This window comes from Eumetopias jubatus, unplaced genomic scaffold (genome assembly GCF_037043125.1).
Source record: "Eumetopias jubatus isolate StellerSeaLion01/CBP00866 unplaced genomic scaffold, mEumJub1_p1.0 scaffold_16, whole genome shotgun sequence".
NCBI lineage: Eukaryota > Metazoa > Chordata > Mammalia > Carnivora > Otariidae > Eumetopias > Eumetopias jubatus.
Window position 1 is genome coordinate 21,509,350 of NW_028274822.1, and position 1,153,433 is coordinate 22,662,782.

The window sequence follows — 1,153,433 nt, forward strand, 5'->3', positions numbered from 1 at the left end:
AAGGCCTATAAGCCAACCCCTCTTCCTTCTTTTCCAGGCTGCTTTTTTAAAAATAACTGAATCCCGTCAAACTCATTTGTACTTGTCGATCCAGGCTAGGGCTCAGCCTGACTGGTGATGAAGCGGAAAACTGGCACTTCACAATAATGAATTCTCTTTGCCTGATATGCTTTACAGAGTAAGACATGACCAAGTGTACGTTTCAGGTTTCAAGTGGCTGTTTGGTTGTGGAGACCTATTTTTAGCTTCTTTTATTTTAGTGATGCTTGATCACTCACATTCTTTTCATTTCGCATGAGAAGAGTGGTGGTATTTTTCTGTTGACGTCACCTGAATATAAAACCCCTTAGTGAGCTGTGGCACTGGGTGGGCAAGTCTGCCTTTGGTCCCTTCTCCGTGGAATCCTTGGCCCCAGTCGAGCTTTCTCAGTTCATTGCTCTTTTTAAGGAACTGTTAAGGAGCTTGAGGGCTCTTGAACTTTTGATGCCAATGGATAGTGAGACACTCTCTGGGCTTAATAGGTTCTTTCCAGAATTGCTAGACTGTATTTGTTTCTCAATACTAGCAGGCAGGGATATCCAGAGAGGATCTTTGCATGTAATGCAGAAAACATTTTTTTTTCCTGCTTGTTTTAGTTCTGTTGCTTTGTGGGTTTTTTGTTTTGTTTTGTTTCTGGTTTTTTTTTTTTCCCATCTCCATTTATAGCTATCCGTGCATAAAACACTTGGTGTGTTTAGCTAATGTCTTAGAATAGAAGCTGAATGAATGTTTTCAATTTTTTTCTTTCCTTAACAGACAGTGATTTTCCAGACCAAGAATTCTACCGTGGAGGAAGTCAGGAGTTCATCTTTGTATCCGCTTCATTTAAAGGGATTGAACACATTTACTCAATTGTAATATCCACCTATGACTCACCTTTACTTTGTGTGTGTGTGTGTGTGTGTGTGTGCATGCACACACACTCATATGCATCTAGTTAACTTCAAGACCAAGATCTTTGATTCATTTATGGGTTTCAGTTTTAAAACAGCAGCTGCTCAAATATAATTTCTCTTTTAAAATTAAACAAGTTTAAACATCTATCAGCATATGTAGTCTTTTTTACTTGTTTTTGGCAAAAGAGATGATTTCTTCTCTATTATTCTAATGAACAGTATAAAGAACAGAATACTCTTTTTTTTTTTGCATCTTGGTGATCACATTTATTGAAAGGGTTGGAAAAAAATTAAAATGTCCTTTAGCTTAAGAATTTTTTAGTTATCCGCAAGTCAACTCGTTTCAGGAGTGGAAGAATCCTTGGTCATTTCTTAATATCAAAATTTACGCAGGTTTCTCTTTTGAATGTCTTCTACATTTAAAGAGGCAATCATACAAAAGCTCCTATATTCCATACATGATAAATTCTTTGTTTCAGCCAACTCTTAAAGGAGGGCAACTAGTACATCACCATCTCCCCGGACAAAATGCATTGGAATATTCCGTTTTGTTGATTTATATATCTCTTCGTATGTTCCCTCATCAATTTCTATAGTAGTCACAGTTTCTTCCACATCTCCCAATATCATATTGAAATGCTGATCATAAGCATGTAATCTGCCTCGAAGCTCTCTGTCATTTCTCATTTTCACATAAATTTGCTCATCCAGGCTGAGCCTGATGAGATCCAGGGGCTCTTCTACGGTGTTGGTAGTTTGTTGCTGGTCCATGTCGTCCGCCATGTTTCAAACCCTGGGCCTTTTCCCCGAACAGAATACTTTTCTAAGGGAAGTAGTTGACAACAATTACATGTTTGTGTGTGAAGAGAGCCATTTCTTTGATAACATGCTTTTTTTTTTTTTAAATCAGTCTATACTAACAAAAATTAAGTGGAGAGGACAGGAAGTAAGAGGGGTATGGAGAATGGGACAGGGAAAGTGTTTTAAAATATAATGTATTTAGTAGAAAACTTGAGATATAGTAGGACCAATAGATTAGAAAATTACTGTCCTAGTTTGTTGTTCTCGGTTCCCAAGAGGTAAGAACACACCAGGCCATGGGGGCGCCCACAAACGGAAGTACCACCATCAGGTAGGAGATGAAAGGAGAGGGAAAACTGGGCAAGAGCCTTTATTGTGGTTTCTTCAGGAGGATGTGCACAGCAGGATAGGCAGGTTTAGGAGTGGCTAGTTTGATTAATTTCAGTGTAGAGGGGCTGTCCTTCATTGTCTGGCATCTAGCCTAGGGTGACTTGGGTAGGTAAGTAGTGGCCCAGAGTGTGACAGCCTGATAGAGTGGGTGGTTGGGCTCTGGATGGGTTGATTTGTATTTGCAAAGTGCACAATTGGGTGAGTTTTTTTTTTTTTTTTTTAAAGATTTTATTCATCTATTTGACAGAGAGCACAAGCAGGGGGAGCTGCAGGCAGAGGGAGAAGCAGGCTCCCCGCTGAGCATGGAGCCCAATGCAGGGCTCGATCCCAGGACCCTGGGATCATGGTCTGAGCCGAAGGCAGACGTTTAACTGACTGAGCCACTCAGGCGCCTGGTTGAATTGTTTTTTATCTCTAGGAATTGGCTACCTTTGGAAGGGGCAGTCCCTCCAGGGTCAGCGAGGCTCCAGACATCAAAACATCAGAATGTGGACAATAAAAGACATGGTTAATACAGAGAGAAAGAGAACGAAGATTGGAGATGAATTAAGAAGAAAGACACACAAAATACTCTTGAGCCTAAAATGATGTTTTAGAAATTTAATATCATAGTATAGATGAAGAAACCAAGGTTTTCTCTGATGTATCCAGGTTTTGTGTAAGCATTCTTTCTGCTTGGCCTCCACAGAGCATTTTCAAGTTTTTACTATAATAATGCTTCTCATAGTGCTTCAGTTGAATTACTTTTTGGATATCTGTTTCCTCCACAGAACTAAGAAGCCCTGAAAGTCAGTACTTTATCATCTCTTCTATGTACCAGTTCTAGCACATTCCACATATTTACAAATCTTTGAAGAAGGAAGGGAACAGAAGACAAGAAAAATGGAAAGGAAGAAGGAAAGTGCTAGGGTTTCAAGGACTGCTGCGGTAAGAAGGGGATTTGAATACTCATGTTACAAATTTTTTTAAAGACTTTTAGTTTATTTATTTGAGAGAGAGAGAGAATGAGCACACGGTCGGGGGTCGGGGAGAGGCAGAGGAAGAAACAGACTGTCCACTGAGCAGGGAGCCCGATGTGGGGCTCAATCCCAGGACCCTGAGATCATGACCTGAGCTGAAGGCAGAGGCTTAAGTGACTGAACCACCCAGGCGCCCCTCATGTTACAAAATTGAAAAGAAAAAAAAGAAGGGGACTTGAGGCTAATCTCCAGGGAAACCCCAATGACAGAATTATTTTGAGGGAGGAGGCTAGTGACATATGTCTTATGCAATAAAATACATAATTTAAGTCACTGGCACCATCCAGCTTGGTGTCACTGTGTCACTGCCCTAAGCTTATGATTGACCCACAGATTAACACCTCACTGTAATTGTTGGGGAATGGCAGAGTGGAAAATGAACATGAAAATGAACAGGAAAAGAAAGCCATCATGAACCAAAATGCACATGTATAAGATGTAGGAATCATGATATTTAGGAATGAAAAATGAAGATGAAAAGCATAATCGTGTGTTGAGTTGCTATGCAATACTATGAAGAAAGAGGGGGGTGCCTGGGTGTCTCAGTTGATTAAGCATCTGCCTTCAGCTCAGGTCATGATCCAGGGGGCCTGGCATCAAGCTCCCATTGGGCTCCTTGCTCAGCGGGGAGTCTGCTTCTTCCTCTCCCTCTGCCCCTACCCCCTGCTTGTGCGCACGCGTATGCACGCTCTCTCTCTCAAACAAGTAAATAAGTCTTTTTTTAAAAAAAGAAAGAGGGATTCAAAAGGGGGTGCCAATGAATCAACATAGATACCCATGTTTCTCACGGTATGAGAGAAGCCGGTGTGATGTGGCGCCCAGTGATTCAGGGAGAATTTAGCAGCAGAGTGGTAATATGAGGCTGACTTAATGTGGCAATATCTGCCAACATCAGGCAGAGTCTGACTGCAGTTTGAAAGAAAATACATATGAAGGGAAACTACTAAATTTGAAATTGAGTCGTTTTAGAGGAGGCGGTCTCCCACTGTGAGAAACTAAATATAGATGTTGACTGATTAGGCATTGTCAGATTTACCCACTTACCATCCCTTGAGTTCTTGCTATTTCAAGTTTCCTGGGATACTCCTCCAAGACCCCTGCAGGAGCTTCTGTGGGATCAGTAATAATTGTTAGAACACCAAATGGACCTTAAACCAAAGGCAATGTGAAACCAATAAAAAGCTGTTTGTGGAAACATAGGAAAAAGAACTCGTATTCTTTCCCGGTCAGGTGTTGGATTTACTGGTTCTTCTAGCTTCTGATCTCTGTGGTATATAATCAATTATTGATAATCTAAGTCAATGGTTGCAAATAGGTTTAAATTTGCCTGCCAACTCCAATGGCTTAGTAGTAGAAGCTGACTGGAGCCTTGTATTAAATAATTCTGAGAACACATCTCAGCTGAATAGTAAAGAATGCAGGGCTCAATTAGCAATGCCTGCCATGGACAGAGCCATTTGTGGTAAGTATTTATCATCCCATTCCAGATACCCTCCCCTATTTATTGGGTAGTTTAAAATTATATTTTCAGGCCAAGAAATGGATATAATAGTTTCTCATACAATTCCTATGAGAGGTATAACTCCATTTGATAATAGTAAAATAAAGTATGTTAAATTTGCCCAGAATTCTTTATATATATTTTAAATAACAGATTTAAAGGATCTATGAGTTACATGAAAAATACTAAAAGGTCACTGTAGCCCCACTTAAGACCTGAAAATCCACCTAGGCAACCACATAATCTGTAATCATGATTTTGTTGCCCCTCATCCTTCTGCCTTATTCCAGTGACACAAAATGTTCAAATCAATTCTGTACCAGTCTAAATCAGCCATTTAAAAAGGCCAATCATTTGTCATTTGTCAACATAGTCTATGTATGCTTTTCTGTATAAAATGAGATTTCAAAATATATTTTGGTCTTTTTCTAAATCACTTAAACTCCCATTTGTTTTCATTCCTTCAGCTTTTATCCTTGAAGGTATCAGGTAAAGTAGGAGTCTCTGGAGTCTGTAAAAGTGGAACAAAACAAACATCTAATCAACCAACCAAGTAAACCAGTACACAGCCCAAACCAGTCTACTGTTACTTAATATTGGGTTCCTTTATAGCTCATGATGGTCAATTTGCAATGGATCACTGACCACCAATAACCCTTTACTGGATTTAATTTCTGCCATTTCTTTTTTGTAGTTAGTAAAGGCTATTTTAGATAAAGCTTATTTCCCCAAAGTAGAGTATTTTGAGTACAGAACATATTCATAACTGTATGTGTTTTTATTCTTTTCTTACTGCTATGTATTTACTCTTTCTGATTTTACACCAAATTGCCTATTGGTCCCTTAGTGTTCCTTTGCATATATTATAAATAAGTAATTAAAACTGAAATTGGGAACATGGGGCAAGTGGTAAAAGTAAAACAAGGAGTAGATCAATAAAACATTACTTTTTTTGGTGTTCTTTGCAAATATTAAAAAAAAAGTGACATTGAGTACAATATAACCCCCTTTAGTAATGATTGGGTATCACCAGCTCCTTTTTGTACCTTTTCTCTACATTTACAGTGATAGGCAATCACTGTAGAATTTTTTGTGTGTGTTTCAATAGAAAACTGCACTATCTACAGTATATTCTTCCAGGTTATTAATTCTTGCTCTGTTCATTGTCTTTGAACTAGTTTTCAATTATTTATCAGGTATACAGGTAACTGATAGGTAAAATATGTCCTGTTTGGTAGTGATTTTAATTATTTCCTCCCTTCTGGAAAACCCAGTTTTGTCCCCATTTGCAGTTCATCTCAACATTCCTTTACATCATATAATTTTGTGCTCTTTTAGCTTTTCTTTTGAACCAGTAATAACATCTGTTTTGTTCCCTCATATCAAATAAGTAAAGTAAAACCTTTTAACACATGATTATTTTTATATCTGCATGAATCATGATTTACCATTTTCTTAAACTAAGGGTAATAATTAAAGATAAGACAAGTCATTTTTGAAAGCAGTTTAGAAGTTTAAAAATTTTCAAATAGACTATTACTCCTTTTTGTCTTTCTCCTGCTCTTCTTCCCCTTCTTTATTAACAGAATCAGTTAGGTGGGACAGATGCGGCTTCTTAATGTAGTGACAATGTTAGAATCAAAGAGAATATTTTGTTTAAAGTGATAGCACTATAAATATTCAAAAAAATGTTAAGTCTCTGCTGATTTACTTCAGTAAACAAGGGATTTTTACATCATAAAGTTAACCATAATCTCCGTGATAAAGCAAAGCGCTAAATTACCCTGACAGGCAAATGGTCTGCCAGCTTCCCATCTTGAGTCCCTTTCCAGACTTCCAGTGCCTGCTCATCTCTCTTGGGAGAGACTAAACAGATTTCTCTAAGAGGAGAGAAAAAAAAAATTCTGGGTTTAATTTAAAATATTACTAGGGGGAAAAAAAAGGGGAATGCCTCTACAGAAGCCAAGAATGGGCAAAAAGACATTATTTAACTTAACAAAAATACTCAGACAAGAAAAGGGCCTTGCTCTCTTTTTTGTCTCACATTTCTTCACAGGAGAAATACAAGATCATTCTTTCCATTTGAATTTCACAGTTCTGCTTCAATGGTGGGAAAACACCAGCAAGGTTTGTTTTGTTTTTGTTTTTTTTTAAATAAGCTTTGCCACTCCTCCCCAAACCCCCCTTTAAGTGTGAGGGAATTAGGTAGTTCTGACTTTTCTCAAAGTTTGGTTTTTATTTTTCAGTTAATGTTGCTTTATGTAGCTACTTTTCATTGGACTCACTGTATTTGTTTTTACTTGTCCCTCCCCCATATCATTTTAATATGACAAAAATTAAGCTTGAACATTTTGATTTAACTAACCAATTCTTTTTTTAAAGTTATGTGTAGAAAACTACTTTTAAAGTTTATATTCATAATTAAATTTACCAAACATTATTGAACACGTTATGAATCATTTAAGGCCTGAGAACGTATCAGTGAAAGTTGCAAGGCCCTTAGAATGCATAAATCACTAAAAACAATTTCTACAAAAGATTGGAGCCACAAGGGGATTTGAATTTTTTTTTCAGTTCTAATTATATTCAAGATTTCTTGATTTGTGACCCACAACCTCATAAAGTAGTATCTTCTTTAGGATAAAGAACCTTCTGATAAAAAAGAATGCTGGGGTTACTGTAAGTCTGACCCAGCAAAAAGAGAGCTCAGAAAAGTGATATTGGTGCCAGAGGATAATTTTCAGGAAAAGACAAAATCATGATTCATACAGATATAAAATATTGAACTCCTATGAGATGATATTTTACTCAGGTCACTAGGAAAATGTTTAAACTATTCAGTGGAAAAGTCAAAGGAGTGCACATTTACACAGAATAAAGGAATGTTGCAATAAATGGCAAATGGAATCAAAACCTCCATGAGATACCACCTCACACCAGTCAGAATGGCTAAAATTAACAAGTCGGGAAACGACAGATGTTGGCGGGGATGCGGAGAAAGGGGAACCCTCCTACACTGTTGGTGGGAATGCAAGCTGGTGCAGCCACTCTGGAAAACAGTATGGAGGTTCCTCAGACAGTTGAAAATAGAGCTACCATACAACCCAGCAATTGCACTACTGGGTATTTACCCCGATACAAATGTAGGGATCCGAAGGGGTACGTGCACCCCAATGTTTATAGCAGCAATGTCCACAATAGCCAAACTGTGAAAAGAGCCAAGAGGTCCATCGACAGATGAATGGATAAAGAAGAGGTGGTATATATACACAATGGAATATTATGCAGCCATCAAAAGGAATGAGATCTTGCCATTTGCAACGACGTGGATGGAACTGGAGGGTATTATGCTGAGTGAAATAAGTCAATCAGAGAAAGACATGTATCATATGACTTCACTGATATGAGGAATTCTTAATCTCAGGAAACAAACTGAGTGTTGCTGGAGTGGTGGGGGGTGGGAGGGATGGGGTGGCTGGGTGATAGACATTGGGGAGGGTATGTGCTATGGTGAGCGCTGTGAATTGTGCAAGACTGTTGAATCACAGATCTGTACTTCTGAAACAAATAATGCAAGATATATTAAGAAAAAAGAAAAAGAAGAAGATAGCAGGAGGGGAAGAATGAAGGGGAGTAAATCGGAGGGGAAGACGAACCATGAGAGACGATGGACTCTGAAAAACAAACTGAGGGTTCTAGAGGGGAGGAGGGTGGGGGGATGGGTTAGCCTGGTGATGGGTATTAAGGAGGGCACGCTCTGCGTGGAGCACTGGGTGTTATGCACAAACAATGAATCATGGAACACTACATCAAGAACTAATGATGTATGGTTATTAACATAACAATAAAAATATAAAAAAAATAAATGGCAAATGGAGACAAAGCTGGATTTTCCACAGGGTGGAGGAAGTCAATTAAAAGTACTATCCAGTGCCTACAATTTACAAAGATTTGACAAATGAACAATGAACGAAGATAATCAACACAGCTAGGACATGATAACTGAGAAGGGTGTGCTATAGATGAGGCAAAGTTTTCCATGGAAACACATTTTTTTTTTGTTTTTTTTTTTTTACATAGGGAAAAAGAAATAACACCAAATAAGCCCATTAAACCTAGTTAATATCATCAAATCAGTTCTCCTATAAGGTCAGAGTGCCATCCATGCAGGAATGGATACAAAGAAACACGGTCAAAGGCAACACAAAGTACAGGAAACATCTTGGTATATCTGCTCTGCAACCCCCTCCCTGGCAAGGTACCACCATTAACCAAAACCTAGGCACCTTGGCCACAGATGGTAGACCAGAGGTCAACTGCTGACCCAAACTAAGTCAAGTAGATCCTCTCTCAAGAAGAACAAACTTTGAACTTGATTTCAGTTCCTGTCTGGTTATCCACCTGATTGTGGGAAATGCCAATTTGCAGGCTCAGTCATGATCATGTTTAACCACGTGCATGGCGAAGCAAGCAGAACTAGTCTCAGAGAAAAAGGAGTTAAATGCATAGAGAGGCAGAGCCAAGAGGCAGGTCTGGGTTCCTGAAGAGCTCCCTTGGTCCCAATTCTTCATGCAGTCTGGTATAGATAAGTGTCAAAACAAATAATAGAAGTCCCCTCTTTGAAAAGAGAAAATATGGAATCAGAAATGTGAGTCAACTTGAAGAAGACAGACTAGTCTCAATTTTCTGAGACCTCAAAATAATTTCTACACTCAGATACTGTCCTGTACCCATTTCTGTTCTGATAAAAAAGTAAATTTATGGCCAAGTAAACTGTAGATAGTAGGGCAATCAGGTTAAAATAAAGGTTTTAAGTAAGGTTGAGTTTGGTTGTGCTGTGTTATTATAATTATGAATTGCTGTAGTAGTTTCCTTCTTTCTTTGTAAGGAAACAAAAGATGTTCTTGCTGACCAATTGATTTACTCAGATTGTTTTGACCCATATAGGTAGGAAATCTGCAAGAAGTCAGAGTTTATGAGACATTCTTAGATAATTGTGAAACATCACAAAATGTGGATAGGGTAAGGGGTGTGATAGTTTCTAAGATATTTTTAATGTCAATCACATTAGATTGAACTGAACTTAAATTCAACTGCAGTGCATTTTGATGATCTTTTACATTTTTCCATTTCATTTATCATGACTCTTAGCTATGTCCCCAAGGAGTTGACTCTGGCTGATAAAGCAGAAAAGAGATGTATTAAAACATACTGACATCTCTGGCTTCCACCTAAGGTGTAGAAAGCTGGAAAGAGCATGGCCTCCAACTAATCACAAGAAAAGCCAGATAATGTACAAAATCATAACTTTCCTTGAACCCATGAAAGAGCTGAGGTTGCAGTGCAGCCAACTAGCCCGAAATCTTAAGATGTGCACCACCAAGGACAAGGAGGATGTGAGCACCATTTCTCCTGTGACAGTGGGAGGAAGACAAGACCTCCACACCTGTTGTAAGAAGGTAAAAAGGTTGTCAAATAGATAAGGCAGAGTGTGGGCTAGCATGAGTGTATAGTATCATTGGGACGTTAACCCCTGAGGAAAATTCACACCTGCCTTCAAGCTTTTCTGGAAGTCACTGGTACTCAGGAGCAAGACTGAAGACAAAGCCTCTGAGCAGAAGTCCACTTGGCTCCTTTGCGGTGGAGGAAAAAAACCTTAAGCGGCTGGGGGAAGGGCAGTACACCTGTACCACCATGCCCCGCCCCCCATGGGGGCACAGGTGACATTTCATTGCATCTGGGGCCAGAGTGTAAGGAAGGCATCCTAACTACTGGAGAAGGGTTGGAAATGGCTTTGGATCTAGACCAAGGTCTCAAAACACTACAGAAGGGACCAGATCTCTGAGAAAGCCCCACCCTCTAAGACACAGGATTCAAGTACCAACAAAAATGGGGGGTGGGTTTCAGTTGCATTATACTCTGTGTAAGAATCCAGACTCAGAAGGCTAAAGAAACCATAGGGGCAGAAAACAGCTCAGTGGTTGCAAAGGGCTGGAATTCTGGGGAAGAGTACACAAAAAGGGGCATACTTATGAAGGGATCGTTGGAAGTGATGGATCTGTTCTGTGTTTTCACTGTGGTAGTGGCTACATAACTACACATTTGTCAAAAGTCATAGACTGGGATACTGTAGAAATTGCTATGCCTCAAAAAACTTACTTAAAAAGATTCATGTAGGATTCTTGGATTATAACAAGATAATAACAGCAGTATCAATTTCGAATCTCCTCAAATTCCTCTCCTTATCAAAATACACAGACAAACTTGATTAGCAGATCAAAAATCTACAGAGAACATATATACCCTCATCAATTTCCAAATTTGAACAGATGGAGACAAATCAATGACAGGTACAAGGCATGCCTGTTGTCAGTATCCGGGTAGAAGAAGCACTGGGGTAGCTACAGCCCAGAAAATCCTCAAATAGCCATCGGATCCTCACTGAAGTGCTAAGAGGGTCCGTTTGAGAGTAGTAGCCGAAATTGAGAGAACCTCTGCACGCTTCATGGGAATAAATGCAAGGAGTCTCTGGAAATGTCGGGAGGGGCTTGCATCTTTTCTGCCCTCTAAGTTCTCGGAACGAACCGGCGGAAGCCCCCTTCCAGAACAAAGCCCCACGCTAAGGTAAACTCATGGGAATTGAATTTAAATTGAGTCCCACAGGGAAAATGGAGACAAAGTGGGAGAGAACGTCCAGGTCAAAGTTGGGGAGGTGAACCAAGTCAATATGGAGGCTGCCGTATTTTGTGACACTTGGGGAAAACATACCGAAGGGCATTTTATGCAGCTGTGAGTTTTGAAATGCTATCCAGACCAAGCTTTTCACTGTAGTTCAAGAAAGCTAGGTTCACATAAAAAGAGCAACAAAAAAGATAGAGGTCAAATTCCTTGCAGTGTTATTAAAAGACGAGGCTGCAGCCAGGGTGCAGGGGTGTGAAGAGCGCCTGCCTCTGGAGGTCCCAAACAGACCAGGTTCCGCCACTCACCACTGACAAAAGCCAAAGGCAGAGAAATCCAAAGGGGTGGTGAAACAAGAGAGAAATTTATTTCAGTGAGACCACCACCGGGGAAACAGTGGACTAACATCTCAAAGACGGTCTTCCAAGCGCCAAAAATACTTCTAGATTTATACAAGGAAAATGTGGGACAAAGATCCATGGGTATGTGCAGGTGGGCAGTAAAGGTCAGATCGAACATTGTCTTGGGGTCAGTCCTGCAGGGTCTGGCTGGCATCAGGGCAGTCCCTATTTCTTGAGAGGTTAGTTTTGGTTTCTATCTGGGGATGATTTGCCCTCAGGGTCTTTTGCCTAAGTTAAGAGAGAAGCTGGAAAGAAGACCTTAATTAGAAAGTACAGACGGAGGGGGCACCTGGGTGGCTCAGTTGGTTAAGCGTCTGCCTTCAGCTCAGGTCATGATCTCGGGGTCCTGGAATAGAGCCCTGCATCGAGCTCTCTGCTCAGCAGGGAGTCTGCTTCTCCGTCTCCCTTTGCCCCTCCCCCTTGCTCATGCTCTCTTTCTCTCTCTCAAATAAATAAAATAAAATCTTAAAAAAAAAAAAGAAAGTACAGACTGAGGTCAAAATGGAAGTAGTTGACATCCTCTTTCAAGGAGAAGACTAGCATCCCCAGCCAACATAAAGCATGCCATAAAGACATGTCCACAAAAAGATGTCTGACTTTGGCTCAGGTCATGATCTCAGGGTCCTGGGTTTGAGCAGTGCGTAGGGTTCTACATTCAGTGGGGAGTCCGCTTCACCCTCTCCCTCTGTTCCTCCCCCTACTCATGCTCTCGTGCAGGTGCTCTCCCTCTCTCTGAAATAAATAAATAAAATCTTAAAAAAAAAGAAAGTGAAAATAAAGATGTAATAAAAATATTTGAGAGAAAAAAGATAAGCCAAAAATATCCCAAAGTGCATATTATAGTAGTCCTCCAACTCTCACCATCCCCAGAATGGAAGAAAACAGAACACTTATATTTAGTAACTGTTAAAGTAACTATAATTGAAAAAAAAGTCCTAAAATTAAAAAAGAAAAAATTTAAAATTACAGTTTGAGAGGATACATTACTACTTGAGAAAACTGACCCAGAACAACCAATATCTAGATATATTCTAGTGAAATTATAGCACAGTAAAGAAAAAGGAAAATTATTAAACATCCAGAAAGAATGCCCAGTTACTTATAAGGGAAAGAAACTCAGGTTGTCCCCAGCTTTTAAATAGCAAAACTTTATACCAAGGTAAGTGGAGTATCACATTCAAGATATTCATGTAAAGTAAATGTGAACCAGTGATTAAATCAAGGCAAGCTGACTTTCCCGTGTAAAGGCCACAGGCAAACTCTTACCTGTATGCAAGAGTTCAGGAAATATTGTTCCTCTAAGATCCTCCTATGGAATTTACTAGAATGTGAGCTGTAAACAAAATGGCCAGAGACATTGATGTAAAGACTGGGGGTAAATGTTAATTGTGTATTTGTTAATACAACTAATACTAAATCGGGACTATAAAGGAGAGAATATAGTATGTAATGTTTATATGCTCTGACAATGTAAATAAGCAGAAATTGAGAGAGAATGGAGAAAATATGAGCAAAAATATTCAACCGCTTTCAACAATCACTTTGATTATGTTAATATTGGTATTGTTATTTTGAGGTTGTTGTGAATAGAATGGGCTTGAGCAAATACAGTTGTCCCTCGAACAACACAGGTTTGAACTTCTCTGGTCCACTTACATGTACATTTTTTATAGTCCTGTAAATGTATTTTCCTTATGATGTTCTTAATAACATTTTTCTTTTCTCTAGCTTACTGTATTGTGAGAATCTGGTATATAATATATATACAAAATATGTGTTAACTGACTGTTTATGTTATTGGTAAGGCTTCTGGTTGACAGTAGGCTATTAGTAAAGTTTTAGGGGATTAAAAAGTTATGCTAGGATTTTCAACTGTGCGGAGGATCGGTGCCCCTAACCCCTGCATTGTTCCAGAGTCAACTGGATATAATTATGTGACATTTTAATTTCCTTCCCTAGTGATCTTGAAAACCAGCTTCTCAGGGAGGAGACGTGTGATACAGATGCACAATAGACAAGGGTAAGTCAAACTGCTGACATTCTGAAATTGAATTGAAAGAATCATTGTGAAATCATGAGGTGCTTTCTCTTTAAAATATATATATGTGTGTGTTCTAGTTCTAACCCCTGAAAAGATCAAAATAATGACTAGCCTAACAGCAGTGAGCATCCCTGGAGCTCAGATGGTACTTAGTAAATATGATTTCCTTCCTAAAAGAAACAAACAAACAAAAGTGTTTGGGGAGTGATGTCTGATTCTAGTGGCCCGGGTCAGAACTGTTGCAGATAATTGTGAGACATCTTGTCACTGCAGGCATGAACAGAGCTATCAGGGACTACCAGCGTCAAAGCTAAAGGACTTAGAGCCAGCTTGAAGAGGCTCCTAGTGTCTAAAGATGTGGCAATTCGTATGTCAATAAGTTTACTAACTATAATGGTTTGAAGACATCAGATATGTTTGAATATATGAGTTCAAAATGCTACTTTATAAAGAAATTAATTGTTCAGTTTTGGAAGGTAGGAAAACAACTCCATACTTTGAAGCCTGGTAAACAAAGGAAAAGGTCTAAGTATTACTCTTTATGAGTTGTTTTACTGAGTAACTCCAGAGTAGCTGCAGAGAAATGTCTCTTTATAGAAGCATTCCAGCTAATAATTGAAGAAGCCATTAGTGAATTAGAGTATTACCATTTGCAAAGCCTAAGAGGCTTTGAGAATCAATTGCTGGTAAACTCATAAAATGAAAGACAACTCTATGGGTCCCCTGATGGAAGAACACAATATCAGCTCTAAGGACATTCCTTAAAAAAGTCATCAGATCAGAATATGACCAATTCTTTATATGTAATTTGAATTTGTAGGAACTCCAGGAAATGGTGCAGCCTGTGAATCTACACCATGGAGATATAATCAGTAGAGCCCATACTGTGTTTTGTGAAACTCAACAGGCTTAAAGAAATTAGTTATATAACATACACATTGTGGTGGGAGAGGGGAGAGAGAGAAATAGAGAGGGAGATGGAGAAAGGAGGGGATAGGAAGATTTAAAAGCTATATTTGTAAAAATGAGTAAACTATATTATTTTGGGAAGGCACATTCCAGTAACAAAACTATAAAGAATCCAAGGAAATAATTATTTTAAAAGTCAGATTAGTGGGTTTCTTTTGAGGAGGAAGGAGGGTTGGAGATTGGCCTCTAGAGTATATGATAAGTTCTACTTCTTACCCTGAGTAGTGATTACAAAAGTTATCCTTGTAATAATTCACTAAGTTATAATTTAATATGCATTTTTATGAATCTACATTACGCTTTATAGTAGGAACGTTTAACAAAAAGATACCGAGTGGCTCCCAAAATTTTGAGAGAAGTAGAGCACTAACTTGAAGTGAAATTTCCAAAAAAAAAAAAAAAAAAAGTTAAAACCACACCACAGAACTCTCTGATAGGGAAACTGGCTCTACTACTGCTTCTTCCCCAACCACAGGCTGGTTGCAAGAGTTAGTTCTGCTGCCTGCAGGTCTACTTTATGGCAACTATAAATCCTGTCAGCACCAAGGCCATCAGGAACCTGGCCTAGACAGACCACTTCTTGCTTCCCAAACTTTAGCAAGCAGAATGGATTTCGTACAGATTCTCCTTCATCATGTTGCTCACTTCCATGTTGGCGTCTCAGGCGATGAGGACGAGAATGGTGGAGCCCACGGTTGGACAGGTGGGCACAATCCTTGGGGACCGATTGGCAGGTTATGTGAGAAAATATTTTTTTCTCTTATTTTTCAAGGGCTCTGTTTATTTTCCTATTTGTTTTCATTATAAAGCTTATAAAAGAGAGACATACATAGGGAGTACATTAATCATTGTGTGTTCTCCGGCCAGAGTTAATGAATGTTAATATTTTATGATTTTTATCTTCAAATATGTTACATAAACATGTACATATGTAATGTACATATAAACATATATAGGTTACATATAAAAAAGGTAAAATGTAATCGTTGATGGTCTCCCTTGTTACTTTCTCCAGTTCCAGAGTTCTGTCTTCCTTCCGGAAGCACCACTATGACATTTTATATGGATTCTTCTAGTTCATGAGCAAGAGTTTGCTAAGGGATTATAACTGGCAGTATTTTGAAATTGTACTGAAACACAGTGCCTACTTTTATAGATACAGCCAAATTTTCCACTACCATGGGTACACCAGAATTTAAGATTTCTATTTTCCCATCTCCTTGCCTGCTTGATATTTTTAGACTTCTCAATTTTTGCCGATTGGATGACTGTTAATTAGAGTTTCACTTTAAATTGCATTTTCCTGATGTTCATTACAGCATCATTTGTAAGAGCGAGTCATCGGATTTTTTATTTTATTTTTTAAGTGCAAGCCGTGCTGTGATCTAAGTGATACATAGATGCTGAAGTAGGCCAATAGCACAGAAGGCATGCTCATTTCGTTCACTTGTCAAAATGATTGTTCACTCTGATCATTATAGCAGATACATGCAAAATCAGTAGTAGAGTATTGACCTGAGCTGATTCTCTGGATTTCCATTCCCTCCATTTCTTTCTCTTAGAAATTGAGAATTTGAACCCCTGGGCCCCCTATTTGAGAACACTAGATTTGTAGGTTGGTGTTGGGACTGCAGTTGCATATTTGAGCGGTCATCTTGGGAGCTGGGGAGCATAGGTATGGACAGAATTTGGAATACTGAACAGCTCTGGCCCGAAAAGCAGAGTCAGGAGTTAGGACAGGTAACTTCAATTTTCCCTCATGCTTTCCAGTTCCAGATCCAGGTCAAAGCCAGACCCAGCTGCAATGCTTGTCTTGGTGAGCTCTGGAAAATCTCCTCTGAGTGCTTATAATAAATCACCTTTTGTTCATGGTATGTCAAGTGAGCACTTACCTAGATCCAGCAAATGGTGGATTAGGTCCAGCAATCATTTTATTGGTTTAGATATAGCCATCTTTTTTGTCAGGGGAGACATTTTTCCGTTATGGCAAATAAATGACCAACACTAAAGATCAGACACTTTTGTACCTGTTGGGAAAAGTTAAACAAAGACTAAATCAGCAGGTGTTACTCTAGGCAGAGTGGAAAGTAAAGTGGATTTGGAGTTAAAAGATAAGAGGTAGATTCTGTGCCACTTTCTAGCTGTTTGAATTCAGGCAAGGGACTCTTCTGAATGTAAAATACCTATGTGATAAAGACAGTATCTATCTCAGAATTGTGGTAGAGACTTAACGAGATAATAGATGTGAGTGGGTTTTATAAAACATGTTGCCATAAAATAGAGGGATAAGGCCAGCAGCAGAAGAGCCCAATTTTCCTACCTGTTTGTGTTTCTTCTATCTTCTCTGGGTTAGAAATGCACAGTTCAGTTTCCCAGGGCAGTGTAAACTCTGTGGGAGACGTAAACGTTTTAGTGAGGCTTCTATCTTGGGTAAACCTCAACTCAGGAAAGAAAAGAAGGAAGTCTGAATCACCAGGCATGTTCTCTAGCAGTTCATGAACTCTCTTCTCTCCCGCTCTCTCTTTTTCTTTCTCAGCAATAACCCACTGACGTCACATAAAACAGGAAGAATTTCCTAAAGAAAGAGAGATTCTTAACTGATCTAGATGAAAAGGTAGCTTCACCCCTGATTACCTTGCAACCTAAAATGTCAGGGCGATATAGTTCATGTGGTAGGAGGTTGGGAATGAAGTTTATTTTATTTTATTTTATTTCTAAAGATTTTACTTATTTATTTGACAGAGAGAGACACAGCGAGAGAGGGAACACAAGCAGGGGGAGTGGGAGAGGGAGAAGCAGTCTTCCCGCCGAGCAGGGAGCCCAATGCGGGGCTTGATCCCAGGACCCCGGGATCATGACCTGAGCCAAAGGCAGACGCTTAATGACTGAGCCACCCAGGTGCCCCCCAATTCCTTTAATTGTCCTGCTGATGACATATTAAGAGCAGGGGCAGATCCCCCAGTCTCTGAGAAATTCCATTTTGTGTGTACATTGTGTGCACCCCGGGAATGAAGTTTAAAGATGATTTTCAAGTTTAATGCAAGGTAAGCCTAGTGATAGACTTGGATTTGAGGGACTCCCATGATTGGTTGTACACATGGAGGGAGAGGGGCATAATCAGGGACTTTATTAAGCAAGTAGTTGCTAAAGAACTCATTCTATTTTTTTAAATGTAAAATGGTAAAATATGCAAAATATAAAATTTGCCATCTTAAGCATTTTTGCGTGTACAGTTCGGTAGCATTAAGTACATTCACATTATGGTGCAGCCACCAGTCTCCAGAACGCTTTCCATCTTGTAAAAGTGAAACTCCATACCTGTGAAATAATTACCATTCTCATTATTTTGGAACTTCATTTTCTTGAATTGTTTGGTTATGTACATACTAGATCAGAAATAATACACACTGTGCCTTGTGTTCATGTAAATTTGTCATTCTTAGATTACCAAGGCATAGGGAACTGGCACGGGCCCAAAGCATTTGTACGCAATTTAACACAACATGCTTAATAATTAAAAGGATAGCAACAACAGGGATGTACCTCCAGATATCAAAATCTGACCTCAGATTTGATCTTAGGACCAAATTTGAGCTGATTTAGTTCATTTTGCTGGTTGTTGAATCTGTTTCTTAAAATGATAAAAAATGATAACCATCCTTAGGATTTTGATTTCGTGAAACAACTGATTTGGATAGGAACGCCTTACTTGGCTAAGGCTCGTGAGCACTGGCCTCCCCGACTTATTTTTGAGGGGTAAGTGTGAACTCTCAGACCCATCTAAAGATGCGCATTACTGATTTTTCTCTACAGGAGACTTTAGCTGACATTTCCTCCGTAACATATGCTTATATGGCAATAGAAAATTGTCCAAATTCCTTTTCATGCCTACTTCAAGCAATTGTCCAAAAATGTCTCTTTGCCTCTCCACACCTTAGCACTCAAAACAAGTTGGGGTTAAATCAATTTCACAAGACAGCAGCCTGTTGGGAAGGAAATCGACTGTAAGTGCAAACAGCAATGGCTTTTCTTTGCCATTTTTCTTAGATTTAGGAAAACAACTGAAATTTAAAAAAATTAAATATAATTGATCATATAATCTTTCTTATCCATAATCAACTCATTAGATTTTAAAGTTTTCACAGAGGTAAACGAAGTCCTGTATGACTTGAGAGATGAAAATGAGCCCATGGTAATGGATGTATATATTCCTCTCATGCTAGAGCAGCAGAAGAGCTGGAGGGGTTTTAACAGATGTTGCCTCTCCTAGCATGACATGGATTATTATTCCTATTATCATTTACTCTTCCATCTGAGGAGAAAAGGCAGAACTGTCACAGTAGGAGCAAAAGAAGAAAGCAATAAAAATGAAGGTTCTTTCCCAGATGACAAGAATTTATCTTGCAAAGTTTGAAATACTGTTTAAGTAGAATAAAAAACAAAATAGGTCTGACTGTTCCACCAAGGCACTTGCTGGAGATTACCATAAATTAGTTAAGTCGTTCCGTAGATCCCTTTATGGAGAACAGTTGAATGCAAAATATTTGGAGGTTTGGTAGGAATGATTTAAACTAACGTGGGTTTTTTTCCCCCCTTAATGAAATCATATTAATCTGAAGAAAATAAGATGGCATGATGTAGTGTCAATTTCACTGAAAAAGGTACTGTTATGAGTAAGAAAAGAGCTCCTGCCAAACATTTATTCAAAATAAAAAGTTATATGCGATGGCATAGATGAAGCTAGAGAGTATTACGCTAAGTGAAATAAGTCAGTCAGAGGAAGACAAGTACCATATGATTTCACTCATATGTGCAATGTAAGAAACAAAACAAACTAGCAAAGCGGAAAAAAAGAGAGAGAGAGGCAAACCAAGAAACAAACTCTTAATTCTAGAGAACAAACTGATAGTTACCAGAGGGGAGGTGGGTGGAGGGAAGAGGGAAATAGGTTATGGGGGATCAAGGAGCCCACTTGTCCTGATGAGCACTGGGTGTTGTGTAGAATTTTGTTGAATCACTAGAGTGTACACCTGAAACTAATATAACACTCTATGTTAACCAACTGGAATTAAAACAACATGTTTTTAAAAAGAAAATAAAAAAATCATATGGCAGTAAATATTTGGAATCAAAGTAAGAGAATCAAAGAAATTAGCTACCTGTCATACTTACTAATCTGCTCATTTTATATCCTTAAGGGAAATGCATTAAAATAAAGGCACTTAAAAAACACATACGCAAAAGAGCAGGAACAAATGCTTGACCATTTATGGAAGGTTGTAGTGAAATAATTTTGATATCACTCATGTCAGTGATGTTATTATTCATGCAAAGAGATTTAGAAATTTACTGGTATGATTCTGTCAAGCTGGGGAAACAAACAAAAACTAAACCAAATGAGAACAAGCAAAGGCTCTTTATTCGGAGAGAGTCAGCCACAGTCACTTGCATTTTGGCAGAGACTCAAAGGCAGGCAGAGGAGTGGGAAAGCTTTCTAGTAGAAAAAGGAAAAGCTTCAAGTATGTCTTGATTGGAAGCTGTTGACATGAGAAAGGGGGGCCACCTAGAGGCAGGGCATCCTGTGTGATTAGCTAGGGATGCATATTTGGGTTGCTGTTGTTGGTCCTAAACTGGAAGCAGGGACAAGAAACTGACAAGAAGGCTGTCCCTTATTAATTAAGTGCTAGCCATTTGGAGCTGGTTGTTGTAGGGGATATTGTTTGGCTTCCTGAATTGTTGCTAGCAACAACAAACTCACTTCTTACAAGTCTGCCTTATCGCAGGCTGGCTTCCTGGGCTTGTTATTGCAGATAATGGCTTGGTTCCTGGGGCAGGTTGCTGCAGGTTGTGAGTCAGAGGTCTGTTTTTAGGTGCGGTCTGATCATTGTCCCTTTGTATATTCAGTCTCTCAAAGCAAACCAGTGTGAAAGACAAAACACACAGGACAAATAAGGAGATTATTTTATTTAGGCTATTACAATAGGGAGAACATTCTTTAGTGAGAAATGACCCAAAGAAGAGAGAGAAAATCCAGAGTTTTGTCAAGGCAAGTAGAGTTGTGAGGACATGTGGAGCTGGGTCTCATTCGGGTTACTGAGAAAGAATGGAGATTGGATTTATCTTTGGAATACGCTAGCGCTGCTGTAATATAAGGGAGTGGGGTTATTTCTCAACCTTTGTTGCCTTCCAGGAGCACCAGGCTGTTCAACACTGTCACAGGGCATTGCCTGAGATAAGTCAAATGCTTAGAAATAATTAGTTGCTTGATCTAAGGTTCCCTCTTGCTGTTGTCTATCTGGATGCTGGCTCGAGCCTGAACAGCTTCCACAATGTGTGCGAGAACTCTGAGTAAGCGCCATCACTTCTGACAGGAGCAATTTAGGAAGGGGCTTCATGGGTATACATGCACATCTGAACTGCACTTTGAAGCATGGCTAGAATGTGACTAGGCATTGCAGGAGGATCAAATGGAATGTCACATGATCCAAGCATGGAAGCAAGAAAGCCTCAAAACTTTTTGGGTGGATCTGCAAGCTGTTATGGTCTCCTAAGGACTTCATGTAGGGAAATCTGGCCACGTGAACCTGAATGGGAAAGTGAATGGGAAGACAGAACACCAAAGGCTGGAGGGATCTGGATATCATTTTGCAGACAATGGGGTGAACTAGGGAAGATCTTGGGACAAGGGAGTAATGTGTCAAAATGATTCTTTAGGAAGAACCATGTCTTCCTGAACACGGTCTCCTCATGAGGCAAAACGTAAAGTCTGTATTCTTAGAAAGGGACTAATGAGAAATTGAGGAAATGTCAAAAACTAAAGGATGGAACTAGAGCGTAACTGTGGTTTTTGAGAGAAACATGAGGACAGCTGCTTGTCCAGTTCGTACTTCACCCTCCTCTAGTCCCAGGGCATAGGACTTCCTTTCTCTTCCGATTCATCTTCCTCCCACACTATCCTGTGAAGTTTAGACCTGTTTATTCTGAGGTGCCAGGATAACCACACGGGGATATCCAGAAGATAGTTTGGTATATATGTTGAAAAGTTAACTCACATTTTTGGCCCCAAACTTCCTCTCCTTCTGGCTTGCCCTGTTGGTGGAAAGGGCCAGCTTCCATCAAGATAGCCTGAGAATCCTGGGGAGGTTTCTTGACTCCTTTCTCTCCTTTGTCTTGCAAATTCAATCAGCAGTGAAGTCTTAGCCATTTTATTAAGTAAATAAGACCCAAGTTGCCCTTTTTGTTCTCTTTCCCCACTACCACACTCTTAGCTTGACCTCCTCAGCACTTTTGAACGGGCTTCTGAATACCCCCCAAAATGTTCCACACTTCTCCTTTGCTCCATTGATCCAATCCCTCTATTATTATTGAGATCTTTTTCTAAAAAAAAAAAAAGCAAATATGGTCATGTAATGCCTTTGATTGCTCCTATTTTCTGTTACCTTTAAAATAAAGTTCCAAACTCTTTTACATGGATTACAAAGCCTCACGTGACCCAGCTCTTCTATATCATCATCCTGATTTCTCAAATCTACCTTTTCTCTATCTATGCTTCAGTGAGATTGATCTTCACTTAATTCTTTGGATATACCACTTCTTTTTTTTCTGCCTCCAGTTTTTAAATTATGCTTTTCTATCTTCTTGTAGTTTTCTTTCTCCCCCAGATATCCTTCCAGCCACTTCTCTTCACTAATTATTACTTATCCTTTAGGTAACATCTCATATTTCATTCCTTCATGGGGGCAAATGAGCCCGAAGCCTGTGGGGCATGTCGGGGCTAGAGGTATGTAGGCAATTAGTGAAATCTCAAAATAGATGGAATTTCTCCAGGAGAATACATGAAGCAAAAGAGAAAATTGCCAAAGGTGGTTCCTTGGAAAGTACCAACACTTAATGGAGAGGCAGAACAAAATGAAAAGTTGAGGGTGGACAGAACAGGCACAAAGGTATGGGGGTCGAGACAAAGCTAGCAGTCAGCAGGAGTAGGTGCATCTCTGAGCTCTGCTAAGGTTAAGATCTTAAAAATGTTCTTTGGATTTGCCATTTAGGAATTGACTGGTGATTTGAAGAGTAGTGTTAGCATAGTAGTGAGGATAAAAGTCAGGTGGCAGTGAGTTAGAGTAAAAGTGTGGCAATGAAGTAGAGATAGCAAGAGTAAAATAATCTTGGGCACCTGGGTGGCTCAGTTGGTTATGCGACTGCCTTCGGCTCAGGTCATGATCCTGGAGTCCCGGGATCGAGTCCTGCATCGGGCTCCCCGCTGAGCGGGGAGCCTGCTTCTCCCTCTGACCCTCCCCCCTCTCATGTGCTCTCTCTCTCTCTCTCATTCTCGCTCTCTCAAATAAATAAATAAATAAAATCTTAAAAAAAAAGAGTAAAGTAGTCTTTGGAGAATTAAGGATGACAAAGAATGTAAAGTTTTAGCATTGCAGTTTTAGGGGGATGAAGATGGAATAAGGGCTTGTGTGTGCATTATCAATCAGAGGTAACTAATAGGGGCCAGGGGACAAAGAGATGATTAATTTCTTGCTATGTGCTCAGGCTTCATCTTGGAGGTGATATCCTAAGGCTGTAAAAAGTGGCAGTCTGAGACTACAGTATGGCTAATCACAAGTAGAGTCTATAATAATCTTTTAATTGGCTTTGGAAAAGAAGTTCCATTACTACTGATAGATGGTTGTTTATGATATGGTGAACATTTTATTTATTCTGTGATTGTTTGAAGGTTTGGGTCTCTCTTTGTCAAAACAACTGAATAGGAAACCATGTATTTTGTTCCTTAAATGCTCTCAGCTCCTTCCTGCAACGCACTCTAGGCTAGGAAAGGCCAGTTTGTGAATCACACTGGCATGAAAATGTAGCTTAAACACAACTATCATTTTCCTTCTTCCTCAAGCACAGATTTGGTCCAAAGATGGACTAGGTTGCCTCGGGGAGTAGTGAATTCCACATCACTGGGATTGTTGAAGCTTCTGGAGTCATTCAGATTGATGATAGGACTAGATGATTTTTAAAGGTCCTTCCATCCACAATAGTCTATGAATTTCACATTTCTAAAGGACTTTAGAGGTTGAATGCAAGCTACATGCCAAGTTAAGAATAAATAGATGTGAGCTGTTAACAAAATAAGCCGTGAAGTGGGATTTTGTTTTTGCTGGCAAGATTTGCCAAGGATAATCTGCTTTAAGAGAACTGAGAGTTGATTCTATTAATGCTCATTGTTGCTCCTTTTTAGAAAGACTTCAATTTGTACTTAACTTCCAAGTTGTATTTTCAAGAAGAATATGAAGGTAGGATGAGATCCTGGTGATAGGATATCCGTCTAGAACCTGAGAAGTAAACAAAGCTTTGCATTTGTGGAGCGCTCCGAGGAAATTGGCTTAGTTCACTTTCCCCCCATCTGAGGGTGGTTATCATCGTTTCACATCGTTTCCTTGTCCCTTTTATCATCCACCCCCTTTCAGATGAGGAAACTGAATGAGAGCCATCGCACATGGTCCAAGGTCAGGGAGGGAAGAAATGGAGAGAAAGCACCGTGTACATCAAGAGAAAACATCGATAGCAGAACGATCAATGATGATTCATCAAGATCCTGTCTTGATGCTGACATTTAGCCTCATGCTTAGCATTTCTGCATGCCCAGCACTCCGGGCATATTTTCCACCCAGTACAAATTGAATTACTGCTGATGCCCACACATTATTACTTGTAGAACAACTCAACAAATATTAGAAATAGTAAAAGTCAAATTTGTATTAGAAGGCTCATTTCTCCTGCCAAAACATCTGAACATTGCCTTTACTAATAATGAATTCCTTAATATTTTTGCTATTCAGCAAAAGAAGGACAATAATAGAGACAGAAATGTGAATTTGAAAAAAAATTACCTCAAATATTTTCTAAGCTTTATGTTTCATTAGAGTAAAAAGAAGAAGCCACAACAAAGAGACACAATCTTTCTGTGAGTTTTATATATTTGACAGGAAAAAACTTAACAAAACTATTCAACAACTTATTTCATGAATGTGAGTGGTGGAAAAAGCTACATTAATTTGATGTAGGTTTTATGCAGATAATTTTTTTTAAAGATTTTATTTATTCATTTGAGAGACAGACAGAGAGAGCATGGGCCAGGGGGAGGGGCAGAGGGAGAGGGAGAAGCAGGCTCCCCGCTGAGCAGGGAGCCCAATGCGGGGCTCAATCCCAGGACCATTTGACCTTCAACAAATTACTCCACTTCTCCAGTTTCCTCATCTATAAAATGGGAAAGATGCTAATACCTAATAGAATTGGAGAGCACATGAGAGCACATGATATGCAGCTTGTATGATGAAATTTTTAATTTAATTTGAACAGCTGTAAGTGGCTAGTTGCCTCTGTATGGTACTGTGTGTGATTCATCTATCAGGAAAAGTCAGACGATTAACACATCATTGACTGTCTTCAAGATCTTTCTGACATTTTCTTTCTATTTCTTTTTTCTTTTTCCTATTTTCTAGATAGTGGTCTGTTTTAATTGTTTTTGATTATCTTGAATTTCCTGGTAGAATCTTTGAAAAGCATATGGTACTTTTTTTTTTTTTTGGTTAAACCTATATAGTTCTTGCTGAGGAAAGAAAAGTCAGTTAAGTATGACATTTTGTTGGCTTTTCCATCAGAGGTATACCCCCACAAAGCACAGGACCCAGAGCACATTAAAATGCTCAATGAGATCTGATACCCTACATTCACTCATGAAAAAAAATCACTTCAGGTGGCAGATATTAGAATAAGGAGATTTATTTTTTAATATATTTTATTTCTCCATTTAAATTAAAAGATTCTTTATGCCTCTTTGTCTTCAATTAAAAGGAGAGTGCAAGATACTTTGAAAAATACTGAAGTTAGCAAATAACGATCAGTGGGTAAATCATCTAATTAATGTTTGCTCTGAATAAACATAAAGGCCGTTCCTTCCAGTAATTTATCCTGAAAAATAAATCTTCCCTAGGGGCATAAACAAAATCTGTCAACTTAGTACATTAAAATAGGCTCTGGTTGAGTTGACAATACTCCCATAAAATTTTCAGATGATTATTATTAATACATATTTACATAGTATTTATTATGTGACAGGCACTGTTCTAAGTGATTTTAACCAATATTTATTGAACCCTCATGACAATTCTATTAGGTATTAGCATCTTTCCCATTTTATAGATGAGGAAACTGGAGAAGTGGAGTAATTTGTTGAAGGTCAAATGGCTAACAAGTAGGAAGCAGGTTTGAGACTTGGCCGAGCCCATGTTCTAAATCCCTGTGCCAGACTGGGTGACTAGCTCAGTATTGGTTTAGGATGAAAGGATAGGCTTGCTCCTGTTAGGCTTTGTATTTTCAGAATATTTCCAGAAGCACTAATTCATTAGCAGCCTTTAAAAGATAAAAGCATTTTTATTTCTGTTTTTCCTCATGATCAAACAATTGAATTTTCTATTTGAATATGGAAAGACTCTGGAATTTAATTCCCAGCTCTGCCTTATAGAACTTGTGTCGTTTGGGACGAAATTCTTCATCTCTAAACTGATTTTCTCACCCCTCAGTGTGGTCAATCATAAAGCCTATTTCACAATGCTTTTGTTAGAATAAAATGAGAAATATATAATCCACACCAAACACCTTGATTAAAATGTTATCAAGTCCCCAGGAAATGTTAAAGTAAGTAGAAATTTAAATAAAACTTACATCAGTAAGTGGTATTCATTGAGCCTGGCTCCATATAATAAAATCAAATATAAAAATTGCCTACAAATTTGATGAAATTTAAACATTTTAATCACACCTGTGCACTAAGGTGGAACATTTTACAAAACCTCTATATTTGGGAAATAGAAAGAAATTAAACGTGGGTGCCTGGGTGGCTCAGTCAGTTAAGCATCTGACTCGGTTTCAGCTCAGGTCATGATCTCAGGGTTGTGAGATCAAGTCTGACGTCACTCAGTGGGGAGTCTGCTTGAGATTCTGTCTCTCCCTCTCCCTCTCTCCCCCTACTCTCAAAAATTAAAATAAGAAAAAATGGATAAATTGCTTAGTTTCTCCAGTCCATATATGGATGTTATATAATGTATAAGGTGTAGTCCTAATTTTTATTTGTGTTTAATTGATACATTTTAATGGAGATTTGGATAAAAATGGGTTCAGTATAATACAGGTTCATCATTCTTTTTAAAAACATTTAGCACCTTTGACATCAAAATGTTACTATGAACAATTGTGCCTACAAAATAAATCATGTGTTTGAGGAATATTTGGGACAAACATCTCAATTGATTACATATATAGTTAATTTTCAAGGTAAGCTTTTTTCTTTTCTTTTTTTTTTTTAAAGATTTTATTTATTTATTTGACAGAGAGAGACACAGCGAGAGAGGGAACACAAGCAGGGGGAGTGGGAGATGCAGGCTCCCGTGGAGCAGGGAGCCCAATGCGGGGCTCCATCCCAGGACCCTGGAACCATGACCTGAGCCAAAGGCAGACGCTTAACGACTGAGCCACCCAGGTGCCCCAACTTTTTTCTTTTCTTTAAAAGCTTAAGGTAAAGGTTGAGGTATGTATGGTTATAAGGTAATAGGATTTCTTCTATTTTTTAAAAATATTATTTCACATGTGAATTACCTTTAGCTTTTAAAAGAGGTCACTTGAAAATTTTATATTTGTTGCAATGATGCTGCTAGGACCCCAAATATTTTTGAACTTCTTTTTTGAAACTTTCTTCATATTCTTTGAAACATTCATAAAAGTTAACTATTGTGTTCATTCTTCACCTATTTGAAAATGGATTTGAGTATTAGAGAGCACTCAAAGTCATTCAGAACCAAATCTATGGAATAAGGAGGATGGTTAAAAATTCTTATTTTGATGACAAAAAGTAGAATTGACATACAATTTTAACACACAATTACAAAGAAATGAGATGTTGCCAATACACCTAGGCTAATAATCCTAGTATCAAGAACTTGCTAAGGTTCTAGGATTTTCCAGCCACTGTATTATGTACTTAATTCATACCCTTTTATTTACTCTTCACAGCAACTCACTATTATGTTTTGCATAATTCAGATGAAAATAATGAGATTCAAAGGCTTTCATAACATTCTCAAGGTCCCATAGCAAAAAGCAATATAAGATTTCAAATTTAGAATTATATAAATCTAAAACTCATGCTCTCTCCACTCCTTACATATTTCTGAAGTAATACTTTGCAAATGATTTAATCATCATGGGTAAGGGTAACATGAAGGAGCAAGTGCATAATCTATCCAGGTGATGAAATTAAGGGCAATATTTATTCGGATGATGTATTTGTAAAAATAATTCTATTACTTTTAGGACACACTTCAATATTATGGTAATTTTACAAATTCAAGTGCAAATGATAAAGTGCTGATTTTATCTAATATTATGTTGAGTCAAATATTTGTTCATCTAAGTGGAACTGGACTAGGAGCTATTGAACTGAATTAAATGTAATATATTTAAATATATATAGTTTGTGTAATGATTAAGTTAATGAAAATCTTTGTAGAAACTTTAATACTTACTATTTCACTTATAATTGCAATGACTAAGGAAAGCAGTCTTTTAAACATGCTTTATTAAATATGTATTTTTATCGTGCCCTTTTCTCTAAAATTCTTAATTACCTTTCTTAATAATACTAAAACCTACTGATTTCCCTTCTGCTTTCCTTAATGCTTATTCTCTAATCTTTTTTTCTCAGTTTGGCTCTTTAAAATGGATAATGCTTGGTTCTGGTATTGAACCTTTTTTTCCTTTCTTATTTTTCTTGTTGTCAGATTCACTCAGGTACTCACATGACACCTCAAAGTAGCTCGGCTTGCCCTCACCTTTATCTCCTTTCTTCTTCAAACCTGCTCCGGGACAAACATTTGCTTTCTCGGTGAGCGGTATTATCATACAGCAAATCATTCAAAATAAGAACAAACAAACAAACAAACAAACAGAACAAACCTGAAAAGCCAAAACTCAGAGTGGTCTTTGATTTCTGATTTGGAAATCGCTGTGCAGCTCTCACCAGACCCAGCTCCATGTCCATCATTTACCAGGGCAACATTTCTTTTTGGCATTGCATAGGTGGGGCAACTTTCTCTAGATACTATGTTTCAGCTCTCCACTGTACAAACTTAAATAAGGGGAAAATTCTATCCACAGTATGGATAAAATAGAAAAGTTTCTCCCTTCAATGCTTTATTCTCACCTTCCTAAATGTGTCCCTGCCTGGTGTTTTCTCTGTGCTCACTGTCATCTTGGCAAGCAATCTGATAAACCCATCCTTGTTATGCTATAATGATGATGATGATGCAATTGATAATAATAACTTATAGCTAGCATGTTTGGAGTGGCTAACATATACTAGTCATTTGCTAAGCATACTTGTATATAATCTTTAGCTTTATCAACTTCTCTGCAAAGCCAGTATCAATTCTTCATTGATTGAGATCAGGAGACAGAGGCTTAGAGAGGCACAGTGACATGTCCAAGGCCACACAGATAATGGGGGGAAAGGCAGATTTTAGTCCATATCAAGAATATTCTAAAGCTAGTGCTCTTTTCCCTATCCCATGTTGGCTATGGCTAAATGCTTTATCTCTTCCAGAATCATTTCCATTTAAACAGAGAGCTATGGAAGCAGTGTCTTCAAGGCAATGAGAGTATCTCTAAGGCCAGACTTTCAGACTACTCACATTGTCCATGTTTGCCCATTCTCCAAGCAGGATGTTACTTTTTTGCTTTCCTCATTTCTAAGAATTCTAAGATTTGTGCTGGCAGACAAGAGACCTAATGACTGGACTCCTTTCAAACTTCCAGATCTCCACTACGATAAGCATTGTCGTACTCCGCATGATCTGACTTGCCACCACATTGACTTGCTATGAAGTTTTTTTTTAAAAGATGCGATTATCAGAATAATTTATTTGCAAATAGTTTAAAACAAATATGAGTTTATTTTCAGAAAATGGTAGGTGTAGGCAGTGATATGGCTGGTTTGCAGGCTCAGTACTTTCATGAAGGGCCTGGGCTGTTTTCTGGTTCTCAATTCCCTTGATCCTTAGGGACCTGGATTTTCACCTCATGGTTGAAATAAACTTTTGCTGTTTCAGAAATCAAACCTTCACTCAACTCAGGAAGAAGGGGGAAGGTAGGGCTCTAGCACATTTATTTTCTTTTATCAAAAACACAAAAGTTCTCCTAGAAACCCCCGGTAGACTTCCATGCCCATTTCTTTGGTTGGACTTGTGTCTCGTGTCCGCCTCCTGCTGCTAAGAGATGCCAGGCAAGCAGAGTTGTTCTCTAGGGCTGTACACCTGGCTGTTGGACTTGACTCATCAGGTAGAAGTGGACAGTGGATCTGAGATGGGCAGCTCATGGCACCTGCCACACCCTGACAGGTGTTCACATTATCCTCTTATAACCCCAGGCATGAGTGATAACCCCCCACTCCCTCTCATCCTGGCAGAATCTTTGTCTTCGCCATCTTTCTATTTTCATTAACTCTCACAAAACCTGGCCTTTTTAAAGTGCTTAATAATTTCTTGCTTATTGGATGCAAATGTGAGCCTAAAAACGTTTTCATGTATTCTTTCCAAATCAGCCTTAAAAAAATAGCTTTTAATAGGAATTGAAAAACAGAAGAATGAAAGGAAGCAGGAGAGAGAGAAAATGAGGAGAAGAAAGGAAGTACTTTAAGTTGCTAGCCATCCTGGAAAGAAAGAAATTAAAACTCCAGGCTAAAGAACTCTAGTTCAAAGAGAAAAAGGTCATCTTGACTTTGCAATCCTCGGGTCTCTGCCATGACTGTGGAGAACAGGGGTCGCCCACACTGTCCTTAGCTGGAGCACCTGCTGCACACTCAATGTTGGGTTGGGCACTGTGGGTCCTGTCAGGGTTCTTTCCTAAGCTTCATTCTGGAAGCATGCAAGAGATGGGAAGCTCTATGGTCAATTGTAACTTTTCCAGTGAGGAAATACGCCAGTAAACTGTTTTATGTTTTCTCCCCCCCCCCACCCCCGCCCAGGCCAAAAAAAAAAAAAAAAAACCAAAAAGTTTGCCCGTTTCCCTCTTAATTTAATTTGTGCCATGCGTTTTAGGAAACAACTATGTAACATAGTGTTCCTAAGGAAAAATACATTTCTGGATGGAACTGGTGTAAATATTGAAAGTGAAGATTATTTTGGTTTTGTAGCTCAACTTCTCTCTGCCTTTGTTTTCTTGCTTTGTTCCCAGGTGGTAACCAAGGCACTCTATATAATCCAGCAGAGTGTTTGAAAGGGTGAGGTGCCCAATGACAGGGTGGCCCAGGACAGGATTTGTATTTGTGCATCATCAGAGCGATGCCACTGCCAGCACTTTAGGAGAGGCTGGTCTCCTGGCCTGGCTAGTCCCTTGACCGCTCTGCGAGTTTCAACAACCACTAAGCCCATTAAAGTGTAAATAGCAATATGACAAGTCTCCATTCAATTTACAGGGTTTTTATTGCAGGCGGTGGCAACAAGGGATTTATCTAAGGTGGAATTCCCTAATGACCACCACCAGCCCCAATGCACATGCCAATTTAAAGCCAGTGCTTACAAATTTGCAAAATACTTAGAAACAAAATCAAGGAAGATTGATTCTTTGGTTATAAATTTGGTTAGTTCCTAGACACTAAATATATGGATTTTTTTTTCAATAGCCATACGGTTTAAACAAAATCAAGCAAGAAAATCCTCTCCCCGTAAATCACGTAGTAGAGAAATATCTTGGCTTGAATTATCTTCCTTAGGGCTTGATCAAATAGTAAGTTTCCAAGCCTATTGTTTTCAATAACAGTCTTTTCCTGCAAACTTCTGTTTGAAATATTTATGCCAGTGCTCTAGTGGTTTCTTTAATGGCGTTTCAACACTGAAAAGTGGGGAGTGAGTACTGCAGATGGTGCCTGTAATTTGGGCTATGGTCTCTGAACAAAACCAGCTGATTCATTCTATACTCATCCTGCCTTGAGAATTTCCTGCCTCTCTCATTACTAGCAATGGCAAAGCACACCTGTGGCCAGGCAACACTTGTTTCACATTCAGGGGCCTCTGGGGAAAGAGTTCCCGTTAAACCATGGCCCAGAAAAATGAAAGTTGGTTATTATTGAATCACAGTTAAGCTTCTCGCATAGCTACACACCTGCCCTAGAGTTAGGAGATCTCAGAATTTCAGGACTGGAAAAAAAACACGAGGCACACAAAATTACAAAATTGCCTCTTGAAAGAGACTCCTATTGAGAGCTTGGGAGCAATTTGCATTATGGAAAAAAAATATATTATCCATGGGTCTGGGATACCTCAATTCAAGGGCAAAAGAACTGTTCGACTTGATTAGGCAGAATTATCCTGCATCTGGATCCTAGCCTGTGCCTTTCATAGGTCAGCTGCTACCTGGAGGCCACGTGGGACATTTATATGTTAAAGTTAAGATAAACTAAATGGATAGAAACATCAGAATATTACTCTCTAGAAATGCCTGTTGTCTCATTGGGACAACTTACATTAAACTTCTCGCAGGCATGGGACAAATCTGATTTAGATTTTAGCTCTAGAGTCTCACACATTCATTCTTTAACAAATATTATTCAGTGCCTGTTATATGTTAAGCCTGTCTAGTCACCAGGAGCACGGCAGTTAACAAAAGAAACGACAATCCCTGTCCCATGGAATTTCCAGTCCAGTGAGAGAAGCCAGAGAAGAAACAAAATAAATAGTAAATCATGTAATGTATTAGAAGGTGAAGTGTACCAGGTTAAAAAAATACAGTAGTGGTAGAAAGGTAATTGCGGTTTTAAAAAAGGTGGTTCAGAAAGGCCTCGCTGAAAAGGTGAGATCTGAGCAGACTCAAGGAAGTGTGGGCCGGTGAGAGCTGAGAGAAGGCCATTCCTGACACAGGGTGTACAGATGGCAGAAGGCCTGCGGTGGGAGCACGCCCGCTCCTTTGCAGGAACAGCAAGGACCCTTAATGTCCCTGGAGTGTGGTTGGGAGAGAGAGTAGGAGAGAGGTCAGGGAGGCTAAGGAGTCCGGATCGCATAGAGCCTTGTGGGCCACTGTAAGGTCTTGAATCTGTGTTCTCAGTGAGAAGCCTTTGGAAGGTTCTGAGCATAGGTATGTTTTAAGAGTCACTGTGATTCTGTGAAAACAGACTGCAGGAGGATAAGAATGAAAGCAAGGAGACCAGGTAGGAGGCCATTGCAATAATACAGGTGAGAGGTGGTGATAGCTTGGAAAATGATGAGAAATCATCAAATTTGGATATATTTTAAGGTGGAGGTAACTTTGCAGAGGCATTGAATGTTGAGGACGGTTGAAGAGAAGAGTCAAAGAGGATTCTAAGATTTTGATCTTCACAATTGTACAGACTCGTGTGTGTGTGTGTGCGCGCGTGCGTGGGCGTGCCTAGAGTAATTGCCAATATGGAGATGGGAATGAATACAGGTAGATCAGGTTTGTGGGAGAACCATAAAGAATTCTCTTGCATGTGTTCAGTTTGAAATTAGACATCCAATTGAAAATATTTAAGAGGAACTTGGATGTATAAGATCAAGACAAAAATGAGTGCTGGAGATACAGATTTGAGGTCCAATTTTATGTCTCAAATGTTAATTTTAAAAAGTGAATTACTGGTTTCAACTGAGTAGTTTAAGCATTTTAAGAGATTTTTCTCTTTTGGAAAGCAAATCTGTTCCTACCTTCATATCCATTTTAATGCGCTTTCACTCATTAAATAATAATTAATCCTTGTTTATGTACCTGACAGTGTCCTTGTATGTGCATTGATTAATGTTATAGGCTGGTCTGTGCTCTCACAGGTTTCATGGGCAAGAAAGGAGTGAGAGAAGAGCCAGATCATCACAATACTTGGTGTCAAGTGCATGTTACAGGCTGTGGAATGTCATATGGGAGTAGAGAATAGTGGCACCTCACATAGTTAAGACTCAGGGAAAGCTTCTTGGAAGAAATTACATATTAAGTGATATCTTAAGGAAATAAAAAGGTAAAGACACAGGAGAAAACTATTCTAGGCAGATCAAAACAATCTATGGAAGGGCTTAGTATTGCACACTGTACTTGTAAACTGTAAGATGTTGGGTTTGCTTGGACATAGGGTACAAGGTTGGAGTGGGGTGAGGTAAGAAGGACTGAAAATGTAGAGGGTCTTTAAAAGGAATTTGGGCTTTAACCTAAGAGCACAAATAAGAATAAAAGCAATAAAAACTTCAAAGCAACAAGTGTTTGTTTTACCCATTCAGTGTTCAACAATCAAAGATTTCTTTTCTCACTGAAATTGGGTCCACTGTTTTTCTCATTTTGAAAGAATTTTCCTATAAGATCAATAATAATTTATTATTTTATTATTCTTGATGTGCGTATTCATTTTTGTTAAAGTATCTTGTTTCACTCAATCGCTAATTGTTAGTTCAGGTTTTGATGCACATGCAGAGATAATTCTGAATATCTGAGAATGTCAAACTCATGCTTGTTCATATTGCTGAGAAGTCAATCCTCTGTGTTTCAGATAGTTGCAAATCTTGAAAGAAAAACAAATAGAGCCAAGATCTGAATGGTAGAAATATAGGTATTGCTCATACGGCATTTGAAAATGCAGTAGGGTTTAAAGATTTGAGACAGCCCAGTTTCCTACCATCTGTTGGTGGCAATTATTCTAATACATAGCCAAAATTTAGTGTCCAGTAACTTAATGACCATCCATGGCAACTCAGGAAGTCTTTGCCAGAAATCTGTTGAATGGAGTCACTTAAGAGACCATAAGTGGGATGAATGAGAAGACATGACAGACAAGCCATGAGTGGAGGCAAATGTAGATATTCATGCCACATATCTGTTAGAAAGGGAGACTAGAAGAGAGGTCAAGAGACAGCCTTTAATCTAAGGTCAAGATAGTGAAATTTGCTCTCAGAAGGAATGTGGTCCCAGAAGTGAGGTTGCCAAGGTGAAATTAAATGATTCAGACTACCTTTCAAAGTAAATTTATCAGGACCCCTTCACACTCAGCCATGTACATAGGCAAATGCCACATGCAGTGACAAGCTACTAATGTCCTTCTTGGTAACCCAAAGATTTCAGGTAATTTGTAAGTAGTGAAATTTAGTGAATAAAATTCTATTCTTCCTGAATTCACTAAGAATCATTGCAAGGTCAAAATCAGCTATGAGTAAAAAATGGCATAATCTCATTCAACCTAAGAGTGAGCTTTCTTTCCAATATGAAAGATAGATAATATCAACATATAATTTTTATGTTATAGCACTAAACTGAGTTTCTATTGCACAGTTCAACAAGGGAAATTCAGGGGAATATATGGAAGTTAATAGGAAATAGGATAAAGTGATGGATTCTTTCTGTGGGCGAACATGGTCAGATGTTTGTAATTTCCCATGAGAATTGTGAAGTTTCTTATCAAGGCCAAAGAGGGCCCAAAATACCCATTTACTTACGAAGGTCAAATAGCTATCTAATAAGGAAATAACACATAAAATTTGGGCAGCCGCACATTTTAAACAAAATATTGTATCTGGGTGTGTTTTGATTCTTTGGATTCCCAAACTAACAAAGAGGATTGGATTATAGTCAGCTCAGCCATAGGAAGGAGAAATGTCAGACCAATCTAATTTTCTTTTATGATGGAGTGACCAACTTTGTAGATGGAAAAAGCAATAGGTATAATATATCTTTCCTTCAGGAAGGCTTTGACTTTGCTCCCCAAGATATGCTCATAAACAAGCCAGAAAAAATATTGTTGTTTATTTATGTTAGAAGTCAGATGTTTGGAGGTCCAAGAGACTACTTATCAATGATTCAGAGTCAACATACCAGAGCCCACTGAGAAGTTCTCTTAGGTGTAGCTAAAGTTCAAAATGTAGAACAATGTCATATCATATTCCCTTAGAATTTAGGATAATTTGCTGATGACTTAGCAAAATGATTGACCTGAAACTCAATTGATGAAATTGAGGAGGATGGAGTCAACTATTTTTGGAATAATAGTTTTGCAAAGTTAAAGTTAAACAGTTGTTTTAGGGAGGAAAATGGAGAGGAATCTAGATTACCCTTATGAGTTGAATTGTGTTACCCAAAAAGATGAACTTATGTCCTGAACCTCAGTACCTGTGAATGTGACCTTATTTAGATATAGTCTTTGCAAATGTAATCAAGTTATGATCAGATCATGAGAGTGGGCCCAATCCAATAGGAGTATTGTCTTTATAAGAAGAAAAAAATGTCCTGTGAAGACAGAGACACACAAGGAAAATGCCATGTGTGGACAGAGGGTGATAATGGAGTAAAGCCAAGGAATGTCAAGGATTGATGGCCACCACCAGAAACTAAGACGAGAAAGGAAGGATTCTACCAAAAATCTCAGAGGGGGTATCACCCTGCTAACACCTTGATTTCAGACTTCTGGACTCCAGAACTGCGGAAAAATAATTCTCATGTTTTAACTGACCAAGCTTGTGGTACTTTGTTATAGCAGTCCTAAGAAACTAATAAAATGACCTACTGCAGGTGTTCCACTGAAAGAAGTTGTGAATATGAGGATATAGAGCACCTATTAGACCACAGGACTCCAGGAATTATCTAGGAACAGTTACTGACTAGCTGTGACAATGGGCATACAATTTCTCTCACTGGGGTCTTAGCTTCCTAAACTTTATAAAGGAGAGATGCTGTGTAGAATGGAATTAGATCAGACTTTCCTGAATAGTATTCTGTTATACACATCTTCCCCGGGGTGGGGGGAGGTTATTTTTATAAATTTCTGCATAACAATTTAGGGATTTCATAGACCTCTTGCAGCCCAGTGCTTGGTCCTAGTTTTAGCTCCCCTGCCTTAACAGTGCTGCCTCTCTAAAAGCAAGCCACTCTAAGATGATAGTCTTCATTGCATGATCATGGCAATAGGGCAATTTCAATCAACTAGCTATCTATAGGGAAGAAACAATGTCCTTAATGTATTTGATCTTCTGCCCTCTGCCATCCATCTTCCTACTCCTTTTCCAAGTACCTGCACAATGTCCATCTCCTCCACAAAGTTTCTTGTCTACATTCCTTCTTTGCCCTCTCCCCAACAGCCATCATCTGAGCTTCACGGCATAACACTTGGTCACTTGTATATTCAGTGATTGATTGATGTTTTCCATGGCTTTTCTTTTTTTTTTTTTTTAAGATTTTATTTATTTATTTGACAGAAAGAGACACACAGAGAGAGGGAACACAAGCAGGGGGAGTGGGAGAGGGAGAAGCAGGCTTCCCGCAGAGCAGGGAGCCCGATGCGGGGCTCGATCCTGGGACCTTGGGATCATAACCTGAGCCAAAGGCAGATGCTTAACGACTGAGCCACCCAGGTGCCCCTTCCATGCCTTTTCAAATAGATTATAAAGTAGTGCTGGTTTGGAAAGGATTAATAAAAACAACAACAATAACAAAGGGCAAGTAATCCTCACTACCCATAGCCATTCAGCACGGGAACCACAGTGAAGATTTTAAGCCACCCCTGGTAGGGGTGGTGAACCAAGTCAAGTGTAGTGAGAGCGATGGTAGAAAAGAAAGGAGGAGAAGAAAGAGAAGAGGAAGCTTGTATACTGTGATCAGTTGTTATCTATAACCTCCAAGAAACAATAAGAAGACTTGGTAAAATTTTATTGCGGAGGTAGGAAGGTTATAAATAGCCTCACCATTGTTGGCTTAACATTTTTAAGTAGATTTCTGGATGGACGTCACACATGAACTTTAACAACAGGCTTGATCACTATCAGTGCAGACGATGAGGGCACAGGCTTCACCCCGAAGCCCTTCCAAACCAGCACTGCATAAGAAAAATCATTACACCCTCAAAAGTCACAAAGCCGAAACAAAAGTCTCAAAGATTGAGCAGATAATTCCACGGAGGCCTATTTAAAGCACCTTCCTCAGTTACAGTCAATTTCCTTCCACATGATGTTTATTCCGTTGTCGGATATTTATAGTCCTAATACCGAAAGTCCAATGAACATCAACCATTGATACAGTAACATAAAGCAGATTTATATATTCAGCTTGTCTAATACTCCATTGGGAAGAGAAGGCATTGCTCAACCTAATAGCCTCCTTTCTTAAGAGATATTCATTTTAAAAGGTTGTCTTATAAATACAAGATGGGTTGAGACTTGTGTGCTCTAAATATTTTAAGGGATTTATGTTTGCATTAACTGTCCTTTTAATCAAACTTCAATGCATTGCTGGTACTACAGAGGTTTCAGGGAGAAAAATACTACTTGCTGTTTCAAAGTTAAAAGTTTCCTAGTAAAAAGGAAATCCAGAAAGTTCTTAAAAGAAGATATTAGGAACATATTGTCAGGCTCATTATTATTTATAGAAAATATTCCTACATAAATCACAGTTGTGGATTTTAAAAAAACCCAAACTTTTCTACTTTTTTTTCTCAAATAATACCTTATGAAAATGCTCCAGACTTGTATGTCTGCATTTTTATGGTGTTAAAAAATATGGAATCCCTCTCTCTACTCAGTCTCTATATGCATAAATTTCCCGTTTAGTTTAGAGTATTTTAGTTTCTAATATGTCAGCAGTGTCTCTAAGGCTGTATCTTCAACGACTAGAATATCTGGAATTCATTAAAGTTGGACCTTGCTCCACTGACTATTTCCTTCCTCTGGAACCATGCCTTCTTCCTATTCAGTGTACTTTCCCCTCAACCTAGAAACTCATTCTTCTATGTTCTCCCAAAAAACATAATCCTCAACCCTGAACCATTTCCTCTTTCTCTTCACCTCAAACTTTTTGAAGGAATGGCTTGAACATTTCGTCTCTACTTTCTCAGCATCCTTGCTCTCTTCAACTTGTAACAACAGTACAACCCCACCAGTCCCCAGCCGCTGCCTGAAACAACTCTCCCTCAGGTCCTTAGTGACAAAATGTATTAATGGCTTTTCATAAATTTTCTTAGTTGTCTTTGTCAAATCATTGAGTCATGGATAAGCAAATTTGAAAGAAGGATCATCAAATTTGGTATTCCTTTATGTGGTATTTTCAAAAGATTTAAGTGGTGAAACTTTCTTGGACAAAATGTTATTCAGAAGCCCAATATAGGTGGGTGTGGTACTCATTTGGTTGAATCAAGATGGGGGCCCAGCTACACAGTGTTAATTAGAAATAAAATTTAGATGTCAGTTTAAAAAAACTGACTTATAAGGGCTTGTAAAATAGGGAAAAGTTTTTTTTTTTCAGCCTTATTGGGGTATAACTGACAAAATAGTAAGATTCTTAAAGTATACAATGTGATGATTTGACAAATCTATGTTTACATTGTGAAGGATTCCCCAATCTGGTTAACTAATACATCTATCACCTTACATATTTTTCTTCCTCCTTCTCCTCTGCTTCTTCCTCTTCGACCTCCTTCTTCCTTCCTTCTCCTTCTTCTTCGGTGAGAACATTTCAGTTCTACTCTCTTAGAAAGTTTCAATTATACAATAGAGTATTATTAACTATAGTCATCAGATTATATCTTAGATTCTCAGAACTTTTATCTTATAATGAAACTCTGTACCCTTTTACAAACCTCTCCCTATTTCCCCCACCCTCCAGCCTCTGGCAACTGCTTTTCTACTCTCTGTTTCTTGGAGTTCTACATTTTTTTTTTTTAGATTCCACATATAAATGATAAATACAGTATTTGACTTTCCTTGTGTGCTTATCTCACTCAGTATGATGCCATTCCAGTTTATTCATGTTGTAGCAAATGATAGAATTTCTTTCTTTTTAAGGCTGAGTAAGATTCCATTAGATGATCGATAGATAGATGATAAATAGATGATAGATAGATAGATAGATAGATGATAGATAAATAGATAGATGATAGATGATAGATAATCACATTTTCTTGACCCATTCATCCATTGATGGACACATAGGTTATTTCTATACCTTGGCTATTATAACTGCAATGAACATGGGGGTGCAGATATATCTAGGAGATACACTTTTTTTTTAAGAATTTATTTATTGATTTGTTAGAAAGAGCACAAGCCGGGGGAGTGGCAGGCAGCAGGAGAGGGAGAAGCAGGCTCCCCTCGGAGCAAGGAGCCCAACATGGGACTCCATCCCAGGACCCCGGGATCATGACCTGAGCCGAAGGCAGACGCTTAACCCACTGAGCCACCCGGGCACCCCAGAGATACACTTTCTTTACATATGTATCCCAAAGTGGAATTGCTGAGTCAGATGGTACTTCTATACTTCTATTTTCAATTCATTGAGGAAACTCCATATAGTTTTCCATAGTGGCTATACCAATTTACTTTCCCACCAAGTGCACAAGGACTTTCTTTCCTCCACATTCTCCCAACATTTGTTATCTTTTGTCTTGAGACAATAGCCATCCTAACAGGTGTAACGTGATATCTCACTGTGGTTTTGATTTGCATTTTCCTGATAATTAGTGATGTTAAGCACCTTCTCATCTATGTGTTGGCTATTTATTTTATTTTTTTTAAAGATTTTATTTATTATTTGACAGAGAGAGAGAGAGAGAGAGCACAAGCAGGGGGAGTGGCAGGCAGAGGGAAAAGCAGGCTCCCTGCTCAGCAGGGAGTCGAATGCTGGGCTTGATCCCAGGACCCTGGGATCATGACCTAAGCCGAAGGCAGATGCTTAACTGACTGAGCCACTTAGGCACCCCTATGTTGGCCATTTATATGTCTTCTTTGGAAAAATGTTTATTCAGGTCTTTTGTCCATTATTTAATTGGATTATTTGTGGTTTTGCTATTGAGTTGTATGAATTCTCTGTATATTTTATATATGAACCTCTTATAGGTATGTGGTTTGCAAATATTTGCTCTCATTCCATAGGATACCTTTTTGCTTGTTGATAGTTTCCTTTGCTGAGCAGAAGATATTTAATGTTGTCTTACCTTTTAAAACTTCTGCTTTGTTGCCTTTGTTTTTGGTGTCAAAACCAAAAACTCCTTGCCAAGATTGATGTCAAGGAAATTACTGACTATGTTTTCTTTTAGGAGCTTTACAGTTCCATGTTTTAAATTTAAGTCTTCAATCCATTTTGAGTTGAGTTTTGTGTATCATGTAAGATAGGAATCCAGTTTCATTCTTTTGCATATGGCAGTCCAGTTTGCCCAAAACCATTTATTGAAGAGAACAATTTATAGTGTCTACAACATCTACTCTCCATTCACCCTCCTCTTTCTCTTTTGTGATTTCAGATACTGCATGGAAGAATGTTAATAACATTTAAAATATTCAATTGCTTTCTCCAAAAACTGGTGACACCTGGCTGTTGATCTACTGAAAGTTTCTGAGTAGAGTTGAAAGGTTGAAAATGGTGTTATATTTGTTTGATTACTGAAGGGGTAAACTCCAGGCTACTTATCTGAAAATAAATATTTTCTGAGCTTGCAGAATAAAGAAGTATAACTTGACATTTTTTTTTTTTTGCTGCAAGAGAAAAACAGAAAATAATGATTTTCAAGTCTTCAGCCAATGACTAAAACTTTGTGACCACAATAAAGCACAGTGTCTGAATTGAAGATTTTTATAGAGTATCTTAATAATTTAGAACTGATTTTTGATGTATGTATAAAGAAAGACTAGATAAATTACAATATGAAAGCAATAAGATTCAAATTAAATGAAAGAACACAAAATAAAACAAAACATTTCTTAAAATCCATTATACTTGTTTATGCTTGTTTGTAAAATTATATGTCCCTAACTGTATACAAGTGTAACAGTTCATAAAAATAACAAGGTACACAATTAAAATTGACTTAATTCAACATTCTCTTTAGGAATAATAAATATTATATGCTGAGTAACTCATGAAATTTTAAATGCAACTTCAGAAAGTTTTTGTTCCGTTAAAAAAAACAACTGTAAAACCAACAAACACAAACACTTCTTATTCTTAGTATCTATCATGTGGCTCAGAGAATACCTGAGTGGCTAAGCTAGTGATGTCAAGACAAATATCAGGGTTGGTTTTAAGAAAGAAGTTTAAGAACCAGGAGAACTATGTAGAAGCCAGAAAATCATGTGTCTACATGCAAAAGCCAATTTTCTGGAATAAGTACAAGGAGGAGAACAACCAAACAAAAGAGGAAGCTGGTTTCATGGCCCAATAGGGCAGTGTCAGAAGTTGTAATGTCCGTTCATTTCACACTACCTACTTAGGTGCTTTTCTTCCATTCCTCATGCAAACCCTTTAATCCCCGGAAGTTCCACCTAGATCATGCAGCCCAAATGGCCTCCATTATGATTTCATGGAGGTTTTCTAACACAAAAAATGTCAAAACTTGTATTTCATGAATGCGTGTTCTGTGTTTTCACAGATTCTGTATTTGGACTATTTGGCAGCCATTCATCAAAGAGCCAATATAAGCATGCCTCAGAGGTAGTGGGGGTTCAGTTCCAGATCACCGCAATGAAGCAAATATCTCAATAAAGTGAGTCAAATGAATGTTTTGGCTTTCCAGTGCATAGAAAAGTTATGTTTACACTCTCCTATGGTCTATGAAGTGTGTGATAGCATTATGTCTAAAATAAAATGTGCAAACCTTAATTTAAAAATACTTTATTGCTAAAAAGTGCTAGCCATCATCTGGGCTTTCAGTGAGACATGAGACATAAGCACTGATCACAGATCACCAGAACAAGCATAATAATAATGAGAAGTTTGAAATAGTGTGAGAATTACCAAAATGTGACATAGAGACACAAAGTGAGCAAATGATGTTATAAAAATACCAATACTGGCTAGATGCAGGGTTGCCACAAACCCTCAATTTGTAAAAAATATAATACCTGAAAAGTACAATAAGGCAAAGTGCAATAAAATGAGATGTGTCTTATTACAGTAACTAAACTTCCTTATTTTCTGTTCTCTCACTCTGGCATTTGGGAGACTTACAGACCCAAAGACAGATTGCTCCTCCCAGAGCCAGCTGCTTCCTAAAAATGGTAACAACAAACCAGCCAATCCCCAGTCTGTACACCAAACTACCTCCTCATCTAACTCTCATACACAAAGCCAATATTTATTTCTCTTGTCCTAAACCATCCAACGGCCAGGTATCAGGCAACTAGAGACTGCCTCTATAGCCCAAAGCCTTCCAGTATTTCAAACAAGCTAGTCCTAAACTGTTCACTCTGCCTTGTCTTGCCTTTTCTTTCTTTTCAGAAACCCAGCAAAGGCTCTCGTTGAGACATTCTCCTCGCTCCTTTCTGCTTCCTGACCAACACTGCTGCTTTCCTCTGTGAGCCTGCATGGTATGAAGGGGCCCCCTCTCTGGGACCTATGAGTATAATCAACTTCTTTACCATATCCAACATTTAAATTCTTAGAACACTGAGTTAACATAAAGACAAATGTATTGACATTTTACATTAAAAATTTTAACCAAAAAGCTAATTTTTTTCCTTCTGATTTCAAAAGAAATCAAAATATTTTTGTAGGCTCCTAAAACTGTCATGGGCCCTTGACGTAAGATCTACTATGCCTGGTAGATAAGTTAGCCCTACAGCCAGGGACTTCCTGTTCTGATAGACACCCCTGTAATCTCCTGAGAAACTGAGTTATGAATAGACAATCGCCAGTTCATATATAATCAGTAGAACCATGACCCACAACCTCACAAGGTGCCAGTCACAACTTCTTCAGCAATTGGCCCCAAATGATTATGAGTTGGTCAATGACTGTGAGCTTCCCTTTCTTTTGCCCTTGCTTCCAATTCAGAACTAACCAGGGAAAGTTAAGTATGCTCCTCAAATCAATCACATGAGATATTCCACTTCTAGTTAACCTATTTTCAGTGACTCCATCAATGCTATGCCAGTGACCTCAATCAGAGCATTCCAACAAATATTTTTTTCTGTCCATTATAAAGCTTTCCCACTGCCTTGCCTGCCTTTCAGTTTCCACCAAACACAAGTGATGGTAACTGACTCTCTTGCTAGAGCAGGGTCTGAATAAAAAGCCTCTGTTCTCATTTGGGTGGTCTTTGCTTATTTTTACATATCCCATCCCCCTTGCAGTTTTTAGTTAGGATGCTTTCTTCTCACTAAAAGCCACCTGTCCTATACATCTTCTAAGGAAAAGGTTAATTGTGCTTTCCAAGATGACAAGCAGGTAATTTGATGAGTTAATCTATACACATATGAAGACAGAAGATTCATAAATGCCTTTGCTACTTTCTCAGATAGAAGGCTTATATTGAAACCAGAAAGTCTTGAATCTCATTTTCTAAAGATTTTCTTTATCCCAAGGAAATATGAATAAAAAGCTAAATAGAGTTAAATATAAGCCAGCAGGAACACCAGCATCACCTGGAATCACATTAGAAATGCAAGTTTCTGGGCCTCACCCCAGATCTATTTCAAGTGATCTTGCTGCACTTTGATGTTTGAGAACCATTGGTCTCAACCATGCTATCTTGGACAAGTCCTTGAAATTCACTGAATATTATTTTCTTTATATATAAAATGTAGTTATGGCTTCCTTGCTTCCAATTTTAAAAGATTGTTGTGAGGGTCAAACTTTTGATGTACTTGAGAACTTAATGTTTTCAAGATGCTTTCTCTGAAGAAAGGAAAAGATGGATTCTGCTGTGTAATACTTGAGAAGTCTTTAAGAGAAGAGTTGGTTCTTACTTTAGACAAGCAATTGAGAATAGGTAGGAATTAATGTAAGTTAAGAAAAAGGGTAAGAATTATGTAAGTTAAGAAAAAGGCCAGGAGCATAGAGATTGTCACTCATTATACTTCCTTCACAGCTTTACTTAATACTGGCTCTGGGCTACATTTGACAATGATCCTGAGTTTAGTCCCAGGAGCTATAAGTGGATGAGTCTTTTATAGATAACACTTATTAGGTCAGCTAATTTATAACTATGTTTCAATAACATGTTTCTTATCCTGTTTGAGACTTAGTTTTCTTATCTGTCAAATGACAATGGAAATGAAAATATTTACATTACAGTATAATGATAAGAGTAATTAAGATAATATACAAAACATATTCTTTCCCAAGAAATATTAACTGGAAATATAAGAATAAGGTATAAAATCCATATTTTCCTGCTTCAGTACCATGCTTTGAGAAATGTAATTTGCCTTAAGGTCCTTCCAGAGAGTATTCTGAGAACATTCTGTAATACTTGAGTTGTGCACCCATAATTAATCCCGTTTTAACTCTGGGTTATCTGTCATTTCCCTCTCCTCTTTTAGGTTGTTTTGTCTTTGATAAATGTCCCTGATAAAAAGTAGTAAGTGAAACACGAGCCCACCCAAGTCAGGCTGTTATCCTGGTTGGTGCTGATGTCTACATGGGGGCTAATGACACCCAAGACCAAGGGCAAAAATGTCTGTCCAAAGGCACTCGTTCCTAATGTGGGGGTGTTGCTGGTGGCTATTGGTATAGTCACCAGCCTAATGCTGTGGTTCCAATGGCACTTTCATCAGCACTACTATTACTGTCATTGCTGATGCCTCACATTCTAAGTGTCCCATAGAGATTAAAGGAAAAAAAATACCTTTCATTTGTTTCTTCATTCTTTTATTGAGATTTCCTAAAACTTTTATTAGTTCCTGAAGCTATGGTATAGTTTGAGTGACATTGCTGTGGTATATTTTAAAACCATGCCATCTCATCAGTGCTGTCCAGTTGTCCTTGAACCAAACTCAGTATCTCTTATTTACCAGGAGGCTCTTTCATCCTTCATATACATGGCTCCCTGAAGATTCTGTCCCACTAATTCTCTGAGCATACTCGGAACTGCCCGAGGCCTAGACTAAATTGGCTCCTCTAATACATGTATTCATAGAAACAAACATATATATGCGAAGACATTTCAGACGTATAAAGCATCATAAGAAAAATATAATGATAATTCATCATTATTGTCATTACTATAACGTTGGTGTGGTGGGCAGACGTTAGGGTGGGCCCCATGATCATCACTTCTTGGTATTCATGCCCCTGTATAATCCCCTCCTTTATGACTTGCTTTTAAACAATAGAATATCAAAGATGATGGATGTCACTTCCATGATTGTTATATTACGTAAAACTCCATCTTACACTACATAAAACTCCAGACCTATGACAGCAGTCTCCTTTCACTGACTTTGAAGAAGCAAGCTGTCATGAAGTAAGTAGTCACGTTGGAGAAGCCTTCGTAGCAAAGAACTGCAGAATCCTCTATAAGTTGAAAGAGACATCTAGCAATAAATTAAAGCCCTTAGTTCTACACCCTCAAGGAAATGAATTCTGCCAAAAACCTGTGAGAGTTGGGAGGTATATCCTTCCCCAGTTGAATCTCTGGTGAGACTGCAGCCGCAGCAGACATGTGGATTGCAGCATAGTGAGATCTTCAGGTAGAGGATTCAACTAAACATGCCCAGATGCCTGACCCATAGAAACTGTGAATTAATAAATGTGTGTTGTTTTAAGTTGTTAAATTTGTGGTAATTTATTGTGCAGCAATGAAAACTCAATACACTAGGTTAAAGGAACAAAATCCAAAGGGAGTCATTTTATTATGAGCCCCCATAATACATTTTTAGGTAATATATTTACTTAATATGTTTTAGGTAAAAATGTCTTTACATATTTTTATATGCATCAATTATTATGGCTATGAAGCTGTACAGTTTGCTTTATTACTATTTCTATTACAGAAACAATTAATAGTTTATGCCTAATGAAATTATGAAGATATATTGCAAGGCATGCAACTTTCATAGTAAAGATTTAAGGACTTTCAGTTAAATATGATTAAATGAACATATGTTTTTATGTTTGCTTATTCAAGAAACTCACTAAAATAATAATTTTAAAAATAGGCATAAATTCAAAAGGAGCTGGAGAATGGAAAAAAGTGACAGTGCTAGATCAAATATTCCCATAAAAATTTTGGTATTGGCTTGGGTGCCTGGATGGCTCAGTCGGTTAAGCATCCAACTCTTGATTTTTGGCTCAGGTCATGATCTCAGGGTTGTGGGATCAAGCCCCATGGAGTCTGTTTGAGATTCTCTCTTTCCCTCTTCCTCTGCCCCTACCCCTTCAAAAAATTTTGATATTGTGACTGCAAATGGACAAGTAGGAAGGTAACTGACATGAGAGAGTAAAGAAAGTTCACATCCAACTGCCTATGGAAACTCAGAAAAGCTTAGGAATTCAACATAGCAGTAACATAAAGTTGGCAGTGTGGGATGGGGTTAAAAAATATTAGGTTCTAAGTCTCAGTAGGAGCCATTAAGACCTTGGATATACTTATTTCACCCAGACAACTAACCCATCTGGTGTGAACAGAAATAGGTATTTGCTTTATACAGAGAGTGTACCTTAGGTGTTCTGGTCTTGGAGTAGATATGAAGCATAGTAGAACAACAGCTGGACATTGATATATGGGCTTTTAGACCTCCTCGCTATCTCTCAGATTCCTCTAACTCATCTCCCAGAAAAGAGTATAGATTATGACTCTCTGGGAAAACTTATAAGCCCAAAAGAGAAGCTCTCTGAACACTGACAGTTCGGGGATTTAATAATAAAATATCCTAGCCAGATATTTTTTCTGAGAACTAGCCCCCTCTTCCACATTTACATATACAGAGTTTCCACTCAGATTTTTAAAAAGATTTATTTATTTATTTATTTATTTATTTATTTATTTATTTATTTAGAGCACGTGAGCAGGGGGAAGGGCAGGTAGAGAGGGAGAAAGAGAATCTCAAGTAGACTCCACACTGAGTGCAGAGCCTGACTTGGGGCTTGATCTCATGACCTTGAGATCATGACCTGAGCCAAAATCAAGAGATGGACACTTAACCAACTGAGCCACCCAGGCGCCCATCCACTCAGATTTTTAACACATTGAACTTAATATAGATTCACAGTTTTCTTATTTCTAGTAATTATGGACTGCTTATTTTGGAATAAGTCTTTCACTGAGGATAACTGCAAAAGCCAGGCAAAATGTTTTTAAAATTCTATTTGAATACATTAAAGACCCCTAAGATAATAACAGATTATGGGTCTAAAACCCAATCTGAGGAAGTTTTCAGCATTTTGGGGGGCTTGTTTCTTCTAAAACAGAGGTTGGCAACCTTATTCTGTAAAAGGCCAGATAGTAAATATTTTTGGTTTTGTGGTTTATATGCTCACTGCCTCAACTAATCAACTCTGCCCTTGCAGCATAAAAACAGCCATAGACAATATGTAAACAAATGGGCATGATTATGCTTCAGTTACATTTCATTTACAAAAGAGGATTTGACTTCTGGACCATAGTTAGCTGACCCCTGTTCTAAAAGTATTCGTGAATTATGGAAGAAGTGGCTGACAAGATAAGGAGAGTTTCCAATATACTCAGTGCTAGAACAAAATGTAGAGTTAAAGGCCCACAAAGAAGGGTTGGTGAATTTTTGAGGTTTGGGTTTGGACCAGAAAGGGCTATATCTTAGAAATAAGGATAAAGTAGAAGTAGACTAGTTCTCAAATGGACAAAGCCTAGCTTCAAACCGTCTTTACCCTGATTGGATTGTTGACCTGTCGTGGTTCCTGCCACTAGCCTAGCCTACTTGAAGCAAACATAAATTCTACCAGGAGGATAATATGATCATTCATAGTCTCAGATTAATACTTTTAACAATATATATACCGTTTCCTAACTACAGAAAGAGAAAAGGTTAAATGATGCAAAAACAAGAGAAACTAGTGACAATATAAAGGGACCTGCAAGGAATATGATAACAGAATAATAAGAAACCAATTTTAAAATATGTCCAAGAAAGTAAATATGTGGCCGAAAATAGGATACAGATTGAGAATTTTAGGCTGAGAACTGGAAGTTATATAAAAAAATTCTAGAACTGAAAAGGAAATAACTGAAATTGAGAACTCATAGAATAGATTCAACAATAGAATATACAAAGCTTAAGAAATGAATTAAACTCAGCAAAAATTGATGGACAGTGGATACTGTGCATATAGGATACATGACCTAGTAGAAAGGTCTAATGCATAGATAAGAGGAGTCCCAGAAGAAGAGGAGAGAAAAATAAAGAGCAAAATTGTCATTTGAAGAGATAATGGCTAAAAATGTTCCAAAATGACAAAATAACATCAGTCCACAAATTTCAGAATAACTATATAATCCAAATAGTTTAAAAGGAAAAAGAAAACAATGCAAGACAAAAAAGTAGGAAAATGTTAGTAAAATTGCAGAACTTAATGTGGTGGAGGTCTAACAACAGCTAGAAAAAAGAAAAAAAAAGTTTACCTTAAAAGAAATAGCAGTGAGACTCAGAGTTATTTCTCAAAAGAAACGGTGTAAGCTTGAAGACAATAGAACAATATTTTCAAAGTGCTCCAAAAATAAAAAATAAAATAAAATAAAATAAATCACCTCTAAGCCCCCTAGGCTAAAATGTCATATTGAATAAATTTATTATTCTAATAAAGTGGTCAGCAAACTATGACTTATGGGGAAAATCCAGCTTTTTGTTCATTTTTGTAAACAAAGTTTATTGTTGGGTTTTTTTTTTTGAACAAACAGCCATGCTCCTTCATTAATCTATTATCTATGAATGTTTTTGCACTACAGAAAGAGAATTGAATATATGCGATATTATGACTCAAAGCCTAAGAAAAATACTATTTTACTCTTTACAGAAAAATGCTGCTCTTTCTTCTGGAATAAAGATGAAATGAGGCATCCTTAGTTAAAACAGAAAATAAGAGGGTTTTTTTTTTTTTTTGCCAGTAAACTAGTTAAAAAAGAAGTTTGAAGCTTAAAAATAAAAGAAAAATCAGCAGTAGAACAAGCTAATAAATTAGTTATAGTAAATGAATATTGATGCTATAAAATCGTCATCATATTTTATGGATTTAAAATGTCTTTAGGATAAAAATACACTACAGCAAAAGCATATGATTCAGGATAGTGTTGCTTAGAATTAAATGTTCTAACGTCTCTGCATTGTTTGGTAAGGGACAAAAATACTAATTTATATCACAATTGATACATTGAAATTGCATTTAGAAAAATCTAGAGTAAACACTAAAAGAATATGTTTAAAAAAAAAAACTAAAAACTAAGCAAGTGGGAAAAAAATGGGGGAAAAAAGGAAACCAAACCCAAGGGGAGCGAAAAAAAAGGACTATAGTGTTATCAAGAAAATGAGAAGCAAATAGTAAGATGGAAGTCTTAATCACAAATATACCTTTAACTATATTTCATTACATGTGAATAGAATAAATACCGATTAAAAGTTTGAGTCATAGACAAGATAACAAAATAAAAAGACCCAATTTTATTCTGACTGTAAGAGCCACACTTTAAATATAAGCTTACACAAAAATTGAAATTAAGTACATAAAAAAACTGTACCATTCTTCTGCATGTGGCTGTCCAATTTTCCCAACACCATTTGTTGCAGAGACTGTCTTTTTTCCATTGGACATTCTTTCCTGCTTTGTCGAAGATTAGTTGACCATAGAGTTGAGGGTCCATTTCTGGGTTCTCTATTCTGTTCCGTTGATCTATGTGTCTGTTTTTGTGCCAGTACCATACTGTCTTGATGATGACAGCTTTGTAATAGAGCTGGAAGTCTGGAATTGTGATGCCGCCAGCTTTGCTTTTCTTTTTCAACATTCCTCTGGCTATTCGGGGTCTCTTCTGGTTCCATACAAATTTTAGGATTATTTGTTCCATTTCTTTGAAAAAAGTGGATGGTATTTTGATAGGGATTGCATTGAATGTGTAGATTGCTCTAGGTAGCATTGACATCTTCACAATATTTGTTCTTCCAATCCATGAGCATGGAACGTTTTTCCATTTCTTTGTGTCTTCCTCAATTTCTTTCCTGAGTATTTTGTAGTTTTCTGAGTACGGATTCTTTGCCTCTTTGGTTAGATTTATTCCTAGGTATCTTATGGTTTTGGGTGCAATTATAAATGGGATCAACTCCTTGATTTGTCTCTCTTCTGTCTTGTTGTTGGTCTATAGGAATGCCACTGATTTCTGTGCATTGATATTTATATCCTGCCACTTCACTGAATTCCTGTATGAGTTCTAGTAGTTTTGGGGTGGAGTCTTTTGGGTTTTCCACATGAAGTATCATATCATCTGCAAAGAGTGAGAGTTTGACTTCTTCTTTGCCAATTCGGATTCCTTTTATTTCTTTTGGTTGTTTGATTGCTGAGGCTAGGACTTCTAATACTATGTTGAATAGCAATGGTGATAATGGACATCCCTGCCGTGTTCCTGACCTGAGGGGGAAAGCTCTCAGTTTTTCCCCATTGAGAATGATATTTGCTGTAGGTTTTTCATAGATGGCTTTTATGATATTGAGGTATGTACCCTCTATCCCTGTACTCTGAAGAGTTTTGATCAAGAAAGGATGCTGTACTTTGTCAAATGCTTTTTCTGCATCTATTGAGAGGATCATATGATTCTTGTTCTTTCTTTTATTAATGTATTGTATCACGTTGATTGATTTGCGGATGTTGAACCAGCCTTGTGGCCCAGGAATAAATTCCACTTGGTCGTGGTAAATAATCCTTTTAATGTACTGTTGGATCCTATTGGTGAGTATTTTGGTGAGAATTTTTGTATCCATGTTCATCAAGGATATTGGTCCATAGTTCTCCTTTTTGATGGGGTCTTTGATTTTGGAATCAAGGTAATGGTGGCCTCATAAAATGAGTTTGGAAGTTTTCCTTCCATTTCTATTTTTTGGAACAGTTTCAGAAGAATAGGTATTAATTCTTCTTTAAATGTCTGATAGAATTCCCCTGGGAAGCCATCTGGCCCTGGTCTCTTGTTTGTTGGGAGATTTTTGATGACTCCTTCAATTTCCTTAGTGGTTGTGGGTCTGTTCAGGTTTTCTATTTCTTCCTGGTTCAGTTTTGGTAGTTGATACATCGCTAGGAATGCATCCATTTCTTCCAGGTTATCTAATTTGCTGGCATATAGTTGCTGATAATACGTTCTTATAATTGTTTGTGTTTCTTTGGTGTTGGTTGTGATCTCTCCTCTTTCATTCATGATTTTATTTATTTGGGTCATTTCTCTTTTCTTTTTGTTAAGTCTGGCCAGGGGTTTATCAATCTTATTAATTATTTCAAAGAACCAACTCCTAGTTTCGTTGATCTGTTCTACTGTTCTTTTGGTTTCTGTTTCATTGATTTCTGCTCTGATCTTTAGTATTTCTCTTCTCCTGCTGGGTTTAGGCTTTATTTGCTGTTTTTTCTCTAGCTCCTTTAGGTGTAGGGTTAGGTTGTGTATTTGAGACCTTTCTTGTTTCTTGAGAAAGGCTTTTATTGCTATATACTTTCCTCTTAGGACCGCCTTGGCTGTATCCCAAAGATTTTGAATAGTTGTGTTTTCATTTTCACTTGTTTCCATGAAAATTTTTAATTCTTCTTTAATTTCCTGTTTGACCCATTCATTCTGTAGTATGATGCTCTTTAGCCTCCCTGTATTTGAGTTATTTCCAACTTTCCTCTTGTGATTGAGTTCTAGTTTCAAAGCATTGTGGTCCAAAAATATGCAGGTAATGATCCCAATCTTTTGGTACCGGTTGAGACCTGATTTGTGACCTAGGATGTGATCTATTCTGGAGAATGTTCCATGGGCACTAGAAAAGAATGTGTATTCTGTTGCTTTGGGATGGAATGTTCTGAATATATTTGTGAAGTCCATTTGGTCCAGTGTGTCATTTAAAGTCTTTATTTCCTTGTTGATCTTTTGCTTAGATGATCTGTCCATTTCAGTGAGGGAGGTGTTAAAGTCCCCTATAATTACTGTATAGTTGTCGATGTGTTTCTTTGCTTTTGTTATTAATTGGCTTATATCATTGGCTGCTCCCATGTTAGGGGCATAGATATTTATAATTGTTAGATCTTCTTGTTGGATAGACCCTTTAAGTATGATATAGTGTCCTTCCTCATCTCTTATTATAGTCTTTGGTTTAAAATCTAATTTGTCTGATACAAGGATTACCACCCCAGCTATGCTAGGTATACTACCAGGATCCTTGTGAATAATTTTAAAGAGATTCTTTTTCAAAGTCCCTAAGAAAATGGGAAAATGGAGGAAAGATAAAGTCTTAAACTAAAATTAGAGAGATTTAAATTAGTTATGAAGACAAATGCTCAAATGAAAGAATGATTTAACACAGAAATGGGATTTTTGTGGAGACATCTTTTCTACAGATTTTAAATAATGCTTTCCCAGGGGCTGGAGATTTCTATATCCTATTTCTCACTCTCTAACCCACTGTTTTGAGCCCTCCAAATATTAACCCAAGTCATTTTCTAACATTCTGGATGCCATCCTCATACCCTCTCCAGTCATTTTGTATGAAGGAGTGGTTCAAAACTCTGGTTTATGATACTGAGATGACCTCACCTGAGAACCTTTGGAACACATTCTTGGAATGGCTTAAGGCCAAAGTCTGACCATTACAAGGACCAGCCAGTGTCTTAGGGTCCCACCCACCCAGGCAGTTCTAGACCAAGTTGTTTATTTTTATAATGAAAAAAAAAAAAAGGAAGCTCTCAAATGAAGGAAGATCTCTTTGTTGTCTAGATTCATGTAATTTTGCCATTTTGCCATATGGTGGATTTCCACCATAATTGCAACCATTAGACAAATTCATTAGTGCACAAGAATGTAATTTCACCATAGACTTTCAAAGAACTCTTGTGATTTTGATGAAAAGGAGGCAGACATATATAGATGTCTCTCTCCTGTATCTGCCTTTCCTATGTCAGAGACTTCAGAATACCTAAAGAGAGTCAATATTGACAGCATGTATTTATGATCCCAAGGATCCTACAGGAGATCTTAAAAAACTGAAGCTGACAGAGGTTACTAAATCATCAGCTGTCATGAAGACATTGCTGTCTGGGTATGTGTGTGTGTGTGCGTGTGTGTGCGCGTGCATGTGTGTGCGTGTATGTGCGTGTGTGTGTGTGTGTGCATGCAATGGATATTTTTGCATCAAGAAAACCTAACCTGTGAAGGTATTCTGTCCTACTCTAGGAGCAAATTAAATAATGAGCATAATCAAGAATATCTCTTTATGGATCAAAAAATGAATATTTATATTAAAATGCTTACTATCTGAGCTATAACTCTAAGATATTTAGTAAGACATGGGCATTATGTATTTCTCAGCAAGGGCTCCTGAAACATCTAAGTTCTGGTTAAAAAGGAGGCTTAGCTAACCTGAGATCACGCCTTAGACATGTATGGATTAAGTGATCTTTTGTTTCACCTTATTAACTGCATTATAATATCATAGAAATAGCCTAGGCCATTTGAGTTCAGTAAATTAGAAATCTCCATTATCTCCTGGTGTCTTATAATTTTAAGTTCCTGTTCATGGGGCCTAATGATTATATAGAGTGAAAAATGCAGCTTTGAAACCTGGAATTCCTCTGGGCTTCTTCAAAATGATCCTTTCTTTTAACCTGTGAAGAATCCCTCATTAATAGGGCCATCCTTCAATATTTGAAAGGACTGATAATATACCACCTACAGCGCCTAAAATTCCATTTGCAATTCAAAGCATTCAGTTTGTCTGTAGGAGAGAGAGAGAGAGAGAAAGAGAGAGCATGTGTCTTCAGCTTGTGAGGTGAGGTAGAGAGTGTGTGTGTGTTTTGGAGACAGGAAGGGGACAGATGAACATTAAGATAAACTTTGTTCTAGAACCTGCAAATGACTGGTTATGACTGGATTGCTCTGGAGAGCCTGAGATCCTGGATGGTACCTCCCATTTATATGTTTAAGTGTTGGTACCTCCATAGGCTAGAATCAATTTTTATGTCTGAAAAATACTTTATGCCTGAAATACATTTCTCCTTGTTGATGTTTTGTTCAAAGAAATACCCATTTTCATTTCATTTCATTTTCATTTGTTCACAAGAATGATTTTAATAGGAACAATCAAGGAATGCATGTTCTGGGTGGTTCCCAAATGTCTGTCTTTGACATTGTCTGTTGCCTGGAGAATCTTGAAAACCCCTGATGGAATAATGTATTATTCTACCCTATGGACTCCAGAGATGCTTGTGTCCAGTTCTCCAGGCCAGCGGTTGTGGCCCACAGGGCTGAATGCTCTAGTGACTGAACTCATCAGGCTCTATCACATGTTTCACTAGGGAATCAGTGATATTCTCTCCTTTGTTTTCCAACTCTGACTTGTACTTCAAGATTAATTTTAATGTGCTATAGGACCTTGTATAATTTTATTTGCTCAGTGCACCTACCACCTTCAGAGACCAGCAGTGTTTTTTTTGTTTTTTGTTTTTTGGTTTTTTTGAGAAAATACTCCCAGTATCTTATCTTCTATCTCTAGCTCAATCATGGTGGACAAAATGGTAGCTGCTGTGTTCTTGCAGCCTTCATATTAGGCTGTAGTTGATAGCAAAGGTAAGCATCTGACACAATAGGACCAATCATAGCTGTCTCTTGGAGTATTTGAACTTGGGAAGATGGAAGGAATTGAAATCAGTTCCTCTCTAGTGGTGAGCACTGTGGGAAGTCATGTTTAGGAACTGCCAGCTACCATGTTCTCTAGCACATGAAGGCAACCAGTTTGCAACAGGAGAATAAGAGGCTGATCTGTGGAGACAAGAGAGATGATAATTTTTTAGTATTTAAGTCCCGAACTTCAATAGATGTTCAGGTAATTAACCTTCCTGCTGTTACAAAAGATACCTCCAGTATATTTCATATATATCCTTCCAATATTTTTTTCTTCTGTGGAACAATTTGAGTTGATGTCACTTGGAGCCAAGAGTTCCGACTGACACATAGAGCTCTTTCCACATATGGTATGTTTCTACTCTAGTGGTTTTCTCATCCAAATACATTGTAGAAAAGTCTTTTCAAGTCTATGGCTTCTGACCATGAATGTGTAGCTCCCTTATTTTCTCTCAAGGAGGCCAAATAAGACAGAAGATAGTTGGAGAAGGAGTACAGGGAAAGGAGAAAGAACATGGTAACATAAATCAGTTTTGAGGACCGTGGTCTGGAACTAGTTCCCTTGACTTGCCAAAGACTAATTATGCTATGATAATCAGTGCTAATGTCCCCCCCAGGATCTCTTGTCTAAACTGACTTAAGAATGCAGTGTGTGTCTCAGAGTGATTGCATGTATCCATTACCTTTAATTACTGAAAGTTTATTTCTGTTTGCTAAGGAGGCTTAAGCATAAGCCTTCTAGGATTTGGCTTCTCATCTGACAGAAATGCCACCCAGCCCAGGGGATCCAGAATAATTCTTCTTATTTGACATCTATGCTGCAATCAAAATGTGCATTTGTAGGGAACCTGTACACATGTTTTTATTTGTTTGTACTGAAAGCAAATTGAGCCCAAATTACTCACTTTGACATTTACTACTAAATACTGTGATTTCATTGTTATTGGTGATGACTCAGTACCTTCCTAAGGGAAGATTGCATTCAATAAGAAGGGTAGTTGACCTTCTCAATGTGAGCAATTCAGTTGGTAGTAGAGTATATTCTGTAATTAGGAAAAATGCAAGAAAGAACTCCTGAGAGTCCTAAATACTATATATTGGGAAAATTGACCATCTCTATGAATTTATAAAAAAGTCTCATTATAAACACCATTGTAGAAACAAATGGATCAGATGAAATAAGTGCATTTGAAACATTTTTCTCCACTCAGTGAAGGTTACCCCATGCTCATGTTTCTCATGAGCTGCTTGACCACTTCTTCCAAGAGTCTCTGCAGGGAGCCCAGGCACAGAAAGCACAACAGACATTGATATCAACAGACTCCTCACAGTGAGATTTCTTTCCCAACTATTCTGATAGTTGGAGTCCATTTGCTCTCTGAAACCCTGTATTTCTGTAACTATCACAAATGTCTCAGTGTCATGTATGGCAGGTCTACTGACTTCTAAGTCATGGCTCTGAGATCACTTTATATATTTAATGATTTATTTAAATATATTTGCAGTGGGAAGGATTCATGTCACATATCAGCCTACTTAACCAACATCAATAGTTTGTCTACATCACCTTGTAATAAAGAGAAACTTGTTTGATTCACTAAATATCTACCACACCTATGTTTATCACCCAAACTGAGATAATTTTGAGTGAAAGAGAATACTATTTATCATTATACTGGAGCAACAGGTGTAAATTAGAAATTTCTCAGGAAATCAGGACATATGGTTTCCCAAATTCAGTGATTATGATTCTATTCATACTTCTATAGGATGTACATCTTTTGGGATTACCCACCCAGCTCAATTTTTTTTCCTCTGAAAACTACTCTTTCCACAGTCTTTTCTGTGGTTTATTCTTGAAAAATCCCAAGTCATGATCCCTGTCCTTTCTAGTCAAAACTACAAATTGAGGTGCACTGAGCTAGAAATGGATTTGGACCCAAGGTGGGCCAATCAGATGATTTATGTGTGTATGTATGTATGTATGTATGTATCTATCATCATCATCTATCTATCTATTATTTATTTATTTATTAATATGAAACAATTTAAAATTGGGATTCAGAGATCTGGCTAGAGTCTTAGCATTTTAAGCTGAAAGATCATGTAAAGCAAGACAAAGATGATCATATCAATGTCGATACAAGGATTGTTGCTCTGCTGAAGAAGGAAAGAATGAAGAAGTCATGTAGAGCAAGGCAGAATAGTAATTCCATCTGCTTCAGAAAAAGTGGAGTCAGAGGTTGGCTAGGCTTCTGACTTCTTCTGATTCTGGGTTTTATGATGTATGTGGGATGTGTGATCAATTTGAATACACTTATAATGAAGACTCCTTTTTGCTTACGATGGTTTAAGTGTGTTTCTTTTGCTTGTAACCCAATATTCCCTGACATAGGCATATATTTGCTTAAGAAGCTCTCTTTCTATGAATCAACAAATTCCAACAAAGATAGATAAGCCTTGGTCTCTCCCATGAATTGCAATGTAAGGAAATTAAAATTACTTATTAAAAGTAAATATGCTTTAGTTTCCTTATAGTCTCTAAAGACCAATTAAAATATGTCTTATTTTTGAATTGACATATAATTAGCGTTGATGGAAGAAACAGTAGCAGAAATCTAATTTTCTGCCTATTCCACCTTGCTTCAGAGTTTAGCTGGTATGTGCCTTCAACAGACAAGAAAAACTAATGAGGTAGGAAGGCAATTGGCATATTCTCTCTACTTCTTTGGCCTCTCTTTGTGTTTTCAGGCCTGAATTGCCTATTCCAGTTTCATCAATCTCCTTTAACATTTGAAACATTTGCTTTCAAGGAGCTGCAGGTGCAACATTTGAACAGGCCAAGTTCTCAAGATCGAAGTAACAAAATGAAAGAGAGTAAAAAAGCCCACTTGCCAAATTCTAGAAGAGGGGTGAAAATTACACATGAAGGAAAATACACTTGTTTACATAGACATAGACCATCGGTATTAATGGGAGTGTTTGGATTCAAAGAGCTGCTTACCTTGTGGAGTGACAGGGGATGGATGAGTTTTATCACATAGGAGCAGTGTAACCCACCTTCATTCTTAGGGGGATGTCTTGCTGCCATCAGAAAGAAAACAGAAGGAAAATCAACCATGGCAATTTAGTGTTGATTTTTTAAAAAATCAAAAACTGTTTTACTGTTAAATGATTACTATTGCCTTCTGGCCTCAAGCTAATAATTAAAGAAATTAGAATGATTTGTAAATATTGGAACGGGATCCTGCCTAAAGTAAGACTAGTATGTCAGTGGTTATGAGTCCGCTGAATTTCTTTTCTTAGTTTACAATTATAAATATACCCCCACATTTATTAACTGATCTATGCATGCTACCAAAGGGCATCAGATGATGGAATCTGAGATTAAACTTCAAATTTTTGGTCAGATCAAAAGGCTATAACAACCCTATAGTTAGAAAGTTTATGTATCAGGTTAACACCTCCTGAGGCATTAGCACACATAACTTTGGTTAAAAAAGGTTTCATCATTCTTCATGAGGTCATATTTTCCCATATTTAGATGAATATGTTAGTAGGCTGGATTCAGAAATACTGAATTTAATAGACTTAAATATTGAATAGATTGTAGCTAATCAATCATTTCTAAGATTTTTTTTCAATATATGCTAAATAAGTAGTTTTATAAACTTCAGACCTCATATTAGTGTAATGAATTGGACCAACCTCAAGATGGATTTTTAAATAGGGATTTTCAAAATGGGTATGGGATCAGTCAGGGTTCAATCAGAGAAATGGGAAATATATTTTAAGAGATTTATTGCAAGGAATTGGCTTACATGATTGTGGGGCTGGTGGCCAAGTTGGAAATTGGTAGGTTAGGCCATCAAGAGGAACAACAGCCTGGAATTCTCAGGCACAGTCTGAAGGTGCTGTCCACAGGAACAGTTTTTCCTTTTCAGAGAGGCCTCAGATCCACTTTTAAGACTTTTCAGTTGATTGAATCAGGCTCATCATTACTTAAAGTCAACTGATAACAGAGTGTAATCATCTACAGAATACCTTCATAACAACAGCTGGATTAGTGCTTGGCTAAATGACTGGGGACTGTAGCCTAGCCAGGGTGACACATCAACAAGACCATGAGAGATATCTAAACAGTGGACCAAGCCATAAGGTAAATCTCACATATAATTATGTTCCTCAGGGCTGTACCAAATTTGATTAACTCCCTCACGAATCAAACACATGGTGATTCCAAGAGACCAAGTTGAAAGAGAAAACGTTTTTGTTGGAATTTATGAAAAAGAGATGATGTGTGAGTGGTAAGGAGAACATTCTCAGAGAAATAAGATCTCTACTTTGAAAATAAACATCCCTGCTTTGCCTTTTTTGATTTGAAAAAATTCTTTCTTTATTTCAGCATTACTCTAACAGCAGGTGACCATTGTTCTGCACAAATACTCTATTTTCCTGCCATTATCTCTAAACAATGTTCTGAGGACAGACCTGAGAATGAGTTCTGAACTACCACTTTGCTCTCTGTGTTTCAGAGACCTTAGACATTTTACTGGAGTATGTCAGAAGGGATTAATAAAAGCATTTTCTATTAGATCACATTTGAATACAGAGAGATATGATGGGAGAGTAAACTAACTCATGATAAATAGCATGTGCTAAAGCTTTAGCCTGAATTAAAATGGTGGTTTTCTAATAAATTTATCATGGGGTTGGTGTTTTATTGGTCAAGAGAGGATATTATATTTTATATACAAAAAGATGGCATTTCTCCCTGGTGCTAATAAATTGTATTCATTTCAGACATTCATGTAGCCAAATGATGTGAATTTTATTTGAGTAAATCAGCTCAGCAGATAAAGATGACAACAAGATAACGCTGGTTACTATCTTCTGAAATCTGACTGACTGCCATCTTGGAGAGTTTGTTCAGGTCTGGTTGCTCTGCAGTTTCTCAGCCATTCGTGTATTATTTTTCTAATAACTTGAAAGCATAAAATTTTCATTTTTATTCATGTGCATGGCTTGACAAATTTGTACATTTTACATAATGTCTTTCCTAGTTTAGAGCAAAAGTTAAAATTGCACGTTAGAAATGTTCAGTGTCTCTTCATGTCTGGGAAGGGCATCAGAGTTATTTTGTTTGTTTGTTTTTGTTTTATCATTCTTTTTATTCTAGAACACAACCACAAAACCAACAATTTGAGAAGCACTTTAGCTACCATTTGCTGACTATCTAATGTCTGCCACTCGTCATGCTAGGAGCTTTAGAATCAACTCTTTTCATCCTTTATAAACATTTCTGCATGGTGATTCCCATTTTGTAAATGAGGAAAGTAAGGCTTATGGAAGTTAAGCTGGCTTACCATCACACAGTTTCCTGGTGTCGGAGCTGGTATGGCACTGGTGTCTGCCTGTTTTCAAACCTGAATTCTAGTCTACTAACCTACCTGCCAATTTAATTCATTATTTGACAATATGAAAAATGTATATTCCAAAGAAACGGTGATTCCCAAAGCATGAAACTTTAAGACATCTTTTCCTGACAAATACCTGTAGAAACTGTCTTCATACAACTTATGTGGCAATATCAAGAACAGTCAGAATCAACATGAACCGCTTTAATTCTGACTGCTTATTATGAAATCTGGAACTATTGGGTATTGGTATGGAGGATTTATTTAAATTATATAAAATTCACTTTTATGCTATGTGTGCATTTAAAATCAAATGATATCTAAGCAAATTAATCATACAATTAAGATGTAGGGCAAATGTTGAGCCTATTTTGTAGGACAGCCTGATGTAAAGCATGTTAGAAGTCCATTAACATACAAATAATTGCTGCGCTCTTTTGAAAGCAGTCTACTTATTATCCATTCATTAGGTCAATCATCAAAAAATTCTGCTTGACAACAATTTGCTAACGTTCTTCAAGTTCCTATATTTACTTAAAAGTCATTAACCTGCACTTTTTGAAAATATTACATAACTGCTTCGGTTTCATACTAATCATGATTGTTTCTTCCCAGTGGTTCCAATCAGTGAAGTTTTTTCTATATATAGAATATGTTTAGGTCGTAGGCAGTGGGTTATTTTTTTTCCTCTCAAAAACCTCTTATTCAGATACCTAAGCAGAAATAAAATGTTGGACTACATTCAGAAATAACTGTTGGATGACTATTTTGATTAATTTTACTTAGTGACACAAGGATTTATGGTTGTAATGGCCCCTGGAACATATTACTTAAAGACATCACAAGCCAATCAATGGTTGTTATTCTGGGATATTGTCCTTATTACTCTCATGTAGGGAGGTTCACAGTGTGACAGCTCATACCCATGTCAAAAGTCTTCATTAACACTGAAAAAAAAAAAACTTAATTGGTACATAAGAATCCACTTACTTCAGCCAAAATTTTCATCATCTGTTTCCAAATCCTGTCTTGCCACTTCAAAACAGGTAAATATCTCATCACACTCAGAAGGTGCAGAGGCAGAAGGAGGAATGTTATTAGAAGAAAGAAGAGTAGTAAGAAAATGCCCCCATAAATTATGTAATATTTGTTCTCAGAAGACACATTTTATTTTCTTTACAATCTCTGAGAATTCCTCCATAGACAAGGAAGGATATGTCAGTTACAAAGGTATGGTTTGGGACCTTCCTCATGACAGATACGCTCCAAAATTATATAGATTCTATACATTACCTCGTGGAAAGATGGAAATCATTTTGAGGCAGTAGAACAGGGATGGAGCCTAGTTTAATAGGTAGGAAAACTCAAGATTTATAATACTGCTGAATATAATTGTCAGAGACCTGAAATAATGTCTTGTCAGAAGAACATGGAAAGGGAGATTTTAATCAGAGGATATTTAATGCCATATAGGCACAGAGGTGAGAATAGCTACATAAATCTGCATTATTTTTCTCTAATAAAATAAACTTTCTATTCTCTCCCATACTAGTTTTTTTATGTAGCTATTTCCAGAAGCACGTAGGTATTCGTTATACTCATGTGTGTCTTGTGGGATATTTAGTCCATAATAATGCCATGGTTTGAACTGCACTTCAATGAGATGGAAGAGAAATTGCTATCTTGCACTGTAGCTTCTATGCTTTTTGCTAATTGCTCTTGTCATTGAGTATCTCAACTTCATTTCTTAAGTAAATAACATTGAACTTGTTACTGCTAATTTTCTCTCAACATCAATTAAGTATCCATATTGTGGATTTGTTTTTGACATGAGAGTTTAGGTTAGTTTGCTTTTATGTTTCAGAAATATGCCAAGGGGAGATTAGCTCAGAAAAAATACCTGTCATGAGCCAGAGAAGACTGGTAAGTGTGTACATTGACTAGAAACTTCTCAGCTATAGAGTTATCTAAAAGAAATGAAATCAGATTACCTGTCTATAAACACAAACCATTTTGTTTAAAGTTCATAAAGAAGCAAAAAAAATATTTTAGTCAGTGCACTGAGGTTTTTTTTTTTTTTTAAGATTATTTATTTGAGAGAGAGAATGAGAGACAGAGAGCATGAGAGGGAGGAGGGTCAGAGGGAGAAGCAGACTCCCCGCCGAGCAGGGAGCCCGATGTGGGACTCGATCCCGGGACTCCAGGATCATGACCCGAGCCGGAGGCAGGCACATAACCAACTGAGCCACCCAGGCACCCCCAGGGCACTGATTTTTTTAAGAAAAAATCACATCAATTAACTGGTTTTCTACCATTCATAATTCTGCTATTCCTAACTCTGCCATTTTGCATCTTGAGAGAGATGACAGCAACACATTTTTTATCCTTTGCAGTAGATATATCTGCAGGTTTGGTTGTTCTTTGGGGTACAGTTTCTCCTACTCCTTTGAGAATCTAACAAAAGGCACCAAGGCACGCATATACCAGATTTTGAATAAAATTTCAGTGGGTCATAAACCCATCTCCCAACAACCCCTCCCCAACCCCACACAGATATAATCATCTCAATACATGGATTCTGGACCATGTTCTAAAAGTATACCATTCTTGAGAATGTGATCTCATCTTAGTCAGTTTTATATGCTTCACAGAGTCTGGTATAATGTCTTGAACATAAGTTGGTTCTTAAATATTTGTAGAATTGATCAGCATACAAATAAAGGAGGGTCATTTTAACATGTTCATTGTCAAGACCAATTATGTTGAGAAAAAGAAAGAAAGATATCCTGATCACTGAAACAGAATAGAGTCCAAAAATAGGCCCACACATATGTAGTTGATTGATTTTTTTAACAAAGGTGTCAACTTTATTCAATGAAGAAAATCTATTTTTATTTTTCAATTTATTTTTTTTAAAGATTGATTGATTGATTGATTGATTGATTTGGCAGAGAGAGAGAGAGAGCACAAGCAGGGGGAGCAGCAGAGGGAAAGGGAGAATCAGGCTCTCTGCTGAGCAGGGAGCCCGATGCAGGGCTCAATCCCAGGACCCTGGGATCATGACCTAAGCTGAAGGCAGCCGCTTAACTGACTGAGCCACCCAGGCACCCCAAGAAAGTCTATTTTTAAAATAATTGTTGCTTTAAGTATTGAATATCCATATGGAAAAAAAAGTAAATCTTGACCATAACTCATACCATACATAAAAATTACATTTAAGTGGATCAAAGAACTAAATATAAAGCTAAAACTATAAAACTTTAATAAGAAAATTGGGCTAAATAGTTGTAGCCTTGGGGTAGAAAAAATTTCTTAGGACATATATTAGAAACACTTCCCAGTTTTTCCCTCTCATGTTAGATAAAACCTCGGTTTCTTCCTCCTGTGTGTCTCTCCTTTACTTTTACACATAACACTTCACTACTGACACTTCTGGTCACCAAATGGATGTGAGCTTATTCCACACCAAGCAATTCTGCATATAGGACATGCAGCTGGGTGTCCTACAACTTAACTCAATTCTGACACCATCTACTTAGAGATAACATCAGATCCCCCAGGTTAAGGGCTCAGTACCAAAAGACCACCCTCACCCTCCTCAGATGCAAGTCACAAGTCCGGATTGTCACCTGTGTTTCTGACTGGCTAGTAGCCAGAGATTCCAACAACCCTCTCCTGGGTTCAATTAATTTGCTACAGCAGCACACAGAGCTCAGGAAAACAATTTATTGTTGTGTACTGGTTTATTATAAAAGGACATATAGGATACAGATGAACATTTAGAAGAGATGCACAGAGCAAGGTTTGTGGGAAGAGGCACAGAGATTCTCACTCCAGCTACATCCCTTCTAGCACTTCCATGTGTACCCAGAAGCTCTCCAAACCCCATAATTTTGTGATTTTGTGAAAGCTTCATCACTAGGTAGGATCAGTCATTAACTCCATTTCAGCCCTTCTCCCTTCTCAAGACAAAGAGGCATGGGGCTGAAAATTCCAAGCTTCTAATCATGGCTTGGTCTTCCAGTGACCGACCCTCATCCATGAGCTATCAAGGAGACCACTCAGAATTTCCACATTAGAACAAAAGAAACTTCTATCACCCAGGAAATTACAAAGGCTTCAGGAGTCCTGTATAAGGAACTGGAAACAAAGACCCAATATTAGAACAAAAGATGTTCCTCACGCTCTTATCACTTAGGGAATTCCAAGTGTTTCAGGAACTCTGTGCCAGGAACTGGGGGCAGAGATCAATATATATGTATTTTCTATGATCTCACAGAACATAAAATGCATATACAATAAGTGAAAAGCATTGATAAATTAACTTTATCAAAATTTAAAGCTTTTGCTTTTTGCAATACACAATGAAGAAAAGGAAGGGACGGCCAGATTGGGAAAAAGTATCCCACTACAGATCTTCCTTGATTTATAATGGAATTATGTCCCCGTAAACCCATCATTAATTAAAATTATCTTAAGTCGAAAATTCACTTCCTATACCTAGCCTACCAAACATCATAGCTTAGCCTAGCCTTCCTTAAACAAGCTCAGAACACTTCCATTCACCTACAGTTGGGAAAAATCATCTCACGTGAAATCTGGTTAATAATAAAGCATTGACTGTCTCATGTAATGTATCCAATATGACACTGAAAGTGAAGAAAGGAATGGTGTATGGACCCAGAATGGCTGTCAGTGTTTCAGGTGTCATGTTACACTATGGTAAAGTTGAAAAATTGTAAACCATGGTGTATCGGTGACCATTTGTACATATATCAGACAGCACTGATCCAGAATTTATAAAGAATACTTACAACTCAATAAAAAGAAGATAAACAGCCCAATTAAATAAATGAGTAAAAGATCAGACAGGGACTTCAAAGCAGGAGATATGCAAATGGCACATAAAAGATATTCAACTACCAAAAAATGAAAATTAAAACCACAGTGATATACCATTACATACCTGATGGAATGGCTCAAATTAAGGATGCTGACAATATCAGCTATTGGTAAGGAGGTGAACAACCAGAATTCTCGAAACTTGCTGGTGGGAATATAAAATAGAGAAGCCATTTTGGAAAAGAGTTCATCAGTATCTTATAAAATTAAACGTACAAGCGCCATATGACCCATATGATCTTATTTTCCTAGAAATTTCCTAAGAGAAATGAAAACATATGTCCAGACAAAAAACTTGTGTTTAAATATTTATAGCAGTTTTATTCATAATTGTTCAGACAGGAAGAACAAAAATGTCTTATCAACAGGTGAATAGATAAGCAAATTGGGGTGTTCCCATGCACTGGAATGCTACTCAGGAATAAAAAGGAACAAGCTACTACTACATACAACAGGGATGGGTCTCAAAACCACGGCGCTGAGTGCAAAGAAGCTGGACACAGAAAAGTATGTGTCTAAAACTACGTGATTCCATTTCTATGATATTCTAGAATAGACCTAATGATGGAATGCAGCCAGAGGTTTTCTGAGGCTGGGTATGTGTCAGGAGACAATTGGGGGGACAGACTGGGAAGGGGCAAAGGGGAACTCTTCAGGCTCATAACACTATTCTGTATCTTGATTTTGGTAGGGGCTACATGGTGTATATATTTTTCAAAACTCATCAGACTGCACACTTAAAACTGGTGCATATTATTTTATGTATTGATATTAGTTTCCTAGGGCTGCCATAACAAGGTACCACCAACTGGGTGGCTTAAGACAACAGAAATTTATTCTTTGAGAGTTCTGGAAGCTGGAAGTCCCAAATCAAGGTGTTACAGGCACTTGCTCCCTCTGAAGGATCCAGGGAAGAATCTTTCCTTGAGTCTTCCACCTCTGGTGTCTGCAGGCAATCTTAGGGGTTCCTCAGCTGATAGCTACATAACCCCACTCTGCTCCATTTACACATGGCCTTCTCCTCTTGGTGTCTCTGTCCAAACTGTCCTCTTCTTAAAAGGACACCAGCCATTGGATTAGAGCCCCCTTCACTTTAACTTGATTATCCCTATGAAGACCTGATTTCAAAGTTAGGTCATATTCTGAGGTTTTAGGTAGACACAAATTTGGGGGGGCAGTATTTTGGGGACACTATTCAACCAAATATAGCAATATACCTCATCAAGATTGATTAAAAATAAGTGGAAAAAGAGGGGCACCTGGGTGGCTCAGTTGGTTAAGCGACTGCCTTCAGCTTGGGTCATGATCCCAGGGTCCTGGGATTGAGCCCCGCATCAGGTTCCCTGCTCCACGGGAGGACTGCTTCTCCCTCTCCTACTCCCCCTACTTGTGTTCCCTCTCTCGCTGGCTCTCTCTCTCTCTGTCAGTTAAATAAATAAATGAAATCTTTTAAAAAAAAGTGGAAAAAGAAAAGATCTCTTCATGAAATGTATTCGTACTCTTGGAAAAGTCATGCGTGTTTTCAAAATAAATCACCACAGAATTGCAGACACTGCCATGGGCACATACCAACTTCCATAATGGAGATATTTATTTTTTTTAAGGCCTAAGTGCCAGGTCTCACAGGAAAGTCATATTTGGATTCTTGAATTGCTAATTGCATTGCCCCATTAAGAGCAATAACTTGAATTTGGTTAGTAACAAAAAATATATTTGATAATAGCCATAGAGTTGCTGAAAGCACAATGACTCTTTGAGTTCAAATGTACCTTATTAGTGCTTGTGGATGGCCACTCTGCCTAGCACCCAGCAGACCTCCCTCCCGATTGCATGCTAACCTGTAGTACACATGTGGTCAGAGTCATGGAGAGACCTAACAGCCTTTTCCTCGGCTGAGGGGGCAGCAGGGAGACACAGCCAAGGAAAGGTCAAGTACGGCCGTATCAACAAAGTTAATGGGAAGTGTAACAGAGCCCTATGTCTTCTTGCTTTGCTTCTGGCACTGGCTGAGCCCTCTCCTCCTTCACATTGTATATGTGACCCCACCGGCAAGTTCTGCCTGAGTAATTTGGCACACGTTCCACTTAACAGACGGCAAGAGACCAGAGCACAGTCATTCAAATCCCATGATGCAGGTTACTTGCGTGATGGGTTAAGAGGGGCTGATAAAGCTGGCAGATCAGAATGAGTCAGCTACTGGGCAGAGAATGGTTGGAGGACCTTTAATGCCTTCCTTTTGCTTAACTAGGGGACAGAAGAGAGATCTTCTATGAACAAGCACCATACAGAAGAATGGGAAGAAAAACTAAATACTTCAGAAGTATAAAATGGTGTATTGACAATAACAATAACATGCCAATGATGTGTATAGCATTTTATAGCTTAGAGATTGTTTTGTGTGTGTGTGTTTTTTAAGAGATGCTTGCATTAAACCCATGAGGCGAGCAGAGGCTATTGGCTGCATTTTATGGAGAAGGGAGGTGGGTTAAGTGACTTGCTCAAACTATTGAATGAGACACACGGGACTCAAATGTAATGCTTCTGACATGCCTGTTGCTACTATTACTATGATTGCTAAGATTATGTTAGTGTTCCCACTGCTTCCTATGGTGCCTCACACAGAGAAGCTGCTCAAGAAATATTAAGTGAATAAATGAATTGTCAGCAATGTGGACAATATTTTACTTCCATCTTTAAGCAAACAACATTTTGATATAGGAAACCCTGATCAGATAAACCCAATATATGAGACTCCTGTTGGAAGTTTAGCAATGCTTGTTAAATGAATGATTAGACATTTCTCAAGTACCCATCTCTTAGAAAAGCACATTTAAAGGATGAAGAGTATATAAACAATGTCCCATGTGTGCTGTCATGCTTTCCTCTTAAGCCAACTAAAACCTAGTGCTGAAAATTTGCCAAATTGACAAACACCAGCATGTTTCAGTGTTTCTTTCCTCTCATAGGTGAGATAAAGCCATGTTGCACATAGAGCTCCTCTTATGGGTCTCAGTTTACACATAACTTTCTCTGCCACACCCTCCATGACTCTTTAAGTCCGGGCCCAAATCCAGTAAATAGAAGCTCCATGCATTCAGGACAGTGTCTGTCCCAGGTGATCAAGCATTCCCAGAGCATACAGTGGATAATCAGGAATAAATTCCTGAAAGGATGCTAATATGTGAAAAGATTCATGGGGTCAGAATAATGAATACAACACTTTTGGCAGTAGCCTACATGCGATGACTGAAGGTTCTGAAATCAGACTATTTCTTTACTGGCATTTACTATTCAAATATTGAAGAAAAATTCAGGAACACAAAGCATCAATAAATTTTTATATTTTTCCTGATAGATGATGCTCATTTTGAATGAGATTCGGAGGTTCTTAGCACTCTGGGGAATGCCAATGCCTAACAGGGAAATTTACTAGAAAAACAAAAGGACTTCCTCAGGACAAATTCCTTGCTGTTTAAGACCTTTCAGTTACTTTGATGATGCAGAAAAAAAAAATTCTAAACAGAAACATTTTCATCTCTCCTTTATATTAAATGTGTGGTTCAACACACAAATCTATTTTTTTTTTTTTTTTTTAGAGAGGTAGAAAGAGTTGGGGGAGGGGCAGAGGGAGAGGGAGAATCTTAAGCAGGGTCTATGCCGAGCACGGAGCTCAACACAGGGCTCAATCTCACAACCCTGAGGTCATGACCTGAGCCGAAATCAAGAGTCGGACACTTAAGCGACTGAGCCACCCAGGCGCCCCACATGTCTATTTTTTTGTTTTTTTTTCCTCATTTATTTTCACAATCCATTTTGGTATTTTTATGGTATAAATTTAGACTTTAATACATAGAATGCTGAAGTGGACAGTGTTGAATTTTTCTACTCCGGAATACTTTCTTCTAGAAAGGGGACGCTCTTGTAGAAAGAGCATGTTGTAGAAAGGGCACCTCTCTTTTCCTTTACCCACACTGCTTCTCCTTCCTCCATTCCTCATCACTGGCCCCTCCCCCGCCATGTTGTTTTGGTTGCAGTTGCCAAGCACAGGACCTTCTCCTTAGGCACAGGTGTGACCACTTGGCCCAGACTAGGCCACCTGCCCACAGTGCTTGTTCCAAGTAAGGGCACAATCCCCAAGGTAGATCAAAGGGCTCATCCCACAGATTGCATTAATTACAGCTGGTGCAAGGCTCCGAGGACACAATCCAATAGCAGCTGCAGACATAGTCCAGTCTTGTTGGAACGGCTAATCTGCTGGAGCGCTTTTTGTGCCTGGTTTGCTTATGTGCTTTCCTAATGTTACTGAGGTTTGATAATATGAACCAACAAACTTCCCACTTCTATTCGAGTTCAGTTTTGAGCCCTGGAAACTGAAAGAGACACCATTAGACTGTGAGAAGCCTTAGCTTTCACATCTTGGACATTCTTTTTTTAAAAAATTCAATTCAATTCAATTTTATTTTTTAAACTGCAGATTAATTTATTTTTTATTAAAGTATAATTACCATACAGTGTTATATTAGTTAAAGGTGTACAATACAATGATTCAACAATTCTATACATTTTTTCAGTGCTCATCAATATGTGTACTCTTAACCTCCTTTTATCTATTTCACCCAAGTCTTGAACATTCTTGAAGACTGGTCTAGAAGAGCTCAAAGTCATTTCCAATTTATTCCATTTTATTGCCCTGTAATTCTTGTGTTTTGAGGAGAAAAGTTTTACTTTTCTATTTTCTTTTTTCATACTTGGATGCTAAAATTATTTTGTGTAATTCTGCCCTAAGATGCAATACTTGTCAGTAGCAGAAGGAGCAAAACTGAAAAAAGTTCAGAAAGTGTGGAATGAGTATTCTGTGCCGTGAGCACGTTTGTAGATCCAAAGTTCAAAAGTAACTCTGGCATTAGCTGTCATTTCCTAACTTTTACACATAAAGAAAATAATGTTCAGGGGCCTTATTTTTAGTGGCGTAAACTTTGCGGTTCATCTCTGTTCAAAGTAATTACCTGAAATAATCTAATTCACTCCTTCTTCTAGTATTAACATTAAAATATAAGCTAGAAAGGGAGGAAAATTATGTAACTGGGGTGCTTTACATATCCATAGATATTAATAGTTATGTATAGCTCATATTTGTAGCATAGTCTTAGCTACTGTTCTTCAAATAACATTTATCAACATCGAATTGTTTATCTAAAAAGACATTTATAGAGAGAATTAACATGAGCTGTTCTCCTATATAAGAAATCTTGAGATGACTTTAGAAAGCTCTGTATTTATTCTAGATCTGATTTCATTATGCCTGGAAGAAAACATTAATTGATAGCTTTATTCAATATGTAAAAATTATTATTTCTTCAGTGTTCGCTATACTTCCACAGGTACAAAGTAAAGTTGAAGAGCAAGCAGCAGATGGACAACAGCCATTTCAAAAAGAATAGGACAATAAAGGAAGGCAATAATATATATCATGATATATATATATAATAACAAAGAACAATAATATTGGCTATGGTTTTTCTCAGGATTCAGAACCTCTGAGAAAAAAATACTCTGATATCCTTAAAATTTTGAAATGCAATTATAGGTAAAGAAGCCGCAGAAATCAAGTTGGTTCTTTTTGGATTATCTAAACACATAATTTTGGAATCTAATACATCCTTTGGGATCAAAAGAGTCATTAAACCATTTGTCTGTAAGAAATATCAGCAAGAAAGCATTGAATCCAGATGGTTATAAAGTTTCATTTTAGGAAATATTCAGTGATAAAGTATATCCAGTTTTAAATGAGAGTTGCAAATAGGCAGTAAAGTTATTTCATCTTAATTTAGTAAACACTTTCCTTCTTCAAACTGAAGCAAAAACTCCAAGATGTGAATTTCGAAAAAGCTCAGTTTATAATTTAACATGAATCCAGTAAACTTTACAAAAAAATTATTCAATTTTTTTAAATAGGTAAGCAAAAGAGAATTGAGATAGACTCGTTTTTGCAAAATGAGAAGACTCATTTTGGTCCATTTCTCTTCTCTCTGCATTGGAAAGGAGTATATGTCCAAGAATGTAATAAAATGTATCTCCTTCAGACATAAAGATGATATGAATAATACTGATAGTTTTGTGGAGTAATTTGTCTGAACATACAGGATTGGAGGACAGTACCTTAGCAATCAAGTTATCTTTAGTATGATAGGGAAAACTTTCCAGTCATGATTTTGATAGTTTCTTAAAGCAGCTGACAGTTCATAAGTTCTTATGAACTTATAATTTTACCTAGGGAAGTCTAGCGTATATCTCTTATTTTTGCCACCCAGCATCCACTTCCCCTTCCTTCTGATAATGATCCATTGTAACCCCCACTTTCCTCTCCTCACTCCATGGGCTTCAAGACAATTGACATCACCCCTGGGCTTCAAGGAAGGAGTGAATGAGCAAAATCAAGAAAAGAGCAAATTCCATCCACTTGGTCATAGTGCTTGGTTTAGGGATGGACCTATGATCTACATCTGGCCAGCCCAGGCCAAGGAGAGTCAATTCTGGAACTATCGGTACAATCTGACAATAAAGGTGAGTCTGAAGTTAGTCTACCCTAAGTTGTTCAGGTAGCTAAGCCAATATATTTTCTTTTTAAAAAATTAAGTTAGGAGTTCATATTGGATTTTCTATTGAGAGCAGTAGACAGAGTTCTTACTGATACATGAAAGGAGAATAGAAATCAACCAGGGAGCTTGTTAAAGTTACAGATTCTCAGACCTATCCCAGACCAATTGAATCAGTATCTCTACAATAGGGGCCTAGGATTTATTATTTTAACAAGAGTTCCAGGTGGATTTTTTAATCACTAAAGATTGTGAAACACTCTCTTAAAGAATTTCTTAGAAGTAGCAATTGAATGTTATTCAATTTGGTGATAAAAAGCACAGAACAGAAGTGGGTTTAGGACTCAGCTTTTCACTAAATAGATGACTTATGGCAAAATAAAGTAGGAGTTTAGTGTTTCTCACCAACAAAGTAGCAATAATAGTGTTTCACACATCAAAGTGTTGTTTTGCATAGTAAACAAGATAAGGTATACAAGGTTCTTAACACAGCATGTTGTATATATCAGGTATTTAATTTCATTAGTGTTTATTATATTATTGAATTTATTATCAGCATAAGTCAAACTCTTGTGCAACATTGGGAAACAGCTCAAATTGAGGAGACTTGAGTCATACCTTCACTATTGAGAGTAAATCAGATAGAACTGAACAAAGAGTTATACCCAACATTGATAAATCTATGAATTAGGTTATTTAAAAAAGTATTTGGGTCTTGACTTTACATGGTACTTTATTTTTCACAGTTGATAAAGCAACAAATTAAATTCATTCATTCTATAAATTCATTCATTCATTCAGTTTTTGTCAGTTTGATCTCCATGTGCAATATGAACAGGCCTTTGGTCTACCAGATATGTTTGAGAAGGGCAAAAATTAGTTTGAAAGGAATCACAGTTCATAACTTCAGCTTCAAGGAGGGTCCCAGTTTGACACAAGATGATCCAGAGGAAGAAGAAGTGTTGTTTCTTTGCTGTGAAGTCTGGCCTAGAAGTCTTCCCTTGCACTTAGATAAATGTGAGAAAACTGGGGTAAAGTTTTCATTTTATTTTACCATGTAGCAGGGTAAGCACTATATTATCATAACAGCTGGCTACAGAATTCCTTCTATAGAGGAAATAGTTTTTAGAAAGAACCTTAATTAACTGCTTGGGTTAGGAGGTAAGAGTCTAAAACTCTGCCAGCAATAGGCTGAACAACAAAAGTCAGTAATAATTCCCTGAAGGAAAGAATGAGAAGAATTTGTGTGTCTCCTCCTGGAAGAAAGGACTAGAACAGAACAGAACAGAGAAACAAAGAAGGGGAGGGAAAGAGAGAAGTCTGAGAGACTTCAGAACTTTAAGGACAGGGACTGCATGGTCTCTGGGTCGGCGGAAATTTTCCTCTGAGAAAATGGCTGAAGAACATTTTTACGTTGGACTGTTTGCATTGCTACAACTAATGCAAAGCCCACTTCCACCCTTTCTGTTCCTGTCTTCAACCCAATCTCAAGTAAAGTCTGCTACTTACACTTCTATGTTTTTTTTTTTTTTTTTTTTATGAGGAAATAGTTGAGTCAACGAGATGGCCAACAGAATCTGGTTGTACAAGAACCTGAGCTGACGTTTCCCACTCAACCCCTCTGGAAGTTCACAGAAACTTTAAGGAAGGCCCTGGATCCTAATCAGGTATGGGATTTTTGGTAAAATCCCCTACAGATGCTTCCACTTACTTATATTTTAGATCTCGAAGGGTGAGTAGGTCAGTTTTCTGGGTACCAGTATTGATAATGAATACCACTGGAGCTTTGTAAGCTATAAAATAGCACTTTATAAAAATGAAGTGTTTTTATATATGGTATCTGATGTGATGCACATAAGAAATCTGTGAGATAGGCAAGCCAGATATTATTATCCTTGTGTTATAGGCGAAAATATAGGGAAAACAAACAAACAAACAAACTCAAACTCAGAGAAATTAGGCATTTGTTCAAAGCCCAGTGTCTGACAACCCTAAGGTTACTGCTTTTGGCTGGGACCTGTATCATTTCCAGATTCATCCTCCCAGTGGCCGAACCTGAGCTGATCTTCTGGACAATAACCAAGGACCCTCATTTATGCCATACCTTTAAACACTTGAACCCAGCCTGTCTGTGCAGTAACATTGGAACTCTACACTCCATCTCCTTGTCTCCAACAAGATATCTCCTTTAATCTCTTTGGACTTGGCATTTGTCTTTTTAAAAATTTATTTGTTGCATTTTAGACTTCATGGTCTTGTGGGAACTGAGCTCTACTCAGTCCTGCTATATTGGTTTCCTGTATCTGCTGTAACAAGTTACCACAAATTAAGTGGCTTAAAACAACAGAAGTGTATCCACCCAGAGTTCTGTAAGCCAGAGTCTGAAACTGGGATTGAAATCAAAGTTTTGGCAAGGATGCACTCCCTCCAAAGCCTCTGGGGAGAATCCATTCTCTCCCTCTTTCAGCTTCTAGTGGCTGCCACCATTCCCTGGTTTGTGGCTACAAACTGCAATTTCTGCCTCTGTGGTCACATCACTTCCTCCTATTCTATGTCTGTTTCAAAATTCCCTCTGTGTTTCCTTTATACGGACACTTGTGATTGCATTTAAAGCCCATCCAAATAATCCAAGATAGTCTCCCCATCTCAAAACCTTTAACTTAATTACATTGACAAAGACCCCATTTCTATTCCATACAAGGTAAAATTTTAAGGTTGTAGGTGTTCGGATCTGGTATATTAGGATTGTCACCATGATATCAGCTTATTACATTCTATACTCTTGAATAAAGCTACTGCATGTCCTTTTGCCTTTGGTTCTAAAGAGTCCCATTTCCTGCACTAAACCAGGGCAACCCTCACTGTCAAGCAACACTCTCTGGAGTGTTTAATTATTGTACATAGCCTGAAGGTCTTTTTCTTAAATCATACAGCTATTCACTCTGAAAATTTATGGCACAGATGAATTTGATTTGGAAGTTGCTCAATTTTCTAGAAGAATCTTTATGAGTGATTTTGCAGTTCATTTTTCAAAGCACTTAAGATCCAGTTACCCTTCCAATTACTCCCCCCTTTTCTGCTGTTCTTCGTAATATAACTTCTTCACAATTATTGTACATGCATTATATTTACTTCATGAGTTCCCATTCCATTTACGATCCGTTATAATCTGACTTCCACCATTGCCCTTTCAGTTTCACTGAAACTGCTCTTGCTTTAGTCACCAATAGCTAGTATGACTATATAAACTATCATCCAAATGAGGATATTTTGAAAATGAACGTAGACACTATGTTATGTTAACTACTATTCTAGAAATTAACTACATGAGGGCACAGTACAGAAACTGGGTTATCCCAGGAAAACTAGGAGGCCTGGTTGCCCTTTATATGATCTTCACATTGACAAATTCAATACACATTATTTTATCTTTGCCTTACCCAGCTTTCTACCAACTTATTAACACAGCTGAAACCTTCCTCTGTTTCCAATGCTTTTTCTCTCTTCTTCTGCCATACCAATGTTTTTTTCTGTTATTTTCCTCTAAGAGAAAACTCCTGAAATTTTTCCCCCATTTTTGCTTGTCATTGGCCACCCTTCATAAGCCTGCTTATCTGGTTGCTCCTTCTCTACACATTATCTATATTCTTGATTCTCTCGGGGCTCAGTGTAGGCCCACCTTTCTCTCTCTGCCATGTATATTCCTATGGTTTTAGATGGCATTCATATATTGGAAACCTCTTCATTTATGTCTCCAGACCTGATCTTTCTTACGTGTTCCCAGATTCAAATATTTATCTACATTTTGATATCTCCTCTTGGATAGCACACAGGCTCTTTAAAAATTATACTTTTATTTCCCTATATATACCATACCAAAACTGTTTCTCTCCCAGTCTGCTGTATAGAGAAAAAGTTACTACCAACTTAAAAGTGTAAACCAGAAACCCACCCCAACCTGTCCATTTGCATATGTGCTTATTTTTACCTCTAAAACACAGTTCAAATGTTCATTTCTATCTCTTCACCACAATTGAATCGACCATCAAACTTTTCCTGCAGATTTTTTTTTTCATTTTTGCTACTTGGAATTCATTCTCTAAACAATAGCCAGATTGATTTTTAATGCACACACACACACACAAATACATCTGACATATTATTTTTGTAAACATTAAATTAATAAAATTTCTATTCACTGTAAATCTTGATGCCTTGTGGCTTCATAACCATTGACCAAGTGGTTTCAGTGCTTCAGAGGAAATGAAGATACTAATATAATACACAAATAGTGAAGATTTTCAAGATATGACATAAGAAGAATTCTCACCAAACCTGAAAAGTAAGCAGAAAGTTTGTATTAGACAAGACATGGCATATCAGCAGGTATGGGTGTGCAAAGAGAAATGAAAATATTAAGAAGTTAAATCTAAGGTTCTGGCAAACCTCTATGGGGTAAAACCTGTGGGGAGGAGGCAAAGGCTGATAGAAAATCTAGGCAAGTAAGGAGTGAGGCCAAAACCAGAGGACTCTTATTTGTTGTGGCCTACAACATTCTTGGAAAGGAACATCCCAGAAGTCTGGCACTACTACAGAAAAAAGCACTGTCCTGTGTAAGGCAGAAAGAGCACTGGGGGTACCACTTATACATAACAAGTAAGGAGCGCAGTTATTCCAGTATGCTCTCGGCAGGGCATTTAGGAGATACCTAAGTTGAGAGCTGAGTCTACCTTAGGATTATCAAGGGCAAAGGAGAACTGGCTTTTAGATAGAAGTTATGTAGTGGATAAAGAAGATGTGGTATATATATATACAATGGAATATTATGCAGCTATCAAAAAATTGAAATCTTGCCATTTGCAATGACATGGTTGGAACTAGAGGGTATTGTGCTAAATGAAATAAGTCAATCAGAGAAACACAATTATCATATGATCTCACTGATATGAGGAATTTGAGAAACAAGACAGAGGATCATAGGGGAAGGGAGGGAAAAAATGAAACAAGACGAAACCAGAGAGGAAGACAAACCATAAGAGACTCTTAATCTCAGGAAACAAACTGAGGGTTGCTGGAGTGGAGGGGGGTGGAAGGGAAGGGGTGGTTGGGCGATGGACACTGGGGAGAGTATGGGCTAGGGTGAGTGATGTGAATTGTGTAAGACTGATGAATCATAGAGCTGTACCCCTGAAACAAATAATACATTATATGTTAATAAAAAAAGTGTTACATAGTAGACAACCTAGTTAGTGGCCAGGTGGAAGACAAGGCTGAGACTCAGAGATTTAATAGTGCCAAAAAAAGAGCTTAGATTGGGTCAAACCAGTGAGGAGAATCATGGGATTCTACTGTGCTGAGAGAAAGGATTCTCAGTGTCTCCAGATGCAAACCTTGGTGCTAAAGGCCAGCAGAGTTCCAAGAGATGAGATGGAATAAAGGGTCACTCATTGGAAGCAGAGAGGATCCATATTTGGTCAAGCACAACATGAGAACATACCTGCTTTCCCAGAAGCCATCTTGGGAAGGATTGGCAATGGTAGGGAACTTTGGGAAGAGAAACAAAGCTGTGGCAGGGAGTTAGAACTTTGAATTTAGTGACTTTAACCAAAAGGACTTAGTTAAATAGAAAGAAGCTGCTTTAAATGAAAAAGAAATAACAGACTCCTTTCATTGGCAAGATTGAGCTTTATCTCACTACCCAATAAGAACTGGGAACATGAGCAAGACAGAAGCAATTATAGACAATAAAGAACACTACATAATCTTGCACATCTGAGGTAGTGTGCACATTTTTTTTATCTTGATACACATAAACCAGATTTTAATTCTCTTCTTTGCGCCTTCAGTTGGCTATAATTTCCTTTGGAACCTAAACTCGGTAGCAAGCACTGCACTGTACAGCGTGATCTGGCCTAGTTCTAAATCCTTAATCTCTTCATTCTATTTTTCGTCCTGCTCAATGAAATGCAACTGCACTAACCCTCTGTCCAGCCCTTGGATAAGCCAAGCTCTTTTCCCAACCCAGGCCTTTGCTCAGTTTTCCCCTCCTTCTGGAATGTTCTATGTTCCCAATATTCATATGGATGGCTCTTCGGTATTCTGTGGTTTCAGTTTAAATGTTACCTCTATGATGACGTCTTTCCCTATCTAAAATAAATGTCTCCATTCCTCATCAATACTTGTGGATAATTCCTAAAGATATAATATTTCATATCATAATCTTATTTTGTAGCACTCCTTACAATTATTGCACCTATCTGTTCTTTGTCCCCGCAAGTAAATTGTAAACTCCATAAGGACAGCAATCATATTCATACTGGTCACGGCTGCTTTTCCAGTACGAGCTCAGTCATTTGTACATAGTAAGTATTCAACAGATATTTGTGGATGAAAAACTAAAAATTCCAATTTCAATGTTTCCTTATTAGTTACAGAATTAAGTTAAATATCTTAGATCACCATTACATAACTTCCATTGACTTTGTAAATATACTTCCTCCTTTTTTCCACAATCCACACACTTAACAAAAAACCCTGAGATACTTATTTGTTCCAGTTTTTGTCCTGTAAATTCTTACCTTTCTATCTTTTTGCTCATATAACTTTTTTGATCTGAATAGCCCTTTTCAATCTCTGAAGATTTTAGTCTTATTTATTATTTAAAGTTCTTCCCACATACCACTTTCCCTATGAGGCTTCCATCAACCTTAGTTTGATGCTCTGTAATCTGACGGAATTTTATCTTTACTTATCTAAAACTATCTGGGGTGTCTGGGTGGCTCAGTCGTTAAGCGTCTGCTTTCAGCTCAGGTCATGATCTCAGGGTCCTGGGATCGAGTCCCATATTGGGCTACCTGCTCAGCGGGAAGCCTGCTTCTCCCTCTTCCACTCCCCCTGCTTGTGTTACTGCTGTCTCTCTCTCTCTCTCTGTCAAATAAATAAATAAAATCTTTAAAAAAAATAAAAAAACTATCTGTCTCATCTGAACTATCCCCATGTATATATGTATGTATATATATAGACACACACTTTTTTCTTGTCTGTTAGTGTATAAATACATAAGATGCATGGATTTATCCTTTGGTTCATTGGTTCACTTAGTACTATATCTTTCATGTGAATAAAAGCACTAAATAAATACTGGATATATATGTTAAAAAAAAGAAAATTATTTTATAATAGTATCATCCTTTTGCAAACTGCTTTTGACATCAGCATGCATGCTATAAATAATACCTAAAAAGTTAGAACCACTCCCAAACCATAAATTTGCTAAATTCCCATCTATATCTTTTTCTTAAGATTTTATTTATTTATTTGACAGAGAGAGAGCACAAGCAGGGGGGAGCAGCAGAGGGAGAGGGAGAAGCAGGTTCCCCGCTGAGCAGGGATCCCGACGTGGGGCTCGATCCCAGGACCCTGGGATCATGACCTGAGCCGAAGGCAGCCGCTTAGCCAACTGAGCCACCCAGGCACCCCCCATCTATATCTTTTAAAACATATGAAAATGTTCATAATTGTTAAAGGAAAAGATTGAATGCAGAGATAGGAGGAACAGAAATAGCATGTTTTAGGCTTTTGCCAAGTACTAGAAATTATGCTAAGAACTTTATTTACATTGTCTAATTTAAATTTAAGCCTACAATATCTCTATGAAGTAAATGTGATAGTTAATTTTTTGAAACATCCGATTTAGGGAAGAACTAGGAATAATCCATGACAAATATGGAGTCATATTTGCAAAATTAAAATGCCACTGTTGCGAAGAGTTCCACACCAAAGAACAGTTTTCAGTTGAATAAAAAGAAAAGTAGCTGAGGGAATCCACCACAGATTCAAAGAATATTATAAGAATTAAATCCTTAAGAAATATTAAGAAGGTGAAAAAGTGTTCTACCAAAGGGTATTTTGTCAAACTCACATAAAGAGTCAGAATAGATATTAGCAAAGACAGGGAAATTAAAGGACTGTCATTAATTTATAAAGAAGAATGTTAATTAAAACCCAAAAGGGATCTGGGAAAAGTTACTTCCGTTATTTATTTCAAGAAATCTTTTGAACTGCTAATGAGGACATTTGGATTATCTCAGGAATAATTGCTTAGTGTTTATTGTACCAAATTATGAATTTCTAAAGTTAAGGTGAAGGAGAGAGATTAGTCACAGATGAAAGAAAAAGAATAATGTAGCAACACAGAAATAAGAAATCGGTAAATAAAATATAGGTTAAGCTTAGACTTGGGTAAATAGAAAGTAGGATAAAGCATAGGCACTTAAAAAAAACACGTAGGGTTCAACAATTACAATGGCATCTGGAGACTTGCCCCTTACGGCAAGTTTCGCTTTCCCATTATTACATCTAGGGACTCAGATGCTTGAAGAAAGAGAAGGAGGGAGAAGAGGAAGAAGAAGCCATTATTACCGGGAAGCTGGACTTCCCTGCAGAATTCAGGAAGGTTTTCTTTTTCTTCTTTTTTTTTTCACGGACTATAAGGCCAAAAAAATGTTAAGAAAGCGCCATAGATGGACCACACTCACCATATTGCCAGTGATCTCCTGCAAAAGGATCTTCGGTTCACAAGAGAAAAGTTTATGCCAACCACAAATCCCGGCCAGTATCACTCTCATGGCTTCAAAACTCATCAGGCACAAAACAGTTATTCCTCCCTCTGATCTCTTTCCACTGCATTCATTTGTTACTGCAAACTGCCAGAACAGAACTCGGCAGAAAGGATAAGAGAGGAATGAATGAGCTTGGGTCACTTCTCATGTCTATGGCATTCTTGGTAGAGGTTGAGGTAGAGAGGAGATGGGGCATCTGTTTCTTCTTGAGTTTTGCTCATTTTCATGTATCCCAGTTGGCACTGTAAGAGTCGGGTAGATGGAAGGGAAGATCCTAGATGAAAGCCAGGGAGATAGCGACAGCTTCGCTGGGACCTGTGGAGGACAACCGGCTGGCTCTGTGCTCAGGAAGAAGTCTCACAGAGCACAGGGGGTCATAAAACGGGGCCACGAGCCATTCACACACTCACACACACACACACACACACACACACGCACACACACACAGTGGACGCACATTGGCCTGAATGGATTTTCCTTCACCTCAGAGTGAATAAATAGATTAAGAATACTTAAATCTGAAATGAAGATAAGAACCGGCTGAAGGAATGAGACATAATGGGGTTATAGGATAATTCTTCTACAAAACAGAAGGAGTTTCTTTCAAAGAAAACTGGCATTTTTCAAGTGTACAAAGAAACATTGGCTCTCTGAAACAGAATTGGAATACAATCAAGAGAGAATGGGATGGGATAAAAAAGACAAAGTGAGGAAATAAAGAAGAGAATGGGCAAGAAAAAGAAAAGTCACAAGGAAATTAAAAATGCAATTGCAGAATTAAAACCATTAATGGCGGAAGGAAAGACAGATTTGGCTTTACAAACATGGAATCAGTATGTGAAGACAACTGAGAGGCTGTGAATAATGTTTAGGAAGAGTAATGCATGAAAGAAGTGAGGAAGTGGAATGATAGGTTGGAAATCGGGAAGAATTTTTAAGAATTGTAGGTACACCATTAAAACACATCAGAACAAGTGAAACAGACAAGTGATTAATAAATTGAAGAACATTTCCATGAAAGAGAGGTAATGTTAACCTTTCTGGATTTTGGCTCTGAATGGACCTCTCTGACATGTCACCTTCCTTCAGACCTCTTAAATTCACCTGCATACATATTAATGCAACTTACTATCTAACTGTAGCATCATAGGGTATTTAAGATAGAGAGTATTTCATTCTTTGACCACTCCAAAAATCTCTTCCATAAAAATATTTGCAGTGCTGAGAGTCATTAATCTCTTAGCCTTTTCCTTTCTAGGTCAGACACCAGTAATCCATTTTATTTTTTCTTCAAATAACCAGTTTTCTATGGAAATAATCATCTGTGATAGTCTTCTATGGTAGCACAACATTCTTTTGTAAGATATGGTTACATCAGTTGAATATGGTAGTGTAAAATGTGTGAGAGAAAATAGACTGTGGTAAATACGTTGCTTCTATTTCTTGCATATCAATCTCTTTTAACATTTTGGTATTAACATATTTATATTTCAGGAGTCAAAGAATAAATATCAGCATTGGAATATCCTTATTCGGAGATTTTTAAAAAATTGTTCTAAAATATACATAACAAAATTTACCTTTTTAACCATTTTAAGTGTACAGTTCAGTAACATTAAGTACATTCATGTTGTGCAACCATCATCACTATCTATCCCCAGAACCTTTTTCATCCTCAAAAACTGAAACTCGATACCAATTAAGCAATTATTCCCCATTCCCCTATTTTCCTAGCCAATGGCAACCACCATTCTACTCTGTCTCTATGGATTTGACTACTCTATGTACCTCATATAAATGGAATTATACACTATTTGTACTCTCTTGACAGGCTTATTTTACAGAACATAACGTCTTCAAGTTTCACCCATGTTGTAGTGTGTGTCAGAATGTCCCTCCTTTTCAAGGCTGTGTAATATTCCACTGTATGCATAGACCACATTTTATTTATTCATTCATCTGTTGATGCATCCTTGGGTTGCTTTCATATTTTGGCTATTGTGAATAATGCTGCTATGAACATAGGTATCCAAATATCTGTTCAAGTCCCTGCTTTTGATTTTTTTGGAGAGTGGATTTGCTGGATCATTTGGTAATCTATGTTTAATTTTTTGAGGAACCACCATACTGTTTTCCACCGTGGCTGCATTAGCTTACATTCCCACTAGTCGTGCACAAGGGTTCCAGTTTCTCCAGGGTCTTGGCGATCTTCAACACATTTTTTTTCTCTAGATGGAATGATTATGAGTTGAGAAAGACAGGAAGATCTAGGCGACCTTTAAAACCCCACATGTCTTGTCACCTGTGATGCATTGTCTTCAAGAAAGAGCTTAGTGAATAGTTCTCTGCTTGCCCCAAAGAGTTAATAAAACTTTTATCAATATGTGGCTTTCTCTTAGAGAACACATTAAATGCCCAACCGAACTTTTCAATACTCATAGCAATATCTCATTCAATGCATATGCATCCCCAGTTCTGCTATTGATACTATAAAAATGAAGTATCTGGAGGATGGAGAAACTGTTACATTTATTTGGTATTGGTGTGTTCAAATGGAAATAAAAATAGAAAGGTCTTGTCTTAGGTTAATTCCCCTAAAACAGACCCCAACATGGAGATCTGTGTAAAAGTGATTTATTATGAAGTGCTTCCAGGAGAGACCTTTAGGGGAATGGGGGAAGAGGGAAAGAGAAAGGAGGCAAGCCAAGCAAGGGTAGCATGTCTAGGGTGCAATACTGTGGAGCCCTGTTTCTCCTCAGAGTCACTTGGGCTCAGTCCTGCACAGGAACTCTAGAGGTAAGTTGGGTTACACCACAGAGTTGTCCCAGTCAGGGGTAAAAGGGCCAGAGTATTCTGCAGCTATTGCTGAGGTGTGATCAGGCATTTCCAGCTCTCCTGTGCATGTAGGCAAAGTGGGTTCTGGCAGCCTGAGGCAGCCCCCCAACAAAAAGCCATGGCTATTGCCTGTTGGGATTGCAGCCCTACTGGGCATGTTCATGAAAATGGTAGAAGGATCCAAGGGGATACAGCAGAGCACTGTGGCCTCTGCCACAGATGTCAAAAAAAGTATGTATCCTGAGGGTAAGAATAGACAGGGAGGGATGAGGGTCGGGTGCCTTTAACGTCAGCCATTTAATAAAAATAACTTGAAGAAAGAACTTTGTATCAAAACTTTATTTATTAAACAAAAAATGCACCATTGGAATAACATTTCTATAAAAAATGAATATGAGACTGTTCTACAGTGATTACAAAACCCCTTTTCCTCGTGTGGTAGTATACAAGATCGTGTGTAGAAACAGTCATCGTTTTAAACTGTAAGCAAGTATCCTTTCTCATAGAACAAGATTTACACTTAAATATTGCAATCACTAGTCTAATTTGGTTAACAATGCTAGAGTCTTGACAATTTAAAGAAACTCTTTGTAGGCTCAAAATACCTTTTTCTTTTTTTTAAAGGTGTTTTGTAGCAACAAAAAATTTCTTTTTTCCACTAAGGCTAGTTAAAGCTGTAGTATACCCATTTCTACCAAATAAACCTACCACTAGCACACTAACAATTTGAATTGCAAAGCCCTTTGAGAGAATGAGTAGCATTGATCTGCAAAATGCTAGCAGACTATTTTAGATTTGGTGTTATCTTGTTTGAATGACCCTGGAAAGGGAGAAGGTGGTAATGATGAAGCTTTAGCGGAGGCTTTGCCTGGACGCATCCTCATACTCAGCAAATGGACAATTCATTTCCAAAGTGGTCCCTCTGAGATATGGAACACTGCAGCTTTAATAGCCATATCTAGATTCCCAACCAGATCTCCCTTTTTATCATAAATTATCCAAAAAGAAGCCACTCTAAATAATAAATTAAATATTACTTATAAAAAGTACACCCCGGACCCACCCACCCATCCCCCAAACAAGCTGACAATTCACCAAGGTCAGAATTGTCAGGTTTACCCTACAATAATAAAAAACAGCCTTTCTCCTCCTCACCAACTTTCCTTTCTTGCATCTGAAAATAACACTTTCAGCACACAGTGAGATCCCTTGGCCCATGCATCTGTGACATCTTGCAGAGTTTTGCTGTTGCTTTCCAGCCAACAAAAAAATTATAGGATGACACTGTACAAAGGCTCTCTACTGAGAGCAGAAGAAGTCCTTCAGAGAGTGCGGCCAGAAGTCGCCAAGTGAACGTTACCCAGCGGCGGCAATGCAAAGCCCAGAAGTGATATCTATTTGCTGATATGGGCATGGTATTGGTCTCTTATGCAACCTCACTGACCAGGAAATACTCAGGCATTTCTTTTCATTACCTTTTGGAAGCAGGTATTTGGATAGCAAGGTACACTGAGGCATGGGAATGTGTATTTTTCATTGGAATGGAAAATTGCACAAAATAGCTACGATTTTCTAAGTAATGTAATTTAAAACGGGAACCCCGTGGAAAGCTCTTCTGTGCAATATTTAAGTGATTTCTGAAAGTCACTAGAGAAATAGACACCATGAGTAAAATGTTGCTTTGAAAGTAATTTTAAGAAGAGAGAGATGGCAGATGTGAGTATGCCTGCTTCTGAAGCTCTACTAGGTTACGGGCTCTGTATTGTATATATGGTTATGAACAGGCAAGGGAGGCTACTCTGGCCTTCAGGACGGTCTGTGATTGTATGAAGTCAACTAGTTGATTGAGGGAGGGAAAGCAACCTTGTTCCACATCTCTTTGAAAATTCAGAGGATTTTGTTTTCTCTAAACACACCTACAACTAGGAAATTTTTTCTATTTGTCTCTCTCTTATGGACTAGAAGTGGAAATTCTAAAACCATAAGTCTGAGTCTGGGATACAATTTCATCTGACATGATAAGGTGATTTCTTTAGAGGGGACATTTTTTGGTTGTTGTTGTTGGAGTGACAGTCCAGCTGCCATATGAAACCCTCTGTTAAATTGGAGAAGACTTTAGATGTTTCTCTAAACAAAGTCAACAGCCAGATGTATCAAAAGGGTGGATAAGAATGAGCAACCATCTTCAAACACGGACTATGAAAGGTTTCCAGAAAAACCTCTACTTAGGGATTCTTTATTGGAAAAGCTGTGAGTGCCAAACTTTAAAATTTCCAAATATTGATGGGAATGACACACTAATGCTGGACCACTCTCCTTTTGTAGCTCCTACTGAGGCAGAGGACCAAACACACACGTCATTTCAAGCAGCCCTTATTTTGAAGAGAAAAATGTTGTATCTAATCCCTCATGGGAAACTTTAATAAATTCACCTCTTAAATCCCTGGCTTGATCTGTTTCTCCTTTTTTTTTTTCCAGATTGTTCAATTGAGTGTGCATTTTATAATACCCAAAGGTGAAATTCCATTGTTTACATATTCTAGAAGCTTATAGCATATTCTACAAAGAGGTAGCTAGGACTCTTTTTTTTTTTTTTTTAACTGAATATGAATCACTAAGAAATATTTAACTTTTGGTTAGAGCATCCTCCTGCCTTATGCATTTTGAGCTCTCTACATTTTTGTGAGTTTAACAAATGCAGAAATTTCTAGAGGAAAGAAAAATAGCTTTCTCATCGGTATGAAATACAAAAGAAAAATACCAGACTTTTTCAAGAGGAGGCTCTTGCCTGACAGTTCAGCCCAATGCAGGGGAGTCCTGAGCATGCCCTGCCGAGTTTTATTTTCTTCTTTTGCAGGGAGAAATGAGTCCTGGTGGCAGAGCTGCTGGCTAGCTGTCAAGCATCGCCCTATGGGAGTCAGAGAGATTTATGAGCTTAAAGAGCTCTGTATATTATGACCTAGGCTCGGAGCTAGGAACAAAATAGAGGCTATCTTGCAGTCTTCACAGATTGCTTCTTGTCAAGAGATCAGAAGGCTGGGAAATTAAAAAGTTATCTGAAAATTTGAGCAGGCAATTATATATATATGTAAACTCTTTGAGAGAGTGGGGAGCAGAGCTTTACAAAAGTGGCAAAGTCATTGCATATTAAAATCATGGGGTAAAGCACAGGAGAGTCTCTTGAGAGAATTTAAATGGATTCTACTATATCTTCAAAGCATGAAGCAAGACTTATTAGCAATACCAGTTACTAAAATAAACCATTGTATTTCTTTAGGAAGGAAGCTTCAAGAGCATGCACCAGAAATGTACCTCTTGCTGAAAACAAATAATGCATATTTTCATGTAGTTTTAAAAATTTTTATTTATTAAAGTCAGGGACTTTGACTAGAGTCATCGAGAATTTTGTGAAGAATGCTATTCTCTTGATTGTCCAGGTACAGTCTATATTCAATCTGAAATTTGAGATTTGTAGCCCATTCCAAACAGAGCACTCAGGATGACATTCCTTGGATAACAAATACCATCAGCGAATGTTACTTGTTTATTAGTATTAGAAATGGGGGAGGCATTCTAGGACCTCGAGAGGGTAAAGCTAGCCTAATGAACATTTTCTGAAGTAATGAATTATTTCTGCAAGATTCAACATTATGTTAGGAAATGCCTTGTTCCCGGTCAGTGGAGGGTTGTCTACCTAAGTGTCCAGATTTTGAAGAAGAGTAATCTGCCCCATAGAATAACGTCACATAGCTCTTCAGAAGAACTTCAAGAAAATCTTAGTAAATTGAATAAGCACTCTTGTTGAAGGAACAATTTCACAAATGGACCGGACATTCTAATGAACCATTTGAACAAGCCCTCTCTTTGACATCAGATTTCCTTCCCGACATAAAACTGTAAAAAAATAATCTGAATTATTACTTCTGTTACAGTGCCATTTTGCTCAAAATATTTTATTCAGGGATTCATATATAATTACCCACCTAATAAAAGGAGCTATTAGGTTGTAAAGATCCTATCCCTTCCATGCTCTTTTAAAATTATGACCTACTCAAGCTTGAAATCAAAGAGAGCTGAAAGGAATAATTCAGCTGAAACTCTCTTATTGGGTTTTCAAGTTGCCTAACTGATAAATATGCAAACTAGCTCCCTTTTGGCAATTCAGCTGCATAAACAGGGATTAACTCCAAATGCGGCTGAAAATTCAGAAACTAAAGGGTGCACACAAAATGTTCTTAATTTCACCTAGTTCCAAGCTGTAGATAAACATGGTGTTAGAAGTTTAAAATTCTAGTTCAATGAAGACGCAGCTCTGAAAAGTATCCACTGGATTTATAATGTGTCAGAAGTATCAAGTGACACCTTGCCCTCTGCTCCTCTCTGACTCTGGGCAGGCATAGTGTAGAAGGTTCCCTTGACAACAGGGCCTGGTGGTCGCCACTGACCAATACTGCCCCCTCTAAGTCAGTGAGGAGCCTGTTGGCAGAAGTGACATCACTCAAGAACAGGTACCGTTTGAAACTGCCTTCCATTTTCTCTCCCTTCCTCAGGGCCTGTTCTCAGGGAGTCTGCCATTTCCACAGAGGGTGACAGGGATGTTGGTCAGGAGGCCAAGCGATGTGTGGAGCTGGCCACCTCGCCCAAGGCTGGCTGCCAAGGAGAACTCAGGGAGGGACAGGACGAAGGGGGGGAGCTCTTCCGGCCCGACTTCTGAGGAAGATGGCCGTGGTGAAGCTTTGACATGTCATCACAGTGTGATATGGCACAAAAGCCACCCCAATTGAAAAATGTCCTATAACAAGCTTAAGCACGTAATTACCGTGTGTTTGAGAAGACTGCATATTGTATCCTCTTTCAGGAAACAGACTGCTGCTGGTGGGATGCCCCTAGTTGCAGATTTTTACTTCCCTGTTCTCCAGACATAAATATTAACCAAGGGTGGATTTACAAATATTTGCTGAAATGGGTGAATTTTACCGCCACTGGCTAATATCCACCACCTGTGCAAGATGAATGTCTGAGTTATAAAACATAAGCATTCGCTGCCTTTTGTTTACTTATTTACTCTTTGTGCTGTCAAGAAAACATCCAATCCTTTGGTGCTATGTGGCAAGAGAATTTCCATGGGTGCTCTGTACTTTGAAGTTGAAAACAAAATAATGAGCTTGCACTGATTTGCCATGGCATGGTACAGGCTTGGATAATGCACTTGCATTTTGTAAGACTAGACCTACACAGAAAGGAAATGACAGGCCTCAGTGAAGGAAAACCCAAGCCTTAGTTAGGACAGTGTGGTCACTGCAGTGGCAAAGACCCAGGACTCGGCTAGCAGCTTCAGCCTTGACATTGCAGTGAGGATGGATCTTTGCTTTTGCTTAGGGACCCCATGGTCACCATTGTGAATTTCCTGATACCTATGAAAGAAGGGATGCTTTTTCCCTCTGAAATGCTTCAGGATCTTCCATAACTGAGTGGTCCTGATGGTTGATCTGTACACTGGTTAAGAGTTCTTGGACACAGGTGTGCTGCTTATGGGTAATTGGTATGCTGCAAAGTTCCCAGAAAAATACACCTCATCAATTGGGTGAGACGTGTTAAAAGGCCGAGCCTGTGATTGCATTAAGTTGCTTCATTAGCCCTTCCAAGCTTGCCATCTGCTCACTCAAATCATCCTGTTCATACACCTGCAGAAAGAACGAGAACAAAGAGTTAGGACAGGTGAAGGGGCACCTAGGTGGCTCAGTCGTTAAGTGTCTGCTTTTGGCTTGGTTCATGATCCCAGGGTCCTGGGATCAAGCCCCGTGTCGGGCTCCCTGCTCCGCGGGAAGCCTGCTTCTCCCTCTCCCACTCCCCTGGCTTGTGTTCCTGCTCTCGCTCTCTCTCTCACTGTCAAATAAATAAATAAAATCTTTTTTTTTTTAAAGGACAGGCGAATATCGATATCTCCTTTTATGAAGGCAGTGGCCACATCTAGTTGGTTTACTTTGTATTATCAAGCATGACACAGTGGCCCACAGCCATAGCAAGAGGCTGTGCTCAGAATATAATCACTGAATGAAGATGCTGGTAATAAAAGAGGTAGTGATGAGAGGAATGACTGCATCGTGTTTCACTAACTTCATCCCTGTGTTGAGGAAAAAGCTTTAGAGTAAAAAAAAAAAAATCTCATTTCACATCAAGTTCTACCACCGTAGAACTGTATGGTCTCGGATAAGTTAGTAAGCCTCTCTGATCCAAAGCTTTTCTCAGCTATAAAATGATGCTGGTCATCTATTTCATAGGCTATTCTGAGCACCTTGTGGCCTGTTTAGTGACTATCACAGTGACCAGCACATGGTGCATATTCAGTATGTTACTCCTTTTTCCTTTCCGTAGGTCACCCAGCAGGATCTGAACAGAATGTCTATCACCATGTTCCTTTTTTTCATAACACAACGAATGTACATTTTTTTTGATGTCTGATCGTATTTATTTGTCACTCATAGAAAATCTCATTTTTGACTGGACTCAGACTTAGAGGTAGAAGCTCTCAGAGATGACAGCCTCCGTCTCTTGGCAATCTGTTCCTGGCGTTTTTCTTTGGCCTCCTTCATTCTCTTGGCCAAAAGTTTAGCATATTCTGCAGCCTCTTCCTTATTTTTCTTAGTGCGCTGCTTCTTCAAAGCAATACGCTGCCATTGGTGTTGGAGGACTCGTGGACTAACAAGACGCTGAATCTTAGGCGCTTTGGTTCTAGGTTTCTTCCCTTCTTTGTTTAGGGGCTTTCTCACAACATACTGGCGGACATCATCTTCTTTAGAGAGATTGAAAAGTTTGCGGATTCTGCTGGCTCTTTTGGGCCCCAGGCAACGAGGCACAGTAGTATCAGTGAGTCCAGGAATATCCTTCTCCCCTTTTTTACAATGACCAAGTTGAGAACACTGGGATTGGCATCCACAATGCAACCCGAACAGATTTGCGCTTTCTCTCTCCAGTCCGCCTTGGTCTATAGCAGGAATGCCCCTTACTCAGCAGCAGGCGGACAAGACCATGGGTCTAGACACCCTGCTTCATGGGGAAGCCTTGTTTGTCATTGCCACCACTGATTCGGACCACATAACCCTTCCATTCTTCACCCAGAGCATCGGCAGCAACTTCTGTGGCCAAACGCTTCTCATAAAAGGTACGAAGTTTGCGTTCATCGTCCACTTCAATGAGTTTCTGGCAGCCAGTAGCTGGGAAAGAGATGTTCACCTTCATCCTGAAGCAGGCTACCATCTCCAACGCGCCACGAAAAAGAGATGTATGTACATTTTTGTGTGGGAGTTTGATGGACTTTGCCTTGGCCAGTGAAAGGTCTGAGGATTATGACTTTATAGTTTGTATGTGGAAACAAAATTCTCACCCCAAACCAGAGTTGCCTGTATGCACAGTTGTATAGGCAATATTCTAGCACATTTGATTGGTGGGTACAATGAAGAGCTTGAACTGAGGAAGTCTTGGAAGTCTTAGTGAACGTACTCTCTAGAACTCTTACTGGGGGCCACGAGAATCAGGTCATTAGTAATACTGGATCATTAGTTATCACAGAACAGATACCCCCATTGCTGGCCTCAGGAATTCTGATGCAGTTAAGTATAAGATGGTTACAATCTCTCTCTCTCTCTCTTTCTCTCTCTTTAAAGCTTCCCAAGTAATTTTGATGGCTAGCCAGTGGAGGAAATAAGGCTGTGGTATTGATTGGAATCCCAGGTCTTTCATATACTTGCTCATTTTGAGTCTGTCCCCTTATGTGTCAAATGGGAATAACAAGCTTGCCTCACTGGGTAGCTGGGAGGATTCAATAAGTCAGTGTTGGTGGGTATTACCTACTCAATAAATGTTAGTTTTTCTTTTCTTTTCCAACATACCCTTTATTTTGAATAATACAGACCTGTCCTGCTTGATTATTCTTGGCTATCAATTTGATTAAGTTATTGAAACAATGAGGCCTGAGTCATGATTTCTAGCTCTGTGTAGGATGGAAAGTGTTACTCACTACCCGGTCAGAATGGGTATCTAATCCTGCCAAATAAATACCGTTGATCCCAAGAGCACACCACTAGAGATTATATGGGGGATGGGCACTAACTCACTCTAGCCACTAAGGAAACAGCTCGGAATGCATGATATTAAATATGTTGAAAATGGTACCTTCTTATAGAAATCTCAGCATACCAATGAATGGTCATATACCACATAATCTCCAGAGCTTAATGGGGATTGAAAAGTAGCCATTTTTGCTCAAAAGACTGGCCTACATATAAAGGGAGAGGTTGAAGGGAGGTGATCAGTTGGTAACTCATTTCTTAACTGTTGTTTGGGTTTTCTTTTTTTTGAATTGTCTAGCTATCATTGTCCAACACAGCAACCACTAGCAATATGTAACAACTGGATTTCTGAAATGTGACTAGTCTGAATTGAAATGTGTGTGTGTGTGTGTATGTGTATATATATATATATATATATATATATATATATATATAAAATACACACCAGATTCTGAACACTTGGTACAAAAATGTAAAATATCTTTTTGACAAATTTTTTGTATTTATTGCATGTTGAAATGATAACATTTTGGAAATACTGGGTTAGATGAAAGACAGTATTAAAATTAATCTCATTTATTTTCACATCTTTTAATGTGGCTTCTAGGAAATTTAAAATTACACATGTAGTTCACATTATATTTCTGTAGGGCAGTGTTGATCTAGTTTATTTGCCCTGTTTCTGTGTATCCTTTAATGTATAATCTTACTGCTTTTAATAGTATAGCTTTGACTGTCACTCTTTAGAATCAACCTTAAATACAAATATGGGCCACCTGACATAATTCCTTATGAGATGAGATATATTACATAAATTTAGGAATTTGACCTGACTTGAGGTACACCCAACAGCCCCGAGACTAAACGAATATTGCACTATAAATTTGAACCTTTTTAAAGTATACGAAATGTATATTAATCATATAACAGACTTCTGCCAAACATTCACACACATACACATATCCAGATTCCTTGGTTTCCATGTTGTTAAAATACCTTATGGTTTGCAGTACCAAAAACGATAAAGTCAAGAAAAAAATTTATTGTTCATTCAAATGAGATGATTCTAACTTTTTTTTCTCATCCATTTTTTCTCCCCTTCCACTGTGACTTTTCAAGATATATGATATGATAGTTCTTTGTTCTCGTTTTAAATGCTTTCTCTTGAAATATATTCAGAAACACTCCAGAGTTTTGTAAATCTCTGCCTTTAGGCAACATCTTTTCAAATCTCTCTTATAATGCATTTTTGGGAGAACTCTTAAACTCTCTTTTGCTCTCTCAAAATTTAGATTTTTTTGGTCTCCATTTATTTTCTTTCTGAGTTTTCTAATTTGATCACATTTTAGCTTCTTCCTCTAGTTAGCAAACGTTTTCTCTCAAATAACTAAATTTTCTCCTCTTATTTTCTAATTATGTCAGTTCCTTCTCTTTTTTCTTCTTAAACTCCTTCCTTCATTTTTTCATTTTGTATTTTTTTCTTCTCAATTCTATATTTCTAGGCTACTGTGTGATTTTAGAAGCGACGTGTCTGATAACTTCAGAAAAGTTTTCAGAGTATAGTTTTTGTTACTATTTTGTTGTTGTTGTTTTAAAGAATCATCATATATGTAGTCAAATGCCAAGGTATGTCAACCCATTGCAAGGAAATACATATATACACCTATATGTGTATGTATGTATGTAAAGTCACACATTCTTTAAATCTGCTTGATTTTTAAGATTGCTTTTTAAGTATAGCAATGGTCACTGCTTCACCTGACACAGCATAAATTTCAAGGATAGCCTTACATTGGCTGGATCCTCTGTTGCTTTGTGGCTCTCCTCGGATACTTCAGGAGCCGTTGGCACAGATACAGGAAGCAAAGGAGATCTTGCCTTTCCAGCCAACCCAAGAGAGGCTGTTTTAACATGAGTCTTGGGAAGAGTAGGCCCTGAAATAGAAAACACAGAGTGATGAAAGTAATGTATAAAACATTCTGGGGAGCAATCTCTCAAGCGTGGAAGCCAACTCCAGTGGGTTGCCATTGATTTTAGGTTATTGTTCATTCTGTAGTATAGAGATGAATTATGACACAATGAATGGGCTCATTTTATTTCTATTGAATGGAAGACAAATTCTGATTAGACCTCTCCAGACGAAGCTCCACCAGTCATATGTAATTTCAAGTGGATTCCAAATCATGCTGTGAAAGGTTGCCTGGGAGCTCCAGACTGTTCATCATACCCTACAGAGTGTCAGTGGAACTCATTTGGTGCCAGTCCCAGCTTTGGGCCAGAAAGCCCTATGCTAGCTTGCCTAAGCAAAGCCTCAATTGTTTAACAGCATCAAGGAATATTTGTACAGTTAAAAGAGATGGTCACTCTTGACCTATAAATGACTATTAGTTGTTATAGTAAAAGAAAGTCCTACTGGCTAAACTCATAGACTCTCATTATTAATTCTCTTTTGGGAAAGAAAAAAGATATTATTCTGTCCTGATCAGTATAGCTTCTCTCAATAAAACAAAATCATTTGTGAGAATTGCTGAATTTCTACTAGATGACATTTCTGTCTGTTATAATGGCTACCTTTTGTTTTTGGATCTGAAATTTGCCTTATAAATCCTGCTTAGCTTATAGCAGTAATTAATATAATTTGTCCTTATAGCCTAAAATAAAGGTTTTATGAAGGCTTATTGAATTGGCTAGTATACCTCACATACCTAAGGACTTTGTCATTCTGAGCTTTGTAACCAAAACCTCAACACAGAGGGTATTGAATTAAACCACGGAAAGAAGTTTGCTTGAGTTCTTTTGTATCATCAACAATGAGTTCTAATGATCCCAATGGTCTGTTAATATGTATTTTGGGGAAACTGTTTTGTTCTGATCATACTTTGGTAAATATAATTCCAGTTAATAAAACTCAGAGGTTATTTTACAATTAAATTGTGGGCATTTGTTTATTGGGAAAAAATAATGAGAACAGTCTAAGAGGCCAGCAATTAGGTATATGCTACCCAAAATAATGATAAATCATAATATAGCACCTTTTCTCATAGCTTCATATTTATATGGCCTAGCATGAATTCCTTCATACTTATATTCTTTCACTCTTAAACTTCAGGGATCAAAAGTTTGCAGTTGGAGTGACTTATCACTAGAGGGTGATCTTAAGTTTTTGGTAGCTCAGATGAAAAGAAATATAGAAACAGGAGGAATGTGAATCATTTTCTTTAAGAGAGGAAATAATATTTACTGAGTGTCTACTAAGCTCCAGACCTATGGTAAGCACTTTAAGTCATTTTAGGCCAAAAAACATAGTGGGGAAGAATTTGGGATTTATCAGTCCAGTCTAAATTCAGATCCTGGAAAGCTCAACTATGCACTAGCCATGTAATCCCTTGGTCAACTGACTTAACATCTGTTAGCCTGTTTCTTCTTCTGTAAAATGGGAATGATAATTTGGGAGGGATTAAATAAGATTATGTAATTAAAGGGGCTGATCCCTATAACTTGTTCAAAGAGGGCAACCTATTACGAATATTTAATTGTCAAAACAATATGTGAATTTTTAGTCCACAGTTAAAGTGGAGAGAAGAAACAAAGTAACTTACCCAAGCTCACACATTTAGGAAAGGGCAGGTAGGTTTGTACCAAGATCTATCTAACTCCACTGAGCAAATTAAGGGTTTATCATTAATAGGTTGATCTAGCCCATCCAATTGAAGTTAGCTTTTTGAAGAAGCAATGTAGAAGACCATGAGATCTAGTTCAAAGACTATAAGTAACTTCAGGGTAGAAACTACTTATTATATTGTTCTGTGTTTTCTCATGGTTGAATTGCGTTTTAACATAAAGGGGGAAACAACATTCTAATAAACTCCAGCATCGATTTAAACTACTTTTATTACTATGCTATTTAAATATATACAAGCAGAACACGTGGCAGAGCTTTTATAAACTTGTAATTCTTATACTAAACTATAAAACCAAAACACATTTAAAATTAAATAGCAAAGTCCTAGAAAAATAGCACTATTTCAATTAACATCATTAATTTAATATGATGAACGAGTTGGTTTGGCTAAAACAAAACAGCCATATAAATGTGGTACTGACTGCTATGGCACAAGTCATTTTGGGTTGGTCTTATATGCTCAGTTTAAGACTACCAATTTCCTCTGGTTGAATAACAGGAAAACCTTCTTTCTTCTGGAGAATGTAATGCCAGCTGGTCTCCACTGGATGTGAACAAACTCTTTGTATATTAAGTCTCCCTCTGTCATTTTCTCTTTAGCTTCTGACTATAAATGCAATGTTTCTGGAGCTAACTTAGTTCTAAGCTCAAATACAAAGGCAGAACTAAAACCCCTGGCAAAGTGGTGTTATAAAATGGCTCTCCAGAGGCTCCAATATGCGTAGTTCACATTAATATTGTAGGTGATTACTTAAGTGAAAGCACAAAGTTTAAAGAGGAATTTTATTGAGGACTGGTGAACCTTGAGAATCGATCTAGTGAACCCCTACTTTGAGTCACATTTCCTGAATTATGCTTATCTTCTCTTCTAGAATGTTCACCATATTCTGCTTAAACCTGAGTTTAGCTTTATTGCCATAGAAAGCTGCTTCTCTTAGAACGTTCCATGAGCCACCTCTTCCTTCCCTATATTTAATAGAGTAGGTGCATTTTAAAAACTAACACAGATTTCTGGACATATCTTTTATCTATTTATTTTTGCTACGATTTTGACTTGGGTGTTCTTGATTATGAAATCTATTTTATATTTTAAATTTTTTTAGCTTTGAAATTTTTATTATACATATATATGTATATTTAAAGATTTATGTATTTATTTTAGAGACAGAGAGCACGAGAGGGAGGAGCAGAGGGAGAGGTAGAGAGAATCTCAAGCAGACTCTGCCCTGAGCTCAGAACCCAACAGGGGCTCCTTCTCATGACCCTGAGATCATGACCTGAGCCAGAACCACAAGTTAGACGCTCAACCGACTGTGCCACCCAGGCTCCCCCTTGGTTTAAGATTTTTAATAAACTAAACTATGTTTGAAAAATTTAACTCTTAAACACATGCAGTGAATATCTAACGCATATTGTGAATCAATTCACTTTAACATAGATATCTACAGAGAATGACACAAGAAGAAGTCAATGACAAAGGCAGGGCTTATTATGTAGGAAATTCAAACAAGCTGGGCCTATTTTATACCAGGAAACACACAAAAATAAAGATTATTTTAGAATTTATTAGGCTGTTCTGTAAAATTCCCTAATGTTTATTTGACTACCTTTTTGTGTGGTTTTGCATGTGGAAAAATTACAGTTCCCACTATAAAAGTATATTTTAATGGTGTATTTTCTGTCCTGGAGCTTAAACACTTGGGCGGATCCACAGTGCATTATATTGTATCTAAAATACTTATAGTATTACAATATGATGCAAGTATGCCTAGAGAGTACCATAACTCAGACCTATTAGAAAGAAGGTCATTATAATTGATTTTCTCTAGTGTCTAGGCAACAGTTATACATTCCGGAACCTACTGAGTGTTGAACAATATTCAAGACGCTGCATTTTACAAAAGAAACTAAAGACAGTGTCTTGGCTTCAAAGACCACACAGAGTGTTTAAACCTCAAGTAGCTGCCTTTTCTCAAGTAATATTCACAAATTTCAAAGAAATTCAGAATGCTGTCCCCTCAAGGGCTCTTGGAGTTCATCTAGTGACCTTCCCTTTATGTTGCTGAACAGAACACCAAGATCCCTGGAGATCAAAGGATCAAGGTCAAATTAATTTCAATAAAATTCCAGGATAGGCGAAGAATTTGAACAGTGTTTAGAGTTCATTATTAGCAGGGTTTGTCTGATGTACTTTATGGCCTTAAATATTTTTCTTTCCCTTTGCTGGATGGGGAACTAAGAAAAGACTATGAGGGACATTTCCCAGGAGAGATTTACCAATAGCCAAAAAGATAACGTTGGTCTCAAAACTGCCCTTTAGTAAAGGGGAGCAGATGTTGTAAAACAAAGACTTCTATGAAAACATGCTGTATTCAAAAGCTGATGCCCATTCTCTTGGGTGGGCACTAACTCTGCTCCTATGCTATGTTTGTGTTTTGGTAGATTCAGCATTTTCTCCTCTGAACCGCCAATGTTTCAAGCCTGGACACTGGTGAACAATGGGTCCTTACGGGCTCCCCATGCTGAGCTTCTCTCCTTACTTATGTACTTGTAGTTCTCCTTGTGTTAGTGGCTCCCGTCTGGATTTTCTAATCTGCATCCCTATCCTTCCACAGGACCACGAGACATGCCTTTAATCCTTCACCTTGTGCTAGACAACTTACCAGTGGCTTGCCCCAATGGTTAAATTCCGAATCCATTTTCTTTCTCTTTTTTTAATTTTATTATGTTAATCACCATACATTACATCATTAGTTTTTGATGTAGTGTTCCATGATTCATTGCTGAATCCATTTTCAACACCATTCAAACCAAGGAAACATCTTTTTATACAATCTCCAGTCTCATGGCATGAGCTCTGCTCAAGTGAGAAAACAGGGTAATTATTTAGCATTCATATTAGAAAGTGGCAGCTGGGAGCTCAGTCTGATCTGAAGAGGACACTGGGAACCATCTTGCTGCCCCCCACCTACTGATGAATTGGGATTGTTGGGGCACCATTCATTTTGAGTCCGTTCCCTCATATTGAACCTTCCTAGATTTCAGTAACAGGGTGCTGGTGGTGGGGTGATTGCCACATTTCCTCTGCTGCTATTTTGCCTTTTCTACACTCTCCTCAGAAACCAGTTTAAAAGCCAACTTTGTTCTTGCAGTCCTGTGCCCCCTATTCTCTGTGTACTCATTCCTCTTCATGGGCCGCCGTAAGGCATGGTGGCCTTTGTTGTGCCCAGTGGTGTTTGGACACACTGAAAGAGAACCACAATCTTACCTTCCCAAAGAACTAATGGAAACAGTAAGAATTAGAAAAAGCATTTATACCAGGGTATTAAACTTCTGTTCTTCAATGTTGAGCAATGATAGAGTTTTTGAGAGTTTTTCCTATTCTTTGTAGATCTAGGGAGTAACCAACAGAGAAATCTTCATATTTATTTCTTTGCTTTGGAGAACTGAACTTATGTTGATAATTGGTCTAAACACAAAAAAGAATTTCAATGAAACTTCTATGAGTTTTATCAGAGCAATATATGAAAGCAAAAGCAAATGAAAGACAAAAGTTAAATGAATTATTTTCATGGCTCTCAGCCGTTAATTTAATATAATCTTAACCTGTCAGTCAAGATCCTCTGTGATCACTCCTAAATATGAAGAATGACTTTCAGATGTGAACAAGAATACCTGTGTAAGCTGAGGGCGGCAGCAAGTGATAAGAGGGTTGGCGCTGGGTCTCTGAAAAATTCTCTTTCTGCAGACAGGCCTTTGAGAGATGAGGGTTTCCCAATTCTGAAGACCAAGCTGGTCTTCATGAGAAAAGGTTTCCGATTTCCTGTATTATTTACTTTTTTTCCCATGATAGTAAAGTATGTATGATCTACGCAATAAATTCCAAGCACAGAATGTGTGTTAAAATAAACATCTAAATATTGAGGAAGAGTCCTAACCTGGGACTTCAGAGACCGAGTCATATAGTTTTGTAACTTTGGCTCAACAGCCTACTTTCTTTGGGTCTCGATTTCTTTAGAGCTATAAAGGTCAAACAATTTAATCTTTAAGCTATTGACTATAACATTATACAAGGAAGGAGAATACAGCTACTCTACCCGTACCGAACTTTACATTTGGATTTCTTTGCTCTCCTTAAGATTCAGGAAGCACTAGTTAATCCATGGTAAAAAAAAAAATGAATTGAAAGAAATCTCCAGCAAGTAAATCCTTAAAATTCAGTTATAGTAACTTATGAGTTAAACTGTACTTTCTAGAAAAAAAAGTTCTATCATTTTCTCTTAAAGTTATTAATGAAAAGCATAACAATTATGGTTGTTTTGCTTTTTTATTTCAAACTAATAATGGACAGTTCGACTAAAAATAGGCAGTGTTAAATTACAGTGAGTTTACATTATCCATGATTAATTGAAAAATTTAAATTTACAAATGCTCCATCTGAAACCACTATAGATTTGCCCCTACCCAGGGTGCATGTTGAAGAAGTGTTTCAGGTGACCCTTAGGTAGAACACATGATGTTCCATATGCTAAATAAATGGGTCTACGCCAATATACAACTAATTAAGTGAGCACTGCTTTGGTTTTAATGTTACTCTCCTCAGCAGGACCCACTGAGGGGATAAAATACAAATGAACCTGAAGATCTGAGATGGCCCAGCCATGTGCATCAGGTGTAGATAAGCAGCCTCAGCAGGAATTTACTGTTTTAAGCTTTATTTTCACAGTACAGTTATTAAACATTTCATTTGCTCATTAGGTACATAATGTATGACTGCCAGGTGCAAACTCCTGCTAGCATCTCTCTGCAGAGGGTTCTCCCAAGTAAAATTACTCTTGGTGAGAAATGCTGGAATAGGCTGCAGCAGGAATGTAGTGAACAGTGTCCCGTGGGTCAAATCAGAGGCCAGTGGGTAGCATGACTTTGATTTCAATATTAATTTTCCCATCCTTGCCTACTTTTTCCTATTTCCTGTCTCATTTTCCACTTCATCACCCTTAAGAATATAGACAAAATGAGTAGTTGGGAAGAGGCTTGGGTTCACATCTCTACTTGGTCTCTGACCCATTCTGACAAATGAAATGTCCTCTCTCAGTCTCGTTTCTATGTGAACCATAATATCACTCTAACCCGTATTTACTATTAAATAACAACTCTGTACAGACTCAGGATGTCTGGGGTGAAATGGAAGTATATACTTGTACACACCTCTCACACACAAGGAGCTTTTGAGGCTCTGGAAGAGATAAGAAACACGTACATGGGAAATGTGTAATATTCTCTACCTTTTCATGTTGACAATATATTGAACAAAAAGCGAGTGGCTGTATTTACTTAGATACAACAGCCTCCAGCATTCCTCATGTGTGATTGAATTTCAAGTATGTAAGCTTTGGCATCAGTCTTAAAGCACTTAGTCTACAATGTGTGTCCTATTTTAAAGGTGAGGAACATACCTCAGTGTCCCTTCTGGGGACCGAAGCTTTGTGTTCGTTTCCTAACCTTCCCACCTCTCTTCAAAAATAAGGGAAACACTGAGGATATGCTTGAGGTGACCAACTGGGTTGAAGACATGAGGTTAACATTGTCCCAGATGGCTTTGAATCCAGAAAAATCCTGTATACAGGGGAAGTGTTTAGTTGCATTTATAATGGGTAAAGGAGAGCCTTACCGAGGGATTTAAAGGGAGCTAAGTTGATAAATAGTCATTCTATAATGTTTATGTTGGGAAATAGTGACTAAGAAAAGGAGGGACAAGAAGTCCTCAAGGACAAAAACATTGTCTAACGTGTCTTATTGTCCTTAGGACCTATGTCAGTGTCTAATTCATACAGGGTAGAGCTGACATCATACTTTGTAGAATTTGTTCCTGGAAACAAGACAACAACAAGAGGAGAGACTCTGCACTCATAATTCTGCTTGTTTCTGCTGCTTCTTGATTTAGATACCTTCTGGAATAAGAAAGGTTTCAGGAAAATCATCAAAGATCTTGAGAAATGAATTCACCAGAACAGTTCGAGGTCTCCCCTCTTCTTTGGATGTTTTTCTGAGGTTCCTGGACCATGTATTAACAAAATAAAAAGTACAAAATCAAAACTAAACACCCGTGTTGTTTATTGGCAGGCTCCCACAGCTCAAGTTAATAGGTCCACGGTGACTTCCTATGCCCTTCTGCATATAATGTCAAAGTCAAGAGGCCTCTCAGTTAATTTTGTGGATATTCCAGATCATTTTCGGATAGTTTGTTATTAAAGGGAAATTTGTGTCCTCCTCCCAAGCTGATTATTTTTTTCTAACTTTTTCTACTCTATTTGCAACAAGAAGCAACAGGTTTGAGCTCATTATTTACATCAGTTCATCGATTCAGATGTTTTGTGCTCACAGGAAGAACATTGTCAATTCTGTTTTCTACTGAAACGAGGCTTAAAAACCCTTGTATTATCTCAGTTTTGCTGATATGCTAGTGATCAAACTTCAGAAGAACTACATTCTGGATTCATAAAGACAAGTGACACTGCATAAAGTTTCCATATCATTGTATGAAAACCTTAGAACAATGCAGAAACAATACAGAAATCCAGACATCAGTCTCACACAACTTTTGTAATTATGTACTCCATGCAGAATATCATCATTCCCAAATTCATCCACATTAGTATGCAATAGATTGCATTCATGCTATATTTCACATGATGTATAAATACAATGATACTTACTTTCCAAAAATCAATTATTTTGTCAATATTGGAAATAGTTCCTTTTATAAAGACAATTAGCCACAGAAGATTCTGTTTTTATGATATAATCTTGGTTATTCAGACCCAGATTTCATAATATCCTGATATACTTGATTTTTAAAATCTGGTTTTGTTTTTTAGTAGCAGTCATCAAATCTCTCTTTGTCTCTGTCTCTCTCTCTCTTTCTTTGTCTCTCTCCCTCTGTCTCTTCCACATACACACACCCACACCCACACCCACAAATGGATATTAAGACACTATGGCCAGAAATATAACATTCAGATTACATTTTGGGGTTAGTACACTATCATATTAACCCAATCTCTTCTAACTTTTACAAGTATACCTTTCAGACTGACCAAAACACAACATGAATAGTATTCATGGCACAAGAACATTTTAAAAACTCCAAGTAACTTACTTAGTCAACGAGGTGATCATGTAAGTCAATGATCATATAATTTAAAAATATTTTTAACTGTAAGTTAAACACCATCACCACTTCCACCCCAAAGAGCATGTGTGCCATTGAAGAAATCTACTTAAGTAAGCATTTCCATTTTGTCCATGGAGAAGCCAACTTCTTTTCTGTATTTTGCTGCCACACTTTTAGGGGTTGTCTACACTTGCATATTACCTATTTATTTATTCACCACGGCTCTCTCAGACACCTGGCTTTTGACCTCACCAATCTATAGAAATGTCAGATATAAAGGTCATAAATACTATCATAATTTTTCAGCCTAATGGAGATCTGCCTTATAAGTCTCTCTATAGGATCTGTTAGCATTATGTTTTCTCAGTTCTAAGCTTCACAGCAATATTCCTGAAACTGGAATGCTTCTTACAATTGATTCTGTATAGTTATTATAGTTTTTATTTTTTCCCTTTAAATTATTTAACTAAATCAATGGAATACTCCAAGGCAATAGCATCTTTATATAATTGCTGAGGTATTTAGGGGTAAAGTGAATGATGTCTGCAATATCCTTTGAAATACATCAAAAATTAAGGTGCATGGATAGATGAATATATATGAGCCAAAAATATAGAATCTAGGTGGTGGGTATAGGGAAGTTCACTGTACAATTTTTCTGAGCATTTAATATTTTTATAATAAAATATTGGAAGGAAAAAATGATGGCAACTTTGAATCAAGGAACTAGTGTGTTTAAAACTGCCTTTTCCTTGAAATGTTCTCCCTTCTTGGCTTCTGAAAAATTATATCGTTCTCCTACCTCTAGTACCTCTTTCTTTACTCCCTCATAAAATGTAGACTTACCTTAAATTTCATTTTTCAAATGTCTTTCTTTTCCGTCAAATTCTTTCTCTGGGTGTTGTCGTTTATCTACCGTGTGCTAAAGCTCTCACTTCTCTGAAAATGATTCTCTGATCCACTCGTCAGTTGTGACTCCCTCTTGAATTCCTCCTAGTTCCCTACACTCACTATCTCGCTCCACTGAGATGCCCCTGCCCCTTTGGGCTCAACAAACTCCACTGTCTCCGATTCTGCCTTCCCTCTCATGGAGTAGAGGGAAGCTCACTTCCCTCTTTCCATTTGTTTACAACTGTGTTCCTCATGACACAGGATTCAAGGAACTGAGTCACCTTGGACCTCACTTTCTCTCTCATTCTTCATAGCCAATTATTCACTCAATTGCCTGTTTCTTCTTTTGGAAGATAAGTGCTGCAGCTGTCTCTTCTATCAGTTCTCACTTTCATCAATCTACATTACACACTTTCCATCTTCATCTCAGTTTGTGATTTGATTCTCCTAAGTCACTACCTTGCCTTTTCCCAGCTTCTTATCTCATGAAGATTCTAGGAATCATTCTCTCTAGCAAAAGAGCATCACCTACCATCCTCGGCGTTTTCCTCACTCTGGCCCTTCCTGGTACGTGTCTGGATTGTTTGCCATCACGCCGAACTAGCCAGCCGTGCATCCTGTCCCTGCACTTTAGGAACTGTGACCTTGGAGATGTTATTTGATTCTCCTATACTCTGGGTCCATTGCATATAAAACGACATGGTCTACTTTGCAGAGATGGTGTGGGATTTACGGACAAGACACGCGCAGAATAGCGTTCTTCATAGTCCTTAGTTTATAGCTATCATAGGATTGCCAACTGATAAATATTTTTTATTATAAAATGATGTCTATTTTACCCTGAGCTATCCAGAAATACAATTTCCTGAGAATACTCTATTCCCCAAAGATACTAGTTAATTGAGATTTTATTCTTTATTTGCAGTGGAACAAAATGTCAATGAAAAATTCTGACTAATCCTTGTCATGCTGGGCCAGAAAGATCTCTTCAAGTCCATATGTGGGAAATTATTTATAAGGAAAATATGTTGTTATGCAATGTTCCGTAACTTTTCAATATTTGGCATGTTCTACAGCATGAAGTTTCTGAATATTTCATATCTATAATAAGATGATTGGAAGCTAGTTCTGAAAAATAGGCTATTGGATATCTTGTACTGGCCTAAGAAATAAGCCCATAGTATCTCTGGGTTTTTGACATTTATATAAATATTTATTTTAGTCTTCCGATGAGAAATAAAACTTTCTTTAGTTGGATGTGTTGGGTCAATTCAAGTATGAAAAATATGTAATCGATACATATTTGGAAAGGAAAACAAAAAAAATGACAAAATAAAAGCTAATGCAAATATAAATAATACACGGAGAAAACAAATAAAACAAAGTCCATTTTTTTTTTCCTTTTCCTTCTGTGAATGTATCTGGAGTTTTATGTCATGGAATAGTATTAGAATATCTAGAAAAAATAATCTCTCTCTCTTTCTCTCTCTCTCTGTCTCTCTCTCTGTCTCTCTCTCTGTCTCTATATATATATACAGATATATATATATATTTACATATTAAGGGAGATGCTAAAATATAAGTGGAATGTTTATTATTTGTGACATTACTAATTACATAGTCATTGGCCCTTTATGTATATGATTATATAGTTGTTCAGAAAAGCAGACTTTGGTTTGAGAAAATCTTAGGTTCAAATCTTGGCCCTGACATTTCGATATGATATAACTGAATGAATTATTTTATCTTCTCTGATCCCAAGGTTCCTCATGAGTCACTACTTTCCTCTTTGTGTTTCTGTGAACATTATATAAGATAGCAAATTCACGGTTAAATGCTTGTGAACAGCAATTGTCAATAACGAAATCTGCAAACAGATCACCATGGTTAGAATCAGTTCATTTTTTTCTTGAGTATCTACTGGGACCCAGCATATATTAGGTTTTATTGTGATATTAAAGAATATTGAAAATTGGTGTCTATTATGATATTAAATGTTGGCTTGGGACGATAAGCCACGGAAGTGTGAAATATTTCATTAGAGTCATACTACATGTAGAATGAATAAAGAGATAAAAATCTAAGAATACATGCAGGAACTAACTAAGAAGGGACTGACTATGTGGCAGCTGGAAGACAGTGAGCGCATTGGAGCTGGAGGAGGGGAGGGGGACAGAGCCTGGACAGCGGACATGGCCCCTCGACTGGCACAGTTTTCAGAAACTGGATCCTGCACCATGTCTAACCCGGGGGTACAAGGAGAAAGGTAAATATGTGCAGAAAATTCTCAAACATTAAAAACATCAAGAAATCTAGGAAAAAAGTCTTTAAGCATTTTTCTCATGGTACTTCCCAATATTCTATCATTGTTCCTCTCTCTGATCTATAATTTCTCAAATTCAAATACTCAGGTACTGGTAGGTACTTGTATAGGACCTGTTACCACTTAAATTAAGAAGCTGTGATGTGGGGGCGAGGGGGACAACCAAATAAGCTTTTAATGTAAAAGAAAGAAAAAGAAAGAGTTTGGTGGGGAGAGGGACAGAAGGAGAAAGAAGGGGCACAGAGAGAGGAAGACTTTAATTGCTCAAACATTTATTGAAGCAGGTTCTTTTTCTTTAAAAACTCTCCTCCCTCACACCAGCTCTTTATTAACACCAAGTCTCCTCAAAAATATATTTACTCCTTAGAATGATTTATCGCCCAATAAATGATTCCTGATGACATTTTTCAGGATATCATATAATACAACCTAACTTCTTCAGTACTCAAATAAACATTTCTTTTATTCCTGCCCTTTCTCTGTGATTTCTATTACCACTGTGTATAGGTTCACTTACCTACCACCATCAAAAAAATTTTCTTAAATATATTTTATAGATTTCATATGCTCATCACCCTGGTATGATGCTGGCGGAATCTGACATTTTCATTGCACAATGCGTCCCTGTTTGAGGAAATGTGTGTGTAATCATTCAGCCTCTGCTGAAGCACTTTCCATCACACACCAGAACATGGGGTGCCACGGACAGGTTATGATGACCTCCTTAAATGACAATGCATCTCAGTTTCCACAGAACCTCTTTTACTGGAGAAAATTTATCACAGATGGTTATGAATCTTATCTATTAGTCTTCATTTAAAAAACAACAGAAAAGAGACAGTTTCAGAGGTGGGATCTCTTTTAAGACATTAAAATATTAATTTAATTCCTTCATCAGGCATCAACAAATATACACTAAGGCCCCAGGTGCTTGCACAAGAAAATGAATGACTTAATTTTGCAGAATTTCATTTGAGCAGGGCCAACATGTTCAGCCCTTAGATTCCAGAAATTTACTTCTTACTAAAGGCTTTTGGATTGGTCTAAAAAACAAAAACAAAATGAAGCAAAACAAAAAACACTTTGTTGTTTACACTGCACAGCTGTGCCTAAAGGCAGGATGATGACAAAGTGGCAGGGTAAATGGTCCTTAACTTGTTATAGATAAGGAACAGTTTGAAACTCTAACAAAAGCTATAAATGCACTCGCTGGGAAAAATGTGCATGTGCTCGCTCACACACACACACACACACACACACACACATACACACACGTGTGAATGTAATTTCAAATGAGTTACAAAACCCCTGAGTTATTCCATGAACTGCAGGTGAAGGACACGTGGTATGTTCTAGAACCTCATTACTCAAAGTGTGATCTACAGAGTGGCAGCGTCAGCAACTTCTGGAATCATCTTAGAAATGCAGAGTCTCAGGCTCTCCTTCAGAGCCACTGAATCAGAACCTGCGTTTTAATAAGGTCTGCAGGTGACTCCCAGGCATGTAAAATTTAAGAAGTACGGAAAAAAAAATTAAGAAGAACGGATTTAGATAGTCATGTTCATTGGAGAGTTTAGAATTAAAAACTTACATGTCAAATCACATTTGGAAATGAATCATACATATATAATATTCCTAGTAAAAGAAATTATATTATTCATAAATGAGAAGACAAAGGTGTCAGTAATATTTTACATATATTCAATGAGAAATAACTTCTTTTTCCCACTTTCAATAGCTCAATTCTTGCTCCTCACTTTGTTCCTTCCTTGCCCTGTTATTTATTCTCTTTGCAGAGACTTAATGCAGGGAATAGCTAAGTCAGATATTAGAGCTGGGATCTGGAAATTCCATGGGCTTTAGTCACGTCAAAGTGGTTCATCCTGAGAAGCAATTCAGGAAATGCAGTGTTTCTAAGAGAGAAAGTCAAGCATGTGACCACCAAACCTATCCACTTTTTGGTCATAAATCCTTACTGGGTTTGAAGAATGGGCTTTCATACCAATTGGTAGAAACAGATTAAGAAATTGGAGGGGGAATTCTATTTAATGCCATTTGGTCATTTAAAGGGGCTGGTGGGATCTTCCTGGCTGTCGGACAAATTTATAGTTTGAGAACAAGACCTGTTCAACTGGAAGAGGCCATGCTTCTCTCTAGACTCAGGAAACAATATTCAGACAACTCTGAGCAGACACTCTGCTCTTGTCTGTTCACCATTCTGTCTTTGTGCAAGGGCTGACCTCTCTCTGGTGCGTACACTGGTGGTGAAATATAACATTCTGGAGTTAGATCTTGTCTCCCCAGCCACTAAACCATTAAAATTTATTTTTAACCCCCCCTTCCACATGATCCTACAGCTTCTGAATATAAGGTGTTGCAGACTTCACCAGGCCCAATTTATAAGGCAATGCGGTCTCCAGTTTATATCAAATCAGAAGCTCCTGGATGCAGTGCTAACATTTTTAACTAGTATAATTCATTTTACATGAACAAACCCTTTCCAGACTAGATTTTATTTTCACCATTTATAGTTGTGAGACATGGAAGCATACAGAGGTTAAATGACTTATTTGACGCTAACTGAGCCAATGAGCAAGGAAGCTGGGTCCTACAGTTTTCTTATTTTCTTCCTGTAAATGCTCTTTTAGCCCTACGTGGCTCCTGCCAGAGAAGAGACTGGAAAGATTGGGTATATTCTTCATCACATGGCCCCATTGTGCTGCCTTTAGTCCTGCACTGGGGTAGGCATCCGCTCAGATCATGTACACAAAGCAGCCTATTTCTATAAACTAACTGACACACCACTCTAGAGAGTAGCTGAAAAGAGAACAAACAAATAACTATAATTTTACACGCAACACTGACTGAAACTCAAGTTTAAATTAGCAAACTCAACCTTGAAAGGTAGTCTAGGTCAACACATTATTATAGCTGGAAATATGCTATTTCTATTAAAAAAATCGTGGCTCAGGTAACCACAGAAGTACAAAGATAAAAACAACTGGGTAAAAGGATGGGGTATGTGAAAGAATGATGTTTAAGAAGGGCACTTTGGAGTAGACGTGAAGAGTGTCATTGCGAATATCATTATTCCTAATTCCTGTAAGCCTCTACCTGCAATTATGTCATAATATGTCTCTCAGTTTGAAATCAATAGGGCTTACTTATTGTTTTTCACCAAAAGAAGAAGGAGGAGAGAGAGAGAAGAAGAAGGAGAAGAAGGAAAGGAGGAAGGAAAGGAAGTAGCAGCAGCTTGCTACAATCCCTTTACCACAAAAGATAAAGGCATTCTTTCCTGGGAGCCTTGACATTCTGGTAAATAAAAAGACCCTGGTAATAAGAACATCAACCCTAGCTAGGAAGTACACAGGATGTTTAACAGGGCACTTGAATTCTCCATTAAGTCCCTACCAGTAAGATAAACATTCTAAACATTCAGAAGGAGTAGAGCTCTAAATGGTTTTAACAATGGTTTTCTTACTTTATTTTAATATCACAGAGATTTTTTTTTTCAGTGTGTTCGATTTTTCACAACACATTTTCAGTAGTCCATTAACACAGAGGTTTATGTGAACACTTTTTATTTGTTTCAAAATTTCCCCTTGCTCCCAAAGCAACTGAACCCTGATACTAGTTGACAATGCACACTATGAAGTTCAGAATCTACTTGAGTGAAACCCCTTCTCTTACTCAGACTTTTTCACAAAGCAAAGAAAAAATACAGAGAGAATATCCACTCTCGTTTCTGCAGTAATTAAGACTGCTAGAATTTTGTATGTTTCATTCATCTTTAAATATGGAAGACTATCAAGTTTCACAGGTGAGAATAAGTAGGATTCGGGGGAAGAAAATTAATTCCCAAATTGGCATAATGGAAAGACTCAGGACTCTCCTTCCACTGAGCTGCACTCCCTCTTCTTATGAATAAAGCAGATGCCATTCTCCATTGTAGTATGGATGTTAAATTAGTGAATAGGTTTTCCAGGGGTGGTGGCTTCATTATCGTTTTTTCCACTCGATGCAATTTAATTCAGCTTTGGAATAAGATGTTATTCATAGTTCAGAACATAATATTTTAGGATCAAATGGTTGTGACTTTGGAAATTTTTTCGGCTTGTCTAATCCTTTTGCCAACTCTCAAGTTGCTTTGCTTCACCTGTAATCATCATTCGACTTGAAATTGAAGACCTGAATTCAATTTCTGGCTCTTACCTTTATTATTCTATTCTGATCAGCTCCACAAATATTTACTGAGTGCCCACTGTGGCTTATGTAAAGGTCCCAAGGATAATGACATGTGATCCTAGAGAAGTTATAAGTTATTCACCCTCTCTGAATGTCTCGCTCTGCATCAATTGACGGTGATTACAGTTACTTCTCTGCTAGGCATGAATTCACTTGGAAATGTCCTTTATAAACTATAAAAGGTGGCAAAATCCAGAGCCTTAGCCTTATTAATTTCACATAAGCTTGTTTAAAAAAAAAGGACACTTTGACCCTCAAGATATTTCATAAAAAACAAAATTTATATAGCTGAAGTTAACCATGTGACCTATGACATTCTTAGGAAATGTGAAAGGAATGTTTGCTTCTTTGAAAACAACTTATTGCTCACCCTTTTCCTTGTCATTCTTTTGCACCCATGAGGCCACCCACTCCTCAGTAAAATCCAAGGATGTTCTTAAATCATAGGTTTCAAATTATGTAGTCTACTTGGTAACAAAGTTCTGAAAATAGATATTTTTCATTTTCTCTTATGATTATATAGGTGGCAACTCAATACTTTAATGCCAGAGTTTAACTGGAATAAGTCGATAATTAACCTCAATTTTATATATTGATATAACCATTTCTGGTGAAATATTTTCTCTTATTTTTTTTTTTTTAATCTAGCAGAAGGCCTCTGAAAGGACTCAGATTTTGACTCAATTGTCCTCCCTCCTCCCAATAGATTTTTGCAGTTCTAAGGAAATACCAGCTGTTTGTTTTTCATGCTCATTGACCCTGACATTCTCTAAACCACAATCTGAGTAATAGTCTCATGTGCCTTAACTTTTATCTTCATTTTACATTTCCTTCTATTCTTTATTTTTATTACTGGACTCCAAAGCCCTGGCGACCTGTGGTGTGTGTGTGGTACTGAAAAGCAACAGATATCAGCTCCCTGGCTCCCTACTGTCCTGCAGAGGGACATTGGCAGGTTGGACAAGTGAGTTTAAGCAGATAGGAGCTAGTCCTGAATCCCTGGCTAGTCACTACTCTTGCTAGAACTTCTTTCCTCCATCTAGCCTACATGAAGGAATAAAACATCTATTCAAATGATAAGCTAAATAACTCAAACTACCTTCCATGAAACAATTCTTTCTGGAGGCTATTTAATAACTAGTATCATCCTAGAAGCTCTCTTATAGGGTGCGGAGGGAGAGGTTGATCTAAGAATAACTATTCACATCACAAAAAAGTTAAATAAAATCCTTTGTTTCTCTTCAACGTTCTATTTCTCTGAATTCTTTTAACTTGGCCATTAGCACAATTGTTGACCTTGGGCAAGCTGCTTAGTCTTTTAGGCTTTGGTTTTGTCATTTATAAATGAGACGCCAGTCATGTGACTTACTCATAATGTTTCCTCTAGCAATCATTTCTCCCCCTGTGAGGCAATTAGAAGAGCTCTTTCCTGTTTAAGTACTGGAACCCCATCCTAGAGGAAATAGTACTTTATTAAAACACCAAGTAGCTCCAGAGTCATAAACACTGGTGATATATAAGGCAATTTTGACTTACTTTTCCTAAGGGATAATTAAGGATGACTAGACCAAATGAAATTAGATTTCGTCTGTCAAAAAAAATCTGTTAGGAATGAGGACAGGACAACTTCAAGGAACTACCTACAGAAACGAAACGAAACGAAACGAAACCAACGAAAACACAGATGATCTTACATATGAGATGAAATGTAACAGGAGATAGTGTCGTTTTCCCCATCAGAATTGATTAGTGGTTGGGGCCCCAATAACGTCAAATCAACGTATCTCTCCTACTTGGCTGTGCCAATGACTTATTTGACCTGACTGGCCTGAAAAGTGACCCTCTTGTTTCACCTGTGTAAGGATGTCTGATCTCCCATGACCTCCCTGTGACTGATTTCAGCAGAATGGAACACTCCTGTGGTATCCTTGATGAACACCCCCAATGGTGGCCTACAAGTGGCTCAGGGAATGCAATTGTATTAATGTGTTATAGTAATTTATTGGCAGTTTTGTGTGATAGCATATTTACTGAAATGAGGCCTGTCAAAAAGATCGGGTTATAGCAGGAACACATGATTTCCCAACCAGCCATAAAATATAAGTCAAATGCTTTTCCTGTCCACTGTCCAGCCACCTCCGCCCACTCCTTGTCCTCAGTCCTCAGACAAATTGAGGCACATGCCACAATTTGCAGAGGGAAAATCAAACTCAATTTTGTAGTACAATGAAATGAGTTTTGGTCTTGTCATGTCCACTGACATATTGATCCCTCGAAGATTGGAAAGATCAGAATGTTCTAGGTTTTTGCTTTTATAAATGGAAACGTGTGGAAATGCAATGTGTAAATGGAGGACAATAAAGCACATGGGCCCCTTTACAAAGATGCAAGAACTCCAGGGGGCTGATGTAAAACAGTCACTATTTAGTATAAAAGTCACTATTTAAGAGGTCACATTTTCTTTCTCTTTAGAATTACAGCCTCAGAAGACAAATGGTCTCCTAATCCAGGTTCATTTAAAGTGCAGCTGATCATTTCACAGCTAAAAGGAATTTTCACTAGTGAAGAAAAAAAAAAAAAACCACCCTCTCTTGGCCCTTTGTAGAATTTATGTCAGATCTATAATGCCATAAGTGCAACACTCCATCAAACATTTTCTATTTAACCTGAAAGGGGATGAAGCCAAATCACTTCTATGTCCACATCTGTGATTTGCAAAGTGCAGTGATTGTAGCCTCCCTGAAATGGGTAAAGACTGCATAGTTATTCACTGTGAAGCATTAAGAAACGGAACTACCTTATCATGAGCGGATGATGAAATTGTAAGAAACACCATAAAGTACTCTAGTCTAGTAAGCTAAATTTTAACTGGGCAGGTGGAAATAAAAAAAAAAAAATGAAGGAATGAATCTGTGTTTTCAGGTAGGCAGAATTTCAGTCGTTATGACAACCGGTTGACTTTCAAATTACCACTCACTATAAAAATACCACAAAAATCTCCCCAACTCCGTGGAGATAGTTACTGTGTATTATGCACTGCCCTATACCTCACATCCTGCAAACACAGCTCCGCATGCCTTACTGGAAGTTCAACTGAGGCACAGATCAATGATGTTGCCTTTAAAAAAACCACACACAGTTATATGAGTAGGGAAAGAGCTTCTTCATTGATCCTAATTTAAGCGGTTTCAAAGCAGAAGGAGCTTCTCATTTGGTGTGATCTTTAAAAATTACAGCAATGCCTCACATTACCATATTCTAAAGTAATTACTTGAAGTAAGTAAAGATAAATTCGTTAGAAATTACTCAGTCCTTTATTGTGAAATCTGAAGTAAAATTATTTGAGGTATTTTTTTAAGCCAACAAGAGAATGACTTTACTTCATCAATCAGTTTGACTAAAGTAATGATTTTCTTAGATTTAAAATTTGTTGAAAGCTCTAAGTATTTCATCTTTTAGGCTAAGAAGCATGTAGTTAATGTCACAGCTAATACATTTGTCAGTCTGCTAATTTTCTTTTTCTATTAGAATAAGTAAACATCAGCCCTTTCTTAAAAGCATACTATTTACCATGTGTCAGAGGCAATGCAGGGAGAACTTATTTGAAAATCATGAGGTAAGACATTATGAAATGAACAGGAATCACAGGGAGACAATGAAGGAGAAACATGAAAAGGAAAGGCATTTAATAATTCCAAAGTGATGGCAGGATATGCCTCAAGGTGAGTGGGGCAGGATGGCATTTAAAGGAGAACCATGAAAAATATATAATCAACCAAAACCCCAAAGATATTGGAAAATATAAAATAAGAGATGGTTTTTAAGAAATAGTTTAAAAACAAGAATGATAGTTAAAATGAGATAGACAGTTAATAAAAAGAAGGCTCTTAATTGTACAATGGAAATAAAAGAAAATGAGATCTTGCCTGCATGGCATTAGATCAGAGAATGGTTCTTCAGATATGCTTATTTTTTGAGAGAACGGGTATAGAGACAGCAGAAAGGGCTCAATTTCCCATCTTTTAAAGACATAATACACTTATTTATGCTACATTGTGCCAGACTTTGTTTAAGGTCGCTTTCCTATTATTTGTAACTGGAAGAAAACAATAAGTAGTAAATAACAAATGCCAGTGCTTTGTTCTGTCTATTGTCAGATATTCTTTCTAAAATTAGGGTTCTTTGTTACCACAGTTCTCTGGAGCATGGGTTGATTTCCAAACGTTGTATTCCAAGGCAAATATTTCTGCTACGGTAAAATTTCATTTAAATGAAAGCGACTTCAGGATTTTATTTTCATCTTTTTTTTTTCACCATGATAACATAGTTAATCTTTACTTCCAACTAGAGACAGTAGTTAACAGTATAAAGTACTTTGGTGCATTAGTTTTTTGATATTATAAAATTGGTGTTCTTCCTCATAAAAGTTAAACCTCTTACCTCATTAAAATGTGAGTGAGGAAGGCTTATGAGGAAATGGTATTCCTCAATTCAAATTATTTCAGATGTTTCTCATTTTTCTTTTTATCAGTTTTGGGATGATTTGATGTAGTAAGTTTAAAAAAAACCCTATCTTTGTTTTTGTCATTAAATAAGTTAGACACAAACTAACAGGTGCAAACCAGTTCCTAAAATTTCAGAACCTGTGCTTTCTTATAGGCAAAAAGAGCGGGAGAAGATGCACTGGTCAGTAGTTGTGCAGACATAAACGTTACTTAAATTAACTGTGTCACAGTTTCCGTAGCCATGAACCGGGGCTAAGAAAGCAGCTACCTCCCAAAGTTGCTCTGAGGATCAAATGTGATGTTACAAGTCTGCAGAAGCATGCCAGGCATATAATCCATGTTCAATAAAGGGCTGAATACCAGTCATTTCCAAGGTCTATTCTTTTGGTTGGTACTGCAGTGGGAAACAGTGCAACCAGAAATCACCAGGCAGTGAGTTCTTGACATGGGAATTTCGTTAACTGAATTCTCTTGCTTCCAACTGTCCTTGTCTCAATTAGCAAAGACGTCATAATTTCAGGGCACTATAAAGTAGCAGACTCTGCCCATAATGTGTGTGGAGTGTATAGATGTGGAAGATGGGGAGAGGGGTTTGGGCAATTTAGATGTGCTTTAAATCCTAGTGTGGGTGTCTTTTGGGTTAGAAGAGCTATTTCCTGTGAAACAAAGTCCATTGAACCTATGTGTCAGAGAAACCTCCTTCATACATCCCAAGGGCTGGAATCCCACATCCTCCCTGAGCTCCACTCCACCTCCCAGGGTTAGCTGGTAGCTGAGCATCTGTACCACACACCACAGGAAAGGCAGAACACCAGAGGGCATGAACACAAATCACTTAATATGGTACCAGGAACAAGAAACATTCTTAATATTAAGATAATATTCATAATTGCAATTGTATCTTTTTTAGTGTTTGCGGTCATCATGAGGCTTATGAACTAATGCAGTGACTATAGCAGCTGTTACTTTCTGTTACTTTCTGAGTAACAGAAACTTACACATAATTGCCGAATGACAGACTGGCCAATCCAGCTGTGTCGATCACCGGTGCTCTCTTTACTTGGGACCACTGAACTTTGCTATCTTATGCTTATCAAGCATAAGATAGCAAAGATATCACGCATATTGAGGCTGTTAAGAATTATTCTAATCGTTCAAATAATTTTAAGCACTACATAGTTCTTTATGTATATCTATCTATTGGCTTTTTATCCGATCTGTTGCTCTTCCTCCTTCTTCTTTTCCTTCCTCTTCTTCTCTCCCTCTCTGCCCTCCCTCCTCCCCCCTAATCCCTAACAGAAACGAAGAGGAACTCCAGATTAGCATCACTGGATACCAACTGAGGTGATAAAATGAACACTGCACTGGGAATAGGGGACTCTGGTTCTCATCTCTGCCAACTGATCTTCTTAGAAAGGCATTCTTTAAGGTTAGTGTTCCTAACTCCAGTGTTGGGGGGTGGCGGTTGTCCCACCAACACCAACCAATTCTCAGACACCAGCAGAATTCAACTCAATTCTGATATGATCTACCTAGAAATAGTATCAGATTCCACAGGTTAAGGATTTGGCCATACAAAACTGTCGCCTACCCCCGACTTCAGATGCTAGTCACAAGCTCCAGGCTGCTACCTGTGCTTTTGACCTACTGGCTACACACTGGTGGTTCCAACGACCTCCTCTCTAGGTTTGATTCATTTGCTAGAGTGGCTCACAGAACTCAGGGAAACATGTCTGTCAATTTATTAAAGGCTATGATAAAGGATACGAATCAACAGCCAGATGAAGGGATACATAGAGTGAGGTCTGGAGAAAGGGCATGGAGTTTGCATCCCCTCTCTAGTCACATCATGACTAAGTCATTGGTTGTTGGTAGATTCCAGCTCCAGCCCCTCTCCTCTCCCAGGAGGTTGGGGGTGGGGCTGAAAGTTCCAACTCTCTAATCTTGTAGTTGGTCTTCCTGGCAACCAGCACCCCCCTTGAGGGGGTTGTCCAAAAGTCATGTTCATAGGCAAACAGACAAACAAACAAAAATCACCAAAAGTCACGTTCATTAACATAACTAAAGATACCTTTATCCCCTTATCACTAAGGAAATTCTAAGGGTTTGGCAGCTGTGAGCTCCAGAGTACCCAGAAACTGTGCAGGAAGACCTAATATAAATGAAAACTATATTTTGATCATCTGAATGACCAAATACGTATTTCTCATAAATCACACTATCACAGTTACCATAGAGATGTTACTCCTTGTCTAAGTTTTTGTTTTGTCATTTCTAAAATTAAGAAGTTGGACTCTTTCCCTTTCTGACCCTGGAACTCGGAAATAAGGACCTCTGGAAGATGACTATTGAAAGGCACAAAGCAGAATTATGGAATTACACGCATATCTCTAAAAAGTGGTTTTTTCAGACTTTTGTTATCTTTACCTCTAGTCTTTGTGTCTAGCCTTAAATTCTAGGATCCATGTGGCGGACTAAAGAACCAGGAATGTTTCCAGCAGTGTTCAGGACTGATGAACAAATTTCCAAAGGAATGAAAGGCACCTATAACCAGCCAGTCCTTGCCAAGGCAGATACTCACGAGCTGCACCACAAACATCGGTACCAGACAGGAGCACATTGGGTAGGCCTACAGTGGTGACAGACATACTGCATCCTGCCTTCGCAGGAACCCTCATGTACTTAAGGAGAGGCACAGAGGATAACTATTTTAAACGTGAACAAATGGGCATTTACCTGGCTGAGACAAGAGTGGCGTGTAAGGGACTTTCGGTTCTATTGCACTCATTGGTGGAGGTAGCAAAGGATTAGCAAAGCTGCGGAGTGGGTGAGTTGGTCGAACACAGGCTGTGGGGATGGTTCTGCTTGGTGCCTCCTCATTGCTGGGATGCTCAGGCTGTGCTGGGGGCAATATGGGTGGCTGTTGGGTGGCTGGTCCTTCACTCACCGCTGCAATGGAGACAAGAAAACCATTCATTATTCCAGGACAAGGCTTGCTTTCCCTAAATCAGTTGCAGGGCCGCTGGATCCATTTAGAGAAACAAGTCAGGATCTGGCCAATCTCTTCTTCAAGTTATGAACATTATCCTTCCTCTTCGTTCATATGTTTCTGGGATATAATAGCACGTCCCCTTTAAACAGTGGAAATAGATCCAGCAAGACAGGGATCTATCTCGCAGGAAGAACAGTAAAATATACACAGCAGCATTGACTCTGTTGCCTGAACCGGCAGGGCCCTGTAATCATAAGTGATGAAGCAAGAAAAAAGAGTTATTTCTCCTTTCATAAGTAGCAATGCCGTTGAAATTCAATATCCCAAACTCAGCTACAGCTGCATTATTATCTACTAGCCAATATGCCAATATGCCAATTTTTTTCTGCGATTGAAACATGCCATGTCCACTGTCAAATAAATCAGAGTTACCAGGTGTTCAAGGCATTGCTAATAAAATGATACAGGTAATAGCCACTATCATTGTCTTCCATGACAAAAAAGAAGCACATCCAGCTTAAAAGTTATATGAGAGATGACTTTGCTGGAACAAGTTGCCTGAATGCAGAATTGTAATTTTTCCTCTTTGGTAGCAAATCTTGTAATTTTCAGTCAGATTACTATAGTTGAAGAGGTTTCCTGTAGTCATTTGTGATCGCCTTTGGGCATTTGGACAGCTCCGTATACAGAAACACCTTTTCTCCAGATTCTCCAGAGAACACAGTTGAGTGGGACTAAAATATTGGCAAGGCAGCTTCTTATGATAAGAACACTGTGACTTGACTTTATCATTCGTATTCAAAATCAACAGGTCCAGGTGAAACTGTAAGTGCAAAGAGCTGCATCGGCGGTATAGGTGTTGATGAAATAAGATATTTCTGATGATTTATTTTTGAAAGAAAATTCTATTGGGTAAGTGGAAAAAAATGCAGTGAAAGAAGATACTATATCTCACTTTTGAAAGATAATTTTTAACGAGGAAATATTTTGAGATAATTAGTTTGTGAGATAATTTTGAGACAACTCTCTGGGAGGCTCAGTGAGGTCAGCAAAGGGCAGAGGAGCTAGAAAGAAAATGTGATAATGCTGAAGGGAGTAGAGATTAAAGATACCAAAAAGATCAAGACATTATATTAAAGATATGCAGAAGTGAAATGTGCCTTCGGAGGGTATTTGGTATTAAGTCTCATTTTTCTATATTCAGAAAGGGTTAGAGATCCTCTGGGTGATTCAGAAGACTCTGGCTTACCCCACCCAAAGACAGAGGCAGGAGAGACATAGGGTTGGCCGAGGACAGGATATAGCCACCTAGCAACCAGAGCTAGTAAAAAAGCAAAGACTTGATAAAAGATTTCTTCAAACAAAGAAAATGTAATCAAGACAGCAAACTGGATAGAACTCTGGCAAGAGGAGTTTTCAGAAGTGCCTTGTCTCTAAGCTAGGAAGTCCTATCATGGAGGGGAGGGGCACATGCATGCAAAAGATCAAGGTTAAAAGGTGGGGCTGCAAGGAAAACATTAAGGCAAATCCCTGGTGATGTGGGTTCTCAGATAAGGGCAGAAGGGATAGGGGCTTCAGGTAGGTGTTTATAAGGAGCTAAATTGCTTGTAAGAAGACAAAGGAGAGAGTGGCGCCTGGCTGGCTCAGTCAGTACAGCATGTGACTTTTGATCTCAGGGTTGTGAGTTCAAGCTCCACTTTGGGCATAGAGATTACTCAAAAGTAAAATCTTAAAAAAATAAAAGAAGAAGAATATAAAGGAGAGAGAAACAGGTGTTCTTGTATTCAAATTATGCAATCCTGATTGAGTACCAGAACACCTGTTTCTCTTTCCTTTATATTTTTAGGGGCACCTGGCTGGCTCAGTCGGAAGAGCATGTGACTCTGGATCTCAGGGTCATTGAGTCTGAGCCCCACGTTGGGTGTAGAGATTACAAACAAACAAATATATAAATAAAAACTGTAAAGACTGCATAATTAGATTGTTGACAGTATAGTTTTATAGGCAAAGAAAATTATGCCAGTTTACTATGGACTCATATTTAATCTAAAGGAGAAAATGACCAATGGCCAATATCCAAATAACAACACAGTATTTCTTAGCTCTAGATCAGAGAGAAGAGTCTGTAGGAACCTATGTCTGGGTCCCTCTTCATTACCAATGGGCCAGTTGTTATTACAGGTCCATACCACCATATTAAAAATATCTTTCCAGGGAAAGAAATTTCACAATTTTCTACAGAAATCTGCCCTAAGTAATTTAATGAAGATGGACTGTAATAAATCCATATCATATTTTAAAAACTGCTTTAGCCACTAAAAAAATGATATATTGTGTGATGTGCTTCTTTATTCCTTCATATTTTCCTTTTCTATTTTTCTACATTTTTGAAATGAAAAAGATCTATGTTAAAATATTATTGTGACATTAGGCTTAATAAAATTGACATGCACTTTTTTAGTTTTCCAAATTTAGTTTCTCAAAAACCTCAGGTTTCACAGGAATTTTGATGACATCATGGAATGTTTGGGGGTCACTCCCATTCCTATTCTCTTTAATGGCATTGCTCACATGACTAGTCCTCCATCCCCAGGTCTTCCAGTGGTCACCATGATTCCCACTGGGAACACATTTGAGGGAAGTAATGGTAGCTCCACACAGATGGACCAGCTCTTTGGCAAAATCAATCCTTAGTACCCCACATAGTGGAAAGGAAAGTGCCTAATCTAATGTTCTAGGTGGGAATGGGAGACCAAATACATCACTAATCCATAAGGGACTAGTTATATTTTGTTCAAAAATGACAAGTTTGCTTAATTAATATCTAATACAATGGACAAGGTACCCATTTTCCATAGTCACTTCATAATTCTTATATTTTATGGGGAGCAAAAGAAATGCTTTTCAGAACTGGCTGATAATTGAGGCACTCAAAGCTCTTAAATACAATAGCCATGGCTCCCCGGGAGCAAAGCCCTCACTCACATTAGATGAGCCCTTTGGCCAGTTTAGTCGTCAGCGTCAGGACACCTGTGTGAAACAAACTGGCTCAGTGACATGGTATTTCAGAACTTGGAAAGCAAAGAAAACCTCCCTTCGCCCAGCAAGCACAGTCTTCCTGCAATTCTGAAAGGAAAGGGAGAATCAAATAAGTGCTGGCAAGGCACTCGTTTTCAAATGATGAAATAGTGGGAAGCCATTGTACAAATAGCATATGATTACACAGCAGAGTCAAATTTCAAGGCACTCTAAAATAATTAATGTCGGGCGCCTGGGTGGCTCAGATGGTTAAGCGTCTGCCTTCGGCTCAGGTCATGATCCCAGGGTCCTGGGATCGAGTCCCGCATCGGGCTCCCTGCTCCTTGGGAGCCTGCTTCTCCCTCTGCTTCTCTCTCTCTCTCTCTCTCTCCCTCTCTCTCTCCTCCTCTGTCTCTCATGAATAAATAAATAAAATCTTTAAAAAAATAAAATAATTAATGTCAACACATAAATAATTGCTACAGAATAACTGGCAAAAATATTGCAAAAATGGAAATGAGGATTTTTCTTCTATCTCAAATTGTAGTATTTGAAAGAAATATAGCATGCCGACAACTCTACGCAAAGACTTTGAGACATGAACACTTAAGGAACCCAATTCACTCATTAATCTCAGAACAAACAACTGTGCAATATTCCTGAGTAACCTCAGTTCCTGACAGTGTGGATTTTTGCATAGACCCTAGAGAGAAATTCATTAACTCCACTGTGCCCATGATTCTATCTAGGTCCAGTCCCATTTATTATTTGATTTCCAATCTGGGGGAGAGTGAGGACGGAAAAATAACATGGGTGAGGTTGACCAGCCTTCTCACTAAGACAACACCCAAACTGAAAGGAATGGTAAACATCATCTACCCTCTGGTATCTACCTGTTTTGAGGATGAGAAAATGTTTATCGTGACTTGTAGAAATTGGGCCTCAAGACTATCTATTGGTCGAAGTTTTCAAAATATGGCACTGTTTCTTATTCCCCAGGGAATTTGCCTATTGAGGCTAAGAGCAGAACTACAGTTTATTAGTAGGAAGAGGAGGTAATTGTCCACTATATAAATCTTTATTAGTAGATCACCAAATGTGTGTAATGCAAATGTACAAGATCCTACAACTTTCTTTTTCTTAATGGTAGGAGAGAAATTCAGCTTTATTTGTGACTTTCAGAAAGGAACAGCTCTTTGGGAGCAGAGTTTTAGTGATTCATTTCTTGTGCAACTCAAAGGTCTTTCAGATAACTTCAGAGGAAGGAGAGTCTCCACATTTGGCACAAATTTTTCTTTTCCTATGTGTGACTTTCGTTGTTTCTCAAGGTGACTAATAAGACATCTCCAGCCAGAGCCATGAAATGTTTTCTGCTTGAGAAAGAACAGGGATGTTTAGTGGTCTCCAAGGCATTTAGAAACCGATACTAAATGGCTGAAGTTAACTGGTTCTGACAGTGATTTAGAGAATATTTGGTTTCCTAGAAAAGAGGATGCTTATTTCTTTTCCTTTACTAAGCCACCACATGGAAACATATATTTGTGCCTATTTCTTTTGCACTGCACATTCCTTCTGCTCAAAAATTACCTGATGTATGACTGAATATATATTTTAAAAAATCTGTGAAATTTTGGCCAGGAGTCGTATGTCCATGCCTTTTGATTTTTAGATCAAGTTCAAAAATTAAGTTAAGCACTCTTTAGGAATGCTTTATTTATATAACTTTATATAATAGTTGTATTATATATTTTATGTTTACATTATATATTATAGTTGTATAACTACCTTTATTTAATAATCCTTACTTTTAAATAAGTTAACAAAATTTTTAAAATTACTAAAGAGACTAAATTTTTCTTTTATTCATTTATTTATTTACTCATCCATTCATTCATTCATTCATTCATTTTTAGGTTCACTGCAAAACTGAGTGAAAGGTACAGAGATTTCCAGTATCCCCTCTGTCACCTCATATATGCAGCCTGCTCTACTATCAAAGTCCTGCCCCAGAGTGGCACATGAGACTCTAACCACAGCTATAAATAAATCTGTAGTGCTTAACCACAAAGAAAAACACATTTTAACCTAGTTCATTTATTTTTCTTTGGCTTGTGCATGCATCACTCCAATCTCTGCCTCTGTTGTCAGACGGTCAACTTCTCCTGTGTGTCTGAGTCTTTTCTCTTTAAGGACACAAGGCATATTGGATTAGGACCCACCTTAATTCAGCATGAACTCACCTTAACTTGGTAACATATGAAAAGATCCTATTTCTAAACAAGGTCGCATTCACAGGTATTGGAGGTTAGAACCTCAACATATCTTTTTGGGAGACACAATTCTCTTCATAAAAGTTTGCTCTCTGGCCTCCAAACCTTAGAGTTCTGGGTGTCTAAGACCTCTTCAAGCAGAGGGAGGATGGCCATCTGAAGGAGGCAGATACTGGAGTTATGCTGCCACAGCCAAGGGATGCCTGGGACTACCAGAAGCTGGAAGAGGCAAAGATGGATCCACCCCTAGAGACTTTGGGGAGAACATAACCCTGACAACATCTTGATTTTGGAGTTCTAGCCTCCAGAACTATGAGAGAATAAATTTCTGTCATTTTAAACCACCTAGTTTATGGTACCTTATTATGGCAGCCTAAGAAACAAATACATCCACGGTAGAAGAATCTGCATAGAGTCTGAGATGAGAAACGGTGACTCACACAAAGTCCTGATGGTGAATGGTAATCTGTGATAAACTGTATTATTTGTTCACAACTCACCCTTCCCCTGTGAATTCCTTAGTTCATGTTGGGTGGAGTATATACTTCCCTATCCCATTGGTACTGAGCTTCTCCATGTAACTGATTTTGGCCAAGGGGGAAAGGAAAAAAAAATCATGCTAGCTCATTTATTATTTTCTTTTCCGTTGAAATTTAACTTCTGGAATGACTATGCCTATGATTCAATGGGACAGTTTTGCATGTTGCACCAAATCAAGAGAAAAAGAAAAGAGTAAATGGGATGCTGAGTTCTCAGAAGGAGACTATATCTTTAAAGGAGAAAAAGAAATGACAGGAATATACCATGAATAAAATAAAATAGTTAAGGGGTGCCTGGGTGGCTCAGTCATTAAGCATCTGCCTTCAGCTCGGGTCATAATCCCAGGGTCCTGGAATCAAGCCCCACATTGGGCTCCCTGCTCCGTGGGAAGCCTCTCCCTCTACCAGTCCCTCTGCTTGTGTTCCCTCTCTCGCTATGTCTCTCTCTGTCAAATAAATAAATAAAATCTTTTAAAAAATAAAATAGTTAATTTCCTTAATAAAGCGTACTGAAATTTGGCTTGACTTGGTCTTGTGTAGTGAAGAGATAAAGGTCATGCTACACATTCTTCTCACACTTTTAAAGTCCGAGAATATAGATGAAATCAAAAGAAAATAGTAGACAGTGATGTGATGAGGGAAAAACTAAGCAAAAACTATAATCCTCTTTTTTCTGCTTGGGAGAGTTCATTTCAGAAGCTGAAGAAGGGACTTGTGGATTCTGAATTCTTTGACTGGAATCACCTTCCTAGTTGTCCTGGGATTTGGAAATTTTTGGTTTTTGGACTTCCCATATCTTTCTCATTTAATGCTCTTCAATATGGTTTGGGGAACTATTTTTTCTTGAATTTCTGCACACAACTCTATTCTGTAGACATGATATGCAGTGAGAAAAGGGAAAATAAATCTAATTCTCTCTTGGCAGATTTTTGATGCCTTTTAATTCTAACCTTCCTACATCTAGATGATTTATGATTTCTTAGAGCTGTCCCTGTTGGGTTGGAAAAAATATAGCTTACCTCACAAATATATTTTATTGCTGTTACCATCTTATCTATTTCAAAACATCTTATCTCACATGAGCTGCTGAGTCACCTGTTCCTAACGAAGAGAAGAAAGCCATAAAATTGATTTTAAAATGCTGTGCTTGAAGAAGAAAAAAAAATCAAATGGCATAGGAGAAACCACCAGGGTGTATATAATAGATCGAGAGTCTCTCTCCATATCTACTTCCCTTAAAACAAATGAAATACTACTTTCAGGATATAAAATCGATACACAAAAATCAGTTACACTTATATATGCTACTAATAGCTATCAGAAAGAGAAATTAAGAAAAACAATCCCATTTACAACTGTGTCAAAAAGAATAAAACACTTAGGAATAAATTTAACCAAGGAGGTAAAAGATCTTTACACTGAAAATTATAAGACGTTGATGAAAGAAATTGAAGAAGACATAAATAAAAGGAAAGATATTCCATGCTCATGGTTTGAAAGAATTAATATTGTTAAAATTTCCATACTACCCAAAGTGATCTGCAGAGTCAATGCAATCTCTATCAAAAAATCCAATGGCATTTTTCACAGAAATAGAACAAACCATCTCACAATTTGTATGGAACCAGAAAAGACCCCAAATAGCCAAACCAATATTGAGAAAGAAGAGCAAGCTGGAGGCATCACACTTCCTGATTTCAAACTATACTGCAAAGCTGTAATAGTCAAACAGTATGGTATAGGCATAAAAACAGGCACACAGACCAATGGAACAGAATGGAGAGTCTGGAAATAAACCCCTGTATACGTGGTCAATTAATTTATGCCAAAGAGCCAAGAATATACTGGGGGGTGAGGGACAGTCTGTTTAATAAATGGCATTGAGAAGATTGAATTGCCTCTTGAAAAAGAATGAAACTGGATTTCTTATGCTGTACACAAAAATGAATTCAAATGGATTGAAGACTTGAACTTAAGACCCGAAACTGTAAAACTCCTAGAAGAAAACATAGGGGGTAATCTCCTTGACATTGGTTTTGATAATGACTTTTTAGATTTGACACCAAAAAGCAAAGGCAACAAAAGCAAAAATAAACACATGGGATTACATCAAATTAAAAACTTCTGTACAGCTAAAAGAAAACCATCAACAAAATGAAAAGCAGTTTACAGAATGGGAGGAAATATTTGCCAACCACATATCTGATAAGCAGTTCATATCCAAAATATGTAACACATTCACACAATACAGTAGCAAAAAGTGTTGGATTAAAAATGTGCAGAAGAACTGAATATACATTTTTCCAAAGAAGACATATAAATGGTCAGCAAATATGGTGGAAAAGGTATTGGACCTTACCAATTATCAGGGAAATGCAAATCAAAATCACAATGGGGTATCACTTCATACCTGTTAGAATGGCTATCATCAAAAAGACAAGAGAAATGTTGGCAAGTATATGGACAAAAGAGTGCACTGTTGCTGAAAATGTAAATTGGTGCAGCTACTATGGAAAAGAGTATGAAGGTTCCTAAAAAAATTAAAAATAGAACTACTATATAATCCAGCAATCTCACTTCTGGGTATATATCCAAAGGAAATGAAAATGAGATCTTACAGACATATACACACTCCCATGCTCATTGCAGCTTTATTCACAATAGCCAAGATATGGAAACACCCTAAGCATCCATCAATGGATGTATGGATAAAGAAGATGTGGTATATATACAAAATGGAATATTATTCAGCTATGAGAAAGAAATTGAAACAAATGGATGGACCTTGAGGGCATTATGCTAAGTGAAATAAGTCAGGAAGAGAAAGAAGATACTATGTGATATCCCTTATATGTAGAACTTAAAAAAGACAAACTCATAAAAATAGAGACTAGAATTGTGGTTACCAGGATCTGGGGGATAGGGAAAAAAAGAGAGATGTTGGTCAAAGAGTACACATGTCTAGTTATAAGATGATTAAGTTCTGGGCATCTAATGAACAATACAGTGATTATAGCTAATAATACTGTATTATATACTTGAAAGTTGTTAAGAAAGTAGATTTAAAACATTCTCATAACAAAAAAGAAATGGCAATTATGTGACATGAGAGGGGTATTAACCAATTTTATGGTAGTAATCATTTTGTCATACATAAGTGTATTAAATCAACACATTGTAAACCTTAAGTTTACACAATGTTATATGTCACCTATATCTCATTAAAATCAGAAAAGTAATAATATGAAAACAAATGAAATACCCCTTTGGTAATCTTTTTCTCCAACAATTATTAATTAAAAATCAAAAGATATTGCTTAACTGGTGCAACCACTCTGGAAAACAGTATGGAGGTTCCTCAAACAGTTGAAAATAGAGCTACCATACGATCCAGCAATTGCACTACTGGGTATTTACCACAAAGATACAAATGTAGGGATCCGAAGGGGTAAGTGCACCCCAATGTTTATAGCAGCAATGTCCACAATAGCCAAACTGTGGAAAGAGCCAAGATGTCCATCGACAGATGAATGGATAAAGAAGATGTGGTATAATATACACAATGGAATATTATGCAGCCATCAAAGGGAATGAGATCTTGCCATTTGCAATGACGTGGATGGAACTGGAGAGTGTTATGCTGAGTGAAATAAGTCAGTCAGAGAAAGACATGTATCCTATGACCTCACTGATATGAGGAATTCTTAATCTCAGGAAACAAACTGAGGGTTGCCGGAGTGGTGGGCGGTGGGAGGGATGGGGTGGCTGGGTGATAGACACTGGGGAGGGTATGTGCTATGGTGAGCGCTGTGAATTGTGCAAGACTGTTGAATCACAGATCTGTACTTCTGAAACAAATAATGCAACATATGTTAAGAAAAAAGAAAAAGAAGATAGCAGGAGGGGAAGAATGAAGGGGAGTAACTCAGAGGGGGAGACGAACCATGAGAGACGATGGACTCTGAAAAACAAACTGAGGGTTCTAGAGGGGAGGAAGGTGGGGGGATGGGTTAGCCTGGTGATGGGTATTAAAGAGGGCACATTCTGCGTGGAGCACTGGGTGTTATGCACAAACAAAGAATCATGGAACACTACATCAAAAACTAATGATGTAATGTATGGTGATTAACATAACAATAAAAAATTAAAAAAAATAGAAACATAGCTTAATGTAAACACACACACACAAAAGATATTGCTTAATTGATTTAATTATAGAAAGCTAAGGCATTCATTTAAGTATTGGTTTATCAGGAATCAATAAGACACTTTTAAATATAACCAACAGACACTTACACAAGAATATGTTGGAGGACAGTCACTTGATTATTCATTTCCTAGTTGACAACATATTAAGTTCAAGCACCCATCACATCATTGTTTTATTGAACCAGTTAATCTTTGTTTCCCCACAGCTTCCCACATTGTCTATGGAAAGACTCCCAGAGGACTGGTCCTTTGATTCTGACCCAGGGCAGAAGTAAACCAATTTTCCCAAGGGATGAGAACATTAAAATGCTATACATTTAAAAAGATATCCTTGGTTATTATTCATTTGTTCTTAGTAAAAAGAAAGGAAAATGCATTACACTGACTTTTTCCTGCTCCGAAACCTCGGTCCACTGACAGTGTGGGGAATGGCACGGGCCGGAGGGTAAACTGTGGGTGGGGGTATCCACATGTGGGAGATGGAAGGATTCCTGGGTACTGGGCACTTTCCAGGGTTGGCACAGGGATGGCACTCACGACAGCTGCAAAAAAAAAAAAAAGATGTTGTTATTATTATTATTTATCTTAGGTAGCCACCTAACAAATAAAAAAGGAAAGGGCTAAATTTTCACATCTTCAAACCCATGAACACTCTTCATAGTATCATGTAGGTTCCTTTACTTGCCTCTCTTTCCACAGTCTCTTTCTTACTCTAAAAAAGACGGCTCCTGAACAAATAATACATTATACGTAAAAAAAAGAAGATAGTAGGAAGGGTAAAATGAAGGGGGGGAATCAGAGGGCAAGACAAACCATGAGAGACGATGGACTCTGAAAAACAAACTGAGGGTTCTAGAGGGGAGGGGGTGGGGGGATGGGTTAGCCCGGTGATGGGTATTAAAGAGGGCACGTACTGAATGGAGCACTGGGTGTTATACGCAAACAACGAATCATGGAACACTACATCAAAAAAAAAAAAAAAAAAAACCAAACAAATAAACAAACAAACAAAAAACAAGACGGCTCCCTTCTCCAGCACCTTACTACAGAGCATTACCCCGAGATTTCAAACTTTCCAGTTTCCAAGAAAGAAACAATGAAACAAGCCACCATAAAGCCACGTTAAGGCTCTCTGATTTTTGTTTTATTTTGTTTTTGCCGTTTTCTTTCTCTTAAGCAATAACTGTGGTGTTAGAAATGTTGGGTTGTTCAGAAACTGAATATATTGTGTAAAGTGAGCTACGGAAATAGGAATTTTCTGTTCATTCTGTGAAAGAATGTAATGCTCTTGAGAGATAGTCCAGAGAGAGAAAAGCAAGGTATAGTCTCAATAATTATACTTAGGATTTTTATTTAAATGGAAAGAAAATGACTTCGAACAGCAAAACAGTACAGTTTAGTGACACATTAATTTAAATATAACTACATGTTGTTTGGGAATACCAAACATTTTTTAGTGGTACTGGCTTAAACCCACAGATCAATATCTTACATAATATTTCCTAGGTGTATTGAGCATTATTCAATTCCATTATTCAATATCTATTAAATTATGCCACATTATAAAATACTTATTCTAATTGTAGTTGATCATCTTACATCATCTTATAAAATATTTAGTATTCCCTACCTTTTATTAACAAAAAATACAATGTAAACTAGCTACTAGAATGATTTTCAGCAGTATATTTCTATTACATCAATAAAGTTAGTTCTATTATATGCATTATTTTTATTTAATTACACTCTAATTCCAATTACTGGAGTTTAACATGCATGAGCATGCACATTTACCAAAGGAAAACCTTTCTTTTTATCATATTCTTCTTACCTAAGTAACTTCATGATCACTGACACAGATTATACTGCATTATTTTAAATTAGTTAGAAGCAATATGTAGATTTAAAATTTTTTTTTCTAACTTAAAGTGCAGATTCATTACATTAAACATAGAACACTTTAAATCAAAAGGGCTGCTTCTAGTAAAATAGCTTTTGAAGTAGCATTCTGGAATTTATTTTTCAGTGTATTTATAATACTCCTTGAAATATATAGTAACATGTTTATTTTAATTGAAAAATTTAAAAAAAATATTGGTTTCACAATAAAGACTAACTCTTTCAAGTAGGTTAAATGATGGGTGTTTTCCATGAAATGAATACAAACTAAAAGATTGTAATAGCATAAAAGCATTTTTCAAAAAATTACATGGTAACAGTATATTGTAAGTGATATTTCAATGCTTCCAATCCTGTCATAATATACCATATTATATAAAGTACTTCTTAGTGGAAAAAATTTGCAGATGTATTTTATAATTACTCTGTAAATCTTGGTAAAGTTTCTAATAGGTGTACCTCTTAAAAATGAGAAAGCAAATAACCTGAATGAGTAAAAAATACTTTTGAAAGTCAAGCAGTTTCTAAAATTTTTACTTCCAGCATAACTGGAAGACAACACCCAGTTTGTTGAAATGTTATAAAAAATAACTTCAGATGAGACTTCACAGTCTGATTTTGGCACGTAATTTGGAAGTTCAAATCATTGAGTGACTGCTATAAAAATCTTATTGTTGTAACACTCACCCACACATATACGCAAAGTTTCTCAGTGTTTAGATAAATAAAACACTGGAATAGAATTTATGCAAAAAGTAACATTCATCCACAGATGTATGCAATAATTGTACAGAAAAAGCCTTATTCGTGTCATTAACTGATAGAATTCTAATAAAATCTTACTTTATAAACAACTGTACAGAAATACTAATTGTAGAATTGAGGAGGAAAAGATGGCAGAGGACTAGGGGACCCTATTCCAACTGGTCCCCTGAATTGAGCTGGATAGCTACCAGACCACTCTGAACACCCATGAAATCAGCCTGAGATGTAAGAAGATAGATCTGGATCTCTACAAACAGGATATTGCACACGGTTGGTTTCAAGGTATGAAGCAGGGAGCCATGATTCTGCGGCAGATATCAGAAGATAAATGGAAGGGGGAGGGAGCCATGAGAATTCTGCACCACCAGTGAGCGATAGCCTCCCATGCTGGGGATGGGGCACAGACTCACAGACTGGTAGCAGCAGGGAAAGGACTTTAGGGCAGCCCCCCAGACTGAAACCTGGAGCGGTGGGGCCGTGAGTGTGAACTGGGGGCAGCTGGTGGTGTTAGAAGCACAAAGGGCAGAGATGTGCCTCTGTGCCCTGACCTGGAGGTGGGGACTGGGAGCCCTGCTGAGGAGCGCACAACCTAGGATGCTGCAGTTTATAGCAGCACAGACAGAAACAGAGATAGTGTGGCCTGGAGAGCTCACTGAAGAATAGACTGCGATCTCTCTGCTCTGAGGCAGAGGGCTGGAAACGATCTCTTCTACTCTGACTCCCGAAGAGACATGGAAAGCCACCAGGAAAAGCCGCCAGAGAACAAAAGCCCCCCAAAACCGGTTTTCACTGAGCCCACCCCCCACAGGGGGAAGGGCAACTCTGCCCAAACAGGGTTGCCTGAGTAACAGTGCAGCAGGCCCCTCCCCCAGAAGACAAGTTGGGAGAACAAGAGGCTGACAACCCTAAGGTCCCTATAAAACAGGTGCATCTTGCTTGGGTTGTGGTCAATAATTTGGACCCTGTGCATTCCCTCAACAGAATGACTAGGAGGAGGAACCTGCAAAATAGGAAAGACTCAGAGACTGTGACTTCTGCCACAGATTTACAAATGGATACAGATATAACCAAGATGTCGGAAATGGATTTCAGGGTAACAGTTATGAAGACAACAGCTAGAATGGAGAAGTTGATTAATGGCAACATAGAGTCTCTAAGGGCAGAAATGAAAGCTGAACTGGCAGAACTTAAAAATGCTATCAATGAGATCCAATCTTATCTAGATAATCTAACAGCTAGGGTAAGCAAGGAAGAAGAATGAACTAGTGATCTAGAAGACCAATTGACAGAAAAGAAGGAAAAAGAGGAGGCCCCAGAGAAACAACGCAAAATCCATGAAAACAGAATCAGAGAAATAAGTGACACCTTGAAACGTTCCAGTGTCAGAATTATTGGGATCCCTGAGGGATGGAGAGAGAGAGAGGACTAGAAGATATATTTGAGCAAATTGTAGCTGAAAACTTCCCTAATCTGGGGAATGAAACAAACATTCCTGTCCTAGAGGCAGAGAGGACCCCTACCAAGATCAAGGAAAACAGGCCAACGCCCCAACATGTAATAGTAAAACTCGCAAATCTTAGAATGAAGGAAACCATCTTAAGGGCAGTTAGGGGGAAGAGATTCCTTATGTACAGAGGGAGGAACATCAGAATATTGTCAGACCTATCCACAGAGACCTGGTAAGCCAGAAGGGGCTGGCAAGACATATTCAGGGTACTAAATGAGAAGAACATGCAGCCAAGAATACTTTATCTGGCAAGGCTGTCATTTAGAATGGATGGAGAGATGCAGAGCTTCCAAGACCAGCAGAAACTGAAAGAATATGTGACCACTAAGCCGGCCCTGCAAGAAATATTAAGGGGGGTTCTATAAAAGGAGAAAGACCCCAAGAGTGATATAGAACAGAAATTTACAGAGACAATCTATAGAAACAAGGACTTCACAGGCAACATGATGACAATAAATTCATATCTTTCAATAATCACTCTCAACATGACTGGCCTAAATGCTCCCATAAAATGGCACAGGATTGCAGATTGGATAAAAAGACAGGACCCATCCATATGCTGTCTAGAAGAGACTCATTTTGAAGCTAAAGATATATCCAGACTGAAAGTTAAGGGATGGAGATCCATCTTCCACGCCAACAGACCTCAAAAGAAAGCTGGGGCAGCAATTCTTATATCAGACAAATTAGATTTTAAGCTAAAGACTGTAGTTAGAGACACAGAAGGACACTATATGATTCTTAAAGGGTCTATCCAACAAGAAGATCTAACAATTGTAAATATCTATGCCCCCAACATGGGAGCAGCCAACTACATAAGCCAACTGTTAATCAAAATAAAGAGTCATATTGATAATAATACGAAACTAGAAGCTGGCTCTTTGAAAGAATTGATAAGATCGATAAACCACTAGCCAGACTTACCCAAAGGAAAAGAGAAAGGACCCAAATTAATAAAATTATGAATGAAAGGGGAGAGATCATGACTAACACCAAGGAAATAGAAACAATTATTAGAAATTATTATCAACAACCATATGCCAATAAATAAAGCAACCTGGAAGAAATGGATGCCTTCCTGGAAACCTATAAACTCCCAAGACTGAAACAGGAAGAAATTGACAACCTAAATAGGCCAATAACCAGTAACGAGATTGAAGCAGTGATCAAAAACCTCCCAAAAAACAAGAGTCCAGGGCCTGATGGATTCCCTGGGGAATTCTACCAAACATTCAAAGAAGAAATAATACCTATTCTCCTGAAGCTGTTTCAAAAAATAGAAACAGAAGGAAACCTTCCAGACTCATTCTATGACGCCAGCATTACCTTATACCCCAAACCAGGCAAAGACCCCATCAGAAAGAATTTCAGACCAATATCCATGATGAATATGGATTCCAAAATTCTCAAGAAAATCTTAGCTAATAGGATCCAACAATACATTAAAAGGGTCATCCACCACGACCAAGTGGGATTTATCCCTGGGATGCAAGGGTGGTTCAACATTCGCAAATCGATCAATGTGATAGAACACATTAATAAGAGGAGAGAGAAGAACCATATGGTCCTCTCAATTGATGCAGAAAAAGCATTTGACAAAATACAGCATCCTTTCCTCATTAAAACTCTTCAGAGTATAGGGATAGAGGGAACATTCCTCAAGTTCATAAAATCCATCTATGAAAAACCCACAGCGAATATCATCCTCAACGGGGAAAAGACGAGAGCCTTTCCCTTAAGATCAGGAACATGTCAAGGATGCCCACTCTCGCCACTATTGTTCAACATAGTACTAGAAGTCCTAGCAACAGCAATCAGACAACAAAAAGAAATAAAAGGTATTCAGATTGGCAAAGAAGAAGTCAAACTCTCTTTGCAGATGACATGATACTTTATGTGGAGAATCCAAAAGACTCCACCCCCAAATTACTAGAACTCATACAGCAATTCAGTAATGTGGCAGGATACAAAATCAATGCACAGAAATCAGTTGCTTTCTTATACACTAACAATGCAACTGTAGAAAGAGAAATTAGAGAAATGATTCCATTTACAATCGCACCAAAAACCATAAGATACCTTGGAATAAACCTAACCAAAGAGGTAAAGGATCTATACTCTAGGAACTACAGAACACTCATGAAAGAAATTGAAGAAGACACAAAAAGATGGAAAAAACATTCCATGCTCATGGATCGGAAGAATAAACATTGTTAAAATGTCTGTGCCGCCCAGAGCAATCTATACCTTCAAACCCATCCCGATCAAAATTCCAATGACATTTTTCAAAGTGCTGGAACAAACAATCCTAAAATTTGTATGGAATCAGAAAAGACCCCAAATTGCCAAGGAAATGTTGAAAAAGAATAACAAAGCTGGGGGCATCATGTTACCCAATTTCAAGCTATATTACAAAGCAGTGATCATCAAGATAGTATGGTACTGGCACAAAAACATATATATAGACCAATGGAACAGAATAGAGAGCCCAGTTAGGGACACTCAACTCTATGGTCAAATAATCTTCGACAAAGCAGGAAAAAATATGCAATGGAAAAAAGACAGTTTCTTCAATAAATGGTGCTGGGAAAATTGGACAGCTACATACAGAAGAATGAAACTCGACCATTCTCTAACACCATACACAAAGATAAACTCAAAATGGATGAAGGACCCCAATGTGAGACAGGAATCCGTCAAAATCCTAGAGGAGAACATAAGCAGTAACCTCTTCGACATCGGCCACAGCAACTTCTTTCAAGATTCATCTCCAAAGGCAAGTGAAATAAAAACAAAAATGAACTTTCGGAACTTCATCAAGATAAAAAGCTTCTGCAGAGCAAAGGAAACAGTCAACAAAACAAAGAGGCAACCCACAGAATGGGAGAAGATATTTGCAAATGACACTACAGACAAAGGGCTATATATCCAAGATCTATAAAGAATTTCTCAGACTCAACACCCAAAAAACAAATAATCAAGTCAAAAAATGGGAAGAAGACATGAACAGACACTTTTCAAAAGAAGACATACAAATGGCTAACAGACACATGAAAAAATGTTCATCATCATTAGACATCAGGGAAATTCAAATCAAAACCACACTGAGATACCACCTTACACCAGTTAGAATGGCAAAAATTGACAAGGCAAGAAACAACAAATGTTGGAGAGGTTGTGGAGAAAGGGGAACCCCTCTTAGACTGTTGGTGGGAATGCAAGTTGGTACGGTCACTTTGGAAAACAGTGTGGAGGTTCCTCAAAAAATTAAAAATAGAGCTACCTTATGACCCAGCAATTGCACTACTGGTATTTACCCCAAAGAAACAGATGTAGTGAAAAGAAGGGCCATATGCACTCCAATGTTCATAGTCTTTAATAGCCAAACTGTGGAAAGAGCCGAGATGCCCTTCAACAGATGAATGGATAAAGAAGATGTGGTCCATATATACAATGGAATATTACTCAGCCGTCAGAAAGGATGAATACCCAACTTTTACATCAACATGGATGGGACTGGAGGAAATTATGCTAAGCGAAATTAGTCAAGCAGAGAAAGTCAATTATCATATGGTTTCACTTATTTGTGGAACATAAGGAATAGTCGTGGAGGACATTAGGAGAAGGAAGGGAAAAATGAAGCGGGGGCAATCAGAGGGGGAGAGGAACTATGAGAGACAATGGACTCTGAGAAACAAACTGAGGGTTTCAGAGGGGTGAGGGATGGGAGGATGGGTTAGCCCAGTGATGGGTATTAAGGAGGGCATGTACTGCATGGAGCACTGGGTGTTATACGAAAACAATGAATCATGGAACACTATATCAAAAACTAATGATGTACTGTATGGTGACTAACATAACATAATTAAATTAAATGAAATTAAAAAAAATACTAATTGTAATGTTAACTCAACTCCGAAGAAAAAACCCCAGCAGTTAAACCTAAACTTAGGCTCACATAAGTTTATAATAATAATTTCAGTTTATAAAAATATTATATTGCAAAGAAATAAGATGATCAATAAAAGACATAAAGACAGATGACATTTGTATATTATTCTGTTGGGAGAGTGAATTGTAGATACTACAAGGAGAAACATGTGTAAATTCTTCTGTGTTAAAAAGAAACTTCCTCATGTATTTTGTAAATGGATGATGGTGGATATCAAATTGCTATGGTATTTCTATGCATTTGGATTTATTTAAAAGAGTGGTATACCAAAGAAATTACATCCTTCACAGACATTTATAACAAACAGTTTTAGATGTTAAATTCAAAAATGTTTGAGTGCTACAAACTTTTCTAAATTATTTTTGGGAAGAACTGAATGAAAATTTGAGAATAAGTGATATATAACACAATATCCTATAAAGATATTTACAAAGAGTAAATTGTAGATAAACAAACAAATGAACAGACTCCAGAAAAAGGAAAAGAAAAAAAGATGACAGGGAAAATTGTAAAAAGAATCAGAGATTCAAGCCAGATATCAGCTAAAATGATTCTAAATTCCTTAAAGAAAGAGGTTATAATTTTGTAGTCTTTGTATGTCTTATAGTACAGTGATAGAGATACTTTATATTTTTCAAGTGAGTTAATAAGTAGGATTTTCTAGAAGTAATATTTAGAAATCTGTCACTTTAACCCACTGGAGACTATTTAAGTGGTTTGATGTATTATTTAGTTTCCTGGGGTGTACAGTTACTATAGTAATAATAGTAATAATAATGGACTTGAACACATTTGTAAATAAGAGCCATATGATAACATAATGTCTATATTCAGGAAACTTAAACTCTCAGTCTTCCAGGCAGTCAGTTTAATGATTTCACCCATCTTACTGATCAAATGGGATCACTGCATAGTCATTAATGTTGATTGCCAGATTGTAAAGCCGTCTCTGTGTTGACAATTTTTACCCATAAATAAATGTGACAACCATAGTTTCCCTAGATATAGAAGCCACCCACTCCACAAATTGCACACATTTCCTTATCAATAGTATTATGTGAACTTAACCAATATTTTATAATACATTTAGAAAAAGAATTTCATAAATATATCCTGGAATGGAGAAACATAAAATAATTTGGCGAGTCACAGAATATAAAATCAGAGAACTAAGAGAACCCGAGACTAAATTTATATTCCAGTTCCGAGTCTTTCATTACTGAAGAAAGGAATTTTCCTTTCTAAGTTTTGCATTTTCACTACTGACCTGGGTACAAATGGCTCGCAAATAATAAAAGTTCTTTAAAAAATAATAAATCTATTGTATGTTTCGGCATCTCAACAATTCCCATTGTTCTATTCCCTGGCATGAAATAGAATAGTCTGTATTCCAAAGCTTTGGTTTTGAAGTATTTTGATTCACGATTCATTTCTAAAAGGGCACAGAAGTCTATACCTACTTAGAAGACAGTTGTTGCAGAAATAATCATTCTAAAGTCAGTTGGATACAATACTATGTATTGAAATGCTGTTTGGTATTTTTCTCCCACATATCAGGGTTGAGAGCCAGAAACACACACACAAACACACACACACACACACACACACACACACACACACACTCTCTCTCTCTCCCTCTCCCTCTCCCTCACACTACTGTTCAAAGCATTCACTGCACTGCTATGTTTATGTAAAACAACTCAGAAACCGATATCATCAAGAATTTTCAATAAATCTCTGCTTTGTGGCCAAATATGACAAGAAATCTGCTGTGACACAGCTTGCTGACAATTGAATTTATATCTCACACTGATGCACAAAGATTTTTCAAGTAGAAATTCCCTCACCAAATTACTTAGCTCTTTGAACAGAACATATTGATATTTGAAAGCTTTTACAACGTTCTTAAAAATGTTGGCACTAAATGCAACCTAAGGAAATCTAAAGTAGAGACTTTTTTTAAGCTACAATTTTAAGAAATAAAATCCTCTGTAGGTATTTCTCAACATGGTACTTGACAGAGTCGAGAGATGTGTTGAAGAGGAGGGGTAGAAAAATAAGAATAAAGATAAAATTTTGAAGTGAAAAGAATTTAAGTGAAATGATTTCTCACTCTGCCTCTCCTTACCACGTCTTTTCTGCAATGACCTACATATCATCTGGACTCTTGGGAAATTTAGTGTCTATTGCCCTTGTTAAATATTTTCATCTCCTTCACAGTTTCAGGTGTTCTTTGACAAGTACTTGTCATGGAATATCCATGAACTCCACCAATATCCTCATACTCCCCTCAGGAAACATATGAATATTCACAAATATGTGTTCTGTCATTATTCTCTACAGTGTGGTAAAGAGCCCAAGCACTGAGGTCAAACTGCCTGGATTCCTGATCTAGTTCTGGCTCTTGGTAGTGAGCACATGGTACAGCCAGTAACTGAGATGCATCCTATAGAGTCCCAGTGCATGGTATTCATATCCTGGTGGCTTCCCTGACACATTTCACCAGGATTGGTCTGATGACCAATGGAATGCAGCACAAATGCGGAAGAAATTCCACTTCCAAAACCAGGTTAACAAAGAAGACATACAAATGGCCAACAGACACATGAAAAAAATGCTCAGTGTCACTTGGCATCAGGGAAATAGGAGATACCACAATAAGGTATCACCTCACATCAGTCAGAATGGCTAAAATTAACAACTCAAGAAACAACAGATGTCGGTGAGGATGCGGAGAAAGGGGAACTCTCTTACATTGTTGGTGGGAATGCCAACTGGTGCAGCCACTCTGGAAAACACTATGGAGGTTCCTCAAAAAGTTAAAAATAGAACTATCTTATGAGCCAGCAATTGCACTACTAAGTATTTATCCAAAGGATACAAACATAGTGATCTGAAGGGGCACCTGCACCCCAATGTTCATACCAGCAATGTCCACAATAGCCAAAATATGGAAAGATCCCAGATGGCCATTGACACATGAATGGATAGAGAAGATGTGGTGTATATATACAATGGAATATTACTCGGCCATCAAAAGAATAAAATCTTGTCATTTGCAATGACATGGATAGAACTGAAGGATATTATGCTAAGTGAAATAAGTCAGTCAGAGAAAGACAAATACCATAGGGTTTTACTCCTATGTGGAATTTAAGAAACAAAACAGATGAACATAGGGGAAGGGAAGGAAAAATAAGATGAAAACAGAGAGGGAGGCAAATCTCAAGAGACTTAATTACAGGAAACAAACTGAGGGTGGCAGGAGGGGAGGTAGGCGGGATGACGGGGTACCTGGGTGATGGTCATTAAGGAGGGCACTTGAAGTAATGAGCTCATTGTGTTATATGCAACTGATGAATCACTAAATTCTACCTCTGAAACTAATAATACAGTCTATGTTAATTAAATTGAATTTAAATTAAAAAGTTAAAAAAACAAAATAAAACCTTTGGGGTTCCCTGAACAATGCTATTTTTATATGAAAGCATTCATTAAAATTGGTTTTCTGATGTGAAATAAAAGACATAAAAAGAAAAAGGTTGTCCTCTCTCTCTCAGTCTTTTTATTTTTTAAAAGATTTTATTTATTTACTTGTCGGAGAGAGAGAGCACAAGCAGGGGGAGTGGGAGAGGGAGAAGCAGACTCCCCGCTGAGCAGGGAGCCCAATGTGGGACTCGATCGCAGGACCCTGGGCTCATGACCTGAGGCAAAGGCAGACATTTAACTGATTAAGCCACCCAGGCATCCCTCTGTCCCACTTTTTTAGATCTCTCGTCCTGGGAGGAGCCAGGAGTCATGTCTTGAGAACATGCTGGCAAACCTGTGGACATAACGGAAGATGTTGAGAAAATGAGTGATTGTTCTATGTTGCTATGTTTTGGAGGTAATGTGTTATGCAGTAATAGATAACTATGCATTAACCCGAGCAAGTTATTTAAGGTCATTGTTTCTTAATTTTCTCATTGTAAAGTGGAGATGGTAATAGTACCAATGTTATGGTATGGCTGTGAGGATTGAAGAGATTATTCATAGAGAAGTATAATAGAGTGGAAGGTCAGGAATCAGCCCTTCAAAAATGCTGGTTATTGTTATCAATCTGCAGGGATCCAACAGATCCTAAGATTGAGCCAAATGTCATATAACAGGGAAATGCTGTTTAAAATACCCCTTTTACAGGTATATTATCTTATTCATGGTGATGGTTTCATGTGTATATGCATATGTCCAAACTTATCAAATTGTATACATTAAATATGTACAGTTTTGTATACACCAATTATACCTCAAAAAATCTGTTAAAAATAAACCAAATTTTAGGGGCACCTGGGTGGCGCTGTCGGTTAAGCTCTTGGTTTCGATTCATGTCATGATCTCAGGGCTGCAAGATTGAGCCCCGTGTCAGCCTCAGCGTGGAGTCTGCTTGGGTTTCTCTCTCCCTCTTCATCTGTCCCCCCTCCCCCAAGTAAATAAATCTTTAAAAAAAACCCCCCAATTTAAAATATGACCACTTGAAAGATAAACAGAATATTTTACCAAGATGCTGAAAATTATTCTCATGGTCAAAAATGTAGTTACTTCTATAAAAAAAAAAAACCAAAAACATCCTGTCTTACATTCAAGAAAAGAGTTCAATACATTAAGATAGAGGTAACTAAATGGTAGGGTTTTTGTTTTTGTTTTTTTCAAGATTTTATTTATTTGAGAGAGAGAGAGCATGAACAGGGGAGGGCAGAAGGAGAGGGAGAAGCAGACTCCCCACCCCTGAGCAGGGAGCCTGACTCAGGGCTCGAACCCAGGACCCTGGGATCATGACCTGAGTCAAAGGCAGACACTTAACCAACTGAGCCACCCAGGCACCCCTAAATGGTAGGTTTTAACTCAAATTTGAAACTGAGGGAAATTTGACATTAAGATTTTTGAGATTAGATAGGAAAATTCTTCCCCTGGCAGAAGAAAATAACTGGAATTATGATTATAAAACAAAATCTGGGTTCAGATATTTGTTCTGTCCTTTATGAGCTAAGGGAAGGCCTTATTTAGACCTAGCCAGCCTGAAGATGAGGTTTGATGTGGAGGTGACCGGACCACTGCCCACCACAGGGTAACTATGAAGATGTACTGAGATCAGATGGAGGACACTGTCAGCAGGAGACTTGAAAACCTTACAGCCTCCTACTGCCTTGCTCACTTCAGTCTGACCCTTCTCAACTGAGATTTTCTCAAACGAGATATGGCTATGAAGTCTGGATAGTCAACATCTGAGTGTACATTTTGACACCATGAGCATCAGATAGAAGATGAGACCACAGGAAAGGGAGCCTCTGATCTGGGTCCAAATGAATCATTTGAGTTGAGCTTGAGTCACCACACCTCCCTTTTCTGCAGATCAGGGACTTTCTCAAGACACAGTGAGAATATCTGCCTTAGTCTTTTACAAGTTACCCTGGACTTCCCAAAAGACTTACTCAGATGAGAAAGGTCTTGGAATAAAAGATGGTGTGTTTTGTTGTAGAAATCTCTAAGGCATTAGGAATTAAAAAAGAATTAGGTGACACAAATCTTAAAAAGCAAGGGATTCTTATTTTTCAATTTGCTCTAGGAAACCTTCCCAAAAGCTATGCTTATGTTCCTTTTGTACTCCATCATCCAAAATTCTTTACATTTACTAATTCTTCATTAGAAGCATTCTTGATTATTTCTACATCTCTGATAAACCATTTTTTTGCCTTGCAAAATCCTCCCTAAAAACATAATTGCATACTCCCCAGAGGTACCTTTTTGAGCTTAAAAGCCATATTTTGACCTTGTCTGCACAATCCTACTGACCTGCTGATTTTGATAATCCAGTGGAATTACCAATCAATTAATTTTATTTAACAAGTCATTTACTTATGGGACTACCAAGAAACAACCTCTGGGTTTTCAACTCTCATTCATTAATAACTGTGCCATTTACACAGCACTGTGGGAGATACAGAGGTACATAAAAAATACTACCTCCTGCAGAAACTCACAGTAAGAGGAAGAATGAAGTACACCATTCAAGACTCAAAGAACAAAAACTGATCTTAATAATGTAATGATCAAATTATTATTTGGAGTCACAAACACACTAGACAAGGACATCATTTCTAATGCAAATTTAAATGAGCTTTTAACTTTTTCTTTCTTGCCACTGCTCCCATAGTTCCAAATAGTTGAAAATTTGTATGTGTTGGTGTTTACAATGGTACTAGAAGAGTTGTTGAGCACTCATTACTCCTAAGAAAAGCGCTCTTGGTTAGATGTGGGCATTCACAGGGGCTGCAGGGTGAAGGAATGAATGCCCAGTTCTAAAACCTGTTAAGCAGGGTCCAGTCTTAGGATACTGGCTTCTTACACCATGAATGCAAGTTTCACACAAGGATTCTGACTTAGAATCAAATGTTTCAGAGGTGGAATTATCCTCATATCTGGGTCCAAGATGGCATTCTGGTAGCACAGTGCCTCGAGTCAACAGAACTCTAGTTTTTAAAATCTGCTTTTTCTCATGCAGCTTTATTTCACTTCTTAATAGCTTCTCCAACCCATTGTTTGAGTTCTGCAATCAAGTGACTAAAGCAGATGATGGGAATGGGGGAAAAAAAGAGTTGGCTTTCACAGTAAATGTTCTAGAAAGCCCCAAACCAGTAGTCATAAGCAGTTCCTAAGCTATCACAAAAGTAAAATTGTATGCCTTCCTTTGCCTCAGTCTTTTACTACATGCTTCAGGCCACTTTTTTTTGAGACTTCTTTTTTCCTTTAAAAGCTGATACTAGGGCGCCTGGGTGGCTCAGTTGGTTAAGCGACTGCCTTCGGCTCAGGTCATAATCCTGGAGTCCCGGGATCGAGTCCCACATCGGGCTCCCTGCTCAGCGGGGAGTCTGCTCCCTCTGACCCTCCCTACTCTCATGCTCTCTCTCTCTCTCATTCTCTCTCTCAAATAAATAAATAAATAAATAAAATCTTAAAAAAAATAAAAGCTGATACTATATTTTTTCCCCTCAAAGATGTACAGGGAAACAGAAAAAAAATGAAATTCAAGAGAATTCTTCCTAACAAACTCTCATACATTAAATTATCAGAAATTTTTTTAACTTGTGATCTTAAAGGTCATCTGCTTCAATCTAAATCCTTCCTAGTTCTGATCCTCCCCCTCTCCGCCAGCAATTTCCAGAAGAAAACCCAGGTTGAAAATGGAAAGGAGATCCAAGGTCAAACAAATACTTATGTTCCATCAAGTAATAAAATACTAGAAATAAATGTAAGTAAATCTACCTCTTTCCATGAATGGCTCTCACCCAAAGAAGTTGCTTACCCAAGATTACATCCCACTTCTTGCGGGGGGCAGCCTGTATCAAAATCGAGACAAGATTGGAGAAAAAGTCCAGAAGCCTCCTTTGGGACAACTCTGAAGGACAATCCATCACCAGAACAACCTGTGGAGTCAGCTGAAGTCCCCATTAAACTACACCACCAGTTCCATTTCTCCCTCCTCCCAATCCTGCATCACTTACCCTCACAAGGTGTTATTCCAGAAAGCACTTGCTAATAAATTGCCTGTATTTGAAATTCTGTCTCAGAGTCTGATTCCTGGAAACCCAGCATCTGACCCTTATATACCCTTTACAAATTCAGGAAAGTTATACTTGATGCTCCTGATTTCTTTTAAGTAATTTCATTTGTAGTATAATTCTTTGGCCATTGTAAAAATAGTCAGCCTTTGCCACCATTTTACAACAAAGCACACTGAATCGGAAAATCAAAATATCTGGGTTCTCTTGCCTGTGTTCTGAGCTGGTATGTTTCTCACAAGCATTAGCTTACTTAGCTATGAAATGTGTTCAGGGGTAAGGAGCCACATATGCCACATCATGTTTTCAACCAATAAATTGACAAATCTTAGACAAATAAACAGATTTTTGTACTCCAATGAAATTAAATACATTTCCCCGTGGATTTGAAAAAATGAAAAAACACTTCAGATAGTCTATATTTAATCTGCTAATTTACATTTTATAGAGTGTGATGAAAAATGTCAAGGAAGAGAGGAAAAATCGTCTTACAAAACTAATGATTCTTAAGTGGAACAGCAAACATCTTCACACAGGTGATTAGAAATCAGCATGGCACTGTGATGTGGTTTATAGAAGACTCGCTAGATAAGACTTGATAAATCTAACTGCAAGTGGGGCCATCAGAAAATGTATCTACTATTCTGCATGAAATCATTGCTCTGCCAAGATAGAGATCTACAATTTGTTCAGCAGAGCTATCTAAGGCCTATCAATCATGTCAGTTGCAAAGAGCTTATTTTATTTATCAGAAAGCTAAAGAATTTATTTTAAAATCAACTTTGATTATATGTTGAAGTCATTTCCTTTCGTTAGAGTTTTACCAACACAGAGTTTGGAGATGACAAAGAATATAATACGATGAAGTTATTTCAAAAGATATATTTTCTATCAACTCTTCCTTTTTTATTGAAGTTTTATTTAAGTATAATATATGTATTGAAAACATGGAATATCCAAAGTAGTGCTTAGGGATTTTCCAAAATGAAATGCCTTGCAACCATATCCAGGGCATGAAATAGAACATTATCAAAAGTTTCCCCATGTTCTCTTCTGGTCACTAATCACCTCCCATCAAGAGTAACTCCTCTTCAGAATTCTAACCCCATAGATTATTTTGCCTGTTTTTAAATTTTACATAAGTTGAATCACACAGATGTGTTAGGTTTCTGTCTTACAACCTTTTATCTGCAAGATTCTCCTTATCGTTTTTGACATTTTAGTTTGTTAATTTTCACTGCTGCATGGCATTCCACTGTGTGAATATGTCACAATGTAATAAAGATGTGATATGATGAGAAGGACTGCCACACATATTCTTGTATGTGTCTTTTGGTGAACATATTATGTATCTCTGCTGGGTATATACCCAAAAGCAAAATAGGTATAAGAATGGGATTGCTGGGTCACAAAATCCTTACACATTTTGTAAAACTATTTAACTATTTAAAATAATGTATCCATAATATAAGATAATTTTAAAATAACGACAAAATTAATTGCTGGTCATTTTAGGGCCCCCATTCATGTAGAGTAAGACTCTAGGAATAAGGAAAGGTTTGTTGTTTTAGGCAACAAAGTAGAGCAACTCTGAGCTCCAGGTGACAACATAAGGCAGCACAATGTGGTGGCCAGATCAAGCACAGGTTTGGGGTTCATAGTCTCAGAACCTTAGTTTGCATGTTTGTAAACTGGAGATGCTATTGTAAAAAAAAAATCTTTTAAAAAAAGGGTACATATAATACAAGGCATTCAAGGCATCTTCATCCTTGAAAAAGCAGTATACCATACAAGTTCAGAGGTTACCCAGGTTATCTCCTGGAGTGAGTCAGTAAGCTATTTGAATCTTTGTTTGCTGTCTGCAAAATCAGGACAATCTCACCACATGATAGTATTATGAGGATTTAATAAAATAGTAATTAGCAAGGTACTTAGCAAGTGAATAATATTCAGAAATTCTCAATATTTGTTAGATTTCATTTCATTTTTCCTTCTTTCTAAGCTCATTAGTTCCTTTCCTATTTAATGAAAACAATTTTAACTGCCCTTAATATATCATAAAATCCTATTAGAAGATATTCTAACTATAACTGATTAAAAAAAAGGTCCCTAAACTGGTGTGTTACAAATACAAGGCATTCTTATAATGCATTTACTTATTCATTCAGTCATTTGACAGATATTTAGCAAGATCAATTTTGTGCTAGTATTGAGCTATACAATGTATGAATGTGAAGATGAATTAGATACATTCCCTCCCTATCATGAAGTAATTCACAACCTGTTAAAAGAGGGAAGATTTCGACTTGAATACCTAAGCATATGAGGCAGGACTATGTGTAATTAATGCCACAAATGCAGCAGAAAGAAATGCTATTCAAACATGAGAAAGGAAGCCATCATTTCCGGATACAACATTCAGAAGAGAAAGAATTTATGAGAGCATCACTTTGAAAGTGATGCATACAACTTTGTTAGGTACAGATAGCCACTGAGTCATTCCAAAAGGAGAGCAATGCTCAGAGGGAAAAACAAAGAAAGGGCAATTATATTTATGGATTGGCAATTAGTCTAGCTTGGCAGTAGTCTCAGATATATCTATATATCTTTCTATATCTATCTATCTATATGATCAAAGAGTATGGAAGAGACTAGAAGGGGCTAAGACTCATTATGATGCTGTTTTGACAGTTCAGGTGTGCAGTCATAAAGAAGAGAATTAACATATGACTGGGGAATAGGAAGGTAGCCAGGGATTGAAAAGATATTGTGGAAGAAAAATCAAATCAACAAGATATGGGAACTTACTGGATAAGGAAGTTATAGATGGAACATAAAGGTCCACAGAGGATTTTTTTTTTTTTAATTTGAGTATAGTTGACACATGAAGCACAATGATTTTTTAAGAAGAAAGCTATAGAAGATTGGCACACATAGAACTTCATTACAAGAGGAAAGTGGTTGGAGGGGAAAAGAGAGGCAGCTTAGAGTACAGTGCCTCTCTATGTAGTAAAAGGAATGAAAGAATGACAATGGCTTCACAGAGTAGTAGCAGGGAGCTTACTGATTAGGAGCTCAGAACTCTGAAGCCAGACCTTCTGAGTCCAAATTCTGGTTCTGCCACTGAGTTGCTGTATGACTAAAAGCTAGGTACTTAAAGTCTCCAAGCCTCAGTTCCCTTATTAGGGAATAATAATAATTTGTACTTACTAGAGTAAGACTGAGAGCTCTATTAGAGCGTGGAGGAAACATGACATCTAGTTAAGTAGAAAGAAGCAGCCGTTAATTCATTCACCTAAGTTGTCTCCCCTGGAGCCTGCCAATTGCGCCAGGCTCTGTTCTGAGCATTGAGGATACGAGGTGATCAAAGAGGCAAAATCTCTACCCTCATAGAGATTACAATATGGGGAACACATAATAAATAAGCAAATACAAAAATGCAAGCAGGATGGTCATCCACCTTACTAAAGAAAAAGGAAGCAGAATAAACAGAGCAGAGAGTGACCAAAAATGCTGTGTTAGACAATAGTCAGGGAAGACCCGTGATGGTGGCCATTGAATGCAGACTTGAATGAAATTAAGAAAAAGCCATGTAATTACCTACGAAAAGAAATTCCAGGGAAAGAGAACAGCAAATGAAAAGTCCTTGCGTTCAGATGTGTGTTACTTTCTTTTTTTTTTCCTTAGGTTTTATTTATTTATTTGACAGAGACACAGCAAGAGAGGGAACACAAGCAGGGGGAGTGGGAGAGGGAGAAGCAGGCTTCCTGCAGAGCAGGGAGTCCTATGCGGGGCTCCATCCCAGGACTCTGGGATCATGACCTGAACCGAAGGCAGCCACTTAACAACTGAGCCACCCAGGCGCCCCTGGATGTGTGTTATTATCCAAAGAACAGAGAGGAAGCCTATGAGGCTGAAATGGATTAGAGTAGTAGCAGGAGATGAAGTGAGAGATGTGTCCAGAGGTTTTATCACAGGAGGCCTTGTAGGACATGGTAAAATCTTGGATTTTGTTCTGCATATGATGGGAGATCAAGAGGAGTGACATGATCTAATTCACACATTGAAAGACTGCTCTGTAGATAACTTACCATAGGAGAAAGAGCTAAGAGATTAATTATGAGCTTAGAGCTACAGTCTATAATCTGAAATAGTTGATGGTGGCATAGTTTAGGACTGCAGTAGAGATGGGAAGGAGTAGTTGGCTTTGGGACAGTTATTGTAAGGAAGAACTATAGGATTGATGAAAGACTGAATTTGGGATGTGATGAAATTTGGATAGAAGAGCGTGAAACTAGAGTTTTGAACAATAGTAAATGGATGCACTATGATACCATTTGTTGAAAAAGGGAAAACTGGGATGCCTGGGTGGCTCAGTTGTTAGGCGTCTGCCTTCGGCTCAGGTCATGATCCCAGGGTCCTGGGATCGAGTCCCACATCAGGCTCCTTGCTCAGTGAGGAGCCTGCTTCTCCCTCTCCCTCTACTGCTCCCCCTGCTTGTGCTCTCTCTCTCTCTGACAAATAAATAAATAAAAATCTTTTAAAAAAATAAAAAGAAAAAGGGAAAACAGTAAGAGGGTCGAGGTTGGAATGGGGGGGGAGGGAATTATGAAAGGCAGGATTTCCATTCTGAACATAGCTGACTTGCCTATTACACACCCATATGGAGAAATTGAGTCAATGGTTGATATGAAAGTTGATATGGATTCTGATAAGAGATCAAGTTAGAGATAAAATTTGGGATTTGTCAACATTTAGATGGCATTAGGCCATCAGAACTAGATGACATCATCAAAAGAGCGAGATAGGCAGAAGAGAGAAGGCTGAAGACTGAGCCCTGGGGCACTCTCTGACTCAGATTGGGAGCAAGAGGAGGAATAAGTTAAAGATACTGAGAAGGAGCAGCCAGTAGGATAGGAAGAAAACCAGGAGCATTGACTATGTCATAACCCAAGTGAAAAAAAGTGTTTCAGTAAAAAAAAGAAAAAAAAAGTGAGATGTTATGTCAAATTTTGCTGAGCATCTGAAAATTGATGATTTATTTTGATAATGTGGAGATGACTCATTTCACCTTGCAACTGTGGTTTTAAGTGGAGAGAAACTGTGAAAATCTCATCAAAACTAATAAGGAAGATTACAAAGATTATAAAGAGGAAAATGTGGGTATAAACACATTTTAAAAGAGTTTTTCAGGAAGGGAGAGGGATGAGCTTCAGTTGTGGGGGAAAGTAGTATCCAATGAGAGTGTTTTGAAACAAGAGTTGTGACAGAATGCTTGAATGCCTATTGGAGTTATCCATGAAGAGAGAAAAATGAATGATTTTTCCCCAGGAAAGGGAAGGGGTCCTCCGGTGGATGAGAAGACTTCAGATAGGAGCACAAATACAACAACTAGATTTGATGGAAGAATAAAGATACCATTTCTCAGTTCTTCCCTCTTCTTGGTAATATTGTAAGTCAGATTATTAGCTGAGAATGGGGAAAGAAGAGAGATTTGGGGAGTCTGAGAAGTAAGAATAGATGTAAGACATTCATCTTATAAACTGAAAAATGGTTGATGAGAGAAATGAGTGGCGTTTCCAAAAACAAGATTGCTTGCCTTGGATTTGTGGTCACTGATGCCCGGCAAGCAAGTCATGTGTTTTTCTCTGGATAAAATCAGCTGTTAGGGTACATGGTGAGAGCTGGTAGTAGAGCTGATTTAATCAGGGTTGAGATTTTTCTGGTGAGTATGATGGGGTAGGAGGGCCAGGGGAGATGAGGGTGTTTGCAAGAGACTGAGGATAATAAATGACTGTGAATTCTCAGTTGAGTTTGGAGGTGAATGAGGACATGAGGCAGATGAGGGACTGTGGGAAGGTGGCAGAGTTAATGGGTTGGAGCTCTTGGTGGGATTGAAGAATTGTTGGCAAGGAGGCAATAAACTAAGTGAGCAGGAAAGTAACAGAGTATAGATAAAGGGGTGATAGAAACTGAGGCTTGTAGGGGTTACAATGATTACTTTAGGGGAATTGATGAACTGAGGTGGGAAAGAGCCAATATCACTGCAGGTACCATAAAGGAACTAACAGCCATTGGATGAATTACCTGCATGGATATTATAATTACCAAGATTAATCATAGAGGTAATTGGAAAGGAAGTGATCCCCAGGTGTGGAATATCTTCAGTTAATGTGGGAATATGACAGAAAACTTCAACAAGAAGAGGGGACTAAGTGGATATCTGTTAACACTTGCTTCAAGGGTGCTAGATTATCTAAATTGGGAAATTAGACCTATTAAAAAATCACACACAAAAAACTATGAAGATGTGATCATTAGAATAAGACCAATAATCGTGACAGAAGTTTCAGCTCTTCAATTCATATTTTTTATAATTCCTTAAATATGTATTCATCTGTTTTGCAACAGAGAGACCACTGGATTGCACACAACAAATACAATAAGTAAAAATTTGACTTGAAATTATAAACGATATGGTTTTAGTCATTCTTCATTTTGTCCAGCTGCCCAGAAAATTCAGAGAAAACTCTAAATATTTTTGATAATTTGATACAGAAAAGATGAAAACAGAAAACACTTCATTTCTTCCTTGTGGTACCAATCTTTACCCACCAGGATTGTTGGACTGGGCATCCATAGGAATCATGAGCTTGGCCCGAGTGGCTCGACGTGCAGCCAGTGACCTTTCCAGAGTGGACATGGAGCTCCCTGCTTCTTCAGTGTCTTGACCTACAAGAAAAACAATGTTCCTGAGAGACACACTTTCTTCAACGATGAAATACTTTACATAATTTCTAGCTAGGCACACCGATGCTTTTTTCATTTTATTGAGGTTTTAAATAATTATATCTACTTTTTTCGTTACCCAATCAATATAGTCTCATTGCACAAACATTAGTAAAATTTACCATAACCCTGTTATTCAGAAAGAACCATTATTTATATTTTGTTCTTTACAAGGTTTGCCTATGTGTTCATACGTGAGAGTGAGAAAGTATACATATTTTGTACTTAAGTGGCATTTACCATACATACTATTTTGTTACCTTCTTAAGAAAATACTACGAACATATTTGTCTGTCAAGTCAGTTTTATAATATGTATTTATTTATTTAAAACCACTCATACGTCTATATTCATGAGCACCACCCATTTTATTTATTTTATTTATTGTTTTTAAGTACACTATATGCCCAGTGTGGGACTTGAACTCATGACCCCAAGATCAAGAGTCACATGTTCTACTGACTGAGCCAGCCAGGTGCCCCAGTTTTATTATTTTTAACAGTTCCATCGCTTCTCAGCCTTTTGGCTAAGATCAAGTGTTATTTTTAACAGTTCCATAAATGTCCTGTTGTATGAATTTACCACAATTTAATCAACTATTACTTAAGGCCCAAAGGCATTATATCTTATTATAAAAACACAGGGAATGAACTATATTTTTCAAAAGTAAGGCTAGGTCTACTTATATAAATTTATCATGATCCCATAAAATACCACACTAAAGAGTCATCAAAAATAATAAAAAACAAATGATATGTGTAGATTTAAAATGTTAACAAAAATATATGTTGAGAACAATAAAACTGAAGTTCTGAAGAGTATCATATATGCCCATTTGTGTAATATACATATAAAAGCATATTGTGTATATACACATTTCTGTGTGTGCATATATATATATAAACATATATTTGTATATAATGCATGTGTATATGGGTTATATATCTGTATAAATGTGTGTTCATATATGTATATAAAGTATATATGTATATAATACACATATATATGGGTTATATATCTGTATACAATATATAATATATATGTGTTTATATATCTGTATAAATGTGTGTGCATATATATATAAACATATATATGTATATAATACATGTATGTATGGGTTAAATATCTGTATACAATATATAATATATATGTATGTTTATATATCTGTATAAATGTGTGTGCACATATATCTGTATAGAAAGGTTACACACAAAATTCTCAATATCACCTTCCTTTTGTGAAAGGGATAAGGAATTTGGGGATGGTGAAAAGTCAAACATACTTTTAATTCCTTTGGGTATTATTTTTCACAACTTTTTGTACTATATTCTTTCTTTTAAAATTACATACATGTATTCTTTTTTTGGTTAAAATAGTAGTTAATACAATTCAAAATTTAAAATAATGCTGTGGGAAATTTCTACACAGCCAAGACAATAACAACTGCCTAGATCTGAGTCTCCACACATCCTCCAAAAAACTATACAGACCATATAAGACAATAAAACTATGCAAATTACACCCCTACAGCACAACTAAAAGAGAGAACACAACAAACTTTGAATCTCCCAAAAGTACATAAGTAAATAATATTTTCCAGCCAAGCTATGACTCAAGATGCTGCCATAAAGTCTTTGTGGGAAGTTGAATATTTGAGAAAACTATTCAAAAGAGAGCAGAGGGGAATAAGCTTCCTAAGACTGATCTAAAATCACCCACAAAAGGAGAAAGTCTACCCCAAATGTAAAAATATTTTTAAAGTTTCCTAGTAGACCAGAGCACTTAAGAGTATACTATTCATTGACATGGAGTTTTGTTCTTTTAACCAGGAGAGTATAGAGAACGCTTCATATAATGTAAAATATAGGCAGCAGAATTTTGAGTGCTACTTTCCTTTTACTATAGAGTTGGCAAGTAGGTCCTCAAATAAAAACAGATAGGCACAAGTATTCTCTCATTCTAAAGAAAATAGCCATTGTTTGGAGTTAAGCTTCTCCCAGGACTTACTAAATGATCAAAAGTAGTCTGGCTGCCCCCAAATGTCATTTTAGTGTATAAAAGATAAAGGGAAATGTAAAGAAGGAGATACCCTAGCGATAATTGGTAAAACCTTCTGAGGGCTGAGAGGCAATTCTATCCCCTTCAGTGGGAGACAGAACTATGATATCTTCCTGATGCCCTCTAGGAACCAAAACGGTCAGAATAAGCATCTGTAAAACGTGGAGGTTCCTGCAAAAGAGATCTGCCTTTTATTCATTCTCTAGGTATTAGTCCGCTCAGGCAGCAGGCTTGCTGGTCTACCCTGTGTCTATTTAAACAGAGGAAGAAGTTATTAAAGAGAGCAAGACTGAAAGAAGACCAGGATTGGAGTACAAGCTCTCTCATCATTTGACCTGGCAAAGATGTAGGAACTTCTGGGTCAAGTGAGCACTTGGAAAGTTGCTCAAGCTTGAGTCATCTTCCTGGAATTCACTCAAGAGCAGCTGACCCACCAAAGGACAGTGAGGTTGACAGAGCTGTTCCTGATAGGAGTGGGTTAAGTCCTGACTTGATATCTCACATCATGTAATTGGCCAGTAGAAGAATCCCACAGGGTCTCATAAAGAACTCATACTTGGGTTTCACAAAAGCCCAAGAATTTGGATGTCACATGAAGACAGCCCATGCACACAAAAAGCAATGCCAAATTCAAACTATCTTTTCTTTCCTCCCTTCCTGCCTCTCTCCTCTTCATCTTCCCTCCCCATACTCCTATACAGCCAGGAAGAACAGACAAGTAGGGGGAATAAGTAAAGGGGTTTCTGAAACAGACTGTGCCCCCTCCTTCTGCCCCACCTCCCCCACTCCATTTCCCTCCAAGGTGTTGTAGGCTTTAAACAACACATTATCCCAAGTCCTCAGAGCCAAAAGTCTAGCTGGTCATAAGGGAAGGAGAAACTTTAATTTAAATTTCAGATTGCAGTATTTAATAGAACTAGAATGCAGTTTAACAACTGCAAATAATGGAAGAGTTAGGGAATCTGCTTGAGATATTATTTAAGAGCTAGAAAAAGAATACTCAACAACTCATGATTGAAAATCAGTAAGTGAATTCCTTGCTTAAACAAATCTAAGCTGAAAAAGTATAGTAAAGCAGTTACACATTCAAATAAATAAAATATTTTAATTCAGTTTAAAAACAACAGCTACTCATTCTGCAAACACATTATGAGTAGACCAAGAGGTTTTGTGTATATGTGTGTGTGTGTGTGTGTGTGTGTGTGTGTTTTGAAGAGAGTACTTGGTTGATTATTCTGCTTCCCATAAGCATTTTTGAAATACGAGGATCAACAGAAAATGAAATATCTTACAACCACTTTCTAGATTTCTTAGTTATTCCTGCACATGGATTGTTCTGTACCTATTCATCAAAGAGTAGGATTTTTTCTTCTGATCACTTGTATATCAACATAGCCTGCACATAGACTCCACCAAACCAAGCTAGTGATCATATCATGTGATTGCACAGGGATAAAAATTGATCTTCACAGTAATCAAGGCTGAAGTAACAGAAGAGTCAATGTGTTCATACGTCATGTGTCCCTAATGTGATTTTTTTAATGCAAGAAATTGAGAGCAAATTTAAAATCAACTTACAATGATCCATAGACATAAGGAATTAAAAAATGTAAAACAGCTTCGAATTTTATTTGACAAAGCTTTCGTTCAAAATTTAACAAAAAGTAATAAATTCATTTGGCTTTCACATTTCAGTATTTCCCAAGTGTACCACCTGTTACCACTTAGAAGTTTTAAGAAGCAATGCAACTAAAAAAGGGCAGGTAATAGGATGATGGAAAAGAAACTAGTTAATCAACCAAATTTACATCAGATTATTTTAACTATTGGTAAATGACCTGCAGATTGAAGGGAAGGATGCCTCCATCAAAGAGGGAGTGGAAAACTCCCCTGTCGGGTTCAGAATGGGGAGTTTGGATGCCCAAGAGGAGATAGTTACCTGAATGAGAGGTGCTTTTGCTTCCCAGTTGGGTTTCTGACTGGCTGTGGCTGACTGGCGTGAGGTCTTGGCAACTTTGGATGGGAGAGTCCCTTCCTGTAGGGTCAGTACCTGATGGCTTCTCGATATTTTTCATCTCCATTTCTTCATGATGTATCCAAAGGTCAGGGGGCCTGAGGTCCTTCTGGCTGCCTTTCCTCTTGCCAACACTGTGGGTGGCCCGCTTCCTATGGAGCAAAAAATTAGAAGGCGATAGTGAGTACCTCTATTCAGTGGTCTTTCCTCTCTTTTCTCAGTCAATTCAAGTGTATCAAGGAAAGGATACAAGAGTGCTCCCAGGAGGAAACCTATGAAATCCAAGAATTGGCAGGCGTGTCTTGGCTGCCTTTCCTCCCCACCCCTGGAACTTCACCACATTATGGGAGCAGTGGTGCTGAATTCCCCAAGGCCTAGGCTGCCTGCCAGAGAGTGCCCGATTCTAGCTTCACCAGCTACAAATTTTCACACAAGGTGACAATGGGTTAGATGGAGCCATATGCCAATCTTTGGAGCTAGTCATAAGGTACTTGACTGCAACATCTGTTTAGGAGATAAATGAAGGAGTTGCTTTGAAAGGGCAAATAGAAATAAAAAGGCCAGAATCTGTGACAGCCAAGACTGGTGTTTAGAAGAAAGTCCATAGCTCAGCTGTATAAGTTAATGTGCTATTTGAAGACAAAACGTGGCATGAGGACATTCTAAGGAGAATAAAGCACTTGTGCCTTGGAGTCACTAAGTATCTGGATGCAAACACAATAAGACCCATCCTTTGGAGAAGGAAGAACACAGTTTAGAAGTAGGCTTCAAATATCTCTTATTTTCCTCTGTAAGAATTTAACAACCATAAATTCATTTTTCAGTGGTAGTCTCTTTTGGGGGCTAGTGAGATTCATATGTTCCCTGCAGGCTGAGTAAAGTAGCTTGATATTCCTGCCCACTGTTCTCTACAGTAGGGGTCAGTAAACTATGGCCTATAGACCAAATCTGCCCACGGTCTGATTTTGTAAATAAAATTTTATTGGAATCCTACTGAGCTCCTTTATTTTCACACTGCAGTGTGTTGAGTAATTGTAACAAAGACCATGCGTCCCTCATGTCTCACAAAGCCTCAAATATTTACTATTTGCCCCTTTTCAGAAAGTTTTCAACCTCTGCTTTACAGTTCTGTTTTTTTTTTTTTAAAGATTTTATTTATTTATTTCAGACAGAGAGAGAGCAAGCACGAGCAGGGGTGCGGAGGGGGGTGGGGCAGAGAGAGAAGCAGGCTCCCAGCTGAGCAGGAAGCCCAATGCCGTGCTGGATCCCAGGACCCTGGGATCATGACCTGGGCTGAAGGCAGACGCTAACCACTGGGATCATGACTTGAGCCAAAGGCAGACGCTTAACCAACTGAGCCACCCAAGCGCTCCAACAGTTCTCCATTTTTAAAAATCTCCACTGTAGCTTCTATTTTTTTTTTTTAAGGTAATAGTGTCTCCTCTAAGACAGATTTCAGATAGTTAAAATCTAACCTCTGATAGAACCCCAGAGAACTCCCTCTTAGTCCCTCACTTGCAACGAATAGCTTATAAGGATTAACTGTTTTCATGGTTGCTAAATGGTTCAAACAAACCACTTCAGTGAAAACTCTTTGTAACCTCTACAAGGCGACTGCGCTATTTTCCAATGCTGAAAAGGAGCTTTATGCATATGAGGCAATTAATGAATGTTTAGTGGTGTGACTTATTTTTTGTTATTGTTTTGTTTTACATTTTTTGGTCTTTTTTGAAGGATGCTGATAGGGAGAGGAGACAAAGAATGCCAGACTTAATATTTATCGAGTAGTTTAGCAGAGAAATAATGCAGTATTTTCTGTTCTAATATTTTCCCTTACATCTACCTACATTTTGCTGATTTCCTGGCAGCTGTCCCACACTGACTCTAGACAATGGTCTGTAATAACCCTTAGATCATTTTCTTGTGTCTAAGATAATAACTCTCTGCTAACCATCCATTCCCTGAATTCATTTCCTTCTACTTCACCTGCCCACAGGAAACAATCTGCAAGTCACACACAGCTCTTTATGTAATCTACCCCTGGTAACTAATTAGAACAATTTAATGTCATTTTCGAACTTGGAGATTTCACCCTGTTATCTTTCTAACAAATCAAAATGCTAAATAACGTTTTAATCCCTGTGCCTACAAGACTGCATACAGAGAAGTACCAGTTCCAACATCCAGGATAAGACAGTCAACCTTTCCATAATAACTCAATATTTAAATAGCCTGTGGGGGAAAATGTGTCAAATAATCTTTGAAACTAAAAATAAATTATGAATTCTGGTTTCCTCTCATTTACACACATGACTCATTCATTCATTCATTCATTCACCAGCCCCCATAACCTCAGTATACCAAGCTTCCCCAGATGTATTTTATAAAAAAAAAAAAAATCCCAAACCTGACTGAGGTAGAGCCTTTTTATATGTTGTGATTCATAACCTCCACCTGGAAAAAAAATTATCATTCCTGATAAAATGCATACACATTTTTCTGATGGATTTTAGTCAGATCAAGACCTTTTCTGAGAAGCTACTCATCCACTCAGCTGTCAGTCAAGAATCTAAAGACTCTAAACAGACTTTATTTCCTTTTTGTATATATTCTATGAAACAACACCTACTACTTTTATTTTCTCTATAATGTGTCTTCTCAAGAGAGAAATATTTGACCTTGGAGGGGCCTCCCTTCCCTGCTGGTGGTAGCCGAGCCGCCCATGCAGCAGGTTTGTAATAAAACTGACATCTGCTCATAACGAAATTGCCTGAAATTCGTCTTAAAACCTGCAGGAACATTGTCATGCCAGCCTTCTGGCATGCCAGTAGAACCATCTGCTGGTTCTCTGACATAATGACTGCTGCCCATTGTGGTCCCCTAGCTCCTCTGTCTCACCACTGGAATCTTCAAAATTTGTATGCAGATGAACCTAATGCAATGGATCCTGAAGTATGGTCCCCGTATCAGCATCATCTGGAAATCTGCTGGAAATGCACGTTGAGATTAGAAACTTGCAGGTGTGGGGGGATGTTGTGAGAGGGCAAGGCCCAGAAATCTATGTTTTAACATAGATTTGTTTTCAAGGGAAGTCAGATGCACCTAGTTTGAGAAACGCTGTTTCAGTGAATTTGGTTTTGTTTTTATTTTAAACTTAGTTTTTGTATTCGATATAGAACATGTCACGTGTTTAACCCTCCTATATGCATGAATCTTTTCTCACAGGTACCAGTTTCCAAACACAGCAGTAGGATGGGAGGGTCTCTTCCTACCCCATGAATTCTTGAATAAAGGCTCTCTGTTCACAGCATAATCAAGTGCTGGTGGTTTTTGTTCTCACTCTCCATCTCTATCTCTCTCCCTATTTCTCTCTCTCTCTCTTATTTATCTCATCATACTTTTGCCCAGAATGCCTTTACAATCTTATTTACTTACAAACTACTTACTCTTAAAAGATTTTCTTCAAGCCTCTCTCCTTTAGGAATCCTTCTTGACCATGTAAGTCAGTGTAATCTTAGCATATCTAACTCATTTTCCTTGTCTCTTTCTTTACCACTCATCTTGCATTGAGTACTGTCTGTCTTACTGAGCTGGCCAGGTGCTCCCAGTGTTTGAATTGGTTTCCTCATGATACTGGAGCAAATTCTGTTTCTTTCACTTGTCCAACATCATCCAGTTTTACAACATTAATTCATGTATTTACTCAGTGAACATTTACAGAATACTGAGTATGTGTCAAGAAATTTGCTAAGCACTAAGAAATAGGTGAGACATTAGGAGCTTAATAAATGAATGAAAAATGGCATGGCTACTGTGAATTTCTGCATTTTTGGTGGCAGGAGCAACCACTGGGACTGGCAGTTGGTAAAGCTGAAAAACTAGAGACCAAATCATAGGAGACCTTGCCTCCAACAGAAACATTTTTGATAATATCAGAAGTCAGTGGGGAATTGCAGAAAGATCTTTAGCTCAAGAGTTAATAATCAGATTTGTTACTTTGTATCATGCAGATCACATAGTAAGCACAGAGTAATTACTTGAATTAAATAATAAGAATTTTTCATTATCAACTTGGAAAGATTTTTTTGCAAGGTTCTCTGATTCTTTATTGAACTGTTTCTTACTTTGCACATAACCTATTACTATGAGAGAAGTTTGTTTCCTTTTCACTTTTAATTGGGATGTGAAAGGGTAAAAACCAACATTGGGTTAGGATTCATTTTATTCAAGACTGCGGCCTTTGAAATTCTAAAATACTATAATCTCAGATTCTTTTGCCACATTGTAATAAATTATTATTTTTTTACATTGTAATAAATTATTAAATTCCCTTCTGTGCTTAGACATCCTCTGCTCAAGTTGTTCATAGGAGGCAAATAGCTCTGTACTAATTCTCCTGGTCAGATACACATGTGCCCAAGATCTACTGGGAAGTTAAGAGAAGGACACTTTGCCCCACTGGGGATTCACAGAAGATTTCAGAAAGGAAGAGGGCCTAAACTGAGTGTGAAGAATGATTCAAGTTAACGGGGAAAAAATACATTGGGATGTATAAGCCCTACTTCTTCCATCTAAATCTTTCCCAAAGGTTTTCAGCTTCCCAATTCTCTATATTGATTATTTTTATTCTACTAACTGCTATTAAAAGCAAAAACAAACAAAAACGACCACCCCCAACAATAACCACAACCACAAAAACAAAAAACTTGGAATCCCAGGGAACATCTGTCCTAGTATTCAAATAAACATGCATTTTCTGTGGTGGAATTAAGTTATATTGAAGACCAAAGGGTTTGCCTCTGTGGAATACTAAAAAACTATTAAAATGTTAAAAATTTGAGAAATCAGTGAAATTAACCTAAACTACAGTAGATTTCATTTTAGAGTTTAAACATTTGATTGTCAGTACTGGAGATAATTATTTTTGTCAAGATTTGAATGTGGACTAATATTTAAAACCTGGCTATATACTTTTTAAATCAAATAAGAGACTTAGTCAACTGTTTATAAAGTGAAACTTGAATTTTATTTACATATTTAAATTGAATGTATTCAGACAAGTTGTTGATTATCTACCCAGGTAACTGCCTTAGAAATATGATAACCATGCGTCGGGGATTTCCAGGATGTTCTCAATGTCCCCTATTTTGTCTTTAGTATCTATAGATACATTGTAACTTATCATGATACATGTTCTATATTTTGGCTAGGAAAATGTTATTACTTAATTAAAAAGCACAGAACCCCTTTAATTTTTCATAAACACATTTTTTCTATATTATGATATTCTACTATAATTTCACTAATTCAAAATGTGTAAGGGGATTCTCTTCAAAGTAGTAAAAAATTTAAGTTAATAACTAAAAAAGAAAGGCAAAATTATTTTTATTTCATATTAATTTGAAGCGAAGTGCTAACATGCAATTCTATAATTTGATAGCATTCCATGGGGAATTTCAATGTTTTAAGATAGATTGATAGCAGGTAGTTAGCCCTGTTTCTCATTTGAGGAAACCGACATTCAGGGATTAGGTCTTCCTTTAGGCTGATTTAAACACCACTAATTTAATTCAAGAAGTGAGGAATTAGAACTAGAACTCGAGTTCTAACTTCTGTTAGTTACTTTATATTATAAAAATAAAATCTTACCAACTGGAATGTGAATCAATCAGAAAACTACATCATTATTAAATATGTGTATATATATATGATAAATCATAGAATAAAATGTGTGGATACTAACTTGAATAAAGTGTTACCAATAGTACACAAAAATATGTTTCAAGTCTATTGGGTATAATCAAGAGCCCCAATAAAACACAAAGACAATTTACATTCTCCAGCACCAACAGATGAAGAGATATCGAAGAAGCCCGTGAAAGTGTTTCTTATATCACTTTATTAATTACATTAAACTCTCATTTTTCTGAGAGTTCTGTAAGGGACCTTATTTCTGTCTCAGATTGGAATTGATTTTGCTTTCATCTGCATCACTTAATTTGTTCTAAAAGACTCAGTGGAGGTGGTATCAGGATGAAGGATCCTCAGCGAATTCAAGAAAAGCTAAATTAAATAGGAATAAAATCAGGAATATCTTGAAGGAGAAAAATTTTTCTGTTTTTCCTCTGTTAACATTACAAACAAAGAGACCGAGATAAATGCCAATGGGTCTGTTACAGGAGAAGGATACAGGAAGCAAAATAGTGAAAAAATGCCAAGTAAATATTAAGAGACTTTGGGTGAAGGCTGAGGAAAAATCAAAGTGGCAGTAGCACGGGAAGCTATAAATCCACTGTCTTTGGCTTCCAGTCATTCATGGAGTGATATATTCTTTCATTCATTTCCTAATTTTAAAAACAAGACATACCCAGGGCTCAGCCTCAACTCTTTCCAAATAAAACCTTCAAGCTCTTAACAAAGTGCTTAGAGGGGGATTTAAGACAATTTAAGAGTTTCTCAAAATAGCATCAAATACCACTTTTGCACTTTGAGAAGACTGGCATTTTCTCTATGAGGACAAAACGTGCCCAGGAATCCGGTTCATCAGGTCAACATAACCCTCCAACGTTCTTCTCACAAGGATGAAAATAGAACGAGCAAAACACCCTGCTACACACAGATGGTTTAGTTAATTAAACTTAGCTTAGTGAATGCATCCACGTTTTTAAAGCCCTCATGAAATAGGGTCAGTTTGGCTTTGATGCCTTCCCCACTTCTGTGTCTGTGAATCTCTGTCAGCTCAGCTTCACAGCCCTGCCGCATTGGTGTTCTACCGTTCTATGTCTGCACAATCCCTTTCCTGGGATAGCTCGACCGAGAGACTGTTGGATGCCTTACTCAGTTACAGTTCTTTTTTTCTCCAGAGCCTCGCTGAGTGTCAAGCATGTGGAAGTTCTGTGGGTAATTAGGATTTCCCAGAATCCTAACACACGAGAGTCAGTTAAGCTGTCGGCCTGGTTTCTTGTTTAAGCACAGTGGATTAGCACACCAGCTAGCACAACCAGCTGGAAGACAGCCTCACAAATGCAGCCAGGAATGAAATGTGCCCTGCCATATACATCAATTAAATACAAAGACTGTATCGACACCCCTATGTCATTTTCTTCAGTTTGTACATCTTCCTGCACCCTATTTCTAAACACTTCACTTCAAAAGGTTGGAAGATACAATACCGATCAACAAATGGGTCATGGGATTTTTAAAAAGAGAGAGAATCTAAGATATTAGCAAAGGAGAGGAAAATTATTTGTTAGAGAATCTTTCTCTGACACTATGTGTATCCTACAGTTGTCAAACCAGCTACCTATAGGCCCATGCCTCAGGCCTTCAGAGCCGGCACCGTGCCTGAGGCCAAAGGGGGGAAAAATCAAGGGAAGAGCTTATTATAGCCAATTCAGTGAGAAAGTACAGCTGAAGGGACAAATCAGGCAAGATTTGAAAAGTGCTAGAGAGGCAGAGAATAACCAGGAGATTACCGCTGATTCCCACAACTGGCTGACATAAGGTTAATATGCTGATTATGGATATTGCTGGCAGTGGATAAGCTGAATTAAAACCATCTTTCCATTCTAAACTTTGACTTTGATGTATCATCCTCTGCATATGCTATAACCTAGAACTGCATAATGTGAAAATATTTTTAAACCCCTCAAAAAGTTTAATTTCTGAGAATTAACCATAGCCAGGAAATCTGAACTATTCTGAATTTCTAGAATCTCCCTTCTATCCTAACTACTGTCTCCAAACTAAACACTCCACAGTATTGTAACTACATTGAATTTGGTAAACATTCATGCAAAAAGCATTGATTCAATGCCTACAGTCCTCCTTGCCAGAATGGGGAAATACTTTTAGAGGAACACACGTCTCCAACATTTAACATAATTGTACAGAGGGCCATGAATTGGGACCTGATGAAGTCCATTGCCTAAATGCTGCTAAAGGAACACCTGCCCTCGCCTGAAAGGAAGAATCTGGCCCAGAGAAGTAAAATCAAGCAGAAATGCCACGTGGGTCTCCAGGTAGATTCTATTATTAAGTCTGCAAGTCTGGTCCTCCCTCACTCAAGTTATGGACCTGGAATCAACAAAAGACAAGGTTTTGCTCAGGTCAGAGGATAAGGGATATGTGGTGAATTATGAAAGAACACAGGAAGAGACTGTCAAAAATATAACTCAAGAAGGTGATAGGTCAAACAGTGACCTCTCTCCTCTTAGGAACCAGCTGTTACCTACTTTCTCTGCTGGGCTGAAGAGCGCCGGGTGCAAATCACAGCCACGATCACTACCACCAGCACTGTGATGACGCCAACGGTGATCACAATGATCACAAGCAGGTTGCTGTTCTTCTGAGGAGTGACACTGCCATGTGGGGGGTGCATCTGGCCAATGGGTGGCTCTGGGAAAAGACAGGCAAATGGAGATCAGATTTAGGGAGATGTGACAGCTTGGTGTTTATCAAGCTGTTAAGGATGTGAAAGTTCCTATTGCTCTGGGCATTCCTAAAGCTGGGGGGGGGGGAAAGCAATGAAAAATGAGAGGAAAGATCAAAATTATCTACCTAAGATAAATGAAATATATGTTCACACAAAATCTTGTACAGAAACATTCCTAGCAGCATTAGAATAGCCAAAAGTGGAAACAACCCAAATGTCCATTGACTGAAGAATGGATAAACAAAAATGTGGTAGTTCCATACAAGGGAATATTACTCAGCCATAATAAGGAACTGATATGTGATACATGCTACAATATGCATGTACCTTAAAAACGTTATTCTGAGGGCAAGAAGCCAGACACAAAAGGTCAATATTGTGATTCTATTTATATGAAATATCCAGAATAGGCAAATCTATAGAGACCGAAAGTAGATTAGTGTTTGCCAGTGGATGGGAGGAGTGAATGAGGAAGGACTGAGAATGGGTATAGATTTTCCCTTGGGGATGGTGAAAATGTTTTGGAATTGATAGTGGTGCTTGCGGCACAACCTTGTGGATATACTAAAGACCACTGACTTGGTGCACTTTCAGAGGGTGAATCTGTGGCATGTGAATTATACCTAAGGTTTTTTTTTTTTTTTAGAGAAGAATTAACCTACCATATTGAGTAGAAAGTGGAGAGAGGAGGAAGAAGGCTACTTTGTACTGTGAATATTCCAGGGTGATGAGAATCAAGGAGGCTGTGCTTTATGAGAAAATACTTTTTATTAGATGGTGTGAAAGACAAACTATTTGAAACCAATCGCTCACAACAAAAGGAATTTTTTTTTAAAGAAGCTACCTATAAAACATGTAATTTTCAACCTGTTAAGAATGTATGAATCCCACTTAAAAGCCAATCACCTGGTTTGAAAGAGTGTCATAAAGTCCTGATATAACTGTTTTCCTGTGCTGGCAATAGTACCTCAAGGTAGACAATATTTAGGTGAAAATAACAGACTGATAAGATATTTTTTATAATTTGCTTATATAAGGGAGAATGGCTAATGACCCTTTAAATTGCTTTCTTTAAATCCTCAGTGATCAATTAGAAATATGATGTTCTATACATCATGTGATTCATTAGAAGCCACAGTGTTTTAAAAAGTAAACATTAGCTTATTTTATTTATCAATTAATTTAAAAAGGAGCAGAAAGCAATGAGTTTGGTTGTTTTCCTAGAACTAAGTTTGAATGTGCTTCTTTAACAAGTTATTAGCATTCTATACCTCCTCAGTGAAATATTTAGGCCTTTGGACTCAGTGCCTTTGCCTATAAAATGGAAATAATACTTATTATATACAGCTATTGTCAAAATTAGAGAAAATACATACAAAATAATCATTTTAGCATGTGACGGGGAGCAGTATAAGCTCATTGTACTACTGAAACATTAAATAAAATGTTGCCTAAATTAATCATCTACCATACCATTTGGGATACTTCTGGTGTAGACTTCCAAACTACAAAATTGTTAGAAATAATTAACTTCTCACAAATGAATAGAATAACCCAGTTCTTGCTTCAAAATCAAAACACTATCTTTTGACAGTTATCTAAGAATCATTGCTTTTTTGAAACAGTAGTCACCTAAATTTATTTCTGAGTCATTATTATTAGAAAAATATTAAGCACTTCTGATATAACTTGAATCTCAGGGGAAGAACTCATCAAAAGTATTTAAATAGCACTTTCTGTTAAAAGATTCTGCTTCTAAGTGAAAGAAATAAGATTTCCTTGAAATAATTTTTACATTTACTACAAAGGAATGAGTCAAGTAATGAAAGGTCAGAACTTTCTGTAGCATAGTTTTACTTACAGTTTAAGAAGTCATTTTACAGTAGTATCTCAATATGCCCTTTCTGTGCTTAATAAATTAATTGATTGGAATAAATTAACCTTTTATGTGAGAACTTACAATGAAGACCGTTGGAGATATCATGGATTTTTATTAGCATGACTTAGATTTAACAGTTCACCATTTCTGACCAACTTGAGTCCTACAGAGCAGTACACCTTATGAACATTTTTAAAACCTTGTAAACTAGAATTTTTCAAATTTCTACTCATTTTTTCCCTTTCCACCCAGAAAGACATTACATTTCAAGTCAGAAAGTAAGGACTCTGGGCTCTGCTGCACATTAGTGAGATTATATTCGTGCCATTTGCCTCAGAGGGTTAGGGATCATGAGGACTCCCATTATAAATCTTTGATTCCAGGCCTTTATGACTTCCTTATAAAAGTTCCTATCAGTTTAAAGCTTGGTATTCAAGGTCTTTCATTAATTTCCCAATCTCAATTCAAAGGCTGAGTAATCAGAATATTTGACATCAAATGGGCAGTTCAGAAAGTCAAGTGGAATGGAATCTTTTGGTATAGTTGACCCTCATTATTTGTCATAATTTGTTCTATAAAGTTGCTGTAAACACTGAATTAAAGAATACTAAGTATTGCTTCTAGAGGCAATTCAGTGTTCGGTTCCTGGGAGCCTCTGGTTACAACATTTTTATCAGTCAACGCATAATCGTGTTTTAAGTGTGTTTCTGTTTAAAGACACTTTATTTAATATATAATGTGCATTCATTAACATTGAACTCACAGTCAACAACATTACAACTCATGCTTGAGTGAAGCTTAATTAACACACACATTTTCTCCACAAGGTACATCACACAGCCTTTTGCATGTAGGAACACTAAGCAGCATTTCAGCACTACATTTAAGGGCCACTTTAAACACTGAACCCGCCACCAAAAAATTCACAAAAATATGAACAATTGGCACTAAATACACTGTAGAAAAGACACTTGTTTACACTGTGAGAGCTGAAACAATAAGGCAGAGGGTCCCTTGTTCCATTGTGGCTGAGTTTGTGAGCATTGAGCTACTTAAATTTTTGGCCGCTTTGCACATGTCCACAAATGACCATAAAAGCTCCCCGAGTACTGATTTTGGTAGTTAAAAATCCAAATTTTAGCATTAGATAAATTCACAAATGCAGAATCTGCAAGTAATGACCATCAACCATGTATCTGGGTGCATCAAAAGACTGCTCCAAATTAGGAAAAAATTAAGAGCTCACAAACCTAGATCACTAGAGTTAAGAGTTCTGAATGACAGCCTGACTCCAGAAGAGGCCAGATGACACTTAATGCATTTTGGGCTTCAGAGGAGAAGCTGCATGTAATTCAGAGATTTGCAAATATCTTCCAGAACACTGTGATTATTTCATAAGATAAGGGATGTAACACACTGGTCACAGGACCTGGCACAGAGTTGGCATCCAATAGACATTATGATGTCATTCAACATCATTCATTCTATGTGATCTTTCCAAATGAAAGAAAAATACACTGTCTTAACGCATCTTTTCTTGGTGTTACCATAATAGCTTGGGTATCCATTGTCTGCGTAATCAAGGACCCAGATGTGTTTCATTAAAATTGGTCAGGAGAAAATTAAATTTTTAAAAGTCACATGGGCATTCCATCCATTTTTTATTTTCATGATGTCTGATTACCATAAAAGGTTACATCCTTTCTCTACTAAATTCGATATAAACAAATATATATTTCATAATCTGATGGGCCTAAAGTCTTAGCAATAATTGGAAAATTGGTTTTGTGAAATAATAATGTCTTTAATTTTTTTTAAAGATTTTATTTATTTATTTGACAGAGACAGAGATGAGAGCAGGAACACAAGCAGGGGGAGTGGGAGAGGGAGAGCAGGCTTTCCGCCGAGGAGGGAGCGCGATGTGGGACTCGATCCCAGGACCCTGGGATCACGACCTGAGCCGAAGGCAGACGCTTAATGACTGAGCCACCCAGGCGCCCATGTCTTTAATTTTTATAGTACTTGGGAGAGAACAGATCCAATGATTGCTTGGGGACTGGACTTCTTTCCCACAATTGCAGTCTTCGCTGATAACAGTTTTGTTATTAGAACACTCTGAGCTCAACATATGTCTCAATAATTTTACAGGTCTTTGAATTTGAACAGAAATTCCTATGGCATTGAATATTTCAAAGCATCTCCTGCTGAAATAAGGTGCTATACAGTCAATCAGCTGGAAGAAATTTCACAGATAATCTAGGCCAATGTTCCCTAAAATGAAATATTAATCAGCATTATGGGGTGGGGAGGAAGTTCCTTGGTCAATTAAGTTGGAAAACTTATTTCTTTTCTCAAATCTCAGAATTTTGAACCTGCTAATTGCCAGGAGAGATAGGACAGGGCTGGTAAAGGGTATAACCAATTATTCTAGAAAAATATATTGAAGATCAAGTTAGGTGCTGGGGATATGATGCTGTGATCTAAACATGGGTGGACCTTGAGGGCACCATGCTAATGAAATAAATCAGACAGAGAAAGATAAATATTCTATGATAGCACTTGTATGTGGAATCTGAAAAAGCTGACCTAATAGAAAGAGGGTAAAATGGTGGCTATCAAGACTGGGGGTTGGGGGGAAATGAGGAGATATTGGGCCAAAGGGTATAAATTTCCAGTTACCAGAAGAATAAATTCTGAGGTTACAATGTACATCATGGTGATTATAGCAAGTAATACTGTACTATATACTTGAAAGTTGCACAGAGTATAGATATTAAATTTTTTTATTACAAAATTAAATGGTAATTATGTGATGTGATGGGGTGTCAGCTAATGCCACGGTGGTGATTGTTTTGAGATATATAAGTGTATCAAATTAACACATTGTACACCTTAAACTTATGCAATGTTATATGTCTATCATACATCAGTGAAGCTGGGGGGGATGGGGGAGAGAATTCATGAAAGGATTCAAGCAGGCGGAAAGGAACCTATGAGAGGCACATATGGTTGTGATGTAGCTGTAAGTCTGCCCAACCGGTTAGACCAGAGAAGGAAAAAAAATCAATATATATTAAATGGCCTATCTCTTCCATTCCTAAAACATGTACCTTGTCTGGATCATTGTGACCTGAGTGGAATGTCAGGTTACTTCTCACCTGGGGTCAACCCATAACTGTTAGAAGGGAGTTGTGAAAGCTCCATTTCTGAGCTGTTTTTCTGGAAGAGCAGAGAGGAAGCAATAGTCAGGCTATGGAACCATTAGCAAGTATTCATAGGGCCACGTTTATATTGCTTCATAATAATTTGCACGTCATCGTCTTCTTCTATATTGTGTAGTTTGAGAATAGTTTCCAAATTAGAACATTGTGGGATGGCAGCAGAGTAGGAGGACCCTAGGTTTGTCTCGTCTGAGGGATACAACTAGGTAAGTATCAAATTAGAATATTGCGATTGCCCCCGCCTCCACGCGCATCTCAAAAAGAGGCATCATTGTTGACATCATGGAGCTTACAACTTACTGGAAAAGACGTATTAAACAGATCATGAAGTAAATACATATTTGGTATTCTGAGAAACAAACTGAGGGTTCTAGAGGGGAGGGGGGTGGGGGGATGAGTTAGCCCGGCGATGGGTATTAAAGAGGGCACATACTGCATGGAGCACTGGGTGTTATACGCAAACAATGAATCATGGAACACTACATCAAAAACTAATGTTGTAACGTATGGTGATTAACATAACATAATAAAAATAAAGTAACATTTAGGCAGAATCATGGCATATCCTAGGAGTTAGCTCCTATTTCTTTACAGGGGAACTGAGAGCAGATCATGTGTCTGGAACACTAGGAGCAAAAGGGAACTGGCACAGAATGAGGCTGGAAAGAGAAACAAGACCCAGTTCATTCAAGAGCCTCAGAGATCACGTTCAGTTATCCTCAGAACAAGCACAGACCATTTAAGGGCTTGCAGGAAGAAAGGGGTTGGTGGTAGAAGTGGACAGACCAGTCAAGAAGATGTTAACGTTCTCCAGGAGACACAGTGATAGCTTCAACTGAGTTGGTGGCCAGGCAGTCAAGCAAATAGAGAGGTACACAATACACAATACAAAGCAGACTGCAAGTGGGGGAGGGAAAAAAGGAAGTGTCAGGTTCAGACTTAAGCCATAGTCCTATGTCTGAGGTGAGGGAGAGGGTGAAAGACCAGTGAAAGAAGAACAAGAGCTCAGTCTTGACTATGTTAGGGTTGAGATCTTATGCTAAATTATAAAGAGGCAGCTAGAGGTGTGTGTTAGAGATATAAATTTGGGAGTTGGCACATAGATGGGAGTGGATGACGTCACCAAGTCAAGAGTGTAGTCAGCAGGAATCTGTTTCAAGACTAATACCTTTAGTATTCAGGTAGAAGGAGAGGATCTGGCAAAAGAGACATGAGTGGCCCAATATTATTTGACAAAAGGACACTTTTTTCCTCAGACCTTCTCATGGGACCTGTTTACCTTGGGACAACATTTGGGGGATGGTGATCTAGATGAGGGGTTTTTAACTGGGGAGATTTTGCTCCTCAAGGGGAGAATTTGGCAAAGCTTAGAGACATTTTTGGTTGTTACAACATGGTAGAGGGGAAATACTCCTGGCCAGCGATCCTACATTGCATAGGACAGGCCCCACAACAAAGAATTATCCAGTCTCAAATGGCAATAGTTCTGAAGTTGAGAAACCCTGATCTAGCTTAACACTTTCTATGTTCAGATGAAAAACTGAGATCCCAAATCTTTAAGCGACTTGATTCATATAGTCCTAATTCCTGGCAAAGTCATTCTAGAACCTGGGGCTTGGGTTTAGTCTGGGATCCTTAAAATCATTTGCCATAGATAATGGCTGGATGGTAGGTAGGCAGAGCCTCTTGTAGACTAGAACTTGAGACCCTGGACCACTCCACTTACTTTCTATCAGGGAAACAACATAAAGTTTTATTTCTGGACCTTTCTCTTGACATTAAGGTGTTTGTTCAATATCTTATAACAGCTCGCCAACCTCAGAATGATCATTTCATGCAAATATGGAAGAGCTTTAATGCAGACTCTATTTAGATTAGCTAAAATGTTATTGAGTTCTGAAAATAATAAAACAAAATTTTTCAAAAGTAGAAATTGGGGAGGGTGGGGGAGATGAACCATGAAAGACTATGGACTCTGAAAAACAGACTGAGGGTTTTGGAGGGGAGGGGGGTAGGGGGATGGGTTAGCCTGGTGATGGGTATTAAGGAGGGCACGTACTGCATGGAGCACTAGGTGTTATACGAAAACAATGAATCATGGATCACTGCATCAAAAACTAATGATGTGTTGTATGGGGACTAACATAATAAAAGTAAATTAAATTGAAAAAAAAAGGGGTGCCTGGGTGGCTCAGTCAGTTAAGCGGCTGCCTTCGGCTCAGGTCATGATCCTGGGGTCCTGGGATCGAGCCCTGCGTCGGGCTCCCTGCTCAGCAGAGAGCCTGCTTCTCCCTCTCCCTCTGCCTGCCTCTCTGCTTACTTGTGCTCTCTCTCTCTCTGTCAAATAAATAAAATAAAATCTTTAAAAAAAACTGAAAAAAAAGTAGGGGGCAAATCATGGTCTTTTCTCCTAAACACACAGTGTAAGTCATGTTTTACAGAACACCTAATATGACTCTGAATATTTAAAAATTAATAATATTGACTTTTTAACAATATTTCACCAAAGCATCAATACCTATCAAACTTAATTTGGTTTCTAAAGGTTGAAATCAATATAGCAACATATTTGGAGGGATCATAGATCTCTTAGCCAAGATTGCTAATTTCACAAATTACAGGAAGAACCACTGACAAAAAGCAATTGGTGATTTATCTTCCCCAATGAGAAAAGCAGGACTGAAGTAATTGTCACTGTTGTTCTTATTCATACAAATATAAACTAGGAAATCACATTTCAGAAGTTGAAGATTTTCCTGCTTTAAGAATGTGGACCATAAAATTGAATGCATCATAAAAGTAAAATATTAGCATATCAGTACATATTAGCTTTGATTCTACCTGCCATCAGAAAATAATTTAGAATGCCTCTTCATTTTCCTCAATTTAATTAAGGGCTTCCAACTACAAGAGTAAACATGAACTATAGCTTTGTTTTTCTTTACTTGAATTCCAAGAGTACATTTTTAAAAAAGTGGCATTCTGTAAGAAAGAATAAGTGATTAGTGAGGTCTAAATTTATTTGCAACTAGCTTGAGTATCCTGACAATAAGCCATTAGTCTATTACAATTATTTGAAGGATGAATCCAGGACGTGTAGGGAGAGACAGGAAAACTTTATAATTCTGTCACCCTAAGAGGAGCTGTATGAAATTTTCCTTGGTTATGAGGTTCAAAAACTCAGATTTTAAAATGTTTTTGTTGATGCAGCCTAGGTTGGGTGGGTTGCAGTTTTATCAGTCAAGGCTTCATTTGTACATCAATTTAGAAATTATACCCCCTTCTTAACGCTTAAGACATTAGCAGAACTTTAATTAGGAAGGTAGGGTATTTCAAGATGCCTTAGCTGATTGGCCTATAATAACCCAAGCTAAAGTTAAATTACATATTTACCATCATTTATGGGTTAGCAAAATAGAATGGGAAACAGATTGAGTTTGCCCTCTGCTGCCTCTCTCGCAGTGGCAGTCACTGGCTGCCATTCCTCTATTTTATCTCCATGACTTTCTCTGGTGAGATAATATATATTAGACTCAGTTTAATTACAATTATCTTTCTCATGAGGAATCTTCAATGGCAAAAAAAAAAAAAAGGACATGCATTTCCCTCAATTACTGTCACTGTCATTCTCTTCATCTGAGGTCTGACTCCTGTGTAAAGTTCTTGTTGACTTACCTGTTTGCGTCCAATTTAGTGTGGGGTTTCTTTCCAGAAACCTCACTTTTTTTGAAGGGCAAGTTAAATTAGTTAATACCAAACTTTTAAACTTGATCCAAAATTAGGACTGCTAGATTTAGTAATTAAAAATACAGGGGACTCAGTTAAATTTCAAGTATTTCTAGTTGCCTATAATTATGTACCTTGAGATGCATATGTACATTGAGATAGAAATTCTTTGCAATATTTTCCTTTATCTCATATTTAGAAGCAATTAGAAATGATTGAAATTTAGTGGGCCTCCTGTATTTTGAGTTGCTAAATTTGGCAGTTTTATCCAAAATGAAAGCTCCTTAGGATGTGCAGTTTAAGGGAATACATGGTTCTGTGTCTGAGGCTTACATCTGCTCCACCTTTAACACACATGACCATGGCTTAGTAGAGAGGAGGAATGGTGAAGGGACAATTGTTCCTTCTCAATCATCCATGCTGACTCTCAATTTCCTGGCACTCTCTCTTCAAAAAACACCATCATATGCCAGTATAGATAGTCATGCCCTTAGCTGTGGATGAATTCCAATTTGAAACTCTCTATAGAACAGAATCTGAAAATCAGCTTTGCAGGATGATTTGAAAGGGGATGATGTTAATTCCTGGCATGGACTCTAAACCTAGAATCTCCCTATCTCAGGGTGAAAAATACCACCATGTTGTTTCCCCACACAATTTCAACAATGACCTTCTTTTACCCTCCCTCACATCCCTGGGATTTGTTTCACTCTCTTTCATCTTCCTGGAGTGTATTTCTCTGTCTTGTCCACCTGGGTAATTCTCCCTCTTCGTTTGTTGTTCCTGTGGGGTTATAGTTTTCAATATGTGGGCATAGCTCATAATGAGCTCCCGGCACACAGTGAGGGCTTAGTAGCATTTCTTAACTGACTGCTTGAATGCATGAAGTGCGTTTGGCATATTTTTGAGACTCAAGATAAAATTTGAGGCAAAAGAATGAGTTGATAAAACCTGCACGCTTTTGGGAAGGGAACCACCATTATCTAAACTTATTTAAGGAGTACACCCTTGGTCTATTTTCAGTCTCAACATATCCCTCCTCTCATCTTCCTGCTCTGAGCTCCCTACAGTGTCCCTTGTGTGTATGGGAGCCTGGAAACTACCAGAGCCAGGTACTAGCTATGGCAGGTGTCTAAACCTGAAATACCTATAGGAGACAATAGTGTTACTTAATGAGGGAAGAGGATCTGTGTACAAGACAATAGGAAGTGGTGAGGATTGTAGTAATCTGGAAAGAGCATTCTGGATATAACCTTAGATAGGTCTGACTGGAATATATTAAGGAAGCTTAAATGTAAGAAATTATACTTATTTTATTTTAATATACTGGTTAAGTAAATGCATTATTAGCAGAGGAGGGCATGCTTGGCAATTACAAAAGAAGAGTCAATAGGTAAAGATATGTTCCTGAGTCCACCACTGGCCAGAGGAGATACTGAGTCTTTAACTGGAGCATCTGGTCTACTCCACAGACACATATGTCCTCTTTGAGAAAATAGATACATTAGGTTATTATAGCCTATAATAGGAAATAATCATGTAACTCACGCCCTTATTCTAATTTCTCATCCAGCAAGCAATTTTTAGATTGCAATTTTAGCTTCCCATATGGACGTTTTTTAAAGATTTTGTTTATTTATTTGACAGAGAGAGGCACAGTGAGAGAGGGAACACAAGCAGGGGGAGTGGGAGAGGAAGAAGCAGGCTTCCTGCTGAGCAGGGAGCCCGATGAGGGGCTCGATCATGACCTGAGCCGAAGGCAGATGCTTAACGACTGAGCCACCCAGGTGCCCCCCATATGGATTTTTTAATAGGAGACCACCCAAATGAATATCTATTCAGTAATCAAATTTCTCATGAAAACCTGCTAAAATGGTTATATACATATATTGTGTTATTTTCATAAAATAAAACACTCTACAGCAGTAAAGATAAATGAAGAAGAGGTATTTGTAAATACATGGGTAAATCTTAAAAACAAAATTAAATATGAATGCAAGTTGCAACAAGATACATGTAGTATGATGTCATTTCTATAAAGTGATAAACATGTATAATAATATAACATTTAGGGATATGTATCTATACAGTAAACACCACATTTGGGAGAATGATTACATCAATGAGGAATGAAGGAAATGGTGGCGAGCATGTGTTAAGTCAGAGACATATAAGAGATTTCAATTGTATGTTGAATATTTTATATCTTAACCTTGCTGATGGGTACACAAGCATTCATATTTATATTTTGAATATATAGACTATATTTATAGTAAACCAAACCAAACAACAGCAACTGGAGCAGTTTTTAAAAAATCTATAAAAGGAATTTAGCATATATACATCAGTCCCTTGAGAGTTTGGCTAGTATTATTCCATTCTCCCACAGTTTCTGTTTCAGCAAAACTGAGGACAAGATCCCAGAAGACAGCTCCCAACACCAACCTGCTTCTTCTGTGCAGTTCAGATATTACCTCTGTCTGCTCAACCCCAAAGCATGTGAATGGTCCATTAGAATGTGCAGAAATAAATGTTTAATCTTGAAAGCGTGAAGAAAAATTAGCAATAAGGTGCTAGAGGATTCTGAAGAGTAAACTCTCCAGGCAAAAGGTCCCAGTGACTTCATTTTAAGAAACTGAGTGGGTTTAGTTCAAACTCCCTTGATATCACCTCTCTCTAATAATATTAAATTTTTTGGAAACATTTTAAATATATATAACACTTCAAAATCTAGATATTCTATTGTTAACAACCCTGCATCACTTACAAGGTGATTTTTCTCAGCTTTTCTAACTAATCTGTTTTGTGCACTTGTTGACTCTCATTGGCATTGTCTGCTGGTAGAATATGCTACAGGTTTGCTAATAATTTCATCTTTCTATTATCTCCACTAAAACTGAGGTCTGGGGTTCTTAACACTTTCAGTAAGTAAAAAAAAATATTCCCCAGACACTCTAGAATTAACCATTTAATTAATATAACTAATGCAATAGACCTAATTGATCGACTTACCATTGAGAGTGCTTCTATCAATCAAATTAGTATCAACTGGCCAATAACCTCCATCTCCATGACGACCTGTTTGTTGGAAAAACATAAGAATATTAGGGATGGAGTATATGAATGCACAATGAAAGAAAATAGACAGAAATAATAAATATTTTAAAACACACAAACAATTGAACAAGGTATTTTGGCCACCTCAGAGAAAGGTTAAGAATATTAATTCCAGTATACTTTGTGAGGAAATGTTATTTTTTATGTGTGAGAAAAATCTGTAATGAATAGATACTCTTTTAAACAAGCTAAGTTCAATTCCTCTCTGAAAAGTCGTCCGCCCTCTTCGTTTTGTTTTGTTTTGTTTTGTTTTGTTTTCCTATCTTCTTGCAAAAAGCGTTCCCAGAAGGTACAGCAAGGGTATGAATCTCAATATTACTTTCCTGAACATCTCAGAACAGAAAGGGTGCTAGTCATGGCTCCTAGAGAGGTAGAGCCCCCCTCCTTCATGCTATAAGAAATCCATTCATCTGACATGACTTTGTGGCAAATTAGCATTATTACTTTACATTTTGTCTTATAAATGGGTATTGAGCAATCCTCGTGGTATGTGCCAAATAGGTGCCGGGAATGAGGTAGTAGATAGGGAGTAAAGAATGGGGTTATGGTACCACACACATACCTGTTCTGAATATTTCTTACAAACAAAGCAGGGAAGGAAGAAAACTTCTTTAGTATCACCTTACTGGAAACACTGCTTTCCAGTAGGTGTGCAACAGTTGTAAAAGCAGTCTTTAAGAGCATTGAGCCAGGAAATAACCAGAATTGTACCATCAGCCAACTTTAACTAATGGTGTTTCACCACAGGTAATACTTTTTTCTATTGGCACACTTGTAGACCTGTAATTATTTTAATAGGTTTTGAATTCTAGAATATCTATTGGGTTGACAATTTATAGGAACACATTTGGGAGTTGAATTTATATGCAAACACATACAAGAATTCAGCTAATGTTCCATTTATTCACTTCAGAGAGTTATTTCTGAAAGCAGTTACAATCAGTGGATGATGTAGAGGAAGCCAACTGAGGCAGTCAGCCACAATAACATAGGTCATTTGCTCACATGCATAGATTTTATTTTTCGTCTTCTTTTTAAAGATTTTTATTTAAGAGAGAGAGAGAGAGAGAGACAGAGACAGAGAGAGCACAAGCAGGAGGGGCAGAGGGAGAGAGAGAATCCTCAGTAGACCACCCGCTGAGTGCAGAGCCCAATGTGGGGCTCCATGCAGGGCTCCATGTGGGGCTCAATGGGGGGCTCCATCCCAGGACTCTGGGATCATGACCTAAGCCAAAGGCAGACTCTTAACTGAGTGAGCCACCCAGGCACCCCTATTTATCTGTTTCTTTAAGAATTTCAAGTCCTGCTCTTGTGACATTGTTCGGCATCCCAAACACTCCTCTTGCTGACGCTTTCCCAAGATTTCATCATTTTATTTGCAAAACAGTTGTGATGGAAAAACTTAAATCTTGTTAACAGACCATACATTTGGAATTTTAGAAATTCTTCTCATATAAAGCCAGAGCTGAAGTTAGGATGTCAAGCTTCCAACAAGCAATGCATACATTAATCTAATCACATCATCTTCTGTTTTCAGCATAAACTGGTAGATTTAAAAATCTGCTGGCCAGTGACTGTGGGTCTATAAAGCAGGTATTAGGATGGACGCTCCCCATGGGGAAAGGCAGGAGAGAAGTAAATGAAATAAGCAGCAAATGTGAGCACTTTGGTGGGCTGACTAAAATGTGGACAAGCCTTTTCCCAAATACCTTGCTTGTGTGACTCTGGCACATTTGGGGTTTCAATGAACAGAGGATAAGCTTTGCCCATGGGACATTGTAAGATCAATGTTGGAAGAAATGAAGTGAGCCGGAAGTTCTGTATGAATATTAAGATAGCTTTTCTCACATCTGAAAGCGGCTAGATTGCAAAGCAGTCAGCCAAAAGAGACGCTAACAGTTCCATCACTTAGGACAGTAAAGCAATAAATGATTCCTGGTGGGAGTAATCCTGTATTGGTTGGAAATTAGGTAAATAGTCTGCGGAGGATTTTCCTTTTCCTTTAGCATCCTGACAAATGTCTTTTTAATGAAGTTTCTCCTTCTCCCAGCTAGTTTGTGGGAAGATGCAAAAACAAGCCCACAAGCACATCCATATATTACTCAGAAATAAAGCTCTATGGGTAGAGCACCGCCTGGATTTAGTAAGGCTATTGATTACACTGTGACTTTCAATAGGTAGGAGAAAATCAGATGTCATATGGTTAGAGCTCTATGTCAGATAAAGGAAGTCTGGAAATGCTTTCTACCTAAGAGAGGGCAGCTTAAAACTTGAACATTCTACCCACACAATCTAGTGTATTGACACTGCTTAACTTTTGTTGGTTATAATTAGATTGATACCACAAAAGAAAATTAAGTAACTCTTAACAGAAAGTACTTCAAAAAAACTTGATATCATCAGCAAGCAAGATTGGATTTATGGTAATTTGGAGTCCTTGAACCACTTCAGTAAGGAAACACAAAACTCCTTTCTGGGATATTGGTGAGTCTGGAGATCTCTTCATCTTAAAGGCATGAGAATAAAATTTGTGTGCTGGTATGTTTCTATGCTCTAAAATATGTCTTTTAACTTCCAGAAAAGCTTCCTTTGTGGGGAAAATAATAAGCTAAAACAAACAAACAAAAAAGACTCTCCCTTTGCTCTAAGGCAAGAACCACAAAGTTGTCACATGAGGGGACACTGAAGACCAAAGAGGACACTGAGTGTCATTGCTTGCCCTTCAAAGCATTTTTAAGGGCTTTTTGATGTGGATCAAATATTGAATGTGTTTAGTTAACTTGGTTAATTTCATAAGCACTGATCTAGGGAAACAAGATGAATGTGATTCTGCAAGATGGAAAGTCAGTTGATGTAAAAGTATAAAGTACTATCTGATCCCGGAGGTCTTTGTTTTATTAGTGGAGCATAAAATTGGTAATAATTCATTCAAAATTTATTAAGCGTCTGCTAAATGCAAGGCACAGTCCTAGATCTTCAGGGAAATGATAATATAAAAGCATGTATTAGGTGAGGATCCTGCCATGACAGATCAAGTTGGTTCACTATATCCCGATCCTATATAAGATCTAAACACCAACTGCAGATGGTTTTTAATTTGTGCTGACTTTAAAGATTTAAGAACAAGTTAACCCATCTTTTGCTATAAAATCACTATTAGGTTTAATTACAAATGTTTTTTTATTTGTCTAGTATTGCTGAAAGAACTACATGCAAATAAAAATAATGTATTATTTTCAGTCTTATGTGTTCTACAGTTATATTTAGCTTAAAACTCCTGATTTTTTTGCATACTACACTAAATCTCTAACATTTTTCAAATTAAAAATTCCCAATAAATATATGAAATTTACATATAACATTTGTAGAAATAATGTAATACATTTCAATGTATACCGGCTTTTTTGTATTCAAATAATAATGCTCAATATGGTTCAAAAAAATTGGAAATGGGCAGTTTTTCTTTTTTTTTTCTCTTTTATAGAATTAGTAGTATCACAACTCTATGTGACACAGTAATCAGAATGTACTTTATGAATAAAATATTATATTCTTCAGAAAATGAAGAATTCTTGTGTTATTCTGTACCCATATTTTCTTAGTAATAGAAATGAGGGTGAGGAAAGGAATCAAGATGCTAAAGAGTAATGAATTCATATATCATATAACCAACTAGGTATTTTATCCAGATAATTTCATCCAAAAATCACTTCTTCCAGAAATTTTGATAATTAAAACAGATATTTTCTACTTTTTCTTAGGTTTTGAAACCAGGAAATGGTACTTTCAGAAAGAACAGTAAAACAAATGAGTGCATGGTTAACTTTGAAAAGAGGAAGTTATAACTATTTTAGGAGTTATTAAAATTATATATTTCTAAATTTATTTTATATAGGCACCTATTAGGTAAGTCCAAACCAGAAATTTCATGTCCCTTCCCTTATTTGCATTTTTACAGTATTATAAAGTATGAAGTCATTTAAAGAGTAAACTTTTATATTTTCTCTAAAGGATAAAGGATAGATCACTAGGAGACTTCTTTTCATCTTTTATGGGGTTTTTTTTTTGGCAAGAGACATATGCTCCCTTGGGCAAAAGTTAAAGACTCCATGATTTCCCCTGCCATTTGCTCTCTGGATTGAGGGGAAAAGTGGGCAGAGGTAATATGACTTCCTGTAGGAAGTGTGCTTATTGTGATATTCCTTGGTGTTTACCAAAGTGACATGTATACAGTGTTCTCAAGGCTTCATGAATGACTAATGTGAGTTACAATGCTCAATGACATGTTATTAATGTGAACAAGAGTTTAAGTTATAATTATTATACAAGCTATTTTCTCTGTTCTTGTTCTTACATATCACTTTAAATATTGTTTTTATATTTTTATTGTGGTGTGTGTCTGTGTGTATGTTTGTATAAAATGAAACATTAATGTTTACATTAAGTCCCTACTTTTAGCAGTCATGGGCAGATGGAGAATATTTTCCATGATAAAAAATTTTATCAGCAGCTAACAAAGATTAATTCAATTGGGATTTCTAGAGCCTAGTTTTTCTGAGTAGATATTTATAAGTTCAGGGAGGAGTTAATGGAAAATTAATGTGCAGAGGACATGGAGAAAACTGGATGTGGTAGTTCTGATCTATTCTTTAATCCATCTTCCCTGAGTGGTGATAAGAGAAGGTCCTTAAGAATGGCACCCACACAATCAATCCTAAGAAAAACATATGGTCCATAATCTAAATCGAATGAACAGATTGGTCATCTAACAAATGTTCAATATACGTTCTCCCAAGAATGCAGAGCACTGAGGTATCTTCTTGATCTTAGAATTGGTTCTCTGAAAATAATTCTGGTGATAATGATGGAAATTGAATTGATTTTGTGTCCTGTGTACCAGTGGATAAAGGATATCTATTAATGACACCTGAATACAGTTTTACGGTCCAATACACAGATCATATGGAGCTCTATTTTGAAGGAGATGATTTTTCAGAGGCTGCAGAAGTGTCTAAGAGATCAATTTATCACACAGTTGATAATACTGCTGACTTTGAACAAAGGCATCAGGATATCTAAAAGCCAGGAAGTGAAATCATAACTCATGCCTAGGATATTTCAAACATATATTAATGGAAAAGAATTAATGAGCTCTCCTTAACACATTGTTTCCAAGTACATATGAAAGAAAGCTCATTGATTGAAAGAAACTAGAATGTTACTACTTCATATGTAAGAAAAGCTAACATGCCTGCCACATATTGAGACGTGGTGCTCAACAAATCTTTTCTGCCTTCCTTCAAAACGTATCCTTATATTTGTCACCTGTGGCAAGTCTAAGAGCAGTAATTTTCAAGAATGGGAATGTTCTTTGGTGACCTGCTACGAGTTAGAAACAACGTAAGAGAACCAAATATGTGATTATCCATCTTTTCCTTGACCATGAGAAGCACTTTTTTTTGGAGTTCCAACTTCTGACTTTATGCAATAAAATATGGACAGAATAGACTATGATTAAAAGCAAATTCATTTTTAAAATCCTTAGAAATCAATCTAAAATCTGAGATTATTTTTCCACATACAAATGTCATGAATTGGGTGACCATATAATTATGAAAACCAGGCCACTTTAAGAATGAAAGAGGGTGCTATTATCACTTTTGCCTGGATCTGGGTATTAATCAGGACACTCCTGGGCAAAATGGAAATTATAGTCATCTAGACATAAACAATTTCAATAAACGAACCCCTAATTCCTGTCCCTTGGTTGACATATCAGTTTGATTTTGGGTCCTGACTTCCTGAAGTTTTTTTGCAGTGTGGCAATTGACAGGTGAAGAAGAGGTGCCTGGGGAATATTCTAAGGGAGGAAAAAAGTTTGCAAACATTGCATTCTTCTTCCTTTGCAAGCACGAGAGTAAAGCAGTGCTAAGCCAGACTCACTGGTATCTGGATTCCTGAACAGGATAATAGATGTCAGCCAATGAGAAGAAAAGAAAAAAAAATACATACATATATATGAATGATATGGTGATTGTGGAATTTTCTCCTCTGTCTTTGTATGCATTCTTTTCAATAGCATATCTGGAATAATGGCTAGTATGTGGGTCTAAGGCATCACTTTTAGGTGCAGCCTTGTTTTTATCAAAATCTAAAAAGCCTCCTATTTCTCTAAACATGGACCTTCTCCTGGATGACTAGATCTTCTCAAGAGCTAGCTCATTCGCCAGACTAAAACACGGAGGATGAGGAAGAATTTTTCATGGATTATGAAGGAACAATTGTTCTCAAAAGCCACTGAATGAACATGAAAGTCTCCCATACCTGGATGGTCCACAAGCTTATCCCAAAGGCAGTGTGAGATATGCTTGTGTCTGAGTGAAGTTACCAAGCAGTGCAAGGAGAAGTAACAAAAAGCATGAAAGCTCTTTCTTCTCCAAGTGACTGTTCATCAGGAAGTTGCAACTACAGTATGAAAACACCAGAATGTCAGGATCACACTAGTTGTGCTGCTTGTATGTGTAAATAATGACACTGTTGGAGCACAAAATTTTTTCATTCACGTATCAGCACATGCTCCATTCATCTAGTCAACAAATGTATTGAATGGACCCACTGTTCTAAGTATTGGGGATATAAAATGACTATTGCAAAGGCTCATAAATTAGTGAGGGGGAAAATGTTGAGTAATAATAACTACATCATATGGCCAAAAGTATTAAAAATATTATAAGTAGGTGCCACAATGGAAAAACAGGATGATGACTATTTATGCCTAGTAAAATGATCAAAGACTTTTCAGGGTGATATCTGAGTTGAGAATTAAAAGATGAGTAGATCAGGTAGAAAAGAGTGAGGTGGGTAAGCTCAGAAAGACAGGCAGACATGAAATAATAAAACTTCCTATATGCTCTACCAAAGAGTCTGTAAGTTATCTTGCAGAAGCCAGAGGTCCATTACAGATATTTTATGCAGAAAAGTGACTCAATTAAATATGTGTTTTAGAAAAAGTATTGTGGCTGAATTTGAAGAATAAATTATAAGAGACTGTTGCAATAAGTAGCATGAGAATAGTACTAATTATGAATCCACAAGGCAGACATTTTTAGTTCCATTTTATAGGTGAGTAAACTGTGGCTCGGTAAGACTAACAAGTATACTCATTTTAAGCAGCTGACTAGGTCTGACTCTGATGATGATGATTTTACCATTAGTGGGTGAATTAATAGATACTTAGGCCCTCTTCCTATTCCACATCTTCTTTTCCTCCAATGCCCCACACTTTCACAACCCCCCCCTCCCTCGAGAAGCAAGGTATGATTGGCATCAGCAGCCAAAAGTGAATGGGGTTTGCGGGGTTCTGGAGGTGAGCATGTTGATCTTCAGTGACCAGTGTGCACAGAGATATTTAATGTGTTGAAAAGTAGGAAAGCCAGAGAACTGTTGTGTTAGAATAGAGGGAAAGGGCAAAACATCACCAATTTATTTCTCTTTCTTTCCCTCTCTTTATCATAATAAAGCATAGTGGTACCCTAACTGTCCCCTGAATGCATCTTGCAATCCTCACTCTATGAGCAACTTCTTGGCATCTTGATTTTCCAATTCTAGGATTTCTCTACATAAAGGTTCAAGTAATCTTTCCCTCCGCAATCATGTGTGTTGAATCAAGTTCTACTCATATAGTAAAAGTCCAGTCTTGGGTTTAAGGAGTCTTTTCTTCTATTACCAATAGAGATTGCCCATCTGAAACCCTATAATGATGATATACATATGAGATGGTACCACTTAATTTCACATTTCATATTTTTAATGTTGGGCTGGAAGTATTTATATACTCCTCCCAACTACATTGCATGGTTCTTGAAATCCGAACCATGAAACTGTACTTCTTTTTCATGCTTCACCACACACAGCACAATGCTAGGTACATTGTTACCAGCAAGCTGTCAAAAGTGAGTCCAATTCTTTTCATACTTCATGTTTGAAATTTCAAAATCTTATCAACTCCCATAGTTTTGATTTTTCTCCTTTCCGTACTCAGAATTACAGGCAGCCAGGGAAATGCAAGAAAAATAAATTTTCTGCTAACAAGAAATGACAGGAAGGGTAGAGATCAAGAAAAGTGCACAGGAGGTCAGAATCATCTACAAATGTGACCACCATTTTCTGAATTAAAGAGAACTTGTTTTCCAGTTTAGCTTTAACTTAATAGATGAATATTCAAGATATTCTTGCCTTAGTGGAAACATATTTTCACATCATTTTCATCTTCCCCAAGATTAGTAACATGCACAGTATCCATAGCCCTGGGCATTATTGCTTTTAGGTTCCAAATATACTTTTGATCAGATGGTAAAGTCGTTATTTCCAGATTACTCTGTGACTGTTTCCTCAAAGAGATGTGTCATAATTCAGTTCAACAAACACTTAGCAGGCAACTACAATATGACAGATTCTCAATTAGAGACTGAGAGGTGGGGATGACAGTGTGAAACAGACCAGTCCTCTGCCATCAAGGAATTTACAACCTGCCCCAGAGGTTGGGAATATAAATAGCGAACTGTAAGAAATGAAGAACAGAGCAAGGAATAAGTTGGGTGTTACGGACATCCAGAAGGACAGAAAGACTGGAAAGGTGAGAAAGACTTCTTGGAAAAGAGCAGAATGGGAAAGGGAGTCTTAGAACATGAGGACCTGACTCGGTATAGAAAGGGAGCAAGTACTGCTAAAGCGAAGAGGATAGTACCAGTTAGAGCATGGGGTTGGGAAAACCTTTCCCAGAGAGATTTATATATTTCTGCTAATAGACTGTGACATATGTGGAGGGATGAACTAGTCTTGAGGCTAGAAAAGGGCATTTGGGGTGTTGATGTCAAAGAACTGACTTTATTCCATAAGCATTGGTGAGCCATCTGTTTTGGAAAGAAAACTGAGGAGGCAGAGTCCGGGTCTAACAGTAGTGGGCAGAAAAATCAAGCCAGGAACCTGGTATTTGGCTAATGTCTACAGCAAAGAAAGACATTCAGCGGCAGAGTGGTTCTTACAAAAATAATTTGTTTAAGACATCTTTTTGAGGGCTTGTTAACAAAAATGTCTATCTTTTGGGTCTAAGAAACTTACAATTTTATGCCATGAATCGCATCAATTCTTAAGAGTACTGAGTATGTGTTTTCTTTCAAAGTTACGTATTGAAACATAAAAGCTCCTAAGAGGTTGATTTAAGCAACTACCTGACTGCTTGCTGGGAACGCGAGAAGCACCTCAACACTTTATCAAAAGCACACTATTCATTTTTCACCCCTACTTTTATACCATAATCATAATTTCTAGAATTGCAAAATTTTGGAGCTGAGAAAAGCACAGGTGAGAATAACTCTCTTTCAAGGGGGTGGAGCAGCAATTGAATAATAAAGTAGTTGAAACTCCACACAATAACGGTAGAAATAGGTTTTAATTTTCAATTAAACAGCTCCCATCAAAAGGTGCTAAAGGCTTCAATTTTGCAAACAGCACCCTGGCTGGTGTAATCCAAACCCTGCAAAGTCTGGATTACATTAACTAAATTCCAAGCTTGACTACACTGCCTTGAAAACCCTATTTCCTTGAAATTGGAAACAATTAACGTTCTGTTTATTCATGAGATTAAACCCGCTGAGGTGTAAAATGGCAGGTGTAGTGTTAAGTACTTTGCCTGAATACCCTACTGAGGAAAGACAAAGAGCTATAAACTAGGTGAATGTATGGTGATGCCATTTAGGTTTTACTTTCTTGCTAACAAAGTAGGAACAAATTAACTCACTGTATTTCCAGAAATTATACAGTGGTTAAGGGCAGAGACTCTCAAATTATTTAACTGGGGTCTGTATCTCGGGCTACCCTCTTGTGTACTGTGAGTGTTTGGACAAGTTTTGAGAACCTCTGTGTCTCATTTTCTTTATCTGGAGGGATGTTATGAGGATATGATAGCACACGAACAGTGCACAGAAGAATGATTGATGCATGCTGGGAATGCTAAAAATGTGAAGTACTACATTGCGTGAAGATGCTATGTCTGAGTTTTTTTTATCGTAACACCAATCTTCTAGTGCGATCATCTGAAATCTTGAAAGAAAACAAAAGATCCTTTGGGCTAACGTCATCATTTGACAGGTGAGGATGCTGAGAGAGGTCAGTCACATGTCCAAAGTCACACAGGAGGTCACAGTGACAAGACGGCACTAGAATTTGAGGTCTCCGAGCCCAATCCACCATTCTTGGAGTACACACCAAGTGCTGATGGGAAAGCCAGGGTATTATCAGCCTTTACCATGTTTCAGAAGTGAGTACTTCTCCCTCCTGGTGGGAGGGCAGTTCTCAGCAGGCCACCTGCATCTAGATCTCTAAAGTGGCCTAGGAATTTCCATCTCCTTTGTAGCCCTGGTGTTTTAGATCACCCCTCTGCAGGCCACGGAGAGGGAGAGACACTTGAGAGTGCTTGAAGCAAGCATTTTCTTCCTGATTCATCTCAGCGATGACACAGATCATTTCATAAAGGCTCCTGCCCTCTTTCAGGTCCTGCGACATGGCCCTAACCCCTACTCTGCATGCCCCAATGGGCAGACATGGCGACACACATGACCTTGTGGACACTTGTGCTCATGCTAAGAATGACCACTTTTTACACACGGACACCTCAAAGTGGAGAGCAACATGTGGGGGTTAAACGGAATATAAGGGTATAAAAACAATCCTTTAAGATTAGAAGTTTGATCTGATGATAATCAATTCTGAGAACTGGTCATATTTTATAGTCATGGCTACCCTCCATTGCAGCCCCAAACAGAGGCTTTTATAAATGCTTCTGTGAGAGACCCTAAAAGGTTTAAGCTCATTACAGAAAATCAGAGAGCCACATTTTTCATAAAGATAGCCGCAGTCTACAATGGACAGACTACAGTCTGGGAGTCAGAGAGAAACATGTTGGCGTCCTCCTCTGCCCACAGCTATATTTGTGTGACCTTAGGCAAAGCAGTGCCTTCTGCCTCCTTATCTGAAACACTGGGGAGATCATCAGTGAGAGCGAGAGAAGAGCTTTCTTCTTGAAGGCGGACGCTGTGAACTGCGTCATGCTCCCCCTCTGCCCCCCAGAATCACACGCTGAACTCCTAACACCCAGTGCGAGGCCCTATGGAAGTAATTAAGGCTAAATGAGGTCACAAGGGTAGGGCCCTGATCTGAGGGGAAGAGAGATGAGAGAACCAGCTGCCCCTCTGCCATGTGAGCACACAGCAAGAAGACACCTGTCTGCAAGCCAGGAAGCACGCTCTCATCAGAAACCAACTCGGCTGGACCTTGATCCAGGACTTCCAGCCTCTAGAACTGTGAGAAGTAGATTTCTGGTGTTTAATCCACCCAGTCTGTGGCATTTTGTATAAGCAGCCTGAGCTGACTAAAGCAGTGGAATTAGCACCGTCCCTGTGTTTCCCGAGATAACCGACTGTCAGGATCACATACTCAGTGCTGTGACTTCCCACTAACACGATGACCCCAGAGTGAAAGCTGTTTTATTCTTTGTTCTTTGGACTATGCACAGAGATGAGAAAAGGAAAGCTGATACTGGGAAGATATCCAGACACAAACTGCAGAGAGAGCAACCTTATAAATCTGTGTTAAACATGAGTGTGTGGTTGCGTGTGCATCCGTATACATACACGGGATGATCACACTCTGTGGTTAAGAGCAGGGTTTGAATCGTGGCCTTGCTACTAACTAGCTGTGGGTCTATAGACAACTGACTGAACCTCTCTGAGCTTCAGCTTCTTCATTGCTAAGATGAGAACAATAATTGTATCTCACAGTATAGCAGTGAGGATTAAATGGGAATTCTGTGAACAGAGACAGTGGTAGGGCTTCATAAGAGTTCATTTTACCATTTTACACACACACACACACACCCTGAAAGGGTTCTTACCAAAATTTGAAAAATAAAAAAGGGGAAAAAAGGCACAGCATTTCTATGTCCTCTGCACTCACTTCACATAGCGCATACAATTTCCCTATCCTACCTGACCTTCCTAAAAATTAAACTCTGTGGTTAATCTCTAAAATCTCATGATTACCTTCAAAATTATTGGCCACTTGCGCCTGGAAGAGACTAGAGGAAAAAATGGGGATGTGTAACAAGAGATAAGGGGCTGCAAAAAACAGGGAATTACAGAGGAGGCTGAGATTAGAGAGATAAGAAATGCTAGATATAATCAATTTATAACTACACAGAGGGAAAAAGAGTTCAATGCAAATTGTCTATCATTTTCAAACTACTACTGCTGTTACTTGGGAGAAAATATTTTCCTCAGATCATGGCTGATTCAAATATAACTGACTTTTTGTTTTCCCATTTATGTACTTCAGGACATATATCAGATTCCAAGAAAAAGTAATTGTGACAAAAGTCTACAGAGATACTTTGTTAAAATAATCAAAACTTTTCCTCCTCTCTCATATGTAAATTCAGTTCGACCTGTTTTTCTATTTAGGATTCATCTTTGCAAGGTTCACTCTGACCCAAGGTGTTGAATTTTCTCTCAACAGAAATTCAGCTCCCGTCATAGATGTAACAGTGGGATCACTTCACCATGGGGAAGGGCAAATGGGTCTAACAGTGGGCACAGTAAGACGTATTCAAATAATTTGCTCTGCGCTAAGAGTGGGAACATTCAGAATGGCCTTTTCCTCTTATTTTCATCAATCTTAGAAGGATCTCCAATCTGGGTTATTTTTCTTCTACACGGTCATCAACGCAGAAGACTGATTTTGTTTACAAAGAGCTTTTGATGGCCAGTAAATCTGATATGCTTTCTTTGCAAGAACTTAAAGATCTTATTTATAACCACTAAATTATCTGTTGTCAGTTCCTGTCAATTTTACAAGTGATTTGAGTTTGATGTAAAATTTAGAACCTATCAGTTTAAACAACTGTATACCAGTTGTGACTGAATAAGGCACCAAGTAGTATAATATGTGACAGAATCTTTTAAGTGGTGTTAGATGAAGAAAAAGAAAAATTGCCCAAATAATATTAATAGACTCAGCCACTGACAATAATTCTTGGGAATGACTTTTTTGCCTGAAAACAGATCTAATTTCACTATTGATATGAAAATCTGAGAAAAATCCATGGAGAGTGTGTGATCAGAGAGACTGGGGAATAATTTACTCTTTTGTTTTCTTTTATAAAAGGACTGATTTACAAAATATACTTTTGATACCTTAAAATAATATTAAACAAAACAGTTAACTGAAAAACAGCAGCAAAATCCATTTATTCAGAACCTTGGGCATGTCACTGCCTGAGTGGCTAATAATGTAACATTTCATCTGGTTCACTGACTTAAAAAATTTTTTTTGGTATGTTTTCTCTCTCTTTCTCTATATATTTCTCTAAGTATAATTTCAAAAATTAGGAATTATCCACCTGTGGAAGGTCCAAATTCATTTAAGAAGGCTATGCAGGGTTGTTTTAATTATTTTATAAATGAAATAATAAAACCACTTTTGCTAGTTAATTATTCCAGCTTTGGATCTGGCCAGCACTAATACTTAATTTTCCTACGTAAATATAGGTTAACTGATCAGTATTCATCATTAATAGTTCACAAATATTACCATTTAGTAGATATAGGTCTTACAAAAATATTTTAAGTAGAAGTAAGCAGGAAGTAAGTTTAGGTGATTAATGGAAATGTGAACTCTGGGTAGATATTTCTGTCTATTGTTCATTTTTATTACTTCCATGTGTGAAGTCCCAGCCATATTCTCTGAAGCAGAGGCATGATTTAAGGACCCAGGGATAAACCTGAACACAGAATCATTAAATAAAATACTACTCATGTAGACAATGTTCTGTTAGTAAGCCTTAATATCCAGATGCTTAATATTTAAAATTTAAAAAGTATTCTTGTTGAAAAGAATGTTTTCCTCCATCTTACAAGATGGTGCCTTCTAAGACAGGACGCCCACAAGCAGGTTCTGCTGACAGGAGATTGTCCAAAGCAGGAGAAAAACGACACAAACTGTAGACTCTGAGCCAACAAATATGGACAAAATCTGGACATCACCGACTACAACAAGTTGCAAATACTTCCCAACTCCCCCTTCTTTAAAGAATATAACGGGCTGAAAAAATACAGCTCATAAGCTATTCTTTTTCTCCTCTAGAATTCTACCAATTACCTTTAGTGTAAAAATAATTTATCAGTCTGCAAATCATGATAATAGCAAATTCTTATCTACCTGTGAATTGATGGATAACTCTTATTTATCTCCATTTTCCTTTGTGTAAAGCCATGCCTATTTCTCTACACGAATCAGCTTTTAGCAAAAGAATGGAAGGAGAATAAAATACTCTGAGTTGAACCAGCAGCTGATTCACAGAGTGAAAGCTTTCTGACTTCAAAATGAACAATAGTAATGCCCTAAAAAAGTTGCCCTAACTCTGTTTTTATTTATTAAAAGAAGCTCACTGTAGAGAAAAAGTACACTTGATTTATGGTTTTCCTCTGTGGAGCTACAGAACTTTAATCCATAGCTCATGAAAGGGTGTAAGAGCAGCTTGAAAATTATGCTGAGCTTAATTATACTTAATGTGAATTATTCAGAAGTGCAGACAGAGACTAAAAATTTATTTCATACAAAGAAGCTTGACATTTTAATTGGTCCTTCAGAATAGAGACAAAACAATTTCCTCTCAAGAAAATTTACATCTTCCCCAACAGACCTGCAGCTTCAGCCAAACAGAACTTCATTAACAAGATTAATTATCACGCCAGTGTCTGCTTCATCAGGTGTATGGCCCAGGTGAAAAAAAAAGGAATGCAAAATAATGACTGACATTTCTAGCAGATAGAATTGATTCAAGGAGAGAAAGGATGACAAATTGAGCCACCATACCTTGGTCATTAGCCATTTTGTCAGGGTGTTCTACTGTGGGGGAGAAAGAAATATTATTAGACACTTCTTAGCAAGGAAGCTGACTCTTCAAATCGACAGTTTTGTTAGCAAGTGTTCATATCAGGCCAAAGCCCTGTTGAAATAGAATTGATAAGGAACCAAGGTTGATGTGATTATTTCTCTTAAATAGTAGTCAGAGGAGAAAAATTGAAAATGGTTTTTGCTATATATGTTCTTAAAAATATGTTATTTGTTTCATTCCTCTACACATCAACTCAAAATGATCATCATGTAAGTTTAATTAAAAATACAATACATAAAAACTCATATGATCACCAAGTAATTATCAACCATATATTTTAAATTAGGTAAAGAGACTATTTTCTTGTCTTTAATTTTTTTTTCAACCAGAGAACTTAAACAATCTCACATGGAGAGGGTAAAATAAGAGAATATCATAAATGTGTTTTAATCTAAATGGTTTAATAAATTTTTAGACCTTATGAAGAGAATTCTTACCTGTTCACAACTTCAAGTGCAGTATGAATAATGTTCTTGAAAATGACTTTTTTTTCATTTAAAAAACATCTTTAAAAGTTTTTAAGTGGCTTCTTTTCTATTAAACAAATATAACTGTAGAGGAGGTAAATCCACAATATCATTGCTTTTACAGAAATTGTGAGAGGACATTTTGACCAATGTAGATCTTTGTCAGTTTCCATCAATTAGAATTATTTCCCCTATACTTGAGTTCCTTTGGGCTTCAAATCTTCTGGGTTTATCGAACTCAATTGCACTAAAACTTGACATTTAGGCTACTACACTTGCTGTTGGCTTCTTTACATGTCTCAGTTAAACTCACAGAGAAAAATACGATAGTGTTCCCACGGGCAGCCACCTATAACCTAAGCACCCTGGTTCTCTCATTCAGGGTGGCAGTCTCCCAGCAAACCCATCATCACTGTTTGAGAGATAAAGCAAAGGTCTTAGAAGTGGTAGTCCTTCCTTTACTAATTGATGGACACATATCATTGCCCAGAAGAATATGTAGACTGGAAATACTCAAAAAATGATGTTGTTAATAAAAACCCCTTTCAGATGAACAGGGTTTATGAATGTCACCTCATAGAGAGAAAAATTCTAACCTTAGTTACAAATTTCTATCACTTACAATTTCTTTCATTTTAAAATAATACGTAAACATATTCTATGAAAAAGGATAGACCAAGAAAGGTTATCTTAGTAAGTAGTAGACTTTGAACGCTGAATGACTCTTTGGGAAACATCATACATACAAGAGTGCTTATTATATTAAGATTCTACCAGTTTTATATGAGTTTTATGAATGTCATTGTAGCTCCTCAAGATTTAACAAACTTTTTAAAATTTATTTATTTATTTTTTTAAGGTTTTATTTATTTATTTGACACAGAGAGAGAGAGAGAGAGAGAGAGAGAGAGCAAGAGAGGGAACACAAGCAGGAGTGGGAGAGGGAGAAGCAGGCTTTCGGCAGAGCAGGGAGCCCGATGTGGGGCTCGATCCCAGGACCCTGGGATCATGACCCAAGCTGAAGGCAGATGCTTAACGACTGAGCCACCCAGGCGCCCCATAACAAACTTTTTTCTTTTTTAATTCACCAGGCAGTCCAACCTAATCTTTCCTAGTCTAATCATCACAACTTAATTTTTATCTTAATTTTGTTTCCTATTTCCCATTAAAGGCTAATGACTTCTCAAGATCCATTTTATTACAGTGTTAGGGGATTATTGATGAAAGGTGGTTTTGATAGGCAACTGCATCATCTGTAGTTTATAGACAGGGATAGGGTTTTCACTGAAATCCTAACATAGTTTTTGAGAAAGGATACTATGTTGTAGGATATGCCCAACCAGGTCTCTGGTAAGAATGAGGAGGATACTTTGGAATCACATGTGACCATGCAATCCAGGAAGGGTAAAAGTTTGGCAGCCAGAACAGGGCACACTTGAGAAACTACCCTAATCAGCATCTCATATTTAGGGGAGAAATGTTTGGAATGACATAAAAAAAAAGAGAGAAGAAAATCATTCTCATCCCATTTTCATTCTTCCTTTCTCCCTTCATCTTTAATCATACACACACATTATCTACAGTCTAAGAAAATTTTTACCAAGTGACAAATAAATATATGTTATGGGCAACAACAGCATCCTCATTCTTACCTTCTGGATTTGTTTTACTGTTAGCAATCTGGACTGGATATAACTTGAGGACTTTTGAATGTCTCAAAAAAGGTTATCAACTAAAGAGTATTTTCCAAAAGGGATAAAATATATCCTAAAAGTTACTGTTTATTAAAGATGAATAATGGCTTAAAAGTATCATAATTTGTATCTTAACTTTTTATTTGCTCCTGACATTTGTCAAGAAAATCATGTATTTTGTCAAAAATAATGTGAAGACTAAAACTTTTCTGTATTCTGGCATGGAACTTTCAGTTCTATATCCTTGGATGGGAAAGATGCGCATTTCAGAATAATGATTAAAGATGCCCAGAGAACATACTACAGTCTAGTGCTCTTTCATTGCTGAACACTCAGCTTTTTTGTCTGTAGGAGGTGACTCCATCCCACTATAGAATTCCACTTTGGTCTGCTTCAGCAGAAGCATCCTTTCTTCCTATTATTTGACAGGCCAACATGGAGAAGCTCAGTTTACCCAAGAGAACAACCCATGTGAGAGGCAGAGATTGACATGCCTCTTGTACATCTTCCAAGGGTTTCACGGTGTATGGGTATCCTAATGGGGACTATTTGCAGAAGGGAGATGTGTATTTGCAGAGTCCTGTGTGGTCAGAGAATCAAGTTCAAGATTCTTTTAATTAACATTCCAAAGAAACAATCAGATGTACCACATACATGCATGTACACAAGGGTATTGTAATTTAATCCCTTTTTAATTATAAATGTCCTTTTCATTAACCAGTGATTATGGATTGAGTTTCCTATACCTCTCTTGCTGGTGGCTAAAACCAAAGACAAAACTCTAGTCTCTAGTAGTAAATGCTACTGTCTTTGCAAAGACTGCATATGAAAGAATGAAGCTTGTAGACACCTGCCTGGGGCATGATTGGCAATGAAACACTTGCCTGTTACCCAGTAGACTACTGAGAGCTTTCTCAGCTTCAGGATAACATGTGAGCCTTTCTTGCTGTCAAACAAAGTTACATTCTGATGAACAGAGGCCTTATGTTTTGAAGCAGCTTTGGAAACTGAAAATCTTAAATCAGAGAGCAGTAACATGATGTGATGTGTTTAATGTAGATTTGGTTCACTGTGGCTTTGAATCTCTTAAGAGTAATTTATTTGCCTTAGAATATTTGTCATTGTAACATGTAGGATGCATGCATGTACAATGTCAACTATTGATAAAGATGGGCAAGATCAATATCTCTAAATAACTTAGAATGCAATCAAGACATCTGAAACTTGGTTTGCCATATGAGCAAGATTTGTTTTAAAATCTAATTGACTATTAATTGAGCATGACATACTGAGGATAGACAATATTAAACGTTCAAATCAGGATATTAGAAATAATGCTTGTGAACTATTACAACATAACAAGTTCCTGAATTTGTTCTCAGTTCTGAACATCATTTTATAGATGAGTTTAGAGCACTTAAGGTAAACAGTAGCAAATGAGATGTGGAGTTCATTGAATAATCTCCAGGATGGTTATCAGTGTGGGCCTGTAAATTCTGTGACAACTCATCACTCTGCTGCTTAATACATTTGGATGCCTTAAGTCATCCTAAACCCTCCCTGAGATCTCTAGTTGGCACACAATGTGAGCATGAAATTAATCTGGCACTTGCCTATAGATAAAGATGAAGCATTTGTGAAACAGTATCTAGTTACATTTCATGCTCCCACAAAATGAATAACCAGTTTCCTTTCGATTGCTCATTTAGAGTGAAACCTTATTTAGACATGAAGTCCGAAAAACCCAGAGAGAAGAAGATTAGCTCATTTCCTCCTGCCTCCCTCCCCAACTTCTACTCTGTTGCTAAGAACTGTCACGAAGGCTTAGGCTGAATGCTTGTTTGTGTGTTCTTGGCGAACTTTCAGATTAGTTGTTACCAAGTCCAGCCTGGAATGGCTAGCTCCCTCACCAGAACTCAAAAGTCCGCTATTTATTAGGGTACCTTTCCTAGGGGACTTGAATGACTGTACAATTATTCTAAGAGTCTTCTCAATATGTCAAGCGCCTGGGTGAAAATGTCAACCATCCTCATGTTTCTAATTTTTCATTTGTTTGCCATCATGTATTACCAACTTCTCAGCCAGATATATAGATAGACATATGTGGTCACAGATTTAAGAGTCAAGTATCCTTCTTTAGAACAACACGCATCATGCCTAAATATACATCTTTAAATACCAGCTATGGAACATTCCATTTTTTTTCAATTGTTAAATAACAGAGGCTCTTGAACCCATTTGTCCTCCAGAAAAATAATACTGTTCTAAAATAGCAAGGACTAACATGAAGATTATTTTGATGCAGTCACTGTGCTAGGGCCTTAGCATTTTTTCTGTATGAACACGTAACTATGCTTGAAATGAGCCGTTATTTTTACTCTTGCAAGCATGGGGCGTTTTCTTCTAGTAATAATACTGTAAAGACTCTTCCCCCCCCCCTTTGTTGCTATCCTAGGTCCTTAAAATAAACACGTTCATTTTGTTTGAGATTTTCTGTCTTGCCATATCAAATTTTCTTTTTATATGTAAGGACAATAGCTCCTCAAAGAAAACATTTAAGGCTGGCAGTAGTATGGAATTCACATAATTCAATGCTTTTTAATTTTTATTTCCTTACATAAAAAGTTTCATTATATTTTGAATAGAACCAATATAGTTGAAATCAATACAAAATTCCAAAAAGATTGTAAATGGGGAAAAAAACAGTTAAGTTAAATATACCTGCCTTGTGTTGAAGGCAGAAAATGTGATAACACAATAGATCTTTCTCTGACATGCTGGCTTTCAGCATGAAAAGGCACATTTTAATTTATTCTGAATGTCCATTGTAGTCATGTTGCCAACAGAGAAGGCAAAGACAGTTCCTAATGCAGACTCCGTAAGTATGTTACAACAATCCCACAGGAAAAGAAAGGCACTGCTGTACTAGGAAATGATTCAAACCTTTCAGAGTCCTGAAGAGGATGGGATCAGAGAGGGGCCCCACTCCTTTTGCATTTCGTGCTTGAATTCGAAAGTAGTACATTGTGTCAAGGTTGAGATCCATGATTTGGTGAGTAAGCCGATCACCACTGATTGTTTCCATCACCCAGTCGTCAATTGGTATGTTCTTGTCCAAGGTATAAAACAAGATGTAAGCTGTAGAAAAAGATGAATGCGACTGGGTTTAGTGTACTGACCACAAACTATACTTCTGCTTCTAAACACTCATGTCTCCCAAATATAATGTGCAATGAGTATTATACATTCACAGTCTATAAACTACAGTATTCATTTAAGCAAGTAATAATTTTTTTGATATTGCAAAGATTAGACAAATCATTGCCTCAGTGTACAGAAACTGAAAATGGAACAGACCATTCAAAATAAAAATATCTGCCATCTTTAAAAATACAAGGTTTCTGTGGTCTGTAAATCCTGTGCATGGATTCCTGACAGACAGAAACACTGAGATAGCAAATGTGTTTTTAAGCTGCTAAATTTGTGGTGATACTGTTACACAGCAATAGATACCATAATAGGCTAATGGTGACCTTGGCAATCTGCACCCCAGATGATTTCTGTGTTCAAGTAAGGTCAGGAATCACCGCTTTAGTCGATATGTGGAATCTGTATATTTTTGGCATTCATTGAGATGATGCTGCTGCAGCTACGAATGTCTTATAATGCACACCACTCAGTAAAAGACAAAAGATGAAGGTAAAGAATTCTGTAAAACTTAAATTGTAGGACTCTCTGGTTAATATTAAAATTGGAATACTACAGTTCAAAAGGGATTGTGAAATATCACTGAGTAAAGGAGTTGTTTCTGACTCATTTATAACTCAGCCCCCATGATCAATATCAATAAAATCTTCTAATATTTTTTTGAATCAGAATAGTCTCCATTCTTGTCCTCAAAGAACCACATCTACTGAATAGAAGACCCTAGTACTGGTAATACTTTTTTTTTTTAACTTTTATTATGTGCATGTCTTATCTCTTCAAAAGGATAAAAACATTCCTTTAGTTCAAGAGCCATATCTTGTATTACCCTTTATTCTTCAGAGAAACCAATAAAATTGTCTTCACATAATAGGTATTGAAACTAACTTATTGAATGAAATCCTCTAGCCAGTAAGCACAGACGCTTTACATTCATAACATTTAATGCAACCGTAGAGTTATCATGGGCTGTTGTAAATGCCTGATGACACTGAAAGTTTGGAGAATTGTTCTCACCCAGGTCAGCTACATTTATTTCTGATTTTGTTTATTTGTCAAATGGAAGAAAAATAACTGCCCTCCTTGTGTTTTCGTTTTTTTTTCTTTGTAAAAAGTATTCAATTAACCATTTAAAAATGGTAGTTCTGACATCAAATAAGTATGATTGAAGGTACAAGCATCAGGTTCTGATAATTCCAAACTGTATTTGAAGTGATTTCCTGGTATTTATGGATCTTGTGTGTGTGTGTTTGTGTGTGTGTGTGTGTGTGTGTGTGCGTGTGTAAATTTGAGAACTGAGATGCAGAATAGAAATATACTACTACAACATTCAAAACATTAAAAATTGGCCTTAGGGAAAGCATACAATTTTATCTGGATATATGAGTTTGGTGTGTTTAGAGAACATTAAATCTGTTATTGCAGTCTTACTGTAGAGATTTCCATATCCACATAGGTTGGAACAAATTCATTGGTTTCTCAGAAACTTTCTGTACCTGTATGTCCATTTCCCCGTGTCCAAGTTTCTTTCTTCATTCTTTTCTCTTACTTTTTTCTACTTCATTTTTGTCTCTTACCGTAACTAGCCAAATAATGAGAACTATCTCCTGTCATAGGTAATAAGACCTGGGATTGTTCACTCAAGTGGGCATTCCCGCATTAGAATTACATTTGTCTAAATATATATAAAATGTTAACACCATACAAATGTCATTTTCGACTACTTCTACAAAGAGGTTATTGTAACTGTAAAAAGAATGTGTCAGAAAGTGTTCAATTCCACCTCTCTCCTCTGTCTTTTTCCATACTTCTTCCCACAGATCACTGATTCCCTTCCATGGTTCAGCTGCTAAGTACCAGGAAGACCAAGATGATGCCTACCAGCAAGGAGCTCAGCCCAGTAAGAGCTCCTCATCTTTCAAAAATTGATTCTGATAATCATGTCTATAGATAAATACATAATGAAGGACCCATTTCTTCCTTCCTAAAAAACAACAACAACAACAACAAAACAGTGCTATGGTGAGCGCTGTGAATTGTGTAAGACTGATGAATCACAGACCTGCACCTCTGAAACAAATAATACATTATATGTTAAAAAAAAAAAAGAAGATAGTAAGAAAGGAAAAATGAAGGGGGGAATCGGAGGGGGAGATGAACCATGAGAGACTATGGACTCTGAGAAACAAACTGAGTGTTCTAGAGGGGAGGTGGGTGGGGGGATGGGTTAGCCTGGTGATGGGTATTAAGGAGGGCACGTACTGAATGGAGCACTGGGTGTTATATGCAAACGACGAATCATGGAACAACATCAAAAACTAATGATGTAATGTATGGTGACTAACATAACATAATAAAATTTAAAAAATTATTAAAAAATAACAGCCTATGGATTCAGGAATACCTGACCTCAACTCATAGGTCTTTCATTTCCTGGCTTTGCAACCTTGAGCACCTTGCTTAATCTAAGTATGCCTCCATTTTCTCATCTGAAAATAAGTTGCTCTGAGATAATGTATTTTAAGAAATTCACATATGTGGGTATTCCTATTATGTTATCTTCTATATAGTGACTACTTAGTAAATGCTACATTTATTTTTTCTGTTTTTCTTTCTTTTTCTCCTTCCTTCCTCCTTTTTTTTCTTAATATTAGTAATTAAGGAAGTATTATATTTGGAAGAGGTGGAATTTTTATTTCAAGTCAACAATAGATTTAATAGCAAGTCAATGATTATTCTACTCAACAAATATTTATTAATTACCTACTAAGTGTCAAGAATATTGATACTGAAGAGAAAGCTTTGAACAAAATCTGAAACCTGTTCTCATAGAATTTTCAGCCCTGTATTAGGAGCATTTAGATTTTTCTCTACTGATTATATGGGAAGGGGACATAGAGGAAGAAGTCAAGATGGCTAAATATCCAACTTTTGCAACTGGATAAACATAAAAAATTTTTATATGATTGAGGTGAATGCCCAGCTTGGTCCACAATCCCAGGTGGTCTTACAACCTATTACAGAATATAATAGTGCATTATTTGGCTGGTTATGGTAGGGGTCAGACAAAAACAAAACAAAACTAAACAAAACACACACACACACACACACACACAAACAAACAAACGAAAAACAAAAAGAAAAGAAAAAAGAGAAAGAAGGGAGCATAAGACGGGTTGGGGAATAGAAGGAGATGCCAATAAGACAGGCAAGTGGAAATGTACAATCTGAGGTAGAATATGTGTATTTAGAATTCCTTGGATGGAAATACAGATTTCAGAGACATAAGTTTGTGTTCACTGAAGCCCTGGCTTTACTATACACACTTTTTCAGAGAAAGTAACAAAGGGACTAAAAAGATCTACTTAAGAAACAGGTGGAAGAAATATTCGCTAACAAGACCAAGAAGCTGTAGCCTGAAATTGGGAAGAAAAGTGGGTAGATGATCTTAAAAAGTTCAAGAGAGAAGAGAATTTCAAGAAAGGGGAACTGGACTAGAGTATCACATGACACACAAAAAAAGATACCATAATCTTATCCATTGGAAAGTACTGATAAGGAAACAATCTCTGAAGACCTAACTCTTCTAACTATGTTGGTCTCTGATCATAAATAATGTTGGATGTTGCATTTATTTAGATCAACGTTTCAAAACCCTAGCTGTACATTAAAATCACTTGGGGAGCTTTTAAAATATAGCATGCTCAATCCTTCCTCAGATAAATTAAATCATAAATCAGTTAAGAATCACTGATTTGGACTAGTTGAATACTAATAAGCTGGAGCAAAACATAGTGTGATAGTGGAGTCTGAACATGAGTTTTAAATCCTAGCTCGTTACTTCTTGGTTATTCGACTTTGGGGAAGTATTTACCCTAGAAACCCCTCATCTCTTCATTTCAACATGGAATAACAGGAAGATAGGATCACTTAACAATACTAAAGTGCTTAGCAGGATGCCAAGCATATAATGAATGCTTAATTCATTCTGAACCATTCTCTCCTGAAAATGTCAGTCCAAATTCCTAAACTGACAGTTTATAATCAAGGAATTTAGGTATTGGCATTATCTAGATCTCCTTCATTTCCTCTTTATTTTGTTTAATCTTTTTGAAGTATATATATTTACAAGTTGATGATCTGGGTTCTATGCAGAGTACATTAATAAAGCCTCACCCTAGAATGGATTTCAAATGGGAATAATAATAGTTCATTTGTTTTAGTTCTCACTGGACAACAGAGACTTTCCTCAGCACTTCATTATTACATTCTACAAAAAGAGGTTCTATTACTATCTTTATTTTATAGATGAGAAAGTGCACTTAGGAAAGTCAACTTACCTAGGCATCTCCCTCAGAAGCTTGGGTCCTTAACCACCCTGCTTTATGGCTGTGTACATGCAGGGATGTGGTTAAACAAAGAAATATAAAGGGAGGATGTGAGCACCTTCTTCTGCATAGGCACACACATGCTCTGATACACGGGGAAAGAACTCCTGTTTCCTTTGTACTTTAATGAGAAACTGAGTGTAGTAAATCTGGGCCCTCTGCTATATGGTATTTTGAATATTTTATCATCCTGTGTTCTGGAAGTAATTTGACTGAAAGAATCAAAATATATATGGAAAAGAAGTTGTCTTAAGGGTTCTTAATGTTTGCTCCCTGTTGACTTGAGTCAAAATATCTCAACTTGAAAATAATAATTGGGTTTTAATAAATGAACTAAGCTCTTAAAGGTAAAAAGTATTGCCTCCATACTTTTAATTTACCTTTGTGAGAGAAGGGATACTGAACATACAACTCTAAATAAAATATGTGGAGAAGGTTGCAATTTCGGCACACGGTATTTTACTACTTAGATTCATTTGCATTTCTTAACATGGGGCAGACTTCCATTTTTTCCCTAAAAAAAGCAAAACTAAACTTCTTCCAGGGTTGAAAACACATTCTATTGTTTACATTGACTACTTGATAAGATTTATTTAAATAAGAGATGAGAATTCAGGTAGTATATGGCTTATTTTATCCTTTACTAAAAAAATATATTTTTTCCATCAGAACTTGTTTTTATTTAGACAACTTCTACCGTGTTTTTCTCTTCTTAAACTTATTATCTATTGATTTACCATACGCTTATAAATTACTGTTTATAACATAATAAAAAAGTCATCATGTAAACAAATCAAAATCTACAAAAGTACTGAAATAGAACCAATGAAAATAAATCATAACATTGAGGGGAAAAAGAAAAAGAAAATTGGAATGAGCCAGCCTCAGTTTTAAAAAGCCTGGCAGAGTGACAACTAAGCATATACGATTTTGGGAAGATTTAATATCCCTCTTCTTTTTCCATATTTGTCAGCTCAAATGAAATTTCTGTTTGCTATTGCACTCAGAACAATTTCCTAGAGAAAACAAGTCTTCAGCTTAAATTTAAATCACATTTGGAATTTTCACATTATCTTTTCATTTTGGAAAATTCAGAAAGTAACTCATACAAAGTAAGTGTGCCATCTGAACTATAATTTCCATGCTTATCTCTGTTATCACAGAATGACTGAATTACTTTGTTAATTTATAATAGTGCTATCTACTTCTTATATGCAAAAAAAGAAGAAAAAGGAGTGACTCTTACATGTGCCTAACCCAGTGGTTCAAGTTAATTAGACTATAATGTGCACATTTTTAGTTATACAATATTTTTCATAATAATTATATGCTATGGAGACATCTATTAAAAGCCTAAAGTGATCATTTAAATGCAAAATCTCTGATAGAACTCCATTATATTTTTCATACTAAATTAACATTACAGGCTTCTAATGGATGCTTTAATTAGGCATTGATGTTATCAGCAATATTTGGCAAAATAAAATCTGTCACTGTGAAATATTCATTAAGTTCAATTTCTGTCAGTCAATATTAAGTATTTTACGAACCTTATGATTTAAGTAAGAATCTAAAAGCTCAGTGAGAAACTAAAAACCCCCAGACAAACCTCCTTTGTATGTGCCACTCAAAAATACACGGTCATTAGGTGTCTTTTGTATTTTATAACTGCTAAACAACTGGCTTCGTTTTAGTCATTTATGCTTAGAGACATTCCATTAGAAGAGTGTCCTAATGCTCCACAAGTTGAAAAACAAAAGGTCTAAACTAATTGAAATACACATCCTTCAGAAAGCAACTCAAATGAAATGTGTATTTGTAGGCACCATTAGAAGAAATTCCATGGTTAGCAGGGGGCAAGAAGAGACAACCAGAAAGGGTCGGGAAGTCCACTGAGATGCTGGGACAGAAAACTAATACACAAAAGGCATGAGCCATGCACATGGGGTAAGCAATTGCAGGCCAAGCAGAGCAATGCTGGAAATCAAGCAGAGATGCTTACCAGTAATTTTCCCATTGGCTTCCAAGGGAGGCTGCCAACTCACAATGACAGCACGAGGCTTCCCTTCTCTTGTAATGACTGTCAAATCCTTGGGGGCAGAGGTCGGGGCTGAGAGATGAAACAGAGACAAGGCCTTGTCATTGGATGTGAAAGAAAGCAGACATTTATGGGACTTCTAATCATGATGTTGACACTCAGAATCCATCATGCAGTATATCATGCTGATCTTACCATTTACGATTTATTTCAAGTATTTTAATTAAACAAGCAACCAAACAAATATATAGAAATGAATGTTTTTCTGTGGAAGTTAAATGACTTCCAAAGGTGTAACTATAGAGAGGAGAACAGAATATGTATGAATACAGAGTAGAAAAGTATAATGGATATTTCCAAGCGAGTGCCACGCTAAACATGTAAGAATCATTATAAGAACGAAGAAATGTACACATACTTAGTGAGATTGATGGCTACATGTCTCCAAGAGACAGAGTCCTGTTAAAACTGTAGGATTTTAAAACAAAAATGTCACCTAATTCTATATTTTCTTAAATGCAAGAAGGAAAAAAAAAGAATGAATTTAAATGCAGGTTAAAAGATCTTGCTTAGGTAAACATATTAGGTATCTCTTAGCAAGAAGGCTAAGGAATATTTGAAAATAGAGGATGTATGGAATCTGTGAAGGTCTTAGTATCAGCCTGTCATGGAATGAGAAAGCATGAGACCATAGGGGTCTTAGAGCTAATTTTCCCACACGTTGTTGAAAGGGACCAGAATTTATCACCCCAAAATATGCCTCTTTGGCATAAGGATTATTTTAGGCCGAATATTTTTAAGAGACAGTAGACATAGGAAAAGCTCTGAAAACTTAGTAGATGTTACCTTTTATAAGAGAAATTTGTATTTATAAGAGTGTCTCCCTCTCTGTATCAGGAAGAGCAGGATGATAAAATCTCTACAAACTCTTATTAGGGAGAAGGCAGGAATTTAAATCTGTATAATAATGACACCCTTGTTTACTGTGATTTGCCTGAAAACCTCCCATTACTGGCTCCCTAACCCCCAAAGTATTCTTTTGTTTTTAGTTGGAGATTGTATTTAAGGTGATGGCTTGGGCCATTTCAGGGAGTTACTCAGTGTTCCTGGGTATCCTCCATGTATCCAGGAGGTATACATGTTCTTAAACTCCTGTTTGATTTTCTACTATTAATCTATCTTTTATTATAGCGGGGTCTCAGCCAAGGACCTAAAAGAATAAAGAGAAAGTTGTTTTTCCTCCTATATTGTGCTCAACAAAATTTTAAATATTTTAAATGTGGCAGTAAACTGGCCAAGCCAGTCCAGTATCTTCCAGGCTTCTTTAGATCTGATTTTCACTGTCTATGCTTTGAAATGCAGTGAGTTTTCCTTCGAGGCAAAGCATAATACTCCAAGTTGATTATTGACAGTCTCTTTTTGTTACCTTTAGTTTGACATACAAAATTTCAGAACATGTCTAAGTTCTATGGTTGGGTTCTGAAGGAATTTCCAGATCTCTGCATGATAATGCTTCTGTACTACAAGATAGGTACAACTTTGTCCTAATTCTGAATTCTTCACTCTTCCTATTCTCTTTGGCTCTTCTGTTGGCCCTATCATGCAGAATCTGAGCAACCCTATTTTCAAATGGAGGAGACATCAAACATTTCCATCTATCATAACATTTTATTTTTAATGCCCTGATTCTCAAAGCCACTAGTATTCCAGGTTAACCAAAGCTGCACCTAATCATAATATCCTGAGAAGGTACTTAATATATTTAAATTAAGGAAAAAAAAAAGGAAGGAAGATGAAGGAGGAACAGACATAGGTCTAGTGTAGTTGAATCCTGAGTAAGAAACTGTGTAGGTATATGGTTTTAATGAAATAAGAGCAAGGACATTCTTGCAGGAAAAGAAGATGTGTTATAGCAAAATACCAAAGAGACAATACTACCTTGAGAAGGGTTATTCTCATAAAGAGTTCATTCAAGATATTTCCTAAGCCATGGATAGGAAGGTAATATATTGTCACAAATTGACTTAGAGTGTTATACCAAGCATAATAAGGAATTGTCTGATTATGGGAGTAACTAAAAGATCTTCCTAACTAGTCAGGAATAATCTGCTTTTTAACTGGGCTAAAATTCAAATTGATGCTTATTTAGAAAATAGTCAAATGCTGATGATTAGTTTGCTTCACTGAATCTGTTATGGTATTCAAAAAATATAAAATGACTTCAACTTCACCTAGCAAAATAATATACTGAAGGAGTGGTTATTAAAAACAACAACAACAATCTAACAACTAATCTATTTTAGGTGGTGTACAAGTTTTTCTTCTTCCTCAAGCCCTGTGAATTTGGTGAACAGAGGTTCTAGTATTGGAATCAATAGCTCAAATGTTTAGGATTATCATATAAACTGCACACTATTTGGATAGGAATGTGGCCCTAACAACCTCAGGTATGCCTACTGAATCAAGCAGAATGGCTCTGGTCTGTTCCTTTCCAATCTCATGGGTTCTGCCTGGAGGTGACCTTTCAGAAATTCTTCATTGACTACCAATCCTCTTTGGATAAACAACAACTAATAAGAAGGGCGCCTGGGTGGTGCAGTTGGTTAAGCATCCAACTCTTGGTTTTGGCTCAGGTCACGATCTCGGGGTTGTGGGATCGAGCCCTGAGTTGGGGGGGGGAGGTCTACGCTCAGTGAGGAGTCTGCTTGAGTTTCTCTCTCTCTCTCTCTCCTGCTGCCCCTCCCCCCTGCTCTCTCTCTCTCTTGCACTCTCCCTCTCTCATAAATGAATGAATAAATAAATAAATAAATATTTGGGGGCTCCTGGGCAGCTCAGTTAAGCGTCTGCCTTCGGCTCAGGTCATGATCCCAGGGTCCTGGGATCGAGCCCCGAGTTGGGCTCCCTGCTCTGCGGGAAGCCTGCTTCTCCCTCTCCCTCTGCCCCTCCCCCACTGCTCCTGCTCTGCCTTGCTCGCTCTCTCTTGCTTGTTCTCTCTTTCTCTCTCAAATAAATAAAGTCTTTTTTTTAAAAGATTTTATTTATTTATCTGACAGAGAGAGACACAGCGAGAGAGGGAACACAAGCAGGGGGAGTGGGAGAGGGAGAAGCAGGCTTCCCCCTGAGCAGGGAACCCGATGAGGGGCTCAATCCCAGGACCCTGGGACCATGACCTGAGCCGAAGGCAGACGCTTAAAGACTGAGCCACCCAGGCGCCCCTAAATAAATAAAGTCTTAAAAATGTAAATAGATAACAAATAATAAATATCAGGCCCTGGTATTTACTGCACTTTCTTTTACAGCCTCATTTCCCCTTGTTGTCTGATGAATACTGTGCTCTAGTCACTCTGAACCATTCATAAGTTTCTCTAGAAGACATCTTTCTGATACTTGGCTTGTGTACTTTTGTACATGCTGCTCCTTTCCTTTGAAGTCCCTGGAATGGGTACCTGATGATCCACCCAGGCCATTGCTCAATTATTATTTCTTTTGTGAAACCTCCCTTTATTTCTCCAGACAGGATTTATCCTTGGATCTGTTTGTTCGGATCCCAACTTAGCCAAAACTCTATGGTTGTATTTCTTATGTTATTTCAGGATTTTGGTTTTTTTTGCATTATTTCAGGTGTCCTTCCAGTGTTTTCTATTTTACTTAACTAGAATAAAATTAAGGATTTATCACCTGGACAGAATGAGGTGTTTTATTTCAAGGATTTGCCAACCACTCTTACCTTTGTCACAAGCAATTTCAGCACAAGTGCATAACTATGCAGTCCCATACAGTCTTTATGTTACTGCAGAATTAGAAGTAAACCTAGAATTATTTCATTCACTTCATTTCCTTCTCACAGCTATAAAGTCTGCAGACACTTGTGAATTACTTCTTGCTTCTCATCATCACCCAGGGATCTCATCCACATGCTATTTACACTTTTGTCCAGATCATTATCTGTTTTGACAATCACCTTCCTATTAACCACTCTCTAGCAGTTAATATCTTTTTGTCAGCCATGGGTCTCACCGTTGGTGTCCCTACAAGGCTAGGCAGTTGATGAGAAATGAATAGGATATATTTATCAAGCCAGATGATAGGGTGTACTTTATTTTTATGAAAGGGAAAAATGAATGAATTTGCTTGCTTTAAGAGGAAATTACTGCTCCTTTTCTTTCGCTCAGGGAAGACCTAATGTCTTACTGGTTTATGTTTAGTTCCTTTCATCTCTTTTTAAATAAAAAGGAAGAGCAGGGCCCTTTTTCTCCCCATAGAACATAACCCATTCATCATGTCTTATTCTTCCTAAGAAGCTGTGAATATTGGCATCCAGGGCAGACTTTTAGGAGAAAGAGTTAATACGTGTAAACATGTAAAATAGAAGAAGATAAAAAAAAAGGATGTTGAAATTAAATCAAACTAGAAAACTTCTTGTAGAAAGAAGTATCCACAAAAATATAAGAAATATTAACAGTGAACTGAGTTAAGGTAGTAGTTTGGAATAAATGAACTGCAATGCCATGGGACAAATTCTAATGGAAAAAGAAATTCAACTTACCCAGAGAGTTTTATTGGTATATATATTTTAAAATTTGGAAATGTGTGGTTTAGTTTACCCCTAAATAGAATACCATGAAACCAATCAAACAGCAGTTTAAACCCTGTATTCTTCAGACTTTGGATTTCTGTGAATGTAAAAGCCAAGTGCACTGCACATCTGTTAAGGTTATAAATTCAACATTTATGATCCATAGTAAATGTGACTGGTAAAATTTACAGTGAATTACACTTTCCTGTGATTTGAACTATTTCAAATTGCATGAAGGTTTTTTCCATTGCGTTGTCTTATTTCTAAGGAGTGAACATAACCACCCAGAAACTTCTTCCCATACCCAGCTGAGGTTATTTATGGTAAACACCAGTGCAATTATGGTTGTAATGCATTGTATCTAATTTCTTTCCAAAAAAGTAATACCCACCATGACTGCTAATCAAAGACTCAAATGTTTTGGACAGAGTTCAGTGCATGGATTTCTGCCTTTACTTAAAGGTATTGAAAGAAAGAATTATATTCAGATCTCCGGAGTCAATGCCCAGATTAAAACCAGATCACTCAAACCTCTGGGGATTCATTTTCTTCTTTTCTAGAGTGGGGAGGATAATAAACTAGATATAAAAGTGCTTTGAACCACAGAGTATAAAATATTTTCTGCAGGATAAGGTATAACTTAGACATCATAATGCACATATGTTCCAACTTCCACAAAACCTGGGAAACACCATCAAAAATCGAAATTTGAAAGTAAGACTCTCTTCACATACCTGCTTCATATGTGGTGGCATGGGCAGTCATGCTCCACGTGCTTGACCTTCTGTTTTTTGTTACCATGACAGAGAACTCATACATCGTGTTGGGTTTGAGACCTGTTGCTGTGTAACTCAAAGATGTTGTATCTTCTGACTGTACCAGTGGGGAATAAGCAAAGAGAAGATGAACTCTATCAACTTGCTAAGTCAAAGCATGTAAAGAGACGACCAAATAACAAACAGTCTATTTCCAAATAGCATAAGACCTAGGACACAGCACTGGTTCTACTTCTTTTCTGTCAACCAGTTTACACTGGCTGATGGTAGCTCCAAAACACAATGGATCAAATCAGGTGTGATGTTCAGAGGGGCAGCTAGCTGATCAATTTTCCCAAGTGGGGTAATAACCACTGTCTCAGGACCAATTCTGCTTGCTTCCATCAATTCTATTTTTAAGCTAATCTGCAGTGACTTTAACTTTCATTTGTTTGTAATAATCACAATCTTTTTTTCAGTAGTTTTAATTTATACATTTTAAATAAATCATCATGATTATTTTCCACTAGTAATAAAATTAATTTTTAGAGATCTGCTACTTATGATTTTTTAATATTATTTATAGCACAAACTTTCAGTGATTCCAGAATCTGTTGGGCTATTATAAAGAAAATAAACAAAAGCAATGTTGTATTGTGTGGTCTTCTTTTTATGCAAAGTTCACATGAAACACACATATAAGTATGGTCACTGGAGCAATTGATTAGGAAGGGAACAACAAATTGGATATGTATTAAAAGATTATAATTGTGTTAGTATTACTTATCTTTTGAATTCATTTGTCTTTTGAATAGCAGGTTAAAGATATTTGAGCAAAAAATAAAGTATCTATTTTTATTGTTTATTCAAGAGATCAAAATGGTAATGAAGAAAAAAACCAAGTTAATCTTCCAGGTTAATGAATATTTTCTATGTGATCAGGCAAATTTTGCCTATTTATGCCTCTTATAAGTATCAATTTATGCTTGGTATTTAGATCTTGATTTTTTTCCCCAAAGATTATTATTTACCTTCACTTTTATATTTATTATATTTGTTAATATCTCTGTTTAGAAAATCAAGGAAAGCTCTTTTTCCCCACTTATGTCACACCTATCTCCTCCTATACCACTGTAGTGCGGTATATCTTTTTTATTCTACTATGAATCCTTAGATTATAGCTATGAAAATCCTACATTTCATTACAAAACCAAAAAAATATTTAACTGTACTAATAACATTTTAATGATGTGCCCATCCATCTTAATAAAGTGATGACTTCATAAACATCTATCAGAAGCTCTTCTTTAAAATAGCTATAAAAACATGGGCCCTAAGTAAATGTGAAAATACTGTGTAGACTCAGGAAGATAGAATTTCATCAAATAAAACACAACATGGGCAGCTAGTATCTGACAAGCTGAAACATAACTTCCAACCCTATCTTCCTTCACTATCATGAACACCTCTAAGTCTTAGAAACGGAAATAAGGGGAGAAATGGGACAATGAGAAATATTTCAGCTAGGAAGAAAAGATCATACTTTTATAAAACTAGTCTCTTTGAACATAAACATCACTGGCGTTTGGGAGGCCGCTAAGCAATACTGTCCTTGTTTGTGTTTTAGAATGACACACTTGCCTTCTGTAAATACCATGGATTCATTGGGTTTTCTCAGGAACTTCATGGAAGGTTATTGTTCAGAATAAATCATTAGCCTAGAAGTACTTTGGAAAATCATGGCCAGTTACTTTTGAAAGCATAGAATGCAACATAGAATGCAACTCTGAGCCTCAACTTCCTTATCCATAAAATGGAGATAACCATAGCACTGACCTCCTAGCATTACTTAAAGTGTCTGTAAAGTAAAACATAGTATCTGGTCCAGGGAACATATTCAATAAATGTTAGCTACAATATTTCATGCGTTGTCTAACATGATATATAACTTAGGAATGTGTTAAGGTCCCTATTGAATTGTATCTTGAGGGTGTGACTGAGTCTTGCACAACTTTGTATCTTCTGGGATAGCCATGTTATACCTGGTAAGCACTAGTCAATACTCAGTGAATGTATTTCGAATAGAAATTTATATAAAACATGTGATTAATCATTTCAGTAGAAAGTAAATTACAGAAAATTCCCCCTTCTGATAAGGAAAATCAAAACAGAGTTTTAGATAATCAAAATATAAATGTCTGGAATATGGCTTGATTTGGGATTAAATGAAGTAGAAGAGTACTCCTGTGGGGATAGCCTTGGATAATGCCATTAGGTCACCTGAGCTCCAGCTGAAGTTTCATGGGAAAACTTTTTCAAGTTATACAACCTAATGATGTCTTTATAAAGGGATCTACATACATGCTTAACTATGGAGAATCTTACTCTTTTTATAGTAGGTGTGAATATTCCAATCATATAGATGGGAAAAATGAGATTGAGCAAGTTCAATGACATGACAGGACATAGAAAAGCCAACTCTTGCATCCAAGTCATTAGACTCCATGTATTTCTTTTTTCCCCCCCTCTATCCTGTATATGTTCTGCCCACCTCATAAAGCTGTGTTGGGGAGTGAGATGAAGTAATAGGTATGAAAGTAGTTTGAGAAGTTCCCAATGTAAAACCAAAGCATCCTATTAACATTATTTGTAAAATGTAAGCTTACTGTATTACTTTCTAGTGGGCTTGATATGGTCTGTATTTATCCTTGCTATCCAACTTACACCACCCTTTCCTCTAAAACTCTTCCTCTCAGGGTGAGGATGTAGAGTGTGGGTGTGTACGAAGGGGGGCAGAATGTTTTTTCTATTCCGAAACTTCAATCCATGAGACAAATCAGCCTCAGCTTACAAGGAATAGTTATTGGGTTGAGTCTTACAGGCATTCTCTGTGAGACTCAATAATTCCATGTGTGCTGGTATTAACTATTCAACCAAAATAATCTGCCTCAAGAAATTCTGGAACTTAAGCCATTCTGCAGAGAATAATCATTGTCCTGCAGAACATTTCATATACTGGCAAAGTACCCATGGCCATTCTGTGAAATGAATGTATCAACAAAGTACAGCAATTATGAGCATAAAATTTTTAAAGTAGTCTTTTGAAAGTAAACTTAGAATTGGGCAATCTGTATATAAAGAGAGAATTTTTTTTTAATGTTCTCATATGTTTCATTGGTTGTCTTATCCGATAATGTTATCTTTATTTATCATTCTGCTGAGCCTTAAATCTAATACTGCAAGGGGATGGATAGGGTACTTAAAACATATGTTATATCAATGATACTATTTGGACTTGCCTGGAGAGTTTTTCCAAATACCTGACCTAGCAGGGTGACAGTACCAAAGAAAGCTTTTTAAAATGGTTTCAACTAAAAACTAATTTATGATGAAATGTGAATTTTATACCACTTAAAATTTGAAAGAGACTAGAAGCAGATCTAGCATGCCTACAGGAAGAAAGAGGCAGATTTACAATATTATTGGTGGGATTTTGATTTATCTCTAGGGTCTTTAGAGTTAGACACTCCCAAAGGATATTGTCATTCCTGAAATCACCACTGGCTAGAGGCTAGATTAAGCAAGATGGCAGTTTAGTGGGAAGGACACTGGATGAAATATCAGGAGATTCAAATTCTCTCTGAGAGCTACCCCAGTGGAATGGTAAAGAGAAGGGATCTTCTCTTCTCAGATAAGGGGCATCTGAAGAAGCTGGAGTGCCAGGATTGAACTATTGGCTCCTTGGTTACTGGGGAACATGTATGATCTTATATTTAAAGCTATCTTCTTGGGGCACCTGCGTGGCTCAGTCGTTAAGCATCTGCCTTCAGCTCAGGTCATGATCCCGGGATCCTGGGATCGAGCCCCACGTCGGGCTCCCTGCTCCGCGGGAAGCCTGCTTCTCCCTCTCCCACTCCCCCTGCTTGTGTTCCCTCTCTCGCTGTGTCCCTCTCTGTCAAATAAATAAAATCTTTAAAAAAAAAGCTATTTTCTTCATCCCAAATCATTATCTGGTGAAGCTTTATGTTTTAAATGCATTTTCATATATTATGTCACTTGAATAACTTATGAATTCTTTGAAGTGTATCAATGGATCAATGGAACTGAGTGTCTTACTCATTCCAAAATTATCAATGATATGTTAAGTAGCAACAACTAAACTGTGTGTAACTGCCTCTATCATCTAGTACAGCTCTAGGTACATAGTAGGTACTTGATAGTCACTTGTTGATTTTCTCATTTTAGACTACATTTTGTGTATTGTTTGTATATACTAACATTATGGCAGGCTTAGGAGGTAACAAAATTGTCCCCGTATTCAACTATTTGCTGGAGTTGCTAAGGCTGGCTGACAGAGATTTAGAGGTAGTAAAAACAATGCCTCCACAATCCGTCTCTACTGAGCTCTTAGCAGGGTTGTAGGATGACTCAATGAAAGGGGTTGGTCTAATTCATATTGGTTAAAGGGGAGTGTGCCCTGTGGTTTTCTTTACCACATGAGTGTGTTTCAAGGCTAACTGAGAAAGTAGATGCTAATGGCTTAGAGTGCTTTCTAAGGACTTTGTAACAAAATCTTCCAGCTGTGTTCCCTGGCATATGCACTATAAGATGGGTCTCTGTAACAATAGGGTTGCCTTTGGTGTCCATCTAGATTCCAAATAAAAAGAAAGACACCAAAATCTATCCCGAAAATGAAAGTGGAGCCCTGCTATTTTTAAAGGAAAATGGCATTTCCTTGTACGGAATCAAATCATTTACACAAATGCAGCATCTGGTGGAATTTGGGTAACATTTTGCATTTCTTGATGTTGTTCTACCTTGCCTTAGAATTGCTTCCTAAGATACAATTATTCCCATTCTAATTTTAGATATTGTGTTATTAAAATGCTTTGTTTTCCATTTAGTGCCACTGCAGCAAAATGACTCATGACAGCCCAGGAAGCATTGAAAACAATGTTTTAAGCAAATGACAGTTCATCTTAAATTTTACGCTATCAGTTAGAACTTCACCTTGTATTTCGCATTCGCAGAAAAGCTGGTCCTCCACCGGACAGTGTAAAGTCGCACTTCAGATGTTTTTTGGTTCTTAGGGACAGAGTTGTCTGCCCAGCTGACCCTCACGGCATCGTGGGTAAGAGCCACAGCCTGTACACCTACTGGTGGGAGCATGGGGGTGGAGACATCTGGGACCGAGGTGGGGAAATCATCAAGCAAAGGATAATAATCAATGGGGTCAGTGGGATCTGGGTTTAAAAACCCGCCAAATGAAACAAACAAATAAATACATAAATAAAAGAGTTAAAAAAATAAATATCAGTGGTAACACGTCACAATGAGTTAAATGCATGGCAATAATGATGAAAGGGAACATGAGAAGAACAGAAAAAAATACAATTAATTCAATCGGAAAACTCATTAGAAACAGTATTGCTCTATTACAAAAATACTATTTTCTGTAACTCACTCATTTCCCTATAGTGGTTTTATCAGCTCCACTTTTGGCGGTCACTTCTAGCTATATATTTTAAAAGTCCATTTCGTCTTGGCGTTTTGCACATTGCTTCTTAAAAGGTCTAGTATAGAACTTGTCAGTTTTATAACTATACAGATAACTTAAAATAACAAGATCAAAAGGAGTGTCTGGTTTATTTCCTCCTGTTAAGGAAATAAATGCCTATCCAATATCTGTTTTTAAGTTTGTTTATTTTTCTCCTTTTCTAACTTGATTCGGTTTCTCTAATGCTTTCATTATTGCTTAGCTTATATCTGCATAAATATTGTCTAGGCAAGAAACAAGTAATAAAGCCCAAAGGGCTCTGAGGTCTATAGCAATCCATCTATGGCTATGATTGCATAAAGCCAGACTGACCAGGTCCATGGCCCGTGTGCCCCAGTGATATGTTTGATAACTAGGTTTCTTCTAGCACTTGGCGTGGCAGGTTTTCTTGGACTGAAATCATTAAAGAAAGTATGGATGTATCTGTTTTACCCACTTTCCCACAGAGTAATTAACTAAGGCTCTTAAGGCATACCTATATTCCATATTACTTGTTCCAAAGTGTCAAGTTCCATGGGAAAACTTTATGTTATTGGCTGGGGAGACAGAACGAACTGAGGTACACACAGACTTTGATCCTGATTAACATAATCAGAACCTGCACGATGACATGTGTGGTTTTAGAAAATTCTCTAGAAAAATTTTGTACTCATTTTTATGCTGCGGATATCCCAGTCAGAAGAGTTTGTCTTGTGGCCATAGTAAGAGTCCAATTTTAAGCCTTTTATAAAAGCCTAAGACTTTTCAGTTTTTGAAAATTTACCTTTAAATCATGTAATATGTATTCTCACTAACAAAAAAAAAAAAAAGAAGAAAGCCCTCAGGCTGGGCATCTGAGGACGTTTCGGGAGCTCTCCTGCTAAAATGTAGAGTATCTGAAGCAGTGTACATACAGAGTTTATATTTTTAAATAGCCTAGTTCCAAGCAAGTACTGGCTGGTTTTGACGATTACTTCACTTTGTCCACTGTATTTCAAATGCCTACCCCCTACTCATCGCTCTGTTTTCCAATGAATTATTTAGTAGTTTACTGGGCTGTGGTCTTTGGAGCAAAACATAAAACCTGAAAACAAAAACAGAACAAAAGGAAAGAAAAAAAAGAGAAAGAGAGAAAAAGAAAAATGTGTGTTTAAAATTTAATGACAGAGCCCAGGCTTTCCGTATTTCCTTTGATTGTGTCTTTTTATTAAGGGCTCCTTTAAACCCAAATGGATTTATGGAATGATGAAGGGGGAGCTGAAGAGCTTCTAGGAGGATCCCAATCAGTTATCAGGTCGGTGTATCGGTGGCAGGTGTTTTGGCCAAACTGTAACAGGTGCTGCCTCCCTTGTTTCTAAGCCAACTTTCCAAGAAGAATGTTATACACAACAGGAAGACTATTCTGAATTACAAACTTTTTTTGACCAACCTACATAATGTGTTTTACCATATATGTTGTTTCTTTGCTTAACCTGGTTTTTAAACTGATATGAATGTAATAATCTGCTACAGGTGCCATAGGTAAGGTTTTGAAGAATAGTGATTCTACTTCAAGAAATGCTAACACCCACTCTGGCTCTTTCTGGATTTTACAACAGTGTATTTTTCATGACTTGTGGAATTTCTTGGAGTCTCAGTTCCAGAATGTGTCCCTCAAATTTCAAGTAATGTTTGTTGGTATTTATCTATGGACTTACATAATTTAAGAATTTCTATCCCTGGCCAAGTTTTTCTTGGCTTTTTTTTAGAGAATTTGTTTTCAGGCATGGCTTGTCATTCTACTTGCCATCTCCTTTAGATCTGTACTAATACAAGAGCCACTAATTACACGGACAATTTAAATTTAAATTATTAAAATTAAATACAACTTAAAAATCACTTCTTCTGTTGCACTAGCCAATTTTAAGTATCCCATGGCCATATAAGCCAACCTATCATCTTGGATAGTATAGATATAGAGCTTTTCCAACAAAGCAGAATGTTCTAGTGGATAGTGAGCACTATTCTAAATACATGTATGCTCCATACACTGCTAATTATCTTTCTCTCAGCACAGTTAAATTAAAAGCACTTTTTTGGTTAAAAAACACCATTTTTTGTTGCTAAATAACTTTTTTCCAGTTCTTAGGTGCCTTATATGCTGTTGATTTGCAGTGGTTATATTCAAGAGTAAAAACTAAATAAAAATTAAAAAGAAAAAACATAGCCTCAAACTTTTTGCTAAAAAGAGAAACCTATTCAATTCCTAATAAATATTTTGGTAAGAGTTCATGAATTTTCAGTTCACATACTAAAGCTCAAAACAAGCTTTTAAAAAATAACAATTTTACATCTGGATTATACTTCATTCGGACATTGATAAAACAGTTGAGAATAAACAAATTCAAACAACACACCTCCTTATTCCCCTGCCCTCTTCCCTTCTCCAGGCTCAGAATGTCTTGTTCTTGCAACATTAAGAACTAAAAAGCTCTACTGCACAAATAAAACTCTTAACACACCCATTTGACCTGGCAAAACTTTCCTCAGCTCTAATAGTAATATGCTCAGGATGAGATGAGGCTTCAGAGAAGAGGCTCCACCTAAGAGCAGGTGTTGTGGAAATCATCACGGCCTGATAATCCAGTCTGATGCATTTATTGCCTCTGATTTTTTATTTACTTTATGCTGGCCTCTTCCAAGTCTGCTCATGGGAATACTTGTAGAGCTCCGAGACAGAGAATGCCTTCTCTGTGGCACTATGACACATTTATTGATAGAATTTCTCCCAGAACCTTAACCTCTGATTCCGTTTATTTGTCCTTTGTTCTCCATGATGTGTGGAAACACAATAAAATAAGTCTGCCACATCCAAGAAAGGACTGGTTTTACTCATTCCTCTTCAAACCCCTACTGACTTTACTTCAATAAGAAAATGCCTCACATAATTTCCAACTTTTGGTATCCATTCATTCCTCCAGATCCATTAGAATTAGAGTCTTATCAGAGAAAAATAGTCTTATGGATTACTGGTGTTTTAGAAACCACTCTGGGAATGCCATATGCCGAGGATTAAAGAATGACAACAAATGTGAAGGCAGAAGTTAATGTCCCAAATCGTTCTTTGTGAGCAGCTTATCTTTGGTTTATGTAAACTCTATTTTTACTACTACTGCTTTCTGCTCAAAATTGATTTTTTTTTGGTCACCTGAGTGTCTCTTCTTTGTGGGCTTTAGTTTTAAAAGACTAGCCATAGTATAATTTGTGTTGCCTGATCACAAGCTCAAGGTCACATTGGTGAGTAGGTGCTCAACATCTTTTACCATTGACAGGAAAGAGATAGCTTACTAAATACAAATTATGGAAAGAACAAGTAGAGCTAAAGTGACCTGGTATCTCCCAAAGAACACTGTTACTGGCAGAACAAGAGAATAAGGGGAAGCGAACATTCTAGATACCCTTCATCATGTTATCTCATGGTTTCCTATTCTGAACCTCCATACACCTCATCTTATTTAGAGATAATACATTTGACAGTAGACATTCTCTCAGGTAATACTTCTTATTTGCCTATTTGCCCTTTTGGGGAGACATGTGCCCTTTTGATTACACAATGAGAGAGCCACACTGTCTCCACAGATAAAGAAATACATTGACACATACCCAAAATTTTGCATACCACTTTAGGCTGATCATAGACCTTGGAAACAGGAACCAAAGATTCAAGCAAACTCTGGAACAACAACTTTGCCTTGCAAGAAAATCTGGTTGAACTTAATGAAGTGATGGTATATTTGGAAACCATCATGTAACAACTCTGAATTCACTTTAAAACTGTGTATTTTCAAGAGAGCCTATGAATGGAGCTTGTGGGCTTGAAAAACAAACTGTACAAAGTTTACATAAACTTAGGTGGTAGCAGAAGTCACAGATCCCACTATTTATTCTAAGGTGATTTACTCCTCCTTGTCAGGACTTCATACTCAGGCACCCAGCAGTTTTCCATGTTCTCTAGTGTTCGCTATGAAATCCTGCTCTCAGATCCTTTATTCTCATTAAGGTGAAAGTAACTGATGACTTAAATGAGGTCTGAGGCTTGTGGATTTTGAAAGGGGGCAGGATCAAATAACTCACTAAAAAGATGGACCTCTTGGGTTTCACTTCCAGATTTCAGACATAAAGCTATTGGGGATGGTTGTGTGACTTTCCAGTGACTCTGAACAGCCCCCCAGGGGTGGTATTTATTCTATTTTTGAGTAAGCTCAGCCTTGCTCACAAATAGTCTCTGTAAATTTCCTGCATCTCACTCTCTTATCCATTCCGTTCTGAGTTCCTTCGGCTCTTTTTTTGTGTGTGTGTGTTCTGCCTTCACAGTCCAACTCACATAAGAACTCCTAGAGGTGTGAAACCCTGGAAGCAGCCAGATCTTTAAATATCATAAGGCTCTGGGCACTGTTGGGGTGACCTATCGGCCTGGCTCAGGAAAAGGTCACCTGTCTGACTCAGCCTAGTCCAAACCAGTCCCAGGAGGTCAGTCCTTCCTTGTCACATTAGTTTGAAGGATCCTCTGTAGAGAAGCAAGTGGCCATTTGGGCATCTGGTGGCTTTTGCACAGAAACTTTCCTGCCTCAGTTGCACTGATTTGCAAGATGAAACAAGATGCACACGAGAATGAAGAGTGGTATTGAGCCACCAAAATATAAGCTACTGAGAGAAGACAGAAAAGGAGAGATCTATATTCTCTAAGTCCACACACTAATTTATAGACTGACTTCCTCTCATTTAATTTTGTAAACCAAGAAGATAATGAACTATGTGTGTGTATATGTACATACACGTATACACAAATATGCATGCATACATATACACTCAAGGCTCAGAACATGATTACATACATTTTGTTTTTTTCCTTTGTATTTTGCTTTAGGTTTTTTCCCCCCCACCACAACTTAAACACTGGCCACCTTGTCATAAGAGGATGAACTATTTCAGCTTACCTGTTAGAGATCTGGTGGTGGCACTTTCATAAAGTGGAACTCCTTCTCCTGCATTGTTAAAAGCTTTTAGGGAGATTACGTAATGGGAACTTGACTCTGGAGAAAAAACAGAAAGAAAATAAACATGATGATTTACTTAGTGTATTGAAATATCCAGGGTAAACATTTTCCTGCAATAAAATTTAATATAATCTACTAAGTAAGTTGTTGTATAAAAATGAGTGAGTGTGATTCTGGGAAGCAGGTGGCAGGGGTGACAATACAGTTTTTAATCTTCCTGAATCTTCCCATAATAAGAGACTGATTGACTAGATAGACAACCACAAGCACTTGGACAATTCCAATGAAAGTAGGCAATGAGCTATACTCTCAAACCCCGAAATATAATTGCCATGTGGACAAACCACCAACAACCTTAGGACTTGCATGTTATCAGCATCTGTGTAGGAGAAATCAGAGAGAGGCATCCAACTTCAAAACAGAAATAGTTCTAAAATACCTATCAGCTAATGCTAGAAAATGCAGCAGGCCAATCTGTGGACAGTAAATCTAAGTACACAAAACTAGCCTACAAAATCTCCTCTCCAGGACAGGACTTACGCCGGGGACAAACTGCTGGCAACAGAGTTGAGATTTGAGCAGACAGAACCAACAGAAATGAAGGGAAGAGAAGGTCCAGATAAAAGTAGAAGAGAGCAAAGTCATGAAAACTTGGAAAGCAAGCTGCCGTACAGTTTTTAGTGTGTGTCTGGGTTTGGCCAACTTTTCTTGTAAAGGGCCCAGATGGTAAATATTTAGCTCTGCAGCCTACATTATCTGTGTCATGTATTCACCTGCATTTGTTTGTTTGTTTACAGCTCTTCAAAAATGCAAAAACCATTCTTAGTTCAGTGGGGTTCAAACAAAAATAGGACCTGAACCAATGTGACCTGCAGGCTATAGTTTGCTGAACCCTCGGCTCTGGTCTAATGAAAACAATGGGAGAGGGAGCTCTGTATATTTAGAAAAGCTATTTGAACATCTGGGAATGTAGAGGAACAGGTCATGTGAAAGAAAGTAAGCATCAAAAATCTGTTGAGGTTAAATACCTTACAAAATAAACTGAGGAGTATACCATTCCTATAGACAAGCACACCCCCAAAAAGAGATTGAAAATACGCAAGGATAGTAGATCAAACCTTTGAAATTTACTATTTCAAAATGAGCTAAACAACATTAAGAAAATTAAATGCCAGATATGCAAGAGTAATGTAAATTGAAATTAGGAAAAAAACTCAGAAATGAGGTGGTATAACTCAAGAAAGACTAAGTAAAAAAAATATTTTTAAAAATAAAGAGTAACTAGATGAACAAACAAGCACAAGAAAAAACAAAACAAAAAGAAATTAAGAGAGAGTAAAAGAGAATTCAGGAGAGTGATGAATAGAAGAGAAGGAAGGTCTAACAGACGAGTAATAGTTGTCCTTGAGGAGGAAAACCAAAGAAAGGGAACAGAACAAATACTAAAAAGTGCAATTCAAGAAATTTTTGCTGAGTTAAAAAAAATCTTTTAGGCATCTGGACAGAAAGAATACATGACTTGAAAGGGGGAAACTTATTTGTTTCAGAGGTACAGGTCTGTGATTCAACAGTCTTACACAATTCATAGCGCTCGCCAAAGCACATACCCTCCCCAATGTCTATCAACAAATAATACATTATATGTTAAAAAAAAAAAAGATAGTGGGCACCTGGGTGGCTCAGTTGGTTAAGCGACTGCCTTAGGCTCAGGTCAGGATCCTGGAGTCCTGGGATCGAGTCCCACATCGGGCTCCCTGCTCAGCAGGGGGTCTGCTTCTCCCTCTGACCCTCTTCCCTCTTGTGCTCTCTATCTCTCATTCTCTTTCTCAAATAAATAAATAGAATCTTTAAAAAAAAGATAGTAGGAAGGGAAAAATGAAGGGGGGGAATCGGAGGGGAAGATGAACCAGGAGAGACTATTGGCTCTGAGAACCAAACTGAGGGTTCTAGAGGGGAGGAGAGTGGGGGAATGGGTTAGCCCGGTGATGGGTATTAAAGAGGGCACGTACTGCATGGAGCACTGGGTGTTATATGCAAACAATGAATCATGGAACACTACATCAAAAACTAATGCTGTAATGTATGGTGATTAACATAACATAATAAAAAAAAGAACAATTATAGGCTGAAAGAAAATATTTGCTACATCCACAAAAGTGGTTAATCTTGTTAAGATACAAGGAGTTCTTGGGCGCCTGGGTGGCTCAGTTGGTTAAGCGACTGCCTTCGGCTCAGGTCATGATCCTGGAGTCCTGGGATCGAGTCCCACATCGGGCTCCCTGCTCAGCAGGGAGTCTGCTTCTCCCTCTGACCCTCTTCCCTCTCGTGCTCTCTATCTCTCATTCTCTCTCTCTCAAATAAATAAATAAAATCTTTAAAAAAAAAAGATACAAGGAGTTCTTCAAATTAGTAAGAACATTGTATATAGCCCAAGGAGAATTGATATTCAGGGAAATGAAAACAAAAGCAACAATAAAATAAAAATTTGGCCCTTCAGATTGGCAAAAATGTAAGATCATGTTAATGCCCAGTGTTCATGAGATTACAAGGAAAACAATACTTTCATATACCATTTCTCAAGAACAGTGATGAGTCTGGAAATTTCTGTAAATTTTGGAAAATAAATCTGGGTATATAACTGAAAAAAAAAGAAAGGGGGAAACTTAAATTATGATCAAACTTTTGGACAGCCACATTTTATGCCAGAAGGAACTGAAGAAATTTATTTGAAATACCTAAGGTAAGAAAATGTGATTCAAGGATTCTATAGTTAACAAAAGTTAGCTTAACTATAAAGAGCACACCCAAGCTGTTATCAACATACAAGTAACCAGGGAGTATTACTCCCATGATCCTGAGAACTACTGAACTACTGAGCAATGAGCTCCTAAATGACCAGGGTAGATACCCCAGTGGTGAACTGATGAACAACAAATGTTAGGAACTAAGACTAAGTGAGAGTTAAAAGGGGGAGCTTTTATTTTGTAATGGCTACATGTTCTGACATTGTAGCTATCCTATAGTCATAAGTCAAAAATAAGGGAGACTAGGGGTAGTGTATGCACAAGTCAATGTTTCAATAATTACTGATGGTGATAATACGATTATTGTTATTCTGCAACTAATGTAATACAGGATAAAGCAAATGAATAATCATGAGAAATTATAATTCTATCATCTCCTGTGTCCTTGAGAACCAGAAGATTAGTGTGGATGAAAGGACATATTGATGTAAAATAGAAGAGGTATGTAAAGTCCTACATTCCTAAAATTTAATCAGAAAATCAGTTTCAACTCGAAAGGCATTTCATGTCTGTCCTAGTTCTATCCACTGAAGAAGTCTAGAGACATTGTCAATAACAAATACCCCTAATGCCCAGATAGGGATTTTGAAAAAAAAATTTTTTTTTGCACTGCAAGAAACAAGGGGTTCTTGTAAAACTGGTTGATTCCTGGCCTGAGATAGGACACCTATCAATTGAGCTTGAAATATCTTGACGTAACCAGATAGAAAGGAAACAACCAAAGACTAATAGGCTCACATCAAATGGATTCAGGAATCAAATCAAAGAGGCTCCCACAGACCAAAGATGAAGACAATCTGATATTCAATAAAGGTGAGAGTTGCAATGAATTGAAACCCAACAAATATACATGAATGTATGAATTCATAAAGGTATTTTTAAAAAAATAATAAAAGTTGGTCACTTCTGAGGTTGACAGAGAACCAAATTATTATCTTGAAAACCAGCTAAAGAATCAAACCTTTATTATGTTTTTCTTAAAATAACTCTATGATTATGTAACCACACAGCATGTGAAGGGGAAGCATACACTTATAATATTATTCCAACTAACAAGTGAAAACTCAGTGATAGAATTCAAATATTGCTATTTTGCAGCCCCAATGAACAAATGGATCTGGGCATTAAGCATTCATGATTGCTAAGATAAAATAGAGAAACCTAGGCATAATGTATCTTCTAAAGAAAGAACACACTCCTAGAGTCTTCCCAAAGGATGGAACCTACTTAGTCTGATTAAACCTCTAGATCCAAATGCCATTTTGCAGGAAATAGAGCAAAGAAACAGTTCAAGTCCAACTTACGACAATTCATTAAGCTATATATTTGTTGCTTGTAGTTTTCTGTATCTGTCTTTTACTTTACAATTTAAAAAAGTTTTAAAAATGAGTGGATTTATCTCTGACAGTGAGTGCTCTTTGAAAATTGATTAGATGGCTTTTTCTTCATGAGATTTTATGTGACCTAAATATTAGCATTCGAGATATTGACATTCCAAACCACAATGACAGGAGAGCCACAATATAGCAAGAGGAATAAAATAAAATTATGTTTAATGTAGTCAAAGGGCTTCTATTAAGTGAATTGCTTCCCCTACAAGAGGGGATATTTATTTATTAATTTTTGCTATCAACCTAGTTTACTAATAAGAAAGTAATCAGTCAACAAATGTTAAATGCTCTTGGAGCATATGTTCAAGATGGACCTCTATTGTCAGGTTACAATCATAATTCTGGGCAGAGAAAACAATGGAGAAGGACATAAAATTACGTAGTACAGTGTGTGATACAACTTGTGAATGCTATGTGAGTTTAGAGGTCTGGAAAATTAGTGAGGGATTGAGTCATCTAAGACTTCTTGGCAGATATGGACTTGGTACCAGGGCTTGAAGGTATGGGTAGGATTTAGAGATAGAAGGATGATAGGAAGTAGAAAACAATCTCAGGAAAAAGGTATATGTCAAAAATACAGTTAGATGTGTCAGCAAAAATACTTCCCTACTAGGAAACATCCTTTATAGCTATTGGAGTGGAGACAAAGCCTGATTTCAAACATATGATTTATCTATACAACTACAATGTAAACATTTGCATTAGAGTCAGGCTCCATAAAATTGCCTTTCTGTGGGTCAAATTGCATTTGGTTTCACATAATATACATATAGCATATATTTGCATTTATCTATGTATTTGTTTATCAAGGGAGTGAGAGAGAGGTCAGCAATTCCAAAACTCCTGTGCTTGGGAGCTAGGGTTTTGATTTTTGTTTGGTTTAGTTTGATTTTACTTGTTAAATCTGAAGGAGAGAGAAGAGGAGAAAGGAAGAGAGATAGGAAGAGAGAGTGGGGGGAGAGATTTAGTCACAGGGTATGAGAGGGTGCTAGACAGTAATTCCTCCAAGTAATTAACCTAAGGAATGGAGCCACCACTCCAAGATGTTATTAGCATATGGAAGGCAGTCTTCTAGTCTATCAGCATATGGAAGGTAAACCACAAATCTGTAACCTCAGATTCCTATATACACAAATGCATGCAAATCTATACATATTCATGGAAAAATAAGTGACAAAGTCTGGGCTTCCTTAGTTAACATGTCAACCATAAGATCAACAGCAACAAATTAGAAACTATACTAAGGAAGTAAGGAGGGTACAATAAAATAATAAAGCAGGTCTCATTTATGCAAGGTGATTAAATATGATTGTTTTATGCTGACTTCTCCATTTAGAATTCAGAGTGAAGACTGTCTGACTTGATCAGAGGCTCTTCACTTCCTGCTCAGAGTTAAGAGCTAAAGCTCACAGGTAGCATGGTCTATGAGACATTGAATTCATGCCTTCACCTCTCTGTTCCCCCTCCTAGCTGCCCAGCTTATACCTCCCTAGAAAACATGTTCTGAAAGCCTCTGCAACATTTGTGCACTCTTGGCTTTCTGTCTTTTGGAGTGCATATTATTTCTCATTTAAGAGAAAAAAAATGTATCTAAACTGGTTCATTTTCATTTTACTAGTTTGAATTTTTATATCAATCTCAATTATAACAACATGCTGCTATCTGGCTCCTGAGCATTATTCATCATTTCTTAATCTCTCCCCCATAGTAAACGTGAGATAAATGTCATTTCAATACTGACGCTTGCTTACAAGTCTGATGATCTGAGTAATGACAGCTCCTTCCACTTGATGTCTAGCCATGGTATAGGATATGCTAGCAAAGAATCCGGAGTTTTATAATTTCTTAGCTGTTGGATTAATGAATTACACAAACTGCTAAATTCCATAGATCCCAACTATGCTGTGCACACCCTAGGGGAGACCTAGCTTTAATTTAAATAAAACGTGGTAATGGCTTAGCCTTGGGAAAGGGAAACAGATTTGCAATGGAGTTGTAACTGGTATAAGAACATCACTCAGAGCTAGCGATCCCGGAGATGATTTGGTCTGGTCTTCTCCTGTTTTCAGTTAGTAATATAAGGATCAGGTAAGTTCATTGACTTTTCTAAAGTAACATAGAGCTACCAAGGAAATAAAACACCTAGGTCAACTCCACAATCCTTTTTGTCTACCTTTTTTTCCCCTTCTTTTTATGAAAAAAAAATCTTTCCTTTATGTTCTTCATACTCTACCTGCTCATTAACATCTTTTGAGCTTCCTCTGGCCTCTGTACAGTGCTTTTGTCAAATGCACCTGGATCTCTTAAGGAAGCAACAGGAATATTTCATGCCCCCACAAAGCTTGATCCAGTACTGAATCAGCCTGAACAACAATAACAAAACTATTACTCAGTTATTGGCTAATAGTGGACAGTGGGCTATAATGCTTTGATCCCCTTTTATGTTGTGATATTGGCACCTTGTTTGCGTGTTAAGGGGGACAGATGCTGGGAGTAACCGAGAAGGAGGGTTTTCTCCCCATACAAAAGGAGAGTGTCATTTATTGGCACACCACTAGAGGGCAATGTGGAGCTATTTTCCTGCACATGCTCAGAGCTCTTAAACTTTAAAACCAGTAAATCACAAAAGAATTGCCTGGAATTGCTCCCTCTATAGAAGAATCAAATGAGTTAAACACATTTAACATCATAATGAATTTCAAATGAATTAATCATTAATTATGGTCAGACCCCATTGTTCAGGAATACACTTAATGACAATTATGACAGCAAATTTATTTTTTGGATTTACTGAAATGAGGCAGATATATGGCTTGAAAATATATCGGTTGCTTCTGGAAAATAAAATACAGCAGTATTTTTTCATTTGAATTCACTGTGATCAAATCACACCGAAATAACTAGGATTTTGGTGGATGTCCATGGGGATTATTTTCAATTCTGGATCTTCTGAGTGATTTCACAGATTTCAAATTATTGATCAGGTGTTCACCACTATTTGGCCAGCTTTTCTCACAGAATACATTGGATTGGGATAAAGGAGGCTGAAAAAAGACTTAATAACTCTCTGGGCTTCTCTAAAACACTTCTCTAAAACACCTCTAAAACACTTCCCGGCCAGTATCTTCTTTGTGACCAGGAAAAAAAAAAAAAAAAAAAGGAATAAATGTATATTTACTGATTATAGGGTTTGTAAAGACAAGGGATGGGTAATAGAGAGAATTCTTGGTTCTCCTTCCCCAGAGACTTGGTAGATGTGAGACCCATTATTCTAAGAGCTTTTGTTGAGGCTTTCTTGAAGGTAGTGAGATAAATGGCTCTCTGGGGCAGAGGGAGTGAATCAAAAGACCTGTGGAAGGTTGCTCGGGGACCAGACCAAGATGCCGTACTTGGTAACAAAAGCCAGTGTGAAGAACATCATTATTTTTAATTAATATTTGGTCTGAATTAAATGCCACTGGCATGTGCTGGACTGACAGCCTGTAGTCCTGTACTCGTTATAGATTATGTACTTCACTCAGCAGCCCCCCTCCATGCCAGGTGCTCATCAGGGCCCAGTCTCCATGTCCGGGCATCTTTTGCCCTCCCCATTAGCACTGCCAACAAGTCAATTAGAGAAAATTAGAGTAGTAGTTGTTGTCCTAATGCAGAAGCCTGCGCATTGCAGGGAACCAGGGCTACGTGCGCACAGAGTCCAGGCCACTGGATGGCAGTCGGATGGTAAACGTTATTGGACACTTCTGACCCCACTGGACCTGAACCATTTAATTAAGTGTAATGGGTGTATAGCAAACAGATCTGATGGCATTGATCTCCTGAAAGGGTGAGTAATTCATATTCGAGAAAGATGCAATTTATATAATACATTCAATATTCAATTCTATTTCATTACATATACTTCTTTGCAAATTTAATTAATAGCTAACCTAACTAGTGCCCTTAGGAAGGTTTTGTTTTGTTTCATTTTGCTTTTCTTCTTCTAGGAATGCTGTCCAAAGAATGGTCAGATTATAATACGACTTGCTCATTGACCAAGTCTTTGCAGGTACCAGACACTCAGCTAGCCTGAGTATTTGAATTATGGTAATTTTTTTTTTTTTTTTTTTACCACCAATGTCTATCACTCACCAGGAGAGGGGTCAGGTAAAAATAAACTTCATAAGAAATGTTTTAGTGCTTGGCAGATAGAAGATGCTTAACAAATATTTGTTAAATTAATGAATGTATGAGACACAGCAAGGCTATATTATTTAATGAAGTTTAAACAGCAAGCCCCTAATCAATCTGAATGCAGAATTCAGATTTCTTGATCCCAAATTGCACTTTCTGATACCTGTAGGTTCATGAAAAAATAGTCCAATGAGATTGTACAACATTTCCCCTTCTCACTTGCAACTATTCTACATCCATTCATCTGTTTATTCATTTATCAATCATCATTGAGCATCTTCTGTGTGTAAGACATGGTTTTAAGTTTTCTAGGGTATTCAAAGATTAAGGGAAAAAAACCCTTATATGCCTTGATGAGTTTTTTTCTTTTTCTTTCCAGTTTTATTGAGAAATAATTGACATAGATTACCGTATAAGTTGAAGGCATACCGCATGTTGATGTGACATATATATTGTGAAATGATTAACACAATAGGTTCAGCTAATATTCATCTTCTCATATAGATACAATAAGAAAAGAAAAAGGGAAAATAAAATCTCCTTGTAATGAGAACTCTCAGGATTTATTTTCTTAACAACTTTCCTATATATCCTACCTCAGCATTAGCCCTAGTCATCATGTGGTATGTAACATCCTTAGTACATATTTATCCTATAACTGGACATTTATACCTTTTGACCATCTTCCTCCAATTCCCCCTCCCCTCTTCTTCTGGTGACCACAAGTCTGATCTCTTTTTTACGAGTTTTTTTTTTTTTTAAGGTTCCATATATAAATGAGATCATACAGTATTTGTCTTTGTCAGACTTATTTCACTTAGCATAATGCCTCAAGGTCCATCCATGCTGTTGCAGATGGTAGAATTTCCTTTTTTTTATGGCTGAATAATATGACTATGGGTACACACACACACACACACACACACACACTATGTCACGGCTTCTTTATTATTCTTCTCACTAAAGGGTGAGAAGAAAGAGTGGAATAAACAAGCGCAAGCTCAGAGTGGTTGTAGCATCACACAAGCCAGGATCAAAGCTTGAAGACTGTGACAACCTGTCCTCCTCATCCTAACATTTATTGGATGTCTCATTAGGCCCTTTCTGAACCAACTCACATCACTTATTTTATGTAATCCGTACCTTAATCCAGTCTCTGACATACAGTAAGTACTCAATAAATATTTGTTGAAGGGATGAATAATTATCCCCCTTTTATAAGTACATGAAGAATTTTTAATTCCAAAGTTCTTATCCTCCATACTAATTGCTTTTTACTAAATAAGACGTGGTGAGTAGAAGAACATTTTTTACACATTTTGAATCGGGACTTTCGGGATATTAAATCCACAGAACTCTGTGATCCAGGAAAGATGAAAAAAGAGGTTGAAAGTGGGTATATCTTAGAAGGTATTGTAATTGTCCCGGTAAAAATCACAAGGTCCTGGACTGGAGTGGTCCAGTACAAATGAAAAGCAAAAGATGGGTGTGAATAGTATAATTTCTAGATGTGCTTGGAGGGACAGGGGGGAAAGGGAAAAATCAAAAATGACTCCTCGATTTTGAGTCTGGTAGTGAGATGAAATTATTGCTGGGACTAGGAAGTCAAGAAGGGAGAGAAAAAATTCTGTTTCTGTCTTATTTGGTATAGAGAGGAAGTAGCATCACAGATAAAACAGACTGGCTATGCTGGGATTTGGTCCTGGTGTAAGAATTGTATGTACATAATCTGTGTTATGGTGGACTCTCACTTTAAGCCTTGGGAAAGCAGTACATATACTCTTCCAGATACTCTCCCAGATAATTGCTTTCCTATTTTTTCCCCACCGAATTAACTAGTCGTCTTGGGGTTTCTAGGCTCAGACTAGAGATTATCTCCCTAGAGTTATTGGCTCTACCGTGGTGAGTGCTACCAAATTTACGCAGGTTCTTCCATCACATTTTGGAAAAGCAAGCTCTTTCATGTGTATGGAGCTTTGATTTTAAAAACAATTTTCTAATCAAGTAGCTTAACAATATCACAAAGTAGATAGGGCAGGGATAATCATTTCCATTTTAGAAATGGAGAAACTGAGGTCTCATTGTAATCATTTAAGCCAGAGAAGACACAGGAAGAGTTGAGTGCCTTATATGTGCTCAGGTTTGCTCCTCCATAGTGTCCAGACAAGAAGGTCTGGGGTTTTCTCTGGCCATTCTGCAGGAAGGCTGTTGGTCACCAACTAGAGCAGAATAAACATTCTTTGCAGGCTTCAGTTGATGTAGTTAGTGAGGTGTGCTTTGGCAGAGAGCACTCAGAGTCAGAAAAAATGATAGAGAAATGCTTAGATTATGAAGCAGTACAAACAGCTCACAAATGGGAGGACTTAACAAAATAATTTCTCAACGAAGCTTTACATTAGGAAATTGCCAGAGACAACATAACCAAACATATACAAGTTTTCCTCTTGTGTTCATATTTCTTGAAGAAAACAAAATGGATGATTAGATAAAAGACAAGGTGTTACTGTTATATGACCACCTAAGGACTTTATAAAAAAACACCAACACTGTTCATTTAGTTAAGTCAAGGAAACAAATCATTACTTTGATTTAAAAAGTCAAACTGACTCCCTAGCATAAAGAAAAAAATAAAATACATTAAAGTCTTTTGGTTAGGAATTGAAAGAGAAAGCATAACTTTCCCCTTTACAAATGCTTGCCATTCCTTCCTCTCTTCTTATTTCCTTTCTCCTTTTTCTTTACTTCCTGGGCTTGACTCTCCTGACTCATTCCTTTGAGCTCCTAGGAGGGGCAAAGGTGACAAAGAAGTAGAAAAGAATAGAAAAAAGAAGATGTAAAGAGAAAGAATGTTAAGCATATGAATACATAGGTCCTGGGGAAAGAGAGTAGATGCTACCATAATGCCTCGAGTCAGTTTATGGGCACTTGGCACACTGGATACCAACCTTGCCTTGCTTTATCATGCTTATCTTCACAGGAATCCTAAGAGGTGGTTACAATGATTTGTCCCCACTCCAGAGATGAGAAAGTTCAGTCTTAGTGATGGTCAACAGGACTCATTAAGAAGCAGTGCTTGAATTCAACGCAAGGTCTGTCCTGTCCTTGGATCATTGCAGGATATAGACTGAATAAGACATCATGGGCAAGAGGCCCCAAATAGTTTGCACTCTCTTTGAAATGGAAAAGTAAAAATAAAGACACAAACAGAAATAATTTGGGGACTTCACCATGCATGTGTCTAAAACTGTGTGTGTGTGTGTGTGTGTGTGTGTGTGTGTATCAAAATAGCCTGCTCAATCTGTCAGGTTCTGTATTCACTCAAGTTCCTGCCTTCATCTGGACAATGTCTTTGTTATCTGAACGCTGACCTTTAATTACCCATTCTGCCAAATAGATGATCCTCAAACATTCAAGTGACAGGCAACTTACGTGCATTTATGGGAGCGTTTAGTTACAACCATCGTTATCATTTCTCCACGTACTGTTGCTTCTGCTTTCTTCATTAATCTCAGACTGAGCCCCATTTAAAATAACACACGAAGTACCATAAAACAACATTGTCCTATGGCACTTTCTTTGATGATGTAGATGCCCCCTACCTATGCTATCCAGTATGGTAGTTACTAGTCATATTTGGCCTTTGAGCACTTAAAATGTGAGCACAAGACTGAGGAACTGTCATTTTTTTCATTTATTTAATTTTGATTAATTTAAGTTTAAAGAGCCATTCGTGGCTATTGCCTTCCAAAGTTGGACAATATACCTATATAGAAGCTCTGTTTACCTTTCTCTCCTGCGGCGTTGCCATGGTTACTAGAGGCTTGTGGACAATGTAAAGAGCAGATGGAGTAGATTCACTGTGAGGGTCTCTGCTGCTATTTTTCTCTTAGAATATGAAATAACACTACCTATACATGCTATAATTTTATAGCCTGGTCTGAACTTCAATTTAAGAGGTTGCATGCATAAATTATACTTGAATGTAAACAGAAAGCATTTGTCTTGTATATGATTCAAAACCTTATATACATCTTAATTAATTTCTATGCCCATGGCACTAAGATTGACACAACTGATGAAACTTCCAAGTACTCATAGTTGTCAGTTCTGTGCTCTAAAACTGGGACTTGTTGCTCGTTTAATTATATACTCAACTCAAGAAAATATGACCAGATGGAAAATAACTTTGTTAATAATGGAAAGGAACATTAAATTAACGATAATTCTAAGGTAACTATAAAACTGAACTCATTTTTAACCTCATGCTTTAATAAAACATGAAGGAATAAAGTCAGAATAATTAGGTAAGAATAAAGACCTGGTAAAAATAATAGCTACCAGTGATAAATGGCACAAGAAAAACCTTTAGACCATTTGATCAAAAACAAACATAGCTCCTGACTTAAGTTCCCAAGAAAATCAACTAGCATTTTAATTATCCACTTAGATTGTCTTGGTATGAGTGGGTAGGAGAGGGAGAGAAGAAAAATTAGATAAAATAAAATGGACTAAAAATGAGCTGAGCCATGAGTCAACTAAATGTCAGCATTAATGGTAATATTCAGTACATGTATGGGAAAAGTAAAAAATGCTGTCAATATCAGAAAGCCACTGAAGTACAAAACAAAATAGACTCTTTGGTCCCAGGAAAATATATTGAATTATAATATTACTGATGCAGATTTGGATCATAATTGACAGATTTGTATATGATTGCTTTAAATGGACCTCGATTGTAATACAGCCGAATGAATGGAAAAATCTGCTGAAAGACTGTAGGCAAAGGGAAATAGTGAAGGGCAACCTATCCAGTTGCAGGGAGACAAGCATGTGGGTAAGCTTGGCCTGTCTTTGGCATCCTGCTTAATGAGAGAGACCCAGAGAGAGGGTAACTAAACTAGAGGAGAACATTTAAACATGTAAACTCTAAAGGTTAAACCTGAGTTTAAAATGAGTTTGACTATTTAGAAGATACATACATATTCTTCACCAATTTTCTAAGCTCCATCTTTGTTTTGTTTTGTTTTGTTTTAATCTGCAAGTGTAAACTCTATTCTCTTTATTTAAGATATGTATTATTGACACTGTATTTTAAAATTACTAGTCACTGGGTCAACATTCAATCAATGGTATTTGTTTTATTATTATGCCCTATATCGAATGCTGCCTCTTATACATTTAATTAAAATTTTGTTCACCTTTTTTTAGGGTCCCAACTTTCTCTTTGATGCATATTCTCTCTTTTTTTCCTTTAAATTTTTTTATTGTTATGTTAATCACCATACTTCATTAGTTTTTGATGTAGTGTTCCATGATTCATTGTGCATAACACCCAGTGCTCTACACAGAACATGCCCTCTTTAATAGCCATCACCAGGCTAACCCATCCCTCCATCCCCCTCCTCTCTAGAACCCTCAGTTTGTTTTTCAGAGTCCATCATCTCTCATGGTTCATCTCCCCCTCCGATTTACCCCCCTTCATTCTTCCCCTCCTGCTATCTTCTTCTTTTTTTTTCTTAACATATATTGCATCATTTGTTTCAGAAGTACAGACCTGTGATTCAACAGTCTTGCACAATTCACAGCGCTCACTATAGCACATACCCTCCCCAATGTCTATCACCCAGCCACCCCATCCCTCCCACCCCCCACCACTCCAGCAACCCTCAGTTTGTTTCCCGAGGTTAAGAATTCCTCATTATCAGTGAGGTCATAGGGTACATGTCTTTCTCTGATTGACTTATTTCACTCAGCATAACACCCTCCAGTTCCATCCACATCATTGCAAATGGCAAGATCTCATTCCTTTTGATGGCTGCCTATTCTCTCTCTTAAAGTCCTGCAAGAACCATCACTCTGGTGTATCTGTGAGCAAAAGCATTATTTCACCACTTCCATGCCTATGCAAAAACAATGAGGATGAACACTCATCTGACTGTAGATTACAAAAAGAAACACAATCACGCTTCCAGGACTGGTCACTTTTTCTCCTCTGACACTCATCAGCCCCATTTCCTTTGAAAATCATGGACTATATTTCAGACCAGGTGCTCTAACCCTGGGGTAATTTAGAAGGCAAGAGATGTCTCTGGTGTTTGCTACTGGCTATTTGAATATATCATGTACAGGTGAAACAGAACTTAAAACAAGCTCAAATTACAAGAATAATCTTACCATCTTTAGACTTTTTTTATTCACCTGAAATATTGGTTTATAATTTATTGTTCATCTTACTTATAAGATTTTGCCTTGAATGAAGATTGAAGAAATGAAGAAATTTCGCCTTGAATGAAGAAATTCAAAAGAATGTGCTCTACTTTCTAAAAGCCTTTTCCAACAGAGATTTCTAAAAGACACTGTCAATAGCAATATCAACAAGAAAGTGTTTAAAATCTTAAGTAATCAACTCAGATAGAGAAGCCCTCACTTGTTTCTATAAATTTTATTCTGTGGACTAAACATCATAATATGCTCACTGTGTGCTACTATCCATGCTACACTGCTGAAGGGAATATTCTCATTTTTATGTTATATTTATTTCAACCCATTACATTTAGAAGTTTTAATGCATTGCGGAAAAGGCAAAGATCAAATTTTAAAATATTATAAAAATGTAATAAAGGGTTCAGATTTCAAGAGAATGCTCTAATTATTTTGTTGTTCATGAATTTTACTTTACTGGGCATTACTTGAAATAGGAGGGTTATCAACAAAGACTAAGATTTTTTTCCTTTGTGACTGTAAGCATTTTTTCCTGCACTGTAATTATTATAAGATAATTTTATCAAAGATGAAATAATAAAGCAGAGAAGTATAATTAGAGAGAGATACTCAATAGCACAGAAGTAGTTTCAAAGACGAATCAAGAAGTATTTTTAAAAATATTTTTTTCAGTGATGAATGTTAACATTCATCATTGATGTCCTTTCTAGGATTCAAGATGATGAATACAGTATAAACTGTATTTGTATATATACAAATTCATTGTGTTAGGGTACAGATCAAGCTGTTATAATTAAGAAAGACCAAAATATAGCATCTTAAGTAAAGCAGAAATAACAGTCTAGAAGTGAGCAGTGCTAGTCCTGTAGCTTGGCCACTCTCTGTGACTTCCATCTCTAATTTCTGGTCATCACCCAGCTAGCAAGAAAAAGAAAGGGGTCTCAGTGCTCCCATGTGTTCATGCATTCTGTGAGGGGACAAAGCCTGAGCATGGCACTGTCACATTTACTTTTCTACACTGGCCAGAACTTAGTCATGCAGCCACCCACACCTGTAAAGAAGGTCACACATGAAACTTGCCTTTGGCTTGGTGACAAAGTGTTGCTAAAATCAGGTGGATGGGTCTACTACTAAAGTCGCTGCCTTTGGATGAAATTAGAAGAGACAATCCATGGAGAATTCTTTCCAAAAGAGAATGTGAAAATTACCAGGGTGGTTCAGAACAGTGATAATTATTTATACACACTGCCTCCTTTAATGCACACATCATCCTTAAGAAATGAACATCCTTATTCATTTGAAGACAGGAGCCATTTTTCTCTATTTTTATACCCTCAGTGCCTACCGAAGTTTCTGGCACGTGGTAAGCACTTAAAAACTATTTGTTGAATGAAAAATTAATGGCCAAATGAAGAAATTTAAATGTAAAAATTGATCCTCAAAAAGATTAAATATCTTTGCCAAGGTCAAACAGCTTATATCTGGTAGAGTCAGGATTCAACCCAAATCTATTTGAAATTTCTCTCCTAAGCAATTCTCCTGCAAAAAAGTTCCTGTGATAAAACAAGCCATCTGCTTGAGAGAAGCTCTTCCTCCGTAAACTGAAATATAAAATCTGTAATGACTACAGCTTTGTCAGCAAAGGATTTGTTGTATTTCTTTTGTGGAATGTGAAAGATACTCATGTTGGTCTCATAAATTTCCTAAGCAATCACCCAGTGTTCTCTCAGCCTTTTTGATGTCAGGGAAGTCTGTGGTTGACTGATTTTCAAATGAATAATTCTAACAAGTAGGCTCATTTCTAATGTGCTGCATTTTTGCTTATGATTATAAATAGTAAGGTTAACACCTGATTAATGGCTGTTTTAACAAATGCTCAATACTAGAACACTCACGTATTCCTGGTCTCATCCTTTACCCATCAACTATAATGATTCCTGAACTGATCCCTTCAAAAACCATTAAATCTGGTAATTGACTAACTGGGCTCCTATCCATGGTTTTAAGTATTAATGTTCACTCAGGAAATGAAAAGTTTGCGGCTTTTTCTTTATTCTTGAAGGTAGAATTGAGAGAGTGTGTTGAATATTTAGCATAGGACAAAATTTCCAACAGTGTGAGAAACATCATGGTGAGGATGTATGTGCGTGCATGTGTGTGTGTGCGTGTGTGTGTACTCATATAAGGAGAGCTGCATAAGTGTTTAAAAACTATCTCTAACATTTACAAATTTGAAAGTTATGAAACAATGTATGTGGAAAAGAAGTTGGTAAATGTGAAATCTGGAAAAACAGAGATGTCATGACATTATTTGCACGTATATTAAAAAGAGAGAGTAAAAGACAATTTGAACAAATATAAAAATATTTCCCCTCAAATTATTTTTACTTTATTTACATGGAAATGTTTCATAAAAGTTGGGATTTTTGAATTCTCCAAGTTACTTTGCATTTTGTAATATGGCAGACATAGTTGGGAAAACCTTACTGTTTGTGATGGTTAATATTCTGTGTCAACTTGACTGGCCACAAGGTGCTCAGATTAAACATCATTTCTGAATGTGTGTGTGTTTGTGTTTTCCAATGATATTAGCACTTTAATTGTTGGACTGAGTAAAGCATATTATTCTCTGCAATGTATGTGGGCATCATCCAATCCATTGAAGGCCTGAGTAGAACAAATGTAGAGGAAAGAGGAATTCACCCTCCTTCTTTTTCCTGCCTCACTAGTTGAGCTTTGACATTTCAGTTTATCTTTTCCTACCATTGGACCAGGATTTACAGCCTTGGCTGCCCTAGTTCTCAGGCCTTTGGACTTGGACTGAATTCTATCACTAGCCTGCCAACCTTCCCTACCTTGCGTGCATGAATGTCTGTAGGTGTGTGTATGTGCCTGCCTTATATATAATATATATCTCCTCTTGATTCCATTTCTCTCAAAAGCCCTGACTAATAGAGTGTTCTCCTTCTGTCCATTCTCTACTTTTTCCTCAGAAAATCCATGAACTTGTGCTGGGTCAATGTTTCGGCAAAATAAAGATTACATTTCCCAGTCAAACTTGTAGTTATGTTCTTATGAGAATATAGGGATAATTTTTCTTTGAATCTGAAAAAAGAAAAAGAAAATAAGACACTTTATAAAAATATATGTTAAGTGGTTTTATATACTTCTCTAATCTTCAAATAACCTCAAGAAACCTGCATTTGTTTTTATTTGGCATGTAGAAATTGAGGCCTAGAAAAACTCTATTACTTGTCAATGTTCTTCCAGATAATAAAAAAAAAAGCCAGATTCTAAATTAAGTTCCTGATTCCAAGTTTAGTGTTCCTTCTATTCAGCCATAATAGGCAATATTGCTTCTCTGGCACTTGATATATGTTGATAGAATTGCTGATTTACAGCATTAAACTCTAAACACACTAATGCTCCAATAACTTTATGTAATTAGCTGAATAGACTTATTCAAGTAATTTCATTTTGCTATTATTATGTTAATGATCTTGAACAATTTATTTATTATGACTTTTGTATCTCTAAATGTATCTTGCTGATAATAACCAATTCTTATCTGTTCATTGACTCTTAGTGAACCACGCAAAGCACTGGAGGCCCATACTTCCATATGAGGCAACTTGTTTTTAGAGAAAACAAATTGTTCTACTTACAATTTACTGCACAAGCCACTATTATTCAATTCAAAATATATTTTAAATAGACTACAAATTATATATATTCTCTCCATATTACTCTAGAACTTCAGCTGGATTGGCTCCATTTGCTAGATATTTTTCAAAGATGTACTTGACTTGTGGAAGATACTTCACCTGATGTAATATGGTTGAGTGGTTAAGAAATGCTTTGAGTCAAGCGGTTTGAGTCCTAATTCTGTCACTTATGTACTAAGAGATGTGGCGCAAGTTATTTAAGCCGTCTTTGCCTCAGTTTAACTTTATCTAATTGGAGTTAACCCATCTGTAAGGTGGCATCAGTCAGAGCACCCTTCTCCTGGGATAATTGTGAGGATCCAGTGAGGCAGGGCAATAAAATATAGAGATCTTGGCAGATACTAAGTGTCCAATAAATGCTATTCTTTGCCATTATTATGGGCTGTGCCAGCCTTCTAGTATTTCTAAGGCACATACTAAGGGAGGTTCCTAAGGGTTTAATATATAGCAGCATAAGCAATATGTTTGTTTTATTGAACATTAGTATCAGTTCCCCCCTTGTTTTATCCTCAAGGTCTATTAATAAAATATAGTTTATAGGAAATAAAAGTATAGTCTTCGCATAAAAAAAGTTTCAAATGTTTACAGGCATAGCCTATTCAGAAAAGAGAAAAGAAAAAAAATCTTAAACCAAATTTGGTTCCTGAAGACACATGAGACTTATTTCAAAAATAACCTCATTCTCTACCACCCTGGCGGGACCTGTTTTCTCCTCCCACACTTGTTCTTGTGAAGGCCTGGAGTGCTTGTTATGCTCACTTGACAGATTAAGGAAACCAGGACACAAAGTCTAAGTAACTTGACCAACAACAGACAAATCACTGTGATGTATGCATCGGAATTTTGGAACTTAGAAACACTTCCCACTGCCATTCAGACAAGGAAAGCACCAAGAGGGAAAATGGGCTTTTTCACGCTGGCATTGTCAAGAGATGGAATCTCATACTACTTGTCATAAAAAATTCTTTAAATATATTCCATTTGACAATACATGTGTCCATGCTTTTGGTTTCTGTATGTCATCAAACACATATCCCACAGTTGTGGTCCAAATAACGGTCTCCAAAATTTCACAGCAAGTTCAAAGAATAAAAGATGATATGGCACTAATACGAGACCTGAGAAAAATAGAGAGTAACAATTAAGAATGGAATTATTACTCACAATTGTGAGATAAGATTGTAGTAAAGGACATTGATAGGATTGAGGTCAATCATAAGAAGAAAATCATTACTTTCCTGCCCCATTCCTACAATCTCTCTATAAATAAATATGGTTTTATCCAGTAATTTTATAGCATTCTCTGATTTCTGCTCAGAAATGACTAATTGATGTGTAAGACTTGTGAATTAGATTACCACAAAGATAAATCATTTACTTTTATTCTGGTGGGTATAATTCCTGGCTTTGTTTTTATTTATTTATTTAGAAACAATTTGATTTCTTTGCTGTAAATATGCTTTGCTCTTAGCTAGGAAAAACAAAAAACAAAACAAAAACAAAACAAAACCAAAATCCAAACAAACAAAACCCTCTGTTCAGTAGTCATCGTATTCCATCCATGTGTCTTTTCTGTCTCCTCCTGAAAAACAAAGGCCTTGCCACATCACAGAGAAGGTAGACAGGGATGAATGCAAGGTCCGTATTCAGTTTCCAATTTGCTTTCAGACATTAGCATAAGAGGTGCGGCTGACTAGTCAGAAGAACACAATTCCATTGGATAGTTGAGGTAATATTCCCTTGACTACAAAGTGAGAACCATCCATTTTATGCATCTAATGCCACCACGAAGAATCTTCACACGTCATTTCCTGCTACTCTAATGCTTTCTTTTGCCAATAACACTGCCTTTTGTGTGGAGTTCTTTCTTAACTTTTCATCATTATTATTGTTTGTTTTAATACTGGTCATGCTGCTTTAGAAAGTAGATAGGACCTGATTCAAAAATTTTAAAAAAAATAGGAGGTTAAGTAAAAGCAATGAAAATGGAGAGTTACCTTTTTTATTGTTTTCTTAGGGCTGCTGTAACAATTTATACAAACTTGCTGACTTAAGTTTAGAAATCTGTGCTCTCACAGTTCTGAGGGCTAGATGTCCAGAACACATTTGTAGAGGGAGTCTGTATGTAGGGACACATGTCCTGGAGGCTCAAGGGAAAATGTTTCCTTGCCTTTTCCAGCTTCTGGTGGCTGCCAGCATTCCTCCTGGCCCCATTGTCCCAATCTCTGCTTCTGTCTTCATATGACCTTCTCTTCTCTTAGTGCCTCTCCTCTCTGTGTCTCTTATAAGTACATGTCCTTGATCTTAGGGCCCTCCTAATAATCCAGGAGAATCTTATCCAGAAATCCTTAACTAAATTACATCAGCAAAAACTCCTTTTCCAAAGAAGGTTGAAAATGTCCTTTTTCGTATTTACAGGTTCTGGGGGTTAGGAGGTGGACATGTTTTTGGTGGGGTTCCTATTCAAACCATTATACCTTATATAGATGCATAGCTAAGAAATCAATAACTTCTAAAATGTCACTTATCTGCTAATTGTTAAGAAAGCTATGTTGACATTCACTTAAATGCTTCTAGAAAAAAATGACCCTTGGCTCATAACATCATGACTTCTCAGAAATACTCTAGGCTACCAGTACAAATATTTAATCCCTACTAATGAAAGAAGTGGTTTACACAAGATATTTACGGGGGTGAAAACCTTGTCGTAGTAAAGCCTCTGCTTTACTTACTGTTTACATAAACATACAATAGAGCAGTAGAAATACAATGCAGCTTGCTATGTTTTCTTTTAATGATTTATTATTTCTGAACTATATGGCCATTTTCTTTATCTCCTTAATTTAAGGAGATAGTAAAATGCTTAGCTCAGGGAACAAGCCATTCTTGCTGAATGAGTAGAATTTCAGATAATATATATTTCCAAGTATGATTAAAAAGTTTTTCTAAAATTTGGGCTGTGTATAACCAATGGCACTGCCCAAATGGCATTGTTAATTAAATAAAATATGAAAGTAATTTGCATATTGGATATTTATCTGATTACTTGATTAACTGATTAATATGTTTCAGGGTAGATATTGCTAGAAATAATACATTCTTTCCTATTACTATCCTTAATTTGTTAATTTATCTGTACTAGTCTTGTGACTATGACTATATGTCTTATCCTCATGTTTGCCCAATGGAATACTGATCCTTAAAACACATGCATGCACCCAGACCCACACATGCAGAATATCTGAAAAACATAAACATCTTTAGATGCATTATCTAATGATAGGATTTGCCACTTTTAAAATATGGATTTCTTCAAATTCTTAACTATATAAACCTTAATGATCTAAATCTCAACTATCTGTCCCACATCCTGCTCTCCCCCTACCATCACCCTCAAAATAATTAAGGGCCCAGATGCAGTCCTGAGAAAGATAACAAGATTTATATCATCACTAGCCCCTTGGATACAGGGAGGAAGCCAGGATATAATGTGAAGATGACATGAAGTCAGGTGTCACTCAATTGTGTATTAAATCAGAACTCTCCAAAGTAAGGGTGGCAGAAATTAGACTCTGAATGTTTTCATAAGCATGCCAAGTGCTCCACCTTGAGAATTCTGGATATTGAACAGAGCATTTAAAGAGAATGACCAATGTGTAGGGCACACCTGCCCAGCTAGCTAAGATTAATTCACTAGACCTACACCTCATTTGCTTTCTTTTGACTTAGTAGCCTTGTACATACCATATTTTATCTTCTCCCATGAGAATGAATCCTATCCATCCTTTAAATCAAAATTCTCAAGCCAGTGTTTCTACCAAAACTCTTCTAACAACCTCATATCTAAGTAACTTCCAACCTACCAATGCAATTACCATCCTTGTAGAAAACTTTGACCTCACTTATTCTTTTTAAGAAATTCTGTTCTGCTTATCATACAAGACTTTGGGAGCCTAGAATATTTCAGAGAATATGCCTTATACTTATTAGTAACCTTCACTATCCTCAACATGGTGTCTTAATGCTTAGCAGTCACTCAATTAATAATTATATGCAATAACTTTGGTGACAAATGATAAACTATTTGGTCTTTTAACACACTATCTACCACAAGAGAGATGTATTTTTTTTTTTCTAATTAGATAACTGCCTGCACTACGGAAAATTCATCCATTTAGTGTTTTGATTAATGTGAACTAAATGGTCAACATTTGAAAATGAAATTATAATTTAGATAATATGCATTATGTTATACTGAATTCATCTACATAAAATAAAAGCATTGAAACCTACCAAGATGAATTTCAAAGAGATTATGAAGTGCCAAGAAAATAAGAAGATATATTGTTCTTTAGATTCATTAGAGTCATGTTCCATTCACAGATTTAGAATATAGATATCAGATAAATAGTATTTACAGGGAGAGATAATACACAACAAAATAAGAGGCATATACAACAAAATCTGAGATAAATGATAGGCATTCACATGTTCCTATAGAAATTCTATCTTAGAGCCCATTCATTAAAACTGTCAGAATAAGATTTTATTATAAAATTACTAATATTAATTTGAAAATAAGGAGAAATTCCCTGTGTAAATAACAAAATTACAAAATAATAACAACCACCAGGTAAGTTAACTTCCTTCTGAAGTAGTTTATACCGCATACAATACATGGATTTCAATTATCTGTTCTGATCCTCCAGTCTGAAGCACAGCTGGAGTTATGTTCACTATTGCTTCACTGTACATAAATGCTCTGAATAAGATAATTGGGGATAATGAAGGGGGCAAATCTACCCCCCTTTTATTTTCTTTACCATTAAATGACTTATTTCAATGGGTTTTTTTGTGGTCAGGCTTTTCAGACTTTGGGTTAAAAATCATTTTCCACAATTCTTCTTATACTCTTCTTCAAAAAAATACAAAACTGAATTTTGTTAACTAACACTTATAATGTACTTCATTTCAAAATAACAAAATATTCTCTATAGGGTGCTTACTCATTTTTTATTCCTGTATGTCAACTATTCTTGAAGTTGCTATAGTGCATTGATTTTTCTGATTTAAAATGTTTTCATGTTATAAACTCAAAACTTCTATATTCCATGCATGAAAGGGTTTTTTTGATGGGGGGGTGATGCTGAGGTTAACATTATAATTTACATTGTATTCACTGAACTCAGAATGCACTCTGGGAGTTATAAAGGTTCATTTCTCCACAGGCTTAGAGTCCCATTTCTAAGAGCACTCAAGTTAAATTTATTCTCCAAAAATACAGTATGACAGTTAGGATTCATTCTTGATTAGATTTGTGACAGAAATCAGGAAACAGATATGATGCAGTTTGGCATTTTTGGCATTCTTGAAAAGCTGAAAGTTTTGGCATACAGAAATTATAAAATGATTGTTCAATTATTTATTAAAGGACTTTCACTTCTCATCAAAAGAGGTTGTTATAAACTAAATTCACCTTCTTACCTGGATCAACACAACACAAAACAAAACAAAAACAAAAGAAACAAAGATACAAAATATATGAAACAAGAGTTTTCAGATATTTGACATCAAGCAGATCAGGTCAGCCATCTCTGAGAAAAGAGAAACAAAATGAGTCCATTGATTTCCCCAGCTTATTGCCTTGAGAAAGTTTCCAAGATGCAGAAGAGAAAGGGAAAACCTAGATGCAGCTCAGTGGTCTCCCTGAATTAAGGACATGGAGTTAGAAGTCTGAGATGACCAAAGCAATTGTAGTTTGTAAAGAAGAGAAGACAGAAATGCACGGAAGAGGCATTTTGGAGGTCTACTGAGTATCTCTCTTGAGTCTTCATTGGAGTACTTATCAGTGCATGCTTACAAGAAAATTTCCCAGGGGTGGAAAACAAAAAAACAAAAACACCCAACAGAAGCAAAGAAAAAAGTCTTTGGTACTCACTCAGGGCCAGGAAAAAGTGGGTCTCCATGAGTCAGATGGACAAACATGCAATTCATGGGATTTGGGGTACAGTATTCAGAAGGTATTACCTCAGAATCAGGGCAAATTAGACTGATGCTATTAGATGGTACCAGGGCTTTGGTATCATTTAATAACTTAAAAGCCAGCTTCAAAAGGGCTTAAGTTTTTCCAAGTAACTGCACCCTAGAACAAAACTCAAGAATATTTTTAAAGCACAAAAATCCCCAATATCCCACAAGATAAATACAATTTGTAAGAAGCACACAAAAATAACCAAACATGCAAAAAGCAGGTAAATAAAATCCATAATGAGGAAAAAATAATCAATAGAAACAGACCCAGAAATGACACAGATAAAAGAATCTTTAGATGAGCATACTTAAAGAGTTATTCTAATTACATTCCATAGGTTCAAGAAGGTAGAGGAAAGACTGAGGAGGTTAATGTGGAATATATACAAAAGACCCCAACCAACCAACATCTAGAGATGAACACTACCATGTGTAACATGAAAAAATACACTGCATAAGATTAAGATCAGATCAGCCACATCAGGGAAAAAGGAATATTGGCTTTAAGGACATAGTTATAGGAACTATCCAAGATGAAACAAAGAAAGACTGGAAAAAAATAAACAAAAAAAATCAGTGAGCTATGGTACAATCTAAAGCACCATTACATACATGTAATTAGAGTCTCTGATTGAGAGGAGTGAGAGTAGGAAATAGAAAAACTATGTGAAGAAATAATAGCCAAATTTTTCCCAAACTTGATGAAACCAATAATTCCACAGATCCAAGGATCTCAATAAGCACCAAGCAGAAAAAAAAAAACTATACAGAGACATAATAATAAAATTGTGTAAAATTAGTGACAAAGTAGCCAGAGAAAAGAGACACATTGTGTACAGAGGTATAAAGAAGAATGATTGCAGTAGTCTTGTTAAAAACAAGGCCATATAAGAGATGGTGAAGGAATATCATTAAACACAGGGAAGAAAAAATTATAGACTTAGAATCCCATTGCCAGTGCAAATGTATTTAAAAAACAAAGATAAAATGAAATCTTTCCAGATGTACAAAGATTTAAAAAAATTATGACCAGCATAATTCCATTACAGGAAATATTAAGGAAGTCATTTAGGAACAAAGAAAAATAATACCAGTTGAACATATGGATTAACACAAAGGAATAAAAAACACTAAAATGGTAACTGTGTAGTTAAGATATAAAATACATCTTTTTTCTTATTTTTAAATTTTTAAAGTATACTTTATTGTTTAAAAAAAGAAAGATATTTTGTGAACTAATACAGTATTTTTGTAAGGTCAATAGCAATAAATTAAAGATACACACCATAAATTCTAAAGCAATCACTAAGGAGGCAAAAGAGTTACAGCTAATGAGCCCACAAAGGATGTAAGATAAATTATTAAAAATACTCAATTAGGGGCACCTGGGTGGCTCAGTTGGTTAAGTGTCTGCCTTTGACTCAGGTCATGATCTTGGGGTCCTGAGATCGAGACTCACATTGATCTCCCTGCTCAGGGGGGAGCCTGCTTCTCCCTTTCCCCCTGCTCATGTGCTCTCTCTCTCTCTCTCTCACTCACACACTCTTTCTTTCAAATAAATAAATAAAATCTTAAAAAATTTTAAAAAAATGCTCAATTAATCTAAAAAAAAGACAGAAAGAAAAAAGGCACAAAGATCAGATGGGTCAATTGAGCAACAAATGAAATACAAGCAGCAGGGTGATAGTATAAACCCAAACATATCAATATTCTCATTAAACATAAATGGCCCAAACACCTCAATTAAGTCAGAGATTGTCATATTAGATAAAAATTAAGACCCAACTATATGCAGTCTACAAAAGAAAAAAGAAACACTTTAAATATAAAGACACAAATGGAAAAATATATATCATGCTAACACACAAACAAAAATTAGGCTGGAGTTGTTATATAAATATCAGACACAAAGTAGATTTCAGACCAAAGAATATTACTCCTGATAAAGATAAATAGTTCATAAATGATGAAATTGTTAATCCATCAAGAGGACAAAATAATCATCAAAAATTTTGCAGCCAGTAACAGAGCTTCAAATTACATGGGGACAGAAACTGATAGAAGAGGATAAATATTTTTTTTAATTTTTTATTGTTATGTTAATCACCATATATTACATCATTTGTTTTGATGTAGTGTTCCATGATTCATTGTTTGTTCATAACACCCAGTGCTCCATGCAGAACGTGCCCTCTTTTTTTTAAATTTTTTTATTGTTATGTTAATCACCATATATTACATAATTTGTTTTGGTGTAGTGTTCCATGATTCATTGTTTGTTCATAACACCCAGTGCTCCATGCAGAATGTGCCCTCCTCAATACCCATCACCAGGCTAACCCATCCCCCCTCCCTCCTCCCCTCCAGAAACCTCAGTTTGTTTTTCAGAGTCCATCATCTCTCCTGGTTCGTCTCCCCCTCTGACTTACTCCCCTTCATTCTTCCTCTCCTGCTATCTTCTTCTTTTTCTTTTTTCTTAAAATATGTTGCATTATTTGTTTCAGAAGTACAGATCTGTGATTCAACAGTCTTACACAATTCACAGCGCTCACCGTAGCACATATCTTCCCCAATGTCTATCACCCAGGCACCCCATCCCTCCCACCCCCGACCACTCCAGCAACCCTCAGTTTGTTCCTGAGATTAAGAATTGAAGAGGATAAATATTAATCCACAAGCATAACTGCTTAATAAAGCAAAATGTCCAGACACGGTTTTCTCTCTTTCTCTCTCTATCAGCTCTTGATCCTAGCTCACAGGATAACAATTCACGGACATCCATGGATAAGTTCTTGGACTCACCTGAAGTATGACTTGTTTTTTGATCAGAAATTTTAGGACTATGTCCCTAAATTTTAGGACTGTGTATTATTCCTTTGTTGAATTAAAGAGGTTTAATTTTACCAGAACACCTTGTTTTTCCCTATAGGAAGTAAAACTTCCTTGCAGTAATGTGTTCTAATGCAAGCCCTGATCAGGCTGGGATTGGGTCCCACCCTCCAGTCTCCATACTAAAGAGCCAGGTCTTTGCTGTTTATGACAGTATTTATCTGAGTGTGTTAATGTAACACTTAACTTTTTTCCTTTAAAAATTACCTTTGATTTTTCTTATTTTAGTTCTCTTGCTGTCTTCCCTCATTTGTAAAATTGGGATGATACCTTACACTAACATAATGGAGGGGGTAAAGAAAAAAATTGGTATTTGTAAAGAACTTGGAAGAAATGCACTAAGCAGCCATCTGTAAACACTAAATGACATGGAAAATTAAGGAGAAATGTAGATTGTTCTTATCCAAATAAAACATTTTCTAGAAAAATATGGAAGATGGAGAAAAAAATATTGTTAAAGATTTATTTATTTATTTGAGAGAGAGAGAGAACAGGGAGGGGAGGGGCAGAGGGAGAGGGAGACAGAGTCCCAAGCAGGTTCCACATTGAGTGCAGAGCCTGACACTGGGCTTAATCTTAAAACCCTGAGATCACCATCTGATCTGAAACCAAGAGTCAGACGCCCAACCACCTGCACCACCCAGGTGCCCCTGATGGAGAAAAGTTTTTGATTGAATGTTTGAATTTAATGTTGGTAGAATAAATGGCCCACATAGTCCTTTATTTTACCAATTTGATTTTACAAATAACAACTCAGGTTGTAAAACACAAGGTAAAATGTGGAAGAGTTATATAAAAAGGAGAACAAAAAGGGGGAGATTGGAGATTTTTAATGAATATATATATATATATATATATATATACACACTCCATAAGAATATGTATATTTATTCCAATGAGATCTTTTCTGCTCTAGTTCAGTAATAGTATTCATCTTTTGTAATAGATTCTTCTAAATAGCCTTAGAAGATTTACCAGGTATAAAACAATGCATCTGCTTTGGACCTCAGGGAGTAGAAGTGAGAAAAGAGTTACAAATAGAATGATATATATTATTAATGAATCACCCTAAGTCTGCCCTTAAAGATGGCTAGAAAACGCCTATAGGTTTAGAAGACACTAACCTCAGGAAAAAAAAATCACAAAAGATAAAATTTATTCTTCCTGATATATTTTAAGCAATGATCTCATGGAATGACCTTTTCTCTTCCTTCTCACTCCTCTCCAAGCAACCAGTGCTCATGTTGAATGAATCTAACTCTCCCACTCAAGATTTTTTAATCAGCATTCTATTATAGCTGAAAACAGGAGCTTACATTTTTGTCTTTCACACTGAATTGAATGTCAATGTGTTGTTTAGATTTGTGATTTGTTTTAATTTCAGTAAACAAATACGTTTTATATAATGTTACACAACTGGTGAATATTGGTGTTTAAAACCTTGGAATCCTTAACTATTTTCTAAGTTGTATTTGATATAGTCTACTGTTAGGTATAGAGGATAAATCAGAACAATATAAACTTCAAAGTTTATAAAAATACATAATTCAAAGCTTATGGAACTGAATTTTTTATATTTGCTAAACCACTGATATACCAAATGATAATAGAACAATGCCATATTCACATTTGCATAATGTTTCTAACTTTTTAAAGAATTGTAAATGGCATTACGTTTATTATCTGAGTGGAATCTCATAGAAAGTCTATAGGGTAGCACACTATCCTGCTTCATAGATGAGAGAGCTGAGGCTTTGAGAGTCCCACAGTGTGGGGATGTAAAGGCTATTGTGCAGATGACCGATAATCCATTGTTAAAGACAACTTAAACCTACATTTGATGCCATTGGATTCTGAACAAATTTAATCACAAATGAAACACACATTTTCTTCCTTCCTTCCTCCTTCCCTTCTTTCTTTCTTTCTTTCTTTCTTTCTTTCTTTCTTTCTTTCTTTCTTTCTTTCTTTCTTTCTTTCTTTCTTTCTTTCTTTCTTTCTTTCTTTCTTTCTTTCTCTTTCTTTTCTTTCTTTCTGTCTCTCTCTCTCTCCCCTTCCTTCCTTCCTTCTTTCCTTCCTTTCTTTTCTCTTTCTCTCTCCTTTCTTTTCTTTCTTTCTCTCTTGTTTCTTTCTTTCTTTCTTTCTCTCTCTCTTTCTCTTTCTCTCTCTCTTTTTTCTTTCTTTCTTTCTTTCTTTCTTTCTTTCTTTCTTTCTTTCTTTCTCTCTTTCTCTCTTTCTCTCTTCCTCCCTCCCTCCCTCCCTCCCTCCCTCTCTTTCTCTCTTTCTTTCTTTCTTTCTTTCTTTCTTTCTTTCTTTCTTTCTTTCTCTCTTTCTCTCTTTCTCTCTTTCTCTCTTCCTCCCTCCCTCCCTCCCTCCCTCCCTCTCTTTCTCTCTCTCTCTTTCTTTCTTTCTTTCTTTCTTTCTTTCTTTCTTTCTTTCTTTCTTTCTTTCATTCTTCTTTCTTTCTTTCCAGGCCAAAGTAAAATATTTCAATCACTGTTATAAAAAAGGATATTTGATAGTATTTAGAAACACATAATAAATTTACATTAAAAAACTGAGTATTTTTTAGGGAGGAGGAGCAGGATGGTGGAGAAGTAGGAGGTCTAAATTTTGTCTGGTACCAGGAATACAGCTAGATAGTTATCAAACCATTCAGAACACCTACAAACTCAAAAGGAGGTAGAAGAAAAGAATAGCAGCAATTCTATGAACAGAAAAGCGACCACTTTCTGGAAGGTAGGATGTGCAGAGAAGTGAATCCCAGGTGATATTTGGGAAGATAGACCATGGGGGGAGGGAGCCTCCATCAGCTGGCTACTGGCAAGTGATACAGCAGCGGAGCACAAGATCAGAACTTTTAAAAGGCGAAAGATTTATGCGATCTGGAGAGAAACCAGAGTGTAAGATCAGAACTTTTAGAAGTCGGCTCCACTGAGGGACGTTGCTCCAGTGGCTAAGCGGGGGGTGGAACCCTCGCTGGGCCAGTGTGGTCTCAGGACCCTCAGGGTCACAGAAACACCGGGGGTGCCTGAGTGTGACAGAGCTCCCATGTATCACAGCGGGGAAGCTGGCTGCAAAGACAGATCCGAGGAGTGGGCCCTCAGCTCAGGGTGGCCATAAACTGTGATCTGCAGCACAGTTGGGCCACTACTCCTCCAGCAGGACCCAACAAGTGGCAGATCGGGGAGACTCCCCTTCCTCCCCCAGGAGAAGTGGTGCGGGAGCACACCGCAGGGATCTGCTGGGTTTGGAGACTCCAAACAGGGTCGTGTGCAGAGATAGAAACGCTCAGTCACAGGCCAGGTTGAGCACAGAGTGTGGCCGGAGACTGGGCAGACAAGGAGTGATTGACTGCTTTTCTCTGGGGGCTCACTGAGGAATGGGGCCCTGGGATCTTGGCTTCTCTGGGGGAGATTGGGAGGCTGCCATTTTCTTTCTTGTCCCCCAAAGCTGTGTGGAAAGCTTGCAGAGAAGAAAAGCTACCGAGAGTAAAACACAGTAGATTACCTAGACTGGCTCCTGACAAGGGTGGTACAATTTGGCCTCGGGAAAAGGCATGTGAGAATCACTGCAACAGGTCTCTCCCCCAGAAGATCAGCAAAAACATCCAGCCAAGACCAAGTTTACCGTTCAAGGAGAAGTGCAGAACTCCAGCACTAGGGGAATACAGCACATAGAATTCACGGCTTTTTTCCCATGATGCCTTAGTCTTTCAAAGTTAATTTTTTAAATTTTATTTTCCCTTTTTCTTTTTTTTTGAATTTTTCTTTTTCCCCTTTTCAACCAACATCTTATCAATCCTTTTTTTAAAAATTTTTTTTTAATTTTCATTTTTAGAGTCATATTCTACCCCTTCATGTAGTTAACCTTATTTTTTGTATATATATAAGTTTTTCTCTCTTTAAAACTTTGGGATACAGTTTCTTCTAACAGACAAAAATATACCCTAAATCTGTAGTGTATGGCTTTGTTCTAGTCTCCTGCCTAATCACATTCTCTCCCCCTTTTTTTTTTAAATTTCTCTTCTTTCTTTTTTCAACCAACTTCTTATCTTCTCAATTCCTTTTATAAAATCTTTTATACTTTTCATCTTTACAGTCATATTCCATCCATTCATCATATTTATGCTGATTTTTGAACATATATGTTTTTCTTTCATTAAAATTTTGGGAGGCAGTTTCTTCTAACAGACCAAAATACGCCCAAAATCTAGTGTGTGGCACTGATCTTTTCACCAGCCTGATCCTATTCTCTTTTTTTTTCTTTCCCTTTCTTTTCCTCCCAGTTTCGGGTCTCCTCTGATTTGTTTAGTGTATATTTTTCTGGGGTCATTGTTACCCTTTTAGCATTCTGTTCTCTCATTCATCTTTCTCCTCTGGACAAAATGACAAGACAGAAAAACTCACCTGAAAAAAAAAAAAAAAAGAACAAGAGGCAGTACAGACTGCCAGGGACCTAATCAATATGGACATTAGTAAGATGTTGGAACTAGAGTTCAGAATGACGATCATAAAGATACTAGCTGGGCTTGAAAAAAGCATAGAAGATACCAGAGAATCCCTTTCTGGAGAAATAAAAGAACTAAAATCTAACCAAGTCAAAATCAAAAAGGCTATTAATGAGGTACAATAAAAAATGGAGGCACTAACTCCTAGGATAAATGAGGCAGAAGACAGAATAAGTGATATAGAAGACCAAATGATGGAGAATAAAGAAACTGAGAAAAAGAGAGATAAACAACTACTGGATCACGAGGGGAGAATTCGAGAGATAAGTGATGCCATAAGACGAAACAATATTGGAACAATTGGTATCCCAGAAGAAGAAGAAAGAGAGAGAGGGGCAGAAGGTATATTGGAGCAAATTATAGCAGAGAACTTCCCTAATTTGGGGAAGGAAACAGGCATCAAAATCCAGGAGGCAGAGAGAACCCCCCTCAAAATCAATAAAAATCGTCAACCCCAACATTTAATAGTAAAACTTACAAGTCTCAGAAACAAAGAGAAAATCCTGAAAGCAGCTCGGGACAAGAGGTCTGTAACCTATAATGGTAGAAACATGAGATTGGCAACAGACCTATCCACAGAGACCTGGCAGGCCAGAAAGGACTGGTATTCAGAGCACTAAATGAGAAAAATATGCAGCCAAGAATACTATACCCAGCCAGACTGTCATTGAAAATAGAAGGAGCATAAAAAGCTTCCAGGACAAACAAAAACTAAAAGAATTTGCAAACACGAAACCAGCCCTACAAGAAATGTTGAAAGGGGTCCTCTAAGCAAAGAGAGAGCCTAAAAGTAACATAGACCAGAAAGGAACACAGGCAGTATACAGTAACAGTCACCTTACAGGCAATACAATGGCACTAAATTCATATCTTTCACTAGTTACCCTGAATGTAAATGGGCTCAATGCCCCAATCAAAACACACAGGGTATCAGATTGGCTAAAAAAAAAACAAGACCCATTGATATGCTGTCTGCAAGACTCATTTTAGACCCAAAGACACCTCCAGATTGAAAGTGAGGGGGTGGAAAACCATTTACCGTGCTAATGGACACCAAAAGAAAGCTGGGGTGTCAATCTTTTTTCAAACAAATTAGATTTTAAACCAAAGACTATAAGAGATGAGGAAGGACACTATATCCTACTTAAAGGGTCTATCCAACAAGAAGATCTAACAATTGTAAAAATCTATACCCCTAACATGGGAGCAGCCAATTATATAAGGCAATTAATAATGAAAGCAAAGAAACACATCGACAACAATACAATAATAGTAGGGGACTTTATCACCCCCCTCACTGAAATGGACAGATCATCTAAGCAAAAGATCAACAATGAAATAAAGGCTTTAAATGGCACAATGGACCAAATGGACTTCACAGATATATTCAGAACATTCCATCCCAAAGCAATAGAATACACATTCTTCTCTAGTGCCCATGGAACATTCTCCAGAATAGAACACATCCCAGGTCACAAATCAGGTCTCAACCAGTACCAAAAGATTGGGATCATTCCCTGCATATTTTCAGACCACAATGCTTTGAAACTAGAACTCAATCACAAGAGGAAAGTCAGAAAGAACTCAAATACATGGAGGCTAAAGAGTATCCTACTAAAGAATGAATGGGTCAAACAGGAAATTAAAGAAGAATTTTAAAAATTCATGGAAAGAAATGAAAATGAAAACACAACTGTTCAAAATCTTTAGTATGCAGCAAAGGCGGTCCTAAGAGGAAAGTATATAGCAATACAAGCCTTTCTCAAGAAACAAGAAAGGTCTCAAGTACACAACCTAACCCTACACCTAAAGGAGCTGCAGAAAGAACAGCAAATAAAGCCTAAACCCAGCAGGAGAAGAGAAATACTAAAGATCAGAGCAGAAATCAATGAAATAGAAACCAAAAGAACAGTAGAACAGATTAAAAACTAGGAGCTGGTTCTTTGAAAGAATTAATAAGATTGATAACCCCCTGGCCAGACTTATCAAAAAGAAAAGAGAAAGGACCCAAATAAATAAAACCATGAATGCAAGAGGAGAGATCACAACCAACACCAACGAAATACAAACAATTATAAGAACATATGAACAATTATATGCCAGCAAATTAGACAATCTGGAAGAAATGGATGCATTCTTAGAGAAGTATAAACTACAAAAACTGGAGCAGGAAGAAATAGAAAACCTGAACAGACCCATAACCAGTAAGGAAATTGAAGCAGTCCTCAAAAATCTCCCAATAAGCAAGAGCCCAGGGCCAGATGGCTTCCCAGGGGAATTCTACCAAACATTTAAATAAGAATTGATACCTATTCTTCTGAAATTGTTCCAAAAAATAGAAATGGAAGGAAAACTTCCAAACTTATTTTATGAGGCCATCATTACCTTGATACCAAAACCAGACAAAGACACCATCAAAAAGGAGAATTACAGATTAATATCCCTGATGAACATGGATGCAAAAATTCTCACCAAAATACTAGCCAATAGGATCCAACAGTACATTAAAAGGATTATTCACCATGACCAAGTGGGACTTATCCCTGGGCTGCAAGGTTGGTTCAACATCTGCAAATCAATCAATGTGATACAATACATTAATAAAAGAAAGAACACAAACCATATGATCCTCTCAATAGATGCAGAAAAAGCATTTGACAAAGTACAGCATTCTTTCTTGATTAAAACTCTTCAGAGTATAGGGATAGAGGGTACATACCTCAATATCATAAAAGCCATCTACAAAAAACCCACAGCAAATATCATTCTCAACGGGGAAAAACTGAGAGCTTTTCCCCTAAGGTCAGGAATATGGTAGGGATGTCCACTATCACCACTGCTGTTCAACATAGTACTAGAAGTCCTAGCCACAGCAATCAGACAACAAAAAGAATTAAAGGCATTCGAATCAGCAAAGAAGTCAAACTCTCACTCTTTGCAGATGATATGACACTTTATGTGGAAAACCCAAAAGACTCCACCCCAAAACTGCTAGAACTCATACAGGAATTCAGTAAAGTGGCAGGATATAAAATCAATGTACAGAAATCAGTTGCATTTCTATATACCAACAGCAAGACCAAAGAAAGAGAAATTAATGAGTTGATCCCATTACAGTTGCACCCCAAACCATAAGGTACCTAGGAAGAAATCTAATCAAAGAGGCAAAGAATCTGTACTCAGAAAACTATAAAATAAGAAAGAAATTGAGGAAGACACAAAGAAATGGAAAAACGTTCCATACTCATGGATTGGAAGAACAAATATTGTGAAGATGTCAATGCTACCTAGAGCAATCTACACATCCAATGCAATCCCTATCAAAATACCATCCACTTTTTTCAAAGAAATGGAACAAATAATACTAAAATTTGTATGGAACTGGAAAAGATCCTGAATAGCCAGAGGAATGTTGAAAAAGAAAAGCAAAGCTGGTGGCATCACAATTCCAGACTTCCAGCTCTATTACAAAGCTGTCATCATCAAGACAGTATGGTACTGGCACACAAACAGACACATAGATCAATGGAACAGAATAGAGAGCCCAGAATGGACCCTCAACTCTATGGTCAAGTAATCTTCGACAAAGCAGGAAAGAATGTCCAATGGAAAAAAGACAGTCTCTTCAACAAATGGTGTTGGGAAAATTGGACAGCCACATGCAGAAGAATGAAACTGGACCATTTCCTTCCACCACACACAAAAATAGACTCAAAATGGATGAAAGGCCTCAGTGTGAGACAGGAATCCATCAACATCCTTGAGGAGAACACAGGCAGCAACCTCTTTGACCTCAGCCGCAGCAACTTGTTCCAAGAAACATCACCAAAGGCAAGGGAAGCAAGGGCAAAAATGAACTATTGGGACTTCATCAAGATGAAAAGCTTTTGCACAGCAAAGGAAACAGTCAGCAAAACCAAAAGACAACCGACAGAATGGGAGAAAGTATTTGCAAATGACATATCAGATAAAAGGTTAGTATCCAAAATCTATAAAGAACTTATTAAACTGAACACCCAAAGAATAATCCAATCAAGAAATGGGCAGAAGACATGAACAGACATTTTTCCAAAGAAGACATCCAAATGGCCAACAGACACATGAAAAAGTGCTCAACATCACTCGGCCTCAGGGAAATCCAAATCAAAACCTCAATGAGATACCACTTCACACCAGTCAGAATGGTAAGATTAACAAGTCAGGAAACAACAGATGTTGGTGAGGATGCAAAGAAAGGGGAACCTGCCTACACTGTTGGTGGGAATGCAAGCTGGTGCAGCCACTCTGGAAAACAGTATGGAGATTCCCCAAAAAGTTGAAAATAGAACTACCCTATGACCCAGCAATTGCACTACTGGGTATTTACCGCGAAGATACAAATGCAGTGATCTCAAGGGGCACGTGCACCCCAATGTTTATAGCAGCAATGTCCACAATAGCCAAACTATGGAAAGAGCCAAGATGTCCATCAACAGATGAATGGATAAAGATAAGTGGTATATATATATACAATGGAATCTTATGCAGCCATCAAAAAATTGAATTCTTGCCATTTGCAATGATGTGGATGGAACTAGAGGGTATTATGCTAAGGAAATAACTCAATCAGAGAAAGACAAGTATCATATGATTTCACTGATATGAGGAATTTGAGAAACAAGCCAGAGGATCATAGGGGAAGGGAGGAAAAAACGAAACACGATGAAACCAGAGAGGGAGACAAACCATAAGAGACTCTTAATCTCAGGAAACAAACTGAGGGTTGCTGGAGTGGAGGGGGGTCGGAGGGATGGGGTGGCTGGGTGATGGACATTGGGGAGGGTATGTGCTATGGTGAGTGCTGTGAATTGTGTAAGATTGATGAATCACAGACCTGTACTCCTGAAACAAATAATACATTATATATTAATAAAAAAATAGTTTATCCCCCCCGAAAAGCTGAGTTTTTTTAATTAAGGCAAAACTGATATTTTTTCCTCTTTAAATTTTTTATTGTTATGTTAATCACCATACATTACATCATTAGTTTTTGATGTTGTTCCATGATTCATTGTTTGTGCATAATACACAGTGCTCCACGCAGAACGTGCCCTCTTTAATACCCATCACCAGGCTAACCCATCCCCCCACCCCCTCCCCTCTAGAACCCTCAGTTTGTTTTTCAGAGTCCATCATCTCTCATGGTTCATCTCCCCCTCCGATTTCCGCCCCCTTCATTCATCTCCTCCTGCTATCTTCTTCTTCTTTTTTTCTTAACATATATTGCATTATTTGTTTCAGAGGTACAGATCTGTGATTCAACAGTCTTGCACAAATCACAGTCCTCACCATAGCACATACACTCCCCAATGTCTATCACCCAGCCACCCCCTCCCTCCCACCCCTCCACCACTCCAGCAACCCTTAGTTTGTTTCCTGAGATTAAGAATTCCTCATATCAGTGAGGTCATACGATACATGACTTTTTCTGATTGACTTATTTAACTCAGCATAACACCCTCCAGTTCAATCCACGTCGTTGCAAATGGCAAGATCTCATTCCTTTTGATGGCTGCACAATATTCCATTAAGGCAAAACTGATATTTTTGCAGCAGTCACAACCAAATTTTGATATCTCTATCTCTTACAAACACTAACTTCTCCACTGTTGTTAACTTTTTTCAGTATCTGTTAACTCTCTGATACGACAAAATTAGCAATAAAAGACATTCTTACTCTCCATTTTCACTGAAATACTATAAGGTCAGAGTTCAAATCTTGTTCCCAAGATTTAACACTGTGGCATAGAGAAAAATATGGAACTGAACCCATAACCAGAATGCCATTCAATTCCATTTTTATCTACTCTTTAGTATGCTTAGACTATGGTTTTAAAAATAGGAGTTTATTAAACCATATCCTCTAATAAACATCAGTGAAGGGATAAGAATGAAAGCAAATAACTGAAATAAAACCCTAAGAGTATCTTTTTGTACTGGGGTTAAGATACTTCAAAAGAAGTACCAGATGATCATTAAAACTTTTAATTGTACATTCTTCCTTTTATAGGGTAAAACCAAAGTTTATGAACATTAGTTCCCTGTAGATCTCTGCTAATCCACATGGGTGGTGGTGAAAGATTTTATCCAGTTCTCCTTAAGATATGAGAAAGTTTTAAATGGGCTGATTAGAGGAGGAGAACAAAAATCCTTGTAGGAATATCTCAGTTGGAAAAGCAGTGACTGCATCTGGACATTTATGTATAATCACTTTGTTCTCTGAGCTCAGGAATTCATATGAGTAAATGAAAAAGAGATGGGAGAAACAGAAAACAAAAATAAAATGATAGACCTAACTTCAACCATTTATGTATTTACATGAACATTAAATTTTACATTAAATTCTTTTTTTAATAAACAAACATTGTGACTTTTTTTTACATGTTTTAAAGATTTTATTTATTTATTTGAGAGACAGAACGTGCATGCACGAATGGGAGAAGGAGCAGAGGGAGAGGGAGAAGCAGACTCCAGGCTGAGCAGGGAGCCCGACGTGGGACTCGATCCCAGGACCCTGGGATCATGACCTGAGCCAAAGGCAGATGCTCAACTGACTGAGCCACCCAGGTGGCTAAAATTTAGGTGCCCCTAAATTTTACATTAAATTCTAACGGCCTAAAAACTCCAATTAAAAGGTAGCATTTTTCAGAAGGCATAAAATAGCAAGACAACTATAAACTGCCTACAAACACAGAAAATCTTTAAATATGAAGACATAGGCTAGGACGCCTGGGTAGCATAGTTGGTTAAGTGTCCAACTCTTGGTTTCAGCTCAGGCTGTGAATTCAGGGTCTGAGATCCAGCTCCCAGTAGAGCCCCAAGTTGGTTTTTTGCTCACCAGGGAGTCTGCTTGAGATTCTCTCTCTCCCTCTCCCTTCCACCCCTCTTTCTCTCAAATAAATAAATAAATCTTAAAAAAAAACATAGGCTGAAGCTAACAGAAGGAAAAAGATAGATCGTGTAAACGGTAAGTATAAGAAGGCTAGAAGTATATATTTATAAGCTATATTAATAACAGATATAATCATCTTGAAGACACTGAGTATTACCAGAAATAGAGAGAGGCTTCTGTAATGCTAAATGAGGTGATTTACTAAGAAGACATAACAATTACAAATGTTTATCACCTTAATAATGGACTCCCAAAATAAATAGAAGCAAACAAACTAAGAGAATTAAAGGGAGACATAGATGTTTATAAGAGGTGATTTGGATAACCTGAGCAATTCACAAACTGTTGCTCAAAAAATTTAACAAAAACATAGATGATCTATGAAACACTATCAAAGACCTTGGTCTAATGAATATTTACAGAACTCTGTATCTAATAACTGCAGACTATATATGATTTTTAAGTTCATGTAGTACATTTAACAAAATGAAAACAGGTCACGATAAGTTTAAAGATGTTGAAGTCAGTATATTTTCCATTCATGATAAAATAAAACTAAAAATCAACAATAACAAGATGTCTAGGAAGAAACAAAATTTGAAAACGAAGCAACAAACCTAATAACTCATAGGGAAAAAGAAATTAAGGAAAATTAGAAAACATTTTGAATTAAATAATAATGAATAGACAACATATCAAAATCTGTGGGAGACAAGGGAAGGGGTGCTTAGAGAACACAAATAGCTTTAAAAACCTACAGCATGAGGTTCTACCTTAAGAAATTAAAAACCGAGAGCAAGTATGATGACAATAAGTACAAGAAAGAAAATAGTCAAGGTAAAAGCAGATATGAAAGAAATAAAATAGAGACAGAAAGTAGAGATAATCAGTATTGTTAAAGCTTCAAAGATCAACAAAATTGGTAAACCCCTATCTAGGCTGATCACAAAAAAGAGAGAGGACATAGATGATCAATATCAGAAATGAAATAGCAGTTATCACCACAGATAATAAGAGACCATTATAAATGAACAATTCTATGCCAACAAATGGGACAAAATGTAGACAAATGTCATGAAAATTATAACTGACTAAAATCGATAGAAGAAAAAAAATAAAATATAAAAAGATGTGTATTTGTTAAAGAAGTTAAATTCATTATCAAAAGCCTTCCTAAAAAGTAAATCTCAGATCCAGATGGTTTTGTTAGTGAATTCTATCAATTATTCTAGGAATAAAAAATATAAATATAAATTTTACACACACTTTTTCAGTGACAGAAGAACAAACTGTCCGACTGATTTTATGAGACCAGTATAACTTTAATAAAAAAAAACTGGATAAAGTCATTATATGAAAAGAAAACTGTAGACAAATATACTTCATGAATATAGTAGACAAATATACTTCATGAATATAGTAGACAAATATACCTCATGAATATAGGCACAAAAATTCCTTAATAAATATTAACAAATCAATCCAGCAATACAAGAAAGGGGTAATACATCGTGACCGTGTAGGATCTGTATGAGAAATTCAAGAAGAGCTACCCTTCAAAAATCAATCAATACAATTCACTACATTAAAAAATACTAATAAGGAGGAAGAGGAGAAAATAATTTCAAAAAATTCAACAAATACTAATGATAAAAATTCCCAGAAATCTAGAAAAAGTAGAAAACTTCCTCAATCTGATAAGAGACACATGTGAAGACCATGTACCTAACATCCTATTTCATGCCTCCCCTAAGATTAGGAACAAGGCAAAAATGCCTCCTCCCACCACTTCTATTCAACATTTTACTAGAGTGCTTAACCAAGAGAAGGCAAGAGAAAGAAATAAAAGGCAGGAGATCAGAAATTAACCATAAAACTGTTCCTATTTACATATGATATGCTTGTTTACATGGAAATTCTTGGAGCATTCTACTAGTAGCTCAAATAGATGAATTTAACAGGTCTAGGGTACAAGAGTAATGTTTAAACACAACTGTATTCTTCTACACTAGCAGCAACAGCTGGGAAATAAACTTGAACAGTCCCATTTAAAGTAGTTCATATATACACACACCTATATAAAAAGGGACTATATTTAGTAAACACACACACACATATATGTGGACTAAATCTAATAAAAACATTCAAGACTTCCTATATTGAATATTATAAAACATTACTGAGATAAACTAAAGAAGAAATTTGAAAAACAGAGATTATTGTGTGTCAATTATACACCAATAAAGCTCTTTTAAAAATTCAGCAAATTGTACACTTTAAATATGTATAGTTTATACACATACAGATACCTCCATAAAGATGTAGAAAGAGATAAACTGATCGACTGATAGATTGATCAACAGATTGGTAGATACATTGTGAGTTTTTTAAAAGAAGAACTTGGTTTCAAATTAATTTTGCCAGCATTGCCAGAACTCAGGTCTTGTTGATCTATGCCATGTGTATACATCAAAGCTGGTATTTAGGGCTCTTCAACTAAGAGGTGCGTGATGTCAAAAGATTAATTACAAACATTTAATGGTACAAACATTGGTTAATGGATCTCTATGTCTGCACTAGGTAAGCTTTGTTTTGTAGTCCCGAGGCAGGTCACAGTGCCTGGTATCTAAATACTCAATTATTATGCCTGATAAACAAAATGCTGTTTGAAAGTTCTGGTCTGTCATCAAAGAGAAGAAGTTTATTGGTCAATTATAAAACAGATAGCTTTTTTATAGTCTAAACACAACCATGACACTTGAAGTTATATGCTTTAACAGATTATAACTTTCCTTAATTCATTTTTAATTGTATAACTCTTATACAGTCCTTAAAATATATATTCCCCGATTTAGGCAAAGTTTATGTTTGACATATCTTAAGTTCTAACTTTTAAAAAGATAAAGGATTCACTCAAGCCCACATTCAAACTTTGCAAAGAAACCACCAATTGTTTCATTTATTCTATTAAACTTTAAAGTAAGCATACCAATTTCATAGTATTTTTTGAAAGGTATTTAAAATATAATTTTTAAAGCTTTAGACATACAAAATTGTCTACACATTTTTTTAAAGATTTTATTTATTTATTTGACACAGAGAGAGAGACAGCGAGAGAGGGAACACAAGCAGGGGGAGTGGGAAAGGGAGAAGCAGGCTCTCGGCGGAGCAGAAAGCCCGATGCGGGACTCGATCCCAGGACCCTGGGATCATGACCTAAGCCGAAGGCAGACGCTTAACGACTGAGCCACCCAGGCGCCCCTTGTCTATACATTTTATATATTTTTATATGTATATATAAAACTGTTACTATTTAATATATATTAAGATATGTTTAACATACACTTTGGGTAAACAGCAAAACACATTTTGAAAAAATACCAGTTTCTTTGTGTAACTATGCAGACACTTGAACAATAAGAATAAAACACTATTTTATTTCATATTTTATGTTAAGACATGGGACTATGTTAGAAGAGTATCAGCTGGTAGAACTTAAATACACGTGTACATATACATATGTGTGTATGCGAATGTATGTGTGCAAATCTCTTTCCAGATAAATTTAATTTTATTTTTTTAAGAATTTTTTAAAAGATTTTATTTATTTATTTGACAGACAGAGACACAGCGAGAGAGGGAACACAAGCAGGGGGAGTGGGAGAGGGAGAAGCAGGCTTCCCGCGGAGCAGGGAGCCCGATGCGGGGCTCGATTCCAGGACCCTGGGATCATGACCTGAGCCGAAGGCAAACGCTTAACCGACTGAGCCCCCCAGGAGCCCCCCAAATAAATTTTAAAGTGTAATAAACACATGATGATCTATCATGGAGATAGGTTCATATCCATTTTATTTGTACAGTTTTCTTAGCTCTTTAAAATATATCTTACAAAGGGAAATCTCTTGTTTTCTTGTTAAGCTTTTGGAGAGATTTGCCAGTGTTAATCTTCCAAAAGCCTCAACTTTGCAAGCCTTGGAGATTCCTGGAAAGTCTGTGTGTGGTAAAGAACACTGTTACTAAAAGGCCCTGGTGAAGCATTGCGGTTTTCCTTCATGACTTCATTATGTGCTTGCACCACACTCGCATTACAGGGGAGCATGGGCATGGCCACGGGGATCTCCCTCTGCTGGGTGGCATGAAGATCAACTGTCAGAGATGATGCCCACTGAATAATGGATAAATGACAGTACCTGGGCATAGGTTTGACGGCCATAAAACATATTATGCGATTGCCTTAACATTCAAACTTGGGGACTGAGAGAATTATTATTTCTAAATGCCAAGCTAACTAGAATTGTGGAGAATTTCAGTAGGCCCTTCTCTTATTAGTGTTTGAGGCAATTATAGAGAGAATGGGTCAGTGCTAATTTTCCTCCTGCACTGGGAAAATCTTTTCTTGCTACTGCAAGAAAAGGTATTCAAATTCAAATCAAGTTTCTTATCAAAATATTCTGTTTGTGGGCGCCTGGGTGGCTCAGTTGGTTAAGCAACTGCCTTCGGCTCAGGTCTTGATCCTGGAGTCCTGGGATCGAGTCCCGCATCGGGCTCCCCGCTCAGTGGGGAGTCTGCTTCTCCCTCTGACCCTCTTCCCTCTTGTGCTCTCTATCTCTCATTCTCTCTCTCTTTCAAGTGAATAAATCAAATCTTTAAAAAAAATAAAAAAAATTCTGTTTGTGAAAGCCATTACAAATAAGTAGCAACCCGCACACACACAAACTCCCACCAATCACGTTGTATTCCCAGTGAGGTCAGTGGACTTCATTGCAAATAATATGGTGTTAAATCAACAGGTAGAATCAACCTGCTTTGTGCTTTATGAGAATAGCTTAACTTCTTGACACCCTATATATGACATATATTTCATATATGTCATATATGAAATACATTTGATTTCTCTCTGTTAATGATATAATCTCTTATGATACTATGGAAAATCAGATATAAAATGGATATGAACACTTTTACTACGTTAGCCCTCTCTGAGTAAACAAGTTTTCAATGAATTCAGAAATGTCATAATTCAAGTATCATATTTATTAAAATGAGGTGGAGTATGATAAGAGACCTTGGAATGTATGCAGAGAGGAGTCTGATAACTAAGTTTACAGGCTTGATTGAAAATTCCTTGTTTCACCTTTTGTTTTATAGTCATAATGGCATAGCCACAAAGCTTTACCTATAAATGCTAAGGGAAAAGAAGGCAAGGTGACTAGATAATTTAGTGTTATAGAAAAATTGACAGAATATCTTCCTAGTGAGAAAAAAATGAAAAAAAATGTGTTGACTTTCTTTTTACAAGAATTATTAAGATTAGAAGTTTCTATTGACCAGTGGAAAAAAATAATACAATTCCCTTTTTGTATTCTATGACTCATAAGCAAAAGTACACAGCAGAGCACCTACCATCGTTGTGAATGTCTCTAGATAAAATACGCCAATTCAAAATCCAGAGACGAAAAACAAGGGTGTGTGTGTGTGTGTGTGTGTGTGTGTGTGTGTAGACTGATAGAAGATAGAAAAAGAGAGAGACTTGTCTTATGAAATAATATGTCACAAATTAAAATAAAAGTCCAAAGAACAAGTTTCTAAAAAAGAAAATAATTTCAAATAAATCATTTATTTCACTTAATAGAATAAAAACCATAGCTACTCACCTAATCTCTCAATGGAATAATATCGTTGTTTACTATCCACACGTACTGTCTCAGCATAAGGGCTCCCAACACCGTAACCAATAATGTAACCTCGCACCACAATGTTTGGGTTCAAGGGAGGAGTCCAACTCATGATGATGCAGTTGGTCTGGGGCCTCACATGAAGAGAGCTTGGTTGGTCAGGGACTTGAGACTCTAGAATTCAAAGGAGGCATTATTAGTTTGTCTCATACTAGAACATACAGCATGGTAAAACTTCCCATTTAAGCAAGACTTAATATCATATTCCATAGATCCTCAAATGGTGTATCACTTACTGCCCAAGTTCCTCCTTGTGTCAGCACATAATACATTTTCCATGTTTGATTTGACTTTCACACAGTTTCTCAAGCACAGAGGGCACTGAGTTCCTTCCATAGACATGTAGCATCATGCATCTTTATTCTAATCATTTTTTTCTTTGGGCTGTCCCCCCATATAACTCTTCTTAGGTATCAACGGTACTGAGTAAAATCAGAGGATGTAAGAATAATAGAAAGGGAAATGAAATGTCAAAGTGGTCTTGCCCAAGGATTATTTACTCTGATTTAACAAAAAAACAAAAAGAAAGCAGTCTTTTCTTAAGAAATTGTCAGGAGAAACAGTTGAGGGCCATGATTTGCTCAGCTTGATTAGGATGGCACTTGACCCATAATTTAGTGCATCTCTGAAAAGCACATTCATTGTAAAGAAAAGGAGACAGCGGCTGGGATTGCAGCCACACAGACTTTGGAGTGTGCAAATTTGATTTCAAACCAGGCTCTGTCATTTACTAGCTGTGCACCCTCATGAAGTTATTTATCTTCTCCGAGATTACCTTCTAATTAAATTGACATTCCAAATATTGATTGCCTCAAAGCCTGGAAGTAAGAGTTCCAATTTGTACTGTATACTCACCATCTCAGAGAAACCTTAAGACCTTATTTGTCCTGTCTCCATTTCCTCACATGTAGAATGAGGCTAAAGATAGCAATGGTCTCATAGAATGCTGAGAAGATTTAATGAGATAATGCATAAAGTGCTCTAATTATGAGTAGCACCACTGATGTTAGCTGTTAGGGAGTAAACATACATGCAACGTGGACATAACTTTTCTTTGAAGGAGATTGTGTGTTGAAAATTAAAAAACTAGAATTCTGGCTTTTATATCATCCTTCTTCCCTCTGATCCCATCCCTAAAGAAATGATGCATTTTCTGGATGATTATCATCATTCACTTAATAGATATTTATAGAGCACCTACTATGTTTGGGGAGTAGGGCAAGGTACCCATGATGATCAGGATACAGGACAGAGTGAATACGGCAGACAGAAAACATATCTTTGGAGTTTACAGTTTAATGGGAAAGACAAGTAAAAAGGCAGTTATAATATACTATGATACATATTTTCATAGGATTAATACAGGTACATGTACCCTATTTTTTGAAAATCACAGAAGTATTCTGGGAAGAAATTTAAGAAAGAATGTGCCCATCTAAACTAGTAGTCCTTTAAATGCTCAGCACAGTACCTGGCAATTAAAGGGTACTCAAAAATATTAGTGATGTGAACCTTATTTAAACTACTTGTGTTCATTATTTCTTTCTTAACTGATAATCTCTAAAGGTAACATATGTCAGATTATGCAAAAGACTTTGATGATTAAAGGTAATATTAAAATATATTTTTTCCTTGATGTAATAGCAAAAGGTGATATAACCTCTATTACCAACTTTAGCCACCTTCAACACGTATGCTTCTAGCTTAAGTGATATATAGAAGCATGTCTTTTATTAGAGTTTTTAAAGTAGGTCCCATACTAACAGCTTTTCAAAAGATGCTACATTCTAAAGATGCTACATCAGCAGCATTTTCTAAAGGAGCTTCTTTTTTCTGAAGATGCCCATTTGTGAACAAAAAGGGACAAGCTTTTATTTGTCTGCCCCAAAGAAGCCTGTGACATAATATGCAAAGGTGTCATAAAAAATTATCTCAAAATGTGTATATAAACCTTAACAACAGAAACACAATGTTTGTGAAGGATTTTCCATTATAAACCCTAGGGAGAAGTAATAAAAGAGATAAAAGGAATGGATTAATACTTTTCAACTCTATTGCCACAGAGGATCTCCAGTGTCCTTGAAATGTAATGGGCTCTACAGTGAATTTTGAAGCTTTTGTAATAATTATCGAAAACAAGAAAATCTGCCTAATCTTTTATTTAGAAAATGAACTAAATGCTATGACTTTTTAAAAACAATATGAAAATTTAATGATTTTAATGACAATTTTCAATATCTTTTAGAATAAAAGGAAAAAATATTTTAAATGTTTTCAGAACAATAACTTCTCCACCTTTCTGCAAACCATAGAGTAGCTCCCCCACAAGTTAGTTAGGTCAGTACCCACAGAGTTATATCCCTTGGAGTTTTATAAAAAGACTAGGGTAATAAATGCACAAATGCTCTTGAAGAAGAGGGACTCTTGGTACACAATACTCATCTTTTTTTTCACTGCATAAAAGTAGTTTCAATCCTAGATCCAAACCTCAAAACTATTTTAACATGATAAAAATAAGGGTGTCAATACATAAGCATATATGCTGCCTCCCCATCTAAATTTTTAATTGGCTTTTACCACCCCTTTAGGATCACAGGGCCATAAGAAAGGGTGTCCATCAAGGCAGTAGTAGACCTAAGCCATTCACAATATATGGCCTCATCATAAAGATAACTGTGTTAGGAGATTGTTTATAATCCGGAATAACCAGTTTGTACCCACCTACTCACTTCTTACTGTAAAGACAGAAATGACATTTTCCTTTTATGTGACCTGATTTAGTTTTCTCTAATACAGATGACCTTATGGATTAGGAAAATGGTTACTATTGGAATGAACTAGAAAACATCAATTTAGAAAATTTGCCATGAAAATATGTGATGTGTTTGAAGGCTGAAACTAAAATTCACTACTCAGAAGTACATGAAAGATTTTACAAGTACCTCTAGGACAATAATTGAGTACATAAGGCATAGAGAAGCATTAAGGTAATTATTGAAATAATTTGAAACCAAAGAACACATTTTGCCTGAAATATCCAAATTAATGAGCCCCAAATTTCTACTGAAATCTGAATTATCACAGTAACTAGGTCAACTGCCATTCTTGATTACACTATGGAATTATGGATTCTATCTTGGTTTAATTTGTTCCTAAAGAATAGTTATTATTTTTTGAGTGACGATTGCAATTTTCACTAATGAGTAGTGCTCACAGATAGCACATTAGGAAATTTATCATATTAATCCCCATGACATTTCAATAATTATTGTGCATCTCTTATGTGCCAGTCATAGTTCTGGGTACTGGGGATATTGTTTTATGGGGGGTAAGACCGATAAAATAAGAATAAACACACAAGGAAACTGAGAGATCTTATAAGTGCTATGCGGATGGAATAGTAACTGACTCAAGGAAGGTATTACTGGTAGAGTCTAAGGTGAATGATCAGAAAGAGCCAGTCAAGCAAACAGCAGGGTGGAAATATTTACAGGAAGAGGTAATAACTCAAAGGCCCTATAGCAAGAATGAGCTTGGTATTTAGAGAAATCAAAGAAGGTCACTGTGCCTGGACTAAGAAGGAAAATGAAGAAGATAAAAAGAAAGTTACCCAGTGGGAATGTAAAATGGTACAAATGCTATGAAAAACAGAATGGCAGTTAAAAAAAATAGAATTACCATTAGATCCAACAATACCACTTCTGGGTATATTTCCGAAAGAATTGAAAGTAGGGACTCAAAAAGGTATTTGTACACCTGTATTCACAGCACAATTATTCACAATAGCCAAAAAGTAGGTGAGACTCAGGTGTCCATCAACAGATGAATGGATAAACAAATTGGGGTACATACATACAATGGTATATTTTTTCAGCTTTTAAAAGAAGGAAATTCTGATACGTGCTATAATGTGAATAAGCCATTAGAACATTATGGTAAGTAAAATGAGCCAGACACAAAAGGACTAAAATTGTATGATTCCACTTCTATGAGATACCCAGATCAGTCAAATTTATAGAGACAGAAAATAGAATGGTGATTGCTAGGGGTTGAAAGGAGGGTGGGGTAGGGAGTTATTGTTTAATGGGTACAGAGTTTCAGTTTTGCAAGACAAAAAGAGTTTCAGAAGAGAGTGGTTTTGATGATGGTCACACAACAGTGTGAATGTACTTAAAGACACTGAACTGTACACTTAAAACTAGTAAAGATGGTTACTTTTATGTCATGTGCATTTTTAAACAATTTTAAAAAATTCGGAAACCTTAAAAATATTTTTGTACTTGTCTGGGTGGCCACTGTGGAAATGTAGTGTGCATATTTGGGACATTTGAGAGGTAAAATCAACAGAGGTATAAACTGGATGTGAATGGTGTGGGAAAGAAGAGCCTCAGTGAGGACCCCCAGATCTTTGGCTTGGGCAACTGGTGGATGACCTACTGAGATGAAGAAAAACAAGCAAGTTCTTGGGTCATGTTAAATTTGAGAGGCCTATTAATCACATCTGTGGAGATCTCAGGGACGTACGTGGATATGTAAGTCTGGGGTTTTAGTGAAAGGCCATGGTCAGATACACAGATATGAAAGCCATCAACATATAGATGATATTGAAAATAAATGTGTATGAATATAAGATAGAGTGTGAGCACATGTGTAAACAAAATACAAATAAGATCGTGTCAAATAAATAACACCACTCCAAACTCCTTCAAATCTTCCCATAGCACATTGTAAGGTCAAGTTCTTTACCATGGTCTAAAAGGTCATGTATGATCTACCCCATGCCTCCTTAGCTCTCTCATCTCCAACCACTTTCCCCTTTGCTCACTTTACCACAGCCATCTACTACACACTGGACACTTTGTGTTCCTCAAACATGCGAGGCATGCTCTGACCTCAGGGCATCTGAGTTTGCTGTACCCTCTTCCTGGGAAGCTCTCCCTCAGATATGCCTTCCTCCCTTATCTCCTTCAGGTTTCTGTTATTTAATTTCCAACTTCAGCCTTCCCTGGCTACCATATTTAAAGTTGCAATCTTTCCCTAATCTCTAATCTAATAATCACCTGTCTATTTTTCCCCCCTTAGGATTTATTGCCATTAATTGTGCTTCTCTTTGATGTGATTATCTCATTATTCTTTGCCTCATCTCCTTCCATAAATTCTCTGTAACTCCTGTACCTAGAACAGTTCCTGGCACAAAGTGCTCAAAAATATCTGAACAATGTCTACACTTCCTATAAGGTTCAATCTAACTGTTAATACATATGACTGTCATTAACTATAAAATATAGCTCTCTGAAGATAAGGATTGTAAGAAAAAAAGGAAATAACAGAAATGAAAATACAGTTATTAAAGTTGTTTTCTCCTAGTGGCCAGAGAGATTTGTGTCTGCTGGCTCCTGCTAATGGAAGTGATTGCTGCTGTGTACCATCTGCTGTGTACGGCTCTGCCACACAGCGTCAGGCAGCTGGTACTTTTGACAAATACTCACATATCTGTTCTTGATTTAGTGTGCTGCATTTTATGGGTCATTTTGTTAGAGTTTTGTTCCAGTCCCTAATAGCCTATATTTCTTTACAGAGAATTACATAAGGCAATTGATAGAGCCATATTCTATCTTTCCAGACCATTCAGATACATACTAATGTGTTCATTTCTGTTGGTGGGGTCTGTTCTCACCAATGGACATCAGCTTCCTTAAGCCACTAATGTCTATAAACTTTGAATGTTATTTATTTATTATAGTGAACAATCACTTCTATTTAACAATGAACTATACCTTCTTTTTATTTTGTTTATTTTTGCTACTATCTTCAGTATTAACTTTTTACTATATTTTAAAAATTTATATGCAGCAAATTCACTCAGTGGTATACCAGTGGAGTCATGTATCCACCACTCCTGTCATGGGACAGAACAGTTCCATCCCCCTCAAACTGTCCTTTTTTCTTCCAATATTGGGAAAAATGGCCTCCATCTGTTGAGTTCTTGATTTTACAAATACCAACAGAAAGTTAAGATGCCTGTCTAGGAAGGAGGTTGGTAGGTCAAATGAACACAGGAAAAAACACAATGAAGTTCAATTTTATTTACAAACTTCTGAGTCCTTGAGTGGGAAAACCAAACCTTGATAGAGGTGACACCCTTGATGTGGCTTTCTAAGAGCACTGTGGGATCAGAGCCTATCAATAACTGGGAGATTTATTTTCTCAATTTAGAGTTCAGGGACACCAACTTCAAAAATCATTGAATCTCACTAGAATCTTAAGTCTTCCTACCATGATGACTTTTATCAGCTACCTCATACTGAATAACCTCCAGATTTGGGGCCATTCAAATAACACATCTTATCTTTTAACAGGGCATGGGGAGTAGGGTTTCAGTCCTTGTCAAAGGATGTACTTCCATGAATTTTTCAGGCTCATTTTCCTCTAATTGGATTAAAACCCTAATCTCTCAAAACTATAGACCAATTTGTTCAAAAAACAAAAATCTCAATATCTCTAAAATCTTTTGCCAAGCTGCTCCCTAGAAAACTTGGGTTATCATTTTTAACATCTTACTTGAGAAAAAAGCAATGCATTTCTACATTTAAATAAAAATATACCAAATAGAGCAAGGGTGTTTCTGGCTCTCATTTATCTGTAATTGTTTTTTGACTATAAGAATGGACATCAATAGAGAATCAAACTATATAATTGTCTGAGTTTAACATAACTAATACCTGGCTATGAAGGCTTACATATTGACCCATCTATTCAATATTAATCAAGCATCTACCATGTAGCCTAAGGCACCATGTCAAGCACTGAGAAGTTCAAATCAAATAAAGCATGGTCTTTGCTTTTAGTCTGCTGAGAAGAGTAGGATAGATGCTCATGGCATGCCCAAGACAGCAGGCTTAGAGGAAAGACATCTGAATGAAATTCAGATAAGAAAAGTTTCCTAGAAGTAAAACATCCAGTGAGTTTTGAAGGACAAGTAGGTGTGAAGTCTTGTGAAGGGCACTCTGGCAAAGGAAACACTAAGTGTGAAAGTATGAGATATGATGGAATGCATCTGGAGAGATGCATACATATGCAAAGATGTGATGGAATGTCAGACTTGAGGCTATGGGCAGGAGCATAACAGGAAGAATCTGAATAGAGAAATGACATCATCAGATCTGGTTATGAAAAATCACTCTGGCAGCATGATGGAGTCTAGAGAGGAGCTAACTGGTGTTGGAAGACCAGGTGGGAGGCTATTTTCAGGTGACAAAGGATGACAGCCTGACATAAAGTAGAATGGCGGGAGTGGAGAGGAGGGGAAGGATTCCAAGTCTGTTAGGGAAGTAGAAATGACAGGTTTTGGGTATATGGGTAGGGAGCAATAATGGAGGAGTTGAGGACAGGGAATCTGCTGGCTTGGATGACTGGTAGATTATGGGTACCACTACCAATGTGAAGAACACAGAAGGGAGAACACAATCTTCTACAGTAGGAATGATACCTTGAGAGATCATCTCATCTCACAACCTCCAACTGCACAAAAGGATGGGTGTTTGAGCCCTCTATCTTTATTATACTTGAAAATATCAAAAGAAAAAACAACAAAATCTTTAAAACCATCCTTGACCCTTCCACTTTTGATTTATATAAGAGGTGATAACTTTGCTCTCTTTTGCCTTCAATTGGCTTATTTTATATCTTTTAATAAAATGTTATTTTCTTCATATACATTTTAGTTTGTTAAATTTAGTCTTAGATATTATACTTCAGGTTGCCATATGAATGCATTTCCTTTCTTTTTAACATTTGAATTAATTATTGCCAGTATAAGATAAAGCTATTGTGTATGTATTATATATATATAATATAAATTACCTTATTAAATTTCCTTATTAATTCTAATAGGTTTTTAGTCTAGTTTCTTGGAATTTCCAAATATGCAATCACATTGTTTATAAAAATAACATTTCTTTCCTTCTGTAATAAAATGTTATAGCTTTTTAAGTTGTTTTGTGTGTGTGTGTGTGTGTGTGTGTGTGTGTGTGTGTGTGTGTGTGTTTTATTTCTCACCAAAACCTCTACACTTTGCCAAACAGAAATAGTAGGAAACATCTCTGGTTTGTGTGGGTCTTAAACACAATGTATTTAGTATTTTATTATTTAGCAAAATGCTTGCTTTTAGTTTCTACAAAACAATAACATTTCAAAAGTTTCCTTATGTTCACATATTAACCTGAGTTTTTAAAAAATTGATAGACTGCCTAATTTTACAAAATGCCTTCTTGCATATATTGATATAATTATATGACAATGCCCCCTTAAATTATTATAATATATTACAATATAATTATATGACAATGCCCCTTTAATTAGATGGTGGGCTTTTAAGACATACTGAACACATGCCCTGCTTTTGAAGAGAATACATCTATTCCCCTAAAGCAGACAATAAAGTTTTATCATCATGAACAAGAATAAGCTTCATAGAACAAGTGGTATTAGTATTTCATACCACTGAGATCTAATCTATGAAGACCAGCAACAATAAGCATTTGCTGAGTGCTTCATATATATCAGACACATTGCTGAGTACTTTCTTGCCACTGTCATAGTTAATTCTCACACAGATCTGCTGAGATGGATTCTGTTGTCATACCCTATTTACAGATGAGAAAACTCAGGTCTTAGGGAAGTTAAGTTACTTGTGCACAATAATACAGTGAGTGGAGCAGAATCCAAATCTAGTTATTAGGACTTTAGAGCCCACAACCTTATCTTCTCTAGTACACTTAGAAAAAGTCAAGGAAGTCATAAGGGGATCAAAACTTCATGAGGATATTAAAAAGTCTGCTATGGCTAAGGAAAGGACTTGAAACTTCTTTGAACATTTATCCAAGTCTAAATAATTTGTGCCATCCTTTGTATAGTGGAGCTCTGAGATTTTGAAAAACCACTTGCCTAAGAACTAAAGCAGATTTTAAATTGGTTTCAAAACACAGTTTGGCTTTGCCTACAATTCTCCTTATACGTAAGACAAATATGCTGAGTGAAATAAGTCAATCAGAGAAAGACATGTATCATATGACCTCACTGATATGAGGAATTCTTAATCTCAGGAAACAAACTGAGGGTTGCTGGAGTGGTGGGGGGTGGGAGGGATGGGGTGGCTGGGTGATAGACATTGGAGAGGGTATGTGCTATGGTGAGCGCTGTGAATTGTGCAAGACTGTTGAATCACAGATCTGTACCTCTGAAACAAATAATACATTATATGTTAAAAAAAAAAAGAAGATAGCAGGAGGGGAAGAATGAAGGGGGGGAAATCAGAGGGTGAGATGAACCATGAGAGACGATGGACTCTGAAAAACAAACTGAGGGTTCTAGAGGGGAGGGGGGTGGGAGGATGTGTTAGCCTGGTGATGGGTATTAGGGAGGGCACGTTCTGCATGGAGCACTGGGTGTTATATGCAAACAATGAATCATGGAACACTACATCAAAAACTAATGATGTAATGTATGGTGATTAACATAACAATAATAAAAAATTGAAAAAAAAAGATGAACTCTAGTTCAATGAGAATAAGGGGCTGGATTCTTCAATTTCATGATGGATTGGCTGCTATATCAATAGCTCATCTCATTCGCAAGTCTTTTTGTCAACCAGTAACCCAGAATATCATGGATGGCTCCTCTCAAAAGCCCATGTGAAAGAAATCCTTTTTCATGACATGCCACCTACACCTACATTCCTCTGTGTATAAAATCACATAACTAACTTTGTTATATCACCAGAGGACTACATTTGTGAGCTCATTGGAGTAAATCCTACTTCTTACCCTCAAATTGATATCTTTAATTTGAATGTATTTTAATGGCATGTCACTGGCTTTCACCAAGAATTTTATCAAATAATAGCCAAAACAAAAATAATTTCTGCATTTGTTGAAAATAAAAAAAATCTGTTTTTTAAAAACTTTCCTTAGTATTTTTTAATCTAGTAGATATATAAGTAAACAAGACTGCTTAGGTATTAGGTGCTAAAAGCTATATTCTAGATATAATATGATTTCTTTTGGACCAATGAGTTATTTAGAAATATACTCTTATATTTCCAAATGTATTGGATATCATAATATTATTGACTATTAGTTTAATTACATTGTGATCAATGTATTAGTATTATCCAAGACCTTTAATATCCATTTTCTTGTAGCCAAGCACTAAATATTCTTTGGATGCTTAGAAAAAAAATATGTGGCTCTCTAACTGTGTGAATATTTCAATTATGATAGGTAAATCTGCAGAATTCCTTCCTTTTTAATTTTTTTCCAATTCTGAGAGAGATGTGTAAAAATCCATTAACACTGGTCTTTATATATAACTTCCAGTTTACAAACCTACAGAAACTAGAGGGACAAGTTAAATAAAACTACAAGAAATAACTGGGCTGTTGAAACAGAGGACAAAAAGCCAGTCTTTTCAATAAATCTCAGTAGGAAAAAAGGAATTGTGGTAGATTAAGAGCCTGAGGGGATACAAATACAATAGCCAAATTATGGAGAGAGCCCAAATGCCCATCGAATGATGAATGGATAAAGAACATGAGGTATATTTATACAATAGAATATTACTCAGCCATCAAAAAGAATAAAATCTTGCCATTTGCAATGATGTGGATGGAGCTAGAGTGTATTATGCTAAGCAAAATAATTTAGTCAGAGAAAAACAAATAACATAGGATTTCACTCATATGTGGAATTTAAGAAACAAAATAGATGAACATATGAGAAGGGGGAAAAAAGAGAGAGGGAAACAAACCATAAGAGACTCTTAATGATAGAGAACAAACTGAGGGTTGATGGAGGGAGAGGGGTGGCAGATGGCTAGATGGGTGATGAGTATTAAGGAGTGTACTTATTATGATGAGCACTGGGTGTTGTAGGTAAGTGATGAACCACTGAATTCTACTCCTGAAACCAATATTGCTCTGTATGTTACCTAATCAGAATTTAATAAAAAGTTGAAGAGAAAAAATAAATAAAAATAAAATCTATATACAGTGTGTGATCCTAGATTCAATTCTAGTTTATATAAATGATCTGTAAAGAAAGATTTTTGGATCCATTGAAGAAATTGGAATATGATCAGGATTTTAGGTAAAATCATAATCTGCAAAAATAAAAATAATTGAAAAGTTTAAAGAACAGTTAAGTATCATATATTCTCATTTAAGCTGTATCTATATTTTTTCATTATAATATATACATATTTTATGTATGTATGTATATATTTACCCATGTGTATAAAGACAGAAATTAAAGGATATGCATTAGGGTGTTGAGTGTGATAATCTGATCATCTTTGGATGGTGGGACTTGTGTTGGTTTGTTGTCTGTATTTTCTACCTATAATTGTATATATTTACTGCTTCTATAATGATGAATCTGCACTCAAATGTTATGGTGGGTTTGCAAATTTTTCTATAAAGATCTGTCAAGATTTGCTTAAATAGTACAAATTTATGTTATAAAAGCCATATATTTATAAGGAATATATATTTCTTCAACAATTTACATATTTTTAATAAGTCAATCCTTTTATCATTATGTAGCGACTCTCTATCCTTAAAGAAGTTTTTGGCCTTAAGAAAATTACCAAAGAGGGCGCCTGGGTGGCTCAGTCATTAAATGTCTGCCTTCAGCTCAGGTCATGATCCCAGGGTCTTGGGATCGAGCCCCACATCGGGCTCCCTGCTCCACGGGAAGCCTGCTTCTCCCTCTCCCACTCCCCCTGCTTGTGTTCCCTCTCTCGCCATCTCTCTCTCTCTGTCAAATAAATAAATAAAATCTTAAAAAAAAAAAAAAAAGAAAGAAAAAGAAAATGACCAAAGAAAAACCTACACTTGTTTTTTGTTAGGATGACTGCTATTTTTCCCCAACTATTTTCAACTTTTTCATATCTTAATATTTGTAAAATTGCCAATTGTAAATACTATAGATCTGGATGTTTTCAAAATTCCATTTAGTAATCTATCCTTGAACTGGTGAGTTTAATACACTTACACCTATTTTTATTATATATTAAAATTTATTTACATGATTTTTTCATGCACTTTTAATTTTCTATTTGTTCATAACAAATTATTTTTCTTTTTTTATGGTTTCATTTGTATAGGCTAAAGAGCCCTCCCCTATTATTTTTTTTTCTTCTCTACCAGATAAGAAATAATATACTCTATATCCTTCTGGTTGTAATATTTTCAATTTTGAGATCACATATATCTTGTAGTCTAAAGTTAATTATATCTTTACTTTTCACGAGAACATCATAAAAACAATTTCAAAGTTGTTTAACTTCCACAGTCTCCTTTTTCTTTACCACCTCATATTCACTAAATTTTTAAACCCTCCAAAATATAATTTTTGTTTTAGATAATCACAATATGTTCAGATGTACCCATATGTTACATTATTTTGTTTATCCACTTTCTCTAATCTTCCCTCTGGTTACTTTCTTTCTCTTTCTAGCTTTTTTTTTTTTTTAAGTATATTCTTTACAAAAAGGATGGTTGTGGTAAAGTCTACTTTTCTTTTTGTAAAGGGTGTTTATGTGTCTCCTTTCCTTGAATAATTATTTAGTTGGATATACAATTCTTTAATGATAGTAATTTTTTTAATCAGCACTTTGAAGATATTTCACTGTTTTCTGCTTTAATTGTTGCTATTGGGGCGTCTTTGTCAATATAATTGTAGTCCCTAAATAAGTAATCTCTCCTCATGGCATGTTAAACTCTTCTTTTGTCTTTATCTTTGGTATGATACAATGTATCAAAGGTAAAGCATTATTCCTTAATCTGATAATCCATGTATTTCATCAGTTCTGGAAAACTCTCATTTATCTCTTCAAAAATTATTTCTCCTCCATTCTTTATTTTCTTTTCAAATTGTGATTGAAGCATGCTAAATTTTCTCAGCCGATGCTTTGTCTTTTAAGTTCTCTTTTATTTTTTCTGTGTATATTTTTATGCTGTTCCAAGCATTTAAAAAGGTTCTTTCTCAGATCTGGTTTGATCTTTTGAATTTTTTGGAAAATATATTGTTTACATACTTTAAGTGTTACATGTTTGAGATTTAAAGTTTCATGACTTGTATCTTTATCAGTATAAAATTACTCACCCATTTCATGCATGTTTGTATGTGTATATGTATTTGGGTATGTACTGCATATACATGTATGTGTATATGTGTATGTTGATGTATATGTATGTGTGTGCATGTGTGTAATTGTGTGTCTGTGTATATATGTGTTTGCACATGTGTATGTATATGCATGTGTGCATATATACATGTGTGTATGCGTATGCCTGTGCCTGTGTGTATGCATGCATGTGTGCATGTATGTATGCCTTCGTGTGTATGTGTGCAAGTGTACATGTATGTGTGCGTGTGTATACTGTATATCTGTATCATGTCTGTATGCATGTATGTATATATGCCTGTGTGTATGTATATATGGGCATGTATATCTGTGTATGTGTGTATGTATGCATGTGTGTATTTATGTATTGTTATCATCACCCTGGAATCCTATCAGTTTGTATCCTGTTAATCCTTTGACCAACTTTCATTTCTCCAATATTTTTCCTTTGTTTTGAAAATACATAGTTTCATTTTGTTTTTAACAGGATCTGAAAGCCTCTCCCTTTTACAAAGGGAGGTTAATTCAGTTTCGTTCAATTTCAGAATTTCTCTCATCTAAAAGTGTTTTCCATTTTTCCTTTATTTTCTATACTTTGCTTATAACATGATATTTATTTTTATTTTTCCAATAATTTAGAAAATATATATTTTAAAATATTTTTTGAAAAGCAATTATTGGGTGGATATGCAATTTGCCATGGTGTTTGTCTCCCATCAAATCATCAATAATTTTGGGTCTTAGCTTATTTCTTTAGGTATCTATTAGGTAAGACTATCATTGTAGAACATATCTCTGATTCCTGATAAAATGAAGCTTTCATTAAATGTTCAGACTTTGTGAAATTCCAGATTTTTGAGCCTCTCATTTCTATATAATATTATTTTTCCGTTTCCTTGACCTACTTTTCTATTTCAAGCTTAGTACTTATTGTTTTCATACCTTTTGGCCTCAAAACCTTTGGCTAATATGAAACTAAAATAAAACACAAACTGACTGGTTTATATTATTTTATGCAAACTTTTATTTTGATACAAGCATACCGTTGGCTGTTGAACAATGTGGGTTTGTACTGCACAGGTCCATTTATACACAGATTTTTTTTTTCAATAAATACAGCACTGTCAATGTATTTTTTCTTCCTTACGATTTTCTTAAAAACATTTTCTTTCCTCTAGCCTACTTTATTGTAAGAATACAGTATATAATATAAAAAAATACAAAATATGTGTTCACTGTTCATGTTATTGGTAAGTCTTACAGTCAGCAGTAGGCTGTTAGTAGGTAAGTTTTAGAGAAACAAAAGTTACATGTGTATTTTCACCGGTGTGGGGGACAGCGCCTCTAACCCTGGCATTGTTCAAGGGTCCACTGTACTTTGTCAATTACTCAAATGATACCAAAATGTTTTTGTTTTGTTTTTTTCCTGGAAACTGTACTAGTTTCCTACTCCTGCTATCCTTAGTGGTTTAAATTAGCACAAGTTTAGAGGTTTACAACAACACAAACTCTTTACGTCACATTTCTGGAAGTTAGAACTCCAATATCATTCTCGGAGAGCTAATAATACAGATGTCAGCAGGTGCATGTTCCTTCTTGAGACTCTAGGAATGATGTGGTTTCTTGCCTTTTCCAACTTCTAGAGATTGCCTACCTTCCTTGGCTCCTGTCCTCACATCACTCCAACTTCTGCTTCTGTTGTCACACATACCTCTGTCACTCTTCCTGCCTCCCTGTTAGAATGGCCCCTGTGAGTACATTGGGCCCACCTGGATAATCCCCTGCTCTCCTTTGCCGTGTAAAGTAACATACTCACAGATTCCAGGTATTAGGACATGGATTTTGGGGAGGGAAGCTATGCTTCAGCCTATTGTAACTCACACATATGGTTCAGCAGCCTTCTTTCCATCTTTCCTTCCATTTTCCTCTCCTTCTAGCTTTCTCCTTCTCTTCTTCAATTTCTTCCAATTAGCCAAAAACTTGTTTTTCTCATTTCTCATTCTTCTGCCTAGAGATTTTCCACTTTTCATACTCTAGTTTTGGAATGAGGAGGACAATTTTAATAGGTAGTATTCTTTCTTTCAGGGGGGCTCTCATTGATGTGGGAAACACAGGCAAAAGAAAAATTAAATTGCCTTACTACCTACAGTCCTCTGACACGTCCTTGAAACAGGCAGAATGACATTCATCTAGGAACTTAGCTGCCTCGATGTTAATACTTTGCTAAGGGCGAAAATCATCTCAGTCCAACACCCAGGATCCTGTAAGTCTGTGTTAACATATAAAAATTCCTTTGGATATTTCCTTTATATCTACTCCCCAAGATATATGTGGGCAGTCATCCCCAAGCATATGACCCACTGATATACGTCTGAAGGCTCTCATGACTGAGTTTTTACTAAACAGTAATAAATGATCTTTTCCTAACAATAGCTAGCCCCCTCAAAGTTCTGGAAACCTTGCTTCCAAAATTCCTTAGAGACCTACGCTATCCCTAACCCCCTCCCGACTTGGAAGTATATAATGGGCCCCTCCTCACGACCCCGGTGCGGCTCTTTCTGCCCACGGGTCCTGTCCCCTGCTTTAATAAAACCACCTTTTTGCACGGAAGATGTTTCAAGAATTCTTTCTTAGCTGTCGGCTCTGAACCCCAACATCTTACCTACATCATCATCATTTTGGATGTTATTATTATTCTGAAAATAAGCTTTCACGAGTTCCTTCTCAGAGCCATGTTCTTGGCGAATAGCATGTACCATGCAGGTTCCAAAACACAGGAATTTCTTCATGGTTGACTTTCAAGTGAAGTAAATTTGCAGCTATTCCATTTTACCCTTACTCAGTCAGGCTAATAAGACTAATTATCTATTTCCTGAGGAGAGGAAATTAGAGCCTGCTCCTAAGGTCACAGCTTTTGCCACATCACTGTGTTGCATTTTCAGGAGTCTCTCTGCATTGCTAATTTTTGCTGACCAACCTCCTCCATTTTAGGGTAGAAGTTTAATTTTAAATTATATCACTATTGATGGCGTATCACAATTTCTACCCGTTCACTTCAAAATTAGGGGGTAAAAAAGCAGCACAAACTGATCCCCGGGCTCAACTTCCTGGAGGATACCTTGCTGATCTTCATCACAAATTCTCTCATATCCTTATTCAAGACATTTACATAAGAACATCGGGGAATTCTAATGATCTTGTTTTTTTAAGTTGAAATTTTGAGGCACAAAATAAATATTTTAAAACTTTCCAGCTGTTGGTAACAACAAGCAAACATGCTTTCAGGGAGCCCTGAACAAACAGTGAGGTTTGGCTCTGTAATTACTTTAACAAAACATTCTAATTAAAAGGGCAGTCCATAAGGAACTGGGGTATTTCTCGAAGTTACTGTTGATCTTCACACTGCTCAAGCCAAGCAAAGAATGCAAGAGGAACTATAAAAGTCACAGAAGGAAAGGGGATTGCTTTTAAATATCTGCACTTCCCACTGCTTCTCCTTAGTGACTTGCAGGGCTCATTACCACTCTAATGAGTAGATCACTCCCTTGGAGTTCACCAGGAGACGCAAAAGCAAGAGGGAAAAGTTATGCAACACAGTGCACCTAGGGAGGGCAAACACTGCAGTTCCCTCCCAAAAGAGGTTTCTTTGGCTACTGCAAAGAATGCCTCCCATTAGAGTTGGTTTTCAAAATGACTGCTTCCCCCTTAGCTATAATTTCAGGCAAATCAAAGCAATTCTATATGGAAATTTCTGACTTTAGAACTCAAAACTTTCTTACATTAGCCATGAAAGCTTTAGGAGAAGTGACTTATATCTTATGATTTAAACATGAATAAGTTAAAATGAGATGACTATTTAAAGAAACCCTCTTAACTTAAATATATATATATATATATATTCACATTTATGTATTTATATATGGAAATAGAACAAGCTATCAGGCTGTGTGTTCTTTGGAGCTACTCACAACCACTTCTGAGATTGTCCATTTGTTCAAACATTGATTCCTATCAAGGGTAACACTTTTTAATATTTGCATGATGCATTCAAAGTAAGAAAAACAGGAGGAAAGAAGAGAAATTGAAATCAGTCTAGAGGAGTATCCCAGTGAAAAGAGATTATGGGTCAACAAATTTAAAAGGCCTTAAGACCAAATATGTGTGATCTTATTAATTTCTTACAGCCAATAAAATACTTTGTTTTACAAAGTTAGTAAAACATATCTTTCCCACACTCATATAATTATATGCCCTAAAATGGCTGTTTACATCATGTTTTGAGTGAACAATTTCAGGGCACGCGGGTGGAGCAGTCAGTTCTGACTCTTAATTTTGGCTCAGGTTGTGATCTCAGGCTCCTGAGATCAAGCCCCAGGTCGGGCTCTGTGCTCAGGGCAGAGTCTGTTTGAGACTCTCTCCCCTCCGTCTGCTCCTCCCACTCATGCTCTCTCACACTGTTTCTCTCAAATAAGTATATCTTTAAAAAAAATAAAAGAGTGAACAATTTCAAGTCATAATCCATAACAGTATTATGTACAAGAAGCATCAACTCCATTAGTTTTCTTCTATTAATTTTTTATTTACCTTTTTAGATTGCTAATGTGTACATTATGGACAAGGACAAGAGCTGCCTCAACAATTAAAATCCAAATAAAGAAATGAAAGAATGAGAAAAGATGCATTATTTGAAATGTGTTAAGATAATCAACTGGCAAATGAGTAACACCTGGATGAGTGAGGGCACATTTTACACTAATCGTGGCAGAAATAATTTTCCAAAAGGCATTCTTTTTGAAGAACATTTACTATGCTGTCCCATGCACCCTTCCTTGTAACCTTAGTCGACCTCTTTTTCCTGAAGTTTTTAGTTCAAGTACTGTTTGTTTTCATGAAGTCTTTTCAATTAGGACAGCCGTTATCTGTTTATCTCTCAAGAGAATTGTTCCTATCTCTTTCATGTTTGTACTCCCCATGACTGGGCACACTATGGGTTCTTAATTATATTTCATAATAACTGCATCAATACTCAAGAAAGAAAAAAGTAACCAAGAAGGATGCATGCAGAAGAGGGACATTATTATGCCAAGAGTATAGAAACTTTCAAACAAATCTAATTAAGCAACATTTATTAAGACTTTATTCATGAACACAGCATAGAGATTCTTGATTAAAATAGATGTATGGATTGGATTATATTAAGATTGCATGGATATGAAAAGCACACAGTTAAATAGAAAGTTTGTGCCATCCCAGGGGCTGTGATTTTACATTTTGATTCCACTAGACTGTAAGTCATTTGGAGTGAGGAGAAAGAGCTCATAAGTCAAATGGAGAGCCCCATTCATCCTGGATATTTTATAGGACCTTTGGAAGCTCTGCTCCATTTATTTTCACTCCTTCCAGTAAGAGATATAGTCCCTTAGGTTTGGGTAAATGATATGACCTCGTTTCTTAGAATCTTCTGCCTTGAATCACTATCTTTTATTGTCACTGGGTCAGTTCTAGAGGATTTGTGGAGGCTTTGCTCCGATAATCTATATTAGACATTGGACTCACAAAACTTGGTCCTGAGTTTCAGATCCACAATTGCTAGCTTAGTGACTGGATTAAGTTAGTTAAATTTTCTTAGCTTAATTTATTGTCTTTTAAAAGTCAGCCTAATAATATATGCCTTGTAAAGGTAAGTGAGAGGATAAAAGACAAGTTTATAAACTTTAGAAGTTATTTCTTAAATAAATAGAAAAATAAGGTATTTGTGTAGCTTACCCTGTCTTTATTCTTTAAATAAGACAGAGCACATCCTCATGACTTTAGACCCAGGCCACCCTGATCTTGTTAATACTTCCACCACCAATTGGGCTATAGCTTCAGGATGTCTATTCTTGCTATTCTGCCTGGTGGGCTCGTGCCTGACCTATTCACATGGCTGCCTCCCTCACTACCTTAAGGTCTGTGCTGATATTTTACCCAATCAGAGAGATCTTCTCAACACCCTACATGAAACAGTTCTCCCTAATCTTTCTATTCCCTCTATGATGCTTTATTTTTCTTCATAGCATTTATCACTATCCATCTCTATCTCAATAAAATTTATACTCCTTGAGAGTAGGGACCTTATTTATTCCTTTACCCCTGGTACCTAAAATAATGCCTATTATATATAGACCTTCAAAAAGAAATATATGTTGGATAAATAAATACATGGATGTTCCCTAATCTATTAGTGAAAGATATAAGCTTTATGAAGTATGACTTTGTGTAGCTCTGCAACTTTTCAATTTATAATGCCTAAGACAAGTTAAATAACATCTTCAAAGCCCCAAGTTACTTTTACATAAAATCTGACATTACCTCTAAGGTTGTCCTGAGATGGCCCATGATTATCTAATCTAATCTAATTGTTTATGCTTCAACCAGGGTAATTTCTTCAAAATGCAAATATAATTAAGTCACTATTTAAAAAAAATCCTTTAATGACTTGCTTAGATAAAGCACATTATTGCTTTAATGACATTCTTAGGACAAAGTTCAAAATCCTTAATTTGGTCTTGCCAGATTTAGAATCTGCTATCTTACAAACTGCAACACATGTCATCTATGTGTTTCAGTCTCGATGGTCTTTTTTTTCAGGTCTTGAATAATGTCATGGTCTGTCTTGACTTCAGACCTGCATTCACCTTGCCCTCCACATTTCCTCCCTCAGTCTGTAATGTATGCTTTTGCATAGCAAACTCCTATTCATCCTTCTAGTCTCGGTTTAAATGCAAACCTTCTATATGTCTGTTTGCCTATCAATCTATCTGTTCATTCTATGTTGATAGATCAGATACTACCAACATTCAACCAGGTTTGAACTAGGAAATGGCAATTCCCTATGACTTCACCTGGAATGTCTGTATTTCTTTGCTATGTTCTAAGCTCCACAAGAGAGGGTCCTGCCTTTTATCTACTATTATACTCTCAGAGTTAAGCACAGTGCCCAAGCCTTACTAAGTTCCCTGTAAATATTCTTTAATGTGCCAGTAGGAATTACCATTACTGTAGAAATGGCATTTGTTGCTTGTTTCCTTGCCACATTAATTATTTTATAAAATGGAATCTACGACTATATGAAAATCATGAGCAATGGTGAATTACTTAGGGAAGCAAAAGATCAAGAAGGAGAAAAATGAGATGGAAGAGCTCAAAGAAGAAGGGAGGACAAACCAGAGAAGGGACACTGCAAGTACTGGGACAAGAATAAAAAATGAGGGAAGGAGAGAAAGCAAAAAGGAGAGGGAAAGGAAGGGACATAGCATTTTCACCATGCAGTAACTTGGAGGCCTTCAGGTCTACTAGGGAAGGAATAAGAAGCTTTCAATGTCAGTGATTTAGACAGTCATCTGGTGCCCCACATCTTCAATACATGTGTGTTTATTCTTTTAGCCACTTTTCCTTGGTCCCAGTCTTAATCACTTTGCTTGAAGTTTACTGATCACAACAAACTTCTTTTTCAAGTACCTCTTATTTATTTCTGCTTTATTACTTAGACTTTTTCCTGTCACTTCTATCGCCCATTTCTCTTGAATTTTATTTTCTTATTAGTCATGATATTTTTATTACAAAAGCTATTCTCCTCTGCTAATTTTGAAGGTTTTGCTTATATTTAAATTACTGATATGTGACTTTTATACAAATCTCAGTATCTCATCCACAAATGTCTCAAGACAACTATCAATTAAGTAAATAAGGCAGATTGTGCCTTACATGGAAAAAAAGATGAAGTGTCAAATATTAATGACTATATCACAAGCAAGCAAGAAATATATATTGCTGTGTGGCAGAAGCATCATAAAAGAGCAAGAGAAGCTATGTAAAGTAATTATATTTCATGATTATTTTCAGAAATTGTAGCAGTTCCTGTGAAGAAAATTTTAAGGTTGGTTATTCAATAAGATAAATTTTAAAAATATTATTTCAAATTATCTTGAAAAAGTAACTTATGAAGACTGTAATTAATGCATAATTTTATGTGGCATTGTTGAAGAATCTACTGAGGATTTTGTATTTTGTTTTGTTTTGCTTTGCATGAAAGGATATAAGAGGAATAAATATCCCCAGTGTTGGAATTCATCAACTTCTATTAAGGGAGTCTTTGAAGGTGAGGTAACAAAGAAGATAGAAATCAGAACGATAGTGATTGGAGATAGGTCTTACCATCCAGATCATTCTCAGGAGTCTCTGCTGTGTGCCAGTTGGAAGGTGGTCCAGTGCCATTAACTGTCATGGCCGACACTTGGAAACTGTACTGACTTCCTTTCTCCAGTCCTATGAGAGAATTTTCCATAAAGGGGGGGAAAAAGTTACTGACTAACAAGTATTTCTAGCTAGGTTTCAAGAGTTTTAGTAAAATTTTAACAACAGTATAAACACTTTACATGGTTTGTGATTGTTGTGGTAATTATTATTATTTTGGCCAAAAGGGCAGAAGTACTATGGCAAGAAATCAAATTATTTTTCATATAGTCTCATTTATTTCTTTCTAGTTTATAAAATTGTATCCCTGAAAATAGCTTCTGGGCAGATGCAGAATATAAAATATGAACAATGAAGAAATAACCAAAAATAGCAAGGTTCATTTTTTCTCACAGTCTGCCTGTGAATCAAGAGGCCCACCTATAAATCAAGAGCAGTCATTCTAAAAATTTATGTCTCCATCATTTATTCAAGGTCAGTGATTATGTTTTCTTTGGGCCAAGAAAAAGAATCCAAAGTCACTGCACTTAAGCAGAAAATAGTAGGCTTTTTGTGTTTCAAAACCATCACAAAGCATACTTTGTTTTGCATCACCTTCCATACTAGAAGCATGAAGAAAGTCTATTTCCATGATAACTTGGACATAAAATATTGTACACAGTGATGACATCAGGGCTTAGTTTAGAGAGCACAGCGAACGCAGGTTGATGAGAAGTGGCCCACGTATCACTAGTGTGATATGTATAAATTTTTACCTAAATAACATTCCTTTTAACTAAATCTCAAAGTAGCTCATTACCATGACAGATTATGGTAAAACAAATGACACTTGTTAAAAAACTATGTGACTTTTTTTGAGACATTGAGGACTTGGCTTAAACCAACAAGTCCTTAAACCTCAAGGAGTTGAACAATCTTAATAAAGCTAAAGTGGCATAAATATTTGGTAACAAGAAAAATTCATAAAGAAAATGAAGTATTGGAAAAATGATGCTTATCATGTACAAAGTTACATATTTGTGGATTTTTTTTGCAGAGGCCAGTGAGTAAATCTTGGTCCTAAGGGGAATTTTAATTTATTATTAATTGGAGATAATGTTTTAAGTGATGGTTAAAATGGACTTGTTAATATCCAGGGCAGTTACCTTCAATAAATTGTACTATTAGAGAAGACAATTTGATAAACCCACCCACACAAAAGTATCTATGACACAAAATGCTATCTTCTCAAGAGGCTTCTAAGTTTGTAAGATAGACTAAAGCTCCATGAAGAAATAGACTGAGAATGGTTAACACTGTTGTTGTTTTTGTTATTGCTGGTATTTTAATTGTATATCCATAGATCCCACTACACTGACACATGGAAGGCACACATAAAAAGCAGCTGTTGAAAGATCCACTAAAGCATTGCTTAACACACGTGAAAATATGAGGTTAAAATACAGTAACCAACATCATCAGGTAAGCTGGTGATCACTTTGATTTGTCCCTTAGTTCACATGACATTGATCTTAATTTTTTGACATTTTGCATCCTTTCCTAGGCACCATAGTTGATTACTGAGGCAGAGGAATCATAGAGCTCTCCCAGAAAATTAAAAATAAGGAGAGAATTCTGGGAAGAAATGCTTACCTAATCATTCTAATTCATGACTTTCATAGTGGTCTTATCTGACATAGTTTTAGACCATCAAGAATATTCTTTTGTATTAAGTAAAAATTTAACTTTATTTTCTTTGAAATGGATGGACAATTGTGCTAATACCATCTCCAACAAGGATTGGGAATACCATCTGTGTTGGTCAGTTTTATGTGTCAACTTGGCTCAAGTCCCCACTTTTTAATCAAACACTAATCTAGGTGATGCTGTGAAGGTATTTTATAGATGTGTTTAAAGTCCATATTCAGGTGATTTTAAGTTAGGGATATTTCCTAGATAATGCGGGGGTGGGGGGCTGCTGATTCAACCTGGTGAAAGGTCATAAGAGCAGAAGTAAGGCTTCCCTGAAGAAGAAATTTCACCTGCAGACAGCAACTTCAGCTCAAGAGTTTTGGCCTGCCTTTCCTACTAGCCTGCCCTATAGATTTTGGAATCACCTAGCCAGCTGTCACAATCAATTAAGCCAATTTCTTGTAAAAAATGTCTTAGTACACATCACCACAGGTTCTGTTCCTCTGGTTGAACCCTGACTGACATACCATCTTAACACATGCAATATTTGACATATAAATGGACATTTTTTTGAATGCCCTATATTCTGTTCCATTCACTTGACTTTAAATCAAGTAACTTCTTGTGTGCAGAATCCATCAACTTTTAGTAGGAATGTATTAAAATATCTCACTAGAAAGTAGATATGAGTAGTAAAAATATTTCACTAGAAAGGAGAAAGATTTCTCCTAATTTTGCCAGATTTTTATTTATATACATTGTGTTGAGGATCTGCGAGTATCACTAATTCGGTTTTGAATAACACAAAAACTTATCAACAGTTTGGAGTGTAATTATGAGGCAATTTAGAGACCATCCATCAAGTATTTCCCCAATGGAGTCTTGCCTGATCAGCCTCACCTACTGGTCAGAATATCCCTTTCAACCAGGGAAGAGGAGCTGTTTATATATCCTCTCTGACATCTGTAGTGAAGGTTTAACATGCTGTATACATTAGTGTCTAGGTCACTCTGAAAATCCTGCCAAATTTCCTTGAACTATTACATTTTAGCTTAAAATTTTTTATTTTGCATTTTATTCTAGAATATACCTGTGTAATCTCTCTCACAAGAAACACCTATAAATTCTAGATTAGGTATAAAAAATTAAATATATATATATAATCCTAATATCAAAAGAGATGTTAATTAATGTTTATTCAGATGGCCTGTCTAGTGCTATTTAGATGTATATCTAACAAAGTGATCTTGTAAATAAAACAGGAATACCTTTGGAATGAGAAATTCACCAAGGGAGGACACCTACTCAACTCTTTTCCTTGTTAGAAAAGTTCTTCCTTAGATTGTGCTGAATCTGCTTCATTATAGTATTGTCTACAGACAAAGCCTAGTTTTATACAGCAGGGATAAAAGAAAACTAAATTCCTCTCTTAAAATATCTTTACCCAAGTCTTCTGAATCTATATTCTGCCTTCTGAAACCCGTACCAATGGAATTAAACCTATGACACTCTTCTATGTCTAGAGAAGTGTAGGATGCAGTAAGTAGAACCAGACATTCTGGATATTACCTTCAGAATTCTAGGTTGCAAATGTTCCTGCTTCTTTGTTGTGAGGGGTATTTGCCAGGGCATGTTTTAGATGTACTGAAAGGTCTTTTAATCTCAATTTCCCCTATAAAGTAATTAGGTAATAATTGTTTTTCCATCTTATAATATTCTTTTGAGAATCAAATGACAAACTGCTTTTAAAATAATTTATATAATTAAGCATTTACTAGATATAAAGATAACATTTGCAAATTATTTCCTGACTTGATTTTCACATACTCTACGATTTTGCCACAGAATACATTATTACTCTCAGTCTGGAGATAAGGACAAGGTTCAGAGAAATTAAGCAAGGTTACTATGTGGAGCTTCAATCACAACCTGGACTGTTCTTGGGTGAAGACTCTTGGTTCTGTCCTGTCTCCTGTTGGGGCCCCAGGAACATTCTCTTTGGAGACCTACCTGGCCAAGGCTGGGACTTAAGAGGGATGTCAGTAGCAAACATAAAGTCCTGTGCAAATATGCAAGGAATTTTTGTTTAAAATGGTTACATCCAGAACTGAGAAATGAACAGGCAGGCAGGAAAGAATCCATGATTCTATAATTTTAACAATGGATCAATGTAAGAGTTCAATAAAACTTAAAATTCAGGGTAGAGTTAAGTTTTTCTCTCACTTAGAAAAAATGTTGCCATTTGAAAGAGGAGGTGTCTTCAAAAGTTATAACAACAATCACCATGAACAAGCAATTTTCTGAGCCCCAAACCTGATAGCTGATATCTAAAGATCTTTCAGAACAGTATCTATATATCATCTATCTATCTATCTATCTATCATCTATCATCTATCTATCTATCATCTATCATCTATCATCTATTATCTATTATCTATCTATCTATCTATCTATCTATCTATCTATCTACCTATCTATCTATCTATCTATCATCTATCCATCCATTCATTCATTCACTGAAGCGGGGTAAAGGGAAATCTCTTTGTAATCAAAAGCTTTTTTGTGTGTGTATTTCTATTGTTTTTTGGGATGTGTTTCCTGTGTTGAGCCAGTAGAAAATTTTTAAATTTTTTTAAAGAAATAGGTAGAAAAGCTTTGATTTAATTTCTTCTAGAGTTATGCAGCTCCTTTAGCTGCAAAGCTAATGTTCAATTTTTACTATCGAACAGATACCTTTTTCAATTGTGCATTATTCCACTTTATTCATTCCACTTTGTGTATCCCTTTATACACACAAAATCACACATTCATTGTCTGTGGTCGGCAACACATTACTCACAGCTTCAGAGCTAGGAGTATAGGTTTTCAATTCAGGCAAAATTAGTTTTACTCCACAGCTCATGAGGTATATTACCTTGAAAAGCTTGCTTACCCTCCCTCTTTGCCTAAATGTTCTCATTAATAAAATGGGAATATATACATAAAAAATTGTTACAAAGACTAAATTTGAAAAAAAATACATAAAGTGTTTTTTCCTATAGAGGTTTTTCAGCTTTGTCAAGGTATACTTAATACACCAAAAACTGGACATACTTAATGTATACATTTTGATGAGTTCGGACAGATGCATACATCCATGAGACCACCACCACAATCAAGGTAATAAAGATATCCACAACTTCCCAAAGATTTCTCGTGTCCTTTTTTTTTTTTTTTTTTGTAATGGTAGAAACGCTTAGCATGGGATCTATTTTCTTAACACTGTTTAAGCGCACAATACAGTATTGTTGTATAGCAGATCTCTAGGATTTATTCATGATATATAACTGTCACTTTACACCCATTGAACTTCCCATTTCACCCTTCCATCTCCTGTGGCAACCACCATTCTATTCTCTTCTTTCATGAGTTTGACTATTTTATTGATTTTCATTTTTATTTTTTTTAAAGATCTTATTTATTCATTTGACAGAGAGAGAGAGCATAAGCAGGCAGAGTAGAAGGCAGAAGGGGAGGGAGAAGCAGGCTCCCCGCTGAGCAAGGAGCCCGACATGGGGCTCGATCCCACCTGGGATCACGACCTGCCACGAAGGCAGTTGCTTAACCAACTGAGCCACCCAGGCGCCCCAAGTTTGACTATTTTAGATAGATCATATAAAAGGAATCATGCAGTATTTGTCCTTCTGTGACTGACTTATTTCACTTAGCATAAGGTCTTCCAGGTCCATCTATGTTGTTGCAAATGGCAGGCTTTCCTTATTTTTTTTAAGACTCAATAATATTCCATTGTGTATCTATTTTTACCACATTTTCTTTATCCATTTGTCAGTCAGTGGACATTTGAATTATTTGTCTATGTTGGCTGTTGTGAATAGTGCTACAATGAACGTGTGAGTGCACATACCTCTTCTAGATCCTGATTTTAATTCTTTTGGTATGTTCCCAGGTGCAGAATAGCTGGATCATATGGCAGTTCTATTTTTAATTTTTTAAAGAAACTCCATACTGTTTTCAACATAGTGGCTGTTGTCAAAGTTCATGTTGGTATTATTGTTGTAAATGTTAAAATCAATTTTAATACTAATGATCTTTTACAGATTCATATGATAGCCAGAGTCATTCACAATACAAAGAGCTAAAGATGACAATATTGTGTAGTACAAGGAGTACATAAGTAGGAGTTGAAATGCCTACAATCTAGTTGGTAGATCTTAGCAACGTCGCTCTTCAGATCTCCAGTTACCTCTTCTGCAAAACAAGGGCTGTGCACGAGATGAATGGTGTGTTTCCCACTCTGTTTGTCAGGGACAATAGGTCAATCTCAATGTGTATGTGTGTATGTGGGGGTGGGCGTGTGTGTGCATGCTTGTGCATGTGTGTTTTCTAGCTGCTTCTAAGTATAATTTGGTGTAAGTAGCAATGCTTTCCTTAGCTGTAAAAAAATGTATTGTTGAAAGCAGATTGTCTTCTGCCTGTTTCTATCCCCAACACTAAATGCCTTCAAGCTCTGTAATTCTGTTCTATTTCTAATTTTATAGGGCTTATGGTAAGAGATGGTGCATTATTCAAAGAATATAATTGCCCTTTATTCCCCTAATGTTAACCTTGTTATAAAATTCTGTGCTATTGTTTCATTTTTCAGTCCATAAAATACCAATGCATGTTTATGTTTATTCTATATTGGCCATGAAACACAAGGAAACTCTCAAATTCAATTCAAAATAACCTTCTCTGAAGAGCACTCAAAAATTAAAAACAACACTTTAAAATTTAGTTGACATGGGATCCCACAATGAAACTGATAGCAGTGATTTAAAATCCTTGTTATAACTCTGAATTACTTTGTTACTGCAGATGCCTCATTATCCTAGTAAAAAACACACACAACAAAAAACACCTGTCTAACAGAAAGATTGTAAAAAAAATGTTTTAGTCTCTACACCTGAATATTTATATCATCTAAATAAAGCATTCTGGCATTTCCAATGTTCTAACAGACAAATCAATATATCCACATATCTTAAAGGTATTGGAAACATGGGGTCAAATTCTGTACATTCTAAAGTACTGCAGATTCATACAGAAAATCAATTACTTCTGCAAACTAGGAATTGCATAAATTACTAAATATGTCCTGGGGACAAGTCAAAACCACAGCCACTCTACCAGTGTGTAGTACTTTCTGGTTCCTTGATGCTTTGTAGCACTGAAGACATTCCCACAACATCTAGAAATGCAACAGGCATTACCGAAGTTGGGTCACACATCAGGGGAGAGCAAGGCAGAGGCTCAGCAAAACATGTTTTTAATGTTTTAAGGATATGAGACTATTCTCTGAAGACATCTATTTCTTCATTTCAAATTAAAAATGAAGTCTGTGTGACTTTGTTTTATAATAAATATCATGTAAAAACTTACAAACATAATTGCCCAGATTGTTTGTCTTCCCAAACTCACTTTATAATTATTGAAATGAAGAAGGAACAGTTACAAATAAAGGATTCAAATTTGGAGCCCAGATTCGCACGAATCTATGAAGATGGGAATGGGCATTTGTGAGCTATTCCAATAACAAGCTAATTAATTCATCCTATTTCTTTGCTTTTGGCCAGAATGGTATTAAACCAGAGTGGTAATGGGTTATATCTCATGCTAATTAAAAGCTCTAATTGTCCCATATATTTTAGATGAATTAAAATATAGGAATATAGGACTGAATTATTTATTTTTGAATAAAGTTTATTAGAGACTATAATTAAAAATGATTGTCCTTCAGAGGAAAAATAAAGGGAGTCTTTAGAGAGTTGAATAGTGTCTACCTCAAAACTCATGTATACCTGGAATTCAGAATGTGACCTTACTTGGAAATAGCATCTTTATAAATATAATTAGTTAAGGATCTTGAGATGAAACCATCCTAGATTTAGAGTGGGGTCTAGCCAATGACTGGTATCCTTATGCAGAGATAGGAGAGGCACATCTATAGGCCAAGGAATGACAAGGATTGCCAGCAACCACCAGAGGTTAGGAGAGAAACATGGATGAGTTTTCTCTCAGAACCTCCAGAAGGAACCATCCCTGCTGACACTTTTATTTCAGACTTTTGGCTTTTTTTTTTTTTTTAAGTGATTTCACTTTCCGTAGAGTGAAGGTCCTAAATGTTTGTATATTTAGGGAGTCAGAATCTTTGATAATACTGAGTTGAATGTATTAAATTCCATTTGCCATATACATCATAAATACTAAACAGTCACACCAGCAGTTTTTTTTGGCCATGTGGCTACTATTCTTTATTTTCTGGACTGTTCACCATTTAGCTGTTCAGTGGGCATAGAATTGGCTTTAGTGGGAGGAATTTTCAATTTTGATAACCAAAAGTCATAATATGACATCAGAGTCTTGAATTTTTGTTTTTCACCTTATATATACAATTTTAAAACACATATTTTATTGTTGTTACAAATGTAAGTAACAATCACTATCAATATTTTGGTATGCATATATTACTCTAAATATTTTCCTAAAATTCATATTTTTTATTTATAAATATGGACTCACACATTAATGTTGATTTAAAGTTTAGTTATTCATGTAACAGTATTTTTTAAATATCTAATATGTGATTTAGTATTTTTACATTGTTTCATTTCAATAGATATACAGTATTCCATGATATGATTTTGACATTTTTTAGGTAACTGCCTATATTTGGATACTTGAGGTCTTTTTTTCTTATAATTTGCTTAAAGTAACAGTGCAGTGCACATGTTTATAGTTAAAAACTTTGCAGAAAATATGGCTGAAGAATTGGAATAAATTCCTAGTAGAAAACTTAAATCATACATCTATGAAGTTCTCTCTCTCTCATTCTCTCTCTCACACACATGTATTTACACCTGTGTATAACACATATCTCCATATTGCTTTCCAGAGAGATTCTAGAATCTTCTGGCCCACAGCAGTATATGAGTATTCATTATTTCTCTCATATGCTTTCCAGAACAGGGTATTATCATTCGTTTATATCTTTATTACCTTAATCAAAAGAAAATGCTAACTCATTTTTGTTCCAATTTGCATTTCTCTACTAATGAGTTTGAACATTTTATCCTGCATATTGGCTATTTATAGTCCTATAAATTGAGTATCCAATCCTTAGTTTTTCAATTGGAACACTCATCCTTTAATTAATTATTGTACAAAAATTTTATTTTATATTTTTAACCTTTTTCATTTGAGAAGGAAAATAAATTAAAAAAAAAGGTTTCAGGGCTTCAAATGCCAATATCTACTAAAAAATAAGGCATGGGGCTTGCTCCAGGAGCACATATACTAAAACTGGAGTGATACAGAGATTAGCACAGCCCCTGTATGATGATGACTTGAAATTCGTGAAGCATTTCACATTTGTATGATATAGATTAAAATTTTAAGGAAGTAGATCCTAAGAGTTCTCAACACAAGGAAATTTTTTTCTTTTTCTCTTTATCTATCTAATATAATGGCTGCTAACCAAACTGACAGGGGCAGTCATTTCACAATAAACAAAATTCAAACCATTACGTTGTATACCTTAAACTTACACAGTGACATAAAACTGGGGGGAAAAGGCTTGGATATAATTATCCTTAGAGGGTCTTCTTCTAGTCTAATATGATATCTTCGGAATTATACTAAAAACTTTTCAGCAAGATTTTTTCCCAATCTTGGTGATTTCTTTCAAAAGAAACTATATGTTGTACTAAGTATCCCATTGAGCACATACGCCTCACCTCAACTTCAGTTATCGTTATCTTCTTCCCATAACTTCATCAGGAAAGAAGACATAGGATCTTGGCTTTTCTTAAGCTTTTTAAATGATGTGGTAGAGTGCCATAACTTCCGCTTACAGGCAGTAATATCTGCCTAAGAGATTTTGTCCAGATATAAAACAAGTAATGTGATTTTTGACAACCTACCTTGGAAGCATTCTCACCATTAGGCTAAAATTTTATTGGCATAAAAGAAAAAAAAACCTGAGGGGGAAAATAACCTGAGGGGAAAAAACAGGTTTTGACCAAGTCTCAGAGTATGGGCTGAACAAGTAGCTTAAAATGTGTGCTGTGTGTGTGTGTACACACTATGATTTCAAATGGAAATTTACTGAGTATGTGGTATAGACAAAGGAGTAAATAAGGGGTTACTTTCTTCTTTTCTCATTCACAGTGATAATTTATTTATTAGCTGTAAGTTATGAGTTTGAGTTTGTGTATTTTCCTGGACCCAGTTTATGTGCCATGCCAGATTGCTCAACTTCACCCATCAGTTCTTATCATGAGCCACTGCTATATGATTTGCTTTCCAAGTTCCTGGCAATAGTTCATGCTCTTGTTAGAGCTATAAAGCCCTCTTGAGTGCTGTTGCTACCTTAGACCAAGCAATCATCATATAAAGTATTTACGGACAAGGAGAGAATTCTGTGTCCGCATACTCACTGGATGCTCTGACTTCTCAGGTGCTGTTTGGAGATGCAGAATAGGTAACAGCCTATTGGCGGACTTTGACCAATGACAGGGTTCCTATCCAGCCACTGATTGTGATACATAGTACTTCAGGTGGCCTCTCAGGAGACACCCCGGGGAGGCCGAGCAAACTCTGGGCTTTTCTAAACTTGTGGCCAGCTCAATGATATGCCAGCATCATTGATTTCTCTTCTCCCCTGCTCACTTTCTTTGTTCCCTCACTGGTGCTTTCCTAGGCTTGCACCCCCCAAGAGGCATTACCTTGAAAGCATACCTCAGACTCTGTTTTCTAGGAACCTGGCCTGACATGAATTAAGGGTTCCAATAGTTAAAATAAACACATGATTTTTCATTTTATAAAATAAAACACATATTCTCTAAATACTGCACAGAAACTGGGTGCAGTTTTCATAAAGAAGCTTGACTTACTATGAGTTCCACCAATATTGCTACAAAAGTGAATTTACTTTCATGTTTATGGAAAGTAGAATAATCCGCTTATTTCCCAAACTACCCTTCTCCACATTTTTCAACCCCATCCTCACTGCTGGAGATTAGGGGAAGGAGGGATTGAAGTGACTTAAACTTGGAACTATTTGATTAGATGGCTTTTTAAGGTTATTAGTTAAAAAGTTAAAAGTTATTTGACAAGAGGAGCTGTTGTTGAATCAGCAATGCTGAGAAACTAATATGGATAAACAAATCTGATCCATTTATTAAGACGATGATCCAGAAGCAAAATAGGTACTGAAAGCATTATAGAGAATATTGAGTTAAAAATATAAAGGTTATTTTTGTTCGGACCCATAACGTCACCTGTCAGGAAACAAACAAAAAAAATGTTCCCTTGAAGTGAGAGTATATTTTATTCCTAAAGCATTTAATTCATCAAAACCTTGCAACACTACACCGTGTGAACACTGACCTGTGAAGAGGTACCAGAGGTTGTTGGGCTCCAATGTTTCCATCTCACCCCTGCGGGTCGTCTTTCTGTGTCGAATTTTATAGCCGGTAATAAATCCATTTTGTGTGCCTGACGGAGGAGGCAGCCAGCTTACTTTGATACTCTGCAAAATAATCGATGTAAATTAAAACACTGGAGAAAATAAGGACAACAGAATGGGGTCAAAAAATGACCCAAAACTAAGTGTGAATAAAGCAGAGAGGCAGGAAGTGCTAGGGATTACCCCATAGAACCAGATTAAACCCATTCTTACTACCTGACAGTATTCCTCTTTGTATGATTTTGACAAAAATGCACAATTCATTTCATTGATTACATGCATTATCCCCTCTCCTTTGTAAATGCCACCAAAATGACAGTAAAATATTCTAAAGGGTATAAACTTATAAGGAAATAGAGAATAGGAGTCTAATGGATGAGAGATTTTAAAACATATTTAAGAGGTGCACACTGAGGGAAAGCAGAAAGATGAAACCTAAATTACCCTTTAAGAGATATTAATGAGGCAGAGGAACAAGATGGCGGAGGATTGGAGACCTAAATTTTGTCTTGTCCCAGGAATTCAGCTAGATAGGGATCAAACCATTCTGAACACCTACGAACTCAACAGGAGAGCAAAGAAAAGAATAGCAACAGCTCTCTGGACAGAGAAGCAACCACTTTCTGGAAGGTAGGACGTGCGGAGAAGTGAATCCGAGGCGATATTCGGGAGGATAGACAGCGGGGGAGGGGGCCTCCGTCGGCCGCTTCTGGCAAGTGCTAGAGCCGCGGAGCACAAAATCGGACCTTTTAGAAGTCGGCTCCGCTGAGGGATGTCGCTGCAGTGGCTAAGCGGGGGTGGAACCCTCGCGGGACAGTGTGGTCTCAGGACCCTCGGGGTCACAGAAAGACTGGGGGTGCCTGAGTGCAGCAGAGCTCCCGGGTATCAGAGCGGGGAAGCCGGCTGCAGAGACGGAGCCGAGGCGCGGGCTCTCAGCTCGGGGTGGCCTTAAACTGTGATCCGCGGCACAGTTGGGCCATTGCTCCTCCAGCAGGGACCCAACAAGCGGCAGAGCCAGGGAGACTCCCCTTCCTCCCCGGGGAGGAGCGGCACGGGAGCGCACCGCAGGGATCTGCTGGGTTTGGAGACTCCACACGGGGTCGGGTGCCGGAGATAGAAACACTCGGTCACAGGCCAGGTGAGCACGGAGCGCGGCCAGAGACCGGGGAGATGGGAGGGACTGACTGGTTTTCTCTGGGGGCTCCCTGAGGAGTGGGGTCCCAAGTTCTCAGCTCCTCCGGGCGGAGATTGGGAGTCCGCCATTTTCACTCTCGTCCTCCAAAGCTGTACGGAGAGCTTGCAGGGAACAAAAGCTCCTGAGAGCAAACCCGAGCAGATTGCTTAGCCGGGACTCACAAGGGCGGGGCAATTCCGCCTCCGGCAAAGACATTTGGGAACCACGGCAACAGGCGCCTCCCCCAGAAGACCAGCACGAACAGCCAGCAAGCCAAGACCAAGTTTACCGATCAAGGAGAATGGGAAACTCCAGCGCTAGGGGAATACTGCACATAGAATGCATGGCTTTTTTACCATGATTCTTTAGTCTTTCAAAGTTAATTTTTTTAATTTTCTTTTTTTTTTGAATTTTTCTTTTTCCCTTTTTGAACCAACATCTTATTAATCCCTTTTTTAAAAGTCTTTTTTATTTTTCATTTTTACACTCATATTCTATCCCTTCATAGTAGTTAACCTTATTTTTGGTATATATATATATAAGTTCTCTCTTTAAACTTTTGGGATGCAGGTCCTTCTAATAGACCAAAATATACCCTAAATCTCTAGTGTATGGCTTTGTTCTAGTCTCCTGCCTGATCACATTCTCTCCCTTTTTTTTAATTCCTCTTTTTTCTTTTTTCAACCAACTTCTTATCAATTCCTTTTATAAAATCTTTTATAACTTTCATCTTTACAGTCATCTTCCATCCCTTCATCCTATTTATCCTTATTTTTGTACATATATAAGTTTTTCTTTCTTTAAAATTTTGGGAGGCACTTTCTTCTAACAGACCAAATTACACCCAAAATCTAGTGTGTGGCACTGATCTATGCACCAGGATGATCATATTTGATCATATTCTTTTTTTTTTCTTTCTTTCCCTTTCTTTTCCCCCGGTTTCAGGTCTCTTCTGATTTGTTCAGTGTGTATTTGTCTGGGGTCATTGTTACCCTGTTAGCATTTTGTTCTCTCATTCACCTATTCTCTGGACAAAATGACAAGATGGAAAAAATCACGTCAAAAAAAAAAGAACAAGAGACAGTACCGACTGCCAGGGACCTAATCAGTACGGACATTAGTAAGATGTTGGAACTAGAGTTCAGAATGATGATTTTAAAGATACTAGCTGGGCTTGAAAAAAGCATGGAAGATATTAGAGAAACACTTTCTGGAGAAATGAAAGAACTAAAATCTAACCAAGTCGAAATCAAAAAGGCTATTAATGAGGTACAATAAAAAATGGAGGCTCTAACTGCTAGGATAAATGAAGCAGAAGAGAAAATTAGTGATACAGAAAACCAAATGATGGAAAATAAAGACGCTGAGAAAAAAGAGATAAACAACTACTGGATCACGAGGGCAGAATTCAAGAGATAAGTGATACCATAAGACGAAACAATATTAGAATAATTGGGATCCCAGAAGAAGAAGAAAGAGAGAGAGGGGCAGAAGGTACATTGGAGCAAATTATAGCAGAGAAGTTCCCCAATTTGGGGAAGGAAACAGGCATCAAAAATCAGGAGGCACAGAGGACCCCCCCCCCCAGAATCAATAAAAATAGGTCAACACCCGACATCTAATAGCAAACCTTATGAGTCTGAGAGACAAAGAGAAAATCCTGAAAGCAGCTCGGGACAAGAGGTCTGTAACCTACAACGATAGAAACATAAGATTGGCAACAGACCTATCCACAGAGACCTGGCAGGCCAGAAAGGACTGGTATGATATATTCAGAGCACTAAATGAGAAAAATATGCAGCCAAGAATACTATATTCAGCCAGGCTGTCATTGAAAATAGAGGGAGAGATAAAAAGCTTCCAGGACAAACAAAAACTAAAGGAATTTGCAAACACGAAACCAGCCCTCCAAGAAATATTGAAAGGGGTCCTCTAAGCAAAGAGAGAACCTAAAAGCAACATAGACCAGAAAGGAACACAGACAATATACAGTCACAGTCACCTTACAGGCAATACAGTGGCACTAAATTCATACCTTTCAATAGTTACCCTGAATGTAAATGGGCTCAATGCCCCAATAAAAAGACACAGGCTATCAGATTGGATAAAAAAATAAGACCCATCAATATACTGTCTGCAAGAGACTCATTTTAGACCCAAAGACACCTCCAGATTGAAAGTGAAGGGGTGGAAAATCATTTACACGCTAATGGACACCAAAAGAAAGCTGGGGTGGCAATCCTTCTATCAGACAAATTAGATTTTAAACCAAAGACTATAATAAGAGATGAGGAAGGACACTATATCCTACTTAAAGGGTCTATCCAACAAGAAGATCTAACAGTTTTATAGTTCTTTTTTTTTTTGAAGATTTTATTTATTTTTCATGAAAGAGAGAGAGAGAGAGAGAGACAGAGAGAGAAGCAGGCTCCCAAGGAGCAGGGAGCCTGACGCGGGACTCGATCCCAGGACTCTGGGATCATGACCTGAGCCGAAGGCAGACGCTTAACCATCTGAGCCACCCAGGCGCCCAAGATCTAACAGTTTTAAATATCTATGCCCCTAACATGGGAGCAGCCAATTATATAAGGCAATTAATAACAAAAACAAAGAAACACATCGACAACAATATAATAGTAGGGGACTTTGTCACCCCCCTCACTGAAATGGACAGATCATCTAACTGAAAGATCAACAAGGAAATAAAGGCTTTAAATGGCACAATGGACCAAATGGACATCAGATATATTCAGAACATTCCATCCCAAAGCAACAGAATACACATTCTTCTCTAGTGCCCATCGAACATTATCTAGAATAGATCACATCCTAGGTCACAAATCAGGTCTCAACCGGTACCAAAAGATTGGGATCATTCCCTGCATATTTTCAGACCACAATGCTTTGAAACTAGAACTCAATCACAAGAGGAAAGTCAGAAAGAACTCAAATACATGGAAGCTAAAGAGAATCCTACTAAAGAATGAATGGGTCAACCAGGAAATTAAAGAAGAATTTTAAAAATTCATGGAAAGAAATGAGAATGAAAACACAACTGTTCAAAATCTTTGGGATGCAGCAAAGGCAGTCCTAAGAGGAGTATATAGCAATACAAGCCTTTCTCAAGAAACAAGAAAGGTCTCAAATACACAATCTAACCCTACACCTAAAGAAGCTGGAGAAAGAACAGCAAAGAAAGCCTAAACCCAGCAGGAGAAGAGAAATAATAAAGATCAGAGCAGAAATCAATGAAATAGAAATCAAAAGAAATAGAACAGATCAATGAAACTAGGAGCTGGTTCTTTGAAAGAATTAATAAGATTGATAACCCCCTGGCCAGACTTATCAAAAAGAAAAGAGAAAGGACCCAAATAAATAAAATCATGAATGAAAGAGGAGAGATCAGAACAACACCAAAGAAATACAAACAGTTATAGACCATATTATGAGCAACTATATGCCAGCAAATTAGATAATTTGGAAGAAATGGATGCATTCCTAGAGATGTATAAGCTACCAAAACTGAACCAGGAAGAAATAGAAAACCTGAACAGATCTATAACCACTAAGGAAATTGAAGCAGTCATTAAAATCTCCCAAAAAACAAGAGCCTGAGGCCAGATGGCTTCCCAGGGGAATTTTACCAAACATTTAAATAAGAATTAATACCCATTCTTCTGAAACTGTTGCAAAAAATAGAAATGGAAGGAAAACTTCCAAACTCATTTTATGAGGCCACCATTACCTTGATCCCAAACCAGACAAAGACCCCATCAAAAGGGAGAATTACAGACCAATATCCCTGATGAATATGGATGCAAAAATCTCACCACAATACTAGCCAATAGGATCCAACCGTACATTAAAAGGATTATTCACCATGACCAAGTGGGATTTATCCCTGGGCTGCAAGGTTGGTTCAACATCCGCAAATCAATCAGTGTGATACAATACATTAATAAAAGAAAGAACAGGAACCATATGATCCTCTCCATAGATGCAGAAAAAGCATTTGACAAAGTATAGCATCCTTTCTTGATCAAAACTCTTCAGAGTATAGGGATAGAGGGTACATACCTCAATATCATGAAAGCCATCTATGAAAAACCCACAGGGAATATCATTCTCAATGGGTAAAAACTGAGAGCTTTCCCCCTAATATCAGGAACGCGGCAGGGATGTCCACTATCACCACTGCTATTCAACATAGTACTAGAAGTCCTAGCCACAGCAATCAGACAACAAAAAGAAATCAAAGACATCCGAATCAGCAATGAGAAGTCAAACTCTCACTCTTTGCAGATGATATGATACTTTATGTGGAAAACCCAAAAGACTCCACCCCAAAACTGCTAGAACTCATACAGGAATTCAGCAAAGTGGCAGGATATAAAATCAATGCACAGAAATCAGTGGCATTCCTATACATCAACAATAAGCAGAAGAAAGAGAAATTAAGGAGTTGATCCCATTTACAATTGTACCCAAAACCATAAGATACCTAGGAATAAATCTAATCAAAGAGGCAAAGGATCTGTACTCAGAAAACTATAAAATACTCAAGAAAGAAATTGAGGAAGACAAAAACAAATGGAAAACTTTCCATGCTCATGGATTGGAAGAACAAACATTGTGAAGATGTCAATGCTTCCTAGAGCAATCTACACATTCAATGCAATCCTTATCCAAATACCATCCACTTTTTTCAAAGAAATGGAACAAATAATCCTAAAATTTGTATGGAGCCAGAAAAGATCCTGAATAGCCAGAGGAATGTTGAAAAAGAAAAGCAAAGCTGGTGGCATCACAATTTCAGACTTCTAGCTCTATTACAAAGCTGTCATCATCAAGACAGTATGGTACTGGCACAAAACTGACACACAGATCAATGGAACAGAATAGAGAGCCCAGAATGGACCCTCAACTCTATGGTCAATAGTCTTTGACAAAGCAGGGAAGAATACCAATGGAAAAAAGACAGTCTCTTCAAAAAATGGTGTGGGGAAAATTGCATAGCCACATGCAGAAGAATGAAACTGGACCATTTCCTTACACCACACACAAAAATAGACTCCAAATGGTTGAAAGAACTAAATGTGAGACAGGAGTCCATCAAAATCCTAAAGGAGAACACAGGCGGCAACCTCTTCGACCTCAGCCGCAGCAACTTCTTCCTAGACACATCACCAAACACAGGGGAAGCAAGGGCAAAAATGAACCATTGGGACTTCATTAAGATAAAAAGATTTTGCACAGCAAAGGAAACAGTCAACAAAACCAAAAGATAACCGACAGAATGGGAGAAGATATTTGCAAATGACATATCAGATAAAGGGCTAGTATCCAAAATCTATAAAGAACTTATCAAACTCAACATCCAAAGAACAAATGATCCAATCAAGAAATGGGCAGAAGACATGAACAGACATTTTTCCAAAGAAGACATCCAAATGGCCAACAGACATATGAAAAAGTGCTCAATATCGCTCGGCATTGGGGAAATCCAAATCAAAACCTCAATGAGATACCACCTCACACCAGTCAGAATGGCTAAAATTAACAAGTCAGGAATTGACAGATGTTGGCTGGGACGTGGAGAAAGGGGAACCCTCCTACACTGTTAGTGGGAATGCAAGCTGGTGCAGCCACTCTGGAAAACAGTATGGAGGTTCCTCAAAAAGTTGAAAATAGAGCTACTGTACGATCCAGCAATTGCACTACTGGGTATTTACCCCAAAGATACAAATGTAGGGATCCGAAGGGGTACGTGCACCCCAATGTTTATAGCAGCAATGTCCACAATAGCCAAACTGTGGAAAGAGCCAAGATGTCCATCGACAGATGAATGGATAAAGAAGAAGTGGTATATATATATACAATGGAATATTATGCAGCCATCAAAAGGAATGAGATCTTGCCATTTGCAACGATGTGGATGGAACTGGAGGGTGTTATGCTGAGTGAAATAAGTCAATCAGAGAAAGACATGTACCCTATGACCTCACTGATAATGAGGAATTCTTAATCTCAGGAAACAAACTGAGGGTTGCTGGAGTGGTGGGGGTGGGAGGGATGGGGTGCCTGGGTGATAGACATTGGGGAGGGTATGTAATATGGTGAGCACTGTGAATTGTGTAAGACTGTTGAATCACAGACCTGTACCTCTGAAACAAATAATACATTATATGTTAACAATAAGAAGAAGATAGTAGGAAGGGAAAAATGAAGGGGTGGAAATCGGAAGGGGAGACAAAGCATGAGAGACTATGGACTCTGAGAAACAAACTGAGGGTTCTAGAGGGGAGGGGGGTGGGGGGATGGGTTAGCCTGGTGATGGATATTAAGGAGGGCACATATTGAATGGATCACTGGGTGTTATACACAAAAAATGAATCATGGAACACTACATCAAAAACTAATGATGTATGGTGATTAACATAACATAATAAAATAAACAAAATTAAAAAGAGGTATTAATGAATAACAAGGTGCTTTGCACGACAAAGTTCAGGGATGATTAGAAATTGTTGCTTCCTAAATACCTTGAAAGAACAAGACTAAAGCATGGTTCTGAAATAAAAGATGGATTGAGGTCCTACCCACATCCAGCAAAATTAATCTACCAACACTCAGTGACCTAGGAGTAGCTTGGAGTTTCATCCTCTAGGATTATTGAAACAGAATCCACAGATTTAGAGATATCAGGCACAGAAAAGAGTAGAGATGAGGGCAAGGGACTTATTTTTGACTTATTAAGTCAAAGACACCCAAGTCTTCTTTCCTCTGCATTCTATCTGCATTCAGAGCAATAAGACGCACATGTATAGGGTGCCTGGGTGGCTCAGTCGGTTAAGTGTCTGCCTTTGGCTCAGGTCATGATCCTGGGGTCCTGGGATCGAGTCCTGCATCGGGCTCCCTGCTCAGCAGGGAGTCTGCTCCCTCTCCCTCTGCCTGCTGCTCTGCCTGCTTGTGCTTTCTCTATCTCTGTCAAATAAAATCTTTTTTAAAAAAAAGCAGGTGTATATTCCCCAGGCAGACTATCACGTAATAATTCTCTAGAGAAAATTATAAGTTTGGTCCTCGAGAAAACAACAGCCAGGTTTCTGATCAATCCCCCAACAATGAGGCTCCCACTTAATAACCGCACTCATGCACTAGAATTTGCACTTTGCAATCAGCTTTTTAGTACATATTTCATTTTAATGTAAACCAACAATTTAAGACACTCAGACTTTAAAAAAAGAAAAAAGCCTTTAGTCTAAAAGACAGAGGAAAAAATACATAAGAACATAATGGCCCTTGAAGGAAATAGCACTGATGCTTAGAGCAGAGAAAGGATCCAAAAAGCTGTCACTAATACCTAGACAATCTAAGAGAAAATATTACATCTGTGAAAGAAATAAAAATACAGAAAAAATGAAAGATTCTTTTAAGTTATTATGACATTTATAATTTGGCTGTACTGGTTAAATATTCGATAAATAAGTTGGAAGATAAATTAAAGAAAATTCCTTAAATTCAGTGGGAAAAAAAGGATCATAGAATTTGAAGAGAAAAAAATAAAAAAATTAGAGGTTTAGTCCATAATTTCCAACATCCAAGTAATAAGATGAAATAATGAAAAAATAGGAAAAATAGAAGCAAAAAATTAGCAAAGAACAAAAAAACAAGAACCCTTCCCTGCAATAAAAACCTTGCAGACCTGGAAGATTTGAGACTTCAGTCTAAAAGCAATTATGGAGTATCTGACATCATATATGAAAAAAAAACTACATTAAGGCACATTACTGTGAAATACTGTAGCATCATGGGGGAGAGAGGATCCCAAAGTTTCCAGAATGGAAGAAAAAAAAGCAGGTCACATAAAAAATGATCACTGGGTGTTATACACAAACAGTGAATCATGGAACACTACATCAAAAACGAATGATGTAATATATGGTGATTAACATAACAATAAAAAATTTAAAGAAAATTAAAAAAGACAGGATGAGGCACAGCTATACATATTCTTGGGCAGTGGCTAAGGTTGTACAATGATTAGTGAAAAGGAAGATGGGGAAGAGATTCATAGAAGCACACTTCGGAATAGCCCAGAATCTGAGATCAACTATTTCTGTGCAAATTCTCAAAGAGGTATCAGCGATGATGTATCTTTTAAATAAAATGGTCAGAACCCCCTCCCCCCAAATGATCAGGAGTAAAAATAGTAAGGAGTAAGATTTCTCAACAACATTCAAAGTTAGAAAACAATAGAAGAGTATTTACAAAATTCTAATCCTAAAGGATTTTAAACCTGGACTTCCAAGGCTATAGAAACAAATGATCAAGTGTAAGGAATATAGAACACAAGTATAAGAATATATGCTTATATAAGTACAAGTATAGGAACTTTTCAGAAATACATGGTTTCAAAGATATCCATCTGCATTCCCTTCATCAGGAGACTAATGAGGGTATGCTTTGGAAAAATGGGAGGGCAAACAGAAAAAGATATGAAAGCCAAGAAAGAGAGAATCCAAAACCGAAAAAGAAAATGGAATTCTCAGCAATAAAGTAAAGAAAAGTTTAATATGAGGTAAGACTGGATATAATGAGACATAAGCTCAAAAGAGTACATACCGTATAATTCCATTTATATGAAGTTCAAGAATAGGCAAAACTATTTTATAGTAATACAAAACAGACCAGCAGTTGCTCATGGCAGTTGCACTGGGGGATGGACTGGATATGGGAAAAAGGAGACTTTTCAGTGTGATGGAAACATTCTGCATCTTTATTTCACATTTGTTACATGGGTGGATACAATTGTCAAAATATATCATTATGGGGTAAATCGTGCCCCTGCTCTAAATTCACATGTTGAAGTTTTAATCCCCAATACCTCAGAATTTGAGTGTATTTGGAGGTAGGGACTTTGAAGAAATTATTAGGTTAGATGAGGTCAATTAGCATAGGACCAAATCCAATATGACTGGCGTCATTATAAGAAATGGAGATCTGGAGACACACAGAAGAAGATCAGGAAAAGACAGTGGAAGAAGAGGGAGAGAGGGCGAGGAAGAAATAACTCTGCTGGTACTTTGAACTTTGACTTCCAGCCTCCAGAGGTCTAAGAAAACAACCATCTGGGTTTGTTTAGGTTTCCTCGCCTGTGGTGTTTGCTATGGCAGCTCTAGTGAAATAATACAATTGTAGAAATAAACACTGAAGTTTTGTGCGTTTCACTTTAATTAACTGTACCTCTGAGAAGAAGAAGGACTGGAATGAGAATGAAGAGGAAGAGAAGGAACAGTGGGGGGGGGGAAGGAAGAAGATTGGTGAAGGGGAATGGGGATGGAAGTGTACAAGAGTGCTAAATCCTGACATAAAAATAAATCAGCAGGTGATATATAAAACTGGTGAGTTAAAGCTGAGGAATTAAGGGACAGATACCTGAGCACATTATTGAAAAACATGAAGATAAATTCCAGAAGAGTGATGAACATGGGAATCTGGAGGGAATGGAAACAGGGTTTGGGGAGGAAGAGTCTATTGGTTTTAGTTATAAGCCTATTTGAAAAAACAATGTGCATGTAATACTTTGATGAACATTTAAACTAATTATTTTTTAAGATTTTATTTATTTATTTATTTATTTATTTATTTATTTATTTATTTATTTAGAGAGTGAGTGGGGGGCGGGGCAGAGGAAGAAGGAGAGAGAATCTCAAGTAGAGCCCATAGAGGGGCTCAATCTCACGACCCCGAGATCATGATCTGAGCCGAAATCAAGAGTCAGACACTTAACCGACTGAACTACGCAGGCCCCCTAAATTAATTTTTAAAATAAAATATAAAGTTGTTCTTTTGAGGTGGGTAGAAATAAATGACTGTCAGAAAGAGGCCAGATGCAGAGTCAGGGAGTGGATTTCTGAGTCCCTGGCCCACAGCGGCAGGAACACTTTGATATTGTTTCAGTCATGTGGAAGTGTAGCAGAGTCAGGAAAGTATTCTCCCGGGAAACTGAAGTCTAAGCCTCCTCTTTTAGATTACTACAAATTAGCTATTGCTCTACAAATGACTAAGTGCCTTTGTAAAAGGATTTAAAAAGTTACATAAAGTCAGTTACTGGCTAAGCATTTTAAAAATGTCAATGACATGCCAGTCAATTCTCATGATTTGCAGTAGCCATGTTCTATAACGTTGCCACAGACACTGTGTTTGTAAATATAGTAATATTGCTCCCAGGGAAAATACAGGTTTAGGTTCTTATGAGCCTTTGTTTACAACATTTTTGTCAACTCATCAATACATGACCTTGTTTTATGTGTGTTTCTGTTTAAAGACATCTAATATTATTGTTGATACATTAACATTGAACTCATGGCCAATAGCACTATAACTCATGCCAGAATGAAATTTATCTAACACATGGATTTTCTCCCTAAGGCACATCACAGTCTTCTGCAAAAAGTGATACTAAATAGCACTTCAGCATTATGCCTTGGGAGCTTTTAAATAGCAAAATCACCAACAGAAAGTAAAAGTAAATAAATAAGTACAAAAAAAAGTGGCATTTATTTGACCACAAAAAGGACACTTGGTTACAGTACAAGAAGTGTCTTCTTGTTCAACCTGAGCTGGGAACGTGTGCTTCTTGAGGTTCCAATTGTTCCATGGTTCTGTATGTGTACAAGTCCACAAATGACTGGAAAGGGTGGGTATTGATTTGGGATTACAAATACATTTTAGCAGGTAGGTGAATCTGCAAATGCAGACTCTGAAAATAATTAGAAAAAAGTGTAATTATATAACAAAGGCATTTTAATAATTTTAGAAGAACTTAGATAAATAGAATTAATCTGATGATTTAAGTCAGAATATATCTGAAAGAGTATGACACTACTGAGACGATTTATCTCACCCTTATTACCCTTTAAATGTGACAAACTAAATGCCACTCTTAAAAAATATTTTTTAACAATACTTTGTTTCCTACTATAGACCCGGGAATGGTCTAAGCACCCTATATATCCATGTCAGGTTTTTTATCCTCAGAATGATTTTATGAGTTAAGGTCTATTGTCACATTCTTTGTCCAATCATATAAATCAGGACACAGATGGGTAAGTACCTTGAACCTATGTGGCCACCAAGTGATAGAGGCAGGATTTGAACTGGTTATATGACTCTGAAGCTGGCATTCTTTACTGTTTAATATTGCCTCCCATGGGAGTTCAAGAGGCTAAGAGTGTAATTCATTCAGTTATTACTCATTCAAAATATATTAACTGCATCGCTGCTGTGTAGCAAACACTATCTTTGGGACTATAGAAACACCCAGATAAGTCATGGTATGTCCATTCTGGCTGAGGAAATATACACAGAAACTCAATGAAAACACAAAGTGTTAAACACTAAAACAGAGAGTCCCAGAAAAATACAATGGAAATACAATAGAGGGAGAAATTAATTCTGTCTCATGTGCTCAAGAAAGACTTCAAATATGAATCAAGAAGGACTTCAAATATGAGTAGAACTTTCTGGAGGGGGTAGATAAGATACTTAAGACAAAGGGGTATCAAGAGCAAGCTCATGATGTCATGACAATGTATAGCACCTTCAGGTGAAGGTCAAGTAGTCCCTTAATGGCTAGAGCTAATGGGACATATAGGACAATGTAATGGAAAGGTAGATTGGAAAAATGTTAAAAGTCTTTTGGGACATGCCAAGGAGACAGATATTAGATCAGTGTGCTCATTTAAGGCAATGCCTAAAGAGACAAACTAGTGAATAAAATAATAATATAATGTCCCTGGACCCCAAAGAATACATAGTCTTAAATACACATACACTCATCTACCCCTTTTCTCCAAGTCCCTCCTCCCACACATACATGCACATGCATGGATGTGCTCTTTCTTCTCAAATGTTTTAGAAACTAGTAAAGAAAATCAGATTGATGAAGAGTCATGCCTTATGTTTATATTCCACTACTTATCTTATGTGTATTTTATTTTTCAATGCTTCAAGGTGGCTATGACAGATATTATTACCATTTTACAATTTTGCAAAAGAAGAAATTGAGGCACAGATTTAAATGATGGACAAAAGTCATCTTGTACTATCACAGAAAGATTATCCAATGTTTGAGCCTAATATTTTTATTATTTTACGCTAAAATCATCGTAGAACTTCTACTTGGCAATTCTAGTCACCTAAATTCTCCCACAAAATATTCTTGAAAGGAATAAAATCTGAATTTCAATAATTAGTTTTTAATACTATTAGTGTTAGTCTTCCTGTAAGTAGCCCTTGGCAAATCAAGAAAGGTTATTTTCTATGGAGTACAAATTTATTTTTTAAAGTCTAAAGTAAATTCAAATAGAAAATAAAAATACAAATGAAGACATTAAACTTTGACTAAGAGGTAGAACCTTATAATTTCCAGTTACTACTTTTCTGTGCCTTTGTTGAGTGACCTTTTATAAGTCTTATAAATGACCCTAATCTCAATGCACATATTGAAACAAGGAGAATAATTGTGCTTTAGTATGTCTACTAAATGGTTGTAAATCACTTGCTAAACCTGGAGAACTTAATTGTACTAATGATTACATGAGCAATCCTGAGTTTTTGACAGATAATAATTTTTCTTGATCATATTTGAGGATTTTCAGTGATTGTATAAATTATTCCCACATAGCCAATACCTTAATATTGATGCCTAGCAGCAATTAATTAATAGAATCAGTTATACACTCTACATGCCAGGAGGCAAAGCCCCTCAATGGTTGTCATTCATCTTTGGAAGTAATTTCATTGCTTGTATTCATTCTCATAGATGGACAGCAGCTAAGTTTATTAGCATCTTTTATGCTTTCTCATTGGTTTCAAGGAAGAACCAGCAGGTGGCAAAGGCTCAAATGGTAAAATTTTTTCCTTGTAGGTTCTCCTTCTGCAAATATGGCTAGATGTCCCAAATTATATTGTTTTGAGAAATTAATTGAAAGTGTTCAGTAAATTTTTCATATTGAATGGCATAATGTGTCTTATTATCTGTATGGGACCTGTTCTGTCAGTGCTCAGTAGCTCAGACTTCATTGCCCCTTCCCCCACAAAGCCACCTAAAGCTGTCACTGTTATGGGAACATTCTTGTACCTAGTCTTCATGGGTAAGCCTGGTAATTATTTTTATTAAAAATACTTAACACATGACCTTTGACATTTGAAAAATCAATTCTAATAGCTGTGACTTGACTTTTGGTTCTTTCCTTACTTGAGAGGGTGAAATTAATCCTTTTCAAGCTGTTGCCAGTATTCTATCTTGAATCAAGGATTAATTTCACTTTTTTTTCAGATTTGAAATAAAAGAACCATAAAATTTAGCTTCCCCAAATCCTTCCACTTCCTTTTTGATTATCATAAAAATGAATGAGTTTCCAAGTTAGCATGGTACGAGCAGTTAGGTTTACTGATTGAAAAGAAAAGTTCTCTGTGGCCATTATTTTCTAACTTTTTGAGATAACCCTATTCCATTTGGTGATGTAGTATTATCCTTTTCATGGGCTCCATTAATTCTTTTCTTTACTTTTCCTTTACTCTAGCATATGAGTAGTAAGTAATAAAACAGAAAAGAATTGATAAGTCTGCCGCCCCCAATTTTTCTCAGAAGCCACATTTTGTAAGCTTCTATTTTTAATTCCACATATCTCACTGCACACTGACATTTTGCTTTACTCTCTCTAGAATGGACTGCAGAGGAAGACAAGCCCCATTCCAAACATATTCAGGGACTATAGTAAAGACCCCCCCTTTTTTTTAAGTGGTTTCATCTGGAGAGCATTCCCATAGAAGGGAATTGAAGGGCACCATTTGAAAGAAGGTCCTTGCAGCAAATAAGAATGCCTTGGGTGAAACAGCAGGAATCTAAGGATCTTGAAACTTAATTGAAAATAAGTTTTGAACTCTGCCCCTTATTTCTGTTCTGTATTTCTGGTGACTTGTTGAATCTCATGTTGCTTGACGAATGAAATATGCTTTCTGTACTCATGACGCCCTATAGCTTTTTATTAAAGAGTGCCCTAGGCACTTTTAAAGAACCTCTTTTTATTGTATCCCTCATCTGTCTCCTTATTTACATTCCCTCTGCCACTGCCCTCAGACCTTAATTACCATTGCCCAGATTATTGCCACAGCTCACTAACTGATCCCCCTGCCTCCAGGTGTCACCCTGCCCACACCCATATCCGTTATCTTCCCGATCAGGTGATGGGCCGCTTAAGTTCTCTGAGTCAGTATTCTCATCTGCAATATGAGAAATACCTACCTCAAAGGACTGTGCTGTGGATTAAAGCAGATGATGGGAACATGCTTTGAACTTCAAGGGAAGGAAGGAGGAAAGAGAAAAAGAGTGAGGCAAGAGGTTAAGGGTTTAAAAGATGGAGGGGGGAAAATAAAGGCAAAAGTAAACAAGGGTCCGAAGAAATCAAGCAAGCAAGACCCTGTCTATCAACAGTGCTCTCAGAATGTGGACCTACTTACTTGTATGCTGACTCAACAAATTTTCTTCTGCACATCAGGAGCACTGAGAGAGGTAAGTTACCTAATAACACTTTTTAAACACCTTTTCTTCCATGAATATTCACAGAGCAATTTGCTCTGTAGGGTGCAATTCACATTTCTTGGGGTAGCCCATAGAACCTTCTGGCATGGGCGGTAAAGAAGAGACCTTGGAGATTAGAGAAATGTGAAAAAGTGAAGAAATGCTATGTATATTTTTGGAGGTAAACTTGACAGGACACCATGATTCATTGAATGTCAGGTGCAAAGAAGGAAAAGTCATCAATATTGACTCAGGTTTCTGGCATAAGCAACTCAGTAGATGATAATGCATTTACTGGGATAAGGCTATCTGAAAAACAATCCACTTTCAGAAAAAAAAAGTTTCGGGGCACCTGGGTGGCTCAGTTGGTTAAGCAACTGCCTTCAGCTCAGGTCATGATCCTGGGGTCCTGGGATCGAGCCCCACATCAGGCTCCCTGCTTGGCCGGAAGCCTGCTTCTCCCTCTCCCACTCTCCCTACGTGTGTTCCCCCTCATGCTGTCTCTCTCTCTCTCTCTCTCTCTCTCTGTCAATTGAATAAATAAATAAAATCTTTAAAAAGAAAAAAAAAGAAAAAAAGTTTCCTGGACCTTCTAGTAGTATCAATAAATGACACTTCACAGAAGATGTAGAAACAAAGGCTACCCATATTAATAATATTTTAGTTAATGCTAGGAAGGGCATTTTCTAATTTTATCATTTAGAATAAATGATATCTTAATAATATCAAAATTATACAATAACAACATTTAATATTTAACCTTTGATATTTATCTAAACACTTGGTAAATATTTCACTGGTGCTGAAATAAACTAAATTGAATTTCAAACTGGAATAGAACTTAATTCACTAATTAAACAGTATTTTAAATTTTATTATGTGTATAATTGTGTGAACAATTTCCAAGAGGTGTTTTGGCTTTTTATAAACCTCTATACTTTATGGGACTAACCAGATATCGATTTGATGAAATGTCAATAAAATATTATAAAGGTCCATATGTATTTTTCCTGCAGTTATATACTATTCTTGCAGATTTGACATGTTTTTACTTCACTATCATAAATATGCAATCTCTTGTGATAAGTGAAGTTAAAAAACTGGGTAACATGCTAAAATTGGCATTCTTGAGTTCATGTAGGCAACTGTTATCCAAAATGACATAAAGCCATGTTAGCAAATACTTCGTGTGACACATTTCCAGAGTGAAGTCTGTTAGTATTACTCAAGTCTAAGTTAAATATTTGTGCAATAATAAAAGTATGTTTATATACAAACTGAAAAGTACTTGACTTAAATAAAATTTCATCTCCTAAATTCAGGCAAGAAACATTGCTTTGTTTTATTTTTAAAAATGAGGAAAGCTAGCCTGTTGTGATTTTGTTTAATGGCTTTGAAATGATAGGAACATTTCTTCATCAATAGGTTAGTTTAGTCGTAAGTCTTCCTTTTATCTCTGCCCTGGTGGTCCCTGGCTCCCCATAGATAGTGCCAGTGGGACTCTTCCCTGAGGATTAAACCCTACTTGACCTACTCTGGAAAAATCCTGTTCTTGGTTATGTTGTACTAAGCCACATTGGGATTTTTTTCTCAGGCTGCTCAACTTCAAATCATATACTGCAAATCCACTTTGACTTGGGTCTTAGTTTTAGTGACTGGGTTTCTCTGGTAGGGATGTTGCCATGCATCTTTGTCAATGTTCTTTTACCTTGGTAATCTGCCTGGTTCTTCCAAAACGCCCAAGAGTGGGTCCTTCAGCAGCTCCTCCTTTGTGCATCTCCGAGGCTAACAGACTTCCCTGACAATTGTTACTCACCTCTCTGAATCTAGGCACTCCCTCCTTTCACACTCTGAACCACCCAAACCTCCTGGTCTTCTGATTTAGTGCCTAAAAATCCTTGTCAGCCCTTTCTGACTCCACCCACCAGGCACAGCTGCTATTTACTGCTTTGTTTGTCTGGATACTGTGACCAGTCTTCCTGAAGGAGCATCCCTAATCATCTTCCTTACTCTTGATTTAATGGCACAGCCCTCCTAACACTGGATCTGAATTCCATACCCATTCATCCCACACAACTGTCTTTTTCAGATGTAGACAATGGGCACATAGAAGATTTTTTAAAAAATTGCACACAGTGAGAAATGGTGTCTGGAATATGCTCTATTTCTTATGTGTTCCATTTTTATATTTCTTAAAGTAAACTGGGCTAAATTTAATTTGATGCTGGGAAATTGACATGCCACCACTTTTCTCTGCTCCTTTAATCAAATTCTGAGAGCTCAACCTTCACAATTCCAGGGAAAAGAAGGGGAAACTAATCACTTATCTAACCTACTTCATTTTGGTAGCATAGGGGAATTGAACCAGTAAATTAAGGTCAAATAAATTTCCAAACCAACACTGTGAGAGCATCAATCCATCATTGTGCATGGAGACACAGGGCATCCCATGTTATACTGGTAATTTGGCAGTATGGTAAGTTAGCATTTGGGATACTTTCAGAGCAATATTAAAAAAAATATTTCCTGTGTAATGTAAAGATGAGGCACAAAAGTCTATCAGAAGAAAAGGAGACAGCAGCCCAATGTGGTCCACAGACTCTTTTCCAGTGGTGTCACTAATTCAGCTCTGGTCCCGAATTTGCATACCTATTCTACACAATAAGTACTAGTCATCTATTTAAGAATTAACTCTAAATATTAAATAAAGCTTAAATCCTAGGCACAGGTAGATGGAAATATACTTATAACTTGTGCTTAAAAAATCTTACTGGATGTTCTGTCTAGCATGCAGTCCTGAATTGTCATTTAGAGAAAGAGAGAATAGTATTTTGCAAATAAAAGATATTCATTAAGTATAATAAGATGGATGACAGAAAGCATACTGCTCCAACTCTCAGCTTTTCATTAATTTGCTAAGTGACGTTAGGAATCATTGACCTAACTGCATTGATTGTACATCACAAGACCACTCTCTCTCATCTAATTTTTGAGGGGTGATCAGTAAGAAAGAGTTCAGAAACATAAAAACACTGCAAAACACAAAGTTCTACTCTTACTTTAATTATTTTTTTCATCTTACAATTCTTGAGTTATCGGGTCACTTTGGCTTCATATGATTGTGTATCAAAGCCACAAAAATACATAAATGAATGAATGATTCTTAACTAGGCAGAATTATCTTCATAAACACTTCATCTGATCACAACAACTAGATTACATTTCTCTGGAAAACAACTTTCTTTGCCACTCAAAAACTATTTAGTGTAATGTATAAAGAGGTGGTTTCATTATGGTAGATTTTACCATATTCTGTTGAGTGGCCCATAGAAACAGTGCTTTCTCCATTGATTACAAAAACCCTGTTGGAGGTGATTCTCAGGTATGTAACTATGTATGGTCTCTATTACTGGAAGAAAAATGAAGAAAAATCAATTATTTTTTTTCCTGCTAGCCAGGCTTTCTTGGCCAACTAAATAAAATTAACTGAATATTCCTAAGCCAACCAAGAAAATCACCCCCAAATACAGACTATAATCCACACTAACGGGAATAAAAAAAGAAAGGTAGAATTTGTATCTATCTAGCATTTTTTTTATAAAGTCTCAGATTTAAAACAGCATTTTTTTTCCACGTGATAATTTGTTATGCATAGCCTAGTAGCCAGGCCTGTTTTATTCTAGGTCCTAGAAACTGGGAATGTAATTTCTAGGAGGTATTCACATTTTGACAAAATTCCATTACGATAAAGCAATTTGGTTGTTCCCCGGAGTTCATGATAAAGTGATCTTACTAGTAATACATTTCAGAATTTGTCAGTATCAATAGACTTTATTCTCCAGTACCCAAGTCATTCCCTGGAAGTAAGCTGAATGTTTAGGGAGGCTCATTAACTCTTTCAGATCACTAGGTCCTTTCTCAGACTATTCATTTCTACTAAATAAAACTACTAAAAGCAATGTAATAGCCTTGATGCAGGAACCAGAGTTAGGAAAGCCAGAACACAAATACATCAGCAGAGTTATATGTAAAATTATACCCTTCAAAGGCACAAGAAAATAGACCAATATACAATTTAAGGCAGAAAATAACAGTGCGCACTTATTTCTCACTTCTTTTGTTGGTTTGTTTTAGAACATGGAAACCAAGATACTATTCGAGCAGTAAGGTGAATGGTATAACTTCAGAACAATTGACTTCACCAAATATTTAAGCAACTGAGGCAAGAGATAAGAGTTTAAATACTGATTTATACCAAATGAAAATTTTTTCACATATGGGATAAAATGCATATATCAAGAATAACCAGTAGGAACTCAGAGTATTGCAATAATGCACTCGTGTTAAAATGATCATGATATATCAACTGGTCTCTTAAAAAATGAAATATTAGCTTAAAGGTTGTACAGTGCTCAGTAAGAGAATAAAAACCAAAGTTTTTACAACACTATATACTAAAAATTGTTTTAGTGACAAAACCAGAGCCTTTGTCACAAAAATAATTTCTATTTGATGTTTGATAGGATAAATATGATTGCAAATGAGTTTCATCCTATACAGAACAATACCCTCTATGCTTTAATGTACATTAAAATTTAGGCATGTCCAATATTTAGGGATAAACACATACAGCTGGGTCTATATTGAATAAGGGAAAATGTTACTGAGAAACAATTTTCTCAAAAAATTTTCTCTGCTTAACAGAGGCATATCTTCAAGCAAACTGTCAAATTAGGCCATAAGTAATTAATCTCTGAAACCAGCAGGCTTTCAATCTCAGAGCAACCATCTCAAAGACATGACTTACCATGTAATTACATGGGACATTACAATGTATTTATGAGGTCATTTGTTACAATGTACAGTAATTACAGAGTACTTACATAGCTATTTATGTCTCATAAAATGAAGTGAGACTAAATATTTTAATTGTGTTACAGAAATAAGGGAAAATATTTGAGTTCCAAATGTCAGGTGAGATTACAGGTCAGATTCACATAACTCATATTAACAGCTGTCTGCTTCCAGAATCACAAGTGTTTTGCGGTGCTCTTATTAGAAATGAAGGTTTGAGAAATATTCCTTCTAAGAATGAGTGAGTGGAATTGTTCTCAATTTCAATGTTCAGGTAATGCCAGAAGACAGACCAATAATATAATTTATTATTCATACTTTACATACAAACCATGAATGTCCAGGCATCAACAGAGTTGCTGGATTAGAAACAAGGTCATGCACAATGTGTTAACAAATGACACACCATACAACTAGACAGAAGAAAAAAATAGCAGTTTTTCTGTTTTCCATTTCTATTATTTTGGATAAAAATGGTATTTGTTCAAATTTTCACACATTCTTAAATATGTAGTAAAATTTCAAAATTGTGTGTTTTACAAGTTTCTTCCCTTCATCCCAGATTATACTTGGAAATTCTTATTTAGCCTAACAAGTGAATTATGGCAGCAGAGAGAAGAGGATTCTGAAACATCACTGATACATGAATAATGGAGAGCTCAGTGCTCTTATTATTGCATTGCTGATTTTAAAAATTAAAATTAAAAAAGTTTTTGGATTTCTGATCATCTGTTCTCTTTGGATTAATGCCTAAAGCAAATCTTGCCATTATCTACATGCATTGCTTTATTAGTTTATTCAACAAACATCCCAAATGCCTGCTATGTTCCAGGCATGGTGTTACAACAGAGTCATATTCACCTAAAACACTTTTCCTGAAGAGCATGGCCCTTTCCAGTGACAGATTCTATGATACTGTTGGTAGATTGGCCTTACTAAGTCAATGAAGCTTAATAGATACACCATACTATGCTCTCCTTTGGTTAAATAAATTCTGGCTTTACATTCAGAGTTTATGCCTTTAGATTAGATTGGTCATTATTTGATGAATCATGAAATGCAAACAGTATTGCTCAGCCTTTGCTTATTCTTGCTAAGATGCCTCTGTTCATGTGATTCAATGATTAGAAAGTACAAAATAATGTTCAGTTATGATGGTGTAGACAAAATATTCTTTTCTTAGCTTTAACCTGTCTTGTGAACTTCAACATTTTTCAAAAAGAATAAATGTCAAATTTTTTTGTCATGCAGATATTATAACTACCAAATTGCTATAAATATGTGAGCTAATTAATTCCTGTAAAGACTGATGAGCAGGTTGATAGTGATCCCAACTGCAGCCTCCTGGCAAAACAGGGATTCCATCAGTGTTTAATGACTGTTACATTCCTATATAATGGTCTCCAAGTCTGCCAAAGCCAGATACTCAGGGACCACAGAACCATCTGCAAAATGCTGCCTGTTAATATGCTAATAAACCAATTAATCCACAGACTTCTTCAACTCAGGTCAGTTCCGATCAACTGTACCAATTTTATTTATACACGCCAAAAGAATGGGTCCATTTCTCACTAAAGTTCTAAGAAGCTACTCAGAGTAGTTAGGAACATTATCTCAATAACTCATTCTAATTTAAGAACAGTAAGAGATAGTTTACTATTGAAAAAAATTATGGGTAACTATCAATACTTCAATCAGTATTTCAATTAGATATGCATTCATTATGTGTCTAATTGATTAACAATTAGCAGCACCTGTAGTTGGCTATAATTTTAATTACTGATTACACTAGGTCTGATTACTTAAAATGGTATCTGCCTGAACACCATTGGATTATAAAGAAAAGAATAAAACAATTCCAGAATAATTAGTTCTATTAAAAATGAGATTAAAACCATTTCGATAAAATGTTTTTAATGTTTTTATTTTAAGGAATGGTAATAGATTTTTCTTAAATTATACAATATGGAGAGAAGCTAACCAATGATTTTTTTTAATGTAACTAATCTGCCATTTTCCTGGAAGATGTGGAAGTACTTCAGAAGAAGCCATTGTCCATCAGAACAATAAGAAGGAGAAGGAGGATCCTAAGTAACAATAGATAACAATAGAGACCCATTTCTAATCTGCTTTTTAAATATTCATGTTTTAGAAATGGAAAGGCATGTTGATCCTTTGTCATGAATATGACAGACCCATCAACAATCATCTTTAAAAGAGATCTTGGACTGTATTTTTTAGGCACAAAAAGAACCTACATAATTGTTTTAAACACAGGTTTTTAAAAAGAGAAAGTCAATTGTGAACTAAAATATCTTAAAACTAGGTAATAGTTGCAAAAATTCTGGTGTGCAAAGTACCATGTGTTTTCATTTTGGTATTCTAAGAGAGGATCTGTAGCAACTCCTGGAACCAACAACTCTTCCAAACTTAAAAAAATATTCTCCACAGTTTCATATTATCACATCATATTTTTTTAGGATTTAGGACTTCAAAAAATGGATTGATGCATGAGCTATAGTAAGTTTTTTACAACCATTTTTAGTATAAATGAAATATTTGTGCTAATGTTTTAAACAGAGAGTTTGATATTGATTTCCTTTTTGTAACTCTATTACAAAATGTCTCATGCAAATACAAAATTAGAATAGTATATCATTTCACAATCACCAGGATGGCTATGATCAAAAAGACATAATAACAATATTGGTGAGGATGTGGAGAAATTAGAATCTTCATACACTACTGGTAGGGATGTAAATTGGTGCAGCTGCTTTGAAAAATAATCTGGCAGTTCCTCAAAAGGTTAACTGTAGAGTTAACTATGATTCAGCAATTTCTTCCTAGGTATTCTCCAGAAAAATGAAAACACGGCTTCACACAAAAATTTATACACAAATGTTCATAGCAGCATTATTCATAATAGCAAAAAAAATAGAAACAACCCAAATGTCCATCATCTGATGAATAAACAAAATCTGATGGATAGATTAACAAAATAGATAAACAATATTCCATACAATGGAATATTATTTGACGATAGGAAGCAATGAAATACTGATAGATGCTACAACATGGATCACCCAAAAAACATTACACTAATTGAAAGAAGCCACCCACAAGAGACCACATGGTGTATTCCATTTATATGAAATGTGCATCTTAGAGACAAAATTAGATTAGAGATTGCCTACAACTGATGGAGGAAGGGCATAGGAGGGAAATGAGGGGTGACTAATAAAGGGTAGAGGATTTTTTAGGGATGGTCAAATGTTATACAATGAATTGTGGTGATGCATGCATAACTTTAAATGGGTGAATTCTATGGCATGTGGATTATATCTCAATAAAGATGTTACAAAAATAATTGCATCACAAAAATTAGATTAGTATAATGGACCCCAATAGGCCTATCACTTGACTTCAAATTCTCCGTTTATTTCCACTCTTATTATATGTATCTACCAAGCCCTCTGGACTGAGATTGTATTTAAAGAAATCCTGTAAAGTAGAGAAATACACCTATGTGTGTGGGTCTCCCCATAAGTGAGAAGTACATTCCAGAGGGACCTGAATACAATCTATTTTTAATCCTCATCCCTGATACGATGCCCTGTATATATGGCACTCACAAATGTTTACAGATGGCGGTGGTGACAGACTGAACAAGTATGGCCTCTAGAAGGAGGCAGTGTGGAGAGTGGTAGAGTCACACTCCATTGCTTTTTAAGTGTTTCTTTTGAGGGCATTTAGGAAGTAAGTTATGGTTAGGGGCTAAAGCATCTGCAAAGAGCTCAATTGGTTAAGAGCTCTAATAAAGCCCATGGGAAATTTGTGGAGGCTCCAATCCAACTCCTGTTAAAAATGATTCTTGTGTAACAAAACTAGGTGGCAAAACATGGTTCCAGACTACACAGGGTGTTCTTTAGGGGGATGGGAGTTGGGGAACTATTGCAAGTGAATGGTTGAATTAGGTTGAAGTTGATGAAAGGTCTCATAAAAAAATCTTTATATGCTTATTTATTTACTTAAGCCCAAAAAAATTCAATGAGAATATATCTAATGTTTTCATGGGCTAAGTGCTTTTTCTGATAGTGCTCATCACAGTTCTGTATTTGTTTGATTTGATTAATGTCTTTTTAGGTCCTTAGAACTTAAGCTCATAAGCTTTTCTGCTATTTCTTACAATAGGATCCCTAGTGCCAACAGTAATTCTAAAACTTAGAATATATTCAATAAATAGTTGTTGAATTAATTAATAAAGAAGTATTTTAATGGAATTAGTTCTTCATTTAATCAAATTTCACTTCAAATCAGAATACTTTCTTTTTCCTTGTTACCAGGATATCCACAGTATTTCCATTACCCTTACAAGACATTGTGTGTGCCTGATTTGGGCTCACAGGTGCAATGAAGGAAGAAATAAAGGAATGCCAGATAGAAGGGGTGATAGCTCATGAGGCCCCTGACAAAAGTTTGAAGAAAAAAAAGAAGGGAGCTGAGAAGTGAGAGGGCTCTTGTGAGAAAGAGAATGACTACCTAGACACAATGAAATAAATTGTAGTAAAAAAAAAATTGAATTAGGTTCTTCATAACTTCTACAACGTGATCTCCTCAGACATCTGGGTTAAGAAGGGGGGTATGTTGGGAGGGTGAGTGTTGAAAGGGAGAGAAAAGCATGGAGTCCGTAGGACCCAGGAGGAGGGCAGGGCATGATGGGGGTCATGTGGCTGTAAAGTTATTAAGCTGGGTACTCATGAAGCAGGGTGTGCCCATAATTAGCATTAATGAAAAATTAATTTAAGTAAATGCCAAACAAGTAACAATCATGGTATATACATATATATATATATATATATATATATATATATATATATATATACACACATAGATTAGATAGATAGATAGATAGATCATACACAATTATAATACTGGTCCATGGTTTAATTTTCCTTCTCAATTTCTGTGTTGCCATATGAAGGAAGAAGTCTAGAAGAACAACAGAAGAAGTGTAACTAAAAGGTTATATTTTGACCTTCTACTTTAGATTTTTTATCTTCACTTATCTATTGTCTTTGCTTTCAAAATTATATTGAAATATGATGAAAACATCTTTAAAATAATATGGATCAAATCAGTAATCCCTTCCTAAATCAAAGTCTTAAATGAAGACACTGAGTCTGCAATGAAATGAAATGAAATGAAATGAAAGAAAGAGAAGAAAGAAAGAAAGAAATGAAGAAAGAAAAAGAAAGAAAGAAAGAAAGAAAGAAAAGAAAGAAAGAAAGAGAAAGAAAGAAAGAAAAAGGAAAGAAAGAAAGGAAGGGAGGGGAAAAAAGAAAGTTCTTTCTTCTCTGGAATACATCAGAATATGCTTGTCAGTGACCAAGCAGATGGCAACATTGTCTTGTCTATCCCCGTTTATCATTATACAGCCAATGTACAGGTAAACATTTCTATCCTTTAAACTCAAGTTTTACCTTACTCATGAATTCTGGCTGATCTCGTTTCTTTTCGCTCTAAGCTTTTTGATTCATATGAAATACTGAAATGCTTAACCAAAAATATTTTCCCACTCCTGAGTTGCCTGCAGGTCAGTTGTAAAGACATTCACTTTGCAATAATTAGGTCAGTGCTGACTTGCTGATTCCTTCTTTTATGTCTCCTCTTATTCTCCTGTTCATTAGCAAGTTCTGTAAAGATCATGGGAGATTGCCACTGAATATTCTGGGGAAGGTAAACGACCAGAAGTCACCAGACAACGTTCTTTGCACATTGATTTTCTTTTTTTAGGATTAATGACTAGGGTCATTCCGGGCAAATCTTTCAATTTTGTACTCAGTAGCATTTATTTAATTAGATGTCTTTTTTGCTCCTTGCACAAATTCAATAACATGAGGCTAAGTACCATCATCTGTGTATATCTTAACTTAGAGATGAAAATAGTGTCCCTATTTCATTCTGTTGTTTCTCACTTTAAAGACATAAATATTTTAAAAAATTGGTCTGAAAGTGGGGAATAGCAGGAAGGGTGTAAAGGGATGTTAACACGCAGAGATGATTAACTTCTAATGTTCCACATTTATATAACACTTTAGTACTATAATAAACTCCAAAGATACTAAATAGATTTTCTTGCTCGGTTTCCTTTATCATAGGTATTTTGCAAATGAGGCCACAGAGGCAAAGTTATTCTTGGTTCTTTGGGTGTGGATTACAAAAGTTGTTAATTTTCTAAATCTCTACTTTAGAAACTTTCTACAAGAACTCTTCTAGTGTCTTCAATGTGTGCTGTCTTATCTGGGAATATATGTTGTAAGGGAGAAGAGAGGAGCTGGCGCTTTGGTTGCTGGTTCTACTCATCAGCTGCTCTTGCCTAGGCAACAGTAAGGGAGAGAGACAGCAACCTTGAAGTCAGTGGGGCCTGAGTTTAAATCCCATTTACTGCCACTTTACTGGCCATGTGACACACCTGCACTTTTAACTCTGTTTTGTAAGTGGGATATGTAAACACACACACAAGAACAATCAGAAGTAGTAACCGAACAGGATGCCTGTGAGAATTAATATATGCTAATACTTACCAACGTGAACCATGTAGTAGGTGGTAAATTGAGTCTTCTCTTCCCCTGAAGTTATCAGTATCCCCAAAAGGACTGGCAAAAAGAAACTGAACCCACTCTCTCATCTGAAAGCAGTTGTTTTCATTTTGAAAGTGTTTTGTTTAAATTACAGTTCTCCAACTTCTCTTTATTCTACCCCAACTCCTTGTATACAACGTTTCAGAGTTCTGCTGTGGGCTTTTGATTAACTGCCCATGTGTAATAATCAGATGTAAAGCTTTCTGAGAATTCTACTGTAACTGCCAGCCATGTGAATTCCTGCAGTGGACTGGGAAATCAGCTTTCTGACAAAAAAAGCCCTCATAGGTAGTATTTGCCAGTTTCTTTGGGATAATACTTTTACCATGGCTGATTTCAAACTACCAATGGTTTCATAATTACACTTGCAAAATTCTGGAATATTTAGGAATTGGCTCTTATGAACCAGTCCCAGCTGGCTCCAACATACACATATCAAAAAGGAATATGAAGCCAGTGTGTTAACAAATAGCCACAGGTCCACACGTCAAAGTGGAATGAGTGTGCATGGACTCGACCTTTATACCAACTACAAAGTCCTTGGGGATAAAGCCTTTGTTTCATTCAAAGTTTTTAACCTCCTCTACTACTTAGCAATCAAGAAATATTCATAGATGGACAAACTGAAACTCAGATCGCCACACAATATTTTAATCTTAATTTCTATTAAAAATCAGAAAAAATGTTATGACTACTAAATTCAGAGTAAAATCATCAAATACCACCTTAATCTTATAGTTTGCTGGTCCTCGAAAACAACTAAGGTCTTTATAAATACATATAAATATTTAACATCAAATTATGAAATAGTTGATCTCTTACATTAAGCCATATGAAATGGCAAGTAATCAAATTTTTTTCTGACCTAAAAATGGGATTTCATATAGTTCACATGAGTAAAATGGTTTTTATTCTTTATCTAGTCCTACCTTTTCAGGTTTTTATAAGGAAATAGAGGCTTCATGGACATTTCAGATGTTTTAGATGAGATGTTTCAGAAAGTTTCTCATAATGGCAAAGTATGGACCAAAATAATCAGGTTTGTTCAGTTTTTTCAACATGTTAATGCATATTGATTTTGAGAGGAAAAAAAAATCTCATACCAGAGGACATCTGCAAAAGAGGAAGTCACCTGTGTTAGCTCAAGACTCATAAATAAAACGGGGGAAGGTCATAAAAAAGAACAAAATTCCTGGTAAGTCCAGAGCATGTTCCTTTATCCTACCCAGAAATCTTCATGAAGGGATTCAGATCAGATGGGCATTCAAAGGTTTGTGGTGAAGAAAAAGATCTGGCATTACAATGTGAAATGACCCTCTCTGCAACTTCATGAACATTTTTTTTCTCAATATACTGTTCTAAAACAAACAACAAAACCCATAAAAATCTCTGAAATGTAAACAGTAATGAGACTAGGCTATTATAAAATAAATCCAATATTGGGAAAGGAAGTATTGAATCTCAATGCCTGTAGAAAATAAAAATGGCACTTTGCATATAACTAGATTGTATCTCCTGTGATCGAACTTCTAGGTTTCATATTCATTCCATCAACAATCAAGAGCAATGTCATAAAGAGATTCATTCATAAGCTTATAAAATAGCCTAGATTGAGTCTCTGTTTTGACACTTAACAACTTTAAGTTCTTGGGTGCAACTTATTTACCCTCTCTGCCGCTCACTTTCCTATCTACACCAACTTCATTGTGTTAAGAGGCTCAAAGGGCAGCAGATGTAAAGTACTTATGAGTATACTATTCCAAGCGCTGTGTAAGGCTAAACGTCAAGTCTATAAGTGAGTTCTCAACAGAAGACACTGAAATTAATTATGTTAAGAAATAACAGACTCACATCTCTGGGCAATATTTTCATCTAGAAGACTTTTGACAACTAACAACAGAAAAGGAGAGGGAGCAGAAGGAGCAGAGAAAGCACAAGAAAGAGAACTTGCTATACCACATTCATGCAGAAACAGTAAATATTAATCCTGTCAACTAAAGGAGTTAACACAGACCTTTATAATGAAGCCTGTTATTATAGAGAATAGACAAAGATGGTATGGTGTGGGGCGCCTGGGTGGCGCAGTCGGTTAAGCATCCGATTCTTGATTTCAGCTCAGGTCATGATCTTGGCACAGAGTCTGCCCTCCCCTCTCCCTCTGCTCTTCCCTGCTATTCAAGTACTCTCTCTCTCTCTTTGTTTCCCCTATTTCTCAAATAAATATATAAAATCTTTAAAAAAAGATGTTATGGAGCATTAAATTAGTATTTTGCCCATCTAAGGATCATGTAAAAACATTCTGGGGCACCTGGGTGGCTCAGTGGGTTAAACATCTGACTTCGGTTCAGGTTATGATCTCAGGGTACTGGTATCTCAGTGGGGAGTCTCCTTGTCCCTCTGCCCCTTCCCCTGCTTGTGCTCTCTCTCTCTCTCAAATTAATAGATAAAATCTAAAAACCCTAAAAAAAACCCTAAAAACCAAAAACCTTCTATGGACATTCTATAGCAGTGTTATGTCACAAAGTGAATATTAGTTCCAATCTGAATGCACATTTTTCTCTCTATGTAAAAGAAAATTCTAGTCTTTTCGTGAAAATGAGATCAGAACATGTTCCCACATCCTGGGCCCATATAATTCCCAAGTATGTCAATGAAAGCGCCATGAGATTAATTATTCAGATGTCTTATATACATAATGCCAAATATCTGCATGTTTGTACTTTTACTCAGCTCTTAAGAATCACATGCATGCTATTTGTTCAGTCATGTGTCTGTGCATATTTTTTGATTTTGGTTATTTATTAAGATCAAATCTACTTAAAAGAAAGCCGGATTATTCTTTGTTCTTCTTTTAAAGAAAAAGAAAAACAAAATATTTGTTGCAGTTCCAATTATTTATGTAAGTGCAGAATATCTAACTGGAAAAGAAAAAAAAACATAGTCACCATTATTTCTTTAAAAAAGCAAAAAGTATTATAGTCAAGATCCCAGAATATGCCATTGTCTTCCTTTCTGAATGCCTGTGTGGGGATGTTTCAGCAGTGGAAAATTGCCATCACATGGACTATCATCGTAGCTGGTGGTTTTAAAATGTGTGGAGCAACCCGGATTCCCACTGGCTATAAATACGCCAGTGTGATTGTTGATGTGCTCTGTGAGCTGGGGCCCTGTGGAGCTGAGGTTTTCTGGAGAGTAAGGGCTTTACTTCTCCAGATGATCAAAGGATCACCTGAGCACAATCCACTGAAAGAGGCAAGATTTCACTAAGAGACTTGCTCCCTGATTTGCTGCTCCACAGTATCATCCAGATTGCCAAGAGGAGGAGAGTTGGAGGCAGGGAAACAATTCTTTAACAGCTCTGTCAGAAATCGAATGAGACAGACCCATTCCATAGGATTTTCTAATTTTGTCAAAATTATATCAGCTGTCAAGTCAACTATTGGAATGTGGAAGCAGTCATAAAATTGACAGTTGCTGGATGAATTCTCAGGTCGTGCTCACTTTTGGGAAGCAAAGTGGGAAGTGAACAGAATAACAAGCAATCCAAGATCATCCTCATTCAGCCCAAAGACAAAACAAATGGAACACTATGAGATTACTGAGTGAGGTGACTAGCTGGGAGTCCCAGTCTGCAGGAGATGGAGGCCAACACGTGGCCAACACTTACTATCCATTTAAGGTGGACAGTAAGTGTCCTGGACTATTATCTCTAATTAAATATACCTGATAAAATAATGATCTACCTAGAGTTTCCAGGGCTCTTGACAGTCAATTCAAATAGCATACAGAGCGTAGCCAAATCCACTCTAAGTATATCAAGTGTAGAGCCCAAATTCCCCAAAGACTGACTGGTGGTTGACTCTGTGGCCACCTGTATCCTTTGAATTTCATGTTTACCTTCATTTTCCAGCCCTCTCAAGTAAGTCTCAATCAGCTCTTGTTTTAAAGGAAAATCACAGATCTGTGTACCTCACTTCCACTCTAACAATCTATGGACTTACTCGAGATGCTAAGATACCTTACAAAATTGTTTGTAGTGATTTAGAAAGAAGCAGGAAATATTGATACTTGGGAAGTTAAAATTAATTTTTGTATGTGTGTTGAAAGTACTATATTTCTTTTTTATAGTTTCAAAGGGGGTTGCACGCATTTAGATCACCATATTCTAATTATCTTAGTATCTGACTGTCCTTTCTTCACTGCCTCTTCTTTTTCTAGCACTGATAAAGTTGGTTTGGTCTTAGGTCCTGTATTCCTATCAGTCACCTCTGTGGGTAACTGTTTTTAAATCAGTTCATATGGTTTCAACTACCACCATCAATGGGTGCCTAGCAAAGTGTATGCCTGGCTCCAATATTGACCCAAGTCCCAGAGTAAAATTTTTAATTGCCTTATCAACATCTTAACCTCTATGTCTCATTAGTACCATAAAGCCAAAATGTCAAAGATCATATTTATTCCTAGTAAATTCCCACAATTATTTTGACTTTTTCCTCTCTCAGACTTCTTTGTGCTCAAGCTGATATGAGGTCCTATTGATTTTACTTTCTAGGTATATCTCATTCCTTCCTTTCTATCTGCACAATCATAAGCCTGGTTCTGCTCCAATCATCTCTCACTTGAGCCACATCAATAAACTGCAGAGGGTCCATAATTTTATGGGGTCATATGGGACAGGGAGTGTCCTAACTTGGAAAGATCAATGATAGGAGGATGATGTTTAGAGTAACTTGGTATTGCTCTTATCTTCCAAGGAATTCTGAAGAACCAAATTACCCTTTATTGACTCTGATCAAAATAAAGCAGAGAATAAACAGCGAACTAGAATTCATTTGTGATCTGTAAAAAAACCAATAGTGATATTAAAAAAATATTTAAAACTTGAAAATAAGTAAAAGAAGGATAGGTGATATTTTCCATGGGGATTTAACAGGCCTATACAAGGATCATTCATTATCTAGGGAAATGTACTTTTTTAAACTTACTATTTACTATTGATTAAAGGACCCTAGCTTAGTGAAGTTATAGGTTAACTTCTAGATATCCTGTTCAGTAGAAATGCAAATAATTTCTCTACAGCAGGGGGGAAATGTCAGTTTATAGTTTATTACCCCAATGAACATTAACCAATTTCATAACTATCTTAGCAATTTTATTCTAACCTTCCTTTATTAAAGTGCCCATAAATACTGGCCTTGCCATCTTCCTAGTTCTGTCATTAATTAATGAGATGAATAAAATGTTTGATATGTTCATTTTACATTTATATGGGAGTCATATTTTTAATTTTTTGAAAATTATGCTTTACCAATGGCTTAAAAGTAACTGATTATTAAGAAAACCTGCTTTAACTCATGAAGAATGTCTTCGTTTGCATTGTTGGCATAATATAAAGGTAGAAAAGCTATTACTAAAACTAGATTTAGGGGCACCTGGGTGGAACATTCAGTTAAGCATCTGATTCTTGGTTTTGGCTCAGATCGTGATCTCAGGGTCCTGAAAGAGAGCCCCGAGTTGGACTCTGCACTGGACGTGAAGCATGCTTGGGATTCTTTTTCTCCCTCTTCCTCTGCCCCGCTTGCTCTCTGCTCACTCTCTCTCTCTCTCTCTCTCTCAAATAAATAATTTTTTTAAGAAAGCAGGATTAAAAAAATAAAGTCAATAAAATTTGGTCATTCACATTACCAGTGATAACCCTCTTGTATCTGCTACCACATTAGCTCTGGAAATAGACCTACCCAAAACGTGAAATGGATTGGAAATTAATCAGAAGAGATCTTTAGCACTGCTGCTTCATTTTTGGGGGGTTGTTGCTCACTGGAGCATCACAACCAATTTCTCAAAATAGCTGTGCTTTTTACTTGACTACAATCATAGTCTTTGGAAAACATTTTTGCTCCCATTTTTCTGTGCTACATGTAATACAAAGGAAGCCAGTAAAAGAGCTGAATGAAAGGGCTACCAATTTAAAAACAATTAAAAAGAATTCTTTCTCTGTGACATATTTAGTCAGATTGTAGAATTTAGGGCCAAGGGAGATCAAAGAATTCACTGGGTATTACAAAGGTCGGTATGATTTTGTAGCAATTGCAGTAATGACTGAGAGGAAAAAAAAAAGTCAAACTTTCTCCAGCTCCACTGTATAATAATCTCTACCTTCTCAAGACTTGTATAACGGTGATAGCCTTAAGCTCAGAATCTAGCACTTGACTAAACATGGGCTTATAATGTTCTCTAATCATTTTTAGAATGAATGTTTTATTATCTATAGTGGGAAAACAATTGGAGTCAAGTAATTCCACTGTTCTGCAGAGCTGAGATCTTTCCTTTACTTTCTGGCACTCCTCACTATCCTGAGCATGCACTGGAGGCATCAAATACTAATTATCTTTATTTGCATTGATTGGCAATTTGAAGTTTTCATTGCACTTAGGTTTTATAGCTAGAAGACAAGATTTCAGAGTTGCTGCCTTACAGCAGAAATGGTTCTCTTCTGCCCTTTAGAATATACCCTATCCAAGATGCAGTTTTCTAGGGCTCAATGTTTTGCACAAGAATGCAATGCTTTGCTCAATGAATGCACAAGAATCATCTGGAGAATCTTGTTAAATGCAGATTTGGATTCAGCTGGATGAATCTGAAACCTGAGACTGCATTTCTAAGGAGATCCTGGGTCATGCTGATGCTGATGCCATGGGCCAAGAGATAATGCTTTGACCAACTATACTTGGGTAGTTTGTTTTAAAAGCAAATGGCAATCCATTTTGGGCTTCTAGTTTCTGAATAAAATCAGGAAGCATAGCCATCTGTAAATGGTTAGGAGTTCAGTTGGGCTTTTCCAACTAATCCCTCCTTATTTCATTAAGAATAATATGCTTCTGAAAATCCAAACTAATTCTCAGAGTCTTCTATACAACTTGCAGTGACATCTTTGCCCACAGAAGGACATTTCATCTTAGCTTGGCATCCACGTCTTTTGTAAACTGTACCTAAACTGCCATTCAATCATATTTTTTTCTTTCTCACCAGATGCCCTTACCCACCTGCCACACATATTTATTTGGTTGAAGTTAATAATTTTCCCATACCTGGAAATCATCAGACACACACAGAGATACAAAAGACTATTTCAACTATTGGTAGGTTCTGTGAAGATGCTAGATCGGGGTAACGTGGTTGAGGGTAAGGGTGGGGAGAGGAATGCTTGCTGGTAGCTAGGAGGTTGGGTAAGATCTTTCTGAGAAGTGATAGTCATGCGACTTGAAACCTGAATAAGAGGGAGGTGCACATCTGAAGGTTTGGAGGAAGGCTTTCCAAGCCAAAGGAACAGCAAGTGCAAAGATCCTTAGTACTGAAAAAGGCATTTTTGATGACTGACATGTCAAGATGCTTGAAGAAAATGCAGGAGGCACATGAGGAGCAAAAGGAGGAGAAATCAAGTACAAAAACACCCAAAAGATGTGATGCTATCAATGCCAGCAACATGGCGCAAGACCATCAGAAAGTGTTAGAAAATAAAGAAGATCCATGCCTGCTCCACAAAAAAGCTTTGAGATTCTTCCCACCTGCCCCTCTCCACCACTAAGGAGAATGAGAATGTGATACCAAGAAGGGCAAATACTTAAGTACACTTGTGGTTTCCCCCATAAGTTCTGTAATGGGTCTGGTCTAGAATGCCAAAAAATAACCATCTCATCTATACTGACAACTCATATGTAGTTTCTCTAAAAACTCAGCACTCAGTGTCTGCTGGTACCCCAAATACTCTCCAGTCCCACTGGAATCACGAGGCACGTGGTAAAGAACAGAGATGCAAATTGTGTGATAGCTTCTATGTCCTGCACATTTACTTCATCCCTAGAAATCCCATGTACTGACAGCATACTGGAATCTATTCCACTGAAAATTTTTACAAACATCACACTGCCTGCCACAGCAAGTTTGTTCCAAATGGGATGAAAAATGAACTTTGAGGGGTAGACTTGTAACTTGATTGTAGTATTCTGGATGATGTAGGAACAATCATGACTCCTTCACTTTAGTCCCTGCACACCATCCATGATGGATATCACATGCTATGATTCTTCTGTAGAATCAATAATGGCCCTTACACACTTTGTCCTCAAGAATTATTAGAGGACTTTAAATTTGTTAACATACATTTCCATATCTATAATTTATTGAACAATTAAATATATGACGGTGTCTTCGGAAAGTTAGAGCATGGTTTTCTCCCACTGTGCCCCGTCCTCCACACACCCCCCTTCTCATTTTAAATACATTTGGAAACATTCCTTTTAAACTTATCTTGCAGCTTGCCAATGATGTTTCTTTTTTCCACATTCCTTAATTAACTCTTTTCCTCAGGCTTGCCTGGGGCCCTATTGATTGCTTTCTCCTACACAATATTATCAGCGGCAAGGAGCTACTCTGTGATGACTGTGGAGCCCATGTGCTGGCATCTCACAGATGTGCCAGGGCTACACATGTCATGTGTGGACTCAACTGAAATAACTCACTTGGACAAGAGGAGTGCGTCCCTCGAGTGCTGCCAAGTAGAAAAGAAGACTCACACTGAAGTGACTTGGGGGGAAGAAAAAGAGAGAGGAGAGTAGCAGAAATAGACATGACCTAAGGAGATGAATTAAGGGGGGAAAGGGTGGAAAGTGTAGAAGAACAATAATTTCAACGGCATAGGAACCCTGTGAAACAAACCCAGAATTTATTTGCAAATAGCTCTCAGGCAATACTTGTGGAATTTATTATTTAATTTTTAAACTGGAATTCAGCACCAAATGATTTTCTTGACACAAAGAACTATTAATCGAATCATTTGATTTTAATGACATTTGCTCTTAAAATCCTAACAAGTTCGGGGGCACCTGGGTGGCTCAGTCAGTTAAATGTCTGCCTTCAACTCAGGTCATGATCCTGGGGTCCTGGGATCAAGCCCTGCGTGGGGATCCCTGCTCAGCGGGGAGCCTGCTTCTCCCTCTGCCTGCCACTCCCCTGCTTATGCTCTCTGGCTCTCTCTATCTCTCTGTCATAAAAATAAAATGAATCATTAAAAAAAAAACCCTAACAAGTTCACAATTTGCTAATTCTACCCATCAGGCTTCAATTTAACTACCATTCAATATAGCCATTTAGCCACTACTATCTATCTATCTATCTATCTATCTATCTATCTATCTATCTATCTATCATCTCTATCTATCATCTATCTATTTATCAATCCATCCATCCATCTCTCTATCCATCCATCTATCTACCTATCACCTATCTATTAATGGTGAGTTTGGTCAGACGTTGCATGTACATGTATAAGGAACTGTATCAACCACCAATAGTCAGAGCACAAAAGGGACGATTCTCTCCAAACTTAAGAGAATTCAGGGGCTCATGTATAATTTCTTATTAGGAAAAAAAATCACAAGTGATTATTATTCATAAGAGCTCATACTTTCGGCTCTTTGGGACTAAATGAGATTACGATATCTTAAATATAATCGCAACATCACTATATTTAATTTGCAACTCTGTACCACTTGTCTGCATGTGGTTGATCTTGCTGCACTTGAAATGCAGAAATAATCAAGCTAAATTATTTCCATTTAGTAATGGATCATTATCCCTCTTTTACTATTTGCTACTGACTCATAATCAAGGTTCGGATCCAATCAATAATTGTGTCCTTTTCTCACTAGGGTAATTTATATTTCTATATCTGTGTTGACCTTTTTTTTTTTTAAATCTCCTTATGAAGCATCATTCTTAGAGAATCATATATTAATTTTTGGTGACATTTAAAATACTCTTTAAGAGAACAGCTTTTCTGAAACAATAAAAAGATCACATAATTATTTAAAGCTTATTTACTAATGAAAATACTAAGAAGTAAGTATCGCTACCTCAATCTAGTGTAAGGTACTAAATATTCTCATACTTGAAAAGATTTTTTGAAAAAAGATGCAATGGCTAGAGTTGAACTGAAACGTTTAGAATTGTGTTTGGCCCAGAGTAGGCATTCAATAAACAATTGCTGAATTAATAAATGACTGGCAAAGGGTGCCTGAGTGGCTCAGTTGGTTAGGCGACTGCCTTCAGCTCAGGTCGGGATCCTGGAGTCCCAGGATCGAGTCCCACATCGGGCTTCCTGCTCGGCAGGGAGTCTGCTTCTCCCTCTGCCCCTCCCCCCTCTCATGCTCTCCTCTCTCTCTCTCAAATAAATAAATAAATAATCTTAAAAAAATAAATGACTGGCAACTTGAATTCTACAAAGAAATAAAAATTATCTGAGATATGAACAATTGTGACATCAGTAGACCCATTACCAATTCACCCTATAGTTCAGGATCACTTTGTAATGATAACTAGAAGAAACATGCATATATCACCTACAAATCAGGATCATTTCGTAATGATAACTGGAAGAAACATGCATATATCATGCATATATCAATATTTGAAAGAATATTTTGGCAAAGAACAAAAATTGATAGTTCCTTGAGAAAGGATGTGTTTCAAAACTCAAACCTGATATCATTGTCTGATGGGGATAATCATTCATCAAAAATAATCTTACATAGAAAAGTACAATTTATAATCTACTGTCTTGGTGAAGTATTTATTAGTTAATCCTATGTTTCCCTTTATTTTGGATCTGAAAAATAGGTTAGGGAAAACCCACTGTACTTCTCAGACCTTTTTGACTTAAAAGCTAAATGAGCATGCCATCTGATTAACTCAGCCAAACAGGCATTACTAAATGGACTCAGATCAGTCAAGTGGGTTGCTTGCCTGAATTAACTACTTGTTTAAACAAATTAACCAGTCAATTCTGCCAAAATACTAAGTTTTCCTATCCCTGCAAAGAAGATCAGTCACCCTGAAGCAGAGAGGATATAATTAAAACATCTTATCATAGCATAACAAACTGAGCAAAATTGGTGTGAAGTTAATGGAGGGTACACAAACAGCCTTTTTCTAAAAAAGAAGCTTTAAATAGAAAATTGCTGTGTCCATTAACTATATAAACAGGCAAGGAGACAACAGATTCACTGGTCTTTCATTACTCCATGGCAATTCTAATTTAACATAAGCTGACAAGAGGAGGCACATTGTTTGACCAGCAACCTCAAAAATAGAGCCCAGTGACCCCTTCCGCTTGATATTTATGTGCTGTGTAATCCCCTCCCCTAGAGTCTAGACTGGATTTACTGACTGGCTTTCAATACGTGGAATACAGCAAGAGTGATGGTCACAGAAAAACTGTGGCTTCTGTCTTGAGTTGCCCTCTCTTGCTGGCTTGCTCTGAGGGAAGGTAGCTGCCATGCTGTAAACTATCCCAGGGAGAGGTCCGTGTGGCCCTGGGAACTGCCCACTGCCACCCATGTGAGCTTCAAAGCAGATCTTCCCCAGTCAAGTTTGGAGATGAGACCACAGCTCCAGTCTACACGTTCGTGACAAGTCCTGTGAGAGACCATGAGCTAGAGACATGGAGCTAAGCTGTCCCTGGATTCCTGATTCACAGAGGCTGGAATATAATACATGTTAATGGCTTTAAGTCACTAAATTTCGGGATAATTTGTTTGCAGCAATAGATAACTATCTCACATTGCTTCCTTCAATTCACAGGCAGTGATATAATTAAAAATCACCTTCAGATACCTCATCTGTATCTCTGATGGGGTAGACTGTTTGGAAAACCTGCATTCAGTAGTGCTTCTCTAGATTGTAGACAAGTAAGTACTCATAAATACCAAGCAAAATACTCCAGCATTATATATGCTTGACATATGGACTGATGCTTAGCCTTAGAGGGTAGTAGAGTGGTGAGCAACAAAGTCTCTAGGTCAAATTGCCTGGATTCAACACTGAGCTCTGATATATAAGAGCTATGTTCCCCTGTTTTAGTTATTAAAATGTCTGTGTTTCATTTCTCTCACCAGTAAAATGGGGCATAGTACCTACCTCACAGGGTACTGTGAGAATTAAATGAATTAGACAAATTTGATGTACTTATAATAGTCCCTGAGATACAGTAAGCACTATGTAGGTATTACTTGCTTATATCGGAAAAGAAATCCTGAAGAGTTTTCTCTTAATAGTCAATGGAAATTATAAGACCCAAATCTTAGAAGCATGCTCATAATAAGAGGAAGAACTTTAGATAAATCTGCAGAGTTCAAATCTGTAGAAGTTGGGGTGATAAAGCATCATTCTCAAAGGCTTACAATTGGTACCAATGTGCCATATGGTATTTTGGAGGGAATTACATTTTCTGTGTCATGAGACATATGATAAAATTGTAAGAAGTAGTGAGCCTTTTATTTCAAAATTTCTTCTAATTGTTTTAGGGGAAAGTCTCCCAGTAGATGGATCCCAGGAAGCAGGCTGACATTCATCTCTTAAACAAGCCTTCAAATCAACCATTTCAATTATAAGGTCTGTCTAAATTCCAGGGTTGAGACCATATAACTGATCACATATAATTAGGTTTTTAAGGTGATTTTGAATATCCTGCTTTTTTTATACAATAATCTTCAGCACCCTGCCCTCTCCCCAAATAAAAAAACAAAGAATTACAAAAACCTCCAACTGGGCAGTCTTTATTATAGTTAAAGTATTTGGACCAACATTTTCAAAGCAACTTGCAATAGCTTAAATAGATTTCTCAAATCCTCTATTACATTTGAACAAAAGTACGTTGGAGCCAGGAGCTTATGGATAGTACTCTGAGGCAAGTGGGTGAACTATGGATATTTTGTGTTTGTGTTAAGAGATGAAAGGACAAAGGATTAGAGGTGGACTCTACAGTCAGGTTATCCATGTATGATTTCTGGATTTGCAGCCAGCAGTGCATTTGGGGACTGTTTCTAAAAAGGTCTTTGCCTCTGCTTCCTCAACTGTAAAATGGGGTTAATAATAGTACTAGCCATGTGGAGCTGCTAAGAGAAACAATGATATAATATGCACAGACCACTTAGCATTGTGCCTGGCAAAAAACAGGTTCTCAGAGGACATTAATGGTTGAAGTTATTGCCATTAGCATTATCACTGCTGTTGTAAACATTCTATGGCTTTCTCTTCTATTTCTTGCATGCAAGAGAAAAATTTTCTCCTCTGCTTCTTTTCCTACAACTTGCACTGATATGCTGGGGAGGGGAGAGTAGAGTTGAAACAATCACCTTGGATGGAACTTTGTGCCCAAGAACGATGACTAGGTTTTGGTGTAAAATAGAACATTGCTACTAAGCTCAGCACATCAGAATGAAACCTCTTTCACAGTTTATGGCAGCCCTGAGCTGAGAGCCCGATCCTCAGCTCCATTGCTGGAGTGGGGGTGGGGTGGGAGGGATGGGGTGGCTGGGTGATAGACATTGGGGAGGGTATGTGCTATAGTGAGCGCTTTGAATTGTGCCAGACTGTTGAATCACAGATCTGTACCTCTGAAACAAATAATGCAATATATGTTAAGAAAAAAAAAGAAGAAGAAGAAGATAGCAGGAGGGGAAGAATGAAGGGGGGGAAATCAGAGGGAGAGACGAACCATGAGAGACGATGGACTCTGAAAAACAAACTGAGGGTTCTAGAGGGGAGGTGGGTGGGGGGATGGGTTAGCCTGGTGATGGGTATTGAAGAGGGCACGTTCTGCATGGAGCACTGGGTGTTATATGCAAACAATGAATCATGAAACACTACATCAAAAAGTAATGATGTAATGTATGATGATTAACATAACAATAAAAAAATTTAAAGAAGAGAAAAAAAGAATAAAACCTCTTTCAATTTGGCCAATGCAAGAATAATTAATACATGTGTATAGTTAAAGTACAATAGAGAAGACAAAATTTACATTTTTGTTAAAATCTTATTTTATCGTTTTGTAACAAATAAATGGAAGACACACTATTTCATCAAACTGGTCAAGCAAAATAAAACGTTAACCCATGTACACATTCGCAAGCACACACATATACACACAATATACACACACATATGCGCACCTCTATCAGAATAATAAATTGGATGATTTTGTTCTGAACTCTAAACTTGAGTAAAACTTGTCTCAGATGTTTTCCTACTGAAACCGTCAACTCACTAATGGACAATATTCTCTCCTCTGAAAACATATTTCTAGTATAAACGGCCTGGAGACTACAGTCTATAAAGAGCAATTGCCCTCTATCCCAAAGATGGTTTTTGTAATCCTACTTCCCCCTCCACTCATCCATCCTCATTCTGTACAGCTCCTCTCCACAGGCCAAGTCCTGTCCTCTGCCCTTTGGCTGACACACAGTGCCAGCATCTGTGGCTGTTCATCCTGTTCAAGTTGTCACCGTAAAGACAGGGAAAACAGAATGGAACGAGGCTTCCTGAAATCAATGTGACAGCACCACGATTCCCCTATAAAAACATGGCCATCTTAAACTTATGAGAGTTCAGCAGTTGGACAGAGATATGAATCTTGTCATTTTTTTTTAAGGCCAAATAACAAAGGGAAGGAAGAAGGAAGATTAGAATGGCATTGCAAATGAGAAAATTGAAGGCTGCGAAATCCTGATTAGACACATTCTTGAGAAGAGCTTATTGAATATGTAAGAAGTCATTTTATATCTTAACATTTTCCTGGGTGAAAGAAAGAGAGATATTTCTTAATTTTAATCCAATATGCCTAGTAAAGTGATTATGCTTTGGATTTTAAATTGTATTAATGTGGAAGTACATGTTTTTCTTCCTCCTAAAATCTATGTGAGGCTACTTAATAAATTAAATCTATTTACCACATGTTCTATTTACATAAGTATGTGTGAATCATATTAATTCTAATTTGAATTGTTAAAATCTTTTTTTTGACAAACCTGTAAAATCACGATGCTTCAGGATACAAAAGAAATGACCATCCCCACCCCCCCATGGAAAACAAATCAACAAATCCTTTGAAAGAAAGCCAACGACAACACTTAATATTAATCTTGTTTCAGACTAAATTTACTTCAGAGACCATCTACAAACTCATTTTTGCTGCCTGTGTTCAAGTGGAAATCAAATATTATAGATACAATGGAAGCTCTCAGCTACCCCCCAAAGTAATAAGTTTGCAATACAGTTTTCTCACAGGGGAATCTTAGAATGCTTTGAAGTGCTTACCTTTTTATGCCTACAAAATAATTATATCTGTGGTTATAATATAAATGAATCTTCTTTGGATGTAGCCAATCTGTGCCAGGTTTGGATTTTATTAAGTATTACATTTTGGAAATCTGCTATTCACAGAGCTAAGCATGTTTGAATTATGTCCACTCAACTTGACAAACCTGAAACAGAAAGTATCGCCCATTCCTCATTAAAAATATTGCAGATGTGCTTGGAAGTAAGCACTTGAAACTACAAGATGCCAACTCGTACCATTCTGAACAAAGTAAGTGATAAATTTTAGGCAAGTGTCAGATATAGAATGAGAAATAAATGACCAGGAATCTTATCCAGTCCAAACCTAGCATATGAGGAAACCAAGTCATGTTCAGCAGTAACAATAGCTGGATTTAGGTGCTTTGCAGTTTGAATGGTGAGATTTGAACATGAGATTTTAAAAATTTACTCTAGCCAAGCTTCTGTAGTTGAGGAATATAAGCAATAGTAGTAAATAAAGGAAAATATTTCATTACTCTTTTCCAAAGGGGTCCAAGATAGACATGCGGCTCTCTTGGAGGATATACTCATTTTTGAGTATTAAAATAAAAATACACAATCAGTCAAGTAAGAGAAAAGTTAGTGTTTAAAAAAAAAAAAGAGCATAGGTATCACCCTGTACCTGTCAAAATGGCTGGAATCAAAAACTCAAGAAACAACAAATTTTGGCAAGGATGTGGAGAAAAAAGGAACCCTCCTGCACTGTCGGTGGGAATGCAAACTGGTACAGACACTGTGGAAGACAGTATGGAGGTTCCTCAAAAAATTAAAAATAGAACTACCCTATAATCCAGTAATTACACTACTGGGTATTTACCCCCAAAATATGAAAAATTGATTTGAAAGATTATATGTACCCTCATGTTTATTACAGCATTATTTACAATAGCCAAACTATGGAAACAGTCCAAGTATTCATCAATAGATAAATGGATAAAGAAGAGGTGGTATATATACATATAATGGAATATTATTCAGCCATAAAAAGGAATGAAATCTTGCCATTTGCAATGATATGAACAGGACTAGAGTTTAATGCTAAACAAAATAAGCCAGTCAGAGAAAGAAAAAGACCGTTTGATTTCACTCATATGTGGAATTTAAGAAACCAAACAAACAAGGGAAAAAAAGAGAGACAAATAAAAAAACACTCTTAACTACAGAGAACAAACAGATGGTTACCAGAGGGGAGGTGGGTGGGGAGCATGGGTGAAATAGGTGAAGGGGCTTAAGAGTACACTTATCTTAATGAGCACTGAGTAATACATGGAACTGTTGAGTCACTCTATTGTACACCTGAAACTAATATAATACTGCATGTTAACTGCACTGGAATTAAAATTTAAAGAATAAAAATAAAATTTGGAAAAAAAAAAGAGAATAAAAGATGCTCAGCATCATTAGCCATCAGGGAGATGCAAATCAGAGCCACAGTGAAAGAGATACCACTTCATACCCAGTGGCATGGATATAATCAAAATGATGGATATTTTGTGTTGGCAAGAATATGGAGAAATTGGAACCCTCATACACTATTGGTAGGGATTTAAATGGTGCAGCAGCTTTGGAAAACACTGGCATTTCCTTAAAAGTTTAAATATAGGGGTACCATATGACCTAGCAATTCCACTCTTAGGTATCTATCCAGAAGAAATAGAACATAGGTTCACATAAAAACTTGTGCATGGCTATTCATAGCAGCTAAATGATAATAGCTAAAAAATGAAAATAAGCTAATAATTAATAGCTAAATAATGAAATTATTTAATAATAGCTAAAAATGAAAATAAGTCAAATTTACATTTCCATTTGTTTATCCAATAAACAAAATGTGGTATATCCATACCGTAGAACATTATTTGGCAATCAAAAGGAATGACGTACTGATACATGCTACAGATGGATGAACCTTGAAAACATTTTAGTAAATGAAAGAATCCAATCACAATAGACAATACATTACATGGTTCCATTCATAAGAAATGTCCAGAATAGGCAGATCAGCAGATTTCAGATTGCCTGGAACCTGAGGGGTGGGGAGGATAGTGACTGACTGCTAATGGACACATGACGAAAATCTAAAGTCAGATTGTGGTGATGGCTGTACAACTCCGTAAGTATACTACAAATCACTGAATTGTTCACTCCAAAAGAGTAAATTTTATGGTATATGAATTCTATCTCAATAAAGCTCTTTAAAAAATAACACAGGAAAGGGATCAGGAACTTTGGGGTGGGCTGGGTCTGAGGTTTGCACATTCTTTTTTAAAAAAAGGATTTATTTATTTATTTGTTTGAGAGAGAGAGAGAGAGAGAAATAGACAGATAAGGGGCAGAGGAAAAGGGAGAGAATCTCAGGCAGACTCCCTGCTGAGTGTGGAGCCTGAGACCTGAGCCCCAATCATGACCTGAGCAGAAATCAGGAGTGGGATGTTCAACCGACTGAGCCACCCAGACATCCCAGGTTTGCATATTCTTTTTTTTTATTTTATTATGTTATATTAATCACCATACAATACATCATTAGTTTTTGATGTAGTGATCCACGATTCATTGTTTTCGTATAACACCCAGTGCTCCATGCAGTACGTGCCCTCCTTAATACCCATCACCGGGCTAACCCATCCCCCCACTCCCCTCCCCTCTAAAACCCTCAATTTGTTTCTCAGAGTCCGTAGTCTCTCGTGGTTCATCTCTCCCTCCGATTCCCCCCCTTCATTTTTCCCTTCCTTCTCCTAATGTCCTCCATGCTATTCCTGATGTTCCATAAATAAGTGAAACCATATGATAATTGGCTTTCTCTGCTTGACTTATTTCACTTAGCTTAATCTCCTCCAGTCCCATCCATGTTGATCTAAAAAAGTTGGGTATTCATCCTTTCTCATGGCTGAGTAATATTCCATTGTATATATGGACCACATCTTCTTTATCCATTCATTTGTTGAAGGGCATCTCAGTTCTTTCCACAGTTTGGCCATTGTGGACATTGCTGCTATGAACACTGGGGTGCACGTACCCCTTCAGATCCCTACATTTGTATCTTTGGGGTAAATACCCAGTAGTGCAGTTGTTGGGTCATAGGGTAGCTCTATTTTTAATTTTCTGAGGCACCTCCACACTGTTTTCCAAAGTGGCCATATCAACTTGCATTTCCACCACCAGTATAAGAGGGTTTCCCCATTCTCCACAACCTCTCCAACATTTGTTGTTTCTTGCCTTGTCAATTTTTGCCATTCTAACTGGTGTAAGGTGGTATCTCAGTGTGGTTTTGATTTGAATTTCCCTGATGGCTAATGATGATGAACATTTTTTTCATGTATCCATTAGCCATTTGTATGCCTTCTTTGGAGAAGTGTCTGTTCATGTCTTCTGCCCAGGTTTGCATATTCTTGAATAGCTTTCACCTCTCAGTCACATTTTATCCTCACCATTGAAAAAACTAAAATCCAAACACACAAATAATGGGGAAAAAACATACCAGGTGACATAATCTCCTCTATTTGCTTCAAGCTTTGTCTTTCTAAATATTCACAGACACCTACTGTGTGGCCTGTGCAATATGTGAGAAATGCAATAAAAACATCTCTAAGAAAGGACAGCAAGAATATAAAGATGAGTTGTAGAGGCGCACAAGAGACACAAGATAATGTGAAATCAGGTACTAAAATATATGGCAATAATTATAAAAGAAGTAGAACTTCTTTTTTTTTAAGATTTTATTTATTTGACAGAGAGATAGTGAGAGCAGGAACACAAGGAGGGGGAGTGGGACAGGGAGAAGCAGACTTCCCGCGGAGCAGGGAGCCCGGTGCAGGGCTCAATCCCAGGACCCTGGGATCATGACCTGAGCTGAAGGCAGACGCTTAACGACTGAGCCACCCAGGAGCCCCAAGAAGTAGAATTTCTAATGCAATGCTTATCAAAATACAGATAGCATTTTTCACAGAACTAGAACAATCAATCTTAAAATTTATATCGAACCACAAAAGACCCTGAATAGCCAAAGCAATCTTGAAAAAGAAAGGCAAAGCTGGAGGCATCACAATTCCAGACTTCAAGTTATATTACAAAGCTATAGTAATTAAAGCAGAAGAATGAAACTGGACCATTTTCTTACACCATGCACAAAAATAAACTCAAGATGGATTAAACCTAAATGTGAGACGTGAAAACCAAAAAATCCTAGAAAAGAGCACAGGCAGTAATTTTTTTGACATCAGCATAGCAACATTTTTCTAGATAGGCCCCCTGAGGTAAGGGAAACAAAAACAAAAACAAACTATTGGGACTCCATCAGAATAAAAAGTTTCTCCACAGCAAAGGAAACAATCAACAAAACTAAAAGGCAACTTATGGAATGGAAGAAAATATTTGCAAATGATATATCTGATAAAGGGTTAGTATCCAAAATATATAAAGAACTTAAACAACTCAACACCCAAAAACCATAATAACCCAACTAAAAATGGGCAGAAAACATGAAAAGATATTTCTCCAAAGAAGACATACAGATGGCCAAAAAACACATGAAAAGATGCTCACCATCACTTATCATCAGGGAAATGCAAATCAAAACTACAATGAGATATCACCTCACACCTGTCAAAATGGCTAAAATCAACAACACAAGAAAGAGCAGGTGTTTGCGAGAATGTGGAGAAAAAGGAACCCTTGTGTACTGTTGGTGGGAATGCAAACTGGTACAGTCACTGTGAAAAACAGTATGGAGTTTCCTTAAAATGTTAAAAATAGAACTATCCTACAATCCAATAATTGTGCTACTGGGTATTTACCCAAAGAATATGAAAAACTAATTCAAAAGGATATATGCACCCTTATGTTTATTACAGCATCATTTACAATAGCCAAACTGTGGGAGCAGCCAACTGTTCATCCACAGTTGAATGGCTAAAGAAGAGGTGGCATATATATACAATGAAATATTATTCAGCCATAAAAAAATGAAATCTTGCCATTTGCAATGACATGGATGGAGCTAGAGAGTATTACGCTAAGTGAAATAAGCCAGTCAGAGAAAGACAAATACCCATATGATTTCACTCATATGTGCAATGTAAGAAACAAAACAAATGAGCAAGGGGGAATAAAAGAGAGAGAGAGAGACAAGACAAGAAACAGATTCTTAACTACAGAGAACAAACTGATGGTTCCCAGAAGGGAGGTGGGGGGGGGATGGGTGAAACAGGTGAAGGGTATTAAGGAGTGCACTTGTCATGATGAGCACCGGGTGATGTATGGAAGTGTTGAATCACTATATTGTACACCTGAAACTAATATAATGCTGTATTTTAACTATACTGGAATTAAAAAAAATTAAAAACAAAGAAAAAGAAAATAAGAAGTAGAACTTCACAGAAATCCTAGTTTGGTGTGGATTTGAGATCCCTGGCTCGAAGGTTGGTTTAGATTTCGATGGGTAGGGAGAAGTAGGGAAGATGTGCCACAGCAAGAAAGCATAAAAGCAAGGCCTAGAGGCAGAAATTTGCAGGGCACACCCAGGGAAGTAAGAAGCCTAAAGCGGAGCTCCAGTGAGAGAATGGTGAGCGATAAGAGGGTTGGAAAGGTGGCATGAACCACTGAGAGTCTTGAATGATGAGTCCAATGTATTTAACAGAGGAACCTGGAAGAGCAGACGTATTACCATCAGAAAATGGATTTCTGGGAACAGAGCTAATTTTGTGGGGAAGATCATTGCTTCTGGGTTTGCAATTCTCGGTTTGATGTGATGGGGAGGAGACCTATAAGCCTCTGAAAGGTCCAGGTAAGAGGTCAGAGCTGAGGATTACTATTAAGAGTCATTAGCATGTGTAGCCTTGACATTTTTAGTGATTAAATTTACTTCTGGAACTATGTAACAAGTGAGCAACTTTACTTTCTCACTTCCCATTATTATTAGAAGGTTAAGGAAGTAGAACGATTAAACTTGAGTAGACTAAGATTCAGAAAAATAAGAGGCTGTGGTCATTTAGGGAGAAGGAAAATAAAAATGGTCTCCAAATTCTCGAAACATTCTCTCCAGCAGAAGAAATTTCTTTTGCTGTCAATCATCACATCTATTTTGAATCTGATAATGATCAGTCAACCACTTTCTAGGTCCCCTTTATACCTAGCATATTTCTTCAAAGCACAGTACACTCTTAGGACTGAAATTCATCACCCAGAAATTATTTATGACAGCAAAAAATTCACCTTTCCCCTCTAATTTCTCATAGGCTGTCACTTCTTTAGGAATATTGAGCCAGGTTAGAGCTCAGAAAATTTAGTACGAATGAGGCCAAGGACCTAGGTTCTCATTAGTTAGCATTAGGGAAGGAAAGAAAAACACACTCTTTTCCATAGACTGTACCCTAATACCATCCAGTTGCTTCTGACATGGAGTGCGCTTAGCTTAGGACAGATGCACTTTCCTAAGAACAAAAGCGTAAGCTGGCTTTCACAGTTCACTTGGGGATACATACTGGGCATCATGTGAATAGAACACCCTTAACAAATACTTGCGGAATGATGACCTAATACTCTTTAAATAAGAAATCCTAAAACAAAAGTTGTAAGATTCCTTTTCCTCTAAATATTACATAACAGTTCTCAAGCATGCTCTCTGAAAGTAGCTACAATTTCTTTTTCAGGATATGAAACATGTTCCTATCCTATTACTTGACTTTATGGCATATTGCTCCGTCCATGCTGATTTTTTCATCCCTATTTTGTTCAGTTAAAAATGATGAGAATTATTGAGCTAAAGGAGAGCCATATGACAGCTACTTTATAATGAATTAAGTGTTGAGCAGCAGGTCTTACTGCTGCTGAACTTGAAGGACACACGTCAGCCTTTCCAAATTTAGAAGAGAGTCAGAGGTGCCACCAACTCCATCTATGACACGATGGTAAAAGACCATTAATGACAGTTAAACTCTGAGCCAAGAGTGTTCGTTGGGGATCGCCCACTAGGTATGAGGAAGAGGTGTTCTTTCTAACACCACTTCCCAATGTTCTGTGTAAAAGAGTTTTGTGGTGAAAGGAATTCATAGACTATTAGGACAAATTTGAAGAGGTTTTACTACTGTAAGACGCCTCAGAATGTTTCCTATCCTGGGGGAGATGAACCATTAGAGACGATGGACTCTGATAAACAAGCTGAGGGTTCTAGAGGGGAGGGGGGTGGGGGGATGGGTTAGCCTGGTGATGGGTATTAAAGAGGGCACATTCTGCGTGGAGCACTGGGTGTTATGCACAAACAATGAATCATGGAATACTACATCAAAAACTAATGATGTATGGTGATTAACATAACAATAAAAATTATTGAATGATAAAAAAAATAGAATGTTTCCTATGCTGATGGGCTTTGTGAATTTGGGGAGCAAAATATAGGAAATAGGATTTGTGAATTTTAGGAACAAAGGAGAGACAATTTCCCAAATATATTTACCCCTTATTCAAGAATGTACTTTGTGAATCATTATACTCCACTTAAAATCAGAGAATGTACCTTATGGGAAGTTTAAATCATTGTCAACTCTGTACCTCTCTCTTAAAAAAATAATAATTTAAAAGTTCCTAAAAAGAACAGTTGCTAATTAAGAAAAATATCAGTAGGGCCAGAGTTTACTATGAAATTATTAAAATTTTATAAATACAGTATAATTACAAAAAGTATGAAAGTAACATTTAAAGCTACTAACAAGGCGTCTAATCCAGTAAATATTTGATTGGCCTGTATTTAAAAAAAAACATAAAACCACATAAAAACTATATTGCACACCTAGGGCAAAACTTCTTTATCTTTTAGGTTGAAGATGTTTGGAACATACATTGGGTGCTCCATCATTATTATTTTATTTTATTTTTTATTTATTTTTTTATCATTCTTATCTTAAATGCAATATTAAGAGTGGTCATAATCCTTTCCATCCTGATTTATACTTCTGTTCCTAATGCAAACTTAACTAAAACCTTTTTTTATTAAACATGTCTTCAAATTTCTATTTTCTAAAAATAAAGTGCAAAATGTTAAACAAGATATAGAAATATTGTTTTAAAAGTATGCATTTTATATAATATTGAACTCATTCAGAGTAACAGAGATTAATTTTGTTTAATGTTCAGATATATATTCACATTAATTTTGTTCGAATGGCCATAAACCGATTCCCCCATATACCTACCCAGTTCTCAATGGAGATTTTCATTTTCTTTTTTTTTTAAATTTTTTAAAGATTTTATTTATTTATTTGACAGAGAGACACAGCAAGAGAGGGAACACAAGCAGGGGGAGTGGGAGAGGGAGAAGCAGGCTCCCCACTGAGCAGGGAGCCCGATGTGGGGCTCAATGCCAGGACCCTGGGATCATGACCTGAGCCAAAGGCAGACGCTTAACGACTGAGCCTCCCAGGCACCCCAAGATTTTCATTTTCAATGGTTATCAGTGAAAGACCAAGAAATACCCAGATATGCATATTGCATTCTTAAAAACTTCAAAAAAAATCACCATCTAATACTTGCAATCTTTTGTTACAAATAAGGAACTCTCCTCATTTTATGGAAATATGAGATTTGTTCTGGGTATAAATGGAGTTCTTTATTTCGGAGAAATGAATTTATTGACCTCTTGAAGATACTTAATATTATTTGCCACTTTGTACCCTTCTTTAAAATTCAAAACACCCAGTAAACCTCTAATCACGGACTAAGGAAGAATGTCTATGCAGCAAAGTGTTTTTATTTTTCTTTTAGAATTTATCAGTGTTCTTCATTATATAAAGAGAAGGAGAATATCTATTAAATTATGTAACCCTTTGAGTTGTGTGCAATATCTCCCTGGGGAACCATTCTCAATACACATTTGAATGTGTGCATGAAAATTTAGCATGCATCATCTCTTCTGAAAGTATTTTAAGATGTTTAGAATCAGACAGGATGTTAGCTTTAAACATTTGGCCAAGAAGACCCAGGGACAATGAATTACATAAAACACATAATATCTACACATCGTATTGAAGATAGAAATGATGTCAGGTGTTACACACCACCATGGAATGGATTCTTGAATAACACAATCTGCAAAAGAGAGTGTTTGGTCTATAGGCCTGTACCTATAGTTGTTTGATTTGATTTTCTTTGATTTTAGGTTCTTACAAAGAACAACAAAAAAATGAGTGTAAGTTTCCTGCATTGGGACAGAAGTGGGTGTAGTGGGCTGGACATGGGTATTTTAAAAGAGCATTACACCACTGATTAAGAACCTCTTGGGGATAGGAGAAAGCACAACAATAGCCAGAAATGGAAATCCTACCTGATTCTGATTCACTTGGACCGGAGTGGGCACTGAATCTACATTTTAATGGTGATGCGGTTGCTGGTGGCTCTTGAATCTCTCTCATTAGGGATGATAGCTAAGAAGTCCAATACAACTTTGGGAGGATGCTATCCCAGAGGCAGACTTTACTATCTTAGTTCGGGCTGCTATAACAAAGGACGATAGATGGTATGGCTTAAACAATTAATATTTATTTCTCATAGTTTTGGAGGCTGGGAGAGTAAGATCAGGGTGCCAGTATGGTTGGGTTCAGGTGAGGAGCCCTCTTCTGGGCTGCAGACTTCCAATTTCTCATTGTATGACCACATGGCAGAGAGCAGAGAGGAAGCAAGCTCTCTCATGACTTATAAGGGCACTAATCCCATTCATGAGGGTTTCACCCTCACCTAATCCTAATTACATCCTCCCCTAATTCTCTGCCTCCTAGTACCATCACATCAGAAGGAGAAGGTCTCAACATATAAATTTTGGGGGGACACATTTGGTCTGTAACACCCACTCAGGCATTCATCACCACTTTAGTGATGGGTAAATCTGAGCCCATTCTCTTCTCTCATGTTTGCTGACTGGGTTCTCTACTTCCAGAAGGAAATATTATCATTTCAGAGGAAAGAGCCACAGTAGCTTTAAGTAAACCCTTTTGCTCATCTAGAAGATGATTATTTTTTTTATGCTCAGGGTGAAGATATTTGCTTGATAAAAGAAATCCCTCTGGTTGTTCTCCTTACACTGAATAATCATTCATTTTTATAATGAGGGAACCCTGGAAATATCCCTTCACTCATTAACTTTGAAAACTGCCTGGATGTTTTTGACTTCTGAGGCTATTTGACACTTTATGCTAATACATATTTGAAGGAAAACACATTTCATCTAATCAGGCATTGTTTAGACACCTGTCACCTAACTCTGATTCCTATATATCCTTCATTGCCCTGTCTCAGACGAAGCATCAGTTCTTAAATTAACTCATTAGCCATGTAGAATGGCATTGGGTGGGGGGAGGGGAGAGGGATGATTTCTTATACCAAGGTAAATAAAAATGTCATGGATTTATAATTAGCTCAATCACACTCCTTAATTCTGTATGAGAGAATTCTTAGTTTGAGAAATTTGATCTGTATTTTCTTTATGACATTCCCACTAAGCTGGCTTTGAGAAAGCTCATGATGCTTTCCATTAAAAGAACAATAATACAATATAGTTGACACAATGGTTAATTAGCTAATTTCTTCAGAGTACTTGTCAACTCCTCAGAGAGTGTAATATTAATACAGAGAATTGTTATAATGAGACCAAACTGCTCTGTACCTTATTTGAAGCAACATGGCACCAGGTCTGGAGTTAGACATTCCGCAACTGAAGGTGACATTCAAAAATCACCTCTAATTTAAATCCTGATTCTGATATCTATTATCAATCTCTTAGTTTCCTCACCTCATTTTATGAAAGCAATATGAGAAGATTGGATAGAGTGAAAAATACTATACTATATATAAAAACTATCACCATAAACTAAGGTTTTAAAAAAATATAAGATTTCTTTCCAAACTGCCTAATTAACTCAATTACTCTGTTCTGTCTTGATCAATAATCAAGTCTTCTGTGTGCCTTTCTCCCCAAATGGATGGATTGGTCTACCTCCTAAACTCGGTGACTATGCCTTCCACTTCTCCTTCAATGTTGCACGGCCCTTCTCCTAGTTCTGGGCATAGGCAAGGACCTAGAAAGACACTTGGTGATGGATCATACCTTACTGTTCCTATTGCTGGGTCTAGCAATGGCTCATTCCTTCTCATAGAATTTTTGAACTCTTTACGATTATGCTGATTTGTTGACTTAGAGACCTTTACAATGCGTCTTGGGGTCTGCAAAATAAGTGTTGTTTTAAAAATAAATTTCACATTCAAACATATTTTTGTGAAACCTGACTTTACAACAATTATTTTTCTGTCTGTGAATACTCTAGCACACCAACCACCTGGAACCCAATTAAGTCTAGTCTTTCCTTGTCATTTTTTCTCGTCTATTAAATCTATCTTTATAGATTTAGTATTTAGTATAAACTGTTAGTCCTAATACTTTATTTTTATTTTGTTTTTTCTTTTTATTGTAGACCATCTCATCCTATGCAGCATATAAATAAACACCTGCAAATATACATAGAGACACAGGCGACACAGCACCTGAAGAGATTTCTTGCAAAAAGCACAGGTCAAATATAGTGAAGAAGGGTCTGAGGCAGCATGTTTGATGTTTTTTATTAGATAAAATCATTTGGTTTAAATCAAACAATTTTTTCTTGGTTCCTATTTTGGTTGCTTTTGTGGTAAAATATATTCACCAATAGGATATTAGAAGTCTATAAAGATAATTGCATATATTTATATATAATTCTGCAACTATAACTAACAACTTTTAGTATGGGGCTCATTTTCTTATAGGATTCTGTCTTCTTTGTATGCTCAAATTTTTTTAACAAAATGAAAGATTTTTCAAAGAGATTTTATAATTTTCCTTGTTTTACCTGTAGTCTCAGAATAGAGGGTTGCACTCTCTATTTGGCAGGCCAAACATACTTGTCTCTTGTGGAGGATGTGGGCCATTTCAGATAACATCTTCCTGGGGTTATTCTAGACCCAGCGTAGTGGGTTGAGACAAAGAAACCTCAGCAGAAAGAGGCATTTGGTGACACCCTTGAAATAAGACAGTTTTGTGGGAATCTAAGGTGGAAGGGAGAATATCGAAGTAATAGGGGAGAAGATGCATTTATTACCCACTTCAGCATACTGAAGGTGACAAATCATAGATGATGGTGGGATGCAGTGCTTCATCAATGAACCCACTTCCCTAATGATTAATGATATTGAGCATCCTTTCTTACTGTTATTGGTCATTCCTATTTCTCTTTGATAAAGTGTCTATACACACACATACAACATGGACAGTGATGTATGTAACTGTAAATACTCTTAATAAGTGTATGTGATTTCAGAGAAAATCCACATTTATTCTAGACAGAGATTAGGATTATGTAAAGGGTAGGAAGATTCCATATGAACTGGGATTTGAGTTTATAGGTACGATCTGGAAGAGTTATTGATTACTTAGAACCTGAATTCAGGAACCATATTCATGTTATTATTAATTATGTCAACAGAGCATGTAGCACAATGCTCAGGTCCATGCAAATGAATTAATCCTAACTAAAAGATGTGGAAAGGCAAAATGGGGGGGTTTCATGTGAAATAGGAAAGAAGGCACAGTAAAAATAGAAGACAGAGGATTTGTATGGTGGGATAAAAGCTGATCATGGCAAAGCTGACTCTGTCAGGCTCAAATCAGGCTGTTTGCAGGCAACAGGGAAAATTTATGGAGACTTTTTGAGCAGGAAACAGATATAATCACAGAAGTGCTTTGGTCACATCAGTCAGAAAGCAGGAGGAAAATGGATGGAGTCTAGTAGAAAGATCAAGGGATGGGACTGGAGACAACTATATAAGAGACCACGTAGTCCCCATTCAAGGGGTAGATAAAGGGAAGGGAGTCCACAAAGGAGATGGAGAAGGATGAACAGAAGGACAAGAAGCCAAAGACAGAGAAGCATTCCAGGAAAAGGAAGTGATAAACCAGCCTCAACAATTAAGAAAGAACAACACAGAAGTCATAGATGACCTTCAAGAGAATAGACTCAGGAAAATAATGCAGCAATAGCCAGATGGCAGGGTTTGCGGAGTCAGGAGAAGCACAGTAATCAGAGACACTGAGTGTGGATGCCATTTTAAAAATCACTGCTATGAAGGGAAGGACAGAGAGCAAGAAGTTAAAACATACCTTTTGTTACTATGTTAGAAAGCTGACTATGTCAAATGCAAATGAGGAGGCCACTGAGGGAGAAGGTGAATATATAAGAGAGTGAGAGGATAATCAGAGTGAGATGTGAAACACTTGAGGAATCTGGAGGCTATGGAACACAGGAAGAGGAATGGACGCTAGAAAGGATGGGTCTTCCAGAAGCCTGCGGAAGGAAGGAGAAGAGAATGGGGATGATGCTGCCTAACCTGTAAGTCAGGGAGCTGGGTAGGAGCCAGGCCAGGTTGGAGGGAAACAAGGCAGAAGGATCTGAAGTATAGTAAGGATGGCTGGATCAGCTAGAAACAGCTGGCCGCCAAGTTAACTTGTCCCAAGGCATAACTACTGTTAGAGTAGTTGGAGCTGCAACTTCAACGTTAACTCTTCGAGATGGAGTAATTTATTTCATTGCATTCTGCATTAATATAGTAATAGAAACCACTTAATCTGGTCATCAACATATACCAAAAACTACTTCCGGAGGGAAGTTCAATTCCAACCTTTTTTTAATACTTGGAGTAATTCTTTCTTAAAGACAGAGTTCCATCATAAGTCTGATTTTTAAGATCTGTTACTGATTTTTCAGCATCCTAGAAGATCTGTACTTCAGATCCATGTAAGGGGTTTTATTTTCAAATTATCTTTCTCTAGCTCTTATCAAAAACCTAATTATACTTTCAGTAGAGTATTCCATGATGGAAAATATAATTTGATTTAATGCCTATAAGATTCTGATCATAAGAGAATAATATACCTGGAAGGTATTATTTTACCTCCCTTATCAATGTTGTCAGAGGTTTACAATCAATTAGGATGCCATTAATTTTTTATTGAAGATTGATATAAATGCTAACCATAGAAGCACATGGCTATATTTTTGGTAAAATCTACCCGGAAAGAAACTATCCATATAATAAGTTCCCTTTGAAATTTGGTACTTGGGAAAAACATATCTTTCAACTGTCATACTTCTATTGCAGCAAATGGCTATCACAGCTATGTTTCTTTTGTTTACTTTTTGCCTTGGACAGTAAGAAGCTCAGAGTCAAATTTGGTACAATAAGCAAGTAGTTAACGCTACTGCACATTTCCAGGACAATGATTTCTGCTTTATCTCCATTAATCTGCACATTTATTTTCAGCCTTCTTTCCTCCATAAAATAGACTCCAAATACCCCAAACTTACATACACAGCCCTTGATATGTCATAAAAAGCTAATTATGAAAAATGTCAAAAACAAGTGACTTGATAGAACCTTCTGTCAACATTTAGTATTGAGACTTCTCTCAGAGGTATCCAGCCAGGTTACTTTAGAATACAATGTACACATTGACAACTTATTTTTGTTTTTGTTAAAAGCTAATTATAATATAATAACAGCTGTCTGTTCCAATAAAAGAAAAACGTTTTTTTTAACTAAATGATAGAATAGAAAATGTAAGGAATAACTCTGCAAATTATGTAAGTTCCTAAAGCTCATCAAAAACTATGGCAATTCAAAGCACACATTCACACCGGGCCTGATCCAGCTGTCCTAAAGCAAGGAAACTCAGCGGGAAACCAGAGAAATCTCTGTGTTGAAATTTTTTATGTTGAAGAAATACACACTAACTCCTGAAGGTGCCAAACAGAAGCAAGCACAGTCATCCTGATTTTCTATCCACAGAGGGTAAAATGGGAATTTTCCAGCAAAGACATTTGTTCTGAATGGCCAAAAATACCTTCCCCTGAAACACATATTAGTTATCAATTTTCCTTGAATTATTCAAATATTTGTATTTTTTATTTCGTGGTCATACATAGACAAAAAGAGTATATTCTCAATCCCTGTAGGGCAGTAAAGGGAAGCTTTATTGTCTTCTTTCAAAGCAACCTCTTTGGCCTCAGCCGTACCAACTTCTTACTAGACATGTCTCCTGACACAAGGGAAAACAAAAGCAAAAATGTACTACTGAGACTTAAGATAAAAGACTTCTGCCCAGTAAAGGAAACAATCCACAAAGCTAAAAGGCAACCTACAGAAAGGGAGAAGATATTTGCAAATGATATATCTCATAAAGGGTTAGTATCCAAAATCTATAAAGAATTTATCAAACTCAACACCTAAAAAATAAATAATCCAGCTAAGAAATGGGCAGAAGACATGAACTGACATTTTTCCCAAGAAGACATACGGATGGCCAACAGGCACATGAAAAGATGCTCAACATCACTCATCACCAGGGAAATACAAAACAAAACCACGATGAGACACCACCTCACACCTGTCAGAATGGCTAAAATTAACAACTCAGGAAACAACAAACAGTTGTTGGCAAAGATGTAGAGAAAGGGGAACCCTCCTACACTGTTGGTGGGAATGCAAACAGATGTAGTCACTCTGGAAAACAGTATGGAGGTCCTCAAAAAGTTAAAAATAGATCTACCCTACAACCCAGCAATTGCACTACTGGGTATTTACCCAAAGGACACAAAAATACATATTCAAAGAGGCACATGAACCCTGATGTTTATAGCAGCATTATCAACAATAGCTGAATTATAGAATGAGCTCAAATGTCCATCAACTGATGAATGTATAAAGGAGATGTAATATATATGTATATGTGTGTGTTTGTATATATGTATATGTATATGTGTGTGTTTATATATATATATATATATATATACATACATATAATGGAATAATGGTATTAAGGAGGACACTTGTGATGTGTACTGGGTGTTATATATAAGTGATGAATCACTAAATTCTACACCTGAAACCAACTTTACCATATTTGTTAACTATAATTTAAATAAAAAATTGAAATAAAAAACTGAAAAAAAGTCAGCATGTAATTTTTCTAGTTGGCTAGGAATTTTTGTAACATGACAGTACTTTTGATATTAAGTAATTGGCAACCTTATTCAAATTGGCATAAACAATAAGGAGTTTAATTGGCTTACACAGCTGGAGGTGCAGAGGTAGAAGGGAGGGTGGGAGCTTCCCACGTGGTAGGGCTCCAGCGCTGGCTTTGTTTCTTGGAAATATTCCAGGCTCAATTGTCCTACACGGAGAGACTTTGTCCTCAACGTGGCTTCCTTCAGGGCTACAAATTAGCTGCCGCCAGCAAGCAACTAGGACAACATGTGTTCTTAATCACTTCCAGTGGAACAAAGTAAAAGTGGTTTCTCATTGCTTCTCTAAGAACAAGGAAAGATTTTCTTGAGACGCCCTCATAATCCTTTCCTCAAGTCTCACTGGCCAGAATTTGTTCACAGGACCATTCTGTAGGCAGTCATTGAAAAGGGTGAAGGATTACCGAAATTGTCATAGACTGATCTGGACCCATCTCTGAAACTTGCATTGAGGTCAGCATCTCCTAACTACATGGAAATTTCTGGAAAGGGTTGGATATGCAATTAAAATCAAGGTGCTATTAGGAAAGACAAAGAATAGGATGGATACTGGTCAACAAACAATTCATTTGTATTTATGGAGCACCTAATATCAGTCCATTTATTCATTCAGTGAATGTTTATTGAGCATCTACTATGTTCCTGGCAGTCTACTAAGCCAAAGGGATAAAAGAGCAGCAGCAGAACAGTTAATGGGTTGAAAGGCCACTAGAGCTGAAAAAGTCAAGAAACTATTAAACTAGAATATTAAGGAGGGTGTCTACATGGATATTAAAGCCCTCTGGTTCAGGGCTAAAAGGTAGGAAAAGAATTCTATGACTGTGTTAAGAATAAAAGCAGAATTTTGAAGTTCAACAGACATCAAAGGAAACCCTGTTGAGGGTAACCAAACCAAACATGACTAAGTCCCAAGCAAGAGCAGCCTCAAGAGTCAGTCTCCATTAAATAATTGGGCAAATAGTCAGCTTCAAACAATAAGATTTTTTAAAAGAATGGCAGCTTATAAAATGATTTAACTTAATGGCTACATCAAATCAACATTGGTCATCATCTTTTATATGACACCCACTCAAAACAGAACAAAACAAAACAAAACAAAACAAAAAGTTCTGATGTCCATGTTATTGCTTTTTTCCCCCTTTAATTATATATCCATGTTGTGACATATGTGAGATCAAACTGTGTAAGTAGGTGAATTCAATGTCAGCTTGCAAATATCTTTACTAGTTGTAAGCACATATGATTTTCCTGGAAATGGACATATTTGCACCAAAAAAATACAACTTTTCTTTGAAATGCCTTTCCTTGTTCTCTTCTCACAGAACATTATTTTAGATATAAAAATTCATGGGAAGTTCACATGATATTACTTACACACTGTTTCTTCCACCTGGGTACCTAGAAAGACTACACTTCCCAGCTTCCCTTATAGTTTGAGGGACATTTGATTATATTTCAGTCTACAGAATGTGGAAGAGATAGCCACTTCCAGGTCTGTACCTAAAAGTAACATGTGCCACTGTCCAGTTTTCAAGGAACCTAAGATGTTCCTGATCCAGGCCCAATCTATATAGCTTCATGATCCATAATACTTCACCATGTAGTTTTTACTGCAGTAAAAGTAGAGTGCTCTGTATTCTCTGAGCCTTCCCAAACTCTATCACTTCTGTGCCTATAACCCTAATGTTTCTTTTACTCGGAACATGAAAACTCCCTGGCTTGATCACCTTAGGAAAGTCACCCACCTTTTATAGGACATATTGAATTTTATCTTCTTTTCTAACCTCCTTTAGAATCCCAGCTTTGACTTCTCTCTGTAAATTTGCAACTGCAGGCAGATGTTTACTTTGTTACCATCCAAACATAATTTATAATACAGGCTTTATGGAATTACTCTTGCTATTCCTCCAGAAAAGTGCCCTGAGAGATCCTCTATTCTCCTTCGACTCCTACTCATTGTTCATGACACAGATAAAAATCCCACTTTCTCCATAAGGCCCTCCTTAACCAATTTAGCCCTGAAGTAAATCCTGAATTTTTGTAGTAATTGTCTGCAACTCTTTGAGTTAGTCATAAATAGGTTTGAGGTATCCTCTATATTGTTGTCCTGATGTATTTAACTCTTTTGCTGCTTTAATTCACCTATTTATTTTCCTTTGGAGTATAAGTGACTGCATTAGTTGGTCCAGATAAAATTAGGAAATACTAGTTGAGATATTTATCATTTCATTTCCCTATTGCATGACCCTTGCCCATATCCAAGTAACCATGTTCTGACAACTTCCTGCCCCATACAGACAAAGGAAGTTGAGTATTTTCATATGCAAAAGACAAAGCCCTAAAGGAAACCAGTTTATAGTTGGGGCTGTAAATAAAGACTGGAAATAAATTAAATGAAGAGGCAGACAACCCCTGCTCAACAATATAGATCACCTGGGTGGAGAAGAAAGATTAGATTTGGATCATTCCAGAGAAGGGTCCTGAAGCCTGGCCCCTGGGTCGACTCTGGGAATAGTGGTGGCAAATGACAGAGACTCTAGAGGTTCAGGGGAAGTCTGAAAGATGAGGGGACCTATTCTTTCATACCTGGGTGAAGGCCACGGTGTGAACAAGCCTCATGGAGAACTACTCAACACCATCAACATGCTATATGGTGTAGCAGAAATGGTGGTAGACAAGGACCCGAGGAAGTGTGGCAGAACCCATACCCAGACAGATGTGGAAGGGCAGCAGGATGCCACACACCTCCAGGAGCTACAGTGAGAGGCTTAGACCCCTGAAGTAGCCAGGAAGTTGGGATGAAGTAGATGCAAAATGATTTATGGAGGCCTAGAAACAGGAAGTAAAGGCATGACTGTGGGTTTTGCTCAGGAACAGCAGATACGATATCCCTTATCTTTTGAGGCTACTATATAGGGTTTTCAGTGACTTACAGTCTATGGCATCCTAAGTGAAATTCAAGGCTTACCATGAAATATGTTATTATCAGTGGGGGCAGGTGATAATTGCTTAGACAGTCTGGCTTAAGGAGATCTCCTTCTTGTCTAAAAACACAGTATCATCAGAGGGGAACAGGTCACTACTAGGACCTGAATTTGAAGAATAAGCTGACATGTCTGACGTTTCTTTGCATTTTCCTTTATCTCTGGTGCAAAGCATTTAGTTCACTAACATTTACAAAATGCTGTTCATGGGCCAGGAGCAGTTCCAAGCACTTAATCAATATAAACTCATGCAATCCCCATAAAAACTCCACAAGGCAGGTACTGTTATTTTCCCTTATAAAACAAATGAGGAAACTGAGGCACAGAATTTAAGTCACAGCCCAAGGCAGTCTGGCTCCAGAGCCTGTGCTTAGCCACTATCTATGTTGCCTCTTTTCCAAATTTTATTTGATTGGATTTGGACTCCAAATAAAATCGTACCTAAGCCACAATCCATAAAGCAAATGACAGAGCAACAGTGCTGAAAGAAGTGGGGAAGAGGAATTTGAGCAAATTATAACCTCACAGGTCTCAGCTTTTCCTATGTAAAAACAGAGGAGGTGACCTAGATGGATTCGAAGATTCCCTGTAGCATGGGCTATGGTAAGATGACATTTTTAATATCCCAAGGCATAGCTCTAATTACATTTTCTCAGGATACTGAGGTTCAGGCACAAGTGAGAAATCTATTAAATGTCCTAAGTAAGTAAACTGCTCCTGATGCTAGTTCACATTTTAGAATGAAATTATGAAAAAGTTCAACTAATCATTTAAAATAATAGTATATCTTGCTTAGCCCCCCAAAGTGGGGTGAATTAGTGAATATAACGTGGGCAATCTCAGTTTTGGTCTTGTGGACAGTGCCACATACCATGATTCTGGAATATGTACATATTGGGTATAGATAAGCCAGATCCAACTTGTGTTTGCTGGTCTCTAAAAATGGGCCCCAATGAACCAGACCCTTGTGTAGTCCTATCCCACCTGGTGCACTTCCTCTTGAAATCCAGTGGCCACACCGTGAGAAGTTCAAGCTTCATGGACAGGGCACATTAGGAGAACAGAAGCACAGAAATCAACAGTCCACTGAGTTCCCAGCAAAGCCCAAGCCAACAGCCAACAGTGAAAGTAAGCCACCTTGGATGATTCTGTCAGATGCCAACCCTGCCCACATCACATAGAGCAGAAAAACTACACAGCTGCCCACAGTAAACCCACAGAATCACAAGAGATAATCACATCATTATTGTTTTAAGCAACTAAGGTTTTGGGTGGCTTGTTACAGGATCAAAACATATCCGTACTAAAACACTTGGTTTAAGTCCTGTGAAGTTATTCTGAGGATCACATGGCATTAATTGGTCATAGGCACCTCACCCCTGATTTTAAGTCTAAGTCTGTATAGTCATTGATACCAGAATTGGAACATCAACTTTTATGTAGGTGGTTCATATTTTGAAGGGAAGTATGTCTCAAGTGCACAAAATGAAATTGAAGTAATAAAATATCAGACTTCCCATGAAGAACCTTCAGTTTCCCATGGTGGAAAGAATAACACTCAGTGGGCCGGGAGAAAGTGGATTAAATCTGGTTACATCTGCAGTAGCAGAATAACCTGACTGTTCACTGATACAAAACCGTGTACAACATGCCAAAGCCAACTCATATTTTTTATAATCATAAGGGAGACTATTTTGTGTCTTGTACAGCTTTGCTGAGAATGTTAGGGCATTGCACTTGACAAATTAACCTGAGAACAACTCACATCTTGTTCTCTTCCTCCTAACAAGCTTGCTCAAGTGCTGAAGCTACTGCAGACTTAATTAAAAAAAAAAAAAAAGATTAAAAAAACATAAAGATAAGATTTTTTTAGGACTAGATTTCTTCAGAAAAAAGCAGTGGAGTTAGAACAGCTTTCTCACCCCTTCACCACGGCTGAGTAGCCATATTGTACATGTGAATATTATGTGGCTAACACTCCATGAAAATCTCACTTAAAGGCGGAGCCTGAATCCTGCTTTTCCATCATTTACAAACTTCCCAGAGTCTAACATTTCCCTGAAGCTTCTTACCCCACATGGGCTACCAGTAAATAATTCTAATGATTTTAACTCCTTCCTGAGAGCACCCTGAAGTATCATTCCATGAGTCTACCAAGTTTACATCTTTTGATTACGTTGATATGGAAGCTCCTGTGAGTAGGCCAGAAACAAAGGGACACCTGGTCCCTGCCTCCTCTCTTTGTTAGCCTCTGGTTGCTCAGAGCATAACACATGTCTCTTTGGTAGACATTTGAAATGATTTTCAGCTTCTGGCACAAGGAGATCCTTAAAACATGATCTCTAAAGATAGCAGCCAAGTACCAATGTCATCTTGAACTCTCAGGCTTTGGATTGATTTGTTTCCCTGTGGTCACTGTTGAAGTGTCTTCCCCCAGCTGTACTGCATGATAATTCTTTAAGAGAGTTGTTTTTTTTTTTTTGCAGAAAATCTACAATACAGCCAGAAGTTGTCTTCATACTCCTAATGAGGACCCAACGTCTTGACAGCTCAAATGACATTTCCTTCAGTGTCAGCCTCTGTGCCACAGTCACCAAAGTAGGACGGCTTCTCTCATCATTCTGCTTCTCTTTGGAATCCAGAAATACCTACAGCTTAGAGTCACATCAGTTCAACATGCTGAAAAGGTTCCTTCTTAAATCACAGTCGGGCAGCTTTTATAGCTTTGGGGTCCTCTCCTTTACCACTTGCGCTGGTGTCATGTCTCAAAATGAGGGATTCAGTGTGAGTGCCTGAACCTTACAAGCTCACTGGCCAGGTATCAGGGACCACACACACACCCCTCATCATTCTCTTCTACACCAGAGGATAGGTCTGGACATCTTTCGGGAATAAAGGGAATTTTATTTTGTGACTAAGGATGATGTGTGTTTCATTGAAAGGCTGGAGAATGGGACAGTGGCCCATTTCCAAAAAAAACAAAAACAAAAACAAAAAAAAATAACAAACCTGACTAGTAGTCTGTACAGAGGGGCCTATCTGACATATGTTGTAAAGTCATTTAAACTCTAACCCCAACAATGAGTTGTCATTGACAGTGGTATCACGCTACTTTCTCCAAGTCATTTGGTTCCTAAATACCACCGTGATAGAGTTAAATTTCATTTTCTGTCTCCCCAATAAGAGTAAATATTCTCTACAGGCAGAACCTTGTTTTATAGTATTTGCTTGTTTTGATCGAGAAAAATTTTGCCGGGCTAGGTTTCTAATACATATTTGTTGATGAAGTCATTATTCCATCTACCCATCTTCCACTTTCCTGGGAAAATGGAACAGATATTGATTGAGCAAATACTACGTTTCAGATAATGTACAAGGTGCTCTTTATATGTCATTTCATTTAATCCTAGATGCAATTTAGAACAACAAACTAGCTTTCTGCCTTCCCCATTGGAAACATAGATTATTAAGCCTGATGTCTTTTTGAAGGCTCCAAGTTAGCTGATTCAGTCTCTTTTTTTGTCTAAATAAAAGATTTAACATAACTTCTCTTGCTCTGAAATTTGCAGCTACTATAGTTTCTTCCTTATTCCTAACTATGCACTGGACCTCAGTCTTCCCAGTGTTCTTTTTTTTTTAACATTTTTTTAAAGATTTTATTTATTTATTTATTTGAGAGAGAGAGAAAGAGCGAGAGAGAGCATGAGGTGGGTAGTCAGAGGGAGAAGCAGACTCTCCCCGCTGAGGAGGGAACCCAATGTGGGATTCAATGCCGGGACTCCAGGATCATGACCTGAGCCGAAGGCAGATGCTTAACCGACTAAGCCACCCAGGCGCCCCCATCTTCCCAGTGTTCTTCTTTCATTTCTTCTTCAATATAAATCCACAGCTCCTTTTCTGCTTTACAGATTTTACTGCAAGTCAAGAGAAGGGGAAGAACCAAAAGGCTGGGCCAGCTGTAAGAAATTCCTGTTTTCACTATTACTGGATGTCTGTGGGACTGCTTCTCATTAAGGAGTCTGGCTTCTGGTTAAAACCCTATGATTTTTTCAGGCCTGACCACAGGGGATTACAAAGGCTTTCCCTGGTAGACCCCCTGGGGGGAAGCTGCCCTCCCACACCTGACTCGCCCCAGCCAGTGTACTGTAGCCTCTGAAGGTAGTCGCCGTCAAGGCTTTGGGACCCTGAACTGGCAATGGCAGGGCTCCCCTTCATCTCTGCATTTCCAGCCCAGACACCTTCATTCAGAGGCTTCTTTCCTCGGGGCCTCAAGCAGGTATCTTTTCCTCAGGCACCTGTGTCCAGGCCACCTTCTGGGGAAAGGAGGGAAACCATGCAGACACTTTTCTCTGCTATGACTCAGTACTCAGCACTTTTCCTCTTCTAGCCCTTTCCCCCAACCTCCAGCTTCAGGGTCCACAAAACTGCAGGAACCTTCTGTTCAGGGCTCCCTTGGCAGTGAGACAACCTCAGTGTCTGTGCTGATCCAACTGACCCTCCATGGGTGCCATTCCATGGGAGAAAATGGAGCAGGGAGAGTCCAGTGCTATCTCTGGTTTGCCTCTTGCTTATATTATTGCAACGAAGTGACTAAAGACCTGAAGGTTACTTCCATTTTGGCCTTTGGTCTTGCTGGGACACTCTGACACCTAGCAGCTCAGTTCTCTCCAGCTCAACCAAGCCTTTGACACTCACACATTTAAGGTATCAGGCGACTTTTTGAGCCCCAGATTTCGACTTCACCACACCTTGCCGTCTTTCTGCACTGGATCATTCAGACGCATCCTACTGGAATGCCCTCACTTCACAGCCAAATAACGTGTAGGAACTAAGATCCTTTCAGAGGCTCAAAAATCTCTGTTGTCAAAGAGGTAACATTTCTGAGGTCTTCCCAGTCCCATAAAACTTTTCCATGGTTCTTTTGCATTAAGAGCACAGCCTAAGGCTCTTCAGATATTTCTTCGATGCATTTAAGCAATATACACACACAATGGAACAAGACTCTGTGGAAGTGAAAATTATTATAAGTATCTTAAAAATGAGTTAACAGAATTCAAGCTTGTAAAAAAATGACTTTGAGAAATGGGTTTTGGAGAGAAGATACAGCCTGAGAGACAAATGGAAACATTAATAATGAAAATGATAACAACCTTTGCAAGGTACTCCGCGTTTAGAGGCAATATTTTAATTTGAACAACCATCTCATGACAGTGAGGGCTCACTATTAGTCTCCTTCACTGATGGTTGGATAAATGACTAATTAACTATTATAGAGGTGTCACTGAAAAGAGAGACAATATCAGGTCTGTTTGACACCCAAGTTTTTATGCCTTGAAGATTATTGTCTAACACATTTTTTACAAATATTCCTACGTAGATACAATTTATAGCTCTATTTCTGAGCCTTTGGACAACAGAACCAGGATTGGTAGGTTTTATTTCTTTGCTTTTCATATGTAAAATTGAGCGTAAGTATGGCAATCACAGACACAATTGTGGATCCCACAGCAGTTAGAGCAGATTTTTGATAAGGCTCTGGGTGGGCTGAGGCCACCAGAGAAATGCAAAAATATTCAGTATAAGGAACGGTTGAAGATGGAAACTTTCTGTGCACTTGTTCTTGTTGCTTCTTAATTTATTTTTTAAATACCAGCATTTGTCTATAATTTTATCTGACATCACTTCCCTTTAAAAAAAAAATCCCCAGAAAAAAATTGTCTAATATAAAAATAATTAAAACTTTGTTATTTATCCTCCTGGAAAGCAGTGGAAGCATGGCTGTTTCTGATTGTATATTATACATTGATGAGAAAATAGTGTTTTTCTGATTGTACAACTAAAATTTTGGGTGTCTAAATATTTTTACTTCTTTTGCTACCATTCTTCGCTAACAAAAGTAAAATTATAAGCATAGTCTTTGTTCCTCTGCCTTCGTTCTGATTAAAATGTGTATTATGTTACCATTTTGCTTATGCAGCACTTTTACTTGCTAAGATAAAAACCATAAATTATAGTATTATATCAGCCCTTGGGTATTCAAAATAAAAGAATTCTTCTAATAGACCATCTGAAATTCTGTAAATCATATCATTTCTGCCTGCCCCGAAACAAAACAAAACAAAACAAATCAGAGGTCTTTCCCCTTAACTCTCTAATTCCTGGGGTGGAATATTGTTGTTCACAACATTTGAATTCCTCTACTCAAGGCGGGAAATCTATGAGGTATTGTTTGACATTTGGAAGCATTTTTCTTGATAATCATGTCAAAAACTCCAATCAAAGGGCCTGATGACATAGTAACCCATGGTGGCCCTTCCTGTAGGTATATTTCTCCCTCACTACGAGCTCTGCTTGTGAATTCACTCATTTATCAGAACACCAGTCAGCTCTGGTTCATGGCCTCTTTCAACATGAGCCACCACTAAAGAGCTCATAGCAGAGAACATTAATAACTAGAAACAAGGAAGGAAATTGTCATGATTCATGGCTATTGGAAGTTCGAAGAACCACAAAATGATACACCTGGGAGAAACTTTGAAGGGCATTTCATATTTTCTTTACTCTGGGCTTTTCTTTCCTCCAGTCTCTGCAACTATAAAATGGAGAATAGTGATGGGCTTTGCTGGATTTTTGTGAAGGTTAAAGAAGTTCAGGTATATTGAATGCACATGGCACATAACAGACATTTGAAAGTCCTTTCAATAAATATTAGCTGTCTAAGTTCTCAGAGTTCACCTTCTGTGGGTTAATGTCCCCCAGATTGCAGGTCAGTTTCTTTCCTCTTAGTGGGCCTCTATCAGAGCGTTTTCCAAATTCAATTTTACATGTTTGGCTGCTTGTCTCATCCTCCTCTAGGCGGTGAGTTCCTTAGTTGCAGTGACACATCTTATATATCATTTTTAGAGTCTGCTACTATTATAAGGCTCATAAGGACAATAGGGCCCCCTGCAATGTGTGTGAGCTTGGACAAATAAATCATCAATACCTCTGATACTCTTATTTCCTCATCTCAATGGAATTAGTAATATTCTAATTCTGTCATAGAATTTTTGCAAGGATTAAAATGCATACTTAGAAGATTACTGTTTTATTGTTTATTTGACTTACATAGCTTTTCTAAAATATTTATAATCTTATATAATACAACCACAGTGTATCAGTTTAACATTTAACATCAAAAAGCATTCACATTGCATAATGCTAGAAGGCATGTTTCACCTAGATTCACCCAGAACATCTAGAATTCAGCACGATATATCCTCTAATTATAAACTGGAAGATTGGTTAGAAGAGTAAAAATCGAACAAAATTTTCCTATATATGGTGCATTTCTCTATATCATAAATAAAAATAGCTGATATGAAAAATGCATCAGCGATATAAACTAGATAAATTCACAGAATATAAGAAACAAGGAATTTCCCATGTGAAGATCAAGCACAGTGTTTCAGTAGGCTCTTTCAGGAAGTAATTGATTTAAACATTTTAGGCAACTTGTTTTCTTAGGACTTCTCAATAAGTAATAGATTTAAAGGTTAAACCCAATTGTGTGCTAAAGTCTTTCTCAGTGGTGGCAAGCAGATTATCATCTAGTTGTTTATTTAAATTGATTATGTGAATAAGATATAATTTTGCAAGTATTAATGTTTAAAGCTGTCAGTTCAGTTTGTCACATATATTTGGCAGAAAAAAAGGCTATTTTTATTTGACTTTTTACAGTCAATAATGATTTTGAAAAACAATGGGAATCAGAATGTGACTTCTCTTGCAACCACTCACATTTATTTATTTATTTATTTATTATCCTTTTTAGTCTCAATACCTGGAGGATGAATTTGTTATGTAATTCACTTATTTACTATTTTTTTTAAATCTTGGCTTTTTAAGCATTTTAAATAATAGTGTTATATTAATTTCAGGCATACAATATAGTGATTCCACACTTCCACACATCACCTGGTGCTCATCACGACAAGCGCCCTCCTTAATCCCCATCACCTAATTTCACCCATCCTTCCACCCACCTCCCCTTGGTTAACCATCAGTTTGTTCCCTATAGTTAAGAGTCTGTTTCTTGGTTTATCTCTCTCTCTCTTTTTTTCCCCTTTGCTCATTTGTTCTGCTTCTTAAATTCCACATATGAGTGAAATCATATGGTATCTGTCTTTCTCTGACTGACTTATTTAGCTTAGCATTATACACTCTAGATCCATCCCTGTCATTGCAAATGGCAAGATGTCATTCTTTTTTATGGCTGAATAATACTACATAATATATAATAATTATATATTCACATATGATATAATATAATAATTATATATTATATAATTATATAATAAAATAATTATTATATATAATAATATATAATAACACTATATATACACATATGTGTGTGTGTGTGTGTATATATATATATATATATATATACACCACTGACTTTTAAGTAAAGTACTTTGGGTTATATATGCTTTGGATTTTTTTATTTAAAATTCAATTTAGTTGACATATGGTGTATTATTATTTTCAGGGGTAGAATTTAGTGATTCATAAGTTTGGATATAATTTTTATGGAAGAGCCACTAAGTTGTTATGGAATTATTAAAACTACTCTCTGAATTATACCTTTATTCAATGTGACAACTAGCTAGGAAGTATAGACACAACTGCCTCTAGCCGAAAATCCAATTGTCAACCATAGTACATGCACCCTACTTGATCATTCAAGATGATTACTGGTTGGCCATGATCATTAAGAATGAAAAGAAATCCAGTTGAATCTTTTGAACAAATTACTACTCTGACTCTCACTTTATTCATCTACTAATGGAAATAATAAATCAGAGAGTTTGTTGTGAGAGTTAAATTTAAATATGACAAGATCTGGAAAGTACTTATTCAGAATGCCTGGTTATAAAAGGCACTTCAGGGATGCCTTGGAGGCTCAGTTGGTTAAGTGTCAGACTCTTGATCTCAGCTTAGGTCTTAATCTCAGGGTCATGAGTTCAAGCCCCATATTGGGCCCACACTGGGTGTGGAACCTATACTTAAAAAAAAAAAAGGCACTGCCAAAAACATTAACCCTCTTCTTGCTTTACACATATTTGGCAGAAGTTCTTATTCAATTATGAAGGAGAATCTAATGGTCTAGGTCCTACTGGAAATCTAGAACATTTTCCTACTAAGATTATATGTTCTTTGTGCAGAATAATGGTCTAAAAGGGAATATAAATAGTAATATTCTATCTTGAGGAAGAACAGCAACATTGTTGGACTTATGCTACCTGATTTCAAGACTAGCTATAAATGTACAGTAATTAAGACAACATGGTATTAGCATAGGAATAAACAAACAGATCAGTGGAACAGAATAGGGTCCAGAAATAGATACAAACATATATATCAATTGTTTTCAACAAAGGCACTAAATAATTCAAAGAAGAAAGGGGAGTCTTTTAACAAATGGTGCTAATAAAGCTGAGTATCTATATAGAAAAAATCTTGGCCTCTTTCTGAATCCACATACAAAAATTAATTCAAGATGGGTCATTGAACTAATGGAAAAGATAATAAAACATAGATAAGCTCCATACATTGGGTAAACAAAGCTTCCTTAGTTCATAAATGGCATTAATACTAAAAGAAAAAAAACAACTTATACTTCATCAAAATTAGAAAATTCCGCTTATCAGAAGATACTATTAAGAAACTGAAAAAGTAAGTCTCAGATTGGAGAAAACATTTACAACACAAAAATCTGTTTGGCTTTTTTCCTGAACGTTAAAGAATTCCGACAAATCAATAATTTAAAAGACTAACAACCTTACTCTAAAGAAAATGGGGAAAATAAAATGTTCAAATGTCCAAGAAACATATGAAAAGATGTTCAACATCTTTTGTTGTAAGAGAAGGGCAAATTACAGAGACAACAACATATGACTACATATCCCTTAGATTCGCTAAGATTAACAAGTCAAACAATACAAACAATACATATGCTAGTTAGGATTAGACAACTGGAATTTTCATACACTGCTGCTGGGAAGTCAAATTGGCAAGAGTATTTTGGAAAACTGTTTCTAATCCAGTAAGACATTTATCTAAATTTTGACCCAAGAGTTCTCCCTCCAGATACTTATCTCATTGGAAGTTTGTGTCAATGAAAGACTAGTTTAAAATGTAGTAGTTTTCTTTATAACACCTCCAAATTGGACACCATCTAATGTTCATAAAGAGGGGAATGGAAATCATATGAAGTATATCTATGCAATGGAATTACACTTAGCAATAAAAAAAGAACAAATTATTGTAACACACAACAAATAGGTGGATCTCAAAAATGTTATGCTAAGTGAAATAAGCCAGTTACAAAAGGGCAAATATTGTATGATTCCATTTATATGAGGTCACTTACAACAGGCAAAATCATGGAGACACAAAGTAGAACAGTGGTTACCAGGGCCTAAGGAAGGAAGGGAATGGGGATTTATTGCTTAAAAGGGATAGAGTTTTTGTTTGGGATGATGAAAAGGCTCTGGAGACAGACAGTGGTAGTAACTGTACAACCATATGAATATACTAAACGCCAGTGAGACATACACTAAAGAATGATTAAAATGGTGAACTTCATGTTATGTATATTTTACCATGATTAAAAAAAAAAGCCAAATGAATCTGGGTTGAAAGTGGGAAGAGGTCCAATTGTTTTGTTTCTGCACCACTAAGTTACAATCTTAAGGCACTGTATAGATATTGTGTTCATCAATCTTTTCAAATACAGAAAATGGATGCTTGGAAGACAAGAATCTATGGAAGGGAACAGGGACTTGTATGTCTAGGGGTTCTTTCCCTTTTAACTCTGTTCAGACAAAGGAAAAATAATTCTAGGTACCACATGCCATTCTAAGAGGTTTAAATTTTCATCAAAGTGAGACAGCAGACAAGCTTTTACGGAAATAATGTGAATCTGTGCCCACATCCAGCAGAGATAATGATTCTTTTAATTATAAGTTAGTGGGCCAAATTCAAAAAGACATGATGGGCAGGCATTAGGTAACTAAATAATAAATAGTAATTGCATTTCTTCCTTTGCATTTTAAAGAGAAAAATACCTGAGAACTTCTACTTGATATTCCTTACACAATGTACCCTCTGTGTCATGAAGTCACTTGAAATAATGTCATTTGATGCTGTGCATCCAATAACTTTAAGTAACGTCATTAACATTAGAATGAAAAGAATGGAAATTGACTATCTAGAAGGCATCCTTCCTCAGAGTTATAAGGTTTATCAAACAAAAATTATGTGACTCTCCCTTTGTTACACATATTTGTCTTATATAAGTAATAAAATGAATATATTTATAAGGAAGAAGAGAGGAAGAAAGGAACAAACCATATGACTATCAAAAGTTTCAGTTTTAAACCAATCATTATTAAACAAACTATAATTTTTTCAAGAGATCTAGGTATTAAAAGGCACTATCAGCTCACTGAGAATTGGTGAGTGTGCATCTGTTCTTCCTTTCAGTACAAACAAAGTAAGCACTAGTTTAGTCAGACAACTGGAGTCTGTTACTAAATTGCTGAGGGATTTAGATTGTCTTGATTTCATATAGTTTCTTAAATGAGGGTCTTGGAATATTTTATCTCTAAAGTTCTTCCAAATATGTCATTAAGTCGTGTTTAAGAGAATAATGGTTTTTGTAGGGTATACCTAGATTCGTGTGGTACATCTGCCTGGGCTTTTTGGGGTCATAAAGAAAAAAAAAAGGCTGTCTGGCCAATACTTCATTTTGAGACTAGAAGGAATGGAAAAAAGATTTACTTCTTTTCTGTTTCATCCTGCTTTTGTGTGGATACCTGAACTATTCCATATAAAATAATATTTATACCAATCATGAAGTTCTAAATACTGGTCCACATGTTTGGTGCCAAAAGTAATTTTTAGAATAGTTTTAAGTAGGGGATCCTGGGTGGCTCAGTCAGTTAAGTGTCTGCCTTCAGCTCAGGTCATGATCCCAAGGTCCTGGGATCAAGCCCAGCATCTGGGTTCCCTGCTCAGCAGAGAGCCTGCTTCTCCCTCTCCCTCTGCCTGCCGCTCTGCCTACTTGTGCCCTCTCTCTATCTCTCTGTCAAATAAATAAATAAAATCTTTAAAAAAAAAGAATAGTTTTAAGTAAAATCAGATACGATTAGTTGAAAAACCAGCAAGCGAAGCATGGGAACCATTTTCTTTTTTATCAACTCCTTTTGCTGTGGCTTTGAATGAGAATATGATATGATAAATACATTAGCCCTGAAGGTACAGGAAACGAGGTAAAATGAGAACCTATAATAATTGCTTAAATAAATCAGTTTAAAATACTTTCAAAAATGTATAGAAAAACCATTTCTTGGTATAATTTTAGTTTGGATGAAAAAGGGCTACATCAATGGAACCCAACCCTTGCATATTAGTTGACTTTTGGATATGGGTAAAAATATGGACTTTGGTTAAAGCAGAATAAATATCTGAATTTGTGCATGACATGGAGAAATATAGGGAAAACTAAAGGAATATTAGATTAAAAACTGATGTGATAACTAAATGGAAAGAACTGGAGAATGTTAACATAAGGGAAAAATAAAATTAGTGGCTTGTTTCGGATACTTTGGACCTGGCATTTCTGCCATTCTAGGATTTTCTCCCATAGCTCTCATTAGCTTGACTTTGGGAACAGGCAAGGGAGCTGACAGAAGGGATAAACTATAAATGAGAATAGTATTAAAGAAAAACAAAACAAAATAAAGATAATCTTGAGGGTACTGAATATGGCCAGTCACATGATCAACCACAAGGTCCAGTTTCAGAATCAGAGTGAGATAATGCAGAAAATGATAAATGGTTGTGAAAATGAAGGGATCGAGGTGGAAGTGTTTATGAGGTTCATCAGTTTATTGAGAGTGAAGATGACAGCGATCTGAAAGGAAAGAGTAACCATTACCTAGGATGGTTTTAAAGTTGAAGGTTTTTAATGTACGTCCTGTCAAGGGGAAGAAAACAAGGTTACAGCATGGTCTAGGGTTGGTTGATGAATTAAAGTGGGAGGGAAAATCGCCCCCAGAGTGAAGAGGCCAATTGAAGTTGGGTGGTATATCAAATAAATGGACCACAGAATTAACATCTTGCACACTGCCTGACACGTAGCAGGTGTACAACCAATCTTTGTTTATTGATGTTGAGTAAGTGCATGAAGATTCCAAGGGACCTTGAGAGGTTGTTGTAATGGATTTAACCTGAGACAGAATGTAATAAAAATAAATAAAGAGGTCTTGCATGTGAATAAGACAAAGGCTGGTATGAACAGAGTGAGGTGGATACAGTTCGTGAGCATCATTCATGAAATACTTAAAGGTTTTAGCGGAGAACCAACTCAATAATCAGTCCACAAGATAGTGTGACCACCCACATCGGTGTGACGGTAGATTATATAAATAATAATATAATATGAAGGCGAGGAAGGTGCCCTAAAGGGATGTTTAATAATCACATGCCATCTGTAAACTGTGCAGAGGAAGATGACATATCAAGTGGGGAGCTGACAAGCAAATGAGAAATATTTGTAGAAACTAAGGATATTTAGCTCGGAGAAGAATCGGTGGAGGGATGCCTGACAGACATCTTCAAATATTTAGAGTCATGCCATAAGAGAAGTCACTAGACTCACTTGATTTGTTCTTTATAGTCCCAAGGGAAATAATTATGACAAATGATTGGAAGTTATAGGGAGACAGAGCAATTCATTTTGAATATAAATTTCTGAAAGTTAGACCTACATATGACAAAAATGGCTGTTTGGGGCTAGGGGAGGGGGGAGCTCCCTGTCAGCAGAACAGTTCAGGCATGAGCTAGAAGAAGGTTTTATCAAGGGGATTTGTATAACAGATGGAAGATGGGAGAACCTAGCTTTTAAGAGCCTTTCCGCACTTATTTTCTGAAGCACCAAAAATAAACTTACACGTTCAAGATAAATTCTTGGTGATTCTGGTTTTGTTGTTGTTGTTGTGTATGTGGTAGAAGAGACCACACATTAGTGAAAGAGGAATGAATGAAAAATGTTAATACTGTGAGATCCATCTAACATCCTGAGGATTAAATAGAATTTGTGTAAGACATATATTTAAAAGTTTGAATCCAATTAATACTCATATAAATGTTATTTGTTGGGCCTTGAAAAATCAGTCCATCAACTATAAAATTCAGAATTGAAATAAGTCTCAAGTTCATTAAAAAAAAAAAAGAAAAGAGCCTCCTCAAATCAGTTACATCATTAGTCACGATTCTCTGCAAGGTCAGGCAAAAGAGCCCTGATTGCTGGCATTAGGTAAAGACAGGATGTGCTGCATTGTTGAGATACTTATTCATAGTCTATTTTATGGGTGCAGCTATTGATAGTTATAATAAGTATAAATTTCTTTTATTGCGTGCTTACTATGACAGGTACTATTTTATGCACTTTAAAGTTATTTATGACTTCTCATCCAAAGAGCCGAGAGCATATTCAGAAGTATATCTCCCAAGAATAGCATCATAACACAATGTTTACTTTAGTTTGAAGTAAATCTGATGTGACAGCATGATAGATATATTTCCCTTTGGCTAAAGAGCATCACTTCCCATCAATGTCAGTTCCTCACAAGACCCACATGTCAGAGAATAAGTGTATTTTCTTATTGATAACATCTGACTCCTGTGTGTGTCACTCTGTCAAGTTGTATCCCATAGTAAAGTTCTTGACACACATGTCCTCCTTGGGATAGAGGAAAAAAATCAATTCTAAAAATCAAAATAGGATCCTAGAAAATACTCATTTACTCCAGCCAAGTCTACATACTTATGTACACATCGAGGAAAATTAGGCCTCAAACTACATGTCACACATGCAGATATTTCTAAAAATTGTGGTATCTACTATCAATTAGAGAGAGAAATCATACAAATGATCAATTGAAACAAACTTTTCCTATGGTGTTCTAAACTGAATATACAGAATTTCTAAATATTTTGTAATCTTTAAGTGAAGATTTTTAAGGCAAGCATTTGCTCCCTTTATATATAATTCAAAATAAGAAAAAAAAAGTACACACTGGTGTATTTAGCTCATCATACTGCAATTCAGACAATTTATCTCAATGATCTAAATTTCAGATTATTTCTTGATAAGGCCTCTTAAGGAGTGCCAGTATCTAGTTGTTAACTAATACGTACATAATAACTCTTTGTTGAGTAAATGAATCAAGAAAAATTAATTAATGAGTAAATGGCTGAGTAACAGACAAAAGACTACATGTTATTAGTAAAATTAGATAATGGAATCCCTTAAGGAAAAAACAACTGTGTTTTGTGAATACCATTAAAAAATTCTGATCATTTCAGTTTTAAAAGGCTCAAATAATCCATTACTAAGGAAATGACATATTTATTACAAAGATATTATTAAAGAAACTGCATAATTCTTCTACTTTGGGGGCATCTCAAGTTATGAATTAGTGTTAAAAGGATCCATAATAGAGAGTAGGGAAAAGTCTCTAAAGCTGCTAAAGTAAATGCTAAACATGGGCTTTATTATGCAAGATTGTCACTTCCGCTTCAAAAAAGGTACAGAGGTGTTTATCTATCATTCATCATAATCACTGAAAATGGATGGACTGCCTTCTGGATTAAACACTGAAACTGTCATCTGCTATCTGAAAACACAAGTTTCCTGGACAGGAAACCTCCTGAATCAGAAGTGTGTGTGCTAGGAGGTGGGGAAGGGATTCTTCATTTTCAACAAGGACTGCCTTATAGGATTTTCATGCTCCTTAAAGTTTGAGAACTTTAACTCGGAGCCTTCACCTTCTTTTTTCTCCAAACTGCAATGGTGAGCCTCCACCTGCTAATTCTGTCACACTCAGCTTCCACTCCAGGACAGCAAGGCAATGAGCAAGATTCCGTCCCACCTGGAGCTCAGGTGCAGCTTCATAGACCTGGTGTCTCGTCCATCAACCTAGAACATCTCTGATTATATCAAAACTAAGTATAATCAAAAAACCTCCCAACTGCCCCTAAACAACAGGCAAGGGGCAAGCAACTGCTCCATTATCACAGATAGAGAACTTAATTTCTTCTACACGAGCAGAAGCTCTATTCAATGTCAGGTGCTGTCACTTGTCAGAGTTTCTCATTCTTTGCAACTGCTCATGGAGGTGTTGAGGTTTCCTGACTGACAAGCAACCAGGGAGGCCTCTTATTAAACTGGCAGAACAGAAGTGTCTAGCTAGTGTCTGTCGCATGGTATATACTCAATGAATATTTATTATTAAGCAAACATATGAATAAATGAATGCACAAATGAATAAACGCATGAGACAATTAATCCAAGGTTATAACAAAAATAATTTTTAAAATTTTTGTTCCCTTTTTGCTAATAAAACCTCCAAATGAAGAAATCATTTGGATTTTTTCAAACTGACAATGTTTCCTTTAAATGTCATTATATTTGATTTCATCAAGAGAATTATGCACATTAGCATCTAAATGAAACACAAATATGTTTGTTCTTTGAAGTACAAAAAAAAAAAACAAAACCCTTAACTTGGAAATCTTGAAATATAGACATCTCTGGAGAAGTACATGTTGATATCACAGCCATGGACTTAGACATATATATTCTTTGCACCATTTAGATTCGTCTATGCATAAAAGATAAAAATCTACAGTCAGCTTCATATTTTAAAAAATATGAATTTTATTTAAAGTCAGTATGGGGCATTTCTTCACGTATAAATCCCTTTTGTGTGTGTCTCTTCAACTTTATCCGTGTAAAAATAAAATAGACAACTATCTAGTTAATAGCTACTGCCTCTCCCACTAAAACACAAAATGGTTTGTCAAAGACATCTCTCTGAAGTATGAGAAATGTTTAGGTAGGAGGAACTTGAGTTATTACAATAAAAAAAAGAAAATAGAATTTCTCATTTGCCTTGGAACAAAGGAATTTGTAGAAGACACATATAATTTCTCCTAGTTCCATGAAGATTAGATATGTAATAGAATCATAAGTTAATTTTCTGAAAATCTTAAATTGTTTTTCCATACTTTTTAAAGATTTGTTTATTTATTTGAGAGAGAGAGCGCATGTGCCTGTGAGTGCACTCAAGCTGGGGGGGGGCAGAGGGAGAGGCTCTCAAGCACAAAGCTTAATCTCTTGACCCTGAGATCATGACCCTGAGATCCAAAAATCAAGATTTGGACACTTAACCGATTGAGCCACCCAGGAACCTCTGTTCTTCCATACTTCTTACCCTACTTATTACATACTTCTCAATGTATTTGAAAAATCCATCTGTTTTCAATATAGTATATAGAATATTTTCTAAAAAGGTTTAGGAAACATAAAGATGATGCTTTTAGATTGTCAATTTCATGTAGAGAGTTTTCCAGTGGACTGACTGACGTTTTGGACAGCTTTGGAAAACTAATGGAAGCTATTTTCTATGTGAAAGAGCAACACAATAAATGAAATAAGTAGATTTCAGTGTTCAGTGCTATTGAGAGTATATATTGAAATTGCATGTTAGTGGGCTTTTTTAATGAGATTAAACGAAAATGACTTCAGGGCAATGATATATTAGACTTAGTTTGTTTGCTAAAGCAGCTATATCTTAAAATAACACTCTTATTTAGATAGTTGCACTATTACCTGGCAACATTTGCTCTAGGCTTCTTATCTAATTAATGCCAATTTGGTTTAGTTTTGCTTATTATTTAAATTAACCATGTTTGCTAATAAAATGTATGACAAGTGTTCTGATTTGCATTTTCTCTGAACCTTACATACATTTCCTAATGGTTCCAGACCATTGCTGCTACTGCTAAAAAAAAAAACAAAAAAAATGTACAAGTTTTATTTTATTGCCAACAAATCTTGAGAGTTGAGGTAAAGCTCTCCTCTGTGATCTCATTTTTTCCCTTTCAAAGTTTCATTAATAAATATATTCTACAACTTGGAATTGAGGAAAAACCAGAATTACCTTTGGAAATGCCAGAAGTCTTTAAAATTGTTTAATATCAGCTTTGCTCAGTGAACAATCTATGGCTCTTCTTAGGTGTTTTTTAGGCTCATCAGGGAGAAATACATGGTTGCGAGGAATAGAGTCTTACAGGTAGGTTCAGTCCGGGAGACACTGGGGAGCCAGACACATGTGTTTTTGAATCTCCTTCTCAGGGGATCTCCTTTCTTAACATTTATGACCTCCTTTCTTGACATTTATACCCACATCTTTCCCCGCTTTCCTCACCTAGTTCTGTTGTCCACTTGATGGTTTAACCTATCTTCCAGCTTCTGATCTAGACCTTACTTTCTGCCTGGAAACTACTCCTACAGAGAACTTAAAGCAGTTGAAGGCCAAGCTTATCTTGAACGCCTTCTCTCATAAGGCCCTATATATAGGATGCAATGTGGCCAAACGACCAACAACCTTAGCCTGGGTTTGAATCCTTGTGCTGCCACTTCTTCCCTGTATGGCAATGGGGCTCATTACCTAGCCTCTCCAAATTTCAGTGGTCTGTCTGGAAAAATGGAGTACATTAATAAGAATCATATAATTATTATACAATTATACAACAATAATTATACAATCCACTGACTTTAACCACTTTTTCATTATCCGTCACTCCTGCCTCTATACCCTCCTTTCCTTCCTTAGCTTCGAGGAAGTGGGTCTTTTTTTTAATCATTCCCTTGCAAAGCCCCTTTGCCACTCCACCCCTTCTCCCCTGACAAACTCCAAACAAAATAAAACCCAACTATCTGCCAACCCAGGCCAGCAACCAAGCAACCACCCCTGGAGAGGGAAACAAACACAATTGTGTTGGCTAGTTTCACTTTAAATTCATGACAACAAATCTCAAATGGCCAGTCCACACTGTTCAGCAATCATAAGTTCACATACTTTATGAATCTATTTCCTACAATCTGAAATAGCAATTTCTCATCTTGCTCCCTGTCTTCAAACTCTCAATACTTGATTCTCCAAGACTTCACATGCTGGTGAAGAACTTTTGTCATACTTCTCATCTCAGCTACTGACATAACTGCATCCGCACCCACTCCCTCTGCCTTGGCTCACCTTCCCAAGATTGAAGAATCTGCTCCCCTGCACCTGCGTGCTGGAGCCTCTACCTTCTTGCCTACACAAAGGATTGCACTCTTGCAATTTTCCACTGTCTCTTCTGTATCAACTAATTTCCCCCTCTATGCTGCACTATTTGCAAAAGTTGCAGGGTCTCCTGTGTTCAAAAAGGAAACAACAGTAAATACATAAATAAAACGGGCAGTAAAACCTCCCTTAAGCCTACCACCTCCTAAAGTTACTGTCCATTTCTTTGTTGCACTTCAGAACAAAACTTCTCAAAAACATCTGTGTTCATGCTCTGCAGTTCCCTCGCCTTGCTCTCTATTTTCATGCTCCCTCCCAAGCAGCCACATTGCTGTCATTATTTTACTATATTTTTCATCAGCACCGACATGGTTAGCAGCACCCTCGCCCCCAAACCCCCTCCCCCCACCCTGGCTTCTGCGATACCATCCCTCTTTATTTTCTACTACCACTCTTGCTTCTTCTCATCTGTCCAATCTCTAAATGTGCAGTATCTCAAGATTCAGCCATTTGGTTTTCTGACTACAGTCTCTCCCCAGGTGTCATCGATATGACAGTGACTCCTAAATTTATATCTCCTGTCATGACCTGTCATCAGACCTCTGGTCTCATATGCCAGATTGTCTACATGATTGACATCCCTAATTGTATGTCCAGTAGTTATCTCAAATTCAAAACGTCCAAAACTAATTGATTGTTCCCTCTAAACCAATCTTTTTCTGCACTCATCTTTATCTCATTAAACAGCCCCACGGTGCACTCATTTGCTCTAGCAAAAATCTAGTCTCTATCCTCGATCTTTCTCTTTTCCCTGCCCTTTATAGCCAATCCATTAGCCAATCTGATTGGCTCTAAATGCAACACACATCATGATTTTTCCCATCTCTCTCTTTATCTGCTGTAATGACTCCCAAGTCCCAGCTACAATCATTTCATACAGATCACTCAATTGTCTCCTAAACGGTCTCCTTGCTTCCATTCTGCCCCATCCCTAATAATTTTCCTCACAGCAGCAAATGTGATCTTTTAAAAAGAGATCACTCCCCTTTCAAACCTCTTTTCGTCATCCATAGAATGAAATTCTAATTTTTACTATGCCCTATAAAGCCCCACATGATCTGGCTGTGACCCAGAGATCTGTGATCCATGCATATGGCTATTATTTCAATCATTCACAGACAGTTCCCTTGTCAAGGCTTTTGTACTAGCTGGGAGCTTTCCTTGGAATGCTTTATCCTAAGTGTGCAGACACTGGCCCTTTCTCATATTCTTGACTCAGCTCAAGTGTCACCTCCTTAAAAGGCTTTTCTCTGACAATCTGATTTAAGTTAGGTCCTTCTCTGTCATGGTACTGTGTTTAATTTTCTTCACATAATTCATCATTCTCTTGTGTTAATTGTTCAGTTCTTTGTTTGCTTATCAATCTACCTCCCTGTATTTGAATTTAAGTAAGCTCCAGGAAAGGAGATTTGACTGCCTTCATTGTAGCTTTTCCAGCAATAAGCTCAGCTCAAACTTAATATTCCAGTAATCAGTTTAACAACTAATACTTATAAGGTTATTATAAGAAGTAAATAAAATAGTGTTTTAATTGCTTAGCACTTTGCCAGGCACAAAATACCTGCTGAAAAAGTTAGTTACTGCCATTATGATTATTATAATTAGGTGTTCCTTAAATATGTATCAGGAATGTTAATTAAAATAACTCATGCTAATATCTTAAATATTTTAGATGAAAGATTTGTATACTAACAGTTGTTTTCTAAGGTAAGCAATATTATAAGCTAGATAAGTAAATTAAGTTTTTTACATGTAGGTGAATGTTCCAACATCTCTAAATTCAAATCACATAGTTAGCGACTGCTTTTACCTACTGGTAAGACTGAACCTATTCATGTCCTCTAAGTAATCAACCATTCCAAATATAAGGGCAACTTCTTTGAACTAAATTAAAATCAGAGACCTTATCACTAGACCTAGGTTCATTTAATTTAAGCCCATTATTAAACCTCTCACTTTTCAAAAACGTATGACTTGAGGGAAATCTCATTAAACTTCATGGAGAGGCGAAAGTGAGCTTTGCCTTCAGAGCCAACCAGAAATGGAGCCATTAGAAATGTGTGTGATCACGGATCTGTACTTCTGAAACAAATAATGCAATATATGTTAAGAAAAAAAAAGAAGAAGATAGCAGGAGGGGAAGAATGAAGGGGAGTAAGTCGGAGGGGGAGACGATCCATTAGAGACGATGGACTCTGAAAAACAAACTGAGGGTTCTAGAGGGGAGGGGGGTGGGGGGATGGATTAGCCTGGTGATGGGTATTAAAGAGGGCACGTTCTGCGTGGAGCACTGGGTGTTATGCACAAACAATGAATCATGGAACACTACATCAAAAACTAATGATGTAATGTATGGTGATTAACATAACAATAAAAAATTATTAAAGAAAAAATGTGTGTGATGAAGTACAAATTACAAGGTGATATTAAAGTGGAGCTAGAACACACAAGAAGGTGGTATTCTACCACCTATTTTAGTTTTTGTCCAAATCCTTTGTGCAGGTATCCTAGATGGCAGTAACAAGAATGAATTTGGAAAGAACAAAATATAATAACCCCAAAACACACAACAAAAAAATGATACATGTAAGTATTTGAAACATTCTAGGAAATGTTTTTCTAATCCTGTCTACATTATAAAAAGTTCATATAGATATGGAGATTTAATCATGCCTTTTATCTATTCAAATCCTGTAAGAGAGGTCATAGGTCATTCTCAACTCCCTATTCCATAGTTTATGCACATAGGTGCTTTGTAAAGACTGTTCTTAGATTCACTTCTAGTTTTTCAGAAATTTATTTTTTCTTCTCTCTTTTTTCCCACTTAATTTATAATTTTATTTGAAATTAATTCAGGGAAGAATGTACTTTTTGTGGAGATGAGTTAGCTCAATTTATGGACTGCACTGTTCTTTTTGGAATATATACGATGTTACCAAGATAAGTAACATGGAAAAAGTTTTAAGGATAGTATTTACTATAAAAGGCATCTATAGAAAGAAATCATTTGACCAAAACAGAGTTAAACAAATACTTTTCACAGCTCTTAGTATCTCTAATAGGGGACTTACATTTCTCACAACATTTTAAACCATGCAACATCATTGCTTGGGAAAGTACCATGAGTCAGTATTCTCTAAGAACAGCCCTAAGAGAATGAGTGATAGTGTAATGTGAAGATATGCTTTGAATTCACAGTGTATTCTCTTATTGAACTTATTTACAGAATATATTTAAATTGGCATGGTGGATTTGTTATTTAAAAATTGGTTATCTATTTTTTTTTACACTATCCTAATACTCTCCCCATCATAATTTATCCTTTCACTATGTTTTCACTGGGGAAAAAAAAACATGGAAACTGTTGACTTATTTGAACTTTCAAAAAAAAAAAATCAAAGGATCAATTTAGCTACTGGTTCAGAGCTCTGGTCTAAACTGTAATGGGATATGAAACTGATTTTGGTGACCAAAATTATGTTTTCAGAGTTACTCCAGAACAATCCCATGCATATACTTCTGGTTCATTACTATAGCAGTTGGTTTTGTCAGTAACTTTTTTTTAAATTTTATTTTATTATGTTATGTTAATCACCATACATTACATCACTAGTTTTTGATGTAGTGTTCCATGATTTTAAAAAAGAATTCATAAATACGGGACCTTGGAACAGAATTATTCTGAAAGCATTATCAATAATGGGAAGTGAGGTGTTCCCTCCCAGCCAATTAAAGCATCTGCCTATATTCTTGACCACCATGATTCATTAGATCCTTCATTTCCCTGTGAAGATGTAAAATTTTAAGAATGTTCTTATTTCTTTATTAAGATAGAGTAAGAAGACAATCACATTTTTTTCCATGAATAAGTCTCCTCACTTTTTATAAAATAAGTCAGGAAGCAGAAAGTAGAATGTTGTTTGCCAGAGCTTGGAGAAAGGGGAGAAATAGAGTATTATTATTTAATGGGGACAGAGTTCCAGTTTGAGGAGATAAAAAGTGTTCTGAGAGTGGATGGTCATGATGATTGCATAACAATGTGAATGCACTTATGCCACTAACCATACACTCAAAAAAATGTTAGAATGGTAAATTTTATGTTATATGTATTTTAGTACAATAAAAAGTATTGATTTTTTAAAAATGTAAGCAGGCCAGCAGATATCTGAAGACACATTCTTTCCAAATTACAGACCAAAGTTTTATTCTTGAGGGAGTTCCCATGAATTACACGTTGTCCAGTTTTAACATAACATAAAAATTTATAGCCAGTCTGTTCTACAAATTCTAAGCAAAAACAGAAAGACTAGACTGGAAGAACTATCAGGAAACATTGTCTTCCTTATAATTACACTCCTACCCTCACACCCTTCCCAAGACTATTTCAATCATAGCCCTCTGGACATTGTCTACACTCAAAAAACACTCAGGTAATGCATCAATGAAGAGATCAATAACTAAAACAAATACAAGAGATCTATATCCACTTGAATTGAATTGATGAATAACTGGAACAGATGTTATAATCAAGTAGAAATGCTCTGTGTATTATGATTGTGTAAAAACACCAGTGTTAAGACTGAAGTATAAATATTATTGCAAATGCCAGTTTCTAATTTATCTTTGCATGGTATCAATCACCTAAGGACTCCTGCATGTTATGTTCTCTTTCTCTACATTAAATGCATTTCAGAAACCAACTGTATTTGTTGTGGGGAGGATGCAGAGGTCTGGCTCCAAATAACTCAGTGGCCAAAGTGTATTTTATGAAGGATTTAGGATGATTGGGAGAGAAACAAAAAACTGTTTTCATGAGCTGTCTGAGGCCTCTGCCTATGTTCAACATACAAGGGGGAGATCAACATTCATAGGAAGTATGGTCAGACTGAAGAAGAGGGTCTAGAACACCTGTATGAGCAGTATGTTTTCAGGGCGGATGCGATGCAGCAGGAAATGGTGTGAATTCCAGTGCCCTCTGGACAACCAAGAGGAGAAACCTCTAATTGGTGGGGGGGAAAAGAACAAAAAACCAAAGTATCTGCAAATTAATATTGTAACTCACACTGCCTCTTTGTTTTACAATTCTCCATTCTCTCCCCTCTTCTCACTTTTGTTCACGGTCGCTAACAAGTGTGTATCCCAGTTGGGAGTCAAATGCAAATAACTCAACTCAGCCATCCACTTGACTCTCATGTTCTGTTGATAAGAGAACCAGCCCAATGACAGGGGACAGAGACCTGAGTCAAACCCATTCTGTCACTCCACATTTTCAGAAGCATACGCTCCTCTGAGGTTACCCAATAATACAGTCCTTAGATTACCTCTGCATTGTTTTTGTTTGTTGCTTTGCTTTTTTTTAAAGAAAGAGAGAAAAAGAGAAAAGAAAGAAAAAAAAGATGTTAAAAAAATTTGGAAGCAAAATGAATAGTATGTTTTCTGAAGTTGGAAATTGCTGTTTTAATTCTCCCTTCGGGTAGTTTCCAGGTAGAGGGAATTGTATGATCACTAAACTAATTTTCAAGTTATTTAAGCATGCCAAAGTATGCTCACACATGAGGGAGTGAGGCACTAAGATGTAGGAAAAACACCAATCACTTTTTCTACTGTTGCCATTAAGGCATCACACACACTATCAAACTGGGAGTGACTAACTGGGTATTAGCTTTTAGGAATGCAACAAAATTACATCGGCATAGATGTATCTGGTGTTCAAGGATAAGAATTTCAACACTAGAAATGTGCAATGAGAGAACAAGAGGAATCCACTATTCTACGTTTAAAAAATCTAAACCTACACAAGGATCCATACCTGGTGATATATTGGGTTTTATTTATTTATTTTTAATTACATTCTTGGTAATCAATCAATAAATATCTAAACATGTGAACTGAATCCAGTATACTTTAATCAATATACATGTCCCATTTTCTCTAATTCTGTAAAGATAAAATGATTGAGAAAAGTCTGACAAGTGAAAATACAGTTATAGATATTTGGAGCCATAGAGATTTTAGAGTTCTTCAACTCTCTCAATTTATCAATGAGAAAATAATGTCAACTTTGAGGAGTTAACATCAATTGAATTTGGTTACATTAAAAATGAATTTTCTCTCATATGTTTTCCTATTAAACTATGAGTTCCGTGAAGGCAAAGACTGGGTCACTTAGGTATATATAGTCATATTGTAGGTGCATATGCAGTGTGTATATGTATGTATACAGTACATGTATACATGCAGTGTGTATATGTATGTATACAGTATATGTATGTATGCATGTGTGTATATGTATGTATACAGTACATGTATATATGCACTGTATGTGTGTATATAGTACATGTATATATGCAGTATGTATATGTATGTATACTGTACATGTATGTATGCATGTGTGTACATGTGTGTATACAGTATATGTATATATGCAGTGTATATATGTATGTATACAGTACATGCACATATGCAGTGTGTATATGTATGTATACAGTATATGTACATATGCATGTGTGTATATGTATGTATACAGTATATGTATGTATGCATGTGTGTATATGTATGTGTGTATATGTATGTATACAGTACATGTATATATGCAGTGTGTATATGTATGTATACAGTACATGTATATATGCAGTGTGTATATGTATGTATACAGTACATGTATACATGCAGTGTGTATGTGTATGTATGCATGTGCGTACATGTATGTATACAGTACATGTATATATGCATGTGTGTATATGTATGTATACAGTATATAGTAGATACACTGTAAGTACACAGCAAATGTTGAATGACTCAGTGAAACTGATCTCGACCTTCCAAGATCTCAAAGAGCTAGGATAGGAGTCCAGGCATCTTGAATCATAGCATTCTCTAAATGTTCTTATTCTCGGAACTTTTATATTGGAAAATAGTCAAGTACCAACATAATCTCTTCCAAGTCTACAACTTATGCTTTATATTCTACCCAACTAATTATTTCTTCAAATAATAATTGAATTTTAAAGTAAAATATTAAGAAAATTATTCCTATAACACTTTCTCAATAAAACAGTCACATTTTAAGTCCATTCTGTAAATCATTATTTTCTCTTTTCTTATGAAGATGTTATTTCTTGTAAAGCAATTTTAGTATGAGAAATAACCATATAATCATGACTCATCACTATGAAAATTAGTATCTATAGGTAAAGCCATTCCTTCAGAACAAAATCTGTGTTCACAGTAAGCCTGCAGAAAGGTAATCAAGTCTGTTCTATGTTTATAACGCTTTATAAAGGTAAACTGTATGGGGGCTTTAAGAACAATATAGTAACAGAATTTCTTTTGGTTCTTTTATATAAACGTGTAAGAATCTTACTGTTTGCATAACTTGGGACATGATTTCTCAGTCCTGTTGGCTTATTGGTAGCCAGAACCTTAACAAGTACCTATAAATGGTCATTTTTATACCTTATAGTAACTTCTCAATTCTATGTACAGAAATCCTAGTTATTTATGTGTGAAAGTATTAGCACCACCAAACCTTCTCACTGACTGTCAATATAATGATCAATTATGTTCAGTAATTGTAAATATTATATCAAATAAAATTTTAAAATATGGCTCTGTTCTATATTAAATAAAAATCTCAAGTAAAATGAATAACATAAATGTTGTAATTCTTTTAGTTAGATAATACTATTACTTATTCGACTAAAGTATTCCTTTTTAAATAAATATTGTTTCTTAAAATGGTAACAGGGATAAATATTAATATATTTGAGAACTTTTGTTTCAAACATAAGAAGAACATCAAAATACAATATTGTTTTTGTCTTTCTCTTCATCAACACTGGGAATAAAAAAAAAAAAAAAAAAGTGTTTTGACCATCCCGTTTCTTTCTCCTTGGTAACAAACCAAGAAGAATCCAAGAAGAATCCAAACTCATATTTTATAATTCCTTAAAAGTTAGGAAATAAGATAACAGAAAGAAGGTGAGGCAAATAAGTGGTTTTCCAGCACCTGGGCCTGCTGTATTCACTCTGAAAGGCTAATGAACAAGTTAAATTTTCTAGCAGTGCAATGTTCCAGATATAACCACAGGAGAATAGAAACAGGAGTGCTCATATTTGGTTGTAGCAAGCATTGCATATTATAGAACAGTACAGGTGGGGATATTTGTATACATATATAGAAATCAGTTGAAAATCCAATTTTGCAAAATAAGAATTCCCTTTTCAGGGAGGTAAAAATCCATATTTAAATACAGTCAGCATCCAAGGTCATTCAATAATGCCTTATTCACATTTCAGAAGAAAACATTCATCCTTTACTAGAGTAGACTTTTAAAGAATATGACCACACATGCATACACACAAAATAGTTTGTATCAATTTCTATGTTCTGTTCTGGAGGAAAGATGCTGGTGAAAACTTTAATAAAAATAAATCATTAAAACAAGAGAAATCATAATATGTTTTCCAAACTTCATCCATTAACAACCTACAATAATTGTAAAAATCTACTTGACTATGATTTAGTAATCTCTTACTTTGAGCGGCACATCTGTAAAATATTTAATGTTGTTGCAAACAATAATACAGTTTTTCGGGGATATTTATTTCTGGTTTTTTCCTTTAGCTCATTTTTTTTCTCCCTAAGTTCACTGATTTTACCCCTTCTAATTTTAAATTTATTTTGCTAGTTCTTATCCAATATGGAGACTAAAAATATAAGAGGCTAACGATTTTAGAGACATTTCACTTGTTCCAAAAGACAAATTCATTTGACAGAGGCAAATCTGATCACAGTCACAAAACAGGGCTTCATGGGAGATTTTTGCAAAGGATGGCAAGGAATCATACACTGAGTGAAAGGCTACTGACACAAAGTTAAATCCCTTGTATATGTTCTATTACCATTTCTTCATGGTAAATCAATAAGGAAAACATTAACATTCATACTATATTCAGTGAATATAGAAACTGAGGCTTGCTAAGTCAGAAACTTTTCTAAGATCACATACAGTTATTAGAAGAGAAAGCTAGAATAAAAAACCAGAGTATGACTTTCTCTAAGACTCATAAGATTTCCCTGCTGTCTCCCAAAGCTTAGAGACCCGTTAGGCTGATTCCCCCTCACTGAGGCCCAGGGATAGTGAAGTCATTTCCCTGAGAGCATAAAACCAAGTAATGAAAGAGTCAAGCCAAAACAATCCTTGTTTGCTTCACTGTACTATATGGCTTTAGCTTATTTTTAACCCCCAAGGTCCACTTGAAATAAGGAGATGTTTCTAGAGAACTGACTTCTGGCATTAGGCTCCTTATCTTCAGCCACACCTAGCCTAATTTAAGTCCTTTTGAAAGTTATATCAGCTTTCCAGGCCAGGAAAACATTAATCACTGGATAACACTGCTTCATAAATATAATCTTATTGGACCTCAAGAAGGGCCTTTGATGTCTATAATTCATAAGTGCAAAATAGGGATGATGATGAAACATCCCATTCTAATTAATCTGTCAGGAAGCAAAGTCTTTCCATTCCACCTCTTTCAAGGGGAAGGTTTTGTTCATTCCTTCAATCAGTTGTGGCATCTAGCACATTATGTCCTATACTGGTAAATATAAGTAAATAGACATCTTTGCTTCCTGATGGGATAGCCTTTAATCATTGTCACATTTATGTGCTATTAGTAAACTAATCCTTTCTTTAATTAACTCAAGTGTGGTTGAAGAAGATGCGGAATCCATGCTGCTCACTCACTGTGCTCTTCTGGAACATTCCTTCACATGGGAACAACCAAGCATCCAAGGAGGTGAATGAATGGGGCAAGCGAAAATTACACGTGTAAGGAATGAAATAGTGAAACTTTCCGTGACTTACCCTTGAATTAACTACTTCCAGGGAGACGTTCTGAGGCGGGGCACTTGGCACTAAAAGGAACAAAACAAGGTGAGACGGTTACTGCCAAAGTCAGAAAAGAGAAACTACAACCCTCTGTGAAAAGAGAGAGCGTGACTTTCACAGTTCATGATGGTAATTAGGTAGGCTGATCCAGGTGGCACTTCAAAATTTTCCTGGGGAGATGAAAAATAACTGCCTCTGTCTATTTTTTTCTCACTTGGTAGGGCCAGGCATCCATATAGGGAGCACCTCCCCCAAATTGTTAGGCAAGAGAGCACCTGCCGTGATACCAAATACTGCCATTTAATTACGGCTTTCTTGTTATAACCTTCCCAGAGAAACCAATAAAAATACACGGGAGATTTCCTAGAGTGGTTTTAAAGGCTTAAGATATTGTGTATTTCAGGATCAGCATGGTTTTATTATAAAATATGTCATTCTAATGGTCACTCATGTTGCTTAATCTCCTTACTGCAATCTTTATTATCTGTTAAAAAGTGAAAAGAAGAAATACATGTGTCTTTTTATCTGTGTGTAATTAAACCTATGTGTCATATATGCAAGCAGGTTATCAAATAGCTTTCCGTGAGTCAATTCCATTAACAAAAAAAAAGTTTTTTTTTTCTTTGTGGATTTTCTAGGTTTTTTTTTTTCTCTTGTCTGCATTTTGATTGCCCCTTTCCTTCATGGAAGAAGGAAGAACATGTACAACTTTCTTTATAATACTTGTAGTGAATATTTACTATATCAAAAGGTGAATATTCCGTCACGTGAGTAATTCAGACACCATTTACTAAATGGCTGTGCTGTGTCAGATACTTCTCAGATGTCTTAGATGAATCATAAACAAAATAAAGCTTTCAGGACGCCTGGGTGGCTCAGTCAGTTAAGCGTCTGCCTTCGGCTCAGGTCATGATCCCAGTGTCCTGGGATTGAGTCCCGCATCAGGCTCCTTGCTCAGCATGGAGCCTGCTTCTCCCTCTGCCTGCAGCTCCCCCTGCTTGTACCCTTGCTCACACTCTCTCTCTCCAAAAAATAAATAAAATCTTTTATAAAAAAAATAAGTAAAAAAATAAAGCTTTCTGCCTCACAAAAGAAATAAAAGTAGCATTCAATAAATGCTTAACACATATTAATCTGTAAAATGAGTAGTCCCTATTTTGTTCATGAAAACTTGATTAATTCAACAGAGAAGAAATGCTCTCAGCATTTTCAAGAATTTGAGGGCCCTTTTCTGTTTGAACTTGGATAATTTCTACATTTCTTGAGGGTACTTATATTTTACCCTGAATTCATTTATGCCCTATTCTGAGTTTACCTTTTGAAAAGTAATCACCATGAGGGCACGAGACATGTCTGATTAATCTTTACAGCCCCCAAACTGACATTCAATTAATAGCTACTGACTCAATGATTACATGAACAAATAAATACTTACTAAAATATTAGCTCCTAGGCCTTTCTGGACACCATAGGAATTTATAATAACTTACTCTGTTTTCATTTTGAACTTCTTATCTTAGTACTTGGTGAAGTTTATGGGCAATGTAACTTGTGACAAAAAAACATTCACCAGAGGCTTGTTTTCATGAATTAGGTCAACAAGAATTCTTTCAGAAAATATTTTATAATTTAAGAAATAGACTTTATTATTCAACTTATTTTATTTCATATTATATTTCCTTTCAAATACAGAGTATAATCCCCACAGGGTCCAGGATTCTTGTCCCTTTAGATGCTGAATCCTCAGCATCAATAAGAGTGTCAAGTATGTGGGTCACATGCAGCAAATTTGTGTTGAATTAATTAATTAACAGAGAGATTATAAGACATAATAAAACGTTTTTCATATTCAGGGTTTTTGTCATAACAAGCTCTCTTTTTGCGGTTTTATTTTTTTTTAATTAATGTGTGACATTCATATGGTATAATGCACAAATTGTGTATGCATGATTGGATAAAGTTAAATGTCTGTGGCTGTGTTCACATTTAAACACCACCTAGATCAAGATATAGAATATTTTCAGTATCCTGGAAAGTTCACTTGGGTCCCTTCCCAATCAATACCCTTCTAAGAGTAACCACTATTTTGACTTCTAACACCATTGATTAGCTTAGCTTGCTTTTGAGCTTACTAAAAATGAAATCGGTTATTTTGTTCAAGCTGCTTTCTCTTGCTCATTATTATTTCTTGGGATTCATTCTCTCTGGTGCATCCTGCAGTAGTTTCAGTTCTTTTGTTTGTTTTTTATTGGTCCTATGTATTCTAATACGTGACCATTCTATTTTATATAAACTCATTCTATTGATGAATGGCATTAGATTACTTTCAGTTTGGGGCTATGAGAATAAATCTGCTATGAAAACTTTTGTACATGTCTTTTTATGAACAACTACACTCATTTCCTTCATTATATACCTAGGACTGGAAAACCTGGTAGCTTTGGAAACCCTTATGGGGGTTATAGATAGGTTAAATATAGCAAATTTCCAGAATATCCATATTCTTACCAATCTTTGTTTTTTTCTGAATCTTTTTCATTTTAGTCATTTGGTAGGCATGGAGTGTTTTTATTTGCTTTTCCCTGAGGACCAGTCACTTGGAGCATCTTTTTACATATTTCATGGCATTTGGATGTCCTTTTTTGTGGAGTTCTTAAAGTATGTGTGCCTTTTTTTTTTAACAGACCAGTTTCCTTCAAAACTCATTTTCTAAAATTTTCATTCTTTTATATCGTATATTCCATTTTCATGTTACTATGATTAAAACATTAAGATTTTTTTTCTAAAGCTAAAATAGTGAGAAGGGTTCTCCTGCATTTGGCAAACTTCCTAACTTCTCGACTCTTCTCAAATGTTACATTAATGAAATGGACTTCCCTAAACTACCTTCACAGACCCATGGACATCCCAGTCCAGTTTTCAGGAAAGGGAATAATGCAGAGGCTTTAATAAGACCATCTCCACATTCTATTTCTTTAAAAGAGGAAATATTAGAGTAGGCTGGAAATAATAACAATGTGTGTGATCAGAAAAACTAAACAGAATGACATCCTCACAATGAGGAAGAATTTAATATAATCCATATTCAAATGATTCTGTAAAGCATGTGACCCACATACTTTGAAAATTAAAATAGGCACCGCATGAAAAAAATGCAAAGTGCTCCATCATATAACTTCACAAACTTGGAGCACACCGGCTATTCTTGCCTTACCTAATCAGGAAAGAGAGTTTCTCCTAGAGCATTTTTAGTTATCGATCTCCACTCCCTCCCTCTCACTATCAATTCCCCTATTATTGAGATACAGTAGATAGGATTAGATGCTTGGTGGAAGTAAATGGAATCCACATTTATTTGAGCTTTTCTTTATTTGATTTCCCAAGATGTTTCATTGACTCATGAGGGGAAGAGGAAGGCCATAGTTCATTATTTTCTCTTCAAAATGTCAAGCAATTATCATTTACAATTGTTCGTTAAAGCCAATCAGAGGCATTTGGTCCAGAAACTCCCCTCAATATGGTGACACATGCTGGTTTGATACATACGATGATGATGCATTTTGTAGAGTAGATAAAATTCCCACATTTGTAAATGAATCTCCATATAGACAGGCACTTGAATTCCTCCCCTTACCAAATGTGTGCTGTCCTGTACACATAATTTATGGATTGAAATAACCGATATATAATTACGAGCTTTGTACTTTAAGCAATTAACATGAGAAATTCATTATCGAATAAGAGAAACTCAAGATTTTTTTCACATTAAATCTTGCTTCTTTTCTTACTAGTGACCTGGCCTGCTGCTTACTAGCTTTGACCTCTTTCTAACAGTTTTGTCATCTGTAAAGTAGGAGAAAAATTATAGTATCATGAGGATTAAAGGTTAATGATGCTAAGTGACTAGAGCAGGGCCTTGCACTGATAAGTACTCAATAAATACCAGTGACAACAGCAAAAGGTACATTCTTATAGTTAAGTTTGCCTATGAAATTGGGTCCTTCTACTTTTGGGCACAAAGCAAGCTGGCATGGAAATTCATAAATATTAATTGATTCATAAAATATTTTAATGACCTACAGTTGTCAACTAGTTCAAGAGACAGTATTTGAGAACAAACTGGCAAAATTAGTTACATTCCACACTCAATATTAGACTCCCTAGATCTGATTTTCTAAAATCCCAAAGGGTTTAAAGAAGTGGATTGTTGTAAACAAAGGATACAATAAGTGGGGGAATCTGAATGAAAAACAATTTTTCTTCCCAGAAAAACAATGAAAGTGGGCTAAGTTAGAGACGACAGCTTATCAGGATAAACATCTTCACAAGCATTTTAGCGTGGAATACCATTGGGATAATTAATTAAAAAAAACATTATTTGCATTTTATTTTGTTTTTATTCAATTTTTTATGGTCCCAGTATAAATTTTTGTGGTAAGGGTTCCTCTGACCTAATAAGAAACACAGTGTTCTCTGTAACACAGATGCACTTAGACACAGTTATCTATTAAATTAGCCACATAAATAGAAAGTCCTAAAGATAAGTCTATACATACTAACAATTGTATTGTTTCCTGAACTGTCTGATTAATTCAGTAAATATTTACTGAGATGATGAATGCAGAGACGAATATAGCAGCATCCCTCACATTAAGGAACATGTAGTATAAGGAGAAAAAATGACAGGTACATTGTCATAGATAACATTTATTGAACACTTAAAAATATGCCATGCTCATATTTTAGGTGTTCACATGGATTAACCCATTTAATTTTCACAACATCTCCCTTTTATAACATCCAGAAAGTCAAGGAGAAGACAGCTTCACGACTAAGCACTGGGAAGTAGGAGGCTCTGAAATGTGTTGAAATATATCTCTGTATGATGTGTGACCTCCGCATGGCCAGCTTCAATAGAGTGAAGACATCAGATTGAGCAGAAAGAAGGGGAGTGGATAATAAGAAAGGGAAAGCCAAGAGTGCAGGGGATTTTGTTGGAAATCAAAAGAGATGAATTGATTGTGAAGAGGGATGCAGACCAGGTCCAGGAGCCCACTCCAAGGGGGCTACTCAGTTCCTGCTTTCTCCTATCAAATGCATCGATAAAGACAAGTTGGCATCCGTTGCATAGTGATGCTTGTTGGGTTAGGGTCATGAAATCCTTTTATTTAGTGACAGGCATTTTCTAAGTCCTAACTGTTGCAATACTTAGAGATAATAATTCTTGGACTAATGAGTAATAATCTATCTCTCTCACTTACGACATTTAAAATGAAAGTGAAGAATAAGGCCACAGTATTACAGTTCAGAGTGTGAATGAAATCTACATAAATTATGTAAACTATTCATTTTCATTTGTTTTCCTTTTATTTTTATAATTATAAGTTGTGAAGTAATTTATTCTGCCAATAAATATTCTACTCTGTCTTCAATAACAGAATCAGATGGATGGGCATTAAAAATGATACTGAAGTGGTGTCACATATAATATAAAATATTTTTTTAAGTTGAAATTGCAAATGAACATCACTCTTGCGTCTTTGCCGCACTGTCCTTAATAACATGCATGACCTTCCTCGATCCACTGATATTGTGTGAAATATCCACCCAGATACTTTTCCAGATTAAACAATGATGGATTTGTTAAGGAATCAAAAGTTAAAGTCTTTTTTCCCCTTGAAATTCAGAAGATCAATTATTTATAGAATTATGTACAACAGTATGGAAACCTTTCTGAAAAAAGATAGCTTGTTGCCTTTTTAATATTCATGGAGGCCATCTCTGCATTTCTACACCTGCCTGAATTTCCACTGGCCCCATATCATATACTCTGCTGACCTTTATTTTCACTTGTCATTAAATTTCCCGACATTTCCTTATCCTTTTCTGAGATCTCTAGTTTCCTCTGCTACTGCTTTGCCAAATCCATCTTTTTCATTAAGAGTTCTTCCTCTCTTTTATGATATTTCAGAAAATATGTCTAATATTTCATTGGTTAGACAAGGTAAAGCTAAAATTATGCATTGTCCTATTTAGTTTTAATACCTTCAATGCTGGATTATTTGGCCTAAATCCTTACAACATATTTTCAAATTAAGTGGTATATGTAGGAGGACTGTCCATCATTTACACTTTTAATCATCCACCCTCGCCCTTTAGAATGATAAATAAAAAGAAGCAAACCAATGTAAATTAGTCCACACACACACATGCACAAATGTGTTTGTGTTTATAGACATAAAGAGACCCCTCCCCCCACAAATAATTTGAACTCTTAGGCAGTAGCCACACTTTTGAAGATTTCCTATTAGGACATCTTGACACAGAGTATATAATATACCTTTTGAAAGTTTAAATTTAACTGTAATAGATAGTTTGAGTGAATGAGTCAAATTTTTAATTTATGCTAATATATGCCATAAAGTTTTAATTAGAAAGCCTTAAAGATGCAATCTATGACATACATGCAATATTAAGTCATCATTATCAAATATGCGAGTCAAGTTTCACTGTCTATAACTTACCATCAGAAAGTGTAACCACTGTTATGTCATCAGTAGATACTCCAGGCCCATAGCGATTATAAGCTAGGAATCGAAGAGTATATTCCGTGAATTTTTTCAGGCCTTCCAGCTTATAAGATAGTCCATCAACCTCTATATTCTGGAGACATAAAATGCCAAACTGTTATTCAGGAGGCACATTAAAGCAGAAATGGCAGCCATTCTGTGCAATCAGTGAATTGGATATTAGACTCTTACTCACTAAACTACGTTTTAGCCTCATAATGAGTTGTTGTAAAACCTAACTTGCGACACACACTCCCCCACTAAAGCCCAAACCATTCTGCAGACTCCTAGTTAAAATAGCACTGTGCTATTTTTACAGTCATTAAGTTCCAATGTGTTTAATGCCACCCAATACACTGAATCAGGTGTGCCGTATTCCACCCACACCGAAACTCTGACAGGCAGAAGGCAGCCTGTGAATCCATGGGAATAGAGAGTTGCTCCTCTACCCTAAGTGGAATAATTCACTAAAAAACAGTAGATTTCTTCCTTCCCTTGCTGAAATATAACCACAGTTCTTGAAACTGACAAATCCTTTGTCACAATCTTTGTGTCTCACAAGGCTGTGAGGTGGTATGGAATGGTTTTCAGTACTTCACTGATGCAGAAATGAGGTACTAGAAGTGACGGTCATTGAGAAATCAGAGCCGGTGTGTTCTTGAAGACATATTTCACTCTCCACAATGATGGTCACACTCATATTTGTCTCAGGTAACATTATTTCTGAATTTATTTAAGTGGGTTGGTGAAATCCATTATGGAAAAGCCAAGAATGTTGAAAATGGAGAGAATAGAAAGATGGAAGCGAGAGCTAAATTGCATGAGGGCAGCAAACAAATAAAAGATGGGATGGATAATTATAAATAAGGAGATTTTAGTGATTCCTATCGTGCAATTAGGGCTTGAACTACTTCTGAATTGGACTGTTGCAAATATTTTTTTTTAAAGCAAAATCTCTATCATGCAGTTTATGTGGAAGCATGAAGACCACTGTATGCTTGGCAAGCTTCATAACACATTCAAAGAACTCTGTTATCCCAAGGTGGGCTCTTGGTTTTTCTTATTTAACTGCTCCCTTGTCTATAGATCTTTCTCTACATGAGGTTGAGAATTTGGAAGTAAACATCTCAGTAGTCACATATGTGTCACAAAACAGAATTGCTGAGTTTCATGTGTGTCCCCCTAAATACTTATTTATCTGAAAATCTAATTTTCCTATTTTCAGGGGTCTGTGCAAACCACAGATTAGAAGCAAAATGTAAGACGGAGGCAAGTAGCCTTCTGGAATGAGGTTTCCTGAAAACAACGAAAAGTGATAGGGGACTACAACCTCATGGTGAGGAAAGGATAGAAATAACTCAAATACACAAGAATGAAAAAAAACAAGTTGACTGAGGTCATTGAACAAAAGATCAATCATCCTTAAGATAAGGACTCACGATGCAAATGCTTTCTAGGACCAGCTGAGTTAATACAAATGTGGCTACACTGGCACGGGCCACTCCCTACTCAGACAAAAAAGAAAAATGACATCCTTTATAGTGACTTTATTTCATTGCCCAATTGCCTCTCTTACAATCAGAATTCAATTAAATTGTTTAAAGTTTCTAATAACAAGTACTTTAAAGCTGATCAGCTATCCAGTTAACATTCTGGACTGGACTGTACCAAGAATCTGCAGATTTCCTCCTATGGCTCTGGTCCTAGGACATCCAATAGGTGGCAGCATTGGGCCCCTTCCCTTGCCTACCTGTTCCTTTCCCGTGGACACCTCAGTGCAGAACAGTCTGTAACCTTGGACTGGACCGTTTGCATAGGCAGGGGGTTCCCAGGTAATAAGAATTGAGGTAGGTGAGGTAGATACAGCTTGCAGGTTTTCTACTGGCCCTGGAACTTGCACTGTGTACAAAAGAAATTGATTAGTCTAAGAGGGTTCTTTTCAAAATAAGCAACATACATCTTTTATAGCTTAAAGATATTATAGCCCTATGTACTATTTTTAGAACCAAATGGGATAAGAAAATAAAATGTAAATATAAAGTAATGAATTTCAGAATTATTTCATTTTGCAATTCAGGAGGGGACTTATATTAATCTAAATTACTTATTTCATTTTTACAGTGGAGAAAAGTGGTCAAGGAATCTAAATGACTAGGAAAATGACAGAAAAAGTGGTGGATTCTTAATCTAAATTCTTAGTATGGAAAATTTTCCACTATGCCAGTATGCCTTTGCTTGTAATAACCACAGAAAGGAAAAAGAGAAAATACTATTAGAATACTTGTACATCATGATTCTACTTATAATTCAAATAAGCAGCACGGCTACGGATAACGTACCACATCTTTATTTATGTCTGCATTTTAAAATCTTGACCAAGTCTGAGTCCTTTAAATTAATTTTGGCATCAATTTTCAATTTCACTTTCTAGTATTCCATTTTCTCTTATAACTGCTACTTTACTTAATCGAGAATAAGTACCTTGTTCATTAAAGAAATTATATAGCACAGGTCCACAATCGCTTAACCAAAACACTTGTGTCCAGATATGTTTTGAGATCTAGAAATTTTCAGATTTTGGAAATGTAATACATTACCTGTGCAGTGTTATATTTAACACCCCAAGTGGGGTCTATGGTAGCACCCTGTTATCAAATCATATATTTGCAGCAAAATATATGATATTCACATCAAACAGAATTATCAAAGACTATACATAGCATAGCATAAGGTCAGATCAAGTTTGGGTATGACATGGGTTAAGAAACTCTCAAATTCCAGATTTGCAAATTTTGAATTTGTGCATAATTTTTTATTCATGGACCCAAATATAAATATATGGTTTGTAAACTGAAAATCCAATACCCATGTTAGTTATCATAAATTAAATGGTTTCATCATTGCAAGTATAACAATTTTATTTTAAACACACTGTACATTTTCTCCAGCCTTAAATACCACCTAGCTTTGAACAGATGCACATTTTAGGCCTCTAATAGAATTTGTGAGTTTGAATGTCCAGAGTAAAACTGTCTGTGAAAACCTGGCTGACAGAGATCTGATAACACAATACCTTAGATCAGTGCTGTGCCTGTGTCCCTGAATCACTCATTTTTCAGAATGTATTCCATGGTATCCAGCCTCCTTAAGGCGTCGTCACTGCTCACACATTCATTTGGGGGAAATACACACACACACACACACACACACACACACACACATGTATATATATATTTATTTATAAATTAATATAAAAATATTTAGATATATTTTATTTATCACCTTCACATATTTTCCCACTAGTCCCCAGATCTTAAGTATCTCTATTATTGACATTTGCATTATTTCACCTTAACAATGATTGCTAACAATTTCTTTTTTTTCTTTAAGATTTAATTATTTATTTTTTTGTCAGAGAGAGAGAGAGAGCACAAGCAGGGGGAACAGCAGGCAGAGGGAGAAGCAAACTCCCTGCTGAACAGGGACCTTGATATGGGACTTGATCCCAGGACCCTGGGATCATGATCCGAGCCAAAGGCAGACACTTAACCCACTGAGCCACCCAAGGGTCCCGATTGTTAACAATTTCTTAAAAACTTACTTGAAAATCATTTTAAACCTACAGAAAATTTTAAGAATGAAAATAGTACATAGAACACCCATGTTCCCTTTATCCAGGTATACATATATTCTCTATCTCTCTCTCCATATATACATATATGTTGCACTTATCATATAAAGAGAAATAGAGAGAGAGATACAGAGACAGAAAATCTGAACTATCTATTCAGATGAAGTTACACAAACTATGGCTCTCTACCCCCAAATGCATATTTCCTAAGCATTGATGTGTACATGAATAATATGAACTTCAGTGCATTTTATACTAATACAATACTTTCACCTAATCATCATCTGCATTCCAATTGTGTCAACTGACCCCATAATGTAATTTATGTAGCATTTCCCTCTCCAGTTCAGGATCCAGTCTAGGGTCAAGTTTGCATTTCACTGTCATTATCTTTTAGTTAGCTTTATACTGGAAGATTTCCAAAGCCCATCTTTATCTTTTAGGTCATTTATACTTTCGAAGACTATAGTCTTTTTTTCAAATTAATAGATTACTTATTCGGGGTTTGTTTTTGTTTCTTTGTGTTTTCTTTGTGTTGGATGTGTTGGATACATTCTAGACTGAAATGAAACATGTGTGATGTCTGTCTCCTCAGGGCATCACGTCCAGAGGCATAAGACCTCTCTCCCTTCCTGGTTTGTTATATTAGTTCTGAATACCTGGTCAAGGTGCTGCCAGATTTCTCCACTGTAAAGTTAACTGGTTCCCCTGTATCCCTCCCGACCCCAAACCCCTGCTCTACTGCTTACAACCAATAGGCAATTTGTCGGGAGATACTATGTCAGGACCATTTAAATATATTATTTACCAAAATCCCTTAGAATTAGCACCTATTAATAGTTTTTGATAAATCCATTTTCAGCATGGTGGTTACAAAATGTTTTTTTTTTTTTACTCAAGCACTTCCTCCACATTAACCATGTGGCACTCAACATTCTATTATAAACAAGAACCCATTTTCCTTTTTTTTTTTAAAGATTTTATTTATTTATTTTAGAGAGAGAGAGAGCACACAAGCAGGCAGAGAGCAGAGGGAGAGGGACAAGCAGACTCTGTGCTAAGTGTGGAGTCCCATGTGGCACTCAATCTCAGGACCCTGAGATCATCACATGAGCTGAAATCAAGAGTCAGATGCTTAAGCGACTGAGCCACCCAGATGCCTCAAAAACCCACATTTCTATTTATGTGTATCTTATTGGCATGGGCACATGTATTTCTACTCTTTTATGGTCTATAATTCATAATTGTCCCTAATTATTTTGGTGTTCAAGTTGTCCGGTTCAAATTTGGCCAGTGAGGTCCTCTTTAAGTTGGTTCCTCTGTCCTTTTAACATGTCTCATCATTTATTGTAACACTTCCTGTCTTCTTAGCATAATATATTCCAAGCTCATCTTGATCCTGCCCCAGTTCTGGAATCAAACATTTTTCCAGAGATGTCTCCTTCCTTTTAGTGGGAAATGGTATTCAAGACAAAGATCTAGGTGTTAGCTATGTTCATTGCTACTTGGATGTCTTGCTTCTAGGTCTTACTGGTGAATGAGAAACAGGAATGTATATACACTTATACATACAGAAATGCATTCATGCATACATATACTCAAATATACAGGTACACACATATATTTTTCACAACTCTATAGAGATACCTCCTATTCCAACCCATCTCTATAGAGTTTGTTCTTGTGTTCCCCATTCCTTTTATGTCCTTTCTTCCATAGGGAGAACTCTGGCTCCCAAAGAGTTGTATTTTGACAGACACTTTATGAGAGGGCCCTCACCTTGATACTATTCCAGGAAGGGGTAATTTTTCTATGGAAAATTCTTTATTTCACAAAGGTGACTTTAGTAGACAATACTATACAACAATGGGGAGTCTTGCCTGTGTCAAAGTTCATAGTGATACAATTAGAACTGTATTATAATGAAGCAGACATTTTGCATCATGGGGGAAAAAAGGCAAAAGAAAAACTTGCCCACTGACATTGTTCAACTGGATTTTCAAAGTACAATGTTTTAAAGAACAGTAATAAAAATTATAATTTTCATGCTTCTATGATTATTGATATATTCACAATGACAATGCAAACATTTTAAGAGAGGAGGTTTTCTGATTTGGAATCTATTATTTTTCTAAGGAAGAGACACAAAGAAAGGAGCAAGAGAATTGAGTCTGAGTGACCTGCTTGAGTTACATGTTGAATGTGACATAACCAGGATTTTTTTTAAAGATTTTATTTATTTATTTGACAGAGAGAGCAAGAGAGCACAAGCTGGGGGAACAGTAGAGGGTGAGGGAGAAGCAGGCTCCCTGCCAAGTAGGGAGCCCAATGTGGGGCTCGATCCCAGGACCCTGAGATCATGACCTGAGCCGAAGGCAGATGCTTAACCATCTAAGCCACCCAGGCACCCCATAACCAGGATTTTGAAACCACAGAGCATATTCTTTGTGGCCCAGTGATATATAAAGTATTAACTGAATGTGCTCCTTCTAGCTCTCCTGTGGCTAAACTAAAAGGGCACTGCTTACTGAAAACATGGCTCATTCTAGAACTCAAGACTAAGATTTAAAGATGGCCAACATCCACCTCATTGATATGAGGAATTCTTAATCTCAGGAAACAAACTGAGGGTTGCTGGAGTGGTGGGGGGTGGGAGGGATGGGGTGGCTGGGTGATGGACATTGGGGAGGGTATGTGCTATGGTGAGCACTGTGAATTGTGCAAGACTGTTGAATCACAGATCTGTACCTCTGAAACAAATAATGCAATATATGTTAAGAAAAAAAAAGAAGAAGATAGCAGGAGGGGAGGAATGAAGGTAGGTAAATAGGAGGGGGAGACAAACCATGAGAGATGATGGACTCTGAAAAACAAACTGAGGTTCTAGAGGGGACGGGGGTGGGGGGATGGGTTAGCCTGGTGATGGGTATTAAAGAGGGCACGTTCTGTGTGGAGCACTGGGTGTTATGCACAAACAATGAATCATGGAACACTACTTCAAAAACTAATGATGTAATGTAGAGTGATTAACACCACAATAAAAAAATTAAAAAAAAAAGGCCAACATCCAAGGCCATCACTCCACATTCAAGGAAGGTTTCCCAAGGCAGAATGACTCCAAAAGGCCTAGGAGATGACTGAGTCTCCCTTTATTGGAGAAAGGAAGGGAAGACAATGTTTGGGAAGATTCTGCTCATCTGTTCCACTGGAACACAAAGGGGTAATGGGAAGAAGAGCAAGCCACTTGAGAATCTGGAAGGCCAAGCTGAGGGAGCCGCCTAGCACAGTGGGGGTGGGAGTACACAGCCCACCAGACTAGGTCTATGCCAGCCTCAAAGCCACTTCAATCAGGCATCATGGGGAGAATAGACAGACTACCCAGATGTCTACAGCTCAAGGCAGCATCCCCACAAAGACTACCGATAGGCCACACTCCTCCCCTGATGAGCCTAGGGAGGGCTGCTTAGTGTCCAGGCTTCTTGTCAGGAGAACGGTCAAAACACTCCACTTAGTTTCCCAAATAATAGGAGCAGTTGTCTTCTGCACAGGGACATGCACAATGCTAGGCATATGCAACATACTCAATAAGCATGTGTCAAATGTATATAATTTGTATACAATTATCAAATGTTACCCTAAGTAACAAGCCTAGGGATGCCTGGGTAGCTCAGTCAGCTAACCGTCTGCCTTAGACTCAGGTGATGATACCAGGGTCCTGGGATCGAGTCCCACGTCGGGCTCCTTGCTCAGCGGAGAACCCATTTCTCCCTCTGCCTGCTGCTAGCCTTGCTTGTACTCTCTCTCTCTCTCTCTCTCACACACACACACACACACACACACTCTGACAAATAAATAAATAATATCTTTAAACAATAGTCCTAAAATAAAAATAGCTACTCTGCATAGTCTAACTCATTTGATTTTGTTAATTCAGGATTGTTACTCCAAGTGATCAGAAAACAGTGTTTTCCTAACATACCTGACAAGAACTAAAGTTGGTATATATGTCCATGTTTGTTCTATGAACATGAACCTGGGTATACTTTGTCCACTGTGTAATTTGTTTATATGCATATATAGCTTGGTTACCTATAAGACAACATCAGGTGGTAAGTAATTGAGATTCAATTCACACTGTAGTGCCTACTCTGATTGTTCACAACTGAATTATTCTCCCTTCCTAATGGTCATTAGACAGTGTCAGGGAAAAACATGTGCTTGGAATTCCAGAAGAATTTTAAGCAGAGATAATAGACACCAGAAGTAAAAAAAGAACATTCAAAGCATTTGGTGTAAGTGTGCACTAACAGCAGTATGTGTTTTCATCAATTCCAGCCAAATGATAACATTCTATTTGCTGTTGTAAGGTTTACACTTGGCTTTTTCTGAAAAAGGATTGCATCTTTGTACTAAACTATCTCCTACTTCAACTTTTTGTTTTATGATCTGATTGCATTTGTTGATTTTCCTTAACATTGTCATGTATTAAAATTAAAATACCATGATGTTGTTGTTGTTGTCCCAAGTAAATATAAACATTAAAACATCAAAGAATTAACATCAAATGATATAGTCATCATATATTAAGACCAAAATACTGCCTGCGTATGGAATATTTTTCTTTACAACATCCCTGGCTAGTGTCAAGATTATTTAAGCTAGTACATGCTTATTTTTCTTCACAACAGTGTTATACATTCAAATTCGTGAATTCCCTAATATTTTCCTTTTGAATTATAGCCCAAACGTAGGTGTGTGGATAATATACTGTGTTTTATGTTAATTATGGAGATATGCATGTATATATTTGTGTATTTATTCAGATCTATATCTATATATTTAAGCAAGCTTATATAGTTTTATATATGTGATGTATTATATGCATATTAGGAGAGACAGAGAAAAAGAGAAACAAAAAATGTTCAACAATGGGAATTATATGTGAAATCGATACAGTTAACAGCTTCAGCCTTCCATTTCATTACATTTTAGTATGTCAGTCAAGAAACTTAATGGCCTTAACTGCTCATCATTTCCAAGATGTCTTTAATAATCTCCACTGATCCCCTCAGTTGGACAATAATTTTGTGGCAAACTGCATCTAATTTCTCTTCATCTCTATCAGAGTTACCTATTTCTTCAAAGAATGGCAAGATTTCAGAATAGATGCATAATCTATGCAAGTAACTCATCAATCAACGTCAGCTCAACCAACCACCTTTTTAAATGTCAATATTTCATTTCAGTAGAAATTCATTATAACACCTCTACCTAAGAACAAACTAAATACTTGTGTTGGAGTGGAATGAGTTGTATTACATGTCACTATTTTCACTGGGGACAGTAATTTCTCACTATATATATAAATTTATAGTGTAACAGAGCACTTTATAATGAGAACTTATTGGATATTAACCTCCAAAATGGCATATAAAAGTTAGCCGAATCTTTCCTACAGCATCATTTATCATATATAATCATACTGAAGACAGAATGTGTGTTTGTATTGTATATGTGAGCGTGTATGTGTGTGCACAAGTGCAAGAGATAGAAAGAGAGAGAAAGAGGAGAGACTATCAGTTTAATGAGCTATAATTGATTAAGATGAGGGTCAGATGGTATAGTTTCTTGCCCCTACTTTACTTATGATAAAGACCAGTCATTGGCATCAAGGAGTCCATGGAGCCCCTGAAATTGTATGCACATTTTCAAGAATGTACTGTGTACATTTTTTGGTGTAGTGTCCATAGTTTCCGTCATTAGGGTCTATGATTCCCCAAGTGGTAGCCCAATGGATTAGATAATATCTCTGGCTTCTTTTGGCTCTGAAAACCAATGATTCTTTTTTTTTTTAAGATTTATTTATTTATTTGAGAGAGAGAGTACGTGCACGTATGCATGCACGAGTGGGGAGGGGGGGGAGGGAGAGACTCTTCAAGCAGACTCCCTGTTGAGTGCAAAGCCGCATGCAGGGTTGGATCTCCTGACCCATGAGATCATGACCTGAGCCAAAACTAAGAGTCATGCTTAACTGACTGAGCCACCCAGCGCCCAAACCAATGATTCCTTGATATTGATTCATTTGTAATGATTGTTAATTATTTTATGATGGGAAATATGGCAATAAGTTCAGTTTAAAGAGACATCTTCAACTTTTAACAAAATTCAAAAGCTGAAACATGTTTAAGAAATAGACTTTTTCTATTTCATTTTCTAAATCATAGGCAATTCAAGGCATTTCAATTAATCTGGTTTAATTCATCAAATATTTTAGGTTTTCAAGATGTTAGAGCTTTTGCCGATCAAGAAGTCACATAGCATATATGACATCCTTTTTTCTTTTTCTTCCTTTCTTTTGCCGTTTCTATTCTACTATCTCTCTACACGTCTACCTTCCTGCCACCTTTTTACTGTAAGTAATTTGATATTTGTATTAATCAGACTAAAATATAAATTACAGTTTATCAAATATAAGGTTCTAAAAATATTTTGGGAGTTTAAATAATCCCTTCTAAATAAGAATGTAAATATAAGATTTTCATAGAAAAAGCTTTAGAAGGATCAAGACATGCTACTGGCTTCATAATACTGAATGAGGCTGATGTCTTTTCACCATTATACTGATGTTTCTCAGCTGGAAGTCCGAAATGAAGACAAATGTTAGTGTCAGATAATATGTAGTTGAACATTGGAATATTTAAAGTCTTTTCAAAATGACTACATAGTACAATATGTCCTACTGTTCCCAAATCATCAATTTAACAGCTACCAAATCTTTTTTTTTTTTAATGGAACTAAAGTACTAATGTATTTAAAAAAAAAAATCTCATGTGTTGTCATTCAAATAATGAGCTATAATTCACATGTCCTCAAATCAGGCCAAAATTCTGAGCATGATTTTACCTCCTTATTCATTTGTTAATTTAAAAATGATTCTTGAGTTCATTGTTTAAAATGGAGAGCAATGGATCTAAGTAATTGTCTATAGTGATCTAAATGGATTTAGGCCACAAAGCTCTTATTTAAACAGTGGCTTCCATTGCTGATGATCTCCTAACTGAATGTGTTTCAAATGCAATCCATTCCTGAAACGATTTGCATTTATTGATAATAAAGTGCATGCTTTGATTGCCTCTTTGATTTTTTTTTCCTCCTGTAGTTAACAACTTTAATGATATTTCTATGAAATCTGTTTCTATTCTGTATGGGGAATGCAACATCAAAAAGCCTGTGGACAATGTAATTATTAACATAATGAAATCTCTTCTTGACTGAACTATACGTAGTTAGGAGATATGACAGTAATTTGGCAAGAAGGAAGCACAAACTATGGGGTGGGTTTCTATTACAAAACCACAGAAGTCTGACTAGACTAGGTTGGAGGAAGTGGTTATTGCCTGATCGTTTCATTTAGGGTTTTAATAGGTGGCATCTGCTAACTCACAATATACTCAGCTATGTCTCTGTGTGTGTGTAGAGAAATATAGAGACATCTATACACACACACATATATATAACATGTGTGATATATATGACTTACATATCATATACATATACACATACACATGTACACATATATGCTCATATTTCAAATGATGGATATTTTTGACAGTGTAGTAGAGAAGAACTTTAATGAGTCTCTCTGAAAAATAATACTGAAAGTAATCTTCTTAGAACTAGAAGTAGAAGCAGTTTGATAAAAAAAAGTGGTTTCAGAAATTGACTTCAATATAAGGTCTTTTTGTGGGATAGCTCTGGTTTTTCCTGACATAGTCAAGTAATAAATAGCCTTGGTGAAGTAAGCAGAGTATTTTTAACTTCACTTTAGAAAACAGGCAAGGCCTAGAAATACAAAATGTAATGGAGAATGTAGATTCCTGACTGCATGATTGAGGTCTCAAACCATTTAAATCGAAGATTTCTAAGTTGTGTCAAAAGCAATTGTTTTTACGATCTAGGAAAACTGCTTACAATATACCAAACACTGAAGTTAAAAACTTAAATTTTTAGCCAAGTGTCCTTAAGTTTCCATGTTCCTGAAGGCTAGATGTAATACAAACTTAATCACACTGGCTTTTTTTCCCCCTTATAATTTCTTTTTCCAGAATAGCTTGGGTTCAGTTACTTTCCATTGTGTTACATTCCATTTTAGATAAAAGTGCCAGTGATTTTAAAGTCTAATCATACTTTTTATGTGTTCAGGATACAGTGCTACCTTCAGTATTGTGGACTATTTTATTAGGGTAGAAATTTTCAAGGAATTTAGTAAAGAAAAGACACCACAGGAAACACCTAAATATGAACAACAAACCGTATGTAACCAAGATTAAAACCACTCTGGGCAGACAATGAAGTATGTAAGAATTCTAGACATATATCTATTGATGAAGTATATAGTAATTAGGGATGGTTATGGGAATTTGGTCAAGAACGTTTCTTGAAGAACAATTACGAATTGCCCTGATGGAGGTGCCTGGGTGGCTCAGTGAGTTGGCCGTCAGACTCTTGATTTCCACTCAGGTCATGATCTCAGGGTCACTAGATCAAGCCCAGCTAGGGCTCCCTGCTCAGAGGCATCTACTCTCCCACTGCACCTCCTCCCCTCACAGGCATGCACTCACACTCTCTATCTCTCAAATAAATAAAATAATTTTAAAAAAAGAATTGCACTGATGGAAAAAGGAAGGACAAGGAAGTTTGGGTGTGAAGAAGGAATCTGATGAATCAGTATACATGGGTGTGAATGAATTTGATGGGTAATGGCCTTAAAATTAGCTTTTTCAGAATAGAATTTACAAGCTGGTAAATAGAAAAACTGCTATATAGCTTGGGGAAGGTTTCTGACAATAAGGCCTCTAAGTAAAGATAATGAGAAGAATTCCAAAGCGAACTAAATTAAAGATGACACAATTGATCTCATATTGGGGAAAGAACCAGAAGCATAGAATTATCAATTAATAAAGTGTTTTTCTATTTTGTTAGTATTATCAACAAATCAAATAATATTCTACCAGTTTTAAGAAAATATGGTGTGTCTCAAGATACTTGAAGGAAGTTTAAAAATTTTATTTAAAAATGTCTCTAAAACTTCAGTTTGGGAATAGGTGTTCAGAAAAAAATAAATCAAGTTAATTTTCCAAGAAGTTGTCAGGAGCTTTTAAGAAATTCTAAATAGAGGGGCGCCTGGGTGGCTCAGTCAGTTAAGTGGCTGCCTTCAGCTCAGGTCATGGTCCTGGAGTCCTGGGATCGAGCCCCAGGTCCGGATCCCTGCTCAGAGGAGAGCCTGCTTCTCCCTCTCCCTCTGCCTGCCACTCTGCCTACTTGTGCTCTCTCTCGCTCTATCTCTCTGTCAAATAAATAAATAAAAAGAAATTCTAAATAGAAATAATAGAAATAAATCCTAGGATTAAACTAGGATTATATGAGGCTATATAGAGAAGCAAGTGTTCCAGATAACATGGTAGTTAATATTACTGTTACCTGGACTCAAGTCCCTTAAACTTTTCCATAGTTTAGTTCCCTCCTCAGATAATTGGAGGAAGGAATATTTGTTCTTCTTAATACTCAAGATAGTTGGAAGACCATGAGGAAATGATGAATGTGACAGGGAAATAGGAAACATAGCACTCCATAGTTGTGTAAGGTATAGCATGAATCCTGAATCAGGATTATGTTTACAAATTAAATGTGGCCAAGAGAGTGTCTGGTAAGAGTGGAGATTTGCCTGCTGTGTCATAATAATACCTAAAAGTTAAGCCTTTCAACCTCCTCATAAATCCTCCACATAGAGTTACTTTTACTGTTATTATACAGACCATAAATTTATGTTTAATTCTTACAGAAGATTTGCAAGCAGAAATTCCTCGGAAAGGCATGCACAGACCTCTTGCTTGCTTCACACTTATTTGAGACTCATATATACTTCAGGATTGTATTTCTGCACCCAAAAATGTCGGTTCTCTATAAATAGATATGCATCAGAGAAGCAGGTGTCTTTAGCTTGTGTGCAACCTGGAGTGTTTCCCATGGTGATAATGTAACTAAATCCCGGCAACCTTTCTCAAAGTTGGTTTGTATTATGGTCAGTATGGGAAGAATCAATATTTGATGTTTGTAGCTATAATAGAGCAATAAATGACTTGTATAGATTGCTTTTATAAAAGATCCTTGCTGCCATTTATTAGAGAAGAAGGAAGTGGCAATCTTTTTCAGAAAGTCAAGTGAGCAGATTTCTCTATATTACCACAAAAAGATCCCATCTTAAAAAGATACTATCTCTTTGGGGAAGAGATTTATTGTTTATCTATTTTTAGGCTTTAAAAGATAAGGAACTGCCTTGGGTAAACTGACTCTTTTGGGAGGGACCATAAGTTAAGGAAGAAATTTAGAACTCTATCCTCCTAACACATAGGTTTCACAGAAATCGGAGATCTGAGCTTCTCTGATTCAGGAGATGCCAACAGATCCCATTTAAATAAATAAGCTTTGGAGAGAGACATTAACAGTAAAGAGTATGGACTCCAGAATGAAAGACATGGGTTCAAATCCCATACCCTTGCTCAGGCTAGGTGGCTGGGGTCAAGCTACTTAATATCTTTGAGTTTAATTTTTCTTATCTTAAAATGGGGTTAATACTAATACTTACCCCATGTGTTTGTTGTGGAGATTCATAATAAATAATTTATGAATAGCATCTGGCACAAAGGAAGTGCTCAATAAATATTAAGTAATTTTTTTACAGTGTGCCAGGCATTGGATGAATTGATGGGGTAAACAGTGAAAACTTCCATAGAATTTACAGTCTAAGGTTGCAGTACACAAGGAACAAGAAGAGGGATTCAGATTAGGTGAGAGAGATTGCTGGGGTGAGACCATACTGAATCTTAAAGGCCTTGGGAAGATTTTCATCTTTTATTCTAAGAATCAGAATGGAATTGATGAGTTTAAGCATTTTGTACTCTGTCAGTTACATAAAGAATAAATTGAAGGGGGTGAATGTGGGTATTGGGAGCCCAGTTGGGAGAATATTCTATAGTACAGAAGACAATGATTAACAGCTTGAATTAGAACAATGGTAGTGGGAGGGATTCAGGAGCTATATGGAGGGTAAAACCAGCAGCATTGGATGTATTGGAGATAGAGCAGTGAGGAGGAAGGAGGCACCAGGAGTGACTCCTGTATTTCTAACTTGCATAGCTGGATGTTTCTGGTGTTGTTCACTAAGATCATTAATACTAGACTAAAATTAGACCAGTCAGGTGCGTGGGTGTGGTGTGTTGGCAGATGAATATCACAGTGCTGGTACCCACTGTGGGGTGTGAGGTAATTCACTCTATACAGACATGTCCAATGGCTTATTTATCCCCAGATGGACAGTCATAATCTAATATTTTTCTTTATCTTCATTTCTCTTTTAATTTCTTGAGCTCCTAGCTAGATAATTTCATACCTGACTTCAATGAAGGGCTTCATCACAGACTTTTTCTCTTCTTTATTTATTTCTCCTGATCTTTTTTCTTTCTTTTTCCACATACATAGCCAGCCACTTTTCAGGAACATCAGCTAGTCTCAAGATTTTGTGATCATCTGTTTGTTCTGTTCCCACCTTCCTTAGCTCCTCTAAACCCACATTTTGATCTTTCTTAAGGCACTCAAAATAATTACTCCAATTAACAGATCAGGCTGTGCCAAGGCACTTTTCTTTGAGTAATGTAGATGCATGTTAAGAAATTTTGTTCCCCTTCTCTCCTGACTCTTGCAAAAAGAGCCCAAGATAAAATATCTTTCCTAACAGCAGCAACAATAAAAATGCCAATAACAATGAACCTGGGTACACATCTGACCTTGGCAATACTGAAATTAATATTCACTTTGCGATTCCACTGACATTTATCACTGAGAAGCACCTTTAACGCCCTTACACATACATGCATGTGAGGGGAAGATTGATAATCGCAGAGGGCAGAAAACCTAGTTGTCCTGTATCTCTAAGAAGCATCTAAAAGGCTCCCGGTCTGCTGACTGAACCACCCTGAGGATTAAGTTTATTTTATTTTCAGTATTCAAAAGATAAGAAGTTTATTAACCACATGGAAGATTTAGGCTTGCTCAGAGATAGCAGCAGGAAGACAAATAGACTTCAGCAGTAAATCATCTCACACAAGTTGGACAAAGACTTTAAGTAAAACTGAACACAGAGACACTGGTGCGCTGCTCTGGATCAAGGGCTTCCTTTCTCTCTCCAAGCCCCACTTCCTTTGCTTTTATTTTCATTGGTCCCATAAAGTGTCAGGCCAATAGGAAAAAAATGCCTTTGACTCAAACATTCAAAGGTTATTGATTATGATGTCCATTAATGTGGAGTCAAATAAGGAAAATAATGGTTAACTATGAATGCTATTTAGGTAAGACTTTAAGAAATATTTCTTCGAGGAGGGTTAAATTTAACCACTGTATTTCAGTAACTCCCAAACTCAATTTAATATCACATTGGCTACCTTCTTGACTTCCTCCTAGCTGGATGTAAGACAGAAGAGTATATACATCTAAATCATCACTGTTCAGTATAAATATAATGTGAGCCATGAATGCTCATAGTAATTTAAACTTTCTAGTTGCCACATTCAAAAAGTAAAAATTAAATAAGTAAAATTAATTTTAATAATAATGTTTAACCTAATATATCTAAAATATTATCATTTCAAACTATAAGCAATATAAGTTTTGTTAATGTGATATTTTACACTCTTTCCATACTAAGTCTTTAACATCTAGTGTTTATTTTTACCTTTACACCTCAGTGTGGGCATGCCGTAGTTCAAGTGCTTAACAGCCACTTATGGCTAGTAGATACCATATTGAACATGGCAGATATAGGTAGTGCTACTAGGCTAATTCAAGAACTCATGGATTGAAATGGAGGAAAATTTCAATATTTCCAAAGAGAGTGGCAAAATTACTATAAGAACATTAAATTGTAAGGGGAGATAGAACAAAACACATTTAAAGTGACAAAATCAAGCTCTTGGCATAATCTAAAATAAGTCAGTGATACGTTAAATCTATAATTACATTTTTATTTGTGGTTAAATATATTAAATGACGAAACATAACACCAGAGGTAGCAGAAAGTTATTTCTGGGATTCTTAAGTATTTTTGTGAAGAGCTTGCATGAACTACAAGCCAACTAGTCCCACTGAAAAATGGAAGTAATAATAATTATTTTTTATTTCCTTGCAAGGTTGTGGGATACGATTTTGAATCAAGGCAGCAGACTGAGGGTTAAGATCAAGTAAGTGATTTATAACAGGGAGTACAAATTATATACCTAGCATGTTCATCAGCAGTAGAGTTAGCATAACTCATTCAGATTGGCTGAAGCATAATAATGTTGGGATTTTTTAAAAAAACATTCTATCATGGCTCTGTTTTTTGAAGTAATAGGAATTTTAACTCATTAAAGAATTGTTAAACTGCAGTTACCTTTCAATTAATTATTTTTTCTATTGCCTTGAAATGATCATCATTAATCTTAGTTTGTACACGCACGCATGCTCACACACACACGCACACGCACGCACACACCCACTGGCACATTAGCATTGTGGCAGGAATGTTATGCTAGGTTCAAATCCGAGCTCTGACAGTGTTAAGTTTGACATATTTAACTTTATTTTCTATCATGGGAGCTGGGTTGGGCCAGAATTCTTGCTCACAGGATATTTCACAGGTACAGGCGATTGCTATGGGCCGAACATGTAAGATTTTAAGGTGATGACACACAATTGCTGCTTTAGGTTGTAGCTGTTAAAATCACAGTCAACATGTTGCCATCACTGTTCAGGAGGAAATGCTCGTGGGATTTTTATCAACTGAAGATCAAACCCTGGGAATCTGAGCATGCGGTTGGTAACCGTTCTCACTGCCAGCTTCTGCAAACTTCATTATCCAGATGATTCCTTTCACTTTTTAGTCCCTTTAGGGCGACCTGAGTGGTTTGCAGTCCTTAATATTCAGGAAACACTATGTCCCACAGCCTACAAGGCAGGATTAGAACTCTGGAGAAAGGAAGAAGGTAGGGGCATAATCAAGTATGATTTTAAGGAAACTAAGGATGTTTCTTAGTACTTCTCTGCTTGAGAGATAATGACTGAGATTATTTTTTTAATGAAAAATGTAGCTTCTTCATTAATTAAAAGTGTGTGTGTGTGTATATATGTGTGTGTGTGTATATACACACACACACACATATATACATATACTTCAGAGTTTGCTCAGTCCTCACTCAGATTACTTGGAATCTTATTAACAATCTGTGGGGTTTGTAGGGCAGTGCATATGTACTGGCTTGGATAGTATCCCCCGAAAATTCATGTGTCTCCAGAAAGGCATTGGCAGATACAATTAGTTAAATTAAATGAAGTCATACTGTGTTGGGGTGGGCTCTAAATCCAATATGACGGGTGTTCTTTTTTTTTTTTTTTAAAGATTTTATTTATTTATTTGAGAGAGCAAGAATGAGAGAGAGAGAGCACATGAGAGGGGGGAGGGTCAGAGGGAGAAGCAGACTCCCTGCTGAGCAGGGAGCCCGATGTGGGACTCGATCCCGGGACTCCAGGATCATGACCTGAGCTGAAGGCAGTCGCTTAACCAACTGAGCCACCCAGGCGCCCCATGACGGGTGTTCTTATAAAAAGAGGCAAAGAGACACAGAGACATGGACAGGGGAGAAGGACTGCCAAAAACCACCAGCAACTAGGAAGGATTTTTCTCTAAAACTTACAGAGGGAGTGTGGCTCTGCTAACACCTTTATTACAGATTTCTAGTCTCCAGAACTGTCAGAGAATAAATTTCTGTTGTTTTAAACAACCTAATTTGTGGCAGTTTGTCACAGCAGGCCTAAGAAAGTAATACAGCCAATATGATCCCTATTTTATAAGAAGAAATTGAGAATCAGAAAAAGTAAGTGATGGGGTGCCTGGGTAGCTCAGGGGGGTGAAACAGCTGACTCTGATCTCAGCTCAGGTCTTGATCTCAAGGTCATGAGTTCAAGCCCCAGACTGGGCTCCATGATGAGCATGAAGCCTACTTAAAAAAATAATAATAACAAAGTGATTTTCTCAAAAATATATAGCAGGATATGAAGATCACATCAATCTTAAACCCATGTCTTTTGCTTATTGGTTTAGTGTTGTATGCACTTTCAGAAAATAAAAAGCATAAACAAAAGCAAACACACAATTTTTGCCAGCAGAGTTGTTTCACATAAAAACCCTGGGTCAGGAATCTACACACAGTCCTACTGATGCCACCAGTGCTCTGACCCACCTGGGACTGGTCTCCACTCTCTGAATTCCAGTTTACTCTTTGCAAAATTCCATCATTGGGATCAACAATGTCAAAGTTACTATATGGTTTCAACATTATGTTTCAGATCATTGGATAAATGTTTTAGACTCTGGGTGCTCTGAGGTAATGAGATAGACCATCCCAGAGGGAGGGAACAGACAGAGAAAGAGATAAAGAAAAGGGATGTTGGAAGACAAATGCAAATTCCTCCTTAATTCTGTGGTCTCCACTCGGGCCTAAACCCAGCTTCTGCTGGTAAAATTCCAATGCAGTCCCAGAGTGATAAGGTGATTCAACCTCTGGATCTTCTGTGAACAGACATCCCATTAGAATCCAATCTCCTGTTTAGTGAACACAGGCAAAGTACATGTCAGAAAACAAGCTGGTTCTGGGATAACATTTATTTTGGCACTAACTTGTCCCTTTTGGATCAGTTCCTCAGAAAATCTTGGCAGCTGGGAGACTGGGCTGCAGATCAGAGGCTCCTTTTAGGCACTTCTTGCTGGTAGCAGCCACATCAAATTATACTTCACTGTCTGTAGGGAGGCTTTCTGAGAAGGAAGCTTCTCTATGATGGACAAATTTATGAATGTCTGCTGTGCGTGGCAATGTGCATATCCCTGTAGTGCATTCATTAGGGATATTTGGGCACAGATGTTTTATAGTTTACAGCATGGGGAATTCTTCCATGTTTTTCCAACAATTGTTCAGCTTTGCCACAATTAGAAGCTAAATACCACATTGCATTTGGCCACTGGCCTAGCAGTATGTGGCATTTTCTCTTATTTTTATATTCAAAATGCTAGGCACCTTCTTCAAATGCAGTCTAATTAGAAAATAAAACCTGCACGCATTTAATATTCAAACCTAATGTGTCAAAAAATAATTCTTGATTTGTCCCATACGCCCTCCAAGCCAGCTCCTTGCCCAGTCTTCTGATCCCAAAAAATGGCCCCATGATTCACGAAGCTTCTGAGGTCAAAAACCTAAGAGTAAATTTGACTCCTGTCTTTTCTCCCATCCCACACCCTGGAGCAAGACTTGTCCCTACTTTCCAAAGGTGTCCTGAATCTAAAGCCAAAACTTGAGCTATCAACATCTCTTGACTAAACTACTATATTAGCCTCCTCTCTGGTCTCACTCCCACTTTAAAAAGGAAAATTAGATTATATTACTCCCTCCTGCACAGATGCCTCTGCACTGAGGATTAAATCTACCTTCCTTACTGTTGCTTCCAAGGCTTTTCCTGGTTGGGCCTTGCCACCTGTCAACCCTTGTCTCCCGTTCTCCCTCTCTCTTGCTCTCCTGCAGCATGGTGGGTGGTCTTCTTGTGCTTCTTCTCCAGGGTCAGGGCACTTGCTATTGTCTCTGCCTGAAATGTCTCCACCCAAGATCTTTGCTGGCATCCCTCCAAATTCATTCAGATATCCCCTTAAATGCCCTTTTTTCCTTTCTAGAATCATCTCCATCCTCCTCATTCTATACCCCCATAAGCTTTTTTATTCTTTTGCAAGCTGTATTTTTGTTTGTTTATTGTATCTCCCCATCACCAAACTAAATACCCCATGAGGATAAGAATTTTGTCTTTCCTTTTTACTGTTGAATTCTCAGTACTGGATAATATGGGGTAGCTCATTGTGGGCACACAATGAATATTTGTTGAATGAATGAACGAATGAATGAAGGGCATGATAAAGTTCAAACAAATTTGGAGAGTGAAAAATGAGATTATGCAGGCTAAGAGACTGATCCATGTGGTGACTTAGCTAGAGTAGGCTTCTGCTCTTAGAATCTTAAGTAAAATCTTAAAATAGAAATAGAAGAGACTTATGAAATAGTCTAAAGAAAAAAGGAGATCATTTCAAACACACGTGAAAAGCACAGATAGAAATGAACAAATTATGTGCAGTGTTAAAGAACATGATTACATGAGGAATAATTAGAATCCAGCAATGGAGAAATGCATGATTATAAGAGCTACCTTAATGAGGATTGGCTAAGTACCAGGATTGGCTAAGTATTTTACACTAATCATCTCATTTAATCTTCTGAATAATCTTTTGACGATGTATTGTGATCCATTTTACAGATTTTCTTTTAAGCTTGATAACATTCCTGCAAGATATCTCTCTTTTATGTCTGAGGAAATGGTAGTTTAGCAGACCCAGTTAGCTAGTAAGTGAAAAAGCTAGAATTCAAAACCAGTTTGACTTCTGAATTATTGTTCTTAATCACCTTTCACTCTCCTTCCATTTAGAAGACCTGGAACACCAATTATGGAGTTAAAAAAGGTGGTAATTAAAAAGTTACTTGCATTAACCATAGGTTCAGAGTTCTACTGCTTAACTTCCAGTTGATACAAACTCCATGATCATTTCCTCCTGAACATGGATGGGCAACATCTTGACTCCGATTTTAACAGCTACAATCAAACACAGTAATTATGTGTTATCACCTCCAAATCTTTCAATTTCAATCCATGACAATCCTGTGTACCTGTCAAATATCCTGTAACCAGAAATTATGGCTCAACTCAACTCCTATATTGGATGTGATTTGGGGCACCCAAGGTGTGGGAAGATTGGGCTGAGACAGAAAACAGTTTTCATAGAATAGGGACCTGTTATGGGTTTCTTTTCCCTAGGTATCTTCTTACAGAGTAGAAATAATACCTTTATTAAAACAATATAATAATGCAGGAACATTGGGGTTAAAGAACAATCGTCATATTATTGCCTTTTCGTGTAGCACATAAGATTTATCATATATTACAGCAGGCAGAATACAAGCCACAGCAAAAAGAATCCAAAAAATAGTGAAGTGATTTAATTTTGGTTGGGTATCATATCAGGTTGGTCACCCGTAAGTTTCTTGAGATCCTTTCTAAAATACATTAATATTGCACACGAAAACACAACATATATATGTGTGTATAACGTATATGTGTATTAAATAGCATATGTGTTATATAAAACATATAATGTTATACGTTATGTTATAATAACATAACATATAAATGCACTAAATTATATAGTATTTATACACTAATACCTTTTAACTGTAACTTTAGGTTTAAAAAAAGAGGAAATATTTTGATCCACAGTATGATATAGAACAATGTATCTTACAGACATATTTTCATCAAAAATTTCATCCCTATTTTTTTTGGTATTATTCTGTCCATCTTATTTTATTTTCTATCTCCAGCACCTTAGAGAGGACTGAGCACATAGTAAGTGCTCAATAAATGCTTTTATAAACTGCATAGATTAAAAAAGCCTCTCAAGATAAGAAAAGGCAAATACAAATGTGTAAAAATAGCATACTCTCTTTCTGTCTTTATTTTTCACTAGCCACATTCACCAGCTCTTCATAGAATCAGATATAACTGAAGGAGTTCCATAAAAATGCTCAGCTCAGCTGTTTTATCTTTGGAGGAGAGTTTTATTTGGCTTCCCCAGCATGATGACAATATCCCTAAAGATGCTCAAGCTCCACTTTGCTCTAATTCAGTTTAGCAAGCAACATACTTTCATTTTTAGTAGGGGATATAAACAAACTAGGCAATTAAACCCCAAATCAATTCATCTTTAGGGGAACCTTCTTTATCCCAGGCTGTATACCCACTCTTCTCAAAAACTTCTCATTGTTATTATATTTCCATGTCCTTTTTCTTCATACTCTCTGATATCTCTCTATATTATAGATATTATTATATATAATATCTATATAGATATTACCTATCTATGTAATATAGATATTATAATTTCTATATAATTTCTCACCAAGCAGATAGCTTCTCTAGATGTTTGGTTATATGAGTGGAAGAGTCTTGAATTATGCTTTGTGCTTAGAGTAAAAGAAAATAACAGTGAGCCAACAGAAGCTTTTGGGTGAACGGAACTTAAACTGTCCCACTGTTGAACTCAAGCAATAGGTAATCTTTGTCCTTCATCTTTAATTGTGCTTTGAAAGATACTTACGTGTTTTTAATCTGAGAAAATATTCAGAGACCTTTAAGTAACGAACCAGAGAATATATTCAGATCTAGATTCTGTGGGCTTTCAAAAATAAATCTTTTATATTAATTCAATGCATAATTATTTTTTCAACATTCAAAGAGGATTAATCTGTTAAATGTTTTTAATGGTCTGTTTAAAGTGGTTGCCACTAGACCATTAGTCCTTGAAAGCCAGAATAATGTCTGACTTGCTTTTGTATCCTCATGTACTAGATTAGTGACTAGATTAAGCGTGTCCAATAGAACTGTTTGCAATAATGGAAATGTTCTCTGTGCCATCCCACGTGGTAGCCAATAGCATATATAAACCATTGAAATGTGGCTAATGAGGCTGAGGAATTGAATTTTTAGTTTTCAAATTTATTTAAATTTTAAATGCAACCTAACAGTTGAAATATGGCCAATGTGCCTGAATTTTTAATTTTTTTTTTTTTACTTCAGTGCGCATGAACTTAAATAAACACATGTGACTAATAGTTACTGTACTGGACAGTGAAGGACTAGAACTTAGCACAAAAGAATCATCTTTGATTGAATGAATCAAATGCATGAATGAACTACAGGGTGACTTGCATTTGCTTTGAACTCTTCTAGTGCAATTAAACAACCCATCCTCCCAAGTCTACCTCTAATTCTTCCACAACTATATTTCATTATAAAAGACATAATACCTCACCTAATTGGACATTAAATCCAAATGGATTACTTAAGTCTTCTGTTGCTGAGGATGCCAAACCATAAGCCTTTAATGTCTCTCATCTTGTATTTGTATACCTAAAAGCATGTTTTGCAATGAGAGACCTTTTAAATTGCATTAGCATTTGTATACTACCAAGAAAAGATAGAATGTCAGTACTTATCGTTATTTCTTTCTATGATTAACCTACAATCATGCACATGACCATGCAACTGAACCATTGTTCATTGGTTCATGGTCAACTTTCCCACCACAGTCATCCCAAATATTTATTCAAATCACCACACAGTGCACTTAATCATTGAAAACCAGCTCACATGATAAAATAAATGAGCTAGACAGTACTATGATTTACTTAATTTGCTTAATTTATAGAAGCATGATGAAATAAATAGAACTGATATTTCTTATCTCAGGCATATATTAAGTATGGATCGGATCCTACCAGCAAACTTTAAGCAACCAACTATTCATAAAATGGCAATGTTGTGATACATTTTATGGGATAATAGTATTTTCTGATCTTAAGACCTCAAAATTTAGTTAGGGATGCACAGATGTACATTGGGCAAAAATAAAGGACAAACCAGTCTATAATAGCCTGGTAAATTACAGGCAGAGGATAATTAGGGGAAAAGTAATAAAATATGTAAATGACTGATTGTATAGTAATTGAGCCAGTTCCAAACTATCAATAAGGTATTATATTAGCCTTATTACCTACTGAGTATCCCACTTAGTTTGTAAGTGCAAGGCAATCGGGATTATGTTTCCATTCAATCTTGTTAGGGGTAGGGAGTTTCTCTCTATTGACTGCCTACTAGATGCCAGGTAAAACTCAAGAGCTTCCCATATGCTATCACATTTCTTCTTCACAACCTAAGAAGAGGAGGAACAAATCATATCTCCAATTTATAGTTGGGGAAACTGAGGTCTCAAGGATTAAGAAACTTGACCTAGGATGCAGGTAGTAATGTTTGGACAGAGAACGTTCAGAGACCTATCAGTTCCCTCCATAACAACTGTACAAGTAGAGCCCTATTAGAATGAATGAATGAATGAATGAATGAATGAATTTTATATATATATAATCAAGGAAGGAGAGAAAAAGCAAATATGCCTATTCCTCTAGATACTATATTCTAAAGTGACTCAACTTGGGGGACAGCTTTCACTCATCTTTTCAGTATAAATATAATGGACTAAGAATATTATTCATAACTCAAATATAAAAGGGTTTTGTGGATAATTGGGTTGTGGTCTAGCAAACAGGCTTCCCGTTCTAACTGAAGCCTCCAGCCAGTATGTGGTCCATTTTAGCATCCTTCACGATTAAACTGACTTAACAATATCTTAAAAGACCCCAAATAATAATTCAAAAACTCTCCACATGTGGTATGAAAAGATTAGACAAGTCTTAAGCAGGCAGGGGCTCAAATCCGGCTGATAACACAGTGGAGAAATTATACACCATAAAGGCAGGGGAAAGAAGCAAGGGTTTAGCAAAAGGAAGATATAATCAGGGGACATAAACCTTCCTATAAATCAAGCTTTTCTATTCTGGGTGATTATTTCATAAACTGGATCTTGGGCTGTTGATCTCTTTAAATGATTACTACAAAATGTATGCACTTTTAGAAACAGTTGCTAGCTGATTTATATTTCAGACATATTTTCCATTAGTGTTTATTCCTTGAGAATATGGTTTTTATAATAGAGTTGATATTTTCAAATATTATGGAAAACTTGAAATTCAATTTGTATAAAAGCTATGCAATTTTAGTGTACAATTACTATATCATATTTGGAAAAACAATGATAAAAGGAGCAACTGAACACATACCCAGATGAGACACATTTTCAAAAGATAAGATCATTTTGTCAGGGAAAGAAATAAAGATAGAAACGTCTCCTTCCCCCACCCCTTGCCTCTAAATTCTGAAATTCCAGCCAAATAATAAAATCAGTCTTTGAACTTCCTCTAAAAACAAGGAACAGTAGGCTTAGTTGGGGGGGGAGGGGGAAGAAAGGGGGAGGCAAGAGGAAAGAAGGGAGAAAGCCAAGGGAAGGGGAAGAGAGGAGAGGAGAGGAAAGGAAATGAAGCACAGGATCTCTAGGATGTTCCATCTTCCTCAGAAATTGGTATACTATTGAGGAGGCTTGAAGAAGATGAAGTGTTCCTTATCCTAGACATATTTTAAATTGCCAAAATGGCATTTTGTGTTAACAACAGAAAATGAAATACACATGCAGTACCTATTAGTCATGATAACATAATTTATTTATCCTAATGTCTGTAATAAAGACAGCAAGTGAGTTACACAATATTCTTAATCTAAATGAATTGAAGGAATTGGCTAACTGTTTTGCACATCTAAAGGATATTCTGAATGTACTGTTTATCTAGGCTGATTTATTTTTATCTACTTATCTACCAAGTAAGAGGTGAATTATCCAATGTAATTCTCAACAAAACAGAATCAGGTCATCATCCAAGTAAACAACGGCTTGCAAAGGAAAGGATTCTTACTCCATACAGTGGTAAGAACGAAGTGATTTAATAAAACAGTGCTGTTACTAAGGGCCAAAGTATGGTTGGTTTTCTAAGGCCATTATCACTGCCCTTAATGAAAAAAAAAATGCAAAGCTCCTTCATGTTACTAAAGCAGAAAGATTCTACATTTCATTTTTTTGGGAAAAGATAACTTATATGAGACAGCAGTACTAAAAGCAGTGTGCTTTATTCAGTCAGGCATTTAGTTTTATGATCATTTATGCTAATTTCTAAGCAAAGTAAATGCTTATAGAGACCAGCACCCAGTGAGGTCCTCTGCACAAATTCTCAGACTACTTTCTAAATGAAGAGGAATGGAAGACATACAAAGGTCTTCGAAATACACTTATTTGAGGAGGCAGACACAATGTGATAGAGGCATACAAAAATAACTAGACACTATGTCTCAGCCATCACAGGTAATGGGCTCACATGTACATCCATGATTGAGATGGTAATATTTCACTTAACAACTTGTTACAAGTTCCCTTACTCTACTTGTTTTATTATTGTTAAACATTTAGAATATTTGCTTCCTCTAGAAGTTTTTGAGATCTGTAAGTGCTGTTATTTCATTACACACATATGCTTTTCTAATGTGCCTCAGATGGCAGGGAACAGTATTGGGATCATAGCAGATGTTCATTAAACATGCTTATAAATTGAGTTATGGCATTTTTTTTAATAAGTTAAGGCCATATGCATGATACCAATAATCACTGTCTGATTTTCTTTTTATTAATGATACTAAATATGGCAGAAAATGTTATATGATGAGTAATATTTTCATGAAATGAGGTATTATTTTTAGTTGGTGTCAAATGAAAAATACTTTCTTGTCCTTTCTTTGGCTTTGAAAAGTTGGCATAAAAGAAAGTGAATTTAAAAAAGAAAAATCCTCTGGAAATTGACTTTTTAAGCTAGAGACTTAGAAACAATAGAATTGATAGAAGAAAAAAAATAATGATGCTCAGTCTTAGAAAACAAGGCTGACTACTTAGGATTTTTACCAGAATGTAATCATGGCCAGTCAGCCTTGAAATGTACACTAAAACAATTCTAGGGATAGCATTAAGATTAGGAAGTGAAGAATTCAGATAATTCATAGAAATTGGATCTTTTGAGAATGAACACACTTTTAAAGTTTAAGTTCTACCACTAGAAAATTGAATGAGGTTTTCCTTTAGAGAATTTTTTCTTTTTTTTTTAATTTAAATTCAATTAGCCAACATATAGTACACGATTAGTTTTGATACAATGTTCAATGATTCATCAATTGCACATAACACCCAGTGCTCATCACATCATGTGCCCTCCTTAATGCCCATCACCTAGTTACCCTAACCCACCACCCATCTCCTTTGCCACAACCCTCAGTTCGTTTCCTGGAGTCAAGAGTCTCCCATAGTTTGTCTCTCTCGCTCTGATTTCTTCCATTGTTTTCCCTCCCTTCTCCTATTGTCCTCTGCACTATTCCTTATATTCCACATATGAGTGAAACCATATGATAATTGTCTTTCTCTGATTGACTTATTTCACTTAGCATAACACCCTCCAGTTCCATCCCCTTTAGAGAATTTTTGATGAGTTTTTTGATTGTCAGTTAACATACAACATGGCATATACCATTCTTTTAAAGATATGTATTTTGATTTAATTTTGATTTAACTTTGTTAATTATAAATACCAAATATTCATAAAAGTTATTGATTCTCTCTATATATGATCTATGAAGAGTAAGTCAATGAAGAAACTGATGACTAAAACATAGACATTGTGAAGTGGAAGTTGGCATTATTTAGTGATTTAAATCTAAACATTTAAAAACATTCTCAAGAATAGAAACTTGGAAGTAGAACCAGCCTCATTCATGGGCATAACAACCAGTGATGTTGTGCAAAGTCTCGCATGGAATAGCGCTTAATGCCCTGCTGTAGCTTCTGGGTCCTGCATGGGAGCCTGTACTTCCTAAACATTATCTGAAACCTGTACATTACTATGTTTTTGAAGATGCTATCTGAGATTTTATTTCCGTGAGGCAAATATTTCTAAGATTTGTACAGCTTAGGTATCTCCCCCACCCCTAATAAATATTTAATTCCAATTTCTTATCATCTTTTCTTTGTAGACTTGGCTAAGTGGAAAAAAAATGTAGATTTTGACAAATACAGAACATGATACCAGTACCCAGACTACCTGTCAGAGGGTTACTGCTCTCTCTTCTTCAACATGCTGATTTATAATACCCAAGAAGTAGGGGCATCTGGGCGGCTCAGTTGGTTAAGTGTCTGACTTCAGCTTAGGTCATAATCTCAGGGTCCTGGGATCAAGGCCAGCATATACACAGGGGGGAGTCTGCTTCCCCTTCTCCCTCTGCCCCTCCCCCTACTCATGCACACACACACACACACACTCACACACACTCACACACACACACTCTCTCACACACACACTCTCTCAAATAAATAAGATCTTTAAATAAAATAAAATACTCAAGCAGTGACATAATGCAAAGATTATTTCCTCGTATTTACCAATTAAAATATTTCTAATTTCTACTTCACCTCTTCCAAAAGCATATGGAATGATTCTAAAATGAAACATGGTTTTAAATAAAATTAACAGGAATCCAAGCAGAATAGTATCATTAATAAAAAGAAAAAGGAGCAGATACAACTAGGTGTCTAAATAGTGTAGTTTGTTACAGGTAGTCACTTCATTTAGGCTTTAGATTATAACTTTTTAACTTTTTAACAAAATAAAGCTGGCAAACTGCTCATCTGTAATCAATCTTTTCAAATAACATTAAAAGTTGTAGGGAAAAAAAACCCCAAAATTGTATAAGATAGATATCCTTCAAATGTAGAGCCTCTTTACATTTCTTGAGTAGAGATTGGCTTTTGGAATTTCCTAAGGGTTTCCAGTGCATGTTTAAGTTCTTTAACGAGTCCCTGTGTTTGGAAGTCCTAGGTGCTTGTCCTTTCACCTTTGGTGTTCTTTATAGACAAACCTAGGAAACCCAAAAAATCATTGGAGGAGGCTGAAACCTGATGCTGATGATAAAGGCCTGGCTGGCAGAGTAAGTCAATCACTTAGGAAGTGAACAGGGAGATCGGATGGATAGATTAGACCTTTCTAGTTGTTAATTTGCCATTATGGCCTAAGTGGGGAGGCCATTTTTAAAAAAAGTTATCTTACCTTTAAGGGGACGCCTGGGTGGCTCAATCGGTTAAAAAAGTTATCTTACCTTTAAAAATGCTCAAGTTAAATATGTTGCTTTCAGAAATATTCCTTCGATTTTGTCACCTTAATTTTTATGACAGGATTCAAGGATATCGCCAGCAAAAAGAAATACTTTCTAAATGTGTCCTTCTATGTTTATACTCACATTCAGGCTGAGTGGCCACTTTAATGGGTTGAGAACTCTCCCCTGGTCCCCACTCATTGTAGGCCACAACTCGGAAGGTGTACATGGCTTCTGGCTTCAGGTTTCCCACAGTAAGCTGAAGCGCCCCAGGCTGGGATGTGTTCAATGCTCGTTCCCTGGGAAGTAAAAGGTTTAGGGAAAGATTATTCTAACATCAATACTTTTAGCCAAACCTTTATTTAACATGCCAAAGCAGTGAGGTGGACTAAGGTTTGCTTACTCATTTAATGCTAATCCCGCTGTAAATCAAGGCCTCTAAGGTTTACTATGAGAAGCAAACTGGAAGGATCTACACATAAATACTGCAGGGTTTTGGGGGAGCTCAAGTTTATTTGAGCTTGAAACTTGCAAACAAAAGTCTTTTCCCTCAACACTTTACAATTTAGAATTCAAAACTCATGAGAAAGAGCTATTAAAATAAGAAGAAACATCTGGAATGTAGACAGGAAGATGCATTTTGTAAACATCCAGCTAATGACAGAAATCAAGGTTTCAATTATTTCACAAATCGGTCTTTGTCAGTATTGCCAACAAATGCATTTATGCATTTTCTCTCATTGTATGAAAGGAAAAGGCAGATGCTAAGTGCTGATGCGCATGGAGCTTGAGCTCCTGTGGTTAAGTTAAGTGCAATTAGTGAAGGAGGGTAGATTCCTTTCTACGTGAGGAGAAACTGCAACACATGTCTACTTGCCTTGTTCTTCAAGCCACATCTATGTGTATCCAATTCATTTCTCAACCAAAAGCTTCCTCAGTGGTTCCAAACCAATGAATTACTCTGCTGATCCTGGTGCAATTTGTAGTACATATTAAGATAGGGCAAGCTCTACTGATAATAGATGCTATTATATAAGAAACAAAAGCTCTTAAAGTATTATTTAAGAATACACGATTGTAGACACTTGCAGCTTCCTTGGTGTCATATAATTAATTGACTGGCAGGTGAAGAAGGAACTTCTAAGCTACTCAATTGTTTCTTAAGGTTTCTATTTGGATAGTATCTCTTGCATCTTAGTGGGACTGTATGTACATTTTAATTTTGCCATTTGGTTTTATTTTGTCTGGGGAGATATTTAAAATGAAACCCAGTTTTCTGTCAGGGCAAAGCAGGTTTCCAAAGAGAAAAATAAAGACAAAGTTTTAAGGGCATTATTGGTGATTCTTGGGCATGTGTGCAATGTGAATTTGATGGATTTGACAGAGACTGGCTGATTCATTCTCAAACCCATTTCTTCTTCTTCACATGCTAGACTGGATTTCCTATGAGGTCTAGATGAAGCCATGTGACTCAGTCTACCCAGTGAGTTTGAGTGTACACATCATGTGCTGATTCTAGGCATGACCTAGAAAAACTGCACATGTGGTTACCTCTGTGTTCTCTTCCTTCACCCATAAGCTTGGCGTAGGCAAGCATGGCTACTTTGGGAGCCATATATTGATGACAGAGGAGTCAAAATTTGCAAGAATTCTGGAGAAGAGCTGGGAGAAGAACTGCCTGGTAATCAGGAACATCCCTTTTCTACTTTATAGAATCAAACAGTTTTGAGTCATTATAAATTTTAGATTTTGTTTGTTATAGCTGTTAGTGTTATTTTATCCAGTACTACTAATAATTAAAATATATACCCTGAGTGGTTACCAGAGCCTAGGGGGAGAGAGGAAGAGGAAGTTATTCAGTGGGTACAGAGTTTCAATTGGGGAAGATCAAAAAGTTTTGGAGATAGAGAGTGGTGATAGTTCTCTGAATGCACTTTATACCATAGTATTAAGTATACCATACTTAAAAATGGTTAAAACTGTAAATATTATGTTATATATATTTACCACAATAAAAATGAGCCAAACAAATACCCTGTATGAATCTTAATATAGCCTAAGTTTTAGGTATTTCTTTAGGAGTGCTCTGTTAAGTTGTCACAAGGCTGAACTGTGACTTACAATGGGGAGGTGGGGGGCAGGGTCTGGGTGGGATTCAAAAGTAACTGAAAGTAGGTAGGGGTAAGACATCAGATAATGCTCCCACATACCACTTACCACACTGCTCTATTCTACCCACCTAAGATTATTTAGGCCAACAAATTGCTTTGTAAAAGAAAATCCTCATAATCAGATTGCATGTCTTGTGGATATATGGATTTTTGCATCTTATTTATTTTTCTTTAGCAGAAGAACTTTTAGATACATTGCCTCATGGAGCACTTTTATATAGATAGGGTGATTTTATCATCATTTTACAGATGCAAAAGTGTACTTTAGAAAAACAGCATTATTTTTTTTTTCCCAAAGGACTCATAGTTAGTGGATAGCAGAGTTAAAAATGGAATCTGGGGCTTCATCCTTTAAACCCAGTATTGATATCACACAACAATTGTGGGGAAACAATTGTGGGGCCTATTTGGATCATGGGCACTTTGAGTAGAAGACATAAATTTCCAAAGGAGTAGAAGGGATTCTAGGCATTCGAAACCACTGTGAGATGAATCTGTCACCTGCTCTGATATATTTTCTAGCCATATAAGCAACATAGGTGTCATTGAAGGTCAGATTTGCATACCAAACTTCTTGGGTATCTATGAGGAAAGACAGTTTCATAATTGACTTTATTCATATACTACTAAAAAACTGAGCTGAAAGAGCTATGTTCTGGAACATGCTGGCATAATCTCTTGAACAGGGATCCTTCAGAGGAAAAGAGGCAAGAAAATCTGGGTATGCCCATGTAAGAATGTCGAAGATCATATAATGAAAATATCACTCACATATAAAAGTGGATGCTGGATTTTATTATGAGGAAGGGGGTTTTATGTCCCCATAATCTCTATCAGCCTCCAAAAAGTATTCCAAACTAATAGTAGTCATGAAAAAAAGTATATTCATTGATATGAACAATTGATGCTTCCTCCATATTACATAAAGTGTGAACAAAGCATTTTTAGAAAATACTTCTATGGTAGCAATCTGGAAAAAAATACAATTTAAGCAAATACAGTGTGTTTTTCCACAATTACCTTCAACACAACTCCACACCTCTACTCTTATCACATGCTGGTACTGCCCTGGATTGACCACTAATTTCTTCTGTGTAGGCGCTTAGTGGCTTAAAACAATGATTTAATCTAAACATTTCAAATTTATGTGCCACTTTTCAGAAATCTGCTCATCTTATCAAAGTGAGGTTGCATCAAAATGCTTTGGACCCTGTGGAGTGGATTCAGTATTCTTAAGTCTGAGATTGTTGTTTTGATTTTCTTATTAATTTATCTGAGCCTGATTCCTCAGGTGTTGATTGGTGCCATGAAAATGTTTACCTCATCAAGTTTCTCAAGAGCTAAAAGAGATGCTGTATGTAAACCACATGAGGCAGGAGGCAGGTTGCCTGGGAGTCAATGTGGAGTCTCGTATACATGGTAGTTACTGCTGTTATTTTTATTATTATAACAAAATACCACCACGACCTCATAAGAAATAAGCACTCTTGAGTCCAGGAAGAGAACATTTCCACAAAGTGTTTAGAAGGAGGAATTTGAGGAGAGAAATTAATAAGAGGTATAATCATAAAGGAAAAAATACATAAATAGATTTCATTGAGCTCTATGGGCCTGCTCCCCCATTACTCCCCTCAAATGAAACAAAACAAAACACTTTTTTATATTTAGTTTTATATATTTTTTATATTTAATTTTATATTTTAATTATAGATTAATTTTGTTTTCCAAGACAAGTTAAATTTTAAAAGTGGTCATAACTAGAGGTATTGAATAAGTTCTGATAACAAAAATAGTAATATCTTTCAAAGGTGGAGGCTTCACTGACAGCAAACTGAGAAGGAATGGTGGTCCTTGCATTCCACAGCATAGCTGAACAGCCCTGTGAAATGTGATGTCCACACGGCTAGTGCCTGGGCTTTGTTGCCAGACTGCTCTGGTGCTTCCTCGGGTCCTACAAGGGAGGTCTTCAAACTACTCAAGGCATACAAATGCATTCTGGGAAATTGGCATTTCCTGCCTGTCATCCTTCACAGATTTGTTCAGTTCAAGCCCCCAAAATTGACAGGGGGCTTTTGATCATTCCTTCCATGATTTAGTAGTTGAAAAATAATCTCCCAATAAGCCAATGGCAGCCACCTAAAGTGGTTACACTCTCCAGAGCCTCCACTTGGACCAGCTGGTAATTAGGATTTTCTCTCTGTGCACTCTGGTCCATTCTCCTCTGTAAATGGGCAGATAAACACACTAGGCGCTGAAGAACAGAGGAATTTGCCTTACTATTGTGTTGGGGTGTTCTGCTTGTCACTGCACCAACTACCCCTAGAAAAGCATCAGGGGCCAATACCAGCTGTCTCTTGGTGAAGTTCTCTCCTATGACTCTGAAGACATAATTGCCTTCAAATTCACAGAGCTCAGAGTCATGGTCTGTGGCATCAGATATATTGTCAGACAAAGCTTCATGACTTCACTTCTGTTCTCTTGACTCTGAGTTGGTAGTGTGGGGCTTGGGCGGGTTCAAGATTAGTTGGCTGAAGTAAAAGGAACAAGGCACCTGTGCTTTCTAGAATCCATTCATTATAACTTCATCCATTGAAAATTCACAAAGAATATAAATATAAAAAGTCTGTTTCCTCCTGCTGGCTGAAAACAACTGTAGGCAACTTGCCTTCTTTAACCTTTACATGGAGACCAAGAAGAGTTCACAAATAGAAGAAATTTCTTCCTTGTAAACTCTAGTTTTAGGTGCTTTAGGTCACCTGGTGGAGGTTTCTTAGACAATAACAGCTATGTTTTAAAAGCATACTCTTGGGGCGCCTGGATGGCTCATTCAGTTAAGTGTCCGACTCTGGGTTTTGGCTCAGGTCATGATCTCAGGGTCATGAGATTGAGCCTGGAGTTGGGCTCGGTGGTCAGCATGGAGTCTGCTGGTCCCTCTCCCTCCCCCTTTACCCCTCACCCTGTTCTCTTCCTCTCTCTCTCTAAAATAAATAAATAAAATCTTAAAAAATAAATAAAAGCACACTCCACACTCTTTCACCTAATAAAGACAATGCAGCTGCTTTTCTGAGATCAGATTGTGAAGTCTTATGTGCTGATACATTTTGAGTCATGAAGTCCAAGATGGTAGCATAGAATGTACCCTTGTACACTTTGCATTAAGACCTAACTCTGGTTAGGTTATATTCTCCTATGCTCTGATTTGTACTTACAGTGTACTGTATTATAATAATAGCTTTTCCATTTTTTTTTTGTCATTGGTCTTCCATGTTCTTTCTTCTATTGATGGAGATACTCCCCCAACATCTGTAATCTGTCAACTCCATGCCTCAAATTTTGTGCTGCTTGCCATTCTATGGTTAATACATCTCAACTCCTTGTGACAAGATCCAAAGACCTTCAACATGTGGCCGAAACCTTTCACACTCATCTACAATGATTAACTCTGCCTCACAACACCATATCCATCTCTGCTTCTCAGTCTGCTGCCATTCTGCCTTTTATTAGTTTGGTTTAGTTTTGTTTTGTTTCAATTATCTTGGACTTACCTTCTCCTGACTCACAGTTCCTTCTCAGTTTGGCAAAAGCTTGTTCATTCTTCAAACCCAATTCAAATAAAATCTCTAGACTTGAGATTTCCTACTATCATGTCCTCTGATTCCAGCAGCATTAGTCTTTCTTTCATGGTTTTGCTGCTCTTGGTTTATAGATCTATTGTAGCACATATCACATTGTATTAATAGGCATGCCTGTCTTTAACTCAGTTGTGAATTACTTTAGAAGAGAAGCCATATTCAATTCATATTTTGTTGGAACTCAGCATATACGCCCATTGAATATAAAAATGGCTATGTTGTCGGTGCTCACAAATTTTTAAATGAATACATAAATAAATGTAAAAATGTTAATAGAATAATTGCATAACATCTCCACATAGTGTGATCTCCAAAACATTTAGAGAGCTGGATCTGATTCCATTTTTCTTTCTTTTTTTTTTCATTTCTTTTTTTTATTATTATGTTCATTTAGTCAAAATCATTAGTTTTTGATGTAGTTTTCAATGATTTATGAGTCACGTATAACACCCAGTGCTCACCACAACATGAGCCCTCCTTAATGCCCATCACCCAGCTACCCCATTCCCCCACTCCCCCTTCCTTCTGAAACCCTCAGTTTGTTTCCTGGAGTCCAGAGTCTCTCATCGTTTGTCTCCCTCTCTGATTTCTTCCCAGTTTTCCCTCCCTTCCCCTGTGGTCCTCCACACTATTCCTTATGTTCCACATATGAGTGAAACCATATGATAATTGTCTTTCTCTGCTTGACTTATTTCACTTAGCATAATCCCCTCCAGTTCCATCCATGTCGATGCAAATGGTAGGTATTCATCCTTTCTGATGGCTGAGTAATATTCCATTATATTTATGAACCACATTTTCTTTATCCATTCATCTATTGAGGACATCTTGGCTCCTTCCACAGTCTGGCTATTATGGACATTGCTGCTATGAACATTGGGGTGCATGTGCCCCTTCAGATCACTACATTTGTATCTTTGGGGTAAAGACCCAGCAATTGCTGGATCGTACGGTAGCTCTATTTTCAACTTTTTGAGGAACCTCTATACTGTTTTTCAGAGTGGCTGCACCAGCTTGCATTCCCACCAACAGTGTAGGAGGGTTCCCCTTTCTCCACATCCTCGCCAACATTTGTGATTCCATTTTTCTATCCCAATTTATTTTGGTGGCCTTTGGCATATCACTTCACTTTCCTGGGTTTTGTTTTCATTATTTGAAAACAGAGTGGGATCTACTCAAAGGAGCCTTTCTAATTTAATATTCTTTATTGGGAATAGAAAATCGTGTGTGTGTGTGTGTGTGTGTGTGTGTGTGTGTCTGTGTATGTGTGTGTAACTGAATTTAGCGCTTCTGTAATTTACATTTCAGAAGTAAGGAGACTTTTAAAGAGTAAGCATGATACTGTTTCTTACTGGATCATTTGTAACAACATGTCTCTAGTATACATTTTAAGTAAACACATATTGTCTTGCCCAAGTGCACCAGGGTGTTAACATTTAGTTATAGTTGTGAGGTGAGCAACAAATGCTGTCTTGAGGTATCAAACACCTAATTAGTTGATACAAGGGGGAATGAGTTACATTAATGGTGCTTTATAGGGAAGGAACTATGTTACTTTTAATGAAAAGATGTTTAGCATCCCCTTTTTATCCACTCCACCTTCACTTTTATTTCTTCAGTGACAAGAATGGTACAATGATGAGAAGATTTCAAAACTGAAATATGGTGCCTACTAGAATAAGGCTCGAAATGACAGCAGCAATAGCTACCCAATGCTTACACTCTTTATTACCCCAGAGCCAGAGTCTGAAATCAAGAGCTATCTTGAAGGAAAAGTGGGTTCAGAGGTGACTCGCCACCAGATAAAGCATAGGGAAATGGAGATCATCTAGTTGGTCAGAGGTATTTTGACTAAATTTTGGCTGTAAGTTCCTTTTTTTCTTGAAATGTTAAAAAGCATAGTCTGAGGAACAGACGTTTAAAAATTTTATTTTAATATAATCTCTGTTTCAGCATCCAGTATACATTCAAGAGATTAGTTACATAACAAATAGCTACTGCAATAAAACATTAAAAAACTATCTTTTCATGGAAAAAAAGCTTTTTGTTTCAAATCGTTTATTTTGTTTAGTTTCAGCCTCTGTCCCTTAAAAAATATGACTCAGTTCTGGGTCCTCTTCTTGGTTTTATTTTATTTTTTGGTGGGGGGAGGAGGGAGGATGATCCATTTTCTCCTTTGAAAGCTGTAGTTATCATACATATGCTGACAAATTCCTGATATTTAACATATTTCTGGCCCAAACTTCTCTGAGCTCCAGCCAGGTTCTTTACTCCGAAGTCTCCACTTGACATTCCCACTTGAATGTATGTAAAAAAACATGTCTGAAGCTGAATTTATGATCTTTATTCTCAAGCCTGGGTCTTTTCCAGCATCCTAATGTCAGTGAGCTACCCTACCATCCCTCCATTTAAACAAGCCAGAAACCTAGGAACTATCCTTGTAAACATCTGCTGTCTCACGATGACTGCCAATCTCTCAGCTGCTCCTATCAATTTTGCTTCCTAAATATCTCTAGAATAATATGTTTCTCCTGCTCCATCTCTACTGATCCAGCCTTAGTCTGACCTACCATCATTTCCCGCCTGGACTTCTGCAATAGCTTAGGTGGCTTCCCTGCATCCACTGGGCTGACCACATGGGTCTAACTTCCACTCTGCAGCTACAGCTGTCTTTTCAAAATATAGATCTGATTATCACATAGACACTATGCACACGTCTTCTCTCACAGAGGCACATTCCTTTCCTTTAGAGCTCTTAATTCAGTGTGTAGTTATATATTCTTCAGTAGAAGGACCCTCTCAACATTATTAAACTGCCTCCAAAGAGACTGTTGACTTCTCTATTATTCCCAATACAGAGCCGGACACAGTCAACTCACAAGTGAATAATGGGTCATTCATTTGTATATGGCACTTATAGAGGGCATATTTTATTTTTCAGTATACATTAAGCCCATTGGAAGAATTAAATCACTATTCTCTTACTCAATGATCTAAGGGCATTTTGAGGTAGAAAGGACAGGGTTTTACATTTTTACAGAGAAGCACAGTGAAAGGGGGGCTAACTTTGCCAGGCTGTAAGCCAGGACCAGAATGTGGAGCTTTGGATTCTGAATCTTGTTCTCTTTCCTTCACAACACCCTCCCTTCATGACGAGTTTCATCAGCTGCACAGCCTCAGCTCTGAAGAGCGGGAAAAGAAGATGTAAACACCATGTTGAAAATGTAATGCACGATGAATTCTAAAGTGAATCCTCCATGTCAATCATGTAAAGGTGGCCCTCTAATCCTGAGCAGTGAGCAGAGGTTTTCTGAGGCAGCATAAAGCAATGTAACGCATACAGGGCTGCAAGTTGGAAGACCCAGTCCAGGTTTGTCCTGCCACAGAATAGGTGTGTGACCTTGAGCAAGTCAGGAGCTATCTTGGAGCTTTCCCTGCTTCATTTGCAAAATGAAGATACCAGTCCCTTATCTGCCTACCTCACAGGGTTATTGTGAGGATTAAATTGAATGATGTTCATGAAAGTATTTTAATTCTCTCATCTGTACTCCCACAGTACTTTATATGTACCTCTTTTAGGGAATATCTTCTACTTTGTATGGTACACTGAAAAGATCACTGGACTAGAAACTTTGCATTTAAATCTTTCTTCTAATATTTACTAGTTGTGTAGTTTCTTAAGCAGTGTTTTTTCAGATTTTCTGAACAGAGTGAGGCGTGCTGATCCATAAAATGGAAATTATCATACATGCCTTTTCTGAGGATCAAATGGGCTAACATTTAAAAAGTGATAAAGTCCTCTCTGAATATAAATTGGGAAACACCTGTACTTCATTGCTTTTCATTTCTAATATACAAAATCATTTGCACATAGCTCTGGCTGACAAGAACTGAGTGCTTTTGGAGCACTAGGCAATAAGCAAATGTTTTAGGCACTAACGATTTTTGAAGTCGTCACAGCCTTACATGTCAGTTATGATTATTATCCCACATGAGGAATCTATCCCACATAAGGGTGACACAGCTAGTAAAATTCCAAGCCAGGATTGAAACACGTACAGTTGAATTCCATAGTCACATTACCCTAAGCTTTTGGCACACTGTGTCACACTCCATAAGTAACTTTAGATTATGAAATGGGGAATACAATGTTCTATACATACACAAAAAGTTTGCTACTCTGTCTATAACTGGTAAATAAATGATGCAAATCAACTTAGTCATTAAGTCAGAAAACTGCTGGGAAGAAGCCTGTAGAATAAATTTATGTCATGATTCTGAAAATATCAAGAAAGCCTGATTCTCTTCCAGGTTAATCCACTAACTATGTTAGGAGCAAGTTGGTGTAGTGATTGAGAACACCTGCTTTGGAATCAGGCCTGCATTATATCCCGGTTCTACCACTTACTAGCTATATAGCAGAGATGAAAATGTCTTCTTTAAGCCTCATGTGGATAATGTTTTGTTGTGGGGATGAAATAAGATAATTTATGCAAGAGATGCTTAGCCTGGCATCTGGCACAGTAAGTGTTCAATAAATGCTTGCTCTCACCATGGATGCTTACTCAGTGGCCTTCGGCATGAGACTTACTCCTCCCGAGTATCAGTTTCTAAATGTTTAAGTAGCAGGAAGTTGTACTATGATTCCAAAGATCACTTTCAATTCAGTGATTTTTAGGTACAAGGAGGGGATAGCTGGATATTTGTGAAGGAAATGCATCTCTGTGAATCCTGGCTTTCAGGTTCTGTAATTTGTCCTGTTCCCTGACTTATGAAATGAAAGCACCCAAGGGGCTGAATAAAAAAAAAAAAAAAAAAAAAAGATGTTAACTCTGGCACTTGCATTATTGACACCATTAACCAGTCAGACAGATTAATGATAATCTGAGCTAGAGTAATTTGCCTGACAAAGTCATTACTAGTCTGAGGCAAATGTTAAATCCACTACCTTTTAAAAAGCTATTGTATTAAGGAGCTAAATAAACCTATATGAGGAAATAAGCATCACAGCTAACCGCTCAGAGACATATGGCATGTATTTGCTCTAGTTGAGAGTGAGAAAATGAACAGAGATATTGGAATCAAATTTCAAAATCAACTTTTATTTTTTCTCAATTAAAAAAAGTTTTTATTGAACTTCAGTTAGCTTATTCATCCTCCTCAGTAACACAATTTGTTTTATTGGTTAAGGAACTATCTATTAAGAATACCACATCTGTCTCTTTGCCACATTTATCCAACTAGTTCCAATCAGTAAGTGTCTACAGAAGTCATGATACTAGACACGTGGGTGTGGAATTATAAGTAAGACCTAGTTTCCGTCATCAGGAGGAGAAACATGCATGTACTCAAACACAAAACTGGACAAAAGGTAGGAGTAATATAATAGTAATCAAATTATAAGGGAAGGATAAAGGAAAAATTGATGATTTATGAGCTGGAGGACTGTGGAGAGATTCACATAGTAGTTGACATTACAGTTAGAGCTTCAGTTCAACAAATATTTTGTGAGTGTTTATTATGGGTTCCATATTGCTCTAGGTGCTAAGAATAGCTCAGGGAATAAAGGAAATAAGAACAGCCCTGCCCACATGAAGCTTATATTCTGGCATCAAGAAAGGGGATTCAGGAAACACTAAGTGCAAGGTGATAAAGCTGTGGAAAAAAATATGAATGAAAAAGGGCATAGGGAATGGTATCGGTCACATAAGACATCCAGAAGGTGCCACTTCATCAAAGACTCAGTGCAAGTTACAGAAGGATCCACATGGATGTCAGGGGAGGAACATTCTAACAGGCTGATCAGCAAGTGCAAAAACTTGAGGGAGGAGGATTCTTGGTATATTTAGGAAACACAACAAAGCCAGTGAGACTGGAAAGAAGTGAGCAAATAGGTAAACATTAAGAATAAGTGATGAGTCTAGGAAGGTGACAAGGGACCAGATCAGGAAGGATATCTGCTTAGTCTCTGAATGAGATAGAAAGTCATTGGAAGGTTTTGAAGCAGAAGGATAACAGGATCTAAGGTATGATTTTTTTTTAATATTTTTTATTTATTTATTTGACATAGAGAGAGAGAGAGAGAGACAGAGTGAGCACAAGCAGGGGGGGTCGCAGGCAGAGGCAGAGGGAGAAGCAGGCTCCCCACAGAGAAGGGGGAGTCCGATGCGGGACTCGATCCTGGGACTCCGGGATCATGACCTGAGCTGAAGGCAGTGGCTTAACCAACTGAGACACCCAGGCACCCTCTAAGGTATGTTTTAAAAGATTTATTCCTGCTGCTGTGAGGGAACCGCCTTGAGAGGTTATTGCAATAGTTCAGATGAGACTTGATGGTAATAAAAAGGGGCAAGAAGTGGTGAGATTCAGTATATATTTTATTTTTATTTCTTTATTTGGCTTTATTTTTTTATCATGGAAAATTTTAAGCAACACAAAACTAGACAGAATGATATGATGAACCACTTTATTCCCATCACTCAGTTCAAAACTGAAAGTCTTTAGTATTATTTTATAACAAATACCAAGTATTATATTGCTTCCTGGATTCAGGATGTATTTTGATAGTGCTGCTAAGACTTGATGATGTTTTTTGGTTATATGATATAAGAAAAAGAAAAGAATTAACAATTATTCCAAGGATTTTGGCCTGGGTAATGAGAAGTATGTAGATTTCACTGAGATAGGGTAATCTCTGTAATAATAAAGTATTTGGAGGGTGGATGAAGGAAAACAGGTATTTGGTTTTGTTGATACATTGTAGATACTCATAAGAAATCAAAAGTTAAGAAATCAAGGCAGAATTTGGATGCATGATTCAGGACTACAGGTAAAATGTCAAGACCAGAGATACAAATTTGGAAGACATCAGCATACTGACAAAATATAAAGTCACAAACTGGATAAAAAGAGATCTTCAAAGCCTGAGCCCTGGGGCAATCCAATATTCACAGGTCAGGGAGATTTGGAGTAAAAAGTAGAAGCCTAAAATGAGTGGTCAGAGGGATTAGAGTAGAACCAGGAAAGTGTGTGTAATAGAACCCAAGGGAATGATGAGTGTCACAAAAGGGGAAGTGATCAAATATGACAAAATTTGCTTATTGCCCAAGTAATGTGAGGATTGAGAATTGACTATTGAGTTTAGCAACATGGAAGTCACTGGTGAACCTAGATAAGGTCAGTTGCTTGAAATATTAGGGACAGAATCATGACTGAAATACGAGGTAGGTATCGGGGTGAAGTTAGACAACTCAAGGGAATTTGCTATATAAGGGAATACAGAACAGAGTGGTAGAGGAGGGAGAAATGAGATTGAGGGAAAATTTGTTGAGATGGAAAATACAACTGCATGTTTGTATGTTGATGAACAGGATCCACCAGAGTGGAAACATTTTATAATGAGGGGAGAGAGGGAATAGCTGAAGTTTTGTTCTTTTGTTTAAAAATGGATGGAATCCAGCACATAAGTGAAAGTTTGGCTATACTTGTTAAGAGTATGGGCAGTTTTTTATCGAAATTTAGGAGATATATGCTGAAAGACACATTGGGTAGGTAAGTCAGATGATGATGATGATGATGGTGATGATGATGATGATGATGATGATGATGATGATGATGATTACCACCTTTGAGCCTTATTTTCAGCCTCTTTCCCATATTGTCTCTGAGTTCACACTATTCTGAGCCCCTCCATACTGCCTATATGCAATGACTGCCCTGGATGCTTTGCTTCAATTCTTTCAGTTAGTTCTCATAGCAATTCAGAGAGGTATAATGCATCTTCCCTGTAGCCAACATACTGAGAGATCTTATTCCCATCTTTCACATAACTAAATGCACAAAGTCACACAGATGATAAACAGCAGTACCATTTTCAAATCCAGCCATTTAGACTTACTTAAGTGACATATGTTTAACCATTATAGGTTATAGGAACCACACTCTACTTAGGTATAGATTGGATATAGATTTCCATTCAAAAGACTTTGTAAGTTATTATGTGTATGTCTTTATATAGAAATTTTATCATATTTAAATTTAAGAACATTCACATTTTTTCCACAGTAGATGAGTGATTCTAACTGTATTTCAGAAAGATAACTAGAGACAGTGAGGAGGATGGATTAGAAGGCAAGAAGCTATTGTCAGAGATCAGATCAGTGATGATGGAGATGATAGAATAAAGGTGGCATCGCTGAGCTGTGGCCGAGGTAGACTTGACAGGACAGAATGACTAATAGCAGAGCCAAGAGGCCAGGAGGAGTAAAATATGACTTGGGTTTTTTGTTTGGTCAACAGGATGGAAGGTACTAACATATACCAAGAAAAGAGGGGAAAATATATTTAAGGAGAAGACAGTGAGTATGGTTTGGGGCAGGGTAAATTTAAATGTACTTGCTCAACTGTCAATAATTAATGATATATAATAATGATACCAGCCATATAGGCATTGAAATAAATATTTCAAAATGCCATTTCAAACGATACGGCAAACTAGATACTATATGAAAAACCCTTCTGTTATGGCACATCTAAAATGCTGGGTAAATTATTCAAAATCCTTTTTATTTAAAAAAGTGTTTTTTTATCTATAATATACTGGCAGCAAAATCAGAGAATTATCATAGTGAGAAAGCAGTCCCATGGAGCTGGTATTTGCCTGAGGGTATGTACTCTCAATAGAAGTCTGGAGCTAGGAGTTTTAGAAACCAATAGGAGAAGAGAATAGGAAATGAAGCTTGCAGATAAAGTAGGGTGTATGGTCTGATTAGAGAACCTCACATCAGCCAGGATCCTGAAGGAGCAAACCTCAGTGGGTGAACTAGAAAATGAAATTAGCCTCCTGAGAGAACTGGAGAACATACAATCTCAGCCTTAGCTTAATTGGAAACAGAACAACAAAAAATCTGAGAATTCCTTACCACAAGTCTGCATAAATTTACCCATGCGAGTTGATATGTTAAAAATGGCAGAAAAAACAAATGTTATCATACTTAATGGACTTTCTCATAAGCAATAAAATATCAACATGAGACTGGTATGGGCCAAATAAATCTTAACAAAATTCTGGTTTAATGTGGTCTCATTTTGGTAAAGCACATCCTCCCATAAGATTCTTCTCTAATACTTGGTCTCAAAAATTCCCTCAGAGAAATTTCTAAGGATTAGAGTTAACAATCAAGAATCACCCATACGGGGCGCCTGGGTGGCTCAGTCGTTAAGCGTCTGCCTTCGGCTCAGGTCATGATCCCAGAGTTCTGGGATCAAGCCCCGCATCGGGCTCCCTGCTCCGCAGGAAGCCTGTTTCTCCCTCTCCCACTCCCTTTGCTTGTGTTCCTGCTCTCGCTGTCTCTCTCTCTCTGTCAAATAAATAAATAAAATCTTAAAAAAAAAAAAAAAAGAATCACCCATACATGAAAACAAACAAGCCACTATGAGGAAGAGTCAGCAGAAACAAATCATTGAATTAGACTAAGACTATAGATATTAGAATAATCAAATGTGGAATACAAAATAAATAAGTTTAATAAATTTAAAGAAATAAAAATAGATATCACAGTTTCTTCTTTTATTAATTTATTTTTTTAAATTTTTATTTATTTGAGAGAGAGAGAGTTGTGGGGGCAGGGGCAGAGGGAGAGGGAAAGAGTCTTAAGCAGACTCTGAGCTGAGCACGGAGCCTGATGTCGGGCTCCATCTCACAACCCTGAGATCACAACTTGAGCTGAAACCAAGGCTCAGATGTCTAATTGACTGTGCCACCCAGGTGCCCCCACAATTTATTCTTATAGAAGAAATTGGAATTTACCCGATATCAAATTAGACTTACAAATCAAACTTCAAAGTCTTAAAATCATGAAACATTTCAAGGAGAAAGTGTTGAGAAAAATCAAGAACAATAATAGATTGTAATCTTGAAACCAGACATATACAGAACACGTTTGCCTACAAGTGGCAAGTGAAAAGAGGAACAACATGGGGTGTCTGGGTGGCTCAGGTGGTTAAGTGTCAGACTCTTGATTTCGGCTCAGGTCATGATCTCAGGATCGTGATATCTAGCCCTGCATCAGGTTCCACACTTAGCATGGAGTCTGCTTAAGATTCTCTCTCTCTCTCCCTCTTCCTCTGGTCCTCCACTCTCTCTCTCTCTCTCTCTCAAATAATAAATAAATAAAACCTTTAAAAAAAGAGAAATAATAATTTCTACCAAATATTAGATACTCCTATATGGCCTTTACATATGCAACCTAATTGAATCCTAACAAAAACTTTGAGAGCTAAGTATTATTATTCACTCTTTATTATACAGTAAAGTCAGGCTCAGAGAAATTATGTGGTTTTCTTGAGATCACATGATGTCGGTGATAGAATTGGGATTACAACCTGACCACTGTGGTTCTTTCATATCCTGTTCTGTTAATATACAGCCTAATTCTGTTCTCTGTTTATCACTTTGAAAATCAAGGAAATAAAAGAAAAACCCTGGTTATTATATATTCACATGCTTGTCTTTTTTCAAGGAAGTTTCCTATAAATCCTATAAATGACTTTATTTGATGCTTTAAACAATCCCACTTTAAAAAAAAAAAAAAACACAGAGACCATGGAGTTATATTATCTCTGCATACTGATCAGTGATGGGCAGAGCTGAGATTCCACATGGTCTCCAAAGTCCCTGCTCAAGATCTCCTGCAGCTGCCTTTATGCCACAGTATACATCTAAAGAGATGGTGGATTAGGTACTGGTAGCACCTACCTGTTGTCACCTTCTCTGGAGAAAAAGACCGTGAAGGTTTGAATGTTCCCTTTTGCTTCTGCAGGTGGGCGCCAGCTGAGACGGACAAACCGACTGGAAACCAACACGGGAACCACATCTCTGGGAGCAGAAGGGAGGACACTGGAGCTTGGGATAGCTAGGGAGGAAGAAGAGGTGGCTGTCAGAGGTGTTGGTGCCATGGATGGGAAATGTGCAGGAAGGCAAAACATTAGCAAACATAGAATGGTCCATTCTAAAGGAAGGAAAAAACACAAGGGAAAGCAATCATACTAATGGAATCAAAGATACATTAGAATTCCTTGGAGCTTATGAAAGGGTGGCTAATTAATAACATATATGATTCTACTGCATATTTGTCCAATTTCCATTACTAATGGGATCCATAACAAAAAATGTTCTGTTTAGGCATGACACAGAGACACATAGCCACGGATAAATGCCTCAGGTAACCAAGTAGTTATTATAAAACCTTATTCTACTCAGAGACTGTTTATCCTCTTTTAGATACAATTGGAAGGAACAGCAAATCAAAGTTGATGGAAGCTAACCAAAAGTAGAAAGAGTTCTTACAGACTACCTGCTAGAAAGGAACTGACAGAAAAAAAATTCTACCAGACATAAAGATACACAATTGTCCCACACTTGTAGAGTATCACTACATGTATGGCAAAATTTAACAATTGTTATTCATAGGAATAAATCATCCACAATTGAAGAACTCATTTTTTAAATATTCAGGGCATTTATAATCTATAATAGAATTTTCTATTAAATGTGTATATTCATAATTCATCTTCTTATTTTTTTCAAGTTCCCAAGGGTAGGAAACATATGTTTCATTCTGACAGGTGATTTCTAGCCCCAAATCACAAGGACCCATTTGCCTACATTTAATCTTCAAACTGGCTTTTGTGGGCCATTTTCCCTAGTTCTTATCAAAATTAGTCTCCATCCTTGCATTCACTTTCTCCAGGGGCTGGCTGAATCACTATTCCTACTGTGCACTACACTCCTGTTAGCTAGAAAAATCCACTGGGGTGAGGGCAGCTCTCTCATTTCTCAGTGGTTCCAGAAACATTATCAATTGACAATACATACCAGTTACATAGAGAAATAAGTTTTAAAGAACTGCAGAAAGCTTTCAAAGTTATTTCTGGCTCCATATATTCATAGCCAACTTCTTTATATGTAAAATTTCCCCTTGCTTTTTTGGTCAACACAGTATTTGAAACAAATGGTAGGCGGGCAGCAAGTTAGTCAATCTTTTGTGGCAGAGTGGTGAGGGGAGAGAGAAGACTGATGCCTGGATATGTAGCATCTATCTCAAAAATGTGGGTAATATTAAGCCTTCTGACAAAAACCTATACTTCTACACACCATGGACATCTCAAAGTAGCACACTTTATGTGAATTTATCCTCCCCACCCCCTTCACTGTTCACTCGGACTGCTTCTCTTCCTGGGCTACTCAACTCAGTTGTATCTACACTGTCCTCACAACTATACAGCCCAGAAGCCCAAAAGGTATCCCCTACCCCTAACTCTCTCTCACTCATCTTTTCTAGGATTCCCCCTCCTGGACATCTGGTAAACCTACTCCATGTTAATTCCACCACCACACCATCATTCTGTCTTCCTAGAACTGTCACAGCTGTCTCTGCTTTCTCCAGCTCTTCTGCCTTCCTTCCACTCATCTCCCTCAAATGTATTCTGTGTACAGACAGCATCCTGAATAAGCTTGTAAAAAGACACATCTGGTCATATTACTCTACTATTTATTTATCCTCAGGGTCTACTCTTTACCTCAGGATATCTCTAAACTTTGAAATGGGCCTATTGGCCTGGCTCTTGTTTATCACTTTTCTTAGTTTGGCTTCCGCCACAAAGAGGCCCTAAGAAACAGATTTAAGTGCAAATAGTTTATTGGGAAGGTGATCCAAGGAAGTTGGGAAGTGAGACAGCAGGGAGTAAAGGTTAGAAAAAAATGACTTATCTGCCAGTTAGCACTGTGGGGAGAAACTGGATGGCAACTCCACAGGGGACTCTGTGGGCCAGTGTGGCCCCGGCCTCTAGGTTATCTGTCTTGAAAGAAGCAGGCTGAGGTGATTATCTACCACTCCTCCACCACTGATTGAGAGTGATTCCAAAGGCCATCCTGTATAACAGCCTAGTGTATTTCTGTTGCCAGAAAAATACCACTTTGGGGAGAGGCTTGCAAAGTTTCCACAGTAAGGAGCATCCATTAGCTCTACTCATCCAAAAAATATTCATAGAGTGCTTATCCAATGCCAGCCCTTCTAGGTACAGAGGAGTTAATGGCAAAAAAATAGGTGAGGGCATTCCTCATGAAGCTCACATGGAGGCTCCCTGGCTTTCTCCCCCCACATCAGATGGGGAATGATTTGAGGGAGGAACATGCCACACAACAGCACAAACACCTAATCATCACACCTATGAATGATAAGAGGATCTGGAGGCTCCTTGGCTTTTCGCTGCTTGCACTAAGCAGGCTCTCCCCATGTGGATCCATTTTTGACTCCCTGAAGCCTTCCCATAGCAGCTCACACTCTAACAGACCCATCTCATCCACCTAACTCCTACTGTCCCCCTTCACTTAGTTTAGTGTTATTTCCTCTGGAAAGAATGACCCAAAGTATTTGCAAAATTTTTAACAGGTGATAGTTAATATCTATAATATAAAACAAGTCCAAAAATCAATATAATAATAAAGAATCTTATCTTAAAGTAGGGTTCAACATAACAGTAAAATGTGCATTAAAATAAAATCTAAAAAGTCTGTCAGAATAAAGTATATTAAAAAAATCTGTCAGAGTAGTAAGACTTTAAAGAATGTTAGTATCTAGGGATGGTCAGGATGTGACACTCTCTTACACTGTCAGTTGAAGTTTGTAAGAATAGTCTTTTTAGCAGATAATTTGGCAAAGTCCTTTAAAATGAAAAAAAAATCATACCATCAGACCATTCTCAGGTTTATAAATTTATCATCTAAAACACCCCTAAGTAACCCCTTTATCCATGCATCCTTGCAAAATCATTGCTCATTTTCTCAAAATGTAATACCTATATATCTTGCCAGTTTAAAGCAAATGGGATCATTACTAGATTTTTTTCTACAAAAGATTTTCTAAAAACAAAATGTGATCCATGATGACTTATAAAAATCTTTTGAGAATTCTCAAGAAGTTAGACAAATTAGTTTTAAAAGAACAGGGAGAAATTTTCAATTCCTTCTTCCCCAAAAGCCCCTCACTTAGAGATGGTATCACATCAAAAATGAGGTGGTTTCCCCACCTACCCAGGGGCTGCCAAGAGGCAGAGCAATGGGAGTCTGTGCATGGATGCTTTTCTCCTCAGGCTTCCAAGAATGCCTTCTCACAGAACTAGTCTAGACGCAGATGACACAGATAAAGCTCAGAATAGAATTAATCATGGACTCTTTTACCTCAATTTAAACAGTCCTCATATGAAAAGGAACGGACACATTTTTAACAAAGGGATGACTTCTTTATACAGGGAATTAATTTTGTTCTTACTAATCCTCCATGCTTTTTCTCAACAGTAACTCCTCTCCACGTAACATCTCAATAAGGAATCAATCAGGACTTTTTTTCTTTGCTCTTGGAGGCCTAATCTCTAGTCTGGCCCTAATCTCCCTGGTCCTTATTGTTGCCATGGTTACAGCTTCTTTGTCTGTTGTCATGGAGAAGAGGAGGTGAATTTACCATACTATAGTTTTTTTTTTAACTTATTTATAAGAATCTCTTTACTAAAAAAAAAAAAGATTATCAAAATAAAATCTAGGAAAAGGAAGTGATTTCTGAAAATAATAGAAATTCAAAGAATAGTTTTGAAACTTTGGTTTCTAAGTTACTAGTTACTACTACTACTATTTTATGATGTCAGTGCAATAGCCTTGGTAACAATTACATTATTGGGTTAATTTTTCTATAAAGCCATATCCTGTCTAGATACCAGAGAGTTTGTTTCTCTTAGACTTTTACTATGTAATGTTTACAGACATTAATTTTTCCCTGAGCTTATTGACTGCCTGACCTCCACTCCCTATGAGGCACGTGAATGATGATAAGATGCATTCACAAAAACATGAAAATATTTAATTTGTATTAAACATCAAACAAGCAATAGGTTTATTTCCTTGTCATTCCCCATACTGTTAACTAAAATACTAAAAATGTAGCCACCAGATCAACTAGATCTTTTATTCACATCATCTCCTTATTAGCTCGAAGATTTAAGTAAAATATAAATAGGTAACATTAGGGAAATTAAAGGAACATTTAATTGTTCTCAGGGCAAACTTTATTTCTTTTCCTTTTGTGTTTTTTTCTTATCATTGTTCCCTTGACCCTAAACTCTAGCTTTTAATTTCCAAACAAAGAAGTAGATAAAATTTACATTTTGGTTTAAAGTTTTTATAGTTCACAAAGTAATTTTGCAAACTTACGAAAAAGATGCTCGGCTGTATATGGTTGAAATTACAAAGAATAACAATTTTTTCTAAGGTTTCATGTTATTTTCAATATTCAAAGAATCATGGCTTTCTAGCTAGTATATTGAAAACTTTAGTAAAACTAAGAAATGTGAATTTAAAAAAATAATGATTTGAAACCACTTTTTATTTTAAATTAATATGAATAGAAGTTAATGAGCTCTGTAATATTTCATTAAATTTTAATCTTTACATAAAAGAATTTATTGGGTTAGTCTCTAAAATGGAATAATCAATATCTATTGAATGTCTATCAAGTTCCTACTGTTATGCTTGAAGTGAGGAATTATTTTTAATTGCGTCTCTGCATATTAGTGAAGATGAAGTGTAGTGTCTGTTCTTATCAGTTTAGTATCTGATATGTTCTCTATCCGAGGACATGTATTCAATGGATTTTTGGAGCAGGGAGATGGAATATGAGCTTGCTCCACCCACTCCATACATGGACCCGGTATTGCAGTACTTCCAGGAACGGTGCACCCCCCCCACACACAAATAAATTATTTTTAAACTCTGGATTTTTCCCTAAGAGAATAGGAAACTCCTTTTTAAGACATAAGGTGTATACATGTAAGACAATTACTAAGTTTGTGATAGTCTCTTACTTATAAACAAATTCCATCCTAAATTTTCAGTAGCGTGGTTGTTTAGAAAGCAGAACATACTATCTCATTAAACTATTTCTAGTCTGTTCCCAGAAACCTATTTATCATTTTACAAACTATCATAGTAGTAGTGCTATGGAATGGGATCATACATGTATGAATTTTCTTTGGTAAATCAATTTATGCATCCAATCATTAATCCATTCAATATCTATGGAAGGATTACTATGTGTCAGGCATTGAGTGAAGGTCTTTTTTAATCCATCTCCCAATTCCAGAGAGGAAAGCCAGCTCAGTCATTGGTAATTCTCCCTGCCCCAGCTTCACCAACAAGGACCTATCTCCTCCCACTTCCCACATTGCTTCTCCCATCCCAGCTCTATGTTCTCAGTTGTCTTGGGCAGAAGTAAGCCTGAGAAGGACACAGGGGAAGGTCTCTGGGGTCACTGACCTTAATCAGTTCCATGAAGACGTCATGCTTTCACCTTTGCTACTTTTGTGTGCTGCAACCTGAGCTGGAATACCTCCCTCCAACTGCTCTGCTGCCCCGACCTGGGCTTCTTCAGACTTCTGCTCAGGTGTCACCTCACTGATTCCTGCCCTGGCTTAGAAGACTCTCATTCTGGACTTTCACAGGAATAGAAGTCCCCTCTGGAAACTTCCTACACTGAACTCTAATGGTCTAGTCATTTTTTTGGTATCCTATACCAAATTGTATTCTCTATAAGAGTAGAAGCAAAGTCTACTCTGTTCACAAATCTAATCCCCAAATCTAGTACCATATGTATAGTGACATCCTAGGCATCCAATACATTCTTGTAGTGTTAGCTAAATGAAAGGCATTGCACAATTGTGAAATTATAATGTTTAAACTCTAAGAAATTCCCTTTCAAAACCCACAAAAATGGGTATTTGAGATTATGTACTGGAAGGGGACTGAGCTATTATTACAAGCTGGTCATGCTAATCATTATTACTCTGTTAATAAATTACAAAGTAGATTAAAAAGCTGAACTCTGAGGAAAGTTCCAAGGGAATGTAGATTTATGATGAGACTACTTCATTTCAGACCAAATGAGAAGGGAACATGTTCCTCAAATCCAACTATGTGTCAAACAATGTAGAAGATGTGTTCATACAGGAATAATTCTTAAGAGAAATAATGCTTTCATTACAAAGCAGAGCAGAAGCCTGAGAAGTTTGAGCTGATCTATGCATCCAGAAAAGAACCTGGGGATCTGTTATAGGAAGTGTGATTGTTATCCACAAACCATATATCAAAGAGAATTGCCAGGACAAGGTTGCATGGTAAGAAGAATTACCTGTGTCCACACAAAGATATAAGATGAAAAAAAATTCTAGAAGGTATTATCATATCAGCAGAGGTAACTACATCTCTCAGAATTTGAAGTCTTTTCAAAAGACAAAATGAGAGGAAAATAATATCTGGTAAACTGGTCAACACAAGAATTGTGTTGTGTCTTCTGGTCACACAAGAATTTTGTGAACCAATTATATTCTTTATTTTCATTTTGTTTATTTAAGAAAGTAGATTTTAAAAGGGTTTATCCAGAATGGAGCAGACCTCAGGCAGCTTGGGAAGGTGGCTAGTCCAACCTTTTTGTAAACAAGTGGATTCGACTAGAAAACCACAATTAAATAGATGGGGGTTGGATCCCTCCCTGCTCTGCTACTCTGTGACTATGTGACTTGGAAAGCTATTTAGCTTCTCTGAGCCCTACACTCCACATTTAAAAACTGATCCAATTTACATGCAGGGCTATGTGATGATATAAAATGGGTTTAAAGGGCTCTCACAGTACCTGGCATATTATATATACTCAGTGAATGGTTATTCTTATTTATCTGTCCTCAGATCCAGAAAACAGAAAGTCTGCTTCTGCTGACCCAGTTTCATGATATCTGGTTGGAAATCTAGGATCCCTACTGGAAAGGCTTTGGGAAGGATTTGAGCTAAATCTGATAGGTCAAGTGAGTTGGGGACAAGGGTGCTTCCTCCATGCAAGGATACAACTTGGTCATCTCAATATCTCCCCCTTTTTCCTTTATCAGGTTGCAGAAAAAATTATCCTTTGTTTTCCCTTTTTTGTCATTCTACCTGTCTTCTTCAGCAAGAATGTACTTCATTTCAGGTCTCTTCTCTCTTTGTATTTTCTTACTAATCATTGTACCCTTCCCATCCGTCACTATGCAAGGCTTTGTGAAGCCACCTTTAATCATCTCTCTCATCACTGTCTCTTCCTGGCATCTTTCATCAACTGTAGGAAAGCTCCACTTCTACCCAGTCCCCAGCTCCCTTTGTTTCCATCTTTCCCTTGAGTTTATGTCATTGAATTGCTAGTTATTATTTATCCCTTCTCCATGCCCAGGGACCCCAAATGTGCCATTTCAATCATTCCCCTGTCACCAGAGCTTCCTCTAGGGATAAAGACTGACAGGCTGTGACATCTCCCCTCCCATCTCTCATGTGCCTTTATCAACAATCATCTTGTCCTAGCCATATGGTGCTTTGTCCCGGGCTTCCATGCAATCCTCTTCTTCAGCTGTGGAGAACATCTAAAGAACACATGCATTGCTGATACAAATCGGCATGGTAGGCTTTAAGAAGCAGTGTTTTATTTCATGCAATTTCCTTTGGTAATAAGACACTACCAAAATAAGATACCTAAGAGGCTGTGTTGTTAAGAAAAAAATAATTGAATCAGTGTTAGGTAGTCTTAATTTTTTTTAAGTTTTTAAGTTTTTTAAGTTTTTGTATGAATTTTTGTGGTAAGAAACTCAAGTAAAAGTAAGTTGAAAATAACACAAATTAAGTAGGAAGAACTAAAATTTTAAGTTACTCTCTTTAGTAATGTAGATACTATTAAGAACTGCTTTTACTGTTTCTGGATACTAAGTCACCCACCTCTCAAAAAAAAAAAAAAATAGGTGCAATCTTGCTTGATGGCTCAGTGAGGTCTACTAATGGCAAACTTCCAACTTTGTCCATGAGATTTAAAATAAATTTTAAAATAATTTATTTAAAGTTACCATATAAGTGTACCTGTGGAAATTGCTCATTGCCAGGATGGGTTAGTTTCAGTGTTCTGAAATGTCTCTGAGAATCAGAATTTCAGAACAACACACTCACCAAATGCTATTTTTCTGGTAGACAAGAAGAGAAAGAGTGTGGGAGGCAGCATCTCAGGCCAGGAGTGCATTGACAGGGCATGGAGGTTTACTAAGCATCCGTGTGCAGTACACTTGGCTCTAACCCCTAGCTACTCATCCTCAAATTTTATAGCCTCCAAAACATATTAAAGGGAAATAAAAAAGAATAAAAGAGGATATAAAACTTAGATAAATTATTACGTATTCCAATTACACAAGGAGAGCCTTATATCACCACTATGAAGTCACTGAAAAACTATAGGGGGCACAGAATGCATATGAGAGATGTTTCCTTAAAACCCTCTTTCTTTTTGAGTTCAATACATCAGAGAAAGAGAAAGGAGAGAGCAAGAACAGAAAGAGAGGAGAACACGAGCAAGAGAGGCAATCCAATTCTATTTAGTCCCTTTTCTGGGAAGTGAAATGGTGAGCATGGAGAACTTGCAGCCACAGTTGAGTGATCACTCACATAAGCTCACGTTTTTTTTTTTTCTTTTTTAATGTACTGAAGTAAGGAAAATGATAGTAAAGCTGTAAACCATAAAAGAGGCTTATTGGCCTGAACCTAGCACTCATACTTCAAATCCATTAAGTAGGCAAACAAAAGGAATAACCATCAGAGATGATTAGGTAATAAAAACACATTATATAATCATAAATTGTGGCTGTGAATCAAATTCCAGTATGCTTTTTGGTGACTCTAAATAGAACAGTATTAATTCCCACAGAAAAAGATGGGTCTTTTACAAAGTCTTGTTTGATTTTTTAAATAATAAATAAATGCATTGATTTACCCAAAGGACCATATCAATTTGAATTATGGTTGGCAAATCCATTGAATAATTCCAAATATAACATACGGCATGTATTATTTTGAAATATAGGACACAGGTATTCAGCTATGATAATAAGTGTATCTATTTCAAGTTTGATTCTTGGTTGCTATTACAACTAAAGCAAAATATGTGTTTGACCTATGTTTATCATCATCAAGAGGTACGATGGATGACATTTTTTCTGGAGCAAAGTGAAAAGAATCCTAGGATTGCAATTAGGAGGTAGGCTATATTGTCTTTCAGTCAGTAGCTGGACAGATAGCTTCTAGGTTAAGGTAGGTTATAAGATTGCTAACACTAAGGTTCTATCATGCTGGGAAGTGAAGTATCTTCCATCTTTGTCTCTTTTTCCTGTTTGTTTTCCTACTTATTTCTCTCTTTTTTTCTCTGAAGCTGATTCATCCAAATTTGAAACAGAATTTGGAACCCAATGGCAGTTTCACAGTCCACTTTGGGGATAATGGCTATATTTAAAGATAACATAATACAGAAAAAAAAAGTTTGGAATTAGGATGTTAAAACAATGGAATTCTGTGCCAGAGTCACTACTGACGATACAACCTTATTATAAGGTCTTCTGTCTCTGAATTTTTTCCATCAACAAAACATATGGGGAGGCAGTTGTGAGACTATGACAAAAAAAAAAACCCATAAAGAAAAATAAATATCACCATATTGAAATTAAAGCTTTTGTATGGAAAAGCATAATGAATGAGGTTGAAATATGCATGACAAACTGGAACAATATTTTTAATAATATTACAAAGGATTGATTTTCCTATTGTGCAAACAGTTGTCACAAATTAACTAAACTAACCAAGAGAAGAAAGCGAGTAAGAAGGGCAGAGTCAGAAAAGATGGGAAAATAGTATAAGTATATGCAACTTTTATTTCAATATGTTTGAAAATTCTTATTATCTCCTCAGAATAATTACTAATTCCACCAAAAATAATTATGTCACTATAAGGGATGTCAGCATAAAAATAAAAAGTACTGGAGCACCTGGGTGGCTCACTCAGTTAAGCATCTGACTGGAGATTTCGGCTCAGGTCATGAGATTGAGCCCCATGTCAGGCTCTGCACTCAGCAGGGAGTCTGCTTCTCTCCCTCTCCCACTGGTCTTCCCTCCCACCCCCACTCACATGTGCCCTCTTTGTGTCATTTTCAAGTTCTTTCATCAGTGTTTTATAATTTCCAGATTGTAGATCATTCATCTCTTTGGTTAGGTTTATTTTTAGGTACCTTATTTTTGGTGCAATTGTAAATGGGATGGTTTTCTTAATTTCTCTTTCTGCTACTTCATTATTAGTGTATAGAAATGCAACAGTTTTCTGTACATTGATTTTGTATCCTGTGATTTTACTAAATTCATTTATCAGCTCTAGGAATTTCTTTGATGGGAGTTTTTAGGGTTTTCTATATATAGTACCATGTCATCTGCAACTAGTGAAAATTTTACTTCTTTACTAATTTGGATACCTTTTATTTCTTTTTGTTGTCTGATTGCTGTGGCTGGGACTTCTAGTACAGTGTTGAATAAAAGTGGTGAGAGTGGACATCTTTGTCTTGTTCCTGACCTTAGGGAAAAGTTCTCTCTTTTTTCCCATTAAAGATGATGCTAGCTTCACATTTTTCATACATGGGCTTTATTATGTTTGGGTATGTTCCCTCTAAACCTACTTTGCTGAAGGTTTTTATCATGAATGGATGTTGTACTTTGTCGTATGCTTTCTCTGCATCTATTGAAATGATCATATTGTTTTTATCTTTTCTCTTGTTGATGTGACGTATCACGTTGATTGATTTGCAACCACCCTTGCATTCCAGGAATAAATCCCACTTGATCATTGTGAATTGTTTTTTTAATGTATTGTTGGATTAAGTTTGCAATATTTTGTTGAGGATTTTTGCATTTGTGTTCATCAGAGATACTGGCCTGCAGTTCTTTTCTTGGTAGTGTCTTTATCTGGTTTTGGTATCACCTGGTAATGCTTGCCTCACTCAATGAATTTAGAAGCTTTCCTTCCTCTTCTATTTTTGGGGGCAAAATGAAAAGAATAGGTATTAACTCTTCTTTAAATGTTTGGTAGAATTCACCATCTGATCCTGGACTTTTTTTTGTTGGAAGTTTTTTGATTACTGATTCAAAGTCATTACTAGTAATCAGTCTGTTCAAATTTTCTATTTCTTCCTGGTTTAGTTTTTGGAAGTTATATGTTTCTAGGAATTTATCCATTTCTTCTAGGTTGTCCAATATGTTGGCATAAAAGTTTTCATATTATTCTCTTTAATCCTTTGTATTTTAGCGGTGTCAATTATTTTTTTCTCTGCTTTCATTTCTGATTTTGTTTATTTATGTCCTCTCTCTCTCTCTCTCTCTCTCTCTTTTTTTTTGATGAGTCTGGTCACAGATTTATCAATTTTGTTGACCTTTTCAAAGAACCAGCTACTGGTTTCATTGAACTGTTCTACTGTGTTTTTTGTTTTGTTTTTGGTTTTGGTTTTAGTTTCTATTTCTTTTATTGCTGCTCCAATCTTTATTATTTCCTTCCTTCTACTGGTTTGGGGTTTTGTTTTTTCTTGATTTTTAGCTCCCTTAGGTGTAAGGTTTTGCTTACCTGAAACTTTTCTTGCTTGTTGAGGTAGGCCTGTATCACTATAAAATCCCTTTTAGAACAGCTTTTGTTGCATCCCAAAGATTTTGGATCATTTCATTTTCATTTGTTTCCATATATATTTTTTTATTTCCTCTTTGATTTCTTCACTGATCCATTCACTGTTTAATAGCATATTATTTAACCTCCATGTATTTGTGTTCTTTCCAGATATTTTTCTTGTGATTGCTTTCAGTTTCATAGCATTGTGGTCAGAAAAGGTGCATGGTATGATTCCAATCTTTTTTATTTGTTGAGACTTGTTTTGTGGCCTAACATGTAATCTATTCTGGAGAATGTTCCACATACACTTGAAAAGAATGTATATTCTGCTGTTTTAGGATGGAATGTTCTGGATATATCTGTTAAATCTATCTGGCCCAATGTGTCATTCAAAACCACAGTTTCCTTGTTGATTCTCTGGATGATCTACCCATTAAAGTAAGTGAGGTGTTACAGTGCCCTACTGTTAGTGCATTACTATCAATTAGCTCCTTTATGTTTGTTATTAGCTGCTCTAGGTATTTGATTTCTCCCATGTTGGGTGTATAAATATTTACAATTGTTAGATCTCCTTGTTAGATTGTTCCCTTTATAATTACATAGTGTCCTTCTTTGTCTCTTGTTACAGTCTTTGTTTTAAAATCTTTTTTGTCTGATATCAGTATTGCTACCCTAGCTTTCTCTTAATTGCCATTTGCATGATAAATGCTGTTCCATCCCTTCATTTTCAATCTGCCTGTGTCTTTAGGTCTGAAAGGAGTCTTTTGTAGACAGCATATAGATGGGTCTTGCTTTTTTGTCCCTCTGTCACCCTATGTCTTTTGATTGGACTTTGTAAATTAGTCCATTTACAGTCAAAGTAATTATTAATAGATATATACTTACTGCCATTTTGTTACTTGTTTTATGGTTGATTTTGTAGTTTTTCTTTGTTCCTTTCTTCTCTTGCTCTTCTCTCATGGTTTGCTGAATTTCTTTAATAATATACTTGGGATTCCTTTCTCTTTATTTTTTGCATATTACTAGTTTTTGATTTTTAGGTACTGTTAGGTTTATATATAACCTCTTATGCATATAGTGGTCTATTTTAAGATGATGGTTACTTAAGTCTAAGCCCATTCTTTACTCCTCTCCCCCCTTTTTAGGTATATGGTATTATACTTTACATTCTTTCATTTTGTGAATCCTTGACTGATTTTTATAGCTATACTTAATTTTACTGCGTTTGTGCTTCTTACTTTTCTTGCTCCTCCTTATCATCTTTCCTTTCCACTCAAAGAGTCCCCATTAACATTTCTTGAGAGCTGGTTTAGTGGTCATGAATTCTTTTAACTTTTGTTTGTCTGGGAAACTCTATCTCTCCTTCCATTCTGAATGACAGCCTTGCTGGACAGAGTATTTTTGGTTGCAGACTGTATTTTCTTTCAGCATTTTGAATATATCATGTCACTCCTTTCACCGTGCAAACTTTCTGCCAAAAAATCAGCTGGTAGGCTTTTGGGGTTTTCCTTGTATGTAACTGTTTTCTTTTCTCTTGCTGCTTTTAAAATTCTCCCTTCATCTCTACTTTTTTTATTTTTCCTATTTATTTATTTATTTATTTATTTATTTATTTATTTATTTATTTGATGTAGTGTTCCATGATTCATTGTTTTCATATAACACCCAGTGCTCCATTCAATATATGCCCTCTTTAATACCCATCACCAGGCTAACCCATCCCCCAACTCCCTCCCCTCTAGAATCCTCAGTTTGTTTCTCAGAGTCCATAGTCTCTCATGGTTTGTCTCCTCCTCTGATATCCCCCCTTCTTACTATCTTTTTTTTTAACATATAACGTATTATTTGTTTCAAAGGTACAAGTCTGTGATTCAACAGTCTTACACAATTCACAGCACTCACCATAGCACATACCCTCCCCAATGTCTATCACCCAGCTACCCCATCCCTCCCATCCCCCACTACTCCAGCAACCCTCAGTTTGTTTCCTGAGATTAAGAATTCCTCATATCAGTGAGATCATATGATACATGTCTTTCTCTGATTGACTTATTTCGCTTAGTATAATACCCTCTAGTTCCATCCATGTCGTTGCAAATGGCAAGATTTTGTGGGTTTTTTGATGGCTGCATAATATTCCATTGTATATATATACCACTTCTTCTTTATCCATTCATCTGTTAATGGATATCTTGGCTCTTTCCATAGTTTGGCTTTTGTGGACATTGCTGCTATAAACATTGGGGTGCACATACCCCTTTGGATCACTACATTTGTATCTTTGGGTTAAATACCCAGTAGTGCAATTGCTGGGTTGTTCAGTAGCTGTATTTTCAACTTTTTGAGGAACCTCCATACTTTTTGCCATTTTAATTACTATGTCTTGGAGTGGACCTCCTTGGGTTGATTTTGTTGGGGGCTCTCTGTGCATCCTGGATACAGATTTCTGTTTCCTTCTCCAGATTTGGGTATTTTCAGCTATTATTTCTTCAAATAAATTTACTGCTCCTTTTTTCTCTCTTCCCCTTCTGAGATCCCCAAAATGCAAATATTATGCTTGATGATGTTGCTGTGTTCCCTATGTATTTTTATTTATTTTTTTCTTTCTCCTGTTCAGCTGGATTGCTTTCCATTACTCTGTCCTCCAGGTAGCCAATCCATTCTTCTGCTTTCTCTAGTCTACTATTTATTCCAACAAGTACATTTTTAATTTCAGTTATTGCGTTCTTCATCTCTGATTGGTTCTTGTTTATGTTTTCTAACTCTTTTTTGAGAGTCTCCCTGAGGTCCTCCACTCTTTTCACAAGTCCAGTGAGTATCTTAATGGTTATTAGTTTAAATTCTCTATCAGACATATTACTCAATCTCCATTTTGTTTAGCTCTCTTGCTGTGCTTTTGCTCTGTTCTTTCATTTGGGACATATTCCTGTCTCCTCATTTTGTCTAACTCTTTATGTCTTTTTTTTTTTAATTTTTTATTGTTATGTTAATCACCATATATTACATCATTAGTTTTTGGTGCAGTGTTCCATGATTCATTGTTTGTTCATAACACCCAGTGCTCCATGCAGAACGTGCCCTCCTCAATACCCATCACCAGGCTAACCCATCCCCCTACCCCCCTCCCCTCTAGAACCCTCAGTTTGTTTTTCAGAGTCCATCATCTCTCATGGTTCGTCTCCCCCTCTGAGTCTTTTTCTATGTTAGAAATCAGCTATGTCTCCTGCTCTTGAAATTAGTGGCCTTATAAGAACTGGTCCCGTAATGCCCTGCAATGTCCCCTGTTTGCCAGAACTTAGCACTACAGAAGTGTCTCCTGTGAACTGTGTGTGTTTTGTGTGTATTGGGTGTGTCCTACTATTGTGGCTGAGCTGCTTTTGCCTTCAGGCCACTCATTTGCAAACTTGCTAGTTGTGGGCAGGGTGTGGTTCCTGTAGTGGGTGATTTTGAGGCCACCAAGAACCACTTGGGCTTCAGTTGAGTCAGATAAGGCATTTGCCAGAGATACAGTAGCACTGAATTGTAGGGCGGTTTCCCTGTGTTGTCCCCTGAGAAGCTTTAGTAGGTGGGTAAGTCTTGCAGTCAGACCTGATGTGTGCACCCAGTCTACTGTGGGGCTGCAGTGGGACTGGTATGTGTGGTTATCATTCCCTCTCCCTGGGGCATGAGTCACTCTAGAGTGGTGCTGGCCCACTGGGGCTGCTTGCACACTGCCAGGCTTGCAGCATTGCTTTGAAAGGGCTCTGGCTAAGGATGTGTTAGAGAAGGAAGGCCCACAGGAGAATGCAGGGGTGGGATGTGAAGCACCACACAAGGTCTGCATAGGTCCACTATGGGAGGGGGCCTATAGCTACCAGAGAAAACTCCTGCCCAGGCTGGCATGGAGACAGTGTGTCTGCAGAATGGGGGTGGGGTGTGCTGTTAATAAGTTAGGTGGAGAGCATTTCTGCTCTACTGGTTCCAGCAATATATATCTGTATATTTCAGCTGGGGAATTGGGGAGGGAAATGGTGGCACCAACCCTTTTGTTCTTAGAGAAGTCTACCAAAGATCCCTGCCCCTCTAGCACATGCTCTGAGATTAGTAAATAAATCTCCTTCATTTATATGCCAGGCGTTTTTTGAACTGCAGCTTTTATACTATATCTCAGCAGGGCTGTTTGCTGTGCTGTCTCTTTAAAGGTGGGAATCTCCCTTCCCGGCTTTGCCTGCTGATTTTTAATGTTTCTGGTGTTAAGCCCCACTGCTTATTAGGCCCCTCTGGTTTTCAAAACTAAATGTTATAGGGATTCATCTCTCCCGTGTGGGTCTCCCATGTCTGGGATGCCTGACCTGGGGTCTGGTCCTCTCCCTTCCCTGTGCTTAGTATCCCTTCCTCCCATGGACAGTCCCACAGATCTATTTGGCTCCTGATTGTGTCTCTACCCTTCCCACCCTTTTTAATGTGGCTTATTCTCTATATTTAGCTGTGGAGAGTCTGTTCTGTCAGTCTTTGGGTAGTTTTCTGGGTTATTAACGTTGATGTGTGTGCTATCTATTTGTGTCTGTGGGATGAGAAGAGTTTTAGATGGTCCCACTCCACCATCTTCCCCAGAAGTCCTGGTCCCACTGTTGGTTTTTTGGTTTTTCATTTTTAGTTTTGATAAACATAAAATGGTAATGGGAGATGTTAACCGTGGAGACACTGGGTGAAGGGTATACAAGAGCTCTGTAATATCTTCACAAACTTTTTGTAAGTCAAAAATTATTCCACTGTATATATAATTTAGGAAACAGAAGGACCTGTGGCTTCAACTGTAATTGATAGCTCAACCTTAATGCCTTTAGCACTGTTTTTTTGTTTGTTTGCTTAATTTTAGTTGAAACTAGACCCCATGAAGACATGTGACAAAAGGAAGCTTATCTATTAGGAGTGCATCATTTCATTCTGAGTGAAGAATTAGAAAAAAAATAAACAAGGACAGTGTTAACTTTTAGGATTCTTAGTGTAGTGAGACCTAACATGTATCAGTCAGTGAGAAAAGATTAATTCTGGAAGGTTGAAAGGGATGTGCACCACCACACTGACTTCCAAACACAGACTCGAGAGACAAAGCATTCAGACTGTGGCCATCAATCTGGAAATTGTCATCTCACCCAGAGTGCTTATGATTCCTGCTGATGCTTCTGTATCACCTGGTGCCAGTCTAGCTGTGTGTCCACTTTGTATTTCATTCTAGGAAGTAATGCATTGGATTCCAACTAGATTTTTGTTTCATTTCATTTTTCACTATAGCTAATAAAATTAAAGTGGACAGAATGGAAAAACAGAAACAGTTTTGCTTAAGTTGACACAATAAATTCCCAGAGAGCATGGACTTAGCTAATCATCATGTTTGTCATGTGGGGAAATTTTCAGGTAAGAAGTTTGACATTTGCACTCAGTTGGTTTTACAGCCACCGTACCTAGGGTGGCTTGGTGTTCTATGTGCTTCCTTGAGAAATACTGAATATTCTATAAAGGATGGTAAGACAAAGTAATAATGACCAAGGCAATAAAATTCAAAGTCATGGGTGGGAAGCTCTGCTTTTTGTAAATGCATAACCATGGAGAGGACAGAGGGGAGAAGGAATGAGGAGAACAACTTATTGAGGGAAGTCTAGAAAACTAAAATTTATTGAAGGGAACACTTATATACCAACAACTCAGATGAAAAGATTGAATAACCAGAAGAATTCATAAAATCTAGGCAATTAAAATAATATTTCTAAAACCTAACATATCACAGATCTTGCTAGTCCAGAGTAAGAATATCACAGATCACTAAGATCTAGGATGAACTTCCAGGTAATTTAATATGCCCTCTACATATGGCAATTTATGATTCCGTCTTATCTATAAAGTTCATTTTGGTTAGCAGTTTCAACTTCTTTCCCCTCCAAGGCCCTTTTCCATTTTTGACTATTAGCAGTTATGATAAATAATTTTAAATTTCACTTCACACTTACTCATGTTTGCCCTCTACTTCATACATCTTGGCTCAAAAACATAGCCTAGTTTGTTTTTGTTTTTTTAGAGGATACCTACCTACATCTATTCTTACTCTCTTACTTTCCCAACCCTTATATTCAGATAATTTCACCATTTTTAGTTGGTTAAAAACCATAAAATATGTCACTATGCAATTTCATTATAATTTTGTCTCCATAATAATCTCATCTAAAGAAAGCTATCGTTATCAACTCGATACCAACAAGTCTGGCAGATTTTTCTCTGATGGAGGTTTCAACAGGGACCATGCTATATAAACATTTGACTAACTCTCATGGTACTGATTGCAAAGCTTAGGGATGTATATTAAAAATGTCATGTTATCTTAATGACTTATTAGGGAGCTTCCTGTGTCATTTTCACTCTGAAAATTCATTATGTGCTATGAAATATATTTATAATCCATGCTAAAACAACCACTTCTAAATTTTGAGTAGATCCTTGGGGTGTAGGATACAGGGATCTATTGAATAAATCAATGATCACATTTCATATCCTTTTTGGTTTTACGCATTTTTATAAAACTCCTCTCTCAGACCTTATCTTTCTAATCTTAAAATCATAACCCCATCCCCCTCTATCACTCCACACTGACATTTTCTTCCTCTTTTCCCTTAGCATATATTAATCTTTATACAAAAACCCATTCCTCTTTCTTGATTATATTAGCTTTCTTTCTTGAACATATCTACCTTTATCTCCCTTTCTGAGCAAATTGAATGGCCCAGAGTTTTTAAAACACAAACATTATTTTTTATAATGATAAGGGAATGGAAACTCGTCTATCAAATCCTTTCTATTAACATCAACATGTTATTGCTCTCTTTAGATTCTGGTATACTGGGGGTATGTTTAAGACAAAGTCACCTTCAACATCCCCCCTTTCCCATTTTTAGTTCTGCTCAGTTTCCTCTCATAAAAATGTCACCAGTACGGAAACGTCATGCTAAAATATGGCAAGATAACTTCTGCGAAAGAATTCATTTTCACTTCTACCAAATTAATCTGGATTGAGACTGAGCCATGCAGATAAAACTTATTTAATTTGGATTTCACCATATGTTTTTCTAATATATATTTTAAAACTGAGCAAATCTGTTTCATCTAGACTGGAATAGTTTTATATATAGAAAGATTCTTTGAACAATCTGAAGAGAATAAAAAGACATAAAACCTTTTATTCATCTGAATTATGGTTTGTCTTCTTCGACTAAAAACTCCCTTATACCAAGGCAAATATCTAATTTGTACATTTATCCATTCATTTCTCTATTTATCTGATCATTTGTTCATTCAAAATATTTTTGCTGAGCACCTTCTATGTAACAGGCACCATTCTAGGGCATAGAAATGAGGTAAGAAAGATAACCCTCTGCACTCTTGGAGCTCATATTCTTCATTTGCACCTTCCTTGGTGACTGATTATTGAATGTTATCACAGAGTGGGGAAATTAGGTATTATTTGATGTCTTTTTGGCTTAGAGAAAAAAAAGTTACATCAATAATTAAAGGCAGCAAAGGACAGTGATTAAGTAAAAATTCCAGAGGCAGATTGCTTTTGCTACATACATACAAGTTATGTCACCTTTCTGGACCTCAGTTTTCTCACCTAGAGAATGTGGATGATAACAGCAGTACCTAACCCTTAAGAGTGTTTTAACACCTATAACTATTTCAAGAGTCAACTGAGTGCAAATTTATAAAACATGTGCAAGAATGTCTGAAAGGAAACACTCTATAAGCTTCTTTTAAATAAAGGAGATGTCCGAGAGGAAAACAATAACAATATCAACAACAACTAGGAATTAGATCACAAGACGGTGCTTACTGATTCCAATTTTACCTGTGCACTACATAGGGCAAACACTTTAATCTTGCTTTGCTTCTGTTTTCTCATTTTAAAAGACAAATATAATAACATAAACTTCCACTGCCTCTTTCACTAGGGTAGAGTGAGTCCAAGTGACTTCCTGATCCCAGAAGAAAGTTGTGTAATTAGAAACAACACACTCTGGGGGCGCCTGGGTGGCTCAGTCGTTAAGCATCTGCCTTTGGCTCAGGTCATGATCCCAGGGTCCTGGGATTGAGTCCTACATCGGGCTCCTTGCTCGGCGGGAAGCCTGCTTCTCCCTCTCCCACTCCCCCTGCTTGTGTTCCCTCTCTTGCTGTGTCTCTCTCTGTCAAATAAATAAATAAAATCTAAAAAAAAAAAAAAAGAAATAACACATTCTGCTGCTTTTTGCCCCATTAGTTACCACCAGGGGAGTATTTTAGTCTGGAAAAACACTGGACATCTATGGTATAGTTTGATAAGGGACTGTATGATCACTATTTTTTTAATGATCCCTATGCATCAGGTATTGTGCAAATCAGTTTATACACATTAAGGGACTGTATGATCACTTTTTTTTTTAATGATCCCTATGCATCAGGTATTGTGCAAATCAGTTTATACACATGAAGTGGCATCTACTGCAATTTTGTATCATGAGAGACTTTGGATAGTTCAGGAATGCACCTAAGGTCACTGATCAATTGGCAGAGGATGTTGCAAACCCAAGCTTTTGGCTGCAATAAAACCATATAGTTTGTATAAGAACAGAGGATATTACAAACTTCTACTGACACCATATGTAGCTGCCTTCCTGATATTCAAAAATGAATATTAAGTGCTGAGTGTTATACACTTGTCATGAAAAAATATATTAGATAGAAAAAATTATTAAAAGTCACATTTCTCAGGTTAAAATTATTGATGCATTTGCAGTATTTAGTAGCTTGTCAGAGTTGCAGCTGTATTTTACTGTAAACCCACAGGCATATCGTTAGTGTCATCTTTGAAATATTCACCAATTCAATGACAGAATTGTAAATTCTTTTCAGTCTAGAAGGTATAGAGCCACCTGTTATTTTGAAAACCTAAACAACATGTATTTAGTACATGATAAAATTAAGAAAGCTACCACTCTATGAATCACAGATGCTAATTTGCTGGCATAAATGTAGAATGATATATTGTACAATCCTGGCAATTATGTCAGAAATCAGTCTAGAGTAATTCATTAACACCTTTTCTTCAGGAAAAAAAGGAAGAAGCTGACATCTGTAACTAATATTATGATCTATGTTATTTTACATTATGTTTTCGATTTTATGAACAGTAGGCAACCATAAGATAATTGAATAGCTAATTATTAAAATACTCCATTTTTATATTCAGGCACTGTTCAAGAATGTAGATTCATTTTGCAAATTATAGGTCTTATTTTACTGATGAGGAAGAAGGAAATCGACAACTTTAGAGAGGCACATTAACTCCTTCAGAGCCTGATGCAGCCTGTAAGGACACACCTGATTCTGTACCATAGCTATGGTCCTGGGATTTTGTATAAAACCCAACCTGTATAAATTAACTCAAAATTTAAGTGTACCAATAATACTGTTACTTAAAATCAAAACACACGCTACTTAAGGTGTTCTGAAATACATACATATAAATTTACTTAAAATTGTTTAAACATATTATTAGATAATTATTTATTTAAGGGTCCCTGTCTCTTAAACAACTGTGATGACTATATCCTAAGGTGACCCAAATGACCTAAGCTGACTGTACTTCTACTAAGTACAGTTGGACTTGTAGTCAATAGAATATGGCAAAACTAATGAGACAGGCATTCCCTTATATTATATGGCAGAGGTGATGGAGTACTCTCATGATTAGGTAACATCTTATAAATCTCTGTCTTAGTAGACTAAAAGAAGAGCTTCTCCTGCTGGCCTTGAAGAAATGAACTACCACATTGTGAATGGCCTATGATGTGGGCCATATGACAGGGAACTATGAGTAGCCTCCAGGATCTAAGGGTAGCCACTGGTTAATGGCCAGGAAGAAAACGGAGGTCTTGATCCTGTAGCCACAGACAAATTCTGCCAATAACCTAGGAGCTTGGAGGTGGGTCAAGCTTGACCCCTGTCAAGCTCTGATGAGACCTCAACTCTGACTAATATCTGGATTGTACCTTGGTGAGATCCTGAAGCAGAGAACTCAGCAAAGCTATGCTTCGGCTCCTGACCCATGGAACTTGAGAGATAATAAATGTATATCATATTAAATTGCTAAGTTTATGGTAATTTATTATACAGCAATGGGAAACTAATACAGCAACCTAACATACAGGTCAATATGAGGAATTTCTCAAAGGTCAGTTATGCCTCTCCTCTTCCTAGGAGAGTAGATATTATCAAGCCCACTAGAGGACATTTCAATTGTCTTTAGAATGACCCTTTGGAGCCTGAATATTCAATATACATCAAGGATATTATGAATTCAATTTCTCCTAAGAGTACATTCTGAGCAATATGAAGTTTTCATTCATATGCACAAATGGTTTAGTGTTATTAGAGACATGGTAAATCTATGGTAATTCTCTAGATAGTGCTTAAGCGATGAGAAATAGATCTTTTCATTTTTTAAAACAACTTTTATTGAGGTATGATTTCTGTTCAATGGACTGCACCCATTTGAAGTCTATAATTTGATAAGTTCTGACAGATGTATAAACCCATAAAATTACCACCAGAATCATGAAACAGATCCTATTGGTCAACCCCAAAAGTTTCCTCCTGTCCCTTGTAGCTATTCTTCCTGACCCCCATTTCCTGGAAACCTGTGATTTGTTTTCTGTCACTAGAGACTCAGTTTGCATCTTCTAGAATTTTATATATGTCGACTCATATGTATGCAATTTTTGGGTATCTGGCCTCTTTCACTTGGTATAACGTGGATCCTCTAAATTTTTTCATCATGTTGTGAAACTGAAAAAGCAGTGCACTTAGAACTCAGTATCTTAGCAATCTGTCTCTTGGTATAATGACTTCAAGTCCCAGCATGGCAATGCTGTGTTGCTGCTCCTTCTGAACTCACTCAAACATACCCGTGTATATTTTGTAGGGGGTTGACTCTTTATGGGCATATGATATTCACCATTATCTAATGCTTATATACATTTTACAACCATAGATAATTCAATTTCTGTTTTGGCTCAAAATGAACAAATAAATCACTGATCATGTTTGCAGGGGACAAAATCAATTGGAAATAAGATCATAATGACTGCTTACCTTTATGCAGTGAATGGTCTCAGTAATTAACTGACATCATATACTAGAAAGATCAGTAAGAAAAATGCCCACACATAGCCTTTCTATTTCATCAACAGAGGTTTCTTGCCCTGCTTCTATCTTAGCATCAGGCCACACTGAGCTGCAGAGCTTGGGTGACACCTGTCATAATCAATTAGTCAAGTAGAAAAATGGTGTAAAACCATGGCTTGTAGATTGAGAGCAATTCAATCACCCCCAAATATTCCCTCAGGAAATGAAAAGTCTGTTATTCCATTCAGCCACCTTTGGTTTGCTGAACATGATTTTCTTCTCCCATTCATGCAAACTAAAATACATAAATAAATAAAAGAGACTTGGGATTCTTTTGGGGAGAAAAGAAAAACACAAAACCTTGCCCAGCCGAAAGCAGCTCTCAGCTCCAGGTGGCAGTACCCCCAACTGTAATCACATTAGAAGAGGAAGAATGGATTAAAAATCACCAGTGACACACACAAAAAAATGATTCCTACAATGCTAGAGAATTTTATCCAGACATAGAATATAGGATGTAAAAAGCAAATGTCATATTTCATTGTCCTTTCTTCACGCACCTTTCTTCTTAATCCACAAATCCTAATGTAAATGTGTTTGGAATGATGAATCTTGACTTTCCAAGTTCTCATTTCATCTTTCTCCCCACCCTCATCTCATGAGCTTAAGGTTGCCAGGTTGGGTACATCATCTTTGGAAGGAAACTTTTTTCTTTCACGGCCCCTCCCCCAATTTCCCCACTACCACCAAAGTTCAGCTCTAGGAACTCAGAGCAGCATAGTTTTTGCTTCAGTCATCCCAATATGCTGAGAAGCAGAGGTTCAGGGAACATGTCTAGTGAACAGATTTAGAGAATCCATTACACAAATGTGTCTTCAACAAGCAAAAAGAAATGAATGAAAATTTCCAAGCAATTACGGGTTCCTGGTGTTATTTTTCTTGCCAGAAATGATGCCTAACAGAACCGCTAACAATCTAGTGCTAAAACCACAGAGGGACTCTAAAGGGTGACGACAGTTATAACACTGGCACAAAGCGGTGAGAGTATGCTGCCAGGGAATGGGCAAATAGAATTTCCAATTTTGACTCTGGTGTTTGCAAATGTCACCTGCATTTGCTGATGGAGAATATCACACTTCTGCAAATCCCACCTCTAGCCATAGAGTCAGAAATTGGGTTAAATATATCTTTCCTTTGAAATCTCTAGGTGCAAGTAAATGTACAAGGTAAATTACTACAAGGAAATAACTCTGTGACAAAATGTCAAAAAAATAATTTCTTTTAACTATAGTCTTCCCACCCCAGAGTCAAATTCTGAACTGAGATAAGCCATTCATTGGGCCCTTAGGTTTTGACCTACCAACAGGCTAAGTGAAATCCAGATCTGTGTATAAAAAGTGTGTCATTCAATGTTACTCTGTATCTGCAGTGACCTGCAAAGAAATCTTGTTTATATTTAAGTGTGAAGCTCTAGCAATGTGGTATTTTTGAAAAGCATGTATATTATTTATATATGCTTATATATTTAGATTGAAAGTGTAATTCATAAGCATACAGGGTCCCAAACCATCTTCATACACAGCATATGAATGCTACTTCATTATTATTCAGCTAAATCAAGCATAGATTATGTAAAACTATAATTAATGTAGAAAAGCCACCATCAAATGACTATAATTAAGTGTATGTCCTGCTTTATTAGGATTGACTACCCATAAAGATATTTAACACACCTTTGCCTTGTCAACACCTATGCTGATGTTCTAACAAATCCGAAGCACAGCAAAATGTAGATACATCTTTAAAATGCAGATACTCCAAAAAGAGAAACAGCCTCAACTTGCCCTGACTGGCTGGTAATAAATAATTGTACATAGCTCACAGATCCCACCCTGCCCGACTCCATTAACCTAGCTGGAACTCCATAAAAATGGTCTCTTCCTCTCTGACAATATTCGTGGCTTCTCCTCTTAACCATTCTTATCATCTTAACTCACATTCATTACTGACTCCAGCATCTCAACTCTCAATTTTATTCTTTGTATGACCTCCCCCGGTTCTTCATAACTGGCAATATTGCTGCATCCCTGGCTCTGACCCTTGGCTTTATCTTGAATAAGTGGTTTCCTATTTAAAGATTTTTAGAGACTCAAAGATGAATCTTTTAGAGCAATGGTTCTCAAACCAGTGTGCCCTTCTGTTCAGTGTTTGCAGTGACAAGGAAGAGGGTGGAGTAGTTATTGCACCAGGAATGGCTTTCTCTCTCATCTCTTCCACAATTTCTATAAAATCTGTGTGGCCTATGAAAGGAGGGGATGATCTTACTGAGTGGTGGATTCTCAAAAAAATCTCAGAGAAGGAATAATACCCTGAGAGGAGGGGTAAGACATGGAGGTGCACTATCTTATTACAGAAGGGGGATAGAGGCTGCTCCCCACAGCACTTAGCCCAGCCCTGTGGGTCCTGCTGAATCTTCAGAACTAGTTTTCAGCACAAGAAAAGACAAACAATTAAAATAGTCTTTGGATTTTCCACTAAAATCTCAGGGATAATTATGAATTTACATCATTCGTATTAAATTCAGTCATGCTAGTGTGGTTTGTTTGCACTGGAATGGGTTTGAGGCACCACCGGGGTCTCCCTAGGAGCTTCCTGTGCATCAAAAAGACCAGTGCGGGCAGCAGCTGCACTTTGGCACAGGCTCTGACAGATCTGGTGACATTACAGTAGCAGAAAGCAGGAAAATGGTAAATGTCATGTAGTAGCTGAGAGGACTATTGGCCGCCCACAAAGTATGTTGAAATGTAGAGGAAGGAAGTCAGTACTTCATTAATAGTACTGGTGAGTACTGGCCATTGACAAAACAAGCTCTAACTAGATTCTCACTCACCGTTTGATTATTATGCTTCACATAGTTCTGGGTAAACACCTGACTTGGTCAGGCTTGGTACTGGGATGCCCCCCAATGGTATAGGCGCTCATGGATCCTGAACATCTCTACAAGGTTTGTCCCAGATCCATTAAAGGAAATGAAGCATCACATAAAATATTGGACCTCGGCATGGCCTTCAGAGTTATGTAATTTTGGGTGCTTACTCACAATCTATGGAGGATGTGGGGATTACTGCCCCAATGTTCAGAAGAGGAACCCTGGAGTGACAAGCTTGTCTCAGAAATAAGTTCATAATACACAGCTGCACCACACCTGCTCTGCACTTCAAGTCCTGATGCCCCTCTCCTCTGCTATTCGCCTCCCTGCCACAGGTCTGCTCAGGCAGCAAGACTCTGCTGCTATCAATAACAAACTAAATTACATTTGACAGCTTAAATGAACAAGATACATATTAGGATAAAGTATCTTTGACTTCTATAATGTTGTCACCAGAGTCATCTACCTTTGAAAAGGAAGAATGATAGGAAGACTGAGAATGGATTAGACTGGGAAAAGAAGAGCTAAAATGTGGAATATCATCCCTGCCCACATTTCACTAGATGGATTCTGAAAGTCTGATAGTTTCAGCAGTGTGCTAGAGGGAGCTTGCACAAGCTCAGGACAGCTAACCGTGCTTAACTGTTCCCAAGTCAGGATTCAGTAACCTTGAGTTGGCAGCTTGGAACTGGCCATGGTGGGAATATTCACACCAGACAAATCAGTCAGTGCTACAAATCATGGATGTCTTCCTTACCCTCACATCACTAGTTGATTCCCTTCCACTCTAAATTCTTCCTGGGAATTTTGCTTATTAAGAGAAAAAAAAAATACCACAATTGAATACAATATTGTCTCCATCTGCCAAAGTTCTCAAATTTGGTAGTTTGTGATCACGCTGCCAAGGTGATCACATAAGTATATAAATAGAACAAAAAGACATACCTTTGCTATAGAAGTATCTAAACAACTTGCTACCTACTAGAGCATGATGAACTGCATGAATTTTTATTTCAGCCAAAATATAAGGTAGCTATAAAAACAAAAAGAAAAACAAAAAGAACTCAGGGACAATGATACCATGTTTTCTAAGTTCCTTTATAAACTACAAAATTTAGATCATCCATATTGATTCACATTGATTTATTTTTAATACCAATGGCAAATTCTGCCTCTCCTGTGCAGACTGCATTCTCCATCTACCTATGACTTTCTCTGGCCCTTCTGAGCTAGGGTGGTATTTACTGTCTGTATCACTTAACTGATACTCGGTGTCTATTCCTTTATGACTTTTTGAGTGTGCCTCTACAACCAAACTAATCTCTTTCGAAATCATGGATGTGCTCATATTTCTTGATAGCCTACACAATGACTAGCAAGTCACAGGTTCTTGATTATATATGTTGATCAGTGCAGTAGGGATATTTTCCCTACTGGTAATACACATCAAGAGTCACACTTGCAGCCAGATCATCAAAATGTCATTTTAGCACATCCTTCCTTGGTTGTCTCCTGCAAGGTCAATAATTTGTCAGCTCTTACCCTCTCTGTTGCTTCCAATATGCTTAATTTATAACTTGTCTTTATCTTTGTCAGTGAGCAACAACTTCAACATCCTTCCAAGGTAGTCTAAAAATAAAGATATTTTGCCCAGCAATCCTTAAACCTTCAAGTATTCTTCTCCAACATATTTATTAGTTATTTTTTCCTTAATAAATTCTATAATTATAGGTTTTCAAAGCCCTTCTTGAGAGGATAAAGAAAAACTGTGAATGTACTTACTTTTATTTTTTTCAAAGATAGGACAAGAAAATTATGCTGATGTTGCAGTTCATTTACATTTTAAAGGGTGAATATATCTTTTGTTTGAACTTTTACCCTCAAAACCCTTATGGTGATGAAGAGACTGGGTGCCGCCCCTATTCTGGAGTTCTGAAGTTCTTTTGTTTCATTTTCTAAAGCAGTCTTTTAAGCATTCTTGAAAATAAACTGAGTGGCCCCATAAGAATCAGCTCTTCAGAAATACTAAATTTGCTCTTCATCAGCAAATACTACAGTTTTCCTCTAACTCACTCTTGCTGGAGGGATTGTAAGATGGTATTTGATTTTAACCACTTTGGAGAACTATTTTGGAGTTTTTTATAAAGTCAAATATGCATCTTCCATATGACCTAGTAATTTTTTCATTTCTCAGTATTTTCCGAGAGAAATGAAAACATACATAGTAACAAAGACCTATTTGTGAATGTTTGTAAGCTGCTTTATTGATAATAGTAAAAAATTGGAAATGGTCCAGATAGCTATTAATAAGTCCATAGAAGAAAATGTGACTTATCTATACAGTGAAATGCTACTTAGCAATAAAATAAGAATGAATTACTGATACACGTAACCACACAAAGAACCTCAAAAACTTTAGGTAAAAGGAAAAAAAGTCTTATCAAAAGAGGCAGTATTACTTGATTCCATTTATATGAAATCTAAATACAGGCAAAACAATTATTGTATGGTGTCAGAAACCACATAATGCTGCATGTATATAAAGGGAAAGGGAATTGAAAACTGACTGGGTGAGACCATGAAAGAAAATCCAGGAAGTATATAAATCTTCTATATCCTGTTTTGAGTGGTAGTTACATAGGTATATAAAAATACATTGTATTGCAAATTAATTACGCACCAATTTTTTTTAAAAAGCAAAGTAATGGAGAAGAGAAAGGGTGAGGTGTAGGGTAATTAAATATTAATCTGCCATAATAGGAAATCAAGATGTAATATCTAAAAGTGACAGCTATACATGTATATCATTTCAGAATATAGAGGCAAATAGAAGACACAACTAAAATTTGAAAATGATTATCTCAGAGGGGTAAGTTGTCTAGGTTGAAAGAAGCATGGCTTTTCTATGCTCTCTTCCTCCATTTCTCTTCTCTTCCTTCTGAGTTTAATAATCTTTCAAAAATATGTTTGTATCTTGTCTTTTATAACAGTAAAACTAATTTTAAAAGTTAATGTAACAGAAGACATGAACAGACATTTCTCTAAAGAAGATATACAGATTGCCAACAGACACATGAAAAGGTGCTCAACATCATTCATCATCAGGGAAATTCAAATCAAAACCACAATGAGATATCACTTCATACCTGTCAGAATGGCTAAAATCGAAAACACAAGAAACAACAGTGTTGGTGAGGATGTGGAGAAAAAGGAACCCCCATATGCTGTTGGTGGGAATGCAAACTGGTGCAGCCACTGTGGAAAGCCAAAAATTTAAATAGAACCACCCTATGACCCAGTAATCACACTACTGGGTATGTACCCAAAGAATACAAGAACACTAATTCCAAAGGATATATGCACCCTTATGTTTATTGCAGCTTTATTTACAATAGCCAAATTACGGAAGCAGCCCAACTATCCACTGATAGATGAATGGATAAAGAAAATATGGTATATACATACAATAAATTATTATTCAACCATAAAAGAGAATGAAATCTTGCCATTTGCAATGACAGGGTTGGAGCTAGAAACTATACTGTGAAGCAAAATAAGTCAGTTGGAGAAAGACAAATACCGTATGATTTCATTTATCTGTGCAATTTAAGAAACAAAACAAATGAAAAAAGGAAAAAAAGAGAGAGAGAGACAAACCAAGAAATAGATTCTTAACTATAGAGAACAAACTGATGGTTACCAAGGGAGAGGTGGGTGGAGGGGCTGGGTGAAATAGGTGATGGGGGATTAAGGAGGGCATTTGTCATATTGAGCATTGGGTGCTGCACAGAATTGTTGAATCACTATATTGTACACTGGAAACTAATATGATGCTGTATGTTAACTATACTGGAATTAAAATAAAACACTTCATAAAATCAAGAAAAGAAAGTTAATCAACAAAGAGAGCAAACCAAAACAAGAAAATTAGCATTCATTCATTGAGAGCACTGAGTATTGAGAATTTCACAAGAAATGGTTTGCAAATTCTAATAGGTGATAACAACCTATCTTCAGATGTTACTAATATCATTAGGCTAGGACAGATGCAAGGATGGAAAAATGGAGATGTGAAAAGTCTCCATGCCACCATCACATGTTGGACAGAAAGATGTGTTTCTAAGCCAAGTTGAGCTGAGTCTATGTATTCATTTTCTGTGTTACATCTCTCTTTGAGGTTGGCCATATTATTTTTCGTAAAATACAATAAAAAGCTTAGGGGCAAATAAACATATTTATGTAAAATCAGCAAACTTCGTGGTACAGAGCAGATGTTAAAAAAATAAGCAATCTTCCTCACTAAGGTAAATGAGAAAAGAGGTTGAGTCCATTACCATCAGGACATATGGCTAATGTGACCTTAGGTTTATATTATTCACATGTTTAACAAAATTAATCATTGCTTAACACTCAAATAAGTGCTGTCTTTTTCAAGGAGCCACCTTGGCAGGTACTGCAAATATTCCAAAGAGGCTGAAGTTATTAAAACAATTTTTGGAACTTTTTTTGGAAATTGTGTTTAGAGTTTGTTGTATATAAGTAAGTTATGAGAGATTTTGGTGCTTTTAAGATTTTAAGAGAAAACAAAAAGCAAGAAAAATAATTTGGTTCCATATGTGTTGAATAGTTTGGTGTTCTAGCTGAATGGTTCACTTTGCATTTATGGGGAAAATAAGGTATAAACTATAAAGCAATGACAGTGTTTTACTATGGGCTTGTATACAAACTCTGGAGATATTTTAAAGGCAGAGTCCAAAAACATTCAAAGTAATTTTCCAAAGTAACTACTTGGAAGGAAAACATCCATGTAGACATTGAAGTTAATCAGTGTTTTTGGTGGCAAGGTTCTCATTAGTTCAAAGTCACATTTTATGACTGCCAAGCATCAGCAGATCCAAATGATGCAAATTAAAAACAAAAATCCTTAAATGGTGCTGGTGACAGTAGGGATCAGAGTGGTTCTCTAGCATTTGCTAGATTCAGCACCATTGAATGTGGATTTCCAAGGTCCCTGTAGATTGAGAAAACAGTGTTAAGATTTAGAATCCACTTTAATAGAGAGCACCAAGGCAAACTGTAGGGCTTCCAAGTTTGGCCATTTCCAGGAAAGTATGAGGGAAAGTATGAGCAAGCTCTAGCTGAATGATCCTCATGGTCATTAACAACTAACAGCCAGTCCAGTCTTTTGGGGAGCATCTCTTATCTGAGTAAATCCTTCCAAAAATCATTGCTAAGACTGATCTTTATCTAACACGTGTTGAGTCTAAAAGTGATGAGTCACCACCTGCCAGACTTTGGTTCCTGGGACACATCCAAGTAGTCAACTTTTTTCTTCTGTGTCCTCAATTCTTTAAAGTCAGGAATATTTGGCATAAAATATTGGGTATATAATAAAGTAATTCGGAAGTAGACAGCATGATTCTCATTTTAAGCTCTCATTTGTGATTTTTAATTTTTTTTCTGCTGGTGATTTCTACATTTCAGAATTATGCCTGTCAACTCAAATGTCATAGCTCTTTCTTTCTTACTTAAGCTCTCATTTGACCCAAGCATCTGGATGATGCCAGCATTACAAGAAAACAATGACAACAAAACATGAACTTGGTTCAAAATGAACAGTTCTCAGTGATAGGTATTAGTCTGTGCTCCTTTTTATTCTCCACATATTTTGTATTTATCTGGAACAAACAGTTGGGCAAACATCAATAGGAAAATCAAGGAACACTCCAGAATATGTGTGCTGTTCCAAAATATCTGTGTTTCCCCCCAACTGTTTCTTATGTTTTAAAGCCTGAAAAGATAATACTAACTGCTCCTAGCAACAGCTCAACACAGTGTCTCAAGTAACTGTCACAGTGAATAATGTAATTTCATAATAAAATAAAAGGAAAGTACTGCCAAGCTTATAAAAGTTGCATCATTTACTAGGCTGTCTTATTGTTGTTAGGCAATGTATTAGCTAAAGAGAGATGGGGACAATGTAGAAACGTTTTCTTGCTTAAAAATTCTAGGCACAAATAAAGGTTAAAAACAAAGAAGTGGTCTGCAAAAAAGTTACCTTCATGTTAAAAGGAAAATAAATTCAAGAATTGTGAATTAAAAATTCTCAGCTTATACAGAATGCTTTTTGAACACTGTGTCATTTTGGATTCACCCATGCAATTGTCTTTATTGCTAATAGTCACCCCTGCACCTTCCCCCTACCCCCAGTCCCTTTATCTAGTTGACTAGTATTTCCCCCTCAGGTCTCTTTGAAACATCTGTTCCTCTTGGAAGTGCATTGCTACGTGAGGCTCCTTTCTTATAAGCTCACCTATTATCATGCTTTTCTTCTTAATACACAAAATAATTTACTGTTACATGTTCAGTGTGTCTGTTCCCTGTTTAGCAAGCTCTCTGCCAGCAGATGCATCCATTCCTTATTGTATATAAGGGAAGTAATGTGCTATACTCTGAGAACTCATGTGTCAAGTCCCACAGTAATAGCATAAAAGGACCATCATGTCTGTTAATGTGCACGCTGGGGTTGTGGTCTGAGTTGCTGGTTTGGCCTGGTTACAGGTGTGCTACTTGGTGCCCAAGAACCAGAGAGTTAGGAATGGAGGCACCTTCAGTACCATGAGAGCTTATTCTACTGAATGAATTGCTTGTTATCATTTGATGTGGAAAAATCCCTGATGGTCACTTGTTTGGTGACCATTTTGGGCTAAACATCAAACCCAGCAAAGGTTGGAAGGACCTATAAGAGTGAGGAAATTGCTGGGAGAAATTATAATGAGAATATGCGATTTCAGAGGATGGGGAGATGTGGCAAGGGAGCCCAATGCAAGAAATTTCGAAGCAAAGAAAATTCAACTTGTATCTGGCAGAGTAAGAGTCAAGATACTTCATAGTGTCCTTAGGGCTGTGACAGTTATCACAGACTGAGTTACCTGCCACGATATTAATGAGAGAAGACATGCTTCACGAAAAAGAAAGGTGCAATTTTGCAAAAGGGATAATGAAATAAAGCTCCTAACATCACAGGAACTATTGTTTCAGTAAATTCCATCCGACTTTCTCAGATCAGCAAAGTATCATGTGCTAGATGTTTGATAAAATATTACTTCTCTAAGTAATTTTAGGTGCTGCTTAAAATAGAGTGGCTTACCATTAGTATAAACTTCCAGGTTTAAAAAAAATGTTTTGAAATATAAGTATAATTGATCAAAATTATTCATAAACCTCCAGGATTTTTTTATGTTTGGAAGGATTCTTTAAAAAATGGAAATGATTATGATGAAAATATCATACTATTCTGGGAGCTGCAAGAGGCCTAGAATGAACATCTGAGCACTGACCTCCTCTCCCAATCTCTTTGGACTATCCTACAGAGAGACGGATTCCTTTACAGAGAGTAACCTGTCATCTTAAAGAACTAACACTGCAAGTGATATCATGAGAATGGATAGAGCTCAAAAAGTGTGGTGGGGGTGGGGTGGGTGGGAGGCTTTTCATTATTTCCCTTTACCACTGAAAACAAATTTGCAAATTTAACAAAAGATTTTGAAGAACTCGAAAGAACTCCATTGATGACTATGATCCTGATAGTATTTGAAATGGACTGGTATTTGACTATGTACATATTATGTACCTTTTTTCATCTTTAACTTAGAAATGCTTCCCAGAAAATATTACATATCTACAAAATTATGGTTTTAACTTGTTTTTTTAATTATGTTATGATCACCATACATTGCATCATTAGTTTTTGATGTAGTATTCCATGATTCATTGTTTGCATATAACACCCAGTGCTCCATGCAGAACGTGCCCTCTTTAATACCCATCACCGGGCTAACCCATCCCCCAAGGCCCCTCCCCTCTAGAACCCTCAGTTTGTTTGTCAGAGTCCATAGTCTCTCATGGTTTGTCTCCTCCTCCGATTTCCTCCCCTTATTTTTAATCACTCCATTAATTTGGAACAATTAACCATAACATTCTAAAGACTGAACATGCATTATATAATAAAGTTAAACCTAAAAAGGTAAAAAAGAAAAGATGATTGAATATCCTTAGTAGCACATTCTTGTCCTTATCACCTTCATCTTCAATCATGCACTGTATTGATTAGTTACCCATCAACTCCTATCTTAAAATCCTGGGCAAATAATTACCATCTCACCCCACTGAGCACTCTGATGGATATGCCTTGCTATCTTCACAGGGTTAATGTCCTCTGGTCCTTGCACATCTTATTCTTGATTTTCTCCCATCTTTCCAAATACTAGGCGTTTAATGTTTTATTTAAGCCTCACAGCATAGCCAAGCTCTCAGTGTACATAAAAGAATATGCAGCATTTAAAAGAAAATCTACCAAGTTTAGAAAGGAGAGCAGAAGAGAAAGCAACTGGTTGAGAACAGAAGAAAGAGAAACAAAAGTGTTGTCACAGGAATAGAATAAAAACCAACAGCATGGGTGAAAACTGTGGGCCAACCTTTTCTGTAATATATTTAAAAATGGCACAGACAGAAAGCAGTCCAGCTAAGGGAAGCTTCAATTACCTGTGCATCTGCTGGAAGTGTAATTCAGCTGTGAGTCGATCATCTGATATGTTCTTGATGTGCCCCACTGGTGATTTCATCATCCAGAAAGAAAAGAAAGTGATGAGCAAAATGGCTACTTGGGCCTTACTTCAAGCCAAGGAGAAAGAACAGGAAGATGAGATGGATGTAAGAGGAACACTTGGAGAAAAGGGCCATATCCTAATAGAGTGCTGTAATCATGGATGGGAGGGATGGAGACCTTGACTAGACATGAAAATGATTTTTAAAAAAGCAAGAAAGATGGAAGAAAAGGATAGAAAGAATGAAATCAAGAGAACCAAAGACAGTAAACATGACCGGTCAAAAATTCTAAAAGGAAAATGTCTTTATAAGAAAGGTCAGTCCTATTTAAAAAAAATATATATATATATATATATGTGTGTGTGTGTGTGTGTGTGTGTGTGTGTGTGTATGCATCTTTAAATTATCTCAAGAGGAAAAAATAAGGTATTGAAAGAACCTTATTAGAGCTGATTGCACATAGAACTTTCCAGTAGAAAATTCTAGATTGATTGATTGATGAGAGAGAGAGAGTGTGCGCGTGAGTGGGGAGGGAGAGGGAGAAAGAATCTGAAGCAGACTTTGCAGTGAGCACAAACCCCATGGAGCCCCAGGTGGGGCTTAATCCTACCACTAATGGAGCTTGATCCCAGCACCAAGGGATTCACCAACAGATCCCACCACCAACAGTGAGATCATGACCTGAGTCAAAACCAAGAGTCAGATGCTTAACAGACCGAGCCACCCAGGTGCCCCCAGGTAAGCTCAGATATTTAAAGAGAATGGATTCCAAATCCCTAGAGCATCATGCAGGTCCTCTGGGTATATCTCCTTCAGACCCCTACACCCACCACCAGGTCCCCACTATCCCTGCTCAATGTCCCTTAGTTCTTGAAGGTTCTGCTTCTTCCCCTCTTAGGTCTTGGTCCATATTGGTTCCCAGTCCTGAATCACCAGCACCTCACCCATTATTCCCTCCACTTTACCCGAGTACCTTTTGTGCCTCTTTGAGACCTCATCGAGAAGGCAGTTCCCCAGGAAAGTCCGTGTCCAATCTCCTTGACATAACTCTCCCAACATTCTCCAATTTATTTATATATTATATATTCTTCCAACACTCTCCACTATCTACATATATTTGCAGTAATTACAACAGCTTCTAATAATATAGGTGAAGGGTTTGTTGACTGACATCTGTTTCCCACACTAGAATATAAGTTCTATGAGTCCAGATGTAAATTCTGTTTTACTCATTATGAGCGGTCCTATATCCTTATGGGCCTTAGCCTGCATCACCCATGCAATAATTATGTTCTGTTATTGCTGAATTCATAAGAAAATGACTGAATATCAAAGATAGAAGAAGAGGCATTTGACAAGGATGCCTATTCAAAAGGGAGATAAAACTGTTAGAATAATCACAGGAAGGCTAAAGGTCAAAAATAGCTGGCCTTTGCAAAACGTGGGGAATGATCAAGATAGGGCTTTTGTAATAGCTAGTTATTTAAAAAAAAAATCCTTCCCTTCTATCTGCTTCAAAAATAACCATGATGTTAATACCTGAGAAGTCCTGTGACATTCCCTCTTTAAGGTCAGACCATAGGGCAATTTAATTAAATCCTGAATTGATCCTGGCAGCTAAAGGGTCCAGTCTCATGGCCTAATGGTAGAGCAAAGCTAATATGGTCAATCATGTTTACTACATGTTTTCTAAGATAAAGTTTTTTCTAGACTATTGAATTTTATAGAAATAAGGGAGAACCGGCAGAGCAAATCTATATCTTAATGAAATGCTGTGTTCCCCATTAAAACAGTTTTTCACAGAGGAGAAGTAATGCAATTGTGAGAGAAATGGTACGGGAGTACTAAATATACACCTGTGTTAATTGCTATTCATTTTTTCAAGATATGATAATGTATTTGTTTACATTGTTACCAGACACCACAAATCTGGGATGAAAAAAAATAAAAAATACCTTAGTAATAAAAGAGTAAAAAAAAACCTTTCATTTCTATTCCTACATCTACCACAGTAAAATCAGTGCTTAGTGTCATAACTGTGACCAATTACAACATTTTAGGCCACAAGTCTTCAGTTACACAAATAACCTCTTGGATTTAATTTACATATAAGTCAGCTTGAAAACTGAAAAGTATGAAATCATTCACTCAACTAGTCAAAACTCATGTAGCAATTGGATACAAACAATTAGAGAAGGAACAATTGAATAACTTCACTTATTAATTCTAAAGCATAAGGTTGCTGTGAGGAATTTAGAAGGGGGTTTTTGAATTATTCTCTTTCTCAAAGTAGTTTTTGCATAGAGCCTCAACGTGTTCAGCACGAAGTGGATCTGCAAAGCATCCAATAAATCATTTTATAAAAATGTAATAGCTTTCCATTAATAGAATTAGTCAGAGTGCGATTTATAGGCCAACAAGCATTCAGCAGAAAGTCTGTACCTTAAGGCAAGTTTCTTAGCTTCTCTGGCTCATAGATTTTCCATCAGTAAAATTTGTATAAATTAAAGATTTATTATTAATATTATAAAAGATAACATATGTGAAACCACAGTATTGAACATAATAGATGATCAGCTGATATTATTTATATTGTATTATATTTGAAAAAATGGCAAAAACATAGTTTAAAAATGACAGTTTTGACATGTCCCCAAATTTAAAAAATAGATATGTAAGTATTTTAGCAGGTAAAATATTTATTAAAAAAAGAGATGATGGAAGTATTAGTTCAAATCAAAATCACCAAATATATGTATATAATTGTAAGTTTACATATTGCGTTTGAGACAGAGGTTCATGAATATGAACAGGGGGGCAAGAGAAAATGTGCAGATAAGTCAAAAATACAAGAAATGAGTGGTGACACATTACTTCATTTGGCATGTGCTATAATATTTAATGAAATTTTCACTGTTATATGCAGCTCACGTTATTTCACATGTAGTTTGTTGAAATAATATTTTGTATTAAAAAGGGCTTAACTGGACCTTAATTTACCTTTGGAAAGATATATCCCTATAATGTGCTTTTGTTTCCAATCTCTCATTTTTCACGTCTAACCAGCTCTGGCTCTTCTTTGGTTCTTTTCTAATTTTCTAACTTTATCATATATGAAACAAATGAAACGTGTATGGGAAGATGGCTTTACAGCATCTCACTATCCTTAACTTTCTCACCAGATTTCACAGCAATCTACATATTTAATGAAGTGTTAAATATGCAATTCATATTTTGTTTCCTTAATGATAAAATGTGTTTCCTCTCTTAATACTTTCCATAGAATATGGTAAGTAACAATTCCAGTAATCATGATAATCTTACTTCAATGTATTTCTAAAATTTCAGTAATCCTTGCCCTGGAGTAACACTTGTCCCAAACATCTATTAATTTAAATATAGTTTCCCTTTAAACATTCTAACTATAAAACATATTTTCTATCAAGAACATTCTCCTCCCACCCAACCAAGAAGGAAAAAAGGGTACTGATTAGAAACTGTGATTCCAGCTTTAACATGTACAGATGTAGACTTAAAACAAGTCTATAATTATCAGGCAGCATTTTAAATAATTTAGCAACAAGATACGTCATGGCTTGTGGCTTTATTCTATAATAGCATTCCAATATTCATTATTCATAATCATTACTGTGCTTATTAGCAGAGCAATTTTTCCTCTGACTTCCTTGTAAATTCAGTTTTGCTGAGCTTATAAAGGTAAGCAGAGCATAGAGTTAAACTGCGTTATGTAACCTTCTCATTAGTGTACATATAGCTTCTAGTTACTAAGTAAGAGTTGATTCTTACCTGTGTTAAAGAATTAAGATATAACATTTTATTTAACTGAAGACAATCTTATTCAATTGCAAATTGCCTGATGCTTTTCATTTAAAGAAAATCTACACCAATTAAAATCAACACTCCCCCTTAAAGATTATATTATAAATTTGAAGTGTATTTTAATTATATTCTAGGCTAATTGAAGGAAATGGATAGTATTTTATAAAACAAAATTCTTCATACACACACACACACACACATATATACATACATATATACACATACATATGACCATAAAACAAAACATGCAAAGATTTCAGATATGATATATTCTTAGTTCAGAATTTGTAGAAACTACTAAAATTCTTTACATAAAATTGACCTGTTGAAGTTTATGTTCAGAGATTTCCAGAATTCGAAAAACATAGTTATTGTTGAAATATAGCTAGATACATAGCATGATTTGTACATTGTTTAAATTTCTGATAAAATTCAATTCATCAAAAATTTCAGGGTAGTAAAGTTGCTTGGGATGCAATTTTCAATCCAATTTTTCCAAAGCAAAGTTGAATTAATAGTTATCGTTTAATATTAGATTGTTCATTTTCCATGGTATATGGGTATAATTAGGACCTTCCTTTTCTCAATTTCATCCTATCCAAGATGTATAGGATATAGAGGTTAGAGAGAGTAAACAATACACAATATGCAGAGAGATAAAAACACTAAATTAAGTAACACCAGCTATGATGATGCAACCCTCCTATTCAATTGCCTAAGAGGTTACTACACATTTTATAATAATATGACAATGATGATAAGACAGTTACAGTGGAGCCGATCAAGAACAATGATGTTGGATATACAAAACTCTCCACAAGGAAAATTGATAGAATCAGAACCCAAACACTGAAATATACTTATCAAATACCTTTCCAAATCTGACTCAAATTATAACTGTTAGTATTTCACGATGTTTAAATAACAATGTGGAAGGTAAAATCTGTGCTGTCTGTGGTCTGCTGAGGGTTCTGATTTCTACAGGGGTAACTCTGATCTTACTCTACTCTTCCTGAAGAGATCATAGCGTGATACTGAAGATGGAGGCCTTGGTCAGCCACATGCTACCTGCTGGTAAAATAGCTGGGCCAGGACACATCCCAAAAAAGCTAAGTATACGGAGATAAGACTGTAAGGACAATATAGGGGTGAGAAGTTAGGTAACCACCTGAAAAGAAGGCAAAGATAATAAAGCAAAGATAAGACCAAAGTGATATAACAGACTTCTCTTTGTAGCAGAGACAGAGGATTTGTGCCAATGGTACAAAGCTTCCAAAAGCATATCATGACCCATTATAGTCATATTCAATGGGTATTTATTGATTTCTGACTTTGTACAATGCTTTGTGATAGATAACTGAAGGGGTACTGCATTAATAGGCTGCAGTACCTTCCTCAAAATGTTAAAAATAATACACTGTGATAATTCTTTGGAAGTGTAAGAGGAATGACACATTCTGCCTCATGGGATTGGGAGAAGGATTCATGGAAGATTTAACATTAAAATAAGGCCTGAAGCATAAGAAAATTCTTACCTGATAGAAAAAGAGAGGGAAAACAAACAAACAAAACTAAAAATACCATTCTATCATGTGGCCACATGGGCATTGCACATTTATAAGTTGATAAGAGGCAATAAAATGCCTCAATATAGGTTTTGGTGCCAAAAGACCTAAGTCCTACTTTGGACTCTATCAATACCAGTCATGGTTCTTCTTTTCTATAAGCAGAGAAAATGACATTTATTTCATAGGGTTGTGATGAGGATTCAATGAGATAATATATTTACAATACTCAATGCATTCCCTCCCACATATAAAGGATTTAATGTACCATATCCATTAATACAAGCACCATAACCTTTTAGTAAATTGAACAATTATAATGATCATTCACTCAGACTCAGTAATCCTACTTCTGGAAATCTTCCCAAAGGAATTAATTTAAACAGTGAAAAATTTAACAATATGCACAAAGGCAATATTCTTAGTAAAAAAGCTGAAAGTAACAAAAGTGTCCAAAATTTGATAAAAGCCAAGTATGGCATGGAATAGTCATTCAAATAAAGTTTCTTTAGTCAAGACATCTAAAATTACAGCTATAAAATTATGCACTTTATAGAAAATACTTACGACGCAGTGTTATATGACAAAAGTAGTATGCAAAATGTACACATTACATTTGCAGTAATCTAAAAATACACAAAGGAAATGATTTGGAAGAAAATATTGCCAGACATTAATGATAATTATGTTACTAAGATAATATTATTAGAGTCCTTTTCTTTTGCTTAATTCAAATAGACTTTATAATATGGTTATACTGCATCTATAATAAATTCAAATTGAGATAGAGCGGGGACTCGACTCAGGCCCCCTCACCCCTAACATCGATTTCCACCATCCTTTGACTAGATCTGTGGAAGGAAGAGCAAAACCACGTGCCTCCTCAGGATTATATTTCACAGTAATGCAGAAATAGGATATTCACCTAAAAAGGAAGCTCCAGGGCAAGAACCAGTCTGCACCAAGATGGATCCCAGCACTGGCCTTTCACTAACTTTCTCCTTCATTTTCATACTAAAAATCACACCCAGGGATGGAAATTTAACATACTAATTGGACATGTGACACATGAAGAAGTATGACCTTCAGGTGTGCAAGCACCAAAAAATCTCCACCTTTGCACGTTCAGCCTTACCTTTTTTCTGCATTGGTCTCTTTTTTTTTTTTTTTAAAGATTTTATTTATTTATTCATGAGAGACAGAGAGAGAGAGAGAGAGAGAGAGGCAGAGGGAGAAGCAGGCTCCCAAGGAGCAGGGATCCCGATGTGGGACTCGACCCCAGGACCCTGGGATCATGACCTGAGCCGAAGGCAGATGCTCAACCATCTAAGCCACCCAGGCGCCCTGCATTGGTCTCTTTAAAACTCTCCCCAACCTCTCCTCAGGGAGCTAGCCTGAGGACTCTTCCCTTTGTGCTGTCTCCCTGGTGCTCAGCCTAAGTCCCAATAAAGCCTTGCCTAGAACTCCCATTTGGCCTCTTCTCAATTTCTATTGTTTAGAGAGCCCAAGGGCCCTGTTCAATATCAAAATGAAGCATTTGGAATGTGCTCACTTGTGCCATCTTCCAATCAAGAGAGGTGTTAATGATGATATTGGATGACCCATGTCAGAACTGCTGAGAAGCAGGGGTTGGTAAAGGATGGCCTATGGAAGAAATTCATCTGGCTGCCTGTCTATGTAGCCTGTGAGATAGGAAGGATTTTTACATATTTAACTGGTTGGGGGAAAATCAAAAGAAGAATAGTATTTCATGACAGGTGACAGTTATATGAAATTCAAACTTCAGTGTCCATAAATAATGTTTTATTGGAAAGCAAGCATGTCTATTCTTTCACCTGATTTCTATGGCTGCTTTTGCCAAATAATGCTGGAGTTAAGTGGTTTTAACAGAGACCATAAGGCCTACAAAGCCCAAAATATTTTCTATTTGGCCTTTCCAGAACAAGTTTGCTGACCCCTGCTGTAGGCGGTTCATTTTAATTGAAAACTGGTTGAAGTACCCAAAATATACAAAGAAATTAATACAGCTCAACACCAAAAATACAAATAATCCAATTAAAAAAATGGGCAGAAGACATGAACAAACATTTCTCCAAAGAGGACATACAGATGGCCAACAGACGCATGGAAAGATGCTCAATGTCACTTATCATCAGGGAAATGCAAGTCAAAACCACAATGAGATATCACTTCACACCTGTCAGAATGGCTAAAACCAAAAACAAAGGAAACAACGAGTGTTCATGAGGATGTGGAGGATAAGGAACCCTCATGAACTGCTGGTAGGAATGCAAGTTGGTACAACTACTGTGGAAAATATTATGTAGGTTCCTCCAAAAGTTAAAAATAGAATTACCTTATGATCCACTAATCGCACTACTGGGTATTTACCCAAAGAATATGAAACACTAATTCGCAAGAATATATGCACCCTTATGTTTATTGCAGCATTATTTACAACAGTCAAATTATGGAAGCAGCCCAAATATCCATCAATAGATAAATGGATAAAGATGTGGTATGTATGTGCGTGTGTGTGCGTGTGTGTATGTGTGTATGTATATATATATATATATATAATGAATTTGTTGCCATTTGCAACAATGTAGATGGCTCTAGAGAGTATAATGCTAAGCAAAATAAGCCAGTCAGAGAAAGATGAATACCATATGATTTCACTCACATGTGGAATTTAAGAAACAAAACAAACAAAGGGAAAAAGAAGACAAATCAAAAAAGACCTTTAACTATAGAGAACAGATTGTTACAAAAAGGGAGGTGGGAGGGGGTGAACAGATGAAGGGGATTAAGAATACACTTGATGAGCGCTGAGGAAAGTACAGAATCACTATATTGTACACCTGAAACTAATATAACACTGTATGTTGACTATACTGGAATTAAAAACAAACAAACAAACAAAAACTGGTTGAATTTGAATATCCCTAATTCAATCTTCAGGATCCTTCAAGCTTAAAAGTTCTCTTATTCTCTGATAGCTGTTGGCATATAAGCGGCAAGTGAGAAACCATGGACTTTGAAACAGCAATACAAATTGGACATCTAAAGAGCCCCAAATAGCCAGAAACAAAGAGATTGGCTACAAATGGGGTGGGGGACAGACACAAGAAAGGCCGGAGAATGAGTAGCAAGCCAGACCTTAACCCTGAAGCTTCTTTCTGTCCCATTCTCCTCTACTCTTATTCTTACATGGAGCTTAGAGTGGGTTTAGTCTGAGCCAAATGGAATTGATGTTTTCATAGGTCAAAAACCATCCAATACTGGCAATTTCATATAGCACAAGTAAACTTTTGGGACAAAATTGCCAAAGGGGAAAGGATTTTGCCACCAATATGTCTCTTTGGCATAAAGATTATTGTGAGCTAAAAGCAATCAAAACTCAACTGATTTAGGAAAAACTCTTACCAGTCTCCCTCAACTGCCTAAATTTACGTTAGAAAGGGGGCCTGTACCAGGAAGACAGCTATTATCAGAGAACCCTTTTACCTAAGAAACTTACCTACATAGGAGGGCAACCTCTGTTTTCCAAACATCGTTTTGCGAATGATTTTCTTTTCCTCCGTACCCCCCAATGCCTACCCCTGTCTTCAGCTCAGGATGTTATATAAGCCTTAATTACCTGACTGCCCTCTGGGTCTCCCATTTTTGTGGGGCTCCTGTACTTAGGAAATGTGTTTGTTTTTCTCCTATTAATAAGTCTTATATCAATTTAATTATTAAACCAGCCAAAGAACCTAGAAGAAGGGAAACTTTCCCTGCTCCTACACTACAAAGGCAGTTTCTGACTATCCAGCCAAAATAACTCTCAATTTAGAAATGAATTAAATTATCTCATATAAGTAAATTTTAATGAAATATAGGTGCTTTAAATAGAAATGTTTAAAATGTTTTGAATTCCAAAGCTTAGATCAGATAGTTTGCTTTGACATTCGAAGGATTTATATATGCATTTGACTGGATTTTCATTGATTATAACTTTCCATCTCACAAATAGTTCAATGTGAATTTGGTTATTTAAAAGTTCACTTGATAGGCTGGTTGAAAAACTAAACTATTCTGGTCACAAGAGAAAAGAAATTTATATTACTTTTTCAAAACTAACTTAATATAGGGGATGTGCCCTTTAGGTCTAGATGTAGGAATTAGGGAAGTGGGTGAGATAAATGTGGACTGTTTTTTTAAAGATTAGCAATATATACTATAAATTAAGAAGAGGTGAGAAATCTTGAATTGAAGTTGATAGGAAGCCTTAGAAAGATTAATTTTCTCTCTGTCTGTCATGAATAAATAAATAAAAATCTTTAAAAACAAAAAACAAAAAAAACCCCAAAGAAAACAAAAAAAAGAAAGGTTAATTTTTTGCTAAGAACAAATTAGCAGTATATGATATTGAACAGGATATAAAACACACACTCCTTTGCTGCAAATCATTTTTAATAATTCTTGATCTGAAACTCAGGAATACCTTCATGATTATGTTAAAAATTCAACAGTGAATAGCTGGAACCATGTATAACATATCAAAAAATGAACCTATCTTAGTTAAGGCAGAATTAACTTTACAAAACAGTGACAAAACCACTGAACTAAATTCAGATCACTCCATTTGTTGCAAATCTGGCTCCATCTGGATTTTTTACTAAGTAACAGGTCAGCATTATTATAATATTACTATATTATATAATATTATATTAAAATACTATATTATATAATATCATATGTTATGATATCTTATTATATTATGCATAATATTGTTATATATAACATTATGTGATATGTTCCTTCAGCCCATGATGAGACGTCAACTGATCCACCAGCTTATCATCTCTGACTTATTTTTCCTGGTCCATCTTTCTACATTTCCTACAGACTCATAGTTTATATTCCTGATTACTAATCTGGTAGAAACTGTCACCACAGAATAAGAAGTAGTGAGAAAAAAATTTTCTTCAAAGAAAAATGTTAATCCTCCTATTAAGACGTCCCATAATGACATCTTAGCAAACACAATAATTTGTTTCAATTTCAAGTGGATGTTACCTTTAATGCTAAAGAACAAAATGTACATATTAAATGAATGAAATCCTAACATGGATCTAATCGTTAAAGAAAATGCCTGTCACTTTTATGTCCAAAAGAGTTAGGTAAACTCTTTTTTGTAAGTTAAATGTTATCTTAGTTATGAAAATACAACCATTGCAGTGTTTATATTTTTCACAACTACTGGCCAAAGTGTAATAATCAGATGAGTGAAAGAGAGAGATTCAATGGCACAGTTTTGAAATAGAATTTAGAAAAATGGCTGCTAGTCATTTCATTACATTAGGCCACTATAGCTTTCCATTCTCCCCCTCCCTTAACTAAATACGACATGTGCATACACACACACACCAACTTTAATATGTTGGGTAAAAATGAAAAACTACTTCTTAGAAGACTTTATAGATATCTAGGACTAGAAGGGAATAATATTAGATATTATTGTGGAAATGTTGCCTTTTAATTTTATTTTATGCCTATTTCTTGTGTTAATCCCTTTTTTTTTTAGACAGAAAGATTTCAGTGCATTTTGCATACTTCAGAAAACCACCATTTGTTAAAAACCAGTAAACCAGTTGGGCTCTATTGGGTCCTACGACAAATTATGTATTTGATGATACCACCAATAATCCATTAAATGTAATTTTATCCCCTCTCTCTTTAAACGCCTATTTTCTCCAAATCACTGGTTAGATAATAAATATTAAGTATTTTCTTAAGAAGTGAAACTTGAAAATTCTAATGTTTGCCTGAAGTAAGGGAGAATCTTAAGAGTTCATTTCAAACATAAGCTCAGCTTGCTAGGCAGAGAATGCAACGGTTCACGCTTTGGCATTGACAGCAGTGGGCCTTGCTTACAAAGTTCAAAATAATAATTGCATTTGGACACTTTTTTTCATCAAGTGTATAAAAATTTTTTCATCTGTATTCCATTTGGCCCCAAATAAGTGAACTGGCTCATTTTTATAAATTTGTGAATCCAACCATAAATGTAATCAAGAAACAAGCGTCCACAGGAATCTATAGCCCTGGCCTGGTCTTTTGAAAGTGATTTGAAGTCCTGAGCTATTCTTTGTGGGGGCTACTCAGCTCAGACCGGCTGATCTGCTTGTAAATAACCCACCACTTTAGCTTGCAGTGATGCTCCTTTGCAGCCCTGTAGCTCAGTGTGTACACTACATAACACACTTGACTTTTTGGAAACTGTAGCTTCCCTTTAAAAAAAAATCAAAACCCATTTCTCAATGGCACACTAGATTTTAACAAATATTGAAACTATGGTTGAAGAAAAACACCTTTTGAATTTGTTTTATACACAAAATTACTTTTTAATGTGTTTTCTGTTAGCATATGCAAGTTCTGAATCTCAGGAGAGAGTGCACTATGCAGTTGCCAGGCCATCATTTTTATTTTGGATGCTAAATATCTTTTTCCTTAAGATTTTATTTTTAAGTAATCTCTATACCCAATGTGGGGCTTTTGAACACACAATTCCAAGATCAAGCATGCTCCACCAACTGAGCCAGCTAGGAGCCCTTGAATGTTAAATTCTTTATACAGAAATTTCAACTATTTCAAATTCATTTGCATTCTTGACATTGTCTTTTAAAGGCATTAAAATGGGGGGTTATTTAAGAAATGGGTAAGATTTAGAAATAAAGCACTGTCAAGATTCAATACAAATGCTACCAACTGGTACTACATGTGATTATTTGATAGGATGTCATTACATACACATGCCTATATTAGTGTAAAATTCATGATGACAAAGAGTCATAGGATACCACTTTGTAGAGGGCTAATTACTTGTTTTTCTTTGAAAATTAGTAATTTTCAATCTATCTTCATGTCCACAACTTTAATTTTGAAAAGAAGAGGAAAATATGTTTGAAATTTAGAGAAAATGAAAGCTTCAGAAAATTCAGAAATATAGAGCAACAAAGAAAATGTGAGACTAATATAATAATAAAGGTGCAATCAAAACATCATCGGAAAGATTTAATTAAGATTACATAACAAAGTGACAGAAATGAAGCAACATGGCTCAAAATTTCATTAATTAAACATAAAAGAAGGCAAAAGACCCAGAATAAACCCAGAACTTTAAAAGTCAACACAATATCGGCACAATAACGGGCTCAGTCGGTTAAGTGTCCGACTCTTGATTTTGGCTCAGGTCATGATCTCAGGGTCCTCAGTCTGAGCCCTGTATCAGGCTCCACGCTAAGTAGGGACTCTGCTTGAGTTTCTCTCCCACTGCACCCCCCCATTCATGCTCTCTCTCTTTCAAATAAATAAATAAATCTTTAAAAAATATATAATAAAACTCAACACAATATTGAAGAAGGACAAAATTGGAGGACTTATATTACCCGATTTTAAGACTTACTATAAAGCTACAGTAATCAAGACAGTGTGGTATGGGTGAAAGAATAGTCAAATATATCACTAGAGTAGAGTGGTGAGTCCAGAAATAGACCCACATACATACACTCAACTGATTACCAGCAAAAGAGCAAAGGCAATACAATAGAGCAAAGATAGTTTTTTTTTCAACAAATGATGCTAGAATAACTGGACATCTACATGAAAAGTAATGAGTTGAGACACAGAGCTTACAGAGTTCACAAAAATTAACTCAAGATGGATCATAGACATAAATATAAAATGCAAAACTGTAAGACTCTTAAAGGATAATGTAGGAGAAAACCTAGGTAACTGTGGGCATGCCAGTGACTTTTTAAGATACAACACCAAAGACACAATCCATGAAAGAAACAATTGGAAAGTGGGTCTTCATTAAAATTTAAAACTTCTTCTTTGTAAAAGACAACGTCAAGACAATGAGAAGACAGGCTACTGACTAAATGACAACATTTGCAAAAGACACATATGTTAAAGGACTCTTAAAACTCAATAAGAAAGTAAACAACCTGATCAAATAATGTCCAAAGACCTTAAGAATATCCAAAGAAGATATACAAATGGCAAACAAGCATATGAAAAGATGCTCCATGTCATATGTCATCAGGGAAATATAAATTAAGATAAAGATGAGATGCCACTATACAGCTATTCAAATGGCCACAGTCCAAAACACTAACAACACCAAATCCTGGTGATGATGTGAAATGACAGTAACTCTCATTCATTGATGGCGGGGATGCAGAATGGGACAGCCACTTTGGACAAGACTGGCAGTTTCTTACAAAAATATGCAAACAATGAATCATGGAACACTACATTAAAAACTAATGATGTGAGGTATGATGATTAACATAACATAATAAAATAAAATTTTAAAAAAAGACTAAAAAAAAAAAACAACTAAACATACTGTCACTGTATGATCCAGCAATCTCACTCCTTGCTGTTTACCCATAAAAGTGAAAAATTTAAGTCCACACAAAAATGTGCACATGATGTTTATATCTGTTTTATTTATAATTGTCAAAACTTGGAAGCAACCAAGATGTCCTCTGGTAGCTGAATGGATAAATACACTGTGATATATCCAGACACTGGAATATTATCCAGCGTTAAACATAAAAGAGCTATCAAGCCATGAAAAAACCTAGAGAAATCTTATATGCATATTACTAAGTGAAAAGAAGCCCATCTGTAAAGACTATATACTATATGATTGCAATTACAAAGCATTCTAGAAAAGGCAAAGCTAGGAAGGCAATAAAAAGATTAGGAGTTGCCAGGGTTTGGGAGGTAGGAATGAATAGGCAGAGCACGGAGAATTTTTAGGACAGTGAAACTACTGTGTATGATACTACGACAATGACTACATGTCATTATACATTTGTCCAAACCCAGAGAATGTATAACATCAGGAGTGAATCCTAATGTAAGCTATGATTTTGGGTGACTATGATGGTCAATGTAGGTTCATCAATTCTAACAAATCTACAATTCTGGTAGGGGATACTGGTAATGAGGGAGGTTATGCATGTGAAGGGATATGGGTAGTATATGGAAAATCTCTGTACCTTTCTCTCAATTTTGTTGTGAATATAAAACTATTCTAAAAAAAAAAAACCAGTCTTCAAAACTTAAGAAATAAAGAAAAGAAAGTTGTTAGATTAGATTAAGTAAGCTTAACACGGGATTTACAATAGTTTGTTAAGAAATGCATCTATTAATACGTTATAAGTTAAAAAAAAAGAAGGGCACCTGGGTGGCTCAGTTGGTTAAGCGATTGCCTTCGGCTCAGGTCATGATCCCGGAGTCCCGGGATCAAGTCTCACATCGGGCTCCCTGCTCAGCGGGGAGTCTGCTTCTCCCTCTGACCCTCTTCCCTCTCATGCTCTCTGTCTCTCACTCTCTCTCTCTCTCAAATAAATAAATAAAATCTTAAAAAAAATTAAAAAAAAGAAGATAGCAGGAAGGGAAAAATGAAGGGGGGAAATCAAAGGGGGAGACGAACCATGAAAGACGATGGACTCTGAGAAACAAACTGAGGGTTCTAGAGGGGAGGGGGTGGGGGGATGGGTTAGCCCGGTGATGGGTATTAAAGACGGCACATTCTGCGTGGAGCTCTGGGTGTTATATGCAAACAATGAATCATGGAACACTACATCAAAAACTAATGATGTAATGTATGGTGATTAACATAACAATAAAAAAAGAAATGCATCTATTATTTCTAAATGAGATTCAGCTTTGGTAAAAAAATGAAAGTTTTTGCTTTGATAATTCTAAAAATGACCTACATTCCAAACATTGTATTACAACATGTGTCCTTCTGACATAAGGTCAAATTTTACTTCCCATGTAACTAAAAAAAGAATAGGATCTATAGTATGTAAATTATATCTCAATAAAGCTGTTGCTAAATAAATAAGCAAACAAACAAACAAAGGAAAGAGAATAATGAGATTTGGGATGTTTATTTTAGGAAAAATAGATCAGGACTAATGAAAATCATTATGTAGGGGTAAGCTTATGAGATTTCCAAAAGGGAAGTAAATGAGGAAAATACATATTTTATAATTTATCATGTTAATCATTATACTATTCTAAGCCTCTCATTGGTATTGGAATGGAATTAATAAATTATATCTAACTATGTAAAAATGAATCTTACACATTCTGTAGTTTATTTACTGAGCAGCCTCTGAATAAAAGATTCCAACTCACTGAATTTTTGTCCCATATAAATATTTTAAAAAAGAATAAAATATACATCAACTTCTTTAACCTTCTCTTTACATTGTTTTCAAACAAGAATTCTGGGATGTATTATTTGGTGGGTTCAGTTTAATTTCTAAAATATATTTTAATGGGATTTTTTTTGAATCATTGGAGCCCTAGAAACTCATTTAAAAGAAAACCTCAAAATACTGGCCCTGCATATTATTGATTCTATGAATCAGTCATGAATAAGAATCCAAGTGAAAGAAGATAATTTTTAGGGGATTTTTGAAATGTAAGTCACTATTCTAATTTCAATTTTGAAATTAAGCGACAAGCCCTGTAAGTAATAATGACAAATAATATGCATAGCAGTTACACATTTGGATGCTGAAAGCTAAAACAGTTTCATGATAGTACAAACAGAGCTAAGTCACCGTATCTGTTGCTTTATTCTATTTTCACTGCCCAGTGATCTCTGAATGTGACTAACACCCAATTCTACCAGAAGAATCCTGTCAATGTGGGATCCATATCGAAATAAATTGAAATGAAATAAATTTTCTTCCCATACTTTCAAGGATGTCCCCCCAGAGTCTAAAAATATGTCTCAAGTTCCTTCTCCTTATGTAAGGGTTTCTAAAATCTTATAGTTCAGAGATTACTCTCATATCTATTTCGTTGTTTAGATCCCCACGAGTCAGTCATTGGATAGCCCCCAATATATGATATGGTAGCACTGTGGTTGATAATAAAGCCAGATCTGGGTTCAAATTCAGTTGTTGCCATTCAGTGTCCAGGTAACTGGCAAATTATTTCATTACCTGAAGCTTCATTTTCTTCAACTGTGCAGTAGAACCTCTCTCATAGTAGTGTTGTGAGGATTAAATGATGGGAAAAATGAATAATAAGTACTTAGCAGAATGAACATCCACTAAATGTTTTCTTTTATTGATATTTTTACTATTACGTGAAGGAGTTGATTGCTGCAGGGAAATGAACTACTAGTATGAAGCCAACATTATTTTCCTTCTTCCAAAGTTAGCAGTATTTTAATGTTCTAAAAATATTTCAAATACGTTTTTGGTATAATACCACCTACATATAACACAAGGTTTTACTTATTTTAGGGGATTTTTTTTTTTTTTTTTGGTGTAATGTTTTCTAAATGCATCGCTAGAGTCAGTTAGTGCAGGAGAAAAGCAACAGTGAAAACAATATCCAGTATCCAGTCAGACCAATATTCAGGCCACAATGAAATGGGTGTTTTCTTCTCCCCGCCTCCCATCCCATTAACACTGCTCTCATTTCCTGGTAGAATCAGTGAGACAATGAAGCATTCGAGAGAATTTTCAGCAATTGAAACTACAAATTGCAAAACAACTAAATGTCTAAAGTGACTGGCGCTGGGTTGATTTTCCATTTTTCTCATTTCTTTTCAGATTCATTATCCTTAGAGATTCTACTACATATGCAGTTATTCAATTAATTCCAACAGGGTTACAAGTTTGCAGAGAAAATTTAGAAAATGGACATATATTCATCCTGTCAGTATAAATGCTTAGAATTAAGATGGAGGGTCTAAACATCATTAAGAGTAATTTTTTTTTCTTCCTCCTTTAAAGCAATTTAAATAAGCTTTTGTGCTGTCAAAAGGCAGACTAATAAACCCAGATTGTAAAATCCTTGTTTGTGAGGAAAGCAGAGATACCAGAGTGGATGTTTTTCTGAGTTGCTGTATACAACTAGGATAGAGAAGTGAAATCTAAAATTGGGGCCGCTTAGATTTACTTTTCTCTTAAACTTGGTCCAAAGTGGCAAAAAACTGATTGTGTCTCCCTGGTCAGTTATGGAAGTCCCTAAAAGTTTAAAACTTGCTGACTGCTTAATTATCTGATTTCACTCAACCTCCATTCTACTTCTAAGATAAAGAAGTCTTTTAATGTATCTGCATAATACAGAGAAGAGAGAAAATGCCAACAGTGGGCTTTGCATATCTGTCTACACATCTTATTGATGATATTGACATGCCAATTAATAAAGCTGTGCTAATTCATCTAAAAAACTGGGGAGTTACAAGTCACCTCACTTTATTTCAGAATTCCTTTTTAATCATTTAATTATTCCAATTCAGGGATGGTGAGCGTAGGTGGACATCTCTTCTGCTTAAGTATGTGAATTGTGATTATAGCAATTAGATGAAAAAATGGTTCAAAGTTTTCATTCAAATAAGAATATTTGTGTGTGTGTGAAATATGAGCATCATATCTCAACATTTTCAATAGTTCGCAGATGAATATGCACTACTTCCTAGAAGAAATGTCTTTAAAATTTTCAATGCTGATTTCCTTAAAGTCTTAACCAGAAATAACAAATATACAATTAAAACAAGAATTCTGCTTCCTGTAATGCTAGACTAGATAATTCAGAACAATATTCCCATTGAGAACCTCTAGAAAACAAAGGGAGGAGGGGGCCAAACAAAAACTAGTCTACTTGAAGGCCCTGGAGAGCTACAGCACAGAGTGAAGTATTACTGAGAAATGGGAAAATAGAGGCAGAGGGAAATGATCCCAGAGTTTAGGACCCATTTTACTCCAGGAGACTTGTTATTTTCAATGGGGAGAGAGTAAAAGGCCCTGAGGATGGTGCTGCTTTGGACAGCCTTGACAAACTAAGGCTACAAGGATTTGTCATCTAGGGGCAGTGAATGGGTTGTTGGAGGAGCCCTGATAAGCCTTCCTAATTTTGACTTATAGGCAAATAGATACAGATAGAGATAGAGATATGCATGCTATGCCCAATGAGTAAGCGTAAACCAGAAGTATACAGAAGTATAGACTGGAGCTCAGTTTTTAGTTATCTCAATCCCTGCAGATGGGGATCTTATGGCAGAAGCAATGTGAATTTTCACTGGAGAAAGATAACATCTTCTTAGGTCACAATTTGCTTTCTTAAATGTTTTTGAAGATATGATGCCTGTCACACGATAAGAGCTCTCACTCAGCAAAGTAAGAATAGAAGAAAATGGCCTTTATTCAATAAAAGTTACTTACTGAAAGCCTGTGATATACATTATACTGATTGGTTAAATATTAAAAGCTTTTACTTTGCTATCAAAACAAGGCAATCATGTCCACTATTGTCATTCCTATACAACACTATACTACCCTATACTACAGAACTACGTGATGTGGGCATTCATGACATTTGAGGTCAGACTTTTTTTTGTTGTGGGAGGTGGCCTGTGCATTATGGATATCTGGCAGCATAACTGGCCTCTATCCACTAGGTGCTTGTAGCACTCTTTGAGTTGTGACATCGAAAATGTCCACACACTCTCAGATCTCTCCTGAGGGACAAAACTGCCCTGGGTTGTGAACCAGTTCTCTACTGGAATGTCCAGATGATAAATAAGGCAAATAGAGAGAAAAGAGAAGGAAGGAAGGAAGGAAGGAAGGAAGGAAGGAAGGAAGGAAAGAGGGAAGGAAGGAAGGGATGGGAGGAAGGCTGGAAACTCCAGAACGAATTTAATGCAAGATGGGCAAGACTTCTACATAGAACACTATAAAATATTTAGGAACTGTAAAGAGGATCTAGTAAATATTAAAGTTTTAGAACATGTAAGTACTCAATATTGCAAAAAGTAAGCATATGAGATATTGTATCAAGTACAGGAACATTGGAATACTGAATATTGTACAGGATCAAAATGGTCAATATTGTAATTATATGATGTCTCCTCAAACTGATCAGTAGATTCAATACAAAAAGACAACTAATCAAATGGACAAAGGATCTGAATATGCATCTCTCAAGAGAATACTCAAAATGTCAATAAATATATAAAAAGGTAGCCACCCTCATCAGTTCTCAAGAAAATGCACTGAAAGTACAATGAAATAAAACCAGTACCTACCCACAAGAAAGGCTAAAATTAAAATGACTGAAAGTGTTTGTGAAAATGTGGAGTAACAGTAACTCATAAACACTGGGCAGGAGTATAAATTGCTAAAACCACTTGGGCAAACAGGCTAACATTATCTTCCGAGGTTGAAAATGTGCAATTCTACAACTAGATGCACACCCAATAGAAAAGCATGTGCTTGTGAATCAAGAGAGACATGTCCAACTGTGTTCTGACTAGTATAAGGGTCACAAACTGGAAACAGTCCAAGTGTCCATCATTGGCAGAATGGGTAAGTAAATGAAAGCATACTGATGCTATGGAACACTAAGTGGTAATAAAATGAGCAAACTACAGCTATGCAAAAGCATGGATGACTCTCAAAAACATAATGCCCAGAGAAAAGGCTGGACACAAAACAGGGCATATTTTGTGACGTATTTTATGATTTCATTTACATATAACTCAAAAATAAGAACAAGTGACTGTAATGTTTGGAGATCCTTGCTTAGGAAGTACAACTCTAATGAAAGGTAAGCAAGTGATTTCAGTACAATTCAGCACAGTGGCTTCCTTTGGTGGGAAACAGAGGTAAGCAATTAGGTAGTTCATGGTAGGCTCCCTGGGCAGCTGGCAATGTTCTATTTCTTGATCCAAGGGAATCAAGTGAGGATTCATTGAGTTGCTTGGGTGTGCGCCCCTGCATGTGAGCATCACTCTCTTAAGTCTTTATTTCATAATAGAAAAGATATAAAAGAAAGCAACTAAACAAAAAGCTATTGCTATAAATTTAAAGTTTCTAAATCTCTGAGATTTATTTATTTGGGTTTTATGCTTAGTTTCTTTTGCTCTGGTGCATTACTACTCTAGTGATTATCTACTTGAGGATAGTAAGGGGGAAATAATAAACAGATAAGCAAGGGAGAATTTTAGATGAATGTAAACACACAACCCTAGACAGAGGTAAAAAAGATAAAACCTAAAAATAAAAGATGAAATAAGACAATAGATTAAACATATATGGAGCATAAATAAATCAAAGGAAAATCATAACCCTCATGCTCACCTATTTTCTTCAAAGTTTACCTACTCCAAGTATGAACTACCATTTAAAACTTTATGGCACCATGAGGCAGAAAGTCTCTCATGCTACCTTTGGGAAGTAACACATGGTCACCAACAAATAGCTCAATTTCTTTATCAGATTAACTAGTTACCTGGCAATACCTCCAGGTAAATTCTGATTAAAGGAAAGACAAATTTAGTATAAGCTCTTTGAGGTTAGGAATCAGGTCTCATCTTTTTTCTGTATTTCCATTTTGGAAAGCAACAATTATAAGGGTAAGAGAGTATCAGATCCAACTCTGCTCTCTCTAGGATAGTCCTTTAAACTTTTCGAGACTAGAACTCGGTGTTGAACAAAAGTTTTCTTTAGAAAGTCCAGGAAAATGGAGCCAACTGAAGAACACACAAGATGGTAGAAGTGAGATAGAAGATTCTTCTATGTATACATATGACGTGTAGTGGGTAAAGTGGCTCTCTGTGGTTAGTCTTTAACATGTCTCAGTGTTTCCTTCTCTTCTTGGTATAATCTTTGATCTTTATTCAAGGTTTGAGTCTTTTTCTTCTACATTCAGAGCAGCGCCTGAGGTCTTCTGTTAGATCTTCAATTGTTGAGCCTTAACTAGAAGGTTGAGAGAATTACCTCCTCTTGTTACACCTTGACTAGCAGGTGGCCAAGCCAGATCAGACCTATATTCAAATCAGCACCCACTGTGAACAGATTTTTAAGGCAAGTAAAAATATATTCCAGCCCTGGAGAGTACAGTGTGTCCAGACTTCTGGCATACAACGAAAGCCCTATATGCCCTGACAGGACCAAGCAAGTGGACTGCATTCTGTGAGCAAGGACCAGGCACATGACAGAAAGCTAAGAGCAGGACATTCCACTCTGCATTGTGCACCGGACAAAATGCGCTAAGAAGTTATATCTGTCCTTAGCTAAGAATCTAATTTAGGTAGCAATGGGAAATAAGACACCGCCTTTGAGTTTTAACCCATCAAGCCCAATTGCCAAAAGTTCAATAGAAAGAAACAGAAAACAATCTGATCTGTCAGGGATTTTATTAGCTTCCCCTAAGTGATATCTGAAAGCTCTGATATACCCATGAAACTGCCACAGTCAAATAGAATAAAAAATGACGGAAATCAAGAAAAGCCAGGCTAGGGTTTCAAACAGCCTCGCCTGCTTCTGCTTCTCAGATTACTCTCTCATCTCAGGTCAGAGGGAGGTGTGAAAGAAGGCGAGCAGACAAAATGCCTGGGGCAGCCCTCGGAAATGTACTAAAAGAGGACATTCAAAAGTTGGTCACACTAGAATGATTATTTCCGGCAGGCATGATGGCAGAAAGCAAAGGTGTGAGGCTACAAATTGTCAGAGACTGATAAGAAAATAACCTATTACCTACAAAAAAATGCATTCTATTTCCCAGGTCCTGGAAACACCTTATAAAAATGGGATGTGCAGAGGGGAGGGGACCAGAATGGGTGAGTGAAGTCAGGTAACTTACTTGATAAGACACATAGCTCATCACCGTTCTGATGAAGTTAGAGTAGGAATAAAATCACAACCCTTTCAAAACAATCCACTTATTACGAATATGAGTATTTATCTCTTTTAAACTGGATCCTACTTGTATAGTCCAAAATCTGGTTATTTAACAATATTCAAATAAATAAGCATATTCACCCTTTCCCGTACTAGGGCCCAGGATAAAGCAAGGACTATGAGACAGAATAAAATTTGGGGATTTTGAGCTGGATACTCTGGGAATAGGATCTCTGGAGACAGATAATCACAGAAAACAAATAGCCCTTGGAGTAGCATGAGAACTTGTACATTTCCAGTTGCCAACAAGAGCAGCTGGTTGCTCCTAGTATTTAATCCGAGCACCCAAGGAAGGGGCCTGGCCTTCTCTACTAAAGAAACCCGAACTGCTTGCTAAGGGACTTTTGTGGCAAGAGATAGCATCAGAGATAACACATTTCCCTTATACGTAAAGTGCTTTAGACCTTTTTCTCACCCTATTTGTCCAAGATCTGGAATTCTAAAAATGCCAGTTAATACATGAACACATTTAATTAACAAATCTCCAAATGATGCCATTTCTTAGTACAGTATTTAAAATTAAGATTGCTAACCCATTAAATGCATGCATGAAAACCAGAATGCATTTACATAATCACAGATGGGAATTAATTTATCTGTTCTTTGTCTACTCCCATGTGGTGTATTCATTTTGTGTTAGAAGGTTAAATTGAATTTCCATAGAATGTCTCTAGGAGATTTCCCAGACAGAAACTCTAAATGATAGATAACCTACTTCTACTTCTTAAACACACAGGCCCCAGGCAGTATGATGACTTAGTGAGACACTAGACGGGGAGTTAAAAGAGAAGGTTCTAGACCAAACACTGTTGCTTATTCACTTGTTAGTCCATATTGTTGGACTGCCATTTGACCTCCAGGGGCACTTCTACTTCTCATATATTTAAATTTCATGTCTATTAGTAGAAACATTCCAGTGACGAATAATCTCTTTTGTAAGATCACCAGAAATTCAAGTAGGCAGGTCTTTAAAAAAAATCTAAGAAATGATGTAACCTGGAGTTAAAGATTTATGGCTGTTATAGAATACAAGTGCCTAGACTGGGTCTACAACTATTCTAGAGTGGTATCATGCTAAGCCACATTAGAGGCTGAAGCAAGAGGAAAATTTGGTGATACAAATTCTGTTTTTATTTAAATTGTTGATATTTCGCTTGCCATGGATTTTTGCATTAATTTTGATTTTTGAAAATTATTGCATTAAAATGTTGTCTTGATTAACGAGTGCTTTGGCACACCCTTAAATTTTGGCACCTAGGCAAGAGCCTCACTTGCCTTACCCTAGTCCCAGCCTTATTTCTAGATCACGTCTCTAAGCTCACATGTATTGGTCCAGTTGACACAGAGGAAAAGAAATCAATACACACGTGCTTTACCTCCTCCTTTTTGAGAATATTTGTGTTCAAATTGTGGCAGAGAAAACAAACTACTTAATAAGCATTTAGTCAGAAACTGTTGTCTTTTTAATACTGTTGTCACAATAGTAGAGAATAGCTTCTTCAATGTGGAAGAAAGATAAACCTTTCATTCAAAGAAGGCATACCACAAGTGATTCTGGGGACAGCTGATGGATGATCAGTTAGAACACAATTTTACCACAATTACTGGCTTCTGATTTTCATGGAATCATAGCATAATACTTTAATTATATGTGACTATTTTGGGTTATTTCAAAGAGGAGCTTTACATCATAAACAAAACCAAAATAGATTGCTTTATACCACATCCCTGTTCTCATCCCCTCATGGTCCCCTTTTCTTTCCTGAATCCTTTTGAACCCTCTCAAGCTTCTGCTGTCATAGACTGCAGAGGGTGTGTGCTGTGGATCCATGTCTCACTGGTAGAAGCTGGGTCTGAGGGGTGTCTGGGAGGCTCAGTCAGTTAAACACCTGGCTTTTGATTTCGGCTCAGGTCATGATCTCATGGGTCCTAAGACAGAGCACCATTGGGGTCCGCGCTCAGTGGGGAGTCTGCTTGAGATTCTCTTTCTTCCTCACCTCCCCCTACTCTCTCTCTCTAAAGTAAGTTAAATAAATCTTAAAAAATAAAAGCTGGGTCTGGATTTCTAGTTCAGGTTATGATCACATGCTTACTTCAGGCTCTATGTCTCTTGTGTTCTTGTATTTCATAGAATTTAGCATGATGATGTGCCCAGATGATTACTCAGTAACTCAGTAAGAAGTCACTGAATGAATGAATAAATGAGTGAAGAGAATGAGTGAACAAATAAATAAGAAGAAAATTTGCAACACTGTGAGCTAACCATCCTTAAGGAATTAACCCTAAGAATTACATTTGATTTTCATCTTGAGTAGTAAGGACAAAACAAAATAAGCCAGGTAATTTGTGAAATATGTAGATAACTTGGGGGCATATTGTAGAAAGGCTGCCTTATATTTTATGATCTGAAATTCCTAGGGGGGGTCTTCATGGAATTCTTGGGTGGTATGCACCATAATAATCCATCCTGAAGACCCTAAAGCAGACTAAATATTCTAGAAACCTGGACAGGAAATAGGTTAAAGTGTACAGGAAAGTTATTAGTTGGGTCAGCAGTGAAGGGATTTATCTGGTGTCCATATGTCCACAGCATTGAGCAAGCCAGGAAAATAGACATGGTCTGACCTTTAAATTTCACTGCACCATAATTAACTTTAAAAATCAGCTAAGCAGACTATCTGTTTGAGGGAGCAAAGCTCACTCACTCACAGGAATATAGCCTGAATATGAGGCTGGAAATAAACACACTTTTAAAAATTAGGCAGAGGTCTTTTAATATAATGTCTAGAGAACCTTGTAGAGTTTGGAAATGGATTTCACAAAATCATAAAATCTTCTAGATCTCATATGCTCTGAGGAATAAAAATATGTGGAATGACTACTTGTATTACTTAAAAATGCTTTTTAAAAATCAATGTATCTCTAAAAATGGCTTGTGAACAACCAGCTCACTTTACAATATATCATGAACATTTTTCTTTTCAAATGAAGTAGAAAAGCACTCACTAAATAGTGGTACTCTAGAAAAGGGATGCTAGCTAGTTATACTAATTACATTTTTTTCGTGTGTCTGGGTTTCCAATATGGACATTAGGATCCGTCTTTATGATGAAGCAGTTTCAGAGTCATGTGCCAACTCCCACAACTTCTGCCACCTTCAGTGATAATGAGCATGGCCTCTATTGATGCAAAAATGCATGAATCATGGCTCAGGAGTCTTTAAGCTCTCCAGAGAGATTTGCCTTAATGCAGGACCTGCTTCTATCCCTGAGTCTGTCATTCCCTGAAAGCAGAGGAGATATGCCCTTTTTATTCCCTGCTCCTGGAGTAATTACAGTCTCAGGTAATGGGTCAGTGGGGCACTTGGGACTTCCACATGCTAAGAGGAGAGAAATCAATGTCAACACTAAAGAAAACAGCCCAGTGGTAGTGTCAGGTAGCAGGGCCACTTGTCCCAGGGAATCACTTCTTGATAGCATCTCTGGCATAAACAAAGTGTCTTAGAACCAAGACTCCGCATTTTATCCCCATCCTGGGAGGATGGCTGCGGAACAAAAGATGACACACATGTCAGTAAAAAAGTGAGCTGTCCTCCATGTTTTCTTAGTTAAGTAGCCATACGGGAAATCAAATATTTTGGACAAATACCTCTGTGTAATTACTGTTCCAGTATACTGCTGTGTGTGACTAGCAGTCCAGAGAATTCTTAAAGATCACCTTGCCCATTTTTTCAGGGCTAATAAGATTTGGGGTTAGCACTGCTGTTAAAGGGTCCCAAGAAGGTCTATGGATTTAGCACTAATCATGCCTCTCATTCTGTCCCATGCAGCAATTTCACAGAAGAGTCCCCAAGGGTTAATATAACCAACTTTCTGAGTCAGCTTCTACTCATCTACTCCTTGACTTTGGCATCCTTTGGCATTGTGAATGAGCACACTGCCAAGTGCATGTACAAGTGTGTGGGTCTACCAGCACACCTTCAGGGAGAGGACAGATATGTCATCCATCCTTAGCATGTGGAATCAACCTTGGGCTCTGATGTTCTGGTACTAGCTGGAAGGAGATCCCTCTTTAAGGCAATTTCAAGATTGTAACTGTTCCCAGTTTAATTAGTTCCTGCTGTATCTGACCTGTGAAACAAAATTGTACTGTTGTCAGGGAAGTCAAGAAGGTGGCCACCCAAACAAATGATAATTGTATAAAACAGGATCAAGGTGAAGTGGCTATGGGATAGGTGGGTACGTCTCCTCCACCAGTAGGGTCTGAATAGTACTGACAGCTAATATGTCAAAAGCGAATTCCTCAGAACTTTCATTTTGTGGACAATGTTTCATTACACCAAAGACAAAAGGATGGTAGCTGTCTCCCTCTTTTAAAATAGGTGCTCTCTACTCCCCCTGCTTTTGTTTGCAAAACTCTTCTTGGAAGCTAAGTATTAAAATTATGTTATTTACTACACAGGTGATGTAAGTGCTCAGGGTTTGTCATGAGATGACATTGGTACCACCAGGCATCTGACCCGAGACAACGCTGTTCTTCTCACAGGCAGCTGGTTGTGTCTCCCCGCTCCTCCTCGCATGTCTTCTTCTGTCTCTCTCCTCTGACTCTCCTGAAATACCTAAACCAGTTTCTCTCTCTTTTCTTCTTTCCTGTGACCAGTATGGCATTTGAAACTAAGAGACTGCCAAACATTTTTATTTAATTAGAACAAATTTTAGAGAATGTAAATGAATATACCTCTCTCCTGATACTCCGCTAAACCACAGGCATACTTCGCTTATCCTCTCATAATCTTATGCACAAGGGGTGGGGGAGGGGTGGCTGAAGGCTCCTAAGCTAGTGTCACTCATAACCCCATATCCTCTAACTGAAACGAGGTGGGCCCACTGCTATTTCATAAACAAAGATAAATCTTAGTTATTTCCACTTTCATTAAAATAAAAACATTTATTAAAAATTTTATTTTGTTATGTTTAATAATAGCTGAATTTACATTTATTACCTTCTTGCTTTGGCTCTAAAGCCACTTTTTCTGGATTCCAAATCTTCTTCAGGAAGTTACTAATTTTATGTCCAAGAACAGGTTACTTGATCCTATCTATCTTGCAGGATTAAAGGACATAGTGCTCAATAAATATTAGTTATTATTATTATTATTATTATTATATTAAGCACTGGGTTACTTGCTTTATCTAGGCTTTCTCATTAATCCTCATTCCCATTTCTTCGATTAGAATACCAAGACTCAGGTTTTACTTGAAGACTGTACAGCTAGGAACGAGCAATGTCAGAATTGAAACTCAATTCTATGTAACTTCATGTGCTTTTCATTGCATTATTTGTAAGTATCTTAGAAATTATTCAGATTACAATGAAATTGGAACATATCAAAAGGATACAGTAAATATCTAGAAGGACTCTTACTGGCTAGATATGGAATGTGAATATCAAAATGTTATGGTCTGAATGTATGTGTCACCCTTCAACTGATAACCAATGTGATGGTATTAGTAGGTAGGGACTTTGGGAGGTGATTAGGTCATGAGGGCAGGGCCCTCATAAATGGGATTTGCACCCTTATGAAGGACTCCTCAGAGAGATCCCCGACCCTTTCTCCACGTGAAGATAACACAAGAAGTCTGCAACCCAGAAGAGAGTCCTCACCAGACCATGCTAGCACCCTGATCTTGGACTTCTAGCCTCCAGGACTATAAGAAATAAATTTCTGTTGCTTATAAGCCACCCAGTCTGTGGTATTTTGTTATGAACCTAAGCATACTAATCCAGGATCACAATACAGACTAGTACTTGTGGCCTTAAAAGATGCATGGATATTGAATGCATATGTTTTAGTCTGGTTTCTCTAACTTTTGTTGTCTGTGCTGATCTCCCTTATTCAGGTCTGTGCTCCTTGCAAGTAGATATTTCTTTAATTTGACATCATGCCAGGCATATAGTTGGTAGACATTCTACATCTTTCTTTGTATAAATGTCTTTATGGTTGGTCAAGGTGAAGAGAGAAGAGCTTATAGGCAGCAGCAGGATGTAGTGGGAGCAGAATGATGGCCCATGAGGACCAGATAAAGAAAGGGACATAGGGAATTGGAGGGCTCGCTTCTTCATTGACCAACAAGTGACTCATTCTATATCTTTGAATGTATTAAAAATAGTGAAAACAATATAGAAGGTGCATAAATTTAAACCAAAGGTTGTCTACAGTAGTTAATCAACCACTTGGACATAAAGTTGAATCTATCAAGTGATTTATTATAGAATGGACAAATAAATGTATATTGTAACTCTATTTTTGTCATACTAGGTTTTTGTTCCTTCAAACTTTTTGGTATCATTCCCTAAAAACTCATTTCAAATACCATAAAAGCCACCTCTCCTTTGTGCTTTTTTTTTTTTTACTTTTTCCCTTTTCTTTCTTTCTCTTGATATATGTTTCTAACTACAGTATTTAGCTTTACAAATCTTTTGAGAATGTATTTTGTGTAAAATGCATGACACTAAATATTAATACATTTTACTTCATTACAGAGTAGTTACGGTATTTTTAGCATGGTAATTATGGTAATGCTATCACAGACAAGGATCATAAAAATAATTATCATATCATACACTCTAAGCTGATTTTTAAACAATTGCTTGGGGGTCTCTGCTTAATCGCTCCTATTTTCTTATCCTGCCTCCCTCTCTCCTTATTGATATATCCTGGAATAATATTAAAGGTGATCTAGAACCCACCATAAAGCTATAAACTCCAATCAAAAGTACAACCCTTTCATTATATTTCTTTTGACGTCTTTAATTGCCAGATTTTATACCTATACCTTCTCTACCCTTTAACCTATGAAAATAGTAGAAATATTAAAGATCTAAATAATAATAATAATGAACTAGATGCCAGGACAACTAACAAAACAACTGCAAATTCAAAGTCTGCTTTCCGTCCCCTGCGATACTCAACTGGAGATCTGACCATGTGATTGTGCATGACTCACTTGAAAGCTGTGCTTCTCCTTTTGATAACATTACAAACTCCTGTGCATTTTCATAATATTATTTCTTATACCTCTCTGTGTATTCATTCTCACTTATTCATTTGAGAAATATTTGTTAACAGCCTACTCTGCATGCCTTTTAGAAGACTAAGCTGCTTGTGGTAAAGCAAACAAAGTTCCTCCTCCCCCAAATAAAGGTGTCCGTCCCAATTTTAATCTCTGGAAAGTATGAATATGTTAATTTACATGGTAAAAGAGACTTTACAGATGTGAATACATGAAGGATGTTGAGATGGGGAGATTACTCTAGATTATCCAGGTGAGCCCAATGCAATCACAAGGATCCTTATAAAAGGAGGCCGGGGGTCAAAGTGAGTAGTGGAAGTGACAACAGAAGCTAGAGTTTGATATAATGAGGAAGGGGCCATGAGCAGGGGCCAAGGGATGCCAACTGCCTCTTCAAGCTGAAAGAGGCAATAAGATGATTCTCCCTAAGGTTTCAGGAGGAATCATCCCTGCCAACACCTTAACTTTAGCTTAGTTAGACTCATTTTGACTTCTAATTTCCAGACCTGTGAGATAATACATTTGTGTTGGCTTAAGCCACTTAGTGTGTGGTAATATGTTACAGCAGCAGTAGGAAACTAATAAGAGTTTTGTTCCATTTTCTTAGAACAACTCAAAAACAACTGGAAAGCCTTTCCCTTATCAGTTCTACCAGCAAAGGCAGTTGCTTCCTCTGTGATGGACAGAGGATACCCACGGGAAGATAGACGATCTGATCCAGTGTCTTTCTGAAGATGGGTGAACAGTCATGTCTGCATTTTGACCTGGCACTGAGGGGTCTTCATCTCCTTCAGACTTTATTTTGTGATTAATCAGAGTTCCTAAAAAGAGCACCGGCAATGACAATTGGAAAATATTTATATTTAACCTTTATAAAGACTGCAAAGCAAAATGTCCATTCTAATCAGGGGCATTAAACACGAGTCTGATATTTTATTTTAATTAGAAAACAGATAAATAAGCTTTGTTAAGTTTTGTTGCCAACTGTAATTATGATTTTTATTATAGAAGTTAGCTACACTCTCAGAATTTATAGTAATAGCGATACATAATCATAATACAAATAATGCTAAACTTTTATTTAATACAGAGCTCTAGAGTAGATTATCTGAATTAGTATTATTACATTATTACTATCCTCTATTATTTATCAGACCCAGTTAAGTACATCTATATGTTAAACAGCTTTAGTAAATATTAAATATGAATAGAAAAATAAGTTTAGAATAATAGAAAAATTAGATTTTTTAGAAATCATTTAAAATATCTCTTCACTCAGGGCAAAAGTAAAAAAGAATGATGTAATCATTAGGGATGTCCAGAATAGAAAATATTTTATCCAAATATCCCACAGTCTCTGCTGGATCTCTCTGTACTGGATCTCTTAGTCCCAGAAGACATAAAGTCATCTGGAATCATTCTATAAAATTCCATCAAAGTTTCACTGAGCAATTTAAGAGTTTAGTTTTCAGCTGATGCTATGGATTTCCCTGCAAATTTAAGAATTCCACAGGGATCCTTAGACTTTTGACAACCTCGTGATGTGTTGTCAAAAAAATAATACAAAGCAAGAATGCTGATGAATTTTTCAGATAGTGAGAACTAGGGCTAAAAGTGACAGAATCTTAAAGGAAAATGAAGCTTGCAGGTTTATGATCTTCCAGGGCTAATACCTTAAAAAGGCATATCACCTTCAGAAAAAGGGGGAAAACGGTGCACATTTCATTGCACAGTTCTCCAGTCAAGATGCTGGCTGTACACGTTTTCCACCCACTCATTCAACACCTAAAACAATATGAGTTTTATTACAAAAGTAACCTGTTTTCATCACATAATTCAAACGGATGCTAAAAACTTAAATACTCTGTTCTCAAGCTAGTGTACCTTGGGGGAAAATCTGTACTACCACAAAGTGAAATGGGTTAATAATAAAATCATAATTTCACTGATGGGTATTTTTTTTTTTTACATTTCAGTTTTAAACATTCCTCATTTATAATTCTGTGGGTGATGTGTTTTTTTATTAATTTATTTATTGTACATTAGCACTTAATCCCACTACCGGGGTATTCTATTAGTTATTCTCTCATACTGACTCAGTTATTGTTGCCAAGGAAACAGCCAGGAAGCAGGAGTTCGGCAGGCTCTTTCATCTGGCGCGAGGATGATGGGAATGGATGAGGCAGGAGAGCAAGGTCAGGCGTTTACCGCTGAATACAAATCTGTCATGCCTAATAGATGAAGCTCTTTAGTTTCCACGCTGCTCAGGCTACTCCCAGCAGCCAAGGAGAAAATAAAAAAGACACTCAAGCATGAATGCCAATCAGCCGGTGCTGGCAACACTGATGTATTTACATGTACCATTGCGGCTGTACTAGGCTTGGCTATGGATGAAAAGATAAATTAAATAGGTGGCAATAATTATAGAAGGTCAGAACCTAACTCCTGAGGGTATCCTAATAAGATCAGACAGATGGGATTTGGCTGATCTATCCTGTTAACATGCCCCAAGCTTCCTTCTCTGAGGTCAGATTTCAAAATATGTCATGGGCTCAAATGTTTTGAGCTGAGAAGACGCTCAGCCCGTCTTCTGATGATTATTTTCCAGGGCTGACAATCTTTTGATATTTGTTGGCAAATGCTTTGTATCTAGTTCTTACATAGAGTGATAAGACGTGTGATGCAATTGTAATAGGTTCTTCGCAATGTTTTGTTATCAAAAGATTAAGGCCCTTATGTAAGCACAATTCAATGTGAATGGTCATAATAATAGCAATAGTAATATAACAGTAACATAGCAATGTTATAGTATGCACATTTAACAGTAATGGAGCTGTTCATATTAGAGAAAAATGCACTTTTGAATCTATTCATGTGATTCAGTTGTTAGTATTAAAAACACTAGATTGTACATGCACATGTGTTTATACACAAGAAGTAGTAATTCATTTCGTCAACAAGTGTTCCAGGATCTATAACATATCAGATTCTGTGACGAGTACTGGCATGAATATACAGAAGAAAAATAAGGCCCCCTTACCTTGAAGAGAGATAGACAGGTAGACTGATAATTATAAGTAAAATAAATATTTGAAATATAATCCCTCTAAATAACATCAGTTAATGCCACATCAAAAGGGGTTTTATACACATTAGATCTCGAGTTTCATGAATCCCAACACATTCACAGAATAGTTACAGATTCACCTTCTTCCTTACTCCATAGAATATCTACCTAGAAAATTTCTATTCCTAAAAGAGACTGCTGTAATAAAGTGAAAACACTGATATTATACCAGATTTATGAGTTATAAGAAAACATTGTTTAATGATATAATAAGTGTATGATGGTGTGCTTGGTTAATAATGTCCATTTTCTAATCATGGACTAATTGCTAATTCCTCTAACAATTTATTATGCATTTACATATATCTCTTGGTGGGAGATCAGAAGCAAAGCAGAAATTAAGAGAACAGAATACAATATTTATACTGTTCACTTGCTGAAGGCATTGGCTTGCTTGATTTTAAGAGTCACCTGGGTTGCTTGTTAAAAATACAGCTTCCTGCGTGCACTAAACTTAAAAACAAAAACAAAAACACTAGGTATTCTAATGATAAATAATTTTTAAAAACCTTTTTAAATGTGTTCTAGTTAAGATTAACACTAACACCTTCTCTAAATTTTGAAGTCTAAGAAATCAGTTTGATCACCAGTATAATAAGTCTATGAATAATAAAAAGGTTATTCTATAGCAATCTACTATTGTACTAAATCTCTTAGAATTTTCAGAATTCTTATAATAAAGATGGTTCACAGAGTTCCTAATGACTTCAAAGTCTAAAATGAGAAATCAGTGAAAATTTCAGTCCAATTGAGTTCTGTTAACCAATAGTATTTATAATTCCCTGAATTTTAAAGACTATTAAAAAGGAAAGAAGTTTTTGTTTTGGTTTGGTTTTTGTCATTTTGTCAAAAGGCCAAACTAAATATATATATATATTTCTTTATGTTATTCTCTTGGGTATTATCACTTCTCCAGTATATTAGAGACGAAAGGCTAACTGAAGCAGCTTGGATTTATAAAGGCTATACAAGTTCTAAGTACACTGAACATCAAATTTATTGGAAGCCTTTGATTTAGGTTCCAACTTAGCATGCACCCACTAAAATAGCCCATCTCTCTTATATTCGCATGCTGTAGGTAGTTGGGGCTCAACTCCTGCTGAGATAGATACCCCTGTGGAATGAATTACTGCTTGAAGATGTGAAAATGATGTTGGAATTCTGCACCAACTCCTGACATTCCATTAGGATGCAGCTGTCATAGGCGCTGGGAATAGGATGACCCCAAGACATGTAGTCCACAGAGCAAAGCTGTAAATTAACTGTGGAGCATGCCACCAGAGTTTACCCCCAAATTTTCCAAAACACTGTGACATTCTAGATAAACTGTGAAAAGTTATTAACCTTCATAACTTGGTTGAACTGGTTAGGATAGTTTTAGCATCAAGAAACACAGCACATTACTTAAAACACCCCTCAAAACACCAGTTCTGGAATACTTTTTTGCATAGCATAGAGTATCAAGCCAAGGTCTAGCATGCTGAAAGGATAGTTTTAATTATCAGACAGCAGGAGCATGCACTAACCTTGTGAACTGGTATTTAGAGGTCTATTTGCTCCTTAAATAATGGAGGTAACTATTTGCCTCTAAAGAACAATATTAAGGATATTAAAAGTGTTTTCTTATATTTCTTGCTTAAGAAAAAAAAACAGACATATTAGTATTACAAGTGATACCACAGATAAGTTAGAGATAATCACTTTTGTTAGTAAAAGATTTTCTAAATTTTAACACCTTTCACAAGTATATGTGACAGAACATGAGCTCTACTACAAAACTGTGTGTCAATAGTCCAAGGGGAGTGGTAAGAAATTAGAAGTCAAAAATCTCAAAGCTCAAGAGATAGATGCCATTTGAATTGGGAATTGGTATGAAATAAAAATTCAATTCCTTTGTGGTAATAACACAGGTTAATGAAAAAGAATGATTCTATTGATTAAAAAATTAGTTGGCACAACCTTACAGAATATACTTATGACATAGAAATGTTTTCAAAATAAAAATCATTTATTAAGTAATATGAAAATTGGGATAATGAAACAATTGATTAACTGTCATGTATCAAAAGACTTCAGAGCACTTAGAAAGGTAGGCCAAATTTGCTTAAAGTATAACCATTGTGTGGCTGTAGCAGGGCTGACTTATCCATTGGATACGGTAGGTACAGTACCCAGGGTCCATGGGACTTTTAAGGACCGAGGAAGATGCTTTATTTGTTTATTTTCTTAATCAGCAGCGGGGGGGAAGTTATATAATCCAGCCTGGATTATATTAGTCTTTATATTAATACAGTTATAAAGAATAATTCTTATTTTTTTTTAATGGAGAAAAAGATCTACAAAGGCAAAAGTGCCCCTGGGCCATGAAAACTATGTGCAGCCCTGGCTATAAAAAGGCCTGAATTTACTGGAGAGGAGGGGAGGTACTGAGAATGGTATTTTTCATGTTTTTGAATCCTATCACATCTCACACCTTTTCTTCTCCCCTTTTCCAGTGAAAATAAGATAGAGAACAACAGAGAGGCATGAGAGGAAAAAGACTTTTAAAAATATATGAATATAAGCATTGCATTGCTTTATGAAACTAATGACTAGGCTAGTTGTGTCACTATGAGGAAAGCCTGGCCACATTTATTATAAATGACACACAACTGGATAGAGTTCCTTTCAGAGAATATTCTTTTTTTTTTTTTAAATTTTTTTATTGTTATGTTAATCACCATATATTACATCATTAGTTTTTGGTGCAGTGTTCCATGATTCATTGTTTGTTCATAACACCCAGTGCTCCATGCAGAACGTGCCCTCCTCAATACCCATCACCAGGCTAACCCATCCCCCCAACCCTCTCCCCTCTAGAACCCTCAGTTTGTTTTTCAGAGTCCATCATCTCTCATGGTTCTTATTGTCAAGCATGACACACTTTTCAAGTGTTGGGTTCCTGTTCATTGATGGCCAATCTGTTTTAATATTCAAGATGGGAGCTATATGATCATTAACTTGCTTCTTAAGAAAACCAATTAAAATACAGTGCAAACTAATAGGAAATCATTGCTGGAAATGATAATGGCATCACTGTTAAGAAGTGCTAGGTGGCTATGAGGTAAGAAAACATGCCACCAGAAGCTAACATGGCATAGATATGGACTTTGTGTAAAGGTTATGTGCTCACTTTATCCTGCTTGAATGACTGATTCTATTTGTTGTTTCATCATTATTGAGTCCATAAGACAGATTTTTTTTAAAGATTTTATTTATTTATTTGAGAGAGAGAGAGAATGAGAGATAGCACGAGAGGGAAGAGGGTCAGAGGGAGAAGCAGACTCCCTGCTGAGCAGGGAGCCTGATGTGGGACTCGATCCCGGGACTCTAGGATCATGACCTGAGCCGAAGGCAGTCGCTTAACCAACTGAGCCACCCAGGCGCCCCAAGACAGATTTTTTTATTATGTTATGTTAATCACCATACATTACATCATTAGTTTTTGATGTAGTGTTCCACGATTCATTGTTTGCGTATAGCACCCAGTGCTCTATGCAGAACGTGCCCTCCTTAATACCCATCACCAGGCTAACCCATCCTCCCACCCCCCTCCCCTCTAGAACCCTCAGTTTGTTTTTCAGAGTCCATAGTCTCTCATGGTTCATCTCCCCCTCTGATTCCCCCCCTTCATTCATTCTTATTTTTTAAAGGACAACCATTTTTGGCAAACATCTGAAGATGAATAACTCTGTACTCTCTAAGCTTAAGAACCAGCATCAGCAGTGTGGTTTTAGAGGGAGCTGTGGTGATTCTCCTACCTTCTAAAAATTAGCTCCATTGTTCTGTTTTATTAAAAAAGAATGTAGAAGACAGCCTGGTTCCATAGAATGTTCTAAGAGGAACTTTTTAATGGTTTCTCTACTCCTGACACCAGAATTTGATTATGCTGATTAGGTAGGGTTTAAACAATCCAGGTAAATCCTTATTACAATACCGTGTAGGGTCTTTAAGATAGAAATTTAAGAAGATGACTAGGTGATTTGGGGAGCTTACTTAAATTACAAATCGTAATGAGAACTTGACACTGTTGAATCCAGTTTCTTATACATAGGAGAAACAAGGACCAGAACTGGGTTCTGATACAATTCTTTACTAAGGAAATTGTAAAGATCCTTAATTATTTTGGCTAAAAAAAAAAAAAAAAAAACTCTGACTCAGTATGATTTGGAATGGTTTTCCTGTAGACATTTTTCTTCTTCTATATGGCCTCCCTGGTGCTCAGTTCTTGCTTCAGATCTTCATGATAATCATTGGCCTTCACTTATTAATTCCAGGAAAAGCTGTTGAACATGAGAGCTCTCATCCACCTACCCAGAGATTAACACCCTAGGGCAGATTAACATCCTGATATCTGTTTCCTTCCAGTGGGGACTACGTTCTCCTGTTCCGGAGATGATTCTGAGTACTGGGATGATAAGGGAGGTTTTAAACTGCTGGGCAGGAATTCTCTTCCAATTTAGAATAAGAACCACAAAGGGTACCCCCATTACTGTAATTCCACAGGGAACTCTTCTTCCTTTTCTTGTAAAATATGGAGACAGAGTTCTTTAGCAGTGATAGTCCTACATAAAATTACTGTCTGTTCAATCTTGTACAACTTCTGTAAGAATTATCTAAGGTGATCAGAACATAGAGGCAAAATTAATTCAAGAAACTCGAGCCTGAATGTATTTATGTCCTGTTGCTGTAACGAATTACCACAAATTTAGTGGCTTAGAAAAACACATATTTGTTATTTTACAGTTCTGGAGGTTAGAAAGCTTGACTGGCTCCCACTGTGTGATAGTCAAGGGGTTGGCAAAACTGTGCTCCTTTCTGGAGGCTCTAAAGATGAATCTGTCTCCTTTTCTTTTCCAGCTTATAGAGGCTGTTCACTCACATTCCTTGACTTGTAGGTCCTTCCTCCTTCTTCAAAGCCAATAATTCCAGGCTGTGTCCTTTTCCCATCACATTGCTCTGACCTAGTCTTCTGCCTCCCTCTTCCACTTTTAAGGACTCTTGTGGGTCCACTTGGATCACCCAGGATAATCTCCCTATTTTAAGGTCAGCTTATTACTAACCTTCATTCCATCTGCAACTTTAATTCCCTTTTGCAACATAACATGATACATCCAAAGAATCTAAAGATTAGGATGTGGACCTCATGATGGCAGCACAAATCTGTGCATAACAGTGAGCATTGACTCTGAATGTCTGTGACCCCCTGTCTACTCTTTCTTAATCTCAAATCTTTTTGACTAAAAAGAACAAGCTTGTTGGTTGGTTGGGTAAGACCCTGTGATGGACGTGTTTTGTTTTGTTTTTTCACACAGGTGTACTCTGCACTCCTCTCCACCCAACTCTGAGAGGCTGATCCCTCAGAAGGTTTCCTTGATCTCTGACTTTCTTTGAGCACACCCAATGTTGGGCACTGTAAGTAATCTGAATGAGGGATGAGAGTGGATCAGGGTATTTATTCCTGCCTGTTTCCTAACTGTGCAGGTTTGTCTGAGACTAACTACTTTCCTCTGGCGCAAGTCACAGTGCCTTTCAAAATAACCCTCTCTGTAAGCTCTCTTTCTTCCACCTCTGGTAGTTGCTTCATCAAGTTCCCCCTTTGACCAAATGATGAAAACAGCTGCACTGTTAACAACCCCTTAGCACTGCACTATCTCCTGTGTTCTCATACATTCTGCTTACACCTTTGTTAACAGTTCCTTCATTAAACCTTCCCTGAATTAATTATGCTATTCCTTTCTTTCTGGGACCCTTATATAGTAAGGCTTGAATTTTAAGGCTTAGAATTGTCGTAGATAAGGAACATTTTAAAACAGTTTTTAACTTACAGGAGAAAGAGTAAATACTGTTAGGGCATATCTTAGCAAAGTCATCCAAGAGTCCCTCTCTTCAGTAGGTGTTCACCAATTTCCTAAATTTCTTGGCCACTTTTATTGCTTCTATCATTTTTCTACTGTAGCACTCAGGTTTTGATAAGAACATTATAGTCAAAAGGTGAAAGGAGGTGGTTATTAGTTGATGAAATAATACACAGTGCTAAGGGCTGGTTACACAGTGTATGTAAGGCTGCTATTTCTGAGTCTGGTCCTTGAGGTTCAAGTTATCAGAGCAGGAAGTTAAGGAGGGAAGATGGATGTGAACCAGAGAATGCAAGAATGAGGCAGAATCTGGTAAGTTTAGATGGAACAGACTGGAATCCACATCAACCTTTCACCGTCTCCATGTCATATGTAAACAGCACCAAGGCCAAGAGTTGGAGAAGCTGAAGCAGAAGGTAAGGCTGCTGCCTTGTCCCACCAGGGGAGCAAAGAGATGAGCAGCAGCATGTGCCCTGCAACAACACCCAAAACACAGAGAAGTGTGGCTATGCCTCTGTGTCTACCTGCCAAATCTTAGACAAAATTTCTCTTTGTACCTACCCTAACCTAGAACCGTTCTGGGAGGAAAGCCTGGGAATTTCTGTTTCAGCTTGACTAATTTGATGCAGCAAAAATCCACCACATCCATGCTTACCCTTTGATATTCATATGTCCGTGCCACAGAAAAAGGCTGTAAACAATGATTCCTGGTGCCATCACTACAGCCATTCATTGTTTTTCCCCCAAAGTCTCAAATACCTGGAAACATAGTAGGGGAACTGGACTGTTGACATGAATACTCCAAAATGTTCATCAAGTCTCTACGCATAGGTGAAAAAAAAAACACCCTATATTTTCCACATGATTCTCTCTAAATAGTAGCATATTATCATAAACTCTTGGTATCTTTATGCCTTTAAATTTATTGTGAATAGCAAAAAAGTTAAAATGTAGTCATCCTAACAACTAGTGTGCAAGGAACCTTGCTATTTATGGATAATACATTTGAGTCAGTAACATTTTTCAGAATGCAAAATGTTCTTTGGATGAATCTAACAAGTAGTCAACAAAAAGGGGTCTTATTTATTCCTCTGGTCCTAGTATTCTTGACAGCATCATAAACTTGAGGAGAAACTGATCCAACATACAGTATACAGTTTTAGTATCATCAGTGCTCATCCATGTTGCAAACCATCTAAACTATACCTGTTCTGTGCTTCCTCAGGCATGGGGTGTTTCACATATCAGAAATCGAGTCATTTCCAAGGCAACTTGGATATATGACATCTCCTACAGTAAGAATGTATGGACTATAACATGTACATCTCATCCACACTCATCACTATGCGATCTCCAGCCCACTAATTGTCACTCCCATTTGGAATAATTGCAAAACAGAGGAACGGAGGTTTGGGGAGAGAACATTGTGTTAAAACCCAGAAGAGGAAAATAAGTGGTGTGAAGATGATGATGATGAGGAGGAGGAGGAGGAGGAGGAGGAGGAAGGGGAAATGATGATCATGTGATAATGATGGGGTATTTTTTGGTTTTATTTTTTTTTTTGTTGGTCCATGATGCCTTGGGAAAGTTAGTGGAATAAAAAGTCAAGGTGAAAAGGATTTCACAATTAATTGCTCCCTAGTAAAATCTATTATGAAGGAGGGAATGGGTCAGTGTTACAGGGGTAGAAAGATGTAGGAACCAGTGAGGTTCAGAATTTAGGGACCCACAGAAGTAGGTATAAATACAATAAATAAGGAATGAGTGAAGAGAAACCCAGTGAGGCAGGACTCATAAGCCAGATATTGCTATTAACTAATCCTAGACCAGAAAACCAGGGGCAATAAAATTACAATATGAGTTTGCTGAAGCAAAACAAACAATTTTACATACAGCATATAGAAACTATGAGGGTGAGACAACCTTAAATGTTTCTAAAAAACAAGGATTGATAACAGAGTTAAAGCAAAGTATCCATGATTACTAATTTAAAATGTCATTGATATTGACTTTATTTAATGTGTTGCTTAGTGATTTGTTAGTGAAAAAATAGTTATACAGACTTTATATATTTATTTTAATTCTTGGCTACGTGATGCAATTTTTACTTTAAAAGTATTATATTCCACAACTATGATTTTTGTTAAGAGCCTTGGTAGGCAAAACTCTAATGCATATGAAAGTGGAAATTAACTAAATTAATTTTAGAATATCAAATGGTAACAGTGGAAGAGTGACAGGTCTGTTGGGGAAAAAGTTCTCTTTGAAGAGTTAAATTTTAATCACCAGGAGAAATGATTAATAATAAAGCTAGATTCCATCATAACTATATAACATTTTTTTGTTGTTCTGTTTACAGCCAGTTTACAAGGTTAGTTTATACATTTTCAGATGTGGGTTAGATTATTTACTACATTTAGCGTTTTCTATTTTAAAAGCAGAATGAGGTTAAAGACCCACAAGGCCTGTACATTGCATAAATTGATAAGGATGGGGTAGTTTAGAGAATACAATTGAAAGCCCACATTGAATCTTATGCTGAAATAAAATTCCCATTGCTGTTGCATGGGGACCCATGCATTCTCCTTTGACAAGGACAGATTTTAGATTAAGCACTCTTAGATTGTAAATTACCATTCTTGATAGTGGGCCTCCCCTGCCTATGGTGCCTTAGAGAGACGGGACAGACTGTGAAAAAGTGTAGATTTCAAGAAAGCAAAACCTTGTCTCTTAACCATCCCCAACCCCCACACCCAAATTCCCATGTTTCAAGAGAAGGAATAGTAATGTGAAGACACTGTTGAATTTAAATAGGAATAAAGGACATTATAATTACAAATCTTAGTAGCCATTCCGAGAATGATTGGCTGACATGTCCCGTCACCAATTACAATTACATCAAATTCGGCCACCCGAGGTAGGGAAGGTGGGGGCCTGGCTAAGAGAAGCACCTCTCCCGATTGATTCATCTTCAAACTTGCAAGGATTTTATTTTACAAATTCGTCGCATACAGTTCAGGTTAAATAATTAATATTTAAATAAGGTGGAGATGACTTTCTTGAACAAGGGAAAAGAAGAAGTGGAGGTTTCACAGACACAGGGTCGAGGCCTTTTATTTTTCATCCTGTCACTCAGAGATGAGACATTAACATCGCCACCCAATAGAGACTGCTTTCACTAGGAGATAACTGGAGTTCCTAAATCACTGGTTTGTTTGTTTTTGACTGTGCATTTTAAAAATACTAGGATGATAAAATGATCAGAGATTAAATTTCTTATTTTTTAAGTAAATCCGCCATATCAAAGTGAGTCCACATATAGGTCTGCCATGCAAGCCATGGTAAGCCAGATGTTTGTTTCCTAGAGCAAATATACGCTGCAAAGTCAATTTGTGAACTCATTACATAAATCCATATTAAACTATTTAGTCTATATTTAACACTATAACAAGGATAGTTAGGGTACATTAAATGGATTTTATTTCCAGATGGCATGGAGCCAAAGTTAGTCCTTTTATTTCTAATTTATTTCTTGGTTCTAATCTGTGCTTGCCACAGACAGAAGGAGAGACAAAGAAGAGAGAGAATAAAAAGAAGTGATCACTTTTACTCTTCTGATAGTTAAGGGCTAATCAAATCAATATGTTCCAGCCCTGGCAGGGACAGTACTCAGTGATTATCTTATGTTCATGCATAATCCTTTAACGCATTCTTCCAAGATGGCAGCACTATGAGTCCCTTCTTCAAAGCTCGGTAAAATACGTTCAGCGAGGAGGAATTGACTCATCAGTGGGAGAATGATTCACTTATATCCTATCAGGGAACTAAGGATACATAATAAGGCCCTGTCAACTCTCCCTTGAGCTTTTCATTACCATCAGCAATGCCAATAACTTACAGGATTTCCAGTCAGCATCAAACGCTCCTTTTCAATTCAAATGCAAACTGCTAATCATTTCCTCTTCCATATTATCCTCTGAATTTATCTTTCTCTCTAGGAGCAGAGTTTCCACTCAGTTCAGACCATAACTATTTCCCTCTGGGGATAATACAAAATACCTTCGTTTATTTTTTTCTTCTCCTCCAGTCTTTCTTATATACTGCTTTTCAGTCAGACTATTAATTCTGCCTATTTCAATTATATGCTCTGAGATCTTTTAAATATTTACCTCTTTTGCCTCATTTTCTGCTCTATCATAATTCATACTACTCTGCATTATCAATTAACTAGTAATGAGTAATTGAGAGTCTGCCCTTTACCAGGTGCTTGAAATGTAGAGATGATCAAGACAGGAAACCTCAAGGACCTCAAAATCCAGTCTCTTTCTGTCTAAATACACTTAAGTCACTGTGTGATGTTTCATTTTTGGAAGCAACGGCTTTGCCATTTATTTAGTTAAATCAAGAATCTAGGAATCGTCCCAGGTTCTTAAACATTCTCTATATATTAATAGACAATCTCCATGTTGTGAAGATCTTCTAATACATCTGCTCACACTTTTCTGTACTACTGTGATAGGTGCACTTCATCTGTCTTGCTTCATCTCTTGCTGATACACCTTTCCAATCAGTTTTGCTATTTCCAGCCCCTCCTCCTGCCACTGCCAATATAGTGATCATTCACACCACTTCCCGAGTTATCTTTTAAAAACGCCAATAGCATCCTTTACATTCTAGGCATCAATATCCCACATAGCCTAGACAAAAGGCCCAATTTTCTTTGCATATTTGAAAAATACTCTGTGATCTAGCTCCTGCATCTCTCTCTAGTTTTAGTGAGCCACACAGACTTCTCTGAACATACACTTCTGCTTCGGTGCTATTTCCCTAGGCTTTGGGTGTAACATTTCTCCTATCAGCCATTTCTTTGCCCTTCTTGACAGCTTGGCAAAATCATATTTCTACTGCAAAGTCCCTCTCAGCTCAGATGTCATATCTGCAGCAATGAGTTCCTCTGATTCCCATAGAAAGAACTGCTTAAGCCCTCCATTGTGCTACCCCCTACATCTTGTATTTCCATACTCCAGGGACTCATGGTAAAGATTTGTTCTCCAAACTTCTCTATTAGACAAGAAGCTTGAGTGATTTTACTTAGCATCTGCATTTGGAAAATAGGAATAACTTCTAGGATAATTTTTTACGTGCAAGAAACTACATACTTGGAATGAGGTTTTATTGTTGTTGTTATTGTTCCTGATATAAAAAGCAAAAGGTATTGACCACTTCACTCAGTTGAATTTCCCCAAGGGTCATGTTATCCTTTCTAAGCAAGTGTGGTAAAGACCTAAAATATCTGATCGGAATTGGGCTCAAAGGCTCATATTAAATAATGAGAAGTAAGGCTCACGTGTGAAAGGAAAGCAGGTGATCCTTATGTCAGAAATCAGACATGGCATTCATGAGATCCAAAGGCTTATGTATAGGACACCAGTTCTGTTATCTCTTGCCTCTTTCTATTTATGAAATCAAGAAGACAAGGCAAGAGTAGGATATAAAATAAGCTACACAGTATTTTCGCTTCTTTCTTCTTCCAAATAACTGCCATGCTGTTAGCAGAAAATCATTTAAAGAAAGAATCATTCTTCTCCATTCAAAATAGCGTATTCTGCTTTTGTACATTTTCACATACATAAACTCAGTTGACATCTTTCAGAACTAAAGAATATTTTACCTGATTATCAGGTAACTCATCATTTAAATAGGAACTGGAACTGAAAAATACCAGGAAATATGGGAAAACAGCTTTTCTATTTGACTTTTCTTGGTTTACAATGCATATTTAACTTTGAGGATGGGTTATTTTTTATTTCAAGCGAATTTTCTTATGTTCTACAATATATCAGACTTAGACATAATCTAAATAAAAAATATGTTTTGTCAATATTGTCAGGGAAAGTTAAAGTTATCCACGGATTCTTGCTGGGTTTTTGTCAATACAAAATAACAAGGATAGTTATACATCACATACACTAGTCATTTAGGCTTAAGTTTTTTTTTTTAAACTGAACTACATTGTAGGTTAAATAGTTATGTGTAGTTACTTATATGAAAGAAAATTGTTCCCCTCCCTCCTTTTTTTTTAAAGTCTATTTTGGAACCTGGAACTTCTCTGTTAAAATAGGGAACAAAATAAAACAATAAGTGAAAGAACTTTTCTAAACAATAGAAGCCTTGTCAGTCTGCATGACAAGTGGTACCACTGTCCTCCTCAAACAGGGTTCGAACAAAAAACATAGTAGATGAAACACAAGCTGTGTTAGAATTTCAGGAATATTAATACAAAGAATTAAACTCTCTTTAAAGGACACCTACCATCTCTTAATTTTCATTTCACTTTTGTGAGCCTTTACATATTCTGGGTATTTGTTAAATGTTAAATAATTACTATACCATTACAAATCATTCAGTCTTACTTATATTTGATAATTAGGATTAGTTGTGTCAAATTGTCAAATTTTTATTTTTGGTTAAACTACAGATTCCTGGGTAAGAGTAGTTATGTGATATACACCCTTAAGACCCAAGATACATTCTACAACTGGTCCACACTAAGCGATGACTTCCAGCACACTAGGAATTCAGGCAGATATCATTTGTGTGGCAAAATCTTAGAAATTTTAATTTCAAGCTCCTCTCCTTTATTGGTAATTCCCAAACTAGTCTGATTAGACTCAAATAAATATTAAACATCATCCATTTCCCTGACAGCCTCCATGAGTATGGGGGGGCACATCCACATTATGGCAGAGTGACAGAGACAGCAGGTGTGAAGGTCAGACTGTGCTAGCTGAGTGGCCTTGATAAGTTAGCTAACTTCCTTGAGCAGCACTTTCCTCACCCACCAAGTCAGGGGAAAAGAACTCCTCCATAGGATTCTTGAGAAGAATCAATATGGTAATTAATATGGTATTGTAAAGCCCTGACTCAACATGGTGCCCACTAATAAAGATTCAACAGTGTTTTTCAAATCCAGCTCTGCCACTTTATAGCTGTTGGATATTGGCATGGTATTTGACCTCTTTGAAGCATAATCTTCTAATCTGTGAAGTGAGAATAGTAACATATTCTGGACCAGATTATCATAGAAGAAAATGGAATGATGCATATGAAGTGCTTAGCACACAGTACCTGCCACAAGAAGGTTTTTGAAAATGCCATTCTCTTCTGTGTTTTCCTTTTCTTCTGTATTTATATAAATCTTACTTGATTAGAGCTCTGTTAGCATATCCTTCCATAATTAAAATGGTGTTTACTTTCTTGTATTTCTAAGTTTCTCACTGGATTTCAAATAATAAAATACAAAAGCCTTATCTCCTAGTACCTCTTAAATGTCCCAAGAGGCAGAGAATACTCCAAGTAGTTTATTTGGAGGCTGAAGTCAAAGGCAAAATCACACTTACGTTTCTAAACCTTTGCCATACTTCAGTATATATTGCTTGTTGTTTGATGCTTTGTTAGGACCCATGTACTTTGATTTCTAAAATAAAAATAATATAGTAGTGGGACACCTGGGTAGCTCAGTCAGTTAGCTGTCTGCCTTTGGCTTGGGTCATGATTCCAGGGTCCTGGGACTGAATACTGCATCAGGCTCCCTGCTCAGTGGGGAGCCTGCTTCTCCCTCTGCCTGCCACTCCCCCTGCTTGTATACTCTCTCTCTGACAAATAAATAAATAAAATATTTTTAAAAAATATAGTAGTTTATTGAATTATAAATATAGAGATAGATTTAGATTTAAACTTACTTTAAAAGTTGAGGTCCATATTGTATAAAAATAATTATATTATACTTTTTATATTTTATTCCACTATTTATATATTATATATGTTTATTCCACTATATATCAATATTCCATTATTTATATTTTATATTCCACTTATGACCATAGCATGTCATACCCTGGGGGAATGGTTGAGGTTAGTATTACTTGTAGAGTCCTAAAGAATGGCAATTCCTATCATATTCTAAGTTAATTTCCCAGCCTGATCCCTACAAAAGTCAGAGCAAACCTAGAGAATGACCGTGGGCAACTACAAATTTAACTAAGTGGTAGTTCCCATGCCATCTGCTGTGCCAGATGCTGTACCTTTGTGTGAGCAGATTGACATAACCCCCAGTACAATATAGTTAGCCATGGCAATGTGTTCTTTTCTATCCCTGTAAGAAAGGACAATCAGAACATTTCTCATTCACTAGGAATAAAAAGTCATTATTCATTTTCAGTCACATCCCAGGGCTATGTTAACTCTCTCATTTTCTGTTGTAAAATAGTCCAAAGGGATTTGGACCATCCAGATATTTTTGTACCACATGTCATTTGTCAATTGTGTTAATGACATCATGTTAATCTGACAAGCTGAGTGAGAAATGGCAAATATATGAAAGATTTTTAGTAAAACACATATGCTTCAGCAGTGGCAGATAAATCCTATGAAGGTACAGTAGCCCATAATATCAGTGAAATTTTTAGGGGCACATGGTTTGGAACATGGCAAGACAAGTCCTATAAATAGAGACAAATTACTGGATTTCATATCTCTAAACACTAAAAAGAAACACAATGTCTTTCAGACATTTGGGTTCTGCAGGCAGCATATTCTGCTCTGACTTATTTATCAGGTAATATGAAAGACTGTCACCTTTGAGTAGGGTATCCAGAGTAGAAAGAGGTATTGTAACTAGTCCAGGCTATGATGCCAGTGGTTCTACCACTTGTGCTATACAACCCAGTTTACTCTGAAGTATGAGAAGTATTAGTGGTAGACTGAAAAAAATCTGTGTGAAGATAATGGCAGGCCCTAATAAAGGAATCACAACACAAACCCTTAGGGTTCTATTGCAAAGTCATGCCATCTGCAGCAGAGAATTATACACCATTTATAAAATGGGTTCTGGCAGAATATTGGACCCTGTTGGAATAAGAATGCCCAACCGTGGGATAATCAACTGACCAACTGGCTATAATTGCTCATCACGAACTACGTTACTAGAAATGGATCAAGCCAAAAGGTTAGGTGGCATCATCATCAACTTGAGTAAGATTAAAGTGTTATATTTGGTATCAGGTGTAAGCATGACCAGAGGGCCTAACAGCAGGTAACCCCGACAACCACATTTTCAATCACTGTTGTATAAGTATCTTCCCCCTCAACTCACACTTATGGCCAAGTGACTGAGGAGGAAAAAGACCAAGCTTTGTCAGTTTGGTACGTGGTGGGTATGTGGTTGCACCAAAATAGATGGCTGCTATACCACAGCCTCACTTAGGTATAGCTCTAAAGGGGGGCAGTAAGAGAACTTTCCCTGGAAGGCAGAGTGTTGAGCATACCAGATCATCTGCCTTATATGAAAAGAAAAATGGTCCAAGGTAAGAATATACATACAGACTATGAATAAAGTCAGATGGTTTGGCTGATTGACTACAGGTCTGAAGGGAGAGTGACTGGAAGATCAGGCACAAGGAGGTTTGGAAAAGAGGGATGTAGGTGGGCCTATGAGAGTGAATATCAAGTGCAAAGATCTTTGAATCACATCTAAATATCAAATTGTATCCTCCAAAGCTGAGGCACTAAACAAGTAGATGCCAGTTCACATCAGCCAGGTTCCAGGGGTGGCACAAGAGTACATGAATGAAGAGGCTATAGTGTCTAAGATGGAATCTACACATTGCCCAGTAGCATGGGCTCAAACCCAACAAAGCTGCTGCTGTCCACCAGCAACTACTGCTACTGTCATATATTTAATACACTAGCAAATAGGACAAATGCTGAGCACTCAATAAAACACCATTTCAACTAGCCTACTGGTGACATATTGTTTATATTGAACCCCTTCTGTTCTGGAAAGTGCAGAAATTCATCTTGACTGGAATATACGCATGTTCTTGCACTCCTGCTTTCAGGCTTCAGGCTGCAGCACTATCTGAGAGCTCACAAAGTATCCGAGCCACCAACATGAGCTCCTGCATAACACTGCGAAAGATTAAGTAACTCATTTAATAGCAAAAGAGGTACGGGGATGAATACATGACCACAAGATCTCCTGATCCTATCATGTACCAACCACTGCGAAGCTGTTGACTCGATATAGCAAAAGTACAGCTTTTTGGAAGGGCAATTGAGGAAACAAAGTAGAGATGATATCCTAAGATGGAGTGCCTTCCTCTAGGGTGCAGTATATACTCTAAAGCAATGACCAGTATACGTTGTCATGTCCTCAACAGGTAGAGTACATGGATACAAGAGATTGAAGTAGGTGTGGTCCTGCTGACCATCACTCCCAGTGATCCAGCTGGAGTATGTGTGTTCCTTATCCCTGCAACTCTAGGCTCTATGGACTTAAAAGTCCTAGTTCTCAGAGGAGACGTCACTGAACCTGAGTGATCACTGCTGCCTGGTCCTTTCAGGCTTCTTGTGCCAAAATACAAGTAGGCAAGGCAAGAATAATTACCCAGATCATCAGGAGGAGGAGGGAAAACAGGGAAGACTACTGTTGGCACTCAGGTGATCTACTGGACGTGTCTCTTGGTACTCTTCCCCAATTTTGATGGTAAGTGGACTAATATAAAATTTCTATGACCTGTGAAGGGATAGGAGTTTGAGTCATCCCACTCGATGAGCCAGATGGACTGGCAGAGACACTAGCTGGGGGTGAGAGGAATACATAATGGGTAGGAGAATAGAAAGAATGAGTACCAGTTTCAGCCATGAGACCAGTTGCAGTTGCATTGGAGGGGGATTTCATTCACACCTCTAACCTTCCTCTTTTCCCCGGGGAATAAACCAACTTAGATTCTGGAATAGTTATTTCCAAAATTTATTTATTTTTCTAAAGATTTTATTTATTTATTTAATTGACAGAGAGAGAGAAGACAGCAAAAGAGGGAACACAAGCACGGGGAGTGGGAGAGGGAGAAGCAGGCTTCCCGCCAAGCAGGGAGCCTGATGCGGGGCTTGAACCCAGGACCCTGGGATCATGATCCGAGCCAAACGAAGTCACTTAACCCCCTGAGCCACCCAGGCACCCCTCCAAAATTTATTACATGAAGCAAATAGGTTTGAGTGGCACAAGGGTAGGACCACAGTGGATGCAGTGGTACACCATCCAGTGCTCCCTTTCAGGACTATAGCACTCATTCCTCCAGCTGGAGGGAGTGACAGTGGCTGAAGGCTCCTTATTGAATCCATTTCCAGTGACTGCCTTTAGCTAAAGAGAACACCTCACTCAAGGTCACACCCATTTCTGGGGTAGATAGACAGCTCCTCAGGCTAACACAGTTTCGAAGCTTCTATAGGGATCATCTGATGTTTTTGTTGTGACTGTATTGTAATTGTAATTCACTCCTTCAAACTGCGTATGAGTGCCATTTCATTATAGTTCTATCAATGTTGAGAGTATCACCTTCAAAATTAAAAATTAGACCTTTAACTAATTATATATACTTCCTAATTATTACATTGATAACTTAAAATTTTCTAATAACAATATATCAGAAGGAATATATATATATTTGCATGTGTATGGTGTATGTGTACACAGACACTTGTTATCAAAGGGTGATTTATATGTAAAAGGTAGAAATACAACAAGCTATAATCATTTGGGTTCCCTGTAAAAATCAAGATTCTTCTTCTCCACTTACTCACTATAGAGTTAAAAAAAAGATCTAGAATAACTCTTTGGTGTGTTCACCACCAAAATATGATATGATCAATATTTATGAATCTATCAAGTCTTCCATATTGTATGGATTATAGTTATCACTGGTCTCAGGGTACTTCACATTACTGAAGAATTCATTTCTAATTTCAAAGTCTGCCATACAGCCATATCCTCCTGATTAGCACTGAGCTAGCTTCCTACTTGAAGCACAAGCTGAACCAAGGACAAGGTGAATGACAAGCCTTTATTTGCTGAGAAATCTCTGCCAACATAAAACTGGAATGAGCAAGTCATTAAACTGATATTGCAAACTTTGCAGCAAACCTTTCCACTAGCAGTCATTTTGAAACAGACCTTTTCCCTTAACCTTGTCCACCAGGCTAAAAACTTAAAACTTCGAATGGACACTGTTGTTGAAATATCTGCTTATTAATTCTTTTCTTGTAAGATGGGAAAATATGCCAGAAGAAAGCTATCATTGTAACTCACCCCAATAAATGCCTGCTATTTTTCTTGAGAAAACAAAGCAACAGAAGACTTTATAATAGCTAACATTGGTGTAGCAATTTAGAGCCTACAAATCTCTTTTACATACATTTACTGCAATAAATTGTCTTCAAGACAATTATCTACTGCATTTTACAGCTGATGAAATGTAGACTTGGAAAGGTTAGGTAACATCATCTATGATTCTGTCCATACATATATTCTATATTCCATTATGTTTTTTAATTATCTACTTATTTGAGAGAGACAGAGAGAGAGCAAGCATGAATGGGGGGAGGAGGCAGAGGGAGAGAATCTCAAACAGACTCCCCACTGGGCATGGAGCCCAAGGCAGGCCTCAGTCTCATGACTCATGAGATCATGACCTAAGCCAAATTCATGAGTTGGATGCTTTACCGACTGAGCCACCCAGGTGCCCGTTCCATTATGTTTTTAAATCTCTATAGGTAAACTAGCCAAGGATATAGAGATGAGATATAGATGCATCTCATCTAGCGTATGAATGTTATATGATAAAAGATCAAATAACTGATTTATGACAAACTATGAACCCCTCAGGAAAAGTATTAGTTTGAGTGTCAACACTCTAAGGAAAGGGGACTTTGAGGTAGAAAATAAAAGAGCACAGACTACCATCCTGTTATTTTATCTTCACCTTGGCAAGCAAAAATAACATTTTAGTAGATTGAACACATTCATAGCCATATATGCTGCTGACATTATAAACTACCTTGAAAATTCTGGTTCTGTATCCTATTAGCTACAGTTAATTACCCCCAAGGTTTACAAGGGAAAATGTTCGTGGAAAACTTATGAGCTATAATATCACCACATTGGTAATATGTTTCAAACACATTAAGTTGACTTTCATTCATTTAGACTCGATGGAAAACGAAAGAGAATGTTTGTAGTTTTAATAAGCATCTCAGTTTGTATGAGGAAAACTGTCCAATGACTTATTTTCTAGTTTGGATCCACAAACATGTCAGTCTAGGACATGGAATTGGCTCTTCTAAATTATTTACAGAATTCCAGGAACAATTTGATCCCACACTAAATACAACTGAGCATTTAAGTCATAGTAACCCTTCTCATATGAGAGACAAAAATTCAACTCAATTGACCGCCAGTGACTAATAAGAGATTGAGAAGTACTTCCTGTTTGCTTTTGTTACCTTCTGTCTTATCTAGTCACTTATGTGCTATTACACTGACAAATTCTAACAAATTTTGAGGGCTAAGACTAATTTTTTAAGCAATTTTTCATTGCTTCACACAATACCACTGAATTAACTATGTAAGAGTCAGTATTTAGTAAGAAACACTATAAATAGTTGAAGTTAATATACAATTATATGGGTGAGCATCCAAATATTCCTCTTGTCTATTTGGATTTCAAGGTATTCTTCTCACATGGATAAGGAACAAGTCACAAAAACAGATCAAAAATGGAAAAAAAAAACAAAATCAAAAACAAAATTTCTGATTTTATGCCTTAATGTTCATGATCAGACTTAAATACTTTTGCTAATTTTAAGTTATATGATATACTGCCATAATAAATTGTTGAAAATTCAATGTTATTTGTGACCGGTAACCTTTTCCAAAGGAGGGCAGGGCATTGATAACAGCTCACATTTTCCTAAATGCCTAGTCAATATATTTCCCCTCCTGCAGCAGGAAATTCTATTTTCTTACCAATATTGGAGGAAAAAACAAATAAAACAAAACCAGATTAAAAAGCATTCAATATTAACATGAGACACCTAGTGCATATTTACTTCTTCTATGGAAGGCATAATATGATGTCTTGCCTAAGCAAATCTATACTTAGGGAATATTTATAATGGCATGTATTAATTTTGACCATGTAGCTTTTTTGGTGCATATTAGAATATGAAGAATGCAAAAAAAAAAGAATATGAAGAATACATTATCTCTTCCCATGGCAACTTTATTCTATCTTTACCCATTTCTGTCATTAAATTAAAAATATTCCAGACAACATATGTCCTGATCATCACTGCATTCATTCCCAGTTCCCTGGCCTGCCACTCCCCTAGCCAACAGTTAAGTATTTTCAATGACCTTCACTGCAGACCACTGCCAGGAAACTGAACACCATCCAGCAGCTGGAACAAGGAAAACCAACTCAGAGGTAATTGATATCTTATATATATATCTTATCTTTCCTGCCTTGTTCCCTACCCCACACACCCTCAGCAAAAGAAAATTGCTAGCTTTTCCACCCAGCTATCAAATAGTTTTCTTAATTTAATTACTACCTGTCCACACTACAGTTTACTAGATGATAACTTGATGCTAAATAGTTCATCAGCATCTGCTATGCCAACCAGATCCTAACCTACTGCTCACATGTTTGCAAATCTGTCTACTGGACCTTCTTGTTCTTATGACACCTAACACATTGATTCTTGATACTTTCTGGCTGGTGTGTTCACTGAATGGTGGACTTGGAGCTATAGTTCATTTGGAAAGGCAACTTCTTAAACCAATGTGCCCCCCCCAAAAGAAAGTAAATAAATAAACTAAAACAAGCAACAGCAATGAAACTTTTTCTTAGCTGTTAGAAGAGATTAATAGATAATACAAGTAATATAAATCAGCTAAAGTATTTTAATTTCCATTCACCATCACTTATATAACATGGCTAGTCTTTTTGATGTATATGTAAAGTCTTAAGAAGGCAGGCTTTCATGTATCCTGTGTGTGTATGCATGTGTGTGTGTGTGTGTGTGTGTGTGTGTGTGTGTGTGTGTGTGTGAAAGAGAAAGAGAAAGAGAGAGAGAGAAAATGAGAGACGGAGGCAGGGAGGCAGCAGTCTGGAACTGTGTATATGGTGATACAGTGGTACATATATACTGTTAGTGATAGGACTTCCTATAGTATAATGACTTTTTAAATTGTCATTGGTCTTCTTGACCTTTGCCTAGAGGAAACCATGTAGATATTTCACATGTTACGGTATACACATCTCAATATTTTTCTCAAACTTATTTTCTGGAGAGCAAAACAAGTCATTAACTCAGTTTAATTTAGTAGATTATGTTTACTTTATTTCCTAAGTCACTAATTGCTAAAGTGGGAATAGTTAACTGTCTATAAAAGACTATGTTGAAACTTCATTAGGCTTATGTAAATACCCATTAACAATGGACACTGGCTGGAATGGGTCATTGTGTGTGCTTCCATGAGGAGCAGATTGTTATGGTTGCCAAGGGGAACTCTCCACCACAAGCCTGTGGACAGCCCAAAGCTGAGCAGCTGGCTATGTGGGCCACAATGTGCCTCCAAATACATGGAGGCCGTTTTTTGCTGAAACTTCAACAGAGAGGGCCATGTTCTGCCCACCATGGTCAGCCTCACTGCTGAATTGACATTTATAGCTGGGCCTCTTCACCATCTGTGCATGTGGCCTACACTGCATCTCCGAGTAGCCGGAGAAGCATGATTTGAAGACCTGCTTGAATAGCCATAAAAAGCAATCCATCATTTATAAGAGGGGATATAAGACAGTCACAATTGTGTCCTGTCACGCTTTCAGATTTTTATCTTCATTTGCTTTTACTTTCATTCTCATCTGTTGCCAAACACAATGAACATCGACTGAGAGTGCAGAATACACTGATAATACTTTACCATCTACATGGAAGAATGAATTATCCAGATGCTCAGAGGCTTGCCCTTCTGAGGAGGTAAATGACTCTCCTGCTGAGGGGAGCCTCAGACCTAATGACTCAGGGCCCAGGTGGAATGCAAGAAGTCGGGAACAAATGGCTATCCTTTGAACTGAGAGCTTGCAGGGAGAGTGACGCGGGATGCTTGTAACTGGTTTATTGAATGAGCTGAACTGCTAGAATACTAAGAGGCAACAGTTGTATATTATCCTGTGGTCCACCTTTATACACACCCTGTCAGATCTAGTCCCCAATCCTGATACTCTCTTTAGGGCTTCTCCAGGGTCAGACAGGAAAGGACGGACTTGCTTTCAAAAGTGGAAAGCATCTGCGAGCTTCTTTTTTGGGAGGCCGCTCTGTGGGTTCTTGAGAGACTCCTGCCCTCACCTGAGGAATCCCTGCACTGGACTTTCTGCATGGGCTAGTGGGCCATCTGCACCAGCACCCCAGCTCAGCTCCCTCCCCCGCAGTGTCTGTCTTCTGGTGCACGCAACCTCTGCAGGCAGGACCTCTCAGGCATGATCCCTTCATAGTGACTCCAGCTCTGCTATCTTCAAGCGCAACTCATATCTTTATTCTTCCCCAAGAAATAGAGCTTCTCCTCACAGTTGCCTTACCCTTTCTCTTACTGGCATCATTGTGGACAGCTCCAGACAATTTCCAGCTTGCAGGAATTTGTCCATTTCCCATTTTTACAAGCAATTCTCAGTAAAACACACTCTCTCACACACACACGCACGCACACAATCTGTTCAAGAGGTTTTCTTGGTGTCTCCACAACTTGACCTGTGTGGAAGGGAAAGCACCATGATAATCTCTAATCCTATGAATTCAAGAACTTCAGAGAATTCTCCAACACTATGGGCAATTGCAGGGGATGGCCACTGGGTGTGTTTGGTCAGTGCTGACAAGTCCTAGAAGAAACTATTTCACATCCTTTTTTAGAAATATGGGATGCTTACCCAGCATTTTCCTCAGCATTATGGCTGTAGCTGAAAATCAAGGTTAACTAGAATTCTCTTGTTCTGTGTGGTCACATTGTCATTACTAATGAGATGGCGCACAGTTCTGAATCAGAGACCCTGATTCTAGAGGCTCTTTTTCTCCTACTTATCCATAACTTACCGTTCCAGCAGAAGAGAATGCACCCAGTCACAGTAACACTTAAAGCACAGTAAATGGAGGGAAAAGGAATAGTCCATTGGAGAAATTGGCAATCTTAAACGAGTGTTAATTGTCCCTTTTAATTCCTAGATGATTCCTTTAGTTCTTTTCCTCATCTGGGACTATTGTCCTATGGTTGTTTTTTTGTTTCAATCAAGAAAAAAAGGGAGAGTCATTGTCACGAGCATTGTTATGAGCATCTGAGAGTCTTCAAATAATTGGTTAGGGATGCACAAAATATAAGGCCTTCAAAGACATATTTTAAAGGATAGAAGCCAAAGAAAGGCTTTATTTCATACATTTCAGTTATTTTCTATTAAATTTATTATAGGTAAAGTGTGACAAGAATACTGAGTCATGGCATGATGGAGGAAATTGGTCTTGAAAAGTTGAAATTAAAGTAATAGGTGGTATGAAAAGTTTCATAGAAGATACTAACATTTTAAAGTATTTCGATCTATCTAAACAACTTTTCCATCCCTACTTAAAAAATGAATATTTTTGACTTTCTTTAGTATTACAACATTTCAGAGCAGCTGATCAATTTGTTTTTCCTTCCTCTTTTCTTTTTTTTCTGGCAAGATTTTGTTCTTTGGGGATAATACATGATCCATCTAATATAGAGTTACAATAGTTTTTTTTTAAAGAGAGAGAGAGTTGGGGGGTGGGGCAGAGGGAGAGAATCTCAAGCAGACTCCCCGCTGAGCATGGAACCTGATGTGTGGCTTGATCTCATGACCCTGTGGTCATGACCTGAGCCGAAACCAGAGTCAGATGCTTAACTGAGTGGGCCACCCAGGTGCCCCAAGTTATAGCAGTTTTGAATACACCACCATATTAAACTGCCAAAAGACTACAGGGCAAAATAAAATATAAACGTCATAAATAATAGAAAAAAAAGAAAAATTATCAAAATCTATTAAAAAAATAGAAAAATGTGTTTATTTTCATGTGATTGCTTCTACTATTTTTCTGCCATTTTCCACGATTCAAGACTATACACACACACACACACACACACACACACACACACACACACACACATACTCCATCTCTCTTTATATTCTACATTTACCAGAAATACTAGAAGAAAAGCAGGCCACAAAAGAGGGGAGAAGCTAACAATTTAGTGGTTGTTATCTTGATAACCAGAGGTACCTACTGCTCATGATGACTCTATCTCACTGGATGGAGATACATACTAGATACATTTCTAGAAAGAATATGACATCAACACATAAATGTACACCCTGATAAACTAAATAATTAAATAATTTCCAATTGACATTGAGAGGGAAAACAATAAGGATTTCACAAGTGGACCAAGCATAGAGATAGCTACCAGTGCCAGAGCAAAGTTCCCTTCAACTTACCAGGCTTAGGGACAATGAGCTGTGCACTGGTCTGGGCATTTCCAGCCTCATTTTCAGCTACACATTGATAAAAGCCTTCATCTGACTTCACCACTCCAAGGATTCGTAAGTTGCTTCCTCCCTAGAGAGAAGAAAGAAGCAGGTACAATATTTTAAAAAGCAAAAAACTCAAGGAGACAAAATGAACCTAAGATTTTGATAAAATTTCACTGAATAAGCAAGAACGAAAGGCAGGCGAGTTCTGTCTCACAAATATGTCCTATGTCACTTAGGAAATGTCACAGATTCCCAATACTCTGCTGAATCCACGTGCATACATTTAACCTAGTTCTGCAATGAAAACTATACTCACAAAAATACACATCATCCTCAGTATCTAAATGAGCAACAAACAGAGCGCTCTTTGATTAAATAGATGAGAAACAAAGGTTAGCATGAAAAGACATTTCATTCTTTCACTTGTTATTGAAGGAAAATTGGGTTTAGCAGCTGCTGGGAAAAAAAAAAAGAAACTGATTTTTGCAGCTTCTAAAAGACAAGAAATCTAGGTTGGATATTTTCTGGAAGTATTTACTGAGAAAAAAAAATCTGAAAATCCTTTTAAAATCGTAATTGCTTTGACATGTATCCTTTTGGGATTTAGAGCAATGGTATGGTGGATATTTTATACCATGTCATTCTTGTTATATGGCCAAAATGCTTTACCTTCAGTAATCCATAAATTAAACACAGCAGTGTTCACTCCTGTTTTATATAAATTGAGCCACCATGTTTTTCGAGGATGGATGATAAAATAATCTGGAGATAGCACTTAATTATACTGACTCAGTTTTTCTTCAGTATTAGTGTAAGAATTAGTTCAGTAAGTGAGACATGTTAAATCACTTCCCCTGAAGTCATTAAGAGATAAATATTACCTCATGGGGAATTCTTAATTGTTTTTAGTGTCTTGTAGTCAATTCTCTGCTGATGTAAAATTCTGAGATAAAGCTGACTAACCTCTAATTAACAATTCTCATATAAGTTACTATTTGTGTTAAACGTTACTGTGTGACAGACAATGGCTCTCAGATTTCCGGAGCTATTGGGGAAATATTTTTAAGCACAATTTCATCTGAACAGGGCTCATACTGTACATTTTCTTTTCACCTTAAGAAAAGAAACATTTAAATAGGTTGGCTGTAATGAGTCATTCTGGGAGAAAGATTATTCAAACTGTGGAAAAAATAAATGTTGTATTTTATCATGTGTCCTTAAGGGCACTCAACAATTTCCTTTATATGCAAGTAGCATATATCCTAGGCAGGCACAACACATTTCAAGTTGCCCCACAGCAGGTCATTTTTAATTCAGTAGTAGTAGAAATAGCATTGCACTTAAAGGAACTAATGGATTGGCATGGCATTGAAAAGTTACACTTTTCCCCCTTTCTTTCTCTATTCCCAACCAATTAAAAAATGCAACTAAAAGTGAAAATACAGTGGTGACAAAAGTAATAAAGATATGCTTTATGGATGTATTCTTTAAGAACCCTTACAGTATGACTAAATGCATGCATAAAGAGGTCATGGAAGTTTCTGAAAGTCAGCTGATCCAGCTACAAGGAGGTGGATCCACCAATGAGAGCCAGTGCAAGGCTAAGGAGAGCATGTGCCTGGACTGGCAGGGCACTTGAGGTCTACTCCCCTTCTGCCAGACGACCTAGTTTAGACACTCTTCTTTGACAGTTCATGTCGGCATCTCAGACATAAGAGAAGTGGGCCTAAATCCTCCTTCTTTAGCTACAAAGTTCTTTGATATTTGGAAAGTGCTTTTCATATTTCTCATATATTCATATCCTCGAATTCGGAAACTCCAATGCTAACTTACACCTAATGGAGAGTTTTCAGAGCAGTTTTAAATGAGCAAAGAATTCTGGGGTAACAGGAAAAGGAATGATAGTAATGATAGGTGTTGAGTGACCTCAACACAGTGACAGTGTACCAGGAAAACAACTTAGTGAATATAATATACCATTATCCTTGTGATTCCCCCATGGGGCGGAGAGTGCACTAGAACTTAGAGAAACTATAAGAACTATTATGCTTAGCTTCAATTTTTTCCAGTGTTCAAAAGTGTAATGCCATGTGACCTCTGGGGTCTCCATGGTGTCCTAGCCCTGCCACTACCACTTGTCACTGTCACCACATCCTTTTCTATTGCTCAAGTAGGATCAGCTGTCCTACTGGAAGGGTAGCAGGGAAAACTTGTCTATATTATGAAAGTAAGACTAGCAGACTAGCATAATCATAGTGGCACATCTTGCTGAAACTTTGCTATAATGGGTAAAAAGTCAAAGAAGTAAGAGACTGTTGGCTTCATATAGTATAAAACTAGGTTCTCAACTCTGTTCTCCCGAGAGCCAGCAATGAGGATACTTGGAAAGAGTCTCTTAGGTCCTCTATCTTTTTCATCATGTGTTTGTTTAAAAAACCTTGCCTGTAAAACAAGGAGGTGGGCTGTTTGATGACTCTTTTTCAGCTCAAAAATTGTTAAGTCTAGAAAATCATTTGCTTTATTGGAACAATTTTCTTTTTTTTTTTTAAGATTTTTTTAATTTATTCATGAGAGACAGACAGAGAGAGAGAGAGAGAGGCAGAGGGAGAAGCAGGCTCCTAAGGAGTAGGGAGCCTGATGTGGGACTCGATCCCAGGAGCCTGGGATCATGACCTGAGCCGAAGGCAGACGCTTAACCATCTGAGCCACCCAGGCGCCCTATTGGAACAATTTTCTTAACACACCATAAAGATTCCCAGTAGGAACCTTCTTCCCAGGAAAGAAAAGCAACTGAAAATCGAGTAAACAATGAATGGGATTATACAGCTAATACGGAAAGAAAAAAAAAGATAATTACCACTATCTGAAAATAATCACTAGGAATGACCACATCTCCATTCTTCATCCAATTCACAGTGGGCACAGGCTTTCCAGAGACTGAACATTCAAACTCAATATCCATGCTTTCATAGGCATACAGGTTGGTAGGGTGATTTAAAAACCATGGCGGAACTGCAAAGACAGAAAACAAAAGTGAGTGGGTGGGAAAGTGAAACTTCATGCTAAGGTCTTTGTCCAGTTAGAAACACTACGCAGGGAGAGAAAATATTTGTAATTCAATAATTCCCCGAAACCCTTAGTTTATTATGCAGGAACCACTGTAGAACACCTCTCCCCCTTCCCAAACACAGTTAAATAGTTGTAGTTAGTGCTGTTTTGCCTCAGGAAAGGAAAAAAAAAAAACACTTTTGGAAAAAATATAACATCTAGTAAACCTTCTGAATACCCAGTGTTTGTATCCAATTGACTTACATAAGGGATACTGAACAGTGCATAAAGCTATGGAAGCTATGCTGATAAAGTAAATAAAGGGAAGCTGGTAATTCTGAGACAACCCAGAGTGTAAGACGAGAAAGCTTAATGTCTCTGTAATTCTAGAATTTCACTGGGATTTAGTTAATGTGATGGACTCATTCCCTGCTGAAACTGGCTATGGTGATAGGCACAAAAAATGACTATCATCTTTACGGGGGACACATTCCTATTGCCTTAGCAATTATCTATTGTGGTGCATTACTATGCTGCATTACTATTTTCCCAGCATGATACATGATATACTAATTTAATTTAATGTCTTAATTGCCATAATACTAGTTACATTATGATGGAAATTTGTAATTGGACGAAAATTACAAATAAAATATAACACACCTTTGCTAATGAATCTCTCAGGCTTGGTCCCTCAAAACCCTGCCTAGGAGAGGGGAAATTTTAGAAAGAAATGTTCATTCTCTTCCACTGGGAATCTTAAAGTGATGTCAGGTTTGAATATTCATGTTGCCTGAGACCCAGGTTAAATTCACAGTGAAGTAAACGCCTTGATCTCGTTTTCAGGTAGGAAATGGACATGCATTTTTAGTAGCCATTTTTAAAGTTAGATTGCATTTTTTTTGTCATTGCTGTTGCTATGTTCAGTGAGTAAGAAGTGCTAATTTTTGCTCACTTGTGTTAATACTATATTACATAATATAGTCTCTGAACCCCCTGACTTCAAAGTCAACTTGTAAACATGGATGAATGTTCTAGAAAAAATGGGAGAGCCAGTGGAAAGTTCCTAGTTTTTCTATTGAAGATCTTAGAAATCTTCATCTCTCTCTCCCACTTCCTCTCCCTCTTTCTCTCTGTCTCTCTCTCTCTCTTCCTCCTCCCTATCTTATTTTCCTGATTTTTAACTAAATATTTGGACCTCTAGTAAAAAACAACTTTAAAATTAAAATTAATTTTAAACTTAAAATTATTTGATCTTTCACATGGGCAAATTGATTTATATGACTCAGCTGGGATGCATTAATATTCACAGACTAAACGCAGGAAAAAAAGTCAGCTTTTCTAAAGAGAACATGTCCCCATTGTATATAGAGCTGAAATTATTTATTTATGATTGATAATATTACTAAGAGACTGTTTTTTATTCCTTAACCAAATTCACTGACAATAAACTAAAAGGCATCAGAAATATTTCTTTGAATGCCTCTGAGCAAGTGTATTAGTTGTCTGTTTGTGTAATAAAATAAATTTTATTACAGATTTTGATCAAGTATTTGTTTACTAGCAAACACCCAATATAAATTTATTGAGAGCTGACCTTATATAATTTATTAGTATAAGCACTTTATATTTATTTATTTATTTATTTTAAAGATTTTATTTATTTTTCTGGAGAGAGAAGAGAGCACAAGCAGGAGGAGCAGCAGACAGAGGGAGAATCAGGCTCCCCACTGAGCAAGGAGCCTGATGTGGAACTCGATCCCAGGACCCTGGGATCCTGACCTGAGCCGAAGGCAAATGCTTAACCAACTGAGCCACCCAGGTGTCCTGTGCTTTATATTTATTATATTCACCACACCTCTCTGAGACTCTGTGATTCCCATTTTACAAAGATGCTGAGGTGCAAGGAGTTGAAGTAACTTTCTCCAAATCATACAACCTATAGATTGTGGAGCCAGACAGGCTGACTCCTCTGCCTACATTCTGAACTATTTTATAATAATTGCCTCTTTTGCCACTTGAAAATTCAGGTGGAAGAATAACTCATTAATATTCCCAAAGCCTCGAAGATAATGGAGATAAGTAAGGAGAGCTATTAAAGATAGAACACCATGTTGTCTCCTCCTCTTCCTCCTTTAAGACCTTCTATCCTGGTGCCATGAAAACTGCCAGTCTGCCCATTCTTAATGTTCACTTTCATCAGAATTCATGATCTCATTTAGGCCTATATCAGAGTTTTCAAATTTTGACTCATATCCATCAGTGAAATCTGAAATTTGTTTTTGAAGTTGAGACTAAAATTTACATATGTATGCATGTAAATATACATAAACTTATACATAAACATTTACATACATACATGCATATATCCAGTTATACTTCATTTTATTGTACTTCATTTAATTGAGTTTAATTTTATTGTGCTTCACCGATATTGGACTTTTTACAAATTAAAAGTTTTGTGGCAATCCAGCATCAATCAAGCCTATTGGCACCTTTTCTTTTTTTAAGATTTATCCATCCATTTGAGAAAGAGAGAGAGAATGAGAGTGTGGAGGGGAGGGGCAGAGGGAGAGAAAGAATCTCAAGCAAACTCCCCCCTGAGCACGGAGCCTGACGTGGTGCTCAATCCCAGGACCTTGAGATCATGACTCAAGCCAAAATCAAGAGTTGGATGCTTAACTGACCGAGCCACCCAGTCACCCTTTGGCACCATTTTCCCAACATCCTTTGTTCACTTCATGTCTCTGTGTCAATTTTGCTAATTCTTGCAATACTTTGAACTTTTTCATTATTATATTTGTTACAGTGATCTGTGATCAGTAATCTCTGATGTCAATTTGTAATTGTTTTGGGACACCACAAACCACACACATCTATGATGGCAAACTTAATAAATAAATGTTGTATGTGTTCTGACTGTTCCCCTCCCTCACCTTCTCTTTGGGCCTCCCCATTCCCTGAGACACAACAATATTGAAATCAGTCCATTTAATAGCCCTATAATGGCCTCTAAGTGTTCATGTGAAAGGAAGAGTCACTCATGTCTCTCCCTTTGGATCAACAGCTAGAAGTGATTAAGCTTAGTGAAGAAGGCATGCTGAAAGCAGAGATAGCCTGAAAGTCTTGTGCCAAACAGCTAAGTTGTGAATGCAAATGAAAAGTTCTTGAAGGAAATTAAAAGTGCTACTCCAGGAAACACACAAATGATAAGAAAGTGATAAAGTCTTATCACTGATATAGAGAAAGTTTTAGTGGTCTAGATAGAAGATCAAACCAGCCACAACCTTCCCTTAAACCAAAGCCTAATTCAGAGCAAGGCCCTAACTGTCTTTAATTCTGTAAAGGCTGAGAGGTGAGGAAGCTGCCGAAGAAAACTCTGAAGCTAGCAGCCTTCCCTTAAACCAAAGCCTAATTCAGAGCAAGGCCCTAACTGTCTTTAATTCTGTAAAGGCTGAGAGGTGAGGAAGCTGCCGAAGAAAACTCTGAAGCTAGCAGAGGTTGGTTCATGAGGTTTAAGGAAAGAAGCTGTCTCCACAACATAAAAGTGCAAGGTGAAGCAGCAGGTGGTCATACAGAAGCTACAGCAAGTTCTCCAGAAGATCTAGCTAAGATCATCAGTGAAAGTGTCTACATTAAATAACAGATTTTCAATACAGACAAAACAACCTTGTATTAGAAGAAGATGCCACCTAGGACTTTCATAGCTAGAGAGGAGAAGTCAATGCCTGGCTTCAAAGCTTCAATGCCTGACTCTCTTGTTAGGGGCTGATGCAACTGGTGACTTGAAGTGGAAGTCAGTGCTCATTATCCATTCAAAAACTCCTAAGACCCTTAAGAATTATGCTCAATCTATTCTGCCTATGCTCTGTAAAGGGAACAACAGTCTGGATGACAGCACATCTATTTACAACATGGCTTACTGAATATTTTAAGTCAGCTGTTGAGAAAAAAAATTCCTTTCAAAATATTACCACTCTTTGATAATGTTTCTGGTCACCCAAGAGCTCTGATGGAGATGGACAGTGAGATTAGTTTTTTTTTTCCTGCCTGCTAAGACAACATCCATTCTGCAGCCTATGGATCAATGAGTAATTTTGACTTTCAAGTCTTAGGATTCGGAAATACATTTTGTAATGCTATAACTACCAAAGATGGTGCCTCCTCTGAAGGATCTGGGCAAAGTCAATTGAAAATCTTCTGGGAAGGATCCATCATCCCACATGACATTAAGAACATTTGTGATTCATGGGGAAAGATCAAAATACCAACACTAATGGGAGTTTGGAGGAAGTTGATTCCAATCCTCATGGATGACTTGGAGAGAGCTCAGAACCTCAGTGGAGGAAGTAATTGCAGATGTGGTGGAAATAGCAAGAGAACTAGAATTAGAGGTGGAACCTGAAGTTGGGACTGAACTGCTGCAATTTCATGATAACATTTGATCAGAAGAGAAGTTGCTTCTTAGAGATGTGCCAAAAAGTGGTTTCTTGAGATGGAATCTACTCTTGATGATGATGCTGTGAAGACTGTTGAAATGACAATAAAAGATTTAGAATATTGTACAAACTTAATTGATAAAGTAGACTCAGTATTTGAGAGGATTGACTCCAGTTTTGAAAGAAGTTTTACTCTGGGCAAAATGCTATCAAATATCATCACATGCTACAGAGAAATCATTCATGAAAGGAAGGATCAATTGTTGTGGCAAACTTCATTGTTGTCTTATTTGAGAAACTGCCACCCTAGCTTTCAGCAACCATCACCCTGATCAATCAGCAGCCATCAGCACTGAAGCAAGACCCTCCACCAGCAAAAAGATTACAAGTCACTGAAAGTTCAGGTGATGTTTAGCATTTTTTAGCAATAAAATATTTTAAAATTAAGGTATGTAATACATGTTTTTTTAGACTTAGTGCTATTGTACATTTAATAAATGTACATTAAATAATGTAAACATATTTTTTTCATGCAGTGGAAAACCAAAAGATTCATTTGACTCACTTCATTGCCGTATTCAGTTTATTATGGGATCTGGTGTATACATATTTTCTCACAGATCCCAAAATAAACTGAATATATGTGTATATATATGTGTATATATATGTGTATATATGTATATGTGTATATATGTGTGTGTGAGAGAGACAGGTATGCCTATTTATTGATTGACATATGCCTGAGGGTGTGTGTGTGTGTGTGTGTGTGTGTGTGTGTGTGTGTGTGTGTCTATAGATCATAGTATCTATTTAAAGAGCAGGGGTGGGGGGAAGAGTAGAACAGAAAATAAAAAGGGTTAGGAGTACAGAAGAAGAGAAAAAGAAGAGAAAAGAATAACAAATCTATATTGAAGAAGAGCAAAGAAAAGTGAAGTTCCAGGAGCCCACATAATGGGGCCAGATTGCCTGGGCTTAAGTCCCAGCCATTCCACTCACTGCAAGTATTTCAGTTACTGTCCCCATCTATAACCTGGAGATAAAAATCGAGGACAATGAATGACAGTGCATGTGTAAATGGACTGTGCATAACTGTTTGTTAAAGAAAAATAATAAACAGAAAAGTATATCTGAGTATATCGCCCACAACAAACAAATTATTGTATATGTGTATTGTATATGTATATACCTCTCAATGGACCAAATAAACCAAAGCTGATCATGGTAAATTCTCAAAACCTTCTGTTTTATTGATCAATAAGACACAGTGACTCCTGGGGCGCCTGGCTGGCTCAGTTGGTAGAGTGTGCAACTCTTGATCTTGGGGTTGTGAGTTCAAGCTCTGCATTGGGTGTAGAGATTACTTAAAAAAATAAAAATAAAAATAAAATAAAATAGTGACTTCTGATTAGTTAAGGGGATAATTTGACTTAATTATGTAATTATAACTATAAAACAGTAAGTACCAAGGATGCCTCAATAATTTTTTTCTACTTCCAAATATATATGTGAGCCATGATCTATATTTTTGTGATTTTCTCTTATTCCTTAGGCTCTCAGCATTACACCTTGTCTTCCCTGGCTGTCTTAATACCTTCATTTCTATATCAGGTTTTCCAGCTTTCACCAAATGCCAGACAGTAAATGAAGAAGGAAAAATAGCTTCCCTCACTTAAATGGGAAAGTTGAAGCATGAGACAATACCACACATTAGAAATGGGTTTACATCCCATGTTTTCTGAAAATATACTGCCTAACTTGGGCAGTGTTACCAGTCATGAGTAATTTTTGTGGTACAGATAAGGACTAATGACTTCATATTTCAGTGCCTCCTACAGTACTTCATCCTCAGCACATGCTCAGCAAAGATTTGCTGATGACGTTTATGTGAACTCAAGCAATAAAATACACATTTTTATGTTTTCTGTGGAAATATTAATATAAGATGATGAGGAGGAGTTTGGACAATGTCATGGAAACCACATAACTAACAATGTACTATTTTATTATCCTGGAAAATAAAATGTCAATGAATGATGAGAAAAAAAGAAAAAGGACAAAGCATGGTGTAGTTTGGCTACTTGGAGAAAGGAGTAAGTATCTGTTATATTGAATACCTTTCCGAAAGTCGTAAAGCTCTTCCCTGTTTGAGCAAAAGGAATTAAAAAAAATACAGAATTTAGGAGAAAGTCTTCAAAAAGTCTAAATATATAAGCTTGAGTTGGATTAGAAATCAGGTAAAAGTTTTTCAATCTTGCTTTAATTACTATATAACCAAACTGCTACCTGTTTTCCTGAAGCTTCCATCCACACATCCCTTACCTACATCTGAGGGCTCAGCTTAACAACAGTTACCCCAACCTTTTCTAATCCTGTCTTTGTTCATTCTGTTTTCTCTTCCTGAACTGATTTCCATTTTGTGTTAGAGTGTAGACATCCTACCGATCCATCATGAATCCACTTCTCCAAAAGGTCACCTTAATTTTTCTTCTTGTAAAATTCTCTCTCCTTTTAGAAATCCCACTGGTACTATTTTTACTGATTTTATGGCACTTGACATGGTTACCTTAGTAGTAGTTTATAACTTGTTGGGGGAGGAGGCTCTGCCACACTAACGTCAATTCAACCCATTGTTTAGTGTATTTTTGATGTTGACACTACTCTAGGAGAGAGTGAACAAATGAAGTTTACCCAGTTTTCTCTTCTTATTTGATGCCTTTGTCTTTTTCTGTGATGAACAGACTAGAATCTGCTGCCTGGAATTTAGGATCTAGGTATAATCACATTATACCTTTCACAGCTCTGGAGTTTATATTCTCAACACAAATTGCAACTGGGATGAAAGAAGGAATATGATTTATCAGTGGCTGTAGGTATGTTTTGTCAGCACTTTTCTGATCATGGATCCTTTATCATGGATCCTAATTACTGGAATTACATTCCTCAGATGATACAATTTCTATTTATTCACTAAAAGGAAACTCAAATATTCCTTTTCCCACGACATTTTGTCTTTCATGAATCTGACAATGGATTTTCCTGCTTCTTGTAGTGCTCTTTCTCTGTGCCTAGTTTTTAAGATATCTTTCACATATATCATTATTTACGACCATGGTATGATTTTTACAGATGGGATCTGAAGCATATGCTTTCTCTTTTAATTTCCTTTGAATATTATATAATACCCCCTCCCTCACACTCTCATGGAAGGAATAATTTCACTACTTTAAACTATTTGGTGCATAGCAACTTCTTAATGGCTAATAAAAATGAAGTACCATGAATGTTCAAGTTTATCAAATTGTGCCATTTACATAGTATTAATCCATTTCAGAGAACTGTTTAACATACACGTACGATGCTACAACAATTTCAGGCAAGATATTGATTTTAGTTATACTCTCTTCGGATAGAAGAAAAATTCATGACCAGAAATAAATTACTTACATTTCCTTCAGATGTTAGTTTCTTAGGATCTTCTACTGCACTTATAGTACATATATAAAGAATTATTTTAATTTTGGGGCTGAGGGAATAAGCCATAATGACCAAAAATGACTCATAAGCAACAGAAATATGGAAAAATAGAATTTGTTCTTGAAAGTGTTTATCATACTTAGAAACGACTAATAGATGAGAAACCACTCTATCCTGAAATCATTAGACTTGTATAACTAAACCTTAAATTTGAGTAAAAGTTTTCCATAAATTTACTTGGTTTTCTCCTAAGACTTTCTATGCTATGACTAATCATTTGAATTTTGTAGAGTGAAATTTCTTCTGTAATTTCACCCTCAAAGTCATCAACAACAATCTAAATAGTATTATGAGTTTCATTTCATATAATAGATGCCTCACAAGTATTTTCAGGAATGTCCCATATCACTCCCTAATCTTCTTTAGATTTGGCTTCTAGTATTTTTATTTTTAGATAAGTTACTTAGCTATTCTTTTCCAGTTATTTAGGTATGTAATAAAGGTGGGTTAATTACAAAACACTATGTATAGTGTTTTAATGCATATAATGAATAATTAACTAATACTCTGTATTACCTTGATTTTGAGAAGATTCTGTACATTCTAAAGATTTACCACAACTCTGAAATGGCAGAGAATGCATTTTTAAAGCCATGCAGGTGCTTTAAATTAACACGAGGCAGCACAAATCACTTTGGTGAATGATTAACAAGAATCGAGGAAAAAAACAGATTGGTGAGCTTTTATTAGGAGGAAAGTAAAAATTAGCATGATCCTTGAGTGGCTGCATTTCCACTCTGAGTACAGTGGAAAGTCAGCTAGTTTCCCTAGAGCAGAACAGCTCTCTCCAAGTTCCCAGGCCCTTTGTGGTTACTTAAATTGTTGTTAAAGTAGTGGACATAACCCCATCAGTCTTCCCTTGAAAACAAATATCTAAAGAGACAGACCACACTGAATGTCTAACGTATGTTTGCTGCCAAATAGGACTACCTCTGTACCCAAAACAAATGGTTCTTTCAAGTGTACTATCACAATTGTATCAACAGATAATTTCACCTTAAGGAACCATAGTTTTATATGTAATCACATTCAGATCTACAAAGGAGGCCACTGGGTGTTGAATGTAGGTTTAGAGATAACATATCCTAGTGGGGGAGATTGTCTTTATAAATTCAGGTTTTCGTGCTAAACATATCTCAGCAAAATCCTAGTTTTATAGAATAATGTTTCTAATGGACTGCTCAATTTTACATTAGAAATTGCTCTCTTACCTCATAGTTTCAATTCTTCTTGCACTAACTTTTGTTGCCAAAGTAACTTTCTTTCAGCCTACTTGATCTCTAAGTGCATAATCCTCCTTCTTTTTTTTAACAAGGAGCTATGTGATGTATCTCTGCCCAATCCAACACTTCTCTCCGGGTCTTATGTGACAAGTAACTTGAAATCTGCTGAATATTTCTCTCTAGTTTGCTCTTTCCTACCTACGCATCTGTCCTCCTCTGTAGGAAGTGTGTTGAGATTTGTATTTCGTTTTCTATTTAAGTTGTCTCTCACACATATCTGTCTGTACTCTCCTAAAGAATTTAAGTTGGGTTCTAGCCTTAAATGACTAGAATGTATTCTGCATTGGAAGTAAAAGCTCACTTGAGTTTTAACTATTAATACTGACTGGGGCTCCCACTCTTCTGGGGAAAAAAAGGGTTTTTTTAAGCTATGAATTTTATTCTTAGCATGTTCCAATCAAAGAAGTGTTTCAATCTAGTCTATCAATGATCATTTCCACAGAGAGAGAGAGGGGGGCAGGAAACAGGGAGATAGGTAGGTTTTGGGTTCTCTTCATAACTGCTAGAATGTACACTACCTTTTTTCCTATGTGTAAGCCTAAGTGGTGCATTTAATTTTATATATATAGATATATATATTTTTCCTCACACAGAAGTCAATATATCATCACTAAAAATTAATTGACAAGAAAAAGCAGGTGAAACAAGAGCGATTCCTTTCATTGTGACATCAATCTGGTTGTGGATCCACTAAGCTACTAGCTTCTTAAGGACAGGGACTGCCTTTCCAAATTTGTGTCAAGGCCAAGCACAGGATAGGTGCTACTAAACATTATTTAGGCCTGGGTGTCTTCATAGGACAATCCTTTCACATTCAGTCATTTCCTGGCTGTAATTAACGGCTATGAAAAAGTTGGATGATGAACAACACTTAAGACCTAAGAGTATACTTTTCTTCAAAGTTAATAACAATTACAGCAAAAGAATATCAGAAGTATCAACTCTACGCTACTCTGCTGTAGTTGGCAAAGATAGTATTTTAATCACCTTAGAGAAATGGAAATTTAGACCTTTTGATTTCATTTTCTATACCATTAGTGCTTCTTATTTTGGACACAATATGCCAAAAAATTCTTCCTTCTATCTAAAAATTCTGGTCTACGAAGAACGTCTGATCTTCAACCTTCACTTTAGAGTCCTTTGTATATGCTTGGAAACTATTTTAAATCTCTCCTCCCAATATTCTTTATCCAGACAAATAATCACATTACCCTTCCTCAGTTTAAGCTCTTTCTGTAATCAAGGTTTGCTTCTCTATAAATCCAGACTGAGCTTTCCATTTCTCTCTTTAGTTGTGAAGCCTAGGACCGGATTGGTAGAATGATGCTGTGATGCTCAAACTGGTGATAAAAATAGGAGGATTACCTCAAGGTCCTAATTCCGTATGCTTCTTGGTGTTATTGTCATACCTTTGGAATGATTTTTGTGCTATCAATCAAGCCTTAGGTAGATAATGGCAACTATCCAACAAATAGGTTTGTGTGTATACACACACACACACATAAAAATATATATGTGTATGTATATGTGAATATAAACACATTTTAATATATGTACTTCTATATCACATATATATTTGTGTTCCCATAAACTTCTATGTAAACTATATAACCACATAGAATACTCATGTTTAAAATGTCATGTATATACATAAACACATAAAATTATACATCCACACATATATAATTTATAAACATCTTTTTTTATCAATTTTCAATTTTAGCTGTGAAGGAAATGAAAACATGTTAAAACAAACAAGATAAAAATGTTAAGTCATGTATGTTGTATGATGACAAAAATAATAAATCTATAAAATAAGTTATCCAATTCCTAACATTGCATACTGACAGGAATTTGAGGGCTATCATTTTTCCGTCAGTTAAATGTTTTCTAGAATGCCTTCTTGGTATTTGATAGTAAAAGATGTGGATATTCTAAAAGTCTAGAAAAACTGTTTCTGCCATGCATGAGAGCTATTTCTGTGTATTTTTAAATGTACTTTAAAGAGGTATAATAAATTACAGTAGAAAAATTGTTTTTCAAGTTTCTTAGTAGTAGTAGATATTCAGTGAGGGAATCTTTCAGCACATTAAACTAAGAAAATGATGGATTCTAACACACAACTAAGTTCTCTCCCTCAATACCTAACGAAATAAACTTCAGTCCCAGTACATACACACAGGAACGTAAAAATCAACAACAACAAAGAAAAGAAAGCATAGTCAATGGGAAAAGAAATTGAAACAGACATTTTTGGAGTGGAAAGACAGATTAGGATTGAGCTCCTTATCTGTCCTTAAACCCCAGAAATGGCCCTGAAGTTTGGGGGAAAACCTAAGAATTCTCAGTAATACCTCCAAACCTGAATCAATGCAAAACCTATGGATATAGCCTTATGTTTCTCCTTTTCTGAGAGAGGAGACGCTGGAAGGCTGTTGAAGAGACATACACGAAATGGGGCTGACTAAGGTGAAAGCTCTTGGACTAACAGTGAGCTGAAGACTTGACCAGAAACCTAAGGACAACCCCTCCACTCTAGAAGGGAATAGAAGCAACACCAGCCAACACAGTATGTTGCTTCAACTGTACTCATTCCCCAACCATTCCTGTGGTTTCTTAAAAAGGGCACAAAACCTGAAATCTCCAGCCTTCAAACTGGAGCCCAAAGGGTCTAAGGCAGGGTGGTAAATAAGTCTACAAGTAACTTTTATCGTATTAGAAAAAAAGTGTCTACAGAGAGCCACTCACACATGAACAAGATAAAAGACATATTTAAGAAATATGGAAATATAATACAGGCAACAATAAGGAGAGACAGAAAGACACAGAGACAGAGACAAAGAGAAAGGTAGTTGAGCAAAGGGAGAGAGGAAAACAAAGCACTCAACCCAGAAGAAAATATAAGGGTAGGAACAAAAATTGCTCAAGTTGCTTTACACAATGGATTCACATAATATGAAAATAAATTCAATATAACTAGAGGTCAAAGACTAGATGATAAAATAACAATGAAACAGAAAGAGAGAGAGTGGACCTAAGAAACAAATCAAGGACCAAAACAACATCATTAGAGAGCCAATATATAAATTAGAAAGTACAAGTAACATAAAAAAAAAAACTACTAAAAACCATATTACCAACATAGAGGAGACTTGAGATAATCACAGTGAACATAAATGAAAAAAGCCAAAGGACTAAAATAACACAATGCTGGTATAGATAGAGGACAAGCAGAAATGATCCAATGTTAAAATAACTGGAATTCTGATGCAGCAAGCCCACAAATGGAACAGAATATATATTCAAAGATAAAATAATAGGAAATTTTCCCTGAAAAATAAGTCAGAAATTTCAGAATCAAAGACTATACCATGTTCCTAGAAAATTGAACACATAACTCCCAACAGTGAGACATATCTCATTTAGGATATTGAATCTGGAGGATAAAGAATTATCTAAACATCCAGACAGAAAAATCAAAATCAAAACAATCTGTATGAGGTAAGGGGGAATCAGATGCCCGTATAATAATATCCAATGTTGGAAGACAATGGAGCAATATTACCCAAGAATATTATACATGAGCCTTTCTATGCAAAGCCACTTTCTCAATTACGAAAGTACTCAGAAAATACAGCTTGCTCTCTGTTTGTTTCTTTGTTGCTTTCTTTCTTTTTTAAAAAAAATACAGCACTTTCTAACATAAGTCTGACAACAAAATCCAGGCAATTAAGAGTACCATCAAAATAAAAAGTTAGACATTCTGATGAATGTGATGAATATTGATAATAACTCTATACAGAAATAAAATAAACACAATGAAAATAAGATTACTGAAGAGACTTCAACTGTTATAACCTGAGGAAGAGACAACCAACATTATAACTACCAAAATCAAAAGGTGGGGAATGAGAGATGAGTGAGAACGCTAATCCTGCTGTGAAGGCATTCCTGCCTTCATGGCAGGAATTTAATCTGTTCTGCCCTTAAAGTAAACATGAATTTACAAAGACAAAATGAATACCTAGAGCTGCATGACATTGTCATAAATGTATTTCTACCTAACCACTGAACTATTCATGTACATAGAAGGGTGTATGGGATACCGAGACTTGAGAAGATATTTAATTCAAATGAATTATTTTTACAAAATTTATAGAGTGATTTTTTAAAAACATTTTTTTAAAAGATTCTGGAAGCAAATATTCCAAGACATTACAGTAGTTATAGATGAATGGCTATATCTTCTTTCCTTGCTAAAAATTTCTAATGATTAAAAAGATAACTGAAAATCTATCTTCTGAAAGAACTTACCACCATAGCTTTAAATAGTAGAATCCACTGGAAATTATAAGAGCTTGCATAAATGGCACATATGATAAACATATTTATCCTCTTTTTTAAAAAAATCATACTTCTCCACTGGGGCTTAGAAAAACTTTAGAGGAACTTGTTGCCGGTGACAAGAATACATCAACCCTTAAGGGAAATCATGGGGAGGAAAAAGCAATGCAAGGTTTTCTACCTCAAATTTGCTGAAGGGAGACTATTTACAGGATGACTTACGAAAACCGCTGTATGGGAGCAAGAACAGTCAGAACTCTGACTCCTGACTCTCGTCCTACTGTAGGGTGATAAGGACACTGAGCAATTAACTGAGCTTTTCTTGACTTCAGTTTCTTAGTTTGAAAACTTAGAAGATTGAATGGAATACCTATTTTCAAATTCTTTGGAATTCCTTCAAGTGTACTGGGGAGGGGATGGTTGTGTTACTCCCCAACCCTGTAATCTCTTCAAGGAAAAAAGGACCATGTTGACCAACTATAAATACTGAGCTTCTGTATTAACTGAAAGCTGCATGAGAACATTTTCTGCTGCTAAAACAAAGAAAGTAAATCATCCCCAAGCTTTTTTCCCCACTTTAAAATTTTGTGATTTTAACACAAGAGTATATATGGCTATTCCAATGCTGTTCAGCATGAACAGTTTATACAGAGTTGATTTAGCAAAGAAAGAACAGGGAAAATAAAGTTGTCAGTTTGCTTTTTATTCTGCCACTAAAATAATATTTGGCTAGCATTAATGCATTGCTTGAAACAATAAATACCAACCTAAGGGTCTCATAAAAATCACAAAAAGTGACTCAAAGGCAGGTCAAGGGTAATTAGTTCAATGCCTTGCTGCAAAATGACAGTATTCCTTTCATAGTAACACTTACAAATGACTTATTTTTAAGATTACTTGGTAAAAGAGTCCTTCCAGCATGATTATATTCTAATTTTGAGACTTTATCTGCCTTTTTCATTCCTGCATTTTGGCCTCAAGAGACCTTACCTCCCTACAGATAAGACAAAACTCTATGGTAATCTCACTGCTTTATAAGTGTGGATATCAGGAACCATGGGAAAAACGTGTGTGTGTGTGTGTGTGTGTGTGTGTGTGTGTGTGTTGTGTGTGTGTGTGTTTTAGGATTCATAAAATCTTACCACATGGACAACCCATATAAACTGGAATGGCCTCTTACATAGTAAATGAAAACACTCTTTTTGAACATTGTGCCTGATATTTAAAAACTAAGAAGGAATGCTTATAAAGTTTGTGTGCAATTCATAGTGCTAAGTTGAATTTAAAAACTCAGATTTCATTAAATTCATCTCAGTTGGGAAGAACTAATATTAAAATATAATGTATTAAGGGCAAATAATAAAGGCATGCATTAGAATAAAAACAGCAAAATCTACTCCATATTGAACAGAAGTATATATCAAAAAGGATCTAGGAATTTTTGTTGACTCCTAAGACCTCTAATCTTTGAAACCTGCCCTGGGTCTTAACACTTTATGCAAGTTACCCTGCATACCATAAACAAATACACATATGTATGTGTACACATATGTGTATGTGTGTGTTAAGGAATATTTGGCTAACTTTATCACCTGGTATCTGGCAGTCAGTGCCAGGGTAACAATTTGTTACCCTAAATATCCTCTTCTATAACTAATACTCTTTAAACTTCAGGGAAACACTTCTTCATTGCCTCCCCTCTACTCACCAAATATAAGAGCCAAAATGTAAGGTTAAGAAGTGCTGTGTTCTTACCTTTTTGTCTTTGTATTTCATGGTGAAATCTTGTTACACACAAAAGCTCATTGGGAAATAGTTAGAAAGAAAAGCTTGAGGAAATATCTTATGCAATTCTCCAAATATTACAGAATCCTTCCTTATCCCTTCTCATTCCTAGAAGTATTTGCATATTTTACTTACCATATGACTCATCAGTTAAAAGCAAACTGGGTAGAAAGCTTATACTCCATCCATTGATTCTGATTAAAAAAACATATGTGCTTTTCAGAAGCTTTTAAAAAGTTCTTGGTATATTTTTCATAGTTCTCATACATATTTGCTTCATGTTTGTTCTCATATATACATTTAATTCTTGTTCGTTTGCCAAACATAAAAAATCATAAAAATCAACACAAGTCTTTACTTCATGATTAACAGCTATATATGCCTATATTCTCTAGCCAGATATATGCCCTTGAATGCTTTTATACTCACTGATAAGCTTGTAACAAAAGTGCAACCTGAAATCTAAACATTCTTTCTGCTTTTACGTACATATTTTTTTAAGAGCTGATACAAACTTTCTGCATTGTGGAAAAAATAAATCAATCAAATTACAAGTCAATTTATAAGTTACATAGAAAGATCCATTTTTTATTTGTTTTTGCTTTTTCAATAAACCCAAACTTCAGGTAGAATAGAAATGTAAGCTGTGAGTACCTTGAGGCTAGAACTGTACCTAATTATTTACTAATTTATACCCTAAAACATAATGAATGATGAATACATGCTGATTTGATTGACTGATTGATTGACAGGAGCCATAAAGTATCTTATAGAGATGTAGTTCCATCCCTTACATGTTACATGGAGAAATTAAGGATAAATAACATTTCTATGGCATAACACAGCTCATAAATATCAAAAGCAGTATCAGGGAGTGCCTGGGTGGTGCAGTCAGTTAAGTGTCTGACTCTTAATTTTGGCTCAAGTCATGATATCAAGGTCATAAGATCGATCCCCGAGTGGGGGTTGCATGCTCAACATGGAGTCTGCTTGAGATTCTCTCTTTCCCTTCCCTCTGCCCCTCCCCCTGCTCTCTCTTTCAAATAAATAGATTAATTAAAAAAAATAAAAAGCAATATTAGAGCCCAAGATTCCTGAATTCTAACCAATGGCCTTTCCTTTTACCAAACTACATTTAAAATACATTATCAATTACTGATTCAATTTTATTGCTGGTGATCAGTCAGTTCAAATTTTCTCTTTCTTCCTGCTTCAGTTTTGGTAGGTTATATTTCTAGGAATTTATCTATTTCTTCTAGGATGTCCAATGTGTTGGCATATTTTTCATAATCTCTTAAAATCTTTTGTATTTCTGTGGTGTCGGTTGTTACTTCTTTTCTTTCATTTGTGATTTTGTTTGCATCTTCTCTCAGTCTCTTTCTCTTTTGTTTTTATGAGTCTAGCTAGAGGTTTATCAATTTTTGATCTTTTCAAAGAACTAGCTCCTGGTTTCATTGATTTTTTTTGTTTGTTTCTATATCATTTCTTTTTTTAAGATTTTATTTATTTATTTGAGAGAGAGCACCAAGTGGAGGGGAGGGGCAGAGAGACAAGCAGGCTCCCCACTGAGCAGGGAGCCCAATGTGGGGCTGGATCCCCAGACCCCAGGATCATGACCTAAGCCAAAGGCAGATGCTTAATCAACTAAGCCACCCAGACACCCCTATATCATTTATTTCTGTTCTAATCTTTATTATGTCCTTCCTTCTGCTAGTTTTGGATTTTGTTTGTTCTATTTTTCTAGCTCCTCTAGGTGTAAAGTTAGGCTGTTTACTTGAGATTTTTCTTGCTTCTTGAGGTAGGCTTGTATTGCTATAAACTTTCTTCTCAGATCCACTTTTGCTGCATCACAGAGATTATGCACCATTCTGTTTTCATTTTTCTCCATGTAATTTTTTATTTCTTCTTTGCTTTCTTTGATTGACCCATTCATTGTTTAGTAGCATGTTATTTAACTTCCATGTATTAATGTTTTCCACAGATTTTTTCCTTGTGTTGGATTTCTAGTTTCGTAGTGTTGTGTTCAGAAAAGATGCATGGTATGACTTCGATCTTTGTGAATTGGTTGAGACTTCTTTTGTGATCTAATATGTGATCTATTCTGGAGAATGTTCCATGTGCACTTGAGGAGAATGTGTATCCTGCTCGTTTAGAACTGAATGTTCTGAATGTATTTGTTAAATCCATCTGGTCTAGTATGTCATTCCAAGTCACTGTTTCCTATTGATTTTCTGTTCGGATGATCTGTCCACTGATGTGAGGTATTAAAATCCCTTACTATTAGTTCTTTTATGTTTGTTGTTACTTCCTGTTATGTTTGCTATTAGCCGTTATGTACTTGGGTTCTCCCATGTTTAGTGCATAAATACTTGCAATTATATCTTCTTACCAGATTGACCCCTTTATTATTATACAGTGTCCTTACGTTTTGTTACAGTCTTTATTTTAAAGTCTGCTTTGTCTAAGTATTGCTACCCCAGCTTTCTTTTGACATCCATGGGCAATGACAAATGTTTCTCTATCCCTTCAATTTCAGTCTGCATGTGTCTTTAGGTTTGAAATGCTTCTCTTGTGGGCAGCATGATGGGTCTTATTTTTTTTATCCATTTCGTCATCCTATGTCATCAGAAAAACTCCCAACAAACAAAAGTCCAGAACCAGATGGCTTCACAGGTGAATTCTACCAAACATTTAAAGAAGAGTTAATATCTACTTTTCTTAATCTGCTCCAAAAAATAGAAGAGGAAGGAAAACTTTCAAATTCTTTCTATGAGGCAAGCATTACCCTGATACCAAAACCAGATAAAAATGCCACAAAAAAAAGAGAACTACAGGCCAATATCTCTGTGAACATAGATGCAAAAATCGTCAACAAATCGTTGGCAAACCGAATCCAACAATACACTAAAAAAAAAAAAAAAATCATTCCCCATGATCAAGTGGGATTTATTCCTGGGATATGAGGGAGGCTCAATATTCACAAATCAATCAACGTGATACATCACATCAATAAGAGGAAGGATAAAAACCATATGATCATTTCAATAGATTCAGAAAAAGCATTTGACACATCTATTCATGATAAAAACCTTCAAAGTAGGTTTAGAGGGAACATACCTCAACATAATAAAAGCCACATATGAAAAATCCACAACTAACATCAATCTCAATAAGGAAAACTGAGAGCTTTTCTCCTAAGGTCAGGAACAAGACAAGGATGTCCCCTCCCACCACTTTTATTCAATATAGTACTGAAGTCCTAGCAACAGCAATCAGACAACAAAAAGAAATAAAAGGCAACCAAATTAGTAAGCAAGAAGTAAAACTTTCACTATTTGCAGATGACATGATACTATATACAGAAAACCCTAAAGACTCCACCAAAAAACTACTAGAACTAATAAATGAATTCAGCAAAGTCACAGAATACAAAATCATTGTACAGAAATCTGTGGTATTTCTATACACTAATAATGAAGCAACAGAAAGAGAAATTAAGAAAACAATCCCATTTACAATTGCACCAAAATAATAAGATACCTAGCAATAAACTTAACCAAAGAGGTGAAAGACCTGTACTCTGAAAATATAAAACATGGTTGAAAGAAAGTGAAGATGACAGAAAGAAATGGAAAGACATTCCATGCTCATGGATTGTAAGAACAAATATTGTTAAATGTTTATACTACCCAAAGCAATATACACATTTAATGCAATCCTGATCAAAATACCAACAGCATTTTTCACAGAACTAGAATAAACAATCCTAAAATCTGTATGGAACCACAAAAGACCCTGAATAGCCAAAGCAATCTTGTAAAAGAAAAACAAAACTAGAGGTATAACAATTCCAGACTTCAAATTATATTACAAAGCTGCAGCAATCCAAACAGTATGCTACTGGTACAAAAATAAACACATAGCTCGATGGAACAGAATAGAAAGCCCAGAAATAAAGCCCCAATTATATGGTCAATTAATCTTTGATAAAGGAGGCAAGAATGTGCAATGGAAAAAAGATAATCTCTTTAACAAATGATGTTGAGAAAACTGGACAGCAACGTGCCAAAGAATGAAACTGGACCACTTTCTTACACCATAAATAGAAATAAACTAAAAATGGAGTAAGGACCTAAATGTGAGACCTGAAATAAAAAATCCCAGAAGAGAGGACATGTAGTAATTTCTCTGACATTGGCCAAAACAATGTCTTTCTAGATATGTCTCTGGAGGCAAGGGAAACAAAATCAGAAATAAACTATTGCACAGTAAAAGAAACAACCAACAAAACTAAAAGACTACCTACTGAATGGGTGAAGATATTTGCAAATGAGGTATCTAATAAAGGGTTAGTATCCAAAATACATAAAGAAATACTTTAACTCAACACCTAAAAAACAAATAATCCAATTAAAAATAGGCAGTAGACATGAACAGACATTTCTCCAGAAATATACAGATGGCCAACAGACACAGGAAAAGATGCTCAGTATTATTCATCATTGGGGGAATGCAAACCAAAACCACAATGAGATATCACTTCGTACCTGTCAGAATGAGTAACATCAAAATCACAGGAAACAACAAGTGTTGGCAAGGACGTGGAGAAAAAGGAACCCCTATGCACTGTTGGTAGGAATGCAAACTGGCGCAACCACTGTGACAAACAGTATGGCGGGTCCTCAAAAAATTAAAAATAGAACTATTATATGATCAAATAATTCCACTCCTGGGTACTTACTCAAAGAATACAAAAACATTAATTTGAAAAAAAAAATGCCCCCTTATGTTATTGTGATATTATTTACAGTAGCCAAATTATGGAAATAGCCCAAGTGTCCATCAATGGATGAATGGATAATGAAGATGTGATATATATGTGTGTGTGTGTGTGTCTGTGTGTGTCTGTGTATACACACACACATACATACAATGAAATGTTACTCAGCCATAAAAAAGAATGGAGTCTTGCCATTTGCAACAACAGGACTGGAGCTAGAGAGTATATGTCAAGGGAAATAAGTCAGTCAGAGAAAGACAAATACCGTATGATTTCATTTATATGTGGAATTTAGGAAATAAAACAAATGAAGAAAAAAAGAGACAAACCAAAAAACAGATTCTTAACTATAGAAAACAAACTGATGGTTACCAGAGGGAAGGTGGGTGGGGGAAATAGGTGAAGGGAATTAAGAGTACAATTATCTTGATGAGCACTACGTAACATATAGAAGTGTTGAATCACTATACTGCACACCTGAAACTAATGTAACACTGTATGTTAACCACACTGGAATTAAAATAATTAAAAAAATACATATCAGGTAAGTTATCAAAGTATTTCAATGGCCTATACAATCACTTCATGATTTCTGGACAGGGAAAATGTACATTTCCCCTTTTTTTATCCCAACTAAAATAGAGACTATCTTCCTTTGCCTTATACAACAAGCAAACATGGAAGGCAAATGATATCAACTCCAAAATTCTCCTCTGTCATGTTTTTTTTTTTTAAGATTATTTATTTATTTATTTGACAGAGAGAGAGACAGTGAGAGAGGGAACATAAGCAGGGGGAGTGGGAGAGGGAGAAGCAGGCTTCCTGCCAAGCAGGGAGCCCGATGTGGGGCTCGATCCCAGCACCCTGGGATCCTCTGGGATCATGACCTGAGCTGAAGGCAGACGCTTAATGACTGAGCCACCCAGGTGCCCCTCTCCTCTGTCATGTTTTTAAGATGCTTGCTTCCCAACAATATTACTTACTGTTATGTCTATATGTAGGTTTTTTGGTTTCATTTTCAAATGCAATTCTTTTTTATTAATTCTTCAATATGTCATAATATGAATAGGCAAGAACAATAATACTGAGCTCTTCACAAAATGTATTTGAAGCTGTCAGTACTATTACCTATTCTATTCAGAAAACTTTCAGAATTTGTTGGTTCAGTTCAAGCTTGTCCTGCCCTCAGCTAGGCAATTGCAAACACAGTACCTGCACGGAGATGAAGGGGTTAAATGGCATCATAAAATAGTGAGTAGATGGCGGTGATACAGAGGAATAGTAGGGGTGGAATCTTAGTTATCCACATAATGACTGTTTACTAAAATTTGGTAGTACAAAAGCATCTAATATAGAGTTAAATTAGAATAATGAAACCATTAATGTACATGATTTGGGAATAAACTATCTAAAACGCAACTCTGCCATTTGGTGGTATAGCATATTCTTCTTAAGTAAAGTCAGCTTGAAATTTAAGCTAGGCAAATCACTTTCAAAGTTCTCCTTTGGCAAGGGAAACTCACAAACTGTTCTGAAATTTCTAGGCTATTCAAAAGGGCAATTTCATTGGTTATGTCAATAACTGATTTGCTTACTCAAGGAACTCTGCTTTAAAGAAGAAAATGTCTGATGAGAAGTAGTCTCCAAAGATATCCTCCTGGTCTTCCCGCTTTTTATTTTTTTTTAATTTTTTAAAATTTTTTATTGTTATGTTAATCACCATACATTAAATCATTAGTTTTTGATGTAGTGTTCCATGATTCATTGTTTGTGCATAACACCCAGTGCTCCACGTAGAACGTGCCCTCTTTAATACCCATCACCAGGCTAACCCATCCCCCCACCCTCTTCCCCTCTAGAACCCTCAGTTTGTTTTTCAGAGTCCATCGTCTCTCATGGTTTGTCTCCCCCTCTGACTTATTCCCCTTCATTCTTCCCCTCCCGCTATCTTCTTCTTCTTCTTTTTTTCCTTAACATATGTTGCATTATTTGTTTCAGAAGTACAGATCTGTGATTCAACAGTCTTGCACAATTCACAGGGCTCACCATAGCACATACCCTCCCCAATGTCTATCACCCAGCCACCCCATCCCTCCCACCCCCCACCACTCCAGCAACCCTCAGTTTGTTTCCTGAGATGAAGAATTCCTCATATCAGCGAGATCATATGATACATGTCTTTCTCTGATTGACTTATTTCACTCAGCATAACACCCTCCAGTTCCATCCACGTCGTTGCAAATGGCAAGATCTCATTCCTTTTGATGGCTGCATAATATTCCATTGTGTATATATACCACATCTTCTTTATCCATTCATCTGTCGATGGACATCTTGGCTCTTTCCACAGTTTGGCTATTGTGGACATTGCTGCTATAAACATTGGGGTGCATGTACCCCTTCGGATCCCTACATTTGGTCTTCCAGCTTTTTAAATCTTTTCTTCGGCATTCTCACCTCCTGAACCTTTGCACCTTCATTGCTAAATGGATGACCACCATATTTAATTCTGGTTTATCTCATGAGTCCCACATTTACGACTAACTGGTTGCTGTTTGCAACTCTGTGTTTCTGTCACTTCAAACCCACCACTGGCCAGCATTGCTAGCTCCTCCATTAGGTGCTCCCATAGCCACCCAAGCATTTATTACAATGTGTTTTCGTGATCTAGGTCTCCTCCTCCTCCTCCTCCTCTTCCTCCCTCCCTCTCCACCCCTCTTTCTTTCTTTCTCTCATTAGTGTAGTAGCTCCCAGAGGGAGTAAATTATGTTGTTTATTTCTATATCTGCAGAGTCTGGGCCAAGTTCTACAACATTATAGCAGCTTCATAAAGGTTTACTAAATTGAATTAAATGCAATATTTATCAAGCTTTAGCTGGCATAAGAGTTGCTTGGTGTGCTTTTAAACACACACACTCCTTGGCTTCTTGACACCAACAGCGCCATGTTTTCAGTGGGACGCAGGAACACTTTTTAACTCCTATATGATTTTTGATTTGGTGAATTATTAGATCACACTTTGGGGAACTCTGGTTTCATGGAATACAGAGAACTAGAATTCTTACCAATTAGTTGGCATTTTGATTAAGTTCTTCATTAGCAAAACTGGCTTTTTACCAAGATTCAGTGAGCTAATACATGGAAAGCACTTAGCAGAGTGTCTAGCACATAGTAATTGTTTAATAAACTGTAGCTATTATATCTTATTAAATCTATTGCCCCGTTTTACCCCTGTCATTCAGCTTATCTATATTTTTTACCCTTGATTTTTTTTCTTTCTTTGATATACTGCATTTAATCACTGTCAAGCTTTGCCACTTCATCTCAGTAATATCTGCTGTCTTTTTGCTCTCTCTACTGTTATTGCCATTACTTTGGCAATCCAATTTAACTTACTTTAGCAAATGTTCCTGGAGTACCTGCATGTTAGGAATTGTGTTAGGGACCGAGGATGCAAGGACCATGGATATGCCCTCAAGGAATGGATAGTCCAATAGGGAAGAGGAGGAACATAATTTTAAAATCCACATGGTGTGATCATTGCTATAGCAGAAGAGCAGTAGGTACACTGGAACATTAAAAAAAAAAAAAAAGGATCCACCGGAGTTGACAGTTTTGATGTCCCCCATGATGAGAATCTGATATTCTCTGGGCTCCCACCAAATAAGAGAAGATAGAATGACTGATAATCCATGCCTATGATAGAAAACTGTGGAGGTGAGACCTTAGGGGACACAGCAGGGAGAGCCTGCACTGTGGCATGGGCATAAGTGGGATCAGAAAGCCCTTTCCAATCTCTACCACAATGGGGAGTTGGTGTAAACAGTTTGGGAGCCAAGCCTACACCTCCAACAAACAAAAATCACAAATACGAACCAAATATTGTCTCCATTCCCTCTAAGAATATAACTGGCTAGGAAATCACAGTATGGATCTTCATCTGGCCAATATTCTTTATTGATGATCAAGATTAAGTGACATAGAACATTCAAAGATGGAGCTTTGTAATTCCCACCTTTTGAAACTATAAAAAAAAAATGGCAGGATTTGTATAAATATTCTCATCTGCATGGAAAAATAGGTAACTGGAGAGTACATGTCTGAGAACAAAATTTATAAGTTAATTCCTTAGAATTGCTATCATCCAGAGACTTGAATGTTAAAATATTATACACCAGTAAAAGTGTAAATGTAAAGTTTGATCATTGGACTTTGGAAGAAAAAAAACTCCCACATTTCTGGAAGCTACAGACATAGACATTCTACAATAAATCTATCCAAAAGCCTCTAAGACTAATGGGATGCATGCAGGATGGAATGGATCAGTTACAAAGCTCTCTGTTTCAGTGATCTCAACATTTCTTGAAGATATTTTTTTCCCCTGAAGTGACAGCTGATTAGGTGAGAAACAACTGTATCCTCAGAAATGTCATATTTTCTAATACAAAGTATCCTTCTTTATATGCTTAAATTTTTAAAAAATGTGTTTCTACGGATTCAGAGAATAGTCCCACCTCCACCAACTGGCTGACCTCTGTCAACATCTCATCCAAATGATGCTGTGTGAATCTTACTTTAATGGTATTGAAAGGCAGAGTTTTGGATGGTTGAAAGAGCCCAAGATGAATAATCACACAGGCAACTGTTGGTCAGAATTCTGCCCCTGCCACTCAGTGGCTATGGGAATTTGGGTCAATTAATTCACCTTTCTTGGGTCTCAGCCTCTATCTGTAAAATGAGCATACTAATATCTATCTAATGGAGATTATTTTGAGGGTAAGAGAAAACCATATAAAGCTTCTGCCCTAAATATAATACATAGGTGGTATGGGCTGAATGTTTTTGTCCCCCTCCCAAATTCATATATTAGAAGCCCTAACCTCCAAAGTGATGATATTTAAAGATAGGAATTTTGGAAGGTAATTTGATTTAGATTAGGTCATGAGGATGGGGCCCTCATGATGGGATTAGCAGCCTTATAAGAAGAGGAGGACAGGCGGATCTCCCTCTCTCCACTCACACACACATACACACACACACACTCATTCACAGAAAAGAGGTGATATGAACACATGGCAAGATGGTGACCATCTGTAAGCCAGAACCAAGAACCAAATCTGTTGACATCTTGATCTTGAAACTCTCAGCCTCCAAAACTATGAGAAATAAATGTTTGCTATTTAAACCACCCACTCTATGGTATTTTGTTATTGCCACTCAAAATAAGACAATATGAATTATTATACATATATTATTAATACCAGTAATAACCAGAATCCTAAAATATAAAAATTAAAGAGAACTAATAGATCACCTGTCCCAATTTCCTAGCCTTACAAATGAGAACATGGAGAACAAGGTCTCATCTATTACTCTGTTTTATCCTTTGCAGTGTAGATTAGTGCCTTATAAATAGTCACTAAAATATCTGTTGACAAGGAAATGAGTGCATGCATGAATCAAAAAATAATAGCACTAAATGTTGATAATGAGCTCAAATTTATTTGTTTTTTCTTTGGGATTGCACCACCTGGCCATCTTTGGAGATAGATCTGTTTCCAGGGGTGGGACTCTGACAATGTTTATTTGTCCTTTGTTTCTTCTTTTTCTTAGGTAGCCTCCACTTCTCACCTTTTCTAAGTGCTGAACATTATAGAATATTTTCACACAACTTTCTTTTATTTAATCTTTTTAAAAAATCCTTCCAAGTGTTCTTATGAGTTCTAATTTACAGGTGAAGAAAGTGAGGCTCATGGTGGCTAAATGAATTCCTCCATATTGTGAACCCATAAGTGGAGAGCTGGGATGAGGCCCCAGTCTTCTTGACTTCAAAGGTCATGTTTTCAAATAGCACCATGTGGTCTTTTACTTTATCAGAGGTTACATTTGTTGCTACCTATCCTTTGTACTTTCTTTTTTTTTTTTAAGATTTTATTTATTTATTTATTTAGAGTGTAAGCAGGGGGAGGGACAGAGGGAGAGGGAGAGAGTGAATCCCTCAAGCAGATTCTGTGCGGAGTGCTGAGCCTGACGTGGGGCTTGATCTCATGACTCTGAGATCATGACCTGAGCCGAAATCCAGAGTCGGACGCTCAACTGACTGAGCCACCCAGGTGCCCCTTCTTTGCATTTCTATACCAGCATGGTTCATTCCCTGTGAGTTGGCAAATTTTAAGAGTTCAGCCTTTTAAGTAACACCTTCCTATAATCAACTCAAGGCATATGATAAAGACTCTTAAGAGACCAGGAGGCAAAGATGAAAAGAATAAGAGAATACAATAATAGAAGACTGTGTAAACACTGTTCATGACGATAAAAAAAACAGTCATCTCAGGTTTCACGTTTTTCTGGCACCTTCATGCAGATGTAGTGCTATATTAAAGGACAGATGAAAGTCCACTGGTTAAGTGGGTGATATATGTTGTTTCTTTCCGTATCCATGCTTATTTCCAATGGAGTCCCTCTCAGGTTTTTTTCTTCAACTCAATGCCAGTTCGCTTATTCTCAAAATTTTCCTGGGTGGACTGGATGCCATTTATACCTGAATCTAAATAAGAATGCAAAGAAATCAAATCCAGGGATGGCTGCACTTGAAGTTACTCTCTAACTGTAGCATGGGACTATTTAGGCATCTTTGATTAAGTTGGCAATGCTTCTTTGAGCAAAGGGTCTTCTCTGATGCCCCCCACCCAATCATTTACTCTGTCTAAACAGAATGTCAGCTTTGTTGTTAAAACTGGTAAAAATAATTCTGTTTGCTGAGTCTTGAAGGATTGATATGGACCCTGATCTACTACCTGCTTGAAAAATACTCATGCCCCTGCTACCTTGAAAATGCATTCAAGTTTGGACTAATCTTTATCTTTCCAAGGAGCTGAAGGATTCAACTGCACCCAAGATGGGAAGCAATGCTTGAAAGAACTCATCTCCCAGACTCTAAAACCTATTTTTCAAACAGAGATATTCACTTCTAATATTGCTTACACCAAATGCTCTGAACCCTTCTTTATCCATTTCAATTTCTGCTGTCTCAAGTTTTCCTTCTCCACGCACAATTAAGGAGCAGATAGGAGGCTAGGGATACATACTGAATAAAAGATTCACCAGTGTCTTCACCAGTGATTCAGAAAGTTTCTAAAATAGAATACTTATGTAGGCTATTAACAAACACAAATAACACCAGTGTAGATGTAAAATCTGATGTAAGTTGAATTTATAATATAGTCAGTTTTGCTATAATGAGACATATGTGCTTGTCAAAAAATTACCATGCTATAAAAAAGTGATAGAAGGAGTGTTATCTGAAATCAGATAGAAAGTTGTAATATCAGATATGGATAGGTGTGGTTCAGAATACATATGGTGAACTAAGGTAACTAGTAGATTGCTGAGTTTTGCATTCCTAGTTTGGGTTAGTTCAGCTGGGCACAGTTTTCTCTATTCATCTATCATCTCCTGCAGATGAAAGCATGTATAGGAAAATGCAAACTCTTTATGCTCAAATTGTTCCAAATATATTGATTACCTTGGAACAAGTTCACTTTTTCAGAACAAGCATTATAGCTCAATTCTACCAGAAATTATGTAGATACATTTCCTGATCGATTTGGGTAAAGATTTTTGGAATCTTTAGTATCTTCTTAAAAACATGTTTTTCTTTGGTACAGATACAAAGTGCTTGTAAGGTTGAAATGAAAGAGACGCCATTATATAATTCTGAAAGAAAGATAAATTGACATTATTTTCTAATAAGGTTATTTTGTAAGATGTATAAAGAGTTCTTTTTAGGACTAGAGATATGTGTATTCTCTTTCACTAAGTAATCCAGCATGTAGGAATGTAGCCTATGGAAATGAGCAGAGTTGGAGACAATGATTTATGAACATGGGTGTTCACTGAAGTATTATTTGTAACAGTGAAATATTAAATGCTCTAAGTAAAGAATGGCTAAACAATGACCCCCCCCTCCTCCCCCCAAAAAAAAGATTTGCAGGAAAAAGTTCAGGCTAATGATGTATTTTTCTAAAAATCTGTATACAATTTTGGTGAAAGTTCTAGGAATGAACACCATGGAAATGATTAGGCCAATGTAAAAAAAAGTATGCATAGGGATGTTCATTACTATTACTTACACAGGTAAAATAATGAATGAAATATATGTTACAATGACTGGATTACTTAAATCAATTATGAATGAATATAAAGCCACTAAAAATTATACTGTTACCTGTAAAGGCTGCCTAGTATTCCGTTGTACAAATGTACCAAAGAATGGAGGTATCCCCATTATTGTTCATTTATGTTGTTTACGGCTTCCCTTATATTGTTAACAGGTTCCTCTTTGAGCAAGAATATAAGCATATTTGAGAGACAAATCTTGAGCTTTTGAAATCCCTTAAATTATAACTATATTGAATTTTGAATTATAAGATAAATTTAATTCCATTTACCAAATAGTACTGGAGAGTCTAATTATATCAATATTGACCAGATAACACTGCAGATAGTGAAATGAAGAATCTTCAGACCAGATCTAAAATCATGATCTTAATGCTCTGCTCTCATCACTGTTCTAGGTACTAGAGATGCAATAGAAAACAAAATAAATAAAGTTCCTGTCAGGAGGCTTACATTCTACTTTAGTAAGATAGAAAATAAAATGAGTGGGACGTCTGGGTGGCTCAGTAGGTTAAGTTCATGACCTTCTACTCAGGTCATGTTCCCAGGGTCCTGGGATCCAGCCCCGTGTCGGGCTCCCTGCTCAGCGAGGAGCCTGCTTCTCCCCCTCCCTCTGCTGCTCCCCCGGCTTGTGCTCTCTCTCTCTGTCAAATAAAAAAAATCTTTAAAAAAGAAAAGAAAAGAAAATGAGTGATGGTTAAGAGTTACAAAACAAAAACAAAGCACAACAGTATGTAAACAAGGAAAGGAAGTCTGAAGAGTCTTGTGGGAGATTGAGAAGGACTAGCTAGTTTAGTGAGAAGGGAGTATTTATGGGGCAGTAACACCCGAGGGAAAGGGAACAGCGAAGATTGAGGCAGGCGTGTGCTTCAACACCAACAGTGACTGCGGCCTGCGTGACTAAAGAAGCATGAGGAAGGGGAAGGAGATGAGCTCACAGAGATGAGATCTCTCAGGCCATACTGAGTATTTTAAGGGCTTTGGCTTCCACTCTGATAGAGTGAGGAAAGTATCAACAAGGTTTGAGCAGAGAAGTAACCTACTATGTCTTAGATTTACCGGGATGACTCTTAAGAATAGAAGGTACAGGACGAAGGGCAAAACTAAGAAAGTCAATGAGGAGGCTGCTGCAGCAGGCCAGGGTGGCAGCTCCAGATTCTGACTACATTTCCAAGTTAGAGCCAACAGGGTTTGTGGATAAACTGGAGGTGAGTTGTGAGGGGGAAACAAAAAACAATGTTGCAAGTGACTGTGGTTTTTTGGCCCATACAACTAGAATGATGCACTTGGTATGTATGGAAATGGGAAGATTCTGGATCGGGAGGCTGTGTGGAGAGATGAAAAATGCAGCCTGTAAGATGTCTGTTGGACATCTAAGGAGAGGATGTGTGAGTCTGAAGCTTAAGGGAAGAGTTCTGGGACAGAAATCAACAATTAAAAAGGTTAAAAAACCTTTTAACAATATAGGGGAAACTGGAAACAACATAAATGAACAATAATGGGGATACCTCCATTCTTTGGTACATTTGTACAACAGAATACAAGGCACCCTTTACAGAACAGTATAATTTTTAGTGGCTTTATATTCATTCATAATTGATTTAAGTAATCCAGTAACTGTAAGTTGTTAGATACATAGATAGTATCAAAAGCCAAGAGACTGGTGGATATCATCTAGGTAGCAAAAGACAAGAGGCGTGAGAACCGAGAAGTGGGAAAATTCATCATTTGGCATCAGGGAAATGAGCTAAAACTAATAAGGAGATTGAAAAGGAGTGTCCAGGGGCACCTGGGTGGCTCAGTCAGTTAAGCAGTCAACTCTTTTTTTTTTAATTTTTTTATTGTTATGTTAATCACCATATATTACATCATTAGTTTTTGATGTAGTGTTCCATGATTCATTGTTTGTGCATAACACCCAGTGCTCCATGCAGAACGTGCCCTCTTTAATACCCATCACCAGGCTAACCCATCCCTCCACCCTCCTCCCCTCTAGAACCCTCAGTTTGTTTTTCGGAGTCCATCGTCTCTCATGGTTTGTCTCCCCCTCTGACTTATTCCCCTTCATTCTTCCCCTCCTGCTATCTTCTTCTTTTTCTTTTTTCTTAACATATGTTGCATTATTTGTTTCAGAAGTACGGATCTGTGATTCAGCAGTCTTGCACAATTCACAGCGCTCACCATAGCACATACCCTACCCAATGTCTATCACCCAGCCACCCCATCCCTCCCACCCCCCACCACTCCAGCAACCCTCAGTTTGTTTCCTGAGATGAAGAATTCCTCATATCAGTGAGATCATATGATACATGTCTTTCTCTGATTGACTTATTTCACTCAGCGTAACACCCTCCAGTTCCATCCACGTCGTTGCAAATGGCAAGATCTCATTCCTTTTGATGGCTGCATAATATTCCATTGTGTATATATACCACATCTTCTTTATCCATTCATCTGTCGATGGACATCTTGGCTCTTTCCACAGTTTGTCTACTGTGGACATTGAGCAGCCAACTCTTGATTTTAGATCAGGTCATGATCTCAGGGTCCTGGGATCAAGCCTAGTGTTGGGCTCTGTGCTCAGCGAGGAGTCCGCTTCAGGATTCTCTCTCTCCCTTTCCATCTCCCTCTGCCCCTCCCCCCACTTGCTGACATGCTCTCTCTCTCTCTCTTTCTCTAAAATAAATAAATCTTTAAAAAAAAAAAGAGTGTCCAGTGAGGTGTCCTAATAGAGATATGAAGACTGAGTTTTAGGAAGGTGTGTGTGTCAGCCATGTTTGGCAGTAAAAGAAAGCTACAAAGGAATAAGGTGATACCTGAAGGTAATGTGGGTTCTTTTTTTGTTTTTTATTTTTGTTTTTGTTTTTTTGAGATAGGAGAAAGAGCACATTTGTGTGTTGGTTGGAAATGATCTAGCAGACCAGGGAAAAAAATAAATGATGCAGAAAAGAGAGAGGACAATTGCTGAAGCAATTCTTTAGGTACTCAAGAAGCGATGGAACCAGTGCATATATGGAGGGGTGAATGTTAGGTCTGCTTATATAGAAGGAAAGCAAACAATGGAGCAAAACGTTGGTCTGATAAATGTAGACTACATGGATGTTCTCTTCTGGTGGCTTCTGTTTTGTTAGTGAAATGGAAAGCAACATCATTAGCTGAGATTGGGGTAGGAAAGAGGTAGTGAATGAATAAGGAGAAAAGGTTACCTTGTGAAATAGTTTTACAGGCACGTGGGAGATCAAATGGAGTGGGGGAATGTGGGCAGATCGCCAAGCACCATTAAAGCCCACTTGAAGCTGGCAGTCACCATAATGAAGAGAGACCAGTCAACAAGGTCCTGCATTTTTTTCCAGTCATGTTTGGCTTCAGGAATTCAAGGGCAGAATGGGTTAAAATCAGGTTTAACTGGGTTGTGTTTTGCCATGATGAGTTCCTTCATCATGCTGCACTTGAAGCTTTCTCTACCCATAATTTTGTTTAATTTCTATAAGGCATTATATAACCTTTTGGGTAAAGTCAGTGTAGGAGTCTTCAGTTACTTGCTACAGAATGAGTCCTAACTTTATTGGAGACTGTCTTTTATAACTGGATGTAAGACATACTAAAGGAGAGAGTTCTCAACTCATTAAGAGGCCTCTGTGAGGAACGAGGTATGCCATTAGATGTTTTAAGACACTATGTGGTTTGCTGAGAAAAGTCAGACTTAGAGCCAGAGGGAGTTTTCTGGAAGAGTTACCATTTCCTCCTCAAGTCTGACTGGAACGGCAAGGTTCCTTCGTTATTATTAACCTCTTTCCCCGGCATTCAGCTTCAGTGCTAAAAATTCTGCTGAGAAAAGAATTCTTCATGTTCTGTGCACTCTGTACCCTGAAACTCCTTCAGTAGCCCATGGAACACTAGATTTTTATTCCTAAAGGGTGACTATGGGCATGTTTTTCTGACCTATTTTTCCATATGAATGCAAAAGTATTATACGTGGGAGCTTGAGATTTCCCTATTTCCACCAATCCCCAAAATAAAATAGGACTATAGATTCCTAACTCCTAGAAATATTTTCACATCAAAGACAATGCACCTATACATTCAATTATTCTTCAAAATGAATTCATGCCATGCATGCAAACTATGTTTCTCAAAACACAAATAACCCCATATATCATGAGAGAAAGGTTAGATCAGTAAGTGCCTGTATCACATCCAAAAACTGACAACAGGAAAATCAAATGGAAAAAATACACACTTGGTCTAACTATTGGCGAGGAAATTATCTTTCTCTCAAGTAAAAGAGCTTCTCTAATATGCTTTCTTTTCTTTCTATTCCTCCTGAAAAGCAATTTATACAGAGAAAATCAGAAGCAATTATGCCTATTTCTTTCTCTCTCTTTGGTTCTACTAGGCTTTCCCCCGCCCCCCAATTTGGGGAGGGGGATTCTAAGTCTTTGCAGCTTTAAAAAAAAATTCTGAAAAGACAAAAGTGTGTGTGTGTGTGTGGGTACATATATATATGTACAGATATATATATACACACACACACACACACATATATATATATATATATAGTATATAATTGCTCTGTGATAACATTTTCTTTTGGTATCCAAACAATAGGAAAGTTTGTGGCTGACCTCCAAAACAGGATATATGTATTTCACAAAATAACAGTGTCTGCCATCAGCTTGCATATTTACTAGACTATCACATTCTTTTATCCCCAAAGCAATTCCACAAAGAACATTGAATTGTCCTTTATTGAAAAACAGCTTAACAGGGGTGCCTGAGTGGCTCAGTTGGTTAAGAATTTGAGTCTTGATTTCAGCTCAGGTCATGATCTCAGGCTCCTGAGATTGAGCCCCTGTGTCAGGCTCCACTTTCAGTGCTCAGCGGGGAGTATGCTTAAGATTCTCTCCTTCTCCCTCTGCCCCTCCCCCCACTCATGTGTACATGTTGTCTCTCTCAAAAGTAAAAAAAAAAAAAAGAAAATAGCTTAACAGAAAATTAAAATTAGTTAAACCTGCATACACACACACACCCCTATATACTGATTTACAATTTTCAATATAAGTAAAATATAGTCTGGGGAGTCTAAAACCCTTTAGGAGTTCTTTCTTATTTGTCACAATAATTTAACCTACTGAAAAAGTTAAATTCTTTTAAAGTAATTTGTTATCTAGAATTATAAAATTTTGGCAAATCCTAACATATGCATGTTATCTTATTTTACCCTGAAACTGTTTTTTTTAAATACTTATTCTGTAAACCTTAATTTTTTTCTTTGCTCAAACTTTATTATGTATTCAAAATTTGAATAAGCCAAATGATTGGAGTCTATGGATATACAGCAAATCAGTCATTACTTTAACAATATAAACAAAATGGAACCTCATCTCTAATACTCTAAGATTTGCACTTTTAGCAACTTTCAACTCCCAAATAATGATATTTCAGGATGAACCAAAGATACTTTTAATCATAAAATTTGGGAGACCCTAATATAATATACCACAGTGTATAATATACACACAGTGTGAAATAGGTTCACAGTGTATCTAGTAGGAAATAATTTCATCAAGATTCTAAAAGATAATATGTCAAAAATGGATTTAAAGAGAGACCCATGACCCAATATACTGGTTATGGAGCCTCATTTGTGGATGTGAGACAACTGTTCAAAAGGGTAATAGATAAAATCCAGGTCCCCTGATTTCTAGTGTGCTGATATATGTCTTTCACTTCATGTGTTTCAATAAAGTTGCTATTGGTAGGCCTCAGTGGAATGGAGCAACAATACTGTGCTTTGCTACAAAATATCTTTTCCACTCCTATGATGACTAAAAGTCCCATCAGGAATATCTTTCCTTTGAGTTAGAGTGTGGTATCCACTAAACTTCAACTAGAAAGAAAATGCATACTTTAATTTGAGGACAGCTATTATAACATAGTCTCAGGCTATTACCAAGATAGGGTAGGGACTCATAGCAATAGGTCCAAGCATAGATAAGTTTTGACATAATTAAGAGAATAATATTCCCAGCTCAAAAAAGAGTGCTTCTTGCCACCCATAATATTAATCCTGACTGCCGGACAGAATATTAAAATAGAAATGAAAACAGAAGAGCCCTTGTTCTTTACATCAAAAGGAGCCTTGTTCATTTACTCAGCCACTCAACATTCTTTATTGAGTATCTATTATGTAGAAGAATTTTCTTTGTACTATGGATGTTAATATGGTTAGGAAATATACTGAGATATCAGTGTGTGCTTATATCTCTTGCATTTTTGTCTCTCTTCTCAAAGGCAGCCAGAACTTTGTGGTCCCAGCTTCAATGGGCATAGAGACGGGGTATGATGATTGACTGAAAATCTACATTTCCTAAAGACTACCTCTTTTCTTGTCTTTTGTTTTAAAACCTAAAACTGAATGACTTGTGCTGGACATTCCAACAGGATTGAGGAAGAAAAGGAAGTTCTTGGAGGGTGATGTGAGCCAATCTGGGGGATGGATTTAGGATGCAATATCGGAAAGTCAGTCCTCTGTTCTGGGAAGATGGCAGAATCTGAGAAGTGAATGGCTGCATGAAATATCTACATATGCTAGATTCCAGAGGTCAAGGTTCCCAACTTCAGAAAATATTCCAGTATGCAAATTTAGCACAAAATCAAGGGGGGCACACACCTTTAAGATTCTAGGCAAGCTAGGACAATAACCAACAGTGATCAGGATGGAGCAAATAAATGGACTCTCTCTAAACATTCTGTCTTAGCAAGTTCCTTGGAGCTGTTGAGTAACCCTACAAGAGGGAAGGAAGCCCATTAATGGCATAGATTAAACATCCCCTCAACCTAATAGAAAGAGTTTTAAAGTTAATTTGATTTGAGAGAAATAAAGAGATATATTTGTTGTACCTCTGAGTTTGTGTAGGTACACAAAGATAAAGAAGACACAGACACAGTATCTGCCTTCAAGTTATTCACAATCTAATGACAGCAATTGCTTAGAGATAGATAATTTCCGTTGAGTATGGTATAGGCTACGTATCAGGCATTTTGATGCTGCTCTGGGTTCATGGAAGAGGTATGATACCCTCTACCCAATGTTAATTTCTACTGCAAATGTACCTAGAAAATGTCTTAGCTGAATGATTTACATATGACAAATAATAAATGTTTATTTTATTCCATTGTATTAAATTAAGGCAAGTTTCAGGACCTAATGCATTTCTTTCCCCAACCAAGCACTAATATTTGCGAGTTATTTACAGCTATCTAAAAGTCCACATTTGGAGGAATTTTAGTTTATTTCATTATGAATTAATTGAAAAAGACAAGATGTGGCTCAGATGCATTTCCCCCTCCTAATACTAAAGTGAGTTATAACTCAAATGATAGAGGAAAAAAAAAGTGGAACTATTTCCAGGATAAGTAATTTTTTCTAATTCCAAAAATTCTACACTACATGGCGGAACATAATGCGGTATAATGAGAGCCATTTTGGGATTCAATTCCACTGTAGTAATTGTTTTCATCAATGCTGCTCTTTGCAATCACAATGGTAGTAGTGCGGACACGGTAGGTCATTTAGGTAGATTTGGAAATCACAGAACCTCCAGCAGAATTATTTTCTGTTGTTTAATATGGAGACCTATCTTTGTTGGGAGTTTTCATATGAGACAATAAGAAAGGCAATAAGAAATGGTTAAAAATCAACTCTACCAACGATGACTAAAAGAACTAGTAGGCTAAGAAGCTGTGGAAGATTTAAGTCAGCCTAAATTGGAATAATCATTTAAGGATTTTGAGTTTTAACAACTGCCTTACATGACGGATAACAGTACAGCTACATTGTTTCTGGCAAAGGTGTTTGAACAGTATGCATACATAGGATAATTCTATGCAGTGAAAAAACTATTTCTATGATTTTTTTTTCTACATTCAGCAATTAAGTAAGGAAAAGAGCCAAGGGCATTTAGTTGGGGAACAGGGGCATCATTAACGGACTAAGAGATAAATGTGGTTATTAGATATATTTTTAATGCAAGACTAATTTTAATAAAATAATGTAAATTTAAAAGTTGAGAAAGCAAAAAACAAAACAACACAAAAAGTACTGTCGTTAGTTGTACATCAGGCACACTCTAATTTCGATAATAGCATCTCCAATGATCATTTTTGGCATTATTTGTCAGAGTCGAACTTGGCTGGATAGGCAACACAGGCAGTGGGTTTTCTGCAGTCTTATTACTTGGGCACAGTATTTCAGGCTGGCTCTCTGGGCTTTGATAAAAATGTCCATTTCCCTTACTGACTGTTCCTATGAGATTACCTTTAAATGATCCTTAATATGTCTTTATCAGTATTCCTAAGTATACACTGTTTTGGCCTCCATGGTTACCTTTGATAATATTAAATTATTAAATAAAATATTTAAATATTAAATTGACAAAATTAATATTAAATGAATGCATCTGTCCTCACCTCACCCCAAAGACCACCTTACTCTCTCGTAAGAAGCCAAGGATCCTGCACTTTATAATGCCTGCTGTCCCTTTGACCAGATTCCCATAGGAGACTGAATGGAAAAATATGAACTGCTTTTGCTGTGAGCCAAAGCTATATGCAGTTTAATACTATCATCAGTACGGAAGGAAGAAGTAGAGCTGTAAAAAAGTCAAAGACTAGAATTGAAAGAGAAAAAAAAGAGGGGAGAGGGAGAGAGGAAAAGCAGACAGAAGAAGATAGAATGAAAATAGTCCTCGTTATGTGGGACTCCGTCAGATGCCCCCAAATACCTACAACACTTACTACAATTTTGCAGAACACTGACTTTTCCTGTGGACCCAATGGACCCAAAGCCTCATTTCCTCTAAGGCCCTCTTGCAGCCATTTCTAGTAGATGGGCATCTATTGTGTTACCTGCTCAGCGCCGGTCCTCTGTTCTCTGGACATTACTCCTTTCCTACTACAGAGCTCCTGCCTTCAAAAGGAAATCACCACCTGCCTACAGACCAAAGCATGCAAATTCCCTGTTCAAAGTATAGTTGAATATCCTTAGTGGTACTAAGCAAAGTTTGATTTAATTATTACAAATGTCATCACATTTAAGATTTAAATGTTGCTTTGGAATGTACAGTGATATTTTCAGTTTTTTTAGTATGCTGCATGCCTGCTTAAGTGGTAAAAAATAGGGGAGTATTCTATATAAACTATTCTTGAAATGTTTTCTCCCATGTACAGAGAACATCCCATGTAAAATTATAAAGCACCAACACCAGACCAAACATCCCAATCAAAATTCCTCACCACAGTCAAAGCGAAACACTCCAAGTCCAGGGAGTTATAATGAAAGTGAAGAAGAATAGTACTCTGAAATATTAACTGATTTCTCCCACCACCCCCATTACCTTTTGATCCTTTCTGAGTTTGGCTAGCTAGAGAGTACAACATTCATTATCTCAAGGAAGGGATGTTTCAAGTAAAAGCAAAGAAAAGGCTTTGGAGTTTCAGCAGACTAGAAACTCAAGGAGCTCTGGACAGAGGGGAAAAAACAAACAAACCAAACATGATGAGTCTCTCACACTCACTACTGGCTAACCATTCTCCATTGGGTTGGGAAGAACAGAAAATTGGAGGGCAAGAGAAGTTTAGTTATCTTGGATTCTTGTCCACCTGTCCTAAGTACATTGGTCAAGGCTGGATAGTCAGTAGACCTGAAGATGCCATTAGGTTATTAAAGAGGGACAATGCAGTAGCTGCCTTTACAGATCACAGTCAGACAACCAGCTAGAAACAAGGCAGTTTCCAGAATGTTGGAACACAGAGATGACCGCACCAAGATGACTATCCCAGCTTCCTAACCCTGGCCTTGGCAGTATGTAAACCTTCCCTTATTTCCACCCCCAGGGTGAGTAGAGGTTAAGTTTCTATCTTCAATAAGATAAAGCTCGCTTCAAAAGAACAATTAAGATCATATATAAGAAGGAAAGCTTCATTTTTGTAAACTCTGTGGTTGTGGAGTGAGTTTTGCATGTAGTACTTGTGTAATGATTCAAATTAATAATTTATGGGGTTTGTGTATCAGCTATAATAGTACCCATGAGATGAGAACTATTATTATTTTATTACTGTGATTGGGTGGGTTATCACAACAATATTTCTGGGTTCATGGGGAAATGATAAGTGTCTTCATGAATAAGAAGGTAGAGAGGATGAACAGAGGAAGAGAGCCATTTTGAAAATCCCAAGATCTCAGCCCAAATACTGGGTTTTAATGCAATGTTTTGACTGGGGTGTAACTGAGAATATAGAGCTACATTTTCCTTAAAGCAAAAACTACACATAAAAATCTGTGTTCAAAAGAATGATAAAAATGTGTCTTTATTTTGGAGAAAGATTTACAGTATAAATACGTTAAGTAACATGATAGTTACCCATCTATCTAATATTGGATAGTTAAACAATCTGATATTTTGAAAAGAATTAATCTGCTCATAACTTTTTGCGTTCAAATTTATTATACAAAGAGATCTATACCTGTATTCAAGCTAATAACAAGCATTATTAAATAATTCTGATGAGTGATACCATAATAAAATATCTATCATAATTTAAATACCATTTGATAAACTGGAAACTACAGAAAATATCCTAAGTTCTTATAGAAAATCACTTACAACATCTTAAATTGGGATCAGTCAGGTGTATAATTTTGGCTACTTCAGAAAGAATTTAAGCTTTCTGTTATATTACTAGGATTTAATGTGACATCTGCCTGGAAAGATAAACATCAATTAATGCATGCCAATTTCAAGAATTCTAAATGTTGGTTCATTAAGCAAAAGAACAATAATAATGCTTATATTTAACTTAGCCTGTTGTAACCAACAGGTGCACAGTAATTTATAATTAATTAAATAGATGATTGATACAAATTATCTCTTCCATGACTCTTCCACATTTCTATTTGGTGGGAAACACTGAATTTAAAAACACTCAAGGTCGGGCGCCTGGGTGGCTCAGTTGGTTAAGCAACTACCTTCGCCTCAGGTCATGATCCTGGAGTCCCGGGATCGAGTCCCGCATCGGGCTCCCTGCTCGGCAGGGAGTCTGCTTCTCCCTCTGACCCTCCCCCCTCTCATGCTCTCTAACTCTCATTCTCTCTCTCTCTCTCTCAAATAAATAAATAAAATCTTTAAAAAAATAAAAAATAAAAAAATAAAAACACTCAAGGTCATCTCTGCTTTTTGTTGCTGGCCAAAAAATAATACATAAGGTACAACCATATTTTCCTATTATGACAGGAGCTAAAAATAGAGGGTGATTCCAAATGGTTATAATATTTTGGAAGCTCTGGAAGTAATTTTCTATTAGATCATTGCAATCCTATCTCACAAGTTGATAAAATATTTATTTATACCTTATAGAGGAAAGTTCAACAGAAATGTGATAAGGCAATGAGTATTATGTAAAGCTAGAAATCAGAAACTTCTTTTCCAACCCAGAACATATTATCATGGGTTGTCATAACTCCATAGGTATTTAACAGCTGGATAAAATGAGTCAATCTCCCCCAGAGTAATCAGTGGTTTTATCCACTGTTTGTTTGTTCTGTTATTTTTCCTCAAGAAAATGTGGATTTAAAGCCTGGGTCTATCCCTATCCATTGGAGGATGTTCAGTTGTTCGCATTATAACTCACTATCCATTAGCATCAGTGTGTAAAATGTGGATGGTCTCTTCCTATTAGGCAGAGTCATTATGAGGTTAAAATTAAATTATAAATTTACAAGTACTTGAGAAAAAAAAAAGTGTTTTATCAGCCAGAGTATTACTATATTGTAATTATAGATCCACTTTCTGTATGACAATATTTACTCATCCAGGCTACATAATATGCTTACCTTGGGGCTAATTAAAAAGTCTTCAGGGTTTAGCACATTGTCATTTTCTCTTTGTTAGAAGAACAAATTCATCAGCTTTCTCTTTATTTTTATTTTGCAGTCATCACTATGATCAGGGGAGGAGATGGAATATTGGAGGCCTAGCAGCCATAGACAGGGTAGTAACAGAAAACACACAAAAAGTGTCAATTCATTTTGAGCATTTGCTAACTAGGTGTGAATAACTTTGTGCAGAATCATTCTCCCAATGAATGTTTTTTGTAGGACGGAAAGTCATGGTATTTTTTTTTTCTAAGTACCTAGGGAAATGCTGGTTTCAAAAGTGTTGAATCAATTTCTTTTATGATAAAATCATCAAAACTTCTCTCTCAATAACTGCTTTAAAATAAGTCAAGATGCATCACAAGGAATCAGAAAGGTTAACAAATCCATTTAAGTGCTGTGTAAATAAACATTGACTGTGAACCCAAAATGAAAGAACCACAAAAACATTTGTTAATAATTGTGGAGTGCCTATGATGTGCTGAGCCCTTTGATGAATTTTCTCACTTACTTATACCAAAGACCCAGGAAAGCGATGCCACTACTCTTGCAGTTTATGAATGAGGAAGCTGAATTTGTAAAACTTGCAAAGGTCACCTAGGCTATGAGTGGGAGAAACAAGATTCACACACAGTGAGCATAATTTCAGACCTAATTTCATGAATGCTTTGCATACTGCCTCTGTTTTCTTACCATTTTCCAGAATGAGAGGAAATCCTGTTACAGAGATCTTGCAGGGTAATGAGTGTATTTTTGGGTGGGGAGGAGGTTGACAAGGAATGACAGAACACACCAACTGGATAGTTCAGAATTCAACAAATGGTAACTTTATTAGGGCACATAGGTTAACTATCATGGGAATAGAAGCTAATTTTGGCATACAAAATAACTAATTGATCATAAGAGACATTTTTTTTAATTTAAGAAAAGAAAAGAAAAAGAGCCAATAAGGGAGAGGCAATGCTAAAGTGATCACTTTCTGTCTCTTTCTTGTCATGATTATCTGAGTCTAAATAAGACTACAACCATTCATAAAGACTATTCCACATTGTTGCCATATTTAGAGTGTCCACGTGAATCATCTCTTATTTCAAGGAAAATAAATCTTTTGACATTGTAGCTTGGAAAGGGAAGCGACTCAAAGTAGTATTGTAAGAGAAAGGCTATCAGAAACAAACAAATATTAGTTTGGGAGCAATGAGACACAATGAGGAATGGTGATGGCTCTAAGTATTTGAAGAGAGGATAGACTCGTCCTGGGTGACCACAGAATGCAGAATAAAGTCAGTACTTGGAAGACAGGAAAGTCAGTTTTTATTTTGTCAACTTAAAGAATTTCCTAAAGTTAGAGCCACTTCAAAAACTTCAACAAAGACAAAAATATACAGGATACATTCTAGGGATGCATTTCATTTGATCATAAAAAAACAAAAACAAACAAAAAAAGAACCACCCTGGAATTGAAATCCATTTTCCTAAACAAGCATTGTATTCAAGAAGATATTGAAGCTATAATTATATATATTAGAATTTAAATCCAGCGAGAATAGTACCTATCAAAATGTATGGAAATCTATCAAAGTTGTACTTAGGAAAAACATTTACAATCTTAAATGTCCACATTTTATAGGAAGGCATAAATAAAGATAAATAAACCATCTTAGAGTTTAACTCAAAAGTTAACAAAAGTAACAATAAAGAGGACTGAAGGAAACAATGAAGGAACATGAAGGTGGCAGAAAAAATAATGAACTAGACTACAGAAAAGGAAGAAAACTAAGAATCAACAGTTCAATCATGAGTGAGAACGTGAAATACTAGAAACACCAAAAGCAGATGGAAGAAGAGAGGTAAGGGAACAAAAAAGTGCTAAAAAGAAAAAATATTTAGGACTCTATAAATACTAGCATCATAAAACTTGTGTTTAGATATAAAAATATAAGTAATATAAGTCACAAAACTGCTGTAAGAAATACAAAAACTAAACAAATGGAGAAAAAATCAACACTTACATACAAAAATGTTGCCTAGCCCAACTACCACTATCTCTACAAGTGACTTACTTCAATTTTCAAGAAAAGGATGATTTTTATATGAATTAAATTGTTCCAGGGTAAGAAGAAGATGGAAAATTTCTCAATTTACCTAATTAAACTAAGGTAAAATTGAAATGAAAATATAAGGGTGATAATTAAAAATGATTAAATTAAAACATTTATGTATGAAAACTGATGCAAAAAGTATTTATCACCAAAATACAAGGATGGTTTCATGTTAAGAAAAAAAAAAGTATATAATCATTTCAGAAGACATAAAAATGCACTATTTTAGGCAATTTCTAGTAAAGAATTAAAGAAAAACTATCATGATTTTAAAAAAAATTTCTTAAATGAATAGAGAAAATTATTTAATAATAGAATATTAGAAGCAGTCCAATTAAAATCAAGCAAAGGGGAAAGACCACAGAGTTTGTTTGCTCTTAGTCTAATCAACACCATAAAGCATTGACCAGAGTTAAGGTGGTAGTTGCTAAAAAGAACTGGACGATTCAAGCATGGACTGGAATTCCAGTTGCTGGAAAACTCAGTATCAGACTGGGGATGGGAGGGTGGCGTCAAAGATAAAGAGAAAACGTGATCTGGTATCAAGTCATGTGGTTTTCTGCCCCAAGTTTGCAGCCGTGTTACTTTAGCCAGAAAACTGATAACTCTCTGAACCCCGGCTTAGGGGTTAGTCCAGAAATTGTTTATATATTATGCACAATGTCAGAGTGTTTTTCTTTTTTTCAGAATGGTTTTGAGAATAGCATTACTTAACACATTTAGAACTTTTTACAAACTACAATGGACTATATCAATGTCTGTTGATGCTAATGTTATTGTTATTGAACTAGAGAGGCCTTTATGATATTTCTCATCAGTATGGATTCTCTGAGGCCTGTTCATTGGTAAGCTGTGACAGTCTCTATATTCACTATATACAGTGAATTTATTCTAGCATCCTTACTAAAAATAGGAACCAGATGTTTCCATTCCTCCAGGTAGGTTCACCAGACTTTATTGACTTCCGTATATGGTCTGCTAGAAAAAGGGGAGAACCTAATCACCCTGTATGTTTTTCTAGGCTGTTATGGTCAAGAACAAGATAGAGGAGAAAGACAAATAGCACTCTATCAGCTTAAAAATGCCTAGGAAACCATTATCTGTGTTGAATTTTTTTAAGTGAGTAATATAGGATTTGGATAATCACAATCTTTTAGATAAGCTCTGGTGACTGAAAGAGATAAGAAGAATTCTTTAAAGGATGGGATATCATTAGACAGAGATTAGAAAAAACCTGACAGATTTTTATAAGACTTTTTCAAAATTCGTCTTTAAAGAAAGAGTGGGCTGGGGTAGCATGGCAAGAGGTTTCCCCAGGTGTAAGTTAAAAATCCAGGCTGTTTTCTAAAGTGAAAGAGGATTTTAATAGGATATAACCAAGTGTTAAACTGTAGAACTGGGGGAAAAAATTGATTGCCAGAAAAGAGATGAAAAGTTGACAGTGTTTCTTTTCTTTTTTTTTTTATATAACATAGTTTTTAAATGATGCCTAAGAAGACTGTGTCCTTAGAGGGAACATGAATAAAATATAAAAGATTAAAGAAGTGCCTTTCTATATTATAAAAAAATAAAATAAAATGTTGTATTGGTGTTACTGGGCTATTTTTTCTCTTCTTTTTTTCTCTAATTTTCTCACGTTTATGAGTTCACATTAAAATAAAGATAATTAAATGTCAATAACTTCATCAACTTTTCATAATAATTTAATGTATATCCTCCATAGTTAGGTGGGGGCAGGGGGGAAACCTCAGGGTTTCAAAATCCCTAGATATTATTCAATTAACCCATGAGAATCCTATGACCTATTACCCTGAAAATTTATCCTCCAAACTGAGCTGGCTCTCAGAAAATCATTCCCAACCAAGGGATCTATTCTAGTTATGAACGTTATAAAGATTTTTTTTCTTATATTAAACAAAAAGTAAGCTATTTATACCCTGTACTCAGTGTTAATTTATTCCACCAAGAAGGATACATCTTATAGTTCAACTCTCCAATATGGAAGTTCTTTATATAAGATACTTTTTGCCTCTTTAATCTCCAATTCTCCAATATAAATGTCTTTATTTCCCTCAAATAGCATGGTTTTCATTTATATCCACTGTCTATGGCAAAACATTCTAAATATATTGTGGAGTAAAACATCCTAAAGTTTGGCATCAGAGTCAAATATTAGAATCTTATTTTGGAATAGGAATGCCATAATAAGGATTGGCATTCCCCTACTACTGGGAACTATATTTCCATATCACCTGTTCAACCTTATGTGTACTAGATGGCAGCAACCCAACATCACACCAGCCATTAACAAACAGGGAAGGGCCAAGATAAAAGCCCTGAGCCAATAATCATTTCAGTTGATAGCAATTCATCACTCTTTCCTTTCAGGTTATACTCATGTATCATTAAATGTTCACTTTATTAACCCATTGTCTTCATTTTTACCCCCCAAAATAACATGAGGTATTTTGGGGGCGTGGGAGTTGGGGGAGATTTCTAAAGAATCTTTTAGGTATTCCAGCCTACTAATATCACTTAAAAATGACAGGAGACTAATTTTAAATAGCTTGTTTTTCATGAAACTTCATCTGCTCCAGGTGACCCCTCAGTAAATATTCACACATCATTTGTTGATTTTGTCTTTCCAAAGGTGTTATCCAGACTAAGGCCAAACTCATAGGTCATAGATTGAGGTTCTTCATCTTTTGTGAGAAATCAAGACATTTTTTAAGAATTGACCTTTGCTGTAATATTTTAATTTTTTTAGTACAAGTTGCATAAGTTCATATATTACTTATGTAAATAAAAATATACTTAAAGAGAGGAAAAATCTATAATGATAATTTCCCCTACTTCTGTGAAAATGGTGGATAAAAGAAAGGAGATATGAGAGTAGAGTGGTTTAGTTTTCACATAGTAAAGTACAGCAAATTGTTAGTGTCATTAACTACAAAAAACACACTAAGCTTGTATCTATTAAGAAACAACTGCAATCCCTTTAAACATTGCTGATAAAAATTTAACATTTCACACTTACATATTTCACAGGGCTTAGGAATTTTAAATTAGGTTGGTAGTTACAGTGTTGTTATTACTCAAAAGCTGACCAAAGGACTAGAAATCCACTGAAGACCATTTGTAATGAACTAGCCCTTGGTTTAGCTGCCAGGAACTACTGGGTCTCTTTGCTGAGTCAAAGATTTGTTTCCTATTCCTCGTGATTCAGTGGGTGATACTTCTGCTCATCTTCCTCCTTCTTCATTACTTTGATGAGCTCTTTGGCTGATGGGCAGTTTTCCTTGGCTAATGTATGTGAAAAGAATTTGAAAAGTGCTAAGAGCTATGCAAATGCAATGAATTAACAGTAACTTCACAGATTATCCTCATAAGATAATTCTTTGGAATTTTAGAATGGAAAGGTACTTTCTACGAAGGAGGTGAACAAAGGTCCAGACTGGTGAAGTGGCTTGCATAAAGTTGTGCCCCCAAAGTATAACAGATCCATTTTTCCCGATTCCTAAGAGTTTTCTTGCTATTAACTATGTGATTCTCATCTTTTGTATATCTTTTGTAAAACTCTTTGGAGTTAACTCTTTTAAGAAAAAAAATAGCCCGTTTCTTTATTAAAAATAGGTAAATTTGATGGGCTCAAGGCACAAATGACAAATTTTGCTCATAGAATTTTTTTCTGAGAGTCTATCCTCTTCAATCTAGATATGTTTTTGCTCAACTCCTTACCTGCTCCCTAATCAAGTTATAGAGTTGATTCCACCCATCTAATAATCAAATCATCCCTCTAAATGTATTCATCTGAACTATAACCGATACATTACATACAAATACACACTTTAGACTCAATTTATAGGTTAGGACTTGTAAAATAATTCCACTAATTGGATGATCAAATGGAATTTGGGGCATCTGCAGTTGGGATAGTAAAGGTTGACCCAGCCAAGTACAACCCTATAATTCCTATTACATAGCAGTTGTCAAGTCAATTCACATATGAGTGAGGCTTTTGAAGTGCCAGTCGCTGTGGTGAACTCTAGGGACATCATCGCTGTAATGCCTCATAAGCTCTATATTGTTACTGCACATCTATTGTAAAGATCAAAATATCAGAAAGGACAACAAAGTTGCTGAAAGTCACTCAGTTGGTCAATGCAAACCACATTTCAAATAGAGTTTTGACTAGCTCCAGGTTCTAAATTTTTAACTTTGGTAACATACTGCCAAATCCTGGAGTGCAATAGCAGAATCCTATAAAAAAAACTTTACTTTAGAAACAATCCATATTAAAGGTCAACCTACTTGTAAGACTATATATCCTTCAAAAAATCCTAAAATTATTTTTCCCAAAGGATTTTCTGTGGTTATATCAACAGCTTTCTCATGAACCAGTAAAAACTTCTGTATTGTTTGGTAGTAATCACTATGGTGCATTAATTATTAAAGAAAAGCTAGAAAAAATGGATGGAAACACAGTGGAATTCAACTCTTCAAGTGTGAGGAATATGTAGCGGTATGTTGATAAATTGTATAACAACTGGCTCTCAAAAAATAAAACTGTTTGATAGTGTTAGCCAATTTATGTTCTATAATACTCCCCTCATTGCCTACTCTCAACTTTCAAGGTGATGCCATTGAACATGAACTTGGAAATAGAGGTACATGCACATTCAGCTCTTAAGACCTAGAACAGCCAATAGTGTAAAATTTCACGTTTTGAATTTTTTCTTTATAAAAACCTAAGGGGATATTTTAAAGAAACTATTATACAAATAATAAATATAAACATTCTTTTAACTTAACTGTGTTTTCACAGCAGAAGACATATCATTATTTTCGTATAATTGCTGTAATGGTTTATTCCTAGAAAATATAAAATAAGTCTGTTTTTACTCTTTTTTATTGATTTAACAAATTTTTGAATTTTTTTAATGAAAAGCAGGACTCTGAAAACTAGCCTGTTGTGGTCATTGGTATGCAATTTCATGGGACACACCTCTAAGAATATCTCCCTTTCATATTTGCTCTCAAAATTATATAATAGCTTAACTATTTGTAATTTTTCTTGAAGTACAAAGACTAACAATGAATCTGAGTATTTAAAAGATACTTCTTTATCTTTTATTAATTTTTTATATAAACTTTTGATTTTTTTAGAGAGAATAAATATTGTTCTTGCAACAAGTTTTTGAAAGGTTTTTAAGAGATATTATATATGTAATTTAATACAAAGTATTAGTAAAGAGGTATTCCCTCTTTGCCCCCACATGGCCAATCTTGCCCTTTTTCACTCTGATCTGTGTCCCAGGAGGCTGACCTTTGTGATTTCCATGAAATCCCCTTTCCCTAACTCTGGTAAAGGACATTACAATACACATTTAAAATCATTTACTCTTTACTATTTAGTTTATTTACTCTTTATTAATATAAATTATCTTCAGTTAAATTAAAATATTGGGACAAGTGGGCGCCTGGGTGGCTCAGTTGGTTAAGCGACTGCCTTCGGCTCAGGTCATGATCCCGGAGTCCTGGGATCGAGTCCCACATCGGGCTCCCGGCTCAGCAGGGAGCCTGCTTCTCCCTCTGACCCTCTCCCCTCTCATGCTGTTTCTCGCTCTCTCTCTCAAATAAATAAATAAAAATCTTTAATAAAAAAAAATATTGGGACAAGTAATTTACTTCTTTGAGTGTTAAAAAAAGAATTAAATTTATTATTGTTTCTTTTTTTTTCCATCCTCAGAATTTCCTATAGTCATCAAATTTGAATCTCACAAATTAAGCACACCAGGAAAGGCTTACTAATAAATATTCAGCTTACCAATGATTTTTACAAACCTCTACATAATAGAGTTGAGTAGTTCTGCCAACAGTGAAGAAAAAAAATAATCTGCATCTTAGTGACACTTTCTCATATTTTTACTCCTATCACTATAATACTTTTTAAATAAATTTATAGTTCCTAGTTTTCACAAAGGTTTTCATAATTTTGTTATTGTCTCTTCTTATGAACATGTAATAGTCGCTAAGATTTACCAAATGTTCCCTATGTTCCAGGCACTGTTCTAAGTACTTTGTAATTATTAATTCTTAGCTCTTAACAGCAATCTCTGGAGAGAGAGAGTATTATCAGCTTTATTTTACTGATGAGGAAAGTGAGACAAGTTCACAGAACTAATATGTGGCAGATCAGGGATCAAGCTAGGTATTATGACTCTAAAGCTTATGTTCTTAATCCATCTTTTAATAAGAATATCCAATTTTAGGTTAACCCTTTTTAAAACCTGTTATTGTAATTTTATATTCATGCTAAATTCTTGATATTTGTGTTTATTTTCCTTAAAGAATATTCTCAAATATGTATTAAAATAAATAAAAAGATTTTGAACCAAAAAGCATTTAGATATATTTATGTGCTGGAATGCATTAATGCACATATGAAAAAAGACCAAAATAATATTCCTGTTAATATAACCTGGAAAGAGCTGGAAAAAATATAGCTTTCCCACAATTTTTTTTTAGCTTTCCCACAATTTTAATTGCTGAATTTCATTACTGAAACCAATTTTGGGAATTTTAGCCAAATATTCCATGCAGATATGTATGGGTGAAGCCAGGGCTTTTGACTAAAGTTCAGATAAAGCCAAATGTAGTCAAATGCTTGCTTTTCCCAAAACACTAATTAAGGTTTTCCAGAATTGTGCAATATCCATCAAATCATCCAACTTTATTTTCCTTATCAGGCCAGCCAACGACTAGAATTAATGGTGAAGTGCTTTATTTCCCTCGATTATAGTAACACCTGCAACAACAAGGTCTGATTAAAGCAATCAATTGAACTTCAAAATTAGTCAAGTTCAGCAGTGGGGAATGCTCTAATATATAACCACACAACTTCTTATCATATTCTCCATGGAAATCCTTCCTTCAAAGCACACACATGCAAGCTTATTTAGAATAGCAATAATCTGCTCAATACTTTCCCACAGAGGATGCTAGAAGGGGTATGGTATTTCAGTTTCCACTGTGTCTGTCACCCTCACTTGACTTCTCAGCTCACCAGACAACATAATAGAACAAGATGTAATAATAGTCATTAACAGACACATTTGATGCTCTCTGCGCAAGTATTCACTCACAGCTCATTCACTTCAATTGCTTTATAGAAAACCCTCCAATTCATGTTCTACATTACTATGTTTTCAGCTTTAGAAGACTTTACAATTTGCAAAGGTTAGAGAGAACACTTCACGCAACAAGAGAGGAAGACCACCGAGCTGAGTATTCCCTTTGCCCCCACATGGCCAATCTTCCCCTTCTTCACTCTGATCTGTGTCCCAGGAGGCTGACCTTCAGGTCTCTACAAGGTGCCTTGCCATAAGGCTTCCAGTGAGTTCAGCAATGGGAAGAACCAGAGGGAGGAGGAAGAAAGAGATGTTTTCTCCCTGTTCCCTGGCTTGTTGATTATGTTTCTCTACCAATATCCCTTGACAGGTGGCCAGAGAACTCTCACTCCAGATTCTATAACCTGGTCTTCCTTTTACCTCCACTGGCCTTGAGGTGGTAATGAACTAAGTCCATGGGCTCTGTACTCTCTCTTGTCCGAAACCACCCCTACCCTTGTTTAAACAGCCTCTTTATTAAATTTTACTCAATTCCCAGCCAAAGGCACCAGGATCTTGACTTATTCATACCCTTCTAAATGGGAAATTTGTTGTCTTGAAAAGTTTTTAAAAGCAAAGATGCACAGAGACACAATTAAGGTATTTGTTACAGTTTTCTCTTTGCCTCAATAGATATTGGCAGGTGTTCACCCAAGGCTAATTAGATTTCATTAACATTTACACTGAGGGTTAAGAACTAATAAGGAGTGTGGAGCATACCACATTGATTAGGAATAGTATGTGACCTTCCTCTTTTTCATTATTGCTGGTTCTAAATAACTTTTGGTGCAGGTTTCAAATTTGAAGAAAACCCTCAGAAGCTTGATCAATAACACTTCTACTAGTTTACAAATATGTTAATTTAAGTGTTGGAAATTCTATTTATAAGAGTGACTCACAAAAATATTTATAACTTATTAATATCTCCCTAGTGCTATAATATGGTTCAATCTTAGATTTATAGTGGAAAACTTGAATTTTTTAAAAGGGGTGATTACAAATGATGATCTGTGGCCAAATTCAAGTTTTGTCTTGTTTTTGGCATAAATTGTCCTAAAATTTCTTCATTTTATTTTGAAGTTTTCATATAAGAATATACATTTATGGCTTCTCTTGAAAAATTAGGTTGATAATGGTCCACAGCCCAGTAGGGAAAATTGACATGGGGCTAGGTAGTACTGGCATTTCTTACACTAAGTGTGCACCTGCCAATTTCCCACAGTCTCTCCATCATTCTCTGTTTCTTACGAGTCTGATTTACTTTTAGTTTACCTGCACACAGCCACAATCTTTGTAGTTTGTGATTCCTAGTATCCAGGAAACTTCATTCTCTCTAATATGTTATTGAAAACTGCACTTAATATTTCCCTGTGTCCAAACTAGGGATCAGTAAAAGCTCTTTTCTGTCAAGGGCCAGAGAGTAAATATTTTAAGCTTTGTAAGCCATAGGGTTTCTGTTTCTGCTTTCTTGTTGTAGCATACAAGCAGCCGTAGATAATATGCAAACAAATGAGCATGGTTGAAATCCAATAAAACTTTATTTTAAAGAATGAGTGGTAGACTAAATTTGACCCACAGTCCATATTTTCCAAACCCCTGGTGTAAGGAATCAGAGAATCTGTAATATATCATGGCAAAAGATATTATATCATATCCTAGGAATTTCCTTTGTGGGTTTGATGTTTTATGAACAGGAAGGAGGAAGGCTTAAGGATGAAGGAAGTTGATAAGGCTGGTGAGAGTAACCATTAAGAGTAAATAGATCCCAAGAACAAAGAAATGACAGATTAGAAGTATGCATACATGTAATTGTGAGTGTTCTAGATATTATAACTCAGGGAAAGTAGCTCATGGCAGAGTCTCCAGCTTCTCTTCAATTTTTAAAATAGAAAATTTCCTACCTCAGAACTTATTCTCAAATCACAAGACCAATTCTAACATTTTCTGCAAAATTAGGAGGTATTGACTTTTAAATGCCAATGAACCATACAGGCAAAAGGGAGAAATTTAGTTGTGATACCAGTTATAAGAGCTATAGGTTCAAACAGATGTCAAAGAGGTAGAGTTATAGAAAAAGATCCTCAATTTTGGAGCTGCTCTTGAATTATCGAAAGATTTCAGCTCTCTTATTTGTAAAAATGAAACTATTTTAAAGAATTGTTCTAGATAGTGTAAGACCTACTCAGGGCAACAACAGTGCTTAACATACTGATTACAGTAAGTTGCTAGTTTTCACATAGGTAAATTCAGGCATCAGGTTCTTTGTTGGTTCAAATCAACTTGGAACTCCTTATGGTTCTGAACTCTAGTCTTAAATGCTTATAAGAAGGAATGGAAATTAAATGAAGGAAATATATTGAAGATATTGTATGAAAAATACAGTCATGAGGTATCTGGAGGGCTCAATTGGTTAAGTACCTTCCTTCAGCTCGGGTCATAATCCCAGGGTCCTGGAATCAAGCCCCCTGTCAGACTCCCTGCTCAGCATGGAGTCTGCTTCTCCCTCTCCCTCTGCCCTCCCCCCCTGCTTGTGCACACACTCTCTTGCTCTCTCTCTCTCTCAAATAAATAAATAAAATCTTAAAAAAAATAGACAACCATAATTTAGGTATAAAATACAATAGGACTTGTACTTATATATAGAAAAGCGCAAAATCAGTTATTTCAGTTTTTGATTTGAACATCTCTAAAATCAAAAGTGAAGGACAACTTTAACTTACCAAGCAAGTATATCAAGTAAGTATAGCATATAGCATATATTCATTCATTCATACATTTAATGTTTGACAGTGAATGTTATTTGAGCATATGCAATATTCTAGACATCACACTACTCTGATCTTTTGAATTTTGGGAGAAAAATGAATTTCATGCTATGATAGAAAAAGGACATGTTCAGAAAAAGTGACTCTGAGAAAGAAATGTTTAAGTTGAGGTATTAAGGGTAAATTGAAGCAAGCAAAACAAAATTACAGTTGGTAAGACAGGAGTGTTCCTTATAGAGAGAATAGAATATGTAAACACCCTGGAAAAAGTAAATCAGGGAAACAAAGAAGTTAGTGAAGAATGCTTATTCCTTAAAGCCAGGTTGGGAACACCTAAGGTAATTCTTCTACCCAGAGTTTGGGTAAGGCCAAAGCAGTTGAAAGCTCGATGCTGTTGTGTACTCCACACTGCAATGTCAATATTTATTTGTATGTATGTGTTGGTTAGCCACAAGTTGGTATCATTGTGCTTAGGTAGGATAATATAATGACAGCTTTCAATCCCTTGGATACTCTTAAACAATTTTATTAAAACCTGAAAGTCACATTTAACATTAAAGATCAAGACAGGAATATGCACATATCAGTGGAATATAGATCATGCCTCTGCGTGGATAAATGCCTGTTGGAACTCAAATCCTCTAAACACAGGGATTAAGAACAGGGAATAGAAATAGATTGAAACACCACCATGCAGGAATTAACATGAGGGAACTCAGGCAGCATGAAACTAAACAAGTCCTGTAAGTTTGCATTAGGAACAACTTTGGGGACCCTGCAGGATTGGAAAAAGAAGTACTACAATTGGTTTTGTTGCACACTGAGAGTCAATGGTGCTATATCTACCAGCAATGGATGGCTTTATATTTATATTAAACTATTATATCAACTTTATGTTAACTATTATGTTAAACGTTATTTTTTAATGTATGTATAAACATGTGTACATTTTTTCCTGGGATGGGTGGTGATGAGCCCTCGGGTTTTCAGTCCTTATAAGTTTCTGAACCATTGCTCTAAATATACCTTGAATATATCATGAATGGAAGTACTAATTTAAGGTTGTTAACTGTACCTGTAACTAGAGATTGAGGATTTATGATGGATATCGAAATAATTCACACACTTCTAAGATTGGATTTATCTCTTTCTAAACTATAAGGAGTTAAAATAATTAGATAACTGGAGACTAAACCAGTGGGGGAAAAAAAGTCACACTTTAATAAACATTGAAATAAAAGAGTTAGCTCTCTACTTAAATTATGTGTTCCTTTAGAATGGTTAATGGCATATTATTAATTTAAATTTTTATTGGAAGTAGTTGATGCATAAAGTCATATATAAGTAAAATATACTTGCATGCTATGAAACATAATAGTAAAGTGAACATTTGTGAACTCCCCACGAATCTTAAAAAACAGAACATGCCATACTGTGGAATGCCACATTGCCTTTTGTAAAACTAAAGTAAGAACTGCCATAAACCATTTTTCAAAGTACTCCACTGCACACTGACATAAAATATACCTTTGGCTGAAGAGGACTAGCTACACTTTAGCCTCTTGTAGAGCAAATCCTTATCAACCAGCAAACATACTTCAATAAAACTCAGTTTACCATAAATACTTTATTCAATTTTTTAGTTGCTGATAAGCTCCAAATATTAAAGAGCAGACATGGGAAAATATTTGGAAAACAAACGTACTTATTCTGTGCTCATTGCTTCTATAATTTGACACATTTGCAAAACTGATTTTATAGCATTTTCCCGGATAGTTATTTCCCTTGACTCAAGAAGCTAAATACTCTGAGACTTCCTTTATGCAATTAAGCAAATAGAAGAATTAAGTTTTTACTATATAGTTGCCCCATTTTGCCAGGTCATGACTTTCAAAAGTGTGAGGTAACATATTTTACTTCCATTATTTCTAGTGGATAATATATAATGGGAATTCACATAACCAATTTTTGCAGTTTTTCTTCTTATTTTAAATTTGACCACAACTTTTAAAGTTACATAAGTTTTAAAACTATAGCCAGAGCAAGGGCAACAATTCTCAAATGCATTTTTCTAGCTACAATATCAGATCTACTTTTTCAAAGACATATCCTATTTTTGCTCTGCAGGGGTACATCTTTATCAATGTTTTCAGTGAGAAATGTTTGCCTTTCTGGTTTAATAGTATTAAACATGGAGTAGAAATCTGAGCAGGATCTGAATTAAGAACTTATTTGCAACTACACAAAAGAAGTAGTTTGACCCTTAAATTCTCACTTATCTCTGTATATTTTCTACTTTAATGGAGCTTGAGAAGATGAAAAAAAGATAGGGGGAAATGTGAATAAATTCTTTTTTTTTTTTAAGAGATAGATAATTCTTAAAAGTGACAATTTTTTGGTCCAATTAATTTACTTCCACTATTCAGTCATGGACTAAAATTAAGCAGTGATAAATTTGATTCTGTGGATCCTCATACTCAATTAATTCCACAAGTTTTAGAAAATTATTCCCCATATATTTTCATATGTTTTGGTGAGAGAGACATGCCTTACTAACATACAATATTTTAAGAAATATGCTTCATGTATAGAATGTAATGGAATTTTCTTCATCTGTGACTATGCACAGATTTGTTTAAAATTTAAATAATTTGCCTTAAAATTGTTTAAAGTTAAATTGTTTTTATTTTTATTTTTTTTAAGATTTTATTTATTTGACAGAGAGAGAGATAGTGAGAGAGGGAACACAAGCGGGGGGAGTGGGAGAGAGAGAAGCAGACTTCCCACCAAGCAGTGAGCTTGATGCGGGGCTTGATCCCAGGATCCTGGGATAAAGACCTGAGCCGAAGGCAGACACTTGACTGACACCCAGGCGCCCCAAGTTGTTTGTTTTTAGAAACAATTTTTAAACTTGTGATAACTTCAAAAGTAATAATTTTAGGTTTTATCTGTCATATGATAGAGTAAGTCTCTGGATCTCCATTAATGCTGCAGTTAAATAAGTATTTTCTTAAAAATAAACATTGTAAACAAAATGCTTGTGTAAGTATATAAACTTCTTCAAACTTGCAGGGAAAAATAGGTCTATCTAAGGTAGCTGACAAAACATTACAAGCTTTCCCCCTTCACTTGCATGCACACATGTTAAATATGACTGACATAAGGGACACCTAAATCTACCAGCAACTCAGCACAACCAAGTAAGGTTAATCTGCATGAGAGAAAAATGTCAATAAACTTGATCTGGAGAAAATCTGAAATTGCATTTGTACTTAACAGAGCCTAAGATTAATCACATTCATCCAAGCTGAATGTTGTTTAATTCAGCTAAACAAATGAAGTTTATGTTCATCCTAAAACTCTGTGTTCGAAGGTTTTGGCTAGTGGGCAGATAAGAGAGATTCCACCTCCTTCCACATTTGGGGTTCACTATATATAATTTTCTAAATGAATTTAAAAATCAGTTATGAACTCACTTTGTTAAACTTCTTATCATCAATCATTATCTGGAAATCAGGAAAATTATAGAGAGGAAATTTAGTGATACTCTAGAATCTGAGTGTAATTGCTGACATTCCTTCCCTCTGGTCAAACTTCTAAGGGAATTGAAAGGATGATAATTTTACATCTGAATTTAGTAGAGTATTAATTACATTCTAATCCTAATTATTTGGGGGAAAAAGCATTTTAAATAAGATCTGTAAAGAAATTTTTTTATTCCCTAGGGAATTTAATTAAATGGAGAACCACATTCCTTCACAATACTGCATCATACAGATTTCACCAGAAAATATTTCCTGGGCCACCTTCACTTTGATATCACAAGTACTTCCTCTTTCTAACCTCGGATGCTTATGCAGCACCTCAGCCACTCTTTCTAAGATTTCCTTTGGTAATTTCAAATTCAAATCCAATGATCTTTTCTCCAGAGTCTGAGGATATATTACCCTTTTTATATGTGCCTTTCTGCATCTTCCATTTATACTCCATAATGCTAATCTACTTCATTCTAAAAGAGAGAAACATCCTACTTAAAGTGTTTATATCTGTATCTGCATCTTAAAGTGTCTAGAGCATAAAAAGTTATCTACATTTTCCAAAGAACTGGTTAAATTTCAAATATATGTCTCAGAAATTGCAGTAGTCAACTTGCTAATAAGCAAGTGATTCATCTCATTATTTCGAATGGCCCAAATGCAGAATGACTCACAACAGATCGGCTGTTTTGGTCATATAATCATCACACTCATAACATCCAGTATACAAATAATACATTGTTAAAGACAGGTTCTCTAAACTTACTGTGCCTGGGTTTGAGATCCAACCCTAGGACCACTAAGATTACACGGTAGTAGCCATTTCATCAATCTTGTTACGAGGAATAGAGAAATGGCCCATGTAAGAGCACTTGGCACAGTCATAGCATATACAAGTATGTATCCACAGATTATTCTTCTGGTCATTAACCCTTGTACCGTTTCTCAAATACAGTAACTCAATGATAGAGGTAGGCAACTTCTGATTTATAAACAGTTCCCTTTCCCCCCCATGAAATTGGTGGAGTTTTTGAACTTTGATTAAATTGTGCTGTGTGACAAAAACAATTCTTAAGAAAGCTATGGATAAGAGTTTGGTAGAAAGCAAAGGTAGTCAGGCTGAAGAGGAATTAAACTCAAATTTTAAGGCCCTTATGTATTTTTGTTTTAGTATAATTAATACTCATGAAAACATCCTAATTTTTTTCTATATAATAATAATCGGTAGTACAATGTTTTATTTCTTAAGGTATAATTTACATTTGGTAAAACATACAAAACTTAACTGTATCACATGATTAATATTTATGTGTGCATATATGTATATATAGGTGTGTATGTATACTCCACCAAAATCAAGATATAAAACATTTCCTTTCACCTAAACTTCCATTGGACACCTTTTTAGGTAAAATCTGCCCCCAAGAGGTAAACTTCTATTCAAACTTCTATCATGATCAAGAAGTTTGCCTTTTCTTGAATTTCATATGAATAGATTCATACAGTATGTACCTTTTTGATTTATTTTTCTCAAAATAGTGGATTTGAGATTTATCCACATTGTGGTGTACGATTTGTACATTCTTTATTGTTCTTCAGTATCCTATTGTTTGACTTTAAAACAATTTATTTATTTATTTTCCTGTTTATTTATACTTGGGTTGTTTCCAGTTTGGTGCTACTATGGACATTCCTCTGTGAGTCATTTTGTGCACATATATTCATGTCTCTTAGATATATAGCTAGAAGTGGAATTGCTGGGTCATAAGGAAGGCATAGGTTTGTTAGAAATTGTCAAATGACTTTCCAAATTGTTCATTCCATATTTGTATTTCCACCAACAACGTGTGAGTATATCAGTTGTTCATATCCTTGTCAACTTTGTATTGTCAGTCTTTTTAATTTAAGCATCCTGGTGTGTATGGAAGGATACTTAATTGTTGTTTATCTCATTGTTTAATTTTCATTTCCACGACTAAGGATGTTGAACAGTTTTCCATATGTTTCTCTTCACAGCATAAATAGAGTCCACATGATTTTTTTTTAAAAAGTTGTATCTATTTATACTTATATTCATTGTAGTATGAATATACAACATAGTCAAGGACTGGGTAAATCCGTGTTATACAGGTTCATGTGGAAAATATGTGAAAGTTGGAATACCTTGGTAAAAAAAAGGTAAAGTATGTTCCATGAGCTTAATTAGTTGGAAGGGAGGGTTTAATCCATTCCTATTTAGTTGCAGAATGCTTTTAATTCAAATTAATTTGAATTTTGCCCTAAACATATGCAATTAGGAAATGTATTTATTCATCAAAAATGCTTTTCCATAGCAATTTTATCTTAGTATTACAAGTTTTTCCATTCATGTAATTTATTATGAATAAAATTTTCATTAAAAGCATTTGTTTTAAAGGGACTGATTTTTAACAGTCTTTAGTCATGCAAGGCTTATTTTTTAAATTTTTTATTGTTATGTTAATCACCATACATTACATCATTAGTTTTTGATGTAGTGTTCCATGATTCATTGTTTGTGCGTAACACCCAGTGCTCCACGCAGAATGTGCCCTCCCCAATACCCATCACCAGGCTAACCCATCCCCCCACCCCCCTCCCCTCTAGAACCCTCAGTTTGTTTTTCAGAATCCATCGTCTCTCATGGTTCGTCTCCCCCCATGAAGGCTTATTTTTGAGTTGAAGATATAACCCTCTTTGCAAAATTAAAAATATACATATAACATTGGGAAATAAAATTAAAATACTAAATTTAGATATGAAGGAGGAAAATAAAGTCAAAGCTGAAAACATATGGAGAATAGATTATGTTTTTATAAAAGGAATATTTTAAGCATTGAAATGCATGACCAAAATGTTCAAAATTAATTTAAAACAAAATTATTTCTAAATAGAATGCTTAAAAAGAGTTTTCCTGAGATGTAAGCATCTCTGAGTATAATACTAACTTCTTTCGATTATCTGTAAACAAACAAAACCATCTATTAAAATGTCTTAGTACCAACAATTGATATATTGAGTACACTATTATTTATATGCTCTTCTATATGCTTTCAGTCTGAGTATTAGCGAAATGAGTTTAGAGATATTTTTTAAAGAATAGTTTTATCAGCATATTAACATGTAGTGTGAATTTAATATTACTATGAGTCATCTAATTAAATTTATACTTTTAATGTAAGTGCAACTATTTAATATCAGATTTGAACATCCCAGAGTAATAATCAGGCCAATATTCTTTGAAGATGGTAGAGCTACATTCTAATGTTGCTTAATGGACTTTCCCTTTTTAGTTTCATTACTAAATCATTTCATTAACAAATCTAATGTGACTTACTCATTCAAAAAACAAACAAAAAACCTCTTTTAATTCTAATCTCTGCATTGCCTGTTTCTAAAAATAATGTTTGCCATATGCTAGACAACAGAAATTCTAATTTGCACAATATATCACTAAGAGAAAAATTCAAAGATAATTATTTATTTTCTTTTTTTTTTAAAGATTTTATTTATTTATTTGAGAGAGCCACAATGAGAGACAGAGAGAGAGCACATGAGAGGGGGTAGGGTCAGAGGGAGAAGCGGACTGCCTGCCGAGCAGGGAGCCCGACGCGGGACTCGATCCCGAGATCATGAACTGAGCCGAAAGCAGTCGCTTAACCGACTGAGCGACCCAGGCGCCCCGATAATTATTTGTTTTCTAAAGACTTCCTTACTCCTATTTTTTATTAGTATAAAGGCTAATTTGAAGTTCAAAATTTCTAGGTGCATGTCTACCTAATAAATATATCTTTCTTTTAATACTGAATCTGATATTTTTTCCTAGAAACATTTACAATAAATATCTCATTGTTAATTTTAATTGCAAATTTTATTTATATAAAGAATTGTAATGAAGACTTAATATACAACTCCTTTTTCCCTGTTTACAGTCATACTCTAAAATAATTTTGATGGAATATGAACATTCCTTTTTTATTTCTAAAAATTAACCATGTGCTATAATGACCATTAATAAATTCAAAATGAAATGGCTATATACTAATTTGTCTTCCTTAGATGTTTATTTTTTATCTGTTTTTTCATTATAATGTTCAATGTAAAGTGTGCTTATTTGCTTATCTAGAATATAATTGATAACATACTATAAGTATTATAAATGATTATTTAGGGTATATATATATATTTATGTACCTAAATACATTACTATATGCAATATACTGTTTAAGGTAATGCATTAAGTGTATTATATACATATTATACTACCTAACCCTAAATATATTAACTAGGCTATATACTATAAATATATAGATACATATAATATGTTAAATATAAATAAATACGTATTATAATTACAAATTAGATAGCATTATTTATTATTATATATTATATTTTAAAGATTGTTAAAATGATTCTTGGGAATAATACTATTTAGTAAGTGATGGATCATCTTTGACAAAGAAGTCTGGCTCAGTTTGAAATCTGAATATGCAAATAAACATTGGGTATGTTTCAAACTTGGTGAAATTAATTCTCTTGACTAATGACAGAGATAAGAAAGAAAAACAATGCATTATATTCTATTAGGATATCTAATAGCCAAAGCAATTTTAGATTAGATTAATTAGAAAAGCGTGGGCATCTTAATTATATCACTGTAGAAACAAAGCAGTATCAACTTACTATTTTCAGTCATGACAACAGATCAAATTAGACAGGGTATTTTGTTTCTGAAGATTTACGCAAACAGATCATAGCATGAAAGAAGCTTGGGGATGAATTAGATTTTTGCAAAGATTAATTGCAACGTTAACTAAACTAAACAAAATCAGTGTGAGGCAAGATCACACAAGTGGGTCTAATCAATTTTGAGTGAATTTAAAGCAGTAATATTTGATGGATTTGATTTTTAAAACATCTGTCACATGTATTTCCCAGAGTTACTCCTGCTGCTTCATTGCCTTTACCTAGAGAAGCCACTCTGGGAGTTCAACAATCAAGTTCAAGGCATGATTAGACCAGTGACAATGCCATTGACTCTGAGAGCCACTATGGCAGATGTTTTCAATTCAGTTAGCCTTTAGGTGAAGCATATTGGAATTAAAAGTTTTAATGTTGGGTGTTCAGAGCATAAGAAAATGCAATTGCTAATTTTTAAATTTCCAAATTTTCTAACCAGGAATTTTGAACAAAACCTAACTAACCTAACTAAACCTAACTAAATTAAATGCCAAAACCTAACCAAAATGCCAACAACTTTCATTGTACCTTGTTACTAGTACATATGCAGAACAGACTTACTCCACCATCCAAGAACTATATGTTGGAGAAATATTTATAGGTACAAATCTCTAATATATGATCTAAAAAGAAGTCACCTAGTTGCCAAATCTGAATTCAGAGCTTTTAAAGATTTCTTATATTGACTTTTCTTCTTTTTTTGCTTTTACCCTAACTCTGGAATCACCAGCACCATTTCCCTAACCATACAATCAACATAATGGAGAGACTGTTTGGGTGTCTTATGGATGCCATCATATATATATATGCATATATATATATAGCCAATCCCAAGCCTCCAGTGATAACACCAGGGACAATTTAATATAGTGGCTAAGGACTCTGGATTTGAGGAATATCCCTGATTTTTTTTTCAATATCACAACCATCTTTTACTTAAAACAATGGGTTTAAAGAATCACATAATAATATCTTTTAGCTCCTTTATTTTCTTTTCAGGCTGAGTTCTAAATAAACGAGGATGCTTCAATATATGGGCTCAAAAATATGGTCAATTCAGATGTAAGTAACTCCTCCTAGCACCCACAAATTACATGAGATAAGAATCCAGAGTGGCAAAAAGATTATTAATGAGGATTGTATCATTCTACTCCCATTACCCTAACCTATACGTCCTGATCTAATCCTGATCTAATCTTTCCAGGTCTGCTTAAAATCCCTTCTTCAATATAATTCTGAATTTGAGGGTTAGGAATATGGGATGGGAGTTCTAATATACACCACTTATTATAATTACTTCTGGCATTACTGATGTAAACAGAGATTCATTTGTAACCTGTTCATTTAAGAATTACTAGTGTTATTTGGTATTGCTTTCACTTTCTGCCCATATCAAAGCTGATGCTGTTTCTTCATACTAATAGTGTTTTTTGAGAAATTTCTTCTAAATTTATACTTTAAAATTTTTGTTAACAATAGCTGTAAGTGGGGCGCCTGGGTGGCTCAGTTGGTTAAGCGACTGCCTTCGGCTCAGGTCATGATCCTGGAGTCCCGGGATCGAGTCCCACATCGGGCTCCCTGCTCGGCAGGGAGTCTGCTCCTCCCTCTGACCCTCTTCCCTCTCGTGCTCTCTATCTCTCATTCTCTCTCTCTCAAATAAATAAATAAAATCTTTAAAAAAAAAAAAACAATAGCTGTAAGTATCCGTCCATTCATCCATTTACTTATAAACATTTATCGAGTAATAATGGCAAATTCCAAAAATGTAGACAATGTTAGTAAAATGGCTAATTTAGAAAAATGTGATATAGCTTAAAATACGTTACAATTATGCAATGAGTTTACCAATTTAATTTATATGGGTATATTTTAAATCCTGAGAATTCACTTAGAACTAAATTTAAGTTTTGTATGCCAAGTACTCATTAGGTTGTACAGGAAATACTTCTAATTATTCTCTCCAGAGCACATATTCTCTGTTGAAAATAGATGAATAGTACCAGACAGAAGCGTATCCTGGGGCAATGGAAATGGTTAAAGGTTTCAGTTTCCAAACACTTCCTTGGAAGCAAATTAAATAGAAATTACTGAGATATCAACGGAAGTGTAATTAGGCAGAATAGATGCTAATGATCAATGGTAAAATGGTTCATGAGTCAGCAAAATAATAAGTAAAGTGAAGTGCTAGCTATCAATAAACATAAAAGTGTGATCTAAGTCAATTGAATGAAATGTGTTAGCCGAGCAACTTTAACCAAGAAATTCAGTGTGCAGTGCTAAAATGTTAATATCTATTATAATCTGATTTCTCAGGTGAGAACTCAACGCCATTTCTACATATGTGATTCAGATGCATTTTATTTTATTTTATTTTATTTCAGATGCATTTTAAATAGTATTCTGCACAAATTCTGGGGCTACTTCATATTTTTAATCTTGGAATCATAAAATCTCTCTCACCTTTACATGTCTTTATCTTTAGGTAGATTTGGTTCAAGTAATTACTTAATACTCTCAGAATGAGTTCTCACATCTGGAGGTCTACTGGTCAAAATCACCGGAATCTGAATTGACCAAAAAAGATTTCTAAATCAGAAAACTGAATGGAAATGACTTTAAATAAGTCATGAGCTCCCTTGTTGGCCACAGTCCCCAACATTCTCTACTATATAACACTGGGCACTTTATATTGATATTCATGTTAATTTCCTGGCCCTATGGGTATTTTAATTTACAATTTCCGGACTTAAATTTTGTCATATTGGGAACCAATAATTACCTTACTGCATGTGTGTGTGTATATAAAATATTATATATGTATATGCATATATTCAGAAAAAATTATGTGAGGTGTAGTTTCTACTTTCGAGCCTCTAACTTGCCCCTGACTTTCAGCATATTTTACTTAAAACTTAATAGTTGATGTTGATTCCAAATTAGGTTTCTTTTCCCTCTAACACAGTTGCTACCTCAGCTCTTGTTTAATTCCAGACAATATATTTTGATGGATTTCTTCTATAAGTTGTCTGTTTTTGCCAAGTAATGGGGCTCTCCATGGAGTTGGCAGTTCAAAGGAAAGTAATTTTATTTGGATTCTGATTGCTCATTTAATTGGCTAACACCCACATCCAAACGTTCTATAAATTTATTATGAAATTTATCATTGTCAACTTGGGTTTCTCTGCAAGTAACCACATCTCTCTAAATTATCATAGCCATTATAATTCAACCTCAGTGAATTTTTCAACTGAGGCTAGACAGTTAGGTTCCATAATGCCAGACGCAGCTAATTTTGTTCTAAGTATGAAGCTTGGAGTCCATACAAACAACTTAATCAGTTGCTTCACTTTGGTAGATATTTGTTTTTGTTTTTGTTTTGTTGTTGTTTTTAAATTGCCTTGGCATTTCCGCAGACCTGGTTATCATCTGCCTCAAATCAACCTATAGTGATTAATAAGTTCCAGTTGAATACACCATTCTGATGGTAACTTCACATGCTGTAAAGCAATCTCTTTGGAATCCATGGACATTACTGTTTGCAGGAAGAGGAGATTGCAAAACATCATGACCTTGTCATGCCTTGTTGGAAGTGGATCGGCTGCCAGATACTTATTGACAGGACTCAAGACTTAAGTGCTCTACTCACCAGAACTGACAAGGTCAGAGCGGCTCACAGGTAATAATGAAACTAATTCGAACAGCTGTGCTTACATGATGGTTTGACATCTGTCTCTGCCTCCTGCCTGGCTTATATGAATGACCAACCTCTATACAGGCCAAAATGAAAAATGTACCAAAATGAACATGGCATAGTTTCATTTTATCAAACTAATATTGATATCAGCATACAGTTTTATGTTCATCTGGGATTATTCGATTCAACATCTCTATGTTGGAGGTAGATATACATATTTACCTCTAAGTTTATGTTTTCCTGTGAAATATTTTTATCATAAAAATGGATTTCCATGACATCATCCAGATAGCAACATAGATCATTTTCCATTTTAGTTCCCTTCATGATAAGACAAACTACCAACTACCCACGGACAAAACACCATTGTGAAAATACCAGAAACCTGCGGTGAGGCTGAAGCACCCCTTGGACAACAGAGAATAAGAACCGCATTAGAAAGGTATGAGGGGAGGCTACATCCTTACCACATTGCCCCTTCCTTAGGCCAGCACAGCACCACACAGAAAAGGTCCCCTGGGCCTACAGTTTTTCCAGTGGGGGGAAAAAAGCCCAAGGTGGATATCTATTCCCTGTCATTGTAGGATGCTTTCTGGGAAGCTCAGTTCAGTCTCACCTCACAGAAATCACTGGAGGAATCTGTAGGATTCAACCACAGGGTATCAAGTACAGATGGAAAAAGGGGCTGGGCTTATAGAAACCAGCACTCAGATCTTGGCAGACTGTATTCTTGCTTTTAGGATTACCCAATATGAGATCCCAGCCAGTGGGCATGCCATTGGCAGCGCTGAGCCAATGGCCCCACGTGACCAGGAAGCCTAGTTGGCAGTTCTAATTTAAGTCCCCAGCCAATGAACTTTATTAGCTCTGGAGCCCATTCTACAGCCTGATCTAGGCAGGGAAACTAATTCCAGCCCTGACAAACTGCTGAATATGGCCTCTGGTCCCACCCCATCAAAAAGCCTAGCCAGAGAAAGAACCCTGGCAGCACTGGAGGCCAACCTACAGCCCCACTAGGACAGGGAGCCAAATTAGCAGCCCCGCCCAACTGTTCAGCATAGCCTCTGGCCCCACATAACCAGGGAGCCTAAACAGAGCCCCTGGGATGCTTTGGGGCCCAGCCTACAACCCTGCCCTGCACACAGCATAGGCTATGGCCCTGCCCAATTGCTGAACACAACCTATGGCCTTGCCTAGGCATGAAACCCCAGCAGGGACTCTTCCCAATCACATAGCATTGTGGCTCTACTTGAAAAAGAAGCCCTAACAGCAACCCTGCATGACCACAGAGCACAGTCCTTTGCCCGACCCACTGTAGGACATAGCTGAAGGACCCTCCCAATGCGAGCATCTGGCCACTGTCTTTGCCTAAGTCTGAGTATAGCCTGCTGTCCCACCTGATCACAGAGCACAGACTGAGGCCACATCAGGCCACAAAGCTCTGCCTGTAACCCACCTGAACATGGAACGCAGTCAGTGGCACCATCCTTGTTGGGGAGCACAGCCTGAGACCCCACCCAACCAGGAGCTCAGCCTGTAGCCCTGTGGAGCTCAGTGCCTGTGGAGCTCAGCCCTGCTCCATCATGGAGTCCAACCAGTGGCACCACACTGCCAGGAAACACAGCCTATGTCCTTGCCAGGCCCTACTCAATGCCAAAAATAATGATAATAATAATAAATGATCCAATTAAGAAATAGACAAAGGACCCGAATAGACATTTTTACAAAGAAGATATTCAAATGGCCAACAAGTATATGAAAAAGGGTTCAATATCACTAATCATCAGCAAAATGCAAATCAAAATGAAAATGAGGTATCACTTCATACCTTTTAGAGTGGCTATTGTCAAAATGACAAGAGATAACAAAATGCTGGTGTGGATATAGCAAAAAGGGAATCCTTGTGCACTGCTGATGGGAATGCAAGCTGGTACAGCCATTACTGGAAACAGTATGGAGGTTCCTCAAAAAACTAAAAATAGAACTGCCATATTATCCACATATTATCCAGCAATTCAGCTTCTGGAACTATGTCTAAAGGAAATAAACGCACAATCTTGAAGTGATATCTGCACCCCATGTTTATTGTAACATTATTTACAACAGCCAAGACACGGAAACAACCTAAGTATCCATCAATGGATGAATGGATAAAAAAATGGTGTGTGTGTGTGCGTGTGTGTGTGTGTGTGTGTGTGTGTGTGTAATGAAATATTCAGCCATAAAAAGAAGGAAACCCTGATATTCGTGGCAACATGAGTGAACCTGGAGGGCATTATGCTAAGTGAAAGAAGCCAGACAGGGAAAGACATATTGTATGATCTCACTTATATGTAGATTCTAAAACAACAACCACAACAACAACAGATTGGTAGTTGCCAGGGATTGGGGCGGGGGGGGGGAGCAAGGACAGAGACAATGGGTGAAGGTGGTCAAAAGGTACAAACTTTCAGTTTCAAGATGTAGAAGCACTGAGGATATAATGTACTACCTAATGACTATAGTTAACAATACTGTACTGTATATTTGAAAGTTGCTAAGAGAGCAGATCTTAAATGTTCTCACCATAAGAAATAATAATAATAAAGTTTGTAACTGTCCAGTGATAGATGTGTTAACCAACCTTATTATGATAATCATTTGCAATATATACACATATCAAACCATTACATGGTCCACCTTGAACTTCCATTATGTTATATGCAAATTATATCTCAACAAAGCTTGAAAAAATAAAAATTATATAAATTATACACAAACCCACAGTCATTCTTATTTTGCTGGTCCTTCCACTTATGCCATCACTTTTCATTTTCCTAGATATCATTTTCACTGGTTAAAATGTATATACTTGCTTTATAGTTAGCATGAACCCAGAGGACAGGAATAGATTTGAGATAAGCATTTCCATGCCTAAGAAGAATTACTCCTTAATCAACCTACATAGAAGACACCTGCCTGGACACATTAAATCTGGTTTATATCATTTACAAATCTCATTTTGAAAAGTTGAGAAGCCAACTCTACTTGTTTGTCATGGGACACCCACACAATTTGGATTTTCATTGTTCTTTTTATCAGCAAAAGTATTTGGATGCCCACATAAGAACACAAAGAAAATGCTCATAAAAAATGCTATGACTATTATTTTTACATAATCACTGAAGACACATATATGTGGGCTGAGAAAATGCCAAATCTATAACCAGAGATGAGCTTTTCGGAGTGATCTTCCCTGATTTCATCATTGTTTCACCCAGCATACCAGACTCTTCCTTAGTAAACTCCCACTAGGAGAGGAAGATGCCATTGGAATTCCACTAATTTATGTATAAGTTCCAACATGAAGATACTTCATTAGTGAGGATAGAACTTGGAAAGCGAAGCAAAGATATGAAGAGTTATGTGCATATTAATACCCATCAAACCCAAATGGTGATTGGGGTGGCTGACCAAAAAGCAACTATAATACACAGAGGTAAAAGTTCTTTATAAGTAAGAAGCTTCCAAATACAGCCTTTGTCAACTATAATTATAAGCTCAACCAAAAGGTATCCATGTAGGAAAACTTGAAGACAACTGATTTACTTACAGTATAATGAAAGTTAAAAGTTGAGAAGGGGGGTGGTGAATCATTCCTAAAAAATATTCTAGTGTCAAGAGAATTGTATTCTTTAATAAAGTAGATAATTGTTTCAATTATTTGTTAGTGGACATACTGTAAAATAGAAACCTCTCTAATGTGCCTTTCTCCCTAATTTGCTACAAAGAGGAATAATCAGATCATGCACACATAGACATCTGTTGGCACCAGTACAGGGAACTGCTCTTAATGGAAGGAAAACATTAAATAGACCTTAAGGAAAAATTTGAGAAGCCAGACTATAAGAGTTCTTATACAACACAGAACACCTCACCTTACAAACTGCTAAATTCGGAGGTGGTTGACTGGAGAGTACATTGGAATCTGCCATAAAACTTCTAAACTCTGTTGCACTTTTGAAATCATATAATCACAAAAAATACATATTTTAAAAATGATCCTGCCACCCAAGGAAGTGGTTTAAATAGACTGTGACAAGCTGAAAAAATAATTTCTAGCTACCTCATAAATGCTCCCCAAACCAATTTTGGGGAAACATACATACATGCCCGTGTGTGCGCATGCACACACACACTGGTTAATTTACTTAAAGAGATTAACAGACAGATGACCTAGATGAAAAATGGATTATCTTCCAATGCTAACTGATTTGTGAAAAATCCTTTGAAAATCTGATAAAAGCTTCATATAAAATGTACTTTGGGACATACACATCATACATATATTTTCAGAGGCTTCACCATCTCCTAAACCACAGGACAGACCCTTTAAAACAGCACTTAAAATAAGTCAAAGACATGTTTAAGCACTGTATGTCAATCACAACACAATGGATGATAGTCTCATTTTATTTATGTAGAAACTGAGTCTCAACGAGGATAAGTGACATTTCCAGGTCATAGGAAATAACTGTGCCAAACATTGATTCAGGACTCAGTCTTAATCACTATACTCTGCTATGTTCCCAAGAGTCTGATCTTCAAATCCCATTAGAATTATATTTTAATGTGTAATCATCAACTTTCTTTATTTCTGATATTTAGAGATAGATCAGTGATATTTTATATATCATTTTGGTATTTGTAGAGAAAAGGAAGGATGGGAGACAGGCAGGGAAGAAGAGAGGAGAAGGAGGTGGGGTCGGAGAGGAAGAGAGAAAGGAAGGAAGAAAGAAAAGAGAAAGGAAAATTTCTACATATACTTTTAAATAAAATGCGTGTGTATGTATATAAAAATATGCATATCAGTTGTATAAAATATATGTATTATCATGTTTATATACAAGAATTAAAGCTGAGATAGATATACTTTTAGAGCTTTGAGTGATACAAACATGGGAGTGAAGCCAAACACTGAATGGATTTATTTATTATTTTAAAGATTTTATTTATTTATTTGAGAGAGAAAGAATGAGCAGTGAGGGGCGGCGGGGGGAGAGAGAGAGAAAGAGAGAAGCAGACTCCATACTGACAGCAGGAAGCCCAATGCGGGGCTTGATACCAGGACCTGGAGATCATAACCTGAGCTGAAGGTAGGCGCTTAACTGACTGAGCCACCCAGTGCCCCAAACACAGAATGGATTTAATATGAAACACTAATAACTCGTGAATGCCTAACAGGAGGTGAACATCAGAGATGTGTGTGTGTGTTCTTACAGATGACATTTGTGATTCTTCTCATATAGCTTTTTCAAACCATTCACAAAAGAAAAATTCACCTCTTCCCTGCCTTGGACCATCACCATTAATTGGAGCTTGAAGTCCAATGTCTACAATAGTCACAGAGACAGAGACAGAAAGTCTTAGTGACGGGTACTCTCTTCTATCTCTTTCTGAGAAAATGAAAAGTGTGTGCCATCTCCCAGGGCTTTACAGCCTTCATGACTAAGAACACCTAGAACACTATGAACAACACTATGAACAACACCAACTGATTTTTATAAAGAGAGCATGCATGTCACAAGAGACGTAGTATTTGATCTGTTTTACTGGATCTAGGGAGTTCCATCTAAACTTTTTTCCCCTCAGATCCACTTGAGCTCTACCACTGCCCCTGGGGACATATCATTGGGATCAATGTTATTATAGATCCAAAAGGAAGGGATCTCTTAGTTTTAACAGCAGTTTCAATAATGTATTGAATGTTTTGCCTTCAATAATCCATTATTTAATTAAAGAATAATGATTTCTTCTAGCACTTTAGTTAGCTGAGGTCTGAGCATCCAGAAGCCAAGCTGCTGAGGGAACAGGAGAAGAAGATACGGTGGGAAGCCTACTGCGTCACCTCTCACTCCTACACCCTTGACATCATTCCTTATACTTAACCTAAGTCTAGTCACAATCCAGTTATACAGCTTTGTTTCCAGCATATGCCAATTTCCTTTTCCTTAAAGCTACGTACCCTTGGCTTCTATAAAACACAAGATGTATCCTAAGGGCAGAGTTTCCTTTCTCTGCTGAGAGACCTTGACAGGCAGCCTCCCTAGACACTGGTGCCAGATAAAGAAATAAAAACAAAGGCAAGTTGACCACTTCCATTCCTATTGTAAAGACCCTATGTTAATACAGTTCCTCACTAGAGAGAGCCATTCATTCTTGCCTGTGAATATATCAGGTGCAAATCCATTCTTCTGTCCTCCCGACCTCTCCCATTTGTCTTTTCAAGGCTAAAGCCACTCCAAAAACAAATGCTTTTTAAACATATCTCATTGCTTATTATCAAAGTTCTGAGAAAAACAACAGAACAGGGATATAATTAAAGGAATCATGAGCAGACGTGTGGTGTTTAATTAGAAATGAGTTGATTCTGAAGTTCGCCAAAAGCCAAAAGTAATCATGGGTCTATGGTGAATTACTTACTCATTTCTGATATCCCTGGTCTCTTTGCCCACAAAAAGCAAAAACAAAAACAACATGCTGCCATGTTGACTACAGAAGGAGGCAAGCTGGATTATCTGAAGAGGAAATCTATGATTCTTGGCCATGTCAATTGAATGTGTAGCAAAAGTATTTTGTTTTAAATGTAATATTTCATCATGAGGCTGAAATGACTTCTTTCCCCCACCAGAGAAGACAATGCCATTTCAGCTCGTCTATTATGCAGAAGCAGCATTCATTCATGTTGCCTGAGAATGCTCTGTTGTAGGTGTAATACAGGAGGCTTGAGCATAGGAACAGTGTCAAGATGTGCATGAGCTGGGAAACTGAAGGATATTTACACATGGCTAGAGGAGCAAGATTAGCTGTGTCGTGGATAGTCCTGCCAATTCTGGACAGCAGGTGCTAACAATAAAATAACTGCATCTTGGAAAATCTGCTCATCTGCTTTTCTATGGGTTATAACACCATGAAAAAAGAAGAAATATATTTTTTAAAAACTGCTTCTCGTGGGAGAAAAGCCACCAATATATATATTTTTTATGACTCTGGTAATTTTCTCAGATTGTGATACACAGTTGTTGGACAATACAGGTTAATGAAATTACAGAAAAAACAATTTTGAAAGAGCTGCACTAGGTGACTAGCGTGAGTTTTCATCATGTGGTCACACTCATGGATAATCCCAGGAAAAAGAACTAAAGAAAAATTAAAACTAAAGGAGGACTTCCCCCAGATCTCAACCAAATAAAATTAAGTCTGAGTTATAGTATATCACACCTCATTACTTTTGTTTAAGAGGGGGAAAAGACACTAAAAATAATAACAAGAACAAGCAAATGGTTTACTTCAAATAACCTAGAGAAGTTTATCAGTGTAACATAATGAATCAAGAAACAATCTCCTGTAGGTTAAAGATAGTACTGAAACTTTTTAGAAAGGTCACCCAACAGAAAAGGGTCATATTTCAAAGGCAAAGTGTGACTCATTGTTTTTATAAATTGCCACTCAATCATGCAAAATCTGGGATCCAGAAGGGAAAAAGTCTTCAGAAGATTAAAAACATTTTTACTCTTATCTCTTAGGAGAACACTTGGTCATGATAAGGCATAAGAAAGATGGTGACATCTAGTTCCCTGAAAAATTTGTAATTGGAAAACTGACAAATACTTTATACTCATAAAGGTCAGATCTAGACTAAAAGCACTGTTGTCAAATCTTCTGTGAACTCTCCTATTAAAAAAAAAAAAATAGCCCTATTTAACCTTTTCCAAGGTTCCTTCCTTGTAGTTTAATCCAACTTTCTTATATAATACCCAAAGTCATTAAAAACCCCAGGGATACAAGAAGTAGATAAGTAGGCAAGTCTGAACCAACTATCTTGGTTTGGGGTTAGAGATGTGAAAACCCCCACTAGCAGCATTTGCCAATTTCCTTGGTGATCAAATGCCCTACTATGACTGATTTCAAATTATCAGCTTGGTGACATGTGGAGCTGGGAAGAGATGCACAGAAACATCTTATATAGTATGTCTATCACAGAGATTCAATAGATGTAGATAACCTCAAGAACAAAGGTCATAGCAAAATGTAGTAAAAATAATTAGAAAGTAATGCATTACAGGTAGTTTTTACCTTGATTTTAATATAATGCGTTTAAGTGTAAGTTTATATAATTTAATTTTAATAATGGCTGTGCTTAACTATCAGCTTGCAAAAATCCTGAAAATTTACCAATTGGCTCTCAAAAGCTATTATCAGATGGCTACAACACATTGCTGGCTCTGACTGAGTTCCTGTCCCTCAGCTTTTGGTCTGGTGGATTCTAGGTGTTAAAATCCATTCAGGCAGCTTATTCCCAACAAGATGAACGTGCTGGATCTGCAGTGTTAAAAGAGCGGATGGTTCCTAGTTCTTAGACTCTCCTTGGAGAGTCTGATAGAAACTGTAGAACTCCAGCCTCAGAAAATTGTACCTATACAAATATCTACCAAAGTTTGCTTATATTTGCAAGGAGTTGTTGCCTGCCCCTTCCCACACCTACAGCCATGATTGGGTGAGCATGCAATTGATGGGGAAATGGCTGACAGAGCCATTAGAGGAAAAAGGGGGACAGGGGAGCCTCATTAGAGGACATTGCTACACAATCTTACAAAATTTATTTCCATCCAATTAGTTTTTAAGTATCTGACTTAGAAATAAAAAACTGACTGGCTAATCCATTTGGGTGTGGAATTAGTTTCCTAAGGCTGCCCTCACAAAATAGCACAAATTGGGTGGCTCCAAACAATAGAAATGCACTTCTCACAGTTCTGAAGGCAAGAAGTCTTAAATCAAGGTGTTGGCAGGGCCATGCTCCTTTTGCTGGGTGGAATCCTTCTTTGCCTCTTGCTAGCTCCTGCTGGTGGCCATTGATCCTGAGCATTCCTTGGCTTATAGCTTCATCACTTCAGTCAGTCTCTGTCTCTGGCATCATGGCATTCTCCCTGTGTGTCTCTGTGTCCTCTTAACTCATACAAGTTAGGCTGGATTAGGAGTTCCTTAAGGACATCTACAACGACCCTATTTCCAAAGAAGGTCACATTCTGGGGTACTGAGCATTAGGCTTCCACATATCTTTTTTGGATGACACAATTTAAACCTTAACAGTTGTTAAAGTTAATAGTTTAATAAATTATGGATAATAATGATTGCTCTATATTTGAGGCCTTTTTACCCAAAAGAATTTTTAGGTCAATGTCATCATTTCATTGTTTTGAAAGGGAGGAGATTTGTATTCCCATATAATAGAGAAAGAAACTGATCCATTTTTAAAATGGATCAATTAATATGTAGGGCTTTCACCCAACACATCATCATGGGTTTGAAAACTCAAACCAGTTACATTCAGTCTCTTCACACTTGATGGCTATTGTGCACCCCCTATGTGCCAGGCCCCCAAATGCAGTTGAGTTCAAATATTTGGAAATTTCACATTTGTCCCCCATCCTCTTTAAGTCAATGATACAGGCATCTGACATGATACTTTTTTCTCAATTATTTTTGTTTCCTGCTGTTAGTGTGTGTGACAAACATTTAATTCCTAATGTAGACTTCCTTAAAACAAGAAAAACTAGGAAAATTTTAGAGCTACAGTAGTTTAGTAAACACTATCCTAGGAAGAGAATGTATTCACCTGAGATAGTCTAAAAGCAGGGATCACTGCTGACAGTCAGGGTTTGTAGTGTGACAGGTAGTCAAAGTTTCTGAAGAGTCTCACAAAACTTTCTCAAAATGTTCACGAGAAAGACTGAAACTCAATTATTCTCTTCTGGTGACAATTCTCAGCCCCCAAACCAAGGATCTGTTATACTGGAGTCCTGAAAGATAATCATCGGCTTTAATGGAATGACTTTGGGGCCTGAGCTAAATATCTAACAAGGAAGCTTATTTCATTTTCCAAGAGGTTTATTGAGAGAAATCTGCTTTTCAGTCTCAACTCAAATCTGCCTCCATGATACCTCCATGCATTAGAAATTCTATCTTCAAGTCTTGAGCAACACAAACTCAATCTGATTCTATTTTCCACATTAGCACACCCACTATTTCTCAGTTCAGTTGTGTTCAGTAGTTTGCTACTGGCTACCCTCCATGTGCCAAATACCACCCCAGATGATAAGGGAGCAGAAATCAGGGAGAGAAAATCTCTTCTAAGGAGCTCAGTCTAATGCCATTCTGGCCAACAGAACTTTCTGCAATAATGGAAATATTCTACATCTGCACTGGCCAATATGGCCATCACTAGCCACATGTAGCCACTGAACATATGAGACATGCTAGAGTAAACAAAAAACTTTATTTTTAATTTTATATAATTTTATTTAAGTTGCCATATATGGCAATGGCTACTGCAATGGGCAGTGCAAGTTTGTGAAATAGTCAGACCCATACATGACTTAATATAATAATAAATACATTGCTCTTAGCAGAGAAGGTTTGAACTGAGAGACTAGGTAGTAGCCATGTTAGTTATCCTGAGGAGTTGATGTCTGAACTGGGTCTTGGTGCTGAATTAGCCAGGTGATGAAGGGGAGAAAGAGTTCAAGGAAAAACAAAAAACAAACAAACAAAAACAACAAAAAATCATAAAAACACATAAGCACAAATGAGCCTATTGAGAACAAAGAATTCAAGTGCCAGTTTGGACACAAAATCTGGCTGTATGGTGTTGATATAAACTCCATTTTCCTCACGACCTTCATAAAATTTGTTTTTAAAACATACTGTGTACACAATTTGTTTCGATGTGTAGAAAAAATGTGAGACTGTTTCTTTCCTTATTTGAATAGGAGGCTTCAAAATGTGTATCTGAAATTCAAATTGATGTTCATGGCAGAAAAAATGGCCCAATTTAAGTTTACATTTAATTAAAAGAATTCTATAAATTCTCGGCCTAACTGCTAATAAGTCAAGCCTCTCCTATTTTAATTGGAACATGTGAGTTTCTGAACTAAAATGTAGGATTTTATGTGCCTATTACAGTTTGTCTAGATAATAATAATAATTAAAAAAACATAGTTTAGCCTTCGAAGATTTTTTAAAAATATTGAGTAAGTCTTCTTTGGATAAATTCTGGATTAAATTTTCTATCCAACTCTGTGTTGTATTTTAATTATGGAAAGCAGTCCACATCAGTGTTAAAAGAAAAAATCTAATTAGGTTGGGAAAGGGACAGAGCCCTGCTGAGAGCTGTCAGAGATGGCTGAATATCAAGGTGAATGTCAAGGTGAGTCATCAGGACTAAGATTCCTGAACTACCTTTTCAAGTACACACGTTTGATCTGTGCCTTCCTTATTTACTCAATGAACACACTGTATATTTGTTTTACTTCAGCACAAAATATGTATTTCCTGATGCTTCTTTTGGTTTGGCTTTTTGCTTTCGTTTTTTAACCAGCTGCTACTGTGGACTCTGGGATACAAAAGTGCAAAGATGATACAGCTCATCTTCTAAAAGCCTAAGAGACTGGTATACATGGACAAATTGATAGCCTTGTTAATAGTTGAATGCTATGTGTCTTCATCAAAAATTGTTGTCTACCAAAATGTTCACAGCTTGGAACATCATGAACTAAATTAGATTTCAGAAGAATGGGGAGAGACACAGAGACAAGGAGAAAGAAGAGAGAGAATGTGTATGTGTGTGTTTCTAATTTCAGAGAGTCAAAACAAGAGAAAGGTGATTGTATTTAAAGAGAAAATAAAGTGGAGAACGTGGCAAGTGATGGTGAGATGGGACTTACCTCTTCAAAACATCAAATTATTGGCAAGATTATGTTTTGCTTCCTAAATGTTTGACTCTGGGAGTATTTAATCAATTTATATATGGTTTTCTTAGCAATCATTAGTATCTGCATTAGTGTCTTCATGAAACAACATGATGGTATCAAGAATAATAATGGAAGATTTAGGATTAAAATTTCTGGAATTTGGGTGCCTGGGTGGCTCAGTTGGTTAAGTGACTGCCTTCAGCTCAGGTCATGATCCTGGAGTCCCGGGATCGAGTCCCGCATCGGGCTCCCTGCTCAGCGGGGAGTCTGCTTCTCCTTCTGACCCTCTTCCCTCTCATGCTTTCTATCTCTCATTCTCTCTCTCTCAAATAAATAAATAAATGAAATCTTAAAAAAAATAAAATAAAATTTCTGGAATTTGAAATAAACTATCAGTTAAGAATAACTGCTCACATATAATTTCTCAAAAATATTTAAGGAACATGAAGTTAAGCTGAGTTGATAAATATATCCAAAAGAGTCATCTAAACAATTGTCATCCTACTTCAAAACCAGTTTCTCTAAACCAAAATGTAAACCCCATAAAGATTTATGAAGCTTTTCCTCAAACATGCAATTTATGGCAAGTGTGTTAAAATCATTCTTTTAAACAATAATGTGACTAAAATATAATTATGGAAAACAATCCAATTATTATATCAAATAAAATTTCTTAAAGTACAGATGTAAAATACTGAGATCATTGAATGGTGTTGTATGGTATACGCATTTTGTGATTTTTATGTTGTGACCCATGGCTACGCAGTAATAAAGTGTGTTCCCCTAACAGTGCAATCTCCCTGACTATTCTTCTGCCCGATGAGCTTCCATTTGACATGGGGACAAATATGATATGGAAAATACTTTTGGGTAGTGTCAAAATAATCAAACCCAGACACTAACTAGTTAAAGTGGTGTGGACAAGTTTTACCCAGTAATAACTATTACAATAAAGAAGAGAGTCCAGTGTGAAATAGACTCAATCTCATTGAAACAAAAGACAGCCTTTTGAAAAGCTGGGATGTGCTGGGGGAAAAGCAGTAGAGGACAAAAGGGGGATTTGGTCCATGTGGCTAGGTCATTTGGGTTTGTTAACGGGCACTTATCAAAGTTAAGTGATAGAGCCCTGCTGAGAGCTGTCAGAGATGGCTGAATGTCAAGGTGAGTATCACCTTGATACTCCCACACAGACTGGGAGACAGGGGCCCTATTTTCAGGTGTTGACTGGAACAAACAGTAAATTCTTCTGTCAGCTAGGAGCTTTCTCAGCTAGGAACTTTAGGGGCCTGGAGTTGCCACGTTAGCGTCTCAGCCTTGAACTCTGAGAGATTATGGTAGTGTTTAAGTTTCTTAAAGAAACTTAACAACAAGAATTTGGACAAAGTTGTTATGTGCCAAGTGTTCTTTTGTAGTTCTCAATAGAAGGGATATAGCAGCAGAGGAAATACAATATAGTTTAAGTAGTGGATGTGGATTGTCTAGAAGCTGATCAGTCTCCATAGAGAAGGGTTCAGAGCTAATTGGGCAGGGAACCTGGGCTCTGCATGTCTAAATCTTCTTATGAACTTCACTAGGCGGTAAGAAGAGGAAACTGAAGGGGAGGGGAATATAAACGAAACAAAGCAAGCACTGTGTTAGGGGCTTTGCAAAAACAAGTTCTCAGTAATTATGCAAAGTAGATATTACTTTCAACATTTATGGAAGAGGAGGAAATGGAAATACAGCAAAGTTAAATTTCTTCTCAAGATTAAGCTGTTAATAGTCCAAGTTGAGACAAAAGTCAGGTCCAAGTTTGTTACCTCTTGCAGCTTACTCTAAACCTCCTATCTTGACTTTTGGTTAAGAGAGAACCTGACATGTGCCATAAAAGACCAAGGAATTCTCTACCACATATTCACTTAAAATAGTTCTGGATCTATGTTAGATGCTGAGCAACCAAGAGCTGATAACAGAGTTGTTTGTCTTCTTAAATAATAGTTTCATAAGAGAGGGAAAAGATGTTGGAGGAGTAGGGGACCCTATTCCAACCGGTCCCTGGAATTGAGCTGGATACCTACCAGACCACTCTGAACACCCAGGAAATCAGCCTGAGATGTAAGAAGATAGATCTGGATCTCTACAAACAGAATATTGCAGGCGGTTGGTTTCAAGGTACTAAGCGGGGAGCTGTGATTCCATGGGCAGGTATCAGAGGAGAAATGGCAGTGGGAAGGAGCCTGGCTGTTGGGATCCTACACCGCAGGTGAGCAACAGCCTCCTGCACTGGGGTCAGGGCACAGACTCACAGACCGGTAGCGATGGGGAAAGGATTTTAGGGCAGCCCCCAGATGGAAACATGGAGCGGCAGGGCCATGTGTGCAAACTGGGGGCGGCTGGTGGTTCTAGAAGCACAAAGGGCAGAGACGTGCCCTGACCTAGAGGCAGGACTGGGAGTGCTGCAGAGGGGCACACAACCCAGGACACTGCAGTTTATAGCAGCACAGACAGAAACAGAGATAATGTGGCCTGGAGAGCTCACTGAAGAACAGACTGCGATCTCTCTGCTCTGAGGCAGAGGGTTGGAAATGGTCGCTTCTGCTCTGACTCTCAGAAGAGATGCAGGAAGCTGCCAGGGAAAGCCACCAGGGAACAAAAGCCTCCAAAAACCGGTTTCCACTGAGACCATCCCCCACCACACAGGGCAGGGCAACTCTGCCCAAACAGGGTTGCCCGAGTAACACTGTGGCAGGCCCCTCCCGCAGAAGACAGGCTGGGAAAACAAGAGGCCAGCAACCCTAAGGTCCCTAGAAAACAGATGCATTTTGCTTAGGTTGTGGTCAATAATTTGGAATCTACACATTCCCTCAACCACCCCTCAACAGAATGACTAGGAGGAGGAACCCCCAAAATAGGAAAGACTCAGAGACTATAACTTATGCCACAGATTTACAAATGGATTCAGATATAACCAAGATGTCAGAGCTGGAATTCAGGCTAGCAATTGTGAAGACGATAGCTAGAATGGAGAAATCGATTAATGGCAACATAGAGTCTCTAAGGGCAGAAATGAAAGCTGAATTAGCAGAACTTAAAAATGCTATCAGTGAGATCCAATCTTATCTAGATAATCTAACAGCTAGGGTAATTGAGGCAGAAGAACGAATTAGTGATTTAGAAGACCAACTAATAGACAAGAAGGGAAAAGAGGAGGCCAGGGAAAAACAACTCAGAACCCATGAAAATAGAATCAGAGAAATAAGTGACACCATGAAACGTTCCAATGCCAGACTTACTGGGATCCCTGAGGGGGTGGAGAGAGAGAGAGAGGACTAGAAGATATATTTGAGCAAATTGTAGCTGAGAACTTCCCTAATCTGGGGAATGAACAAACATTCCTGTCCTAGATGCAGAGAGGACCCCTACCAAGATCAAAGAAAACAGGCCAACACCCCGGCATGTAATAGTAAAACTTGCAAATCTTAGAATGAAGGAAACCATCTTAAGGGCAGTTAGGGGGAAGAGATTCCTTATACACAGAGGGAGGAACATCAGAATAACGTCAGACCTTTCCACAGAGACCTGGCAAGACAGAAAGGGCTGGCAAGACACATTCAGAGTACTAAATGAGAAGAACATGCAGCCAAGAATACTTTATCTGGCAAGGCTGTCATTTAGAATCGAGGGAGAGATGCAGAGCTTCCAAGACCAGCAGAAACTGAAGGAATATGTGACCACTAAGCCGGCCTGCAAGAAATATTAAGGGGGGGTTCTATAAAAGGACAAAGACCCCAAGAGTGATATAGAACAGAAATTCACAGGGACGATCTATAAAAACAAGGTCTTCACAGGCAACATGATGACAATAAATTCATATCTTTCAATAATCACTCTCAATGTGAATGGCCTAAATGCTCCCATAAAATGGCACAGGGTTGCAGATTGGATAAAAAGACAGGACCCTTCCATATGCTGTCTACAAGAGACTCATTTTGAACCTAAAGATATATCCAGACTGAAAGTGAAGGGGTGGAGATCCATCTTCCATGCCAATGGACCTCAAGAGAAAGCTGGGGTAGCAATTCTTATATCAGACAAATTAGATTTTAAACTAAAGACTGTAGTTAGAGACACAGAAGGACACTATATAATTCTTAAAGGGTCTATCCAACAAGAAGATCTAACAATTGTAAATATATACACCCCTAACATGGGAGCAGCCATTTACATAAGCCACTTGTTAACCAAAATAAAGTCATATTGATAACAATACGTTAATTGTAGGAGACCTCAATACTCCACTCTCTGCAATAGACAGATCATCTAAGCAGAAAATCAACAAAGAAACAAGAACTTTGAATGATACCCTGGACCAGATGGACCTCATAGATATATATAGAACATTCCACCCTAAAACAACAGAATACTCATTCTTCTCGAGCACACATGGAACTTTCTCCAGAACAGACCACATACTGGGTCACAAATCAGGTCTCAACTGATACCAAAAGATTGAGATTATTCTCTGCATATTCTCAGACCATAATGCTTTAAAACTGGAACTCAATCACAAGAGAAAATTTGGAAGAAATTCAAACACTTGGAAGCTAAAGACTGCTCTACTCAAGAATGTTTGGGTCAACGAGGAAATCAAAAAAACTTAAACAACTCATGGAAACCAATGAGAATGAAAACACATAGGTCCAAAACCTATGGGATACTGCAAAGGCAGTCCTAAGGGGGAAATACATAGCCATCCAAGCCTCGCTCAAAAAAGATAGAAAAATCCCGAATTCACCAACTAACTTTACACCTTAAAGAACTAAAGAAAAAGCAACAAACAATGCCTAAGCCACGAATAGGAAGAGAAATAATTAAGATTAGAGCAGAGATCAATGAATTAAAAACCAGAAACACAGTAGATCAGATCAACGAAACTAGGAGCTGGTTCTTAGAAAGAAAAAGATCAGTACACCACTGGCCAGGCTTATCCAAAAGAAAAGAAAAAGGAACCAAATTAATAAAATTATGAATGAAAGGGAAGAGATCACGACTAACACCAAGGAAATAGAAACAATTATTAGAAATTATTATCAACAACTATATGCCAATAAATTAAGCAACTTCGATGAAATAGATGCCTTCCTGGAAACCTATAAACTCCCAAGACTGAAACAGGAAGAAATTGACAACCTGAATAGGCCAATAACCAGTAACGAGATTGAAGCAGTGATCAAAAACCTCCCAAAACACAAGAGTCCAGGGCCTGATGGATTCCCTGGGGAATTCTACCAACATTCAAAGAAGAAATAACACCTATTCTCCTGAAGCTGTTTCAAAAAATAGAAACAGAAGGAAAGCTTCCAGACTCATTCTATGAGGCCAACATTACCTTAATCCCCAAACCAGGCAAAGACCCCATCAGAAAGAATTTCAGACCGATATCCCTGATGAACATGGACTCCAAAATCCTCAACAAAATCCTAGCTAATAGGATTCAACAAAACATTAAAAGGATCATCCACCACAACCAAGTGGGATTTATCCCTGGGATGCAAGGGTGGTTCAACATTTGCAAATCAATCAATGTGACAGAACACATTAATAAAAGGAGAGAGAAGAACCACATCGTCCTTTCAATTGATGCAGAAAAAGCATTTAACAAAATAAAACATCCTTTCCTGATTAAAACTCTTCAGAGTATAGGGATAGAGGGAACATTCCTCAAGTTCCTAAAATCCATCTATGAAAAACCCACAGTGAATATCATCCTCAATGGGGAAAAGCTGAGAGCCTTTCCCTTAAGATCAGGAACACGACAAGGATGCCCACTCTCGCCACTATTGTTCATCACAGTACTAGAAGTCCTAGCAACAGCAATCAGACAACAAAAAGAAATAAAATGTATTCAAATTGGCAAAGAAGAAGTCAAACTCTCTCTTCACAGATGACATGATACTTTATGTGGAAAATCCAAAAGACTCCACCCCCAAGTTACTAGAACTCATACAGCAATTCAGTAATGTGGCAGGATACAAAATCAATGCACAGAAATCAGTTGCTTTATACACTAACAATGCAACTGTAGAAAGAGAAATTAGAGAAACAATTCCATTTACAATAGCCCCAAAAACCATAAGATATCTCAAAATAAACCTAACCAAAGAGGTAGAGGATCTATACTCTAGGAACTACAGAACACCATGAAAGAAATTGAAGAAGACACAAAAAGATGGAAACACATTCCATGCTCATGGTTCCAAAGGATAAACATTGTTAAAATGTCTTTGCTACCCACAGCAATCTATACCTTCAGTGCTATCCCGATCAAAATTCCAATGACATTTTTCAAAGCAGTGGAACAAACAATCCTAAAATTTGTATGGAATCAGAAAAGGTCCTGAATTGCCAAGGAAATGTTGAAAAAGAAGAACAAAGCTGGAGGCATCACGTTGCCCAATTTCAAGCTATATTACAAAGCAGTGATCACCAAGACAGTATGGTACTGGCACAAAAACAGACATATAGATCAGTGGAACAGAATAGAGAGCCCAGATATGGACCCTCAACTCTATGGTCAAATAATCTTCGACAAAGCAGGAAAAAATATGCAATGGAAAAAAGACAGTCTCTTTAATAAATGGTGCTGGGAAAATTGCACAGCTATATACAGAAGAATGAAACTCGACCATTCTCTAACACCATACAAAAAGATAAACTCAAAATGGATGAAGGACCTCAGTGTGAGACATGAATCCATCAAAATCCTAGAGGAGAACATAGGCAGTAACCTCTTTCACATCAGCCACAGCAACTTCTTTCAAGATACATCTCCAAAGGCTAGTGAAACAAATGCAAAAATGAACTTTTGGGACTTCATCAAGACAAAAATCTTCTGCAGAGCAAAGGAAACAGTCAACAAAACAAAGAGGTAACCCACAGAATGGGAGAAGATATTTGCAAATGACACTACAGATAAAGGGCTGGTATCCAAGATCTATAAAGAACTTCTCAAACTCAACACCCAAAAAACCAATAATCACATCAAAAAATGGGCAGAAGACATGAACAGACACTTCCCCAAAGAAGACATGCAAATAGCTAACGGACACATGAAAAAATGTTCATCATCATTAGCCATCAGGGAAATTCAAATCAAAACCACATTGAGATACCACCTTTACACCAGTTAGAATGGCAAGAATTGACAAGGCAAGAAACAACAAATGTTGGAGATGTTGTAGAGAAAGGGGAACCCTCTTACACTGTTGGTGGGAATGCAAGTTGGTACAGCCACTTTGTAAAACACTGTGGAGGTGCCTCAAAAAATTAAAAATAGAGCTACCCTATGACCCAGCAATTGCACTACTGGGTATTTACCCCAAAGACACAGATGTAGTGAAAAGAAGGGCCATATGCACCCCAATGTTCATAGCAGCAATGTCCGTAATAGCCAAACTGTGGAAAGAACCAAGACGCCCTTCAACAGATGAATGGATAAAGAAGATGTGGTCCATATATACAATGGAATATTACTCAGCCATGAGAAAGGATGCATACCCAACATGGATGGGACTGGAGGAGATTAAGCTAAGTGAAATAAGTCAAGCAGAGAAAGTCAATTATCATATGGTTTCACTTATTTGTGGAACATAAGGATTGCATGGAGGACATTAGAAGAAGGAAGGGAAAAATGAAGGGGGAATCAGAGGGAGAGATGAACCACAAGAGACTATGGACTCTGAGAAACAAGCTGAGGGTGTTAGAGGGGTGGGGGGTGGGAGGATGGGTTAGCCTGGTGATAGGTGTTAAGGAGGGCACGTACTGCATGGAGCACTGGGTGTTATACGAAAACAATGAAGTGTGGATCACCACATCAAAAACTAATGATGTATTGTATGGTGACTAACATAACATAATAAAATGAAATAAAATAAAATAATAGACTATAATAAAACAATGAGAAAAAATAGTTTAATAGATAGCTAATTAAATTCATATTAATTTTGTTGCTACTTAAAAGTCACCTTGACAGGAGTTTAATGTCTCAAAATGTTACTGTTTTAAAATACATTGTGGCGGGGGGGGGGGGGGACCTGGGTGGCTCAGTCATTAAGCGTCTGCCTTCGGCTCAGGTCATGGTCCCAGGGTCCTGGGATTGAGCCCCACATCAGCCTTCCTGCTCCACGGGAAGCCTATTCCTCCCTCTCCCACTCGCCTTGCTTGTGTTCCCTCTCTCGCTGTGTCTCTCTCTGCCAAATAAATAAATAAAATCTTAAAAAAAATACATTTGGGAGCCATGTTTGGTAAATAAATATTTGCTATGGGAATATTTATTATTTGCCATTGCTATGACTAGTATTGAATAAATGATAAAGTGTGGACAAAAAAAAATCTCAAAACATCTTTCAACCATGTCCCCATTCTCATAGAAAGACCTAATTGCCTATGAATGTTAAAAACAAAACAAATAAAGAAAGAAAAACCTGCATGGACTAATCAGATTTATTAGATTTATTTGAATGAGAAATTTGATCCACTGAAACCTTTCTTAAAATAGTTTTGATACCTTGGCTACTAGAGGTATGCTGTTTATTAAATTACAGAATAGTGAAAAGGTTTCTAATTAAAACATTTAATTAGAATTGTTTTTCCAACTAAATTTAATTCCTATTATGTAAAGCAAAAGCTATATCTACAAGTAATTTTATATCAATTGCCACTAAGTTCATGCCTACATAATACAAGTTTGAGTATCATGATTTCATGTTTCACTAGAATATGTGTTTCACCACAATACGAGAGTATGCTCAGGATACTCCAATTTTTTTTTTTTTTTAATGTATGGATTCTTTTTTTCTTCATTTTAAAAATAATAAAGAAAAGAGGACATTTTATTCTCAAGGGAAGCAAGTAATTGAAGTTAAAATTGCCTTTGCTCTCCTACTTCCCTCATATCCCTAAATTGGTGGACATTTTGAGATTGATTTGCCAAGAATCTATTTTATTCACTTCTTTCAAAGATAGTTTTTAAAAAAGAATATTATATCAATAAATCCAAGTAAGAAGAAGAAAACAATGAAACTAGATGTTTGCATTTTACAGAAAATCTGATGGGCAATGTTAATTTTAGCAGTTTGAAAGAGATGTAAGCACTATGACTATTGCTGATGCATATTGCTCATGCACCTAGGTTAAGATTTCTTTTTGTTAACATACTGAGCTGAATAGTTTTGCCAGTGTGGAGAACTGTCAACTTGGCCATCTGTGTGAAATACATTTTTCATATTGCAATCATTCAAAGAAAAATAAGTGAAGGTCTTTAAAAACTTGGCTTGATTCAAGGAAAATTCCTGTTATCCTAAGTCAAACATTACACAGAGTGGAAGGAATGTCCCTCTGATAGATAGCATGGAAAATTGTAGGAAATTCTCAGAATTTATAAAAATGAGAGTTACCAGTTACTTGTTTCTGCAAGGTAGAGATTTTAATTTTTGTCACTGAAACAACAGGAATATACACCCAGGAAAATGACACCATAGGCCCTCAATCCTTATTATTTCTTGGGTACCTTGAGAACACACCTAATTCACCCTTTTATCTCTGTTCACATTTGAACTTAAAACCTGCCAGATCATAAGCCTTTTCCATCCCAAATTCCTCTGACAATTCAGTTACCTGTATCAAGACTCATTACTACATGAAGCAATGGTAGAACCTCAGGTTTTCATTTAAATTTGACATTAAGAGACATTATATTAACATTAGAGGTGGCTGTTGTTATGAAAAAAAATGCTCATTCCATTTTATTCAGGAGTTAGAATATATTCTAGACTTATAATGTGCTCCTCTTATACTTCTTTCCATTGCTAAGCATATTCTTGTACACATTTGCCAAATGTTCTTGTACATTGGAGTCAGAATCCACTTAAAACTCTCTATGTAAAATGAAAGTAGCAAAGAACTTGATCAGTGAGATCGTATGATACTTGTCTTTCTCTGATTGACTTATTTCGCTTAGCATAATACCCTCTAGTTCCATCCACGTCATTGCAAATGGCAAGATTTCATTTTTTGATGGCTGCATAATATTCCATTGTGTGTGTGTGTGTGTGTATGTGTGTGTGTGTATATATATATGTGTGTATATATATATATACCACATCTTCTTTATCCATTCATCTGTTGCTGGACATCTAGGCTCTTTCTATAGTTTGGCTATTGTGGACATTGCTGCTATAAACATTGGGGTGCATGTGCCCCTTTAGATCACTACTTTTGTATCTTTGGGTAAATACCCAGTAGTAGGCATTTTTTAAAAAGAAGATAAAACCAAACTCAGTCTATAGAGGCAGAGGTATTAGATAAATTAATCATAGAAATGCAGAGCTAGAAGGAATCTTAGAAGCCCCTTATTCAACTATCTTACCATGTGCATAAATACTGCCCACCTCCCCCAAAAGGGCTCATCCAGAACATGCTTAAGACTTCTACAGATGAGGCAACCCATTCTATCTCTAGATGAGGTAGCTGAAAATTCTCATGGAAAGTGAACTATAATCTGTCTTCAGTTTCAACACATTGAATGTAATTCTGCTTATAAAATGACAAACACTTGGGAAGGGGACCCCCTGTGCACCAGCCCTGTATTGAGTACTGTGGGGATATTCAAGAATATATGAAACACGTGTTCTCCTTCCGTGTTGTGGAGGAGCAAAGGAAGCACACAGGAAACAGAGAACCACTGAGAGGTAGGCGACTATCATGCTTCCACCACTCATTGAGGAGGTGCTATGGACTCAACACTTGTGTCCTCCCAAATTCATATGTTGATAACCTAATCCCCAGCATGGGGGTATTAGAAGGTGGGGCTTTTGGGAGGTGATTACATCATGAGGGTGGAGCCCTCATAAATGGGATCCATGCCCTTATAAAAGATGTTCCAGACAGCTCCCTCTTCCCTCTCACCAGGTAAAGACCCAACAAGCAGGTCCTCATTAGACATTGAATCTGCTGGCATCTTGATCTTGGATGTCCCATCCTCCAGAACTGTGAGAAATAAATTTCTATTGTGTATAAGCCATCCAGTCTATGGTATTTTTGTTATAGCAGCCTGAATGGACTAAGACAGGGGAGCGCTTAGGCACGTCTCTTGGCTCCTCAGAATCTATAGGCAGTAACAGTACGTCATTGGGTTGTTTCAAAGATTAAACTTACACACACAATTGTTTAGTAAATTTTGGGATCTATGCAAATGGAAACGGTGATTGTCATGAGTTTCTACGCAGATTTCTAGGGTAAAACATCTCACCTTGGGTTCTAACAATCACCTTATTTACCTGCTACCTAAGGAGGGAATGGTGACATATTTCCCCCTTTGTACTGAGCATGTAGTTTCTGGCACACAATGTTTGGTAAATTAATCCAAATGAGCACTACTCCAGGGCCTCACAAATTGTGATACTATGGAATAGCACAGGTAGTTTAGAAGCAGGAATGTTTTACTTTATAAAGATAAATAATGAATTCACTTTCCATATGATAAGTTTAGTTATGAAGCACCCTGCAGAAGTGATCTAAGGATAAATGAGAAGACAGAGCTGAATATGGAGTTTTTGAAGTCTTCACAAGGAAAGAATGGGTGAAATGCAGGGAAGGAAGCAAGAGGTATCACTGTAGATAGAAAAGAGCAGAAGCTCAATTTAAATTTAAAAGTGGAGGCAATGCTAGCGGTTGGTGTTGGAGCAAGAAACATCTAAAAAGCCAGAACAAGTACAACCTTATTTAACTGAATCTGTTATTATTTTACTTTACTCTCCTAAAATGTCGGTCAATCAATCCACAAGTATGGGTAACATCCACAGTCTGCCCAACATAACTTGGCATTTTATAATGTCTAAGAAATCCAGAAAGCTTTATGGATAATGATGTGGGAAACAAAGGCAAAAGAAAAATTAAATTTCCTTACTACCTATAGCCCACTGACAAGTCCTTGAAACAGGAAGAGTGACATTCCTCTAGGAACTCAGCTGCCTGAATGTTAATACTTTGCTAAGGGCAAAAAGCAATCTTAGCCTGACCCCCAGGATCCTTTAAGTCTACTTCAACATAGAAAAAATCCTTTTGAACCTTCCTTTATCTCTATCCCCCAAGATGTATGTTGACAATCATCCCCCAAGCATGACCCACCCATATCTATCTGAAGAGCCTCATGACTATGGTTTTATTAGACAGTAATAAATGACCTCTTCCTAACAATAGCGAGCCCCCTCAAGGTCCTGGACACCTTGCTTCCAAAATTCCTTAGAGACTTAGGCTATCCCTAACCCCTTTCCAACTTGAAAGTATATAATGGGCCACTCCTCACAACCCCGGTGCAGCTCTTTCTGCCCACGGGTCCTGTCCCTGGGCTTTAATAAAACCATCTTTTGGCACCAAAGATGTCTCAAGAATTTTTTCTTGACCATGAGCTTCAAACCCTAATACCTTTCCTACATCAGATAAGATGTGTATACAATTGAGCCATATATAGATAAACTTTGACACATAAATTTCACCTTCACAAAGGTAAATCATTGAATCCTGTCTCCTCCACTTACTGGTTGTATAATCTCGGGGCAACTTATTTCACTTGTCTGGGCATCCATGAACTAGGGGAAATGATGGTACCTATGAAAGAGCCATTATCAGAATTAAATGAATTAAATATGAATGCCTAAAAGACTACATGGTACATTAAAATGTGTAATGATGTTAGTTATGCTTATTATTATCCTATTGGCTTAAGCTAATTATTTTGCTATGAATCAGCCATATTTTGGCCAGTTTCATATTTATTTCATGTGAATTTCTGTAAGATCTCTTTCTTATACATAATTTAACACACATAAGCTGTCTTTCCACTTGTGGCCTTCAAAATATCAATCTGTACATGCGTAGATAAGATAGACATTGGGCATTGCACGTAGGTGGGAAAATAAAAACCAATGATATTTTTATTATTAACACAATCTCTTTGATCATTTTGCAGTGGAGGGCACAAAAGGAATTTTTTGGATTCCGAATATGCTAACTTGTTCTCCAATTTTATTTTATTTAGCACACAGGGGATGAGGTAGTATTGAGAAAAGATCAATATACTAGGAATTACAATCTCTGGGTTTTACTCTGGTCTCCACAACTAACTTGCTGTGAGACTTTGGACAAATAAATAAACCTCTCAGCTTTAATTTTCTAACCATATAGTTTATTTCCTTCTTACCTAAAAAAACTTATACTATGAATCCAATGATGATTTACTACTCCAAAGTGTAAGTATTGGCCAAAGTCTCAGCAGTACCTTTCTACATTTCAGGTACTATGGATCATAGGCAGCTGGTTATGACCTCTTTCTACCTGTAGGATGAATGGGCACATTCTCTGGTCCTTACGTGTCTCTGAAATTGTTTTCTGCCACTCCAGTCATGGTAACAGCCATGGAAATTTTTTCCATCATCCAATTTAATAGTTTATGGAGAATACAAACCATGTCACTATAATGTCTTGTCTGTGTTTGTTCTATTTTCAAGAAGAGAGAAGGAGACAAGATAATACCTTCACTATGCTCAGTAACTAACTTTTCCAAAATCGCATCAGAGACACAATCTTGTTGGTCATATTTTTTAGTAAATAAAATTATGGTCAAAATTCTGAAGATTAAAACAATATATTTCAGTCAAAAGTATAATTATTTTGAGAGAAAGAAATCATAAGAGTGAAACTCTTCTCCACATCTCTGTACCCTCTAATTAGAGGAAAACATTTCTAAAATTTGGGACCACATTATCTTAAGAGGTTCCAAACAGAAAGAATGTTCTTTGTTGTGTGGGCTCTTAAAAAAATAGTTTTCTAGGTAGTCAACATTATATTATCCTAGTAGATGATAAAGGGATGCCAGCTTGTATTTTTTAAAATAACCACATGAAAAACAACAACAAAACAACAAAAACAAAAAAATGAACAAAAATAGAAGCAAAAACAAAACTTGTGTTTTGTCATTTATAAGTAAATTCAAAACTAACAGTAAATAATACACTGCTAGGGGATAGAATACGATCCACGCAAGTATTTTTTTTTTTCAACAAAAGCTGCTTTAAGTACATATACAAATGTTATTGGGAATCTTTTCATACACAATGCATATGTTTCTTCTTCCTAAGAGTAAGATTAAACTTTTATATGCACAGTACATAAAGAGGAGTAACAAATTTTTAAGCTAATAGAAAGATAAACATTTGAGTACAAAATGCTTTATCATCTCCAATGTTTATATCATGTTTTTTAAATAAGAGATTCTTAATTTATTATAGATTTACAATTGAATGTGCAATAATTGAAGACTGAATAAAAACAAGACTAAGATACATAATTGAGAAGTTTTTCATTTTTTAAGTGTGTGTGTATTTTTCTCATAGAACATCTCTCTTTGACATGATTTTGGTTAAGTCCACAGAGGAGCAATCCTTTCATAAATAGAATAAAAAATGACAATCATCTGAATGTTTCAGGTATAAACTAGACAGACCTATATATATAAACTTTATGTTTTATCTTTCCTTAATAATTGTATAAGAAAGAGGAAGGGTTGATTTTTGTAACAGTAACACCCAGAACTTTAAAATATGCATAACATTATATAAACCTCTGGAGTTTCCCTCTTTGGTAAGCTACTTTTGGTAAAAATTTGCTTTCATTATACAGTGTTCAGATTCTAATCCTTTACATTTTATATTCTGTAATGTTCAAGACACTTCAAATTATTTTTGGAATGAGATAGGGTATAAATATGTAAAACTCTGAGCAAAATATTCATTAAGTAACCAGTAAACACTAAAAAACAAATTACCTAAATTCCTCTACTGACTTAAAAGGTTGTAAATATTGGCAGTTTTGCTGGTTAAATAGCTTGAGCTTTCTTGCTGGGCAATACTGATAAGAAGGGAAAACTATTATATCGGCAGAAAGAAATGCATTAGCTTAAGTAATCATTATATGAAATGCATTCGTTCAGACAGTTTGGAAATACTTTTCATGTTATGTCCATACAAACAGAATGTAGTAAATCAGGGAATTCAGGACAGACAGTTGGAAAAATGGAAATGCCAATGAGGACTGCTCAGTGTCTAGACGCTTGTAAACCTAGGAGTATGCTAGGCTACATACAAAGATAGAGTCAACCAACTGCAATAGAGGACTATTGAAACTAGATCATTTGGGTCCCACTTCCCTTTTCCTCAGGTATAATCCCATTGTATTATAATTGATGGTATTATAATGAAACACCTACATGGAAATGAATGAAATGAATCAAGGATCAAAAAAAAAGTGTTTCCCATTCTGATTGGTGTGAGTCAGAATGGCTAAAATTAACAAGTCAGGAAAAGACAGATGTTGGCAGGGGTGCGGAGAAAGGGGAACCCTCCTACACTGTTGGTGGGAATGCAAGCTGGTGCAACCACTCTGGAAAACAGTATAGAGGTTCCTCAAACAGTTGAAAATAGAGCTACCCTACGATCCAGCAATTGCACTACTGGGTATTTACCACAAAGATACAAATGGAGGGATCCGAAGGGGTACGTGCACCCCAACGTTTATAGCAGCAATGTCCACCATAGCCAAACTGTGGAAAGAGCCAAGATGTCCATCGACAGATGAATGGATAAAGAAGAAGTGGTATATATATATATATATATAATGGAATATTATGCAGCCATCAAAAGGAAAGAGATCTTGCCATTTGCAACGACGTGGATGGAACTGGAGGGTGTTATGCTGAGTGAAATAAGTCAATCAGAGAAAGACACGTATCCTACGACCTCACTGATATGAGGGATTCTTAATCTCAGGAAACAAACTGAGGGTTGCTGGAGTGGTTGAGGGAGTGGGAGGGATGGGGTGGCTGGGTGATAGACATTGGGGAGGGTATGTGCTATGGTGAGTGCTGTGAATTGTGCAAGACTGTTGAATCACAGATCTGTACCTCTGAACCAAATAATGCAATATATGTTAAGAAAAAAAAAAAGAAGATAGCAGGAGGCGAAGAATGAAGGGGAGTAAATCGGAGGGGGAGACGAACCATGAGAGATGATGGACTCTGAAAAACAAACTGAGGGTTCTAGAGGGGAGGGGGGGTGGGGGGATGGGTATTAAAGTGGCACGTTTTCTGCGTGCAGCACTGGGTGTTATGCACAAACAATGAATCATGGAACTCTATATCAAAAACTAATGATGTAATGTATGGTGATTAACATAACAATAAAAAATTTAAAGAAAAAAAAAACAAGTGTTTCCCTAAGTTACACCATGTTTGTGGTGGAGTTCGAGAGCAATTATGCAGTCAACAAATGATAGAGTCCCTAGATGATGGTCTGGACTTGAAATCTCTACACTGTTTTGCCATTTTGCCTTACCTGTTCTATCTGATAGCCGCTGTGCTTAGAGAGATGCACCAGAACTGAGAATGATAGAGCTCACTGTCCTGGTGGAAGTCCTGATTGCCTTTACTGCTTCTTAATCAGAGGGTTACTATAGATACAAAGGGGGGGGGGGTGAACAGTCCTTGGATTTTGTTTTTAACTTGAAAATATTGCTTCTGGTACAAAATACTAGAATTAAGATTTTTTTTCTTGCCTTCCCAAAATCTTATGGAAATTAGAGGGGAGAGATCAAAACATAATAAACCCATTGGAGCTCTGAAAAAAATAATGGGTTGAGGAGATGTTTAGGTCTCAGTGGAGCAGCTTTTTTTGGGATAAATATCTGGAAGAGAGAAAATGAGTAAGATTATACTGATGTTTTAAACAAAGCAGGTGAAACTAAGACTTGAAACATTTATAAGACAAAGCCTGTAAGGAGGTGGGAGCTATTCTTTATAACAAAGACCCAGATATGCAGAGTAAATATAGAAAGTGGGGCAGGAAATTGAGGCAAGTGTGTCTAAGGAATATCTATACCATTCGCCACCTACCACTGTCTGGTATCTGCTGAAAGACCATTACCAGTAAGATGTCCTTGAATTTCTAAAATTATAAGATTACTGTCTAAAGAAATTTAATGATTAGCATAAGTAGGGTTGAGGCTTAAGCCATTTCTCATTTTGTGAGCTTTCTAATATATCTTTCTGTTACCTCTCCTTCCACTCTATTGTGAAACCAGCCAGGTCACTACCAGGTCATATTTCTTTCATAAATATGAATGAACAATCAATGATTAGCAAACACATTGAGAAAATTAACAACACATTGCAAAAGACCCAAAATGAGCCAAGATAGTGGCTGACCTTAAGAGACATTAAGTTAATGCAAGAAACAGAAAAGGACTTTACTATATTCCTATCAATGCTTTGAGATATTGTTGCATTTATAAATTCGAACAAGGTGATATAATAAAACAAAATCCAAGAATAAAGAGTTCTGGAAGATTAAAAATCTGTAAATTGGGAAATCTCATTTTTGCACTGAACAAAAAGTTGAATGAATGGAAACTATAAAAACAGAGAGAGAGAGAGAGAGAGAGACCTAGAAACATAGAGAATTAACCCAGCATGCCAACATCCATTTAATAAGAATTTTATGAAAGAAAGCATAGAAAATGGAAGGGCTGAGAAAGAAATCAAATAAAAAAATAAGATAAAAAACCATCAGAACTGAAAAATAAAAAGGCTCTTCAAAATAAAGTGGTTGTTATGTGGTTAAGTGCCCAGCAATATCCACACCTACTGATAACTCAATGAAATGTCATGTCTCCAAAGATTCAGAGATTATAAAAGCCTCCAAAAGGAAAAGCTGCCTATCTGCAAGGAGATGGGGATCAAGTTGGCATTAAATTTCTCATAGCAATGGGGAATGTTCTAAGACAATAAAGGAATGCCTTTAAAATTCTGAGGAAAAATAATTGTGAACTTCAAAATCTACTTTCAGCCACACTATTACATATTACTATAATTATGATGGCAAACTAATGACATCTGATATATACAAGGACTTAAAATATTCACTTTCCAAATACTTCCTAAAACATTGCTTATGAATGTCCAAAAGAAAGAAAGGCAAAAAAATGAAAAAGGAAACCCAAACATGGAACAGACAAACATGTATCAAAACATAACAAGCATACCCAGACAATAATGGACTAGGAGTGAAACAGGGAAAACAAAAAACAAAAACAAAACAAAACCAAACAAAACAAAAAAACCCAAACCATCCTGAAGGGACAGTTATGGGGTAGAACTAAAAGGAATATTAATACAAATTAGAATAGTGATCCAGATGGTTCTAAGGCAAAAAAAAAAAAAGTCCTTAAGAAAAATGCCTTTTCACTTTAATAATAGTACATGATTAAGAAACAAGCAATCTTGGTGACAGGGTGGAGGCATGCTATTACTTTTTTATAGACTATCAAGTGTCATTTAAAAATTCCAGGAAAAGGAAAAGGGAAATTCATAGTCAAAATATAAGGCAAATTAAGAAATTTTGGTGGCTAAAAGTAGAGAATTATTTTGACCTCGATTCTTGAGAGGCACATGCTTGGGGACAAAGAATTACATTTCCTTTTCATGGGTCCAGTTACATTACCTAGCTCTTAAGCCTAATACAATCAATAATGTGTCATTTATTGCTTTTCAATTTTATAATTAATATATAATCTGTAATTAAACCATAATTACAATTATGGTTTAAAAGAACATGTTAAGAATGTAAAAATATGAACCACAAGAGACTATGGACTCTGAGAAACAAACAGGGTTTCAGAGGGGAGGGGGGAGGGGGGACTGGTTAGCCCGGTGATGAGTATTAAGGAGGGCACATACTGCATGGAGCACTGGGTGTTATACGAAAACAATGAAGTGTGGATCACCACATCAAAAACTAATGATGTATTGTATGGTGACTAACATAACATAATAAAATTTAAAATGTTAAAAAAAAAGAATGCAAGAATACATGTACAGTTGGAAAATACAATAAAATTGATGAAGGTTTAAGGAAATGTGTGAATATGCTTAATTATAGCAATTTTCTGAAAATCATTGACAATACATTACTTTTAAAAAGCCCTTATTATAACATAACATTTAAGTATATATTTCTTCCTTTATGAAGAAAGAGAGACTTTCAGAGAGACGTTCACACTGATCACAGGACAAAAAGTTTCCACAGAGAAAAATTCTATAAATTTCTATAAAACTTAACAACAGCTCAAATTATAGTACTTAACAAATCAATTATATTTGTCAATAATTCTCAGTTATATCCCACACGTTAAAATAACTTCCTTTGAAGTTTATTGAGATGTTGTTTATATTTATAGATATTGGAAATATTTTATTTGTAGACACCACCAAACACACTAGCACACACATACCCACACCTGTTTGAGTATTTGCATATTTACTCCACAGTGTGAAGATATTTCAACAGAAAGACAAGTCTGAAATGCTAAATATTTTAACTGGAAAAACTGTCTTTGCTTAGCAAGCCTAACTCAGCTCATAGCCATATGAAAAAATTAAGTGCAGGAGGCAGTGAAAAACGACCAGTCATTTCTTTTCTCCCAGCTGATACATATCTTATTTATTCTTCCTTGTAACATGTGAATGCTGCACCATGCCCTATTTTGTCTTCTGCCTCAATTAAAATGTAAATTTCTACAGCCCATCTCTATAATTCCAAACAGCTCTAGGCAGGGGAATTTAAACTGCTTTTAATAAAACCAACTACAGATGCTGAAATAAGATTTCTTCCCAAGTCTTTGAAATCTATATGTGTAATGGCATGCTAGATCCTCTGTAGTTCCGTCTCAGCTACAAACATTCAGATTAAAAAAAAAAAGTGATGGGTGTGCATTTATCACCACATATACAAACCCACAGCGAGGAAACTGACCCTCCATTCCTTTTGGACAATTCCTAGCAATCAATCCTTCTTCTCTAAAAGATAAACGTTTGTCACATTTATAATTTATAGCCTCAAAATGCCATTGCCCATTGTGTCAGAAAGGATAACAATTTGATAGGTAGATTCAAAATTGAAGTGAAGTCTGCAAAGTGAAGTTGAGTTTCATATTAGCCTGTTGGTCTAACTCTTTATTTCTTTATTTTCAGTGCCTCACCCTATAAAACTTCCTGTTGCCTCTGCCTTGCAAGCCCCTCTGCCCCTTTTCCTGGTTAATTATTAATGCCATTTTGAGTCTTCAATGTCTTCACCGGGAAACATGACCCGGAGCAGCCCGAGGGACAATCTGCCTCTTGGTCTCCCCCATCCTTAGTGTTCCCTGCTTGTTCCTTCAGTTTTAGTAACTTCTGTATTAGAATGATCATATAATTTACCACTGAATCTAGGACAATTTAGAGAGTGAAGGGGGTATTAACCAGACAGAAATGGGAACAAAAAACAAACAACCAACAAACAAAAAACAGTTATAAACCAGGACTCTCTCCAGCAAACCAGGACTTACAGACAATCCATTAGTTACCTGGACAGTTTCACATTATTGTTGCACGGTAGAAGAAGAGAGTAGGTTGGAATATGCCAATGAAAAAGCCATATCAAACTGCATGGCTGACATTTGTGGTTCTCAGCTGCGCCCAGTCCTCACAAAACCCATAGTCTGGTAATATTAGAGAAGGGACAAAATTTCTCTTCTCTTGCCATAAATGCTTATTATTCAACAACAAAACCTGTGTTGCTCTGAGCCCATGGTTCTCAATCGGGGGTGATTTCGTCCCCTGGGGGTCATCTGTCAATATCGGGAGACCTCTTTGGTTGTTACAATTTGGGAAGGCAGGGGAGGGTGCTCCTGGCATCCAGCAGGTAGGGACCAGGACGGGATACCTTCTCAGGACAGAGTCACCCAGACCCAAAGGCGAAAAGTGCCAATATTGAGAAAGAACTGCCCTGAGCAAGTGATGGAGTGAACAGGCAAGAAGGGCATAAAGAATAAAGGCAGCAGACATGTGCTGTGTTTGGATTGATGGCGTCAACCACACAGCCCTGTGTGCAGAAGCCTTGGGTAAGGAACGCATGATTTCGCAGCCATCCTCAGTGAGTCAGCTCATGAGCATGCTGCTCTCATTAGTACCTGTTACTGAAGAAATGGCTACACATGAAAAATAACTCTATGTCTATACCCTCCTTGAAGCATTCTGCTGTAGAAAACAAAAATAAGCGAATTCTCCGAACTGAATTTTCCACTTCCTTTTATGTTATAATTCTTCCTCCCACCACCGCCAACTTAATCATCCAGAAGCACTCCTTTCTTCATTTCACTGCCCTGCTCAAACACCTCCAGCATCTAAATGCTGAGACTTTCTGAAGCTGTTTTGGAAAGCTCTTTCTATGAGCATCTCACTTCAGCCATATTGTTTTTTTTTTAATTTGTTTTAATTTAAATTCAATTAATTAACATATAGTGTATTACTAGTTTCAGAGGTAGAGTTTAGTGATTCATCAGTTGCATATGACACCCAGTGCTCATTCCATCAAGTGCCCTCCTTAACGCCCATCACCCGGTTACCCCATCCCCCCGCCCACCTCCCCTCCAGCGACCCTCAGTTTGTTTCCTATGATTAAGAGTCTCTTATGGTCTATCTCCCTCTGATTTTGTCTTATTTTATTTCCCCCTCCCTTTCCCTATGATCCTCTGTTTCGTTTTTTAATTTCCATATATGAGTGAAATCATATGATAACTGTCTTGCTTTGACTGACTTATGTTGCTATCTCTGTCCTCCCAAATAAGATTTCCTGACTCTAACTCTTTGGTGGGTCCTGCCTATGATACCTTCCTGCCTCCCCCTTGTCTACCCCAATCCTACTTTTCTTCCATGACCTTGCTTACATTTCACGTTCCTCAAACGCATCTCTCCTTCTATTTACTTCATTACTTACTTGCGTTGATCATTATCTTTTGATGCGCAGAACCCTAATCTAATGAAGATAAAAATACTTAAGGAAAAGTAGGAAATTGCATTTTACAAAGCATCTTCTTATGGTAAACTTACTTATGGCAAATTATTCACAAAGATGTTCAAGAAATATTATCCACCGATCGCCTAGAACAGTAATTGTGCCATCCTTACTCACAGTTACTGGTATTTAATAAATGTATGTTGTGGGTAACATCCACAGAGACCTATCTGTGACTAAATAAACTCCTAATAAGATCAGCTTTCAAAGGAGACACTTTTTCCCCCCCCCAGTCTGAGGTGGAAGGAAAAAAGAAAGACGCTTGCCAACCACTTGCGGAAAGAGTTTCAGAAGATACTGATTTTTGTTGCCAAGCCTTTCATTATTGTTCAGATCCTACAAGGATAGGGAAAGCTTGGGAGCAGGATTCAGACTGAATTAAATATAAAGCTCAGAGAAAGTTGGCAATTTAACACACATATGAAAAAGAAAATCCTTGGAAAGTTTCAAGTTTTGGTTAAATAGTGCTTCAGGTCGTGTTTTTCAAATTGAGTCTGCAGGCATAAACTTGAAGTCTGCAAGATTTTATGTTCTGTGGTTGCTTTTTTTTTTTCTAGTTTTCATTACAAATGGAATCCAAAATGAATTTTACCATTATAAAGATAAATTTTATACTTTGCTATGATTCTTTGCAGTTAAAATATATTTTCATGGACTGAGGCTTAGACCCCTTAGCCAACATTTCTCAAAATGAGAGCACATGGTATTGAGGGTCTGAGGATTTCTTTTCTTAAAGAGTTTCTCTAGAGACGGAGATTGGGGAATACTGGCTTATGATACATCTTCATGGACATTACTGGTATATTTTAATCAAAAAATACTAACAATGTACTTGAACTCTGAACCAGTTAGAATGTCTGTGACTTGTTAATGCTAAAATCAGCTTAGCCTCGCTTTCTGCAATTGACGGTCTTTGATATGGCCTATTCGTTCTTTTTCTCCACTTCATGATTTACCTATTATGACAGAAGGAGGCAAATCTCTTCACCAACCAACCAGTTTTGATTATTTTAGTCAGGAGAAGTTTAACCACCAAATGACTCATTTGTCAAGGGTGTGCATTCATTGATCTAAGAAAACACAAGGGTTTATAAATCTTAAAAGACCTATTTTACTTTATAACAATTTTTGCAATTTTAACCTCACTGATTTTTTATTGCATTGTTTCATTAGAATCACTGCTAAAATAAAATTAACACAGGCAAACTGCAAATTCTGTTTCTCCTCTTCCTCAACTTGTAGAGATTCTAAATGTAAACAGTCCCTTGGAACAGGCAAACTGGAAGACAGATAAGACAAAGAAAGGAAGAAAGGAAAATCATTAGACCTAATTATAGCTCTACCTGGATAACTGGATTCTGAACATTCTAGAATTGAATAGGATTCTGTGATGGTTTTCATACCCAGAAACATGACATTTTTAAGTGTAGTTGAAATAAGCCATCCTTTTAAAAAGACAACTGGTTGAATCCAATCTAAATAAAAAAAAAATTAATTCATTGCATAGACCTGGTCATCCTCCTGCTGTAAGCAGCTGGAGCCCCATGACAACTTCCCAGAGGAAGGAGCTGGATGAGTAAGAGCTCATCCTTTATTGAATTCCCTAATAAAGAATGCACATCTTTTGGGACTTGCAGAAGCATCAAGCATCACTCTCTCCCCAACCTTCCTTGTAAGGCAGACAGTTGGGGGTGGCGGGGGCAGATAATTGAATTAAATACAGTGATTGAACACGAGAGCCGTGTCTATGTCTCAGGGGGATGCGTGCTTTCTGGAGAACTGACATCCCCTTTCCTTTTCAAGCTAGATTGACAGTGACTGGGCTGCCCGTAGAAAGTTGTTGGAGTTGCCCTTTGCAACCACTCCTCCTGTTCAGTGAGGGGGGGAGGGGGGAGAAAGTCTGCATTGGGGATTTCATTCGAAGACATCTTTCCTCCAAGGTTCTTTCTGCTCAAGTTTGAAGCGTTGTTAATTCAGTTCGCATCCTTTCCACAGGCAGGCCGATCACTGCCAATCTGACTGGATGTGTTACCCGTTGGTACTCCTCTAATTCAGTTCACTGAGAGGTAGCAGCAGACTGCAAATCAATCTCAGACTCCTTGTGGGTCACTCCAGACAGAAGCTATGCGAGATCCTGTCCTTTGCCATTCTTTGATTGAGAGGGATTTTTTGCTTGGTACTGGATATGTCCCTCCCCCCCCCCCCCCACTGAGAGGAGGAAATATTAACTGAATTCAATAAATAAAACGAAGAATGTGCTGAGAAAGATGGCTCTGTGCCAAGTGGGTGGGTTAGCAACGTCAATGTCTACAGAGCACGGCAATATATACAGTCAAAGGGTTGGCACCCCTTCTGAGCAGACCCTGTACTTCTTATTTCTTGGGGGAGGAATGAGTGTGGTCTTTGTGTAAATACTCCATCACAACATTCCTATCCTTATATGTTCTTACTTCCCACATCCTCTCCTTTCTTCTTCTCTCATGGGAAGAGGCAGTCAGTAACGACTCTTCCCCTTATTCTGGTCCTCCATCTCCTTTCCCCTTCATGTGAAACTTCCTTGGTGAATTATCTTCTGTATCTCTACCCTCTGCATTTCTCTTGGCTATTTCTTGACAGAGTATAAGGATACCCCACCTCTCCCATCCTTAAATAGAATCATTCTTTTATACTAAGTCACCCTCAGGAATTACCTTATGATGTGCCTTCCTTCACACATAAGGAATCTAAAAAGAGCACATTTCCTCACCCCTAACTCTCTTCCACCTCCACAGTGCGAGAGCCACACCATTTACTGAACGCTGATCTCACCAAGCTCATGGCCAATGCTTTAATGGATGCTTTGCAGTCCTCACTCCTCCTCCCACCACCAATTCAGTGGGATCATTGAGAACATGATTTCTGGAGTCACACTCCCCAGATTCACACCCTCACAGGGCCATTTTTTAACTGCATGGTCTTTGGCAAAACACTAGCTGCACTTTGATTTCCTCACCTATAAAATGAGGTGATAATAGTACCTACCCCCAGATTTATTAAGAGAATGAAATGAATCTCACACAGAAAGCAACTAGAAAATTGGCACTCAAAACAGGTAGCTATTAGTACTCAGCCACTCTGCTGAGTTTGACACTGCTGACCACCTCCTCCTTGTTGAAATTCTCTTCTTGTTCAACCTCCAGGATATCACTTTGTTCAAGATTGTGCTTACCTCTTTGTTTCTGATGTCTGTTTCTTTCTTTTATTTATTTTGTTCCCTACTTCTCTAAAACTAAGGATCTGTCCACGGCTCCCTCCTGAAAGGAAGCAATATCATACTCTCTGGAAGCAATTTCATCCATCCTCCTTGTTTCCAGTATAATCGCAACACTGCCTTTATTTTTTCTTCTGTAGCTTAAAACCTTTCCTTAAGGATCTGACTATACTAAATAACTTTCCTTGAATGCCTTGCAAAATCAGCAGGTTTTAAAATCATTACCTAGATCTGCCCCTCCTATCTTCTGCCTTTTTTTTTTCAACAAAGTTTCACCAAACCAGCCATCTGCTAAAATTGAAGACAGGCATTGCTTTATTTGCCATAAATTCTATCAATTCTTTCAAGATTTCTCTTGATAAGAATCCATTCTCTCTGTCTCCATCCCACTGCTTAGGTTAGGCACTCATCAGTCCCTCTCTGCATTGCTGTAATGGCCTCCCAAGTTTTTAACTATCTTGCCTTTTGCCCCTTTCTGTCCATTCTCCCCACTTGGGTTCCCTTCTGATCTTTCTAAACCATTGACTTCTTTAGTTGTGTCCACTGCCTGACATTTTCTCAATGACAAAACATCACCTTCAAGGCTAACTCTGAAGAACTTAGCACACTGGACAAGGTCCTCTCTACCTGCCCAGTTTAATATTATGTCACTTTCTCTGGGTTCTCCACACTTAAGCTACATTTAAACAACTTGAATTTATACAAAATTAATTCAATCTCCTTGAGAGTGGAGATTTGTTCACAGAAGCATCAACAGCCCCTTTCATACACATATGCTGAGAAATATAAATAACTCTCCCAGCTTATTCTAGAGCATAAATCCAGATTTGGGAAGAAAATCTAAGACTCCATGGAGACATAACATTTTAGATCAGTGAGGAGTCTTAGCAATCATCTACTTTAGATGCTCTCAATTCTGGCTGCACATATGTATCAATGGCCAGGACTCATCACAGACTAAGTCAACAAAAATCTCTGGGGTTCAGTGTATATTTTTAAAACTCCCTAGGTGATTATAATGGATAGACGAGGTTGAAAACCACTGGTGTAGTCTAACCTATCATTTTAAAAATGAACATATTATAACACAGTTGATTTCATTTCCCACTTCATATTTTTGCCTCAGCAAAAATGACTGAGGTTAGCAATGAATGCTAAGCAGAAAGATGGCATAAGACAAGAACCATAGGCGAACATAGAAAAGCGTATTTCTTTGTGAGAAAGAAAGACCGTATATTTTATTATCCAGACTAAGGCACTCTGAGCTTCTTTTGAGGAGAAATTTTGCTCTCTTATTGTCATGCTAGTGCCTAGAATAGTGATCGACACCATTTATTTATTTATTTATTTATTTATTTATTTATTTATTTAAAATGTATCAGAATGAATTAATGAATCAAAGTTTCCTAACCCTTAAAAGAACATCCAAGAGTACTACAAAAAATCGTATCTCTTCGTATAGCTTTCACATGAAGAGCTGTGTACCTTTTACAAGATAGACTCAGAGGTAAGTTCTGTGTGTATGCATTTGTAAAACAACAGAAGCAGATGATCACTATTGCTCTCCTTTAAGAAGTGAACTTACATTTAAAATTTGAATACCAAAATAGAATTCCCTCAGGAAATAAATAAATAAATAAATAAATCCTCTTGCATCATGTTTTATTTTTTGACTAGAGTCAGATTAAAAAAGAAAATGTAGAAAATATCTTCAGTTACTGAATTAAGAGATTTTCAGCAGAGTAAGGATTATAACTGAAAATAATTTTAAAGTTTTTTATAAGCTGAATTGTGTCCTCCCAAATTCACATATTGAAGTCCTAGGTCCCAATGTGATTGTATTTAAGGGAGTAATTAAAAAGTTATGTGAGGTCAGAAGGGATAGGAGCCCTAATCCAATAGGACAGACATTATTATAGGAAGAGACACCAGGACACCAGAGACCGCCCCCTGCATCCCCCAACACACACATAAGAGGACCTGCCAACACCTTGGTCTGGGATTCCAACCTCAAGAACTGTGAGATAATAAATGTTGTTTAAAGTCACTCAGGATGTGTGTTCTGTTACAGCAGCCCTCGCAGACTGATACAACGGTAAACTTTCTTTTCTTTAGGGTCAGCAATGAGACAGCATGAAGGATGCAGAGAATTCCAAACAAGTACTGAGACTCTTCCTCTGCTTCCAACAGAGACTGTTCAAGAGGCAGAATGTGACATGGGCTAGAAATACATAGATGGAATTACCTGGAAATAAAACCCAACAGACTTTTCACATACCCAAGGTAAATGTCTGGAGTATTTTTGCATGTGATCTAACTCTCAGCAAAACAAAATTTAACATAAAATTATTACAAGTCAATTACACTTTTTAAAGTTAAAGACGACGTGCCACACTGTAATTCCCTCCCAACAGCCTTGGGACTTTTACTGCAGTCATCACTTCTGAGTTTGGTTTTAAAATGAAAACTGAAAAATAAAAATTACCTGTCTCCCTTGCAAGTGGAAAATGACAGGGGAACATATTGTATCATTTGGATTCTCCTTACAACGTAGGCTCAGATAACACCATCCGTGTTGATTCTCATATATTCTCAAGCTTCCCTGCATTAGATTCTACAGGCCACCCTGTGGCTTTTCAAGCAAAATAATCATTCTTTTTCTTATAAATTCATTTTAGCAGCACTTGTGTTTTGATTTGTCACAAGTCCTCTGGCTCTTATTAACATTCAGAATGGTTGGGGCAGCCTCATGCAAATGTAGCTCCTTCAAAAAACGGAATGCACATTTTCTATTTGACAATCAAAATTTCATTAATAGCTTGTTAAAGCTGGAATAGATCTTAATGACGAACTATTTCATACACACACACACACACACACACACACACACACACACACACACACACACACACCTGTGTGTGTGTCTCCTACCCAGTTAGTATTAGCAACAGATAAAAGACTCAGGTGTCTTTACATGAAGAAAATTAGAGGAAGCTTTCTCTATGTCCAACTTTGCACACTCCCAGATTCTACTAAGTATATCTAAGCGGACCAGAATCTCAAGCTGCCTTAAAATTTGTGTCAGGCTTGCCCTTAATTGAGTACATCTTAGTATCTCCAGTTTTTACTTTATTATTGAAATAAAAATAAAACCCTTATAATATACATACATAATATACTCTTTAGAATGTAGGAGAGTTTTCATTGAAAAATATTTTTCATTGGCATAAAAAGTGTTAACACCCTAAACTTCATGTTTATCTATGTTCCGTATCTAATATAAAGTGCTGTTTGTCATTATTTAAAATGCACACCACAGCACATGAATGCACTGACACTAAATCCAGGAGAAGACGCTCAATGAGTCTTTGACCACTGAATGAATTTTTTTAAACACCTGGTTTTGTCACTTACAGAAATGAAAAATAAAGAGGGCTCAAAAACGTGTTGTTAAAATAATAATAAAAGTCTTGAAATTCTAGCTTCTTCTCCGTACCACACCTAGCAGCTTCTGCATCCCACACATTTTCTCTCTAGGCCTCCCAAGGATTTCTTCTATAAGCTGGTGAAAATGGTACCTTCCTGACTACAGTCAACACGCCGAACTACAGATCACTACAGTCTCTTCAGATGGTAGGATGTGTCTCCCAGTGAACTCACCGAACACAGTACATGCGGGAAGAAAGGAAATCCCGCACTAGCCTAATTAGAGATGAGCACAGAGTTGGAGCTCTGCAAATGAAAGGTGCAGAGAGGTAACATTTTATTTAGAGAGCGCAACAATGGGAGAGAAGAACAGGGGCCCACTTTCCCAGCCCACGTGTGATCAGAGAGGCAGGATAGATACCCAGTATTTTTGTACACCACAATTTGAAAAATATATAAAATGTAGATAGCGACAATGAATCGTGGATCACCACATCAAAAACTAATGATGTATTATATGGAGACTAACATAACATAATAAAATAAAATTTAAAAAAATGTAGATACTGTTATTTAGTACAAATTTAATAAGCTTCGATAGTGATTTAAAAAATTCACACTGATGTGTGTTGTTAAAAAAAAACTTTACCTTTTTCTTAATTTGAAGATTTTGTGACTCCCTTAATTAAAAGCATTAAATATCATTAATAAAAATATCTATTGCTCCAACCCCATCCTATGTAGGCCACATTATATTGAAGATCCAGGTAAAGAAACACCCAACTGAAGTCACATAATGCATCTATTCATCACTCATTTACCAATTCAACATTCATTGAGCACCTACTAGGCTCCAGCCCTGTGTCAGCATGAAAACCCTGGCTAAGTGGTCAAGCAGAACATTAATATTAAGTCGGCCCTGTTCTACATTGGCACCAGGCCTATTTCTCTGTGGCTGGCTTATATTTGGAATGCAGTGGGCTGCACACCACACAGCCCAGTGCACCCACATAAAAATTATATATAACCGAGAACCATTCAAAACTCCATTCACTGATGTGTCTGAGGGTAATATAAAGCAGCAATGGATACCAAGCAAGCTTAACCCTGAGCATCCAATAAGTAGTAGGTCTCCTCTACTCAGCATCATCGAGTACCACTGAGAAGGGCTGGCAGCTGCTCAGCCACGTGCCCTTGGACGGAAAGCACATTTGTGCTAAGAGAGCACTGAAAGGAGAGGAAAATATGTCCAGGGCAGACTTTCTTCCTCAGGGCCAGAGTTTCACATTTTTTGGCCCAGTATTCACATATACATATAGGTTAATGTATGAATATGCATTTTACTACACAGTCATATCCAGCTTGATGTGTACATGGCATGAAAACTATCACAGGATTGCTTTTAGAAGGAAACATGGGAGACATTTTCAGGTACACGTATGTCTATGTCCCTTAATGCAGTATTATGTTTAAAACGGCTGCTGATGAAACATCCACTTGTTGGTCTGGGGGCTGTGGAGCTTATCTCCCCGAAGTTCTGTTTTATCCTAAAATGGAGCAGCGATTTAAGGCTAGTAAGAGTTTTAGCCTATTTATGTTTACTTAATTGTGTTTTAATTAGTAGCATGTTACAAAATCCACCCAGGGCCACTTATTTGTGAAGGCACAACTGAATGACTCAATTTATAAATATTATTTATTTAATTATCATTTATAATTGATAAATTATAGATATTACATAAATATGTACATATGTGTATATATGTGTGTGTGTGTATATATAAATAATGTTTTACTATTACTAATATCAGCCTATGGCTTAAAATTTGAGAAAAATGGAAATACCTCCCCTGCTCTATTGTTTCTTTTCCAGACATCTACTAGGCTGATGATATTTGAACACTGGGCTTGACTTTTTTCTTTTTCCTTTATGTTCGTATATTTTCTCACCCTCCCAGCCTGCTTTAAATCCACATCATTTTGAGGGAGATCACATATAACTTCAAAGTAGCCATCAGCGCCTTAAAGTGAATTATTTTCTGAGCTCAACTTCTATACGGGTATAGAGGGCAGTGGATTTCTGACATTGTTGGGGAGATGTAGGCATTTTTTGGAAGCCTGCGTGGGATGCTCAAGTTTGGGGACTGCATACTTGGAAATGATGCTCCAGGGACAAGAGAAGAGGCGATACATGTTCCATCTGCTGCTGATTGTCACTGCCAGGTGTCAGCAATCAGTGACAACCTGACTTCTCTCTGCCTAAGGAGTTTTCGTAAGAGTGAGATCAGAGAGTGTGAACCCTACTCCAGTCAATAAATAAACTCCCCTTGCTGTTGATCTGGAAGTGTGTGTGTGTGCGCCTCTCTGCATCTTGCAGTCGCCCTGTAAACTTTGAAAAGATGTTCAGACTCCTTTCTGAAGGCCTTCTACTCCTGTCTGATCTCAATTCTACTAACGAGAGTCATAGGGAAGCAGACATCCATTGCTCAACAGGTCATAATCCCAATGATGCTGAGCAAGCTAATTTTCTGGGCCCAGTTCATAACTTTCAATTGGTAGCAGGGGAGCTACAAAGTGGTGAGCTCTGATATGATGACTTATCAATCAGAATGAGAAAGCTCCTGTTCAGGGAATTCTGAGAAAATTCAGCGAGGCTTTAGAAGCTGTGCTAAAGAAGAAAAAGGCCAAGGAAGAAGCTGGGTTTTCTTTCTCCCCTGGGCTTGAACAGCTGTCATCTGTCTCAGAGAGGGAATGCTTTTTCTAAGTAAAAATCTCATTAACATACTATAGAAAGTGGTGGGAAATCAGTGAGTAAACAAATTTAGCATCAATTCCTAGCTAATAATTTTGACCCTTTTTCATTCCCCGGAGTCTCAATTCAAAAGAACTGAAGCTTCACAACATTAGTTTGAGGAGCCACACTTTTAAAGATGCTGCCTAGAGGAAATGCCCTGATCTTTCTCTGCACAGCAGTGCACTGCTATTGTAATTTTGCCTAATAATACCCCAAGCTCCACTTGTTACTAACTAAACAGAAATAATTCTACAGAGGCTTCCAATGGAAATGCATTATGCAACATGAATTCCACCAATGCTTAGGCTATTGCATGCCAAAAGGAATTCATTTATTAATGGCAAGTAATCCTCCCTAGTCCATTTACAATTTCTTTTCATTCACACACATTATCTGGAAAGTTAAATTAAATTTGCCACACGTGTTTAGTAGATATCAATGCTTTGAGCAGTCCTGAAACTTTACAAGAGGTGTTTATTTCCACCATACTCTAAATGAAATGTTTTTTGGGTTACCACTGGGGAAAATCTGTATTAGTTAATTAAAATCATTGAGAATAATACTGATATATGTCCTTTAGAGATTAATTGATGTATTGTGCGATTGATATCTTTGAGTTTTGGAACACTGAATGAATACCTGTAGTCTGGAAAGAGGTTTCTCTGTTTTCTCATAAATAAAAATACTTATCATAGATAAATAAAATGCATAGTCCTCTGAATTGTAGGTGGGGTGATATGACAAAGGTTTCACTAAGCTTCATAAAATTGTAGTGTGGATTATATTTCAATCTATTATAAATGTTATAAAAATGGTGATTAATTATTCAGAAGAGCCAAACAATCAGGATGTCAACATTTCTTGACTATGCCAAACAGTAAAGCAGTTTCAATGTATTTAAATATTTATATAAACATATACCTTCTTAGGGACATTTAATGCTTATATGTATTTAACTATTTATATGTATAGACATTCATACATATATCCCACAAAATCATGATTCTTTATTATATAATTTTTGAAATACCATGTGTCATATAAAGTACCTCAAATATAAGAACTTTTCGTTAGTGCACATTGAATGTACTTTTCCCTGACAATATTACAGATTCCACTCTGAAAATTCTATCATTCTCTCATTCATAGAATAAACATGTGTGCCCAATACATATAAGGCATGAAGCAATGGAGAAACCATACCATATGTGTACTTTTATCCCTCAGAGATAAGACTTAAGAGGCTGACAGAGGTCAGATTCTGGAATGTATGATCCAAATTTAATGTCTCAAGCTTAATCTTGCAGAACATAATAAGTTATTGAAGAACATTAAACAATCAAAAAAATTCAAATTTGAAGTCTTAGAGAATGTATGTGTGTGTATGTACACACAGAATGGGGAATTGCATTGTAGGCTAATCTAATATTTTGGTTGAGATGATAAGGAAGTAAAGTAGGAAGGTTCCAGGGAACTTCTAGAAGATGGGACAAATTAAGCTATGTTAAGGGAAACTATAATGAGGCATTGTTGGCAAAGAAAAATGGAAGTGGGAGGGAAGAAAGAGTCTAGAATGATACCAAGGTTTCTACTTTGGAATTGAGTTGGTGGTGGTGCCCTTTGTTGATATGAAAAATTCACAGAGGCAGTTTGTGGATAACGGTGACATGCTTATTTTGGGTTTGTGGGGGTTTAAATGCCTTTAGGACATCCACAATAAAATGCCAAGTAGGCATTGGATGTATAGGTCTAGAAGTCAAAGAAGAGGTCTTGGCTGCAGGTAGAGTCACAGGTGAACAGTAAGCAACACCAAGAAAGGAAATCAGATTGCCTAGGCAAAAGGGTGTTGGAATAAAGCAAGGACAAGGAATAGAGCCCTGGTTAATGATAACAATTTGGTTTGGGTTGCTAAGAGGGAGAGCAGAGAATAGATAAGACAAGTATCACAGATAAGTAAGGGGAACTATAAGCCAAAGAAAGACAGGATTGAGCGGTCCAGAGTCTCATCTGCACAGAGGGAAATTTTAACGTTGCCAGATTTAGTAAGTTAAAATACAGGATTCCTAGCTAAAGCGGAATTTCAGATAAACAGCAAATAATTTTAATATATCTCAAATAGTACATTCAATGTGATTACACTAAAAATTATAAATTCTTATATGAAATTTAAATTTTACTAATTAAAGGTAAATTTACTAATTAAAGTACAGGGCCTCCTGTATTTTATCTGGCAACCCTAGTCAAATTATATGAGAACTGTAAAGATTCCATTGCCTCTGGCAAGATCAGCCTTCATCAACCATAATTACAAAATAATCTTACTGGCTTGTTTAAATCTAGTTGCCATGGGATGAGAAGTAGATGCAGAAGAGGCAAAGAACTGAATCCTAAAATAAAAATATTCTTTTGAAGTCTTTGCTGTGATGGGAAGGGGGAAATAGAGGGCAACACCTAGAGTGGGACCCAGAGCCTCTACAGGGAGGAAAAGAGGAAAAGAAAGGATAGAACCAATGGAAGAGGAGAGGGTAGGATACTGAGCAAGGAACACAACTGTTCCATCCCCACCTACCCACAGCCAAGCCCGGGCAAGCCTCTTTGTTATCTGTAGGTATTCTTAAGCTTGGACCCCCTTATAATGTAATCCTTTCCTTTATCTTTGCCTGATACCCTGCCATTCATCCTTCCATATCCACACCGTTTGTAGGAAACACGCCTATTCTCATCATTCTGTCACGCTTCTACCATGATGCTTCAGACTTTATGTTGTAATTATTTTAAATATCTCTGATTCCTCAGGGGGCAGCTAGAGAATAGGACCCTGCTTTATTAAACTGTATAATCCCAAAGTCTAGCCCAATTCTTGGACCAGAGTGAATGGTAAAGAAATGATGGAAGAATGATGTACCTCTTGTCACGAGCTTCCTTTATTCTATGTATATTGGCTATCATAACCACACATAGAGGAACTTCAATAATCTAATGCCTGCTAGACAAAATAAATTTAAGATCAGAGCACCTGGGTGGCTCAGTTGGTTAAGCGTCTGCCTTAGCTCAGGTCATGATCTCGGAGTCCTGGGATCAAGCCTCACATCAGGCTCCCTGCTCAGGAGGGGAGCCTGCTTCTCCCTCTCCCTCTGCCTGCCACTCTGCCTACTTGCGCTCTCTCTCTCTCTCTCTCTCTGTCAAATAAATAAATAAAATCTTAATAATTAACTAACTAACTAAATAAATAAATTTAAGATCTATTCAAACCCCAAGCCCAAATAGCATTAAATAGCTATATAAATAGGTGGATATATATTGCATCAGATATCATGCATAATTAACATTTTCTAGTTTTAACTTTCATAAATGATATAGAAGAGTGCCTCAGTTATATTGCTGAAAAATTCAGTCTCCTGTATTTCACTTTGTGTTGTTACTTATGGGATACATCTCCATAAGTAAACTAAATGCAATTTTTGAAGTTATCAAGAGGTGAGCATATTGAATGGAAAGATTGTTTAGAGGAATACCTAACACATGAGAGAAGGGAAAAGCAACAGAAAAGTAACAGGGTAAATGTAGGAGAAACTATAGATCTACCAGAACTTGAGGAGAGAGAGAGTCAGGCTTTGTATAAAGAGATATACAATACAAAGAAGACAATTTTTTAAAAGGCAAAACCTTGGAATGGCCTGGTTTCTTTTCACTGCAAGAATTATTTATTGTCAGGAGTACGGAAATAAAATGACCAAATTGAGTCAACGTCCTGTTCAAAACTTTATATATTCCACAGTTAGTTGCCCTGGCAAAAAACTCCTAACATTTGGGTAATCACTTTGTCATGAAGAAAACCACCTGCAAATCAAATAAGCAACATTGAAAGCAGGGCTAACTGTGTTCAGGGAAGTTCTGTAGAGCAGTTTGGGTTGGGTTTGTTCCACAGAAAAAGAATGAGGTCATGAAGGGAAACAATAGGATTTATGTTTAAAGGATTAAAATGAGGTTGGGGTTGCCCACCTGTACGGTATCCTGGTGACTCTGGCCCTCTGATCTAAACAGCTGAAGTAATAAGTTATGCTATTTCCACACTGTGTGTGCTATTCTACTCACCAGAGCTTAAAAACCATAGAAATGTGGGATCCTGGATCAGGAAAAGACTCAACTAACCTTAGAGGGATTTTGAGGTTGTCTCCCTGCCCACCATCACTGCAAGCTGGACTAGTTAGAGGGAGGAGCAGAGCAGGCTGGTAACAGAACACAGGTTCACTATAAAGAGGTTCAAAGGGCAATTGGGTTTCCTCCCACACAGAGGGGAAAATGTGCATCGCCGATTTTGGTGTATTAAAAACAAAACACAATTCAGGTGATTCAAATGCAAAGGTTTAATAACGAGACTAATTTTTACAGATGTGTGGGGTGGATCAAGGGACATACCTAGAGATTAGAAACAGAGCAGTCATAAACATTGATAAGCTTGAAGGAGTAAAGCGAAAAAAAACCAGTTCCCATCTTGATACCACCAAGAGCAGTCACAAAGAGTCTCTCTTAACCAAACTGTAGCCAAGGTTCCCCTGAACTCCCTTCTCAACTAGGCTTCCAAGTAAGTCTCAGCATTGTCAAATTTAGGAAGAACCCTTCTAAGTCAGCTTAGTCAGTATCCCCACTCTCCAGATGTCATTAGGTTCCTCATCCTCCACCAGCTGCCAGGTGATGTCTGGCCACTCTGGCCTGCCTTCAGAGAGAATCTTGTGGGGGGGGGGGTTGGGCAGAATACCCTTACTGCTAATGTCCCCATTCATCATTTTCTAACCACTGACCCCCTGATCCTGCTCCTTGGCTATAAAGTCCCCACCTTTCCTTGTTGCATTCAAAGTTCAGCCTGATTTCTCTCCCTGAATACAAACCCCATTACAGTACTCCCTCCCCCACCGAATAAAGTCTTCTTTAGGATCTTTAACACGTGTCAGAAGGGATCATTTTTTCTTTAACAGTGGGAGCCATGAGGAGTGGGTCCCTGGAACAGCTGTACTCATGGAAGGTACAGCCCAAAAGGAAGTGAAAAAGAAAAGCTCCGACAATCTTTTCATTTACCCTCCTACCAATCTTCTCCTTCCGCTGCCTCTCATTTGGACAAACAGACTAGAAGCCAGCTGACAAAAGCACCTGTTTGATGTAGTTCCAAGGGGTCATCCTCCTGGGACACATTGCATGGTAGAGATGAACAAAGAATGGTTTTGAGGTGGAGTGAACAGACAATAAATTGAGATTGTTCAGGATATTAGCCAGTTCTCAAAAGTGTATGGAATGCCTGAGCAATTCAAAAACAGTACAGAAACTATTTTTTGCTCTCTTGGGTGTTTTAAAGTATAAATAAATAAATGCTCTCCTTCTGCTACTCGTTTTTGGAAAGTAAATCGTTCAAGTTGTCAGACTATATAAGCAATGTCTCTTTATTCGTGGCCATGGAATAACCCTCTGCTCAAACAACTTTTTGCTTTAGGGCAAATTTTAGCTTCATAATAGCAAGGGAAACAAGTTAGACAGGCTTCCTTGTTTACTATGGGAAATGATGTATGGATTTTTTTTGGAAAGAATTCCTAGCAGTCTATCTCGGGTATTTTGAAGTTCTTTAGCAATGGAGAAAAGCACTTCTGTATGACGAGCATGATCTTCTTTTATGACTCCCCACAGATCTGAGCCCATCAATGTATTTTATTGAATGTACTAAAAAAATGCTCTTGGCTCACAGATTAACCGGTTTATGAAAGGAAGAGACTCATGGGTAGTCTGTACATTGCACTGAGAGCTAACCTCAGATGCAAATCCCTGAGCTAACAGATTTAGTAGAAAGAGAACTGAATTAGAAGACAGGAAATCTGGGTTTGGTAAACGAGGTTTGGGTCTACCAGTAAAGTAGTAATATGATCTCAGACTAGAAATGTAAATTCTTTGTAACACACTGTATTTCCTCTACAAAAGTCTGTGTTAGTTTATTTCCAATGTCCTTCTCAAGATAACTTTAAAAAGTAGATCTAAATTCCAAAAGACATTCACTGAAACAATCAGATATCCTTTTGAAGAATCAGCAATGGAGAAAGATAAATATAAAATAAAAATTAAATTAAATAAACTAAATTAAATTAAATTAAATTAAATTAAATTAAAAATTACCTTTCTCTGGGCATGTACTTTTTTTCTCACCATATTTTTAAATCGATTTTGGAATTCACAGTTACATGGATGGCCATAGCCATTAATACATAAGGTGTACAGAGACAGTATCAGCTAAAGTAAAAGGGGTGGAGCTTTGGCCCTGTCATTGCTTTGGACTTTGCCTTTGATACAGTTGTATGGTGTAGAATTTTTTATTTGAGGGGGAAATCTTCCTTTTACCCTCTCGTGGTGGTTCTCTTTTTCTTTGTCTTTAAACATTCAAGCATTTTTTTTCTATTTTTTTTCTCAGTCTATATCTCCAGTATTGGGTCTCTTTCTCTCAGAACTTTTTCCTTATAAAGATCTTTTCTAAGATAATATCCATAGATCACAGTAGAATATGAATACTACCTTTTGTGATAGGCTGAATGATGGCCCCCCAAAGATATTTACCTCCTAATCCCTGGAGCCTCTGAATATGTTACCATACATGATGAATGAAACTTTGCAGATATAATTAAGCTAAGGATTTTGAAATGGGGAGATTTAGCATGAATTGTCCCGGTGGGAAAAACGTAATCACAAGGAACTTTATAAGGAGGATTCCAGTCAGAGAAAGAGAAGATGTAGGGATGGAAGCTGAGTCAGAGAGGAAAGAAGATGCTATACTGTTGGCTTTCAAGGTGGAGGGGGAGACCCTTAGCCAAGGAATGTGGGCAGCCTCCAGAAGCTGGAAAAGGCAAGCGAAATTTCCTCTTAGAGTCTCCAAAAAGAAAGGCGCCCTACTGACACCTTAATTGTAGCCCAGTGAAACTTAACTTCTGACTTCAGTTCTCCAGAACTATAAAATAATACAATTACTTTGTCTCAAGCCACTAAATTTGTGGCAATTTGTTTATAGCAGTAGTAGTGAGTAGAAATTCTAAGAATATTTTAAATAGGGTCTCCTGGAAAGACCTATAAATCTCCATTAACCAAAGAAATAAACATATAATTATGTAAGAAATCTCTGATGATTTCATATCCTGTAATAGAAAGTTGTGGAGAAGTGTATGGATAGGAAATAGTACCCACAGTCCCCCAAATATTACTAAGTCATCTATTCATTGACTTGTATAGTGGTAAGCCCTACAATAGCTTTATATATGATCTTTTAAAAAAGATTTTATTTATTTATTTGAGAGACAGAGAGAGAGATTGGGAGAATGAGTTATGGGAGGGGCAGAGGGAGAACCAGACTCCCTACAGAGCAGGGAGCCCAACATGGGGCTCTAACCCAGGACTCTGGGATCATAACCTAAGCCGAAGGAGACTTAACCAACTGAGCCACTCAGGTGTCTATATATGATTCTTTAAAACAAATCTGAGATAAAAAAAATTACAAGCTCACACAGGCAAAAGAATACATACAGTTTTCTATCACCATTTGCAGGCACCCTCATGAATTCATAAGAATGCTTTACTTTTTCTGTTAAATTTTGTACCATCCCATTTTTTTTCAATGAAGACATATCAGTGGACAAGGCAGAAAGTAATTTTTAGATTCAACTTCATTAAATGTCTTTGTTGTTGCTAACTATGATGTTGGTAAACTATTCCTAACTTTATTCCTTTCTTGGGACATCCTTCCTGAATTGAAGTATACTCATGATGGATTAGAAGGAATTCTTGACCCTCTTTCCAATTCTCCTTAAATTGGATCCTAAAAAATGTAATGTGCAATTTACTATTGATGAAAATGACTACTGCCTCCATACTCGGTAGCTCCTGAATAGACATCTTTCTCTAATTAGCATTATATATTATAATTATTTATTTACAAGGCTGTCTCTGTACATTAGAGTCTATTAGACAATGAGATTTTTAAGGTTGGGGATCATTTTTATGCACCTTTTTATCTCCCAAGGCTTGTGCCAAGTAAGCACTAGATAAATGTTTTTGGAATTAATTAATCTTTACACAGGTTAAGATTATAATATACCTGAGAGTGCTCAGGGGATCTAAAAAATATATATAAAAAGCTAAAGACAATCAGAAATAACTGTCAATATACACCAGATAATATAAGCAATGGCTCCAAAGTAAAAATATCATGGTTTAAAATAGAGGCACTTACCTTGGGCCACATGGTTAAGTGTTGAACATCCTTTCCCCTTTGTATTTCTACACTTCCCCTTTCAACCTGGCCTTCACAACATCCTCCTACTGGAGAGGTGCCCTAATGCCCTCATCCTGATCCATTATTTCCCAGGACACATTCCCTGTTTGGCCCTGGCCTGCCTTCCTCAGACTGCTCTGCAATTTTGAGCAGTCCTCCTCTCCTTTGTTCATCAGATTGGACTTCAAGTGCAGGGCTCTGCTCCACAGTCTGGCATTCTGCTTTTCTCTTTTAAAGAAATCTGTGTTGACTTGTTAATATTTCTGTCAACTTAATGTCATTCTCCCAGGAAACCTCTTTCACACTGAGGCTTTCTTAAGAAATAACTTCTTTGCACACAACAAAATTTCAGATGTGTGGTAGTGCTGTATAGCAGACTTTTTATTTTAGCAGATTTTTTAAGTGCCCTCAATTAATTTGGGACACCTGGGTGCCTCAGCCAGTTAAATATCATCAAATTCAGTTTTTGGCCTACTTTAGCCTTATCACTAAAATATGATGTTTATAAAAGAGTATCACTGTAAGACAAAAATACTTTTAAGACTATCATTCACTTACTTCAAATATCAGTCAATCAATAAATTCTTGATTTTGAACAATCCCTCAAGTTCACAAAAAGTGAATCTGACTTGTCTTGCAAGAATAACTGTGTTGGAGGGATAAAAATGGGGGGGGGGTAAAGAAGCCAAAATACAAAGTTCAGTTTTTTAATAAAGACAGGTAAGAGTATGAGATAATATCATAAAGCTGAGTATACTTTGATCCTCTATGAATGTTTTCCAAGGGTGGCTGAAACATGATAGCATTTACCTTGGACATGACATTTTAATTTTGAAGTCATTGGATAATGAACTGTGATGAATCATGGTGAATTTATTTAAAGATGATTGAAGAAAAGCAGATGAGCTTCTCATATGGGTAAAATAAAAAAGAAAAATGAAAGTATGCCAATTAGTAAAGAAGAGACAAGAAAGCCCAAAGCACCATTAAAAATGTAGAAGTTAAAATAAATAAGTGACAGACATAGAAGTTGGAAGCTGTAAAACTCTAAACTTATTTCTGCTGGCAATATAAAGTGTGATGATATATGTAATTTATTACAAATGTTAAAAAATTTTAATTACAGGAAGAGGCTTCAGGGATATTCACTTGATAAAAGTTTTCCCTCCTTAATCTGCCATTCTGTAATACTATAGGGGAAATGTTATATGCAAATCTAGAAACATTCCGGGGTGCCCGGCTGCCTCAGTCAGAAGAGCATGGAACTCTTGATCTTGGGGTTATGAGTTTGAGCCCCATGTTGGGTGTAGAGATTACTTAAATAAATAAATAAAAATAAATTTTAAAAAACACACACAAAAACCTAGAAATATTCAAAGGTCAGTGGGTGTGGGGCCCAGGGAAATTTTGAGCACCTACATTAAATATAAGGACATGGTAAATAAAGATTGAGTTGAGGATGCAGATGTGGAAGAAAGAGGTAGACTAGGGTTGGACAAACACCACTAGTCTCTGTGCATTGTTTGAAACATCCGTTGAGTCTTGAATCATCAAATCAGGAACACTCCCTTGAATGGCTGATGTCCTCTCATCAATATTGCACTTTACACATACATCCTCTGCCTGATTAAAATCCTTGATAGCAAGGGCAATGCCTTTCATTTTGTTGTGTTTTGGTAATTTCTTCAGTGTTTAGCCTAAAGTCAGTAGAGACCAGGGCGAGCTCAAGAATCCGTGCACATAAAACTTGAAGTTTCAGTGTACATATACAGCTGTAGCCAGGATTGATAATCACCACTCAAGTACCCCAGCTGAACTTTTCCAACACTTGATTACCAAGTCTTCTGAACCCATGTTAATCTTCTAATAGCATATTAATTCCTTAGTAAACCAGATGCTTAGGGAAGCCTAGAGGTATATCCCTATTCTGGTTGGCAATCATTTTATCATCAATACTATTATTAAAAACAGTATTTATTGTGTACCTCCCATGCTACAGGAATTATGAAAAACAATTAAATTATAACAAGTGCTTACAGGTAATTACAAACATGATTTCATTTTCCACACTTTAAAGTTAAAAACACTTGAATTCAGAGGGCTCAAAAACCCATCCAGGAGCACACAGTTAGTGCATTCAGTGGCTTAAGTGACTTTCCATCTCCTGTGAAACTGGGTTAAAACAAGGCATTTTTGTGGGGATGGCTTACCTCTGGGTGCTCAGAAAAGCAAACCAGATTCCACCAACTTAATTCCTCATGATTTGTAAGATTGAATCCAGCCAACCAAACTCCTTTAAAACTCTGTTTTTATGTTAATCCTTAGTATTCCATTCTTAACCCTCTTATGAACAGTCTTTTTCAGGGAAATGATATTTATTCCTGTTAATTAAACAAAACTGAAGACCTCTAAACCCTTATTTCTAACTTCAACCTCTTTCTGAAACTCTGAAACTAATACTGTGAACTCTTCAAGCTGAGTGTGAACAAACGAACCCTTTACTATCCATTCATCCATTCAATTTGTCCCAATATTTAATTTTTTTAAACTTTAAAATTTTTTTAAAAGATTTTATTTATTTGAAAGAGAGAGACACAACAAGAGAGGGAACACAAGCAAGGGGAGTGGGAGAGGGAGAAGCAGGCTTCCCGCAGAACAGGGAGCCCGATGCGGGACTCAATCCCAGGACCCCGTGATCATGGCCTGAGCCAAAGGCAGACACCTAACGACTGAGCCACCCAGGCGCCCCAACTTTTAAAAAAATTTTAAGTAATCTCTATACTCAACATGGGGCTTGAACTCACAACCCCAAAATCAAGAGTCACAGCACTCAGGGCGCCTGGGTAGCTCATTCGGTTAAGCCTCTGCCTTCGGCTGAGGTCATGATCTGGGAGTCCTGGGATACAGCCTGGCACCCTGCATTGGCCTCCCTGCTCAGTGGGGAGTCTGCTTCTTCCTCTGCTCCTCCCCCTGTTCATGATCTCTCTCTCTCTCTCTCTTGCTTACTCGTTCTCTCTCAAATAAATAAAATCTTAAAAAATATATATTGAACAGTCACACACTCTACTGACCGAGCCAGTCAGGCACCCCTGTCCTAAGATTTTTAACCTGACAAAGATATTAAAAAAAAAAAATTGTATTTGTAAAGTACAAGAATCAGAAACCAAGAAATGGAAAATTATTCAAAACATTGAATCCCTAAGGCCTAGAAAATAAAACACCACTCTAAATGAAACTTTCACAACTCAGGACATGTGACATTACCACAGGAAAAATATTCCCCATTGAAGACAATCTCAGTATTAGAGAACAATATAGGAGTGTCAGAAAACTCAACAAATGAGATTAGCACCATAAAAACTGCAGATTTCAGAAAACCTAAAAGACCCTATAAAATAAACAAGTGTTAAATAATGAAGGGATAAAAGAAATAGAAACTATAATTTTAAAAGAAAACAAGACAATAAAAAAAAAGAACAGGCTGATTTGACAAAGAATTAAACCAAGCTTTCTGACTCCAGATACACTGTGCTTCCAATAAACACATTTTTTTTTTTTTTTACTGCCTGCCTTTCTACCACACTCAATTTTCCACACCACTATTCTAATTCAAAAAATGATGACATCTTGAATCAGTGCAACAGCCTTATTGGTGTCCATGCTCCTAATCTTGTCTCCCCTCCCAATCTGTGCTTCATTATAAAGTAAGTGTCCTCGTGTTAAATGCTCATCTGAGCACATTGCTTCCTTGATACAACTATCCCAGAGCATCTTGTTCTTTTTAATGTAGTTTGGAAGACTCTGTGTGATGTCCCTCCTTGCCTGTTCAGCCTCATTTCCTATCATTTATCCCCTTCACATTCTATTGAGGCCCTGGCTCCTAGAGCACATAGTGCTCTCTATACCTCCTGGCCTTTGCTCTTACTGTTCCCACAGACATTAGTCTGTAAACCAATCTCTCAGAGGGACCTGAAAGCCCACATTAGAATGAGATAGCTTCCCTCTGTGCACAATCACTTCTACACTCTTCTCTTATAATCACATTTGCCATGTTTAATTATGAAGTCTGAGATCACTAGATAATACCTCTATAAAATCTGAGATAGCATGAACCTATTAATTATATAAATGGGTTTTTTTTAAAGATTTTATTTATGTATTTGACAGAGAGAGAGAGCGGCAGGCAGAGGGAGAGGGAGAAGCAGGCTCCCCTACTGAGCAGGGACCCCGACGTGGGGCTCGATCCCAGGACCCTGGGATCATGACCTGAGCTGAAGGCAGATGCTTAACCAACTGAGCCACTCAGGCACCCCCTATAAATGGTTTTGTAGCAGATGTTCCATAGATATTTGTTGAGAACATTAGACCACCATCATGCATCTCCTTAGCTTCTTCTCTCTGCTGATAAAAATCCTAGTCATATTTTAAGGAACAGCTCACATGACCACTATTTTTTTATTTATTTAATTTTTTATTAAAGATTTTATTTATTTATTTGACACAGAGAGAGAGATAGAGAGGGAACACAAGCAGGGAGAGTGGGAGAGGGAGAAGCAGGCCTCCTGTGGAGCAGGGAGCCCGATGTGGGCTCGATCCCAGGACCCAGGAATCATGACCTGAGCTGAAGGCAGATGCCCAATGACTGAGCCACCCAGGCGCCCCGACCACTATTTTTTTTTTAAATATCAACTGTCCTACCTCCAGGGTTCTCATATTATCATAATCTGTAAAAGTCTATCTCTCCAGCTAAATTATAATCTACCATATTGGTAATATATAATAGGTTCTTAGTACACATTTATTGACCAGGTATATGATCTAATGACTGTAAACAACCAAATGACTGATATTAGGTCCTTACTAAGATGCCCATAAAGAAGATCATAACAACAACAACAACAACAACAACAACACATTTTTCCAAATTTACTGAAGATCAGTAAACCTTTACAATTTTAATTTGAACAACATATCCTCTTACATAACCTCACCATTGGATTGTTCATCTTTTTTTCCTCTTCTTATATCAACACCTTAACAAACTACATATCAAAAAATATTCTACCCCTCTGCGGAGAAATTTATCTGCATCCAGGAATGATTAGATACTTCCAACAATCTTGGGCATTGAAGTACCAAGAGATTCAAAGGCAAAAGCATGTGGCCATTTTTTTTTTTTTTGCCTTGCTAAAGATAAACTGAATTCAACCGGGAAAACCAGCATATTGCAGTCCATTAATACCTGTTTCTTTCACTGAAATCATTCTAATTCTGATCATTTTACAATCAAATTTAAGTTTTATAGAGGAAAATATTGCTTCTTAAATAAATCATAACTTTATAAATAAATTTTAATGCATGAAACCATAATTTAAAATATGATAAAAGATATCAAGGAAGAACTAAATAAATGGAGATATACCCCATGGTCATGGATAAAAGAGTCAATATTGTCAAGATGTGAATGCGTCCCAACTTGATCTAGAGATTCAACACAATCCAAATAAAAATCCCAGCAAGTTATTTTGCAGATATTGACAAACTGATTCTAAAGTTTATTATCAAGAGGCAAAAGACCCAGATTAGCAAACTCAATATTGAACAAAGTTACAATATTGACACTACCTGACTTTAAGACATACTATAAAGCTACAATAATGAAGACTGTGTGGTATTGGTGAGAGGACAGATAGAACAAATAGATCAATGGAACACAACAGAGTTCAAAAATAAACCCACAAAAAAATTGCAAAGGTGAAAAGGTGATACAGCAGAGTAAAGATAGTCTTTTCAACAAATGGTGCCGAACAAACTGGACATGTAAAAAAAAAAAAAAACCTAGACGTATCTCTTACATCCTTCACAAGAATTGACTCAAAAGAATTCATAGACCTAAATGTAAAACACAAAACTATGAAACTCCTAGAAGATAACATAGGATAAAATCTAGATGACTTTGGGTATAGCAATGACTTTTTTGATACAACACCAAAGGCACAATCCATAAAATAAATAATTGATAAGCTGGATTACACTGAAGTTAACTTCAAGAGAACGAGGAGACAGGTCACAGATTGAGAGAAATTATATGCATTAAGCACACATGATAAAAGATTGTTAAATACACAAACAGCTCTAGAAACTCAACAATAAGAAAATGAATCACTTGAATTAAAAAAGTGGGCAAAAGCCTAAGACACTTCATCAGAAAAGATATACAGAAGCAAGTACACATATGAAAAGATGTTCAACATCATATGTCTTTAGGAAATTGCAAGCTAAAACCACAAGATACCACCTGCAACATCTATATGAATGGCGAAAATCCAAAACACTGACAATACCAAATGCTAGTGGGGATGTGCAGTAACTTAAATAATCATTCACTGCTGGTGGGAATGCAAAATGCACAGACAGTCTGGAAGACGGCTCAACAGTTTCTTACAAAACTAAATGTACTATTACCATGTGATCCAGTGATTGTGTTCCTTGGTATTTACCCAAGGGAACTGAAAACGTGTCCACACAAAACCCTATACAAGGATATTTAAAGCAGCTCTATTCATAATTGCCCAAACTTGGAAAAAACCAAGATGTCCTTCAGTAGGTAAATGGATAAATTGTGGTACATTTAGACAATGGAATATTATTCATCACTTAAAAGAAATGAGCCATCAAGCCAAGAAAAGTCATGGAAGATATTTAAGTACATATTATTAAGTGAAAGTATCCAATGTGAAAAGATTACACACTATATGATTCCAACTATATGACATTCTAGAAATGGCAAAACTATGGAGACAGTAAAAAGATTAGTGGTTACCAAGAGTTAGAGAGGACAGAGGGATGAATAGGCAGAGCACAGAGGAAGTTCGGGCAGTGAAATTATTTGATACAATACTACAATGATGGATACAAATCATTACACATTATTTTTAATCCATAGAATGTACAACAGCAAGAATGAACCTTAATGCAAACTGCGGACCTTGATGATTTTGATGTATCATTGTAGGTTCATCAGTTATAACAAATGCACTGCCATGGTGGAGGATGTCCACAATGAGAAAGTTTGCGCATGTGTGGGGTCAGGGATATATGAGAACCCTCTGTACTTTCTGTTCAACTTTTCTGTGAACCTAAAACTGCTCTAAAACATAAAGTTTATTAATCAAAAAAATGTAGTTAAAACATACAGGCTTAACTTAAGCTGTTCTTCAGTTATAGCTTAGAGAAATTGAAATTAAAATATTTATATGGTTCTTCTCTGTACCTAATGAATAAACTACAATAGATTTTTTAAGAGACTAAGAACAAACTCCATTTGCTCCATTTATACCGTTATCTCTGAGAGTGTCCCCAGACCCATTTGCAAGATAAATGTTTATTGCCTGAATGCAGTTTTAAATGTTTGAAAAAATTGTTTTACTTATTTAATTTTCCCCCAAAAGACTACTGACAGAATAAAAGAAGTCAGACAAAATTAAATTACATGGGTATGAAAAGTTGAAATAAGTTATATAAAGCTGATAATTGCTTTATGTAATTTGTGTAATATACCATAACACCCAGTATGATTACCTTACCTCTAAAAGATATTAAACAACTAACTAGTGATATATTTTTTCAGCATATCAAAATTGTTATATCTTCTTGAATGATCAGTTTTGCTACATTTTCTAGGTTTACACCTAGGAGGAGGAGGAGGAGGCTCCTGTGGCACAGGGTTGTGAAGATCTTTGTTGCAAGCCTAATGTTAAACTATGAAAATAGGGTGAGGCATATGACAAAAAGAGAGTAATTTCCATTTTATAGAACGAGAAGTTAAGCACAGACACATGCAAGATGCAAGATGAAAATAAAATTTCAAGGATCACTGTATCCCATGATTTTGCTGAGGATTTATAATCACATTTTTGCTGCGTAATTTAAGCAGATTAGGGGCATCTCAAGATTGCTGCTAACACCACCATTGTGTTTTGGCCTAAACATGCCAACACTCACAAAAGTTCCTAATTGCTTTGGCGAATGTTGCGTGGTACGGCGTGGGGGGTAGTAGCACAGTTCCTCCAAGAAACAACATTTATCTCGTGATCATTGTGGGTCATGCAGACCCTTCTGTTGTCTGATACACCTTCAACTCTTTTGTAGTGTTTGAGCCCTTTAGATCAATCAGCTCAAATTTCTGCTCCTAACACACTGGAATGTTTGGTTAAGCTGACAAATTTGTGTGGTAAATATAACTGCCTGGCAGGAAGCTTTCTGTCTGCTTCAGTGAATGCTTTGAAATAAGTCCAGCCAGAAACATTTGTTCAGGCAGCTTTGAAAGTCAGTGATACAAATGGATAAGCTATATGTCCTGTCTTTAGGGCGGTACTTGAATGGTTCAGTGGGCACAGACAGGCCACTGTTCTGGAAGGGCCAAAGGACTCCACTGGCAAATGGAACTGGCAGATACAGGTTGAATACAGTAGGGATCACTCAGTATATTATGTGGGAGAATTTGGGCCAGGTCAAAGAGGCAGGAAACCCAGAGGGGGCAGTCAGTTGGTGCTGTACACTGATGTCCCACTTTAAGCCTGTTCTAATGGCAGCGGTGGTCACTGGTGGGGTGGGCTGAGCAGATGTACAGTCACTTCAGCTCCTGACATTAAGGCTTGTCATCTAAGGGATGAGAATGAATGGCCACGATGACTCTGAAATACTCCCATAACTCACCCACCAGTTTGTTTATTAATTCACCTAAAACAAGTATTTGTCTGAGCATATCTTCTTGGAAAGGAACGTGGGATGCTGCTGGATGGGTGTCGAACCAGAGATCTATTTCGGATCCCTAAACAGATAAAAATAGAATAGAGGAGAATGGTGGAGAAAGCCGAGAGAGACACAAAAGCAATACCACAGGGTTTTAAATAAGTGAGAAATTACTTCTGGTTGATTAAAAGTGATTGTTAATACATAAACGAGTACATTGGTTCGGCATATGAGGATGAATGTAAGCTCAACAAAGCCTAAAGCTATACAGAGTAAAGGGGCTATCTGAGCTGAGTAGGATGGTTTTTATAGGATGAGTGCAGTAACTTAAATTTGTATGGACTTTTAACTTTCCTTGTATACCCTATTTTATGTGATCGTCACAACAGACTTGGCATATAAGTAGGGGAAAATTTATTAACCAATTTTACAACTAAAAAATGAGTTTCCTTGAGATATCTAATGCCAGTCTTAAGGTCATGATAGAAAAATGATATTCTGAATTAGGGTCTTCTCCTTTCAGGTACAACAGGGGCTTTTCTCTTGATCATGTAGTCTCTAGAAAAGACTGTTGAAGATCTCAGAAACTCGTAAGTGTGTTTGTCTCTAGCCAATGGGAATAGGACATTACCAGAAGGAACGAATTTACACTTCATTGTAGATAGTGCTGAACTATTTGAAGTTTTTAGTGATTATATACTCCTTTTAGAATTAAAAATAATTAAAAGAAAATATCCAGGGGGAGGGGAGACATAAAATAAGGAAAATAAGGACACAGGCAATTTAAGATACAGAGAAAAAGGAAAGGGTATATTTCACCTGGAATATAATAGGAGTACATTACATGAAAAATTATGTCAGGCAGGGATATATGAGTAGAATCACTGGATCATAAATCTCAAGGGTAAGTCACCCTCAATGCAGAATCAAATAACCCCCCAAGTAATATTCATCTACATCTATAGTCCAAGCAAATATGCATACACTCATGAAAAATTCTACCCTATATCATATGCAGTAGTTGGGCATACTTTACCAATCTACTGAACATACATACACTTGGATATTTACTATTTATCATGGAAATGAGCATATGTGCCTATCTGCCTCATTATTAGTAATAATAACAAAAACTGTAATAGTATTTTCAATGCAAGCAATATGATATAGCACTGAACATAATACTATGGAAATGCAATGACATGTTTGGAGAATAATAGAACTTTTTAATCAATATGTTCAAAATTCTCAGAACTATCTTCAACTTGAAATGATAGTTTCCCCTTAGGAGTCTACATACTGCTTTGAAAATACAAATTTACTTTCAAACAACTTGTAAAATGAATATGCCCTATGGAGACAGCTTAATATGATAGCAAATCCTGGGCTAGAACTCTGAAAATAGAGGTTCCCATCTTAGTAGTGGACCTGTTCACTGTGACTGAGAGCCAACTATTTAATCCCTCTGAGCCCAAGCATGCTCAACTGTAGCCATGATGTGCAGTGTCTTCTAGCTCACTGGCAATGCAGGCATGAGCAAGGTAACAGTCTGAAATAAAAATCTGCAATTTTAGGGGGAAAAGCTAGTTATCCATTTCAAGGTAGCCATTGCTTGGGAAATGGATTTGATCTTGATAGTGACGTGACCACACATTTTGCTTTAAACATCACTGGGTGTGAGTTATATAAGCTATACATCTCTTATCTGAAAGGTACTTGTTTAGATCCTTCTGCAATCAAATCATATTTGGTTCTCAGAAAGCTGATACTGAGATATAATGTGGCAATGGTTTTCAAAGAGCTGATTTATTAAAAGAAAGGATCTGTCAGCCCAGGTGCATGACATGGGCCAAGAGAGCAAAGAGACCATTTGTGAGCTTCTGTAGACATAACCAGAGAGTAACTCCAGAAACAAGATAATTTGTTTTCAATTAAAATAGCATATGACAATATGATGATCCTTGCATGGATCATAATGAGTGAAATAAGTTAGCCACAGAAAGACAAATACTGTATGATTCCATTTATCTGAGGCATCTAAAATAATTAAAATCATAGAATGAAAGGGTGGAACAGTGACTGGCAGGGGCTGGGGGCAGGTGGAAATGGGGAGTTAATAATCGATGGGCATAAAGTTTCAGTTAAGCAAGATGAGTAAGTGCTAAAGATGTACTATCTAATATTGTACCTATAGGCAATGATAATGTATTATACACTTAAAAATTTGTGAAGATGGTAGATCTCATGTTGAGTTTTGATCACAATAAAAATTTTTTAAAAAATAAAATACAGTACAAAGGGAGTAGGAAATTCATGTTCCTGTGAAATTTCCCTTAAAGCCTGTAATTCAGGGGATAACTTGATGGAATAGAATGGGTGAAGTGAGAAATGTGAAATAATTGGTGGGGAAAAATATGAAAATATTATGTAGATTAATGTGAAGATAACAATATTCGCCTCTAAACAATATAGGGTGAGATGGAAAATTTAAGCCTTTCAAGGACAGAAACCAGCAAATTGTGCCCCCAGTACTTAGCAGAGTATCTCTGCAAGCAGGTTCTCAAGAAATATGAATCAAATGGATGAAATGTCCTTAACTATTACTGATGGGGCTTTGGACTTCTAGTTCTTGTTTTATGATGGAAATAAATTCAAATGGAGACTAAGGAGACAGGAGGAGAGGGAGTTTGAAAAAAGAAAGCCAGAAACACCTGCATATGTTTATTAAAGCTCTGAAATCATTAAATGAAGTGTTTTGGAATAAGGAAGGTAAAATCTATTACTACCAAGATGTTAGAATCTTAGACTCTTGCCTCCTTAACACATGCATTGTCACCTATTGCCCCACAGAGTTTCAATAAGCCTTGGGCCAGGATTGCACTCCACAAAGGCAGAGGAAAACAGTCATCTGAACTTGGGTGTTAGTCCTAAGGATTATTTGCAGAAACCAGAAGCCCCTGATATTACTTGCTTCCTTTTTCACTCGAAGAAACAACCAATTTGGGAGGAAAATGTAAAAAAAAATGCACTAAAACATATAATAGGAAAATATTAATGAGGGATGATTTCCTGAGTATTCTATCTATTCTTCTTCGTAATCTTTTTAATGACCTTTGGGCTGGTTCTGCACCTAAAAAGAGTGGGGAAGAGATCACTTTCAAGAAATGCCCTTCCAAGAAATGCCCTTGACTTCTCTCTTACCAAAACAGCTTATGTTCATTTGTTTTCTGTCCAGGTCCTGAAAAGCTTCAGTGTCAAGGAGTCTTCTAGGGTTGCGTGAGATACGACACCAACCAGTAACAGCTGTCCCAGCCTCTCAGGCTGCTAACTATGTCTGAACAGTGACTTGAGGTTAGAGCGTGTCCCTTGGCTCAAGTCTCACAGCAAAGACAGCACTTACACAGAGCAGGGACTATCCATCATAGTTTTACAGATGAAGAAATGGGACTGGACAATAGACACTTCTGGGATAGAAACCTGATGTCTGTGACTCCTAACTAATCCAGTGGTTTTCCCACTATCACAGTGGAAGCGTGGCGTGACTTGAGGCCATTTTGCACTATGGTTCAGAGCATGACATCGAAGGCGGACCGATACGGATGTGGATGTGAAACTTGATTTGGCCATTTCCTGGTTGTGTGCCCATGGTGATTTACTTAAGCTCTCAGAACTTTGGTTTTCATACCTACAAAATGGGGGCAATGATAATACCTCCTACCGTGTGAGGATAAGAGATAAGATCTGTTTCTGTGAAGCACAGGTCTAGTTTAAGTCATCCCTGAATGAACACAGTTTGTTAATTTGCTAAGAGGAAAGCCGCTGAACAGCCAGACAGACTCAGGAGGTAGCAAGCAGGAGCAAGCAGCCCTGCCCCAGGGGGGCTCACGTGGGGGAGAGGAAGGACCCTGGATCTGCATCCTGACTTGAACACCTGTTAGTTGTATGGGCAAGCCATTTAATCTTTTCTCAATCTCAGCTTTCTAATTTGTAAAATAAGGATAAGGATGCCTACTTTATTGAGCTGTAGTGAAGAGAAGCATAAATTCATGTGAAATACCCTGCACGATGTCTGGTATACAGAGGTGCTTGATAAATGATAGCTCTTATTCAATCTCAGTCACAATTGCAGAAGTGCCTCTCCCAAGTCATTCCATGTCCCAGTTGCTCAGAATGCTACACACACACACACACACACACACACACACACACACACACAGATGACAAGAAGAATTAGGGGGTGAGAAACTAACCTAAGTCTTCACTAAGTATGATGGTTTTGGTGAAAGATATGGATCAGGGATGATTTCTGGGGAGTCCTTATTAAGTTATTGTACACTAAAACAGAACAGTCATGATGGCACATAAAATAACAGCACACCAAAAATATTTTATATATCCTGAATCAATCATAATCATAATCATAATCATCTCTTAGAACTTCACTCTCCTTCTTTTGAAGACATGCATGCTACTCATATTATTCTACTCATATAGAATACCTACAGATAGAGACTTCTGTTTGCATCTTAATAAAAATTAAAATTAAAAAGAAAAATGCCAGATGCTTTTCTACTTGTAAGAGATTGTTGTTGTTGACTCTTAACTTAGAGGTCTTACCTTTATCAGACTTTTTAAATATGTTCCAATTATCTCCTTACAATCATCACCACCATTTACTCAAGTTTGAAATGCAGTAGGAATCCTTTACAGATTCTTGAACAGGGACTTCAGCCAGAATGTTGTCCTGAGCTGGACATGGGCTTCATGGGACCCAGGTAACCAGATGTAGCATAACTGTCATCTCTGACAGTGTGGCCCTGATGGTTCCTTCAGTAAAATGTATTCCACAAGTCTCCTCAAATAAGCAGGCCTGAGCCCAGTTTGCAACCTCCAGATGGAAAGGTAATAAAACATTTGAAGACTTGGATATAAGATGATTGGTTATTTTTTATTTACCTCCTTCACATAAGGGACGGTCAAATACCTGTGGTTATACCTCCACTTAATGAGACCAGTTGCATTCTAAAACACTTAGTGAAAAATCCTTAAGTGGACCAGAAAATTATTGTTGTACTCACTCTCCCACTACCCCCCTCACCTCCAACTGTGGAGGATTTTCAGTTATTTATATCATTCTGCAGCCTGATGCCAAGGTGCTCTTGCCTAGACAACCAAATTCAAGATGTGGACAATATAAAGAGTTGACTAAAATAAACTTGCGGACATTTTCAATCATTTAAAAGCAATGCAAGCTTTTCTACTAAACTGATATAAAAGGTTCCTGGTGGAATATGTTATTTTACATTGTTTTTTCAAATGAAAGATGGTTTATGTTTAAAGCTATTTGCCTTAAATTCTCTTTTTCTGGGGGATACATTTTATATCTATCTATCTGTCTTTCCATCTCCTAGAGATTTGAATTTCTAATATGTTTCATTACAAATATTCGTACCAATGCACCGAGTCAACATTCAAGCAATAGTTGGAAAACTGCTGCCAAGGAGAGTGTTTTTGATGGATCAATGTTGGGAATAAGATCCAACAGGGCCTGGACCAAGACGAGGTAAGTAAGGTGACACGTGTAAAGGTGTGATCAGATACTTTTTTTATCCTAGTATTTTGCTATTTAGTTTATCATGTATTTTTGCAGTGATTTTGATTCCTTAAAATATAGTATTAAAGTACTATTTATCTTGATTATAGATATGCTATAGGCTTCCCCTTAAATTTTATATTCGAGGCAAGTGCCTCACTTGCCTGATCCTAATTTTGACCTGGTTTGGATTATTGGCTGCAATTATTCATATGCCCATGTCAATATTCCTACTACATTTTAGCTGAGTAGAAGGTACTTTGTACCCCTGGCCTTTGGGCTTGGCCATGTGACTTGCTTTGGCCAACATGGATGTTAGCAAACAGGATGTAAGCAGAGCTTGAAATTGTTTGCAGGACAGGGTTTTCCTTCTTGCATTCCTGCCATCATCGTGAACAGAGAATGTCTTAAGTAGCTATAACCCCTGATACCTAAGCCCAGAAGATGTGGAACAAACTTGAACCCAACCTACAATTTGAATCCTGCAGGCTAGATGAGTTGCCACCACCTACAGACCCATGATCTTAGGAAATTATTACTGTTGTTTTAAACCAGTGAGGTTTGCAGGTAGTTTGTTATATAGCGTTACTGTAGCAACTCTGAGTAGTAGAGAGGGGTGGTAGAAAATATGCTTCTCTACCTCTCATACTTTTTTATAAATAATAATCCATTTCATTCATTTGCAAACATTCATTATGCAACTACAATGTGACAGGCACTGGACTTCGGAGGTGTATTAAAATGCTGGTCTTTGTGGTTCAGAAGTTTACTGTCTGGTAGGAGAAAGACTATGGATGAGTAGATGCAATTAGTTGTTAAGAGTGCTGAAAGGCAAATCTGCATTTGGTACAGTAGGCACAGAGTTAAATAAGTTATCAAACCTACTAGAGAGAAGATTTCATGGAAGAGCTGATTATTACATGGAACTAAACCCAGATGCTCACTTGGGCCAGGGAAATAGAGAAGTTCAGATGGGGACTATGACACACATTACCTACAGAGAGAGAAGCTCCTCAGCTCTAGCTAATTGTTACTTGGCAAAATGGAAGCTCAATGTTAGCCGGTCTTCTATCTTTCAAGAGAAATCTAGATTATTCTTTAAAAAAATTACAATTTAAAACTAGTGGCTATTAACTCAAGCTGTTTCTACCTTTCTGCACAGACGAGAAAGTCGCCAGACCCAACAAAAAAATAATCAGACCATGGGCCAAATTTAAACCTCGGATTTCCAGTTTGAGGTTGACCAATTGGTAGGAAATCAGGAGACAGCCAGCTTGGACAGGGCACAATAGCCCCCAGGCAGGGGTGGGCAGCACTGAGATCTTGCCTTCAGCTCAGCTCTCCAAGCCAGCGCTCTCTGGCAATGCTGATGCAACTGGGAGGAATGGGTACTGTTTTTCTTGTCTCTCTCTCTTTTTTTTCCCCAATTTGCTCAAAGTCACTGAAGGGCATGTTTCTTTCATCAATTTCCATCTCTTAATAACAAAGTAATAATAAACAGAATGAAAACATCTTAGTCCTAGAAAATGCACTTTTAATTATCTGTAATTTCAGACACTGTCTCTCTCTAATATGCTAGATAGCATGTTTCCTACACATATTTCAGTCTAGGAATAATAACAATTCATGATATGTTTTTTAGAAAAGCAGATTATGCTCATATATTTTCACTATTAAATTTGGGTAATAGAGGAAAGTGCATTTTTAAAATATAACAGATGTACCTTTGTAAAAAAACCATCTATCTTTGGTATTATTCCTATAAATCTTAGAACGGTATTTTTCTTCTTGTCAAAATCTAAATTCCTATTTACAAACAATAGCACCAATAGTGGAAGGTGGTTTGGGGGTTGGGAGGATAAATGTCAAATTTAGCAGGACTGTGTAAGTGCTCTTCGTTTATAAATAATACACCACAATATGATAACATGATATTTATCTAGCATGGCAGAGAAATTTGGTATTCTAGGAACACAAATGTTTTTGATAGTTGGAGGTTACAACTTCAAATGCCCTCAAGAAAGTTGATGAGAAGCTATCTAAGATCTATTACATAATTTATCTGCCTTCTTAAACAGACCAGACTAAAATAAACAGACAAGTAAAGCAAAACCTTGGATTCTTTAAGTTCATCCTCATGAATAGCATATTATGCTGTAAGGCAGTGCTGCCTTCCATGGCTACGTTAGGAGATGGGGTTGTCGAGCCATATATGAAATGGCCTTTGATCTAGTCTGCAGCCTGGTGGTTCTCCTGTATCAGAATCACCCATGGGAACACAGAATTTTGGTCTCCTTCCACTACAGTTTCTTTTTCAGTAGATTTGGGCTGGAAAACAAGATTTTGAATTTCTAACATATTCCCAGGTGATGTTGCTGTTGCTGGTCCAGAAATATTTTAATCACCACTGCTATCAGCCTTCCCCCTTCCTTCCTTCCTTCCTTCCTTCCTTCCTTCCTTCCTTCCTTCCTTCCTTCCTTCCTTCCTTCCTTCCTTCCTTCCTTCCTTCCTCTTCCTCCCTCCCTCCCTCCCTCCCTTCTTCCCTTCTGTCCTTTTTCAATATATTTCCTAACTCCTATTCCTTCACCTGTGATTTGCCAATGCTTTCCACGTGCTCTTGCTTATAAAATGCTCACAGAAAAACTGAGTCTTCTCCTCTTACTGCTTCAGATCATGATTGTGCCTCCTAGGCTTTGCCCTTTATTATCAGCAATCATATAGTCAGTTTGAGATACAGAACCAATGTTGAGGGTTCTGGTCCTTAGAGATTCTGTCTTTAATGGTTGGACTTACAGAACTCAGGACATCAAGGCATCATTCATCATGAAGTATGGACAATTCCACAGCCCTTTCTAACACTCTTCAGTCCCTTCTCAGTCTTCCAAAATATCTTTCTCATCTTGAGAAGGCAAATAGTTTTTTCAGTAATCCACATTACCAAGGAAGCACCCCTGCTTCCGTCATTTTTTCCTTCCTTGTATAAAGTGAGATGGAAAATGGTATTCACCAGAATCAGGTTGTTATGGCTATTTAAAACCCAGGCTTTGTTGTCAAACTCTGATATTCTCTAACCATCACAACCTAGTCCTCTAAAAAGATTACCAATAACAACACAGAGAAAGTACTCCTGTTTTTCTGAATGTTAAAACAAAGTATGAATAAAGGAGAAACATACATTTTTTTTCTCCAAGAACTTACATTTTAACTGTAAATATATATATGGGTCTTGTGTAAATGACACAGAAAATGCTTTCACACATCAATAAAAGATCATAATGAGGGGCAACTGGGTGCTCAGTTGGTTAAGCGTCCAACTCTTGGTTTTGACTCAGGTCTTGATCTCAGGGTCATGAGATCAAGCCCCGTATCAGGTTCCATACTGAGCATGGAGCCTGCTTAAGATTCTCTCTCTCTTCCTCTCTTTCTGCCCCTCCCCCCTAAAAAAAGATCATAATGATATAAACAGAGATCACCTCATCATGCATATAAGCAAAAATCCTATATACTGGTAAACTGAATTTCATAGAATTTTATAGCATATTAATATTAATATTCTAGCATCTACAGAGTGGCAAAATCCTACAGTCAGTAAATACTTGTAAAAATTAGAAAAAAAACAAAAAAGTATAAACCTATATAGAGAATTAGAATAGTAAAAGATTAACACTAGTTATCTTTGAATAAAGCTATGTGCGTTTTTTTGTCTACTAGTCCGCATATTTTTTAAAGATTTTATGTATTTATTTGAGAGAGAGTGAGAGAGAGAGGGAGAGAGAGAGAGAGAAAGAGCAGGGGGAGCAGCAGAGGGAGAGGGAGAAGCAGACTCCCTGCTGAGCAGGAAGCCCGACATGGCGCTTGATCCTGGGACTCCAGTATCATGACCTGGGCCGAAGGTAGACACGTAACCAACTGAGCCACCCAGGTGCCCCAACTACTCCATATTTTTTAAAGATTTTATTTATTTGAGAGCATGTGAGCAAGCCCGAGCAGGGGGAGGAGCAGAGAAAGAGGGAGAAGCAGGCTCCCCCACTGAGCAGGAAGCCCTAAGTGGGGCTCAATCCCAGGACCCTGAGATCATGACCCAAGCCTAAGGCAGACACTTAACTGACTGAGCCACCCAGGCACCCCTACTACTCTGTATTTTCAAATGTATCTGCAGTTAATGCGTACATGTCTTTCATAATGCATATATGTCTTTCATAATGACAAAACAGATTTTATTTTAAAAGAAAGCAAATATAAATATATACATGTGTACACTTATATGTGAGTATGAGTGTGCATGCATATATACATACATGTATACATACATGTTAAAGATTATTTTAAAACTCTAATACTGCAGTGGTCACTTATTCCTGGACTTTGCATTTCATGAGGACAGATAATGCCTTTTTTAAACATTAAGGAAATATCCAGAATAATCTAAAAGCTTCCCTTTTATAAACCATTTTGAATCTCATCTTCCATAAATATTAATTTGTGTGTTCCTCATTATCTTTCCAGTTGGTGACCTCTTTTTTTTTTTTTAAGATTTTATTTATTTGAGAGAGAGAGCAAGCAAGAATGCACAAGCAGGGGGAGCAGCAGAGGGAGAGGGAGAAGCAGGCTCCCTGCTGAGCACAGAGCCCAAAGCGGGTTTTGATCCCAGGAGTCATGACCTGAGCCAAAGGCAGATTCTTAACGGACTGAGCCACCCAAGAGCCCCCAATTTGCAAACTTTTTTGTGGGGAATAACACCAATACATTTACCACCAGATGTATAAAATCCTACACTTTCTTTTTTTGTCCTAAAATTACCTTCAAGCTTCAGGAGAGTTCTCCTAGGCATAGTATTCTTGAATTTGTTGAACATGTCCATGCTCCACTTACTAATATCCTTCATGGACATGAATTTGATTGTGTCCGTTTTCACCCATCATTGTTCTGAACTGAAAATTTCTCATCCGGTCTTACTATTTCATTCCTTTGATCATTTCCATTAACCTTTCAGGCTGTTCTCACTGTTTTATGGCCTTAATGGAATGCACTGAATCAAACTATGAACTCTACTCCAAGTATAAAAACATTATTATTTCTGTTCAAAGACTTAATAAAATTACATAATACTGTGTTTTCAATTTTATCATGGTTATCTCTGGCATTCGGTTGACTTTTTGAACTGCTTCTCTACACTGGATGGGCTTCAAGAAATAGTTGACACAGACTCAGATACCTTTTTTTCTAAACACAACTTTAATAGAGAGAGAGTAATCCCTTTTATCAATATAGTTTGGATTATACTTCCCCAAATACATTACCTTCTACTTTCCACACCTGAAATTCGTCCACTATTATTTGGCCTATTCACACAGCATTACACAATGTTCTTGCAGGACCCATCCATCTCACCGGTTTTGAACCCCATCTGCAAACTTACAGATCGGTCTCAGTACAGTCATACAGCCTACCTTCCTCCCCAGGCCCACATTCTTCCAGTTGCTATCATTGGAGCTATGGTGGAGTATATTTTTACTTTTGGCTTAGTCCAACCTCATGCTCTGATACTAGTCCTGTATACCAGAGGGGAATTTCAAGAACTTGAGCAATTGCTACAGGTGAGAAGACCATGTTCACCTGGATGCTTCCTAGTCCCACTTGGACTTCCCATCCTGTTCCTTACCTTGACTATTCTTCCTTAGGACCAAGCCCCTCCCTCATACTCCAATTTTAACAATAGGTCTGTGTCTTTGTATGTGGTCTGCTCACCCTACTTTTGTTGGTTTGGTTTGGTTTTTAAATAGAATGCTTTTCCTTACTCTTGTTGCCTCCTTTGCTAACTGCCAGGTCAGCCTTCCTTTTCCAAAAGCAGTGGTTAAGAATCACCTGAAAGGCCTATCAAACTCTAGCTTCTTGGCCCCAACTCTAGAGATTCTGATTCAGTACTACCAGTAGGCCAGGGCAAGGCCAACAAATCTGCATTTCTAACAGGCTCACAAATGATGCCAATGCTGCTGGCCTGGAGACACAACTTCCATCATTTCCATTTATTTTTTGTTTGCCACACGCACCCTTGATGATCCACCCATCCGACCAGCTCATTTGGGTTGTCTTGATGAGCTTTCCTACATCTCAGGACCGTATTCCTTACTCTGATTGCTGTATGAGGTAGGTAAACAATTTCAATTCTAATTCTGCTTCTTGAAATGATGATGCTAGATGATGATGATGATGACAATGACAATGAGCCTCAATTTCCTCATCTTTAAGATGGAGATAAAATAGTACCTCCCTTATAGATTTCTGAAACTATTAAATGAGAAAGCACAGCACTTTGCATGAGGCCTGGCACATAATGGGTGCTCAGTAAATGGGGGTTATGAGGCCATCAATGCAGATGAGGATCACGGCATATCATTACTTCAGTAGACTGATTGATTAGTTTGGGGGAACATAATAGTGAGCAAAACAGATAAGGATTCTGTCCCTGGTGGAGACAGAAACAGTGAATGAGTACACAGATAATAACAGATTATAACAATTATTACCAAGAAAAAAAAAAAGAACAAAGTAACTGGGAGAGGCTGATTTCATCAGAATGGACAAGGGTTCAGCGATCCTATGTGTTTATGATAAATTGTACTGCCTTACTTTAAGTTCCACTGTTCTCAAAATCACCTCTAGTACGTTCCTTTATCACAGTTTCTTTCTCCTTGAGCTTTTCTGAAATGTCAGGAGATGGCAAAAACTATGCAATTGACAACACAAGATCTGAATGAGACCTCCTAATCTGAGTTTGAGTAATCAAGGAGAATGCATGTTAACGTAGAGACACCTGTTATTCATACCAGTAATGACAACGCCACTTACTGAGTGTCTGCTCTGTTCCAGGCACTGTCCTGGAGTTGCACTGAACATGCATCATTTTGCTTACTCTAATCTCCATCAGAACTCTGCAGGCTAGATGTCCTGGCCCACTGCACAGACAGTGTTAGACATGGAGTAATGTGTTCATAACCACTACCCCCAGTGGCATCCTCAAGCCTAAACTGGAACAGATTGGAGGAGCAGAAAGGGGAACAAGATGGTAGATAGAAGGAGCAGGTGTGGATGGAAGGAAAGATGAGAGTCATAATCACACAAATGCTCCTGCTTTTAGGGGAGGTACTATAAATTTTTATACAATGTTCAGCCAAAAAGAGCAGAAACAAGCAGTTTGCAATGGAAGTAAAAAATGAGAACTAACTTGCTCCTCTGTTTACATGGAACAGAGTGAAGAGGTGTTGAGGAGAAAAACTTACTCAGTGACATCTTCTTCTGAGGCCAGAATTACATTTATTATTATTTTATTATTGTTTTAAAAATCAAACAAGGAAAATGCCCCTGCTATGACTTTCCCTCCCTACATATATCTACATAATGACCCTGTGTCATCTTAATTCCCTGGGTATTTTGCAAGCTAAATTATCATTCCAAAGGAAAAACAGTATTATGTGCACAATCCCAACCTATCTGGCTAACCATCCTTTAAAAATCGCACACATACACACATCCCCACACACAATCCCCCCAGCTCATTTGAAATTTCTTTTGTTTTCATGCACTGTAAATTGGTGATAAAGTGTTATTACTGAGCATTTGGCAGTTGGATTCACTAACTACTTTTTGAATGTCAGTAAGAATATACCAAGGGAAAACTGAATTATATAATGCAATCACTTGGGCTAATTATTTTCTTTGCTGGTCCTCTAAAGAAGCAATGGATAAGAACTCACAAATATCACATTTATTTTTCTTAGCAGGAGAGGAGCACTGGTCTGTGATTAAAGTGGCATCACGTTGCTTCTTACAGAATGTGTAATGGGTCTGAACAGCAAGAATAAAAAACAGGTACACCTGTTAACCATAGTAAAAATCCCCTTTTAACTGGGTAGGCAGTTTCCATAGAAATGTATACAGTAAGTGGTCATTACATATAAGCCAAAGTGGTAGAGCTTTAGTGCTGATAGCAGGAGATTCTTCACCTGAAGCTCTCCTTCCGTCTCCAAATATAAGAAAAAAATACTTCAACCTTAGAGCCTTTCCTAACTGCACATAGCATTTCCCAAACATGAGCCTGTTAGAGATTCTAAGAAGTCCTGTAGTATGTACCCATTTAAGTTAACTTTGTTTGATCCAACATTTTCCAAATTTAGGTAATCACAGATGATTTTTTGTTTTGTCTCATTTTGGTTTTTTTGTTTTTTTTTTTTAAAGGAATACCTAATAATACACATACAGCTTGGGGAATGTTGGTGAACAAGAATGTTTAGCCTTCATTCTTACTAGATGTCTCACTTGATTACACAGTTGTTGCATCTTTAACATCATCCATTTTATTCATACCAAACTTGTACCCCAAATGTGTTTTGCAAGGAATAACTACCGAAATGTTGCTATTTCTATTTAGAATAGCACAATTCCTATTACTATTGCATAGCAACAGCTTTTCTGAACAATAAGAATATGGGTAAAATGAGAAAGAACTCTTGGAGTCTGAGGATTATATACAAAGATTTTTTTTTTTGTCACAAGAAGGACTTAATGAAACTTTTTTTTCACATACTGAAATTTGATATTCAGGATGAAAATCCAAATTGAATTCTGAGAGAGAAAAAATGTACATTTCTTACATATTTCTTAAATGCTTAATTCGTGCCAACAAGCATACAAGACACTGGGGACATGACAATGACTAACATACAAACCCTCCCCCTTGGGAAACTGCCTAACCAACATGTTAAATATTAATCATGGAGTTAGCAAGAAATTATAGAAACACAGGGAAGGGAGAGGAGTTGCCACATGGGTGTACCTGATGTCAGATCCAACAATCAAAAATCATTGTGCCTATGTGACACAGCATTGGTTTAAAAGAACCACAAAGCACACACAAAAAATCAGTCTTTGTGAACTCAAAGGTTTTCACCCAGATGGCCAGTGACCTCAGTACCTACTCTGTGTGGCATTCCATTTAGCTTGTTCCTATGAAAGTGATATACCTTACCCCACACACATATGCCAATAAAAAGCCATTACAACTCAATAATAAAAAAACAAATAACCCAATTTAAAATAGACAAAGGATCTGAAAAGACATTTCGTCAAGAAAGATATACAAATGGTGACTAAATCCATAAAAACATACTCAACATCATTAGTCATTAGGGAAATGCAAATCAAACTCACAATGAGATACCACTTCACACCCACAAGACTAGTTAGAATAAAAAAAAAGTTAGCTAATAACAAGTATTGATGAGGATGTAGAGAAATAGAAATACCCACACATTGCTGGTAGGAATGTAAAATTGTATAGTCTCTTTGGAAAACATCTGGTAGTTCCTCAAATGACTGAACACAGAATTATCATATGACTCAGTGGTTCCATTCCTAGGTATAGATTCAAGATAAGTGAAAATATAGGTCCACATAAAAACTTGTACATAAATGCTTATACAGAACTACTAGTAATAGACAAAAGTAGAGATGATCCCATTGCCCATCATTGCCCTAATGAATAAATAAAACATGGTATATCTATACAATGGAATATTATTTGGCCATAAGAAAAAATGAACTACTGATATACAATAAGGTTGAGCCTTGAAAACATTATACTGAGCTAAAGAAACCAGTCACAAAACACAGCATATTCTATGATTCCATTTTTGTAAAATGTCCATAATAGAAGAATCTATTAGAGACAGAAAGTAGACTGGTGGTTGCTTAGGGCTGTTGTAAGAGAAGAGGATGGGGGAATGACAGTTAAAGGGTTCAAGGTTTGTTTTGAGGTGATGAAGGTGTTCTAAAATTCACTGTGGTCAGATATGGTTGCAAATGTCTGTGATTGTCCTGAAACCAGTAAATTGTACAGTTTAAATGTGAAGTTGTCTAGTATGTGACTTATAGTGGATGGTATCTCAGTAAAGCTGTTTTACAGCATTAGGTAAGAAACTATTGCATTTTCAATACACATTTGTTGAATAAGTGATAAGTAAATCAACAAATGTATAGATCAAACTCCAAATGCTTCACTTGAATAGAGTCCGCCATTGAATGACATGTTTTCAAGCTGGTGCTTTTTGCCCTTAGGCACACTGCCACCATGTGGTGGAAGGAGCCTTGGTCTTATGGTACAAATTTCAGGAGTATGAACACAGGTATACTCTGGTGGATTCCTGCTCAAATATACCAGATAATACTAAAGATAAGTCCACACCTTACTATGTAAAACAGTCACTAAAAGGATTATATCTAGATATATGAAATAATAAATCAGAAATAAGTAAAAGTCCTTGGAAAGTATAGAAAGAAATGTCATGCTTTGCTCTTTAGCCTTTCAAAACTGGCAAGCACAATTGATGCTAACTCTTGCTAACTTTAATTAAAACACTCCTGTCTAATTTAGTTTCAGTCCTATAACAGTCAAACTCCTGGGATAATGTGTACTTCGGGTACTTCAGGAAAACTTTGGCATAGCACGCCCTTTTGGGCAGCTTTCCACCACTGTCAGCAGTTCTCCTTCTAAACCAGATGGTCAATTCACCTTGCTGAGACTGTTAGGGCTAATTAAAATCATAGTCTTAGATTGCCTTTTTAATGTTCTGAATTAGTGCATAGCCTTCATCTTACCCTCTGGAGCCTCTACTTCCTTCCTCATCTTTCTGAGAAGGAAGAAAAAAAAAGTTAGATCCACAGCCATCTCAAGGATAAACACACACACAAAAAACTGTTCAAATTGCTTTCTCCAATGAAAGAGGGAAGGAGAGGAGAGATCCACATAGTAGGTCTTTAAATAAGTATCTGTGTAATGAATAAATAAATCCCATCACGAATTCATCTAGTATTTCCACAGACAGTATAACTGCAATTGTCATACCAAATCATTTTACACTAACAGCCCGGACATACCATCTTTCTTCTTCTAATATATACATGCATTCAACAGAATCTCCAAAACATTAGTTTGGATAGAACTTTTGCATACTGGGAGCCTGGGTGGCTCAGTTGGTTAAGCGACTGCCTTTAGCTCAGGTCATGATCCCGGAGTCCCTGGATCGAGTCCCATATCTGCCTCTCTGCTCAGTGGGGAGTCTGCTTCTCCCTCTGACCCTCTGTCCTTTCAGGCTCTCTCTCACTCTCCCTCTCTCTCTCAAATAAATAAATAAATAAATAAGAACTTTTGCATACTCTTACGATGGCTGTGATTTCAGGTGAGAAAAGTAATTATAATAAGAAATCAACATAGTTATAGGAAGGAACAGCAAATAGATAATTTTGATTTTTTAAATTTAATTCTGTCTTATATTATGCATTTTTATCATAATTTAGGATCATACCCCTACATGAAAAAAAAAAACTCTTAACTAATTTCATTATGATCCATTTGGCAATTACCCTGTGAAAGATAATCAATATAAACTTACCTAAGGCACTGTTTTTATGGCTATGACCATTAAATGCATATGGGTGAGGGGGGGTCACTGCTAATAAAGGGCAATTATAGAGAGACATGAAATTTAAGGACTGCTACTTGGGAGAAGCAGTGATGTAGTAAATTCAGGAGAACTCCATTCAAAGAGTTACACATTGTAGTAGAGGTGTTAAGTATTATCTTTATTAATATATTTTATGATAACTATTTTCTGTATATAGCTAAGAACCTAAGCCAAAAACCCAACATCGGTGATCCAACAGCAAATTTGTAAAGGGGGCAAGTGAATACCTTAATGGAGGTGGATGTGCCAGTTACTCTCCAAACAAATGGATGGGTCAGGTTCCCTACCTGACCCATTATACATGTTCATAAAGTAGCAACACATCCAATATGTTTCAGGAAAAAACACAAAAAATGATAAAACTAAAGCATATGCAAAAAAATAAAAGGACACAAAGCCTTATCAATTTTTAATTATCATATTTCCTTCCATTAGTAGACACATCTGAGAGTTGATGGAATGTGAACAGCTGCATGCTTATTGTAGTAAATTGAATTTATAGAGCATATCTAAGAATTGAGTTAAAAAACAGAAAACATATTTTCTTCATAGTGAATGATATATTTATTATTAAAATTGGGACAGATCATCCAAAATTGTAGGACCTAAAATGTTAGTAACACCTTATCTTTATAAATTACTAAATAAGAAGATGATGATACTAAAGAGAAAAATAAACAAGGAGACATTTAGATCTTCAAACTACACATAACCTAGTATATAAACAGAGAAATGGCTTTTGATTCATTGCTCTGGTAAGAGGGACATATTTTTCACACTCTTGGAAATTTGAGATTGTCAGTATTAACAATATGTAAGAAATGTTGGTAATATACTTCTTTGTTGTAGCTTATGTCTCTATAAAACTAATCAAGAATCTTTTGAACAGTATAATGCACCATACAGCTACTCTTTCTGTGGTTATATTCATCTGCTCTGGCTGCTATAACAAAATATCACCACAGACTTGGTGGCTTAGGCAACATAAACCTATTTTTTCACAGTTATGGAGTCTGGAAGTTTTTTTTGTTTGTTTGTTTGTTTGTTTGTTTTTTTGAGTCTGGAAGTTTAAGATGAAGGTAGCAGCAGGGTTGATTTCTGGTGAGACATCTCTCCTTGGCTTGGAGATGATGCCTTCTTTCTATGTCCCCACATACACCATTTTCTGCATGTTTGCACTGAGAGAGAGAATGCTCAGATGCCTCTTCCTCTTCTTATAAAGATGCCATTCCTATTAGATTAGGGCCCCATTCTTAGGATTTCTTTGAACCTTAATTACCTCAATTAAAGGTCCTATCTCCAAATACAGTCACATTGGTAGTGATAAGGCTTCAATGTATGAATTTGGGGGAAAACTATTCAGTCCATAACAATGTTCTATAAAAACACATGAGTCTCCATAAAGAGCTTATAAAATATTTTGATAGAAAGCTAGATAACTTATATACAATGTACATGTAATTGTATTTCTTATGTTTAAAATTCAGATGAGCCAGAGAACAAATCAAGGCTTTGAGTGGCCAAGACTAACAAGACATGGCATCTGTTTTTGCTCACAATCTGGCTGGGAAGAAAGCATGGATGGCAGGCTATAGAGACACAGAGGAAGCTAAAAAAGTATAAAATGCTTCACAAATTTGGATGCCATCCTTGTGCCACAAACCTAATATTTGTCTATGTTTCTTAAGCTTACTGCCAAAAATTTTTCTGTGCATCATTAGGACATCATTATATGATTCTTCCAAGATTCATGAGAATAATGGAGGGACCAGTTGTTGCTTTATAAATGTTATAGGTGAGTAAAACTGGGTATGGAGAGGGTACATAGGATGTTTTAATATTTGTGGCATTTTGTTTTGTTTTTGCTTAATTTTTATAACTATGCTTTAGGCTTCTGCTGAAGTCTAGAAGAGCATCTTATATTTCTTTCTTTCCCACAGCACCCAAAGCCATGCCTCTTTTTCTAGAAGCCTTCTCTCCCAAATTTTACACCTAAGCAATCATCAAGCCCTACGAGGAAGTAATTATCATTCTTTACAAATGAAGGGATTGAGGATTAGTGAGTTAAATAGTTGGCAAAGATGAAAGAGCTAGTAAGCCACAATCCAAAAACCAAACCAATGTCTTTCCATTGCCCTTAAGATAAAAACCTGACAACATGAGCAAACCATTCAGGATTTATACCACTTTTCCAGTTCCCTATCAGTTTCCCATTGGACCCATAATCTTCAACCACATGGGATGACTTCCCGTTCCCAATCCCTTGCTTATCCCAAACCTTTGCCCACTTCCTTCCTTTCCCAGAATCTCTCTCCTCACCCCTCCTCCCAACCCCTGCCTCCCTTCCTTCATCTTCCTTGAACTGTTTATTCGGGGCTCCTTACCTCCCTCTTTCCCAACTTTTTTTTGGCTCTTCTATTTCTTGTCTGTTTACCTAACTAGTCTCTGAAGTCAAGACTTGTGCCATATGCATCTTTCTATGCCCAAAGAGTGCCTGGCCGAGTACAAAAGATGCACTCAAGTGCCAGCTGCTGTGTCAGCACAGCTGCTATGGATCGGTTGTGTATCTGGGCCTAGAAACCATACTTGATTAACTCAGTGTAACCCAGCCATCTTTTTTATTATTCTTAAGCATTTTCAGAAGAAATTGAGCTACCGATGGGACTTTCCTGTCCCATTGTGTTACAAAATGATAGTTTTTAACAGGGGTTTTTAATTTCTTCTATAAATCTTAATCTGCTGTCTTCTTAACTTGCTTTTAAGATGATTTTTCTAAAACTTTCTGAATAGATGGGTCTATTATCTATTTGCAGAATCAGTACATTATGTAATGGTTGAGGTAACCATATGCATTTAAAAGAATATGGGAAGGCATTGTGAACAGAAATTTTCTTAGAAATAGGAAATATATGTGTATTATACATGGATATGGTCTGTATATGCATGTATGTATACAGGTACATATATGTATACGTGCATGCATATATATTATAGACATGAAAATATAATTTAATATTCTGAATCCACTGCCATTGGGCTTAAAGAACATTATCTGTGTGAGCTGGATATGCTCTAGGCCAGGAGAGAGCCATTCTGAACACACTGCAAGAGGGTGACCCATGGATCCCTGTCCCTTTTTTTTAAGATTTTATTTATTTTTGACAGAGAGAGAGAGAGAGAGAGAGAGAGAGAGCACAAGCAGGGGAAGCAGCAGGCAGAGGAAGAGGGAGAAGCAGGCTTTCCGTGGAGCAGGGAGCCCGATGCGGGGCTGGATCCCAGGACCCCGGGATCATGACCTGAGCCGAAGGCAGACGCTTAACTGTCTGAGTCACCCAGGCGCCCCTGTGGATCCCTGTCCCTTAAGGAGAAGTCTCAGGCAGGCAAAACACCTGCCTCAAAGGACTTCTTTTTAGAGGTGTTTTCTTGGGAGAAATATAAACTCAAACACCACATGAAGTGAAATGTGCTACTCATGGGAGCGGGAGAAAAAGATATGGAGAACTCTTAGATTTTGTTAAAGGTTTTCAATTATCTGCAAAGTACAGACCTAGCAGATTTATTTGTGTCTACAAAGCCAGACTGTACCAATTCTAGCCAACATTTCTCTAGACAGTTGATAAGGCAAATAATTGAGAAAACCTACACACTAAGGTAAATTTTTAATAGTATATTATTTATATTGCTGCAGACTGCTTTTTTTTAAAATTTCAAAAATGGACATAACTAAAATTTTATTTAGGAATGCATGTAATGTGATAAAGCTATAAAGAAAAGTAAGGACAGGTAAACACAAACTTCAGGATAATGGTTACCTCTGGGGTGGAGAGGGAAGGGGATGAGTTTGGGGAGGAGCACACAGGGTTATGTTCTGTTTCTTAAACTGGACGGGGGTACATGGCTTCTCATTTTATTATTGAAACTGTAAATATATACACTTTAAGATAGAATGTATTTTATAGTTTAAAAACTTTTAAAAATCAGAACCTTCCACCTAATCTGCCCAAAACTTTAGTTGATTTGACCTATTTAATTTTTTTATTTTTTTAATTATTTTTTTATTATTAAATTCAATTAGCCAACATATAGTACATCATTAGGTTTGGATGTAGTGTTCAACGATTCATTAGTTGTGTATAACACCCAATGCTCATCAGACTGCTTTTAAAAAAATTCTAGAATCTAGAAAGTTCAAAACTGTTTTCATTTTGTCACCAACGTTAGACCTAATGGCTTCTCATCAAGAGTGAACTTTCCACCCATCTCTTGTGTGTGCATGGGCAATGTTAAGAGTTTGTCCAAGGGCATCTGGGTGGCTCAGATGGTTAAGCGTCTGCCTTCGGCTCAGGTCATGATCCCAGGGTCCTGGGATCGAGTCCCGCATCAGGCTCCCTGCTCCTTGGGAGCCTGCTTCTCCCTCTGCTTCTCTCTCTCCCTCTGTCTCTCATGAATAAATAAATAAAATCTTTAAAAAAAAAAAGAGTTTGTCCAAGGTTGGGCACTTCCTTGGTTAAAGATCAAATTTTTTTTTTTAACTATGCATTTATGCATTGATCCAGACATCAGACCGGTCTAGACCTAAGGCAGGAGCCAATCTCCTGAATGTTTATTAAAGGCAGTTATAATTTCTGAGCCAAAAAGCTGGTTATTTGGAAAATAATAATGATCAGAATATCATTCTTTAGTTTAAACTTTTTAAAAAAAAGTTTAAAAACATCATCATGGCATGTGTGATTTAAACAGAATGTAAGCTGGCAACAGTATTCAGAAAACCTCCTTCTGCAACCCCCTTTTCAGCTTTTCTTCCTGCCAACACTTCTTTAGGTTCTATCTTTCATGAGAGCAAAGACTATCAACTCTTCATATCTTCACAGAGTTCATGTTAACATGCAAAATAGAGGAAAAAAAAAACTACTCTGAAGGCAGGCAATTGATTAGGGCAATTGATTGTATGAATTTGTATTAATACTACAAGCCCTTTGAAGCCAGCCTTTAAACCTTTTGTAGCCTTCCCAGAACCTAGTGCAGTACATATACTCAAATACATCCACCAGTACTATATTGATGAATATTTTAAGAGATCAGAAACATTAACATAAATGGTTATGATTAGGAACACACCTATTTATTTCCTTATAGTTCATGTACTTTAGACAAGTTTTCCTTAATCTTGTCTATTACAGATTTCCCCAAGAAGTTTAACTATTATGGAACTCTCAATATTCACTTTATAGTGTAAATGCTTTAAATTATATTTAATGTTCATTAACTCTGAAACTCATAAGGAAGACCACAGAATTTCTCTTGTGGTATATAAAATGGTATCATACTTGAAAAGTCTGTTAGTTCCTGCAGGTTCACATTCAAAGCCAGTCTAAGTGTAAGGATGGACCAAGAAAGGCAAAACAAAAGTCTGATAAAATGCGTGATTAAAACTTATGAGCACAAGCTTGGATTTCTTGTGGAATTTTATCTTATGAAGAATCTACGTTATGGTTAAATTCTTAAAACTAATGAAAAGTATTTGAATAACACTGGTAATGAAGTTCTTTTTTCCCCATCTTTTTTTTAAATTTAATTAATTAATTTGTTTATTTATTTGAGAGACAGAGAGAGAACTCACAAGTGGGGGGGAGGGGTAGAGGGAGAGGGAGAAGCAGGTTCCCCGCTGAGCAGGGAGCCCAACGTGGGACTCGATCCCAGGACCCTGGGATCATGACCTGAGCAAAAGGCAGACACTTAACCAACTGAGCCACCCAGGTGCCCCCCATCCCATCTTTAAAGAAAAAGTAATAACTTACATTTTCCATATAAACCCAGTCCTGCAGGATGAGCTTAACTTTACATTAGAATAGTCAAAGAATATATCAAAGATTTTATTATAGCAACATTCATTTTAAAGCCTGGGTAGAATACTTAAAACAGTATTATGATCATTTCCTGAATTAAATCATACCTTTTATAATAGTTACAGATCATACTAGGTATGTGGAAGATCTTTAAAATGTATACCCAGTTACCAAGAGAATTAAATAAAAAAGAACCAAGACATAAACACAACTTGATCTATATTTTTAAATTAATAATTCTTCTAATTTACACATTCAACATATAATCTAAAATGAAATTTTTGGAAATAGGGTCATTCATTTATAATGAAAATGTGAATCTAACAGCAACAAAGCCAGCAGCTATATGAAAAAATACTTGGTATCCTATACAAAATATAAAATAAAAACAGAAAACCAGAAATAACAAAATACATACACACAGATCCTATACAGAATAGTTACTATTCTTCCTATATTAATAGTTCCTGCAAATCAACAAAATAAAGATAAATATTTTAATAAATGTATAAAGGTCAAAAAGATTGACAGCTAACTCACAAAATATAAAATGCAAATGTCCAGTAAAACTATAAAAATAAATCTAAATTTAGTAAGGGTGAAAATTAGAACAAAGAGAGTCCATTTTATAAAATTGTTAGGCAAATATTGGTAGAGAGAAATGTATTCTTTTTTTTTTTATTACTCATTTATTTAAGAGAGAGAGGGCACGAGTGGAGGGGAGAGGCAGAGAGAGAGGGAGAGGCAGAGGGAGAAGCAGACTCCCTACCTAGCAGGGAGCCCAATGCAGGGCTGGATCCCAAGACCCTGGGATCGTGACCTGAGCCAAAAGCAGATGCTTAACCCACTGAACCACCCAGGTGCTCTGAGAGAAATGTATTCTTTTGGAGACAGGCAATTCTTGCACTGCTGGTGTGAGTATAAACATTGTTGTGATACTTTTCCTTAGCATATAAGCAAATAAATGACAAAGATACAGAATAATCATCTCAGTGCTTTTGTTGTTTGTGTGTGCTTTTTTTTTTTAAGAGTTTATTTATTTATTTGACAGAGAGGGGCACAGCGAGAAAGGGAACACAAGCAGGGGGAGTGGGAGAGGGAGAAGCAGACTCCTGCTGAGCAAGGAGCCCGACGCAGGGCTCGATCCCAGACCCCTGGGATCGTGACCTGAGCCGAAGGCAGATGCTTAATGACTGAGCCACCCAGGTGCCCGTGTGTGCTTTTTTTAAATAGAATTTGGAAACAAGACAATGCTCAACAATAAAGAACTGGAGAACATATACATGCTCACAGGACACACAGAAGAAGATGCTATGGATGTCAATATATGTGCATATATGGATATTCCTACATATATTTCTTGGCTAAGTTACTCAGGAATCATAATTTATGTACAATTGGCTTAGATATCAATGAAGCATCATGTGTCCAAATATTGTGTATTGATATAAAATTTGACCTCATATATTTGCAATTAGAAGTTTACCCATGATCACTATAAATTCTAGGTAATTCTATAACTGCATTTGCCTTATGATCAGTAGTATATATTATAAAATAATTTCTGTATAGTTATTCTGTGTTGCTGTCCTTTGATGTTATAAATGTAAAAGTTCTTTGTTTCACCAAAAACTTTCATATAAAATGACTATATTAAATTGCTGCCATCTTAAAGACAAGCTATTTTAGTTAGAATAATGCTACCTCTAAAACCAAAGAATTCAAGTCCTTTTTCTATTCTTAGTTTAATATTTATGGTTTGATCAAAGAACAAACTACTCCTTTGCCTCACCCATCACATACATTATTACCCTATCTGAAGATGAAAGCATTTTCTGAATAAACTTTAAAGCCAAAAAGTAAAATGGATAGCATAATACTATTATGGTACAGGTTAGCAGATATAATCAGCATACCATACCTTTTCATTTCTACTGAATAATTTTTAAAGCGCCTATGATTTTTCCTGTACTCTTTACAAGGTAAAAAGACTTATTCCAGAGGGAAAAATCCAAAGACTGGTAAACAATTTTTTGTTGTTGCTGTTACAGGAAAAAGCAATTGGAATTCAAATGGTAAAGCACTTTCTCCAAATTACGTGATTCAAATGAAACTGACTAAAAAAAAAATCTGGCGTAGATGATAAAATATGTGTTTGAGTACCTACCACATATAATAATTATTAATTTACAAAGATACACGGGGACCCTGTCTTTCTGAATAATATGTACCATCCAACCCCCCTTAAATTTTTAAAATTAGATTCTTTCTATGTGTTTTCCTTAGATATATTTGATTTTATTGGTTCACCCTCCACATAACATCTACAGTATTTCCATATTAACAAAACAGTCTTACCAAGACATTTGAATTTAATGTCAGGAACCCTGTCATCTCAAATGATATCTGACTTTTCCACTCAAGCGCATATTATTTATACAATTTCTCTCATTCATGCCTATTGGAATCTCTCATTTGTTATTTAACTCATTTGCTGTTTAACACGTTTGTTAAATAATAATTTTTCATAGATTTCAGTTGTATCATTGGAATAATTAGCCCAAAGAGTGCTGCGTCTAGATTTCAGTCAATGAACAAGTATTCAAACACTGCTTTTAACCCTTTGCAATTAATCAAAGTAAAGTAAGGACATGTATGGAATATTGGGACTTCACAATTTCATACTAATAAACACAGGACGCAATTCAGGGATAAGCGTTTAAAGTGTCACGGTCGTGTATTTTGAAAAGGACAGTGTAAACTAATCTCGAGCCATTGACTTACCCAAGACTGTGAGCTCTGCAGAGGCACTAATATTCTCATTTTTATATGTAACAATGCAGGTGTAAGTTCCACTATCATCATCTGTCACATTGGAGATAAGCAAGTTGCTTCCACCCAATAAGGAATACTTTTTGGACCTGTAAGACACAGGCATATATAATTAGAGAGTAGATTAATGTACGGATACATATGTGTATACCAGGCAAGGTACTCAGAGGTTGAAATAAACTCCACAAAAGATCAAATTATAAAATTAGAAAAAAACCTCTATTTTGGGGGCCTAGGTAACATCACATTTATTGATCAAAAATTCACTCAAGATAAACCACTCCCACTGGAAGGCTATGTGCAGTGATCAAAGAAATTAAATAGATTAAACTTGGGACCAAGCTTAGTACTGAAAAGAAACTTCCAGATAATCTGGTGCAATTCTCTCATTTTGGATTTGAGGACCACAAGCTCCAGAGAAGTGATTCCCCATAGTGGAAGTCAATGTCTTGTGTCCTGACATCTGATTTAGTACAAAGCCACACTTCATACTGTACCAAGAATGTCTGGCTAATTCAGAGAACATGTTTTGACATGCTATAGCTGCAACCAGATTTCTCACATGTTTTAATATTCTCAGAAGTATTGTGACATCATACCATATAGTGTTGTTATATAAATATAGAGGGGAGATGAAATTTAAAGATTTAAGTTATTGTCTGTGAACCTATCTCATCACAGAAAACAAATGTGTTAAAAAGGAGTACACCAGACCTCCAAGTCAATGAAATTAATTTCTTAAGTGAAATCCATTTAATCAAAATGTTTCAGGCTAAGTGTTCCATTCTATTAAGACTTTACTTTCTAACTATGCCTTAATATGAACGTCTAATAATTCAAAGCCAGCCATGTTCTTTTGCCTTATCTTAAATAATTGTTATATCTGGAGTGTGAAAGATATAACTGCAGCTGAAAAAATTGCACAGACCCTATAATGACATGCTGTATATTACAATTCAGAAAACTTTAATTTCCTGGGGCGCCTGGGTGGCTCAGTCAGTTAAGCATCTGCCTTCAGCTCAAGTCATGATCCCAGGGTCCTGGGATCGAGCCCCACATCGGGTTCTCTGCTCATTGGGGAGCATGCTTCACCCTCTCCCTCTGCCTGCCACCCTGACTACTTGTGTTCTCTCTCTCTGTCAAATAAATAAATAAAATCTTTAAAAAATAAAAAAGAAAACTTTAATTTCTTAATAAATATTTCACTCTCTATACCACTTCCTTAGGATGAGATCCTCCAAAGTATCTTTGCTGAATAGTTTTTGGACAGGGCATTTTCAACAGCAATGCTGGCTTTCTAAATTTCTTTTCTGACTTGATCTCATAGATTTTGACTCTGTTCCCCATCTCTTTATTGCATTGGGTAAATGTCTTTCGTATATTGTATAATGTCAAGGAATGCAGGGGAAAAATCAATTATCATCAAGAATTAGTATTTCTAGGTACCTATATCAAATTAGAGAAAGGGAAACAGTGACACACACTTCACAAAAGTCTTCAATTTGTGATACCTGAGTTGGATGACTTCTTCTCCCCGTAACCAGGTAAAACTCGGGGCAGGATAGCCAGAAACACAACACTCCAGAATGGCATCTTTTCCTTCAATGGCTACCACATTGGACGGTCTTTGCAGAAAATATAGCTGCCTGTGCAGCCCTGGGTCTGTGGAAAGAAAACACAGGATCACATCTTTTTGAAAAACACTGTAAAGATAAATTATGTAGCTTGAACCATTTTTTTCCCAAACAAGACACTGATAGAGAAGAAGAAAAACTGGAAAGTTACGAGTGAAACTTATAAACTAGACTCCTAAATGGTTTTTCCACCCCTAGTTTCTAAGATCATGATAGAATATTCTTAGCTGTTGATGACATCATGGTATAAGGCAACAGACAGAAGCTTGAACTGACAAGCACTCGTGTGGGCTGCAGGACTTGTGGACTTCTCATTAGAGAACAAGACAATATGACAAGTAATTTCTCTAAACATTATCTCCTGTAATTTTCTGATATGTTCAATTTGTCTGCCATGAATATCTATTCAACTTCCTTCTGCTTTGTCTATTGCTTCAGTGGCTGTTAGAACTGTGTTAAATAACAACATACAAGTATTGAGAAGGTAGAATGTAGAAGGTACTGAAAAAAAGTATCTGCTGTCTTCAAAAATAGACCTTACACTAAATTTTCTTTTGTGTAATAGTAACTTAGGCTGTTTCTAAGCCTTCTGTTTATTTTTAATTTTTAACAACATTCCAAAGAGTTTGTCCCTAGAGCTGAGACTATGTAGATGAAGAGCTCCTGTATAATCCTACCTCACTCAATGCATTTTCTAGTTCTATAGAACCAACATTATTCATTTTACTTCTTTCTTTCTTTCTTTCTTCTTTCTTTCTTTCTTTCTTTCTTTCTTTCTTTCTTTCTTTCTTTCTTTCTTTCTTTCTTTCTTTCTTTCTCTCTCTCTCTCTTTCTCTCTTTCTCTCTTTCTCTCTTTCTTTCTTTTTCTTTCACAGAGAAAGAGAGAACAAGCGAGGGAAGGGGGCAGGAGGAAGAGAGAAAATCCCAAGTAGGCTCCATGCCCAGAGCAGAGCCCGACACGGGTCTCCATCTCAGGATCCTGAGATCAAGACCAGAGCCGAAATCAAGAGTTGGATGCTTAACTGACTAAGCCACCCAGGTGCCCCAACATTATTCATTTTTACTAGCAGGTAACTAAAACAGTGTCTTTTCAACCTAAAGACTCATTCCATTCACCTTAGAACTCATTTGTTCCAAAGTTGCTAAAATTGTATCAGGTGGAATAAGCAAAAAGAATTATAAAGTCCTGGTGCAATGTCAAGAGAAAACTCTGTGAGAGTTAAGGGCTTCTCTTCCACCCCCCATATATATTTCACTCTGAAAGCCTGGGACACACCAACAGCAGTCTATGGTTAGGATATCCCAGCCATGGTGATACCCTCTGACCCGCTTGCTCACTAAACTTTTATCACTCAAAGTTCATTTAAGATAAGATGCTATATTTCCACATCCCTATTAAAATCTGCATCCCTCTAGGAAGGTTTAATTTGTCTATTTTCAACTTAATGCATTAAATCGAATTAACATGTAACCTGCCATTTTTTCAAATGCAAAGCACAATTTTGAAGCAAAGGAAATGAGGCCATGAAATCTTAAAAACTAGTATTAGGGTGGATGGAGAACAGCCAAGGAAAATTAGATCCAACTGTGTCATAGTGTGAGCCATAGAGGAGCAGAGAGGAAGTGAGGTAGGAGATCTGGGACGCATTTTAACACTGCTGTCAATCTTCTTTGGCCTGACCCAACTCCACACAGCTAGACCCTAGATTAATAAAAAAATACCAATTCTCCTGTTAATGGTTGGAATGGTAATTGTCATCTAAAGTACTTTGTGTGGAGAAAGACAAATTCACACTTTCTCAGTCTTCTCACGTCTCTTCCTGGTTGTTACAGCAGCAAAAATAAATAGTCTTTGCAATGAAAATATTGAAAGAATTTTTGAAATGTGTTAATCCTTATTGTCCTTAAATGTCTCAAAACTTTTAAAAAAAATTGCTGGTGGTAGGTGTCATTTCCCTTTTTGAAAGTGACTTTTCACATCAAATGAGAACAGTTTGAAGGATAATGTTGCTTAACAATAAATTTCCTGAAATGGACAGTTCCCAAAATGTACATTTACAAATAGCTATCTTCATAACAGGGTCTTATCTATCTGAATGCTTTACTTCTTTACTTTCACCACCTGTTCCTCAGCAGAAATGTTTCAATTGCATATATTGCATAATACTATACTACTTACAGTATATACTACACTATTTATAGCATATACTCTACTATATGTACACACACACACACACACACACACACACACACTATAATAATATCCTCCACAGCATCAAGTAAGATCTACTTAATATGATCTTATGGCTAAAAGGAAATTAACCTGGTGCCTATGTGCAATACTATATATTTATCCATAAAAGGTCCAATAATTCAACTCAACAATTACACTTTTTTTATTAGGAAACAAAATCAACCAACACAAAATGATTTTGCTTATTTTTTAATTTTAATTTACTAAAAAAATTGAAGATTAGGGAGTTTCCATAGACCAGGTCCCCATCCCCTGACATTGTTTCCCCTATTATTAACAACTTACATGAAAGTGGGACATTTGTTACAATTAATTCAGTGATATTGATACATTATTATAAACTAAAGTCAATAGTATACATTAGGTTCACTCTTTGTGTTGTATAGTTGCATGGGTTTGGAAAAATGCATAATGTCATGTGTTCAGCATTACAGTATCATATAGTTTCACCACCCTTAAAATCCCCTAAGATTTACCTATTCATCACTCACCTACCACACCTAACTCAAACCCTAGGAAATTATTGGTTCCTCTACTATTTCTATAGTTGCACCTTTTCCTATAGTTGGAAATATAGGATATTCCTATAGAATATCCTACAGTTGGAATTATACAGTTTATAGTCTTCTGATAATTGATTTATCTCACTTAGTAATATGCATTTAGGGTCCCTCTATGTCTTTGGGGGGTTCCATTGTTCATTTGCTCTTCTTGCTGGATAGTATTCCCTTATATGGATGTACCACAGTTTGTTTATCCATTCACCTGTGGAAGGATACCTTGATTGCTTGGTAATTATGAACAAATCTGCTATAAATGTCCATGTGCAGGTTTTTGTCTGGTCATAACTTTTCAACTCAATTGGATAAGTACCTTGAAGAGTGATTGCTATACTGTATGGTAAAACTATTAACCTTTGTAAGAAACTCCCAAACTGTCTTCCAAAGTACCTCTGCAATTTTGCATTCCTAAGAGCAATAAATATCCTGTTACTCCTCATCCTCCTAAGCATTTGGTATGGTCATTTTTTTGGATTTTAGCCATTTTAATATGTGCCTAGCATTATAATTGTTCTAACTAGCAATTCCACAATGACATATAATCTTGAGCATATTTCATATGCTTGGTTTCCATCTTTTAGATCCTTTTCAACAAGGTGTCTATTCAGATATTTGCCTATTTTTTAATTGATTTGTTTGTTTTCTTATCATTGAGTTTCTGGTGCTTATATATTTTAGATACAGTTCCTTTATCAGATGTGTGTTTTGCAAATATTTTCTGTCTGTGGTTTGTTTTTACTTTCTTTTAACATTGTCTTATAGAGCAAAAATTATTAATATCACAACTTGAAAATTTTTCCCTTCATGGACTATTTTATAGGTCTAAAATTTCATTGTCAAACCTAAGCTCACCTAGATTTTCTCCTCTGTTATCTTCTAGAAGTTTTTATAGTTTTATGTTTTACATTTAGGTCAATGATCTATTTTGAGTCAATTTTTTTTAGAAAAAGGTATAAGGTCTGTGACTAGAGGTTTGTTTGTTTGTTTGGTAGGTTGGGTTTTGTGGGGGTTTTTTTGCATATGAATGTCCAAATGTTCCAGCACCATTTGTTGAAAAGACTATGCTTTCTCCATTGACTTGATTTTGTTCCTTTGTGAAAGATCAGTTGACTGTTTGTGTGGGTCTATTTCTGGGTGCTCTATTTTGTTCCATCGATCTGTTTGCCTATTATTTTGCCAATATCACACCATCTTGACTATTTAGCTTTATAATGAGTTTTGATGTCAGGCAGTGTGCATCCTCTGACTTTCTTCTTTGGTATTGTTCTCACTATTCTAGGTCTCCTGTCTTTCCATAAAAACTTTTAAATCAATTTACGAAGATACACAAAATAACTTTAACTCGCTGGGATTTTGTCTTCATCTTAAAATATCAGTAGTTCAGGCATCACTGGGCTCATATTGCCACAGAATAACCATCTGCTATTACTTTTTTAGACAGAGCATATATATTCCAGATGACTTCAATCTCTGCCTGGCCCATTTCAGTTATGTTTATAATCTCTGTAGCTTCATTGGAGACATTAGTGTTTGTGACCTGATGACAGGTATAAAAATGTCAGCTATTGCCAGAGAAATTTGGTTTTATTTCTCCAAAGATAATTCTCTATAAATATATAACCTCATAAATTCTAAGATTATGGAAGTTCCCAAAAAAAGCTAATAGAAATTTTCTTTAATAGTAAGTAGTTCGTATGTTTCACAACATTGTGATGGATTAAATATGATCACAAACTGTTCGAGTTCCTCCAATCCAGAATGGAGGGTCTAGTTCCCCATGATTTAAATCTTGCCTGGCCCTGTGTTGTGCTTTGACCAATAGATTATGGTGTGGGTCATACTGTATGAGCTCTGGAGTCAAGGCCTCAAGAGGTCTTATGGTTTCTGCCATGACTCTTTCTGAGACTAGCATCTTAGTCTAGCTACCTGAAGAAGGCACATGGAGGATAACTGAGTCCCCCAAGCCAAAAACCAGCACCAACTGACAGACATGTGATTGAGGCCATCATGAACCTTCCACTTCAGCCAAATATACACACGGGAGCCAAAGTAAAACCAGCAAAGGAACTGCTGAGATACACTGCAGGATTATAAGAGATAATAAATTATTTCAAGTCACTAAATTTTACAGTGACTTACAGTTATGTAGCAATAAATATTTGTCTTATTTTTCTTCCTTAAAATGTGATTTTTTAAAAGAGGAGTGTCAAAAAGTAGATTTATGTTTTAAAAGAGGGAGGATGGAGATACAATTGCCAAGGTTATCTTTGTGTGACAGAATCATGAGTGGTTTTTATTTACATCTTCGGATTTTTCTCTATTTTCAAAGGTTTTTATAAGAACACATATTTTTAGAGTAGAGATTTGTGTTAAATTCTAGTGTTGCAAAGGTGGAGGATAATTATACAAGGAACAAACAAATTATAAAAGTCAATGATTAAAACACAAGGCATATATTTAAAAACAGATGAAAGGTTTCTCTCTAGGCTCTAAAAATGGTATAGGTGGAAAAGCCCTGGAAAGAGTAAACTTGAAATTTTAGGTCATGACTTTTGTTGACTAAATTGATTTTAATGGGACTATGATGGAATTAGGAAATATCCATAAAGATAGTTTTTGTTCTTGCTATATGGGCATTGACTATTCAGATCCAAATGAAATTGTTCAGCTAACAGGCTGAACATGGCAATTTTTTCCAGTTAATTAATGAGTATGATTTCATCACAGGAAATGGCATCAGATTACCAGTTTGTAATACTGGATTTCATAAACTGGGTGGTAGGTACACAAATGGTCATTTTATGTTTATTCTTTGAACTGCACATATGTTGCATATGCTTTTATGTATGTGCTGTATGTTTTAAAATAAAAACGAGAGGAAAATGAAAGCGTAGACTCGAGAAAACATATTTGGCAATAGCTTTAAAATCAAACCAGCAAAAATGGATTGTTTTTCCTCTGTCATTTTATTAAAAACCAAAAAAAAAAAATAAGCAGACTTCTTTCATATGATGCTCATGGAAGTGAATACAAAAAATTATGCAAACAATTTTTCTAAGTTGATAACAAGCAGTCTGATTTGCTTAGACTAAGAACCAGTTTAGCTTCTTCCTGTTGGGGAATATCGGTATGATTCTCCATCTGACCTGATCTCATTGTCATCCTGGTGGCAAAAGAGTTAATCTCCTCAGAGAGCAAGAGGGTAGTATGTAACTAGAGGAAAAAGAGTCCTTACAGGGATACTGATCTCTGACATACACAGATTGCATTTCAAGTGTAAAAACACCTTATGGCAACATGCTGCCTTTGTTTATGCTTTCCTCCCTGCCTTCCTTCCTTCATTCCTTCCTCCCTCCCTTTCTAATTTTTTAAATGGAAAATTTGGCCTATTTAGCTTAATCTGTTATCTGAGTTGGAAAGGACTAATCTACAATCACTAGGAAAATGAATCATGATACAGACAATGGATCTCACAACTGTTCATTTTCAGGGACCAATGTGCTCTTAAAAACTATCGAGGACCCCAAAGAAATTTTGTTTATGTAAGTTATAGCTATAAATATTTACCATATTGAAAGTCAAAATTGAGAGACTTTTAAAAAATATTTATTAAATTTTTATTTATAACTTATCATAATATATGTATTTTTAAACTGCATTTTTCAAGATAAAAACATTGGAAGAGGGGTAGTATGTCACATTTTTATAATTTTTTTAAAGATTTTGTTTTTAAGCAATCTCTACACCTAACATGGGGTTTGAACTCACAACCCCAAGAACAAGAGTTGCTTCTACTGACTGAGCCAGCCAGGCACCCTGACTTTTGTGAATTTTTTTAACGAGTGGTTTAATGAACAATAACTAGACTATAGTGTTACTTTCTGCATTCACTTTGTTCTGATATGTTGATTTGGTTGTGTTATATGAAAATGATCTGATGTCAAACAAATACGTAGCTGGAAAAGGAAGGTGTATTTTAATATAGCCTTTTCAAATAATTGTAGACTTTATCCTTTAACACTATACCAATAAGTAGTTTCTTGAAAGTTAGCTGCAATGTGGAATCTGACCCCATATTGATAAACATTTTACACTGTTACATATAAAAATCTGTTGGTCTATCTTGCATTTTGAATAGATCTTTTTACCTATGCATGGTACTGTCCCATCAATCTGCCATCATTTGGGATGGCACGGGGAATTAGATCTTCCCAATGTTGACACATTTCATTATATAGTATCAAAAAATCCCATTTGTTACTAACACCACTAATCCCATCAGAAAGGTCTTCTAATGTTGTGATGTTGTCAAGCTCCTAGTGTCAGATACAAGTTTTCCAAATTTCTAATTTTACTTAAAAGCCTGAATTTCATCCTTGGCAGCAGATACTGTTTTCCTTAAATTGACTGGCTCACTTTGTTCATTTTTGAGAAAATGTCTAACTAGTACCCAAGTCTGAATAGCTCCAGTTTTTGTGTTGATTGCCCTTTCAAGTAAAAATGGTGTTTCATAAAAAAAAAAGGAGCTAATTCAGTTTGAAACTCAATGATCACAAAAATAAAAAACTAATGTACTTAGACATCCTTCATCTGTATTTCCTCTTTTGATATTCAGAATATTAAAAAATATATGAACTTAAGGATTAAGAATTAATAAAATTAATAATTTTATTGCTTCATGAAAGGTATTCTTAGTCACCATGGTGAAACTATAGGTGGCTCAGTCGGTTAAGTCGGTTAAGTGTCTGACTCTTGGTCTCAGCTCAGGTCTTGATCTCAGGGTCATGAGTTCAAGCCCTGCATTGGGCTCCATGCTGGGCATGGAGCCTACTTAAAAAAAAAAAAAAAAGTGAATGTCATTCTTTCTCTTTCTTCTTCTTCTTCTTCTTATTGCTATTATTATCATTACTTTCATTTGTGAGGGCAGTGAAAAACTTAAGTATTTTCAGTCACTTTCTTTCAGCAATAGAGTATTAAAAGTCAAGAAGTATCTTGGATCATATAACCTGACACCTTTACCTACAGTTCACATATTTAGAAATAAGAACTCAACTGTTTTCAGGGCCCAATTACTCAAAGAGTCATGGAGAAGGCACACTGTAAAAGAAGAGAGTATTTTCTATTTTAGGGCATTTCAATTAAAAAAAAGTTTCTATTAGTTGTTACAGTGGCCAGATTAACTGAGTCTGTGAGGCCAACTAGAAGCTAAATTTGACTCGGCATTCCCAGGTTTTCCCAAATACGTCAAGACCACATGATTTTGTCTTACCTCATCATAGATAACCAGACTCACTACATATATTATCCAACACTGAGTACATTTTAGAGTGAAAGGTAACTATAATTATTCTCGGACACTAGATGTGCCTGGCACTATCCTGTGCATAGTGGAATGCATGCTCACCCTGTGATGATAATGACTTTCTTTTCATGGGGCCATTTTTCTCAATTACTATTTATGAATCTCAACACTGAACTTGCATGGCTGAATCTAAAGAATAACTGAGGCAGAGACAAATTTAATTATGCGCTGCTGGCATCTGTGTTAGAAAAAAAAAAACAAAAACAGTTTTCACAATTTAATAACTATCTTCCTCAAAATAACCAGTACTTGCTTTTAATTTTTATGCTTTCTGAATGCAAAACCTTTTTTTTTTCTTGTTGTATACTGTTTGGTTTTCTTTATTAAAAGACTGCCTCAATGGAATATCAAACACTTTTCCAATTGGAAATGAAAGGACACTGCAGGCTACAGTGGGATATTCTCACTTCACAGAGCGAGTTTCCTGTCGGCATCCTCAGTTTCAAGCTAACCTACTGTTCACCTGCTGGCTCCTTAGCCATCCCCCATCTAGTTCTGTTTCAGGAAATTCAGCAGGTTCCCTGCATCTTCAAACACAAGCAGGTATAATAATATGTGCTCTGAGTGAAAAATTCCATCAAACTCCTTCTAACTCTGTGTTTAGTGTGTCTTTTATTAAAAACCAGCCTAATCCAGACCGATCACAGGAATCAAAATTTATTTAATAAGAAAAGAAAAAAACCTCCATCTGGCTGAAAGCCAAGGAGTTTTGAACAGAGAAGAAGAGAACCATTTCTCAGGAGCTAGTAGTCATCACTCCATGATTCTATTACTTCCCTTCCTCATTTACTCCAATTCAGTACTAAAAATGACATTCCCTCTCTAAATATTCCTACATCTGTTCATATTTCCTCTTTCTTTCTCCATGTACACACACATACTGCTATTTGTAGATAGAGTTTGGAAGAAGAAAGCAGAGTGTCTATTCTTATCATTGGCATATGGCTATATCCCTTCTGTCTCACAGGCAAATTTTGAGTCTATCAGTTTCATTTTGTAGCAGGGTTGAAGGAAGTGGTTTTTCATTTATAGAATGATTTTTTTTTTTTTTGTAATTTTACAGCCGACAGTAGAGTCCCAGAGAACAAATTCTGTCATTATGATGTGTCAAAGTTAGTTTAGGGAACCCAGAAATCTTCATAATTTATATAATGCATAAAGTAGCATTTAAAATTTTTTAGAAAAGTAATTGATTATTTATTCTGTATTTTTTAAGATTTTTTATTTTTTAAGATTTTTTTTTAAGATTCCTTTTTTTTTTAAAGATTTTGAGAGAGAGAGACAGATAGTGACAGAGATAGCAAGAGAGAGCACAAGCAAGGAGGAGAGGGAGAAGCAGGCTCCCCGCTGAGTAGGCACAGGGCTCTATCCCAGGACCCTGGGATCACGACCTGAGCCAAAGGCAGAATCTTAACCCACTGAGCCACCCAGACACGCCATTCTAACTCTTGTTTTTGTTAAAGAATAAAAAAAAGTATTTGGGTTATTTCCTATTTGGCCAATGTTGAAAAAATAAAGGTATGCCCATAGCTATGACTAAGTACGTCTTTCTTATGCTCTAGGAATAAACTGATATCAAGCAGGACCAGAGAAGGAAGCTCAGGTAGTACCTTCATTGATTTTTGTGACTTTTGCACTCATAAGTTATAGGTTTGGCTTCTACACTCTCAGAGAAAGCCTCTTGTTTGTGAGTCAGGACAGATTGCTGGACCCTTTAGTCACCCATCCTGGAGCCACTAAGTGTCATATTCCTAGTAAATGCACAGCTGACCATGTATCAGCCCTAAAAGACTCCTGGGAAAAGAAAGATTCTTTTTTCAAGGAACCTTCTTTCCTTCTTACAGAGGACAATTCCAAGTATACTGTTTTTGTTTTTGACCTTATATGAAAGAGCAACATAGCAGAGGATGGGAGTTAAGAGGAGATCACATAAACAATATGTAATATCACTCAAGGTCAAGAATGAAAAGAGAAAAACTAGCGGGACTGGTGAGGGAGAGATCACTAGTGACATTAGAATGATAGGCACGGCAAGAAAAATGTAATAGATCACCCAGTATTTCAAATACTTTTAACTTGGAATCCTGGACTAGCTTGATGTCCCCAAAACAACACTGAGAGATGAAAACTTTGTTGTTGTTGTTGTTGTTAATAAATTCAAGAATCAAAGAGATACTGTCTATTTATCCACTACAAGTCAGCTTAGGCTTACTAACATATAAACTTTGTGGATCTGAATGGAATTTCATCAACTCCATATGAAACACTGATTATCTCTACTATCTCACATTGGTTAAAAGACCTGACTTACAATAACAAACTCTAATATAGCATGAATGTCCATTGGTTTCCATGTTCTGCCCAGCCCTGGTTCCCAAAGAGGGCAAGCTAAAGCTATCAAGGTTGGGGGTTGGGCGTGGAGGACATCATGATGTGGGACTTAGTCATTTCACTACATGGCCAGTTGTATACAGTAAAAGGTTATCTTATTTTCTTTAGTTGTGCTTTTTATAACAACATAAACCAGCTTAAAACCATTGTTTCTTTTAAACAATTGTTTTTTAAATTAATTTAAAAGTAGGATAATCTCATATTTTATGAGATTGATTTTGACAATGATTGTATTTTAGCATGGCGTTATAGTATTGTTTTCTTTTTTTTAAAGATTTATTTATTTATTTGCGAGAGAGAGAGGAGAGAGCAAGTTGGGGGAGAGGCAGAGGGAGAGGGAGAGAAATCCTTAAGCAGACTCCCTATCGAGCATGGAGCCCTATGTGGGGCTCAATCCCAGGATCCTGAGATCATGACCTGAGCTGAGATCAAGAGTCAGCTGTTCAACTGAGGCACCCAGGCACCCCCCAATATTTATTTATTTATTTGAGAGAGAGCTGGGTAGGGGCAGAGAGAGAGGCAGAGAGAGAATCTTTTTTTTTTTTTTTTTCCCGCTCATAGAGAGAATCTTAATCAGGCTCCAAACCCAGTAGTGCAGAACCCAACGTGGGGCTTGATCTCATGACCATGAGATCATGACCTGAGCCAAAATCAAGTCAGACACTCAACCAACTGAGCCACCCAGGTGCCCTTAGTTTTTAATAGAGTTTGTCTAGCAAACTTGAACTCTTAAACACCGTGATTTCAAAAGTGAAGTTGGAGATGAATGTGGAATAAAATAATAAATGAGAGCCCTGGTAGTGAGAAAACTTGGAAAGGCTGTTCTAGGCCAACCTTTTCTCTCAACAAATAAGGAAACTAAGGATTTTAGAAGATTCAGTGAATTGGTAATTGCTAATACAGATCAAATACTAGAAGTCTTATTTATCTTCTAACTCTTATTTCTAAGCCAGTGTCTCTCACAATATTTTGTATAGCAAACAAAATGATGTTGATGCAAAGTTTAGGGTGAAAATCATGTAGCAATGCATTACTAAAGAAGAAATAGTTGAGTATACTCTGCCTTTCGATAGATGTGAAAAGCAAATGCAGAAACATAGTATTGTCGGTAAATAGCATAAAATATGTGTAACTATCACTAAACAAATGAACACTTAGATACCCAGAATCAAAATCAGGTAATTTACTCTCAGATAAATAATCTTGACATGAGAATTGAATTCTTTAAGACTGGAATTTCTAAAATATAAAAGTAATTACAGTAGTTACTTAGGACCTAGCAATTCCAGACATTATATTTGGCCTCTTAAGTTAAAACCTCATAACCACACTAAGCAATGTGATATTACTCTCTACATTTTGCAAGATAAATAAAGATTTGGATTATGTAAACTGCCCTAAATTGCACTACTAGTAAGTGGTATAACTGAGATTTATACTTAGTCTGGTGTCATACTCCATGCTTTTAGCAACTTATTATAATAATAGTTTAATAGATCAATATTAACTCAATATAAAATGGACTGTGGTAGTCTACATGCTGACTCCTTCATGCAGTCTGAATTAAGTCTGACATAATATTCAGGAAATATGGACTTCACATGGTTCAAATATAATATAGTCTTATATTTCATTCTTTTCTATGTACATGTAAGAGAAAAGCAGAAGAAACCATTTTATCCAACTTAGATCTATGAAAGGTTAATAGTGTTCTATCTACAGCATGGCATAAAAAAGAGTTTTATTCAAAACTAGCCACAGACCTGTACCTATGAAACAAATTATGCATTATATGTTAAAAAAAAAAAAAGAACAAGATAGTAGGAAGGGAAAAATCAAGGGGGGGAATCACAGGGGGAGACAAACCATAAGAGACTATGGACTCTGAGAAACAAACTGAGGGTTCTAGAGGGAAGTGGGGTGGAGGGATGGGTTAGCCTGCTGATGGCTATTAAAGAGGGCACATATTGAATGGAGCACTGGGTGTTATATGCAAACAAGGAATCATGGAACACTACATCAAAAACTAATGATATAGGAGCACGATGGTGGAGGAGTAGGAGACCTGGATTTCGTCTGGTCCCGGAATTCAGCTTGATAGGGATCAAACCATTCTGAACACCTACGACCTCAACAGGAGATCGAAGAAAAGAATAGCAACAGCTCTCTGGACAGAAAAGCGACTACTTTCTGGAAAGGAGGACGTGCAAAGAAGTGAATCCAAGGCGATATTCAGGAGGATAGACAGTAGGGGAGGGGGCTCCGTCCACTGCTTTTGGCAAGTGATAGAGCAGCAGAGCACAAAATCAGAACTTTTAGAAGTTGGCTCTGCTGAGGGACGTTGCCCCAGTGGCTAAGCAGGGGGTGGAACCCTCTCTGGGACAGTGTGGTCTCAGGGCCCTCAGGGTGACAGAAAGACCAGGGGTGCCTGAGTGCAGCAGAGCTCCCAGGTATTGGAACGGGGAAGCCGGCTGCAGAGACGGAGCCAAGGCGTGGGCTCTCAGCTCGGGGTTGCCATAAACCATGATCTGCAGCACAGTCGGGCCACTGTTCCTCCAAGAGGGACCCAATAAGCGGACATCCGGGGAGACTCCCCTTCCTTCCCGGGGAGAAGCGGCGCCAGAGCGCACTGCAGGGATCTGCTGGGTTTGGAGACTCCACACCGGGTCGTGAGCCAGAGATAGAAACACTTGGTCATGGGCTGGGTGAGCACGGAGTGCGGCCGGAGACCGGGGACACAGGAGTGACTGACTGCTTTTCTCTGGGGGCGCACTGAGGAGTGGGGCCCCAAGTTCTTGGCTCCTCTGGGGTGGAGATTGGGAGGCCTCCATTTTCACTCTTGTTCTCCAAAGCTGTATCGAAAGCTTGCAGGGAACAAAAGCTCCTGAGAGCAAACCCGAGCAGATTACTTAGCCTGGACCGACAAGGGCGGGGCAATTCCGCCTCCGGCAAAGATATTTGGGAACCACGGCAACAGGCCCCTCCCCCAGAAGATCAGCAAGAACAGCCAGCCAAGACCAAGTTTATCGATCAATGAGAACGGCAGAACTCCAGCGCTAGGGGAATACTGCACATAGAATTCATGGCTTTTTTACCATGATTCTTTAGTCTTTCAAAGTTAACTTTTTTCTTTTTTAACTGTCTTTTTTTTTTGAATTTTTCGTTTTCCCTTTTTCAACCAATATCTTATCAATCCCTTTTTTAAAAAACATTTTTTATTTTTCATTTTTAGAGTCATAGTCTAACCCTTCATAGTAGTTACCCTTATTTTTGGCATATTTATTTAAGTTATTCTCTCTTTAAAATTTTGAGACAGTTTCTTCTAACAGATCAAAATATACCCTAAATCTCTAGTATATGGCTTTGTTCTAGTCTCCTGCCTGATCACATTCTCTCCTTTTTTTTTCTTTTCTTTTTAAAATCCTCTTCTTTCTTTTTTCAACCAACTTATTATCTTATCAATTCCTTTTATAAAATCATTTATAATTTTCATCTTTACACTCATATTCCATCCCTTCATCGTATTAACCCTTATTTTTGTACATATATAAGTTTTTCTTTCTTTAAAATTTTGGGAGGTACTTTCTTCTAACAGACCAAAATACACCCAAAATCTAGTGTGTGTCACTGATCTATGCAAAAGCCTGATCATATTTGATCATACTGTGTTTTTTTTTGTTTTGTTTTGTTCAGTTTTTGTTTGGTTTTCTTTTTCTTTTTTCTTTTTTCTTTCTTTCCCCCAGGTTTCAGGTCTTTTCTGATTTGTTTAGAGTATATTTTCTGGTGATGTCGGTACCCTGTTAGCATTTTGTTCTCTCATTCATCTATTCTCCTCTGGACAAAATGACAAGACAGAAAAAATCACCTCAACAAAAAGAACAAGAGGCAGTACTGACTGCCAGGGACCTATTCAATACATTAGTACGATGTCGGAACTAGAGTTCAGAAAGATGAATTTAAAGATTCTAGCTGGGCTTGAAAAACGCATGGAAGTGTTTAGAGAAACGCTTTCTGGAGAAATAAAAGAACTAAAATCTAACCAAGTCGAAATCAAAAAGGCTATTAAATAAAAAATGGGGGCTCTAATTGCTAGGATAAATGAGGCAGAAGAGAGAATTAGCGATATAGAAGACCAAATGGTGGAGAATAAGGAAGCTGAGAAAAAGAGAGATAAACAACTACTGGATCACGAGGGCAGAATTTGAGAGATAAGCGATACAATAAGATGAAACAACATTAGAATAATTGGGATCCCAGAAGAAGAAGAAAGAGAGAGAGGGGCAGAAGGTATATTGGAGCAAATTATAGCAGAGAACTTCCCTAATTTGGGGAAGGAAACAAGAATCAAAACAGGAGGCACAGAGAACCCCTCCCAAAATCAATAAAAATAGGTCAACACCCCGACATCTAATAGTAAAACTTAGAGACAAAGAGAAAATCCTGAAAGCAGCTCGGGAGAAGAGATATGTAACCTACAATGGTAGAAACATTAGATTGTCAACAGACCTATCCACAGAGACCTGGCAGGCCAGAAAGGACTGGCATGATATATTCAGAGCACTACACGAGAAAAATATGCAGCCAAGAATACTATATTCAGCTAGGCTGTCATTGAAAATAGAAGGAGAGATAAAAAGCTTCCAGGATAAACAAAAACTAAAAGAATTTGCAAACATGAAGCCCTACAAGAAATACTGAAAGGGGTCCTCTAGGCAGAGAGCCTAAAAGCAACATAGACCAGAAAGGAACACAGACAATATACAGTAACAGTCACCTCACAGGCAATGCAATGGCACTAAATTCGTATCTTTCACTAGTTACCCTGAATGTAAATGCCCCAATCAAAAGACACAGGCTATCAGATTGGATAAAAAAAAAAAAAAAAAAAAAAACAAGACCCATCGAGATGCCGTCTGCAAGAGACTCATTTTAGACCCAAAGACACCCCCACATTGAAAGTGAGGGTGTGGAAAACCATTTACCATGCTAATGGACACCAAAAGAAAGCTGGGGTGGCAATCCTTATATCAGACAAATTAGATTTTAAACCAAAGACTATAATAAGAGATGAAGAAGGACACTATATCTTACTTAAAGGGTCTATCCAACAAGAAGATCTAAGAGTTGTAAATATCTATGCCCCTAACATGGGAGCAGCCAATTATATCAGGCAATTAATAACAAAAGCAAAGAAACACATGGACAACAATACAATAAGAGTAGGGGACTTTAACACCACCCTGACTGAAATGGACAGATCATCTAAGCAAAAGATCAACAAGGAAATAAAGACTTTAAATGATCAACAAAATCATGAATGAAAGAGGAGAGATCACAACCAACACCAAAGAAATACAAATAATTATAAGAACATATTATGAGCAACTATATGCCAGCAAATTATATAACCTGGAAGAAATGGATGCATTCCTAGAGCTGTATCAACTACCAAAACTAACCAGGAAGAAATAGTAAACCTGAACAGACCTATAGCCACTAAGGAAATTGAAGCAGTCATCAAAAATCTCCCAACAGGGGCGCCTGGGTGGCTCAGTCGTTAAGCATCTGCCTTCGGCTCAGGTCATGATCCCAGTGTCCTGGGACCGAGCCCCACATCGGGTTGCCTGCTCCGTGAGAAGCCTGCTTCTCCCTCTCCCACTCCCCCCTGCTTGTGTTCTCTCTCTCGCTGTGTCTCTCTCTGTCAAATAAATAAATAAAATCTTAAAAAAAAAATCTCCCAACAAACAAAAGCCCAGGGCCAGATGCCTTCCCAGGGGAATTCCACCAAACATTTAAAGAAGAATTTTACCCATTCTTCTGAAACTATTCCAAAAAAATAGAAATGGAAGGAAAACTTCCAAACTCGTTTTCTGAGGCCACCATTACCTTGATCCCCAAACCAGACAAAGACCCCATCAAAAAGGAGAATTACAGACCAATATCCTTGATGAACATGGATGCAAAAATTCTCACCAAAATACTAGTCAATAGGATCCAACAGTACATTAAAAGGATTATTCACCACGACCAAGTGGGATTCATCCCTGGACTGCAAGATTGGTTCAACATCCGCAAATCAATCAATGTGATACAATACATTAATAAAAGAAAGAACAAGAATCATATGATCCTCTCCATATGCAGAAAAAGCATTTGACAAAGTACAGCATCCTTTCTTGATCAAAACTCTTCAGAGTATAGGGATAGAGGGTACATACCTTGATACCATAAAAGCCATCTATGAAAAACCCACAGCGAATATCATTCTCAATGGGTAAAAACTGAGAGCTTTCCCCCTAAGGTGAGGAACGTGGCAGGGATGTCCACTATCACCACTGCTATTCAACATAGTATTAGAAGTCCTAGCCACAGCAATCAGACAACAAAAAGAAATAAAAAGCATCCAAATTGGCAAAGAAGTCAAACTCTTCCTCTTTGCAGATGATATGATACTTTATGTGGAAAACCCAAAAGACTCCACCCCAAAACTGCTAGAACTCATACAGGAATTCAGTAAAGTGGCAGGACATAAAATCAATGCACAGAAATCAGTGGCATTCCTATACACCAACAACAAGACAGAAGAAAGATAAATTAAGGAGTCGATCCCATTTATAATTGCACCCAAAACCATAAGATACCTAGGAATAAATCTAACCAAATAGGCAAAGGATCTGTACTCTGAAACTAAAAAATAGGAAAGAAATTGAGGGAGACACAAAGAAATGGAAAAACGTTCCACACTCATGGATTGGAAGAACAAATATTGTGAAGATGTCAATGCTAGCTAGAGCAATCTACACATTCATTGCAATCCCCATCAAAATACCATCCACTTTTTTCAAAGAAATGGAACAAATACCCTAAAATTTGTATGGAACCAGAAACGACCCCGAATAGCCAGAGGAATGTTGAAAAAGAAAAGCAAAGCTGGCGGCACCACAATTCCAGACTTCAAGCTCTACTACAAAGCAGTCATCCTCAAGACAGTATGGTACTGGCACAAAAATAGACACATTGATCAATGGAACAGAATAGAGAGCCCAGAAATGGACCCTCAGCTCTATGGTCAACTAATCTTCAACAAAGCAGGAAAGAATGTCCAATGGCAAAAAGACAGCCTCTTCAACAAATGGTGTTGGGAAAATTGGGCAGCCACATGCAGAAGAATGAAACTGGACCATTTCCTTACACCACACACAAAAATAGACTCAAAATCGTTGAAAGAACTAAATGTGAGACAGGAGTCCATCAAAATCCTAAAGGAGAACACAGGCAGCAACCTCTTCAACCTTGGCCACAGCAACCTCTTCCTAGAAACATCACCAAAGGCAAGGGAAGCAAGGACAAAAATGAACTATTGGGACTTCATCAAGATAAAAAGCTTTTGCATAGCAAAAGAAACAGTCAGCAAAACCAAAGGACGACCGACAGAATGGGAGAAGATACTTGCAAATGACATAGCAGATAAAGGGCTAGTATCCAAAATCTATAAAGAACTTAGCAAACTTAACACCCAAAGAACAAATAATCCAATCAAGAAATGGGCAGAAGACATGAACAGACATTTTTCCCATGAAGACATCCAAATGGCCAACAGACACATGAAAAAGGGCTCAACATCACTCGGCATCAGGGAAATCCAAATCAAAACCTCAATGAGATATCACCTCACACCAGTCAGAATGGCTAAAATGAACAAGTGAGGAAGTGACAGATGTTGGCGGTTATGCAGAAAAAGGGGAACCCTCCTACACTGTTGGCGTGAATGCAAGCTGGTGCACCCACTCTGGAAAACAGTATGGAGGTTCCTCAAAAAGTTGAAAATAGAGCTACCATATGATCCAGCAATTACACTACTGGGTATTTACCTCAAAGATACAAATGTAGGGATCTGAAGGGATATGTGCACCCCGATGTTTTTAGCAGCAATATCCACAATAGCCAAACTGTGGAAAGAGCCAAGATGCCCATCGACCGATGAATGGATAAAGAAGAGGTGGTATATATACACAATGGAATATTATGCAGCCATCAAGAGGAATGAGATCTTGCCATTTGCAATGATGTGGATGGAACTGGAGGGTGTTACGCTGAGTGAAATAAGTCAATCAGAGAAAGACATGTATCATATGACCTCACTGATATGAGGAATTCTTCACCTCAGGAAACAAACTGAGGGTTGCTGGAGTGGTGGGGGGTGGGAGGGATGGGGTGGTTGGGTGACAGGCATTGGGGAGGGTATGTGCTATGGTGAGTGCTGTGAATTGTGCAAGACTGTTGAATCACAGATCTGTACCTCTGAAACAAATAATACATGTTAAAACAAAAAAAGAAGAAGATAGCAGGAGGGGAAGAGTGAAGGCGGGGAAATCGGAGGGGGAGACGAACCATGAGAGACGATGGACTCTGAAAAACAAACTGAGGGTTCTAGAGGGGAGTGGGGTGGGAGGATGGGTTAGCCTGGTTTTGGGTGTTAAAGAGGGCACGTTCTGCATGCAGCACTGGGTGTTATGCACAAACAATGAATCATGGAACACTACATCAAAAACTAATGATGTAATGTATGGTGATTAACAAAACAATAAAAAATTTAAAAAAAAACTAACGATGTGTTGTATGGTGATTAACACAACATAAAAAACAAAACTAGCCAAAAAAAAAAAAAAGGAAACTATGGGAAAATCCTTTAGTGCAGTGAAAAACATTAAGTATGATACAAAAATTTTGTAATACATTAATCTGATTTGCTCTTCACTTTCTTATTTGTTTTTCTGTGTGTGTGCTTATATCATGATATATATTATTCAAAAACCTTCAAGGATTCCCAGCCATCAATAAAGTGAATAGAATCAAGTCAAAATTCCTACTCATGGGATTCAAGTTTCTCCATAAAATACGTTCAACTTCTCATTCCAGATTTATCATCTGGTGTCATTCCACAAATGGTTATCTCCTGAATATCTAGCAAAGGAATCATCTCTACAAGGAATCTGCCAATTTTCCACCTACAACTGACTTATTCCTTGCCTGTGCTGATTTGGAACTAGATTTGCTTCCCTGAGTTTACCATTCCCTGCCTTATGTTGGTCATATGGATACATGAGTGAACTGTCTGGCTCAATGGTAAGTTTCAAAACAAGGAACGTGTCTTCTTTGCTTTTTCCTACAACTAGTATTCTGCAGAAATAATAAAACAAAAGCAAAATATAATTGTAATATAATACTTAAACTAAAAAGTTTTATGTACCCATCAATAATAAATTCTTGGTCATGAACACAATTCTGAAACTCTTTGTTTTAAAACTAAAAAAAAATAGTTTTCCTTTAAATAATATGAATTTTGAAATGTTTCTGTTAAAATGCATTTCAATAAAAATAAATATTATAGACAAAAATCATTCAAAACATGCTTTAGTCCAATTGATTCCATTAAAAGCCAGTGCTTCTAATTGTACAGATATTTAGAGTTCAGGTCTATCCAGGACCAAGAGTCATTTAATCGCAGTTAAACGAATGAACAATAGATTGAATTACCAATTGATCAATTCAATTAGGCCATTAAGAAAACTGAAATTAGAGTTTCAGTGTATGGGCCAGTTATTTTAGTCAACCTAGTGCCCAAATCAGATTTATAATTCAGCAATTCAATCTACTGCTTGGCACTCAGATGTCATGAGAGCTGAATAAAGTGAACCTGACAATCCCAGTGGCCCCTCAATACCTCATACATTCCCCATCACATGCAACAAAATACTTCAAACCACCTCAATCTTACCTAGTGTTGCATTATCAATATTTCAAAAAAAAAAAAAAAACGCTTTACAACAATTTAATACTAACTTACTCTGTTAAAAATGTACAATTTCTCATAAGCAAGAATTCAATTTCTGTCTTAAAACATTAGTCAAATTAAATTAGTTACTGATTTCCCTACCTTTGAATGAAAGAGATAATTATTCATTTTATCTGGAAAATATAAAATGTTATGGGGAAATCTTAACCAAGTATGACATTTAAAAGTTTGCAATTTATTTTGAACCAGTAGTGCCAATATTCCATGCCCAATCTCAGGGAAAAGTGCCACCACCTAGCTTTTACTGAGCCCGGATTCCATCCTCTCCCTCATATGCCCTATGTGATGCGTTTCTGAGACTTATCCGTAATTAAGATCTCCTCCCGCATCTTCATTTCTGAATCCTGTCTGATACCACTCTGGGTTAATTCTCTCCAGGTTAATGCCACACATTCTACCTTATCTCCCTTCCTTCAGTGTATCTTCCTTACCTCCAGTCCGTCCCCTCCAACACTTCCTGTGCCCTATGACCTTGTTTTAAAAAGACTAAGAGCAGGTCATCTGAAAAGCTATTGTGTCTCCTTTCTCTATGCTGTATTAATGCTGTTCTTCTGACCTGGGGTACACTTCCTTGCTTTTCAAAATTGGCAGCTGGTATTTCTATGTGAGGGGACGCCACTATGTTTCTTCCTTCTCAGCACAGTCCACTTCCTTTGTCTGATTTTTTTTTTAAGATTTTATTTATTTATTTGACAGAGAGTTAAGAGAGAGTGCAAGCAGGGGGAGCAGCAGGTAGAGGGAGAGATAGAAGCAGGCTCCCCACTGAGCAGGGACCCCAGGGATCCCAGGCCATGGGATCATGACCTGAGCTGAAGGCAGATGCTTAACCGACGGAGCCGCCCAGGCGCCCCATGTTTTCCCCACTACGCTATTGCTGTTTTAGGGCACAGTCTCCCAAGGTCGTATCCTCGCAACCAGCATGATGACAGGTATGTAAAATTCACTCAAAAGTTTGTTGAATAGGTATTTATTTATTTAGTAAACAAACTAAAATTACTCATTGAAAAGCAACATTTCAAGACAACTATTTGATTCTTAAAATCTGAATTTAATGGATCTCAGTTACTTGGTGATATCAAGCACTTAATATATAAAAGGGGCAACTTTTATTTTACATAAACTTGAGTAAGAACATCAAATTATGTATTAATTAGTACTAGATACCTCTCTACACACATTAGCATTTATGTTTCAAACTAACACAAAAACAGATAACATCATCAGTCAAGAGGGTACTTAAATGACCATGAAGAAGAATATATATATTTTTAAAATGGTGACTATTCAAGTACCACTTTGATGTTTATAACACATATTAGTAATTTGATGGTTTCCTATTTTAACTGACTCCATCTTACCTGATTAAATAGCATTAGAATAGAGAGTGGGTCATTTATCCATGTAAATTATTACTTCCTCAGATTGGTACTTACAGAAAACAGAAATTGATTCAGAAAGGATTAGCAAGATTTTAAAAATGAGAAAATCATAAATGGCAATTAAAAGAAACTGGGATTGGGGTGGCTGGGTGGCTCAGTCATTAAGCGTCTGCCTTCGGCTCAGGTCATGATCCCAGGGTCCTGGGATCGAGCCCCGCGTCGGGTTCCCTGCTCCGTGAAAAGCCTGCTTCTCCCTCTCCCACTCCCCCTGCTTGTGTTCCCTCTCTCGCTGTGTCTGTCTCTGTCAAATAAATAAAATCTTTAAAAAAAAAATTTAAAAAAATAAAAGAAACTGGGATTGACTAGCCATCCATCCATCCATTCATTCTCTCATTCAATTTTGTACTTGTGGGTTTGTGTATTTGACCTCTAAATCAACTTGCAAACTCAATGATAAATGGACAAACATATGTTCCTTCAGCAGATCCTTTACATGGTCAATAGCATACGAGGCAGGCTTAACCAAGTATGACAATAATGTGTGTGTATGTGTATTTATTACCTCAGCACATAAGTCCATTTTGAAGTTTATATTTGACACAGATGTAGTGAAAAGAAGGGCCATATGCACCCCAATGTTCATAGCAGCAATGTCTGCAATAGCCAAACTGTGGAAAAAGCCAAGATGCCCTTCAACAGATGAATGGATAAAGAAGATGTGGTCCATATATACAATGGAATATTACTCAGCCATGAGAAAGGATGAACACCCAACTTTACATCAGCATGGATGGGACTGGAGGAGATTATGCTGAGTGAAATAAGCCAAGCAGAGAAAGTCAATTATCATATGGTTTCACTTATTTGTGGAACATAAGGAACAGCATGGAGGACATTAGGAGAAGGAAGGGAAAAATGAAGTGGGGGAATTGGAGGGGGAGGCAAACCATGAGAGACGATGGACTCCGAGAAACAAACTAAGGATTCTAGAGGGGAAGGGTTGGGGGGATGGGTTAGCCCAGTGATGGGTATTAAGGAGCACAAGTACGGCATGGAGCACTGGGTGTTATATGCAAACAATGAATCATGGATCACTACATCAAAAACTAATGATGTATGGTGACTAACATAATAAAACAAAATAAAATAAAAAAATAAAGTTTATATTTGAATTCATAGAACTTGGAGAAAATTTCTCATTAGCTGTAATAACTTCAAAAAATTTCAGTTTCCATTCAGATAAAAAATACACACACCTCCAAAGTACCCCCAACATATTTTTGATTTTAGTCAAATTAACAACATGAAGTTTGGCTTTAAATAAATCTCCATGGATTATAATACAAATGTGTCTTACAAGGTGAACAAATAAATGTAAATGGTGATTTGATGCTTATGTCTCTGTGTCTTTCAAAACTTTCTATTTCAGATTTAATATTTAATTAGTTCAACTTTATCCCTTAATACGTCTGGAAAACAGACCTTTCAGTCATATAAGATAGGCTAACATAGTCCTGACAATTTTCTATGTGGAAAATTTACCTAGGCTTCCCATCTGATTGACTCAGATGCATTATTAAGGACATATGAATATAAATATTTAAAATTTTTGTGTATCTAATGGATGCCTAAATAAATGCATGTATGTGTTGGGAATAAATGCTACATTTGCATCTGTCACGGCCTAGTGGATGGAAGTGGGGCCAATGGTTATTGACACATTTAAGTCAGTATCCCTGTGACTGATGAAGGAGAGAGTACACGAAAGAATTAGAAGAGGCTTCAAAGAGGTCCTTATCAAAGTACCTAGAAATGTTCAAGTTGCCAGTTTACTTTTGAAGACTTAGGAACGTTACCCTCTACCTAGCCGAAGGATTTGTGATAACTGCACACAACACACCGAGACAAAAGCCAACATCAATGCTTTGATAGGGAGTCTGTCACAACTACTCAGGTGTGTGTCTTCTTTGTGATTCTCACAAGTGAGTCATTGTAAACCCTCCAAGTGCAACTAAATGAGAAAGTAGATATTACAGAGATAGAAGATAGTAGCAATTATTGAAAGAAAAGAGATGTTAGAAAATCTCCAGTCTAACCTTTGGTTATTTAGGAGTGGAAAAGGAGCCCAGAGTCATAGATTTGCCAGAGAAGAGAAAGGAAGAGAAACAACTTTCCTTACCATAGTATCAGTCACACTATATTGGAATGATTTACCTGTCCATGTTCACCCAGAACTCTAACAAACCAGGCTCTGTGTCAGTCTTAATCATTGCTACAACCTTGTACATAGCACAATGCTTCTCAGAAATGAGTATATGAATTGACAAGTAAATGAATGTTCACTATGAACCTGGGGAAGGTACTTAACCTTGCAGAGCCTCACCTTCCTCCTTTGAAAATGGGGATAATAGTCACTACTTCTTAGAATGTTATCAGGGGAAAATAAAATAATACATTAACAATGTATTATTTGTAATGTAAAGTGAGCTTTACACAAAGAAGCACTCATTGTGTATTAATGGGACGAGTGAATGCATCCCTGAATGAAACCAGGCATAAGGAAAATATATATTTCTCTGGAAACTTCAACTACAAGACTGGGAAGAATAAAGAAAGCTTTTGGCTTACCCTCATCTAATGGCTCATTTAGAAAGAAAGAAAAAAAATGTAAAGCAAAACCCCAGAACTTAAAAACAATTACAAGGCATTTGTTAAAGGGAAAACTGTTGTCCAAACTACTCCAAACAATGTAATTCTGAAGAAAATAAAGAGCACAGGCATACCTGACAGAATTCTGACTTCTGCTTCGTTTCCTGTTCTTGAGCTGGCTGGGTTCCGAGCTAAGCATCGGTAGATTCCAATGTCCCCCAGTTGAAGTCTGCTGATCTGCAAGGCTCCAGAGGGCAAGACCACCACTCGGGAGTCTCCTGGGATAGGAGTCATGTCTTGTTGGTTTTTTTGCCAGTGTATTGTTGGCATAGGCTCCCCAATGACTTCACACTTGAGTAGCACTGTGTCTCCCATAAAGGCTGTGACAGATTCTGTCTGGGATAGGAACCTCAGTGGTCCTAGGGGAAAAACAAAGAAGGAAGGATAAATCTTTCAGATGAGGCATAATAATCCCCAATAAAAATAATCACACCTGTATTCTGTATAGAAAATTGTATTTTATGTTTTGTGAAATTTCATCTCATTCGCTCTTCATATTTTACCACATTATATCTGACATTACAATAGTTTCTGTGGCTAAAAAAACTGATAAAGTATGGCCATTAATTTCTAACAAGCCAGGCTTATTATAACAACAATCTTTTTTATAACAATTTTTTAACAATTATAACAACTTACTATTTTGTTATTCCTTGTTCATAAAACAGCCTTGTAAAATACACAGAACACACAAGATCATCCTAATTTTACACACAGGAAATTGAGGTTCAGAGAAATGGAATTCCACACACGAGTTCACACAATCCTGCAAATAAGACCTGGTTCTTCTTTTTTTCTTCTTCTTTTTTTTCTTAAGTAGGCTCCAAGCCCAATGTGGGACTTGAACTCATGACCCTGAGATTAAGAGTCATGTGCTCTACTGACTGAGCCAGCCAGGCACCCCACGATCTAGTTCTTTTGAATGCTGGTCCTATGTGCTTCCAAGTACATGGCTTTGGACAAAGGACTATGAAGTTAAGGAGATTCATGAAGGACTGGCCATATGGCATAGCCTACAGCAATTTCAAGAAAGATGGATGACATTAACCACCAATTATAGTAACAGAGAACACTCTTGTATGGGTTCACTGCTTAAGGTAAATGATCATCAGTATTGGCCAGTTATGGTTAATAGTATACTGAGAAAATGTGTTTCTAGCCTGGCTGGACGATCTACTCTATATGATTCCTTCGGTAACTTTTTTCATTTCTATGGGCTATAATATGGGATAAGAGCTAACTCAACTCTGTGATGTTCATGTACGATAACTCAACATGTGATGTTCATGTACAATAATATGGGGAAAAGATGCATTCATATGATTAGGCAAAGGCAGGGAAAAGAAAAAAAAAGAAATGACAAAAAGAAAATAAATTGGCCATTACTGAGCATGAGCATGGTGAAAGAGAAGTCTCCTACATCATGATGTTGTACATGAGAAGGGAAGAAAATATTTTGATCTTGCCCTCTTGAACCCCCTTTTTGTAAACAGATGGATGTTTATGACCCTAGTGCTTTGACTGTGAAAACTTTTTAAATAATATAAACATATTTGAGTGAATTATGCCATCACTGATAGAACATTAGCAATTTTATTTTCTAGAGTTAATTTAATTAATCTTAAATTCCTTGATTCATACTTCATTCATTACAGTTATATTCCAATATTTTGATTTTCACTTTAATCTTATTAGAATTTTTTTATTGTGTGTATTTTGTAATAAAATTTAATTAATTTATCATTTTGGGATTCACATCAAGTTTTTCTGATCATATTTTATTTTACTGTGATTTTTTTTAATTTTGTAGCTTTGTTTTAAATAAGTCAAAATTTCCTAGGTCCAGGATCAAATTTTACCAATAAGTTTTCCATCAATATGTAGTCAACAACAAATTCTACCGTGCTCAGTTTTAAATACTATTAGTTTTATTTTGGGTCTATTAATTCTCACAAACCTAGCTTTCCTTACAATCTGAAAAAATTTTGTTGGAGTCAAAAGGGGAAAGACAAGCATAAAACAGCATAGTTAAGGATGGGAGACAATCAGAAATGCTGTACAGAAGCCTTCTTCCCTAGGTGAAAGTGGAATTTCATATATTTTTCAGGGATTAGAATATTTGAACCACCAGATAATTGAATCTATGAAATAGGAAATTAAATCAATTCCATATCCACATATGGAATAGGTAGGAGCTGCCAAGGATGGTTTGCCGCTCATTATACCTCCATTCACATTAATAGAACTGCAGATTTATAAATGCAATATTAAGGCTGTTCTTTAGTAAGAATGATTAATTCTAGACCATGCAGAACCATTCATACTTGTGCAAATATTAATTTATCCATCGAAATTTATTGCAAACATAAGGTACTAAAATTACTCATCTGGATCCCCAGTTAAGGCTCTAGAATCTGGATCCATGGATTTGTTTGTCTCCATGCCACAAATACATCTACAGGGGGTGCCAGCCACACGTGCAATTCTATTCCTATTCAGTATCCAGAATTAATCTATAACTATGCTAGATTTACCACTGAGTAAAGACCAAAAGGAATCTGTTAACTTGTGTCCTGGTTCATTGTTCAAAGTCCAATTTCTACACTCTTTGTAGTGTAGTGTCTAGAGTCTACTCAAAATAAGTATGATTGCTAAAGTATAGATGAAAGCATGTACTTAAACAGAGAATAGTACATACTACACAAGGCAAAACTGCAATGAATAGTTAGCCAGATGTTGCGAGGGTTATGTGAGACAACAGATTTTCAAACATTTTTTTTTATTTAATAGTTTTCTTCTTGGTCTCTACTTCTCATATTTTATTTTGTAGTTAAGGAAATAAAGTTGGCAATAATTTACCTACACATACAAATTACACGTTTTATAGAACATACATAATAAAATATTTTGAAGAAGTTGGTAAAATATCTGGACACTTATATATATTCAGCTATACACTCTTGTATAAGTTATACACAATGGATAAAGTTCTTAAAATACCTATTTTACATTTAAATGTCTGTGGTGTTCCAAAAACTCACTTACTAAATTCTAGATAATAAATACAATAGAATAGGATAACATATTGAATGAAAGGGTATAAGCATACCCTGGAGATATTGTAGGTTCAGTTCTAGAGCACCTCAATAAAGTGAATATTGTAATAAAGTAAGTCAAATGAACTTTTTGGTTTGCTGGTTCATATAAAAGTTAGGTTTACACTCTGTTGTAATCCATTAGGTGTGCAATAGCATTATGTAACATACCTTAATTTAAAAATACTTCATTGCTAAAAAAATGCTACCCATCATCTGGGCTTTCAGCAAGTTAAAATCTTTTATGCCAGTAGAGAGTCTTGACTCACTGTTGATGGCCACCACCTCACTGATCGGGATAGTGGTTGCTGAAGGCTGCGGTGGCTGTGGCAATTTCTTAAAATAAGACAACAGTGAAGTTTGTTGCATTGATTGATTGGTCCTTTCATGAACGATTTCTCTGTAACATGTGATGCTGTTTGATAGCATTTTACCCAGAGTAGAACCTCTTTCAAAATTGGAGTCAGCCCTCTCAAACTCTACTGCTGCTTTTTCAACTAAGTTTATGTAATATCCCAAATCCTTCATTTTCATTTCAATAATTTTCACAGCATCTTCACCATGAGTAGATTCCATCTCCAAAAACCACTTTTCTTGCTCATCCGTAAGAAGTGACTCCTCATCCATTCAACCTTTATCATCAGACTGCAACAATTCAGTCATATCTTCAGGCTCCACTTCTAGTTCTAGATCTCTTGTTGTTTACACCAAATCTATAGTTACTTCCCCCACGGAAGTCTTGAACCCCTCCGACTCATCCATGAGTGTTGGAATCAACTTCTCCCAAACTCCTGTTAATGTTGGTATTTTAACCTCTTCCCATGAATCACATATGTGATTAGTGGCATTTAGAATGGTGAATCCCTTCCAGGAGGTTTTTGATTCACTGCCCTGCTGCATCAGAGGACTCACTATCAATGGCTGCCATAGCCTTACAAAATGTATTTATTAAATAATAAGATTTGAAAGGCAAAATGACTCTTTGATCCATGGGCTGCAGAATGGATGTTGTGCTAGCAGGCATGAAAACATTGATCTTGCTGTGCATCTCCACCAGAGCTCCTGAGTGACCAGGTGCCTTGTCAAAGAGCAGTAATATTTTGAAACTAGTTTTTTTTCTCAGCAGTATGTCTCAACAGTAGGCTTAAAATATTCAGTAAACCATGTTGTAAACAGATGTGCTGTCATCTAGGCTTTGTTGTTCCATTTATAGAGAGAGTGGAATTAGCACAATTCTTAAGAGCCCTAGAATTTGCAGAATGGTAAATGAGCCCGGCTTTAGCTTAAAGTCACCAGCTATGTTAGCCCCTATCAAGAGAGTCAGCCTGTCCTTTGAAGCTTTGCCTTCACCTCTCTAGCCACGAAAATCCTAGATGACATCTTCTTCCAATAGAAGGTTCTTTTGTCTACATTGAAAATCTGTTGTCTATTGTAGCCACCTTCATTAATTATCTTAGCTAGACCTTCTGGATAACTTGCCGCAGCTTCTATATCACCATTTGCTGTTTCCCCTTGCATTTTGGTATTATGGAGATGGATTCTTTCCTTAAACTTCATCAAACAACCACTGCTAGCTCCAAACTTTTCTTCTGCAGCTTCTTTAACCCCTCTCTGCCTTCACAGAATTGAAGAAATTTAGGGTCTTACTCTGTATTAGGCTTTGGCTTAAGAGAATGTTGTGGCTGGTTTGACCTTCTAACCAGACTGCTAAAACTTTCTCTATCAGCAATAAGGTTGTTTCACTTTCTTATCATTTGTGTGTTCATGGGAATAGCACTTTTAAATTCCTTCAAGAACTTTTCCTCCGCATTCACAATCTGGCTGATTGTATGGAGCAAAAGGTTTAGCTTTTGGCCTGTCCTGGCTTCTGAGGTACCTTCCTCACTAAGCTTAATAATTTCTAGCTTTTGTTTTAATATGAGAGATGTATGACTTTTCCTTTAACTTGAACACTTAGAGGCCACTAAAGGTTTATCCATTTCACTGATCAATTCTTAATCTCAGGAAACAAACTGAGGGTTGCTGGAGTGGTGGGGGGTGGGAGGGAGGGGGTGGCTGGGTGATAGACATTGGGGAGGGTATGTGCTACAGTGAGCGCTGTGAATTGTGCAAGACTGTTGAATCACAGATCTGTACCTCTGAAATAAATAATGCAATATATGTTAAGAAAAAAAAGAAGAAGAAGATAGCAGGAGGGGAAGAATGAAGAGGGGGGAATCGGAGGGGGAGGCAAACCATGAGAGACGATGGACTCTGAAAAACAAACTGAGGGTTCTTGGGGGGGGTCGAGGGATGGGTTAGCCTGGTGATGGGTATTAAAGAGGGCACGTTCTGCATGGAGCACTGGGTGTTATGCACAAACAATGAATCATGGAACACTACATCAAAAACTAATGATGTAATGTATGGTGATTAACATAACAATAAAAAATAAAACCAAAAAAAAGAATCACTGATCACAGATGAGCATAAAAAATATAATAATAATGGAAAAAGTTTAATACATTGGAAGAATTACCAAAATGTGACAGGAAAACGCAAAGTGAACAAATGCTGTTGGAGAAATGGGGCCAACAGACTTGTATGACACAGGGTTGCTGCAAACCTTCAATTTGTAAAAAATGCAGTATCTAGGAAGCAAAATAAAGCAAAGTGGAATAAAACAAGGTATGGCTGAATTCAAACAGATATTCAACAACCAGTTCCTTTATGTAAACTTCAACTAGCTGGAAGAATCATACACGAGATGTAAGGTTGTATATTAATATAATTAGATTTAATGGAATTAGCTAATATTCCATATGCTTTTTTAGTATGCACTCTATGATTATTTCATATTTTAATAAACGAGGTCAGAATTGCATCCTATTTAAAATTTAATGATGTTATAATGTTTGAAAATTTCAAATAGTTGATTATTTGACACAGTGAAAAATTATAAACTGATTTGTAGCTTTTTCTTTTTTGTCTCTGCAAAGCAAACCCAACACATCAAAAAGCAATTGTAAGTTTACAAGGCTCTTATATGGCTTAAATTAGCGCTCCCAATATTGTGCCAAATTTTAGCACTCACATCTCTTGGTGGTGTAACAACCCAGCAACAGTATTAGAAGGTTACAGGCTATCACTTTAGTACTGTATTTTCAAGGCATGAGTAGGAGCACCTACTAATGAATGTTAAACTCACTGTAACTTGTAAGAATGAAATACGGTATTTTCGGAAGAGCCATTTAATGCTCTAAAGCAATACAAATGATTCCCGTGCTTCATTCATGGAGAGATACAAGTATAATTTTAACTAGATCCTCATGAAAAATCACTACCTGACCCACAAGAGCTTTTTCCTGAAAAGTGTGACTCAGACACATCTAATCCACTGTCATCATAGCACAAGTAGTCTTACTATCTCTATTCTTTTCTCACCCTAATATATTCCAAACATAGTAAAAGATTAGTGTTCCTAAATCACCAAAGTTTTTGCTTCACTTAAGAAGCTCCAATGCCCCCAGTTTTTTCTAGTATTGTCTTTTATCCCAAATGCTGGTACCTGAGACTCTAGCACAAGGTACTTTCCAGGCTCATCTTCCACAACTCCTGCAAAATAATTCTTGGATCTCTTGAACTGGTCTACTCCCTAAAACTGCTTCCTCCTAATTGTATTTATCAAGCTTCTTCTAAAAAGGAAAACTTCTACCTATCAAAACTGATTATTCTTAAGGTACTCACTAAAAAACAAAACCAAAAAAACAAAAAAACAAACATCACCTTTTCTGCAGTCTTGCTCCCTGGAAATCATCTCAGAATCTTTCAAATTTTTACAGCAGTGTTAATTTACAAATAATATGACAAAGCTGGATATACCAATAAAAAACTGAAAAGTGTTTATATGTTAGTATATGTGAGGTTTTTTTGGGGGGGCGGGGGGTATCTTATGTCTCCAGAGTATATCAAACATCTCCTGAAAGAAAAACAAAAACCAAATATTTGGTGAGGTTCTAGGTGACTCTAAGTGTTTAAAAAGAACACTGAGATATCTAAATGTGGATAACTGCATTTGAGGTTTGGCTATATCACAACCTAGCATTCTCTGTGGCAGTCTGGGATGGGTAAAGGAGACACATGGGTGCCAGATTACGGGGGTCATTTCTATGCTTCACCATTTAACCCACTGGATGACTTCAGGCAAGATCTCAGTTTTATCATTTGCACTCTTATAAGTACATTTATAAATCACATAATCTTCACAACAGACCTCTAAGTGTTACTGTCTCTACTTTACAGATGGAACTAGAATAGGAGCAAACCTCATTCAAACATTTACAAGAAGTATGATTGTTTTTTTTTTTTTAAGTTTTAGTGTTGAATTATCATACTTCTTAAAACACCTTTATTTCCCCAACCCATGGAAATGTCTCAAGAGGAGTTTCTTCTATAGATCAGTACCCCCGCACTCCTCAACCCCTAAGGAGCTGCACTGTGCTGGGTAAACTCTGCTGTTACTAATAAGTATTCTCAGAGACAAACTTCAGCCTAAAATATGGCACTTTTATTTATTTTTTTTTTAATTTTTTTATTGTTATGCTAATCACCATATATTATATCATTAGTTTTTGGTGCAGTGTTCCATGATTCATTGTTTGTTCATAACACCCAGTGCTCCATGCAGAACGTGCCCTCCTCAATACCCATCACCAGGCTAACCCATCCCCCCACCCCCCTCCCCTCTAGAACCCTCAGTTTGTTTTTCAGAGTCCATCATCTCTCATGGTTCGTCTCCCCCTCTGACATACTCCCCTTTTCTTCCTCTCCTGTTATCTTCTTTTTCTTTTTTCTTAAAATATGTTGCGTTATTTGTTTCAGAAGTACAGATCTGTGATTCAACAGTCTTGCACAATTCACAGCGCTCACCATAGCACATACCCTCCCCAATGTCTATCACCCAGCCACCCCATCCCTCCCACCCCCAACCACTCCAGTAACACTCAGTTTCTTTCCTGAGATTAAGAATTCCTCATATCAGTGAGGTCATGTGATACATGTCTTTCTCTGATTGACTTATTTCACTCAGCATAACACCCTCCAGTTCCATCCACGTTGTTGCAAATGGCAAGATCTCATTCCTTTTGATGGCTGCATAATATTCCATTGTGTATATATACCACTTCTTCTTTATCCATTCATCTGTCGATGGGCATCTTGGCTCTTTCCACAGTTTGGCTATGGTGGACATTGCTGCTATAAACATTGGGGTACACGTACCCCTTCGGGTCCCTACATTTGTATCTTTGTGGTAAATACCCAGTAGTGCAATTGCTGGATCGAACGGTAGCTCTAATTTCAACTGTTTGAGGAACCTCCATACTGTTTTCCAGAGGGGTTGCACCAGCTTGCATTCCCACCAACAGTGTAGGAGTGTTCCCCTTTCTCCACATCCCCGCCAACATCTGTCGTTCCCTGACTTGTTAATTTTAGGCATTCTGACGGGTGTGAGGTGGTATCTCATTGAGGTTTTGATTTGGATTTCCCTGATGCCAAGCGATGTTGAGCACTTTTTCATGTGCCTGTTGGCCATTTGGATGTCTTCTTTGGAGAAATGTCTGTTCATGTCTTCTGCCCATTTCTTGATTGGATTATTTGTTCTTTGGGTGTTGACTTTGATAAGTTCTTTATAGATTTTGGATATTAGCCCTTTATCTGATATGTCATTTGCAAATATTTTCTCCCATTCTGTCGGTTGTCTTTTGGTTTTGTGGACTGTTTCTTTTGCTGTGCAGAAGCTTTTTATCTTGATGAAATCCCAATAGTTCATTTTTGCCCTGGCTTCCCGTGCCTTTGGCGATGTTTCTAGGAAGAAGTTGCTGCGGCTAAGGTCGAAAAGGTTGCTACCTGTGTTCTCCTTTAGGATTTGGATGGACTCCTGTCTCACGTTTAGGTCTTTCAACCATTTGGAGTCTATTTTTGTGTGTGGTGTAAGGAAATGGTCCAGTTTCATTCTTCTGCATGTGGCTGTCCAATTTTCCCAACACCATTTGTTGAAGAGACTGTCTTTTTGCCATTGGACATTCTTTCCTGCTTTGTCAAAAATAAGTTGACCATAGAATTGAGGGTCCATTTCTGGGCTCTCGATTCTGTTCCATTGATCTATGTGTCTGTTTTTGTGCCAGTACCATACTGTCTTGATGATGACAGCTTTGTAATAGAGCTGGAAGTCCGGAATTGTGATGCCGCCAGCTTTGCTTTTCTTTTTCAGTATTCCTCTGGCTATTCTGGGTCTCTTCTGGTTCCATACAAATTTTAGGATTATTTGTTCCATTTCTTTGAAAAAAGTGGATGGTATTTTGATGGGGATTGCATTGAATGTGTAGATTGCTCTAGGTAGCATTGACATCTTCACAATGTTGATTCTCCCAATCCATGAGCATGGAACGTTTTTCCATTTCTTTGTGTCTTCTTCAATTTCTTTCCTGAGTATTTTATAGTTTTCTGAGTACAGATCCTTTGCCTCTTTGGTTAGATTTATTCCTAGGTATCTAATGGTTTTGGGTGCAATTGTAAATGGGATAGACTCCTTGATTTGTCTCTCTTCTGTCTTGTTGTTGGTGTATAGGAATGCCACTGATTTCTGTGCATTGATTTTATATCCTGCTACTTTACTGAATTCCTGTATGAGTTCTAGCAGTTTTGGGGTGGAGTCTTTTGGGTTTTCCACATACAGTATCATATCATCTGCAAAGAGTGAGAGTTTGACTTCCTCTTTGCCGATTTGGATGCCTTTGATTTCTTTTTGTTGTCTGATTGCTGTGGCTAGGACTTCTAATACTATGTTGAATAGCAGTGGTGAGAGTGGACATCCCTGCCGCGTTCCTGACCTTAGGGGAAAAGCTCTCAGGCTTTCCCCATTGAGAATGATATTCGCTGTAGGTTTTTCATAGATGGCTTTTATGATATTGAGGTATGTACCCTCTATCCCTATACTCTGAAGAGTTTTGATCAAGAAAGGATGTTGTACTTTGTCAAATGCTTTTTCTGCATCTATTGAGAGGATCATATGATTCTTGTTCTTTCTTTTGTTAATGTATTGTATCACGTTGATTGATTTGCGGATGTTGAACCAGCCTTGCAGCCCAGGAATAAATCCCACTTGGTCGTGGTGAATAATCCTTTTAATGTACTGTTGGATCCTATTGGCTAGTATTTTGGTGAGAATTTTTGCATCCATGTTCATCAAGGATATTGGTCTGTAATTCTCTTTTTTGATGGGGTCTTTGTCTGGTTTTGGGATCAAGGTAATGCTGGCCTCATAAAATGAGTTTGGAAGTTTCCCTTCCATTTCTATTTTTTGGAACAGTTTCAGGAGAATAGGTATTAATTCTTCTTGAAATGTCTGATAGAATTCCCCTGGGAAGCCATCTGGCCCTGGGCTTTTGTTTCTTGGGAGATTTTTGATGACTGTTTCAATTTCCTTAGTGGTTATAGGTCTGTTCAGGTTTTCTATTTCTTCCTGGTTCAATTTTGGTAGTTGATACATCTCTAGGAATGCACCCATTTCTTCCAGGTTATCTAATTTGCTGGCATAGAGTTGCTCATAATATGTTCTTATAATTGTTTGTATTTCTTTGGTGTTGCTTGTGATCTCTCCTCTTTCATTCATGATTTTGTTGATTTGGGTCATTTCTCTTTTCTTTTTGATCAGTCTGGCCAGGGGTTTATCAATCTTGTTAATTCTTTCAAAGAACCAGCTCCTAGTTTCGTTGATCTGTTCTACTGTTCTTTTGGTTTCTAGTTCATTGATTTCTGCTCTGATCTTTATGATTTCTCTTCTCCTGCTGGGTTTAGGCTTTCTTTGCTGTTCTTTCTCCAGCTCCTTTAGGTGTAGGGTTAGGTTGTGTATTTGAGACCTTTCTTGTTTCTTGAGAAAGGCTTGTATTGCTATATACTTTCCTCTCAGGACTGCCTTTGCTGTATCCCAAAGATTTTGAACAGTTGTGTTTTCATTTTCATTGGTTTCCATGAATTTTTTTAATTCTTCTTTAATTTCTTGGTTGACCCATTCATTCTTTAGTAGGATGCTCTTTAGCCTCCATGTATTTGAGTTCTTTCCGACTTTCCTCTTGTGGTTGAGTTCTAGTTTCAAAGCATTGTGGTCTGAAAATATGCAGGGAATGATCCCAATCTTTTGGTACTGATTGAGACCTGATTTGTGACCTAGGATGTGATCAATTCTGGAGAATGTTCCATGGGCACTAGAGAAGAATGTGTATTCCGTTGCTTTGGGATGGAATGTTCTGAATATGTCTGTGAAGTCCATTTGGTCCAGTGTGTCATTTAAAGTCTTTATTTCCTTGTTGATCTTTTGCTTAGATGATCTGTCCATTTCAGTCAGGGGGGTGTTAAAGTCCCCCACTATTATTGTATTGTTGTCAATGTGTTTCTTTGCTTTTGTTATTAATTGCCTTATATAATTGGCTGCTCCCATGTTCGGGGCATAGATATTTACAATTGTTAGATCTTCTTGTTGGATAGACCCTTTAAGTAGGATATAGTGTCCTTCCTCATCTCTTATTACAGTCTTTGTTTTAAAATCTAGTTTGTCTGATATAAGGATTGCCACCCCAGCTTTCTTTTGGTGTCCATTAGCATGGTAAATGGTCTTCCACCCCCTCACTTTCAATCTGGGGGTGTCTTTGGGTGTAAAATAAGTCTCTTGCAGACAGCATATTGATGGGTCTTGTTTTTTAATCCAATCTGATAGCCTGTGTCTTTTGATTGGGGCATTTAGCCCATTTACATTCAGGGTAACTATTGAAAGGTATGAATTTAGTGCCATTGTATTACCTGTAAGGTGACTGTTAACTGTCTGTTGTCTGTGTTCGTTTCTGCTCTTTCCTGCTTTTAGGTTCTCTCTTTGCTTAGAGGACCCCTCTCAATATTTCTTGGAGGGCTGGTTTCGTGTTTGCAAATTCCTTTAGTTTTTGTTTGTTCTGGAAGCTTTTTATCTCTCCTTCTATTTTCAATGATAGCCTAGCTGGATATAGTATTCTTGGCTGCATATTTTTCTCGTTTAGTGCTCTGAAGATATCTTGCCAGTCCTTTCTGGCCTGCCAGGTCTCTGTGGATAGGTCTGTTGCCAATCTAATGTTTCTACCATTGTAGGTTACATATCTCTTCTCCCGAGCTGCTTTCAGGATTTTCTCTTTGTCTCTGAGACTCGTAAGTTTTACTATTAGACGTCGGGGTGTTGACCTATTTTTATTGATTTTGAGAGGGGTTCTCTGTGCCTCCTGGATTTTAATGCCTGTTTCCTTCCTCACATTAGGGAAGTTCTCTGCTATAATTTGCTCCAATATACCTTCTGCCCCTCTCTCTCTCTCTTCTTCTTCTGGGATCCCAATTATTCTAATGTTGTTTCGTCTTATCGTATCACTTATCTCTCGAATTCTGCCCTCGTGATCCTGTAGTTGTTTCTCTCTCTTTTTCTCAGCCTCTTTATTTTCCATCATTTGGTCTTCTATATCGCTGATTCTCTCTTCTGCCTCATTTATCCTAGCATTTAGTGCCCCCATTTTTGATTGCACCTCATCAATAGCCTTTTTGATTTCGATTTGGTTAGATTTTAGTTCTTTTATTTCTCCAGAAAGGGTTTCTCTAATAACTTCCACGCTTTTTTCAAGCCCAGCTAGTATCTTTAAAGTCATGATTCTGAACTCTAGGTCCGACATCGTACTAATGTCCGTATTGAGTAGGTCCCTGGCTGACGGTACTACCTCTTGTTCTTTTTGCTGAGGTGATTTCTTTCGTCTTGTCATTTTGTCCAGAGGAGAATAGATGAATGAGAGAACAAAAGGCTAACAGGTTTACAACGTCCCCAGCAAATATACTGTATACAAATCAGAAAAGACCTGAAACCAGGGGAAAAGAAAGGGAAAGAAAGAAAAAAGAAAGAGAAAAAGGAAAAAAAAAGAAAAAAAGATAAAAACAAAAACAAAACAATTAAAAAAGGCAGAATATGATCAAATATGATCAGGCTAGTGCATAGATCAGTGCCACACACTAGATTTTGGGCGTATTTTGGTCTGTTAGAAAAAGTGCCTCCTAAAATTTTAAAGGAAGAAAGACATATATGTACAAAATAAGGGTTGATACAATGAAGGGATGGAAGATGAGTGTAAAGATGAAAATTATAAAAGATTTTATAAAAGGACTTGGTAAGATAAGTTGTTTGAAAAAAGAAAGAAGATTTAAGGAAAAAAAAAAGGAAAAAGGGAGAGAATGTGATCAGGCAGGAGACTAGAACAAAGCCATACACTAGTGGTTTAGGGTATATTTTGATCTGTTAGAAGAAACTGTACCTCAAAATTTTAAAGAGAGAACAACTTATATATATATGCCAAAAACAAGGATAACTACTATGAAGGGATAAAATATGACTCTAAAAATGAAAAAAAAATAAAAAATGTTTTTTTTTTTTAAAAAAGGGATTAATAAGATGTTGGTTGAAAAAGGGAAAAAGAAAAATAAAAAAAGTCAACAAAAATTAACTTTGATGAAATAATGAATCATGGTAAAAAAAAAAAAAAAAAAGAAGCCATGAATCTATGTGCAGTATTCCCCTAGCGCTGGAGTTCTCCTATTCTCCTTGATCGATCAACTTGGTCTTGGCTTGCTGGCTGTTTGTGCTGACCTTCTGGGGGAGGGGCCTGTTGCTGTGGTTTCCAAATGTCTTTGCGGAGGCGGAATTGCCCCGCCCTTGTCGGTCCGGGCTAAGGAAGCTGCTCCAGTTTGCTCTCAGGAGCTTTTGTTCCCTGCAAGCTCTCGGTACAGCTTTGGAGGCCCAGGGCGAAAATGGCGGCCTCCCAGTCTCCGCCCGGAGGAGCCGAGAACTCGGGGCCCCACTCCTCAGTGCGCCCCCAGAGAAAAGCAGTCACTCCCGTGTCCCCGGTCTCTGGCCGCACTCCGTGCTCACCCGGCCTGTGATCGAGCGTTGCTATCTCTGGCACCCGACCCCGCTCGGAGTCTCCAAACCCAGCAGATCCCTGCAGTGTGTTCCCGCACCGCTCCTCCCCGGGAAGGAAGGGGAGTCTCCCCGGATCTGCTGCTTGTTGGGTCCCTGCTGGGGGAGCCGTGCCCCGACTGGGCCGCAGATCACAGTTTGTGGCAACCCCGAGCTGAGAGCCCACGACTCTGCTCCGTCTCTGCAGCCGGCTTCCCTGCTCTGATACCTGGGAGCTCTGCCGCACTCAGGCACCCCCGGTCTCTCTGTGACCCCAAGGGTCCTGAGACCACACTGTCCCGGGAGGATTCCACCCCCCGCTTAGCCACTGCAGCGACATCCCTCCGCCGAGCCAACTTTTAAAAGGTCCGATTTTGTGCTCCGCGGCTCTAGCACTTGCCAGAAGCGGCCGGCGGAGGCCCCTCCCCCGCCGTCTATCCTCCCGAATATCGCCTCGGATTCACTTCTCCGCACGCCCTACCTTCCAGTAAGTGGTCGCTTCTCTGTTCAGAGAGTTGTTGCTACTCTCCTGTTCGATCTCCTGTTGAGTTCGTAGGTGTTCAGAATGGTTTGATCCCTATTCAGCTGAATTCCTGAGACCAGACAAAATCTAGGTCTCCTACTCCTCCGCCATCTTGCTCCGCCCCCGAGAGCATTCATTACCTACTCTAAAATATGGCACTTTTAAAAATAGCACACAAACTTCCTTTTTTTTTCTTTTACAAATTTAATTTTTGATGCTTTCAGAGGCCCTTTCACTGTTAGCCTTGGAGGAAAGGCTGTTTCCATGAATTGCAGTCAAGGTTCCTACCTTCACATTTAGTCTGACCCAGGATGCTAGGGCAGCTTTCAATCTAGCAACACCTGGACTCCTTGGAAGTATCCCCTACCAGTCAAATTGCAGGTTCACATAACATCTGCACCTCTGTGCATTAAAAAAAGGCCAGCACCTATTGGGGAGGGATTAGTTTGGGAACCATTAAAAGGAAAGAACATATTGTTTTGCATTTGGAAAAGTCAGACATGTATGGGAGCTCCATTTTATCTCCTGTCCCAGAAATGATAAACACAGACACTTATAATTCAAATTTCATAAGTTCCTAATAGTCAGTAGAAGTGCCTGGGCTTCATTATCAGAAATTTTGTTGATGTCAATTATCCTAATTATAGTTGTACAGTAAGCATTAAGTGCCTTCAGCAAGAGATATACAACCATTATACAAGTACCATGGAGAAATGGGTCTCACCCTGTTTATTTTGATTTTTGTAAAAGATCCTTCAGTTATTCTCTAGTACTAATTTTAACAGCAAAAGGATTCATTAAGGGTCCATTTATATATGTTACCTTGTTAATGTTGCTCAAGGCCTGTTAAACAGCCATAACCACAATTCTTTCCTAGAACATTTACTACCTACCTATGCAAAGAAGAGTGAAGTAAAGTTTAACTCTGTTAAGCTCTTCTCTAACACAGCACTTGAATACCTGGGATTTTACAGTGCCCAGTGCCATACCAGAATTCTCAGTTCCTCAGAGAGGCCTCCCCCAAGCCTAGATAGAAACAATCATCTCTGTTTGTCTCCTTTGCAGAATTTACTTTAACTATAATTAATTAACTATGGCATTGATTTAATAGCCATCTTCCTGGCTAATCTGTAAAATTCCACAAAAGCAGGGCTAAATCTATTGTATTCTGTGCTCAGACTTAGCACAGTGCATGACATATCACTGCCCATCAAATATTTGTTGAATGAAAAATGTATTATTCATAAGATATTTTGTTTAGGCAAATATCCCAGACTCTAAACATTGGGAAGGCTAAGAAGGATGGCAATGGCTCGGGAGGCATAAAGAGAGGGAGAAACCAGGTATTTCTTCAGGGGATGTGAAAAAGCACAAAGGCTAATATACATACATGAAGTCAAACCACAAAGCCTTTCATTTGAAAAATGATTGTGTTGGGGGGGGTGCGGGGGTGGGGGGGAAGAGGCTATGCCTAGTGCATCCATGAATGTTTTAACCAAGCCTTATAAGTTTACAGTGTAGACCAGTGATATACATTTTGAATGAAATTTCCCCATCCTTCCTTCCTTCCAAATCACTGTCCCCAGGAACAACGTTATCAGTGGTCCCCGGGCCAGCCCCACCCAGCTACAGCCATCAGTCAGGTTCCAGCCAATACCTATTTCCTCAGGAGCCAGGCACAACCAAACTGTTGGCTGTCACCAAGGCAGGAGAAATGTTAATAGCAAAAGCAGCAAACATTTTTCATTTAGGCTTTTCCTTTGTGATGCTAAAAAAATGAGGTAAAATATCACCATGGCAATGAATGAAAAGCTGCTAAATCTGCAGGGACATCAAAAGTGGTAGGCTCCCAGAATTAAAATAATGAGAACAATAGTATCTCTGGACCCTTCCACCCATGCATACACACACCACACAGACTATGAGAAATCTTTCTATCGGATCCAGACAGTCAGAAAGTTTGAATATCTTAGCCATGCACTTTCATTCATTGAATTCTAAACTACTTTGGCTTTTAAGCAAAAGTAGAAATAAAGCATTTTGCAGTCGAGGTTTATGCCAAGACTCTCTGCCTCTAGGGAGGCCTCCCATCTACCCGCACACCCCTAGACTGGGCCTATTCTTTTTTTTAACATTCTAATCTGAAAATGGCACATTCTTCTGATTTGCCCTCTAGCCTCTTTGGCAGAATATCAGGATCCCCATCTCCTCCTATGGAAGGTCTAATTATTAAGTAATTAAAATTCATTTAATAAAAAGAGACTTATCAATTGGGGGACAGGCTTTGTGGTTGGAAACATGCCTCGCTTTTAAATATTCAGTAATGTGGTGATATTCTACACCTGCCAGAGAACTGCTGTAAATGCTTTGTTTGCTCCAAATTAAAGCCTCTAGGCTATGTCCCTTCAAAGCCAGGACCTTGTTTGCCCTCATTTAATTCGCAAATTAGCTGAAGGGAAGAGAATAAAGGTAATCCAAAGAGAAGTTTTCCAGATTTGGTCTTCTTCAGAAGCCAGAAGACCAATAAAGGATTCTTAGAATTTGTTATAGCATATTTCTGCCAGTATGTCCCTCTGAGAGTTATCATTTCCCTTCTTTATTTCTTTCCAGATTTTTGTTTTAGCTTCATTTTCATGGAAAAATTACAGACTTCTAGGTAGTTGCTCTTTAAAAAGAGCAGTTGTTCAAATGTGGTATTGCAAAACAAATCTAGAGAGTATATCTGGTGGGTGCCAGCCATACTCACCCCGTGTGTGATCTTATAAGAAACATCCATGGGGGTAATTAGTTGAACCTCCAAAGGATGTAACAGAAGTATGAAATGAAAAGGAAAATTGTATAGGCAAATTGCACAATTTGTCGGTCTAGCTGTACAATAATGGCAGCACACAATGAACTCATCCCCTAGGCAAAAAGTAGTCAAGGAGACATGTCATTAGTAAGTGTTTCTCAGAATCACCTCAGAGGTCTGTCCACTATAAATGCTCTGAAGGACTGGTACTCTTCCCAATCCTTGAAGGCTTGGAACCAGGCAGGTAGTCATTAGGGGTCTCCTATAATATATGGGTGATCAAGAGCCATTTTGAAAGCTGATATATCATAATCTCACCAAGCAGCCTTGCTGGACTCCTGATCTTCAAATCCATGAAGTAATTTAGGATTCTCTAAACCATCGCTAGGGTCTCTGGTAGCCTACATGGTACCTTTATAAGAACCGGGAAAGAGTGATCTTTGATCTTTGAAGGGATGAAGTTTAAAAAGGTGCTCCATAGGATTGGCCAAAAATCCAGAGCTGGATTTCAGCTCCACACCCCAACACTTCTCTAGAGACTATTCTCATATATGAATTACACCATGTACCATCCACCCTGCTCCTCCTGATTTCATTATCAGCAATCAGACAAGCATGATTCAGCCTCTCCATGTCTTTTGTTAACTTCAACGTCAACAGAGGTGGATTCTGGAAGCATTCGTCTAGGTAGCATTAATAGGTTTTCTTTCATTCATCTGAGTTATTATAGAATATCTATTTCCCAGCACAAGATTAAATAATGAAGAAAGCTTTACCACCTTTCCCTCAAACTTGCATGTTACTGTCTTCCTGGATATAGATCCTTCATAAAATCTAATCAAATTATATTGAATATCAGTGTCATTATTCTACATGAAAGTTAGAATAGAATCTGTTTTTACAGAAAGAGCTATATAGCAATCCCTGTATAGTGGTGGTTACCTTTCCTCTTAGCTTTACTGTCATATCTTTGATGACTGAAACTGGTCTTTTACCTGTACAGATAGATTAAGCCAAGTGGAAATTCTAATTTATAATGAAGATCAATTAGGAGTTGTTTGCTTAAGATTTTCATATAGTACTTTAATGGAATTTTTAATGGATAAACTTCCAATATAGAAAAGTGTTTGTTAGAAATCAAAAACTGAAAATACAGTTGACTCTTGAACAACGCAGGAGTTAAGGGTGCCAATCCCCCTGTGTAGTCAAAAATCCAACTCTAACACTGACTCCCCAAAAACTTAACAACTAATAGCCTACTGTTGACTGAGAGCCTTATCAATAATATAAACAGTCAATTAACATATATTTGTATATGTATCATATACTGTATTCATACAATGAAGTAAGCTAGAGAAAAGAAAATATTATTAAGAAAAAAATGAGGAAAACATTTTAAAATACTGCACTACATTTATGAAAAAAAAATCTGCATGTCAGTGGACCTGTGCAGTTCAAATCTGTGTTGTTCAAGGGTCAACTGTATAAACAAAATTGATATAGCACTTTAGCCTATTAATGTTGCAAAGATTTCAAAATGATGACTAACAATGCTTCTGTAAGTATGAATTGATATACTACCATTGAAAAGTAATTTGGCAACGTACATCATAACAATTTAACCCAAGAACTCTGCTTCTAGGAATCTATCCATAAATATATGAAGAAAAGAGTTAGATATATAAAATGATTCAGTACATCATTATTTAAAATAATGAATGAGAGAAAATGGGCTAATTTTACAATTGATGCTTGCTTAGGCAAATTATTGTTTGCCCACTGTACTAAAAAAGTGAGAGAAAATTATTTTTCTTTTTTTCTAAAATAAGCATGTCTTAAATATATAAGAGGAAATTTTGCTAATGATTCTAATGCTCTATTCAGTGTATTATTTTCAATTGCAAGCAACTCTTCAAGAACATATTGATTTCACGAAGAGATGTCTCCCTCGACAGGCTTTCACCATAACTTTATTTTCATTCTCTACTCTGCAGATAAAATTCTTATTATAAAACCTGAGATTGGTTTGTAATCAATAGTAATGAATAATTTTACAGAATTCAGGCTTAGGCTTTCCATCAAGCTTAAATCTCATTATGCATGGCTAATGAATGGTCACAAGATTCATGAAAGTCAATTATGAATGTGGCTGATATTTTTTGGGCCTACTTGTAAATTGTACTTAATTCCAAGCAGGCAAATCATTGAAACAACAAAAAAGCAAGCTCTTAAAGTTGTATGATATTTTGTTTTATATCATGTCATTGTTACCATCCCTTCCCTACTTTATCTAGTTTCTCCTGTTAACCTGGTCATGAACCCCTTCCACCACTGCTTATATCACCTCATGGAGATTTCCAAATTATTCGCTCATTCACTCAGTCAGTTAGTAAATGTGATGATTAATTTTATATATGAACCTGGCTGGGCCACAGGGTGCTGGTGTATTTGGTTAAAAGATACTCTGGGTATATTTCTTGAGGATGTTTCTGGATGAGTTCACATTTGAATCAGTAGACTGAGCAAAACAGATTGCCCTCCCCAATGTGAGGGTGCCTCATCTAATCCACTGAAGGTCTAGAGAGAACAAAAAGGTAGAGTAGGAGAAGATTTTCTCTCTGCCTGTCTTCAATTTGAACATCAGTTTCCTCATGCCTTTGAACTGAGACTCAGACTGAAACTTACACCATCTGCTCTAATGGTTTTCAGATTTTTGGACTCAAACTGAACACACACCATTTGCTCTCCTAGGTCTTTGGCTTGCCAAGTGCATGTGCCTAGACTTCTCAGCCTCCTTAATCACATGAGCCAATCCCTTACAATAAACAAACAGTTGACCCTTGAAGAACATGGGGGTTAGAGGCACCAAACCCCTGTATAATCAAAAATTCAAGTATAAATTTTGACTCCTCCAAAACTTGGCTACTAACAGCCTACTGTTGACCAAAAGCCTTACCAATAACATAAACAGGTAATTAATGCATATTTTGCATGTCATATGTATTGTATAGTATAGTCTTATGATAAAGTAAGCTGTAGAAGAGAAAATGTTATTAAGAAAATCATGAGGAAAAGAAAATATATTTACAGTAATGCACTGCATTTATATAAAAAAAATCCATGCATAAATGGACCCACAGAGTTCAAACCTGTGATGTTCAAAAGTCATATATCCTACTGGTTCTGTTTCTCTGGAAAACTCAGCCTAATATAATCTGTCAACATTCACTGGACACCTAATGTGTGACAGGCAACATCCTAATGGTCTAAGGCATACAATGACAAAATTAACAATTAATACTAGCTTCTTTCCTTAAACAGCTCACAGTCTGGTTGGAAAAGCAAATACACAAGAACAATACTATATAAATACACTGCATTGTGGGAGCAGAGATGAATTAATTCTTAGTGATGTCTGTTGGAAAAGGAATAATAAGCAAAGAGCCCCAGAAATGGTCGAATATGAACTGGGTCTTGAATAATGAATGTGTTTTCAATAGGTACCCAAGATCCAAAAAGACATTTTTGATAGAAGAACAATGTGGGGAAAAGAAAAAAAGAAAACAAAAAATGGTTAATCTGAAGACTATAACATTTTTTAGATATGGTAAATAATTCAGTAATTAATGGAAAAACACTAAGGTATTTTATAACTGCTTTTTTCTACCATATACGAGAGACCGGTATTAAAGAGAGCTTCTTTAATTTTATCATAGATCATGTATATTTGACTACAGAAGCACTATAAGCTCCATGAGGGCAGAATCAGTAACTCCTATGTCTTAGTATTACTCCCCTGGTACACACGGCGCTCAATAAGCATTGGCTAATCTCCATATTAATGAACAAAAAATTATTAACATATTTGTGTGCTACATTAACATGTTATATGATGTTATATAACAAATTACACTATTTTATATTTATGTCAACATACAGTTACTATTTGGGTAATAATTCACTCTTCTGGAAAGTCAGAGGAGAAAAATGAGATTCACATTCAGCATATTTCATGAGTCAGACATGACAAAGCCCCAATAACAGGGAATAAGCTGAAAATTTTCAAGGATTATTGAAATAAGAATCGATTGGGTTACGATTGTTTTAAACTTTCAACTGAGAATATTATCCAAAGGATTAAATTACTTTCTACTTGTAAATCTATTAACCCAAATGCCTATTTTTGTTAGTACCAATAGCATTTATGGAGTTCATACTAGGCACTATATTAGGTAATAGTAATATAAAGTATAGCCTTTACATGGCTGTAAAGGGCCTTACCGAAGATTCACACGAATATGTTTTCCTGTCTGTTTGGTAGGACCACCCTCCTCTCAGTAAAAATGATTGTTTTTTTCCCTGTCAAAAATATGTAGCTGAGTCCTATATATAGAACTTGTAGACATAGACCAAAGAAAGGAGAAACCAAAATGGAATAAGTCTTCAATTCAAGTAGACAGCAGAAGGAGTAGTGTTAGCTCATTACCTTTATTAAAATACATAACTGATTAAAATTAATTTGCTAATGGCTAAGATTCACATCAAACATATCGAGATGATTCTTTTTTTCTCTCATAATTTAATATCTTTGTTTTTCCTCCCCACCAAATCCATCAATAACATGAGAATCAAGAAACCCCAGCAAAGGGCGCCTGGGTGGCTCAGTCGTTAAGCGTCTGCCTTCGGCTCAGGTCATGGTCCCAGGGTCCTGGGATCGAGTCCCGCATCGGGCTCCCTGCTCAGCGGGAGGCCTGCTTCTCCCTCTCCCACTCCCCCTGCTTGTGTTCCTGCTCTCACTGTCTCTCTCTGTCAAAAAAAAAAAAAAAGAAACCCCAGCAAAAATAGTAATTTAGATTAAAGACTTCTGGTAAATTTACGTAATTCTCATTTTGATTTGGAAGTACCTACTGGGAGAAGATTAGAGCTGATGAAATGACTTGCATGCTGGGCATTTGCACAATGAAAATGCAAAGCCAGAGTATTTCAGCTTAACTGCTGAACTTGTGTGATTTTTCTACCTTTTGTACTGAGACCCTGAGCAAATAAAAAATTTTTAAAGAATTACCAAGTTTTTTGGTAGCTTGGTCCAGTCACCAAATATATCTGATATAAAGAGTCATTCACAAGGAAGAACAAAAAAAGGATGTTTGACACCTACATTCATAGTTTGGGATGTGTCTCAGACTCACCTGAATCCAAGTCCACTATAAGCATCTGAAAGCATTTATTCAGACTTCTCTGTTTTGCACTTACTCCCCAGCAATTACTTGGCTGTAGGAGAATTTCAGTAAATGAGAGAATGGTAAATCACCCTTCCTGAAAATCTTTCAGTCGTGGACTCATTCTCCCAGTCCCAAATGTATCATATGTTACTTGGACTAAGGAGAAAGATGAAGAAAGGGGGCAAGCCTGAGCAGTAACAGACGTGTTTTCCCCCTGGTTCTAAGAGGGCCAGAAGTGGGGTACAGGTGTGTGCAGTAGGAAACAAAATATTCCTCCAGAATAGCTTTAAGCCTCAAGTATTAGCATACTGGAACAGTTTTTATAGAATCAGCAACAATATTTTTTCTAAGCTTGCTTATTGATCTTGCCAGATCTTATGAACTATGAATGTAAATGAGCATTAAAGTACTAAGAAGTATTTTTTTAAAAAACAAAACAAAACAATGAGCTTTGAAGAGCACTGAGCAAGGAGGAGCCTAGCAAAAGATTAGACTGGAGATGTAGGCAGGGGTAGATAATTCAGATGCCTTACACCATTTCAGTAAGTTTGGACTTTATTTCAACTGAATAGATTTTGAGCAAGGAAAATACATGACTGGGTTTACATTTTTCAAAGATCATTCTGGCTGTTGTGCAGAGAGTATTTGTGGGGTGTGGGGTGTTCATGAAAGCAAGGACAAAACAGGAATTTTAGAATATAACGGTAATCCACGTGATAGAAAGTAAGGCTTGTGTTGGGAAGGGCAGAGTCCAGCATGCAGTCTCTAGACCCTACCTAGCTATATAAGAATGGTCCCAGGACCTTGAACACTTCCTTACCACGAGACAAAGAGCCCAGACAGCTTGTACCGAGCTTGCAGCCTAGAATGAGAAGAGTTTTCCCTGTTTTCAGGTTCAAGAAGTGTTCCATTGTTCTGCTTAAATGTGTATGTCAGTGGCGCTTAGACACACTCACAGCTTTGTGTATTTCAGACTCCACAGAGGAGGGATTAGGGTCCTTCTGCTGCTGTGCAGAAGGGGTACGAGTAGGCCAACTGCCCTGCATCGGCTGCCAGGGGACCCACAAGCTGTGGCGTCTGACACCCACTATTGGAGCTGACCTTACTCTGTCTCTTGGCTGTACAAGCAAAGCATTGTTCTAAACAGCTCTTGACTGTACTATTTTCCTTGGCAACTCTGACACCAAGATGCAGTGGGCAGAAGTGTCCGGAGTCCTCCACTGGGATTGATAACCGGTGCACAGTGTTCTGCTCCACAGCTTGAGCAAATGAGGTAACAGTGAAAATGGAGAAAAAGAGAGAGCAGGCATACTTTGAGGCATAATTAAGAGGACCTGTTAAAGGCTGAGTGTGGTTCGTGAAGGGAAGGGATAAGTCAAGAATGAGCCCAGATTTCATAAAATATTTAGGTTGTGACATAAGGGATTTTGCTTGGGTTAAAGTGGGGTCAAATGTGGTGGTTTGGAGGAAAGTAACAACAACAAAAAAGATACTTGAATAAGTGATGTGGTAATAAACACTGAATGGAATCAGAGATCAGCTAAGTTATTGGATCTAAATCTTATAATCTCAAAAATGAAAGAACTAGAAAATGTGATCATCAAAGTTCTTTGCATAAAATTATACAACCCTGTGACTCTATATTTAAACAACCTAATATGTGGCCAGACCTTACATTCATCCACCAACATAATTTAACCAAATTAATCTAATAAAAATACTAGATACCGTTAACCATTGGAGATATTGAGGCAAAATAAAACATTCCTCATCACTGCCCTAAAGAAGCTGCCAATCGAGTAGAAGATGCAGCACTTATTAGGTGTTTATCATGAATATTCATAAGCTTGGAGATTTATGGTTGAGAGAAACCAATAAAACTTGCCCAAAGTTGCAAAAAGTGACCAACTCAAGTTAATTTGAATTATTCTTTTTTTCTTCTGTTTATAATCACAAATAAACTATCATAACTTACTGAGGCTTTTCATTAATTTAGAGTCACTTACCCTAATTTATTTTGACTCTGTAGATAAAACTCTTGTTCTTAATGGCTATCTAAAATACTACCATTTTAAAGTCATATAGATTTCGATGGAGAGAAGTTCAAAAGTGTAAGTTTAAAACAGCTAGATTTATCCTAAATTTTCACAAGTTCTTTCAATTCACTTTGAATTTTACTTTCTTTGAAGTAAACTCTTTTTATGTATTTTATTCTTTGGCCTCAGCATTTGAGAATTTGTGACAGTCTTCAGAGTGATTTACAGATACTTCTACATCAGAATGGTGTCTGAGACACATATTGGCATTTTACGGTAATTTCCATTTGTCCTTTCCAGAAATACGCTACTGAGCCAATTCTTAGATCTAGACCATCTAGTAAGATGCCATGAAGTCCATCAATCTGATGAATGATGGGTGAGGTACATTTTTAAGGCAATGTCTCACCTGTAAATTTACCGAGATTTAACCTGATATAGCTTAAATCTGGGGATCTCAGAACACAGTATTATCTCCCAAATTTCTTATCAGATATGTACCATAGGGAATATATTTTTCTTGGGTTAGGAGATCATTCACTCCCTATCTTCATCTCCTTTAATTCTCCTTTAACAACCGTATGTCCTGTTTTAACTGGTCTTTCCACTGAGCTCTTGAACATGGCTTTGCACTTTCCCATCTACCTCTTCAGTTTTGTCACCTTCTGCTCTCCATCACCTGTCTGATTTCTTTACTTTTTCACACCTCATGAGGGCTGAGCCTTGGCTGGATTTGTTTACAGCTGTATCCTCAGTGTCTGATACTTAGTAGGTGCTTGATAAATATTTGTTGAATGCTCATGTAAAGTATCTGAACCCAACTCAACTTTCTAGATCCAAAACAAAACTATTTCCCTTTTTCTTCTCTGATATCTTATTAAATTTATTCTCAGTGGCACTCATTGGTAATTATCAACTATTTATTGGTATTGTTATATTTTTATGTATCCCTTCTTATATCCAATTAAATTTTAGATTGCTCAAGGATACATATATTGCTCTATTTTTTTGTGAACATTCACGGTACAGTGTCATATGTACTGAAGACATTGAATAGTACCCTTGTTTTAAGTCTCATCACATTGAGGAATGATTATTTTTGTCTTGCCCATTTAGGTAAATGGCCATCAGCTAAGGAAATTCTAAAATAGTTGGCCTCAGTTGATTTATTTCATCTTAAAGTTTTGATGACTGGTCCTTTGCATTGCTCTGTATTTTAGGGGTGACTCCAATTTATGGGAAAGTCTCATTATTATAGTGTAGAACTTATAACTTGTGATAATTTAGACCCTAAAGAATTAGACTGTGTATCTATTTAGATTATCTATCTATCTATCTATCTATCTATCTATCTATCTATCTATCATCTATCAAACTTTAAGGAATTGGGTTATCTTTGAAATAGCTATCAAGAAAAGGTTTTGTAAGCAAATTAATTGTGGAAACAAGATATATATGTTTTTTTAAGTGATCACTCCTGATTCTGAAAGGTAGGACTTGGTTATGCATTTTCTAACCCACTTATCAATCCCTGCTTTACAATGATGGCTTTGATGTCAATGTCTACATACCCTTCCACAATTGTTCTATAAGTTTCTTAAAAGTAAGAATAAGACTTCAATTCTTTGTATTCTCTTCTGTCTAGCACAGTGCCTTTGTAGCATGTGGTCAATGGCTATTGGCCAATTGATTTTTAAAAGCCTGATCTTACTTCTACAGTCTTTCTATCCTTCAATAATTATCTCCCATCATTTTCAGAACTTTTAAGTGGTTTCAGGAAAGGGAATATGAAGATAAACAAATCTTAGACTCATCACTTAAATTTGGAAGAGGCTTTAGAGCCCATACAAATCAATCATTTTGTTTTATGGAAAAACATGTGAATATACAAAATTATTCAAAATTAATATTTTTATACACAAATGCAAAATTGAATATATAAAATTAATATTTTTACCCCATCCCTGATTCTTTTTTCCAATTTTTATCTATTAGAGGTTCTCTACAGCTGAGTGCATGTCTATATCTGATATACTGACATATGTGTATATGTGTATTTATGTACATGCTTAATAAATTGCATAGATGTTTGTGTGTATCTGTATATGTATGTTGCATAGACAGATGCAGATATGGAGAGGTATGTGTGTGTGTATATATACTCTTAGACACACAACTATAGACAAATACACAATATTTCCCTCTATATTACATGTGAGTTTATATATACATATGCACACTTACTTCACATATATTCTTGCAAAAATATAAGTTAATCATTGAAATGAGCAGAGAATTAATTGGGCAAAGCAATCATATTATGATGGTTTATTGTTCTTAGTTGTCACAAATCAGTTCTGTCTTAGATAACTGAAATGACTAGCAGTTATTTCTCCATTAATATATATGTATGTGTTTGCCCTTTAAAAAACATAACACATTCCATACGTGTTCCTTCCCAGTATAATTTTTCAAGTTATTAGAACTAAAATCTAAAAAAAAAAAGCTGATTCCAATTCTATCGTTTAGAGAAATGGCAATAGTCTTAGAAATCAGGAACTTGTCCATAATACAGATTTTTAAAATGATTCAGACTCATGAGAGAAGATGCCTTATTATTCACACCAAGCTGAACTGCTAATTTGCAGAGACAAATGCACCTGTGGAAAAAGAAATCATATCTTTAAATTGTCTTATCCACTGACAAGACCACATACTGTTTTGTCCTTGTTGTTAATGCAGAAATCAGAGGGTGTAAATCTCTTCATCTTCCTGTCAGCACTTCTGGCCAGGGTGTTAATGGCCTGCAGCCAGGAAGTTGTATAGGCTTCCAGCCAATCAGCAATGAAACCATTTAATCGGCTTTTCAAACAGGAAGCACAAGTTGGGGAGGTGGGGGAGCTCAGTGCTAATGCATTTAGATGAAAACATATTTTAAATCCCCCCTAAACAAGGGATATCTTCATCCTTTGTGACATAAAGTGGGTAGAAAATGTTTCATTTATTAAGTGAAAGGCTAATTTTACTGATTGAAAATACATTATCAGCGTCTTAACAGATTTCTTTTCAAAGGCTAAGCCCAGTCTTCCCCGGCCAAGATGAAAGGAGTCTCGTGTCTTCAGAGAGAAGCATCAGAAAGATCTGCTTGGAAAAACCAGCACATCTAAGGGCAGATGGTTTGGTCTGGTCCAGAGGCTGTAAACTGTCTAATTCGGAGATAAATTGGATTGAACAGTTATGACCACATTAATAATGGCCAGTAACAGTTGGAGGACCTATACAATGAGGTTTTGGAAATGTATCTTTTGAAATTCTTGGAGAAAAGAAAATCAGGAAGTTGAGACAAACAATTGCCTAAAATAAATTGGGAGAGACATTCTCTGGTTTCCACAAGGATTGTATTATAAAAGCTTTGGAGATTACATGTTTGCAGCAAGTTATTTAAACATTTCTTAATGATGAGAAAAGAAATCATTGTGGACAAGATCTAAAAATATGTTTATACAATTACTGTCTTTAAGTCTTAATTGCACAGTTATCAAACTCTGAACATCTTTTCTTTGCCTTTTGATGGAACTATCTTTTTAGTTAAAATGACACAGGTTGAAAAGACATAACCTAAAGCATTAAGCAGCACAAAAGGTAGGACATAACACGCTTGACCCTCCACTTCCACAAATATATATTAATGCTAACCTTAAAATGCCAGGGGAAAAGGTAGTATGAGGGTAGGTGAGCCTGCATTGATTAGGTCTACAAGTTGCAGAGTGAGAACAGGATTTAGATAAAAGGACAGAGAATCTACAAAGCCTTAACTGAATTTTAAACTCAGAGCCGGTTTTGCAATACCTGCTGCAAGCTGCTGTCTGCCTCGCAAACTTGCTTTTCTTTCATCTAATGTGGACGTGGCCTCACACACACTTGTCATGGCTACTCCAGTCTCGTCCTACTCATATTGCACTAGAAGAGCCTGGGAGGGTATCTTGAAATAAAACATCTCTAGCCGGGGGTCAGCAAACTATAGCCTGCAGGCCAAATCTGGCCTGCCATCTGTTTTTGTAAAGCCCTCAAGGTAAGAATGACTGAATAAAATAAAAAAGGAATATTTTATGACATATGAAAATTACACGAAATTCAAATAGCCATAAGACAAAGTTTCCATAAAGCAAAGTTTAATTATTAGATAGCCATGGCCATTGGCCCACCTATTGTATATGACTGCTTTTTCAAGCTACAGTGGCAGAGTTCAGTAGTTGTAGCAGAGGCTAGATGGCTTGAAAATCCAGAAATATTTACTATTTGGTCCTTTAGGGAAAAAAAAAGTTTGATTCCTGTCTATGGTAATGTTGGCTCAGGAGTGCTAAATGAACTAGTCGATTTCATGTCAATGTGGTTGGGAGGATAATCTACCCATCTGGAACAGTTAATGTGCGTGATTAATTGCACAAAGATGATCTCGTAATACCTTAAAATCCCATGTAGACACAGCCCTGGAGGGCACCTGCTCATTTTAAATGCAACTTTTATGAAGACAATAAAAGAGGTAAAAGGAAAAAGCAGCAAAACTTTGTGAAACAGCTTTCTTGCACTTTTTTTTAGGTCCAATTTGATCTCTACAGCTACTTAGTTGGTAACAAGTAATAGAGTATTTGTTATGTCAGGGATTGTAGCATTTTGCAGAAGCTGGTATTAGAGAAGTTTAAGCAAGGGAGCCCTTTTCAAGACACTTCCCTCCAAATTTCAATCAATGTAATATCAGCAGCTTTTTCTCCTAAGGCTTCTGTGTGACATAAATGCAAGATAGGATTAAAAGTGATGAGTTTGTGTCTGGGTAATGCCTAAAATAGTTTTGTTTCTACCAATTATTCTACTTATACTCCCGTGTACCAAAGATTCTTAAGACTACTTCTTTCTCTTAATTTTTTTTTTTTTTAAGATTTTATTTATTTGACAGAGAGGAACACAGCAAGAGAGGGAACCACAAGCAGGGGGAGTGGGAGAGGGAGAAGCAGACTTCCCACTGAGTAGGGAGCCCGATGCGGGGCTCGATCCCAGGACCCTGGGATCATGACCTGAGCCGAAGGCAGACGCTTAACAACTGAGCCACCCAGGCGCCCCAAGACTACTTCTTTCAAAGTGCATTCAGATGTTGCAGTACCTTCATTTATGTATTCAAGCAGTGTTCACTGAGCATCTACTATGTGTTAGATATTGCTCCAGGCCCCAAGGAAAGCGTAATAAATAAAAGAGATAAAAATGTCCTGCCCTAGTAAAAACTATATACTGTAAAGGGAATCAGATAATAAATAAACAAGTAAAACCTAAGTATAAGAGAGAGTGAAGACTATCATGGGAGAAAATAAATCAGGAAACGTAGTAAAGTGAGTGGTAGCTGGGAGCTCTGGTGATTTTAGATAGGACGTTCAGCAAAGGCCTGACTGAGAAACGGTCTCAAAGAGGTGAGGGAGGAGACCATGAGGTTTTGTGGGACAAAACACAGCCAGCCAAGGCCCTGAGGTGGAGCACTTGGGGGACTGCATGTGAATGGTCCTACAGAGGATGCAACACTGAATCAGCCCCCAAAATCTTCTCTCCGGTGAGGAAGAGGGATAAAGTCAAAACCAACGTTTCTAATCCAAGGGAGAAAGTGTGTTGTGCCATATGAGAGAGACCCAGTCAGTAAAATGCCAGAGGAGAGAGTGATTCTTCCAGACTCAGGAAATAGGGTTTTGTGACAGGTGGATGGTATGGACTGCTGGAAAGGATGGTGATGAGGCGGGTGAAGGAGGGCAACATGAGGGAAGCATGTAATCAGAAAATGCTGTGCAACACTGCAACCGCTGAGTGGTCTAAGTCTGGTGGGCACTGTGAAATGAAGCGAATGAGCGAGAAACGTTAGGGAACAGAATGGACAACCAAGGGAGGAGGGAAGTGGGAGGAGGGAGGAGGGAGCTAGTGGAATCAGGGATGCTGGAGAAGAGAGTGTGAGTTTAATCTCATAGGCACTTAGCACAAATGGATATCCCATGGATGTAAAAATGGGGTAAAATACTCAGGAAATGGAATAATGAAAGTTATGATGAATTCAGCTTTTACATGTTAAATTGGTACATGTGTTGGGGTGACAGAGCATGAGAAAACAGATTCATAAGTAAATATAAAACAGTATTTGCCTCTAAATTTTTCAATAATCTCATCATTTTCACTGACCTTATCTTGGAAAATCCCATTATATGTCATACTTGACTGAAAAAGATGACCAAAACTTTCCTGAAATTTTAGTTTTGGCTAGAAAACAAATACATACACATATCTATACACATACATGTACGTACACACACACACACACACACACACACACACACACACACACACACAGTCTCTTCTAGACCAGTGGATCTTACCTGAGGGTGATTTTGCTCCCCCAAGGGACACTGGCAATATCTGCAGACATCTCACCACCTTGCTCCCAGTTGTGACATTTAGTGGGTAGAAGCCAAGGGTGCTACTAAATCTACAATATACAACGCAGCCCCTCCACAACACAGAATTATCTGGTCCCAAAGTCAGTCGAATTGAAGTTGATCTAGACCAACCCACATCAAGGTATTAGTTTCAAGGGTAAATTTACCAGATAAAACATAGCACATCCAGTTAACTTTGAGGTTCAAATAAACAATGAGTGTTTAGCATAAGTAGCCCCAAGCAGTATTTTGGATGTTCTTATAGTAAAATGTTATTTATTGTTTATCAGAAATTAAAATTCAACCGGGCATCCTGGGTTGTTGGTTTTGTTTTGTTTTGATTTGGCAATGCTACTCTAGGGAGTTGGAGAGTCTGAGGCAAGAGACATCAAACCGGCAGGTCAGTATTTTAGGGGACAGTTCAAAAGCAAAAAGGAGGAGGCAGTTTTAAAGGGGATGCATGAAGGCCAGAATGTCCAAGGTAACTCCTGAGAATTATGCATGTGGTCTCCCGACATTCCTGTTTGGAAGACTACTGAAAGCTACTCAGGACTTCACTCCAGACTACTGAATCAGAATCTGCATTAACAAAGATCCCCAAGGGATTCATAAGCACATTAAAATTTGAGAAGCACTGATCCAGACTGTTCTTTCTGTTAGCCATTAAAATGCAGAATTAACCCTAGAGGATTAAAGGCCTATAATATGGAAATTGCCACCATAAAGCTCAGTTCTGCAATTTGAGAAAATGCCTCTAAATGTTCTTTATACTTCAAAAATAACCAAATAAGTAAATAAATAAATAAATAAATAAAATGTTCTTTATAAATTCGGACATCTCATCTAAATACAGGCCTTCTTTAATAATACATAGCTCAATAATGTAGTCATCGAGTAAAAAAATATTTTTTGTAGGCCAAATTTGTTAAAAACTAATTATTATAAATAATCCTAGTAGTAAAAAAAATAATAATAATCCTAGTAAATTAGTTAATGCAACTCTAAATAACATTTAACATGGAGAAAAGGAGTGTCAACCAGTGCCAAAATGCATCTGAGGAAAGCTACCAAGAATATCAGATCAATAAACTATAGATCGCTAGGTTCATCAGGACACACACCAAGTAAGCGTCAAGAAATGTAAGAAAGGATGGAAAGACCTTCTTTTCATTTTAATTTGTGCTCCATCTCACCCACAGAGTCTAAAATATTTCAAATAAGCCATTATGGGCTATGATTTCCTCATCCCTGGGCAGATGTTCCAATAGAGCCAACTGATGAAAATGAGAGATATCCCTCTCTTTTAGCTTCAATTTGGAGAAGGAAGTCTTCAGAAGTCTCCACGGTCATCTCTGACAAGGCTTAGCTGTTTCTCCTTGAAAAACTGCTAGCAGTGGGGGCACCTGGGTGGCTCAGTCGTTGAGTGTCTGCCTTCAGCTCAGGTCATGATCCCAGGGTCCTGGGATCGAGTCCCGCATAGGGCTCCCTGCTCCACGGGAAGCCTGCTTCTCCCCTTCCCACTCCCCCTGCTTGCGTTCCCTCTCTCACTGTGTCTCTCTCTGTCAAATAAATAAAAAAAGAAAAAAGAAAGAAAAACTGATAGCAACGGCAAGAGAACCACAAGCCTGAAAAATACAGAAGCCTCCCAAGGATTTTAAGGGCTGAGCACCACAGCCCTGTTAGGAGCGCCTTACTCGCAACTCTACATAAATCAGCAGCGGCCTTCGGCACCAGTAACAACATGAATATTTTATACTATAGCTTCCCTGACTGCGAGTTTAGTTTTTATCAACAGCTGAGATGATACTTGAGACTGCAATCTCTTTGATTCCCTACTATTATATCTTCTGCATGTGTTTCTTGGTGTTTTATGAGCACGCAGAGAACATTATATTCAATGTTTGCATTTCACATCTCTGTCTGTCAGAGGAAGACAGGCGGATTATAACATGACCGCATTTTCTTTAGTAAAAACTAAAACAAGTTATCTTCAGTGCTACTTGGATGGCTAGGTTGAAGTCATGAGTTGCAGAGAATTTTTAAATGCTTTGGGAGAAATTTTTATTGGTTCTAGCAAAGAATAATAGCAAGTAGCTTTTTTTTTTTCAGGAAAAATTTGCAAATTGTTTTGTTGTTTAGAATGAAATATATGTGTGGCAGCAATAGGAACCCATAAGGGAAAGATAATATAGATAGGATCATGGACTGGATGAAAAATCAAACCTGAACATTTTTCATCAAAGGAAATTCATCATTTCTTAAGCATGGTCAGTTGGGTATAAAGAATGACAATGTACCAACAATGGATTATAAGCTCAAAAACGATTTTACTTTTGTATTTAAATGTCTATATACTATGCCAATATTGACACTGGTTAATTTTGATTATCAGGAAGTTGCTGTGAACACTTAATTATTTTTCAGTGCTAGAATTCAGCTTTTCTGAAAATAATTTTAAGTAAGTGGGCAATCATGATTATTTTAAACCATAAAGACCGTTCTTATTTGCCTATGATTAATAGTAATTGGTTTATAAGATAAGATACAATTTCGTTCATCTCTTTGAATACCGCTAATTCTTAATAGCGTTTTGGGTTTTATTCTACCGAAGTGTATTTGAATCCTGATCCACTGGGAAAATTGTAACCAGTTTAATTAAGTTAATGACATGTGTTTTAATCCCAGAGATATCTACCAGAGATACCTATAAGGACCTCATTCCATCTCTCAACCAATGAAAGGTTTTGTCTGACACAGAAAGAAAACACAAGAAGTATACTCATTGGTTCTGATCCTGGGAACAAAAAGAAAAAAGCCTGGATAAGAAAGAGGAAGACAAAAGAAAGTAGTCTTGGATCAAATCCTTATAATGATCCTTCCTTTCTAAACCCTGCATGGGAAAATGCTTCATCTCACCAGTTTGATTTCACTGGATTTTGAACTGAGGGACAACCGCTCCATAGCAGGTATTCATATTCTACTCATGGAAAACTGTCCCTTCCCTTCCTCCTCCAAACTGACATCACTCACGTCAATACCATCCATCTGACAAGCACAAATTTACTTATGCCACCTACTATGTTCTTAACTTTGACTGTCATATACCCACAAGGCAGCAATGTAATTTAGAAAGAACAAGCCATGCCACATTAGCCCTATTCTGCACATTGACTGGTCTATTACCCCTTGATAAACCAAAAGGCTTTCAGAGACACGGTATACCTTTACTTTGGTAAAACATTCAACAAATGAGAGCTTCTTACACCCATGAGGTTTACATACCCACTGAGGGCTACACTTTTGGCAGGGCCAGAAGGATTTAAGTGCTAAAGCTTTAATTCAGATTGAGTGGGGAAATGGAGAAATATCCTAAAATAGGCCAGGCCATTTTAAAACAGTCCTCCAGGACAAGCTGGTCTACATGTCTGCTAATTGATCTTTCTGTATTTTCTGCATTGTGGCTCTATTTTCAAGACTAAGATAACCACCATGCATCCATGCATATGGCTGGGATTCAACAGCTTTATGTTGAATGAATGAGATGCTTTGTCTCACCCTTCACTATTGACTGTGATATGGAGAGTAAGGCAAATTTAGCAAATGTTGAAAGATGAAGTCCTGGAGGGAAACTTGACTCTTGAAGACTAAGAGAATTTTCTAATTGCTTCTGTTCATATTAATATTGTGTGCTTATTTGAGGATGGCTTTGCGTGGGACTTGTGGGAAAATGGAAATATTTTTGTAGGAATTTAGAACTCATTGTGGCACTGATTCCAATGAACTTCACAGTATTAATAGGTTATAAGAAGGCTATCGGCAGGATTGACACAGTTTATCTTCAATAAACTGGGAATTTTCCAAAGACCTTCTGTCATTACTTATTCTATAAAAGTACACTAGTTTGTTTATTTTTTAGAGTTTTATTTCTGAACTGAAGTGAGCAGAGGAACCCAAACAACTAATAAAGAGTAATGAAGAAATTTTTTTAAAAGTATCATATAATCACTGAGCTCTTACAACTGTTCAAAGCCCTCTCTCTAGGAGCAGTAGCCCCTGTTATAACCATATATAATCACTAGATCAGCACATTAATATTGTTTTATCTATCTTAGAAGTAACTGTCAGTGTGACCAAAGTCTTCCTCAGAGGTTTTTACTTTATTACATTTCCCAGACGTGTTCAACTAGGCATGACTGATAAGTCAGGTCTATCACAGGCCACAAAAACCAGCAAAGATAGGGATGGGCCTCCTGTCACCTCATTATGGGTAGGTCTGAGCACCTAAACACCACCACATACACATACGCTTCTCTGTGTTTTGAGTTCAAAATGAAATCTGCTCATAAACCGAGTACTGCTAGGTTAATAAAATGATTTCTCCTCTCGATTTTTGCCACCATCACTGTTGCAATAGTGCTGCTTATAAGGGTCCAGAGGTAAGACTTGGGAGCTGACATTCCTGAATTCTAATTCCTATCCAAGAATTCATTTAAACCTTGAGCAAGTCATATTTCATTCCTCCACCTGTGAAATAGGTGTGTTTGCCCTGCTCCCTACAGGGCAATCTTCAGAAAGACTGAAGGTGATTATTTTATGCAATAACCATCAAGTACTTCTTGAATAGACAACACCAATTGGTCCTTGCTGTCTGGACTACATAGAAAAGAACAATGATTGTTTTGACTAGAAAATCAGAATGAGATTCCAACAATGTACATATTTGTGAAAACAAGCCAAAGTCACTTCAATTCCCCCTTTCCAGTAAGGTCTTTGGCATTAATTCACATGCATTCTTTTAGCCAAATAATAAAATGATTTTTCTTCCTTTGAAAAATTCATGGCCAACATTTAGTCTAAAAAAGGAAGTTCTAATTATGAGAAGATTATTATTTTCTCATTTGCACAGATTTGGCTCATTAGAGCTGTAATCCTTTTCCCTTGGCCCACAGACTGAAAGTAACCTTTTCCTATGATTCTGAGAGTGAAATTGACTATTTTAACAAAAGTTCAAATCACTGTGACTGGAAGGCCTGACCAATGTGACCCCTAATAACAGTAGTGACCAGAGAAGGGATCAATTCTCAGATTCCATTTGAGGGCCTTCTTAGTAATTGTTCATGGAAGCACTGGGCTTCATCTTGGTGGCCTCATAAAAATATGATTTTAAGTTCGAATTATGCTATCTAACATCATGGTGTCTAGCCAGACAAATTCAAATGACATTCAGTTTATACTTCTCTAATCTTTCCAAGTGCTTCAGTGGGTCATTTATAGAATTGAGTCTTAATGGTTAGAAATTAAATTAGAAAGGAAATATGCATCATGCTTCTACTGCACTAAAATGAAAACTTTTTTCCTAGTTAAGTGGACCATCTTTCTCTTCTGGATATTTAACAAGAAAAAAGAACTAATTTAATGGAGTGAGCTCATTAATGCTACTCTAGCCCATCCATTAGCTGTGTCTTTAGAGCAAAGATAGCAAAATGTTACTCAAACATGTCTACAGCCTGAATTTACTAAAAGCACTTCCTCACAGATTCACCCCATTAGGTGTTTACTTAGTGTTTGTTTTTAGCAGAGCATCCAATCTTTTTAAGAAGGAATATAAATGATATTACCTTTTTTTTACCTTTTTCCCCCAAATCCATGTGTAATGTTGATGGATCAGTTATATAACAAAATACTGGCGACACAGGAAAACTAAAAGAGGAGGATGTGAGTCATCTTAAATATATAGAATGCAACCCACTGTCTTACAGCTGAGATCCACACTGATAACCTGAACTGGAATAATTGGTAGTTAAGACCAAAATTTCCTTTAATTTATACATGGCTTGTTGTATAGCAGTTATTCCTAATCTGTAAACCAAGGAACTCTAGGGTAAGAGTGGTGCATACAGTTACAGAAAGGAGCCCATGAATTGATATAAACAGATAGATAGATAGATAGATAGATAGATAGATAGATAGATAAACAGATCATTATCTTAAAGCTATTAATATGACCTTTTTTTAAAGATTATATTTATTTATTTGAGAGAGAGAGAGGGATAGCAACAGAGAGCACTGAGCTGGGAGGAGAGGGAGAAGCAGGCTCCCCACAAGCAGGGAGCCCGACACAGTATTCAATCCCAGGACCTGAGCTGAAGGCAGATGCTTAACCGACTGAGCCTCCCAGGCTCCCTGATTAATATGATTTTCAAAGCACATCCAGAACTATTTTCCAAGAATGCAAAGATACTATTATGACTAATAAAACAAAATTTTATTTATTGTTTTACTAAATTCATAATAATGGATATTGCCACTTCTTTGTTTTTACTTTTTGAATTTATGACTATCAAAAGAATAATTCTATTATCGTAAGTTCCATAAAAATCTTAAAAATGACTTTGCAAGCAGAAGAAATCAAATTATATATACATATGTATAGATGCATACATATATATATTTACATTTATATACACACACATACACATGCATACACATATGTATTTAAATTAACTGCTTAAAGGGGCACCTGGGTGGCACAGTGGGTTAAGCATCCGACTCTTGGTTTCAGCTCAGGTCATGATCTTGGGTCCTGGGATAGAGTGCTCAGTGCAGTCTGCTTGAGATTTTCTCTCTCTCTCCCTCCACCCCCCTGCTCATGCTCTCTCTCTCTCTCTCTCTCTAAAATAAATAAATAAAATCTTTTAAAAATAAATTAATTAACTGCTTAAGGCATGGAACTGATTTTGTAACGTTGGCTCAAATCTTTTAAAGACTTGTGTGGTCCTGAGTTGGGTGATCATAAGCATCTTAACTCATTGTTAAAGCAAGCCTCTGTAAGAATTTAGACTCTAATGCCATCCTCAGTCACCATCTTCCTGACCATGTGGCCAGAGTATACATATGCCCCTTTGACAATAGCACCTTACTGGGGGGTTCTGTACACTTCCTCCAATCACAATAGCAACTTCTCAGGGTACAGGGGATTACTCCCATGTTACAAATAAGAAAACTGAGGCTTAGAGAGGTTCGTCCATAGTACCAAATCCTTGGTAGACCTGGAACTAAACCTGCCATTATTAATTCCAAAGTGCGTGTGTGATCTCTGTACCACATCATGGACACATCCTCACTGACAAAATAAGTCACTGAGTATGTCATTGATTAACACAGCATTTTAAAACTTTATAAAGTCATACACATATATAGGACCCCATTCTGCTTACTATTACATCTGGAATGTAGAAATTATAGGGAGGAAAGAAATAATGACCAAAAAAAAAAAAAATCTACTCTTTTAGTCTAAGTCTTGATCCTCATTCAGATCAAATTATTGGAATTGCCAGACTTTGTCAGGGATGGTCTGAGTGAAGATGAAAAGTTGGGATAAGGAGGAAAGATAAATAGAACCTGGAAGTGGTCTCGGGAGAGAGATCAGGAAGCGGGGAGAGCACTGGCAGCTGGGAGAAAAGAGTTAAGAGCAGAAGGGAATGGACGTGCTACTTCACAGAGAAGAGCCCCATGCAGAGTGCAGAGGGAAAGCCAGGCACAGCCTGGAGCATGACACTCCACGGCCTGCCTGATTTTAAGGGGGCGGATCACAACCTTGTGCAAACTACCTCTTCATTCCATTGTCAGCATGGGTTGGGAGGCTGCCTGGACTGCAGGTCTGACCCAGGAAGCCATTTCTGACAGTTTCACTTAAGAACCCCAGGTCATGGCTTTCATTCCTGTGGGGGCCAATTAATCTCTGCTCTAACAGAAACACAGCCAGTCTTTGGGAGGCCTCTCAGAAGGCATACCCACTGTTAAGGAGTCAGTGGAAACACCTTTGGATAGGAAGAAACCAAAGATTTCTTTTCCAGAGTTACACATAGCCCTGAACCCTGCTGGTGGCCTTTATGTGATGGATAGCTAATAAACAGCTTTGATAAAAGCAAGGGTTTTGAGTGTGATTCTGTGTTCTCGAGCTGATACTCGGTTAAAAACTGAAAAGAATTAATGGCTGCCAGCAGCATGTCTACCGTGCATGTGAGCCTAGCGAGTAAATCAACTGCTTTAGATGTAGGATGTCTAGATAATGATTAAGTAATAGCACTTGACTTTAATTCTACTTGTGTTCAATTTATTTATTTGTTTATTTTATTTTATTTATTTACTTACTTTCTCCAAGAGTGGAGAATGGAAGGAGAATCCCATGAAATCTTAACTTATTAAGATTAAGATAGGTTTACCCTTGATTTTAATTTTTAATAAGGCTGAGAAATGTTAATCCCCTACCTTCATCTTCCCCATTCTACCCCACAGACACACCCATCCAACTGTCATGCCAATCACTCCAAGAATTTGAGAGGTATTTCAGAAACTGTCTCAGTTCAGTGGATAGAGATTTATGAGCACTGAATAAATGAGCAGTTATGCTTTGTCCTCATGATGCAAAACAGGATCAAAAGAATGAAGGGGAGTAAGTCGGAGGGGGAGACGAACCATTAGAGACATGGACTCTGAAAAACAAACTGAGGGTTCTAGAGGGGAGGGGGGTGGGGGGAAGGGTTAGCCTGGTGATGGGTATTAAAGAGGGCACATTCTGCGTGGAGCACTGGGTGTTATGCACAAACAATGAATCATGGAACACTACATCAAAAACTAATGATGTAATGTATGGTGATTAACATAACAATAAAAAATTATTTAAAAAAAAGAAGTCAAATCAGCCTGTATATTTAGAGTATTAACTGTACTTCTCACTGGGATGTGAAATTAGAGGCATTGAGCACATACAACAGCCTCACGTCTACTTATGAAATCTATTAAAATTCCTTCTGCCACATAGCCTAGTGTTCAGCATTCCTCTTTACAGCTGAGAAATCCAGTAAACTGAGGTCAAGGAAGGATATTTGTCCAGAACTGGACAGCTAATGATTTGTGTATTGGGAACCAAGATCCAAACTCCTTGTTCCTAGGGCTTTGAGTTTTTACTGTAACTCTTGACTTTGCTCATTTATAAGAAAAAACCCTAAAGACTGGGACTCCTGCCTCTGAGTTCATCAGGCAGCCTGCATCTGTGTGTCTCTGACTCACTCTTAAGCTGCAATATTCAACTATGATTGTTTTTGCATGTCGGCCCATCCTTACCCTGCCTGCTCACAAGACCTGTGGCCTTGGTCCCTCACCCACTAGCAGTGAGAGCGGTATATTGGGATCTTAGAGTCTCTGCTTCTAGGCTCTGGAAATCATGCAATTTGTTACTGTTTCCTGTGTTGATCAGCTAAGTTTCCAAAGGTAAACAAAGCCCTGAGGACTAGTGACGGCATCACTCTCACCTTCCCAACCTCTTCCCTTCTATAGATTAAATCCATCTATTTGGCTTTCCTGCTGAAATCTGGACATCTGGTTTCCCTGCTAGTTACATACCTGAAGGTGGACTCTTTCATAAAATGGTTATAGGATTTACCACAGTGTAGTATGAAAAGTTTGACAGTATAATATTTGGCATGTAGTAAGTAGTTAGTAATTAATGCTGCTTGATTCTGATTTCCAACTATTTTGAGACCGGATGGTCTGAGATGAATTTTTTTTGCTCCGTCATTCACTTATTCATTTGAAATGCTTGCAGAGGATGGATTCTATGCTCAGCGCTCTGCTAGGTACTGAACTTCTGAACCTGCCTGGTCTGCAAAAGTAGCATGAGGTTCCCAAATTACTAGGTATACCAGCAGTTGCCCTGGTCCTGCTCAACTCTGGAGTCTCCTTCCTGTGGATTTTGTCTCTACTTTTGCCGATGCCCAAACTCCTTGACACTATGTCACTATGTCTCAATGCCTTAGCCTTGCCAGTTGATCTTAGGAATGGAATCGAAAAACTGAGATGAAATCAAGTTAATGACTTGCAAATGAGGAATGCAAAGCCAAAAACTTTGGGAAGAAACAAATGGAGTATTTTAAGAGGTTGAATTTTTAACTATAGAAAAACCATCACTTTGTCATTGACTCATTTTATAATCACTTATCAAATGAGATAACAAATATACAATGAATATACAGTAAGTATTCAATGAATGTTGACTTTTCAATAATAGCAACTATTATCCATCATAACTGATATCTAAGTGTACATATACTTGTTACTTATGAGTCGCAGGAAAAGAAAAGAAGCTTAAAAATGCCATCTAAGCACTGAAACTGTATAAAAAATTCATGTTTGATGCCTTTTGAATTATTTGTTCAAAATAAATTTATATGTACCTCAAGGGTCTATTTGACCAATTGAGTTTGATATATTATCAACATCCATAGAAATAAAGAAAATATGTTCACATTGTATTGATTTGCCTACTCATAGGACATTAGAAAATCAACCTACATAAAGTATACTAGGTGCCCAGAGATTTTGTTTTGTTTTGTTTTTGTTTTTAGGCTTCCAAAATCTTGTTATTCTTGACTTGTTGAGCAAATACAATTAAAAAGAGAGAGAGACAGAGATAAAAGACAAATAGCAATCATCTCACATCTTTTTAAAGTCTACCTTAAAATTAATATGGAAAAGTAAATATTATTGCTAGAGAGTATCTTGAAGCAATATGCTTATATAAAAATACTAGCAATCCTGAATATAAAAAATATAATAATTTTGATTTCTTGTTATGCCTGTAAGCCTAGTTAGTTTTGACATTATTTTTTATACATGTCTTTTTTTTTCTTGAGATAGAATGCCAATTTCTAGCTAAAGTGTATTTTAGTGGTACCATGACTGCTGTTGATACATGAAAACATAAAACCAATTAATTTTTTTACTATAACGGCCAAAGAAGGATGTATGTTTGTGTGGTATGCATAGTTTGCATAAAAAAAAGCTATATTCCATGTTCCAACTACTCCAACCACGGTAAGCTACTATAACATATGAGACAATCATCTGGTAGCTGGTTAAAACTTATTTATAAGACTATAATTGTAGTAAAGTTGGTTGTTTAAGCAATACTTCCATTATCATTGTCCATTGTTTATTATGTACATTTCTTTCAATATCCAGCAGTTTAATAAGTCCTAGCACAGAGTAGGTGTTCAACAAGTATATGCTGAACGGATGAATGCTGAACTTCTGCTATTATTCCAACATGTCCATTTAGATTCAATTGACCTTCAGCATATTAGACTTGACATTGTCCATTTTCAGGTTCCCTAAACTCAATTTACTATTTATTTGGAAAAGAGGAACAGGCTAGGAGAGTTTAGGAAATTTTGGCTTATAGGAAATTAGAAATAGAATAATTCAAAGTGAAATGAAAACATACACACACACACACAAAACTTTATGACTGGAGTTTAACCAAATATCTTTTCATAGTTCAGGATTACAAACTCAATATAAAATGAAAAGGATGATGGAAATAGTGTCTAATTGGAGTGTTTATGATGTGCATCAGTCACTGCCAGACAGAAGTCAGTGGGCTGTTTGGAACTCTATGACCCTGGAAATTTTACTTTATATAAAACATGATAATTTCTGGACTGAGTTTTAAATATTTTAAGAAAGTGTATACAGTATTTAATAAAATTCACTAAAATTGTATAAGCTTTAAGAATAATCTATGAGCAAGACATATAAAAACAGGGAAAATACAGCAACATAGTCTTAAAAGGGCTACATATATTGTAATAATTTCAAATTCTATTCTAAACCCATTGTGATAGACACTGGAAAGGGCGGTCACTTCACTTTGAATAAAAAGACAGTATAGGCTTTGAGCTGACAGATTATAAATATACCACTAGTTGTAATCACCTACCTATATCTACTTGTGGACTTTCCCCTAGCAGTTTTGAAACATTAAGCATTCACTACTAGAAACATGAGAAATTAAAGAGAGAGATAGAGAAGATATTAAACCTATGAAACACTATATTAATGTAGAAAAGATAAAAATCTTATTAAAGGCATTTGTGGCAGTCATGAATTTATATAATCAAAATTGGTTAAACAGCCATCTGGATTTAGAATGTGTTCAATAACACAAAGTGAAACCTGACCCTAGAAGTTACATTTTCTAACTTGGGGAAAACAACAGGACTCAAAATGTATACATAATATGATTTAAGTCCTACTGCCTGAACAACTTTTATTCAAGTTCTTTTGACAGAAGCATCATATGGGTATAGGCAAGACCCCACTTAGAGAATAGGCAGAGGAAGTGTGTTCTCATGGATGGGTGGAAAAAAACAATTTTCAAGAAAGCACAATTCATCTTTTTCTATTCAAGATGCTAAACAATGTCCACTGCACATCCTAGTCATATGCTCATTAGGAGCAAACAATAAGTCACAATTGAGAATGTAGACAAGGCAGAACTTTACGGTACAGGCAGAGCCGATAATGGATTGTTCCCTCTACAACAAGATCAACCAATGAGACAACATATTTAACAACCAGATGCAATAAACCAGTTAAAAATATGGTTAGAAGGAGGAGGGATAAGATTTTAATGCCTATTTTTGAGAAATGTTTCTGAAAAGTTAAAGCTAATTGCTGAACTAATTACACTTCTCTTGAATTTCTTATACACAAATGATGTGCTTCCAGATTAATTAACTTTACTTCCGAAGAACTGGGAGTGATTCCAAATTTTGACTGTCTGATTACTCCACTTCCATGGAAAATATTCCATATAGCTCTGCCCTTGGGCACATGGTGTTAAAAGTATTTCACAGGGCGAAAGTAAAAGTGTAGAAATAATTCTCTAACTTAGGAGCTGATCTTCCATACTTCAGAATAGAAAAAAAAATTATTTCTAGCCATCAGAATTGATTTGAAGATTAAAAACCATTAAATAAACCCCAACAACTATCAAATTCTATAATTTCTAGTTCTACTTGCTTCCATTCTGTTTTACCCAAAAGCAATAATTCTTTCATGACCTGGGTGTTGTGTTGTTTTAAAAGACTTAATTCCTGGGCTTGGATATTTTTCTTTTTTACCTCCCAAATCAAATAAAGTTGAAAAGTCCATGTGGTCTCTCAGCTAAACCTTCTAAATGTGAATACTGAAATCAAAAGTTCATTTCACTGGCTGATACATAAGAAATCTATATCCCTTTGGCTCCTTCTTCTGTTACAAAATTCTATGTTAGATTTTCTGCCCTTAAAAAAATGGAAAAACATTCTAATAAATAATCAAGTTATAAAAGCTAGTTTTTATGAGCTTTGCTGCTTGGGGGCATATTTTATTGTCAATGATGCTTTATTTAAAAAAAAAAATCTTGAGATTCCGCTTTGGGAGCAGGTACAAACAATGCTACAATACCTGTGAATTTTTGAGACTTGATCTCTCCAACTCTCTTCATGCCCTACACCAAGTTCACGGTTACTAGATTTAATTTCAGCTGCTCAGCTAAGGGCACTATTCCTATTCTTGATTATAAGTAAAATTTTCCTTGCAGAGTTAGAGGAAGAAAACAAAACAAAACAAAGACTAGTTCTATCCACTATTGGCAGGTTTTGTAAAAATGGGACCAGCAGGGAATCAATCTTTGTTTTAAGCAGGAGAGACACTCTAGCTTATTTTCAAGAGGGAAGAGCAACACATAATTAGCTAGGGCAGGCCTGACCTAGGGCAGATGGCAATAGCAGCCCAGTGGAGAGCATACTGTCTAGAAAATTTTCTTGCTGCGTCATATGAACCCAAAGAATTAGGAGGGAAAGCTTTCTCAGAAACTGTATGACTTTAAACTACCTTAATTTGTCTAAAAACATCCTGGAAACACACACACACACACACACACACACACACACACACACACAGTGCATTGGAACTGATTGCAAAATATAAATGCAATTCAGCAGCAGGAAGAAAACACAATAATGCTGTGATTTAGTAATAACAGCAAATATTTTTGACAGTTTAGAATGGGCCAGATATTATGCTAAATTTTTTAAAGTGTTATTCAATTCCATGTTTGCAACAACTCTGAGGTACACAGTATCATTGTTCCCCTTCAAAAGTAATAAAAATATTATTCATAAAGAAGTTGTGGGATGTGCCTGACACACAAAGTATTTGAGTGTGAATATAAAGAAAGAACACAGGACCTAATTGAAAGTCCAAAAATCACTTAACACATATGGGAAAATACATGTAATCTTAAACCATTAGGAAAAGAAGGATAATTACATCAATGTTCTTGGGAAAACTGGGTAACCATCTGGAAAAATATTCATAAAGTCAGAGCCTGACCACAATTAATTAAACAGGATAAATTCTGATTGATGAAAGATATAAATGTAATTATAAATAAATACATTAAACAATTACTAGAATAAACCAAGAATTCCTGTATAATCTTGGAATGGAGAAGGCCATCCCAACTAGCACACAAAATTCTGAAGCCATTAAGGACAATATTTATAAATCAAATTAAATAAAAATTTTAGGGGCACCTGGGTGGCTCAGTTGTTAAGTGTCTGACTTTGCCTCAGGTCATGATCCCAGGGTCCTGGGATCGAGCCCCACATCAGGCTCCCTGCTCAGCGGGAAGTCTGCTTCTCCCTCTCCCACTCCCCCTGCTTGTGTGCCCTCTCTCACTGTCTCTCTCTGTCAAAAAATAAATAAAATCTTTAAATAAATAAATAAATAAATATTTTAAAATTTAAAAACTGTTCACTGTAAATTACCTGCTTTACCATGTCTAGGTAATTTATGGGACAGGGTAATCAGCAGGAACTAATTAATGTTAATTCTTACAGTTAGATTCACCATATCAAAACTGGAGGAATCTTGAAAATTACTACCTATTTATGTTTTATGGATGAAAAAAAGTGGCAAGTGACCTGCTCAGTGTTACAGGGCTAATTAATGCTTTCATCATTCAAAGGAGGTATTTCTGCTGTTACAAGATTGCCTCACACTAGCAAAGCAAAGCAGAAGAAACAGTTTTGTAGTTGGGGTAATAAACCTTGATCTAATGGTCAAACTGGAAAATAATAATTATCAATAATAGCATGTTTCAAGCTTTTTCTACAAGCCAGATCATTGTATAGACTTTCTATACATCAACATATTAAATAAAGTGCTGTCACTATAATCCTATGAGGAAATAAAGGCACTTATTCAAGGTCACAGCTAACATGGTGTGTAACCAAGTTCTGAACTCGAGCAGTTTTATTTCCCCTTCTCCTTCTCTTGTTATTACTCTCTTCTCAAAGCTTAAAATCACAGGTCAATTAATATTAGGCTCACCACTGGGAATTGCACCTCCTCCCTGTAACTCACCTTTAACCCAGCATTTTTAGATTTGCCTGAAGAATCTGTCCAATTGCGAGTGTATGTATTGGGGGAAGGGGGTAGGGAGTGGCACAAAGATGAACTGATGACAGCATCTTTATACATTCACAAAATTGTCATTTAGCAAGTAATTTGATGCCAAGTTTGATGGTTTTATAATTTCCATCTGAAAAAGCTAAATTTCACACATTATTATGGCTATACCATTTGCTAAAATATTGAAATATTTCTGTTCTGATATCAAATGGTTTCATTTCAAGTGTTGTGCTGTCCACACACCCTAGTCCCTCAATGGACCATCTCAGTATACAAAAACCCAAATCTCAATATACAGAAACCAATAGGTCAAGGACATGTGAGCAGGGTGTTTCCAGATTCTGCTCCAACAAGATGGTTGACATTGACTCTGATTGGTCAGTGCTCGTACTTTACAGAATGTCAAACATTTGACCATTCTTCTGAGTAGGTAAGTTCAAAGGTAAGTCTAAAACACAGACATCAATGTGGAAAGAGGATGGCCAGGTAGGAAAACTTTCAAACCAAATCTGAACTGAGAACAGAAAACATTTCTGGATGCATGTTAAAGGAAAGATTTCATGTACAAAATAGATGGAAAGAAAAATAATGACCAAAATAGGTTCCAGAGTGGAAGCCCATCTCAGCAGACAGTGTTCCATGTTAAAAAAATAAGTAAATAAAATGGATACACTTTATCTACGATGTCAAGGCTCTACAACATAACGCTCATTTGCTAAAGAGGTCAGACAAGCCAACTCTGAATGGCATGGCAGGTCAGAACCCATGATGATATTCCCTGCATTTATACCCTCTGGCAGATCTATGTGCCCACTCCCAGAATGAGCTATCTACTTTTTACACACATCTTTGAGGGATCTACTTTTTGCATTGATCTTCTACATAGATCTCCATCACATACACTTTCTTTCTTTCTTCCTTTCTTTCTTTCTTTTTTAGATTTTATTGATTTATTTGAGAGAAAGAGAGCTCATGAGATAGAACGAGCACCAGCAGGGGGAGAGGAAGAGGGACAGGGGGAAGCAGATTCTCCGCTGAGCAGGGAGCCTGATGTGGGACTCAATCGCAGGACCCTGAGATCATGACCTGAGCCAAAGGCAGACACTTAACCGACTGAGCCACCCAGGGCCCCCCACACACACTTTCAATCTCAATGACTGTTGAATTCTCATTGGAAGTCCCCCCACTCCACCACTGCTTATTCCAGCTGAAGCTCAGCCATTAGCATTTTCCTACTACTAGCTTTCCACAAGAGATAATCAGGGTCAGACCAAGTATACCACTTCCTAAAGCCCTCAACCTCTGCAAGGGAGACTAAAAGAAGCATCCACCAACGTACGTGTGTTGGGGAGAGTGGACGAGTTAAACCTTAATTCTCTGAAGCTCAGAGCCTCTTCATTAAACTTTTTCCCTCCCATAGCACTATGGTCTATAAAGAAATCTAGTGGTATCTTTTCTTCAATGCATGCTTGCTGTGAGAGAAGTGAACCACGTGGAGGAATTTATTACCTGCTGGAAACTGATCAACTTCCTAAAAACGATGACTGAAATTAATGTCATCACTTAAGCCATCTGCCATTGCCTCTACTGAAGGGGCTATTTTGTTAGGTCTATACTATATCCTCTGATGGAGGTCTAGCATTTTACGTGGAACCTGAACATTTTAACTGAGACCTCCCTGTGTTTTCGACCCTCGCCTGATACTAGAGTCAGGCTTGCAGCCTCTAATGGTTTACTCCAGAGATTTGCAGGATCTTTTTCCTGGGGGATTTGGGGATGGACTCCTGTTGGAATCACAATCTAATTTCAGAAGCCATTGCTGCATTTTGTCCATTGCTGCTTTGCATTAAGATGGCTTTCTCTATTCTGTCAAGGAGAATTACTGAGATCATCCATAGGTAATTGTTGCTTTTTACTATGGTTCACACTTTAAAGAAGTGTCAATATAAAGCTCTCAGTACCTACAGGTCATAAGGAGGGGTTCAATGAAGAAATGTAAGCCGACTGGGCAGCTCAGTCTTCTTTAAGATGTATTGTCTTTTCCTGGTAACACACGAGAAATATTGTTGGAAATTCCTCTCAGTCCTCTCCTAAGGTCTGCTTTCAAGCTTATTCCTGTGTCCTCTCCGTCTTTCTTTCCCCAAGGGAACTAGGATGCCTCTCAGTGAGTTCATTTTTCACTGACATCTTCTCAAGAAGGAGGTCAGATGTTAGCACAGATGAATACCTCTTGGACAGATCTTTTCATTGTGTTAGGCATAAAACTGACTTTCTTTAATGGCAAATTCTTCTCTTTCCTTGACCAAAGAATATTTTTTGTAGTTACTTCATGGAATATACTACTTATAAAGCATTGATCCGGAGCCATTCATACAGAACTTCTTATGCAAAGATTTCTAATGACCAAAATCAGACCGTCTTCTCTCATAGACATCCCTGAGAGACAAACATCAAGAAGGCCTGCCTTTCTCTGAGTTCACAAGGACAGCACATGAATAAAAGAAGCAACATAATATGTGTTCAGAGATGAATTCTAGATTTAACTCTACATGGATCTGCTCTTTGTCTTTATACTAGAATTACTGAGATCATCCATAGGTAATTGTTGCTTTTTACTATGGTTCACACTTTAAAGAAGTGTCAATATAAAGCTCTCAGAGTACCTACAGGTCATAAGGAGGGGTTCAATGAAGAAATGTAAGCCGACTGGGCAGCTCAGTCTTCTTTAAGATGTATTGTCTTTTCCTGGTAACACATGAGAAATATTGTTGGAAATTCCTCTCAGTCCTCTCCTAAGGTCTGCTTTCAAGCTTATTCCTGTGTCCTCTCTGTCTTTCTTTCCCCAAGGGAACTAGGATGCCTCTCAGTGAGTTCATTTTTCACTGACATCTTCTCAAGAAGGAGGTATTTATTCGTATTTATTGGCTCCACTTCTTTTTTGTGATACGGGGATACTAATACTGATCTAAATCTTCCAGCATGCTTCTTGGCATATGGTATAACCTCAATACATATTAAATGAAGGAAACAATGAATAAAATGGTGAGTTAATGTGAGAAAATGATTGCAAACTGCTTTGTAATGTACCACACAATAATGCGGGGGTAAGGAAGCAAACTATTATGTGTGCATGTAGAAAAAAATGCAAGGGGACCAAGTATTAGCTAAAGCAAACTGGAAATGACTTCTCTTTAAACAGAGGATGACTGCCACATTGCATGATTACACAGTACCCTGGGTCAGTCCCAACTAACAACTGGAAGGCCTTCAGAATCTCACATCCACTTCTCCCCCCAAACACACACACTAAATGGGAAAACTAGAAAGCAGAAGGACTGACTGGCATGTGTAGGGTCAAATAACAATTTATTAAAAATAAAACAAAACAAATAGAAAACTCTCCATCAATCTTTACCCCTTAGCCAATTTGCATTTTTCTTAGCATTCAATCACTACATAGCATATTGAATATTTATTTAATTTGTTGACTTCTCTATCCTGACACCAGAGCACTAGTTCCATGAGATAGGTGATCTTGGTTTTGCCTACAACTGTATCACCTAGAATAGTGACTAGTATATATTCACATACCCAATAAATATTTGCTAAATACACAGATAAATGAATGTAGGATAATTGAAGGCCAGAATATACATTTACTAATTACAAGTCCACAGTTCATCTCAGTATACCACATTAATTCTCTGTAAAGCTAGTTTGCCATTTTATGCTTTAGCTTGAAATATTATAAAACAAAATCAAAACATCAATCTTGGGTAAATGATGGTTTCCAGTTCTACTGTACCTGGTTAAGGAAAAGGTAGTTTCTTGACTCACTTCTTTCTACCATTTCAGTAGAAGCAGAAATAAGATTATACTAATTATAAAATGATAAAAAAATAAAGGTGAACATGGCTTGGATGCTTGTTAGAAACAGAATATGATAAAATTTCCTTTACTTAAAATAAGGACTATATCATTCCACATCAATTAATAGCATACAAAGTCTTAACAGAAGTTTATCTTCTTAGTAGACAGACACCTGCTCATCTAATGATACATTTGACTGGGCATTCCTATAGCTCAGAGACTATGGGCAATGGGTATGAAGTTAAGTGTTACTTAACTTCAGTAACTTGGTGTTACTTAGGACCTCCTATATTCCAAGACTAAGTGCCTTACAACTGTTACACTGTTTATTCCTCACAATAACCCTATGAGGTTGTCACTTATTAGACAAGAAAATTGAGCAGAGAGAGATCAGTTCCCTTGTCCAGGTCATATAGTTGGTGGGTGGTGGATCTAAGTTATTACATCTGACTTCAGAACCCATGCTTATAAGTACCATGCTATATTATGCTAATGTTGTTCTAAAGAAAACTCAAGCTGCCTACAGAAAAATCACTCCTGGAAGATGAGTCAGTCCTGAATGGTCTCTGCATGTTTCCTGTTCTTCCTCACCTGTGCTAGTCCCTAAATAGTAGAAAAATACTGAAAATCTGTTCCAGCAATCTGCTTCTGGAAACTGGGTTAAATTTTCATCGTAAGTAATTGACACAATTGAGACTAGCATGTGTGCAATGTGGGTGGTATTTTAATAGGCTTTTTGAGTAATGAAAAATCCTGGATATGATATATAATTTTTTTAATCATGAGATTTACTTTCTCTTATTGAAGTCATGACTAAAGGAAAAATTAGAAATGATGTTAGAAAGGAAGCAACAGTATTTAAGGCATTCACAGAGTTATTGGGCACACTTCAATTTAACTTTTAATAATTTGCATAAAAATATAAAAATTCTTTGCAATGAAGCTCTTTCCTTATGATCATTGAAATAGTTTCATCCTTGTATATATTTGTGCAAAAACTGCCATTTCCAGGATATCCTCCATCTTTAATCTTTGTATTTCTCTGCCTCACATTTCACATGTGGATGCATGGATCAGACTTTCCTTCATGATATCTCACCAAGTTCTGCTTTTCTGGCATCAAATGTGGGTGTGTGTGTATGTGTACATGTATGATCTTCCATGAGAAGCCCTCTCCATCTAGCAGATGAAAAATATCTTTATACATCCTTAAAGCCAAATCGACTTTGAATTAATTAGTAATTAGCAAAAACTGTTAAGCCCTTTGCACACACACATTTCAGATAGCCCCATATTCTTAATACATTTAGCTCTTATTTGTTCTGTTCTATATACGGCGTTTTGGAACCAATGTGATTATCTTATACAATCTTAGACAAAGAAGTCACACAGACCTACTGTGTATAGTTTTCAGTACATGCAAACATTAGAGGTTCTTTCTACCTTCTTTTCTTATCTGTCTAGGATCTATTCATAGGTCTTATTATCCATACAGTGAAGGCTCTGAAATTTAAGATCCCAGTCCTGACTTTACACATGAATTCTAGACTTATATATTGATTACCTACCTGGTGTTCCCACTTGGATGTCTCATAAGTACCTCAATCTTAACCAAGTCTTGATTTCTCCAATCTTCCCCATGTCTTTCTCATCTTAGTTAATTGAACTATAAGTCAACTAGATGCTCAAGCCACAAACCTAGGACTCACTCTCGTTTCTTGTTTTTCCTTCATTCTTTGTATTTGGTTGCATTTCCCAGTAATGGAACATGAAAGGGAATTCTTGTTCAAGTGATTTATTGGGGGATTGCCTTATGGCAGTGGTTCTCAACTTGAGAATGCATCAAAATCACCTTCATGTCTTGTTAAAACACTCAATACTAGACTCTATCTCCAGAATTTCTAAGTAGGCCTATGGTGGAATCTGAGAAGTTATAGTTCTAACATGTTACCAGCTGGTGTTGATGCTACTTTTCCCAAGACCATACTCAGAAAACCACTGCCGTAGGAAGAAAAGGAATGAGAGAAGATAACTGGAGGGTGGGGAAAAGCAAAAATGGGGTCTTACGTGGAACTGGGAATCATTCAGTCTTTCTGTCAATCAACAGAGAGGCAAGGTAAGCTCTTGGTAGCCCATAATCCCAAAAGCTAGAGGATGATTCACCAGCTATCAAAGGGTATCTGGACAGGGCACAAATAGCATCTGCTCTACCCCCTAAATCCATTTTTAACTAGTTTTTTTCAGATTCGCTTCCAGAATAGGTACTGAATCTAACCACTTCTCATTATATCCACTGCTAACAGTCCAGTTCACTGTCATTTCTCAGCAGATGACAATTCCTTTCTCAGCCAGAATGGCTTTTAAATGTGTTTTACAATGTTTTATACAATGTTTTATATAGGGCAAAAGCCAAATTCCTGGTATGGTCAATCTAAGACCTTTGGGTAGACATAACTTAGCAATCTTTTAGTTAAAGAAGCTGCAGCTGCAAGTTCAAGGTCAATGTCTAAAACAAAGGCCTGATGAGCTCACCTCTTAACCAGTCTAGTATTAATCTCCTACAATGCATTCTCCATGCATCAGTCAGGGTAATTTTTTTTTTTAATTTTATTTATTCACTTGAGACAGAGCGATAAAGAGAAAGAGAGAGCATGAGCAGAGGAGAGGCAGAGGGAGAGGGAGAAGCAGGCTCCCCACCAAGCCAGGAGCCAGACGTGGGGCTTGATCCCAGGACCCTGGGATCATGACCTGAGCTGAAGGCAGACACTTAACCATCTGAGCCACACAGGTGCCCCTAATTTTTTTTTTTTTATATAAAGTCGACATTGCCACCTCTCCATGATTCTCCAGTGTACTTAAGAGAAAATCAAACTCTCTTCCATAGCAACAAGGCCTCAGCTTTTTCAGACTCAAAGCATTTGCAACTTTCTCTTAACATCTTCCTAAAGTTCTTCCTTTACCATCACTCCAAACCTCACCATTACCTTTACCACACAGAGATGGATGATTGCGTTGTATCATTCAGGTCTCAGCCCAAAGTCCATGTCCTCAGAAAGACCCACACACATCTTTCTACCTAATGTACTCCACACCACCTGTCCCTGTATCATGTTATTCTGTTTTAGTTACTTTGTACCATCTAAGCTCTCTAAAGTGATCTGATTTAGTAATCTGTTTATTGTGTTTCTCCTTGTGAGAATCTAAGTTCCATGAGGGCAGACCTTACTCTCACCGCTGTGTTCACAGCACATTCAAGAGTGTTTGGCACACAGTAGGGATTAAATAAAATATTCTTGAATACATATATGGATAATGTACACTGTTCAAATGAGGGTGATATTTTACCTCTTAGCCTTCAAATGCTAGACTGTCTGTAGGCGAGGTTTTTAGTTATTTTCTTTAAGGCCATGCATGGTCATTTTGGATCAGAAAGATCCTGAGAATCAATCTGATCATGATTAATCAGCATAATTCATATTAAGATAGTTTCTTGAGGACAATGAATATATCTGTGTTTTGACAGCAGAACCATCCATCAAAAAGACAGACTGAGCTGATTAGTTTGACCAGTTACATTTAGAATGGTTCTACAAATATTGGTACCATGGAGGATTTAAGCACAGTGTAATTGTATCAGTGCCTGGATAACAGCAAATCAGAAAACCAATCTAAGAAAACACAATTGGCAGACTTATTCTAGTTATAGAATTGCCTGTCTGCCTGCCTCATGAAGAGAGACCATGACGCATGGCTGGAAAGTCAGAGCAAAGCAGGAAATAAAGCATTTATTCAGGTACAAGAGCAAAATGCCCAGAAAGATGTCAGAATCATGTAGGACTGGAAGCTAGGAAAGATTCCAAGGGAACACTCAGAAGCTGAATATCTGGACAACAGAATGCAATCACCAAAAAGTCACTCCTTCAAGCAAGATTTATTTTATAGTCTTTCTTTTTAAGGCAGTGGTTTTTGGTCTCAAGACCAGCAGCAACACCATCAACATTAGCATTACCTGGGAACTTTTTAGAACTGCAAACAAATCAGGGCCCACCCTGGACCTACTAAAGGAGAAACCTTAGGTATAGACCCCAGTACTCTGTGTTTTAACATGACCTGCATGTAATTTCTGATGGGGGCTCAAGTTTGAGAACCTCTTTTCCGGGGCTAGAGTCAACTAATTGGTAGTGGGGAAAAAAGTGAACCATATTTTAAAGATACCTACAATTGGTAGTACAAGGTCTGAAATGAAGTTGGAGTCTGACATTTCACTTTTAATTGGCCAGGCCTCAGCGAAGTGCTTTGTCCACCTACTGCACTTCCCATGTATCAACAAAATGTGAAACCTGACCCTCAACACTACACAACCTGTTGCACAAACTGAGGGTGGAAAGCACTCCAAAAAAAAAAAGGGCAGCGTTCTCAGAATGATGGGTATTATTACAATTCAGAGAGATATGTTAGATTCTGCTCTCAGCATAAATTTCTAAGCAATCATAACCTGTTTGCCAAGAGAAGACGTTTTACCTGAATTGCCTTAAATACATATTGATAATATTCAGCAATGTTGTCAAAAAGGAGGCTGGTGGGGAGGAGCTCAGTTTCTGGGGAAACACCAATCAGCTTATCAATCTGTCTAGTTGTGCAATCATTTCCTCTAATGAGAGGTCTGTAATTGTCACTCGGGATGACTTAACATGTCACTGTTGATTAGCACAGGAGATGGAGATGTCTCTGGAGCGAAGTGAGACAAAGCACACCTTACCCAGTCTTTGCTCTCCTCATGCCTAATTGGCTGGGTAGCTGCAATCTTTATTGTGATAAATGACAACTCCAACCCTCACTTGCAAATACACGTGCTTGAGCATACATGGATACGTGTGTACTCACTTCAGCACTTGATTTAACAGAGAGACAACTTTTGTATCAATTAAAAACAAAGGCATTTTATTTTCATTTATTATTGGACAGGTCATTTTTTTGTATATTTTCTTACAGTAAATAAAAAGAGTTTTATAGGAACCAGATTATGGCTAAGAGGATTTCCAGGTTCTATCTTTTAACCCCAAAATGTGGCCTACTTTTACATAGCCAGTATCTATATTTTTTTTTCCTGTGACTCCTCCACATGTCCTTTGATCTAGCCAAGATAATTGTCATTGTCTGTTAAATACATAAAGTTCATTCACATCTTTACTCCAGTTATTTCCCTTCACAGAACCCCTTTAACCCATTCCTTGCATTTCCCCAAACTTGACCTATCTGCTAGGATTCTCTTCAAATTTGAACTCAAGTCCCACATTCCGATTTTAGTTCACCTTTCCATTTTTCTAAACTCATACATAATTTAACTCTTTTCCTGGCTTATTTGTCATTTGTAAGATACGATGCTTTGAATTATTATTTAATATTTCCATATGATCAACTCTCAAAATGCTAAGATTCTTTAGGTTAGGGACTATGTTTTATGTTATGTTTTATGTTACTCTGTTCAGAGTAACACCTGCTTCATAGTAGGAATTCAATAAATATTTGTTCAATTATTGTATTTGAGGTTTAAATCAAACAGTTGGTAGGGTAATAATAATTCATTTCTTACTAAAATAGTTAAGAGATCACCTTTTTTCTCTGGAGTTGTCCATGGGAAAGACACAGACAACACAATCACTGACATGGTGTACAATCACGGGACTTTTCTTTTTTTCTAATATATGCCAGTATTACCTTGAACAACTTTACAAATTCACTGGTGACCAGAAAGGGATTCAAATACAATCAGTAAATCTCATTTTCTAAGAATTAGAACCATATTTTAAAATTATTCCTTCAAAAAAATATCAAAGCAAAAATATTCTTGATGGACCAGAAGAAAATCCTCTATATAAAAATACAGTATCCCTTAAAACCTCACATCTCCTAAAAATCACATAATTTATAGATAGGACAGATAAAGAGCGCTCATCTAAAAACAACTGGTGAGCAATGTCCAAAACAAAGAAATGCAAATTTTTTTATTCTTTCCCATGATGCCTACCTAAATCTTTTTTTTTTTAAGATTTTATTTATTTGACAGAGAGAGCACAAGCAGAAGGAGAGAGAGGGAGAAGCAGGCTCCCTGCTGAGCAAGGAGCCTGATGTGGGACTCGATCCCAGGACCCTGGGATCATGACCTGGGCCGAAGGCAGCCGCTTAACTGACTGAGCCACCCAGGTGTCCCTACCTAAATCTTCTTCAAAACACTGTTAAATTCTACACCACAACAAAAATATATTTTTTAAATAAGAATCATATTCTAAAGACGTTTAACTGGAGTCACTAAATGTGACTTTGACAGAAGAGCCATTTAAAAAATAAGATTTGGATGTATTTATTTTTAAGTATATATATATATATATATATACACACACACACATTACATATATATTATGTAATGCTGTAAGATAAATTGAGTTTCTTTCAGAATCTATTATATATACACATACACATATATATAAGGGCAATGGCTAATTTTTGAATAAATTTATTTTGAAAATATTTCAATATGTTAAAGTGAAGATTCTTTTTTTTTTTTGAAGCCAATATTGGATTGAATGTTTGGGTCCCCCCAAAATTCATATGTTGAAATCCTAACCCCCATTGTGATGGTAGGAGTAGATGGGGCCTCTGGGAGGCGATTAGATCCTCAGGGTGGAGCACACATGAATGGAGTAAGTGTCTTTATAAAAGGGATCTCAGAGAACTCTCTTGCCTCTTCTTCCATGTGAGGACACAGCAGAAAGACAGCCATCTATGAACCAGGAGGCAAACCCTTGCCAGACACTGAATCTGACAGTGCCTTGATCTTGGACTGAGCCTCCAGAACTGTGAGGAACACATTTCTGCTGTTTACAAGTTTCCCAGTCTACGATATTTTATTATAGCAGCCTGAACAAACTAGAAAAGCCATAATTTCAGTTTCATGGTCAAAATTACAGACTTGGAATAGGATCTTACGATATCATAACCAAAATCAAAACAAAATCTGCCTCCCAAAAATATTCAATCACAAGATATCACCTTATGCATTTCCAATGCAGTGAAATCAGCAGTTGTTTATTATAACTTGTGATTGTAACAAATGGCTATCAGCAACATTTTCCCTCTTTAAAAATGCACATTTTGAAGTGAAAAGAAAACAAGTTTGGAAAGCAGGGAAAACCGAGAAGGTAAATCATTTTGAAATAGTATGGCATCCTCTGTGGTGCCTTAAAATTGAGTTACTCTTCTGTTTTGGAAACAAAAGGACTGTAATATGAATTGTGCTTCTTTCAGGATTTATAAAAACAGCCCATCAGTTATCCCTTGGCCATATATGATATTGTATTAAATAACCCGCTATTCCAACTTTATTAATTATAAAATATCCATAGAACGTTAAATAACCTGAATTCTGTCAACTATATCAGTGAATCCATTGTCAATATGCTTAAAGGGCTGTTTCCCCATGAAAAAAATTTAAAAAAGAAATTTAAGAAACATAATGCAAATGATTTCAGCTTCACAGAATTTACAAAGGACAAAATGTTTTAACAATGGGCAGTCACATGAAAGGAACACCCAATTATATGTGTGCATGTGTGATATGCATGAATATCTTTGTATTTGTATATAAACATATACATATGCACATATATACTGTAAATGTGAGATACGCGTGCCTGTGTGATATATATGTATATCTGTATATTTGTATATAAACATATACATACACACATATATACTATAAATGAGATATATATGTGTGTGTATATGTACACACACACACACATAATTTCCCAATAAAAACCTTTTATTCTTTTTCTCTCTAAAATCTTTTAAATGCAAAAAAATAAAATCTATTAAATGCATTGGACTGTCATAATTTGGTATCTTATCTAACCATAGTAAAGAACACATAGTTATAGGATAAGAAATAAAAATTGGTATCTCTTAGAAGCATATTTCTTTTCCAATTTCTCAAATAACAGTTTTGGTGGTTTGATTCAAAGCACTAAATTACTTTGTAAAAGAAAGTCATGTAAACATTACCTATTTTTCACAAATGTTTTGGTGTAGAAAGGATGCACTGGCTTGGATGTTTGTTATAGTGTTATATATAAAGATGTTTGGTCCTAGATATGCTCTTCAGGCAGTTCTTATGCATATGAAAATTTAAGAAACACTGCCTGAGACCAGTGGTTCTCAAACTTCAGGGAGCATTAGACTAACCCTGAGGACTTGGGAAAACACAAAGTGCTAGGTCCCATCCCAAGATGATTCAGTAAGTCCAGGGATTCCAGTCCCTTTCTGATTCAGAAAGTCAAGAATGGGAGCTTCTAGCAAGTTCTCAAATAATGCTAATACTTCTGGTCTATGCACCACAACCATCGCTACAATCTTCCTTAAACGTCATATTTTTAAACTGGAATATCAGGTAAACCGAACTTCAAACTATTATAAAACCTCACTTCCTAATGCATATGAATAGCCATGCTTTCAAACTAGAGAGAACCAAGAAATGCATTGAGAAATTGGGGCAAAAGTTAAAGAGAATTTCACAAAATATTATATTAACCATGGACTCTTCTAATTCCTGGGATAAAGTATTTAAAAAGTTAAATGACTTTTTTAGCAAAAAAAAAAAAAATGACTTGGGAATCTCTATCAAAATAAAAAATAAAATAAAACCTCACTTCCTAAGAAGGGCTCTAGAGTTCATGCCCTGCTGTGCTGAGAGTGGATCCATAAGCTATAAAGAAAAGAGGACATGGGGGCTCAGCTCCCACCATGAAGATTGCAAAGCCAATGTAACCCCACCTGTGTGAACCCCAGCCCTCCTCCACAGTTGTAAGCTATAGATGAGATGCCCATTTTCTTCAGAAGCTGCTTTGTATCCACTTAAACACATGGAACCTGGGACTTCCAAGCTGGAGCTTGACGACCTGACCTGCCTGACCTCCTTAGTGTATAAATGTCTTGAATGGCATTGGGCAAATGTGTGCTCACCATTCATGACAAACCTCACAATCACCTTACTCCAGGAGGATTTGAGTTTAGAACCCTCTATAAAGTGTGGCAGAAATGTTTTGGTTTGAAATTTCAAAACAGCTGGCTACAAATCATCCCTGAAGGCTCTAAAAGAGCCTCATTAGCCTTCCAATGGATCTTTGAGTTTGAAGACCACGGCATATCACCGTAATAACCAGGAAGATTTGTTTTGAAAATGGGTCCCGAGTACCCAGAGAGATGGACTTGCTATATAGAGGTAATTAATGTAGATTAGGTAGATGTGAAAGCCATGCAACAATGAGTTTCATTTTAGTTTAATTAAAACTAAGACACACTTTCTGGCAGTAGTTAGATTCCAGAATGTTCTATGTGTTCCATCCCTTGCCTAATTTTTGATGGCAAAATCATATCACTATTGAACAAGAGGCTATTTATTCTCTTTTTGCTATGGCAGAAGGGTATGGATTCAGCTAATTTAAGAGTAGTTTCATATCATTAATGTATAAATTTAAAATTTTAGGGCAGGAATATAGCTCTGTTTAGTAATGTTTGGAATTACCATCTGTCTTTCAGGGGATCAGTTCAGTTAGTCCTGCTTACTGCATTGGTAATGAAAGATTTTATAAGCACACTAAACCCAGGAAACTATATGAAACATGAGCCACTTGGCCTGAGCCAATTTCTGTTTACAAAGTCAATGGCCAATAAAAAGGCAATGAAGTTGCAAATAACTTTTAATTATTCTTGGCAAGTTTCTCCAAAGAGTGATTATAACAATGATAATAGTGAAATAACTGTGTTTCATTTCTATTTGCTACTCATGCTAAATAGGCTAGAGTGTACCAAACTTCAAATTAATATAGAAACTGACAGAATTTTGAAAGAAAATCTAACAAGACTTTTTGACTTGGTAGAGAAGGTGTTCTAGAATAAAAGTCCATAGATGACTCCCCAAATTCTGACTAAAATTGTGTGTAAATATTTTGGGGTACATAGGGGTTTTTTTGAGAGTATACAGGTAAATGTAGATTTCTAGGGAAACAGTGTTTGAAATCCTAAGGAAAGTTTGACCCCAAAAGTAAAAGCCCTTAAATAGAGTTTTCATTTATGAGATTTGCACAGACTAAGATGAGCCATTTTGTGGTATGCATGCCACCCTTCTCCTGTTTTGCTCCCTTGGCAGACCTCACAATGCCATCATGGGGCTCCTTCCTCCATGAAACCCATGTCCAGCCTCCATATTTTCTGTAGCACAGCACTCCCCATGGTCACGACCCAGTGACTGGAGTGGTCATGTAAAGTGACACTATTTTTTTGAAAATACACTTTGAATACATTCAAAAAGATCATGCTACAAGGGTAAAGGACAGTTTCAATCTGAAATGAGTTTAAATTATTTTTTTTAAGATTTTATTTATTTATTTGACAGAGAGACACAGCGAGAGAGGGAACACAAGCAGGGGGAGTGGGAGAGGGAGAAGCAGGCTTCCCGCTGAGCAGGGAGCCCGATGTGGGACTCCATCCCAGGACCCTGGGATCATGACCTGAGCCGAAGGCAGATGCTTAACGACTGAGCCACCCAGGCACCGAGTTTAAAGTATTTAGATAACAGATCTGGACTGATATTCCAGTTAGTTATCAAGTCCAATTTGAAGTTTCTCTCCCTTCCTTCCTCTTTCTCTCTCCCTTCCTTTCTCTCTCTCTCCCCCCCTCCATCCTTCTCTCCCTCTCTCTCTTTCTCTTTCTTTCCTGTCTCTCTTTCTTTCCCAAAACATTTAGTGAGAATTTGCAGGGCTCATCACTGGTCTTCTCCTTTGTTCTATCTTCAGACGTTTGTTTGGAGACCCCATGGCTGTCTCATGGCTCATACCTCTCTAAGGCGATGACTCTCTCATTTACATCTCCAGTACAGATCCTCGTTCCTCCTCCAGACCTTAGACTGACTGTCTACCTAGACATCCCCACTTAGCTGTCCACGAGGCTCCTGTCCCGAGTGAGATGACTTGTATTTCCCCTAATGCTATTGTTAGAATTTTCCACGTCACTGATGGTAGCAATCCTACTCTTCTAATCTCTCAGGTCCTAAAATGTTACTGTTCTCTTATCTTTGTCTCAGACCCCATATCCTGTATGTTAGCAAATCCCGTTGGATCTTACCTTCAGATATGACCAGAATATGACGACTTCTCCCCATCTTCCCTGTTGCCGTCCTCACCTGAGCCTTCACCATCTCTGACCCGTACTGTTGTAACAATGTCTTACCTGCCTTCTCTGCTCTTAACACTGCCCTCCTGTGCCCTAGTACAGCACAATAAGCCAGAACGATGTGCTTAAGTCAGATCACACTTCCTCCTTTCTTGGCATCCCAGTTCATGCAAAGCAAACTCCAAAGTCTCTACAAGAGCTTTCAAGCAACTATGTGATCTGGCTTTCACATCTACTCATAGCTTATACCCTACTAATTCTCCACTGCTCCTTCTGTTCTAGACATGCTGATCTGCTTGCTATACTTTGAACCTGACAGTCTTGTTTCTGCTTTGGAGCTTTTGCACTGCCTGTTGCTTGTCAGTGCTTGTTTTCCTCTGCCTGAAATCTTCTTCCAGAACTCCCCATGACTAACTTGCTGACCTCTTTGAGGTATTGTTTAAATTTCACTTTATTAATATCCAGAATATCTGATTAACATCAAGACTTCACCTATCTCTTTAATTTGGTCTATATTTTCCATTTTTGTTTCAATTTCACTTGTAATCATCTAATAAGTTTGATCACTTATTTACTGTGTCCATTATTTTTCCATTACTTTTCTGTTTTCTCCCTTCTAAAATGCAGCTCTATGAAGGCAGGGTATTAGCCTCTTTTGTTCACTGATGTATCCCAAGTAATAGGAGCAGTGCCTGGCATAAAGAAGGTGTTCAATAAACCCTTATCTGATTGAACTGGATTGTCCTGAGTTTATGAAGGTAGGGAAAACAGGCATCTCAGGTCACATGTACTAATGGCCAAAATCATATAACTCCAACCTAGAGCAACAACCACAGTTAACAATTATATCAGTTAACATTTATAATACATCTCTAAATGAGTGAATAAATTCCAAACTAGAAGACCTGGATATAGAAAATGCAGGGTGTTGACTGTAATTGGAACTACAAAAAGATAGTATCTGACTGTGGAATATCATCCAATTGCCTCCTAACAGGTCTGCTACTTCTGCTCTTGCTTAGATTGTTCCCAACCCAATGGCTACAGGAATTCTATTAAATAGCAAGTCACCTAATGTTGCTCACTCAGGATAAAAGCTGAAGTCCTCAAACTAGCCAACAATATTTTATGAGATTCAGCTTCCCATGGTGTCTGGTTCTCATTTTCCTCTGTCACTCGCCTCCCTCAATGCTGTTTTATTTGCTATTTCTCAAACACAGCATGTGAGTTTCTACCTCCAGACCTTTGAACTTTCTGTCTGCTCTGCCTGGGGCAGCCTTTCTCATATATCTTTATGGCTCGCACCTTACTGCCTGTAGATCTTGGTCATTTTCTCAGCAGGCACTTCTCTGGACACAATATTTAAAGCGAAATCCCCTTCCCTAGATCCCCCACATGCATTTGCCACTTAACTTTTCTCTATAGTCTTAATATAGATATTTTCACCTCATTATCTTATGTAGCTCACAGTATATCTTACCTCATTATCTTATTTGTTATCTGTCTTTTCTCGCACTCCCCCAGAGTGTAAGCCCATAAAGACAGATAATTGTGGTGCTCCCTGCTGTAATCCTGTGCATCTACAACAGTATGTGGCAAAACTATACACATAATACTTTTTGATGAATAAATGACTCAATGTGTAGATATACAGATATATACATGTGAGCACAATTCCTGTGTACTTTTTTTAAAGTATCATTGTAACTGCTACCAAGCACTTTTTGAGATTTGAATAGTGTGATTTCTGCAGACTATGGAACCATAATAGAAAAATTGTCTTTTTTTTTTTAAATTTCTGAGCTTAGACCTTCCACGTGCCAACTTAATCAATAATATAAATCATTTATACCATCCCATCTCTCTGGAGGCATTTCACAAATTTACAAATGTCTACAATGTTGGAGATTAGAGAGACTTCACTGAGGAGCCATACTATCTTCTTCACTTCAGAGATGATGGGAAAATAATGAATGTGAAGTCAATTATCAAGTTATTCCAACAATACAAAACAGAACTAAGGTGTTCCTACCAGTGCAGTGATCTTACTGTAAACTCACTCTTGAATCTGTTACTGCACAATGAGAGACTTCAGAAAACATACTTGGTAAAAGACTTCCCTAATGTATATCGCTTTCTGTGAAAAAATAAAAGTCAGCCCAAAGGTAAAATTCTGTTTCTTGGCTTGTGAGGACTTCACTCCTGTATTTCTCAGTAAATGATTATTCAGACCAAATTGGGAAATAGATAAATTATCTAAATATTTTTTAAATCTAATTAATCAGACTACAGCTATCACACTAGTATTTAATTCAACCTAACTGTTTTATTCATTAGATGAGCAAACTAATCCATATTTCATCACCTGAGCATAAAGATGGCTGAGATAAAAAGTGACATCACCATATTTGGAAAAGTTTTACTTTTCTTAAAATTTTCCATGGTGAACTTAATATAAAAGTAAATAATTGTTTAATTCAGGGTGCCTGGCTGGCTTAGTCAGAAGTGCATTCAACTCTTGATCTCAGGTTGTAAGTTCGAGCCCCACACTGGGTGTAGAGGTTACTTTAAATAAAAAAATAATAATAATAAAATAAAGAAATAAATAAAATTGCTTAATTTGGAAATAACTTACTAAAAATGGTTGTGCATCTCTACATCTCATGTAACTTTCTCTCTTGAGAATATCTTCTTTCACACAATACTAGAGCATCAACTAAAGGAACTGGGTAACAGGAGAGGCTCCAACCCAAATGAACTTCATTGCCAATGTAAGAAGAAACACAGATTTTCAATATTAACATTAAATAATTATAATTCTGAGGTGAGTTGTTAATGCAATACAGTTTTAGGAACAGGGTCTTCCTTCAGCAGCAATCTCCATCACAACTGTATTAATTTTACATCCCAATTCTTGATAACAGCAAGAACTAACAAAGTATCTTTAGATAAGAAGAAAAGATCATGCCCTTGCTACTGGAATTAGAGATATTATCCCTTTAAACCAACTATAGCAATTTGATCACATTTATTGAAACAATTATTCCTTGTATTTTAAAAATGTTCCATATGATGATATTGCCATCTCTTTATAAGACTGGATTACAAGTGTCTTTTGGTGGCATGCAATAAAGAGGGACAAAAATATTGGATGACACAATCAGAACATAATAAGAGCTCAACAGTCTGGAAACATGGACCAAATCTTTAAGGGTCCATGCTTAACCAGAATTAAGGCAGCATCTTCTATTTGTTTCCAACAATAATTTCAAAAATCCAGCATGAAGGCAACATAGGTACATAGTAGAAACAGATCTCGGAGTCACATTTGGTAGTAAGTAGAATATGAACTGAAGAGTGAGGTGGCCACTGAAGCACAGATTACATATATTCAGGCTATGTTAGTTACAGTGCACATGGGCAATGACTTGTTTGTACAACCAATCACACCAGAGCTGGGACACAGACTAACTACATAATTTGTGTGACTGACTGCAGTATGGAAATGCAGGGGCTCTTGTTCAAAAACCATTACAAATTTGAAGTCAGTGACCATAGAGCATTAAACTAAGCAGAGGGCCTTGCAAAACATGTGGGGGTCCTGTGGGATTGCAGAGGTTGGTTATACACACCCACGAAGCCATCCCTACTAGAACTTGTGTTGAGTCTAAACACTATGCTTCCTGGAAAATCTAAGAGGTAAATTCAGAGAAGAGCAAAGAGAATGTGCAGATTTTAAAACAAGTCACATAAAGAAATGCCTAAAGAACTAGGGATATTTTCTAAATAAGAAATGACTGGATGAGGAGCAAGATGGTAAAGGAGGAAGAGACCTAAATTTCGTCTGGTCCCAGGAATTCAGCTAGATAGTTATCAAACCATTCTGAACACCTACAAACTCAACAGGAAATTGAAGAAAAGAATAGCAGCAACTCTCTGAACAGAAAAGCGACCACTTTCTGGAAGGTAGGACGTGCAGAGAAGTGAATTTGAGGCAATATTCAGAAGATAGACCGCGGCGGGGAGGGAGCCTTCGTCAGCCCATACTGGCAAATGACAGAGCAGCAGAGCACAAAATAGGAACTTTTAGAAGATGGCTCCACTGAAGGACTTTGCTCCAGTGGCTAAGCAGGGAGTGGAACCCTCTCTGGGACAGTGTGGTCTCAGGACCCTCGGGGTCACAGGAAGACCGGGGGTGCCTGAGTGCAGCACAGCTCCCAGGTATTGGAGTGGGGAAGCTGGCTGCAGAGACAGAGCCGAGGAATGGGCTCTCAGTTCGGGGTTGCCATAAACCGTGATCTGTGGCACAGTCGGGCCACTGCTCTTCCAGCAGGGACCCAACAAGCAGCAGATCTGGAGAGACTCCCCTTCCGCCACTGGCAGGAGCAGCATGGGAATGCACTGCAGGGATCTGCTGGGTTTGGAGACTCCAAACAGGGTATATCAAACTGAGATAGAAATGCTCGGTCACAGGCCAGGTGAGCACAGAGTGCGGCCGGAGACCAGTGAGATGGGAGTGACTGACTGCTTTTCTCTAGGGGCACACTGAGGAGCAGGGCCTGAAGTTCTCGGCTCCTCCAGGGCAGAGATTGGGAGGCTGACATTTTCACTCTCATCCTCCAAAGCTGTACAGAAAGCTTGCAGGGAACAAAAGCTACGAGAACAAACCCCAGCAGATTCCTTAGCCCGGACCGGCAAGGGCGGGGCAATTCTGCCTCCAGCCAAGACATTTGAGAACCACTGTGAAAGGCCCCTCCCCCAGAAGATCAGCAAGAACAGCCAGCCAAGATCAAGTTTACTGATCAATGAGAACGGCAGAACTCCAGAGCTAAGGGAATACTGCACATAGAATTCATGACTTTTTTCCCCCTGATTCTTTAGTCTTTCAAAGTTATTTCTTTAATTTTCTTTTTTTACTTTTTCTATTTCTTTTTTGAATTTTTCTTTTTCCCTTTTTCAACCAACATCTTATCAATCCCTTTTTTAAAAAAACTTTTTTATTTTTCATTTTTAGATTCATATTCTACCTCTTCATACTAGTTAACCTTATTTTTGGTACATATATAATTTGTTCCCCTTTAAAATTTTGGGATACGGTTTCTTCTAAGAGACCAAACATATACCCTAAATCTCTAGTGTATGGCTTTGTTCTAGTCTCCTGCCTGATCTGCCTGATCACATTCTCTCCATTTTTTTTTATTTTCTCTTCTTTCTTTTTTCAACCAACTTCTTATCAATTCCTTTTATAAAATCTTTTATAATTTTCATCTTTACAGTCATATACCATCCTTTCATCATATTTATGCTTATTTTTGTAAAAAGATAAGTTTTTCTTTCTTTAAAATTTTGGGAGGCACTTTCTTCTAACAGACCAAATACACCCAAAATCTAGTGTGTGGCACTAATCTATTCACCAGCCTGATCATATTTGATCATATTCTTTTTTTTCTTTATCTTTTTTTTTCTTTTCTTTTTTTTTTTTCTTTCCTTCCCTTTCTTTTCCCCTGGTTTCAGGTCTCTTCTGATTTGTTTAGTGTATATTTTTCTGGAGTCGTTGTTACCCTGTTAGCATTTTGTTCTCTCATTCATCTATTCTCCTCTGGACAAAATGACAAGACAGAAAAACTCTCCTCAAAAAAAAAAGAATAAGAGGGAGTACCGACTGCCAGGGACCTAATTAATACGGACATTAGTAAGATGTCGGAACTAGAGTTCAGAATGATGATTATAAACATACTAGCTGGGCTTGAAAAAAGCATGGAAGATACTAGAGAACCCCTTTCTGGAGAAATAAAAGAACTAAAATCTAACCAAGTCGAAATCAAAAAGGCTATTAATGAGGTGCAATAAAAAATGGAGGCTCTAACTGCTAGGATAAATGAGGCAGAAGAGAGAATTAGTGATACAGAAGACCGAATGATGGAGAATAAAGAAGGTGAGAAAAGGAGTGATAAACAACTACTGAATCACAAGGGAAGAATTCGAGAGGTAAGTGATACCATAAGACAAAACAATATTAGAATAATTGAGATCCCAGAAGAAGAAGAAAGAGAGAGGGTGGGCAGAAGGTATATTGGAGCAAATTATAGCAGAGAACTTCCCTAATTTGGGGAAGGAAACAGGCATCAAAAATCAGGAGGCAGAGAGAAACCCCCTCAAAATCGATAAAAATAGGTCAACACCCCGATATCTAATAGTAAAACTTACAAGCCTCAGAAACAAAGAGAAAATCCTGAAAGCAGCTTGGGACAAGAGGTCTGTAACCTACAATGGTAGAAACATTAGATTGGCAACAGACCTAACCACAGAGACCTGGCAAGCCAGAAAGGACTGGCATGATATATTGAGAGCCTTAAATGAGAAAAATATGCAGCCAAGAATACTATATCCAGCCACGCTGTCATTGAAAATAGAAGGAGAGATAAAAAAGCTTCCAGGACAAAGAAAAACGAAAAGAATTTCCAAACACAAAACCAGCCCTACAAGAAATGTTGAAAGGAGTCCTCTAAGCAAAGAGAGAGCCTAAAAGTAATGTAGACCAGAAAGGAACACAGACAATATACAGTAACAATCACCTTACAGGCAATACAATGGCACTAAATTCATATCTTTCATTAGTTACCCTGAATGTAAATGGGCTAAATGCCCCAATCAAAAGACACAGGCTATCAGATTGGATAAAAAAAACAAGACCCATCGATATGCTGTCTGCAAGAGACTCATTTTAGACCCAAAGACACCTCCAGATTGAAAGTGAAGGGGTGGAAAATGATTTACCATGCTAATGGACATCAAAAGAAAGCTGGGGTGACAATCCTTCTATCAGACAAATTAGATTTTAAACGAAGGACTATAATAAGAGATGAGGAAGGACACTATATCCTACTTAAAGGGTCTATCCAACAAGCAGATCTAACAATTGTAAATATCTATGCCCCGAACATGGGAGCAGCCACTTATATAAGCCAATTAATAACAAAAGCAAAGAAACACATCAACAACAATACAATAATAGTAGGGGACTTTAACACCCCCCTCACTGAAATGGACAGATCATCCAAGCAACAGATCAACAAGGAAATAAAGACTTTAAATGACACACTGGACCAAATGGACTTCACAGATATATTCAGAACATTCCATCCCAAAGCAACAGAATACACATTCTTCTCTAGTGCCCATGGAACATTCTCCAGAATAGATCAGATACTACGTCACAAATCAGGTCTCAACAAGTACCAAAAGACTGGGATCATTCCCTGCATATTTTCGAAACACAATGCTTTGAAACTAGAACTCAATCACAAGAGGAAAGTTGGAAAGAACTCAAATACATGGAGGCTAAAGAGCATCCTTCTAAAGAATGAATGGGTCAACCAGGAAATTAAAGAAGAATTTAAAAAATTCATGGAAACAAATGAAAATGAAAACACAACTGTTCAAAATCTTTGGGATGCAGCAAAGGTGGTCCTAAGAGGAAAGTATATAACAATACAAGCCTTACTCAAGAAACAAGAAAGGTCTCAAATACACAACCTAACCCTACACCTAAAGGAGCTGGAGAAAGAACAGCAAATAAAGCCTAAACCCAGCAGGAGAAGAGAAGTAATAAAGATCAGAGCAGAAATCGATGAAATAGACACCAAAAGAACAGTAGGACAGATCAATGAAACTAGGAGCTGGTTCTTTGAAAGAAATAATAAGATTGATAAACCCCTGGCCAGACTTATCAAAAAGAAAAGAGAAATGACCCAAATCAACAAAATGATGAATGAAAGAGGAGAGATCACAACCAACCCCAAAGAAATACAAACAATTATAAGAACATATTATGAACAACTATATGCCAGCAAATTAGACAATCTGGAAGAAATGAATGCATTCCTACAGATGTATAAACTACCAAAACTGAACCAGGAAGAAATAAAAGACCTGAACAGACCTAGAATCACTGAGGAAATTGAAGCCATCAAAAATCAAAAATCTCCCAAACAAGAGCCCAGGGCCAGATGGCTTCCCAGGGGAATTCTACCAAACATTTAAAGAAGAATTAATACCTATTCTTCTGAAACTGTTACAAAAAATAGAAATGGAAGGAAAACTTCCAAACTCATTTTATGAGGCCACCATTACCTTGGTCCCAAAACCAAAGGCCCGTCAAAAAGGAGAATTATAGACCAATATCCCTGATGAACATGGATGCAAAAATTCTCACCAAAATACTAGCCAATAGGATCCAACAATACATTAAAAGGATTATTCACAACAACCGAGTGGGATTTATTCCTGGGCTGTAAGTTTGGTTCAACATCTGCAAATCAATCAATGTGATACAATACATTAATAAAAGAAAGAACAAGAACTATATGATCCTCTCAATAGATGCAGAAAAAGCATCTGACAAAGTACAGCATCCTTTCTTGATCAAAACTCTTCAGAGTGCACGGATAGAGGGTACATACCTCAATATCATAAAAGCCATCTATGAAAAACCCATAGCGAATATCATTCTCAATGGGTAAAAACTGAGAGCTTTCCCCCTAAGGTCAGGAACGCGGCAGGGATGTCCACTATCACCACTGCTATTCAACATAGTATTAGAAGTCCTAGCCACAGCAAACAGACAAAAAAAAGAAATCAAAGGCATCCAGATTGGCAAAGAAGTCAAACTCTCACTCTTTGCACATGATATGATACTTTATGTGGAAAACCCAAAAGACTCCACCCCAAAACTGCTAGAACTCATACAGGAATTCAGTAAAGTGGCAGGACATAAAATCAATGCACAGAAATCAGTGGCATTCCTATACACCAACAAGACAGAAGAAAGATAAATTAAGGAGTCGATCCCATTTACAATTGCACCCAAAACCATAAGATACCTGGGAATAAATCTAACCAAAGAGGCAAAGGATCTGTACTCAGAAAACTCTAAAATACTCAGGAAAGAAATTGAGGAAGACACAAAGAAATGGAAAAATGGTCCACGCTCATGGATTGGAAGAACAAATATTGTGAAGATGTCAATGCTAGCTAGAGCAATCTACACATTCATTGCAATCCCCATCAAAATACCATCCACTTTATTCAAAGAAATGGAACAAATACCCTAAAATTTGTATGGAACCAGAAAAGACCCGGAATAGCCAGAGCTATTTGAAAAACCAAAGCAAAGCTGGCGGCATCACAATTCCGGACTTCAGGCTCTATTACAAAGCAGTCATCCTCAAGACAGTATGGTACTGGCACAAAAACAGACACATCGATCAATGGAACAGAATAGAGAGCCCAGAAATGGACCCTCAACTCTATGGTCAACTAATCTTCAACAAAGCAGGAAAGAATGTCCAATGGGAAAAAGACAGTCTCTTCAACAAATAGTGTTGGGAAAATTGGACAGCCACATGCAGAAGAATGAAACTGGATCATTTCCTTCTACCACACACAAAAATAGACTCCAAATGGTTCAAAAACCGAAATGTGAGACAGGAGTCCATCAAAATCCTAAAGGAGAACACAGGCAGCAACATCTTTGACCTCAGCCGCAGCAACTTCTTCCTAGAAACATTGCCAAAGGCAAGGGAAGCAAGGACAAAAATGAACTATTGGGACTTCATCAAGATAAAAAGCTTTTGCATAGCAAAAGAAACAGTCAACAAAACCAAAAGACAACCGACAGAATGGGAGAAGATATGTGCAAATGACATAGCAGATAAAGGGCTAGTATCCAAAATCTATAAAGAACTTAGCAAACTTAACACCCAAAGAACAAATAATCCAATCAAGAAATGGGCAGAAGACATGAACAGACATTTTTCCCATGAAGACATCCAAATGGCCAACAGACACATGAAAAAGTGCTCAACATCGCTCGGCATCAGGGAAATCCAAATCAAAACCTCAATGAGATATCACCTCACACCAGTCAGAATGGCTAAAATGAACAAGTCAGGAAATGAGAATGTTGGCGGGGATGCGGAGAAAGGGGAACCCTCCTACACTGTTGGTGGGAATGCAAGCTGGTGCAGCCACTCTGGAAAACAGTATGGAGGTTCCTCAAATAGTTGAAAATAGAGCTACCATACAACCTAGCAATTGCACTACTGGGTATTTACCCCAAAGATACAAATGTAGGGATTCAAAGGGGTATGTGCACCCTGATGTTTATATCAGCAATGTCCACAATAGCCAAACTGTGGAAAGAGCCAAGATGCCCATCGACCGATGAATGGATAAAGAAGATGTGGTGTATATATACAATGGAATATTATGCAGCCATCAAAAGGAATGAGATCTTGCCATTTGCAAAAATGTGCATGGAACTGGAGGGTGTTATGCTGAGCAAAATAAGTCAATCAGAGAAGGACATGTACCATATGACCTCACTGATATGAGGAATTCTTAATCTCAGGAAACAAACTGAGGGTTGCTGGAGTGGTGGGGGTTGGGAGGGATGGGGTGGCTGGGTGATAGACATTGGGAAGGGTATGTGCTATGGTGAGCGCTGTGAATTCTGTAAGACTGGTGAATCACAGTCCTGTATCTCTGAAACAAATAATACATTATATGTTAAAAAAAAAAATAGAAGATAGTAGGAAGGGAAATTGAAGGGGGAGATGAACCATGAGAGACTATGGATTCTGAGAAACAAACTGAGAATTCTAGAGGGGAGGGGCATGGGGGATGAGTTAGCCTGGTGATGGGTATGAAAGAGGGCACGTATTGAATGGAGCACTGGGTGTTATATGCAAACAATGAATCATGGAACACTACATCAAAAAGTAATGATGTAATGTATGGTGATTAACATACCATAATAAAATAAAATTTAAAAAAAAGAAATTACTAAAATGGTAGTGTCTTCCATGATGTGTTACAGTTCAAGAGCTACTATATGAGTTAAGAATTAGATTTATTCTACATGGCCCCCAAGTAATAGAATTTATCCCAATGGAAAGAGACACATATTTTCATTTAATATCGGTTTCTTTGATACAGGCAAGTCTATCCAAAAGAATATGGAGGACTTAGGCAAGTAGTAATTTTGTAGTCAGTATAAGTATTGAAAACTACTTTTGGTTATTAGTTAGACAAGACTCTAGGGAAACTGCTTAGAAATTCTCTAAGGATATATTTCCCAAATGCAAACTCACAAATTAATGCTAGTCGTGCTACATCAAAATCATGTGAGGCAACTTGAAATGCTATTTCCTGCCCCTGTACCCAAAGATGGGGCTCAGGAATTTATAGTTATTAAAAGTTCTTGCTAGAAGAATCCAGTAACTCCTACGAGTTAGGAACCTCTGATAGAGAAGGAATTTAAATAAAACATTTTTTGAGTTGGATGAACCTAAAGGACCTACATAAACTCAGAGATTGAGTAGCTTCTTCCTCTAGGCCCTGATTGGGTGTGCTAAACTGACCACTGATACACACACACACACACACACACACACACACACACACACAGATATTTATAAAACCCATGCTGCATCTCACACATGAAAACTCATTCTGGCTTTTTAAAAAACCATCATCTTGGAATGATTAGCTCGATTATGTTGCCATGTGAATAAATGATTAACCACAAAAGAAAGTTAAATTTATTATATTACAGAATTACCTCATTTTTTAAAAAAAAGTGGAAAACCACATTGCTCAACTTGATCATAACATCTATGCAATAGACTATTTTTGAAGAAGATTCCTTTAAAGGGAGAAGACTTATTCCCATAAAAATAATTTTATAAAAACCACACACACACACACACACACACCCCGATTCTGAATGCTCCCTTCCCAATCACCAAAGATAAGATTCCAAAATGTTTCAAGCTATGGTTAGTCCTAAGACAAAATTGTATATGTTTCCACAATGAATGGCACTTTCCAAAACTGGCATTTCTTGACTTAAAATTCTATTATATTTTGTGAAGGTATCTTTGACTCACACAGAGAAAAATCTCACTATGTTTTTCACATTTCTTACAGATGTGAGGCTAATCATTTTCTATAGCTAACATGCTAATTTATTTTGTAGTTTGGTTTCCTACTTTTCCGACTTTTCTTCGTCTGCATATTGGAAATATGGGGAAGGCCACGGGCAAACATGTATTTAAGACAGGAAAGAACAGTCAATCTCCCAGCTGAAATCACCTAGACAAGATGCTGGCATGAGTTTGGATTTGAGAATGCTTTATATGAGAAGAATGAAGGGTGTTATTGATAGGAAATAGGAAGTTGTTCCAGGTATAAGAGTCATGAAGCAGCAGAAAAAAGCTACATTTTCTCTTTGGGGGAAACCCAGGGCCTATGTTCCTTGGGGTAGGCACACAACCATCTAATCCTATCCCTTTGCCCTTACTGCTCTTGAAATACCTTCCTGACACATTTTCACAAGACAAATGGCATTGCAGTCCTTTTGGCAGAAAAATAGATGGTCCACGCCAAAATGAAGGAGAAAACACTGTTTGCTATCGTGTTGTACAACTGAATACAAATCATCTACAAACTAGTGGTAAAATTTTTGAAATAGTACCTTAAAATAGTATCTTTAGTAAATGTTTTGAGTCCAGTCACAAGGAAAAAAACAGAGTGATACTAACACATTTTATTAATCAAGTGCTCTTTAAAATCGAAAAGTAAAATTCAAGGACAACTTGTAAACGACTTGGGAGAGTTATTTGAAACTTTGGTTCAACTTGTGCATTTTCTCTAACATTATTAGTATTATTAGTACTAATTTGTTGTAGAGGCAAACCTTCCAAACTATAACTCATCACAACTCCTTCAGTATTTTGGCTTCTGGGTTTGCATTTTTGACAATCCGCATGTCAAATTAAAGGAATGTGAACATGGTACAAATTTTGTCTGAGATATATATGAAAATTCTTGGAAGAAACATTGATTTTCACTCATAGGTGTGTGGGGCAGCAGGCCAGTTTATAGCTTGTTCACAATTATCTTAAAACATACATTGATTTTTAAAAAATCACTTATGTTATATTTCCCATGGGTCTGAAATTTAGTTGTTGAAACTTTATCAGAAATTTCAAGAGCAAAGATACTTCTTCAGAATATTGTGCTGTACTATTTGCACCCATTGTCATGGAGTTTAAAAAAAATAAAGCATAGGTAATTTCCATTATACATTATAGACTGTAAATTATAATTATGCATTATAATGTATAAATTATACAACATAACTTTATAAAATTAATAGCATAACACAAAAGCAAACAAGTCTGAAGCTGTTCCTCTAGATTTCCACAAGTCAGATGCGAGTTAATATAAACTATAAAATTTAGAATTATGAATTGTTCAATTTACTTAATAAGAACAAAAATAAAACAACTCTCCTCTAGCAGACACTGAGCTATAACATGCATTTTTTAGTGTGTTCCCACAGAGTTTGGATTATGGAAACTGCAATTTGAAATTCATGAAATATTATTTTTTTAAACATTTAAAAACATGAAAACAATTCTTTTTTTTTTTTTAAAGATTTTATTTATTTATCCGACAGAGAGAGACACAGCAAGAGAGGGAACAAAAGCAGGGGAGTGGGAGAGGGAGACTCAGGCTTCCTGTGGAGCAGGGAGCCCGATGTGGGGCTCGATCCCAGGACCCTGGGATCATGACCTGAGCCAAAGGCAGAAGCTTAATGACTGAGCCACCCAAGCACCCCAAAAACATGAAAACAATTCTTAATGCAGGACTGTACAAAAACCGACAGGGTAGAATCTGGATGAGGGTGGTAGCTCTGCTTTAGTCCCATGGGTCTTCCAAGCATGAAGAACACCTCTAGCACCAGGCATTTTCCTCCAGGTGGGCAAAGAGGGTGAAGAAGGAGAGACACCCAGAGACATTGCCAAATGATACAACCACTGTTGTGTAGCTGGACCCTGGCAGCCCCTGACATGACAGATACCACATGGGCAAAGGCTGGTGGAGGATGTGCAGGGCGAGGAGCAAAGTGGGAGATCAGAGGAGGGAGGCCACAGAAGGGTACTTGGAGACGAGGGCAACCATGGAGCCCTGGGCTGCATATTTTGATCGAGTCTTTATAAGAACCTTATGAGTTAGGTGGAGTCATGTCCATTTTAACAAGGAGGAAGCCAAGAGATAGGGTAAGTTGATCATTATCTCCCAGTTGGACAGTTAAAGTGTGATCCTAGGATGGCCTGAATCCATTCTAATGACTATCCCATGCTCCCTTTCCAAAGAGAAGGATTAATCCTTAGAATCTTTTAGTAGAAACTTACCACATCAAATTGCTTATTCAAAAATCTTAACTTTAAAGAAACATCTCTATAAGGGGTGAATGGAAAAACAGAGTTTCAAGTTTGATATCCTTTCCCTAATTCTCCATCTTGCTTGTGTTCAGTGTTTGGTAGTGAGGCCTTCTGTATGTCAAAAGGGAGAGATTACTGGTTTTAAACGCAAGAGACTGAGGAACGACTCAGCCACTAACTAGCAGCTGGGTGCCACAGGCTATTCCTCTTTTTATATTTTGAGGCTTCCATCGCTTAGAGCTGAGATGACCAGGTTTTGTCATTTCTAAAATTACAGCGGCTCTAAAACCCTAAGCTTCTAGTTTTACTTCTGTCCTCTTTCAATGCTCAATCATTAGAAAATCTATTTTTATATATATATTTTTTCCTTCAAGACTAATAATTTTGACGTTCAACCACACACAAGAGACTAGCTATGAATACAGTTTTAAAGAACATTCCCTGTAACTTCCTCTGGGAATGAAGTCCGCCAGCGTCCCATGATGAACAGCTAGAATCCACAGTTTAGACAGTTCTTGCAGGGCATTTCTCATGAATGGGCAGAATAAACAGACCACTTCATGTTTTTTAACCTCTGTTTATCTTCCTTCACAATTGTGAAGTAGATCTGTCATCACTTGGGAGGCATGAGGGGAGTAAAAGAAACAAAATAACTTTTGAGTTCTTTTAGAGAGTCTAGTGGAACTAAAGTTGAGAAATGACTTTGTCACTTTTCCCTTTATTGAAAATTGGTGGTGTATTTCTCATCAAGATGGGGACGTGACCCACTTTTCAGAGTGCCAAAATCTTGAGAATAAATCAAGTCAGCCAGAGACATTCGTTTAGATGGAAAGATACCAAGTAGCCATGGAATTGCAATTTACCCTTTGTGACAGAATGATCTCACTAGTTTCTACTGGCTTCTATTCCCAGGTTAGGAAAAAGGGCTTATGGCTTACGCCATTTTGTTTCATGCTTCTCGCTCTTTTCCAAGTAGTACAGTGGCACAAACAACTGAGAGGCATTCCACCTTCGCCGGTAATACACCCATGTTGCTCTGTCATACCTGTCACTCCCTTGACATCAACATCTCATGTCGCCTTATCCCTCTCACTCTGGTGCCCCTTTATTCATCCCTGGACAGGTTACCTGAGGTGCTCACCTCAGGCTCTCCTTGTTGTCCGGCCCATTCTCAGTCACCACAGGCACCACATACGAAAATCTTGCCGTCATCGACTACAATCAAAATCATGATTCTAATCCTTGAATTTGCTGATTAACACAATAAAGAGATTCTGTTTATTTGAGTCTTGTTAAAAAAAAATTCTTGTGAAATGTATGAGTTCATTGCATATCCCACCTTAGTAAGTAAAATAGAAGGTAGCCTCAAGATAGAATATTTCTTTGACTTTCAAAGGATTCTGCAATGCTGGAAAATCTTTGCTTTTCAAAGGTACCTTTTCAGAAAGTGGAGGAAATTGGGCTACATATCTCTGATCAGAGGCCACACTATAAACACATTGCTTAACAATATATTCTTAATGTATCTTTTCAATACACAAAGCAAAACACCCTAAGAATAAAGCTATGGCATCCACTTGTAAATTCACCCAGAATTCAGCAGAGCTCATAGGTTTTCAATAAATGTTGGTTCAATGTAATTAAAAACAATTGGGGAGAAGAATTAAAAACAAACAAATATGATTACAGGTTCTAGTTATTTGAGCTCATTTTTTCCTGTTTTGACACATTTTCTTGGGGGGAAAAAAACATTTCTTGAACATCTCAACAATCTTCCCGAAATGGTCTCGATTGTACATTAATACTAGAACAAATCCTACAGTCATAAACATATATCTTTTTTATATCTTAATCAAATTCCTTGTAGCTAAATTCTTCAAACAAAACAACTTAAGAAAACCCCCAAGACCTCCCACGCACTTCACAGCCTTAATCCTAAAGGCCAGCATATTTATCTGCAGACAAAGAAGTGCTACATGGCTGCAATGATTTTACTAAAACCCAGGGATCCCACAAATCTCTCCCCACAGTCTCCACCTGAGGGAGTCTTGGCAGTCCTGAGTGAGCACTTCATTTGAATATAGTCTCTCAATGCCTTCTTTCCTTTTTTTGTTCAGAGGAAAGAAATAGGGTGGGAATTGGGGGGAACTTACTATTTTCATATATTTAGGATGCACCAGCTTACTTGTGTTCCAGAGGGGAAAATAATTAAAAATAAGAAAAGGTCTCCTTCAGCTATCAGTTTACTCTGGGCTATAAACAGACTTCTTGGCTGCAGCCTAGACCCAGGTGGATTATTTAGGTCAATAGCTGGATGGAGACCTTTGGAATGAGCTGGGGACAGCAGGACATAGGGATGGTAATTGGATATTTTACACATTGTACTTCCTGTCGACACTTAGCATGGAGAGGGGCTACTGTGTCTCAGAAGCGTTTCTTGTGAACAAACACAAGAATATAGGGCTCACCTGTTTTTAGCCCTAGTTCCACAAATGCCACTGAGATTTGGTCTTGTTTTTATGGGGTACTAACCCAGATTAATGGCTTCTTTGACTATGTTTATCTTGAGTCAACTAAAGAGAGTCCGCACTAAGCTGTGCAGTTCAGTGGACATACTGGATGGATTCATTTCAAATGAAAATAAAGAGATTCTAAAGTTCAATTTTCAATTTAAACTAAGAGCCTGTTCTGGTGCTAGAAAAAGAATAGCAGTGAGAATTCGGACTCCTAAAATCTTGGTTTTATGTATAAACTCTGTGTTTATGAGTTCATATAACTGTTACTCAAATCTGTTACTATCAGCTTAATTAACTCAGCAAATTATGTAATATTTGAGCACCTAGGATATGCCAGGTACTGTTCTGGACATTGGGGATGCAACAGTCCCTAATACCAGAGATACAACAAGATGGCCAAGGACCAGGGGTTATACAATACTGCGCTTGCTCTTATATTACAGTGATGAAGAAAGACAACAAACAAGCAAACAGGTTCATAAATAAATAAATATTTAGATGCATTCCGGTAGAGAAAGAGTAATCAACTGCGTAGAAGTTTTCTGAGAAGTTGAGTAAAATAAGGTCAGAGACAGACCTTTGGATTTAGCAAGATGTAGGTCATTGATGACTTTCAGAGAAGGTTCCCAATGGAGGGATGAGAGAAAAACCTCATTGAAAGGCACTGATGTCAGAATAAATGATAAAGAAGGGAGACAATGAGGAAACTAAAACAATATTACAAGAAGCACTATAACATAGTTTCTACAAAGAGAACTATAGAAACGGGACCATACCTAGAGGGAAATACTCTGCCAAGAGAGTTTTTTTAAGATTTTATTTATTTATTTGAGAGAGAGAGAGAGCACAAGCAGGGGGAGTGGTAGGCAGAGGGAGAAGCAAGCAGAGGGAGAAGCAGACTCCCCACTGAGCAAGGAGCCTGATGTGGGACTTGATCCCAGGACTCCAGGATCATGACCTGAGCCGAAGGTAGACGCTTAACCAACTGAGCCACCCAGGCGCCCCAAGAGATTTTTTTTTTTTTTTTTTTGTATAGAAGCAACCAGAACATATTTTAGGACTCATGAGAATGATTCAATGCATGGTAAAGAAATGGTGCAGGAGGAAGAGAGGGGGATACACCTTGCGAGGTAAGAGGGGAAGGGAGGTAGAGCATATACATGGAGTGGCCGGTTAGAAGCAAGGATGGGTCACCCAGGTAAGGGCGGGGAGTAGAGCACAACGGCAGCGGCATGAATGCAAATCGGTTGGTAGGTCTGGTGTGGAGAAAATGAGAACGCTCTTCCATGATTACTTCCCTTTTCTTGACAATTAAGAAGTGAATACAGCAGGTAAGATTAAGGAAAGAAGAATGGGTACTAGAGTTTACAGAGAAGGAACTGTGAAGTAATCCCACAGAAGCAGAAAGCAACTTCACCAGGGAAACAGAGTGGGATTGCTTCTCTGGGTGTTGCCGGCAGACAGAAGTCCCAGGTTTTGTGATTTTCTTCTTCAAGTAAGATCAGCAATTCCAATGCCAGCACAGAGAAGGCAGAGAGTGGGGCTTTTCACAAACAAAGGGATTTTGCCATGCAGTTTCCAGACTCTTCAGTTTTTTTCCTTTCCTGCTCTGAACTAACTTGGAATCGTTAGCATCTCTGATTCTAGACCTGAACAACGGCAATTGTCGACTGCCGTGTGCCGTAGCTAAGGCACTCACAGTGAATTTTTTTTCTGCATGTCCAGGTATATTAGGCAAAGACATTTTAAATCCTATTTTTATTTCTGTGGAAAAGTATCATCATTATCATTCACTAAGGTGCTTAAATATCCTTGGAGTTTAGTCTTTTAGTCTGCTTGTTAACTTGACAAATATCCAATCCATGGGAGAAACTGCTATATCTAAGTATCCTTTGACAATGGGGTGTCAAGTGTGGGGATAGAACCGTATGTCTATAGACACAGCAGGGGATGCTATACTAATAACCATCATGCATCCCACACTGGCAACATAATAGCCAAGTTCACAAGGCAATCTTTTTCCTAAAAAAGGAAAATTAGGTTTACTCAGAAACATACTGGGTGAGACAAGGTACCTCATTAATAACTGGCAGCTGGATTATAAGAGAGTAAGAGACAGGTCTTTTAACTTTTTCAAGGAGGAGAAGGCACAGCAACACTGCAGGTTAACCGCACTAGCACCACGAGCACCGCTACGCTTGTTTAGGGGCAAGACCCCACGAGTCATTATGCTCATTAGAGACATCATGAAGTACAAATATAATACATTCAAAAAATCTGATATACAATTTTAGACTAACTCACATACTATCTTATATTTGATTCGAATTTTGACATGAAGTCACAGATACCAAAACTTTAGGAAAAAACTTTGGCACAGATTTTAAAACTGAGAAAATGTTGTCAATTTATTTATTTATTTTTTCCTGACAACTGGGAAAATGAACCTGCTGGGTTTTATCAGCAAGGGCATAATTGGGGATATAAAGAGGCAACTCGATTTGGGAGGAGCAGAGAACTACTCTTGCTGGGAGTATTCACTCTGAGCCTGGATGACCTGTCAGAGCAGCTGGGAGAGGAAATGTTTTCATTGAGTAGAGGGTTAGGTTGTTTATGTCCCATGCCTCTTTTCTCCAAGATCCTTTGGTTCAGGACAACTTTTCAACCAAAGCTCATAAAAATTTAGCAATATTTCTCCTTCCACAAGAATGACTGCTATTCTGATCTTTTTTTGGTTTCTTTGCTTCAATTTTGATACTATAATGACTCTTCTTCTATAGATTTTAAATTGTACAACAAAGTGCTTGATTGTATTATATTCACTTAAGGGCTACTTATCTGTAAGATATTTCTGTATAAAGAGTATAAACTTCTCTGGGGCAGGAGTTATATCTCCCTATCTCTTTGTCTCCTCTTCCATACTGGAATGCACACTTAAACACTTACTCTCCTCACATGGCAGTGGTAAGTCACGAGCCTCTAATTCTCTGCATGGTACATTTTAGAATAATATGAAGCACTGAGTAATGTGAATCCTAGATATAATTAGTAAAATGTCTCAAATCCCCACCCATCCTTTTGTATGTAGTCTCAAAACAGGCACTGCTATGGAGGTGACAGGCCTTTCTCATACCAATTGACTTTGGCATCCATTTCACCCCTTCGAGTCAGCTGGGTTATGCATTTCCCAGCATGCTGTGCCCCGAAAGTTCTGACAGCCAGTTCTGTGGTTAGGACACGAAAAGTGGGAATACAGAGTCTCCCCTAAGATGGTAAACAACAGAACCTCAGATGCTAGCTAGCTAAATAAAATACCGGGTAGATCACAGACCCAGTGATCTTTCTCTCCCACTTATTTTAGGTTCCTTGTCTCATTCAGTGTTTTTATCTTTTAGCAACTCAGAGCAGCACCCACATCCAAAAGCTCAATAAGCAACATTAAGTGATGAGTGGCATTTACAATTTACCACTTTTACACCTGCTCTTAGTGTCAAAATGCTGTCTACTGGACACATTTTATTTTCTACATGTTAGAATAAATAATAATTCTAATTACCCTGCTTCCTTCAGGAGCATAAAATTGGACTGGGTCAGGAAAGTATTATCACTGCCGTTTGGAAACAATGACATGCAGCATTTCATGCTTGCCCATGACATTTGAAAACCATCAACAGCATAACAACCCACTTAGCATGGTATGCAAACTAATTCACAAAGTGGCTTTAACTTGATTCTCTTCTTCCTCTCCCAGGTGCCCTATTCTCCACGCAACCCTATATTGGGATAAAGACACTATCACATTCCAGGTGAGATTTAGGTATGACAGCAATTCAGGAAGGTTTGGTCATTGTATCAGGATCTATTGAGCCACTGTTCATATTTCCATGATAGCATCTGGTCAGAACGAATTTCTGAACAGTGGGGCTTCAAGAACATAAAGATTTAATTCATTCATTCAACCCATATATGTATTAAGCATACCATGTGCCATAATATTTTGGCTTAGTGTGGGCTGAGGTGTTCACACTTGGAACATGAGAATCTATGACTCCAGTCCTTAAGGAGCCTTTAGTTTAGATAAAAATATAAGTGGCTAGAATACAACATGAAGAAGTCTGCAATGGTGATTTAAACAATGCAGACAAAAAGCCACAACTGACTGTAAGAAAGGAGGCTTCATGGAGGTAGTGCTCTTTTAAAAGGGCTTTGAGTAATAAGATTTTTTTTTTCAGGGATATCAGAGTTTTCAGGCAGCTGAAATAATCTGAACAAGGTATAGAATAATTAAATTACATGTTATGTTTGAGGAAGATGAAGCAATACATGGTAGCCAAATTTTTCTAAAAAATAACACATAGATATAGAAAGGAAACAATCAGACTCTTAAAAATATGAGCAGTTACAGCTGATCGTAAAATCAAGATCCAAATTCTACAATATAAAAACATTGCTAAAACAAAACAAAACAAAAAACTAGAGCAAAAAAAAAAAAAAAAAAGCCTCCAAAACCCCAAACTAGACCCACATGGCAATGTTAATTGTTAGAAAGAACGCGGTTTAAAAAGTCACTTCCATAAATTGCATTCAGGAGAATAAATTATTAAAAGTCCTTTGACAAGAGACTTAACCAAATTAAAAAATAAACATAAATATATCTGTGCGTGTGTGTGTGTGTGTGCATGTGTGGCGAGAGATACTTAAAAAATTTAGTTCTCAAATACTCTTCAAGCCAGAAATCTCACTTCTGAAAATTTTCCTTAGAAAGTAACTTAAAATAGCGGGAAAAAAAAATAACACAAGATATTTACAAAGATTCTAATCACCAAATCATTTATAATAAATTTAGTATTGTTCTATGAAGATGGATATTAAAAGATTAACAAAATGAAAAGGGCTAATAACAGAATATCAGTCATTAAAATCATGTTCGCAGTTTATGAGTATCTATAAAATGTTGATGTTATCAATGCTAAGGAAGAGAAGGAGGACACACAAAAATTAATGTGGTGTAAATGCAACCAATGTAAAAGTAAATATTTATAGAAAACAGGGGCACCTGGGTGGCTCAGTCAGTTGAGAATCTGCCTTCAGCTCCGGTCATGATCTCAGGATCCTAGGATGGAGCCCCTCATCGGGCTCCCTGCTCAGCAGGGAGTCTGCTTCTCCCTCTCACTTTCCCTCTTGTGCTCTCCCTCTCTCTCCCTCACTCTCTCTCTCAAATAAATAAACAAAATCTTTTAAAAAATACATCAAGAGATGTGTTAATACAAAAAAATGATCAGGAATACTAGAGAATTTATATTATTATTCCTTTTGGCATTCTAACATGACATGGCTTTTTCAATATAAAAAGTTATTTGTAAAAAATTAATGTTATCTTAAGTGATAATTATAAAAATAGAGTATTTGGACCCAGGGAGATAAAAGTCCAGTGTGATACAACATCTGCAATATTAGCTAATACTAGTGCAGCTAAACTAGAGAATTCAGGAAAGTGCAACTAGGAGGAAGGGGCTGCTGGAGTCGGTGGTCCTTGGATGTTCCTATTGTGTGTGGTTAACCCATACACTTTGAGTTATACAATGCCTTGTTTTGTCAAACTCTCAGCCTCACATTCTCCACCTGTAAAGTGGGAATGGTAACACATTGGTGAGACTGAACAAGAAAACACTGGAAAATGCTCGGTTAGCCAGAAGGAAGCACAACGGGGGTTCAAGAAAAGTTAGCTATAAAACAGGAAAAAAAACATGGGGCGCCTGGGTGGCTCAGTCGTTGGGCGTCTGCCTTCGGCTCAGGTCATGATCCCGGGGTCCTGGGATGGAGCCCCGCATCGGGCTCCCTGCTCAGCAGGAAGCCTGCTTCTCCCTCTCCCACTCCCTCTGCTTGTGTTCCTTCTCTCGCTGTGTCTCTCTCTGTCAAATAAATAAAATCTTTAAAAAAAAAAACAAAACAGGAAAAAAAAACCCAAAAGTACAGAAGTTACAGAGAGAGATCTGAGCTCAATATACTGAGGAATTCTGGCACATTGGGTGTGGTGCCACCTTGGAAAGGGCTTCTCTGGGAAGCAGAGAACTACTCTTGCTGGGAGTATTCACTCTGAGCCTGGATGACCTGTCAGAGCAGCTGGGAGAGGAAATGTTTTCATTGAGTAGAGGGTTAGGCTGTTTATGTCCCATGCCTCTTTTCTCCAAGATCCTTTGGTTCAGGACAACTTTTCAACCAAAGCTCATAAAAATTTAGCAATATTTCTCCTTCCACAAGAATGACTGCTTTTGAGATCTATGAATGGTTACTCATTCTTCTCATTCACTTCTCATTTCCTTTACAGCTGTGTGATTGTGAACAGGTTACTGATACTCACTGTGTCTCACTTTCCTCCTCTGTAAAGTGGGCTTAACAATAGAACTTGCCTAATAGGGTTATACAAAGATGATTTAAATGAATATACATGAGGTGCTCAGAAAATACCTGGCACAATGCATGTACTTAACTGTCTCTATTATTATTATTATTCACTAATTGGTGGGTTTATCTTCTTTTTGCTATCAGCACTCTTAACAAAGTGCTTCTTTGTTATAAACATGTAAACACTGGTGGCCTTTGGATAGATTTCTATCTCTGTATAATTCTGAAGCAAAAAATGTCAAAGGCAAATCCAACCAAAGTTGTCAATGTCCTTCCAAGATATTCACATTATGTGTCTTCACATATTTACTTGGAGATATAGCATAATTATCTCATAATGAATGATTATTATTACTTTTGCTTTTCTGATGCTTACACTCTTGTTTTGTACCTTAAGTACAGTAATTAATCAGGCAGAGTAAAACATAATTATTTTATTTCCTAAGCATGAAAATTACTATATTAGTTAGTTTAGGCTGCCATAACAAAATACCACAGACTAAGTGGCTAAGCAGAAATTTATTTTCTCACAGTTCTGGAGGCTTGAAAGTGTAAGGTCAAGTGCCAAACGATTCAGTGTCTAGTAAGAGCTCTCTTCCTGATTTGCAGACTTCTGACTTTTCACTGTGTCTTCATATAGTGGAGGGAGACAGAACTCTAGTGTCTCTTTCTGTTCTTATAAGGGCACTAGCATTACTGGATTAGAGACTCACCCTTATTGACCTCATTTAACTATTATCACCACACCGGCTCTTTCTCCAAATACAGTCACATTGGAGATTAGGGCTTCAGCATATGGATTTGGAGAGGGGGACACAATTCAGCATATAGCAATTACCTCATTTCCACTCAGTGTTAGCCAAATAAGTGCTAACCAGTCCCAAGTTTCATTATAATCATTAGGCCTGTATTTAGTTTTATTTGGATGTCACTCTCCCACTCTCCCACAAAATCACTCATCTTCTATGTCCCACAGCAGATACCACCATGTGATATCCCTAACTGAAACCATATTTTTTTCTAGAGGCCTACTTTTGAAAGCTTAAAGTTATCTTTATGCCCTCTCCTTTGTCATCCATTTCCAGTGAGTCACCACATTTTATTGACCTAACCTTTGAAGCAACTCTCAGCAATATCCCTCCATTTTTATTAACCCTGTCACTACCTGATTCCAGGGCCTGAATCACTTGATGGATTACTGTAACAGCTTCCCAACTAATCTTCTGCCTGTGTTCTCATTCCTCCAGAGAATCATGCACAGTTTCTCTTTCTAATATAACCCAATTTTCATATTATTACTTGTGAAAAGTCTGCATTTCCCACTGTCCATCATATTGAGTTAAAGAAAGTCTCCTTGGCATTCCAAAGCCTTTGAATTCTAATTAGTTTATATTTCCAACTACTTTTCAACACCAATCTTCCATAAACCAAAATTCAGAGGAATGGTATTAGAAATCTGGAGCAGATACTCAAGAATGTGTTTTTACCTATTATTATTCACTATTTTCTATCCTGACTTCTTCTTATATCCAACAAGTCCCCAATAAGACTGCATTTTCACAATATCATTACTGTGAAGATCAACAAGTCTAATCCAGCAATGTGTGACTCAAGGATCAAGAGAGCACACAAAGGACCCTGATGCTCACTCTCTGTTACATGGAAAATAAAGTGACTGGGACCAGAGGTCCCCTTATCTTAGAGGGCAGGCTGTACTCAAGCTCACCTATCTGTGGCTTCTTCCCCACAAACTGGAGTTAGCAACCTCCCATGGGTCTCAAGGTCTCCAGGAGCTGGGCTACTAACATACCTGAAAAATTCTATATACAAGTCCTAAGCCAGTCCAGACTGGCCAGCACCCAAGGGATTTCTTTGTCCCTCCACTGATAAGGCTGCCCTCACACTTGGCTCATGGGGCTAGGACAGGTGTGGCAGGCAGGATTCCTGCATGGAAATACAAACCCATGATGTCCTTACTATAGCATACTTTTAGGAAAATGAAGGAATAGAGAACATGTGTATATTAGGGTTATCCACAGAAACAGAACACATACCACTCTCTCTCTCTCTCTAAGAAATTGGCTCATGTAATTATGGAGGCTGAGAAGTATCAAGACCCACAGCTGGCAAGCCAGAGACCCAGGGATGCTGATGTGTAGTTGTAATCAAAAAGCCTCCAGACCCAAGAAGAGCAGAAATTATAGTCTGAATCCAAAGACCAGAAAAGACTAAAGACTCAGCTAAATCAGTCAAGCAGGCAGAGTTTTCCAAACCTTTTATGATCTATTCAGATCTTCAATTGATTGAATGAGGACCACCCACATTAGTAAAGGAAATCTGTTTTATTCAGTCTACTGATTCAAATGTTAATCTCACCAAGAAACATTTTCACAGACGTACCCAGAATAATGTTTGGTCAAAGAGCTGGGCAACCCGTGGCCCAGTTAAATTGACACAGAAAATTAACCATCACATTGCACCTTCTTTTCCTTTTATTGACCCCTATTAAAGTATATGCCTTAATCCATGCCATGTGATGCTGTGGCATCCAATCTGATCCCTAGTGCCTGACAGCTGGCGGCCCAGATGGGACCCATCATGCACAGAGGATGGCCATTATACACCACACATTCCCTCTTCCCTGCTAACCATCATCTTTTTGCCCCTCATGTACCTTAACAGATTTACACTTCAACTGATGTTTTCACAACAGTTGTTGACCTGCTTTTTGAAATGGTTCAATAACTATTGCATGATTTATGTCTTTAAAAAAGTGTTATATCTTCAATATACAATAAACATCCCCATAGAATTAGTAAGATTCTTTATATCACCTACACTGAATACTTAATTCTTATCTTTGACCCCGTCTCCATATTAAATCTTTCTTCTTGCTCTGTTATAAATCTTTTTGGCTCCAGGACTCAAATAGGATCTCCACGATGCCACTTAGGTTTGGCAGTAGACATTCAATAGTACCTAGATTTTGTGATCACAGAAAACTACAGATTTTATATGATAGACACCAGAAAAATCTTCTCTGAACATAATTAACACTGTCTGCTAGATATTCAACTTGTGAAGTTCAATTTTATCCAAACCCTCAAAACTCAGTTTCCTCAGCTTTGAAATATACAAATGGTAGGTATAGTATTATTCGTTGCAATTAAATGCAACTGTATTAATACTAATGATCAGTCACCTTTAGTAACTCATTAATTAATATACTACTTTTTGTTTAATTATATAACAGAGGTGTTTATAGGCACTAAGTGCTTTTATTAAAAAACAAGTCTGTCTCTCTGCCACTTTATAAAAGATTTGCAGATAATATGTTCTAATTTATTGTCTTTCAAACATAATTCCTTGTCTAGAGACCTTTTATATTTCAGTGTGAATGAACAGATTCATTCCTGATATATTTTCATGAAGATTTTTCTAGACTATATGATTTTCGTTGTTGAGGAAACAGTAAACATACCCACAACATCTACCAATGCTAGCAAATTCCTTCCAGGGATTTGAATGAGCATTCATACTTGTGTGGCAGTAAACATTCTTTAAAATTAAGCAAGTGAGGGGGTTCAGGACATGCTATCCCAAAACAGGGCACCTTGGCATATTAAATACTCTAACCTGAAGGAATCTGAGGAAACAGCAGAAGCAGGAAGATCACTCTTGTCTCTCTCCCTTTTTCCCTGAAACAGGTCATAAAACCCTCATATGAAATGTATGTTCCCTGTACCAGGAGAAGAGGAGAAATTCTTATCACCAGAAATCTGTACAAAACTTGTTAAACTCACCCTTACCTTCTTAGTTATTTCATCATTTACTATTCCCAGCCCAAATACCTTTGTCTCATTAATTCTTCACAAATATACTGTCCAATAGCTAAAAAAGCTTCCTGTTCTGGACACTCTTTGGGTCTTCATTCTCTGGTGAGGGCTCTCATGTATATAAAAATCCAATAGGATTTTTTTGCTTTTCTCCTGTTAATCTGCCCTTATTAATTTTCAGACCTAGCCAGGAACCTTAACAGGGTTCAGGAAAGTTTTTTCCTCCTCCACACAAGCCAATCTCTGCTGAAGGGCAACAACAACCAAGATTAGACACCAGTGCCTAGTTGCACTAGAAAACATTAGGGTTAAGAAACAAGATTATCCTGGGATCATTATGATTTATAGGGCAAGATCTTTGGAGGTCATTAAGTTCAACTTCATCACAGAGAACCAAGGAAAGCTTACATTATTTCCTTTAAAACATACACATCCTAAGCCCATGTACTGTCTTCACTGGGGTCTCATAAGTTCTATATTTTTGTTCTCTACAAAAAAAAAAAAAAAATAGTGGAGCAGCTCAGTGAAGACCCTCCATGCTGTGTAATTTCAGGAGACTAGAGTTTTGGGCCGGCTGATTGCTAGTGATCACTGCTAACATCCACAGAATCCTGGCCTGTCTTCACCCAGAGGCTTAAGTTCCAGACCTGATACACTATCAAACTCTCAGCCCAAGAGTGTTCAGCAGTTGTTAAGATCTGTTGAATTTTAATGGAGTTTTGCCTTCGAGCACCAGAGCAGCAAGTATGCAGGGCCAAGACAGCTCAGACCTAGACCATGATTATCTGCATCCACTTTAATTAAATGGAAACTCTTAAGCACTATTTAAACCTCTGATTTTTTTTTTTTTAATGTATGCCCTTAGGCTTTGAAAATAAACATGATCTTGGGTTCTACTGAGGTTTTGACCATCCAACTAAATCATTATTTTTTAAGATGAAAGAACTGCACTTGGATGATACTTTCTTGCCAGTTTCTCTCTTCTCTGGGATTTAAGACCTTAGGTGAGTACAATATGTGAATTTCTGCCTTTCTGATATATTCCTTATCCTCTCCTTGAAGACAAATATTAATAAAATGACTTATTAGTTGTACTAGAGGTACCTGTCTTCCCTGTTGCCTGAAATAACAATTAACTTGTCAACCTCAATTTATAGACGTGTGTGTGTGTGTGTGTGTGTGTGTGTGTGTGGCATACACATTGATCATTAGGAAGGAAAACTAATTTTCTAAGAAAAGAAATATCCTCTGAAAAATTTAAGTGAAATACACATAAAATATATAATAAAAATAATACTGGGAAGGGTATTTGAGATGAGTTACAAACACTCCATTTTGTAATCCTACATATTGAAAAGAAAAAAATGCTCTAAACTGAATTCAATCATTATCAGTCAACCTCTAAAATATTAAGTGATTTTCTCCTAACTCAACAAGCCTTCTACTTATGATAATCAGATTATTTTTCTTCTCAAACCATTTTCATAGATCTTGTTGGTGCTAAGTCCTAATCCAATTTACTAGTGGCAAATTCTTAAAAGTTGCTGTTTGAAAGAATTCCAGGTTTGCTTATTTCTCAAAGTACAAAATATAAATTAAGATTTCAAAAAAGAACGCTCAAAGTAATTTGGAATTTTGGTAGGCATTCAGTTTTTTTCTTTCCTCAGATTCACCAAATGTCTTTTGTTGATAAGATAAAGATAATTGAAAGTGTGATTGATGTAAATTACATAAAAGTGCGAGAGCTAGGATTGAAGCAAAAGCATGTTTTAAAAAGAAAATCTGTCTATTCAGATCTAGATAAAAATAATGAAAAACTATAAAGAAACATGTTCTCTTGTTGTAATTTACCATATTGATTCTTTTTCTTTTATGCTTAATAAGAGTGTGATTGTGCTGGCAGTGCTAAAATTGTTTACTTTTCTAATATACAAAAAAGAATTCCAATAGCTACACAATTTAACATATGAAAATAAATTTATCTGCAACCTAAATGAAAACATTTGTTTTCCTCAGTGATTTTAGTAAGTTATCAGCACCTCCCCAATATAAAGTGATTTCATTTTCCAACATTAATTTCTATAAGAAAAGTTCCTTGCCCAATTTTATTCCTTTTAACCAAACCAATGCTGTTGAGCATGGGCATTTTCTCTTAAATCACTTCAGGATAGATTTCTTTAAAATTAATTAGCTCATCCATGTGGCTAACCCAACATATTAATGGATATCACCAATAAAACCTGATCTGGCATTTTTATCAGCTATTCAATCAATCAAAAGTGGTAAGAAAAAAGTTATTATGTAAATATAGATAACATGTAGCAATAATCTTATGTCACATTATTCATGTCATCATTTTTATTCAGAAAACCTGCATAAAACTACAGATGATGACAATCTGCCAGTTTGCACATTCATCTGTATATGTGAATCCTTTGTGGGGACGGGGTCAACGCTTTTTATTGTTGGTGGTGTTTTTTAGCAACATACGTCTTTTTTTTTTTTAATGAAGTCCACACTCTGAACTCTATGACTTTTCACATTTTTTAACTGATCAATTACTTGTATGTTGCCTTCTCTGTAGGGACCACTGCACTGCCCCTTGGGATTTGAGCCCCCTGCTCTTTGTTCTTTATAGTCACTCATCTACCTTCCAGTTCAGATGCTGAATCAACATACCTCTTGGGGTACCATCCACCAGACTCAGCACCCGTTCACACAAGCCATTTCCCATCTGCTAGCTGTTTGTGATCCACTTTCTACTTTAGAACTTTTTACCTACATCCCACACCTTCTGTTATCCTCCTTTTGTCTTCAGAACTGAGTCCATGGTGAAGTTTCACTAACGCCTAGTGACTGAAGAAAATTTTTAAAAATTGGTAATTTTTGGAAACTAAATATATCAAATTTGTTTCATTTTAATTTAAGTGAATATCCTTTTTTTGAGAATCTATTCCTTTTACTTTTTTGGTTGTTAAAAAGCCTTTTTTAATAAAATAATGATAACATGTAGAAGCTCTGATTCATTTTGGGTAACTGTATTTTAGGGTCTTTCCTTGGCAACATTTTCAAAAATGGCAGCTGTAATCATAATCATTTTATTATTAATAATTGTTTGTACTTAAATGCCAAACTTTGAATGTTTCAAAAACTCCCTCAAACTTCTACCTCTTTTTTGGCAGCTCTTTCTGGATCTCGCTGTACCTGAACCAGTGGGGTATGAGGTAATTGGTCAATAATGCCAACAGAAATACAATTATTGATCTACTAGAAATGAGGACAGCATAGGCATAAGCTTTTGTAGACACAAACCTAGAGTTGAAAGAAGTGGATACAGTTTTACTCAAGATTATCATGTCAAACCTACAGCTCAAAGAAATACTCTCATTGGTTAATGAGTCAACTGAGAAGCTCTAAACTCTCAGGGGTCCAGACCAGCTAGAAAAACATTTAGAAAATTAAAGGAAACAAAGAAAAGAGGAAACTCCCAATCAAAAGAAAGGAGAGGTAAGTAAAAACAACAGGGGCACATTTAAGTGCACCCTCACTTAACCAGCTGGGTCATCCAGCTGAGCTTTCACAGTACCGGTAAAGCAAGGCCTCCATACAACAAAGCCGCCTCTTTCCTGCCACCAGCAGGTGGTAGTAGATACTCCCTTGGTCATACTACTTTGATTTATGGATTTGGGCATAGTGTTCTTCCTTGTCCCTTCCAAAATAAGGAGCTTTCCTCTATGGCTTTCTCTGACCATGCTGGTTTATTTTTCCTTATTAAAATAATAATATGAAATATCATTATTTTTAATATGATATGAAATCATTTTCTATTTTGTATTTAATAATGATATATTTATTGAAATTATTTTCTACTTTGCATTTTGTTCTTCTTTACAAATGTTACAGCTCAATCTAGGCTTCTGAAACATTTGGGGGAGAGGTGCAAACAGAACAAGTCTTCTTAATTGCATCAGTCACTGTCGGAATTCTAGACTGTCCACTAGAATGTTACCTATGAAACTCCCTAACAGTTTAGGTAAACATCAAATGGCAATATTTGGTAAAAGTCCAACATGAAGAGATAAAATCAACATCACACTAATATTCTGATTAAAAAATCCAGAATAAAACCTTTCAGACACAGCAACATATTCCAGTGAATAGTGCCTAAAACCCAACGCGTGTGTTTCTACCAGTTCTCATTCAGGCATCTAAGCTTCTGAAATCCCATACATAAAGGAAAGCTTGCTATGGAATAACTGTGAAATGACAGCATCAGAACTGAAGTTAAGTGTGGGTTTTAGCCACACAAAGCATTAGTGGTCATAGCAACTGCAGAGCCCAGGCCCCTGAGACATTTAATGTGGCATCAGTCAGAATTAACACATGAAAGGGGACTGGGATTGTCCTGGACCAAACAACCAGTGAATGAAATACTTCCCATACATTCCCTGGGAAGTCTGAGAAAGGAGGTGTGTAACTGGATATTCCTCACTCGTAAAAGGAAAACACAAAATCAGGTTAACCTCCTAAATCTGCACCTATGTTAAGACAGCATTTTGCAAGGAGGATAAACACCTGTTTGCAGTAGAGTCAGTAAAAATACCACATGTTACAAGATTATTATGGATCTTGTAAAAACAAGTCCAGGGGCAAAAAAGAATATGATGGAATTGATTTATTTCAGGCCGATATTTAATGAAAAGCCAGATCCTGAGGACAAAGTTGTAATAATGTTTCTCCTTCCTGTAAAGCCTCCAGCATCTTCTTTCTCTGACCTGTTACTAAACTAATAGCTGTGCTTTGGATATTGCTGTCATTTTTAAAAACAATCAAGTACATATGTTTGTATTTATATATATGGCTTTCTCTTTGACAAGATGTGTAATATGAATGAATGTATTAAGATCACAGCCAAGTCAGGTCACCTGTCTGGGAAATGGCTACGTTTTATACTTGGTCATGGACAGCCTAGCCAGACGTGCTGAGACATCTCACCATGTCTCAGTGGACCGAGTGATGTGAAAGAAGTTTGTAATTTGAAAATAAAGGAGATTCGCCCAGAGTGAAATCTAACGTAAACTATGGACTTTGAGTGATAATGGTGTGCCAATATAGGTTGTACCCTACAAAAGTACCACTCTGATGGGGGATATGGATGGTAGGAGGTTGGCAGGAGTTGGGGTGAGGATTGGGGACTCAACTGTGCAGTACATTTAAAACCGCTGTAAAAAATAGTCTATTGAAAAAATAAAGGAGATTCAGAAATGAATTTTTCATCACTTCCTTCTATGTCAAAGTCAACAGTTGAGGGTATGATTCAAATATGCCAAAAACTGATTAATAACTGTTTCTTAATGTCTTCAGTTTGTCCTTTCCAAATGCATCTAAATCATGCTGAAATTGGAACCGTGTTTTGGTCCACTGACTTTAAATGGACTTTCAATTAATTGGGTAGCCCCCATGTCCCCTGGGACTGCCTGTCTCTTGAGATTACCCCAAAACTGTTTTGGGTCCTCAAGGGTCCCAGATTTCTGAGAATACCACGTTGACTTTCATAATAATTAGGGTCTCTTCTATTTTCAACCATGCATTTCTGTTCTAAACCAGATGGGACATAAAACATAGTCACAAGTGTGGTAGGCTTTACTGAAATTTGATTTTTTTTTTTGGTAGAATCTAAATCCAATTAATGAAAAGGATTTTAAATTGAACAATAGACTTCCCATTTTAAAAATGTTCTTGTAGAACCTTCTGTGGGAGAATATCCCTGGCTGCTCAGCTTATGTATCCTTACTTCACCCCATCTCTCTAGTTCTTCCCTCTCCTTCCCACCTTCTCCATCTTTCTCTGATGTCCTCCCATTTTGGGCACAAAACATAAATTTCTATAATTTTCTTATCCAGAAAAATCTAACCTTGTGATAGCTGGGCTTCTGATATCTATCCCCTCAGAGTCACACCTTCCACAAATGCTTACTAAGATATTTTGACAAATAAAGTTCCCTTTCTAAGATAAATTTTGGTGTCAGCTATTAATACATCTTTCACTTGCTTGTATAAGTTACATTTTTATTTGTCCTGAAACCACCCCATTTGAGTTAAAAGGATGCATAAAGGAAAGCAAGAGTTCACACAATGAGTACCTAAAATATGAGAAGCACTTGGCTAGACCGTTTGCTGATATTTTAATGTAAATCATACCTGTATTGTTATACTTATTTTAGAAATAAAAAAAAGAACAGAGACTCAGAGAGGTGAAGTAATTTGCTTAAAGTTCACATTGGTTTAGTAGCAAAGGCTAGATTTGAAAAATCCTATGCTGAAAGAAATATAAAGTTTGTGTATTGCATCTCTTGCCATTAAGAAAGAAATATAGCAACTAATTAAAAAAAAAGACTTAAAAAATTTCAGGTTTGAGCTAAAGAATTTATAGCTATATGACCCTGAAGGAAATAACCAAACTTCTGATTCTCATCGTTCTTGTCTGTCAGTCTCTGATCCTTCTGATCCATCCAGCTGAGTTGTTGTAAGGATTAGATGAGTTAATTTAAACAAAAGTATTTTGTAAATGGGAGAGTTTTGTTCAATGAAGAACATAGATCTGGGTGCAGATGGCCTGGATTTAAGTCATGGCCCATCCATCACACTTACAAGTGACCTTGGTCAAGTTACACACCCCTCTAAACCTCAGTTTCTTCACATGAAACAAAGATAATAGGTACTAATTTCCAAGTGGTATACACTAAAAGAGATAAAGAATACAGAGTATTTAACATGCTCTGGTGACATGTGAATAACACATGGTGGGATGTGAAGAAAGGTAATGTTAAATCATTGCATTTTGGAAGTGTTGGGGGGTGACAAGAGCTCGCCTCTCCTCTGCAACCAAGGTTGCCATGTAGGGCTATGCAGGATACGCCTATATATCATTCACTAGTCTCACATATGAATTATGCCACTGGGGTTGTGAAATATGGTAGTACAGTCTTCACCAGGGTCCTTCAAAATCAAGAATGAAAACACCAAAGAGGAATGGCTGAGTTGTTGGGGAGCTCAGGAGCTGTGTTAATTCCCATCCCAAGCTTAAATCTTGAAATTCTCTCCTCTCCCTACCCCTGCCCTCCACCTGGGAAAACTTGGTTTAGAAAATAGATTTGGGGTACTCAAGTCATTTCCATGGAGATTTATAGATCTGTTCTATAAACCCCAGGTACTGGCAAAATGGAGAGTAAGAGGCATCCGCATGTTCTTTTGTTGTCTCTCCTATCGCTTAATCTCTTCTATAATGTGGGAAGATAAGCAGGGGCTATCCCTACTTTCATTATCTTCAAAATATATTCAACTATAAGCTATCCCAACTTTCATTAGCTTTAAAATATATTCAACTATTCAAAATATATAAAACCATAACAAATATGTATAACTATAAAATATATTCAACTATATTTCAATGTTATCATTATTCATGGTTTTAATAAAGGTTTAGTGCCTATCTCCCAATGTGTGCTGCTTTGTAGACCTGATTCCTGATGAGTTGGTCTGTCCAGAGACAATCACTGTGGTTTCTTGTCTGTACTTCTGGAAGAACCACGATGATCTTCCAGAGAAAGGTTATAATAGCACTTACCGACCTTTAACTTGGTGACACTCAGGTGTTCTCCTAATTGATGATCTAAGACTTTAAGACTGTTTTATAAAAAATAAAAACACAATTGTTTATAGAAATGTAGAATAAATGTAAGTGAACAAATGTGTTTTTGCTCATTTCTCCAATGCTTAAAAAACAGAACAGAGATATTAGTATATAGTATTAAGTTCTGAAACTATGTGTGAAAGATGATTATTTTGGAAACAGGGAATAATTTAGGAGAATGCATGTATTATGGTGTTTGGGAAGGACATCAGTTCTGAATGAATTAACTCTCTGGGAAACAAACCTAGCACTTCTATTAGGTTCATTGGCTCATCAGGGTCTTGGATTTATCTTTGTCCCCTGGAATAACCAAAAGGAATATTTCCCCCCACATCTCTAAGAAAAGCTAATTTATGTGGAGTGGAAAGGTGTTGGCCCTAGATAATACTCTGACTATGACTCTACCATCTTGAGAAACAGAATTCTCTATCCTTGAGCTATTAGGGGCTTACCTGAGTCTGTGAAGAAAACTATTAACTGTCTTTAAATTCTAATTTTTTTAGGTGACTGCTTAGAAATTGGCCTCATATACATCTCTTGCCAACTGAGTGCATAAATATATATAAATATACATAGATCTATTCATTCAGACATTCATTTAGTGAACCTGTACTGAATGCCAGTAATATGTTAAATAGAAACAGTGAGATGAGGAGATAGATATAGGTCTCTGAACCCAAACAGGACAGATGGAAATTTAAAAATAATAATAATCAGTGTTGGGTATAGTGGTGACATAAAAGAGAAGTGATACAGATGCATATATGTGTGTACGTATCAGTGTTTACCAACAATGTGACCTACCCAGCCCATGGGCACTATTGTGGTTGCTCATATGTGAGTAGCCCCCATTTCTTATATAGCGATCCAGGTGCCTTGCATGTGCATTGGGTCACTTCCCAATCACTCCCGGGAGTCCCAGAACCTGACTCGGCTGCCCCCACACCTCCAGCTGCCCTTGACTACCCCCAGCTGTGGCTGCTGATCAAATTTTATTCAAAATCCGCTGAATTTCCAACTCCACTTCACCTCCAGGCTGAAGTACAGAGAGATCATTTTCCTCTGAATTAATATAGTGTATGTGCTGCCAAAGCGAGCACTCCTCTGAATTAAGAGGTTTAAGCTTTTCTCTTAGGGTGAGGCTTAGCTGGGGTGGTCTCCCAACAGATGTCCCAGCTTTCTGAGTTTTGTAGGAGTTCCTTCTGGTCATATGCCCCATCTTATAATTATGTGTTTTTTGTTTGTTTTGTTGTTGTCGTTGTTGTTAATCTCTGGATTATTGGATCAGGATAGGTTCAAGTTCAAGGAGCCTTTATATTTCTCTCAGCAATGAACCTCCGTCATTCACCCACATGCAATCCCTCTTGCCAAAGGGATTCTTGCCCAGGAAAGCAGAGCATGCAAACACGTGCAAAAATAAGAAGGGTCACCTAAGACCACAGCTCAGCCCATGCCAACCTGGGACTTAGCCCACTCCACCCTCGTATACACTTAGGGAGTTCAGCACTGCATAATAAACACACTGTATAGCTCTTTATTATCCTACACACTCCTTAAATTCCAGGTTCTTTAGTTAAACAGACTTGGGTGCAAATCCCATCTTCCCCTCCATCCCTGTGTGACCAGGACTAATTTATATTACCTTTCCAATCTCCTAATCCTCATCTGTAAAAATGAGGATAAAAGTACCTATTCCATTGCATTGTTCTGAGGATTCAGTAAAATACTGACATTTACTTAGTTGACTGAGGTCATTACTAATTCTTTTATAAACTCCCAATGAGCACATGAGTTGAATAAGTATGCTGTGTCTCTAAGGCAAATTACACACACACACACACACACACACACACACACACACACAGAGGCACACTGTTTTTGTTTGTTTGTTTGTTTGAATGGAGCTTTGCATGCTAAGATCTTACTTCCTCTACCTGGATATTTAAATTCCCATATATAGCCTAATCTTGATTCCAGATTCCCCCTCCTCAAGGCTGTTACTCTGGCAAAAGTGATGTTAAATAGTAAATACTAACCACTAAAGGATTAGAGATAACTTTCCCCAAGCTACTGCCTCATCTGTGTGGCTGTGGGAGTAGGGGGTGGGGGGTGGGGGGTAGGTCGTTCTAATTTGACTATTTTGAAGCAAATGATTCAGAAGCAATTTGACACAGGTATAATTTTCCCTCAGTAGCTCAGTGCCATGCTATAGTACTATTTGCCAACTGTCAGCACAGTTAACACCGTGTTACTGCTCAAGGGGCTGTCGATACAAAACCAAGAGGGGGTGGTTTAAAAGAAGGAGGAGGAGAAGTAGAAGTGGAAGGGGAAGGAGAAGGGAATAGAACACCAAAAAGCAAATAAACTTGGATCAAAAAACTTGAAGTGATTCAGAGGTACAACTGGCTTAATTTTTCTATGTCTATAGGGTCTATGGTTTTTATACCAACAAGCAAACTGAGGGGAAAAAATAAAGTACTTTGCATACATCTTTATATTCTCAATAACAGAGCTACATTGGCTACAAATTCAGGGTGATTTGGCTCCCCGTCTGAACCCTAAGTACAGTATTACATAATTTTCCAAAGTGGATTCCACAGGATGCCACTGTCTTGTAAGATGTTAATAGATACTCCACAAAAAGAAGGGTTCCTAAATTCCACATTTGGAAAATGTGGCTTATAACTTTCCCCCTGTAAGATTCACAATGCACATTATTATATTCAAAACTTTGAGAAGTCTCATAGGATGGATGGATGGATGAAGAGACCGAGAGACCCTTGTTTATTGTTTAACTTTACATTTCCCAAATTTATTTGGCCAGAGAAATCTGTTTGGGAGGACTATTACACCTTGTAAAATAGTTAACCCCTCTGCAACAAAGTTTCCTTATCCATGAAATCGGAAAAAGTAACATCCACTTTATACTGTTACTGTGAAATCGATGGAGTTAATCCATGGAAAGCACTGATCACCGTGTCTGGTGCACAGGGAGTCCCCCATAGGTGTTAGCTGTTATTGCTGTGGTTATGGTTATCATTAAAAGACACGGACTTCTTGAGGAAGCTGGTGTGAGCACTGCAATATTAACTGTAGTAAATTGTCAAACTGGTCACAGTACCTCTCCCTCCCCATCAAAAGGGGTATATTTCTCTATTTCTGGAATCTCAGCTCATTTCGTGACAGGTTTTGACCAACAGGATGTAGCAAAAGCTGCACTGTGAGTTCCAGCCTCGGGCACGAGAGACCACAGACCTTGTACTCTTGGACTCTCAACTCTTGGAACCCTGTGATGTCCATGGCTCCTTCATGTGGACCACCCCAAGCTATCCTGCTCAAGGATAAGACCACCTGGAGAGAAGGCCCTGTCTTTCCAGTCAAAGGAAAACAAGCCACCCTCACCAATACACCAACTGACCACAAGTACATAAGGGAGACCAGCTCAGCTGGCCCAGACCAGAAGAACCACCCGGCTAATCTAATGAATCATGAGTTAAATAAACAGTTGTCTCAAGCCACTGAGCTCTGAGATGGTATGGTTTGCTATATAGCAAAAGCTATTTGATACATTAGGGAAAAAACCAAAAACACAAAAACAAAAAAATTTTGGTGCATTACTCTGCTTGCAGTCTCTCAAGAACAAAATGTACTTCTGAATACAATGTGATATGTTAATAAAATGTATGTTTTGCTATTTATGAGCAGTCACTGATCTGTAGAACTATGCAACATCTGTTTGCAATTGAAAATGCTATCACACAAAGGTTTTTTCAAACTTGCTTATATATGCATCTAATCATACCACCAACACATTTCTTAAATGAGAAGGACAGAAATTTATGTACCTAACATATTTTCATATTCACTTATATACTTTAGGAACAATACCTTGAGTCAAGGAATAAAAGATACATTTCAAATATAAGATGCTGCTCATACATTACTGGGAATGTCTTTTTGTAGAGCTTTTCCTAATATTTCTCATTAAAAAAGAAAACAAAAAGAATACTGTATTTTACCCCATCATTGGCCTTAAAGACTGCACAAAAAGTCAAAATATTGGAATACATTTTTTGTTTCATGCCCCATTTAAAACATCACATGCCATATTGCATTTAATTCTTCAGTCATTTGGATCACAGTATTAGCTAGGGAACACTTAGACTTTCACAACAAATTTTGCTAAAGGTACATATTGAGTAGGACCCATGGATGCCTCTTCTCATCAGGAACTCTGCAACACTAACTTTATTAATTCACTGAACACTACAGGAAAATGACTAGTATTAGCATATATTATAATAGAAGTATAATCCAGGGATATTTTTTAAAGTAATTCAACAAATGTTTATTAACATTTACCATGTCTTAGAACTTTGATAGCCATTAATGATTCCAAGTAAAGAACACTACCCCTGCCCTCAAAGAGTCCCCAGTCAAGTGAAAAAAGAAAATTATTTATCTGAGGAACAATCAGAATTGAAAATCTCCACACTTTACAACAAGTCTAACCTTGTAATTAGCCATGCTAGCCATTGACTCTATAATTGATTCAGTTATGGTAATAGGCATTATTTGCCATATCACTAGTTACTAAGAGAGATAAAACAAAGTACCAGGAATTGAGCTGCATCGGTAAGTTGGAGGTTTTTTCTTTCCACTATCAAGAAATGAATATGATGCTACAATCCTCACACCTGGACACCAGAGCATTTAAAATAGTTTCTCACATGTTGACCAGTGGGTACGAGTTGGTTCACATAGGAATATTCTGAAAGTGGAGTTAACTTTAAGTATTGGATAAAATTGCTGAAATCACTGGATTATAAACTACTATGGTTATAAATAAGCATATGCTTTGACATGACACTAATCTGGGTTCAAATTCTGATTTTTCCCAATTTACTACATAGATCATAGGAAGAATGAGAACCTGTGCCTTGCTCAATGTTTACAAATTAATTAAAGTACCAAGCAGTCATGGAGTAGCTCGCTGGCTTCTAATTTCAAGAGCTTTAGAAATACGTATGTATTGGGGCGCCTGGCTGGCTCAGTGAGTAGAGCATGTGACTCTTGATCTCAGGGTTGTAAGGTCAAGCTCCATGTTAGGTAGAGAAATTACTTAAAAATAAAATCTTAAAAAAAAAAGAAAGAAATAAGTACATATTTAGCTTCACAACACAAAAACATTTTATGTGAGTTTCTAATAGCGGTTCCTTTTTATTTTAGCATTTTTTAAAAAGGGAAAAAAAAGAAAACTTTGTTTTTGACTTTAAGGATTTATTTATTTATTTTGAGAGGAGAGGGAGGGGCAGCAAAAGAGGAAGCGAGAAAATCTCAAACCAACTCCCCACTGAGCCACTGAGTGGGGAACCCAATGTGGGGCTCGATCTCACAACCCTGAGATCATGACCTGAGCCAAAATCAAGCATCAGGCGCTTAACCAACTGAGCCACCCAGGTGCCCCAAGGGTCTTTGATTTTAATTTTGGTCTTTTCTGCTCACTTCCTCCTCATTTTCTTCATCTCTTTCCCCTCCTTACTCAACCCCTTCATTTCTTCCCCCATTATAAAAAAGCTCAAGGACATACAGGCACACAAATCCCTGACCAATAAGAAGAGCTTCTTCCCAACTCAGAAGGTATTTTAGAGTTTCAACAAAGGACAGAACTTTCACTGTACTTAGAAAGTGTCTCTGAGGTCTCTCTGAACCAGCCTAGTCTGCCACTTCCTCTAGCCAGGATAGAGACATTTGCCAAATCTCTGCCATAGCCTGATACTAAGTCACTTAAAAAAAAAAAAAAAAGGCAAAAACAAACAAACAAACAAAAACCTATATTGCTCTATAAGGCAGAGCGAAATAGAACATTTAAAGAATTTTACTTAAGTCCTATTTTTTGGAGGGGTTGGGCATGAAGACTCTGGTTAAGTGACTGTTTACCAAATGCCCAGAGGCAAGGTTTGTATCAAGAACATCTTTTGGAACACGACATTGCCTTTTACAGAAAATACAATAAAATGCACTCAACATTATAATGCATACAACTTAATTTTTGGAAGGATTTGGAAAGAATTATAGGATCTTCTCAGGCCCCAAGCGACATTATTAATGTTAATCTTCATCACACATGCCTGAGGATACTGAGACTAAAAGTAGGCTGCCCTGTGAGAAGTAACAGCATTTTTATGTACTTTGATTTTCTTTGTGTTATAAAAACAGACGAAGAGTGAAAATAAGTTATTTTGGGTTCTGGATAAACATATGCTTATGGCACTCACAGAGTTTAAATAGATGTTAAAACCACTTTCTAGAGCAGTTCTTTCCAAAGGAACAAGTAGGGATGCCCAACTCATTCAAAATGACAGCCTATATAAATTGAATTTCCTGCATGATTTTCATTCTTCACTTAAATGGAAAATAGAGTTTAACGCTATGCTTATTCTCTGAAAGCATCTGTAGTATAGGTCTGTTTTTCATCGTGATGTGCAACATATTTTTAGAAACATCTGCACACTGGGAATCAGTATGGTCTCTTGTTTTCAGCTTCCCTGAATCTCACAGGGTACCATCTGTCCAGAGACATTTAAGCCTTTCACCAGTGTTATGTAATATAATAAAATAGTGATGATTTACCTTCCTGGGCAAATCTGTTACCTCATTCTTCTAGGTGGAGTGTCAGGTTTTAAAATTAAAATGTTTATAGGAGGAGTATAATGGTGAATAAATTCCCGTAAACTTTCTGAAATTTACTTCTCTTTTAATAGAGTATTGGAGATAAAATCAAAACTTTGCAAATGTTCCTCTTGGGAATAACTTAGAAGGGAGCAAGGGGGGATCTAATAGCCACGAAGGAGAGAGCTAGGTCTAGGAAGTCACATTCATGAGAGGTCAGATCTAGAGGTCAGCAAGCCAGGAAGCTACAGCAGGGAATACACTTGGAGGAAGGCCAACAATCCAGCCTTCTGTGTATTTGGGATTGAATTAAAGTGCATAAGGTAAACAAGGGTGAGGGAGCAGTTCCAGAAGTAGGAATGAAGCAAAGGGCTTAAGAATAGATGTGGGACACTAGAGTGTCCAGCATCAGAAGCTGTCTTGGGGAAGGGCTGATATGAGAAACATAGGAGACCAAGCTGGGGGAACAAGATATAAAAACTCAAATTTCCTCTCCTGATTTTTCTCTTTTTTTAAGATTTTATTTATTTATTTATCTGAGAAAGAGAAAGAGTGAGAGAGAGCACAAGCCAGGGGGAGGGCAGAGGGAGAAGCAGACTTCCCGCTGAGCAGGGAGCCCAATGCAGTCAATCCAAGGACCCCAGGATCACGACACCAAGCCAAAGGCAGATGCTTAACTGAATGGGCCACCCAGGCCCCCCTCCTCTTCTGACTTCTAAATACCATAAGTGCCTTTCTCAGAATGAGACTCTTTCAAAGCAGGATGCTACAAACCAACCTGTGTTACCAAAGCTTTCACAATAAAACTAACTAAACACGGGTTTCTAGAGAGAGTCTCATCACTTTCTAAGCCTTTAAAATGCAGTGCATTTGAAGGAGACTGTTGAACTAAATAGGAGTCCTTTGAAAAGATTCTCTCTAAAGTGCACCCTCATTTATAAAGGTCCTTTTGTTTAGGAAGCACCTTTGTGCTTAGTTCTGGAAATGCATTAACTGAAGAGGTCTTTTACCTCCCGACTTCTACTCAATTGTATTTTACCTTGCCTGTCTTTATGGGAAATGATCCTTTTCATCATTCAGAAATTATTTTCTTAAAAAAACACACATTGTTTCTTAGTGCTGAAGTTTTTCTTTGTGTATTCAATCAGTAATGAAAAAAAGTCATCTCTTCAACTATCCAACTCTTTAAAGAACAAAGTAATGTAGGTTTTCTTTACTCTTTTCACATATAAATAGGTGGGCACAACAGCAGTCTCAAATTGATGAAGATTTTGTAAAAAATGAGTATCTTTCCATGACATTCCTCCATCCCTCCTGCTACAATGTGAGCTCCTTGAAAGGAAGCTTGTGGTTATTACGATACAGGTATTCAATAAATACTGACTATGAAATTCAATTCTCTACAGTGACTTGCATTCACCCAGAACAGATAGCACAGTTTGGTGGATCCCAACGTTTCTGTCACCTAGGTCTTATTTCCCTTGTATTTCTCTCTGTAGGCTATATATTTTGAAAGATATTGTCTAACAAACAACCTGCTTTAATATTTTTTTAACAAGATGACCATGAATTTTATTAACTTTCAAACAGTAAAGTCCAAAAGAATGTCAGGCTGAGCAAGTAAAATGAAAATCAACTGAGCCAGGTTTTTGGTTTCTTTATCTACCTGCCTACCTTATCTACCTACCTTATCAATCTACCAAATCCTATGTAAAAACAAACAAAAAAACAAGAACAAAAAAAAGATAAAAAATAAAATTTAAAATACTATTTAAAGTATAAGCAGTAATAAACATGATGTACTAGGAATAAATCTATAGAAAGATATAAATAACATCTATGATTAAACAGACTTTAAAATAGAATTTTAAAGACCAAAATGAAGAAAGGAAAGAAAGGAAAGAAAGAAAGGAAAGGAAGAAAGGAAGAAAGGAAGAAAGGAAGGAAGGAAGAAAAAGGAAGAAAGGAAGAAAGGAAGAAAGGAAGAAAGGAAGGAAGGAAGGAAGGAAGGAAGGAAGGAAGGAAGGAAGGAAGGAAGGAAGGAAGGAAGGAAGGAAGGAAGGAAGGAAGGAAGGAAGAAAGGAAGAAAGGAAGAAAGGAAGAAAGGAAGAAAGGAAGAAAGGAAGAAAGGAAGAAAGGAAGAAAGGAAGAAAGGAAGAAAGGAAGAAAGGAAGAAAGGAAGAAAGGAAGAAAGGAAGAAAGGAAGAAAGGAAGAAAGGAAGAAAGGAAGAAAGGAAGAAAGGAAGAAAGGAAGAAAGGAAGAAAGGAAGAAAGAAAGGAAGGTCATACTCAAGATTGGAAAGCCCAGAACTATAAAGATGTAAACTATGGTCCCTCCCAAAAACATTTGCAATTGAGTACATTCTAATCAAAATCTCAACTCCTGTCTTGAGGGAAACTTTCAAAGTCAACTAAACTTTCATGCAAATGCAAAGGGCCAACAAAAGCCAAAATACACTCGAATAAAAGAGCAAAATAGGAAGATACTCTTACAGAGTCCCTGAGTTACTTTAGTGCTATAGTAATCAAAATGACATGCTGCTGCAAGGAGAGATATATAGAACACTGACAGACTACAGAGCTCAGAAACATAGGCTACATTAATGGATCCTCAATGTATATTTAGCAGGATGCTATATGGCACTACAGAGCAGTGACAGAAGGATGATCCTGTCAATAGAGGGTTAGAGGAGAACTGATAAGGGGAAAAATGAAAGGGATATTGATAAGATAACAATGAAATTAAAACCCTACCTCCCACCATATCCAACAGTCAGGCCCAGTCAATGCCTAAGTGTAGAGAGTAAAATGATAAAACTTTTAGGAGATAATAAAGCAGCATCTTGACAATCTTGGGGTGGGGTAGGATTGCTTAAGCAAGACAGGAAAAAGCAACACTAAAGGGAAGGAAGGAAGGAAGGGAGGGAGGAAGGAAGGAAAGAAGGAGGAAGCCAGGCAGGTGGGTGGGCAGGGAATTTTTTTAAAAAGAAGAAGAAGAAAGAAAAAAGTTAAAACTAGGCCATTGCTCAAATTGTTCCTCTTGAAATTGTCCCAAGTCTGCCAACTTTGTTACCAGTATGTCACATGGCAAGTAGACACATGAGAGGAAGTTTTTAGAAACTTTTATAAAAATTGGACATGGAAAATTTATGTCTACTGGGCCCGTTTTAAAAGTTATGTCTGCATATCAAATGCTTTTATTTTTATTTATTTTATATTAATGCATTCCATTGTATTTTACCAACGTAATAGCTAATGCCCAAGAAAAAAATTTAATGATCTGCAGAGGCTGAGAAGTAGTGAAATAGCAATGAATTTAAAATTAATTAAAAAGAATTCTATTCATGAAAAGATACTCCACAATTCATTAAAAGACACTTTCAAACCACAGAATGCAAGAAAATGTTTTGGGTTCTTTAATTATTTGATGTGTTAAATGCATGTGTAAAACACCAAAGAAAAGGGGTCCCCGGGTGACTCACTCGATTAAGCATCTGACTCTTGATTACTGCTCAGGTCATGATCTCGGGGTCGTGGGATCAAGCCCCACATTGGGCTCCACGCTTAGCGAGGAGTCTGCTTGGGATTCTCTCTCTCCCTCTACCCCTCACCCCCATAAATAAATAAATCTTAAAAAAAAAAAAGAAAAGGGCTTAATATTAAATGCAATAGTTGTACCCTATAGCAAACTTATAAACACTCTCCTTGTAGCTTCTTTCATATCTCTACAGGGGTGTATTTGTTTCTTGATCTATCTAAAATTTTGGACATTATTTATTGATTTCTCACAATGATAGCTGAGGATTTATACCACCATTCCACTTCCAGTGTATTGCTATTGAAATTATCCATATTGGTTACCATTGAAACTTATAATACACTACCCATTACTCTATTTCTTCTTTATTCAGTGATATTTCCTGACTTCATAGTTTGTAACAAGATAATATCACTGTCTCTATCCATTGGTTTTTGCTTCTTTTTTAAATCACTCTTCCTTTTTGTCATCTCCTGTGTGCCAGATACTTTTTTACCCTTTCAGGATAGATTTAATAATGTCTTGTTCATTGATTCAAAAAGGTCAAAATTAATAAATGCTGTTTACATTTTCAAAATTATGTAAATATTGCTTACTGATGGGCCAAGTAGTACACAATAATGACTTTTTTTTGCTCTTATTTTTAATTTTTCTAGGCATTTATATTTCTTTAAAAAAAAGAAAAAAAAAAGAATTGCATTAATAATATCATTTTCTTCAAACATTCCATCAAATCTGCCAGGTCCCTTCTGATGCAGTCCGGCTTGGTTGCTGTCTTTGTCAACTGCTCTTCTGGGGTGTTCCTTCATTGTTTTCTCTTACTTTGCATCCACTGCTACTTGTAGTGGGTTTAATTTTACCCACTACCCTCCCAACAAAAAAGATACGTTCATGTCCTAATCCCTAAAAACTTCTTCAAAAAAGGGGGGGGTTTGGGGGGTGGGGGAGAGTGTCTTTATAGATGTAATTAAGAATCTTGAGATGGGAAGATCATCCTTGGATTATCCATGTGGGTCCTAATTCCAATTACAGCTGTCCTTATAAAAGAGAGTTAGAGAGGGTTTTGAGACAGATGGACAAAGAAGACCCCCAAGTAAGGAGGCGGAAATGCTATTGTGGTTTCGGAGTGGACTGATAGCAGTCACGGGCCAAGCCATGACTGGAACCAACATAAGCAGGAAGAAGCAAACGACAGATTCTCCCTAGAGCCTCCAGAGGGAAGACAACCCTGCTGACACCCTGACTTCAAACTTCTGGTCTCCATCACTCTAAGTGAATGAGCATGTGTTGATATAAGCCACCCAATTTATGGTACTTTGTTACAGCAGCTTCGGGAAACACACTAGTCAGGGCCAGGGCTGATGAGATTGGTGAGGCAGATGCCTTACATGCAAACTTTAATGGGGCACCAAAAACCTCAATTTGAAGATAAAATGATGTTTTAAATGCAGTTTTTAAATTAAATGAATGCAGAAAACCCATGATGAACAAACCTCCAATATTTTAAAAACAGGAGAATCTGAGCCTAAATTAGAATTGGTCCAGCCTGGCTGGGACTCACCTTGGTCCAGCCTGGCTGCTAGTCAACTACTCTCTACTTCTTGGCTCCCTTGGTTACAACAAGTAACTTCCTAGGAAAAGTACAAGATATGTAATTTCTAAGCCCTTGGTTATCTAACAATGACTTTATCTTTTTTTTTGTTTGTTTGTTTTAAGATTTCATTTGTTTATTTGCCAGAGAGAGAGGGCGCACAAGCAGGGGGAGTGGCAGGCAGAGGGAAAAGCAGACTCCCCACTGAGCAGGGAACCAGATGCAGGACTCCATCCCAGGACCCTGGGATCATGACCTGAGCCGAAGGCAGATGCATAACCGACTGAGCCACCCAGACATCCCAAACAATGACTTTATTTTATCCGTACATCTGATCAACAGTCTGGATATCTAAGGATTCCTAGATTGAAAAAAAAAAAAAATCCAAAATAAATAAGAAGCTTTGCTTTTGTATCTTCTTGCATCCAGTTTGCTGAGTCAGGTGGTAACTTGTTTGGGAAACTTATCTATCCCTCTACTTTCTCAAATCGTCTAACAGATTCAGCGTAAGCCTTTTTCTTTCATCTAACTCAACACTTGACAGGACTTTTTAATTAGAAGACATATCAGGGAAACTATTTTATATATTTTTAAATGTGTTCCCCTTCCGTCTTATCTCTTCTCTCTTCTGGTATTCCTCTTAGCCAGAGAGGAGAAATCTTGACCTCATCCTCTTATCTTTGCTTCCTTTCAGCTTTCTTTTTAAGAGAACAAGTCTTAAAGATTCCTTCTCTTCCATCTTCCAACCCTTTGATTTTTTAAAATTTCTCTTTATATGTAAATTTTAAGAGACTGTTTTTTCTTCTCCAATTGTTTCTTTTTTGGAGTTACTCTTACTGGTTTATGAATCCATTGTTTTCTTAAGTTTCTCTAAGATTATTCATTAGTAGTTAATCAAAAACTGCTTCCCTGCATTGTCTTGAAATTATTTAATTTTTCTGATTTTTAAAGTTTATCATTGCCTTCCTTTACCGTGTTGTAAGAATTCTTAAAATGGTCGGTGACCCTTTGCTGTGAATTTATATTTAAGTGTGAACCAACAGAAATATTTACCTGGGTCTCTGCAGGTTGGAGAGACTGTCAGAGTCAAATTCTTTACTGTGTAAGTGACCGAGGAGCTCCCTATTGTGCTGGGAACCTCTCTATGCCAAAAGGCAGAGTTCTTTGCTGTTCTAGATCTCCCTACACAGTCCACTCATATTTTCAGAGAAGATCCTTCCTGTTTGACTTATGAAGTAGTGACTATTTGTTAGGTATTCTGCACAAGTGGGTAGGGCAGAATACAGCTGTAGAGACAATCAATTGGATATTTTGTTAATATCTCCTCCCCCTCTCCCTTTTTTTCCCCTCCTTCCTACCTCGGGGTTCTCCTTGGTACTCAAGCTTCTGCCAGGCCGGTCAACACCAATCTTGGCTGTGACCCACCCAGGGCGCTCTAGACCGGTGGTTATAAACTGACTGTGCAACAGAATCAGCTGGAGGGCTTGTTAAAATACAGATCCCTAGGCAACACTGGAGAGTCTCAATCAATGGGTCTGGGGTAGGGCCCGTTATTCTGCATTTCTAACCAGCTCCCAGGTGATGCTTACACAGCTGATCAGGGACCACTCTGTGAACCACTGCTCACAGCTAACCTAACTTGCCTGAATATCACAAACATCCGGGGCTTTCTTTCCAGAACTGTTCTCCAGGTCCAACATCACTTTGACAATTTCAAATTGGTACGCTTACCTGCCCCCCCTCCTCCAGAGATGATCATCAAGGAAATTTGGTTGGCTGCAGCTTCTTCAGGCTTGCTTCATTTCTCCCCTCCTGCGTCTGACTTTTGCTGTCTACAGATTGTTGCAATCTGTTGTGTACATATGTCCCACATTTTTTTCTTTATTATTTTGGGGTTGTACCTTCCAATTCTTAAAAACTTTTTCTATCAGGGCCTCAAGTGTTTTTGGGAAGAGATATAAGTTTAGTTGGTAAATAAGTCATCTTCAAATGGAACTCAGTTAAAGATATAAAATATAAAGATGACCCCTTCCCTTCAGCTACCAGCTTAACTGGCACTCAGACCACAAAATTGATATGAAGTGTTCATCAGGTAAGACGAAATATTTTCAATATTAGGCATTGAAAGGCCAAAATCCTAGATTCTGGGATCTAGTTATTATTTATTTATTTATTTATTTATTTATTTATGGGATCTAGTAATTTAAACCCAAGCTCTCGCATTGAAATTATTTCCCTTTCTAAAGTTCTTTCCAGTTGCTGCCGTTCTTCCCAGCAGCTCCCAGAGGAAGTGGTAGGGATGCTACCCCCATTAAAAGTACGAAAGGTTTGAAGTACCATGACATGATATCCATGGCCACACAGTCAATCCACCTTTGAGGAATTATGCCCAAAGCACTCTGAAAACCAGGCAGCGGACCAATTCACAACGTTCATTTTCTTGGCAATGAAAATATTTGTGTACACTTGGATATGTATTAAAGCAGGAAATCTCCAGGAGAAGCAAGACAGAGATAGATGTGTACTGTACTATAATGACTTTGCCTTTAGAAGCAAGAAATTAGAGATATAATGCTGACTCATTCCTTGGGGAGTTTCTGCTTTGACTAAGTCTTTATCATGAAGAACAACCCCCAAAATAAAATAAAATAAAATAAAATAAAATAAGTAAAATAAAATAAAATCACTGTAATGGATCAGAAGCTGTACTGGACTGAAACCTCCTTGAAGGGAGGGGATTATCTAAAATGAGCTCTTTTATCTTTTCAAATAGAGAATACAGTCAGCTCTGTTACTGACCCTAGAGACCTGCTTCTACATTTTGCATGATAGCTTCTTAATAGGCCCTGCCACTGTAGTTTCTCTGATGAAGTATCTTAGACAGTAACTACCAGCCAAAGGGAAGGGAATGAAAGTGGAATAAATTTTCAACTCTATACTTATTAAACCTCTAGCACAAATCATCACATCACTTCTGCCATAAACCATGACAATCCACAGAGATGCATTTAATCAGGGTCTCTTTCAAAAATAAATTGCTGGTGCCCCACAATACACACAAACCTCTTGCTATCATTCTCCTGATATTCATGGTTTACTGACTGTTTTTAATCATGGTACAATGGGATATTATTGAAAGAATAACTATTAACATGAAGTTCCTTAACCAAGAAGTGTTCAGCATGAATTTTACAATCTATTTAAGTATTTGCCATTACAATACCATTTAATAAAGGGGATATGGTAATTAATAGCTTCCAATAATCCAAAAAGATTCAAGTATAATAAGTAAAAAGAAGGCACCACAGAATAAATAACTACATCATAAAATAAAAGAGTGGGGTATCACAGAGCAAGGTGTGGTGCTATTTTTCATAAACTTGAAACAATATACATGTTATATTTGGGGATATATCAGAATCATCTGGGGAGGTAATAAAGAAAATAGCTTCACTGAAGAAGGACAAGGTCCAGGCCTTGTCCAATTTCCTTAAAAAGCACTGCACTTAGGAGTTAAGTAAAATATGGGAGAGGTAAGGAAAGAGGAAAGAGAGAGAGAGAGATCAACATTACAGAAGGCTTTTGACAATAAAGAAATTCCTACCTCCCATTTTAAATAGATAAGATACCAAGAGAAAACTTCTTAGAGATCTCTCTGAAACAATGTCTCCATCTCCATCCCCATATTCATGAGAATATAATGCTCCAATATATCTTTGGGTTCTGAATACTGACTCGCTAGTGTGTCTACATAGAGGAAGTTTCCAGCCTCTCTGTCCACACCTGGAGTACAGGGTAAAAAAGAGAGACAATGCCCAACATCTGAAAGAAGCCTAGTGGCTACTGAAGGGAGAACATGCTAGAGAAATCAGCAATACCAGCTAACAAGGGGCTTGGGCATATTCCTTTTTAATTTAAATAAATAAGTTTCAAAGTTGAACAGAACTGAAAAATAAGTATCATTTTATCCATTTAGTTTAAATATTGAATGGATTTTTTTATGCACAATAATTTTTCTTTACTGGAAAAAAAAATATATATATATGGTCTCCATCTCATGCCTGCTTCCAGGTTTGTGCATGAGGCCTACTGTTCATGCTGACATTGGGCCACCCAGGGCTCAGCTCTTCCCAGAAAACACTGAATAAAAGGCCCACTGAGGCTTGGGGCACCTGGGTGGCTCATTCAGTTAGGTCAAAATCTTGATTTCAGCTCAGGTCATGATCTCAGGGTCCTGAGATTGAGCCCTGTGTAGGGTTCCACGCTCAGCATGGAGTCTGAATGAGATTCTCTCTCTCCTCCCTCTGCCCCTCCCTCCACTTGCACACACACACGCACGCATGCTCTCTAAAATAAATATATAAAATCCTTTTTTTAAAAAAAGGCCTACTGAGGCTTGAAACAGGGAAACATTTCTGAAAGGGAAAGCAGTTATTACTTCAGAACAGAAAAGATGAAAGTCCCAGTTTTCCTCTGTGAAGGCTGGATGGGGGGGCGGGGCAAGAACATTCACTGTCCTACCCTTCTTGGCATGTCAGGGACCATCTAAAGGAACCAAATGATCTCTGGACTATGGGGCCTTGAAGGATGTGGATGATGAACTTTGAATACTTTAATGCTCTCAGTTTATGATCATGAACAAATATTTTGACTACAATATGAAGATTTCAATCTTTTCTGAATCCAAGATCCTGTGACTCTCCAAATCCCCACTGTCTGGGTTGTTTCTATACTATAACTAAAATCTTTTGACTCATGGTTTGATTACTTGACACCCAGATAAACAGAGACGTCCTGGGATCTAGGAATCAGGGACTTAACCATCAGCTCCCCTGCCCTGCAATTCCCACCCCTCAGTGATGATTCATGTTTGGTTATTGCCCACAGCCTTGGCTGGACACTAAGACACTGTAATGTTGTGCCCACTTGACTACATCAGGGAAGATGACAGACATGGTTTCTCCTGCATTCAGGAAGTTTCCATTTTAGTGGGGTAGGCAGGTGCTAAAAAAATAATAATAAAATTATAACCAGCAATCATTATGAAGGACATTTGAGGCATGGTGCTCTGATAGCAATTAGCAGTGAGCCCTAGAGAAAACAGTGGATATTCCAGAAAAAGTGACATCAAAACATAACTCTGGTGCCTGAGTGGCTCAGTTGGTTAAACTTCTGTCTTTGGCTCAGGTCATGATGCCAGGGTCCTGGGGATCAAGTCCGAATTGGGCTCCCTGTTCAGCAGGGAGTCTGCTTCTCCCTCTCCCCTGTCCCTCCCCCCCTGCTCATTCTCTCTCTCTCTTTCTCTCTCTTTAATAAATAAGAAAATTCTTTAAAAACACACACACATACACACACACACACACACACAGAGAACTCTGTAGAATGAATAGGAATGGGCTTAACCAAGAGGAACTGAAAAGAGGATCTCCAGGAAATGACTCCATATTCCAAGTCTCAGTGTGGGAGGAAACAGCTTACTCGAGGAACGGAAAAAGATTATAATGACTAGAGCATGGCACAGAAACTAGTGGATGAAGTTGGCTGTGGAGGAAGGAGAGAAAAGTGGAAGGAAAGGATGGAAGGAGGAAGCCAGATCATACAGGACTTTTAGTTTAGATTTGATCCTAGAAACACAGGAAATAATTGAACAACTTCACATATTTTCAAAAGACAATTTTATCCCCTGTATATAAAATACATTGTAACCTAATTAACAGACAAATGTAGGAGAAGCAGTTGAGGGATGATGGGTGGCTTCTGTTTAAGTTAGAGCCAGTAGACATAGAAATAAACACAACAAGAAATAAACAGTTATAGAGAGACAATCTTTGGCAAAGTAGCAAAGGCAAAATTATGGAGAAAGGATAGAAATGATGCTAGAACAACTGGACAGCTACATAAAAAATAAGAAATCTAGACACACCTTACACCCTTTATAAAAAGTTACTCAGAATAGATCATATATCTGAATGTCAAACAAAAAAATTATAAAACTCCTAAAGGATAACATAGGAGAATACATAAATGAGCTTGGATATAGTGGTGACTTTTTAGAGACAACACCAGAAGTATGATCCGTGAAAAAAAAAACCAGATAAACTAGATGTCATTAAAATTAAAAACTTCTGCTCTTGTGAAAGCCACCGTCAAGAGAATGTGAAGACAGAACACAGACTGAGAGAAAATGTTTGCAGAAGACATAGTGGATAAAGCACTGTCATCCCAAATATGAAAGAACTCTTATTAAACCTCAACAATATGAAAATGAACAGCTCAAAAAATGAGCAAAAGGGCTGAACAGACACCTCTCCAAAGAAGATATGCAGATGGCAAATAAGCATATGAAAAATGTCCCATGTCCTCTGTCATCGGGAAAATGCAAATTAAAACAAGATACCACTACACGCCTATCAGCATGCCAAAATCCAGAACACTGATGACACCAAATAATAGTGAGGATGTGGAGCAACAGGAACTCGCATTCACTGCTGGTGGGAATGCAAAATGGTACAGCTACTTTGGAAGACATTTTGCCAGTTCCTTATAAAACTAAACGTACCTTTACCATACAATCTAGCAGTCCCATTCCTTGGTATTGACCTAAATGAACTGAAATTCACGTCCACACAAAACCTGGGTATGAATGTTTATAGCAGCTTTATCCATATTTGCTAAAACTTAGAGGCAACCAAGATGTCCTTTGGTAGGTGAAGGGATAAATGAACCGCGGTACATCCAGACAATGGAATATCATTCAACACTAAAAAGAAAGGAGCTATTAAGCCATGAAAAGACATGGAGGAATGTTAAATGAATATTACTCGGTAAAAGAAGACAATCTGAAAAGGCTGCATATTATATGATTCCAACCATATGACATTCTGAAAAAAGCAAAATTAAGAAGACAGTAAAAAAGATCAGTGGTTGCCTGTAGTTATATATTTCATTATATATTTGTCAAAACCAATAGCATACACAACACCAAGAGTGAACCCTTAAGTAAACTATGGACTTTGAGTGATATTGATATGTTCAGTGTAGTCTCATCAATTGGAATAAATGTACCACTCCAATATGGAATGTTAGTAATGGGAGAAGTTGGGTATGTCTGGGGAAATAGGATATATGGGAACTCTCTGTGTCTTCTATTCAATTTTGTCGTGAACTTCACAGTGCTCTAAAAAAGTAAGTCTATTTAAAAGGGGAAAAAATGTTTCTTAGAAAGACTAGACATGCTCGCTATGTGATAAGAATGTTTTAAGTAGATGACAGAGAGAAAAATTAAATTGCCCAGGTTTCTGTCTTGGACAACTCAATGGATGGGGTACCATTCACTGCAGTGGGGCTTACAGGAAGGGGTGGAAAGGGGATAATGAGGCAAGAGAAATGGAAAAGGAAATCAGATTCCTGGTTTAAACTACTTCAAATCCTTTAGTCCTTGCCCCCACTTCCAACTTTTTTTTTTTTTTTTTTTTTTTTTTTTTTTAATTTGGAGTCTAGCCTGCATCTCCTAACACATTTCACTGGAAAATGTCAGCCACTTATGGGCTAGGCATAGCTTGATTCTGATAGAAAAGTGCAAACAAAAACAAGATGTCCTTGTACACATTAAGAAAAAGCAGGATGGCTTAGAGCAATGAATGTGATTTTGACGTCTGAAAGACCTGGGTTTCAAACGAGCTTTGCATGTTCATTAGCTGTGGGGTAAATTATTTAAACTGTCCCCCAGTCTCCCCCTAAGGGATAGGGCATGCAGGGTGGTTGGGAGGGACATAAATTATGTTGTTGTTTTTTAAGTAAGTGTCACAAAGTTGGTCCTCACACCATAAAAGCAAGTGTTGGGATTATACACTGGGTGCTTCTCACATTTTAACATGAATTTGGCAGCTGTATAAAAATACAATACAATTAGGTGGGAGTGAAATCATGTTGAATACATACCCAAAAGTGGTGATTTCCAGAATTCTCCTGAAATTCAATCTATGAGTGGAGACTTGATACCATACCTGTATTTATTTATTTTTTTGTTAAGATTTTTTTTTTTTATTTATTTGACAGAGAGAGAGAGAACACAAGCAGGGGAAGGGGCAGAGGGAGAGGGAGAAGCAAGACTCCCCACTGAGCAGGGAGCCTGATTTGGGGCTCAATCCCAGGACCCTGGGTTCATGACTTGAGCTGAAGGCAGACGCTTAACCCGCTGAGCTACCCAGGTGCCCCTATACCACACCTTTTATTGAAGATACTCTACCCTCTTCTAGAAGGGAGCTTATGGTTTGTTCTTTTATGTAAGCCATACCAGGTAGTAAGTCCTCACGACATTTCAAAGCCCCATTCCAAATGGTAACATGCAGATTTCTCTTCTGTTGCCTCCTTGGTCTTTCCTTCCCCAAAAGCAGTTCTTTCAAAGATTTAACTGTAGACATTCTGGGTATACAAAGGATGCCTATATTATTAAAGAATTAAATAATATAGACTAAGTACCTACTGAGTTCTAAATATGATAGAGGGGGAAAAATCAAACAAAAAAACACAACCGCCAAGAAGATTTCACAACAAACCAAAAAAAATAAAGTAAAGCTTTAGGGAAAAGGTCTTATGCCATCCACAAAATAATACAAATGTGGAAATAAACAGACCGGGGACTAAGGATTCTCCAATCAGTCGGGGTCTCCCCTGCAGAGAGCTGGGCATGGCAGACCTCCTGGGTAGCACTTTAGTCTAAACTGTTGAGGGCAGTGGAGTGGAGCTCTCTTTGCTTTCTGTAGGACAGGCAGAGTGGCCAGTATGACTGGGAGTCTTCATGATGAAAATTGGCAGCCTTAACCTGTGTTGACCACATTTGTAGTTTTTCCCCCCATTGGTGACCTACCACATGTAAGCCTTCTTTCTGCCTCTAATTTCTGAGGCACAGCAGCTGAGCAAAAAAGTATGAAAAGGTTACTCATTATAGACTGAAAAATGGATAAACTCATAATTTCTCAAACATGTGAAACACATGTCCCCCAGGTAAGACCTTGCACTCCAAATGTCAGGCCAGAGTGAATTCTTAAAGCCGAGTTATATAAAGCTCCGAAAATGGAGTTTATAATGAAAATGTTGACAGGCTCTTGGAGCCACTGTAGTATAGAAAATTTAATATGTCACCTTGTTTTACAAGATTTTACTGGCAGAGAAGAAAATTAAAACATTTAACATCTTTCACTTCACCAAATTGCTTCCCTCCTCCAAAGTGTGGTGCCATTTGTAATGCTATTTCATTTATAAACATCCTTTTTATTGTCACTGGCCTTGCATGGGCATGCTCAGCTCTACACCCCACGTTTCCTTTCCAAAGCACTGACACGCTTATTGGGGCAACATTACCTTATAATTGCATTCACATTTTCTGAAGGTATGTTAAGTTGTAAGAGTGCTGGTGGAGGAAGGGATGGAATTATTTACATAGCTGCACAGGCAACATAAACAATGCTGATCATTAAAATATTTTCTAAGAGCCTTTCAAAAGCCCCTTAAAAAAAAAAAGAAAGAAAGAAACATTTGTACTGCAGATATTTACACAAATCCAGGGGTGGAAAAGGAAAGGATAGCTTAGCGTTGGAGAAAACATATTTAAATCCTCTGGCAAAATAGGATGACTGCCTGCATTTTCGAACACAAGCAGACAACAAGCATCGTAATGAGGGATGGGGGCACCTGGCTGGCTCAGTCTGGAGAGCATGTAGCTCTTGATCTTGGGGTTGTGAGTTTGAGCCCCACATTGAGTGTAGAGATTACTTAAATAAATGAATAAACTTCAAAAAAATGAGGGATAATTTTCTAAGTCAGTTATAATCAAGATTCATATAAAAACACAGCTATTAATCCAAGTCAGATTACTAACATGAATCTCTTAACCCTAGCAATATTTTGATATCTGTCATGACCATTTACTTTCATGATGTGTTAAATGCCAACTGGGGTAACCTGCCAATTGGCAGTTCACATGCTTTCTCAGAAGGAGAAGTAAGAGTCCCAACATTTGCTAGTCCCCAGAAAGCTCTACAAAGCTATGGCAAACTTTACTGCAGACTTTGGATAAGTGAGAATTAAGAGGTGTTATGTTTCAATATCATGAAAGAATAAAGTCAAAACCTTGAATATTACCTAGGTACTTTGTAGAGCAGTCATTATTTCATTAACTCTGATTACTCAGGAAGATGTACTGATCCCACAGCATTGGTGCTAAGAGTTTTAAAGAGGCATATATATATATATATAAAACCTCACATGTTTGCACAGGGCCTATGTGGATGGGGAAGGACAAGCCTCTGGATGGGAAACAGGCCAGATAGTTAGAGCATCCAGGGCATATAGATACATGTCCCTATAGAGGAGAAGGGGGCTTCTTCTCTCTTCCCCTCTGCTGTAGGCTACTTAGGGAATTTTCAACAATACCTCAGTTTTGTTGTTCATAAACCCTCATTTATTGAGCCTTTACAAAGTCCCAGTCCCTCTGTTAAGCACTGCTTAGTTATCTTCATAGCAACCTCATTATGGTAGGCCCATTTTAATAGATGGAAGACAAAGGTCAGAATATTTCCATAGGTGGCCAAGTTTACAGAACTAGTGAAGCACCAGAGGTAGTATCCAAAGTCCCGGCTGGCTGGCTCTGAAGCCCAATACTCCTAATCACCGTGCTATACCATGCAACTAACCAGGTTCTAAAGAGTCTGTTCATCCAGAAGAGTTACTATATAATAAGATCTGCATCTTCACAAAGTCAGTGACCAGTAGAGGAGTTGAGGTATGTATGTGTATTATAAATATATAGTGTGGAGGGGCGCCTGGGTGGCTCAGTCGTTAAGTGTCTGCCTTTGGCTCAGGTCATGATCCCGGGGTCCTGGGATCGAGCCCCACATCGGGCTCCCTGCTCTGCGGGAAGCCTGCTTCTCCCTCTCCCACTCTCCCTGCTTGTGTTCCCTCTCGCTGTCTCTCTCTCAGTCTGTAAATAAATAAAATCTTAAAAAACAAACAAACAAATAAATAAATAAATAAATATATAGTGTGGCATGTTCCATGCTCTGACAAGAAGACACCCAGGTCACTGTGAGCTCACAGAAGATGGGGCCCCTCCTAGCCTAAGGGGTTAGCTAATGATTCTTAAAGATGGGCTGCATGAACTGAGTCTTGTAAAAAAAAAAAAAATACAAGAGTGCAAGGGATGAGAAAGGAAGACATACACATAATGTGCAAAGCCACAAGCACCAGAATATGCGTGTTTGAGAAACTGCTATAAAAACTGAAGGAATGAGTGTGGATGGGGTTATACATAGGGCTAGAGAAGCAAGCGGGGGCCAGAATCTGAATGGTCTTTAGGACACCAGAGAAATTTCCTATTCTTCTATGGTATGCCCATATGACCAAATGCCATTTTGATGGTATATAATAAAGTTTAGGAAATTCTGGTTTCTACCTAAGGGTCACCTCAACCCCAAGTCATGGAGTGTCAACTACTAGAAGACAAAAGAGACTCATATCAGAGAAACCTTAGGACACAGGTGAGATATATTCTACTAGGTTGCTGTACTTAAGAGTCTTTTTTTAAGTAAGTCAAATACGTGTGGCGGTTCGTTGACAGTGTCATCACCACACCTACTAGAGTAAGCAGTAGATTACAGTGATATTTAAACAAAAACTAATGATGTAATGTATGGTGACTAACACAACATAAAAAAATAAAACTAAAAAAAGATCTAAATGAAAAGAAAAAAAAAAGTTAAGGAGAAGCCAGCTCTGTTTGCTCAATGGTAATAAAACAAACACTGACCGCTGATGTTTTAGGTCCAGGCTAACAAAATGAATCTACTAGTATCTGTTAAAATGCAGATACCCTTTGATTCAACGATTGCATTGCTAGAAGTAGATCTAAAGAGACTTGCAAAAGATAGGCACAATAAAGTATTCACTGAATACAAAAACATACATTTAGGCATTATTAATAAAAGTGAAAAACTAGAAATAAACCAATAACAATATATGAATGGAAACTATAAAATCTTATGGAGGAATTAAAAAATGAGACTCATCTGTTAGAGTACAGAAAAGTATTAAAATGCATCTCTCTAAAAAAAAGCTACAGAATATTTACAGGATAATCAAATAATCTCATTTATGTTAAAAAACAGACAATAAAGAGATTAAGGTGTACAGTTGTTGTAATGAGCATGAGGTGATGTATAGAATTGCTCAATAACTATACTGCACACCTGAAACTAATACAACATTGTATGTTAACTACACTGGAATTAAAACAAAAAAGGACAATAAAGACAGAAGGTAGATTCATGGTTGCCAGGGCATGAGGGGAGGGATGAAGATGCTCCAGAGCTGGAAAGTGATGATAGCTGTACAGCTTTATGAATATACTAATAATGAGTGAATTACCTGCTTTCAAAGGTGAAATTTTATAGTATGTGAAGTATTTCATTAAAAAAACAAACAAACCCCAGATATATGCAACGTGCATGTGTTATGGGGGTTGTGGGGTATTTAAAGGAGATACTTACTTTATCTACAACTACATCCTCCAGACACAGGCACCTCCAGGGCTGAGACTCAACTGAAAAAACCTTAGAGAAATAGCCACGATGCTTGCTCATGAAGTGCCCAATGCCCTATGGGACCCCAAGGATGCCCCTGGAAGCAATGCTTGCATCAAAGAAATACTAATTTTTTTATGTCATGTTCCAGCCTTTGGAGATGAATTCTCCTTGCAACAGGGGCCACAAAAGTCCAATCCAATAAAATCAGCCAGCACTGAAACAGTGTTGAAACTATATATAGGCTTTATTAATCTTTAGCACACTTTCTTAAATAGACTCCTAGTTGGTGAAATGCTCCAAGTGAAATTTCAGTAAATGAAGTCTCATGAGCAGCCCTTTTTAAGGGTGGTAGAGCTTCAGGGTTACAATGAAAATGATTTTTTTTTTTTTGGTAAAATACAATTTTTAACAATGTGCACAATAGAACAACAAAAGTAGAGGGGCTATAAATCAAACAGTAGGTTTTATGACTATGGTGTTCATCAGTGGATTTAAGACATAGAGGGTAGATAGGAAGGGCCATCTAAATGGAAAGGTGTGTGAGTGTATGTGCATATTGTCTCTAGGGTGTGTATTTATGTCTAAATATCTCTGGACAACCTAGGTTGGAATATAGACAATATTAACCTAATCGTTTAAAGGTCATAATGGAAAACATGCAGACAATACAATACAGATTCTCTCTCTCTCACATACATATCCTCCACCAGCACCAATATTTATGGAACTACTTACAAGCAATTACCCTGACCCCTGCTTACTAGATTCTCAATTAGTCAAAGTACCCCCAGGCTTCACTGCCTTAAGGAAATTAAAGTCCTTACTTTGGGTTCCTAAACCCAATTCCAATGCGGAGAGGTTTTTCTGCAGCACCAACAATTCTCTGGACATCAACTGGGTGTTGACGTCAACTCAATTCTGACATCTATCTACCTGGGGACAGATCAGATTCCACAGGTTAGGGTTCAGTCCTACTGCCCCCCCACACTCTCCATTTCAGAGGCTAGTTAGTCACAAACCCAGGTTTTCACCTGTGCTTCTGACCCACTGGCTACAGCTTGGAGGTTCCAACCACCTCCTCCTCAGGTTAGATTAATTCACTGGAGCAGCTCACAGAACTCAGAGAAATATTTTACTTACTAGATCACTGGCTTATCATAAAAGGGTCTAACTCAGGGACCCCCAGAAGGAGGAGATACAGGACCAAGTGTGGGGAAAGGGTGCAGAGCTTCCATGCCCATCCCAGGCGCCATTCTCTCAGCACCTCTGCTTGTTTACCAGCTGGGAGATTCTTGGAACCTTCGTTGGATTTTCATGGAGACTTCAATATATAGGCATGACTGAATAAGTCACTGACCATTAGCTATTGACTGGACCTCCAGCCCCTCTCCCCTCCTAGGAGATCAAGGGGGTGGGATTGAAAGTTCCAACCCTCTAATCACTTGGTTGTTTCTCCTGCTAACCAGGTCCCATCCTTGAGTGGGATCCCAAAGTCAACCTCATTAACATATAAAAAGACCTAATAGTTCTCAGGACTAAGGAAGTACCCAGGGTTTTAGGAGCTCAGTGTCAGAAACAGGACAAAGGTGATATATATATTTCTTATTACCAATCACAGTATTACAGCCCCAGAGCTCTATATGGTCCAGTGAAAGCAGTTATATCCATACCTGAGAGGCATTTAGAGACAAGCCCCAGTTAAGAACCTGAAATGAATTGTGTGAACAAAAGCAGCTTCTCAGAGGCTTTGAGAGGGTTTCCAACCTGCCTTTCAGTGGAAAACACTGAGCTCTGGGGTTAAGGCAATAGCTTTTGTCTTTTAACAGAAAGCCTCAAAAAAAAAAACCTCTAAAGAATTTTCAACTATAGCAGTGGGAGCAGCAGTTTTAAATATATTAATACTATATTACATTATTTATTATGTAAGTGAGTGTGTGTGTGTGTGTGTGTGTGTGTGTGTGTGCGTGTGTGTTTATTCCCAGCGTTTATTCTACAGTGTAGATTTGGGACCTACCCTGCTTATTTATTTGCTATCAAAAATAGCCATCATTGTTGTTTTGTTTTGTTGTTTTATGCTAAACTCAGGATTTAAGGTCCAAAACAAGTTGTTTGCTGCATCAAGAATACAAGGCTCCTTCATGTATCCCCATGGCTCCCTATTCACTTAGGAATCAACTTTTCTGATTTATTCTAATTCTCACAGCTACTGAATAATGGGCTTTTTAACAATTATGGGAGTAATGGCCAATGGGTTAGACTGCTTATTACAGAATATGTATAGATTGTAAGTATAAGATTAGACTATTAAAAAAACAATAATTTCCTAAAGGGAGATGAGTAAGGGCTTTCACTAACAGACTTTCAACTACATTCTAACAGGAAAAGTTTAAAATGATTTAGGGACTACATACACTGAGATTTTCTATGATTTCTTTTAACTAACATAGTTTTTAGAATATCCCCTAAGTTTAAAGTTTTCCTTACTTTATAGAAGAACTTTGTATCTAATATAAATATCTCAATTCAAAGGTCTTTATGTAACATTCCATTTAAATAATACATTTTACCATGGACATAAAAAATATAATAGGAAAAAAACCAGAACCAGTGATAGGTTCATAAAAGTAAAAATGCTTTATTAAATTTATTATCAGTCATAATTTCATCAGAGATTTATTATGATGCCACCTGAGCTATCTACTTACTTTGATTTAAGTCTTTGTTAGGCCTGACATTTATAAAAAAAAAAAATCAAGCTTTTGTATTTCAAAGGGTTCTTCTAGAATGCAAAAGAGTTTTCTGTTACTATCACTGAGTTATTTTAAATATTACTCCTTCATTTTTATTATAGAACCAGCAAAAATCACACTGTAGCTAGCTTAAGGTTTGAATCAAAAAAAAAAAAAACAGTGCTCTTAAGATAATGATTTTTAGAATGAATAATTAGCTATTTCCATTGTCACATGAATTAGAATTCATAACAAAGAAAAGGAAATGAAAGGTAGGAAGATTTTAAAAATTTATTTTGTTGATGTTTCTACTATAAAAAGCCCTGTCAAGTTCTCTTTTGTAATTTTTATAATGTAGAAGATGTCTTTCTACTGTGCATAGTTTTCAGGAATATATTTCTATTTTAATTTTATTGCAGAGTTAATTGACTTAGGAAGGAGGCAACTAAAAACCTATTCTTTAAAATGCAATTATTTAAGTCGAGGGTGTGGGAGGATAGGGGTAAGGAGGCTTTGGGGCAATGCTGGTGATTATCCCAGTTTTATTTAGCAATAAAATTAAAAGAAAATTATAAGACTAGCATGCACACAACAATTACTTAAACACCACATTTCCTTCATATATATATATATATTTTTTTTTTTTTCTCTCTCCCTCATGTTTTAACCACAAAACAATAGGAACATTTAGCTAACTGGAGATAATTAAGACCATTAAGAATTATGGAGTCTGAACAATTTGTTTTCCTACTTATTGTTTGAAAATAAATACTATGCCTATTGGTTTAAAATAAAAAAGCTTTGCTCTGTAACTGCACCTTCCCAAAATAGAATTTTGAGAGTATTCAAGGGCCTTGGGATATATTTTCCAAACTGCTTGACCAGATGAACTTGACCTTCTAAGCAAGATTCTTATATTTGTTCCTGTAGAGAAAAGGAATATGAGCATTTTTCTTTCTGTTACCTTTATATAACATTTTAGTGACCTGAGGCAATGTAGTTTATTCTCCCTTCTCTTAAGACAAGCTCCTTTTTCTGTTTCCTTTTAAGTAAAAACATAAAGGTCAGATTATCATTTCACAAAATGCTCCATTCAGCTGAGGCGATTCTAGCTTCTCTCACCATAATACGCTTTCACTAATTATTTCATAACTCATTTAAATGGGAGGCATTCTGGAAGGGAATTCACTGCAACAACTCCTCAAGTAACTAATTATTTTTTTTTAACACAGGGGAATTTTAATTATAATGCCTGTGTTATTTAAAAGCAGTGTGTGACAATTTGCATCTTGAAACATCTATTGTAATAGGGAAGAAAAAAAAAATATGCTCCTGAATGAAATAACAATTCAAGTAAAGGCAATTTAGTTGGCCTTTTATTTCCTTGATTTTCAAGGAACAGAAAGAAAAAAAAAATGCAAACTGAGCCTGAATTATAAAACCACTTACAGAGATTAAAAGATAAGAAAAATCTTGCCCCTATAAAGAGTATATATAAGTTTATTTTTAAAGTTACATGTTCTCTATACTTTAGGGGAGATTTATCATGTGTCATCATTTAATGTATAGCTATGGTGGCAAAATCTCTCATTTTAGAAGAAAACAACCAAAACAGTGTTTTCCCACAGGGAGTTGATATTTTCAAGGGACTAAATGGATAAATAAAACCTATTATTACTGTATTATTATTATTATTATGACAATGACTATTACTTTCCCTTAGTTTATATTTTGGAGAGTTTTATTGGTTAAAAATAAGTGACTAGGTAAGAAACTATTCACAGCGTCCTTATATATAGTCCTCAGATTGAGAAGCAAAGTGATAAGGGAATAAGTATGTGCCAGAGTTAGACAATGTGGGTTCTAGTTTCTGCCTGTAGATAGTCACTACCTTTCTTTCAGTTTATTCTCATCAATTTGGGTATCTGTATCACAGATCCTTTTTGAGCATTATGAACTAATGCATATGAATATACTGTACAAAGAGGAAAATATTATACAAAAGTCAGCAGTTTTAATAGTCAAGATGTAAATGCTTAAAAATTAACAAAAGAAGAATCTACCTAGATGCAAATGCTCTATGACGTATCCTACAATCAGCAACCCTTTACCTGAGGAGGAGGAGGAGCAGATCCCACTGCATCCCCAAGAGAATAAATACAAGGAGAGGTAGCACTTAGGTTCCAACTGTGACCCCCATAGCCCTGCAGGGGTAGTGGGTGCAAGGAGCTGGGTGGTTGGGTGGGTGTGTTGGGTGGCAGATGGGTGGTGGTGGTGTGAGGGAAAATAAACAAGATGGTACTTTCATGATTATTCAGAGGAGCTCTGCAGTGATATGATTTTCTTCCACACTGGCATTGACTCCCCTGTCCCCCAGGGGAGAGGGGGATATGATAAACTCTCTGTCTAGACCAACTAACTCCAGTGAACTCAGCTTCAGTGAATCTTTTGCAGTTGGAAGGACATTAAGGAGGCCCCATGGAGAAGATTCCTTGACATCTTTTTCTGAAATGATAACAGCTGTTGCATGATCTAGAACTCCTGGTCTGACCAGTACAAATTATATTGGCTTCATGGACAGAACACTAGATCAAGTTGTGAAAAATGAATCTTGTAGTCAAACAGATTTTGGCACAGCCTGCCAACAAACTGCATAGATTCAACTTTTTAAAAACTCAATTCAGGCTTGCCAGTTTGTGCTTGTAGATTGCAAAAGCAGATATCTGATCCAAGATGACAATATTTATAGCTCAGGATTTGTAGCCTATATTTCTTTCTCTCCCAACCCCTCCAAAAATGTTCTGTATCATCACAAGGAATATTCAAAATTGTCATTTCCTAATAATACTAATTGTAATAACATCATAATATCCATTTTTAGGTCTATTTGTACTCTTACTGCTGCCATTGAATAAGAATCTACTCTGTACCAGGGCTTTACATGCTAAGTGTTATTTAAAAGCCAGCACAGCCTTAGGAGGTAGGTTATTATGATGTCGATTTTACAGAGGAGAATCCAAAGGCTCAGACAGCTGGCAACATCTGGAGTAGGGAAAATGTGCTTGGCCAGATGCAAGCTCATCTTGATGTTATGGGTTTCGGAAGGAATGAGGAATTGGCTCATGCCTTTTTTATTTTTTTAAGTAGCATATGGATATTCCAGTGCAGTCCATCTTCTACTTCCAAAGTCCTCAATAGTTCAGTAATTTATAGACTACTGAGATATAAATCAAATTATCCCAATTATTTATCAACTAGTGAGATATAAATAAAATTATTCCAACTCTGTCCATCAAGTAGGTAAGTTTAATCTCATTGAGTACAAAAAAAAAAAAAGAAAGAAAGAGAAAAGTCGAGGAGGAGGAAAACAAAGATGACATTGACAGTGTAGGAGCCAAGGGCAAGCTGCCCCAACATGGACCACTTTGGCATGAAGATTATTCTGAGCAGAAAGCAATAGAAACCCTATGGGCTCAAGAAAAACTTTTGTCCCTCCCTTAATTATACAGAGTAATCTCAATCGGAGGTCTTTCCCAGAACAAGGGTTATTAGTGGAAATAAATTTTATTTGAAAATTTCTGCCACCCATATGGCAGGACAAACCTCTAATTACCAAACTTCTATTCTTCTTCTTATCACCCTGTGAAGTACATTCCTTTCCTCTGAAATCCCAGACTTCTATCCCTACTCCTTAGTTCAGAATGACATATATGCCTCATTTTGTCTGAGTGTCTTTGGAATTCCCATGTCTGTGTGGATTCCCTGTATGCATGCTATTAAATTCTATTTTCTCCTGTTAATCTGTTTTATGTCAGTTTGATTCTTAGTCCAGCTGGATGGACCCTTCAAAGGGAAAGAAATTCTTACTCCCCGACAACGGAAACCACTCCATATATGGCATAAAGCTTCATGCATTCACTGGCAAAACAAATGTCTAATGAATAACTACTAAACATGTCCAACGCTCTGACATGTATAGAGAGGAGAAGGGAAGGAGAAGCTTTGCAGATAAAGTTTGGCTCTGCTTCTCTCTTTAAAAGTCTCAATCTAGAAGGCTAAACAGAAATATCCATGGCAGAGAAATACTGTACCATTTTAGACTAGAGCTAACTGGATACAGATAAAATTCCCAAGTTTCAGCCAGTACAGGCCATGCCGCTTTCAAATGGAATAACAGCCCTTACTGATAGAACTTGCAATTATCAGGAATGCCAAGAGTCAGTAGCTTGTTATGCTGAGACTTTTTTTTTTTTTTTTTAAGAGAGAGGGAGAGAAGAGAGGAGGGGCAGAGGGACAGATGAAGAGAGAATCTCAAGCAGGCTCCATGTCCAGCACTGGGGGCTCCATCTCACACCCTGAGATCATGACCCGAGCCGAAATCAAGAGTTGGAAGCTCAACCAACTGAGTCACAGAGGCGCCTTATACAGAAACTGTTAATAATATGTTGGATGGGATGGTAGCCCTTGGTTTATCTTTCCTACCCCCCCTCCTGCTTCAGCTGAGTGTGCACTTAGGTTTAAGAGTTTGAAGAGTATGTGAGAAGATCCTAGAAAATAGGATGAACGGTGCATGGCAAGATCACGGCATGAAATGCTCTGACTGATTAAAGACAGATTTCATTTGCCACATTTCTTTTTCTCAAAAGACACTTTGAGAAAGCAAAAAATGGAAGAGAGGCATTGTTATTTTAAATGGACTCTACATCACACCTGAGGGTACAAAACAGGTTTTTTGGGGGGTTTTTTGGTTTTGTTTCTTCACTCAAGCAAAGCTGACTGTTACCTTTTAGAAGTGACTGGTTTATTGACTGCTAATGCTTTAAAAATGAGATTAAATCAGGCTCAGGGTCTTTATTACAAGGAAGATATATGCCCCTTGTGCATTCCAGTGGTTTGGCAATCTTAACCTCGACAGACATAACATTGATGTATGCCATGTTGCCAAACAGCATGGTAAGTGTTTAAAATGCTGTGAACAGCCTTATTGCCTTGAAATGATACTATCTAATATTAGATTGTAACTCAGTGACTGAATCGGCCCGCCCATCCTTCTACAGAATAGGAAAGTTGAAGCCACTTTGTTTTAATATCTCACAGGGAAGGGATCATTCTTCATTTCACCACTGAAACAGAGCACATAAAAGTGAATCTAGATTGCAGGGAAACTGAAATCACAGCGCATCGGGTCATTTTCATTAACAGCACATATGCATCTGCCTTTTAGAATAGGGTGTCGAAACACCAGCCTAGCTCATTCAAATCGGCAGAACTACCTTAGCACCCTTTCCACTTCCCTTGGAATATTCTGGGAAAGCAGATTTTACCTTAATCCTCAGGGCTTATTCTACTTGTTCCTTTTAATCAATCATAATTAACATAGACTTTCAGTCCTCTCTACACTTTATGCTCATCAATCAAATTCCAGACATCCATCACTCAAAGGACCCAGGGGGCTGATAGCCTTGGTTTGCATGATCAGAATGCCACCTCACGTTTTTGCTGAGTAAAGAGGACTTTCTGCAACTGTGCTTCAGCCTGTCATTGCTAAAGCAGGCAGGATACCACCAGGTAGGCTGACCAACCATTCTAGTTTTACTTGAGACTGAGGGCTTGGTTCTTAGGGCATGGTATTTTCAAATGCTAAAACCAGCTCAGTCCCGGTTCAAGCAGGATGGTTGGCCACTGTATCTCTAGGTGAGGACCCGGCCCCCCAAGAAATCTTTGCTCAGGCACAGTCTGGTTTGTGATACTCTTTTGTGGCACGAAACTGGATTTCTGGAGTAAATGCGTATCAATAAAATCTAATTTTTTATGCTGTCACCTGACAAGAACATCTCTTGCAGATTTTAACTTCCTCATACCCTCGTAGAAGAATGTGTGCTGGAGTGGTGGTTCTGTCCAATTGTCCTAGCACATGTTATTGCTGAAAATGAGTCTTAATTCTTATCAGTATTCTAGATTTTAGATGAAACGGGACCTGGGAAAAAAAACCCATATCAAATGGCTGCCCTCTTGGTTTAATAGCAAATTTTTATTTCTCATTTGGAAATCTATATATTGCAGTTCAAGCCATTATACTTAAAATTCACTGCTCTGAAGGCAAAAGAAAAAAAAAAGAAAGGGAAAAAAGCTCTGCAAAATTTCAGCATTAGTGATTCTGTAAAATGGAATAATTAGGAAATAATTTGTTTCTAATATTTTTCAACTAATGAAAAGTCCTCCCCCCAGAAACCGGTAGTATATCAACTTGGGATAGTCTTTGTTTCTAAAAATCTCATAATGCTATGTTAGTTGTTGAGATCCTTCTACTGTTTTCCAAGCAATTAAAGAGAAAGTAAGTCAAAACCATGAGGGAATACGCATATATCTTTTTTCCATTGTTCCTTATCTTAAAAATGTATACTGTTTCTGCAAAGATGATTTTCTTATCCCCAAAAAAGGAATACGAAGAGACGAAGAAGGAGGAGGAGAAAAAGGAAGAATCCACTTACCTGCTACTGCAACTTTCGCTGTCCGACTAATAATTGACCCAGAATCTCCTAAAGATGCCTCACATTGGTAAAGTCCCTCATCTGGCTTATGGTGCCTGGAGTGAAGTATGTTTTGTATCAACAGAGAGCCATTTGGAAGTTGCTGCTTCCTTTCATCCATTCCCAAGGCCAGGTGGACACCATCTTTCTTCCACTTGATAACCGGGACTCCTCGGTCAGACTCAGCAGAGCAGTTTAGAAGGACATTTCCTCCCCGCATGGTGACGGCATCGGAAGGCTCTGACAGGAAGTGCAGTGATGTGAAAGGCTTAATCTGGAAACCTGGAACAAGAAAGCATTAGGGAAATAAATATGCTCACTTATTCAAAGACATCACCGGCTTTTATACCCTGCCTCTTCTTTACAAAACTTTTTCAAAACAGCAGGGGTCTTTGAAAAATATCAAAGAATAAATGATATTCTGTTAAAGGAACAAAAACAAAACAAACAAAAAAACAAAAAAACCATGCCCAATTGAGCTAACTGAATTAATAAAACAATTGGCCCAAAAAGTAATAATTGTGAGAAATTAAAAATTCATACAAACCTAGGCATGACCATCATCACTTATAAGTCAATGCTTAAAAATATAGACAGAAAAATCTAATATTTTCCAAATAAAACTGGATATTTTAAAGTAACAATGCTTAGTAGGGGAGCAGTAGTAGTGCCCCTAGGATTTGGGGGACCTTTTCTATCTCTGCATTTTGATTATAGCACCCATTAATTTTTTGAAAAAAATCTACTCAGATATGTTGTTTCATTAACAACAACAACAAAAATCAACTCTGAACACTGTAGGGAAAGTTATTTAGAACAAACCTCTGGTGAATTTTAAAATAGTTAAGAAATCCCTGCTTGCAGAAGCAAGACAATAATGCTACTACCTAAAATCACAAATCCCTGAAGTGTCTTAATTTCCATCTGAATGTTGCTCATGAGCCAGGAAATCTAAGTGAATATTATATTACATTTAGTGTCTCTCTTTTTTTTTCTATAAACATAAATAAACATAAGAAATCAACAGGAGAAAGAGAAAGTCATTTAAGAATCCCGAGGGGAGGAAACAAGTATAATTAGTTAAAGTATATTATATTCAGGGCTCACAACATAGCCTTTAGCAGAATGCTTGGTTGTTGAATCATAGGCTTTAGCAAGGTTTTTGGAGGTCATTGGGCTCACCCTTTGCTCAAACAGGTGTATGCCTAAATCATTCGAATTGAATTACTTTTAATTTCCTTTTTAACCATCTCTGGGGCTAGGGATTCTACAGTGGCTCTTGGTGTCTTGTTTTTAATATTTAATTGTTATTAGAGTATAACTGAATTTTCTTGCTTCTATTTAATCTCATATTTTTTTCCTGAATTGCTTTGTGTGAAAATACAGAGGAGATGGACATTTCTTTTTAAGAGCCCCTTAAATTCTTCTTCTGAAGAATTTAATTTCTTTAAAAAATACCACCTAAATTGTTTTAGCCTTCATGTGTTTCAGGATAACAACCTCAATTTCATTAGCTTCCTTAATTTTTCTGTAATGGAAACAATTTTGTGTGTGTACTTTGTGTAAACTTTCTAATTTTCTATCATTTAAAAGGCAGGCACCTAAATTGCCTATCATCAATATTCCCATAAAGGATTGATCCATACTAGCTCCATTGGACGGATTCTTTCTTAACTTTGTATATACCCGCTTTCCAGTGAAAATAAAAGCTGGACAGTTTCTCACTGTTCCTCTGTATTGTTACCTGTCATACCCAATTTTTCTAAGCCTTCTATTTGAAGTCTGTTACTTTTGCTTCTCTGTTGAAGTGCACCCAGTGAACTGCATCATTTATCATCTTACACTCATTTTATCCAATGAGAATATTCACCCAAAGAAAGCAGCTGAAACTTTGCTCAAATTAATATAAATTATAAAATAGCAGTGAGCATTTCAGTCTACCATAAGTGATATTGGTAAAATTCTCAAAAGATACAGCCTAGCACCCTCACTGCCTAATAAGCTCCTCCTCCCCCCGCAAAACCATTTTAGTGTAGTCAGCTTACTTTTTACCGCCCATTCTTCTAGTGGGAACTATATCAAATTGGGGGTCTGAATATTTAGCTCTTGGTCTTAGCATTATTACTTAAAGATCCATGACTCCAACACATCTTTCAAGTCCTCAGAATCTCAGTTCCTTCATCTGTAAAGTGAGGGCATTGAACTAAACAGTCTCTAAAGTCAACATCTAGTTTGGAAACTTTCCGAACTAGTATGGGTTGAAGGCATCCATCAAGTGAATCCTGCTCTGAGCTTATTCAGATGCAGACTGATGTTGCTCTAAATGACTCCCCCATGTCTACATGATACCCTCCTTTACAAGAAAAGAAACACGAGTCAGTGAACACCTAACTTGAGATACCAAGGATGGGAAAACAGAGAGAAATTCCAATGTCCTTGAATGTCAAGATATTTCACTAGAGTAATACCTGCAATTTCCATACAAGTGGCATTAAAAGGGTAGAAATAAATTTAGAATTCAAGACCAGACAACTATATTAAAAAGCATTTATTGCTTTTTGGTTCTTCCCGGGGCCTATATTTTAAACAACAATCTCATGATGAACACCTTATTTATGTCACAGAACACATAATACACTGAATGCGGCTGTTTATGACAGCATGCTAATGAGTATATGTGCCCATTATCACAAATAAATAATCCACTTAATCTGAAACAAGGAGTTTATGACAGTTTTCAGTGCTGTGAGTACATAATTTAGGAAAGTTAAATAAAGATTAACTTTTCTTCAAAACAACTACCCTTGCATTTTGCTGGCAATTTGAGCTTCTGTACTCCTTATAACAATTACATATTTTTTTTAAAGATTTATTTATTTATTTGACAGAGAGATAGACAGAAGAGCACAAGCAGAGGGAATGGCAGAGGGAGAAGGAGAAGCAGGCTCTGCACTGAGCAGGGAGCCTGATGCGGGACTCGATCCCAGGACCCTGGGATCATGACCTGAGCCAAAGGCAGATGCTTAACCATCTGAGCCACCCAGGCGCCCAACAATTACATTTTTAATACATTGCTGAGGAATATAGGTATCTCACTGCTTTAGGTAACTTACATTAGTTACTTAGTTTTTAGAAAAGATGGACTCAAGCCAATAGAATCTGTTGAGAAGCAATACATTTGTCTCCAATGTTCTTCTTTTCAAAGTTCCAGTCTATGTAGGCATAAGCTGCTTGCATTCTCTTCGGAGATATCTTACATGGGCTTAAGAAATGCTCCACTAACACAGTACGCGGACTCCAATTTGGGTTGTCCCCCCTTCCTCTTCTCTTAGGGTACTAGCTCCTCCTGGAGGGATTTTGCCTACCAGTACATCATATTTTAATATGAAATAATTTTTACCCAATTGTTTCATCCAAGAATCCCTATCTGAAATCAACTACACTGATCTAATGTTTGAACAGAGAAAGATAGATGATAAAACTGAAGAAGACAAAGAAGTAGAAATCACTTTTGGAGGCTGTAGCTCAAAAAGTTGTGGCTGGAATTTGGGCAGGCAGAGTTGGATGGGGGACAGATCGCCTGGGAAATGAGCAAAAGAAATATTCAGAAAGCAACAGAAGAATGCTTTTGAAGAGTTACAATTTTAGAGGATTTTACATTAGATTGACTATGGTGGGGATTTCATCCAGAAGAAAGCCAACTGGAGAAGTTTTTGTTTGTTTTGGTTTGGTTTTCTTTTTAAGATGCCAGTGGTCATTCTGTTGAAACTTTCTTTAAATAGTAACATTTCTCATTCTTGCTTCATAAAAGAAGTGATCTTTTGGCCTGCTGTAAAATTACATGATTAATTATATTTTGGAGAAATATATTTGAGAGTACCTAAATACCATCCCCTAAGAAATCTGAATGGTTGAATCTGATAGCAGAGTTCATGATTAGAATGAATGAGTCTCAGGGCCTCTTCTCCCTCCAAATGTTGGCTTGGAAAGATCTCTAGATCTTCTCTGGGTAGGAGTTAGGCATAGAGCCATAGATGCATTTAACCCATTGGTCTTTTCTTATCTGTATCAGTCTGAGAAAAAGTAATAAAGTGTCATATTGTTCTTGGACATGATTCTTTATTTTCATCTTCTTCTGAAAGACCGTATTTTATAAGCACATAATAACACAGCAAATCCTTCAATGTTTTTCCAATATAGATATAGAGGAGAGCTTGAGGGGTGACCCAAAGGAGAAATATCAACATTTATTTGCTTTGGTTTTGTCAGACATAAATAAACATCAGAAATAACAGTGTCAGGGCTATTCAAAGTTTATATTAATTGAGTATCTAGAGATAGAAAAGATTTGTAATGTATTTTAGAAACTCTCCAAAATAATCAAAGAAATAGTAAAAATCTTTCTGTTAGCAGAAGTTCCTTTGTGTATGCCCTCCTTCTCATATTCTTGTTAATTTCAAAGACCATTCAGTCACAGAGGCAGGCTAACTTAGAATGGCTTTTTTAAAGTATGACATTTTATCTACAATATCAAATATTGTTGAGTGTGAAAAATAATTCCTCACGGAGTCAGAAAGTCCTTTCCAAGTCCAAAATGTAAAATCTTCTGGTTAAAGCAATAAAAGCTAAAAAAAAAAAAGAAAGAAATTTATGAAAAGTAGCATGAAAGTAAAAAGCAGCTCCTGAAAAGATTTTAAGATTAGAAAATGTCGTACAAGTCCCCATAGAACATGCTATGCAAAATTTCATCTATTTCAAATTACAAAACTTTCACTTTGGGATGCTTGGAGATTCGGATGATCCCCAATTTTTGTAATTAACCCAGAAAACTCTGCCATCATTATCTCTTCTTAGAAATATATGCTACTGCATCTGCTTCTCCTGTGTTAAGGAAATCCATCTCCACTGAAGGAAAGTAAAATTGTTCTATGAATGATAGAATACCCTTTTTAAGTCATCAAACACCAATTACAGGTACAATTATAACTCTGGACTTCAGCCCTAACAAAAGTTTATAATGCTTCTGAGACTTTGGTTTGGAACAGGGAATTTAAAAAGCAAAGCAAAGTGAAACAAAACAAAACACAAGAATTAAAAGAACCCCTAACTATATGTGACCTTTACTGGGTAGGATATCAGAATATAAATTCTGAAACAGTGATTCTCAAACCACGGTTCCCAGACTAGCAACAGCAATACTGGGAACTTGTTAGGAATGTACAATCTCAGGCCCCACCCCAAACCTACCCAATCAGTAACTTTAGGGGTAGAGTCCCACAGGGTTTAATTAGCCTTCCAGGGGATTTTCATATTCTCTAAATCTTGACAACTGCTTCTCCAAAACATCTGGTGCCCTGGACTAGAGCATAGGGGTCCTTGTGTTCTTTGTACTGTCCTGTTATAATTTTCCATATTTGGGAAAAGTACATAATTTGGGTCAATTCTTCTTCTTTTTTCTTTTCTTTCTTTCTTTTCTTTTTTTTTTTCTAAGTAGGGAGATGAAGTTATGGGGATGATCAAGGAAGGCAAATAACTGAACATTTTCTCAACACATATTTTATTAATATTTGCAGCACATTTCTCTTCGAAAGCTTAAGGAAAGGTGGAGAAAGGGCCAAGGAAGGGGGTTATTGTTGACAATACCTCCGCTTTCCACTTGGTAACCAGTACTTTGTTGGGACCCCAAATGGCTGTACTCCATTGAGCCAAATTTAAATTCCAGTCAATTGAACGTTTAAAGTGCTCCTTGTGATATCCTTGGTTCTTCATACAAGGAACTGTCAAAAGATTTCTGTTGATCAACTATGATAGCTACAATCCTCTCTCAAAAAAAGTTTTGGTAAATATAGTATTCTTCTTTATCAGATTGCACTTCTTTTCATTACATGTGATCTCCATGGTATAATTGTAGCCTTTTAAACCAGTGGAACTCTAGACACTTGCTTGGCTGACCTACCCCTCACTTCAGTTTAGTATCTAGACGGGCAAAACCATAATTGCACTCACTCTGCTGCGGCGTGGGGGGTCCTTTACTTGCTCGATCTTAATGCAAGACTTTTAACAGTCAGCCGCCCAGAGCAAGACAATATATCTCACTGAAGGACCAGAACCAGTGACTACTGGGGTTTCTGTGAAGTGTTGGTGCTTTTTTTTTCTACTTTGATAAGAGACAAAGTAAAAATAATTGTCAAAAGATGCAGTTGTATTTTTTTTTAATTGTGTACATTCCAGGCTTTGCTAGAGACTAGCATATTTTGAAGCTGTTCAACTTCAAGACTTTTTTTTTTTTATCACTAACAGACAGGAATTAGAAGTGAATTAGATGTTGGGGAATTTATTCCTTACTTTAAATAATGCAAAGGAAGACTTACCAGTAAGAAATACAGGTACATTTTACTATGGCAATGTATTAAGTATCATTAAAATGTAGGGAAGCTATGGGTAGAAAATTTGAATTAAAAATTTTAAAGGACAGTTCAAGTTCCTCCCCCATTACAGTTGCCAGATTTAGCAAGTAAAAATTAAAGGTATCAGTTATATTTGAATTTCAGGTAAACAACAAATGTTTTCATATAAATATGTCCTAAAGACTTATATTAAATAAATACTGCATAGGACATACTTATATGAAAACATTATTTGTTGCTTACTCAAAATTCACATTTAACTGGGCATCCTGTATTTTCCACTGTATCCCCATGAATTCACTTCCTTGAAATCATGGCAAAAGTGATCAAATAGTACATGACTTCATCCTACTCTGCTCAGTTCTCACATATCTGAAGAGAAGAGTGAACTCTTGGAAAGCTACCATGATTGAATCAGGAAAAGTGATTTTTGTTCGGGACGTTTGCTGATCTAGTCCAACACCACCAAATATCCATGGAGAAAGGTTGTTGAACTTGATTTGTTCTTGACACTGTGATTCTTCTTTCCTCTTCCCCTTACAAGACAGGGAGCAAAACTCAGAAATATAAATACAAGATATGAAGTTCAAGAAGCAACTGTCCCAACAGAAATTGCTTAGTGAGCCCACACAGAAGCTCCCCATCAGACATGCTGAGCACATGGCATCTTCCGCAAGGCAGAGGAAGCTTTGCTAAGATCTGAGGTTTTTACAGGGTGAGGAGTGTGTGCCCCAGGCAACTGTCTTGAGTGTCCTCTGGCTAAATCCAATAGTAAAGGAAAACTATAAGGGCCAAGATAGAGTGGGAGAGTAGCTTCCTCATTCCTTTGCTGCTTTAAGAGCTAAATCTCTAAACCACAGCTTGATTTTGCTGCGTGATACTGGGCAAATTGTAATGCGATTTTTTTTTTTTTTCAGCTCAACAGGTAACACAGTATGACATCTAGGTTATCATTCCCTGGGCCTCATGCAAAATTAACATTTAAAAGAGAAACTTTGATGTGTTGCTTAATCTGCCCTGGGTTTGAAACTTTAACCCTGCTCGTTTTGCTTAAATGTAAGCTGGCTTTCTCCTCCCCTTGTGTTTTTCATCAGTCTTTCTCAAAGTAGAGGGATGAACAGCTTTTCATGTAGGCACAACTGTCAATGAGAATAATAAGGAAGACTATTCAGAGTACTTAGAAAAAGTACCAGTTAATGGGTACCCAGCACATAGGAATATCTCCATCTGGATGACAGTGAAGAGTAGGCAAGCTTTGAAGATGCCATTAATTTTCAGGGGAATTTTGAGGGGACTAATGGACTTTTAATCAGATTACTTATATTTACAGTACACAAATAAGCAAATGTGGACACAAAACCAAATACAATAATTGCCTATAATCCTGTTCACCTGGTGAAAGCCACTGTTAAAGTTTATGTGCATTTCCTTCTAAGAAATGATTCATTTTCTGATTCATAGTGATTTGCTTTATTAGTCACATGGTTGTAATAATATTTGAGAGAAAGAGAGACAGAAACAGAGGGAGAGAAAGCACTCACCCATGAGAGTGTGTATACACTCTGGTCTCTCTTTCTTATAAGGCTTCTAATCTCATCATGGGGTCTCCACCCTCATGATCTCAAACAAACCCAATTACCTATCAAAGGCTCCACCTCTGAATTACACAATGGGGGTTAGGGCTTCAACATATGAATTTGGGGGGAACACAAACATTCAGTCCATAAAAGACATGGACCAAGTGTCTAGGGGAAGAACTCTGTAAAGAGAGTGAAGAGTGTGTGCTAAGGTCCTGAGGTGTGACTGGACTTTCCCAGGAACAGTAAGGAGACCTACGGGACTAGACTGATCAGTCTGAGGGAGAAGAAGAGTTCAAGGAGATTAGGTTGAGAGGCCACTGGGAGGTGTGTAGGACCTTGTAGGCAAACAAAAGAACTTTGTTTTAACTCTGACAAAGATGGAGGCCTAGTGGAACATTTTGACTAAAAAGTGAAAAGGTCCAACTTGTATTTTAAAGCAGTAGTTCTCAGATTTTTGCCCCCCAAGGAGACACCTGGCAAATGTCCCAGACAACTAGGAAGGTGCTATTGGCATCTAGTGGGGAGAGGCCAGGGACGCTGTTACACAGGCTACAGTGCATAGGACAGCCCCTCACAAGAGAGAATTCTCCAGTCCCAAACATAACTATGTTAAGGATGAGAAACCCTATTGTAAAAGGTCACCCTGGTTGCTGTGCTGAGAACAGGGGTCATTAGAAGCAGGGAAACTGGTCAGCACGTTACTTCCATCATCCAGGTGAGAAATGAGGGGACTTAGATGGAAACCCTGCCGTGGAAGTGGTAAGAAATGGTCAGATTCGGGATCCATATTGAAGGTAGAGCCATGGGGTTGTTGAGGGATTAAATGTGGGTTGTTAAAAAAAAAAAAAGATGACTCCAAGTAGATCAATAGAGCAATTTATGCAATTTACATGCAAAAAAGGCATACTGTCTGTTGCAAAATAAAGCTCTCAGCACAAGGGGTCAGGAGACCTGAGTTCTTTTTCTACTTCTGTCACTCACCAAGCCTGGGTCACACCACTGGGAATTGATGTACTCACCAAAAGAACAAGGATGTTGGACTAGCTAACTTCTAGGTATCTTCAGCTCTAATATTAAGCAGTTTATGAGTTCACACCTATTAACTTTGCTACTTACAAAAAATTTACTCTTAAATTTAGAAGGAAATTTTTTATATGAAGAGATTTGCTATAATCACCCTGTGATCAGTTTATCACAGGCTTATATGAGTCCACAAAGAGGTGCAGTTACTGAAGGTGTCAAGAGACTAACAACCACCCACCTCATTATCCATAAAATAGAGGAAGAGTCTAATCTTTTCCCTTGAAGATAAAAGACCGCAGAGGTCACTCTGCCAACAAAGCACAGCAGCTTTATTATGATTCATGAGAAATGAAGTATTCATCTTGTGGAAACTGCTGTTACAAATATAAAGGATTAATTCCATAAAGGTTTGACAGGTCCAGAGAAAGCCTTAAAAATTCAGCAAACCTCATGGTTGACACTGAAGTCTGATGTGGGGACCCATACTGATAAAACATTTGTGTTATAATGAGTCCCATTTTCTCAAAACGGAGGCCAAACAGTGGTTTTCATTAAAATGCTGTCATTCATTTTGTTGTGATATTTACTGTATCCTGTCTCGGCGGAAAAGTGATATTTTCCTGCTTAGTTCATGAATGACATCAAGAAGGAAAACCTATAATGATTAGAGAAATATCAACTTTGGAACTGAGAGCCAATGAGCTTTAAAATGTTCAGGTCAGTGTTTATTAAACACTGTATGTTATTAACTGGTGATTTAAGTTCAACGGGAGATGACTTGGGGAGTAAGGATGAAGTGTCTCTGGAATATCAGAACCATAAGGGGATTTCTGAACCCTAAATATGTAACACATGCATGATCTATGTAAACTTCAAGGATGAAGGAACTATTTATATGTCCCTCACCTAAAGGAACTAAAAGATGAAGAAAAAAGTATGTTTCTTACCTAAAAAGCGGTTATTGCATGAATGAATTAGTTGCTGCAATTTCCTAAAACGTTCTAATTAGAGACTTCCCTAGAATACAGTGGTTATTACCTTGGACCTGCCTCGCCACCAGGAGGGGGCCAGTGTTGCTGGTTCTCTGTGCCTGCACAGTGGTTCAGGATTGAACATGGGGGACAAGGAATGGCTGACCCTTCCATTTCAATACTTCAAAAAATGCATTATTCAAATGCATAGAATCAAGTTGATACCTGAATGTCTAGAACATGAGTACTGGAGAGAATCTTGAAAATTCTGTAGACTGAATGTTTCCTACATCCTTTGCTGGCCAAGCCCTACTACAGATACCAAACAAAGCATAGGACAAAGATTTCTCTAGGAGGTATATTCATTACAAGTGACTCTCAGCTCACTTGATTTCCAATACAGTGTGTCTTCCAATAATATCTTAGAACTAGTTATAAATCTTAAGCCAATTAAGTAATAAACATTAATTCTCATCAGGTTCCCATTTTACAAAATGGAAAAGTTAGACATAGGCCGGGCAGAGATGGGAAGTCTCACTGAATAGCAGTGACTGTTCTAGGTCTTAGAGAGATAATCCTTTATTGTCCTTCCCTTGAGGCACTACTCCTTCTATCACATAGCATATTCATAAGAATTTCTTCCTTATTCTACTGAAAACTTCAAGGGAGCAGAAATAAATTGTATTTGTTTATCTCACACAACCTTTCATAGTCTTTACCTATCTCAGAAGTATTTAATAAATATTTATTGAATAAACTTGTATAAACAAAAACATGAATAATTTAGGAAAATTCCTTAAATTGGTGAAAGAAAATCATAGTACACATGACCTAATTCTCCTAAGTTGGCTGTGAATGACAGAGATTACTTGCTATTGCTGTCAATGAAACGAAAATCAATATCCATCCTGATAACATTTCCCTGCATATTCGGAGGCAGTGTGGGCCAACTCTTTCTGTCAAGAGCCAGATGGTATATGGTTTTCAGCTTCCTGGGCCAAGAGGCAACCCTAAGGATATTATATAAATACTTATACGATGATTTAAAAGGTAACCACTTTAAAAATGTATATGCCATTATTAAACAAACAAACAAACAAAAACAAGCAGACACTGTAGTCTTTGACCTCTGTTCTGTGAAGATGATACTGATGATTCACAGTTACCAGGGATTCAAGCCTGGAGCTTCCACCTTGTGCTAAACTCACTACTTTCCACATTGCATTCCTCTTGACAATAGATTTACCATTTACAGGAACTTTAGCAAGAATATCTGGTCTATAGGCTGTGCACACAGATGAACTTTTTCATTATACTCATTCATTCACACACACATTATTAAACATCTATCAAGTGCCTATGTAGCTCCCCAGGTACCTTGTTCATTCCAAAAGCCTTACAATTCAGGGCCATAAACGCTTTATACAGCCCCTCTCTTCTCGTCCCTCCCCTTGCTGCCTCTGTACATTCCCTGGCCTGTCTAATGTCCCTGCGGCCTGTTTAGCAGACAGAATTGAGGAATTCTGCGGAAAATATATTTTTATAATTGCTGATGATATATAAAACACATGCTCTTATCATATCATCATTTCCTAAAAAGCCATAGAGAAAGGCAAAACAGCCTTGTTAGATTTTTTCATCTTGCATGAATAAGTATTCAAGGTAAAGGGAAAAGCTGTGTCTTTGTTTCCTTATTGCAATTAAGGCAGTAGAGTCTAGCCCACTGCCCAAGTACTTTTGAGTTTTTCATTGGCCTTAAAAAGGCTATAAAATTTCAGTTATACTTGATGAATAAATCCCAGAAATCTACTGTATACCACAGTGCCTACAGTTAACAATATTGTATTGTATACTTAAGCATTTGCTAAGAGGCCATATATTGTTTTTAAACAAAAAAATTTAAAAAAAGAGGGTAACAGGAAATTTTTGGAGGTGATGGCTATGTTTATGTCACTGATGGTGGGGATGGCTTCACAGGTCAAGGCTTATCTCCAAACTCGTCTAGCGTGTGTTAAATAGGCACAGCCTTTTGCATATCAAGCATGCCTCAGTAAAGTGGCTTTAAAAAAATAAAAGATGTCTAGGTAATTCCGACCTAGGGAACTGTCACAGTGTCACCAACAGTGCCTTGTGGGTTCCTATGGTTGTTTAACTACTTTTTACCATTCCTGGATGAGCTTCTATCCAGTTACTTTTCATGTATTTATCTTATTTGACCTTTAGGAAATTTCTTTCATACTGTCACTAATTTAAAAAAAAAATCATAAGAACCAAAGCAATGATTGCCTATGCCACCATTTAGACATAGTAAAAGCCTAAAACTTATCTAAATAATAAACAGCAGTTTCCCTGGAATGACAGAAACTGTAATTCCATTAAAGAGCCCAAGTGTTATCATAAAACACTCAGAAGTAAATGTATACACAACTCTCAGCTGACAAGAAAAATCGAGAGCAGAAAATGAGCTGAGTTTACAGAGTGTAGCACACTAGTCTCCTTCTCAAATGTGGGCTCCCCCATAATTCATCAGCTGTAGACACTTTACCCCCAATACCCAGAATCCCAAATACATCTGCTTCCTTTTTTATTCCGCCCTTACAGGTTCTTTCCTAATGTCCTCAGCTCTTTTATGCTCCCATTACCTCCAGCTCAGAAAAACCACGGTCTTAATAGAAGTCACTGGAACATAAAAAGGGGGTTGCTCTGTGTTATATAACATTTTGATTTGTATGCTATATGCCTACTGTAATTTTATTTGTTTTTTTAAATTGTTTTTGAAGATTTTATTTATTTATTTGAGAGAGAGAATGAGAGAGAGAGAGCACATGAGAGGGAAGAGGGTCAGAGGGAGAAGCAGACTCCCCGCCGAGCAGGGAGCCCGATGCAGGACTCGATCCCGGGACTCCAGGATCATGACCCGAGCCGAAGGCAGTCGCTTAACCAACTGAGCCACCCAGGCGCCCCTGTTTTTTTTTTTAGATTTTTTAAAAAGATTTTATTTATTTATTTGACAGAGACACAGCGAGAGAAGGAACACAAGCAGGAGGAGTGGGAGAGGGAGAAGCAGGCTTCCCGCGGAGCAGGGAGCCCGATGCAGGATTTGATCCCAGGACCCTGGGATCATGACCTGAGGCGAAGGCAGACGCTTAACAACTGAGCCACGCAGGCACAATTTATTTATTTTTTTAAAGATTTTATTTATTTATTTGACAGAGAGCGCGCGCGCACATGCGAAAATGTGGGGAGAAGGGCAAAGGGAGAGGGAGAAGCCGACCCCCCACTGAGCAGGGAGCCTGACAACACCTGCTGGATCCCAGGACCCCAGGATCATGCCCTGAGCCACAGCAGATGCTTAACCAACTGAGCCACCCAGTTGCCCCAAGACTGTAATTTTAAAAGCCATAATTATTATACATGTTAAATCATATTGCCAAACATGTTACTATCTTTTTAGCATAATTAAATAAATGAAATCTCTTACTGTTCCAACCTTTATTTTCTCTCCACTTAAAAAAGTATATATATGAAAAATATGTCCTTGCTATTGTGTATCCAGGGGAATGAGTAATATAGACATGAAAAGAACTGAAAACAATCCAAGTCACTTATGTACAGCCAGATCTACTCTCCTGTGCATAGGTTGGTGTGGCAGTTGGGGTGGACTTATTCACCACTTTAATCGTGGGTTAGTGTTGCATTAAGACTTGTTGAAGGTTTGCACTGTGGCTTACAAACATTGTATTCTTTCTCTGTTTATTTTTTCTTATATTTCTAGTAATTTACTTAGAATTTACATGGCAGTCTTATTTGATCCTGTTGAGCAGGAAGAGGTTGTTAACCCTATTTTGCAGGTAGGAAAAAAAGGCTCAGGGAGGAGAACTGTCTTGACCAAGGTCACATGTCTCAGAAAATCTAGCTTTTTGTCTTAATTCTATCTAGGACTCATTCTTTCTGCTTTTTATCCAAACCCTTTCTCTTTCTCAAACTGTATAAAAGTAGAATACATAGCCAAGTAGGGCCAAACCAGCTCAGAGGTGGAACAGACAAAAACACATGGTATTAATTGAAATATCTGATACAGACAGCGACTTAAGCTACTGTTATTTCAGAAAATCCGTCAAACAGGGTTTAGGTACTGAAACCTTTTGGTCATGTGACTATGTAATCTGGGAAGAGGGATAAAGTCAATGATTCTATGATACCCCAAATCACCTGGTATAAAATGGCTTCATCATTTTATACAGATTTTGTCACCCAGTTCAGTCCTAGAAGGATGTGCCTAGGATTAACACAGTGAGCACTGGCAGAAGGATAGGGTCTGGGAGTGCCTGGAAGGGTCTATATGGATGGGGGTAGCAGGGAAGGAGGCCAAAGTAGCTATACCAAATTAGAAAAACTTTTGTCTATTTTCTCTTTGAGGTTGTCCCAGAATCACACACACACACACACACACACACACACACACACACACACTCACACACACACACACACACAAAAATAGCCTGTATTTGTCCCACTTAACTAAATCTATGAAGAACCAAGGCTAATTTTTTTTTTTAAGATTTTATTTATCTGACAGAGAAAGACACAGCGAGAGAGGGAACACAAGCAGGGGGAGTGGGAGAGGGAGAAGCAGGCTTCCCACGGAGCAGGGAGCCCGATGTGGGACTCGATCCCAGGACCCTGGGTCCTGACCTGAGCCGAAGGCAGACGCTTAACAACTGAGCCACCCAGGCTCCCCGAGAACCAAGGCTTTTGATCATTAGAAATTATTAGTATCAGACTTCTCAAATTTTTATTTTGTCCATAAAATTTGTATTGATCTACCACATATATTAATTCCTGATTTACTACCCTCAAAGTCAAGAACTAGGGATGCCTGGGTGGCTCAGTCAGTTAAGCCCCTGGCTCAGGTCATGATCCCAGGGTCCTGGGATCGAGTCCCACGTTGGGTTCCCTGCTCAGCAGGGAGTCTGCTTCTCCCTCTGCCTGCCGCTCCCCCCGCTATGCTCTCTGTCTCTCTCTCTCTGACAAATAAATAAAATCTTAAAAAAAACAAAAACAAAAACAAAGTCAAGAACTAAGCCTAAATTTTTGTTTAAATCCTCTTTCCCATTTGCGTTTAGCACTGATGAACACATATTAAAAAGGAAAAAAAAAGGCACTGAATGGTGTCGGTCTCACTCTCTCACTATCTTTGACATGAACCAAAGGAGAATGAAGAAAAATGAGTGAACATTTTGAGCTTCCTTTAGTAATTACTTTCCACTAGGTCTAAAGTATAGTTCACTGGTTGCAGGATACAACTGTGGCCCCTCACTTATGAGGAAGCAGGACCCAAAGAAGCTCATAACCAGGTCCACACATTAAAGAAATTTATGGATGCCCACCTGGGCATCTCCAAAATATAGAGACAGTAACACAGTTGGTGAAGGTTTTAAAAGTAGCTTTTAAATGGGACTGATGTTGAACATCAGTGCGTCAAACATTTTTACCATCAATGTAAAATAAAGTAAAATTTAACCAAAAAATGTATATGATATGAGGACAGGCTCATTATGACATGGTGCATTGCACTCCTGTCTAATTTCAAGCTAAATCACTAGTGCGATGACTAGGAACATCACATAAGATACTTTTGACACTGAAAGGAGAGTCAATTTATAATTATGCCAGGACAACATGTTTACATTGGTATTGTTTTAGGCAATTTGTGATGTATGGTCTTCAACCTATCACTATTTGAAAGACGATACAGATGTTCACACTGGCACTCTTTTTCAAAATCTGTATTTTTATCTGATAGTGAGAAATCCTATCAGGCACTAGAAGCATTCAGAATTGATATAGAAAATATAGTTTATACAACTTCTATTTCTGAAATGCACAATATACTGTCATGCTTTGGAGTTTTAGATAAATTTGGAATTAAAGAGAATTATTGCCTCATTCTCCTCTAAATGTTGGTTACTCATTAATGGAAACTTCTTTGGGAGAAAAGAAAAAAGGAAGAAACTTCTTTGGGTGGGTATAAAAGGCCAGTGTGTACTGGTATACCTTCTGGTGGTAACTGGAAAGGGATGGCTCAAGGCTCATCAAACTGGCATGTAGCCGGAAATACACTGAAAACAAATGATTAAAAATGTGATAACTCTCAGTGAAGAGGACTATGAACCAAAAAGTATCATGCCTCCCTGTCGGTCTGCAGAGTGACTGAAAAATGAGTCATGGTAGAAGGAGCTCTGGCCACTTAGATGCTGTTAACTCCACTGGCTTTGGCCATGAAGAATAAAGGCTGAATGAAGCATGAAAGTTGGGATCATAGGGGAGAGCCCCCGCTCCGTCACATTCAATGATTCACAGCTCTACGCCCTTTTGCTTAATAGTCATGGGTTCAATGCTTTGACACAGATAAATATGTTCAGAAAACCTTTCTAGTCAATGCTGACATCAGCAACTAACAGTTTAGCAGGACCATAGCTAAAAGCAGGGGAAACTTAATAGAAGATTGAGGTGGTATTTTTGGTTGCATTAATTATTCATTCATAAACAATATATCTTTATTTATTTAATTAGGAAATTTATATAGCATGAATGGATCTTCAAGTGACCACATCAGGACAGTGTACAAAGTAACTACTACATAATGTAGACACTGATCATGTTTTTGAAACTTTGCCTTTGTGGGTTGGGAAGAACAAAGGGACTAATACTGAAACCCATCACATGATTTAATTTTCAGCTACTCAATGAAATTATTGTTATGCTGATTTGGGGGAGGAGAAAATTGAGACTGAAGTCTATGATAAATGATAATTTGTCCAATGGATGAGTCTGATTTTGAAATAATGTCTTTGACGCCAAACTCCATTTCTCATTGTCAGGTTTGTTTCTCTAGGAGTTTCTGTTTCTCTCCTGTTTCTCAGGAAATTGCTTTTTAAAAATTTTTTCTTCTCCTTTCTGTAAAGGGCCAGATAGTAAATACTTTTGGCTTTGTAGGGCAACTGCCATTGTAACAGGAAAGCAGTCATAGAGTATGAAAAGAAATGGGCATGGCCACAGATCCCCACCCCACACCCTGCTCCAAAGTAATCATCAGAAATGAAAGCAAATAAACTAAACAAAATAGATAAAATTATGCAATACTCTAATAGTTAGGTATATCTTATAATGATGCCCCTATAATACCTCTAGTATATAAATCCTGGATAGGAAACAATGGTATTTATTCTGGCATTCTCTAGTCTTCCCCTTCCAGGCTCTCCATCCCCTGGGTACCCAACACTTTCCTACCAGAGTTACAGCTCTCCTCTTAAAATGCCATCCACACCTGCCCTTCTTTGCTGACTCATATTCTGAATGCTTCTTTCTTCAGTTTCCCATTTTCAAACCTATTCAAAATAGTGTCACCCAGTGGAAGGGAAGATTCAATAACTTTTATCCACATTAAGGTATGATTAGTTAAAAAACTTAATGTGGTGGGGTGCCTGGGTGGCTCAGTCGGTGAAACGTCTGTCTTCGGCTCAGGTCATGATCTCAGGGACCTGGGATAGAGCCCCAAGGCAGGATCCCTGCTCAGGGAGAGTCTGCTTCTCCCTCTGTCTGCCCCCCCCCCCCGCCCCCGCTCATGCTCTCTCGCTCTCTCAAATAAATAAATAAAATTAAAAAAAAAAAACCTTAATGTGGCAATGTTAAAAATTGTTGCAGCTTAGTAGTATGCTTAATTAAATTCAGCAACTATTTGTTAAATCTCTATATGCTAGATAGTGGGAGTGGGAAGGTTTCTAAAGAAAGCAACATATATCTAAAGTCATAAAAACATTTAGGCTCTAGGAAATCCACTCCTAAGACTCTACCTCAAGAAAATAACTCAATAGAACAGGAATTACTGCTCATAAAAAAAAGCTAATTACAATGTTTGATATAGCAAATCCAGTTAAATAGAAACATATTACCTAATATTAAGGATATAGATAAGTAAATCACAGAACATAAAGATAATGATATATTAGGAAATAATCAAAATGATCACTGTAAAGAACAGAAAGAAACATGCAATAATAAGCAAATAATTGGGACAGACCTGTGGATGACTGGTTTGGGGTGAAATTTCCTTCTGGCTACACCTCAAATAATGTCATGAAGTCAACCACTCATTGCATCTGAAAGAGCACTATGCTGCATTAATATTTCTGTCTGGTTCTAATGGAGTCTCCATATGTATTGTTTGTATATGTAAAGAGTAAATAACCTGGGGCTTCCTCATCCTAAACTCTTTCACTACAGAAGGAGACATGGACTACTTAAGTCACCGAACGGACAAGGTTTCTATCATATGACTGAATGGCCTTTTTGTAGTTGTTAACTATACCACCAATGAAAAACACAGATATGCAACAGTTCTTTCTTTTTGTCCATTTTTTTTCTTTCATTTTGAAGCCTACTCCTTCATTCCTCAGAGGCCAGTTAGCAATGCAATAAATTAATTTGTACTTTGGAGTGAACTCTTTAATCCCTTTTTGTTCTCTCACCTCCCAATCAAACACACACTCTCACATTTGCATGTATTAACATAATGAAACATTAATTACACAGTGTCTAGGATAGGACAAGCAAAGCGCTTCAATCAATCTCAATAACTCGCATCAGGAAGGTGAACAACACTGCCCAGCCTTATCGGGACCACATAATAGACACAAACACAGGCTCAGTGCCTGTTGTGAGTGTGATTTATAACCAACATCTAAAAACAAAAAGCAGAAAATTACAAGGAGACTAATCAATAACAATTATCTTAATGATAGATGGACAAATTTTATTCTTTTGTTGGGCGGTATTGCCCGTCTAGTGATTTGTTTGCAAGAGGGGATAAAGATTAAGCAGACTGCTCTCAAAAAACCAATGAGGTCTGAAAATGCCTAATTCCTGGGTGCAAAGAATTGTTGCATTATCTGATTTCTCTCAAGAAACCATGAGAGTTTATCTGAAAAAGAGAAGGCGACTACCAAGGCCGCCCACAGCAGTCTTCTATCTCTTCCAGATTTCAGTTGGTCATCCTGGTCGTCTATGGTGTTCATCTGCTGAAGGTTTGAATTCTGCCAGTGTCAGCCTGCAGGCCACATTGCAGGCCTCCTGCCAGCATCAGTTCTGACTGATTGTTGCTGAGCTGTGCCAGTTGCTAATTATGTAGAAGACAATACATAAGGGTTTCATGTCTGGAACCCACTACTTACAAACATCTTCAATATTTCACATACTTTTAAAGAGGTTTTTTTTTTTTTTGCAAATATTAACTGCAGAGACATATTTGTATTGGAGTTCACAGGAGCCCAGTTCTTATTGTATTTCTTCTTAGAACCATGATAGACAAGAGAAGACAGTAGAGGAGAGGAGAGGAGAGGAGAGGAGAGGGGAGGGGAGGGGAGGGGAGAGGGGAGGGGAAGGAAGGGGAGAGGGGAGGGGAGGGGAGGGGAGGCAGTGTAGCATGGGGTGGGGTGGGGTGGGGTGAGGCAAAAAAGGAAAAAAAGGAAAAGAAAAGAAAAAAGGATGTGGTGGCATTCCTCAAAGGGCACGTCTCTAGACCATGGTTTCTCAACATTGGCACTATTGACATTTGGGGCTGGATAACTGGATAATTCTTTGTTGTGGAGAGCTGCCCTGTGCATTGTAGGAAGTGTATCCACATTCCTGGTCTCTACTCACTAAATGCCAGTATTCTTTGCTCTCCTCTTCTAGTCACAACAATCAAAAATATCTCCAGGCATTATCAACGCCTCTCCCATAGGGGAGGGGCAAAATCATCTCCAATTGAGAACCACTGCCCTCTACCCTTCAGTACAAGAACCATATGCAATGTTCATTTAAAGAAAAAAAGAAAAAACTTAAAGCAAACTGCAAAAGATTATTTGATTATATAAAAAATTTGTTATTAAATACCGTTTGAAATAAGTGGATTTCGCTCAGCTTTTAAGTCAATGCTTCGAGGAATTTATAAAATGTCGAAAGCCAAGAAATGTAAATTCTATTCCTGATGATTCCATCCTGACTGCATGGCCTTGGGCAATTAATCTTCTTTTTTCTATATATCACTTTCTTTCTCTGCAAAGTGAAGAGCTTGGATAAAGTGACGTCCAAGTCCCTGCCGTGTTTAACATTCTGTGGTTCTACTTTTAGAAGAGTTGACTCATATAGCTTAGCTCTTTAACGAGTACGGTCCATATGCCCCCCAAACATCCCAGCCAGTATGGGCCACATTTCTCTACTCAACCCTTCCCTCTCAGAGCAGTGTTGCTCACTGACCCTAGCATAGTCCAATATTCTAATCCCATAAGAACAACTGCAAGCATTAAAATCTGAATATGTAACTTAGCAAAGGTAGGAGTATTTCCTATTTCTGTGTTTCTTTAGAGACAGAAACGTCAAGGAAGCAAGGATTAGTGAGGTCTTCTTTAATGATTTGGGAATGATCAAAAAGTAAGCAAATAAACAACAATCAAACAGACCATTAAACCAAAACTGATATATTGCCTATTGTGCTAAAGCTTTTGTTTTTCCCATTATAATAGTTTTTATTCAAGGTAGAAACTATATTTAGCAAAAAAAAAAAAAAAAATAGTAATTGTTAAAAATCCAATTTTCCTGAATTTGACCCTATGGCCAGTGAGGTCTCGGGAGCACATGCTTTCTCATTTGTGGTTCTCAGAGCCCATTAATATTTGTAATCACTTCTCCAAATACACACACTCTTCCCATAGATCCCTAGAGATTCTAGAGACCAATCTGCCCTTTTGACAGCTGTCAAATCCTTGTTTGCATCAAAGATGCAACAAGTCAATGAAATCATCCTTCAGGACTCTCAGCTCTGTCAGCTATTGGCTATTGAGACTCATCCATCCGTAGGCCCTCATTTGGGCCCTCTCATAACTGATCTGTTACCTTGTGCATTCCCTCAACTGCTCATGTGAGTACAAAACAAAATGACATGACAGAGACACAACAATATAATTCTCTACATCCAGAGACTCGAAAGACCCGCCTGCCAATATACCACAGTGTACTCCCATTTACAGTACATTTATCTCAACAAAGTGTTCAGGAAATCATCTTTCATATAGCTTGTACCTGTCTCTTTTCATTGCCTCTCAACATTCTAGAAGACGCATCAAAATACAATGATCCTTATATTTTCATGTATAACAATCTTGGAAGAAGGCATGCAAACTACCTTGCCCTAAGAAATGGAGTACATGGCAGTAATACCACTACACAGAGGGATCTAGTCTGCACGCTTGGCAAGATACATTCTAAGTGTCACTGCATTTTAGCTGCCTCTGGTAAGAGAAAGAACTTTATTTCTAAGGCCATAGGCACCAAATAATTTATATTAGTAACAACTCTTGAACACTTTTTCAGTAGCTTATGATCTCCTCGTAATAGTTCTCTATTTTATTCACTGAGGAAGGAGAGAGAGAGAGGCAGGGCATGCAGTCATAATTACACAGGAAAAGTACTTATAAATCCCCAAAGCACATCCTCATCAATAGAAAAGCTATACTGTTTTGGGGCTACACACCAACACTCTGAAAATACAATCCTCTAGTTTGAGTCAAGTACTGACCAGGAACTGGGGGAAAAATGTTTACCATTAGGTGAATAAACTGCATCACCCTAATGAAGTGGGAGAGTTGGAAAAGCAAAGAACCAATTCATTGCAAATACCAAACCACTCTTCCTCTAAAAATGAACGCCACAATAAAACTGATGGGCCATGGTTATGAATACACTGTTTTGGGTTTTCAATACCCAAAGATATTTTAAAAACCATAATCCAAACATAACCAAACTGTAAAGCATTCAATAACAAATGTGTACATTGCAGCCCTGCCATTCCAGCCAGCACCACCAGCAAAATCCCCCTTCCCTGCTCTCCTGACCAGCTGTATTTGGTTACACTTCATGAAAAGTCACAGCTTCCAGGGCTCATTTTCTTTCAATTCAGTGGATTTGGCAATTTCAACATAAAGAAATTAAAATTTAAAAATAAATACAAGTATCGGTGGGTCATAAACTTGCAAGCTCAGCAATTTTAATGTTTAAAATAAATGTTTAATGTCCAACAGCAGGATTAGGTGATATTACAAATGTGGATCATTTTCTTTTCAGAGATGAACAAAGCAAATAGGAGGAGGAAAAGCAATCAAAGTTGCAGGATCCTGAAACTCTGTTATTCATTACACTGTCAGCTTCACGTCGAAACTGGTTATCATGTTTTCTAAGTCCTTATCCCAAAAATTTATTAACCCAAAGCAGTTTCAGACAAATAAGAGATGTTCCTGTTGACCATATAAGAAAATGCTGATCAACCAGAGTTATTTTCAAAAGAATAACACTATTTTAAAAATCCAGTGAGCGTAAAGGACTAGAAAACATTGCCTGCCCGCATAGTAAAGAAAATTTTAATTGCCATAACTAATCACTATGGATTTCCATTCCTCACTGCTTTCTCATGATTGTGAAATCTATTATTGCTGGAACAACACACCTACCTCCCTTAATATCATACCTAAGGGATGGCTTCTATCAAAATAGATGAACATACCTTTTATCTTTTGTTATATGAGAAGGACCTTTATTTATTAGACTCTTAGGAAATACCCAGGGATTTCCTAAGCAAGAGAAACTTCAAGTGTGGGGTGTTTCCCAAAGCTAGTAGCTTTCCTTTCATAATTATGATTATTAATGATGATAATATTAATAACTTTTATTATCAAGTCATGTATCTGCTACTTATTATGTTAAAAATCTCTTACACATTATCTAGAATATTCCTCACATTTGACCTATAATGTGGCTGCTAGCGTTATCTCTACTTTACAGATGAGTTAACTATGGCTCAGAGGCAACATAACTTGGCCCCTGTTATCCAGCTAACCTGTGGCAGAGCCAGGGCTTGAACTTGAAACTTCCTGACTCTGACTCTGGAGACAGCTTTTGGTCAGAGGATTGCATTCGCAGTTGGGAGACCTCAGTTCCAGGGCAAAAAATTAAAATATAAAATTTATCAAAATTGCTCATGCCTTAAATATTTCCAAATAACTAGGGAAAGAAGAGAGATGTACACAGACAATTCTGGAGAGCCCCGTGTGGTGGGAGGCCAGGTAAGTGAGGCATATGGAAGACGAGATATGAAAGAAGGGACATAGGTGGACCCGCAGAGAAGATGCAAGATGATGCTACAAATGGCAAAATCAACAAAAATGAAGGTACAGTGGTGGGGAGAGATAGAATTCAACCAGGAAGTGACCATACTATGAAAGACTCACTAGACATCGAGAGAAGGAGACAAGCCAGAGAGTAGTGGTTAAGATCACAGACTCTGGAGGCAAGCATATCTAGATTTAAACTCAATCTCTGCCAATGACCAGCTGTGACCTCAGCAAATTACTTACTCACTCTTTTCTCTTCTATACAACAAGAATAATTGTCATTACCCATTTGCTAAAGCTGTTGGGATTTTTTTTTTAATAAAGCATTTAATATGTTGCCTGTAGTGAGTGTTTAAGAGTTGATCATTTATTATGATCAACATAGGTCAGAATTTGATGACTCACTATCATGTGACCTTGAGTAAGTTACTTTATTTCTTTGTCATTCCATGTACTTATCTTTAAAATGAAAACGATATTAGAAGCTCAACATGTCCCACCTGATTAAATGAGATAATGCGCATAGAAAGATACTGAAGAGTATAAAAATGTTATTATAAGTGTGTATAGAGGTGGGGTAGTAGATCCAGACCTACTAGTGTTAGACCCAACCATGAACTTTTTTAAAAAATTTTATTTATTTATTTGAGAGAGAGATAGCAAGAGAGAGCAGGAGTGGGGTTCAGGGAGAGGGAGAAGCAAGCTCCCCCAGATGTGGGGCTCTATCCCAGGGTCCTGGGGTTGTGTCCTGAGCCAAAGGCAGACGCTTAACTGATTGAGCCACCTAGGCATCCCCCAGCCATGAACATTTGATCCAAACAATGGTGGGCCATGTCTGGACTGATCTCTACTGAGGAAAGGAAGGAATAAAGCTGAGGAGCTGGTATGCATTTCATTTCTAATGAACGTTTCTCATTTCTATTGCCTTAGTCAGTCTCTTGCTTCCCTCTTTGTAATGTATTTTAAATATGTCATCTTAGTGAAAGCTATCTACTTTGAGGCACCAGGGTGGCTCAGTTGGTTAAGCGTCTGCCTTCAACTCAGGTCATGATCTCAGGGTCCTGGGATCTAGCTCCACATCAGGCTCCATGCTCAGCAGGGAGTCTGCTTCTCCCTCTCCCTCTGTCCCTTCCCACCCCCCACACCCTCCCGTCCTGCTTGTGCTCTCTGTTCTTTCTCTCAAATAAATAAAATCTTTAAAAAAAAGTATTAAAAAAACTATCTACTTCATTTAATACATTAATTCTTCATTCCTAGTAAGATAAAACCATCTTCCCTCACTGTGAGATAATAGAAAATAAAATACACATATACACATATATACACCTACAAATACACACACACATATATACACATACATATACATATATACACACATACATGTGTATATCTTCCCTTAGTTCCCGGCATAGAGCTCCGTGTAATTTCATAAGTGATAAGAGTACTGGGAGCATCTTTTGTTTTAATATTGGTCTTTGATCTTGATTCCTAACACAGAATTCCTAAAACTCTTATAATTTCCTGGGTGATATCAACAAGTTTTATTTTAATGAGGTGACTCTTGGTGGGCTTCTGGATAGGGGCTGGTCACCAGAAAGACCAAGCCATGATTAGAAGCTTGGAATTTTCAGCCCCAACCCCCATTCTCCAGAGAGGGACGGGAGCTAGAAGTGAGTTTATGATCAATAGTGCCTACATCCAAAAGCAGAGCAAAGACTTTAGGAGACAGTGTCATGCATAACAGAGAATGAAGTATGTCCTTACCACCTAGACTCTTAGATTTGCTCAGACCCCGGCATGGGTTGCCTTTCTGCGTCCTCTTTGGTCAGGAGCCCTGACCTGGAGTCTAAGTGTTTGTTCTATCCTGTAAAAGAGGACTCGGCCTCAGGGAAAGTGTGGTCACTCATGGGCAGGCATTTCCTGGTTAATCAATCCCAGGCTATACCAGAGACTTCTGTTGATGTAGCCTGGTGGGCAGCTGCCTATAGGGAATAATTTGAAAGAAACTGGCAAGAATCTCTGGCAACCAAAACACTCCATAGTTTGTACTTTGCTATTCTTTTCTTCAGTGAGAAAGTCTTTCATGTGGTCATCAAGATAAGGTTTCAAAATCAAATATTCTGGGGAAAGGTAACAGCTTTATTAAGGATTATACTCTGATTCTTTCCTGAGATGAGTCTTTCATGGCAAGTAAGATAAAGAAAGGCTGAGACTCCACTCAAGTTTGTAGATAGGGCCAGATGGAGCCAGACATGCTCACTGTGCTGGTGTACCCATGCTGAGTCTGTGTATAGGTGTTTGAGTAGCATAATAGAAGATAGGGGGTGCCTGAGTGGCTCAGTTGTTTAAGAGTCTGCCTTCGGCTCAGGTATTGATCCCAGAGTCCTGGGATCTCTCTGCCCCTCCTCCCTGCTTGTGCTCTCTCTTTCTTTCTCTCTTATTCTGCTTTCTCTCAAATAAATAGATAAAATCTTTTTAAAAAGGGAAAGAGAACATAGCCTTTCCTCCAAGAAGACTAGGCTACTATGGAAAAAGGGAGACGACATTTAAAAGGCATGCACATGATTTCTAAAAACAGGATGTACTGATCAAGTTATTCTCTTTGTAAATCTTGGGAAGATTTCTGGATTAAGTTACAGTTTCAAGGTGAGGAGAGCTGAAGAATTCTGGGCTACCACAGCAAACAGACAATGTTTGCAAAGGAAGAGAAAAATATGATGTTCTGGTGAACTAAAACTGACTATTGAGATCAGATTTAAAAAACAGAGAAGAGAACAATCTATGAAAACAAGGGAATGGGGTAAGTTAAAGGAAAAATAAAGTTGATATTTGGTGGAGAAAGTGATGGGTAGTCACGAAGATCTGAAAATGCTCACAACTGCCCCTCTCTGCCTCTTCCCAGCCCACTCAGCTGTGGTTTTGCCAATATTCAGCTCACAGAATCAACCCTTCCCAGTCCTGAGACAAGGCTGACCAGGCAGGTTACAGTGTTCAGGCTTACAAGCTAGTGTGTCTAGAATTAGTCACATTGCCACAAATCAAGGAATTAGGGTGTCTGAGGATGAGGCTTAGGATCACCAGTGCCCTCATTTCTAGGATTTTTCTTGTCTGTGTGATTTGGGTTTCTAGTAGTGTTTTCTTGATTTATGCAACAATTCCTTGCTCTGGTATATAAAGTCCTTAACATTAGTTTACTTGGCTAGGCCCTTAAAATCTAAACAAGCCCTCATGAGCCTGGGTCCCCAGTCAGATAGATCACTCTGAGCCATGATGAGTAATTTGTCTGACCTCAAGTATGCCAGCTATAGGGAACTCCCATGGCCAAGTCTCACCCTCCAGAACTCAGAGTCTTTTAAGTACAATCTTCATGTCCGTTTGGAGATGATAACTTGGTATGAAGGACTACTAAAGTCATGCCTGCTATTTCTAGGCTTTCCTCTTTTACATTCAAGCCTACCATTAAGGTTATACAATGGCTCTGTGTTCTCCTACTCTCTGACCTGCAATAATTATTCTACTCATGATAACAATAGACAGATTTTGTGCTACCCACAATAGCACAATCAGTGGTAGATCTTCTGAATTGTATTTGTGTTGAATTCCGTGTCTAATTCATCATGGCTACATTTTGGATTTTTACAATTTGTTATTGATAATAAATAATATAATAATTTAAAAGCATAGTCTAGAAATCAAAGCAAAAAGACAAAAATATGAAAAATATGATAAGGAAACAAAATTAGGAAGATTTGTTCTACAACTTCAATCACTGAATAAAAAGAGTCCTGGAGACAGTTGATGGAGATACTGGAAGAGAAGACATTATCAATAGAGTAATTTGAGAATATCTCTCAGAACTGAAGGGTACAAATCCAGATTAAACAGGCGCATATCCACATTACAACAAACATCCTAACAAGGCATATCATTGAGAGCTTAGATCACTGCAGACAAAGAGAACATCCTGTAAGTATCCAAAAAGAGAAACAAAGAGACAGAGAACCTAATGGGATCAGGTATCAGAACTCATCAAATGTTTCTAAAGTAATTCTGGAAGCTAGAAGACAATAGAGCCATACCCTCAAATTCTGGAGGGAAACATTCCCTTAATAGGAATTCTATACCCAACTAAACTACTGATAAAGTGAGAGGAAAGAATAAAAACATTTTCTGACATGCAAAGTTTCAATCTAACTCTCCCTTCTCCCATGAATCCTTTCTTAAGAAGCTACTGAAGGGCACATGGGTGGCTTAGTCGTTAAGCATCTGCCTTCAGCTCAGGTCATGATCCCGGGGTCCTGGGATCAAGCCCCGCATCGGGTTCCCTGCTCCGCAGGAAGCCTGCTTCTCCCTCTCCCACTCTCCCTGCTTGTGTTCCCTCTCTCGCTGTGTCTCTCTCTGTCAAATAAATAAATAAAATCTTAAAAAAAAAAAAAAGAAGCTACTGAAAGATATAATCCACCAAAAGGTAGAGAATAAAAGGGACCTGAGCTCCAGAAAATGGGTACTGCAAAACATAAGGGAAGTGGAAGGGATTCTCAGAACAGTAGTGAAACAGGGTCCTGGGATAATAGTGGTGCCCATTGTGCAGGAGTCAACCGTTCTACACTGGAGCAGGCCAAGAGTTTCTGGGAGAGAGTGCCTCAGGAAGAAACAATTGATAGATATATCTGGATAACTGGGAGGAAATTTATGCTCATAATAAAGAGATAAGTACATGAAAACTAGAAAAACAAAACCATACAAATGGCAAAAAGTAACCACAGTATACTCTGATTGCATATTATAAACACTGAATACTGATACAAACAAAATTAAGATAGAACTTTATTGGGGGTCCAAGAATGAGAACTGGGCACATATATGGGAGGGCAAAAGGTAACCACAGTATACTCTGATTGCATATTATAAACACTGAATACTGATATAAACAAAATTAAAATAGAACTTTGTTGGGCATCCAAGAATAAGAACAGGGCACATATATGGTAGAAGTGAATGGGTGAAGGGGAATTAAAGAAAGTCAGTTCTGTATCTGTCACTCAGGAGGTCAGTAGATAATGCTTCAAATGGAAAAATTTTTAAAAAGGAGTAATATAAGCAGGTTTTTAGAGCTATGGAGAAAAATTTCATAATAATCAGGAATTCAATGTGGTTACTTTTGGAAAGGGGAAAAGAGCTGAGGTGGGGTGACAAGGAAATATTTTTATAACAAGCCCTGCAGAATTCTAAAGCTCTTTAAATCACGTACATATACAGCTTGAAAATACAGTTGAACTAATTCTAAAATGTGATTTGAAGTACTTCTACGGCCAGGAGACCATCATACCTGGAGAAGAATCTGGAGTTATTAGGCATGGATGAGGAGGGTCACTGGGAGTTTAATAAGAGTGACATTTTCCTTAGTGAAGTCCTCCCCACCTTGTCTTTGGACAATGGCCAGTTGTATGTTCACCAATAGTTTAGCTTTTCTTTTTTGAGGCAAAATATGATCTGAGAGTTAAAAGTTAACTTCACAGAACTATGACTTGTTTTCATAAAACCCAGTGCCACAGTGATCAAGTCCAATCTGACTGATCCTTCATACTTGGAGCAAGTGTTATAAACCCCCCAGTGTCCTGTTAAGCACAAAGTTTGCTTCATGGTAACATCATTTTTAGAATTTTGTGAGCTTGACAGAAAAACAGAAGGAAGAGCCCAACATTAAATTACTCACTTGAACGATTTTCCCAACTGAAATCACAAAGATTGCAAAAGTACAGAGTTGTAACTACACAGGAACCCATTTGAAATAATTTCAGATTTGAACATTGCCATACGGTTCTGTTGATTTCGATGGAGGCAGCCTACTCATGTGGCTAATACTATGCAGATGGGGCAGTGGCGCTGGGGCCCTCTGCCAAAGCCATCTCTGCCCCCCACCCCACCTCTGGCACCCAGATTCTTTTTATGTAATCTGAAAGGATTATCTGTCTTTTTAAGGGAAGAGGGGCCCAGGTTGGAACAGAAGACATGTTCACAACATTAGTTATCCTTCAGATGAGAGGACTTCTGCTGTGAGGACCATGTGGTTGTCTGCCAGGGAAATGAACTCATTTGCCATAGTCAAATGTTAGCCTCCTCCCAGCCAAGTGCCCAGGGAGCAGGAAAGGGTAGCATGTTAGGGAATCCAGTGGGAGAGACGCAGGCACATTTACTGGTTCAGATCGACTGCATGCATGTGGTTTCTAATAACAAGTTAAATGGTGTATTATTTTCATGGTTAGGAGACATCTTTCCTTGCATCTAATCTCATCTCAATCTTCCCTTCTTTTCACCCAAAATTCAGGTCCTCTGGAGATGGAAAACAAAGGCTGTTGGCAAAGGTTGCCTCAACTGATATTTAAAAGGAATGTGCCACAGAGCTTTCTGGTAGGAGACGGGGTGCCTTGCTGGTTCAGAGGCACCTCAAGCCAATATTTCTAGGTCTGAGAGACTCACCCTTCTCTAGGAAGACCTTCCCATCCTGTGTGACAGTACTTCTAAATCCCAATTAGCTGACACTAGTCATCTCAGTAATCAATGTCATCTGCATAAATCAAATTCTGGACCTATATAATTCAAAAATTATAAGTCAAAAATTTCATAGCCAATGAGAAGAGATACCTGGTAAAATCTCCTTTGTTAATTTTAGATAAGATGCAGTCAAAAATTATTTTCATCTTTTTTTTAAAAGTCAACTCTATAGAGACAATGGAGCTGTACAAATCTCTACTGAGTCAGGGTTGCATTCAGCCTTGGAAATAATCCTTTGGGAATCCTCCTGATCACTTGCAGCCACAGGACTATATATCGCATGTTCCGGGGTAGCAAGGTCTCTGCCCAGGCTGCCTCTGCTACCCTACTGTATTCAGGTTGTGGGTGTCATTTTTCTCTCCCTCGCTCTTCTCTACACATCAACCTGAGATCACCTTAAAATGACATTCAGAGCATTCTATTCCTCTGCCTCAACCTTTCTGAAAGTCCTATTGCAGGGACCCCCACAACCTGAATGTGAACCATCCCAAGTGCATGATCAAGCTTTCTGGTATCCTGCTCTTCATCCTCTGCCTTGACCATCATGCCGTAGCCACAGAGGCACCCTTTTTGCCTTTTGAACTCACCACTCTGCCCATCTGGAATGGTCTTCCCAAATGCGTTCCTGGCTAATTCCTACTCCTCTTTTGGTTTCAGTTTAAACATCCTTTTCCCTGAGAAAATTTTCCTGACAGACCTGCATATGAAAAGCAGGACCTCCTCCCAATACAATTCTCTCCCATGGTATGCTGTATCGCTTCCTTAACAATTTGCAGTAATAGATTTGTTTTAGTGTTTTGTAGGTTATATTGATCTCCCCCACTGAACCATAAATGCCACGGGGATGCCTTCTGTTCCTTTATGGTCCCCACTGTACACTCAGTGCCTATAGAGTGCCTGGCACATTCAGGGCCACAATAATAATTTGTTGTCCAAAGAGAACTGTTTAATCTTCCTCCCTGACTCCCGATGTTTCTTGAAAACTGTCACAAAACTCCATTCTCTTAACCACTCACTTTGCACCAATTGCGGGCCCCAGCAAATACTTTGAAGGTTGATTTGTAATTTTTTTTCTTTTCAGGAAGGTATCTATAGTGGGTTGAATAGTGTCCCCACCAAAATTTATATCCTCTTACAACCTCAGACTGTGACCTTATTTGGTAATAAGGTCTTTGCAAATGTAATTAAGGATCTTGAAATGAAATCATCCTGTTCAGGTAGGCCCTAAATCCAATGAGCAATGTCCTTATAAAAAGAGTAGAGGACACAGAGAGACACAGATTCACAAGGAAGAAGACCATGTGAAGACAAATGCAGAGATGACTGTGAGGCAGCTACAAGCCAAGAAATGCTAAGTAAGGATTGCCAGGAGCCACCAGAAGTTCGAAAACACAAGCAAGTTTTCTCTCCTACAAGTTTCGGGGGAGAATGAGCCTTCTGGCATCTTGACTTTGAACCTCTGGCCTCTACAACTGGGAGAGAAGAAATTTCGGTTTTAAGTCACCTAATCTGTGGTAACTCATCATGGCAAGGCTAGAAAATGACTACAGTATTCTAAGAACACTGGTATTCCTGTGTGATCACTATGACTTCCTTTCACAAATTACTGAACAAGAAACCAATCCAGAGATAAGGACCCATATTAATAGGCCAGTTTAAAAATTCACTTACAAACACACAGAGGAATAAAAGAATCGGAATCTTGGAATTAAAGGGAGCATTATAGGTTATTTTGTTCAACCTTCCCACAACACTCGTGCTCTCTGCAAAGCATCCCTTCAGATGGTTCCCTGGCCTCTGCTAGCCAACAGCACTATTCCACAGTGCTACAACAGAGGCAGAACTTTTAAGGAAAACAGAATATGTGCCCCATAACTCACAGCAGGCAGACTAACACTGCGCTGATTGCCATGGCCGCCATGTGCTTTACAGCTTCAAGGAAGTAAAGCAGCTACAAAGAGTAGGCGGCATCCTAGTTTAAGTGTTGACAAAATCTTGCCCTATTTTCCTTAAAACTAATTCAATTTTTTGCAATAAAGAAATAATAGAAATATCACTCAGTGACATAATGTTATTCAATTATCTCTGCCCGAATCCCTGCAGCAACTGGAGAATAGAGTTGATTTTCACACTTGTGACCAACACCCCAGTCAAATTAAGTCCGATCAACTGAGACTTATTGGGCACTTTTGGGGGGTAAATGTTTTACTGAAGCAAAACACAGATCTTGAAATGTTTGCCAGTCATAGCACGCAGTTCAGCACATCTTCAAAAAATGAACCACCCAGGTAGCCCACATCCAGATGACAGAGACTTACCAGCATCCCCAGGCGCCCCTCCTGCCCCACTGTAGTCACTGATGCCACCGACGGGAGCCCCTCTCATGACTTTTATTTATTAATTTATTATTATTTTTTTATTATGTTCAGTTAGCCACTGTATAGGACATCATTAGTTTTAACTCACTAGATTGAACTGCACTGGGTTTTGTTTGTTGGGTTTTTGTCCTTTTGTGTGTGTGTGCATGCTAAAATATACACACCATAAAAGTTACCATGGTGATCACTTTTAAATGTCCAATTCAGGAGCATCAGAAGTTCTGCCTGTTTTTGAATCTGATATAAACTGAGTCCCACAGAACATACTTTTATGTATGACTTCTTCCATTTAGCACCTGCTTAAATCAAGTCATGTTCCTGAAGAGATAATAAATAATTGCCTTTTTAGGTATTTTATCCATTGAAGAACAGCACCAGTGAAACTAAAAATGGGTGGTTTTATGGGTTCAGAGGCCCCTGGAGACATGTATTATGTTGGTGTCCATTACACATAAACACAGTTTCAAGACTCTCAAATCACTCCCTTGGTGACCCCCTGTACTCTGGGGGCAAAGTTTCACTGTGTGTGGTTTCGGAGCATTCAAATTCTGGGATCTGTGACCACTGTGAGAAGCACTGAGGCCGATCCCTGAGCTGGATGTTACAGAAGCCCACAAGCAGATGGACCTTTCCTTCCTGGATCAATCAAGATGTGGAAATTGTCTTAATTTAAACCAGAAAGAGGTAAGGAGTGACCCAAGCCTCATATGCCATAATAGTGTCGATTAAATGAAAGCAACCCTATAAACCTGAACTTCTGATTTATAATGTGTGCTGTTCTAAAGGCTGTATGACATACAGTTTAATGGCCTAATATAAAACATTTTTATTTAGGTTTATGGGCCTTGTTCCACTAAATATCACATTCCCCTCTGCACCAAAATTTGTAGAATAGTATTGTTCATCCTGTTTACAAATCTAGACAACTCTTGGCCACTCTGCAGAAGCTCCATTGACTCATGTTCCCTGGGGCCCTCTCGCGGTCAGTTCTCACCAGGGAGAAGATTCATCTCTGTGGTAGGTTTCTCCCTACAGTTCTGTTTACATAGATGAATAGGCAGATCACAGGGCAGGGGTAAAATCTCACACTCCTGTTCTTGGTCACGGCCACTTGTTATCACAATCAGATTCCCACCTCTGAGTCTGTTCTCTGCCCTGTTTTTAATACCCTGAATCTTCATTAAACAATGATCAGAAAGTTTTAAAGTTAAGACACAGTTTCCAAATGGATAAATGGTTGCCCAGGACTAAACTAGAATTCTCAGAGAAGCTGAACGGAAGTAAAATCATAGGCACACATTGAGGGCAACAGGGAGCTAGGACATAGTCTTTAAATAAGGAATTATGAAATTGTATGGAAGATGATGATTTTTTTCCCCCATGACAGCACCAGACAGAATCCCATCTTTCTCCCTCTTGCTGGTGAAACCATTTTGTGACAGTCTTGTCTCCAGTATGGACAAGGGTAATTGTATGGTGTTCCTAATTGGGCATCATACTTATTTATCTTCACCATCCATCACACAAAGGACCGTGCCAGGCACAACATTCTGACCCTCAATCATAAGCCATGTGTGAGACCACAGAGGGTCCAGTGAGCGACCGCCACTGCCATATCCTATTCTGTCTTCAAGAGCTTCCTTGCTGTCCACCAGTGAGGTCAGGAGCATTCACCTCCCCCCACTGTCCATCACGGGTGACAGGGGAGGGAGAGGACAGCCCAAGGAGTAGCGGTGCCCAAGGAAGCCTGGGGTTCACAAGGTGTAACTGATTGCCAACATGACAGATTGCTTGTTTCATATGCAAAGGAGGAAGGAAAAGAGGAGCCCCTGGGGATCTCAGTGCTTGGCAGCAGGCAAACAGAGCCCGCAGGCATGGGGCAGGCAAGCCAGGGCCTAGCAAGAGCCCCCCCCCCCAGCAGAGGGGTGAATCAGTAAACAGTGAACTGAGAGCAGCGAAGACCCCAGCCCTGCATCTGCTCCCTAGTCCTGGGCCACAGAGTGAGAAAGGACTGAGATGTGTAGGCCATTCCTTCTTTTTACAGATGAGGAAAGAAAGGCACAGAAGGGTCACTACCTGCTTCAAGTCACATACCTGATTAGTGCTAAGGCTGGAAGGAGAACCCAGTTCACCTGACTCCTAAGCTGGAACACCTTCTACTATACTTATGGCCTCCAAACCCAGAAAAAAGCAGCTCCCTCAAGAACAAACCAGGACAGAGTGTCAGCAGGTGACGAGGGGAGGGGGTGGTGGCAGATTACACATTTAGACTGTATGAATGGGCAAGAAACCTAGGCACAGCCAACATATTGGCCTAAAGCAATTCAAGTTTAGGAGGGCTATTTTAATTAGGAATAGAGGACTGCAGGGACTTTCAGTGGCCCTCCAAAGTGAGCCTTCTTCATATAAGATTATTCCATAAGAGCAGGAATTTCCTATGATGGAATAATTTGTAACACCCATTTGCATGTTCAAATGCCCTAATAAAATGAAGAATGGGAGAATTTTATATCACAAATAATTCTTAAGAAAGGAAAATTGAAACTAAAGGGAAAAGGGGTTAAATGGCATGTTGCCCCCTCCAATCCACCCACCTCCCCCCAAAAAGCAATTATGAGAGAGAAAGAAAGAGAAAGTATGAGGGGAAGAGGGAGAAAGTGGAATTATCAGTGCACATAGTATCTACTTGGAAAGAATCCTTAGGTAACATGTAACCATTGAATCCTACTAACGGGATAACCAGTATTTAATAAATAGTCAAAAAAGGCAATAGGAGATGAGTGTGCCTACAAATAATCAGAATTCAAATGGATGAGACACTTATCCAAATTATCAAAAGGTTTTAACTTACTCATTCACTCACTTTACTCACTCACTCACTCACCATCCAGATAGGATCATTCTTTCACGCAACAGAGCACATTCCTTTCAGTTTAGTACACAACACTACAATTTCTAAACCTTAAAAAAAAAAAAAATTGTGATTTTAAAAAAATGTTACATGGGGCACCTGGGTGGCTCAGTCAGTTAAGCATCCAGCTCTTGATCTCAGCTCAGGTCTTGATCTCAGGGTCATGAGTTCAAGCCCCGCATTGGTCTCCACGCTGGGTGTGGAGCCTACTTAAAAAAAAAATGTTATGGAGCTAATTTTAAAAAGTTACTACCCTAAATCAACTGCTTTCATTCTTGCTTGCTCTCTTTCTTGCTTTGTCTATTTAGCTGGGTTTTATATAGTTATAAACATAATGCTAACTGAAATTTTCAAATAATAATGCAATGCAATCACAGTCTGTCCCGAAGTTATACTTCCTATGAAATGTGGCAGTGATTCCTCAGGGTTTAAACGCTACCTTGCCATGGACCCTGAAGTCAGACAGATCCATTTAGCATCTTTGTTCTGCTTCCTACTCGTAGCGTGTACTCATCTGGTGAGTGGGGTGGGCATAATCATGGCATTTATCATGTAAGTCTGTTGCAAGGAGTTTATATATGACATACACACAGTACTTAGGACTGTGTCAGGAGCCTAGCAGTTTAGTGGTAGACTAAAAGTCCCCAGATGATACTCTGTAGTCTTAAAACAGAGCCCAGGCAGTTAAATCCTCCTAAGACCTGCTCACTTAGTGTTTTCTCTTCCTTTCTTTCAAGTTCCTGCATGAACTTGTAACACTGGTCTGCTCCGGCATGGAGTATGTTTTGATTATGCACGTCCGGCCAGCAAGAACCAACTGTCTTCCTTGTACTGCTTAGCACAGTGCCACATGCAATTACAAGCTCAACAGTCCCATTCTGATGATAATGATGATGACAGTAACAGTAACAGCACCACTGATGATGGCTAAGAGATGACAAATAACCTGAAACTCAACACTTGCCCAAGGAGGGGCCCCCTCTCCCTCGCTCTGGGCTGAACACAATAAAAATGATCATCTCAATCATGGATGCAATTAAACACTTCCCTGCAGGAAGCTGAAAGTAAAAGATCCATTAAGTGCATGGGGGCTGCCCCGGGGAGTATTTTGTGTCTTCTCATGCTGCAGACTGTGATTCAAAATATTAACAGGCCATTAAGCACCCAAGATCCCAACCGGTGCCCAGGTGGTCAGACTGGTATCTTAAAGCTTTGCCCTTTTGGCTTTGGGTCTTTTTATTTTTTGTTCCCTCTCCCAAGGAGAAACAAAAGTTCAGTTTTGAACAGGTCACTGGTTTCCATGGTTTTCCTGAACTCCAGGGCTGCTAAATATAAGTCTTCCAGTCTTGTTTTGCATGGTCGCGTAAGCCCAAGTTAGCTACTGTCCTTTCTCTCTTGCCTAGCATGTGATGGTATCTGAATATCGTAAGTTAAAGACAAGGTGTGCACGAGGAAAGGAGCAGCTGAAAGAATCAGGCATCAATTTTAATATCTTCACGGCCCTTTGTTGGAGTTTTCAGAAATATCCCAGCTGGGCTCTAAAGTGGCTTTATGTCCCAAAGGACTTCTCTCTACCAATTAGTAAAATTAATTCAAAAGTCAAGAAGATGGAATGGAGAGAGCTTGGTGTATAAAGGATGAGAGTCAGGCCAACTCAAGAAGAGCAACGGAAATACGTTTCCACAGGTGACAGGCCAGGTGGTGACACCTTTGCGGATCTCACATAAACTCAGCAACTCATCACTCTCTGAGCCTTTGAAACAGACGCTTCACAAATCTCCCCTCTGTCACTACAAAGCAGTTTGCCCACAGGTTTAAAGCAGACCAATTAGGATATCAAATAACATATGGATGGAAGGCAACATTGGTAACTATTGTAATGCTGATTATGAAAATTAAGAGTACCAGCAGGAATGTTTCAGAAAAATGAAGCTTCCCAGTGTGACCTGATGATTTTGTATGGACTGTTGATCTTAGTTCCAGCTCTAAGTGTTTGTGGAATGCCTAGGATACTTAGTATTTAAGGATTCTCACTTGCAATATGTATAGACTTATATCTTCTTATGTTCAGTCACACCTACATTATAATAGACTCATTTTTCTCATTTGTAAAATGGGGTAATAACATATATGTCAGAGGGTTATGATGAAGGCTGAGTAGGTAATGCATGTAAATGATTTAATGTAATGTTCATATAGTGAGTGTTTTACAAATGGTTGTTAATGATAATAAGTAGAAGAACAATAAGATTGCATTTATTTGTTTGTTTTTTGTTTATTTGTGCTTAATTCTGTTACCTAACAGGGTGAATTTTAAAATTAAGTAGGTGAGAAAGTACTTTACTTGACTTTGATGCCTTTGTTAGTCCTCCTAGATGTGTGCAAGACTTATTGGTGCAGTGAAATGTAAATATATAGAATCAATAGGCCTGTACTGGCCAGACACGCAGAACAGTCAGCGATTTCCCAAACTGGGTAGGAAGAAACTAGCAGTGAGTGGGACACAAGATAGGCCGATGCCACAAGGGACCCGAAAGATGGCATCTTGCCCCATTCCTGCCTGCCGGCTCAGAAGGACCAGGTGAGCCTGTGGTGGGACAGGAGCACCTCCATCTTCTCCCAAATAAAGACAGCACAGTCAAAGGTGCTGTGATTCTTGGACTCATCCATTTCCTTCCCCAACACCTACATCTGTAGCCAACTTCAAGTCTGTGAGTATACCAATGGCCTTGGTGAGTAAAGATTAAACTTCAACAACTAGAGGTCAAAGCCTTTGACAGATGGGTAGTGACTTAATTATTTCAGTTATCATTCAACAAAAGTTGATCAAGGGCCTTCTATGTGTCAGGCCATGTCCCCAGCATTGAGCATACAGCGGTGAGACAGACAAGGCATTTGCTCTTATGTTCCTTATAGTCCAAAGAGGGGAAACAGTCAACAACAAATACACAGAGTTATAACAGTAACCGCTATGTTGTACACGTTAATATAAGGTCACGGTATAGAAGGACTGGGGCGGGGGTAGGAAGTGCTGACTTGGGGAAGGATGATTTTCCATATGGCATAAAATTAAGTCTTTGGCTTTTCTCTGTTCACTGGCAGAATAAAATTATTCTGTTGGATACCAAAGATCTTTTTCTCAGCAATCACATAAAGTCTTAGGGAGCCCAGCTTGCATCCTTGGTAAGCCTTTATTCCCAACCAACACCCTCTCTCCCCTCCTTCTATCCTAGATGTATATGTTAGGGGTGGAACAGGACAGCTCATCTGGGAATGCAAAGCAGTTAAATCTAAGGTTGATAAAACAGAGTAGTGTCTCTTTTCCTTATGCTAAAAGAAATCCTTCCTTATAGGGAATTTGGAAAATATGGTAAAGTATGAAGAAGAAGAAAATTAAAATTGCACTCTCATCCACCAAGAAGACTACAAATAATAAATTGGTGTAATCCCTGAATATTGTAATGGGTCTCTTTTTTGTGTACGCACTCACACACACAAGTCACACTGCACATTCTATTTTTTTATCTTACATTTTCTCTCCTTAACATTACATCATGAGTATATTTTCATGTATAATAAAATTCCTTGAAGATATTTTAATAGCTGCATAATATTCTGTCCTATGATTATGCCATACTTTAATCAGCCATGTCCATATGGATGACAAAGTAGACTATTTCTAATTTTTTACTGTTATTAAAAATAGAGCTGCAGGGGTGCCTGGGTGGCTCAGTCATTAAGCATTGGCCTTCCGCTCAGGTCATGATCCCAGGGTCCTGGGATTGAGCCCCACATTGGGCTCCCTGCTCATCGGGAGGCCTGCTTCTCCCTCTCCCACTCCCCCTGCTTGTGTTCCCTCTCTCACTGTGTGTCTCTCTGTCAAATAAATAAATAAAATCTTTAAAAAAAATAGATGCTTCTATTGATGATGCAATCAGCATGCATCTATCTATCTACCTATCTATCTATCTATCTATCTATCTATCTATCTAACTCTGTTCTGTGCACATCTCTAATTATTCCCTTAAAATAGATTGCAATGAGAAATACTGGATCAAGAAAAAGGGTATCAAACATTTTTAAGCCCTCTGATAAAATTGCCAAATTGATTTCCAGAAACTTGGCCAGTGCAGTCTCACCAGCAATGTCTGAGAATGCCTGTTTCATTACATTCTGAAGAGCACAAATGCATTATTCCTCTTTAATTCTGTTATTTCAACAGTAAAAAAAAAAAATCTATCTCAGTGCTATGAAAAATCTTACTAATTTGTTTATTCACTGAATTGAAAAAGCTTCTTCAAAAGGATATGTGACCTTGGACGACTTATTTGAACACTCTGAGGATGAGTTTTCTCACCTGTAAAATGGAGATAATTATAGGTATCTTGCAATCCAGATGCCCTTCCAAGTTTAATAACAACAAAGTATCTTTCAGGCATTGTTGTCGGAAGGTAGGGCTGGACACAGAAAGAATAGAGCAAAATGCCAGAAAGAGACTGAATGCAAAATGAATCTTTCTTACATGAGCTTGTTCAGCATTCAAATTCCTAAGAGTATAACAAGTAACAGTGAACAAGGGGATAGTTTTTGGTTCTAGGCTATACAGAAACGGTTCCCAGAACATGGTTTTTAGACCATTTAACCCAGGATCCTTTTCCTCTAGCTTAAATGAGAGCTCGATTACTTTGCAGGTTTGCTACAATTCTGTTGCAACACAGCATTTTACTAAAAAAAAAAAAATTAAAAAAAATTGAATTTGCTTTCTCACATATACTCTTCTTGCCTTTAGCCTTTCTATTTATCTTTTAGAACATTGTTGATTGGGTCTCATACGAGCCAGGAAACAAATTCTTGACCTTCTAAAGCTGAGCTACGTACAGACTCATATGCAGTGTCCGTGACTGTGGCTGGGAGAGTTCATGGCTGAGACTCAGAACATTTCAGAGACTATGACAGCGTCTTTTTGTTAACACCTGCCCCAACTGCTCTGCAGGTTGTCTATGCAAATGAGTGTTGACCTCTTTAGACAAGGGCCTCTGTACTGGATGTGATCCTGTCTCCCAGGGTTCTGGGTCAGCATTTTTCCAATATGTTGAAGTGAAAGAATTTTTACATGTAAAAAAGTATGAGACAGATTTTTGCCAATTCAAGACTAACTTAGAGAAATAAGATGAAAAAGAAGGCCAGATATCACAAACTTTACTTTGTATCACTCTCTGAGAAACCATCAAAGCTAGCACCAAAATGCAAGACTCTTATCTCCCTATCCAAGCAATGGATATTAAGCAAATATGTAGAAATAATACTAAATCATATAGACGATAAATTTAAAATTAAATATCACAATAGAAATAGGGAAGTGTTAGTAAGTAATATATTATCATTTCATTCCTTTTTTTTTTTTTTTTTTCTTGTTCCTCTCCTGGGTCATAGTAAAATAAAGTCCTACTGTTTCCACATCTAGTTTGTTAAAGCGCATGATTTTCTCCCTTTCATGCCTTTGCACACTCTGTTCATACAGCCTAGAGACCTTCACTTCCTAGTCCCTTCTACCCTCCCTCCACATCATTTCTCTCCTGTTTAATTCCACTCCTCATTCATATCTCAGGTCAGACGCTATCTCTCCATGAGATCTCCTCTGACCCCTTGCTCCTCACCCCAAGCTCAGAAAGGTCTGAGTTTAATACCTTGCTCTTCTCAGAGCACTTTTCTCACCACATTTTTGTGTTGGTACACTGTGGGCACTGCTTTGTCAACTCCTTAAGGGCAATACCTAGTACTTTTCATCTTTTCCTCCCCAGTGTGTACCATGGGACCCAGTACGAGGCTTGGTGGTTGTGGGTGGAGAATGGATGAGTAAACAAATAAATAGATGTACATACAAAAGTACAGAGCCTTTCCAGGCAATGCTTGAACAGAGCTGGCAGCATCCTGAATGGTTCTTGATTAACAAATAATCTGCTTTGAGGTGAATATTAGACTGGAACTTGGTGATAGAGAAGAGAAATGAGCAGGATTCAAAAATAGCCTTCCAGAAACTTAAAATGTCAAAGGAAACAATGTTCACAAATAGCTATCAAGAAATAATAGAAACCTCATTATACTTGCAAAATATTTCACAAAACCCTAAAATATTACCAACATGCCCTAGGTTTTCATAATAAATATAATTATCAAGCCTTGGTCTGTGGGATTCTTCCTGAGAGGGAAATTAGAGGACAATGATGAACCCAGGGCTGTTTTCTAAGGACTGTGGGCCTGATCCAGAAGTCTCTGCATGCACTAGATTATCTAATCCAGACTGATGTCCCTAGAGTTCAAAATTCCAATGAATCTTTTTACTATAAATGGAATTATTTCCAATTTGGGATTTTATTGTTGTTGTCTAGATGTCAATTTCACTTTATAATGTCTAAACTTTTCTGAGTGACAGAGGCTCATCAGGCATTAGGAACAGAATGGACTTTCATCACGGCCTCATTAAGATGTCTCTCAATGTTTTACCATCCTAAAATTTAGCAGTCAGCTAATGGGGAATCCTTCCTGTCCAGAGGTTACCCAGCTGCCTTAGGTTCTTTGTTATGGCGATACATCGGAACATAAAGTCGTTTTAGTCTACTATGGAAAGAAAGATTAAACTTTGAAACCCAGTTGTCAAATCCTATGATAGATTTTTAATAAATCAATTATTAATTCATTTATCATTCAGCAAAAGTTTTTTTAAGTACCTTTTATATGTCAGGCCACATTCTAAGCAGGGCAGTCAGCTAAGTGATCTGTGCACCAACATACAGCTCAGTATGATAAATGTCAGACCAACATCTGCGTTTTTAGATCCTCAGTCTCGTGCCCTTTCCACTGGACACATTCCAGAGAGACCCTGCGCTTCCTCTAGGCCCCATTTTTCTCTTTCAGACCAATTATCTACTTAAGAGAAACATTTGACAGAAACCCCACTCTTCTGTGAAGACTACCAACATGGGCATCAAAAGGACCGTTGTGTCTAGTAATGGGATAAAGCATACTAGAAAGGATTTTCACACAAATAGTAATATATCTTTCTGTCCGTGTCAGCTTCCTTTCAAATAACAAAATCCCAAATACCGTATGTAAGAAGCATCAGAATTTCTAATACTCCTCTAGCCACCTAGCCTCCTTTCATTTTCCCAAAAATCATTTTGGGGTTGCTGCCACTTTTAATTAACCAGTCTGAAAACCAGGAATTTTCAGGGATCAAAATTCATGTTGGGACAGCCATCTCCATCTGAGAAATTGATAATTACCCACTCCTATCTCTAAGAGAGGGCTAGATATAATAAAATGGACTCAGAAAGAAATGAGATGAGTATTTATATTGCTGTATGAAAACCAGCCTTTTTACTTTATAGTCACACTTAGCATAGCATAATTCCTTAAGGGGATCCTTAGAGACAATGCCAGAGACACAGCTGTGGACACAATGCCCAAGATAATTTCACCACCTGGGAACCAAATGCCCCAAAGCTTCATATTAAGATGCGTGAAGGGTACCAGAGGCATGATTAGTCATAAATTAGGGCCAGAATATAAATGGCCAGGCTGCAACATATCCTCCAGCTCAAAGAAAAGACATGAGGGAGGCTAAGAGAAAAAGACTGAAAGAAAATCCTAAAAGTCTCCTATACCAATACACACAAAGTTTGAAAAGGCATCAGTGAAAGCAAGAAGCCATGTGCACAGGGGCACTCCGAATCTACAGAGTAAAAAATAATTTATGTCTATGACAAAAAAAAAGAAAAAGATAAAGGCCAGCCTGTTTAATACTACCATAATCCCGACTCAATGGCTGATAGTTAGTGTGTTGTTTGTATATCAAGAGGGCATGCCATTTATTTCATTTGCAATGTGGGATTCAACACCCAAGTGCTTCCAACAAGCTCAGGCTCTTGAGCAGAAGCCTTCAATCACCATCTTCATTTAATAAAGCTTGAACTTTGAGGATATGAGGAGAACATCTCTCATAAATGCTAAACATAATTGGAAAGAGTGTCTGTATAATTTTCCTTAAAATTTACTGTGACTGCTTTTGAAAGCCTCAAGTATTTATTTATTGAGTCAGGACCCTAATTTGTAAATAAATAAATAAATTACCAGTTGTCATCTTTTTTTTTTAACAAATGGGCTATCCATGTTATAAGGACATAGGGCAGATAATAAATTGTCATGCAAAAACAGAATAGTTTCCTTCAATGTTAGAAGACAGATAATTATTATATTTGAATTTCATCATGTACAAGGGTTGAAAGTTTTATGTGTATAGTGACAGAGACTCAAAATTGTATCACATTATATTTATAAATCTCTTTCATATCTCTGAACTACTTTAGACCTATTTTTATAGAATCAGAGAATGTTAGCATTATAAGGGGGTCCTTAAACAATAGGAAACTTAATTAGTAGCATATAACTACTCAGTCCTAGACTTAGTATAAGAATGTTGATCAACTATTTCCTACATAGCTCCTTGATTCCAAATTTGCACTGGGAAGTGGAAAATGGGAGAGCATAACAGATCCTATGGATCTACTCACAGACGCCTGGGCCCTGTGCAGTGACTTTCCATCTCTGTCCACAATCTAAGCATGAAAAACATAAAAACTCTTTTTTGGGGGGGGGGTCATTCTTTTATCTGCCTAGGTTTTTTTTTTCTTTTTCTTTTTTTTTCCTTTTCCACTTGATTTTATTTCCTTTTAGCTTTAAGACAAATCATATCATCTGAGCACATTTTCCAAAAAGAATCCTTTGTAATAATTTTAAGGTAAAAAATTGACCTGACATGATTAAAAAAAAAAAAAAACACACATTAAAGGAAACAGTGTGAAAAAAAGATGATGAAACCCATAAAATCCAACCCATATCCCCAGATACATTTTTATGAGCTACCCTGCAGCCCCCTATCATTTACCTGTGCTCCCGGACGCTCAAAACTGGCTTTGCCTTGACAACTTTGTGTAGAGTTTCAGAAGAATGAAGAGGTTAACAAAAAAGGCCATTTTCATATTGGAAATAAAACTAGATGGTCAGTGTTGTAAAATGTCATTAGACAGCCTGTAAGATGAGCTGTGTGAAGAGAGCATCAAACTTGACAAGTGGAAAATCATTAATGATATTTTCTAGAAAAGAACCAGTGAGGTGATGGAGGCACCCAGTAACAGGGGATGTAGAAGGGTAGATTTTCTGTCTAAGAAAGAAAAAAGAAAGATGGAGATGAGGCAGTAAATAAAGGAGAGTCTAGGGCCAAGAAAGGTTTTTGTTTTGTTTTGTTTTGGAGTAGAAATAACATAGGTAAAAGTCTGTGGAGGAGGAGCCTGTAGAGAATGAGATATTAGAAATTAAAAGACTGAAAAAAGTGAATAATTGATGAAATATTGCAGAAAAGAGGAGAAGGGTGCAGTGAGAGTGACTGGCCTTCAGTTAGAGAAAGAAAAGCTCTCCCTCCAGTCCTGGAGTAAAGGTAGTGAAAGTGGGTGATGATATATACAAGTGTCAGTATATGAAGATCGGTAGATGAAACAGCTTACCTCCAAGAATCTACCTCGACTCTCACTACAAAATAGGTAGAAAGTTCCTTTGAGATTTTAGGATAGCTGTTACAAAAAAGGGGACCAATGTCTTATAAATGCATGGTCCAGTATTGTGGAAGCCCAAGAAAGATGGTGGCCATAGATTTGTGGTAGCAAAATTCTGATAAACAGCTGAATGTCCCTGAAGGCAGGATATAGACCCTAGAAAGCAGATGACTGGTTTGACTGAAGGATGACTGTTTGCAATGTAAATACCCCCACAAGGCCAAAGGAGCAAGAATTTTGGGATGACAACACATAGGGGCTGAAGTGGGTCATACCAGGTCTGGTCTAGATGGAAAGGAAATATAGCACTTTTTTTTTTTTTTAAGTAGAGAAACTCCAGTACTGAGAAATAGTAAGAATATTAAACAGAAATATGACAGAAAAAAATAACACGTTCGAGAATTAAAGGGAGTGTTATTAGTAATCATGTCATGATAATAAGCATAAATAGGACCAACCCAAAAAATTGGAACATATAGGAACCGTACTCAAGGGTGCAGAGAAGACAGTCATTGGACTTGCAAAGATTAGGGAACTGGATCTTGGCACTAGTTTTTGGATGGTCCACAATGTATGTAAGACTCAGGGTGATGAGGATGAGCATGGGCTGTATTGTAAATGCTCAGTGAATTTGGGAGAGGGATGACAAGATGGGTTGACAACTACAGGTAGGGTCGGTTGGAGTCTGTATGACAGCATGGCAGGAGCATCAAAGAAGGGATAATGGATTAAGCTAAAAAAAGGCAGCAATCAGAAGAAGACAATGAAGATCTAAAAATAATAAGGACTATACAATAATTTTGCGTCTCACAGTATACACAAAAATTACATAAAATTACATAAAAATTAAGAGGCATAAAAAGAATTGGTCTCAGAAACATTTTATGAGGATCAGCCTCTTCTCTCCCTTCCTAAGAGAAAACATGTAACCTAGTGTGAAGGGGGAAAATATGCTTATCACACATCGTATTACATTAGTTTATTATAGCATCTACATTTTCATTATATTGTCTACTGGGTTGGGATGAGGGAAACTCCCACAGCTTATGTGTGTATTTCCATCTGCTGATAGTTGTCCTGTTGAGCTCACAGAGAAAGAAGCTCCAGGCTATGGCCTTTTAGCACAGTTAATGAGAACACAACCGTTTTCTAGGCTGTTATCACTACACTCTTTCAGGATAGGTAACATTTCAAGTATCAACGCTACTCTGTCTAGAACAGAAACTAGAAGCACCAGACCTTGTAAATTAAAAAAAAAAAAAAATCTAACTATATAAGCAAAGTTAAGGTGAAAATACTTGGAAAGATTTTTTAATAGAATATATACTTGATTGTATTGAAAAATGGATTTCTGCCATCTATTATATTAGATAAGTCCTTATCAGAAGTTGCCATGTGTTGCTTAACTAGAAAATCTCCCAAACGGTATTAGTCATTGATCAGAGGCTATCAGAGATACAACTCACCATGTCCGATGAAATTTACCATGACAATATGGTTGTTATACAGAGCTTTGTACAGGTTTAATTATTAACTCCCATTGGAGCAATGTGTGATTGTGCACTTGCAATGCTAGTCAATCAATATCATGTGCTGCTACTCGGGGCAATAAGTGCCTGTATGTCAAGGTGCTTGGCTGCAATCACAACGATTATCTCTGCCCTGGCAATTCCACAAGTGCTTCTATTTTCAAACTATTTGAGCCTTTGTAAGCTGATTCTGGCAGTTGGCACAGAAAGAACTCATCTACATTTTAAGATTTCAAGTTTATTTCTGAGTAACTGTATATAAGGGATTCAACAATTGCTCATTGAGTATGAGTGGACACCAGTGTGTGGAATTAAAAGAATCAAGTTCATAGTCTTGTTCATATGAAGTTAACCTATAAATCATACACCCTGCGCTCCTCACCAAATTCTGGAACTGACATTTTCTGATTCTATGTATGCATGGAAGATTTTAGTCAGGCCATGTTGTAATTCTGTGAATTCATTTTCCCTTAAAGTTGATACTAGGGGAAGAACACCTACATTCATTCTGTTATTTATTTATTCATTTATTCAAGAACATGTAACTAACTCCACATGATTTGGTCCCATCCTAAGGATGGCCATGTCATTATATTTCCTATGTCCTGGAAGGGTCCTTTTTTAAGACCCTCCTCTTTCACATAGCCAATAACATATTTTCAAGAACCATGGGGAGCATGATAGAACAAGAGGGAGTGAGAGAAGCCAATGAGGATGAAAAAAAGACCGACTCTGTAGACCATCATCTGATAATCAAGGTGCTCAGAGACAGAGGTGAGACCCTTATTACCTCAGAAAAAAAGGAGATGGGAAAATCTCACCAATTCATCCTCCCTCCCAAACAATTATGTATTATTTCTTAAATAGGTCAGCTCTGATGCAGACACATCATTTAATGAGGCAGAGATAAGTTAACAATCTTCCCAGAGTTGAAGGATGAAAGAGAATCACAGCAAACAATTTTCAGGAAGCTCGACATTATTGGATCAAATGAAAATGCTGAGTCTTTTTTGAACACTGAGAGCATTTCAGATTGTTCAAAAGCTGGTGTTGTAATGAGGCTGAAGGACTTTGCATCATTTAGTTGGTATTAGAAACTAAGGAAGTGTACTTATTCCCTAAAATCTTTTTTTTTTCCAAATGTTTGTGAGTTGGGATTTGGAGAGAGCTTTGCCAAAATTCTATCTTAAGAAAAAACTTTCGAAGAGTTTGCCTTGTTTTGTGGAGAAGAACAACTGCATATACTAGGGCTACAATTAGAACCATTGTTGCTGCTCCGGGGTCCCTCCTACTTCTCAGCTGACCCTTCTCCTTAATTTCTAATTGTGTTTATTACTTCTTAAAGGATTTTATTGGATTAAAGGAATAACTTCTTGGTAGCAGAGGTGGAGTAACACAAGACACACAATCCAACCTACGTCTTCTGAAACTTGATGAGTGGTATCTAGGCCTTGATTTCTACCTTGATTCCAAAATTAGATTAGATTTCACAGAGCTGAGTAAAGTAGGTGACCTTATTGTATGAGCGTGAATTCAAATTAAATACAAAACTGAAAGCAGATGATACCCTTTAATGATAATGAAGAAAAATATAGGAAAATATAAGAAGGTGCCTGTTATGTCTAAAATAGATTCTCAATAATACTTCCAAAAATGTCTTCCAGAAGGCTTAAACAGCTGTTCTTCAATGGAATCTCTTGGATCAACAATTATATTTCATATTCAATTTTATGTTTAGTAGTATGGCATTTGCAATTTCTCTATTTAACAATGCACTTATATCTAAATACTTTTAAACCCTGTACTCAAAATCCTTATTCTGAACACTAAATTAATGTATTTGTGGCAGTGTGAAGGTACTTTCCGATGAAAGCTTCAAACAAATAAAAAGCAAAAAACGCTATTTCTTGATAAATGCACACACTAAAGGACGTTCACACATGTTTTAAAATAATTGTCAGCATTTAATGAATGTAGTCTTAAAAGTGTGAAGCATCCTTAAAATTAGATACATATATCTGATAAAGAACCAAAAGGTGGGATCATGCAGGACTTTGAAGCCTTTCTAGTCTACCATTCATCTATTAATCTAAACAAGACAACTGCCCAGAGAATTCCTTAATAAATACAATCTATTTCTTTCCCTTTACTTCTTTCCTTCAACCACAAACTAGGCTGTCAGGTGGTGGCTCAAGCTTAACAGGACATCTGGAGCAGAGGGATGGAGCTAAATGAAATCCATAACAGCTAATCCCAAACTCTGAGAATGAGGGCAAAACAGAAAGACCTGATCAGTCTTGTTCTGTCTCCAGAACGAAGTAACATCAGAACCTGTATGCTCCGAAGTTACCCACACACTTAGACTCAGCACCCGGTCAACCCGTACCGGGAACTATGTGCTCTATGTGGCATTAGGGGCTGAGTCTACATCTTATCTCTTGGGGGGAAAAGACACAGATAAACAACTAGAGCTAAATGGAAACACACAAATACATTCTAAGAGAATGACATAGGAAGAATTAATTGCAGTAGAGAGAATTAGCCAAAGATTCATGAATGCCAGGTCATTTGACCTAGTCTTGAAATAAAAGTAGTATTTTGGGAGGTAAGATCAGGCAGAGTGATAGGATCAAATTACTCAAATGGAGGCCATATTACCATAAAGCAGACCGTGTGGGACTGGCAGGTTCCACTAAATCAACTCACAAGCTCACTGCATCAGGTGTACTTGGGGATCTGATTGAAAATTTAGATTCTAGGGGCGCCTGGGTGGCTCAGTTGGTTAAGCAACTGCCTTCGGCTCAGGTCATGATCCTGGAGTCCCAAGATCGAGTCCCGCATCGGGCTCCCTGCTCAGCAGGGAGTCTGCTTCTCCCTCTGACCTTCTTCCCTCTCATGCTCTCTCTACCATTCTCTCTCTCAATAAATAAATAAAAATCTTTAAAAAAAAAGAAAATTTAGATTCTATATTTGTCTCATTCTGTAAGTGTGAGATGGGGCCAGAGATCCACTCCTAACCCCATGGGGATAGGAGATATGATAAAGTAACATTAAAAAGGCAGTTTGTACCAGCTCAAAGAGAGTGTGAGAAGTCCAAGGAGTTCGAGGTGTTTTTTTTTTTTTTTTTCTGTAGATAGAATAGAGGTTCTTAATGACTCTAGTCCATGATATTTTGACCTTAATAAAAATATTTGGTAAGGTCAGAATATTTCTACTCAGAAATATATATAAGTATTTTTTTTAGAAGATCCTTATCATCAAGGACATTTAAATACTAATTGTGAAATTAGGGATGAAAACTTCTGAGTAAAAGGTCACAGTTACAAGGACATGCATATATACACAAGCAGGAAGCTTACTACATTAGCAACAATATTTGTATGACTCTCTCAGTAATAATGGCTTTCCATCTCCTATATGCAATGATATGGTCACTCCAGAGACATGGGATGGTATCTACTTAGAGACTGAAGGACCTTGGAGGGTTCTTGTCTCTATCACTAACTTGGGCAAATTAAACCTTTCTGTGCCTCAGTTCCCACTCTGTGAGAACACAATAATAATGTCAAGTATCAAATGATCTGGCAAGAATCACAAGAAAAAGTAGGTAAAAGGACTTTATAACATTAAATTGGGATATATAAAACCCAATATTATATGGAGAAGCATCATTCATTTTAAGTGTTTCCAGGGAATACTTTCTGATCCCTGAGTTCTAAGGAAATAATCCCATTTTCAATACCTCTTCAAAATATATTTTTCAAAAATGTATAAATGGGACCGGAGCCTTCCTGAGATCAGTTGTTCTGCCAGAAGCCCAAGTCCCCAAGGCACCTTGCAGCTGATCCCTCCCTTCCCATGGCCACAAAGAGAAGAGCAGATGCACAGAAGAGAGAATTGAACAGCTTATCACTGAAAATCTAATTTACAATAAAATAAGAACATGTGCCAACGTAAAGCCACGGCTGGAGAAGAAACTTTCTCGAAAACCTATTTAATACAAATCTGCACATGTTGAAAATATTCCCAAGTTATCAATCTTCCACTAAGGCTCCCACCGTATGCTGACTAGCCCCACAACTGTGTTTCTCCCCTCTGCTCAGGTCCCCCCAGGAGAAAATCTGTCAGTGACTTGCACATTGCTGATTTATGAACATAACCATAAATCATGTGCTGCTAAATACCACTTTAAAACTATCTCTTCAAATCTTTTCAGTTCGCATTCGGAAAAATTAAATCTCTCCTCTTGACATAATTCTGGGTTTTATCAAAGACACGAACAGCCAGGATTCTGCTCTCTGACCCTCTCTGTCATTTGACATGAACAGACGACTGCCGTTTAATACTTGATGGGTATCACAAGGCAGAAAAGTCTGCATGTTATCCACCTAAATAACGAATTACATAACAAGTCACAGCCTTGGAATAAGATTTGCTCAATTCATGCTCATAAAGCAATGCAAAGTTGTTATTTTTAATTCCCATTTTATAACTGAGGATACCCAGGCCCAAAGAGGTTAAGTAATTTGCCTAAGATGTCATAGTGAATTTTTGGCAGTGCCCGAACTATGCTAGATAATGCCTGAAAGGAGGAGAGGAGGCAAGAAAGAGAACAGCAAAAGTAATTCCTTTCAAAAGGAATGTTTTATGTAAGTTACAGCTGATGTCCAAACTAAATCTACAGGGTTTTCTCTCAACACAATCTGGTTTTCCAAGCTACCCAACCCAGGGAGATAACCCCATCCCCCCAGCAGGTGTCACTGTGGTGTATGAAAGAGAATCATTTACCGCCCCAGAAATTGCATTCCCTATTTCTCAGATTCTACTGCGTGTACATAAAGACAGTTAGTAGAATTATATGTTATAATTGGAACCTTAGATATTTTCTAATTCCTCAGTTTACAGACAAAGAAATTAAGGCATAAAAATATAACTTGTCCAAGGCCACATGTCTATAGGCAGTCAGGATTAGAATATGATTCCTCTGAGTCCCCATTCCAAGGACCACCCTTTACTCAGCTCTCAGCTCTGCCTCCTTAAATTCTTGTTCTAACTGGCCACCCGGTATCTAGGGTTGCTTTACCTACAGGAAAGCCTTCTGCAACTCTCTCTCTCTTTGTCAAGAATGGAAGGAAAATCTGTAGGAAGAAGCATTTTTAAAATAGAAAAAAAAAAAAGGAAAAAAATAGCACTAAGACCTTAAATTCCTTCTCTGAGACATTTCCTCAGTTAACCTCACATGTAGAACATTAAGAATTCTATAGCTAGAGGAGAGTGAGCCATCTGATCCAAGTCTTCCCTTTCCTTTTTTTTTTTTAAACTACTAACCGAACTATAGATTTTGTTAGAATTAACCAATTTTTACATGAATGTCCTTTTTCTATCAGGACCCAATTAAGGATTCCACATTGCATTTAGTTGGCATGCCTCCTTAATCTCCACTAGTCTGTGGTAGTTTCTTAGTCTTTCTTTTTTATGACCTTGGCAGTTTTGAAAGGTATTGGTCAGGTATTTTGTGGAATGCCCCTCAGTTTAAGTTTATCTGATGTTTTTCTTATGCTTAGACTTGGGATACCGGTTTGGGGAATACTAACACAGAGCTGTAGTTCCCTCCTCATCATATCCTATCAGGGATGCGTGCTACTAACACAACTTATCACTGGTGATAACCTTGATCACTTGGTTAAGTTAGTGGCTTGCGGGGTTTTCCACAGTGAAGTTACTGACATTCCCCTTTCCAAACTCTACTGTTTGGATGAGGATAACTAAGTCTAGTCCACACTTACATTATTTGGAATACTTTTCTAAGAAGGATCTGTGATTCCCCCCATATTTATTTATTCATTAGTTGTTCATATCATTCTGTACTTGAGTATACATATTTTTTATACTTTGGGTTATATAAATTTGGGTTGTAATCCAATACCACACTATTTATTTTCTTTCCCAAATTCTCTTAGTTCTGGTAATTGGGAGCTCTTTCGAGTTGTTTCCAGTGTCCCTTTGACATCTTTTTATTTTCTGAGCACTTCTTTACTTTCTGGCACTACTAGCTGCTTCATGTTCATTTTTTACTTTCCCTGCCCCAGCTTTAAAATCAGCTATTTTTCCAAGGAGCTCTGTTTTCTTTCACCACATAATGGTATTTAGAAGCCAAAATCAAGGGGCTGGATGTGCTTATTGCTCCTGGCATGTTGCTGCTTCTAGTCCCTCTCCATGGACTGAACTTGGACATATATGTATGCACAATGGCCCATGGATACACTCATATACAATTATTTCTGAATCTGTCCATATCTATATTCAACTAATCAAAAATTTTTACTGGTATCTCCAATTCTAATCCATGTCGTGCTTTCCAGCCTAGTCTCCTTGATTATCTGTAACTTTCCTCTCTAACACTAGGAAATCTGACTCTCACCACACACCATTTATTTATTTAACAATATCCCCGTTAAGGCCGGAACAGTGTTCCTCACCCAAAATTCATATGTTGAAGTCCTGATAATACCTCAGAATGTGACCTTATTTGGAAATATGGTCTTTAAAGAGACAATTAAGTTAAAATGAGATCATTAGGGTGGACTCTAATCCAATATGGACAGTGTCCTCACAAGGGGGAATTAGGAAACAGGCATTCACGGAGGAAAGACCACATGAAAGACACAAGGAGAACAGCCAAGGAGAAAGGCCTCAGAAGAAACCAACCTGCCTATACCTTGATCTCAGACTTAGAGTCCCTAGGACTCTGAGGAAATACTTTCTGTTTTTTAATCCACCCTGTCTGTGTACTTTGTTATGAAAGTCCAGGGAATACACACAGAGACTTTGTATTGAAAGGAAGGCTGACAAGACAGAGGGAGGACAAGTCACTTGGACAGGTCACAACTAACAGAAGTACCAAAATCTTCTGCCTGCTAGGCCAGAGAAGCTTTTTTCTAAAAGAGCACATTTCTATCTAACAATTGTTTTTTGTTTGTTTGTTTTGTTTTCTGTAACCACGCTTATTATTTTTGGCCTCTGATTTTATGAATTTAATTTACTAACCTAAAAATGCATATGGTGTAACTATAGGTACCTTTCCACTGTGAATTTAGAAGTGGGGTAAATGAAAAGGGCCTCTAAAAAGTAAGTTACAAATCAGCTCAGAGTACAGCTATTTAACAACCGAAGCTATTCTGGAACTTCTATATGGCAGGGGCTTACAAAGTACCAGTCTGGTTACTGCGGAGCCTAAAGAGCTTCCCTTGAAGTTTTATTTGCAGCAACTTACATTGTATGGAAAAAGTAAAATACACGGTAAAGGTGCTTTTGTCGATATTTGATGTAAGATTGAAAAATCAAACAACATTACCCTGTCCAAGAATGTTATTGTTTTCTGTTTGGATGATTTGAAGGAGGGGCTAATGTCCTCCTCCCAAGCTCCCTGTTGTCACTGACATTGCTTCCCAAACTACTATCCATCCCCACAAGTTCCCATCACTAACAGTGGATTCTTGATAGAGTAGCAATTGCAGGAATTGTAACCTGTGGATTTAGGAATAGAAGAAATATTTTGTGTTTGGAATAAAAAAAAAAATCACTAAAAAAACAAGTTATTTAAGAGAGAATTTTCCAACCCCTCCTACTCTTCCTCTCTCTAAAGTAATTGATATAAAAGTTGAGGTCAGTTGTAAGCAAAGATACCTTGATGAGGTAGAAAGATTCTCAGGCCAAAATTACACTTGAATGCAGAAAGATTCTAACCTGGATAGGGTGTCAGTGAGGTTGGTCAAGAGTAGAAGCATGGGGAAAGAGGGTACAGGGGTAAAACTGTGTTCCCCCAAAATGATATGCCCAAATCCTAACTTTGGTACCTGTGAAGGTAACATTATTTGGAAATAGGGTCTTTGCAGATGTAATCAAATTATGATGAAGTCATACTGGATTAGGGTGGGCCCTGAATCCAGTGACTGGTGTCCTTATACAAAGAGGAGAAAACTCACATGGAGGCAAAAAGGCTCTGTGACTATGGAGTTCTAGATAGGAATGATTCAGCTATAAACCAAAGAATACCAACAATTGTTGGGAGACACCAGAAACAAAAAGAAGCAAGGAAAACTTCTTTCCTAGAGACTTCAGAGCGAGCAGAGCCTTGTTGATACCTTTCATCTTTCTAACTGAAAGGATAAATTTCTGCCTCTTTCAAATCACTCAGTTTTTGGTATTTTGTAAAGCTAGCCCTAGGAAGCTGGTACAGAAAGAGTTTTGGAAGTAAATTTCTATTGAGAGATGAGTAACTCTTGGCCAGGGAACTGATGTTCCTGGCAAGGTGATATCTAAAGAGGAGTGTCTCAATCTCCCACCCTTACCCCAAGCCAAGGAATGCCTCTTACACTCATCTAGTCAACTCTCTTCATCCTGAGACCATGGGCATCACTAAGTTGTTAATGCCTGCCTAAAGGGAATGAATGTACTAGTTATGCCAACAGAATATATTCTAAGGTGCATAGTAGTGACCTTTCTCATTACAAATTAATAAATCTGTCTATGCATTTTGCTAATACAAATATTCCCTTGAGGGATAGAACTGCTTGTGTGCTAGCTAAGTCAGGTTTGAGAGCTTACCAAGTTCTAATTTCTGACATCAGTAAATTCACCTCCCTGAGAAGTCTTTGGAGACAACTGCCAGTATTCCTGACTAAGGCACCATTCGTACCATTCAATTCTTTTTTTTTTTTTAGAACTTCTACAAAAGGGATTTCACTTCCTTCTGACTCCTTCTGGCACTTTTTCTGTAATTAATTGAGGCTATTTCACTGTATACATTGATTTATACTTTGCACTTATTTTCAAAGAGCCTAAGCTCCATCTCTACCAGTTAGAGACCGCCCGTCTTACCTTGGATATAATATTGAGTCCCTCAGAATTTAACTTCCCTGCTGATAAAGTGGGTACAATAATGACCTTTCTGCCCATCTCACTTTGTCCTTGTGGGGATAAATAAATTACTATCGGTGGAAATACTGTTAAAATTTTTAAAAATGTACTGTAGTATTATTGTTGTAATTATTATTATTATTAACTTGATTTTTCAGCCCCTCTATTTTTGCAATGTTGTCAATCTTATCACAAAGTAGAACAGTTTATGCAATATTTCCTCAACATCTTCATCTGTGTAAAGCATGCTCATCCTTCAAGGCCCAACTGAACCTCTGCCATGAAGCCCCTACTGCTCAATCAATCTTCTTCCTATGGTACAGAAGTCCTATGATTGGTATTTGTACACATGTGTTATCTCCTGCATTCAACTGTTAAGTCCTTAAGGGCAGAACCCAAGTCTTATCTCTCTATATCCCCACAGCATTCGATGCTTTTCACATGCTGTTCCCAGATATGTTGACTGACTTTTATTATCTCATGCAATTTATGAGAGTCAGGAATGTGAGCATGGCTTAGCCCAGTATTTCTGGTGCATGGTCTCTCATGAGGTTGCAGTCAAGATGTCAGTTGGAACTACAGTCATTTGAAGGCTTGACTGGGCTAGGTTGTCTGTTTCCAAGTTCACTCACATGGCTGTTGGTAGGAAGCCTCAGTTCCTTGTCACATGGGCCTCTCTATAAGGCAACTCACAACATGGAAGCTGGTGTCCCCTAGAGAGAGTGATTTCAGAGATGGAAAGAGAGAGAGACAGAGACAGAGAGGTCACACTGCTTTTTATGACCTAATCTCCATGTTGCATACTATCATTCCAGCTCATGCTCAATAGTAAGAAACTACATAAGGGTGTCAATACCAGGAGGCAGAGATAATTGGGGGTCGTCTTGGAGGCTGGCTACCACAATGACTGACTGACTGACTGAATATGTCATGTTTATCTTTAATTTACTTTCCACTCAGGGTTTTTTTCTTCTTCCAGTCAAAACAGACTTGATTTTACTTTTGCTAAAATGTGCTCAGGAGTGCGAACGCAAACCAATCATTAACCTTTATCTGATTCAGAAAAGATGATACAATAAAGAAGTCGGAAGCAAAATGAATTATCCGATCATTATTCATTCTACCCTCACCTCCATTATTATGTATACACAAGTGACTGAGTAAACTCTTCCCCACAGTTGACAAAATCTTTCTAGCAAAGTGATACCAAGGAAATCAGCAAGTACATGCCAACTGAAACAAGACAGCAAGTCGTTTTTATATTTTCTAATTTATATTTTCCATTTCCTATCAAATCCAGACTCCTCTGCCTTTTTCTCACAGTGAAGAGCCACACTGTATTTATTCAGTCCCTACAACATGCTAGGCATTGTGCGTGAGATAGAAGGTGATGAAGAAGCACATGGTCCCTACTTTTACTCAGCCTATAGGAAGACAAACGACACATACTACAAGCATTCTTTGGAATCTGATACATCAATTTATCTGACCTCATTCTATGACTCCACTCATCGCCTATGAATTTCATGCCTCTCCATTTACCCAAAATTTCTCCACATTTTTTGAAGGCTACCCAAAATGGAAAGTCTTCCATAAAATTTTCAATGAATCCAGGTGTTTTCAATAACCTTCTGCTTCCTTGAATTTCTTTAGCAAATTAGCACTTAATTACGAACTATCTTGTTTCTTTTTCAAATGGCTTCAAGTGATTTAGTCATACTGCCCCAAACAGATGGCCATTTCTTTGAGGTTCAGGCTCCTCCCCAATGCTTCGAATGTACTCAATAAAAGCTTGCCAATTGATGGCTAATAAAGATAAAGTGGTGCTTCGATGTCCTTGGCCAAAACTCTGTGCATGTGAATCTGGACTAATAAGACTAGTTTCTGAATTAATATTCCAGGTGCCTAAGGCTGAGCCTAATTTGAATTAAAATTTACATAAATTATTTTAATCAAAATAAATGCACAGTGCCTTAATCTTTTCTGTACTTAGGATTTATTGGAGAGATTAATAAGTTACTGTTGCTTAGTGTAGAAGATGAACAATTGGAATGTTAACTATTCCATATTTTTTCATAACTATAGAAAAGACCTAATGTTATTTGCAGCATTCTTGAGATAGAATACCTGAAACACCCTAAAGTCTTGGAAATAATTTTGGCTTTAGATTCATACAGACCGGGATAAGACAAATTCTAATTTCTGGCAAATTACAATCACTCTAAGCTTTCCTTTTCTCCTCCATATGATGAGGATACAACCATTTGCTTTTCAGCACTAGCTGTGCCTATACCACTTCTACTCATCGGTATTTTTCTAAAGAAATATTGAAATTATATTGTTTTACCCATGGGGAAAATTTATTGTCAATTGTCCAACATATCAAAATTAAAAAAAAAAGTCACCAAATATTTTCAAAAACTTCATTATTACAAAGGTCCCTTGGATGGTCACATCTGACAGTGCACTCAAGGAAATGGTTAGAAATTAGACCCATGGTTTCCCCAAATTTCAGTGGATCATGAAACAGCCTTGAGTCAAAAAGACTTACAAGGCAGAAAAGCTAAGAAAAAAGAATGGCCAAAGATAAATGAAGCGTCATGAAAATGAAAGCACCGTTCTCTGGATCTGTGTTCTCTTGTTTGTTTGAGCGCAATAATCTTTTCTTTGAGGGCAATAATCTGTTGTTACTCTGGATTGACAGGCTTTACTTGAACGGTCACATGTGTCTGTGTCCCATACACAATGCCTATAGATTCTTGATTTCTAAAGACATTTAGATTCTAGTTGCCACTGCCAATTCCCATGAAACACTTGAGTAACAATATTTGGCTTTGAATTTTAGAATTATTTTTGTTTTGTTTTGTTTTGTTTTATTCTGCTTGCTAACAGTCCACAGTATCAAGAAAATAGCCTTAGGATGCGTATCTAACTTGTGTGTATATACATTACCTACATTTATTTGCAAAAATATCCACATACTTTAAAAGTATTTAGCTAATATCCTAAGAGAAATTCAGGCTGTCTCCATATTGCTTGAGCAAATTGGACTACATTGAAGTCTTTTTAGAATCAATATTTACAATAGATTTGGGCAGTAGATTCATTCATAGAGTAAAAACTGCTGAGCTGAGGGTGAGGAGACATGGGTCTCAATCTGAACTAATTATAGTTTGAGTCTAAGAAGTCTAAGAAGTCCTTCCTGAGAGAAGGAAGATTCTGGCCAAGCTAGAGTAGAACCACCACAGGAAAGAATCTTGGAAGAAAATTACACGGAAGGGCAAGATGATTTTTGTTCTGGGTATGACAAGAATAGCACTGAGTCAGATTCCACAGATTAGCCCAAACTTTCATGTTCTCGGGGGGAAACTATAGAGAAAGACTAAAAAATTGGCAAAAAATATGATTAAGGAAAGTTCTCAATAAGGAAGATGAGTGCTAGGACCTCAGCCCCAAACAGTGGCTGATTTATCTTCAATCCTTCAATCCTCTTAATTCTACCTCAGAAAGACTTATGGCATTCCTAGAATTGTGTGCAAAGGAGCTCATGGATCATACCGAACTTACTTGTTCTACTCAAGAAACCCTGGTACAGTTGACAGAAAACAGGAAAGGCTGCCCTGTGGCGATAACCTGCCAATCTAAAGGGGCTCTAGATCTTCTGGGTTCCAATAGGATTCTCCTTTGGGATCTTAACTGGGTGTTTCCGGGTTTGGGGCACTGTTCTTGGAAATGTGGGCTGACAAAGGAGAGGAGACATTAACTCCATCCTGAACAACAATTTGAAAAAACTCACTCCTCCTGTGTGGTTCTCCTTTACTACTCACACAGAACACTTCACTTCTGACACTGCTAGTCACCAATATATGGAGGTTTTTCCCACACCAAACAATTCTCTGGGATCCTAGCTGGGTGGCCTACAGTTTAACCCACTTCTGACACTATCTACGTGAACAGAACATCAGATTCCCACAGGTTAAGGATTCAATCCCGTAAAACTGTACCCCCCCCCATCCCCTACCTTCGGACCTCAGTCTTAAATCCAGATTGTTATCTGTGCTTCTGACTGACTGGCTATAAATTAGAGGTTTCCATGACTCCCTCCTCAGGGAGGGAGGATTAATTTGCTAGAATGGCCCACAGAACTCAGGAAAACAGTTTATTTATTAGATTGCCAGTTTATCATAAAAGGATGTAACTCAGGAATAGTCACATGGAAGAGATATATAGGGCAAAGTATGTGGAAAGGGGGTGTAGAGCTTCCATTGTTTCTCTGAGCCACTCTCCCAGCACGTCCACATATCCACCAACTCTAGATGCTCTCTGAACACCATACTTCTTGGATTTTTTATGGAGCTGCATCCAGGTAGGTATGATCAATCATTGACTCCACTCCTAGCTCCTCTCCTCTTTTTAAAGAATGGTGGGGGCGGGTAGAGCTGAAAATCCCAAGCTTCTAATCATGGCTTGGTCTTTCTGTGACCAGCCCCCATCCGGGAGCCCACCAAGAGTTGCCTCATTAGAACGAAGGGTTTTCCTATCTCCCAGGAAATTCCAAGGGATTTAGGAACTCTGTGTCAGGAATTGGGGTCAAAGAATAAATATTAAAACAAAAGATACTCCTACTATTCCCATCACTTAGAAAATCATAAGGGTTTTAGAAGGTCTGTGCCACAAACCAGGGAAATAGACCAAAACATACATTTTCTATGATCTCACAACCTCTCACTTGGACTACCCAAACACTGTTAGCTACGACTCTCTTTTCTCCATAAGGAAAGGGAATTGATCAGTATACCAAAATAGGGAAATCTGTTTAAAGCTCAGACTTGACATGTTATGAGTAGTTGTATAGAGTGAGGCCAGGATAGAAGAGATTCTGGTAAGGTATGTAAAACTTCCTTATTAAGCTTCAGTCCAAGTAGCCATGATGAGATGTAGTCAGTTGGTGGAAAAACCTAACAGGAATGAGGGCATGACTTATAGGAAGGAAGAAAATGAAGGCATTAGCACCCAATGCCATCATGTTTAGAAAGTGAAAGAGAAGCCTCAGAAGTAAAACTCCTAAGATTTGAGAAGTAGCTAACTGAATGCATTGGTGGTGCTGAGCGCAAAGACATCCTGAGTGAGGGCACAGTGGCCTGGCCTGTGTCCCTGTGGATTAAGGCAAGATTTTCTCCAGTGTTCATGCTGATATAGATACTCTTAGTTGACCCTTGAGAAGAAGGCTTGGATTGTGTCTGCTCCCATAACTGCAGCTTTCTAACATGAGTCACTTTGTGCTCTTACCAATTATCCATGTGCATCTCTTATTTTTTTTTTTTCCTCAAAGGGGGAGGGCTTTATGAGTATGAGTGTAGGAATCTTTTCCAATTTACCTTGTAATTCCTTCCACCTTACCCAATCACTATTTGAAAATAATAGTGCCTGAAAAAGAAATATTTAATAAATGAAGGGCAGAGAAAGGAAGAGAGGGAGGTGAGATCATAGAGGAACAAACACTATTATTCCAGGAGTGCCCCAGCTTCTCTTTCAGAGTTGGCTAAAGATTCTCTCAGAAGGAAAGTTCCACTTGAGTCTGCTCCTCTTTCCAACTTACATCATCCAATATATGTGGCACTGACTGTTCCCTGGAGGGCTTATCCATTTATTCAGCAAATATTTATTGGGCTCATTCTGTGTTCCAGGCATATCTCTATACACTGGTCATAATTAATAAACATGAGAGATCAGGTCCCTGTTCTCTTGAAGCTTACATTCTAATGGAAGAAGAAAGATATCAATCAATCAATCAATCAATCAAGAAAAAAATGGCAAAGCTCTGCAGAAAATTAACATAAGGTGGTATGAGAGAAGGTGACCTGGGATCAGGGAAGGCCTCTCTCTTCAGGATGTAGGACGAGGGCATTCCAGATGGAGAGAACAGACAGTGCTAAAGCCCTAAGGCAAGAACAGTATTGAGGTGTTCAAAAAGGACGTCCGAAGCAGGACAATATGGCTGGAGAGTAGTAAAGAATGTAGAGAGTAGAATGATGCATTAGCAGAGTAAGGTGGAATAGTTTACAGTGAGTTTGAAAGTCCATTTGAGGCATTTGGATTTTATTCCAAGCTTACAACAGGAAAAGGCACAATAAATTATGTTTTTAACAATTAGTGTGAGGAGACTATGAGGGAAAGATAGAGTCAAAGACACCAATTCCTGATCATTTCAGTAGACTAGGGGAGCGATGGTAGCGGCATGGACGAGGTGGTTGTAGTGTGTAGCGGCAGGAAGCAATGCAGGCTAAATTTTCAATGTCTTGCTTCTAGGACTTGCCAGTGGCTGGGATGGAGAGATGGAGAAGAGAGGAAGCAGGAGTGTTCTAATTGTTTGTTTGTTTGTTTGTTTGCTCGCTTGTTTGATTGGAGCTACTCATTGATAGTAGTGTCTGTTTACAGATATGAGTTAGAGGAAGATTAAATTTGAGAGGGAAAATCAAGTGTTTTCCATTTGGTTAAGTTAAATCTGATATACCTTTAAAACCAGTAGATAGATGTTAATTAGCTAGCTGCTATCAATATAACAAAAGGTGTGTTTCAGAACTAGAGAGAAAATCTATTTAGAGGCACTGAAAGGGATTTTAAAAAGAAAAAAAAAAGTCCATTTTAGACTGGGGGGTGGTCAAAGTGACTGTCATCCCACCCACTGCAACCCATACCACGCTGTACCAACAGCATCCTTTAAAAAAAAAAAAAAATCAATAAGCCAAATTTAATGGGTCAAGGTAAAATGATGAATTCTAAATATTTACTGGAGACCAAAGAAGTCCTGGTATTTATCCTCAGAGAATGAGATTTTAAAAAAGAAAGGAAAAAAAATTAAGCATGGAATAAATAGTAAGCTACTACCTTAAAGCTATCTGCATATTTAATTATTTAATTCTTAGAGGATATGGGCATGTTCAACTCTACTGGGTCAGAACATACAGAAAATATTAAGTCTTAATTGAACTAAATTGAGTGTCAAAATGTGTCTTCAGAACTTAAATTTGTATCTACATAACACAAAAACAAAAAGAAATGGAAGCACACATCTGCTCATTAGTACTTTGAGAAACAGGCTAATACTGAGTGATAGCTGGTAGTAACAGTAGCTGTAAATTTTAGGAAAATAAGATTTAAAATTTTTGAAATAAATATTCACTTTGTACAAAAACATAATAAATTCACTTAGATTACGATTTGTGTCATTAGTAGTTTAAGCAGATTAGCACCTGCATAGTTACAGGCCTTTTTCAAAATTCTTGTTCTTAGGCTTTTTTTGTTTTTTTTTTTTTCCTTTTCCCTGAATAGTTTAAGTGCTTTGGAATTGATGTAAACAGTAAACCCCGCTCAGCCTGTCTCACGTCTTTCCTAGCTTCAACTAGCACCAGCCAGATGGATGAGTTTGCCCAATCACTACAAGGGACAGTTGGAACACCCATCTTGACTGATGTTATGCAAAATGTCAAGAGACTTTTGAATCTCATCTTGGCAAGACATGATGGAAACTTTCCAAACCCGAAGATTGTAGAGAGCTGTACAATCACTACATAAAGGGACTGATGTGTTGCATATTGAATTCAGGCAATGATTACATATAATTGTATCATTACCATCATTACCTAAAGTGAGATTAATGGAAGCAACTATTCAGAAAAACAAGAAAGAAATTAGCTTTGAAGTAGCATAATGAAAGATTTTAAATGTGGGAAGAATTCAGTCACATTTTAAAATTACTGGTTGTGATTCCATCAAACTCACTAACCCCAAATCTTATTCACTGCTTCAATGCATGTGCTTTATTTCATTTGGCCACACGATGATTTAAAAAGGTCAGATATCTGTGGAATATAAACTCATAGCAAAGCTAATACACCACACTGTCCAAACGTTTAGTTTAATAAATGGGCAGAGGGAGTTAGAAGAACAGTATTGACAAAGCAAATAAGTGTCTCTCTTTCTTTCTTTCTTTCTTTTTTAGCACCATCAAAATCAACACATCAGTGGTATAATCCCTGTTAGAAGCAAAGCAACATGGTACAGATCAGGACAATATATGTTTCATATCAAGTTGGAGGTTAGAGATTTCTAACATCCAAAATAAGTTAACAGCCCAATTTTATTCGAATGAATTCATATAATCTACACACAAGAATTCCACTGGTTGTTTTTTCCACTAGGGGCCGTGTGAATGTTCCAACTGTAAATGTATATAAGACAAAGACTTCTCCTAGTTCCTGACTCAGAGTAGGAAGATGTTTTGAACCATATGAAAAGGAATGGTGCTGGGATTCTAAACTAGAGGGGTCTTGACATCTGGAAATGCACTTTCCTCCCCTTCCTGTAACCAACGTTTTTTTTTTTTTTTTTTCTTTTTGAGAATCTCCAAAGAGACCTCTTAGAGGATTATGCATAAGCTCAGCAGCCTGAGACCTGGGAATGAATCTGAACACTTAGTTCCATATCTAAACTTAAATTTGGACATAGACCATGGTTTAGAAATCATTGCAGTACAGACATTTTGTCAGTTGAGTTCAATCCGTATGTCAATTAATATTGTCATATGCATATACTATTTAAATTGCAATATTCATAATTTATATGGTGGGTTTTTTGCATCACCTTTGTATTCACTCTGGAAACTCCAAAGAATAAAAAGCTGTACATCTGCGAGGCTAGAAAAACAGTATTTATAGTGTTATAATATTTAAAGTGAATAACAATTGCTTACCCCTTATATGATGTAGCACTTTACATATTTTAAGTGTTTGTTTTATATCTGTCCTTTACAAAAGCTTAAGAGATAGAACACCCAAGCATCATCACCTCCTTCTACAGAGAAGGTATAAAACAGAAAGGAGCGGAAGGTGAAACAGACAAAGACTTAAAATCATTTCTTCCTACTCCTAGCTCAGAACTCTTTTCAAAGACAGCACTGTCACTTACAATCACATGGGATTAAGAACGAGCTCCAGTGATGAAATTCATCCACATTCAGCCACATCCCTTACTCCTACATGGTCTGAACTACTATTACCTCCTTCTAGGCAACTGCAGTAAGTCTCTTACTAGTCTCCTGTTTCTACCCTTTCCTATTCTCATCATTTTTGTAGCCTACAGCAAGGTTGATTCTTCTAGATTGGTATGCTGATCATGGCCCCTCTCTACTTAAAAACCTTCAATGATTTTGCACTTGTTCTTAGAAAGACTGAAACCCTTAAGTGGCCTACTTTCTCTAGATCTCTATTCAAATGCCAACTTTTCCTTCTAGCTGCTCTCCATAAACTAGTAACTCTTCTCTCAGCTCCCCCACCACCACTCTCTGTCCCCCTCACCTGCTTAGTTTTCTTCATAATATTTCCCACCTGACATATTCTCTATTTATGAATTTAGCTGTTAATTATATGTTTTCTTAGAGATTAATCAGTTTTGTTCACTTCTATATTCCCAGAAGAACACCTCATAGCAGATGCTCGGTGTTTATTGAAAAAATAAATGCATAAATTCTGTCTTAGTCCATTTGGGCTGCTATAACAAAATACCACAGACTGGGTGACTTGTAAACAACAGAAATTTACTTCCTACAGTTCTGGGGGGAGGCTGGGAATCTGAGAACAGACTGCCAACATGGTCAAGTTCTGGTTAAAACCCTCTTCCAAGTTGTTAGACTGCTGACCTCTTGCCGTGTCCTCACACTACGGAAAGGGGTAAGGAGCTCTTTTATAAGAGCCGGAGCCCCTTTCATGAGGGCTCTGCCCTCATGACATTAGCATCTCCCAAAGGCCTCTACCTCCTAATACAACCATGTTGAGCATTAGGATTTCGACATGTGAATTTGGAGGGACACAATCATTCAGACTGAAGCAATTCCCTGCAATGTCCTGCATGATCTAGCTCTTGCTTACTTACCTTCCAGCCTTAACTCCCACAGCATATCTTCTTGCCCATGGTTCTCCAAGGCTCACTATCTTCCTGTTCATGTTCCTTGAATACACCAGGATTCCTCCTACCCCACTGTCTTGTTCCTGAGCTTGGGATGTATTTGCCTCCAAATCCTTTAATTAATATTTATTTCTCCTGCTAGATTATATGTTTTGTCATAACAAGATTTCTTGTTGTTCCTCTGCTTACTCTTGTGTCATCAGTAACTGGTCTATAGAGTGAATGTCACTTTAATATGATGTTTCTATTCAGCTATATCTAAATAGGTAGAGCTTCCTATTGAATTAAAAGCCATTTCACATTGACTGGTTCATATTTGGAAGTACCTTGGTGAGTAAATTGGGTAGTTAGGTAGTCCACAAACTGCCACAAACGGGAACCCCATTAGCAAATCGCCCTCTCTCTTTGTGCAGCGAGTAATGGCAAGTTTGGTATGCCTTTCACAAAATTAAGTGCTCTTAGTGCAAATTAAGTTACCAGATTTTCAAAGCTTCTAGTATAAACCATATTGAAAACATTTATTAACTCCCTAGATTTAAGTGAGATATATTTAGGCTTGAAATATTTAAAGTATATAATTACAGTGTTTTCTTAGGAGATAAAGGACCCTATTTACAAACTGTGAAAGTTAAATGTTCACATTTTCAGCGACAAAAAGAAAAAGGAGGCACTTAATCCTACATTCTGTTTTGAAGGGAACAGTCCTCTCACATTGTCTGTTCCTCACATTGTCCATTGCTGAACAAGCAGACTGAAAATAAAACTTGATTCTAATTCAACCCAGTAGTGCATTCACCGTAGACCCACCTGACAGTCCCTGAACTAAGTCAGAATTAGCACCAATCCTCAATATTTATATATGCTGACAAAGGACCAATTAGAAAGTCTCCTTGCTTTAAAGAGGCAGAGAGAGAGAGAGAGAGAGAGAGAGAGAGAGAGGGGCAAACCAAGAAACAGGCTCCTAACTGTAAAGAACAAACTGATGGTTACCAGAGGGGATGTAGGGAGGGGGATGGGCAATATAGGGGATGGGAATTAAGGATTGTACCTGTTGTGATGAGCACAGGGTGATGTGTGGAAGGGTTGAATCACTAAATTGTACACCTGAAACTAATATTACACTGTACATTAACTAATTGGAGTTTAAATAAAAACTTAACAAAAAAGAAGAGGCAACAAAGCATGATTTCGTCCCCAAACAAGTGAATAAATAATAGTTTTTCTACTTCTGAGAAGTTTTGCCTAACGCAAAATTCTCCTATTGGGAGAATTTCCCTGATGACATGGAAATTAACTGGCAAGTTTGGATTCTGAAAATAGCTGATATATGTATAAAGTGGTTCTCAGGATTCAGACAGTAAAGACTGATGGCAAGAGGAGTAGGGAGTAATGAAAAGAAAATAGCTTTAGGGTCAAACTGACCTGGAGTTGACATTCAGTTCTCTTATTTGCTCACTGTGAGCTTAGGAAATACCATTGAACTTGTCTAGACCTCAGAGTCTTCTTTGTACAATGGGGCTAACAGAATATTTAAATCATACTGTGGGAGGGGATATGTTCCAAGACCCCCAGTGGATGCCTGAAACCATGGATGGTACTGAACCCTATATATATTATGTTTTTTCCCATATATGCACACTCTGATAAAGTTTAATTTATGAATTAGGCACAGTAAGAGATTAACAACACTAGATGATAATAAAATAGAACAATTATAACAATATAAAAAGTAGTAAGTTATATGAATGTTGTCTCTCTCAAAGTATCTTACTGTATTGTACTCAGCCTTCTTTTCGTGATGATGTGAGATGATAAAATGCCTACGTGATGAGATGAAGTGAGGTGAATGACATAAGCACTATGATGTAGCATTAGACAACTATTAACCTTCTCATTGTCAGGAGGATCTGCTTCCAGACCGTAGTTGACTGCAGGTAACTGAAACCAGAGAAAGCAAAACCATGGATAATGGGGGACTACCGTATAGATTGAGGGAATAATCTAAAGTCTGACAAAAAGTAAGTACTTAGTGAATATCAATCCTCACTCGCATCCCCACGCCCTACAGTAATATATTAATGGACTCTTGGGAGATTACTGTAGACACTGTAATTGGGACAATGAAGAACTAACCAGTATTTTTTTTTTTTTCTGTGTTTTATCTATAGAATTCATCCAACAGTGTTCTCCTTCATGTTATGTGTACTAGGAAAAAGGCTAAAGCTATAGAATATATCTGCTAGATTTAGATTTATGATAAAATATATATGGTATACTTAGGAAGGCCAGTGTACTAATAATAGATTTTTTTTCTTTTTTTCTTTTAGGAATATCAAAGACAGGGAATATGAGCTTGGCCACTCATACCATGAAAGCACGGACAGCAGCTACCTAAATGATATGATTTGTGAGTCTGCCCACTCATTCATTCAACATTGATGAAGTTCTTACAATGAGGAAGGCACTGTGTTGTTCCATGGGGGATAATGTGAGTAAACAGCTATGTCCCTTTTCTTGATGGAACACAGAGTCTCGTGATGGAGAAAGGTGGTGATCTCCATTAAAGTATTAAATAAAACTGTTTAATATATGACTAAAACCTGAGATAAGCCCACTGAAGGAAGGGCGTTAAGGAGTTGAGAGAATATATGATGAATGAATCCCATGTGGATAAAGAAGTCCAGGAGGAATTCCTATGCAACAGTGTTTTGTATTGATGGATAAATGTCCTGAGAAAGCCAGTAAAGGTCACTTGTCTTCCCTCTCTGGGAAACTGCTCATCATTCAAAACACAGCTCCTTGAAGCCTCATGACTCCCCCAGGCCTAGCTGGTTCTTGCCACCTCGGTCCCCCCAAAACTCTCTCCTTATGCTCTGCTTTGAGGTTTCCCACAATGTAATTATCTGTGTATATCTCTCCCCACATGTATGGGGAGGCCAGAATGCTGTCTCATTTCCTGTAACATCAATGTCCAGTACCTCAGCACACACTGGGCACCCAGGAAATGTTTCAAGAATGAACTGACCCATCTCTGGCTCTTTTTTGATGCCTAATACTTCCACAAAACCCATTTGTTTTAATTAAGAATTAAGGTTTTTGAAGAGAAGTTTTTCTTTTTGACAGTGATGGAATTCTGAGCAATTTTCCTTGATTAGATGACTTTATATTCTAGCTACATTTTTTTTAAACAAGATACGAGGATTTTCTGAAAAGTCTATTCAAATGCAACACATTAGAAACTAACACCACTATTCAAGTACCCGGTGACATGAACTTTAATAACCTAAAAGGAACCAAAGGGAATAGGAACATGGACAACAAAGTTTTGATCCAGTGGAGTAAACCTACCATACAATCTTGTAGAAATAACCAAGCAAGACTTATGGATTCTTTATAGCAATGATTAAACTGTAACTGCCAGGAAGTTCCATAAGGCTAAGTGGTACTTTGTCATGCAATAATAATTCTGTTTAGTTCAGCAAAAATGCAAGGAAATGCAGAGAACTTCCCTCCTGAGGTGGTTTCTGCATTTCTGCTAGATCAGAGATACACACTATGTGCCCTGCTTCTCTCATAGTATTCTGTTACCTAGCAACCAACATGTCTAGGCATTACAAGCATGGGGGTTATATGAATATACACCCTCACTCTCCTTTAACAATAGATAGGAGGAAATGCAGTGGGGAAAATGGCTATAAATCATCATCAACAACAAAAAAAGATAACTTCTAAAAGTTTGCTTGAGAATGAGGACACTCAAAAATGTAATGCTTATTTGCATGCCATTTAAATATCTTCCTCAGTGTTTCCAGGAGGGCAGACTTCCTTGTTTCCGGAGTCTATTTTAATATCTAAAACTCAAAACAAAAAACATAATAATAGGATTAGGATAATTATAAATGCCTTTATATAGCATTCAATAAACGTTGTGAGTGAGTGTGTGTACGTGTGTTTGTAGCAGATTTCCTTTGATTTCATTTCCATAAATGACATTAAGACAAATTGTTATGCCCTGTAGGAAAAATAATATTTCAAAGCTTTATTCCTTGTAGACTGTCAAACTTTTCAGCTGACCTTATACTCCTGGGTTGGTACGGCTGTTTCAATTAAAAATTGAGAAAGAATAGAAGATGCAGTAAAGCAGGTCACAGCCAAAGCTCAAGTATGGAAGTAAGGTTGTTGCAGTCGGAAATGGAGAGGAAGAAGGGACTCCAACACCAGCTGGCAGATCTAACAATGGGATCATTGATGAAAGAATGAGCCAAAGGATAGGGGGAATAAAAGAAGAGGAAAGAAATAAAGTGTGAGAGCCACGGGGTGGAAGCAGAAGGAAGGGGTAATGAAGGCAGCAAGCAGAATTGGTTTCCTAGTGAAAAGGTTAATTAAATCTTTCGTGGCATGGAATTCTTAAAGAACTACTTTTTGATTCTGTGTGTATATATTCATGTGTGTTCTTTGTAAACACACAGAGATGATAATGATTCTCTCCTAACATCCTTTCACACTGATACTTGAGCACATTTTTTTTTTTAAAGGACGATAACTTTTTTAAAGCTTCTTACATGTTGAATGGAAAGAAATTTAACACTACTGACCTGCAAATAAATTCTAGGAGCCAGAGTTTGTTCTCTTTTCACTGTTCTGCTTTATTTCCTCCAAAATTTAAAACCGACAATGAAAAAGCAAACCTTCTATCTCTATTAAAATGAATGGCAAAATGAACGAATTCTTATAAACAATAGAAGGGACAAGACCCACAGAGCTTGAGAGCTTCAGTAATACTCCCAAGAACACAAGACTGATTTCTAAGCTGAAGAAATGATTATAGATCATCCCAGGAGGACGCCAACCAATAAGATGGCAGCAGAGTCATTTGTGTGTTTCTTCACGTTAATCTTGCCATACTGTCACACAGATTCCGGCAGCCTGGGGCAGGCTGTGGGTGGAGTTTCTGATGTCAGTCTAAAGGGCAAACGCTGATCAGTATAATCAAGAACACACAGTCCATTCAAGGCATGGCGTTGTGTTTCCATCACTGTTACTCTTTTATGCCTGTCCGTGTAGTTTGTAAACATTTATGGGAAGGTAATGCATAGAGTAAATACCTTCCCTTTGTTTGTTCTGTATTTAGCCTGAGTCTTGGCTTTAAAAAGCATTTGATGTATTTGTTTTCAGAATCCTGGGTTATTCTGGCTCCTGAAATAATTGCGGTTGATCAGGCTACAAGTTGTAGGAGAAAAAGTATTGATATATTTGCTCAACAAGAAGCCAACCTTCCTAGACCCTCCTGTGCTTAAATAGAATCCTTTCATGTGGAAAATCAAAAACAACAGAGTGCAGCAGTTTCTTGAGAAAGGAATTTTTTTTTCTTTTCCATTTTGTCAGAAAGCAAACGAGAGAGAGAGAGAGAGAGAGAGGAAAAAAAAAATAAAACAGAGAGTCTGTCATAGACATTTCATCCTGCTCTCAAGTCTTAGGAGAATTCACCAATGGTTTCATCTCTAAAGGAGGTATTTCCTCCTTTACCAATGAGAGAGGAGTTCAGTTTGCCAAAATTGTGCAGGATGGATGTCTTAATAAATTGAACCAAAATAACAACAACAACAATAAAAATAACGACAGGAACAACAATAAGAACAGCCTCAGAACCAGGGATAGCAGAACAATGTGACATAGCATCTGCTACAACATTTATCAATGTGTGGTTCAAGAAGATTCTTCCAAGTACTTTGAGCCTCACTCAGCACAGGCTCAAGAATAGGCATTATGGTCTTTACTTCCTCTTATTTAATGTATGCACACATACTCTCCCATAATTATAGGGCAAAAATGGTTTCAGCATTAATGAATCAGCTTTAGTGATACTAATATATGCTACTTGGTTGAAAGGATGGGCAATATTTGTGATTAAAGAATTTATTCAAAGACAAAAAAATTAAAACCCTGGTGTTAAGAATTAAAGAAACTTGTCTAAGAATTGAAGTCCATCCCATAAATTAAATACATGATGTCATGTCTATCACAGAATGGTGGCTGAACTTATTTGCTATTAAATTTCACTGCTTTTTAGAGCTCTTTGGGCTACATTAAAAACCTATTAGAGGATGTATTATGTTCATGTTTCTATATTAAGTGCTTGGGGAAAAACAAAGATATCAAAAATGCTTCCTTTACCCTCAAGGCATCTACAATCTAGTTAAGAAGATAAAATTTATAACCCAAAATGACTTCAATTCAAGGCAGAAGGAAATCAACCTCTAGAAAAAGATCACTGAGTGACAAAATAGGTCAGTTTCTATCTCCTGAGCTGCGTGAATTAAGGTCAAACAGCTCCTAAAACAAAACAAACCGAAGAGGAAAAAAAAGAAAAGAAAAGAAAAGACAACAACAACAAAAAATCAACCTGCCACAGCATCCAACATTAAACTTGGGAGAGGGCCATGGCAGATCTACTTTGACTCTGTTTCTAGATGCCCAGCACAGAAATAAGACTTGTAGAGAAAGACTTGGCCTCAGTTCAGTCATCTGTAAAATGAACTGAAAAATCTCCCACAAACCCATCTCCTAGCAGCAAGTTCTGGTTTGTGAAAATTTTCTCAGATACAAGTTGGGCACTTAGGGTACAAATCATTTACACATATATAATGATTAGTAGAGGACAAAATTTGACATATTATGGGATAAAGTGTTATCTGATTTGCTATTACCAATAGTAGTTATCCTAAATATAGTGGTGGACACCACTTCTTGAGCACTTACTATATGAGGCATGGCTTACTGAGTGTCTAACTCAATTTATCTAACTCAGTTTAATCTTCTCAAAACTCTATGAGGTAACTATAACTATTACCACTTACACTCACTGTTAATGCTTAGACCTGAGAACTTAATGTTTATGGGTAACAGAGTTGGGATTTCAATCTCTTTCTGACTCTTGACTATGAAAAGGCATCCTGCTGTTAACAACCCACCTAGACTACTTCTGCTAACCATTCCATTCCTGGACCTAGCAAGACTTAGGTTATCTAACTTGTTCTGATAAACAATAAGAGTTAAAAAAGGAAAATGTGTGAATTAAAAATAAAGAACATACCATAGGACTTTCTAGAGTTGAAAAATCTTCAAAAGCTATCAAACATCCTCATTTTACAGATAATTAAACTAAGGTCAAAAAAGTGTAAATCATTTGTTAAAGGTTACCCACCTACACAGTCAAAACTAGATACGGTCCACAAGCTGTTTGATTCCTATTCTAGTCTTTTTACTCTTTCCATACTTTAACATAGTAAAAACGCTGAGGAAAGAATATGGTTCACTGAATGTGCTAATTATCTAAAAGATTAAACAGAACACTCTGTGTCAACCTTTATTACTGAAAACCTGAATGTATCAGTTGGATTTCCTGCTTTAGTAAACATAATGGGAGAACAAAATATGTCTTGGCTTCAATATTCAATCTCCACCCCGTGGAGAGGGGTACTGAAGTAGGACTGATTTGGGTTCTACTCTCAATTAGTTATTTATTACTCAAATGTGTATATTGTTACATAAAGTCTTCCCACTGAATCACACCTCTGGGTGTTCACCCTCTTGTATGGTGCCTCGGGCATCAACTCTGGACTTAGTCATGTGATTTGCTTAGGCCAATGGCACATCAGCAAGTGTGACACCTTGCACAGCTGTGGTAGTAATGTGAAAGGGCACATTCTAATCTCCTTGAACATGAAAGATTATAGAAGAGAGATGCCCAGTTAGTTCAGCCATTGTAGCTGAGCTCAGTTCTCAGTGGTGGAGCCCAGAACCTAATGGATGCACCAGAAGCTATGAATAAGATTAATAACCTAAGGTAGAAGAATTTGCCCCATCGAGGTCTACCCGCTTTCAAGAGAAGAGTGTGTCCTCTTGCATGTCCTTGAGTCGCCAGTGAAAGATGAACAATGAGATCCAAACCCAGCCATAGCTTTTATCCATCCATTCCTTTCTACCCCATCAGAGGGTATAGCCCCTGTTTCAAAAAGGGCCCTCTTTCCTCTATCCTTTGAGGATGAGCTAGACTTAGTGACTCACTTCCAAAAACTAGAGTTTGGAAAGAAAAAATGAGTACTTAATAGGGAAGAAACTCTGCAAACACTACCTTATTATCTAAGTGATGAAAGTTAACATCATCAATGACAAGTCATATGGATTCACATACCTTCCCACAGGAGGTTATAGGAAAGGCACTTCATCTCTATGGCATTCTTCAGAAAACCTAACACATGACACATAAGATAAACATCAGACAATCCCAAATTACAAGGCATTCTACAAAACCCCTGACCAGGGCTCCTCAAAACTGCCGAGGTCATGAAAAATTTTAAAAAGACTGAGAAACTATTACTGACCAGAGAATACCAAGGAGAACACATAACAACTGAATAGAACGTGGCCTCTAGATTGAATTTTAAACAGGGAGAGGACAATAATGAAAATAAAAAGTCTGTTGAAATCCAAATGAAGTTTGCGGTTTAGTTTAAAAAATGGGAGAGACAAAGCAGGAAAAAACATGCAATGGAAAAAAGACAGTCTCTTCAATAAATGGTGCTGGGAAAATTGGACAGCTACATGCAGAAGAATGAAACTCGACCATTCTCTAACACCACACACAAAGATAAACTCAAAATGGATGAAAGGCCTCAGTGTGAGACAGGAATCCATCAAAATCCTAGAGGAGAACATAGGCAGTAACCTCGTTCACAGTGACCACAGCAAATTCTTTCAAGATACATCTCCAAAAGCTGGTGAAACAAAAGCAAAAATGAACTTTTGGGACTTCATCAAGATAAAAAGCTTCTGCAGAGCAAAGGAAACAGTCAACAAAACAAAGAGGCAACCCACAGAATGGGAGAAGATATTTGCAAATGACACTACAGATAAAGGGCTGGTATCCAAGATCTATAAAGAATTTCTCAAACTCAACACCCAAAAAACAAATAATCAAGTCAAAAAATGGACAGAAGACATGAAAAGACACTTCTCTGAAGAAGACATACAAATGGCTAACAGACACATGAAAGAATGTTCATCATCATTAGCCATCAGCGAAATTCAAATCAAAACCACATTGAGATACCACCTTACACCAGTTAGAATGGCAAAAATGGAAAGGGAAAGAAACAAGAAATGTTGGAGAGGTTGTGGAGAAAGGGGAACCCTCTTATACTGTTGGTGGGAATGCAAGCTGGTAGAGCCACTTCGGAAAACAGTGCGGAGATTCCTCAAAAATTTAAAAATAGAGCTACCCTATGACCCAGCAATTGCATTCTTGGGTATTTACCCCAAAGACACAGATGCAGTGAAAAGAAGGGCCATATGCACCCCAATGTTCATAGCAGCAATGTCCGCAATAGCCAAAGTGTGGAAAGAGCCCAGATGCCCTTCAGCAGATGAATGGGTAAAGAAGATGTGGTCCATATATACAATGGAATATTACTCAGCCATCGGAAAGGATGAACACCCAACTTTACATCCACATGGATGGGACTAGAGGAGATGATGCTGAGTGAAATAAGCCAAGCAGAGAAAGTCAATTATCATATGGTTTCACTTATTTGTGGAACGTAAGGAATAGCACAGAGGACATTAGGAGAAGGAAGGGAAAAATGAAGGGGGGGAATCGGAGGGGGAGACGAACCATGAGAGACGATGGACTCTGAGAAACAAACAGGGTTTTAGAGGGGAGAAGGGAGGGGGAGGGGGGATGGGTTAACCCAGTGATGAGTATTAAGGACGGCACGTACTGCATGGAGCACTGGGTGTTATATGAAAACAATGGTCGTGGATCACCACATCAAAGACTAATGATGTATTGTATGGTGACTAACATAACATAATAAAATTAAATAAAACACACACACACACAAAATGGGAGAGACATATATCATAACAAATATTACTAGCTCCTTCCAATCCACAGGAGAAATTAAAAAAAATAAATAAAAGGTATTATCTACACAGAGGGGAGGATTATTTCTGTCCATTATCCAGCCTAAGCTGCAAGATTTTATTATGTATCTAGACACAAAATACAGTAAATTCAGTGGAACTGTTACTGAATCTAAGGTCTTCAAACCTAGGGCAAAAAAGTAAAAAAGGAATGGAAGGCAGGAAGGCAGGAAGGGAGGGATTTTGTGGTTGTATCATCTTGTTCCATATAGAACATAGGTTCCCCTAGACCTATCTCCCATAAAAATTGGAGTACACAGAAAACCAAACAAAACAAACAAAAACATTTACTGTTGAAAGATTCAGACAGTTGGATTCTAGTTAATTGAATTTACCTATTGACATCTATAAGTGACTACCATATAAAGGGTACACACGCACACACACATACATCACTTTTAATAAAATGATTTTAAATATTCATTTTCTAAAGTTATTATTAAATATGTTTAGATCAGTTTTTAGAAGTCACAGATCTTCGGTCTTTTTCCCCTCCAAAGTTTATTTATTTATTTTTATAGAGAGAGTACATGAGTGGGGGGAGGGAGAGAGAGAGCGAGGGAGACAAGCAGACTCCGCGCTGAGGAGGGAGCTTGACTCAGGGCTCAATCCCAGGACCCTGAGATCATGACCTGAGTTGAAACCAAGAGTTGGATGGACACTTAACTGACTGAGGCACCCAGGTGCCCCAGAAGTCATAAATCTTCTCATATCGATATTCTGCACTAATCCTTTGTTACCCTGAAGCATAAACTTAATTGAATTGTAACTTTTCTTTTGCACAGAGAATAACATAGTTCAGTGGACACTTCATATTGGTTTATGTAAACTGATTTTGTATGACAACATGGTCTAGGATGGAGATGAGGAGAATCCAAAAGTTTATACAGGTCTACATAAGTAAAAGCTTACACTTGGACAAAAGTGCATTTGGCTTTTTAAATATTCATGAAAATAATAGTAGAAGGCCTCTGCTCTGTGGGATGTTTACTCCCTTTTGAAGAGTTGAGTTCTGCAAATGTGATGGTAAAAAGGTTGGTGGATGATACTGAATCATGCTATTGTGATGGGGGAAAAACGATCCTGATGGAAAACGACATCATCTGTGCCTTTTGATTTTTTTTTTAAAGCATATTGGAAAGAGATCAAGAAGTGCCACTTGGTGAATAACATAAAATAGACCCAGCAACATGACGGAACAGAGACAGACAATCTGAAAGAATGTGCTAACTCCAAATATGTCACTTTTAGAATTGGTCACATTCTCAGTTATATGGCAAGGGCTCTTCCCTTTAGTGAATACCAGCTTTCAGAGACAGGCATAGTGATCAATTTGCAAAATCAATTATCCTGGATTATAAAGAACTCATGTTTGAGGTCCAAGCATTTATGTTGCTGAAAACCCAACTTTGAATTTAAGGATGGTTATCTTAAGCCTCCCAGCAGGGGTCACTAAGTTAATGATAAATATAAGCTCTATTGTAATATATAGTCACTATTTCCATTAACAACAAGAGAAAAAAAATATGTAATGTCAAAGACCCTGCTGGGGAAGTTTTGGAAGAAAACACAAAATATTTCTCAGCAATAATGATAGTATTTCACATAGAGTCAAAATCCAATCATTGCCCTTAAGTGTAGATCTGACAGAGAGAGCAACAGTTTACAGCCTACTAGCATTTAGAATTATATATAAATGAGTTTGGTGTACTATTCAAATACTATCAGTATATATAGGGAAGAGACCTCTTGATGAATAATGAATGATTTTCCAACAATGATTTACCTAAACTTTATATTTAAACAATGCAAACATAACAGAGGCATGGGCACTTCATTTAGATACATCCTGACTTTGGTTAGGACTTGGCCACTTAAGTCAATCTTCATCTCCAGGGTGGACATTGGTTACCTTGCTCTGGTACTCCAACCTCGTACTTACTATAGTCACTAGCCCTGAAATAGTTGTGGACTTTGACTGGGTGACAATGGTATTAGTGACAGTGAAGGGCCGAGATCTTTTACTTGAAAATATAGGTCAGGGCACAGAAGGGCTTGCATGGCCTACCCCTGTTCCCTCCGTCACCTTTAATGGACACTCCCAGATGCTTGAGGAACATATCAAGCCCAATTCCCTCAGAGCCTCAGGGCTCTTCATTCCTCTGTGGAAGCTCTCTTTCCCCAGACATTTGAGTAGGTGGTCCCTTTACCTCATTTAATATCTCCCCAATTGTTATTTCTGCAGAGAGGCCCTGCCCTCTCTGACCACCAGTCCTAAAGAGCAGACATATCACTCTCTATCTCCCTTATCATATTTTTTCTTCAAAGCACTTTGAACATTCCTGTTATCTTCTGGGTTTATGTATCATCTGTCACCTGTCCTCCCCACCACTAGAAGAATAAGCCCATGGAGGTGGGACTTTTATCTATTTTGTTTTTCTCCTAAATGATCAACATCAGGAACCATGCCTGGTACAGTAGGAACTCAATTAATATTTCCAAATAAATGAATAAACACACAAACCAATCAATGTACCACGTAGTTCCTACCTTGTAGCACTGCAAAAGACAGATGAGACACAAATCATGACCACAAGGCACTTATATCTAGTTGAAGAGATAAGAGTTGAGCACAAAATAATCGGCTGTACTTCTACATCTGATTAAAACCAAACCGACAGGTGCCAGGAAGATGAAGAGTTCGTCACTTACAGAAACATAAGCCTTCAGTAGGAAACTCCCGTGAATTGATCAGATACTGGAAATATTAGTTTTAATCAAATCTCCCATTATTTGAGAAGTTCATACACACACAAAAAAGTCATACTCTGCTCCACTGTCAAAGACAGAATTTGAGGCTGAGTAGCTTATTCCCTTAAACTCATATGGAATTTCTTAGAGCCTGATGTTCTTCTTACATTTTGATATTTATTCTTTCATCTCTAAATTCATAGCATAGACCAGCACATCAGACACTTTCGAGATGAGAAATCATTTGTGAACTAACAGCACTTAATTAAATTTTTCTTTTGCCTCTTTTTTCTTTTCCAATTACCACAAAAACATGGATGTGAAAATGCCCTTTTTTCCCTTTGTCTCCTGTTCATGAATCAGCTTTAAAATCTGAAATCTTCTTATTTTTTAATTCTCCCAAACCTCAAATTAAGCATTTGATCTTGTTTTATTTTGGATATAAATGAAAATAAAACAAGCTGTGGGGGGGCACGGCGCTTACTCTTCGAAATTTTCAAACATGTGAGATTACTTGAAACCATGGAGAATTTTACGTTTTTCACTCTCTAGACAACCTCTGTCCTGATAATAAATATTTAATTAATTCAGATACTCCTGCTTGACTTTCCAGAAAGTTGGCAACCTTATACCTCCCTCCTGCTTTGATAGACTCATTCATTTTTTCCACCCACTCAGAAGAGAAAAATAGTGGGAAAAAAACTAAAGAGTTAAAAAAAAAAAAAGGACACCCTTTAATGAATGTGTTTAATAGCTGACATGTCTTCTTTCTTTTCATTCGATGAAACTGGCACATACTCAGCGTGGCATTGTTCACTTTGAAGTGGCTTTCCATTGTTCTTCTACCAGCCTCTATCAAGGCCCACTGACAGATGACCTATCAAATGCTTCCTCCTTTGTCTTCCAACCTCCTTACCACCCCTAATTTCTTTCTTTCTTTTGCCTTTTTTGTTGTTGTTGTTGTTGTTGTTGTTGTTGTTGAAAAGGCACAATCTGCTCACCCTCTGGCTCTTCCTCCTCCAGGGGTAGCAGTTGGTAAGCCAAAGCCCTCCCAAAGCCAGGGGCTGTTATGCACAACATGTCTGGATCCCAATTATCCAAGGAGAAGTAGTGCATAAATTAGTAGTGTTTCTAAAGCTGTCAGGGATAAATTGTTCTTATTTCCTGACACTGTCATAGGCAAGAAGGGTGATTCTAAGATGGGCGCTGACATCCCTGTTGCTCTTGAAGACAAAGAGACCCTAAAGTCTCCTGTGAGGTCTGAGCCAGGAAGAGGCTTGCAACTGACTTATAACAGAGATTTAGGAAATCAGATTGAACTGGCTCTGTGGTTGGAAGGCAAGTTTCAGTTCAAAATAGGTAAGACGACATCCAGCAACAAGAACAACTGTTCATGAATCACCTGCAGCATTAAGCTGAAGTGGCTTGAATGACATCGTAACAGGTATACCTGGCAGGATCTCCACTAGGGGGTGGGAGCAGGGGAGAACTAACCCCTACAACTATCAAGTTACCTTCAGTCCTGGGAAGGCTAGTAGGCTGGAGGGGCTGAACCAGAATTTCTACAGATCTTCCTGGGCACAAACCTTCAGGAGGTCCCCATGTTCATTCAGCTTGATCTTCAGTCTGGATAGGTGTCTGCTGTCTTCCATACTCTATCTTGTGACTGTAATCCTTCTTTTGGCCCCTCACCCCAAATTTGGACACTCAGGTTGCACCTTCCAGTATAGATGACATAAACCATGTATATAGAATTTTCTTATTGGGTGACCCACCATAAAACCGAACACATACCTAAACATATATCTATACACAATGATTTGAGATACAATTGTGAAGATTTTCCATCAGAATACTTGGGGGAGATCTTTAAAAAAATTTTTTTCTTTTACATGTTAGGTCTTCAAATATAAGCATATGTCATCCTGAAAATGAACTTCTTCTTTTTTTAAGATTTTATTTATTTATTTGAGTGAGAGAGAGCAGGAGTGGGGTGTAGGGGCAGAGCGAGAGGGAGAAGCAGACTCCCCACTGAGCAGGGAGCCCCAGTGCGGGGCTCGATCCCAGGACACCTGGATCATGACCTGAGCCAAAGGCAGATGCTCAACCAACTGAGCCACACATGCGCCCCTGAAAATGAACTTCTGTAGAAGAGAACCTCTCCAAAGCCAGTGGAAATGACATGTCACAACAGGCAATTGGTGAGGTACTAATGAGTTATTTTTCTTTTACAAATTTTGTGAAATTTTGTTAAAATAAGTTGAATGAGTAAAGGTACTGTTAACAGTAGATAGTGTCTGCATAGAAAAAAATAAAATAAAATTTTGAACTGTACTAAATATTTGATTTGCAGAAATACAAGTCATAAATACTTTTTTTTCCCTTTCTGTAGCACTTTTATTTAAAGACTGCTTCTCTGCTTTGCTATACTCCAAATCAGTGTAAATATGAAAGCAAACCCCTTAAGAGAGCAAATTCCAATACTGCTGTGTGTTTACCAAAACTGAAGATCAATCATTGCATTTAGTATCAGATCTAACAAGTACCAGTCCCATACCAGAAAAACAAAATCTATTGTTAGTTTCTAGGGCTGTTCTTCTATTCTCCTTGTATGGAAACCTCACCATGCTTTCAAATGAGAGAATTGAATATAAGTGAAGTATATAAACATTTTCAAACTAATGGTGGATTAATTTGAGTAAGTGAATTTCTGAGGAACAAAGCATATGATTTAATTCTTCTTTTGATAATTCCGGCATCCTAAATAAAATGTCAGTTTCACAGCAGGGAAAGGAATGGCTCTCTCCCAATATAAACAGGAAATGCTTGTTTAGCTGCTGTTGATTTACATGAGAAATTAGACTTTTGACTTCCCTATATTTGGCTGACTAAACTTAAAGTTTGTACTAAAGCTATAATTATCGAATGTCACCTAGGCATAAGTTACTTTATCCTTACCTTTGATATTGCCACATCACTGAAAATATGTAGCTATTGTTTCTCAATGGATGGTATAAATCAGGCTCCGATTATCTAAACAGTTACAATTCACTAACTTCTGGATGACATCCAAACTCTTCAAGCACATCTGCTCTACACACCAGAAAAAATGTACAGCAACTAGTGCAGCACAATTCAACATAACAATTTAAATATTTTATATAATTAATGATATGTAATTAAACTTAATGTAATTACATTTGGGTTCTCTGAGGTAACTATTTTACAATTAGAGTTTCATCAACAAATAGCTTTTCTGAGGCACAGCGCAGTTCTTCCTATAGCAATAAGCCATACCCAGAAGTGTCCCCGTTATAGTAAATAAATTGTGCAGCAAAACCAAACACTCTAGCTCATCAGCCCCCAGCTTTCAATTATGTTAGAAACAAGAGGGCTTTGCATGCCAAAACCACACATCAACCTACATGTTAAAAGATTTGCCTTCAGCTTGCTGGCAGTTGGAAAAGGGACAAGAAGGTCCAATCACTAGATGGCCTTTCTCATAACTTGACAAACACAGTCAGTTACCTAGAGGCCCATAAGGAGACATCAACAACCTACAGTCATGTCCCAACAGGGCCAATAACACTGTCTACTGGTCTGTCTGACTTCTTTGGGTCAGGAATTTGATGAGGAGATGGTGGAGGTGCAGCACCTGAGAGGCTGTTCTGTCTTCAGTGAGGGAGGAAGGACATTTACAAAGCATTCAGGTAAGGGCTGTATCTGAATGGAGTCATTCCACGCTCCTGGCTCCATTAAACCAATGCCCACATCAAACAGTCATGATGATAACAAGGAGATGGGGCCGCTAGGATTTTTGCTTTGAAACATTTGGACCACTGATCTGATTTATACAGAAAATAGATGATTTTAAAATATATTCCTCCCCCAGATTTGAGTTCAAAAGAATTGGAACAGATTTGAGTTCAAAAGAATTGGAACAAATGGGCTCTTTCTCTTATACAGAGGGCTCAAGTCCTAGCTGTCTAGAATCGCTCTCTAGACTTCTTCTGAAACCCAAGGCACCTCTGGAGGGAATCCAGATCTCTCTTCCATCCACTCCTTCCTCTCAGTCTTCTCCAGCTTGTCCATGCCTGAGATTAAGTTTCTTTTATTTCTTCCCTTTAAGAACTTTTATTAACAGCAAAACAATATATGTCCACAGTAAATGTCAAATTAAACTTCCAGGCTCTAATGATAAAACAACCATCTGCTGACATAGCCCTACTCAGATAAAAATTATACTTTTAGGAGTGACCACATTCAACTCTTATTGATTCTTTTCTCATTCTAAATAAAATTATTATTTCTTGACTTTTTCCATTGTAAATATTGTTTAATGACTTTCTACTATGGAAAGTAAGAATGTAGGGCAGTTGTTTTGAATACTGTCTCACCCTATCTAAAACATACTTCTCTTGCTTTCTTGCAGTATAAATGTAGCATTATTTAAAAATACATTAAAACATGGGGCGCCTGGGTGGCTCAGTCATTAAGCATCTGCCTTTGGCTCAGGTCATAATTCCAGGGTCCTGGGAACGAGCCCCATATCAGGCTCCCTGCTTGGTGAGTCTGCTTTTCCCTCTCCCTCTGCTGCTCCCCCTGGTTGTGCTCTCTCTCTCTCTCTCTGTCAAATAAATAAATAAAATCTTAAAAAATAAATAAAAATAAAAAATAAAAATACATTAAAACATTAATATGCCTATGTTCATTGTAGGGTCACATAGTGTGCAATGATTAAATATGCTTTCTTATACAAATTTTAATTTTAGCTAGGGTTACTACATTTTTTATTTGCCTAATTTTCTTCCTTTTTTTTAAGGTTAACACTTTATTTTTTTAATTAACATATAATGTATATTGGTTTCAGAGGTACAGCTCTGTGATTCATCAGTCTTATATAATACCCAGTGCTCATTACATCACATGCCCTCCTTAATGTCCATCACCCAGTTACCCCATCCCTCCATGCCTTATTTTCTATGCAATTTTCATTAATTAACCCTCTAAACTCCTTTAGAGAACTGCAGCTTTTTGTCCGATAAAGGTGAACACATCAGGGTCCATTAAGAGGTGCCACTACCATTCACTCCAGCCTTGACAGCCCTGCCATTCAGCTGTCACCTGAAAGCTCTCCTTCTAGCATTGTCCAGAGAATTCCCTTTGCATCTTTTCTGGATCCTGAGGCTTCTTTATTGCCCCCTACCCCATATACACTCTTGGTAGAAGCACATTCTCAAGTAGCTTCGTGAGAAAGAGTTCAGAGGAGGTAAAATTTTTAAAGAAATGAATGTTTAAAAAGACCTTAAGCCTATTTGAAATTTGGCTGCACATAGAAATTGCACTTTGAAAATCACTTCTCCTAATTCATTGAATACATTCCTTCAGGGTTATATCAGTGTTGCTATTCAGAAGTGTGAGTCCATTTTGATTTCTTACTCTTTGTATGTGAACTTTTATTTTTTTTCTTTCTGGGCATGTTTATCCTGGAAGTATTTATCCCCAAAGTTCTGGAATGTCATCATTATGTCCCTTTGGGATGAATCTTCTCTCACTTATTGTGCTGGGCACTCAATATGCCCTTTCAATCTAGAAATCCATGCCCTTCTTGAATTACTCCTTTTACCATTTCCTCCCCCTCTGCTTTCTGGATTTCTTTGTTGAGAACTGCCGCTATTCAGATGTTTACTCTGCTAGAACAGGGTTCTCAAAGTCTAGTCCAGATCCGCTGCATCTGCATCACCTTGGGGACTTGCTGGAAATGTGCCTTCCGGGGGGCACACCAGACCTTCTGAATCAGAAACTATGGGAGGGGCCCAGCAATCCATGTGCTAATAAGCCCTCTGCGTGATTCTGATGTACATAAAGTTATAGAATCACTATTGCAGACTGATATGCTAATATCTTTTGTTGTTCCTACCTTGCACCCTTTTTGTCTTGTCATCTGTGCAGAACTTCCTCAACATTACCCTCCAATTCTTCCATTGCATTTTTCTTCCCCTCTATCAGGAATATCAGCTTTTAGTTTCTGAGTACCTTGTCTTATTTTTCATAAGTTTTCCCTCTTATTTTATAACTGAGTGTTCCTGTTTGATGGTTGCTTTATATCTTATCTCTCTCAGAATGTTAATTTAAGTTTGATTCCACTTGTTTTAAGATTCCTTCTGCTTCCTGAATGATTTTGGATCCTTTTGGATTCCTTTCTATTTGCTGCTTTTGCATTCTTTATTTTAAAAGATTTTACAGGTATTTGGTGATCCTTAGACGTCCATATCTATTTAAAAATGAATGGATAGATAGATAGATCCATCTTCTGAAAATCTTGTGTGTACAAATGGGGCTTGTTGACTGCAGGCTTCACTCTAGATGTTTGGTAGGCAACTCCTAAGGTGAGCACCTTGGGTCTTTTCCTTTGGGCAGGGCAATTTCTCAGACAGGAATTCTCCAATCTCCCATGGGGAGACTGCGGAAACATTCCATTTGCCCAGATGAGAAGAACCAAAAGGATGGAGAGATTGTGAGATATCACCATCCAGTTTGCAGACCTTTCACCTAATCCCCTATTCTCCGTACAATTTCTCATCCCCACTCGACCTCTCTTGGTGATCGCTAAGTGTTGATCCTCTCTGATGTAATGTCTCTGGGAAGTGTGTATTCCCTCTTTTGCTGCAGCTGGGGAACTCTAATCCTCAGCTCTGTGGGATCATAGAGAGTCTGTAGGTCTAATGTTCTGTATTCAGTTCCACTCATCCTACTTGCACTCTGTTTTCTTCTGCACCTCCACCATCAAAGGCACCTGTTGTCTTGATTCCAGAGCCTTCCTGAGGTTCTGAGACCACTCTGACTTGTTTAGCATTAGGTCGTTATTTGTTCCCCACCAGACTTGTGCCAATAAGGTTTGCGTGATGGTCACAGGAAAGAGCCTTGCCCTTTCAGCCTGGGTGAACACCTGGCTGCACAAACTCAAATCTGCAATTTGATGGTTAAGAAAGACCCTATAGGTGATACTGATTTTTTTCTCCTTTATTATGTGATTGCAGTCACAGCTTTGCCACCTTGACCCTGGGGTCACCTAGGTGACCCTCAGATTCACTTTGGTCTCTTTCAAAATTTTACTGCAAGGTGCTGTAAACTTGAACCAGAGAAATGCAGTCACATGGGTGATGTGACAGAGTCAATATTGGTTCAGGTGCCTCCCAGGAGCAGGCAATCAGATAGTGCTTCTGCTTTACCTGCCTGTCCCAGTTTGATTAGTGATTAGTCATTTCAAGGATTCTCCCTTTCACAACATTTAGTTGTGGGGGTTGGGGGTGGGGGGTAGATGGAGAAGGCTAGAAGCACGCACGGAAAAGCAATGATTTGTGAAAATCCCTTTTGTTGCCAAGCAAAAATAAACTAATTAAGCAATTGTGGGAAGAGATGGGGCAAAATGATTGGTAAGGCCCTCCTTCACTTCTTTAAAACAAAGGGCTACTAGGGGCGCGTGGGTGGCGCAGTTGGGTAAGCGTCTGACTCTTGGTTTTGCGTCAGGTCACGATCTCAGGGCCCTGAGATCAAGCCCCACATCGGGCTCCACACTCAGCAGAGTCTGGTTAAGATTCTCTCTCTGTCCCCCTCTGCTCCTCCCCCTGCTCACTCTGTCTCTCAAATAAATAAACAAATAAATCTTTAAAAAACAAACAAAAAACGCAAGTCTACTAATACATTTACCCGCCAAGTAAAGGTGTGGTGTGATGGAACAGAAAGAAAACTGAGCTGGGACTCAGGAGAACTGGGTTCCAATTCCTCGCCATTGACTGGCTAGCCAAGATTTAGAAGACAAGAACTTCTGGATCACTCCCCAGTCCTCATACAACCCAAAATGGTTAGACTCAGGCCAATCATTTAATCTGTGGATTTCACGGGCCAAATCTGTAGAACAGGAATGACAGGCTACAAAATACCAAATAAGCTTTCCATTCGCTCTTTACAACCTGTGCATCACTGATCCTTTGTATACATCCATTATCAGTGGTTACGCTGGCGGGGATGAAACTGTATTGTTGTAAGGCTCGGGGTACTCCTTCCCATTCCACTTTTTAAAATTATAATTTAACTTTAAAAATTTTATTTTAAAACAAGAAATATATTGGATTCAGTGGTTCAAAAGCGTGTATGGAGCTTTAGTGAAAGCCTAAGTGAAGCATAATTGGGAAGCTAAATTATTTAATACATTCCAAAGCTCAGGGCATCAGCACATGTCCAAAAGTTGCACTTGTTTTGGACTGGTTCATTTGGTTCCTGACTAGATGAGTTCTTATCAGAATGACTTTTTAGATTAAAAATTTAAATAGCTTAAGTTGGTGAAGCACTGCGTAAACACAAATAAAAAGCGGTGCACTGGGAGAATGCAAGTAAGCTTTGTCACCACTAGAGACTCACTTAGAGTCACTGGATAAAATGTTCTGCAGGCCTGATCCAGGGAAGGTAATCAGCAGCTTCCTCCAAGCAGTACCATTTTTAGGTAATTCAGTCCTTTTCTTTTCTTTATGTAGTATCCTGGAGGATAACATTATGGTATTTTAGATTATCGTTCACCCCACAAGTGGGAGGTCTATTTCTAAACCTCGTACAACAATTCATTAATTTCTAGTTACTTCACAGACAAAGTTAGTATCTGTCTGCGGTCTAAACACTTTACTGAGAGTCATTTGTTCTGGCTTCACCTTCTTGTCATGGTGGTAGTTAAAGTTAGAGAGAAAGGTAGATTCTGGCAAATATTAAAATGTCAGGACGTTTATCAGGTGCGGACAGTTGCCACAGGCTAAAGCATCTTCATTTCAGAGAGAGTTATTTTACTTGGTAGATTATTATCAAGGTACTTTTTCAATTTGCAAGCAGACACGCACCTACTTTTGAAGAACTAGTAATGCATTAAATTAAATTATATTAAATAAGGAATGATTAAAGGTGTTAGTTAAAACAACACATAGGATACTCAAGTCTATGTCACTTGCATGTTCAAATACCAACAGAATATACTCTGAAGTGGGGCGCCTGCATGGCTCAGTAGATTAAGCATCTGACTCTTGATTACGGCTCAGGTCATGATCTTAGGGTCCTGGGATCAAGCTCCGCGTCAGATCCCACACTGAGCGCAGAGTCTGCTTGGGATTCTCTCTCCCTTTCCCTCTGCCCCTCCCCTCTACTCTCTCTCTCAAATAAATAAATAAATAAAATCTTTAAAGAAAAAAAATATATTCTGAAGCAGTAATTAGTCTTGTCCAGAATGGATGATCCAGGTAACGTTTTTTCACCTTTTCCATTTTCCCAATTACTTTTACAGAAAAACACTTGTAAAGACAAAACAAAACTCTGCTACAGTTACTTCTCATTGAATGGAGTCCACTGACCTGAAGCAGAAGATGTGCAGAACTAAAGTGATGTGAAGTGACCTTTTAACCCCATCATGCTTCTCAGAGTAATTAGAAAACAAAATTTTGTAATCATGACAATGTAGAACTAGAAGGTGAGAAGAAGATCACTTTCAAGTTCTGGGTCACCGACACAAATGGAAAGTATTTAGCCTTTAGGTGTAACTACTTAAATGCTTCTGAATCAGGAATGGTGAATGGGGCCCACTCTGTGCCAGGGTCATTCAGATAAAAGGTTTTATGTAAAGATAAAGAGTATATGTATAAGGGTTTGATTATTGGATCATCTACTCAAAAACATAAGCCAATGACTGCATGAACCAAAGTCCTTTTGAGAATTAATTGCAACTTGAATGAAAACTCTGAGGACAAACCTTGTCATGGCCTCTATCTCTGCGAGAGGAGATGCACTGGCAGGAAAAACCATAATTGGGGCCTCACCTGAATTAACACTCCTCCCTTCCCCATAAATTTGTTTTGTGACACTAAAAAATATTCAGTTTTACTTTCCTCTGTAATGGATAACTCAAACTCATCCCATTCTGCACACAGGAAATACAGAGTGAGTGGGGCCTCTCTTACGTGGCTGAGAATTAAAGACAGAACCACCTCTAGTCAAAGAGAATCAAAATATAGAATTACAGAATGATCACTCTGGGAGTGTGATTAATCAATGAATAATCAATTCTTCCACCATTTTACACTGTAAAAGTTCAGACCTAGAGAGGTTATGTGATAGGCAAGGGATTTCAGCTAGTACAATCCAGTTCATCCAGCACAATATTTAGGATTCCTGGCAATAAGGAAAAAGAAGACACAGTCCCCACCCATGAGGTGGTCTCTATTCCAGGCAGAAATTGATGTATAAACACAGAATTAACATGCAATCTCTCTAGCCAAGAAGGGATTAGGACACGCATCTCTTGGTCTATCAGTGGCATTTACATCTACCCAGCTGTCTTTAACACACTGAAACCTGGCCTAAAGTGAAGCAGATCTGTTTGAAGCAAGACGGGCAGATTGCAGAGAAAGAAAACTTCATACCACTTCAGGTAGGCTAGAGCCCTGCTTGCTGGAGCCCCACTGGTTAAAATAAAATCCCGACTATCAATATAATGCAGTGATCACTTGCACCGAGAAAATGTTGACCCTCGCCTAGGGGACCCTCAGAAAATTCTTTCTGGTACAGAATCCCAGGAAATGATTTCAGCTAACACTGAAATGTAGCCACCGCCATGTGGTGAAGTCCAGCAGCATAATCTCCATGAGCAATGCTCAGACCAACAGAAGCCAGGAGGAGAAGGGACTCAGCCAATTGGAGCACCCGTGGGGATTGGAAACTGCATTTGGCACTTGCTTCACACACGCTGTGGGGAACATCAGAGAGAGCGTGGCACACTGAATCATGCGCTGATCTCAGAGCACAGCCTGATTTCTGTCTCAGCATAGACTCAATCTTGCTCCATAATACCGGGTCACTCACTTTATTCTCCTACTTTGCCTTGTCTCTATCAGTACACAAGGGAAAAAGACAAACTCTGATGGGTCTCGGACCAAGCCAGCCTGCATCCACCACATTTCACCTTCTATAAATATGACGGGCACAAAATAAAGAGTTTCTAAGTCTCTCCTTAGAAGAGAATCATGATAGGACAGTGTGCTATCTGAGAGATCTGAAGAGGGCATTTCTGACTCCTCATGTGCGGGGACATGAATTTTGATTTATTTTTTCTAGTACTAAGGATGGATTTTTACTTCAAATGTTAATCTCTTAATACCATCCTCTTGGGAAACCCTTGGGGTAAATGATGGCACTTATAATTAGTAATAGGAATAAAAGAAAAGATGGAGAAAAAGTAACAGACTATATGTGTAACAAAGTCAAGGTCCTTGCCTTACTTGTACTATGGTCTTACCAAAAAGATTCTATTGAGCATGTGTCTCAAGGCCAGGATTGTGATTAAGTCTCCTCATGGACCCAACTTAGAGGGTAGCACTAGAAATTGCTTATACTTCTCTTTTCATGTGCATGAAAGCTCTGTGTTTGACAAGGGACAGCAAAGGGGGCAAGACAGAGACTGTGGGGACAATGTGTGGTGCAGTATTTGGGAGAGGGACTTCCAACTGTCATGCATTTGAGGGACTAGGGGATAGAGTGAAGCAGTGACAGAATCTTCTCTGAATTTTAATCTTACAAGATGAGGAAATCTCACAGTGGGCACCATGGCAGATAGCAGAGATGCCTCCCTCCAATGGCCTGCGGACATCCAGGAGAAAGCCACACCACAAGGACATGAGGGACCTTGTTTCTTTTTTTTTTTTAAGATTTTATTTATTTATTCATGAGAGACAGAGAGAGAGAGAGAGGCAGAGGGAGAAGCAGGCTCCCAAGGAGCAGGGAGCCCGATGCGGGACTCGATCCAGGACTCCGGGATCATGACCTGAGCCGAAGGCAGACGCTTAACCATCTGAGCCACCCAGGCGCCCCGAGGGACCTTGTTTCTGAAGGTAGGTCTATGAGGTCTTTCTTGGGGAAATCAGTGTCTTGGGATCCTTCAGTTATATGGGATAGGAGCTGTGTGCTCCTGGAAACATAAATGGCCCAGAGAGACAAAATGAGATAAAATAAAATAAAATAGAATTTTGCCATGACATCATTTGTACCGCCCAGTAGGTGCGACCATGTTACATCTGTGTTACATTAGTAAACATGCAAATGCCCAGCTACAGAGTAGCGATCCTATAGGATGTTTAAACTGAGACACAAATTTGTTTCAGGATAGTCTGAAAAAGCCTCATGGAGGTGGTGGTTCTTGAATCAGAGCTTAAGTTTGGATAGAATTTAAATAACTGAGAGAGAAGAAAGGAATACCAGAGCAATGACAACAGGGTAAGTAAAGGCACAGATGTGTCTCAAAGAAAGGGAATTAAATACATGGAACTATCTGTCCTGAGTACAGCCTGAATGCTGGATCAGCTTGGGAGATGGAATTACATTGGTAGAATAAGAGAATAAGTAAAGTTCCTCATCAGGTTATGCCCTCACTCTACTTCCACCCTCTTGGGTGTCTAGTGCACTCTTTATACAGAAACCCCAAAAAACATGGAAAGAGGACATATTTTTTTTACTTTGAGAGTGAGAAATTTCAGATACGAAGAAAATCATTTACCCACAGGGAACAGGCCAAGACACCACTCAAGTTCAGAACCCAGGTCCCTCCCTTGATATTTTTGCAATCAGTTCTTGCTACCTGTGTATGAGAAATGTACCCTGTCTCAAATGTCTATTGTAAAGAATTGTGTGGCTTGATATCCACTTAATATTTTACTTCACCTTATGAAAGTAAGCTAGTAATTAGTTGTACTAACTTTACGCATCATATTTTACTATGTATATGTATAATGTATAATATATAATGCATAGTAAGCACTATGTAATATATAATGTCTAAAATAGCATGTTATATTGAAATATTTTATATGGCATATATAAATACAGATTGTGTATCGATGTATTAAACATTCTATATGTTATATTTTATATATGTATTATATAAACTTGTATTATAAAATATATATTGATACATAATGTTTTATAAAGATAAAAGATGTAATACATTGATAGATATAATTAAATATGTATGTATATATAGTTAATGGAGGGGACAGGCAGGGGAATAAGTCGATTTAGCACTTCAAAAAAGCCTATTTATGCAAAAAATTTCAGGAATATACCCCCATATATAGGGACGAAGGCACTAAATAGAAGTGCCTCACTGAAACTTCTTGAAGAAATGTGTTTTATTTTGTTTTTAAGAACTATTTTAATTTTCCTGCAAGACAGAACTTGGATAATCTTATTAAGTTCTCATTGGAGAAAAATTTTATAACTTTAATTTGTAACAGAGTGCCTCTGCTTTTGAAAAAAATTATTTGATGAATCTATATATAAAACGCAGATTCTATAGGCTATTTTTTACACTGCCTTAAATACAAATGAACATTTGTTTTGTTTTGTTTTGAAGGTTTTCAATAACAGGCAAAGCAGTATAATATCATTCCTTCTGTGGCTCAAAGACACTGAATCGAACTGCAGAAACTACCATCCATTTGCTCAAGGTCATAGGAAATGAAACTTAAATCTTTTTTGTTTCAAAGGTTCCACTTAGATCCTGCCATTTTCAATGAAGGTAGGAAACACTATAGCTCAATTGTTAATTTACCAATGCATTAAATAAGATAGGTTTCACCTCCTCTTAAGACTGCCTGACTCAATGTTCACCCACAACAAGTAGGCTCACCAAGTCCCTGGTGTCTCATTTCCACCAAGCAGAACTGTGTTTTTCATCCACAACAACTGTGCTTGAATAAATTTTAATTTACTCTTCTTGGTCTATATTCTCCCCCTCCTTTTAAAATATTATATACATATAAAGACAGAGTGGTTGTTTAAAGGTGCAGTTGATTAATGGATTTAACGTGAAAAGGTGCAGATTCAACAATCTAATATGGCACATTCACCTTTAGGAACACTTCAGTTCCACAATTCAGCAGGGACAAATTCATTTTTTAGTCTTGTATGGAATGTTTAAGGCTGGGTAGCTTATATCTATAGCAGCTGCAGATAAACAATAAAAGCAATTGAGTGAAGCAGGTGGAATAGACTCCTTTGGTAAAAAGAGGGGTTCCTAGTCTTGATGCAACATGAAGCATTTTCAAGTTATTGCAGAAACTTTGATGCCTGGAGCATAAAGCTTAGAGTCTCTCACAATTTAGGTTCACAGCTTAACCCTGAAGAGACAAGAAGATATGTTATGGGTTGAAGTGTGTCCTTGCCCACCTCCCCCAACCCCCATTCATATGTTGAAGTCCTAAGCTCTAGAATCTCAGAATATGACTATATTTGAAGACAGGTCCTTAAAGAGGTATGAAGTTAAAATGGGCTGCTGGGGTGGGCCCTAATTCAATCTGATGTCTGTATAAAAAGATGAAATGTGGACACAGAGACATGTGTGCACATAAGGAAGTGTGTGCGCAGAAGAGAGACCACGTGAGGCAATGAGAGGAGGGGGCCATCCGTCAGAACAAGGAGAAGAGCCTCAAAGGAAACCATGCTGTCCACACCCTGTTCTCTCTCTCTAAACTTGTTCTCAGACTTCTGGCCGCCAGAACCATGAGAAGATAAATCTCTGTTGTTTGTGTCATCCCATGTGTGGTATTTTGTTGTGGCAGCCCTGGCACACTAAGATGGGGTGAACGATGACGCTTCCTGCTCAGTCCTTCACTGCCATTCCCCTCGGCCTGCCATGATAATGGTTCCTTATTGGCTCCAATCGCCACTAAACTAAGGATCTGTTAGCCACTCCCTCTTCCCCACCCTCTATTGCTTCATGATTGCCCTTGTGATTAGATATTTTCTCCCTAACCAGACTGCCCACAACTACAAATCACACTCTCTATCATGGCTTTCAGTAACAAGAACTGATATGTACTGGGGCGCCTGGGTGGCTCAGTGGGTTAAGCGTCTGCCTTCGGCTCAGGTCATGATCCCAGGGTCCTGGGATCAAGCCCCCGCTTCAGTCTCTCTGCTCAGCAAGGAACCTGCTTCTCCTTCCTCTCCCTGCTGCTCTGCCTACTTGTGATCTCTCTCCGTCAAATAAATAAATAAAATCTAAAAAAAAAAAAGAAAAAAGAATTGATATATACGGCACTACTGACAATATGGAGGGAAATTGATCCTTTAATGGTGCAACCTGATACTAATTTCAAGGTTTCCAAATAAAAATGTTCCTTTAGCCTCTAATAAAATGAAAGAATTAATTCATCCAGCAGGAGTCATCCTGTGTATGAAAACTAGGAAAAGTGGTGGCATAAATGAATCACTTTAAAAATGTAGTTTAGATTTTATCACCTAAAGAGAAAGAATGCAAAGGCTTGGAGCTCTAAACCTTCAAAAATGGATTAGGATGTAAGAGATTGAAAACCAGCTGTTCCATGCATTCTCCTGGGCAATCAAAGAGGTGCAAAAGCTACCTGGTTAAATATCTTTGGTCTTCAGCTGGAAGGTATAAAGTAATAATCAGTGCCCATATTCCAAGTGTTGAGGTAAAGAACCTAGAGCAACCAGCAGATGGGAAAGAAGTTAACAGATGATCAGAAAGGCAGTATTTCACCCTCTGTTTGGAATGTTCTTTCTCAACTGAAAAACTCCTACTCATCCTTGAATTCCCTCTGTCTTATGTCCTCTCCTCTGGCAAACCCCAAGTGTCCAGAAGCTCTATCGTTCACCAGTTTTTTGTGCAGATTTCAAATATGGCATTTATCAGAGTGTGTGGCAGTTACTGTTCTATTTAAATTAAAAACATTAACTTAGGATTCACTGATAAGTTTTATGCCACTAAGAAAGATAATGGAACCACAGCACAATCCTTTCTTGTCACACAGAATTTTGGTTTATACATTTTTTTTTATCACATGTCACTCTGGTCATACATAAAAAGGAAAATACAAGCAAAAGTATGAGTAAATTATTCCTAGAACTTCTTTACACTCAGACTCTGACTTCTTAATCACTTTTTGAATCAGAACTGTGGATATCTGTGATTTTTCCATATAGTTGTACTACTCTCTGACTTTAGGAAAAACTATGATACTGTGTTTCTTAAAATAGTACTTCCCTATTCTGTCCAGAATAAAGTAAATCCGTAAGGCTGTGTGCATTTGCACAGACTATGATCATTACGCCATTTCTTCTACCTGCCCAACAATGACAATAATATTCAAAGATGGTAAAATATGAAAATGTGTGCCTTAGAAACAATGAAATATAATAATTATATTCACTTTCCTCTTCCTCATTATTTTTCTATTTTATTATTCTCTGTGTCCTCAGAAACTTGGATAGTTCCCAGCAGGAGGAAAGTTTTGAATACTTGCGTATCCTAGCCCCCACGGGAAGTCTATGCTCCCATAATCAGAGCCCTAATGATCATTTCCTGAAAGGAGAACATGACATAAATTTAAAAGTATTGTCCCACCACAAATTTTCATGCCACTTTCTAACCAAGCTACTGTTACTGCTGTAGCTGCTATTACCACACACACACACACACACACACACACACACACACAATTTACGGATCTTCTTGTAAGGCATTATGGTTCCCTGGGGCTCACTAAAGTGAGTAGATAAAAGATGAATGACAGAGCCAAACCCAGTGTTATGGATTCAATGCCTCTGTCCCTTCAAATTCCTATGGTGAAATGTTAACCCCCAATGGGATAATAGTAAGAAGTAGAGTGTTTGTAGGTGATGAAGTCACAAGAGTGGAGCCCTCCTAAATGAAATTAGTGTTCTTATAAAAGAGGTCCTGGAGAGCTCCCTCACCTCTTCCATGCAGGGACACAGTAGGAAGATAGCCATCTATAAACCAGGAAGTGGGAGTGGGTTCTCACCAGACACCAAATCTGCCGGTGCCTTGATCTGACACTTCCCAGCCTCAAGCCTGGGAAGAAATACATCTCACCCGGTCTATGGTATCTTTTATATAGCAGCCTGAACAAGCTAAGACACCCAGTGAGACCGAAGCACAGTGAGGTGAAACACTCAATGGGCTCGTGGGAAGAACCACGCAGAGCTGCAGAAGCATGGTTGTTCTGCTGTCCCACATTCCTAAAATCTTGTTGGACTCACTATGACTGTGTCCAAACTAGGGTATGGCATGTTTGGCTTCTTGAACTGACTGAAGGAACTCCAGTGAGTGTATTGGAAAATCCAGAGAAATAAAAATACCAGAAACATGCTGGCTGGGTCCTTCTTGCAACAACATGGGGTGAGAGAAGGTCTGAGATTTTTGTTCTTTGCATTTGGAGGGAGATGAGAGGTATTTCCTTATCAGGGTGAGACACCTCACCCTGCACACAGCAACCTCATCACCCAGCTACTCCTGGATAGGTTCCCTTTTGCTCCAGTGTGGATGCTCTAAGCCCCCTCCCTCCTGCCTTCTTCGGAGGGCTTTTCTTCCTTGGGCAATGAGCACATGACCACAAAGATAAAACCTTCATTGACTGACATATTAGGTCTCAGTCTCAGCTTGGCATGTCAGGCCCTCCTTCTTGCCTCTTCTGCACTTTTAAAACTCTTCTTATTTGAGTCAACTGAAGCACTATGTGTTTCCTGTGTTTGCACTGGTCTCTCCAGCCCGACCTTGCTCATGCTGTGACCCCTGCTCCAATTCTTTTGAGCGCCAATTTCCAGGCTTTCTTGTCTGCAAAGCCTTTATTTATCCTCCACTGCAGTGCTCACCATCTGAAATCAGCTAAGCCCTCTACCTCTTCTTGATCTTTCTACCCCGTGTAACAGTGGTAGGAAGTGTGCATGTATCTTGTCATCCCTGATCCTAAGTCAGTTACCAAGTCAGCTTCCTCTCTGCATTTCACACTACCAGAGGGCTGTAACAGAATGGACACTCTACAAGCACTAGCTGAATGCTGTTGAAATGAGTAAATGATGTCTTTGCTTCATCATTTAGAAATGGATAAATAAAATGTATATGATACGATGCAGTATCATACAACAGATAAAAGAAATAGACTTCAAATACTTATGGATATACATGTATGTGTGGTGTGTGCGTGTGTGTGTATATATATACATACATATATATATAAACAGTTGAATAAATGAAACATTATATTGACCCTCTCGTGTATCTAAGTAACCTTTTAAAGATATTATTTAATCAATATAGTATTTGGAACTAAATTAATCTTTAGTCAAAGTTCCTCCCCTTATTTTGAACAGATTACTAATGCACTCCCGGAATTATGTGCAGATTTGTTGTGCAGATAGAAATGTGCATTTTTCTGCACAGAGAGGGGGAAGCAGTAAAAAATGGACTGAGAACTGGGGATGGTTAAGGTTTACAGATGATGTTGGTGACGGCTGGGACAAGGAAACAGAACAAAGATATAAGGGGAGACAGAAAGGGAGGAAGAGGGGGAAGGGGGGATCTGGACAGACAAGTGAGAGAGGCAAGGGAGCTCATCATGATGATGACCATGTTTATTATCACCATAACATTAACTCTAGAATCCTAACTTATTGCTATTTAGTAAATATTTTTTTAAGAGCCAAGAACTGTGCTGGATTCTTTACATACAATAACTCCTTTTTATTTTAGCCCTAACATCAATTAATACCCCAATACTATTCTTTTTCATAAATCTCAAAGGGCTATTTTGCTTAAAATTATAGAGCGTCAAACCATGATCTGTTGTCCTCCAGAGTTCCAATTCTTAGCCACTGTGTGACTGTTATATTTAACTGTCTTTTGCTTCTCTTTGATCATCAGGAACATTTCAGTGATGGCTTACTCCATCAGCTTTATTGGATTCTCACAGCCAAATTTATAGAGCTAAAGACATATAGGGTCAGTGGGGCCTTATTTGTCAATATTCTCCTATTGTGATATATGACCAGATATTCATTTGCATTTAACTCTCTCCCCCACCCCCTGCCACGAGCAGCTACCGTTTTTCCAGAAGCTGCATGGAAGATGCAGTTCCCAGGAGGCCAGTACACTTTCCTAAGTGCCTAGGAAAGTTGGGTTACTACCATGGAAGGGATTCCTACTGTGGATTCAAAAGCCAGCCTTGTGATCTCCTTCCTTTGAGGGTGCTGTTAAGAATTCATCCCCCCACTCCATTCCCTACCTCATTGTTTCTTAGGCTATTATCCAAATTGCAACAATGCCAGAAACGATCAACACAGAGATAAAAGGTATAAATTTCCAGCAGATGGAAATGGAGTTCCCCAAATCATTTACATGTATAAGCTGAAAATTTTCTATTTTGGCAACTTCAGGTATTGAGAAAGAAGTCACTTGGTCTATCCCACCCTCCTCAGTGTCTCTGCTCTATCATTAATGTCTTGTTCATCATATCATATGAAATACTTAGGAAAGATACAGAATCAGAAAAGGAATAACACTTCAAAGCAACTACCTAGATGCCCACTCCTTTTCAGGACACTGAAACCTAGATAGGTTAACAAAACTGTATGCCAAAGGTCTCCTGATCCCAGGGCATTTCTTCTGTTGTAGAGTCTTGAAGTTAATCTTTCCAGATTTTTTCTATTAAAGTTTCCTTATTTTTGTCCTTAAGGTTGTTAATTTCCAAGTTAACTCTCTCTTCTTTCTTGTTCCCTTTCCTTCAACCCTAGTAAAACCTAGAAATGGACATCAGAGATTGGGCACACACATCCCGTTTCAAGTGTAGGTATATGAATGGACACTTGGGACAAACAGATTTTGGCACAGCCACTAAGAATTTTAAGACCCAATGTCCTCCTTCTCTGACATCTGTACATAGTGGTACATATCCAGAATCACAAAGCTCACTGGTATTAAATTCCTATAGTAGAATGTTATTAATATGGGTTCTAGGTCTGCTTCTATACTTAGCTATGTGATATGGGGCGACTCATTTAATCTAACTGAGCCACAGAGTTCTCATCTGATAAATGACAGAAACTGCAGTCTTCTATGAGTGTTTCTTTGAGGAAAAGATCACTCTAGTCAAGGGTATGCTAGCAAATGTTTAATGACTGGTTCTCTAGGGAGAAAGGGTCTTGATTTGCAGCGTTTACCAATTTCTGTGGTATAAATACTCCATCAGACCTCTTTTCAAGCTACAGACATGATGTCACCAAATAGCAAGTCAGAAGAGACGTGCACAGCTGAGTCTTGGGGGCTTATAGGAGCTATTCCAGCATCCTACTAACTCCATCGATCTGTAAGTAACACCACAGATGTTCTTGCCTTTAAACTTTTACTCACACATTTTACTTAAACTGGAAAGTCTTTTTTTTTTTCCTTTTCTCTACACATCTAATTCCTACTCATAATTCAAGATTCAGCCTTATTGCCAACTCTTTCATAAACATTTCCCGGATCTTTTACATAAGAATCAATTTTCTCTTTACCATATCTCTAGTTAACTCTTACTCCATTTTTTTCCCTGTATTTATTAATTGCTTACAAGGCTATGTTTGTCTTGTTTCCCTTTTCCCAGCACACGTCATACTCTCCACGCTCTCTGCCAGTACATAACAAAACCCCTTGAACACAGCAAGGGTTTGATCAGTGTTCACTGAATAAAATATTGACTAAACCTACTTTGAAAAACATTACAAAGTCTTATCAAAAAGTACTCCCCCAGCCCCCAAACCGAGAATTCTTATAAAGACAGGTCACTGTTGAATTCATGTTTATATTCTTAGTAGTATGTTTGTGCCAGATAAAAGGTTAGAACTAGAGTAAACTGCGCCAAAACAATGATGTTTCCAAAGAGGCTACTGCAGGCATTAATGATGGAATCCGAGTGGGAGAGGCCCAGTTGGCACTGGGTTCTAGACCTACCTAAAGGATGTCAGTGCAATGTGCTTCTCCTGCTTTGGGCCTGCCCGTGAAACCTGGGCTTGCCACAGAATGTTAGATCAGCAACACCAATGAGCCTTAGTTATCACTAGGTGGCAAGACGGGACTAACAACCCAGCTGTGAGATACACCCAGTCTCTGGCAGGGGCAGCTAGACACAAGGGAACAAGGGGCAACACCCTTCCTCAGCACTGTAGTTGTGAATAGAAGTTTGTTACAGGCTGCAAGCTGGATGGGCAGAAGGAGGACCCAACATGCGCATGAAGTGTTAGCCTAGATGCAAAAAGTTGAAAAGGTGCAGCTGAAGCCTACAAACCTGCAAGACTGAGGACCAAGGCCCGACATTCCCAGGAGGCAGGGAAGTAAGGCAGAAAAAGAGTCTGGCCTTACCATCAATGACGAACCCTCTACCAGCACGTTCAAGAGAGAAGGTCAATATTGGAGTGACTATTTTTGACTGTATATGGACTAACATATTTTTGTTAAATGAGAACTTGTAAAAATGCTATGTAAATTATAATTTCATGAAAACTTCAAAGGTACTTCAGAATGGTTGCAAAGCTCATTTATGATTGTATTATAGGGATAAAACAATGCATGCCATTTTACTGGAAACTGAGGCTCAGAGAGGTTAATGACTTGGCCCAGGCCAGACTAGTGAGTGCCTCGCAGATCAAACCCACGACTGTCTGAATCCAAACCTCTCGTTCCTTTCCACTATGTGAAACATGCATACTGAAGCAAAAACATGGCTCTGCGATAATGTTTTACCCTTTTCTTACCTAGCTTACATAAATATGAAAGCAATTCCAAAAGCATAAATACCTAGCTTCCAAAGATAAATAATTGGAGGGATAGGATTCTTGTGGAAGTAGAATCTCTTGACTAATTAAGACAAAAAGGAAGGTCTGTTAAGAGTCAAACCTCATGTATTTTAAACTAGTGTTGCTGTTTCAGTTGATTTCAAAATGATGAATTTAAGTAAATTTTCCTTGTTAGAGCTCATTCTCTGTCAGGAACTCACTGAACACTTGCTGTAAATCTAGTACAGGCCACCTGGTAGATATAAACTTAGAGTAGAAGTCAAGAATTAAAACATGCCAATAAACTTTTGTTTTTACTCTTTATGATACCCATGATGCACCTGGGATTCTCCTTTCGCAGTCTTTGAAATGGAGTGTGGTAAAAATGTTATCCTGTGAGGACAACCTTTTACTCCATAACTTGCCCATTTCTTTTGCTTGTATATTTGCTGCTTTTTGAAAAAAAATTTTAAATCCAGTAATATATTGGTAAGCCATTTTTGAGAGATAATCAAGAAACTTTACAGTGCTCTTTTGGGCATAATATAAATATTGTGGAAATAAAAAAAATTTTTTTAAAGATTTTATTTATTTATTCATGAAAGACAGAGAGAGAGAGAGAGAGAGAGAGAGGCAGAGGGAGAAGCAGCCTCCCAAGGAGCAGGGAGCCCGGTGCGGGACTCGATCCCAGGACCCCGGGATCATGACCTGAGCCAAAGGCAGGTGCTTAACCATCTGAGCCACCCAGGCGCCCTGGAAATAAAAATTTGTCATGAAAGCAGAACAACTAGCTGGCTAATTTATGTGAATGGGGGGGGGAGAAAATTTAATAACCCTAGAACACTCCACATCCTCTCAAGGGTGAGAATTATTGTGATTTCTTCCACAGAAATCTAGGCCATTTGCATTTGCAATGAACTCCTCAGGTTGAAAGCACTCTGTTTTTCATCACACCAGTGCTCACTTGAATCTAAGTCAAAATCTGATCAACCCTCAGCCTCACCGGTACACGCCAGACAGGAAAACTCAAATAAAAGATCTCAAGGGAACTCAATGCAAGTGCAACATCGATGGTAAATTGTCTTCTTACGAAAACAAATGAATAAAAAGCCGCAACAATACACTTTCCTTTGTTTTTGTTTTGTTTTGTTTTCCTAAATAGAAGATAAAATGGCATTCGAAGGAGATGTACCCTCTTGTGCAAATCTGCCATATAGAGGGGGTCAATGCTCCTGAATGTGTCGTTCAGAGCAATCTGTCAAGCAACTCTCAACCAAATTTCACTAATATGTCTACTAATTTTCAGTGGACATGGCCACTTAACCAGTTCACTGCCTCTAGCTGTACAGACAAGCCTGAAGAACTGATATTGATTCAGCCCAAGGGGGTCCAGGGATGCTCATATGTTCAGTTGTGTAACAGACAGAAGGCTTGGGGCTTCAACTCCTGTTTTCTTATATTGTATATATCAGCTACTAAAGAGTGAACATCTTTCTGTAGGAGGATTAGAGGCCAGGGACCACAATTAGCTGGTGATTAGGAGTTTAGAAATTATCATTTCAGGAATAAAAAAAATTAGAACAAAAATCATGTAGGCTGGTTTTAATTAGTGTCACTAAGGATGATGAGTTATCGCAAACTCTGATATTCCATGATTTCTTCTACCCTTCTTCTCTGACTCTTTGAGAATAAAAATACAAGGAGAAAGTAAGTGTGGCATTTTCAGACTAAAAGCCATGAAAACGTCCTTGAGAAAGTGAGCTATTAGCATCCCAGGGCACCTGTGGTAACTGGGTCAACAGCTTGAAAATTTGGTATGTATAAAATTTTCCTATCCGATTGTTTTCAGTGTGAGCATCCCTTCCTCAAACCACAACTCAAGACTGGGACTATGTCAAATGGTCTGGAGACATTGATTCCCTCCCCACCCTTTTAAGTGGCTTTCTGTCCATCCATAAAACATGTCTCTTTTCTCTTTACGTTGAAGTTTCCTTCAGATGTTTACAAAACACACTACTGTGCAGGGTTTGCCATTTTCAATTTCTGACCGAATAATCTAACTTCCCTTTTCCTCAAAGGAAAATAGTTTGAGGTAATCTCTCAAAAATTTTTTATTAAATTTCAGGATTTTTTTATTGCAAGTACAAAAATTGAGGACAAAAGGAGCAAGAAATATTTGGTAAGGCCATATTTGTACCTCGTGTGTTACTTTGAGTTTGGGGGAAAGCAGCATAAGATGGCAATGCTCTTTGCCCAGAGGGAGTTTAATTGGAGTTAAGAATTAGCACATGAAACATGGGAGCAGCAAGGTCAAGGTCTCAGTGATTTTTTTTTTTTTTTTTTTTTTTTGTAGTCAGAATGGAACATAAGTCAAGAAGGAGGATCTATGTAGAAATATTGAAGAAAAATTTGCACTGGCTATGCAGCTAATGAGTGGCATGGAATGAAGACTCAATACTTATGGTCTCCAGAAATTTGGATGACTCAGTTATATTTAAAAACAGACTAATTACACTTTTAAATGTGTTAAGTCTCTGCTTAAAAAGAATTACTTTTTCTTCTAATTTAAATCATAGTAATTTTATATGATGTTGAAGAGTGGGTGCATTTTATCTTTCTAACTATTCAAATAGGATGCCTTTCAGTTTCTATTTTTGGAGAGTAAATTGAGTGTTCTTTCAGTCACTTGTTGCCTAGCACAGTGCTGTTGTTGGGAGATGATTGTTCATTTTTTTAATAGCAGTGAGAACAAATTGCCCTACGTCAAAGGGCACATGGGCCCTTGTGAAGCAATGGAAAGCAATACTTGCAGAGATTTTTGAGCTTCTTGGAGAGAGGTGTTATCTGAATCAAAACCTGTGAAAAGAAGAATAGCTATAACATTTTCTGAGAGTGAGAAACTATTGTGTTGTAAAGTAGTTTCTAAAGGGAAGAGTGCTCTAGACATTATTTGTCAAATTTAGAGGAACAAGACAAATCAAGGTGCTAGGAACCACTGGAAATAATACAATCTGCAGCAGGTAGAGAAAATAATTTATTACTAATTTCTACGGCCCCATCTTATAAGAATAGTAAGAGTGATGCCAAGAGACATTTAATAAGAGCTAAATCCTACACTTCACTGGAGAATTGAATTACTGGGGTAGCTTCCAGTCCAGATAGGTAATTTTACCACAGTATATGTTTTCCCATTCTAAGCATATAGCAAGAAAAAGAGTTGAACAAGTTTCAAAGGCCTAATGCCCTCCACACTGCAGGGAAGGATGGAAACAGGAGGGAAGAGAAGTGAGAAAGCATTGTTTAGCAGGTCAGGATATCACAGAAATAAGACACAGAGAAGTTAAATAAATTTTCCAGGTCTCCACCACTAAATCGTGCTGTTAAATAAAACTAATCCCTCACTATAATTTAATCTGTAATAATGACTATCATTACAATTCTGTAATTGAGCATTTGGTCTTCAAGGAAGCATCAAAGCCATTCAGGTTTTTCATTTTTTCTTCATGTTTGCTGTGTCCGTTCCTAAGTTCTTTTTCCTAGACACATGCTAATATTTCTCTGAAATTCAAATGATAATAGATTATTCGCATTTCCCTATCCTATGATGTATACTCACTATGAATATTAATATTTTTCTAATATTTTTGTAACCAGGGTCATTAATATGATAATACTTTGGTAATGAATTTACAAAAATTCCAGACAAATACTACATGTGCTAATACAATGGAATACTGTGGAAATAATATGCATAATGCATTAGGCTTTGTTACAGATGCCTGCCAAAAATAGTGTTTGGCAAACAGTAGCATGCTTGAAGAGTGCCTAACCGATTAAAATTTATTGCTGCTGATAGACCCAGGGCAAACACGGAACAATCTATGCTATTCATGCCCTGGCAGACACATCAGTTCACTGACTGCTCAGATTATCTCTGAAAGCTTCTGGACATCACTAAAATTAAGGAAGACACTTAATGAGATGTTTAATGCCAGGGAGAATGACTCTTCCAAACAAAGGAATCCCCCATCTACCGCAGTTCCAGCTCCATGGATGTCGTCGCCCACTAAGGGTCGCAGCTCCATCCAGCTGCCACAGTCAGGGTTGCTCTGTGTACTCTCTGCGCCTCGGTTTTATCTTTGCACAGTTTCTTCTGAACGTGAGGATCAGTGCTAGCGTTAAAGTACTGTCTTCTCTCCGTACAATTCCCAGTTTGATATCACCTAGTGCCTTGTTGTTTTGTGATCACACCTCCAACATGCGTGGAATTCTGATCGCAGTGATTTACGGTCTCAGAAGAGGAAAGTTGGAACTACTCCACTCTGTGGAGACACGTGGGAAAGAGCTGAACTCTGGAGGGTGCAACTTTCCAAAGACAGAGTTGTATCCTCTAGGGAAACTGTCATTTGACAGTGAAACCAGCAAATATTGTTGCAAATGAGCCAAGATTCATTGCAAAAATATCACAAGTTCGCTAAGTGTCTTAGACCTTTAGCACTTGTGGGGTCTTTGAATTAATTTCATTTTGTCCCATCAATTTTGCAGATGGACAAATTAAGGTGCATAAAGGGGAACTGACTTGACCAAGGACATGCAGCTACACACAGCTAATTAGTGGCAGAACCAAGATGACAATTCCTTATTACCAGCTTGAGTTCTTCCACCAATGGCACTGGCTTTTCTGAAGAAGGAAAAGAAAAGAAAACCTTGGGCATCTTAAGTGCCAGACTACCTCCTACCACCACACCCCACCCTCCTGCCCACTGGTGCTAGTTATGCCTTCAAAGGACTGGAAGAGAGAATCTGCATCCTGAGAATAAACAGCATGAATGGATGATACTGATGAGCCCCAAATAGGCTCTCAAATATGTATTTAGACAGATAGATGATAGATAGATAGATAGATAGAGAGAGAGAGAGAGAGAGGGGGAGATAGATAGAGAGATGGATAAACAGACACACACACATACACAATTTGGGACAAAATGGAATTTTAAGTCCTAAAGTCCATAATGCTTTTCACTTATTTATTTATTTGTACTGGCAGAAAGATTACTAATTTCCAATTATTTGAAAAATTTAAATTGCTCCTGAGAAAGATCCTGGTCAGACATTAAGAAAACTCCCAGAGTTCAGAAATGGTTCCTGAAAATAAAATTGAAATTCATCTCAGTTAAATTTCAAAATGAAAAGGGCAACAGAGACCATTAAGTTTAGCAGGAATGCAAGGAGAAGTGCAATCAATCAGATGCTTTTAGAAATATAAACAACCTAGTAAAGAAGATTGGGCAACCTATAAAAATAAGCATAAAACAGTTATAAGGATCATTAGCAGAAGAGAAGAACAAACAGGAGTGTGGAACCACAGGCATGCTCACAATCAGAATGCAGAAATTTAAGCCCTAAGAAGGCAGGATGAATCCATTAAGAAGGGTAACAGAAGGAGGGAGCAGCCAATAATGAAATGACTAATGAGTTCAATTTTAGTATATTTTAAATTCACTGAAAGTTACCTGAGTAGAACAGGAATTTCAACTTGGAAGCAGTGGATACGGAGATGCTCTCTAACTAGCAAAGAGAGAAACTTCACTGGCAGCCATTGAATTAGCACTCATCCTATTAGGGTTCAGCTTCACCCTGGCTCCTTATTCTGCCCCATGCAAGTCAATTTTCAACAACAATAAAAAAATCTAGCAGGCTGTATACTTGTAGAACTTTAGTTTCATTCGTTCAACACATTTGTTGATTGGTTACTATGTGCCAAGCCTTGTTCACTACTGAGGACAGAGCAATGAGCAAAAATGGATGCAATCCCTATTTTCTTGGAATTTACACAGTAGTTGATGAAGCAGGAACAAGTTAAGACAGCATCATCCCGGTGAATGTATACTCACAAATTGAGTAATTTGTTCTCAGAGAGCAAGAGCTCTATGGCAAGGTGTGTAAAGGACAGCAGCACAGACTGGGAAGTGGGGAAGGACATCTCAGAAGGAATGACGTTTACATTGAACAGGTGAATGGGAGTTACTCAAAGGAGTTGGCATGGAACATCCTGTCCAGGAGAAATTGTATATACAAAGACCTGGCATTGGAGTGAAGGACTCTCTGGAAGTAGAGAAGACCTGGGTAGGACTGTTTTCTCTATCGTAATGCCTCTGTCACAGGATTCTGCTTTCCACGAAGGGATGACTGAGGACAAAGAAGCATTGAAAATGCACTTGACCTGGCTGAGTCCTTCATTTTGCTAATCAATATAGTCAGACATTTTTCCAATTGAGGTGAGAAGATCAGCAAATTTCCAAGCATAAACTAATTTGCATTGAGTTGAAAAACAAGTCACCCAACGTACCTTTTTTTCAGACCAACGGTGACAAAATTAGTTAAACCCAGCCTGAAAATGGAAACCACAGCACAGACAAGCCTGGCATACCAAACCCCTGGGAAGTCTTCCTGTTCTGAGGAAATCAACCAGACACCGGATCAGGAGATGAGGAAACAGGGATAGCCCCTCATAATAAGGCGAGTGTATATGTATATATATATATATATACACACACACATATATATATATATAAATTTATATATATAAATATATATAAATATATGTGTGTGTGTATATATATATATATATAAATTTTTCCCCCAACTAAGATTCCTCAGTGAGGAAGACTGGAAATGAAAAGAACAATAGCTTACTAGAGTATACATTGACTGGGAGCCAAAAAAGAACCACTAGCTGTGCAAGGTGATGTCTTTCTCCAGAAACTATCCATTTTGGAGAACTCTTGTTCAAATAACCAATTTTATTTCCATTTTTTTTTTTTTGTGCCTTCTCCCCCTATGCCTTTTCTTCTTCTACTTTCTCTCTCTCTCTCTATTATTAGTCAAGCCCATGGCTATCATACAAGCATAAGGAACATTTAATATTAACATACAATTAAATAACAACTGCATATTAGCAATGATAAATGACAGAAAACAATGCCCCCAATGCATTCATTTTTAAGCCGTTTTATTAGAACAAATATAGTGTACTCTCTCCCTCCTTCCTGTCCCCCTCCACTGCCTCCTCTCTCCCATCAGGCCAAAGTTTGTGTAGAAAACAAGCCTTGAAATGGCCTAAGATATCTGCAGGTGTCAGGAGAAAAGAAGTCTTGCTTCTTCTCCAGGGTGAAGCACTAAGGGGGGCCAATTAAAAATGAACAGCTAGAAATAGCATACTAAGGGTATAGCACCCAAAACTGCAAAAGTTTCTGGATTTCAGGCACTTCTTCCAGGTAATTGTTTCTAGAACACTGGCACTGGTAAGAAGGCACTGCTCAAAGTTCACTTGGAACTCTAAGTAAATGGCCTTTTAAAGTCATATATGGGTGCCTGCTACATGTGCATGTATATATCATGTGGCATGTACATGCTAGCTCACTTGAATCAGAGGAAAATGCTTGAGCATCACTTCCTGCCATCCTATTACCTTCTGGTCCAAGTCTTAGCTTCTCACGGCTTTTTAAAGAGATATTGTAAGAATTAACCAAGAAGGGAAAATAGCAACTGTCCTCAGGGATTTCCCAGAAGCCAAAAAACATCAGCTTTATTTTGTTTCAGCTGAGCAGCACTGCTCTTGATTTCACTCATTCTCTGGCATGATGACGTCTACCGTGTGCCTTCCTATGTGCCAGGCACTACTGCTTCATAATTTCATAAACATTATCTTAACTGAACTTCAAGTCAACACTATTGTTATCCCCATTTAGAAATGGGGAAGCTGAGACTCAATAAAATAAAGTCAGTTGCTTAAGCCTGCATAACCACAGTCCAAAAGTGAAGTGGAAAGATTGAGATTTTGTTTCCTAATACCTCACGTTCTAACGAATCTGTCAAGTTCTAAGGAATCTGATTCCCAGAATTCATAGGCTTTCCCTATCTCAGTCAGTATAGAAGCCTTTCGAAGAATGAGCACTTGGACTGTCCAAACAATCACTATATGTCTCCAATCATAACTGACTAGGTTTCTAAGAGTGTGTTTGGGTAAGTATGTGGTTTTTATTCCTGCATAGGTTTCATTCACATATCTTCTCTTAGTTGTTGAATTAGAAATATTTCATATGTGATCTCGCCTCATATCATTTTGTGAATCTCCCCCTGGGAATAGGGTTCCAACAGACCAAATTTTGGTAATGTTCACATTTCTATTTTCTCAGCTTAAAAAAAAATCAAGAAAATCAACAGCAATGTCAGAAACCCACTTGGCAAACCCAAAAGATTTGAGGATTTTCTCCCCATTTTTAATGAAGAACTCTACAATGAATAGGAAGGGCATCATGCTGAGGGCAAAGCTAGGAGAAAATACTGAACATAATATCCTGATGGAAAAATTGGTAGATAATGTATTGTTGTACTTTGAGATTCTTGCAAAGTCCGATTAAGTCAAGTTCCTTCCACTTCTTGAAAAGGCAGAATTATTTGAAACCGAGCAGACACACTTCTTCCTAGATCTCCTCTTTCCCTCATCGTAATATCAGCATGGCAGTGCCAACCAAAATATATTTTTTCAGTGACACAACTGAAGAAGAATGGCTTCAGAGAGAAGAAGGGATCCTTACCCATGTGTGGGTGGCCAGACACTGCCGGTGTTGGTGCTGATACCCAGCAGGCACCTGGCATCCAGTCCTCACAGACACCCACTCTAGGTGAATGTCAACTACACCTGTGGTGTCAGGAACACAATGCAATGGAGTGACACTGAATCTGAGGCAAAGAGGCTATCACTCAGGCCAACTCTACCAATGGAAGACCACATTCCATGTATAGCACGGTGGTCTCTCTGCTCATTCCGCTACCTGTAAAACTGCCAGGACCCCTTTTCCAGGTGGACCTCTGTCCTTGCAGGACCCTGAAGCTTCATTTTTGTAAACTGGAGGACAGGGGGAGGAGGGGTTAATCACTTGGAGGAAAGGCGCATTAACCAGCTGTAATCCACCAACAAATCCACATTGCCAACAATGTCTGTGGTACTCAATGACTACATGAAGTGGTCGCACACAGATGAAGACAAGCTTCTAACAGGCACAGCTGCCTAGTTTATTGAAAAACAAACACTATATATCAGAATATGGCTAGTAGAGCAGTGACATATTTAAAAGAACACTTTGCTGGGGCACCTGGGTGGCTCAGTTGGTCAAGTGTTTGACTCTTGATTTCAGCTCACGTCATGATCTCAGGGCCATGAGATGGAACCCTGAGAGCCTCGTACTGGGCTCTACCCTGGGGATGGAGCATGCTTAAGATTCCTTTAAAAAAAAAAAAGATTTTTTTATTTATTTGACAGAGAGAAAGAGAGAGTACAAACAGGGGGAGTGGCAGGCAGAGGGAGAAGGAGAAGCAGACTCCCCGATGAGCAGGGAGCCCGATGCGGGGGCTTGATCCCAGGACCCTGAGATCATGACCTGAGCTGAAGGCAGATGCTTCACTGACTTACTTGACTGAGCCACCGAGGCACCCCACCTGCTTAAGATTCTCAAGATGGTACTCTCTCTCTTCCTCTCCCTCTGCCCCCAACCCAACTCATGCTCTCTCTCTCTCTCTCTCTCTCTCTCTCTCTCAAAAAAACAAAACAAACAAAAAAACCTCCCGCTTTGCTTGCAGGGCAAGAGGCATTAGATGGTGTCCCGTTGCACTGGTTTGCACAATAATGTCCTAATAATGATCATAATTGTGTTTGGAATTTCATAATAAAAAAAGTTTCCAACTATGTTATATTTTTTCATAGGCACAAAGCAAATATTTCTGATGATTTTGTCGCTTAGAAAAAAAAAAAAAAACTCTCCAAAGTCACCCTAACTAAAATGCTCTAATTTAGGAAGAATTCACAGCCAAGGAAAGATGTGACACTCTGCCACAGCTGATACAGTCTCAAACACAGAGCTAGAGAATGAGAATTGGAAAGGTTAAAAGCAAATGCTTTTCCTCAGAAAGTTGTATTCGCACATCAAATACCTCACAAGACAGAGCCACCACATTACACAGAATGCCAGTTTCCTGCGAAATAGAGAGAGAGAGGGTCTGAGGAATGTATGAGATACCAAGGAAGTTGCTGGGATACAGAGAAGAGCAGGGAAGTGACTGACCCAGGACACCTGGGTGTCCGTCAAAGTGACAACAGAGAGCGAGTGGATTATGTAGAGTGGTAGCACTGAAACAATGATCAGATGCACCTCCAAACTCAGGCTCAAAGACCTGAAAAATATAAACATGGGTGAAGACTGCCTTCTTTTCCCTCCGAAGTAAGCACTGCTTTCCTCTCTGCTCCTCAAGAAGCAGCCAGTAGAATGGGTTTTGATCTCTACAGAGAGAAGGAAGTTGTTCTCTGCAGGGCTAAATTGGGGAAGCCCCAGTAAACAGCATTGACTTTATACAACAAAATAATTGTGGTTCCAACCTCTCTTTATATGCAACACATTGTAAGCCCACTATGCTCATTTCACATGGAGGAAATCTGAGGCTCAGGGAGAAGTAGTCAATTCTTTGTCTGACTGTCAGCAATCTGAAGGCAGTTTTGCAGTCTCATGTACGCCCGTGTCCCCAGTACTGTGAAGGCATCTTATTCATCCCCCGTATTAACTGACCACTCCCCTCCTTTCAGGCACCCTTCTGGGTGCTGGGAATACAGCAGTGACCAAAACAGACCCCATCCTTACCCCTGTGGACCTCAATCCTGGAGGAAGGAGGTGGCCAACAGTCAAGTAAAATCACAAAATAAATGCAAATGGCGAAATCTCAGTGAAGGACACAGAGACGGTGGAATCCGGAATAATTGGGATTCTACGTAAGATCACATGTGTTGTCAGGAAAGACCTCTCTGAGGAGACAAGTTTTAAAATAGGAACTCGAAGACAGGAAAGCATATGAAAAGCTGTCCCAACATGACAAGGGCGTAAAAACGTAAAAAGACTTGGTGCGTTTGAGGAACAGGAAAGAAGCCAATGTGAGATGAATGCACTGAGAAAGAAATGGCTCATATTTGTCTGGAGGTGCAAGGTAGACGCCAGGTCCTATAAAGACCTTGGTGTGGAGTTCAGCTTTCAGATGCAGTGGAGAGGGGCTGAAAGATTTTAAGAGGGAAATAATCTGATTTAAGTCTTATAAAGCTCACTCTGGTTACTGCATGGAGAAAAATTGGGAGTGACAAAGGTGGGGTGAGAAAAGAAGCAAAGGGACCAGACAAGGCTGTTGCAATATTCCAGGAGAAAGACAACCAGCTTGGACCAGGGAGGGAGGTGGGAAAGAACACGGGAGAAGTGAAGAGACCGGAGATGGGTTTCGGAGCTAGATTGCGAGGGGATCTGCTTGTGAAGCGAAGGCGGGGAACACAGAGAACAGAAAGGAAGCAATGTTGTTGGCCTTCCAACTCTGTGGCAGTGATGAGCAATCAAGTGTTGCATTCTGGGCAGAGCCGGGATGTTTATTATGCATGTGGAGAAGTCTTGGTCCAGTTGGGTAATTTCAAGACTGCAAGGAAATGGGCAGTGCTGGAGAGAAACGTGCTGGCTCCTGCCAGCTTCGAGGTGATGTTCAATACTGTGATGCCAATTACAAAGTCAGGGTGTATACACAGAGAAAAGAAGGCCCAGAGGAAGCTCAATTTACAGCAAATATTAGGAGTCCAATAAAGGAACTGATAGAGAAGACAGAACAGGAACTGGCAATGAAATGAGAGACTGGAGGAAAGCTTCAAAGAAAATTTGCCAAGGAGAACGTGATCAACTGCATTAAAAGATGCTGGGATGTGAGGCAGGACGTGGAGAATGGACAGTGGGATTCAGCGTGGGTAGGTCACTAATGACCCTGAGAAGAATGTGCTGCAACATCTGATGGGAGGGGCTGAGCGTGAGTGGGAAATGAGGCTGTGCGAAGACCACCCTTTCAAAAGACTTTGCTGTGAATGGGAGCCTGGATCCGTGCAATGTCTGGGGTGGGGTGTAGGATTAAGAGGTTGTTTGCTTGTTTGCTTTTTTCATTTTAAGACGGAAGACACCAAAACATGTTATTATAAGAGGAGAGAGAGGGGAATTAAGGAAATAGGAAATGGAGAGTGGCAATGAACAGGGTGAAGTCAGTGGAGAGGGTAAGAGAGTTGGGATTGTCGCTTCCAGGCTGAAGACTGACCTGGATCAGTAGCAGGGTACATATTTCACTGTAACAGAAAGAAAGGAGGGGAATTTGGGAAACACACACAGAGGGTACTCTATGGCTTTTAAATGAATAAGTGAGTGAATGAATATATCTGTTTCTCACAATCGAAATAATTTAGAAAATTTCTCAGGGCACCTGGTGGCTCAGTTGGTTCAGCATCTGCCTTTGGTTCAGGTCATGATCCAGGAGTCCTGGGATAGTGCCTGTTTTGGGCTCCCTACTCAACTAGGAGTCGGATGCTTCTCCCTCTCCCTCTGTTCTCCCCCCAACCCTGCCCTGGTCGTGTGCGCGCTCCCTCTCTCTCCTCTCTCTCTCTCAAATAAATAAATAAATCTAAAAATAAATAAATAAATAGACAGATAAATAAATAAATAATTTACAAAAGTTCTTAAGTTTTACATCATTAAAAAAAAATAGTCATAGCTTATCATTCTCCCTTTTCTGACCTCACATAATACTCTCTATATACCAACTGCCATTTGACATGCATCTCTTTACCTATTTATGCCTTTAAGCCTCTGGGTGTCCCATCTAGTTGATGAGATGTAAAGGCCACCTCAACTTCTGTGCTTCCTGACAAAGTCATCATTGGATAGATGTTCAACAGATATATTTATGTTTACAGATTAACTGGAGTCAGTTTTCCAAGATCTTATTCTATAATACCACTAGTAATATTAATGTTGCTTCTAGCTCTAATATTCTATCATTCTCAGGCACTATAAACACGTATTTTGGTCACCAAACCAATAAATGTGATTGTAACACCACTGAAACCACTAGCCTCTGATCCTTGATCTACTTATAAGAGTGTTCCAACAAAAAAAGAGGGACCTCAAGTACAAAATAAGAAAACCCACTTCAGTTTCAGTGAGAAAAACAAACTCCCAACCAATCCTAAGATGTTTTCCCCCATAACTAGACTTCTACAACCTTCATTACAAAACTTCTGAAGCATTAGACATTTCTCAATACCATGACTGAAAGATAATGAGTCTTTCCATTCTACACTAAACTGCGTAACAAGAAACACTGTTTTACTCACACTTTCATTAAAAGGTGAAGGCAAAAACACAAGAGAAGAATTAATTTATATTTGGATATTTTTATTTGAATTAATCTATATATGGAATTTTAATTACAGGATGCAAGCCTGTTGATTAATTTAATTTTGTTTCAATTTATGGGATGCACTTGGTTAATAGCTTGCTTTGAAAAAAAAATGCTTTATGAGGGATCTCATCTGTGTGATTTACTGTCTGAGGATATGTTAAGTTCCTTCCATTACATAAAAAAATCATTATTTGCCCTTGAAGTTCAATCTATTGCATGGATGAGGAGGTGATGGCAATACTATCTTATAACCTACTATTTCTGAGGAAAACAGCAGATTTAAAAGAAACCTTGTTTGGCTTTCTTGTCATAAACCTCTTTCTCTGTGTATTCAATATACACATGTGCATTGCTGATTAATGCTCAAATCCTTGCTGACATTATGATAAGCTTTAAAGCAATCCTGCCTTAGAGAGAGAGAGAGAGAGAGAGGGAGCGCATGCAAAGCTTGTTTTTTTTTTTTTTTTTTTCAGAAAATCTCTTAAACTGAAGGTTAGAGGCAAAGGAAAGAAATGTGAGGTAAAAATTGAAAGGAGAAGACCTGAATATTGAAAAAGAAAACAGAACATAAGGGAAAAGAACAAAACCCAAGGAAGTATCCTTGAATAACCTTGTTTAGAAAATTGTGGAAAATAAGCCAATCTATGTAATCCCGTTATGAACTGTTAGCTTAAGGCTTTAGTCACAGAGAAACTGTGTAATGAGATTAAACCACATAAGAAAACATGGTTGTCTTGCTGCCTGTTGGAAAAATAAAAAAAAGAAAGCAATAAATGGACAATTATAATCCTGTGCCTCTCTCCCCCCCACCATTCAAAAACAAAACAATTAGGAAGGAAGATCTCCTGATAATGCAAATGCCAAACTCCAACCTCTCCCAGCTGTGTAGCTTTGAAAAGAACGCATCTGCTTTCATTATTCACTTCTTAATGCTCTTTTTATTACAATGAAAGAATGATGTGATTTTAAAGGGAAAGACAAGTTCTGCTGATGATTCTCTCTCCCTTGGAGTTCCCCTTCTTGGCACCTGAGAAAAAGCGTGGTGAAAATATTCTAGTATCTCCTCCTCACTCCCAACTCCAAACCCTGCAAAGTTTTCATTTTCTTTTTTAGTTGCAACTACTCAACTCTGCCACTGCAGCCACAGGCAACAAATAAATGCTTGAGAGTGGGTGTGTGCCAAAAAACTTCATTTAAAAAACAAATGGCCAGCTTTCAGGGTGTAGTTTGAAGATCCCCTGGTTAAAAGATGAGAGAAGTGGAAATAATTGATGGTACATCTTAGGAGAAATTGGGGCCCCTACATTTTATTCCTGAATTTATTTTCTTGACATGTCCTTTGTGGATGTAAAACGTGGATCTGTCAATAAGGAGACTGGACACATGAAAGTGAGAGTAATCATGAACAAATATTCCTGCTCTGATCACCTTTTGCTACCTAATAAAAGGTATGGTAGTGGAGGAAGTGTGATAATAAAGGGCAGTGATAGAAAGAGAAGGCTTCAAAGCCTCCCAACGGGCCACAAGGCTAGTACAGGGCATATGGATCTATTAATAGAGAAGCTATTAATAGACAATAGTTGCTCTCATAGTTGGACTCTGGATCAGTAGCATGAGAATCACCTGTGATCTTGTTAGAAAATCAAGTTCTCAGGCCCCTTCTCCCCCTCCCCCCCCACTGAAAAATTGTAAGGATGGGAATCTATTTTAACAGACCCTCCAGATGATCCTGATACACACCCAAGTTTTAGAATCACTTACTATTCTAGAGAATTTTCTATTCTTTTCAGCAGCCGAGTACCTATGTTCAAATAGAATAATGTTATCAGGATTTTATATATTCCTGTGGAGAATTTTTGGTTTTTAGCAAAAAAAAAAAAAAGAAAAGAAAAAAAAAGAGTAACTCAAAAAGGTGTTAGAAAGTAAAGTGTTATTCTGAATCCTAGATTACAGTTTATTTATATTTGAAGACAAATTTTACACACCATATGTGTCTAGCTTCTAACCTCTATCTTTTTGCAGCCTAATCTACTTTTAATCTCTCTCTTCTGTGAGTGTGTTCATGGGATGCAAATAGATTTTTATTATTGACCAAGAATAACAGAATGAAGAGAGTAAACTCATACTACATAAAGTATATTTGGCTCCAAGTCAAAACCCAGCACGTCGTATGGAAATTGAGTACCGTTCTGGGTGAGCTGTTTTTCACCTTTATGGCAGCGCAAGTAATTCTGGCTACATGACATGAAACATGAGTACTTCTTCAAAAGAAAGGTGTGAGAAAACCTCAGGTATCATAATTATCAGCTCCAAGACAACGCTGGTCAAAAACAGAGAGACCTGTAAACATCCAAGTTCACACTCTGAATTGTGTCCAGATGAGGATCAATTGCCATGTAGTACCTAGAGACCTAATAAACAGAAGTATGTGCACAACGGCAAATGTCCTCACTCCCTCCAAGCTGATCAGATGGTCAGTATGAGCCCTTCACGCTAAAACGCACTCCTCCTTTCAATTACTCAACTGCTCTGCCTGTGGCCAAACCCTGAAGCACAGAAAGCACATCAGAGTGAAGTTGTAAGCTTTGGGTAGAAAGGAATAAGGCACACAAGTAAGCGCAAAGAGCGAGGGGAGGAAACACAGGACTTCCTCACTTAATTTTCATCTAATGAGCCCTCCCGAGACCCAAACTCTGCTGCAGACTTCTTCCTTTGGCAGCCTTCAGAAACAGAGGTCTAATCCCCTTTTCAAACTCAAGTTCATCGCCGGTGCAGTTATTCCAGCCGTGTGTATTAAGCGTCTCACAGTATGGTGTGGCAATATCAATTTCTACAGGACAATCGTGTTAGAGGAAAATCGATTAATTCAGTTTGCTGGATTTTCCGCATTTGGAGCCAAGCAGCATCTAGACATATTAACCAGAGTTAAATAGAAAAGCAACAATAGTTAATTAACGTCGATGCTGTAAATGAGAAAGTAGCTCTAGCAGCCGCAAGCCATGCTCTCTCTATAAACTCCATTCACAGAAGAACCATCCTGAAGGGTGGCAATGTAGTCTTGATCCAAAGTAACTGTTTCTCCACCACTTGACCCAGGCTTCTTCTGACCAACACTTGGATGGAAAGAACAGGAGAGAGAATCAACAGTTCCGGGGAGAGTCACCATTCTTGGGGAATTCTACTTTGAAATTTAAAATAAATAACTGGCCTTCAGTATAAATGCAGAGGCCAGTGCAAATCCCAAGCCTGCATATAGTTCTTGACTAGGACATTTCCCACGTAGTGCCTCACCACAGCACAGAAAATGATGGCTCATTCAATCTGTACATACTAAGATCAAATAACATAATTATTTTTTTCACCAAATTATCTATTTAAGACAGAGGGAAAACATTGCAAAGAGGGGCCAGAAAAAAAAAAAGTAGTATGACTTTAATTTAGCTCAGGTTTACTCTAAAGGGTAATTCAAAATTTAAAATAAACACATAAACAAAGAAAGCCCTAAAATTAAAATTTAAATGAAGGCCAAACCACCCCAGGAACAAAAATTTGAGAAGGGAATTTTCTTCACCAAAGAATTATTCCAGTTATTATCTATATATAACCTTAAATAGGCTTATGGAGAGATTTGGCTAAGTAGCAATTGTATTACAGAACCCCTTGAAGATGGGTTAATTTTAACATAGTCAAGACATCCTCATCATTTGGTAGTTACTGAGCCGGAGTCTAGAGCCTGTAATTATAAGCTTTCCTCTGCAGCACTACCAAGAATTTCAATAAGTCAAAGCCTCCAGTTACTGTAGCTTTCTTTTCCCTTCCCCCAAGTAATAGGAAGCTGGACTTGGAAGCTTTATTCATAATTATCCAACCCTCATATTTCATAGATAAGGAGAGTAGGTGCTTGAGCTGTACAGAATTTGTCCAAAATTAGACAAGAGCCAAGAGTAAACTCAGTATCCAAATCTAGGGCTTTTCCAGAAGAGCACTAGACCAGGAGTTGGGGGACAAGACAGTTCCCGACCTGCCTTAGCCATTTAACTGACTGGCAAATCCAAAAACCAGTGGGGGGTCTGAGTTTCTTCATCGATGTTAAGGGATTGAAAGCAGGGAGGGCTCCTTGGCTCTTCTAGTTACACCTACAACGGTGATGAGAAGTAGCCATTTAATCCAAACATTTTAGTGTCTGGTATCTTTCCTACTAACACAGTAGGCGAGAGTTTTAATAATCCAGTCCTAGGCATTAATTTATGACTGGTGCCTATGCTGGTTCCCACTGGGAGGTAGCTGCCTTTTCAAAAATAAAAGTTTTCAGAAAGTGTTATGACAGGGGTCTTAGATTTTGTGTGGAGAAAATTGATCCATGTGCCATCGCTGGCTTTCATGACACAGATGCCTTATTCTTAGCAAGGATAATAATTCATAGAAGGAAATCTGTAACACAAATCTTGATTTTTTAATTTTTATTTTGAAAGGTCTTTGACAATGTCTTATTTTATAGCCTAATATTGGTGAAATGAAAGTAAAGTTAGTTAAATTTGTAATACGTTGAGCAACTGCATCCAAAAAATATTGGCTAATGGAATCACTCGTGCTCAGGGGAAATGTTTCAAACACCATAAGCTCCAAATATTACCACACACAAAAAATAATTAATTAATTAAAATTAAAAAATAAAAATCCAGAAGTAGTTGTCTAGTGGAGTGAAGCAGAGCTCTGTCCTTGGTTGTGTTCAAATGCAATATTTTTATGAAGAACACAGTCAAATTAGTAGATGGCCAAAAAACAAAACAAAACAAAAACATCAGGGGTCTCTAGCACCTCTACCTCTAGCATATCTAGAATGGATTGTTCTATTTGCGGATCCACCCAAAACAAAAATGCCAAACATATTTACACAAACAAAACTGTCAAGAATCTCCCTCAGTAGATTAAAACAATGGACAAAAAAGATGAAATGTAGCAGAGATAAATGTAAAGACTTATTTTTAGAGTAAAAAATAAATCAATTGGATAAATATAACCAAGAGAATCCTGTCTTGACAAGCAGTTGAAGTGAAAGCTATCTAGGGAATTTGTTGACCAAATGTTCTGTCTGCATTAAAAGTCTGAGGGGCTTCTTTAAAGAAGCTGGTATTAATAAAATTCAACCTAGAGAACAAAAGATATTAGAAAATAGCTGGGGAATTATGCCATTTCTGGGCATTAAGCTCTTACATGTCACCTGAGAGATTAAAGATTTTTCCAATGAAGATGACAAAGATAGTGAGAATAACAAAGTTATATTGTTGGAGAAATGGCTGAAGGAAACGGTGTTGTTTAGTTTGCAAAGATGGCCCAGTAAGTGAATAAAAGCTCTTTTATAAAATTTGATTAGGAGCTTTGGGATGATGATTAAATTTATTGGTACATATCCAAAAGATGGGCTAACATTAAAGAGGGACCTTTTTTTGGCTATATACAAAGATGTTGCTATAGATTAGGGTCTTCAACCAGGGACAAGATTAAACAAAATAAGTAGTTTATTCTTCATCATTTCATGCATGATCATGAAGGCCATGACCAAGATTCAAAAATAAGTAAATAAATAGAATAGAAAAGTTTTGTTGATTTGTCAGGAGGTTAGATCCACTGGTGTGAAGAGTTTCTTCCATTGCACTTTTTATGATTCTATGAATAACTCTGTCTACTCTAAGGAATGGTAGCTGTGATGAGAAATTTTCTTTCTAATAGGAATCAGGTCGATAATGATATTAGTTTACAAATGTGTAGTAATAGCAAGCCTACTACTCTAACGATTATGGGATCTCTAATGTAAAATATTTACACAATTTTATACTTAACATAGTTATTGGAATTATTTCCCTGTAATTCCTTGCCCAATACCCTGAATGGATTTACTGTCATACAGTTAGATTTCTCATATAAGGTATTTTGTCATACCTTTGGGCCTGGCCTTAAGCTACATAGAAACAGATCAAATGAATGAGTAGTTGGCTTGATCTGGCAGTCAGCTTTTCAAAACCAAGTCCATTAAATCCTAGATGGGAAACTGCTTCAAATAGTAAGCAAAATAAGCTTCCCTTCATGCTTCACTGACAAACTATACCACTTCTTATGTTTTAAGGAAAAAAATTAACTCACATTTCTTAGTAGTAAATTTGTTTGTTTTTTAAATGCAACTTTGGAAAGCAAAGACAAGACAATAAAAAACAAGCACCCCACTCCTTGGCCTTCTCCCAAACAGGAGCTATAAAAAGTGGTCTCCAAGGTAAATAGGGGAAAGTGAGCCAAGGTTCACCTTGGGAATCATAAACTCAAAAGACAGGGGAGGGTCAAAAGCTATTCTGATTGGGTTTCTTAAGTGGCATGTATCTTTACTTCAAATGGATTCTCAATGTATACCAGTAGTCTTTATGTTTAACCTCAGACCAACTAAGCCCCCCATGCTGTTCCTCATAGTGATTATTCTAAACATGTATTCAGTATCCTCCATTCTCACCTTCTACAGATAATGTGATCTCCTCAGTAATGAGAAAATGAGGACTATTAGGAATGGGCTCCCTCAACTTCACTTTGTTTTTTAATGTCTCCCCTCCAGCTTCTTATGTTTCCCCAAGCCACACTGCACCCTCCCACCATACTCGCATTCCTAAGGCAAGCTCTGACCGTGATATCCACCTAGACTAACTCTCTTAAGGCCAATCCACTGTCTACTGAAAAAGTCATTAGCCCAAAAAATATTTAAAGCCCTTATTTCAACCTCTAATCAATTTACTTTTCTGGTCTCTCCTACAAATCACCTTTCTGCTTCTTATTCTGCAACACCCTCCCTACCTCCAAAAATAAGCCCAACGTTCTCTTGCTCCCATGCTTAGGATCACATTCTACACTCCCACCTAATTTCCAGGCCAGTTTCCTCCTAATGTACTTTTCCATCAACTTTAACTTTTCAAATTCTTCTCTCCCTTTCAAGGGAAAATAATACTTGTTTCTCAATTGCCTCAGCTTTTATCTGTTTGTATTTTGAATTAGATGGTATATGTTTTATATCCCCTACTAGATGATAAACTCCTTAAGGGATGGGCTCTTTCTGAATGTCCCATAGTATCTAGTTGCAATATTTGGGATGGCTATCATCTTTTTTCTCTCCTCCATAATACAAATGTAATTAATTTATCCAATGTCCTGAACTCAGTGAAGGTACATGCAGGAAAACGTTTCATTTTTCTCCAAACACTGCCTTCTAACATACTCTATCATACCTCTTTCAATCTTCCCTTGATGACATATCTGCCCCCTGTGCCTTTCTGGTTATTTTCAATTATAAGACAATCTCATTTAGGTAAACAACTACGATTAGCTTACCAGTATAGTATACGACAGTCCAGTCTAATAAAACTGAGATCTTAAACCTGGCCAGTACTCCTCATGGTCACAAAAACAAGGAAATAATGAGAAACTGTCACAAATTGGTGGAGACTGGAAGACACGACAACTAAATGAAATGTGGTGCTCCAGTTTGATTTCTAACCAGAAAGAGAAAAAACTGGTGAAATCCAAATAAAGTCTGGAATTGTGTTAATTAGTAATGCACCAATGTCACTTTCTTACTTTTGACAAATATATTATGGTAACACAAGATGTTAACAATGGGGGAATCTGGGTGAGGGGTATATGGAAATCCTCTGTTGTATCTTTGCAACATTTTTGTAAATCTATCTATCTGTCGATCTATAATTTCTTTTAAATAAAAAAAAGGGGTTCTCACATCCAGTTCTAAGCTTCTCTCTACCTACTCCCACCCCCTGCCCTGACCACTTCTGCTATCTTTCCCTAATGTTTCAGGGCTCCTCACAAGACCTCAATAATCTAGAGGAACTCATCTGTGATTATCCTCAAACTTCCTTGATAATTAATTAAAAGCCCCATTCACCATCATGTTACATATGGAAGATGAATTGGCATACATTGCAGTTAGGGAACATCAGTGAAAAGAGACTTTCTGATAGCAAACTTAACATAGTAAGATCTGTGTTATACAAAAAGATCAAAACACTGACACAGGGATCTTTAAAGTGTGAGTAGATATTGATTTGCATGACATCAGATCAGTTCTGCCTAAAGCCAGAGAGCAGACTTAATAGCTTCTCAAGGTGCCCCATTCTTCCCATGTATTATGTGTGAATGCCACTTTCAAAAGGGGGCATTCCTACCTCTTTGGATCTTGAAAAGAGGATTAGAAGTATGTTTCAATGGCAGAGAAACAGGAATGAATGGAGCTCTCAAAGGATGTGACCTGAGGGCAGGACAGAGAGTTACATAAATCTGTCAGTGACAGACATTAATCTACCAGAACCTAAGGATCTGTCATGGAGTATCAGTGCTCCCAGGTTACATTTTATTCGGAAGCACCTTTCCAAAGTTTCACAGCCAGCCCACCTCTCTTGGAAATGATGCTTTCACTTGGAATTAATATTTCCAAATACAGTTAGTGTTTCAATGATTTGCAGCTATCGACTTTTAAGAGAGATGTGATCACACAGAAAGAACTCTGACATTTTCATGACATTTTCTGCTGAAAGGGAAAAAGAAATTATTTCCCTTTCTTTCTTTTTAATTCAATGCTGAGTTAGAGATGGAGCAAGAAGAGGGAGAGAGAACTTTTTGCCCACAAAACAAAAACAGGATTCTCTTAGTTGCCACCCTAGATGACATGCCCCAATGCTCATTTTTATATTGCTATTTTCTCGGATGTCTTAGGTTCCCCTGATACAATCAACTGAGGATACGTTATAGAGACACTTATGTCATCATGCTGTTGAAATTTGAGACTTTTCAGATATAACATGCTTTATATTCAAGAATTTTTATTCACCATGGGACTGTCTTTCTGGTCTTGTTTTCATTATTGACAAGGAAAATGTTTGCCAATTTTCCTTTTTCATCTCCGCCCCCACCCCCGCCTGACATATTTAAAGGTTGGGGGAAGGGGAGACACAACTTCAGGTTCTGTAAAGGAAAGCAGGGCTGAGGAATTATCGTCAAGGTAAATGTTAAAATGCATATCTTAGACAAATTGCTGACACAGCTGTCAACGTTGTCAGAGGTAACTTCTCACTGTTTTTAGGTGCAACTGAAAAGACTGGGTTACTAGGTATCCCTTTCTTTACTTTCAGAAAAGCAGGATGCTGATGGATGTTATACAGTCTCCTTCCTTAGAGATCTTTGGAGAATGACACTAATCTGTTTTGAAAAGTGTACCCAAGAGTTCTGATCAAAAGTCACACATGGATTAGGTCACCTTCAAAAGAGATCTTTAATGTCAGAAATTTAGATTCTAGCATAGTTTGTCTCCCTGCCCAATTGAGAGTCATCATTGTCTTTGAATAATAGCATTAAATTATATTTTTTAAACATAAAGGAAATTTATTCCACAAACAGGAATTCTGACAGTCAGTGATAGGGGCAAGAGTTGCTACAACTTTACAGTCTGGTTCCAAACTGGCAAAGAAGCAAGAACCAATTTGGAAAGTGTTGGCCCTGGATAATCTATTCTGGAACAATCTGGAATCCAACTGCTCTGAGCTTAACCTCCTGGCACAAACAAAAACGTACTTCCCAACATTTTTGTTCCAATTACAATGATGTTTCCATGTGCTCTGGAAGAAACATGATGATGAAGGAGATTCCCAGGGCGGGACATAAAGTCACTAGTGTAGGAACCAATGTGTGTCCCTGTGTTTGCTCTGAGTTGATAATGTCTCCTCTACCTGGATGTGACCATATGGTTTTACTGATTTAATTAAGGACACTCATGGTTCTTTGTAAAATAGATAAGAAAAAATGAGAGGTTCAAATGATTTAAGTGGAAAAGTGTTAGACCAGCTCTTAAGCTACTTGGTTTCTAGTCTGGTGCCTACTAGATACCAACTCTATAAGGATATCTTACACGTGTCATCACATGTTTTTAAACATAATAATAATAATAATAATAAATACCTTTACACATATTATAATTTTGTTGGGGTCATCCCATGAGATATATGAAGACAATAATAAAAATAAGCATACAAATAGAGCATTCTTCTTTTTTTTTTTTTTTTTTTAAGTAGGCTCCATGCCCAGCGTGGAGCCCAACACAGGGCTTGAACTCATGACCCTGAGATCAAGACCTGAGCTGAGATCACGAGTCAGATGCTTAATTGACTGAGCCACCCAGGTGCACCACAAATAGAGCATTCTTATCACTGACAATTCCCAGAAGAGGCTGCCTAGAGATATGTTTGCCTACACTAAGTCCATCCTGTGTGTAAGCCCAGAGGTAGAGAGAAAAAAGAACAGCTTCTTATCACTCAACATGCTTGATAGATATGGACCCTTTTCTTTCATACTTTTGTAGATATTGCAATAGCAACAGAATGAATGACAGACATTGAGGAATTTGATGGGAAACACCTCAAAACAATATGCTATGCTACAGGTTGAATGATTTCTTAGTTTCTCAACAACAGAACTGGTCAGCCATTGGCTGGTTAACTACTCCAGTCTGGTGCTACACAAGAGACTCCATAAGAAAAGTGTTTAAAGTGCTGACATGCACTAAGGAGCTGTATTTTCTAAGAGGGTGGAAATTTCCTAAGCTCAAATCCATTTAAGGAAGTGCTGGGCGTGCGATACAAAAGTAACACAATTGCCAAGGCTCTAGAGCCAGAAGTATGTGTTCATTCAAGCAATAAAATATGATCAGTGTACCTAGAAGCAGGAGATCAAGGGAGATGAGAGAGATAAAAAGAGACTTGAGGGAGATAGCAGGGGCCAATCATGTAGGGCCTCTTAGGCCAAACTGAGGAAATTATTTATCCTGAAAGCCATTAAACTCAGTGAACTTTTGTAAACAGAGAGTGACATGCTAGAATTTTATTAAAAATTTTAAAAAGTCAACACCACATTGGCCACGGTGGGGAAAATGAATTGCAGAGCAGACAAGAATGGATCTATGATAGGTGATGAAAACAAATAAAGACAAGAAATATATCTGAGATGTAAAATGCCTAGAAATTCACAATTGGGTATTTTGTAGGGAGGGGATATGAAGAAGATGGAAGAGCCAAGAAAGATGCCCAGGTTTCTGAACTATACAGTTGATTGCATGGTGGCACCATCTGACTGAGCTAAAGACGCTAGCACAGGAGGGGGTTTGGAGTGAGGATGAGTATAAATTTTACCAGGCTGATACTAAGGTATCTGAAAAGAAATTAAGTAAGTTTTTGGATATATCAGTCTAAAGTAAAAGTCTGAGTAATCACATAAATTTGAGAGTCATTAGTACACAGAAGCTGAATGTCCCCAAAATGAAATCTCATACGGGAAAAACATACAGTGACTAAAAAAATTATACACACACCAAATCCTCTTATTTGTTTTTCCTTTAATGTATTATCCACTTAACTCTGAAGTTTTCTTCCAAATCACATATATAATCATGTATATTTTTCATATTCCCATGCTACCACATATTGAAGTAAGCTAGTAATGGCTACCATTTATGAGCCCCTATTATATACCATATAGCACGTCCCATAATTTAACCTCAATTACTGTATGGCTTTGCAAGGTAAAAATCACTATTCCTATTTTACAGATGAGATATTTAGGCTTAGAGATTTTACTTAACTTTCCTAAAGTCACACAGTGTCAGAACTAAATCCTAGGTGTAAATAACTAAAACATTTACTATCTTTTCACTTTTTAATACCATGCTGCTATTCTCCATAATTCCTTTAAAAAGCTAATAGAAGACACCCAGCATAAGAATCTAACAAAAGGTTTAGTTGGTAGTTTTGAAAAAGGGCAATCCGTCTATTTCAGCCAATCAGGGTGTGTTACTCACCAGTGTATGCTCCGACACATGCTTTGTATCAAGGGATGGCTGAATAATTAACCAACATATTAATAAAGGGATGAATTTTCCCATAGAGAATTGGAAAGTATGTGTGACAGTATATAAGTAATTAGATATTGGACTCTAGGTTATAACCACTGGTATGTTCAGGAATGGCTGTGAAGATTTCAAAGGGGTGTGAGAATTGAATGGGGCCTGGAGTCCTCCTACGTGCTCAGGGAAATCATGGCAAGCAGGGAATTCTCCCCCAGTTACAAGGGGAAGCACTGCCTGGGAGAGGCATACGTGAAGTGAAACCAACAGAAGTTTACCAGTGGTGGTCGATGCAGATGTGGTGTCAGGAGGAAGGCATTGGGCGTTTATGAGCGGAATAAATAAAGGTGAGAATTAAGAAACAACACCATATATTAAGCAGAGTTAGAACATTTTACTGATATTTATTCAAATCACTTTACCAACAAACATCCCTAAATGCTGTCAAAAGGGAACAATGCTTAAAGCAGACCAAAAGAACATAGAGAAGAAAGCCAACTCTTTGACAGTGTGAATTCAGGTCAACCAGTTGTGGCCTGCTGGCAAAATCTAGCCCACCATCGGTTTTTGCATTGCCTATGAGCTAAAAATGGGTTTTGGATTTTTAAATGGTTGGAACAAAATCAAAAGAAGATTTTGTAACGTATAAAAATTTGATGAAATCCAAATGTAAGGGCTCATAAATAAGATTTTATTAAAACATGGCCACATCCATTCCTTTGCATACTGTCTGGCTGTTTTCATGCTACAAAAGCAGACTAGAGTAGTTGTCACCAAGACTACATGGCCCACAAAGCCTAAAATACTTGCTACCTGACTCTTTAAGAAAAAGTTGGCCAATCCCTAGTGTAGAAAGTTCCATGTTAATTTCAATTATTACTCTCTTGCGAATTTCTCCATAGAAAGAAGCATTCCTATCCTTGGAATCGGTAGAATTAGACCTAGTTCTTTTGAATAAAATTAAGAATTTATTATATTATTATTATTATTATTATTATTAAGAATAATTCTCAGTGACTTAATACCTTTCCAGGCCTGGTCAACCTTACCAGGTATATACCGAGTTTCCTCACAGAGAACAGACAATATTTTAAAAAAGTAAAGAAAATAAACATTTGTGAACACCTTCTTTAAGGAACGATACATTTCCTAGATTGTCTTTCCTATAGTAAAAATTCTTTTAAAACCTAGACAAGAACACTTCTACATTTAATTTATATAATGATAATACCAGAAGCATACCATGAATGTGATTCTTGTTCTATAGATTGTGTTTCATTTGAAAAAGATTCAGTTCATTTGAGTCACCTACATCCTCTAGCACATTTGTCCTTTGTTTTCTCAACCAAAATTCAGAACAGACTATTTGACAAAAAAAATTTTTTCTAGTCCCCTTCCGGATATAAGAAATAATCACAACTCCATGGCATATTATATATATTGAAAATTCTAGAGGAAAGTTGTTTTGAGGGGGAACAACAGAGAGGAATGTTTAAAATCAGGATACCCAGAAAACTAGAATAAAATATCGGTGAAAATCGGTCTTTCTAGGTACAAGCAAAGAATTTTGGCCCTGTTAACACCAGGCCTCATCAAATGGAGCTACCTGATCTAGACCTAATTCAATATCAGAGTGAAACCTGATGATGTTTAATAAATCTTCATTATAAATGGAGAGAATGGTTTGCTTAAGTCATCCAGAAAATCAAATGCAGGTATAAGATGAAGACCCCCCCTCCTTAGTCTCTGACATTCCTCCAACCCCTAAACACACAAAGAATTATCAACACAGCTAAATTCCCACTTTGGATAAATCCTATTCAGTTTCTTTACCTTTTGCCCTCTGATCTGTAGTTCCTATTTCTAAGAAACTTGTTTCTGAAATTCCCCTGTATGATGAATTGCATTCCCTGAGTTTGTACCCTTGCAAAAAAGGCAAAGCATATTAAACATATGAATCAAATATTCCTTCCTGTCAAGAAACAGAAAAACACACCTTTATATTTATTTACATTTACAAGTAATATGTCTCAATCTGTGCATGTCTGGATTCATACGTTATTGAAATACATCGCACTGATTTCTCAGTCTGATATGCATGCTTCAAGCACTCTCTGGAATCTGTGGGCTTTGCTCAACTCTCAGGAATTCATATTCAGAGAAAACAGGGACAATTGCCTGGTAATAGGATTTGATGTAATGAAGCTGGGTGAGGTGTAGATACATTTCAGAACAGATGGTGACACAAAGCAGAGTTTGATTCTTACATATATCATTCTTTAAGTTTTAGAAATTGCCTCCTCCTCAGACAGATTCAAGAATTTGAGCTTGTCTAGGATGGTTCTTGAGTGCAGAGTTTAAGCATAAAAGTTGTTCCAAAGTGCATCTTTCTCCCCCATAAAATTCAAGTTTGGTAAGTTGGCATTTAATGCTTTCCAATGATGGGTTCCTAATTACTTCTCCAAACTTATTCTTAGTTATCCACTTATAAGCCAAATCACTGATAGGTTAACTTCCAGAGATCTCTTGCACACCCCTATGTCTTTGTTCACACCGTCCCCTCTGCCCAGAGTTCCCCTACTCTTCTCTTCAAGTGGCTAAGCCTTCCTCTTTCTTTAGGATTCAGTTCAAAGATCATTTTCTCCATGAGGTCTCTCTGTTCCCCTTGGGAAGGCCAGGTCCTCAGTGAGCTCATCTCTGTCCCTGCTTTGATCTCTCTCCTGAAATCTCTATTTATGTGCATAGGTTCCAACCTGACTATACCATATGGAGCTGAGAACAAGGTCTGTGGTATATTGCTCTCCAAATCCCCTCACTTTGCACATGCAAGATGCTCTTAATATTTGTGAGATGGAGCTCCCACTGCAACAGGCTATTAGGTATCACGATTTCTGATTTAGGGGAGAAAATGGTAAGCACTATGATACAGATTGAAAAGTTTAAAGGGAAGAGGGTGAAGGTGCAGAACAGAAGGAAGAAAGATGGCCATGAGACAGACTACCAGAAAAGTCATTTTCCTATAAAGAGGTTCTCCTCAAAATATAGGTAAAAATATCCTTGAATATAGGACCTGGAGGCTCCAAATAGGCTCCTCAGTGGAGCATGTCATAATCATCCCTGTATTTATGCCACAATACACATCGTTTCCCTCATTTTAAAATACCATCAATCTTTCCTACTGCTCATCCAATTTCAAGGCCCGACTTAAGTTATGTCTCCTCCTGGAAATGCTTCTCTATTTCTCTAATATTTTGGTTTTGTTTCCAATGCTTCTCACATAATTTTTACACATTATTTCACATTGAATTGATAACTGGTTATAGAGTACAAATCTTCTCTCAGCTAGAATATTATAAATTTAAGAGAGGAGATGGCTAAGTTCATAGTTTCTTCATATTCCCTATGATGCTAGGCAAAGTGCAGGGTACATATAAGAAACTTCATTGCAATCAAAGAAATTTAAAAAAAAAACTAAGTGAAATGAGGTCTGATCAACTTCCTTCAGAAAAGACTCCGAAAAGGGACATCTCCTTGCCCTAAGGATTTTATCTGATTGAGATTTGAGCTATGAACCACTGGCTGAGTAGGTAGTGAAGATTTTACTCTCAGAAAGTAAAGCTGTATGCTTATTTTAAGACTGCTCATTCCTCCCGACTTTGCCCAATTAGATCTCAGAGACTCAGTCTTTATGTGGTGGGATTCATGTTGTAGGGACTTCAAGTGCTCACTTTACTTAACTATCTTGTGGTATTCTGGGTGCAAGGAGAGACATCCTCAATCTCTGCAGACAGGAGCCATGAGGCAAGTTCTGACCAATGGTCCCTGAGCAGAAGTGGTGGCCTCCACTTCCCGTCTGAGGGAGTTCACAACAATCCTCTCTTTTCCAGCCACAGTGGCCACAGAGTCCTTTGTTGAAATGACAGCATCACAAGTCTTGGAACCTCTGGCTAACTTGAAGCTGTGAGCAATGACTTGGGGCAGAGTTCCTGCTCATCCATATCAGACACACAGTCTTTGTGTCATTGAGCTACTGAGAGGTGGTATTTGTTTGTTACTACAATATAACCTAGACCATCCTGACAAATACAGCAAAAGAATCACCTATAGCATTTCAACACGCATGAAAATGTATAGATGCATACAAATATCTATTGTCTCCTCTGGGATGCTAGTTCCCAGAAGTTTCAAAAGGGGTTGGAAAGGAAGGAAGTTACAAACAATTGCTTTATCACAGGTTGGCCACAACTTTGCTTTTCAAACATTTCCAATGACCTGCATTAGTTCAATATGCTTACTTCATTTGCTGTTCCCCATAACCTACTCCAATAATGTATTCCCAAAATCCCACATTAGTGGCAAGAAGATTCTAATATAAAGAGACAAACTAGATACCTCCGTAATAATCTATATCAGATACAAAATATCTAAATTCTCCATCTGAATCCTACCCTTCTTCGAGGCCTGACTTAAATCTTAACTCTTTCATGGATCCCCTCTTAAGATATCCTAGTTACCACTGATCTTTATCCACTGTGAAATATTTTGGCATCCAGTAAATATACCTATGTGCATCTTGCCATCTTATAATGTGCTTCTCTTCAACTAGATTGTCAAGTCATTGAGAATCATGATATATGTATGTATTTTCTTTCTTATAGAGTACCATATGGTACCATATGGTATCTCTATAGAGATAGCTATTGCATTTAGCTATTTGTGCCAGGCACTGAATTTGGTCTTTAAATGCATCATTCCTATAAGCTGTATACATGCCAAAAGGGCAAGTATCATGCTTTATTTATTTTTTTATGAACTAGACAACTGAGCTGAGAGTTTAAGCAATTTGCTCAATGTTACACAGATAGGAAATGGTAGAACTATGTGGCAACAATTGCTTTGTGTTCACCAAAATACATTTCCTATTCCTCCTGGACACACAGCTAGACTACATTTTCCAGTCATGCTTGAAGATGGAAGTGGAAATTTCTTCGAGTTTTAGAAAACTTATGGTAGGTAATTTCCAAGCCTGGCTCATCTAAAACACCCACATAATATTCTGTTTTCTCTTTTCCCCTGTCACTCTACTGCATAGTGACCTCGAATGTTCTGTGTTGAAGTGGCAGAATCTCCTACAAGTTAGAGACACTAAATGCACTGAGTGACTGAATGGAAGAGACTCTCACCTTATCTGTTGCCAGGTGAAGTTTATATTGGAGTTTACATGATCAAGAAATCCACTTGTATTGTGTTGTCACTAAAGTTTTGTGAGTTTTTGTTTTTTTAGAGTTTTTTGTTTGTTTAGATACAACATTTATCCTATATTCAATAATATAAGCTAGGATTACAACTTTGAGCAGCATAACATTAAATGCCTTTCCACTGTTTCCAGATATTTTAAATGTTGCATCAGTAAAAATGCATTGATTTACTGCTGAAGTTAAGTGTTTTAACATCTTAGAAATAAGCTATTTACAAATTTAAATACTTTGGTTGATTTAATAGATTCCAAGCTTCCAAAGTTTGAAACATTTTCTCCCATCCCTCCTAAATAACAACTTCACATGGTGAAAGTATACCATAATATGGTTAACTGCTTTTTAGTTTTACCTTTAAATATCAATTCTTATAGAAAAGATTTAATTGTTTCTCACTTCTTCTTTTTTTTTAGAATTTATTTACAGAGAGAGAGAACACAAGCAGAGGGAGGAGCCGGCAGAGAGAGAAGCAGGTTCCCTGCTGAGCAAGGAGCTCGATGTGGGGCTCGATCCCAGGACCTGGGATCATGACCTGAGCCCAAGGCAGATGCTTAACTGACTGAGCCACCCAGGCACCCTTGTTTCTCACTTCTTTAAGGTCAGATAATCCATGCATCACTTAGAAATGATAGGCAGATTTCAAATCATGACATAAGAGGTAATAACGTTCATGTTTGACATCCAGTAATGACTATATCTGGACTCCATGGCAAACAAGTGAATTCTAAGTGAGAATAGATACATTTTTAAAAATGTAATCAGCAAATTAGAGATTTGTCAAATGATGTTACATACCTAAATCACTAAGAACAGATAATTATAGGCATTACTACATTTCCCAAACGTCGAATTCTCTTCAGACGACAGTGCTTCCCAACCCTCTTGAAGTTAGGAAAGTCCTTGACTTGGTTTGGCCATGGGTGAAATCTGGGTTCATGCACACGTGTATGCATGCACACACATACACACACACACACATTCTCTGTGCCAAAGAACCTGATGAGAATATTACATTCATTTGACCACTTAGGGATTTCTAATATTGTTTCCTGAAAATCAAGTAATCAAGTAACAGAAATAAAATTTGCAGAACACATCCATGATAAGCAATTTTAAAATATTTCCTGGAATCCTTTATTAGGTTAGGTGAAATATAGTAGTATTAAACTATAATTGATCTGAATGACATAAGCTATAGCATTTTCTTCAATTTATTTAATTGATAGTACCACTGTGCATCCAGCCCCAACTACAACCCCTGTCAGGTTGCGTAAGACTAAGTGATTGGATTTCAGAAGGAAGCAAAGGTGGATCGAGTGATGAATTAAAATGTAACTATTCTGGTTACCCTTAATCAGCGATGCCCTTACTCAGGTACCGTTCACTCTGATATGCCAAGTCTAGTTCTGCCATCAAGTACAGCACAGTAAACAACTGCAGCAACAACAGCAGGCCCACACACTGCAATCAGAAAACGTGCGTTCCCTTCTCTACCTAGTATCTAATCAGAACACCAATATATTGCTCAATGCTAGTGTGCACACATAATTATAAATTTGTCACACTCTGTGTTCTTTATTCCATATTGAGCAGGACCTCTGATTGGACTATATCTCCTGGAGTTGTACATTTCTTCTAAAGTGCCACATCTTTTTCTGCTGCTTGGTACTGCAATAATATCTGAACAAATGGCAAGCTAATCTTAGCAACTATAGAAGCAGTCATGAAAGCCTAACAAATTGAATGCAATAGCTTATTAGTTGTAATTGCTGTCTCTTTCCTGGTTTAGTTGTACCACTTTAAAAGAAATGTCATATAACAGTAGAATAACTTCCTCTGCCTCTTGCAGACCTGTCACTTAGCCTGTTTTTCTCCCAGAATATTAGAAATATTTTATTAAGAATGGTGGCTATTTTGTCCAGTCTAGTATTTAATTGTTTACAATATGCTTACACATGCATATTCATGCTCATGTCTCAACAAAGCTAATAAAGTAAATTTAGCATTTTCCCCCATTTTACAGATAAGGGAATGAGTCTCCAAGATGTTACATGACAAGTCAGTGACCATGATATAGCTATTAAATAGATTAATGACCCAATTCCCCTCTTTATTCTAGAACTTCAGCTTCTTACAGTAATCTATTCTGCCTAAAAACAGGTAACAGTGTTTATTAAATACATATGTCAAGAAATATTTATTAAATGCCCACTCTGGGCTAATCCCTTTGACGTATCCAAACAGGGAACACTAACCTCTGCTCTGGAAAAGTATGTAGCATAATTGAAGAGACAGTTTATACTATGATCATGCAGAACAAATTGTAAGAATAATAAAATGTAACAAAATGCATAAAATGTAACAAAGCAAAAGAGTAACAGTGATCTTAACATGGGCAATGCCATTGGATGGCTACCATCCCCAAACTCTTCTTCTCTCCTTCCCATTATAAAAGCAAAAGAGCCAATGTTTCACTTTCAAGCTTCCCTTGCAGCTAGAAGTAGTCATAGGATGCATGATTCTAGCCTCTGAAATCTAGATGGAAATCTGAGGAGGGGGATTTATGCTAAAACCTTTTCCTTCCCAATATAAAGGGACAGATACAAATGGTGCAACTCTTGATTATTTTCTATTCTTTCTGCTCTGACTTCAGAAATAAGGGGAAGTGTCCATTGCCACTTTTCAAACATGAGGGAGGGGCCATTGCTTAAAATAATTACAGCATCTTCATTCCTCCAGACTTCTCACTAGGTGAGAAAAAATATCCACTAATGTTTAAGCCATTGCTGTTTCTTGCAGCTGAATAAAACAGTAACTGATGCACATAAAAGCTATCAGATGTTCAGCTCATCCCTGCTCCCCAAAGAGCTTTCTGACTAGCTTATCATCAGAGATGGGACTGACTGGGTTGGGATAATGAAGTTGATGAGGAAGGAGACATTTGGTTGGGTTGATGAGCTAAAACAAGACTACTGAAATCCTCAAATGCCAAGATGAGGCTCTTAGCTGTTGAACGGCAGTTACATGAAGAAAACACATTTTAAGAAAATCAATCTGCAGTGAGAGTGAGAAGGAGTGCTTAGCTAATTAATTAATTAAGAACTTTTCTACTTATCATTTTAGAGGTCATTTTTTTTTTCCTTTTACACATTTCCAAATGCTACTGTAAGTCCAACAATTACTGATAATGAGACTAAAACCCTAATATAAATTATGGTCAAGGTTAAAAACTCAAAAGAAAACCCATTTAAATATTTCTTAGTAAATACACATAAGATGAAAGGTAAAAAAAAAAATGAAGACTAGAGCCATCTGTGCAAAATAAAGAAAGAAAGGCTTATATTCTTTTATGTGAAATACCATAGAAAAAGCTTAGGTTCTATCTTTTTAAGGGTTTGCTCTTTATTAAATTTAAAAAAATCTTATAAGGTCCAATATTTGTGGTATCACCTCCTCCTGGTTTCCTTTTCTCTTTATTTAACTTTAGATAAGTTTTGCAGTTTGTTTTGGTGATCTATGCTTTATCAACTTACGATTTAAGTTACAAGAATCTATAAAGTCTGTGAGTGTGTGTGTGTTAACTTCCCTATTTGTTTAGGGTTTCTCAGAAATTTCTGTGGTTGTTAAAAATAAAAGCTTTCATGTTTAACATGAAAAACAACTATTTTTTATTTTCCTTTTTTCCCCTTATGGCTGTTATAAAATCTGTGTTCTATGTATCTAGTGTTCCCATCTTCATAGTTTTCCGATCCTCTTCTTCTTTACTATCTTTCAAAACGCTCTGTCTATGGAATTTCAGAGCTGAGAGGGATTTAGAGTCACATTCTCACTTCTTGATCCAATGGATGAGAAATCAGAGGCCCAAAGCTAAATAAATGAGTGGCTCAAGGTCCCAATTCTAGGCTAGAATCTGGACTAGAGCCACTACATCGTCTCAAATTTTAGCATGCAATGGTTTACCTACAGTAATCTCACTTTAAGCATGGACGTTCCAGTCTTCACCTCTGGAGATTCTGATTTGGGAAGTCTACTAGAGTTGGTCCCTGGACATCGCACTCTAAAAGTACTCTTCAGGGGCGCCTGGGTGGCTCAGTTGGTTAAGCGACTGCCTTCGGCTCAGGTCATGAGCCCGGAGTCCCAGGATCGAGTCCCACATCGGGCTCCCTGCTCAGCAGGGAGCCTGCTTCTCTCTCTAACCCTACTCCCTCTTGGGCTCTCTCTCTCACTCTCTCTCTCTCAAATAAGTAAATAAAATCTTTAAAAATAAATAAATAAAAAAAATTAAAGTACTCTTCAGGTGACTTTAAAGCAAATGATTTGTGGGCTATATGTTGAAAAGCACTGAGTTCGATTCAACTAAAAAATCCACTCAATAATCTTTTCTTGTCAACATAAATGTATGACTTTTTGTATCTACTGATCGATAAGGATGAAAAACTTGTTTATCCTCTATAATATGGATTATGTCAGGCAGCAGGATTTCTAAGTTTAGATAATATTTCAGATTAACTTTGACAACAAGCCACACCTCTTAATTATGCAAAGCAATCCTAAACAAACAGATGCAAAGCATGTGGAAAGGAGGCTCTCCTTTGTCAACTGCTGACAGTCAAAAATCCAAATCATGATAAATAGTGGATAAATAGGAAGTAACTTATGTAACTTATGTAAAATCTTGTTTATTAAAGTCTTTTTAATTGCAAAATATGTTCATCTCTTTGTATTTGCACTGTATTTTCTTAGAATATTAAGAAGAAGATGACTCATTCTTGAACATACATTATTTTAATACAGACATATACTTAAAGAAAGAGTTTAACTGGTTGTATTATGCACACAATTTATTTAATTTATGAGTTATTCTTGGCAGGTAGAATTGTATACTGTACCAGATGTCACTGATTCCTTTATGGCAATGATTCAAATTGTAGGCATAATGTTGAAAGAGGAAAAATGAGCACTTAAAAGAAATATTTTGCAAATTGAATCCTATTTCCATTTTTACAAAATTATACTTTGCTGGTATGGGGAATAGCAGATACAGACATTTGAGAAAATTAACAATGGTAAAAAATAAGGTTGAAGACCCTGTGTGATTAACGGTGTGAGTTGCACAGAAATACACATTTACAAAAATGCCTCATCCTTTGAATATATCAGGGTTTTCTATTTTATCTGCAATACCTACAAAAGCAATCTGGTACCAAAAGAGACTTTCAACAAATTATCACACATTCAAGTTAATACACTGTGTCCATCAGAATTAGATCTCCCCCTGGGGTCATAAATATGTGAATATTTTCATTTTGAGAATGAAATATATGTTGGATAAATACACACGTACATAGTTACTGCATCTAAGATGTGAAACCCCCTTCCCTTTAATTTCTTTGCAAAATTGCATCGATGAACATTGATCCAAACTAAGGGAAATTCATTCAAGAGCAAGTGTTTAGTGCATGGGAGAAGTCATAAAGCCATCACTTTGTTATAAGAAAAGCTGGAAAGTGTGTGGAAGTTACAGAGAAATGTGTTGATTGAATATTTCAAGACTGAATAAGTATTTTCTGACTGTGGAATATAGAGGTTTTAGAGTTAATATTGTGCAGGAAGTAAGCAAAATACGGACCAGAACAATATGTGTAAATTTGTGATAATACTGTAATGCAAAAAAGATCTAAGAATACGAGCACTTATGCCATGATCTTCTGCAGGTTTTTTTTTTTTTTTAAGATTTATTTATTTATTTGAGAGAGAGAGAACACACAAGCAGGAGGGGCAGAGGGAGAGGGAGAGAGAATCTGAAGCAGATTCCAGCACTGAGCGCAGAGCCAGACACCGGGCTTGATCGCACAATCCTGAGATCGAGACCTGGGCTGAAACTAGGAGTTGGATGCTCAACTGACTGTGCCACCCAGGCGCCCCACATTCTGCAAGTTTTAAAAGGACAATTGATAATATAGAGGAGCAGTTTACTAAACTGCCATGGCGGTTTGGGAAATTCTTAATATTAACTCTAAACCAAAGAAGTTGCCAATGGTTTAGAGAAGAAAAGTTCACACATATGTGACACCAAGAGGGAGGAAAAAGAGAAAATGACAAACACCTTCAACTTGGCATTAGAGGCTACGGAACTAGAAGTCAAGACACAGTGAGGAAAACTGAATGAACTTGGATACTAACAGCCAAAGGGAGCAAAGCTAATAAGAGATAAGGTGTTTGCAATGGTGGGTAAGCAAGGAAATCCATAAACACTTCTCCTTAGGACAAAGAAAGTGGTAAACTGCAAAGTTAGGTCAACATTTCAGATTCATAAATGTCAGAAATTTGAATCTATGATATAATGATAAATTAAATGATAAACACACACATATAGTAAGATATTCATGTAGGTATACATGAAAAGCATATTTATACTCTGTATATATTATTGAAGTAATTAAGAATTAATAAAGCCAGATAAGACTTTCCCCCCTTACAAAACAACAACTTAGTCAAATGACTGCCAACTTCTCATGACAGCTCTGGGCTTCCTTTTTGAAATTCTACTCAGATGCAGTTTATGATCCACATGAAAAACTTCTCTTTCTGAAAGAACTGTACCACCTGAATTTTAACCAAAATGGGATCTCATTTCATAATCTTGGCACTGTGTAACTTCTGGTTATATCCAAAAATCAAATTTACTCACCGGGGGCAAGAATTTTCAACACATTGAAATTCAAAGAATATTTACAAGCTAAAGCAAAACTAAAAAGCAAGTTACTTAATTAAAAAATAAATAACCATAACCAACAATATGCAAGATCTTTATGAAGAAAATTATAAAGCTTTATTGAAAGTGATTAAAAAGGCCCGAGAAATGAAGTAATGCATACAGTGGTCATCTATGAAAAGACTTAATATTATAAAGATATTAGCTGTCTCCAAATTGGAAAGAGCCAAGATGTCCATCAACAGATGAATGGATAAAGAAGATGTGGTATATATACACAATGGAATATTATGCAGCCATCAAAAGGAATGAGATCTTGCCATTTGCAATGATGTGGATGGAACTGGAGGGTGTTATGCTTAGTGAAATAAGTCAATCAGAGAAAGACATGTATCATATGACCTCACTGATATGAGGAATTCTTAATCTCAGGAACAAACTGAGGGTTGCTGGAGTGGTTGGGGGTGGGAGGGATGGGGTGGCTGGGTGATAGACATTGGGGAGGGTATGTGCTACGGTGAGCGCTGTGAATTGTGTAAGACTGTTGAATCACAGATCTGTACTTCTGAAACAAATAACGCAACATATTTTAAGAAAAAAGAAAAAGAAGAAGATAGCAGGAGAGGAAGAATGAAGGGGAGTAAGTCAGAGGGGGAGACGAACCAGGAGAGATGATGGACTCTGAAAAACAAACTGAGGTTTCTAGAGGGGAGGAGGGTAGGGGGATGGGTTAGCCTGGTGATGGGTATTAAAGAGGGCACGTTCTGCATGGAGCACTGGGTGTTATGAACAAACAATGAATCATGGAACACTACACCAAAACAAATGATGTAATATATGGTGATTAACATAACAATAAAAAATTTTAAAAAAACCAAATTGACCTTAATGAAGAACAACTCTGTTAAAACACAATGAGTTTTAGATCAAATATGATCAGGCTGGTGCCTGATCAGTGCCACACACTAGATTTTGGGCATATTTTGGTCTGTTAGAAGAACGTGCCTCCCAAAATTTTAAAGAAAAACTTATATATGTACAAAAATAAGGGTAAATATGATAAAGGGATGGAATATAATGGTACAGATGAAAATTATAAAAGATTTTATAAAAGGAATTGATAAGAAGTTGGTTGAAAAAAGAAAGAAGAGCGCTGTGAATTGTGTAAGACTGTTGAATCACAGACCTGTACCTCTGAACAAATAATACATTATATGTTAAAAAAAAAAAGAGAGAAGATAGTAGGAAGGGAAAAATGAAGGGGGGGAATCAGAGGGGGAGACGAACCTGAGAGACTGTGGACTCTGAGAAACAAACTGAGGGTTCTAGAGGGGAGGGGGGTGGGGGGGATGGGTTAGCCTGGTGACGGGTATTAAAGAGGGCACGTTCTGCATGGAGCACTGGGTGCTATACGCAAACAATGAATCATGGAACACTACATCAAAAACTAGTGATGTAATGCATGGTGATTAATATAACATAATAAAAAAAACCACAATGAGTTTTTTAGTGGCAACTGATAAGCTGATCCTAACATGCCTTTGAAAAAGCAAGGTTAAATAGGCCAAAAAGATAAAAAAATACGGACACACACACACACACACAGTTTGGAATATTTACTCTCCCAATTATCAAGATTTATAATCAAGCCATAATATTTAGAAAGTAGGGTATCAGCAAAAGGATATGCAAATGTCTAATATAAGAGGAAAATCATCTAGAACCAGGCTCATGTGTTTATCAAATCTGACAGAGGACAGAAGTAGGACTGTGGAGCAATGGGGAAATGGAGCTGAGAAAGCTGGTTATTAATGTAGGGGGAAGCAAAGCAAATCAGATCTAAATTTCACCCCATATTCAAAACTCTAATCTAGGTCAACAGAAAGCCTAAATGTAAAGAGCAAAATTTTTGAAGCTGTAAGACAAAAATAAGCTATAGGAAAATAGTTTAATGATTATAGGAAATAAAAGGATTTCATGAATCAAGCCAAAAAAAAAAAAAGGAAAAATCATAAAAACGGTTGAAAAATATAACTTCATTAAATTATTTAAAAGCTGGCCTTTAAGTAGCCTGAAAAGAGAATAGCATGGTTGCCAGAGAAAGTAGGGGAAAACAGAATAATTACATAGGGCAGGGGCAGCAATGCACCACACAAAGGCCAAATGCAGTTGCTGCTTATTTTCATATGGCCTGCGAGCTAAGAATGCTGTTTGTATTTTTAAATATTTGAAAAAATATCAAAAGAAGGACAGTATTTCTTGACATGTGAAAATTGAAAATTGGTGAAATTCAAATTTGGATTATTGGAACACAGCCACACTTACTCCCTTTCATATTGTCTGTGGCTGCTTTCACGCTACATCGACAGAGCTGAGTAGTTGTGATAGAGACCATACGGCCCACAAAACTAGAAATATTTACTGTCTGGCTTTTCAGAGAAAAAGGTTGCTTACCCATGGTTCATAAAGAACTACACTGTTACTTATACACTACTCACAACATCCCTACAGTTAGTATCATCTCTAATACACTGGCTCCGGTCTCTTGTAAAGCACCAACCACTCTGCTACCCAACTGCTCAATCCAAATACAAATTTCAGAGTCAAATGTGAATGTGCATTTGACTACGAAACTCCATACTTAAGTTGCTACATGGGCTACCTATCATAGGAGAAGAGAAATCTGAGCTTTACGGCACCCTGCGTTGGCCCTGAGCTGGCTGTCCAGGCTTATCTCTGGCTCCCACTCACTGCCCACTACCCATTCTACCTTCTATAATCAGCTGTTCACAATTCTGTGTTCACATCATGTGCTGAGCTTCCATGCATCCCTGGGTCTCCACACAACTTTTAAACTCTATCTTCTGCTGGAAATGCCTTCCCCAACACATTGACTTACCTATCTCATTCTCAAAACTCAGCTGCTATCTCATTTCCTTGAGGAAGCTATACTGGGGGGCTTGAGTGGAAATAAGTGGTCCTTTTCTCTGCTTCCTTAGCCCTCTTGCAGATCTTAACTATTCTTAGCTTCAGCAGTTCGCATAATACATAGTAAACAGCAAAAAAAAAAAAAAAAGTACATCAAACTAAATGTTATTAATTCTGTTTTTTTTTTAAATTCCAAATTTACAGATATAAATAGGCTCAGAGAAGTTTAATATCTTGCTCAAGGACCACACAAGCTAATGAAAGGGACTACACTGGCATTTAAACCCAGTTTTCACTGGATCCAAAATTTTCAACAACTCCAAAATGTGGGCATTTTCCAATGTCATGCCACTTAAAAATGTAGCTGACATGGCAGATGTCAAAAGCCAGGGGGGAGAAAAAAAGAATGATGAGTTAGACTGATGAATGGAAGGCCATCCAACTAGTTCAGTGCTGTTAGAAACAAACAAGTTCAGGAACTCTTGGAATATCTACATCATCCTCCAGTCCTTCAATTAAGCCCACAGCCATGAAATGGGGCTGAGAATATTGGGAAGACTCTAGAGCATTTTGCTCAATGTGCCACTTCAAGATCATTAATGATAATATGCCGAGTTCCTGCAAACTGTTTCCAAAGGATCAATTATTCCATTTGCTGCCAGTGTGCAGAGTAGAAAAGGGGCACAGGTTCCCTGCGTTCCTGACTTTGATCTTTGCCCTCCTAAAGATTTTGGTATTTCACCAGGCTAATCTTCTTAGCATCCTAAGCCAAGATTTGGTCTCTAATAACTCCTTTTCTTCCCTTCCAATTCTAGCCCAGTTTTGGCAGCTAAAAGGAAGGCTGAACAGAAAAGAAAAATGCTTAAACCACCTAATTGGTGTGATCGCATATTTTCTACTTCGTGAAGAGTAGTAGAAGCAATATTGACCCATCACTGACGGTTGACAGTAAAATGTCAAGACAGGGCTGCAACAATATTCTCTATAATGAACCAACTCTGAATACCAAGTCAAGCAGGCTAGTGGAAATCAAGTGAGAATGAAAAAGTATAAACACTTCTGATTAATAGCCAATAGCACCAGCTGGAGCAGACAATATAACACAAAAGGGTCAGCTCTAGTGCTGACAGGTTTGGTAAGGCAACCTCGTTAACAGCAAGATGAAACTTCATTTGCTCACAATCTCATAGGCTGTTTCAAAGACACCTTCTGCAAATTGACTTTAGGAGATGGAATTGCATTTAGCTTGACTTTTCTGGCAACAATAGAAAGAATTTCGCCAAGTCTTTCTTGGTGCTTGCGGAAGTTCAGATTCAAAATGAGAGCATGTGGTGAAATAAAACAGGAAGAAACCAATCACAAAGCTCCTATGGAAAGGAAGACCTGGAGGTTTTTGTTTGTTTGTTTGTTTGTTTGTTTGTTTTTAAGTAAGTGGCTGAATGTACTTGGCTAGATGCTCAACTAAATGTCCAAGGAAGGAAAGTAAAGCTCAGGGAGAAAACAAACATGGAGCCTCATGGCAGATTTAAGTAGAAACAGTATTGACTAGGGCTCAAAAAGTGGCCATGAAGGAGGAATTTGGCACTAGCTGTTGAAAATGAAAGGATTTCACCCCTGATGGGTACAGAGAGCAACCTCACTGTCGTACAGGACAGCAGAAAGAGTACTAGAATTTGTTTTCAGTCTGATACTATCCCTAGGTAGAGTTCTATGTCTTTCAGCAGGCCATTTTATTAAGCCAGGTTTCAGTTTTTCAACGGTAAAAACAGTAAGTTAGATCACTGTGTGCATCAGAATCATGTGGAGGACTAGTTAAAACACAGACTGCCTGTGTCCAGCCCCCGAAGTCCCTGATTTAGTAGACCTGGGGCCAGGCCTGAAATCTGCATTTCTAGCAAGCTCCTAGTGATATCCAGGGATCACACTGAGAATTACTGGTTTAAATGATTCCTAAGGCCTCTACAGATTCAATGTGCTCCAAGAACACTGCTGAACTCATTAGTGAGGTGATATAATTTAGACATCACTTGAAATAGCAACACACAGATTGGTTTACTTGGACACATTATATTTGAAATATGTTTCCTGAGTAAATGTGTCTGTAATCCAGTAACAGAATGTAAATTCCATTACTTGGAAATCTTATGGGTAGAAGGCTGCCCTGAAAAGGTCACTATTAGGTGAACACTATAAATAAATGAAGCGAACAAGAGACTGTTACCTTTTAGATCTATTCCAAAAAGAAGGTAAGTGCTGAGTAATACAAATTGAAGCCAATAGTTATAAAACATACACCATTCCATAAAAGCTCTAATCTGTACAGGTTGTAACCTTTCTAAAGTGCCTGAATATGGATCAAAATGCTGGTATTAAATCTGGTGTCTTTAAGAGAAGCATCCAAAAGAAGAATTAAAGGGGAAAACTCTTCCTGGCTGATATTTCTTATGGAACTCAAAAGCTCTGGTCCTACATCTACCATTTGGGTCTATATCTTCCCTTGTTCTTGCTAAGATATCTGCATGTATGTAGATTTGCATGTATGCAGAATTCAGTGTTTTCAGAGATCTACCCCGAGAAATCCATTCTTTTATAAGTGTGTCAATTGGAAAATGATCTCATACCAATTGGGACAGAATCAATAAATATGATTGTAGGTGGTTATAATGGAAACACACACACCCTGCTAGGTAATGATAAGGGGATAAAATAAGAACTTTTATTTGGGGGAGGCTGAGTCCCCAAAAGAAGGGTTACTTGGAAGCACTAAATAGAGAGAGTGGGCATGTTTAGAAATGAGTATGTGATTTTGAACAAAGGAGAAACACAGTTCTTACAACAGCAGGGCTAACCAGCATGTCAGTAATGAGCAAGTTCAGTTAAAAAAAGGAAATCTAATTTCTGAAACAGAGAAAAAAATTTGGTTTGACAATTATAACACAGACTCTAGGAATGTTGTTCTAATGAGGATCAGGGTGTTACCCACCTGAAGTCAAGAAAAAGTCTGTAGCACCCACTGACTAAATGTTCATCTGCAGAGACTATCAGAAATTTCAAGAAATACCTCAACTAAGAACTAGGGACATTCCCAAGGGATTCAATTAAGGGTGGTCTTCTTATTGGCCTTCCCTTAGGCATGGAATAAAGAAGTCCTGAGAAGAGATGATTATCTTGGAAGCAAAGACTTGTTAGTCAAAAACATGTGAACTGTGTGTCTTTAAGTTTCTGTCCCTCAATTGGCTCTTCCTTGCAGGAGATGGACTGTGCCTTATTGTGATGCAAGAGGCATTGGCAGAATTATCCTGCATGAGAACTGGAAGAGGGAAGTGGTGCATCCCATAGCTATAGCCCTTAGGGTAGAAAACCCTTTCTTCCTTGATCCTTAGGTGGTCCCAACAAAAAGAAGCACTTGAACAAGGAGAAGACCTAGAATCCTGCCCAGGTAAGATCATGGCAGGAACAGGAAAAAGCAATGAGGCCTCAGCAATGGCTCCTCTCCAACAGACAGTGCAGAGTCGGTACCTGGAGGTCACTAAGATATACCTACATGCGAGGGTGGAGTGTCAATAGGCCAAACCAAGAGGAAGACTTGGGCTCCTGGGCTTGGAAACATAGCCAAAGGAACATGAGACAAGAATGAGTAAACAGCAGCGTGCAGTAGTGGTCTGAACACTTCTCCTGATAGGGTCATTCTCTTTCTGGGCCACTGTTAAAGAACCAGCTACACAGGGGTCAGTTCTGGATCTAAAGCCATCCAGAAGCCACAAGCTTCTACCTGATATCCATCCAGGGTGCATTCTTTCTTAGACTTTTCCTAGGGCTATGATTTAATATAACCACATTTTCCTTTGAAGAGGGCCAGTCCTTGGTGAAATAATAAATCAAGGAATGACCCTTTGGGATCCCCTACCAGCCAAGGGACGATTCTCTCTTTTGTCCAGGAACGTATTTTTGATGTGCAGTATGACTTGTTTGCTCACACTGAAATATACGGTGGCCTTGCAGAGCTTTCTGACTTTTCAAGATGTTTCACATGCACTGGAATATATACTACATGGGGGCAGGAACTTCTGGGTGTTCATGCTCCTCAGGTACTCACTCCAGGCTGGAGGAGTGAATCACTGCCTTAATCCCTGTAGGTCAGTGGATTCAACCAGAGAGGGGTGATTTTGCTCTTCAGGGGACATTTGACAATGTCTGGACAAATGCTCAGCTGCCAAAATGGCTAAGGGGGTTTGCTACTGTCATCTAGTGGCTAGAGGCCAGGAATGTTACTAAATATCTTACCATCACAGGAACACACCCCACCCCCACCCCACCCCAGCCCTACACATAACAAAGCATTATCCAGCCTCAAAAGTCAACAGTGCTGAGGTTGGTTGAGAAAGCCTGCCATATGTGATTAAAAAGTTTGTGTTATAATTAATGCATTGATCTCAGGCTAGATATGTTCATATTCATTATTAAATTATTAAAGTAATCATGGTTTAAAAAAAAAATGTAAAGCAAAAAGAACCAAACGATAAAAGTGTTATCAGTTAACAGATAAAACTGTACATTTCCATTTTAAGAGGGAATTTACTTGGTAAAACAGTTCATCCCAAGTCTTAGCTGTAATGATCTATGTTCTGGGCATCAATGGGAGTTGCTGCTGAAGGAGTTTTGGGTAACAGAAGGGTGCAGACCACACCATGTGAATAATCCATGTGTTTACTTCACAAAGTTCTGACTTGAACCCTTTCAAAAAATGGCCGGACATCAGCCTCTGAAAAAAACCAATAAATTGGAAAGTGGATTTCAGAGAAAAAGTTTAGACCAACTTCTCAGGTTTGAGAATGTTCTGGATAAGACATGAGAGGGAGTGACAAAAAAAAAAAAAAAAAAGATGTTCCCACCCCCCTTCCCCATTAAAAGATTTAAATACATAAAACACAGTCATAGACCCAGCTGCAAATCTGTGATTGAATGAGTCTCTTTGTCAGTAACTAGTCCCTGAGGATTTGGTGAGGGAGTAAACCTAGATAGGACAAAACTTTCCTTCACCCTGAATAACAAAGCTTTGATAGTGGAAATAACGATTCCCTTTAATATTTCATTAAGCAATTCAAATACTGGTCAAACATGCAAGGGCACTGCCTTGTTCCCAGTTCTATGTCCTTATATCTTTATTTTTTAATTTCTACCAAGGAACCCAAAGATAAAGCTTTAATTCTGCATGCCATCTAGTTCCTTTGACTGTTCCCCTCAAGCTGCTGACAAATTTCTGCACTAACTGGGAGGGAGGGATAACGCGTGAGCTTTTGCAGGGTGGGTTCCACCAGGAACCTAAGCGGTAGCATCTGGTTTCTATCACACAAGCCCCTGAACAGCTCACCAGGTCAAACACATCACTGTCCTTTTTGAGCTAGCTTTGCTTAAGGACCCTGAAGAAAAGAGGAGGAAACAGCCAACTAATTACATCAAATCAAACCCTAAGACTTCTGAAAGAGGCTTCCTACCTTCTTCTGGAATAAGCTCCTTCTGCATTGCCCTAGAGAACTATTGATCTGGTTATTTTTAGTGATTATTATTTCAATTCCAGATGTGAACTGAAAAGAGTAGCTGAAAAAATTGGGAGCCCGACTCTTGTCTTAAACACCTTTTGTCACTGCAGATTAAAATAACGGAAAAAATGAAAAAAAGAAAAAAAAAAAACTAGAGCATGCTTATTTTTAAACTTTGTTCTTTTCCCTCGAGTAACATAGGACTGTGACCCACAGTTTCAATGACTGTAGAGATGCCTAAGGGATGCTTAAGAATTTGAAAGAGGTAATTTGGCAGTGTACAGTGAAGACCTTAGAGACGTGTACATGTTTTGACCAAACAATTCAATTTTCATGAATTATTTTAAGAAATAACTAGCTATGCAGGAAGAAGTGCATGAAAAATAAGGTCTTGTATTTAAAAGTGAAAATTTTTGAAATATAGGTTATAACTGCGTTTCATGCAGCCAATAAGAATTATGTTTTGAGAACAATGTTAAATAATATAAATGAAAAAAACAGTTGGCAAAATGACCTTATTTTTGAATTTTGTTTTATTTATTTTTATTTTTATTTTTGGATTTTATTTATTTATTTCAGAAAGAGAAAGAGAGCTCAGAGGGAGTGTGAGAGGGAGAAGCAGACTCCCTTGCTGAGCAGAGAGCCCAATATGGGGCTTGATTCCAGGACCTGAGATCATGACCTGAGCCTAAGGCAGATGCTTAACCAACTGAGCCACCAGGCGCCCCTGTTTTATTTTAATTTCTATTCAAAAGAATGCAATGCTACACATCAAAATAGTTGGTGGTACTTACATATGCATGGTAGTTAACCAAGCAATTTTATTCTTTTTAAATTAAACATATTTAATTTTTTCCTACAATGAGCATGCATTTTTAAAAAAATTAATATAATCTCAAAAACCAACAGAATGTTTATGACCCACTCAGGTCATAGATGCTTAGTACTAACTGCATTTGGTTTCTGATAGAATAAATGTTTTTTAATACATCCAGTTTGAAGCAATGGTAAAAATTTTCTATAATCAAAAAATAAATAAAAATTTATTTTGGCAGTTTGTCTAAAACCTCAGTGTTTTAATAATATAACTGCAGAATATTTTTAATGCTGGCTGAATTGGGTTCACTATTGATTTTTAAAGGAACAGCCTATTTGAAGACATTTATCTACTTGTAATCGACAGTGTATAATCCATTACTTTAATAGCTTAATGGTGTTTTAACTAGGGGAAAAAAGCAACTCAGATTATAAACTCCTCTTTGGTCACCCAGAGATGGTAAAAAGACTTATCTGTGTATCTTGCTTTGTAGAGCTTAATTAAGCACAAGTATTTATCAAGTACTTACTCTGTGCTTATTAGCACAGAAATCAGGGCTACTGCTGGGGACACCAGGTATCAGGGCACTGGGAAGTCCACATGGACTGTTGATGGCCATGTCTATCCTGAGGGCCAGCGCCCCTGCTGCAGTACTGCTTCAACAGTTTAAGAATCACATCTGTCGAACTTGATCTCTACACTCTCAGCACTTGCACATCCTGCTTCTAGACACAAAGCTAGAATTCAGGAAACAAGCAGATATATACCAACACCAGCAAAGCTCCAAAAGTATGAAATAATGATCAGCTTATTAAAGGGGCATTATTCCCTCACATGAACTGCTAACTTCTTGAGGACAGGAAAACTGTTTATATACTTTCTTCACCTCCTACAGTGTCTAACTTTTGGCTGATCATATATTCGTTACCCCAAAACACTGTTATTTGCTGATTATAAGAGAAATATGAACATACACATTGCATTGCTTTGGCATGGTTAGCCTAATGAATGCTTTTGAGGTGCTGAGATATTTGCCTATGGGATGATGTTCACATATAGCTTAGGCTTTAAAAATGGAATCATATCTACTTTTCATACAATGTAAAAAATATATATGTATTATAATAAAATATAATATATATAATATTTAAGCCAGGACAGATTGGTGGATGATTTTGTAAAAGAATAAATAGACCCTGGGACAGAATTTCACATTTCATTTTTCTTTAATAAAGCATGTTCTTCAAACTGTCCTCAGAGCACTATGCTATTTAATTATATAAAATATCTATTTTTAAAAACCTTGGATTTTTTCCAAAAACACACTTGTAAGCCAGGGGATCAAATCAATACATCATCAACAAAGAATTCAGCAAGGAATCTCTCTTTTCCCCTTATAAGCTATAACTCAATTAATTTCTACAAACTTTAGCAATATTGTAGAGCTTATCTATGTTGGCTCTACCAACAGTAGAAATATACACAGACAACTTGCTTTAATTCCACATATAAGTCCCTAATAAGTTCCCTGTTTTCCCTAAGATAACTATTAATTAGTCAATAATTGCTTGAAGGCTCTAATTGATTGGCACTATACACAGAAGAAGGCTTATAGGGCCCTATTATTTTTGAGCTGCATTTAAGATGAAGTAAAATATTAGCAGCATGTTATCAGGCAGAACGGAGAAGAGGATTGTGCAAAACCCACTGAAGCGGCATGACTAAACACTGGGTTGGCTCGTCCTTCTCTGCTTTGTAGACTGACAAGCGATAAATGAGGACTATGGACGTGCAACTTCAGAACAGATCCAAATACTGCACATGGACCATCTTGCCAGAAAGGATCCAAAGGCTTCAGGGAAACTCAACACTTAACCCTAAAAGCTTAGAGGGTTCTCATTCTTGGGAAGATTTATTTGTGTCAAAGGACAACCCATTCATTGTGTAATGGCAGAAATAAGTTTCTGTGACTGTTTTATTTCTGGCATATCTTTTATCACTCAATCAACATCTAATGAGAAGTGTTTGTGGTCCCTATTTCCTCTGGAGTGTCATTCTACATAAATTTTAAAAAGGTCCGTGTGTGTGTTTTGTTTTTTGTTTGTTTGTTTTGTGTAGCTGTCTTAGTGACCTCCAAGTCCCAATGACCCTTCTGCAAGTTGATAAAAAGTATATGAAATTTGAAACAAATACAAGTTCATCAGTCACAAATACTGGGATAATCCAGAGCCAACATCCACAATTTTTTCAAAATACATTAAAGCTAAATCCTTTTAACTAAAACTATAGGAGATATGTTATATTCCTTCCATGGATATCCACTTTTCAAAGTCAACCCCATGTCCAAATTGCTGTTCTATTGATTTGAATTAACAGAGGGATGAACCGTGAATTATATTGCCTGGTACTGCCTAATAAATAACTCAGAAAACTTGGGTCTCAGATTAGTAAAAGTAGTACAGAAGACTTTGAGTATCTTTAATATAAAGTCCTTTTATGGCTTCTCACTGCTTTGATATTAAAGACTAAATTTTGGAAAAGGATAGAGTGACATCATCAAACATGGCAAAATAAGAATTTTCTATCATCTTCTCCACAAGAACACTGCTTTTGACAATCATTCATGGATGAGAGTGCCTTTGTGGAAGTGTTTGAGTTCAGAGAAGTTCCAGCACACCATTGTGCACACACACCAACAAAAACAAAAAATGAGAGTGGATGCTTATGCCTTTGTGTTCTGGGTTTCCCCTGTGCCTGCTCCCACTGGGTCTTTATACATGTATATTCTTCCTTCTTGGTCCTTCAGTACAGGCATCTTTCCTCCCCAAAACTATCCTTGAGGTTTCAGATTAAACAACAACCCCAGAAGGAATCTTTTCTAAAATCCAGAAAAGTTAAGAGGCAACCCTCTTGAGTGTACCTTTCTTTCCACCAATAGCATTGTTTGTAACTATGCACTCATTCCTGGTAGTTATTTGTTTTTATCTATCTTCCACACTGGACTATTTAAAAAATGAGAATTTTGTTCACTAGTGTAAGCTCAATATTTAGCATAGCTACCACTCTGTAGTCACTCAATAATATTTATTCAATCATTGAATAAAAGTAACTCTTATTTACCTCTTACAGGCATCCTTACCTCGAAAGGTCAGGTTGAGAGGGAACAAAACCTATAGACTTCCTTGAGCCACAGACCTTCAACAGACCTACCCAACAGTCCCCTTCCATAAAGCTGAAGGAATTCACTTAAAATGACCAGGTATGCTATGAAGTTATAAAAGCAGCTTGTATCACTAGAGAGTATAGAGAATTGATAGGACACAGTAAGTGAACATTCGTTTACTTTTTATCTAAGCCACAAAAGAAATATGGAGTGGAAAACCCTCAGTATTGTGTAAGCACAATGTAGCAATACAAATTTTCTAGTAAATGACTTTATATTAAGATGACAACTGTCAAGAAGTAGAGAATAAATAATGGTGACCAGAAACTATGGAATGGTTACACATGAAGAGCCTGTACCAAGGTGGAGTGACACCATGTAACTTGTCTTCGGCACCAACTGGCATTCCATCTGTCTTTCACAATGTAATATTCCATGAGAAACTTATCCTCTGGGATAAGAGTAGGTCTTTAGGAGTTTCCTTTAAAAGTGCAAGAATCTGACAGGCAAAATGGTATCACAAAAGTCCCTTGTGTGAGTCTTAACGGAAAGCAGGAAGAATATAAAGTCCCCAAGCTTTACAATAGCAGAAATCATTTGTTAGGTTTGCACATGACTACTATATTGATAGACAACTGTAACTGAGATGTCATAAAGTCCAGAGTGGGACAATGGAGTAGTCCTGCCATGCTTTGAATTAAATGTCCATTTAAAACATATTCATTAGAGGAGCATCTGGGTGGCTCAGTCTGTTAAGCGTCTGTCTTCTGCTTAGGTCATGATCTTGAGGGTCCTGGGATTGAGACCAGGTAGGGCTTCCCTGCTCAGCGGGGAGTCTGCTCCTCCCTCCCTCTACCCCTCCCCCACCACTCATGTGCACTCCCTCTCTCCTTCTCTCTCTCTCTCTCAAATAAATAAAAGCAGTTGAATTCCTGTTATAAAATAAGAAAGGCAAAAGTTATATATGTGAAATTCAGGCTTACTTCCATTGTCCACTAAGAATAAAAATATAAATCATAATAAAACTAGGGGTTTTTATTCCAAATAGAAGTAGCACATTACAATTGAGAATATAAATGAAAATAAGAAGAAAATCTCTATTACTGCTGATACTGGATTATTCACATTCAATTCAATAGGAATTTATCAATCTATCATGCATCTGACTCTGTTAGGTGTGACTCTGTTGGTGTTCTATTTTGGCTACCCTAAAGCTAGTATATGCTGTAGAAGAATAGAATACTTAGAAAATTATTTGAACCACCCTTGCTCTCACTTCTATTATCAACTTTAATTGTTGGGTGATAGAGGATGGGGTAACCACCTTCAACTTAGACATATGTGTCCATCAAAAAATATCAAAGTGTCTATATTCCTCTGTTTTATATCAAGGACCCATTTTTAGCAAATGTCTCCCAATAATGACATATATCTAAATATCTTCTTTTGAACCAAGAAATGAGTACCCATTGCAATAGGAAAAAAAGCATCAAATTCCTAATTTGTATAATTGTTATTTTTACTGTGATGGACAGCAACCTCCTTTGGTTATTTCAACTCTGTCCTAAACCCATCTTACCTTTGTGAGTTCTGTTCATCTAAAAGGAATGTTACAGGTGGCAATTTATATCTGAAAGTGAGGGGAGAGATTTAATTCTTATCCTTTCTATGTGGCCATGTAAAAATGCTGGGCTTTGGTGCACAGCTACATAGAAAACAGATGCCTTCAGTGCTTTCAGAGTCTCAGTTCCTAATGCAACTGTCTGCCCATAGCAAACACTCTTCACCTGGCAGGTTTGTGTGCTATGTTGGTTTCCAAGAAGGCCATGGTTAAGGCACGTTTTTAATGCTAAGTTTCAGTACATTCTTTAAGCATTAGAGATGAAGCGAGCACCTTTCCAGTGAGTGTGTGCTTTGTAAAAAATCCATCTTTAGTGACACTTCAGCTCTTCAAGACATTCTCTGGAAAAGGGACCTACCTAATTATTGTGCACTGGTGCTAAGTGCAGATGAGAACACTTATAGAGGAATGTGACGTACAGGAATATGCCCAGAGTCCATGCCACAGGACCAGGGACACATAATAGCAGGTGGTGAAGTGAAGTAAACTTCTGTGCAGCATCGTGATTTATATGGGCACTTTTATTTTTTATTTTTTTTAAGATTTTATTTATTTATGTGAGTGAGAGAGAGAGAGCTAGAGTGCATGAGTGGGGGTAGGGGCAGAGGGCAAAGCAGACTCCCCGCTGAGTGGGGAGCCAGACACGGGGCTAGACCAAGGGCCCCGGGATCATAACCTGAGCTGAAGGCAAACGCTTAATGATTGAGTCACCCAGCTGCCCCTATCTGGGCACTTTTAAATTAAGCTAACCTCAGTTAGGATTTCTGCTCTGCATGTATTAGCTATATGACATTATTTGAGTCATTTAACCTCTGTATCTCAATATGTGTATGTGCAAAATATAGAGTATGCGATAATGCCCATTTGAAGGCATTAATTTAGATAATATATGCAAAGTATTTAGCAAAAAGCTTAATACAAAACAAGGATTCCATAAATCACCACTGACATTAAAATAGATATTCTATGTTATAATTAGGCTCCAGGGAACAAAAGTTGCTCATTTTCTTTACATTATAAAGGATACTTCCTATACATACATACATACATTCAGATTATTAGGTGACCTTAAAGTGATCTGTGAATGGTTTGTTATCCTTTTGCTTCAATACATTTGATACCTACTATTAATGGAAAAAAACACGGTGGCACAGCCATTTAGAGATATTTACTAGAACTAAGCATCAGGAGGTCACTTACCTCACTCCCACTTTAGGGGATCTATGGGATTAAGTTTCCTGAATAATATAACTTAACAATTTAATTTCTATGTCAGATGTTTTCTGATTTTTTCTATTGTACCTGCATTGTTTTGATTTCATATCATTATTTGAACTGAAACTCTAACATAGAGAAATCAACTTCAATCAGGTATGACTTTCACTTACATGTGACTGTATATGCACATGTGGGTCAAAATACTAAATACTAAAAACAATACTGTATGTAGGTAAAAGAGTCCACGAATAGTCATTATTTTCAGTTATCCATTAAAAATAACAATTTTTAAAAAAAATTTAACTCCTATATACACACAAGATTCTCCTTATGTCTTAATCAATAATTTATTTATCACATCTTTAATAGTTTAAGAAAAATCTCTGAGGGACACCGGGGTGGCTCAGCACATAAGCTCAGGTCATGATCTCAGGGTCCTATGATGGAGCCCCATGTGAGGCTTCCTGTTCAGCGGCAAGTCTGCTTCTCCCTCTCCCTTTGCCCCTCCCCCCACTCATGCGTGTGTGCGCAAGCACACACACACTCTCTCTCTCTCTCTCAAATAAATAAAATTAAAAAAATATTCTCAGAATATTTTATTCTGTTGTAGTCTTCTTGTTCCTCAGTTATTTAAAACCTTGCCTTAAGTAGTAGCACCTTAATATTGTTCACTGATTGATTTCTTTTATTTTTTTAAGTTTTTATTTAAATTCCAGTTAACATACAGTATAATACTAGGTTCAGGTATATGACATAGTGATTCGGCACTTCCATACAACACCTGGTACTCATCACAACAAGTGCACTCCTTAATCCCCATCACTTATTTTGCCCATGCCCCCCTCTTCTGGTAGCCATCAGTTTGTTCTTATAGTTAAGAGTCTGTTTCTCTCTCTCCCCATACTTGTTCATTTGTTTTGTTTCTTCAATTCCACCCTCTAGCTCCAGCCATGTTGTTGCAAATGACAAGATTGCCTTATTTTTGATGGTTGAATAATATTCCATCGTATACACATACCACAATTCTTTAGCCACTCATCAGTCAGTGGACACTTGGGCCATTTCTCTAATTTGGCTATTTATACATAATGTTGCTATAAACATTGGGGTACATGTATCCCTTTCAACTAGTATTTTTATATTCTTTGGGTAAATACCTAGTAATGGAGTTGCTAGGTGGTAGGGTAGTTCTATTTTTAACTTTTTGAGGAACCTCCAAACTGTTCTCAGAGTGGCAGCACCAGTTGGCATTCCCATCAAGAGTGCAGGAGGGTTTCCCTTTCTTACATCCTTGCCAGCACCTCTTTTTCTTGTATTGTTAACTTTAACCATTCTGACAGGTGTGAGGTGCTATCTCATTGTAGTTTTGATTTGTATCTCCCTGATGATCACTAATGCTGAGCATCTTTTCATGTGTCTGTTGACCATCTGTACATCTTTGGAAAATTCATGTCTGCATCAAAAACAATAAGATACCTAAGAATAAACCTAACCAAAGAGAGTAAAAGACCTGTACTCTGAAAACTATAAAACACTGATGAAATAAACTGAAGATGATACAAAGAAATGGAAAAACATTCTATGCTCATGGATTGGAAGAACAAATATTGTTAAAATGTCTATACTACCCAAAGCAATCTACACATTTAATGCAATCCCTATCAAAATACCAACAGCATTTTTCACAGCTAAAACAAACAGTCCTAAAATTTGTATGGAATAAAAAAGACCCCAAATACCCAAAGCAACCTTGAAGAAGAAAAGCAAAACTAGAGCATCACAATTCTGGACCTCAAATTACATTACAAAGCTGTAGTAATCAAAACAGTATGGTATTTGGAACAAAAATAGACACATAGACAATGAAAACCCAGAAATGAACCCACAACTATATGGTCAATTAATCTTCAACAAAGCAGGAAAGAATATCCAATGGGGAAAAGACAATCTCTTCAAAAAATGGTGTGTGCTTAATCTCAGGAAACAAACTGAGGGTTGCTGGAGTGGTGGGGGGGTGGGAGGGATGGGGTGGCTGGGTGATAGACATTGGGGAGGGTATGTGCTATGGTGAGTGCTGTGAATTGTGGAAGACTGTTGAATCACAGACCTGTACCTCTGAAACAAATAATACATTATATGTTAAAAAAAAAAAGAGAAGGTAGCAGGAAGGGAAAAATAAAGGGGGGGAAATCGGAGGGGGAGAAAAACCATGAGAGACTATAGACTCCGAGAAACAAACTGAGGGTTTTAGTGGGAAGGGGGTGGTGGGGGGATGTGTTAGCCTGGTGGTGGGTATTAAAGAGGGCACGTGCTGGGGGCGGAGCAAGATGGCGGAGGAGTAGGAAACCTGGATTTCATCTGGTCTCAGGAATTCAGCTGAATAGGGATCAAACCAGTCTCAACACCTACAAACTCAACAGGAGACCGAAGAAGAGAGTAGCAACAACTCTGAACAGAGAAGTGACCACTTACTGGAAGGTAGGATGTGCGGAGAAGTGAATCCGAGGTGATATTCGGGAGGATAGACGGCGGGGGAGGGGGCCTCCTTCAGCTGCTTCTGGCAAGTGATAGAGTCGCGGAGCACAAAATCGGACCTTTTAGAAGTCGGCTCCGCTGAGGGACATCGCTTCAGTGGCTAAGCGGGGGGTAGAACCCTCGTGGGACAGTGTGGTCTCAGGACCCTCGGGGTCACAGAAAAACCGGGGGTGCCTGAGTGCGGCAGAGCTCCCAGGTATCGGAGCGGGGAAGCGGGCTGCAGAGATGGAGCCGAGGCGCGGGCTCTCAGCTCGGGGTGGCCATAAACTGTGATCTGCGACCCAGTCGGGCTACTGCTCCTCCAGCAGGGACCCAACAAGTGGCAGAGCCAGGGAGACTCCCCTTTCTCCCCCGGGAGGAGCGGCGCAGAAGCGCACCGCAGGGATCTGCTGGGTTTGGAGACTCCACACGGGGTCGGGTGCCAGAGATAGAAACGCTCGGTCACAGGCCGGGTGAGCACGGAGTGCAGCTGGAGACCGGGGAGACAGGAGTGACTGCTTTTCTCTGGGGGCGCACTGAGAAGCAGGGCCCCGAGTTCTCGGCTCCTCCGGGCGGAGATTGGGAGGCCACCATTTTCACTCTGGTCCTCCAAAGCTGTACCGAGAGCTTGCAGGGAACAAAAGTTCCTGAGAGCAAACCCGAGCAGATTGCTTAGCCGGGACTCACAAGGGCGGGGCAATTCCGCCTCCGGCAAAGACATGTGGGAACCACGGCAACAGGCCCCTCCCCCAGAAGATCAGCAGGAACAGCCAACAAGCCAAGACCAAGTTTACCGATCAAGGAGAACGGGAGAACTCCAGCGCTAGGGGAATACTGCACATAGAATTCATGGCTTTTTTACCATGATTCATTAGTTTTCCAAAGTTATTTTTTAACTATTTTTTTTAATTTTTCTTTTTCCCTTTCTCAACCAACATCTTATCAATCCCTTTTAAAAAAAAACATTTTTTATTTTTCTTTTTTAGAGTCATATTTTATCCCTTCATAGTAGTTACCCTTATTTTTGGCATATATATATATATAAGTTGTTCTCTCTTTAAAATTTTGAGATACAGTTTCTTCTAACAGATCAAAATATACCCTAAATCACCGGTGTATGGCTTTGTTCTAGTCTCCTGCCTGATCATATTCTCTCCCTTTTTATTTTGTTTTTAAATCTTCTTTCTTTTTTCAAACAACTTCTTATCAATTCCTTTTATAAAATCTTTTATAATTTTCATCTTTACAGTCATCTTCCATCCCTTCATTGTATCAACCCTTATTTTGTACATATATAAGTCATTCTTCCTTTAAAATTTTAGGAGGCACTTTCTTCTAACAGACCAAAATACACCCAAAATCCAGTGTGTGGCACTGATCTATGCACTAGGCTGATCATATTTGATCATACTCTGTTTTCTTTGTTTTGTTCTGTTTTTGTTTATTTTTATCTTTTTCTTTTTCTTTTTTTTTCTCCTCTTTCTTTTTTCTTTCTTTCCCTTTCTTTTTCCCTGGTTTCAGGTCTTTTCTGATTTGTATAGAGTATATTTGCTGGGGACGTTGTTAACCTGTTAGCATTTTGTTCTCTCATTCATCTATTCTCCTCTGGACAAAATGACAAGACGAAAAAAATCACCTCAGCAAAAAGAACAAGAGGTAGTACCGTCTGCCAGGGACCTACTCAATACGGATATTAGTACGATGTCAGACCTAGAGTTCAGAATCATGACTTTAAAGATACTAGCTGGGCTTGAAAAAAGCGTGGAAGTTATTAGAGAAACCCTTTCTGGAGAAATAAAAGAACTAAAATCTAACCAAGTCGAAATCAAAAAAGCTATTAATGAGGTGCAATCAAAAATGTGGGCACTGACAGCTAGGATAAATGAGGAAGAAGAGAGAATCAGTGATATAGAAGACCAAATGACGGAAAATAAAGAGGCTGAGAAAAAGAGAGATAAACAACTACAGGATCACAAGGGCAGAATTCGAGAGATAAGCAATACGATAAGACAAAACAACATTAGAATATTTGGGATCCCAGAAGAAGAAGAAAGAGAGAGAGGGGCAGAAGGTATATTTGAGCAAATTATAGCAGAGAACTTCCCTAATGTGAGGAAGGAAACAGGCATCAAAATCCAGGAGGCACAGAGAACCCCTCTCAAAATCAATAAAAATAGGTCAACACCCCGACATCTAATAGTAAAACTTACGAGTCTCAGAGACAAAGAGAAAATCTTGAGAGCAGCTCGGGAGAAGAGATATGTAACCTACAATGGTAGAAACATTAGATTGGCAACAGACCTATCCACAGAGAACTGGCAGGCCAGAAAGGACTGGCATGAGATCTTCAGAGCACTAAACGACAAAAACATGCAGCCAAGAATACTATATCCAGCTAGGCTGTCATTGAAAATAGAAGGAGAGGTAAAAAGCTTCCAGGACAAACAAAAACTAAAGGAATTTGCAAACACGAAACCAACCCTACAAGAAATATTGAAAGGGGTCCTCTAAGGAAAGAGAGAGCCTAAAGGCAGCATAGACCAGAAGGGAACACAGACAATATACAGTCACAGTCACCTTACAGGCAATACAATGGCACTAAATTCATATCTTTCAATAGTTACTCTGAATGTAAATGGGCTAAATGCCCCAATCAAAAGACACAGGCTACCAGATGGGATTAAAAACCAAGACCCACCGATATCCTATCTGCAAGAGACTCATTTTAACCTGCCTCCTTAGCGCAGTAGGCAGCGCGTCAGTCTCATAAAATTTGTATGGAACCAGAAGAGACCCCGAATAGCCAGAGGAATATTGAAAAAGAAAAGCAAAGCTGGCGGCATCACAATTCCGGACTTCCATCTCTATTACAAAGCTATCATCATCAAGACAGTACGGTACTGGCACAAAAACAGACACATCGATCAATGGAACAGAATAGAGAGCCCAGAAATGGAACCTCAACTCTATGGTCAACTAATCTTCGACAAAGCAGGAAAGAATGTCCAATGGAAAAAAGACAGTCTCTTCAACAAATGGTGTTGGGAAAATTGGACAGCCACATGCAGAAGAATGAAACTGGACCATTTTCTTACACCACACACAAAAATAGACTCCAAATGGTTGAAAGACCTAAATGTGAGACAGGAGTCCATCAAAATCTTAAAGGAGAACACAGGCAGCAACCTCTTCGACCTCAGCCGCAGCAACTTCTTCCTAGAAACATCGCCAAAGGCAAGGGAAGCAAGGGCAAAAATGAACTATTGGGATTTCATCAAGATAAAAAGCTTTTGCATAGCAAAAGAAACAGTCCACAAAACCAAAAGACAACTGACAGAATGGGAGAAGATATTTGCAAATGACATATCAGGTAAAGGGCTAGTATCCAAAATCTATAAAGAACTTATCAAACTCAACACCCAAAGAACAAATGATCCAGTCACGAAATGGGCAGAAGACATGAACAGACATTTTTCCAAAGAAGACATCCAAATGGCCAACAGACACAAGAAAAAGTGTTCAACATCACTCAGCATCAGGGAAATCCAAATCAAAACCTCAATGAGATACCACCTCACACCAGTCAGAATGGCTAAAATGAACAAGTCAGGAAACGACAGATGTTGGCGGGGATGTGGAGAAAGGGGAACCCTCCTACACTTTTCGTGGGAATGCAAGCTGGTGCAGCCACTCTGGAAAACAGTATGGAGGTTCCTCAAACAGTTGAAAATAGAACTACCATACGATCCAGCAATTGCACTACTGGGTATTTACCACAAAGATACAAATGTAGGGATCCGAAGGGGTACGTGCATCCAAATGTTTATAGCAGCAATGTCCACAATAGCCAAACTGTGGAAAGAGCCAAGATGTCCATCGACAGATGAATGGATAAAGAAGAAGTGGTATATATACACAATGGAATATTATGCAGCCATCAAGAGGAATGAGATCTTGCCATTTGCAACGACGTGGATGGAACTGGAGGGTGTTATGCTGAGTGAAATAAGTCAATCAGAGAAAGACATGTATCATATGACCTCACTGATATGAGGAATTCTTAATCTCAGGAAACAAACTGAGGGTTGCTGGAGTGGTGGGGGGTGGGAGGGAGGGAGTGGCTGGGTGATAGACATTGGGGAGGGTATGTGTTATGGTGAGCGCTGTGAATTGTGCAAGACTGTTGAATCACAGATCTGTACCTCTGAAACAAATAATGCAAAATATGTTAAGAAATAAAAAAGAAGAAGAAGATAGCAGGAGGGGAAGAATGAAAGCGAGTAAGTTGGAGGGGGAGACGAACCATGAGAGAGAATGGACTCTGAAAAACACACTGAGGGTTCTAGAGGGGAGGGGGGTGGGGAGATGGGTTAGCCTGGTGATGGGTATTAAAGAGGACACATTCTGCGTGGAGCACTGGGTGTTATGCACAAACAATGAATCATGGAACACTACCTCAAAAGCTAATGATGTAATGTATGGTTTTTAACATAACAATAAAAAAATTTAAAAAAAAATAAAGAGGGCATGTACTGAATGGAACACTGGGTGTTATACGCAAACAGTGAATCATGCAACAGTACATCAAAAACTAATGATGTAATGTATGGTGATTAACATAACATAATAAAATAAAATAAATGTAAAAAAAATGGTGTTGGGGAAACTGGACAGCAACATGCAAAAGAATGAAACTAGACCACTTTCTTACACCATATACAAAAATAAATTCAAAATGGATGAAAGACCTAAATGTGAGACAGAAAACCATAAAAATCCCAGAGGAAGGTACAGGCAGTAACCTCTTTGATATATCAACCTGGGCAACTTTTTTCTAGATATGTCTCCTGAGGTAAGGGGGTAAAAAGCAAAAATAAACTATTGGGACTTCATCAAAATAAAGTTTCTGCAAGATAAAATTTTCTGCACAGTGAAGGAAACTGTCAATAAAACTAAAAGGCAATCTATCAAATGGGAAAAGATATTTACAAATGACATATCTGATAAAGGGTTAGTATCCAAAATACATAAAGAACTTAGAAAACTCAACACCCCAAAAATGAATAATCCAATTAAAATGGGCAGAAGACATTCATAGACATTTTTCATTAATTGATTTAGTTGTTGATTTAAAGAAAACAGGCATACTAATTTAAATAATTCAATCAATCAAAACATGAGTAGTGCTTTGATTAGGGAGAGAGGGATTGCTTCGGTGAATACAAAACAGATAATAGAGGCCAGACATGGAAAAGTTGCTGAACTTCAGAGTTAGTGATATTCTAGAGTGGAGAGAGGGAACAAGTCCACATTGTATTTTTCACTGAATCTTTTTCATGAATAAGTGGAATGGGGTTTCCATATAGGATATTAGAAAAGCAGGAGATTCTTTGTTTTTTGATGGCAATAAATTAAATCTATCAACCCAAAGCAGACCAGGAAGATATTTCTAACATGTGAGCCACCCTCAACTTTTGGTCTAAGATTGGACAGAAGATAGTGGACTATCTCTTCCCTTATCTATATTCAGAAGACCAAATCACCAGTTAACACCTTAGGTCTGCAAAGAATATACTTTCATTAGATAAATGAACCTAATAAGCAGAGTTCAACCATATTTTAATATAATTTCCCTAAATCTTTGCAGGATTTGGGAGTTGCAAAGCTGAGTTAACTGTGGAGTCCTTGAACACAACTGTGTCAAGTGCTAAGGGAGGGAGGAGATACAGTTAATTTTCCTTAATCTACAGGGAGGAGGCTAATGGGACAATTTGGAGTCATTCTGCCTCCTAGAAATATCTACGGGCTGCAAAGAAGGGGAGCCTCAGCCATAGGGTAGAATGGACTGAGCTCAAGGATAGGCTTTCAGATCACCTACTCAGGGATGTCATAAACACTATACTGTTCAAAGAGCAAACCAATTACGCAAAACTGATTATCAGTCAAACAAACTATTAGGTTTATAATCATTTTTAAAAATAAGACAATGACTCCAAGTGGAGTCACTTATACTAAGCCCCACATCACCAAACCGAGGGTTAATCAGTTTCAGCTCTCCCAGAAATGAAATCTTAAACCAATCATGATTCACCTGATCAAAACTAGTTAGATAATCTGCCTGATAGACCCATACTAGCCCCTAAAGGAAAGTAACTTTGCAATAAACAACCTACCTTTTTTGCCTAGTATAACTTCCTTGTTTCTGTTCCCCTCTGCCTATAAAAAAGTCTTTCATTTTGTACAGCTCCTTGGAGCTCCTTTTTATCTGCTTGATTGGATACTGCCTGGTTCAAATGGAATTTTGTTCAAATAAACTCTTAAATTTTTTAATATGCCTTAAAGTTTATCTTTTAACACCATCTATTATATGTCCACAAAAAATCAAGCCTGCCAGCATCAGCATGCTGGATCAGACAAAGGGACTGCCTCCAACATAACAGTATGTTATGTGGAAGGGTAGTTGTTGCCTCACAGGTTAGGGGAAGGACCAGGCCTCCCTAATTCATCTTCAGAATCTTTTGGTGAACTTGTCTAAATCCCTCTCTTTTTTGGGGGGAGGGGGGCCAACAAGGAACAGCCTCCCACCCTCAGGGTAGGAAAAAAAATAGTAATAACTTACATTTTGTGAGTTTTTATTACATGCTAAGTTCTCAGCATTTTACATGTCACCCTTCATTTAGTTATCATACAAAACACTACAAGGTCATTTTTAGAAATAGAAAAACTGAGGGCCAGGAACTTACCCAGGGTCAAATCACTAGTAAAGAAAAGTAAAATTTGAACCAAGGTTCTCCGGCTCCAGTGTCTGTACTATGATTTAATCCACTGCACTACACTGCCTGTTGCAAGGAGGTTCCTAAGAGTCCCAGCAAACTGCCATCTCTCTTTGTTTTAGCCAGCTCAGCCCTCTTTCCCTCCATCTCCCTCTCCCACTTCCTCTCTCTCTCTCTCCATTAAATTAATTAAATTAATATCTTCATATAAAATGTAGACCTAATACCCCTATTTGTACCTAAACATTTCTTTAATGAGCAGTTTCCCAGGGACTGGTGTGTTGACAAACTCTGTTCTCCAGGATAAAAACAAGACTAACATACTGACTGGAAGCCATGTTCCTTACTCCTTTCTGGTATTCGACTGACTTTATAAATTTTTCACATTGTGGAATTCATCACAGGAAGAAAATTAGCCCTCAGCTGACATTTTGGCTGGGCAAATGAAGCCAGATCTCTTTGTCTAGCTTACTGCAACCTTCAGACACTTCAGACTTCTCAAGTTATTGCAATTCACCTACAGAAAAATGCTGTTTCCAGGAACACAAATTTTGAGACATTCACTATAGGCTTCTAGGCAGTAACAATAGAAAGTAGGCAGTCTTGATGAAACACACACTTTCAAAGAATAATACAGAGATGAGAGTGAAAGAAAAGGAAGAAAGAGAAAGCAATTAAGGTTATGGAAATGGGGCATTTCAATGCAAGGTGAGTTATATTTAGAGGAATCTTGTCAAGTTAAAAATTTTTTTTCAAAACCCTTTTTCACATAAGTCATATATCATATTGTTAAACCCAAGAAGATCTGTAACAACCAGGATTAATGCTAACTCTTATTTAGTTTACTTTCCACTTTTCATTCAATTTTGTAACTTATAACTATGATCCTAAATTATCACTCAAAGTATAAGGTGTAATATTCATATTAAACCAAACTGATAACAGTGATAAACTTTGCCAAGGAAAGCTCATCATTCAGACAACATTTAGAAGCAGATTGTAATGCAATTTCTCATTTGAATATACATATATAGACACTTCCCAATTTATCTAACTCTTTACCTTTTATAAGTAAAAATAAAAGTAAAATTAAAAAATCGTTTTGGTAAAATGTCTGTTAGCTTATCTCTAGCATTTTTTGACAAGTCCTCAAAAACTGCTTGATAGGAAGGAGGCAGATTTATTTCTGGGAATTTTGCATCAAGTGCTTTTGAGAAGGAAGGAGGTGAAATGAGCTACTTCTCTCCTTGTTTTTATTACAAATTGATCAACATATATTTACAAAGTGACTATTTTATGTTAAGTATTGCAGGCGCTAGATTAACAAGGGAAAAGAAAAGAGATAAAAAATTTCCATGTTCTCATGAGACTCTCCAAAATATTAGGTCTTATTATAATTGTCTGTTTATAAAAGAGGTTGTTTCAGGACCATTTTTAGGATGAGAGAGCCAGTGGCAAAAGGGGCCCTTCTAAATCCTCCATCTCAGATGCTTGATTTATTGCCATGCTGTTGATCCTATTCTCAAAGCTAGTTGTTTGGAAACATACACATCAGACTTGACAATGATTCTTACAATGCTTTCTGAAATCATGCCACATACATCTCATGTGTCCCACCATTAAAGAAATTGTATGAAATGCTAAAAGACATCAGGAAGAAAAGCTGCCATTCTCTTCATTCCCTCCTTCCCCAGGGTCACTCCTAAAATTCCCTCCTTTTCACTGACTTCCTGACCAGTCTCAATTTCACAGCTGGTGGTTAGTTATAAAAGAGAGTGTCCCCATTTGGGGAACTGTACACGAAAGCCTGCCCTGTTTTGATATATTGAAGCCATCAAGGGAAGTAATGGCCCTGTCCTGAGTCATCTTTTATCTAACTCCCGCAAAGTGATGGAGAATTAGACAGTAAAAATGCAAAGAAAGCCCGCACTATTACAAGCACAAGCCCTTTGCTCTGATTTGAAGCTTTAGAGCTGATGCCCAATATTTCCGTGGTACGGTCACTTCAAACACGGGTACCTCAGCTTACAGGTTTGCAGCTATAAATCAAGTCACTGCCTATTTCAACAAGAACTCCCCTGGCTAAATAACCAGTATAACTGTGAGTAGGGAGATTAACGCTTCTAAATGCCATTAAGCTACACAATCCATCTATGTTCTGCATCAGCATGAGAGAACCATGAGTGCCAAACTGAAAACCAGCTCCTAGTTAAAGGAGGAAAGCCCAGAGGAGACATTTTCTAACAATACGTAGATGGTGATATTGGGCTGATATTAAAAACATCCTTCATTAACCGGCTACCTCTGAAAAACACTGTGCAGATTTGGAGAGTGGGAAAAATTGGGTTGAAGAGTTCCAATTAAGCTTATAATATTTAGAGTTCAGAAATGACAATTACACTATGTGCCCCACCACACATGGGTATTTATGATGAATCAGTAGATCTTTCAGAAGTTGCCTTGTCTAGAAGATTATTTATACTGCATTACCCTGATGGACTATAAAAGGAATCATAAAAATCTGCATGGGGAAGAAGATAATGGGATGAGGTACCTTGGTATGCACATTGTTCTCTGGTGTATATTAAGTGCACTTGATTCACAAACCTAAGTCTAGTGAGTAGTTTCTGGCCACAGGAATACATTTTCTGGGTAAGGGCACCTACCTTATAGATCAGAAAGTTTTTTAGGGCAGATTCCAAAGATAGTCTGTGCATCTTGTAATTGGTAAGAAATAATTTGCAAATTCTAAGTCTTATCACCAACTTGTCAATCTAGAAAATTACTGACATGTCTCTAACATGTCAATGGAGCTTGCTGAAATTTTTAGAAGAAAAAGAGGGATATTAAGCAGCATGGGAAAGGTGAAGAATAACAAGAAAGAAAGTAAAAGGAAGAAAAGTTAGCGTGCATGAAGAAGGGGGATGACATCTGAGCCAAGATAAATGCTTATCTCACTTCTTACTTATTTAAGGGGTCACTCACTCCTCACTGAATTCAGTTTCACCAATATTTATTAAACTCCAAGGGCATCCAGAACTTTAGTGCTGTGGTGGGTAAAAAATATAATAACCTCTCATATTATAGAGAACTCTGGACATTGTAAAGCTCTGCCTCAAATTATCTAATCTTCATATCAATACAGTGACTTGAGTATTATTTTCACCATATTTCTAAAGAGAGAGCTTAAGTAGCTCACCCAAGATCAGACAACTAGCTCTCATAGAGCAGTGACACCAATCTGTGTCTTAAATACAAAAATACAAATACATATACACACATATATGTATACACACATATACACATATACATAAAAATATATGCATATAATATATATATTTGTATATATATTTATGTTTTTTATATAATATATTTCTAAAGTTACAATCAATGGCCAAAGTGCTAAGTGAGCCTATAGGACACAGAGGGATCCTTTAAAGCTAGATAGAAAAAGAGAGAGCAGATCCACAGTGGAATTGAGAAAAGCTTTGGAATTAAACAAATTGAACAAACATTTCAAGGAGGAATATGAAGTATTCAAAAAGCCCTGAATTCAATTCAACAGAGTTATGACTGATAGTGATTCTTGGAAACCTAGTTCCAGTGTATATAGAACAGTGGTTAAGAGTCAAGGTTAATCTCATCTGGAAAATGGAAATAGTAATTGTCCCTGCTTCAGAGTTGCTGAGAGAATTAAAAAGGTTATTCCATATGTCACTTAGAAGGTTACAGGACCAAAATGATGACAGTAGTGACAATAACAGTGATGGTGCTCCTGCTTTATTTGGTCTAAGTCTCCCAACTGGAGACTGATCAGTGTCTTCCAGGCATCCATAGCCTTACCAAGCTATGTAATATGATAACTCTCTCACTTTCAAGTAATAAAACAATACTGTCTTACACAGAAATGATAATTTATCAATCTATATAATTTTGAAATACTTAGTAGATGTGGCTTCAGCTGTGGCTTAATCCAGGGGCTACAACTGATTCCCTGTGGTCAGGCTTCTCTTGCCAAGTCTCTTCCTCTGAAATTGCCTTCCCAGACTGGTCCTCTCCTCAGAGAGGCAAGATGTCGGAAGACTCTCCTCTCAGTATCAAATCTAATTCACAGAAGTTGAAAAACAATCTCCCCATGGCCTTGATTCTGATTGGGTCAAACAGTCATCCCTAAATCATTCCTTAGGGCCAGGAGAAAGGATGCTGTGATAATCTCTTGATGCTTAAGTAGTCCACCCACGTGCAAATGGAGTCCAACCTGGGGCATAGGGGCTTAAAGGGGGGAGGGCTGGTTTCCCCAAGAGAAAACCACAGCAATAGTCCTCAAAAAGTGAATGGTGGCTGTCAGGCAGAAACACATGGCTAGTACAGTGACATTTGTGTTGTTATCAATATTTTTCTTTTCTAATATGTACTAAAAAATTCTCCTTACTCTTCCCTTCCTCTCTTGATCTGGTACAGTTTTCCAGAATCATTCTATGTACTGATGTAGTGATTTTGATATAATTTCTCCTCTGATAAAATTGTTTGTACCTTTTTTTTGGGAGGGGGTCTTTTCTAAAGGTTGTACCTTTTAATCATTTCCAGGATTTTAATTTACATTTTTGATGCTTAACAATTCCTAGGTAAATTCATCCTCAAACTCCTTAGGAACAGGTTACTATGTAAAGGCAGTGTGGGACTGCATGCAGATTAAAGATTTGAGTTCAAACTATGCTCTTAATCTCAAACCTTAGTTTCTTTGTTTATAAAATATGGTGTTATCTGTTCAGCTTACTTCAACAGTGTTTCGAGAATTATAAATACACAGAGATATACACATACCCACACACATGTAAACTACAAAATAAAAGTTAAGTCACTATCATTGCTATTCTAGGAGGAAGAAGAAAGAAAAAGACTGTTCTAGTCTTTGCTCTGGTGCTTATGATGTTATCAGGTATGACACTCTAGGACTCTCTAGTTCAATATTCCAAAAAGCATTCTTGAGAATGCTTTGTGTATTTTTATCTTAATAAAGAAATATCCCAAGCAAAAGCAATTACAAAAGTAACAGGAAACCAATCTCATGGCCCTTTGGCCTGGTCCCTGCACTTGGTGCCTGGGGGTTGTACTAACACAGACATGTCCTCAGTCTGGGAACAGGTGGGTAGGACACAGGCAAGCAAATGGGGGCTTGGGGGAGAGGGGTCAATTCTGATCCGCCTTCTTTTCACAGAGATCTAAGCCTAAAAATGAGATAAACAAGGCAAAACTCGTAAAAGATACACTTTCAAAAGGGCCTCATGGGAGCTGAAATGCTCATGGAAGCAAATGGGAATATTCCATTCTGGCTTATAAAATAATGATTATGACCACTTTACAAAAAAAAAGTCCATTTTTCCTTTTCTTAAAAAATATAATCAAAGACAAAAAGGAAGTGCTGGTCTTAACTATCTGAATTTATTTGCTACACATTACAAGATAATTTGCACATTTATATACAGCTGGCTAAATTACCTAAAGTTCAGTTCTTAATCACCTGATTTCTCTTCTAATTTTGTCTTGCAATACACTTTTATAGTAATTTTGTTTTACAGTATACTTTAAGAGGATAGTTCTAGAAGGCAAGTGCCACAGACCTCTTAACAATAGCAGCCATAATTGAAAAGAAGGAAGAGGAAGAACAGAGGACACTAAAAATGAAATAAAACAAAGCAAAGCATTGTAATAGGATCCCAAGTAGCAAGAGTTTCAAAGAATGCAAATTTCATTCATATATAGAAAACAACAAAAACTAAACATGAAAAAACAAAAAAAAATCCTAAAACAAACATAAAAATTAAAGAAATATCAATCAGGGAACATGGGAACCTAAATCTGTGAAATTCACCATCCATCATTGGCTATTTAAGTGAACTGATAGAGGGTGTGTTTGACTCTGCTCCGTGTTACATGTGGGCAGAAAACAAGTCCAACCTAACAGGTGGAGTGGAGGCTGAATTCCTAGCTCCAAGTCTAGTGAACTCGAGTAATACAGTCCTGGCCATATTTCTGCCATAATGGTGTTCAATAATCATAACACATTAGAGTCGTTGTTGTTTTCCTCTGAGTTGTACGACTGTCTAAGGTTAAATCTGCACAGTCTGGAGGGCAATAGCTTGTCACATTTTGCCCCACCTAAATACTGCATCTACATGTAAATAATCAGGTTGAGAGGAATAGCAAAACTGCTTCAGAAGATGGAGATAAAGCCTGAGGGATATGTGTGAGGCATCATCCTCGTTGCCTTGGTGATCCTTGGTGATAGGGGTATAATGAGTTGGTGGCATATAAATCATTCTCAAGACATTTTTAGCACTGGTAGGTGAAATCACCTCCTTTTCCTTTACCTGTCATTACATTCTTCACACTTGCTCAATTGCTGCCCAACCACTTGTTTTTAAAATTAAGTCTGGCATCTTAAAGGTTCCCTTTCCTAAGCTCCAAATAGGTAGCCTCAGAAGAAATTCAAACAGTAGCAATCTCTGCCTATTTCCAATGAAATGTGGGAGCTGCTCTAATGTTTGGGGTCAAGGACAATCTCCCTGTTTTTCTCCTTTCCTTAGAGACTGCTCTAAGCTCTAAATTACTAGCCTTACATTGTTTCATCGGAGGGGGTTGGGGAGGAGGAATGAATAAGAAGATGAGAAAAAGAACTGTCAAGACTTTATCTGGAAAAGAAAAAGAAATTTGAAGGGAATAAAGGTTTTCAAATATATGACAGTTAAAAATAACTATTGAACCATCAAGTTAAGAATTCAACTTTGGGATTCTACTTGAACTCCCTATTGCAACTGTTAGAAGAGAAACTCTCAAATGGTGTTTTTTTCTTAATAATGCTGTTCATCCAATGGAAAAAGAGCTATAATACTTGAAGGGCATCATAAAAAGCAGAAATCCTAGTTATTAATAAACATATGAAAAGGTGTTCAGCTCATTAGTGATTAGTAAAATGCAAATTAAAAATCACCTTGAGATAGCATTACCAATCCACCAGATTGGCAAAAATTAAAATGTCTGACAATGTAAGTGATTGCAAAGATGTGCGGCAATTGGAACTGTCACTCACTGCGAGTAGAAACATAAATAGGAAAAGCTGAAGAAGTACATCCTCTATACACCAGCAATGAGTCTCCTAAGTATATAATTTGAAGAAGCTCCTGCCCTAGTGTATGTCAGTGCATATCAGAAAATGTTCAGAGCTGCACTGTGTGTGGTATCCCTAAATCAGAAAAACCCAAATCATGACTGTGTTGACACACTGTAGTATATATTCCAAAATGGAATAGTATACTGCAAGAAAAATGTAATGCAGGGGCGCCTGGGTGGCTCAGTCGTTAAGCGGCTGCCTTTGGCTCAGGTCATGATCCCAGGGTCCTGGGATTGAGCCCCGCATTGGGCTCCTGGCTCAGCAGGGAGCCTGCTTCTCCCTCTCCCTCTGCCTCTCCCCCTGCTCATGCTCTCTCTCTCTCTCTGTATCTCTGTGTGTCAAATGAATAAAAAAAAATCTTAAAAAAAATGTAATGCAACCATACATAAAACATGGATGGAACTCACAAACATAATGCTGAGGGAAAGAAGTGCAAGGAGAGATACATAAAGCATGGTTATAAAAATAGACAAAGCTATACTATTTTTGTGAGCAATGAACCAGAGGCAGTGAATACAAGGTAGGAGGGAGTACACACTAGGTTCTGGAGAATGGGCAGCATGCCAGGTCCTGACCACGATGGCATTTGCAGAGGTGCCCTCCTTATAATTATGCTGTGTACGTGCTCCAGCTCACAGTGGAAAAGTCATGCAGCTCCATTTGTACTTCAGTCCCCTTGTCAATGACAAAGGGCTGGGGAAACTTTCAGATCAGAAGACAGCTGCCTCTTGTCCACTGCTGTTCCCAATTTCACACTTTATTATTGGATTGTGGAGATTTGCCATTTCTTCTCGCCCATGGACATTTCTTCTCTTCAGGAACATTCAATAATGACTTCTAGTGGAGTGGAAATGGATTTTTTTTCCCATTTCCCCCCCCACACACACAGAATTTGTCTACCATGAAGATGACTGACTGATGTTTTGGGCCTCAGGCCACAAAAATCTTGGAGAATCACAACAGACTAGGTTGTTAAATTTGTAAACAGGGGACACTGTAACAATCTCCTCTTCATGATAAGGAAGTTTAAGGGGAAATCTTACTTAGCTAATTCTTTTGAATAAAGAGCATAAATGTCTACTCAAATTATTCATTTTTAATTTATGTCCATTGCTAGAAACAGTCTCTCTGCCATTGTTACTACTATCCTACTACATTTTCTCAATGACATGAGTTACTTACCAAGGGCAAAGAGTATATTGAACCAGGTAAACAGGACATACATAACTTTGTTTTTGTATTCCTAAAGTATGCCTGAAACAATAAACTGCAATCACAATTCCATTTTACAGAGTAGTTGTGAGGATTACATGAGATGATACATGTGAATTCCCATGGAAACCATAAATTACTTTTTTTTAAGACACTATTATTATCACCATCCTCCTGAAAAATTGCACTACATTGTGATTTTTCTACAAGGGTAGGGAAAAAAGCAACTAAGAAACTAACTCAAATGGTCAAAGAGTAGGGAATCATATTTAGTGATTGATCGTAAGAAAGAGTAAGAAAGGGGCGGAGCAAGATGGTGGAGGAGTAGGAGACCTAGATTTCGTCTGGTCTCAGGAATTCAGCTGAATAGGGATCAAACCATTCTGAACACCTACGAACTCAACAGGAGATCAAAGAGGAGAGTAGCAACAACTATCTGAAAAGAGAAGCGACCACTTTCTGGAAGGTAGGACGTGCGGAGAAGTGAATCTGAGGCGATATTCGGGAGGATAGACGGCGGGGGATGGGGCCTCCGTCGGCCGCTTCTGGCAAGTGATAGAGCCGCGGAGCACAAAATCGGACCTTTTAGAAGTCGGCTCCGCTGAGGGACGTCGCTCCAGTGGCTAAGCGGGGGTGGAACCCTCACGGGACAGTGGGGTCTCAGGACCCTTGGGGTCACAGAAAGACTGGGGGAGCCTGAGTGCGCCAGAGCTCCCAGGTATCGGAGCGGGGAAGCCGGCTGCAGAGACAAAGCCGAGGTGCGGGCTCTCAGCTCGGGGTTGCCATAAACTGTGATCCGCGGCCCAGTCGGGCCACTGCTCCTCCAGCAGGGACCCAACAAGCGGCAGATCCGGGGAGACTCCCCTTCCTTCCCGGGGAGGAGCGGCGCGAGAACGCACCGCAGGGATCTGCTGGGTTTGGAGACTCCACACGGGGTCAGGTGCCACAGACACAAATGCTCGGTCACAGGCTGGGTGAGCACGGAGTGCGGCCGGAGACCAGGGACAAGGGAGTGACTGCTTTTCTCTGGGGCGCACTGAGGAGCGGGGCCCCGAGTTCTCAGCTCCTCCGGGTGGAGATTGGGAGGCCACCATTTTCACCCTGGTCCTCCAAGGCTGTACGGAGAGCTTGCAGGGAACAAAAGCTCCTCAGATCAAACCCGAGCAGCTTGCTTAGCCCGGACCGACAAGGGCGGGGCAATTCAGCCTCTGGCAAAGACATTTGGAAACCACAGCAACAGGCCCCTCCCCCAGAAGATCAGCACGAACAGCCAGCAAGCCAAGACCAAGTTTACCGATCAAGGAGAATGGGAGAACTCCAGCGCTAGGGGAATACTGCACATAGAATTCATGGCTTTTTTTTAACATGATTCATTAGTTCATCAAAGTTAATTTTTGTTAACTGTTTTTTTTTCTTTTTCTTTTTCCCTTTTTCAACCAACATCTTATCAATCTCTTTAAAAAATTTTTTTTTTATTTTTCATTTTTAGAGTCATATTTTATCCCTTCATAGTAGTTACCCTTATTTTTGGCATATATATATAAGTTGTTCTCTCTTTAAAATTTTGAGATACAGTTTCTTCTAACAGATAAAAATATACCCTAAATCACTAGTGTATGGCTCTGTTCTAGTCTCCTGCCTGATCACATTCTCTCCCTTTTTTCTTTCTTTCTTTTTTTTTTAAATCTTCTTTCTTTTTTCAAACAACTTATCTTATCAAGTCCTTTTATAAAATCTATTATAATTTTCATCTTTACAGTCATCTTTATCCCTTCATTGTATCAACCCTTATTTTGTACATATATGTCTTTCTTCCTTTAAAATTTTAGGAGGCACTTTTTTCTAACAGACCAAAATACGCCCAAAATCTAGTGTGTGGCACTGATCTATGCACTAGCCTGATGATATTTGATCACATTCTGCTTTTTTTGTATTGTTCCGTTTTGTTTTTATCTTTTTTCTTTTTTTTTTCTCTTTTTTCTTTCTTTCCCTTTCTTTTCCCCTGGTTTCAGGTCTTTTCGGATTTGTATACAGTATATTTGCTGGGGACGTTGTAAACCTGTTAGCATTTTGTTCTCTCATTCATCTATTCTCCTCTGGACAAAATGACAAGACGAAAAAAATCACCTCAGCAAAAAGAACAAGAGGTAGTACCGTCAGCCAGGGACCTACTCAATACGGACATTAGTACGATGTCGGACCTAGAGTTCAGAATCATGACTTTAAAGATACTAGCTGGGCTTGAAAAAAGCGTGGAAGTTATTAGAGAAACCCTTTCTGGAGAAATAAAAGAACTAAAATCTAACCTAGTCGAAATCAAAAAGGCTATTGATGAGGTGCAATCAAAAATGGGGGCACTAACTGCTAGGATAAATGAGGCAGAAGAGAGAATCAGTGATATAGAAGACCAAATGATGGAAAGTAAAGAGGCTGAGAAAAAGAGGGAGAAACAACTACAGGATCACGAGGGCAGAATTCGAGAGATAAGTGATTCGATAAGGCGAAACAACATTAGAATAATTGGGATCCCAGAAGAAGAAGAAAGAGAGAGAGGGGCAGAAGGTATATTGGAGCAAATAATAGCAGAGAACTTCCCTAATGTGAGGAAGAAAACAGGCATCAAAATCCAGGAGGCACAGAGAACCCCTCTCAAAATCAATAAAAATAGGTCAACACCCCGACATCTAATAGTAAAACGTACGAATCTCAGAGACAAAGAGAAAATCCTGAAAGCAGCTCGGGAGAAGAGATATGTAACCTACAATGGTAAAAATATTAGATTGGCAACAGACCTATCCACAGAGACCTGGCAGGCCAGAAAGGACTGGCAAGATATCTTCAGAGCACTAAACGAGAAAAATATGCAGCCAAGAATACTATATCCAGCTAGGCTGTCATTGAAAATAGAAGGAGAGATAAAAAGCTTCCAGAACAAACAAAAACTAAAGGAATTTACAAACATGAAACCAGCCCTCCAAGAAATATTGAAAGGGGTCCTCTAAGCAAAGAGAGAGCCTAAAAGCAGCAAAGATCAGAAAGGAACACAGACAACATACAGTAACAGTCACCTTACAAGCAATACAATGGCACTAAATTCATGTCTTTCAATAGTTACCCTGAATGTAAATGGGCTCAATGCCCCAATCAAAAGACACAGGCTATCAGATTGGATTAAAAAACAAGACCCATCCATATGCTGTCTGCAAGAGACTCATTTTAGACCCAAAGACACCCCCAGATTGAAAGTGAGGGGGTGGAAAACAACTTACCATGCTAATGGACACCAAAAGAAAGCTGGGGTGGCAATCCTTATATCAGACAAACTAGATTTTAAAACAAAGACTGTAATAAGAGATGAGGAAGGACACTATATCCTACTGAAAGGGTCTATCCAACAAAAAGATCAAACAATTGTAAATATCTATGCCCCGAACATGGGAGCAGCCAATTATATAAGGCAATTAATAACAAAAGCAAAGAAACACATTGACAAAAATACAATAATAGTGGGGGACTTTAACACCCCCTTGACTGAAATGGACAGATCATCTAAGCAAAAGATCAACAAGGAAATAAAGACTTTAAATGACACACTGGACCAAATGGACTTCACAGACATATTCAGAACATTCCATCCCAAAGCAACGGAATACATATTCTTCTCTAGTGCCCATGGAACATTCTCCAGAATGGATCACATCCTAGGTCACAAATCAGGTCTCAACCGGTACCAAAAGATTGGGATCATTCCCTGCATATTTTCAGACCACAGTGCTTTGAAACTAGACTCAATCACAAGAGGAAAGTCGGAAAGAACTCAAATACATGGAGGCTAAAGAGCATCCTACTAAAGAATGAATGGGTCAACCAGGAAATTAAAGAAGAATTAAAAAAATTCATGGAAACCAATGAAAATGAAAACACAACTGTCCAAAATCTTTGGGATACAGCAAAGGCAGTCCTGAGAGGAAAGTATATAGCAATACAAGCCTTTCTCAAGAAACAAGAAAGGTCTCAAATACACAACCTAACCCTACACCTAAAGGAACTGGAGAAAGAACAGCAAATAAAGCCTAAACCCAGCAGGAGAAGAGAAATAATAAAGATCAGAGCAGAAATCAATGAAATAGAAACCAAAAGAACAGTAGAACAGATCAACGAAACTAGGAGCTAGTTCTTTGAAAGAATTAACAAGATTGATAAACCCCTGGCCAGACTGATCAAAAAGAAAAGAGAAATGACCCAAATCTACAAAATCATGAATGAAAGAGGAGAGATCACAACCAACACCAAAGACATACAAACAATTATAAGAACATATTATGAGCAACTCTATGCCAGCAAATTAGATAACCTGGAAGAAATGGGTGCATTCCTAGAGATGTATCAACTATCAAAACTGAACCAGGAAGAAATAGAAAACCTGAACAGACCTATAACCACTAATGAAATTGAAGCAGTCATCAAAAATCTCCCAACAAACAAAAGCCCAGGGCCAGATGGCTTCCCAGGGGAATTCTATCAGACATTTAAAGAAGAATTAATACCTATTCTCCTGAAACTGTTCCAAAAAATAGAAATGGAAGGAAAACTTCCAAATTCATTTTATGAGGCCACCATTACCTTGATCCCAAAACCAGACAAAGATCCCATCAAAAAGGAGAATTACAGACCAATATCCTTGATGAACATGGATGCAAAAATTCTCACCAAAATACTAGCCAATAGGATCCAACAGTACATTAAAAGGATTATTCACCACGACCAAGTGGGATTTATCCCTGGGCTGCAAGGCTGGTTCAACATCCGCAAATCGATCAACGTGATACAATACATTAACAAAAGAAAGAACAAGAATCATATGATCCTCTCCATAGATGCAGAAAAAGCATTTGACAAAGTACAGCATCCTTTCTTGATCAAAACTCTTCAGAGTATAGGGATAGAGGGTACATACCTCAATATCATAAAAGCCATCTACGAAAAACCTACAGTGAATATCATTCTCAATGGGGAAAAGCTGAGAGCTTTTCCCCTAAGGTCAGGAATGCGGCAGGGATGTCCACTCTCACCACTGCTATTCAACATAGTATTAGAATTCCTAGCCACAGCAATCAGGCAACGAAAAGAAATCAAAGGCATCCAAATCGGCAAAGAGGAAGTCAAACTCTCACTCTTTGCAGATGATATGATACTTTATGTAGAAAACCCAAAACTGCTAGAACTCATCCAGGAATTCAGTCAAGTAGCAGGGTATAAAATCAATGCACAGAAATCAGTGGCATTCCTATACACCAACAACAAGACAGAAGAGAGACAAATCAAGGAGTTGATCCCATTCACAATTGCACCTAAAACCATCAGATACCTAGGAATAAATCTAACTAAAGAGGCAAAGGATCTGTACTCAGAAAACTATAAAATACTCAGGAAAGAAATTGAAGAAGACACAAAGAAATGGAAAAACGTTCCATGCTCATGGATCGGAAGAACCAACATTGTGAAGATGTCAATGCTACCTAGAGCAATCTACACATTCAATGCAATCCCCATCAAAATACCATCCACTTTTTTCAAAGAAATGGAACAAATAATCCTAAAATTTGTATGGAACCAGAAGAGACCCGAATAGCCAGAGGAATATTGAAAAAGAAAAGCAAAGCCGGCGGCATCACAATTCCGGACTTCCAGCTCTATTACAAAGCTGTCATCATCAAGACAGTATGGTACTGGCACAAAAACAAACACATAGATCAATGGAACAGAATCGAGAGCCCAGAAATGGACCCTCAACTCTATGGTCAACTTATCTTTGACAAAGCAGGAAAGAATGTCCAGTGGAAAAATGACAGTCTCTTCAACAAATGGTGTTGGGAAAATTGGACAGCCACATGCAGAAGAATGAAACTGGACCATTTCCTTACACCACACACAAAAACAGACTCAAAATGGTTGAAAGACCTAAACGTGAGACAGGAGTCCATCCAAATCCTAAAGGAGAACACAGGTAGCAACCTCTTCGACCTCAGCTGCAGCAACTTCTTCCTAGAAACATCACCAAAGGCACAGGAAGCCAGGGCAAAATGAACTATTGGGATTTCATCAAGATAAAAAGCTTTTGCACAGCAAAAGAAACAGTCCAGAAAACCAAAAGACAACCGACAGAATGGGAGAAAATATTTGTAAATGACATATCAGATAAAGGGCTAGTATCCAAAATCTATAAAGAACTTATCAAACTCAACACCCAAAGAACAAATAATCCAATCAAGAAATGGGCAGAAGACATGAACAGACATTTTTCCAAAGAAGACATCCAAATGGCCAACAGGCACATGAAAAAGTGCTCAACATCGCTCGGCATCTGGGAAATCCAAATCAAAACCTCAATGAGATACCACCTCACACCCGTCAGAATGGCTAAAATTAACAAGTCAGGGAACGACAGATGTTGGCAGGGATGTGGAGAAAGGGGAACACTCTACGCTGTTGGTGGGAATGCAAGCTGGTGCAACCCCTCTGGAAAACAGTATGGAGGTTCCTCAAACCGTTGAAATTAGAGCTACCATTCGATCCAGCAATTGCACTACTGGGTATTTACCCCAAAGATACAAATGTAGGGACCCGAAGGGGTACGTGCACCCCAATGTTTATAGCAGCAATGTCCACGATAGCCAAACTGTGGAAAGAGCCAACATGTCCATCGACAGATGAATGGATAAAGAAGATGTGGTATATATGTGCAATGGAATATTATGCAGCCATCAAAAGGAATGAGATCTTGCCATTTGCAACGACGTGGATGGAACTGGAGGGTGTTATGCTGAGTGAAATAAGTCAATCAGAGAAAGACATGTATCATGTGACCTCACTGATATGAGGAATTCTTAATCTCAGGAACAAACTGAGGGTTGCTGGAGTGGTTGGGGGTGGGAGGGAGGGGGTGGCTGGGTGATAGACATTGGGGAAGATATGTGCTACGGTGAGCGCTGTGAATTGTGTAAGACTGTTGAATCACAGATGTGAAACAAATAACGCTATATATTTTAAGAAAAAGGAAAAGGAAGAGGATAGCAGGAGAGGAAGAATGAAGGGGAGTAAGTCAGAGGGGGAGACGAACCAGGAGAGATGATGGACTCTGAAAAACAAACTGAGGTTTCTAGAGGGGAGGAGGGTAGGGGGATGGGTTAGCCTGGTGATGGGTATTAAAGAGGGCACATTCTGCATGGAGCACTGGGTGTTATGAGGAAACAGTGAATCATGGAACACTACACCAAAACAAATGATGTAATATATGGTGATTAACATAACAATAAAAAAATTTTTAAAAATGTGCTTTATTTTTATGGAAATTTATCTAAATGTGAAAAGTAATTGAATGTTGCCCTTACATTGAGCTTATTCTCTGTTATTAGCTGGTGCGTTGGACAACAAAAACACTAATATACTATGTTGAAGAAGGGGATGAAGTGAGTGACTTAAAAGCAGTGAACCAGGACCAAAAAAAAAAAAAAAAGGCAACAAAGTTGTTTAGGGGAAATCATTCCTTACTTTCATGGCTTAAAACTATAAAGGTTTTATAGTTTCAAACTACATTAAATCTATGATTGCACTGACTCATGGGTTGAATTTATTTGAGTGCAATTTCTTCTAACACTTAAATCAGTTCAGTTTTATAATTCACTTCCCAAATTCTGGAGTCTTCTACATTTGGTTCTAAAGAACTATTCCATAGCTCTAACCGCTTTACGGAGATGTTATAATATTATGCCTCAGTGGTCTTAAGGAAAAAGTGTGTTGCTCGGAAGAAATATTGCTAATATTGATGGTGCATTAGGAATCTCATACCGTGTTTTGTTTTTTGTTTTTGGTCACCATTGCCAAAGAATTCACTTTTATTTTATACACACCCACATTCACAAATGCAGGTTTCCACATTCACACACTCCTTCTTCTAAATGGTTACCTATAAGAGTGATTTAAAAGAAAAGCCCAACATTTCACAGAGGATGGATGACTGGGAAGCATATAAATATACACACATAAGCACACACATACATATATACATAAAATTTGATGAAGTGACCAACATGGTAGATATTCAAATACCTGCTGAATGAACAAATGGATAAATGATTGATATGATACAAAAAATGTAAAAGAATATGAGGTACAGTCAATTGTAGAGATGCATACCGGACATAAGAGTAAATTTTCTGGTTTTACAAGTTGTTATATATCGAGACAAGCTATTTAGAAATCAAAGGTAGAAAGGAGACTGAAGAGAGCAAGGAACCCTGTCAGAAGTGGGGTGACTGGGCCAGGCAATCATCCATCCTGGTTTCCCAGGGAGTAAGGGATTTCTTGGAGCATGGGTCTTGTAGTGCTAAAACTGGAAAAAGCACTGGCAAACTGGGATGAGGTGGTCATCCTATGAGGGAAAGAGCTGGGATTAGGAATCCGGAAACACAGAATCTAGAAACCCTGACACTAGCCTGTACCAATCACTTAACTGAGTTACTTAATTTCTCTGCTCTTTTAAAAGGGGGAGCAGTGGGCAAGATAATCTTAAAAGCCTTTCCAAATTTAGAGAACTCCCTGATTTAAGATGTACGGAGTTGCAGGGCCAGGCCAACAAATTAAATGGAAACACACAGCAGATGATCCCATCAGAGGTTAATTCAGGCTTTGGCAAAGGGGAGGGAGTCAGCAAAAGGGAAAACAAAGCATAAGGAATTCTAAGAAAATTAAGATCTAAGTTTCTGATTTTAAGATACTCTCACGTAATTTAGTGAGTGAAGTGGTTCTTGGATTTGGTTGTGAAAATACAATTATAATGCATCTATTAAATAAGTGCTACTTGTTTTTAAATCCTTGAAACCTGTTTGCATATTTAGTTGCACTTCAGAAGAAATAACCTTGAGGATGATTTCATTCAGGCAACTTAAATGCTGAGGACAAAGATATGAATTGTCTTCCCTGTCCCCTAATTAACTAGACCCATGGACTAGAGAAGAAGCATCATGCATTTATTATTTTAAAATCTATATTTAAATATAAATATACATATTATTAATACACTATTATTAATAATAAATATTATTTATCTTATTACTAAGAGAATAAGACATTATTTGGAATTTTCCCCAATACATGGCACAGGGGTATGTGTGAACTCTCCCATTACAAGACAATAGTAGAAAGTTATTTTCATTGTAGCACATACAGTTTCTCTTCAATTTTGCTTTTCCTAAAGCATAATGCTTAATAGGTTTCCCGGCAGCAGACGCTAAACACTTTTAAGAGGCATTTAATGTGAAGCATTTGTTTACCTGTGAATTCATTATTAATGAAGAGCCAAGCAATGCACAGTTCAAATCAGGCAGACATTAAGTGGATCAGTCACCTGCATTATTAAAATGTACCCAAGGGAATAGGGATTATTCTCCACATTCAATTATTCCTAATGTAAGCCCCTACCCCAACCCCCGCCCCGCCACCAACCCCCGCACATCTATATTGCTCCCAAGAAGAAAGCTTGCGTGTTCTTCCCATTGACCTTTCTAAATGTACACAAGAGTCTTGGTCTGCCTGTGTTCCGGTCCCCAAGTAAGTGTTGGAGGTGTCACACAGGCAGTAACCGCTGAGAAAGCCCAGAATCCCCCTCCCGCTTAGCATGGCTTTAAAGCAAAGCCTCATGGGTAATAACACAGCTCAAACCCTTGACTGCAGGTCTCTTGACTACAGGAGGTCTAGAAGCTCTGACACAGGGTGTCCCTGGAGTCTGTGTCTATGTTGCCAGGAGGCAGAATTCTGTCAGGGAACACACTTTGACTGTCACCAACTTCAGACCTTAGAAATCAGGTAAAGACAGGCCCAGGCTGCCTTGAAATCTCGATCAGGCAGAGTCAGAAAGCAGAGTGGTGAAAAATGAGACAGGGCAATGAAAAACTTCGGGCTAGCAATTCTTCCTTTCGCTCTTCTCTGATTCCGTAACTCACCAGTTCCCACAGTGGATCCTCCCATGTGGGTGATATTTATAACTGGCTGCCCACTTGGGCTTTGGTTTAATGTCACTGTTTATTGCCAGTCGGCCCTGCATGTCTATTTAGATTGTAAAAGCCTTGAAAGCCCAAATTATTTCTATGAGGTTTTTCTCCACAGGAGACACATAATCTGATGTTCAAAAATTTATGTTTTTCATACTGCTAAAAATAAAGTTAAGTCCTTCCAAAATATTTTTTGTTATTATCTTTAATCACAATGCATTCTCCGTCACATATATGTTCTAAGTGGGTTTTTATCTTGCCATTGGATTGACAACTTGACAAAAAAAAAAAAAAAAAACAGTGAATACAGGTTATTAAATCATTTAGACACCCCAATCCTTTGGAATCTGTACATGCTGCCACATATGTTGCAACTGTGGGCAAACTAATGGAGTCATTAATGCTTCCTATAACATAAAGCCCAGAACTGACCCAGCACCCAAGGGACTCCTGGCATGGAAGGCTTTCTCACACTTGATGCAGAGTCCCTGGTGTGCATCTGTCCCAATATCTATACCTCACCCCCCTCAACTACTTCAACAACTTTGGTCTCTTTTGTACCTATGGCCACAAAGGTAAGGTAATAATGGGTCCAGGACCGCTGATGGGAAAGAGAGGCTCACAGAGTTGGGCACACTCACTGGGGAATAGTTCAAAGCCCCCTGAAGGCTGAAAGGTTGCAGTAGAATTCCAGGAGGCAGTTAATGGTCATTTTCAAGAATAAGACAGAGTGAAGGGTTCAGAGACTCTCAACTAATTTTCTTAAGCAGGCCTGGAAAAGAATACTACAAAACAAGAGAGAGAACAGGCACCCTGGTCTTGCTGCATGGGCAAGCAACCATTAACAATGTTAGCCTTGAACCACGCATGCCTTTTTCTTGGGAAATTATCTGTAAAATATAAGGAGATTCCCCCAATATATAAGCTGCTCTCTGACACATCCTCTCAGCACTCTCTTTCTCTTTATCAGATTCTTCCTCCTGACCATTTTGAATTTTTGAATAAGACTGGGGAGCTGAGTCACATTCCTGGCAGAGCTTTATGTTCTTCAGTTATTCTAGTGTCCTTTGAATAAAGTCTATTTTTCACTTAAGATAAACTTTTTTCCCTGTACTTTGCAACTAATTATGACATAAAAGTCAGACACCAACAGAATTACAAAGGATCTGAGTTACAAGATTATATTTATATAGCTTTCCTTACCCTATATATAGATCCAACTCTAACCCCCCAAACATGCTAAAACTGCTCAGCATAACACAACCCACTGGAAAATGTTTAAATACTTTTATTCCCTAAATATAGTTTACTAAAACAATGGCACCAAGCCACCTCAATGCCCACTTTACAGAACTACACTGTAAAAATAAGAGAGGGAAGGCATTCAGCATAATAATGATTGTCAGAACACATAAACACACAAGCTCATGTCTACCAAATCTGTAAGAAACACCAATTTTATGTTACATACTAAATCAGACCGCAGGGACCTATCTCAGTGAATTTAGTATTGTGAGAATAAACTACTGCGTGTGATCAAATTTCTAACCCCATTCTCAATATCATAATGAGATCAAAATAGTTTCTACAATGATTCGAAGGGGTACGTGCACCCCAATGTTTATAGCAGCAATGTCCACAATAGCCAAACTGTGGAAAGAGCCAAGATGTCCATCGACAGATGAATGGATAAAGAAGATGTGGTATATATACACAATGGAATATTATGCAGCCATCAAAAGGAATGAGATCTTGCCATTTGCAATGACATGGATGGAACTGGAGGGTGTTATGCTGAGTGAAAAAAGTCAATCAGAGAAAGACATGTATCATATGACCTCGCTGATATGAGGAATTTTTAACCTCAGGAAACAAACTGAGGGTTGCTGGAGTGGTGGGGCGTGGGAGGGATGGGGTGGCTGGGTGATAGACATTGGGGAGGGTATGTGCTATAGTGAGCGCTGTGAATTGTGCAAGACTGTTGAATCACAGATCTGTACTTCTGAAACAAATAATGCAATATATGTTAAGAAAAAAAAGAAGAAGATAGCAGGAGGGGAAGAATGAAGGGGAGTAAGTTGGAGGGGGAGACGAACCATGAGAGACGATGGACTCTGAAAAACAAACTGAGGGTTCTAGAGGGGAGGGGGGTAGGGGGATGGGTTAGCATGGTGATGGGTATTAAAGAGGGCACGTTCTGCGTGGAGCACTGGGTGTTATGCACAAACAATGAATCATGGAACACTACATCAAAAACTAATGATGTAATGTATGGTGATTAACATAACAATAAAAATTAAAAAAAAATAGTTTCTACAAATGTGAAACTCGTGCTAACAGGTTTGTTTTAGCTTCTGGTACTCCTTAAAAATTGCTATAGCAGCATGATTACTAATGAACACAGAAACCATTTTACTACAAGGAATCAGTACATTTAAAGTATTTTTCCCCCTGAATTATCAAGAGATGGTCTGTTTAGAGCTTATTTAACATTAAAGTTTTATGCAAAACAACAAGCCACAGAAATGTTTCAAATCAAGTTGGCATTTTAAACTATGCATCTCCTTTGCTTTCAGTATCTAAATATTTCTATATTAATGGGAGAAATACCTACTTCACGTAAGCAGACCAATGGGAATTTTGATTTAAGCATCACTTAATGTTTGTTTTTAAGCCATCAAGCAAGCCACAGCAGACAATCCAAATAGAAGGAATGTGTATAATTATGGTTGCTTCAGTAAACTGCCAGACCATTACAGAGAGGTTTGCTAGTTCTGCAGAGCCTGCAGTTTGAATTACTTAAATAAAATATGCTTAATAAATAACATTAAATTAGTAATGGCCAGCATATCACTTAGTTAAATTAGTAAAAAGCTATTAGAACACTCTTAATTGATAGATAACTGTGTGTAAAGGCACACACGTACATACACGCACATTTATCTCTTTTATCTATAGATATCTCGATCTACGGATAAATATAAAAGTGAGGAAATTAGATACTTTAGAGATTAACCAGTTCACTGGTACTGGATCTTAGCATTCTGATTTCTCTCTCCCTTTTGTTTTCCTTCTCCTTTGTACTCAGTTACAACTCTGTAAGATTACAGACTTTCAAACTGTGCTCTATAACTGAAGCTATAGACATTGCATTGAATCCCCGTGTTGTTGGGAAAAACAAACAGCACTAATAGGGAACACGTGTTGTCCCTTGCCTTTTCATGGCCAGCACATCCTTTAGGAACTAGGCAGCTATACCAGAAATAGTCAATGTCAATCCAACAGAGCTCCCTGTTCCACCAACTCCACCCCACCCCACTCCTATTCTCTTCTCTTGATGACATTTGCTCATACTGTCCTCCTGGAGGCACAGTGCCAGGATTTCAGTAGTCACTAAATAAACTTCCATTTCCTCCCACAGTGTGTCAATCAGAAACTTACATGTACTAGATGACCCCGAGGAAGATCCATGTTGCCCGTGAAGCTTAATGCAAATATCTTGGAATATATTTGATACTCCCTACTTAAAGAGCTTCTCTACACAGCACATGATTTTATACTGTCTTGCATTTCTTTCTCATTAAATCTCAGAGTCATGTTTCCTCAAATAATTTTAAAGTACATAACAAAAAAATGACAGCCAACACATATTGAGCACCTTCTATATGCTTGGTCTTGGGACAAGCCTTTTACCTTACTGAAACTCTATGAGCTTGCTAATGTGTCCTGTACTCATCTTGCAGGTGAAGAAACAAGAGGATTAAATTGGATGATTTGTATAAATCCACACACCTGGCAAGTTACAGTGTTAGGATTTGAACCCAGGTGACTCTTACTCTAGAGCCTGGACTCAAATGCCTCCCATTCCTCTTTTCTAAAGCTCAGCACTTCACACACAACACAGATTGATGAATAAGTACTGGCTGGCTGTGTAGGTGGCAATAAAAGTCCAGTAAATCCTGTTATGATATAGCTTGTTATTACACAGACTTATAAATGATTCAAAGCATGTTCCTCAAAATGTAACTCCATCATAAAAGCCTGACTTAGCACAGTCAGCACATATGGTAAATGTTAGTACTGTATCTCAACATCAGGGAGATATATATATAGGTGTATATATATTTAGATATATTACAATATATCTACATTACATATAGATACAAATGTAGATCTAGATTACATATAGATATATATGTAATCATAGTATTTATAATGCACAAGAGAATCTCGCAATAAGTGTAATTTCTCTCAAACTTTATTAAATTTGAATTTTAAACATTTATTTAAAAAATTAAGTTTGGCATTAAAAAAAAAATACTTTTCTAGAATTGAAGCTCCAGAGATTGACATCCTGTTTTGCATGTTCACTGCTGAGGTCTAGCACTTCACCCATGCTTTGTATAAACATGCATACTTCAGTGAGAATTGTGGGGGTGTGTTCATAAGCTCATCCACACAGTGACTTATAGTAAACGTACGACACACACAGTTATAAATACACTAAGTTAGAAGAAAAATAGCATATTTATTAAAAGTCCAGAATATAGGATATGTTTTTGGAAGAAATAATACTGTGGACACTTACAAAATACTCACTATGAATCAGCCCCTCTTAAAAGAACTTTAATGTGTATACAATCTCATTTAATCATTGCAACAATCCCATGAGGGGCCATCATTTTTTTTCACCTTTTTGTTTTGTTTTGGTTTTTGGTTATCATTGCTTATATCAAGAGTTTGTAATTTTTTTAATTACTATTATGTTAATCACCATACATCATTAGTTTTTTTTACTTTTATTATGTTATGTTAATCACCATACATCATTAGTTTTTGATGTAGTGTTCCATGATTGTTTGCGTATAACACCCAGTGCTCCCATTCAATACGTGCCCTCCTTAATAGCCATCACCAGGCTAACCCATCCCTCCACCCCGCTCCCCTCTAGAACCCTCAGTTTGTTTGAGTCCATAGTCTCTCATGGTTCGTCTCCCCCTCCGATTTCCCCCCCTTCATTTTTCCCTTCCTACTTTTTATTTTTTAACATATAATGTATTATTTGTTTCAGAGGTACAGGTCTGTGATTCAACAGTCTTGCACAATTCACAGCGCTCACCACAGCACATACCCTCCCCAATGTCTATCACCCAGCCACCCCATCCCTCCCAACCCCACCACTCCAGCAACCCTCAGTTTCTTTCCTGAGATTAAGAATTCCTCATATCAGTGAGGTCATATGACACATGTCTTTCTCTGACTGACTTATTTCGCTCAGCATAATACCCTCCAGTTCCAACCACATCATTGAAAATGGCAAGATTTCATTTTTTGATGGCTGCATAACATTCCATTGTATATATATACCACATCTTCTTTATCCATTCATCTGTCGATGGACATCTTGGTTCTTTCCATAGTTTGGCTATTGTGGACACTGCTGCTATAAACATCGGGGTGCACGTACCCCTTCGGATCCCTACATTTGTATCTTTGGGGTAAATACCCAGTAGTGCAGTTGCTGGGTCATATGGTAGCTCTATTTTCAACTTTTTGAGGAACCTCCATACTGTTTTCCAGAGTGGCTGCACCAGCTTGCATTCCCACCCACAGTGTAGGAGGGTTCCCCTTTCTCTGCATCCCTGCCAACATCTGTTGTTTTCTGACTTGATAATTTTAGCCATTCTGACTGGTGTGAGGTGGTATCTCATTGAGGTTTTGATTTGGATTTCCCTGATGCCGAGTGATGCTGAGCACTTTTTCATGTGTCTATTGGTCATTTGGATGTCTTCTTTGGAAAAATGTCTGTTCATGTCTTCTGCCCATTTCTTGATTGATCATTTGTTCTTTGGGTGTTGAGTTTGATAAGTTCTTTATAGATTTTGGATACTAGCCCTTTACCTGATATGTCATTTTCAAATATCTTCTGCCATTCTGTCAGTTGTCTTTTGGTCTTGTGGACTGTTTCTTTTGCTGTGCAAAAGCTTTTTATCTTGATGAAGTCCCAATAGTTCATTTTTGCCCTTGCTTCCCTTGCCTTTGGCGATATGTCTAGGAAGAAGTTGCTGCGGCTGAGATCAAAGAGGTTGCTGTCTGTGTTCTCCTTTAGGATTTTGATGGTTTGTAACTTTTTATTGCTAAGGAGTATTACATTGCATGGATGTACTGCAGTGTTTATCCATTCCCTTGTTGAAGGACATCGGGGTTCTTTCTAGCTTGAGGTGATGATGATTAGAATAGGTATAAACATCCATATATAGTTGTGTGTGTATGTGTGTGCACAGGTTTTCATTTCCCCAAGGGAAATACCTACGTATTGGATTGATGGCTCATACAATACATGTATTTCTTAACTTTTTATTCTGAAATACAGGATCATAGAGACTGCAAAAATAGTACAGAGGGGTCTTACATAACCATCACCCAATATGCTCTCCTGCTCTGTGCTAAAAGCTTGCAGAATTATCATTATCCTAACAAAACATTATCAAAACCAAGAAATTGGGGTGCCTGAGCGGCTCAGGTAATTAAAAGTCTGCCTTCGGCTCAGGTCATGATCTCCGGGTCTTGGGATCAAGCCCCACATTGGGCTCCAAGCTCAGTGGGTAGTCTGCTTCTCCCTCTCCCTCTGCCTCTCCCCACCACACTCATGTTCTCTCTCTCTCTCAAATGAATAAATAAAATCTTTAAAAAAATAAGAAATTGGAATTTGCAAAATATGATTAAATTACAGACCTTACCTTTTGCGTGTGTGTGCATGTGTGTGCTTGGGGTCTGTGTGTGCATATAGCTCTGTGACGTTTTATCACATGTATAGATTTAGATAACCACCCACTACAATCACTATACAGAACTGTTCCATCCTAGCCAAGGGATGCTCATCTCTGTGTTAAACATGAGCAACCTGAGGCACAGCGAATTTGAAGAAGGCCCCAAGCCCAGGTTCACCCGCCGGTGAGTGAGGGAGTGGTCTCAGCAGCACCAGGGCCCATTCTCATCCCACTATGCCATGCTGCTTGCCCAGTCTGACTGTTTCACAGAAGGCAGCACTTACAATAACATCTAAAAAATATTACGGTGGGATTGTTTCATTAATGAATAAAGTGATATTTATTCATTTAGTAAATATTTGACTCTTGAATTCATTTTAAAAAATATTTGTCAGTAAATTTTGAAAAGGTGATGAAAGTTCTTTTTGCTATTTTAAGTAATATTAGGTCAAACCTGATTAAATTCTAACTTTAAATTAAAATGCAGTTGAATATCACCATTTCATAGGGGTTCAATCCAATTATAATAACAATCAGTACTTAGGTCTTACTGTCCTAGATGTTTTATAAAAGCTAATATTCTTAAGCTGGCATCATTATAAAAGGCAACTCCTGGATTCAGATGCGTGAAAAACCCCAAGTCCTTCCTGTTATGCTTTGACATGAGTTTAGGCATTGCAACAATTTATTGTTCTGTGCATTTTATAAATGCACTTTCATTCCCCTTTTTGGTACATGATATAATTGACAAACATGTCCAAGCCATCCTGTATCGTCATTCTACTCCGTCCTGCACAGGGAGCTCCTAGCTGCAATTTCCCAAGACTCTAGCCCTGTCCTTCTGGCCTTAGCTGGCCCCATGAATGTTATACCTCCCCTTCCCTGGCTTCACAGTAAGCTCCTCCAGCCGCAACATCATTTTTGACCATTTCCAAATGGAACAAAGACTATTTTACAACAGGAGAAAATGTAAATATAATTCTGACAGATGTTTAAAGTGCATAGAATACAGTTAGGTCCAGGGTAGAAGACGAGCCATCCACCGCAGCCCATCTAGCTGGCTAGACCAAATGTTCAGCTAAGACCAGCTTCTTCCCAGGCAAAAACCCCTTCTTGTCCCTTGTGAACTTTACATTTTCTTTTAATTTTATTTTTTATTTTTATTTTTTAAAATATTTTGTTTATTTATTTGAGTGAGAGAGAGAGCATGAGAGGAGAGAGGGTCAGAGGGAGAAGCAGACTCCCCGCTGAGCAGGGGGCCCGATGTGGGACTCGATCCCGGGACTCCAGGATCATGACCTGAGCCGAAGGCAGTCACTTAACCAACTGAGCCACCCAGGTGCCCTACATTTTCTTTTAATTTTAATACTCTTCCCTCTGCAAGCACTTCCTAGCTTCTACTGAAATCAGTATCATACTGCTATCATATCCTCTAGCTACCCATCCTGATATACGGTCCCCTAAGCAATTCACACTCTTGTGTAGGGACATGTTCATACTCTCTCAACTACTAGAGCTTCTCCACCTGAGTTCCTGAATGATGGCTCCATGAAGCTTCTGCAGGTTTACATATTTGTATGTGCCTAGGTTTCTCTTGAGTCCGTGTATCTAACTCTTACAAAATGCTGAAAGAAGTCCCTCACCTCAAAAATATTATAATAAAAATACCCCATACTCCAGGCTCAGGGGATCAATGAAAGAAGAAATCACCTCAACTTGGGAGAGATTTTTTCTCCCCTGTTATTGAAGTCACTCATTCTGAAAACTTCTGTTTGAAGAAAACTCACATATAATTTGTCAAAATGGTGTATCAAAAGTTAGGGGACATAATAATGACATTAGGTACAAATTACTGCTTACTTCCACAGTTAAAAACACAAGGAAAAAGAAGATGATGATTAACAAATACTTAGGGATTTTGAATCTCAAAAGGAAGAGCATATATTTAATGAACTTAAAGAAATGCAAGGAATTCTCAGCCCAGTAATTTATTTCAGTCATTTCAACTCCACAGTTTAGAACAATGACGATAAAGTAAATAATATCATGGAAATGTATAAATTGAAACACCTATTTTCCTATAAACATCTTCTGTATTTCTTGTGATTATTTTCTGTAGTACTCTCCAAATGTGAATTCTTTTGGAAAAACAAAACATCCAGTAGGAAAACTTATAAATGGTATAGAATCTATACTATTGATAGCAGCTTTCCTTTTAATCAGGTCACAAGAAACAGAAAAGAGCAAAACAATCTGAAATGGATGCTAACTGGCATGAAATACAATGATCAGTACTGAGACTCTGCATTTAGAAGTTATTATTATTAGGAATATGTTGCATAAGACCATCGATCTGTTCTACATCAGTTCGCAAAACTTTGCTGATATAAGTCCACTGACTAAGAAAAGAGGGGATGCTCTCTGGGATTTTGGCAGAGAACATTGCTGAGTGGCACTCCAGGCTTTGGCCACATGATAGGCAGCAGATCCCAATTAGATGTGCTAAATGAAATGTAGTAGATGAAACCCAGGAAAGAGGAAGTGCTAGTGCAATTTTTGTAGGAGATTATTTTAAAGACTTAGTTGAATATAGGTAGAGAGAAAAATCAAACATTAATTTTTGAAGCAACTTAGAAAGACTATCAAAGCCCTATTTAATGACAAGTGGCCCTTTTAATTAGATCCACATGCAGAGAGGAATAGTTACCATATCTGAGGCATATTCATCAGAGAATAACTGACATTAAACTCAGTATTTTCAAAGATTCTAAAACTTTATGTCACAAGGTCAGCTTTCCCATCCTTACTCCGTTATGCCTCCTTAAGAAAGAATGTATTAAACATACTATTGCTGATATAAGATACCACAGAGATTATACTCCTATTTAAACACACCTCTCAGGGCACCTGGGTGGCTCAGTCGTTAAGCATCTGCCTTCGGCTCAGGTCATGATCCCAGGGTCCTGGGATCGAGCCCCGCATCGGGCTCCCTGCTCAGCGGGAAGCCTGCTTCTCCCTCTCCCACTCCCCCCAGCTTGTGTTCCCTCTCTCGCTGTGTCTCTCTCTGTCAAATAAATAAAATCTTTAAAATAAATAAATAAATAAATAAATAAATAAAATAAACACACCTCTCCTTCGCGTTTGAATGAAATGCTTGAGCAGGAACTTGGCAAAATGTCTCCAATGTCAATTAATTTTTAAAGACAGGGCACATGTTTTCCTACTTATAAATTCTGACAACATGAAGAGTTGAAGATTTGATTTCTTCTGAATCTACATTCATGTGAGGAGGAACAATTGAATAAGCTGACAGTAATGATGGCTGTAATTAAAGTGAAATTAATATTTATTGTAAAGCAGCAGTATATTAAAAACCTATATTTATATGTAGTTTTGATTATCCAAATAGACTCAGTTTTGGATAACTAATACTTTGACTTCATTTGCGCTCTGCCTCTTTCCTTTTCCTATCATGCACAGATGCTTTTCAATTACTGAGGATGTGATGAACACTGCTCCTTCTTATGCAAGAGACAAGGAGTTTCTTTTTTACAAACTGATGTTTGAGCTGGTCAACAAATGTCAGAATTTTGTCCTGAAGTTTAACATGAACCTCTAATGGATTTACAAGGCAGATGCTGATTTAGGAACTCCATTTTCCTGCTTTTGTTCCAAGAAAATGATCAAAACTCTTGTTTGTCTTGTTCTTTAACATATCTTTGCTTATACTTGGCAATGTGTAATCTTTACTTTCTCTTAATCATGCCAGTATGTAAATCATGCCATGGGACCAACCCTTGTTTGCAGATGTAAAATTGAAAATTGTTCACAGAAAGGTAAAAAGGAGACTAAAAATTAACAAAATGATTGGCCAATTTTTCATTCCTTTGAAACTCGACAAGGTCATTTTTATTTGCTGTTTTCCATTCATGTAAATAAAAGGTAAATAAAAGTTTATGTGGCTAAACACAGTACAACAGCCATTTCAATATAAATGATCTAATCCCTTTATATATAATGTGTATTTATTTCCTGCGGACCAGGAAATGATTTCCCTACAGTGAGTTGTCAGCAAAGCTGGCTTAGGCTCTGATAAGAATGCACATTTATCTCTGCATAAAATTCCTGTCTGTTGTCTCAACAAGAGAACATTCCAGGAGAACATACCAACTTGTTAATTAAAAGAAATTTTGTTTTCTATTCAATAACATTTTCCCAAACTCCTCCCCTCCTTTAGGTCCGGGGTAAAATTCTAACTCGCCTGTGATTCTGATTTTGCCACATCCAGTATCCCTCCTGTGAAATTTTACTTGTTGTGATACCTGTAACACATGGTGCTTTAATGGAGGGCTAGATAGAGCACTCATTTAATAAATTCTTTTTTTAAGATTTTATTTATTTCTTTTAGAGAAAGACAGCGAGAACGAGCATGTGAGAGGGGCTAGGGACAGAGGGAGAAGGAGAGACGGAATCCCAAGCCGACTCAGCGCTGAGCATGGAGCCTGATATAGGGCTCGATCTCAGGACCCTGAGATCATGACCTGAGCTGAAATCAAGAGTCAGATGTTCAAGAGACTGAGCCACCCAAGTGCCCCATCACTTAATAAATTATTCTTGATTAACAGTTGCAAAATAATAAAATTAGAATGTATCCATAGCCTACTGAAGGGAAACCAGTTATGATAACACTTACTGTCTGACTTAGAAATAGCTTCTGAAACAAGATGGAGAAAAATGAATTGAATGTCTTAAGGGAAGTTAAACAGATAACTGCTAAAGTTTGTACAGCACTTTTTAACTTACAAAGTTCTAGTCACACACATCTTATTTAATGTAAAACCCACCACCTAGTAAGTATCACCATAAAATTCCTTCATAGTTCTAAGGGTGAGGTTCCTTTCTTGAACAGAAATCCCTGGATTGACTTCTGGAGCATGTAACTGCATTGCAGTGAATGCTCACAGCAGCTACTGGCTCAAAAACTAAGGTTTCATTTACTTAGTGTTTGTACATTGACATTTTCAGGCACACTCATAATATGTAAAATACATACAAACTAAGTACAAAGAAGAAAAAGGGAGAGATCAATTCCAACATTGAATATATTTTTCTAAAATATGAATATTTTAATTTTTTAGGCATTCATACCTACAAATAGCTCTAAATAAATTTCTAATATCTGTAAATTGATAAATCATCATTTTTATGGATATTAAGAAATTCGTCAAAACTTTCAATAAAGATGGCTCAGTATATCCTATATATACATTTATATTTATATTTATATTTGCATAACAATGAACATCTCGATTATAAAGTGAAATGTTCAAACTTACTTCCAAATATCTAGATGTTTAGAATCATGCAGAGATGAAATTATATAGAAAAAGTGATACAGATACCTATTAAATAAAACACAATATCTGAATCATTCTTCTTGTTAAGCCATTTGAATTTTTAAAAATGCTGAGATAAGAAAAGAAGCAAATATTTTAGGTCACAACCACTTACCACCATATTACACACATTACAATGCAATTTTCATATCCAAACAAAAGGTAACATGCACCAACATCTCCAGGGAAGAAAATGATGAATTTTAAAGAAAGTTGATACACTCTAACCATTTATCTAAAAAGATGACACCTTAAAAAAATCAGGTTTTATTATATTGGTTTATAAGTGGGGCTATAACTATTCGAGAAAGATCAAAGTCAAAGACGATTTATGAGATGTATATGTTTTCTTGCTTGCTTTCTCCTTCTCTCTCCCCATTTCCCTCTCCATTCCTCTCTCCCCTACCCCTCCTTTCCTCCTTTTTCTTTTCTGTTCCACAGTAGAAGGAGGCAGTTTGAGAGTTTGTAAAAGGCTCCCTAGTTCATAAACAAGCTTACTTACTTATTAAAGAGATCATAATAGTGGCTACCAAAATCCTTGTGATGAGGAAATTCAGTTTTACCAGGGATCAGCAAACTCTAGCCCCAGGGCAAATCTGACTGGCCATCTCTTTTCATATCAGGGAGCTCAGAATGGTTTTTTTTTTTAATGTATTTTAATTTAAAAAACAAATCAAAGGAACAGTATTTCATGACACATAAAATTCAATGAAATTCAAATGGCAATGTCCGAAAGTAAAATTTTATTGTTACATAGTGACACTCCTTCATTCAGTTATTTCAGTGTCTGCTTTCTTGCTACAGAGGCTGAGTCAAGTAGTTGCAACATTGACCATGTGTCCCTCCAAACCAGAAATATATACTATACAACTATCTGGCCCTTTATGGAAAATGTTTGCTGATCCTGGCTTAATCCAATAAATAACTATGAAGTTGGAATTTTACTTTTTAATTGTCCCTGTTATTTAAAAAAAAAAAAAGGAGGGGGAAGTATACATGCAATAATGAACTATAAATTTAAAACATAGAAAATCCTCTGAGATCTTGCCGCTTGTTACAACACAGATGGACCTAGAGGGTATTATGCCAAGTGAAATGAGAAAGACATATACTGTATGATTTCACTCATATGCGAAATCCAAAAAAACAAAGAAAAAAACAAATGAGTAAACAAAAAGCAGAATCAGACTATAAATACAGAGAACAGACTGATGGTTGCTGTGGTGGGGGATGGGGGGGTGGAATAGGCAAAAGAGGGGAAGGGAAGTAGGAGATAGAAGCTTCCAGTTATGGAATGAATAAGTCATGAGAATAAAAGGTACAGCATAGGGAATACAGTCAATGATACTGTAACAGCATTGTATGGTGACAGGTGGGAGCTACACTTGCAATGAGCACAGCATAACATATAGGGAAGTTGAAGCATTATGTTGCACACTTGAAACTAATGTAATATTGTGTGTCAACTGTACTCAAGAAGATATTTTTTAAAGAAAGAAAGAAAATCCCCAAGCTATTTCTTCATAACTCTGCAAAGATGTCATTTATAGTTTGATTTTCAGTGAAATATTAACTCCTAGAAAATAATAAATGAAAAAGTTAAAAGTTAATTCCTCCTACACCCATCTGATCACCTTCATAAATAGTAAGCTCTTTTCTCTCTTTCTCTCTCTCTTTCCTCCACAATATGGAAAGATATTTGAGATTTATGTGGAAAGCTTTGGCAGTCTTCTAAAATTTACTTGGATAGGGAAATAAATCAAATATGGGGCTCTCCCTTTGGCTAAGAATAAGTTATTTGTAACCTAAATATGAGTGAGAGGATCAGACAGAAATAGGTATTTGGATTATACTTATGTTTGCTTTGCATGACTTACATCATTCTCATTGCGGCATTTTGGTTTTCATTTTTGATCACTTAATTTGATTTTGATTCTTTTGTGTAGTTTGTCAGCATTCTGTGCTAGGCTTTATGACTGTTTAAATCTTTTACGACATGACAAAGAGAAAGGGAATATCTGTTTTATAAGAATCCTTCTATCGCCAATAAATTGATGGAGACAGTATGATTTTTTTTTTAAACAATATCTCTTAGTAAGGAAGTAAATTAACATATGGGTAAAAGAAAAAAAGAAAAAAAAAAAAGCCAGCAGCTTATCTGGGGCAGTGGAAAGGCCAGCAGTCAGTAAGCCAGACCAAGACTCCTATTTCTGCATTTATTCATGACCTGACCTGGAGCAAACCACACCACCTCTCTGCTCATCAATTTCTTCCTCTATGAAATGGGAGGTTGAATCAGCTGGAGTTCATTCCAGTTCTAAGATCCTGTGCTTCTAACTATTGTGAACATCAATTAATTTATGAGAACATAATAAGCCTATTCATCACTAGAAAATGTCTTTTCCATCTCAAAAGTTAGAAATTTCAAATATACTATTTTTTAATTTTTCATTTAAAATTCTGATATATTCTATTCCACCAGGAATCAGGAGACCTAGATTCTCTTCCCCACTTCCACTGACTGGACACCTGTCCTTGGATAATAGAAGACATTCTGCCAAATGGGTGTGAGGAACCCACTTCTTCAGATTCCCCTAATTTCCTAGGAGTTTTATATTAAATTACAATAGGAAATGGGCAAAACAGAGAAAAACAATATTCTACAAATATGAAATCTGGAGTGGAAGTGTTCATTTCACTTGTAATTATAGAAACACTACTTAATCTTTCACTGATAATTCAGAAAAAAAGTGTGTGTGTGTGTATATATAAAATACATAAAATATATAATATATATTTAATATATATTATATAATATATATAAAATACATAAAATACATAAAAATATATATGTATAAAACACACACAAATATGTACCAGTGGTGACAATTTCATGAAATAGACATATTCACATACTGCTTATAAAGTAGGGAAAACATTTCAAAGCAGTTAGGCAATATGTGCAAAGTAATCCTCAAAGTGCTCGATACCCGTCAACCCAATATTTGTGCCCCTGGAAAGCTATTCTATAACATTATTTATACTATCAAAAATCTTACTTATTTCCAAATAATAATTTTTTCAGTAATTTTCTCCAAAACCAATAAATTTCCAATAATAAATAGCTAGGCATGATCATTAAAATGATAATCATAAAAAAAGTATAATAACATGGTATAAAAAGATCAGCAGTTAAACTTTTTTAAAAAATTAAACTATAAAGTTATATATTATATGCTCACATTTTTATTTAAAAAGTAAAAACTGGAGAAGGAGCAAGATGGCAAGGAAATAGACCTAAACTTCATCTGGTCCCAGGAATTCAGCTAGATAGGTTTCAACCCATTCTGAACACTTACAAACTTAACAGGAGATCAAAGGAAAGAAGAGCAGCAACTCTCTGAACAGAAAAGAAACCACTTTCTGGCAGGTAGGATGTGTGGAGAAGTGAATCTGAGGCGATATTCAGGAGGATAGACGGCGGGGGAGGGGGCCTCTGTCGGCGACTTCGGGCAAGTGATAGAGCGCGGAGCACAAAATCGGACCTTTTAGAAGTCGGCTCCACTGAGGGACGTCGCTCCAGTGGCTAAGCGGGGGGTGGAACACTCACTGGGACAGTGTGGTCTCAGGACCCTCGGGATCACGGAAAGACCGGGGGTGCCTGAGTGCGGCAGAGCTCCCAGGTATCGGAGCGGGGAAGCTGGCTGCAGAGACGGAGCCGAGGAGCAGGCTCTCAGCCTGGGGTGGACATAAACTGTGGTCTGCAGCACAGTCGGGCCACTACTTTTTGAGCAGGGACCCAAAAAAAGGCAGATCTGGGGAGACTCCCCTTCCACCCCACCCCAAGGACCGGCATGGGAGCACACCGCAAGAATCTGCTGGGTTTGGAGACTACAAACAGGGTCGTGTGCCAGAGACAGAAATGCTCAGTCACAGGCCGATTGAGCACGGAGTGCAGCCAGAGACTGGGGAGAAAGGAGTGATTGACTACTTTTCTTTGAGGGCGCACTGAGGAGTGGTGCCCCGAATTCTTGGCTCCTCCGGGTGGAGATTGGGAGGCCACCATTTTCACTTTTGTCCTCCAAAGCTGTACAGAAAGCTTGCATGGAACAAAAGCTACTGAGAGCAAACCCAAGCAGATTACTTAGCCCGGACCGACAAGGGCGGGGCAATTCCGCCTCCGGCAAAGGCATTTGAGAACCACTGCAACAAGCCCCTTCCCCAGAAGATCAACAAGAACGGCCACCCAAGACCAAGGTTACCGGTCAAGGAGAACTACAGGACTCCAGTACTAGGGGAATACAGCACAGAAAATTCATGGCTTTTTTCCCATGATTCTTTAGTTTTTCAAAGTTAATTTTTTAAATTTCATTTTTTTCTTTTTCTATTTTTTTGAATTTTTCTTTTTTCCCTTTTTCACCCATCTTATCAATCCCTTTTTTTAAAAATATTTTTTTAATTTTCATTTTTAGAATCATATCCTATCCCTTCATTGTAGTTAACCTCATTTTTTGTAAATATATAAGTTTTTCTCTCTTTAAAATTTTGGGATACAGTTTCTTCTAAGAGACCAAAATATACCCTAAATCTCTAGTGTATGGCTTTGTTCTGGTCTCCTGCCTGATCACATTCGCTCTCCTTTCTTTTTTTTTTTTTTTTAATTTTTCTTCTCTCTTTTATCAACCAACTTCATATCTTATAAATTCCTTTTATAAAATCTTTTATATTTTTCAACTTTACTGTCATATTCCATCCCTTCATCATATTTATCCTTATTTTTATATATTTTTTTCTTTCTTTAAAATTTTGGGAGGCAGTTTCTTCTAACAGACCAAAATATTCCCAAAATCTAGTGTGTAGATCTGATCTATTCACCAGCCTAATCACATTCTTTTTTTTTTTTTTCCTTTCTTTTCCCCCTGGTTTCAGGTCTCCTCTGATTTGTTTAGTGAATATTTTTTCTGGGGTCATTGTTACCCTTTTAGCATTTTGTGCTCTCATTCATCTATTCTCCTCTGGACAAAATGAGAAGACAGAAAAACTCACCTCAACAAAAAGAACAAGAGGCAGTACCAACTGCCAGGGACCTAATCAATATGGACATTAGTAAGATGTCGGAACTAGAGTTCAGAATGATGATTATAAAGATACTAGGTGGGCTTGAAAAAAGCATGGAAGATACTATAGAATCCCTTTCTGGAGAAATAAAAGAACTGAAATCGAACCAAGTCAAAATCAAAAAGACCATTAATGAGGTGCAATAAAAAAATGGAGGCTGTAACTGCTAGGATAAATGAGGCAGAAGAGAGAATAAGTGATATAGAAGACCAAATGATGAAGAATAAAGAAGCTGAGAAAAAGAGAGATAAACAACTACTGGAACATGAAGGCAAAATTCAAGAGATAAGTGATACCACAAGACAAAACAATATTAGAATAATTGGGATCCCAGAAGAAGAAGAAAGAGAGAAAGGGACAGAAGGTATATTGGAGCAAATTATAGCCGAGAATTTCCCTAATTTGGGAAAGGAAACAGGCATCAAAATCCAGGAGGCACAAAGAACCCCTCTCAAAATCAATAAAAATAGGTCAATACCACGACATCTAATAGTAAAACGTACAAGTCTCAGAGACAAAGAGAAAACCCTGCAAGCAGCTCCGGACAAGAGGTCTGTAACCTACAATGGTAGAAACATTAGATTGGCAGCAGACCTATCCAGAGAGACCTGGCAGGCCAGAAAGGACTGGCATGATATATTCAGAGCCTTACATGAGAAAAATATGCAAACAAAAATACTACATCCAGCTAGACTGTCATTGAAAATAGAAAGAGAGATAAAAAGCTTCCAGGACAAACAAAAACTAAAAGAATTTGCAAACACGAAACGAGCCCTACAAGAAATATTGAAAGGGGTCCTGTAAGCAAAGAGAGAGCCTAAAAGCAACATAGACCAGAAAGGAACACAGACAATATACAGTAACTGTCACCTTACAGGCAATACAATGACACTAAATTCATATCTTTCAATAGTTACCCTGAATGTAAAGGGGCTAAATTCCCCAATCAAAAGATACAGGGTATCAGATTGGCGAAAAAAAATAAGACCCATCGATATGCTGTCTGCAAGAGACTCATTTTAGACCCAAGACACCTCCAGATTTAATGTGAGGGGGTGGAAAATCATTTACCATGCTAATGGACATCAAAAGAAAGCTGGAATGGCAATCCTTCTATCAGACAAATCAGATTTTAAACCAAAGACTATATAAGAGATGAGGAAGGACACTATATCCTACTTAAAGGGTCTAACTGACAAGAAGATCTAACAATTGTAAGCAAAAGACCAACAAGGAAATAAAGGCTTTAAATGACACACTGGAGCAAAAGACCAACAAGGAAATAAAGGATTTAAATGATGCACCGGACCAAATGAACTACACAGATATATTCAAAACATTTCATCCGAAAGCAACAGAATACACATTCTTCTCGAGTGTCCATGGAACAATCTCCAGAATAGATCACACCCTAGGTCACTAATAAGGTCTCAACCAGTACCAAAAGATTGGGATCATTCCCTACTTATTTTCAGACCACAATGCTTTGAAACTAGAACTCAATCACAAGAGGAAAGTCAGAAAGAACTCAAACACATGGAGGCTAAAGACCATCCCACAAAGGAATGAATGGGTCAACCAGGAAATTAAAGAAGAATTAAAAAACTCATGGAAACAAATGAAAATGAAAACACAACTGTTCAAAATCTTTGGGATGCAGCAAAGGCAGTCCTAAGAGGAAAGTATATAGCAATACAAGCCTTTCTCAAGAAACAAGAAAAAAGTCTCAAATACACAACCTAACCCTACAGCTAAAGGAGCTGCAGAATGAACAGCAAATAAAACCTAAACCCAGCAGGAGAAGAGAAATAAAGATCAGAGCAGAAATCAATGAAATAAAAACCAAAAGAACAGTAGAACATATCAACGAAACTAAGAGCTGGTTCTTTGAAAGAATGAATAAGATTGATAAACCCTTAACCAGACTTATCAAATAGACAAGAGAAAGGACCCAAATCAACACAATCATGAATGAAAGAGGAGAGATCACAACCAATACCAAAGAAATACAAACAGTTATAAGAACATATTATGAGCAAATATGCCAGCAAATTAGACAATCTGGAAGAAATGGATGCATTCTTAGAGATGTATAAACTACCAAAACTGAACCAGGAAGAAATAGAAAACCTGAACAGATCCATAACCAGTAAGGAAATGGAAGCAATAATCAAAAATCTCCCAACAAACAAGAGCCCAGGGCCAGATGGCTTCACAGGGGATTTCTACCAAACATTTAAGGAAGAATTAATACCTATTCTTCTGAAACTGTTCCAAAAAATAGAAATGAAAGGAAAACATCCAAACTCATTTCATAAGGCCAGCATTCCCTTGATCCCAAAACCATACAAAGACCGGATCTAAAAGAAGAACTACAGACCAATATCCCTGATGAACATGGATGCAAAAATTCTCACCAAAATACTAGCCCATAGGATCCAACAGTACATTAAAAGGATTATTCACCTGACTAAGTGGGATTTATTCCTGGGCTGCAGGGTCAGTTCAGCATCTGCAAATCAATCAATGTGATATACTACATTAATAAAAGAAAGAACAAGAACCATATGATCCTCTCAATAGATGCAGAAAAGCATTTGACAAAGTACAGCATCCTTTCTTGATTAAAACTCTTCAGAGTGTAAGGATAGATATGATACATCAATATCATAAAAGCCATCTATGAAAAACCCACAGCGAATATCATTCTCAATGGGGAAAAACTGAGAGCTCTTCCCCCAAGGTCAGGAACACGGCAGGGATGTCCACTATCAGCACTGCTATTCAACATAGTAGTAGAAGTCCTAGCCTCAGCAATCAGACAACAAAAAGAAATCAAAGGCATCCGAATCAGCAAAGAAGAAGTCAAACTCTCACTCTTTGCAGATGATATGATACTTTATGTGGAAAACCCAAAAGACTCCACCCCAAAATTGCTAGAACTCATACAGGAATTTAGTAAAGTAGCAGGATGCAAAATCAATGCACAGAAATCAGTGGCATTTCTATACACCAACAACAAGTCAGAAGAAAGAGAAATTAAGGAGTTGATCCCATTTACAATTGCACCCAAAACCATCAGATACCTAGGAATAAATCTAACCAAAGAGGCAAAGGATCTGTACTCAGAAAACTATAAAATACTCAGGAAAGAAATTGAGGAAGACACAAAGAAATGGAAAAACGTTCCATGTTCATGGATTGGAAGAACAAATATTGTGAAAATGTTTATGCTACCTAGAGCAATCTACACATTTAATGCAATCCCTATCAAAATACCATCAACTTTTTTCAAAGAAATGGAACAAATAATCCTAAAATTTGTACAGAACCAGAAAAGACCCAGGATAGCCAGAGGAATGTTGAAAAAGCAAAGCAAAGCTGGCAGCATCACAATTCCGGACTTCCAGCTCTATTACAAAGCTGGCATCATCAAGACAGTATGGTACTGGCACAAAAACAGACACATAGATCAATGGAACAGAGTGGAGAGCCCAGAAATAGACCCTCACCTCTATGTTCAACTTATCTTTGACAAAGCAAGAAAGAATGTCCAATGGAAAAAAGACAGTCTCTTCAACAAATGGTGTTGGGAAAATTGGACAGCCACATGCAGAAGAATGAAACTGGACTGTTTCTTTATACCACACACAAAAATAGACTCAAAATGGATGAAAGATCTCAATGTGAGACAGGAGTTCATCAAAATCCTAAAGGAGAACACAGGCAGCAACCTCTTCGAGCTCAGCCACAGCAACTTCTTCCTAGAATCATTGCCAAAGGCAAGGGAAGCAAGGGCAAAAATGAACTATTGGGACTTCATCAAGATAAAAAGCTTTTGCACAGCAAAAGAAACAGTCCACAAAACCAAAAGACAACTGACAGAATGGCAGAAGATATTTGCAAATGACATATGAGATAAAGGGCTAGTATCCAAAATCTATAAAGAACTAATCAAACTCAACACCCAAAGAACAAATAATCCAATCAAGAAATGGACATAAGACATGAACAGACATTTTTCCAAAGAAGACATCCAAATGGCCAACAGACACATGAAAAAGTGCTCAACATCACTCAGCATCAGGAAAATACAGATCAAAACCTCAATGAGATACCACCTCATTCCAGTCAGAATGACTAAAATTAACAAGCCAGGAAGACAGATGTGGTGAGGATGCGGAGAAAGGGGAACCCTCCTACACTGTTGGTGGGAATGCAAGTTGGTGTAGCCACTCTGGAAAACAGCATGGAGGTTCCTCAAAAAGTTGAAAAGAGAGCTACCCTACTATCTAGCAATTGCACTACTGGGTATTTACCCCAAAGATACAAATGTAGTGATCCCAAGGGGTACATGCACACCAAAGTTTATAGCAGGAATGTCCATAATAGCCAAAGTATCGAAAGAGCCAAGATGTCCATGAATAGATGAATGGATAAAGAAGATGTGGTGTGTATATATATATATATATATATATATATATATATATATACACACATACATACACACACTGGAATGTTATGCAGCCATCAAAAGAACGAAATCTTGCCATTTGCAAGGATGTGGATAGAACTAGAGAGTATTATGCTAAGTGAAATATGTCAATCAAAGAAAGACAAGTGTCATATGATCTCACTTATATGAGGAATTTGAGAAACAAGACAGAGGATTATAGGGGAAGGAAAAAATGAAACAAGATGAAACCAGAGAGGGAGACAAACCATAAGAGACTCTTAATCTCAGGAAACAAACTGAGGGTTGCTGGAGTGGAGGGGGGTGGGAGGGATGGGGTAGCTGGGTGATGGACATTGGGGAGGGTATGTGCTATGGTGAGTGCTGTGAATTGTGTAAGACTGATGAATCACAGACCTGTCCCTCTGAAACAAATAATACATTATATGTTAAAAAAAAAAAAGGAAGATAGTAGGAAGGGAAAAATGAAGGGGGGGAAATCGGAGGGGGATACGAACCATGAGAGACTATGGACTCTGCAAAACAAACTGAGGGTTTAGAGGGGATGGGGGTGAGGGGATGTGTTAGCCTGGTGATGGGTGTTAAGGAGGGCACGTATTGCATGGAGCACTGAGTGTTATATGCAAACAATGAGTCATGAAACACTACATTAAAAACTAATGATGTAATGTATGGTAACTAACATAATAAAATAAAATTTAAAAAAATCTTTTAAAAAAAAGTAAAAACTGAATGCATAAGAATACTTAAAGCTAAATTTACCAAAAAGTTTAAAAAAAAAAAAGACTGTATTTAGGGGGATTAGGCGTATTTATTTTTCAAAAATTTTAAATGCTTTGTTATTCTTGCTGTGTTCCTCTGCTTAGAAAATAACACATAATCTTTATTTTTAAGAACACAGCAACACACAATACAGAATTTAAGACAGTAATATCACCTAATGATAACCACTATAAACTAATATTTATAGTCTACTATAGCTTTTAAAATTTTAATTGTTGTTGTTTTAATATTGCCAAGCCAATAATGCACACTTCATAAATATTTTTAATGAATTAATATATTCTTTTTATTTAAAAAATATTTCTGGAATTTCTATATAACTGGTGAAACTAAACTTTGTAATTTCTATTTTTTAAAATACTATATCAATATTACTACTGTTATTTCAAAATAATTAGATATAAATATTCTTATTGAAGCAGCTATAGTATTGTACAACAGCTTCAAGAATCAGAAATTCCTGGGGTGCCTGGGTGGCTCAGTCATTAAGCGTCTGCCTTCGGCTCGGGTCATGATCCCAGGGTCCTGGGATCGAGCCCCGCATTGGGCTCCCTGCTCAGCGGGAGGCCTGCTTTTCCCTCTCCCACTCCCTCTGTTCATGTTCCCTCTCTCACTGTGTCTCTCTCTGCCAAATAAATAAATAAAATCTTTAAAAGAAAAAAAAGAATCAGAAATTCCTGCTTTTATATGTCTCACTTCCTGCCAGACTTGTGTCAATCAACTATTGAATAACTCATTTCACCAAAGTTCACAAATAAGGTAATAGAAGGATACGTTACTTTACACAATAGATTTATTCTTGATGGTTTGGATAATCTAAATGCTGTTTTAAGTGCATAATGGAGGCTCGGATTTAAAGAAACTCTAAACTCCATCCTTTTGTAACTAAAGAATCTTTTGTGATGTGAGTAATCACACACTAAAGTATCTGTTTTATAAGCTTCCCTTGTACATTGGACTTGTTTGAAGGAAATTAATATCTGGTGTTTTCTAAGAAGTGGGGAAAATTGTTACAAAGATTTAGAAGGTGCTTAGTCCACTATAGACTGATGTAACCTCTAGGGAAAAGATATTAAAGTAAAAAAAACAATGAATTTTAAAGTTTGAATGGATCCTAATTTAAAACAAATATTATCCGAACCATGCTAAACATTTTACCCTATGATGCAGTGCCAGTCTTCCTAATTTAATAAATGAGTCGTGGCTGTTTAAAGTGCTGTGAATTGTATAAAACTGATGAATCACAGACCTCTACCCCTGAAACAAATAATACATGGTAATTAAAAAAATAAATTAAATAAATGATATTGAAAGCAAAATAAAAACTAAAAGATTAAAAAATAAAATAAAATCCAGAATGCCATTATCCAGAAGAAATTATATTCTTTTAGGTTTCTAGGTCTTCTCAGTAAATGTTATTGAGCCTATCCATGATGGAGCTCATTTAGTACAAACTTCCACTAAGTGGATAAAATAGTTACGACAATGATTCTACAGAATGTTGCTTACTATTACAGTTTAGGATGCCAGAGGATATTAACAAATCCCCTCTGGGTCACTACCCTGGTACCAAGGCTGGAATTCTCCAGCCAAGGTCAAGTTTTCTATGACAGATGTCTCGGAGTCAGTATCTATCGGTTATATCTATATTCTTCTCCCTGTACTTAGAAGCAGCTTTTAAAGTTCCTGGAAAATATTTCAATGAAATTCAACTCATAATAAATTAGATATTCTTCACTAAAAGGATATACACCGATGGATGTAATGACTCAGTGAACTATAGATATCTCAATATCATAGCAAACATTCACAAAATGATGCATAATGACTGTGGGTAATGGAATGACTCCAGAGACATCAAGAAGAATTATTAATGAATAATTACAGCACATCAATTTGAAGAGGAATAAATGATTTCTAAAAATACTAGAAATAACACAGGCTATAAGACACTCTTTAAGTAATGACTTGTTCTTTCCCATTAAGGATAAATGAATCAAAACCAGATGCTACCCTTGAGTTTGATATATAATTAAATGGCATTTTTTTTTAAATCGAAGTCTCCTTAGAGCCAAATTACCAAACCAAAATCTCTACTGAAAAGCAACCCTGAGTACTTCTACTCTCTATGTGCATCACTAATAGTTGGTAGAAAAAAATCATGCTCCCAGCCTTTACTGTATCATTTTTGTTACTACAGAAATATAGGCTGTGCAAATGAGAAGTAAATAAATCATCTAGATCATGCTTTCAGTATATAGGGCTCCACCGACATCCCAAAGGATAAATAAATGTTCATCATTTCCTGCCCATAATTCTGTATTCACTAAATAAGGAAACATCTAGTGACTTCAGTGTACATGCTAATAATTCTTCCAGATCATTAATAAATGGTAGATTGAATTAGACCTCAACCTTTGCCTGGAATTCCCCACAGCATAAGACCCTGGAAGATTTTTACTATGGATGTGCTTAGTCCTCTTGCAGGTTTTACAGTATTAGTCCAAACCAGAGTAACTCTAAATCTCTAGGTACACATCCAAAACAGTTACTTTGCATTTATGGCTTGCCATTTTTCTTTATAAAATCTTATTAATTATCACAGAGCCCAAGATTTCTGGATTTCGGTGAGACTTTAAAGGCCCATCTAGCCCAACTCACTCCTGACAATAGTTTCTGCTGTAAAGTCTTCACCCGGTACAACTAGACTATGCTTGTAAACTTTCACTGTTAGCTGACCACATTACCTCCCCCTTGCATCTTTAGAACTCATTTCACTTACTTATGCCAGCCCTAATCTATCTTTTATTATTCATTCATTCATTCATCCTCAGTCTACCCTCAGATTCTACCCAAATTAGTTTAATTCCTTTTCTTCATGACTAGTCTTCATGAGCCTAAGGGTAGAAATTGTGTCACCTTTGTCTCCTCTTTAGACCTTATCTACCTTTCATAAATGAAAGGACTAAGTTCTTTTACTATCCTAATAGGAATCCTGTGAATTTGGTTAATTTGTCTATAGATTTTTCTTAGAGTTTGACATTGGAGATGGGCTCTGGCCAAAACAGAGAAAAATGAAACCACTACCCCTATCATTGTAGGTATATTTCACCTTTATTTTATGTAATCCAAATCACATTGGCTCTCATTGTTTTTCACATATGATTCTGATAATACAGATCTTAACCTCATTCTGTCACAGATCCTTGGTAAACTCAAAGTTAAAACTTTATATTATTCTTGTCAAATTTTAAACTTTATCTTCTCAGATTGAAACAATTATTTCAGCAAGTTAATCAGTATCATTTAGTAGCTGGAAAACATCACCCCAAGTCATGGTAGCCCCTCTGGCTTCATGTCATCTACAAATGTCATGAGCATTCACCCACATTGATTAAAATGTTAAAAAGGGTAGATAGAAAATCTGTAGCATGTCAGTAAAACTTGTTCTGTCAAAATGGACAATGCCTCATTAATCCAAATCCTTAGGGAGTTCTTTTAGTTACTAACACACCGGTCACCCTTTCTTCTTGTTTCTATCTGCCATCTTTCCTTTCATGTGAGGCCATTTCTACTTTGTGATCTAACGGTAACTAAGTAATCCTGATAATAATATCTTAAATATAATAACATTTATTTAGCACATATCTCACTTAGTACAACCCTTTGACCTAGCCTCTCTTATTATACCATTTTATAGGTAAGAAAATGGAGATTCAGAAAATAACTTTCTCAAATGAAGTAGCCAGTAAGTGTGGATAGAAAATTGAATCTAGAATTATTTTCTCCAACTCCCATGCTCTTTTTCGCTCTGATGGCAGGTATCGCATGATGTAAGGTAGCACTGCATAACATCTATTGTTCTATCTTCTTTGTTGTATATTGTTGTTATATGGCTTTTGCATGTACATATATATTTTTTCCTTTGAAATGGCTTTCTCATCTGGTCCATATGGATACCTCCTATTCATCCTTAGCCAGGGCAAACAGCATCCTTTCTGTTAATCCTTCCTTGACCTCCCCTAGACCCCCTCTGAGCTTGTATAATTGTCCTCCTTACACTGTCATTACTGTTTACCATTTCTGGCTTTCTTCCCAGAGTGTGCACTCACTCGGTGAAGGCAGGGTTCCTCATGCATTCATCTTTGTATTCTCAGAAAATAGCACAGTGCCTGCCTCTTGGAGGCGCATAATAAATGTTTATTGAACAGTAATTTATGTTTGACAGTTGTTCATTGATCTCATGGACCATTCTCTTTGTGTCACCTAGCTAGGCTGACTTGAACTCATCTAGGGCAACTTCAAAACTTACACTCTCTTTGCCCCCATGTCACGGCAGGCCCTACTCCGTCTATATATTTCATATATTCGTTGTACGACAGTCAAGTCCAAGACCTTTTGTCGTGGCAGAAGAAACAGAAGTAAGACAGGCGTGGAGATCTTTTGCTTTCTTTCTGCCACCCTTCAGTATTATACAATCAGTTGCAGGCAGATCCTTGATTCTGTCCTTGCTCTAGCTAGAAGTAACACGAGAACTTTTCAAAATCTCCACCCAAATTTAGGTCATTTAGCTGCACACTATTTTTTCTCACCCTTTTGGAATGGACTAAGTGTGTCAAAATCTTTTTCAATGTTGATTTCAAAAGATATTTCCTCTTGAAGCTTTAAACATCATAATGTTTTATTAGAAATGCATATAATCTTCTACTTAAACTGTTAACTGAAAATAAACATTATGTTTTAAATTTTTGTTTGTGTATATACAACCTTTCTTGTAGAAATTATGTCACTAGTGAAAAGTTTGAGAAGTATAAATACACTTTTGTTTGCTTAGGTTTTTTTGTTTGCTTAGGTTTTTTTGTTTGTTCAGGTTTTTTTGTTTGTTTTTTTGGCTCTAGCCCATTTCTTACTTCTTTACATGTAGTCTGCATCTACACATGTAGACTTAAAATATTTCTCTGGTATTTCAGGTCAAAGAATTATTTTAGTTATGGAGATAAATGAGGATGATATTTTTGGTCTTAAGTCAGTTAATTAACTACTTTGATTATTCCTTGCAAAGTGATATTTAGAAAAATGCAGGCAATGGGATAAATACCTATATAGTTGCTCTGAATTCTGGTAGATGGTTTTCCTTTCTGAGATTTTAAAAATGAACTGTGACTTGTGATTTGATAAGAAGACACTTCTCCATTATGTTTCCTTATAAACAGCTTAACTATGATTTCAAAAAATCTTTGCTATTTATTATCATATTTTTCTCATATTAAGATCAGTCTGTATTGTTTCCCATCTATCCAGTGTTCTATCCTCACCTCGGGCCCTGGGATGCCTATATTTCAAAAGTGATTTTATTTTATTTTTTTTCAAAGATTTTATTTATTTATTTGACAGACATAGAGAGCACAAGCAGATGGAGTGGCAGGCAGAGGGAAAAGCAGGCTCCCCCACTGAGCAGGGAGCCCGATGTGGATCTCTATCCCAGGACCCTGGGATCATGACCTGAGCTGAAGGCAGATGCTTAACTGACTGAGCCATCCAGGTGTCCCATATTTTATTTTATTATTTTATATTTTTTTAAAAGCCCAGCGCGGAGTCCATTGTAGGGCTTGAACTCATGACCTGAGGTCAAGACCTGAGCTGAGATCTAGAGTCGGACGTTTAACTGACTGACCTACCCAGGTGCCCCAAGAGTGATTTTGTTTTTTATTTTTTTATTTTTTAAAGATTTATTTATTTATTTATTTGACAGCGAGAGAGGGAACACAAGCAGGGGGAGTGGGAGAGGGAGATGCAGGCTTCCCCGCGGAGCAGGGAGCCTGATGTAGGGCTCGATCCCAGGACCCCAGGACCATGACCTGAGGCAAAGGCAGACGCTTAATGACTGAGCCACCCAGCCCCCCCCCCAAGAGTGATTTTAAATGGTAGCAGCAATCATGTAAGAAATTTCAGGTTATATTTAGTCTTTTTCTTGGACCTCCTTTGAGTGACTTTGAATGATTCTTTGGTCATTTTACTTAGCCCTCCTAATTCCTGTGTTTCTCCATTCTCCTAATGTTGAAGGTAGGGTCTGTATGTGTTTGACCTTCAGCACATATACCTACCTATTGTTATGCACCTACCTATCAATCCACCACTCTTTTGTAAACCTCTAATTCTGTATGTTCCCTATTACTGGATGAACTGATTTCTCAGTTGGCCTTTGTTTCAATGATTTATTTTTCTAAGCCTCTTGGGTTTGATATCTAAAAGCCCAGGAAATGCCATTTCCAGCTTCTGTTTCTCTGACATATATCAATACTTCTTATACCAAAACCAAAGCTCCCAAGTCTCCAAGGTATATATCCTACTACAGTAAGGGAAAGATATAAATTTTATCTGCAGTTTAAGCATTTGGAATAGAATATGCCACCAAAACAGGCTGTTGTACCTCTTTCAATGGCTCTTCTACTAGGAATATTAATTTATGCTGCAAAGTGTATGGTGGAGGTGGGGAGGGAGTATTAGTAATGGGAAGGGAAAGTGAATGACCTTTCAGGAGTTATCCTAATTTAGCACTTTATGAATACAACATGCTCTTTCATTATTCAAAGACTGCCTATAAAAATTACTAGCTTTACTACTAAAAATTTAGTTTGAACATCTTTTCCTTTCTTGAACTGGATTGTTGTCTTATCAAAGGAAGAACTTTTGATCTGCTAAATCTTATGTTTTTGGTAGCACAATTTTATGACCCAAAGTTTAAGTATTTCTTCAAAGATAATCATATCAATATTACAACGTATGACAGAGGTTTACTGAGGTTTTCTTTCCTCTGCATTTTCTATATCTTCTCCTAAATGTATTACTATTTATTTCACTGACAAGTTGAAGTTCATTGCCACTATTAATATTTCAGAAGTATGATGCCACCTTGCCACCTTTTTTCTGTTCTGAGCGCTCCTACATAGATTGTACCCAACAGAGCTGACATTTCAATTAAGAGAACACGCCTGCCAAGTCCCCGTTATACCCGCTCTGTCATGACCTCCATCATTGGCACGAAGTTCTATACTTTTGCCACTGACCACATTCTCTCCTTGTTGGATAATTTCATAGCATTCTTTTCTTTGACCTTGCTTTATGCTGTACCCAGCAGGATTGTTTCTGAATTCTCAAAGCGGAAAAATTTTATTCACAAAGACACAAAAGTATTTGACCCTACCTTCTATCTATATACTTCCCATTCTATGTTATCTTTATCATTCATTTCTTTTTTTTTTAAGATTTTATTTATTTATTTGACAGAGAGAGACACAGTGAGAGAGGGAACACAAGCAGGGGGAGTGGGAGAGGGAGAGGAAGGCTTCCCGCATAGCAGGGAGCCCAATGCGGGGTTCGATCCCAGGACCCTGGGATCATGACCTGAGCCGAAGGCAGACGCTTAACGACTGAGCCACCCAGGCACCATCATTCCTTTAAAAAATAATTTTTTTTAGAATTATTTTAGATTTACAAAAACTCAAAGTGGTCAAGTAAGTATAGAACGTTCCTCATATACCCCACAACTAGTTTCCCCACTGTTAACATCTTGTATTGGTCTGGTACATTCGTCACAACTGACGGGCCAATATTGATACATTATTATTGAATAAAGTCCATACTTGATTCAGATCTCCTTAGTTTTTATTTAATATCCATTTTCTGTTCCAGGATACCACACTATAATTAATCCTCATGTCTCCTTAGGCTCCTTGTGGCTATGAGAGTTTCTCAGACTTTCCTTTTTCCTTCCTTCTTCCCTCCCTCCCTCCTTCCCTCCCTTTCTTTCTTACTTTCTTTCTTTGGATGACCTTGATGGTTTTGAGGAATACTGGTCAGGTATTTTGTAGAATACACCTTACCTAGGGTTTATCTGTTATTTTTCTCATGATTAGACTGGGGTTATGGGTTTTGGGGAGGAAGACTACATACATAAAGTGCCATTCTCGTCACATGACAAGAAGGGTATACACTGTGAACAGGACTTCTCCCTGCTCTCACCTTGATCACTTGGCTGAGGTAGTATTTGTTACTCTTCCCTACTATAAAATTCTCTTTCCCTCCTCTTTCCATACTTTATTCTTTGGAAGTAAACTACTATGTGGTTACGTTCTACCTCATTGGGAGAAGGGAATATCTATGTAAACTATTTAAAATTCTTCAGAAAGGGATATCTGTAACTTTTCCTCACTTACTTATTTGATCATTGATTTATATCAGTATGGGCTCAGGGATTACCATTCACTTTTAAAAACCTCACATCAGGGTTACTGAGGCAATTCTTTCCCATATAGCAAGCTGAGAATAACACTTTTTTTTTTCAGTGATCATATTTTAATCTCTTCTGCAAATGGCATGATGAAAAGTGAGGTTTATGACAATTACTCTAGAGCTCAGAGGAATCTGAATGATCAGGGCCCTGAGTTATTTCATTTAAAATGGGAGACTACATAGTACAGAGAGTTAGAAGCATGGAGTAACTTGCTGGGTTCAAAATCTGGCTCTGCCTTTTTGTGGCATATGACCTTGATGGGTAATTTAAGCTTCCTGTATCTCAGTTTTTCATCTATAAAACAGGAATTGTGATAGTACATAATATGTGGGGTTCTGATGAAGATTAAATGAGATAATCTATGTAAAGAGATCAATGTGGTGCCTGGCACAGACATAAGTATAAAATAATTGTCAGCCATGAAAGCCACAGTTTATATATCAGATAATGTCATACATAAAAAAACTCTTAGTTTTTTTTTATAATATTTTATTTATTTATTTGAAAGAGAAAGAGAGAAAGTACATGAGTGGGAGGGAGGGGCAGAGGGAGAAGCAGAGGATGCGGGGCTTGATCCAGGACCTGGAGATCATGACCTGAGCCGTAGGCAGATGCTTAACTCACTGAGCCACCCAGGTGCCCCAGATGCAACTCTCAGTTAATGATTCGTTTGATAAAATAGAAGATGCTATGACACCAAGGTGAAATTAGCATTAATGTCCCATATCATAGTTATTGACCTTACTACTCTAAGCATTCAAGGAATGAAGCAATAGGGATAAGCAGAAAACACGGGTTCATTGGGTAAAGAACAAGTTATAAGAACTTCTTTCACTAGGTCCTTAGGAAAACAGTACTGAGACAAGGGTGCAGGAGGAGTAAAGTTACCATGAGCAAAATTGTAATGTGCCTAAGAGATAAGTATCTAGACAGGGGGTGAGAAGGTGATGTAGAAGATAGAAACTTCTGCTTTTGACAGAAGGAGCTGGCTAAAAATGGGAAGAAAAGATAATTTAAATGAAATGCGTCAAAGCCAGAATTTCCTCTATCTCCTGTGTGCACAAGGATGACTCTACTTGTCATATCAGGAATGAGATACTAAATGCTGGAGTTTACAGTATATAACATGGCTTGAATTCATGTGTGTGTGTGTGTGTGTGTGTGTGTGAACACCTATACTTGCACACTCATACACTCTCCAAAATCAAATAGTCGGTCAGTTTCTATCATTGAAAATTCAAATTGCAAGGGCAGAAAAAGTGCATTCAGAGTCCCATATCAGAAACCTCTGTGTATCGTAGTTAATATCTTCACTTCCCCTAATCACATATTTTAGCACCCCAACAGTGATTTCCCATAAAAGAAAAGGAAAATATGACTAGGAAGAATTCAATATAGCAATTTCCAGCTCCAAAAAAATTTAAATCAATGTGGAATGTTCCCCAAAACTTTCTAGAAGCTCATTAACTAAACATGTACTTTTCACATCATCCCATAGAAATAAGTAATTATAAAGAACAAGAGACTTTTTGGATACATATTCAGCAAATTATTTATATCTTACCAACAAATGTAAAATTTCTGCATAATTTAAATGCCCATATATTCCATTTAAGTGTAAAAATTTTTGCTGAGACGCTGTGCAAGGCTAAACCTCAGTATCTTCCAAGGTTCACAGGACCCGACTGGAGATTCTAAGAGATGTCACTGATACATGCACTCAGCATGCACTGCATCCCACTATTTTGGAAGCAAAAACTGCTTTACATAGCTCACCTGTTCTCTTTTTGCAGAAGTTGCTTCTGTGAAACGATTGTCAAGTTAGCCATCTCCCACTCTCAAAGGACATATAGGCAGTCTACAACAGACATGGGAACTTGCTTCCCACTTGAGATGCTAATGTTCACTAATTTGGGTGACTGACCAACCAACCACCCTGGTTTGCCCAGCAGTGTCCTGGTTTTAGCACTGAAAGCCCAGTGTTCCAGAAAACCCCTCAGTCTTCAAAAAACCAGGACAGTTGGTTACCCTAGCACTAATATATTTGGTGGAAGCACATACTAATCATCTATATTAAAGCCCCTGGGTCAAGTTATCTCCTATACATTGCCTGGGGTATTGTATTATATTAAGGATAGGTTAAGAACTATTGCCTGCATAATCTTGGGAACAATAATTCTTAAGTTTAAAAGGGGCAACAAGTTAAAAATTTGAGTAAAACACTCTACAAAGGAAAGAAAAGGCCATATTAACAAACAGGATGTTGAAATTAGGGTAGGCAGTAGAAGGCTTTATGTATTCTGACCCAGTTTCCTGTTCCAGCCTACTCCTGTTCCCTCTCTCCATATCCAAATCCAGGGATCAGCAAACAACAGCCTGAGGGCCAAATCCAGTGTACTGATTGCTTCTGTAAATAAACTCTTATCATCAGAACATAGCCAGTGGGCATATTCATTTATGGATTGTGTGCTATATGGCAGTCGATACCCCGAAAAGGCCATAATATTTACTCTCTGGCTCTTTTCCAAAAGTGTTTGCCAACTATTGTCCTGGTAGAATTAATTTATGGTCCCCCCGCCCCAGAGCCTCTCAACATCTCTGACTTCACATCTTTGCTCATGCTGTTCTTTCACCTTAAAATGTCCTTCCCTTTATTTTCACAAGTCTATACCCCATGATGCTCAGTGGAGCCTGTAAACATCCATTTTCCCTACGAAGCATTCTAAAGCTTCAAACTAGGAGTAAGTATTCCTTCATTGGTCTCCCAAAAGCCTAAACAAGTTATCTTATGATATATACAGTTACTTATGAAACTGGCTTTGTTCACTTTGACTAGAAACACCTTGAGGGCAGAATTTATCTTTGTATTTGTATCTCCCAAAGTGCCTAATATATTTATATTAATGGACACTCACTAAACAGTTGTTGAATGCAGGCATGCACACATAAGGGAGTGTAATAAGGTGGCTAGACATTAATGTGTGTCCAGCAGCAATCTCTGAGTCTCTTCTTTTTCTGCTCTTCCCAATTTGCAACAATTCCATAGACAAGGCAGGGCAGTGACATCTTCACTTACAAGATCAAAAATAAAAAAGCCCCAATAAAATATCTTGCTACATGGTTAAGCATCAGCACCCGTACTAATGTAGCTCACCAATCTGGCCAAGAGAGGACTGAAAAAAATCAGTATGTGACAGCAGTTGGATGTTAAGGACCCAAAATAAAAACCACTTCTGCATAAACACAGTGGTATTTTAGAATTATAATTATTATTTCACAGGGATTCTAAGTTTATCTAATCATTTTATTGATAAGAAACTTTAGAATAACCAAATGGTTCATACAAGGCAACCTAGTTAGTATCTCAAACCAAATCATCTGACCCCAGACAGAGTACTCTTTTCACTTCACTGACCTGGAAGGTCCAACCAAGCTATGAGTGTATCTCTATTAGCTGCCCATACTCTGGCAGACTTCTAAATTGGATCCATTACAAGCAATTTGGTAGAAGCAGTTTTTCTTTGGCTTTCTTCCTCTAAGCTACATGCAGTTCCCATCTGCTTTATAGGTTCACAGAGCATGAGAACTGGCCAACCAACAGCCCAAGTCTCAGTTGAAAAATAGAATAGTAACATGGTAAAAAGAGCTCCACACAAAGTCTCAAGATACTTGGGTCCTGATCCCAGCTTTATATTTACAAGATTTCTTATTTGTTCATTTTGTTTTATGTTCATTAACAAGAATAAATCACTTATCTTCTCTGGGCCTTGATTTCTCTATTTGCAAAATGAGACAAGGCCCAGAGAACTTCCACATTCTGTCCAGTACTAACATTTTACCATCCTGTTCCCACACTGGGTGGTGGGCACCATTCTGATAGCTTTCCACAACTAAGGGCTGTCAGAGGAATGCAGGAGTTGTCTGAGAAGAGCAGGATGATCTACTTCACCGGCTGTGGCCAACCCAGTCTTTGCTGCTCCCCACAAATACACCATTTTTCAGTACTTCTTTATACTATCATACTCGAATCTCTCTTCTCTGTCAATCTAGAGTTCTCTTCTATAAATTCCTGATCTCAAAAACGCCAGAAATGTTGACCAACACCCTTCCCATCTTGTTTTAACTACAGATCCTCTATATCTGTTTTGACATGATCTTATTTGTATTCATTTAGAGTTTTGTAGATTTCTAGTGGTATTTCCTGTGTGTGCATTGAGGAAGACCCCCCACCCCCACTGCAATTCCAATGCAAGCCCTGTGAAGGTAGGAATCATTTCTTTTTGCTTTCCTAGTAACCCTTCACAGGACCTAATGTAGTATTTTACATGTGGACATTCTAAATGAGCAATGCTTATTTGACACTTAAATGACAGTCATGGGGTGATATTTACTTATTTTCTTTATTCTTGACTGCATCTAACATAATATAAAATTGGAAAAGTTTTGTTACGAGTAGCCATTGAAATGAGAACCTGTCCAAATGAGTAGTGGTGTTAAAGTAAAACAAATTGTTACTATATTCTATTCCTGAATTCAACACTTATTTGTAGAGGGTACATGGCAGTTCACTGGTAAGATACAAAGTTAGAAAATGCACGACCCATGGTTTCATAATATTCTTACAGGTTATTTATAGGGGAGAAATCAGAAAAATTCCCTTCTCCAAATATGATCCTTATTGGAACAATCTGTGGTAATTTCCAAAGCTTTCTGTCTATGTAATTTGGCACCATTATGCAGGTACAAGGGAACTATTTTCTTCAGTGCTCACTAAATATTTTCCAATGGACCGAGCTTCTAATGATGACAATGAACACTTTACCTGATTTATTCTCTAAAAAAAAGTACTAGGAGACCACCTTTTACCTGGTTTATCCCATAACAAAAGTATTAAGAGATCACCTACGAGGTTGTATCATTAAAAAAAAAAAAAAAAGCCACACTAAAATGGAATCACCATGTAATCCCACATTTCCACGTCTGTGCATTGATTCAAAGGAAATGAAAACACTAACTTGAAAAGATATCTGCACCCCCATGTTCACCGCAACATTATTTATAATATCAAGACATGAAAACAACCCAAGTATCCATGCATGAATAAAGAAAAATGTGAATAAAGAAAACTGTGTGTGTGTGTGTGTGTGTGTGTGTGTGTGTGTGTGTGTAGAGACAGAGAGAGAGAGAGAGACAGAACATTATTCAGCCATAATAAAGAAGGAAATCCTGCTGATTGCAGTAACATGGATAGATCTTGAGGATATTATGCTAAGTGAAATAAGTGACATAGAGAAAGCCAAACATCACATGCTCTCAAGTATATATGGAATCTGAAACAAACAAACAAAGAATGAGCTCACAGATACAGAGAATGGACTAATGGGTGCCAGTGGCAAGCGGCAGGTGGGGGGCAAAATGGGTAATGTGGTCAAAAGTTACAAACTTCCAGCTACAAAATAAGTAAGCCATGGGGATGTAACGGATAGCAAGGTGACTGCAGTTAATAATACCATATTGTATATTTGAAAGTTGCTAAGAGTAGATTGTAAAAGTTCTTATCAAAAGAAAAAGAAACTTGTAGCTGTGTCTGGTGATAGATGTCAATTCAAGTCTTACTGCAGTGATCATTTCACAATGAATCTTTATGTCATACCCCTGAAACTAATATAATGTTGTATGTCAATAATATCTCAAAAAAAAAAGTCACACTACTGTAGCCTCACAGACGTGGGATTGACAAAGCAAATGCACTGGTTTCCCAGCCTCTGGGTAGCACTGCAGGGGAATATCAGGGCAGCAAAAAGCCCCCCGTTCCCTTCAGTACCTCCTCTTGCCTTCCACTGACTCTGGAACGTGTCCCTAAACTTTCGAGGGCAATTTCGGGAATTGCCTTCGGGTGTCTGGTTCCTTGCAATCCTGAGGGAGCAGCTTCCAAGTCTGACTCAATTTCTCACAGCCTCTGACAGACTAAATTCCAAAAAGCTACTCCTCCTCAAGGTATAGAGAATGACTGAATGAAAGAGGTCCTTGCTTCCACGATCTAATTGAGCCTCTTCTCTTCCCCGCAGATTGTATGTGCTGTCGGTTTCTTAGAATGTTTTTTCCTCCCGTTCCTTCTTCACTTATCACACACCTCTGAACTGCTAAGCGTTCTTAAAACAGTTCTTAATTGTTCTGTCTCCAACCTGAGCTGCAGTGGCAATTGAAAAAGTATAATACAGCACAGTATCACTCTCAATAACCCAACCTTCATTAGGTTTAATAGGTGATTATAATGGTTATAACTCAGGAGAAAAAGAAACCTGTTCCCTGTTCCCAATCTCTTCAGTTTTCCAGAAAATGTTCAGTCAATCCAAGGGAAGAAGTTCTTTTTTTAAAAAAGGGAAAATACACCAATATAGATGCCAGATGAACTGGGAACTTTTTACACAGGGGACTAAATCCCATAAATTGTCTTTCTGTTCCCTGTTCTGAAAACTTGACGTTTATAGGAGAGCACAGGAAAGCAAGACCTGGGGAGCGAACCAAAGACCCAGCATGCTGAGTCAATTGTTCTTGATGGAAGATGTGACCTGTGTGATCATGAGCATTTATCACAACAGGGAGCAGGCAGCGGGGGAAGAGCGTCTTAAGGCGCCACAAAAAAAAAAAAAAAAATCCAGAAGGAAATGCTGATGGGAATGACATTAAAAATAGACCAAATGACCTGCTTGTTCCTTGGCTGGTGTCAAAACATTCAGTACTCCAATTTAGTTATCACCAGGTGCTCTTCTCCCAGTGTGACAGGGTGAGAACTTCAGGGAGAGCCAGTGACAGCAGGAGAATCCTCAAACAGTTGAGAGAGAATATAATGACTTGGTAAAATAAACAAGGCAAACAGTTCACATCTGTGAGGCTTACTTTAGGCAAGGAAGAGGTAAGCATGTCTGCCCATCTCCTCCTTCCCCATCCCCCTGGACCCCTGAAACAAGAGGGTCTTCCTAAGAAATAGGGGCAACTGTTACTGTGGCCACATTGGTCAATCACAGTTCCACAGACCCCAAGTGTTTATGGTTTGAAGGGTAGTCTGTGGGCCATGGCCACTTTCTGAATCTTTCAGTTTTCCGTGACAAAAGGTTCATGGAGTTCATCAAATTTTGAGAGGGACCCACGACCTATAAAACTTCAAAAATCACTGCTGAAGATGGCACTTGGCAGTCACTGCAGAAACTGGCTCCCAGGTAGTTAACAGGTGCATAACTACCAGGAAGTATCTTGGTAACTCAGCCTCCCCAGGGAGCCTCTCTTCTGACCTGACCAATAAACTGTTACTTCTTATGTTGAGGTTGAATCTGTCTTTTCTCATCTTCTTAAACTCCAGGCTGAAATTCACAGAACTAGAGAGAGAACAAGTTGAGGCCAACACTCTCTGGCAGAACTCCAAACATTCAATGGTATTTATCATGTCTCCCTATTACTTCTCCAAGATAAACATTCACAACACCTTCACCTCCTCCTATCATATCATACATCCTCTCCCAGGATGCTCTTCATTTTCTTTGGTCCTTTAGACGAGGGCTCCAAAATATAACCTCTTGCTTCCTCAATACATTAGAACATTTGATAGTACGTTTTAAACAGAAATTCTGCAACATCTGTGGTATCACAGCATACTTGATTCTCCATATTTATAGTCAGACACTGGTTCTGTGGTTTAATTTAAATAATTTCTGCTGACATTTAATTCAATTTTCAAATGTATTCAAAGCCTACAGTGAGCATTTATCATGTACTCTAAACATTGCTCAACACTTAAACTTATTTATTATTTCAATGCTTTTGAGTGAATGCTATTAACAAACATTTTTAACGTTTTTTTCAATTTCAGAGACAGCCTCTAAGATGAGAGATGAATTATTCTACAGTAAAAACTATACATTTTATTATGTTTTTACTTTAGGAGCTATTTGACCATAACAATATAGGTCCTAGGATATCCTTATGTCAAGTATACAGGTAATATAATACTGTAAAAGTACAGCTCTACAATGATAAAAATATATCCTTTTTAGAAGCAAAACTCATTAAGCTAGTCTCCTCACACCTAGGTGCTTCCCATTCAGAGTTTCCCAGAGGATCTGGGTTCAATATATAAATATATAATATAAAAAACATATAATACAAAATAAAGTGAAGAATGACCAGGTTACATGAATTTGAAAACCACTGACAGCATTTACAAAGAATACCAAAGATGCAGGGACTTGTTCTGGCTACTTAGAAAGGCTAAAGGCCAAGGAAAGTCTTCTGTTCTGCCCCACAAATAGCAAAATGTAGGTCCAAATCTTACCAAATACTGAAGTTGGAAAGGATCCTTGGTTCATCTATTCATGCCCTATCATCCTCCAGTTCTAAGAATAAGCATTCCAAAATCAAAATGCCTTTCCAAAGGTAACGGAGTTAGAACACAGAGGATCTGAGGGTAGAATTCACATTTGCTCTTCTCAGGATTATAAAGCTATCTCTACCCATGGTGGAAAGTGAAGGTTAATGTTTTTAATTTATCCAAGGGTTATTGTTATTGTTTTTGTTGTTATCATTAGCACTAAAAAGAATCATCAACAGTGTTGAGGGCAATGAGAAGATATAATTAAAATTACTTTCACAGTTCTGAGCTCATTTGCTCTTGCCTGTTAGAGCAGAAGGAGAAGACCATATGGTTACTGAACAAGGAGAAATTATGAGTGAGGTGGCCAAGAGTGGCAGGAAGAACACTGTACTAGAAATATTAAGATCTGTCTCTCCTTTGGCTCCCTCTCCTTATGTACCATGTTATCTGGGTAACTCTCATAAAGACAATGAGCCACCATCTTGTCATCCATAAAGTAGAGATGATGTCATTTGCTCTACTTGGCTCACTACCCATTGACTTGTCTCTTGACTTATTGTCTCTTGACTCATTACTAGAAAAGCAGACTTTACTTGTCCTTACAGGTCTCGGCCATAAGACAGGCCAGCCAGAAGCTTACAAAACACAAGCATGAAAAGGAAAGATTTCTCTGGGAACATGAAAACGTCGTGCCAAACTCATGACAGAAAATCAATGTAATATATATATATATAAAAGCACCAAATTTTCCCTCATAACAAGACAAAAATCTGACTAAAATCTCCAGAGACACCCTGATTGATGACAGAACTATGATACTAGTTTAGTTTTCTGTAAGTGATAATGCAACTTTAATAAAAATCTAATCAAATGGTGAATAATAAATTACAAAGCAGAGTTTGTAGGTGAATGAATAAGTTACTGTGGTCAGAAGATGTTTTTAGATGTACATAAGATTAAGGTTTAAGTTGGCTCTTGCTTATAAATTTATACTAATGATTTTTCTTCATTTTGTGCCCATCAGCAATTCTTGTATTCCGCCCCCCGCCCCCCCGCCCCAAGAAAGGGAAAAAAGGTGATAGGCTGAAAATGTACTATAACAAAGAATATTTTTTTGGTGAAACAACAGATGGCCTATAAAGAATTGCTGAAAAGAAGTTTAATAAGCCTAAATGGACTCTGAAGTCAACAGCTTGAAGTCCACATAAACTTTCCCATTTCCCACAGATCACTCTAAAAACACTATGGCCACAGGTTTTTGGAAGCCCTGAAACTCAACTTCGAGTGTGCCCGAACTCAACTCATCCTTTGACATGAGAAAGGAGATGGCTCTTCTCCGATCACCTGCCATCTTCTGAACAACTGTGTCCTTATTAAAAGGATGGGAGACATTAACACAGAAAACAATTCAGTTGAACCACAATTTTCTGAATTCCATGATAATTTCATTGTGGAAATGAGACTAACACATCTAAAACAAAGGATGAAATCAGAAGAGTGGGTTTAATCTAATAAAGCAATTCAATTTCTAAAATTTGTAATGCTGGCAGCGTCCTTGAAGGATTAGTTCTAAAGGCTTCATTCTGTGCATGAGGAAAATGAGAGCCAAAGGATGTGTGGCACTGATTCATACCAATGAGAAAGGCATTGATACCTTGTTTTATGGTGTCCCTACCACACCCTTCTTCCTGTGCTTCCCATGATCTGTGCTTGAAAACACCGAGACCCAAAACCTCTCCTCTAAGAGATAAACTCATCTCTACGATCTTCAAGTAGTTGAAAAATTATCCAAACTTCAGAACTATCCTTCCTTCCTTTTCCCATCTTTATTCTTCTCTGTTTACTTCACTCCCCAAATCAAAATCCCTGGGATTTTGATGAGGACTCTCTTCTCCTAAAAATAGTCAGAGTCTCTCTAGTTCTCTAGCCAAATGTCTGCTCAGCCCCCTACTCTGGATTATGCAGAGGTTTACACACACACACTTCAATCCTGATGGCTTTCTCACTTACAAAAAATATTATCATATTGTCTATGGAAGAAAATGGCTCTACTACATTCCAGATAATTTCCAAAAGATAACATAAATGAGAAATTTACCTCTAATCACACACATTTAAAGATGAGAGGCCTACAAAGATGAATCTTTGCCCATATCAGATCAAGCTTATCCACTATAGACATTCAAACTCCCCACTTATGGGTAGGTATAGTTTCCAGAGAATTTTATCTTTTACTGCTTTTCAACCTGAACCTATTTTCCCCATTTTGATGGCCTTCTCTCTAAACTTCCCATAGAGCCCTGCTGTCCCTTATCTACATAGCTTTACTTACATCTTTCTCCTTTCTGGAATGATTTTCCTCTTCTATTCTCCTAATTCATATTCTATACTACCTTCAAATTCTGAGCCAAGCTCTGTTTCAGCCACAGATATCTCCATGACTACAACAGTCCACAATATCCCCCAAGGATTTAATTGTGCCCTGCTTGGAACTGCTCCATTATTGCTAAATTCATGTCTACCTTTTCAGATGGTAAGATAGTAGGGAATCATAGTTCCCACTCTTACCCTCTGCCCAAATTCTTGTTATGTGCATTTATTTTGTGGGTTGTTATTTTGATTTTTAGATTTGCTTCTGCTATTATAAATTTAATTATAAATTCAATTTCATTGAACAAGGCCCTATGCTAGGCACAGAAAGAAGACACCAATTAAACATGATAACACATCCCTGCCATGGTCAGGGTAACATTATATAAGGAACATACGCTTCCATAACTAACTAACTTTTAAAACTTCCTTCTTAAGAGAAAGGATTTTCTCTCAATATTCTATAAATCTTTCATTACCAACTCATTGCAATATAATTGTATGTTTCAGGTCCCAGGCTCCCTATTTCCTTTCACTAACAGAGCAAAGTTAATTAGACGTAATTGTTGTGAATAACTCTTTTCTTCAGAAAAAGAACAGTAATTATACTTAAGACCAAATTCCTTGATGCCACTCAAATTGAAGGACCTTTAAGAAAAAAACAACACAGTAATAATGTCAACTAAAAGGGTATGACACAGTTTTAAAAGAGAGAGATACTAACTTCCTAGTGTGTACTTTTAAAAAAACAAACTAGAACTGTGACACAGGAATCCTTACACTTATATTAAGATAATGCCACTGAACATCATGTGATATAACCAGAAAAAAGTGAATACAGTTGCTAGGATTCCAATTTGACTAGAATTACCAAGATTTCCCACTGTCCTCTACCTAGATATAATTGAATTTTGAAATCAAACTTTCCCCTCCCCGCCATGGTTTACCTTGCACTTCTCTTGGGCCTTCACAGAGACTATTTTGTTCAAGAACTCAGAACTTTCCCTGGGGATTCATTAATTCTTAAAATATCCCTCTATGGTTCCAAGTTGAATACAGTATAAATGAAGCCCCACAAAATCTTGCGTTAAAGAAGGAACTCAAAACTTATATTGAATCAGAGACAAGAGTTGGAGAAATCCCAACACCAGTCCCTGGTGAGGGATCCAAACCCAAATTGCTGATTAATGTATAATTGCTAGAATCAGACTCCTTTCCATGTGGAAAGAAAAAGAAGCTCATTTTAAGTTTTTTACACATATGTCTGTCAACCCTAGGCCAGCCAACCTTAGTGCTGATGCCATGCCACCCATCATACATCATTCATTCACTCAACACATTTTATTAAAATCCTGCTCTCCTGTGAAGAGTAGAAAGAAGAACAGATAGCCACTGCTATGAAGGAGTTTACAAACAAGGTTAAGAGAAAAGGCGTGTTTACAAGAAACTACTAGAGAGGGAATTATATTAAGACAAATAGGATACTGCAGGAAGGCAAGCAGCTCTCGGGGGAGATACGAGTCTAGCAAAGCCCAAGAGCGGGCCTTTGGAAAGGGCGACTAGAAGCACAAAGATGAGAGGACTTGGCAGGTATCCTGAAGGTGCTTCTAGTCTGAGGTGAGGAGAGATAGAAGGAGACAGACAAAACAAACCAAAGTACAAGGCAAGGTTTATTATGTAGTAACAAATAATGGAGACAAAATATAGCCAGAAGAGAAAAGGAAGAAATTCAGTTTGAATAGGTAACATCAGGAAAGATTTCACAGGTGTTGGTAAAGGTGTATATATTTGTATGTGTGTTTTTTTATTATAAAAGTAATATGTGATGAGGTTCAGAAAAGTGAAAGAAAAGAAAAGCGGTGTAGGGGAGAGGAGAAGATATCACCATCATTGGTATTTGAAAAGTGTGACAAACGAAAAGAGATAGTTCAGGTTGACTCCACAGTGTGAACAAGGCAGAAAGGCAGCAGGAAGTTGGGAAGTTACCAGATGGCAGGGCCCTACGTAGCGTGACGGCAGCTGGAGGTGAGGAGGAAAGGCTTGTGAGGAGAGCACGCCTGACACAGAGGTTGGGATCCAGTTGTGGAAGACTGATGACATGCGAGGGATGGAGGAAGCACTTGCCAAATCTAACAGTTGTTTGAATGCTGGAATAAAATATTTAGTTCTGTTTTAGGAAGAGACTCTCGGTGATGACTCATGGACAGATTGAATCCACGTAATAAGCTCAGTCAGGTGGCCATAGCTGGAACCTGAAGAAAAGTGTAAGATTTGGATTTTTGGAAAGAAAGAAAAAAAAGGTAACCCTACAGGGATGGGCAAAAGTCAGAAAATTCTAGCGCTCATAGATAAGAGCTGTACTTCATCAGAGATGCTAAACAAGATCGTAAGGTGGGCAGAAAGGGGCATGAACATGGGGAGACCACTGACAGGTTTTGGGTAACTAGCATGAGACATAATTATAGTTTCTCAGGGTTAACAAACACTTTGCATTGACAGAGTGAAAAGTCATATGCTATTCTGTAAGAATCTGCATTTTTTTTCTTTATGTTCTTTTCTATCTTTTCCCCCCCACCCCCGCCCCAAGACCTGTAAAACCTGGCGAGTTGCGATGGCTATAGGAGGTCCAAAAATGTATGCATGCTGTGGTCTGTGGTTGCCTCCTATAGACTCTAATTTTAAGTCTCCAAGTTAGAAACCCCAGGAGATATAATTTATATCAAGATTTCAGCTAACTATGTATTTGCCTCTAAGCAGCAGCCTCAACAGTAGCTGTGTTTACTTTCCAACACTGAAGGGAAACATCATTTTGAAAAAGCTAATTTCTAAAAACCCACCCCACAGCAGCCTAATTTTAGAACCTATGAAAGCTAATAATTTCAAAATTCTACCCAACGGTTTCTTGTTTATGTTTTGCAACCCAGGTCTAAAAATATCATAAGGAAGGTGTTCAATATTACTTGATCTATTTATTTACTGATTATTGTGTTTATTTATATATTTCCAGAAGCAAAGGCATAGCAACTTATTGTTTCCATTGGTGTTTGTCCTCGAGACTAGAGATGGCTTTCCCATAATAAGACAAGGACCCGAGGAGAAACTCAGCGGAGGAAAAATCAAAGTTCCTGATTAAACTCTCCAGTGTAAAAAGAATCAAACCCAATAAACCTACACTCAAACAGCAAAGGCTTCCTGGACCCTATTACTGACAGCATCTATCTCCTTAAGGATGACTAAAATCAGGAAGGCATGGCACTGAGTCTAAATCTTACATGAAGAAAATAATAATCAAACCTAGTTCTCTGAGAGGGTCCAAATGTCAGCAATATAGCACTTTAAAGGAGAAATGATTTTAAAAACCCCAATCTTCTCTGTAAAAATGTCTAGGAGTTTTCTTGGGAATCAAGTCTCTTTTACAAAACATTGAAATGCTTCAAATAGAGGCAAAATCAGTAATAAAAGAAGAAAAAGGCATTCTAACTTGAAAGAAAAGGGACATGTCCTAGGGGAATAAACAAAATTTGGGAGACTTTCAAACTAATTATGTATGTATGTATGTATGTATGTATGTATTTGACAGGGAGAGAGAGACACAGCGAGAGAGGAAACATAAGCAGGGGAGTGGGAGAGGGAGAAGCAGGCTTCCCGCCGAGCCGGGAGCCCGATGTGGGGCTCGATCCCAGGACCGTGGGATCATGACCTGAGCCGAAGGCAGACACCCAACGACTGAGCCACCCAGGCACCCCCCCAAACTCATTTTTAAGGAAGATTTAGATATAGTGGGACAGAAGGAAGATTTAGATAAAGATATGCTTTGATTTAGTCAAACACAGCCACTTTTGCCTGGTCTTTAAGATTGGGAGCCCTGTCCTAGAGGTGGGATGGAGGCCACCTCTCCTTGAGGAATATTCAACTTTTAATTTTTTAAAAAAGATTTTATTTATTTATTTGACAGAATGAGAGAGCAGGAGAGAGCACTAGCAGTGGAAATGGCAGCGGGAGAGGGAGAAGCAGATTTCCTGCTGAGCAGGGAGCCCGATGTGGGGCTCGATCCCAGGACCCTGGGACCATGACCTGAGCCAAAGGCAGTTGCTTAACTGACTGAGCCACCCAGGTGACCCTCAACTTTTAATAGGATCGATGCTGTGAGCTTTACTAAAAATCCTTACATGGATAAAACAGTGTCCTGCTTCCAATTTCTAAAATTCTCCTTCGATCTGTAAGAGAAGAAGACCCTATGGTGAAGTGCCATCCCTAGGAGGTCCTTTTTGGAGGAGGTTAAAAAGTTACAGTGAGTAAAATACCTAAGGGAGAATCAGCCTGCTACTTCCCAATTCTGTCTTTTCTCCCTTCTTGTGGTCAGGGGTTTTCTTGAAATTCCACGTTGGTCCATTCACGTTCCCTTCGACAATCTAGCTCCAGCATAATCGTGTGGTTCCATTTCCTCTCTCCCATGTTCCAGTCTTCTTCCTGGCAAAGTCCCCTGCCCCTTCCTCTACTTTCCAAACATAGAGACCTTTACACTCTGGCTTGAAAATGCTTTCCTCCTACCTTAGTGCCTGCCTGATCCTGTGTTTGAAATGAATTTTCTCCACTTTTTTTTTTTTTTTTTTTCCAATTCCCAATTTAAAAGTTCCTTCTCCTGGAGGACTCCAGACTCCCCCACCAGGCCCTGATATATCTTGCTCTGTGACCCGAAGCACGTTGCACAAACTCTTCCAGCCCTAAGCACTTTGCGCTGTATCATCAGGCACCTATTTCCCCCCCCTCTACCCAATATTTTGGTCCTGAAGGACACAGATCTATCTTGTCCCTGTGCATAGTAGGGACTCAGCAAATGTTGGTTGAATGATTGAATTTGGAAAATCACTACAAACCAATTTTCCCAGAATATATTCCTTTCATTTTAAACAAAAAGGCATTTGCAGTTTTTAGATTGTTTCCACTTAAAGAATTTTTTAGTGTTTTTAAAAAGCATTCACTGCCCAATAAACCTCCCAGACGATCTTCTCAAATTAATTCTGGTTTTATAGAGACTGTGCCTTTTATTGGACAGCATATTTTAATGGACATGATTTTAACATCTAGTTATAAAATTTCTGCCACCAAATTTCAAAAATGCCTCAGCTTAACAAGGGACTGTATTGCAAGGATATACCCAATACTGACTGAGCTGTACAGAAAACAGCGTAAGTGAGTAATAAGGACTCGGGCAAGGCCTGGAGCTGCTGTTTTCTTCTCACACATTCAGTTCTGCTCTACTGTTTCTTACCTCTCCAAAAGCAGAGGGCCCAAGTAGAGCTGTTCCACATTCCAGCATTGCATGTGCAAGGAGCGGGCTCGGATAATGGCAAAGTACCCACTATATCCAGAAATTGGATCTTGCAATATTAAGCTTTGAGTGAAGCTTCCACAGAAGGTGATGTATGATTACTGTCATGAGTTCTTTGATTGATTATTGATTGTAATCATCTGCTCTCTCCTATGATGGAGCTGGCTATAACTCGTCCATGTACTGACTGATAATGACACGTCCCTTCTTTTCAAAGGCAACTTATGCATATTGCTGCTGGAGATAAATTACTCATTGACAGTGGGGGATGGAGAAAAGTGGTAAAGGAGCAACTCAAGTTTATTAGTGGACTTAATGATATATTGTACTCAATATCTGTATTCAGCTATCTATAATGAGGCTAGACAAAACTTACAATGGGGAGCCAACACGTCAGGGAGCTTGGCTATTGGATTCTTCGCCAACAAAGTAAAATAATATGATGCATCTGACAAGCTGTGTAGAAATTATGTTTTCAAAATAACACGTAATACTTCACTTATGTAAGAAACATTAAAGATCGCTAATGAAGTACCTTAAATTTAAAATATTTCCTTGGATCACTTTAATTAGGATGCAGGGAAAATAAGCATTAAAGATGAAATTTTATTCTCAATATGAAATGCCGTATTTAATCATTCCTTTTGTAAAATTTGTGACCTCAGCTAAGTCAATTAGCTTTTCCGAATCACAGCATCTACTACAGGTCCAATGCATATTAGACTTTCAACAAATATTTGTGCAGTGAATGAATGAATCTTAATCTCTTTATCTGTATGGTAACTTAGAAAGTAAGTCAGTCTGGCAAACTCAAATTCCTCATGAGGCCAAGCAAGCCAAGTATGTGAGTTAATCTAATGGGAGATAAGAATGCATATGGTAGAGTCTATAGTGAATTGAAGGTATTAAAATTTCATTTTCAAAATTGATTTAGCCAAGTTAAATAAGTCTTCCTGATAGATTTATTTTTTTCCCATAAGTTTATTATGTGAGTTTCCAGTTTGTCCGCCATGACTACGGTTATTATGAAACTCATATGAGAGAATACATACGAAGCATCTAATACTGTACCTGTTGCTTTTTAAAAATTGAAGCTATACTTTTAATAACATTAATAGGAAACTTTTTCAGAAATAATTTTTTAACTATTAAACATACTCTTCCATTAGTTCATGAATTGAGAAACAAAAGGTGGCATTTCCATACACTATAACTTAATTTGGCAATAAAAAAAGAAGTAAAACACCAATGCAAGCTACAATATAGATGAATCATGAAATGGGCTAAGTGAAATAAGTAAGTCACAAAAGCCACATATTTGCTACATACCTATTAAAATGGCTAAAAAGAATAACAATGATGACAGCATCAAATTCTGGTGAGGATGCAGAGAAATTGTACTGCTCATACATTGCCAATGAGAATTTAGCGTGATACAGCCACTCTGGAAAACAGTTTGGCAAGTTCTTATAAACTTACATGTAATTGCCATATTGTACTCAGAAACTGTACTCTTGGGCATCTATCACAGAGAAATGGAAATTTATGCAAAAGCCTGTATAAGAATGTTCATAACACCTTTATTCATAATGGCCAAAAACTTGAAACAGCCCAGCTGTCCTTCAGCGGGTAAATGGTTAAAATGGAATGGGATATGACTCAGCAAGAAAAAGAAATGGGCTATGGCTATGTATAACAACTTGGATGGTCTCCAGGGAATCATGCTAAGTTAAAAATTTCAATCCTAAAAGCCTAAATATTGTTTGATTCTATTTATACAACATTTTTGAAATGACACCACTTTAGAAATGGAGACCTGCTGAGTGGTCACAATGGTGAGGGGGCATTCAAAGGGCAACACAAGAATACAAGGATCCCTGTGGCATTCTTCCACGTCTGGTCTTTAGCAGTTGATATACCTACACATGTGACAAAACTGTTTGGAATTAAATACAGGGAAATGAGCTCACACACACACACACACAAATGTTTGTAAGTAAAACTGGGGAAATCTGAATACTTTGGTGGCTGTTTTCGATGTTAGTATCCTGACCATGATATTGTACTACACTTACGGAAGATGTCAGCTTTAAGGATGCACAGGGTCTCTGTGTATTATTTCTTAAAATGTCACGTGAATCTACAATTATCTCAAAAAGAATACCTGTTACATTTTTTAAAGGTCACATATTCTATGATCCTACTTATCTGAAATGTCCAGAAAACGCAAATCCATAGGAACATAGAGTGTATTAGCAGGATAGGGGCTGGAGAGAGGGTAGGAAAGGGTGTGATTGCTAATGTGTCCGGCATTTCTCTAGAGTGATGGAAATAGTATGCAATCAGATAGTGGTGTTTGTTGCATAGCTCTGTGACTATACTAAAAACCACGGAGCGGTACACTTTATTTATTTTTAATTTTTTAAAAGATTTTATTTATTTATTTTAGAAAGAATGTGCAAGCAAGTGGGTGGGGGGAGGGGTAAAAGGAGAGATTCTTCAAGCAGACTCCCCACTGAGGGCAGAGCTGGATGCAGGACTCAAGCCCACGACCCATGAGATCATGACCTGACCCAAAACCAAGAGTCAGATGCTTAACCAACTGAGCCATCCAGGCACCCCAAGAGCAGTACACTTTAAAAGCATGAGTTTTATGTTATATGAATTAGATCTCATCACCCTAGGCAATTTGTCTCTAGGTTAGGGAAGGTGGCCTTTGGGAAAAGGTAAAAAAGATAGGAAAGAATTTATAGACAACTCTCTTCTCTCTCCTACCATCCCTTGGGCAAGAAACTCCCTCCCTTAACTTTCATTGAATTACTCATTTGAAAGAAGGGCTTCCCACACAGGAAGCCTTCAATCAATGGTGATGCGCTTTTCTCAGCTATTGTCTTGCCATTGAGCAGCACCTGAACAGAAAATCCAGCTCCCATAATATACCTTTAAAAAAACGCCATCTGCCTTGTACAGAAACATTATTCAAATCCAAATTAATGTTAATATTATTTTGCACTTTGAACACTCACTCTACACAATACTTTGCAATAATGGGCCAGGTTCTAGAACCAATCTTGGTGAAACTTGAATGTGAACTATCCAGTTTCCACAATTTAGAAAAACAAAAATACCCTAAGGAATGCTCAAGAGAATTAATAGATCTAGCTTTGGTGTGAAATCCTCTTACTAATCACATTGCATAAGACATATGCCCAGTATGAATTTTTGATCTTTTTTCCCCCTAAGTGTCAGCATAAGTATTTTCTTCCTACAGTAGAAGAAACTAGGGAATGGGCATCACTTTTGAATTTAGACTAAGTTCCACACACATTCCCCCAAATGCATGCATAAGCACAGAGTCCACCAGGGTATCCATAGGCTTGATGCTGGCTGAGAGTAACGATGTCACTGTCAGAAAGACTGCAGCAAAATCTCTACCTTTAGCATTGTGTCAGGTGAAAGAGTGGAGGTGGTTATGGAAATGAGATTGGCTCACAGCAAGTAATAGTTGCATAAGACGGTGGGTTGATTTGGGGGATTTAATTTCTTTCTTTATTCAAGATCAAGAATAAAACATGGATCATGCTGGATTATTCCAGAAAACCTTAGGAGGTATTAGTAAAGACACTAACCTCAGAGAAAGTGATGGCAATAGGTAACAATGAAGCAAGAGAAACCATAAAAGGGAGGTAGGAATGTGGGTGTCAAGGGAGGTGGTTGAAATATTCTAATATAGCAGCATTATTGAGTAATTTTCACAAGCCAAGAAGAGTTCAAGTGAAAAAAACAAAAAACATAAAACAAAGGAAACTCATTAAGCTACTGGGGCCACACAGGGTATAGATCAGAGAGAGAGAAACATACTTCAATTGTCTACTTTTAGGATGTATAGTATGAAATATTGGACATTTCTCTAGGGAAGAGAGTGTGATAGTTTTAAATGCTTTTATCCAAACTATATTGTAGTGAATATATGGCCTTACTTTTTAAATATATTTAAACTGGTTTATCTTTTGACTATCATATTTATTTTTTTAAAGCTGATTTTGAATGATTTCGGTGGGCAATTGTTATGAAACAGAACCAGCATTTTCAACTGCTTTTCAGAAGTTTCCAGTAGCTTCTGTGTCTTTTGGAGACAAGCATACGTGGCATCCTTGTAGGCAGAAGCCCTGGGATTTTTATTGTTTATATGCATCACACATTTCAGAGCAGTTTGTAGGATTGATAAAACACTAGGTGTTTTGACTCATCAGTTCCAAGGCAGACCTGGAGAAAAGGAATTTCCCACAAAAGAGCCCAGAGAACAGGAGGCTGTTTATAAGCAGGGACAGCTTTGGAGTGGATGTCTGAACATGTAGAAGGACACCCCAAAGATAGTGACATTAACAGAAATTGTGCAGTAATTAGCAGCTGTTTAGAGGATGAGTTGCCTTATTTTATTATAATCTCTCTCTGTGAAATTTCAGTGTTTCTCACTTCTGGGACCACTTTTCTAGGTCTTTTATCTGTAACTTTTGCCTTCCTGCTTTGGGTCACTGAAGCCAATGAAAATAGATTAGACTGATGTTACTGGAAGCTGCAGCTGCTGGTGCTCTTCTCAGTTTTCCAAATCCACTGGGAAAGTAAGAGAATGGATCTCTGTGTATCTCAGGGATTCTCCTCCAGTACCTGCTAGTGCCGGTCTCTGAACGTTTCCAGACACTGAGTAAATGTTCTGGGATAAAGATAATCAAGACGTATTTTTTTTTCTAGGTTTTGACAATTTCATTCCCTTTCTCTGCAAAATTATATTTTTAATTCTTCAAGTAAGGTGGAGAAGGAAGAACACTGACCATAAAGCCCAAAGTCCTAGTTCCACCTACTGAACACTTCCTGGATGGCATCTACCGATTATGTCTCACGTGCATTCTCTGTTTTTGTCACTCTGAAACGATGCCCATTTTGCATCTGACAAAACTGAGGCTTACTTAGAAATGTTTAGTAACTACCCCAAAGTCACTTGACTAGAAAGTGGCGGAATTAGGACATAAACCTAGAGAAAGATGCTCTCAAATGCTGAGTCCTTCACTCCACCTTCCTGCTTCTTTTGCTGATGAAGTTAGACAAAGGACTTAACTATTCTTGACCTCATGCAGTTCTGTATCCAAAACATGTCTCAGGTGTGATGTGTGTGTGTAAAATATGTGCCACCCCTCAAAGACAGAATGTTCTTGGACTTTCTATTTAATGAAACATAGCATATGAAACTATTTGTAAACAACAAATGGCTTAAAATATAGTATTTGAAAATTCTCTAGTATGTAATCTACACTGTGCCTTATGTAAAATATTCTGATTTCACTGAACTATATCAGTAGGCTTTAGTTGTGTTCAAAGTTTTAACTACTACTTTCTATTATAGTTTTTGGTTTTTTGTTTTAGAAATTTGTTGAAATTTTCCATTTGATTGGAGAGGAGGATTAACCATGGTACCCTTCCAGAAAGGCAAATAGGTGAAGAGGTAGAGGTGTTCCTTTCTCTGATTCACAGCACTGGAAGTCAGCCTGGAGCTGATAGTATCATTGCTGTGTCCACAAGGTGACTTTGGTAGATAAGAAGGAAGCTAGGTGGATGTCTCTTCTTATAGGCAGAGTGTATATGATAAGGAATAATTCTTACATGTGCAAGTCATCGGCATGGGTGACTATAACAGATGAGAGTCTGAGACTCTGAGGAACAGGTGCTACCAACGGTTTTTGAAGAAACCTGGAGAGACTTGAGGAACCAGCAATGTGTCGCTGCTGTAAACAGCTGTTCCAAATGCTAGCGGTAATAGGGATGTGATTGTCCCTCCTCTTACCTGGAGGAACCAGTCCCAATCCTGAATATTAAGTATTTTTTGTGAATATTTAATAATACAAATTAGGAAAATTTGTGTTTTCTTCTCTTAGAAAACCAGGCACAAAGATGAGTGCTGGAATATGGTTTCATGCCTAATCATCATGAGCAACGGAGAAAACCCACTGTAGTGAAAGGCTGAGCCTCAGAATGCCCGTAGCCTCTTGTGTACAGGATGGCACTAGCTGGGAATAGTTTATCATTTATATCAGCTGATTGATAAATATTAGGCATGTGATCCAAGTGCTGCAAATCTATGTGCTGACCAGTGGCCTAACCGGGAAAAGCTTGCCCTAAATTTGGTATCGGTGGCTTACTGTATCAACCATCTCTTCTATCAGAAAATTTGTGCAAAAAGACAGATAGACCTAACATAGAATCCAGGAGGTGCTAAAAACTCTGAGTAAGCAGAAACCACGAGTGGGAAAGCTCAGAGATCAAAGTTACTTATAGCATGAACAGGTCACTAGGGCTGATGAATCTTGAAAGGCTTTATGTCCAGTTACTGATTTCCAGTTCCTGAGCTGGGCCCCAGTCTCTTTGAAACTGCTCTTACGGACTGAATGTCTGTATCACCCTCCCAAAGTCCCATGTTGAAATCCTAACCCCAAATGTGATGGTATTAGGAAGTGGGCCTTTGGGAAATAATTTGGTCATGAGTGTGGAGCCCTTAGGAATGGGATGAGGGTTCTTATAACAAAAAGAAATGGAAGAGCTCCTCTCCCTCTTTCCACCACATGAGGATACACGGAGACATCGTCGGCCGTCTAGAACCTGGAAGAGAGCTCTCAGCAGAATTGGACAATGATGGCGTCCTGATCTCGGACTTCCAGCCTCTAGAACTCCGAGAAATAAATTTCTGTTGTGTAAGCCACCTAGTCCATGGGAATTTGTTACAGCAGCTGAATAGACTAAAACACTGACAGTACCACTCACTACACTTGCTCTTCTTTGAAACCTGGTTGGTGCAGATTTTTCTGAATTCTTATGGAAAACCCAGATAAAGGGTCAAAATTCCTGACTTCCTTATTTTCATGTGTATTTTATAGAAATTCTCCCATTTCTTAGGTCAACTGAGTAAATCTTGGTTCCTAGCAACAAAAAACACCTGGTACACTGTATTTGAAACATATCTTAAAGTGTGTGTGTGTATACATATATATATGTATATATATGTATATATATGTATACACACACAAACTTATATATACATATATACACACACACACAAACATATATACATATATATATGGAGAGAGAGAGCGGTCTTATTTTTGAAGAAGAATGTTAGCTAGTGCAATAAGTATTTATGAAAGAACTAATGAGATAAAGGAAAAATGAGAGAGAAATGTTTTGCCTACGCAAGAGTCCAGCCTGACCCATGATCAGTTCATTATACTGGTATACTGATCTGAGAATTTTAAAACCACTTGTGCCATCCACCATAATGTCTGTAATAGGATTCTACATCATCTTTATCTGTAATACGAAGCAACAACAAGATCCTCAGATCTTAGAAATTAGAAATTTCTTAGAAATTCAGTGGTTTTATTTTTTACTTTGCGAAAGCATGCAAATCTGCTTTCCTGACTCTTCATATTAAAGCTAAAATGGACTGCCTAGAAAATCATTCTATAGAAATAAGACAATGCTCTTGGGGATCAGACTAGCTGCCCTCCTTCCCCAGAACTGACAGAACCTAGATGCTCTTGACCTAATGCCCCTACTACATGCCAAATAAGTATAATGATTTCATTTTCTTGAAAATACTTTTACTAGGCACCCAAATAGACCAAAATTAACCCCAGGAAAACTTAATTTGTGATTTAAATTGAATGGCTGTGTGTTTACCCAAAAGCAAAATAGCAATGGTTTGTGTGGGATTTTCTGCAGACTGGATGAGATGGTCAGCTTCTCCAGCATGTATATATTAATGATCTAAATTGTTACATATGTAAACATTAAAAAGCTCATTTAGCAACACTGAACTCTGAATTTTTCTAACACATTTATTTCCATTCTTGCCCTGAAGATAAACAATTGGAAAAAAAAATCCTTCATTTAAGTGCAATTAAGCTCAGTAATTACTCAAACTTGTCATCCATAAATCATGACCAATAAAAACATTTCCAACCAATTGCTCATCAGTGGAATTCCTAGCTATACTTTTAATAAAAGAATCATTGTTTTATGTATTTGTACATAAAATTCCTTTGTTTAAAGAAAGACCATGTTTGCTTTCACATTCCCCAGCAGACTGAACACAGTATGTGGATACTGTTTACTATAGAGTTAAAAGAGGAAGAACAAATTGCCCTGAATGCAGTGTTTTACTCTTAAGATATGATATCACCTCTCAGTGTTTCCTTCATCACAGAGGAAGCATTTGTAATATTGCTCTTCATTAATCCAGGTAGATGGAACTCAATAGAAGCCCTAGATCACACACCTATCAGAGTGTTTTCCATGTCCAGTGATATTTAAAAAACAGGATTCCACTCAAAAAGAGCTTTCTTTTGCTCATTGGGTAAAAAGTATTGATGTGTGACTTCAGATATTTAAACATCACCACCTGAAGATATATTCTGAAGATTTCTGGAGGTATTTGGAATGTAGCGAGTGGAAAATACCTATGAGACTAGCACACAGGGGGCATTTTACTATATCACTATTTCCATATTACCATAAAAAGGCAGACCTACAAAATTAGTGTGCCTGTGTATGTGTGCGTGTGTAAGAGTGCATGCACAAGCATAAATCCATCAACTCTACTGAAAATATACTAAAAACCCATGCTCTTCTGTGATTATTCCGATATAATATTCAATAAAATTGCATATATTTGAAGAGTTTTCTGAGTGCACTGAGGCACATTATTTCATGAAACTTTCTTTGACGAACCATGAGAGACGATGGACTCTGAAAAACAAACTGAGGGTTCTAGAGGGGAGGAGGGTAGGGGGATGGGTTAGCCTGGTGATGGGTATTAAAGAGGGCACATTCTGTGTGGAGCACTGGGTGTTATGCACAAACAATGAATCATGGAACACTACATCAAAAACTAATGATGTAATATATGGTGATTAACATAATAAAAAAATTAAAAAAATAAAGCACACAAGGGAAGATATTCTAGATCTACAGATGAATTAACTGAGGCCTGCTCAGAGTGACACAAGATAGAATACCCTGGCCTCAAATCTAGGTATTCTGAATCCTAGGTCAGGGCCCATTTTACTGGACATAAGGAGCTTCCTGAAGATCAGACTGCTCTGAATTGCCATTTACCGAGCAGCACATCTTCTACCCTAGAGTCACCAGCAATATCTTAAGACCTTGTTTCTTATTTCCCACGTGCCAGGGGTTGCTATCACCAATTTGGTTAGAAACACGTGTCCACTAATTCACCATGCTTAATAGCCCCATTGCAAGACCGCTGGCCATCTATCTCTTCCTCTCGGTTCCTCTCTCTCCAAACTCTGTTCTTTCTCTTCTCTTTCATTCTCCCTTCTCTCTCCATTGGGTCCTCTAGAAACTCTGTTCCATGACAAATAAGTTTTCTTACATCCTCAAATGCTTTCTAAGGATAAATTCTATATCTATGCTTAACACATACCTGGCTCTCCCCCAAGGACGCCACTTCCCCTGAAATTTTTAAAAAGAACGAATGAATTATGAACTCCGTCTTTAGGTAGGGAGTATTAATCAGGATCATTATCACGTAAACAAAATAAGGTTATACGATGTGAAAATATCATCAGTTTGTGCAACATGAACTTAGGATATTAGGTTTCACAGAAATCATTTTCACTTGACAGAAAAACTGAGGCTCACAGAGATAGCATTCAATTCAAATAAAGTCCATTAGTAGGTAATGGCAGAACCTATTCCCTTTGGCTTCTATCTTTCTCTCTTACTTCTCCTCAATTATATTATTTCTTTGTCCTCGCTGTAACCATGCATAAGAGAGTTAAGAAATCTCTATGATAGCAACTATCAATTTTTTTCTATTCTCCATTCATTGAGCATCTATTTGTCAACAAGTACTTAATTTCTGATCATCTACATTTTAAAAGTCTAGCCATTGTGTATTAGGGGTCTGCAAGCTTTTTCTGCCAAGTGGACAAATTGTAAATAACTTAGGTTTTGTGGGCTACAAAGTCTCTATCACAATTACTCAAATCTGTTCTTAAACTAAAAAAAAAAAAAAGAACAGCCACAGACACTATTTAAGTGAATGGACATGGCTGTGAGTCTCAAAAGAACTTTATTTACAAAGACAGGTGGGTGGCTAGATTTGGCCAGTAGGCCATAGTTTGCCAGCCCCTGAAACAGACTGATAGAGATGGGTGAAAGTAGGCTGTGTAAAAACTGGAAGATGAGTTTAGAAGAGACTAGTTTCCACTAGGATCTTCTGGATGACATAATACATTTACCAAACAGTGAAAAGCAACCTACCGACAGATACAGAATGATATCTTAAAAACTAAATATTGAAGTGGGTTAAGGGGACAGAGGGAAAGCTTTGGTCTTCAATCAGTATGGCAGGGATGTCTTTATTATGTCAGAGTGGAAGGAAATGCACACTTAAATCTTGATTGATTGACTTCTAAATGCCAGATACTGTTTCAGGAACTTATAAAAATAATTTTACTTTATTCTTACAACAACCCAATAAAGAGAGCATTATAATCTTCATTTTAAAGATGAAAAGCAAAGTCTCAGAGAAGTTATATAACTTGACACAACTAACAAGTGAGAGAACCAAGACTTAAAATCATTTCTCTTTGCTATCCACTATTACGTTACCTCTATGATTTAAAAAAAATGAAAATACTTAAAAACCCCTATTATGATCACAGGAATAATTTGCCTTGGCCTTCTACTAGAATGGGTTACCTGGTATTAAAAATCTAATTTAAAAAGGTGTTCTCTTCTTCTCCACCTCTCCCACTCCAGCAAAGAATATTTGCAAAGATGTTAATATGAAAATATAGCATGCATAATCAAAGCTCATGAGTCCTCTAGTTTCTCTGTCCCAGAGGGATAAAGTGAGCATATCATTGATTCAGTCTTAGTAACTTTATTTTCTTAAACCATATTTGGAATACAGTTGTCAGATCTGGTAGCTGATCTCTCTCTACAAATTAATAGCAATGAGTGATAAAATGATTGCTGTGTAAAGAAAAGCTGCAGCTCTATTTACAAAACAATTATATTTCCAAAAAGTTAAGCATAAAATTATTTGAGACATCACATTAGGTATAATAGGGCAGGAGCTTCTTCAAGGTATCTACAATATTTTTAAAGCAGAAAAAATTTTAATCATATAATCACCCTCTAATTTACTTATTTTATTAGATTTGTTTTCTATATAAAGGCTTCTCAAAACAGGTTTACTTTTAAAAGTGTGTTTAAATAGAAGTATATTGGAGAGATAGAAATGTACTAATGAAGCTCCTTAATAGGAGTATGTTTACTTCTTTATCGGAATTTTGTGTCTTAACTTTGAAAAATATGCAGAAAGTACAAATTGTATTAATTTTTCAAGAGGGTAGTCAAAATAATTTTTGTCTTGTTTCATGACTCAATGAGGTTAGCCTATAATTATTTTGATATTAGAAAAAGTTGGTGTAATAATACCCTGCATTTCCATCTGATGACAAGACATTGGGGCTTGTCCAACAGGGCTGTAGAATCCAACAGGGCTATAAAAACTATTAATTGAGAAGAGCAGGAGATATTTATCTTATTAGTTTCAGATTCATTTGTTGTTCCTTGGACAAGTATGCAGACATCTGAGAACTGCAAATTCTGTTCCTTTTTTATTGGGTTCAAATAATGCATTGTTATCTAAATGATAATCAAAATTCCTTGATGTTATTAATAAACAAACTTTTAAAAAATATAATTGTAAATTATTGATCCCATGCCAAAAATCTGTCACCAGTGTATAAATTAGCATGAACATATGTTAATGCATAATTCACCATTTGCAACAGAGCTTTGTTAAAAAATTGATGAAAATTCATGAAAGAACCTTTCTAGATTAAGTTGCCCAATAAATAAGTAACCACGGGCATTCACAATGTGGAGTTAACACAGCTTTTGAAATTGGCCTTCATGCATTTGAAATGAAGGACATTCATAAGACATATTTAAACCTCCAGATAGACAATTTTGCTTATTACATGGAATAACATTGTTTACACTTAACTACTAAATGGGAGAAAATTGAGAGGGCATCTAGTCCAGTGTTTCCCAGTATGTGGTCCATGGGCCACCTGCATCTGATTCTCTAGTGAGCTTATTAAAAATGTTCTTCATCCTGGCACATCCCCAGGCTCCCAGAATCAAGATGTCTGATGAAAGGCCTAGAAATCTACACTTTTCCCCAAGCACCTCAGATGTGTTTTAGGTACTGTAAAGTTGAGATCCAACTATGTGGAGCCTGGGAATGAGAAACTGAGGCCCAGTTTACTTGAGGTCACCTAAAGGTCACCAACTTGAGGTCACCTAGAAGCAGATCTGAAACTAAAAGGCATTATTCCTTACTCCTAATCCAGTGTTCTTTCTCTACATTTTAGAGAACAGTAAGTAAACAAGAAAGATAAATATATTGCATATGACAGCGAATGATCAGTCTGCACCAGTATTACTTGAATAAAGAGTTGGTGGCCATGGCCAACACATGCTTACACTGGGCCACATCCTACACTCAGTACAGAAATATATTAACTTACTTAATCCTCACATCAAACCTCTGAGGTAGGTGGTATTATAACCTCCATTTAAAAGTAAGGAAACTGAGGTGCAAAGAGGTCAAGTAACTTGCCCTTGGTGTTGTAGGATTACCACTTTCAGATGAAAATCAACAAGGAATACCTTACCTAACCTCATCTTGGTTATTCAATAAGAAAAGCAGATTAAATGGCTCTCTTGAGGTGGAACACTATAAAATATCTCTGTTCAAAATTTATCTCCAGAATACTGATCCTCTGGATAAAAAAAAATCCTCTTTGGACTATAAGAATATACTTAATTTAATGACCATATATTAATCTAGCTACCAGGCATTTATACCTGAATGTGATTTTTTTTTCAATTAGGCTCCTATCATCTAAAGGGTTGGTGAAATTACATGTAGTGATAAAGTGGCAATTGGGGTAGGGTTTCCTGATTTAGCAAATAAAGATCTGAGATGCCTAGTTAATTTTAAATTTTAGAAAATCACATTTTTTTTTTATCCTGTGTCCCAAATACTGCAGTATTATAATACTTTCTTATACTAAAGGCTGTTTATTGTTGATCCAAGATTTAAACTTAACAGAGTGTCTTCTACTTTATTTGGCAACCCCAGCTTGAAGAAAGAAAAAGAGGGTTTTGGTCAGACGCAGGTGGGGCCTCGTTCAGGAATTTGATGTAACTTTTGGGCCACACGAAGAAGACACTGCCCTAAGAAATTAACGAACACCAGAGGGCTGTGGGGAATAAAAAGAAGGAGGCCAGGATGGGGTACAAAGACCTCTCTGGGGAGATAAAAATATTCTGTGTATTGACCGAGTGGCAGTTACACAGTTATATATGTTTGTCTAAACTTGTTGAAATGAGCACTCAAAATTTATGCATTTATTATGTGTAAACTATTCTTCAATAAAGTGACCAGAAAAAAATTAAAAAAGGAAAGAACACAAGAGGAAAAATCTAACTTGGCCATTTTGTCTAACATTGGGCATGTCCACCACTGCCATGGCATCTAGACCTAGACAAAATACCTGTGAAGATGTATGAATAAAATAAAAATGATAAGGAAATGGTAAGACTATGTGAATGCTGGTACCGCCATGGATGTGTGTGAGGTAATTATCCCTGGATATGTCATTATTTCTAAGTAACTCAACAGTATGCCTTCACCTTGCACCCTGCTTCATGATTGCTTCATCATTCCCTTACTATCTTAGTTTTCCCAATAAGCCCTCAGCTTCTTAACATGTGGGGTTTTCTACTTTACTGCTCTTTACAAAGCAGGCTTCTAGGGAATACATATTGAATAAGATTGAGGACCGAGATTTTTTTTTTAAGGCTTGATAGATATGTTTTGCTTAAATTATTCATTTATTCATTAATTCCTCCAACAAATATTTATTGAGTGCCACCTTAACGCTGCAGTTTACCTTGCCTGGAGATGCAGAATGAAGATGAAGGATTGGAGCGCAGTTAGAAGCCAATATAAAGTTTTATGTCCCCTTTAGTCAACACAGAAGAGAAAACTGTGGTATATTAATAAACAATTCATGGGGCAAACCCTCCACATTTCTCAGCTTAGTTTTAAATCGTGATAAGTTTGTTCAAATGCTGTAACCCAGAATCTTGTACACCTTCCCCAAACTAGCACACACAATTATAAATAACACGCAGAATTTATTTTATTAAAATCTACCCCCCAAAATAGTAACTTAACTCTCAAAGAAAAAAACTTATAAGTCAAGCACACATTCTATTTTTTCCTCAAAACCAGAGCATCACAGTCTGAATGTGCAAGTGCAAAGTGAGGAAAAGAATAAAAAGATTGTCTTCTAGACAAAACTAAGTCCCTCATTAGGTATTTTGGCTGGAAATATACCAGCAAAATACATTATTTTTTCTTAAACATTTCTTTTCAGTTCACATACTTAAATAGAACCTGAAATTCACTTGTTAGAAAAGCACACAACAATTTTAAAAACTGCATGTAAGGCCACATAGTTTGTCCACAGACTTCAACCACAGCAGTGCAAATCTTATGCATGAAAACAACACCAACTAAAGCCATAAAACATAAACTATTATTGTAAGGCACTTTTAACCAAAGTGTTATAAAATGGAAAGAATAGTTCGATTCCCTAACCCTAAAAATTACTAAGAAATTCTAGATGAGAAGAACCATTGCCTATGTATATACTTTTAAGTGCATAGTCATAGCACAAAAGGTACTTTAAATATAAAACTGTAGTTGGTGTAGCCAAACAATGGAAAGAGCCAAGATGTCCATCAACAGATGAATGGATGAAGAAGATGTGGTGTATATATACATATATATATATATATACACACACACACACACACACAATGGAATATTATGCAGCCATCAAAAAAACGAAATCTTGCCATTTGCAGTGACGTGGATGGAACTAGAGGGTATTATGTTAAGCAAAATAAATCAATCAGAGAAAGACAAGTATCATATGACCTCACTGATATGAGGAATTCTTAATCTCAGGAAACAAACTGAGGGTTGCTGGAGTGGTAGGGGGTGGGAGGGATGGGGTGGCTGGGTGATGGACATTGGGGAGGGTATGTGCTATGGTGAGCACTGTGAATTGTGTAAGATTGATGAATCATGGACCTGTAACCCTGAAACAAATAATACATTATATGTTAAAAAAAAAAAAGATAGTAGGAAGGGAAAAATGAAGGAGGGGAAATCGGAGGGGGAGATGAACCATGAGAGACGATGGACTCTGAGAAACAAACTGAGGGTTTTAGAGGGGAGGAGAGTGGGGGGATGGGTTAGCCCGGTGATGGGTATTAAGGAGGGCACATATTGAATGGAGCACTGGGTGTTATATGCAAACAAGGAATCATGGAACACTACATCAAAAACTAATGATGTAATGTATGGTGACTAACATAATAAAATAAAATTTAAAAAATTTTTTAAAAGCTGGAGAAGAAAATATAAAACTGTAATTATTATAGGAACCAAAGCTCACACAGTAAGAACTGGATCAGTAAGTAGGCTACCTCCCCAAATTAGGGGAGATGTGAGGGGTTTCATACAGCATGGCCTACCCACATATTACTCCTCTCGGGGAATTACCCACCAACTCAGAAATCTCCAGAAAATTCTACCATTAGTATCACTCCACTTAGTCATCTTAAGTTGGCCCCACACAGGTGTAGCTAAATTGTATACATATTACCTGAGAAACCTCTGCCGGGAGGGTAGGTAAGGGTAAAGGAGGAAATGTTCTTAAGTAAATTAACATAGGTTTATTGACTAGAGTAGCAACCACACATGCTGCAAGGTATCCAAAAATGACTAGCCACAGAAAAATCTTGATGGTTCAGAAGTCACCTCTCAGCCTCGGAGCAGGATCACAGAGCCCTATCTGTGTAGGGCAGCACTGGGGAGTTATGCTTTGGAGGGCCTGGGTCCAGACCAGCTTGCAGGCACTGGCTCTAGAAGGGACCTTTGGGTGACTAAGTCACCTTTGACTTAAGTCACCTAAGACCTTTGGGTGAGCCTAAGTAGGTTCTGGGTGCCATCAAAGTGAAGACAAATTAATGCAGCTCCAGGCTTTGCAAACTCCTCTCTGCCTCTAAGATTTTTCTGTTTTCTTTTTGCAAACCGCTTGACTTTAAGTGAGTAGCCTTTTCTACTGAGATAGCACAGGAGGAGAAAACAAGAGCAGGAGGATAAGGCAGGCACTTCCCTCCCTGTCCTGCCCGGCTTTCCTCTGCCTCTTTGCTCAGACACTTCCGCCATCACGGTTCACTAAAAGTTCTTCATCGCCTAGCAATTTCCACTCAACTGTCAGGCAACCACCAACAGGAATGGCAATTAGCCAGATGTCAGTCTCCTATTATCTCCATCTTCAGTTCTACATTATTTAGTCACGGCATGATCGCAGCGGAGGTGAAACCAGCCCACCAGGGTCCCACTTTATCAACCTGCAATGAACCTCAAAGTAGAGCCAAACGATTCGCTAGAAACAGGCATGCATAGCCAAATCTTCTCTTTCTACCCTTTCCATATAACTGCTTTATCTGTTCCTTTCTTACTTGCTCCCATCCCACCACCTGCCCCAAATCTCACTGTGACTTTACTCAGACATCAGAAGTAGTAAAGCTAGTAGAGATGATTAAACTACTGCACATGTCTTTTTAAAATAGATCTTCTATCTTTTATTCTCCATGGTCAGCAGAATCTGCATATAGGCAGCCAGTCCCTGGAGCCTTTACTCCTCCCATCAGCTTCCTTTAAATAATTAATATAAATAAAAAAGATCCTCACTGCTCTGCCGTTCACATTTAACAAAGAAATCTGCTCCCGGAAAGCATGCAAAACCCTACTTTACGAGCACAACTCAGGCTCAGGAAACAAACCTCTCTTGGGAAACTGCAAACTGCTTCAGAAAGTCACTCGCTAACCCAAGGTCGGCTCCCAATCTGTCAAACATATTCTTGAGCTCTCCCACCCAAGCGCATATTTCAAAGGCACGTGAAGCTAATAAATAGGAAGAGTTGTCATTCAGAAAGATCCAATCATCCGAGGAGGAAACCTTTCCACATATTTCCATCGTTTACCAAAAAATATAATTAGCGAGACAAGTCTGAATCCACCTGCTGAACTCTTTCAACTCAGGGGGCATGGTTAGACTTCCTTGGCCTTCAGTCAGGGTCACAAATTAATCAGTACCTCAGATGCTGAGACAGGTGATTAATCTGCCTGAGAGAAAGGTAAGGCAAGAACGAGCTGTAAGCTAGTGGGCAGGGACAGGTAGAGATTCTCTTACCAATGGGTAGAACGGGTGCCTGGGTGTCTCAGTCGGTTAAGTGTCTGCCTTCGGCTTAGGTCATGATCTCGGGGTCCTGAATCGAGCCCCTCATCGGGCTCCCTGCTCAGTGGGGAGCCTGCTTCTCCCTCTCCCACTCCCCCTGCTTGTGTTCCCTCTCTCACTGTCTCTCTCTCTCTCTCTCTCTCTCTCTGTTAAATAAATAAATAAATAATCTTTAAAAAAAAAGTGGGTAGAACAAAAATGCACCGTAGGGGTCCAGTCATTTCTTCTCTCTCTCAGCTCTGTTGTCAAACATTCTCAGTTTATGAGTAAAGAATGGTTTTAATAACTGCCAGCGCCGCACACTTCGCAGCCATGCACATACACACAAGAGCCGGAGAAAAGAGAGTGATAACTAAATATATATGTATGTCATGCTGGGCTCTGTTCACTTCTGTTCAGATATACCTTCTTCATTGAACTTTTTCTGAGACTAGCAGAGTTTTGTTTTGTTAAGATAGACCAAGGCAGAAGGATTTCAGTGTTATTCTTCTATCATCTACCCCTCAATTGGAGAACTTAAGAGCAAACCACATAAGGAGTCATTGACAGTTTCTCCTCCACAAATCTGCTTACCCCGAGCCCCTGATACTTCCATCCCATGCTTTTTCACATCCCCCTTGCCTGCAAAGCACTAACCTTCCTTATAAGATATTTTTCAACCTGCAAGGTCCAGACTCTGAAAGGTTCCACCTTTCACCTGGGAAGGCTTCCCCTGACCACTCCCAGTTCATGGCAATGATTTGATTTGTGAAACCACAGACCCAGAGGACATATACCATGCCCCGTGTTCTCTCAGATTCCTGCACTTCTAGCCCATGGACTCAGGCCACAGATGATCAGTAATTATTTGTACTGCTGTGCAGAGAGCCTTCTGTGTCTAGGAGCATTACTTTTCCTTTTCTCAACTTGAAAAGTCAGGAATTTATTGGGGCAATTGGTGTGCTGCTGTGAGGAAGGGTAACAGCATTATCCAAAATCAGAACAACCAGCTAATGATGATGAACATCTTTTCATGTGGTTATTTGCCACATGTAATTCCTCTTCAGTGAAAGGTCTGTTCATGTCTCTCAAACATTTTCAGATTTTTTTTTATTACTGTTAATATTGAGAGTCCCCTGTATATTCTAGGTCCTTTCTCTGAGATGCTGTTTGAAAATATTCTCCCCCTATTGCATAGCTTGTCTTTTCAACCTCTTCATGGGGTCTCTCACAGAGCAAGTTTTTAAATTTGAGGAGGTCTGACTTATCAACTTTTCCTTTGATGGATTATTCTTTTGGCATATAAGAACTCTGCCTATTTCTAGATCTTAGAGATATTATGTTTTCGAAAACTTTTTTTAGTTTTATATTTTACATGTAAGTATACGATCCATTTTGAGTTTATTTTTGTGTGACCTATAAGGTTTAGGTAGAGGTTCTATTATTTTGCCCGATGGATACGCACCGGCCTTTGTTACATAGGCAATCTTTCCTCCATTGAACAGGCTTTACAATTTTGTCAAAGATTCATTCATTGAGGTAGGTTTATTTCTGGGTCCCCTGTTCTACTCCATTCATTGTTCTATAGATCTAGTCCTCTGTCAATACTGCACTGTTTTAACTATTTCTGAAGGTATGTTCACAACAGATATTGGTCTGAATTTTTCTTTGTCATTCTAAGGGAATTTGTTGGAAATTTGTAGAATCTGACTGAGAAGTTAACAGAGAATGGAGAACCACAGGGTCCGTCAAGGAGCTGAGAGAGATCTGACAACCTGAACACCATGTTGTATGGAGGGAGAAGCCTGAGTTTTAGAGCCAGAAATCCTTGGTTTGGATTCTGACTCTGTCATCTATTCGTTGTTGATCATATTCTTCATCTATAAAACAAAATTGTTTGACTATTGAAAAATAGCATTTTAAAATATACCCATCTTCTGCGGGGGGAGAATATTTATCTCACTGGTTTGTCTGAAGAATAAGTAATAATAATAGGATAGCAGAGTACTTAATATAAGCCACGAACAATTCAAAGAACTTTACACATGTATCTTTTGTGGGGGATACCAATATTAACTTCATTTGAGAAAGGAGAACACTGAATCACAGAAAGATTAACTTATAGCCCTAAGATCGCACTGTTAATAAGTGATGGATCCAGGATGGAAAAACAGGAAGTTGTATTCCAGAGTCTAGGAAACAACATTGTCAAACACAAAAGCAAATGCAAGATATTCATAAAAAAAGCTTTTTTAGAGGAAAAAAAAATCACACCATCCATTATTACATCCCTTTTCTCCAAGCTACTATTATTCATTCCTTGGATAACTACAATAGCTTCTTAACTGATTTTTCTGCTTCTATCTTGCTCCACCTGTCATCTTTCAACCCAGGGCAGCAAAAGTGGTTCTTTTAAAATGTAAGCCAGATCAGGGTGCTCTTCTGCCCAGATCCATCAGTAACTTCTCATTATCCTTAGAAAACAACAGAATATTCTTACTAGCTCTCAAGGATCCACATTTCCTACCCGTGGCTCCCTCCCTGTCCCTATCTACCATTTTCATATCTTCACTCCAGGCTGGCCACACAGGCCTTCCTGCTATTTCCTGAATGAACCAAAAATATTCCTGTTTTAGGTTCTTTATTCCACATCATGAACATTCTTTTTTCCAGATACCACAGGTAAGAGATGTCATCGCCAAACACCTCATTTAAAGCAGTAAGCACTGTCAACCTCTATTCCTTTCCACTGTTTTTTTTTTTTATAGCATCTGCCATGCCTTGATGCTGTACTATACATTTATTTTTTTCTTATTATCCGTATCCTTCACTAGAATAGAAGCTCTGTAATGACAGGGGTACTCTCTGTGAGGTTCACTACTGAATCCCCAGTGCTTACGACTTAATCTGGCACATAGTACGTGCTCAATAAATACAACAGTACATTCTGAAAGCATGCACCATCAAAAAATAAAAATAGAAAAATATACATATACAAAATATACATAATCAATTTTAATTAAAATTTAAAATCCAAACATGACTTATTTTGGCCTGAAAACTAGCTAAGTGAGCAAAGAAAGAACATTAAAAGCTTGCATTCAGAGTTCTAAGTAGTTCTGTTAATATATAATTAGGTGATTACGTAGAGGAGGAAGTAAGACAGGAAATAATGACATTAAGATAATTTCCTCAGTAAAATCAACAGTTAATGAAGAAGTCCGGGTGGAGGACCGGATCTCAAGATGGCAGATGCAACTACACAAGATTAAGATTAAGTAACCCAAATAATGAAATAGCGCAGCACTTTTACAGCTGGGAGAGTGAGTCCTAAGCCCCGAACCTGTCACACACATTCTCATAATGCTGGCCATGTTCTCCGCAGGGGGGCCATCAGCTTCTTTAGGGTAAGGTAAGATTAGTAACTTCGACTTCCTGTAGCATCCTATACGGCCAGCATTGTCAAATGGCAGCTTTCTTTACAGTATTTAGTTTCATGAAAAGAGGTTTTACACATCGTATAAACACATAGAAAAATATAAAGAAAACGTCACCCCCTTTCCCTGAGTCACGAAACTTTTTAAAAGAAATTCAGAATAATATACAAACATTAGGAAAGAGAGTGTATTAGTGTGGAAAAGACAGCCCTGAAAGAGAGAAGCTTTGAGTTCGGGCCCAATCACAGTTCCAATCAGTTCTGATACTTTAAATAAGTCATTTAATGTCTGTGAGCCCCAGCTGATTCATATGTGAGATAAAAATGGTGGACTAGGTGAACTCTAAAGCAGAGAGTCCCAACTTCCGTACTACTGTCGTTTGGGGCTGATAATTCCTCATTAGAGAAGCTGTCCTGGGCACTGGAGGAGGTTTGGTGGTAACTCTCGCCTCTACATACTAGTTTTCAGTAGGATCTTCCTGACCCCAAAATATCTGTAGACATGGCCATTCCCTGGGGGATAAAATCACCCCTTTGCCCCTTGAAGACAACTGTTTTATACTTTGGCTATATTTTCCTTTTCTATATTAAAGAGATGCATGCTCCAAATTAGAGCATTGTTTTCTTCTCTTTTTTCAGACTGTTTTACATAGCTACCATCTACACTTTTTTTTCCCCTCTCTAAAACCAGACTGTAAGATCTTTTCTAGACTTCGCTGTTAAAGACATAGTTTGTTGCATTCACCTTGGGGAAGGCAGAGACAACTTGGTCACTTACAGTTTACACTACATCTGGGTAAGGGGCATGAACTCTATCATTTTCATGCCTATCATTGCCACCTAAACCAAATGGAAGCCTTCTTTCCTCCTCTAGCCTCATTTGTCATTTGAAAATTTGATACACAGGCACACTGCCTTGATAATATTTTAGGGATCATTTGAGATCAGAATAGAATTAAAAACAGAGCGAGATATATAATAGGTGATTATCCCTGTGGGACACCTTCAGAGACTCTAGGAAGATCCTCTCCTGTTCAAAAATAGTATGCTGGGTAGATGGATGACATTTCTAGTAGAGTATATTCCCTGTGATAAAGTCACAAAAGGGTGTTTCACAAAAAAGATACTGTAGCTGCACTCCATGGCATTTACTGTTCTAACAAGAGGTTTCCTCAGTTCACTTTGCACAGATCAGGAAGGAAGATGGAGTCAGGGTTAGTATCTGGTGGGAATAAGGAAACCACCATGACTGGAACAATGGGCTGAGAAGTCATTCTCCAAGACCTTGGCACTAATGTAGCAAGGTCTATGGGGCAGACTCGTGTCGGTCAAGCTTCGATGTCATCAGCAACAACTAGATCAGGCCAGGAAACACGAGTTGTGGGAAATAAAGTTCTCTATTCTACAAAGGAGAAATGAAGGCTGTCACTTATCATGCAGGCATTGACCTTTATAAGAACGGGAATGCAAGGAAGTGAGGTAAGTTCCAGCCATTAAAACAAAATACTGACCCTCATGGGTTAGGGTAAAATAATATATATTTTTTTCTAATTGTGAAGGCAGACCTAAAAAAAAAAAAAAAAAGATTTGATACCAAAAAATGCTCTGAGGATTCCATCACCTCTAGAAACAGTACTCTATGACAGAGTAAAGGTCTATTTGGGGATGCTGATGGACAAAAGACATATTTTTTGGGCTGGTTTCACTTTTGTACCCTTTGCTAGGAACACAGGAGATATAATCCTTTACTTCCTATTGCCACCAGCTAAATGTACAGTTTGGCAACTGACAGTTTAAGCATTGAATTCAGCAAGAGAAACCAATGTCTCATTGGAAATTTTGTTTTGTTTTGTTTCTCTTACAGAACTAACCACGTCTGATTTAGCTTCAGCCATTATACTACTCAATCTCTTATCTATGATTTACACATTAAGAATGCAAATGCTTAATATGTTCATGGTCAGAAGCTTTTTACACCAACCTTCGGGGCAATCATCCCGATACCAATATATTTACAAGCACTGTGTTAATATATTTGACTTTGAAAAATTTTAAATGATTAGGAAAATAACATATCAGTGCTATTCACCAAACCTTGATTCATTTGACAGAAATTAATTAGTTCAACCTGATTGGCTCACTTTAATAATAATAATAAGAGGGAGCCAAATAAAGCCCAACAGAGAATAAGACTCCTAGCAAAGGATATGTGATTTCTATTAGGCTATACAGGATTAGCATCTTACCTCCAGCTAACAAACAGCCTTGGTGTATTAGTCTTTTTAACTATTCAGTGTCCACTTTGCATCTTGCAATATATCGTCTTTGGATTGATTCCAAATCTCTCCCTTACTTCTTTTTATGCCTACCTCCTTCTCTTTAATCAATACAATCCATCTTCAATTTGAACTTTAAATGCAATGATCTAAAATAGCAAAGATACACCTGTAACAAATGTCACTTAAATTCCCTGTATACTTATATTACTAATAATCATTCTTCAAAAATTTCCTGAAATAGAGAAATAATATCTATGACCAGAAGTGACAGTAGAGATAATAAAATGGCAATATCCAGTAATTATGGTTTCATTTATAGCAATATTGAATAGCTATGCCTTAATAAGAAAGATACTGTCTACTTCCAAAGAAAGGTTGCATGTGGGAGTGGGTGGGAGGGAAGGAGGGAAATAGAGGATTTATAGACTTAAATGCAAATTTTAAAGAAAAAAATCATATAACATGAATCATAGTGACTAATATTGAAGTATCATAGACAAAAATTTGGCTTAATGATTTTTTTAATATCAGAGAATAGATACTGCTTTTTAGTCCTGAGAACACACAGCCAGAATCTACTACAAAGACAAGGATCATAATGCAAATTAACCATTTATATGGGTGTGCATTTTAAGTGTTGTGTGTACCTTTCATTTTTTCCTATATTCCACACAGCTAAACCCTATTATAACATGAACCACGTTTCCATGGGTTTGTATGTTACAGGCCAACCTCAAATTGTTTAAAAAAATGTAATAAATTATAAATCCTAAGCACTAAATGAAGGATTTTAAACTGAACCATGGACATTAAAATGGCATTCCATTACAGCAGAATATTTTCAAATTTTAGCTTTGTTAATTAGTCCTGAAAATGTGTTGCCTAGTCTAGAATTATGCAAAATAACTCCAAAATTATAATTACAGAGAACCAAATATCTAGCTGTAAAACAGAGGGGAAAATAAAATATTACCTTAACACTTTTCCTATGGGAATTTGGTATTGCATGGGCAATAAAAAAATGATGATGCTATGATCACATTAGTGAATTCACACTTTTCTTAACCCTGGCAGGCAGCTCTGTTAACATGGTAACATGTGTAAATGTGTTTCCTCACCACCCAAAGAAGTATTTCAATGAAATTTGCAGATTTTTATAAATGACCTTTTTAGCATAACTGGTATGCGTTAACAAGTATTTCAAAAATATCACAGCTGTTCCAGAATTTCTTTGAAATAAATGATGACATTTTGGCAGGACTGGATGCGCCCAAGAGGGGTGGTCATCCTTCCAATTTCCATTTCATTAGTTTTATGATTTTAATTTTCAAAAGTAAATCCCTCTCATGACAAATAAAGTGTCTACAAGATAGAAAAGAAGTCTTGTACGTCCTTCATCTTTCAGCTTGAACTCAATTCTATGATGGATTAGGATAGGGTAAAGGGCAGACTCTACCCGCTTTCTTTAATCATAATACCAGCTATTCTTTGTGATCCCTCCAGTAACTAGAAAGTGATTAAGTAATCTAAATTTATATTGATATTCTATATACAAAACTTCTTCCATGCCCTTTGGGAAAGATTCAGTCTTTTCTTTAAATACACATTTTCTCCCAAAAACATAAATGCCCTAGAGAAGAATAAAAGCCCAAGAAAGAATATCTATGTTGAAATCCTCTCTAAACTGTTTTGTAGCCACGTGAAATGGGCAAGTCCTTTACCTTCTCTCTGATTCAGCTCACCTAGTAGTAAAATTGTGGGGATAAATTACCTTCCTCAACTCACCGGGTTTTCTAAAAATAAATTAAATACGAGTATTATTTGAAAAATGTAGGGCATGAAATGAAGACATTTTAAGATGAAGACTGAACAGAACACTTGAAAAGCAGATAGGGACAAACAGAAAGGAGCTGTGTGCTAACCATTTCAAGAAATTCAATTTGCTCAAGTTTGCCTATATGGAAAGTTGATAATACATTGTCTTAGCTTTCCTATGCCTTCTCTTCCCCTGCATGTAAACAGATATTCTGTTAAATTCCTGAGGTTTTTTTAGTTGTATCTTTCAAAAACTTCATGAGTGTTTTATTCTGAGCATTTCTGGGAGCATTTCAAATTTTACGGAAATGTACCAAAAAACTAAGGCAGATGTTTGATAGATATTTATAAGGTGCCCTGTGTATGTCAGGACAAATAGTGCTGGTTTTTTGTTTTTTGCTTTTTGTTTTTCAGAACTGCTGTTGTCAGACTGCTACAGAAAATGAGCAGGATAGCTGGAGAAGCAGGCTACCATCTTCTGAAGGCAAGCGCTGGGGCTGGGCTGGGAGAAGGTGGGAGAGTGGGGAAGAGCTGAGGGGTAGAAGAGGAAGGAGGGATAACACTGTCTGCATTTAAACTCCGTGTGGTGGTGTGATATCCCACTCTTGGCTATTGCTTGGTTCACTTTACTCCACATGTCCCAGGAGACCCCGGACTCACAAAACTGAGTCAATCCATGCAAGAGGCTTGGCAGGGGCCAAGGATGCCAAGAAAGCCAGCATGACTCTGAGGAAAGACCCCAGAGGCTCTGTGCTTTACTTCTGGTTTAACTTATTTGTTTGCTGAGTTACTCTACACAGTCCTTCACGTGCTGGGGTTAGGAGGAGTAGTAACAGGTGAGCTCCTTCCCCCTGGATAACTCAGAGGAAATTCATGTCCTGTTCCCCCTAGGAATTCAGAGTGGGGATACTACAATGAACTACTAACCGGTTGCTGGTTACCAGTGGTTCTGAGCCATCTCAGCCATCCCTACTCTTACTCTGTTCTGACAGGCTTCCACTGAGACTGCTCGCTTTAAGGGCTCCATTACGCTAAAAGTAGAGTCAAAGAAGGAAGTTGTAAAATTCTTGGCTTTTATCGGTGGTAGGGAGAACCTTAGTCCAGATTTAGGGCAGAGTATTAGAAGAATAAAAGATACAAGCTGCCCAGTAATCAGCCCCCATTCTGTCCTTGCATAGAATGGCAAAGGTCCTTTGAGCTGGGGTGGCAAAGGGTAGCGAAGGGGCAAGAGTCCAGAGAGGAGAAGTTAAAATCTCTTAAAGACAATTATATCTCTGAGATTGTGGGGGGGGGGGGCGGTGGCAGGACCCTCAATTTACATTTAAAAATGTGAGAGTAGAGGGTGTTTTATTCCGCTTTCCACCTGAAGCATTCATAGCATACACATCCCTGAAGAGCTCCCCATCTCCCCTTGGCATAGAAGGGCAAGCAGACTCACCTGGGTAGAATGTCCAGGCAGATGTGTTTAAACAGCTTCCCTGAGTAACCTAAATATCCAACAAGCCTCAAGAAGCAGCCAAATATTTTCAAGTAACTGTGAGTGGTGTAAATGAGACAGCACACAAAGGTGCCAAAAGGGTCCTTCTGATGAAAATGGGAGACCCTGCAAACAGAAGAGGCATGGATGGGGTGGCTGAGGTTCAGATGAGCACACAGCAACTTCAGATGTCAGCATGAAGGAGCTACAAAAGCCAAGAACAGATGGACCAACGGATATCTCAGCAGATGGAAACATGGAGAGATTTCTCTCTCCAAAGTCATTCAAGGATGTAACAGGCTGAACTCAGGCCCATGGACTTGAAGGACAATCACATGCTTTTTCTACTAAATATTTATGCATATTTCTGCTCTCAGGGATGTTTGAATCCCCAGGTGATTTAGATTTAACACAAAGGCACTACTTCGCTTAGTCTTCTATTTTTAGACCTTGGGCATACATCCTGAGATCAGCAACATACCACACCCGTAGGAAGGACAATCCTGGGTCCCAATGTGCCTGGAACACATGTGGTGTGATGACCTTCTACTCTCAAGTGTTCCACTTTCAATGATGAATTATATAGTCATTCAACCTTTAATTCCTTTTTTTTTTTTTTTTTGCAGTCTTGCTAATGTATTCCACTTTGGTATCAGACAAAAATGACTTTATTGATGTTGCCATGCTTATGTTTTTTTGAAGGTAAAATATAGGAGAGAATAAAATAATTTCCCTCCTTAATTTTATTGGGCTCTTCAGGTGAAATAGGCCCCTCAAAGAAGTAACACAGCTCAATATGGTGGTTTGCTTTCCTGAATCAAAATTCCAAATACAGTCAATGATATTGCAATAGCATTGTACAGTGACAGATGGTAGCTCTACCGGTGGTGAGCACCGCATAACCTATAGAGAAGGTGCACTGCTATGGTGTACACCTGATTCTAATGTAACACTGTGTGTCCACTAGACTGAAATAAAATCTGAAAAAAATTCCAAATGGCAAATGTACGGCCGATGTTTGACAAAGGCCAACATTAGCAGGACAGCACAAACTAAAGAATGCAAATAAGAGAAACTGCAAAAAACCGTTCTGGAATATTTGGAAATTCTCCCAGGATGTCGCTGAATTCACTTCCACATCTGATTCTAAATGCCAGATATACACAAGTATGAGCTCCAGCCTCAGGGCTTTTAGAATATCCCAGAAGAATTATGTAGGTTACTGACTTGTGCTGTGTAGGCAGAAAGATAGACTTCGCATGTGGCAGGGCAATAAAGCAAGTATTTGTCAGCTTCCAAATTGGAACCAACAATGAATTGGCTATTTGCAACACTGCTATTTCTACAGGCATGATGCAAGCATCCTTTACTCCTGTATAATGGATGGCAGGATCAATTCTAGATGTGCAGTGGCCCGGTATATTTTATCATTATATTATCTTATAACAATAAGAAAATCTAAAATAGAAACCCCTCGACAGGCAAGGATATCTCCTGCTCCCATTCCTCCAAGAATGCAGACTTGGAAAAATGACACAATTGTGTTTCTAATTAAGGAAATTTTAGGATGCACAGCTCCATGAGAAAGGACAGTAGTGATGAACACCCACACCAAGGAAATAAAAAGTTACGAAGTTCTTATTTATAACTCAAAGGTTGTGAGATATATTTGATATTCTTGTTCCTACAGAGGTGAATTGAACATTTGTTCTCTACTTACTCTGATATTGCTCTTCCAGATTACAATTTCTTAATTCTAACTTGTCAAAACAAAGTCTTTAAACCAAGTTATCCATTGGAATGACTGTAAAACAACCCTTTACACAATATCGAGTATAAAAACCAAGTTCCTGAAGCGTTACATCTTCTAAACATATGCGAAAACACAGAACTGTGAGGCAGCTCCTCATATTTAGAACTTCTGGTGAGCCATTCACTCTTACTCCAAGAACCAGTGGATGATCAGGCAACTTTCAATGCTCCTTCCTTAGTCACAAACCATGGGTTTTGAGGATAATATTCATCTCTCTAATTTAACTTGTTCCGTCTACATAATCAAGATAACATGGACTGCCCCCAAACAACAAGATACACTTTCTAAAGCAACTTCCCCAGAGAAGAGGAACACAGATAAATCTGTTTTCTATCACACTGCTCCGGAAGAAAACTATTACATTGCCTTAAGCAACAACTAAAAAGGAGAAATATCCACCCAGAAATTGTGAGAGTGACTTATTATAGAGAAAAGAAAAGGGGACTTCAGAGATGATGGACATAGGTTTAAATCCTGCCTCCTCCGTTCTCAAGTGGCTTTCTTGGGCCAGCTACTTCGGCTCTCTGCAACTCTGTGTCTTCATCTGTGAAGACTCGGCTGCAATCACCAAGAACTGTTCACACTGACACTCAATGATTCCATCTGCTCTCCCTTCCCCAAATAACAGTTCAGAAGACTGAAATCTGACTTGATAGCTGTTCTCTTTTTTTTTTTTTGCATTACCTTCTGTGGCACAAACTTCTGCTTAAAAGAGACAACATAAAGGCATTCGGTTATACATGCATAGAAGGTGCGCTTAGAGGTTCATTCTTGAAACTGGTAAAGAGAAAGTGATTGTAGTTGGGGGACTGCAGTAAATTGATTCTGGCACGCCATTTGTTGCACAATTTACTAGACTCCAATTCTTTGCCAGATACCGGCTCCATCTTTAACAAAAGTGTGCTGAGAGTCTTGAAGAATAAGAGAACTGCTGCTCATCATTTCAGCAATAATGTGTAAACCCATGAACTTGGCTGAACAGGAACTGATGAACAAAATCTCTAATCCAAAATTACCAACGTACGAAGATTTCAAATAAAGATGCTCTAAGAGCTGACTTTTTTCAGCTCAATGTGACGCAGTTACTTGGTGGATGGAATCTATGACATCTTAGAGCCAGTGGGCACTCACGTATTTTTAATGCCCCTATTTTGTATATTCAAAATAATAATGATAACACCACAAATTATTGATCATCTAATATGGCATGTGTCAATGACTTTAAATGCTTTGTATACATTGCTTAATGTCCTCGATCCCCTTGAGAAATAAATATTTTATCCCCATTTTGCGGCTGAGGAAATTGAGGATCAAGGAGGCTAAGTCGCTCTGATCTCCCAACTCAGAAGCATCTTTATCCTTCCATCACAGCTGGATTACACAAAAATCATTTTGCAATCATTTTCCTAGAGCTGTAGTGTTAAAGAAATGCTATTCAAGTTAATGTATGACATTTTTAAATGACAGAAGTTAATTTTTAGTGGAAAATTGTATTCACCTGAAGTTTTTCCATGGAAAGACAAAGTAGGGAGAAAATATTCAAGAAACCGATATGGCGGATAAAAAGGTATAGTCATTAGCATCAGAATAACTGCACAACAAAGGAAGCTTGTGCGGCAGGTCCTGCAACAAGTACTGCGTTGCCACTAGTCGTCTTTTTTATTTATTCAAACTCAGTCCTACAGGATGGCCTGCTTCCCCACATGATAAATCCAAATGAATGAAATAGCAAGGGGTGAATTCCTCCCTAAAAGATCACTCCGTCTGGATGCTAATGCGTGGCTTCTGCTCAAAGTGGTTCTGAACAGCATCTTCATTTGCCATTCATGAATCCTTTACATGTGTCCTTGCACCTCTGGCTCGATGATGCATTGTTTGCAGGCATTTGACAAGAGCTCACCTCGAGCAGGAAATGCACGGTGCAGCCACTTCGTGGTGAATGTTTGTAACGCGTCAAGAACACCTGTGCCCCGTCACCTGCATTTCTTCTCGGTGTGAGCAGAAAATCTAGGGACAATTATGTTTCGAGAAAAGCAGTGCATTTCTAAAGTCATAAGGAATCAGGGACCCTAGCCTCAGCTGAAAATACCGAGGGAGCAAAAGGGTGGTGTCAGGGAAAGGTGTTAATTCATGCCAATTTCAGCCCAAAGCCAGCAAAGCAGTGAGATAACGTAGAGGGTTTATCCCTAAGTCATACACTCTTTCCTCAGGCTTTAAATTGTGATGGGACAGAGATAACTCTTGAGAATGATCTATGGGGACCTTACCCGAGTCCCCATCTGTTTGCACCCTGAGCCACTAATGCAAACATTTCCCAAAGCAAGTGAGGGAAACTCTGCCTTGGGAGTCATTAACAAGGGACTGGGCAAAGCATTAGAAAATCTACAGCAGGGAACAATGCAGAATGACTCCCCAGGGAATCAGCTCACGCTGACCTAATATTTAAGATTGATAGTTGACAATGTTGAAACATTAATAGTAAATAAAATGCACTGAAAGGTCTTTGTTAAGCAAAGACCTTGCGTTAATGATGGTTGCCAAATAGGTATCTGATGAGGGGAGGGGTGGGGAAAGGAAGAAAGAATACTCTCTCCAAAGAGGAAGGCAGAGCTGGTTTTCTCCGGGCATTGGGAAAGTAGACGAAATAGTCAATGTTCTAGTTCAGGCCTTCTCTGGAGCTTAAGTCTCTTCTAGATACTACAGAGAACTGGCTCTTCAAAATGAGCCCCTAATGATTACCTGGTAACCCCTCCACAGAGAAGATAAATGTATTTTCACACCTCTTCTCCCATGGTAGAGATGAGGAAATAGACCAAAATGATGCTTGGGAAAACTGAAACCGTTCAGCAAACTGGAAGACTCCAGAGCAGGAAAGAATGGGCTGTCACTTCACTTGGCAAATATTAACTACTAAGCTCAACCCGGTCACTTGAACTCCTTTGAATTCCTCGATCTTTGATCAGCACCATCTGCATTCAAGGAGCTTATAACTTAGTTGGAGGAATTGGATTATGCTACCAGAAATTTATAACGTCTTGTTTAAACCCTGAAGAGACACTGTTAACAAGGACAATGGGGCATTGCAGATGGTGGGAATGATTGTGGGTGGTGTCACAAGAGAAGATGTTAGAGAGAGAGAGAGAACTACGTTGGGCACCGCCACGGACTGAACAGCATCCCCCCAAATCCATATGTGGAAGCGTTATGCTGCAATGCGACTGTATTTGGACACGGGGCCTTCACAGAAGTAACGAGGGCTAAACGGAGTCATCAGGGTGGAGCCTTGATTCAATAGGATTAATTCCCTTACAAAGAGACACGCCAGAGAGCTTGTTCTCTCTCTCCCACTCTGTGAGGGACACAGTGAGAAGGTAGCTGTCTGGAAACCAGGGAGAGTGCTCTCACTAGAAACCAATCCTTACAACCCTTGATCTGGGACTTCCAGCCTCCAGAACTGTGAACAACACATTTCTGGTAAGTTGAAGCCACACAGCTCATGGTATTTGATATGGCAACCCAACCAAACCAAGACAGAAACTGACGGCAGCCAGGACCCCCAGAGAGGTAAAGGAAATGATACTGGGATCCAGCCTGCCACCTCTTCTTGTCTAGCCTATGAACGAAGAATCATTTTACATTTTTAAATGACTGGGAAAACACCAAAAGAAGAACATTTTATGGCATATGAAAATCATATGGAATTCACATTTCAATGCCCATGAATAAAGTTTTATTGGAACACAAGCACATTCACACTGTTATGTGCTATGGCTTCTTTAACACTATTACAAGAGAGCTGAGTTGTGGTGACCGAGACTGGATGGCCTGAATAACCTGAACTACTTACTAGCTGGCCCTTTACAGGAAAAATCTGCCAACCCTTGGTCTAGACTGGCGCTTCTTCAACTTTACTGCATACATGTATCACTTAGGGGGTCTTGTTAAAATGCAGATTCTGATTCAATGTATCTGGCTGGAGCTTGAGTGTGTGCATTCCCATAAGCTCCAGGTGATGTTACTGTTACTGTATATTAACTACAACTTGGTTAGGAAGATTCAAAAATCCACTTTCTCTAAGATCCTGGTCTTCATTTAGATGAACATCTTCCTTAAAGATCTGGTTGATTGGGTAATCAGCACCCACTACTAACAGAATTATCTTAGGATGCACCTTAAAATTTAAAAACCAGTTCTAACCAGGGGATGGGTAGGACTAAAACAGAAAGGGAATCTCTGGTTTACTCGTTTGCTTTTGAAAGCCACTGTAACAAGGAACATATGTCAAAACTGACCATTTGCTAATGTTAATGTATGTTAATGTAATGATTTCTTTTTCATTTTTATGTTTTCCTCTTGATAATTATTTTTTCATTATGTGTAAAATGGCTGTTTCCTTTCTATGTTATACCCAAATCTCTTTTTTGAAGATATGAAAAGAGGCCAGTCTCTCTCTCTCTCTCTTTTAAGCTTTTAGAGTAAAACATCTAAAAGTAAATATTGAGATTTAAACTGATGAGAAACAGATTGGGTATTGCCTGTCAACGCCCCAAAGGCCACAAAATAAATGGTAAGGTAATGGCAGCCTCAGCTCATTAAAATGCAGCCTGTATTCACTGAGATTTCATATGCATGTCTTCCCTCCACAGTCTCCTTAACAGATGTCATCGAATCAGATCTACAGGGCCGGTGAAATGAAGTGCAAATACCACCCCAGGAGCCACTGAGACCCAAGCTGCGGGCGCCCCAGCCTGTGAACCACACGTGCAAGTGCATGGGTGTAAATTCATCAGGCAAAAGCCCAACATGTCATATCAACCAAAAGTAAAACCTGGCATTTTAGGGATTTCGCTCTAACAACTCTCTGATGTTTTAGTACAGAGTACCTATTCAGGCTTCATATAAACCTAGCTATGTTATTTTGGAAAATATATGGACAGATATACTGCATATTTCTACACTGTCCTCAGGGTCAACATTATGAATAATTAAGCTTTATTTTTTGTGGGTTTTGTTGATTTCTACACTTTTGATTGCTAAGCGCAGCACAAAATATATCAGCGTCATAAGTTACACAATTATCTTTGGCCTGTATTTACATTATCCATATCCTATAGTGAAAAGGGTAAGGAATGAGAAAGAGGACTAAGGAGTGATGACTTATTTCACTTCAAGCCAAAACAGAGGCTGAGCTATAATCAAGATGAAGGATAATATTGCTACCCATTATGGAATCCTTAGTATGTACTATGGCACATAGCATATTAAGGTGAGATAACATACGTAAGGCATTTAGTATAATAAAAGGAAGAAAGCAATAAATAGATTCTCCTTTAATCATCCTTACAAACATAGGAAGGTTTATCTCTCCCCATTTTACAGATGGTGAAAGTGAAGTATAGACAGAGACAGTACTTTGGCCACGGTTGCACAGACGTTAAGCTACTTAGCAAGGGCTGGAGGTCCCTGACGCCAAAGCCACTGTCTGCAGCTGCTAGCAATGTTGTCCCAAGACAATGCATCACAAAACTCCAGACAGCTAAGAAACAGCATTCGAAGCTTTAAAACTTCCCAACCCCACTCAATTGAAGGGCAAAACCCCTTGGGATGATTTATTTTGTAAAATGGCATTGGTTTGCAATGTCTGCTTCTCGTGTGGCAAACCAGAACTCCTGCCAAGGCAAACTAGAAAAGCTGGAAAAAATACCAAAAAAAAAATATTTTTAAAAGTATCATATTTTTGCTAAAGCAATGAGAACTAAAGGGGTAAAGATTTCAGAGAGAGGAACACTTCAATAAAAGTGAGCTGATATTCTATAGAAACTTTTTCCTTGGGGGCATTTGCCAATTCTCAGTGCAGAGAAAGAACCCAAGAATCCAAGATTTGCCTGGGCACAAGGCCTACAGGCAGGAAGAGAGAAATCAATAGGTTTTCTGTGGTCTCATAGAGACAAAAACGAAGACTCGAACAATCAGGATGCTTCTGAGAAGAGGGAAAGAAAATGGAAACAATGTCAGTTTTCTGAATTATATGAGAGGATAAAGAGGTAATTACAAAGCCTCTATGGGGAGAATGGAGTTTCCTACAGTCCTTGGCTGCTGAGGAGACAAGGATTAGAGTGTGAGACTGATTAAAAGTGGGGGAGGAGGTATGGGGGGAAGTGGTGCAGGGGCAGTGATCACACCAGGCTCTTTGTTCAAAGCTTTAGAGGACTATATCTTAGGAATAAAATGAATGAGAGAAACTGCAACCTGGCCTGATATAACCCAGTCCCTTATTGGGTTAAACTGAGCATCTCCCACTCTATCTTTCTAGCAGAGAGAAGAGTAAACCTCTAGCCAGGAAGATAACAGAAGCTGAATAAACTATTTGTTATATATATATATGCAGTATTTAGCATTCAACCAAGAGTGACTAAACAAGACAAGATACAGGACAATATTAAAAAAAAAATAGACATAGACCCACAGTGAGCAGATATTTTAATTAGAAGTTCAAGAAAATACAGAACAAGCTGGAGAAAACAGATGAAAAGAATGGATAATTTCATCAGAGAAATGGAATTTATTAAGGGAACCCAATGAAGCTGCTGGAACTATAAAACATAATAACTAATATTAAGAACCTAATGGATGAGTTTATCAGCCAATTAGATACTGCATAAAACGAGGTTAGTAGAATGGAGAAAGTCAACAGAAAAGCTCAGCATTTTTTTAAATAAAAAATATAGAAAAAATGAAGAGAAGGTGGGATACAATATAAATATGTAACATCAGGTAGTTGGGATACAATTGAGAGAGAAAATGAGGCAAAAGCAGTCTTTGAAGACAATGTCTAAAGGTTTTCCAAACTGATTAAAGATTAACTCTCAGATTGAAAAAAATCTCAGTGAACTTCAAGCAAGATAATACCAACACACACACACACACACACACACACACACACACTCTCTCTCTCTCTCTCTCTCTCTCTCTCACTACCTCCCCCACAAAATTAGCCAAATTGCTGAAAGCCAAAACCATGAAAAACATTAAAAACAGAGAAAACAGATTTTTTTTCAGTAAACTTATAACTGACTTCTCAACAAAAATGATGGAAGCCAAAGAAACTAGCAGGTTACCTAGAATTCTATACCCCACAAAAATAACCTTCAAAAGTAAAGATGAAATAAACAACATTTTCAAATAAACAAAAGCTGAGAGTCCTTTCCTCTGGCTGGCAGCATGGAGACGCACAAGATGCCTGGAGTCACTGTCTCCAGCAGGAGTTGATCAGAGCTCCCGCAGCCTTCCTGGCCAAGTCTGGGAAGCTGCAGGTCCCAGAAGGGCGGACGCTGTCAAGCTGGCCAACCTCCCCACGATGAGAACTGGTTCTAAACATGAGCTACTTCCCCAGGGAAATACCTGTACCTCCAGGGCAGCACTGGGGCGGCTCCATGACCAAGATCTACAGGGGAAATCAGAGAAACAAAGCCTTGTCCAGCCACCTCAGCAAAGGCTCCAAGAGCATGGCCTGAAGGGTCCTCCAATCCCCAGAGGGGCTGAATATGGTGGGAAAGGACCAAGATGGGGGCCGCAAACTGACAGCTCAGAGAGAGAGATCTGGACAGAATCGCCAGACAGGGGGCAGTGGCCAACAAGAAGCATTAAAACAAATGCTGGGTTAATAAATTGCCTCATTCCTTAAACACACACACACACACACACACACACACACACACACACACACACACACACACACAAAACTGAGAGAGTTTGTCACCAGCAAACCTGCACCAAAGAAACTTCTAAAGGGAGTTCTTTAAGCAGAAGGAAACAAGGAAATGCCAGATGGAAACAGAAAGGGTAAATATATGGGTAACTGTATTTCAATGGCAATTAATGGCTTATGGGCTTTAGAGCATATTTAGAATTAAAATTCATAACAAAAATCAGAGGACAGGAAGGGATAAGTACAACTAGAGTATTCAAAGATGCTACCTTTATCAATAGCAATAATTTGATTTTAAAATCAAATTGTAATACAAATTGAAACACATAAATCAACACATAAATCAAAGGCACATGTTGATGTCTCTAGGGCATCCACTAACAAAATAGTAAATGAATACATAACAAGTTAATAGAGTGAAAAAATGGAATAGTTATAAAATGATTAATTTCACAAAGGCATGAAAGGAGAGACAGGGGAGTATTGAATCACTGGGATCAATAGGAAAAAAAATGATAGATATAAAGCCAGGGATGTCAATAATTAAGTTCCAATGGATAAAATATTCTAATTAAAAGGTTAAGATTACCAGACTGGTTAAACATTAAGGGCACAGAAAGGTGGGAATGTTAAGGATGCAAAAAGACATACCATGCAAATATCACTAAATAGGCTGGTAGGACTATCACAGGGGCACTTTCAGATTTTGAGGAGATCCTAGGAAAGTAAACCCATTCTACAGAAGAAAATCAAACTTCTTATCTTCTTGTGAGTTTAAATTGTTCTTATGTTTTGTGTAATTAGTGCTCTGTATTGAAAAACAAAATGAGACAAACAGATCCTGATACTTTCTTGCAGGAAGATGGGTGAGCTTTTCAAGCTGGAAGAACAGCTCCAGAGCACCTTTGGCTCCCAGCTTGGCAGGGCTAGCCCCTGACATTGACAGGAACCTGGAGGAAAAGTAGAGAATCAGAGCCACCCACAGCGTGACCATGGTCCACACACACACACACACACACACACACACACACACACACACACACACGTCTAGAGGTTTTTATAAACTTTTTATAAACTTCATTTCCAGAAGTCAAACATCCTGAGTCATTTCCCATGGCTTGGTTTATCTTTTAACCGAATACACCGACCTACCTCTCCTTCCTTCCTTTTCTTCCTTTCAAAACCTTCCTCTGCAATCAGTAAATTAATCTGTCTCCTCAACCTCTTTCTCAACATGCCCCTCCACCTCGTGGCCTTAACTGAACCCTCGCTGTTTATGGTCATGTCTGTGACCACGTATCGTCATGATGACTCTGCAAATGGCACCACCGCCTCGCTCCTCTCTTCTTTTATAGAAGCGTGGGTCTGGCAGAACCCAAACCCTGGGTGTATGTCCTCTCTTGTGTACCTTCCATCAATCTCACCTGAGTAGCTAAACATTTCTGGAGAAAACCACACGCACTGTCTGGCAACACTACTCTGCTGTGGCAGCCTGAGTTTTCCAGTCATTACGATAAAGTATTACGGCTTGTCCTTTTCTCCGCATTAAACTTTCCCCGTCTGCCTTCTCTCTCTTAGCTCTCTCACACTTCAGTGAGAAAAAAGAAATCATGCAATGTGAATTTCTCCTTCTTCTTACAAGCAAAACTCAAATCTACCTGCAAGGACATCTCTCTTCTCCTCTCTTCCTGCTTCAGTGCAGAAAATTATCCCTGCTTCTGAGACCATTCTCTCTCTACACAGTCTGGACCCATCTTTTCCCCTTAAGGACCTGGAGTGATTTTCCTCCTCTTTCCTGCATCATCAGGTTCTGACTCACTCGTTAACCATTCTTATCAATATTTTACAACACTCTGATTTTCTTAAAACAAGTATTTTGTTTCTACAGCGACCTCTATAGCTATGGTTACATTTCTCTGCTCCCCTCTCAAGAGCTCTCTACTTAATATCTTCTCCCAAATGTTCACCAACTCTCCTACTCCAAGATCCTCTAATTAAGAGAATCAACATATTGTATTGTGAGATCTAATGAATGTGAATTTCCTACTCAAATTTTCAGAAATGTTTGTGCATTTCATCACTCCTTCATTTGTGAAATAATTTCTTCCTTTTTTTTTTTTTATAAGAGAGTGAGAGAAAGAGAGTACACCAGCACAAGCTGGGCAGGGGGAGGGGCAGAAGGGGGGGTAGAGGGAGAGGGAAAGAGAGAGAGAGAGAGAGAGAGAATCTTAAGCAGGCTCCACGCTTAGCATGGAGTCAGACGCCAGACTTGATCTCAAGACCCTGAGACCATGACCTGAGCCAAAATCAAGAGTCAGACACTTAACTAACTGAGCCACCCAGATGCTCCCTTCCTTTGGTTTAAATACCACTATTCTCTCCTGCTTTTCATCCTATGTCACTGGCTACTCCTCCTTCCCTTAACTTCTAATCACTGGTTTTCCCCAGGGCATGGTCTTAGGACACTTCTTTTCTCTGAGCATATCCTGCCTACTGTCAAATTTACATCACTCTTAGACCAGTCCTCTGAGCCTCAGACAAATATCATCATCTAAATGTTTTAGAGGAACACAAAACATCCCATCCTCCATTAACCTATTCTTTCTCAGCCATCCCCAAACTAATATGCATCAACAATTTAAACCCAGACAACTGCTCAGGTAAAAATCCTGTATATTCTCGAGTTTCCCTTTTCCCTTAGTCCCCACATGTAATGTTTCAGTCATTTCTGTCCAGTCTACCTAAATATCTGCAAATATTTAAATAACATTATGTATTAATATCAATAATTATTTAATAAATATTAATAAAGCAATATTATATCTATATCTATATATCTCCTGCCCATTCATTTCTCTGTCTTCACTGACACCACCAGAGCCCTGGTCAACCCCTCTCACCAGCACTATTGAAACAGCCTTCTCACTGGTCTCTGCTTGAGCTCATGCCACTATAATCCAGTCTCTGCAAGCATCTGGAAAAACACTTTAATTTTTATTTTGAAATAATTACAGATTTAAGGAGGCTGCAAGAATAGTACACAGAAATTGTGATGTACCCTTCATCCAGTTCCCCCCAGTGGTTATATCTTGCATATCTATAGCAATTAGCAAAACCAGGAAATTAACAACTGGACAATGAGCGTATACCATGCTATGCCATTTGACCACACACACAGATTCAAGTAACAACTACTTCAGGGGAGAAATCCACTGAAAGTTAAAATGATCACACCACTCCCTCTGCTTAAAGTCCTTTAACAATTTTTCATTTTAGTTAAACAAAAATCCAAGCTCTTTGCCCTGGCCTACATGGTCTGCTCCCTGCCCACTTTTCCACATTAATGCCTCTGGGTCCCTCACGTTCTGTGTTCCTGCTTCACTATCCACTTCCCTTCATTTCCCCAACAGGATGACCTTGCCCTTAACTCATCCCCTTTGTGCATGTTCTTCTCTTCATCTGAAGTACTCTTTCCCTAGCTCGCATATTACAAACAGATCACCCTATCAGATATCCAAGACTGTTCTTTGTCAGTACCTGGATTTCCCTTCATGGATCAGACCACAGTTTGCAATTACACATGCATTTGTTTGCATATTGACATCTGTATTTCTCCTCCGCCAGACTGTAAATTCCACTGGGAAGAGAAAATATAGGTCACAATCATCTTCTATCCCTATTTCCTAGCATAGAGCCCTGAAATATAATATATAGCAGGTGCTGCAGCTAATGAATAACTGAATAAATAAGGAGGGATACAAAGAAAAGAGGAAAAGAAATTAGTAAAATAAGAAAAGGAAATTCGTGGTCTGAAAACATTCTGAGAGCCTTTAAGGAAAGGCTCTACGTAAGGTGGGAGAGGCGTTAAGTAGATCTAAAGTTGCTGGCCTCTGCAGAATGGGCCCCCTCCTGTGTATATTTAACTCTAATTAATACTAATTGGATTTAAATCTGCATCAAGGAGGAAATTTTTTTGTAGTTGCATTCAACTCCTTTTTTTTTTTTTTTAAAGATTTTATTTATTTATTTGAGAGAGAATGAGAGATGTAGAGCACGAGAGGGAAGAGGGTCAGAGGGAGAAGCAGACTCCCTGACGAGCAGGGAGCCCGATGCGGGACTCGATCCCAGGACTCCAGGATCATGACCTGAGCCGAAGGCAGTCGCTTAACCAACTGAGCCACCCAGGTGCCCTGCATTCAACTCCTTAACATCAGGTCTGCAAGGCACAACTCCTTACTTCAACACAAACCCCTCTTTTTACTTTAGGAACCATGAAGAAGCATCAGTACTGGTCCAAGGATATAACCTTTTCCCGGTCTTTCAGAATGGGGTGTGGTGCCCTTTCTGTCCCTAGCACCCAATGTCAAATAGTTACCTACTATATAAACCAAATATCAATGATGCCCAACTCCAGTGTCTTAAAAATAGTTATGGTAGACATCAAAGGAAAAGAGGAAGATTAATAAAACAGAAGAACATCCATGGTTTGAAAACTTTGGAGAATCTCTGATGAAAGTCTAGGCAACTGAACGGAAAGAGGCCTTCACTGACAAGCAGGTGCTTGGTTTCCAGTCCAGGCTCTGTTCCCAGCTAGCTAAGACCAGCTACCTTATCTACCTTAGCTTCAGTTTTCTGGTCATTAAAGGAAAGGAAAAGACCCTTCTAGTTCATACAATGTATAAAGCTATTCTCCACCTAAACTTGTATTCATAAGTTGTCATGTGAATAGGAAAACAAAAAGAGAAAGAGAAAGAAAAAAAATCATAGTTACTGTTGTCTGGTTACTGGTTTTTGAACAGGTGATCTCTTTTACATGAAGAAAACTTCCTATTTTCTTTGTCGCTTCACTGTAGCATGAGAGATGCCATTTTTTTCCCTACCTTGTTAAGAGCTCCTATTATAGAAATTGCCAGATCTATTAGTAAATCTTAATTACCACTTCTTGTGCTGCTTTTAGCCTCTAGTGGGGCAAAATTGCCATGATTTATGCTTTTCTAACAATGGTATTTTTACATTAGTAAGCAATTAAAGAGCCCAACAGCACTCCTGGGGACTTCAAAAAACTGTAGAAGGACTGCCATCATTTTGATTTATATCTACTCTAATTGTATTTACAGAAAACTTATAAAGGAGGAATACTGAGTCAAAATGTTTATGGTGCTCACAATAAATGTTTGTAAAAAGAGAAGCATTCATGCTCATGTTTCACACTGCCTGTAGAAGCATCATATAATGTTATAGAGAATGCGCTCAGACAGGTCACCTCAGGGTGATGATCAGTGTTGGGTCTTAGACTTGTCAACCCAGGAAATTCAGACGGAAGGGATTTCACTGGAGAAGATTCTATATCCTGTGTGTCCTCTAGCGGGGTGACAGGTAAGGCTGATTTTTAACTTGAAGAGGGGAGTTGTGGGGAACTGCATCCCTTTACATTTAAAACATGCATGGAAACCTATTAACAAAAATATCCATTGTGAATGAGATAGCTAAAAAGGCAAGTTCTTCTGCAAGCAGTGAGTAGGATGAAGGCCAGGAATTACTGCTTCTCTTCTCCAAGACGCAGACTATTGGAAATCAATCCTTCTAATTCAACAGAAAGATTTACTCCTCACATTTTTGAGGTTTCACCATATAAGATTTATTTCTTTCCATCTTTATGTGTTTAGTTTTGCTTTGCCTTCTGCAATCTCTCTGTTCTCTACATTTACTATCAAAACCTTATTTATTACGCAGAAAAAAGGCTATATACTATACAAGAATAATTGTAGAGAAATTTTATTGGATTAGAATATGAATCCTTTAATTTAAATCTTTTTGAGCTACCCATATTTAACCAAAAGCTGATAGGAATCAAAACTCTATACTTTTCCTAGAGTCACAGAGCCTTCCCCCTGCGCAGCAGCACCTACATCATCTGGAGCTTGTGTGAATGCAGAATCCCTCCCTGTCCCAGACTTCCTGGATTGGACTTGGCATTTTAACCAGAGGATTCATGGGCATGTTAATGTTTGAGAAACCCTGTAATAGAAGGTTAGCAGAGGATGATGGGAAGTCAGTGCTTCTGTCAGGACATTTTAAACATGATAACACAAGGTCCATAGCTCTAAAAAAAGATGAAGAAGAGGAAGAGAAGGAGGGAGGTGAGGGGTAGAAGGTGGAAGAAGAAAGCGGGAAAGAAAGAGGAAGAGGGAGGAAAGGGGGCAAAGCTTGGCGAGAGGAAGGGTAGGAGCAGAGAGGTGGCAATGGCTTTTTCAAATTATGTCCAAAAAGTCCTCTTTTCTAAATCTGCCCTACAATGAACCAAATCTCTAATACCAAATTTACATTGTTGTCCTTTCCGCATTTGGGGCATGCAGAGAGCAGAAGGAAATTCTTTGACCTCAAGTTTCCTGCTTTGATAAAGCATGTTACACATGCCTCCTGCCTAGAAACAATATGTGGCAGATGGCTTAACCGTACCTGGAAATTTTGCATTTAAATAATCAAGTCTAGGTGTCTACAGGGTGAGACTTCTACAGCATTTCAGAATGAGCTTGGAGGGTCCCACAGATTAAGCAGCAGTCAGTGTCTGTTTGATGCCATTTCACATGAAGATTTCTATAGAAATGGTAGAGCAGGAGTCAAGTCTTGTTTCATTTATGCATTTTCCTCTCTCTTTTCTACGATAGCTTGTTCGACACCAATGCCAGTGTTAAACTTGGGGAATATTCTCCTGCCTACTTGCTCAGCATGCACTCCCACATCAGACAATATTCTAATGGCTCACAAAAGCACGTTAATACTAGAGGGGCCAAGACAACCCCACATTGACTTTGTTTCCATTTTCTTCTCAAGTACTGCTGCTTCAGGAAAGTTTGAAGTTTATATTTTTTAATCAAATTATATTTAACTGGCAATTTCTGGTTAAAATCTCTATTAGGAATTACAGATAATTGTGGAGTATCGGAGTATCTGAGGAAATGAAGTTAACCAAAGAAGATCCTCAAAAAATGAGGAATAATTCTAGAGAAAGTGAGGTTGGTGGTGGACAAATGGAGAATAAACACAAAACAGCCTCTTCTTTTTCTTTCTTTTTAAAGATTTGTCTTTCTGTTTGTCCTCAAATCTATGAAGATACACTGCTAATCAAGAATTAAAGAAATGTCTAGTTGGGATGAGGACAATTGGTCATATGCCCATGCCACCAAAACTTTGCCACTGTCTTTTTCCTCCTAGTTTCATTGAGATGTAATTGACATACATCCTTATATAAGTTTAAGGTACACAGCATGATGGTCTGACTTACATATTTTGTGAAATGATTACCACAATTTTAGTTAGCATCTATCACCTCATACAGATACAATAAAAAGAGAAAGAAAAAGAAATGTTTTTTTTCCTTGCAGTGAGAACTTTTAGGATTTACACTCTTAATAACTTCCAAGTATATCATACAGCAGCAGAGTTAAGTATAGGCATCATGTTGTACATCACATCCCTAGTACTTATTTATATTGCAACTGGAAGTTTGCACCTTCTGACCACCTTCATTCAGTTTCCCCTTTCCCTATCCCCTACCTCCGGTAACAATAAATCTGATCTCTTTTTCTATCAGTTTGTTCGTTTAGATTTCACATATAAGGGAGATCATACAGTATTTGTATTCCTCATCTCACTTATTTCACATAGGATAATGCCCTTAATGTCCATCCATGTTGGCACAAATGGCAGGATTTCCTCATTTTTATGGCTGAATGATATTCCATTGTGTTTGTGTGTATACTTTCTCCATTCGTCAGTGAACACTTAGGTTGCTTCCATATTTTGGCTATTGTAAATAATGCTGTTATGAACATGGGGGTAGCAGATATCTGTTTGAAATGTTTTCATTTCCTCTGGACATAGTCCCAGAAGTGGGATTACTGGATCATATGGTAAATCTATTTTTAACTATTTGAGAATCCTCCATACTATTTTCCATAGTGACTACACTATTTACAATCTATCAACAGTGCACAAAATTTCCCTATTCTCCACATCCTCACCAGTATTTGGTGTCTCTTATCTTTTTTACATCATCCCATCCTCCTTAGTGATTAAGTGGCATTAGAAAAGATCTCAGGCTCCTAAAAAACTGAGTATCTTAAAGACTCATATTCTGACCAGCCTTGTAATCAGAGTGAATGTTTATGCAGTTGTCTAAGAGCTGCTACAGTGAGTGTTTCGATGTTTCCTTTAATGTTTCTTCTTCTAATTAATTTAGTGTTTTTTATTACTTCAACATGTTTTTCATTATTGTTAATCACAAAATCCCAGGGAAACACAATGGGCAGACAATATTTTCTTCATTTTATAGATGAAGCACTTCTGGGTACAGAGTACTTTGATGAAAAAACAAGTACCAGAGTTCAGCTTAATACTATTCTAACATGCTGCTTAATATTTAATACCAATTAGCCCTTCCAATTTCATCTACATTTTACAATGATAGGGTTCCCTTTAGATATCTTAGTCACTGGTGATGCTACTGATTATTGCCACGGTTTGGCAAAGACTACTAAACTCACTTGATACTTGGAAAATCTAGAGATGGGCATGTATCCAATCCTTCCACATATCACTAATGCTCCCAGTCCATAGCATAATATCTGGGAGCACTTTCAATACAGTTATTAATTCCTTTCTATCTAAAGGTTTCTGGGTGAATACATTCTATGCCTTTTCTTAGTTGTACATTCCAAGTATAAAATTTGAAACTACAACCTGCCTAAAAGAGTTTTTCTTGTTCCTCACAGAGAACAATAGCATATGTCTCTACTGTTTAAGAGATAGTGAATAATTTACCAAATCAGAACATTCTGTAAAAGACACTGTTTTGCTTTGATGCTCTTGTGTAACTGCCACTGACTTTAATGAGAATTACACACATCTGTCATTGGGCAGAATCAACCCCATTATTTATTAAAGCTGAAACCCACCATTTTCCATAAAGCTTTCCTCTAGTCAATAATTAACCGATATAAGACTCCGAGATTTGTGGTGCATACTCTATCTTTCTGATGAGTAAAACATGATGGTGAAAGAAAATGAGCCAGGGAGAAATGTTCTTGACCTGACAGTATTTTTCCTGGTTCCCAAAGCCGCATAACTAGATTTTCCATCTCCGATGATTAAAAGGGAAATGAATAGCATCAGTGATTGTTTGTTTCATTGCTACCACACAATCTGTTATGCTAAGTAATATGAGTTTATTTGATTAGTTGGTATAAATCAACTGCTTTATATTTTGCAGGATCACCAGGAGGACATAAGGACATGAGGTCCAGATGATTATCTTTGGGAATCAGTAAACCTGAACTCTATCTTTGTTACTCAAATGGCTCATCACTAGCCCAGTTATATTGGCATCTACTGGAACTTATTGGAAATAGGACCCCACACAGGTCTACTAAATCAGAAATGCTGAGGTGTCCCCTATTGCTGCTTTAACAAGCCCTCCAGGTGATTCTGATGCTCACCAAAGTTCAAGAACCACTGATCCAAACAATTATCTCTATAACCCTGCAAAATAATCACCGTTTGAGAAAAGATGGAAAAGTAGTATTAATATTCTTACATTTCTTCTTTTTTGTGTGCTTATGTATCATAAAATTATATTACTTTATAATATAAAATATGTTTTCAAATGAAAATTATCCATCCTATTTTTGATTAATTGCATAGATCATATTTGCTGTTGAATTATCCTTTTTGTTTGGAAAAAGAATGCTTTGCATGTTTAACTACTTTCTCTTTATGACATTTAAGCAATGTTTTATGCCCTTTGGATTAAATTGTTTGTTATACCTTAATTTATTCTGGAATTTTCATTGAAATAAAATATACCAAATAATAATACTTGTACTACTGTTTTCCTAATTTTTCTATCATTATCTACTTCTTTGCTAGCAAGAACTGCTAAAACACTCTTTCTGGGTACAAATATTTCAGTACAAAGAGATCCTGCCCATTTATTTACTATCCCCCCAAGTCTTCTGATACTCAACAAGAATTGCCGATTGTTTTACAGTACTTTGTAATGGGGACTGGGGGTGGGTAAAAGCTATTGGTGCCAGTACACAGCTAGACAGTGCATAAAAATGTCTAATGATGCAATTTATCTGTGAGACTAAAATACATTTCATGGGATGGAGGAAATAACTCTTTTAGTGCTGCATGCTCAGTACATTCTGCGTTCAAACCTCCTGAAATTTTTTGTGGCAACATAGTCCATATTGCAATGATGGATAACTGATTTCCAACAGTGCTGTAAAGTGATTATTAATCCATAAGCATTTGCCTGCTGAGATATTCTATGGTTTTAAAAAAAGTTAAGAACCATTTCCACACTGCTAGAGCTATTATAATCTTTTTAAAGCCTTCAATGTAAGACTTCTTATCACCATATTTCTGTATTAATTTAAGCCGATCGCCAATACTTCCTAGCACCATACAGTCTAGCTCCAGAACCACAGAAGAAAACATGTCAGGTTATGAAGGAGACTTAACCGTGTTCATAAATGCAACAAAGGTCACCATGTGGGACCTTCGTGTTACAAATCTCAAAGGACAGAATAATAGAAGTATCACATTAAATCACAGATTTTCAGAGGCAAAAAGAACCTTTGACATCACCAAGACCAGTTAATTAAAAAAAACATGGGGGGAGGGTATACTAGAAAACCTGATCTCCCAAAAAAAGCAATCAAACAACAAAATCTTAGAAACTTAGGTAGAAAACAGACACAAGTGGCTTGCTCTGCTTGAAGGAAGAAGGGGTCAAATGTCACCCTATTTCTCTCTGCTCTTAGCAGAGATCTGCTTAATCTTCTCCTTAGAATCACTGGTATCTAGCCAAGCTCAGAAAATTCTGGTTTAGTACCACTCCTTACATCTTACAGAAGAGAAAACTGAGACCAGAGGATCTAAATCACTCACTCCACCCCAACCTCAAAGATTATTGAAAACAGAATTTGGCCAATGTACATGTATCTTGACTCTCAGTCCAATGATTTTCCCACTAAATTTTACAAAAGCAGAGCTGACCAAGGAATGCTAAATCGGAAAAGGATAAGAATAGTAGAATTCTTCCAGGAGTAGGGGTGGTGTTCATTACAGGTTCTATCTCACTCCTCAGGCAAAACAGAACATAATAAAATCTAAAACAATGTTAGGAGGAGGTGTGACCCACCAAAAGCAGATGTCTCTCTGCTTAAATGAGACTGACACAAAGATCCACCAAACACCAAGAATAAACAGACGAGGCAGGAGGATCTTGAGGATCATTGCCTTTAAACTGGGGTTGTTGGGGTTAGGAAGAGAATGCAGTTTTAAACAGAAAGAATGGGGGAATGGAAGTCACATTGCAAGAAGACACACAGTTATAAGTTTAGTTATTTTCCCCTTTTTTGATTCCTATTTAAGGAAAGTCATCAGCGTGAAATAGAGAAACAAAAGAACCTGGAGGAAAGAGATCTGATTTGGGGAGAAAAATACTGGAAAATAACAACAAAGTAAAACAAATTATCAATATTCCCAGAGAGGTAAGAGAAGTAATTCCCTCCACTGAACAAGAACATAAAGCTGCATAAAGGAAACATTCAGAGAACAAAAAAGAGTTCTTGGATATTAAAAATATATGATATATCAGCAAGAGCTGGAAGACAAGGAGATTTCCTAAAAAGTGATGCACAAAGACCAAAGGATAGACAGTTGGTGAGAATACATAAGGAAACTAGGACAACAACACTGGAAGTTCAACATCCAAATAATAGGAATTTCAGAAAGAGAGACTAGAGTGAGAGAGGAACTCATCAATAAAATAATTCAAGAAAATCTCCCAGAACTGAGGGGGCATAATTTTCCAGATTAAAAGACCTACAACACAACTAGGGAAATAGAAGAAAATTACCTATGTGCTGATAAAGACTGATCAATTGAGGCAAAAGGAAGAATCTACAAGCCTCTAGTAAAAAAAAAAAAAATCATAAAAATGATATGACATTAAAATGGCTTTGGACTACTTGAAGCTAGATAAGAATGTAATGTTTTCAAAGTGTTGATATCCCAATCCAGATATCTATTCCTAGACAAATTATTGATACTATTTATAAGTAGAATAAAGACATTTCAGACATGCGAAGTTTCACAGAATTTACCTCCATACACTTTCTCTCAAAAGCTATTGGAGAAAGCATTCTACCAAGCTGAAGCAGTAAGATGAGAAAGGGAGACAAGAATGTGGTGAGTTGAATGGTGACCTCCCTCCAAAACATGTCCACCCAAAACCCACAAATGTGGCCTTATTTGGAAAAAAGGTCTTTGCAGATATAAGTAAGGATCTTGAGATGAGATCACCCTATATTTGGGGTGATCCTTAAATCCAATAACATAAATTATCATTAAGAGACAGGCAGAGAGGGGCGCCTGGGTGGCTCGGTTGTTAAGCATCTGCCTTCGGCTCAGGTCAGGATCCCGGGGTCCTGGGATCGAGCCCCGCGTCGGGCTCCCTGCTCTGCGGGAAGCCTGCTTCTCCCTCTCCCACTCCCCCTGCTTGTGTTCCCTCTCTCACTATGTCTCTCTGTGTCAAATAAATAAATAAAATCTTTAAAAAAAAGAGAGACAGGCAGAGAAAGGTAGATCTGGTGGACACAAGGGAGAAGGACATGTGAAGGAGGAGGAGATGGAAGTGAGGTAATATACCAAAGCAAAGCATGCCTGGAGCCACCAAACTGGAAGAAACAAGGGTCCGTTATCCCCAGAGCCTTCAGGAGAACTGTGACCATGCCAATACCTTGATTTGGGACTTCTTGCCTCCAGAACTTTAAGGGAATAAGTATCTGTTAAGTCATCGAGTCTGTGGTAACTTATTATAGCAGCCCAAGGACACAAATACAAAGGGATACAGGAAATGGTAGTTTCAACACAGGAAAGAGGCAGAGAGAATCATTAGGATAAAAGTGAAGGGAGATCCTAGGATGACAACTGTGTAATCAGTCCAGAATGACTCTGTAAGAAGCTCCTTCAAAAAGATGACATAAATTGGGTAACTGTGTGGCTCAGTCTGTTGAGCATCCTACTCTTGATTTTGGCACAGATCATGATCTCAGGGTCATGAGATGGAGCCCCACATTGGGCTCCACACAAAGTGTGGAGTCGGCTTTAGATTCTCTCTCTCCCTTTCCCTCTGCCACTTTCCCTGCTCATTCGCTCTCCTGCTCCCTCGCTCTCTCCCAATAATAAATAAATAAGTAAATAAATAAATAAATAAATAAATAAATATCTTTAAAGAGATGACATTAATTGATGACTTCCTAGTGTCGGTAAATGTTTTAAAAGGTGATTTAGGCTGCCTGGGTGGCTCACTCCGTAAAGCATCTGCCTTCAGCTCAGGTCACGATCCCGGGGTCCTGGGATTGAGCCCCACATCAGACTCCCCACTTGGAGGGGAGTTTGCTTCTCCCCCCCTCTTGCACGCTCTCTTCTCTCTCTTTCTGAAATAAATAAAATGTTTTAAAATAAATAAATAAAAGGTGATTTAGACAATTGGCAGATACTTTGGGTTGAGTTAGTGAGAAGTACATAGATAATTCAGCAAATGAATGGAATGGAAATGGAAATAAGACTTACTAAAGGTCATAAGAGGGCAAAGAATGAATACTGATCTAATTAAAATTATGACAAAGCTATATTAGGAGGGTGAAGGATGGAAGCACATGTTGTGGTTGTATCTGTATGCAGGTGACTGGGTAAGTGTGGTGGGCAAAAATGGGGAATTTTCATTCCATAAGAATAAATCCCTAAAACTGAAAAATGAATAAGTAGTGATATGATAGTAAATATCAGAAGGATCATCTAAATAATTGAAAACAGTTAACTCCGGAGAACAGCAGTATGTTTTGTAATAATTTAATAAAATATTTAGTATTTAATAAAATAAGTCTAATTAAAATTAAGTAATTTTAACATTACTCATTTTATTGCACTTCAATTTTACTTAAACATTAATATTACTCATCATATTTTAAGTACTTCACTCATTTATTCTTTAGCATACTCTTGTCAGGAAGGTACTCATTTTACTTATAAGGGAACCTAAGGATACATGGTCACACAACAGTGTCAGAGCCAGATCTGGAAACTAAAGAGGCACTTTTAGAGTTCCTACATTAACTTCACCATTTCTCATAAAAGAAAATATTAGAAGGGAGCTGGACATACTGTTTAACAAATCATGTAGAACTAGTGGACTTTAAAAGTTATGTAAACATAAAATTCTGATGTAAAAAATAACCATTGGAGGGGCGCCTGAGTGGCTCAGTCAGTTAAGGGTCCGCCTTCAGCTCAGGTCATGATTCCTGGGTCCTCCCTGCTCAGCGGGGAGTCTGCTTCTCCATTTGCCCCTCCCCACAACTGCTTGTGCTCTGTCTCTGTCTCTCTCTCAAATAAATAAACATTCTTTAAAAAATAATCACTGGAAATACTCAATCAGAAGATAAAAGCTGCTACTCTGCCTTTTTTTTTTTTTTTTTTTTTTTGGTATTGACTCTGCTTAGGAATCAGAATAATCTGGGAGTGGGAATGGGTAGTTTCCCATGGGAAGGATGAACATTTCCCTGGTCAGATAAAAACTTTGACCCATTCTCGGTTGTTCCAGGTATCAAATGGTGTAAATTGGAAAGCACCACCTCCAGGACTGCCTGTGACTGGCAGAAGGTGGACAAAGGTGTGGACCTTCCCCCCAAAGAAGAGTGAACTTGGGAAGTTCTTAGGAAGACAGCCTTGCAGCCACATGCACCAGACTGGCACCCAGCCCTACAATATTTGCATTCTTGTCAATACTTCATTCCCATACATTGAACCAACACCTGTTTAATCCAAAGAAAGTTGAAGAATTTGAAGAAATTAATTTGCATGAAAACGAAGCAAAATATTTAAACCTCAATAAGTATGTTTGCTTTCTTTAGTTGTGCCTGAGTTTACTTAAGAAAATTATTTCCATTCTATATGAAATGAGTAAATGAAGTATTCAAAGACATCCTCATTAAAGGTAATAGATTTTTAATTTAACCTCTAAGATGATATATTGTGATAGAAATTTTTGAAAGGGGAATAAATTGCTCTCAGTAATTTTAACAAGATTTTTCTATTTGATCTACTCATAACAGGTAAATGAAAAGGACGTCTAGGGTCTAGAAATGAGAATTAAAAAATATATATATATCTATATATAGATATATAGATATAGATATAGATATATTTGGGGGTAGATACAAATCCTGAATACCATAGTGAATTGGCTAATTTGGTTGAGAATGCCAAAATCCAAATAAAATTAAATTACACAGCTTCAAAAACTACAGACTCTTTAGATTTATGACTGCCAAAATGTAAATTCAGCAAAGACACTCCACTCATAGAGACCCTTCTTGTGTTTCTTGGGATGGTTAATACTTAATGACTATTTATCAAAAACAAGGCTCTAAATTTTAGACGTTAGAGCAATCTAATTGCTCTAAAAATATGCTGACTCATTCCCCTTGCACAACAAGCTCATGGCATTGGTATTATTAATATCACTCTTTTATGGAAAGCGCCATGGAGAGATCAACTGGGACTATCAACATGAGTTGACAGCTCTAAAACCCAGGGCCTCCAACACTGCATTCTTGAGGAGTAGGTTTGCTTGTTAATGTGAGAAGTTGGACCTCATAAGATCTTCACTGAAGAAAATTCATGACCAAGGGACATATGCTGGTCATTCACAGCTATACTCCTTGTTTCACCTTAATAACTTCAAGAAACATGAGAGGAATTCTCACTTTAAGCCAATAAATTATTGTAATAGATCAATAACTGAAGTATTCACATGCTTATTTCTATTTAACAAATTAGTCAGTGGTTGTTTTTTGGTTTTTAGTTTGTTTTGTTTTCTAGAATATAAGGCTGATGTAGTGGTACATATGAGGATGGTAGAGCAGAAAGAGGAAGTCTTTTAGATTTAGACTAATCTAGGTCCAAATCTCAGTTCTTATATTCACTATGTGACTTGGAACAAATTTCTTGACTGCTGAGTCTTAGGGTTAATAATAAACTCAAATGTGCTGTGAAGAGAACTACGTAGAATGAGTAGCAGAGAGTTCATCCTCCATTTATGTTAGCCTCCTTTATGACTGGCAGGGTCTATTAAAAGCGTATGGTTTGCAGGGCACCTGGGTGGCTCAGTCATTAAGCGTCTGCCTTCAGCTCAGGTCATGATCTCAGGGTCCTGGGATTGAGCCCCACATCAGGCTCCCTGCTCAGTGGGGAGTCTGCTTCTCCCTCTTCCTCTGCCTCTCCCCGCTGCTCCTACCCTCTCGCTCTCTCTCTCTATCTCTCTGTCTCAAATGAATAAATAAAAAATTCTTAAAAAAAAAAAGTGTATGGTTTGTGACCAATCAAGAGATAGCACACGAGAGAGCCAGAGGTCTTTGGAGTTTACTTTAGCATGGAAGGTCTTCATTTTCTTCATTGATTTTCTTCATATTCTAGCTATGTTGATACAGAAAAGATCAAATTTAACAGAAAATGTTGTCTGCATTTGTCTACAAATTACACTTGAATGGATTAGCTAACAACCATAATTTTGGAATTAGAGTGTGAAGAGGGGCCACTTGAAATAAAACTCACTCAGAATGAGAAGGAGGAGGGGCAGGGAGGAGGCGGGGAGACTGGGGCACAATAATGATTTTACAGATGTCCTAGCAGCTTTCATTGCCCAGAGACATCCCCTCAACAATGCCTAAATAAACTCTAGGCTATAGATGAACATTTCAAGCTAAGACCAATGGACTAAGAACAAAATGATCCCATAGTGCTTAGATTCTCCAAGATGGTGAAGTGGGTTTTGATGATAAGTGACTTTTCTAATACAAGGCAGTAACAGAAAAGTTTACCCTAGAAACACAGCTTGAGAGGAAAGACAATCCATCCTCCTAAGATACCCTATATATGTGTTAACATTTAAAAGATAAGGATTATTGGACCTTTACAATGAGCCAGTTGCTGTGCTAAGTATTGCACATATTGGTACGTTACAAACAAGTCTGTGAGGTAGTTACTATTATCCCTACCGTTTTAAAATAAGAAACAAGAGTCAAGTAACTTGCTCAGGATAACACCTGTTAGATGGTAAAGCTTGAACTTTTTTAGTAATCTAACACCAGGGCCAACAAGTTCACTCCCACACCAGCTGGGCCGTTTCTCAACTGACCTTGTATTACCTACATTTTCTAGCCTGATGCCTTCCTTGCACATAATAAGAGTCCAGTAAATGCTGAATATTTTTCTTACAATTAAAGACATTGGCTATTTCTATGAAAAGGCATGCATGAGAGGATTACCTCTTTAAATCATGATTAGTCATAAACCCTTCAGCAGGGATTCATTTATCAGATTAACCTAGCAGAAAACATGGATCTGAGAGTCTAGGATAAATGAAAAGGCAAATTTGATATAAGAGAGGAAGAAAGATAATGTTCATAATTGCGGGGCACAATTATGGGATGCCAGTTACCCTTTGACATCCAGTCAGGAAGACAGTCATTTAGATGAGATAAAGGATGTTAACCCTCCACCTATCCTTCAAATTCCTGTAGGATGATGTCCCTCAGCTATAAGGTGCACGACACCCAACCATATCAGAATCCAACTCTCCCATGACTCTGGAAATGGAGTTCCCCAAAATCAAGTCAGTTCATCTCCAGAAGATGAAAAATTAAGATAGCATAAAACAGGAAGTGTCAGCCACCACGTCACTATACAACATGGTGGCATGTGCTGATCCGCAATGAGGGAGGATGAAGGTAACCTGCTGAGGGAGCCAGAGAATGAAAATCCTAGAGTCACACAAATGCCTGGTCCTAGTTCCTGAGGCCAAGGTGTTGCTGATTCTCCCCATGTCTTGGTGTTGCTCAGACTGCATGGGATATCACTGGCTCATAAGTCTACCATTTTTCTTACACTTGTTAAAATTAGGTTTCAGTCACATACGACTAAAACAGAGCAGCAAATCTTCAGAACAGCACACTTCTACCTTGTTCCCTGTTGTTTTCCCCAAGGCACTCATAAGTGATAGTTTACATGATTCTCATGCTTATACTCTAAGTACTATGTGGTCCATCTGACCACCTGAATTTAACTTTTACTTGAGTGAAAAATACAATTCTATTGTGAGATTTTTTTTTTTCTTTTTGATATCAGTTAGCCTATATTGACTAACTATAGGAAGGGACTTATCCAAAGTCACACAGCTAATTAGAAGCAGTCCTAGGACGAGGACAGAAATTTTCTTGCTCATTCAATGCAAAGCAATTCAATCCCCAAGACACTACATAATTTGTAACAAATGTGTAAAGGTGAAAGGGAGTAATTAAACTTTTATTCCCTTCTAAATGAATGCTTTTGACTAAGCCAGTATGCTTAAAAGGCAGTGGTATTACATGACAAATTATACAAATGAAAAACTCGCCATAACGTTAAATGAGTAAAGGGAAAACCACTGCCTTCGGCTCAGACAGCATTTCACATCAGTTTAATTAAACACTCACACAAACATGCAAAAACATACATATCCCTAAACAATCACAAATCTAAATCTGAGGTTCATTATGCCAACAAGCCAGATGATTTGAAATAAAACTTCAAATGGATTCTGTCAGAAATGAAAAAGAACAAAGGGAAAAGAGACAATGTGGCTACATTTATGGAATATAAAATATGATTTAAGCCCTCAGGTGCTGAAGCTACAAGTACCTTATTTTTAGCCTTGAAACTCACGGAGGAGAGATTTTGATTTTCATTGAGCTCATGCAATAGGTAAGGAAGCTGACTTTAATGAGATTGCTGGCTTGTATCTACCTCCAGAGCTTTGCTTCAGTTGTTTTAGGATTCAAACGCTTCAAGATGGTATCAAAGTCCTTTCCCAAATAGTGCATGCAGTCATTATCAGGAAAAGAACTCATCTTCTTGGTGAAATTTTTCCAAATGATTTTTGAAGTATAGAAAGCAAAAGAAGACAAAGGAGGGTGGAAATCAAGACGATGGGATGGAAACCCTGACATCAAGATTTAAGGTGTTGTGGGACACCTGGGTGGCTCAGTCGGTTAAGCGACTGCCTTCGGCTCAGGTCATGATCCTGGAGTCCTGGGATCAAGTCCCGCATCAGGCTCCCTGCTCAGCAGGGAGTCTGCTTCTCCCTCTGACCCCCTCCCACATGTGTTCTCTCTCTCTCAAATAAATAAATAAAATCTTTAAAAAAAGATCTAAGTTGTTGTAATAGTTGCAAATCATCTCTCTGACTAGATAAAAAATATGTTGTTTTTGGAAATTCAAAATTATTACACCCCCTTTACCCTTCTTCCCTCTTCTGCAATCCCCATAACCACAAAGCTCACAAAGGCCAAGTAACGTCTCCTGATGGCAGAAATAGCAAAACCATTTCTTGGGTGGGTAGGAGAGAGGAGATGCAGGTAAGAACTCCCTTCTCCTTTGAGTAAGTGAAACCTTGTCCCACCTCTGCCCTCACCCCCCCCCCCAGACAAAACCACTTGGCTCATACCTTCCTGTACCATCAACCCATTTGTTTTTCCTGTTTCAAGCATAAAAGTAACTTAATGCCCAGCAATTAATATCACATTTTTTACCTTGACAGAAAGAAGGAATGATACAGGGGTTTAACAGCATTATTTATTATCTACCTTGGACATATTATTTTCTGCCACTATTGGAGCTTTGTGTTCATTTACTTACAAGCAGTTATTTTCATATTAGCTTTACCTTGATGGTACCTACTGAATTTGAGTGTTTTTAGAACACACTCTATTTTCCATCTGGACATCAGTAGAAAGAAGACCTTAAAAGATCCGCATAAAGTTGCTCAAGTAGTATCTATCTCTGGACATGAAGAAAGTAAAATGCAGATGGGTGAAGTGTTTCCTGGGTTTCTACCCAGAATTTCTGTGATTAGACATCAGCCTGTGGTCAATGTGAGGATGGGCAGTTGGCACCAGTATGACTAAAATCACCACCGGTTCTTAGGATTTGTCCATATTTTCTAACTCAAATCAAAGAAAGTCTAAAGAATAACGACTATCAGAGGCATGCCTTACTTTCTGCAACTTCAGACAGACAGCATTTCAGGGACTGAGAAGAATTTTGAAGATCACATAGTGAAACCCATTAAGCAACAAAATCAACATAACCAGTTTGGGGGCCCCATCTCATTGTTCCCCATAAAATAGTCAGAAAGTATGACACAGGAAACTATCATGAGCAAAGGGAAGAACCAAATGAAATGGGTAGAGATCAGACTCATTTTCCTGGGTCTGTTTCTATCATGCAGTGACATCCTGGAGAATTTACTTCGCTCCTCTAGGTTTGTTTTTTACTTAGGAAATTCTGCACCTTTACATAAATGACTTTTCAGAATAGAGGCTGCAACCCCCCTGCAGTTGTAAGGACAGGTGGAGTCAGCTTCTGTGAGTTCAGGCGGTGACAGAAGCTTCTGCTCGCACACCAGAAGGAGCGAAGCCCAGGTCTAGGGACCATGTGGCCTGACGTTAAAATCCATTACTGTCTCAAACCTGAAGCCTTAAACTTGACAGGCTTGAAATCAGCAAATGAGACTTGGAGGAGGCAAAGAGGAAGCATGGAAAGTTGGTTAATTTGGAATCGTGGACTTTTTCCTCTTATCCCTCTGTTAATCGGTCTCACAAGCCTCCTACCTTCTCCATCACCAATGCTAGCCGCCTTCTTCCACTCCCTGGATCTTTCTAAACAAGTATGGTAATGTTGCATTAATTGTCTTTTTCCCCCTCCTCTCATAAGCCTATTAGAATTTAAGGATGGAAAGTCAAAGTGATTTTCTCCTGCTTAAGTTGTTCCTGGGGCTTAAGGCTGGGATGCAGTTGTCAACCTTCCTGAAGGCTCAGCATGATTAATCCTAAAAGACCTTAGAGATACAGGCAAGTTTTCAGCAGTATTATATCAATTGATTTAAAAAAAATTAAGCTGAGTTCAGATCACTGCTGAATCAGAAGAAGGTGAAAGGAGCTTTGTTGGACCCTGCACACTCACCATTTCAATAGTAACTGACTGGAAGCATTGAGACTGCGATCAAAATGACTCTGACGAGGAATAAAACAAAGGCCCTGGAGGAAAACAAGTGACCTTGAGTTAAACATGGAGAAAGGAGATGTATTGTGGGAGATGCCCACGTACTTGTTAAATCTCTCATCTGAGATGAACTTCAGAGACCAGTGCTGCCGGCCAAATGTGTAGAATCCTAGACTTTTAACTAAAGCAGCAGCATTGAAGGCCACCTGGCCCTGCTCTTCCTTTAAATGGTGAGCTGCCTGAGAACCAGGAATGAATGGCTGGGGACTTTAGACAACCACATGCTTGGAGCCCACATGTGCTGAAAGCCCAGATGTGTTCTTTCCACTAAACCATGAGCCCCTAACCATCAGAGCAGAAATCGGCTTCTAAAGAGAACTGAACCATCGAATGGATTAGATTTTCGAAAACAGCAGGTGACTTTGAAAACAACTCAAGTATTTTGAAACACTGTTTGCTCACTGGTAGTGGGTTTTCCAAAAGAATAATTTCAAAAATATAGCTTTCGATTGTGATTTGTAAGCTTTTGTAACGTGGATAGGAATGGCTGGCATCCTGTTACTTTGGAAGATGGGGCCTGGGGTTCAGGTAAATGGCTCATCCAATCAAGATGGTTCTGTTGTTTCCCTTCCCTTTGTAACAGTTTCTAGCACGAGAGCCCCCACTGTGGTCACCTTCCTCTGTTCATCTGTGGTTTGTCAAATACTGTCTCCGACTCACAGCTTTATACTAACCGCTGATCATGGGCTGCAAACCTGAACCTGACCCCACCCTCCCAAATTGAGGCCATTCACATAACTGTTAGCATCAAGTTACCCAGAGAATCTTCCTTTCTTTAAAAAAAAAAAAAGTGATTCAGGCAAATGACGAATTCATTTAGCATCAGATCAACAGGATCCAAAGCCCAGAGTAGAATTCACTCTCGGGCTTCTAATTTCCCTGTCCAAATTCATCCACCAAGTTCAGTCCCTTGAATCAGCAACACTGAAATTGCATTTCACAAATATCCAGAGCTATCATGTGTGAGAGAGGCCCTGGCCGTTTGGGACATCCCAAGAGACCCTTTGACATGTTACACGGTAACTGCTTCTGCAGGTGAGTGTGGGGAAAAAAATATATTTTTTTTTCCATCATGTCTTCTCTATTGTCACTAAGCAGTGCTATAAATGAATACCCATAGAGTCTGGGTTGCAAGCTATGACATATACAGTCATACTAGCTCTATCTTTGGACCTAAGAGCTTCCCAACTACTTCTATTCATCTAGACCCCAAACAAAAGAATTAATCCATTAGCTCTGCTGAAATTCTAAATACCATTTGTTCCTTCGGCTTAAGGTCCTACATGGTCCTTAAAAATAAAAAATATGTTAACAGAGAAATACAACAGATTAAGTTTCAGATGATTTTTACTTTTTGAAAGCAAATCACGCCTTATTCATCTTGATACCTCATAGAAACTAGCACAAAGTCGGCGTACAGGCAGTGTTAGTTAGTGAAGTAAATGGAAGAGATAAGTCTGCTCCAACAATTACACTGTATATGTGCTCATCAAATTCACTTTGGTTAGCCAAGCAGATCATTGAGAGTAAAGGTGCTCAGAGAAATCATTTCTGAAGGCACTGAAGAGTGGTGGGAATCGTGCGCTCTAAAGAAGTCAGGTGAGTGCAGATGCGGGGCTGGACAGAGGAGGCAGCTGGTAGAGCGTGGAGACACGAGGGCCCACGACTATGGACTAGGGGGTAAGGGGAGAGGATTGCAGGGGGTTTTGTCCACGAGAGTAAGAAGTATTTTGTGGTACCCCCGACTTACTTCACCATACTGTAAAAGACTCCTTTTAGAATTAAGGAGTGCAGTTGTGATGAGCACCGGGTGATGTATGGAAGTACTGGATCACTATATTGTACGCCTATAATTAATATTACACTATATGTTAACTAACTGGAATTTAGATAAACTTGAAAAAAAGACCCCCCCCCTTTAAAAGACCTCCTGAAAAAGATTATCGCATCTTCCTTCAAAATCTCTTACAAGATTTCTTCCAGACAGCAGAGTATGAATTCAGGAAATCGTGTGGGTGACAATCTAGTTAAGAAAGACTTCGGGATATTTTTTGTAACTCTGCTCCAGTCTAGTAGCTCCAGTCTGGCAGGAAAACCTCCAAAGGGCCTGGAGAAGACCCTGCCCTCACCCACGGCTGCCTCAGGAAGCAATGAGGTCATTCTTCTACAGTGAAAACTGACTTCATTATTGCAGACTTCTTTTCAGTTCTCTGCCCTTCATGTAAGACAGAATTGCAAACATTTCCATATGAGAGAAACAATAATGAAAATTCAAGGTTCAGCAAGGTCGTACAACGTATTCCAAAACCTTTGAGAAAGCCTATTTTTCATTAGTCCTTTCCATGATTAAAAAAAGGCTCTGTAGGCCTCAGCTGATTGCAGGGCTTAGAAGTACCTGTGAGACACCATGTATTCTTGGTCATTATCCTGATATATATTTACCTCAGGTTAACTTCCATTTAGCTCTAATTTCTTCTCCCTCTTGCATGACTTTGGGCTTAGAAATATATTTCAAGCTCCTGCCATAGCCAGAACAAGGTGCTGCTGAAGTGAATTTCTTCAGAATAATTCCTGTTGTTGTTTTTGTTTAGATTTACCTAAGTCCATAGCATGCAATCTTTTGCAGATGATTTGCTCAGTCTAATCAAAATGCTGAAGCCTAAGTGAGAACCCTCTATAATGACACACACTGATAAAAAAGGTCTACGTGTGTTCTCTTTTATCCATCAAGGAAGCAATCAGGCAGTGAGGGAGCGGACATTCCATTTTCAGGGTGTGAATGGTTATTAGAGTAGAACCCTTGGAACCTGTTGGCCCAGAAAAAGACTTGAGGATTGCCTCAGCACTTGGAGGTCAGCATTAGGTTGAGATTCTTCTTTTTAAGTGTCTTATGGCAGATTCTGCCTATTTGTTACAATGAGTGGACAGTTCTTTAACTTTTACTGTGTTTGTGACACAAAATTAGATTTGAAGGTTAGAGCCCCTGCCCTCCAGGAGATCAGCATCTAATTCTGGAGACAATAACTGTGATAAAAGGATCAACAGATGATTCACAGCTTTATACTGTTTTAAAGCTGTCAGGGAATATGATATTTTGTTTTCCACTGGGGAATGTTTATGCCATGTGCTGAGATGTAGCAAACTCAAAGGGACACTTCTACGGGAAATCACTGGGGTTCCTGACTTAAGTATTTGGAAGTCTCCCATTTGCTGAGTGCTTGGAAACACTTCAAAATGAAATAAATGTTTTCTATCCTGTAACTCTATAATTTAACTCCTGCCTTTTTTTTAAATTTTATTATGTTTTGTTAATCACCATACATTACATCATTAGTTTTTGATGTAGTGTTCCATGATTCATTGTTTGCATATAACACTCAGTGCTCCATTCAGTATGTGCCCTCTTCAATACCTATCACCAGGCTAACCCATCCCCCCACGCCCCTCCCCTCTAGAACCCTCAGTTTGTTTCTCAGAGTCCATAGTCTCTCATGGTTCGTCTCCCCCTCCGATTTCCCCCCCTTCGTTTTTCCCTTCCTGCTATCTTTTTTTTTTTTTAACATATAATGTATTATATGTTTCAGAGGTACAGGCCTACGATTCAACAGTCTCACACAATTCACAGTGCTCACCATAGCACATACCCTCCCCAATGTCTATCACCCAGCCACCCCCTCCCTCCCACCCCCCACCACTCCAGCGTAACTCCTGCCTTTCTGTAGGCAGTACTCCAGTGTGACCTCCCTGATCGAGCCCAGGGCATACGGACTACTTTAAAAAAAAACTTAGATTCCCTTCCTTGATGTTACCAGAGATTTGAAAGTCAGATAGAAAAATCGAGAATACTGAAAAAAAAGTTGGGTGCTGTCAGGTACATTCTATGCCTTGTAGGAAGCATGTTCACAATTTATAACCTCTTCTTTAAATTCTCTAGAACCCAGTTCCTGCAGAAGGGGAAGCCACTGGCAGTCCTTCTAGTAATCTTCCACTTTTGCACATCTTCGCACAAGTCCCCAGAAGACCTACCTGCAGCAGACCCAGGGAGCAGTGGAAGGAGAATCATGTCTGTTCCTAAAGTGCCAAAGACAATCAGATCCCTGATCATATTTTGCCTCTTATAAACAACTTTTGATGATCTTTCCAGCATTTTATACATGTCCCTAAAACTTTTTCTGTTTCTGCACAAACACACATTTGACTAGCTGTGACAGAGACAATGCCATGTAATTACCAAATCCCTTTTGTTTTCCCTCTAGAGCACCTGACCAGGCACTTCTGCAATTACCTGGGGCCAGGTGACTGAATCCTATTCAAAGAATGTCAGTAAATGTACTATGTGCCACTTCCAGGCTTTTCCCCAAAAAATCCCTTATGTGATGTCTACCTGCTTCTTCATCCCTCATGTACCAGCTGGAGGCAGGGGATCGGATGGAGGACTATGAGGCCCTGGTTACGTACCGCCATAGGAAGATGTCAGGGAACATTAGGAGACACCCACTGCCTCATATCTGACTATCACATGAGAGATTAAAAACTCTTCCTGCGTTAATTAAACCACTGAGATTTTGCTTGTTACAGCATTTTAGCACACCCTGGTTAACACAAAAACCTAAGTCAGATAAGCATCCAATCAAAGGTAAAATTTCACCATTTTTGTCAAACCTAACTTTTCCCATAATTATCAAAGTTTATAAGACTTGTACTTCTTACTTCCAATGTAAGTACCAGTCTCCCATTTTCTACTCATTCTTATAAAGTATAAAATAAAGTAAGTATATCTTAATATTCAGATAATTAGATAAACATGTCTCTGTATGCAAAGGTGGTCATGTTGCCTAAACTAAACTTGGCAAATAGCAGCATCCTTAGGAGAGGACTTCAAAATATTTATCCAATGATGAACAAAAGTCTAAAGTCAGCACATAGTAGGTATCTTGCTGTTGTCAGTTTACAAAAATGGAGGTTGTCAAAATTAATTATAAAAAAATCATAAACTACAGGTTCTGGTTGCACATATAGTCCTAAAATAAGAAGGGAAGCAGTTAAACAAGTGAACATGTTACTATTAAAATTATATCTAAAAAAAAACCTGGGGTGCCTGGGTGGCTCAGTTGGTTGAGCACCCGACTCTTGATCTCAGCTCAGGTCATGATTTCAGAGTTAAGCCCTGCGTTAGACTCCACACTGGGCATGAAACCTACTAAAACAAAACAAAACAAAACAAAAACTAACAAAAGTTTAATGTAGGAATATCTATGAGTCTTGAAATAGATGTGTAGACTGCAATCATGGGAGAATAAGACAATTGGAAGGACATTATTGGTCCTCTGAGGGTTAGCTCAATCCAACTCTACTACTATTTAAGTCTCTTGGCTCTTTCCCATGGCAATGGTTGGTTGGGATGGTAATTTTGCATCTGTTTTATTAATGCAAATGTTTACATTGCTAAACATATTAACTATTAATAAGACTTCAAACTGGCCATTAAGAAAACCAAAGAAATTAATGAGAAATAAATCCTACCATTAACTTCAAGTTTTCCTTGAAGGCATGGGATGAGGTTGGCCAATGAAACTGATTCCAAAACTAATAAGAATTAGCAATTAAATGTTTCCAAGAGCCCAGCAAAATTATCCATTGTGTCTGAAAGACTCACTTGAGATTTATTCCACCTTCATCTTTGTTTCTGCTCCATCTTGTCCTTCACTATAATCAATGTTTTTTGAGGAACAATTTTTATGGCCACTACATCATCTCAATTCCCCATATAAATTCTCTGTGGTCAAGTACTCCTGGGCTGTATTCTCTGTGCATCTCTTTTACAACACAGATTGTTTCGTCTTGTCTTGAGATGACCGTTTCATAGTTTATTTACATGCTAGACCATGAGCTACTCCAAGGATGAGATCTTGCCCTTACTCATATGCATCCACATATGAGAGCCTGACACAGAGTTGGGGTTCAAAAAGCTTTGTTGGAAAAAAAAATCTTTGTTGAATGAGTGAGCATAACTAGGTTTCTGTATTGATTTATGATTAATATCCATGTATATAAAATTATCAAAGCAATATAGCTCATCATTCAGAAACTGCTTTATAGGAACTGTTTTTAAAACACTCCCAACAGCAAGAGGAACCACAGAAAATAATTTAGATCAGGGCTCAAGCTCAGGTTACCCACCTTTGAAATTCTAGCTCTATCCTTCACTACCTGTATAATCTTGGGCAAGTTGACTGGCAGTCTCCAAGCCTCTGTTTTCTTATCTTCAGAATGAGGACAATAATAAAGGCAACTTACGGCAGCTTTTACAGCATGTAAAGTGCTTACTTAGCTAAGTGTTTGGCATAGAGTAAGCATTTAGTAAATATCAGATACATTTTCTTTTTATTGTGGAAACTCAGAAGGCTTACTGCATAGTGTGTTCTAATTTGAAACCTGCAGAAGCCTAAATGTAGTCTCGTTTCAGCCTAAGTTATGGAGAAGAAATGTCATCACTGAATTCTATAAATCTAATACTGCTTCACAGACAAGGTAAATACCAGGATCTCAATCAAGGTCAACAAATCTTTTGAGAGGTTCAGAATACAACAGCTGTGTGCAAGAGGCAGAGATGAATCAGAACCAATGATTCTTAAACTGCTTCTGTAAAGCATCTCCTGAACAGATATCCCCTGAAATAGTCTACTTCCCCAAACAATTCAGAAGGTAAAATGCATAGGAGAGGCCCCCATAAGGCTAAATGTTTTCTGAAGTTTCCTGAGTTAAAAGTTCATGTGAATTTTCGTATCATGTCCATAGTTGATCTAACATAAAAGTAATGGGGTTATTAGGAAACCCATAGGTATATTATCCAGTGTCTTCTTAGCACTCTACTGCATATCTCTAATTCAGGAGCATGGAACGAGATTGGGTGTAGGGTCTATAAAGTGGGGGAGCTCTACCAAAGGTTTGAAGCTCAGAGTCGGACTTGGAGCCAGCCATGCATCTGGCATCTCGAAAGCTGTTTTTATGGAGTTCAACTATGAAACTACCTGGATCAAATACTAAGAAAAGAAAATTCAGTAATTATTCTGGTAATGCAACTTATCAACCAGCACTGAACTAATTTTTATCAAAACCCAGTTCAATGGGCTTGAAGAGGCAAGCATGCTTTTATCATTTGTAAAATGAGTGTAATCATAGCTGTTTCCTCTCTGTCCCCATGATAATTAAAAGAAATACTGCTCTGTTAGGTAAAGGAACTATATCAATTCAAGTTGGTGATGGGGTGGTTACTGTCCTTATTGAGACCAGTCTTGTGGTGGCAGATTATAGGCGAGACATTTTCAGCATTAACTGAACAAGGAGAGCTAAAGGGACATACACATTCCCCTTTTCAAGAAATACCTTGAACAATGGGGCTGGCGATATAAAGGGCGAGGCTATTGGCCTAGGCCTGAATAGAGCCACTTCAGGCAAAAGGCCTTCAGCAGATGTTCCTTTGTCAAGATGAGGGGCCAAAGCCTCTTTTCAGATCTATTGTGATACCCGAGTCCCTGAGGGCATCTCCACAAAACTTTCGGGCCTCCCAGTGACATGAGGGGGCTATTGTACCTCTAATGACTGTGAGACTCAGGAAATAAAGAGCCTTGGGGAACATGGGCATACTTGCTGTCAAGTGTTTCTCAGCTTAGACACAGGGAAATTTACGGACCGAGGGAAACAGGGAGAAAAAAGGCAGCAACAGATGTTGTTCCTTGGCTGAGAGTTACCTCTAAAAGTTCCCCTCATCTTTCGGAACCCCCTACCCCACCACCAACTTTTGGGAAATAAACTGTCTCTCAAAGGCAGAAGAATTTCAAGTATTTAGTGACTTCTAGCACTTCCTGGGCAGGTGAGGCTCCCTCCTAATTAGGAAGCCAACATTATTCAAAAGCTTAGTAGAAGGGTTCTACATGGAGTGACCAACTTGTAGAGGGGTGCCCGGTACTTCCCTTAGTGTTAGCCGAACACCCTGAGCAAACTGGGGCAGTTGGTCTCCTCACTCCTAAACAACAGCTGCTTACTGTCAAATTAACACCCAGACCCAGATCTTTTCAAAGTCTATGGATTTCTGTGCATTCACCTGAAGTGATTGAGAAACAAAAGATACCAACAAGGGGCGCCTGGGTGGCTCAGTCGTTAAGCGTCTGCCTTCGGCTCAGGTCATGGTCTCAGAGTCCTGGGATCGAGTCCCACACATCGGGCTCCCCACTCAGAGGGAAGCCTGCTTCTCCCTCTCCCACTCCTTCTGCTAGTGTTCCCTCTCTCTCTGTGTCTCTCTCTATCAAATAAATAAATAAAATCTTTAAAAAAAAAAGATACCAACAAACACACAAGCCTCCTTCGATCACAACTGCCTTCCCCCCCAAAATCAGTCGTGGCACAGACGGGATTTCTGTTGTTCCAGGAAAGCCACTTTACACAGCAAACTGAAGTAGAAGACGTGGAATCTCCATGGGGAGCAAACAGCAAAAACAACAAAACAAAACACGCAGTGCCAACTGCCTGCAGAAAGCCCCCTCTGGTTTCATGCTGTCTACTCTTTCAAACTCAAGCTGAAAGTGATGTTTTGTGTTCCAGGTTTTAGAACTGCCAGGACACATCTGAGCCCCTGCTGGTGCTGGGAAATCTACATTTTCACCTGTTGAATGTGTAAAGTAGATAATTGCAAATTAAAAATCACCACTTCGTGTCATTTTCCATGCTCAGAGCGGATTTGATGGGCAACTCAGCAATCCCCAGCTCCTAATGAATATGCTTGCTTAATTCTATCAAACCCAGCTCTTCACACAGAAAGCTTAGTTACACCCCTTCTATTAAAATTTATCTACTGCTGACATCTGAATATCTTTCTTAAGGACACAGGGGACTAAAGCACACACTTTAGATCCTAAGCTCAGAAGTTTGGGTGTTCTGATTCCATGCCCAGCTACATGGCTTTTGATAAATTACTCTACCTACTGGTACCTTTCATCTTGCCATTCAAAAGAACTGGATATAAAAAAGCATCTACCTACCTAGCGGAATTCAATGAGAGTATACGGAGAACACTCTGTTTGAAGGGAGGAAACTAAGAATCTTAGGGGAATAAGGTAATTAAATAAATAGAAAGACTTTACATCTAATAGGTGGATAATACAGGACGGTGAAGCCGGCCAAACATATGTACATAAAAAAGACAAAGTTTCAAATCAAATATTAATCACTTCATAGAAATTAAAGTTATAAGTGCTAAAGAGGTACACTCTAAAAACTGACTGGCCTATTCTGAAGGGAAGCTGTAAAGACTAAACACCAAATTGTGGAAAGGAACACTTCCAAAAGTATTAGATGACCGATGTCTCTATCTAAATGGAAATTCCCATGTTTGCTTATAACTGTGTATTTTCCACCTGGTTTATGCTGAGGGTTTAATGCAGAAAATATCTTTCCTTCTGCTACTTGGATTACATCCTCAGGACTTAATACAGTGCCTGGCACAGGGTATACAATTGAAAAATACACCTGAGACCATGGTGCTTAAGATTAATGGCTCTGAATTCAAATCCCAAGAGCTAAATCCTTGAACCAAGGGGCATCTGGGTGGTTCAGTCACTTAGGCATCTGTCTTCAGTTCAGGTCATGGTCCTGGGGTCCTGCCCTGCATGGGGCTCCCTGCTCGGCAGATAGCCTGCTTCTCCCTCTTCCCCTCCCCACTGCTTACACTCTCTCTCACTATATCTCTCTCTCTCAAATAAATAAATGGAATCTTTAAAAACAAATAAATAAATCCTTGAATCAATACTTAGTTGTGAGACCTTGGACCAGTTGCTTAACTGTTTTAAGCCTTGATCCCCTCATTATTCAAATAGAGATAGTCATAGCATCTAACTAGAGTTAATATTAGAGCTCTGAGCATAGTCCCTACTCATAGTAAGTGCTCAATATATGCCAACAAATATTATGCTCATGTCCCTAAACAAAACATCAACCCCTCTGCTGACCTGATCCTTCTCCTAGGCTCCTTATCTCTGATTCCATTGTTCCTGATCACTCACTCCCCAAATACGGCCAGTGCAGCAGAGAAGGGTATTAGTTTAGAAAGTCAGCAGAAGAGGCCACTGTGGTTTGCACTGGAAGCTACTCAAGAAGATGGAACTCATGAGGTCATAGTCAAACACAAGAAAGAATCCCAGAAGCAGGGGATTGAGCTCCACTTACCTTGTTCCTGGGTTGTGAGGATTAAATTGAAACAGATGACATATGCAAAACCTAATACAGCAGCTAGGGCAGAACTGACACTCAGTAAATGTGGCTACTATTTTAGGTATGTTTGTGATTATGATCACTCTATGTGGAGAGTGCAAAAGAAGGGGATGACAACCACAGCAGCAGACAAGCCTCGGCTGGTCTTCTGGAGAGTCTATGGATCTACCACCAGGTATGGGAGAAGAAAAGGAAGCCCAGGGCCTTCTTCAGAGCTGTAATTAGAGACTGCCAGAAATAGCCAGGAGAGACTAAAGAGGCTATAATTCATTCATTCATTCAATAAATTATTTCAGTGCTTACTCTGTCGGTAACTGTTCAGGCACTTGGGAGAAAGCAAGTAACAAAACAGACATGAACTCTGAGGATAAGAGAGCTTGCATATTAGTGGGGGGAAATAAGGCAATAAATAATAATAAATAACAACTTAAAAAGTATGGTATGCTAGGTGGCTTCAGTCCTAGGGAAAAAAAAATCAAGGAACGGGGACAGAGATGTGGAAGAGGACTCTAAGTTTAGAAAGGTAGGTCCAAGACGGCCTCATGAAGAAAGTGAAATTTGAGCAAAGATTTGAAAGTGGTGAGAAGCACACCCTGTTGCAATATCAGGGAAGGAGCATAACAGGCAAAAGGAAAGCAAATACAAAAGCCTGGGGCTGAAATTAGGCCCGTGTGTTGGGAGTCACTGTGTCGGGAGCAGAGTGTGCTGGGGTGAGAATATTAGGAGATGCGCTCAGTAATAAAGTGGGAGCACAGACTGTGCAGCAACTTTGGTAGTTACTGATTGAGACGGGAAGCTGCTAGAAGGTTTTGAACAGGGAAATGATAGGACCTCACCTACAGAAAAACAGGGCAACTTCAGTTGCTCTGCTGAGTACAGTGTAGTGGGCCCCAAACAGAAGCGAACAGACAAGTTAAGAGGTCATTGCCATAATTCTGGTAAGAGGTGATGGTGGCACTGGCTAGGGTGGTACAAGTGCTGAAAAGTATTCTAGGTATGACTTGAAAGTACAGCCAATAAGATGTGTTGACAGATTAGATATGGGGTGGGAAGAAAAAGAGGGGAGTCAAGAATGACACCAGAGTTTTGGCCTGAGCAACTGAAAGGATAGAGTTTCCACTCACTCAGAGAGGACTGTAGGAGGAGCAGGTTGAGAAGGGAAGGAGCTCAGGTGTTCAGTTTTGAGCAACTTACGACTGATGCGTCAATCAGACATTCAAGTGGGCGGGTGGGGGGAAAATCTAGAGTTCAGAGGAGAGGTCTGAGCTGGGGATAAAAACAGGCATGTCTTAACAGCACAGTTGAAGTCATGAGATGGGATGAGATCACCAAGAGTGGCTAGAGGAGAGATCGGAGGCTGAATCTTAAGGTACTGCAATGCTCGAGATCAGAAAGATGAAGTGATACTGGCAATAAACTTACAAGGAACCATCGAGGAAGGAGAGGCCAGCCAGAAGAGTGGTTATTACAGAAGGCTGGTGAAGAAAGTGGTCAAAGAAAGGGGGAGTGAATCACTGGATCAAATGTGTGGAGAGGCTAGCCAAGAGGTCAACTGAGACTTGAACATTGGGTTTATCCATATGTAGATCACTGGAAGCACCAGCAGTTTTGATGCAAAGAATGGGGCAAAACCTGACAGGTTGTCTTGAGAAAAAATAAATAAAAGCAAAAAGAAAAAGGAAAGGAGTTAGAGATGATGATGACAATGATGATGATAAAACTTCTTTAAGAAGTTTTGATGCCCAGAAGAGCAGAGAAATCGGGCAACATCTCAAGAGAGAAATGGGATCAAAACAGGATGATTTTGATTTTATTAGCATGGGAAAATACCAGCAGGCTGAGTGTTGATAAGAATCGTCGAGTAGAAAGGTAAGTGGATGATATGACAGTGATCAAAGCTGTGGGTAGAGGTTAATATAAGGTTTTGATATTATGAACCATTTATAACCACAGGGTAAGAAGAGATTATGACTAATTTATGGGATGCTTCAAGGTTGAGAAAGTTAAAGCACATTCATCGGTGTGCAAATCACATAGCACAGCAGAAGTTATATCTTAACTTCCCTTTTCATTTTTAAGGCTCAAGTAACATAATTATTCTAGCCAAAAGCAATAATAAAAAGGACAATTAAGTGTTTTTATTTTTTAATACTCCCTCTTCCCTTTCAGGAATGAGGCGATTTTAAATAGCACCCTAGGCTAATCTAACTCTAAAATATTTTAAGTTCCTTTACAGGGAATTAAAACAAAAAACAAACAAACAAGCCAGTATGTAACCAGAAACCTATTACAGTAAAGATTAAATAATAAGTACAGGTAATTTAAAATTCTATGTCAGCCCCTTTGATATTAAGGAATAAAGTCAGGACATTTCACTGAAGCATATTTTCTTTATCCTGAGTGAACTGCTATTGTTGTATCCTTAAATTATGTAAATCTGGGTCAAGAAGGGACCCATGTTAAGCATAGGAGAGGAGAGGAGGTAAGGGAAAAAAGTGTTTAAGAGATCTCATAGACACTGTTTCCCTGGCATTTCAAGTCGGTCACAAGGGATAAGGAGGTTCTCTTTTGATAAGAAGCCTAAGGATTCTGGAAAGAAGAAAACCCAAGCTCTGCAGCCCAAGATTCAATAACTAGAACAGTGTACAGGACATTCTATCTAAGACATGTTGTCCAGGAAGGTCAACGAGTCTCCTGAAATCATACACTTGAAGTACACTAGGTAAGTGGCCCTTATTCAATAAGAAGTCTGAAGGTTCATGGGAGAAAGTGGGGTTAGGCATGGCTGGTACTGGAGATGCCCTAGGAGCCAGTGCCACAGTGGTGATCTGGGGGAAGGGAAGATCTTCACTCATGTGGGGTGTGAAGCCAAATAAAACCCTGGGGTTTGCTGTGGAGAGCCCTATGGCTGTACTAAGATCTTGACCATCAAGGACATCAAGAACAGGTTTCTGTAACTGGTGTAGACTTGTCTCTGTCAGTGGCATTATCCAAAGGCTGTAGCAGAAGTGAACAGACCAGACTATGGGTCTCTCCAAGGTTAACTTTTAGAACCAAAACAGGCCACTTTGGCCTGAATTATTTCTGTTTCCTCCCTCCCTCCTTTCCTCTTCCCCTCCCTCTTTCTCGCTTTTTTTTCTTTCTTTCTTTCTAAACAGTTGAGATTTGGCCGTGGGGTGTGAAATATCTTTAAGAGAATAGCTTTGATTTCCTAGCGATAGTTCCCTGGGCGCTGAATATATAGTATTCAGTATATGTATAAATAATTATATATAAATAGATATAATGATGTATATGTGAATATACATATACATACATATATATATGTATAATGATAATATATTAAATAAATGAGTGTGATTACATTTACCTCTCAGCTGGTGAAAGAGGTCACGTGAGCTATAACTAACTGAATATTTTCAATATTCAATACAAAGAAGTAGATTTATCAACACACTCAAAGTGGATTCAAAACCGAAGTGTGAGACCTGAAACCATAAACATCCTAGAAGAGAACATAAGCAGTAATTTCTCTGACATCGACCATAGAAACTTTTAGATATGTCTCCTAAAGCAAGGGAAGCAAAAGCAAAAATAAACTTTTGGGACTATGTCGAAATAAAAAAGGTTTTACAGAAAAGGAAACAATCAACAAAACAAAAAGGCAACCTATTGAATGGAAGAAGATATTTGCAAATGATAAATCCAAAAAGGGGTGAATATCCAAGATATATCAAGAAACTATACAACTCAACACCAGAAATAGAAACAATCTGATTAAAAAAGGGGCAGAGGACTTGAATATGATTTTTCCAAAGAAGACATACAGATAGCTAACAGACACATGAAAAGATGCTCAACATCACTTTTCATCAGGGAAATGCACATTAAAACCACAATGAGATATCACCTTACACCTGTCAGAATGGCTAAAATCAAAACAACAAGAAATAACAAGTGTTTGCAAGGATATAGAGAGAGGAAAACTCTGGTGCACTGTTGGCAGGAATGCAAACTAGTACAGCGACTCTGGAGAACAGTATGGAGGTTCCTCAAAAAAATTAAAAATAGAAATATCATATGATTCAATAATTCTACTGGATATTTATTACAATATTACGAAAAATTACAAAGTTACAAAAACTTACAAAATTACAAAACACTAATTCAAAGAGACATATTCATGCTCATGTTTACTGCAGCATTATTTACAATACATAAGATATGGAAGCAAGCTAAGTGTCCATCAATAGACAAAGAAGATGTAGCACACGCGCGCGCGCGCGCGCACACACACACACACACACACACACACACACAGGAATATTACACAGCCATAAAAAGGATGAGATCCCGCCATTTTGCTACAACATGGATGGACCTAGAGGGTATAATGCTAAGTGAAATAAACTAGAATGAGAAATACAAATGCCATATGATTTCACTTATATGTGTGATCCAAAAAACAAAACAAATAAATAAACAATGAAAAGCAGAATCGGGTCTAGAAATATAGAGAACAGAATGATGGTTGCCAGGGTTGGGGGTGAAGGGGAGCGGGAGATACAGCCTTCTGGTGATGAATGAGGCAGGAATAAAAGGCACTGCATAGGGAATACAGTCAATGATATTATAATAGTGTTGTATGATGATGGGCTAGCAGCTACTTTTGTGGCAAGTATAGAGAAGTTAAATTACTATTTGTATACCTGAAACTAATGTAACATTGTTGTGTCAGTGATACTCTAATTAATTAAAAAACTAATAACAAAAAAGTGAATGTATCAAAATCCACATTTAAAAATATCTGTTCACTTTCTTTTTACTACCACGTTTAATTCAGTCCTCTTTATTTGTTTAATGATACATACTCTGAGGATGTTATTAACAGATGTTGATACAGTTATGATTCTGAAATAAAATCCCTGTGAAATAGGTCAGAATTAAAGATATAAAAAATAATAAAGTTTGGGTAAATATTTGTGTCTTCTTTTACTCTGTTGGTGACTCTCTGTGCCCACCATCTCTAAATTGTGTGCAGTAGATGTATTTGATACATTGCAAATTTTTAATATATGGCATAAAGGTATTTTCTGTGTACTGCTACATCAAATAACACTGGATAACAAATTCCAAAATAGAGGCGAATGCAGTATCTTCATTTCCTGCCGCTTTATGAGACACTGCTCTAGGTGAGACGCCTCTCCTTTGTGATTTCTCTATAACTATTCTATTGCATTAAATTCCAGTCTTTCCTCTTCTGCCTTTCTTCTGGTACCTCATTTTTAAATCAAAAATTTCATTGATGAATTTTTTAAAAGCACAGTTTGTAATTACAAATGATTTCAACTACAAAAGTGAAGAGCCTTTTGTGACAAAGAGAACCAGAAATGAAAAGCTAGTACAAAAAGCCCTCCGTGTGTTGCATTTCCATAAAGTGCAGTATAATAGGGATTCCATTCACTTCAATACAAATCAGTGAGGAAATCCTGTTAAAAAAAAAAAGTCTGAAAAATGAAAATGCCAGATAAATTCTCTCTGGGAATAATACTCTTGGGAACTAGTTTTGTACATCAGAAAGACCTCAGATTCAGTATTAGGAAATAGTGGATTCTGTCTCCGGATGCATGATTTAAGGCAGGTCACTTACACCCTGAAGCAGCTTATCTATAAAATAAGGGGTGACACCAGCTAGTTCTTAGGTCAAGTTAAGGTCTGGAATTCAATGTCATATATATAATCAAAATACCACCATCAGTATAAGTAACTTTTCAATATCCTCTACTTTGCTTCAACGTTTATCTCCTCAAACAACAGATAAGTTCAAAACCATGTCATACACTGGGGACTTTTAAAGGTTAGATATGAAAGTCTGATTTTTTTTTAAACCTGGGTATCATTAGATAGACTTAAAACTGTATTGTATATACATTTCAGCTCCCACATAATTAAGTTGGCACACTAACAAAGTTTTCATGAAAATATCTGGCATTTTGAACAATCTGATCTTTACTATATCTCAAATGTGTGCTGAAGCAAGAGGCTACTGTCCTCCATTACTATCCTAGACAATAGGTTCCTACCTATTGTACATGAAGGCAACAGAAAATTTGCAATATTCATTAATATATGCCTGGGTACCTATTTGATGAATGATGAAAAATGCAGTATGACATATATTTATTGCTTAAAACACTAATAAATAATAGTAGTAGTAGTAATTAGTATTTTTATAAAATTAACACGGTTTGTTATAAGTGTTTCCATTAGTACTATAATATAATAGATTACCCACTTAAATCTGAAACCGGAGTCTTAAGGATAAATCCTCCAGGAGTATTTAAATCTTTATCCTTATATAAATATTATCTTCAAAAATAAGCATGGACAATATATTTAAATAGATACAAGCTGGAAAAAATTCTCAATGGAGAACAAGGAACAAAGTGGCAATTCTCTTACAGCCTGTGACAGAAAAGAGCCAGCAGGACAAGCTTACAGAAGGTCAGTACAACTTACACAGAGACCCTGATTGAAGCTATTAATTTGAATCATGTCAGGTGGTTTTGATGACAGGTCTAGATATAAAAACAAAAGAAGCACCTTTAAATAAATAATGAATAATAGCCCAACTGGGGGGCCAGTGCCATGCATGCGTGTGTGTATGTATGTGTTTGTGTGTGTGGTGTGTACAATGAATCTGTGGGCACTGGTGTGCATGGGTACACCTGCCACTTTCCCTCAATCAACAAAACATATAACTAAGCCCAAATAAGAGAGCAGCTAAGCTCTTGTAGAACCTGACATATTGTATCAGCTCAGATTTCAGTATTTCAAACTACTCCCTGGAATTAATTCACTAAATAACCCAGGCAGTCAAAGCACACATACATTAGGCTCAGTAGAGCACAATTCTTTAAATGTTAGTGCCGTACAATGCATATTTGATAAGTACATCATTAATAAACCTTGGTGGGACATAACTGATATGCGGCTGTTTCATGGGAATTCCAAATGATGTCGCACAAGGCATCTCCCTGTCCTTCAATCATGCAGGTTGCCCCTACACCACACGATGGGCAGAACTGGAAAGGCAAAATCTGATCTTCATTAGTAGCTATCCATAAAAGATTTTCATTACAAGACAGATGATTATGGCCTGGCTTTATTAATTAAGCATGCATTTCTGCAGATCAAAGTAATTGAATAAAATGGGCAGTAGCTTTTAAACTACACAAAATATTAATGTTGCAGAAATAGATTCCACCTCTATTGCATGTCTTTAACCCCCTACTATTTTGAGAATGTATGGCAAACGAATTGAAAGTGTTGCTAAATACTGACTGAAATCCCCATAGAAGAATATTTTCTTCTCACATCTTGGTTTGTGACTGTCACAATAAACTTACTTATCTTTCCTCTCATTCAATCACCTTAAATTCAGCCTGAACATATTCCCAACCTTGAAGGAGCGTAATCCCAAAATATGGACAGGTCAACTATAGATGTGCCGGTACTTACAGAAATGAAGTAACTTGTTGAATCTCAAAAGAGAATCAGTGGCCACTGAACGGGTCACTAGAAATCCTGTATTCTCTTGTCACTGAATCACACATAGGAAATGAACTAAGCATTCATGCTCAAACATGTCGAGCCTCTCTTTATTTTGAGGTCAGGAAGTATGCTTGGAATATGACATGTCCAGAGAAGAGTTCCCTTTCTAGCTCTGTGTTCAGCAGAAAAATAAGGCTTCTCAGAATATCAGCTTTAAAGCTTTAAAAAAATACACTATGAAAGGAATCCCTGGAATTTTTTCCTGCTATGACTTTTTCACATGCACATTATTTCGGAGCAAAAGAACTCTAAAACAGCATCAGTAAATTTTGTAGTGATTTATGAAAAAAATCATTTTCCAGATAGTTTGATACACTGGTCCTCACGAAAAGCACCCAATACAAAGAGTGCTCTTAGTGCTCACAAAATCATCCAAGGATAACTTTGTTAACTAAAGGTAAAATGTATATGTATAATATGTATCCACAGCAACATGCCTAAGATCAATTCTAGAATATCAGAGAATATAATGGCAACAAGTCAATTTTTTTGTCCTTAATGCTGCTATGTACCATTTTTATTTTGTGATCGCTAGCAGAAATAATTACACTTTTAAATTAATCCCACTTCTACTGACTATGGTCACCATATATAGTTCATCGACTTACTATATTAATGTAACGGGAAGCTTGACCCTCATCTTGTCTAAAATACTTTTATTTGTAATGTTATTAGTTTCATTTATTGGTAATGACTTTGATCCTTTACAATTATGCTACTGAGTCTCCAGCATGCCTTGCAACTGAAGCCTCAGCAAACATTCAGCTTTGAAGGTGACGTTTTAATTTCATTCTCTAATATTTTTTAAGGGCCCCGACACTAACTCTGACCATAATATTTCCAATCCCCATGAAGAGAAAAAGCATTTCTGTAGTTTATTGTCTGCACTCCCATGGTAATGGCAAAACTGCTGGTATTAGAGTACCACAGTTTACAGTTCCTACATGAACTAAAAATACCACTAGACCATTCAAATGATTCATTTTGCATTAGTGCAATTGTATCCAAGTATGCTTCATTCTATTTCATTCATCCTAGTCTCTTTCTTGTTGTAGCATTAACCATTAAACTCATACTATGAATGTACAAAGTAAAGTTAAAATTCCTTTATTAGGTTATTAAGTCCTCCCATGATTTTTATGCTTATTTTGATTGATTTTTTAAAATTTTAGATTACTAGCACAGATTGAGAGGTAATTCTAATGTAATCTCATTTACTATTTGCTTTGTTTTTCCAATACAGGAACCTCCGTGAATATGTTTCAATGTATCCTTTCTCTCAACATTTCAGCTGAGCTCTCTTTGTTCACAACATCTTGCTCCTGAGCCACTGGAACTTTACTGAAGCCCTACCACTATCTTGAGGCATTCTCTCTTTTCCTGCCCAAGCCCCAAGCAGATCAGACTCTTGTCACTAACCAGCTACATGACATGAAGCACACATCTTTGTCTCAATGAATAATGGTTTCTTCATATGTAAAATGAGGCAGCCTGACAAGGACTCCAGGGTTCTAAATGAATCAGACCTGGCCTGTGGCCTTTAATTCCCTGTGTTAAATCAATACCCGGGCACAAATCAGGACTTTCAGTGAAACAGTTAAGCATGGCTGGGTTGGAAACCTAACCTCTCTACTTAGTAGTTCTGTGATCCTGGGCACCTAGTTAACCTCCATGTGCCAATGTTTCCTCAACTGTAAAATGGGGTTATTAGTTCTGTTCCACAGGATTTGTTGTGAGGATTAAAACTGGCAAATACTTTTGAGGTGTTGAGACAGATTGTGGCATATGGCAGTCAATGAATGTCAACCAGTTTTGAAAATATTACAGTACCTTCCATCCCCACCCCCACCTCCATATGTAAGTTTCAAACAAAATGTTGACCTCTCCAAATGGTGACTGTTAGATTTTAGTTGAAATAATAAAAAATTCTACCTTTTTCTTTTTAAGTTAAGTTTTTATTTTCCTGCCCCAGCTTTGCAGGTGCTCTACTAAACCGCAACTTCCTGGGGCACCTGGGTGGCTCAGTCATTAAGCGTCTGACTCTTGATTTCAGCTCAGGTCATGATCTCAGAGTTGTGAGATCGAGCCCAGCATCAGGCTCTGTGCTAGACGCGGAGCCTGCTTAAGATTCTCTCTCTCTCTCTCTTTGCCCCTTCCCACTCCTTCCCTCTCTCTCTCTAAAACAAAACAAAACAAAACAAAACAAAAAAAAAACAAGAAACAAAAACCCAAAAACAAAAAAAACCCAGAACTTCCTGAGCAGGTGCTGTGTCATATCAATGTTCTGTGAATCAGTGACAGGTGAGCTGTACCTCAGTGTGCCATACTACTAGTATAATTTTCTACATGTGTTGTGCTATGAATCACCATATTGAGCTCTTAGATTCTTATTGCAAAACCTAATACTGGTTGCCCACATTTCCCCATTCTTGGAACAGTGACCCTCTGCTTCAGATGTAAAAGCATCTGCCTGTTTGCCTGAATCTGGGTAGACAATTAGGGGCAAAGAAGGAAATGGTGAGGATGATGGATCATTCTACCCCTTTAATTTAGAAGGGGATGCTGCAAACATGTTTATGAGTGAGCAATACAGGCAAAGAAGAATGGAGAAGCTACTCTCAGATATTTAGGGAATTAGAGACTGACAATGGGATAAAAAATATGCAATGCACATTACAGTTATAATATTTTATTAGAGCTCTGAATATGCCTGAAGTTAAAATACAGTAGGATTTTATTTGTATAACATTAAAGGAATATATTTCCACCTAAAGCAAATTTTCCAGATAATTGCACTTCATTGTGCTAAATCTCAAAACTTTTGAGCATTTATCTACTTTTTGTTTTGTTTAGATATCTGCCACACCTTTAGTTGAGTCCTTGTAAAAATAGCTTATCTGCAGCTTCTCCTTAGTGGATTATTAGAATAAAGCAGGTAACTCTATCTACTTGCTTCCTGTAAACTCAGACTGGGGCAGGACCAGGCAATGGCTTCAGAGCTGGCAAACCATAGGATAATCAGCAAATTATGACACTGCCAGTTGTGAAAAGATGAACTAGAGAGACAGCGTCCTCCTTCTTTGAATTTTATCAGAAAAACCCAGAGAGAATAAGATAGAAGCAAAAGTTCAAATGGAATGGAGGCTTTGAGAAAAGAGTCCAAAGGGCTGATGCCGGGCCAACATGATGTAGGATCAGGATCAGAAAGAGAGACAGCACCTGAAAAGAAAAAACGGTACCAGGGACCTACGTGAGAGATAGATACAGTCGTCAGTCCATGAGCTGGCTCAGTCCCTAACCACTTTACTTGCTGTCTGAAATCCCTAGACACGTGTGCCACGCGAGCACATGTACTCACACACAACACCCACACACACACACTTTTCTCTTCGGATGTATTTAGAGACTCTACTACTTGCAACCAAAAGAGCTCAAGTAAAACACCAGTTTGACAGAAAAATGGATTATAAACTATGTCTTCTTATTGAACAGAGCACGGTAAACCTACTCGAACCTTTTCTTGATAGCCCAGGGCCATCATTACTGACAGCTACTGCAAGGTGGTATAACTCAGTGATGCTTTCTGGGCTGCTGGGCCCCTAAGGCTCTTTATCTCTTCCCCAAATGGCCTCAGAAATGATGCTTTCTGAATCCCTGGCTTCCTTTCTGTAGTTTTCAATCTCTTCCATTACCATAAATCTGCTTGCTTCTAACAGCTTTCTTCCTAACTTTCTGCTTCTCATCTTCTGGAGGATGGGAAACAAGATAACCAAGTTTGATGGATTTCTGTGTGAAATACGAATACAGCTCAGATACCCTAGGTCACCTCCTCAAAACATGATATCTATATAGAGTAAAATCCTGACAGATGGCAAGAAGGGAGAAGAGACATAGTTTGGATCTGGCACTGTTCTAAGAAGCTGCTCAACAATTCCCGCACAGGTATTTGATCCCTGCCTCACAACATTCCCACAGTAAAATTCTAATGATTTGCACGGTTATTTCAGTGAAAGATGCTGTCACCCAAAGCTTTAATAACTGAGGAAATTATGTTAATATATTTATATTTTATTTACCCAAAATTGATTTCAAAAGCAAAATAAATACATCCAGTTCATATCTGTAAAATAAAATCAGATAACCAAATAATAACCTTGAGCTATTAAAATAATTTTTTTTGTTGTTGTTTTTGATCCTCTTCAAATTAAACCTTCTTTAATGGGCACATAAGCAGTTCTTAATCCTCTAGATAAATATACTGGTGGCAATTTTCTCAAGTGGTAAGATTGTGTTAGATGGTTCACTCATTTAAAACACATATTTAGGGGTACCTGGTGGCTTAGTTGGTTAAGTGTCTGCCTTCAGCTCAGGTCATGATCTCAGGGTCCTGGGATTATCAAGCCTGCATGTGGGGCTCCCTGCTCAGCAGGGAGTCTGCTTCTCCCTCTCCCTTTGTGCCCACCTCCGCTTGTCTCTCTCCCTCTCAAATAAATAAATAAAATCTTTAAAAAAAACCCCAGATATTTATTAACTATTATATTCCAACAATAAACTAGGCTCAGGGGATGTATTGGTGAATAAAACAAAGTTCCTGTCTTTATGAGGCTTACATTATACTACAGGCAATCATGATGTAGTCTGGGTAGCTTAGTAAAGCACATCTGGCCAGACTGAGTAGATTTTCCCTGAGGTGACATTTCCCCAAATAATCTCATTTTTCATTCAAACCAGGACACTTCTGAGAATCAAAAGGGCATTGTGAATAATTACACAGGGTCATTAGGCATATAGCTGAACCTTTCCAGGAAACCAGACAAAGGGTCAGCTCATCTATAGGTCAATGTCTGGCCCATAGTAGGTGTTCAATAAGCATTTACTAAATAGGTTAAAAAGGCATGAATCAAAAGGACCATCCAACTAAATTATTAATGAAAATAGCAATTATTCCTTGACCAACATTTTATTCTATCATCCACATAAGCATGTTTAATCAAATCTTAGTTACTTCCTACCTGTCTTACTTATAAAAATGATGAAATAATGTGGCCATTGGCCAACACTCTTGAAAGATCACTTAGGAAAATTACATGGGCTGAAGGCAGCTCTACTCTACTCTTCTCTGTTAGAAGAAAGCTTGTTTCTGAAATCATTCTGCCTTCCATAAGTTTCTTTTCCCAGCTGAATATTAACCCTTTAGTTACTCATTTTAATATGTTACATTTATCAGAGTACAGTCCCGAATAAGGCTATAAGTGGAATAAAAAGCTTTCTCCCAACTGTTCTTCCTTTAAAGCCTTGCCATCCAGGTGTCATTATTTCATTGCTATTGTCCTTTCCTCTGAACTACATACAGTATTATCACCTCTACCTGGGCTTGTAATTATAACTCAGAATTTACCTATACTAAATCGTTAAGGCAACACTATTTTAAGGACTCTTAAATTAACATTCATAAATATGTTTCAAAATGTCTACAATCTCCTGAAATCGGATCTTGTTTATAAGTATGTATATATATATGTATGTGTGTGTGAGTGTATATACATATATCCCCCCAACCAAAGGAGATTCCATAACTTTCATCTAATTTTCGAAGGGTTCTCAGATTAAGACTATCATTCTAGGGAAAGAAACTAGCAAACATTACTTTCTCCATTTTACTTCCCATGAAACTATTCTCTGAATTCATTTCAATGCATTTGGCAAATTACTGGGGTCAACTAGGGTTGGAGGTGAGAACATTGAACGGGAAGGCAAATTCACAAGGAGTTATGGCATTCAAAATAACCTGGATCTCCACTACGTAAAACTACAAATAAGAAGTATGTTAACTCCATTTTGGGGCCACCATTCTGATCTGAACACTCGGGATCCCATTTGTAAATCTCTATTGCAATGTAGGCTTCTCTTCTTCCCCCCTCTAGTACCATCACCCACCTACCCACCCACTTCAGTCAGTTCTGGGCAGGTAAGTCTTAGAAAACCTCACTCCCCAAAGTCTTAAAAAGCTTTCAAAGGTCTCCATTTCCCTTGAATAGAATTCAAAATTCTTGGCCAGTCATTAAATCTTCCCACAAACTTATCTAACATGATTTCCTTTCATGAATATTCTACCCTATATAAAAGTATACGCTCTGTCCACCAAAGTATTCTAATTCCAAATTTCCACGAGCATATCCTACCAGTCCTCAGACTCAAAGATCCTCCAATCTGATCAGCTTGAGCCAGCCCCTCTTCGGGAATGCAGGTGAGTAGAACCTCCTCTGTGAAAGGTGCTCTAATCATCTGGCCTACACTGCTGTCCTGTACCTCTCAGCTTGTGAGGTAACTACCTACTGCCCCAGAACGATTACACTTAACACATGCTGCCTTATATTTATATAAATATTTTTAAAATTTTTGCCCAATCTTCTCAACCATGCTGAAGAGTTCTTGAAGGCAAAAGCCATCTCAGACCTCTTTGATTCCCTCATCATCTTTAGCACTGGCTATTTGTTGATGATGTTGTTTGATGACAATATCAAAGGGTTTGAGGAGAGAGAGAGTATCACAGACCAAAATGAAGGTGATCTTTATTATGAACAAGTCATTTTTGCCTTTTTTTTTTAAATCCTTAGGCACTGTAAGTTGTCCCTTGTGTCTCTTCCATCTGTGAGAAATATTTTGTTTTCACAGGAGGACTCAAGTCTTTGAGGTCCTTTTAAGAATATGGAGAAAAGAATTGCTTCAAAATTGTTGTAAGGTTATTACTGTGGAAGAGTGTAACTCTCTCAGAACTACTCAGAACTGAGGATGGAAACCGGCAAGCAGTGCTCCTGAGAATATAACACAAAAATCAATCAACTGAATTCAAATGTCTCTCTGGGCATTATGTTGAATCTAATATAACCCTACAATTTAAAATTGGAGATAAGGTTCTGCTTAACTCACCTCAAAATGAACTGCTAAGGAGATAAGGAATCTCCGCGGGTTGTTGAGTTTGCTCTGGTACCCTTTTCCACTTAATGATAGCAGTACGTATAAAGGAAGATGATTCCATGACACCTGTATGTAAACTGTCACAATAGCATCAATACCAAAAGACAGTGGCAGGAAGGAAAATGCCAGATGAGATTATCAATGACACATGAATACAAATCAGCCATACAGAAAGCAGAATCAAAGTATCATATCCACATTATGAAACCCTACAAAAAGTGTTCTTTAGAATTATCTGCAAAACAAGAAAGGCAGTATTTCAGATACACTTTTGTAGAAGAACCAATAAAATATAAGGCCAGAACCAATGAAGGATCCAATATGATCTGACGAGGTGGTTGACAGAGTTACTGAAGTCAGAAAAACAAGAAAGATAGCAAAGCTTATACCTGAGACAGGTTCATTTGGCACTGTAGAGTTGAAGGATCATACAGGTTGTAGATGAGCTGTATACCATTTCAAACATCCTACAAAATGCTATCATCTTTCTGTTTTTTAAAAGATTTATTTATTGGGCGCCTGGGTGGCTCAGATGGTTAAGGGTCTGCCTTCGGCTCAGGTCATGATCCCAGGGTCCTGGGATCGAGTCCCGCGTCAGGCTCCCTGCTCCTTGGGAGCCTGCTTCTCCCTCTGCCTCTCTCTCTCTCTGTCTTTCATGAATAAATAAATAAATAAAATCTTTAAAAAAATAAATAAAAGATTTATTTATTTATTTGAGAGAGAGAGCACACAAGCGTGAACAGGGGGAGGGGCAGAGGAAGAGAGAGAATCTCAAACAGGACCCCCCTCCTTCCCCACCCCCAGGCAAAGAGCCTGACTCGGGGCTCAATCTCATGACCCATGAGAACATGACCTGAGTCAAAACCAAGAGTTGGACGCTTAACTGACTGAGCCACCCAGGTGCCCCATCATCTTTCCTTTTTAATCCAGGTAAAGATGAACATTGAGGAGGTTGTTTAGGAGAAAAAGAAATTTTGAAATTACAAAGAGTGTTGAGGAGGTTATAGAGGCTATGGTCTCTACATCCTTCCACTGTAGGACACTCAAGAGTTATCATCTCTTAACCACTACCCTCCCCCAACAGATCTGAAATAGTAGATTCCCAAACAAGGGGTTAGTTACTAGAAAATCAGAGGTCCTGGATAAACATCCCCAAGGCTACACTGAATCTTAATTCCCAAGCAAATTGTCACTTGGTTTCAGTCTCTTCTTTCCTTTCATTTCATTGAAATATTCCCCACTCACATATTCAAAATCTCTTCTTGTGTTAGAGAAACTGAACATCTGAATATATTATTACCTTAAGGAGAGAATACACACAGAGACGCAAGTAGAGAAGTAGCAGATAAACAACATTTAAAATTTGCATTTGAAGAGCACACAATATATGTGAATATATAAAGTGGGTGTATTTATAAAGAATTATGCAGTCTCTTAAGTTGCGTTACACTGTTTTTTCTCAGTATCGGGTCTGCATAATGATGCTGTGAAGAGAGAAGTAAATAAGTACAGCTGCAGGATGCTTTATGGATAATCTTCCTGGAAAATCGAATAGCATCGGTAATACTCCTGCTGTTTCAAAGCTTACATTTTAAATCAGAGGCTACGGTAACCACTGCATTCACTGGAAATTATTATTAGTTGTTGTTAATATTCTTCCATTGAATGGAGTGTACTTCCACGTGTTAGTTACCAAGAACCATAAATTCCCCTAAAGACATTGTTATTTAAGGATGGAACTAGAACTTATCAGCTTGCTCTTTTGTGGGTTTTGTTATTATTATTATATTGTTTCTTCTCTCTTTTTTTTTTTCTCCCCAGAGATAATGTCCTTATTACAATGTTTAATAGCTCTTGCATTTGTCTCTGCCTTGCATGTCCTACCCCCATTAAACTCATTCGGTGTTAAAAAAAAAAAAAAAAGGCATTGCTTTTGTAAATTAAATTCACAGCCTGCCTATAAAACTGAGGATAAAACCACTGCCCTCACTGAGGCACATTATTTTTGAATTATACAGTGACGCGCTGTGTGCTCACAACTGTTGGATTATTGACCAAAGACATTGCCTGCTCTTGATCATTCTTAAGGTTTGGACTTATTCTAATTTAAAAATAGAGATGGTCAGATCATTCTCAGATCATCCTGCCACTGAGTCTCACTGTCTAGCTGAAGGGTTTCAATGAGTTTTTGAGATGAGCACAGAGAAAACACTTTGGAGGAAAAAAAAAGATTAAATTTCGAAGCAACTGAACACACAAGAATGTGGTTTAATACTACACTAAGCCAGAGCGGGAGGATAAGTGTCTTTTGACCTTTCCTTCTGCTATAAATGAAGTCAGTTATTCCATATTCAAATACAAAATAAAATGCCAAACATGTTAAATTTGTACTCTTGAAGAAAAAAAAAAAAAAAAAAGGACTGTTCGCTTTTGTCTCGACCTTCTACCAGAGTGCTCGTTAAACCAGTTGAGAAATACTATTGGTCAGGTTTGGCAGGCATTTTTTGGCTTTGCTACTGTTTGTTTTTAGCACTAAAATATGTTATGCTAAAAAAAAATTCAGTTGGTTTTAAACTTCTTGGCATAAAAGTCTTCCAACAACTGGGCTATTGCTAATAAAATTAGTATTTTTTAACTTACCCTGTCTGCATTTTCAAAGTCATATTTTAGTTTCTACTCGGAAAATGTGCTAGAGAAAATTAGGAAAACCCTTCATTTTAATGGCGAATTCCTCAGGCCAGTGACTGGATACAGGGCATTCCGGTCAATTTCCCAGCCCTGGAGCAGGCACCCACTTTCCAGAAGCCCTTCGGGACCCAGGCCAGGATCTTCCAGCTCCTTGGTCTTCTCTTCGGTTAAAGGGGCCACAGTCATTCCAGACTCCCCAGACAGAAACCTGGGGGTCCATCTCCTCAACTCTTTCCTCTTTCTCCCCGTCAGCCAATCAGCAGCCAGACCCTGTGAATTTTACTGCCACAAATTCAGGCCCTTCCTTCTTCCAGCCTCACTGTATCTGCTGCCCTCGTCAATGATAACCTGGAATATTTCTATACTGGTCCCTCTTTCTCCTGCCTCCATCCCTCCCTAGACATACATGGATCTAAATCATCATTGTAGAATGAAAATGTGATGCCTTCACCCAGGTTAGGATCCTTAAATATCATCCCTGCAGTTACAAATAAAGTCCAAACTCCTTAGCACAGATTTAAAAATTCTTCACGGACTACCTTCTGTCTGCATATCCAGCCTAATCTCCCTGTTCCTTTCTCTTCATTCTCCATGCTAACTAGTCATGCCAAATTATTTGCAGTTTCCTGATTGAGACCTGATTTTTCCTTAGTCCCTTTCTTGTATGTGTATTGTCCTTTCTGCTTAGAATGTTCTCCTTGTCCGTCTCGCAAACTTCTATGCATTCTTCATGACTCCCCCAGGAAAGTCGTTTCTGAGCTGAGCTATTCAAGACTTTTGTGGTTACTGTTGTAGGTGGCCCCAACACCATAGGTACAACTTTTCCTTAATTCTTTTCACTTTCTTGAAAAAAATCTCTTGTGTATTTGATCCGCCTACTAGATTATGAGCCCTCCAAAAGTCTGGGAGTATGAGCTTTTCATACAATAGAGCCTAGAACATAATAGATCCTCAATTAATATTTATTGAATAAATTAGTAAGAGCTTGTTAAGGATTGCTTATAAAGGTGATTGCTGGGTATACCTCATGAAACTAATTCCAAAAATGTTTTGATTTTTAATGTTCCTAACAACACTATAACACAAGAGTGAATATTCCAGCATTTATAATGACTAGTGGTACTAGCTGAATTTGACTTGTAAATGTGTTTAGTGTCAACTATATAGTGGGTTATTATTATGATGTTTAAAATATTGCATTATCATAATTATTACACTACAATTCTGATTTTCCCATTTCTTCTTAAAAAAAAAAAGACCGGGTGCCTGGGTGGTTCAGTCATTAAGCATCTGCCTTTGGCTCAGGTCATAATCCCAGGGTCCTGGGATCGAGTCCCATATCGGGCTCCCTGCTCGGCAGGAAGCCTGCTTCTCCTTCGTCCACTCCCCCTGCTTGTGTTCCTGCTCTCGTGCTCTTTTTCTCTCTGTCAAATAAATAAATAAAATCTTAAAAAAAAAAAGACCAAAGAATCCTAGGGGGTCCCATTTTCCTCACAACAAACATCACCCAAAAGTGTGTAACAGCTGTTCTCTGTATGTGGGACTGAGCTTCTCAGCTCACCACCTGCTTTCCTCCCACTAACTGCCTGGCCCCTACAGGTCTTTGCTTTTGGACCCTGATGTAGACCAATGTAATGGAGGAGCTCCGCACAGCAGGGTAAATTATGTGTGTAGAAGTAAGGCCTTGTGAACCTTTTACATTCGATTTGCAATTAGTAAGTTCTGTAGCCTTATTCAAATATACTGTTTTCAGCCATTAACATCTTAGTCTGTACAAATATAAAAAATGGGTTGGATCAGTATGTTTCCATCAAAGGGGGTGGGGTGGTTGGGGAGAGCTATGGAAGGTGAGGAGGCTGTTTTTTGTATCCTGGGCCATATCATATTTGGTTGAAAAATGGGCTCTGACAGTAAATAAGAGTTACAAAACCACCAAATTTGATGGTATCTAAAGGACCTATCAGTTTAAACCCTATTGTTACAATTATGATTTTTAATCATGGCCAAGGTACACTAAAAATTAAATATTTTGTCTGTCTTTGCTTAGTGAACACAATGCCCAGCCTACCTTTCATGAATGACCAATGATTTCTTTGCAGTGTTAGGTATATCATGAAAACTCTACATGGTTCTAAGTGCTCTTGACAGATGAGAAATAGGAGAAAGTCTCCTCTTATAACAAAGATTATGAATGTCACTCTGAGATGTTCATGTTAGAATAGAGTTTAGTCTTCCAAAAGGGACAGAGGCATAAAAAAATCACATTCCATAACTGTATTACATTCCTTCTCCATCACCTAAAGGACAGTGTAATACTAAGCTCTAATAATGCTCATTTGATTGACTCTGCCCAAACAGCCTTTTATCAGGCACAAGCTACTTCTCTATGATGGATGACTATGGTTTATGATGCAGATCTCATTTGCAAACGGAGTTTGAAAATTCCCCTTCACTGGCAGAATTCTGATGAAGCCTGTACCATCATTATTGCACACTAAACTCATTAGAATAAAAAGAAGGAAAAGAGTGGCTGAGGTTTATGGATGATTTGCTAATCTTGTTGTGTGAGAATAATACATTTAATTTTCCTTTGTGGGACCTGACCCATCTGGAACTTTTGTTTGCCATTACTTGCCAGATTCCCTTAGGTGCTTGGGGTACTCCCTTTTGTATCTTTAAGGTTAAAGAAGGGCAGTAATCAAATCAAACCCAGCTAGAAAATATCTTTATGGATTCAAATTTCCCAAAATGACGATGTCAGGCTGAAGAAGATGAAAATGGTAGTGTTTAAAAATTCAACAGTAAACTCTTTGAATAGGGGAGAAAAGGCAGAAGAATGTTCAAAGATAAATAATGGTGGGTTTTTTTGGTTTTTTTTTTTTTTTTTTTTGGAATGGTGGTAGGATTTAAAACAATGTACTCTGGACTAAAATTAAGGTAAAAATAAAATAAATAACAGCAGATCCACAACCACATTTCATAGACCCAGAAGAAAGAGCACCTTGAGAAACATGGAAGGATAAAACACATTGTACTCTTTTTCATGCACAAATCAATACAAACATTTCTCACTCCTAATATCTCAGCCACTCATCCCGTTGTTGTGGGCCTCCTGTTATTCTCATTCCTGATTCAGTATCATGCTGTTAAGGATTGCTGTTTCTTAAAATAAATGGGCTCAGACAAATGAACATTTCTCATGACTTTCTAGCTACTCTAGAAGTCAGTGATAAAAATCAGTGATTCCAAATTCTCAGTGATTTTCATAGGAAATTAATCATAGGAAGATATTATTGACTGTTTTCTTATGTCCACAGCCTCAAGGCAAACTTGAGAAAGATAAATGTGCCCACAGATTTGCCATTAAGTCCCTATCAAGTGATCCCCAGATGGCAGTATCAGTATCCATGGTTTATAACAGTAGTCTATTCAAAGTAGATTTCCATTGTACTATGAAATTACTTGTACCTTTATGGTTTATGAATTTACACAGAGCACTTACAGAGGATGATTCTCCTTTAGCTTTCCTTCTTCTGTGCCCTCAATGAACTTCCTTGAAAGAAGAGCCTTGGCATAATTATAGCCAATTCTGATTGGTACAAATCTGCACACGAATCATCAGAAAATGACTGATTTCCCCATATAGCAATGGTGCTTAAGGCTCAGAAAGTGTGAAATGAAAAACTTAATGTTCTCCTAACAGTGTAATTTATAATGTCAATACACCACACACTATTTTTTTAAACCTTACATTTAAAAAATAAAATAAAATCAAAATGGTTAAGTTCGCATTGTGTGGGAGACATTTACTAT

General features: G+C 37.4%; 1 protein-coding gene, 2 non-coding genes and 2 pseudogenes across 3 annotated transcripts; 2 read left to right on the top strand and 3 right to left on the bottom strand.

The window, feature by feature from the left end:
* Positions 1-1,410: 1,410 nt before the first annotated feature.
* On the bottom strand, positions 1,411-1,718 carry LOC114208938 (U6 snRNA-associated Sm-like protein LSm3 pseudogene; annotated as a pseudogene).
* An 87,579-nt stretch (positions 1,719-89,297) lies between these two features.
* Positions 89,298-839,551, bottom strand: DCC (DCC netrin 1 receptor). The gene is made up of 29 exons (XM_088019394.1): positions 839,530-839,551; positions 838,263-838,583; positions 708,472-708,756; positions 683,764-683,914; positions 682,205-682,341; positions 531,684-531,838; positions 528,791-528,911; positions 437,566-437,722; positions 421,151-421,305; positions 393,260-393,408; positions 391,465-391,603; positions 384,917-384,966; positions 294,202-294,343; positions 283,066-283,176; positions 261,604-261,798; positions 217,221-217,316; positions 211,719-211,951; positions 206,688-206,826; positions 201,342-201,449; positions 194,691-194,885; positions 189,505-189,537; positions 174,472-174,537; positions 162,434-162,596; positions 154,125-154,351; positions 149,954-150,070; positions 128,007-128,162; positions 117,329-117,541; positions 93,564-93,706; positions 89,298-89,387 (listed from the first exon to the last, which is right to left on the bottom strand). The coding sequence occupies exons 1-29, from the start codon at positions 839,549-839,551 to the stop codon at positions 89,298-89,300; spliced, it is 4,269 nt and encodes a 1,422-aa protein (XP_087875520.1).
* Positions 90,155-90,942, bottom strand: LOC114202743 (small ribosomal subunit protein eS6 pseudogene; annotated as a pseudogene).
* LOC114205134 (U6 spliceosomal RNA) lies at positions 292,084-292,186 on the top strand. Its single transcript, XR_015767055.1, has one exon. It is a non-coding gene; the product is annotated as a U6 spliceosomal RNA (small nuclear RNA).
* LOC114205145 (U2 spliceosomal RNA) lies at positions 442,412-442,601 on the top strand. Its single transcript, XR_003608340.1, has one exon. It is a non-coding gene; the product is annotated as a U2 spliceosomal RNA (small nuclear RNA).
* Positions 839,552-1,153,433: the final 313,882 nt, after the last annotated feature.

Coding starts and splice junctions, on each gene's coding strand:
- DCC (XM_088019394.1), bottom strand. CDS start 839,551: ATGGTTAAAAAGGAAATTAAAA. Junction 294,344..384,916: donor TGGAAGTAGTTAATTCAAGG/GTAAGTCACGGA, acceptor ATTATTTTGCAG/AGTATCAAAGTAAGCTGGCT. Junction 217,317..261,603: donor TTATTCCATTGAGAGATTAG/GTGAGTAGCTAT, acceptor TTTTTTCTCCAG/AGTCAAGTTCCCATTACGTA.